This window comes from Halictus rubicundus, chromosome 14, assembly GCF_050948215.1.
Source record: "Halictus rubicundus isolate RS-2024b chromosome 14, iyHalRubi1_principal, whole genome shotgun sequence".
NCBI lineage: Eukaryota > Metazoa > Arthropoda > Insecta > Hymenoptera > Halictidae > Halictus > Halictus rubicundus.
Genome location: NC_135162.1, coordinates 5172067 through 6147241, shown reverse-complemented (window position 1 = coordinate 6147241; position 975175 = coordinate 5172067). Strand labels below are relative to the sequence as shown.

Below are 975175 nucleotides of genomic sequence, written 5' to 3'. Positions count from 1 at the left end.
GCTGCACAGCCAGGGCAGCTCATGGTATCCGCTTATGGCAGCACGTTATTAAGACGCCTAACCGAATCGCGGGAGGTCCCGGGAATGAGCATACGTGAACACGGGGCCGTACTTTCTTCAGGATTCGAGGCAGAAACTGCTGCAAGCCGAATTCCAAGGTCTACAGCAGGATGTTATCACGATCTACCATCCGCAACCTGAACCGTCCCGAGGAATGTTTGGATTAGTTAGGGACTACGGGAAATCCCGGCTGCACCCTCTTTCGAACTACCGCCCTCTAGCCTCTATAACCTACCCTAAATGCCAGAAACCAGGCTGACATCCGGTGTGTACTGTGCTGGAGATTGATACGTCGGACGCAGTGCCGTGTCCCGTCAAATTAACGTTTCTGCTCGAGTTTGCCGCGCGTTTGCGAGCCAAAGATTGCCCCGCGTAAAATACGTTGCCAGCGGAATGTTCATGCTACTCCCAGCGACATGTATACGTACCGAAACCTTCGTCTATTCAGCCCGGAGAGGTCCTTCAACGATCCTCCTTACTGAAGGAACAGGATTTTGTGGAAACGTCGAGTGTCTTTCGACAGTTTCCACCCTCTTTTCTGCGTTTTGCTAACCTCCAATTGGCAACACAGCTTCGGAGAAGCCTCTCGACAATTTCATTGGCACGTCAGTTGTATGATAGAGTCTTTTTGCGAATGGTACTAACCGACTCCGACTCATTTATCCTAGTCTAATTTGTTTTACTTGATTTCAATAACGTGGAAAAATATCAAAGAAGAATGTTTGGGAAAAATTTTTCTCAAGGTCACATTCTTCGCGATTCCAAGGCCGTCGATGTTTTTCTAAATGGGTGTAGATGTTTGTCATCATTGTAACGTGATGGCCGAGGTCGAGACCTATCGAATGACGTATAGTATACCGTGACCTTGGCGTGACCTTCGCGTGACCTTGAGAGGAAAAACGTAGAATCTGCCGTGTAAAATATTTTCGGAGATTTTCGAAGTTGCAAGAAAAGGAGTGGCCTGTGATTTCTTAACAGGTTATGACAAATTCGGTCCATTATCATTTGGAAGGGCGGCTCCGTGTACTTCTGAGGACTTTCTTTTTCGCCAAGCGTAATATAGTACGGTCCTCTTTCTCTTTTTCCGTGTGATAAGTTTCTATTATCGTGATGTCCTTACATCACCGTGCAGCCGGAAAGAATCCACTGAAAACAGGATCCGCAAGGGATTGCGAGAAAAAGGCAAGACATAAAATCTGAAGCATCGCAGCCAGGGCAAGTCCACCGTTCGTACACGCCATCGGACGCGATCATTATTTTCCGGAGTCAGGGGAATCCCCGTGTGCTGGCTACGGGGAAGTACATGTTCCATCGAGCGACAGAGAAATATCGCAGTTTTATGTGTCGAAAAATATGGTTATTTTATGTGACGGATTCCGCGAACCCGGAGGTAACCGATGTGCGTACGCGGAGGCAAGTGTTTCTTGATAGTTGAAAGGTACGAGTTATGCCCGATAGTTCAGAGACGAGTGAAACATGTTTGAGCGAACGATTAATCCACGGATTGAAAAGGTAAGAGAATCATTGTAATCGGCGTTCAGGATCATGCTTTACTGGTACGCTTCCTTTATTTCTCAATTTTTGGACACTATCTGGAATTTCGTTTTGAACTTAGGTACCCTGGTCACAAAGCGCGATCCTCCAGCTTCAATTTGAGCCCTCGAACATCGAAAAAATCCTCCTGGAACACTTTCTAAAATTGTATCAAAGGTCCCCTCAAGATCGAGTCAATCTCGTCTATCCTGAGGTCCGGGATTTTTCAATTTTTCGACAGGATCTGGAATTTAGTTTTGAACCTATGTGCCCCGGTCACAAAACACGGTCCTCCAGCTTCAATTTGAGCCCTCGAACATCGAAAAAATCCTCCTGGAACACTTTCTAAAATTGTATCAAAGGACCCTCAAGATCGAGTCAATCTCGTCTATCCTGAGGTCCGGGATTTTTCAATTTTTCGGCAGGATCTGGAATTTAGTTTTGAACTTAGGTACCCTGGTCGCAAAGCGCGATCCTCCAGCTTCAATTTGAGCCCTCGAACATCGAAAAATTCCTCCTGGAACACTTTCTAAAATTGTATCAAAGGACCCTCAAGATCGAGTCAATCTCGTCTATCCTGAGGTCCGGGATTTTTCAATTTTTCGACAGGATCTGGAATTTCGTTTTGAACTTAGGTACCCTGGTCGCAAAGCGCGATCCTCCAGCTTCAATTTGAGCCCTCGAACATCGAAAAATTCCTCCTAGAACACATTCTAAAATCGTTCCGAAAAACCTTTTTAAAGTCCGTTCGGATAATCGAGGTTCTAGTTAATCGCGGATTAAACGAGCAGGCGCGATCGAAAGTATATCGTGTTGGGTATCGTTTTATCGGGAAAATTGTCACGAATATGCTGGTAATAATGTCATGAAAATAATTGAAACCATAACCATTTTATCACCGAATTCGCATTGTCAACGCAACACGGGCCTGACTGAATAGTGTTCGTGGCCGGCTACGAAATCGTGAAAAGGCAGTTTTTCGTGGCAAAAAGGGTTTGTTGGTGATAGGACGCTTCTGTTGTTTCTGACGATACACTAATTTTTCAGAATCGACAGGGGGAGTGTACAAGGACACAAGGACACGGTGGCTCAGTGCTGAAGGTGAACACAGAGAGAGAGAGAGAGAGAAGGATCTACACGGACTTTCCGACGGGACGTATATACTTTGTGGCAGAAAAGGTGAGATATGCCTTGACACACTTTAGCGTAACCATTTCTGCGGCGAGAATACCGCGGGCGGAAGACCCCTCGGAGGAACTCGCAGGCAAGATGTAGGGAGTCCAAGTTTGCCAACGTTACTTGCTACTTCCGGTAAGGAAGAACGCGCCTAGATTATGGAGCGAAGCAGGGAAAGAGAGAGAGAGAGAGAGAGAGAGAGAGAGAGAGAGAGAGAGAGAGAGAGAGAGAGAGAGAGAGAGTCCCGGCAAACCGTCGCGTCGTCGGGGCAGGGGTACATTGAGAAACGTATTTGTAAACATACATCCTACCCATGAGGCTCGAGCAACCCGTGTCGCAGTAAATCCCGGTACATTAATATTAATGCGTCTTCGGCATGTACCGCACCCGCACCCGCACACCCTATCCTGCGACGAGCAGCCTCGCAGAAAGCATGAGAGTTCAGCAGAGTTTACACCGAGGTACCAAGTGCGCGCACACACATACACACACACATAGTCCGACTTCCAACAGGCTCTTCACAATATCTGCGTTCTCGCATCCCAGTCGGAGAGTGCTCTCTCTACGCGAACCCCATCTCCTGCTTCTAACCGGAAAATTGGGTCATTATTTGCCAATAACTTTGTCAACTTCCTGCATTCGGTTCTTACCGGCCACAGGTATTGAAGAATATTTTACACCGAGAGAAAGTGCCTGTCCAGGACCTGTAGACCCGCTCGAGTTTATGCTAAGATGGGCCGGAGCGTGTGCATAATCAAGCGAATTCTTTAAAGGCGTTCAAAGGCTGTGCTGGCGTGTTGACGCGTTCCCGTTGCTTGGGAAATTGTTTTCTTCAGGGGTGGCAGATTTAATGGAAGAAAATATTTAACGCATTCGTTCCGTGCGATACCGAAGATTCCCCGATGTTAAAATGTGTGTCCACGCGTAAACAACATCGAGCAACTTTTGGTCTTCTGTTTTTACCGAATTGAAGAAAACATCGACTTCGTTTTCTTTTTGTTTGAAATTAAATTGCAGTATGTCAGCAACAGCCATACACGATCTATATCAGCAACGGCCCTACACGATCTATGTCAGCAACGGTCCTACACGATCTATGTCAGGCCTAAACAACTTCGTCCCCGCCATCGCTTCACGACCCCCACTGCCAGTGCCCATGTTCCCCCACCACTGGCCACTTCGTAGTACCTGCTTTTATCTCTCCTGGAGTTTACTCGATATATGACCAAAACACGGGCCTAGCCAGGGACATATATAGCCCAGGAGATACTATTCTTTGATGCACGTCGAACGTAGAAAAGGACAGCTAGTGAATCTAGGACTTCTGTCTCTACTCGAGACAACCTAATGTATATTCAATGTTTACTCGATATATGTCCAAAACACGGGTCTGGCCAGGGACATATATCGCCCAGGAGATACTATTCTTTGATCCACGTCGAACGTAGAAAAGGACAGCTAGTGAAGCTAGGACTTTTGTCTCTCCTGGAGACAAGCTAATGTATATTCAATGTTTACTCGATATATGTCCAAAACACGGGTCTGGCCAGGGACATATATCGCCCAGGAGATACTATTCTTTGATCCACGTCGAACGTAGAAAAGGACAGCTAGTGAAGCTAGGACTTTTGTCTCTCCTGGAGACAAGCTAATGTATATTCAATGTTTACTCGATATATGTCCAAAACACGGGTCTGGCCAGGGACATATATCGCCCAGGAGATACTATTCTTTGATCCACGTCGAACGTAGAAAAGGACAGCTAGTGAAGCTAGGACTTTTGTCTCTCCTGGAGACAACCTAATGTATATTCAATGTTTACTCGATATATGTCCAAAACACGGGTCTGGCCAGGGACATATATCGCCCAGGAGATACTATTCTTTGATCCACGTCGAACGTAGAAAAGGACAGCTAGTGAAGCTAGGACTTTTGTCTCTACTCGAGACAACCTAATGTATATTCAATGTTTACTCGATTAATGTCCAAAACACGGGTCTGGCCAGGGACATATATCGCCCAGGAGATACTATTCTTTGATCCACGTCGAACTTAGAAAAGGACAGCTAGTGAAGCTAGGACTTTTGTCTCTCCTGGAGACAACCTAATGTATATTCAATGTTTACTCGATATATGTCCAAAATACGGGCCTGGCCAGGGACATATATCGCCCAGGAGTGAGGCTGGGACTTTTATCGGCTAGGCATGTGGGACATATAGAGAGTAAACAATGTGTATTCAAATTTTTTAAAACAGAATCACGCTATTACAATTGTTTTCGTGAACCAGCAACTTTGCACAAGGATCCATAGTCTACTCGTTAGCAACAATCATTAAATCTGGACGGTTAATAATATCCCGATGTGAACATTTATGTTTTCTAAGACACTGCTGTTCGACTTCGGCAAAAATTTTACGGAGATTGACTTTTATCGGCTAGGCATTTGGGACATATACAGGGTGTCTCGCCTGACTCGACCATCTAAAATATCTCGCTTGTTTTTTATGATAGAAGAAAATTTCAGGGGAAAACATTAGTGGGTTCAGAGGGGCAAATATTATGATAGGCAAAAAAATTTGTTCAAGGTTATATTTTTTGAGATTTCAAGGTCATCGAAGTTTTTTTTAATGGAATGATATATTTTTATTATCGCTATATGATAGCCGAGGTCAAGACGAATCCAACGACCTGTGATATTATGACCTTCACATGACCTTGAGTAGTGAAAAATTCATATGTATACCTCGCGGCAGCTGGGATAGTGCTGAGACTATTATAGGCTAGGCAACTGGGATATATATAGAGTAAACACTGTATTGACTGGGCTGAGATGGGGAGGGACTATTTTAATGCGTAAAAAATGATTAAAGCAATTATTTCAGTAGTTGGAAAAATTGTTTCCACGTGAAATCGCACAGGAACTGTGCCAGTAAGTTTCCCTCTATTATTGTGCATGCATAGTGTACATATGCTGATACAACTGGCCCGAATTTTTCGGGATTCATTAAATACAGAGGGACATTCAGTAATGTGAAAATTGTTTCGAGTTGTATAATAACTTCGAGTGGTGCTTCACAGTTTTCATACGCGAGCAAAGGGCTAAAGTTTGTCATCCACAATTAATTTTCCGCGGAATTTCCACGTTTAATGCGCTCTGCAATGCGTGTACTTTTATCCACCCCTTCCCTGTGGACTGTATTTAAAGCTCAAAGGAGGTAGCTCAACTAGCTTAAATTTATAATCCAAATGCACTGTCTAATCTTCTATTACTTTAATCCTGTATTATCTGAACGCTGTGTTAGCCGACCTCTCCATTATCTGAACTCTAAAATAACTTTGAAATATTTTTTAAATGGAGAAGAACGCTACTTGACGAGAATGTCTGTAATAGTAATTCGGGAAGGATTATTGTGGAGGGAATTGCGCCAGAAAATGTTAATTATTCTCAGTGAAGATGGTGGACCTCGAAAAAGTTAGCGAAGTTAGTGTCATAACATTTATTTATGCCGATCTTACTGAATGGAAAACTGCTAGTAAAGTTAAACTGCTGCTAAACAGATTATACTTAAAATAGTTCACATTTATATTTACCAGTACTGCAGTTTAAAAAATTATTAACTATTCTATTTTAAGAATAGAATTAGAACTATTAAAATTGTTTAAAGAAGAACAAATAATTATGTTCTTACCTGACCCATGAAAATATATCAAAACGGTGACACCAATGAAGTGTTCTATCCGGAAATTCCCTTATCCGAACCACTACATCTCGGTATTAATTCGCATAATCATGGTTTTACAGTGCAAATGAAAAGTCTGAACGACATGGTAAAAATTCACGATCTCATTCGCTATTAGGCGAACAATTTTCATTTTTACGGGCCCGGTGGTACCTTTTCAAGGATGGCGAGGGAGGAGAGGGGAGAGGGGTGGTAGTGTTCGTTTGACGATCGCAGGGTTCAGTATAACGCCGATTGCACGTAAAAGCAGTAGTTCAATTTAAAAATTAAACGTCATGCAGCGATGATGAAACTGTTCTTCGAACAGGCCTTTTGAGCCGGGCGGGTCAAAAGCACTATAAAGTAATACGGTCCGGTGAAGCTTTTGATTAAAACACGCGACGATTGGCGCTGCAACAGAAAGTTTTAATCGTAATTTTTTCATAGAATCAAGAGGGGTTGGTGCTCGATCATTCGAACGCAGATGGCCACCGTTATCGGGCTCTGTTTTCACGGGACGCGTCAGAAAATTTCGATCGAATTGACATCGATCACCGTGTGCTCTTCGACATCGCCGGATCGGATGCCGATGTATTAACGTAAATTAACCATACGCGCGGAGGCTTTACGGGCAATATACAGCTAATCGCGATAGGAAAGACTGCAAAGGATCGGCGTGATGTTCAATCGAGCGTGCATTATCGGCATGATCGATGGTTTCGTTCCGTACCGACCATGAATTGTCCAGTTTTGTTTGAGAACGACTGCGATAACGCCGCCATTATTAGAAACCGTTCGGACGGAATTTTGTGAACAACAATGCGCATCTACGCAATGTGCTTGCTCGAAATTGAATTTGAAAAATCAAGACACATTAGAAACAATTTTATACAGGGCGTTCGGGGTCGAAAAGTACCCAGAATCGTGTGGTACAGTGACTTCTCGATTTATGTCAACAACACGGGTCTTGTCAGCGTCATGTATCGTCCAGGAGGCGTGTTATGTTTACAATCCTCAGTGTCCGACACCTCTAGAGCTTCGTGGCCCCTCATAATTCCACGACATTTATGATCCAAGTCTTGCCGACATATATAGAGAAATCACTGTAAATCTCAATTCGCCATACTGTATACGTACAGTCCCATCAGAAATACAAAATCAACTCGAAAACATCATGTTGTTCTCCATTTTTCATTCAGGAAGTCCCCCCACCCCAAAAAAATGTATATATCGCAGTTTACAGTGAACGCTTAATGTATTCTGAGAAGTTGGCAATCATTGAAAAAATACAGGAACAATTTTAGCGTACTACAAACGTCATACAGTAAAGTCTTGATCTAAGGCAAGAGAAGCTGCACGATCTTAGTCGCTTCACCTATCCCCTCCACTGGAGAGCATACCCCGAGATTGGCCTAGAAGCTCGAGCTGCCTCGGTCCGTCTTTCCACGTGCTGCCCTTTTTCTACGTTCGGCGCGGTCGCAAGATAGTAGTAGCCCTACACGATCTATGTCAGGCCTAAGCAACCCCCACTGCCAATGTACAGATTTCCCCACCACTGACCACTTCATGTTACCCTACTGTGCTTTTGTCTCTCCTGGAGACAACCTCCTATATAGGTTTCCAACGCCACTCCCCCTTCTTCCTCACTTCATAGGAGCATGGTGGGGGGTCTCAGGAGTGGGGAGAGGACTCGCTTGCGGCTCGCGGGCCACCAATTGCCCAGGCCTGATCACGTCACGGCACGGACCCCAGGATTGGGGAGCATACCCCTCAAGAGGCAAAGCAGCTCGTGGTGTCTGGGTCCGTCTTTCCACGCGGTGCCCTTATCCTACGTTGGGCGCGGTTGCAAGAAAGTAATAGCCCTACACGATCTATGTCAGCCCTAAGCAACCCCCACTACCGTGCTTTTATCTTTCCTGGAGACAACCTCTTATATAGGTTCCTAGCCTCCCTCCCCTTCCCCTACATTTCATAGGAGCATGGTGGGGAGTCTCAGGAGTGGGGAGAGGACTCGCTTGCGGCTCGCGAGCCACCAATTGCCCAGGCCTGATCACGTCACGGCACGGACCTGAGGATTGGGGAGCATATTCCGCAAGAAGCAAAGCAGCTCGTGGTGTCTGGGTCCGTCTTTCCACGTGCTGCCCTTTTTCCCTAAGTAGCCCTACACGATCTATGTCAGCCCTAAGCAACCCCCACTACCGTGCTTTTATCTTTCCTGGAGACAACCTCTTATATAGGTTCTTAGCCTCCTTCCCCTTCTCCTACATTCCATAGGAGCATTGTGGGGGGTCTCAGGAGTGGGGAGAGGACTCGCTTGCGGCTCGCGAGCCACCAATTGCCCAGGCCTGATCACGTCACGGCACGGACCTGAGGATTGGGGAGCATATTCCGCAAGAAGCAAAGCAGCTCGTGGTGTCTGGGTCCGTCTTTCCACGTGCTGCCCTTTTTCCCTAAGTAGCCCTACACGATCTATGTCAGCCCTAAGCAACCCCCACTACCGTGCTTTTATCTTTCCTGGAGACAACCTCTTATATAGGTTCTTAGCCTCCTTCCCCTTCTCCTACATTCCATAGGAGCATGGTGGGGGGTCTCATGAGTGGGGAGAGGACTCGCTTGTGGCTCGCGAGCCACCAGTTGCCCAGGCCTGATCACGTGTTTACACGCGATGTCCTTTTCCAAGTTCGGCGCTGTCGACGCGATCGCAAGAAAATTGTAGACCTACACGATCTATGTCACCGCACGGACCCGATTATTGGGCTTGGACCAAGACTTAACTGTACATAAATTACGGACTCATTGAAAGCCAATTCGACTAAATTGACGCGAACACTGTAAAGCACTTGTAGGGATCGTTGCGGACTGCAAAGGGTAAATGGATCCTGCATGAAAGATGGATATGAAGGACAAGGTCTTCGAAGCAAGTCGTCGCCCGGGCAAGTTATGTGCTCGCTTAAGTAACAACAAATTGGATCGTTCGTGGGGTCAAACAGGCGTATCTGGACTACTAATTACCCGGGGGATTCGGGCAAACTTAGCGCGACTACTCTCCCGGTAGTGTAGAACTGAAGCGGGGCCAACAATAGGGAACTTCCGTAACCCCTGCGCGTTTACATTCGCGATCAGGATCTTTCCTTAATCCTCATTGCCCCGGGAGGTTTCGAGAATCGGGGTCTAAGTCCACTACCGCCACGGGAAATTTCGCCGAATGAACTCGACGATCGAGTTTACAATTATATCGATTCGAGCTAACACCGCAAACATGACGCGTCTGTCCACTCGAAGTGTGCGTCTCTCTCTCTCTCTCTCTCTCTCTCTCTCTCTCTCTTATCTTAATTCGCGATTATTCGAGAACTTTTACGAGCCTGGCTTTCCGCGAAGAGCTGTTTCGAGAGAGCCCTACGAGGTTTCCTCTTGTACGCTGGATTATTAATGACGGAAGTCGCGACTATGAATGCACGTGTTAAGGGCGCGCTAAGACGGAAGAAGGTCGGAGGCTCTGGAGCAGGAATTAATTAATGGCAATCACCGAGAGTACTTAACCCTCGCATTTACGACCGCCAGACACTCGCCCGATCTTCTTCGATCATTCGCGATCTCTCTTTGAGTCGCACACGTCCGCCGTTTCAACGCTGCTATCTGCTCAGAGCCGGTATTCCGTGAATGCCATTTTTCAACCATTTTTGAGAATTTTTTTCCGGGGAACGGCTGAACCGCTCTTATCAGGATTTTGCACATACGTTCGTGGGTGCTTGGAGTGCATTCACGATTTTTTTCAAGTGGAAATAATCAAAATTGCAGGAGTTATACATTTTTGTATAGAGCATGCTTTAAGGGGGATGTTTTGGCTTCCAGTGGAAAGTTCGCCAATTTTTGGGAATTTTTCACAGGGGAACTGTTGAGTCTCTTGCATTAGGTTTTTGCACAGTCTTGCAAGCATGTTTGAAGTGCATCCATGATTTTTTTCACGTAGAAATAATCAAAATTGCAAGAGTAATAAATCTTTGTACAGAGCATGCTTTAAGGGGGATGTTTTGGCTTCCAGTGGAAAGTTCGCCAATTTTTGGGAATTTTTCTCAGGGGAACTGTTATGTCTCCTGCATTAGGTTTTTGCACAGTCTTGCAAGCATGTTTGAAGTGCATCCGTGATTTTTTTCAAGTAGAAATAATCAAAATTGCAAGAGTAATAAATCTTTGTACAGAGCATGCTTTAAGGGGGATGTTTTGGCTTCCAGTGGAAAGTTCGCCAATTTTTGGGAATTTTTCACAGGGGAACTGTTGAGTCTCTTGCATTAGGTTTTTGCACAGTCTTGCAAGCATGTTTGAAGTGCATCCATGATTTCTTTCACGTAGAAATAATCAAAATTGCAGCAGTAATCAATCTTTGTACAGAGCATGCTTTAAGGGGGATGTTTTGGCTTCCAGTGGAAAGTTCGCCAATTTTTGGGAATTTTTCTCAGGGGAACTGTTATGTCTCCTGCATTAGGTTTTTGCACAGTCTTGCAAGGATGTTTGCAGTACATCCATGATTTTTTTCAATTAAATACAATGAGAATTGCACGAGACATGAGTACTTTTCTGGAGCATGTTTCCAGTGTTCTAGGCAAATCACAAAACAGACTCGTGTCAAACTCTCGTCTTCAAACTCGTGTTCAGATTCATGAGGAAGTATGTACATACCTTCAGGGACACGTTTCGCCAACTTTTCAACGGGGAATGGAATTATAGGGAGAGAAGTGCTCGAAATGAGGGTGGCGAGAGGAGCCATCGGAATGGGGTCCATTAATTTTGCAACACCTGATTGCCGATACGTTGAAACCGATTTTTATTCGGGCAGGACGTACGAGGTATAAGTTAATAAATCAAAGGAGGAACGTAGCAGGCTGGAACAATCTCGTTACCAGATTTTTTTGTCCTTCCTTTTCTCTCTCTCTCTCTCTCTCTCTCTCTCATTCTCATTCTCTCTGCTCTATGCTCGAAACTTTACGCTCTTGGTTTAACGGCTCCCTCTCCCTCTCTCTCTCTCTCTCTCCCTCTCTTCCCTCCACGTGGCGAACGGGGATTCACGAAGAAAAGCAAAGCAAAGGCGGCACACGGCTTTAGAAGGGGCCACTCGTAGAACGAGAAAAGTCTGTAGACGTGATGTCACTCTCTGTCTACGACGTAGTTAGGGATTTCGTGGTGGTTGGTCAAGGAGAGGGCGGATGAGGGTCGAATGACGTCACGTGCTTGCCTGCCTCTGCCTCGAAACGGCGATGCGTCCGGATTTTAGACGTTCTAAACCATTTGCCTCGCTGTTTTACAATGGTAGAATACCGGCGGCGTTTTATCCTCGTTGTCCAATATTTTTGAACGTTCGTTCAAACTTTTTATTCAGCAGTTCTAAACGATTTGCCATGCTGTTTGACTAGTGGAACAACAGTGGTATCGTCAGTTGTTTTATCCAGTTATCTGGTTCAATTGTTTTGCCATAGAGCACTACAGTGACTTCTCGATATATGTCGCCAAGACCTTGATGATAAATGTCGCGGAATTATGAGGGGCCACGAAGCTCGAGAGGCCTCGGACGCCGAGGAGTTTAAACATAACACGGCTCGAGTATGTCTCGTGGACGATAAATGACGCTGGCAAGACCCATGTTGTTGACATATATCGAGAATTCACTGTATTCAGGATGTCTGAATAGTACAGGTCGTTGGATTCGTCTTGACCTCGGCTATCATATAGCGATAATAAAAATATATATTAGTTCATTTGAAGAAACTTCGATGACCTTGAAATCTCACAAAATATAACTTGAACAAATTTTTTTGCCTATCATAATGTTTGCCCCTCTGAACCAATTAATGTTTTCCTGTGAAATTTTCTTCTACCATAAAAGACAAGCGAGATATTTTAAATGATCGAGTTAGGTGAGACTAAACGCAAATCAATATTAAGCGGACATTACAGATTCTCGGGTCAGAAATTTTAATAATTTTGGTGGGACTGATAAAGTAATAAAAAAGTATTTTTTGAGTCCGTAATTTTTTTGACATATATCTTAAGTCTTCAAATACAAGAAATAATCATTTTTTATAGGGGTTCTTTTGCAACCTTATGGAAGTCATTTTCAAAATTTTGATCTGCTGGTGTGCACGATTGCGGCTCACTGGAACGTCTGAAAAAAAAAGAATTTTCCTTAGAAAAAGTATGACTATGGCTCCAGCATAGACTAAGATTATTTTGTTCGAACAAAAATTCACAAAATGGTGGACCTCCACAGTTGGTAGTCTCAAAAATAGCATTTGCTTCTTAAAAAAAAAGGTTAAAAATTGCTGAAAAAGTTAACCAATCTTACTTATTCCAGTGAAAATGACTTCCACGAGGCTGCAAAAAAAGCCCAATAAAAAATCATTTACAAAATTATATGAAAATTTTTCCTTGTATTTGAAGACAAGATATTTATCACAACACGGACTTAAAAGACGTTTCTTCATTACTTTATCAGTCCCATAAAAATGATTAAAATTTCCGACCCGAGAAAATGTAATGTCCCCTTTTAAAGACCCACTTCCTCTTCTGCTGAAAGCTTTGCAAAAACAATGGTTTCTCGTGTGCATTGTGAATAAGACTCATTATGAAATGTATATTGATGTCCGCGCATGCAATGTTTATTCTCTCGTTATAATACGGCAAAGTGCGTGAAAACTCTCGACTGAAGGATCCAGTGCATTCTTCCTGAATTTTCCATCTGATTCGCTGCTTAATTCAGGACGAGCATATTTTTAATCCGTAAAATGACTATTACTCAATAAAATCGTTTCACTCGTCCTTCCGCCCCCCACCCCCTCGTCCTCATCCAACAATTCGTTTCAATCAATGCATCCCTCTCTCGATGCTACAACGTCATTTATCAAGCATCGAGCTCGTATTATTTTCAATATTTACACCCAAAATACATATAACTCCAAATAAATTTCGTTGTACAGATACGGTACAATTGGTCGAGGAAGGAATTCGAACGAACCATCATTGACTCGCGAAGTCAATTTCCATGCGAAGCGTGCGAAATTTTATTGAGGGATGCTATTCACCCCCATAAGAAAGTATGCATGCATCCGATCTACCAGCTGGTTTCGCTTAATTTGTCCTATACACTGAATTCTCGATATATGTCAACAACACGGGTCTTGCCAGCGTCCTGTATCGTCCAGGAGACATAATCGAGCCATGGTATGTTTACACTTCATGGCGTCCGAGGCCTCTCGAGCTTCATGGCCCCACGGAGTGGGGATAATTCCGCGACGTTTATCATCCAGGCCTTGGCGACATATATAGAGAAATCACTGTATCTCGTTTCATTTGTTATTCATATCCATTGCTCAAATGCTCTCATATTTTTACTTCAGTCCTGGCAAAATAATTTCCACTTCAACGAAATCCAAATTGCAAAACATTCTCAATATGTTTCACTTAATCCGAGTCGCGAAAATCCAGAGACTGCATTCTAGCGATCTAGCTTGACTTTATTGAAATATACACTGTTCCTGAAGATGAAAATTTATATGGCGTAATACAATTTACAGGTTCCATCTCTGATATCTTATATTTTTTTTTGTTGCGATTTTCTCTTACGATTACTTGTAAAATGGGGTTTAATTTCGTATTGTGGTTTTCTGGTATTTTTCAATTTTCGTTTTTCATCTGTCTTTTGGAAACTATGAGAGTTACTACTAAATTTTTGCAAAAAAGTTTTTTCTAGGTATTAATGTTATATGACGTAATAACTGTCTTTTAAGGTTAAGAAAATTTTAGAAAAGTTTTCATGGACTACCTTCAATCAAATTCGTGTCGCATGTCAATTAATGACTATGCAAGATTACGTTGTAAAAAAATTAACTGCGCATGTTTGCGCGTTATCGAGGAAAACATGGTTATATATAACAAGTTGTTGTTTACAACTTTTTTATGTTAGCCTATATTGAAAATTTTAACTATACGTTTTGTAGATCTGTGTCAATGATACATATCATGAAAATAACAAAAATTAATTTGAATTTACACGGTGTTTATTAATTACACAGGTTTTAAACAAATTATAGAATAAGTGGAATTAATATACTTGTTCTTCTGCATTAACATTCCTGAAGTAAATCTGTAATTTCTGGTAGATTTGTTGCAAGTTGTCGCAAATGAATAGTTTTGCATTGTTTGGTCAACTAATCATAGTTTATCACAGTATAGTCGGTGCAAGGTTCTATTAGGTTCCGGCTGAGAAAAATTTGTGCTCACTTGAAAAAACTATAATTTTCAAAATGTAATAACAATTACTTGTTCTAAAATCGTTTGAATCCAAACAAAATTGTCTAAACCCAACTCGGCTATTCAGTGGTGATCACGCATACGTACGTGCAATTTGTTGCAAATAAATTCTTTTGCATCGTTTAGTCAACAAATCATAGTTTATCAGAGTGTAGTCGTTGCTAAGTTCTATTAGATTCCGGCTAACATATGCATGCTTAAAATTCAAATTTATGTGAAAACCTTGTGCTCACTTGAAAAGCTATAATTTTTAAAATGTAATAACAATTACTTGTTTTATCATCGTTTTAAATCTTAATCAACTCAGCTGTTTTTAATAGTTTTCTTTTAAATTGCACTTGAATATTGGAAAAATCATGTGAAAGGAGACAATTTCGCCCACTCTGCTCCGTTCGCTACCCCTGCTGGCAATAATTTCTCACCGAAAACAATAACAACCGAATACGTATTAGGGATACCCATAAGTAATCAATTATTTGCAAAGAATTTGTTTTACCTTTGATTCTGTACCGATCGTTGAAGAGGAAACACGTATTCTTTTACAGTTTTCGGTAAAGCAGTCTGTGTTCAAAATATTCTAAAAAGTATAATTTTTTTTACAACCCTGTAATAAAATGGCGGCGTCCGTACCTTCCGAGGATCATATTCGTCATTGCATACTTTTTCATTTTCATGCGGGATTTAATGCAACGGTAACAACAAAGAAAATTTGCGATGTTTATGGAGATGTATTGAAGGTCAACAAGTGTCAACGTTGGTTCAGAAGGTTTGCTGCCGGCGATTATGATCTCTCTGACAGGCCTCGAAGTGGACGACCAGTTGAATTTGATAATGACACCCTAAAATCTCTAGTGGAAGCTGATCCAAAATTAAGTATACAAGAATTATCGAGAAGCCTTGGGTCCACATGGTCAACTATACAAAGGCACCTACACGAAATGGGAAAGGCATATAGGCATAGGAATATGGGTACCGGATTAATTATCTGAGACCAACAAGAATATTCGTCGATCAATTTGCACTTCATTGCTATCCAGATTTCGTAGAGATCCATTTCTTAGCAGAATCGTTACCGGAGATGAAAAATGGATTGTTTATGATAACATAAAGCGTTCCAAGCAATGGCTTTCTGCGAATCAAACCGCAATATCAACCCCTAAACCTAGCTTATCGCTTAGAAAGGTGTTACTGTGCATTTGGTGGGACTGTCGTGGCATAATTCACTTTGAGTTGTTGAAACCTGGAGAAACGGTTACTGCTCAGTTGTATTGTCAGCAATTACAACGGGTGTATTCAGAACTATTGAAGAAGAGGGCATCTTTAGACCACAGAAAAGGTGTAATACTGCAAATTGACAATGCCCGGCCCCGTAAAACGAAACTCACTCCGAAAAATCCGAAAAAATCAAAGAATTGCAATGGGAAGTTTTACCGCACCCTCCGTACTCACCGGATATTGCTCCCTCCGATCTTTTCAGATCTCTGGAGCATTATTTAACCCTTAGCACTCGAATGGCGACTGTAAGGCGCCACTAAAAATTCCTGTATCATTATTCAAGATATTTTTTACATGATTAAATTTGTTTGTATTTAATGAATTAGTAAACATTTCAGTACTGTACGAGTAAATTGCATCATTTTCATATGTATAGCATGAAAAAATATATATAGAAAGAAAATATTCTAGGTCGGAAGAAATGTTTCGTTTTACAGTTAAAACGACTTCGAGTGCAAAGGGTTAAGAAATAAAACATTCTGCAGAAGATGTACGGAGACAGTCATATTTTGCTTCGCGAACCCTGGATTTCTATATGGATTGAAAATTTCCAGGAAAGATGGCAGTCTGTCCTTGACAATGATGGAGGTTATACAATAAATTCAGAAATAAAAACCTGAATCGACTACAAAGTTTGTTTCAGATTTCAAAATAATTGATTACTTGTGGGTCCCCCTAATAATGATCTGAATGCAGGATCTTTCAGTCATAGGGGATCGAATGACCCACCGATGCTCGCTCGTCCCGTTCCATCGCGGGTCTGCGAAATGTGTGTCGCGCTAGGGGAGTCATGATCGCGCAGTGGAGGGGGAAAGTCGACCGCTGCGAGGGGGAGGGGAGACGACGACGTATACTCCGAAGACTCGTTGCGGCGGCGTGGTGGGGGGGATGGAGGTCCAGGCATGGAGAGGGCGCAGTTCCGCGCCATCCTCCGTATCGTTGACACGTCCTACGAAAAGAGTGCGGAGTCAGTCTAATCGCTGCGTTTCGCTCGACGATAAAAAGTCCGTCAACTTTCGGGCGAAAGACCATCGAAAGCCTGACTCGCGAATACGTCGCTTTTCTTTCCCCCTCGAAGCAATTGGTCGTCCAATATTATAGTATTCGAAAGCGGCGTTCTGTACGCGTTCCGAGGCAGTGCGCGCGCCGTGCGACCATCTGGTCGCTGCATTTAAAAACGATCAACGCGCCCTGCCGAGAACCGATCGACGACGCTGTGATCCGATCGATAGATCGTTGTGCTTGGTATACTTTTTTCAAACAGTGAGTTGGTGTGGTTTGTGACACTCGAGAGTATTCAACGTTCTGACCATGCTGTCGATGAAGATCGCTGTCCTCGCGGCGATCGTCGCTGGGATCCACGCCGTGAGCATGGACTCGAAGATCCGCGACGACCCGGATCTATCTCAGGTAAGATCGTTTGGTAATCCTCTTTGCTTTGTCCATTTCTTTGCGAACATCGCGACGGATTCGTTGCGTCGACCCTTTGCGGCTATCTTCATTCTAAAATCGATCTTTGACCTAGAATTCTACTTTGCACGATTTTATGGATATGAAACTCGTCCGATTTCTATGTAGAATGCATAAATGGCGATTTATTGAATAGAAATTTAATAATGCGGAAAGTATTTCTAATTATGATGTAACAATTTTTAGCGGCGCTCCCACTCGAGCGCAAAGGGTTAATTACTGTTTCATTGAACTGTCATTCCCCGCAGAATTGAAGTATTGAATAGTGTAGTATAGAAGTGGAATTGTCGAGTTATGAAATCAATTTTTTAATTGAGGATTATGGAGTTGTAAGTTACGTTTGAACTGGTTAGGGACTTTCTGGGGTCGTACATCTTCTTGTACGGGCAACAATTGTTAATGGAAAAATTATTTGTAGGATGGAATGGTGAATGATAGTTGAGTTTGGGTATTTCTAAGGATTTTCGAAGGTGAAATAAATGAACAGGTGATTGAATGATTGAAGATTAGTAGGCAGGAAGATGGGAGATAAAGTAGAAAGAGTAATTTTCATTATTCTTGTCTATGTTATTTCCAAGGTTGTTTAGTGTGAATGAAGTTAGAATAAATTATACGTTATAGTAATTATTATTTTATATTTCTAGGATAGAATTTAAAAAAATTGATTTATATGTATAGTTAGCTAATAGGTTATGTCATCTACGTACGCGGTGGTCGATTATGTTAGAGGTTTCGTTAAATATGTGAAAGTTGATCTTTTCGGAGCGTATTTGCATAAATGTTTATTTATGCGCAACCTTGAGCAACAAGATGGTAAAAATTGTTTTATCTAGAGATTTTAAATTGGGTTAATCGATTGGATTTTTTGGGAGTGGTTTGTAGGTCAAGGTGTGACCTATTTCAGTTTTTTATTATCTAATAGAGGCAAAGGATTGCCAATTATATTTTCACTAATATACCCGGTTTTTATTGATTCTCATCACTGGATGAACTTGTTTAATCCAACTGAAATAGTCGAAATGATCATTTTTAAAATTTACCATTTTCACGAATTGTGTTTTGCAGATCGGACGGCGGCTGTTCATAAATAATTATTTAAATTCAAATTCGTGCTATTGGAAGATGTGCGCAGAAAATTCCGCTGTGTGCATCTTCCTCTGTAAATTAGCACATTATTTCAATAATCAACTGTCGAATGACAATACAGTATTTACAACATAATCCGCGACTTCCGCGATTTCGTAATTTTCCACGAGTCGAATTAATTTTGCACAGGTTATCGCGCAACCTTCTAATTACATGTTTTATGCATTCACAGTACGCACGTGAGTAGGCGTACACAATACGCGTTAAAAGAAAAACAGGCAGGGCAGAGTTAACAATTTTTTCTATTCATTTCCAACCAACTGATTTTTTTTTTATATTAATGGTATGAATTTCAAATTCCTTCCGGTTGCTAAGGAACAGAAAGTTCTCGATTTGCATAAAGGTCCGCAGTGCCTAGTCGTGACGCGCAGTTCTCTTTTGTTAAAATTTGTTCGTGCTTCGCGAAAATGATAGTTGCGTTTAATAAAAAATATTGCAACCATGATGCAGCTTGTTAACGAGATAGATTGTGGCAACAGATGTTTTTTTTTAATTATTTTTTCCTTTTTATCACAGTGCAGCCGATGTCGTGATGTATCATGTTCGAGAGGCCACGAAGGTTACTTTTAATTTATCCGATTAGGCGAGTTGTTATAGTGCCGGATTAAATCTGCATTCCCAGCTTCATTGTTGTTTACTTTTGCGTTGTAGCATTGGGCAGCGAAAGTGTAACACAATTTTTGCAATGACAAATTTAGCTACTTTTATTTCAATTTAATGAAATATGAGACTGATCATTTAATTATCAGAAATTATTATCTGAATTATTTTATCTTATTATTTTATCATCTGAAATTATTTGTGCCAGAACGATCTCGTTGCAATTGTTGCAATTATGTCGTTTCCAGATTTTGCTAATGTGTTTCACTGTATTATTTTTACTATTATTTAATGTACATCGCGATGGCTGTTCAAATAATACGTACAACAACTATATGTACATGTTACCAGTATAAATGAAGGATTACATAATATTAGAATATTATTGTATTGTACTATGAATGGGCACTGGTAACATAACAAGATGTCATTTTTTATCAGCCAATTGATTCTATACTCGGTTGTTAACTAACAATTCAATGCAAAAGTATTTCCTTTCATATGTCAATTATTATGCTGTGTAAAACATTACATGACATATCAATAAAATATCTAATACTTCAAAACAGCTTTAGGGATCCAAGGATCCAAGTTGTAAAATAATGTCCTATAAAATATTTTCAACTAAATTACATTTTCACAAATCAGATACCCCAAAAATTTCTTTGAACACTGAATTGGATCGAGGTCAAGGAATTTAATTATGGTTGTGCAAAGATTTCTATACGGCACAACACATATTTACTTAGACGTAATATATAGGGTGTGAGCGTTTACGATGATTTTTTTGATTCGTGATCACCGTCGAGCCTCCGAGTGTTTGGAATTAATTTCGTTTTATGTCCTCATCGAATTGCCAATAGAAACGATAATAGGCTTTCTCTGGCGCGCGGCTAGTGAATCACTTAATTTTAGGGTCCTTCTGTACTAACCTTTATAGCGAGGTTTACGCACCGCCTCGGATCATTCCGTTAATTAATGACGCAATAAAGGAGGGCCGGCTGACATAAAATCGAGAGCTGCTCGACTCCTTTTGTTACATTATTAAATAGACCCGTCGTTCGTACGGCTGGTGTCTTCTTCTGTCAGAGTGAACGATTCAACCGGAGACTCGGATATTAAATAATATCCATCGGAAACTATTTCTCAGACCATTAGGCGAACGATTGATCTTCGTTGACAGTCACGAGCAAACTTTTGGGAACACGATTGAAGAGTGAACGGAACTTCGATCTTCGAACCCGTCACAATTTTTGAACCATTATTCCTCATTGTTAACGGCAGGGAAATACAGTGTTCGCTCTATATATGTCATAAATGCCTAGCCGATAAAAGTCCCAGGTTTACTATACCCACTGTATAAAAATATTATACTCTATTTTATACCCACTACCGCGGGGTGTACCCGGTGAGGGTCCAAGAAGCTACAGGAGCGTAAGGTCGCGTGGATCAAAGAATAGTATCTCCTGGCCGATATATGTCCCTGGTTGGACCCGTGTTTCTGACATATATCGAGTAAACACTGCAATGAAAATAGCACGGGCTATAGTAGGTTTAAATGTTGGATTCTAAGAAAATTGTGATACAGTGTTTATATATGTCCCAAATGCCTAGCCGATAAAAGTCCCAGAACTATACCCACTGCCGCTGGTTATACTCCGTGAGGGACCAAGAAGCTCGGTCTCCGAGGAGCGTATGGTCGCGTGGATCAAACAATAGTATCTCCTGGCCGATATATGTCCCTGGCTGGACCCGTGTTTCGGACATATATCGAGTAAACACTGCAATGAAAATAGCACGAGCTATAGTAGGTTTAAATGTTGGATTCTAAGAAAATTGTGATACAGTGTTTATATATGTCCCAAATGCCTAACCGATAAAAGTCCCACAGCCACTATTGGTAGCCCTACGTATTGTACAATGTTCCACAGCACTTCTTTTCCAACAGTTAAATTTCTCAAAAAATTGAGGTTGATGAAACAAACACAATTTTCGGATTTTTAATGTTAAATCCAGAAAATTTTATTCATGCTTCCTAAATAAGCAAATAACAATTTTCGACAGATTTCAGTGCACAACTGTTCCAGTATTTTTCTAATTTATTCCACGCCGAATTCCATGCCAATTCCTATTGGAATAGTATTTCTAGTATTGGCATAAAGTCCGCACTACAGTGTCTATTCTATATATGTCCCAAATGCTTAGCCGATAAGAGTCCCGGAACTATCCACAATGTCGCGAGGTATACTCCGCGAGGGGCCTAAAAGCCCGACGCCGAGGAGCGTATGGTCGCGTGGATCAAAGGATGGTATCTCCTGACCGATATATGTCCCTGGCCAGACCCGTGTTTTGGACATATATCGAGTAGACACTGTAATCGTCGAGTCTCTCGGAGACGCTGGAATCTACAAAATCGAATGAAAAGAGCAGCCTGGTCTCGTCCAAAATGTTTTAAAATAACAATTGACGATCGTAGACGAAATTTTGCGGTCTCGTTGCGAATAGCTCGATCTGGGGATCCATGGTAATTTGTCTGGCAGGGGTTGTTTTTTTTTTGCGAAAAAGTGATTTCGCGCGAATCGCGTCGCCGGTTTCAATAAAACCGTTTAGTTAATGTATCCGCATTAAATCCCGGGAGATAGCAACCGGCGGCTTTGGGATTCATCTGGCTGAATATTACAATAATGCGCGTGTGTCCAGGTTCGAAGTCAGGGGTGATATTCCACCCGGCAACTTGTTGCTGCGACAAAAATCGTCAGGACGTTTTCGCTGAAGGCTAGTTTCGGTGCTGCGATCGATTCGGCAAACTACTTCGTCGGCGCGGCCGTGGAGCGACGCGGCCCGACCCGGCCCGGCCCGGCCCGCACACAACTCGATTTTCGCGGGTTTTATTTCGTTTCTCGCTTCCGCCGAACTTCCGCGATTCTTTTTACCAGAAACGCGATTTACAACATTTAATCTCTTTCTCTCTTTCTCTCCCTCTCTCTCTCTCTCTCTCTCTCTCTCTCTCTCTCTCTCTCTCTCTCTCTCTCTCTCTATATATATATATATATATATATATATATATATATATATATACCGCGAGGCATTCGAGTTTTTAATTCCGTTATCAGATTTTGTTATTAACGCGTCACCCTCCGTACGCCGTGCCAGCGAACTGCACACCGGAAATACTGGATAACTAGGATGATAATCCTTCCTGTGAACTAATATTTTCTGACGGAACTGGTCCTGTTCCGTTTGATTCGGTGGAATTTTTTTTTTTTTTTTTTTGACCGCGGAGAGTATTCGATTTTCGAAAAATTGTAGCGCGTCAAGTGGACGGAGAAAATCGTAGTTAGAAGTATGGGTGGGGGAAACATTTTGTTTGAATTGAAATAGGTAATAATGGATCGGATTCGGTCTTGCAATTTTTATGCGAGATAAAAGTTGTTTATCTCAATTGCAAGCTACTTAAATAATTTTATACAGGTGGAAACAGTAGAATTTTCAAGTTCATTTTCGATACAGAGTCTACTCGATAATTGTACAGGGTGTATAAAAATTATATGTCGCGATCATCATAGCGTGATTCCACACCTCCGGATCGGTGGATATCTGTGAAAAAAATGCACCGCAAAATTCATTTTTACCTCGAAAATTAAGGTCAAAGTAACGAAAAATTTGAGTGATGAGTACTATACGATGCAATAAAAGAAAATTTTTCGACACTTTGACCTTGATTTCCAAGGTCAAGGTGAATTTTGCGGTGCATTTTTTAAACAGATTTCCACCGATCCAGAGGTCTAGAATCACGCTATGCTGGTCGTGACATATAATTTTTATATACCCTGTACAAAACACGGGTCTGGCCAGGGACAATTATCGGCTAGAAGATGCTATTCTTTGATCCACTGTCGAATGTAGAAGGGAACAACGAAGGCCTTGGTCGCTGAGAAATGTAAACATAATAAGGATTTGGTATGTCCGTGTGGGACCACTTCTAATCCAATAACCAAACTTCTTCATTTTTCATTATTTTTTTATGAGACTTTCACCAATATACAGGATGTCCCAAAAAACTGTATACACAGTTTGACTGATTATAACTTCATTATTTCCAATTAATTACACCCTGAAAAGAAATAAAAATCAGAAAGTTATGACCCGTTAAACAGTGTATACATTTTTCTAAGACACCCTGTATTTGTGGAATTTTTCTGATTAAAACGATACCAAATACGATATAGTTCTTAATAATTAATTGGTACCAGTTTTGTTAGAAAAATGTCAGGAATATGTTGGTGAAAGTCCCATCAAAAAATAATGAAAAATAACATACACAATATGTAGATGAGCAGTAAATTGTTATGTAATTTATGTAGTCAGAAAATGTCCTGAATTGCATAAATTGTGTTTTTGAAGTGTTGTGGAGATATATAAAGTAAATTGAGTACTGTTTTTTCAATTTGAAGCATTTTAAATTATGTCGAATGGACATGGGCGCTTTCAAATTTTATAATGAATGTGGTTGTTAACTTTGAAAGTAGCTTAACTCCATTTTGTGTAAGAATTTTATTTTAATAGGAACCGTAAATTTAACTCTTTTAGACACACTTAAGCAGTATGACACATTGGTATCCTACACGTATATTTTTAATTTTATTGAAACGCAAACCCTTAAATAGATTTACGGGACCCCCGTCAAAATGACGGATTCTAATATTTTTCAATTGCGAATATTGAGATTGTAAAAATGCATCCATGAGCAATTATTTAACAAATTGATTTCTTTGGGTATATATTATTGAAAAATGGCTACAAACTTTGATCGATACGTTATTTTTATAAAGTAATGTAAAATAGTCATTTTTAGTGCTCCGTAAACCTAGTGTTAAAAGTGGACTTAGGCCAGTTTCAAAATGAACGGCTCAAATTACGAGTAAAATCCATGGAATCGCGAACAATGAAACGATGAATGAAAATGAAATGATGATTCGGTGAAATATCGCAAAGGAGCTCACCAATTTTATGGATATCTCGCACTGTTCGCACCGCTTCCGTTCAGTATTGCGCGACCTTGGGAAATCGTATCCGCGCGAATTTCCACTTGACCAGCTTCTTGGCGGAAAGTTGCATCGTTTCGCGTCCTCCACTCCCCCCCCCCACCCAACTGCAACGGTCACTGCCAATGTGCCAATGTCAATGTCACGGCACGGCACGGCACTCTCATTCGCGACTTCTGCCAACAGTAAACAGCAACTCGCCTTTCACTTCTCTATTTTTTTTTCTCCCTTTCTTTTCGTCGCGCGGTTTCGCACAGCGCCTACGTTAAGTCCCGCTAAGCTCCATTCACGGCTGAAGCAGGGCAGGTGTGGACAGGTGTTGCGCAGACGACCTGGGGCTTTGCGGTGCAGGCGTGTATGCACACGATAATGACCTTGTTGACCTTCGGAGCTTCTGTTCGATATTACCCCCTCGAACTTCGTAATTTCCCCCGAACAGCTCTCCAAATTAAATTTCCGCAGAATTTACGAGGCACGAGCGCGCGGACGAAGATTTGCCGCACTGTTTGTGTGTCGATTATCGGCGGACTATACTGGGTGTCTCAGTTAATCCATTTGCATCGTAAGGAAATATGAAAAGGAGGCCTTTATCGGCAAACTTTTTTCTTTATTATATTTAAGTACAAAAATGACTACAAGTAAAAGAACTTCATATTTCAGGATTATAAGGTTAAAATAAATTGAGCGTATATATACGCTACGGCGATGGTGGCCAGGAAATTTGAGCGTATATATACGCTAATGATGCAGATGGGTTAAAGGAGGCCACCTAAATATATCCTTTATTAGTAATGGCACGAAAAATATTTATGGCATAATTTGAATGGTGTCGAAGGAGGTGTACCATAGAAAGAAAATTTCTTTTGTCCAGTTATTTGTTATTCAAAAGTCGTGACCTTCGGGTGACCTTGAGAACCAAAAATTGGAGAAAATTGTAGGTTGAAGTAAAGGAAATAGCAGATTTAGGTGGCCTTCTTTAGCTGGGACACCCTGTGTATGCAGTTATGCCAAATTTATAAAATACATGCATTTATACTTATAAGCCGTGGATCTTTGTGTATGTGGAAATTTGTAAAATGTACAGGACCGGTTAAAGTAACAGAGACTAATTTTTATGTTAACTTTATTTTCTCGAATTCTGATTTTTACGTGACAATCGTACAAAAAGAAAGAGAAGATTTTTCTTGGAATTTTTTGAAAATTGATTTTGCAAAGGGGAGGTTGCATAGAAGTCGTGATATAGCGATATGATCAGAATTTGAGATGCTGCGTCTGGGTCGAATCAAATTGAAATGAGCGAGTCTGGCGACTTTCCAGAAGAATCAAAAATTGAAATCGTGTTGAGATAGTCACGCATAACTGGCTGTTTTCACCGAGTTAAATTCCGTGACCCAAATAATTCGCCAGTGGAGCGTAACTGGAATCGATAGAAAGAGGGATTGGTTGAGATAGAGAGAGAGAGAGAGAGAAAGAGAGAAAGAGAGAAAGGGGGGGGGGAGGGGGAGGAATCGTGGTACCGGATGTCATTTTTAAGTCGAGCGACAGATGGTCTTCAGAGTTCTGAAACGCAAGGAACTCCTGCGTACCCAGAAGTCGTTTCGTCCCGGAGGCGGACCGTATGTTGACCGTGGAATTTCTTTTCTACTAACCTTCCCTCTTTCTTCTCCGCTAACCAGATACTTTACATGTTATACTATTCTTTTCACGGTATTTCCGCGGAATATTCTGCGGGATTTCTGAATCTCTGGACCCTCCGCTGCCGAAACTCTTGCCATTCCCAACGGTTGTAAATTTACGTTACGACGCGTTTACCGCAAAGTGTCACTGTAACAGAATATTTGTTGAGTGAGCGAACAAATTTTATTCTTCGTGGAACGAGATTTATTCGATTGGAAATCACCGTGTGGTAATAATTTGGCAATTATTAATTCTTTAGTTTTACAAGTAACTTTTGTGAAAGAAAAATTACCAGGAAAATTGACTTAAGAATTGATTAAGAATTGACCTTTTAATTGATTAAAAATTTACTAAGAACTTTAAGGTCTAATCCTGTTTGTTGCATCGTGTTGTACCTGGTGGGAACAATACTAATTTAATGATAGAACTGTCCTACTATTAATTACTTCCTTACGAAGTTCTTATCAACACACTCGTGACAATTTTCCGATTAAAATGATACCCCACACGACGCAATTCGGTTCGTATTTACCTGTGTAATCCACGATTTAATAGAACCTCGATTATCCGAACTCCAATCAGTGGAGCATCAGTGTTCGGATAACAAAACATGGTTGTAAAAACAGTTACCTAGATCGAATCTTCACTGATTTATACAGTGAATCGTGTTGCATATAGTTCGACCATCTTCATGAGCTGTTAAATACGCGTATACGATAATTTTATCACTAACAAAATTTGCATTATTCTCAAGTTTGACAGTAAATAATTCACTTAAATCATTCCTAAAATCATCACAAACTATTCAATCTGAATAGAATAATTTTAGGTTGAACTATTTGCGTGCAATAGGGAATTGATCGGTTCGGATAATAGAGGTTCCGCTAAACCGCGTATTAATCGAACAATAACGAACCGAACGGCACCGTCCTTGGTATCGTTTTAATCGGAAAAATGTCTGGAATATATTGCTGAAAGTTTTACAAGGATATAATTAAAAGCAACAAAGTTATAAAAGAAAAAGACCAATACGATGCGATTGAAATCGATTTGGCGTTGAATTTCCCGGTCAGGAGCAATTTCTAGGCAACTTTTTCCCAGAATCTCCACTGATTGAAACGTGTGGAATCACCTGAAGTGGACCACGACAGATTTTGTCACACCCTGTACATGTGACATGTTCGATTCGAGAGAATCGAGAGGCCGAACGATTGCTTGAGGTGAACGAACACTGCAGACAAGCCGATCGCCTCTCTCTCTCTCTCTCTCTCTCTCTCTCTCTCTCTCTCTCTCTCTCTTTCGTTCTCTCTCCTTCTCTCGATGACGCTGACTCTCTCCTGCCTCGGCTCCGCCACCGGATATTTATAACAAGCGATTCATGTTGAAACGAAACAATGCGAGTCCCGCTGTGCGTTCGGCTCCCTGCTTTCCTACACACACACACACACTACACGCACACAGACGCACGATGTAGCCATGTCCCTTCGAGATCTGGCAGAGATGTGGGCGTTTTCCCATGGAAAAACGATACGGGAAAATTTGCTTTCTTCTTTCCCTGTCCGCTAATTAATTATGCTCCCAAGGACACGGTTCCGCCACTAAGGAGGGGACGAGGGTCAAAGAAAATGCGAAGAAGAAAATCTCGGACCTTCGGCACAATAAAAATTGTCTGCGTCAATTGACAGGAGGTGGATGTCTCTTTCCTCCCTTAATGTCAGCGTCATTTTATAATTCTTTAAGTGGTTCTCACTGTGTTTCGTACTTGATGTGTCAATATTTGTCACAAATCGAATAGTCTCTGCTAATCGATTTCCAGGCAATCGTGGATCCCGCGTTCGGCCCTCGAGCTCCCTTTCTTTCGCGAATTTCCCGTTTCGCGAACAGCAAAGCAGTTTCTCTCGCCATCCCCCGCCCCCCCCTCCAAAGCGGAAAGGGAAATCCCCCCGGGCTGTGGAAACACGCGACGGCAATGAGGGAAAGGACGCGGCAAAAGTTCGCGCCGGGGAAAAATGCTCGACCGAGCGAAATAAAGAAACGAATTCGACGAGTTTATGTTTGGTTATGTGTGCGCGGGACGCGGCGCGGCGGCCGTCTGTGTGTACGCTCGCGAGAAAGAAAAATCCAAGGGTGACGAAAAAAAGAGAAGGAATGGGTGGGTGGGGGGGGGGGGAGGGAGAGAAGTTGAAGGAGAAAAGGTGGCCGGGAGAAGAAGAGAGAGAAAAAGGGAAGAGACACTCCGGGAGAATTTTCCCGGTCGCCTTTTCGCTAACGCTCTACGCCCGAGCCCGACCGAGCCCGATCCTGAGCCCGAGCCCGAGTCTGCCCGCTCGCGCGACGCTGATCTTTATGGGTTTCCATATTTCACGAGTAACACGGGCGCAGCTTCTTCAGCTCTGCCTCCGGCGAATACGCGACGTATTGTTCTCCTGCTCGCGAACTGTCGTTTCACTATCGTCTGGCTACTGCACTGGAAATGAATCGCGAACGCTTGCTTTCCGATGGTAATGTCAAACGTGTCTTCCGAGTGATTTCCAAAATCAGTGTAGGCCGACTGTACCAATAGTACTTGACCATCTCGTTGAATTTGTCAAAGGAAGAATGACAATTTTATTTGTCCCATGCTTCCTACGATTGATGCCTTCAAAAGCCCCGCCTTTAGAACAAGCTCTGAGTACACCAAAATTGTAGGATTCAAATGTTCGTTATTCTAATTTTTTCAGATGATAATTCACGTAAATGACGTCTAAAATCGTTGCGAACTTGTGTAGAATAATTTTAGGTTGAACCGTTCACTCGCAATGCGGAATTGGTCGGTTCGGATAGCAGAGGTTCCGCTAAACCGTGTATTACTCCAACAATAACGAACCGAGCTGCACCGTCCTTGGTATCGTTTTAATCGGAAAAATGTCAGGAATATATTGCTGAAAGTTTTAAAAGGATATCATTAAAAATAACAAAGTTATATAAGAGAAAAGAGCGATACGATGCGGTGGAAATCGATTTGGCGTTGAATTTCCCGGTCAGGAGCAATTTCTAGGCAACTTTTTTCCAAAATCTCCACTGATTGAAACGTGTGGAATCACCTGAAGAGGCCCAAGACTGATTTTGTCACACCCTGTACATGTGACATGTTCGATGGGAGAGAATCGAGAGGCCTGCTTGAGGTGAACGAACACTGCAGACGATTATTCTAAAGCTTGAAAGTAAAGAATTCGCTTAAATCGGTCCTGAAGTCATCACAAACTATTCAATCTGAATAGAATAATTTTAGGTTGAACCGTTCACTCGCAATAGGGAATTGGTCGGTTCGGATAGCAGAGGTTCCGCTAAACCGTGTATTACTCCAACAATAACGAACCGAACGGTACCGTCCTTGATATCGTTTTAATCAGAAAAATGTAAGGAATACGGTGCTGAAAGTTTCACAAGGATATCATTAAAAACAACAAAGTTATAAAAGAAAAAGACCAATACGATGCGATTGAAATCGATTTGGCGTTGAATTTCTCGGTTAAGAGGAATTTCTAGACAACTTTTTTCCAAAGTCTCCACTGATTGAAACGTGTCCACGTGGACTACGACAGATGTCACACACTGTACATGTGACATGCTTGACTGCTCGAGGTGAACGAATCGAGTTTCGTGTTCGATTGGTTTGTTGTTTTTCGCCATAAATGCACAAGGCTAATGACAAGGTTTCGACTGCGTTCGTTGGCTTGAGGGAAATCTAAATTCGATGTCCCGTGAACATTCTTCCCCCGCATGCAATCATGACTGATGGGATAGATGTATGTACATCGATAGGTGTATGCGGGCGATAGTCGGAGTGACATATATCGATCTGAGACGTATCGAAGGTCGTCGGTAATAGACTGGTCGGCTTGTGTTTGCCAAGATCAACAGGATTGAACGCCTCGGCAGCTAGCAAGTCCAATTACGCACTGTACAAATCTGTATCCGATGTGGCATTTATGTTTAATTGACCTCGAACAGTGTGCGTGTTTTGAATGCGTATGTCGATCGGGCCGGGGTGACGTCATTTTATTCAATCTGAACGACGATAATTGGCGTACAACATTTTCTTGCCAGAATTTGAACAAACTCGGAACGGTGACGATTCTGAGTAAATTGCGTCTGAACGGACAACAGTGAGAACGTTAACAAAAATCAATGTTTACCAACCGATGCGCGCACAAGGACGCGCGGAGTTCGACGGAATCTCGTTATTCGACCTGTTTAAGGAACAGACGAGCACAGTGTTGCTTGGAAACTTCGAAAACTTGATAACGCGTGTTTGATATGCTCCTTTGTTACATAATCCGACTAAAGTCGTCGGTGCACTTGTTTGATCCGCGAGAGAAAGAAAGGGGACGAGGAAAGACGAGCGTCTCGGAGCCGTGCTTACATTCCGAAATAAAATGACGCTATTGAAGCGGTTAATTATACAAGCAGAGCGCAAGAAGCTTACTCTAAGGCGGGCTGAAATTGAAATGTGACTGTGGGTACAAAGGACGACGGGAAAGAGAGAAAGAGAAGAGAGAGAGAGAGAGAGAGAGAGAGAGAGAGAGAGAGAGAGAGAGAGAGAGAGAGCTTTCGTTAGAAAACTCGATTCGGTACGAGACGCTCCCTCTCTCTCTCTGTCTCCCTCTCTCGATCTCCGAATTCCTCGAATTTACGAATTCTGTTTCTGCGTCCCTAAACTTTACGAGCGTACGAACATTTAAGGAGCAACTCGCTCCGCCGCGCCGTGGCTCTGGTTTTAATCTGACGGCAGCGCGTGAACTATAGGTATTTTCAATTCGAAATTACTGAGCTGTAATTGCTTCCACAGCATAGATCACGTTCCATTATATCCTATTCGATGCAAATTATACTCCATTACGCTCGATCGTATTGTTTACGCCGGGAATTGGTCGGTTCGGATAACAGAGGTTCCACTAAACCGTGTTTTACTCGCACAAACGCGGTCCGAACTGTATCGTCTTTGGTATCATTCTACGCGGAAAAGTGCCCGGAATACGTTGGTGAAAGTGTCATAAAGTGATAATTACGAATAACATAGTTATATATGAAAAAACAAATCCTTCGAGCCAGAACGTTTCTATGCCTACGACTGAACTGATCCATTTTCAACAAAATCGTCCCAAAACGAAATTGTCTCTTTCCGACAGGTTCAGTTTGCTCATTTCGACTAATTCTCGGCCATTGGACCCCATCCTCAATACCGTAAGTGCGCCCGAAGCTCTCTCGGGTCACTGTGATGTCCCATTGAAAAGACGGTTTGGAACGTGTATGCCGCTCGATCGTCGTGATCCGTGCGGTGTAGACTGGTTAGCTATCGATAGGATTGGCTGTAAAATCGGGCCAATGAGGAATTATGCACGAGAAACGAAGAAATCGAGCCGGTGCTGGCGAGAGAGAGTCAGGAATTCCATTGAGAGGGTGGCACACGGCTTGCGGGGACCGTTCATCCGGTATGCGCTCGGTACACTTCGTTACGTGCCCGGCCACCAACCAGGTTATAATACGCGTCGATGTAAATTATATAAGTGATACGCGCTGTAACGTCGTACCCGGCGTGCCCGCCGACTCTCGGAATACCGGGACAATGCGTACCCCGTGATATAATGCTCATACCGGCTCGACTTCCCCGAACACTGGCCCCGAACTTTGCCCCGGTTTTTGGCCCTAACCGTATTTATGGCCCCGCCGCTAACGACCGTCTCAGTATTTTCACGGTTATCGAGCACTCGAAGCCGTTAGCTTGATACTTTGACGCTGCTCGGTATCGTTAGCAGTTTTTCGATTTTTGCGAAGAAAGTGCGCATGATATCTGAATAAAATTTGTCCCCATTCGTGCAGGACATGTCCCTCGAACGGCCCTGACGGATTAGAACCCTTAAAATGCCCTGAAACCTCGGACAGAATTCTTAGAATGCCTAGAAGAATTCGATACACCGGTGAGACAATGCGAATTTTGTGGCACAACTTTTTCGGGTCGAATTATTTCTTCGCGACACTTTTGGCAGCGCATGCGTCACGTTTTTCCGAGTAAAATGATACCAGACACGATACCCTTCGGATCTGAATTGTTTGTTTAATGCGCGATTACGTAGAGCCTCTACTATCCGAACCGACGGAGCCTTCAGACTCTTCGTTATCCGAATATGCGTTTCACGTGTTAACAATGAATTCTAAAGCGATATTCATGTACAGAATAAAGGTAAATTCTTCTCTAAAAATTATAATGGACCTTAGCAAGCAACATTATCTCTAACTAGTGTCTTATCAAATCGACATGATATGAAATTTATTCCGGTTCTTATTATAACGTGTGCTCTGCTAAAGATATTTACTCTCTTGTGAAAATATTTTTATAATTTCGATGATAGTGGATTAAAACATCTGGAACCAATAATTTGATCGGTGGGTGGTATGTTTGGTAATAAATGAACAAAATAATTTTTATTCCATTCTGTTGGCACCGCCAATCAACTAATACATTCGTTTCAATTACCGCGGAGCCGATAACAGAAAGATAAAAGATAAATAACTGTTCCAAGCTGCAGGGGCTGGGGGGAGGGGGGAGTCCCCGAAATATGGTTATATTATTTACATACGTAAAAAGAATGATTGTTCGAAGCATTGAAAATCGTTACCACGTCCATAACCGAGCTTCCTGTATGACCATCAACGTTCGAATATGTGCGCACGCGGCGCATACACAATCGAAACGATGAAGCACACCTCGCGGCTTTGCACACTGTTAAAAATGTATGTATATATATATACGATATATATACTGTTATAAAAAGCAAATCTTCGTGGGCGGGCATCCGGCGAAAAAAAAAAAAAAATAAAATTGAATGCAACGACACTCTGTTTATTTAAACTCTCTCACGCGCGCGCGCGACGGTGAATGTTAAATCCTCAGCCATAAAAAACGAATGGATGCACCGTCATCCAGGCTTGCGTTATTTGCGAAAAACTAGTTTGAGGATTCGGTACGCGTTTTCCGGAGATATTGTTATTAAAATTCTCGTCACGCGCTGATGCCGAATTAACGCCGACCTCTTGTATGTCTGTATAGTTCTCGCTGGTATAATCCAGGCGAAATGGACTTGCGAAAAACCATGGCGGAATTTACCACGGAACACTATTGTTCCCACATTTTTATTGTTGGCTCAAGTCCTCGATTCTTTTTTAAATCTTTTTCAGTATTCTCATTTGGACGTTATCTTCTCTAAAGAATACAGAGCTATACCTCGCGGTAGTGGGGATAATTCCGCGACGTTTATCACCCAGGCCTTGGCGACATATATAGAGAAATCTCTGTGTTGAGTTTAATAACTCTACGACAACATTTCCCCATTTTTATTGTTTGCTCAGGCCCCTATTTTTCAATTTTTTTAATTTGACTTATATCAAGCTTCAAGCTTGAGGATTAACTGTTTAAATTAACATTGAGATGAACAATTGGAACTCGGCGAAAGTCGCCAATTTTTTGGGCACAGCAATTCCGTATCGATCGAACCCAGAAGCCGAAAATCATTTTCCGCAGCCTGCTATTACCAGTTTTTGCATGTCCCCGTCGAACTCGGCGTAATAACATAATAATGCGTTTCAGACTTATCTTCGTACAGGGTAATAATGCGGCGCGCCTAATCTGGCAAATTAAATCTTAATTCATGCGCGCAAAAACGACGTTTCGTCGTGACAGAAATATTTTCCGTAACATAAGTCTCGCTTTCGAAACGGCGCTCGGACACATGTAACGAAATTAACATAACTCGTTAGCATTCCTAGCTCAGCCCTGTCTGCATAAACTCTCGTCTCGAATCAATATTCATGGCGACGAAATCTGCGAGAAGAATTCTTGCACAATTAATCTTCAGAAACATATATTGAGCCGCCATGAATGTGCCTGATATTACAAGAAATATTAATTTTAATGTCTACCCATTCGTCTTGTTCGTTTATAGATTTTATGAATCTAATAATAATAATTATGAATCTAATAATAATCTATTCCTTGATCTTTTATCGCTCAGATGTTCGTCGAACGAGGAGGCTTGTCTGTGAAACGATACTAATTTCATGACAGTACTCTTCTGCATTTAATTATTTGTTTACAAAATTTCTACCAACATATGCGTGACATTTTTCTGATTAAAACGAGCCCAGACACGCTACAATTCGGTTCGTGTTTGCCCGTGTAATCCACGATTTAGTGGAACCTCGATTATCCGAACCGATATAGACGCCTCGATCGAGGATCCACTCTTTCGTGGATTCAACGAGCAAACGTGGACCGAACTGTATCATGTTGGTACTCATTTTACTCGGAAAAGTGTTGCCAATATAATGGTAAACGTTCCGTAAAAATATGGTTAGAAATAATTGTTCTATCTAAACAATTGCAGTCGCAAAGTTAGTTTCGCGATTCTCTGGGAAGAACAGCGAAGAAAATTCGCTATAACTCGTGCTGGTTTCTCTCGTTGGTCGGAAGGCGTCGGCAGGATCAGATTCAAGGGCCGCGGCAAGCCGTCGACAGTGTATTGGCAGTTTAAGATAGTTAGAGTAGTATGCGGAAAGTAGCGATAGTTTGGAATAGTTGGTGACCACGATGAATTTCCGCGTCATGCCAACGGGCCGTGGGTGTGGATGGCAATGGTAGGGGATAGCCCAGAGAGAAGGAAAGTTAGCCACGTCGGCGACAGTCTGCGGTTTATTAAACATTCGCTCACAGAGATGTATATACTATCATAGCTTCCCCTAAGCCCATCCACTTCAGGCGCCGCCATTTTACTCTTGAATTCTGTCACATCGGGAGAGAAACTTGCCCGCTCCCTCTCTCCCACGAAGAATCGCTATAGTTTCTAATTTCCTGTTCAAATATTTCTTTCTGGTCTCGAGGAAGAGAGTAGTTGCGTGCCTCGAGATTCTCGTTAACGATCTGCTATCTTGTTGACGGTGCACGATGTTGCAAATCTTTACACTTTGCACGCGTCTTCAACTTCTCCAAACAAAAAAGAAAAGAAAAATTTGAGGATATGTGTGGAGGAATTTTTTAATCATTAATTATAATTGTAGGAATTGTAGGTATTGTTTTCGAGCAATATTTATTTTGTATGAAGTGATTATTACGTATTTTCTTGATATTGTAATCGAATTAATCTAATTTGAGGTTATGTATGAAGGAATTTTTTAATCATCAACTATAATTGTAGGAACTGTAGATGTTGTTTCCGAGCAATATATATTTTGCATGAAGTGATTATTACGCATCTCCTTGATATGTTAATCGAATTAATATAATTTGAGGTTATGTGTGGAGGAACTTTTTAATCATCAATTACAATTGTAGGAATTGTAGATATTGTTTCCGAGCAATATATAGTTTGCATGAAGTGATTATTATGCATCTCCTTGATATGTTAATCGATTGTATCTATTTTGAGGTTATGTGTGGAGGAACTTTTTAATCATCAATTATAATTGTAGGGATTATAAATACTGTTGTCGAGTAATATTTATTTTGTATGAAGTGATTGTTACGCATTTCCTTGATATTGTAATCGATTGAAACTAATTTGAGGTTATGTGTGGAGGAATTTTTTAATCATTAACTATAATTGTGGGAATTGTAGATATCGTTTTCGAGCAATATTTATTTTGCGTAAAGTGATTATTTCTCATCTCCTTGATATGTTAATCGAATTAATCCAATTAATCGAATAATCGAGGATACAAATTTTCTCGTGTAATTCAACTCGTTTCATGTTAACTGTGTGTCATTTTTCCGCACTCGTTTCCATTTTTTCCTGGCAAACGAATCAAGGTCCAGTGTGTGAGTGTGCAGTTTAGATTTGCACAGGTCATTCGTTTCGCGATTCCAGTCTCGCGTCAGCTCGTTCATTCGCAGACTAACTTCACGCGTTTGTGGGATGAGTCAATCGCGTGGTATTTCACCACTGCAGGATGCTTTAAGTGCTATAATTACTCGAAACGGAGAACGCGGCTCGCCGGAGGAAAGAGAGAAATGATCCAACATGTGCCAGGCCCCTGCTTTTTGACGGTCGAACACTATGACCTTGGGGAACAGACTCCCACACACGTTCGGATGGGTGTAGCTAAATATAAACTTCTTTGGAAATGGCCAACTTGAATGACAGCGACTCTTATCGATATTCGAATATTTTCTGAAGAAAAATAACATTTTTTTCGTATCTCCTTTTCCAAAGCAGATATATGCAAATTGCTATAATTTCCTTAGCTATTCTCTTTCGAATGCTGTTCGGTACATGTGCGAACAAATTTTGTAGAAGTTTCATTCGCGATCATTATTGAAATTATTATTCTTGAAATTATTATTATTATTTACTAGAATTATTATAGTATTATTGAAACAATGTCAGGGGTCCCTTTGAAATTGAACTTACTCCTTTAACTGCATAAAAAATAATAAGAGAAAATTTCACATATTCTGTTCTATACTCTACAATTATAACAGCAGGTTTGTGAATCTATAACAAAGATAGTCACGACTTTCCGCTTGAGTTTATTAATTTATACCGTTCAATGAAACTTCATTAGTTGGCGCCGGACCAACTTGCAGTTGATGCACAGATACACTATGAATTTATGAATACAGTGGAATAATCAGGGACTATTTAGGCTTGCAAATAACTTAACACAAAGCACGCATCTGCATATTTCACGTATGCATATTTCGAAGCTCGTTTATCGGAGATCGGTTCATTTATTTCGTCTAAAATTGTGTAAGCACATCGATTTCATCACAACTGATTCGTAAATTGTTTTTTAAATTAAACGAATAGTTATTTGCCATCTGTGACACTTGTATTCAACTCCGAAGAAAATTTCTTTTCAATCAACGTCTGACATCCGAATCGAGCAAGCAGCTGCCATAATAGAAACAACAGAGAAACTAGAGTACAGTAAATTCTCGATATATGTCCACGGGTCTTTCCAAATCGTCGAGGACACATACACGAGCCGTGTTATGTTTGCACTCGGCGCCCTAGGCCTCCTCGTATACCCCCCAGTAGTGGGGGTAACTCCGCGACGTTTATCATCCAGGCCCTGGCGACATATATAGAGAAATCACTGTACCTGCCAGAAAAAAATGTTAAAAATTGAAAAAATTGATAAACGAGCATTCCAATGATCCTAATCGTCAACTGCACAATTAGAGGTTAAAAAAAAATTGTAAAAATCGTGGAGTTGATCCACTTTCTTTCGGAAACGACTCTACTCGTCGCGAAACAATTTCGGCGATTAAGCGAACAGCGTCGGGCGTTTACGCGTCGTTCCGGGTCCCGCAAGGTTGGCAATTCTCGCGGAATCGGCCGGTTAGGATCGATTCAAAGTGCCAATTAACCGTACGGCACACCTATCTACGGGAACGCTTCGCGAATGTAGGTGCATCGCGCGACCGGCCACGCATACCGCGGCGGCAGAATTTTCATTAAATTTCGTTTTCGCGGGAACGGGTCGCCTCGCGTCGCGTCGCGTCGCGTCGCCTCGCGTCGCCTCGCGTCGGATCGCGAATTTCGTTCGGGTCCCCACGGGGAAATTTCGGACCGGGAACTTCCGCGGAAAATGTGTGGACGTCGGTCATGCAGCTGTTTTCCTGAGCTCGGCTGCCTTCGCCTCGGTCAAAATCTCTTCCGCGAGTGTTAATTGGCAGGAACGAAGTGTGAACTATGCATAGGGGTATCGTTGGACGGTGCAGTACGCCGGCCGAGGTGTGGGTGAGGATGAGACATGATTACCTCCTCAATTACCGCTCAATGCTATCCTCTTCGCATAATTCATAACGTCATACATATACCCCGAACCGAGATTCATTCGACCCTTTGTGCCCCGCAAAAGTGAAATTTCGTGGGCGTTTCGCTCGCCGTTCCCGAGCCCCACGATTTTCCTTAATTGTTGCTCAATCAAGTTCCAAATGCACGGCTTTTTTTCTGCAATTACGTTTGAATCCGCCTCTCTTTTTTTCCCTTTGAATTGCACTTGTGCTTCGATCTCTTTCTCCTTTTTTTTTTGTAATTAACGCTGGGTTTACGGAGCCCTACAAATAACTATTTTACGTTAATTTAAGAAAATAAGGTGAATGCATCTAGCAAAATTTGTAGCAATTTTTTAAATAATATATACCTGAAGATATCAATTTGTTAAATAATATATGGATGCATCTTTACCATCTCAATATTCGTAAATTAAAAATATCAGAATCTGTCATTTTGCTGGGGCTTCTATTGGTTTTCTAATTTTACTACGTCATCGAATTTTGTTTCCATTTTTATTTTCTGATCGCACCGAGGCTTCGATATTTGTTTATTTTCGTTTCCTAATCGAACCGGTGCTTCAATTTTTCTTTTTATTGCTCTAGTGCTTCAAAATTGATTTATTATTATTTTTTTAAATGCCAGTGCTTCGACCTTTTTTTTCTAATTGCAACCAATCTTTCTTTCTTTTTCTAATTCTACTGAAATTGGTCTCGTTGAAAAATTTCTTTCCCCCTCAACCACGTTTTTAAATTAATAAGAAATAAAAAAAAGAAAGAAAATTTAAAGAATAAGAGAATAGAAAATTTGAATAATTTATTATCGTTGTTTAACAAGCGTGTGCATTCAGCTAAACTTGCTTGTCTCGTCTCGAACTGTGGGTTCGAATGTTCGCGAGAACATTGGTAACTGTATTGGTAACAATCGCGTTTTAATATTCATATCTTAGCATCTCTTTTGAACGGTGCTTTTCCATTCTGACAAAAGAGCTTTAATGCATTCACACATCTTCCTCCTGTTAAGTGTAAATTTCGTGATATAGTCTTTCTCGTGTACATCTGCCTTTCGGACGTTGTAATATACCGGAGAAAACATTGAATTATGCATGAATTATGAATTCTTTTGCATTCATTTCTCCCGTTAGAGAAATTCCTCTATTTCTTTTCGCCCTCATTGTTTTCCCTCCTCCCTTCTGCCAGCGAACCCTTGAATACGAAGTTTACTCCTGAGAATTGATTATAAATGATAATTAAGCGAAGCCATTTTATGGGACCTTTTACGAAAGATTCCCTTTTTCGCAAACAAACACTCCGAGGAAAAACATGCAAACGTTTGATATTTTTACCATTTCTAGATCGAACAGAATTCTTGAAATTAGTATAAATTCGTTTGCAGGGCAAACATTGTCTGAATTAATTGCAAGCTGCAGGAGCCAAATAAACATTTCATTTTTTAATGAATAATTTATTCTATTCTTCAGGTATTCCAACTGTATTTAAATGGTACCTACTCATTTTTGTCATAAACGCGTCAAATCCTGCAGTCTAGTGATTCATTTGTTAATCAAACATTCGAATCAGCATTTGTTTCTACTCCACTTTGTTGTAAAAAATGTCTCATTAAACATTGAGATTGTGGACGTCATATAGCAGTGGACGTGTTGAAGCAATATTCTTAACAATTTTGTGCAATGGCGGCTCAAGTCGAGCGGAGGGGGCCCAAGTGGTAAAAATTTTGCAATATTGTAATAATAATAATATCGTAATAAATGTAATCTTCAACATAGTAGCCTTCAACGTTCGTGGTATTAAAAATATGCATAATTCACAAGCGGTAAAAATTTTGCAATATTGTAATAATAATAATATCGTAACAAATGTAATCTTCAACATAGTAGCCTTCAACGTTCGTGGTATTAAAAATAATCATAATTCACAAGCGATACAAATTTTTCAATATTGTAATAATAATGATGTCGTAATAAATGTAATCTTTAACATAGTAGTCCATAACGTTCGTGGTACTAAAAATAAGCATAATTCAACAAGCGATACAAATTTTTCAATATTGTAATAATAATGATGTCGTAATAAATGTAATCTTTAACATAGTAGCCCACAACGTTCGTGGTATTAAAAATAAGCATAATTCACAATTCAAAATTGTAAAAGTTATTTTAATTTTTTAAGAAGAAATTGAATTTAAATAAAAAATGAATGCTGCGAAATTCGGGGACCTATGGTACCCTAGGGCCCCACGCGGCCGCTTGGTGCACTGACCGTTAAACTCGCCACTGGGTTCACGTGGAAAAAATCGAGTCACCCGTTAGGTGGTTATCGCGAAAGCAAAGCGAATAGCCTAGGGTGGGATGTTCGCGCAATAGGAAGTGGGTGGTGATTTCTAAATTATTAAGTCTAGACTAAAGTGTGTCATGATACGAGTGCGATTTACCGCGCAGAGATCTTCAATTTGCGTATTAAACAGTTCGCAGATCTCTTCTGCAAACTGCACATTCGCAGAAAATCTTTTCGAACGACCAAATGTTGTTTCCTTATTAAAAATAATTTAACACTAACACTACCGAGCATTAAAGACGGCTAGCATACATCGTCTTACAAAAATAACAAAACTAAATATTTTTGGTATTTGGTGCGATTTTTGTTATAACATATACTTGAATAAACAAATCTACCGAACCAATTCTCAGGAAGGGGTACTTATAATTTCCGTAATTGTAAAATAAAAAAATCTGAAACCGGTCAATTGAGGGGCGGTGGTAGTTTCAGTGTTAAAAATGCGAGTAATTCGATTAAACTATATTAAATAATAACTCATATATTATATATATTCCGTGTAGATCGAGATTCCACTTCCGTTGAAATATTGGCCCAATCGCTGCGCAGAGCCGACGTGTTAATACACGCAATGACACACCACTGCAGAATAAATTCATGCCAATGAACTCACGAGAACGGCCCAGTTACGCTGATGGATACAGACAATCCATTCCGAGTAAGAAATCCCCGGAAAAGGAATCCCTTACAGCCACAAGAGGCCTTTTCTCTTCTCGTAAAAATTCTTTATAGCATTCAATCGATCTTCTAATTTTCCTCTGGTGCAGAGTCTTCATTTGGGTCGAGTAATCTATTAGGTTATCCCAAAAGCATACCCTTTCAACGCGGCCATCTATTCGCTGTTTCATTATTCCCTAATAGAAAAATAAACCATTGATAATAAATTATACGATGAAACGCAAGACGATCAAGTGTCATGTACGATCCGCCGCAACTCTCCAAAATAATTTCATAATGCGAGCAGTGTCGTTAAAAATTGCACAATACAGTCAATTCTCGATATATGTCAACAACGCGGGTCTTGTCAGCGACATGTATCGTCCAGGAGACACTATTCTTTGATCCACGCCGAACGTAGAAAAGGACAGCGTAAAAACATACTGTCCTACACGATACATGTCAAAAACACGGGCTTGGCAGCGCCAAATTCGGCAGCGACCGTCTCGAAGATTGTACTATTCTTAGAACGTAGAAATGACACGAGTATGTTGGTGAAAGCCCTATAAAAAAATATGAAAAATAAAGGTGTTTTGTTATTGGATTGGTCTCCTGGTCTCACACCGATCTGCATTATGTTTATACTCCTCGTCATCGAAGGCCTCTTCTAGGCTCCTCACGAGGTATATGCCGCGGTAGTGGGGACAGATCTGGGACAATTATAGCCCAGATGTTTGGGACATTTATGGAGTAGAGACTGCATTTTTACTTCCACTAATAGTTCCGAGACGCTTATCAGCCAGGCATTTGTGACATATATAGAGAAATCACTGTACTGTCTAGTTGAAGTAGAGATACAGTGAATTCTCGATATATGTCAGCAACATGGGTTGTGTCAGCAACGTGTATCGTCCAGGAGGCACACTCGAGCCGTGTTATGTTTACACTCCTCGGTGTTCGAGGCCTCTCGAGGCCCCTCACAGGGTATACCCCATGGTAGTGGGAATAATTCCGCGACGTTTATCATCCAGGCTTTGGCGACATATATAGAGAAATCACTGTATCCCCGATAAAATTCGTACAGAAATAGTGACCGTGAATAATAAATCATACGGGTAAAACGCGAGACGATCGAGCGTCAAGTACGATCTGCCGCAACTCTTCAAAATAATTTTTTAATACGAGGAGTGTCTTTGCTAAAAATTATACAGTACTGTCTAGTTGAAGTATAGATTTCTCCGGTGGAATTCGTACAGAAATAGGGGCCATGGATAATAAATCATACGGTAAAAAGCGAGATGATCGAGCGTCAAGTACGATCTGCTGCAACTCTCCAAAATAATTTTGTAATGCGAGCAGTGTCGTTGCTTAAAATTAGATAGTACTGTCTAGTTTAAGTACAGATTTACCCGGTGGAAATCATACAGAAATAGTGACAGTGGATAATAAATCATACGGTAAAACGCGAGACGATCGAGCGTCGAGTACGATCTGCTGCAACTCTCCAAAATAATTTTGTAATGCGAGCAGTGTCGTTGCTGAAAATTAGATAGTACTGTCTAGTTTAAGTACAGATTTCCCTGGTGGAATTCGTACAGAAATAGGGGCCGTGGATAATAAATCATACGGTAAAACGCGAGACGATCAAGCGTCGAGTACTGCGTTGGCGCGACTTTCGAAAACAATTTTATAATGCGATCGATGGTTCGAACGCGAGCAGGGTCGTTGGCAGCACGCACGTTGTTCCTCCTCGACGAGGGGACAATTGACCCGAACAAAGTAAAGTTAATTAAAGAGCAGAAGAAGACAGGCGGCCGTGCGGTGAAAAAGCGAGAGAGGACAGAGAGAGGACAGACCAGAACGAAGCACGGGCACGGCGTATTTCTCGCCTGTCTCTCTCGGATAACAGACCCCGTGGAAATAACTACGATCAAACGAAACGTTTCGGCGCCGTTCTGGGCCGAGTTCTCTTGCCCGTTGGACACGTATTATCGTTTTTTCCTTTCGAGTTAACCCTTGATTATTGTCACGCAACACGTCATGCGAGACAACCGGGGACCACCGAGGGGTGTACCGGAGATCGATACGCAACGTGGAAAAACTAACATGAAATCGCGTGCGTACACGTAGGTATATCAACCCTGTCGACGACCGAACCAGAGAGAAAGACAGAGAGAGAGTGAGAGAGAGAGAGAGAGAGAGAGAGAGAGAGAGCGAAAAAAAACACGCGCGATTTATATGCTAATCATAAAAGTTCGTCGGCAATCGCGTTACCATGATAGCGATTCGTTACGATTCACGTAACAAACAAAATCCGCGGACAAGCGCGTTTCCGGCAAACTTAATTTGCACTATCGATCCTTTCGGCTTTTTTTTTCGACCGACTTCGGAAAGGTAGAGCTCGCTCAAATTCTGCGTAGCGCTGCAAATTTCCAACGCACCGGGATACTACACGTACCTAGCTTGCAACGCGCTGAAATTTTGTAGCGCCGCGTTTGCGACGCGCCAAGTTTGAAACACGTAGAAATTACTACGCGCCGGAATTGTAACGCGCCGGAACTGCAACGCGCCGGAATTGTAACGCGCCGGAACTGCAACGCGCTGAAATTGCAACGCATCGGAATTGTAACCCGCCGAAATTGCAACGCGTCCAAATTGCAAAGCGCCGGAATTGCAATGCGCCAAATTTACGACACTCCCAGATTACAACTTACTAAATTTGCAGTGTTCCGAGATTACAACTCACCTTTGCAACGCGCCGGAATTGTAACACACCGGAACTGTAACGCGCCGGAATTGCAACTCATTACACTTTCAACGCTCTGAGATTACAACATGGCAAATTTAAAACGCTTCAGAATTGCAACGCGCCGGAATTGCAACGTGTCGGAATTGCAACGCGCCGGAATTGCAACTCACTACACTTGCAACGCTCCGAGATTACAATATGGCAAATTTACAACGCATCGAAATTGCAACGCGTAGGAATTGCAACGCTTCGGAATTGCAACTCACTACACTTGCAACGCTCCGAGATTACAATATGGCAAATTTACAACGCATCGAAATTGCAACGCGTCGGAATTGCAACGCGTCGGAATTGCAACGCTTCGGAATTGCAACGCGCCGGAATTGCAACGCGCCGGAATTACAACTCGTCAAATTTGAGATGCTCCGAAATTACAACGTAGCAAATTTGAAATGCGCCGGGCCTGCAACACGCCGTAATTGCAACGCGCCGTAATTGAAACGCGCCGAAATTGTACCGCGCCGCAATTTCAAGACGCCGGAATTGCAACACGCAGGAATTGAAGCGCGCCGAATTTGCAACGCGCCGTAATTGTAACGCGCCGAAATTGTACCGCGCCGCAATTTCAAGACGCCGGAATTGCAACATGCTGGAATTGAAGCGCGCCGAAATTTCAACGCGCCGCAATTTCAAGACGCCGGAATTGCATCACGCCGCAATTTCAAGACGCCGGAATTGCATCACGCCGCAATTTCAAGACGCCGGAATTGCATCACGCCGCAATTTCAAGACGCCGGAATTGCATCACGCTGGAATTGAAGCGCGCCGAAATTGCATCGCGCCGTAATTGCAACGCGCCGAAATTGTACCGCGCCGCAATTTCAAGACGCCGGAATTGCATCACGCCGCAATTTCAAGACGCCGGAATTGAAGTGCGCCGCAATTTCAAGACGCCGGAATTGAAGTGCGCCGCAATTTCAAGACGCCGGAATTGCAACACGCTGGAATTGAAGCGCGCCGAAATTGCAACGCGTCGAAATTTGCAACGCGCCGAAATTTGTAACGTGCCAAATTTGCGACGCTCCGAGATTACAACTTAGCAAATTTGTAACGCATTGGAACCGCAATGCGCCGGAATTGCAACGCGCCGAAATTGCAACGCGCCGGAATTGCAACTCAGTACACTTTCAACGCTCCGAGATTACAACTTGGCAAATTGACAGCGCATCGAAATTGCAACGCGTCGGAATTGCAACACGTTGGAATTGAAGCGCGCCGAAATTGCAACGCGTCGGAATTTGCAACGCTCCGAAATTTGTAACATGCCAAATTTGCGACGCTCCGAGATTACAACTTAACAAATTTGTAACGCACTGGAACCGCAACGCGCCGGAATTGCAACGCGCTGAAAATGCAACTTGCCAAATTTTCAACGTGCTGAAATTGCGAATTGCCAAATTTGCCTCGTACAGAAATTGCAACTCGCCAAATTTGCATCTGGTCGATTACAAACGCCCAGGAAATAGAACTCGCCGAAATAGAAATGGCGTGCGGAAAGAATTGGCAGAGGTGTCGCTGTCCGTCCGTTCCTACACGCATAACAGTTAATAATGAACAGGAGAGTCGGAATTGCAAAAATGCGTGCGAAATCCAACCAGAGTCGTCCGTCATTAAAATATCAAAGTTCTTCGCACACTGTAACTCGTTATAATAACTTTCCAGATGATTCGTAGGTGCGCGTATAAAGCTCGCGGGGCATACAGCAGACAGTAACGAATTTTTGCAAACAGGATTAGCGAGCAGGGATCCCGCAGAAGTTCGATAACGTGAAAAACAGCTGTCGGGGTAAAACCGTGTTCGGTTGGTATATTTTACCAGAAATGTCAAACAACATACATAAAATTCAATCTCGTGCAACAGGGTCACATATATCGATGAGATAGATCGACGCTCCTGTACACATAGACATACATACATATATATATGCATTGCTTTTTTATTTTTCATTTCATGCCATCGAGCTAACGAGTTTAATCGCGATAACAATGACACGTGAACGAGTATAGTATATCACAGTTCGATACAAGTGATGTGTCCATGTAACGCGGCAGCATTAATTTAGTTGGGACAGGATAAAATCTTGTAATTGACGTAATTGCTACCAGCTGTCCGATGGGGTATCTGTCTCGCATCGCGGGACTTTGTTTAACGATTTGCCGAACGAATAAATGGAATCTCTATTTTCTGCTAAACAGACTTTTCAAATACGGTTTGTTACCATTATGCAATATGACACGGTTGAATGGAGATTGTAAAAGCGGCGTAAAAATTTGTACACTGTTTTATTCATTGATTCATTCACAGTTTTTTATTCGCTTCACTCACACCGTGATAAGTGCAATCGCACTTTGCATTCGCATTTTGTATTCGCGCTGCAAGCTTTTATTAAACTCCTGAAACGTTCGAAATCAATCAATATTCATGCTTCGCCAATAAATGTTTAAGCTGCCTTCGTTTCGAGTGTACTTGTTGCAGAGACTTTCTGTTGTTTTAGAAGGTGTCAAGCTTTTTTTTTTTTGATTACACTGTTGGACTTCATTTCGTATTGGGTTGAAATTAAAATAATTCTTAAACTAATGCATTCATACTTTTTTTTTTTTTTTGTAGAAAATACTATGGTGCGTTGAACCGATGAAAAATTGCATTGACGAAAGCGAGTAGCCGAAATTCGAAACAGTGAAAATATTCCAAGAATTTAAAAATATTCCTGCATCATTTCCGACCTGATTGGCCCTCCGTATGCTGTGCCGGGGTCATTCGTGACCCGTCGCGGCGGGGATAAGCGACCATCAATATGTGCAATTTTATTCCGAAAGAAGATGACGCTTTTTATTTCGAAATAAGAAAATCCCCTCTTCTTCTTCTTCATCCGAAATACGACGATAACCGGTCCCGAGCCATCGCCTTATATCGGAATAAAACTGTACAAGTAAAATACCGGAGTCCGAGGGTTAAGAAAATAAATGCGCGCGTGTGTGTAGCCCTCTGTATCCTACGATGACAATGCATTTTTATTCTGCATAAAAATCCTAGGTCTGGCGATAAATTTGCTCGGTTATTTCTCTCGGAATTTCCCAGAATATTTTTCCTCTTACTTGCACACAACTCGACAAGTGGCAGCGCCGTTTTGTTCGAAGCATCGAGACGAAATTCTCCCGGTGTACATTTCCCGCAATTAATTAACTCACCTGTAAAAGAAGCCCACGGCACCTGCAGCACTTCTCGGGAGAGTACAATTCATCACGGGACTGACACCGGATTTACAATCGCGCGAACGTTCTGTGTGTGTCCGTCTTACATTGTTCCGAAAACAAGCGCGCAATCGTCTCGCGGGCAATTCATTAGCATTAACCGCGAAGTTCACGCGATATTGTGCATAAATTAAACAGGTTGGGGATATCGCGAAAGAGCTCTCTCTCTCTCTCTCTCTCTCTCTCTGCGTAGAACAACTGGTTCATATTTCATCCCGGATCGGAAGGGACTGCACAAAGGATAAGCAAGAACAGCAACCGAGACGTAATGTCTGTTGTCGCGAACGCGCCGTGAGATGAAAGAGTGTTTTATGCACTTGCCCTGATCCTCGCACGTTTACGCATAGTGTTCATGCACCGATTATGCGAACACATGCTCGTTACGCTGCAAAGTATTTACCGTACACTTCCTGGATTCACACCTGGATGAAAACGGTGCTTGATGTCACCGAAAGCTTCGATATCTCCAATTCTAATTGACTGATTCGCTTGAAATTTGTAGAGAACATTTTTAAAATCCCTACATTTTTTTCCTGTCTTTTTGATCGCGCTAAAGGCCGACAAATATAAAAAAATTGGTAATTTCACTTGAAAATGTTACTAGTTTGTAAGTAATTAAGATACTTAATTTATTTTGTTAATTTATTAATTTTTTCTGTTTCTGATCTGTAGAAAGACCGGAATCGTGGTTACCGTTGATCCATCTTTTTCTAAACATGCTAAACAAAAATATATAAGTCTTGCAATTTTCATTATTTTTGCTTGAAAAAAATCACATGTGCACTTCACACTCCAATGTGTATGTATACGAAATCACAATTCAAAAGGTTCCATAGATTTTCTGGAAAAAATTCCTAAAAATTGGCAAATTTGGAACTCAAGACCGTAACACTCCCTTAGAACAGGTTCCATAAAAATATATGTAACTCCTGCAATTTTCATTATTTTCACATGAAAAAAATCACACATTTACTTCAAATACCAATAAATATGTCTGCAAAATCCCAATGCATCAGGGAGAGTAATTTTTCTTTAAAAAATTCCCAAAAATTGGCGATTTTGGCACTCGAAACCAGAATACCCCCTTAAAATATGCTCGACAAAAAAATGTATAACTCATGCAATTTTGATTATTTTTACTTAAAAAAATCACACGTGTACTTAAGATATCTGTAGATAAGTGTACAAAATCCCAATACAAAAGGTTTCACAGTTTTCTTTAAAGAGATTCCCAAAAATTGGCAAATTTGGCATTCAAGACTATAATACTGCCTTAAAACAGGTTCCATAGAAATAGATATAACTCCTGCAATTTCCATTATTTTCACTTTAAAAAAATCACACGTGTACTTCAGATATCTATAAATATGCGTGCAAAATCCCAATGCAAAAAGTTCCACAGTTTTCCTGAAAAAATTCCGAAAATTTCGTGCAAAGCGACCTCGAATGCCCCCTTAATGCTGCAAGTTGTTTCAACTTTACTGCTACCTAATTCCTTTATTTTGCAGTTCTCTTTTTGCTGTTCGAGCAGAGAGAGGGACGTGGAAGATTTATTTGATCAGCAGTTTTCGTTGCGAACGTGTTTGCGGAATCGATATTGATTAGGTTTTAATACGCGTTCAGCAAACAGGGAGCTTGTTTCGTGACTGATGGTGCTAGTCCGGCTACCGTGGTAGCTAATCTAGCGAACTATAGTGGCTGACCGGTTCACCTCAATACTTCTCGTGTCGGTGTAAATGTTCATTCCTGCAAACCGAATTTGTACATTTTACAAAACGGTTGCACTGTACCATTTTCTAGGTCGCATATCGAAACACTATCAAATTTTCCATCAACAGGTACATAGAACAAAAGCAATTTAGGTATTGTTTTAACGGGTCACGCTGGCACATTGCTATCCGAATCGCATGACGAGAGTCGTTACAACACACTGTGCATCATAATCGAGTGATTTCCCACTAAATTATCATATTTAATCATGATTCGCTGCAACGCCTCCAAATTCTAGAGTTTCAGCTACGCGTTGAATGCTAAGAGGATTGCGACAACTAGAAACGTTCGTTAACTTCAGCATAGAAAATATATCGTGAACCGATTTTTTTTTTTGTTTTGTTTCCCTTCGCGAAAATTAAGCTCGCGCGACGGAAAGCGCTCATGTTAAATTTGATTAGCGGTGGACAAAGCAGTCCGTAAATTTCAGTTTCTCGCAGACGTCCTGCTAAGAAACGGAAGAGAGGAGCTTTCTCATTTCTTACCGGAGGATTTACGATTTTGCTGGAGGAATTTCGCTGCGGGTTGACGAGGTATTAATCAACAGTCAAGTGTTCGTTTGGGCTCTATTCTGCAACGAAGATACTGAACATTTGTGTATTTTTCTTTTCGTCAAACGAGGTGTTCCGGTTTTCGTGGCCGTTTCTCAGCGAATTTTTAGGAATTATTTTCAGAAAACTTATTGTACCCCTCGCATTAAGACTTTGCGCACACATTCGTGGGTACTTGAGGCGCATTCATGATTTTTTTCAAGTAGCTACAATCGAAATTGCGTGAGTTATTTTATGAGGTATTTTTATGGAGTATGTTTCAGGAGGGTTTCGAGTGCCAACAGTTTTGGGGAATTTTTTTCCGAAAAATTCTTGAACCCTTTGCGTTGGGATTTTACACACATATTTATTGGTAGTTGAAGTTCATGTGTCATTTTTTTCAAGTGAAAATATTTAAAATTGCATGAGTTACATATTTTTTAATAGAGTATGTTTCAAGGGGCTACCCTACTTTGGAATGCCATTTTGAAAGAAAACCGATTTTAGGAATTTTTTCCAGAATAACTGTTAAACCGTTTGCATTGAGATTTTACACATATATCCATTGGTATTTGGAGTATATGTGCGATTTTTTCAAAGTTAAAATAATTAAAATTGCATGAGTTACAAATTTTTTTCTGAAACATGTAAAGTAATGTGGAACCAGAATCCTTAATTTTATTTCGGGTGATTGATGTATAAATTGGCCGCTCAAAGGCCGTACACTAAGCAGATGCGAAAATGGTGATTTCAGTTCGGAAAATTTGCTCGATTTTGGCTAAATTAAATCGAGAAATGCAATAGTCTCGTTTAATGAAAGGCTGCGCTGTGTTTGGCAGGGGTTTAATGGATGTTTTAATCGCGTTCCTTTCCGATATGATTGCTACGTGTGATAACGGCTGTAAATTTCGTTGTATAAATTTTGCGATAACCTGTTGCTAATTTCACGGGGTATTGCGAAGTTGCAATTTTTATTATTGGACATTGCCGGGTTATGCATATGTATACCCGTGTGTTCCACTCAGTGTTCTCGTGCTCGGGTTTGTGATAAAATAACGATATCATTTATTAAAGCTTCCAATTGAATTAAACCCGTCTTTGTCCGAATCTGCTTTCGCGTATTTTCCCGATTTCGTTACGTTCCATTCTTTTCGCTTCACACCGAAACTGCACAGATATCGCGAGAACCGCGCGGACATAGTCAATTCGACGTTGTGAAAGGTGATTGAATTAAATTTTAGTTAAATTACAAATTTCATTTAGCAATAGAGATGCCGATCAAAATTTCAATTCCGTTTGATCACGTGAATTATGCAGACATTCAGCTTTTCATCTTTTGTTCCAATGTGCATTAATGAATCAAATTATTGGATAAATTGTCACAGACGTCATTTCCGGCCGCGTGTCTTTTATAATCGGAGAAACAGAAATTTGCAAAGGTCGATCCTCTTCACCATTCCGACATTTAAAAAGTCGTATCGATATTATAAAAGTGCAATCGACTGGTTTTAATATGCCAGAACAATAAACATTGCCAGCACCGTAGCCCGAAAATTATTACGCGAGAACATGGCGAATCATTATCACCATAACAACGTTAATAAGGTACTGTTTCCGCAAGCTTGAATGAGAATTCACGAGGAAATGAATTTTCCCAAATTTAACAATAATTTCAACGAGTTCTCCTCCGTCCATGGGATTTCATAAAAGCAGGATTTCATTTCCACTGTAAAGAAATTACGAAAATATTTGTAACTCGCGAATTTATGTATATTGCGTTCCACTGTGTGTGTTATACGTTCATTATTCCTCGTGCTCTTAGTCAATGAACTCGGATCACATTCTTCAGTAACAAACTTTTTTCACTTTTTTCAATTTGATTTTTAGTCACACCATTCGATAGTGCTCCCAATAAAACCCCTCTGTGACAAGTTTCAAGTCGGTACCCCTACCACAAGGGTAGTTATAGGGTTAGGACTGTTTATTGAATTATGCTATATTTCTTCCGTTCGGCTCAACGAAAAATTACGAAAAAATTCATGAACATTCTACCTAATAGCACACACGACAGTGAATTATTTCAGAATTTTTGGTTGCAAAATCGATTTATAAAAAATCCGGAAGCATCAAGTCGATCGAGCTTGCAAATCTACAGTGATTTCTCTATATATGTCGCTAAGGCCTGGATGATAAACGTCGCGGATCCCTACTACCGGAGGCTTCGGACGCCGAGGAGTGTAAACATAACACGGGTATGTCTCCTGGACGATACACGACAAGACCCGTGTTGTTGACATATATCGAGAATTCACCGTATTTCTCTAGTTCATTTGTCTCGCATTAATTACATTATTGTGTTCTATATTTTACAAAATATAAAATTGTAGAGAGCAAAGGAGTTAATTTTCGAGGCAAGTGCCTTCAATTGTTGGGAAAATCGATTCAGTTTCGATGCATCTTTGCTGTTTTCCCGGGAGTTTTCGCGCAGCATTGTCCCCGGGGACATAAACCTTTGCCAATGGCTGATTTCGCGACGTTATCAGCGAAATTACCGGAACGTAATCGCTTCTCGGAAACCAGAACCGCCGCGGCTTTCATCTTCTTAAACTGGTCCAGGGCGAATAGTGAGCACACCTTGTTTATCCCTGGTTCACGGTCCTTCTCTCGTGGCAAGCAGGTCGACTTTAATCACTTGAAAGTAATGAGATTGTCGGAATGGACTTGGCTCGTTGTCGTCCGTGGACCACATCGAGGTTCGTTTGCTCCCCGTTGAAGAATTTGCGCATCTGCTCTGCCCTCCATACCGTATTTACAATAGCGAAATCTCGGTTACCATGGTTTGGATTTCCTTGACATGGAAAACCGCCAAAAAAATTGTTTACCACCCCCTGGAAAAATGAATACACCGAACGGGGATGCTTGCTGTTTGCTTTTGCGGTCCGTTACGAGGTGTCCTTCAGAATGAGGTCCTCTTTCGGCCGCTGAAAATTTTCGTGCAAAAAGAATGCTCGAGGAGGGACGCGCACGCTTTTATTAGAGCTTTATAATCAGCTTAATCTGGGTGCAATTTTATTTTGCACGTCCGGGCGCACATAAACAAATGAGATACGCTGCACACAACGTGCTGAATGGGATTAGGTTAATGGGATCATCTAATTATCTGTATTACTTACTGTTTGTACGAAAGGAATGCTCAGGATTAAATTATACTAGCTTGAAGTAATTATTTAACGAGATTTCATGGCAATTAGCATTTGTTTGTAATGATACCATATGGTTTTTCTTGGATGTTGTTGCAGAGCTTAAAAAGGCGATTCCAACGAGTACCATGATCATATCATTATGATCATTGGTTCTCGAGATATTCGTGTCTGAATGGTAACATAATCAATGCTTTCTTTCTGCATATCTTGAGATTGAATGATCGTAATGGTACGATCATGGTACTCGTTGGATTCGGCTTCTCATGTTCTACAAGAATATTGAAGAGAAAACATAACCCTCCGGTTAAAAAAAATCTTAACTATCTTGGAGTTTTGTTAATAAATTGTTTCAAGTACAAATTCTTCGTGCTGGTATACGTATTGCTTGAAATAGTATAACTGACCCATGAAAAGTGTCTTCCTACGATAATAAATAAACCGGGTGTGCGGCTGCTCTTATGGAATCAACTAATCTGCCAGGAATTGAATTGTCCCGTTCAATTTTCCACGAGTCGAGCTTATCGGGGATGCAGCGCACAAATTACTGAGATTACGATGTCGAGCACGCTCTCGAGCTTGCAACCGAGTCATCCAAATGCTTCCAGTAAGTATTCCATCTTTGTGGAAAATCAATTATTCTCCTAGACACGCCGCGGATTGAAAAGCTGGCGCCTTCGAGTGCCTCGTCGCAGCTCCTCGATACCCATAATCGATATATTCGAAGCCCGTCATCTGCTTTCTACGTCAAAAGAACGGTGCTGAGTCGAATACACAACGACCACTAACAATAGAATCCTCTTAAATCCGTGGAAATGGTTACTCAAAGCATACACACGGATTATTCAGTGCTTATCATAAATCTACCAACAGTATTTCCATATTTTGATAGTTCCAGATTACGATGATGGCTAATTTGGTGATTCAAATGGAACACCAATGCTGGAGCTACCATTTACAAATACAATCTGTAGTAACGTTCCAGCAAACGTGAGAAATCCACAGAGTGTTGATTTAGTTTTAATTGACCAATTAACCAAAGACCTGTCAAGAAATTTACAGACTGTCAACCTAGTTTCAAATTGACCAATTAACGAAAGACCTGTGAAAATATTTACCTGATTGTCGACCCGTTTTAATTGACCAATTAACGGAACACCTGTCGAATTCTCCAAATTTTCCGGCCGAATTTTTATAAGCAAATTTGCAACGTTCTCCGAAGAACCATCGAACGAGGTGAAAGAGGTATGTTTTTGCAATACGTCGAAGCGCGCGACGCCTTTCGAGGAACCGGGGCCGGAAAGTTCGTCTCGATGCTTTTGTTTAGTGTGGTTTCGCTGCCACAAAGATCAGCTCTCGTCGAGGTCCGAGTTAGGCAACGGTGGGATGAGTATAAAAGGGAATCCGAGAAGGATCGTGACCGCAAAAATCAGGTTGAGGTCAGTTCGAAGGCTCCTCCGGTCTTCGAGGTTACAAGAATATATACATATATCCTCGAGCATCATCTCGAAGGATCTGTTTGCTAGCTCTCCCATTTATCTCTGTTTTCGTAGCCGAGCATTGCCGAGAAATTCCTCGGAGAAACTAGGCCAACCTATTAGGCAATCCATCGGCCGCTAATTAATCGAATGCCTTTTCAGTCTGTCGATTAGAAACCCATTTGAAATCTCAATATTTTTCTGCAATCTTGCAATTTAAAAAAAATATTAAAGCTCTACAGGGTGTCTCATCTAACAGAAAACATTAGTTAGTTCAGAGGGGCAAATACGCAACAAAATTAGTTCAAGGTTATATTTTTCAGATTTCAAGGTCATCGATGTCTTTTTTTAAATGGAATGATATATTTTATTAGCGCTACACGATAGCCGAGGTCAAGACGAATCCAACGACCTGTAATATTATGACCTTCGCTTGACCTTGAGTATGAAAAATTTATAAAAGTAGGACACTTCACGTAAATAGTGAAATAACGATGACATGATCTCCCGAGGGTTTCAAGAAATGTTCTTGAACCTCGACTAATCACTGTAAACACGCTTACAATAAATTGTATACACTGATACAAATTCTTCTCGTTTCGGTGACTCTAATCAGTACGTTTAAAAAATTCATCCGGATTTATTCGATTGTGAAAGAGAACGTTACTTCTCTGAAACGATGGTGTACAATGATGCAGAGAAGATAGAAATTTTAGTTTATGTTGAGGCTAAAAATAACTCAGTACAGACATCTCAACTGTACGCAAAAAGATACCCTGAGAGATATCATCCTTCTCGAAAAGTTTTGACCGTATAGTTCAATTGTTTTGCAAAACGGTCAGTATTAAATTACCGAAAAGAAAACGATCATAACCTGCTACTGGAGAAGATGCCGAAACTTTTGTATTGGCTACAGTCAATATTGATCCTGCTACAAGTTGTCGAAAAATTGGACGTTCTTTGGGCATTTCCAAAGCAAGTGTGTGCCGAATATTGCGACGTCATATATTTCTGCGACAAGTTGTACACCAGCGTCCATGGAGTGTAAATGTATGGTGTGAAATCGTCGGTGATATATGTGAATTTTTCGTACTCAAGGTCACGCGAAGGTCATAATATTGCAGGTCGTTGGATTCGTCCTGACCTCGGCTATCATATAGCGATAATAAAAATATATTATTCCATTTAAAAAAACATTGATGACCTTGAAATCTCAAAGAATATAACCTTGAACAAATTTTTTTGCCTATCATAATATTTGCCCCACTGAACTAATGTTTTCCTTTGAAATTTTCTTCTATCATAAAAAACAAGCGAGATATTTTAGATGGTCGAGTTAGGTAAGACACCCTGTATATACTTTTCCAATGATTAGAATCTCCCAGGTCTACCAATCGTCCAACAGGTTGAAACACACTCGATCATGCTCCGTTTTATTCCATTGCAGTTGTCGTAGCAGTGTCTTTCACCGCGCCACTTCAGCCCTTGTCTCCCAGCCACAGCTCCAGAAACATATTATTCGTCTCCTAACCGTTGCACCCTTATCCAGCAGCCCTCACCCTCAATTACCCTAAGCAACGTAAGTTACGCAGCAGTACTTAAGGAGTTCACTTCAGTCCTAATCTTACAATTAAGTCAGACACACCAACACTTCACGTACGTTTCCGCATGATGTTATGTCATAACTCCGGCGACATGGCAGCGCAACTTCTGCATAGTTTTCACGAATGTCGGAAGACAGCAGTCGTGAACCTTCTGGCGATGTCGTAACAAGGTGATCTCTCATTTTCACAAAGACGATGACTTTTCTCCTGATTTTTAACATCGTGACAAAGATAATCCTGAAAAACTGATAACTATGAAAATTCGGAATTCTGAATTCTGAAAGTTCCAAATTCTGAATTCTGAAAGTTCCAAATACTGAAAATTCCAAATTCTGAATTCTGAAAGTTCCAAATTCTGAAAATTCTGAATTTTGAAAATTCGGAATTCTGAATTCTGAAAGTTCCAAATTCTGAAAATTCTGAATTCTGAAAGTTCCAAATTCTGAAAATTCCAGATTCTGAAAATTACAGATTCTGGAAATTCTGAATTCTGAAAGTTCCAAATTCTGAAAATTCTGAATTCTGAAAGTTCCAAATTCTGAAAATTCCAAATTCTGAAAATTCCAGATTCTGAAAATTACAGATTCTGGAAATTCTGAATTCTGAAAGTTCCAAATTCTGAAAATTCGGAATTCTGAATTCCGAAAGTTCCAAATTCTGAAAATTCCAAATTCTAAATTCTGAAAGTTCCAAATTCTGAAAATTCTGAATTCTGAAAGTTCCAAATTCTGAAAATTCTGAATTCTGAAAGTTCCAAATTCTGAAAATTCCAGATTCTGAAAATTCCGGATTCGGAATTCTGAAAATTCGGAATTCTGAATTCTGAAAGTTCCAAATTCTGAAAATTCTGAAAATTCCAGATTCTGGAAATTCCGGATTCGGAATTCTGAAAGTTCCAAGTTCTGAAAATTCTGAATTCTGAATTCTGAAAGTTCCAAATTCTGAAAATTCCAGATTCTGAAAGTTCCGGATTCTGAATTCTGAAAGTTCCAAATTCCGAATCCTGAAATTCTGAAAATGCTGAATTCTGAATTCTGAATTCTGAAATTCCGAAAAATCTGAATTCTTGAAATTCTTTCGTTATTAATATTTCTCTAGCAATATAGGTCGCTCTCCAGACGAATCCTCGGTTTCTAATAATTTTTCCTTCTAAGGGTTTAAACATTTGATTCGGGTAACTCTTATAGATTGAACTGGAGGCTCTATTAAGTATACCAGAATTTTTGGAGATTCTTCAGAGTCCTAAAACAATAAGAAACCACGCTTCCGAATGGAAGGTTCTTTACGCAGACCGTGGAACTTTTAAACAAAAAACGATACCGTCATCGGAGGGTTGATTATTTCCTAATGAAACGTTCACCGACACATTCCTCACACTTTTCTGCTCAAAACGATACCAAACACGATACAATTCGGATCGCATTCGCCCGTGTAATCCACGGTAAAGTGGAACCTCTACTATCCGAACCAATTTCACTCTAAGCACATTCTCGACATCTGCCGCGAAATTGCTCGAAGATTGGGCAGGAATTGGACGTGTTGAGGATCGAAGAACACATCGGGGAGGTTTGTGGAATAGTTCTCGGTCCATTGTCAGTGCCGGGGACAGTTTGTTATTGCAAACTCGAAGACCGTTGGCGGCGCAGTTCGCGAAAATAAACCGTTCGCTTCTGCTTACGGTTTCTTCCTCATCAAGCCTCTCTCTGGCGATCGTCGCAATAATATTTACCGCAGATCCGACGTGAATGGAAATCAATGTAAACACTATAAAGCGAGCGTAGCCGGCTGCGTTCCGCAAACACGTGCTTCTTACGCCGAACGCGACAGTCGATCGCGTGCTTCAGCCGTTGAGAGGAATTAAGCCAGACAGGATCGATGCATCCTCAAAGAGATGATCGAACGCCGAAGATCAAACGCACACCTCTGCCGGTACGCGTGCACACGTAGACCATGCTGAAACGAAAATTTCGATATCGGAGCTTTTCGATGCATCCAATCACTCTGGCCGTAGGTTAATATTCAAATGAAGATGCAGCAAATATTTTCCATAGCTTACGGATTTTCCGAAGTTCCCAGGCTTGTCATTTTGTCGAGGACCGTGCTGAAAAATTGTGACCTATTTTCTGCTAAAAAATTGTGATTTCTATGATGGATCACGATGCGGCAGAAAAATCGTGTTTGTCTGGCGGGAATGAATTCCGGGAAACGTTTCGCGTAAAATATTCCGCCTGTCCGGCGGAACATCGTCTTGCAGACGGAGCGGAGTTAGGCGGAGCATAGTTGTGCGTTATTAAACCGACGGATAACAGGCCGGTGGCAAAACACATCGCGGAAAATTACAAGTACACGTTCTAGACGGTTCTTCTTCGCTCGACGCGTGGTTCGTTCGCGAACGAAACCTACTACACGCCGAAAGTGCGAGATGAGGTATAGCACGTTCGTTGGGAATTATTGCAGCAGTTCTCCTTTCCCGGAGAAACACGCGGCAGCACGAATATAATTTTTCTAATTCCTTCTTCCTTAATCCTCGCAGGGATCGTGTAGATGCGCATCGGACCCGGGCACGTTTTGTTCGAAATGAAAATAAGAGACAATAATTCAGAATAATTTATTTCGCGTCGTTATTTGACGAAAATAATAATAAGTTACTAAAAAAAAAAAAAAATAATAATAATTGAAAAATAAATAAATAAAAATTAATAATTACTTATAGTTAAATGATTGTTTAATTAATAATTAAATAACTCGGATCGATTCACTCGGGACAATGTCAAATTACGTGTTGTTTCGTCGTGTCCTCTCTTTGAGCCAAAAGAAATAATTTTTAAATTAATATTCAACGAATGATCTATAAGCTGGTCCCTGAGACAATCGGGTCACTGAATATGATAATAAATTTCACAATTATTTCAAATATAAAATAACATGTATGAAATATTGCTTGAAAAGTGATCACAGGCTTGGAAATAATTATAAAAAGAAATGATATCGCCAGACTGCGGATGTTTATGCAAAATAAAAATTTTCTGTGTGAATTGCAACAAACTGGAGTGAAATAATTTTCTTTCTTAATATGTTTAATAGAGTGTATATAACAGTATTTTGAAAATCTCCTAATGTTTTCACTGTTTGAAATTACACCTACTCATTTCTGTCATAAATGCATAAAATCCGCAGTCCAGACGTCACAGTCGGAGACGAAAAATGGATGGACCCATCGTGGCGCATTAAACTCGATTGTTAAATTGAACGCGGCCCTGTAATCTCGAACCCACAACTAATTTCTTAATTTCCTGTGTGGAAATTGACCAATTGGGAGTGGCCGAGCGATTAAAAATCGCATGCGGACGAAACAACAAAGCGGAGGAGCAAGCTTAAATACGGAATGATCCCGGAACGGGTCAGGTTTCATGGCAAAGCTTATGGCTTAAGCAATCTGCTTCCCGTACTGGTATCGCCGCTGACGTTTCGAAACGAACCGGAAATGGAACGGATGTGTGGCAAAGGAATGGAGAGCCGGGGAAAAGACGAGGTTTGCAGAGGGATGGGAGGGGGGGGGTTTCCCAGGGTGGGATAGAGGGATAAGCAAACGCGTCAGGGGTTCAACGTCGCCGGGAATGGAGGATCATCGTTACCGAAACCCTTCGACCGGAAATCTTGCCGGCTACATGGCCGAGCGGTTCTCCAACCCCACCCCCTCCCTCACCCCCCTCTCGCTCCGGCTTTCCGCTCTTTCGCTATTCAATTTGCACTTTTCTGCGTTTACGCGTTTCTCGCCGGGCCCGTTCTCCTGTTAACGCGGGGGGCGTCGCTTTGTGCAACTTTCATCGCGTTTATGCGCTCACCGGATTTTTAAGGGCCGGACGCTCGCGAAATTGCATCGCTCTGCGGCTCGCGGAATTCTGTTTGTCCGCGGCATCGAGTTGGATCGTTAACTGTGCTTCCTAAAGAGTTAACGATCCAGGCATTTGCATCCTCGTCTGTTTTCAACACCTTGCACTTTAATATTCTGGTGCATGTTCGCGGTCGTTGGTATATTTTCTTTTTTTCAACGATAACTTATGGTTTTTTGGTAGATATTCTTGTAGAGCTTCGAAAGACGAGTCCAACGAGTACCATGACCATACCATTAGGATCATTCGATCTCGAAATATGCGGGACGAAAGCATCGATTATGTTCACCTTCGAACACGAATATCTGGAGATCGAATGATCGTAATGGTATGGTCATGGTACTCGTTGGACTCGTCTTTTCACGCTCTACAACACTATCGAAGAAGAGCACAACATAACACTGCCCCCTAACTCATTCTTACCGGGAAAGCATAAAATTCCCAGTCCAACATGCACGAGTTTTGTCTCGCATAAAGATCCGGAGTCCAGGGATCAAAATAGTGCATTCAGTTTCTATGATAGTTGAATTATTATTCGGTTGATCGGGGGTGGGGGGTGGGGGTTATTGTGCAGTAAAGGGAATAAGGAGGATGAACACGCAGGGTTTTCTATAAATCTCTCGAGAAGGCACAGCTAGTGAGTATCCTTTCATAAATCTCTGGTGGCTCGGCGAGTCCTGAATCCATGCTCCCCATGCTTAAGGAACTCCCATCCCGGCTTCTGTCTAAATAATGCAGCATAATTGAGATTTATGGCCGGCGTTGCGCGCATCCACATACCGTTTCCTCCCCTGAATAAACGTGTTGCCTCGAATTAAGTTGAGTTCGGTACAGGTGTGGGACGTCGAACGCGAAGTAACACGGGAATAACACCGCCCACCGTGGTGCTTTATCGCTTGAGAGTTTTACAATTTTCTAACCTGCAAGCCAGGTTTTACAATGTTACAAGAGCATCCGTAAGAGTCCTCCAAGACTTCCCGGTGAGCAACGGGGAGGAACCGGAAGAAATTTCATTACGGTAGATCACGCACTTAACCTCTTCCACCCCCGCGCTTTTACCTCTGTCGGGCCGTGTAACGCTGTCCGTCGTTGCGCAATCTTAATTACGTTTATTCGCCCCCGGCCACGTGTTTCTCGCGTTAAGACTGCTAAGAAACTTTGTGCGGATGTCTGAGGGCCGCCGCTTCTCGTCACGGAAACGGATTTTTTCCTCGCGAGCGAGCGAGGAAACTTTCACGGGAATTGGATGTCTCAAACGTTTGTAATAGTAACTGGACCTCCGTCGACCCCTCCCCCTACCCGCATTCTTGCCGGCTTCAGCGGGAAGACAGTCCAACAAGGGAACTGTTTTAATGAGTCTCGACAACGATTTAATGCACTGCTTTGCCCGAAGGATGGGGCTTCCTAAACATTTCTCGACGGTCGTAGAATTTTCAGATTTCCAGAAAATTTCAGATTCCTCAGAATTTCAACCTCTTGTGATTTCGTAAGAAAAAAAAAAAAGAAAAAATTGTACGACCCTAAGCCCGGACTCATTTTGAAGCTCGGAGCCTCCACTTTCGCATTATTCATTTTTCTTCGAGATATTTTTACAAGATGCAGCATCAATTTTCAAGGTGTCGCACTGTGGTCCAGACAGAGGAGTTAGCTGTTCACAAAGATTTTAACATTGTTTCAAGACTTAAAGCCAAGGTCATTGGAGGTCATTGGATTCGTCTTGACGTCAACTGTAACATTATTAAGTATAAAATATGTAGCGGCAACTAAAGAATCAAGGTGACATTAATTTTTTATTTAAAAAAAGATTTTTAAACTTTTTTTGTATTGAACTTTATAGAAGAGTAATTGCTGATTAATTTTTGTTCGAAACATTTTCTTGTCAGAGTACCGGAAATGCCCGAAAAACTGCGATAATATGTGAATAATGAATAATATTTAGTATATTATTGAAACAAATGGTGACATTTGAAATTTGTCTTCGCAGGTGTATTTCTTATAAAAAGACACACAATTTTTCCATATATACTATTTTCCTATCTGCAGTAGTTTCCAAGATATTCGTGGAAAATATTTTTTACCCTCGACTTTCAGGGTTTGACCAAAATAATTTTAATTTTGGAGATAATGTGTTTTTTTATCTTAAATTGCGATTATTTGGTCATCTTATTTTAATAGAATCATATGACAACCTTAAGAACCTATTAACATTCCGCGCAGTTCCGGTCACCGAAGCGATTTAAACAATAATAACTTTTGTACAGTGTACTTTGAAAAAAGTGTACTGAAAATAACGCACTTTGATACAATGCAGAACTATATGGAACTCAAAAGATATCTTTTACCAATTATTGAAAACTTTGAAGATTCTCTTTAGTTTACTAAGCATTGTTATTTCAATAAATTATAAATATTAAATCTTAGTACCCAAGATATACTCTCAATATAGGCAAATACTAATGACTTGAAGCAAAAATGGACACATAATATTAAATAGATTCCCCAGGATATAAATAAGAAATAAGGTAATTTTTTCGGTGAAAAATAGGATTCATAAAGTGTTGATTTTTAAACGCTTGTTCTGATCACAATTTTTAATAAATCTCGTTAATTTCACCGTTTTCGAATGTCATGGACATTTAAGAAGCCACATACATTCGATAAACATCGATATGAGCAAGTTGCTTTTATCAAATGAACATCAAAAAATGTTGTATCAAATTAACAGAGGAGAGTTGCAAAGAGGAAGCTTTCGATCTTTAAGTCCATGATGGTCATCATCACAAAAAAAATTTTTCAAAGCTCCCACAGACGTTTGAATTTGCAGCATTGTTTCAAGGAAGATGGGTCTTCAGTTTCACAACTGATACATAGTGAACAAAAAATCTTGGAATAAAACGAACGATGAATTATGAGAGTAGAGTCTTCGTAATTTTTGACGAAATGATCACAGTTTAAATGCAGGCAATTTTTCGAGTGTTCGAAAAGTGTTCGAGAATTAGTCATTCGCGTGAAGATTCCCTTCTAACAAATGTACAGCACTACGACGGTTTAATTGATTTAATAACGAATGTTAATTTCATTGGACCCCGGAGGCGCAAGTTCCGCGCGTCTTCGTTCAGAATAGGATCGGTCGAACGCGCCTGATCCCATTAGGCTGGAAGCTCGTCAAGGGAATCAACGGCAGACACCGTCGCTTTATAACGAAGACGAGGTGTTGTCGGCGCCGATATTACCCATCGGGGTCGAACCTCTTCTAAAGCCGACGGCGTGACACGAGCGACCTATTTGCCGTGCAAAAGAGCGGAAACGATAAGTGACATCGGGGCGAAGCGGAGGCGCAGTCGACTATGATCAGGAACATCATGCTCTTTGGCCCCGGGAGCTTGCTTTGAGACATGAAAAACGTCCGACGATTTTCTGCCGGCTCTACACACATTCACAATTCCTCGAGGAACGTGCGTGTACGTGTGTGTATGGGTGTGTAGATCCGAGACACAATTTCCTTTCTGCTTTGTCGAGGAAGTGGAAACTGATCTACAAATTGCTTGCTCCTCTTACTTTAGAGTCACCAGACAGTATGTGCTTATGCAAATCTACATCTTCGTAGACAAGATTAGAGCAATGCTCCGTGAATCATTCTGTAAAAGTGATTATTTTACATTGCGTTGTAAAAATAACGAAATTGTAGTTATTTAGATTTTCGTCCTTGCACTCTTAATAATTATAAATTAAAAAATTTCGAGTCCCTCATTTCGACGGGTCTCGTAAATCTAGTGTTAAATCAGTCCCGTTCAGCCATCGCCCGTGGGGGCAGAGAATTTGGTTCTCCGGGCATAAGCGACTTGCCGAGTAACGAGCCACGCCCCCATTCGATGGTTCAGCCTATGACAATATTTTTCCCGCTGACGTCACATCGCCCTAAGCCGTGCTCGTGGACATTGGCGGGCGTCCTTGCCCTCTGCAAGGTTTGCTGAACTGGACTGGTTTACAGTAAAGTCTTGATTTGAAGCGAACGAAGCTACACGATCTTAGTCGATTCGCCTATCCCCTCCACTAGGGGGCGTACCCCTCGAGAGGCCATGAATCCCGAGCTCGGTCCGTGTTTCCACGCGCTGTCCTTTTTTCTACATAAGTTGGGCGCGGTTGCAAGAAAATAGTAGCCCTACACGATCTATGTCAGGCCTAAGCAACACTTCCCCGCCGTCGCAGTGTAAAGCGTAAACATGCCGCGCTGTCCTTTTCTACGTTCGGCGCGGTTGCAAAAAAATAGTAGCCCTACACGATCTATGTCAGGCCTAAAGAACATCTTCCCTGCCGTCACAGTGTATAGTGAAAACATGTTGCTCTGTCCTTTTCTACGCTCGGCGCGGTCTACACGGTTACAAGAAAATAGTAGCCCTACACGATCTATGTCACGACACGGACCCGAGGATTGGGCTTAGACCAAGACTTTACCGTACTTACATGGACCTTTCTTTCAGGACGAAACAAAATCTTTTGTAACTAATATTGTGAAATTCTAATTATCGTAGACACGAAGAAAATGGTAAGAGGTTAATGGTAACATAAGAAGGTAAACCTTATCCGACTAAAGTTTATACATCAGATTTCTTCTGTGTCAGCACGACATAATTAAATCCTATAAAGGATGTCTCGTATATCTTAGTTAATAACGTCTTCGTCGTCTCTGACGATGTGAGATGTACAAGAATACAGTGAAATCTCGATATAAGTCACTTGCGCAGTTCTGGCGAGTGACATTTAGACGAAATCTGTGATTGTCGCCGAACGTTGCATTTGAAATACACAGTGCACGCTGGAAATGTAAAAGTCACTGTCCGTGGTGGTATGGGTAGTCCCAGTGACCTTTCAACGCGAGGCTCGCAGTGACTTATATCGGGAATTCACTGTATCTGTCCTCAACGCTTGCAGAAAACTCTGCATCCTCCATCATTCTATTTTAGCGATCATAATTTTACAAAGTTCGATCGATGCTCCATCGAATCAGATGAATAGAAACTATAATCTTAGCGGCTATCTTCTAAATACAGTGAATTCCCGATATTAGTCACTTGCGCAGTTCTGGCGAGTGACATTTAGACGAAATCTGTGATTGTCGCCGAACGTTGCATTTGAAATACACAGTGCACGCTGGAAATGTAAAAGTCACTGTCCGTGGTGGTATGGGTAGTCCCAGTGACCTTTAAACGCGAGGCTCGCAGTGACTTATATCGGGAATTCACTGTACCCTTGTTTTCTTCAGAAAAATGAGCATTAAACATTGACGATGCTTCTAACGATTTCATGGCACCTGTAGTTTTGGTTTCTCTCTAAATTCACAATAGCAGTCTGCGGTGCACAGTGGTGTGAAATGTTTTTTTTTCCTTTTTTTTTCGGAGCAAAGTTGTTTGATAAACGCAGGAAAAATAGAAAAGTTGTCGACCGGTTTTCGCCACGGAATGTTCATCCGACGAGTATAAAAGGGACGTCGCCTCATCGGGACTTTTCCAACTGAAATCGAGTTCGGAAAGTTCCCCACTGTTGCACGTATACGTCAAACTGCATGACTGAGTGACGTCTTGGAACGCAGTGGACGCTGAACCCGCGTCGTCTGCATCGCTGAATGATGCATGTGCATGTGCAATGTGCAGACGACGACGCCTGGCCCTTGGACCGTGCGACAGGTTCCAAGAGGACGATAACCGACTTCTGGAAATAGTTCCACCTTTATTTCGACTTTTCCTCCTGGATCGATGGAATAGGCCAGTCCCCTAAACGAATCCTCGTCGACGTTTCACTCGCAGGTAGCGAACGCTAATGATGGTCTAATTGCAGATAGCTAAATGTATCCGAATCCTTCTCAACTGTACTTTGTGAATCTTGAAACCCCACTTCTTCGAGATCAATGCTTAGCAATCTTATTTCACGTATTTTGAGACCCACTTCTTTGGGATCAATCTTAATTTCTTCTAATTGGACCTGTCAAATCCTTATAAATTTTATTTCATCTATTCTCATACCCACTTTCTCGAGATCGATATCAATTTCTTCTCATTGGACGTGTCGAATCCTCATCAATTCTATTCCACGTATTTCGAGACCCACTCCTTTTAATGTCAATTTCTTTATTGGACTAAACAGCCAATAATTCAGATTGACCGCTGAAAGACTGGAATTGGATTGTGCACAAGTCTGGGTCAAAATTGACCCGACGTTCGTATATTTGCTGTTTCGAATGTCAAGGAAACGAACGTGGTTCGATTGAAAATACGAACGATTTTGAAATGTGACTTGCGGTTGTAAAAAAATTTTGCTGCTATCTCCATTGGCTGCCTCGTCCCCGGTGTCCGAACGTTGACATACGCGTACACTATTTCACACACATAACTTGCGGCACGCAATAGACGTGCACGCAGGGGTAACGCAGGCAGCCATAGTCTGCCGATGATACAATCTAAAAATAGCGGACTACGCCCGCCATTAGCCGAGCTGATCAATTGCTGCAGGGGAAGAACAATTAGAGGGACTTGATCAAGGGCTTGGGAATTATTCAGAAACTCCGGGAGGGCGTGCACTGTTACATTTTTTATGAATTGATTAATCAATCGCCGAAGCAAAGGGACGTTCTTATCGTTAACGTCCACCGGTCGCTGTCCGGCAGTTCCCAGATGACAGACTGTATCGAAAATGCTGAAATTATCGATTGTATTTTCTATCAATAATATAGTCTCGTCATTTATTATCTACACTGAAGGAACACTGTAGATGACATAATCTTATCGTTCCATTCTTATCTTTACCAAGTAAATCTTCTCAAGTAAAAGGAATCCTAAATGATACACGCAACAAACGATACGACCACCCTTGGGCTCTTAACTTCACCTTGGTGACCCAGAAATTTTTAATTTTTTATTGTATAATTCCGTACATCTTGACAAGAAAATGCAGAAAATTGAAGTTTTAAGGCGAGGAATTCACTGGTTCAGAAATTATGCGTGTTTAAAGTTAAGCGATTATACTATGTTCTGGGACAAGCTGTAATCGAACAGCAATTAAAATACAGAGATTCATGTACGGGATCTTTAAAAAAATGTATAATTCAAGTTGATTGGGGATTAGGTAGAAAGTGAAAAATTTTGCGAATACACGCGCAATTACAGTCCTTCTTGATATTGTGAATATCTATTGTAAATAATCTGATTAGATGTGAATCATGTTAAGTGCCTGATCTTCGAATCAAATTTTTTCGAGAACGATTCCACAAACATACTGCAAACATTCTTATGCCACATTGTCGATCCATTGTTTCCACGGAGAATCCACTCAGCCGTATAGCCCGCGCCGAAACACCCGGTACATACCAAAAAAGAACCTGCACAAAGGTACTCGAAGCGCGGTAGGTCAAAGGGAAAGAAGAAGCTCTTCTGGAACAAGATAATGAGCTCTTCGAGGTTCCGGTGGCTCGCGGAGCCGGTCCCGGTTCTCCAGAAACAAGCTCCAGGTGAAATTGAAAAAAGTTTCTCACGATTATCTCGATAGAAAAGTCCGGAGAGGTACCTTAACCTCTTAAGTACGGCGCGCTCGTCCGCGACTCTCTCTCCTAGTACGGCGCACTCGTGCGCGACTCCCTCTCCCAGTATGGCGCGATCGTCCGCAATTCTGTTTCCCAGGGACGGCGCGCCTGGCCGCGGAATGCACAAAAGCCACTATAGTGGTTCGTACCGTTCAAACTGGTGGTTTTCACGGAAAGCCACTATAGTGGCGCACCGTTCAAACTGACGCTTTCCACGGAAGCCACTATAGTGGCGTACCGTTCAAACTGACGCTTTCCACGGAAGCCATTATAGTGGTTCGTACAGTACAAACTGACGCTTTCCACGGAAGCCACTATAGTGGTTCGTACCGTTCAAACTGACGCTTTCCACGGAAACCACTATAGTGGCGTACCGTTAAAACCGACGCTTTCCACGGAAAGCCACTATAGTGGTTCGTACAGTACAAACTGACGCTTTCCACGGAAGCCACTATAGTGGTTCGTACCGTTCAAACTGACGCTTTCCACGGAAACCACTATAGTGGCGTACCGTTAAAACTGACGCTTTCCACGGAAAGCCACTATAGTGGTTCGTACCGTTCAAACTGACGCTTTCCACGGAAGCCACTATAGTGGTTCGTACCGTTCAAACTGACGCTTTCCACGGAAACCACTATAGTGGCGTACCGTTAAAACTAACGCTTTCCACGGAAAGCCACTATAGTGGTTCGTACAGTTCAAACTGACGCTTTCCACGGAAGCCACTATAGTGGTTCGTACCGTTCAAACTGACGCTTTCCACGGAAACCACTATAGTGGCGTACCGTTAAAACTAACGCTTTCCACGGAAAGCCACTATAGTGGTTCGTACAGTTCAAACTGACGCTTTCCACGGAAGCCACTATAGTGGCGTACCGTTCAAACTGACGCTTTCCACGGAAGCCACTATAGTGCCGTACCGTTAAAACTGACGCTTTCCACGGAAAGCCACTATAGTGGTTCGTACCGTTCAAACTGACGCTTTCCACGGAAGCCACTATAGTGGTTCGTACAGTTGAAACTGACGCTTTCCACGGAAAGCCACTATAGTGGTTCGTACAGTTCAAACTGATGCTTTCCACGGAAGCCACTATAGTGGTTCGTACCGTTCAAACTGACGCTTTCCACGGAAGCCACTATAGTGGTTCGTACCGTTCAAACTGACGCTTTCCACGGAAACCACTATAGTGCCGTACAGTACTTAAGAGGTTAATCTCCCGAGGAACTTTTCCGTCGTCGCCAAAAACGGGTTTGCGGAATGATTAAGAGGATGATCCCAGGTGTCGTGTGACGGGTCGTGATAATTGTATGCTCTCGCTGGCCGCTATAACTCCAATTATCGTCGACTCCTTTGTCCTGGGGACAGTCAACTTTGATCGTGAACTATAGCAGGGTGGCGACGACGACGGCGTCGGCGGCGTCGGCTGATGCATTTTCTTGCGCTCTCGAGCCGTTTAATTAAATTTTTCAGCAAGAGCCGTTCGTTAAGGATAAAAATTCTCCCTCCAGGAGGTCTCCGACGACGCCTCTCCCCCCCCCCCCGGACACTTCAGGGACCGGCTAATATGATAATTAAAATTACTCTGTCGAGGAGAGAGCGCCCCGGAGACACACCGAGACTCGAAAGGGATCGTTCGAGCGTTTCCCATTAAAATGCCCGACCCCGGCGAGGCTTTTCGAGAGAGATGCAGGTGTAAACATGGCCGCCCGGCAAATTCGAACTTCGCCCCATCCGACCAGCCGACCAATTAACACAGGCGTCCCCTCGGGATCCGGTAATTATGTCTTCTTCTGGGATAATGGTCAGCCGGACAATGGACAAGGCTTGTCGTTGTACACAACTGTTCTTTTCGCGCCCACGGGCTCGTTCTCAAAAGCGGGGAGATCCTGGGACACTGGATTATGTTCTTTTTAGGGATCTGTCATTTCGAAACGATTTTTTTGTTTTACGGTAATTAATTTACGATAAGTAATTCTTTTTCTCGCGATTTGGGTTACATTCTCATCTACTGAACAACACCGAGGTGAACTTTGGCTAGGACAATTATTTTATGACGATCTGGGAACCCCAAGAAGTATTTCAGAATTTTCTGCGATTCTCGAAAGCTGAAAATTAAGTTTGGAAACGCGAGAATTACCGAACCCGTCATATTTTACACACAACCCTGCTACTTTTAAGGAAACGCAGGAAAAGAAAGCTCGATTTTTCGACGATGGAAAACCAGAGTAGCCGGTTGAACGGTAAGTTACATTAACCATTTTCCTGGGGGCCGGCGCGCGGAGACAATGGACACACTCTTAAAAACAATTTCTCCGGTGAATAATGTTTTTACGGGTTAAACCGCGAGGTTATGTTTCACGGGGGTGGGGGGTGGCGGTGGTGGTGGTAAAACAGTGCGTTTCGTCCGCGAACGTGTTTTCTCCGGAGGAAATTTTATGGAAAATTGAACAAACAGGCACACACACCGGGCAAAAAAAAGAGCACGGAAGAGCCGCGAAACAATGAAACCTTGCGCACTACGTGACGCGTTAGCCCTCTCCCCCCCCCCCTCCCCCGACGACGACGATGCAAAAGGTGTCGCGTGTGCGGGAACGGGTGCTACAATAATGTGCTCCACAACAAATCCAGCGAGAAGAGGAAACGGCGCCCGGGAACACCGCGGGACAAAGAGAACAACGGGGGTAGAAACGGGCGACGAGCAGACGTTCACAATAAAATTACAAACGGCAGAGAGAGAGAGAGAGAGAGAGAGAGAGAGAGAGAGAGAGAGAGAGAGAGAGAGAGAGAGAGAGAGAGCGAGAGAGAGCAGCACACCGGGCGATACCTGCCGCGAGAATTACCGAATATTTTTCTTCCTTTCCTTCCTTGGCTTCCTGCGTTTTCACATTGCCGCGGATTTTTTTTCCCTTTTTGTTTCTTTCTTTTCCTTTTTTGTTTTTTCCGTTGTAAAGGTGATCGTCGACCGAGACGAATCGATGGATCGAAACGAGACGCGGTCCCGTCGACGGAAACACGACAAAGCTTCCGGCGTTCGGGGCGACTCTTGATGCATTGTCCCCGTCGTAAATCAATACCGTTCCGCGGGACGAGCCTCTCCTGAAATTTACGGTGCGCCGGAAACGGTAAAAATCGCGTCAGCACAGTGATTTCTTTATATATGTCGCGGAGGCTTGGATGATAAACGTCGCGGAATTATCCCCACTACGAGAGGCCTCGTTTGCCGAGGAGTTTAAACATAACACGGGTCGGACATATCGGTGTGAGACCAGGAGACCACTACTAATCCAATGATACGGTAAGGGACCCAATTACCGTGGGGGGTACCAATCATCGTGCCTACTATAATTATACTTATTTTGAAAGCATAATGAATATTAAAAAAAGAGATATTAAATTTCTTTCATTGTATGTATGTTATATATCTTTTTGTTAAATACTCATTATACTTATTATACTTTTTTTTGTACCCCCACAGTAATTGAGTACCTCACCCTAAAACTGCTTTATTTTTCATTATTATTTTATGGGACTTTGGCCAACATATTCGTGGCATTTCTACGTTCGACGTGAAGAGATTGTACAATCTTCTAGACGGTATTTGTCACTACCAGACCCGTGTTTTTTGACATGCAGCGTGTAGGACAGGTATGTTTACACTTTTCGGCGGCGAGCTTCGCTGTCCATTTCTATGTTCGATGCGGATCAAAGAATAGTGTCTCCTGGACGATGTTCTTGTAATACAGGTATTTGTCTGTTATTTTTTAAAAATTCGGAATTTCCAATTTCACATTTGACAATTACACTGTTAGGTAAAGATAGTAGATCCTATTTCTTATGTAGGCTTGTGGTAAAACTGTTATAACATTTTTGGAATGAGTAAAATCCATGAGTGGATATTAAAATTTTTACAGTACCGTATTGGGTAAACATTATAGTTATGATACGGTGAAAATTTATCTGCAGCGGCTTGCAGCTGTAAACGTGGCACAATTTTTTGTTTTAGAAAATCATTTGGTAATTAGCAGAAGGTACCTATTTCATGAATTACAATTCTAAGTTATTTATTCATATTAAGTTATTATTTAGTAATATTTCATTATTATATTTAGGATTAAACAATTATTAATATGTAAGTACATTTATTAATATACATAAGTACATTACACATTTATTAATATACATTTATTAATATACATAAGTACATTACACATTTATTAATATAAATTTATTAATACATAAGTACATTGTACATCTATTAATCTATAAGTTGTTCAAATTTATATTCTTAAGTTATTATTAGCAAAATGCATGAACATAAATAACAACATTAATTAAAACGAGGCTTCGAGCTATGAAACGAGTTTACGCTTGTGACTTGACCACTGGAAAATATACTAATTCATTTGAGGGGGAATTTATTGACTTTCGTCGAGGGTTTATCGACAGTCTTAGGTCTTGGCAGCCTAATTAGTATCTCGGGTCCAAGAATAACCGGGCAGCCGCGTTCCCCAGTATCCACGGGGCTGCAATTTGCGGAATTATTGTGTTAATTGCATTGTCTTACATCAGGTGTCTATCGTAGAGGATTTCGATGAATGTCTGCGGTAGCCGCGATGGAGCAGCACGTTGCGGTATGGAAAATTGACTCGCCTGACGAATTCCAGGCTTAATCACCCAGCCCTCGTTATGCTTAAGGAATCTATTTGAAAATTCTCGAGATGCGGCTCATGCGAATAGGATGCTTTCCGAGCCTCGCGAGCTCCACTGAAATGCTATTTCCGACTTATTAATACTATTAACACTAGGTTTGCGGAGCACTAAAAGTCACTATTTTGCATCTCTATATAAAAATAACAAGAACGTGCCAACCACATTTTTAGCAATATTTTAAAAATAATATACAGTAAATATTCGGTATATGTCAATAACACGGGTCTTGCCAAGGACATATATCGGCCAGGAGACATACCCGAGCCGTGTTATGTTTACACTCCTAGGCGTGCGAGCAGTGGGGATAATTCCGCGACGTTTATCATCCAGGCCTTGGCGACATATACAGAGAAATAAATTTGCTAAGTAATTTCTCATGTACGCATCCTTAGAATCTTGATAATTTTAAATTGAAAATATCAGAACCCGTCATTTTGACGGGTAAACCTAGTGTTAACCCTTTGCACTCGAAGCTATTTTAACCCCGAAACTCGCATTCCTTCCGACCTAGAATATTTCCCTTTTATATATTTTTCGTTAATGGTATACATAAAAGAAGATGTGCCATTTTCTCGTACAGTACTGCAGTGTTTAGTAATTTATTAAATACAAACAAATTTAATAATACAAAAAATATTTGGAATAACGGTACAGCAATTTTTAGTGGCGCCTCGCAGTCGCCATTCGAGTGCTAAGGGTTAAAAGCAAAATTACATTTTTAGCAGAAAATTGACTGGAAAAGTTTTTCTGTCGCACGAAAATCCTATCTCAGCCGTGGGTCCGCACAGTGGTCCAAATCGAGAAATTCGGTGACTTTTGGCCCGAAAATGAACTTTCATGTATCGATACCTGATCAATGAACATTGCTTCCCAAATGTCCATAGACCTCGGAAATGAAGAAATTAGTAGAATTTATTAAATATTATAGTTGTAATAAATATTGAAAGTTGGACATTTTAAGAAGAGTATTTTTCACGAGAAAAATTGCTTCACTTTGATGCGGTGCCCTGACGTTCCTATTTAATATTTTCTCGCGCTTTTTTTTTTTAAATTAAAGAGCAGATTTTTGCGATAAGAAATCGTGTCTTACATTATTAATTAGTCTGCACAATGTATTAAAAGTTAATGCTGGACTAAATGGAGAAAATTAAAAAAATTTTTTATATTCGGTAAGAGATATCTTTAAAGTCCCAGGAAGTCCCAGTTTCTAACAAATTGGACTATTTTCAGTACACCTTCCTCTATATGATGGTATAAAAATGATTTCCGCACTCTTCCGCCTTTGCAAATTATAGCAGTTTAAAACTGACAATGTTACGATTATGATTGGTATCCCATGCCTGCTTCAGTCCATAAGTTATTAATGCATGGTGCAGATGTTATAAAACACGCATTATTACCAATCGGACAATTATCGGAGGAGGCTCAAGAAACACGTCACAAAGACTTTAAACAATTTAGATACAAACATACAAGAAAATCAGACAGAATATTAACAAATGAAGATGTATTTTATAGACTTTTATTGACATCGGACCCGCACATGTCAGTGAAATCATGTAAGAAAAGAATACAAAATTTAGAACCAGAAGCAGAATTATTAATAATTAAATAATAGAAAAGGCAGGCTTTGAAATGGATGGACTATAAAAAATAATGCTAGACAAAACCATTTGAGAATGAAGACTGACAAAGTATAAACAAATATTATTTTTTCATATTTCATGTTATTATTATTATATTATAAAACCATCATTGTTATCACATTTTTATCACATTTTTATCACAAAAGATTTACAAAAATGTTACTAAATTATTTTATATTATACACAATATTACAAATATTATCAATTATTATAAAAAATATCTTTTGACACAGTTATGTGACGTTTTTACCTTACCCGACTCCTCAAATTTACATTTTTCCCAATTCATTAAACATTGCATGTGTGAAACAAATATAAAATACACACTTAGAAAGAAAAAATGGTTTGGAAGATTGTATTTAAACCATGTTTTTTTTTAGTGAAAAATATCAATGAAAATTAATAAGAAATTATTGTTTAACAAATTTGAAAATATTAATTTTTCTTTCGTTCAAATTGACTATTTTTTTAAATGAATTTTAGTGCAAATTTCGTCCCGAGAACTCTTATGGTACAAAAGTTATAACAAAAACTCACTGAATTTCTCGATTTGGACCACTGTGGTCCGTGGCATCAAAAAATGATAATCGTTGACGGAGACTTGACAGAGAATTTGGCCCAGGTTTTTGGCGATTCCGGGCCATTCGCGTCGTCGCAAATCCTTCCGGAACGTTCCCGAACTGGATGTAACTCGGAGAACGCGTCTTTCTCGGACGAGTGCTCGGAATTTACGTTCTCGGTGCTCGGTTTTGCGAGAAGTAAATCGCGCGCGTGGTTCCTTCGGTTTCTGTTCAGTTCGGTGGCCGCGCGCGAAGTTCAGCAAAGGAACTTCCGGAAGTAATGGCGGTGCTCGGTATTCGGACAGGAGGTCGGTTCGTCTTCGAATAATCCGGCTCTGAAAATGTCTCGGCGGGTTCGGCCATTTGTTTTCGGTCTCTTTCGCGATCATACGCGATATGTCCTCTCGCAGGCTGCGCCAGTATGTCGCGCGATTCATGGCTCGAGGGGTGGAGTCGACTCGACGGGGATTCAGAAAGGGGTAAGCCACGGATGAAGAACCGCTTCGTTCCCATAACCGATGGACTGTCCCCCCGAGCCAATGAATCATGGAGTTTCCAGCGGGATCGAACGCCATATTGCGATACGTCGAGACCCGCCGCCGATACACTCGAGAAGATTGCTGGGTTCGAACCCTTTGCCAACGAGGATTTTTAACAAACACTCGGATCAGCTTCCACGAAGGCCTGCATCGCTCGTCAAAGTGTAATTCTGCGCCGACGGGAATTTTTAACAAATACTCGGGACATCTCGCGTCAAAGGGTAATCCTTCGAGCTCGAGGACTTTAACAAATACTCGTGTCAACGCTAAACCCACCGACACTTCTTGTACAGGGTGTAACAAAATTTAGTGTCATTGTTCTTGGCAGATGGTTGTACTCCTTCGGATCGGTGGAGATTTGTTAAAAGAAATTGCCGCAAAATTGACTTTGACCTTGAAATTCAAGGTCAAATTTTTTTTATGCTTGTATCGCATTCTACTCGCCATGGGGACCAAACTTGTCAAAGGAACCGTAGGTCGCAACTCAACCGTTCTCTCATAAAACAATGTTAAATATTTCAACTTAAATATTAAATATTTAATATTAAATGTTAAATATTTTTGTCTTCCGTTCCTCGGGTTTCTCGTTCTTTGCCATAGAATAGAACCATCAAGGTTTGTCGTTCTTAATAGTCGTGCTTGATCACCGGCTTCGATATGGCCACCATTATTACGCAAACAGATCCTTAGTCTTTCTTCCAAATTTTTGCGAACTTTTTCGTAAATGTTCGGTATAAACCGCACACGGTGAAAAGCGTCTTCGATTCGTGATTTCAATTGCTGCATAGTTTGCGAGCTAAGGTATAATTTCCAAATGCTTCGTCAATAGAATGAAGCATCTGACGCACGTTATAACGATGCACGTTATAATTTCTTCCTCTCCTTTGCATACCTGACGTCTAACACTCACTACACAAGAGAGCAGAAAAGATTGTGATTGTTGGCAGTGGTTATCTGAAAGTTATGATGTTTACTGTCCTCTGTTTGTTTAAATCCGTTCTGTTTACGAAATAATGGTGGCCATATCTAAATTGGCCTAAAGTGGCCATGACACTAAATTTTGTTACACCCTGTACACCTATTCCTACCGTGCGCGGTCAAAATGTCCGGTCCTTAAAGAAAGTTATTGTTAATATGTGTAAACGTAGATAACAGTCAATTTGTTGCTGAATGAATTAGTAGATGAACAACTTCACCTAACTCGACCATCTATATTTTGTTTATTTTTTATGATAGAAGAAAATGTCAGAGGAAAGCATTAGTTGGTTCAGAGGGGCAAATATTATGATGAAAATTTGTTCAAGGTTATATTTTTTGAGATTTCAAGGTCACCGAATTTTTTTTTAAATGGAATGATATATTTTTATTATCGCTATATGAATACCGAGGTCCAAACGAATCCAACGACCTATAATATTATGACCTTCATCATATCATTCCGTTTAAAAAAACTTCGGTGACCTTGAAATCTCAAAAAATATAACCTTGAACAAATTTTCATCATAATATTTGCCCCTCTGAACCAACTAATGTTTTCCTCTGAAATTTTCTTCTCCTATAAAAAACGAGAAGATATTTTAGATGGCCGAGTTAGGTGAGACACCCAGTATTAAAAATTATTGCAATGCTCTCTCCTCGATTTGCAAAATTGTACTGTGTCGTCCACCTTTGCGGTTTGGATGAATTTGCCATGAATCAGTATTATCAACCAGGCATGTGCGTAAGTTGATGGCGTCTCATTCAATATGGCGGCTCATTTACATTGAGTTGGCCATGCCACATTGAGAATAGCCTTTCTTTTATACTGATTGTTTAGCTTTAGAAAAGTAAAAACTGTATTATCTCGTGCGGTTAAATTGACCGGCCGCGATAGTTACGTCAGGCTACATATATTTCTTGCAAAAGAAAAATAAATACTGAAAAATACATTGTATACATACTTTAAGAAAAGTCGTAAAGATAAATAACGATGTGATAATGTTCTATGTACGAAATTGTCCGAAGAAGTTTGAAAAAGACAAAAGTCGACCGTAGATTGGTAGATTTAGTGTTAAACTTCACCTTGGCAACCCAGAAATTTTTAACTTTTCGATATGGAATCCTGTACATCTTGACGGAAAGATACGAAAAATCGAAGTTTTAAGGCGAGGAATTCATCGAAATTCACAAAATCCAGTCACAGTATCAAATAAATGGGAAAGTGGGCTTTTCTTACGTACCTTAAATTATACGTTTGTCTATGAGAATTTGCTGAGTTCGTTTCCGAACACTAGTCGAACGCTAATCTAATATTGATACCACGCTAATTCAATAGTGATTCAATATTAATGGAATATTTCGTGGAATATTATTTCACGATTATCGCTTCGGATCGTACTGAAAGCTTCCGTTGCACTGTCTAAATGGGATCCGCGCTTTCAGTATCGACGAGATAGAGATAACTTTCTGGTTCATTTGCAGAGAACGGTAGTTAATTTATGATTTAAAAATTACGTAAGGATAATTCGACTCGAGCAAATCAAAATGGCTGGTTCCACATTTGCCAGTCTACAATAATACGATTTGTTCAGATGATTCTATGCGAAATTATTGAATTTGGAAAGGGAGCAGTGCAATCTTGTTATTTTCGCGAGGCAATGGAAACTGGTTCCAGTCGTTCCACAGTTCTCGGATTAATCTTCTGGCTTTGGGATCTAGAAGATAGCAGATGTAAAAGTTCGGAAAAGTCGTGGGAGGAGCTACCTTGAACTAGTTCTTCTCTGCTCGGGTTACACTGCCGAAATCGATAACCTGGTGGACTCGAAAGGCTCGCAGTAGGCCAGCACTGCAGCAAAAAAAAAGTAATTTGTTTCCTCCTTATGACGTTTAAACAATACTTTCAAAATTCCAGTGACAAATGTTCTGCGGCTCCTCGATTTTCTCGATTTTTCCCTAATATTACCACAGAGAGTAAACACTTTAAGCAAAATTACGGACGGAATATTCCATGCTTCAGGTAACGCAAATTTTACAGTGTTTACAGACACTCCAGTATGTTTCAATTAACATCGATATTACGGAGCATCAGAAACTTCAGTTGCCATCACGAATATGTTTTACGTGCGAACGAAACCATTGCGATTACAAGCTTCGCTTGTAAATCCCTTTATCGTTATTATTACCGTTGTGCTGCGAAACAATATATTATAAAATCGCGCATTATTTTATCCTTAATTCTTTACAAATTACACTTGCAAATGAAACGGTGGCGCGAAGGGGGGGGTGGCAGATTTCGAGGTAAACAATTTCATTAAGCGTATTTGTTTGTCCGTGGAACGGTGACGGGACGGACGGACTATTCATAATTAATAGAATGCACCGAGAGCGACGGAGGAACAGGGGACACTTCATTAATACATTTCGCACCCTTTAGCGTTTCTGTTTAAATCAATTAAACGGCAGGCTGGAAAAATCCTCCGGATTTTTCCCGCTATTTGCAGAACTAACGGGACGAGCGAATCGTACTAAATTGTTTGCCAAACTTGACGTTTCCCGACGATTTTATTGACCGCGTTACGTCACTCTGTTACGCAAACGCGTCCTAGAAAAGTGATAGAAGCCTACACCCGGAGACCGGGAACAGTTTTCAGGTGAGCTCGAAATAAATGAAACGTTTCTGCCTCGGCGAGTTCGCGCGCGTCCTGTCGCGAATTTAATTAACGAAAAAAAAAAAAAAAGAATAGGGAAAATAGGCAACGTCGTTTTTAACCGGTTCGAGCGCTTATCGCGCGGAATATCAACGTTGTTGTCAAACCATTGTTGTCAATGCGGATTCGATGCATACTCATGACGAAAATGAATGATTAAAAAGCTATGGAGAAGTACAGGGATTTAAAAACGCTAATACAACGCCTACTCGATAATTGTCCAAAACGCGGTCTAGTCAGCGACAACTATCGGATAGAAGATGCTATTCTGTGATCCACTGCCGAACTTAGAAAAGGACAGCGAAGAGTGAAACCACTTTTAATCCAATAACAGAACTTTTTTATTTTTCATTTTATTTTGTATGGAGTTTTCACCAACATATTCGAGGCATTTTTCTAATGAGAATTGTACCAAGTATGATATAATTCTGTTGATATTTACTTGTGTTCCATAAAGAAATAATGAAAAATAAAGTAGTTTTTTTATTGGATTAGTAGTGGTCTGCTGGTCTCACACCGATATAGCCGACCTGTGGTATAGTGAGGACCCCTCAAGGGGTGTACCCCGCGGTAGTGGGGATAGTTCTGGGACAATTATAGGCTAGATATTTGGGACAATTATCGAGTAGAGACTGTATCTTGGATTTATTAAAATGATTAAAAGGAAAAAGTGATTTCACTAGTGTTCCTGACAATTGGACAATTTTTATTATTTTTATTTTTAAAGATCCGCAGTCTATTTTATAATTGTCTTCTGAAAATGACTGGTGCCAGACTTTTTATATTATAAATAATTGAAATCGTACGAATGTATTTGCGGAAAATTATTGAGTACTCTGCTGTAAAATGGGAATTTAGATAATTGTTGATAAAAATGGAATAATTAGTTCGACATTTTCGACTTTTATTGTACACATTTAGGAGAAAATTTTTGGAAAAATTGCACAGTGAACATGTGCAAAAATATCGATTCTGTGATCGAGTTTTCTCTTTAACTCGGCGATGATTATGACACCGATTTCACGGAGTACAGGCAAATGGCGACGACCGAGCATCGCCTAATGGCGGAATCGATGTTTTCGCCATTCGCGGGACAGCTTGACTGGTATAAATTAGCAGATTCGCGAATATACAACGCGTTTTAAAGCCGGCGTGCTTATTCAGTCGCGAATGGACTATTCCGATGATATCGCAATGTCATATCCATTCGGTGTATCGGTCCCAATGGCCCCGGAAAATTGACGTTGCGCATTATGCCAATGATCGCGTTTACTCGGACCTAGTGCGAAAACCAGATTCCCAATGCTCTCTGGGAGTTTTCACGGACGTGTGCACCGGTGGCCTAGATTCGTTCTTGCTTTGCCAGCGGACGCATAATTAACGTAATTCCCTTCTCGCGTAACGCCTTCGCGCTTTGAACCCTTACCCCGAGATTTTATTCGCAACCATGACCGCTGGAGCTCAATGTTAATAATTTTAGGTCCCACCATCGGCGATTTTGTTCTGATTGAAATATGTTGTAGTGCATGTGAAATTAGGGAGGGTTTAAGTCATAATTTTTCCGATTTAGAATTTTTTTAAAAATTACAGGTTTTCGAAGTTTGCAATTATTCGCATTTTGGCGGAAATGGTCTTCAGTTACGAATTTTTATCTCAGAAACTATTTATCTGATCTGGCTAAATTTTTTTTTGTTTTATTCAGAAAGGACTGGTCTATTGTAATATAATTTTTCAATCTCGACAATTAACATTATAATGTCGAGAAACGTAAACGAATTCTTTTTTTTTTGCGTTTTTTTCGATGAGGGGCCAAGGTTTTCCAAATAAAGTTAATTGTCGAGCTTGAAAGAATTATTTTACAATAGTCCAATCCATTCTGAATAAAACAAAAAAAGGTTTACCTCGATCAGACAAATTGTTCCTGAGATAAAAATTTGTAAGCGAAGCCCATTTTCTCCATAATGGGCAAAAATTGCAAACTTTGAAGGCCTGTAAATTTTAAACAAATTGCAGACCGGCAAAATGATGACTTAAACTCCCCGTAATTTCACCTGGACTACGAGTGACCCAAAAGAGTTCCGATCAAAAAATATTTTTACTTGAAATACTTCCACAATTTTCATTCCGCATAAAAATTGTCTGCATCGATTGCCCGAGACAAGACACGCATTTCCATCGTTCCGTAATAATTTGAGCAAATTGAAAATATCGATGTTCATAAATTATTTCAATCGTTCTACATTTATAAATTTCAGCTACCCGGTTTCGCCATTAATGCATCAAATCCGCAGTTTAATTGTTGACGTCCGAAGTGAGAGGAATACCGTTCGTCGTCAATTGATTCGCAGCGAAGTGCTATAGCGTTTTCGAGCTGCAGCGATGACGTAGCAGGAATTCGTCGAGACGCAATGCAGTTTTCGATACTGACGCCCTGGTCCCGCGGCGTCAACCGGAGGAATCGATACACACAACCTGTCTCTATCTGTGTTTTCCTGGGGTTGGTTCAGATATTACGCGATACTCGTAATTGCGGCTATCGATTCGATTAGGTCGCCGCGACGCTGATAAATTCGTTGAATCGTCGCCGCCGTGAATGCTTGAGCGTGGCCTGTTCGCGTGATTAATGAGCCTTCGGGATTACCGAGTTACTTAACTCGGAGGGAACATTAGCAACTCTGTAGATCATCAGCTCCCGGAAAACCGTGAACGCTATCGGCTGTAGAAAATTGCAATGTAACTGTTGCAGTGTGTCCCCTATTAAGGGAGTATTCCGGTTTGTCATTTTTTAAAAATCGATTTGTTGTCGTGTTCTACTGTTACAGAATCGTGAATGCACTTCAAATACCTGTGAATGTGTGTGCAAAATCCCAATGCAAGAGGTTCCATAGTTTTTCTGGAAAAAATTCTCAAAAATTGGCAAATTTGGCACTCAAGACTATAATACTCCCTTAAAACTGGTTCCATAAAAATATATGTAACTTTTACAATTTTGATTATTTTCACATGAAAAAAATCACACATTTACTTCAAATACCAGTAGATATGTCTGCAAAATCCCAATGCAGAAGGTTCCACAGTTTTTCTTTAAAAAATTCCCAAAAATTGGCAATTTTGGTACTCGAAACCAGAATACCCCCTTAAAATATGCTCGACAAAAAAAAATATATAACTCATGCAGTTTTGATTATTTTTACTAGAAAAAAATCGTTCGTGTACTTCAGATATCTATGAATACATGTACAAAATCCCAATGCAAAAGGTTACCCAGTTTTTCTGAAAAAAATTCCCAAAAATTGGCAAATTTGGCACTCAAGACTATAATACTCCCATAAAACAGGTTCCATAAAAATACATGTAACTCTTACAATTTTGATAATTTCTACTTGAAAAAAATCATACGTGTACTTCAAATATCTATGAATATGTGTGTAAAATCCCAATGCAAAAGTTTTCACAGTTTTTCCAAAAAAAAATTCCTAGACTCATAGAAAAATGAACTCGAAAACCAGAATACCCTATTAAACAAATTGCAGTACAGTAGTACCTCGCTCGATGCACGAACCGTGACCAATCACGCGTCCTGCTTGTCCTACATTCCTACTCCCTCCCGTTACAGTCCCCACCGCGAGTTCCAGGTTGCAACGAACGAGGCTCTACTGTAATGCGATTGAATGTTTGAGGTTTCTGATGCAGGGACGTTGATGACGATCCTACGTTTTGACGATTATTAGACAGCGCGAGTTTGGCTCCGAAAAAGGGGTGGAATGTTAATCACCAACAAATGCAAAGTGGGTACCAAGAGGAGGTAGTTCGGTGGAAAGTTCGCGGCGAAGTTAAAACAAGTGGCATCCCGCCGTACGTACTTCCAAACTTGGTAATTCAATTTTGCGATCCCGCGGCTGAAAAATTCAGGCAATTCGCCTTTTAGATCGCGTCTGAAGGCTTCGCTGTCAACTTCTTCGTCCGAGGGCTTGCGAAGACAGCTTTGAAAATAGCTTGTCCTCGAGAAGACCGCGCACGACATCGAACTGAGTTCGCTGAGTGGGTCAAATGCGTTCTATACAGGGGTAGTTTAATTCTCTCATTGCAGATATTTTTATGAGGAGTATTTCTTAAGGGGATGTTTCTGGTCAAATTTGCCAATTTTTCAGAATTTTTTTCCAGAAAAACTATGGACCCTCTCGCATTGAAACTTTGCACACACATTAACGCATACTCGAGGCGCATTCACGATTTTTTAAAAGTAGAAACAATCAAAATTGCATGAGATATACAGGGTGGCCCACATAACTCTGAACAGCTCAATATCTCGAAAACTATGCCATCGATTTTAAAGTTCTTAGCCTTAAATTGCATGGAACTGAAGGACCATTCTGACTACATAAACGTGAAGTGGCCTCCCTTCCCTTTTAACGGGGGAGGGGAGGTACCTTTATAATTTTAAATGGAACCCCCTATAAAATGTTACATATTTAGATTCTACAGGAAAAAACAAGTCAATTTTGTCTAAAACATTTTTTTGTCAGATACTTTCATGATGAGATATAACAGTTTGAAGTTTCGAGTTGTAGGTACTTGAAGCGCTCGAAAATAACGTTATGGAATTATACGCGCTTGAGTCCTTTGCTTATTCGTGAAGAAATAAAATGTACTTTAAATTAAATGTTCAAAATGTCCACCACGGGCTTGTAAACATTTATTTACTCGAAACATCAAAGTTGTTCTAACATTTTTTAACATTTCGGGAGTCACTGTAGCGCAAGCGTCACGTATTCTTTGTTTCATATCCTCTTTTGTCGTCGGTGGTTCAAACATAACTTTGTCCTTTACATATCCCCATAAGAAAAAATCTAATGGTGTTAGATCGGGGGTTCGAGGAGGCTATTGACGAGGTCCCCCACGACCTATCCATTTGTTCCCAAATTTTTCGTTCAAAAATTGCCTGGTGATGATTGCAAAATGTGGAGGAGCGCCGTCTTGTTGGAACCACATTTCTCTTCTAACGTGCAGTGGCACATCTTCCAAAAGCGCAGGCAAATGATTTTTTAAGAAATCACAATAACTTGCAGACGTTACAGTTTCTTGAAAAAATAAGGTCCAATCACAAAATCTCCTATTAGGCCACACCAAACATTTAAAGACCATCGATGTTGAAAGGGAACACATCGCATCCAATTTGGGTTTTCCACGGCCCAATAATGCAGATTATGTCTATTTACATGCCCTGAATTCATAAAAGTGGCCTCATCGGAAAAAAGTATTTTGCACAAAAAGTCGTTTTCCACAACACCCTGCAGCCACTCACAAAATCTTACGCGGTGATCGTAATCTGCTATCGAAAGCTCTTGTGATAAAACCATGTGATATGGATGATACTTTTGCCGTTTCAAATTTCGTTGAATTGATGAACGACTAATATGTGATGTTTGTGCAAGTGTACGTTGACTAATATGAGGACTTAATGTAATTGCAGCAAGAATACTGGCACTATTATTTTCATTAGTGACAGCTTTACTAAGCCGCTTTTCTAAATTATGAAATGTTGCATGACATTTTTTGATCCCATAACGTTCAAAAAACATCACTGCTGCACGCCGACAATTTTTTTGGCATTCACCTAACGTTAATAACATATTCAATTCTGTGTCAAAAGTAGCCATAATCACAATGTTACTGCTTGAATAACAGCTGTAAACTGAAAACGTTTTCATAGATAAGTGAGTCAAACTCAAGAATTGTAAATATTATTGTTTGTGTTTCTTCATGAATAAGCAAAGGACTCAAGCGCGTATAATTCCATAACGCTTTTTCCGAGCGCTTCAATTACCTACAACTCGAAACTTCAAACTGTTATATCTCATCATGGAAGTATCTGACAAAAAAATGTTTTAGACAAAATTGACTTGTTTTTTCCGGTAGAATCTAAATATGTAACATTTTATAGGGGGTTCCATTTAAAATTACAAAGGTACCTCCCCTCCCCCGTTAAAGGGGAAGGGAGGCCACTTCACGTTTATGTAGTCAGAAAGGCCCTTCAGTTCCATGTAATTTAAGACTAAGAACTTTAAAATCGATTGCACAGTTTTCGAGATATTGAGCTGTTCAGAGTTATGTGGGCCACCCTGTATATTTATTAATCAGAATCGAAATCAATCACCAATGTTTCAATTTGTCGGATTGAAACACCCTCCGTAAGGGTAGTTATGTGAAGACCCCAGTCTACCAAACAGGTAATGCCAGTATTAGCTTCTACGACCCCGAAACCGTTCTGTCGGCAATTAATAATATACAATTAACGGAGGCACGAATTTCGAGGAGCATTTCGCGACTCTAGCCGAGCGGGGATCGGTCTGAATCGATATATCCTAGTCGGCGATGCGGACCTGAGTTCGCTCCCTTCGATCGTTCCGGTAGTCACGGAATCCTGTGACCCGGTTCCTCTGATCTATAATCATCGTGGCCGGGAGAACGTGTCCCGAATTACAGTGGCCGGGGCTTTTAAATTGCAACACGGTTCCCGGCGGAGCCAGTTACGTGCCTGCCGGAGCCTTGACAAGGTCGACCCAGTCGAAAACTCGATCGACCCGGTCCCGTTCGACTGGTGAATCCAGCAATTTGCCATCTAACCAGCTAGCCTAGCCTAACCGGCCCGCGTTCGACCGTCTCGGCGATATCTTATTTAAAACTGGGTCCCGTCCCAGTTGCACCTGGCCAAGGACTCCAGCCTCGTGTGCAGGATATCAAATTATCCCCCCCCCCCAACCATCCACCCACGTCCACCTCCAACCTCCTTGCCGCATCCTGTTCCTCGGTTAGGATCCTCTAAGAGGAGACCCGTTTCCGTGTCGAGGCTGAACAACGCTACAGGACCATGGGTGACGTAAGCTTGCACCGACCTGGTGAACTTCGGCACCTCGAATCGATATCGGTCGACCTTGAACTATTTTAAGCCCACCCGTTATATAGACAAACCACTGCGGAGAAAACCGAGAGACCCACTGCAGAGGGAGACCCCCTCCGCGAGACGATGCGGCCGAAACTTTCGGCACGAATTTCCAGCGAGCTGGTTTTCACGGTTTTGCGTCGGACGACGCCGCCATACCTCGGTTCTTGATTATGCAATCTTACCCTGCTGTAATAGTTCTTTGACTATTGCAGATCCCTGCTCCCGGCTTGGATTTATTACCGTCACTTTCCGTCAAAGGCTAGTATCCCCTTCAGACCTGACGGGGAACCCGAGACACGTCCAGAAGGAATCGATCATGTCATTTCCAAGGGATCAAAGATGCGTATCAAGTGGATGTACAAGCTCTGACACATACATTCTAAACACACTCTGAATTTCGCACCTGTAGCTTGCACCAATTCAGAGTTAATATCCGCGCAATGTCATCGGTTCGGATAATCGAGGTTCCACTTTATCGCGGATTAAACGAGCAATTATGCTCCGAATCCTGCCGTGTCTGTACTCGTTTTAATCGGAAGAATGTCACGCGTATATTGGTAGAAGTTTCATGAAAAAATAGTTAACCGTTCGCCGGCAGTATGGTTTTTTTTATTGAAAATATCCATGGTCCTCGTAAAGGCTCTTTCGTTTCCCGTTTCTTATTGGTTTAGCCATTCAAAAAATTGGAAAAAATTCTGAGGTACTCGTTGTAACCTACTGTAATAATTCTAGCCAAATGTTTAGGCAGGTCTAAATATTTTTGGTAGAAATGGGATTTAGAAGGGTTTCGAAAACTCGAGCACGGTATCCTCTTTAATCCCCCCGGTCCTGACGGGAACACGATACTCCTGGGCGCCGGAGCATATGACACTGCGAGGACGAAGTATTGCGGTTGACTTGGCCTTCGTCGGCCATCAAACACTTAGGTATATCGCATTAATGCAATATCGAGTTACCTGGCAGGAAAGTTGAGGTGCTTCGGTACGGGGCCACACGCACGCATAGGGCCGTTTACCATGGCGCGTATGATTCAGTCTCTTGCCCTCTTTCATTCTTCCTAGTCTCGGAGGCCATACTCACGGCGAGACACGCGTGTACAGCTCCTGCGTAAACTGCGACACGAGGTGCCAACCGCAGTCGCAATTCCCTCGGAAATAATGTTAAGCTTAATTTGCCGAGGGTTCTGCGGATAACGGGTCTCCATATAACCGGCCCCCGGCCTTTTATCTCGCACTTAATAATACCGCTAGTCGGCCGAGAATATATCTGCCGGGTTTTTGTTAAATTTAAACGCGCCTATTCCCAGGGCAAAAGGCGCCATTCGTTTCTGGTTAAGGGGGTATTCTTATTTTTGAGGCCGTTTTTACGAATTTTTTTCAGGACAATTATGAAACCTCCTGCACTAGGATTTTGCACACACGGACATATATACTTGAAGTGTATTCAAGATTTTTTTAAAGTGCAAACAAGCAAAATTGCTCGAGTTATATATTTTTTTATGGAGCTTGCTTTAAGGGAGCATTCTGGTCTCGAGTGTCAAATTTGCCAATATTCGGGAATTTTTTCCAGAAAAACTGTGGAACCTCATGCACTGGGATTTTGCACACACGTACATATATACTTGAAGCGTATTCAAGATTTTTTTAAAGTGCAAACAAGCAAAATTGCTTGAGTTATATATATTTTTATGGAGCTTGCTTTAAGGGACCATTCTGGTCTCGAGTGTCAAATTTTCCAATATTCGGGAATTTTTTCCAGAAAAACTGTGGAATCTCATGCACTAGGATTTTGCACACACGTTCACACGTATTTGAAGTGTATTCAAGATTTTTTTTAAGCACAAACGATCAAAATTGCATGAGTTATATATTTTTTTATGGAGCTTGTCTTAAGCATTCTGGTCTCGAGTGTCAAATTTGCCAATATTCGGGAATTTTTTTCAGAAAAACTATGCAACCTTTTGCACTGGGATTTTTCACACGCATTCATGGCTCTTTGAAGGGCATCCATGATTTTTTTCAACTAAACATAATCAAGATTGTGTTAGTTATATATATATATATTTTGATAGAATATGTTTTGAAAAACATGTGTCGGATTCATCAAATTTTCGAGACGATTTCGTATTCCTTGTTTAGCCAAAGCGACTCTGTCACAAAGCGCGATCCTGTAGCTTTAATTTGAGCCCTCGAACGTCGAAAAATTCCTACGGGAACACATTCTAAAATTGTCTCAAAGAACCCTTTTTGAATTCAGACGATTCTGTCCGATCTAGTTCGCATAAGCGAGGTTCCGCTATATCGCGGATTAAACGATCAAACATGACGCAAATAGTGTCGTGTTTGGACTCGTTTCAATCAGAAAAACGTCGCGAACCTAACCACAATTTAATTAACGCAATTCTTGTTTCGCATAAAAATTTGCAATTAATCGATAAACGCTGCTACTTCATACTGCACCTAACTACAGTGCTAAATGAGACTTTCACTGACCCGTACAATTCCCTGCAACAGTCCCAGCGTTGAATGGCACTACCGTCAGACATGGAAAACACTTAGAAATCGGGGATCTGCAAAATGCAAAGTATAAACAATTAATCGACGTCTTCAACGGATTGCACCGCTTGGACGTTTAAACTGACGGGCAAATGGGTACAAGAAGAGGAACATGATCGACCCGTTCTCACGAATTGTTGGTCGGTCGAACGGGCAAACGACAGAGAATGATTTCTGCGCAGGAAAGGTCAACGGATATTCGTTTCAATTTCGACGGTTCCCATAAAAAATTCATGCGAGCGAGGCAGACTGAATCTCTGTCGTATCGAGCGTGCCGGTAAAAAACCGAGGGGTCGGGGGTGGGCCGGTGGGGGGTAAAAAAAAATTGCCGCTTTGGTAATTTACATTTTATACTGCGCGCCGCCTATAACAGCATACATATAAATTGACCAACAGAAGCGCGCGGCGCGGTTCGTTTTTGTTCGTCGGTTTTTCTTTTCGGCCGAAGCGGAGGCCGGACAGAATAGATCCCCGCGCATAAAATATTCGTTACGTCATTAATGCGAGCAAGCCTGTGCGTTATGCGGTCGAAATAATTAAATATGAATCTCGTGTATTTCAATTCTGCCGGCGGGCCCGCGATTTTTAAGCGAACGAATCGGAAGCTTCCCCGCCGCGGATGTCAACACTTTTTGCGCACGGAGATTTTTCATTCTGGCGATTTCATAGTAACGAAATGAAGCATTAACCGGAGATTAAAATTTCGTTGCCGGACGGATAATTCGCGTTTCGTTTGAAGAGGAGGAGAGGGGCGGAGTTTTAAACGTTGTTTAGAACGCCGAAAAAGAATCGAGAATACTTTTGCTTGATGGACAAAATTAATTAAAGGATCACGGCTCCCTCTGTGCCATTAAAAATAATGAATATGCACCGATGCACCGTGAACTTTTTCACGCAAACGAAGCGCACCCGGTCAAAAGGAAATTACATGAAATTTCCGGATGAAAATTACATTTACATGTTGCAACTGTTCGGTCAAAGTGTACTCTTCGCCGAGGCAGCTGAGTCTGTCTGTGCTCCGGAAATTATTGTACACGTTTCTGTTGATTTTTTCTATCCAATTATGCTAATACGTTTTCGTCAGTGTTCGTTGTTTGATGAGAAATAAAACGTTCTCGCATTCTTCGTACCGAAGAGTATGAAATCTGAAAATCTCTGGAAAATCTTGAACGTTTTATCGACACGTTCGCGTAGCTGCGAAGATACAAGGCTAATTCCCGTTCGGCAAATAAATATCGAAATAAATAATCCCGGAGGAAACCGATGCAGCCGATAAACACGCACGGTGGAAATCTTTATCGCCGGCGTAGGTAATTTTGATTCAAAATCGCTGCCATGGGAAACGGAGAATGATCGTTCATGCCCCTGATTTCACCTAGGTCGAGCCCGTGGCTTCGTGCTAACTTCCCTCCTCTAATATCCTGGATATTAAATACTCCTGCCCGGGCAGATAACGTATCGGCCCGAAATTCTCAAGGGGTGCAGAATTCCGTGCCTGCCGACCTGGCAACGAAGCTATGAAACGGGGGTGGGGGGTGGGGGGGGAAGCACGATGAACGAGCCACAGACATTTTACCTCGGAACCGAAAGAATTATACCTTGCTACCTACACCTCGTCACGCCCATTTTCCCGCCGGAGAAAAGTTCGTGGAGAAAACCCCGAAAGGAGCCCCTAATTAGAGGAATTTTCATTACGACTGTTCCGAAGCCGGAAAATAAATTTTATTTCAATGATATCAATCATGTTTAATAATGTTTGATAATGTTATTAATCGTACATAGACTACACTGCTGTCTTCCCTTTGATAATCGTCTTAATCATCGTTGTGCGACGATTACTAGAAGAGCCGTGGCTTCGTAGATTCCCGATAAGGTAGAGTGACCACGTTACCGACAAAAATGGACGAAAATTGGTTTCAAGTGCCTCAACTTTTCGTCCTTATACGAGAATATTTTTCGCTGGGTAAGGGCTCGTTCGAAAGGGGAAGGTTCAATGCAGCGCACGCTGGTCATGAGTTGACGAGATTATGCAGATATTTGGTGATATAAGCGTTAGAAGTAGGCCAAAAATTGACGATCTGCGTGCCGTGGAGTCCAAGCATTTTTATGCCATTGGATGAGTTTTCTGGATGGAATCGAGAGCAGCGCGCGCTAGGAAATATCTCCAGCTGCAAATTGAGCTACATTTTGTCTTGATTCTCTGCGAAATAAAGCCAAAAACTTGAAACACGTTTCATAATAATAATAATCTTCGGTTGAATAATAATCTTCTAAACATGCACTACAATAATTATTAGAATCTACTAGGCAGTCGTTTTTGTCGAAAATGAAGCATTTCTCGCGGTGTATACCTCGCGGTAGTAGGGATAATTCCGCGACGTTTATCATCCAGGACTTGGCGACATATATAGAGAAATCACTGTACTTTTGTTACACGTGAATAATATAACGTGTTCATCGAGATGAGATTATTTACAAATGTAAACCTGCCATGGTCAAAATGACCGGTTTTATATTTTACTTAAATAGTGGAATAAATAAATAAATCTCAATAAATTTAGGGTTGCCTTTTTATAAGGTAATATTTACTAGATACTGTTAAAGCTTGGTAGGTTTAAGGTTAAAATAGGTTTGGTGTTAAAAAACAGTTTAGAATCATCCACTATTGCCACAATAAATTATTATTTCTGTCGTAGAAAAATCGTACAAGCTAAATCATTATTAGATCTAATAAAAATCAAAATAAAAATCTATTGAATCTCGTCATTTTCGTGAAGCAACGCTTTTCATGCTCGGCAGGTCCGGTGCTAAAAAGACGTATGCTCGCAGGAGCCAGCAGCTCGGCCGAGGGCATTTATTATAAAAGCGAGGCTCGCAAAATACCATCCATCCCCTATATTTCTTCTCTTTGGTCGGGAACGTTCACGTCCGATAGCATGTTCGATACACTAATGCCACCGGCAACAGCGGCCCAGACGATATACAGTGACGCGCACAATGGACAAGGAATACGGGTAGCATCTGAGTTTCGGATTACCCTTTCAGCACAGTTCTTCTTCTGGTTCGTCCCCTATGTCGCCGAACAAACGTCGAGAAAATAATCTCGCTGATAGGCTCGTTAACTCGCATTAAATCGGGATTCGGCTACTCAAATCGCCCTGATTTTTCTGCTATACAGCGAATTCTCTATATATGTCGCCAAGACCTGGGTGATAAATGTCGCGGAATTATCCCCAGTACCGCGGGGACCCCATGAGGGATCAAGAAACTCGAAAGGCCTTGGAAGCCAAAGAGTGTAAACACGGAGTGTTATTGACATATATCGAGAATTCACTGTAATCGTATTTTAACACTAAACCTATCATAGTCAAAATCGCCGGTTTTCAATTTCACAATTATTGAAATTATAAAAACGTTTTCATAGGAAATTGCTGAATTGACTTCTTCATTTAAGCACGTATTATAATGAAAATTGTACAAAGTTTAAGTAAATTCAATCTTCTACCTTCTATAAGACGTTTCACTTTCATATGTTTTGTTTTTTGGTAGGTTATGTTTATGGTCGTCGGTTCGGTATGCTTTCTGCTAGAACTACGCGAAAATTTGTTTCTTAACCCCTTGCCCCGCAATATCGAGTCAGAATCGCGATGAAGATTCTGATCAGAGTATAATAAATATGTATGTTATTAATTTCCTTTAAACCGAAATAAAATTCTATTTTGTTGTAGTTGATATACAGGGTGCACCACGTAACGCTTTCCACGATTTTTCAAGTACTTGCGATAATATGACAAGAAATATTATAAACAAAAGTTGATCAGTTTTCGATTGGCTGTACATTGCAATGAAACAAGTTCGAAAAATGGTTTGTTTATTGTTGTCAAGGCCGCCTTCACTTTTTCTAAATGGCACTTTGTATTTTTGACTTAACAGTATTATAGACCGTATCAAGACGAATTCAATGACCTAGTATACCATGACCTTCGGATGACCTTGAAGGCAAAGAAACGAAAATTTCAACAAAAATGACAATTTGCTTGAATGTGGTGATAATAACTTGTGTTTATTATTAAGACTCGAGACTACATTCAACTCGGGAACTACGATTTGCCCTCGTGACAAGTCGAGACTAAACAGAAGAACTGTCTTACATGTTGACATTTTGTTCGTAGATAAGTTTGTAGGTTAGTTTCTCGTAATACAACGTTTACTCAAGGTTCCCGAATTGAATGCAATCTCGAGTCCTAATAATAAACACAAGTTATTATCACCCATTCAAGTAGATTGTCATTTTTCTTGAAATTTTCATTTCTCTGCCTTCAAGGTCATCCGAAGGTCACGGTATACTAGGTCGTCGAATTCGCCATGATAAGGGCGATATTCTCTCGATATTGTTAAGTCAAATATAGAAAGTGCCGTTTTAAAAAACGAAGGCGACCTTGACAATAATAAAAAAATATTTCTCCAACTTGTTTTATTGCAACGTACGGTCAAGCGAAAACAGATCAACTATTGTTTAAATTTCAAAACTTTTGATATTGTTACCTGGGACACCCTGCACATCCTTCAGAGGAAACATAGGCATACAATAAATATAAACTACCTTTTCTTTCCATGAAATTCTGAAGGACGAAGAGTAAAAGTAAATACTAGTGCGAGGGGTTAACAAATCTTTATACTAAGCAATAAGATCGTAGCAATATCGTGCGGACGTTCGCGCACGTTCGCGACGCAATAATTCCAGGTATAAAAGTTCCACGGTCCATCGCGAATATTTACAGAAGCGCGTTCGAGGAAGCTTATGCGAGTTTATCGGGAATAGTTTCTTCGGGAACGCTGTCTGCTTCATTTCCCAGACACATTAGACACCGGGGGAGGGGGTAGGAGGAAGAGGAGGGGTAGGAGTTCCCCTCAGGCAAAAACCATCGACTTTACACAGATATTTCTGGTAGCAGAGAGCCGGACGACCGAGGGAACAGGCTCGAAACTTCTCGTCTTTGCTCGGCGATGCGGTAGCAATAAGCTTCGGCTCCGTCTGCTTCCAGAAGAATCAGGAAAAGAAAGACGATCGACGTTCGGTTATGCCCGGGGAGGATCCTACTTCTCGGGATCCTCGAAAGGAAAGGGTATCTCTCTCTCTCTCTCTCTCTCTCTCTCTTTCTCGGTAGCAGACTTTGCCCCGAATGTAGGTTACACATGTTGTACGTGCCTAATGCACACGAAGATTCTCGTTCTTGGACGGGAAACGTGACTCCGAGGGGTTCTTACCGCAGCCAAGCGGGAAGGATAGACGACAGAATCCAATAAGAAGTTCCGGATCTCTTTGTACTTATACCTCGTTTCCCTCCTTTTTCCCTTAAATTCGTCTCACGGCCTCCCCGCCCTTGCGGAAACGCGCCCGCAACTTTTCCTGAATTAATGCGACCGTTGTAATGGGAAATCAATGCGCGAGACTTCACTTAACGCGCGTCACCAGCTGCGAACAATTTCGCTGGTTGTTCGCGTAGGACCGCCACACAGTGGGCAATTTCGACAAAATCGGATTCAAAGTGAAAGAACTTTCGATAGGAATGAGGTGGAGCGATGAAATTTTTTTTAAATGAAAGCTGAAACGTTTGTAGAATATGGGAAAAATAGGGAGATTATTACCATCCAATCATTTCAACGAAAAAATGACTTCATTAGTTTTTGTCACAAAAATCGATTTTTTGCAAAATCCTCAGGTCGTAGACAAATTTTGAGACCCGGTTTGAAATCAGCGTGAAGAAATCTATGGGAAATGATGTGTAGCATGTTGTAAAAAAATTTTTTCCGCGCGTGGTATTGGAAAAACTAAAATTTTCTTGAATTTGTGCGCGTTTAACGAATTTTCTCGAGGTTAAAAAGCGTTCGTACCACAATCTCTCTATTTTTCCCATATTCTACAAAGTTGCAGCTTTAATTGAAAAAAAATTTCATCGCTCTACCTCATTTCTATCGAAAGTTCTTTGATTTTGAATCCGATTTCGTCCAAATTGCCCACTGTGCGCCATAGCAATTGAACGCGATCTTCAGAATTAGGGTTTACTAGGTTTACGGAGCACTAAAAGTGACTATTTTACATTATTTTGTAAAAATAATAGGAATATGCTGCCCAAATTTCTAGCCATTTTTCCCTATAAAGATTTCTCTATATATGTCGCGAAGACCTCGATGATAAATGTCGCGGAATTATCCCTACTACCTTAGGGTATACCCTGTGAGGGGCTACGAAGCTCGAGAGGCCCCGGACGCTGAGAAATGTAAACATAACACGGCTCGGGTATGTCTCCTGGACGATACATGACGCAAGACCTGTGTTGTTGACATATATCGAGAATTCACTGTACCTAACTCATGGATGTATCAGGTCGTCCCATAAGTTCGTGCCGTTTACTCTTGTACCATTTAAATTCTAAAAATAAAATATGTAATCATCCTTTCATTCCACAACCTCTTCCGACATTTTTGGCAAGGACATCATACCGTCACTATCAAATTTCTGCGGTTTTACATTAAAGTACTTTTCAATGGTGAATAATATAAACATATCCACGGCACGAACCTATGGGACGAGCCAATATCTTTAGAATCTTAATAATTGTAAATTAAACACATCAGAACCCGCCGTTTTGACGGGTCCCGTAAACCTAGTGTTAACAATTACTGACAATTATGAAGTTTGCAGCTTACAATCCAGTTCATTTCGACCTCGATTTTTCCGAGTAGGTTCTACCGTGAATATCGTCGGGAGAGAATGCGGGTACAGTGTTTACTCGATATATGTCCAAGAACACGGGTCCAGCCAGGGACATATATCGTGTAGGAGATACTATTCTTCGATCCACGCCGAACGTAGACAAAGATAGCTACAGGCCTCGATTAATGGCCCCTCGCGAGGTATACCCCACGGCAATGGGAGTAGTTTTCGGACTTTTATCGGCTAGGCATTTGGGACATATATAAAATAAAACTGTCTGACGCGTACTTTCCGGTCCGCGGCGTCGGCCTCACTGAAATCGTGATGAATGATAAGAGAGGGTAGAAAACGCGAAGAGGTGGCCTCGGGGTAAGTTCGTGAACGGGATTCGACGATCATCCCCCATTTTTACGAGCATGAAAACCGGACACAGGCACTGGCATGCACCGGCTGTAATTTTAACGCCACGGTGTTGGTCACACTCGTTGCTGAACGTGAATCACCGTGCAAACTTATATTAACGATACTTTACGATGCGGGCCTTCGGGCTCACCCCATTTGCGGGCGGGAAAACCGAGGCTGAGGCTGCCCGAGAGAACCACCCTAAAACACCCTAAACTATACGCGGTTGGCCATGGTGGAAGGTACGGGGTTGGAGATTGCCGGCACGGTATCACCTTACCTCGCTTTCGTTGGAAAGTATCGAACCGCTTCACCCGGGGAATATATTTTTCTTTGTGTCTTTTTCGGTGGTTCCTCCGTCGGTTTTCATAGAAACTCCGCGGGAAACGGGAAGTTCGTTCAATGGAGATATGCGTCGCCCTCTGCAAATTCGCACGAGGATCGAATTCTATCAAGAGTTCGCCAGACCCAATTGACGGTTATACCGTGCACGAACACTGTGTTTCTTTAAGAGGAAACATAGAGCGTAACGGCCGGACGATGCTAATTCAGTGATAATACTTGTGGGGGTTTAAATATTCTTTTATCGGGAACGTTACTCGCATATTCGTGACATTTTCCTGGTTAAAATGATACCAAACACGATAGCATTCGGATCTTATTTGCCTGTTTAATCCACGATTAAGTAGAACCTCTAATATCCGAACTAGATCAGAAAGAATTGTCTCGACTTGAACAGGGTTCTTTGAGACGATTTTAGAATGTGTTCCCGTAGGAATTTTTGGACGTTCGAGGGCTCGAATAGAAGGTGGAAGGTCACTCGTTGTGATAGGGTCACTTAGGTTCAGAAGGAAATACGAGATCGTGTCAAAAAAATTGAGGAAACCCGACCATTATCTGGGACGAAATCGATGCAACTTTAAGGGTGCCTTTAAGTCAATTTTAGAATGTGTTCCCGTAGGAATTTTTGGACGTTCGAGGGCTCGAATGGAAGGTGGAAGATCACTCGTTGTGATAGGGTCACTTAGGCTCAGAAGGAAATACGAGATCATGTCAAAAACATTGAGGAAACCCGACCGTCGGCTGGGACGAAATCAACGCAATTTTAAGGGTCTCTTTAAGTCAATTTTAGAATGTGTTCCCGTAGGAATTTTTGGACGTTCGAGGGCTCGAATGGAAGGTGGAAGATCACTCGTTGTGATAGGGTCACTTAGGTTCAGAAGGAAATACGAGATCATGTCAAAAACATTGAGGAAACCCGACCGTCGGCTGGGACGAAATCAACGCAATTTTAAGGGTCTCTTTAATTCAATTTTAGAATGTGTTCCCGTAGGAATTTTTGGACGTTCGAGGGCTCGAATGGAAGGTGGAAGATCACTCGTTGTGATAGGGTCACTTAGGTTCAGAAAGAAGTACGAGATCGGGTCAAAAAAATTGAGGAAACCCGACCATTATCTGGGACGAAATCGTAGCAACTTTAAGGGTGCCTTTAATTCAATTTTAGAATGTGTTCCCGTAGGAATTTTTGGACGTTCGAGGGCTCGAATAGAAGGTGGAAGATCACTCGTTGTGATAGGGTCACTTAGGTTCAGAAGGAAATACGAGATCGTGTCAAAAAAATTGAGGAAACCCGACCATTATCTTGGACGAAATCGATGCAACTTTAAGGGTGCCTTTAAGTCAATTTTAGAATCTGTTCCCGTAGGAATTTTTGGACGTTCGACGGCTCGAATAGAAGATGGAGGATCACTCGTTGAACATGTCCAAAAATTGAGCACACTTTTACGGGTGGCTTTAATTCAATTTTCGAATCTATTGTTGTAGGAATTTATGTCACGTCTTTCTCTATGGACAAATGTTTAAGAACGGTTCTGGGTAGGACAATCTGAAGATCAAGAGGATAGTTACCGCAGATGGTTTCGCCGAAGGAGGCAAGCGGCAATTTATAAAAATGTCCGTGAAATTCCGTCGGCGGTGCAGAGAGTCTGAGCGTGTAAAACGGTGGGCCGGCTCTCTCGGGCATTAAAACAAAATTAATCCAAGGAACGACGGAAAAAAGCGGAGCTCGCGACGGAACTAATTCAGCCTAGCACAGGGGCAGGTTGCCGGGGAAGGGTTTGAGGGGTGAGGAGGGTGGAAGGGTTGAACACTGTAAAGATCCACTCGGTTTCTCGGTGGAGACTCGCGGCCCCTTAGGCACCGTCGACCACGAAACGGGATATGCCGAGTAATATTTTCAGTGGTCGCGACGTGCCTAGGGTAAAACGTCGTGCGAGGGTGGCCGGCTAGGGGGTTGGAAAAGAGTAAAGGAGTAACGTAATCCCTGGTAATTTGTCATCCGCCGTGTAACCTCGCTTCTTATTTTTCCGCGGCGCGACGGCCACCGGTTCGTGCCGTCGCCGACGTCCTTCGTCTGGCTTCGTTCACTATGCTACCCGGATTTCCCGCGATTCCCCGAGTAATAGCAATTTTTCGAACGCAGGACCGACGACGAATCCGCCAAGACCCGCAGAAAGACCGTGGGCTTTTGGACCGTTGAAAACGTTTAAACCTGCTCGGACCACGGTAAAACCTCGACGTTATTGCACGAGAATCCCCGTTCGTTGCATGCTAGCGACCCCCACCACAAAGTATTCAAGGTTACCGGACCCGTGGTGGGGATTGTGACGGTTAAGCGAGGATTTACGGAGTGGGGGAACAGTTCGCGTGATTGGTTACCTCTTTCGTTGCACGGGCATTTCTTTAGAAAGGCATTTCGGTTTTCAAGAATTTTTTTCCGAAAAACTGGGCGACGTTTTGCATTGGGATTTTGTGGACAAATTCGTGGGTATTTGAGGTGTATTCGTGATTTTTTAAAAGCAGGGACAATCGAAATTGTAGGAATTGTATATATTTTTCTGAAGTATCATTTAGAGGGGGTCGGGTTTTGTCAAATTTGTCAATTTTTCGGAATTTTTTACCAGAAAAACTGTCGAACCTTTGGATAGGGTTTTTTCACACACGCTTATTGGCATTCGAACAACACGCGTGAAATTTTTTCAAGTAAAATTAATCAAAATTATACGAGTTATATATGAGCCGTTCAGTGCACACATCGATTAACTCCATAAAACAAAAAGTTGAGAAATGCGATGAAGTAATGTATATTGTTTTTTAAAATTCCTGTTATAATATAAATTCAAATATATAATGTAGAATGCATAAATACAGATATAGCTTTCATCTAACGGTATATAAAATTAATAAGAAAGAATAGCCAAAAAATAATCGTCGGTAATGTTACAGTTTTTATGCGACTGGTGGAGTTAATCGATTTGGCAACTGAAAAAAGTAATAAAGTTAAATTCAGTCTTTAAATTTTTAAGTTTTTTATTACAGAAAAAGTTAGTTATTATATATTTTTATTACAGCTTTTCCATAAAAATGAATGTTGACAGTTCTGTTATAATATATTTTTTGTGATTAATTCATAGCAGCTTTATTTTAGCAGCATTATTCTTTGGGATAATTCAGCAATATTATAAATAATGTCTTCTTCATCAGCTGTATGTGAGGATTCGTCATTTCGATTTGTTGTCAAGTTTTTATAGTAATCATGTTTAACAGGAGGAATGAATTTTAGCAGGTCCATCATGTCTCTCCATTTTTCCCTTGTCACAGTTCTACCTTTAGGATATAATAAAGGCTGATCTATATTTTTCAAACATTGCAGTCTACCTACTACAGATTTTCTTATATTAATGGCTTTAAATTCTGTATCTTCATTATAGTCACATTTGAATTGTATGAGATGGGGTTTGGACCTTTCTAACTTTATCCAGCGTATTTTAAGCCAATTTACTGGAAGCCCTGTGACGGTTACTTTTCTGTTAATGATTGATTGTTCTAAATGTTTTGTTGACAAAAATGCACGGTCGGAACAGATACAGCGTTACTGAAACGATTTACATTAGAGTATGGAGTTAATCAAAATGGCTTCTGAAATAAATTACTTATTATTCAATGGCCAAAAAAATTTTGCCGTTTAATGGTGCTAATCTTTATTATTCAGGAAAGTTATTATAAATATAAAAAGTTATGACTATACCAAGTGCTTTGACACTTAAATTTAAGATTTTTCAAAAAGTGGAGTTAATCGATGTGTGCACTGAGCGGATCATATATAGGTATATATTTTTGTGATGTTTCGAAAAGAAGGGTCGCCATGATTCCAGTCTTTCCACCAGTCGGAAACGAAAAGAATGAAGTTGTTTGCATGGGACATTTCGTGCAGCTTGAAAAATCGTCGAGACCAGTCTCGCCATAAGCGTTTCGAATGAAATTTTGCGGAAACGCGATAACAACGACCATCCAGTTCCTTTCCGATGGGCCATTGCTTGCTCAACGCGTCGGAATTCCCAGTGCCCCTTCATGGAACTTCCCTTTTCGCGTTCGCATACTCGTGTTTCCGCATAGATTCGCACCAGAAGTACACACACACACACACACGCACCGCTTTACCTGTGAAGCTGCGAATTCATTGGCATCGTAAATTGATCGAAACACCTTTCCCGGGCTCGTGACAGTCGTGACATATTTTTCGATCGTCGATTCTCGTGCAACTGGTGACTATGCAGACTATTGTAGACTCTACATTGTTGAGTTATCCTTTAAATGGCCCAAACTCTCTGCTGGAAGATAGTACATACAGTGTTTACTCGATATATGTCAAAAACTCGGGTCTAGCCAGGGACATATATCGGCCAGGAGATACTATTCTTTGATCCACGCGACCTTACATTCCTCTGGCGATCGAGGTCAATCGAGCTTCTTGACCCCTCACTAGGTATGCAGTGAATTCTCGATATATGTCAACAACACGTCATACATCGTCGAGGAAACTTGCCGTGTTACGTTTACACTCCTCGGCGTCCGAGGCTTCTCGAGCTTCTTGGCCCTCCTCACGTGCTATACTCCGCGGTAGTGGGGATAATTCCGCGACGTTTATCACCCAGGTCTTGGCGTCATATATAGAGAAATCACTGTACTATTCTTTGATCCACGCAACCTTACACTCCTCGAGGAGTGTAGGACCGAGGTCTGTCGAGCTTCTTGGCCCCCCTCACGGAGTATACTCCGCGGCAGTGGGGATAATTCCGCGACGTTTATCATCTAGGCCTTGGCGACATATATAGAGAAATCACTGTACCCCGGTGTACTTCGGTGACTTTAATCGGCTAGGCATTCGGGACATATATAGAGTAAATACTGTACACCTGCCATTTATGGTCCTTTGAAATGCCATAACCTCAGAAAATTTGAACACTGCCTTTCTCTGAATGCAGTTTTTGTGCCTGTACATTTGTGAAAGTTTCATTAATACTTTTACCAGAGATATCTTTATTTACATTTAACCGATTAATGTATTACTTAACTAATAATATATTTCTTTTACACAAAGCACATTTTAGGAGGAAGAATTTTGTATCATATGTAAATTGTTCTTCTAATTAATCTTGTTTTTAATTAATTTTTAAACGGAGGATTAAATGGGCGTTGTTAAGTTGTAAACAGGAGGCTACTTTCGACTGACTCGAACCGATAATTGTTTCTATCTAAATATTCTTTTGGGAATTTGCTTGTGCTTTGTGATTCTCATATTTGAAATTGATTGGCGAATTGTTTTGGAAGTTGGGGGCTTTGCGGATTTCGACGGCGCTCCGCTGTTAATTAAAATTCTTTTGCTCGAATTTAATGTAGTAAGGAGATTACTCGGTGTTATCGTTAACTTGAAATAAATGTTTTTGTTAAAGAAATAGTTCGGTAAACTTGGGAGCGGAGTAATAATTCCATTGAAGTAGCTTCACGGACACAGAAACTTTCTATAATCCCTTCCCCAGTTCGTGAATGAGGGAAGAGGAGCAGTTTCCGAAGAGATATTCTATCTTTGCTTTAGCAGGCGATGAAGGGAAGCTCTCTAGTTATTTACATAAATATGGCTCCGTGGAATAATTTTACGTTGCTGCTAACGCCTTGAATTTTTAAGATTGAAAATTAACGAGAATAGTCGACTTTAATACAACATTTCTCAATCTGTAATACTTCGATCGATTGCTCGAAGAATGTCACTAAAGTCACGTTAAAATAATATGTGAATATTTACAAATTGCTTGTTTTTCTGTTACAGGTAAGCTTAAATTACAATTCAGACAATTGTCGATTTGGATGGTACGCTCGTTACGTAAGTAAAAAATAATAATGAAGCTGAACTTGAGTCCTTATACTTTTCCATATTTTTATAAACAAACGGAACTCCATAATCTGATAACATTCTAATATCCGCGTCAATTTGTTAATTCCTCCGTAATCCATCAGTGCATCAATTAGTGCGTCAGCGCGTAAGCTGTTAGTAAATATCTGCGCGCAATCTATTATTGTTTATTCTACGTACCGTATTAATTATTTAGACCGCACTGGGGTTGAAACCAGTCGCATACATTACGAGATACCGCATCAATTACGCTTGAAATAATATTTGTCCTGTGACGTACCACGCGATAATGTGTAATGCACACCCGAGCAGAGAATGATCGAAAAATTACTATATAAACGGTACACCGAGATCCGCAGTCTAAAGTTCGCTACAGTTGAATTTTTTCCCGCGTGGCTTCGATTTCACGGTGAACTTTGCCAGAGATTTTAATAAACGACCGGTAATTACGAATTCACTTTCAAGTGCAATCGAGCCGTAATTACAGCAATTATTCTCACTGTTTAGCCTTCCATGTTAATGCACGCCGGCGCGGCCATTGTTCGAGCAGCTCAAACAAACAAATAATAACAAGCAATTAGACACCGAGGACATCGTTCTCTCGGTTCTTCGTATCGGAAGGGCGTTTTCCTAGGCGCAGCCGGTCGCTAATTGCTCAGCCACCTGCCTGTTATTCAAATTTGCACAGGGATCCCGTTTCGCTTGGCTCAACGGCGATGTAATTTAAGAATTTCTGCTCTGCACATGTTTGCGAATGGGAAGTATCGCTTGTGCTCTTCCGGTAACAATGTCTCCAATTTATGCTGTCTTCTTTCGCTTGCTTCTTTCCACCTTTCGCTCGAACGTCCAGCAAAAATATTCAGCAAAAATGACCGGCAAAAATGTCCAGCAATAATCAAACAGATTTTTCAGCAACACCTGTAATCCTCAGCAGTACCAATCACACACATGTATCAAATTTATTATTGAAGAATGAAATAGTTAAACATACACACAGTTTTGTAAATACAGTGAATTCTCGATATATGTCAACAACACGGGTCTTGCCAGCGACATGTATCGTCGAGGAGCCGTGTTATGTTTACACTCCTCGGTGTCTGAGGCCTCTCGAGCTTCGTGACCCCTCACAGGGTTATCCGCACGGTAGTGGGGATAATTCGGCGACGTTTATCATCCATGCCTTGGCGACATATACAGGGTGAGTCGCGTAACGTTTTCACCTCAAATATTTTTGTTGTTTTCAAAGATACATTAAATGTCTCGAGGGCAAAGTTGAATGGTAAAATGGGGCTCACACGATACCAAAAAAATGTTTGTTTTTATACAATTTTATTTAGAGATATTAAGGTTACCTTTATTCTTTAAAATGGAACCACTCTTTTTTGAAGATGTACAATGATAGTCCCTCCTTTCATTACGATTTCAATGACTATAATTGTTCAATGTTATTCAAGGTCATGGACGAAGAAAACGTATGAGATTTAAAACATGAGAACAAAATACTTAACCCGGACGTAACCTAGACCACTCTTTTTAAACACCCACGATGATAGTCGTCCCTTTCATTAGGAATTCAGTAACTATAATTATTCAAGGTCATTCAGGGTCATACGCAGAGGAAACGTGTAAGATGTAAAACATAAGAGGAAAATACCTGTATTTCATAAATGTGCGAAATTATGGCTGTTTACATCGATACATTTGTATAAACAGACTCTGAAGGAATGTTGAACTCTTTTTAAATTTTATACGTTTCATCTGTCTGTGACTTTGAATGACCTTGTGTAATTATAGTCATTGAATTCCTAATGAAAGGGTCTATCATTGTAGGCGTTTAAAGAGAGGTGGTCCCGTTTAAAAAAGTGAAGGTGACCTTCATATCTCTAAAGAAATGACACAAAAACAAAAATTTTTTTGGTATCGTGTGAGTCCCATTTTACCATTCAACTTTGTCCTCGTGACATTTAATGTGTCCTTGAAAACAACAAAGATATTTGAGGTGAAAACGTTAGGCCCCTGTATAGAGAAATTACTGTATACAGATACAGTGCTTACTCGATATAAGTCCTAAAAGCCTAAAAGATAAAAGTTCCAAAACTATCCCCACTGATGCTGGGTATACCCCGTGAGGGACCAGGACGAGACCTCGGTCGCCGAATCACGTTCGACGTGTATCAAAGAATAGTGTCTCCTATCCGATATATGTCCCTGGGTAGACCCGTGTTCTGGACATATATCGTGTAACCACTGTACGTATATTCGAAGAAATTGAATATTCTTGGAATCTTGTTGAAATTAACGTTCCTATCTTAATTGCTATTAATAAATATCGAGGCTGATGTTCGTTCTTCGGCTGTCCAGGAGTGTAGCTACCTTAATTTTCTCCGAGGCACCGAGTGCGAAATGACGTTTTCGAAGCGTCGCGTCGTGTCGCGTCCGTTGACCCGGAATATTAAGCATATTAAGTCATTTGGCATCGGTTCATTCGCTGAAAAGCGAATGAATAGAATCGGAATCCATCAAAGGACCTTTGAACAGGTGGCGACGTTCTCGATCGGTCGATTTCCTGTATTCGAATTTTGCACGGTGGTGTGAGGCGGGGTGTCTGGTTTCGCATCGAAGCCTTCCCGGTTCATTTATTCCAGCCAATCGAGCGTAAACAGTTTCCTGACTGCATTTTGCTCAAGAAAGAGAGGTCCCGCTGCTGATCGCGAGTACAGCGAGAGCACAAAGGAACAACGGCCGTGTAATTAAAGGTAACCAGGGTGCCGGTAATGAGTGTGCTGGTTAATGGGAAAAGTTATCGTCTCGCGCGCGCGCGCGCGAACGACACAGTAGGAAAGCTGCGCGATCATTCTCGATCGTGGAAAAATTGCGGAAATAGTTCGCATTGAATTATCCAAGTATCTGTTACGATCGCTGGGATTTTACTTGCTAGCTGCAGAATTAGTACTGTGCGAGACTTGCAAGGTGACCTGAAGAGGAGCGCGCAGCTGATTGGTGCAAGTGGAGGTGGCCACGCCCCGTTCCACTCGCTCTGGAAAAATTGCGGAAATATTTCGTGCTGGATGATTCAAGTATCTGTTACGATCGCTGGGATTTTACCTGCTAGCTGCAGAATTAGTACTGTGCGTGACTCGCAAGGTGTCCCGCGAGAGAAGCGCGCAGCTGATTGGTGCGAGTGGAGGGGGCCACGCCCCGTTTCACTCGCTCTGGAAAAATTGCGGAAATATTTCGTGCTGGATGATTCAAGTATCTGCTACGATCGCTGGGATTTTACCTGCTGGCTGTAGAATTTCTACTGTGCGTCACTCGCAAGGTGACCTGGAGAGGAGCGCGGAGCTGATTGGTGCGAGTGGAAAGGGCCACGCCCCGTTTCACGTGCGCTGCAAAAATTGCGGAAATAGTTCGCGCTGGATGATCCAAGTATCTGTTACGATCGCTGGGATTTTAGCTGCTAGCTGTAGAATTTCTACTGTGCGTCACTCGCAAGGTGTCCCGTGAGAGGAGCGCGGAGCTGATTGGTGCGAGTGGAGGTGGCCACGCCCCGTTCCACTCGCTCTGGAAAAATTGCGGAAATATTTCGTGCTGGATGATTCAAGTATCTGCTACGATCGCTGGGATTTTACCTGCTGGCTGTAGAATTTCTACTGTGCGTCACTCGCAAGGTGACCTGGAGAGGAGCGCGGAGCTGATTGGTGCGAGTGGAGAGGGCCACGCCCCGTTTCACGTGCGCTGCAAAAATTGCGGAAATAGTTCGCGCTGGATGATCCAAGTATCTGTTACGATCGCTGGGATTTTAGCTGCTAGCTGTAGAATTTCTACTGTGCGTCACTCGCAAGGTGTCCCGTGAGAGGAGCGCGGAGCTGATTGGTGCGAGTGGAGGTGGCCACGCCCCGTTCCACTCGCTCTGGAAAAATTGCGGAAATATTTCGTGCTGGATGATTCAAGTATCTGTTACGATCGCTGGGATTTTAGTAGCTGTAGAATTTCTACTGTGCGTGACTCGCAAGGTGTCCCGCGAGAGGAGCGCGCAGCTGATTGGTGCGAGTGGAGGTGGCCACGCCCCGTTCCACTCGCTCTGGAAAAATTGCGGAAATATTTCGTGCTGGATGATCCAAGTATCTGTTACTATCGCTGGGATTTTAGTAGCTGTAGAATTTCTACTGTGCGTGAGTCGCAAGGTGTCCAGCGAGAGGAGCGCGGAGCTGATTGGTGCGAGTGGAGGGGGCCACGCCCCATTCCACGCGCGCTGGATTATCCAAGGAGGGGAAGGTAGCCTAATTTGAACCACCGCCTAATTTGGACCACTATGGTATCCAAAGATTGCTGAAGTCTGTGCGATTTTGGATAGGCATCTTGTTATACCTAGATATAGACGAGGTTAATGCAATCGTGTTTGTTAACAAACGCCTCGTGGTTACATTGAGAGAAGAGTTATTTGTTTGACTAAATAGAAAATTAGTTATTTGGACGTAAGAGTGTAAGCCGTTAATTCATCTAAACGTAAGTAATTACAAGTCTTATTATATCATCACAAAGCTTACTTATTTATCTATAATTTGCAGTTACAATTTTGTGAGGTTATGTTAGATTTAGGTTTCTGTACAATATCAAACATTGAACATTAAACATTTGTTCCAATTGTCGTTAAGAAAGCTAATGGTCCAATTTAGGAAACTAGCCGTTCAATTTAGGAAACCGGTTTCCTTATTTGGACCGATGACACGATTTTTTTTAATTCATTTTTCACGGTTATAAATGTTTTTTAAATTTTAATAGATGGTATTATTTGGAAGGTACACTTAGTGAGTTTCTTTTCTAATACCTAATTTTTATTGACACTTCTTATGCATCTCTATATACTGAAACCTATAAAATTGGTCCAAATTAGGCTATCTTCCCCTATCTGTTACAATCGCTGGGATTTTACCTGCTAGCTGTAGAATTAGTACTGTGCCTCACTCGCAAGGTGTCCCGCGAGAGGAGCGCGGAGCTGATTGGTGCGAGTGGACGTGGCCACGCCCCATTCCACGTGCGCTCCCCGCTCTAGCGAAATGCTTATTGGCTGAAGTGGTCAAGCGTATCACGATGACGTCAACGAAGAAATATTGGTACCGTGGAAACGTCAAGGAACACTGTATCCAGAAAGTTGACAATAAACATATCGAATGCAGACACATTCCAGTAGACCCAATAGATTCGATGTAACAAATTAGTGATCAATTGTAATAAAAAGCCGGAGAATCAAACAAGTGATCTTGGAAATAAAAATTGTTTACATTCATTTGGGGACACAGGGACCATACAGAAGTTCGTTTCGTTCTCCCCCAGTTTTATTAAACCGTAAAAAATGTGTTAGCCTTCTCAAATTACATCCATCCATTTCCATCCACGCATAAAATCTAGGAACACGGCGGTATACTACAAATAATATTAAAAAATCGAGGAAGTGGCACAGTACATAGGCAATTCTCGGAAAAATGTGCGTTTGTAATTCGCTCCCACCCGTTTCTGTCATGAATGCATAAAGTCCGCGGTCTAGTTATGTCACTATAGTGAAACTGGATTTAAATTCATGAACGTGACACGGTACGCACGGAATTTTATAAACTTGCGTGCAATTTCATGGAGATCCTCAATTTCCAAAGGAATCTGTTTCGAAATAGTTCATTTTTAATTCGGTATTACAGAGTCGCTCAGAAGCGCGAATTTTGCAGAATGCTTCCAGCCGTCCTCGCATAAGCCAATCGTTCGTTGACTAGCTCCGTCGACCGAAAGACAAAGCGAAAAACCGCATTGTGTAAAAGTTCTACCGTTCACATTTCGACTGTAACCACGGCAATCAGCTTTCGCGGCGACGACCATAGCGTTTCTCGCCGAACAATGATAGTTTTCCGAAACATTTCCCTTTTGACGGGTGACGCGCTGGTTTGGATCGCATAATTCCTCACAAAATTCCTGGGCCTTTTTCAAGGCTGCACGGCTCGTTACTCGCCGGGCAGAAGTTATCGGCGTAACTTTTGGCTCCGGCACGACAAAGTCGAGTTACTATGCCGGTCGCGGTTGGTAGCCAGCGACATCGCCCCGAGCTGAATATATGCTAATGCCATAGCACGCTGCCCTGATGAACTCGAACCGCCAGAGAACACTTCCGACGATGCATATTTCTCATGTTAAGCTGAAGTTGCCGCGTATCTGTCTCTGATAAAAGTTCGCCGACCGACGCAGGAACGTTTCCGAGCCATTTGAATATTTCTGAGTGGCCAGAAACCACGGGTTCGCTCGCCTAATCGCTGACACTTCGCCGCGTGAACGTATACTTATCGTCTATACTGAATTTCATCGTGGAATTACAGGTTGGCGTTGCCTGGGTTCGTCTGGTCTGGCTAAGTGTCACGATTGCGCAGAATCACCATGTTAATTTTGACAATTTTTTGAACTTCTTTCCAACAAAATGTCATTCGTATAGTGTAAAAACATCGTATCATTCGATGTCTTACTGCTAGAACCGAATGAAAGAACGAATAGCGAAGAAACGAGAGCGTTGACACCGGAGCCTCGATGAAGCAATACTAATTTTGTATCATAACTTTCTTGCTTGTAATTATTTCTGTGCGAAACTTTCACCGACATATCCGTGACGCTTTTCCGAATAAAATGATACCAAGGACGATACCATTCGGATCTCATTTGCCTGTGTAATCCACGATGGAATAGAACCTCTATTATCCGAACGCCTGAGGGAACTTCGCGTATTCGGTTGATAGGACGGATACGAGGCTAGAACAGTGATCGAAATCTTTACAGTAGGCTTGAGTAAGTACGATTTGTTCAATTTGCAGGCCCACTTGCATATTTTCGAGTACCAAAAGTTAAAAACAAAGCTCGGAGTTCGAATCTCCTTGCGCTGTCATCGCATCTTCTCAATGTTACGGCCGTGTAGAATTGTTCCCGAAATAATCTGCAGAACGTAGTTTTAAATCTGGCGTGTCTTCAGATAGACCATTTCTATGGTTGAAATCGCGAGGGTAAAACAATGTACGATATGAAATATTGAAAAAGGAACGAGATCGCGCAGAGTCGAGAATTAACGAATACTAATATCGCTCGGACGTTTGACGTGAAAAAGCAGATATCCCCGATCCCTTAACAGGAGAATGGTTATCGCTAACCCCTTTTGTCCGGTATCGGCGAAATTTTTTTCCATCGAGAGCTAGTCAAAGCGAGAGGCGAAGGGGGGGGGGGGCGGACAAGAACGAAGCAAAAATAAATTCCGGGTATGCCGTCGTCTGTCGATGTCCATTCTTGAACGATATCGAGAATATCGACAGGAGTCTTCTTCCCATCTGTTCTGGATAGCAATAATTTTCACAGAATGCCGGCCAGAGGAGGAGACGCGCCGGAGAAGAGGGCTTAATTAAAAAATACTTGAGCGCCGATAATTACCGAGGCGTCGGATCGCGTTCGCGTCCACGAAAGAGACTCGCGTCAAGTTACCGCCGTCTTACCCCGGGCCCGCGCAACGCTCTCGATCGTTTATCGATCGTTCTGACTAATGAACGTCGTGCAGCCAGAATGAAAAAAAAAACAACAGACAAATAACGGCGACGAAGAATAACGCACAATGCGAATAAATTAATTGTTACGTTGTCGGTTCGGACGCGGCTAATTAGCGTCGCGAATTTCATAAATTAATTGACACGATCGCCGCGCGAAAACACGTTATACACCTCATTATAACGAATGTGTCAAGCGATCCGAAGGAAAACGGCCGCCGAAAACGCGTTCGTTAACGCCGAAGGTGTGATCCGTTTTCATTCCTCGCTGGTATATTAAATAATTGCAAACAAATTGTAAGCTGAAAATCCATGCGAAACCTTCAAGTCGATCGTTGCAATCAACCCTGCAACGCGGATATTATTTATTCGATATTGACCGTCCCGAAATTCTGAGTTTAGTAGAGGAGTTCGGATAAGAGAGGTCCCACTTTATTGTGGATTACTCAGGCAAATACGGTCCGAATGGTATCGTCCTTGGTATCGTTTTATTCGGAAAACTGTCACGGATACGCTGGTGAAGGTTTCATCCAAAACTAATAAAGAGCAAAAAGGTTATGACACCAAATTAGTATTGTTTCACGGAGACACTGTTGACCGCGGTCTCGTTTCGTCACTCTTGTTCGTTTGTTTAACTCTAGCAGCAAGAGATTAAATCGTACTATAGTTGTGTACTACATGAGTGACAATTTGGTTCAAAATTGTTGAAAAAATTTTCAACAATTTACGTGGTGATTCTTCATGTTCGTTACATTCAGCTAGAGTCGTCAGAATCATCTTGCATTCCGAATGATGCGGGACAAACGAAGACTGTACACCAGTCAATTCTATGAAGAACGACCACTATAATTCCATCATTCTATAAGATTCTGTGGTCGAAACGAAGTGATTGCGGGGTCGCGAAACAGAGGTCCACGGGGTAGAGATTTTGCTGGGGTTCGTCAGAGGCGTTCGGTGGCCCCATAGAAATTTCCCATGCCTCTCGATTCCTCGTATATCATCCCCGGCAACACATGGCGCCATACCCAGAAGAGGGAGTATCTCAGAGGGTGTGTCTCCGGTTCGAAAGCAAAGGAGCAGTCGCCTGTGGCTGCGCCTTAATTTATCACCATTCGCGAGGTGACCGTCTTCTCGAGAGAAACGTCGGCGTCGTCCCGAGAAGACGCACGCACGCACGCACACACACACACACGCACGCACACACTCCCCCATGAGAATGCCTCTTAATCAGGTCTGATATAGCTGTCTGTGCCCCGTAAACACCCAGTTCTCCATTGTCGACTGCCATACACTTCCGGAGGAATTTCGGAGAACCCACAGACAATGAAGTGGATCGGCAAGTGACGGTGGATGTATCGTGATCAATGGTAATTAAGTGCCGCAACTGTCCGATCAATTAGGCTACTGCGACCTTGCACTCGGACTCTTCAATAATAAATTCGCTTTCTGCTGGTACGAAGCGTGTTCGACGTGGAAGCCCTCGCTGGCCTGCGTAGAACGTTAAAACGGTCAGATTTGTCACGTTGAACATCGTTTTCAAGCTCCTATCGTAATGATTTCATCAAGTATTCCACAGCCTAGCTGAGTGTTTAGAAAGTACAATATTTCACCTTTAATTTAAGCCGTCAAACATCAAAAAATTCCTCCTGGAACACTTTCTAACATCGTCTCGAAGAATCTCCTTCAAACCGTTCGGATAAGAGAGGCTCCACTATATCGTGGATTACACAGGCATATGAGATCCGAATGGTATCGTCCTTGGTATCATTTTATTCGGAAAAGTGTCACGAATATGTCAGTGGAAGTTTCATAAAAAAATAGTTAAAAATAGGAAAGTTATAACATTAAATTAGTATTGTTTTCCCGGAACCCTGGTGTCAACGATCTTGTTTCCTCTCAATCTTTCTTTTCGTACAACTTTAAAGGGGAGAGATCAAGTCGTACAGGGTTTGTGCACAGTATAAGTGACATTCTGGCTCCATAGTTTCCATACACATGTATCGGGGTATTACTGTACATCGTTAAGTCGCTGTCGCATGAAATAACATTCGATAATATCGCGTACGAGAAGTGGAGTGTCAGTTTTGTTTTACAGAACGCATCACCGGACGATCTCGATCTAATTTCGAATGTTTTCCGGTCCGCTGCACAAATCCGTTCCGTAGCATGGTATCCGAAGGCGAAGCATAGTAAATTGTCGGTAACAAGTGAATGATCCGGATTACCGTTGCATTGGCAGCGTTTCAATGGTCCTTGCAGGACCGTGTACGGGTTCGCAAGGTTTCCAGCGTTCCTGATTACACCATAAAATACAGAGTACGGCAGAGGCCCAGGCTCGTTTTGCAGTTCGCATATGTCGCGAAACGTTGATTTCCCAAGCGCCATCACGGCGTGCACGGTTCCCTCTCTTCGGCCTACGCTCGCGCTCGGCGTCCAATTATGACCGTTCCTCGCTGCTCCTTTTTTGCGTTTACTCGTCGCCCGTTGTCCCTCTCTTCCCTTAACCGGTCCCTAGGGGGTTGCGTTGCCAGCCATTTATGTGGAAAAGTCTTCCGGTTCCGTTTTATCTTTTTCTGAACGGACGGGTATTGATATCCCAAAAACGATCCTGTAATTCGCTGGAAAATCTATCAACTGCTAGCTTAAAGGACTTAAAAGTTTGACGCAAACAATTTTTATTTTGACAATCCACAGTCTATTTATGATTGGAGACACTCTGTCTTCCAGTATACCATACAAATTTACGATAAATTCATTTTCCTCACTTTTCCGTGCGATCGCGTGTGCTCCCAATACGGAACAGTGTAAGTGTGCGCAACGTTTTTTCTCGTTCAGGGTCGTTTGAAGGTCATGGTGTGACCAATCGTTGAACTCGTCTCAGAGCGTACTAGAACACGAAACAATAAAAACCGACTGTTACTAAGCCAAAAACTGTTGGAAAATCGAAAAAACGCACCCGGTGGACGGAAAATCCATTGTTCTGAATTAAACGGGACAGTTTATTCAAAGCAAGCACACCCCTGTATAAGATAGAGTCTCTCCAGGATACTGTGGGGACGTCCACAGAGATTTCCCTCGGTTTAAAATTCGCGAGTGAGAATCGCGGGACGATGGGGAAACTTCTTGTCGTAAATGCTCCGCCGCCGGTTCGTTTTACGATATTCGGATACTGTTCGGAGACGCGGTCCGTCACGGGGTACCACGTTTATTTAATACATCCGACCGTAAAGCTGCTGGTCGAAAATAATAATTAAACGCAGTTAACGTAGTTCGCCGGGTTTACGGGCCACTAATTCAACGGACCGGTTCGATCGGCAAATAAATCGCTCGGCCCGTTAGGATCACCTGATACCCGGGCGTTTAATACCGCACTTTATAGCCAGGAGAGTCCTCGCTAACGAATATCTCTGGCGCAGTCTATCGTTCTCGGGGTCTTTCTGCATACACGCCGAATCACATACAGCCGTGTACTCCAAAATACTAGATAGACAGAGAGAGACAGAGAGAGAGAGAGAGAGAGAGAGAGGGGTGGATAGAAAGGGAGCAGTGGGTGGTACACGCGCGCAACAGAAAATCCGCTTACGGAAATGAGGGGTTAGTTTCGAACGTTTCGGTCCCCCTGCCTGTCCTAATTTGGTACACTCGCCGGTATTACGAGACGACGAAACGGTACGTAAACCCTGTTATACCTGGGCGCACCAGCTGCCGCCCATGGAAAAGTAAATAGATAGACAGGCCCGGCGTAAAATTCACCGAAATTGGAAAGTTTTCGCCAACGGCCAGCTGCCGCGCGCGCGCGCGCCTGTTCCGAACCTCTCGAATTGCGATCCCTTCGCGACGCACCAGTCATTCCGGACTAGCCGCAGAGCCCGACTATTAATTATACGTTTACCCTGCGCTAACCCGGGAAATTGGAATTTCGGGATCTGGGTCGCCGCTTCCGACGAATTACCCCACACACCCGCGCGCCCTGCTTAGTTTTTATTAATCCGACGGCACGCCGGAAGCGCGAATCATTTCGGACATAATCGCAGAAATTTCTCTCGATAGCTGGAGATAGAGGACTGGAGAGATCCAGAGCTCGAGATCGCGAGATCGAGAGATAGAGAGCTTGAGGTAGAGAGACCGAGAGTTAGGGAGATAGAGAGATAGAGAGCACGAGAGATGGAGAGCTTGGGATAGAGAGCTCGAGAGTTAGGGAGCTCGGGAGTTATGCAGCTCGAGATAGAGAACTCGAAAGATAGAGACCTCTAGAGTTAGGGAGTTCGAGAGATAGAGAGCTCGAGAGATAGAGAACTCGAAAGATAGAGAACTCGAAAGATAGAGAGCTCGAGAGTTAGGGAGCTCGAGATAGAGAACTCGAAAGATAGAGACCTCTAGAGTTAGGGAGCTCGAGAGATAGAGAGCTCGAGAGTTAGGGAGCTCGAGATAGAGAACTCTAAAGATAGGGAGCTCGAGAGTTAGGGAGCTTGCGAGATAGAGAGCTCGAGAGTTAGGGACCTCGAGAGTTAGGGAGCTCGAGAGTTAGGGAGCTCGAGATAGAGAACTCTAAAGATAGGGAGCTCGAGAGTTAGAGAGCTCGCGAGATAGGGAGCTCGAGAGTTAGGGACCTCGAGAGTTAGGGAGCTCGAGATAGAGAACTCGAAAGATAGAGACTCGAGAGTTAGGGAGTTCGAGAGATAGAGAACTCGAAAGATAGAGAGCTCGAGAGTTAGGGGGCTCGAGATAGAGAACTCGAAAGATAGAGAGCTCTAGAGTTAGGGAGCTCGAGAGATAGAGAGCTCGAGAGTTAGGGACCTCGAGAGTTAGGGACCTCGAGATAGAGAACTCGAAAGATAGAGACTCGAGAGTTAGGGAGTTCGAGAGATAGAGAACTCGAAAGATAGAGAGCTCGAGAGTTAGGGAGCTCGAGATACAGAACTCTAAAGATAGGGAGCTCGAGAGTTAGGGAGATTCAGAGATAGAGAGCTCAAGAGTTAGGGAGCTCGTGATAGAGAACTCTAAAGATAGGGAGCTCAAGAGTTAGGGAGCTCGAGATAGAGAACTCTAAAGATAGGGAGCTCGAGAGTTAGAGAGCTCGCGAGATAGGGAGCTCGAGAGTTAGGGACCTCGAGAGTTAGGGAGCTCGAGATAGAGAACTCGAAAGATAGAGACTCGAGAGTTAGGGACCTCGAGAGTTAGGGACCTCGAGATAGAGAACTCGAAAGATAGAGACTCGAGAGTTAGGGAGTTCGAGAGATAGAGAACTCGAAAGATAGAGAGCTCGAGAGTTAGGGAGCTCGAGATACAGAACTCTAAAGATAGGGAGCTCGAGAGTTAGGGAGATTCAGAGATAGAGAGCTCAAGAGTTAGGGAGCTCGTGATAGAGAACTCTAAAGATAGGGAGCTCGAGAGTTAGGGAGCTCGAGATAGAGAACTCTAAAGATAGGGAGCTCGAGAGTTAGAGAGCTCGCGAGATAGGGAGCTCGAGAGTTAGGGACCTCGAGAGTTAGGGAGCTCGAGATAGAGAACTCGAAAGATAGAGAGTCGAGAGTTAGGGACCTCGAGAGTTAGGGACCTCGAGATAGAGAACTCGAAAGATAGAGACTCGAGAGTTAGGGAGTTCGAGAGATAGAGAACTCGAAAGATAGAGAGCTCGAGAGTTAGGGAGCTCGAGATACAGAACTCTAAAGATAGGGAGCTCGAGAGTTAGGGAGATTCAGAGATAGAGAGCTCAAGAGTTAGGGAGCTCGTGATAGAGAACTCTAAAGATAGGGAGCTCGAGAGTTAGGGAGCTCGAGATAGAGAACTCTAAAGATAGGGAGCTCGAGAGTTAGAGAGCTCGCGAGATAGGGAGCTCGAGAGTTAGGGACCTCGAGAGTTAGGGAGCTCGAGATAGAGAACTCGAAAGATAGAGACTCGAGAGTTAGGGAGTTCGAGAGATAGAGAACTCGAAAGATAGAGAGCTCGAGAGTTAGGGGGCTCGAGATAGAGAACTCGAAAGATAGAGAGCTCTAGAGTTAGGGAGCTCGAGAGATAGAGAGCTCGAGAGTTAGGGACCTCGAGAGTTAGGGACCTCGAGATAGAGAACTCGAAAGATAGAGACTCGAGAGTTAGGGAGTTCGAGAGATAGAGAACTCGAAAGATAGAGAGCTCGAGAGTTAGGGAGCTCGAGATACAGAACTCTAAAGATAGGGAGCCCGAGAGTTAGGGAGATTCAGAGATAGAGAGCTCAAGAGTTAGGGAGCTCGTGATAGAGAACTCTAAAGATAGGGAGCTCGAGAGTTAGGGAGCTCGAGATAGAGAACTCTAAAGATAGGGAGCTCGAGAGTTAGAGAGCTCGCGAGATAGGGAGCTCGAGAGTTAGGGACCTCGAGAGTTAGGGAGCTCGAGATAGAGAACTCGAAAGATAGAGACTCGAGAGTTAGGGACCTCGAGAGTTAGGGACCTCGAGATAGAGAACTCGAAAGATAGAGACTCGAGAGTTAGGGAGTTCGAGAGATAGAGAACTCGAAAGATAGAGAGCTCGAGAGTTAGGGAGCTCGAGATACAGAACTCTAAAGATAGGGAGCTCGAGAGTTAGGGAGATTGAGAGATAGAGAGCTCGAGAGTTAGGGAGCTCGAGATAGAGAACTCTAAAGATAGGGAGCTCGAGAGTTAGGGTTAGGGTTAGAGAATTCGAAAGATAGAGAACTCGAAAGATAGAGAACTCTAAAGATAGGGAGCTCGAGATAGAGAACTCTAAAGACAGGGAGCTCGAGAGTTAGGGTTAGGGTTAGAGAATTCGAAAGATAGAGAACTCGAAAGATAGAGAACTCTAAAGATAGGGAGATCGAGAGTTAGGGAGCTCGAGAGTTAGGGAGCCCGAGAGTTAGGAAGCTCGAGATAGAGAACTCTAAAGATGGGGAACTCGGGAGTTAGGGAGCTCAAGAGATAGAGAGCTTGGGATAGAGAACTCAAAAGATAGAGAGTTCGAGGGGTAGGGACCTCGAGAGTTAGGGAGCTCGAGAGATAGAGAGTTCTAGAGATAGAGAGCTTGAGATAAAGAACTTGAGAGGTAGAGAGCTCGAGAGACCGTATTACAGTGTTTACTCTACATGTGTCCAAAAGACAGGTCTACCGAGGGACATATATCGGCCAGGGGATACTATTCTTTGATACACTGCTGAACGTAGAAAAGGACAGGGAAGCTTCTTGGCCCCTCGCGAGATATACTCCGCGGCAGTGGGTATAGTTCTGAGTCTTTTATCGGCTAGGCATTTGTGACATATATAGAGTAATCACTGTATTTGCAATTAATATTGTTCGTTATATTACTTGAACGCGCAGAATGTGCAGCAACACGTGCCTGTATCGATATTCTTTGTTCCACCAGAGGTACGTCCATGAAAACGCAGAGGCTGCAGCATTCGCGTAACCATGCATGTTTGCTGGAGCCAGTTTCGGCGAATTGGGGGTGCCAAGAGGAACGCATTAAGCAACTTGCACTTTCCCAAGAGTCGTTGTCTTACGGTGGAGAGTAATTTGTGAGGGAGACACTGTCACGAATGCAACTGGACACCCCGTGCAAACTTCCCCACTGTTTTATGGCTTTCGGCTCTCTTCATGCTACTCGCGACCCTCGGAAGCAGCTCTCGCTTGCGGAGGCCATATTTGGACATGACTGGCATGACCAATGGAGCGTACTCCGCTCGATGAATCATGGTCTCTCTGTCAGGATCAAACGCGGTGCTGTATCATTTCGAGATTCGCTTTGGTGACCGCTGGGGCAATACACTTTGCTGATGTTCTTTCTTGGACGTTTTCGGAGATGTTTGTAAAATGGCGGACCGGGGATCAAATTGGTCAAAGGAAATTTTTGAACCATGTGGTCTCTGAACTCCGTTCTTCTCTACACAGTTTTTCCAAAAGTACATCAAATCCGCAGTCCAATCATGAAATTTGAATTATTTTAGGTACAGTTTGAATGGCATCAATGGATAAATGGGTTGTAAAAAATTGATATTTTTTTACCCAGATAATTTGTTTAGGAGTGTTTCAAGGTTACTGATGGTTTTCGAATGTGCAGTGGATGATCAATTATTAGAGACAGAAAGTGTAGTTCCTAATGTTTAACTACTGCTTGTCCCATTATCAAACATAGGTAATTGAAGAGGCTGGTTTACATAATCATGCAAATATTAATTAGCGATAAGCTATTTATAGTCTAAACGCTGTGACGGATCAGTGTAATCAATGTTTCGTTGCAAACATTCATGTCAATTAACGCTGGAATTGGTTAAATTGCTGGAGCCGCCAAATCGATTACGTAACCATGCTGGTAAACCAATAAAACCAATTAATCGCCATGCTATGTTCAGCTGCACTCTTGATAATTACTAATTAACGAAAAAAAAGCCGACCGAATTTCCCATTATGGGAACTATCAATAATATACGCTTAAGTAAACCATTCCCGTTCGTTACGAATCAAACTTAACAAAAATGGACTTTTCCTTATCTTTAACAATTCTTTCACGTTAGCACTTTTTAAACACTCGTGAAGCGTTTCAACTGTTAACATTTAATTCGCAAAGTATACATTCCAATTCGCAGAATATCAATTTGCAAAGTGCAGGGTTTTCCAAAAGTTACTCGACCAGTTCAAGTTGGAATAACCCTTTTATTTTTTAAAAACTCAAATGGTCTGGTAATTTTTTAAACATTCAAATGGTCTAATCATTTTTTAAAAATTCAAATGGTCTGGTAATTTTTAAAAAATTCAAATGGTCCAGTTATTTTTTAAAAATTTAAATGGTCCAGTCATTTTTTAAACATTCAAATGGTCCAATCGTTTTTTAAAAATTCAAATGGTCCAGTAATTTTTTAAAAATTCAAATGGTCCAGTAATTTTTTAAAAATTCAAATGGTCCAGTAATTTTTTAAAAATTCAAATGGTCCAGTCATTTTTTAAAAATTCAAATGGTCTGGTAATTTTTTAAAAATTCAAATGGTCTAGTCATTTTTTAAAAATTCAAATGGTCTGGTAATTTTTTAAGAATTCAAATGGTCCAATAATTTTTTAAAAATTCAAATGGTCCAGTAATTTTTTAAAAATTCAAATGGTCCAATAATTTTTTAAAAATTCAAATGGTCCAGTAATTTTTTAAAAATTCAAATGGTCCAGTAATTTTTTAAAAATTCAAATGGTCCAGTAATTTTTTAAACATTCAAATGGTCCAATAATTTTTTAAAAATTCAAATGGTCCAGTAATTTTTTAAAAATTCAAATGGTCCAGTAATTTTTTAAACATTCAAATGGTCCAATAATTTTTTAAAAATTCAAATGGTCCAGTAATTTTTAAAAAATTCAGATGGTCCAGTAATTTTTTAATCAATTTCGATTCATAAAATTGAATTCGTTTATTTTAGATTCCCCTGCTCACCGTAAAATCTCTGAGCAACCATTCGCTGCCAAGGTCGTATTTTCGGTTTTTGACAACCGGTCAGCTTTTCCACGCGAACAAGCTCGAGCTTAATTGCCAGGAAAAGTGATTAGGTTCGTTCGAAATTGCCGGGTTCGTTTTTACGAGTCGGGAAGGGGGAGGGGGTCGTCTCTAGCTCGGCGGCCATGTCTCAGAGACGATAAAAGTCTTTGTCATGAGAAACGGCCATAACAATACGTCGCTTAAATCCCGGCTAGAGAAGACGCGAAGCTTAACACACGCTGCCTTTTATTCCGTCCGTGAGGAATCGACGTGTCTCGACAATTGTTTTCTATCGTTTCTGTTCGCACGGCCATTCCTGACAAATGCACGATCGAGAGTTTCCGGGCAGTGGCGCGCATACACACACACACACACAAACGGTGGAGACGAACATGGCCCCCTGCACCTGCCACAGTAAAGTTGATTTCCATGGAGGAAATTTCGCGTCACCTTGGTCCCCGGCTCCGCGCAGCTTGTACAAAGTGTCGAAGATATTTCATCGGTAGACCCGTCGATGTCTCGGATCGATGGAAAATTTTCCTTTCGTGCTGCTCCGTTAGTCCTCACACGCGCACCGCTGCCATTTTGGAAAATCATCACGAATAGACTCGCTCCAAATTCAATCCCTAACACCGCGAGTATTCCATCTTACACTACGACCATAAATACCTCGCTATATTTCCTTCATCGTGCTCCGTTTCGGTAAAATTGGAGAAAAAATGTATCGGTTCGGATAAGAGAGGTTCCGCTATATCGTGTCTCACGGAGCGAAATAAGGTCCAAAGGGGGTCGTGTTTGGTATCGTTTTCTTCGGAAAAGTGTCAGGAATACGTCAGCGAAGGTCCCATCGACGAACAACGAACAGGAGAAAAGTTATGGCAATAAATTTGCATCGTCTCGCCGAGAATCTGCCTTCGGCGCGGTCGTTTTCTCGCAATCTTTCACATTGTTCGATGCCACCGCTGGAAGATCAAGTCGGTTATTGTTTGTACACGGTGTAAACAACGTTTTGGCCCCGGTGGTTTCCGCGTAAACCCGCGAACTGCTTCGTGGACCATCGAGACAGGTGAAAACATCGCGGAATCTGTTGAGCCCGTCACTTTCCAATGGCGTCGGCTTTTCCTCTCGGCAATCAGTCGCCGATAAATGATCGCCGGCGTACAGTGTACGACTCCGTTGCGCATTGAGACTTCCGTATAAACACACGAGCCGCGAGATTCAATGGCTGTCGAGAGCAGCCGAGGTTTCCCCCGTTCATAAATATCGCGTTTCTCTCTCGTTCCTCGTTTTCTCGATTCCCACCCCGTTTCTCTTTTCCTCGCGATCTCCGCGGGCCGCGCTGTTACTCCGTTCAGCTTCTCTGCGCGGATCGAGAGTGCACTTATCGGCGCGATAGTCGTCGTCGTTGCAATAAGCCAGCGGACGGCCAGATAGAAGAGAGCCTAACGCGCCGGGATAATTCGTGCTTTCGTCGTCGTTCGGTTTGCATAAACGCCTTGACATCGAGCTCTCTCTCTCTCTCTCTCTCTCTCCTATGGCAACCGATTGCGGCAGATATTCACGACGACTGCTTTCCCTCGGGATACCGGGAGCCCGAGGAGATTCTAAAGGACTCGTTATGAAAGCGACGAGAATGCTCGATTACCAATACCCGTAGCCCCCGTGCTCGTAGCACGATTCTTCTCGGCTGTTTTTAATATGCGACTGTTTTCGTTGCTGTATTCGTAGTTTGAGATCTGAAGAAAGTGTTAGTTATTATTGTGGATTTTATGCATTCACTGGAAAAATTATTTGCGCTCTTCAATCGACGTTCACTTTATATGCGGAATTTTGTACGATTTTTATGATTACCCATGTTGTGCACAGCATGAGATCGGAGGTTTATGATTGTCAGGTCTGCTCTGTGACACATAATTTATTAATGGGACTTCACAAATAGACGGATGGCTTCTTCACTTATTCATACGGCTTTCCCATAGAGTGTCTTCGTACAAATAAAATAAAGAGCATGTACTTTCCTTTCGCTGTATCCGAAGTCGATAATTTGAAAATGTGTCTGTCTCTATGTCTGCAGGTGAGGCAGAAACAGGTTCGAATCGGTGTTAATTACGGCTAGATGAATATGAACTTATGTCTATCGGGAAGCATAGTCTTTCACCTGTAATTTGAGCCGTCGAACGTCGAAAAATTCCGTCTGGAACGCATACTAAGATCGTTTCGAAGAATCTTTTTAAGGTCCGTTCGGATAATCGAGGTTCTACTAAATCGTGAATTAAACGGGCAAATGCGAGCCGAATGGTATCGTGTTGGGGCTCATTTTAACCACAAGAATGTCACGCGTGTGCTGGTTTCGCCGCTGAATTAATTCCTCGACCGTGTCGTACAATAAATAACGTTATACACGGACGAGTCTGGAAATTTGAACAGAATTCGTTCAGAAACGAATGATAAGTGTTTTGCTTCGATCCCCAGTTGCAATGATCAACGACTGTTCCATAACCAATCCATCAGTCACCCCCATGGGGAAGAAACACCATATGAAAGCACTCGGCGGGGTCTCCAGCCGCGAACTCGTCGATTCGCCGAGCGGAAAAAGAGAGTGGTCAAGGGGTTGCAGCTCGAAAATACCGTCGCTGGCTGTCCTGAAGAGGCGACCGGATCTATCCGGCGATAGGGCACGAGCTGTAGGTCGGAAGGGGTCCTTGATTCATGGGGGTTGGCCGTGGTTGGCAAGGGTGGTGCCACGGAGGGTGCCGAATGCAAAGCAGAAGGCGGGCTGAAAAGAGTCCCGATTGCCATTCAAAAGCGTTCGTTGTCGCTCACTCTCCCAGCGTCATCCGTGTCTGCGCGCGTCTATCCATGTCCGTGCATACACAGTAGCCTAGGAAACCGAGTTCCTTCAAAACAAAAAAAAAAAAAAATTTCGACGTGTCGAAATTCGGCGCTTTGGAATATCTGCGCGTTTCAAATTCGGCGCTTTGAAATTTCTAAGCGTTTCGGGCCTGGCGCGTTCTAAATTCGTCGCAATGAGTTCGCGACCCGTCGAAACAGCGAAGCACCGAATTTACAACGCGCAGAAATTTCAAAGCGCCGAATTTGAAAATTATCAAATTTTCAACGCGCTCGAAACTTCGAAGCGCCTGATTTTTGCAACGCGCCGAAATGTCGGAAGCGTCGAATTTGCAATGAAATTGTTTTCGCCTCGTCTAATAAACTAATCCTTCTAAATTCTCAATAACATTCAAGTCGTTTGATCTAATTTTGAAAAAGTTATGTTCTTTCAAATAGCGTGGACTCAGTTTTGCTCTCCAGTGTAATAATTCTCTATTAATTATGATTTAACTATTCTCTCAGATTTTCTTTAGTTTAATAAGCAACGTTATTTCACTAAATTATAAATATTAAATCTTAGTACACAAGATATACTCTCAATATAGACAAATACTATTAATTTTAAATAAAAATGGACACATAATATTAAACAAATTCTCCACTTTTTTCGGTGAAAAATAGGATTCATAAAGTGCCGATTTTTAAGTGCTTGTTCTAGTCACAATTTTTCATAATTCTCGTTAATTTATAATCGAATGAGCAAGTTGCTTTTTTATCAAACGAACATCTAATATCCTCGATCTGGACCACAGTGCGGCGCTGCAAATTGTAATCTCGTAATTTTGATGATTCCCCAGAATCTGCGACGGTTAACCTTCCGAGCCGAGTGTATTCGGTTATGCTAGCGTACACGGTTCGTTGGTTTCCATCCCCTAACAGAAGGTTCGAGTGTCGCCGGAAAAAATGTCGAGGGTGGCACTTCTAATCGGCCGTGAGTTCTCGCTGTACGAACCTTCGTTCGTCAAGTGTCGCATAGAATACGTGTATATTCGCAAACGTTATTCCCGGCTCCCCTAAACCACCCCCACAAACCACCCTAACCGTGCGACGAGTGGCGTTTCGAACTTCGTTCGACTGGAGGACCCCGTATATTCGTTCACGAACGATACTACAGGAACCGGTTTGCACATACACACACCGAGAGTTTGTTTGATTTCATTTGACGGCTCGACTGTTGTCAGTAGCCGCCACTCGTCTTTATCGCTCGCTTTGATACCGAGCTTTTCACCGATCCTGATTTCCTCGAGAGCACTAGAGACTGAATCGCGCGTTTTACTTGCCCGAAGGCGCCATCGAGCAACGTTTTCAGACACACCGATGAACCGGAAGCCTTCACTTCCGTGTTTATAGTGTAGACACTTATGTATTAACCCTTTGCACTCGAGTGGTGACTCTGAAGCACCGCTAGAAATTGTTGTGGCATTATTTCGAAGAAATTACAAAAAATATTAGAAAATATTTGTTACATTACAAAGTTTGTATTTAATAGATTGCTAAACATTTAAATATTATATGTAGAAATCGGATCAGTTTCGTATGAATAAAATGAAAATATTGTAAGACGGAAGACAAATTTAGTTCCAGATTGAAAACAGCGCCGAGTGCAAAGGGTTAACCCTTTGCACTCGAAGCTATTTTAACTCGAAAACCAAACATTTTTTCTGACTTGGAATATTTTCATGCTATGTACACAAGAGCCGTCGGACCAATACACCCAGTGGAACTGAAATTTTTCTTTTTCAGTGGGACTTTGAAATTATGATTTGTTTTTTCATTTTATAATATACAAACAAATTTAATTTACTGTAAACGATATTTTTAATGGCGCCTCGGAGTCGCCGCTCGAGTGCTAAGGGTTAATAATTCGATGCTGTTCGAATTATTGGGTGCTAGATTTTATTGCTGGACATCTTCACGGGGTCAATTTTGAGTGGAATTTATTCAGTATTTATTTTTATATTTTTATTATATTATTACTTTTATATTTCGTAAAGAATTAGGGGGGCCTATAAGTAATCAATTATATTGGAATCTAAAACAAACTTTGTAGTAAATTCAAGTTTTCATTTCTTAATTCATTATATAATCTCCATCATTATCAAGGACGGTTTGCCATCTTTCCTGCAAATTTTCAATCCCCCTCTTATAGAAATCCAGGGTTCGTGAAGCAAAATATGAAAAAATATGATCCTCGGAAGGTACGGACGCCGCCATTTTATTACAGGGTTGTAAACAAAATTATCCTTTTTGGAATATTTTGAGCACAGGCTGCTTTACCGAAAACTGTAAAAGATCGGTACAGAAGTAAAGGCAGAACAAATTCTTTGCAAATAATTGATTACTTATGGCTACCCCTAATACTTACATATTTACAAACTTTACTGTCGCCAGAAATATAGACAAATACATTTATAATCGACCCCTCGGTGAAAGCAATTAACAAATCGCTTCAGGAATAATTCCGAAAAATATTCCTGATAGTCTTGCAGAAAAATGGAAATCGTTCCAAAATGTGATTAGAGCAGGCAATTTCCAGAATAAATCAATTTGCGTGGTGTTTGGTTTCCGCTGTTGAAAATCATGCGAAAGAATAAACTATCATTGTGGCGCAATACGCGAAACGTTTCGCGTGGTACATAGTACATACTACATACCTGTTTTCTCCCCCTGTTGTCTACGTTTCAATTGCTTCACGGTTGCGAGGACCACTCGAGCAGAATTCGGGGGCGTGCTGCTGGATGTCGAGCTCTGAGTCGCAATTGTAAATCCCGAATACCGCACCCATTGTAGCCGCCTTTGTATCAGGAGAAAGAATAATGCCGGCTGCTCCCCCCCCCCCCCCCCCACCGTAAGAGCACTTGTTTCCCAGCCAGGTATTATTTGCGTTACAGATGCGAATGTTTATTCGAGGGCCTTCGGGATAATTGTGTGGCGTTAAAAGCAACTTAAATGGAACGCTTTCGAACACTGTGCTGTACAAAATAAAAAGGCACTATTTATATATTTCGTTGGCAGGGTGTCCAAGCCAAGCGTGAGTGAATGTTTTTATCGTTCTAGGAAAAAGGACACAATACTTCAAGGGTCAACAGTAACAGTAGGAATTATTTCTACTCCTAGCTGTCTTTAAACGAGATTTCAAGGTCATGATATATTTTTTTTAACGATAACCTATATTCCTTCCTAGATATTCTTGTAGAGCTTGAAAAGACGAATCCAACGACTACCATAAGTGTATAGTTTCGATCATTTGATACTGAGATATTCGTGTCTGAAAGTTTAAAGCGCGCCAACCATCGGAACCGTCGTTTTACCTTTCAGACAGGAATATCTCGAGAATGCATGATCGTAATGGTACGATCATGGTAGTCGTTGAATTCGTCTTTTCACGCTCTACAAGAATATCGAGACTATGATCGCCCAGTAAGTATTTTTCACGCGAATATTTCTCGATTGATGTTTAATTACTTGTAAGTAATCGAAATCGAATTGGCTGTGTCGATTACAAACTGTATCGAGCTGCGTATTTCCTCTTCCGGTATATCTGGAATCCGTACAACTTCTTTGTTACGGTTCTTTGTATACTGATTCATGGGTAGAGTACTGGTCAGTGCTTCCTGTCATTGCTGTGAAACTCTTCGACTGCGAGGGGTTGACATAAGCGTGAGAACGAACGGCTTCTCCTTCGTTGAATTGTCTGTCCAAATTCGTTAACATACAGTTTTACCAAATTGATAAATTGATCGACAGCATCCGAATACCTTATCTGAGCAAAGCACATTGCACGCGGATGATTCTTTTAATTGTGTCGGATCAAAGGGCCATTACTGTCACACAAAATCGCCGGGGCGATGATTTACGTGCTCTAATGACATTCGTGCTGCTACATTCGCCGAGCATAATTGCAGTAATACCTCGTTAATTCGGATTAATTGAAAGGGAGGTTAGGTCAAATGAAGCGGAAGTAACGGATTAAATCGAATTAGCCGGCTTCTAATTAATACGGTTACAAATGAACGATGACACGCGGAATCTCGGGGAAACTGACGAACCTTCAATCTCATGAAATTCGGAACAGCAAAAGGTGCGAATCGTTGCAAAAAGCTGAGTGCATTAGTATGCGTCAGCGCGCGCTTCATCAGTCCGTAATAAAATAAGACTGAGGAAAATAAAAGCACATACGTGCTGATAAAATTGAGTTGAGAAAATTGGTAGAATTCTCGTTTTTTCTTTTTTGAGTCGGTTTCAAGAATCCAGAGGATGGTATTCACGAGGAAACTCGACTTTCCAGCATGTGTTCATTCATCTCACACTGTTTACGCATGCCACGGAAGGTGTCTTCTTGGCAGCCATCCTGAAGCTTTTCCGGGGCGCATCTCCGTCATTGACGCGACTGCAGTCTGCCCCTGCATTTCTGCAGCCCCGCGACTCGACCGACGTCGTCCTCGTTGTCGTCGATTCTCCTCTCGGTGTCCCTATGCACTTTTGTCCCCCGAGTGCACTCATACCTACTTAGAGGAACGAAGTTGTCCGTCATGACAAATCCCATGGCCCTTGGCTTACCGCGAACATAACACCGATCTCCCATACTTCGCACTCTGATTGATCGTCTTACCACAATTCTTCCTCTCATTTCATCCCCAATCACTGAACTCTGCACCGTGTGCATCGAAAATGCACTGAGTTACACTGCTGCATTTTACAATTATTATAAGGGTGAGTCACATAACGTTTTCGCCTCAAATACCTTTGTTGTTTTCAAATATACATTAAACGTCTTGGGGGCAAAGTTGAATGATAAAATGGGGGACACACGATACCAAAAAATTTTTGTTTTTGTGTCATTTTCTTTAGAGATGTCAAGGTCACCTTTATTTTTTAAAGTGGAACCACTCTTTTCTAAACACCTACAATGATGGTCCCATTCATTAGAAATTCAGTGACTATAGTTGCTCAATGTTATTCAAGGTCACGGAGAACAGAATACTTAACCCAGAACTAACCTAGACCATCCTGTTTAAACACCCATGATGATAGTCCCTTTCATTAGGAAATCAGTGACTATAATTACTCAAGGTCATTCAGGGTCACGCGCAGAGAAAACGTATGAAATTTAAAATATAAGAGCAGAATACCTGTATTTCATAAATGTTCGAAATTATGGCTGTTTACATCGATACATTTTTTGAAAACAGACTCTGACGGAATAATCTTTTTAAATTTTATACGTTTCCTCTGTCTGTGACCTTGAATGACCTTCAGTAATTATATTCATTGAATTCCTAATGAAAGGTCATACCATTGCAGGTGTTTAAAAAGAGGTAATCCCGTTTAAAAAATGAAGGTGACCTTGATATCTCTAAAAAAAATGACATGAAAACAAAAATTTTATTTGGTATCGTGTGAGCACCATTTTACCATATAACTATGTCCTCAAGACATTTAATGTATACTTGAAAACAACAAAAATATTTGAGGTGAAATCATTGGGCGACTCACCCTGTATACGTTTATTTATTCAGACTTATTTATTGATCCAACGAACGTTTGAAAATGCTCCATCATTATGGTCTACACTTTGCAACTACAGTGAATTCTCGATCAATGTGAACAGTGTCATCTACGTCAACATCACGGGTCTTGTCAGTGTCGTGTATCGTCCAGGAGACGCCCCTCACAGGGTATACCCCGCGGTAGTGGGGGTAATTCCGCGACGTTTGTCATCCAGGCCTTGGCGACATATACGGAGAAATCACTGTAAACTGTGTAAATCTTTCCTTCAGAAATTTTTGTATATTAACAACCGAGTTATAATTAGTGTATCACTGGATGACAATTTTATTTCAGCACAAAGATTCACAGTTGAAATATTGTTTTAATCTACAGGGTGTCCCGAAAATATTTCCTTGGAAGGGGTGATTCCTGACGCAATTTGAAGTAACTTTCTCTTTTGCGAAGATGTTCTCCGCGGACCAATCACAGCGCGGCTAGAGCGGACGAGTTCCGACTCGGCCAATAGCAACGTCCCGCTCTGCTATAGCCGCGCTCTGATTGGTCCGTGTTTTTCGTTAATAACTCGTTAACAAAGCCGCGGAGAACATTTTCGCAAAGGAAAAAGTTTCTTCAAATGATCTCAGGAATTAAATATTGACCTCAGGAAATATCCCTTTCGAGGAAGTACAAAAATTTTGGGACATCCTGTATATTGCGACAGTGTAGGCATAACAAAATTATTCTTGTGAAGGTAATGGTCTCTGCACGATTATAGTCTGTTGCTTTTGATCTCAGTCCAATCGTCAGTAAAATTGGCCTCGGCCGACCCTACCCGGAAAAATGCACTATACCCTGTACGGGGCTCGCATAGTAATTTTTGTGCTATTTTCGAGCCTCCGAGATCAAACTGAGATGAATGGTTCGGTTTTTTATGGGTTTATTAGGGAATGAACATTTCCCAGTGTAGAATCAGATACATTTATAATTCCTACGGTGCTCGAAGCGCACGGTGATAGTGCTCCAACTGCGAACGCGTTCATTAATCAACAACGATGCAAAGGGGAGAGAGCTCTACCCGCGTATATAGCCTAGGCCGTTAGTTTCGCGAACTTGATGGACTTATCGGAACGAGATAATACCAGTTCGTGACGCGAAGCTGTCTAGGAAGAAGGCAACTCGGTGGCTTTCCACAGTGCTTTCCTAAGAGCTGTTTTACCCTTTGCTTGGCCACACGGTTAGGGTGCCTAACACGAAAATTGCCTGACCTCTGGCCCTTACGAACGAGTTTTAAACGTTCATCGCAAACCGTCGTTGATTCGAGCCGATGAAAAATTTCTGCGATAACAAGAATCACCACAAAATTGCATGTTACTTGCAAAATGCTGCAATGCGGCTGCAACCGTTTGCAACAGGCGGACTCCTCGTGATATTCTCAACATAAAAGCGCAATAGTTTATAAAATATTTGTGCTCTTACCTCAGGATCTATTGTAGTAATTCAATGCCATCGAGTGTGCCATATTTGTCAACAACACGGATCTTGCCAGCGTCGTGTATCGTCAAGGAGACATGCCCCAGCCGTGTCATGTTTACAGGCCCCTCGAGCCCCGCGCTAGTGGGGATAATTCCGCGACGTTTATCCTTCAGGCCCTGGCGACATATATAGAGAAATCACTGTGAATCGAAGCAGTTCGGTGAAAAGTAGTATTACAGGTCGATACTGCTTGTTAAACCGCGCAAATCATTCCATGCACAACTTTTCTATATTTTCATTAACAACCGAGTTACAATTTCTGTTTAGCGACAGTGTATTACATAGAAAAACCGCTAAAAATGCATAAAATTCCGCCGTTTTGCGACAGATTAACAAAATATATTCGTAGCACGTTTCCTTCAAAAAAAGGAGCATACAAGGCGCAAAATAAATACGGTGCGGTGGCATAATCATGTCGGAAGCCAACATAAAATGTTCTTGTGGACATCAGTCATTCTTCGAGTGTTCCCTCTGGGCCCCGCGAGAGATATCATTCGGGTTTGCCATTCACGGCGAAAATACTCGTCGATTTACCCGAAACCGATACATGTAACTCGGGAAATAGTATTTTCCCCGGGTATCTTCTCTTTGAACGGGGGGAGGGGGAGGGGGGGGAGGAGTGGGGACAGCTCCTAAACCTTTTGCATTCGCCTGTAACCAGACGGTCGTTTGCGGAGCTTTATCGAGGGAGTCCGTCGAGAAACGGGAAGCTTTCTTCGGGGTCCAGGCTCCTCGGGGACATCCGGGCGAAAACATTCCTCCGAGGAGGAGTCTTTGGGAATAAAAAAAGGAAAATGTGGCGACGTCGGAGGAGGAGTGGCGATTGGCGATTCCTTGTGTGCGGCTTCGGGTCTCCGAGACATCCAGTCCCTTGGAAGCTGAATGGGCTTCGCGGAGGGATCCTCTTCTCCGTTTTTAGGATCATTACGACCGGCATTTTCGAACCGGATTTGTAGATACTAACGAGGAAACGTGTTCCAGTTGCACACAGGACTTCGATTTTGTGCATCTACGAGAACCAATGAGCAGGAAAAATTTGGAACAGTGAAGAGATTCAAATGGAAGAAAGATATTTCCAAGCGGCTCCTTAGTTTTGCAGTGTTAAAAAATATTGGGCGACCCATAAGTAATCAATTATTTTGAAATCTAAAACAAACTTTGTTGTAAATTCAAGTTTTTATTTCTTAATTCATTATACAGGGTGGCCCACATAACTCTGAACAGCTCAATATCTCGAAAACTATGCCATCGATTTTAAAGTTCTTAGTCTTAAATTGCATGGAACTGAAGGGCCTTTCTGACTACATAAACGTGAAGTGGCCTCCCTTCCCCTTTAACGCGGGAGGGGAGGTACCTTTGTAATTTTAAATGGAACCCCCTGTAAAATGTTACATATTTAGATTCTACCGGAAAAAACAAGTCAATTTTGTCTGAAACATTTTTTTGTCAGATACTTCCATGATGAGATATAACAGTTTGAAGTTTCGAGTTGTAGGTACTTGAAGCGCTCGGAAATAGCGTTATGGAATTAAACGCGCTTGAGTCCTTTGCTTATTCGTGAAGAAATAAAATGTACTTTAAATTAAATGTTCAAAATGTCCACCACGGGCTTGTAAACATTTATTTACTCGAAACATCAAAGTTGTTCTAACATTTTTTAACATTTCGGGAGTCACTGAAGCGCAAGCGTCACGTATTCTTTGTTTCATATCCTCTTTTGTCGTCGGTGGTTCAAACATAACTTTGTCCTTTACATATCCCCATAAGAAAAAATCTAATGATGTTAGATCGGGGGATCGAGGAGGCCATTGACGAGGTCCCCCACGACCTATCCATTTGTTCCCAAATTTTTCGTTCTAAAATTGCCTGGTGATGATTGCAAAATGTGGAGGAGCGCCGTCTTGTTGGAACCACATTTCTCTTCTAACGTGCAGTGGCACATCTTCCAAAAGCGCAGGCAAATGATTTTTTAAGAAATCACAATAACTTGCAGACGTTACAGTTTCTTGAAAAAAATAAGGTCCAATCACAAAATCTCCTATTAGGCCACACCAAACATTTAAAGACCATCGATGTTGAAAGGGAACACATCGCATCGAATTTGGGTTTTCCACGGCCCAATAATGCAGATTATGTCTATTTACATGCCCTGAATTCATAAAAGTGGCCTCATCGGAAAAAAGTATTTTGCACAAAAAGTCGTTTTCCACAACACCCTGCAGCCACTCACAAAATCTTACGCGGTGATCGTAATCTGCTATCGAAAGCTCTTGTGATAAAACCATGTGATATGGATGATACTTTTGCCGTTTCAAAATTCGTTGAATTGATGAACGACTAATATGTGATGTTTGTGCAAGTGTACGTTGACTAATATGAGGATTTAATGTAATTGCAGCAAGAATACTGGCACTATTATTTTCATTAGTGACAGCTTTACTAAGCCGCTTTTCTAAATTATGAAATGTTTCTAAATCATGAAGCGCGTATAATTCCATAACGCTATTTCCGAGCGGTTCAAGTACCTACAACTCGAAACTTCAAACTGTTATATCTCATCATGGAAGCATCTGACAAAAAAATGTTTCAGACAAAATTGACTTGTTTTTTCCGGTAGAATCTAAATATGTAACATTTTATAGGGGGTTCCATTTAAAATTACAAAGGTACCTCCCCTCCCCCGTTAAAGGGGAAGGGAGGCCACTTCACGTTTATGTAGTCAGAAAGGCCCTTCAGTTCCATGCAATTTAAGACTAAGAACTTTAAAATCGATGGCATAGTTTTCGAGATATTGAACTGTTCAGAGTTACGTGGGCCACCCTGTATAATCTCCATCATTATTAAGGACAGTTTGCCATCTTTCCTGCAAATTTTCAATCCCCCTCATATGAAGTGAATGTTTTATTTCTTAAATGATGATCCAGAGATCTGAAACGATCATAGTCAGAGGGAGCTATATCCGGTGAGTACGGGGGTGCGGTAAAACTTCCCATTGCAATTCTTTAATTTTTTCTTGAGTGAGTTTCGCTGTACGGGGCCGGGCATTGTCAATTTGCAGTATTACACCTTTTCTCTGGACTAAAGATGCCCTCTTTTTCAATAGTTCTGAATACAGCCGTTGCAATTACTGACAATACAACTCAGCAGTAACTGTTTCTCCAGGTTTCAACAACTCAAAGTGAATCATGCCACGACAGTCCCACCAAATGCACTGATACTGTGTATCAGTGTGTCTTCTGAACCCCTGATGAAGCTAGCTGCAATGCTTGCGAAACGTTGGGAAAATTCTTCCTTTAGGACACGGCTTACACCCGAAAGCCTCAACAGACAAAACTGTATGACGCCGGGCCGTGAAAGTCTCAAATCTCTTGTATACTTAATTTTGGATCAGCTTCCACTAGAGATTTTAGGGTGTCATTATCAAATTCAACTGGTCGTCCACTTCGAGGCCTGTCAGAGAGATCATAATCACCGGCAGCAAACCTTCCGAACCAACGTTGACACTTGTTGACCTTCGATACATCTCCATAAACATCGCAAATTGTCTTTGTTGTCATCGTTGCATTAAATCCCGCACGAAAATGAAAAAGTATGCAACGACGAATATGCTTCTCGGAAGGTACGGACGCCGCCATTATATTACAGGGTTGTAAAAAAAATTATACTTTTTAGAATATTTTGAACACAGGCTGCTTTACCGAAAACTGTAAAAGAATACGTGTTTTCTCTTCAACGATCGGTACAGAATTAAAGGCAAAACAAATTCTTTGCAAATAATTGATTACTTATGGGTACCCCTAATAATAAACCACAGAGAATTAGCAAGTGAGTTAAAAAAATAATTTTCAACTGTCAGTCGAAATGTCCACGTTGAATTACCGGTTTTCCCTTTTTTGACATGATATTCCTCACTCTTTGAATGCGCATGAACGGAAGCACTGCTCAATTTCCTGAACATCCCGTGACATCTTGTCGAGACGCCAGCCAACGATCGGAGGGCTTAATAAAGCTCGTCATTGACGATCTTTCATTGTCATTGGCGTCGCCAAGTCGGGTAAACGAACGAAACGTACGTCCCGAATTTATTTTCGCTCGTAATGCAGTCGTTTCCAGGGTCTTGATAACTTCGGGAATATGTCGAGATAGTAAACACCTTTCCGTCTTCTCGCGATAGAACTCTCCGGACGAGTTTGATGAAACGTACGACCGTGGAAACGAGATGGATCGTAACGTTTCTAATTGCTGTTGCCCCTGTCACGATGTCGCCTAGCCTCCCAGATAATTTGCCGTACGATAATGGAAACTTAATTGAAAATTTGCTCTTCCGCGAAACTGTGTGCTGTCCGTGTTAACTAAATTTATACATCTGCCATTTCGCGATGGGTAAACGCGCACATATAATTCAGAACGATGACATTAATATGTTTATTATAGAACTAGACCGGGGATCTTTATGCAAAGTTAAACTGATTTTAGTTACTTTCCAGTTAGAGGAATGTAGATAATATAATTAGATGCAATTAAAACAACGGAGAAGATGAAGACGTGCTGCAAATTTGGCATTTTGAAATTTTTATGCGTCCTGAAATCAATGCGTTGCAATTGTTTAAAATGTCTGCGCGATTCAAATTAGATGCGTTGCAAATTCGGCGCTTTGAAACTTCGACGCGTTGCAATTTCGGCGCTTCAAAACTTCGACGCGTTGTAAATTCGGGGCTCCGAAACTTTAACACTTTGCGAAACAAACACGTTGCAAATTCGGCGCGTTGAAATTTCGGTGCTTCAAAATTTGTGTGCGTTTCGAGTTCGACGCGATGAAATTTCTGCGCGTCAAATTCGGCGTTTCGAAACTTCGATGCATGGCGAAATTAATGCATTGTAAATTCGGCGCCTTGCAAATTCGGCGCTTTAAAATTTCTGGGCGTTTCGAATTCGAAGCGTTGCAAATTCGGCGCCTCGAAATTTCTGCGCGTTGAAAAATTAAGCGCTTCAAAATTTCTGGGCGTTTCGAATTCGAAGCGTTGTAAATTCGGCGCCTCGAAATTTCTGCCCGTTGAAAAATTAGGCGCTTCAAAATTTCTGGGCGTTTCGAATTCGAAGCGTTGCAAATTCGGCGCCTCGAAATTTCTGTGCGTTGAAAAATTAGGCGCTTCAAAATTTCTGGGCGTTTCGAATTCGACGCGTTGCAAATTCGGCGCCTCGAAATTTCTGTGCGTTGAAAAATTAGGCGCTTCAAAATTTCTGGGCGTTTCGAATTCGAAGCGTTGCAAATTCGGCGCCTCGAAATTTCTGTGCGTTGAAAAATTAGGCGCTTCAAAATTTCTGGGCGTTTCGAATTCGACGCGTTGCAAATTCGGCGCCTCGAAATTTCTGCGCGTTGAAAAATTGGGCGCTTCAAAATTTCTGGGCGTTTCGAATTCGAAGCGTTGCAAATTCGGCGCCTCGAAATTTCTGCTCGTTGAAAAATTAAGCGCTTCAAAATTTCTGGGCGTTTCGAATTCGAAGCGTTGCAAATTCGGCGCCTCGAAATTTCTGCGCGTTGAAAAATTGGGCGCTTTAAAATTTCTGGGCGTTTCAAATTCGACGCGTTGCAAATTCGGCGCCTCGAAATTTCTGCGCGTTGAAAAATTAGGCGCTTCAAAATTTCTGGGCATTTCGAATTCGACGCGTTGCAAATTCGGCGCCTCGAAATTTCTGGGCGTTGAAAAATTATGCGCTTCAAAATTTCTGGGCGTTTCGAATTCGACGCGTTGCAAATTCGGCGCCTCGAAATTTCTGCGCGTTGAAAAATTAGGCGCTTCCAAATTTCCGGGCGTTTCGAATTCGACGCGTTGCACATTCGGCGCCTTGAAATTTCTGCGCATTGCAAATTCCTGCGCGTTTCGAATTCGACGCGTTGCAAGTTCGGCGTTTCAAAACTTCGGCGCGTTTACGAAACTAATGCGTTGCAAATCGCGCGCGTTGTTAATTCCGCGCTCCCAAAATGTCTGCAACTCGAACAACCGCCAGCTCCGGGGAAGTTTATTCGAAGAAGATCGAAAAATTGTCTGTGTCGAACATGAAAAAGTAGACACTTTTATGGCCCGACCACATGATCCTCTATTGGAAGCTGCCGCAAACTCTGAACAAATCTCGTGGACGTATGTCTCCCTTGCGACGAAGGGCGCAGCCTTGTCGTTCGGGGAAGATGGTAACGAAAAAGAAGGCGGTGCCAATGTTTTGCCCAGAAGGTATTGACAACCCTAGGTTCGGGTTTTGCAGGGCGGTGCCCCCTGGAGCCCTGTGTGCGGTTGCTATAAGCTTCCAGAGCCCGGCCACATCAAAAGAAACCTATATTCTAACCGATCGACTCGCTCTGTCTCATTGACGGATCGCAAACCGGCAGCTGCGACTCTATTCAATGGGAAACCAACGCCCGTGTAATGTCGTGCCAACAACGGATTTAAGATTTGCATGATCCCCGGACGATCATTGTTACCAGTTGTTTGTGGCGGAAGGGTAAGCGGCCACGCAAATTTCATCGCGACGGATCCGTGCAACGAAACATGATTTCATCGTCATCAATGGGCTTCAAGGGTATGGCGAAAAACATCGATAAATAATGCAATTTCTTTTTCGGTGTCAAAAAATAATTTAACCCTTTGCACTCCAAGCTATTTTAACCTCAAAACGGAACATTTCTTTCGACCCAGAATATTTCCCTTCTAAATATTTTTTTCATGTTATACGTGAAGTGTTTAGTAATTTATTAAATACAAACAAATTTAATAATATTTTGAATAATTCTAGTGAGTGCTAAGGGTTAATATAAAATCGAATTGAAGCACAGCTTACAACACATCTTCGGACACTTGGAAAAATCTTGTCTGTATTTTTCCGATCCAAAATGGCGGCGCTCCTGCTTTCTAATAATTTTCTTTGATATATCCGGAGTGCATATTTTTTGACAGGAAAAAAGAATTTTCTCCGAGCCTGCATTAAAATGCCTGGAGAAGTGCGTAGGGGTGTTCGAAAATATTGATTTTTTAAAAAATGGCAGGCATTCGAAGTTGCAAAAAATTGCAGCTAATGCTCCGTAGAAATAACGAAGAGGGATATTTAAGGGAGTAGTTAAGGCAGACTTAATGAACAGTCTCGCGAAAGGGAAATAAGCGATTTCTGATTTTTCCAAATTAAAACACGCCAGATTGGATAATCGTCGGCGATCCGGTCCGGGAGATTCGAAGCGAATTCGCAGATTTGACGTTGCTTCGATCGAAACGATTTCGCGTAATTGAAAACGTGCGGGGCGGTTCTCTGCTTTCCTGGGAAAAAAAACAGCTCAGTGCCGCATCGGTGCGTTAATATTTGTTAAAAATGGATCAGACATTCTTCACGAAGCCTTACCAATCGTCCGCATTTCTAGTGCCTCGGTGTTCGATCCATAAATCGATACTTCGAAAACGATTGCGGCTTACTCTCGCTCGCTTCGTTGCAAACAATCACGATAAAATATTACGTTCTGTTACGAACGCAATAAAGAATCACAATAAAGTGTTATGCTTTGTTGGATGCTAACGGAAAATATATCGATGAAAATTATTGTGGTTTCTGTCGCTTCGGCCATTGACGTCTATTTCAAGATAAATTATCATTTAAATATCTTGTTGTATTTTCAGTTCTGTTCCAATATTTATTCGTTTATCTTCTTCTTAGGTTGTCGCAGCAAATTTCATGAAATTATGAAACAAAATGGGCAGGTGCAATTTTAAGCTGTAGACCGATTTAAAAAATTTCAGAGCATAAATATACTGCAGCTTATAAACAATCAACAATATCTTGTTGTATTTGCAGTTCTGTACCAATGTTTATTCGAGATACTTTTTCCTTGTTCTTAGGTTATTGCTGCAAATTTCGTGAAATTATGAAATAAAATGGGTAGGTGTAATTTAAAGCTGTAGACCGATTTTAAAAATTTGAGAGCATAAATATACTGCAGCTTATAAACAATCAACAATATCTTGTTGTATTTGCAGTTCTGTACCAATGTTTACGCGAGATATTTTTTCCTTGTTCTTAGGTTATTGCTGCAAATTTCGTGAAATTATGAAACAAAATGGGCAGGTGTAATTTAAAGCTGCGGACCGATTTAAAAAATTTAAGAGCATAAATATACTGCGGCTTCTAAGCAATAAAGAAATTTATATTTAGATCTGTTATATTGCTGTTGATGTAAACAGCTTTTATTTTGCATAAACATCCACCGGTGGTTATCACAGTGTACACGGACATTAATGGAGGCTTATTATTTAGAACGTTAATGTTAAAGCAAGAACTGAGTGGAAGTTTAGTCCTTTCATTACGGATTAAATTGAGTTCGAAAGAAACGTGAAGTTTCATTAAACTTCATTATCGTTTTCGTGGTAACGTGTTTTAATCGTACACCTAAGCAAGCTGTGCTATACTAGCAGAAAATTTCCAACCTGGTTACTGGGTTATTACGTAGTAAAATTTCAGAATATATGAGCAAGAGATTTGTGATAGTGGGTGGTGCGCAGCTTGACAGGCTGGATATTATATTCGAGTGATGGATGATGAATGGGAAAGTTATTACTGCTAATTACAGGACATCCTGTGTAATCGCGAACATCTGCGTTAGTTTTAATCACTCCGTTGCGTATAGTGTTCGACATAGTCATTTATAATGTATTCGAATTTTGTAGTAACCAGTTCCAATCCTCAACTATTTATACCAGATCCAATAAAAATAACAAAGGGGAAGATGCACCTCGAAACATTGACGCGTGTCGAATTTGGAAAATTGCAAATTTCTGCACTTTTCAAATTCGGCGCGTTGCAAATTCGGCGCCTTGAATTTTCTGCGCGTTGAAATTTCTGCACTTTTCAAATTTCGGCGCGTTGCAAATTCGGCGCCTTGAAATTTCTGCGCGTTGAAAAATTGGGCGCTTTGAAATTTCTGCACTTTTCAAATTCGGCGCGTTGCAAATTCGGCGCCTTGAAATTTCTGCGCGTTGAAAAATTGGGCGCTTTGAAATTTCTGCAGTTTTCAAATTCGGCGCGTTGCAAATTCGGCGCCTTGAAATTTCTGCGCGTTGAAAAATTGGGCGCTTTGAAATTTCTGCACTTTTCAAATTCGGCGCGTTGCAAATTCGGCGCCTTGAAATTTCTGCGCGTTGAAAAATTGGGCGCTTTGAAATTTCTGCACCTTTCAAATTCGGAGCATCGCAAATTTCTGCGCGTTTCAAATTTAACGCGTTGCAAATTTGGCGCTTTGAAATTTCTGGGCGTATCAAATTTGGCGCTTTGAAATTTCTGGGCGTATCCAATCTGGCGCTTTGAAATTTCTGGGCGTTTCAGATTCGGTAAATTGTAAATTCGGCGCTTTAAAAATTCTGTGCTTTTTTAATTTTGGCGCTTTCAAATTTCGGCGCGCTTCAAATTTCAGGGCGTTTCAAATTCGGCGCGTTGAAAATTTGGCGCTGTGAAATTTCTGCGCGTTGCAAATTCGGCGCTTCGAAATTTCTCAGCGTTACTTCCATTCTGACCGATACTGACAATCATTCCATCTAAATTCCAATTTTCCATTGCAACCTCGGTTCAAATCCTCACCTATATCAGATTCAATAAAAACAACGAAGAAAAGCAACAAAAAGCAGAACATGAACATTGATCTCGAACAAGATTATTCAATAATTAAAAAAATAAATGCGTCACAGTTCTAGTCAAGCACAGCTCCTCTGAAATCATCGTAAGAACCAAGGATTAATACATCATGTCCGATCCATCGGCCAGTTGTGTACAATGATCGTTTGCTTACAGGATAGCGAATAACGAGTATGGATCGTGCCCTGGTTGTGTACACTGCAGCATATTCTTCGTGGTCATCGCGTTCGGTTACAGGGTGGATGAAATGGCCTGGGTTAGGTGTGTTAGGGTTGGTGTTCGCCGTGTCGTGTGTCATCGAAGAAGGAAACCCTGTTTACAGGAGCTGAGCTGCGAGGCACGAGTTCAGAGGTGCTTCAACGGTTTCCAGATTATTCTATTACGAGGATCGATTCGCAGATACCTCGCCCCGTACATCTGCCTGCAGAAATTCTCCGAATAAATTTTGCAGTAGAAACGCTCCAACAAATAAAACATCCGTAGCCCCACTAATCCATTTTTATCAATTTTTCATTTATCGGTACACTCACAGTCCGAGTGTTCCATCTGGAAGACCGAAAAGGAGAGGCAATTGCTCTTTTAAAAGCAGTAATAACAAATATGCCCTCCAATAAATTAATTAGTATATATAAATAATTGAAGGAGGCATCAAAGTTTAAGAATTGCAAATTTTATTTGCAGAGTTTAAATATGAATTAAATGACGTAGTATTACAGTATATGTAAGTACATACTTATATAAGTATTAAAAATAATAGATTAAATGATATACTGAACAATTCTAAAATAATTTGATGATAACTGAAAATAATTTGATGATAATTCGATTCTAAGAATAATTCGAAGCACCTAGTATAATAGGAATTTTGCAAAGTTTAACAGAAAATGCAGTCTCGTCACTCTTTTTGATCTTTAAGTAGGATTAATATTGCTGGATCATCAAGGTATTCGGGATTAGGATCAACGAACCCGGGAATCAGATATAGCGAAATCTGGGAAACAGTCAGAGTTCCTTCGTCATGGTGCAAGCCAGTTAGGTGGTTTCAATCACGGTTGTCCCAAGATCGAATGCAAATAGCATGCAATGCCGAATATGCAGTTTACCGGCTGCAATTATAGCTATTGATTTATAAGGCCTGTATCGCCGGGGTTTCAGGATTAACCGGTGTTTTGTTAATTGCTGTTGTAATGCTCCAGAACTGTGAATTATTTCGACATTAACTCCGTGGGCCTCTAATCACAAGGAACGCATATCTACACCTAACAACACGGTAGTTGGACGCAGTTAAAAGTGAATTAAGCTAAACGGACTTTAATGAAAAGGTTCGAGAAATTGTCAATTAAATGACGGTTGGTAAATGAAATTTTCGTAAGAACGAATAGTTTGGAAACAGGGGAGAGAGACAGAAAGCATTTTCGAAATTACGTTTCGACGGTGCACGTCGATTCCTATTGGAAACGAATGGACGCCGAGCTGCTCGTTGGAAAGCGCGTGTAGAATTTAATTGAAAATATTTTCATTAAATATTATAAAATAGTTCACCAACAAGAATTTCATTCGAACTTCCTACCACGGTTAAACGGCGGTTTTGTGTACATTAACGAAACACCTTCGCCACTTAGGCGACGAGTTTCTTAATTCATATCCACTGTCGACTTTCCACAGACAGTGCAGTGATTTCTCTATAAATGTCGCCAAGGCCTGGATGATAAACGTCGCGGAATTATCCCCACCACCGCGGGGTATACTCTATTCGAAGCTCGAGAGGCCTCGGACGCCTAGGAGTGTAAACATAACACGGCACGTCTCCTCGACGATATATGACGCATTGTTGACATATATCGAGAATTCACCATAGTACAGTGAGCAGTTTACACTCCTCGAATTCCACGGCCTCTCGATTTTCGTGGCCCCTCGCGGGGCATAACATCCGAGCGGATAATTCCGCGACGTTTATTGTCCAGGTCTTGGTGACATATACAGAGAAATCGCTGTACTATTCTTTGATACACGCGACCTTACACTCCTCGAGGAGTATAGGACCGAGATCTCTCGAGTTTCTTGGCTCTCAGCACGGGGTATAGCCCGCGGTAGTGGGGATAACTTCGCGACGTTTATCGTCCAGGTCTTGGTGACATATATAGAGAAATCGCTGTACTATTCTTTGATCCACGCGTCCTTGCATTCCTCGAGGAGTATAGGACCGAGGTCTCTCGAGCTTCTTGGCCTCCATCACGTGGTATACCCCGCGGTAGTGGGGATAATTCCGCGACGTATATCATGCAGTCCTTAGCGACATATATAGAGAAATCAATGTACGTGACGAGTTGGATAAGCTGGGACCAAAGAAGATTCGAAACACAATCGCAGTAAAATGTCCAATTGTTAAAAATGGGACTAATGGTATTTTTGCATGAGGACCATTTCAATATCCAAAAAAAAATAAATAAATAAATAAATATACAAATCAGGGCAGGTTTTAACATACAGTTTCATCCAGAAGTCCCTATTTCATAAAAAATGTGTGCGTTGACAAGATTTTTGCAGTCACGTGTTCCGTATTAGGCACAATCAGGTGTAACACGTTCTATCCGTGCAACTTGGAGAACGGTAACACGGTATATCAATTAAATCAGCGTCCATAGTAACTGGCTGACACCAATCGGCTGTCCATTCGTTGCGATAGAGCCTCGACGTTCGCCTAAATAAATTACACGCGCTGCAACGAGAGATAGGTTAGCAGTGTTATCGAATTCCTTGGTGGACGCAGACTTATTAGGGGACCGGCATCATCCTTGTCAATCGGGGAATGTTCCAAGTTCAATACGCTCCCTGATCGAACCTTCAGACAACGAAGAAGCTGCCGCCATGGTGAAAATTAATCGATGCCACGGTGGTTTCACGCTGGTAACCGACCCGTGACTGAATTTCATTAATGCGCCGAACGATTTCTACCCCTTCTCTCTCTCTCTCTCTCTCTCTCTCTCTCTCTCTCTCTCTCTCTCTTGTTCTCTGTTACCGTCGCTCCTGATTCTACTTTATCTCGCTTTAAAATCATCCCCGGATCCCTGCGCCCCTTCTTTCTTCAGATCCCATCAGTTCTAAGCACCCCACCGTAGACGAACTTTGGTAAAATTAACTTCACTCAATTAAGCCTTTGCTTCTCGAATCGAACTTCCACGCTGTGCTCGTTCTCGCGAGACCGAGAACACGAGGAGGAAGAAGGCATCTCCACCTCTCCCCCCCCCTCTCCCTTTCTCACTCACACTCTCTCTCTGTCTTCATCCTGCATAGAACCTTATTCCCGCAAGGTTGATCATGTTTTTTAGCCGAAATGCGATCTAGCCGAACGTTTAATCCACTCAGCGAACAGGTAAACTTCCCCGGGTAATTGATCGCCCTCTGTTTTCCCGCGAACGATGAAAAATTTGGCTCATAGGTAATGGATCGGTGGTTGTTTGTGCTTTATTGTGTATAGTTCGCTTCTTTAAAGCCTGCAGATTGACGCGTGCCTGGTACAGCGAGTTGTTAGACTGTCGGGAATTGTTATGAGAAATTAGAATCGTCTGTGTTTAGTTGCACTGTGGACAGACGAATATCAGCCTATCCTTGTCGGAAAGTGCAATCTTTCAGCTTTAATTTGTGCCCTCGAACGTCGAAAAATTCCCTCCGGAACGCATTCTAAAATCGTTCCGAAGAATCTTCTTGAAATCGTTCGGATAATCGAGGTTCTACTTAATCGTGAATTAAACAAATAAACGCTGACCAAATTGTGTCGTGTTGGGGCTCATTTTCACCGGGAAAGTGTTACGAATACGTTGGTAAAATGTTTGTTAAGAAGTCTTTCGAAACAAAACAGTTATGTAACAATTATTGATCCTGTGGGAACGTAACGATTGATGATAGATCGGGTGTACCAGTTGTTTTAGGTCTTCTGACTTTTTCTTCGAAGTATAATCTATCCTAACATGAGTAAGGATTTTTTGACAACAAAAATTGTTTAACAAATTGCAGAATCTAGCATTTCTTTCAATATGTAATATAGTTAATTCTAATTTTTATAATATCACAAACTAGCTGTCGGATTAGTTTTCAAGTGATTCTTTTTGTCGAGTAGTACGTGTCATTATGAACATCCGGTTCACAATTAACGCGTGCGCAAATCGGCGATGGTCCCTGATTAATCGGAGCATTGTTCCATTAATCTCGAAACGGTATCAGCATATTATCAATACTTTTGCGACTAGAACAACGGCGGGACACGGGCCACAGCGGACTGATTAATTTTGACCACAAACACCAGCTATTGTCGTCAGAACCGCAGCTCTCTGTTATTCGGTTAATTGAATAATTATTCCGTTAATCGGCATTGTCATTGAACCATTTATTGCTTCACGCGATACGGATAAGCGGCCGTACCTGACATCAAAGGTTCTTCATCAATGGAGATTGTTTACGGCGCGTACAATGTACAAGTTTTGTTCGCTTGCCGAGAGGGGGGAGGAAGGCTTCGCGACGGATAATTAGATTGCAATCAACGCTACGGAACGCCGCGAAAGCAATTGATTATGCCAAAGTAATCGATTCCGTCGCCGATGGTTATCTACCGAATCGATCTATTAAGAGAACCGTCTAGTGTAGTGTGCTATTGTTAACACATTACCATAAAAAGAAGCTTCATTTTGATATATTCCACTGAAAAATGCAAAATAGAGAAAATTCTAGTCCAATCAAATAATAAATTGAAGCGTTTCGTTACCATAGACACAACAAACATCGTCACAGACCACTGGCTCGCAGACACACGTCCAAATCGGACTCGGGAGATTTTTAAGCAAAATTAGAATCGTCTGCCTTAATGGCACGGTGGCTTAGCGAATATGAGCGCACCTTTGTTGGAAAGTACAATCCTCCAGCTTTAATTTGAGCCCTCAAACGTTGAGAAAGTCCTACAGGAACACATTCTAAAACCGTTTCGAAAAATCCCTTTAAAGTCGTTCGTATAATCGAGGTTCTACTAAACCGTGTATTTAACGAGTAATCGCGGTCTTAATTGTATCGTGTTTGGACTCGTTTTAATGGGGAAAGTGTCAGCAATCTATTGTCGAATGTTACATTAAGAAGAATTAGAAACAAAAAGTTATATAACAATTATTGACACTATCGCAACGTTTTCCATGTTTTCACACTTTTGTGTGGCCGATCCTAACAAGACTGACCTTCTAAGCGCAGAAAAAGCAGAATAAAATCACGATCCCACAACGATCCGGGAAAGATTGAAACGTTTCATCACCAGAGACCCAGAGAAAGTCGCCACGGACCATCAACTCGTAGCTACACGTTCAAATCGGATTCGGGGGAATTTTATGCAATATTAGAATATGACACTGCGGGTAGGTGAATATGAAGATAACCTTGTTGGAAAGTACAATCTTTCAGCTTTAATTTGAGCTTTCAAACGTCGAAAAATTCCTACAGGAACACATTCTAAAACCGTTTCGAAAAATCCCCTTAAAGTCGTTCGCATAATCGAGGTTCTACTAAACCGTGTATTTAACGAGTCAATGCGGTTCTAATAGTATCGTGTTTGGACTCATTTTAATCGAGAAAGTGTCAGGAATCTATTGTCGAATGTTTCATTAAAAAAAATTATAAACAAAAAAGTTATATAACAATCGTTCACACTGTCGCAACGTTTTCCATGTTTTCACACTTTTTCGTGGCCGATCCCAACAAGACTGACCTTCTAAGCGCAGAAAAGGCAGAATAAAATCACCATCCCACAACGATCCGGGAAAGATTGAAACGTTTCATCACCAGATATCGAGAAAAAGTCGCCACGGACCACCAACTCGCAGGAACACGTTCAAATTGGATTCGGGGGAATTTTATGCAATATTAGAATATGACACTGCTGGTAGATGAATATGAAGATATCCATATTGGAAAGTGCAATCCTTCAGCTTTAATTTGAGCTTTCAAACGTCGAAAAATTCCTACAGGAACACATTCTAAAATCGTTTCGAAAAATCCCCTTAAAGTCGTTCGCATAATCGAGGTTCTACTAAACCCTGTATTCAACGAGTAAACGCGGTCCTAATTGTATCGTGTTTGGACTCATTTTAATCGAGAAAGTGTCAGGAATCTATTGTCGAATGTTTCATTAAAAAAAAAATTATAAACAAAAAAGTTATATAACAATCGTTCACACTGTCGCAACGTTTTCCATGTTTTCACATTTTTGTGTGGCCGATCCCAACAAGACTGACCTTCTAAGCGCAGAAAAAGCAGAATAAAATCACGATCCCACAACGATCCGGGAAAGATTGAAACGTTTCATCACCAGATATCGAGAAAAAGTCGCCACGGACCACCAACTCGCAGGAACACGTTCGGATTCGTTTCATTCGTTTCGCCAACAGGTGCGAAACGCAATAACGGCAACAGCGGCTCGGATGGACCCCCAGAAGTAGGATAAAAACCGTCGGGATAGGCGAACCTGTTACTAGTCGCATGGATCCCCGTGCCAGTAAATCACGGTGATTCGAATAAATCACGTATTATTTCGAGCATGGGGCTCGCTGGAGATTCGGAGGGGTGCCGTGTCGGCTCGAGAGATATACAGCCGTGCTGCTAACTCGCCGCAAAACCTAGGCTATGTGTTACACGGTCAACCACTGACGCGTGTTTCAATGACGAGAGAGATGATCGCGCAAAGCGCCCCCGTTCAGATATGGGCTCGCAGATGCGTGCACACGGCGGTTTACCATAGCGGTTTCGCCATAGAGGGAAAGAGAGGAGGAAGCCGCGATCGAGCGCTGCCCTCTTGGCCATGCCCCCTGGTTTTACGCTGGCCAAAATTCCACGAATTGGACCACGGTCTATAGGGATTTCGCTATTAGCCCATGGTTTGCTGGAAACGCATTCCTGGCCGCGGCGGTGTTGACCTTTGTACTCGAACTGCTAGTCCTGTGCTTGCTTCAGGGCTGCGGCGCTTTGGGGATTCTCGTGTAACCGGTCCGAGACGGAGATTTTTCCTTTTTTGTGTGTAGGTTAAAAGTACAAATATTCGTGGAATATGCTTGCAAAATCTTGGGCTCGAATTTGCAAAAATGAAGAAGTCGCGGACCATTCGGTGTGAACATGCCGCGCGACAATGAAAGTAAATTAAATTGAATTTAAAGAGAAAGCATGTGAAATATTTAAATAGCATCTCTAAAAAAAAAAAAATGTAAATTTTACCAAAAGATTTGCGTTACACGTTACGCAAATGCATTAACTTTGATACTCGTGCGGGTCGACACGGTCCATTACGGATTTTTTATTTTGCAATTACTGAAACTGGCAAGCTTTGTGGAAAATTGTTAAATAAATTCATTTATTCCCTTGCACGTTACAGTAAAAATCGCGTTGCACGAACTAAATGCGATAGCATGGCACTATACAAATTTGCAACTTCGAATAAATGTTTTAAATGAATAAATTTTTTGATAAATCTTTGTCATCGGATCTTTTCCTCGTCATTCAAACAATGAAGATAATTTGGTAGAAAATTCGGCAGTATAATTTTCACAAAATGATTGACTGCGAGACGCTGACCAGCGCGGTTCGGATAATCGAGGTTCTACTCTATGGTCGATTAAACAAGCATGCATGATGCAAAACCTATCGTGTTTGGACTCGTTTGAATCAGAAAAGTGTCGCGGATCTGGTCACAGTACAATTAACGCAGACGATTCTCGTTTTGCATAAAGATCCACAATTTTCAACAACTCACAACACTTCACTGATCATCATTTCACTGATGAAACCGCTGCGAACGAAAGCAAAAGCGATATTTCTCAAAATGAAAACGACGGGAACACTTGACTGATGGTCTCAACTATTGGTGGAGTAGATTCTGTAGACTGCGGGGGCGTTTCGGTCGCAGCAAGTGTCATGAGGAGCAACAAGGTTGCGTGCAGCAACCGGAAATCCAGGGAAACGCCGGGTCCAACGTCATAAGAGAAACCCTTAAAGCGGGCCTCTGGTGCAATTGCCCAAACAGACTGTCGAGGAATGAACACGTCAGTGTCGGGGAGAAGGATTTCCTTGGTGGCATACAAAGTAGCCGACGCCAGGGGATGTTACACGGAAGACCTCCTAACCAGGATGCTAACCTCCTCCTCCTTCACGTTTTCCGTTTTCTCCGAACCACCGTCTTCCGCGGGTTTCCTCTCTTTTCACTCTTGAGAACGTGGCCGTCATGGGCTGGGCGCCCGCCAGACCCGAGCTGCACGCCGAATACAAATGATCACGACAAATTAGGTCGCTGCTGAAGGGATTCCCTCGGTCCTGTCCGCCGCAGAACGTGGCCATAGGCTCGAACCCCAACTGTCCCGATTCTTGCCGTGATTCGAATCCGATGCAACGTTCCCTCGAGAAATCTCTATTTGAAACACGCTATCGATTGCCGTTCGACACGATAATTGACCCTTCGATAGTCTGCCAATACGGTTTTTCGTTTAAAAGTTACAAAATCGCAAGAAATCCAGTTCTTCGGTGGATTTTTATGCAAAATTAGAACGATCTGTGTTGAATGCACCCCCTTACTAGAAACTACAATCTTTCACCTTCAATTTAAGCCCTCGAACATCAAAAAACTCCTCCTGGAACACACTGTAAAACCGTCTCAAAGAATCTTCTTAAAGTCGTTCGGATAGTAGAGGTTGTCTTTAATCGTGGATTTCGCGAGAAAATACTAACCGAATCCTATCGTGTTAGGTATCATTTTAATCGGTAAAGTCTGGCGCATAAATTGGCAAAAGTTTTGTTTAAAAATAATCAGAAATGAAGAAGTTATAACAATAAATCTGCATTGTCTTACCGAGACTTTGGTGTCGACGCCAGCGAAAGAAGACGAGGGAACGATATTTGCACACAAAATATCGATACAATACTAGATTATTTATGTCACTGACTAATAACAATCAAGGATCAAGATTCTAAGCCAACAAAACGAACCTATGGAACGTTCCAGGCGTTCACGCGAAATCCACGAACACATGCAGCTTGTAATATTTCCCCTTCCGCATTCACTAAAGATTGACACGTGTTCCATAATGCAACATCGATCAATCTCGGCATCAAAATAATTAATAGAGACAGGGAGAGGTGCAGCTGAATCCCCTGATAATTTTATGGATACAAGAGCCCGGCAATTAATCTTCCGTGCCCGTTAACAAGACGAACAACAATTCATTTCAGTATCCCAATTTGTCAGCGTGGGCTAAAGCGTGCTCCGCGGGCTTTTCACCAGTGGATTCTAGGCGACTTTATTCCCTTGTTCCAAATGTAATTTAGCCGGGACGGGCGCGCATGGTTGCGATAACATTATCGAATTCTGGAGCTACTCGCGTGCCTCGCGTCGTGAGAAATGGCGAGGGACGAATATTTATAGTTCGCGTTCTCGCGAGAACGGTAGGTGTATCAGATGCGTGGATGTACCTTATGCCGGGTTCTCACGTTATCGCGTGGCTGACGATCGAATCATCTCTGTCGACTTAATGCAGTCATTGCTCGAGGGCTTAGGCGATTCACCAAGCTAGAATCGTCGGCGATCCAATTAAAAACGCATTTTTCTTGCGTCTTTATGTTCCACCGGGTATCCATATTCCATTCTAAAGATTTCGTTCAGCTTTGGCAGCTTCCTAGAGAAAAATATCCACGTTCCGACGCCATATTGAGAAAGTGGGTCATTACGTCTATAGGAAATGTCTTATGACGTCGTGTTTCGCCGATTGCGAGTCTCTCCGAGGGCCCAGACGAGCATGATCGTTTCAGATGTTGCGCGATATATACGAGGCGTCGTTAGACGCGGCATTGACTGATAAAAATGTCATAGTAGCTGGGCTGCTCGGTCGATCACTTTTCTGCGTCGTAAAACGTCAGCAGAACTGGAGGTCGAAGCTCAGATTCATCGGGGCTCCTGTCGCGGTAAATGAAATCGTAAAGGCGGAACGCGGAATCTCAGCTAGTCGCTGTGCAGACAGTTCCTACAGAATAGTTGGCCGATAAAGAAAAACAGTTCTCATTCGATCGTAAAAGGCGAAACGATACGGTGCAACGGAACAACGCCAGGTCCGAAACACTGAACCGTAAAGGACCCATACGCGATTCTGGCGACAGGCCGGCTTCCGCGGCGAAATCCTGATGTCTGCAAGACTTTCCAGTCAGCAAAATCGTCCGAAAGAAAGTTCTATCACGTTGCAGGAGTCCTGAGAATACAGCGAAATCGATTTTAAAATAATTAACACGCCGAAACATACGGATCCACCACCGGCACGCAGGAACACCCTCGAATCGGATTCGGGGGATTTTTATGCGAAATTAGAATCGTCCACGTTAATTGCACGGCGATTAGGCGAATATGAGCGCACCCTTGTTGGAAAGTACAATCTTTCAGCTTTAATTTGAGCCGTGAAACGTTCAAAAATTCCTACGGGAACTCATTCTAAAATTGTCACAAAGAATCTCCTTAAAGTCGTTCGGATAATCGAGGTTCCACTTAACCGTGGATTTAACGAGCAAACGCTATCTTAATTGCATCGTGTTTGGGCTCGTTTTAATGGGGAAAGTGTCAGCAATGTTTTGTCGAATGTTTCATTAAAAAAAGATTAGAAACAAGAAAGTTATATAACAGTTGTTGACAATGTCGCAAAGTTTTCCATCTTTTCACACTTTTTTGTGACCGATCCCAACAAGACTGACCTTCTAAGCACAGAAAAAGCAGAATAAAATCATCATCCCACAACGATCCGGGAAAGACTGAAAGGTTTCACACGTTCAAATCGGATTCGGGGGAATTTTATGCAATATTAGAATATGACACTGCGGGTGGGTGAATATGAAGATAACCTTATTGGAAAGTACAATCTTTCAGCTTTAATTTGAGCCGTGAAACGTTCAAAAATTCCTACGGAAACTCATTCTAAAATTGTCACAAAGAATCTCCTTAAAGTCGTTCGGATAATCGAGGTTCCACTTAACCGTGGATTTAACGAGCAAACGCTATCTTAATTGCATCGTGTTTGGGCTCGTTTTAATCGGGAAAGTGTCAGGAATGTGTTGGCGAAGGTTTTGTTAGAGAATAATTAAAAATGAGAACGTTGTGACGCTAAATTAGTATGGCTAAATGTGAAGTGTGCCTTTGGATGAATAAATTTAGTTTAGAGGAAGGGTTGAACGTGTTTTTAAATGAAAGAATGCATTGTTCCATGGTGAATCGAGCATGTAGATGTGCAAGGCAGTGGCGACGATAAGCAGATTCCCTGTTAACCAGTTTGCTAAAGAAAAAGTAGTGTAAATGGTGTTTGCATTGGCCAAGTTAAATGGAATACCCTATATGCGCAGGGCTTTGGCGGCGTGTACACAACGCCACACACACACACATACACAGTGACTGCCATTTTGCACAGGTTTGGCCCTGGAAAAGACACACCGTTTGCCACGGGATAGTCAACGTGTGCTATGGCAATCGACGAGAGACTTTCGGCACGGATAAATCGTGTTGATAAGCGTGCGCTGGCTTCGAAACGCGAGAACTTTACCAATATTTCGCGGAACGGAAAAAACTTCAAAGACTCGATGAAAGGCGGGAAAAAAGAACCATTTTTTAGAAACGAAAAAAACATTTTTTTTCTTTCGATTCTGTTTTAAAATCGCAAGTAAAATATAACGAACAGAGCGGTTGTACCGGTTGGTTGGGACTTGAACGAAGTATGAACCGGAGAGACCAGTGGTAATTATGTTCGTAATTTAATGAAAATTAATTATCTTCGTCCGGTTACTTCGGTTACTTCGAGCGACCGCGCGCCGAGGGAAAATTAAGCAATTCTTTTTTTTTCCATCGCGAATGGAAAAGATCGGAGTGAAATGTTCCAACACCGATGATACTTAGCGCGATATACTGTACACGCCGGGCTTACGCGCATAAAAGTCGAAAACAACTCTTGAAACCCGACTAGAACTCGGTTGAAGTTGGTCCAACTTCGTTGAATTACAGAACAGGCGTTAAGGACGCGTCGCGGATTCAACTTCCGACTGTCTGACAGAGAATAAAACCTCGAAACGAGACGAACTCGACTGCGTCGCGAAACACGCTCGTACACAACGGTGGGTTAATTAATGTTATCGTAAAATTCAATTAACAGTCTCCGAAAACTGCTATTATTCCGCATTGCAGTCCGCCTCGCGTGTAAATGCGCGCTCTTTTAGCGGAAATATTATTTAACGAGAGTAATAACGGGGCGACAGTGTCTGAAACGTTCATTAAGTGCAGGCACTTTCTTTACAATTTTGGAAAAACACGCGAATTCTCCTCCCCCCCCCCCCCCGTCGTCGTCGTTACGTCCACACGCGCTTTTTGTGCAATTTTCGAGAGGCTTTTAACGCTAAAAACTTTTCCGGGCACTGCAGACTGTGCTATTGAAGAACCTTGCTGCCGCATAATTGCATTCTGCTAATTCCGGAGACGCGCAAATTTCCTCGCGAAGTATGGCAACTTGACGAAAACAAGGGCTCGCTATTTATTGACACTGAATTTATTACACGTCCGTGTATTAACCCTTAGCACTCGAATGGCGACTGTAAGGCGGCTGTATCATTATTCAAAATATTTTTTACATTATTAACCCTTTGGACTCGATTGGTGACTCTGAAGCACCACTAAAAATTGTTGTGGCATTATCTCAAAGAAATTACAAAAAATATTACAAAATATTTGTTACATTACAAAATTTGTATTTAAAGATCACTAAACATTGAAATATTATATGTGGAAATCGGATCAGTTTCGTATGAATAAAATGAAAATATTCCAAGACGGAAGAAAAATTTTTTCGGAGCTCCGAGTGAAAAGGGTTAAATGTGTTTGTATTTAATAAATTACTAAACACTCCTGTATAAACGAGTAAATTGCACCATTTTCGTATGTATAACATGAAAAACAAATATGTTTCGTTTTGGAGTTAAAGTAGCTTCGAATAGAAATTGTTAAAATCATTCAGCCCAAAACATAGTGATTATTTTTTAATCCTTCAATACATCCACACTTTTAATTTATTTTCCTCGCGTTCGTGTATTTTCTAATTACTTTAACAAAAATAACCCGGGAAGGATTGACGGCATTTCCAAAAAAAAACCAAAGCAATAGTTATTGCGAGAAGCAAGGAGGCTAACATGAATCCTAAGGTGTTCCGAGATGAGATGAGAGCAGAGCCATCAGAGTGCCATAAAAAATAGGAGTGGCGTGTACGATTGTAGCAAGAAACTGGTCCAGCAAGTTTCCGTAGCGCGAGGGAAGAGCGAGAGGGGGTTGCTTATGGCAGCCGTAAAGCCTCGCGAGGAAGTTAACGACAGGTCTTAAGGGCGTCGGAGGAATCATAGTTCTCTCGCGAAGCGGCGCCTCGAGGAGGTCGGAAACGTCCGGACGTTTTTCGGATGTCCGGGTTCGACGGACGTGATGTCACGCCCGCGCAAACTCCTCCGTAAATTCTTTTGCCGGAGCTTTACGGCACAATCACGTAGCGATGGAGTCCTGGAGCTCCTGTAGGGACCGGGGACTAAGTGAAAAAAAAAAAAAAAAGAAAAAGCGAAACCGAAGGGACCAAGGGCCTCCTTAAAGGGACACGAGACACGCCGTGAATCCCCGGCGAAATTCAATTACCAAAAAGTTTTCCTGTTCGACGTGCCGAAACTCTGGCTGATTCCGCGATCAAGCGCGAATTTGACCAATATGGCGGCGCGTGACTCGGTCGACCAATTAGGCAAAAGTAGCCCCCATTAGCGAACTGGATCCAAGATGTTAGGACAATGTTTAGGGTGAAGTGTTTTTGACGCGCAACGCGATATCTCGACGTAGGTTTGATTAATCATTCAATTTTTATATTGATGTGGACGCGTGAAAGCACATTGTAGATTGAAAATAGAATGTTTTGTCGGAAAATTGTCCGGTTGCGATTTTATGTACAACAGTGAAAATAAATTGAGAGACATTTTTATTTTATTTTAATTTTAAATTGAATTTTAGGGAATTTTCAAGTTTGAGTTAAATTTTAGAAGAATTACTACAGTGAAAATAAATTAAGAGAAATTTTTATATTATTCTAATTTTTTAATTGAATTTTATGGAATTTTCAAGTTTGAGTTAAATTTTAGAAGAATTACTACAGTGAAAATAAATTAAGAGAAATTTTTATATTATTTTAATTTTTTAATTGAATTTTATGGAATTTTCAAGTTTGAGTTAAATTTTAGAAGAATTACTACAGTGACAATAAATTAAGAGAAATTTTTATATTATTTTAATTTTAAATTGAATTTTATGGAATTTTCAAGTTTGAGTTAAATTTTAGAAGAATTACTACAGTGAAAATAAATTAAGAGAAATTTTTACATTATTTTACTTTTAAATTGAATTTTAGGGAATTTTCAAGTTTGAATTAAATTTTAGAAGAATTACTACAGTGACAATAAAGTAAGAGAGGTTTTTATATTATCTTAATTTTAAATTGAATTTTTGGGGATACTCAAATTTGAATTAAATTTTAGAATTACTACAGTGAAAATAAATTAAGAGAAATTTTTACATTATTTTAATTTTAAATTGAATTTTAGGGGATATTCAAGTTTCAATTAAATTTTAGAATTACTACAGTGAAAATAAATTAAGAGAAATTTTTACATTATTTTAATTTTAAATTGAATTTTAGAGGATTTTCAAGTTTTAATTAGAAGAATAAAAACAGCCACACCAATCGAAATTAGTTTATATTGTTTCTATACATGTTCCGTCATTTTTATTTGTCTTTTACTGCAATCTCATTTGTTAACATCTATTCGTTATCTAAGATGTGGTGCAACCGGTCTCTATCGTATCTGAATAGTACAGTAAAGTCTTGATCTAAGCCGAACGGAGCTACACGATCTTAGTCAGTTCGCCTATCCCCTCCACTGGGGAGCATACGCCGCGAGGGGCCGAGAATATCGGGGGTCGGGTATATCGGTGTGAACCGCTACTAATCCAATTACAAAACTTCTTTATTTTTCATTACTTTTTTATAGGACTTTCGCCAACTTATTCGTGGAATTTTTCGGATTAAAATGACACTAAACACGACATAATTTGAACTGTATTTAGTGATTTAAGTGAGGGTACGTAGTGCGTCTTAGGCAAACGCGGTCGAAAGAAAGTAATAGCCCTACACGATCTATGTCAAAGCACGCAGTGTGCAAGTTTTATGCATTCATGAGTAGAATGAGTAAATGAAACGTGAAACAGAGAGATAAAAGGAGTTTAACAGTATCGGTATATTGTAACATTGGCTTGTTAAAATTGTTACACGATGGAATATATTTTTATCCGGTTCCGGTACGTTATAATTGACGCAGAACATTTTTATACATTCTCTACGTCGATAAAATAAAATAAATTCGAATTGGGCCGATGTTCCTTGTTAGTAATGGAAACTCGCCGCCCAGAAAGGAAAATCCTGATCAAAAAATGGTTTCCACCATAATATAGCGAAACAGCCGCGAGTGAAACAAGGTCGGAAAAACTGTTGGAACGAATGGCACATTGTTAGGAAAGCTTTTTCCTGCAAATTCGCTTATGCAAAACAAGGTGGAGGAGAAAGAGCCGAGCGGCGGGTTAAGCGATTTAGCCAACGAGTTAATAATATTTTATGAAATTTGTTTAACGTCTTCGGCAGTTTTGGGTTCCATAGTTTTTGTTACGAGTCCGTCGAATTCCGATAATTCTATTTTTCTGATATCGATAGTTAGGGGAAAATTTAGAAAATTTTAGAAAATTGAATTTGGATAAATTTAATTTATTTGTGTATGCGATACACGTATCTTCACTTTTCTGTTATCGATAGTTAGGGGAAGCTTCAGAAAATTTTAGAAAATTTTAGAAAATTGAATTTGGATAAATTTCATTTATTTGTGTATGCGATACAGGTATCTTCACTTCTCTGTTATCGATAGTTAGGGGAAGCTTCAGAAAATTTTAGAAAATTTTAGAAAATTGAATTTGGATAAATTTCATTTATTTGTGTATGCGATACACGTATCTTCACTTTTCTGTTATCGATAGTTAGGGGAAGCTTTAGAAAATTTAATTTGGATAAATTTAATTTACCTGTGTATGCGATACACGTATCTTCACTTTTCCGTTATCGATAGTTAGGGGAAGCTTCAGAAAATTTTAGAAAATTTTAGAAAATTGAATTTGGATAAATTTCATTTATTTGTGTATGCGATACACGTATCTTCACTTCTCTGTTATCGATAGTTAGGGGAAGCTTCAGAAAATTTTAGAAAATTTTAGAAAATTGAATTTGGATAAGTTTAATTTACTTGTGTATGCGATACACGTATCTTCACTTTTCTGTTATCGATAGTTAGGGGAAGCTTCAGAAAATTTTAGAAAATTTTAGAAAATTTAATTTGCGTGTGTATGCGATACACAGATCTTCCTTTTGTTGCAGAGAATTGTGTAGAATAAATGAGGCAAGCGATTAATTCGAAGAAAGAAAGAACATTTCTAATTGGCAGGGGCGTAACAAACGTGCCGTTTCTCGGCGAAGCATAATTCCAGCGTTCATAGGCGTTCGTGTTCGCACGCGTAATTGAGAATCGATGAGTAAACCGGACAAAGTATAGCGTGGGCGGATGGTGACAATGGAATAAGAGGAGCAGGGAATGGAGAGAGAGGTAGGGAATCGCTTAGATTTAAGCGACATCGGGCAGCGAACAATGGCGTTGATTGCCGAAATTAGCTGGCACAGTCTCTCTGGCAACCGGTAACCGGCTCACGAGCTCGTCGTCGAGTGAGTTAGGCGAACGCCGCGCCGTGTCACTTAATGAGAGAAAGAGCGGAGAGATTGCCACATCGAACCAGAGGCGGCAGACAGAGGAGGACGTTTCAAGAGAAACGAAGAGAGAGAGAGAAAGAGTAGAGGCGTCGAAGAGAAACAGAAAGAGAGAGAGAGAGAGAGAGAGAGAGAGAGAGAGAGAGAGAGATGGCTGAACTGCAGCCACGGAGTTACACGTGCGGATTGCCGGAGACAATTGCGACTTCCTTTGCAACATCGTACGCATCTGCAACGTGTTACAACTATCCACGGATTGTCTTGATCCTCCACTGTTTGCTCGCCGGTACACCGATGCTCTGGGAAACGTGCCATCAGAAGGAATCTCCATGCTAAAGAATAATTTTCTGCGTCGGTTACATGGCACCGAATAAACATTTCGTTCTCCCTTCGCACTCGAATGGCGATTTTAAGGCGAAATAAAAATGTTCTGCGTCAGTTACAGTGATCTCTCCATACATGTCGCCAAGGTCTGGATGATAAACGTCGCGAAATTATCCCCACTACTGCGGGGTATATCAACCATTCAACCCTTCGCACTCGAATGGCGACTCTGAGGCGAAATAAAAATGTTCTGCGTCAGTTACAGTGATCTCTCCATACATGTCGCCAAGGTCTGGATGATAAACGTCGCGAAATTATCCCCACTACTGCGGGGTATATCAACCATTCAACCCTTCGCACTCGAATGGCGACTCTAAGGCGAAATAAAAATGTTCTGCGTCAGTTACAGTGATCTCTCCATACATGTCGCCAAGGTCTGGATGATAAACGTCGCGAAATTATCCCCACTACTGCGGGGTATATCAACCATTCAACCATTCGCACTCGAATGGCGATTTTAAGACGAAATAAAAATGTTCTGCGTCAGTTACAGTAATTCCTCCATACATGTCGCCAAGGTTTGGATGATAAATGTCGCGAAATTATCCCCACTACTGCGGGGTATACCTCGTGAAGTGCCTCGGAGCTTGAGAGGCCGAGAAGCCGATGAGTGTGAATGTAACACGGCTCCTAGACGATACATGACGCTGGCAAGACTCATGTTGTTGACATATATCGAGAATTCACTGTACATGGCACTCGAACTGTATAAACATTTGTTTCTCCCTTTAATACTAAATCTACCACGGTCAAAATGGCCGGTTCTCTATTTTACAATTATTGAAATTATAGAAACGTTTCAGTAGGAAATTACTGAGTTGATTGCTTTATTTAAACACATACTGTAATGTAAATCGTACAAAGTTTAAGTAAATTCAATCTTCTCCCTCCTATAAGACGTATCACTTTTATATTGTTTTGTGCTTCGTAAGTGTAATGTTAGTCGCGTAACTCTCTCGAAAAAATCCTTTGTTATTATTTAAAACAATTTTTGCATTACTATTTAAGAAATCGCGAAAACTTCAAATGGTATAAGCACGAGTGACAGTGACAAACATACGTATGAAAGGAAGTGAACCACAGTACAGTGGAAAAGTTCTATAAAAATTTTATGGACAGTATTATAAGAGACAATAGGTGTCGAATATTATGGACGATATAGGCAGTACTGTATCGCTTCTCTATTTTTTAATTTTAAATAATAAAAAAATGTGAGGGTGAAGTCAATATATTTTACATGTACCTCCTTAAACTAATATATAATTCTTTTTTTAATACTTTTGATAAGTCCCGAAGAATGTAATATGTGAATATGTGTGTACGTGAATATGTCCCTAATTTCTTCTACTATTCCAGTCGTTTAAATCGCAAACGCATCAAATGGTGATTCCGTAAGCAAAACAAGAATTGTAGACGAATAACGAATAAATCGAACAATATACAGGGTGTCCCAAAAATGTTGTACTTCCTTGAAAGGGAAGGTTGGACATTTCAGCACAAAGATTCACAGTTCAATTATTATTTTAATCTACAGGGTGTTCCAAGAATATTTCCTTGGAACGGGTGATTCCTGACGCAATTTGAAGTGACTTTTCCCTTTGCGAAAATGTTCTCCGCAGCTTCGTTAAGGAGTTATTAACAAAAAACACAGACCAATCACAGCACGGCTATAGGGGACGGATTCCGGCTGGGCCAATGGCAGCGTCGCGCTCAATGGGATCCGCCGCCGAGGCGGGGCACCTCCGCTGTAGCCGCGCTCTGATTGGTCCACGTTTTTCGTTAATAACTCGTTAACAAAGCCGCGGAGAACATTTTCGCAAAGGAAAAAGTTTCTTCAAATGATCTCAGGAATGATCCCTTTCAATGAAGTACAACATTTTTGCGACCCATTCGCGACAGTATAGGCATAACAAAAATTGTTCTTGCGAAGGTAATGGTCTCTCTGCACGATTATAGTCTGTTGCTTTTGATCTCGGGTCCAATTGCCAGTAAAATCCCTACCTGCAGAAAAATGCATCGAAATGCATCCAGGAAAGCTTCGTGAAACTGCAACGAGCATCATCGGCAGAGATTAGCGAATCGTTGTGGATTTTGAGCGATAGTCGAAGTGAAATTGGCGGGAAGAACCGGGTCACCGGTAATAATTATTGGACCGATCGGCGGTCCGAATTGTTGGCGTTCGCGTAAAAGTCGCCTAACAGAAGCGTCGTCCGCGGAAATTAACTGGCCGGGCGAGCAAACGCAGCCCGTGTAATCGTTGCGGCAGGTTTAACCTTCCACGTCACGGTTCACGTGTGGAACTACACACGGTGGGCTCTCTGAATCGCGCAAAACCGCCGCGCCCGGTGCTTTATAATACGTTTAATCGGTCGCAATTTTAATCGTAACCCGCCACCGGTTAACCGCCACGCGTAGTTATCGGCCGGTGCAGACGCGGGCCCGACAAAATATGCAGAATAACCATCATGTCTATATCCTAAACATTTTATCCGGTTTAACGAGTACACGACCCACACCCGACGCCGGTCGCCGCCGTCCAGGCTGGAATTTAATGATAAGATAAACGTCCAAAATTATCGTTGCGAATAATAATTCGTTTGCAAATGCGACAGAGAGAGAGAGAGAGAGATCGTACATCTGGAACGCACCGTTGTCCACGACATACTGTTCCCCGGAACTTTCGAATCGCTGACACATTTTCGGTGAAATCTGTCACACCTTGTGCCCCGGAAAATTGATATTGTAATTACAGGGATTAGGATACCAGAGAACTATTACGCACTGCTGTGTTGCCGGTGTGGAAGTGACGGTGTGCGGGAATATTGCGTTCGCTCGCCGCTGTGACCATAATCACGTCGAACGGGGAGGGGGGAGAGGGGGTGTCTGTAACAGGTCGTTATTCACTTTTGGGGGATATGTAGTCGTGCTGCGTGAACTCTTGTGCCTCCTAAATATTTTATATTTCTCCGAATGACCTGTCATTCTGTCGCGTTTGACAGTGGTACAACTGTCGCATAAAAATGGCCCGGTGGTTCACGAGGTAATTAAAATATAATGTCATGAACAGTGCGAGCAAGTGTATTTGTTATCGCACATGTTTCCCGCGAGGTGCAACCAATTCGTTTTTCGGCTCCGGTTGCTTGTCTCGCTGTTGAAAAATTAGACAAGTGGGGAACACGCGCGCGCTGTACGGTTGTGACGAAAAACAGCGCGCGTGCGAGGAACGAGCGTGAAAAAATGGGACGATATGATGCACCTTGTGGCACTGCACTTCGCTCGTTTTTACCTGGACGGACTCGCACCTGAGCCGATGCGGGTATGCACGCCAATTTACTGTCTGTCGTGGCTGGTCGAAGAGCGGACACGTTTCCTGTCAGTCTGGACGACAGAAATAGGTTATACCGCCGCTAAGATACTCACTATACAGTCTCTACTCGATAAATGTCGCAAATGTCTAGCCTATAATTGTTCGAGAGCTATCCCCACTACCGCGGGGTATACCTCGAAGCTCGAGAGGAGTGTAAACATAATACGGGCCGGGTATATAGTCAATTCTCGATATACAGGGTGTTCATTTGAAAACTTTCCAGCCGAATATCTCGAAAAGTATAAAAGATGTAGTGTAAAACACGTGTCTACGGATTTCGAGGGGAAAAGAGGGGGTCAGTACCAGTTTTTTGTTTGGATAGCGTTTTCAAGGTCATTTGAAGGTCAACTTTGTTTTTTCGAATGGAAACCTATATTTTTTATTACGGGATCTTATTGTACGTGAAAAGAACAGCAATTTTCGTAGGATACTTTTTTTTATCTTTGCACTACATTCGGAGATATTTAACACGTTTTCTGCCATGTCACCCATATGTGGGTGACAGAATTATTTGTCGAAGTTTTAAAATTAATTTTTACGTTAATATATTCGTTGTACCAAATTTGTTTAGGATCTGTAAAATGCAAGAAAGTTGGAGGACTACTGAATATCATACATTTAATCATTTTCAATTTTGATTTCATTAAATAACTTACTTTGATTTTATGGAATTTTTCAGGTTTCTAGTTTGGCAGTCAAAGTGTTAAAAAGAAGTAGTCATACTTGTACTGCGAGAAAGTGTGTGATTTCTTTATAACTATAACAAATTTTCGAAATGTTCTCCGTTGTTTTCTAAACAATAATAGAGACGATTCTCAAATTCTGAACGAACATTTTTGAAGGCATCTGTTGGAATAGCTATACGTTCCTGTAGAATTTTGCGACGCAAATCGTTGACGCTTTCTGGTTGTGTTTTATAAACAACAGACTTTAAGTGTCCCCACAAAAAGAAGTCGACTGCAGTTAGATCTGGTGATCTTGGTGGCCACTGAATAACACCTCTTCTACCGATCCATCTTAGTGGGAATCGATTGTTTAACCACTGGCGAACTGGTAACGTGTAATGCGGGGGAGCACCGCCATGTTGAAAATACAAAAGTTCTTGATTTAACAAAAAATTACCGTTTTCATGTCTTTGGTTTTCAGGACTTTCTGTTATAAGTGGATCAATGATGTCGTCCAGTAAATTTAAATACAGATTGCCATTCTAATTCTCTTGGAAATTGCTAAAATGCCTGCCCAAACATTAATTTTTTTCCGGCCATTGAGTATTACTTTCTCTAATAAAATGTGGATCCTCGTCACTCCAATAACGACAGTGATGACGATTTACAGCATCGTTTAAGAAAAAAGTGCATTCGTCACTGAAACAAATGTTTTTAATTAGATTAGGAGTGACGTTGATCATATTTGTTAATTCCTCACAAAACTCAATCCGCCAGTCAAAGTCATCTTCCAATAACTTTTGATGCAACTGCATTTCATAAGGATGAAACTTGTTATGTTCAAGCAATTTGTGCACAGATTCCACTGACACACCAGTTACCATTGAAACTTGTCGAATTGAGCTAGTATGATTCACCGTAAACTGTCCTACAATTTCGATTTGATCAGCCTCTTTTATGAATTTTGGTTTCTTTTTAAATTTGTCAACGATCCTGTTTCCTCAAACTTTGCAACTAATTGTAACGTGCACGTATGAGAAACATGTGTATCAGGATGTCTCTCATTAAACGTAGCAGCAGTTCGACGAGCACACTCGTCAGCTCCATATATAAAAATTATCTCTACTAGTTCTTCCAAAGAATACACCATTTTATACAATTACTATCTTTAGCATCTTTTATGAATTCTTTCTACCCGATAATTGTCCCTGGTCTGATCCATGTTTTGGACAATTATCGAGTAGACACTGTATGTACTGGATCGAAATGTCAAACGCCGAGCGTGCCAGAGGATAACGTGAATGTATTTTCCTGAAAATTGCACACCATTGCAAGCTCGAGAATTTTTGGAATAGGTACATGCACAAAGTCGCTTCCCGAAACTTCTCTCGAGTTCTCAGCGGTATGAGAGAGCCTACTGCGACCTTATGTGCTTACGGAGCAGCCCGGAGACATTTGAAATTTATTCAATGGGATTCATTCGACTCAGTCGCGGCAGAAGTCTCTCCGACGAAGCATGCGACCTCCGGTCAAGACTCGAGAATATTTTTACCCATTTTGTATGTGTGTGTGTGTCTGTGTGTGTGTAGATTGTTTTTTGCACAGTCGACAGCGGCGAATTTGGCACACGTGCTAGTAACGACGAGAAACTGTTTCACTGCAGCCGGGAAGAAGATCTGTGGAGGACAGTTGTCGCTTTATGCGAATGACATGCCCCCACAAATTTTTGCCCGACTCCCCAAACCACGGAAAAAATGATCGAAATGCGAGGACAGTGACTGACACTGATTTTTCCCCAGAAAGAGAAACAGTTGCGAATTGCTGGAGAACAATGCCAGGAATTGTCGTAAGAGGAACACTATTTTCTTCTGTAAATATACAGGGTGGTTGGTAACTGGTGGTACAAGCGGAGAGGGGGTGATTCTACGCGAAAAAAGAACGCGAAAATATAGAATAAAAATTTTTCGTTTGAGGTTTTGTTTTCGAGAAAATCGAATTTAAAGATCCGTCGGGTTCGCGTGCTCTAGTATGCGCAGGAAGTAGAATTGGTAGGTCATGATCAGACGCAGCAGACAATTCCTATCGAATAGCATGCGTACTTGCTGCATTTTCAAACTCAATTTTCTCGAAAACGAAGCTTCGGATGAAAACATTTTATTCTATATTTTCGACTTCTTTTTTCGCGTAGAATCACCCCCTTTCCGCTTGTACCACCAGTTACCAACCACCCTGTATAAACAAATGTTGTTCGCGATAGGTTACTGGTCAGCACGTTTTGCATTGTGGGAATTTCAGCGGCGTTCCCAGTCATTACCACGTGATCCATTGAACCAGCAGGGACGGCCGCGATGAAAGTGATTGATTTTATGCTTGCTCGTTAAGCATTTAGAATAATTAAGGCACTACCGTATTGCTATGATGATCCCCACACGTATTACCGAGTGTCGACGACCGATGTTCTCATTTTCATTCGAATAGCCCAGCTGGAGGTATATTCCATTTGTGCTATCCGCAGCAGAATTTCATTAAACGTACACAGGCCCACGCGTGTACACACGGCCGGCAGTGTTACAGCGCAATTCATTAGTTCGACTTCATTTTACACTACTCGCGAGCGGGTTTTGTCTATACTTTCAAGGTGTACAGATAGTGTTCCTTCTCGAGAAATTTTATAATTGATTATATTTCTCATTTCTCGAGAAAAATTCCAGTATTTCTCGAGAAATTAAAATTTAGGAAAATTCTTACGAATCTCATTTATTTTATAACATATAAATTCTTAAGTTCTCTTAAATTCTTACTGAAAACTTTAGAAAAACTGAGTACTGAATTGAGTAATGAGTTTCTTGTTGTTATTAAAGAAGAAATATCTAAAAGAAGAGACAAGATTGTTGTATCCCTTATAAAATATCTGCATAATCCAGAATCTCTGCAAAAAGATTCAGAAGATACATTTTTTTACTTAACATCCACCGCAGATACATATGTATAAAATGGCAAAACAAATTCTAAGCAGACTTTTTGGAAAATATAAGAATGATTCTTATGAAAATAGTGAAACACTTTCAGATTTTCAGAATGAGGAACTATCACTAGAAAAACAGTTAGAATTAGAAATTCCAGATAGCCTTAAAGAATTTAGTGTCAAGAGTTTAGCGGCAGAAGAAAATAAATTCCGGACTCTAACAAAGGAATTCGCTTAAAGTGGGAAAAGGCTTAAAAGTGGGAAAATTGCCATTTTTCACGATTTTCGACTTAAAATCGCACTTTTAATCGTTTATAACTCGTAAACGAATTAACTAATATCGATGAAATTTTCAGCATGGATAGAATTTATTCGAGCGAATCAAATACATTCTTTAAATTTTCAATACAGGCTCAGATAAAAAAGCTGAAAAAACCAACTTTTACTGTTTCCTTTGCGATTCCGACCAATTCAAATTTTTTTCAAAAATTTTTGACACCTCGTCTAATAAACTAATCCTTCTAACTTCCCAATAACATTCAAGTCATTTGATCTAATTTGAAAAAAGTTGTGTTGCTTCAAATAGTGTGGACTCAGTTTTGCTCCTTACTGTATATCCAAAAACACGGGTCTAGCCAGAGTCATATATCGGCCAGGAGACTATTTTTTGATCCACGCCGAATATAGAAAAGGACCGTTAGAGACCTCGGTTCACGGCCCCTCACGGGGTATACCCCGCGGACGTTCTGCGGCTTTTATTGGCTAGGCATTTTGGACATATATCGGCCAGGAGATACTATTCTCTGATCCACGCCTAATATAGAAGAGGACAGCGTAGCTCTAGAGGCGACCAGGACCTCACGGGGTATACCTTGCAACAGTGGGAAATATTCTGAGACTTTTATCGGCTAGGCATTTGTGACATATATACAGGGAACACTGCATTAACTAATTCCAATGCGACTGCCCCTGTACGCTTCATGCAGTTCAATGGGTCGAATCGAACGAATATCCTTTATTTAACACTGGTTAACGTACCCGTGAATAAAAATATTGTTCATAATTATTTGATTAACTGCCCGAAGACCCCGTGTGGTTGCCAATTAATTTTTTCAACAATGTAACTGTGTATACAGCAAAATGACGAAACACGACGAGGAAGTACATATAACATTTTTGCGGTGCGAGTGCCAACGGGAACAGTATATTCGCGTTTATGTCAATTATCGCAAATTCAGAGTTACTGGTGAATATTTGCGAATCCAATATCCGCGTTCCAATACGGCGAAACACGTTGAGCACTTCACCGGACCTAATTCCGCCGGAAAAATGTCGCAGCGACAACGCTGGAGTCTCGCTTCATGGGGTTACCAGTTCAACCTGGAACAAGTAGGAACTAGTTAAACTTTCAAACAACCCCTATGGAAGCCTCGTAGGATCGCCATTAACGAGCTGGACCGTGAGAGGGCGAACTTCGACAGTTTGGCGTCTGAGAATCTCGCGCAACATCCAACGACATCCTCGCGAAATCTAAACATCCCGTTGCCATTTCACTGCGCACCTTTTTACGGAGCAAGCTACGCTCTGCGAAACAATTAGTAATCTAATTAACGGTTTGCGGATATTTTAAACATATTTTCTCCCGGGAGACTACATCGTATTTTCACGTTGAATTATTTTAACATTTAAATGGCTTGTTAGTAATTGCAATTTGCAATTTGATGCGCGAGTCGAGAATAAATTAAAAATCCACAGTACAATTTACTGTCTAAAATAATCACCGTTACTTTTTCTATGGATTTTTTTCTATTTTACTGTAATGAGATTCACAATTTAAATGACGGTTACTTGCGAGTGCCATGAATAAAAATCTGTACACCTAACATGTACTGTTCGTGCCTCACAAGAAGTCTCGTGAGCAGAGTTGTGCTAATTCAGTTACGTTGTAATTGAATCGCACAATTGAATTACATTGTATTTCGATTATATAGTAGTTCAACTACGTTGTAACTGAATTACATAATACAAACCTTCCAATTGATTCAATTACTAATTAATTTAATCAGATGTGCAATTGAAATATTTTAATTAGACGTGTAATTGACATAGAATATAATTGAAATATTTTAATTAGACGTGTAATTGACATAGAATATAATTGAAATATTTTTATTAGATGTGTAATTGAAATACAATATAATTGAAATGCAGCCAGAGTTGTACTAATTCAATTGCACAATTGAATTGCATTGTATTTGAATCATATAGTAATTCAACTACGTCGTGACTGAATTACATAATTGAATTGCTAATTGTTTTAATCAGATGTGTAATTGAAATACAATATAATTAAAATACAGCTCTCCAAATTCTGTATAGCCCAGAACTCTGAAGAATTTCCGTTGCAATTAAAGCCTCGGCAGAGTAAAACGAAGAAAAATCGTTCGCATACTCGGCCCCATCACGGAAAACTATGATATTTCCCAGCACCCTGTGCAAGCTCATGCTACGACAGGATAAAAAAGAACGGCCATCATTCCTGCACGAACCACTCTGTCGAGCGCAAGCTTTCGTACACCAGCCTCTCCAGTCGTTCGTATCTTTTTCCATCAACTGATCTCCTTGTCTGATGTCGGAAATATCGAGTGCCTTTTTCACTACGGATTGACCTAACCATCTTCCCTTTACCCTTGTTCCAGACGCGGCTGCATCCTCGCGAATGACCTCGCTGAATGCGCCCTTAACCGGCTATTATTTCATCATTTTTTTAAAAGTCAGCGTGGTCAAGGATTTTTTTAAACAAGTATATAATAATAATTTTTTGAGATTTTTATGCTTCCCTCTGATACGGGCACGGTTATTGAAAATTGGTAGGCTTCCGGTAGACAAGGTGTAAATAATAATTATTAAAATGATGTATTTGTATAATATGTTATGATTAGATTGCGGATCTTTATACATTTATAACAAAATTGGGTAGATAAAATTTGAAATTGTAGGAAAATTAAAAAGATTTTAAATGTCTATATACTATTTCTCATCTATTAAAATTAGCAAGTGAAGAAATAACATTCCACTTGGTTTCTATTTTTTGTAATCAACGCAGACAATTTTTATTTTGCATAAAGATCCGCAGTCTAGTTATAACAATTATTCGTTAAAACATGTAATAATAATTATTAAAATGATGTTTTTCTTATAAGAGCATAAAATTAGACTGCAAGAATGATTAAATGAAAATCTGGCTGTTCAGCTCGTTAAAATTATTGAGAAAGGAAACAAATTTGCGTCTCCCTACAGTTACTCTATATATGTCCAAAATGCCTAGCCGATAAATGTCCCAGAACTGCCATGGGGTATACCCCGGGAGGGGTCATGAACCGAGGCTTCCAGAGCTTCGCTGTCCTTTTATACATTCGGCGTGGATCAAAGAATAGTCTCCTGACCGATATATGTCCAAAATGCCTAGCCGATACAAGCCCCACAACTGGTATACTTCGCGAGGGGCCATAAACTGAGGCGTCTAACTGTCCTTTTCTAGGTTCGGCGTGAATCAAAGAATAATATCTCCTGGGCCGATATATGTCCCTGGCTAGACCCGTGTTTTGGATACAAATCGAGTGAACACTGTATTAATAATTTGAGATTAGACGATTTGAAGCTCTCTTTTCAGACTTATTGAAAATCCTATATTGATAGGCAGTCTATTGATGGATGCAAGGTTAATATACTTTCGGTTTTCGTAAATTTTCGCCCTTGTAAAATATAAAATACAGTTTTTACGGGCGATTGGAGGCAGTTGGGAGACATTGAAATTTATCGTGGGAAAGTGGGACGCTTGTCCACGGTAAAAAGAAAATCGATGAAACGGTGCTGCCTTTGCTGGAGGATCGAGCGTTCACCTTTTTCGAGGTTAAGAGACACTTACGGCACCGTTGGGTCGGTCAGTGTCGTGTGTAGGACACGGGTCGAAGTTTAGAAGCCGTTTTATCGACGATTACAAAAATTGAGTGGTCAGCTAGCCATCCTCCTTTCTCTCTCTCTCTCTCCCTCTCTCACACACGCACACACACACACACACCTGTGCCACCTTCGAGAATTTATGGTCACGAGAATCTCGGAGGATACAGGGGGCGGATTTACCATCCGTGTGTACGGGTGGACTTACGAACGACGACGTGACGGGATATGTTTATTATCAATTCTCCCGTATCGAACGTCGTAAACGACGGCCTGCAACGACGTTTCAATATCGAGAGCGTACGGCACGAATAGCCGATGGCGTTCACAATGGGAGTATCAAAAATTTAAGCGTAGTCAGGAACCAGTGTCTATAACAATCGAGTGAACTGGACCGGTAAATGTTTAAGCATTCCACGGGAAATCAATTCTAATTGAAAGTTATCCTGCATCCTGACTCGGTTGAAATAAAAATAACACTCCAAAGTTTTACGGTGTTCCGATGGAGTTCGTTAGACTGCGTCTTATGCGAAATGAAAAGTATTGTCCATCAAACTGTACGAGGTAGTAAATTCAATGAAATGTGTGTCTTGATATTTTCAATAAATTGAGAGCAACGTAACAATACAGTGTCCACTCGATATATGTACGAAACACGGGTCTAGCCTGGGACATATATCGGATAGGAGATACTATTCTTTGATCCACGCCGAACGTACAAAAGGACAGCTAGAGCCCTCGGTTCATGACCCCTCACGGGGTATACCCCACGGCAGTTCTGGGGCTTTTATCGGCTAGGCATTTTGGACATATATCGGCAAGGAGATACTATTCTCTCATCCACGCCCAATGTAGAAAAGGACAGCGAAGCTCTAGAGGCGAACGAGGTCTCTCGAGCTTCTTGGCCCCCCGTGGGTTAAACCCCCTGGGAGTGGGGATAGTTGTGGCCCTTTTATCGGCTAGGCATTTGGGACATATATAGAGTAAGGACTGTATTTCCAAATTCTTCTCACTGCAATTTCACGCAATCTTTCTTGTATTTACTGAAATGTGCAACGCAATATCGCGCAACATTCAGAAGCTAAATGCGAAAAGGGATCAATGTCGGTAAAAGGACGCCTAATTTGAAAGGGCACCGGTTTCAACAATTGACCACGGCCAAAGTAATTGATCCAAGCCGGGCGCAACGCATGCAATTTCCCCGGGTGGATTTTTCAGTTGGTCGCACCGTAAGTTCGGATCGCGCGCGGGCCCGATCATCCCTTTCCGAGGGAGGTTTACGAGTCAATGGGTCAATCGGTTGATCGTGTAACTTCATCCGCAACATAGTGCGCGTTTAGGCGAGCGAGCGAGCGCGTGGCGAGCGCGCTCTGCACGTCCAGCGCACACACGCTGCGCCCGGCTGCGGATGTGCATTCATCGCATGCATTATTGCCGCGTGGGTGGGGCCCCCGGCCTGTGACGTGACTATGAATAGAGAGCAAGTTTAAGACCGGGTCCCGCAGCACGTGTGTGCGTCTGATACAAGCCGTCGGGGATCCTTGACAGATTTACACGCGAACACTCCTCCGATACCGTCTGCCATCTCCGTCTCGAATCACGTTAAATTCGATACCGTCCTGTCGTTTTTTTCTCTTTCGTCATTCTATTGACAAACTACTGACAAAGCAACGCACCATAGTACGCTATTTACTTATACAGGGTGGCCCACATAACTCTGAACAGCTCAATATCTCGAAAACTATGCCATCGATTTTAAAGTTCTTAGCCTTAAATTGCATGGAACTGAAGGGCCTTTCTGACCACATAAACGTGAAGTGGCCTCAATTCCCCTTTAACGCGGGAGGGGAGGTACCTTTGTAATTTTAAATGGAACCCCCTATAAAATGTTACATATTTAGATTCTACCGGAAAAAACAAGTCAATTTTGTCTGAAACATTTTTTTGTCAGATACTTCCATGATGAGATATAACAGTTTGAAGTTTCGAGTTGGAGGTACTTGAACCGCTCGGAAATAGCGTTATGGAATTATACGCGCTTCATGATTTAGAAACATTTCATAATTTAGAAAAGCGGCTTAGTAAAGCTGTCACTAATGAAAATAATAGTGCCAGTATTCTTGCTGCAATTACATTAAATCCTCATATTAGTCAACGTACACTTGCACAAACATCACATATTAGTCGTTCATCAATTCAACGAATTTTGAAACGGCAAAAGTATCATCCATATCACATGGTTTTATCACAAGAGCTTTCGATAGCAGATTACGATCACCGCGTCAGATTTTGTGAGTGGCTGCACGGTGTTGTGGAAAACGACTTTTTGTGCAAAATGCTTTTTTCCGATGAGACCACTTTTATGAATTCAGGGCATGTAAATAGACATAATCTGCATTATTGGGCCGTGGAAAACCCAAATTGGATGCGATGTGTTCCCTTTCAACATCGATGGTCTTTAAATGTTTGGTGTGGCCTAATAGGAGATTTTGTGATTGGACCTTATTTTTTTCAAGAAACTGTAACATCTGCAAATTATTGTGAATTCTTAAAAAAGCATTTGCCTGCGCTTTTGGAAGATGTGCCACTGCACGTTAGAAGAGAAATGTGGTTCCAACAAGACGGCGCTCCTCCACATTTTGCAATCATCACCAGGCAATTTTTGAACGAAAAATTTGGGAACAAACGGATAGGTCGTGGGGGACCTCGGCAATGGCCTTCTCGATCCCCCGATCTAACACCATTAGATTTTTTCTTATGGGGATATGTAAAGGACAAAGTTATGTTTGAACCACCGACGACAAAAGAGGATATGAAACAAAGAATACGTGACGCTTGCGCTTCAGTGACTCCCGAAATGTTAAAAAATGTTAGAACAACTTTGATGTTTCGAGTAAATAAATGTTTACAAGCCCGTGGTGGACATTTTGAACATTTAATTTAAAGTACATTTTATTTCTTCACGAATAAGCAAAGGACTCAAGCGCGTATAATTCCATAACGCTATTTCCGAGCGGTTCAAGTACCTACAACTCGAAACTTCAAACTGTTATATCTCATCATGGAAGTATCTGACAAAAAAATGTTTCAGACAAAATTGACTTGTTTTTTCCGGTAGAATCTAAATATGTAACATTTTATAGGGGGTTCCATTTAAAATTACAAAGGTACCTCCCCTCCCCCGTTAAAGGGGAAGGGAGGCCACTTCACGTTTATGTAGTCAGGAAGGCCCTTCAGTTCCATGCAATTTAAGGCTAAGAACTTTAAAATCGATGGCATAGTTTTCGAGATATTGAGCTGTTCAGAGTTATGTGGGCCACCCTGTATATTGTCGCTGGATGTAAAAAATTTACAAATAAAGAAGCTGCACAAATTATAAGAAATGCAACATCATTTTTTAAGAGAACGGTTCAGATGCGACCCATGGTTTCTTTCACAAAGTTGATCCTTATGACCAGTAGAACATGATTAAACAAAAAAATTTTTGTTTTCTTAACCTTCATTTTCAAGGTCAAGGTCAATTTTGCGGGGAGTTTTTTATGTCAATTTCCACCAAATCGTAGGTGTAGAATCACGCTATCGTGGCCGTGACATACAATTTTGTGACACCCTGTACATGGTGTAAAGAAAGGTTTGGTCTTGGTTGCTATAGGGGTATTCTGCATCTACGGATCGATGAAGATCCGTGAAAAAGAATTGCAGCAAAATTTTCCTTGCCGTTGAATTTCAAGGTCAAATTTCTTTTTATTGCATTCTATTGTACGCGTCATGTGAATACAAAAATTTTGACCCTGAAATTCAAGGTCAATTTTGCGGCTACTTTTTTTTACCGATCTTCATCGAAGATGCAGAATACGCCTATTGCAGCCTAGACCAAACATTTCTTTACACTCTGTACAGTCGGAGGATAAAATTTCGTGACCACGAAAGCTAATACTCCGTCTGTCCCATAATAATAGTAGCAAGTGAATATTTAAACGGGAATTATTGGCGAATACAGCTGTAAGTTATGTTGCAGCGCAAAATTACGAATCCCTCAATGAAAATCAATGTTTCATGACATCTGTCATTTGTTTCGACACATGTTTCAATTTTTAGGCTGACCTAATTATTACGAATTATAACTATTTTTCGAATTTCATCCGCTGGTCGAAATCAATTGTTTTATTTCAGCTGACTATCAAGCCATTGTAGGAGTAAGATGAACAAGTTGCGATTGTCCAGTAATTTTAAGCTCACGCATACAGGGTGTCCTGTTTAAGTGAGTAGAGCAGGATATCTCGGAAGGACCTGTAGTTATTAAAAAAGTGTTCGTACAAAAGTTGTTTGGTAGGACGAGCTACATCATGCGGTAATAATTGTTTTCTTGTGGGTGGAGTAATGGAGGAAAACTGAGGGTCAATCTACTTTTCTTTAATGAAATGCTATATATTTTTTTTTTCAAAAAGTAACAGCAGACACCGAGACAAATCCAAAAACGTGCTATATGATATCATTCTGATTTTGATAAAGGTAAATAATAAGCTTATGTTTACATCCTGCATCGGTCGACGGTCAACAGCCAGCAGCCGGGGATAATTCCGCGACATTTATCATCCAAGTCTTAGTGACATATATAGAGGAATTATCGTAATATTTTTAATTTATTGTTTAATTTAATCTAGTTTTTTTATAAGAAATTTTGCGTTCCATATTTATTATCTTCTGCAACTATTATTATGGGACAAATTAAATTCATCAACTGCTACTATTATTATGGGACAGAGGGAGTAACTTTTTTCAAATTCAACCAAACGACCTCAGATTTCTTCAGATGTTAAACGGACTAGTTTACCGGGTACACACAAAATGCGTATTTTAAATTTTCGTCATAAGCACTGGATAAGAAGGTTAAAAATCGTGACCTTCACTTTTGACTTTGAAATTCTGAGCAATGGTAATTTCGAAAAAATTTTTCGCACAGTACCTGAGTAAACTAAGCGATGCAATATCTCATAAAATCTCAAATTTTAAAAAATCTCAAAAAGTTAGTTTTCCACAGGGTGTCCAATTAATTTTGTCCCCTGGCCGACAGAGCGCCCAAAAGTGATTAATTTCTCATTATTTCTAGCCGTAATTTTCCAGCGTTGTGAGCAACCGTCGAAGCTTTTAATTACAGTCATACTCCCGTATATTCTATTTCTTTAATTGTTAGTTTTTTTTTGCGAACGGAGCACAACGGACGATCGTCAACAGGGACGGTATAGTTCGCGGACAGTTCGACGTGGTCGGAGGGCAGCAACGTTTGTTAAAATAGCGTTCGCAGAACGGGACGCTCGCGTGCACGGCGGTCCCTGTCGGCCGAAAATAAAGCCCGTACCAAAGGCAAACTCGATTCCGGTTTCATTTTCCGAGACACTTTTGCCGAAAACTGGCGCGAAAAAAAAAGATATTAATTGTAAAACACTTTGCAGCCGGATGTGCATATTCATGCCGAGCGGGCATCCCGCCCTACGAACTCTCCTTCTACGATGTATTCAAATATTTCCGAGAATCGCCGCGACGGGTTTTCACTGGCGTTCGCATTCTTTCGTTTCGTTAAAGGGAACGGTATAATATTTTATTCTGCGCAGGGCCGAAATCGTAACAATTCATTCAAACGTAAATATTCGTCGAATTGTAACGAGTCGTTCAAGTAGATAAAGCTTCAGGAAAGACGACTGCAAACAGTATCGCCAGATGAGGGGAGGGAGCATGAATTGAGGGGAAAAGGCACGGGGGAATAGCACGGTAGAGGGGGAAGTTAGAGTGGGGACACAAGTCTTGATCCAGCGACTATATGACAGTGACTGTGACAGGAGTGTCGCCAGATGAGGGGAGGGAGCACGAATAGAGGAATAGCGCGGTAGAGGGGGAAATTGGAGTGGGGACACAAGTCTTGATCTAGCGATTGTATCACAGTGACTGTGACACCAGTGTCGCCAGATGAGGGGAGGGAGCATGAATAGAGGAATAGCGCGGTAGAGGGGGAAGTTAGAGTGGGGACACAAGTCTTGGTCTAGCGACTATATGACAGTGGCTGTGACACCAGTGTCGCCAGATGAGGGGAGGGAGCACGAATTGAGGGGAAAAAGTTTCCCTCCCTCTACCAGTACCGGGGTATGCACGACAGAGACGAAACGCGTCACGTGACCGGGCCATGGCGGAAGCGTGGGGAATAGCGCGGTAGGAGGGGAAGTTAGAGTGGGGACACAAGTCTTGATCTAGCGACTATATGACAGTGACTGTGACACCAGTGTCGCCAGATGAGGGGAGGGAGCACGAATTGAGGGGAAAAAGTTTCCCTCCCTCTACCAGTACCGGGGTATGCACGACAGAGACGAAACGCGTCACGTGACCGGGCCATGGCGGAAGCGTGGGGAATAGCGCGGTAGGAGGGGAAGTTAGAGTGGGGACACAAGTCTTGATCTAGCGACTATATGACAGTGACTGTGACACCAGTGTCGCCAGATGAGGGGAGGGAGCACGAATTGAGGGGAAAAAGTTTCCCTCCCTCTACCAGTACCGGGGTATGCACGACAGAGACAAAACGCGTCACGTGACCGGGCCATGATAGAAGCGTGGGGGAATAGCACGATAGAGGGGGAAGTTAGAGTGGGGATACAAGTCTTGATCTAGCGACTATATGACAGTGACTGTGACACCAGTGTCGCCAGATGAGGGGAGGGAGCATGAATAGAGGAATAGCGCGGTAGAGGGGGAAATTGGAGTGGGGACACAAGTCTTGATCTAGCGATTGTATCACAGTGACTGTGACACCAGTGTCGCCAGATGAGGGGAGGGAGCATGAATAGAGGAATAGCGCGGTAGAGGGGGAAATTGGAGTGGGGACACAAGTCTTGATCTAGCGATTGTATCACAGTGATTGTGACACCAGTGTCACCAGATGAAGGGGGGGGGGGCACGAATTCAGGGGAAAAAGTTACCGGTGGAAGGGGAAGATGGAGTGGGGACACAAGCATAGTTGACAGATCAAGACTCGTTCCCCCACTCTAATTTTCCCTTCTACCCCGCTATTCCGCCATGTTTCCGTCACGGGGCCGGTCACGTGACGCGTTCCGTCTCTGTCGTCTCTGTCTCCGAGTGTCACGTGACTAACCCCCGGTACTGGCAGAGAGAGGGTAACTTTTGCCCCTCGATTCGTGCTCCCTCCCCTCATCCGGCGACTATGGACACAAGTTTCGATCTGACGACACTGAACGCAAATACTAGTGCATCAGGCAAGTCAAGATAACTCGAAGGCAGAAATATTCAAGCGGCACGAGTCAGGAAAGGCTGAGTGAAGACACGGAACGTCGTGAAGAGCATATTCCCAAGGTCGTGGCGATGTGATTATTGCCGCGGCGTCGGCTCCGTCCAATTTCATTAAGGCGTCGCGCCGGTGCCTCGCGGGGTAATGAATAATCATTTGACTGGAAAAATCGTGTAGCCCTGCGCGGCCCGTCGGTTAGGTTCTCTCGTAGCCGTGGCCACGGACGTAATTAAATGACGTTCGCGGTGGGGCGTCGCCTCGGCGTCGGTATCATACTGCAAACGCGTTATACAGGGATACTTAGCGGCGCCGCGGCGCTACGCCGCCGCCGCCGTGTGTCCTGGGTTTACGTGGTTAGCATGTGCACACGTCGGCCTATTAATATGCTCGACATCATGCGAACCGGCTCTGTAAACTCCCTGCCAAAGAAGAAAATTGAATGCGGACACGGTCAGAGAAACGGACAGAGACAGAAATACCGACTATCTGCTCGAAGAGCGAATTAGCGAACCTTGAACTTCTGTCTCGATTTCATGGCAATCATAATTGCTGGATTTGATCATTTCCTGGATCTCAGAAGCTTGCCATAACCACCCGATAAATTGATCAGAACAATTTCAAGTGAAACAATTTGCAAATCGTTATTTTTCTCAGTGGTACAGTGATTTCTCTATATATGTCGCCAAGGCCTGGGTGATAAACGTCGCGGAATTATCCCCACTACCGCGGGGCATACCCCCTGAGAGGGGCCAAGAAGCTAGAGAGACCGCGGGCCTATACTTCTCGAGGAGTGCAAGGTCGTGTGGGTCAAAGAATAGTACAGTGATTTCTCTATATATGTCGCCAAGGCCTGGGGGATAAACGTCGCGGAATTATCCCCACTACCGTGGGGCATACCCCCTGAGAGGGGCCAAGAAGTTAGAGTGACCTCGGTTCTATACTCCTCGAGGAGTGCAAGGTCGTGTGGATCAAAGAATAGTATAGTGATTTCTCTATATATGTCGCCAAGGCCTGGGTGATAAGCGTCGCGGAATTATCCCCACTACCGCGGGGCATACCCCCTGAGAGGGTCCAAGAAGCTAGGGAGACCTCGGTCCTATACTTCTCGAGGAGTGCAAGGTCGTGTGGATCAAAGAATAGTACAGTGATTTCTCTATATATGTCGCCAAGGCCTGGGTGATAAACGTCGCGGAGTTATCCCCACTACCGTGGGGCATACCCAGTGAGGAGCCACGAAGCTTGAGAGGCCTCGGACACCGAGGAATGTAAACATAACATAAGTATGTCTCCTGGACGATACATGACGCTGGGAAGACCCGTGTTGTTGACATATATCGAGTATTCACTGTATTTCTATAAGAAGGGTCGTTAATATCTCACATCACAGAGCACAATTCTGACAATGTTTAATCGTCACAGTTCGTTTAAAAAATCGGAGACATTAAACGAAAAATGGGCCAAACGAATCACGAGTTCCCATTCGTCGATTTCCCAGCATTGAAAATTTGTGTTTATTTCTTCTTTCGTGATTCTAGAGTACTCTATGAGTCCCGGAGGCTTACTGCAATTGCACGGTAAATTGATTAGAGCAACGCATGCTAAGCGAGAGTCCCGCCGATACGTTCTGTGACAACTAGAGCGCAGTAACATGCGGAGAAAGGGTTGTTGCGGCTTTAAACCTCGAGTTATTATTATTGCCGAACCTGTAAGCCTTTCGCTGGAGTCGTAGAGTCGTGCTAATTGTGCAATGTTAATTTCTGTTTGGCCGGGGAACATCGGGGAACTGCTTTAATACGGCGTTTTATGGCGAGCGTGTCGAGGTGGCATTATTTCGATCGGTGACGCAGGCAAAACTTGTTTGCGGATGTTATTATAGTTGGGGTTGTGATTTTGTGAGTCACCTGACGTTTTCACATGCTAATTTGCCCGCGGTACCGTTATTTATTTGTCAGCTCCTTCATTCAAACTAATGTCAAATATAAATGAATGAAATTCATGCGATGGGGGGAGAATTCGGTCTGACTTTGTTATATAATACATATACATGAGAAAAAGTTGTATGATGCGATCAAAAATTGACTAAGAAGATACAGGGCGTTCCAAAAATGTTGATCTTTCTTGAAAGGGACCATTCCTGACCTTATTCGAACTAACTTTTCCCTTTGCGCAAATGTTCTCCTCGGCTTTGTTAACGAATTATTAACGAAAAACGCGGACCAATCACAGCACGGTTACAGCAGACGGATTCCTAATTGGTCCGTGTTTTTCGTTAATAACTCCTGAACGAAACCGCGGAGAAAATTTTCGTAAAGGAAAAAGTTATTTCCAATGACCTCAAGAATCACCCTCTTCAAGGAAGCATAACATTTTTTGGACACCCTGTATAAGCACTTCACGTAATTTATTTATTTTAAGCAATTGTTTTTTTATCGCGGTGTATCGAGGTCTGCCGTGTATTATAAATTATACAAATTTGAATATATAATATCGTATACATTGAAATCTTTGAATTTGGATAAAATTAACAATTTAAAATTTCACCTACTAAATTTTGCTATAAATGCATAAAATCCTATTATGTTTGTAGCAATATGATTATATACTAACTGAACGCGAATATAACAAACGAAAGCAACTTTATTATAATATTTGTCATTCTGAATAATTCTTTGTGGCACACTGAACCATTTCGACAGTAATTATGCACCTTCAGGAATTACAATTGTTCTATTTATATATTTAATCTTGCTCGCGATTAAATTAGACGCAATGCAACGTTCATCAGGCTGCATTGTACATACATAATTCGCAAAGCTTCACAATTTAGGATAACGAAACAGTCGATGTCCCCGTTCGCAAATTCATTTGATTAATAGTTGAAAGCGGGTATGTTTTCCGAATACGGTTCCAGAGAATACGAATCAGTGTGTTTATTCGAACATTCTCTATTCTCGAAAAATTGCTGATCAAATACACGCGAAGCGAAATTTCGTACAATTAAAAAATCCGGCAATCCTTTCATCAAGGAACATTCTCATCAGCCCGGCATACCGTGCAACACGTTTGCATTCTTTATTAAATATTCTCCGTACGAAAGCATCGTAATGCAAAAGCGTTCAACGCAAAAATTACGAGGCTTTAATATTCGTATAACAACCGATCAATTTATCGGGGATACATTACTGTGATCAATTTATTAAATATTTCTGAATACATTGAATAACAATCGTTACGAATAAATTTCGTGTTGGACATGCATCTCCTCGGAATACTTTCGCCTGGGTTCCCATTGAATTTTAAAATAACGTAACAATACAACTTGCTACAGCATAAATATAGACTTTTCAATCAATCCGCTTGTTTTGTTCTTTACAGCGTAATTGATATGATTTTCAAAATAAATACTTCAGCGATGCAATTTATATCATAAATTGCAGCAAAAATATTGTATATACTTCTCGGTAATGCTTTTAGTCTTCACAGTAAAATTAATATGTTACTTTAATATTCAATAAAACAATTTTATTTTATTATATTTTATTCATTCTGTTCTAAATAGTCGTTCTAATTCCTCGTGAAAGGAATGTTCTCTTTTTTCGTAGCTTATTTTTGAAGTTGCATTAAAGTCTTCTGAATTGTGATTTATTATAATTACGAAAGAAGATGACACACGATAACACTATTTTCTTTTCTGTTTCAGGTACTATACTGCTACCACTATACACATTTTGCTATAGAATGATGCTCGTTCGATTCTGGTGAGTTCATAAGCGTAATAGTGAGCTTCTACTTTAACCCTCGGACTCTTGCGAGTTCTAGGCCTATGCCGGAGTCATTTCCGACCCACACCGATACTTCACTGATACAGTTTTATTCCGATATAAGGCGATGGCTTGGGACCGGCTTTCGTCTTATTTCGGATAATAAAAAGCGTAACGTTATAGTTCGCTTGTTGAAAACCCTTTATTAAATTCATATTCTAATTGCCTGTTGAAAATTTGTAAAATTTGTAATTTGTATTTTTGTTATACAGGGTCATCCGTTTTTAAACGGCCAAACGTCAACCAGCTATAGAGGACCACAAATGAAACAACTTTCACCCCTAACACTTTTTCTGATTCGGTCTTGATTTTTAGATAATTGCAAAAACCCGTCATTTTTTGCGTTCACTTAAGATTAATATATATTAGGACTGCAATTATGTATCTTGATGATTTTTCCTTTGTTTGGTTTAAAATAAATAGGGGCATCTTTTTTATTAAGTCAACTCTTTTGTATGACCTTTGGATCTTGGTTTTTTTGACATGGGGCACGCCGCACAGTCGGCAATTTGGACAAAATCGGATTCAAAATCAAGGAACTTTCGATAGGAATGAGGTAGAGCGATGAAATTTTTTTTAAATGAAAGCTGCAACTTTGTAGAATATGGGAAAAATTACCCATAATAGAGATTATTGTCATCCATTCATTTCAACGAAAAAATTACTTCATTAGTTTTTGTCACAAAAATCTATTTTTGCAAAATCCTGAGGTCGTAGACAAATTTTGAGACCAGATTTGAAATCAGCGTGAAAAAATCTATGGGAAAAGATGTATAGTATGTTAAAAAAAATTTTTTCCGCGCGTGGTATTGGAAAAACTAAAAGTTTCTTGAATTTGTTCGCGTTTAACGAATTTTCTCGAGGTTAAAAAACGTTCGTACCACAATCTCTCTATTTTTCCCATATTCTACAAAGTTGCAGCTTTCATTTCCAAAAAATTTCATCGCTCTACCTCATTTCTATCGAAAGTTCTTTGATTTTGAATCCGATTTCGTCCAAATTGCCCACTGTGCGCCGTTGAGACTGAATGAAATAACTTCGAATCAAAAAAAGTGTTAGGGGTGAAAGTTGTTCCATTTGGGCTCCTCTATAGCTGGTTGACGTTTGGCCGTTTAAAAACGGATGACCCTGTATATGTACATATTCTGTGTAGTTACTCTGTCGCTTCTCGGGTGTTACGGTGAGAAATGTGCCAATTCCAGTTGCTCAAAATTCCGTCGAATACAGGATTCGCTGGAATTTGCATTCCTCTCGGGACGACTTTGCCAAAAGAATCCGAAATCAGCCGTATGTCCGTGCTCCGTGCAGATTTCGAGTCTTTCCCCTACAGAGCCGTAAATATTAACACTCGTTCACAGAGCCTTGCACCGGGAAAACGTGCCGACTACTCACCGTCTTCAAAAACAGTCTACAAAATCGATTTCAATTATTCCACATTTCAAACAGACTACGGATTTTCGTGCAGAATAAAAATTCCATTACAGTGAATTCTCGATATACGTCAACAACACGGGTCTTGCCAGCGTCGTGTGAAGTTCACAGTCCTTGGCGTCCGAGGCCTGAACGACCCTTCTTATAGAAATACAGCGAATACTCGATAAATGTCAACAGCGTCTTGTATCGTCCAGGAGACATGACCGAGCCGTGTTATGTTTATACTCCTTGGGGTCCCAGGCCTCTCGAGCTTCATGGCTCCTCACGAGGTACACCTCGCGGTAGTGGGGATAATTCCGCGACGTTTATCATCCAGGCCTTGGCGACATATATAGAGAAATTACTGTATTTTCAACCTGCAGAAGATACGTAGACATTTACAGCTTTTCCTCGATATATGTCCCAAATATCTGACCGATAAAAGTCCCGGAAGTATACCTTGGTCACCGAGGAGTGTAACATAATATAGGTCGGCAGTGTATCAAAGAATAACAATCTACTACTTGTCCCGGGCAGACCCATGTTTTGGACATGCATCGTGTAGGACATTTACGGTACCAGCAGTGTTCCTAGGCGACCGAGGCTTCTAGAGCTTCGCTATCCTTGTCTACGTTTGTCTTGGGTCAAAGCATCTCCTGGACGATATATGTCTCTGGGTGGACATATATCGAGAAAAGACTGTACTTCTTTTGTCGAAAAAAAAAATTGTTTGCACCGATCTCCCAACGCAGGAGTCAAACAATAAACCCCGTTAATGTGTTCAGTAAGCTGAAATTACGCTCTGTTATAAATGTGCATGAAATCCGCAGTCTAGCCGATAATCCGAAAATAATGCAACGAAATGTTGAAGTATTTTAAATGCTCTTACTGGCTTCCATTTAATCCGCTGACTTTTATTATGAATTCGTGAAAACTCGCGGTCCTAAAGGAAAAAAAAAAAATTTTTTTAATACAAGTTCCCATTGATTTGTCCAATTTTTCTACATTTTGCACAACATTTTTCCGCACCACAATTTCCGTTTACTTTCAGCGAGACATGCGAAACGTACCGACGCGATATGCATCGCAGTCTCGTTTCGTGCAATAATGGATTGTAGCAGCGTTCTCTAGTCTTTCCGTGAATTAGGCGAATGATACGAGGCGCGAAACAGCCTAAAGCCTCGCCGGGTGGAAACCGGCGGGGGCTTCGTTCGAAATACTCGACAAGAAGCTGCCACGTAGCGCGTGTAACGCAACGTTTGCCGGATATCTGCATGAGTATCGGAATACCTGGCCGCTACAAAAGCTACACGAGTGGGGGGGGGGCGGCTGTAAACGATCCGTGTAAACGTTGCCGGTAGACGGAACTGATTGCTTCTCTCGTCCCCTCGCAAATATGTGCGAAACGGGAACGATGCGTGACACGCGCGTGTGCCTCCGTCTCCCGGCCGAATAGATTTCGTACACGTGAATCGAGCCGTTCGATATCATCTACACTGGTGGACAAAATGATAAGGCACCTCAACATTTTTGGGAACGAACATCTATTTGTGCATATACGTGGAAAATGAATACACAGTAAAATAAGATACTAGTTTCGACATAATATGTGAAAAAGTTAAATAAATCGTTCAATCCATTTATTATTTATACAAAGAAAATGAAATTGAGTGTGTGGACAAAATGATAAGGCACTTTGACTATAAAACAACAGAAGTATTAAAATGAGTTAAGATTACATAGTTTTTTTAAGTTTTAGTAATGTGTCGACTGCCCTTGACGTTGTACCACTTCAATCATTCTTCTTGGTAAACTTCTGTACAGATCCTTTATATAATTTTGATCCAAGCTTTCCCAAGCTTCTGAAATTGCAGATTTTAATTCGGACACTGTATTATACTGCTTTCCACCTTCATATAATGTTCGGCTGAGTTTTCCCCAAACATTCTCGATAATACTTAGGTCAGGAGACCTTGCTGGCCAATTAAAAACCTTTACATTTTCCGTTTCAAAATAATTTTTTACTATGCGAGCGGTATGCATAGCTGCATTATCTCGCTGAAATATATAGTTTGTCCCAGCAATTCTGCGAGCGTAAGTCTCTATGTGTCTCTTAATTAAATTCAAGTAAACAGCACTATTCGTACGGCCTTGAATAATGGGATACCTGCCCATATCATTACTCCACCACCACCACATTGTCGGCGACTTAATACCCTTTGCTCCTTTCTTAAATCGTGGAAATAGTATTTATATCCATCTGGACCATCCAAATTCAGTTTTTTTTTTCATCCGTGAATATAATTCGTTTCCACTGGTTTTTCCATTGAATATGCTCTACTGCAAGACTTAATCGGACGGTCTTATGTTTGTCTGTTAACGGCGGCTTTATAGCGAATTTCTTCCGTTTTAAGTAGCTTGTTTTTTTAATTACTCGTTTTACTGTTTTAATAGATACGTTAATTCCACAATCCACTGGAATTTGTCGAGGCGTAAGTCCAGAATTCGAAGCTTTTCTCAAAATTAATCTTTTTTCCCTTGTAGAAAGGGCTGCAGGTCTTCCCTTCGACTTCTGTTTCCCATATTTTTCGGGGTTTTGTAAAAAATTCTGTATAACACACCGACTTCTTTTTAGTTTTTTTGCAATCAGTACTTGATTTTCTCCATTGGACTTTAACTGGAGTATTTTAATCTTCTCGTCTTCGCTTAACGCTTTTCCTCGTCCCATAATCTAATTTTGGGTTAAAAAGTATTTAAACACTTATAAACTAACTATTAATAAGTAATTTCTATAAGATAAACTTGCACAGAACTGCACACTTCAACGTTTTCCAACAGACTGCTTCAAGTGCCTTAACATTTTGTCCACTTGAAATTTCGAAACAATGAAGCTTAAGGCCACAGTGCTCCGTGCTTTGTTTGTTTACACTGGTACGTGGCCTTCGAAGGAAGTTTCTCACTTATAACGTAGTTTACTGCTAATAACTTTAAGATATTACTAAATACGTATGAAATTTCTTATGTGTACAACGGTGCCTTATCATTTTGTCCACCAGTGTAGAAAGCATTTCGCCGAAAAGAACGGCCCCTTCCGTTCCCCTCGAAAAGTTCCATTCTTGTCCGAACAGCCATTCTTTCGCACGATTGTCAGGTCTGCTGCGGCAACAAAGAATGTTGCGATTAAATTGCAATTTACATACGAGCCTCAAAGAATCTGGTAAAATAATCAACCCATCGCTCACAGCATTGTTTTTTTTTTTTTTTATTAAAATGTTCCGTAGCCTGCGTAACACAGAAAATATTTCGGGCAACGTCGCACAGTGTGACGAATGGCCATTTTAGCTGGACAAAATCAACTTTCGAATAAACAAAAACTAACTCTGTTAATATAATCTAAAATAACCACGTATTAAAACCCTTGAATATTAAAACTTAAAATTCTTTTGTTGTATGTTTACGGAGCGTGTAAACTTTACCTGAAAGACGAACACCTAACCTATAAATGAATGGGCACATTTCCATACGCGCTAGAAATATGTTAAAATGTACCAAGGAGTATTTAAATTTCCTATATATGATGGATATAACATCTCGAAACATGTATTTTCACTTTAGTAATTCCAAATTATCGATAACATTCCTCTATTTTTGTAAATTAAGTGTCAAAGACGGTACTTATTTTTCCACAGAAACGCCCATGTTAGTACTCTTCGTTAATGAATTAGTATATGCGCCACGTCGCTCCACGCGATGATTTTTACATATAATAAAGTAGAGATTCTCTACTTTACTTTAATACCAAAATTGGCTTGCAGAACGTTGCAGAACTATACTAATTTTTACAATGAAGTTACGTTGTTTTACGTACACGCTCGTGACAATCTTAGTGTAAATTAGCGGTTTGTTTAGTCTACTCGTTGAAACCTATGGATTGGTCTCATTAATTATATATTGAAGGAATAAACAATGATAAGATCCACGAGTTTTGTAAACCCAAATATGTGTCGTAACACAAATACGTTTAGATATATTCTATTTACATTTGTTTATAAGTTATTAGTGTTAGTTATTAGTTTATAAGTTATTTGTTTTTAGCAACCAAACGTTTCTATTTAAGACTTTGATTTTGATCTCTGTTATTTCTTTTGTTTTACTCATATTTTCATGTTATTACATTTTTATTAAAATAATAAACAATAAGTAGAGTTGTTATTTATAAATTGAAACCTTATACTAAACCAAAGAATAATTCTTTCCCGTCAGAATATGTCTGAATCTCCAAAAAGTAACATTTACAATAATTTTTCCAAAATTACATTCTTTTCTACTGCTCGTTATCTACTGCTTAATCTACTGCTTGTTAAATCATTTTATGTTACATAGATCCATTACTAACTTTGTTGTATTTTATATTTAATTATAAATCACTTAAAATATCTTGTTTAATTAACAAAAACCAACTAAATGTTGTAAAAAATTAATAATTATTCATATTTTATACACCTGTAAACATATTAATCGATAAATATAGAAAAATAGGCGATTTAGAATTTTGTCCAGCTAAAAAGGCCATTCGTCACACTGTGCGTCGGTTCGGATAGTAGAGGCTCCATTAAATCGTGGATTATACAAGCAAATGTGCATCGAATTATGTCGTGCGAGGACTCATTTTAATCGGGAAAGTGTCAGCGATATGCTGGGAAAAGTTTCATTGAAATATAATTAACTCACCGCCGGCAATATGGATTTTTATTGAAAAATTGTAGGGTTTCGGTATTGGGTACTTAATTCCTCGATTTATTGTTTTTCTGTGTTTCCGAAAAATCTGACAAAAGTTTGAAGTACACGTTATAGTCCCCAATTCGATGTACAAGTGTTGTTTTAGCGGACTGTTTAAATTTTTCTGTGATGAACGTAAAAATTCGACGGAACTGAATAAATTCGAATTTGCCTGGATATTTAGGTATGTTGTCGTTTATTTTAAATGAAGTTTTAGTGATCAGAGAGAACTGAATAGTTGCAGTACGGTACATAATATTGTAAGAATTCGTTTAAAGAATGAACAACACAAAGTTCAAGTCTTATGGAGAGTAGCAAATTTATATTGCATTTTAACATTCTATCGAGCGCTAAAAGCTTTCAAACGGGAAATAATGGCTCTCGACTGTCTCCTCATTGTGACTTCAAAACGTTATGTCACCAGCAACATTGTGTTTGTCTATAAACATAATAAAATTCTATTTCCATCTAGTATGTACTTATATATATATACATAACATCACTTGGAAACTCTATAGAATACTAACGAAGCACGAAACATGATAGAGAAACATTTTATTGTATGAATTCTGTTCAATAATTGATCAATAACGCAATTATTGTTTAATTTTACTGTTTTGGGGAATTCTTTGAGCAAAAGATTTAAACTGGACATGTATTTGATTAATTGGTGCATGTATAAGTTTAGTTTCTTTGTGCTTGCTGTTTTCCAATGTTAGTGCTATATACAATAAAATGGCGGAATCACACCCAGCAACGGAATAAAAACATGAAAATGTGAAATATGTAAAAATATCAAAAAATAAATCACGATCATAAATTCATTAAATACACAGAAGGGTGCCTCAAATGTGGTCTCCAAAAATTCATCCTGATTGAAACTGTAGACTATGGGCTTGTTAATGGACGAACGCACAATCAGCCCGCATTCACATAATCCTGCAACAACAACGTTTGTTAACTGAACTCACTGCTTGAACGCACCTCGTGTTTGGCTGGGTATTTCCTTTTTATCGACTCCGTGTGCACACACACGTACATACACACACAGATGCACGCAACGAAAAAATCGCGCCGCGGTGTGAACTGTCAGCTTTAAACTGTAATCCCTGTATCAGTGGTAGTGGTGCCATTTCGCTTTAAATGGTAATTCAGAATGAAACTTGTGTCCATCGTTCGATAGGCACCGGGAACGTTGATCGTGTGTACGTACCATTGTGAACTGTGAAAATCGAGGCATTTTTTATTCAGCGAAATACTGACCGATCCAGGAGTGTTTGTATAGCTGTTGTTGCACGGGAGAAAATCTACTGTTCCGCGCCGATTATATTTCATAACCTCTCGCAGCACCATGTGCGCTGCCTGTTGAATTTCAATTTCCACATACAACGATCATATTTGCCGCGTTTTTTTCTGAATTTTTAAAATGATTTTTCCGGATCGTTTAGTAACATTTTCCATGTATTATTCGGTTGTTAAGTGAGTGATGAAATTCCCGTCGGTGATACCTATGGTTACCGTTCTCATTGCTTGAAAATTCAAACATAGCTAGCACTCGATTTACCGAGCATTGAAAGACATTCAGCATTAAAAATAAATAAGATTCAGCGGATTTTTAGCGAATTTTATTATACCTAGATTCTGAACATAATTTTAAATAATGGGTACAGGAATGAAGCGAAAATAGGTGAACTATTAATACTATACTCTTTTGCATAACTATATTCGACATATTGTATTACAGGGAATACGTGTAATGGCGCGGAGAATTTTTACTCAGGCTAAATTATCGAAATTTCAAGGTTGATAATATTTTTTTAAATGGAAACCTATATTTTTCTTAGCCATACTTGTAGCGCGCGGAAAGACGAATCTAAGGACTACCATGACCATACCATTTCGATCATTCAATCTCGAGATACGCGTGTCTGAAAGGTAAGGTCTAGGTTAGGTACCTTACCTTCGTCGCGAATATCTCGAGATTGAATGATCGAAACTGTATACTCATTATACTCGTTGGATTCGTCTTTGCATGCTCTGCAATAATATCCAATAAAAAAACGTAAATTTCATTTTAAAAAACCAATACATATACCCCTTGAGCTAGTATAACTTCAGCCGCTGCTATTAAAAAGAGACACTTTGCATACTAATTTCGGGCGACGTCTTTCACGATCTAAATTTGCAAAATAACAGAGTAGGGTATACATATACAGGGTGTTTCACCTAACTCGAGCATCTAAAATATCTCGCTTGTTTTTTGTGATAGAATTTTATTATATTACGATATTATAGTACGAGTGAAAATAAATTTATTGACGAATTTCCCACAGATATGTCTTTTCACTCTCTATGATGTCAAATTAACAGATTGAGAAGTAGTTAATTTATAGTGTCATAGTCTCAAGAATAAAACACGAAAAGAAAATATATAAAAAAATATTAAATATCCTGAATGAGGAAAGGAACAATATCTAACGATTCGAACCAGAAAATTGAAATTGTTGTTTACCTTCAAAACGAGATAGACAGCAGCATTCGCTAATAAACTTTCGCAACAAATCGTTAGAGCAGCACAGCGCAAACAGGTTTTTAATTTGGTACAGCTGAGCCGAACAGAGCCGTAATTAAATGATAAATCTTGAAAGAACTTTTTAGGAAACGACTGCGAGTATGCACAGTACTGCACAGGGTGCAAGCTTGCGCTTCCGTGAAACTGCAACCGAAGTCACCGGGCGTTGTTTATCATTCTCTCGATTGCCGCTAATGTTCTTAGGCGCGGCGCATGCAACGAGTTTCGCGTAAATTGTTCCCTGATCATGCGGTAACATGCGAGAACAACATTTACCTGGTTGAGAAGCTCTGTTAATTCATCATCGTCCAAACGTCGTTCATAAAAATATACTCAACTTTTATACGGAACTGTTTCGGGTTGTTAGGTGGCGTCTATGTTAGGCGACTTTAAATATCATTTAATTGAAAAGGTTGAAATAATTTATTTCGGAATTTTCTGGAGATTTTTATAGACCAGTCAGTCTTTTCAGTTTTGCAGTCTGCTATGATAATGTTTCTTCGAGGCTCTCGTTGTTTCGAACTCGATTCGGAGTTTGTTTTTCGTTCGTTGAATTGATCGAAACAGAAGTTCCGATACCGCGAGCCAGTTAATACAGCAGAGAAAAAGCGATTGCATAAATGGCGCAGAAATTGTTCCTTCGCGAGGAAAACTGAGAGCGATATTTTGCACGGTTCATCTCTCGCGATAAACACGATGTTGTCTGCAGTCGTCTGATCATTCGTTACCAGGCATAAACTCGAGAGGAACTAATATAGAATATCCAGCTGGGATATACTCTTCAATCAATACAGTCTCCGTAGTGTTTCCATTAACGTTCCAATATTTCAGCGTATATTCAAATATTTACTGATTGTTAGAAGATCAAATATGGATGTATCCGAAATACTCGTTGGACCAATTATTCTCATTAATAATGCCTAAATTTTTATCATGCTACAATTACAATATCTATATTTTATGAATTCTGTCAGTTGGTTATATCATTCACATCGATGAATTTTAAATAAAATACAACAAAGTGTACCGAGCTAGATTCTGAATGTAATTTTAAATAATAGGTACAGGAATGAAGCAATAACAGGTGAATTATTAATACTGTACTCTCTTACATAACTGCATTCGATAAATTGTATTATAGGGAACGCGTGTAATGGCGCGGAGAATTTTTACTCAGGCTAAATTATCGAAATTTCAAGGTTGATAATATTTTTTTAATTGGAAACCTACATTTCTCTTCGCCATAGTTGTAGCGCGCGCGAAAAGACGAATCCAACGACTACCATGACCATACCATTTCGATCACTCAATCTCGAGGTATGCGTATCTGAAAGGTAAGGGTCTAGGTTAGGTCTAGGTTAGGTCTAGGTTAGGTACCTGACTTTCGTCGCGAATATCTCGAGATTGAATGATCGAAACTGTATACTCATTATACTCGTTGGATTCGTCTTTTCATGCTCTGCAACAATATCCAATAAAAAACGTAAATTTCATTACAAAAAAAAAACCAATACATATACCCCTTGAGCTAGTATAACTTCAGCCGCTGCTATTAAAAAGAGACACTTTGCATACTAATTTCGGGCGACGTCTTTCGCGATCTAAATTTGCAAAATAACAGAATAGGGTGTACATATACAGGGTGTTTCACCTAACTCGAGCATCTAAAATATCTCGCTTGTTTTTTCTGATAGAGAAAAATTGCAGTGGAAAACATTAGTTGGTTCAGGGGGGCAAATATTTCGATAGGCAAAAGAATTTGTTCAAGGTTATATTTTTTGAGATTCCAAGCTCATCGAAGTTTTTTTAAATGGATTGATATATTTTTATTCGTTAAGACGAATACAACGACCTGAAACAAGCGAGATATTTTAGATGCTGGAGTTAGGTGAAACACCCAGTATATATGTATCTTGGTGTGCGCGATGCCGTCATGAATCGAAAGATCGTTACTCGCTGGGAACAATTGCCGAAAGTTTGGCAGCGAGAGAGGCACTCAAAGAGAACTTAAAATGCATCTCGGGGATGCAGTAGGTTATTAAGTCTGCGCGGAGGATCGTGGCCAGAAGAAAGGACACTGGAGAATGCGGAAAGGCTGGAGGTTAGGAGGGAGGAAAGTCCCTCTCGCAGACTTTGATGAATTTGCCTCTCGCGAAACTCCGACGGTGCCTGGCGTGCCGGCGAAAATAACTGCCAGAGACGGGAGAGAGAGAGAGAGACTTTGTTTATCTTTCGGGTACGTCCAGGCCTACAATGGCAGCGAGGGTGTGGATGGGGGGTTGAAAGGACCCGTGCGGCACGGCGTGCAAAAGGAGGCTGCGTGCATGCGAAAACTGAAGCGGGAATAACCTGGAATCTCAAAGAAATTCGCGCTCGAGCGGACCGAAACAGACGTTCGACAGGAACTTGCTTCGAGTTTGAACGGCTGCCAGAGCCCGATTTTCTTCGGCCGAGATGTTGCCGGTTGCTTTTCGGCTCTTTGACGCGAAAAAAGTGTTGTTCAGGAAGGATGCCGCGAATGATTGAAAATTAGATCGGTAGGGAAGTCGATCGACTGAGAAGTTGCGAAAGAGAGGCCTCGGTACAGCCAGCGTTGCAGCATCGAGGGAACCGAGGGTAAAATAGTGGGGGAAATTGCTATAGTCAGAACCTGGGTGACGTCACCAAGCTATAGTGTAGCCCGAGCCAATGGCGTCGCGATTCTTGCCGATGCACAGTGGGCCAAAAGCGCCAAAACGTGGCCAAAATAGGAAGGAGTAATTCAATTTAGTTCAAAATTGATACTCATAGGTTTCTCGGGTTGCTGATTATAAATCTGATGTCAAAATTACAAAAAACAAAATGGCGGATTCAATATGGCGGATGCGTAACCAAAAAAATGATTGGACTTTCTTGAAAATTAGTATTCCCATATTTTTCGGGCCGACGAATATGAATCTGATGTCAAAATTGTAAAAAACAAAATGGCGGATGCGTAACCAAAAAAATGATTGGACTTTCTTGAAAATTAGTATTCCCATATTTTTCGGGCCGACGAATATGAATCTGATGTCAGAATTGTAAAAAACAAAATGGCGGATTCAATATGGCGGATGCGTAACTAAAAAAATCATTGGACTTTCTTGAAAATTAGTATTCCCATATTTTTCGGGCCGACGAATATGAATCTGATGTCAGAATTGTAAAAAACAAAATGGCGGATTCAATTTGGCGGATGCGTAACCACAAAAATGATTGGACTTTCTTGAAAATTAGTATTCCCATATTTTTCGGGCCGACGAATATGAATCTGATGTCAAAATTGTAAAAAACAAAATGGCGGATGCGTAACCAAAAAAATGATTGGACTTTCTTGAAAATTAGTATTCCCATATTTTTCGGGCCGACGAATATGAATCTGATGTCAGAATTGTAAAAAACAAAATGGCGGATTCAATATGGCGGATGCGTAACTAAAAAAATCATTGGACTTTCTTGAAAATTAGTATTCCCATATTTTTCGGGCCGACGAATATGAATCTGATGTCAGAATTGTAAAAAACAAAATGGCGGATTCAATTTGGCGGATGCGTAACCACAAAAATGATTGGACTTTCTTGAAAATTAGTATTCCCATATTTTTCGGGCCGACGAATATGAATCTGATGTGAAAATTATAAAAAAAACAAAATGGCGTGACGTCACTATGCCCTCTATTGGCACACTTCTCGGAACGTGACGTCATGTGTTGCCTCGGAGGTAATTTTTTCGGCATTCGGTGGAAAAGCCTCGTTCGTTATGTTCCCAGGAGATCAACACTTGCAGATTACGTCTCATTCTAGCATAATTCTCATAATTCCTCGGCAACAGTATCGATAAGCCGACTGAAAATACTGGCGACACTTCAGCGAGATATTACAGTCAGATAGTCGCCATTCGCGAAGGATTAACGTTTTTGCTACTGATCGTGCTCCTGTAAATTACATGGACGTCGCGCACGAGACCATTAAACGTCTTTATGGGGCTTGCACCACCGTTCCTCGTCAATTTATAAATTTTTCTTTTCGCTATTCCATCCACCGTGGCGCTGGTGAATGTTCTGCTATTGTGTGCTCACGATACAAGATAAAATGCGATGACCGTTTGTCATTCGACATTCCGCGTTCCCGATTACCGTGAGGGGAGAAATTGAAAATGTGAAACTGAAGAAACCTGACGAGAGTATGACGGTACTAATTTATTTGCTGCATTTTGTCCAGACACTTTCGATCCACCAGTCTCGTCGTTTGAAACCATGATTTCACTGCTTGTGGGCCAGATTTGAAGCTTATTTAATAACAAAAAAAAAAAAGGAAAACCACGATTTTGGTATTGAGCGCACTAAACTGGGGTTTCGATGTGGGCACAGCATAACGGTAACAAAATAGAATGTGGAACAAAGTCACCCTCGTAAATCGACTCGTGGCCGAAGGGTTGATCGATTCCGGCTACCGCAGGCGTCCCGCGCGACGATTAGGCGATCGAATAAAAGAGAAACGAAGCAGGCGCGCGTGCCCGAAAATGAAGTGGCAACAGAAAACTTTGGTCGCACGGCTCCCAATGCGTTTTTCACGCGTTAACGACATCGGTCACGGTGCGTGTCACTCCTCTGGAACGGTTCTCCGTGACATCTGGCGCTCGCATAATACAATGGAATATACAGAGAGCGTTTATGTGAGTGAGTGAGAGAGAGAGAGAGAGCCGATCGTGGAACTCAAGGGTAGGCCGACAGGAAATTGACGGTGTCGCGACGCCACGCCTGTGACACCAGGTCGGATTAAGTGAAACCGAGATGACCGTGTCATTTTTCGGCAGCACCAGGCCCATTGTAGTCGGCGGTTAGGCACCCTGTGAATAGGGGAGAAAGAGCCTGTAGGGCATTCATCAAACCGTAATTTCTTCCCGCTTTTGTCACCGAGATGTCTGACAGTCGATATCGGGATCCTGGTGGAAAGTCGAAAAGCGCTTTCAAACCGACCCCGAAAAAAACCTCGGAGACACGGTCCCGCTCCACGACTTTTCCGCTCTTCCACCGGAAGATCAACAGAGATGAGGATTTTTCCCGGGAACGGTGCGCTTTTGATCTTTCCATCGACCGAAATTTTCTCGCTGTTGGACGCAGAATATGGGAGTTAGTTTATCTGTTCGCACTTCGAGACCCACGCAGAATTCGGCACGGAATTTGTTCGTGCTGATTTAGAAAGGAATTTTTACGATGTTTATGTGAATCAATTTTAGTTTAGGGCCTGAGAAATGAGAGGAGATTGAAAGGACATCTGAGCCGTTCAGTGCACACATCGATTAACTCCATAAAACAAAAAGTTGAGAAATGCGATGAAGTAATGTATATTGTTTTTTAAAATTCCTGTTATAATATGAATTCAAATATACAGGGTGGCCCACATAACTCTGAACAGCTCAATATCTCGAAAAAACTATGCCATCGATTTTAAAGTTCTTAGTCTTAAATTGCATGGAACTGAAGGACCATTCTGACTACATAAACGTGAAGTGGCCTCCCTTCCCCCTTAACGGGGGAGGGGAGGTACCTTTGTAATTTTAAATGGAACCCCCTATAAAATGTTACATATTTAGATTCTACCGGAAAAAACAAGTCAATTTTGTCTGAAACATTTTTTTGTTATAGTTAAAGTTATTATAAATATAAAAGGTTATGACTATACCAAGTGCTTTGACACTTAAATTTAAGATTTTTCAAAAAGTGGAGTTAATCGATGTGTGCACTGAGCAGCTCAATCTTTATCGTTGCCATACATCATCGTTCTTCAATTTTTATTTCGTTGAATAGGCCACGATGACCCATAATAATCTGTGAAGCACAGAGGTTAGGATAATAAAACAGTTACCCAGCGGAAGTGCTTGGTTATATGTTGATGAAACCTGTGTCATCATGTTCCTGGCACTTTCCCGATTAAAATGATACCCAACACGACACACTTTGGATCGTATTTACGCGTTTAAATCGCGATCTAGCGGAACCTCGCTTATCCGAACTGGTCAGTGGAGCGCGAGTCTTCGGGCATTAGGACGGCTGCTTGGCTACAGCGCTCGGCTGTATTTTTGTGAAGCATTTTAGAACATGTTCGCGCGACGCTTTTTTGATTGTACCGATTTAGAACAGATTTGTAAATGAATGTTTTTGGCTACCGCGTTCGTTATTCCGATTTCACAAATTTCTCTGTGGTAATTTAATATTTTCGTAGAGTATGAAGATTTTTATTGGATCCACGTTCCCACCGTTGAATATTTTCGTTTCTATCTAAAAATTGTTCTTTCCACTATAAATTTATAAAGTTCCGGCAGTTTTACTCGCTGCGAATAAAAGAGGTGCGCAAGACACGCGCGGACGTGAAATGAAACGCCAACAGCAAGTTCGGTCGTAGTTTGCTTTCCCGTGCCCCATCTTCAAAATTAATTCGCTCCCTTGGAAAAAGAAAGGAAAAAGAAAAAAGAAACGTTTCGGAACTGATTCGAGAAATGTTTGAAACATTGCTGCAGAGAGATCGGAGAATATTTCCAGCCGGGAGTTTCGACTAGGTATCCTTTTGCCAAGTGTGCGCAACAATTTTCTGTAAAATTCATATCCACACAGCTCGTCTGTGGTCGGCCGTTCTCTTTTTTCGTGGCACTCGCAATAAAGCCTGTTAAAAAATAACGGAACACTTTCGCCTGATCCGAGGCGAAATTTCCGTCTGTTTGCCTCGCGAAATAAGACGTCAGTCTTCAGGAAGAAGTGGAAAAGGAAACGAAACACGCGTCGGCCGAGGTGCAAGACATCGAGTGTCCCTTAGCTCCTATTTTCTTCTTTGCGCCCCCGCCACCCTCCGCGAGCGTTGTATACATAAGTGAACGTCATCTGTCATTCTTCGGACACGTTGTTAGCTCACTCAGGGATTAGGGGCCGAGGCAATATTCCGTGAAGTAGAATCACTTTCAACCCTAATGGAAGTATTCCTCTGACACAAGAAAAAAAAAAAAAAAGAAAACTTAGGGGAACGGAACACTCGCCGAAGAGACCAAATATTTTTCGAGTTCGCGTGAACCCGCAGCTGCGACAGAACCGAATGATGAAAAAATATGCTGTCTTTTGTTATGCATTTTGTTGAAATATGCACTCCCCAGCGCACCGGCCAGAAATTCGTCTCTACGGGCACAAACGATTCAAAGCGCAGCGCAGTCCTCGTAAAGCATGCTACCGAACCTAGCGGAACATCAAAGAACGTCTGATAATCGCTGTTTGCGCAAACAAAACCCTTTTCACCTTAAACGGAGCTGATTTCCCGAAATTCTCTTCTCGCCGCGAAAAATGCTACGGGCAAAGGAAACGCGCTGATGTTAAGTCCACAAAGCGAACATAACGCGACTCGCACTGTGCATAATTCAAAGCGTCGTCGGGGGGTGAAACCTATAATAACCGCGGCAAGAAACGCGTGCAAGCGTTATTTACAACCCCCGTCATTCCTGGCTGCAGTCTGCCGATACCAAACGGATACCCATCTGTCGCCTCCGGTTTTCCATAGCGTTTTTCCGTCCCGGAAAAAAAGCCATCCGGAAACTGTTCTTCAACGGTGTTTCGTTACCGAACGCAACCCTGCACGTTTTTCAGAAAAAATCTTCTCGCCCAAAAAAACCCTATTGTAGTGGAATTAACTTTTGATTGGATAACATTTTCGCAGGAAAATATAAACTGGATGAAAATTATTTCTAGGAGAGAGATACAGTGATTTTTCTATATATGTCGCCAAGGCCTGCATGATAAACGTCGCGGAATTATCCCCACTACCAAGGAGAATATCCCGTGAGGGGCCAAGAAGTTAGAGTGACCTCGGTTCTATACTCCTTGAGGAGTGCAAGGTCGTGTGGATCAAAGATTGGTACAGTGATTTCTTTATATATGTCGCCAAGGCCAGGGTGATAAACGTCGCGGAATTATCCACACTACTAAGGAGCATATCCCGTGAAGGGGCCAAGAAGTTAGAGTGACCTCGGTTCTATACTCCTCGAGGAGTGCAAGATCGTATGGATCAAAGAATAGTACAGTGATTTCTCTATATATGTCGCCAAGGCCTGGGTGATAAACGTCGCGGAATTGTTCCCACTACCGCGGGGAATACCCCCTGAGAGAGGCCAAGAAGTTAGAGTGACTTCGGTTCTATACTCCTCGAGGAGTGCAAGATTGTGTGGATCAAAGAATAGTACAGTGATTTCTCTATATATGTCGCTAAGTCCTGCATGATAAACGTCGCGGAATTATCCCTACTACCAAGGCGTATACCCCCTGAGAGAGGCCAAGAAGTTAGAGTGACCTCGGTTCTACACTCCTCGAGGAGTGCAAGGTCGTGTGGATCAAAGAATAGTACAGTGATTTCTCTATATATGTCGCCAAGTCCTGCATGATAAACGTCGCGGAGTTATCCCCACTACAGCGGGGCATAACCCCTGAGAGAGGCCCAGAAGTTAGAGTGACCTCGGTTCTATACTCCTTGAGGAGTGCAAGGTCGTGTGGATCAAAGATTGGTACAGTGATTTCTTTATATATGTCGCCAAGGCCAGGGTGATAAACGTCGCGGAATCATCCCCACTACCGCGGGGCATACCCCCTGAGAGAGGCCAAGAAGTTAGAGTGACTTCGGTTCTATACTCCTCGAGGAGTGCAAGATTGTGTGGGTCAAAGAATAGTACAGTGATTTCTCTATATATGTCGCCAAGGCCTGGGTGATAAACGTCGCGGAGTTATCCCCACTTCCGCGGGGTATACCCCGTGATGGGCCACGAGGTTCGAGAGGCCTTGAACGCCAAGGAGTGTAAACATAACACACGACGCTGGCAAGACCCGTGTTGTTGACATATATCGAGAATTCATTGTACTTTTATGTAGACAGCGGTTTGCATTCGAGGTAAGGGAAAATATACTGTGCAAAGATAAATATATTGTGCGAAAGGACGTCGTAGGCTTCGCAAATCACTCGAGGAGTGTTAGAAAATCAGATTGAAAATTTGCAATACAGTGTTTCACTCGATAAATGTCCACAACACGCTTCTGGTGAGGGTCATATATCGGATAGGAGAAACTATTCTTTGATTCACGCCGAACGTAGAAAAGGACTGCTGGAATCGTAAATGATCCTACTCGATGACCCTACTCCAAAACACGGGTAACACGAGTCTGCCAGGGACAAGAAGTTTAGGAGAATGTCATTCTTTGTCACTATGCCGAACGTAGAAAAGGACAACGAAGCTCTAGAGTGCTCGGTCACCGAGGAGTGTGACATAATACGGGTCGGGTATGTCGGTGTGAACCACTACTAATCCAACATAATTCTGATGATATTTACTTCTGTAATGAACGATGAACGTTACTTCCCGTCAAAATTATATTAAAACTTGGTTTACGGAGCACTAAAAGTGACTATTTTACATTGCGTTGTAAAAAGAACAAAATTGTAGTTATTTAGATTTTCAGCTATTTTTATTGTAATATGTGCTCAAAGAAACGAATCTATTGAACAATTCTTCACGATAAATTAAAAAATTTCGAGTCCGTCGTTTTGACGGGTCTCGTAAATCTAGTGTTAACGGAAAATTAATGTAAATATGGTCCAAATTGTATCATGTTCGGTATCATTTTAATCAGAAAAATTCCACAAATATGTTGGTGAAAGTCTTGTAAACAAATAATCACGTATACCCCGAGGTAGTGGGGATAATTCCGCGACGTTTATCATACAGGCCTTGGTGACGTATATAGGTGTAGATTCACTCTTAGGACGGATGACTATTACTTTTTATACACCCTGTACATAGAATGTAAATCGTGCAGAATGTCTTGTAACGAAATTGTCATGATTTAACACTTTCACTGCCAAACTTGAAACCTCAAAAATTCCATAAAATCGAAGTAAATTATTTAATGATATATAAATTGAAAAAAAATTAACTGTATAATATTGAGTAGTCTTCCAACTTTCTTGCATTTTACAGATCCTAATCAAATTTGGAACAATTCATATATTAACGTAAAACTTCATTTTAAAGCTTGGACACATAATTCCGTCACCCACATATGTAGTCAACGCGTTGAAGGTCTTATAGTGAACGAAAATCCTGATCTCCGGCGATCATGTTAAATTCTACATCTTGCAATTGTACGCAGCATCTGTAACCCGAGCATGAAGCCCGTCTAATTGTTAGGTGGGACGCGCTGTGATCGATTGAGCCTCGAAGCACGTTTTACTTGGTCATCGGCCGCTGCAGGAAAAAGGATGTCGTTATCCTGAATCGGTAATCGGGCTATAGTTAACGAGTCAGTTGACGGTCCAGCGAAACTGCCGGTGGCTCGTTGTAATGTATTTTCAGTGAGACTCGTAAACGATGGCTCCGCGATGTTTTCGGACAGTTTTATTTCCACGCGAGATGACAGCGACGAAAGTGCTTCCACTCTCTTCAATTTTCGAGTGGCAATAGAACTCCACCGAGTATGTTTTATGTTATTCTCCGCATCCTTCTTCTACAATAGCTTATCTGATAGTTGAGAAGATGTTTCAACGAAAATACACTCAATAAACCTAAATATTATTTATTCCTATCTGGAATGTGTGGAGGACCTGTTTTCTTTATCAGTAGCAAGTTGTTAAATTATTTCTTCGTTTGTAGGATAATTAGTGGATTTTATTTTATTTGTGGTAAATATGGTTGAAAGTGCAAATTGATTTTCATTCGATTCCATATTTAATGAGCACAGTTGAGGATCGAATTGCGAGACAAGGATTTAAAAATTGAAGAAGCAATTATAATTTTGCAATTTTATTCTATTCTTGGGCTGGTTTAATTTTCTGAAGTATATTCACCAATGAAAATACACTTTGTAAATTGTAAAATATGAATTGCAAGGAATTAAAAATTGAAGAGGCAATCTTTTTTTTGTAGATCTTTAATTTTGGTTTTATTTCAGTTCAACGCTAGTTTAATTTTCGCGAGGGTGTATTTAATTGTGAAATACGAAGTATGAAGTGTGGACCGAAAGAAAAACAGCACAATTCATTGGAGCTTGTTTGCTGGTAACTTGAAATTGATTTTGACAAATCGGAAAAAAGTACAAACTCTCCCGAATGATAAACCAATACGTTCGTTCTCGACGTTTCCTTCAGAACTAGTTTTATCGTATTCGTTTATGAAACTTCCCGCTATTATTGATCTTCCACCGTTTCCTTAATTACATCTCGCTAAATTACGTGATAACTTCCTTCCACCGGCGCGTCGGAAAATCTATTTACTTTTCTTTGCAAAATTCCTTCTCCCGGTGGAATTGCGCGAAACTTCACGCTGAATTGCGAGCATAAATCAATTTCAGTGATTAAAACAATACGGATAAGTTAATGGTTGTACACTTTTATCTGCTCATTATTCAGACCTAAGCAGAAATTATAGCTCGGGCAGAAATTGTACAGTATAAGTCGAAGAAATGAATGGAGTCAATGTTTTACTCATAATCTTCCACTTAAACAAGCATAAATGACAATCTTTGAAATTTGTTTAAATATAGTTGAATCAATCTTCCAATAATTTGTAATAAATACAATTTTATACGTAAGTATATCCCTTTTTCAGTTACACTGTCATAATTCCGTAAAGAATGATCGTACAGCAACGAACTTCGACTCGTTTCAAAGCTTGAAGACTCTGCTTTCGTACACCATTATTCATGTTCCCCTGAAATATTTTTAAACGACGTAGCAGACGAGAAACCGAAGACCAGTTTCCCCTCAAAAATGCTATAAATCCAATCCACTGTAAAATGTTTAAAAATTTTGTCTCGCGAACAAATCTTCCACGGGATTTGAAAATCGAAGCCCCCCCCCCTTTACAACGAGATCTTAAAAATTGATCTACGATTTTTCTTGCCCAAGTTATCGATTTTTGAATGGCAGTTGGTGGAGTAGGTACTTCTCAAATTAAGAAAGTAAAATTATGGTATATAGAATTATCTGTAAAAACGTTAAAAAATTTTTCTCGCGAATAAGTCTCCCACGGGATTTGAAGAACGAAGCCTCCTCTTTACAACGAGACCTTGAAAACTGACCAACGATTTTTCTTGTCCAAGTTATCGATTTTTGAATGGCAGGTGGTGGAGTAGGTACTTCTCAAATTAAGAAAGTAAAATTATGGTATATTGAATTATCTGTAAAAACGTTAAAAAATTTTTCTCGCGAATAAGTCTCCCACCGGATTTGAAGATCGAAGCCTCCTCTTTACAACGAGACCTTGAAAACTGACCAACGATTTTTCTTGCCCAAGTTATCGATTTTTGAATAGCAGTTGGTGGAGTAGGTACTTCTCAAATTAAGAAAGTAAAATTATGGTATATTGAATTATCCGTAAAAACGTTAAAAAATTTTTCTCGCGAATAAGTCTCCCACGGGATTTGAAGATCGAAGCCTCCTCTTTCCAACGAGTCCTTGAAAACTGACCAACGATTTTTCTTGTCCAAGTTATCGATTTTTGAATGGCAGTTGGTGGAGTAGGTACTTCTCAAATTAAGAAAGTAAAATTATGGTATATTGAATCATCTGTAAAAACGTTAAAAAATTTTTCTCGCGAATAAGTCTCCCACGGGATTTGAAGACCGAAGCCTCCTCTTTACAACGAGACCTTGAAAACTGACCTACGATTTTTTTCACCGTTTTACGGAACCAAAACGAGGACCAAGTTCGACGATTCACGACGTACCTCACACGTCACTGTATAAAATTACACCTTTCGTTAAAACCTTGATAAAGCGGCTGGAAAAAATGGTGTGTTACGTATGGAGATGTTTCTCCACGTTTATTTCGATTAGAAGTTCTAATCTCTTTTTCTGAGAACGAAAAGCGTCCCAACAGGCCCCTTGTTTAATAATTGTACTCCGGCTGGACGCAGCTGGCACGAAGCATGATTCAGTAACAGCACCGTACGATTTCCTAATATGGAAATCTTCAAAACATCCCCTTCTGGAATGTATTGTCAAGATAGTCTTTGATAGGAAACATCCTGGCTAACCCTTCGTTTTACCCCTATAAACAAAAGATCCAGCTGCAAACCTTAAACTCACTAGAAACGACAAATACGAGTATGCGACCGTAAAATAAAACAGATACATTCCCCTCTCATTTTTAGGGTATATAAACCCATGCATTTTCATCCTCTTTGGTTCAGTCGAGAAGCGGTTCAGTAGAGATTCAGAAGTGATTCGGTCGCGGTATAGTAATCGTGCAGTCACGTCGCGCTACACGCGTAAGAGTCAGTTCTAGTGAGATCGGGTAAAAGTCCCTTTCGAATCAAACGTAACCTTATAGAATCCGTTAGTTCGTGTATATTCTATTTGGCTTTCAACAATCGCTCTCCGACCCCGCATTGCCAGTGCGTCAACACCGTGCATCACTAGGTAACAATTTCTCTAATTGTACACTTACCACATTCACTCGCGACACAGACAATTACACTTGTAACTATTCCAATTCAGAATAAATTGTCTTGTTTGTTAACTCGCGTAATCTACAACCCTTAATTATTGCCTAATATCCTAATCTAATAATTGAACGTTCCCACATGATACAATCTTACCGCTCGGATTGTATCAATTAAATTATATATAAGTTACGAGGCTTACTAATCCTAATTCAAATCAACAAAGATTTCAATATTAACTAATAATAGAAACCATATTCCTGGGGTAACAACCCCTCGCCGGCCTCTCGCGTTGCTCGCAGCCCTGGCTCGTAACAGGTGCATCAAGTTTCTTAATGTCGTTGTGAAGGGGAGACTCTTATCTTCAAATCTGCGGAAGATTCCGTCAGGAAAAAAATTGTCCAATGTTTCCAGAGTCGGTTGAATCGGTAGCATTCTCGCGAGAACACATACCTTAAAATAAATCATCTAAGCAAATCCTTCACTAACCGAGGAGCTTAGAAGAGTAGCCTGCGGTTGCTAACGCTGAAAAAGAAAATGATTCGCCCTGGAAAGGATCGGGATGATCGGTACCAGCGCAGACCAGGTATAGAACAACGGTGGAGGGCAGGGGGGGGGCTTCGTAATTGCGGTGGAGAGACGAGAATAAGTACCCGGTTCCAGGGTAAAAGCAGCGATTCCCGGTTACCGAGATTACTGGTCGATCTAATCAGCCAATGAGAGGAATCCGGCCTCTATTTAAAAGAACGGTGTACCCAGTTCCGGGAAGATAAAGACGAGTGGAGAAGATAAAGAGGGGATCAGACGATGTCGGAGTGTGGGTGATTGGAAGAGAGGACCGGGAGAGTAAAAGACATTCTCCGAGCCGTTCGAGGAAGCTAATGAACCGTGTATTCCCGTGATTCCTATTGTGGAATCGTCCGCGCCGGACAGGCAAAAGAAGGTCGAATCTGATGAAAGAGATTGCTCCTCTCTATCTTCTCGTCTTCCCCCATTCATTCTCCGCCGCGCGACGCGACGCGACGCGACGCTATGGGGGCACGCGACCTGGGATCCCGTTTTTGGCAGTGGTCTCTCTCTCTTCATGCTCGGATAATTGTGAGCTTGAAAGGACGACACAAAAGCTGCTGCTTGGCTCCGCTTTCTTTCTGCCCCGTGATTGGATCACGATCGCAGCGACGCGTCGCGTCGCGTCGCGTCGCGTCGTCGTGGTGCAGTTAGCGTGCTCGGACCTTTGTGATACGATCACAAGACTCTTCGAGGTTTTAATTACCCGGCAGGTTTCACCGAGGAATTTTCACTCGCGTGTTTAGCCGATCTCGGTGTTCGTAATTAGACCCGGGTCTCGCTGATGATTTACTTCAAGCGAACGTCCGGGAAATGAAAAGGCATTAACTGCTTGCCTTAAAATGACGTCTGAAGCCTTGAAGTGAAGTTGCGAGGCAGGGGATTCGTAATCATGTTTTTTTAATATTTATTCTCCCCTCTGCTTTAACACTAGGTTTACTGGACCCGTAAAAATTGCGAGTTCTAATATTTTCAATCTATAACAAATTTATTTCTTTAGGTATGTGTTATTCAAAAAATGGCTCAGAACTTGGGTAGACACATTCTTCATATTTGTATAAAGTAATGTAAAATACTTTTAGTGCCCCGTAAGTGTTAGTCATTCGACGTTCCAACGACTGTAATATTATAACAGGGACCTGAAAGTGTACTCCAGAATTTTTTTAGATTTTTCGACAGTTTAGAACAGTCGATGAAAGGAGAACTTTTGGAGCAAGCTAATATATTTAATTCTTCAGCGGTTGGATGCTCGGGGTCGCGGGTACGAGATTAAAGCTCGGTTTTTTCCGCATAGATAACCACGTCAGGAGATGATAGTCGAGGCCGCAGGTTCGAAATTCAACGCGCTATTATATTATGCATGTAGCCACGCAACGGCCTGATGTATATGTATCAGGGCTTCCGAGGGGAAGGTAGTATAGATCGAAACGATGAGAGGCGACCGGTGATCGATACGAACGGAAGGGTGGCCCCGAAACATTCGACTATGGTTATAAATCTGGTTAACGTTGATTTATCTTGCAGAAAAGTTACGGGGTCGCGAGCGCGCGGGCTTAAGCTTAAACAGAACGGTGAACAAGATCTATGCCGGCCTGTTCTACAAAGGACACACACCGTTGCTATTAATCCTTATCAATTGTGAGTCACACCGGCTCGGGAAATACATCACTCCCCGTATCGTGTACTGCGACTCTTAAATATGCTAACATTATCAGCGCGCCCGTGCTCCGCGCACACGTGAAACTAGGGAAGAAGCGAACTAGAACGATAGTCTATGACGTATATTACGCAGTTCGGCAAAATTAATGGCTTCTAATTCCATTCTGCTAAATTCTTCCTCCCGATGTTCTTACAAACACTCCAACATCTTGAAACTTGTTTTTCCAGCCGTTAACAGCTGCTTTAAAATTCTGGAAAAAATATCCGAAATAAACCTAGTTTGTAGTATTCATTTTCGAATTTATTTCATCCGAATATCTCAAGTAATAACTGAGAAATTAAAGGGTAACGTTTAGGCTTTCCAACCCGATATTCCGAAAATTAGAAAAATAAATTATTTTTTTCAACCGTTGACAGCCGCTTTAAAATTCTGGAAAAAATGTCCGAAATAAACCTAGTTTGTAGCTTCATTTTCGAATTTATTTCGTCCGAATATCTCAAGTAATAACTGAGAAATTAAAGGGTAACGTTTAGGCTTTGCAACCCGATATTCCAAAAACCAGCAAAATAAATTATTTTTTTCAACCGTTGACAGCCGCTTCAAAATTCTGGAAAAAATATCCGAAATAAACCCAGTTTGTAGCTTTATTTTCGTATTTATTTCGTCCGAATATCTCAAGTAATAACTGAGAAATTAAAGGGTAACGTTTAGGCTTTGCAACCCGATATTCCAAAAACCAGCAAAATAAATTATTTTTTTCAACCGTTAACAGCCGCTTCAAAATTCTGGAAAAAATATCCGAAATAAACCCAGTTTGTAGCTTTATTTTCGTATTTATTTCATCCAAATATCTCAAGTAATAACTGAGAAATTAAAGGGTAACGTTTAGGCTTTGGAACCCGATATTCCAAAAACCAGCAAAATAAATTATTTTTTTCAACCGTTGACAGCCGCTTCAAAATTCTGGAAAAAATATCTGAAATAAACCCAGTTTGTAGCTTTATTTTCGTATTTATTTCGTCCGAATATCTCAAGTAATAACTGAGAAATTAAAGGGTAACGTTTAGGCTTCCCAACCCGATATTCCGAAAACCAGCAAAATAAATTATTTTTTTCAACCGTTAACAGCCGCTTCAAAATTCTGGAAAAAATATCCGAAATAAACCTAGTTTGTAGCTTCATTTTCGAATTTATTTCGACCGAATATCGCAAGTAATAACTGAGAAATTAAAGGGTAACGTTTAGGCTTTCCAACCTGATATTCCGAAAACCAGCAAAATAAATTATTTTTTTCAACCCGTTAACAGGTACTTTAAAAATCTGGAAAAAATATCCGAAATAAACCTAGTTTGTAGCTTCATTTTCGAATTTATTTCGACCGAATATCGCAAGTAATAACTGAGAAATTAAAGGGTAACGTTTAGGCTTTCCAACCTGATATTCCGAAAACCAGCAAAATAAATTATTTTTTTCAACCCGTTAACAGGTACTTTAAAAATCTGGAAAAAATATCCGAAATAAACCCAGTTTGTAGCTTTATTTTCGAATTTATTTCATCCAAATATCTCAAGTAATAACCGAGAAAATAAACGGTAAAGTTTAGGCTTCTCGACCCCATAGTGCCCTTAAACGAAGGGGTAGAGATCTGAAATTTTACAGTATACCGTGTCAGGCAAAGAACATTGTTTAGCAGTCAAAAGAAATGAAAAATTAAGTTGCGGAGGCAATTCTCTTACTACAGGGTTAATCAGGCTAAGCCTCGTTTAATAAAAATGCCAACATCAATATTCCTCTATTGAACGGTTTCAAGAGGAGCAAAATGATTTTAGCTCGACAAAACTTCAGCTCTCTGTGTTACGATTCTTATCGGAGCAGAAGCGAGATCGACGTTTTACCAACAGGCCGGTGCTTTTTTCCAGATATTGGCGGTAGTCCCTCGATAATTTCCGCGGGGAAACGGAAACGACGGTCTCCCATTCCGGTCGCTGGTGCCATCGACATTGTTCCGAGAACGGGAGAAAGAATGTCGGCGCCGCGACTTCCGTGGCTAGTTTTATTCGGCCGTCGCTCGATTATGGTCGTATTGGTGGCGAAGACGAGCGTGGCACCGGGCATCCGGCCCGTCCATTCGTGTATCCGGCCTCGAAAAACGGGACAGAACTTACTCGATACCAGCCAAGACCGTTCGGCAAAGTAGTTCTTGCGTGTTGCTTCACTGGGTTACGACTTGCGACTTCCACAGAAAAGTCGGCTGACGTGGACCTCGAGTGCCCTGTCATGCGAACGCGAAACTATAGCTGGGATCGACTAAATGCGAACGGTTGACATCGATCGAGACCCGAGGCCAAATGTATTTAGGGTACCTTTACGTCTGCGAACGTTGCTTTGCCGAGTCTGATACATCACTGACTCACCTGGAACATAAATGGACAGTTACATGGTTAGTAGAATGCATACGTGACCGCACATTTAATGTTAAACAAGGACTCTAGTTGGTTTAAGCCTCGCTCGATAGGTTACTGAGATAGAACCCTTTCTGCCAAGTTTCAGCCCCATACCACCCCTGTGAGGGTAGTTAAAGGGAAAAAACAAAAAACCAGTTTTTGCCCAACTTTCCGCATTTAATCGTATCTGAAAATTCCAAGAAAAATTTGACACGTTTAACATGTCAAACCGCATATTCGAGAATTTTTTCCGATTTTTCAGTTGCGAACTCTGGTTGTGAAAAATGAGAAACCTGATAGAATTCTAAAACATCGGTTTTCTTGAATTCTTCGATCTTTAAAATGTTCTAATTTCCTAAAGAAGCATTGTAAGATTGTAGACTTAGGCTCGTTCGATGGCTTACTGAGGTAGAACCCTTTCTGCCAAGTTTCAGCCCCATACCACCCCAGTGAGGGTAGTTAAAGGGAAAAAACAAAAAACCAGTTTTTGCCCAACTTTCCGCATTTAATCGTATTTGAAAATTCCAAGAAAAATTTGACACGTTTAACATGTCAAACCGCATATTCGAGAATTTTTTCCGATTTTTCAGTTGCGAACTCTGGTTGTGAAAAATGAGAAACCTGATAGAATTCTAAAACATCGGTTTTCTTGAATTCTTCGATCTTTAAAATGTTCTAATTTCCTAAAGAAGCATTGTAAGATTGTAGACTTAGGCTCGTTCGATGGCTTACTGAGGTAGAACCCTTTCTGCCAAGTTTCAGCCCCATACCACCCCAGTGAGGGTAGTTAAAGGGAAAAAACAAAAAACCAGTTTTTGCCCAACTTTCCGCATTTAATCGTATTTGAAAATTCCAAGAAAAATTTGACACGTTTAACATGTCAAACCGCATATTCGAGAATTTTTTCCGATTTTTCAGTTGCGAACTCTGGTTGTGAAAAATGAGAAACCTGATAGAATTCTAAAACATCGGTTTTCTTGAATTCTTCGATCTTTAAAATGTTCTAATTTCCTAAAGAAGCATTGTAAGATTGTAGACTTAGGCTCGTTCGATGGCTTACTGAGGTAGAACCCTTTCTGCCAAGTTTCAGCCCCATACCACCCCTGTGAGGGTAGTTAAAGGGAAAAAACGAATAACTAGTTTTTCCCCAACTTTTCCCATTTAACCGTACCTAAAAATTCCAAGAAAAATCTGACATATTCAACATGTCGAACCGCATATTCGAGAATTTTTTCCGATTTTTCAGTTGCGAACTCTGGTTGTGAAAAATGAGAAACCTGATAGAATTCTAAAACATCGGTTTTCTTGAATTCTTCGATCTTTAAAATGTTCTAATTTCCTAAAGAAGCATTGTAAGATTGTAGACTTAGGCTCGTTCGATGGCTTACTGAGGTAGAACCCTTTCTGCCAAGTTTCAGCCCCATACCACCCCTGTGAGGGTAGTTAAAGGGAAAAAACGAATAACTAGTTTTTCCCCAACTTTTCCCATTTAACCGTACCTAAAAATTCCAAGAAAAATCTGACATATTCAACATGTCGAACCGCATATTCGAGAATTTTTTCCGATTTTTCAGTTACGAACTCTGGTTGTGAAAAATGAAAAACGCAAAGAAAAATCGAATCGTGTTTTTCCTTACTTCTTCCCATAATACCAGAAGACTGGCATCGTGTGCGACGCTTGTTCTTAAACAAGGACACTTATGTCCTCATCCGTGTACCTTTAAGACGAATCCAGGGATCTGATGTCGTCATCAAAGTGACCAAAACCTGATCTTCCGACGGCTACTTGCCGAACGAATGAAATGTCGCATGCAAGACTCCTTCGCCGTGAGAAGCAACTTAGAACCGTACAAGTTCATGATACTCCGAGCGTTCAGCAGCTGGCAATTCATTCATACGCATATTCAGACGTTCCTCCTTTTCACTCATTCAATCCATTGCAAAAACTGGAGCATAATGTGATTCATAGTTAAGAACACATTCAGGCTGGAAGAGAAATGAGAAGTTCGTTTTCATGCTCTGGGAGATTCGTCGTGGTCCGCGGATTTTTATGCAAAATTAAAAATTGTCTGCCCCGGTTGCCGGAAACAGGAACCACTCGGTAGTCTTTCTTTCGTTCCTTAATAATCTCCGATTCTTCTAAGCTTTCTGTTGTCTCGACAGCCACTCGTTTTCCTCGCAAATGCATAAAATTCGTAGTCTATTCGTTAATGTACGAGACGCGCGTTCGGGAATGTTTGGTTATTTCCGGTTGGTGTATAGCATGACAATGCCACGGGATCGTTATTGTCAGCGGTTGTCGTATAGCAGAGGGTTTTAAACGACCGTTTACGGTAACGAAAAAGCGACAAAATGGAACTCCATTCCGCCAAGTTGGCCCGTTACTTCCTCGAACGTTCCCGTTCCCGTTCTCCACGGGATATGAAAATGTAATAAGCCCCGGCCCCCGTGCACGGGGGAAAAAGTTTTCGCGGCCTGTACCGGGACGTTTCCGTGCTCGCGAGAAACGTCAATATGAAAGTCACCGGGAGAAAGAAGCTTTCTATCCCCCCCCCTCCCCCCTCCCCCACCCCCCATCGCGTGAAAATGTTGTTTCTCGCACGCACCGTGCTATTTCGTTCCGCGAACACCTGCCTGTATTCCCCTTAATAAAATGCGTAAAATAACCCCGACCTAAATGCATAAGAATTTGAATTTTAAGAATTTTAAGCTCCCGAGTCCCGAACAACCGTAACAAAGATAAAGAACTTCGTGTTGAAGATCGCCTAGCAGAAAGACGCGAGAAATGCCAGCACGTTCGGGTTAGGACAATGTATAGCACGCGAGAAGCCGGAGAATTGAGGGTATCGACAGCCCGGTGATGATTAATCGCGTGTGACGAAATATTTGGTGGGGAAAAAAAAAGAAGAGAGAGAGAGAGAAAGAGAGAATGGTTCGCGACGAAGCGTAGCTGCGATTCGTCGTCCGGCAGCCGCTGAGGCACGAATTGCTCGTGACGCAACCAATTCGTCTCCTATCTCTATTCGACACGTATATCATTCATCCGACGGAGAAAAATCGTGGAATCGTGTGTCCCGGTAAATTCATCCATTTCCGTCTCGGTCTGCCACGTTTAATCCAATATTCTCAATGACGGCACCGGAGAGAGGCGTTCGCGTGATCTGTCTCGTAAGCGACCGTTCGAAATTCTTTTTTTATCCTCTCGCTCTTTCATATCTGTCGTTTTGACCAACCCAGCGAGTTAGATTCCCGATTCCCCCCGAAGGCGGTCAACGTGATTCGAAATGTTAAGACGGACTTCGATAATCTTGCTTGACGTTGACGCAATGAAACCGCCACCAACCCGTGGTGTTAGATAATAATTTTATGGAACCTTCATCAACATATTCCTGACACTTTTCTGATTAAAATGATACCCCACACGACCCGGTTCGGACCGCGCTTGCGCGTGTAATCCGCGATGTAGTGGAGCCTCGATTATCCGAACGACCTCAAGGAAATTCTTCGGGACGAATTTAGTATGAGTTCCCGTAGGAATTTCTGAACTCACGAGGGCTCAAATTACAGCTGGAAGATGACACTTTGTCCTAAGGGCGCCTAAAAGATTCAGTTTTTTTTTTTTGAGTCGCATCGTTAACCAAAATTCGACCACACGATGATGGCAAGGTGATTCGTCGCGGCCCTATCGCAATAAAAATGAAATTTCAACTTCCGGTAATGATACTATAAAATCTGCCAATTAGGCGTTGTTATCGCTCCAGGCCGTTATCGGTTTTCTATTCGGACCGTCGAATTGAATCGCGAAACGTTCCCCGGTTGGCCCGTGACTATGAGAAGTGGCTGTAAAGATTCGACCATGATCGGTGACGCGGGGCGCAGCTACTTTTACGGTAATTTTCATTTCCCGGAGAGATAATAATGGAATTATACGCACGATACGTAATAAGACGGCGGGCTGCTGTGTTCTTCAGGCGTTGTAAAAGGGAACACAGCGAAAGCTGGACCCCGAAGAGAGGAGAATTAAGAGGGAACGACGCGACGTCAGCGCGGTGGCCGCCGTTATCATTACGATGCCGGGCGAAACGACGTCCTGGGACTAACGAGCCACTTTAAGTCTAACTGCACTCCAGAAACATAACTTTTTTCGTTCTATCGTCGGCCAAGATCGGAACTTGAATTACTCGTCAGGGTCGAGGGACACGTATCTACCCCGCCGGAATTATCATCTAAATGAAACTCGCCGGCGACTCTGGAGTTACGTCGCTTTCGGTGGAATTAGAGGCTTGTGTCTTAGATCGTTTGATAACGCTGACAACGTTTGATAACGTTCGAGAATTCCCAAGATTCATTTTTCATCGCTGCGCGAATCACCAGCTGTCCAAGTCTACAACTCCGTATAATCTCTAATACGATCCAACGAAGACATTCTTTCTAATTATTCTTTAATGTTCATTAATGTATACGCAGCATTTTTCCGAGTAGAATGAGTCCAAACACGACACACTTCGAACCACGTTTGCTTGTTCCATCGACGCTCGAAGTAGAACCTCGATTATCCGAACTGATATACACACGATATACAGTAAAATATATAACTCGTGTAATTTTCATTATTCTTACTTTTAAAAAATCACACGTGTACTTCAAATAGCAGTAAATGTAACCGAAAAATCCTAGTGCGAAAAGTTTGGTAGTTTTTCTGAAAAAAATTCCCAAAGATTGGAAAATTTGGCACTCGAAATTCGAATACCCCCTTGAAACGGGCTGTAGAAAATAATAGGTAACTCATGCAATTTTGATTATTTCTTGTTGACAAAAATCGTGTAGAAACTTCAAATAATAATCAATATGTTTGCAAAATTGCAATGCAAAATGTTCAATATTTTTTCCAGAAAAAATTCCTAAAATTACGCGAGAAAGCGGCCTCGAAAATCAGAATACCCCTTCAAACGGGTTCCACAAAATCATATATAACTCATGCAATTTTGATTCTTTCTAGTTGACAAAAATCGTGGAGGTACTTCAAGTACTAATCAATATGTTTGCAAAATCCCAATGCAAAATGTTCAATATTTTTTTCAGAAAAAAATTCCTAAAATTACGCGAGAAAACGGCCTCGAAAATCAGAATACCCCCTTAAAACGGGTTCCACAAAATCATACATAACTCATGAAATTTTGATTATTTCTTGTTGACAAAAATCGTGTAGACACTTCAAATACCAATCAATATTTCTGCAAAATCCCAATGCAAACCGTTCAATAGTTTTTCCAGAAAAAATTCCTAAAATGGCCACGAGAATCAGAATACCCCTGAGAATTTCCCTGTGATAAATTTCAACCGTTAAAAAAAGTCACTGGAGTCCAAAGTTTCCTCCATTTCATTTTCAGTTTATACGTCGAAGTTTCGCATAATTGCTCGCAATTCGCGATCCGCTAATGACGCCGTATTAGCGTTGATTAATCCGCGGAATTTCATGGAAACGGTCCAGAAGTATTCGGCAGCCGAAGAAAAAGTCGCGCGCGCGCGAAAAATAGACACTTCCGGTTTTTCGCCTAACGATGTAATCCCCCGGCACGTTTTTCCTGATCATGCTCGCGAACGTTAACACCCCGTTCCGGGAAATTTCCGGCGGGTTTGCCGGGTACCTTCCTGCGGGCACGAGAGGATAGGCTCAGAAGCGCAAGCACCGTTTCCATCAGTTCATCCATCAATCCATCGTGCCGGATCTCCAAGGTCGTCAGCCGTTTATGGTTATCGATCACACACCCCCGAACCTTGCTGTAATAGCTAATAAATTTTGCCAGTGCCTCGCTCGACCGTGTTCTCGCTGAGATACAGACAAACGACGCAGCTGGCCCTGCATCCGCAGGAAAATGATAATCATGCTGTAAATAATGGTTGTGCTCGTTCGCCTAACCACGCGTAACATCGCGAAAAGTGATCGATACTTTTTCTCGAAGATTCGCGTTCGATTTCCCGGCGAAATTCCCTGGGACAGACAGCAATGATTGATTCGGTTGACGAGGGACGCTTCGCAAATTGTTCGCCTAAAGCTTCTTATAGTCCTTCAGAAATCATAGTTAAACGTCACTGTGGGTGACGCAAACATTCAGAATTTCTGTAAAGAGAAAATTTGTTAAACCACTCTTGGACATGACAGAATGAGCACGTACACGAATAATTTGCTCGAATCAAAGCACCCGCAGTTTTCGCGAAAAAGTTTCACGTAACCAATGAATCACACGCTCCGCCAAAACTTAACCGTATTATCATATTAATCATTGTAGTTTCAGACGCAGCAGTTCCTCAACTTCCGTAACTCGCGCAAATTGCTACCGTACGAACCTCGTTACGAAAATGATCATTTTTCCATGGCGAACGTTCGGTATGCGGGGGGGGGGGGGGGGGGGTACCGGTTTGCTAAAAATTGAGCAACCCCCCGAGAAGCTTCAGCTAAATTAACAAATAAGTGGTTATAAATTCTGCGTCTAGTGGACTACGCATACTCAGTTTTCTCAACGAACTATGTTCACTGTCAACCAGCTACTCTTATTAACAGACTGCCGATCTTATGCATTCATGGCTTCTGAGAATTTTCAAAAAATAGTTGAATATAAAATTCGACAAAATTTAGTAGAATTTTTATTTACAGGGTGTTCACGCTATTAGCCAGCGTTTCCTTTGTAAATAGTAAATACTAGAAAAAAATGAAATTTTTTATACGCAACACAATGGCGTATGTAATTTTTCGTGTTTATACTTCTTTGTTAGATATGAAGGTGACCTTCAATTTTTTCAATGGAATGCTGTATATTTTTTATATTACATGAAAGCGTGTGTCTAGACGAATTCCTCCGTATACTGCGCAGTGACCTTCAAGGTCATGCAAAGTCAGAGATGGAAGAAACATTTTGAATATTTCATACCAATGTGAAGCTACTTTTCATACCGAAGTTGTCGGATTTTCTTCAAAATGCAAAAGGCACAAAAAATGTAAAAGACAGTACTAGTTTTTCCTCTTTCATTTTTTTCTAATATTTACTATTTACAAGAAAGACGCTGGCCAGCAATAGCTATTACCACTGGAAATAAGATTTTATTTGCTTCAACTTTCTTAAAAATTTGTCTACAAAAATTGCAAATTGCATAAAGCAGTCTATTTATTAACTTTTACACCAACGATTTCGATCAATTATACGCTGTTGCCTGAATGAAAATTGAATAACTACATTCTACGGTTTCAAACGAAACGAAAAAAGAGTTATTTTAAAACAATGCATTAACGATAGGAGTTTGTGCTTTTACATTATATTAATATTCTAAAATTATTAGTTACAACTACGACAAAACAATTAACAATTAACCTAGTTTCTCTGATTTATATGTGTTCGATTTACCTTTAAAACAGAAGAATTAAATTTTCTCTTTCGACTCGCACCACTACCATAATTACCGTGTACACACAAACATCGGAACTGCGCGATGAAAAACTTAGTTAGTGAAGGCGGAGACTGTCGGATGTGTCAACGAGAGGCGCAAGAACCGAAGCCAGTCGATAACAGGTCTCTGGCTTCGATACACCCGTCTCTCTGCCTACTTTACTCGATCTCCGTGTAATTAATGTCCTCGCTTGTCGGGGCTAATGACGTTTAACGCGTGTCTGACGATAGTGAATGTCGATCGATCCGCCCTCAGCGACTACGGTAATAAGCGCGACGAGCCCGGTGATCGTTGCGCCGAGAGTTCGTTTTCGATTTAAATTATACGCCCGTGAACGTGCCCGGTTAATTTTAATCTCATTACAACCCTTTACCCCTCCCCCTACACCCCTGCCCGTCGTGCTCGATAACGCGTTCAGTTATCGAAACGTTTTCAAACTCGTCCGGATAATTATGCCTACGTTCGTTCAGAGATGTCGATCGAACGGGAAGCGCGGTCTTGATACATCGATCGACAACGTTGATGAGACGATTCTTAATTGAACGACCTCTCCGCACACGCCGGTGTCCTCGATGAGAATTTTCCTGAATTTGTACTCGGTCGCAGAAAATAGAGAATTTATTTGCGTAGGTCCAATTCAGCTCGCCGGTACCATTCTCGACGATTTACCGACCATTTTTGGTGCTGAATCTCGACACTGCCGATGACGTCAGAACTGTGCAAATGAATTTAGTTTGCGGATATTATGCGTTTATGACGGAAACGGATCAGTATGAATTGAAAGACGTAGATATAGAAATTTTCAGAGCAATGTATTAGCGTGTGAACATTGATAATTTATTTGAGGAATTTGTATTGGGGGTAGTTCTGGGACTTTTATGGGCTAGATATTTGGGACATATATCGGGTAGAGGATACTACTTCGATACATTGCCAAACGTAGAAAAGGTCAGCGAAGCGTCTTGGTCCCTCACGGGGTACACCTCGCGGCAGTGCGGATAGTTCTGGGACTTTAATAGGCTAGATCTTTGTGACATATATCGGCTAGAGGATACTATTCTTTGATACACTGTCGAACGTAGAAAAGAACAACAAACATTCTTGGCCCATCACAGGGTATACTCCGTGGCAGTGGAGATAATTATGGGACTTTTATCGGCTAGATATTTGGGACATATATCGGGTAGAGGACACTATTTTTTTATACACTGCCAAACGAAGAAAAAGACAGCGAACCTTCTAGGTCCCTCACGGGGTATACCTCGCGGCAGTGAGGATAGTTCTAGGACTTTAATAGGCTAGATCTTTGTGACATATATCGGGTAGAGGACACTATTTTTTTATACACTGCCAAAAGAAGAAAAGGACAGCGAACCTTCTTGGTCCCTCACGGGGTATACCTCGCGGCAGTGAGGATAGTTCTGGGACTTTAATAGGGTAGATCTTTGTGACATATATCGGGTAGAGGATACTATTCTTTGACACACTGTCGAGCGTAGCAAAGGACAACGAACCTTCTTGGCCCCTCACGGGGTATACTCCGTGACAGTGGAGATAGTTCTGGGACTTTAATAGGCTAGATCTTTGTGACATATATCGGGTAGAGGATACTATTCTTTGATACACTGTCGAGCGTAGCAAAGGACAGCGAACCTTCTTGGTCCCTCACGGGGTACACCTCGCGGCAGTGCGGATAGTTCTGGGACTTTAATAGGCTAGATCTTTGTGACATATATCGGCTAGAAGATATTATTCTTAAATACACTGTTAAACGTAGAAAAGGACAGCGAAGCTTCTTGGTCCCTCACGGGGTACACCTCGCGGCAGTGGGGATAGTTCTGGGACTTTTATGTGCTAGATCTTTGTGACATATATCGAGTAAAGACTGTATAATGGATGCTTGGACAAGGAAATATATTACATTAATTTCGACAAATGAATTTTCATAGTTCCAATAATTGTGAAATAGAAAAACATCATAAAACGTCATTTTATTATTCCACGAATAATAAATAAATATACGAAGACCGTCGCCGATATAGATGATTTAGGAAAACTCTCCGGACACAACGAATGCAGAACGCTGAGCGCAAACAGATCCACCAACACGTCCCTCGGTGGTTCGAAACTGGCCGATGATTAGGCGATCGTTGGAAGAGCACTCGGCCCAAGACGATACAAACGAGATTAACCAGAATGAGTCGAGTCTGACGTCGGTTGGTCATCGACGGTGTGCAATTCCCAGCCGAACGATGACTCAATGCGTACGACAATGGAGTCGCTTATCGCGTGACTAACGTGATTGGACGAATTAAACGTGGCCACGACGAGCCTCGCCTCGGTGTAAGGTCGCCGATGCACAAATGACCGAACGTGCCCTCATTAGCTGCGATCTACGTAGCCCCGCTGCGACGCGAAAGGGCATTAGCCTAGAACGTGATGCGCCGGGACTCGCAGTCGGTGCACGCATAAAATAGAATGGACCTAGACGCCGGCTCTGTTTATCACTCGCATTGATTTTTAGTTGCGGTCGGGAAGGATGCTTTGCGGCGGTGCCGTAATTCCTGCCACGCTAGCTGTACGTCTTCCGCGAGTCAAGAATGGTACCATTTATCCTGGGCGCCGTTTATTCTGAAGACCGCGCTCTGTTCCTCGCCAAGTTCTAATACCTTAGGGCTCCCTATTTCATAGAAATTAGGACAAACGGTGTGGCCAGATAAGGAGGTAAAAAATTCCCCCAAATCAAATTGAATTTTCAATAGGCCGCTCGATAGCTTACCCAAAGGAAATACTTTGTGCCAATTTTCAACCCTGTACGTCGACACGGGGGGTAGTAATGGGGTGACGGAGGAAATCAGGGTTTTCCGTAATTTCTCTTATAGTCTTCATTTGACAATTCTGAAAAAAATCAGGCACATTTTAGCTACCAGAATGCACATCTGTGAATTTTTTCAGAATTTTTAGCTTCGAAACCGAGTTTTAAAAAATAGAGAAAGTTTTGACATCCCGATTTCTTGTAGAAGTTATGAGATACTAAGTTTATATTTTTACAGTTTTAGCATCTCGTTATGGTTGTTAACATATAATTTTTTTCAGATTTTTCACAGTGGGGCGCACGTAGTTGAAAAAATCAGAACCCCTATTTTTTTGCCTATTCCAAATTCAATTTGGTTTGTGGACATTTTTGATCTCCTCATTTAAAGTTAGAGCTAGATCCTCGAAAGATATTGTTTATTCAACTTCTTCAAGTTTCTTAATAATAATCAGCTGCTGGTCAGTTAGCTGAAGGTTTACCATGAGGGCTTTGCACCACCTTGCTGCTCGTTTTCGGTCCATGAAATAGTGAAAAAAAATCGTACATCAATTTTTCAGGTCTCGTTTCAAAGGGGAAGCTTCGATCTTCAAATCAGTGGAAGATTCATCGGCAAAAATAATTTTATAACATTTTTACAGACGATTGAATACACCACAGTATCTTCCATTCAAAGCCTGATAAGTCGGGCGAAAAAAACCCTAGATCATCTCCTAAGATCTGGTTGTAAAGGAGAAGCCTCGATCTTCAGATCTGTGGAAGATTCATTCGCGAAAAAAATTTCTTAACCTTTCTACAGAGGCATCAGTGTGTAGCGCTTTTGTAAGGCAAAATGAGACCTTTGCGAGGGCGTCGGCTTTGCTCATCGGCCGATACAAGCATAAGTGGCGATCTGTATGCGGGCTTGTGTAAGTGCGCCCATAAATTTCAAATTCTTTCGCCGGGCGATAGCGGCTTTCCTCGCGGAAAGGTCACATTATGTGAAATTGCTACACGCGGCTCGGAAGAGGCGAGGGTGGCCTGAACACCACGGAATAGACACACGTGTGCGTGTCGCCGAGTCCCGCGAACTTCCAATTACATTACAGGTTGCCTGCACGCTGGTCTGACGTGCGCGCTTAAACTGGAATTCATAGCCGCAGCAGCAGCGACCAACTATAGCGCGCACAGGATGCAAAATTCGAAAGACGCGATTTGCTGGACAACGCTCGAAACAATTTCTCGTGTACCAAAATCAGCGTTAGACCTCGCAAAATGATTAATCCTGGACAGTGTTTCCCAAAGTGTGGTACGCCCCCCCCCCCCCACGGGGTACAGGAAGAGGTTAGGGGGGGTACGGAGCTACATTTGCGGCAGAGACCTGTGTCCCTACCCTAACTTCTCCTTCCGCCGCTCCGGTACTGGCAGAGAGGGGGTAACTTGTTCCCCTCAATTCGTATCCCCTCCCCTCATCAGGAAACACTGGTCTGCGGTGTAAAGCGGCCAATCAGCGGGAGTCCACTGTCAACTACACTGAACTCCCGTTATAAGTCAGTGCGAGCCTCGCGTTTAAAAGTCCCTCGCCAGAAAGGCGCAACTGACTTACAAAGGGGAGTAGACGCCTGCTGCTTAACACTAAAACCAACAAAACACAAAACATAGAAAAGTGAAACGTCTTATAGAATGGAGACACATACGACAACATTGTACGATGTTTATTATAATATCTGCCTAAATGAAGAAATCAATTCAGTAATTTCCTATCAAAACGTTTTTATAATTTCAATAATTGTGAAATAGAAAACCGGTCATTTTGACCGTGGTAGGTTTAGCGTTAAAGTGTCACGACAATTATAGAAGTGGCACACAGGTGACATGTAGCATCCAACTAGACAATTTCTGTTCGATCGAATAGAAGCTGTTCGGGGTCAACGATTTTCTGATCGATTCGAACGGATTTATTTAATAATCCAGCACGGTGCGTTTAACAACTTGCTGCAACTGCCGGGATTAATTTCGCTAATCACGATCGGCCAGGTACACGAAACCAGGGTAACCCTCGTTGTTACAGAGAGATTTACGTCCTCGTTCATGCGCGTCATCATCGTAACGAGCCGCGCGTTCAACGAATAACTTTATCACGACGACGACGACGACGACGAGGACGACGATGCCAAGTTGTAAGATGTTTATATACATACCAACGCGAGAGGAAAGCGCGACGTTATTAAGTCAGCCATCCTACACTTTCAACAACACTTCCCGACGGTTGTTCGTCCGAGTTACAGCCGTTTAGTGCGTTTACGCGGCCCACGGTGCGAAAATTAACGAGCGAGGTGTCGTTCAGCAGAATATTCCCGTTGCTGGCAGTTTTAACTGTTTATGGCTGACCCCTCGGGTTTGCGAATTTTTATTGGCGCACGAATTACACCGACAAAGAGACGCCGCTAGATGTTCGCGCAGAGAGCAAGCAATTTGAACATTTACACGATTTGGACGAAGTTGCGCTTGTAAGATGCTGTAACGTGGACGTTTGAATATTTGTAGAAGCGTGGGAAATTAAAGGAGTACTATGCTCTTGTCGAAAAATTGTTTTAAAGCGTATTACTATTGGTAATTGTTCTATTTATTTGATCAATGCTGCCACAGATTTTTCTGAGTCGTTTTCTGTTTACAACGAAGAGGCTTGGCTCTTTTCAATAAAAAATTTATTAACGGAGTAAATCCACCATGAGTTTAGAGATTGAAGTCTCCTCTTTACAACGAGCTCTTGAAACTTGTTGCAAGATTTTTCGTTCACGTTTTATCGAGCTTGGAATGAAAAGTGTACCGCCCGGTACATTAAAGTAACTCGAGGTACAGCATTCGAGAATTTTCGAAACGTACGAAAATATATAATTCCTGCAATTCGGATTATTTTCATTTGGAAAAAATCTCGCGTGTTCCTCAAATACCAGTCAATATGTCTGCAAAATTTCAATTCGAAAGGGTTAGTAATTTTTCTGGAAAAAATTCCCAAAGATTCACAAATTTCGCACTCGAAACCAGAATACTCCCTAAAAACATGTTTCATACAAAAATATATAACTCTTGCGATTTTTATCGTTTCCACTTTCAAAAAATCATCGATACACCTCAAGTACACGTGAAAATGTGGGCAAAATCCTAATGCGAGAGGTTCAATATTTTTCCTGAAAAAAATTCTTGAAAATTCGATCGAGCACTAAACTATTATTCAGATTGAATTCGTTCAGACTTTTTGTCATTTAGAATATCTCAATGCAGATACAGTAAATTCTCGATATATGTCAACAACACGGTTATTGTCAGCGTCGCGTATCGTCCAGCCGTGTTATGTTTACACTCCTCGGCGTCCGAAGCCTCTTGAGCGGTAGTGGGGATAATTTCGCGACGTTTATCACCCAGGCCTTGGCGACATATATAGAGAAAACACTGTATATCCATGCGTAAGTGTGCTTAGGTATGCAATAGATTAATGAAAGTTATGTGCAGTGTTATGATACAAATCTCTACCAGAAATAACAATGTCTTAGGAAAGAAAAAATCTGCAAACAATTTTCAACGATAATTTTGACAACGTGTGCTTGCGTAGAGATGTTCAGAAATTTCTCACGGTAAAAATATTTTACTTTCGACGATTTCTAACGATAGAATGAATGACCGCCCGATTTGCCGCGTGGTGTTAAATTGTTTGTCGAACGTTTGCCACAATTGGCTGGGCGGTGGAACAGAAAATGGCAAAAAGGTGGTGCGGCGAGATATCATCTGGAATTCCAGGGTAAGTAGCGGGCTTATTTCAATCCCGTTCCGCCTTGATACGTCGAACAGTATTTTACCGAGATTATCAGCCGGCCCGTGGACACACCGAAGCGTTGCTCGGCATTCATGTTAACTAGGGACGGAAATGCTCGGCTGTAAGGTCGATTACACTCGACCCTGCGCTTTCAGAGCAGAAGACAATGTTGATGCGGCAACGATAGCAATGTGGAAACCTAATTGAAGTGGGCGTAGACGATAATAGCTCGGCTATACGAGGGACAGCCACGCGAGATTCTCGTTCGAGACGCATCGTCTGGCTCCGCTAATATTCCTAAGGAGATTCGAACCGAGGTCCAATCCCGCGACAATGCTCTACCCCCCCGACCATTCAACCAACGCGTTTTTCCAATTTTATCCTACGGAGATCTATGGCCGCGATTATTTCGATTTCTTTAACGGCGAACGAATCGCGTGGCCACGCTATTGTTAGAGATTACCTCCGTGGTTTCGTATCGTATTTCTGGATTAACCTCTTCCTGTGATAGTCACGAGTCCGTCTCGCGATGACCGTAATCTTCTAAACGTCAATTTTCTTTCTTTGAGACGGGAATGGAAGTCTATTCTCCTGCAAGCAATATTTAAGCGCCAGGCAGAAGTTAGACACAGAAGAAAGATTTATTACCCTTTTCGTTTAGAGAATTATTAGAGGCAGTACAATTTTAGTGACTGTGAAGAAAATCGCAGACTCCCGGAAAACGTGATCAAAACATTGTTTCAGGAGACTGTAGTTATTGGACGACCACGTTTATATTATTATGGTAGTCCCGTCTTATTATGATTGTTAATGTGCATTTTGCTCAGATTTTCCTGATTAAGTAAACGCATTTTAAAGACATGGTCGAACGCGGCAATTTTTTAAAAATCGATTCTGCACTCGAAAATTCGGAAAAAATTCACAGTTGTGTGTGCTGTTAGGTAGAACATTCACCAATTTTTTCGTAATTTTTCGTCAAGCAGAACAGGAGAAAGGGGACATAATTCATTAAAGCGTCCTAACCCTATAACTACCCTTGTGGTAGGGGTACCGACTTGAAACTTGCCACACTATGTCCTTTCAAACAAATTCTACGTGGTCCAGTTGTCTCTGCAAACTCAGCTTCGGGGAAGCCAAGAGACAGGTCAGAACGAAATTTTGAAGCCGTTTTGGAGGCCATCATCTGCCAGGTGGTCCAGTATAGAGACAAGCAACGAGGCCGAGGAGTAAATCGTAGAATCGCTGGAGCCTAGCAACATACATCAACAAGATACATGGAGTTCCAGTGTTCCAGAATTCGGGTCTGTTTCAAATTGTGTTAGAGCCCGAAATCCTCGTTCGCATCAAGGAAATGATCAAAGTCCAAAAAAAGACGAAGAAGGAGCCTAATTAACCTAACCGAAAGAGATTACTCGTCTTCGGAGGTGTTCCGACAGGCTAAAAGTATCGACGATGAAACGCATTACGGGTTTTCTTACCCCAACTCCAGAGCAATTTGTATTTACAGCTCGATGAAGGAGCCTGCTAGGTTTTGCTCGATATGGAACTCGATACCTGAGATCGAAGGATGGTCGAGCTACTGTGAAACTCGAGTATAGAGGAGTTATGGCCTGTTACTAGGTGCAACGTTAACTAATCATTGTATCGGGGATTTTCTTTCCTGAAGGGAAAGGGCTCTGAACTGACGTTAACTTCCAATTAGGCTTCTGTGTTAGCAAACGAGCTGCCTGTTAACGAAATACCTTTTCTGATCGTTAGACTGAGAATATTTGGAGATTTATAGTGCATGCAAATTTATAGAACACAAGAAAGCATATAGACTGCGGATTTTATGCGGTTATTATTGTCAATGGTATTTTTTTTTTAATGGAAGCCTATGTGTTTTGTTTAATACCCTTGTAGAGCATCAAGAGACGAATCCAACGAGTACCATAACCGTACCATTCCGGTCATTCGATCTCGAGATATTCGTGTCTGAAAAATAAGACACCTACCACAGACCCCATCTTTCAGACACGAATATCTCGAGATTGAACGATCGAAACGGTGTGGTCATTATACTCGTTGGATTCGTTTTTTCGCGCTCTACAAGAATATCCAAGAAAAAAGTTGTCGTCGATACATTAACACAAAAGTTCATATATAAATGTAAACAAAGTTTGTATTGTACGGCAGATTAGAGATTATAAGATGTATAGATTATGGATTACTGAGTTTCCACGTAAATATTCGAAAGAGTCGTCGATGCATGTTGGACAAATTTGGAACCTCGTCAAATTTCCGGCTCATCCTATATAGACAGCAGATTTACCGTGTCCGCGCAAAATCATCCAACGGTTACGGTTCGAAGGCTCCGCGTTGTTCCCTGCTAATTGTCACACGCAGGTCTCCGTAAGACTGTAACAAAGTTCAACAGACGATGAGGTAAAGGTGAGCGCCGGCCTGCTGCGCGTGGCTTCTCGTTATTCAACGTAGCCCTTGTTAATGCGCAATTGCGCGTAACTATGCGGCCCACGTACTGTAAAACATCTGGGTTCGTTGAATTTTGTAATTGGACTCCGGTAATCTGCTGTTGGATGTTCGTCAGCTTGCTCGTTTAACCTGTCACCGTTTAAATAATCACGGGAGAGCCGGTCGGGTGAACAAGAAATTCAATTAAATGCTTATCACGTACTTTCCTTTGTTCAGAACCTTTATATTAAAAATAACGCGATCCGTCAACAAAATTTCATCATTTTTATGAGATAAGTGACAAAAAGAAATTTTAAATTTCAGTTTAAAAACATCGATGCTACTGTCCTCAACTCGTTAAAGCTAGATAGATGCAAGTTCTCGTGCACAGAGGACTGTCAGCAATTTTAATACCAAATCCAAGCAACTGGCAAGAGGAAGTCGCATAGGTATAAGCCAAAATTCCAAACAGCAACCTTCCAACGGAAAAATTCCGAAGACATTGTTCAAGAGGCAGAAAGGAGAATATCCGAAGATATTCGAATAATGACATAAAATACGTGGAAGGAAGTGACGGTTCGAAGCTCGGGGGATCCGAGGGCGATATTTCTGGCAAATAAATCGGTTCCCTCATATCCAGAGGTGGCGATGACTATGGCGAACGGCGAAGACTCGCGGTGGTTTCGTTGCACGGTCCCCTAAATTTCCTTAACGCGACGCGCGTATATTACTCGATCCCGACGAGTCGGTGGGAACTTTTGTGCTTCTCGTCGCCGAACGAAATACCTCGGTTCTCGCGAGGAAGGTATCCCCACGAAGGTAACTAGAGCGACGCGTCTGAGCATAGACAGCACATACCGAATATCCTTTGCGGAATCGTGTCTCTGGCTTTGTAACGGCGTTTCCAGCGGGCTGGCTGGCTTGCCAGGCCACTACGAAAGAGAGATATTGAATCGATAAAACCCTCCTCTGCCGTCGAGTTTTACGGCACGATCCTTTTCCGGGACAATTTACGACTTCCGCTTTTTCCGCCGCTATCCGTCGTTTGTGCCGATTTCGTCTGCAGCCACGTCTCCTTTATTAAATCCGGTTGTCCTACTCTGCAACATGCCGATTCGAACGAAACCGAACTACGCGTGCACACCCATCGAACCTGTTATGGCGAATATTCCATGGAATTTCGAAAACCCCCTGTCACAAGTTTCAAGTCGGTACCCCTACCACAAGGGTAGTTATAGGGTTAGGACGATTTAATGAACTATACTCCGTTTCTTCCGTTCTGCTCGACAAAATGTTACGAAAAAATTTGTGAATGTTCTACCTAACACCACACACAACTGTGAATTTTTTCCGAATTTTCGGGTGCAGAATCAATTTTTAAAAAAATCCAGAAACTTATTGTATTGTGAAATTTAGTATTGTATTTTGTTTGTGAAATTTTGTGTTGTGTTTTGTTTGTGAAATTTTGTATTGTTTTGTATTCCATGGAATTTCGGAAACTCTCTGTGACAAGTTTCCAGTCTGTACCTCTACCACGAGGGTAGTTATAGGGTTAGGACGATTTAATGAACTATACTCCGTTTCTTCCGTTCTGCTCGACAAAATGTTACGAAAAAATTCATGTATATTCTACCTAATACCACACACAACTGTGAATTTTTTCCGAATTTTCGGGTGCAGAATCAATTTTTAAAAAAATCCAGAAACTTATTGTATTGTGAAATTTAGTATTGTATTTTGTTTGTGAAATTTTGTGTTGTGTTTTGTTTGTGAAATTTTGTATTGTTTTGTATTCCATGGAATTTCGGAAACTCTCTGTGACAAGTTTCAAGTCTGTACCCCTATCAGAAGGGTAGTTATAGGGTTAGGACGATTTAATGAACTATACTCCGTTTCTTCCGTTCTGCTCGACAAAATGTTACGAAAAAATTCATGTATATTCTACCTAATACCACACACAACTGTGAATTTTTTCCGAATTTTCGAGTGGATATTCGATTTTTAAAAAAATCCAGAAACTTAGAATTTTGTATTGTGAAATTTAGTATTGTATTTTGTTTGTGAAATTTTGTGTTGTGTTTTGTTTGTGAAATTTTGTATTGTTTTGTATTCCATGGAATTTCGGAAACTCTCTGTGACAAGTTTCCAGTCTGTACCTCTACCACGAGGGTAGTTATAGGGTTAGGACGGTTTAACGAATAATGCCCCCTTTCTCCCGTTCTGCTCCACATAAAATTACGAAAAAATTCATGAACGTTGTACCTAACAGCACACATAGCCGTGAATTTTTTCCGAATTTTCGAGTGGAGATTCGATTTTTAAAAAATTCCAGAAATTTGAAGTTGCTGATTTTATATCGAACTTATCAGATGACGTTTATATTATATTAGTATTTATTATACAGGCTTGGTGTATAGAAATACCAATGGCCTGGACAGTGGGAGGTGTTGGTTCGCTGGACACGTCACCTTATACACGCGCGTTCTTGTAGCCCAGGTTTAGTTTCCCATTCTTCTGTATGATTTTTCTTTGGTTAGTAAGATCTTGTTACAACATCATCGGTATTAGACACTATTTTGTCCAGCGTTGTAACGGCAGCGGTATGAATGTATAGGGGGGCCTGGAAGTGACTATAAAGGAGGAAGCTAGACGCATTGCGAGCGCAAGGGAACGGAAGACAGGGGTAGGCGTTCACCGGGGGATTAAATTTGATCCCCGCATACTTACCGCAAGCCTTTGTGCAATGCGCCTATGTGTGCTCGTGCAAAACGCGTGTATGCGGCGAACCGCGATGAAGAATCTAAACGTTGCGTGCACATCCGGCCCCCGGGTTGCGGTTTTTCGGAGACCAGCGAACCCGAGAATTTCAAAAGGGGAGAGTCTCCCGTGTCTCCTCTTTCTCCTGCGTGTGTGTGTGTGTGTGTCACTTTTTTCCTCTCCCGTGCATTTATGTCACATCACGAGAGACCCAGGTATCGTTCGCATCGCTACTCGCAGCAGATCGGCCAGATTAACAACGGTGGACAATGGGAAACATCGATTCACGCGTTTCTGGGTTGAGAGCTAATAGAATGCCGTAGTGATTCCACGGTGCTGGAACTGGTTCAAGAGCATCGCCGGGTCAAATTAGGCGAGGCATGCATGCCCGGAACAATACGCCGCCTGATTCTTCGGCAGAGGGGCATGCCATTTCGTATCTCTGGACCGAATCTTGGCTGGTAATCCTTCTCCAGCATGCTGTCATCCGGACAGGCGACAACCACGGGGTGTATTATCTCAAACGAGGCATCTCCTTTTTCGTTGAATCTATTGCAGGTCGAAATCGCAACTTTAAACGGCATTTTGTCTCGAATTTCGATCGGCCGAACTTGGGGAAACGCCCCCCTTCCTTTCGACACGTGACCTACGATATTCTATTCGTTTCGACATGCTGAACACAAAATGCAATTGTCTTTTTTGGCGCGAATGAATACTTTTCGAGATATTCGCGAAAAACTACCGCTACCATAGACCCCCCCCCCCTCTTTTCCTCTCCTCAGCGTGACGGCCAGCAAGCAATATATATAACGGGCGAGCTTGTTAAAATGGTATTTTCTGTATAGAATATAGAAAGGTCGGGATTTCTGAGATCTTTAATATTGACATATGCAGTAGTTTTTGCAGAAAACTATTGATTTGCGCCAAAAATGACAATTACATTTTGTGTTCAGCATGCCAAAACGAATAGAATCGCGTAGGTCACGTGTCGAAAGGAAGGGGGGCGTTTTCCGAAATCTTACCTATCGATCTTCCCGCAAGTTCAAGAATCGCGTGAGAAGATTGAGGAGGTGGATGATCGTTCGCTAATATACAGGGTGCGCCATTTGAGTTGGTGTCCTAGACTAATTTATCTTCTGTAACTGCAACTCGATGAATTTCCAGTGAACAGAACTCTGTACAATCGACAGTAACGAAGACAAACACGGAGTGATATTTTTCTTTGACATCGAGACCCGGGGGCATTATGTTTCTTCAAACAGACTCGCAGTTACACTTCAAACATCCAGACTGGTCCGTGCGCGCTGAACTTTGATTCAACAAAGCGATAGTCGCTGAGAGAGAGAGAGGGAGAGAGAGGATAGTAGAACAATGTGCTCAACACTGTACAAAAGAATGCTCTAAATATTCAAAGGTTCCGGGGGCGTGTAAAACCTTTGCTCGGGGAACAGAAAAGTGACTACGGTTCCGCTAATCTCTTTAAACGAGGACAGATGTACCTGACACCAGCAGTCACGGAAACACGAAGACACCGGGTTCGGTATCCAACTTTCGAGAAGCAAAGGACCCAGAGGGGTTTCGGCCAATTTTCCGGCGGTCCACGGGTATAGCCTCCTTGCCCCCGAAATGCAAATTTACCGGTGTTAATTAACTATTCGGACAGGGAGGCCTCAAGTGAAACGACGACCAAGGGCGAAGTTAACTGAATAGTGGGCAGGAAAAGGGGGTTAGCTGGCTAAAGCAGCGTCCACGAGCAGCGCGGAGAGCGCGAGCGCGAGCGCGCGCGCGCGCGCCAAAAGAGGGAATTCATAATTGCTTCACCCCAACGTTTGTTCAACCCGGACGTTCCCAACTGGCTGCTTAATTCGATGCGACCGAAACGCAACCCTTGCTGCTTGTTAAATATATTCCTCGGTTCAACGAAATCGCGGATCAAATAAACCCCCCATTCTCCTGGCCCCTCTCGGAAGAATTCTCGACGATACACCACGTTCTCCGCGCATCGTGCATTCCCTTTATCCGTCAAACTAGTATCGTTGCATCGTCTTTTATCTATCACACACGACAGACGTGATATTTCACGTTTGCATCAAAGATCGCAAACAGAATTTTCTAATATTAGTGCAACTCGTGTAATCTTGATTGCTTTTACTTGAAAAAATCAGGTATGTACTCCGGTTACCCGTAAACGTGTGCATGAAATCTTAATGCGATAGGTTTAATAGTTCTCCAGAAAAAAATCGCTATAACTGGGAAATAATGGCACACGAAACTGGAGCTCCTTAACACGTACTCCCATAAAGAAATATATAAATCACGCAATTTTGATTATTTCCGCTTGAAAAAAATAGTGTATACACTTCAAGTATCGGTCACTGTGTGTGAAAAATCCTGATGCGAGAAGTTCATCATCTCTACTGAAAAAAATTCCTAAAGATGGCACTCAAGACCAGAATACTCCCTTAAAACGTACTCTATAGAAAAATATATAACTCCTGCAATTTTTATTGGATTCACTTGGAAAACATAATTTATGTGCTTTAAATACCTGTAAATGTGTGTGCGAAATCCTACTGCAAACGGTTTAATTGTTCGTCTAAAAAGAATTCGTAAATATTGGTAAAAATGGCACTCAGTACCAGAATACCTTTTTAAGCTAGCATTCTGATATTTTATTCCTCAGTTAAGTGGATAATTTCTTATTATTATATACACTGTGTGCAGTCTATTCAGTAGAATGTACCACGGTAATTTTGCAATTTACTTTAATGTTACATACAGGGGGGGGGGGAGGGTCCAACTAACTTCATCAAGGGTTTGACTATCCAAACAGACGAAGGGCTCGAAAGGATGAAGGATTAGGTCACGCCGTAGCTGATTACATCGGTAAAAATTGCTCCGTTTGATTCAGTATCTACGGGAGGAGTAAATGGTGGTCGTCCAGAAGGGTGTTCATGAAAAATTCCACGCTACGGATGCCCGGCAACGTGGACGAAGCAAATCCCCGAATGGGAGGGGGGAGGGGGAAACAGATATTTCAGTTTGACAAGCTTCTGATTTTCATTGTGGACACGTTGCAGGTTCTATTTGTTCGGTACGCGTACAAACAGAGGAGGGTGACAAAGGTACACACACGTACGACGAAGGAAAATTACGAATTGGGGGAGAGAACGTTCTCAGATTCGCGTCGCGTTGATTCGTCGTTCGAATTTAGCGATGCTCGTTTCCAGGAGCTGCTGGTACATATAGAAAACGATAAAAAGCTGCCTAACTTCCGATGCGCTCGTCAATTCTCCGATGTATGCTCGGGAGCACTCAGGCAAATGAGCTTCTCGCTATGTACTCGGCTAAGTCAAAAGTCTCTTAAAAAACTGTACCGAGGTGCTTGCCAATATCGATATTTCCCATCTTTATTTGTACACGGTATGCGATAGAGTGGTAGCGTAAAATTGTGTAGCTGTCCAACGAAGACGCCATTTTATTTTTCATTGTTTCCCCATGAAATGTTTGGCAGTATATTCGTGGCATTTTTCCGAGTAAAATGAGTCCAAACATGGCACGGTTCGCAGCACAATTGTTTAAGCAAATGATCGTTGAAATAGACTCTCGATTATCCGAACCTGTACACAGATTATACTTACTTTAAATAGTTTGATCTAAATCGGTATATTCACAACACAATTCAGTCAAAATTTCGTCTAAAGTCGTAGCTAGATAATTGTTCTATTATCTGAACAATTACGACAGATCAGATCAGTTCGGATAAGCGAGGTTCCACTAAATCGTGGATTAAACGGAGAAATATGATCCGAATTGTATCGCGTTTGGGCTCATTTTAATCGGAAAAGTGTGACGAATGTGTCGGTACAGGTTTCACGAAGAGATAATTAAAAATAAAAGAGCTATGTCAATAATATCGTCTTACCATCACGGTGGTGCCAATGTTTTCTTCACTCGCTCTCCTTTTCCACGTTCGAGGCAAGCAGAAGTGGATCGGGGAACGATGTCTACACATTTTAGGAAGTGATTGCTGCATACCCAGGCAATTTGGTGGTTGAAATACGATGTTTGTGCGTTCGGTGGACGAATAAAGTTGTTTTTCTGTAACAGGAGCCGCAAGGAGCAATGCGGTCCAGCGTCGCGACGAATTCGAATTTGTTGGTCGGACGTGCGCGAAACAATGGGATTTCGCCGGTTTTAACAAGTCCCCGGGACCAAAACGACTATGAGGTCGCGCGAGCAAAACAACTCGGAAACAAAACTCGCGGGCCAACCCGCAGCCGGCGCGGCGCGGCGCGGCGCGGCGGCTTGCCATAATTAATATTCAGGCGTTAACCGGGTCTTTCTCCGGTTTTCTCGGAGCCTACGCTCCTGGTTCCCCTATTTCGACGTTCACCCTCACCGGACCCGCTCAGGGGCGTATTTTTTTTTATTTTTCCTGAGGGGCGATAAATTTGCATTTCATCCCGTGGCCCACCGCTCGGAACCGTTTTGTTAAACATTACCGGTGGCGCAGTGCGGCATATGGACACGCGCTGCGCTTTAAGAAGAAGATTATGGTCGCTCGGGCCCGGCTGTTGCATTTTCGCGGTGACGAAGTTATCTGCGGGATTCATCGTTTGACGGATCATGAATTTTGAATCGTTCGAAATTCGTCCGGGGACTATTTTGATTTCGGTCAGATGTTCGCTGACATCTGTGCGCCGCTTATGGCAGCGCTACACGTCGGAGGATGCTCCGTTCTATACAAAGTGCCCGACGTAAATGTTGACATAGATTTATTTAGTTTATTAGCGAAAATCTTACCCGGAAGATTACGCGAGCTACACACTTATGTCAATACTCGATATATGTCATCAACACGGGTCTTGTCAGCGTAGTGTATCGTACAGGAGACATACCCTGAACAGTGTTATGTTTACACTCGTCGACGTCCGAGGCTTCTCGATAATTTCGCGACATTTATCATCGAGGCGTTGGCGACATATATAGAGAAATCACTGTATCGCAGTCGCTTATTAACGGAAAGTATCAGCTGCGCGGCACCGGGACGGCATTACCACGGGCATTTTTCTCGGCATGTCAAACACGACGCCACCGTGTAAACATCCCCCGTATCAGTCGAAAAACACCATAATCCCCGGGTACAAGCCTGGGGGACAGTTCCTGACGCGCTGCTCTGTGTGTGCGTGTGTGTGTGTCACCTCTCCAGTATTCGTAATGTGCCGCGACCATGAAAGCGGTCGTGTATGGCAATGGGAAGGCCTTGTGGCTCGCAGCCGCTCGTTCATCCGTGAAGGGAAAAGTGTGATTGTTGTACTTATTTGCATGACAGAAGGGTAAACAGGGGTAACAAGATTTGCGGGCTGTCCGGGCAGTCTTGACGCGCACGACAATTTCGGTTGTTCTGGTTTGCTGGGGTGTTGGCCAAACATCGTCCTCTAATGCAACCCTGTATACACTGGCACCGAGGGGTGGGAAGGGGAGGGGAGGGGGGCTGGGTTAGGTGAAAAGGACCATTCGTGAGAACAAGGACAGAGGGTCCACCCCTTTTTTTAAAGCGACACGAGTGAAAAACTTGTCGCCGATGTTTCCCGGCTCGTTGACAGACCCCTGCTCACGCGATGCTCCGTTTTCGGCGCACCGCAAGCCTCTGTCTATTATGCTTGCACTCCTGAATTGCTGTTGCGGTTTCGGGAAGGTTGGGACATGGTGATCGCACCCCCCAGTCGAAAACATGACACTCGCACTGCACTCCAGAGAAGCGTGACCGAGCAGACCAGTGAGTTTGAATTTTTAATATTTCCAAGGTTGTCGGTATTTTTTTTTATACGCAACCCTATATATTCGCTTCGATAGTCTTGTAGAGCGCGAGAAGACGATTCCAACGAGTATAAACAACATACCGTTACGATCATTCGATCTTGAGATATTCGCGTTTCAAAAGTGAGATTTTGAGGTAGGTTTGTTTCTTTAGATATGAATATCCCGAGATCGAATGATCGCAACGGTATGGTGTTGGTACTCGTTGGATTCGTCTTTTCATGCTCTAAAAGAATATCAAAGAAAAAATACAGGGGATCGTTAAAAAACATACCGACGACCTTGAAATGTCGTTAATAAATTATCTCGAGGAACGATTCTTCATACAGAATCGGATACTTAGGTGACCCCACTTAACGTAAACATTGATTTCCGAGGAAAGCCTCGCGGTTGTCGAGGAAAGAATACCCGAAAATCGATTTTCCGAATTGAGCGAGATTTCGCAACTTTGCTGCTCGTATATTTTCCCATTACCGAACGGAAAGGCAACAGCAATCGTTCGTTATTAGCGGCAGGATCACCGTGGAACGGCAGGATCTAAGTTCCCAGCAATTAGTCTGCGATTGGTCTCGGCAAACAATGATCCGAGCCGAAGAAGTTCGGGTCCATAGCGCGGTGCCGGCGGTGCTCGTGACTGGATCGTTGATCAGCGGTGATTTATGAGCACGGAGCGGCGCAATAAGTTGGTACGTCGATAAATCGGCACCGTCGGAGAGAGAGAAAGGAAAGCCGATAACTTGTTTTGATGCTCCTCGGAGTTTCGCAATTCTTAGGAGGTGCAATTTCGCCGGGGAAAACGTCGATCGGAGGAAAAACGAAATAGGTTTCTTATCGTGGCCGAGGAACTCGGCGAGAGAGCACGATCGGTTCCGGGACTCCACGCGAATTTGTTGATTCTGAAAGCTTGTTAGGGGCGCGAGAGGGAAACGGATATTCTTCCAGGAATACTGAAACTGGCGCGCGCCCGTAGAAAACAGAACTCGCCCGAGTTCTGCATGGGATCGTTGGTCAATATCCGACGTTCTCCGATACAATCTAATAAAACAATCGAGGCCAAACTGATGCTCCTGATCGATTCACCGTTCTCTTTTAATGCATCCTCCCATCTCTGGAAAACTTTATACTGCGCAACGTTCTCAACGTTACATTCCTGTCTGGTCTATTTTCAATGAAGCCAATTCCTTCATATTGTTCCCTAATATTTACTAACATTGAAGCTTTTAATACGATTTAAGCACACATCAATATTTTTATGGGCGCGCATAAAAGTTCAATACAGGCGATAAAATTGTAAAATAAAAATGCGAATAAATATTACCTCCAGCTTCCTGTTTACAAAATTAGCGATCTGAATGCAAACTAACAGTATAAAAGTATTAAAAAAAAATAAAAATAAATAATGGGTATAAATAAAAATAAAAGTTTAATGCTTCATTGAAAGTATAAATAAAAATAAAAGTATAATATTTTTAATAAAAGTATGATATTTGTAATAAAAGTATAATAAAATATAAAAGCATAATACTTTTAATAAAAGTATAAACAAAAATAAAAGTATAATGCTTTTCATAAATGTATAAACAAAAATAAAAGTATAATATTTGTAATAAAAGTATAATCAAAAATAAAAGCATAATACTTTTAATAAAAGTATAAATAAAAATAAAAGTACAATACTTTCCACAAAAGTATAAACAAAAATAAGAGTATAAATAAAAATAACAGTATAATACTTTTCATAAATGTATAAACAAAAATAAAAGTATAACATTTGTAATAAAAGTATAATAAAATATAAAAGCATAATACTTTTAATAAAAGTATAAACAAAACTAAAAGTATAATACTTTCCATAAATGTATAAACAAAAATAAAAGTATAATATTTGTAATAAAAGTATAATAAAAAATAAAAGCATAATACTTTTAATAAAAGTATAAATAAAAATAAAAGTACAATACTTTCCACAAAAGTATAAACAAAAATAAGAGTATAAATAAAAATAACAGTATAATACTTTTCATAAATGTATAAACAAAAATAAAAGTATAACATTTGTAATAAAAGTATAATAAAATATAAAAGCATAATACTTTTAATAAAAGTATAAACAAAACTAAAAGTATAATACTTTTCATAAATGTATAAACAAAAATAAAAGTATAATATTTGTAATAAAAGTATAATAAAAAATAAAAGCATAATACTTTAAATAAAAGTATAAATAAAAATAAAAGTACAATACTTTCCATAAAAGTATAAATAAAAATAAGAGTATAAATAAAAATAAAAGTATAATACTTTTCATAAATGTATAAACAAAAATAAAAGTATAATATTTGTAATAAAAGTATAATCAAAAATAAAAGCATAATACTTTTAATAAAAGTATAAACAAAAATAAAAGTATAATACTTTTCATAAATGTATAAACAAAAATAAAAGTATAATATTTGTAATAAAAGTATAATCAAAAATAAAAGCATAATACTTTTAATAAAAGTATAAACAAAAATAAAAGTATAATACTTTTCATAAATGTATAAACAAAAATAAAAGTATAATATTTGTAATAAAAGTATAATCAAAAATAAAAGCATAATACTTTTAATAAAAGTATAAACAAAAATAAAAGTATGATACTTTTAATGAAGATGAAAAATGAAAAATTTGAAAAATTTTTCCGTAAAACTTGCAAATTTTTTTACTCGCCCTGCATTGACCTCTCATTGTAGCGATAATTGAAACACTTAGCAACTTTAAGAATCAAATGGACTCGATGTCGCGAATGTAACCGACCTCAAAAATTTAATGCAAGAAAATATTTCTTTTATGAAAATTCTTCTTCGAATCCGCTCGCGCATTTCCCGGAAAGTAAAAGGACAATCCGAATTACGCGCGCTGCAGAGGAGGAGCAGACAGGGATGTTGTTCGCCGCATTCAATTAACCGGTCCTCAACCGGCGGCTGTCAAGCGTGATCATCAGGAAGAAGACAGCCGACAGTCGTTGCGCCCGACCTTAGAGAGCGGGGCTGGGGAAAACGAGGCCCATGGGTATTATCGAGGGTAAGCAGCTATCTAGATGCAGACAACCCGCTGGAAGCAATTCTCATTTGTTTCCTGCTTTTTAATCCAGTGCCTTGGAAACATCGGGTTCCTTTGTGAGCACTTACGCCGAGCTAGCTTTCCTCTCTCGCGCTCCGCGAACATCAGAGCGTCGGCGTATTAAAATCTCGACATTGTCCTAGTTCCACGTTGCACACCTATTCCGGCCGTTGTTTAGCTGAAAAACAGGAGAAGACTCCTTTCTCGCCCCGAGGCTCATAATATTAATTTCTGCTCGCCGAGGCCGGGTCTAAATGGCTACATTGTGGTGTGAGCAACTTTTGTACGCAACGCGATCGTTTGTAATACCGGAGTTCTACTCGCATTAGCTGGTTCCGGGCTCCTTCGGTTATGGGGGGGCTCTAAATTATCAGTTACTTTGCGGGACTTGAGGATTACCGGGAAATTAATGGAACAGTTTCATTAACACTGTGTAATCCCGAAATTGAGGATATTCTTCGATTCTCGTGATGTGGACGTTGCCGAGACATGGGATTTGATTTTATTACATCTTCTTGGTGTCTGTCGAAGAGATCCGCATGGTATTTGCCAAGAATTTATCCCCAGAGTCGCGGGGTGTACACTTTTAGAGGCCCCGAAACTCGGACGACGAGTGCAACTTGGTACAATTCGTGGCAGAACTCTTTTGTGCTTAGTTATTTCTTTGTGACACTTTTATCGGCGTATCCGTGACATTTCCGCGATTAAAACGAGCCCAAGGACGACACAATTCGGATTAGATTTGTTTGCGTGACACACGATTTAGTGGAACCTCGATTATCCGAACCCTACTATTACATGCGAATAGGTTCCACTGCATCGAGTAAATACGATCCAAACAGTATCGTGTGGGGACTCATTTTAATCAGAAAAGTGTCACGAATGTGTTGACAAAAGTTTCACGTAAAAATAATTAACCCCCCGCCGGCAATAGGGTTGTTTATCAAAAAATTGTATGGTTTGCCCCATAGGGTCTTTCATTGCCTATTTTCTTGTTGTTCCAGGCTTCCGAAAAATCGGAAAAAATTCTGAGACACTTAACGAAGCCTAACATCGTGCGCGAGTGGTATTTCCGGCCAACGGTTCAACCCTTTCGGCAATAATCGTTCGACGAAAAATTCTGAAGGAAGCTTGCTCTACTTTCGGAGCGAACGGTCCAGCATCTCTCTTATTTATCTCTCGTGGCTACGGTCTGACAAACCTCGCCAAAATATTTGCAATTTCGCGAGCTACCCTCCTATCTTGGTGCCGGCTATCTTCCCCTATTTAGAGAGGGTCTGATCCTTTTGTCCAGTCGTCACCGAATCGACAGCGTCGCGACGTGGCTCGTCGAACGGTCCGATTCCGGCATAAGATCCTCCGCTTCTCGAGTATCCGACAGCAGGAGGGTAGGTTCTAGGGGAGGGTTGGTCGGGTATCTCTTCTCGGGTCTTCGCCAAAAAGTAACGTCGTAAAGATCGAGATAATCCGGGTCACCACGTTCCTTGGTAACCCGGTATCTGACCCGCGCAATCCTCAACGTCCGCACGCGGTAAATATCTTTCCAACGGCGGATAGGCGGCGGGTAGCTGGCCCGAGTTAAGTCGCTCTTACGATTCTCCACCCTCTCTTTTCTCGGCTCTGCATCCCTTTCAGGCTCGCTGGCTATCGCAGCGTGGCCGACGGTCCTCCAGTTTCATTCTGGGTCGCGTCGGATCCTGGCTACGCTGCTGAAAATTCTCGCAGGATACTCTCCACGCCTGCCACCCCTTTACGACCCGCTGGGAAACGCCTTCCCCGACTTTACGACGCACACCGCAGCCCTGTCATGCCAAAGGGTTGCTCGCTATGACGTGACGCTTGACCGGATTCCCGTCGAGGTTTGCTATGCGTGTTTCTGCGATCAAGGGTATAGCCTGGTAAGATGGTCAAGTGTGACAAGAAACCAATTCGATAGGACCTCAAGAAAAATCCCTCTGTGACAAGGTTTCAAGTCGGTACCCCTACCACAAGGGTAGTTATAGGGTTAGGACGATTTAATGAACTATAGTCCGTTTCTTCCGTTCTGCTCGAGAAAATGTTACGAAAAAATTCATGAATGTTCTACCTAACGGCAGACACAACTGTGAATTTTTTCCGAATTTTCGAGTGCAGAATCGATTTTTAGAAAAATCCAGAAACTTAGAATTTTGTATTGTGAAATTTTGTGTTGTATTTTGTTTGTGAAATTTTGTGTTGTGTTTTGTTTGTGAAATTTTGTATTCTTTTGTATTCCATGGAATTTCGGAAACTCTCTGCGACAAGTTTCAAGTCTGTACCTCTACCACCAGGGTAGTTATAGGGTTAAAACGGTTTAACGAATTATGCCCCCTTTCTCCTGTCCTGGTCGACATAAAATTACGAAAAAATTCATGAATGTTCTACCTAACGGCAGACACAACTGTGAATTTTTTCCGAATTTTCGAGTGCAGAATCGATTTTTAGAAAAATCCAGAAACTTAGAATTTTGTATTGTGAAATTTTGTGTTGTATTTTGTTTGTGAAATTGTGTGTTGTGTTTTGTTTGTGAAATTTTGTATTCTTTTGTATTCCATGGAATTTCGGAAACTCTCTGCGACAAGTTTCAAGTCTGTACCTCTACCACCAGGGTAGTTATAGGGTTAGGACGGGTTAACGAATTATGCCCCCTTTCTCCTGTACTGGTCGACATAAAATTACGAAAAAATTCATGAATGTTCTACCTATTAGCACACACTTTTGTGAATTTTTTCCGAATTTTTGACCGCATAGTCGATTTTTAAAAAAATCGACAAATTTCAGATTGCCGATTTTATACCGAAGTTTTCAGATGATCACGCTTATATTATTATGACTGTTACGTATCGTCGTGATTATTAATGTGTATTTTTCGGATTAGGCAAACCTGTATAAAAAAACTTTTGACCAACCCATTTTTTGGATATGCATAAAATCCGGAGTCGATGGATTAGATATTAATTGCAGGCGAATAACCCGCCAGCCTGTATCAAAAGAGTTATTGTTTCCCTCGCAAATTGCCCTCACTCTCATTCGATTTCCTTCCTCTTAGCAGCTTCTTCCGTTTCTTTCCATCACGCTGTTCTCCGGTCCTCGTCTACTCTGGCGAACCATAAATCTTCGGTGAGAGCGGAGGCAATCTTCGATCCGAGAAAAATCGCAGACTGTATCTCTGCACAGGTTATGATATTAATGATAGCCTGTGTATCGAACGGTGACAGTCAGTAACGGGAAGAGAGGCCAGTGTCCTTTGGAACGGCCGAAGTGTTCTATTAAGAAGGAAGATCCCTTGAACTGTCAGCGTAGAGACCTTTCAACGGAGTTAATTATTTCATTCTTGCGGAATGAGTCAGGCTACCGTGAATTCTTCTACAACGAGGCGAGACGAAACAGAGAGAAAGAAACGCGACTTCCTCCATTCAGTCGACTAATGGATTCACAGCCTAATCTCATCTTCTGCGATTTAACCTTTGACGATAACTTAGTTTCCTTCCATCAAAAATACCACCTACTGAATCGCCGGTAAAATCGTTAATAAATTTTTCTCGCGGATGAATCTTCCACGGATTTTAAGCCTAAAGCTTGCTCTTTACAACGAGACCTCGAAACTTGGTCTCCGATTTTTTTTCGGTCCAGTTATCGATTTTTTAATAGAAGGCCAACTTTATGATAACATAAGGTACCGGACGACCAAACTTGGTCTCCATTTTTGTTGCATAAAACAGTAAAAAAAAATCGTAGATCAACTTTCAAGGTCTCGTTGTAAAGAGGAAGCTTTAGTCTCGAAATCCGTGGAAGATTCATTCGCGAGAAAAATTTGTTAACCTTTTTGCAGGCGTTTCAATATGCAGCATTTTCGACGTTCACGCAAACTTCGACGTTCAGGGACGATTTTACCAAAATCAACTACAACATTTGCAATTTAAATGTTATCCATTTACTGTGTTTAAAACACTGTGACTACAGGCTTGGACAGTCCGAATAAGTCTTCTGGTCAACCAGGATGTGTCTTCTTTCCGAACCACGCTTGCGAGGGATGGGTGCATTAAATAAGACAAGGTTTCGCGAACGCTGGTGAAAAGGGAAAGAGAAAGGGGACGGGCGAAAAGAAGTTGAAACAATGGGAAATCGGGCGAACGGGCGCGGACGCCTCCGAGGAAAATATAGCCATACGGATGCCTCATTTCAGGGGACAAGTTCGCCAACTAGTTACAACTTTTTTCCATTGAGTAACGTAGATAGCTTTCGCTACAGAATGGCTCTTTTATTCCTCGGCGTATTCACCAACGACTTTATGAACTGCTGACTCGATCCTCCGAACGAATATTGTTCCTATTATTTCTTGGCAAATACTGCTTACCTCTAAAATTCACATATATCTCCGTTAACATTTTCCTTTTACATTCGAACTGCTCCGAGAACAATTTGTTCCAGTATTCGTGAAGACAAAGTTTCCTGTGCATCAATGTTCGAAAATATCTGATCGACTGAAATACGCACGTTTTAAGTAACATTAACTTCCACATACTCACCAACTCTGTATTTATAAATAATGTCACGGTTTCGTGGCACGCAAGAACGATCTTAGTATGCAGAAATTAATCATTGTAATTAATCAGAATTAATCATTGTAATTTAAAATTGTTTAAATAAAAAAAAAACAGTAATTGAATTAATCGATGTAACAAGTCCTGAAAGAGGCGGGTAGCACTTTGGACCACAGAGGATTAAAAAATCACCAAATGTTTCACTCAATACGCTAATGTTTGTGAATTACAGTGTCTACTCGATAATTGTCCAAAATGGGGGTCTGGCCAGGGACAATAATCGGCTAGGAGATACAATTCTTTGATCTACTGCCGAACGTGGGAAAAGAGAGCATTATACAAGTAAATATCATCAGATTTAAGAAAGTCCCATAAAAAAATAATGGAAAGTAGGTTTTTTATTGGATTAGTCTCACACCGATATACCCTCTCCTCTGTATATACCCGATGCCTCTAGAGCTGTGGGGTATATCCCGCGGTAGTGGGGATGGCTCTGGGACAATTATAGGCTAGATGTTTGGGACATTTATCGAGTAGAGACTGTAGTTTGAAGAAATCTGAATGCGAAAGGGCAATGGTGGCTCGCAGGGCAGATAATTAAACAAGATTTCGTTCGTTTAGTAATCGTCGGCGGATAGAAGAGGCCGCGCGTGGATTTACACGCGGCTTTTGTCCGTGGAAAAACCGGCGGTCGACGCGGTGAAAACTTTTTCGTTCTCGTCTAACGTACGGTTCACCCGGTAAAATGCTTTCCCCTCTGTCCCCCGCCGCGCCTTTAATTTCACGTGCCTGTGGCCGCCGAAAAACTTCTCCCTTCTCCGCGTGTCAGTTTAAATTCCGTCGCCCGTTGCCCGCGGACGCTCAAAGTATTCCGAGGGAACTGGCCGGGAAACGGTTTTCATCGACATACCGTGACGGTATAACGTTTCTCCCGCTTGAAGCTGGCACGAACAGACCTCTCTGCGCCGGCGCAAACTCTGCCGGACCATTGCGAGCCTGACGATTTTCTGACGTTCGCGGTAAAATCCCAGATAAAGGGTAGAAACGCAGATCGCTAAGGCTACAAAATCGAAGCGAATCCAACAAATACAGTGTCTACTCGATATATGTCCAAGTCACGGGTCTATCCAGGACATACATCGGCCAGGAGATAATTTGATTCACGTCGAACGTAGAAAGGACAGCGAAGCTGTAGAGGTCTCGGTTCATGCACCCTCACGGGGTACATATTGTTCTGGGACTTTTATCGGGTAGGTATTTGGGACATATATAGAGTAGACACTGTATAGCTAATTCGAGCCTGTAATTCTCTGGTGGCGACCGAGGTCTCTCGAACTTCTTGGCTTCTTTATCACCCCGCGGCAGTGGGGATAGTACTCGGACTTTTATCGGCTAGGTGTTTGGGACATCTATAGAGTAGACACGGTATAGCTAACTCGGGCGTGTAATTCTCTCGAGGCGACCGAGGTCTCTGGAGCTTCTTGCCTCCTTTATCACCCCGCGGCAGTGGGGATAGTTCTGGAACTTTTATCGGCTAGGTGTTTGGGACATCTATAGAGTAGATACGGTATAGCTAACTCGGGCTTGTAATTCTCTCGAGGCGACCGAGGTCTCTGGAGCTTCTTGGTTCCTTTATCACCTGGCGGCAGTGGGGATAGTTCTGGGACTTTTATCGGCTAGGTATTTGGGACATATATAGAGTAAACACTGTATAGCTAACGCGGGCTTGTAATTCTCGCGAGGCGACCGAGGTCTCTGGAGCTTCTTGGTTCCTTTATCACCCGGCGGCAGTGGGGATAGTTCTGGGACTTTTATCGGCTAGGTATTTGGGACATATATAGAGAAGACACTGTATAGCTAATTCGGGCCTGTAATTCTATAGTGGCGACCGAGCTTCTTGTAAAAGAGTACCACCCGGTACATTAAAGTAATTCGAGGTACACCATTCGCATGGTGGGACTTGTAGTTTTCTGTTTAGGTTTTCCGAAACATAAAAAAATATATAACTCCTGTAATTCGAATTATTTTTATTTGAAAAAAATCACGTGTGTTCCTCAAATACGAATGAATATGTCTACAAAATTCCAATTCGAAAGGGTTATTAATTTTTCGGGGAAAAATTCCCAAAGATTGGCAAATTTCGCGCTGAAAACCAGAGTACCCCCAAAAACATGCTCCATACAAAAATATATAACTCTTGCGATTTTGATCGTTTGTACTTTTTAAAAATCATGTATACGCCCCTTATACACGCGAACGCGTGAAGAAAATCCTAATGTGAAGAGGTTCAATATCTTTCCTGAAAAAAATTCCTAAAAATTCTATCGAGCACTAAACTATTGTATTAGATTTAATTCATTCAGACTTTTTGTTATTTAGAATATCTCAATGCAGATACAGTGAATTCTCGATATATGTCAACATCACGGGTCTTGCCAGCGACGTGTATCGTCCAGGAGACATACGTCCAATCCGTGTTATGTTTACACTCCTCGGCATCCGAGGCCTCTCGAGCTTCGTGCCCCTCACGGGGTATACCCCGCGGTAGTAGGGATAATTCCGCGTCATTTATCATCGAGGCCTTGGCGACATATATAGAGAAATCACTGTACTATTCTTTGATCCACGCTACCTTGCACTCCTCGAGGAGTGCAGGACCGGGGCCTCTGGAGCTTCGTAGGTTCTCTCGGAGTATACCCCGTGATAGTGGGGATAATTGGGTGTCATTTATCATCGAGGCCTTGGCGACATATATAGAGAAGTCACTGTACTATTCTTTGATCCACGCGACCTTGCACTCCTCGAGGAGTGTAGGACCGAGGCCTCTCGAGCTTCGTGGGTTCTCACGGGGTATACTCCGTGATAGTAGGGATAATTCCGCGACGTTTATCATCCAGGTATTGACGACATAAATAGAGAAATCACTGTACTATTCTTTGATCCACGCGACCTTGCACTCCTCGAGGAGTGTAGGACCGAGGCCTCTGGAGCTTCGTAGGTTCTCTCGGAGTATGCCCCGTGATAGTGGGGATAATTCTGCGACGTTTATCATCGAGGCCTTGGCGACATGAATAGAGAAGTCACTGTACTATTCTTTGATCCACGCGACCTTGCACTCCTCGAGGAGTGTAGGACCGAGGCCTCTAGAGCTTCGTGGTCCCTCACGGAGTATACTCCGTGATAGTGGGGATAATTCCGCGACGTTTATCATCGAGGCCTTGGCGACATATATAGAGAAATCACTGTACTATTCTTTGATCCACGCGACCTTGCACTCATCGAGGAGTGTACTACCGAGGCCTCTCGAGCTTCGTGGGTTCTCACGGAGTATACCCCGCGGTAGTGGGGATAATTCTGCGACGTTTATCATCGAGGCCTTGGCGACATATATAGAGAAATAACTGTACTATTCTATTGTTTACAATACACAATTTGAGAGATATCTTTGGCTCCTCGTTGAAGGGGTGCTTGACAAGAGCGATCAGCAAGGCCGCAAATTAGAAATTCGCGACTGTGTTCGCGAAAGTTCCGCGGACAGGCCGCTCAGCTCTTTTTAATCGGACTCGTTACTTAACTCGGTCTCCCGGCCCGGCGCGACGGCAACTTCGCGAACATTTGCTCGCTATTAGACGCGAAAATAGATTACGTAGCCTCCGATGCTTCAACGTCCATTCATAATTCCGGCAAGCAACCAGGGGACAACTCGCCTCGAAACTTTTCGCCGCTGTGTGACAGGGAGTTTATAAACGCGGGGCGGGCTGCCCGTTTATTGTTCCGTCACCCCTGGGACGTCACCGTAAAAAATAGAGGCTCTCCTCGAGTCCTCGGGGATGGGGGTTTTGGGCGTGGCTAATCGCTGGCAGAAGGCAGGCGAGCAAAGAGGACGACAATCTCTCGGCTATGAATAAATTTCATCGGAGGTCTTCCACAAGGACTGCTCTTTCACTTTACTTGTTCACTTCAACTTTCTCCGCCTCTCTTCTTCTTCTTCTTCTTCTTCTTCTTCTTCTTACCAACCCCCTTTCGCTCACCCCTCCCTTCACCCTTCCAAAGCGATTCTTACTCCTCGAAGATTATCGCGTGTAACGAAGCCCCCTCGAATGATCTGCCTCCGGCCCTGGCATTGTTTACTTCGTTTTTTCAAGAGATTTTGTGTACCCCCATTGTGAACCGAACTATGTTGAACATTGCTTCCAAAGTTTCGACGCTCGGGGCCAAACCTCAGATTCTCCACAATATTCTCGATTGACCTGTGATCATTTCTTTAAGGAAAATAGCACGACAATGGGACTGGGCTCATTTCACAGTCTGAAGCCTCTACTTTCGCTGTCCATTGTTCGTTTTTGTCCGACGACATAGTAGGATTATTGTAAAATATTTTTTAACGATAGTGGGGGTGGAAACGTTGCCTCGAAAATACTGCATATTGAAACGCCTGCAAAAAGGGTAACAAATTTTTCTCGCGAATGAATCTTCCGCGGATTTGAAGACTGAAGCTTCCTCTTTAAAACGGGACCTTGAAAGTCGACCTACGATCTTTCTTTACTGTTTTATGGATCAAATATGAGGACCAAGTTTGGTCATCGATGCACCTTATGTTGCCATAAAGTTGGCCGGACACCTTCCATTAAAAAATCGATAACTGGATCGAAAAAAATCGTAGATCAACTTTTAAGGTCTCGTTGTAAAGAGCAAGCTTCAGTCTTCAAATCCATGGAAGATTCATTGGCGAGAAAAATTTTTTCACGTTTTTACGGACGTTTAAATGTGTATCATTTTCGAGAAGAAACGTGTCTTCTGTTCTTAGAACCATTTCTTTACACTTTCAGGGTGAGGGTTTTGTTTAAAATATTCGGAATATTTTTTTAGCGAACTGCGTCGTATAAATGTCGCATAAACAAATGATAGAGTAACATCCTCGCGCAGATACGGGAAGCAGAATTGAATGAAACGTCAGTTCTGCAGACGGGGAATTAGCGATTCCTTGTTAACGCCGAGTCTCTTAAGTCTCCAGCAATTGGGAATACACGTAAACTACATTCCGATGTTCATTGCTCGTGCGTTGAACTTCGCCCTCGTCCCGCTCATCTAATTACTACGGATTTATCAGTATTAGAGCTCCGGCAACTAATTTCCGGCACGTGCGCAGCTTGATGCACTTCTGATGTTTTAACGCACACCTGCCGACCGGCTCTCTTGGTCCATATTCTAGGCAAGTTCATGTAATCACGGATACATACTGATCTTTCAATTACACGTGTTTTTCTTACTAATTGAGTTTCGAGATCCCCCTCGACAGTTTCGCTTCGGAAAACTTCTATCTGCTTGATTCGCAAATCGATTTAATATAAATTGCTTACGGCCTCCTGTAGACGCTTCTCCTGCAAATTTTACACGAAATAAATTTAGTTAACGAATTTTTTAATCGTGACAATTTTTATATTAATTTTATCAATTTGTATTTTTAACTTCTTTAGAGTTCGTCAGCATTGCTGGTGGAACTAAAAGTTTAAATTAATTACTGGAGACTGTGCAGTTAAATTTCGATTTTGGTAGTCCGGGTCGAAATAGACCCAGGTCAATGGACTATCCAGAAAAGTCGTGAGATTTTGTAATGGTTGAAAGCTTTAAGGATGAAGTTTTGGTAATTAATTTGATGAGGGTAGCAGAATATGGTCACTTTTCGCACTGTTATTCGCACAGTGGCTCCACTGTTATCTCAGCATTGTATCACGCTACTGTCAAAGCCACAGACAGTCACATAAGAGCGTGCCCACCCTTTCAATGTTATTTCTGAACACACTCTCGACCCGAGGCAATGCAATAAATAGACCGCGAGCACTTTGTGAGAAATAAAAATTGTCCGCATTCATTTCAAGATACAGAAACTACCTCGACATTTATTTCTCTTCTTGATCATCATAATATCTTAAAAAAAAAAAGAATACCACTGCCAATTTTCAATTCTGTGAATACTGTACATTCAATCTACTAATTACACAATTTTATTTCTCACTCGTAATCATTGCGGACGAGTCTCTCGACAAGCCACAAACATTTTCACCGAGGTAAACGTCCCAGTATCCCAGTAATTACTTTGGAAGCTAATGCAATGTAATTACTGAAAGTTAGGCCAGTCAAAAGTCTTATAATTTTATAGTAAAGAAATTGATTTTCTTGCACGTTCGAATATTTGGTTTACATATTAAAGTATATTGATTTCGTTAATTCTTTCTCGTAACATAAAATATCAGATACAAATATTCCCTTAATAAATTGGCGAGATTTCGTAGTAAAAGCTTAAGAAATTCTTCAAGATTTGTTATAAATATGACACGTGTTTCAAAATAATAATTTTTACCTAATAAGTTCCAATTTCATATAATGACTATTTTCATTTGTTAATGAGTGTTTCTACTTTATGCTACTAATTTTTCTTTTTAATTACATTAACAAGTAAGGTAAGATTTGTTATAAATATGACACATGTTTCAAAATAATAATTTTTAGCTAATAAGTTTCAATTTCATATAATGCCTATTTTCATTTGTTAATGAGTGTTTCTACTTTATGCTACTAACTTTTGTTTTTAATGACATTAACACGTAAGGTAAGATTCGTTATAAATATGACACATGTTTCAAAATAATAATTTTTAGCTAATAAGTTTCAATTTCATATAATGACTATCTTCATTTATGTTAGTGAGTGTTCCTACTTTCTGCTACTAATTTTTGTTTTTAATTACATTAACAAGTAAGGTAAGATTCGTTATAAATATGACACATGTTTCAAAATAATAGTTTTTACCTAATAAGTTCCAATTTCATATAATGATTATTTTCATTTGTTAATGAGTGTTTCTACTTTATGCTACTAACTTTTGTTTTTAATGACATTAACACGTAAGGTAAGATTCGTTATAAATATGACACATGTTTCAAAATAATAATTTTTACCTAATAAGTTTCAATTTCATATAATGCCTATTTTCATTTGTTAATGAGTGTTTCTACTTTATGCTACTAACTTTTATTTTTAATTACATTAACAAGTAAGGTAAAAAATAAATGAAATTTTTATTACTGACTGAGACACGGTCAGCCACTGGAACGTTTACCTTATGACGAATTTTATTTTGTTGGCGCTCGAAGCATCTCGTGCATATTTTTCATTCCTGAAAGATAGTAATCTCGACATAAACCGAAGGAACTACTGTGAAATCCACTTCTCGTAATCCCAGCGAGTGAGAGAGTCTCCCTTTAATAAAGCCACGGGATTAGGTTCGACAGGAATCGTAATATTTCGTCCCGCAGTTTAACAACCCCCCGAGGTATTCTTCCTCGTTGGTCCGTAAAGAGCAGGCTCTAGGACAGTTTTCTTTTACCATGTACCGAAAACGGCCCCTCTGATGTACCGCGAACGACTGCGACTGCCGTTTTCAACGTCTTTTTCAACCTTTCTCTCTCCCTCTCGGTTTTCTTTCTCGTCAGCTCGCTTTACCTGTCCGCGGTCGCTTCAATTTTCTCGAGAGACTATCTATATAGTCGGGGGGACGAAGATATTCTTTAAGCACGTCGTCTACTTCTCGCCTCTAGTGCCTTTTTCCCCTGCATCAGCGCGAGAAAATAAGCTCGCGACATTCTAAGCTCAGGCCAACTTTCGAACTTCGGAACCGAAATTCTTTTCTTCTCGCCACAGTTCTTGTAAAGTGGCAAGTGACGCTAATCCTTGTGTACAATTTTCCTTTGAATCAAAAAGACTGTAGGGTAATTCCGTAAATAGATCTCTTTTTGACCTCACCAATGGCGATTTTGTTATAGTCCATGCAAAATTAGGGTAGGTTTAAGTCATCATTTTCCCGGTTCAGAATTTGTTTAAAAATTACAGGCCTTCGAAGTTTGCTATTTATAGAATACCTTACAAATTTTTAATTCTTCTATGTAGAAAGAGTAAAGAAGGGTCATTTCATGTCAAATCGATCATTTCTTGACCTAACCATCGGAGATTTTATTCTAATTCAAATATGTTGTAGTCCGTGTGAAATTAGGGGGAGTTTAAGTCATCATTTTGCCGGTTCAGAATTTGTTTAAAAATTACAGGCCTTCGAAGTTTGCTATTTTTAGAATACCTTACAAATTTTTAATTCTTCTATGTAGAAAGAGTAAAGAAGGGTCATTTCATGCCAAATCGATCATTTCTTGACCTAACCATCGGAGATTTTATTCTATTTGAAATATGTTGTAGTCCGTGTGAAATTAGGGGGGGGTTTAAGTCATCATTTTGCCGGTTCAGAATTTGTTTAAAAATTACAGGCCTTCGAAGTTTGCCATTTTTAGAATACCTTACAAATTTTTAATTCTTCTATGGAGAAAGAGTAAAGAAGTGTCGTTTCATGCCAAATCGATCATTTCTTGACCTAACCACCAGCGATAGTGTTCTAATTGAAATATGTTGTAGTCCGAGTAAAATAAGGGGGGGTTTAAGTCATCATTTTGTCTGTTCAGAATTTGTTTAAAAATTACAGGCCTTGAAAGTGTGCCATTTGTAGAATTTCTTACAAATTTTTAATTCTTCTATGGAGAAAGATTAAAGAGGGTCATTCCATGACAAATTGATTACTTCTTGACCTAACCACCGCCGATTGTGTTCTATTTGAAATATGTTATAGTCCGTGTGAAATTAGGGGGGGGGGGTTTAAGTCATCATTTTGCCGGTTCAGAATTTGTTTAAAAATTACAGGCCTTCGAAGTTTGCAATTTTTGCCCATTTTGACAAAAATGGGCTCCGCTCACGAATTTTTATCTCAGTAACCATTTGTCCGATTGCGCTAAATTTTTTTTTGTTTTATTCAAAAAAGATTGGGCTATTGTAAAATAATTTTTTCAACCTCGTTAATTAACTTTATAATGTCGAAAAACGTAAACGAATTCTTTTTTCTTGCGTTCTTTCCAACGAGGGATCACAGTTTTTCAAATTTTAAAAAATTGAAGTTTTCCCGTGAAAATGAGCTCTCCAAAAATATGGAGACTTGAAAATTGACGTCACGATGAGCTGGGAAAAGACGAGGTGCACAGGTGCATAAATCTCTGCAATCTGGAAAGGTTATGAAACGTATTTTTGCCATTCGAACTGGTTACAACACGTTCGTGGTTGAACAGCGTTACAACTCCGATATTTCGGGAGGAACGACAAAATTAGTTTAACAAGACAATTCGCTGATAAATTGTCATACAAAATAGCATCATCGCAGCGTTGAATTTCGTTATAATTCAGCTCGCATCGTTATTTATAATTCGCAACATGGGAATTAGTATCGGTCGGTAGCCCAAGCGTTGTAAATGAAAATTCAGGTATGGTTGGTTCTTCGGACACGTGCAAAATTCGAGAATTAATTAGACCGGAGAGTTAATTAAATTGTAAAGATGACCGGCGCGTGTACCCTCTGCTGTGTTCGAAATGGAGGACGGGGAGGAGGGGGGAGGAAGGGAGGTCTAGAATGATAAGTTTAAGTAATTATACGACTGACCAGATACAGGGGGGGGGGGATGAAAAGTCCGAGTGATTATCGCGTGACTGATGCGTACGCGCGAATGCATGCAAAATAGTCTGCGAACAGTGGCGTGGATGCATGTAATTGAGGGTTCGGCAATAGATTGCGACAGGAGTAAACTATGGACGCGGCAGCAACCGTGTCTACCCGGGTTAATAGCTCCGCGTTGCCTGCTCTGTATACTTGCCACCTAAATAATTGCGTCGTTCGCGACTCTGCAATGCATTTATACCGATATCTTCTTAGTTGACGGCGCAGTGAATAATTAAGACGCTCGAGACAATCGTATCGCTCGCAAACGTTTGCTTATCGAGGGCCTTACGGCAGGAGCCACCTTTCACACATTGTGCAAACGTTCAGTTTTCGATCAGCTGTAAATATTTTCAAATTTAATCAAATCTGGAAAATATCTACAGATGTCTCACACTTAATTTAAATAGATTTATAGATATTTAGATAATTAAATTTAAAGAAACTGAGATTAAAATTTCTATAGAAATTTGAAGGAAATTCGTTCGATTTATGATGATCCTGAAATTGAAAAAATTATGAAACTTTGGGGACACGTTCTGCACATGGTGTGGGTTAAACTTTACCTGAGGAAACCAGACATTTTTCACTTTTTAAAATGCAATCCTGTAGATTTTGGCGAGGGAATGTCAAAAATCCAAGTTTCAATCGTAGGAGATCGGTAGTTCAAAAGTTATGCGTATTTAAAGTTGAGCGACAATGAAGATTTGTAGTCATACGAACCTAACCCCGACCAACCTTCTCGCGGCTCCGCTTATTAGACAGCATCTAAGGACACACCAATATGGCGGCGCCCTTGCCTGTCAAAAGCGCTTAAAATCGCCCAACTTTACACACGCATAACTATTGAACTACGGATCTCCTAGCATTAAAACTTGGATTTTCGGCATTTTCTCGCCAAAATCTACAGGATTTCATTAAAAAACGTAAAAAATTTCTGGTTTCCTGAGGGAAAGTTTAACCTACATTTGAATTTATTGGGATATTTAAAGGAATCGAACTTGAGATGTGTTTGGACATTTAAATTTATTTCGATATTTGAAGGAATTTAAATTGAAACGGCTATTTCAATACATCGCGAAACAGTCAGAAATGTCGACGCCATGTTTCGAAGACCACTTCCACGCGTTTATTATTGGACATTTAGACGAATCGGTGCTTGGCAAAACCGTCTCTAGATCCCAGAAGCGGCGAAAGAATTAGTAGCGTAATATTGTTTAATTATTCGCGTGCGATCAATCAACGAAACAAGATTTCCGCAGAAGTAGCACGAAATAGAATCATGGATGATCCGCGCGAGAATCTATTATAAGCCAATGGACGTGGACAATACGGCAGGCCGGAAATGATGCCAGTGACGTAGGCAGAATTGAGACTAGGATAGAACTGTTCGCCATGAAATTGGACTACGGAGATTGTGTCCAATGTACTTCCTGTAGCATCGTAGTTGATAACCGTGCTAGTAGTATGTGGTATAGCGTGCGCACGCGCGCGCGCGCGTACTGTTTGCGATATTCTTTGGCGAACGACACGTACTTGCTTGATTAAATGACGTCGCTTGATATCGAGCTGCTTGTCGCAGTAACGAGATGGCCGACGGCTATGTGCTTGCTCTGTGCCAAAATGATCGACATCGTAATTACTAAAATGCGAACTTTATGGCGATGCTTCGGAACTACGTGCTCCCGTCTATTATGGTTTGATATGTAATTCACTTGCAATTTTTATTAGGTATAACAATATTCAGAAATATTTTATAATCATTTGATTTCGATCGGTCCTGCTGGAGCTGCCATTTTAAAGTACTACTCTGAAGTACCATTTTTCATTATTTTTTAATGTTTCTACTTCCACTGTTTCTAGGCATAAAAACTGTATAATATATTTTTACTGCGTTCAAGATGTAGAACTAAAGGATGTCCCAAAATGACCTGACATTTCAATTTATTAATAAAACGTATTTTTTATTTTTTAATTTATGTGTAAGAGGTTATGTGTGGAACACAATATCTGACAAATGACGGCCTCGTCCCTGTTTGCAAACGTTTACTCTTTTGACGAAATTTTCGATAACAGTTTGGAATAATGGCACTTTTCCTTTCAGAAAACCACAAAGAAAAAAGTCCAATGGCGTCAAATCGCACGATCTTGGTGGCCAGTTCACATCGCCGCAGCGGATTTCTTTTTAAAAACGGACTTTTCGGACCGTCTCTGCAAAGTCTTCACCATTTTCGTAGCGAATTTTCACCATTTCTATGCGTTGCTCGATCATGTAATTCTCCAGGACTAAACCTCAATACTTCCCGATGCCAGTTGTCAATATTAGTACTCCATGTTCGCCACAAAGAAATGGCGCGCAATTTAAAATGTCAGGTCATTTTGGGACACCCTTTACTTTCCTACCGAGGATAAAATTTTTTAATTTTAATAGTTGCACTGCTGGAGGATACTTTCGAACGCTGTTTACTAGACTTTTATGCGAAACAAAAATTGTCTGCGTTACAAGATGCAGTCTCCAGTTTCTACATTGTATATGTCCCAAATGCCTCGCCGATAAATGTCCCAGAACTATCCCCACTGCCGCAGGGTAAAAAATGGGTCAAGAAGCTCGAGAGACCTCGGTCGCGTCTAGAGAATTGCAGGCCCGAGTTAGCTGTAGAGTGTTTACTCTATATATGTCCCAAATGCCTGGCCGATAAAAGTCCCAGAATTATATACCCCGTGAGAGGCCAAGAACCGAGGCCCCTAGAGCTTCGCTGTCCTTTTGCACGTTCGGTGTGGATCAAAGAATAATATTTCCTGGCCGATATATGTCCCTGACTGTGTCCCTGACCCTTGTCCGTGTTATGGACATATATCGAGTAAAAACTGTACGTAGCTGTATAACTTCTTTTCTACTTCAATAAATTGAGAAGAACAAAACAGGGGTATACCCCGCGTTAGCGGGGATAATTCCGCGACGTTTATCATTCAAATCTTGGCGACATATATAGAGAAATCGCTGTATTAGTAAAATTGGTCACTCTTTCAAATTTGATGTATCCATTCCTGTCGTGAATGCGTAAAATCCGCCTAATTATTACTGCTATGAGCACCCGTTTTCCAAAAAAAAAAAAAAAGAAAAATGTCCCCTACTTTTCCGTCGACCCTGATCGAAGGTCGCGCAGTAATCCGTCGTTTCTGTAACATAAACGCGCTCCGCATGGTGGACCTCGTTCGAAGGAGGCGCGCGAAATACCGGAAATAACATCGGCGAGGGCCTAATTGAGGCTTGGGCAATAGATCGCGACAGAATTGGACAATGGAGGGTAGGCTGGTGTGCCGTTAGTGCTGTCTCTTCGAGTGGCCAGCCCGAGGTTAATAGCGTCGCAGAGAGTAGTATGGCCACGGGACGCTCGCAACCGGTGCATTGCTTTATCGTGCATAGTCCTGGCACAATTTCGCGGAGGATATCTCGCATTAAGGCCGGTTCGGCCGACTATATTACAGCATAATGGCTGGGCCATGCGCGTCGCCACGTGCTCGCCTCACCACGCATCGCGTTGTTACGCGAGCCGCTGCAAATTGACAGTAGCCAGTTTGTTGCCCGGTCGTCGTCTTCTAGAGATCATTCTGCAACTTATCACCCGTTTAGCTGACCTAAATCCCCCCGCGACCGACCTCTTAACGCCAACAATTCGCGATCATGGTGTTCGCCTAACTGAGCGACACTTTCGAGCGGAGTTTCCTGGGTCAGAAATTTCACTGCAGTTTCTCTTTCGATATAAGGCGATGGCTCCGGGCTGGCTTTCGTCGTATTTCGGATGAGGAAGACGATTCTCTTATTTCGAAATAAAAAGCGTCGTCTTGTATCGGAATCAAATTGTACATATTGGGGTTATTGAGGGTTAATTAATTGCATTCTCTTTTTCACACTGCCAGCACTTATACTCGGCCCTCTGTAGCGTCCTTTGATAGCACAACTATTTAACACTAGGTTTACGGGACCCGTCAAAATGACGGGTTCTGATATTTTTAATTTACAATTGTTAAGACTCTAAAGATACATCCATGAGAAATTATTCAACAAATTTATTTCTTTGGGTATGTTATTAAAAAACAAGTGGCTAAAAATTTGGGCCGCACATTCTTGTTTATTTTATAGCGAAATGTAAAATAGTCACTTTTAATGCTCCGTAAACCTAGTGTTAAACAATTTTATCCTTGGAAAGAATAGGCACGGTGAATTGAAAATAATTGCTTGAACGAAGCAAATAACGCGGTGAAATAAGAGGAAGTGTTATCTAGCGATGTTAATCTTTTGGCACAACCTAATACAGTCGTATGTCATATACAGTGTTTACACCTTATATGTCCCAAGTGCCTAGCCGATAAAAGTCCGAGAACTATCCCCACTGCCGGGGGGTGTACCCCGTGAGGGGCCATGAACCGAGGCCTCTAGTATCTCCTGGCCGGTATATGTCACTGGTTAGACCCGTGCTTTGGACATAAATCGAGTAGACACTATAATTGCTGACTTCATGAAATAAACTAAGCAAAATTGATTTAGGTACTATGGACCAGCCTGTAGATATGAAATTTGTTGTAATTTATTGTCAAAGTACGGTCACACGATCATTGTTACAACAATGGATTTGCTCGAATCTGCCGGGCAGTCGAAGAATCTCATTTTCCAATGTAAGCGAGAAACTGGGCGCCGGCTGAACCATGACCCGCTTTCCAATTAAGTTTTCAAGCAATTACATTTTCTGTTCCGTTCGCCACCGGCGCGGCGCGTCGCGACGCGCGGACTCTGCTTAATCACGGATTTCATTGGCCGCGACGAGTTACCTTTGCAAAGCGGCTTGTTCCAGCTCGTTTAAGGTAAGCTCGAACTCCTTATCGTGAATTAGCCTAACTCACCCCGCCAGGAAATTATGTTGATATATAACGGCGGTCGGAGAGCGCCGACCAGGATGTTTCGCCGACAGTCCTTGCTTAGGATTTAATTAGGCTAACTTGTGTTCCGGCTGGTGCCCACGAAACGCCACGCACGCTTCTCGATTCGAAGATTTTTCTTTGATTTTCACAGAACGAACAATATTTTTTTGGTTACTTTCCTCGCTTTTCCAGGTCTGTTTTTTCAGTCCGTTGTGTTATTGGCAAAAATAACTGCCGGGGGAAAATGCAAGAGGGTGGAATCGTTTCGAATAGAAGACGCAACGTTTTATTTATTGCAATCTCAAAAAATAGAAGGTCGCCTGCGAACGTTGAACGAATAAAGAGATTAAGTACAGTGAATTCTCGATATTTGTCAGCTACACGGGTCTTGATGTCGTTTATCGAGTATCGGACGTTGAAAAGGACAGCGATGCTCGCCGCCGAGGAGTGTAAACGTATTCGTCCTACATATTATATGTCAAAGTCACAGCGGCAAATACTGTCCACAAGATCCTACTATTGTTTGATGCAAAGAAGTTTTGTTATTGGATTAGTAGTGGTCTCTTAGTCTCACACCGATATACTCGACCCGTATTATGTTATACCTCTCATGGGGTATACCCCGCGGTAGTGGGGATAAGTCCGCGACATTTATCATCCAGGTCTCGGCGACATATATCGAGAATTCACTGTAGAGAATAAGTAGATTTTATGCGTTTCTGACAAAAATGAGTAGGTGAAGCACAAAATAGTGAAAATATCCGAAAATGATATTAATCCCATTATACTATTTGTGACTTATTAAGATTCTTGCGACACACATTTTTATCCTGCATAAAAATTCAGAAGTTAGTGACCACATTTTCGGTAGCGTTCTGCAAGGTTGCTATTACTATTTTTTGGAACTCTTCCATGACCTGACAAATTCAAGAATGAACCGTCATCAGTGGAAGCTATATCTTCTTATGCAACGAAGATAGTTACTCATTTATCATCCAGGTCTCGGCGACATATATCGAGAATTCACTGTAGAGAATAAGTAGATTTTATGCATTTCTGACAAAAATGAGTAGGTGAAACACAAAATAGTGAAAATATCCGAAAATGATATTAATCCCATTACACTATTTGTGACTTATTAAGATTCTTGCGACACACATTTTTATCCTGCGTAAAAATTCAGAAGCTAGTGACCACATTTTCGGTAGCGTTCATCAAGATTGCTGTTACTATTTTTTGGAACTCTTCCATGACCTGACAAATTCAAGAATGAAGTATCATCATTGCAAGCTATATCTTCTTATACAACGAAGATAGTTACTCATTTATCATCCAGGTCTCGGCGACATATATCGAGAATTCACTGCAGAGAATAAGTAGATTTTATGCGTTTCTGACAAAAATGAGTAGGTGAAGCACAAAATAGTGAAAATATCCGAAAATGATATTAATCCCATTATACTATTTGTGACTTATTAAGATTCTTGCGACACACATTTTTATACTGCATAAAAATTCAGAAGCTAGTGACCACATTTTCGGTAGCGTTCATCAAGATTGCTGTTACTATTTTTTGGAACTCTTCCATGACCTGACAAATTCAAGAATGAAGTATCATCATTGCAAGCTATATCTTCTTATACAACGAAGATAGTTACTCATTTATCATCCAGGTCTCGGCGACATATATCGAGAATTCACTGCAGAGAATAAGTAGATTTTATGCGTTTCTGACAAAAATGAGTAGGTGAAGCACAAAATAGTGAAAATATCGGAAAATTATATTAATCCCATTACACTATTTGTGACTTATTAAGATTCTTGGGATACACATTTTTATCCTGCGTAAAAATTCAGAAGCTAGTGACCACATTTTCGGTAGCGTTCTGCAAGATTGCTGTTACTATTTTTTGGAACTCTTCCATGACCTGACAAATTCAAGAATGAAGTATCATCAGTGGAAGCTATATCTTCTTATGCAACGAAGATAGTTACTCGTTCAAAGGCGGGGGAATCACGTTACTGTCAAGAAGCTCGAAAAACTTATCTAACTTAACTTCGTTTTATGTTCCAGGTAAGCCTGTGAAGCAGAATCGGTAACGACATCGGCTTACGGGGGTCGGGTAAGAAACCCATAAGACATTCCGTTCAGCTCTTGCCCTTTGTCCTGATCGATAACGTGTCCTGACCAGGGTCGCATTTATGTTCGTCCGATCGGATGTTTCGCATTTCGATGCTGCGAATCCTTCAAAGTAGAATAGAACCTTGCCATAGCACGCCAAAAGACAGTTGGAGACATGAGCGAGTCAGAACTGTCAGAACCTGTATCTGAATTGTACGAAATACTGAACTTCGACGAACACAAAATTCTTTAGTTTGCACAAATCCTTCACTAACAAAATACTGATAAAAATTATCAACAAATATCTGAGTCCTCGAATCCCATATTCAAACTTTTACTGGTGGCTTTAATACTAAAGAATTAATATTAACAGTAAAAAAATGATTAGCAAATCCTTCACTAACAAAATACTGATAAAAATTATCAACAAATATCTGAGTCCTCGAATCCCATATTCAAACTTGTACTGATGGCTTTAATACTAAAGAATTAATATTAGCAGTAAAAAAATGATTAGCAAATCCTTCACTAACAAAATACTAGTAAAAATTATCCACAAATATCTCAGTCCTCGAATCCCATATTCAAACTTTTACTGGTGGCTTTAATACTAAAGAATTAATATTAGCAGTAAAAAAATGATTAGCAAATCCTTCACTAACAAAATACTAGTAAAAATTATCCACAAATATCTGAGTCCTCGAATCCCATATTCAAACTTGTACTGGTGGCTTTAATACTAAAGAATTAATATTAGCAGTAAAAAAATGATTAGCAAATCCTTCACTAACAAAATACTAGTAAAAATTATCCACAAATATCAGATTCCCGAATTCCATATTCAAACTTTTACTGGTGGATTTAATACTAAAGAATTAATATTAGCAGTAAAAAAATGATTAGCAAATCCTTCACTAACAAAATACTAGTAAAAATTATCCACAAATATCAGATTCCCGAATTCCATATTCAAACTTTTACTGGTGGATTTAATACTAAAGAATTAATATTAGCAGTAAAAAAATGATTAGCAAATCCTTCACTAACAAAATACTGATAAAAATTATCAACAAATATCTGAGTCCTCGAATCCCATATTCAAACTTCTACTGGTGGCTTTAATACTAAAGAATTAATATTAACAGTAAGAAAATGATTAGCAAATCCTTCACTAACAAAATACTGATAAAAATTATCAACAAATATCAGATTCCCGAATCCCATATTCAAACTTTTACTGATGACTTTAATACTAAAGAATTAATATTAACAGTAAAAAAATGATTAGCACATCTATTATTCTGAAGAAGTGTGATTAAATTGTCAATCTATAATTTTTCATATAGCAATATAACGTCTCTGGACCAACGGCACCATGTTGTAAAATCTTCGAACAACACATTCCTATCGTTCCACAATCAATAACGAACAGTTTATACTATTTTTTCACCGGAATTGTGTACAGAACGCCAGTAGTCCTCGAGAGATTCTCAAGTGAAAACTACGGTCACGCGCGAAAGCCAACAGCGAAAGTCGACAATAATTATTCCCAGCAGTGTAACAGTGCGATTTAACGTTCTTTTAACGAGTGCACCGTGGTGTACAAGCTTCGAACAATGTAACGTCATTATTTCACGATAAACAATGCGGGCAACATAAACGAAAGTCGAGTTTCCGAAGAATGTAGGACAATTAAAGAGTTTCAGGGTTTATCGTCGAGTTCTCGCAAATATTTGCAACCAGCGCGCTTTTAACCAACTATTAACCGATGCCCTAAATGAATGGCTCCATGATTTCGGGACTTGGTCGCGAATTGGGCACGCAAAATCGATAGAACTCGGATTCCATCGCGCCTCGAACTGGATCCCGTTGGATCCTCGGCTTAATCGCAGACAACTATGGCTTTGGAATCTTAGCCTCGGCACCGTAAAGCTGAGATTGAGCGTTAGGGAACCGGCGAAATGGTAAGGCGGCCGGTATGGGGGTGGAATTGGCTGCGCTTTATCTGTAGTTTGCCGACGACGACGACGTTCGAAACCGGTCCACGCTGAGAAACGGTGAAAGGGTGAAAGCCCATGCTATTGCGAGGAGTATTGCTCCGGGGTTGTACGAGGGAACGCAGGAAGCGGCGCGGTTGGCGAAAGTAAACCGGCGACTTAATAACGGTATTTAGCGTCGGCGCGAACTTTATAAACTTTGCTTAATCCCCGGCGACAAATCCGCCATTTTTACCTCCGTAAATTCTCCCTCTCTCTTTCTTCGCGAACGATTTTCCGTATTCGAGTTGTCGCACGGAAACGTATCCCCGTTTCCGTGAATGAATCAGCCGATTTCGCTCACGGGAACAGTTACAGGACCCTCCAGGATGCTAAACGTGTATGAACATTTTTGTTGGACAATTTGTAGGCGCTGTGAACGAATAGAATTGTCTCAGTGTCGTGTATGGTGGAGGAGAAGGCCCGACGTTTGTTAAAAATTTATTACACATTCGGAACACATTTTTGGTTGTTTGTGGAACCTTTATCGGTATGTCCGTGGCATTTTTCTGGTGAAAATGAGCCCAAACACGATACAGTTCGAGTCTCGTATGCTCGTTTAATCCACGTTTTTGTCGGACCTCGATTATCCGAACTTACAATGTACAAGTCCCATGGCTCATTAAAGCGAGTGAACAAACAATTCTATTTGGCTTCTGATAATTGTAAATCGATGCAAACAGTTTTTATTTTGCAGAAAAATCTTGCAAAAATGATTCAAAAATTTTGTGACAAATGTGCACACTCAGATTACCGATTTAGATAAAAGTCAGAGAAGTCTAAAATGTCTAGCGAATAAAGAGCTCGGCGAGTTAATTATCGGTCTGCGGAGCGTCTTATCGGTACTAATCGGTAATCAAGAATTAACGAGTACAGTGTTGGCTGCGTTCAGGCTCGTTTATGGTAATTGGCCTATTTCGTTCTCGGCTTCAAATGAACGAACAGCTCGGGAGCGGCTTCCTCCCTTAGAAATCGTACGCGTGCGACACTTGGTGCCCGCGGAAATACAATTATTCGATAATGTGTCGCGGAACGAGACGTCACCGGGTTCGGGAAGACGTATTGTTCGGAGCTTAGGCGAACGGAATGTGGGTCAGCGAGTATCGCGTGCGCGGCGGCTGCTCCCGCGACCAATCAACTCTAATCCAGTTCGCGTGGACTTGATTCCTTAACTCTGGCGACGATCTTCCGGGAGCGAGCGCTTAACCGGGGCACGCTTAACCGGGGAACTGTTCCCGTCGCACGGCTTTAATCCCGTGACGGCGATCTACGGGTTCAGAAAGCAGGGAAATTCGCGATACAGCTGGCACGCGATCAAACGATCCCTTCCCGCCCCGCTGCAGAAACCGGCTTAAGTTATTTTCCGTGTTACGTATTGTCAACGCGGAACGAGTTTCTTCGGTTACCCCGGAAATGGCCCCGGTTTAGCGAGAAGAACGCGATCCGGCTTTAATGTCGAGCCATTTAATTTTAACGTTCCGATCGATTGAACGCACTGCGAACGGTCTTGTCCGAGACTCTACTTTCCTTGTGTAAAAACACTTGTGCCGGTTTATTTTTACCGCTTAAGTGGCGTAATGGGGTCTCTCGTGACCCCGACAATGTTTCTGTACACAACTTCCGGATACTGTACGATAATTGCAAATACAGGGTGTCCCACATAAATGGGAACACCTAAATATCTTTCGTATTTGCAGTCCTATCAGAAAACTTCAGAGGACAAAGTGACACTATTGCATGGGGCAATATAATGGCGAAGAAAAAAATTTTTTATGTCGTGTTTTTTAATGAAATTTCGATGTTTTTTTTTTTAATGGAATAGTACATTTTTTTACGATAGCATGATAGACAATAAAAAACTGAATGTAGTGGATACCACCTTTTTGACCTTGAGATGACCTTGAGCAAGAATAATCATGTTGAAGCGGATTTTTTTACATATCATAATAAATGTTCGAAATGTTGACCATCCTCATTTATGCAATGTTGCAGTCTTTTAATAAATGATCTGTAGGCATTGTCGATTTCCTGAGACGTAATTGAAGCACATGCTGCAGTAATCCTTTGCCGCATATCCTCTGGCGTTGTGGGTTTATCTTTCTACACAATACATTTTATCTTGCCCCATAGATAAAAGTCCAATGATGTCAGATCCGGAGAACGGGCTGGCCATGGAATTGGTCCTCGTCGCCCAATCCAGCGTCCAGGATATTTCGTATTTAGCACCGTTCTAGCAACTTTGGAATAATGCGCTGGAGAACCATCATGTTGAAACCACATGCGCTCCCGATCGACTAACGTAATTTCTTCTGAAAGGCCCGACAAATCCTGGTGTAAAAATGCAGCATACTTTATACCAGTAAGAGTTCCTTGTATAAAGTACGGGCCTATTATTGGCCTCCTTTTTTTTACATAAACATACGCTGTTTACTGTGAAAACTATTTCGAACATTTATTATGATATGTAAAGGTCAACCCGACGTGAACAACGCGCAATCTCTACTGAAACACGTAAGTTTTAAACTTCCACATTTCATCCGTTTCAACACGATTATTCTTGCTCAAGGTCATTTCAAGGTCAAAAAGGTGGTATCCACTAAATTCAGTTTTTTATTGTCTATCATGCTATCGTAAAAAAAAATATACTATTCCATTTAGAAAAAACATCGGTGACCTTGAAATTTCATTAAAAAACACGACATAAAAAATTTTTTTCTTCACCATTATATTGCCCCCCTGCAATAGTGTCTCTTTGTCCTCTGAAGTTTTCTGATAGGACTGTAAATACGAAAGATATTTAGGTGTTCCCATTTATGTGGGACACCCAGTATATGTCGCCAAGGCCTGGATGATAATCCTCGCGTAATTATTTCCACTACCGCGGGGTATACCCTGTGAGGGGCCACTTGAGCGGACGCCGAGGAGTGTCTCCTGGACGATACATGACGTTGACAAGTACCGTGTTGTTGACATATATCGAGAATTCACTGTATCGTCCAGAAGACATAACCGAGCCGTGTTATGTTTACACTCCTCAGCGTCCGAGGCCTCTCGAGCTTCGCGGCACCTTACTGGGTATGCCCCGCAGTAGTGGGGATAATTCTGCGGCGTTTATCATGCAGGCTTTGGCGACATGTACTGGGTGTTCATTTGAAAACTTTCCAGCCGAATATCTCGAAAAGTATGAGAGATATTAAAAAAGTATAAGACACGTGTGCAAGGATGCCGAGGGGGAAAGACGGGGGCGCTATCAGTTTTTTATTTGGTTGCCGTTTTCAAGGTCATTTGAAGGTCAACTTTGTTTTTTCAAATGGAAACCTATATTTTTTATTACGGGATCTTATTGTACGTAAAAACACCAGCAATTTTCGTAGGATACATTCTTTCATCCGCGAACTAGTTTCGGAGATGGACACATGTTCTACACTTTTTTAATATCTTCCATACTTTTCGAGATATTCGGCTGGATGGTTTCCAAACGAACACCCTGTATAGGGAAGTCACTGTACCAAGTTTCTTGAACTTCTTTGGGACAGTTTGATTTTGTTTAAAATTAATCAAATTACATTTTATATTTGGGTGATCACCGTCGACCCTTTTATGATTATAGAGGGCATTATTATGGATATTATTATGTTTGTCGATAATCGATGATAAGCAGAATATTCGCCTGTGTGTGCCCGGTATCGGTTATGTGATACCATTCTTAGTGGCTTGTTTGTGAGGCGACCATTAGGACAGAAATCGGTTTACATTAGCTAGCTTGATATTGGGACAGGGATCGGTATATGTATAGTTGGAATTGGTCGTGGAACATGGTCGTGGTATCCAACTGTGCGGCTGCAGACGCCGATCACGTTTGATCGAGATTACTGTGCTGATTCAATTCGCGTAATGTGCATCGAGGCGCATCGTTGCTACGGTGGATCCTCAAAAGCGACAGATTACTAAGTCAATCAACCGGCGATCGATCGCTAATTGTTCCCATTTAATACTCTTGCTGCATTCTTTCCAGCTCCTCTCGTGCTCTCAACGGTGCATTTAAAACTCGGTGCATACAAAACTGTTTTTCCAGGGCGTTCCGACGAATTGTTTGTGACTTGTGAAGAGAACGTTAATCATTCTCCGGAAATCTAATTTACTAGGTCGTTCCAGTTATTTCTGGGAACAATCAGTTTATCAGAAAATACATCCGCTGCAACCACTATAGCAATATCAGATTAATTTCCCGGCAAAATTCGTTACAAAATTCAGGAAGACGCGACTGCAGTTTGACTACTCTCCTAAAATCTAATTTATTAGGTCATTAAACTTATTCCTGGGAACGTCGGTTCACCAGAAAATGCATCGACTGCACCACGACAACAAAATCACATCAATTTCGTAATTTCGCGGGTTAATCTCATTATTCGTTACGAACACAGGAAAATGAAGTTCGCATCGACGTTCCACGTTAACCAGCGAACGCGCGAATAAAAATCATCATTGCACCCTTTACCACGGCCAACAATAGCCGCCATGAAGTCAATCACTCACCCCCGGCTACCCTAAGCAGTTAACTATTCTGAAAAGAGGACAGGTTCTCTTTCGAACTGCATTACCATGCAACGCCCGCAGTCCATCGGTGTTTCAAGTGACCCGGTCGTAAATTATCGTCGACCCTACGCTACCCCCGCATGACCCCAGAACTATAGCAATCTGTACGAACTCGTACAATCATAAACCGGAGCTAGGAATACTCCTATAGATCTCGATAAAGATCGCGTGCACTAAGACAACGAATGATCCCGAATCCGGGAGGTCAAAAAATGGTGAAACTCTGGGGACATGCAGTGCACCTGCAGGTACAGTATTAGGCTATTTTTTTCGCTGTCCAAATTCACTGTAGTGGGGTAGAAATGGAGAAAATTCACTTTCCATTTTTTTCAGATTATTAGAAAAATTAAATTTAGGGAGCAAAAAAAATCGCGTAATGCACACCTACGGCTAAACTTTACTTAAGGAAACCAGAAATTTTTTACGTTTTTTAATGAAATCCTGCAGATTTTGGCGAGAAAATGCCGAAAATCCAAGTTTTAATGCTAGGAGATCGGTAGTTCAATAGTTATGCGTGTGTAAAGTTGAGCGATTTTAAGCGCTTTTGACAGGTAAGGGCGCCGCCATATTGGTATGTACTCAGATATTGTCTAATAAGCGGAGCCGCGAGAAGGTTGGTCGGGGTTAGGCTCGTATGACTACAAATCTACATTATCGCTCAACTTTAAATATGCATAACTTTTGAACTACCGATCTCCTACGATTGAAACTTGGATTTTTGACATTCCCTCGCCAAAATCTACAGGATTGCATTAAAAAAAGTGGAAAATGTCTGGTTTCCTCAGGTAAAGTTTAACCCACACCATGTGCGGAACGTGTCCCCAAAGTTTCATAATTTTGCCACTTTCAGGATCATCGTAAATCGGACAAAATCGAGCGCTCGCCTAGCAATTACGCGTGAATTCAGATCTAGAGTTGCAATTAGGCTAGATGGGCGGAAGCTGTGTAAAATTGCAAAGCTCTGATCCTCTTAATGCAGTCAGGGGTCCGTCGAATTTCGCGAAGCTATCAGAATCCTGGCAATCCTGCGATTCGAATGGCTCCAGGTCGGGAATTTAGGTCACTCGAGAAAATCCATACGTGTCGGTGAAAAATCGGACGGGTCTAATGAATTTGCACAATTTCTGGCGCGGCCTTTAATTTCGCGTGTTCAAGAGACAAGACGTGTCCTGCACTCACTCTCTCTCTCTCTCTCTTCTCTCGTAATTTTCAGGCAATATTTGCGGAATACGCCAGCAACCGTGGCTGCGACCCCGGCGCAAAAGTAGGTTAGGTTAGGGCAATTGTGACGTCACTCTGCGGCAACCTAGTTACGTCCTCCACCCCCACGATACTTATAGACAACACTGCAGTAAAGTGGCGAGCTGTCCTGTCGGGCGATCATCCTTTTTCGTCGGGTCGGGACCCCGAGGACGTTAACGGGACACGAGCTTTTCTTACGGACTTAGGCGATTAGTATGGGTATTTCGAGGCATGGGTGATGGCCCCAATTTGCGAATATTCTGGGTGCTTAATGCAATTAGTTGGGGAACCCTCGTCGTGTTAACTCCTCTAAGTAGGGGGCACCACCAACTCTTCTAGGTTTGCAAATAGAATTGGTTATTTGCGGTTGTCGAAATGGTCTTTGCAATTATTTATGACCAGACTGCGGATCTTTGTGCAAAACAAGAATTTTCTGCATTGATTACAGAAGCTATACACAGACATTTATTCATTTCCTTAACTCTGCGAATACGTTCTGAAATCCTCCAAATGTTTATCACTGTTTCCCATTGAAGCGTGCTCACTTTTATCATGAACGTGAGAAATCTAATTGTGACCGACTTTAATTAATGTTAGCACCAGATTGTTCTCATTTCGCGTCTCGTAGACCACACGCTGCGCGCCCTATTGACACCAACCTCGTTCATCCCCTGGTATAAAAATATTTGTTTGAAAAATAAAACCAGAAGCTGCGCAATATTTCCGGGTGTGTTTTTATTGAAAGCTTATAGTGTATGCATGTACACACACCCGCGGAGCTCAATAACGCCTCCTGCCAGCGTGCGATTGTTTGTTTTCTCATGGTACTTTAACTTTTTCATATTCAGTATTAAGCGATCCTTTTGACATACTGCAGCGCATGACGGTGAAACGATGGACGTTAATTCTGCCCGGCAAAATGTTAACAAAGATTGACGTACAATCAGCCCCGCGGAATAAAGTATTATCGGATCTTTATGCAAAATTCAAATGGCCTGCTTCATTTTAATAGGGAATATCCTCGGAAACCTCTATTCACTTTTGTCATAAATAAAATAGGAAAAACTGTCGAAGAATTTGAAGATACTTTAATTCACTGAAATCTTGTTGGACCTACTTATTTTTGTCATCAATTTCTCAGTCAAAAATTTACTTGGGAAAATGGCTATGTGTAATAAATAGACTCTGTTGAGCGAATGGTTCGCGAAAAAATGGTGTCTCCCATGCCATCGACGTGGGAATGATAGCGTTAAGGGAGGCGACAAGTAAAACCTAATCTGGCCGACGGACGTCATTGTGACGCACGTTATCAGACTCCTTTCAATTTCAGGCCGGCAGCCACCGTTTCACATTAATAGCGCCTCGGAAAACAGGTGATAGGTGGCAGTTAACCTGCTTACCTGACCTGGCCCGCTACCATCTCGTGTCTGCGGCCGGTTCAGTGATTTACGGAATAACCTAAATATCCAGGGCCTGGAGTGCCAGCAATTATGAAGCATCGCCATAACACCAGGGGAAATAGCATCGTTCCCGTTCCCCTAATCAGCACGTTAGCGGAGCGCACCAAGAACACGGAAAGGGATTGCGGAGGCAGCCGCGATCAGGCCACTTCCGCGCAATCCCCTAATGCCCTGCTGTTTGTATCGATCGACGGCCACTTCGCCAGGAAATATACTTCAGTTTAAAAGACGCGGAACGTACCATTCCTTTCGACAATCGAATAAGGAACGCCCGGTGTCGAAAGCTTGTCAAAAGTATCGGACAGCTTCGTTCCCAAAACTCGGTCATCGGTATTTTGAAAAATGGAACCTCCAAATGGTAAAACATCCTCGGGATGTAGTTGTGGATGTAACAGTAAAGAGAATCTTCTCTCAAGATGATTTATTAACGAGATTTCAAGACCGGCAGTACTTTTTTATACGACACCCTATATATTTTCTTCGATATTATTGTAGAGCGCGAAAAGACGAATCCAACGAGTACCATGAACATACTATTACAATCATTCAATCTCGAGATATTCCTGTCTGAAAGGTAAGGTCTCGGTTAGGTCTCGTGTAGGTACCTCAGCTTTCAGACAGGAATATCTCCAGATTGAATGATCGTAATGGTACACTTATTATACTCGTTGGATTCGTCTTTTCATGCTCTACAAGAATATCCTAGAGAACAAATTCAAAGAGCATCTTGAAAAAAATTGTTTTCTATTGCACATGTGCCCCTTGAGATGGTATAACTTTATCTTGAGAAGTTGTTTCCTACAATGGTAAATGAGATGATTGATCGTGTGTAACCGAGCCACAGTATGTTTTTTGCGTGGCAGTAAATGTTCAGAAAATTGTTTACATATACTGTACAGCCAGAAGATACATATAGTCAGTCTTTTCGAACCTGACGAAGGCAAATGTCCGACGTTCAGGTCAGTGGCTAGAAAAATAGTAATCTGAGCATATTACAATTATCTGCACGATCGCGAGACCTGTTCCGACCCTATTCTTAATAATCACTGACACAGTCCATCCGAGGATCCAATTTTCCGCGAAAGTGAAATTGGATCGACAACAGCTGCCACGAGCCGTGACCCGGTTTCCGATTATGTTCAAGCCATTACATTTCGAGCTCTCGGACGTATACTGTCTAATAGCCAGTCTGATTGGCCGCGTCGATTAACCCGGACCAAGCCGGGCGTTTCATCTGCTTTAAGCTCGTTTCCGGTCTTCCCCGCTGCCGGTATCAAATTTAGATTTGCAATAGAACTAGTCAACTTCCCGCCACCGGCCACGGTGTTTAAAATCGAATTAGTTTAACGCGCTTTAGATCCGCGTCGCAGGCTGCGCGCTAAACGATTACCCCCAGCTTCCGCAATTTTTCTGACATATTGGCAAAAGTTTCCGTAACGAAACAATTAAAAACAGAACAAACTTACGTCACCAAATGTTCCATCTTATTTCAACACTGGACCCGCCGAGCACTCGAAACGACTAAAATATTTTCTAAAAATAACAAGGCTGTATTTCGATTTTGTGCCATAAATGGCATATATGGCTTGTGCCATATCTGTGGTATGCCTAAGAAATGAACTACCATATGAACTAAGAAATTTGTTCGAATCGTTCAGTCGGACACGATACAGTGAATTCTCGATATATGTCAACAACACGGGTTGTAACTCGAGGTACACCATTCGTATGGTGGGACATGTGCTTTTCTGTTTAGGCTTTTCGAAACATAAAAAATATATAACTCCTGCAATTGGGATTATTTTTCTTTGAAAAAAAAATCACGCGTGTTCCTCAAATACCAATGAATATGTCTACAACATTCCAATTCGAAAAGGTTAGTAGTTTTTCTGGAAAAAATTCACAAAGATTGACAAATTTCGCATTCAAATCCGGAGTACCCCCTAAAAACATGCTGCATACAAAAATATAGAACTCTTGCGATTTTGATCGTTTCTACTTTCAAAAAATCCTGCATACACCCCATATACACGTGAAAGTGTGTGCAAAATCCTAATGCGAGAGGTTCAATATTTTTCCTGAAAAAAATTCCTAAAAATTCTATCGAGCACTAAACTCGATATATGTCAACATCACAGGTCTTGCCAGCGTCATATATCGTCCAGGAGACATGTCCGAGCCGTGTTATGTTTACACTCCTTCTTGGTCCTTCACGGGGTATACCCCGCGGTAGTGGGGATAATTCCGCGACATTTATCATGTAGACTTTGGCGACATATATAGGGAAATCACTGTAATTGTAAAATAAAAAATATGACACCGGTGGTAGGTTCAGCGTCAATGAAATGAAGGGTGAGATGATGCTCTCGTGTGCGAATAAGCTCGGTATAAGTGTCTCGATTCATTGAAGACGAAAGTGCAGACACAGAGGGACAATGTTGATAGTGAACACATAATCATCCCTGCAAATTTGGTTTCGCAAATCCTGTCCCCGTCAAAACGGTGCTCGTGGATCCTTGTGTCGACGATTTTAATATAATCCCCGGCGCTATGGAGAAGATATTACACTTTCAATGGTCCCGAAGAGCACTAGTGCCTCCGCTTAGCAAATTCGAATTAACGTGAAATTGCAAACTGCGACTGGCCGCTGCACCGGGAAACGCGATTTAATCCTGCGAAATTCGATGTACGATGACTGCAAGACAACCGGTCGTGCGCGACAAGTACGCTGCGGATCTTTGCGCAAAATGATTGCATTTGTTTGCGAGACACAGAAAGCCAGACGAAGTCAGTTTTTTCTTTTAATTATCTTATTAGAGATGTTCTTCTGATGCCAACGCACTGGTGTCCTGAAGTAGTTTCAATATATCCGACACTGTCGATTGCGCCCAGTTTCGTCGTAAAACGTATAAAATCTACAGTCATCATTTCGCCGCCAGAAAATGTCTCCTTTGAATTCTATCGGAGAAACCGTAAAAGTAACAATTTCAGTTCGTACATCTTGAACTGGTCGGAGTAGCCGGAAGATTTCAAGTTTCCCTTGATCTCCAATTTCCCTCTGTTTGCCAGACGAAGAGAACAAAAAAAAAAGAGAGAGAGCGACACTAATGGATTAGTAATTTCGCGAATATTGCTGCGGTCGTTTTAGAGCGCTCTATAAATATCGATTACGCGGCTTTCACGAGGATGAAGAGATCCGGCGAGCGAACGTATTACCGATCGGCAGTGGATCAGCAAAAATACTCCAGAAGATCAGCAGAGAGATCATTGACGTTCGGAACAGACGGACAGACAGACACACAGAGAAAGAGAGAGAGAGAGAGAGAGAGAGAGAGAGAGAGAGAGAGAGAGAGAGATGGACAGGGGGGGAGAGCAGTGAGAGAGGCATAAGGAGGGAGGGGTGAAGGAGAGAGAGGAGAAAGAGAGAGGGAGAGAGCAAGAGGGTGAGAGGCAGAGGGGGATGGAGAGGAACAGGGGGAGAGAGAGGGGTGAGAGGAGCATAAGGAGAGAGGGTAGAAGGAGAGGGGGGAGAATGAGAGAGGGGGTAGAAGGAGAGAGGGAGCGAAAGGGAGCGAGGGGGAGAAGGGAAACGAGGGGGAGAAAGAGAGAGGGGAGAAGGAGAGAGGAAGAGAGCAAGACGGTGTGGGAGAGTTAGAGAGCGCGAGAGAGAGGGAGAGAGAGCGAGAGAGGTAGAGAGAGGGAGGGGGAGGCAGAGGGAGAGGGTGTGAGAGAGTGAGAGAGGGTGAGATGCAGAGGGGGCGACAAAGAGAGAGGGGTGAGAGAGGAGGGGGAGAGAGGAGAGAGAGAGAAAACTTCGAAACGGAGAAAATATTCCGAGCAACATGAAGATTATTATCATCCGCCGGGCCGCGCCGTCGTGTATTATTACGATGACGCCAATAACCGGAAACATTACTGTAACAGTACTCGAAGCAGCAGGTGTATACGACATTCGAAGTAATCTTACTTCGATCGGAATTGTAAGTTTTTATTGGATCCGCGCGAAACTGTGGAAAGTAGATTCAATATAAAAGCCCCGGCGAACGCAGGCTGTCGCTAGTTACCGCAACTTATTGTTGGATCTCCGTTTAAAGTGTACCCGAGAGCCGGTGCGCATGTGTTCGTGTATCGAACACGTACGAGGAACACTATATAAACCGGCTACCGAATCGATGTAGTCGCGAAAATAAATTTATTCTTCCGCGAGAGATACCGTAACAAGATGCGGGCGATTGGCAATTTCGAGTAAGCCTGAGTGCAAATGATTTCGTGAAAAAAAAAAATATTCTCCGGACGAAATGTTCATGAATTTTCTTATTTGAGTTTCTCTGTTTTCACTTCACTTCGAACAGGTTTCGGTGAATTTTCATTTCGACCTTGAAAAGAATTGTGATTCTGAGAAAATGCAAATTATGTACTATTCACCTAATCTTGGGAGTTCCCGTCGTGACAGACTGCAGTTCGATATCTGGAAGCTTTAATCTCGGTGCACGCATCGTCGACGATTTTTCGGCGACCATATAATGTCCCGCGGCGCATGAATCGTAGTATGAATTCGACACGAATTTCCGAGCGTTGCCCGGTCGCGAGGAAGAACAATGCCAGTATTTTGGCGGATCTCCAACGACTATAGCCCGGGGGGAGGGGGGAGGTCCGAGCACTTTCGCCGTGGGTAAGAAACTTTTTACGACCAGCGATTCGAACGGCGCTTACCTCATACGGCTCATAATGCACGATAGATATCCATAACGCCGCTACCACGGCAAGTATGAACACCCGAGACTCTGGTTGTTTCTTCCGCTCGATGGCGTAGAAGCGACCCGGAAATTGCGACGCCCCCGCCTGCAAACTCTGCGAAAACTCCTTGTCTGCGTTTCGGCAATACGGCCGAGTTGCTATTACTATCAGAATATCCCCGGATGCTCGAAAATATCGCGGTCGGCTTAATCGATTGCTCGGGACTTGCCCAGAGACACTTGGCCCATCTAGGTGAAGCCAACTTCTCAGCTTTTGCCAGCGATCTCACTGGAATTCTTCGCGCTCGAATCCTTTCAGACTTTTTACACGACGCAACAGACCGAGAAACCGAAGACCCATTTTTCCTGAGAAATTCTATAAACTGAAACCCCTGTAAAAACGTTAAAAAATTTTTCTCGCAAATAAATCTTCCATACGTTTCAAGATCGAAGCTTCCCCTTTACAACGAGACTTCGAAAGTTGATCTACGATTTTTCTTGCCCAAGTTATCGGCTTTTGAATGAAAGGTCGAGGACTAGGTGCGGAAGGTACGGGGGTGGAGAATTTTCAGTGATACCAGTTTAATAAAAACGGTGTGGCCGGATAATGAGGCCAATGGTACCCCCCAATTCGAAGAAAGTACTTTGCGACAATTTTCAACCCCATATGTCGACATGGGGGGTAGTAATGGGGTGACAGAGAAAATCAAGTTTTTCCGTAATTTCCCTTATCCTCTTCGATCAAAAATTCTGAAAAAAATCTGGCGTATTTTAGCTATCAGAATGCACGTCTGTGAATTTTTTCAGAATTTTTAGGTTCGAAACCAAGTTTTAAAAAATAAAAGAAAATTTGGTACACCGATTTCTTGTAGAAGTTATGAGATACTAAGCTTATATTTTTACAATTTTAGTTGTTAACATTTCAAAGTGGGGGCACGTAGTTAAAAAAACTCAATAACCACTACTTTTTAACTTTTCCATGTCCGTAGAAGTACCACGTTCGTACGACTCATTCTTTACTTCTATTCTGGAAGAACCGCAGTCTCGTCTTAGGGGTTGATAAATGCAACAAGCATCGACACCTATGTCGACACCTATAGGCCACGTTGTTGCAGGGGCAAATCATTGACAATGTCCGAAGCAGTGGCAATCAAGAATTCGCAAACAGCCCCGGGAACAGAGGAAACCATGATTCGTTGTCGTTCGTTGGAAGTAACGCGTGGCGAAGCGCATAAAGCTAGGGGTAAAGTACACCTAGGTGCCGCTATCGTAATGGAATCTATGGAAACGTCGGTGCGGTACAAACAACCAGACATCACGGTGCTAGGCTGGGTGGAAAGTTCTCTCACCTTTGCTGGCGAAAAGGGCCTCGTTATGGTCGCCGAGCACGGTGACAAGCATGGAAGCTCTTGTTGCCTTAAAGTCGACGGTATTTATCGATGGTCACTTTGAATCGTTTGCGCTACGTGTGCTAACTGGAATTACTCAAGTATGTAGTTCGTGAGTGGTTTAGCCCGAGGGTTCGCGCTGGCAGATTGTAAACAATTATTTTGTGGCTGTTCGGGGCTAATGTGATTTATCGAGCGACCCTGAAGCGAAACTTGGGCCAGCTGCTGGGGAACTTAAACCGGACCTTTGTTGTTCACCTCGTTAGGGTGTTTCGTGCGCTTGTAAGAACAATCAGCAGGTCCAAATTAAAACGGTACGATCATCAGAGTTTGAGATCATTATTTTCCGTGTGTCACAACAGTCAAGGGTGGAAATACTTTTCATATTTACGTTATAACTTATGATATTTTATTTTGCATGAAGATCCGCAGTGTAGTTGTTACACTGTTGTTTGTGTTGTTTGTCGGACTTGGTGACCGACTCTCCAATGTGCACCCTTGTCTTCATCCCCATCAAGTTCTGGCTTCAGGATCATTTTTCTAAGAAAATCTTAGAATTCAATAATCTGTAATTGCAACTTTTAATTTCATAATTTATTTTTTGGGGGGGGGGGGGTTGTTTTGGGGAACAATCCTTCGAGTTCGACAGCCGCGAAAAAACCGGGAACAAGATGCTTCGTTAGTCGACGATTAATAAATTAATGAATTTGTATGCTGGGCTCATTCCGACAATGAGAAACAGTGTAATATAAATTGCGATATCGTCGTAAATATGCGAGGCTCATCCCGCAGGACATCGATAGCAGCAGAATCGATTTTCGCGAAAACGGAAGGCTCCGCGGGAATGCCAACCGGGTAATTCTGATTTATCCGCGAGCGATGAAAGTAAATCATTATACGCCGGCACATAATGCCACGAGTTCGCGTTCGCCACGCTACCAGCCCAGCTAGGAACGCGTACAGAGCAAATTGCACGAAAACTGCAACGGCACATTTCATAATAAGATTTCCTGCGGCGACACTTTCATCTCAAGTTTTGATTTCGAAATCCGATTTTCGCGGATTTCAATTTCCTGTCGATTTCCTGTAAATACGAGATTTTTGCGTGCACGCTCCCCCCCCCCCCCCCCCCTCTCCCCCACATCAACTTTCCCTTCGGTCCTTCGCATTATACAAATGGGGAAAAGCAGGATCATTCGGGATCACCGATAGTAAATCCGAATTTCAGATGATCGATAATAGACGTAATTCTGTTGCTCGAATCGAATTGGAATAGTGATTCACGATCGATTTAATCGGTGGTTTATGTGCGTGTATTATTCAGATTCCGTTGGTTGCATAAAACTGTTATAACCTTGAGTTTTTAGCCGTGAAGGTTATCTGAAGGTCAACTTATTTTACATGGATGGACTCGTCTCTTCAGTGACTGTAGCACTATGCGAATCTAATTCGATGTTTCATTGGCTATAATTTTGTACCAATTAAAATACGCCATCCCATTTTTAAAATAATTCCATTTTTAAAAGTTATGCTTTTTGACGGATAATTCGTTTGAAGGTTGTGTGAAGGTCAACTTATTGTACATGGATGGACTCGTCTCTTCAGTGACCGTAGCACTATGCGAATCTAATTCGATGTTTCATTGGCTATAATTTTGTACCAATTAAAATACGCCATCCCATGTTTAAAAACAATGATTGGAATTTTTGCTTCCTCACAAGTCACGCTTTCTGACGAATAATTCCTTCGAAGGGCGTCTGAAGGTAAGTAGTATAATATACTGTCTCTTCATTGGCTGCAACACTGTACCAGTCAAATTCATCGTCCCATTTTATAAACGACGATTTTTTCCTTTTTTGCACACTTTGTATCGAAAAGAACGTTCTAGACATTCTTGGTGGCACACCCCGTATATTGCAATGGCCGGTTTGCATGGCACGGTCGAAATTCGTTAGTTTGGAGCCCGGTCCGTCGGTCTACTTTCGGAGGAGCCGCGAAAAATCGATCTCCTTGGAACAATGCAGGTCTTGGCAGCGGTTTCGTCTCGCGGAACACGCGAGCGATCTTTCTGCCCGGATAAGCCAGTGTCGCGGTTAATCTCGGCCGTGATTTTGAAACGGGATCCGGGTGATAGCTCGGGTGTTCCTCCTCTCGTCTTCCTCGAAATTGCAGGAATTGCCTGGCCGGTTTAAGCCCCGGCGAGATTGGTTTCTGTTTCCCGCGCGACACGTACTTATTTCGCAGAAAGAACGGCCCCGCGATAACTGCCGCGCCGATGCCACGAGTGCTTCATGCCGGGGTAAAGGTATACCGTAACTGAAATAGTTCGCGGTCCATTGAACAAACACCTTGCGCCGACTAAATACCAGTGAACGAGCACGATTTGTACCGAACGGAAACATTTACGGTGTTCAGGTGTCAGGAACAGACATCTCTGAAGAAGATTTATACGACACCCTGTATATTTTCTTCGGTATTCTTGTAGACCGTGGAAAGACGAATCCAACGAGTACCATAAACATACCATTATGATCGTTCAATCTCGAGATATTCCTGTCTAAAAGGTAAGGTACTCAGCTTTCAGACAGGAATATCTTGAGATCGAGCGGTCGTAGCAGTATGATCATTATACTCGTTGGAATCGTCTTTCCGCGCTCTACAAGAACGTCGTATAAAATATGTATGGTTCCTCACCAAAAAATACTAACCAGCTTGCGAAATAACGATTCGAGAATGCTTATTTCAAGAGACGTGCCGTTTGAGTGACCGTTGATAGGACAGGTCGTATTAGACGCAGTTCCAGGCGAAGCAGGAAGAAAAGTGGAGGGGTTATGGTTGAGAACCAGCGTCTAGGTGGCAGGAATAGACGTCTCTGCGGAAGAGAAGAGCCTTCTGCAAATGGCACGGATTAGATAGCTTCCCCGCCGACGGATCCTGGTTTCCGGGTAGCTGGCGACGAATTCCTTTTCAGTATTAGCTCCGCAGCGGGGGTGGTGTGGGACACGTTGAAGACGTCTTGCCATCAACGCGTGTCTCACTTTAGAAACCTTGAAATCGTGTTGTCTTTTATGCGACGCCGAGCGTCCCTTCCATCATGCGCACCTGCACCGCACAGTTTACCAAGAGGAACGTCTATAATGTGTATCCTTCCGCCGTCGCCGCTGTTCCATCTAGTAATGGAGGCTCGCGACTATTATCTGGCTGTCGACTGCATGCACAGTTATAGTACACACAGTCTCGTGTAATTCTATCGCCGGATTCACCGCGGCTCGTGTATCGTCTGCTTTCTTGATCTTATTCTTCGGGGGAATTCGTCGCCGAGAGGTATTGTCGGCGCCACGGTGCCCAGATGAATGGAAGTTTTCTGTTTCACGGAATATTTGATGAGGATGGCGGCAGTGAAGAGGAGAAAGCACGGTTTAATTCGGTTCGGGGGATAAGCGCGAGCCTAAACACGCGCTTAGGTAAACATTTTGTAATCATTTCGGCCTACGTCTGCTCTGATTAACCTCTCTTTCCGATCAATTCTTGATCTCATTGAAAAATAAATCTGGTCTAGATTTGTCCTAACTGCATAACTTATCTACCTTTGGGTAGTCAAAGCTTGCAAAAAAAAATTTTTTTAAATTGTAGGATCCTCGTTGTTTGCAGATATTTATGAAAAATAAAAATTTTCGAGAGTCAATTGGGAGACAATAGGGGTTAAATAAAAATAAACTTGCTCTTTGAATAATTTTATGTTAAATTTATTTCAATGTCTTGGGAATTTAAATCTTTTTATCTAAAATTTAACATTGATGATTATTATGGCAATTGTTCTTCTCTTCTTAATAAATAGTAGTGAAATTTTGGAGAGACTAAAAATGTCAATTTTTCAGAATACTGTAGCGATTTGGTGAATTCGGTTGCGATCTGAGGCTCGGGGAATCATCCTGATCATTTTTATCACTGTTCCTCTATGGAACTGGATGCCACAATGCTTATCAGAAATTGGTGTTGTTGCTAGGACAGTGTTCCCAGGAGCTTCAAATCCCTGTTGCATAAGCTGCTAGGCATCTAACCCTAATAACAATAGAAATTATTGAGTGGTATTATGCTGACCCTGGTTCAATGCTCTGCAATCTCTGGAATCTTGTTACACTACTCCCAACTTCACAATATTACAGTTCCAGCATTAAAACAAGCATTGGACAATTTTACGTCAAATTCATTCCGCAAGCATTACAGGCAACAAAAGGACAGGAACAATTGACAAACTGAGTTCTCGCGATACTATATCTCAGTTGCCAAACAGAGCTGTTAAGAACGGAAATATAAAATAACGGGGCAGTATAATTTACAATTCGCACTCTGCGCGCATATATAAAAGCATAAAAAGACTTTATGTTTCCAAGATTTTATAAAAAGATTTCCTGCACTCTACATGTCACAATATAAAACTGCGTCATAAAAGAGAACTGTCAGATGCGTTCGGGGTAAATGGAAACTTGCCCGGGTATTTTCTGACTCCCTCGCATAATTTCATTGTGCTGACTGCTGCACAAAAATTAATTATAACTATTAATCCCATAAACTGGAGCATTAAAAACCTATAAAGAGTCATCGAGACATAAAATCGGATGGACAGCGCAATTTCTCGATTACGCCAAGTATTATAATTCTCTTTCGCCTTTCAGGGCCTCATTAACTAATGCCTGCTATCGCATCGCGGTTTTCGTTTATATCGAAATGGTAAAGAGCCGTTAAGAGAAATGGTACATTAAACGATCTCATTGAGGCCCGTGTTCCGCCTGGGGACTCTTAAACAATGCAGCATTGTACGGTGCTGGCAAAAGGGAAATGAAAAGCCACGGTTAAAATGCTCGCTGCGAAATACTCTAATCTCTCCCTCTCCCTCTCTCTCTCTCTCTCCCTCTTTCTGGCGTATGAAAATATTCGAGGAATCCCGCGTGATCCGCCGTGTTGTAGGGCTCGAGTGTTTGCAAAAGCTCCGAACGAAAAGCCGAACGATAAATCCCCCGTTAATTGACTAAGTTTTTCATCGGTCACCATCGGCGACGGTAGAACGTCGACAGTGGAAGCGGCAGGAGGAAGCATAATCGCAGGAAGTTGTCTCTGTCGTGAACGCGAAAGACGGTCGGACAGCTTTTAGCAAATGACACGGATTAGCGTTGCGTCAGAGATTCCGAAGAATTACCGTGTCCCCGTTCGGTGACGAGGTATTTTTGTACCTTTGCTTCTTCCGTTAATCACTGGTAATTCCGAAAGTTTACCAGCTCATCTATTCGGAGCTGTATCGGTTCCGAGGGGGATCCCCGGCAAAGCTGATTACACAACGAATATCGATGGCAGCCAGAGGAAAATCGGGCCGACTCAATAATTTATGCTCAGCCGCCCCGCCGTCGCGGCATCCAGTCCGGTGACAATTTTCGCGAGCTGGAACTGTGTCCGACCGCTCAAGAAATTTTCCTAATTTTCCTAATTTTCCCAGTGCAATTTATACGGTATTTATACGTGCATTTGTACAGCTTTCCATGCCTCCATGTGTACATGTTTAATTTGATTAATAATTGCCTGATTGCTCGGGAGAAGTGACTAAATTGAATTTGAGTATGTCTGTAACACCTCCAGCATTATGTCCGAAATACTCTGTATGACGTCTGCAACACTCCTTAACAATTATCTGATTACTTGAGAGTAATTATCGATGTCGATTGTATTTTTTTATACGACACCCTGTATAGCCTCTTCGATATTTTTATAGATCGCGAAGAGACGAATCCAACGAGTACCATAAACATATTATTACGATCGTTCAATCTCGAGATATTCCTGTCTGAAAGCTTAGTACCTAACGGGGACCTAACCGAGATCTTTCAGACAGGAATATCTCGAGATTGAACGATCGTAATAATATGTTTATGGTACTCGTTGGATTCGTCTTTTCAAGCTCTACAAGAATATCGGAGAAAATATATAGGGTGTCGTGTAGAAAAGTACTAACGATCTTGAAATCTCGTTAATAAATTACCTTGCGAAATGACTGTTCGCCCTGTCACATCTGTATCTGTACCCTGGCCATTTCTCCGACTGAATCACTGAACTTTCTCAACCAAATTGATTGGCAAACTGTCTGTCGTATAATTCTATGTACCGCGTAAGCTGTATTCCGTTCGGGTGGCAAGAATTTCGATCGAATTTCGCTCGACGATGTACAAATACGTGGCACGGGCTCCTCTCTTAAATCTGCGGGAGCGTCGATCGCCGGAATCGACTTTCCATTCCGATTATCGGCATCGGTCCTCGTTTCTTTTCGCTGGTTCGAGGGGAGGGGTTCTTGTCTCGAGAATTGCCAGCTTGAAATGTGCTCGCGGGGGCCAGGCAATTTCGGAATGTCCGCCGTTTCGTGCCGGACTGGGGAAACGCGGAATACTGGGAGGTACGGTTATTCCGTTCGGCAGAGCAGTTACCTAGCGGCTCTCGATTTCCATTCGAGCGAAATCGGCCGGAAGGTCGCGAGGGTTAAATTAGCCGCGCGGAATGAACCACGACGGAAATCCGGGAATTCGCCTAGCATCCTCCATCGCGTCGCAATGGGAACGGCATCGATGAATCGCTACACAGAGACAGAAGATCGCTGATCATTCTTGCTGGCGTCCCCTTGCTGTCGGCCACCGTCATCTTCATTGTCTGCCAGACGACCCCGTGCACCGTGCACGCAAAAATTCAATAGAGCGTGTTGGACAGAGACTCGAAGAGCGGTCACCCTGGTTAAAAATGTTACAGCTACTTCTAATTGATATCGAAAGAATAGACGATGGTTTTATCTGGATGTTAACCCTTCCCACTCGAAACCATTTTATACATTTGAAATTCGCCCAATTCAATTGGGAAAATATTCATTTTTTAAAGGAGACTCTACCACCTTTGGCACCCAAATGAGCGTGGCCCTGAAATTATTAACCCCTTGTCCTACAGCAACTAGTGAGACTCGTAGGTAAGGAAGGGTCAAAAACAATAAGCACGAGCCTGACATCTTGTGCGGACCAAACGTAAACAAACACGGGCCTCACCCATGGTACCTCGTCCGGACCAAACGTAAACAATGCTACCCTGACCCTTGGTACCTCGTTCGTACCAAACGTAAACAATTCAAGCCTGACCCGTGGCACCTCGTCTGGACCAAACGTAAACAATGCGAGCATGACCCGTGGTACCTCGTCCGCACCAAACGTAAACAAACACGGGCCTGACCCATGGTACCTCGTTCGGACCAAACGTAAACAATGCTAGCCTGACCCTTGGTACCTCGTTCGTACCAAACGTAAACAATTCAAGCCTGACCCTTGGTACCTCGTTCGGACCAAACGTAAACACGAGCCTGACCCTTGGTATCTCGTCCGCACCAAACGTAAACAACACGAGCCTGACCCTTGGTACCTCGTTCGGACCAAACGTAAACAATGCTAGCCTGACCCTTGGTACCTCGTTCGTACCAAACGTAAACAATTCAAGCCTGACCCGTGGCACCTCGTCCGGACCAAACGTAAACAATGCTAGCCTAACCCTTGGTACCTCGTTCGTACCAAACGTAAACAATTCAAGCCTGACCCGTGGCACCTCGTCCGGACCAAACGTAAACAATGCGAGCCTGACCCTTGGTACCTCGTTCGGACCAAACGTAAACAATGCTAGCCTGACCCGTGGCACCTCGTCCGGACCAAACGTAAACAATGCGAGCCTGACCCTTGGTACCTCGTTCGGACCAAACGTAAACACGAGCCTGACCCTTGGTACCTCGTTCGGACCAAACGTAAACAATGCTAGCCTGACCCGTGGCACCTCGTCCGGACCAAACGTAAACAATTCAAGCCTGACCCGTGGCACCTCGTCCGGACCAAACGTAAACAATGCGAGCCGGACCCTTGGTACCTCGTCCGCACCAAACGTAAACAACACGAGCCTGACCCCTGGTACCTCGTCCGCACCAAACGTAAACAACACGAGTCAAACCCGTGGTTCAGTTGTTCTCGATATTTTCTTGCTTTCCTTGCGCCGAAATAGACATGCCACAAGTCGCATACATTTTGCGCAAGTTCGAGCACACGGGTAAACAGCTCAATGGCTGGACGCGTGACCGACCTTCGTGTTTATTGTGACCCGGGTAAGTGGGAGTTAGTGGGTAGGACAAGTGGTTAATAGGGCTAAGAGTGGTCCTAAACGTGGTCAATAGTACAATTATAAAAGAGGTCCACTGTCCAAGGATTAGCAGGCTTGCAAAGACTAACTTCAGTCTTCAGGAATGTCTAGGTAGACCCTACCTAATCTTGACGAGTTCCGCCAGCGAAAGATAGTTGAAAAATTCAGATGATTCAATAAGAGGACTCTGCAAGGCTTCTGGCCCCCAAATGTCCTGGCCTGTTGTCCTCGTAGGCTGGTAAGACGACGCACAGTGGCAGTTCCAGGTCTCGATGGTGCTCGATCTGTGGACCAAGGAGAGAAGGGGGGTGGAAGGACAAGCAGAGATATGGTAAAGGGGACAAAAGCTAAGAGGGCAGGCTGTCTAGGAAGCGCGTGTACAGAGGGAAACAGATGTGAACGTGGGAGAGGATAGATCGAGGATAGGTTGCTTAGGTAGTGCCCGGGTTTCTCGTAATTTCCCGAGGGTAAAGGCGGAGAAACGTGTGCCGGGTTTTGTCGTCCCTTTCGTCCTCTCTGGTCCTGTACGAAGCCGCTAATCTCTCCGGTTGCAACGGCAGGAATCCCAGATAGAGAAACGGGAAATGGAAAGTTCTTGCGATGGAAACCAGACTGTGGCCATGCACGAGAAGCTTCGACTTCAGCTTCGAAGACGGTTGTCGTTTCCGTCGTCGTCGTCGTCGTCGTCGTCGTCGTCGTCGTCGTCGTCGTCGTCGTCGTCGAGAGGAAGGAAGGAAAGAAGGAAAAAGTCTCCCGTTTCGTTCTCGGTAATCTTGTCTACACAGGGACCATACACGACCCTCTTTTTCGCGTCCCGTTCGCACCTGCGAGAAAGGTTAGGTCTACCCGAGACGGTGTACTTTGGCCGATCGGCTGCTGTAAAATCGAGAACGACGCTGGTAATGGCGGCGACGCTAGATGGAATCCTTTTGTGAACCCGGGATCATCGTATTGGATGATCCTGCTGGGGTCAGTTCGATCGGATTGTTAACAAGTCTGTTGCTCTTCCTCGTTTATGGGTTTCTTCGTCGGAGCTAGGATGCAGCGGCAACACATGTCCCGAGTTGTTGAGTCAGCCTTTTTTTGGGGGGAAAAGAAGGCAATACAATTTTTCCTGTAAAGTCGTTCTTTTTTCAGAGAGATGTCATTTTGCAAGTTTTAAAACTTTATGTACACGTTTTTACAAATACAGTGATTTCTCTATATATGTCGCCAAGGCCTCGATGATAAACGTCCCGGAATTATCCCCACCATCAAGGGGTATACCCTGTGAGAGGCCTCGGACGTCGAGGAGTGTAAACAAGCCACTTCACCAAGGCTCCACAGGTATCTCTCAAATTGTGAATTGTGTTTACCAGAACAGTGATTTCTCTATATATGTCGCCAAGGCCTCGATGATAAACGTTCCCGAATTATCCCCACCATCAGGGGGTATACCCTGAGAGAGGCCTCGGACGTCGAGGAGTGTAAACAAGCCCCTTCACCGAGGCTTCAAAGATATCTCTCAAATTGTGTATTGTGTTTACCAGAACAGTGATTTCTATATGTCGCCAAGGCCTCGATGATAAACGTCGCGGAATTATCCCCACTACCGCGGGGTATTCCCTGTTAGGGGCCACGATACTCGAGAGGCCTTGGACGCCGAGGAGTGTAAACATAACACAGCTCGGGTATGTCTCCTAGACGATAATGGACGCTGGCAAGACATATATCGAATATTCACTGTACTCCTCACAATTAAAATGCCACAGTCTCGTCGATGGGGTGGGTTCCAAAAAGTGCCATTTTCTGAAGCTTCAAGGGCCCTTTCTATTTTCCCATTTCACTATCCTAATCCTGTGTCGCGTAACAGCGATTATGCGATTTCACTTGCTTGCATCAAGAGAAATTTGAGCGTCGTGCCTTAGTTTTCCTGGATTTCCCTGAACGGGAGCACGCCCGGTAATAGAAGCGACCCTCGGCAGATCGAAAGGCCATAAATTCGAGTTCTGCGGGGCCGGTAGAGGGATCGTCGGTCGATCGGGGTGCCATACTGATGGGATGCTCTGGTATGCTACGGGGGTGGAGGGACGAAGAGTTTTTCCAATTTTGTAAATCTGTCATAAATAAGGGCGAGAGCCGTGCATCGTATACGACCAAGTGCTTTCATCTGGACCTCGATGGGGACGCGTTCACGTGCCGGTGACGTTTTCGAGCAGTATCGTGATCTCGAGGAGGATCGCTCGTTATTTATCGGGGGTGCCGTTATTTGATACCCGGGAAATGTCAGAGGGACGATTACAGCGGGTCGGGACCCGGCTGTAGAGAAATCCCGAGGCAAATGTGACTCGTATCTTTATCTATGGGCCACCCTGAATCCGGGGGAATAGAAATCTCATCGATCCCCATAATAACTGCAACGAAATAAAATGCTGATGTGTGTGTGCCGCGGGGTGATCGAAACGGGACTCAAAAGATTAAAGAGAATCAGTGTTTGAAATAGTTCTATAATGGTCACCTTTTTTTCGTTGACCTTTCAGGTCCAAATAATCTGTGGTGTATGTCTGTATATTATTCAGGTTACGTTGTTTCTATAAAAATGTTGCAACACTCAGTTTTCAGCCGCGAAGGTCATCTGAAGGTCAACTTATTGCACATGGATGGACTCGTCTCTTCATTGGCTGTAGCACTACGCCAATCTAATTCGATGTTTCATTGGCTATAATTTTACACCAATTAAAATACACCATCCCATTTTTACAAACAATGATTGGAATTTTTGCTTCCTCACAAGTTATGCTTTCTGACGAGTAATTCCTTTGAAGGTCTTCCGAAGGTCAACATATTATACATGGATGGACTCGTCTCTTCATCTGCTATAATTCTATACCAATTAAAATACGCCATCCCATTTTTACAAACAATGATTGGAATTTTTGCTTCCTCACAAGTTACGCTTTCTGACGAATAATTCCTTTGAAGGTCGTCTGGAGGTCAACATATTATACATGGATGGACTCGTGTCTTCATTGTCTATAATTCTATACCAATTAAAATACGCCATCCCATTTTTACAAACAATGATTGGAATTTTTGCTTCCTCACAAGTTACGCTTTCTGACGAATAATTCCTTTGAAGGTCGTCTGAAGGTCAATACATTATACATGGACGGACTCGTGTCTCCTCATTGGCTGTAGCGAATAATAATTTCTCTAGTGTGTTTACAGTGTTGCATTTGACCATTCCGATTAATGTTAACGAGTCTTCTTAATGTTATTAATGTTAACCTGTCGGGTTCTTTTAATCTCTGTGCCATTCGAAATTGCACCAGCTCGTTTTTATCGCGAATGCATAAAATCCGCGGTCTAATAACGTATAATAATCCCGCGATAAACCCTCCGCTTAACCTTCCCCGCCTAATTCCCTCAAAACTGGTTCACCGTAGCAAAACCTAGCACGCCTATTCGAAGAACTCGACACCAATAATCGAGTTACGATCCCAAACAGCTTTCCACGGTCTCGGCCCACCGAATCGCGTAACCCGGCGAGCTCTCCCGACGCCATTTAAGATTCGATCCCATGGAAAACCGCTGGAAATTGTTCTCTCGCCGTCGCGTCGTCCATAAACGTTTCGCCACCATAATAAATTTCCGCGGGGCAACCGGACGGAATAAAACAAGAAGGAAAGTGAGAGAACCTCTTCTCGGCTTCGCGAAGGTGAAATTAATCGATCCGGCAGATCGAACGAAAGTTCCAGGTAAAACGGAGAATCGAGAGCAAACTATAGTCCTCTATAGTTATTCGTCTCTACACGCGACTATCTCTTGTGCCAGTCTGGCCGGACTCAAAGAGGAATCGTGGAGACGTTGCAGACATCTATGCAACGTCTTCAGGCACTTGATTAGGGGACCGAGTTCAAATATAATATGCTCTCTGGAGAAACGCGGACCATGATCTCAAACTGTGTATTTATACAGACAAATATCTCGCGTTCCATTGGTGGGCCAAGACGTCTTGCTGTCCGAATGAGTAGGTACATATCGTTCTCTTCCGGTTCAATTGGAAATATCTTCGAGATAACTGAAGGAGGTATTTTCTGCTTTTCAAAATAAATTGATGTGCGCTTGGCAATTTTTTGAACCTCAGAATCCTCAGCGTTGACTGGACAATACTCAGTTTCAACAACCTCGCTCAGGACAACTCGATGCAACATGTATTCTGAGTTTTAACCCTTTATTTACTGACGGGACTTATAAGTCCTATGAACTACTATGAAGTTCGTTCTTCAACTATTGTATGGCAGCACAAGCTTATTTCTCTTTGGAAGCTTGCCAGAGACAAGTATGATGATGTAAGGCAAAGATGGATGCTAGGATGGATTCTAAAAGATTGAAAAAATTATTCGTTTTGTGTTTTGGTAAGTTATAATATTTAGTTATTAATGAAATGAAATAAAATTTGATATGTTATCAACTTGATGAGCCCATAGACTGTTGAAATTTTCATTTCTTTGCCTTCAAGGTCATCCGAAGGTCATCGTACACTAGGTCGTTGAATTCGTCTTGATACGGGCTATAATACTGTTAAGTCAAAAATACAAACTGCCATTAAAACAGATGAAGGTGACCCTGACAATACTAAAAAAGAATTTTTTCGAACTTGTTTTTTATTGCAAATGTTTAGCGAATTGAAAACTGATCAACTTTTGTTGAAAATATTTGTTCGTCAGATTATCGCAAGTATGTGTCCTGGTCGATACATGACGCTGGCAAGACCCGTGTTGTTGACATATATCGAGAGAATTCAACGTACTATTTCATGGTTGGGACTTCGAAGTCTCAAATTATTTTCCATGTAATTAATGACCTTGGCGATGACTTATAATGAAAATTGTCCTACAGGGTGTTTACTCGCACTTAAATCGAGTATTTGAAAAAGTTAGCACAAATTTTAAAAACTAATAAATTCGGCAAATAAAGGGATAAAATAAATAGAATCGATATTACATTCTGGCAATTTTTCGAACCTGAATCATCGTCAATATTGACTGTACCAATACTCAACTTTAACAATCTCGCTCAGAACAATTTGATGCAACATTTATCCAGCTCGATACCCCATATTGTGTACGATATTTAATTAAAATTTGTCAATGTGTTGGAAAGCATAGATACATGCAGACGTGGAATGTAAAGAATCAAACATTTTACCATTAGCACATCGTCATCGAATTCACCATAGGCACGAGGCTCCTGTGTAATATTTCAATCAGATTTCAATCATCTATCCCGACACGAAGCTCGGTAATCAAGCAGGCGTTATGCGATTGAAGCAGATCAATGATGTCCGACAGCCGTGAACGTAGCTCGCATCGAGAGAGAGAGAGAGAGAGAGAGAGAGAGAGAGAGAGAGAGAGAGAGAAAGTTCCTCGGCTTTCCTCCTACAGGGGTGATCCGAGACGGCCTTTAATCTCCAGCCGCAGACAACGGGGCCGTTACGGTGTTTCGCCATGGGCAGGAGCCCCTCCCCCCCTCCCCCCTCCCCTGTACTCTATTCTCCGCAGTGGCTTATCCTTTCTGATAATTAACGCGCCGCGCCCCTCCCCGCCCGATACTATTTATATGTGATAGCAAACTCGATGCTCGCGGCCCAGTTCGGCTTAGCCTGTAACCCGGCTGGTACAGCGGCGCGCAACCGTGCCGTAATTTCGTCGGTGCTTCCAATTACCGCGAAGTCGTATTAATCCCTACGAAAATCCCGTGTCGAGGTGATAAACGCGGCACCGACGCGGTTCCGAAGGGATTACGAGGCCGTGCCACTTGCAACGGAGACGGCCGCGTTTCCACACACGGAAGGAACACCCGATCCCGAGCCCGGACCCGATCTGTGCCCGATCTCTCCGTCGATCGACACTTTTCTTCGCGAAATCGGCGGATCTTGCGAATCGGTGCCCCGGAAACTCGGCGACGCCTCGACGATTTTGAACGTCACCTCCTGGGAGCGAAAAATGTTGTAACTTCTTTTTGTATAAGTAATCCTTGGCGAGAAAAAGCCTGAAACCGATGTTTTACGGACGACGCCCTTGTCTGTCAAAAACGCTTAAAATCGTCTTTAACACTGGATTTACGGGACCCGTCAAAATGACGGACTCGAGATTTCTAAATTTACAATTATTAAGAGAGAGCAAGCACGCGCTTGCGAAGAATTGTTCAATAGATTCGTTTCTTTGAGCACACATTACAATAAAAATGGCTGAAAATCTAAGTAATTACAATTTTCTGAAATAGTTACTTTTGGCGCTCCGTAAACCTAGTGTTAAGCACGCGCAACTTTTCAACCAGCGAATTCCTCGCACTGAAACTTCGATTTTTGGTATTTTCTTGCCCAGATCTGGGGGATTATTTAAAAGAACAGGTGAAAATTTTTGGTCCCAGGAGGTGAAGTTCAGCCTCGATTCGAATTGGTTAAGATTAACGAGAGAACGAATAAATGTGGCTGTGGAATTTTTATTTTCCACCTGAATCCGCCGATCAATTCTAACCCATGAATGGAAATTGTTCGCACGACACTTGCTGAATAAAATATTGCGAATCGCAACAGACGATATCCAATGGAATAAATTGTCCAGCACTTTCGCGCGAGCGAGAGAGGAGGGAGGGAGTAAAAAACGGTAAAGGAGCTCCTGGTATCGTTTCAGCACCAAAAAATCGACAAGACTCATCAGTCTTCGGGTTCGCGGCCGGTTGAAGCCCCGCCGAGGATGAGCCACTCGTGATTGTCGCGGCGTCGAGATTAAAGAGGGGGGCAATAACGTCATTAGCATGAAAAAAGCGGCTATCTTCCCGCAGGAGAAAGATTTTCCACGTAATACCTCGGGCATATATATACGCGGTGATAGCTATTTTCGTGGACGTCACGCTCGCCCGAGAAAAGGAAAGCGACGAGAGAGAGAGAGAGAGAGAGAGAGAGAGAGAGAGAGAGAGAGTGCACGCCGACGATAAAACGAGAACTAACATGCAAAAGAGGAGCTGCTGGTCTGGAAAACCGGTGACGGAAGAACGGGACGACAGGTGTTAGCGCTGTTGGCAAATTATTCGACGCTGACGTCGCGACGACCAGTTGTTCGTAGTATAATGCGAGTAGCGTCGGATTTTTGGTGCCTTTTTAGTGACAATTATCGTATCACAATCTTATCATTTTTTAAAAATTCATACGGTGAAATGTCAATCAAATTGCAAGACGTATCACCAATTTTGTTATTTATTTGATTGAAGACGAAGTTAACACTAAACCTACCAAGAATTAACAGTGTCTTATAAATATTGCCTTATAAAAATGGCAACCCTAAATTTCTTCAGACTGTCCGTAATTTTCAATATAATAAATGCTTGGACAAGGAAATGTATTCTACTATTTTCCATAAATGAATTTTTATAGTTTCAATAATTGAGAAATATAAAACCGGTCATTTTGACCGTGGTAGGTTTAGTGTTAAGCAACAGTTTGCTATAAATTTAGATACAGTGAATTCTCGATATATGTCATGTATCGTCCAGGACACATACCCGAGTCGTATTATGTTTACACTCCTCGGCGTCCGAGGCCTCTCGAGTTTCCCGGCCCCTTACGGGATATACCCCGCGGTAGTGGGGATAATTCCGCGACGTTTATCATCCAGGCCTTGGCGACATATATAGAGAAATCACTTGATATACTTCTCAATAATTCATGGTAAAATTGTGAATTCATTTTTTATACAAATCCTACACATAAAGTGAATTCTCGATATATGTCAACAACACGAGTCTTACCAGCGTCATGTATCGTCCAGGAGATTTACCCGAGCCGTGTTATGTTTTACACTCCTGGGTGTCCAAAGCCTCTCGAGATTCGTGGTCCCCCACGGGGTATACACCGCGGTAGTGGGGATAATTCCGCGACGTTTATCATGTAGGCCTTGGAGACATATATAGAGAAATCACTGTGTATACTTCTCAATAATTCATGGTAAAATTGTGAATTCATTTTTTATAGGAATCCTACATATAAAGTGAATTCTCGATATATGTCAACAACACGGTTCTTGCCAGCGTCATGTATCGTCCAGGACACATGCCCTAGCCGTGTTATGTTTACACTCCTCGACGTCCGAGGCCTCTCGAGTTTCCAGGCCCCTTACGGGATATACCCCGCGGTAGTGGGGATAATTCCGCGACGTTTATCATTCAGGCCTTGGCGACATATATAGAGAAATCACTGTACTATTCTTTGATCCACACGACCTTGCACTCCTCGAGGAGTATAGAACCGAGGTCACTCTAACTTCTTGGCCTCTCTCAGGGGGTATGCCCCGCGGTAGTGGGGATAATTCCGCGACGTTTATCATCCAGGCCTTGGCGACATATATAGAGAAATCACTGTACTATTGTTTGATCCACACGACCTTGCACTCCTCGAGGAGTATAGAAACGAGGTCTCTCGAGCTTTTTGGCCCCCCTCAAGGGATATACCCCTTAGTAGTGGGGATAATTCTGCGACGTTTATCATGCAGGCCTTGGCGACATATATTATAGAAAAATCACTGTCTCCTAAAAATAATTTTCATCGAGTTTATATTTTCCTGCAAAAATGTTATCCAATCAAAAGTTAATCCCAATACCACAGGGTTTTTTTGGACGAGAAGATTTTTTTCTGAAAAACATGCAGGGTTCCCTCGGTGAATAGTAAAGGCCAACATCGAAAAATTTATAATAAATTAATAAACAAGAGAATACTACGTCCTTTAATCTGTTTATAGAGATAGGATACTCTAGGTGAATATCCTGGCAGAATAACCGGACATAGAGTCCACGGTCTGAATCCTCCTTTGGGATCATCTTCAACCCTAACCGAGCATTAATCACTGAGTCAACTCAGACGTTTGTGTAAGCGTCCCGACCAGTCCTCGAATATTTATAGAGACTCGTATCCTAGAGCAAAATTTCAATATTTATTTTACTGTCACTCGGCCCGCCGAGAATTGAATAGAAAAATTTCAACTTTCGAACTCTGATAAAAGTTTTTCCGGCGTTGGTTCCGTGCAGACATTTTCGGTTAGCGTTCGGTCGTAACGATGTTTGTCCACCGCCGAAACAAAATAACTTCTCCCATATATTTTTAACATTCATGAAGAGTACAATTTCAGTTGGCCCAGTGCGCGTGTACTGTTTAGAAAGTCAAATGATTAAGACCCGCGAAAAAGAACTCCTGAAATATTCATGGCCTTAAACGATTGCGAAATGTTTGAATTAATGGGAAAGTTTTATAATTAAATACCCGAGGAATTTGAACAGAATTTTTTCTATATTAGCCACGATGCTTCTCTTGCGAAACATTACGAAGAAAATGTTCGTTGCAATGTTCACCGAATATTATAAAACACTATAGTCTAATTACATTCGTTGCTCGGTGATTATTAAACTGCGAATTATTATGCATTCGTGGCTGGTACTTCCTAAAGCATATGGAAACAAAATACTAACTAAAATCAATAACAATTTTATTTTATTTTGGCTCCAATCAATTTTTAGCTGATTACTTCTTAAAAAAAAAAAAAATAAAACAAATAACGAATAGCAAATAACACCGTCAGATATAAAAGATTACTTCCCCAACAGTTTGCAAAACCGTTCGTACAAACATCGTGTTATGAAATCGTTTATGAACACTCGGGAAACAGTTCGGTACGATCGATTATTGCTCGGCCGTTCTGGAAATATTGAAAAAAAAAAATTCACGGCCAGTAAAACTGCACGACGTATATGAACGTATTTCAATTTTGCGATATCGATGACGTCGCTGGTCGTGTTTCGGAGCTGACATAACACGCATACCGCGCCGGAATTTTATTTCCCGGTTGTTGTTGACGCTTCCATTTTTGTTGCAAGACTGGCTCAACTTCCCTGTCTCTTGTTGATCGTCGGAAAATTCCGGGAAACTGTTGAACCGGTTCGTCACGTGGATACAAACAAATATGGGAAACAATCTCACGGGAGATGAGAATATCCCAAAAAACCGCTGATTAAACCATACTCAACAGTCCGTCATTTATTTTATAACAATCACTCAACAGCACCTGATACAGACAGTACAGTAAAGTCTCGATCTAAGCCGAACGGAGCTACACGATCTTAGTCAGTTCGCCTATCCCCTCCACTGGGGGGCATACTCCGCGAGGGGCCCAAGAAGGGGCCCGCGAGGGGTCCGTGTTTGAATGACCATTTTAGGTAGAAAAAAATCATAGATCGTTTCACGCTTCTTCAAACGGATTGAAATTTTGTGTTATGTCATGAAATGAGATTCAACATATGTAGAACCTTCAAAAATAATATTTATATTGAAAAATATTATATAAATTATAGAAACAAATATAAAAATAAATAGAAAATATAATATTAAACAAGTATAACAATAATATCTAAATATAACAATATCAAAATAATTCTTCGCTAATATCGCTGTCGCTATCAACTAAGTTACTTACGGGATTAGACGGAAGTTCTTGTTAAAAGTAGATCTAACACACCTTTCGGTAGCGAATTTCTACTTTTTTGCGGTATCACCCTATAATAATTTATGATGGGATCAGAAGTAGTTAACAGCATTGCTATTAAGACGTAGTTTGTAGATGCAGGTGAATTCTTCCTTGTGTGGCCAATCCTGAACCTTCTTATGTGTTTGTTGCGAGCTTCTTGAGCCTCTTCAGACATCATGCCAACTGGCAATAGGCATGATTTACTTATTTCTACACTATGAAATAATAATTTGTGCACTGTAACGGGCATATAAAACCAAGGATATAAATTTAAATATAAATCTTTTGTTTCGCGAACAAACTCGAAAAGAAAATTAATGTTGTGACCTGAAGAAAGAGCTAATAAGATATAAAAAATCGTTCAAGAAGTTCCTTATTAATGCCTGTTATTTTCGAAGTTTTTGTAAAGCTTTTGAAGAAATGTCTAGCCATCATTTGTGAAGCCTCCTGCTTTTCTAGAATGGCCATTCGGCCCACCGTACGGTGTTACAAAGATTTAAAAAAATTGTGACAGGCAGGTTAGCAAATATTTGCAGCAGATTTTTGTCAGAATCCCTTCTATATAGTTTGACCTTAATGCAATAAAAATGTCAAGATGGGATCTTTTGAGACTTTCTAGTTCTGCTCTATTAAAGTCAACTAACCGGCATAGAAAACTGGTACTTAAAAAATCTCTACAAATTAGTGTAAAGGACTTTATTAACCAACTTTGTGAAAATTAATGTAAATATTTATGTTAATATGGAATATCTTGCATAGAAGCTTAAAGATTCATATTTATTGCTCTGACATAATTTCCTTTAGAACAAATATAAACGCACGACTTCGCCGTATTACGGTTCGGAGTTTTCACGTATTGATTTCGATACTTGTATCGCTATTAACACTAGAACGACCGGAGCAGTCAAAATGACTGCTTCCTAATTTTTTCTTTTACAATTACTGAAATTGTAAAAATGTTTTCATCGGAAATTTTTTAATGAACCTCTTCATTGACTGTGAACCTCTTCACAGCCTTGTCACTGTTACAAAGCAATACACGTCAGTCGCATTTATTGCTCGGTCGTTCTAGTGTTAAATGAATTATTATGGGTATCATTAGGCTCAGTAAACATTCGCAAAGAAGAATATATGACTGTTACATCTATTTTCTGACTTTTCTTTAAAATGGCCATTCGCGACACTGTGGGTCGCAGGAAAATAGTAGCCCTACACGATCTATGTCACAGCGCGGACCCGCGGATTGGGCTTGGATCAAGACTCCACTGTATTAAGAATACAAAAGAAAACCCAGCAGGAATATTGAACGCGTTAAAGCAAAAATCATTTAAATAAAAAACACTCTGAAAAGCATCGAGTAAAATATTTGACAGTCACGAACAGCAACCATAAAACTATATTCGTAGCATCGCGCTTTGTATCGAGGCGACTCGATCGAACGATCATTATAAAATGATTCCGGCGCTCGCGACCAGCGGTGCTCCGTTTTAAATAAACGCACGTCGGCGCCGGGTTGCAGCGGATTAATGTTTCACGCGGACAGGATGAATTCCGAATTGCAGGTTTGAATGTTTTATTCGACCGTTTAGCCCGCGCCCGTCGGTTCGGAGGTATTAATCGAATGACCGATACGTAATCAAAGTGTGGTCGGAGCCGTCTGTAAACGTTAACAATTTACTCGATTAACAGTCCATTTAGGAGCCGCGAACCAATCGCGCAGACGACGGCGCACCGGCCCGCCGTTGACCCTTTAATATTTGTCGGCAAATATGCGAGTGCGAATCGCGAAAACCGAGGCGAAAAGTATCCGGTTGCCGGGTATTCACGGGCCGGGAAACACGCGCCGGTTTTCATCCGCTTGAGTGTAGATCAAGCGCGGATAACGAGATGGAATTTTTGCGAAGCGGTCGTATTAATCCCCGCGTTTATGTGTTTCATCGGGATTAGCTTCCCGGGAGAGCTTGACTTCTCCGCCGGCCACGGTGCTTTCTGCAGTTTGATCCCGAAGAGTGGATGAAACTCTTGTCGGCAAATGATAAATCTGCCTCTCACCAGTCTTCCCCGCCCCGTTAACCTCTTCAACGGAACGGAACTTATGCGATTAACAACCTACGCGACCCTAGGCAACGTGAATCTGTACGCAAATGTTTCGATGTTGGGCGAAACGCTGCTCCAATGGAATAAATACTGCATGGGGATGTTAATCTCGCAGGTTGAAGTCCGCTGCACCAGGAAATTCATTTCGCCTCGAATTAATTTTTTTCGGAATTTTCAACTCAACAGGATAAGAGAAATCACGGAAAAACCTGATTTTTTTTGTCACCCCATTGCTTCCCCCCCATGTTGGCATATAGGGTTGAAAATTGGCACAAATTGCAGTGTTTACTCGATATATGTCCGCAACACGGGTCTACCCAAGGATATATGTCGTCTAGAAGATACTATTCTTTGATGCACTGTCGAACGTAGAAAATGACAGCGAAGCTTCCTGGCCCCTTTCGGGATATACCCCGCGGTAGTGGGAAGACAGTGTTTACTCGATATATGTCCACAACACGGGTCTACCCAAGGATATATGTCGTCTATAAGATACTATTCTTTGATGCACTGTCGAACGTAGAAAATGACAGCGAAGCTTCCTGGCCCCTTTCGGGATATACCCCGCGGTAGTGGGAAGACAGTGTTTACTCGATATATGTCCACAACACGGGTCTACCCAAGGATATATGTCGTCTAGAAGATACTATTCTTTCATGCACTGCCGAACGTAGAAAATGACAGCGAAGCTTCTTGGCCCCTTTCGGGATATACCCCGCGGTAGTGGGAAGACAGTGTTTACTCGATATATGTCCGCAACACAGGTCTACCCAGGGATATATGTCGGCTAAAAGATACTATTCTTCGATGCACTGCCGAACGTAGAAAATGACAGCAAAGCTTCTTGGCCCCTTTCGGGATATACCCCGCGGTAGTGGGGAGACAGTGTTTACTCGATATATGTCCACATCACGGGTTTACCCAGGGATATATGTCGTCTAGAAGAGACTATTCTTTGATGCACTGCCGAACGTAGAAAATGACAGCAAAGCTTCTTGACCCCTCTAGGGGTATATCCTGCGGTAGTGGGGATAATTCTGCGACTTTTATCGCCTAGATATTTGGGACATATATCGAGTAGTAACTGTATTTTCTTTGGGTAAGCTATCGAACGGCATGTTGCAAATTCAATTTGGTTTGTGGTGGGGGAGGGGCACTTTTGACCTCCTTATCTGGCTGCACCGTTTTTGTTAAACTGTTATCTTTAAAACTTTTACCCCTCTGTACCTTCCGCACCTAGTCGTCCATCTTTCATTAAAAAATCGATAACTTGGGCAAGAAAAATTGTAGATGCACTTTTAACGTCACGTTGTAAAGGGGAAGCTTCGATCTTGAAACGCATGGAAGATTTATTTGCGAGAAAAATTTTGTAACGTTTTTGCAGTGGTTTCAATTCATAACATTTTTAGGAAAAATGGATCTTCAGTTTCTCCACCTGTTGCGTCATTGTAAAAATAACCTTAGAGGGAAATGAATAAGAGTGCGTGAGAAAGTAGAGTCTCCGAGATTTAACACGAGTCCGAGCTGTACGATTGTTTTCTACGAAATTACAAAATATTGGGAAATCTTTAACCGTTGGACTATTAAAATAGTTATCGGTAAACGAAGTGTTGATGTTCAACAAGCTATGAAAATGGGAATTCGATCTTCGTTGTTTAACCAGTTAACTGCGGAATTTACTTTTACAAATTCTTCACGGGATACGGAATTAAAATCAAACAGTGACGAGTATACACGTCGAACGCAGGGAAAATGTTCCTATTACAAATTTTGTTACAAAATTAAAGGAAAAAGAGGAAAGATTACATTCTTATTCGATAAAAAATTAACAATTCACTGTTGAAAAGTTTATTCTTATTAAAAACTTAAGAATTGTCAAAAAATAATAAAATTCCTCAAGAAGAAAAATGAAAGAAAATAATACTTTTAAAAAATTCTTTTAGGCTTTAGTTTGGCTTTAGATTGACGTGTATACACGTCGAACGCGGTTAACTGGTTAAAACGCTATAACAATCCAATTCGAAAATTTCAAACTCTTTACCTCCATTGAGAAAGCGGGGTCAAATATGACCCGACACCAAATTGACCTTTATTCGTTCGATTCGACCCCCAAAACGGTCAAAACCCTCCAGTGACAAGTTTGAAGTTGGTACTCCAACGTCAACACAAAATCGACAATTTTTTAAAAATTGATTTTGCGGTCGAAAATTCGGAAAAAATTCATAGTCATGTATGCTAGTAGGTAGAATTTTCATGATTTTTTTCGAGATCTTTTGTTAAGCAGAACAGGAGAACCGAACGGAATGATATAATGAAGTCGACAATTTTAAAAAAATTGATTTTGCAGTGAAAAGTTCGGAAAAAATTCATATTCATATATGCTAGTAGGTAGAATGTTCATGAATTTTTTCGTGATTTTTTGTTAAGCAGAACAGAAGAAACGACCGCAATTATGTAATGAAGTCGACAATTTTTAAAAAATTGATTTTGCAGTGAAAAATTCGGAAAAAATTCATAGTCGTGTATGCTAGTAGGTAGAATGTTCATGACTTTTTTCGTGACGTTTTGTTAAGCAGAACAGAAGAAACGACCGCAATTATGTAATGAAGTCGACAATTTTTAAAAAATTGATTTTGCAGTGAAAAATTCGGAAAAAATTCATAGTCGTGTATGCTAGTAGGTAGAATGTTCATGACTTTTTTCGTGACGTTTTGTTAAGCAGAACAGAATAAACGACCGCAATTGTGTAATGAAGTCGACAATTTTTAAAAAATTGATTTTGCAGTGAAAAATTCTGAAAAAATTCATAGTCGTGTATGCTAGTAGGTAGAACGTTCATGAATTTTTTCGTGATATTTTGTTGAAGAGAACAGAAGAAACGAACGGAATTAATTCGATTTTACCAGGACAACGTGTACACGACAATGTACAATTTCGTTAAAAAAATATTAGCACATGATTTTTCCTTAAACAATGAAAAGACAGTTGACCTGTGGGGTTTAGTAAACATATTCGAGGGGGATCTTCGGGTGAATAATCCTCGCACTTGGACACAACTCTGCCATCTCTGCGAATATCTATATCAAAAATTTAAAAGCAATGTGGACAGAGTATTAACTGAACCGGAAGGTTGCCGATTGTTGCCCGAACGCGAGCAAGGCTGGGAACGAGGCGAGGCAAGAAAAGCCCGGTGAGTTTAATTTCTTTTCGTCGATTAGCCCGGCAGCGTTAGGCGGGGGTTGCTATCAGAAACAGAGCCGAGTCGCGTCAAAAAAGCTGTCGTTTCTGAAAAAGATTGATCGCCGGTGTTCCCCCGGGGGGAAAAACGCGAAGAGATCGCGGTTGCTCGTCCGCGGCAAACCATCGCATCGCCCGTTGCAAAAACCGTGCGGCGTGCTGCACGGCAATATTGCACCCGGTGCACTTACCGAAGGGGTTAGGGAGCCGGCGCGAGCGCGAGCCCCGGGACCCGGTTAGGAATTCGCGATAACGTTCCAGCGGAATTGAGGGCCCGAGCAATGGCGGGGAACGATGGCGTACGAACAAATGGATCTTACTTGCCACTGCGGAGCCCGCGCACGATGGACTCTCCGAGCCCGGCTATCGTCGGAGTGAGTTGCAACACCGGTGAAACTGCATCGCGATCGTCCGGCGCACGAACATGCACCTGCTAAACGGGCTCCTCTTCTTTTCCCTGTTTCCTGTACACGCTCGCCCCGATCAGCCCTTCGGCCCGCGGAAACGTGTTACCCCCCGGGGACCGGGATGCAGCTCGGTGAAGTCGCGGAGCCGTTGCGATACCACTTTCAGCGCGCGAAATATTTGCCAGGCTGACGTGAACGTGGCGTCATCGGCTCCCGCGGATCTTGGGAATTCGGGGGAAATTTCCAAAAAATTCCGGGGAACCTCGAAGAACTCTGAACGTTGCCATATTCTCGACAAAAATCCTTTCGACGATGTATCGCGACGTACGTCTCAGGATACCCGTCGATGAGAGAATGTAGATTGTTATAACTTTGTAACGAAAGACCGTGGAACAATCTTTCCGCGACCATTTTGTAGCGTGTAGCCTCCACTTTCGGAGTCCCCGAGGAGGCTTTTCCAAAGCCATAACCGTGTATCCTGGTGAAAGATCACTATGCAGATAATTCGACTCGAACATTTGTCAACTTCGAACGACCGTAGCGACGTTAAAAAATTTTTCCCGCGACTCAGACCACCGTGGATTCGAAGATCGGAATCTCCCCTTTCCAACGAGCTTCGAAATCTTGGCGTGCGATTTTTTCTCGCTGTTTCATTAAATTTTGAGCGTGACGATCGCACCTCAACAACGTTCGAAAGGTACTTTCGAGTTTTTCACGATGCCAAACGATACAGGATCGAGAAAAGTAATCGGGGGTTCCGAAAGTGGCGATTTCAAGCTTGAAAATGAGCTTAGCAGGATGCCGGTGAGATTATTTATCGCGAAGTTATAACGGTTTAAATGATGCAAGGTTCGGAAAGCTTTCTGTTCCCGTTTTATAGATCTCCCGGCGCTCTCGTCATGTTTTCTTCACGATATCAGCGAAGCCCATTATCTAGGGGTTACCCGATCTCGATCGCAATGTTTCACGCGAGCCAGCGTCGATGTACGAACCGGTCGTTACCTCGGGAATGAAGGAAATCGGCCGATGTTCCCGGGAGATATCAGCGAGATACGTAATGGCGGCATCCCGCGTCAGTCTTCGACTACCGCGATCACGTTAGCGATCGCTGCGCGCTGGGAGAATATCGAAAACGCGTTACCGTGGCTCTATGCAACGTTACACACACACACACACACATACTCTTTTCTGTCTTTCTTCGCGCCAGATCGTTCTCTGGCGCAGATGCTGTTCGTTCTCCGTCGTAATCTTACGACCACCCAAATAATTAGAGTAGAAAGCTATAGATTAGCAGGGCACAGTGGTCCGAGAACGCGATTTTACCGGCCGAAAATCAATTTTTGTAGTTCAAGATTTTGAAAAATTTTTTTGCCACACAGTAACAATACACTTCAAACCTTCGAACTCCAATATATTATTCATTTCAGATAATTGTGGAATCGAGAATAACGTTTTGAATACTAAATTCTGAAATTGAAAGTGAAACTAATTATTCTAAGAACTCATTACAGAATATGATGTCACAGGTTTGATTGAATGTTCTATATACAGGGTGTGGCCGGACGGGTGGTACAACCGGGCAGGGGATGATTCTACGTGTAAAAATAAGTCGGGAAAAACGAATAACAATTTTTCGTTCGATGGCTCGTTTTCGAGAAAATCGGTTTTGAAAATGCAGCAAATACCTATCCTCTAGAATTGATACGAAATCAATTGATGATGATGTAGAGGATTCAGATGAAGAGGAATTCGAATTACCAATGCTTGTGTATTTGGATAATTTAGAATTGATGTCAGAAATATAATTATATAATAATATATTTATATGAGTACAGTTAAATAATTATAATTATAAAGTAAATAGCATATTTATCTATAATTAAATAATTATAATTATACAATAAATAATTATATTATACAGATTACTTGTATTAGTTACACGGAATAACTAAAATCTATTGCGTTAAAAAATGTCGATGTGTGCGTCTCTTTAATTTTGACCGCAAAAAGCGAATTTCCAGATTATATGTGCACAGTATTCAATCCGCTATTTTGAATTTTGAATTTTTCGTGTCAGATTCGTTATCAGTGACCTCAAAAACACTTGATTATCAACTTTCAGAAAGTTCCAATGACATTTTGACTTTTGGCCAGTACTAATTCTTGTCATAAATGCATGAAATCCGCAGACTAATAATAATTACACAATGAAGCCGAAATCGACATTTTTTTATACTTTATTATTATTTTATATTGTCAAGGAGAACCAACCCTTAAATTTTCTCTCAACAGTAATCGAACACCCTGTATATCTACATTCGATTTTATAAATATACACCTAAATGCAATGTAAAATGCGCATAAGTATCAGACACTTAAATATTACAAAACTTTGTTTAAAAAACAATTTTGTTTAGAAGAAATGAGTGAGGGAAGGGTATGGGTTCGAGGAGCCTCCCCCCCCCCCTCCCCCCAGTAATCCGTGTGACAGCTCGAGGCTTGAGAGTGCCAGGGTTAATTAGAATAATTTTAGTAAGTCGAAAGCAAATTTCCCTATGCAGCAAAATTGCGATCACTGATTTCTCGTCGTGAATGCATAAAACAGTGATTAAATAACAGTTCTTTCAGAGACCGTTTCAAGCTTTGCTGATTGGTGCGACCAATGAGACCAGAAGAACGTATTCAAGAAAATCGTCAGGGACGCCGATTTACTGGGAAGCGTCATTCGCAAACTCGCGTAAATGGAAATCGCTCGACGATGATACGACGGGTAATGGTCGTTGAAATGATTTCCGCGATTAATTTCGACAAAGGGAGTAAACCGGGAAGTTTTTCGTTCGAATGGTCTTTGATCATCCCGGAACCATACCTCGCCCGAGGAATAATGGGGACCGGTGGTCACGTTCACTCCGGTTTGCCTTAATTAGCGTCCTAATTAATTGGAAGTTCAAGAACCGTTGGAGAATTCAGTCCGGGGGGGTGGAGGAGGGGGGAGGGGGGAACACTGACGAGGAAATCTGCAGTCTCTGGCCAGCTCGTTTTCCCGCCGCTCGTCGTTTTCTATCGTTTTCTATTCACGTTTTCCTCGAGCAAACGAATCGATCGTCCGTGAAGCCGACATGACATGATAAGCATCTTTCACGGGGCTCGTAGATTTCATTATGATTGCTTCATCTATCATCGATAGTATTGTGCGCCGAGGCAGTTTAGATACGTTAGATATACCCTAATCGATCATCGATAAGTTCGCGGAGTGTTTGACGGTGCCTTTCGTTGGCCAAAGCTCGACGCTACACGCGCGAGAACCTGAAGCGGGGAGCCGAGGGGTTGTGAAATAAGGTCTTAGGTAGATCTAGCTGGATCTACTTAGAGGAACGGGGTATTCCTGTGTTTTACCCGGCCGAATGGACACGGCTATTTCAGCGGTCTGACCAGACACGATCCCCGACTACTTGTTAGACCACACTGATTCTCGTTCCACTTTGTCCGGCCACACGCGAGGCTCATTCTACTTGCTCGGACGATATGATATGACAACGCTCCCGCTGACCCGGACGGTTTCACTTGTCCGACCGCTGTGTCTGCGAATTGTACAGTTATTAATCGTTCTCATAATGGACAATACATTTTTAAATATTTCTAGTGACAGGTAATCAATTTGCTAAATGCGATCCGACAACGCTCGTCTGACTCGACACAGAATAGTTCCACTTGTCCGACCATGCACCTAATAAATTCACCATTAATATTTAGTGTAACGTATGATATATGAAAAACCTTATTATTTAACGATTATACCGGTAATAAATAAATAACATATACGACTGAACAGCACTCGTCTGATCCAACGTAATGTTATTCCATTTACACGACCGCTGTACCCAAGAATTGTAAAATTACTGGTGTTTATTATAACAAGTAATGCCTTAAAAAATATTCTTATTACTAGTATTTAACGATTGTACCGTTAATAAATAAATGAAACGCTATTATATGATCCTACACCACTCGTCTGACCCAATATACGCTCACTCCACTTGGCCTGATCGTGCACCGAGGAATTGTACGTGAACTGGTTTTTATTATAACAATAGATACATTATAATATAATTATAATATAGATACATTATTATAACAATAGATATATAGAAGAACAGTCACGTCATCATTGTTTATCGCACCGGTGATAAATAAATAAAATGATCCAATACCGCCTGTCTGGCCCAATACAGTGTTCTTCTACTTGTCTGACCGTGCACCTAGCAAATGTAGAAATACGATTATATACAAATTATGTAGCATACAATTACATAAATTAAATTATACACAATTTCGATACACTGACTGGACTAGTCCCTTTATACGAATTCCAGCAAATTGTTTTCGAGAACTTGCACGGATCTCGAAAATCTGAATACACGCGCGAAGAAAGTTTCCGTCGACTTCTCCGACGGAGACGTCTTTCGCAGTCCACTGGCTACACAATGGTCGAAAAATTCTCGGGTCAGCGTTCAACGATCCAGACGTTCTTTGATCAATATTCAATGGTCCGAGTCCTCTTGTGACCGACTATACCGCCACACCGAGGAAAATCATGTTCCTTTTCTGTTTTCCGGGCTCGATATCCCCGAGTGGAAATTGAGGGGGCAAAATAGCCAGACGGCCTAATTCCACGGTAATGCCTAGGTGTCGCGTTGCTATCGTAGCTTAATCGAGCGTCGCGCGTTTGACACGGTCAGGCCCATGGAGAAACTTAATTGGGGGAGACACACGAGGGTTCGCACGGCGAACCCCCCCCCCCCACCCCCATCTAGCCCTGCCGTATCACCCCCGTCGATTTTACGAAGCACGTTAATCCTCGAATAATTTCCAACCGGTAGGAAACAAGCAAGCCGTTCCAGGAGGACTATTATTCGTCTGGCCGGAGAGCATGGGCACGGCGCAGATTTAATTATGCACCCGCCGCGAGACACACACACACAGAGGCAGAGAGGCCCGACGGTTGCGCCGTGCAGAACCCAAATCCCGCTGCTCCGAAGCTACCCGACTTCCATTGTCATTATCCTTCCGTTTGATCGTCGGACGATTAAACATTTCGTTCGTCTAATCCGCTTACAACAGCAACCTGACAATGTGTAATTGCATCGGCTCGTAAACGAGATCGCCCACGCCTCTCCCCCCCCCCCCCGGTTGCATACGCGCTGCGCTATTGCGCTACTACGATGCACTATGACGCGCAATCAAAACGATCCTGTTATCCCCACTACAATCTATCAGTTGTAGAACACTCCTTTGACCGAAGGGAACACCTATCTGCGAGGATATGCTGGTTGTTTCAGCCACAGAATCTTTTCGCAAGGTTTATTAAAATTTCAAGGTCTTCAGGTCATTTGTTTTTATACGGGAACTTGCACATTTTATCCGATGATCTTGTAGAGCGCGGAGAGACGAGTCCAACGACTACCATAACCATACCGTTACGACCATTCAATCTCGAGATATTCGTGTCTGAAAGTGTCTCGGTTAGGTCACGGTTAGGTACCTTCCCTTTCAGACACGAATATCTCGAGATTGGAAAATTGTAACGGTATGGTTCCTATACTCGTTGGAATCGTCTTTTAATGCTCTACAAGAATATCTGGTCAAAACCATAAAATTCGATTTTTAAAAAATGCCAATGAACACACTAAAACGCACATGTACTACTTATGTATCCATTTCAATTTCCCACGTATTCTCGTCACAAACGCATAAAACCCACGAATCACAAACACGTAACCCACATCGGAAGCTGTCGCCGTCTGCCGCGTCTGACTAAAGCACGCGTGTACCACTTGCCGGCAAACAAAGTTTCCTCCACGAGCGATAAAGAGATCGTTCGTTCGTCCGGTTTCTACGATTTTCGCAGCAACTCTATCACTTTCCCGCGGCGCGGCGTTCAGCTATTCCAGCGCGGCGTCTTTATGCGAAATTAAATGCTCGGCTGTTCGCAACACGGGGATAACTTCGCCGGAATACTTCCGGCAACCGGGCCGCGTCTTAATCCTTGAATTCAATCTTCAGATTCACCGCAGGGTTACGAGGAGGCGGAGCGCGGCCTTAACAAACTCGCCATCAAAGGAAATCTCTTCGCGCGTGCAAATTCCTGCAACGGGAAAGTGCTCGCATACGTCTGCGCCCTCATAACGTGCCCTAATTCGATATACGATCAGAGATGAGCCGAGCCCAGTCGAGTACCTCGCAGTCTTGTCAGCGATTAAGAGGGCACCTTCCGTAAATTTCAAAGGGTAGAATATCCAACCCTTCCCGGGCCTCCCGGCAGACACTTCGGGGAACTTCAAGACCCTACCCCTCCCTCCCTCCCGCCCCCCCCCCACTCCCTTCCCGCGATCTAACTTTTCCCACCCAACCCCGCTCCGACTCCGTAGCCATCTTTATCTACCCATCCATCTTCCTCTCTATCATTCTCTACGTTTTCTCCGGGCCGACTATGCCCACCTACATTTGTCTCACTTCCCTGTCAACCGACACCTTCGAGATAATTGCGGGGAAATATTATTCTTTTGAAGTGCAAACGGAGACGCTGACGTTATTAATGTCGCCGATAACGGAATCGCCGGGAATTTGCCGAGGAAAGTGCCCGCAAGATATCGACCCCGAAGAACCAACCATGAAATCCCACCATTTAAATCGAGATCTCGCCCCGGGGAGACAGCCCGCATTTTTATCTATCTTTTTTACTATGACTGCCGCGGATCATTGCGAAAGTTCACCGCAAAAATTTCGGAGACCTGGAAACCTTAAAACCACGGGGTTTTTACAAAGATTGTCGCAAAAGAGAGACCATTTTTAGAAGGTGGTGGCAATTGAGAATACACGGATTTTCGACTACAGGTGGACGGAAATTTAGGGAGTGAGTCTCCAAGACGATATAAGTCGAAAATGAAGAATAAAAAAATTGCGATTTAGGCTTCATTTTGTAGTTATTATCAATTAAAACTCCGCCTGAAATGCGGCAACCCGATCAACAGAGGTAGCGCGCGATTATGACGTAAGCAACGTCCACGTCTGTTGGTCGGGTTGCCGCATTTCAGGCTGATTTTTAATTGACAATAACTGAGAAATGAAGGCGAAATCGAAACTTTTCTATTCTTCATTTTCATCTTGTTTTGTCTTGGAGAACCACCCCTTAAATTTTCTCCCACCTGTGTAACGAATCGATAAAATTGTTACTACTGGTAAATAGAATTGTCCAATATATTTACACTCTTTTTATTAACAGTAGGATTACAGGACCGCTAACAGTTTCTATTTTTCATTTTCCGAATATTTCTAGCGATTTCAACTTTAACGAATGTCCAAAGAAATGTATTTGTTAATTGAAAAATCAATCTTACCCGAGTTGTAGCATTAAAAAATTTTATCCACTTCCCGGAAACGGTAATGAATTTTTATGCATCTGAAAGCGTTTCTTAGTTTTTTCTGAAATGTTCTCGAACATCGTTATCGGCTAATAAATTTTAATTTTCTGCACTGCCATCGTCGTTGTATTATATATATATATGTATATAGGATCCCGAGGAAATCCCACGGAAAGCTGGTCGAATATTGATTAAAACGAGGGAACTTTTAAGTGAGAAATCTTAAATTAATGAAATCTTCGAAGCGGGAGCGCGAGACTTTCAGCGTTTCAAGTGTTTTAATCACTTCCTCATTTGACTGAGCGCTGAAAACTTTTACCCCGTACCAACTTCGGGCTATGTATTTTTTGTTACTTAAACGCGGATTCGAATTAAGTAACTGCCGAAAAGTTCGCGCGGATCAGCCAGTGCAGTAACCAGAGCATAATCATCCGAGCGAAATTGTGTATTGGAAAAGTTTTTCTGTTTGCCCTGGTCTTCCCGTACTGTTTAAACTAATATCGTGCGTTCATTTTTCAAATATAATTCGTTTCCGAAGAACAGAATTAAAGCTCTGTACGAATATAAAAGTGTTCTCAATCTGGTAAGAATTATTTTCATCATTCACAAAGTACAGTGTCTACACGATAATTGTCCAAATCGTGGGTCTGCCCAGGGACAATTATCGGCTAGAAGATACTATTCTATGATTCGCTAGAGAAGGACAGCCAAGCTCGAGGGCCTTGATCGCCGAGAAGTGTAAACAACAACAAAACTTCTTTATGTTTCATTATTTATTTATGAGACTTTGACCAATATGTTTTGGGTATATTTCTGATTAAAATGGTACCTAATACCATATAATTCGGATCATATCTGTATGTATAATTGTAAATATCATCGGAATTATATAATATTTGGTATCATTTTTATCAGAAAAATGCCACGAATTTGTTAGTGAAAGTCGCATTTAAAAATAATGAAAAATAGAGGAGTTTTTTTATTGGATTAATACTCACGGGATATACCCCGCGATAGTAGGGATAGTTCTGCGACAATTATAGTCTAGATATGTATTTGGGACGTTTATCGAGTAGAGACTGTAATTTTTTAATTTGTACAACGCGCATTTTCTTTCAAGTTATCTTCTGCATAATTTATGTGGGAAACATTGCGTTTTGTTTAAAAATTCTCTAGAGACAGGTGGAATAAATTAAAATTACAGCCGTGGGTTTCGCGTCGAAATTTGTATTTCGAATATTTTTCCACGAATTTCAGTGGCAATTATCATAAAATTCATTTGTTTCGTTCAACACAAATTCTACATACTTTTTCATTCACGTTTTCGTTTCTCTCTCTCTCTCCCTCTCATACGAGGAAATAAAATTTTATTTCGAACTCAAATTTATGATAATTATAATGTACGCATGTAATGGCAACATCGAGTAGAAATTTAAAGCAGTAGGAAAATTTTAAAAATTCGTGGACGGCAGTATATTGTATCTAATCTATTAAAATTATTACAGAAAAAGAAAACAGGATTTTATGTCTTGCAACAGATGGGTGCATTTTGCATAAAGATCCACAATCTAACAAATGTGTGTGTTTTTATGGATCCTTTCGAACCAGTTTGATCCGTTTAATAAAATTGTGTGTGTTTTCAGTAATTCGTGTTAGGACAACTCGCGTTACAATCGGATTACGTGAGCGTGAAATGCGGTTCAAACTGAAGCACTCGCGAAGAAAGGAAAATTCACGTCCCGAGCAAATTTGCTTTTCTTTCATACGTCGGACTAGCTTAATCTGACATTTAACATTCAACGCGAAAGTGTTCCACTCTTCAGTAATGTATCACGCTGTACTTAAACGTAATGGTGCTTGCCCAGATATTCCCGTGAAAAATTCCTATAATACATCCCCGAGCCGAATTTTTATCGCGTTCCACCACCGGGCTGTTCAAAACATTCCATCGTATATTTACTCACTTTTATAATCTCTCTGGATATGTAATTTCCTTTGAATGCCGCGAAATATTTGCTGTTTCATAAAATGCGTGCGCCCAATTTTTTGCCGAGCTCGTATAACGCGTGACTTCAAAGGACTACATTTTTTCTAATATGTTTTCGCCGGAAATTCTGCTTCCTACACGGAAAATAAATTTAAAGCCGAAAATATCATCTGCTAGGTTCTTTAAAAAGAAAATTCGTATACATCAACTTTCCAACACAAAATTTTTGAGAAAAATAATTCCTCGACTTTTCAACTCCTTTAACTTCGTGTAAAAAAAAATCTTACAACTATCTACCTCTGCTCATTTTCAACCGCGAACTCACTTTTTTCCAAAGACCCCGTGTCGTTATAAAACGAATCAAAATTGTACAACTTCAGTCCGTGTTCGTTTGAAGTGCTCTAAGTCAATGGGAAAAAATGCCGGATGAAATTTCGTGACGTCATCGTAAAGAGGAGACCCCGTTTCATAAGGTCACGTTGAAAAGATTCTGGAAAAAAGATTTGTTCACAACGTAGAATTTTTTGAACTGGCAAAACCATTGAACGTAACGGCGTGGACCTGTCGAAAACTGTTTAAACAAGCCGCGACCGCCACATTAAATTAATTCGGCCGCGGACCCACAAAAATCCCCGATGGAACACGGTTCAGAGACCACGAGGATTTTCGTTGAAAACGCGGAGTTCATCAGCGAAGACACCGACGCAACACAGCGTCCGGAACCGTTTTAAATCGTGTCGACAGAAGCCGTAAAAAAAAAACTCCCCATAAAGTGACTCGACGGGGTCGAAAATAGCGGGTTTGAAAACGACGAGGGGGTTGCTGGGGAAGGGGTTGGTTTTGTAGGTGGAGTGCGCGTTAGAGGAGACATCAAGCCGCTGTCAGGTATATCGCGCCGCTCGTATTTTCAGCTCTCCGCCAGACGATTGATAATCTCGTTGAACGTTTCGTCATCCGCGTAAACAAATGTCCCGTGAACCAGTGTCTAAATTTAATTTCGTTCCGGCGACCGGTAAAATCAATTAAATGCCTGCGTGGATTCCAAATGCACCGGCGTGTGCCCCCTATGTAAATTAATCGAGCGACCGGGTCCGAGCGGGCAAATTGCGCACAGTTGCCGCTCGTTTGCCTACCCCGCATCCTCTAAACCGCCACTATTTTTGTCCTTGGTCCTCCGGATAATTCTCGAAGTGATTATCGCTGAAAATTGATCGCGCGGGAACCGAACCTTCCTGTTTACACCATTTATTTCGCTCGCCGAATTTCATTCCCTCGGGATGTTCGAAAGCGTGCGCCCATTACGATAATTTCGCCACCGTCTTATTAGGGCTACTCATAAGTAATCAATTATTTGCAAAGAATTTGTTTTGCCTTCAGTTCTGTACCGATCGTTGAAACACGTAATCTTTTACAGTCTTCGGTAAAGCAGCCTGTGTTCAAAATATTCTAAAAAGTATAATTTTTTTACAACCCCGTAATAAAATGGCGGCGTCCGTACCTTCCGAGGATCATATTCGTCATTGCATACTTTTTCATTTTCGTGCGGGATTTAATGCAACGGTAACAACAAAGAAAATTTCCGATGTTTATGGAGATGCATTGAAGGTCAACAAGTGTCAACGTTGGTTCAGAAGGTTTGCTCCTGGTGATCATGATCTCTCTGACAGGCCTCGAGGTGGACGACCAGTTGAATTTGATAATGACACCCTAAAATCTCTAGTGGAAGCTGATCCAAAATTAAGTATACAAGAATTATCGAGAAGCCTTGGGTCCACATGGTCAACTATACAAAGGCACCTACACGAAATGGGAAAGGCATATAGGCATAGGAATATGGGTACCGCATCAATTATCCGAGACCAACGAGAATATTCGTCGATCAATTTGCACTTCATTGCTATCCAGATTTCGTGGAGATCCATTTCTCAGCAGAATCGTTACCGGAGATGAAAAATGGATTCTTTATGATAACATAAAGCGTTCCAAGCAATGGCTTTCTGCGAATCAAACCCCAATATCAACCCCTAAACCTAGCTTATCGCTTAGAAAGGTGTTACCGTGCATTTGGTGGGACTGTCCTGGCATAATTCACTTTGAGTTGTTGAAACCTGGAGAAACAGTTACTGTTGAGTTCTATTGTCAGCAATTACAACGGCTGTATTGAGAAGTATTGAAAAAGAGGGCATCTTTAGTCCACAGAAAAGGTGTAATACTGCAAATTGACAATGCCCAACCCCATACAGCGAAACTCACTCAGGAAAAAATCAAATAATTGCAATGGGAAGTTTTTCCTCACCCCCCGTACTCACCGGATATTGCTCCCTCTGATCTTTTCAGATCTCTGGAGCATTATTTAAGAAATAAAACATTCTGTAGAAGATGTAAGGAGACATCTTGAGTCATATTTTGCTTCACGAACCCTGGATGTCTGTAAGAGAGGGATTGAAAATTTGCAGGAAAGATGGGAAACCGTCCTTGATAATGATGGAGATTATATAATAAATTAACACTAGGTTTACGGGACCTGTCAAAATGACGGGTTCTAATATTTTTAATTTACGGTTATTGAGATTGTGGAGATCCATCTACGTGGAATTACTCAACAAATTTATTTCTTTGGGTATATATTATTTTAAAATGGATAAAAACTTGAATAGACAGATTCTTTTTATTTTTATAAAGTAATGTAAAATACTCAGTTTCAGTGCTCCGTAAACCTAGTGTTAAGAAATAGAAACTTGAATTTACTACAAAGTTTATTTTACATTTCAAAATAATTGTTTACTTATGGGTCCCTCTAATATTAATTATTAGACAGGTGAGCTACATTTATTCAGTTGACAACAATGCAACAGTGTCATTAAATTATTTTAAATGTTTTAAGAGCGATCTCATTTTCGTCAAAAATGCATAAAATCTAGTTTATAGTGTTTACTCGATATATGTCGAAAACACGGGTCTAGCCACGGACATATATCGGCCAGGAGATACTATTCTTTGATACACGCCACCCTACACTCCTCAGCAACTGAGGTCTCTCGAGTTTGTTGGTCCCTCACAGGGTATACCCCGCGACAGTGAGGGTAGTTCTGGGACTTTTATCGGGTAGGCATTTGTGACATATATAGAGTAAACACTGTATTCGTAACTGATTTTCCAGGCCTATCGTTTCAAAGATCAAATTCTGCAAACAGCAGAGTTACTTGTCGGTGAACCGGTGATCGATGAACGTTTCTTGTTATTATTAGTATTTACCAATCAGTCGTCGCGGAATCATAATTGGCAATTTCATGCAAAACTTGAATTTGCTACAAAGTTTATTTTAGATTACAAAATAATTGTTTACTCACAGGCCCGCCTAATATTTTCGCAACGCGAAACACCGAATTGGCTCGCCACTAACGCGAGCTCCAATTTGCCAGTTCGCTCTCGCCGTTCCTGTCATCCCAGCCTCCCTCCTCCAGTTTCTTTTCATCTTTCTTCGATCCCGTCCTTCCGGTTACTTTCGAATGCCGGCCCGCCGCGAACATCACCTTGGGCCGTGCCCAACCGGTATCAGGTTTATCACGTTTCCACACACGCGGCATTTTCCTCCGGTCTCCCCCGTGGCATTGGCACGCCGACCGACACTTTTCCTTTGTCCCTGTATAAAATCAAATCCACCGGGAAGAACAAGCCGTTTCGCCGGGAAAACAAACGAGGTTCCCCGGTGTCTTACCCCGGCACACGTGCCCGCCCACCGACATGAAATTGAATATTCATGGCACCGGTTTACCGAAGGGATTTCGATACTAATGCGCGGTCGGACTGAATTATTCACCGGTTTCAGCGGCCGGAGATGTTTTCTGTCCCGGTGACTTTTACGACATTCAATGGGACCCCGTAAAACATCGAGGACGACGCACACATTGTCGAACGTCTTCGAGAGTATCAATCAGCAACGCGATGGCGTGCCTTGGAAGAACGCTTTCTCGATAGCCGGGATTCTGCATCAGATTCCTGAAGTCGAATTTAATTATGCATATTATAAAAGTACTGATTCCTCAGTTGATTACAGCGGATTTAACAAAACGCACTCGAACGCAGCTCAAAACAGAACAAACGTCTTCAAACATTTTTATTTGGATTAGGGGCAATTTACCGGTTGGTACCTGCGGGAGGATTAGAAGGGTTTAACTGGTCACAAACGTCTTCAAACCTTTGAAAGTCCAATTAGACACCGAGTCCGGATTAAGTTTAGATTAAGCTGGTCATTTGTTGGTAGCTTGCAGGGGGGTCATAAGCGATCATATTAGTACGCAAACGCTAACCAAGACAAACGTGTTCAAACCTTTGAAAGCTGAATTAGAAACCGTGTTCAAATTAAGTTTAGATGAAGCTGGCCAGTTGGATCCTATTGGTACGCAATCGCACTTCAACCAGAACAAACGTCTTCAAACCTTTGAATGCCCAATTAGAAACCGTGTTCGGATTAAGTTTAGTTGAAGCTGGCCAGTTGTTGATAGCTGCAGGATGGTTATAAGCGATCCTGTTACTACGCAAACTCACCTCAACCAGGACAAACGTCTTCAAACCTTCGAAAATCGAATTAGAAACATTCTTATTCGGATTAAACTGAGGTGCAATCTGTCGAATGGTATCCGCAGGACGATTTAGGAGGGTTGAACTGAACACAAACGTCTTCAAACCTTCGAAAGACCAATTAGAAACCGTATTCGGATTAATATAGGCGAAGCTGGCCAGTTGTTGGTAGTTGCAAGCGCGTCACAAGCGATCCTATTGGTGCGCAAACGCACCTCAACCAGGACAAACGTCTTCAAACCTTTGGAAGCCCAATTAGAAACCGTATGCGGATTAATATAGGTGAAGCTGGCCAGTTGTTGGTAGTTGCAAGCGCGTCACAAGCGATCCTATTGGTACGCAAACGCACCTCAACCAGGACAAACGTCCTCAAACCTTTGGAAGCCCAATTAGAAACCGTGTTCGGATTAATATAGGTGAAGCTGGCCAGTTGTTGGTAGTTGCAAGCGCGTCACAAGGGATCCTATTGGTACGCAAACGCACCTTAACCAGGACAAACGTCTTCAAACCTTTGGAAGTCCAATTAGAAACCGTGTTCGGATTAATATAGCTGAAGCTGGCCAGTTGTTGGTAGTTGCAAGCGCGTCACAAGCGATCCAATTGGTACGCAAACGCACCTCAACCAGGACAAACGTCTTCAAACCTTTCGAAGCGCAATTAGAAACCGTGTTCGGATTAAGTTTAGACGAAACTGGCCAGTTGTTGGTAGCCGCAGGGGGGGTTATATGCGATCCTGTTGGTACGCAAACGCACCTCAACCGGGACAAACGTCTTCAAACCTTTCGAAGCGCAATTAGAAACCGTGTTCGGATTAAGTTTAGACGAAACTGGCCAGTTGTTGGTAGCCGCAGGGGGGTTATAGGCGATCCTATTGGTACGCAAACCACAACCAGGACAAACGCCTGGAAAACGAAACGATCTTATCTTTGGAATCCGATTGCGAGTTCCCGGCGAATCCTCTTTTCGCGGATGGAAGTAGCCGGTCCAGCGGCTAGGAAAGAAGGAAGATTGCGTTTCCGCGGATGGAAAAAAGAGCGAGCGTGTCGCGTCGCTTCGCGTCGGTTGAATATGTGGCCTCTGGAAGCGGATGAGAGACCGTACCCTGTTTATCTCGCGTTTCAAAGGGGCCGGCCGGACGGGATCGCGACGTCTTTCGTTTGCGAATCAGGCAACAGTGGAAAAATGTGTAATAGCCGGGGCTGCAACCCCTCCCCCCCTCCCACCCCCCGGTGCCTTTGAAATCCGCCACTGGCGCAGTCGTCGAGTCTCTCGTTTTAGAAAGGGAGAGCCCACCAGCAGCGTTAGCGCTGGGTTAGGCGACTACCAAGCCCTCCTTCTCTCGAAAGAACAATCGCGGGGCTGAAGCGCATCGCCAACGGGCACTCTATTACGCGACAGAGCCCCACAATGCCAAGAGCAAATTCCGACTCCGACGAGGAATGAAGGCTTTACGAGCTGTCTGCCGCGCGAACCGGGCATTGAGTCACTATAAATTAGCACTTTCGTTGGCCGGGTCGCTGTAAGCCACATGTCCCCGCCGCCGACTTAATCTCGCGTGGCTGCTGGAGATTAGTCGGCGAAACCCAATTAGTTGACAACCCGGAAATATTGAAATTCCGAATTCACCGGGAACCGAAACCGAAACCTTCGTTGGAGAGTTATTTCCTCGCCAGCTTTCCGACTGACGCGACACTCCTACAAGTCGTTCATATTTATGTTGTCCCGAAGAATTTACTTGCTTTAGATAGAATTTTGATTGAACAGGGAAGGATCATCAGCGGATTTGTATGCGAAATAAAAATTAGCTAACTCGATTGCTACCAACAGAAGCCTGCCTTCTTGAAATATTTTTAATAAGTTTAAAATTATATTATACGGGGCGATCGACTACAGGTGGGAGACAATTTAAGGGGCGGTTCTCCAAGACAATATCAGACGAAAATGAAGAATACAAAATTTGCGATTTCTGCTTCATTGCTTAGTTATTATCAATTAAATGTCCGCCTGAAATGCGGCAACCCGACCAACAGGCGTGGACGTTGCTTACGTCATAATCGCGCGCTACCTCTATTGGCCGGGTTGCCGCGTTTTAGGGGGACTTTTAATTGATAATAACTACAAAATGAAGCCTAAATCGCAATTTTTTTATTCTTCATTTTCGACTTATATCGTCTTGGAGACTCACTCCCTAAATTTCCGTCCACCTCTAGTCGAAAATCCGTGTATTGTCAATCGCCACCACCTTCTAAAAATGGTCTCTCTTTTGCGACAATCTTTGTAAAAACTCCGTGGTTTTAAGGTTTTCAGGTCTCCGAAATTTTTGCGGTGAACTTTCGCAATGATCCGCAGCAGTCATAGTAAAAAAGATAGATAAAAGGTGTACGTTGCTTTCGTCATAAAGGCGCGCGACAGTCGCGTATCAAAGGGGGTCCTCGCTCGCACCCAGTGGTTAGGCTTTGACGTCACACACTTTAGCCAATGATTCAGCTGAAACCGAAAATGCGTGTGGAATGACCCAATCGAACGATTTACACCCGCATTCCTGCCAGGTGACTTCTTGTGAGGCACACAGAGTATCTGTCACTTGGTACGTGACTGTCGCGCGCCACTATGACGCACGCAACGTAGACCTCTGATGGTCGGGTTGCCGCATTTTAGGCGGATTTCGTACCACCTGTAGTCGGACACCCTTTATATACATTTTTGTCGTAAAAAATTAAAACTGATGCCTAACACGACGTTAGGATCTCATTTGCTCCTTTGATCCACGATTTGGTAGAACCTCGCTTATCCGAACCGGTGATGTAAAATTGAATAATTAACACGTTGAGCGCCACGTCAGCCATATGTGGCTGACGGAATTATTTGTGCAGGTTTCAAAATGAATTTTTACGTTGATATATTCATTGTACTAAACTTAATTAGGATGTGTAACATGCAAGAAAGTTGGAGGATTACTCAGTATCGTACATTTAATTTTTTGCAATTTTTATTTCATTAAACAACTTGCTTTGATTTTATGGAATTTTTGGGGTTTCTAGTTTGGCGTTCAAAGTGTTAAGGGTTATATTGTGATTGACCCAGAAATATACTGTCATTTGACGATACATTTCCAGGTAATTGCTACTAATCGTTCCGCAAACTAATTGCTCGAGTAATTGATTCTCGTCACCGTGGAACTCTTCCGTACGAATGGTAAACATAAATCAATGAACTATGTCAGATTTGGTTCGGAACAGGGACTGGTAGTTCCAATTAAGGTTCGAGCGGATGAACGCGTCAGGTCTCTCGTCGAAACTCGCGCATCTGTTAGCGCCCAAGTGTCCGTGTGTACGATCATTCAGCCGGAATGCGACTAACATCGTGCATTGTTTACCCGCCTTCGGGCGTAATTCATTGTTTACAGTATTAGCCTGGTGGCAGAAGGTCATTCGCCCGAAGGCGACACACTCGGTAGCAGCTGTCAAGGGAAACGGATCTTCGATCGTAAAGCGTCCCGGGGCGGGGCGGAACAGCCCTTTTCCGAACACCGTTTCTACGATTTTCGTTTAACCGGGATACCCCCTCCCCTTTCCCGTGCTGGAAATCTTATCACCTAATTACTCTGACCAACGATTTGGAAGGACGTCCCCGGATATTCGATATTTTTTCCAATCTATCCGCTTACGTTCTGGGGCGACTGTACCTGCGATCGTTGCGTCACTGCCCCCCCCCCCCTGCCAACCCCCTGTGGAGTGGTAGATGTACACGCATTGTATACAGGGTGAATTCGATAAAGCAGGACACCTAAATATCTCCGTTACCTTTCGTTGTACAAAAAAACTTCGTAGGACAAAGTTACACTGTTTGAAGGGCCACATATAACGGTGTAAGGGAAAAAAAATTCAAGGTCATTTTTAGGAGATTTCAAGGTTATCGATGTTTTTTTAAATGGAATGATATATTTTCGTTAACGTAATGTTGTAGCTGACAAAATAACGAATTCATGCATGTAACACAATATGACCTTCAAATGACCCTCAACCCAGAAAAATGGTATAAACAAAATTCAACGTGTAAGATTCATTTGATGTATTTCTGTTACGCCAAATGTTCAAAAATATTCCCTTTGAGCTGCTATACATTCATTCAGCCGTGAAGTTAGAGAACGTACTGCTGTGTAATTCATTTCTGAGGAAATCGACGCACAAGCCTGGACGATTCTTTCTTTCGTGTCGTCTATAGTCGTTGGTGGTTCACTATAAACATCGTCTTTCAGTTTTCCCCATAGATAAAAATCAAGGGGTGTAAGGTCTGGTGAGCGAGCCGGCCATAATACGGGTCCGTTACGTCCAATCCAACGATTTGGAAACTTGTTATTTAAGTATTGTGTTACGACACGGGAAGAATGGGCCGGACATCCGTCATGTTGATACCACATATTTTCACGAATGTTCAAGGGTGTATTTTCCAGGAGAATTGGTAACGATTCTCGTAAAAATGCATTGTATTTTTCTGCATTCAATGTTCCGGTAATAAAGTGAGGCCCAATTATTTGGTTATCTAAAATTCCGCACCAAACATTGACGGACCATGGTCTTTGTTTGTCGACTGTCCGTAACCACCGCGGATTTTCAGATGACCAATAATGCAGGTTTTTAAAATTTATTTGCCCGTGATTTGTAAACGAAGCTTCATCGGTAACTAATGCTTGATTAAAAAATGCTCTATCGTTTATCAATTGTCTCAATCCCCACTGGCAAAAGTTTACACGATTTACAAAGTCTCTACCATGAAGTTCTTGATGAATTGATAGGTGAAAGGGGTGAAATTTGTGTTCCTGGAGTATTTGCACTACACATTTTTTACTAATGCCACTTCCTCGTGCGATTTGCCTCGTACTAGCATGAGGGTTTGTATTCACTGCTGCCAGAACATTAATTGCGTTTGCTTCATTCCTTACAGTCCTCACCTTTGTATGTTTTTTATTTTCGACACTACCAGTTTCACGGAATTTATTTATCAAATTGGAGTAAACGGAAACTGATGGACAATTACGAGTAGGAAATCAAACACGTAACAGCTTACAGTGATGCTTGTTCAGGCCGAAATCGTAAGATTAAAGTAGCATTGACATGGATGAAAATTGCTCAGTCATCAAATAATAATATTGAAACGGTAGACCACAAATTTTTGGTATCGGGTCATTCCTTTCTACCGAATGACCGTGATTTTGGGTTGATAGAAATAAAAATAAAGAAAGCAAATTACTTATACAACCCTGAGCATTATTATGAATTGATAGAAAAGTGTAGAAGAAGAAATACATTTCCGATAAAACGAACGTCGCGGGCGGATTTTATTTCAACGAAATCACTAGAAGAGTCAATAACAAGAAGAGTAAAAAATACCGCGGGCGAATCTGTCTCTTGGCTGCAAATTCAATGGATGAGATTCTTGAAAAATGAACCTTATAAAATGTTCTATAAAACTTCTTTAGATGATTCTAAATTCCACGTTTTGGATCTTTCGCCTAAAAGAGGAAGACCAAAAATATACGGAAATATTAAATTACTTCCATTATACACCACCACTAGACCAGTAACGGAAGGAAAACATAAAGATATTATGTGTTTACTACCATACATCCCTCCAGTTTTTCAGGAACATTTTAAGAATCTTAAAAACTCGAAATGATAAAAATGGATTACTTTTTAAAAATAATTCATAAATGTTCATGAATTATTTCATTGAAGTTATCGTTTCAAATAAAACTCATAGTTCTTTATAGCTTTAAGTCATTTATAGGACATTCAGTTAATTTTAAAAATGGTCTATGTTAGTTCAAACTTTAAAAACATTTTCGTATGCAATTCACACATCATATTCATAATAAATTTCCGTTAATCAAGACTAATAAAATAATAACTTAAAACGTCGCATAATGTAAAAATATTTTTCAATTTATTCAAATGCAATTCATTAAATATCTCGAAACAAGAATTATATGACTTAGACCACTCTCATAATTATGGGCACATACATTCATACGATTCCCTACTTGGAAGTGTGGTAGACCAAATTTAGCGGGGCCATTGTACGCGCACTCAGTCGTCCCAATTAGAAAAATGATAAACAACACGGATACTCTTGCAACAACTTGAAGATGATAGGGACAGGAGAAAAACGTCCCTCTGGACCCGGTTGGAAAAGCAATTACAGGTCGCGAGGTGTTCTCTGCATCCGATATACAATTATGACGGTTTCGCGGGACAGAATGCAAAGCGGATCGTATTTTCCCGGCCACAGGGATTCCTCCTTCGGGAGCAAACGCCTCAGCCACTCGAGTGCGTCAACACCGGGGAACCTGGTCGGTTCGGAGGACCATTGTCGTTAAAAGCTTCGAATCTGAATACTTTATGTCTCGCGCGGGCAGAATGGGGTGGGGTGGAGGGCATGATTCGTGGCATTGGTTATTCAACACGGTCGTAAAAGGAGAATAAATGTTTGGGGTGGGGGGAGGGGTCGAGGTGATTAAAACGAACGGTGAAACAAAGCTCGCGAACGAGCCCCGGACAATCGGAGAAGAATTTACGCGGGGGCTTGGAAAAACACGATTCTTCTCGCGATGCGGTAGCCGGTAGTCGATAAAATTCGAACAAATTCGGTGGACATAACGGGGGGAGAATGTAGGACGAGGTCAATGGAGAATCGAGGGAACGTTGAATCCGCGTTTTTTCGCGTTTCGCCCGATGATTACCGTGACGTTTGCGGCGAGCTGAATGGAAATGCTCGAACGCGTTCGTTTCGGACTTTTTGTCGCCGCGTTATTCGGGAACGGTGGCTATCATTTTCTATAATCTATACTGCACCTGTGTAAATGCTGTAAAAGAACGAGCCGTTCAAAAAGGCTGTATACGTGGATTTTATGCGGCGGTATTTAAAATGCGTAACAATCTTTTCGGACGATTTTCTCCACGTAGACTCTACTGTATTTTATTGTAATTTTGTGCGATGCCAATCATTTTGTTTTCTCCGTGGCATTTTTACAAAATCATCACGAAGAAAAGTTTCTTCTGGCTTTTCAGTCGTTGTGTATTCGTCAATTTAAAAGTTATATTTTTATGTGTGCGTAATTTGAAACGTCAAACTAAAATTACAGAAATTTAAATGGCACCAAATATGGCGTACAGATATCTACAGTGTTATTCCTTATATTAACTAAGGTGTAAAAAATCACATTTAAGGAAATAAATACAGAAATAGCTGTGTCCAATAAATTAAGATAACTATGTCAATAATTATATGTATATGTATGTATCAGATACAGTTCCAACAAAAGATGGCAAAAGAAGCGACGCGCGACGGTCACTACATACCAACATGGCGGCGTCCTTACCTGTCAAAGACGCTGAAAATCGCACATCTTTACGCACGCATAACTTTGGAACTAGTGATCTCCTAAGATTGAAACTTGGTTTTTCGGAATTTTCTCGCTAAAATCTACAAGATCACATAAAAAAACGTTAAAAATTTCTGGTTTCCTGAGGTAAAGTTTAGCCCAAAAGATTTCTAGCGAAAGCTAATTGCTGAAATAATGGCAGAACTATAGTCTAGTGATACTTCTTCATCGAGTTCTTAGCAATTCTTTCCATCTTTTTCGAAGCTCAATACAAATTTCCCAAAAAGAACGAACAGGAATTCAGACAATAGACCATCTTTTAAACAAAATGGAGGATTACGAATCGGACTAGCTAACAAAGCACTTGTGCCTATCAATAGTTCCTGTGCTTATCGATACCCTGTGGAACCTCGCGGTATCGTTCGATTATCTGAGAGTCGACAGTCCGATATTATTTAAAAGTAAAGAATGACAGAAGCAGGGCGCGAGTCAATGAAACCGTCGCATAATCGCGAATTCTCTCTAACCATATCTGCAGTCCCTGTGCAACCATATAGAAAGATTACCATATTATACCGTTGACAATATGCATGCTAGGATGACTTTCAGTTTATTCAACGTTCGCCAGCTGGAGATTACACAGTCCCTGGAAATATCCATGTTCTCTATTTCAGTCTGCTCCTTTTTCGAAATTATTTCTGTTCGCACAGTATTAATAAGTGAACTGCCACGTCATACTGACACAATTTTTTTATTGTATTTCAACGTTGACGGGGTAGACCACCTCGACTGTGTAAAAATGTTCTCGGCAATTTTATTTTAAGCATAACCAATAATCGAAAAATTAACTTCATTCTCTGTTGCTGAAGAACTCGTCGGTCAACTGCTGGTGAGAGTAGACCTATTAAAATTATTGAGAGAACAATTTTTATGTAACTGATCTTCATGTACAACCTATCAAAATTATTCGTAGAATTATTAAGAAAAATTATTATTAACAATTTGAAATTAAAATTATTAAGGGAACAATTTTTATGTAACTGCCCTTCGTGTACAACCTATCAAAATTATTCGTAGAATTATTAAGAAAAATTATTATTAACAATTTGAAATTAAAATTATTAAGGGAACAATTTTTATGTAACTGCCCTTCGTGTACAACCTATCAAAATTATTCGTAGAATTATTAAGAAAAATTATTATTAACAATTTGAAATTAAAATTATTAAGAGAACAATTTTTATGTAGCTGCACTTTATGTGCAACCTATCAAAATTATTCGTAGAATTATTAAGAAAAATTATTATTAACAATTTGAAATTAAAATTATTAAGAGAACAATTTTTCATGTAACTGCCCTTCATGTACAATCTACCAAAATTATTTAGAAAAATTGAAATTATTCGTAGAATTATTAAGAAAAATTATTCTTAACAATTTGAAATTAAAATTATTAAGAGAACAATTTTTATGTAGCTGCACTTTATGTGCAACCTATCAAAATTATTATTAGAAATATTAAGAAAAATTATTATTAACAATTTGAAATTAAAATTATTAAGAGAAAAATTCTTATTTAACTTCTCTTTACGTACAACCTATCAAAATTATTAAGAGAAATTAAAATTATTACTAGAATTACGAAGAAAAATTATTATGAACAATTTGAAATTAAAATTGTTAAGAGGACAATTTTTATGTAACTTTCCTTTATGTACAACCTATCAAAATTATTAAGAGAAATTAAAATTATTACTAGAATTACGAAGAAAAATTATTATGAACAATTTGAAATTAAAATTGTTAAGAGGACAATTTTTATGTAACTTTCCTTTATGTACAACCTATCAAAATTATTAAGAGAAATTAAAATTATTACTAGAATTATTAAGAAAAATTATTATTAACAATTTGAACGCCTTTTTCTTGTTATTGAGAGCAGGCAATTTTAATTTCGCCCGGAGATCCGTCTACTCGTCAGTGACGAGCTCGATGAAAAAAATCGATTGAATTTCTCGGGACTGTGTGCGCGGTTGGACGTGTTGATCGAGCCTCACGGAAGGCCGAATTTTCGAAGCACCGTGCTCGACTTCGTCCACGCATGAATCAGAAACTGATCCCCGCGACAGAAAGCTCGCAAACGCGAATTTAACGAGAGTTTCTATCGACTCGTTAGAAAGTTAATCGGGGGCGGTGCGGTGCGGCTGGGCGACGGAAAAACGAAAGCTTTAGGAAACGCCGAAAGTCGTTGCGGCCGTGGAACTTTGATCGAGAGAGTTGCCAGTTACCGTGAAGTTACTGTAACCGATCCACTTGCCGAACCGGAAGCGCGAAAAGAGTCTCTCCACGATGGAAAGTGCTTGGAGAACGGCGACAACGAGAAGAGTCGCCGCCGCGCCGACCGTCGTCCCTCGAACCGTTCGCGAAAGCGGGTCGCGATCAATTAAAACTTCCCGCCGCCGCTGGTTTGATTTATCGAGCGATTCCAACTGATTGCGGTCCTCGTTGAAAGGACCGCCGCCGCCGGTTTTTCCACCGGGCCTAGCCCGAGCTTCCCATTTCTTTGCCGGCACTCGCGGCCCTTCATACCCGTGAAAACTTAGAAACGAATCTTTCACGCTCCGGTTGCTCGCAGTCAGCTCACCTCAACTCCATTCGCCCTCGGCGAGTCCACGCATACTCTATTTGCCCTGCTCTTCATCGAGAGAAAAAGTTTGCCGTTCGAACCGGATGCTTTCTGACCGCGAAATTCCCACGTTTTTAACGCATTTCCTACCAACGATTGTTCCGCAATTTTTGGCAAAGTCCGGATTTTTTAATTGGTCTTTCATCAGCAATGAGAATTTTCAACCAACAACTCTAATCCAATAATTTCGTTTGGGATTTTTACATTGTTCATTGTTAGATAACTCAAAATCGCATTACTGTAAAGTCTTGATATAAGCCCAATCCTCGGGCCCGTGCTGTGACATAGATCGTGTAGGGCTATTATTTTCTTGTGCATGCCCCCCATTCGAGGGAACAGGACATACTCACTAAGATCGTGCAGCTCCGTTCGGCTTAAATCGAGGCTTTACTGTAGTAGGCTCCCAGTAGGTAAAGTTTTTAAAGAGTTAATAAAATGACAGGGTTTCAAATATTTTTGTACAATTATCTTCAAAGTCACAAGTTTTGTACAATTATCTTCAGACTCAAAATAAATTCTCATTTTTATAAGGCAACGTATGCCCCCCATTGGAGGGAACAGGACATACTGACTAAGATCGTGCAGCTCCGTTCGGCTTAAATCGAGGCTTTACTGTAGTAGGCTCCCAGTAGGTAAAGTTTTTAAAGAGTTAATAAAATGACAGGGTTTCAAATATTTTTGTACAATTATCTTCAAAGTCACAAGTTTTGTACCATTATCTTCAGAGTCAAAATAAATTCTCATTTTTATAAGGCAACGCATGCCCCCCATTGGAGGGAACAGGACATACTGACTAAGATCGTGCAGCTCCGTTCGGCTTAAATCAAGGCTTTACTGTAGTAGGCTCCCAGTAGGTAAAGTTTTTTAAGAGTTAATAAAATGACAGGGTTTCAAACATTTTTGTACAATTATCTTCAAAGTCACAAGTTTTGTACAATTATCTTCAGAGTCAAAATAAATTCTCATTTTTATAAGGCAACGTATGCACCCCATTGGAGGGAACAGGACATACTGACTAAGATCGTGTAGCTCCGTTCGGCTTAAATCGAGGCTTTACTGTAGTAGGCTCCCAGTAGGTAAAGTTTTTTAAGAGTTAATAAAATGACAGGGTTTCAAATATTTTTGTACAATTATCTTCAAAGTCACAAGTTTTGTACAATTATCTTCAGACTCAAAATAAATTCTCATTTTTATAAGGCAACGTATGCCCCCCATTGGAGGGAACAGGACATACTGACTAAGATCGTGCAGCTCCGTTCGGCTTAAATCGAGGCTTTACTGTAGTAGGCTCCCAGTAGGTAAAGTTTTTAAAGAGTTAATAAAATGACAGGGTTTCAAATATTTTTGTACAAGTATCTTCAAAGTCACAAGTTTTGTAGAATTATCTTCAGACTCAATATAAATTCTCATTTTTATAAGGCAACGTATGCCCCCCATTGGAGGGAACAGGACATACTGACTAAGATCGTGTAGCTCCGTTCGGCTTAAATCAAGGCTTTACTGTAGTAGGCTCCCAGTAGGTAAAGTTTTTTAAGAGTCAATAAAATGACAGGGTTTCAAATATTTTTGTACAATTATCTTCAAAGTCACAAGTTTTGTACAATTATCTTCAGAGTCAAAATAAATTCTCATTTTTATAAGGCAACGCATGCCCCCCATTGGAGGGAACAGGACATACTGACTAAGATCGTGCAGCTCCGTTCGGCTTAAATCAAGGCTTTACTGTAGTAGGCTCCCAGTAGGTAAAGTTTTTTAAGAGTTAATAAAATGACAGGGTTTCAAACATTTTTGTACAATTATCTTCAAAGTCACAAGTTTTGTACAATTATCTTCAGAGTCAAAATTAATTCTCATTTTTATAAGGCAACGTATGCCCCCCATTGGAGGGAACAGGACATACTGACTAAGATCGTGCAGCTCCGTTCGGCTTAAATCGAGGCTTTACTGTAGTAGGCTCCCAGTAGGTAAAGTTTTTAAAGAGTTAATAAAATGACAGGGTTTCAAATATTTTTGTACAATTATCTTCAAAGTCACAAGTTTTGTACCATTATCTTCAGAGTCAAAATAAATTCTCATTTTTATAAGGCAACGCATGCCCCCCATTGGAGGGAACAGGACATACTGACTAAGATCGTGCAGCTCCGTTCGGCTTAAATCGAGGCTTTACTGTAGTAGGCTCCCAGTAGGTAAAGTTTTTTAAGAGTCAATAAAATGACAGGGTTTCAAATATTTTTGTACAATTATCTTCAAAGTCACAAGTTTTGTACAATTATCTTCAGAGTCAAAATAAATTCTCATTTTTATAAGGCAACGTATGCCCCCCATTGGAGGGAACAGGACATACTGACTAAGATCGTGCAGCTCCGTTCGGCTTAAATCAAGGCTTTACTGTAGTAGGCTCCCAGTAGGTAAAGTTTTTAAAGAGTTAATAAAATGACAGGGTTCCAAATATTTTTGTACAATTATCTTCAAAGTCACAAGTTTTGTAGAATTATCTTCAGACTCAAAATAAATTCTCATTTTTATAAGGCAACGCATGCCCAATCACTTTTAATGCACTTTCAGTGGTTTTATTCGGCTATACTATTTTGTTTGAGATTGCCATTAATTCCCATGTATTTTTTTCATAAACGCTAAAATCCACTTTGAAATAAAAATTGCAACGAGAGGGTGTCCCACAGAAATTCATATGTCCTCTTAGCAATAGGAACAGGTTTTAAACAGTAACATCATCAACCATGAATTCTTCAGATCTCCCTAGCGTTTCAAATTTCCCGTACTAATTTTCGTTATAAATTCATGGAAACCGCTCCGCTGATTAATAATGCTCGCTCCTGCTGCCCCGAGGACGTACTTTGTTTGTTATTTAATCGAGCACCTGGGAACAGTCTCCGAGGGGGGAAAAAAGCCTTGAAACCGACTGGTTATGGTCGCAGCAGCATCGGAACACCGGGCCGCTTAACCTGGACACTCGTTAACTGTTTGGATCGCGCTGTTTATGCCGCTAATTGATAATCAATATTCAGCATGACCATTAAAGCCGCGGCGATATCGATGCACGGCGGTAATGCTCCTCCGGTTTCCGGGAGCTTGCTAACGCAACCGTTAAGCGGAGAAGGAAGCCTACCGAAATAATCGTAATGGCGTTTCCGTATTCGGATTCGCAACACGCGTTCGACACGGCTGACGTTTAATGTAGTGGCGTGGCACGCGTGTCGAATATATCCCTGAAACGGCACCGAAACGGTCCCGAGGGACTTAGCGTATCACAAATCGACCCCGTTACCTTCGGAATTTATCTGCCACCCAGAGAATTCTGGGTAACGAGCCTCCTCGATCCCATCGGTTCACCGGTCGACGATACTCTTCCCTCGATCTCTCATTTTTCCCTGCATTGCGAATGCGTCGGGCGCGCAAAGTAAATTCTGGCAATTTCAGTATAACGTCACCAAGATCATTCTCCTGATTGGAGAATTTTTATGATAGAAAAAAATTTCAAAGGACATTAGTTGGTTCAGAGGGTCAAATATTATGATAGGGGAAAAAAATTTGTTCAAGGTTATATTTTATCAGATTTCAAGGTAATCGAAGTTTTGTTTTTACATCAAGTGCCCTACTTCTATGAATTTTTCGTGCTCAAGGTCACGCGAAGGTCATAATATTACAGGTCCTTGGATTCGTCTTCACCTTTGCTATCAGATAGCGATAATAAAAATATATCATTCCATTTAAAAAAAACTTCGATGACCTTGAAATCTCAAAAAATATAACTTTGAAGAAATTTTATCATAATATTTTCGCCTCTATATATACAGCGAGCGTTTTGCTTGTAAATATTAAAAACGAATGAGAGAGGAAAAGGTAGTACTGTTTTTTATACGCAACACAAAGGCGTATGTAATATTTTTGTGTTTATACTATTTTGCTGGATATGACGGTGACCTTTAATTTTTTAAATGGAATGCTGTATATTCTTTTATGTCACATGAAAGCATGTGTCTAGACGAATTCATCCGTATACTGCGCAGTGACCTTCAAGGTCATGCAAGGTCAGAAATGGAAGAAACATTTTGATTATAGAGACACCCTGTACATATATACTCGACAGTGTCTCTCTCAGCCAGTACCGGAGTATGCACGACAGTGACGAAACGCGTCACGTGACCGGGCCGGTGCGTGGGGAACAGCGGCGGTAGTAGGGGAAATTAGAGTGGGGGAACAAGTCCTGATCTGACGACTCTGGCGATACATTCGAAAAATGATTAAGGAAACCTACGAAGACAATTTTTATTTCGCATGTAGATCCGGTGTTGTTGTCAGTTTCTGCTTCATGAAATAAATTGAATGAAATAAATTATGCAGGCTTCCGATAAATATTTGCAGCGTGTGTACCAGGGAGGGGGAAGGTGGGGTAGGGGGGGTGGGGGTGAGTGTTTTGTTTATGGATATTCGAGATCGCGTGATCAAGAAGCGAGGCTCAGTTCAAACACTGTAGTCTGGCGAAATAATGGTAGTTGACTTTGCGGCTCGTTGAGAGCAACGGACGGTTCATTAGGTTATCCTGACTGAAATTCGGACACGTTTTACGACGTCGATCCGACAGCGAGTTTCGCGGTTCTTCGTTGTTCGCACGGCGAATAGCGACGTAAACCCGGTTATGACATTACTTGGCTGTTTACCGGTATCGATCGATTCGCCCCGTTCCGTTAAGCATCCACTAAAGTCTCCGGGATAGCTCATTACGCGACCACTATACCAACTGTCTCCGTTAACCCGATATTAATGTTTAAAGGCCGGACGAACCGTAATTGCGGACGCGGGGGTCCCAAGAATAGTAATCCCGATTTTCTTGTCGAGATATTTTATATAACGCCGGTGTATAATTTCAGTTGCTAATTAGACGCGGCAAAGTAATTTTATCCGGCCCCCGGACTTCCATTTCAACCACTCATCATAAATTCCGACAGTTCTCCAGCTTCGAACGGTTTTTATTCCTAGACGTCTTCGCAAGGAGTCTATGTGGTCGCCGCCATAATTAGAACCGTAATTATTTAAACGAAAATGAGCGTTATTCGCGGTTCTAGACGAAATCCAATTGTAGCAGTTATACGCGTTAATTAAATATAAAATAGCACGCTTGTTGAAATTAGTATTCGCGAATCGCTATTTTATAGATCAGTATATTTATACAAGCAACCGTATATGTTTTCTCCCATAGTCTTGGAGAGCGTGAAAAGACGATTCCAACGAGTACCATGAACGTACCATTACGACCACTCAATCTCGAGATATTCGTGCCTGAAATGTAAGATTCTAAAATTTTGAAAATAAAAATTTTATCTTTCCAACGCGAATATCTCGAGATTGAAAGATCATAATGGGATGGTCATGGTAGTCGTTGGATTCGTCTTTTCATGCTCTGCCAGAACCTCGCAGAAAATGTACAGGGTGTCGTAGAAAAAAATACAATTAGCATTAAATTAAGACATTCTTCTTCTAAGAAATTATAAATAACAAACGGGTTCATCGAATCAGTCGAAACTAGGTAAGTAAATGTCTGGATAATGCCTAATTCAATGAAATAATCTCCTTCATTCTTTACCAAATTGACATCATAAATGGTCCAGCGACTTTCGAGCCACATCGGCCAGCAGATACAATAAAAATCGCTGGCAGTCAGACAGCAGCGATCAATTCGTAGTAGTTAATACATCATCCCCGAAATAAAGTCTTACCACGGGACAAAAGACGGATATCCCGTTCATCGGAGCGCACCCCAGCGATCACTCATTGAAAGGACCATTTCACGTGTTGTAATCGTGCCGGGCGATGATTTATCAGGCGGCAAACGACAGTCGTTTAAAAGTTGTCGAGAAGAATTCAAAGGAATCTCTCTCCTGCGCGCGCGCGCGCGCGTTCATCCCTTGTTTACCAGGTCCAAGTATCTCTGCCCCTCCTCGTCCATGGGCCAGGGTCTATCGGGAGGGATCCGAAGTAAATCGAGTTTCATCCCCGTAAGAGGTTTCACCCTACCGCGTCTCGCCCTCGACAAGGGGTCGGGATTCGTGGCGACGTTATTGGCACGAGGGATGCGTTTATTTACTCGGCTTTTAAGCGGCTCGCACCGGGCCCAAGCTCTCGCGCATTGGTTCGCCTACTGCCGAGGGTTCTAAATCAATTCGATCGTCGCGCCGTAAATATACCGGAAGGACGAATCACGAGCTTTCGACGTCGGCCCGCCGGATGCCCGCCTCGGAAGCCACCGTTTCGGAAAATCATGGCTGACGCCGTGCCGTTTCCCCACCGAGTTCCATCTCCGACGGTTGCAGGGAAAATTATTTAACAATCATTTCAGGCTAAAATAACAGTTGCATGTTAAGCTGGAGACTATACTGAGCGTCTCAGAATTTTTTCAGATTTTTCGGAAGCCTAAAACAGCAATAAGTCTGGGAAGAAGAAGGGACACGTGGAGTTTTTTAAATAAACAACCATATTGCCGGCGCAGGGTTAACTATTTTTTCGCGAATCTTTTATTAGCATACGCGCGACATTTTCCCGTATAAAACGATACCAAACACGGCACAGTTCGAACCATGCTTGGTCGTGTAAAACGGGGTAGAGTGGAACCTCTATTATCCGAACCTTGAACTTTCCTTCGAATTTTCATTTTTTTTCGCGAACAGGTTGAAGTTGAATGTTCAATCGTGGGAACAATGTCGGACGAAAGTGTCGAGGATCCTAAACTCGGCGTGAATCGTCCCGAACAATGTCGCCGATTGCAGTTCTCCTTGGAGAGGTTAGTTTTTCACTGTTGAAACGGATCGAAGCGGAGAGTTTCGTGGGGCAGGCGGTGGCACGCGCGCACGGGAAAAATCAATGGCAAAAGCCAAAGAAGGGAAGAGAAACGCGTCACTTTGTACGCGCGCCAGGCCTTTTCCGCGGAAAAGGGGTGAAAGCCATCGCTCTTACGCTCAAAAATAGAGAAAGGGATTCGTGCGGCTCGAGAAGCGAGAGGGCATTGTTATACCGCAAACCTCTCTCTCTCTCTCTCTCTCTTCCTCTCTCGGTGTGTGTATGCCTGGCGAACGTCCCTTCTGCCGGGTTTGAAAAGGGTAGAGCAACCTTTCAGCGGAAAGATCCGTTGCCCTTTTGCCGCTAAAGTCTCGCGGAGGGCTGCTAGACGGGCCGAGATTTCCATTGGATGCAAGCTGGACTATAAATCAAGCCGTTGGGCCGCTCTGTGCTCTTACAACGACTTACCCAAGAATTAATCAACGGACGGCGGTTATGCGGCCTGATAACGATTTATGCGGGATTAGCGACCGCCATTCTTTCGGCCGCTGGGCCGAGCCTCTTGGTGACGGTGCACGGCGAAGACTAATGGTTGGACACGACGGCCTGTTTGCAAATTTCCTTTTTAACCGCCCAGCTTCCCGAGACTAACAAAACCACGTGGAAAATCAGTGTTCGGCCGCTTTCCCCTGTACGCTTGCGATTCAAAAACATTCGAAGAAAAACGCCGAGATATACTCGTTACAGTCTCCGATTGAACGTCCAACTGTTACTTCAAACAGCTCCTCAAACCGGGTCGCGACAGGGATCAAAATTCGAAGGAAAGCTGAAGGTTCGGATAATAGAGGTTCCACTTGATCCAGTTTTACACGGCTAAATATGATCCAAATTGTACCGTGTTTGGTATCGTTTTACACAGAAAAAGTCCACGCACATGCTAACAAAAGATTCGCTAGAAAATAATTAACCCACCGCCGACAATATGGTTTTTTATTAAAAAAAACTCTTCATTCTTCCATTCCCAAACCCATCGCTGTTTTAGGCTTCCGAAAAATCTGAAAAAATTCTGAGATGCTCAATATAGTCTCCAGCCTAACATACGATTGTTGTTTTAGCCAGATCTTCAGACCTGTTTGCGATAAAGGTAAAAACTTGACTAGGCGACCTATTGTACCTAGGGTACCTATTGTACTGCCAAAGAATTAATCAATTATCGAGAGACGAACTCTACTGTTTCCGAGTTATTAATTTTAAAGGAGAGTTTCTGTTTTTCGGAATTAATACAGAATTTTTATTTTGCATAAAGATCCGCAGTCGCGCCAATCGTTCGAGTCGTAGCTCAGGAAGGCAGTCAGCCGTTAGTTTGCCATTACGTGAGCAACAATAACAACGTCAGCGACAGATTTATTCTGTTGCCTGGTCGTCTAATCTAATTCCTAGGATCCGATATCAGCCGTATAACGTAACATCCGGCCGCGGCCAAGCAAAATTCCAGCACCGCTCCAGCCCCGGCTGTATGGAATTCTCCCAGACTCTAATATACCGTGGAGCACGTTTCTTTGAGCGAGTTAATTTGTTTTCCTTTTTGTGCCAGCCGTGCTCCCCGCGATATTCCGTGCACGTTCCAGCATAATCCCGCTTTCTTCTTTTCTTTACCTCTCTGCCGACCTACGCCCCGCAATCCCTTCGCCGACCGCCACGTTTCCTCCTATTTCCACTTCATCCTTCTTTCTTCGCCGTTCCACCCGTTGTTTTCGAAACCGAGGGCTAACCAACTCCGCGGGCGTCGCTGATACCGCAACAACAAAAACCTCCGGGGCGAGGTTTCCTCAAGTTTATGCCGCGATATCGTCCACCGAAGCCGCCAAAAACCCTGTCCCGCGAATCAGGATTTGGCCTAACTTTTCGAACAGTTTATCCCCACCACGAATCACCGATGCTTCTCTTTGCGGACACAATTATTTTTGCGTGATTTCAGCGATTAACGCGATCAAGCTTTGTTGGAGACGTCTCTTCGCCAGACAAATGGCTAAACAGACCCAGACCTGCTTGAATGACAATTATTCTTGCTTTCAAAATTGTTGAAATTGCAATGATGCTTCCATGAGAAACAGTTCAATAAAGTGCTCTATTCCAGCGAATATTGCGATAAAGGTAGCAGAATGTTTAAGCGAACTCACTCGGAGGAAAGTTCGCGGTTCGGATAATAGAGGGTCCACTTTATCGTAGATTACACGGGTAAATGCGATTCAAACTGTTCCGTGCTTGGTATCGTTTTACTCGGAAAACTGTCAGGAATACGTTGGTAAAAGTTTTATAAAAAAATAATTAACGCTCCGCCTGCGGTGTCGCTGTTTTACTAAAACATTCCACGCGTGTAAGGTCTCTCATTCCTAGACCTGACCTGGACTGTCCTAGGCTTTCGAAAAATCTGGAAAAACTCCGAGATACTCGACACAGTCTCCCATTCAACGTCTGAACTGTTAAACCAGATCTTGGAACCTGTTTATTGCAGACGTAAAGGGAAAAATCGCTAATGAGTGAAGATATCTTAAACGATGAAAACTAATTTTAAATTTCAGACTCTATTGTCTGGGGTAATTAGAGTTTACGCACAGCATCGTTAAGAGAATCCACTTTCCGAATTTTCTGAACGCCGAGAAACTATAGTAATGACCAAATTTTTTTCGAACAAATGCGAAACAAGAAGTTCCTCGGTTGAAGAAGACAAATGACTGCGTTAGCCTCCGGGCAAAACTATACTGAAACGTTGCCCGCCGCGCGGACCGAAAAAGAAAGGATCGCCGAATATTTCCGGGGGCTCCGTTTCCAGGTTCGGGATCGCGCATAAAACTAATTCGCAAAGTGCTGACGTTTACGGGCTCAAAAATAATAGGAGCGGAAGGATTTAAACGAGGTCAGCAAATCCACGCTCATAGAAAATCCCGTCCTGATTCCGGGTTATCCGATCATAATCCGTCCTCTCAGCTCGTCCTTTTTCTCGTTGTCGAAGGTTCGAGGGATCGGCGGAAAGTATAGCCGAAAAAGGAGACAACGGGAAAAAGGAGATTGGATTAGAAGAACTCCAAAGAAGATGACACGGTGCACCTGGGACCGTAAAAACGCGATAAACGCTGTTGCAATTGATCGGGATACCCTTCCCTTCGCGATTTTGATTCGCGCAGAAACAATCGCTCGAAATCAACTTGCTGTCCCACTCGAAAAATTGTAACCAGGGACCAAAAGTAACAGTTATTCTAAAATTTTCTACGATAACAACAATTAATAAAAAGTCGGTTCTTATTCAAATTTAAGGCAATCTTCACAAGATATAAAGAAAAAGATTCAAAGAACACAATTATTAAAAAATATCGGATTTTATACTTTTTGGATACAAATAACAGTAATTAGTGTCCAAAAAATGGGATCCTCCTTGATAACTGTTATCGATGGAGAGAAACTGTTTCGATTGCTCATAACATTTATCAATGAGGGAAGTTCATTTCGATCGCTCATGACAGTTATCAATGAGAGAAGTTCATTTCCATCACTCATAACAGTTATCGATGAGAGAAATTTATTTCGATCGCTTATTACAGTTATCGATGATCGAATTCCTTTTCACTTGTTCATAGTAATTATCGTTTGAGAAAATTCATTTCCGTTGCTCAAAGCAGTCATCGATGAGAGAAGTTCATTTCGATAACCCATAACAGTTATCAATGAGAGAAATTTACTTCGATCGCTTATAACAGTTATCGATGATCGAATTCCTTTACACTTGTTCATAGCAATTATCGTTTGAGAAAATTCATTTCCGTTGCTCAAAGCAATTATCGATGAGAGACGTTCATTTCGATCACTCATAACAGTTATCGATGAGAGAAATTTTTTTCGATATCTCATAACAGTTATCGATGATCGAATTTCTTTTCACTTGTTCATAGCAATTATCGTTTGAGAAAATTCATTTCCGTTGCTCAAAGCAATTATCGATGAGAGACGTTCATTTCGATCACTCATAACAGTTATCAATGAGAGAAATTTTTTTCGATATCTCATAACAGTTATCGATGATCGAATTTCTTTTCACTTGTTCATAGTAATTATCGTTTGAGAAAATTCATTTCCGTTGCTCAAAGCAATTATCGATGAGAGACGTTCATTTCGATCACTCATAACAGTTATCAATGAGAGAAATTTTTTTCGATATCTCATAACAGTTATCGATGATCGAATTTCTTTTCACTTGTTCATAGCAATTATCGTTTGAGAAAATTCATTTCCGTTGCTCAAAGCAATTATCGATGAGAGACGTTCATTTCGATCACTCATAACAGTTATCGATGAGAGAAATTTTTTTCGATATCTCATAACAGTTATCGATGATCGAATTTCTTTTCACTTGTTCATACTAATTATCGTTTGAGGAAATTCATTTCCGTTGCTCAAAGCAGTCATCGATGAGAGAAGTTCATTTCGATAACCCATAACAGTTATCAATGAGAGAAATTTACTTCGATCGCTTATAACAGTTATCGATGATCGAATTCCTTTTCACTTGTTCATAGTAATTATCGTTTGAGAAAATTCATTTCCGTTGCTCAAAGCAATTATCGATGAGAGACGTTCATTTCGATCACTCATAACAGTTATCGATGAGAGAAATTTTTTTCGATATCTCATAACAGTTATCGATGATCGAATTTCTTTTCACTTGTTCATAGTAATTATCGTTTGAGAAAATTCATTTCCGTTGCTCAAAGCAGTCATCGATGAGAGAAGTTCATTTCGATAACCCATAACAGTTATCAATGAGAGAAATTTATTTCGATATCTCATAACAGTTATCGATGATCGAATTTCTTGTCACTTGTTCATACTAATTATCGTTTGAGGAAATTCATTTCAGAAAAATGTTCGGTTACTAATAATCCTTGTTTGCAACCAATACGACTTTAGTCGCTGAAATACTTTTTATTCCATGACTTTTTTCTTTTTGGTTATAACACTTATGTTCCCTGCTTAAAACTGTTTTCGTGAAACTTTTCTGGATCCCGTATTTGTCAAGCAGTCTATACTACTTTCAGCGAATTCTGCAGTTTTCGCGCGCACTGTTTGCAGGCTCGAATATTTTTAGAAAGTGCCTCACAGTATTTCTATCAGTACGAGAATCGATAGTCTTCTTATAATCAGATTTTTATGCAAAATAAAAATTGTCTGATCCATCTGTTAGATACAACATCTTTATACGTTTAAAATTTTTTTCTCTACTTTTTGACACAATGATTACGATGCGATTGTTTATGCGAAAATTGAGTGGAAAAAATTATAACACGCGAGTATAGTTTGACGCTGACACGTTGCTGGAACGAGGTAATATATTATTCGCGATAATGTAATGATAAATAGTTTGCGAAACGTGCAAAAGGTATTGTGATCCGGTATCTTTCCGCAGGCCACGCAGTACGGTAGTGGAGATAAATAGAGCATTAATATTACAGTGGTAGCATGAGCTTCGGAGTACCATTCTCGCCGACACGTGTATCCAAACTTTTGAGTGATAGTTCTATGTAACCGACACCGTTCTATGTTTCCCGGGAGAGAGGGACGCGTTGTACACGACGTGTGCTTAACGATTTAACTCGGCGTTTACTGCCTTTTATGCTGTTATGCGAGCTGGAGCTTCAAAGAGAGCGACAAAATCGCGTCTACTATGAGAAATAGAATATTCGTATGCTTTATTTATCGTGATATAGTAATTCCGAGTAATCGATGGTACAATGAAGAATGTTTTAGTCGAGAAAGGAAATTTTTTCCCAATTCTGATCCTGATCGAACACCACATGAAAATGAAAATTTGTACGAAGATCAGTACAGTAATGTTTCATAAGATGGCATACGTTTGAATAGGTTTTGGAGTGTGGATAGAGTAAAGAAGAATTTAATTTAAAATTCAAGCCGTTTGGTCCAATTTTAAAAAAGTTATTTGTTTTTAGAAGGTGTACGAATACTTTGTACACCGACTGTATATAATTCCGAAGGTAGAGCGAGCTATGAAATCCCTAAACATTACAATTTCTGTATCGCAAGTCCAATCCTAATCTCACTTGAACGCAAGTTCAATATTTACTGTTTCTGTTTAGAATTGGTCGAACAAACGGAAGAAGACAGTCCACTCGTCACCCGAAAGAATAAAAATACAGCGTCTCCTCTCCGTTAAAGCGTCGAAAAACATCGACGCGGATCTGTCTCCGCGTATTTATTTCTTTTCGCCGAGCCCGCAAACGCAACGATTCGCTCGATCCCGCGAAAAAAAAAACAGAAAAGAAAAAAAAAAAGAGTTTTCCTTCTGTGCAGCAATTTTATGGTTGGGAATTTGTTCAACGCAGCTCTCGAACGCGGTAACAATATTTTGTTGGCACTCGAATCGAACCTGGACCGGTTTTGTCTCTGCCTCGAGCTAGTTTTGTGGCCAGACTGGACAAAAAAAAAATCGAACACTATAGAACCGCGATCATGGACACGCGTTTCAACCGCAGAGAATGCTGCCTCTCCTTTTGTTAACGGTCTGTCAAAGGAAGACAATACACACGGTAATCATTAGACTGCGGTTGTTTATGGAAATGTTTTAAGTCAGTGGCAGGAGATGAAAAAAAATTCAACAAGATTCAAGATTCTGATAAATTCGAAAATCGTGTGATAATATTCTTGATTTCTTTTCATAATGTTCTAGTATTTTCTGTCTCGCCTATTCGCTTTGTAAATCGGATCTTTATGCAAATTTATACGTAGGAGCCAATTGTCAGAGAATAGGAAAATATGTAGGCGAGTAAGAATTGTACTAATATTTCTATTTCATTTCAAAGAATCTTGCAGTTAAAACTGGAATATTTTTCGCTCGTTCTAATTTTCATAAAATTGAATACCGAAACGAAATATTGCATAAAACCTGTAGCCTAGCAATCATACACACTTTTCGTAGACCGTAGAACGTTGCTGTGATACTGCGAACAATTATTACAATCAGGGACCATAACTAATATAACTAAAAGGAAAAAAAGGCATGGAATAACAAGTATTTTGCCGACTAAAATCGTATCCGAACAATTTTTTCTCTTGTCGGTAAATGTTATCGTTGAGAGAAATTCAATTCGATCACTTATAACAGTTATCAATGAGAGAAATTTAATTTTTTAGAGACATGAACTTCCCTCACTGATAACTGTTATGAGCGATCGAAATGAACTATCCTCATTGATAACTGTTATGAGTGACCCAAAATGAACTTCTCTCATTGGTAACTGCTATGAGTGACCCAAAATAAGCTTCTCTCACTGATAACTGTTATGAGTGATCGAAATGAACTTCTTTCATTGATGATTGTTATGAACGATCGAAATGAACTTCTTTCATTGATGATTGTTATGAACGATCGAAATGAACTTCTATCATTGATAACTGTTATGAACGATCTAAATAAACTTCTTTCATTGATAACTGTTATGAGTAATCGAAATGAACTTCCCTCATTGATAACTGTTATGAGCGATCGAAATGAACTTCTCTCATTGATAACTGTTATGAGCGATCGAAATGAACTATTCTCATTGATAACTGTTATGAGTGACCCAAAATGAACTTCTCTCATTGGTAACTGCTATGAGTGACCCAAAATGAACTTCTCTCACTGATAACTGTTATGAGCAATCGAAATGAACTTCCCTAATTGATAACTGTTATGAGTGATCGAAATGAACTTCTTTCATTGATGATTGTTATTAACGATCGAAATGAACTTCTCGCATTGATAACTGTTATGAGTGATCGAAATGAACTTCTTTCATTGATGATTGTTATGAACGATCGAAATGAACTTCTATCATTGATAACTGTTATGAACGATCTAAATGAACTTCTCTCATTGATAACTGTTATGTGTGATCGAAATAAACTTCTTTCATTGATAACTGTTATGAGTAATCGAAATGAACTTCCCTCATTGATAACTGTTCTGAGCGATCGATATGAACTTCTCTCATTGATAACTGTTATGAGCGATCGAAATGAACTATTCTCATTGATAACTGTTATGCGTTATCGAAATGAACTTCTCTCATCGATAACTGCTTTGAGCAACTGAAATGAATTTTCTCAAACAATAATTATTATGATCAAGTGAAAAGAAATACGATCATCGATAACTGTTATGAGTGATCGAAATTAACTTCTCTCATCGATAACTGTTATGAGTGATCGAAATGACCTTCCCCCATTGGTAACTGTTATGAGTGATCGAAATGAACTTCTCTCATTGATAACTATTATGAGCCATCGAAATGACCTTCTCTCATTGATAACTGTTATGAGCGATCGAAATGAACTATTCTCATTGACAACTGTTATGAGTGATCAAAATTAACTTCTTTCATCGATAACTGTTATGAGTGATCGAAATGAACTTCTATCATCGATAACTGTTATGAGTGATCGAAATGAACTTCTCTCATTGATAACTGTTATGAGCGACCGAAATGAACTTCTCTCATTGATAACTGTTATGATTGATCGAAATGAATTGCTCTCGTCAATAACTACTTTGAGCAATCGAAACAGTTTTTCTCCTTCGTTAACAGTTATCGAGGAGGATCCAAGATTTGGACACTAGTACCTGCTACTTGTAACCAAAAAGTATAAAAATCGATATTTTTTAATCATTTTGTTCTTCGAATTTTTTTCTTTATATTTTGTGTAGATTATCTTAAATTTCAATAATATTCAACTGCTTAACACTAGGTTTACGGGACCCGTCAAAATGACGGGTTTCAATATTTTTCATTTAAAAATATTAAGATTGTAAGGATGCATAGATGAGAAATTGTTTAGCACATTCATTTCTTTGGCTATATAGTTTAAAAACATTGCTAAAATTTTGGGTAGCACGTTCTTGTTATTTTTATGAAGTGATGCAAAATATTCACTTTTACTGCTCCGTAAACCTAGTGTTAATAATGATTTTGATCGTATAAATTTTTAGAACAGCTGTTATTTTTGGTTCCTGTTTTAAGAAAATCGTGGGGCTCTTTCGAGAATGTTTCAAGTTCATAAAATACCAAAAGGACCTGGAGGAAGGCACGGAAGCTCGAAGAGGGGGGGGGGCGAAAACCGTGTGCACGAGAAGCTGGCGAAAACTCGGTGAAAAGGTCGCAGTACCTAGGGCTTGAAAAAACACACGGTTAACTCTAAAACGGCTCGACGAAAACCGTTTCAACGGTTTCTGTGTCACGTTCGTGGAGGAGAATCGACGGGACTGCATCAGAATCGAATGCAAACGATCGCGTATAGGGCCTACGCGATGCATCCTCGCATAAAGGGCAAACTGCGGTGCAAAGCGATGCCCAGAAGGAGCACTGTTGGCCAAACAGAAACAGGAGCGACGGCGTGCGTGGATGTAAACAGCGAATGTAAATGGAAAAGCTTTGTTCGAGAAAAAAAGCGGAAGTAGGGAGCCCGTGGGCTCTCTCTCTCTCTCTCTCTCTCTCTCTCTCTTTCTCTCTCTTCCCCCCTCCCCTCTCTCGCGATTCCACGAATCGAGATGGGACGATCGGTAGCGATCGAAAAACAAGAACCGCGCGTGCGGTTCATAAATATTCAAATGTTTATACGTGTCCGTCGAACGCGTGTTTAGCGCGTGTGCGGCGGCACACCGCCTCCCAACGGGCCAGGACAAATACGCCGATAATGAAGATAAACGAGGAGCGAACTTCCTCGTGGGAACAACAGATCGTCCTTGATAGAGAGCGGACTGCATCGAGTGCGCCAGACGGCTGCACGTCGAGTTGCATCCGGCTGCCGACGGAATGCCTTCGAACTGGCAATTGATTACACGAGCTCGCCCGAGTCGCTGTAAGCAGACCTTACACCTCGGCCAGCTTGGAGACGTGCTTTCCAAAAATTCTGAACACCGGATTGCCAAATAAATCGAATCCTGAGAAAATAGCAGACGTAATTTCAAATAAATACACTGCGGATTTTATGCGTTCACGATAGAAATTAGTGGGCGAGATATTAACCATTATTTCCAACCTATTTGTATAAATCAGGTGCATTGTTTCATTTTCCTTTTTTTATTTAACCCTTGTGATTTTATTTCGTACAGAAATCGGCGAGAAAAATTTATTTAGAGTGCCGTAAGGCGATCAAGAAATTTTTGACTCGTTTGACAGAATATGTTCGTTGGAATGGTGAACACGATTTATTCAATGTCATTGTTAAAAATCAGACACTTAATACAAGTGGAATCCCCCACGATCACGATTAATTTTGCACGGGTGGTATCAAGCGAGGCGATAATAATTTTCGAATTATCCACGCGTCGCAAGCCCCGGCCAGAAAATCGGCGATCGATCATCCCCCTTTTAAGGGTGTTCCGTCAGAAGGGCGAGGGTAGAGAAGGATTCATGAGATGTCACGCGAGACCCGAAGGATCCGAGAGAGTAAAACTGTGATCCTCGTTTCCGAGGGGTCAAATTTTAGGGGTGCTTTCGTTGGCGCCAGTCGGCGAGCTTCCCGCAGAAATTCATTTCTTCGAGTTGTTTAGAAGGGGATGGCCTCACAGCCGATGAGTCACCGGCGTGTTACGGCGAATTTCCTGACTATATCTCGTGTTTTATAGAAATTACATGCAGGGATTACCGGAATGTAGGAATCAATTGCGTGTCCCCTGCTGTACGCTGATAGGTGGGAACCCCCCCCCCCCCCCCCCCCCCCGGGAATCGATCGTGCGGAATCTTTTATGGAAATGTTCCAGCCATGTGACGTGCTTCCGTCACCATTCATATTCTATGAATCGAAACCTTAAATTACATATATTATATCTCCTGTTGCGTGATGGAGCACAACTTTTCTATTGCCGGAATAAAATATATATCACGGTATGGTATATATAATAAAATATCGTGCGCTTATAAAAATTGCCAAACGTCTGCGAACACGTGTAAAGTACTGGTGAAGTAAAATTGTCTTGAAACTCCCTGCATAGAATTTCCAAATGACTCGATTCAAATTGAAAAATAGCCGAAATTTTAAAAATCAATTGCAACCCCCTGAAGTGAATTTTTCCAGTGAAAAAATTGTGTGACGCATATCTACTTTTATTGACAGGATAACATGTACATAACGGTATGGTATATTTATAAAATATCGTACACTTATAAAAATTGTGCAAACACCTGCAAACACGTGTAAAATACTGGTGAAGTAAAATTGTCTTGAAACTTCCTGCATAAAATTTCCAAATGATTCGATTAAAATTGAAAAATAGCCGAAATTTTAAAAATCAATTGCAACCCCCTGAAGTGAATTTTCCCAGCGAAAAAATTGTGTGACGCATATCTACTTTTATTGGCAAGATAACATGTACATAACGGTATGGTATATTTATAAAATATCGTACACTTATAAAAATTGTGCAAACACCTGCAAACACGTGTAAAATACTGGTGAAGTAAAATTGTCTTGAAACTTCCTGCATAGAATTTCCAAATGATTCGATTAAAATTGAAAAATAGCCGAATTTTTAAAAGTCAATTGCAACCCCCTGGAATGAATTTTCCCAGTGAAAAAATTGTGCGACACATATGTACGTGTGCTTTACATATCCCCAAAGTTTTATAATTTTCCGAGTTTCCGAGATTGCGCATCTCGCTGTACAAGGCATGCAGCTGTCTCGGGCGAATGCGGCGTTTTAATTTAATCGAACTTTCAAACTAATCTTCCTCCTCTCATTTGTCCTGTCGATCTCGGGGAAAAAGAATAATGTATAACACTAATAGTTCATTCAGAAAGTTGTTCGCGATTCCCGTTCGTTCGTTTCCACCGGCCATTGAGACCATGATAAAGAGCTCAACTTTCTGTCTAAACTTTTAATCCTAGAGAAACAATACACAAAACTTTTTCCATTTGGTTCATTCAAAGGAGCAGGGGAAGAAAGAGCCGAGTCGAAGTGGACGGAAGTATAAATTTTACGCGACAGTTTTATCAATTTAGCGGATCATTCGAACCGTGTCATTATTCCACTTTTTGCAATGTTATCTACAGAATTATTTTAGACACAATCGAGCTTCATTTAGCTGACAAAAAGTCGCTAGTTACTTATTATTTGCCGTACAATAGTGTCCCGGTTCGTATACAGCGAGATTCCTCAATTTCACCGGCGAGTTCGGATAAGAGAGGTGCCAGTTTATCGCGTATTACACAGGTATGCGCCATTCGAACTGCGCCGTGTTTGGTATCGTTTTGTGCAGAAAAGTGTGGCGCGTACGATGGCGAAAGTTTCACGAAGAAATAATTATAAATGAAATAGTTATAGCAATTTTTATCACTCTGTGCCAGCGGCAGAGGATCAAAAAATAAGTTTATTTTCGGTCCTGAAGTTTTCACAGATGTCAAGATAGTACTTTGTTATACAGACACGCAGAAACACTAACATTCCTTAATATTATTTTAAGGTTTGTTACCAAAACGCTTCGGTTTACGAGTGAGAATTACACCCAATCGCAAATCACGGTGAAGTAAAGTATGTTTCGCCGATCAATGAAGCTAAATGGGCCAAATAGAGTGAAGAGGAGTTTCTGTGGACATTAGAGAGTCGATAGAGCGTGCTCTCCAGAGGACACTGTAACTTTAGGGGACACTATGGCCCTTGAAAGTTGAAGCAGATTCGTCGATGAGCATCGTTTCTGATCTCACGACTCGTTTCTTCGGTGCAGATTAGATTCCCGGGGCAATTTCGTTTGAACACGATGGAATCATTCACGCGGCCATTGTAATAATATGTGTAAATAATATGCAAATTAATGGTGTGCATGTTCTGGCTCCTTGAATCTCCGCCCGCCGGCTGATATTCCCGACAGAAGCACACTTGGCCGATTTAGAATGGGATGTAGACCCAACGGACCATGCAATATACGTGGCAAATAATGCATCCACGATATGTTTTCGATATGCACACCGCATTCTCCTGTAAACGAGGGCGAAAACCAACAAAGACGCTGCTGAGCAGGATGAATATCTTGCGAATACTGTTTTGTATATTACATTCGCGGTCAAATCGATCCGCGAGACCATTCGCGGACAGGGTGTTGCGGAATACAAACCATTGCGCAGTTTTACCTAGGAATAAGTCACTCGCAATGAATATACGTTGGTACAAATGTTGCTATTTCCACGTGTCTGCATAACAAATCATTGTCCTCGCACACCGTGAAAAATTCCGGGACCGAAATGCCACTTGTATCGCGTGCAGACGTTATTTTTCGGTCTCCTGCCGCTGGCACCGAACGATAAAAATTGCTATAACTATTTCATTCATAATTATTTCTTCGTGAAACTTTCGCCATCGTACGCGCCACGCTTTTCTGCGCAAAACGATACCAAACACGGCGCAATTCGAATCGCGCGTGCCTGTGTAAAACGCGATAAACTAGAACCTCTCTTATCCGAACTCACCGGCGAAACCGAGGAATCTCGCTGTATACGAACCGGGGCGCTATCGTACGGTAAGTAATAAGTAACGAGCGGCTTATTCTCAGGTGAGTCGAGCTAAGACGAGTCGGAAATAATTCAGCGTCGAGTCTGAATGGTTCCTGCGCAGTCTTCGATAATGGGAAGAAGCAACCAGTTTGAACACGTTGGAGCTGCGAAGATTTCCGCGGACCAAATAAGTCGGCAAGACGGCGAACAACGGGGCCAAAGTTTTCGCGGCATCCGCGAGACCCGGCGAGGATCACGTCCACGTTTCGAACACGAAATTCGGCGGTATTGCGCGCGGACGATAGCATTCTCTAGGAATTTGTTGAGGGCCGGGAACCGTTTGCGGTCCGAGCGTCGCACTCTCTCTCTCTCTCTCTCTCTCTTTCTCTCCCTCTGTCGTTGCAACTGCGATGCACGGTGCACATCCCGAGCGTGGCGTGGATGCATTATTCGCCGCGTTATTGCACGCGCCGTTGAACCGGCTCCATTGTAAATTGGTCGGGTGCCGCGTTTGTTGGAAATGTTGCCCGAGGGAGAGAGGGGGGGGGGCAGAGAGAGACAGGGAGAGCGAGAGAGAGAGGGAGAGTTGCGTGCAAGAGAGGAACGGGGTACAGAAAACCGGGTTCTCTCTTCCTGGGAGGGGGGGGGGACCGCCCTTATATTGAATACGTGGCTTACATCTCAATATCTCGATGCACTTACTCGATGCGCCATCGATACGTCTTCCCACCGTCTCCTCGCGGAAAGCTATGATGGACGGCTCCTCGTCCTTCGAGCATAAATTATTATTGTCATTAGCATTATTGCCGCGGGAACGCCCTCTGCGAGCACTGAACGCATTAAGCAGAGTGCTGGGTTGGGTGCCTCGGTGCTTCCGAATTTCCAAATTTCGAATCGGGGCTGCATCGACACTTGCTTCGATTACACCGGAACTCCCAGCACGGACTGGAACAAATAAACGAAGGCCACCGTTAAATAGAGTTTTTATTGTTACCGGAGCAAACGTACAGTATTTACTCGATATATGTCCGAAATGCCTAGCCGATAAAAGTCCCAGAAATATACCCCGTGAGGGGCCACGAAGCTCGAGAGACCTCGGTCGCCTGGGTGTGTAATGTCGCGTACGTCAAAGAATAGTATCTCCTGGCCGATATATGCCCGTTGTTAGAACCGTGTTTTGGACATGCATCGAGTAGACGCTGTGGGCTGTAGATTTTATGCATTTTTGACAAAAATGAGATCGATCTTAGAACATTTGAAAAAAATTTAACTCCTGGCCGATTCATGTCCCTGGCTAGACCCAAGTTTTGGACATGTATCGAGTAAACACCGTAGACTGTAGATTTTATGCTTTTTTGACAAAAATGAGCTCGATCTTAGAACATTTAACAAAAATTTAACTCCTGGCCGATTCATGTCCCTGGCTAGAACCGTGTTTTGGACATGTATCGAGTACACACTGTAATTTTACATCACTTAGAGAAATGACGAATATTTTAATTTTGGTGCTGATGACAGCTACTAATATTATGTGAGATAAACACAAAAAATAGTGAAAGTTTATGAAAATTGTAGAATGTATATTACTACATTGTCGTTTTAATTGGAGTTTCGAGGTAAAGTTTGTTATACAGTTTACTTTGTTTCTAGTTATTCTGCTGTGTTCATTTACCATTTTCCAGCGAACATGTCATGAGCGAATATCGCGTTAAACGGGAATTCTGTCTGCTCGATCACGTTCGGTACCGGTTGATTGTACAGATATACATATAAACATGTACAGGCATCGCAATATTATTGCGCAATTCGAAGGCGGACCGATCATTATAGAATATACGGCTACCTAGATCGACCGCATCCTAGTTCAGCTTCCACTAATTAATCTGAAATTTCCAACCAGCTTCGTCGAACAGGTTGCGCAGCTAATAGACCTCGATCTAAATTCACATTGCCAATTATCTCATCGTGGACTAATTAACGTGCGCCAAGTCGTATATACAATACCGTGGATATTAACAATAAATCGAGCGCTCTTCCACGTGTCTATATTTCACAATATAATATCACAATATAACATCCAAAAGTAATTATCAATTCCCCACAAATTTATGTTGTTTTCCGCGGCAATAATTGCATTTCGTTTAAAAATAACCGACGTTGATTATCCCAGTCTGCTGGCGAAACGTCTAAGAAGTTCAACGTTTCTTCGCTTCTTCAAACTTCTTGTGATTCTTCGGAGAAATTTTATCTCCATCTACGATCTTCTCGATCTTTTTGCACGATTAGCCTGAGGAACTTTGCGCAAAAATTTCATCTCAGCCCACGGCTATTTAATCAATTTTTTCATATAATTTATACAATAGCTGACAGATCTTTATGCAAAAGAGAATTTTCCTTCGTGAAAATTGAAAACGTGAAATTTTACAAAAAGATGAAAGATTAAAGAATACCAATCTACTATTTTCGATCTATCAAAATTATCAAAGAAAAGGAGAATTTTTCCTGCAATGACGTGGACCGAATTTTTTTGTTAATAATAATCCTTGTTTTGTCCAACCGCGATTAACAATTGAATGAAGACTGGCAAGTGGAATCGACGAAATAACAATTATGTGCAAATGGAATGTGCAGATGCTGGAACGACGGATACGTTGCTAATTGTTCACCGTGGTCCGGAGTTATTGTATAACGAGTTAACGAGATTCGTTTACCTTTTTTTTTTTGCACAGGGGACACGAAGGACCACCGAGACGAGTAATTATTTTTCACGTCTAACAAGCACCGTGTAATCGAATTTGTAGCTAAATCGATTGATGACCGGCCAAGGCTGGACCTGGCTATTAGCTACTTTAATTAGCATGCCCCAAGGGGTCCGGAAATAGGGTAGCCGTAACGACGTTTGCCAGTGTCATCGCCATGGTCGAACGTACGTGGTCAGGTGCATCAGTCAGCGGACCTGGAACAGTTCTCCTGAATGCTGAAGACTCGTTGTCTATCCGGAAACGATGAGCAAGATTGCTATGACAGGTGTCAAGCGTTAAAAGATCATTAAACAGGAACAAAATTGAAAACAGGAGCAAAATAAAAATTGTCCAAGGCAGTTATAAGTAGACTGCGGATGTTTATGCAAATTATAGTTTTTTTACTGGATTTTCTGTGGTAGAAATATTAGGGGTACCCATAAGTAATCAATTATTTGCAAAGAATTTGTTTTGCCTTTAGTTCTGTACCGATCGTTGAAATACGTATTCTTTTACAGTTTTCGGTAAAGCAGCCAGTGTTAAAAATATTCTAAAAAGTATAATTTTTTTTACAACCCTATAATAAAATGGCGGCGACTGTACCTTCCGAGGATCATATTCGTCATTGCATACTTTTTCATTTTCATGCGGGATTTAATGCAACGGTAACAACAAAGAAAATTTGCGATGTTTGTGGAGTGGTATTGAAGGTCAACAAGTGTCAACGTCGGTTCAGAAGGTTTGCTGCCGGTGATTATGATCTCTCTGACAGGCCTCGAGGTGGACGACCAGTTGAATTTGATAATGACACCCTAAAATCTCTAGTGGAAGCTGATCCAAAATTAAGTATACAAGAATTATCGAGAAGCCTTGGGTTCACATGGTCAACTATACAAAGGCACCTACATGAAATGGGAAAGGCATATAGGAATATGGGTACCGGATTAATTATCTGAGACCAACAAGAATATTCGTCGATCAATTTGCGCTTCATTGCTATCCAGATTTCGTAGAGATCCATTTCTTAGCAGAATCGTTACCGGAGATGAAAAATGGATTCTTTATGATAACATAAAGCGTTCCAAGCAATGGCTTTCTGCAAATCAAACCCCAATATCAACCCCTAAACCTAGCTCATCGCTTAGATAGGTGTTACTGTGCATTTGGTGGGACTGTCGTGGCATAATTCACTTTGAGTTGTTGAAACCTGGAGAAACAATTACTGTTGAGTTCTATTGTCAGCAATTATAATGGCTGTATTCAGAAGTATTGAAAAAGAGGGCATCTTTAGTCCACAGGAAAGGTGTAATACTGCAAATTGATAATGCCCAACCCCATACAGCGAAACTCACTCAGGAAAAAATCAAAGAATTGCAATGGGAAGTTTTACCGCACCCCTCGTACTCACCGGATATTGCTCCCTCTGACTATCATCTTTTCAGATCTCTGGAGCAATATTTAACACTTTGACTGCCAAACTAGAAACCTCAAAAATTCCGTAAAATCAAAGTAAGTTATTTGATGAAATAAAAATTGAAAAAAATTAAATGTATGATATCGAGTTGTCCCCCAACTTTCTTGCATTTTACAGATCCTAATCAAATTTGGTAAAAATAATAATTCCGTCACCCACATATGGGTGACACGGCATTCAACGTGTTAATAAATAAAACATTCACTTCTGTAGAAGATGTAAAGAGTCCTGGATTCTATAACGAATCCTGGATTTCTATAAGAGGGGGATTGAAAATTTGCAGGAGAGATGGCAAACAGTCCTTGATAATGATGGAGAATTATATAATAAATTAAGAAATACAAACCTGAATTTACCCCCTTATAAAATCTGCTGTTTGACGATTGCGCCTGTTCGCGATTCGGCGTCAGAGAGATGATCAGAGAGAGATGGGGGGGGGGGAATTAGGTTACCAGACGGCCAAAGCTGGGATACTGCGTGCCGAGTGATAGTAACGCGGATAGACCTTGAGGAAACTCGGTAAACAGCTCAACAGGTTCAGAATGGAATCCTGTTTTATGCTGATACATGTTTCCCCGGGAAAATAGAGCGAGTAGACGCGCAAATTCCTTCGAAAACGTAAGTAGATTTCATCGCTCGAACTTTGTAATACCCTGGGATGGCGAACGAGACTATGGAGAGGAGAAAATCGGAGCACAAATGGAATCACGGTGATTCCTCTTGCGCAGATAGAATGGGGATCGTCGAAACGATTCTCGCGAGCCAATATGCAGCGAGTCTTATCGACACGGGGAAGTTGTTCTCGAAATTAGGATTTCCCACACACTGATTCACACACTGAGACTAACTAAATAACCTTCATATTACCACCGGTAACAATCTTTACTAGTCAACAAATTTTTAATCCTGCACCACTGCCAACTATCAGTTTTAATATCCACGTTTCGCCGATGCGTTCGGATAAGCGAGGTTCTACTTTATCGTGGATTACACAGGCAAACACGATCGAAACCGTGTCGTGTCGGGTATCGTTTTACTCGGAAAAGTGTCAGTAATATGTCGCCGAAAGATTGATAAAGAAATGTTTAGCAACAAAAAAGTTATCATCACTTTTCACCAACCCTGAACGTCCGACGCAAGCGGAAATAGTTCAAGAAAATTGTCTGCGCGCCGTATTAGCGACGTTTCGGTCCTGAGATTTTTCTGTACATGTATCGAGGCATTACTGCAGCGATAAATCCATTCCGTATTGAACTGACTGTATCATTGATTCGATTCTGTCCGTGAGAATCGGGTTGAATCTGACCTTGCAGCGGAATATACCGGTGAAAATCGTTCGGAGAAAAGGAAGTCGGTAGACAGCTAAACGGAAAGCATAGAATAACGTCGGATAAAGAGGTCGGAATCCCCTTTTGAAGCAGTACTGGAAGGCGCTAGACTCAAAGCAAACTAAGTTGTATGAATCAAAGGCTATTCCGCCGGCAACAATTTGATATAGAATCGTGAAAGCTGGAGAGAGTATCCTCGACCGGAAGGCCGGACGAGTGGTTCCTTGAAAAGAATGAAACGTCGGGCACGAGTGCCGGAAGAGAAATGTATTCAATTCGGCGAAGTGTACGGCGTCGTTGCTAAAAATTCTCCCACGTCGCGGAAATCTTATCAGCGCCGCTTTCAAACGAGATCTACGATCGATTAAACACCTCGGCCGGCAATCGACGCTGTTCAGAGCCAATCGAAGATGAAAATTACAGCAAAATTGCTATACAGGGTGGTCCTTTTAAGTAAGGCCACCTACATATCGCTTCAGGTTATCGTCAAGGTCATCGGTGTTTTTTGATACATAACTACAATTTTGTTTTATTGCATCGTGTAACTGATCGAAAAATACATTCAGGTATGTATAATAGCATGACCTTGAAATGACCTTGATCAAGTAACAATCGACTCTATTGAGAGCAAGTAGAATAAAAAAAATTCCAGAAAAATTGCAATATAATATAAGGAGGTTCTAAAAAATTTGAGTGAACACCTCAAGTAACAATGAACGCTGTCGAGTGAAAGACCAAAAGAAATTATGCAGTTTTGCACAAAAAATTACACCAAACTCGCGCGAGAATGCAAAAAGAAGCTGCCGCAAAGTTCCCGAAAATGGAGTACGCCAGACAGAGGGCACTGACTCTCTGTTATCGTATCAAACCTAAGCGAGAGTCTCCCTCCATGAAAGCACCGCAAGTATTTTCGACCACCGTTATTTTCACCCTCTCCAGACAAACGCGTCCCCGGCTGAAATTTCTCAGAAGCCATAAGACTCTCAGTTTATATCCGGCAAGAAGTCGACGAACGTTTCGCCACTACCACCGCCAACGGAACAGCAGTGAGCAGGAGCCTAATGAAAGGTCCTCCGTAATTCCTTCTTCTCGCAAAAACGTATTCGTTCCTCCTGGTCCTCTTCAGGGTTTTCTTTCCTCGTTGCTGCGTGCGCGGAAGAAAACGCGACTAATATTCCGCATCGACTGTTTTCGTCCCACTGGGGGGGGGGGGAGGGTTAATTACGCATTGATAACTAACGAGCTTCCTTTGTGCGCATTTTCGGGGCAGCGGGGGGGGGGGGCTTTTTGCAGGATAGACGAAAGACCCCGGGAAATTTGATTCGACGCGGTGGATTAAACGCCGTTGCCCTCGTGAATCACTAATTCGGCACGTACAGTCCTGCACTTAATCCGCCGTGACTTGAGTCGCTTGATCCCCCCGTATTAGTATCCCTCGCGAAAATATTTGCCAGCCGCCCCCGCCCCCTCCACCCCCCACCCCATTTCGCACATTTCTTTGACGGAAAATCGATCCTTGCCTTCTGTTTTTATAAAAACGTGCATGGCACAGCGCGGGAGAACAGGAACGTTTGAATTGTCGGCGAGGTACTGTCGGGTTTGTGTAACAACGTTTGCCTCCGCCTTTTGTTGCAGTTCTATCATCTATTGGAGGCTAATCACGTGGCCAACTTCACTCTGATGTACCGGCATGTGACCGTGTTCGCGCCGACGAACAGGGCTTTCCAGAAGTACAATGGAACTGCGAAGGTGCTCTACCACATGGGTAAGTAACTTTAGATCGTTTAATAACAGCTGAGAGAAAACTGATTTTTTTTTTTTAACGAAATCTGGGATTTTTTCGTAGATATTCTTGTAGGGCTTGGAAAGACGAGTCCAACGACTACCATCATCATACCATTACGATCATTCACTCTCGAGATATCTGTGTCTGAAAGGTTAGATGACGTTTTCGATGACGCTTTCAGACACAGATATCTCGAGATCTAATGATCGAAACGGTACAGTCATTGTACTCGTTGGAATCGTCGTTTCACGCCCTACAAGAATATCAAAGAAAATATATAGGGTGTTCTACAAAAAAATACGACTTTGAAAATTGATAAATGGATTCGATTTTTTTTTTGCATTGTTTTACGAGTTAAGAGAATCTGTCTGACATAAAGTGCATGGTATACAGAGATATTGAAGTTAGTATCCAAGAGTTCGGGGATGAACATTTGTTTCTTTTACGGGACGTAAATTTTTCTCAGTTTTCCCTCTGAGCAGGATAGGTAAAGTCAACCGTTGTTAGCTTTGACTTTAGATTCTTTAATGCTCGTCCAATATTGATACTCTCCGGGTTCAGATTATTGAGGCTCTCGCTCCGGCCGGCGCTCGCTTCAAATAGCTCTCGGTTCAATGTGGTCGCTGTTTATGTTGCAGTTTACCTCCGCCTTTGTAAATGCGTTAGCTTTTATTAGGGTAGAAGTTGTCGGGCGATATTAGTCTTTATGAACTTCCGTTAACACGGCTTTTAGCGCGCACGCCGCCCGCTCGAGCACCGGATTCGCGTGTGCGGAATATTCACGCGGCTAAATATGCGCAACGTGGGGATTAAAAACGGTTTCGAGCGGTGTTAATGGGCAATATATTGTTTTTCTTTGCCATCGGGTTCTATTGTTCCTCTGCTGATTCGAAAGATATGCAACAGTGATAATCAGACTGCGGACTTTATGCATTCGTGACGAAAACGACTTGGTGCAATTTAAAACAATATAAAAATTATAATAATTTTAAAATGCTAGTATATAGTGTCTTCAGCTTATTAAGTTTCTGAGAATAATTCTTGTAGACAATAAAAATTGTACGCGTCAAGAGATTGCAGTCAAATAAACATTCTATTCTTAGTTTAATAATTTTAACAAGCTGAAAATGATAGATTGGCATTCCTGAATTATTTTAACTTTTCTACTGTGTTAATTTGGCTCCTACTCATTTGATGCATTTATGGCGAAAATGAATTGGTGAAGATATTGGAAGAATTTCTCAATACAGTGATTTCTCTATATATGTCGCCAAGACCTGGATGATAAATGTCGCAGAATTATCCCCACTGCCGACTCGGTACTAAAGCCGGACACCGAGAAATGTAAACATAACTCGGGTATGTCTCCTGGACGCTGGCAAGACCCGTGTTGTTGACATATATCGAGAATTCACTGTATTGCGTCATTATTTTGGACGCGTTAAAATGATTCAAAGAGAGAATAGATTTTTCTGGAAATTCTGCTTCTGACAATTGACTTAGGAAATTTTGCAGAAAGAGCACGATCGTTCGGAATCGTTCAGCGCGTTTGAAATAAAATCGGTCGCATAATCGTCTCCGGTGGACGAATTCGAACAATAGCGTGCCCGTAAATGGCCGCGTCATTTTCACGGTGAAACCTTGAATCACGAACGTTCGCGTTGCATCCCATCTGCATACTCGATTCGTCTTCAATCGAATCTCCCTTTGCGGGCAAATGCAGCGTCGCTTTAGGTGCAAATCCAACAATCCTGCTCTCGGATCTATGTACACGTATAGGTTCGTTCACGAAGATCAAAGGACACCGTTCCGAAATTCGACATTCGCGAGATTAATGCATCGGACAGGGCTCTAGTTTTGACCAAAAGTGCTACCAGATGCGAGAGTTTTGCCCCCTCCACCGATCCTCCCCCCCCCCCCCCACTATGACTGATGGTATGGCAAACGAACGGCTAGCTGATACCTCGTTATGCGCGTGGTTGCCAAATACGACACCTGCAGGGATAAAACCGCACGAGAGAGCTTTGCTGCGACCTGGTTAGAGAAATTCGTGCTCAGAATGACGAACGTTTGACGAATGATAATTCAGGAACGTTATGGCATCGATTCGTTCCTCGTTCACACCTCCACTTCCTCCAGATTATAGTCCCGTCTACATCACGTATAAACTCCTCGATCTCTCATCAAGAAATGATCTCTGAAACAGCGAGTTGACAAAACGTAGCGATGAAGGTATACTAATTCAGAGCCATAACTTTGTTATTTCGTATTATTTCTTCGTGAAACTTTTACGAAGAATTAATCTCGGAATTTTTCCACACTTTTCGGAAGCCTAGGACAGCCCAAATCAGGTCTGGGAATGGAAGACCTTTCGCGCGTGGAATTTGTTAATAAAAAAAACGACACCGCGGGCAGAGCGTTAATTATTTTTTTATGAAACTTGCAACAACGTATTCCTGGCACTTTTCCGGATAAAATGATACGTCGCATGATGCAATTCGGATCGTGTTTACCTGAGCAATACGCGATACAGTGGAACCTCTGTTATCCGAACCGTCGAAGTTCGTAAGACCATGTTGGGAAATTTTAATTTTAGGTTTCGTTAATTGTTAAGATGGTGCTTCGAGACTGTAAATAGCTTGCAGCAGTGCATGCTAGTGAACTGTAAGTGTCTATCGTGGTTGTTCGAAAATAAGTTGTTTCTTTAGGGAAGAGGCGTTCGTTTCTACAGCAAAATGCATTATGCAGCGACGGATGGGAAGCAGATAGGTCTTCTTTATGGGCCGAAACGATACGACGCCGCGTTTGTGTAACGTTACCGCCTAATACACGGCACATCGGCGAATTAATCCTAATTGATCCGGAGTGAATCAAGGCGTGCTGCAGGTTGATCAGCGCGCACGTCGACGTAAATCCCCCACAGAAAGCTCCGTCTCCCACTCAAGTCAGCTCTTCCTTAGCAAACGTGACGTCACCTCGACAGCATCGCTGCGCCTTTGGTGCATTACTGCGATTGACTGTGATCGATTAATCCTTCACAGTAGTCCTCCCCCACCCCTCCGTCATATCCCCCTCATTCTCGCGTCCTCTTTGATGCATCAGAATTTGTGACGCTGATGCCCGGCGGCTTCGTCAATTATTACGAAATCTCATCGGTGAACCGCGTTGACAGTTCAAACGGCACGGACAATGGCGTCGAACACTTTAAATCCGCACAATTACGCGCTTGTTTAATTATTAGACGACCGCTCCGCTGCCCGGGTGATCGAGAATTCCGAAATGCTCGAGAATGATCGGAATACTAGTCGGATATATCGATTGCTGGGGCTGATTGGTCGACAGCATTCGCTCTGCGCGCCACGCTATTTTCGATTTTAATTCGACCAATCACGATGATTAACGGGTGGCTCGAGTATATCGGTGTTCGAATATTCGTGGAATTTTCTATCGATAGCTAAAGTGGAAGATTCCTCGAGCTGATGTTGAATGTGAAACGACTGGGCACATTAAAAAAGTTACGGGATTAAAGGACCTAGCCGATTAAGATGGTCAAAACTGCCCTTCGAGGTTTTTCAATGACTAATGAACCATTCGAAAGATGACCAAGAAAAACCGCTCTGAGTAAAATTTCAACCCCCTATCTTACCTGTGAGGGTAGTTACAGGGTAAATTGGATTTTGTGCTTTTCCGCGCATTTTCCGCACGCCGATGCTTCCTAAAATTCTGAAAAAATGTGGAATATTTTGGATCCTAAGGCGGATTTTTGAGAATTTTTCCAGATTTTTTTGTTGCAAACTGTGGTCGTACAAAATGAAAAACCCCGAAAAAATCGGAAAAATGCAGATTTCTCAAAAATATGAAAATATGCTATTCTACTGTTTAGTTCATTGATAAAGTACTATAACTGGCAGTGTCGTCAATTGTTTTTAGATTTTTTGTTGTGGGACGTCATTGTGAAAAACAATAAAAACCGAATTTTTTCGACGTTTCTGCCATTAGGAGGAAAGTTACACTTGTTGGTTTTATCGCGGGTATATATTAAGTAATTTTTAACATTATTAATCATAACATTGCCGGTTGGCACGCTTGAATAGAAAAGCAAATGCTTGTACGATTTGAAAAATTCTAACAAAAATTTTCCACTTGTGGCACAGGATTCCGAAACGATTATCAAGTGGTTCTGGCACGATAATGAGAGCATATAGAACATGATGGTCTGCGTGTTGTGCCAACGGTGGTAGGCAACTTGTAGGTGGAGCAAATCCATGATTTTATAGTCATATCCTGCTTTACGATGCGATTTCCTATATCCGGGCCGACCCTTCTTGGCCCCGCGGCGTTTTCGCGATTACTACGCTTGAAAATGCATCCACGAAGGAAACAAGGAATTAAGAAGGGCGTCGACGCTTTATGAAGAAACTTCCTTTGCGTGCTTGAACATCGCCCGGAGCGAAAAGGGAAGGAGACGCGCGGCCAGCCGAAGTCTCTGAAATTACTCCGTGAACGAGAAAAATTTCATTCTGACTTCAATTCGGCCTCGAATATTTGTCGCGACCGTTTGCAACAGTCCTTATTATTAAAATTACCCTTTGTACGATACAATAACAGCTTCATAATATTAACTAACCGTGACTTTTATATTCTCTTGGGAAAGGACAAGTTCGTAGGAAACGAACAGGTCAATTTGCAACAGTAGGATCTCTCCCATACTTTGTAAAACGTCGACTCATTTCTTGAAATATTAAATTCAGAGATACAGTGATCTCACTATATATGTCGCCAAGACCTGGATGATAAACGTCGCGGAATTATCCCCACTATCACGGGGTATACGCCATGAGTTGCCAAGAACTACTTCTCTTGAAATATCTCCGAAACTAGTGTGCGGATAAAAAAAGTATCCTACGAAAATTGCTGGTGTTTTTACGTACAATAAGATCTCATAATAAAAAATATAGGTTTCCATTTGAGAAAACAAAGTTGACCTTCAAATGACCTTGAAAACGCTACCCAAATAAAAAACTGATACTGCCCCCCTCTTTCCCCCTCGAAATCCATGGACACCTGCTTTATACTTTATTAATATTTTTCATACTCTTCGAGATATTCGGCTGGAAAGTTTCCAGATGAACACCCTGTATATGTCGCCAAGGCCTGGATGATAAACGTCGCGGAATTATCGCCACTACCGCGAGGTATACCCTATGAGGGATCATAAACCGAGTCCTTTTCTACGAGGATCAAAGAATAGTATCTCCTGGCCGATATATGTCCCTGGCTGGAGCGGTGTACTCGACATATATCGAGTAAATACTGTATTGGGAAATTGTGAATTATGACGACAAGTAAATTTCTATTCGAATTGTGTGTATAAAATTCAATTTACATAAAAACTTTTCTGCAGAATTAAATTTCTATTGAAATTACAGTTTTATGAGAATTTTTCCGACAAAATTAAACTTCAATCCATCAATTACAGTGAAAATTAAATTTCGACATTCAGCGCGATTGCAATTTGTGTTGCCTGACGGTCCGGTAAAGTAGAAGTAATTTTTCCGTGAAGGAACATACGAGGATGAAGCACGTTGTTCTCCATCCTGTCACCATGTTATACTAGTCAGAACTCGCTAACTCCGAGGTCTACGATAGGAACGAAGCACGTGTGTCCTGTTAGCAGCTGATTAACAGGTTCCGTGCAAGATTTTCCAGTAGAACGGGCCGTGATATTGGCGGTTGAACGAGTTCGGAATTCACCAGTCGGTAACAAGATAAACAGTGGAGGAGGTCGCAGCTTGGCCTGTGGCTACGAGCCGCAAGATATGTCGCAGACCTAACCGGCTTGTTCTTCGCTACGTCGAGCACCGTGTAACCAGCTTCTTGGTACGAGCTCTCCTTCAAAGTCCTCCGTCTCGCCTTTAACTATATACTGTCCTTAAGTTCCGTGCGAACAGTCGCTTTGCTACCTCCAGTCAAAGTCCCCTCCCTCCCCTCCCGTCTCTCTCTCTCTCTCTCTTCATCGTATAACCCTCCGTGTCTCTCTTTTCCGTTTCTCTTATTTTAACCGTGATCTGATTGTCTCTGTCGCGCTCGGCCGTTCCCCAAGGCGTCTGACTTCGCCCGTCACTCGAAACACTAGATATCAGAAGCAGCCGGTCTCCGAGACTTGGCCCTTGTTCAACCCCGGCGACATCGCGTGTCTGTTTAGCGTCTTTGAAGCTGAAATACGTGGCCCAATTCGGTTATGCTTGCGCGGCTCGCGAAAAAGCGCGAACGGAACCCCTTCCGCCTTCCTCTAGAACTCGGTTTTCTTGTTGTAACTTTGTTGTTCCTGATCGTTCACTTATACAACTTTCACCGCGACATTCCCGGCTCTTTTCTGATTAAAACGAGTCCAAACACGACACGATTCGAAGCTTATTTGCCAGTTTAATCCACGATATAGTAGAACCTCTGTTATCCGAACTCGTCGGTGAAACATCAGCATGCGGATAGTAAAATAGGTGTCTAGCTGATGATTTCTTTCGGATTTTTTGACCGACGTGTTTCTGACTCTTTTCTGATCGAAATGATACACCTCGCGACACGATTCATAGTCCACTGACCAGTTCGGATAGCAGAGGTTCTACTATATCGTGGATTAAACTGGCAAATAAGCTTCGAACCGTGTCGTGTTTGGACTCGTTTTAATCAGAAAACCGCCACGGACACTCGACTTAACATGACGAATGCAAAAGTAAGTGTCAGGTGGTTTATAAATTAAATAATAGAGGATCAGAACACTGCATTTATCATTAGGAAGTAATGGTTATATACAGGGTGGGTCGCCACATTTTGCCATGTAGATTTACGTCATTATTATTACGCATAGCAAAGAATGTTTCAGATGAGGTTGAATGGTTTTGAGAGTGGCACATTCTGATGGTACATTTTTCTTTGTAGGTGGACGTGTAAAGGACATATGAAGGTCATTAATGTTTTTTTACATGGAATCATATATTTTTTATTGCATCAGCTGATGCTCCTTCGTATTTTTTACAAAAAAGTATTAATCTATTTGTGTAAAAAAATCATTAAAAAAAAGTTCGATGATAAAGGCCTTCTTTTCATATTTCCTTATGATGCGAATGGGTTAAAGGACAGAAATGGTTCGCGCGACATGATCAAACTGCGTTTCTCGTCACCCCTGTAGGCAAGACCCTTCGAGTATTCCGAGTATTCGGAGCGTTGAAGGGTTGCCGTGTCGCCAGAAGGGAGTCTAAAAAGAGATCCGCCTTGTGAATGACGATTATCCGTTAGTCACAAGGCTTGGCTACCGGCGACGAAGGTTACAAATACCCTGGGGGTGCGAGCTTTTTTCCGTGGGTATCACCGTTTTTGTTTCGCCCCCGTAGACACGGCCATTCATCGTGAATTAAACGTGAAGACGACCTAATGAAAGTCGCCGCCTATTCCCTTCGCTCCCTGCGTTAAGTCGCGGGTGTTAAGCCGTTGCCTCCCCTTTGCTCGCTTCTCGGCAATTTTTCTGCGAGTTACTCGGACCTGATCTGAACGGATCCAGCTGTGTTTTGTTGCTATAGCTGACATGAACGCTTACAGTGTTGGTATTAAAAGTGCGAACTTTTCGTATTTAGCAGCGCTGGTTGAATCAGCGAATTCTAGGACTATATATATATTCGTAACGAGTACGTTACTGCTTGACCAAACGTGGACACTATAAACCTTAAGGGGGCCGGCAGGCATTTGGCCTTGACTGTCACGCTATGTTATCCTGTGCCTTTTTTCTAGACATTTTACGTCTTAAATAAGTAAGTAACCAATTAAAAATGCATACCACCGTGTTTGTACATGTCTTCGCTATGTCTGTATAGAGCCCTTTTTTCGATACGAACACTAAATCTCGCGAAATTAAGAGAATCTCTCAGCGGCAGCCATCTTGTGACGTCATACTTGCTTCAGAATTCGAATTTTCTGCCGAATATTGTTAATTACTCCCCGATGAGGTAGAAATTCGAAATTTGGGCTCTATACAGACATAAATTGGACTTTTAGGAAACACAAGTGACCACTTTTAAACTGCTCATTGCAATATTGAAGCGATAGTTTGAAAAGGTTTTGACCCATGCATAAGCATATGGATTTCAAACCCTGCCGGCCCCCTTAACTTATATATCGCGTATATCGACAACTTTAACTGCAGAAAAACTTTACGTCGAGCACGTTCCGTATAACCGAAGAAGAAGAACATCGCACGAGAACCTTCTAGAAGAACCGTAACAAAGCAGAGTCTCCGTAGATCGGTACGCGACACGCAAAACCGGATCACACGCTCGCAGCGCCACCTATCCGCATATTTCCAACAGCTGGAAAAAATTAATTGCACACATTACATATTTTGCAGGGTTCGTGAACGCCCAAAAGACCCACCATTTTAAAATGGGATAACCCTTAAGCTATGTCCACACCGAAGCAACGTCGGGCAACTTTTTGTCGCCTATTGTGGCCAGCTTCTTCTTTTACTATAAAGAAATATGTAAATAAACTATAAATAAGTAAATTTTATTTTACTATAATAAATTTAATTCTAATCAATTTTATTTTACTATAAAATATGTAATTTTAATAAAATATGGAATATAAAATTGTAACAAAATGCAAACTTTTAAGAAAATAGGATATATAAAATTTTTAAAAAATATGAAATATAAAATATAAAATTTTATTGAAAGAAGAAGAGTACAAAAAGTTGGTCGGTGTTGCTTCGATCCTATTTAATAACACTGCAGTAAACTAACTAACAATAAATATGAATCACACTGTGTGTAATTTTTTAAAAAATGTAAAAGTGGAGGCTAGTTCGATGGATTTGAAAAATCGTACGGAACAATTTTCGTCGCATTTTCGTCGGAAAAAGGTGTTTGATAATTCAATATTGATGTCCGAGTTCCATTTAATAGAACCCGAAGAAACGCTAGGAAATATTAAAGAATTCAAATCATTTAGAAAGCCGTAAAAAGTTTTTAGAAACCACAGGAAAGTTTGTGGATTAATAATAGTCCCCAATGAATTTTTCATATATAGAACAATGAATTATTATTGTTACGCGTTCGCTACTAAATTCTTTTGAGAATATGCACGAGAATATTCCAGTACTAGACTAATTCAGTTATTTAAATTCTTGAAACCCCTTAAATAATTAAAAGTTAAGAATGCTCTACGTTGCTTAATATTCTAAGTCCTGCGGCCAATTTCTGAAGAGTTTTTCTTTGATGAATTCATTAATATCAAGTACGGGGACACGATTAATTATTGATAAAGTATATTCGCTAATACAGTGATCAGTCGAATGCATAATTAATTGTTACAGGTTATTATGCACTGAATCAAGAATTTCATAACCAATCTCAGGTAATTGGGAAGTGAAAAACACGGACCAATCAGAGCGCGGCATGGCTGGCGAATTCCGGGCTCGGCGACAGGTCCCGCTGAGCGTGGCGCTGCCATTGGCCGAGGCGGAATCCGTCTGCTAGCCGCGCTCCGATTGGTCCGTGTTTTTCGTTAATAAATCCTTAACGAAGCCGCGGGGAACATTTTCGCAAAGGAAAAAGTTATTTCAAATCACCTTGGGATTTACCCTTTTCAAGGAAATGCAACATTTTTAGGACACCCTATTGAAAGAAAAAATCCAATCAAATAAATTAGGAAAGAGTAGATCGAGAATGACCTGTCGATTGTTATGGAAAATAAAAATTGCCTCCCCAAGGAACGGAAGCCACATAGAAATTTCAATCTTCCTCTTAAATGTCTCATTTGATCGAAATGTTTTTGATATGTTAAAGCGTTAACGTTCTCTTTGACGTCCATCAACTCCGATTATTGTCTATCGATTTGTTTTCGCGAATTTCTCCAGAGAGCCTGTTTTCTGTAAACAATTGAGACCGAGGCAACCGAGTGTTCAACGGAACAAAACAATCGGACCAATATTATTCGACCAGGGGCAATTTGTCAAAGGAACTCACCGCAAGAACAATTCGATGAGAGCGCACGGGGCAGTCCCGTACCATTTATCGTCAAGAAATTCTGCAAACTTCTTACCAGGCAAATAAACAAAGAAACTCGCCCGGAAGTTACCACGCGAGAGAAACGCGGAGATGAAGTTCGCCGACTGTGTTTTTGATTAAACAACAAACCGGAGAACCGATTCCTTTTTTGCGATATTTTATTCCTGAGATTAACTGAAATTATTCGTTGAGTTGAATGATGCAGCAAAATGTTATTTTTCACATTTTTTCCATCTCCAGCCATTTCCAAAATATTTCACACAATACCATCGAGAGCTGTTAAACGTGCAAACTGGCAGCCATAAAAATGCGTAGAATATTTTCCCAATTTTCCTACGCGCATGGCAAATTTCCGTGAAATTTAATGTGTCAAAATGTTATTATTCCCGCCTCTACAACGCAATTATTTTTCTACGCTGTACTGTAATCGTATAACGCGTGCCGGAGGGTTTCATTATTCCTAGCACGTTCTCGAAATTGTTTATTTTAAATTGAAAAATTTCGAACGCAATATTCTCGGCGCCCGTGTTCCCTCTGTTTGTTGTTATACGTTAAATCGCTGGACTATGAAACACTGGCTGTTTTTAAAAGTGATTGTCCATTCCAAAAAAGAAAAAAGAAAAAGTAGAACATAGAACGAAACAATGCCCGGGAATTTTACGCGCCGCGAAAAGTTTGCCAATTAGTCTTGGAACTTCCATAATTTTGCAAGCGGGGCCGTCTTGTTTTGCGGGCGGAACATTATTGTGCTCGGTTTAATTTATCATTTCACCTCCGGGGGCCGAAACACGGCTTTGTCTTGTCCATTTAACTCGTTCTCTTTTTTCGGTTTTTCCTAGGCAATTTCCTTCTTCGTTCTCTCGCTTTCTCTCTTTCTCTAATTCTCCCTTTTTCCATGTACCACACTTTTGCCATCGCGGACCACAAAAACAAATTAAATCTCAATTCTGACGAAATTACTTCGAAAAGATAACGCTAATTAAAAATGTTGTTCGTTAGATAAGCAATGCAATTGCTGCCCAGTGTAATTCTCCACGCTAAAAAACCGGTCCACTGGAAAATGTATGATTCGGCTCAATTTACTTTAAAAGTCGCTGACGTCCTCCACTACAGAGATGTTCAGCGTCTGCCCGTACGGGCAGCGATTTTCTTGCCCTGGGCATACACGGAACGGCGGGCACGTTACTTTTCCGTAGCTGTGCCCGTACCTGTGCCCGTAGCTGTGCTCATACTTTTGTGCCCGTTGCTGTGCCCGTAGCTGTGCCCGTAACTGTGCTCATAGCTGTGCCCATACTTTTGCGCCCGTAGCTGTGCCCATACTTTTGCGCCCGTAGCTGTGCCCATACTTTTGTGCCCGTAGCTGTGCTCATACCAGTGCTCATAACTGTGCCCATACTTTTGCGCCCGTAGCTGTGCTCATACCAGTGCTCATAACTGTGCTCATACTTTTGCGCCCGTGGCTGTGCCCGTGGCTGTGCTCATACCAGTGCCCGTAGCTGGGCCCATACTTTTGTGCCCGTAGCTGTGCCCATACTTTTCTGCCCGTTGCTGGGCCCATACTTTTGTGCCCGTTGCTGTGCTCATACCAGTGGCCGTAGCTATGCCTATATTTCTGTGCCCATACCTCTGTGCCGGTAGCTGTGCCCGTTGCTGTGCCCGTTGCTGTCCTCATACCAGTGCCCGTAGCTGGGCCCATACCAGTGCCCGTAGCTGGGCCCATACTTTTGTGCCCGTTGCTGTGCTCATACCAGTGCCCGTAGCTGTGCCCGTTGCTGTGCTCATACCAGTGCCTGTAGCTGTGCCCATACTTTTGTGTCCGTTGCTGTGCTCATACCAGTGGCCGTAGCTGTGGCTATATTTCTGTGCCCATACCTCTGTGCCGGTAGCTGTGCCCGTTGCTGTGCTCATACCAGTGCCCGTAGCTGTGCCTATACTTTTGTGCCCGTTGCTGTGCTCATACTTTGCCCGCTAATAGATATTTTGAGCAGCTCTACTCCACTCTAACAGTTGAGGTTTTCTGAATATTGATGCACCTCAAATCTCCTTTCTCCGAGAAGTTTCGTATTGATTATTGATTACTAGATTGCAGATTGTATGCATTTATTGCAAAAATGAATAGGAAAAATGAATAGAAGAATTATTAAGAAAAGAAGTATGCAACTGCACAGCTTCTGTGCCTACGAATGCAGGCAATTGTAATTTTGCATACAAATGAGACCACTGATTATAAGATAATATTTCAGAGACTGCATTCGCTCAAATTTAACGAACTGGCTCTTACCACATTTTTAACATTTTCACAATTGCTCGGATCTTCTTTGTTGGTTCGAAGTCACCTCTGCAAATTTGGCGAATCTTCCGGAACCATCTGGGACACAATCGGAAGCTTTTCCATCGGGCTGACCGGCGCTACCGGTCGATATGCCAATCGTTTTGCGAGCGCGAACGTTCCGAAGCTCCTGTCCCTCGGTTTTCGATATTTTCTCCGGTTCCGTGCGATTCCGTGGACGATCTTATTCGGGAAAAGGATGAAAATCCGAACGTGAAGAACGACGGTCTCGCAAGGAATGCGGTCGAGTGTGCTTCAGGTGTGATGCGAGATTGATACCGGAAGCTGTTGAGATTGATTTTCGCGTCGCAGAACGGATGATGGCTGGATCGCAATCCCTGCGGACCCTTCGTACTCAGGATCGCCTGCCGAGAGGACCGGCTCTCTCCTTCCATCCCCGGATGGAAATAAGTCTGAAAATGAAAGGAGAATGCCGCCTCCCGTGGGAAATGTAACCTTCTTGTTCCAGGTTCCCATGAATCTCCTGTGCAGGCCTCTGCCTGACACACAATGACTGCTTTTGCCGAGAAACGCGAAATTGCGAGGAACGATTCACTTTGGACACTGCTGATTGCCAGTCCTCTGTAGTCTTGCTTCTTCCGTTTACCTCTGCGCCCTTAAGGGGATATTCTGGTTTTAGAGGGCGTTTCTCCATGAATTTTTTCCCGCCAAACTGTTGAATCCCTTGCATTGGGATTTGGCACACATATTTATTGTTATTCGAATTACACGTGTGATTTTTTTCATGTAAATATAATAAAAATTGCGGGAATTATGTATATTTTTATAGAGTACGTTTTAAAGGGACATTCTGGTTTCCAGTGTCAAATTTGCCAATTTCCAAGATTTTTTTCAAGAGAACTATTCTACCCCTTGCATTGGAATTTGGAACACATATATATTGTTATTTGAATTACACGTGTGATTTTTTTCATGTAAAAATAATCAAAATTGCGGGAATTATGTATGTTTTTATAGAGTACGTTTTAAAGGGACATTCTGGTTTCCAGTGTCAAATTTGCCAATTTTCAAGAATTTTTTTCAAGAGAACTATTGAAACCCTTGCATTAGGATTTTGCATACGCATTCGTAGGTATTTGAAGTGCATTATCGATTTTTTAAAACTAGAAACAATCAAAATTGCATGAGTTATATATATTTTGATAGAGCCACAATTTTGGCACTTGTACGTCATTCAAATTACAAAATGCACACTTCTTGACAGAATTCGCTGCGCTATTAAGGTTTCTGTTTAGCAATTTTGATCGTGCATGATCAAAGAATGTTTTTTTGCGAAGAACTTCTGAAACGAACGGAAGAAATGTGGGAAAAGAGAAGCAACGGTCGCAGATCCTATTTCGTTTTGATAATTTGAAAAACACGATGCTTCTACGTCGCGTTCGAATCGAAATATGTAATTTCGATTGCTGTCGCGCAGCCCGACCAAATTCCGCGGTCCCCTTTAATACATCGTAAGAGGATTTGACTTTCATTTCTGCGAAATGCCAGCGGTTTATTGAGATAATCGTGGATTAGAATTTATTACGTAACGCATGTGCCAGAAAATGAAACGGACCCGATAGCGATTTCGCGTGTACTCTATCCACGAATAACTTGATCGGATTTCGAATTTCTCTTCCCGCGGTTCTGAAAGCCGCCGCAAATAAATTCTAATCTACTTGGAAATCTCGCGAGCGAGCTATCCGAACGAACGAAGAACGTTAAAGGCCTCGAGAATATAAAAATTAGTGGCAAAGATAGTCAATTAGAATGTAACGAGGCTGCTTCTGAGAACGAGCAATTTTATAACACTTTTAAAATGGATCGCTCCGTTTTACCGTTCAGAGAATGGTTCAATCTTCGAGAAACTCAATTTCTTACGTTATTCATGAGAAACCGAGGACGTTCCTCATTCCAGTTCGAAACTATTCATTTCGAAGTTAGGGCGTACAGATTATAAGTTAACTCCTTGCCCAAAGTAGTTATTTTCTTTCGTAAGCTTCGGTGTTTTCCGAGTTCGAGATGTGTCACAATTTTAAGAGAAATTATTCCTCATAACTAAAAATATACGACTGTTGAATCGAGCACAAACATCTGACAGAACCGCCGGGAATTTTTTAATTAATTTTTAGATTGATCGCGAAGAATGGCTGAACGACCACAGGCATTGTTCGATTATTTTTTAGATTAATCAGGAAGAGTGACTGAACGACCACAGGAATTTTTAATTATTTGTTGGATCGATCCGCAAGACTGTCACTCGAAAAACAAAATGGTCTCCAAAATGGTTGGTTAGTCTATAATATCTTCCCTGTTGGTAGATGCATATTAAAAATATAAGACCGTTAAATTCAGTGCAAATATGTGACTGAACGACCACAGGAATTTTTAATTATTTGTTAGATCGATCCGCAAGACTGTCACTCGAAAAACAAAATGGTCTCCAAAATGGTTGGTTAGTCTATAATATCTTCCCTGTTGGTAGATGCATATTAAAAATATAAGACCAATTCAGTGCAAATATCTGACTGAACGACCACAGGAATTTTTAATTATTTGTTAGATCGATCCGCAAGACTGTCACTCGAGAAACAAAATGGTCCCCAAAATGGTTGAATAGTCTATAATATCTTCCCTGTTGGTAGATACATATTAAAAATATAAGACCGTTAAATTCAGTGCAAATATCTGACTGAGCTACCACAGGAATTTTTAAATTGGTTTTTAGATTGATCCGCGAGAGTGACACTCGAGCAAAAATGTCTCGAAATTTGGTTAGTCCGTAATATATTTTTTGGAGTGGTGATAGAGAGGGGAACCATCGAAATTAATATTAATCTCGCGTGTTTCGCTTCTCACTCGAAATCGACGTGTCTGAGCGTCTGTCGAGATCGATAATGACAGTGTACCTAACCTTAAGCACCGCTTGAAACACGGGGGGGGGGGGGGGCGCGCGAGGTATTGCAAGAACACAAACATTACAAGCCGAAATTACGTGTCCGCCACAGAGCAAACATGTACTCTCGAAGGACATCCGAAGGAGGAAACGTCTGATAAGCATGTCACGTCGAATTCAATGTGCGGCTTGATATTGTGACGAAAGGATGTTGAACTACAGTGATGGCTTCGAAAAGTCCCTTACACCGTGTACGGGCGATATTCCTTAACGTCAGTCCAATGGCGTAATTTCGATTTTAATTATTTCTCGGCGAGATTTTACGCAAAATATTCCTGACATTTTTCTGATTAAACTGATACCCAACACGACTCGAATCGAAGCATATTTTCCCGAACGGTTACGTCTCTCTGATCAGTTCGGATAAACGAGGTTTCGCTTAATCGTGGATTAAACGATTAAACACGAACCATATTGCATCGTGTGGGGTATCATTTTAATCAGAGAAGGGTCAGGAATACGCTGATGAAAGTCTCGTCACAGAATAATTACACGCAAAAGTTGTGAATTTCTCTCACCGACACACCGATGCCAATGCTTTCTCTACTCGGTATTCTTTTCTGCATCGAAAAATCAAAGAATATTGTCGTAGATAATATTTCAGTCCTCAATTTTGCAAGCTTATGAAGACATTGTCGTACTTAGAAAAAAAGGTGGTACACCAAAAGTGCTCAGATCGTTTATTTTCCGATTCAATCTCGAACCACTTTCGTATGGGCATCGATCTCTTCACGCTCAAGCAGGACTCCATCGAGGAGAGAAATCTATGAAGAGTTCGGGTGTCCAAACGGGATCAATGGAAAGGGGATATTCCAGTTAGGGGGTCGCCTAACCTCTTGAAGCCTCTCCGCTGAATCGTTGCGACCCCTGTGTGTCCCTTCGGCGTCTTCTTTAACCTATCCATATCGTTCGGATCTATCCCCCCAAGGACGGACACTGTCGATCCTTTATTCAAGCATCGACCCCCGGCGTATATATCATTCCTCGCGAGGCAAATATCTTTGTACCGGATGCACCGAATATCCAACGGGATCGTAAATTATCAATGATACGTGATCGGGATGAGCTGAATGGTGTCTAGACGTTCGCAGACTTCTCGTTCGCGTCATTTCGCTCTCGGTCCTTCTTCTTTTTTTTTTTGTTACGGCGTATGGGAGAAAACGATGGTTGGATATTCGCAGTTTTTATTTACTACGTTACACGTCTGGTGGAAAATTTGCGTCCATCGAATTTGTAATTAATTCTTTGCTATGTTATTATTTGATTTTACTTATAATTATTTGTAAATAAACTAGACCGCGGAGTTTTGTGGAAAATTGTATTAGGGGTGCCCATAAGTAATCAATTATTTGCAAAGAATTTGTTTTGCCTTTAGTTCTGTACCGATCGTTGAAATACGTATTCTTTTACAGTTTTCGGTAAAGCAGCCTGAGTTCAAAATATTCTAAAAAGTATAATTTTTATTACAACACTGTAATAAAATGGCGGCGTCCGTACCTTCCGAGGATCAATTCGTCATTGCATACTTTTTCATTTTCATGCGGGATTTAATGCAACGGCAACAACAAAGAAAATTTGCGATGTTTATGGAGATGTATCGAAGGTCAACAAGTGTCAGCGTTGGTTCAGAAGGTTTGCTGCTGGTGATTATGATCTCTCTGACATGCCTCGAAGTGGACGATCAGTTGAATTTGAAAATGACACCCTAAAATCTCTAGTGGAAGCTGATCCAAAATTAAGTATACAAGAATTATCGAGAAGCCTTGGGTCCACATGGTCAACTGTACAAAGGCGCCTACACGAAATGGGAAAGGCATATAGGCAAGGAATATGTGTACCGCATCAATTATCTGGGACCAACGAGAATATTCGTCGATCAATTTGCGCTTCATTGCTATCCAGATTTCGTAGAGATCCATTTCTTAGCAGAATCGTTACCGGAGATGAAAAATGGATTCTTTATGATAACATAAAGCGTTCCAAGCAATGGCTTTCTGCAAATCAAACCACAATATCAACCCCTAAACCTAGCTCATCACTTAGATAGGTGTTACTGTGCATTTGGTGGGACTGTCGTGGCATAATTCACTTTGAGTTGTTGAAACCTGGAGAAACAGTTACTGTTGAGTTCTATTGTCAGCAATTGCAATGGCTGTATTCAGAAGTATTGAAAAAGAGGGCATGTTTAGTCCACAGAAAAGGTGTAATACTGCAAATTGATAATGCCGAACCCCATACAGCGAAACTCACTCAGGAAAAAAATCAAAGAATTGCAATGGGAAGTTTTACCACACCCCCATACTAACCGGATATTGCTCCCTCTGACTATCATCTTTTCAGACCTCTGGGGCATTATTTAAGAAATAAAACATTCTGTAGAAGATGTAAGGAGGCACCTTGAGTCATATTTTGCTTCACGAACCCTGGATTTCTATGGATTTCTATTGAAAATTTGCAGGAAAGATGGCAAACTGTCCTTGATAATGATGGAGATTATATAATGAATTAAGAAATAAAAACTGGAATTTACTACAAAGTTTGTTTTAGATTTCAAAATAATTGATTGCTTGTGGGTCCCCCTAATATTAATTATGAGACAGGTGAGCAACATTTATTCAGTTGACAACAATGCAACAGTGCAATTAAATTATTTTAAATGTTTTAAGAGCGATCTCATTTTTGTCAAAAATGCATAAAATCCAGTTTATAGTGTTTACTCGATATATGTCGAAAACACGGGTCTAGCCACGGACATATATCGGCCAGGAGATACTATTCTTTAATACACGCGACCTTACACTCCTCAGCGACTGAGGTTTTTCGAATTTCTTGGCCCCTCACAGGGTATACCCCGCGACAGTGAGGATAGTTCTGGGACTTTTATCGGGTAGGCGTTTGTGACATATATAGAGTAAACACTGTATTCGTAACAGCTTTCCCAGGCCTATATTAAAATATATAAATTCTGCAAACAGGAGAGTTACCTGTCGGTGAACCGGTGATCGATGAATGTTTCTTGTTATTATTAGTATTTACCAATTAGTCGTCGCGGAATCATAATTGGTAATTTCATGCTGTTCCGAATGCTGGTGGCCACCGATGGCATTCATTTAACAGCGAGAGCAATCTGCCGGTGTATAGCCCGTTAATTTTAAATTGCTATCGCCAAAAACACTGCGGAAACTGAATTTTGCTGAATAATGGACGCGCCATGCTAATTTTTAATCGTTACTTTTGCAGCGAAATTGACCAGTGAAACTAGTTACAAGATGTTACAAAGACATTGCACTAATGAAACAGTTCTTTATCACCAAATTTTTACTACGTTATTAAACATAATTATTCTGAGAAGTTACTAGATTTTATTCTGTTCTTTTATACTTTAACGTTAAAATTTGTATACGCTTGTGAAGCAAGCTTCCGAGCACATTACAGAAAATATTATCACTTTTATGCAAAATAAAAATTGTCTTAAATTGTGTTGATAACAAATATACTCGAATAAACTCAATACCTTTAAATTCAAGTTCGAAAGAGGAAACTGATGACAGACTAATAATTCTCTATCGTCTGACTAACAATTTTATTTACAGTTTCATATTCTCCAGGGAGTAATCTAGTATTTCCGAGGCAATTAGCGACGTGTGTGCATTTGCATGCATCAAACGTACGAACATCCAGCTCTCCTCCCTCGACGATTCTCGTTTTAATACTTCTCCCAGCGAATCCGTTCTTTCTCTGCTTATTTGAAAATCCTGAATATCAATCGTTCTTATGCAGCCGGGAAAACGACAGAATCGAGTAAAAAAACCCGCAGTCGTCCGTGCATTTTAACGTGCCCGATGCTTGGACTAGGAGAACGAATATTGAGGAGGATTAATTGAATCCGCATGGCGGAATTTTTCCGTTTGATGTCACACGGACGGATTCAACAAACCTAAGCTCCCGTGAAACGAAATACAAAGTATTTTTAATCCTCTTCGTTATTGCTTCCTCGTTTTACTGCCGGTACGCCCGACCTGATTTCGTCAATCATTACTAGACTGCGGATCTTTATGCAAAATAAAACTGTTCTGCATCGATTGTAAGAAACAGTAGCCGAGCGAAAAGTTCTTTCTTGATTTAATCATTTTTGGTACGTCGATGCTCCTAACTTCTCTTAGTACTGTCACTATTTTAAAACGCACAAATAATTATTCATTCGCAATTATTACATCTTAGCGCAAATTTCAAATTTTTGTAGCTTCCCAAAAAGTTCGACCGAAGCTACAATTTGTTTATTTTTTGGTCTGGAAATTTATCTCTGTACATTCGAACCGCTTCCGTTAAACAATGATCAGCTTTACCGTAAATGAAAACCATATCAACTTTCTGTTGTGTTGAGTCATTTATTTCAAACAGTACGTTGATGCACTGATGGATAAATTGAAACTGTATCGGGATTGCAAACTGCTCGGTATCCTCAGTATTGCGACAGTAAACATGTTTATTTACATTATCTCTCTTGATTGTATAGTCTTGGTCAAAGCCTACATCAGTTCTAGGTGAAGCTTTAATTTTCGAAGATCAAGATCATTTCAAGGTCATGTCATTATACATATCTGGATGTATTTTTCGATCAGTTACACGATGCAATAAACAAAAACGTAGTTATGTATAAAAAAGCACCGATGACCTTGACAACTCCGAAAAAAATATTCTTGCTAGATGTTTAGTCCATTGACACCATGCACATTACGTAATAAATATTTTTTGCATCACAATAACCAGAAGAGATATTTAGGTGGTCCTACTTAAAAGGACCACCCTGTATAATAATGACATTAATAATATTTGGTTTACCAGAATATCGTACACCACGGCGTCGTCCAGCTTTAACGACGTTCTAATTTAAAGCCGAATAGGATGTCTACTCCTTGTAGTTATTATGCCGTCGTTTATGTCAACGTCTGGGTAACTACGATCAATTTAAACGAACGGCTTTCGTACCTGGGACACGTTACAGACTGCTTGAGTGACGTTGATAACATCGTTGAGAGGAGAAAGTATCTTATCCTCTCAGATTATAAAACATCAGTGTCTGCGACAGGGCCATTTATTGGCTGTTAGTAGACTGTGGATTTTTATGCGAAATAAAATTTGTCTGCATCATTTGCGAGAAACACTAGCCATAGGGAATGTTGCTTCTTCGTTAACAATCTTAATACGTTGTTGGAAATGATATATTGGCGTTCTTAAATACACTTTGTAAAATTTGCAGTAAAGTCTTGATCCAAGCTGAACGGTGCTACACGATCTTAGTCGGTTCGCCTAACCCTTCCACTGGGGGGCATACCCCGCGAGGGGCCCAAGAAATCGAGAAGTATTTACACGCACTGTCCTTTTCTACATTCGGCATGGTCACAAGAAAATACAGTGATTTCTCTATATATGTCGCCAAGACCTACATGATAAATGTCGCGGAATTATCCCCACTACCGCGGAGTATACCACGTGAGGGGATAGGAAACTCGAGAGGCCTCGGACGCCGAGGAGTGTAAACACAGCACGGCATACACTATAGTAGCCCTACACGATCTATGTCACAGCACGGACCCGAGGATTCGGCTTAGACCAAGACTTCACTGTATCCTAGAATCACTTAAAAATCTGTGTAACGATATTAAGCTATTACAATAATTATGCCCCTCTGAATGCAAACAAATTAATAAAACCTAATCAAGGGGAAGTTTCAATCTTTAATTTGATGTACTTTTGCGATTCACAATTCGCAGAATTTTAACAAATCGTCTACAAAGCCTAGACTCGAGTTAAAATTTCTGAGAGATCGACGGCCTTTTAGAATTTTTTCTAAATCTAATCTAAAGACCCGAAATCAGTGGCTAACTTGAAATCTGATTTTCAACCAGTCTGCTAGTCGAGGTTCGCGAAATTCTCGGATCGAAATTCCACACGAAGGGCAAGTGTTCAGCGCAGATAAACCGCGGATAGGTAAATTTGCGAAACAAGCCGAATTTAATTCGCGAGGGGGCCACGTAACGTGTAACCTATCCATGCGGATTTCACGTGGATAGAAACCGCTAAACCGTGCCGAGCTTTTGACACATTCCTTACTGATCCGCGGTGCCTTTGTGGAACGCATACGGGCTCCCCGAGCCTGTTCCCGTGATACCGGTATGATCGATATCGAAGATTTCTGTAACGCCGGGGTTGTACATCCTCTGTTATGCGAGCACGCATTGTTTCAATTCCAGCGCGATGCTGGTCGGATTAATTTCCAAATGTCTGACTCCGTTTTAATCTCGGGATTAAATTGTTCTCGATGCTTGCATCTGATATCAGCTCCTTCTGCGGTTCTTTGTTCTTTCACCCTTCTGCGATCTTTCTGCCTTCGATTCGCTGGACTCTGTAGCTAGTTTAACTTCGAGCCTGGTAAGCCGCTCCATTTTGTTTAATATTACCTCTGTCTCGTAATAATAGTAGCAGTTGATGAACTTCATTCGTCCCATAATAACACTGTGCAACACCAAAATTGTTTTGCAATACCTGTTGGGTGATTCTTATACACTTTGTCATTCTAAAACCATATTCGAAAGCAGAATTGCTCTATCACGCAACGTTTTCGAAAAATATTGGTTTTTGTAAAAATGCATGATTTTGATAAAAAAAAATGACGTGTTACGCAAAAACTGAACACTCGAGAAAGTTCAAGTTTGAGTCAAGAGATAGCGGGGACTCTCCTCTACATATCCGTATAGCCAATTATATTTTTATGTACTTCCTAACAGTTGTAAGTGGTTGTTAAAGTTTGAAAATGTGCCGACGCGGGTACTTTGTACGCTCCATTTTTGTATTTATGTGATAGAGCAATTCTGCTTTCGGATTTGATTTTAGAATGACAAAGTGTATAAGAATCACTCAACAGATATTGCAAAATTCGAAAAAAGTTTTATTTTGTTGGACAGTGTAATAGCAGCAAAAGAAAGAAGACATTTATTATCAAAAAACTAGATTGAATTGAACAATAAATTCAAAATATTACTCCTGATTTTTATTTCGAGTGTTCAGATGGTGTCTGGATTTTTCAATAATTTCGTTACTGCATTTTAAACTTGTAGGTAGCATCCCTTGGCTGTGAAACTTTGCTTCCCCTGTACAGTGGTTCCTCTGTATATGTCGCCAAGGCATGGATGATAAACGTCGCGGAATTATCCCCACTACGCCTCTCCCCGAGAGGCCTTGGACGCCGAGGAGAGTGGATGCTGGCAAGACACATGCTGTTGACATATATCGAGAATTTACCGTATACGTCAGCTTAAAATTATTGGAAAAATCGTTCTCCAAACTCTCTTTTTTCATCTTACTTTTACAATGGGTTGGTATTCAACTGAAATAATACAAATGATTTCGACCAGCGGATGAAATTATAAAAATACTTGTAATTTGTAATAATTAGGTTAACCTAAAAAATTAAAAGATGTGTCAAAACAGATGTTATGAAACATTGATTTTAATTGAAGGCTTCACAATTTGGCGCTACAACATAACTTTCAGCTGCATTCGCCGATACAGTACATTCTCGATATATGTCAACAACACGGGCCTTGCCAGCGTCATGTATCGTCAAGGAGACATACCCGAGCCGTGGCCCTTCACGGAGTGTACCCCACGGTAGCGGGGATAATTCCGCGACGTTTATCGTCCAAGCCTTGGCGACATATACAGAGAAATCACTGTAATTCTCGTTTAAATATTCACTTGCTACTATTATTATGGGACTCCTTTCAGAACTCCTCATCCTATTTTCCAAAATAAATATCAATTTCATGAAACTGTATAGTGATATCCACGGCTACTAGTCGCCTAATTAATTCTGTCCAGAATTAGCAGGATCAGCATCGATTGTCTGTTGGCCACTACCAATTTTGACGCATTGCCAATTCCGAGGCGAATATACCATAACCATGCAAATACCACTATACTTATGGGATAGTGCAACGCTATATTTAAGGGATCAATCATCGAATTTCATCTAGGATTTCTCCATTCTCCTGCCGTAAAACGCGGTTTCGTGTTTCCTCGAGCCAGCACGCGAACGAACCCGATATCGATTAATGTCCATTAATTCAGGAGGATACTTAATCGTTTAAATAATACAGCCTCCCGCGGCAAGTTAGCCGGAATAATTGCGTCTGTGTATCACGCAGATTCCGGCGCGGTAAGTTTCCGTATCGTCCTGTGTCAGATAACGATATCGCAAACTCTATTAGCAAAGTTCCGATCGGCCAGAAACCGTGGTGCAGAATATTGCACGCGCGAAAGCGACAACGACAGGGACTAAACGAAGGTGTTCGATGTTACACGGTAGTACATTTGTTATCGCGAAACAATCGGCCTTTGACGACGTAATAAAATTATCAGCTCGAATCCACCGCAAAGCGCAGGTGCATTATGCGCGGCTGTTAGTCGCGCGTGACAACAGCGGCTCAGAATATTGTTGAACTGTTGCACGAAACAATTTGTTGCACGCCGCTAACGGCTTCGAGCACTCCTCGTGCAATGCCATAATGGAATCCGAATGCTGCGGAGCGTCTCTTGCTTCCGGTTCACGCGAATTTAATTACAGTCGTCAGTTTTTGATAACTTTAGCCAGGTGCGCAGACAGAAACTGTTCACGTCAGGTAAACGTCCCAGTGGCATTGTTCCATCCGGACAATAAAGCAAATTTATGCAATAATATTATTTTTTTACCTTACTTGTTGATATAATTAAAAATAAAAATTAGTAGCATAAAGTAGAAACACACGTTAATATTAATCAAAATAATCATTATATAAAATTCAAACTTACCAGTTAGAAATTATTATTTTGAAACATGTGTCATATCTGTAACAAATCTTGAAGAATTTCTCAAGCTTTTGCTAAGAAATCTAGCTAATTTACTAAGGTAATATTTCACTATATCTGATATTTTAAGTTGTGAGAATAAATTAATGAGATAAATATATGTACAACGTGCAAGAAAATTAATTTTTTTACTATAAAATTATAAGATTTACATATTGGAGCAACAGTTCCCGCAATGTACCAGTAGGGGACCGTTTTAAATGGTAAAATTATAACAACATTAATATACTTACAGTAAAACTATAGTATACTTATATTATACTTGGTATACTGACTTACTATACATATAGTATATTGTACATAACCTTAAAATTGTAGATTCATATAAAATTAAACTTTGTCTTTTTTCTTTTATAATTTAAGCGAGCCAGAAACGAAAAAACAAAAATATACACAAGATCAATTGAAACAAACTTTGAATTGATCGAAGGAAATTTGCCATAAATGAATTTTTATAGTTTCAATAACTGTGAAATATAGACCCGGTCATTGTGACCGTGGTACGTTTAGTGTTAAAGATTGAAGGTTCCCCTTCAACACTAGATTTACGGAGTACTAAAATGCAGTATTTTACATTACTTTATAAAAATAAGAAGAATGTGTCTATGCAAGTTTTTAGCCATTTTTTCAATAACACATACCTAAAGAAATAAATTTGTTGACTAACTACACGTAGATGGATCTTCACAATCTCGATAATCGTAAATTAAAAATATTAGAACCCGTCATTTTGACGGGTCCCGTAAACCTAGTGTTAAAAATGGTACCTTGGAAACAGATGTACGATTTTTTACAATCGTTTTATTGAGCTTTGAACGAAAAGTGTCACTTGTTGATTCAGAAAGATGTACTGTCGGTTGTCCTAAAATGGGAAATAAAAAGCCGGGTATTTTACGGTAAAGGTTTTATTAAAAAAGAAAATAAAAAATAAAAAAAAGCTATAAAGAATAGTAGAGAAATGGACGAAAAGGTTGAGGTTTTCCGTGGCGTGGGTGCGAGTCGAAAATGGGCAATAATATTTTCACATGAGCCGCTTTACGTGATCCGTTTTCTTTCTGGAGCTCTTGATGAAACCGAGAAACTCGAGCTCGGCGACCGCTTGAGTAAAACGAGCTCTAAATCTCCGTTAAGGATACCTTGGCTGGCGATAAAATTCACACGGGAACACGTGTGAATTATTCAAACAAGAGGTATGTATGTGCCGCGGCTGCTGCGAGGAAGTTATCTCTGCCGTGGACGCTACGATTTCACCATTACAAGCGAAGATATGAATTCAGAACGACCGGTGGTGGTTAGACAAATCTTTATGCGCCCCATTACCGAACCGGACATTACCCGGCTCGCCTAAATGAAAAAGGATACTGTAGCGACGGGTCCACGTCCCGTTGCTCCCCTGCGCCGCTCTTCGGGTCCACGATGATCAAGAACGCCTGCAATTGATCGCGTCGATCATCCAACACCTGCTAGCTACCTTCCTCCTTCTTTCCCCAAAATTATTTTACAATTCCAAAAACCATACATCCAATTTTTCCATTCAGCACCTACTAGTTACATTTGTCCCAAAATTATTTTACAATTTCCCCCGTACTATTCACTACTGAATTTATTATTGTCACTCGAATGAATTTCAGATTGATTGGTCCACAATTATTGAAATTGTGAAGAGCAGATTAGAGAAACGTATAAAAAGGCTACGAGTTCATTAGTACGCTTACCAACCACACATACAGTGTTTACTCGATACATGTCCGCAACGCGAACCCAGTCACGAACATATATCGAGAAGGAGATACTATTCTTTGATACACTCACGAGGTATACTCCGCGGTAGTGGGGATAGTTCTGGGACTTTTATCAGCTAGACATATATAGAGTAAACCCTGTACATCCACAGAAACATGAAAATACATCCCCCAAAAATATACAAAATGGTTACAAATTGCACTTAAATTGTACAGAAGCTCTCTGGGGCAATAAATTGCGAAAATCACCAAGGACTCGTGCCGAATAATTTTCTATCGCCACACTGTACCAAGCCACCATACTGTACCACTGTAACAGCTCTGAAACCGTACAAATCGCCATTCCTACGGTGACCATAAGCGAAACGAGCATAACAGAACCCGAACCCGCAACCCGAACCATCGCATCCTGAATTCTCCTTGTTCAACGAATTAATTGCATTGGTCCCCATGAATTTTCCGACTTCTAACAACCGCGAACGATTAAACAATCCGCAGCCCCCATGACCGCGAGGTCCAATTTACAATGCGGCGCTCGCGTGAATCACTCAGCGCGATTAAAATCAGGAAAACGTGTAGTAACGAGCCGCTGCGTGACCGTAAAGTGTAACCCAGAATGAACGTGTAAACATCGAGAACACGAGATAGAAAGAGAGGGGGAGGGGGAGAAGAGCGGGATTGTTACCTGCAGCCAGTCGTACATATTGATCAGCTTCCTGGATTCCAAGTGAAGTTTGTAAATTATACTGAGGTCGGGCAGGCTGGACGGGATGGCGTCGTCGTTCTCCAATTTGCAGCACTCGCACTGAAATATGTATTTCCAATTAACTTGGGACGCCCCCCCCCCCATCGTTTTCCATTTGCGGCCGGCCGTAATCGATTGCCGTTCTGATCGATGATTGGGGGGATCGATGACGAAAGTAAAGGCGAAACTGGATACACTCGAAATTAGGTATTCCGGGTTACGACAGCGGCCGATTCGACGGGAGTCCTCGATACTGATTGTCAAGGATAATTTCGAGATTTGTAATAAATGCATAAAATCCGCGGTCTAGTTACAATTAATTGATCGTGGGGGCCATTAATTTTGTACTCCTAATGAAACCACTTATAAAGACCTCGTGCACCGTCTCCGTCATCGACAGTCATCACTTACGTTCAAGTAAGCCCGAGGATCATTCAGCCCAGTGTGAATCGCAGCTCTCAGAGACCCTCTAATATGCTGTTTAGCCAAAGCACCATCGCTGAAGCAAAATATCTCATTCGCTGGCACGTGATTAGGATTGATCAAAAACTTATCGAATACTTTCTGATCGAGATAATCAATCACATCCATCTGAGCCTGCTTGTAGGGCGAGCGAGAATGGGTCTGAGACATTTTCAGCAGTTTCTACAAAGACAAAAGATCGAATACTTTCGTCGTCTGTTCCCATTGTCCGAGATTTTCGTCAGTTTCATTGCTACAGACCTCTTTCAATTGATGTCGCTTCAGCTTCACGCCGGTCGGAAGAATTTCTTTGGATGCTGTGTCCGCTTCCAAGCTGGCTGCCTCGATTGTTGCGACATGAGCTTCGAGATCTGTTCTTATCGTTTTTAAAATCGGGTCCTTAGAACGTTTTATGATCGTAATTAAGGAAGTCAATTTAGAGACCAGCTCTGACTTCGACAAGAAGCCTAACAGTTGCATGCACTCTTTGTACTCTGGCGATTCCCTCAGGTGGTTCGTGTATACTGCTTTCGTGTAAAATTCGCGCAGCTGAAATTCAGATTTTGGAAAATGTTCAATTCGTAAAATTGGTATTTTCGGGGATCGTTTCTGTTCTGATCGTTTGCAGTACCTGTTTGCCCATTGGGGAATTTGGCAACGGTGCCATGAAATCGTGTAGACACCTCAGAACAATTAAAAACCGATGCATGTATTGGTGAAATTGGCTCAATAGTTGTGTTAATATTTCCTAGAACGAAGTTTGCTTCTGTACAAGTTGATGACTCAATTAGTGATGGCTTTATTAGTGGTATTTTCTAATGGTACCTTGAATTTGTTATTGTCGATCTGTTTTTCATCACTCTCTTTTTGCAATCGTTTAATATAGTTTTGTATCGAAGGTAGCTTTTTTATCTCTGCTAAATAGTCATTGGTCAAGGAGGAAATTCTATTCTTTATCTCGTTTGGTTTGCAACAAAGAGAGTTCACATTATTTGCATAAAAATGTTGGATCATACATATCTAAAATTTGCCAATAAATTGGGAAACAGTTAGCTTAGACATATTTTAATTATCTCCAGAGATCATCGTGGATCATACCTTGTAACCGTATAAAAAGTTCTCCACTGAAAAATCATAAAACAGAAATATATCTGTTAACAACTGAATCGCTCGACCTGTTAATTTAAATGGTATATCTGTACAGAAAACAATATTTTCCACCACATCGGATAAAATGTTTATTTGTGTTGGTGAGTGGAACACCTGCAGGAAAAATTATCGATCACTAACAAGACCTAACAACACTGTGCAACAAATTTTGACTTAATCATTGATTTTATCGTATCATCACTACCTGCACATTCAACTTTGAGGTAACATCGTAAGACAAGGATCTGTGAATAGCATGCAACGTAGTAGCAATGCCAAATATGAGAATGAACTTCATTGAACTCGAGTAAGAACTAAAAAATAGATAAATATATCAGAGTGTATTTTAGTTGAGTAAAGAAGAGGAGATAATTACAGTACCTAAGTACTGAAATGAAGTCGTGTAATACTCTAGGAGAAGAGCTTTCAAAATCAGTTATAATTATCACTAGTGGAACATCTGGTTCGCAGTGTTCGTGATACCAATTTTTCAAGGCACGCATTGTACAATGACTTTTCTTAATTTGTGAGTCTTCTTCGCTCTACAAGAAATCGCACAGTATTATTTATCCTTATAGTAATTTAAGAACATTTGTGTCTCTTTAAAAAGACTGACTGTTTCATCGCTGTTTAGCAGTTGATAAATTGTTTCTTCCATAATGTTCTTTGTATTGTTCGAATCTCTACTCCATATAACTGCTGTGTGTTTTGTTATCGGTTCCAGTGTGGAAACTATTCTTGTAAACATTATCGCATGATCAGGTACATTCACTCCTGTAATTCAGCTATTTTAGAGTCGTGCAGTCGTGGTGAACAGTATTCTTTTGTAAGGTATAATCACCTGTTAACACAATAGCTGTCTGAATTTCATTTTCCAGACTCTGTAATGGTCTCTCTTTAACTTTGGAAACGAAAGACGATAAATCCTTAAGTATTTGTTGGAACATAGTGGATCTTATGTGCTAAAATTTCAACGAGACTTGTTGGCATACGATCATTCAGGTATTATTGATAACATTTATATTGATACCTCTGTGGCTTTCTGAATGCTTGTCCAACATTCTTCATAAGCAAGATGCCAAGGTTCATCGTAATAATCTGGAGGATGGAACTTTGTCCTTCTATCGCCAATTTTGTATTTACCTTTGTGTGCGAACACACCCTATAATGGATCATTGAACTACACTTCTACACTAGTATATTTAAAAATAGAAAATCCTTATATAAACATGAGATGAAGCTCTTAAAACATAATAAAAAATAAAATAAAATGTAATAAAATGAGTGATCTTCATACGCAAGATACTACGCTTTAAAAAAGTTTTGTACGGAGATGTGAAATAACAGAGTATTGCCTTTTCTTTTGATCATCGTGTTGTGTGAAATTCAAAGAAAAGTCTTTACGGAATTAAAAATTACTGTGCAAGCACTGATATCGAAGAATTTATAACGCATTCAATGAACTCGAAAGAAATTGACAGCACTTTGAAAATGGGTACATCAAATTAAAAACCAGTGCCTGTATCATTCATCCGATTTTTCGCCCCACTTCTCAAGTATTTACATAAACATTTGCGCTTGTACACACTAGCAGTCTGCTGGGAGAAGCCCAGGACAGTGCATAGCAAATGTTCATTTAGTTCGGTGAAATCGATAAAAACAAAGAAATTTAGTTAAGTAACGACATAAAGAATTAAATATCTTAATTCTTATATTAATCCTTCGCAACGTGTTAATACATCATTAGAAGATTATTGTGTATATACGTCATGCCGGCGAAAGGAGCGCATTTCGAGGTTATGTAAGTAAATGCAACAAGTTGTACGATACCTTCGACACGGAAACGTTGTCCATTTCGAAGAAATAAATTATACAAGCCAACTCTGTTTAATGAAACATTGGTGCATTACACAAACACAAGAAAATCACTTAAAAACCAATTAAAAATCATAAATTAAATGAGAAAGAAAACGAACGATACACCCCTGCTCAAGTCTCAAGCGCAACTGTCGCGCGCGCTTCTGAGGCGCGCCTAGTAACTTCTAGTGTGAAACTTATGGTGCATTTTATTACTATCAAGTTGGTAGCATAACTAGTTTCAATCTTTAAATCCGTGGAGGATACAGGTGTAAACAAAGTTTGTTGGTGCTTTAAAAAATGTTTGAATTTGTGATATTTTTAAGAAGAGGAGTGTCTCCGAGTCATCTAACAGATAGATCATGCTGAAATACATTAGAAAAATCATAAATAATAGACTGCGGAGATGAGAGTTTTAAGTTTTATTTTAAAATTAATCGAGAATCATTGTTGTATTGTTCCTTTGTTAGAAACTATAATTAGACGCTGAATTTTAATGCAAAATAAAGAGTAAGCATTGACAATCAGAAACAGGCATTTAATTAAAACTTTAAAAATTTTAAATTGAAAATAATGGGGGAATATTATTCAACTCTTCTTGTGTCTTCATTTCACTGTGTTTTAGTTATATACTTTGTCATAAGTACACAAAGTGCATCCGCAGTGTAATTCACACCAATGTAAATATTGGATATGAACTTTGTATTTAAATATTTTCTTCAGCCATGGTGTATGTTCAGCTTTGCTTTTGTTTTACTGTATATTATTAATAAAATACCAGGGATCATAATTGTTCCAGCGAAAACGAGAAATAGTTATAGGATAACAATTACCAATACATGAAATTTACCAAAGGATAATAGGATAAAAGTTACTAAAAGAAAATTTTGAAAATTCATGCGGTGAGTAAAATGCAAATGCGGTGAGTGCATATGCAATAATGCATATGGCTACAAAATAATGCATTCAGCAACAAAATAACGCGTATATCAGTCAAATAATGCATATACAGGGTGTCCAACGTAACATTTTTCACGATTTTTCAAGTATTTGCGACAATCTGACAAACAAATATTTTAAACAAAAGTTGATCAGTCTTCAATTGGTTATACATTGCAATAAAAAAAAGTTCGAAAAAAATTCTTTTTTATTATTGTTAAGGTCACCTTCATTTTTTAAATGATACTTTGTATTTTTGGCTTAACAGTATTATAGCTCGTCTAAAGACGTATTTAACGACCTAGCATACCATGACCTTCCGATGACCTTGAAGGCAAAGAAATGAAAATTTCAACAAGAAATGACAGTCTGCTTGAGTGGGAGATCAAGGTGACCTTGACAATACTAAACAAAAATTTTTTTCGAACTTTTTTTTTATTGCAATGTATAGCCAATCGATAATTGGTCAACTTTTGTTGAAAATATCTGTTTGTCAGATTATCGCAGTACTTGAAAAATCGTGAGAAGTGTCATGTGGGACACCCTGTATAGCAGTACATACAGTAACTAAATAATGCATATAGCAGCGAAATAGCGCATACAGCAGTGCGTGTAGCAAACCGAATAGTGCACACAGCACCGAAATAATACACACAGCAACAAAATGGCGCATAAAGGCCGTCAATCTCGCTATCGATATGCAATGCAAAGGACGATACGACTGGTCAAATTTTCAAAAATCAGCCGGCAAACAGCCGGTCGTCGTTGTCGCGCGAATATCGCGAGCGAGCGTAAGTTGCCTCGCGGTCATTTGAATCGCAAATGCGCCGATTGAATTCGTCGAGGCCGAGCAAACAATCCGGAAACCGAGAGGTTGACGCCGCGGAGGATGAAACGCGATGGTTGCCCGTCGAACTTTCGTCGAACTGGTCGTTCAGAGGAAGCATGGCCGGGGGGAGGGAGAGGGGAGGGATTGGAGAAGGATGGACGATATCGGGAGGAGGGGTGAAGGTTGAAAACCAGTATATACGTATATACTATAGTACTTGCCCGCAGAACTTGCCTGCCCGGGGAACTCGTAATTGATTTAAAGAAGTGTCCAAACAAGATGCCGGCGCGTTCCCCGCCTCGCAATGTACCGGAACACACCATCGACAGTGTGCGACCGTGTAAACGACCGTACAACGAGCTCCGAGAACTCAGATTATTCCGAAACTCGCAGGTCACGCTCCCGCATTTCTATCAGGTCCTGCCGAAACTCCGTTTTCTTTTTACTTCGAGGAAAAAAAAGAAAAGAACTTCTTTTTAAGACCACGACGGCGAAGGAAATCCGAGACGCCCGCGAACTTTCGTCGTCAGATTTTCAAATCAATTCCGTGCGCGGATTACAGTGTTTGCTATACTATATGTCCAAAACACGGGTCTAGCCAGGGACATATATCGGCCAGGAGATATTCTATACTATTCTTTAACACTAGGTTTACGGAGCGTTAAAAGTGAGTATTTTACATTACTTTATCAAAATAAGAAGAATGTGTCTATCCAAGTTTTCGGCCAGTTTTTAAATAATATATACCTAAGGAAATCTCAATAATCGCAAATTAAAAATATTAGAACCCGTTATTTTGACGGGTCCCATAAACCTAGTGTTAATCCACACCTCGGTTCATGGCCCCTCACTGGGTACACCCCGCGGCAGGGGGGATAGTTCTGGGACTTTTATCGGCTAGGCATTTGGGACATATATAGAGTAAAGACTGTCACAAAGTGGCCAAGACAGTTTAAAAAGAAGGACTATGCCTTTGTTATGCTTCTCTGAACTGCTTCGATCGTGACGCTAATATTTTTTGGTTGAGCCTAAGTTTTATTTGTGGTTCAAAAATCTTTTTGGTGCTCGTGGAATGATTTAAATTCGAGGAAGGGTTGAAAGTCTCAAAGGGTTAAAATCAATAGAAACTGTTCGAAGCTCTGTTTAATTTTTGTCCACGACTTACATCGTGGCTGGAGTCGAACGGTTTTAACGTTCCCATGGAGATAATTTTTCAGTTGTCTTTTTTGTCGGTGGTCTACTTTCGGGGGCCATGGAAGTTTTCGGCCAGGAAATATAAATCGATTGCGCGAGCAGCTTCGCACGAATGTTCTCGTTTTGTGGTCGGCCATCACACCTGTGCCCCCAAGGGGCTCCGCAGCGAAAATAAATGGGTTTCGATCGAGGACTTAATCATCCGCCTTCGTTGAAAGCGACGTCTGGGACAAAACGATGCAGAGATCAACGGGGCTATTGATCGTTGAATAGAACGGATTCGTTCGTGTTCTCCTTTTTTTTTTCCTGAACCACGGCCATTCAGCCCCCGCGATCAATTATACAGGGGGATGTTTATTAATAACCGAATTTTAGCGGGGAATCAATCTACGTTACGTCCGATTCGACGCTCGATAAAATGGCAACGGAAAATCGTGCAATAAATTTGGGAATGGCAAAAGTCTTTTCAAACAATTTTTTTAAACGCAGCGAATTTTTCATTTATACCGCACATATCGGAGATTGATATTAATTCCGTATTACGCTGCAACACATGACACGGTTTTATAAAGAAACTATGCAAACCGAACAGGAAATGCGTCACCGCAATTTCCCAACGAGTATGCAATTCTCAATTCAAATGTAAAGCCATAAAGGTTTCTCGAATTTCTACTCTAAAATCACCATAAAAATGACAAACAGAATCGAGCGTGGAGAATCGAACAAAAACAGAACAATATGTAATCACTAAAAAAAAAAAGAGGCTCCCGGCCGAAAAAACCCGCAAAAGTGCCACTACACGTCGATTCTTGGTGCAGATTGGAAAAATATCAAAACTTGAAAAATGGTACCCGCGTGAACTGTGCCCAATATGCAACCGTTTGTGCTTTATCCCAAGATAGGCAAAGCAGTGACCCATTTCCCGATCGAATTGTTATCTGTAATGAAAAATGCGTTGTACAACAACCAAACCGATAACATTCGACGGTGGCAAATTCGAATGGGAAACTTATGCCGTGTCCGAAATAAAAAATTCGATCGCTGACCGTTCTGTCGCAGATGCTATCAAACTATAAATCGTCGAATCAATCGTTTCGATAAATTAATAATTACATTCGATAAATTATTGTTACACTTCGAGTGCTCGGTCGGCAGCTTCGAACATTCCATAAAGAATATTGAAAATATTAAAAAATATTCAAAATATTAAAAATTCAAATACTAAGGGTTACGACTCCGTAGATTCGCGATAAGGTAGAGTAACCAGGTTACCGACAAAAATAGGCGAAAAATGGTTTCACGGGAGGAAAGTTTTCGAATTTACGTGAGAATATTTTTCGCTGGGAAGGGCTCATTCGACAGAGGAAAGTTCAATGCAGTGCGCGCTGGTCACGAGTTGACGAGATTATGCAGATATTTGGTAATATATGCGTTAGAAATAGGCCAAAAATTGGAATCCAAGCATTTTTATGCGATTCGATGAGTTCTCTGAATAAAATCGAGGGTAGCGCGCACTAGAAAATATCTCTAGCTACAAACTGAGCCATATTTTGCCTTGATTCTCTGAGAAATAAAGCCAAAAACTTTTATAGACCAAAAAATGTGACAAGTTTAGTAAAAAATTGTTTATATTAGGCCTTCTATACATCGCCTTGACACCTTCTATACATCGAGAAAAGAAAAAGTTTGAAAAGAACCATATGTCGCAAACAAATAGTTATCGACATGAAGCTGTAGTAGTACTTTTCACTATACGTATAACTCCACACAATCAAATTTTGCAAAAACTTTCACAGCTTATATCTCAATAACTATTTGTTTGCGACGTATGGGGTTCCTTTCAAACTTTATCTTTTCTCGATATATAGAAGGTGTAGATGTAAAGAGAAACTTTAACAATAATTTTCTTTGTTATAAACAATTTTGCGGCAAGTTTCTTTGACAAATGTCCACCGATCCAGAAGTGTAGGTTCACCTCTAGGACGGAGGACCATTACTTTTCATACACCCTGTACATCAGTTACCGAGCTGCTGACTATACAAAAGTCACGTGACTACCCTTGGCCCTTAAATGAAATGAAAATCGATAAGAACAATAGCATTTCTTCTGTCCTAACATTTTGCAGAACCAAATTTGCTACATCTTAACTCGACCTTAAATTCTTAACATTATCTATGTAATAGTATTTTTCGTAGATTATCATAAGAAATAAATGTGTATGCATTTTCTTTTCATCTCGCGCCAAAGATTCTATTATTCAAATTTCTTCCGGGAATTATATTCGCTGAAATCCTCGGGTATTTTACTTTATTTCGCGTTCGCTGAGCAACGAAGAGACGCAGAAAAACGGTCCGAAAGATAAGGCGTCCCTCTCTCTCTCTCTCGAGAGAGAGAGAGAGGGAGAGAAAGAGAAAAAGCGAATGTCAAAGGGCGTGCGACAAAGGTACAAAGGTGGTCACTTTATTATCTCGTTACCAGCTGAAACGTTCCCCCGATTCTCCCAGCTTTCTGGGAGATATCGTTCTGCATCTTGGTTGAATCCCGTGCGTTCGTAGAGACCGACAACAATAGCGCTCATTACGAACGCCAGGAATTGGGTTCCGTTTCATAAACTGGTCGAAGAGACAGTCTCGAGAGTCTCTCCGCCGGAGGGGCCATCTTTCTGGCTTTTGCTTGCCGTCTAGTAATATGTGCGCTACTAAAGATATTGACAGAAAATCGGGATAAGGAAAGCAACGTATTATTATCACACTTTAATTAACTATACTAACACTAAACCTACCACGGTCAAAATTTTAGATTTTACAATTATTGAAACTATGAAAATTCATTTATGGAAAATAGTGGAATAGATTTCCTTGTTCAACCATTTATTGTATTGAAAATTACGGACAATCTTAATAAATCTGGAGTTGCCGTTTTTATAAGGCAATATTTACCAGATACCGTTAATGCTTGGTAGGTTTAGTGTTACTATAAATATAATAATATATATGCGTTTCACACGGAGGCGTGAAGGAGATTACGTTCATCTAAAACAAAAGAAAAAAAAAATACTATAACTTCACCATACGCCTACAGCTACGAACTACTGATAGGTACATGTCGATAAAGTAGAGCACGTGTATAACACTTAGTGTCTTACATTTTCTTGCAGATATTTATTCAGTGTCTAGAACTTTCTCGTAATTCGTAATTTCCTAAAAAAAGAAGAAAATTTATTATGTACGCCTATATGTTCTTCGATAGCTGTACATTAACAACGCCAAAATAGAATTTTATTTAGGTTTAAAAGAAATTAATAACATGCATATTTATTAGACTCTGTTCAGACTCTTCATCACGAGTATGACTCGATACTGTAGGGCAAGCGATTAAAACACTAGGTTTGCGAAGCACTGAAGGTCACTAATTCACATTATTTTACAAAAATAACAAGAATGTGTGTATCCAAATTTTTTGCTATTTCTTTTTTAATACATACCCAAACAAATCTTGAGTAATTCATGAATGCGACTTTACAATCTTAATAACTGTAAATGGAAAATATTAGAACGTGTGAAATTCAGATTGTCCAGAGTCACTCGATGACAACGTTTCTGCGTGTTTGTTGCAGCGAACCTGCCGAAAATGATCGAGAACCTGGGCGACTCGGTCTCGTCGGAACTGGAGGGTAATCCGCCATTATGGGTGACCAAGAAGCAGACCACGCACGGCGAGGAGGTTTACATAAATAACGCGAAGATCCTGATGGCTCAGAGTAATTTCGAGTCGAAGGTGAAAGTCAGCGACGAGACGAAAACGCAGGTAAGCTTTAATCCCCGCGAACTTGATAAATCCGGTCGGTCGTGATTAAGCGCAACGGAGAAAGAATAAAACCGTCTTTCCAGCCGGCGGAATCTTTCACGGGCGGGTCTCTTCTCTCTAACCCGCGGCCGCCGGTTAATTTAATCGCAAATTACTTTTTTACGAGCGTAATCTCGCGAGTAATTAGGTTAGTTTACCTGCTGCTTTTGCGTGAACATGGCTTCCGGCCGTTCAGCATGATTTTCTCGAAACTGTGTCCAAGAACTTGGAACCCCGTTGCACTTTCCAAGCTTGCGGCCGCCTTCTAACGAGCTTTTAATGAGCTCCACGGCCTTACCTGGTCTCGGACTCGCTGCGTTGATCGCTATCGGGTTCGATCAGCTCTTCGAATATTCTTTAAACATTCCTGCCGCGTTTCTTATCGATAGACAGTTCACTGAGCGATACAATACAAGAAAATACAACAATTCTTCGAAATACCATGAAAATTTCTTGATCGTGAAATGTAGTACAACTTTTTTTGTTTAGAATTACTTCTGCATGAAATTGTTATCAACATGTTCCTGACATTTTTCTGGTTAAAATGAGTCCAAACACGATACAATTCGAATCATATTTGCCTGTGTAATCCACCATTTAATAGAACCTCGACTATCCGAACCGACCATCGAGAAACTTATTATCTTCGATTAAACAAGTAAGTGTGATCCAAACTATATCGTGTTTGGACTCATTTTAATCAGAAAAATGTCACGAATATTATGCTGGCAGTTTCATAAAAACACAATTAAATCTGAAGTCTTGTGTTCTGAGAAATATTGTAGTGCTTGGTCGTTTAGACTTATTGTACTCATTCTCCTCTAACATATTGCGGTCTTATCATCGATAAGTAGAATATTTCCGGTGTTCAAACTTTGTGCAACACCTGTACGTTTTTAACGAAGCTCTGCGTCACCGTTGTCGATCTAACGGGGCCAGTAAAAGCTTTGTCGGTGGGATGATGATTGTCGATGATCTCGAGGTAATCTCGCGGTACAGTCCTCGTGCCAGCAGCGTTCCAAACGAACGCTTTGATCCGTGTGGCCCAGCCAAGTATCATCATCCGATGAAAATCGCCCGAGTGCAACTAATCTCTTCCACGAGCCTGGCCATAGATCAATTTTGCTCCCTCCTCATGTTTCCCTCTACCCCTCCCCTCCACCCCCCTTATTCACCTTTCGACGGTGTTAGGGAAACTTTTCTCATCCACTTAACGCGGAAGTTCTATCACGACCGATACTTGTTACTTGTTAGCGGAGCAGCCGCAGTATCGGATCATAATTAATGTAGACAAAAGTCGGCTAATCGAATAACTTTTTACAATCCGATTCCCTGATTGAGCTTCCCTTTGCGTCCTCGATCACAGCCACAAAAGTTTCCTGGCTCGTCAGCAATGCAATAGCCTGTTTCAACAAGTTAGAAAGATTCGAAACTCGTTTCACCATCAGCCTAAATAAGGGAACCTTATATTTTCCTTAGACATTATTGTAGAGCACGAAAAGACGAATCCAACGAGTACAAGAAGCATACCCTTTCGATCGTTCGATCTCGAGATATCCGTGTCTGAAGGATTAGATGACGCTTTCGATATTTGACGCGCTTGACACATTCAGACACAGATATCTCGAGATCTGATGATCGGAACGGTATAGTCATTGTACTCGTCGGACTCGTCTTTTCACGCTCTACAAGAATACCAAAGAAAATATACAGGATGTCTTATAAAAAAAATACGGATGAGTTTGATACTTTCAGACACGGATACCTCGAGATCGAATGATCGGAACGGTATAGTCATTGTACTCGTCGGACTCGTCTTTTCACGCTCTACAAGAATACCAAAGAAAATATACAGGATGTCCTACAAAAAAATACCGACGACCTTGAAACAGATATTTCTATCGACATTTCCTAGCGTTATCGAACAGTTCCATTTCAAAGGGGCGTGTCCATAGTTAGGTGGATGTACTTTAAAGGTACATCAAGGGTATGGAGTCTAAATAATGATACTCTCGGAAGATGCGAAAAACCTGGCACAAAAGGGTTGCGGGGGTCGCCTAAACGGCGTCGATCGAATTTTCTCACGCTGCGGCCGTTCCCGCGAAACTATTCGCCAAGTATTCGGCCAGGTCGGTGGCTGATTTTCAATTTGCTCCCCCCCCCCCCTCTCGCTGGCCTCTTTCAAACTCCCACGGTCTTTCAATCCGTTCTTCTTTTCGCTTCTTCTCTCCAGTCCCTATATCCCCCCCCCCCGGCCCGCTATTTTTCCCCTCCATTAACCGTAACTCTTTAGGCGATCTCTCGCCGGCTGGCAGGGTGCAGTTATTCGGACTGGAATTTCTTTAAATTGTTAAGAAACAGGGACGGGGGTGGGGAAGGAGGGGAGGGGGATGGACGGGAGCCTCGGGGCAACGCGTGAAGAAGGAAACGCGTTCCAACGGCGTCTAATGAGATCAAAACCCCGCGAGCTCTCCAGATTAAAAACTGCGCTGCTGCTTCATCTTCCTCGACCTCGCCGGTCTCGCCATTCTCTATCGCTCAATATTCGCGCGTGGTTCCGGTATATATTTAATGATGAAAATGCATGGTAGCCCAGAAAATGTAGAGAACATGAATTGGAGTCTCGTTACGCGTTAACGCTGTACACTGCCGTTTCACGTCCTGTACAAGATTACGAATTTTCCCGCCTCTTTTTGCCTCCCCTAGATCCTTCCTCACCTTCCCTAGATCTCACTTCGTCTCCCTAGATCCCCTAGATTATCCTAGAGATTACTCATTCAGTAAAGAGAATTTTTAACACGAGTACTACCGAGCTTATGTTGTTATATTTTATAGTACTATATTATTATTGAATTATTATTTTTATTGAAATTTTTTAACAAAAAATTATTTATCATACCATAATATTTGCAAATAAATAAAACTTCATGTCGTAGCGTAACGTGTCTTTATTATTATATTTGTTAAGAAATTAAAAGGTGGGGAGGCGCGGAAAAAAATTTTTTCAGGGAGGTATAGTAGCATGAAGGTTGGAAACCGCTGATCTAGGGGATCTAGGGAGAGGAAGTGAGATCTAGGGAAGGTGGGAAGTAGGATTGAATTTATTCAGATTTCATAGGATTTTTGTGGTAACGTCTCAATTATGTAATATCTCAAGAGAATATTTCTACAACTTCACGAATCGTTAAAGAAACAATCGGAAGTCCGCCATTTTGACGTGCTCGGTAGTTCCAGTGTTAAGTTAGCACAGATTTCAAATATTCAGATATTCATGATATATGGTAATGACGAACGGATCCGCATCACTTGCTCCCGTTTCAGAAATGTGTTTCTCTCTTTCGTTTCTCTTTTCGATCAGCTTTGTACAATTTTTAATTAAATGTGTTTCGTATTTTTCTAGTTTTTGGTTATCAATATTTCCCCACGAGAATCAACACATAGCTGTACAACAAATATACTTTCCCGCGTGTGGTACATAGTACGAATACACATAATACACTGGCCGCAGTTTAATCAGTGTGTGCGTGCAACAAACTTTCTGTTGAATGTTTGCGAATGAATAATAAATATCTCTGCTGACCGGCAACTGTTCGCGTTGCTTGTACAATTTACCACAAAGCTGTTTTCGTAAATCTCATTTTCGAGCCACTCATCTTTATTCCGAAATACAGACTTACTCGTTAATAACTCGCACTTTTCCATATATAACTCACCTAATTCCCAACTCGTCCATAGAAAAACACAATTGAATCTCATCGGTCCTGCGCACAGGGTTGTAATTTTCCACCACGGTACGCCGCGTAGATAGCTCCCAGTGGACGACGTTAATTAAACAATTTCGTTATGCACGTTATAATGTATGCCAAACGTAATACAAACACGCATTACTAATCAGTATTATTATTACGGGACTAATAGTCTCTGCCTCGCCGTCGTAAATCTCTGTACCATCAATATTAACACAATGTCCCACTAAATTAAAGGATCCAAGGAAACGATCCAGAGCATTAAACGGAAGATCGTATACTATAACCGAAAATATTCATCAAATCATACCACATTCTGCCCGCGTTTTAGGGGCTGCTTCCAGGCCTTTAAATAATATATTGATAAAGAAAAATTGGGCAAACACTTTTTCTAAAAATAGATTGCGGATCTTTGTGCAAAATAAAAACATTTTGCACCAATTATGGAAAACGAGAAAAATGTATTTCTTCTTTTAATAGCTTTGGTAAATTGAAAATAATCTGACTATGCTTAAATCTTTTGATACTCTGTATTTTACTTGTGACAATTTGAATGAATGTGACACCCCTTTGAATAAATTGCTAGAAAACAATATGGATCAAATACTAATTAAAGAATTAAATTTTACAGCATCGTGCTTGTAGTTTCAGGGTTGCTTCCATCCCTTCATATAATATATTAATAAAGAACAATGGTGTAAACACTTTTTCTAAATATTTTCTAAATATTTTGCATCAACTACGAGAAACGGTAAAAATGTATTTCTTCTTTTAATAGCTTTGATAAATTAAATTAAAAATAATCTGACGGCACTATTAAATCTTTTGATAGTCTGATTTTACTTGTGACACTTCGCCTGCGATTCGAGGGCTGCTTAGAAAACAATATGGATTAAATACTAATTAAAGAATGAAATCTTACAGCATCGTGCTTGTAATTTCAGGGTTGCTCCCACCCCTTCGTATAATACTTTTTCCAAAAATTATGCCTTAGACTGCGGATCTTTATTCAAAATAAAAACTTTCTGCATCAACCACGAGAAACGATAAAAATATATTTCCTCTTTTAATAGTTTTAATTTTTAATAAATTGAAAATAATCTGACTATACTTAAATCTTCTGATACTCTGTATTTCATTTGTGAGACTTCGCCTGCGATTCGAGGGCTGCGTCGACCCCTTAAATAATTCCCAAAAATGTCCTCAAAATCTGCATATTGTTAAGCAACTGCTCAATGTAACAAAATCGTTCGTCTCTAATTCTGTCCAATTAATTAATCCTTGGGGATGAGTCCGACAGCGTGAAGGGTGGCGCAGACAGTTGGCAAAAGTGGCAGAGTAGTCATGAAATCGTCGAAAAATATTTTCCGGTTTATTTAAACGCGGCCCGATGTTTCCGGCTTTCATGTTCGCGCGCGGAAGTATATCCTCGGAGGAACGCGAGATCAACTCGGAAGCTCGCTGTAATAACTGACAAAGTCCCGGCACCCGTTAACGTTTACGATCTCGCCTGTGAAACTACATCACACGGCCCGCGATCCAGCGAAAAAATACTCCGAGGAAATTCCTTCTTCGCCAGGCTCCGTTACGTAGCAGGGAGAGAGAGAGAGAAAGAGAGAGACAGAGAGAGAGAGAGAGAGAGAGAGAGAGAGGTGGAAAACTCTGTTGCTGCTGCGTGCACAGTCCCAGGATGAGTCGCGGGTAGGGGAAAACACCATAACGCTGGCAAACGAGATTATTCATGAACCTAGGAATCCATGAGGAACTAAAAATTAATTTTCCCGTCGCTTCTTTCGCGTCTTAATATCGCCCCGCGATAAAACTGGAATATTGAACCCGTGGAAATGCCGGGGAATTATGAACGCACGGGTTTTATTTTCCTCACCTGTGCCGCTCGCCCAGGTGAAGAATTCTCATTGACTGTATCAGGCGGCCGCCCACAGTGGTCCCAATCGATGAATTCGGAGGAAAAAAGTTCAAAATTAAAGGTAAAGAAAAACACGTATCAGTGAATTTTTTATGCACTATATATCCCACAGAGACACAAAGTGACCTCTCGCATTAGTCTAATTCACAATGAAACAAATGACTCGATCGCTTGTCGCGAAATAGTGTATGTGAAAACGTGTGTTCTGATTACCTGGCATTATAAATACTTTTATGTTCGTAATAATATGAATTCCACAGTTGAAGGTAAATATAAAACTACAAATTTATTTCAATCTAGTGACTCACATTATTATTTCTACTTCGGGACATCTTGATACACATGGTCCTCGTTTCTTTTGTAAGCTATTCCACGTTTTGCGGAGTGCAGAACCCAAGTTACTAAATGTTACTAATTCAAACTATTTTTAAGCAAGAGTAACACTCCTGTACTCGATATAAATTCAATAGCTTTTCGCCTTTAGTTGCCATTTTGTGAGAAATAATTTTTTTCTGTAGACAGAGTGCGTGCTATCACTCGGCGGGACATGGTTATTCACCTGAAGGAATTAGGCCTTATGCAATCGACTACGACCAAGAATCGTCATATGCTCGTAAATTACTTAGAGAATGAGCTAGAAAGTACAGGAGATCAAAATTTTTCGAATGGAACGGGTGCCCGCGGGCACGGCTCCGGGCAACGGCGCACAGTGGTCCAAATCGAGAAATTCAGTGACTTTTTGTTATAACATTTGTACCATAAGAGTTATCGGGATGAAATTTGCACTAAAATTCATTAAACAAATAGTCAATTTGAACTAAAGAAAAATTAATATTTTTTAAATTTGTTAAACAATAATTTCTTATTAATTTTCATTGATATTTTTCACTAAAAAAAAAAATTGTTTAAATACAATCTTCCAAACCATTTTTTCTTTCTAAGTGTGTATTTTATATTTGTTTCACACATGCAATGTTTAATGAATTGGGAAAAATGTAAATTTGAGGAGTCGGGTAAGGTAAAAACGTCACATAACTGTGTCAAAAGATATTTTTTATAATAATTGATAATATTTGTAATATTGTATATAATATAAAATAATTTAGTAACATTTTTGTAAATCTTTTGCGATAAAAATGTGATAACAATGATGGTTTTATAATATAATAATAATAACATGAAATATGAAAAAATAATATTTGTTTATACTTTGTCAGTCTTCATTCTCAAATGGTTTTGTCTAGCATTATTTTTTATAGTCCATCCATTTCAAAGCCTGCCTTTTCTATTATTTAATTATTAATAATTCAGCTTCTGGTTCTAAATTTTGTATTCTTTTCTTACATGATTTCACTCGCATTGCTGACATGTGCGGGTCCGATGTCAATAAAAGTCTATAAATACATCTTCATTTGTTAATATTCTGTCTGATTTTCTTGTATGTTTGTATCTAAATTGTTTAAAGTCTTTGTGACGTGTTTCTTGAGCCTCCTCCGATAATTGTCCGATTGGTAATAATGCGTGTTTTATTACATCTGCACCATGCATTAATAACTTATGGACTGAAGCAGGCATGGGATACCAATCATAATCGTAACATTGTCAGTTTTAAACTGCTATAATTTGCAAAGGCGGAAGAGTGCGGAAATAATTTTTATACCATCATATAGAGGAAGGTGTACTGAAAATAGTCCAATTTGTTAGAAACTGGGGCTTTAAAGATATCTCTTACCGAATATAAAACATTTTTTAAATTTTCTCCATTTAGTCCAGCATTAACTTTTAATACATTGTGCAGACTAATTAATAATGTAAGACACGATTTCTTATCGCAAAAATCTGCTCTTTAATTAAAAAAAAAAAGCGCGAGAAAATATTAAATAGGAACGTCAGGGCATCGCATCAAAGTGAAGCAATTTTTCTCGTGAAAAATACTCTTCTTAAAATGTCCAACTTTCAATATTTATTACAACTATAATATTTAATAAATTGTACTAATTTCTCCATTTCCGAGGTCTATGGACATTTGGAAAGCAATGTTCATTGATCAGGTATCGATACATGAAAGTTCATTTTCGGGCCAAAAGTCACTGAATTTCTCGATTTGGACCACTGTGCGGCGCCCTCCGATGCTCGCGGGCACAGCCACGGGCAAGTAGAATACCGAATTATCATCAGAGGAATGCTAAATTGAAAAATAATCATCTGTCCCAGTAAGTTATAAATTTTTTAATCATAAATTGCATCACCATATCTCGAAAACTATTAGTCGCATTGACTTCGTTATGGTTTCATTCAATTTAGATTGAACAAATATATAAATAATGGTATTGTGCTCAACAGAAAAAATGATTTTAGTATTTTTTCCTCCTAATTCGTCGATTGGGACCACTGTGGACCGGTTTAATCCGTCTTGAAAGTTAACAAACCGAATAAACCGAAACTTGGAGGCAAAGAAAAATCTCGGCGCCGATCGAGCAGTGATATACGCATAAACCAGAGATTCAATCGAAAATTGTGGAAGTGAATCTGAGCTGGTACGCGACCGCGTATCCAAACTGGTTCGATTTAAATTTATGTTCAATTTGTATTCATTAGATCATTTGAATAGAACAATCGCCATAAAGGCGGTGCACGAAAGGAGGAACGTCGAAAGATACACGACGTTTGCTTTTAAAAAGGTATTCCCGTTCGAAATCGAACTCGACATTCATCTGGATGCGACATAACCGAATATAGGGATTTTGCGTGGGAGCGTGTGCGCGTATATGTGTGCGTGGGTCGACTTGATATACGTGTACGAGAATAATGCGAGCATATCCGCTTCGAATTCGATAGATATGTAAAATACTAATGCCGTGTTCGCGCAAACTGGATGCGGGACGAAATGTTTCATTGCTGAACCAATGGGGTATTATTGCGGTGACACTGTATCTCGCTTCTTCACTTCTTGGTCGAGCCACTCGAGCGATTAAGGATTGCAAATTGTATTTACAACTTTTTATTTTTTTAGTCATGTGTGCGGAGAAGATTTTTTACTCAGAAAGATCGATGCTCTACGTTATCGGCATTACCGCCAAATGGCGCCGCGCCCTTACCTGTCAAAAACGCTGAAAATCGCCCATCTTTACACACGCCTAACGTTCGAACTGGTGGTCCCCTAGGCTTGAAACTTGGATTTTCGGAATTTCCTCGCCAAAATCTACAGGATTGCATAAAGAATAATTGAAAATTTCTGGCTTCCCGAGGCGAAGTTTAACCATATTCTTATTTCTTTGACGTAGAGTCTTCGGAACGACAAAAATTGCACGATTCCAATCCGGAAGAGAATGAAGCAATGGGGAACGTTGTTTTCGACTGTTAGGCGATAAGTATGGCGTGAAGAGCGCGCGCTATAGCCGAAGAATGGTCCGTGTACGGGCGGTACTACGACATCCCGCGTACCGTACGCGTATCCAACAAGAAGCATCGCAGGAAATCAACCAACCACGAATTAACATTACGATAATCTCTTGTCCCGCAGTAAATCCGGCCGTTTCCGCGGTCTCGGCCGGCGCGTTTTCTTCATGGCACAATTTCCTTTTACGAGACACTCTGGCAGGCCATAGAGAAACTCGTCCCGGGAGTCCTAGGAAATGCGACGGGGACAAAAAGGGAAAAGCGAGAGACGCCGCCGCCGCCGACGACGACGACGATGGCGGCGAAGTTGGTTCCAGCAGTAACTCGATTTGGGACGAAATAAAGCCGAGATTTCCGAGCCGGGGCGTAAATGCCGAATTCGTCCCGAACACCCCCCGAAGATGAAACGCACAGTGCACCGGGCTTGTTTAAATATGCAGGGGCCTGGGGAACCAAGAGCCAGCCCTGACGACGGCGGACGAAGAAACACTACGATTAGGGGTGACTATGAAGGGTGCGCATACAGAAAGAAAGTGGGCGTGATAGCGCGCCAGATCGAGTAAAAATCGCGGTACTTGAGGGACACACCGCTCCCTCAATGCCACACCGCAGTTCGATGCCATAAATCTCACCCGGTGACTTCGGGCGAACTGATTTCCGCTTGGGAAACGGTTGCTTCAAAGCAACACTCTCTATTTTGTCAGCGCTGTTTTGTTAAATTTTTCCTCTGAATAGCATTTATACAGGGAGTTCATTGGAAAACTTTCCAGCCGAATATCTCGCAAAAGCATGAAAGATATTTAAAAAAAGTGTAGAACACGTGTCCAAGGATTTCGAGGGGGAAAGGTTTTCAAGGTCATTTGAAGGTCAACTTTGTTTTTCAAATGGAAACCCATATTTTTTATTATGGGATCTTGTTGTACGGAAAAAGACCAGCAATTTTCGTAGGATACTTTTTTTTATCTGCGCACTAGTTTCGGAGATATTTAAAGAGAAGTAGAGCGAGTCACGCTTGCCATTCAAATTCTCTTGGACAAACAGAGGACCTGTAATAGAATTTTCTAAAATGCCTGCCCAAACATTTATTTTTTCCCTAATAAGATGTGGATTTTCGTCACTTCAATAACGACAGTTATGACGATTTACAGCGTTGTTTAAGAGAAAAGTGCATTCGTCACTAAAACAAATGTTTTTAATTGGATTAGGAGTGACGTTGATCATATTTATTAATTTCTCACAAAACTCAATCCGCCTGTCAAAGTCATCCTCCAATAACTATTGGTGCAACTGCATTTTATAAGGATGAAACTTGTTATGTTTAAACAATTTCAATTTGTGCACAGATCCCACTGATACATCAGTTACCATTGAAACTACATAATTGAAAATTATTTCTACTCGTTCTTCTAAAGAATACCATTTACTATTTATTTAATATCATTTTATACAATTAGTTATACTACGATATTAGATCCGAAATGGGGATCGCTTTTTAATTTATTTTTTAATTTATATTTAATCGTTCAAGTATTCACCATAATTTTCAATGACATTCTTCGTCCACCTGACTTTTTGTATTCTTGAAAAATTGTTGTGGTATCCAATTAAAGAATAAGAGACGACATTGCTTATGGGACGACCTAATATGTTAATCCTAATTGATGTTTATCGAATGTATGTTGCTTTTTAAATGTCCATAACATTCGAAAACGGTGAAATTAACGAGGCTTATCAAGCATTTAAAAATCAACACTTTATGAATTCTATTTTTCACCGAAAAAATTGCCTCATTTCTTATTGATATCCTGGAGAATCTATGTAATATTATGTGTCCATTTTTGTTTCAAATAAATAGTATTTTTCTACATTGAGAGTATATCTTGTGTACTAAGATTTAATGTTTATAATTTATTGAAACAACAATGCTTAGTAAACTAAAGAGGATCTTCACAGTTTTCTATCATTGGTAAAGGATATCTTTTGAGTTCCATATAGTTTCGCATTGTATCAAAGTGCATTATTTTCAGTACACTTTTCTCCATAAAATCATGCAAGATTCACATCAGATTCGGTCCCGGTACACAAGTTATTATTGTTCAAAGCGCCTCTATGCAACGCAATGCCCCCCCCCCCTTCTATGACTGCGCAATTTAAGGTAAAAAAGCACATTATTCCCAAAATTAAAGATTATATTGTTATTTCAAAATCTGGTAACAGCTAAGGTCAAAACCCGAAAGTCGAGGGTAAAAAACATTTTCCACGAATATCTTGGAAACTGCTGCAGATAGGAAAATGGTGAACATGGCAAAATTGAGTGTCTTTTTATAAAATGACAGATACCTGTAAAGACAAATTTCAAACATCACCATTTGTTTCAATAATATGCTAAACATCATTCATTATTCCCAAGTTTATCGCAATTTTTCGGTCATTTCCGGTACTCTAACAAGAAAATGTTTCCAACAAAAATTAATCAGTAATTACTCTTCTATAAAGTTCAATATAAATACTTGAAAAAAAAATTGTTTGTTAAATAAAAAATGAATGTCACCTTGATTTCTTAATCGTCACTATATATTTTTTACTTGATAATGTTATAGTTAACGTCAAGACGAATCCAATGACCTACTTTATTATTGCTCGAAGTCTTGAAACATTGCTAAAATCTTTGTGAACAGCTAATTCCTCGATCTGGACCACAGTGCGACGTTCGCAAAACGGAAGGTTAACATTTAGCAACGGAACGTACGTTTATTTTGTTGGCCATTTCCTTTATTCCGTTCTCGCGAGAGCCCGGTGTTCCCACGCATAAACGCGAGTAGGATCCTTGCACGCGTGGTAGATCGCGAGCACGGTAGGCGATGCGATAAGCTGTCGATTCCAGTTTATAAAGCTCTCCTCGCGGAAATATTCTTTCCCTTCCCGCAGCATACTGAGGGCAGCAGTCCGCGTTCGATAAAGACAAACCGTGGCTGCGAGGAGAGAGAGCGCGAGAGAGAGAGAGAGAGAGAGAGAGAGAGAGAAAAGAGAAAGAGACAAGGAGAAAACAGAGATTGTGCGATAACAAAGAAAATAGGAAGAAGAACGACGGAGGAAGAGACCGTGTTCCATTTATCCGGGGAGGGTCTTCCGCGAGGAAACGAAGGGAGAAAGAAAAAACAACGAGCTACCAGGTTTGTATGCCAGAGTGGCTGCCTAGAAATGAATCGTTTCGCTTCGGTCTCGCGAGAAAGAGACCAAACTCTCTCTCTCTCTCCCTCTCTCTCTCTCTCTCTCTCTCTCTCTCTCTCGATCTCGATCTCTTTCTTTCTCTCCCCCGTGTTCCTTTGACGGCCATTTATCTTTCTTGCCGGACACGAGTCATTGGGCGAACAGAGGACCGAAGCTCCGGAACGAATCCTTAATTTCTTATACGATTTGATATATATTCCCCCGGACAGGCGAGTTCAGCAACTTCGAAATTCGATTGTTTGTCACGGACTATTCTTCACCGTTCCCCGCTCTCGCGGAACATGCACGGGATAGTGCGTCGGAACTGTTTAATCCCATTGTTTTCGATTGCCACCGAGAGACTCTACTATTTGTCAATACACTCGGTGCTCGACAAGCTATCGTCGAGAGTTCTTCTTGGTAACGGTTAGGTTTGGAACGCTTCGTTCGACAATAGAATTGCCTGGGAGCCAGTGTGTCGGTGAGATTAGTCCTACCGTAGCAATTTTGTTCCCAATGATATGTTTTCGGCACTGTTGTCAACGTATTCCTGACGCTTTTACGGTTAAAATGATACCCAACACGACCCAATTTGGATCATGTTTGCTCGCTTGATCCACGGTATAGTAGAACCTCGCTTATCCGAACTCTGCTCGGTGAGACGAGTGTTCCAATTCGTAGACTTCTCTTGCGATTTTTTCTCGTGACAGGACGCGATTAGGGGAGAATTTGGAATACCGTCGTTATTGTGCAAATCTTGAGGAACAGTGCTCTATTTTTAATTGTGTATTTTATTTTTGCCAAATAATTGTGCTAGTATTATTTTATTATATCATCAACTTGAACGTCCCCCTTTGCGAATATTATGTAGATTGGCAATCCCACAATTTGAAATATTTTTGGATTTTGTATAATATTTGCTAGGAAATCGCATAGGATTTTGCAAAACGCGTTGATTTTTTTAAATATAGATGTATGTATGAATGTGGCAGTCATTGTTCAATCAATTGTTCCACTGAACTTGTCACGTTATGGAAGATCTGTGAACCGTTTCGAAAATGTTATCCGTGTCTGAATCGAATTCGCATATTAATTTGGCTACGCTATTCCGTCCGTATTAACAAGCGATAATTATGAAACCGATGAATTACTCGTGACATATCTAATTGGAGTTTTAATCGATTGGCGAAATAAAATAAACCTCGCAATGGTGATACAACAAAAGTCCGGTAACTATTATCTGTGTTGGGGATAGATATATTCCATTAACGTTGATATTGACAATTATTTGCTAACAAAAGGACTTGTAATTATAATTTTAGTCCGTCGAATATAATCGAGCATTTCCATATCGTGCTGTACAGGGTGTCTCATATGTTCCGGAATAAACTTTCCAAGAATATACTACAGATAAAAATAAAATTAAACTATCGTTTATCACGCGTAATTTTAGATCATCGCACTGTACAATTTTATGGGCTTGAAATTCTCTCAAATAAATGAATTGCAGTATGCGCAAGTGTTTCTATTTATTTCCTACAATTTTTTCGTTAGAGTGTTCTTCCAAGAGGTCGTTAATTCGAAGTTTGCGCCATCGTAGTCGCCATCTTGGGGCCAAAGTCACGTTTGCACTCTCGAGCGTGGCCATTAATAAAAACAGGCGAATGGTTCGTTATGGCTATTCGTAATTAATTGTGTCTTCGCGGCGTCCCCGAGGTCGCGTAAATTAACGAATGCTAAGTTAATGGGTTGGAATTTTACACCGACTCCGTTTGTCCGCACCTTGCGGCCATAAACTTTCGCGAACGGCACGCTGGCTGCTTAATTATTTACCTCGGATAATGTGCGAAGAAAAATTTTATTCACAACACTGTGGTGTATCGCCCACAAACTACATAATTCGAAACCATTATATTTGCACGTTCGATATTAACACTAAACCTGCCAACCATTAACAGTATCAAGTAAATATCGCCTTATAAAAATGGCAACTTTAAATTTATTGAGATTGTCCGTATTTTTTAATATAATAAATGCTTGGACAAGGAAATTTATTCCTCTATTTTCTAGGAATGAATTTTTATAGATTCAATAATTGTAAAATATAAAACCGGTCATTTTGACCGTGGTAGGTTTAGTGTTAACGTCGACTATACAAATGGCAATAAATGGCCACTCCATTCAGAAAATATTCACCAATTTTTTTCAAATATTTTTCCAAACATGCCAATAATAAATTTAAGAAGAGAATTCGCGAAAATTGTTAAAGGCAACGTTCACAGGAAAATGGCACCTCCGTTTAGGCAACTTATCACCAATTTTTTAAATATTGTTTTAACAATGCTACGAGAAAATTAACTAAGCAGGAAAGCTCGAACAGTGATGTACAATTGCTTGAAGAAAGAATTCAGGAGAATTGGTAAATTTGACACCGTTCACAGGAAAATGGCACCTCCGTTTAGACAACTTGTCGCCAATATTTTAAATATTCTTTTAAGGATGCTACTAAAAAATTAACTAAGCTCGAATATTGAAGGACAGTCGTTTTAAGGAAAAATTCAGAAGAATTGTGAAATTTGGCAACGTTCACAGGAAAATGGCACCTCCGTTTAGGCAACTTATCACCAATTTTTTGAATATTCTTTTAACAATGCTACGAGAAAATTAACTAAGCAGGAAAGCTCGAACAGTGATGTACAATCGCTTGAAGAAAGAATTCAGGAGAATTGTTAAATTTGGCACCGTTCACAGGAAAATGGCACCTCCGTTTAGACAACTTGTCGCCAATATTTTAAATATTCTTTTAAGGATGCTACTAAAAAATTAACTAATCCCGAATATTGAAGGACAGTCGTTTTAAGGAAAAGTTCAGAAGAATTGTGAAATTTGGCACCGTTCACAGGAAAATGGCACCTGCGTGGGCGACGACGCGACGTTCGGCCGGAAAAGCCTCGAACGACGGGAACCAATTCCCATTCAATTTCTCTTTTGATAAAGTAATGTATAAAAATGCAAATCCGGGCGATTGCTCGAAATTTCATCAAAAACTCCGGGATGGCCAACAACGGGAAAATTCCTTAACAAGATTCCGTAATCAAATTACGAAACCGAGTGAATTTTGTTAAAAATCAGGTCTTACCGAAATCGCCCTGTCTCGCCCGTAACTTCGCGGTACGTTGAAATATTCATGAAACGAAATCAACAAGGTTCACCAAGTTTGGCCCTGTTCCTTCTGGAGGAGGACGAACGAGGAGGAGCTCGTTTCGGGTCACGGAAAACAATTCATTCGATTCGCCCCAGTTCCGGAAGCTATTACTTTCCGGTAAGGACGGTAAGTGATACACAGAGACAGTAGTAAAAACACGTCGAAGTTCGCGCGACTCGTTGCCAATCGGTCGCAAAACTGGCGATAAGACGTGCACCATGCGCGAATTGCGAGCATAAACTGTCGGTCCAATTCCGTTCGCTCGACAACGCTTTTACACGGCTGCGGAGAACCGGCTTTTGTCATCCGTTCGACCCCCCCCCCCCCAAAATAGGAAATTGCGTATCTGCCCAAAATTGCAGGCCACATTACAATTCGTTCACCGATAATCCGACGCCTATTTCTACGAATCCGTTCGTGCGTAAATTTATTAGAAGAAATAAATAATTGGGTATTTTACAACGAACGCAGACAATTTTTTATCTCGCATAAAAATACGCAGTCGAATAATAATGGAAGGGAAAATATATTTTACTCCTCTCGGTTCGGTGCAAGAAAATTAATTGCGATGCTTCGAACCGTTCGCTGTTTTTAGCGGATGGTTCCCATGAAAATTCAATTCTTTATCCGGGAATTCGCGACGTGTTTTGCAACATAACATTGCACCAGCGTAGACGAACTCCGAAGCTTTTCTTCGTCCCGGTACAGCAGGTCTGTAAACGATTCTGGGGTCGATAGGGTGTGGCGTCCAGACACCATGGCGCCAATTCACTTCCTCCCACGGTTTCTTCCCTCCTCCGCGAGATTAAAACTAGATCCGCTGACCCCGGTCCTGTCCTCACGACGGATCAGATTTTTTTTATGCCATCGACCTTCTCGCAAAAAGATCCAACATCACCTCGGAGGGAGGTATCGAAATGTACGAGGGACGGTAAGCCTAACTTTTAGTTCGGGGAAGAAAGTATACAGTAATGCCTCGATATATGTGAAAACTTCGCCACCTAAGTGTCACTTACATTGTGCACTGACACTGGGTGTCTTACTGCTGACGTGGAACCAGACCATCCACACCGGAGTATCGCTGAGACAATACTAATCCAGTGACACAACTTTTGTGTTCCTTATGATTTTTTGTTGATACCTTTATCATCATATTCGTGACATTTTTCTGATTAAAATGAGCCCAAACACGACATAATTCGAAGCATATTTGCCCGTTTAATCCACGATTTAATAGAACCTCGATTATGCGAATTTATCAATTTTCAACTAATAGAACTGTTACAGTCTCAGATAAAGTCTGTATAGATTTGCATACTGCATCGTATTGTATATGAGTCGATTTACAATTGAACTGTTCACATGTACAAACTGTGCACATCGGTTCGCATAATCGAGGTTCTACAAAACCGGGAATTGCACAGGCAAATGTGGTCGGAACTGTGTCGTGTTCGGGCTCGTTTTAATCAGAAAAATGCCAGAATTATACCTGTACGAACATTTTTACAACAATCGAGATATGCAAACGAAATTAAAGATTTTTTATCGCGCCAGGAAACGACTGCAAAAGAGCACCAAGACCGCCGAGGTCTAACCAGCCTGCACCGTGCTGTACAGCGGACCGTTGTAATTGGCTGAAAGTACTTTAAGTGAATCAAAACACGCCGCGGAACTTTAAATCTTCGGCAACTTCAAAGAACTTTCAATCGCGATGATAAAACATTTCGTTTAGAGGAAAAAGTAAAACGGTTTCGAGGTTAAAGCGCGTGTCCGGGCCGTCGCTGTTGTTCCGCCGGCTTGCGGGAGCAGCTCGGATGAAGTTATCCCCTTTAAGTCACTCCGAGATTCATTGCATCGACCGCGAAACAACAGGGAGGTCGCTGGAAATTTGTTTGATAAAAATACGAACACCCATTTAATTCACCTGATACCATTGAGCTATGGATCCGAAAATTCGAAAAACCTCTGTACACTTATCGGCGGACTCCAACAAGCATAACACAATTTCAACCCTCCGTCTGCAGCATGGCTCCAATAATTATTTCTTCCCATTAATGCTTTAAAGATCCGACGTTCCAACGATTATACAGGGTCTCCAACATAAATGGGAACACCTAAATATCTTTCGTATTTACAGTCCTATCAGAAAACTTCAGAGGACAAAGTGACACTATTGCAGGGGGGCAATATAATGGTGAAGAAAAAAATTTTTTAATTCGTGTTTTTTAATGAAATTTCAAGGTCACCGGTGTTTTTTTAGATGGAATAGTATATTTTTTTACAATAACATGATAGACAGAACTGAAGTTAGTGAATACCACCTTTTTGACCTTGAAATGACCTTGAGCAAGAATAATCATGTTGAAGCGGATGAAATGTGGAAGTTTAAAACTTACGTGTTTCAGCAGAGATTGCCCCCCTGCAATAGTGTCACTTTGTCCTCTGAAGTTTTCTGAAAGATATTTAGGTGTTCCCATTTATGTGAGACACCCTGTATATTAAAATAGAGACGTCAACGCGTGAACACTGGTACAGCAAACTAAATCAGTTGACAAAAATAAGGTTACATAATACTTTTAAAACCATAACTTTTGAAACAGTGAATTCCTCGCCTCAAAACTTCGATTTTTGACATTTTCTCGCCAAGATGTACAAGATTATATATTAAAAAGTTTAAAAATTCTGGGTTGCCAAGGTGAAGTTTAACCAAACGGTAAACCGGCTACATAGTCAAACCATTAGTGTCCCGATCTACAATATAAAAGCAATGCTAACCAGCAGCACTAAGCAACGCTCAAATAAAACGACAAGAAAAGAACCGCAATCCAGCACCCGTGTCACAGCAATAAACAATCCTCCCGTCCGGGTAACACAACAATTATTCCGGAAGGAAGCAGTCGTAGAACGTGACACCGTCTAATTATTTTGCCGCGTAAAACGAGGAAATAAAAAAGGGGAACGAGACGCGAGAGAGGGAAAGAGAGAAAGAGAGAAAACGAGACGCAATGGAGGGACAAGTACACAAAGGGGGTTTGCCCCCGTTTCAGATCGACAAGCCACACGGAGGAGAGTAAATTGCCAGCAGAGATCCTGCTCGCTTGTAAACGCGAAAGTATACAGTTAATCTCGTGAAGCCGCGAGAGCCTGTTCGACGTAACGGGAGGGGGGAGGGGGAGGGGGGAGGGAGGGGGAGGGGTTGGAAGCTGCGCGGGTAAACGCGATGCAACGGGGGTGGAGAGAAAGGAGCGAAGATATAGTAAGACAAATGACATCGCGGGGCCCGCGCAGCTCGAAGGAAACGGGGACACGATGCAGGAAGAAGATAAAGCGAGGAACGAGCCGGAAAAAGGGACACCGCCGAAGGAAGCCCGCCCCGGGTATTTATTCTGCAGCCCAAGGGGGAACGCAACTATTTCATGGGTGTCGAGTCGGATACCATTGGAAACGGCGGGATGCGACCCACCGCCATCAGTTCCCGAGGCTCATTGGAAAAGGTGCACCGGCCATTTACTATCCCACCGAGTTTCGCGACTTGCAACGCGTCCTGCCCCCCTTTCCCCTCTCCACCCCCCACCCCACCGCCAACCTATTTATCCGCTTTTCTTCGCGATCGCCTGTGATTCTTTTATCTCGGCGGGGATTCTTCTTCGACTCGATAACTAACTTTGCCCGTCCGCACCGCGCCGTTGACGGACGACCGACGACACCACCGTGTTCCACGATGTCGGATTCTCGCCTAAACGCTTCGAGCACGATCGAATCTATACAACGGAGATTCCGGTTTTTGGTTCTTCAAGCATCGAGGAGAAACATCTGAAGAATTGAAAAATGCTGTATCGTATTATTTACATCTGCTTAGAATTACAGTGTCTACTCGATATATGTCCACAACACGGGTCTCACCCAGGGACATATATGGGCTAGACGATACTGTTCCCTGATATACTGCCGAACGTAGAAAAGGACGTAGAAAAGTGTAAACGTACATATCTGTTCGATATATGTCCAAAACACAGGGGTTCAGGGACAATTATCTGCTGGAAGATTTTACTGTTCTTTGATACAATGCTGAATGTAGAGAAGAACAGCATAAGCTCGAGTAGGCCTCGGTCGCCGAGGAGTCTAAACATACATATCTATTCGATATATGTCCAAAACACAGGGTCTCAGGGACAATTACCTGCTGGAAAATTTTACTGTTTTTTGATGCAATGCCAAATGTAGAAAAGGATAAAGAAGGTCCAGTTGCCTTGGTCGCCGGGGAGTATAAACATGTATGTCTACTCGATATATGTCCAAAACACAGGGGTTCAGGGACAATTATCTGCTAGAAGATTTTACTGTTTTTTGATACAATGCCGAATGTAGAGAAGAATAGCGGAAGCTCGAGTAGGCCTCGGTCGCCGAGGTGTGTAAACATATACGTCTACTCGATACATGTCCAAAACAAAGGGGTTCGGGGACAATTATCGATTGGGAAATTTTACTGTTTTTTGATACAATGCCGAATGTAGAGAAGAATAGCATAAGCTCGAGTAGGCCTCGGTCGCCGAGGAGTGTAAACATACATGTCTACTCGATATATGTCCAAAACGCAGGGGTTCAGGGACAATTATCTGCTGGAAGATTTTACTGTTTTTTGATACAATGCCGAATGTAGAAAAGGACAGCGGAAGCTCGAGTAGGCCTCGGTCGCCGAGGTGTGTAAACATATACGTCTACTCGATACATGTCCAAAACAAAGGGGTTCGGGGACAATTATCGATTGGGAAATTTTACTGTTTTTTGATACAATGCCGAATGTAGAGAAGAATAGCATAAGCTCGAGTAGGCCTCGGTCGCCGAGGAGTGTAAACATACATGTCTACTCGATATATGTCCAAAACGCAGGGGTTCAGGGACAATTATCTGCTGGAAGATTTTACTGTTTTTTGATACAATGCCGAATGTAGAAAAGGACAGCGGAAGCTCGAGTAGGCCTCGGTCGGCGAGGAGTGTAAACATATATGTCTACTCGATACATGTCCAAAACACAGGGGTTCAGGGACAATTATCTGCTAGAAGATTTTACTGTTTTTTGATACAATGCCGAATGTAGAGAAGAATAGCGGAAGCTCGAGTAGGCCTCGGTCGCCGAGGTGTGTAAACATATATGTCTACTCGATACATGTCCAAAACAAAGGGGTTCGGGGACAATTATCGATTGGGAAATTTTACTGTTTTTTGATACAATGCCGAATGTAGAGAAGAACAGCATAAGCTCGAGTAGACCTCGGTCGCCGAGGTGTGTAAACATATATGTCTACTCGATATATGTCCAAAACAAAGGGGTTCGGGGACAATTATCGACTGGAAAATTTTACTGTTTTTTGATACAATGCCGAATGTAAAGAAGGACAGCAGAAGCTCGAGTAGGCCTCGGTCGCCGAGGAGTGTAAACATATATGTCTACTCGATATATGTCCAAAACACGAGCAGTGTAAGTATAATACTGGTCGGGTGTATCGGTGTGGGACCACTACTAATCCAATAACAATTATGGGACTTTCACCAACATATTCGCGATATTTTTCTAATGAAAATGATACCAAATGTGATATTATTCCGATGATATTAACTTGTGTAATGAACGATGAATATTACTTCGTATTACAATTGTATTAACGGAAAATTAGTGTAAATATGATCCGAATTATATCGTGTTTGGTATCATTTTCATTAGAAAAATGCCACGAAAATGTTGGTGAAAGTCCCGTAAAAAAAAAATAGTGAAAAATAAAGAAGTTATCTTATTGTATGTCGTGTTATTGTTATTTTGTTTTGTTTTGTTAGTAGTGGTCTCCTGATCTCACATCGATATATCTAGATCTGTCGACCTTCTTGACCCCTCATAATTCTGGGACTAGTATCGGCTAGATATTTCTGACATATATCGAGTAAAGACTGTACTAACAGAAGAAATAAATGTCTTGAAATGAATGCAGACAATTCTTATTTTGCATCCGCGGATGCGCGCAGACAATTTTTCATCCGCAATTTAAAGAAACCATTTTTCTTATGTATTGTATTATCTAAACGTATTGTATTTTTTATTTTTGGATTTTCTAGGGAATAGACAGCAAAAAATTAGTATCCGGAAATAAATCCAGTGGTTTTCACGCACAGTTGAGATCGTAGTATAATTTCTCGATTTTTTCGAAACTGGCGGGTTCAAATTTTCACGGTTTTGACCCTTGTTGGTTTTCTGACCAAGCTTTGGAACAGTACCCGCCAGTTTACTCGGATTACTGCGTGCCAACGAAAGCATCCTCGCGAATTTATCGTGCCGAGTTAATTTCGAGGTTTTTGAATTGCAAACGGATATAACATATATATGTACACGTCTGTTTTCATTTATAAATAAACTAACGCGTGGCGTAACTATCGTTTTAATTAAAACTAGCTTCATCGCAGAAGCTTGATGAAGACATGCTTGCATTAAAATAATGTAATATACTGGCTGGACCGTGTAACTTGTACATTCATGCTATTTCCATTATTCATGGATAATTTCTGGCGCTGTGATAGTTTTACTTGTCTGTCTGTGTGTGTGTGTTTGTTTGAATTATTGTATAAACAAATGGAGGAGGAATTTCATAGCAAAGCTTTCGAAGGATATTTATTGTCTTATATTTCTATTATAATTTTTCCGGTAATTCTGTAAAGTGAATCAAGGAATTTTGATTCAATGTGGACAATTAAATGTGTTCAAGTGATATTAACATACCCGTAAATCATTGAAATAAGCGAACCGATTACTTTTAAATTGCAATTTCTGATGCGATTTATTATTATTAAGCTCAATTGTAAAACAGTATTTTCACCTAGTACGTTATATTGAACATTGAGAATAAATCGGAACACGAGGGGGTTAAAATGAAAAATGAAATTGGACAAAATGTGTTTGAATTGTTATTCACAAATTTTTCCTACATTCTGTTATAGGTGCTGCACGTCATAAACGAAGTATTGGAACCAGTACGATCGAACTCTGGGAAAATGATTTCCAATCCGAACGCCTACGAGTTCCTGAATCAAAGCGAGGAGCTCGATCTGGGTGTCCATCGAGTACGGTGAGCAATGTTTAATTAATTTCCCAATCGAATTGTCCGGCCGAAAAGTATTGATATTTCTCTGCAAAACTATTTCTACTTCAAAATCGAAATTTCAATAGCGAAAACAAATATTCTAATGGGGGAACAATATCGATTGTTGATTGTTTGGAACAATTAGACGGTACTCTTCCGGTGGTAGTTCTTCGCCATTTCTTTTTGACGAGCACACTCTTCGAAACAAGCAATTGTGCGACTGCATTGTTCACGAAGCAATGCACCTATTCAAACGAAGCCTCCCATTGGTGAACAATCACGCTTTGATTGCACATCATGTCTGAAAAGTTCAGTGAAACACAGTTTTAATGGAGAACTGTTGCCAAATATCGTGTCGCGCGCAGTTCCCTTTTGTACACTGCGAATTTTGATTTCGTCCGAACAGAAATCGAAATGTAAGTTTTATTGTTTAGAAATCAGTAAATTCACGTAGAAAAATTATCCAGGCATACATTATCAATTAGAAAATTTTTTTAAATTCAATGGAACCATTATCAAAGATGTATACGTACATCAGACCTTCTATTATCCTTTATAAATCAGTAAATTCTCACAAAATAATTATGCAGTCATATATTATCCATTAGAAATTTTTTAAAAATTCAATACAGCCATTATAAGAACTGTATACGTATGTTAGACCTTTTATTATACTTTATAAATCAGTAAGTTGTTCTAAAATAATTATGCAGACATATATTATGAATTAGAAAATTTTTTTAAATTCAGCGGAACCATTATAAAAAACGTATACATATATCAGACCTTTTATTATCCTTTATAAATCAGTAAATTCTCATAAAATAATTATGCAGACGCATATTATCAATTAGAAAATTTTTTTAAATTCGATAGAACCATTATCAAAGACGTATACGGAAAAATTACTTCTTAATAATAAATTTTCCAGACAGAGGGCTGCAATATTCCATTTATGAATTTACGGAATAATTTCACAGTGTTCGTAGAAGAAGTAAAATTGAATTCAGGATTTTGAATTACTCCTCCCACGGAGTAATATTATAGGATAACGTGAGCAGCTACTTGTTATTATTAAAAATACTTTCTTTCCTCGTTGTAACTGCTAAGTAAAATATACTCGCCGAGTTTGGTCACGTTCACCGGAAGATGAAGATAGAACCAACTTCCGTAGTTGTTCTCAACTAACTTCGATGCTCACTTTGTCAAGTCTTTATCGATATTTAAAGGCGCGCCGAGGCAGCCGCTCTGCCATCGGAGTAAGTAAACCTTGAGTGAATTAGCTTCGTCCGTCCCGAAACTTCTTTAAGCTTTGCTGCATTTCATTTACTATTCTCGGTGAAACATCATTCTCGGTTGTTTCTGGCGACGGGAAGCATGGGGATTTGGCAAGTTCTTTAATATACAACGTCGTGAGCCATTTTTTAATACACCGTCGCTGAGTATGGGGCACGCTGTCAACTTTGCACACAAGGATATTTCACAGTTTCTCTCTAAAATTCATACCACCTTATACAGCTGGGTGTCGAGCAGCTTAAGTACCTCATGTATTATTGATAATTATATTGCAAATTTTATGCATTGATCACTGAAATTAACAGATAGAACGCTTATAACGTATTCAGAGAAAATTTGACATATTCGAGAAAATTACTCAAAGCAAAGCTATACACATAACAGTGCGAAGACTACTTTTTCAAAATAATTTATTAATAAAATTTCAATTTTTTTATATAGAACTCTGTATATTTTATTCAATATTCTCGTAGAGCATGAAAAGACGAGTCCAACGAGTATAATAACCATACCATTACGATCATTCAATCTCGAGATATTTCTGTCTGAAAGGTAAGATTTTGGATTAGGTTCGTTCCTTTCAGACACGAATATCTCGAGAATGAATGATCGAAACAGTATGGTTATTGTACTCGTTGGATTCGTCTTGTCATGCTCTACAAGAATATACAAAAATATACAGGGTGGTCCTATGAAAAATCATCGACGATGTCAATGCGTTGTGTGCCTTTTTTATTTCTTTACGGTGAGTTCAGCATTGCGAGGGTTGAGTATTAAAAATTGTCCACAAATTAGAATTAGAAAATTACTGTTGAGTCGGGCATAAACGTGTAACTGAATGTCCATAAAAATGTCGATTCGTTACATTTGATTTTGCAAGAATGCCACACGAAAGGAAACGGTACCTTTGTTGGCTCGTTCCACCAAGTCCGAGGAAAATTGTCCCGCGTGTAACAGATGTGAAGCACGAGATCCACGAGTCTCTCCATTCAAATCGAAATCTTCTTACAAGGATTTCCCGGCGGTGAAAAGGCACAAAGAAGCTTCCCCCGAAATAATTTTTCTAATAGTTCAATTTCCCTGGCTGTCCAATAAAACCAAAGATTACTTCTCCTCAAAGAATCGGCGGCCCACCTACAACAATGGCCCAAGAAATATATCGATCGACAGAGTATCGGTAACAATCGATGAAAAATTGCAAACGATTTCCCGTCGAACTTTTCGAGAATCGGTCGGTGGAGGGAAGACGCGATATTCGCCCCCCGATAAAATTGACGGACTGCGCGCGCTGTTTCGCGCGAACGTAATCAACATTCCGGTGGGTTTCGCGCCGTTTCCGACGTCACCGTTCAATTCAATTAACGGGCGCAATTTTTCCGCAGCATCTTCCGGCAACGGGTCGTCAAGGAGAACAAGCAGGAGGACTTCAAGGCGGACGGCCGTTACACCTTTCTCATCTCCGTCGATGAGGGTTTCAAGGTAAGCTGCTTAGCAACCTCCCCATATCGATCATCCCGAAAGTACTCTAATATCGTCTGTGTTGCGAAGCCTTCAAAAGATTCAGGCAACGGCAAGCTCGTCTTACTCATCACTCGACGGCGAGAAATTTTGATCGATCGCGGACGTGCCCGAACCGAAATCCATTAACTTCGCGGCGTGACTGATTCATTCCCTCGAACATCTCTTTCTTCTGACAAGCACAACCGCGAACAGATCGCGCGGTACATACGAATTTTCTTTTGGCTCCTTTGCAAGAAAAAAAAAATATAAATATTCATTCACTTATTTACTTAATAGTTTTACACTTCTCCCGTCTGTTCAAAACTGTGTGATCGTTAGTTACGTAAATTGAGCGTGCGATATGAATAATATAAAAAATAAAACGAACAAAAAAAAATTAAAAAACTGCGGAATAAAAAATACAGAGTTATTAGGCTGTAATTGTGAAGGCTGTATTCCAAATTTGCCCCTGATCGCGTTCCGTCGCAAGAGGAACTTGCAAAAGGACGCTATGAAGTCGAACGGTCGTTTTTTCGAGGGGTTCGGATAATCGAGGTTCCACTTTATCGTGGATTACTCGGTCAAATGTGGTCCAAGCTGGGTCGTGTTTGGTATCATTTTAATCGGGAAAATGTCCGGAATACGTCGGGAGAAGTGTAATTAAAAAATCATTAGAAGCAAAGAGGTTCTGTATAATTTTGTACGTTGGTCGAGCGACGCTGTCTGCGAAAGACCGCTTTATTTCTGACGCAGAACAAAAGGCGTACGCAATTTCGTGAAAGGGTGAAAACAAGGACGTAATATTTGCATTCTCTTTGCATTGATTAGTGTCCTTTCCAATCCCGGGCTCGGGATCGGCGTCCCCGGGTCCCTCGACAACAACGTTTCTATTTCTCAGCAGGAATTTCCTCGCAGGATTCTATCACGTTATCTCACCGGCCGTGCGGTTTTCCAGCGCAGCCATCGCGAACATTTCCAATACGATCCTTATACGACATCAGAAACAAACTAAGGTAGCCGCCGGAGCAACTCGATTTCTATGAGTTCAGAGGTTCGGATACCCTGGGCTAAAAGGATCAGGTTGCCACGGGGAGTCACGGTACAAAGAATCAAGCTGCGGGAGAGACTTTATATACCCGGCAACGATGGCCTCGTTTCAAGGAACTTTTCAAAATTGGGAACTCTCTCTCTCTCCACCGCCATTTTATTTCTTCTCCCCACCCCCTCCCCCCCCTCTCACTTTTCCACGATACACGCCATCACGCTCCGGCAGGTCTTGTCGCCATCGCAAAACTTTTCCCCGGGGTGGGGGGACGAAAATGCTGATTTCACACCCAAACTTTGATTACACCCCCGTGGAAACGGAACGGACGCACGCGACTTTAATCGCGGAATCACGAATCGGCGATACCTACCGGCAAATTGCGCGATTGTATCGCGGACCCGGCCCCCGCGGACCGTTATTAACCTAGCGGGTATATTGCAATTTAATGGCGTCGTTCGCGACGTTCGACTTCCACTAATCTTCATGGTCTTGTTCGGTAATTCGTAGTTCTTGCCTGTCTTCGCGAAAATGGCACGCGTTTTATGACGAATTCTGGTGAATTCTCGATATATGTCAACGTCGTGTATCGTCCAGGAGACATACCCGAGCCGTGTTATGTTTTCACTCCTCGGCATCCGGTGGGGATAATTCCGCGACGTTTATCATCTAGGCCTTGGCGACATATATAGAGAAATCACTATCGGCGCACAGTGTGACAAAATTCTAAAAATCGCTTATTTTTCTATATTTATCGATTAGTATGTTTACAGTGGTATAAAATATGAATATTTATTAATTTTTTACAACATTTAGTTGGTTTTTGTTAATTAAACAATATATTTTAAGCGATTTATAATTAAGTATAAAATACAACAAAGTTAGTAATGGACCTATGTAACACAGAATGATTTAACAAGTACTAGATATTATCAAAGAAGACGTCGTTTTTAATTATGGACAAAAAGAATGTAATTTTGGAAAAATTATAGTAAATGTTACTTTTTGGAGATTCAGACATATTCTAACGGGAAAGAATTATTCTTTGGTTTAGTATAAGCTTACGTTGTTTATACCAATTTGTTTAGACTAATCTAAAAATTTGTGTTTCCTATTTGAACTTTTCATAATTTTTATAAGGAATGAAATGTTTTGATTCAACGTACCTGATTGTATCTAAGGAAGATTTTGTTATAACGTTTTCACGTATAAAGTGATCACGTAACAAATAAAACACTAACAACGATCACAGTAATTATAACAATAACAATACAACAACAACAACAATAAAAATAACGAAACTGAAAGATATAAGAAAAACGCAAGGGAGATGTACACTGCACGCTGATCGCTCTGAGACTGAAGAAACGAATTTTCATACGACGAAAGTTCAGAGGAAAACCCGGGGCTTTTATCATTGTTTATTCCTTCAATATACAATGAATGAGACCAATCCATAGGTTTCAACGAGTAGACTAAACAAACCGCTAATTTACACTATGATTGTCACGAGCGTGTACGTAAAACGACGTAACTTCATTGTAAAAATTAGTATAGTTCTGCAACGTTCTGCAAGCCAATTTTGGTATTAAAATAAAGTAGAGAATCTCTACTTTATTATATGTAAAAATCATCGCGTGGACCGACGTGGACCATATACTAATTCATTAACGAAGAGTAGTAACATGGGCGTTTCTGTGGAAAAATAAGTAACGTCTTTGACACTTAATTTACAAAAATGGAGGAATGTTATCGATAATTTGGAATTACTAAAGTGAAAATACATGTTTTGAGATGTTATATCCATCATATAAAGGAAATTTAAACGCTCCTTAGTACATTTTAACATATTTCTAGCGCGTATGGAAATATGCCCATTCATTTATAGGTTAGGTGTTCGTCTTTTAGTTGAAGTTTACACGCTCTGTAAACATACAACAAAAGAATTTTAAGTTTTAATATTCAAGGGTTTTAATACATGGTTATTTTAGATTATATTAGCACAGTTAGTTTTTGTTTATTTGAAAGTTAATTTTGTCCAGCTGAAAAGGCCATTCGTCACACTGTGCGACGGTGCGATTCGACACGAATTTTATTCGTCCTGCGGCGAGTGGGAGTACAGATCTCGTTCGTGCATCAATTGGCGATATTGTTATTAATATTCAATTTTATTTTTAATATTCCATACATCCATGGAATTCCACATGTATGTATATACACGTATGTCCATCCGTATGGGCGTATCATTCGCTTGGACCCTATATGATCGACAAAATTGTCCAAGTCTTGATGAGGTTCGGATAAGCGAGGTTCCACTAAATCGTGGATTACGGAGGCAAACGTGCTTCGAACGAGGTCGTGCGTGGGCTCATTTTAATCGGGAAAACATCAGGAATGGATCGGTCCGAGTTTCATTAGAATACGACTAAGAATAACAATGTTGTTGTTAAACAAAGAACGTCGGCTCCCAAAATAAGTACATTCCGCGTTGGACGCGCACTTTTCTGAAAGGTGCGTGGTTTCTTCGCAAAAAGCAGAAAAATCGAGACACCCGGCGTATCCCTGAAGAGGTGTACGAGTGTCAGAATGAAAATTAAAGACGAAGGGACGGACCTCGCTCGGAGGAATCGGCGTCGGAGCAGCCTCCGCGTCAGGATTTCATAGTGCACGTTCGAGATATCGGATACGCATTCGTACCGCGATCGTGCGGCGTGTCTGTGTATGGGACTGGTATAAAGGAGCAGGCCAGAATCGAGTTTCGGGCCTGAAAGGACTCGTTTCGTTCACGGAGGGTAGAGAGAGCGATCGAACCGTATCGAAAAGCACTCGGCGCAGCTCGTCGCCGAGGCTTTTCCAACCGAACGACATCGATGCCTCAATGCTGGAACGTAAGGAACCCGAAAGGGGTTGGGGGGGGGGGTGTGTGTGCGCGGCGAAGACGGCTCTTTCTTCGAGCTCGAATGTGAGCTCGTCAATGGCCGGCCATTACCCCACTACCATTGCTGCCCGGAGAGAAGAAAGAAGGCTCGAATTAATAACGGAGAGTGGGAACCGCGTTTGCCGGAATGGCTTTTGTGTTTCCCGAAAACGAAGATCCCGCGGAAAACGGGAAAACACTTGAACGGAGTGCGGCTTCTGGAAATGCGCGCGAACTCGTCGTATTTTACCTGGCCGGTTTCGCACCTGTCAGGTATTTGACGGTTAGATTGCCACTACGAGCTTATCCTATTAAAAAATGACATACGTCATAGAGGCGCTCGATAGTCCCTGTTCTCTATATATGTCGCCAAGGCCTGGATGATAAAAGTCGCGGAATTATCCCCACTACCGCGGGGTATACCCTGTCAGGAGCCACGAAGCTCGAGGGGTCTCGGGCACGGATCGGGTATGTCTCCTTTACGATATAAGACTCTGGCGAGACCCATATTGTTGACATATATCGAGAATTCACTGTACTTGCACTTGCGAAGATTACATTCAATATTTATGGACACAATGGATTTATGCAAACCATTTTAAAGTAGTCACGAATAAATTACTTATGTGAGCCTGATTGTAAAGTGAAAAGGCATTGATCCCTTCTACTCGATACAGTGACTTCTCGATATATGTCAACAACACGGGTCTTACCAGCGTCGTTTATCGTCCAGAAGACATTACTCGAACCGTGTTATGTTTACACTCCTCGGCGTCCGAGGCTTCTCGAGCTTCGGAGCCCCTCACGGGGTAGTGGGGATAATTCTACGACGTTTATCATCCAAGCCTTCGCGACATATATCGAGAAATCACTGTATAACGTTTAGACCAGTGTTTCCCAACGTGAGGCCCCTAAGGGGGAAATTCTTGAATTTCAGTTCTCCATTATATGGACCGTTTGTTTCGAAAGTGGTGTAAGTCAATTAAAAAAAAAAGAATGAGATATCACATAATTTTTATATTTGTATTTTTTTTTATGACCAAGAATGGACTTGCACCACTTTGAGAATAAACGATCCATATGTTTTGAAAATTTACTTACTGTGCTTTCTCAACAATTTCCTGGTGATTTCTTCCTAAATCATTTGAATTTCTTCAGTGAACAATTGAATTTTTGAATATTAAAAATTATGTATATGTTACATAGAGGGCATAAGAATTTTAGAAAGGCGTAGGTTGGGCATGGCACAAAAAAGGTTGGGAAACACTGTTTTAGACTGTGGACGTTCAGACAAAATCAAAATTGCTCAATAGAAATTACTTCATTCTTTCTTTAACACTAGATTTACGGAGCACTAAATGTGGCCAGTTTTGATTAGTTTATAAAAATATCAAAAATATATTCAGCCAGATTTTTAGCAGCTTTTACCATAATATATTTTACAAGGACTAAATGTGTTAAATAAATTTCCTATAAATGCATTTTTACAATTACAATAGTTATTAATTAACGCGTCAAGTGCCAAATGTCAACCCCAGAGATTCTTACAAGATCAGAGTAATTTAATTAACGAAACCACAACTAGAAATTTAAAATGTATTATAGGGGATGCTGTTTTAACCCTTTTGAATTCGAAAGACTCTGTGAATTTGCGTCAGTGTTTACAATTTAATGTAAGCGTGTTTTTAGTCATTAGTCAAGGTTCAAGAACATGTCTTGACATCGTTATTTCACTATTTACGTCAAGTGCCCTACTATAATGAATTTTTCGTACTCAAGGTCACGTGAAGGTCATAATATTACAGGTCGTTGGATTCGTCTTTATTTCGGCTATCACATAGCGACAATGAAAATATATCATTCCATTTAACACTAGATTTACGGGACCCGTCAAAATGACGGATTCTAATATTTTTAAATTGCGAATATTGAGATTGTAAAAATGCATCCATGAGCAATTATTTAACAAATTGATTTCTTTGGGTATATATTATTAAAAAAATGGCTACAAATTTTGATCGATACATTCATGTCATTTTTATAAAGTAATGTAAAATAGTCATGTTTAGTGCTCCGTAAACCTAGTGTTAAGAAAACTTCGATGACCTTGAAATCTCAAAAAATATAACCTTAAACAAATTTTTTGCCTATCATAATATTTACCCCTCTGAACCAACTAATGTTTTCCTCTGACATTTTTTTCAACCATAAAAAACGAGTCAGGTGAGACACCCTTATTGTACAATTTTACGAAACAATTTTTCACCGTTTACATATCAATTCTGGTACACGAGTTTTCAATTTCCAGAACTCCGCGCAAAGGAACCAGTATGTAAATTGCTGTCTTTCTCAGAAACAATTCTACCTGCAGTCTGCAATTTCATTACACCGTCGTAGAATCTGCGAGAGATACGTTTCCAAGGGAAGCTAGTCGAAATTCGAGATCTCCAACAACGGTGGACGAGCTCGATCTTTGTCACGCGAGACGCTTGTATCTTTGCCGGGCATTAATATGAATCGCGTGTAACACCACAGGGCTTCTTCTCTGTTGGTGTCTTATCACGAATCGGAAATCAATCGCTCACGCCTCGCTCATCCCTTGTACCGTGGAGCGACCTTTACCCGAACAGCCGGGTAACAAGAAGCATGTAATCATCGCATCGGTCCGGTGGGCCAGTGAACGCCGAAGTGGATGCTTATTTCATGCCCTTAGCCAGCTCGTTGGTTCGCCGTTAGCCGGCAGGATACCAGGAAAGGAGGATATATCCCGCCCTTATAGGTACTAGAGGGAGAGATCCGTCTTTGACGGTGTTGTGCCGTTCGCCTCCACGGTTTTATGCGATTACACCGCATTACAGGCCCCCGTTTACACGAGCCCTGTGTGTATGTAACAGAGTCAACCGAAACGCCGGCGAAACAATTGGTAGTCGGCGGTAGTCAAGCACAAAGGCTAATGGACCGAGAGACGCCTCGGGTTTGGCTGACGGTGAACATTTCCGGGAAATTTCACGTTTTATCAATATACCGGTTAAATATTTTCGGTGTATTATACCTTGCGAAATTGTTAACAAGTTCAGTGCCAAATATCATTCCCAGAGATTCTTACAAAATCGGAGTAATTTAATTAATGAAAGCGAAACTGGAAGTTTTAAATGTATTATAGGGGACGCTGTTTTAACCCTTCTGAATTCTAGAGATCTTAATAAAATTCGGTTTATCTGGATATGTCACAATGAAAATGAACCTAGTCAAAAATCATTGTCAGTCATATGTGACTGACATGGCAGTTAACGTGTTAACGACCTCTGCATTCCGGAAATTGTGGTTTTTGAACGTATTCGTGTTGTGGGGTGGATACGACGTAGTCTGAAATGATTTTTCTACATATTTTGTGCGAAATAGAAAATATGTCTCTAATTTCACCCGTGCACTTTGAGAACAAATTGAGAATATTTGAAGTCGAATTTTCACCTGTGCACTTTGAGAACAAATTAAAAATATCTGTGTTGAATTTTCACCTGTTCATTTTGAGAACAAATTGAGAATATTTGTGTCGAATATTCACCTGTGTACTTTGAAAACAAATTAAAAATATTTGTGTTGAATTTTCACCTGTGCAATTTGAGAACAGATTAAAAATATTTGTGTCCAATTTTCACCTGTGCACTTTGAGAACAAATTGAGAATATTGGTGTCTAATTTTCACGTGTGCACTTTGAGAACAAATTAAAAATATCTGTGTTGAATTTTCACCTGTTCATTTTGAGAACAAATTGAGAATATTTGTGTCGAATTTCCACCTGTGTACTTTGAAAACAAATTAAAAATATTTGTGTTGAATTTTCACCTGTGCAATTTGAGAACAGATTAAAAATATGTGTGTCCAATTTTCACCTGTGCACTTTGAGAACAAATTGAGAATATTTGTGTCGAATTTTCACCTGTGCACTTTGAAAACAAATGAAGAATATTTGTTTGTAACTTTCACCTGTGCAATTTACCGTGAAATGAAACATTTTATGCAGTGTGTTCAATTGTTTAATGGTTTCTGCGAGCTAAGTAAGAGGATCCGTTGAAGTAGAAAATCTTGGATTCAGATAAAACGAGAGGTTGGAAATGCGAAAGAACCCCTTCAGGTGGAACCCATACAATTACTAGAAACTTCGAAGAGGAACCCATAGAGTTGTTGCACAGCTCACTGAGAACTAGAGTATCGAGTAATCCATACTCGTTGAAACACAGAGAGAAAGGCAAAATACGCTTCTTTTTACAATCACATTAATGTCGAATGGCTGTGTAGCGCCACTGAAACCCAATTCCATTGACTTCACCTGCTGGTTTATGGTTCGCCGGCGTTGAAGGTGATGCACACCTTTCGGAGAAATTGAAAAAACGAGAAATCAACGTATATTTTAATATGAACTTGTTCTTTAAAAAAAGATTATTTCCATAACGAATTTGCCTATAAGCTGGTTTTAATCAATGAAAATGCTATGGAAACATTTAAGTATCTTAAAACAAAGAAAACAAAACTGTGAAAATAAATACAGTGTTGCCGCAGGGTATAACTCGTGGGGGGGGGGGGTAGCTCGAGGTCGTCGAGGAGTGTGAAGTTGCGTAGATCAAAGAATAGTATCTCCTAGACGATATATGTCCGAGGCTAGACCCGTGTTTTGGACGAATATCGAGTAAACACTGTAATTCATTTGAAGCTAAATATAAAACTGAGCGGTGGGAATGTGCTCGAGCGACCGTCAATATGTACAATTTTACTTTGATATAAGACGACGCTTTTTATTTTGAAATAAGAAAATTGTTGTCCCCTCTTTTTCTTCTCCTTCATCCGAAATACGACTAAAGCCGGTCCCGAGCAGTCGCTTTATATCGAAAGGGAAACTGTAATGAAATATCAGCGTGGGTCAGAAATGACCCCGGCATAGTCCTGGAACTCGCAGGAGTCCGACGGTTAATTATGGTAATTGTCTGGGTTACTATACAGGATCTTATGGTAGCCTTATCGAAGACCAGTTATTTTCCCCCAGAACAATAATATTTCCTTTGTTTGCTGCCTTTTAATCATTTCTTGTCTATTGTTGTTCCAGCCAACACCGAGACCAGAAAAGGTAGACCGTGTGGTGATCGATGGCCACGTGATACCTAACCACGTCCTGTTCACGTCACCAACACCGAACAATGTACCCTACAAGACCTTGGCGTTCACTGATAACGTTAAGGTCACCGTTAGCTTCCACAAGGAAAACGACAAAGGTACATCAAAATATTTTAAACATTTTGAAATATCTGTAACTACAATATTTTAATATTACAAACATTTTGATTATACTAACATTTCGATTATATTGACTGCGGATCTTTATGCAAAATAAAATTTTTCTACCTGAACTGCAACAAACTGGAGTGAAACAGAAATTTATTTTCTTTCTTAACACTAGGTTTACGGAGCACTAAAAGTGACTATTTTACATTACTTTATAAAAATAACAAGAGCATGTGCTGCCCAAATTTTTAGCCATTTTTTTAAATAACATATACCCAAAGAAATAAATTTGTTGAATAATTCCTCATGGATGTATCTTTAGAATATTAATAATTGTAAATTAAAAATATTAGAACCCGTCATTTTGACCCGTCAAGTTGAAAATAATGTAACAGTATTTTAAAATTTTTCCAATGTTTTTACTGTTTTAAAATAAGCTTACCGCTTAAAATCCGCAGTCTAATTATAACATTGTAGACATTTATCTCTTTTGCCACTAATTTTAATAACCTGAGAGCGACACAGCAAGATTTTTCGATTCTTTAAATATTTTCACGGTTCTGCATTTCATATGGTCGTTTTCTGTAATTAATTCATAAAGAACCGCAGTCTATTTATTAGCATTTTTATTTGTCCGTTCATAAAATTAATTCGAACGAACAATGTATGACAATACACAGATAAAGTTCGTTGCTCCTTACTATCGATCGCGCCGAGCGATACCGTCGGACACGGTTTAAACAATGGTCCGCTAAATCGAACGTTAAATCAACGTGCGAATTATTTAACGAAGATTTAATCGGAAAACCGTTTCATTTCGTAATCGATTCTCATAGCGTTCCTCGGTACTCATGGCGGGCATAATATATGTATACGCACAGAATATCGGTCCAGCAGATAATTGGAAACATTATTTTCAGTTTATGTCAAATCCAATACCATGATGGGCGACGCGAATCACCCGATGACCGGCGTTGTACTCGCTGAAATCGTTAAAGCGAACATACCGGTGAGGAACGGCGTGGTGCACCTGATCCAACGGCCGCTTATGGTCGTCGACACCACCGTGAAGGACTTCCTCGAGGTCAGTGCCTGCCGCCATTTTCTCTCTCTCTCTCTCTCTCTCTCTCTCTCTCTCTCTCTCTCTCTCTCTCTCTCTCTCTTAGAACCGTCGCGTCACTAATCCCATCTAGACAACTGAATGGCTGTGACAATGACGCGCGCAATCACTATCGTCACGCTGTTCGTTGCATCTTATCATCCGCAGCCACGTGATAGCATTTGCTTGATCAAAATGATCGACTACGCGATGTTTTCGAGCATCTATTCCTTAATTGGAGGAAATTTGACGAACGGAATCGAGCTCGAAAGACTTTAATTGAAGACATGGTATCTTAATTGAACTGGTCTTTATCGAACAGAAAATCAAGACGTAACATGATTAGGGTACTAGAATTACATGGTGCTATGCGATATTTTAATTGTTAATAAAGCGTAGCCATTCTGTTTGAGAAAATCGACTAAAAATATACAATTATAAATCGTATACAGGGAACCAAACATTTCCTTCCTGAAACATTTTTTCGTATGGCTAAAAACAACGGAAATATTTTCGGTGAAAGTCTTAGGTGTCTCACCCGGTATACAGAGTGTCCCAAAAATGTTGTACTTCCTTCAACGAGGTGATTCCCGGGGTCATTTGAAGTAACTTTTTCCTTTGCGAAAATGTTCTCCGAGGCTTCGTTAAGGAGTTATTAACGAAAAACACGGACCAATCAGGGCGCGGCCAATGCCAACGCCACGCCCAGCGGGACTTGCCGCCATGTCGGAGTCCGTCTGCTTTTGTCGCGCACTGATTGGTCCGCGTTTTTCGTTAATAACTCATTAACGAAGCCGCAGAGAATATTTTCGCAAAGGAAAAAATTACTTCGAATGACCTCAGGTATTCCCCATTCCAAGGGAGTGCAACATTTTTGGGACACCCTGTATACAGAGTGAGGGGGCACCTAAGACAAGCCACTTGAACAACTTCTACATTTTTTGATAGAGGAAGAAATCTTTCAGACAAAAGTTGTTCGGTTTCGAGGTGCCCATTGTGCGGTGCGCATAACTTTCTTTCAGGTGGAGATGCTTAGGAGATTTGAAGGTCAACTTATTTTTTTTAAATAGAGCTACATACTTTTGAACCCTTACGATTGCAGCCCTTCTTGAGACAATTTCAACGATATAGTCGTTCAAGGTCATTCAAGGTCATTTAAGGTCATAAACGGAAAAATTATGAAAAATATGGATTCACTGTGAGCGCTTACGTCGAGATATTTTCAGGTATATGAATGAAATCAGAGTCAATTCAAAATGTGAAAAAACTGCTTAGATCCAAAATAATCTGCTAGAATAGATACAAGAAGACATGCGGGGAACGCATAAAAAGAGCCTGCGCTACTATCGATCACCACACACACTTACGTAACGCAATCGGTGGGCGAACGCTTCAGACGCTGTCTTTCTGTGGCCATCATTATGATCATCTGTAGAAGATTATTTTGGATTTGAAGCACTTTGCTTACATTTTGGATTGACTCTGTTCGATTTCATTAACAAAGCTGAAAATATCTCATTATGAAAGCATTCACATTATTCATCCTTTTCTCCCGTTTATGACCTTGTATGACCTTGAATGGCCTAGAATGACCTTGAATAACCTCGAATGACCTTGAATGACTTCGAATTACCATATCGTTGAAATTGTTTTGTCTAGTTTGCAGTATAATAAGGAGTATAGATGTTCCCCAAGATTGATTAGAACCAATACATCTCTAAATTAAATGTTGTCTGAGAGGAACACTCGAGAACGGGATACAGTCTGTTTGCAATCGTTAGAGCTGGTGAAACTTTTTTCACGAAGTTTGTGGAACTAGTTTGCAGTATAATAAGGAGTATAGAGGTTAAGGTGGCAGTTCACAGTGCCACAATCCGCACTTCTCTCATTGTGCGAGCAACGCGCCTTGCAAAGAAACGCCGGGGCGAGTTTCTCAATTGTCGTAGACGTTATTTCTTTTTGATATCTCTCTACGAAACGGTTTTAAACCGCCCCTGGTCTGAAAACCGTCGGGGCATTCACCGACTTCGATTCGCACAATGGATCCTCCACCTCCCTCTCTCTCTCCCTCTCTCCATCTCTCTCTCTCTCTCTCTTTCTCCTTCTCCAGCACGATGTAGCCGACGGCCTACCGTCCAAACATTAAAAGTTTAATCATCTATCAATAATTTCGTTTTCCAGACGATACGGATTCGCTTCATTGAACCCACCGCCACGGCGTTCCTTCGTTGAATATTCAATGCGCTTCGGAATGCAATTAAATACCGCTCTTGCGGAACGACGCGCGGTGCAACGCGTGTGCACCCAGTTATTGTCCCAAGTGATTTTATCAATCAATACTTCACGCGATAATTGCGACTCGATTAAAAATAGTCCGGCCCGTGCGCGCGCGATCAATTCCTCGTCGATTGCTCCCCACCGAAATGCATATCAACGTATAATAAAATCATTATGCCGAGGATTTTATGCGTTTATCGGAAAAATTAGTAGGTTAGACGGAAAACAACAAAACCGTTCAAACAACTTAGCTTAACGTTGATCAACTTTTATCGGGTGTAAATCTTCCGTAAATTCGAAGATCGAAGCTTTACAACGACGTCTTAAAAATTGATCCACGATTTTTTCTGAGTTATCGAACTTTGAACGAAAGACGGATGAGCCGAACTATGGTGTATTAAATTGTCTGTGAAGTTGTTGAATAATTTTTTCCGGGAATGAATCTACCACGGATTTAAAGATTAGGGTCTCCTGTTTACAGCGAATTTTTTAAATTCGTTGTACGATTTTTTTACCGCGGTTTTATTCAAGTCTGAATGAGAAATATCGAGCGATCCGTCGTCAATTTTGATCAGCACGGGTCAAAACAGACCCAAGCTCACCACCGAATCTTTTAAGGGGGGAACCTTGTGCAAGTGGCCTGTTTGTCAAGAATTTTTTTTGAAAAATGTAACGCGTAGATTCATTTAAAATTTGAGGTATCATTTATTAATTTTATAATGTAAAAGATAATATTTTTTTTTAAATTTTAATTGTTAATACCAATGGCGCAACGGCGGCTTGAAAATTGCATCCAGTATATGCGCCGTGCAGCGTACAATGCACAGAAATGATCTGAAACAAAAAAATCAAAATGGAATCGTTAATTTGTACAAAAACGCACAACATGATATTCTTCTTTTATTAAAATTTGCAAAATTGCAAAAATGGCGAAGTTTTGAAAAAGAAATCGGATTTTGTGTTATAAAAAATTGTTAATAACAATGTTCCAAATAAAAAATTAAAAAATCTGAGCTCGTCACGTTGTGGTCAATTATTTATAGAATATATATATATATACCAAGTTTCATAAAGATCGAGTACCAGTGATTTCACTATATATGTCGGCAAGGCCTGGATGATAAACGTCGCGGAATTATCCCCACTACGGCAGGGTCTCCTACGATAATTTTTTTTATCGTATTGCTGAGGAAATTTCCTATCGATTTAAAAAAAAAAGTGCTCAAAAATTTCATTTTACACAAGGTTCCCCCCCCCCCCATTGATTAACGACAGGCACACCTGGTTCTGGCGTGCGAAGTCCCCGAAAGACTTCATGGCAGTGAAACGCGAAGATGATGGCGGGGAACGGATTCCGTCGCGTACCGAGGGAATCGGGGGCAAGAATGTTAGCTCGTCGTTGCTATTAACTCCTTTTTGCAGCGGGCACGAGGCGCAACGCGAGCCTGTAATCCGATTTAGCAAGGAAGCACAAAGGTACACACGATCTCGGCGCGCCGAGCAGAGCCGAGCGCGCGCACGTTCATCGTCTGCGCGACGGTAAAACGGGGGTAGCACGGGGGAAACGGATTACCCAACGAATAAACCATTACTGTTAATGAAATTGGCTAACCGCCGGGCCAATGTAGAACCACCGGGTCGCATTATCGCAGCCCGGAGGCCCGCGAAAACCAGACCGAGATTAGAATCATTACGATCGGACCGGGCGTCGCCGTGTCGTGTCGCGTTCGATAGAATCTTTACGAGGCTCGCGCACTTTTCCAACGTTTTCGCTCGATTCGCGGCTCTTCCGGAATGCGTACGCCCTCGTCTTATCTTGTAAACCCGCCCTAATGCGCTGTCGTCGCGAACTGATGGCGTTGGAACGACGTGCCCGAACGTTTTTAGTCTGTGAGCAGCCCCTGAAATCGTTAAAGAGACCGGCAAGTACGTACATTAGCTGTACCACTCCTTGAATGATCGTAGAACATGCCTAACGACAGTAACATCACTCGTCGAACGCAGAAAACGATTTTAGATTTTTTGTCTCTAACGATCGGTTTATGAAACGTTTACACACGTATTCCTGACGTTTTTCCGATTAAAATGAGTCCAAACACGACACAGTTTGGATTCCGTATGCTCGTTTAATTCAGGATTGAATGGAACCTCTGTTATGCGAACTCTGAGCAGTGGAACATGAGTGTTCCAAAAATCGAGGATTAAACGGGGATGTACGGTTCGAATGACGTCGTGTTTGGACTCATTTTAACCGGAAAAATGTCAGGGATATGCTGGTAAACGTTTCACGAAAAAATAAGTAAATTTGAAAATACCGGATTTTCAAACTCGATTTTCTCGAAAACGAAGCTCCGGAGGGAAATACTTTATTCTATGTTTTCTTCTTGTCTTTTCATAGGGAATCACCTTATTCACCTTGTTTTGGGCAAGTTAGGCAATTCCGAAAAAACTCGTGGTTTCGATGAATAAAGCTAGTGCGGGGAGTACGCAGCGTCTTTTAAACGGTGCTCAAGGCATTTTCGCAGGCAATTATGAATTCCGTGTGCGCGACGCGTTACGGTCGAGCATTAGTATGCCGGCGTTTCGATGTGTTCGCATACACTGAACGTGACAGGCCACGCGGAACGACACGCGGCAACCGTCAAAGGATCTCTCTGGGTCCTGGTTTGGTTGTACAGATACGATGTAATGCAACGCGGACGTGTAATCACCGGCAGTTGTTGCGACGGTTGTGTACATATATTGCGACACATGTTACACGGCCACGGAGGCCGCATCAGTCAAACTGAATGGGGTAATCGTTAGTGTGCGAAATTTGATGGACTGTTACCCGAAAATCGCGGCACGTACCGCGTGTCGCGCCATTGTTATCGGCGAAATGTTCCGCGAAATGTTGTTAATCTATCATTCTTCCCGGCCACGGGACAATACGTCGGGATAATCGTTATCTGGCCGATTTTTCACTTTTTATTCGATCGGTGCTTTCGTCGAACGGTTCATTATATTCTAAACGTCGGTGTCCTTATGGTTGTTTCAGTGGATTTTTTTTTATTTTGTTTCTCCAGTTGTTCTCGTTTCGACTTTCAGAGCCACGTATTTTTGAACTCTGACGATTGCAGCCCTTCTCGCGACAATTTCAACGATATAGTCGTTCAAGGTCATTCAAGGTCAAACCGGAAAAAATGATGAAAAATATAGATTCACTGTGAACGCTTACGTAACGTGATATTTTTAGCTGTATGAATGAAATTCGAGTAGTCGAGCTGTCGTTTCTGTCGAAGGGGTTGTCGAATTTCTGTCAGGATACTCACATATGTGGAATATTATATCAGCATAAATGCGGAAGCGATGACGAAATTTCGTTTGCGGGGCCGAGTAGGGGTTCGCTGCTTCCGGAATAGCAAACGTGGATTTCTGAATTTTTAGGTCAATCAATTTCTGGGACGAGTTTGTCACCTGAATATATTGTATCTGCACAAAAAATTTTTTCATCTCGAGTATGATCGTCATTCCTAATCGTTATCTGCGTTCTTTACTAATAATTGCTATCGTACGCAACAGACAATACAAGTTAGGCTAAAATAAATTGATATGGTTTCGTTTCGGGTTACCGGACTGTCGAAAATCATTTCTATAAATATAAATTACGTGGTCGAAGTATTTCGTATAATTCCCAATCCCACATTGAATTACACAGCGTGTAATATGAAACGTTCAAAAGCATGCTCACTGGCATGGGACAATAACTGGTACAATTCGTTTCATACAATCTCCCATTAATTAAATCTCCTTTCAACGAACGTACGTGTTAAGTCTCCTTTCAACAAACGTTCCAACAAACGTACAAGAATTTGTTGGAAGCTGAATAAATAAGCACATGTCTTTCAAGCTCGACTCCATTGAAATTGCTCAACAGGATCTACGGAGTTTCTGCGACATCACTAAAAAAGCTGATGATTTTCATAAATGTAATTAGCTTTAAGGCATACGCTCATCCATCCCCGCGATATTGGAGATAGATCCTTGGGAGGAACAAACGTGTTTTTCCTAAAAAAACAAAATTTTAAAAAAAGTATATTTAAAAATGAAACAGTTAACAGTGGTAACGTTTCACGTAGAACACGAAATGTTCCCTTCAAGATTGACGATCCAATTTCACCGTTTGACTGTCGTCGTTTCGTCATCGATTGCTCATACACATTCGTTTCCTGATAGAAATCACATATATAGAGATCGTCATCTCGCGGCGAACTGTCACGCGTGATCGTAACGCGTGTCATGCGCGACATATATGGATGTATTTATGACCGTGTATGTATAAACATATATCTATATACATATATATATACATACAAACACCGTATTTCCTTTGTATGTATAAACATATATGCGTATACATACGCAAAACGTTTTACACGGGACAGCAAACGGAATGTTCACGAGACAGCTGTCGTCACATGCGATATATATCGATTGTTCTTCAGCAATGATCCTCGGCACGTCTCGCCTACTGTCTGCACCAAATCCTCTCGGGCTGGACGTTGGATCGAAGGAGTCACCGAGGACATCCTGTTTTCCGGATGTCTCGCGATGCTCTTTTGATCCGATCACCCTCCTGTTCTGTGTTGTATATTTGTGCCCTCGAGCCTTCTGAAACGATCCAAACAATCATCGAAACGTCTTTGCAAACCATTTGATCCAATTGGTACCGAGCAAATTTAAATTCATCGGTAGTGTACTCAGGAAACTTCAATATTACGGTGTAATTATAGTTGGTATTGTAGTACAGTGTTTACTCTATATATGTCCCAGCCGATATAAGTCCCATAACTATCCCTACTGCCACGGGGTATGCCTCGTGAGGGGCCATTTTCTACGAAAAGAATAGTATCTCCTGGCCGTTATATGTTCCTGGCTAGTGTTTAGGACATATATCGAGTAAACACTGTATTTAAATCGTTGTGACCTCGAAACTATTGGCGCTATTTTAATGAACCTTGGCTTGTCAGAAAATTTAGGAAAATTATTGTTTTATTGATCAGTAAAGACACCTCCGGAAGTTGCACCTCCAGCTCAGGAGTCTTGAATGGTAAGATGAAATTATGCTCACCATCACAGTCTCTGTACCACGACTCCTTCCAGGAATTCTTGAAACGTTTGGGATCGATTAGGATCGTTTCAGTAGGCGGCTAACTAACCAGTTACTTTCAGGTATCACTCAAAATCGACACATCCGAACGAGACAAGCAGAAAAGACTCAAAAAAATCTCTCAATACGAAAGACAGCTAAGACACAATATACCGACTTGGTGTGTAGGGGAGCACAGAAAATTAAAAAAAAAAAAAAATCCGTGTGTTCTGCCGTCACTGCACCGCCTCGTCTGTCTCACCGCAGATATCTCTCGCCTCTGCTCGCAATATTCACCCTGTCTCTGTTAGATTTTTTCACCCTCGAACCACACCCCACTTTTCCAACACCGACTGTGCTCTCTTGCCTTCTCGTTCATGCATCTTTGAACGAGGGACACGTTCCGCACGTGCGCCCACACGATCATACATTGACTTCCGGCGGTTGCCAGCACCGGTGGAAACACGACAAGAAACATCGTCGGTCGCTTTAACCCCGAGAATTTCCAAGGAGTCACCTTCGAATCGATCATTTCGCTTTACGGGGCTGCAATCGACGCAACGACGTTTACGTTTCACCATTTTTGCACGAACTTCGAGCTTGCCTGAAGAATTCAGTGCGCCGAAAAAAGATGTGCACCGGCACGTGGAACGGTGAGACGGTATTAATGACATAACTTCCTTGCTTCTAGTTATTTCTTTATAAAACTTTCACGACGATATTGCCCGCGTTTTGCCGCGTAAAACTAGTACCAACAACGTACGATTCGGAGCTTATTTGTTAGCGCAAATCGCGATTTTGTAGAACCTCGATTATTCGAAATCGTTCTAGAAATTCAGAATTGTTTGCCTATGTTCAAAGTTCTAAATGGAGTATAAGCTATAGAATAGAAAGAACATTTTCAGACACATTGTCTAAAGGGAAATACACATGAATTACTGCGAAAAAATGTAGTTGCAGTTCTGACAGAGATATGTTTCCTGGATATTTGCAGGAGTAACTCATTTCCGAGCGGTATACTATCCGACGAGGTTCTCTCGTGTTTCCACGTGCAGCAACAACGATGTATGAAATAATAACACGTACAGTACACTTGTATATAGATACATACGAGATTTCCCAGTACACGTGATCATCGAGACTTCCCCCCACCCCTTTTTTTCAAAGAGACGTTTAAACAAAATATGTCAGTATTGAAGATTGAAACGAAACGATAAATACTTTGCTTCCCGTTTTGCTTACAATCTACATTTTTGGACGGAACCACTTGTATCATAGCGGCCTGTTTTCTTGAGCAGCTTCTAGACGTTTCTGGAGTCACGCTTGTATAACGAGTTCGAAATCAACCCCCCTCATTATTATTACCCTTATTTATGCATTTTAGCCGCGAGGCTGTTGAGGCATTGTGTGCCCCTGTCGTATGTATTTGTATATACATCGATTTTAATTAACGGAAGCCGAGTGCAACCAGTCGCAAAAGTGTTCGACGAGGCTAAAAACTAGATATGAGCCGTTTGCAAAATTGGTAAAATCTCGTAGAAATGGAGCAAGTCAAAATAGTTAAATAATGAGGAATTACAGGAGTTCCATGAAATGCAAATAATATCGAAGAATTTCATTTTATGCAAGCTAAAATAGAATTATTTCACTTCATTAAATGGTTGAGACGTCTGAACAGATATTGACTTGTACTACTTCTGCATTAAACAGTGCAAGCTACGGGGAAATGTGTAATTAAAAATTGTTGCGTTATTAACAGAATATCATTCTGTGTAATAATTTTATTCTGTTAATTAACCGTACGTTCCTCAGCGAGAAAATTTATAATATTTTTACATACAATGTTTCTGTCTTTAAAATCGCCATTTTATTGCTTAGTTTCTTGAAAAATACATTTTAAAAAGCGTTCGATGAGGTAAACCCTACGTATGAGCTGTTTTCAAAATTGGCAAAAACTCACAGAAATGGTGCAAATCAAAATATGTAGTTGAATAATGAGGAATTAAAGGAGTTCTATGAAATGCAAATAATATCGAAGAATTTCATTTTATGCAAGCTAAAATAAAATTAGTTCGCTTCATTAAATTGTTGAGACGTCTGACCAGACGAATATTGACTTGTACTACTTCTGCATTAAACGGCTCATACAGTGCCAGCTACGGGGAAATGTGTAATTAAAAATTGTTGCGTTATTAACAGAATATCATTCTGTGTAATATTTTTATTCTGTTAATTAACCGTACGTTCCTCAGAGAGAGAAAATTTATAATATTTTTACACACAATATTTCTGTCTTTAAAATCGCCATTTTATTGCTTAGTTTCTTGAAAAATACATTTTAAAAAATTGTTAAACAATACTGGAGGCACTCTTGAGTGACCATATCTTAAGGAGCGTACGAGGGTCAACGTTAATAGAAGCAATCAATTGAGCTGCAATTGAATTCAGCTTCAATTTGTTAATTTCACACGTTCCACGCGAGTACAGGTTTTTCGCCTAAGTAACGAAGAGTTAACACAAAAGATTCGTCCGTGGGGGATGAAAAGCCGTAGATTCAAAGAAATATGATTTCATCCGCAGCTCGTCGGCCATAAAACCGGCGCATTAATAATTCGCGTGATGGCCGAAATTTACAGGCGACGATAAACCATTGATCGATCGAGAACGGTGCATTGTGATCCGCACAAAGCCGAATTTCCTGCTGATTTACGACGGAGAAGCTCAAAAGAGTGGCTCCCTGTTATATTTTAGAAAATCGTTCGAACCCCCGTGCAACAGACTGTGCTAGAATCATTTTTAAATATCAGTTCGATCCTTTTCGTCGAAATAATTATTTGTCTATTTAGGTTAAATTCTGGTCGCGAACGAGTTAGAAAACTATGCTTCAAAATCAGTTGGCAAAAAGCTGCATCCACTCAGGGCTGAATAACGGCGCGATCCTTTTCGTGGAAATAATTATTGGAATAAGCTCTTTATCGGCTGAATTTTGCAAGTAAATTGTATTGATGCTGCCGGTCCTCGTGATATTTATAAATTGAAATATTCAACGGAATTTTGTCATAATCCACTGGATCGACGAAATTGATTTTCGCTGGAGAACTTTATGGAAATGTTCCGTTTAACACAGATACAAAAAGCGTGTATATTTATTTGAAGATCACGGATTAATTAATGTTTCTACGAATTTTGCTGTCGAGTATCTTTTTCGCACAGGTAATTTTTCATTCATTAAATTCTTCCGAACGAATGGACTTGTCGATGAGAGCTTTCGCAAATGGATTGGACACATTTTGTTCAAACTGGCCTGCATAAGAAGTGGCACACTGTGAATAAATATTAGCTTGAATGCAGAACGTACTGAAATTTTTATATTTTACATTTTACAATTTTATATTCTCTGTTTACACTCTCGTTCGCTATCGCTTTTTCCTGCTCTGTTGACGATGCAAAGCAAATAAAGCAAATTTTCATGTTGATGCGAAATTCGAAAAACATAAAAATCGCTTCATACTTTTAAACTTAACACTGTACGCAGCCATCTCGCATTATTGAATTTTTCCGGGGGTTCCTCTTTCTACTGGGCTTTCAACGTTTATTAAAACAATTTTTAATATCATATCTGTCGTCATATTATGCTTTTCAATATGAATCTGTCACTGGTTCGAACGATTTTGAATAATGCAAGCGAACGACACGTCGACGCTCGCGTTTCCGACATTAAAATTTAAGACGCCAGTTTGTTTCATTTTCCCGTCACGTTTAGGCTATTTCCATGCTCAACTCGACCTTTACAAAATTCATTCACCACTGATGCACATAATTAATAATAAACGTGCAATAATGATCAATATTATATTTAAATAGTAAAATTCGTAAATATTCTATTTAAATAGTAAAATAGCAAACAACGAGACAACCTCGCACGGAATAAACAATAAAAATTCTCGCCGTCGCGTTTACTATAATAATTAGAATAACGATCGAGATTGTATTGAACAAGTAAGCGAAAAGTGTCGCAAGCTGTTAAATAATGCACACCAGTGAGTCGGCAAAATGCAAAAGCATTTCACTTCGTTGAGCAATTTTTGATGTAGAATTATTTACAAAGGAGCGAGTGAGTATAATATGCGTTTACAGGATTACGTTATTCGTATTTCGAACACGTCCCGATACGTCGCAAGTTCTCGTCTTCAAGCAGAGCCAGGCGCATGTACACCGTAAAACAAGCCGTTGCACCGAGAATAAGAAATTCCCGTTCTCTTCGTATTTTCGTTCGGTCATGTTCAGGACAGTTCGGACAGACGGTGACAGGTCCTCGTCGAAATAAAATCTTTAAGCTATCCTCTTAGGCGAACCTGGGGACGGGGGAAAAAAACCGTGGGATGAACGAAGTTTCACGAGGTCATGAAAAGTTTCTTATTTCGGGACGTGCGAAGACTGCCCTGCGTTCGTTCTAGTTCCTTTCTTGCACAACTTGCAAGCTTTAGAGTTTTTTTTTCTTTTTAAAGAAACACCGCAATCTAAAACTGTAAACTATTCCAACCAAGATGTAACAACTTTTTCTGGAACCATTATTTCATAGAAAATTATTGAGCTTGTACCATTTGGTCTGTTAAGTAGAATAGGTCAACATATAATCAGACGTTAGTGACAATCATTTAACTAGGCAATGTTTTATTATTAAATTTTCATCGACCAATTGCAACAGAGACGATTTACTGTATTAATGCTTGCTTTGCTAAGTAGAATAGATCAGTATATAATCAGACGCGAGTGTATCTGTTCTTGTAGGATTCCATTGGGCGTATATTAGAAAATTTGTTTAATAAATTCACGTGAAAGCATTTTCATAATAACAGTTACAGTATAATCAATAATCTGAGTAACGATCATTAAACTAGACAATGTTTTATTATTAAATTTTCATCGACCAATTGCAGCAGAGTCGATTTACTGTACTACTGCTTGCTCTGTTAAGTAGAATAGGTCAGTATATAATCAGAAGTTAGTGTATCTGTTCTGTAGGCTCTCGTTGGATGCATATTAGAAAATTTGTTTAATAAATTCACTTAAACGCATCTTCATAATATCAGTTATAGTATAATAAATAATCTGAGTAACGATCACTAAACTAGGCAATGTTTTATTATTAATTTTCATCAACCAATTGCAGCAGCGTCGATTTACTGTATTATTGCTTGCTCTGTTAGGTAGAATAGGTCAGTATGTAATCAGACGTTAATGTATCTGTTCTTGCAAGTTCTCATTGAGTGCATATTAGAAAATTTGTTTAATAAATTTACGTAAACGCATCTTCATAATATCAGTTCGAGTATAATAAATAATCTGAGTAACGATTATTAAACTAGGCAATTTTTTATTATTAAATTTTCATCAACCAATTGCAGCAGAGTCGATTTACTGTATTATTGCTTGCTCTGTTAGGTAGAATAGGTCAGTATGTAATCAGACGTTAGTGTATCTGTACTTGCAGGTTCTCATTGAGTGCATATTAGAAAATTTGTTTAATAAATTCACTTAAACGCATCTTCATAATATCAGTTATAGTATAATAAATAATCTGAGTAACGATCACTAAACTAGGCAATGTTTTATTATTAAATTTTCATCAACCAGTTGCAACAGAGCAGATTTACTGTATTACTGCTTGCTCTGTTAAGTAGAACAGGTCAGTACACAATCGGCCAACACATTCTCGTTAGCGCTAGCTATCGTAAATTATTCACTAAAAAAAGTGTCAAAAATTGAATAAAACTTCTATCGACAATTAAAAAATTACCTTTCCAAAGCTGATTCTATTATTATCCGCTCATACCCAACGAACAAAAATGGTGCAACTACAGATAGCTGACGAATGCAGTATCGAACGTAAAAACGTATTAGTTGCTCCAGACGGCTATGAATTAATTTCTACACCTAGCAAGTATCTACAAGCATTGTCCTCATTTCGTACATTTTGTCCAGAAACGAGCAGAATAGTTCGTAGAAATAAAATAGCTTGCTCATCGACACCGTTATCACGGATTCGAAGATTGGTTGTGCGGTTTGATCATAGGGGTTTTCTTTGAGAAATTTACGGTGCAATGGTTTTTGCAAGAGCTCGATAACGAGTTTGCGCGGTATTGTGGTAGCCGGAGAAGAAGAAATCGAAGGGTTCGCGTGTTTCTGGAGGAAAGAAAAGATGGATGGTTCCGAGGATATAAATAGGGGCTGTTGGAGAAGCAATAACGCGTTTCGACCTTTCAATTAGAAGACGGAGGTAACGCAAATTGCCGACCTTGCCGGCCTTTTAAATTTTCCCGGATGCCATTTAAAGCCCTGCTTAAACCTTTCCCCTTATCCCCGCGGAACCATCTGGCAAAATAATTAAAGGAGGATCGCATAAACCGCGCATTATGCCGCGACTTCGTTGCCTCTCTTTCTCTCCCACTCTCTCTCTCTCTCTCTCTCTCTCTCTCTCTCTCTCTCTCTCTCGCTCTCTCCCACCCCCCTCCCTCTTCTCTGTGCAGCTTTCTTTGGCCCCGTTCATTCGTTCCTGTCGGTTGCAACGCGCGCGCGTATTCGGCCATCTAATAAAAACAATTCCGTGGAAACGGCCGCGATTCCGTTATTACGAGTTACAATGTTAATGTGCTAGTTCGCGTGCCATTGTTTTTACCGGCGGCCGCATTTTTAACACGCGCTTTTATTTTTAGTAGCCGGGCGAAACGTTCGGGTTAATTGGTTTTTCGAATATTCGATTCTGCCGCCTGGAATTGCTGTCGAAAATGGAAGTTGTGGCCGCCAGTTATGGGCGTTCCACGACTATTTTTTTTCGCAATTTAACCCTACATTTATACGTAGTCATTAGACTGCAGATTTCATGCACTCGTGACAGGTATCCATAGTGTAAATAAACCGGCAGAATATGAGAACTGCGATGACACTTAAAGAATTTAAAAATGCTATTGCACTGTGCTCATTAGAATTGTTATAAATGTCTAGCCTCTGCACTTTCGCAGCTAATGAGAACCATTTGTATTCTGCGTGAAAATCCGCAACATATTAATTCCAGAAAAATTTTTCTATTTATTTTTGAGATCCGGTAGACTGAATTTAAGTACGCCTCCATTAAGTCCAATATACATTTCAATCTCCCATTTACTCCTTTATTATTTCATCTTTCATACGAGTAAATTGTTTCGAAATTTCAAAAACAATTTCAAATTTAATTTACATACTAATTTAAAAACCAAAATTTACATAGCGAATTGCACCTTTTATGCATAAAGATCACGTAATTTACATTGTAATGTACACATTAGAATTTTCAAGAATATAAAATATTTGGAAATTATTTCGCTTTTCGCATTGAAGCCCAACTATAAAAAAAAAAATGAATGATTCTTCATTCTGGCAAGCAGATGTTCAATGCATTCGTGCGCCTCGTGCCAGATTGAAAAATTTATCAATTGTTTAAGCACAAAAACATTCGGTAAAGTGGCAACTGTTTTCAATTATAGTGTAGTCGTTTTCGATGATTCCTCGCAGCCGAATGCAAAGGGTTAACCCTTAAGCTAATTCAAAACGAAACATTTCTTCCAACCTAAAATATTTCCCTTTTATATATATTTTCTTTTCGTGTTATTCATGTTCAGTGATTTATTAAATACAAACAAATTGAATAATGTAGAAAATATTTTGCATAATGATACAGCAATGTTTAGTGACGCCTTACAGTCACCATTCGAGTGCTAAGGGTTAACATACGCCCGGTCACGTTCGGCCAATCGCTTTATTAGCGTATTATTTATCACACACATATCTCCTTGAAGTTCCCTCACATTTCAGCTTCTTCTCCGCGCGTTAAAGGTGAAATTACATTTCGAGCACGTTCGCGGTCTGCAGTCGAATCGTTATTATTCACGAAGTAAAAGTCGTTCCTCGAGTAATCGCCGGGGAATAGCGTCAGGTGTGCGTTCCAGTTTCTTCGTAATCAAGGACGGTTCAACGAATCGCACGTTATCAGTGCACGCGCGATTGCAAATTCATGCACGCGAGCTGCCAAAGACAGGGGACCCAGGATCCGTTCTCCGTACGAATCAAATTTACTTTCGCGCCATTAAGGAATCCGAGAAGTTCCCGACCAAGTCCCCTGGCTCGATGGAAAGTTTTCGACAGGTCCGATACTCCGGAATTTTCGTCATTTCGACCGAGTCATTTATATATACATTCACCGAAGTTCTCACTCGGGGATCGTCTTGCATATTTTCCGTTCCATCAGAAACATCGCGAATTTAATTCTTGGGCAGCTGTTTGTAGGAATTTTGGAGAAAAGGAAACTTTTCGTTTCGGTAAATCAACCCTCTGTGAACTGGAAAATTGTAGAATTAGGCTGAACTGTTCAGAAATTAACATTTACCTGCTGGTTAAGTAGAATAGGTCAGTATATAGTCAGGCGGTAACGTAGCTGTTCGTGTTGGCTCGTACTGGATACATATTATGTAAGTTCATTAATAAATCCCCCAATAATGCATCTCTACAACATTCGGTGTAATAAACAATGTGGAATCAATCATTTAACTAAATACTGTCTTAGTATTCAATTTTGAACGAACGGTTGAAACAGAGTCGATATACTGTATTACTGCTTCATATGTGCAGTAGACTAGGTCAGTACATAGTCAGACCTTAATGTGCCTATTCTCGTTGACTTATACCCAGCACGTATTAAAAAATTTGTTGAATTAATTCTCATGAAAATATCTTTATAATGTCAATTATGGCATATTAAATAATCTGAAACTAGTTATATCACTAAATAGTGTTTTATTAGCCAATTTTGAACGAACAATTGAAACAGAGTCGATGTACTGTATTACTGCTTCATATGTGCAGTAGACTAGGTCAGTATATAGTCAGACGTTACTGCGTCTATTCTGGTTGACTGATACCCAGCACGTATTAAAAAATTTGTTGAATGAATTCTCATGAAAATATCTTTATAATGCCAATTATGGCATATTAAATAATCTGGAACTAGTTATTTCACTAAATAGTGTTTTATTAGCCAATTTTGAACGAACAATTGAAACAGAGTCGATGTACTGTATTACTGCTTCATATGTGCAGTAGACTAGGTCAGTATATAGTCAGACGTTACTGCGTCTATTCTGGTTGACTTATACCCAGCACGTATTAAAAAATTTGTTGAATGGATTCTCATGAAAATATCTTTATAATGTCAATTATGGCATATTAAATAATCTGGAGCTAGGTATTTCACTAAGTAGTGTTTCATTAGTCAATTTTCATCGACCAATTGCAACAGAGTCGCTCTACTGTATCATCGCTTCATATATTAAGTAGAATAGGTCGGTATAAAGTCGGACGTTGGCGTATTTATTCTTGTTGGCTTATACACAGCACGTATTAAAAAATTTGTTTAATAAATTCTCATGAACATATCTTTATAATGTCAATTATGGCATATTAAATAATCTGGAGCTAGGTATTTCACTAAATAATGCTTTATTAGTCAGTTTTGAACGAACAATTGCAACAGTGTCGCTCTACTGTATTACTGCTTCATATTTTAAGTAGAATAGGCCAGCATAAAGTCAGACGTTGGCGTATCTATTCTTGTTGGCTTATACCCAGCACGTATTAAAAAGTTTGTTTAATAAATTCCCATGAAAATATCTTCACAATAATCTGGAACATATTATGTCACTAGTGATTTATTAACTTATCAACGAACGATTGTACCAGAGTCTATCTACTCTGTCACTACTTGAAGTTTTAAGTAGAATAGGTCAGTGCATAGTCAGACAACAATGTATACATTCCGGTTAGCCCTGTCTATAAGCTATTGACTGAAGAATCAGGTTAAAAATTGAATATAAATCGTGTATCTATAGTGAAAAAACTACCTTCCAGAAGATCATTGTATTATGCCATTCAAATAAAACGAAGAAAATACCGTGGTTTCTAACAAAATTCGCAAGGGACACAAAAGTTATCCGCGAGATATAATCAAACTTCATTCGATGAAATCACGTGCAAAATTACATCAGCGCAGAACGAAACGTGCATCCCGTTAGCAATTGTGTTACAAATTGCATTCTGACACCTGTGCTTTTCCAACGACGTAACCGTACGCGTTGCTAAACAAACCGTGACGTAACCGAGGAAACACAATGTTGCAAAGTATGTTTGAAAATCTATTTTAATTTTAACTCGATAGACACGAACGGCATATATTTGCCGACGTTGTTAGTTGGACTCTCGACTCACTGGTGTGCACCGACACAGCAACGCTCGCATTTGTTTATGGCATGTACCACCGTCCGTGCGATTGACATATCGGACGCATCTGCGGGACACGTCCACTGGCAACGATCATCGAAGTACAACGTAGGCGTTGACACTTGCAAAATCATAACTGGTAATTAATTACCGAACCAGCGAAACGAAAACCAAACGAACGCGTCGGCGCTTGCTCGTTTAACTGCGAACTAAAAAAAAAAAAAAAGAAAAAAAATACGACGAACAAAAATCAAAACGATTTTTTCCTGGCGAACTCGCAGAAGCGAAACACGTCGAAACGAATTGCGACTGACACTCGGCATCCGTTATTTAGCTTATAATAATTCTTCCGACACCTGTACTGTTCCCTATACAATTGTCGAACGTGTTCAATCCACAAATATTACGCACCACCAAACTGTAAAAAACAATTAAACGAAACCGACACGTTACGATATTTGTGGAATCGACGGCTACGTTATGTCTCATCTCAACATATTGCATTAGGTGTACAAATTGTTTTTTCCGAATTGCTATCGATTGTTTGCAAAAATTCTTTTCAAAATAATTTCCACCGATTCCTACGCGTTTACTCTATATTACCAGCAATCGATGACTCTCTACTATAGCTGATACAATAATTGAATGTGAAATCTGAAAATAAAATTAAATAAAATTATTCCGAAGAGCAAGAATTAATTTGTTCACCTAATGTAAAATAGATACATACTGATCGAATATTGTATAACCTCTTTCCTTGTGAGGTTTATAATAAATTGAAAAACGGTATCGATGAGAATTTCGTAGCAAAGTGGAATCATTTGCCAGTTGTAGGAGAATAAAGACAAAACTATGCTAATCTTTTCTCTGACGATTACAGTGATTTCTCTATATATGTCGCCAAGGCCTGTCGGATAAACGTCGCGGAATTATCCCCACTACCGTGGGGTATAGCCCGCGAGGAGTGTAAACACTCCTGAGCATAACACTCGAGTATATCTCCTGGACGATACATGACGCTGGCAATACCCGTGTTGTTGACATATATCGAGAAGTCACTGTAACGCAACGATAAAAATATTTTCGTAAGAAATTTGAGACTGAGCTTATTCAGTGAGGCACGCGTTGAAATATAATATATAAAATTGTACGAGGACAGGATGCAGTTTCATAGCAATCATAGTTGCGATTCCTGCTCGGTGTTTCCAGTGTTGAAATGATTGTATAGTGGGTTCGGCAAATGATTCCCTGGGATCAGCGACTTTTCCACAACAAGCCCAACCGTCACAGCCTTTTATCTAGCAAGAATTTTTACAGCACCCCGTAGTACACATTGGACCCGTCGTTCGCCAGAAAAAGCACGAGGAGACCTTGCAAACCCTCCCTTGTTTGCTCTCGAACCAAAAATACTGTGACAAGTGCTCGAGTCTCTATCTGACAGCTGATGTTCAGCCGATCTCGCCTGTTCTCCCGATTAATTTCTCAACATCCTGATCGAACGAAAACTCGAGGACACGCGAGTGTCGCAGGAACAAGATGAACCAAAACAAAAAAAAAAAAGAAACAAAAGAAAAATATATAGCAAAACGATGATTGGAATTAAAGCTGCGAGACCCAGCCCGAACGATTCTCGACGAATCAAACTGTTGTCATAAACGGTGTCTCTTACAGCGAACGACCTAATTACAAGATTACCTTTTTTCTGTTTTCTGTTCGCTTCTTATGTTACGGACCAACCCTGGTTTCTGGTTTCTCTGTGCAGTCCTTCAAGGTAATTCGCCGCCAGCTTTTTCTCTAGTTTTCTCTCTTTCATTTTCTCTCTATCTCGCACACTCTCTCTCTCTCTCTCTCTCTCTCTCGCTCACTATCTCGATATATACATATACATGTACATTGGTCTTTATATAAATATCGTCATTCATATTCATATTATATACCGATGTCCACCGTCATTCACGAACTCTCACTTCTATTCGCTCTCTTTCTCTCTCTCTCTCTCTCTCTCTCTCTCTCTCTCCACTCTCGCTCTCTGTCTTTCTGTCTCTCATGACTATTTCATTCTGTCTGTCTTCTCTGCCTCTCTTCATGCCCTGTTTCTCTATCATGCGCTTACCAATACATACGACATTCTATCGCTCATTCTCGAATCTTATAGCCCATTTTTTAGTGCATCCGCTTTCGTACACACTCGACGTGTTCACGCGTCCTTTTGCGCTTGTTCACGCGAACCCCGGATATCGCACGCGGTTCCAACCTGTTGGTGACGAAGGAATTATTCTGTGCTGATCCTCGAGGTTTATTCTCTTCACTATGCTGTGTAGTATGCCCCCTTTGGAAATTGTCCACAGAACGTCAATTCGCAGCTCTACGGTGGACCAAGAGGAGAAACGCTGCGACAATCTGGAAAGTGCACTGTAATTTTGGACATTTTTTTCAGGCAAGCATCGTAAGCAAATTCATCAGTTTTTAATTAGGAAATACTGTGTATCGATCGCAGTATGTGCAGAAAAATTTTCGTGCAAGTTCGGCCATCTGTTTCCCGTACACTCCTCGTCAAAGTGAGCCTAAGTTGATCTGGTGTTCATATTAAATCAGATTGTAAGTCTGCGCAAAATAGACATTTTCTATTTCGATATTGAGGAATTTCTGTGTGATATTTAATTTATCAATGAAAGAAATTCAATTTATTAAAGTATTCAATTTATTCAATTCTACAGATTCCATTTATTCAATTCGATTTATTCAAATTCTAGCTGACACATAATGATGAAGATGTAGATCTTGATCTACTAATACTCAGAAAGGTTTTCAATTAAGAATTCTCAGCGAGCTGCGATAGACGTACGTTTTTAAATATTTTTAGATTTTCCTCCCGTCCGACTAAACGTAGGGCATAACCACTGTCACTAAGCCAGATCAATGCAGCAGAATTTGAAGTGAAGTACACAGCAAACGGATGGATGGATTTGGCTGAAAATTGTTGTCTACATTCTACGATACGTATATATTGACCACGAGAAAAAATTAATTGACCTACCTTCGATGCTCGCCTAATAAAAATTCCCAAATACACCGGGGCCTGTAAAATTGAAGGATCGCTAGATGTTCAAAAATTGCACACATTCGAATTGTTATAACTTCATGAAAGAACGTCGTAGAATATTTTTTCTGGTCTCATTTTATAGCTTGAACCCCCTACTTGCGAACACCGTTGCTCATTTTTCTCAACAAAAATTTTTACGCTATGTAACAGGTGATAAAGTGAACATACTCTTTTTGTTTCGAAAATTTTTCAGGTTCCTGGCACACTTTTTATTCGATGTTCAGTAACTTGGCCAAAAAAAAAATCATACAACGACCATTGTGGACTCATTTTAAAGACGAGATTTCGATCTTCGAATCTACATTGGTTTCATTCATGAAAGAAATTTTTACCGTCCGCACGGACGTTTGAAGTTGCAATATTTTGTTGACGAAAACGAACGAAGGAGTTCAAGCGTTGAAATGAGACCATAACGAGTATTCTATTACGCTTTTTTAGGAAGTCACGACACTTTGAACGTGGGCAATTTTTTTAACAAAAATTTAATGATCTCCCAATTTTGCTCGTCGGCGTATATGCCTTTCTTTTAGATTGTTACAGTATTTTCTTACCTTAAAATTCACTAGCACAGTGTGCTGGACTGTTAGAGTTGTACTGTTTAACAGCACAATGATAAAACAATGATGTATTAATGTGACAGTATAATATACAGTCAAAAAGTGGATGATTTTATATGGTAAATTACAGCAATTATTAAAACAATTTCTAGAGCAATTCCTCAGTCCCCAACGAACGCAGAACAATCTATATCGGCACCAAAAACCAACAAAGCACTCCACACGTACAAACTCACACCCCAGAAACGACAGATAACACAACTAAAAAAAAAAGAAAAAACCCAAAAAAAGAAACGAGCTACCAGCGAACAGTTTAGGCCAAGCTGCCGGTGAACGCTTTTGAATGTGTGTGCCTGCAATTTCTTTCTTTTCCGTGATCGGCTGTCTGTCCTCCAGCTGAGAACAGGGTCCCGGGTTCCGAAAACGACGAGGAAAAAAAATAACGCACGCACACACACACACACATACACAGACACTGTATCGATTTCGAGTGCACAACCGAGGAAACGCGGCCACGTCGATGCGCTGATTTTGCATTTCATAGCTGGCGTTTTTATGCGACCCATTGCCTCCCTTTTACACCTTTCCGCTTCGAGTCCCCCACCCCCACCCCCACCCCCTCTCTCACCCTCCTCTCCAGCCACGTTTTAAACCCCTTTCTCTTCAGACACCTAACCCAGGACCATGCAGGCACAATACACGCAGTGTAGCAGTTCTTTTTGCTCGTCCGGATTCGCGTTCTTTTTTTTTCGCGAACGTTTTTTCCGCGTCGCCAATGCTGATGCGATTTTTCCGGCCGTTTTTACCCGGCGCCCGTTTCTCGTACCATGCAAATCGACACGCACGTGTTTTGCAGTTCGGTTTTTAGAGATTTCTTTTTTTTTTTTTTCGAGTTTGGTTCTTAACACCCCTGCACCCTCGCGATAGGCAGAGTTGTACGGACAATGATTGGCTCGATCGCCTCGGGTTCTTCGATTTTTGAACCGTGTTCCGAGCTGCGCCAAGTTAATCCTTTGCCGGTCCAAGTGTTCTGCCCGCCTTCCGTGAAGCTTCTGCAGCGTGCGAGCATTCAGTTATGTTGCACGTATGCTACCGCTGCTCCAACACAATTTTTCACGACAATTTTGTATTTTACTTGGAAAGACAATCAATTTAGTTCACGATGTCAGTTAAAATTGAACTTTTCAATTTTTGTGCGACATTCTTTCGGATATTTGATTAACCGCTTCAGCACGACGCGCTCGTCCGCAACTCTATCTCCCAGGTACGGCGTGCTTGTCCGCAGCTCTGTCTCTCAGGGACGGCGCGCCTGGCCGCGGAAGGCACAAAAGCCACTATAGTGGTTCGTACCGTTGAAACTGATGCTTTCCACGGAAAGCCACTATAGTGGCGTACCGTTCAAAATTTCCACGGAAGCCGCTATAGTGGCGTACAGTGCTGAAGAGGTTAAACTTCACCTTGGCAACCCAGAAATTTCCAACACTTTTTAAATATAATCATGTAGATCTTGACGAGAAAATAGCAAAAATCTGAGTTTTAACGCGAGGAATTCACTGGTTCAAAAGTTACGCGGTTTAAACTTGAGCGATTCCGTTTTCGACAGGTCGCTGCCATGTTGGCTAAATTTCTGGGTTGCCAGGGTGAAGTTAAGGCATTTAACACTTTGAACGCCAAACTAGAAACCTCGCAAATTCCATAAAATCAAAGTGAGTTATTTAATGAAATAAAAATTGCACAAAATTAAATGTACGATACTGAGCAATCCTCCAACTTTCTTGCAGGTTACAGATCCTAATTAAGTTTAGTACAATGAACATATCAACGTAAAAATTCATTTTAAAACCTGCACAAATAATTCCGTCAGCCACGTATGGCAGACGTGGCGTTCAACGTGTTAAAGAAACGGCTGTTTATTTCAATCGATACAGAGAATTTTTGTGTCGCATAACAAATGATTCGTTTAGAACAATTGATACAAATAGAAAAATTGCTACGTTGTTGGTGAATTGAACAATGAAAGCAGGTTTTCGACAGAAGACAACATATTTTCGTGTTGCCATACGTGACTTGATTGACACTACTGACGAAGCTCGGAGCGCGCAGTCGGGAGATTCGTTTACGAGATAAATGGCCCGCGAAGTTTCGGTGCCCGATGAATTTGAATAAACCTCGGTTTATGAGCGATTCACCGCGGCGCACGGAAGCTCGCGTGCGCAGGCCGGCGCGAAATTTCGCAAACACCGAAAGCAATCCGAGCCGGGGCACGCGTTTTCACCGCAAAACTGCAACTTCTCGCCAATCCTACCCCGGAATGGTTTTAACCGCGGCGGCCCTCCGTCGGAACTTGAAGAACTCGTCGCCGGGCGAAAATCGCTCGCGGCTTACCCGTCGCCGTTTATTATTCCGCAGAAAGTTCGCGGACATCGTCGCACGGCAGGTGTCCGACGTGCGGATCCGAGGAACCGTTATTCGCGAACACACACACACGCCTGGCACCACTTGAAACTATACACCACCTCTATCCCTGCCGCCTATAGTTATCGCTCATTTTCGTTCGTTCGTTCGTTCGTTTCTTTCCGCTAGCCCTGGAATTAGACACGCATGCATGCTCTCAGTGTACTTGGATCCGTTGTATGTATATGCCTTTCGCGTGCTGATTACAAAGAAAAAACAAACCAGATTGCGTCGATGCATCCTACACGCTCTGGACTGGTGTGCCTAAACGCCGGGGCGGTTTTCCACGGAAAAATATCGCGATCCCTGTTGCGGATAGATCATGCGAACGCTGACAATCGAACACCGTGGATCCAAGATAATCTACGGATCATCTGTGAATATCTGTGATTGTCTGCGAATTTCAATCTGCGGTAACTTCGTTAACAAAGATAGTACGAGAACGAGCCTAGGCTCTTCTTAAAGCTTGAAGCCTCTACTTTGGAGCCCCATAATTTATTTTGTCTAACAATAAACTGAGGTGATTGTAAAATATTTTTGCACCGGAAGTGAAGAACTGGAGACTACCTGAAAAATGCTGCATATTCGAACGTCTGTAAAATCGTTACAAAATTTTTCTCGTGACTGGATCCAACGTGGATTTGAAGATTGCAGCTTCCGCTTTACAACGAGGTCTTGAAAAGTGATCTACGATTTTTTTTAGCCGAGTCGTCGAACATTGAATGGGATCTGTACTGCCAACTTTGTAATGATAGTAGGTACCATGCATCCAACTTGGTGCTCATTTTTGTTGCATAAAAAAGTAACAAAAAATCGTAGATCGAGTTACGGGGTATCGTTGTAAAGGGAAAGCTTCAATCTTCAAATCCCTGGTAGGTTCGTTCACGAGAAAAAATTGTTGACGTTTTTACAGACGTTTGAAATTCTGGCATTTTTTCGAGAAAACGTGTCTTCTGCTTTCCACCCACAATATCATGTAAAAATATTTTACAATTGTTCTACCTTGTTGTCAGGCAAACATAAACGACGGAGTGCGAAGATAGAGGCTTCAAGCTTTAAAATGAGCTCAAGTTTATTGCTGTACTATTTTTTTAAACAAAATTATCATAGTTTGAATGCTGACGACTTCTCGAAGATCGAAAATTTATTCTTCAAATACTTTTTGGATCTGTTACATGTTCCCTTCGAAATTGCTATTAATTTTTTGAAGATTAGATTCTATAATAATTAAGATTACATTCTGATAATTAAATCCTGTTAACCCCAGCAGACGTGTTCCGTTATTGAAAATATAAACAGTCTCTGCAATATACGATTGAATTTAGTTTCTTGCTCTCTTTGGTAAAGAGAATGTTGCTTAACAAAAATACTACTCGTGCAACAATGTTAAGTTAATGTTAACAATGTCGTGTTAATGTTACTCGACATTTTTCCCATGGAAAACCGCCCGGCTGACTGGAATTGTTGAACAAATTATTAACACCGAGAAAACATAGTAGGAGACTTAGAAAAATTGTTGTTCAAATATCCGAGTTTTTCTCTGTGGTATTTAATAGAATAGCAACAACGAATCGGTAACAACATGAAGGATTTACATTGTAAAAAATATCGTTTTGTTTACGTGTTGTTCGTCCTCGTTTTAGTGCATGTCTCGCTCCGAAATTGTGCGTGCGTACGTACGTACATACAATACATGCACACGATTGATGTCTTTGGCGTCCTAGACATACTAATTTTCAATCAATATACATGAAGGGAGAGGTTTACACTTATCCTCCGACATAGTTTAGCAACATAACAGTCGAAATAGAATGTCACCAATTAAAATAATATATAGGCAACTCGTTTATCAAATATGTTCTACATTTTCTAAATAAAGGTAAATTTGATGTTTCAAGTAACTGCAAATTGACAGAAACTTGTCAATCGTATGAAAAAGAGAGAGAGATTATACTTTTCCGAATCAATCAAGTAAAACAGATTTTATTTTAGAGTAATAAAGCTGTAACCAATTGATCGAAGTAAGTAGCTGTGGCAATAGTACTTTTAATTCAATACTTTATTATACTCGGACTTCCAATTTCTATTTTAATAAATGTTTCCGGATAGACTTTCATGAACTGGGCCCACACGAATCTGTAAATTCTCGTTAATTCTCGCACAGCAACTTTCCAAAAAATAAAAATTTGGATAACACACACACAAATTTCCAACCTTCAAGGTGTCCTATGACAATAATTATTGTACCGTTCGATTTTGCATAAACATCGAACTGCATAATTCTAACAGGATAACGGCAGAAATCTAAGACATCTGAAAGTTTGCAAATTTGAAATTTTTCTGAATTTTCTTTTCGGAAACGAGGATTTAAAAGAATTTACAAATTCAGCTAAGAAAAATGCTCGAAGCTACCAGAGAAATTGTATTAATGTGATATACAGGGTGTCTCACCTAACTCAGTTTTTTATAATAGAAAAAAATATCAGAGAAAAGCATGGTTGGCTTAAAGGGGCAGATATATAATAAAACATTGTTCAAGGTTATATTTCTCGAATTTCCATTTCTTTCACTATTTACATCAAATGCCCTACCTTCGTGAATGTCTCATACTCAAGGTCACGTGAAGGTCATAATATTCCAGGTTGTTGGATTCGTCTTGACCTAGGCAATCTTATATCGATAATAAAAATATATCATTCCATTTACAAAAAAAAACTTCGATGACCATGAAATCTGAAAAAATATAACCTTGAACAAATTCCTTTGCCTATTATAGTACTTGCCCGTCTGAACCAGCTAATGTTTTCCTCTGACAATTTTTTCCGTCATAAAAAACAAGCTAGATATTTTAGATGCTCGAGTTAGGAGGAGACACCTTGTATATTGTGCAATAGAGTTCTCGTTAAAATCGTGTGCCGACGGATTCAGTCAAATTTCGAGATTTCCTGTTTCCGAGGCACAGAGAATGGCCCGTTGAACGGGGACACGAGGATCGTAAAGATGAAGCATAACGCGTCCCGATTCGAGTCTCGGAAAGAAATCGCGCGCCGCGAGAAATCTTTTACGAATGTTCTCGGCGAACAGAGACAACACTCTACAAACAAGACTCGTAAATTTCTCGAGCCACAGCTCCTTCGAGAAGAACCGTGCTTCATCAGGTGTAAATGCAGCTATACGTCTTACCTTAAAAATCTTACGCGGACCGGGACTCTCCTGGCTGCAGAACGAGAAACATTCGCCCCACAACACGGCGAGATGTTCGCAAACTTGTTTTCAATGTCCCTGCAGGTCTGCCAGTTTTCTTTAAAAAATACGCCCTAGCAACAATATCAAACTTGAGAATACTGATCAGCAGCAATTAATTCGGAAAAATTTTATAGATTACAGTAAAGAATGTTCTTTTACTGTTTTGGTGCATAGAATGTTCGTTTGAATCATTTGTGCGCAATAGTGCAATAGCGATGATTCTCGCTCGATAAAAATGGTTAACATACGTATTTAAGATAATTAGGCAGGAGTCTCTGAAGTTAGAATATTTTATAACAAACTGATATACGGGGTGTTTGACTACAGGTATGAGAGAATTTGGGGGTGGTTCTCCATCACGATATAAGACGAAACTGAAGGATAAAAAATTTGCGATTTCGGCTTTGTCTTTTAGTTATAAACAATTAAAAATCCGCCTAAAATGATAATATAAATGATACTTACCTTTGTCCTCATGTTTTAAGGATTCTACTAATATCCGCTCTATGGAATTATAGTGATTTCTCTATATATGTCGCCAAGGCCTGGATGATAAACGTCGTAGAATTATCCCCACTACCCCGTGAGGGGCTCCGAAGCTCGAGAAGCCTCGGACGCCGAGGAGTGTAAACATAACACGGCTCGAGTAATGTCTTCTCGACGATACACGACGCTGGTAAGACCCGTGTTGTTGACATATATCGAGAAGTCACTGTATCGAGTAGAAGGGATCAATACCTTTTCACTTTACAATCAGGCTCACATAAGTAATTTATTCGTGACTACTTTAAAATGGTTTGCATAAATCCATTGTGTACATAAATATTGAATGTAATCCTCGCAAGTGCAATTACAGTGAATTTTCGATATATGTCAACAATATGGGTCTCGCCAGAGTCTTATATCGTGAAGGAGACATACCCGAGCCGTGTCCGAGACCCATCGAGCTTCGTGGCTCCTGACAGGGTATACCCCACGGTAGTGGGGATAATTCCGCGACGTTTATCATCCAGGCCTTGGCGACATATATAGAGAACAGGGACTATCGAGCGCCTCTATGACGTATGCAATGTACAGCTCTGTTGGTAGGGTTGCCGCATTTCAGGCGGATGTTTAATTGTTAATAACTGAAAAATGAAGCCGAAATCGAAATTGTTTTACTGTTCATTTTCGTTTCATATTGTCATGGAGAACCAGCCCTTAAATTTTCGCCCACCTGTAGCTGACACTCTGTATAGTTATGATTTGATAGTATTAATAATGAGAAAGAAACGTTTTGATTTTTACTGGGGATTCGAAGCGCGGCAATTTAGTCGCATTTGTTAACGGTTAACAAATTTGTCCTCTGTGGAATGGAAAAGAGACACGAAAACTACAATTTATTTTCCGCATTTGCTCTGTTCTAGTCTCATCGAAAAATATTTGTACGTCCTTCATTCGTAACGAACACATTGTTTCATTGAGGGTCTCTCTAGTGGGTGGCTGGTTGAGAAAATACAAATGTTTTTTAACTTCCATTTTAGCATGCGAAAAATATCCGAAGTTTTGTTAATTTTAAATGGAAATTGTTTTTCTCGGTCCTGCCAGAAAACCTTTAATGCTTCAATAAATGGCTAGCTCCCTGGTTTCCAAAATTGATTCATTATTCGTTAGACTTTCGAAATACAAGACAGAAATATTTTTCATTTTCCTATCGCTTTTTTTTTTTAATCATTTCGGTAAGCTAGAAACAATAGAATGGTATTTTCAAGTTCTCTGAATATTTCCACCGTTTCACATTGATTTTTAAAATTGATTAATTATCGGCAACGGCGGTACACGCAATTTTCGTTTCAATTTAAAACAATCATTATTCCACATGGCCTCCTTCCATCATTATCTCTGTGATCGATTTATTTGCAAACGAAGGAGACGCGCGCCACGTATTTCTGCAACGGTCGTCCGGTTTCAACGTTGCATATTTTTCTTCGATTTAACCGGAGTGCTCGCAAAATGCAGGAAACAATACAGTTTTTTCTCTCTCCCTCTCTCTCTCTCTCTCTCTCTCTCTCTCTCTCTCTCTTGCTGGGCTGTCTCCACCTTCTCGTTGAACTTGTCACTTTCGTTTCACCGGCACCCGTTAGCAATCGTTCCGGCTCTTTCCGTTCACCGGTGAGAGCGTATTTCGCAACGTGATAATGTTACCTTCCCGCAAACTGTATATTGACCAACGAATCAATACGAGCGAGCGGAGAGCCCGGCAGTTTACAAAACGACGAAGGCTTCATTTAAAAGTTGTCCCGCGGCAATGGAAATTAATTCTGCAACGAACAGCCCCCCCCCCTCCCCGGATCGAACAACCGACCATGTTCTCGCATGCGGTCGCATTCGTTATTTGCGCGAATATTTTGCCGGTTTCGACCTCGGGTTTTCTACTTCACCGTTAACAATCGCCGGCTCCCCCAGGTTTCTTCAAAAATGAAATTCATTCCACTAATAATAAAAAACCACATTCAACGCCCAACTTCTCTTCTATTCTCTAGAATTCCTAAAAAAGAATGTTTCAAAATTTGTACTTACGAAAAACTATTTTGAAAGCCTTGTTACTCACTTTATTGAATACCAATTTAAAAAACTTGTTGCAGTGATCTCTTTATATATGTCGCCAAGGCCTTGATGATAAATGTCGCGGAATTATCCCCACTATCGCGGGGTACAGTCCATGAGGGGCCAAGAAAATTTGCTGTCTTTTTCTACTTTCGGCAGTGTATCAAAGAATAGTACCTTCTAGTCGATACACAGTGATTTCTCGATGTATGTCGCCAAGGCCTGGACGATAAACGTCGCGGAATTATCCCCAGTATCGCGGGGTACAGTCCATGAGGGGCCAAGAAGTTTCGCTGTCTTTTTCTACTTTCGGCAGTGTATCAGAGAATAGTACCTTCTAGTCGATACACAGTGATTTCTCGATGTATGTCGCCAAGGCCTGGACGATAAACGTCGCGGAATTATCCCCACTATCGCGGGGTACAGTCCATGAGGGGCCAAGAAGTTTCGCTGTCTTTTTCTACTTTCGGCAGTGTATCAAAGATTAGTACCTTCTAGTCGATATACAGTGATTTCTCGATATATGTCGCCAAGGCCTGGACGATAAACTTCGCGGAGTTATCCCCACTATCGCGGGGCACAATCCATGGGGGGCGAAGAAAATTTGCTGTCTTTTTCTACTTTCGGCAGTGTATCAAGGAATAGTACCTTCTAGTCGATACACAGTGATTTCTCGATATATGTCGCCAAGGCCTGGACGATAAACGTCGCGGAATTATCCCCACTGTCGCGGGGTACAGTCCATGAGGGGCCAAGAAGTTTCGCTGTCTTTTTCTACTTTCGGCAGTGTATCAAAGATTAGTACCTTCTAGTCGATACACAGTGATTTCTCGATATATGTCGCCAAGGCCTGGGCGATAAACGTCGCGGAATTATCCCCAGTATCGCGGGGTACAGTCCATGAGGGGCCAAGAAGTTTCGCTGTCTTTTTCTACTTTCGGCAGTGTATCAAAGAATAGTACCTTCTAGTCGATACACAGTGATTTCTCGATATATGTCGCCAAGGCCTTGATGATAAACGTCGCGGAATTATTCTTGAGAGGCCTCGAACGCCGAGGGGTGTAAACATAACACGGCTCGGATAATATCTTCTGTACGATATACGTCGCTGGCAAGATCCATGTTGTTGACATATATCGAGTATTCACTGTAATCACTTTATTAAAAACTATCTTGAATATTCCACCGTGATTTGATCTGCGCTGAATCGATTTAACAGAATACAAAATTTCGTTGAAGAACAGTCGACTTGTTGATTACATTCACGTACGTTTTTTACTATTTTCTTTTTTGCAATGAAATATTCATGAGTAATTTTAATTAATTTTTGTCTATCAGAAATCGTTCCACCGGGCATACACTGTTGTTGGCACAGTCTTATGAATATTAAATCAGTTTTGTTAATACAGTGTTGCAGTGTGAATATTAAAATAATTTATTACGGATAGGCTGCATATTTTCTGCATTTATTACAGACCAAATGCAAAACAGTGTAAACATTTACAGCATCTACAAACGCTATTCTACTATTTCTAGCATACAGCTCCTGTATTTTGCAACTAATGTCGACAATTTTCGCCACAAAAATCCGCCAATTATAAATGCAGCGTTAACCGTGAACATTTTTTTCGAATGAACCACGATCAATGTACTAAAACTGTTCTCGGGCCATCAATTAATCACTGTGACCCCACCTGCCACGCAAAAACTATTTTCGCGCGGACAGGGAGGCGCGTTAAAAATTTCCAAACATCCGAATATAAAATTCGCATCAAATATGACGGATTAAGCCTCGGTGAAAAGTCGTCGGATAAAAATAGTTGGAGGAGGGGCGTATATCGAATGAAGCCAAAGATAAACAAAAGCTCCGCGCACGTACACACGCACACATGGTTCTGGTAAAACAAACGCGGATGGGAAAATAGTGCGTGAGGGAAAATAGCGAGGGGGGGAAGCATTTTCGACATGACGAAGCGGTGAGCCTTATTGCTCTTTCTCTCTCTCTCTCTCTCTCACTCCCCCGTGGCGTTGAGAAAGGATGGCTTAAAAGCCTCGGGGAAAAAATCTCATTTCGATGCGGCCGTTCGTTCTGCACCCGTTAGCCGCTTTCTCGATACACCGAAAAAAGTTCCTTTGGTAATCGTGCCGGCCCTGCTTTCCCCTGCTTTCTTTTTCCCCCACGACAAAGAGAGTCCCTCCGATATGCGCGTCAGATCGGAACCGGTTTATCGAGGGTATTTTTAGTGAAACGTTTCCGACGGCAATATTTTTAAGTGGGATATTTGTTTAATAAGAGCCGGGATTATAGAGAGAATTTCGCCCCTCCCATATAACAATATCTCCATACGCTAATGTATGTAAAATATTGTTTAAATTCTTAGGATCCTTGGTCTCAGGTCTGGGTTGGAACTATATACGCCAAATTCGGCTGAACTTCACTTTCTGGGACCAAAAATTTGGCACTTATTTTAAACATAATCCTATAGATCTTGACGAGAAAATGCTGAATATCGAAGTTTTAATGCGAGGAATTCACCGGTTCAAAAGTTATGCGCGACGCCGAGCACGCATCAGCATGGTGGCGTCTATACCCGTCAAAAACGCTTAAAATCGCTCAAATTTAAATACGCATGAATTTTTGACCAGAGAATTCCTCGCCTTAAATCTTCGATTTTTGGCATTTTCTCGTCGAGATCTACAGGGTTATATAAAAAAAAGTTAGAAAATTTTGCTCCCAGAAGGTGAAGTTTAACCCCGAATTGTCTCAGTACATTTTTATAGGATTTTAGAAAGGTCTCTGCCGTGACGTTTCCTTGTCTGAGCAAACGTGGTACATACTACTGCGGGATTATTCTAGTATGTGGGAAGTATAGGTTCAGCTGAATCCCCTAAATGCGAGACAGGAAAATAGTAAAAAGATATTAATAGGTCCTAGAGTTTTATTTTGGAAATAGATTTTATTGATTTAAGGACATTGATGTGTTATATTCAATTTATTGAATATGTTAAAGGGAGAATAACATTTCCATTCACTTTCTATTCGTCCGATGTTTTAGTCTGTATAAAAATCTGCATTGAATTAGTTTCTAGAATGTCAAAACCACACAAATGACTCAAGAGAACGTTATGCTTTGACAAACCATTTTTCTATGCACCAAAATATTAAAATGACAAGTGACAATGTAAACGTTTCAGAAGAACATTACAAAGAAAGAAACGAAGAGGATGATCCTGCCAAGAGTTAGTATACTAGATTAGATCATCGAAAGCTGGAAAAAATAATCGTGAGCTGATCTCTGCAAAAGGAGTTAGAGCCAGTAGGTCTTTAAGATGCTTTCGATTGATATCTAGACTTAGATCGACTGTGTTAGATAGCCAACAACGAGAACCATCGGTTTAATGTTAAACAAACATTTTTGGTGGTTTCGAAACAGCGCTCGAATGAACTCTTAGCTATTGCCTGAGGAATGCACCGTCGTTTCTTGCAAGGAAGATTTGCGGTGAAGGTGTATAATCTCTATCGATCCCCCCAAAAACACTCTCGATCTGAACGATGATCCTGCTTCGCTGAAAGAGACTATTCTCACATAATATATCACATACTCTCCCTGCCCTGTGTATTCTTGTGCTTTGTACATTGCCCACCGTTGGTTAACCTAATCTGGACTCTGAACTATCTCCCTTAGAGATACGTCCCTCAGAAACGATTGAAACAATCGTCGTAATTACAATTACCATATTCTAATTCTAAATACCGTACTCTGATTATAACTGTCATATTTTCTTTTTGTAAGAGGCCACGGTAAGTCGTCTGAATAGTACTTGCGTAGAGATTGTTGCCGCTTCCAATTTCTGTATGTTACTAAATATTAATTATCAATAATATCCATACACTTTGATCCTTTTTTTGTAAAATTTTACAACTGGTTTTAACGGGACTGTTAAGATGGAAGTACAGTTTTCTTCTGCTTTCGAATAACAAAGATCTTTTCTACACGCTTCTACACGTACCTGAGTGCAACCAACATGCCACTACATACAATTTTATAGCTTTTAACAATATTTTGCCAAAATTAGATGACTTCAAAAATGAAAAAATTTGTTCCTTTTTCATTGTGCACTCGAGTGAATCAATTTATTCTCCAATATTCTACAAAGTCAAATTTCATGGCTTTTAACAATGAAGCTATTGAGCGTTAGAACAGAGGTTCTCAAAATGTTTTGCAGAAATGAAAAAATTTGTTCCTCTTTTATTGTATACTCGAGTGAATCAATTTATGCTACAATTTTCTACGAAGTCGTTCTTGAATTGAAGCTCCTGAAAGAATAATTTTATTCTGAGAGAATTGAAAATATTTCTGAATTAATAAATTAATTAATTTTTTCATTGTATTTGGATTCTTCTATTGCTCTATTCCAATATTAATAAAACTAGTAATAGTCCTATTGCTATGTTTCACAAAAATTGAGTGACTTCAAAAATTAAAAAATTGTTCCTTTTTTATTGAATATTCGATTGAATCGATTTATGCTACAATTTTCTACGAAGTCGTTCTTGAATTGAAGCTCCTGAAAGAATAACTTTATTCTGAGAGAATTGAAAATATTTCTGAATTAATAAATTAATTAATTTTTTCATTGTATTTGGATTCTTCTATTGCTCTATTCCAATATTAATAAAACTAGTAATAGTCCTATTGCTATGTTTCACAAAAATTGAGTGACTTCAAAAATTAAAAAATTGTTCCTTTTTTATTGAATATTCGATTGAATCGATTTATGCTACAATTTTCTACGAAGTCGTTCTTGAATTGAAGCTCCTGAAAGAATAATTTTATTCTGAGAGAATTGAAAATATTTCTGAATTAATAAATTAATTAATTTTTTCATTGTATTTGGATTCTTCTATTGCTCTATTCCAATATTAATAAAACTAGTAATAGTCCTATTACTATGTTTCACAAAAGTTAAGTGACTTCAAAAATTAAAAAAATTGTTCCTTTTTTATTGTGCACTCGAGTGAATCAATTTATGCTACAATTTTCTACAAAGTCATTGAATAGCTCTTGAGAAACAACAATGTTATTCTGAGAGAATTTAAAATAGTTCTGTATTAATAAATTAATTGATTTTTTCATTGTCTTTGGGTTCTTCTATTGCTCTATTCCAATATTAATAAAAATAGTAACGTCGTTATTACTGTTAGGTAATTATTAGGAGTGAAAATGATATGGAAATACTGATTTGAAACAGTACAATGAAATTATTATCTCACACTCGAACAATTTGATTCCCAGCTGAATCTCAGCTTTCAATAGCCGGTGACCCACTTCCTCCCAGAATCCACGTTCCCCGACTCATAAAATTTAAAACAGTCTTTACAATACCCCCCCCCCCCCTGATCATTCCCAACGCTATGCAAGTATCCCTGGAAAGCATAGAACTCGTAACAGTGCCGATAAACTTTCGCAAAGAAAATTTTACTTCCACGAACGAACCATAAGAACGAGGTTACCGTCTACCGTCCGTTAAAATATTCCCGACTGTTACAGTGACAACAATAAAAAAAAAAAGAAAAAAGAAAAAAGACAAAAATCAGTAGCGAGTAAGTAGCTACTCGATGATCTCAGAATGAAATCTTCCTTGTAAATCGCCAGTGTCTAGATCGAAGTACGCACTGCACGTTTATGCACTGCTAGCCTCTCCGACTGTTAGCCTCCCTTGAATGTCGCATGTTGTCAAGGACGGGAGCACCGGTACACGATGTTATATCGTCGACGAAAATCGAAACGATCCTCCGTCGACACAGTCATGAATAGAGAAAGCATAGTCGCCCTCGTGACATTCATTTCAGAAAAAAAAACGTCAAAAAATAAAACGATCAAAAAAAAAAAGAATATACGGCATTAACCCATTGTGATATCTCATGTGACATGAATCAGTGCATTCGATCATGAACGCTGTTGCCACTCATCCCCTTTTTGAATCATCTCATCACGCCTGATCTATCGCTAATAGACTACGTAAGATACTATCATCAACGTTCAACTTGGTAGCTTAACTCTATCCTCAGCGATGACGAGACCTCTGGCGGATCATCATCGAAACGCTGCGAGATCATCGGGACGATTTTACGGACATTATTGTGCACCGCTGATCCTCGCGATCGATGATCTCTTTTTCCAATCGAAGAAAATTGTCTAAAGAATGTTTTCCTTTTTCTCTCGTTGAGTACGGGCGATCTATCGAAGATCGAGAGGAATTTCTTTCGGCGACTGTGTAAATTGCCAGTCCCGAGATTGCAGATTCGGGCGATCTATCTGGCCCCCGTCGTGCATTGAAGTCGCTACAGTGAAAATTGTTCGTAGCGATACGATCGGGGAGAAAGATTGATCGCCGGGCCGTTCGATTGATCTCGTTCGCGACGTTGTGATCCACAGAGGTGTTCATATTTTATATATGATGTAAGACTGTTTACAGGGCTTTTCGTCGGGGTGAGAAACCTCCGACAGCAAGAGTAAGCGTGTAAAATAATAGAACAGAGAGAGAGGACGTCATGATGCTGTTTAGAGAAACTTACCGAACATGTAGCAACCCGATATAAGCATCGAGTTTATGTTCGCGATATTCTCTGGATATTCTACGTGAATCCCCGCGTGATTTTTCTCCTTTAGGTTGTCGATGTTCCGTTACAATATTGCCGTTTCATTTTGCAATTCCGTAACGATAGATGGCCCGTGCGAAGTTATGCTCAGTTTGGTCGTAATTGGAACTGGCTTCGATTTTCCTGTACATAATCGATTAGGGTCGTCGATGCTGCAGTTGGAAGATAATTGTTTCGACCGAAGTGTCATCCCTCTTTAGCTCGTACCGTCTAACAAAACTCTGTCTTCCGAAACCTTGAAAAATATTTCATTGAGCATACTGTTAACTCTGGATCGTCCAAGAAATAGATATTTTTTGCATAACCAGTTTGAACCAGTGAATTCCTCGCGTTGAAACCTCGATTTTTGGAATTCTCTCGTCAAGATCTACAAGATTGTATAACGAAAAGTTAAAAATTTCTGGGTTGCCAAGGTGAAGTTTAGCCCCGTTCCTTTATAAAGCACTGTTGAAGCAGAAAATTTTGTATCAGCGAACTTGCAAGCTGGTCCTGGATCGTGGATCCTAAATCACAGGAGGAAGCATTGGATCGGGTTGAGTATGTAAGAGGGATGAACGACCTTGAACAGAGCCAATAGATTTAATTCCGACTGCACCGGGTGTCGCGATCTATTTAATCGCGCCGGTTGTTATCGCGCTAACGATTTCCATCCGGCAATCGAACGTTTAATTGCCAGCCGATATTAAATTACTATCGGCCACGTGTCCGACTCCATTACACCTAGCAAAAGAACGGAGCCAATTACACGCTGTAACCAGCAGCTATCTTTCCAGTGTTCCCGTTGCGAGCCTAAACTCTTTTTGTTCGACGTCGAGGCCAACCGATTCGATTAAAATTTCCATTATCGCCACCGGCTATAATTCCACGTTTCCCGTTTGATTTGCACGATGTACCGCTCAGGAAATACGAGATCAACTTTCTGCCGATTACTATAAACGAAGTTCTTCCGCGGATCGTCCTCGTGACGTGGACTCGGTTCGATTATGGTTCCCACGCGGTTCTCAATATTTCCGTGGCAATTTGAGCGAATAATTTTTAGAGTCTGATTAAATTCAATCTTGGCATCTTGACGAGACAACGCGCGTTGCTTTTAGCGGTCTGTTAGTTAATAATTATTAAAAGCATCGATGAAGAGGGAATCTCATTGTCAATGAATTTGCATAAATATTCGTAGCCTAGTCAGATTTAGACAGGAAAAATGGAAGCCAGTGTGTATCGAAGATCGCAGATTCACATTCAACACTCGCTGTAATTATGTTTCCGGGCTCCATCGAATTGTTTCTAAGGAGAGAATATGTTTTTACATTGAATACTGTGAATATTGAGTCCTACTCGTTTATTATGTACTGAATTGTTTCGTTCGGACGCGTATTCTGGCACAGAGTATCGGGTTGGTATGCGGCCAAGAAACAATACTAATTCCTCCGGTATAGCGTTCCTCTGAGAATGAATTGCGGACTGGCAAGGTAGATAGAATTCGCGAAAGAGCAGAAAAGCGGAATCCACCGTGGAATCCCTTTTCCTCTCGAGCCGAACGAATTAGCCGAACAAAAGATAAAAAAAGAAACAAAGAAAAAAAGAAACGAAAAAGTATAAAATAAACAAAATTTTCTATCAATTGTGTACATGTGTTTATTACTCTTATATTGACTCAATGATGTTATTCTGTGGTGCTTTGCATGTCTCTATTGGACTCTGCATGTCATATAGGGCATCGTAAGTACTTATTAAAAATGAACTCATCAGAGAAAAATACACACGACACTTCCGCAGAAACCTTCGGATTTATATTTATCTATTATATATATATTTATATATAAAAATATATAAATATATAAATATATATATATATATAAATATAAATGAGAAAAAGAGTAACGCGTTCTCACTGCGTTGCGACAGTCGAATGGGCGATTCTAGATCGACCGTTTTTAATTAGTCGTGTAACGAGCTTCTGTTGGTTTCTATAGAGAACGTGCAGAAGGTAGCAAGACCCTGGTAAGAACAGTCAGGACCCTCGGCAATTGTTGTTCGTATTTATTTTTTATTAGTTTACAACGGAGAGACGGATATCTCTCTTCAGAGTTACAGATCTCTGGAGAAGATTAATTAATTGTTTCATGTGGTTCGGAGGATCACTGTGTACCTGACTGTGCTTACCGTATCTGACTTTCTAGATTAATTTATTAGACGTTAATTAAAAGACGAGGGAAGCGTGATCGTTCAGGAAGCAAACGAATTAGGAAGGGCCTCTCGTTCTGATGGTCCGAGTGACTCGACTTTCATTTTCTGCTCGAAGGGTAAGGGAAGAGACACTGTATCAAGCCAATAAGAATTTAACAGGCCCACAATGATCGAAAATTAATGCCAGTGTGGCACTAAATATTGCTACAACTCTAAATATTGTTATAGCTTGCTATAGCTCCAAATATTGCTGTAGCTTTCTATAGCTCTATATATTGATATACATCTAAATATTGCTTCAGCTTCAAATATTGCTATAACTTGCTATGACTCGAAATATTGTTATAACTTCAAATATTGCTATAGCTTTCTATAGCTCTACAAATTTATATAACTCGAAATATTACTATAGCTTTAAATATTGCTATAGCTCCAAATATTGCTATAACTTTCTATAGCTCTAAATATTGCTATAGCTCCAAATATTGCTATAACTTTCTATAGCTCTAAATATTGCTACAACTTATAATATTGCTATAATTTGCTATAACTCTAAATATTGTTATAGCTTCAAATATTGCTATAGGTCTAAATATTACTATAACTTTAAATATTTCTATAGCTCCAAATATTGCTATAGCTCTAAATATTGCTATATCTCTAAATAATGTTATAGCTTCAGATATTGCTATAGCGTTCTATAGCTCTAAATATTGATATAGCTCTAAATATTGTTATAACTTAAAATATTGCTATAACTTGCTATAACTCTAAATATTGTCATAGCTTCAGATATTGCTACAGTTTTCTATAGCTCTAAATATTGCTATAGCTTCAAATATTTTTATAGGTTACCATAGCTCTAAATATTGATAGTAGAAGCAAACAGAATCCGCATTTTCTAAAGTAGAATTATAACAGTCCTAACAAGCTTGCCCTCGATTCTTCCTCAACTTAAGAAACAAACTAACAATTCGTCAATAAATTTATCGAGATACAGAAAATTCAGTGGAATAAACTAAAACTAGAAAGAAGAATGCTTGCTAATAATCCCAGTCTTTCCCGAACAGAATCGGTTCTGAAATTATCATTGTGTGGGAGCGTGAGCGTTCATAAATGTTTCATCGACGCCGGGCGTTTCTAATTAAATTCTTCTTGGCTTCATTAACGGAACAGCCTGTGGCAACAGAACGAGGGTCCTTCCAGTGATTGGAAACGTATTCAATTTCGAGCAGTCGGTTCTTTTTTTTCTTTTTTCAATTTCCTTTCCCCTCCCCAAGTCTCTCTCACTCTCTTTCTCTCTCTCACTCACTCTGTCTCTGTCACTCTCTTTCTCTCTCCATCTTTTTTTTTTTTTTTTTACTTTCCAATCAAGGCTCGACGTTGTTTGCAATAGGGTCCAGTCGTTCATTTATTTTCCTACCGAAAGTTTAGCGAAGTAGGCCAGTATATAATAATTCATTAGATATTCCCCTACTAGCTTGCCTACCACGTCGAATGATATTTTTACCCGATCTTGTCTCTTCCCCTAAAGCGCAAGCCGGCACACTATCCTTTTGTTATTATCCTTTATCCAATGACAATATTGTTCCACCGTAACCGCCGCAAATGTCCGGTTAATCTTCCCTTTCAACACGCTTCCGGTCTGTCGAAGACTCGAGGAGTTCGCGGAAGATTAACACGAGGATGGCCGAAACTGGGACACAGCTTCAGAAAACGAAATGTTCCATAATAGAATTCTAAGAACGTGTGGTCGATCGAATACCTTGATTGCGAACCGCGAACAGGAAGTTCAACGTTTCCTAGAATTAGTTAAAAATTTTATTGCTCTAGCTCGATGTACTCTGAGTATACTTTAAATGACAATAAACCAGGATGAGATGTTACGCGAAGAATATCTGCAAAGTTGAAATTGAAAATTCCCCTCAAGATCGGAAAATTCTTTTTTGTGATGGTTTAAAGAGCACCAGGTTCAAGCAAAGTGTAACCGTTGCATTCTATGCTCATGGTAAAACCAGGGACCAAAAATAATAGTCATTCTAAAATTTTCTACGTTAAAAATCATTGATAAAAAGTTGATTATTATTGACATTTAAGATAATCTACTCAAAATATAAAGAAAAAAATTAGGAGAACAAAATGATAAAAAAATATCGATGTTTATGCTTTTTGGTTACAAATAACAGTTATTAGTGTCCAAAAAATTGGATCCTTCTCGATAACTGTTATCGATTAAGAAAAACCGTTACGATAACTCATAACAGTTATCGATGGGGGAAGTTTATTTGGATCGCTCATAACAGTTATCGATGATCGAATTTCTTTTCACTTGTTCATAATAATTATTGATGAGAAAATTCATTTCAGTTGCTTATTTAATTATTGAGTTGTCTACTCTTTTTCGGATGGAGCAAGCCTGTGAACAGACCATAATAACAACACAAATTCTGAAAAAAAATTTTCCAAAATTTTGCAACAAGGAAAATCAGAAATTGGCCAGGTTGGCGTTGGACGAACCTTTTCTGCTCTAAAATTAACGTTAGATGATTTGCGGTGTAATTTGTCGGGAGAAAATTTGGAAGAACTCATGCTTGTCACATTAAATTTAGATTGTAGCAATTAATTTTACGAACTAAATTTTACGCAATTAAATTTATTAAATAATTGATTATCGACCATTTGAAAGTTGTCCTATTTAATAATAACTCTTACGAATTTCCTTCATCAATAACTATTGTGAGCGATCGAAATGAACTTCTCTCATTGATAACTGTTATGAAATGTTTTGAAATAAATTTCTCGTGTCGATAACTGTTATGAAATAAAATTTCTCGGGCCGATAACTGTTATGAAATAAACTTCTCCCATCGATAACTGTTATTAGCGATCAAGATAAATTTATCTCATTGATAACTGTTATGAGCGATAGAAATAAATTTCTTCGATCGATAACTGTTATAAACGATCAAAATTTTCTGTCATCGACAACTGTTATGAGCGATCGCAATAAATTTCTCGTGTCGATAACTGTTATGAAATAAAATTTCTCGGGTCGATGACTGCAATGAAATAAACTTCTCCCATCGATAACTGTTATTAGCGATCGAAATAAATTTCTCGTGTCGATAACTGTTATGAAATAAAATTTCTCGGGCCGATGACTGTTATGAAATAAACTTCTCCCATCGATAACTGTTATTAGCGATCGCAATAAATTTCTCGTGTCGATAACTGTTATGAAATAAAATTTCTCGGGCCAATAACTGTTATGAAATAAAATTTCTCGGGTCGATGACTGCTATGAAATAAACTTCTCCCATCGATAACTGTTATTAGCGATCAAAATATATTTATCTCATTGATAACTGTTATGAGCGATAGAAATAAATTTCTTTGATCGATAACTGTTATGAACGATCAAAAAGTTCTGTCATAGACAACTGTTATGAGCGATCGCAATAAATTTCTCGTGTCGATAACTGTTATGAAATAAAATTCCTCGGGCCGATGACTGTTATGAAATAAACTTCTCCCATCGATAACTGTTATTAGCGATCAAAATAAATTTATCTCATTGATAACTGTTATGGGCGATAGAAATAAATTTCTTTGATCGATAACTGTTATAAACGATCAAAATTTTCTGTCATCGACAACTGTTATGAGCGATCGCAATAAATTTCTCGTGTCGATAACTGTTATGAAATATAATTTCTCGGGTCGATGACTGTTATGAAATAAACTTCTCCCATCGATAACTGTTATTAGCGATCGAAATAAATTTCTCGTGTCGATAACTGTTATGAAATAAAATTTCTCGGGCCGATGACTGTTATGAAATAAACTTCTCCCATCGATAACTGTTATTAGCGATCGCAATAAATTTCTCGTGTCGATAACTGTTATGAAATAAAATTTCTCGGGCCAATAACTGTTATGAAATAAAATTTCTCGGGTCGATAACTGTTACGAAATAAACTTTTCCCATCGATAACTGTTATTAGCGATCGAAATCTCTCATTGATAACTGTTATAAGTGATCGAAATGGATTTCTCTCAACGATAACGTTTACCAACAAGAGAAAAAATGTTCGGTTACTTATAATCCTTATTTGTAACCAATACGATTGTAGTCGTTGAAATACTTGTTATTCCATGACTTTTTTTCCTTTTGGTTACAACAGTTATGGTCCCTGGTAAAAACATTTTTCTGGAAGTTAGTGTATGCAGAACAAATTGTGAAATGACGTTGCATTCTACGTTTATGCTGTAAAATCATGTTCAGAAAATTATCGCATTGCGTCTATTGTCTCCTCTTCCTAGAGCCATTTTACGTTATTTCATGTTAAAATAAAATTACACTTCACATGCAAGTTTCTAGAAGATGAATTTTGTCTTATATTGAGCTGCAGAATAATTTCTAATATTAAGTACAATGATTAGGCACTTGAGAAGAATCAATCTCTAGCTTCATCGGTGCTTCCTAGAGCTTGATTAAAATTTTACCAAAATATTATATCATTGATCATGCACGTTTCTTCGAAGACTCGACCCAGATTAAGGCTCTCGAATGCCGAATATTTTCCGGGGAACGGAGGACCGAAACAGAGGAATGGTGTGGAACCATTCGTTCGACAAACGGCGTAAACATTCACCCCTTTTCCCCACCCACAATTCCACACTGGGCCTGTGTTTCTTACTTTTTCTGTTCTCAGTCGTTAATCCGGTCGATGAGCGCCGAGGGACGAGGGGCGAGCGAGAAATCGAGCGTCGCTAGCAGCTAATCACCGGCTCGTTAATTATCCTCCGCCCTTTAATCTGATCGAACGGTTCAATGCCCGCTTGATATACGCTTTTTCCTACGACGCCGGAGCCTTTTTTCGACTCGCAAAAATTTCCAACGGCGACAATAAAAATCGCGTGGACAAAACAAAGACCGGAAACGTGGAGACCGATGTCCGACGTCGTTCGTTTCCTGCAGTTTCAGGATTCACTGTTAATTCATTGGTTAATTACCGGGACTTTGATCTATGAGAACCTCTCGACGGTTAATCCCAATTCCGAAGTGCAGGATCGCGTGCAGAGACCGTGCATTTCGTTTGATCGCGTCGCGAACGTAAACGGTGCTTTCCTTACCCGATTGTACAGGGTGATTCACGCGAATCGGACCGGCTTCTGGATGTGCTGGAAAATTAGTAGACGGGAATTGCAGCGATCAGTGTGGCAAATGCTTGTACAAAAGCAGTCACCTGTAATTTTACTGATTTTTTAACCCTCTGTCGACAATATGGGTCGATATGGTCTAGAGGGTGTAGCCGAATAAAGAGGTCAAATGAATTTGCAATAGGCCATTGGATAGCTTATCCAAAGAAAATGCTTTGTGCCAATTTTCAACCCTATATGTCGACATGCGGGGTAGTAATGGGGTGACAACGAAAATCAGGTTTTTCCGTAATTTCCCTTATCCCCTTCGATCGAAAATTCTGAAAAAAATCAAGCATATTTCAGCTATCCGAGTGCACATCTATGAATTTTTTCAGAATTTTTAAATTCGAAACCGAATTTTAAAAAGTAAAAAAATTTTTGAAATGCCAATTTCTTGTAGAAGTTACCAGATACCAAGTTTATATTTTTAAAGTTGTAGCATCTCGTTATGGTTGTTAACATATAATTTTTTCAGATTTTTCAAAATCGGAGCACATAGTTAGAAAAATAAAAATCGCTATTTTTTACCTAGCAGACCAGGAAGATTCCTTTTCTTCTGTGACTCTAAGTCGAATTAGCAATTTTATTGTGAAAAAATTTAAGCATTCGCCACAAATACCACTTGCACATTAAAGTAGAGACTGCGAGAAGTACTGTAGAATTTTTTCAGATTTTTCTGAAACCCGGGACGCTAAGAAATCAGGTCCACAAGCGAAAGGGTTGTGCAGACCATGCAATTTCTAAAATTACTGTACCAAATTAAAAAAAAGAAAAGAAATCAAAATTGCAATTAGTCAGAATAGCAGAGGAATTACTAAAGAAATTACTAAAATTACTAAAGGGTTTTACAACTTTTCTATCTGGACTATAAAAAATTTTTAAAAATACATTTTGCAAATTTGTGCCAGCTATACACATTCTGTAAATTTCACGCGAATATGTATACTAATTTTCCTTTGGCCCACGCAAGATGCTTCGGTACAAAAATGTTCCGACAGCAAATAAATTCAATGAATCGAAAACGAATGGCTCCGAACTGTTTCGTAACCATAAACTGTGATTAAAGAGAAGTATGATTCACAGTACTGGTCAGTTTATGGTCGAAAGAAGTCAAAGCGCGTTATTTATTCCCACCGAAAAATCGGCAAAAAGCAGAAGATCATTCGTTTTGTTTATGTTGTCGGAAAAGCGACCTCGGTCGATTGATAAACTTTTTCAATCTCGCCATTGCTTATACTTAAAAAATTGTGAGAATCACTCTGTACAATATTGTCGAACTTATGAACTAGTCGACTAGTTTACTGATTATAATAAAAAAAAAAAATAATTATAATTCTAATAATTATTTTTCTGTGTTAGAAGAAGTGCCTCGTGCCTCGGGACATCATCGACAGCGATTGAAATGATTGAAATGATCCGCACCCCCTCTATGTTTTTTCTTTTTAGCTTTTAAAGCGGGGACTTCCGGTTAAATGTTTAACAACGGCTTGAAGCTTTTGTGTTTCCACAACCCGCTCCTTACAAGAGAGATCCTTTATGTATTATTTGTCATCTTTGCGCAACGGCGAAATTTGTGAAAATGAAACAAGAGAGACCACAGGCTATTCAGTCTCTGAAGACTGCAAAAATATTTCTGTAGACAATGCTAGTGTTGTATTAATATTAGCTTGGCCAGGAAGTCTTTGTGCATGTTTTACCGTTCACAGGTAAGTTCTACTACAACGAATTAAAATAAATCTTGCGTCCAACGTTAAATTCACCGATTATTAAAACCAGCTTGTGTTGCCTTACAAAAATGATAGTGCAGAATACAAAAAGCACAAAATTGTCTGCAGTAACTGCAAATACAGGAATTTCGTTCTTAATCATTTGCAGCTCAAAATCAGAATCTTTAAATGCTTCGGTTGAACTTCACTTTGGCAACCCAGAAATTTGTAACTTTTTATTATATAATCCTGCACATCTTGAAGAGATAATGCCAAAAATTGAAATTTTAAAGGGAGGAATTGACTGGTTCAAAACTCATTTAGGTTTAAATTTGAGCGATTTTAACACGTTAAGTAATTTTTAGGCGTCGCCTAAACGAAAAGCCTAGTTTAATCCTGGATTATACCATCTCTTCGAGATCCCGTACACAATTCTCTATATTTTAATCACTGTTCAACACGCATAACTGTTAAACCAGTGAATTCCTCGCCTTAAAATTTCAATTTTTGGCATTTTCTCATCAAGACCTACAGGATCATAGAAAAAAACGTTAAAAATTTCTGGGTTGCCATGGTGAATGTTAAGCCAATGCCACTGCCTTGCTTTGCTCATAACTCCCATGAACGTATAAAATAAACGCAGTCTAATTGCGACGTGTGCCTGGATAAAACAACGTGTATAATCATATCCAAATATAACAATTTCGATAACAATAAAATAAAATGCATAAATAATCTTTCAACTGCTCGTTTAATCTCGCAAATAGTACCACGGCTGAACTAAACAGACACACAGACTTCATGGCGAGGCTATAAAGAACCCCGTACGGAAATTGTTTTCGACACGTTTTTGCAAATTTCGTTAAACAAACTGAACATTATCCGCCCTGTTTCGTTGCTCTTTCGTTCTACTCATTTGCATCTCTTTCTTTCGTTTTCTCGTTTAAACGGTCCCTCGTAGAATCGATCGATCAGCATCTTGGACAAGATAAATAGAAATCTCTTCTGTACATTCAGGAAAAGGAGGACGGTCCTGTCTACAAGTTTTACGAGACGATCCGCGATTTCGGCGACGAGATCATGAGCACCATAAGCCAACTGAGAGAGGTCACGCTGTTTGCGCCGAGCAACGCGGCCCTCGAAGAACCCGGTGTACAGAAGATCCTTCAGGACAAGGAACGGGTCAAGGAGATCCTGAATCTGCACTGTGTCAAGGAACGTCTGCCGCTTGACAAGATAAAGAACAAGAGCGTCAGCCAGGTGAGACGATTATTTTTAATGTTGGTCGAGTTAACTGTCCGAGGATTATCGAGATTTCGTGGGACGAATCGCTTCCAATGTTTCTTCGCGAAGGATAGCATCGAAATTGGACGATTAGGGTAGGGCACCCAATTACTGTTGGGGTGCCATTTACTGCACTTATATTAATTATACTTATTTTTAAAGCATGATGGATATTTAAAGAGAGAGACTACATATTTTTCATTAAAATCTATATCTCTGTTTTAATATTCGTTACGCTTTAAAAATAAGTATAATTAATATGGGAACAGTAAATGGGACCATTACCCTAGTCGATGAAAAAACTGCTTTCTTTCAAAACTGCAACTTCGAATAAACTTTTCCGGTAATCTGTGTTTTAGAAGCCCAATATTTTTATGTTAATATTTTTTGTTACTCTTTTGGAATCTTACATTTCTCAAGTTTGACGACTTTTTGAAGTGATCAGAAAGGGAACTAAATGTGGGCCGTTTATTTTGAAAATGGTGCAAGTCCATTTTTCGTTGATAAAAAGAGAATACAAATATGCAAATTATGTGATATCTAACTTTTGTTTTAAAAAATGGGCTTACACCACTTCCAAAATGAACGACGAAAGTGTTCAGGTGTCTTGTAAATAATGCAGAAAATTGGTATTTCGCATAAAAATTCGCAATTACAAGTGAACCGAACGTTCGAAGCGTTTCGAGCCACGCGACCCTAAACTAGCACAGAAAACCATCATCTTCTTTGCGTTTCCGGTTGAAACGTGTGCCAATCTTCCATATTATTTTCCGCAATGCAGAATCGGGTAATGTTTTTTGTTTACTTTATCGTTCCGTCGCGATTAAATAACAACAAACCAGAGGATTCTCTTGCATGGTCGATTAACTCAATGTTACTCTGTTTTTATTTTGTTGTTCGATGAAATCGTTGCTCGGAAAGTCACACGATGGGGTAATTACAATCTTCTACATCTTTCAATGTTTTCGTTGGACTGTTCGTGAATTTTCTCTGCATCGTATCCTTTATTTATTTAAACTTGATCGCATTTGCCTGATTTATCTCTCTCAATGTTTAACACCGAACGGACTATTAAGGAATTTGTCTGTTTATTGACACGTTGAAATGCGCTGTGCATTGATGGCAGACTGATAAGAAAGTTTATTGTTTGTATGCTGATTATGCGACATGATAATACGCTTTTTTTGGTTCTCGTGCTTGCTTTTATGCTGACACTACACACTTGCACTTCCCAAGCCATTGTTTAACAATTTTTCGAATTTGTTATTCGTTCAGAGTGACGCAAAAGTCACTAAACAATTTTAGAAAGCAATAATCCTTTCATTTTTTAAAAATTCGCATTTATTTTTCTATAAATACTTTCGATTTTTAAACGATCTAGTCTTGATTTTTGGGTCACCCTGTATGAAAGTCTAGACGTGATATTTTTCTGCAATTTGAAATAATCATAAAAGTATCATCGAAGACAAGTATGATGCGTATTAATAAGCCATCAACTCGTTGTGTGTGACGTCAACCACATATGAATGATTCAATTGTTCGACCAGACGTTAAAAAATGATTAGTCACTACATGCTGCATCCATTCTCGAAATTTGTGGTACAGCGTACATACGTAACTATAGTTTAATTATTTAAAAGCAAACTTTAGGTTAATTATAAAGAATGCTATGTTTCGATCCTGCGATAACGTCGTTAAAAAAAAAATAGTACGGACAATAAACCTAGACTCATTTTGATGGTTGAAGCCTCTACTTTCGCACCCCCTAATTTATTTAGCCTAACAATAAACTAAGACGATTGTAAAATATTTTTGCACCGGAAGTGAAGAACAGTAGACTACCCGAAAAATGCTGCATATTCGAACGTCTGTAAAATCGTTACAAAATTTTTCTCGTGACTGATTCCAACGTGGATTTGAAGATTGAACTTTCCTCTTTACAACGAGCTCTTGAAAAGTGATCTCCGATTTTTTCTAGCCGAGTTGTCGAACTTCGAATGGGACCTGTGCTGCGAACTTTGTAATGATAGAAGGCACCTTGCATCCAACTTGGTGCTCATTTTTGTTGCATAAAAAAGTAACAAAAAATCGTAGATCGAGTTACGGGGTATCGTTGTAAAGGGAAAGCTTCGATCTTCAAATCCCTGGTAGGTTCGTTCACGAGAAAAAATTTTTGACGTTTTTACAGACGTTTGAAGTTGTGGCATATTTTCGAGAAAACGTGTCTTCGGCTTTCCACCGACTGTATCGTGTAAAAATATTTTACAATTGTCCTACCTTGTTGTCAGGCAAACATAAACGACGGAGTGCGAAGATAGAGGCTTCAAGCTTTAAAATGAGCTCAAGTTTATTGCTGTACTATTTTTTTAAACAAAATTATCATAGTTTGAATGCTGACGACTTCTCGAAGATCGAAAATTTATTCTTGAAATACTTTTTGGATCTGTTACATGTTCCCTTCGAAATTCCTATTAATTTCTTGAAGATTAGATTCTATAATAATTAAGATTACATTCTGATAATTAAATCCTGTTAACCCCAGCAGATGTGTTCAGTTATTGAAAATATAAACAGTCTCTGCAATATACGATTGAATTTAGTTTCTTGCTCTCTTTGGCAAAGAGAATGTTGTTGGTCCTCATTTTTGTTGCATAAAAAACTAACAGAAAATCGTGGATCGAGTTGCGAGGTCTCGCTGTAGAGGGAAAGCTTCGATCTTCAAATCCCTGGTAGATTCGCTCGCGCAGAAAATTTTATAAATATTTTCCAGCCGTTTAAAGTTGCGGCGTTTCTTAGACGAAACGTGTCTTCCTCGGTCGAACGTGACTTTTTCAGCTGGCGAACCATGCGAAGATATCCGAGGAGAAAATGAACGATGGTTGACGATAGTAGTGGCACCAAGCTTTAAAATGGGCGTAGGTTCGTTGCAGTAACATTGTTTTCAACGAAACCATCGCTTCTTGGATCCTATTCTTTTCGAATAGGCGCGCGAATATTTTCGCAACGTCTCTGTAAAATAGTGGAGGGCTTTTCGTTATTCTTCCGAGAAGTTTCGCGATGCTGATTGGATCGAGAGTCAACCAGGGACGTCGTCTCTCCCCCCCCCCCTCTCTCTCTCTCTCTCTCTGAGGGAAAGTTTAAGGAGAGTCGAACTAGCCCACGTTGTTATGACGTTAGGCGTCTTTCGGCAAACTTTTACCTTCCAATCCACTTAATCTGAAGAACCCGCTCTCCTTATCGGGTTTCGGCAGGGAACTTCGTTTTCATTTAACGCTACCAGCACCCCCCCCCCCCCCCCCCACGCGAACTTGCGACTGGTTCGCATAATATGACGCACAATTGATATAACGCCCATCGAAACTCCGCAATTCGCGAAAAATTCGCATTTTGCAAACGAGGATTTATTTCATCCTCGCACGAATATCCTGGATCTGTTTGTATTCATTTTTCCATCGTCATTCAGGTATTTTATAATGCCGATATTTGTTTTTCATTTATGTCGAGCGAGAGTGAAGCAGTTTTTCAAGAAACTGTTTCTCTGGCGAGTTTAAATTGTAAGAAGAAATAGAAAATCAAGCATATGGTTTAAACATAATCATGCATATCTTTGACATTTTTGTTTGTTGTTAATGATAGGAGGGATGTTCGGGACGATCCAATTAGGTGAATCACCCTGTAAATATATATATATATATATATATATATATATAGTTAAATTTTAATAAGAATTTAATTATATCCTGGTCTGCAAATTCTATTAATGTAAATTTAATGGAAACGAAGGATTGCATCAAATATAATGAGTAGATTGCAGATTATTATGCAAAATAAACATTGTATCATTTGTAACGAGCAGGAGCAACAAATACAAATTTTTTTTATTTCTTTAATCACTCTAACGAGCTGAAAATAAAATAGCCAAAGCAACGTTACAAGAATTATCGCGTAAGTCTGAAAGCACAACAGTATGTTTCACAATAAAATTTTAATAACAATTTAATTGTATCCTGGTCTGTAAATTCTATTAATGTAAATTCAATGGGACCGAAGAATTGCGTCAAATATAATGAGTAGATTGCAAATTATTCAGCAAACTAAAAATTGTATCATTTGTAACGAGCAGGAGCAACAAATACAAATTTTTTCTATTTTTTTTTAACACTCTAACAAGCTGAAAATAAAACAGCCGAAGCAACATTATAAGAATTATCACGTAAGTTTAGAAGCACAATACTATGTTTCACAAATAAAAATTTGATCACTCACTCAATTTGATCAGGAGACAACCAAATGCAATTGTTTAACGACAAAGAAAAAAAAATGCTTTATTCCACCGGGAAAAATATATTTCCCGCCAAAAAGGAAGCGAACACCGCTTAATTGAAACGATGCATTCTCGATTCAGTCGCATAAAAGAATAATGCCCCCATATAAATTTATAAATTCCGTTGATACTTTGGATAAATTTCGCGAGCGAGTTTATTCCTTTCGCGCCCGCGCTATTGTTGCCGGATTTGAAACGCGCTTGTTTACACGCGCGTTTTACACGACAAATTTATAGGGCGATATAGAGAAGCGTTTTGCAAATCTCGGGTGAAAAATCGCGACCGTTCCAACCGATATAATAAACGGCGGGGAGCATGGCGAAAAATACAATTCGAAATGTAATTCCCCTTTTGTTTCCGCGCGCGAAATGCCTGGGGACTATTTAATCACAGAGACACAAAGTGAAAAAATAATGCTGCAGAAGAATCGAACATTATTTCTTTTTTTTTACAGTCGAGATATTTGGTTAGCGAAAAAAATTGTACGACTTTATTTCGATACCTGCGATTGTGCTTATTGTGTTATTCGCATTGTACTGCTGCGACCGTATTTTATTTAAAAAAAAAATTGAACGTTGCCTTTCGCAAATATCATCGCGGATCTGCTCCAGTTCGCGAAAATATTTTTAAACGTTCCCATTTTCTAATACCATCGCGAATGTTTATCTGCAAATCTTTTTTCAAATCCAGAACAAAATATGATCGCGAATCTTTTGGATTCAACCGACCATATTTTCGAACAGTCATTGCATGCAAAAATCAGAATTTTTTCAGTCGGAATTTTAGCAATACCATTCTGTTTTGCACAAAAGCAAAAGGCATTGCGTGCAGCTCAAACGAATCGCATAAATTGCTCGAAATTTCGCGGAACCGAAAAACCGCATAAAGAATGTGGATCTTCGATTTCCGCAATCTGTGCAAAAATCAATTTCGCCGATTTTTTTCCCCCCGTCCCAGTGCTCCGTAACTCCGCGGTTGTACAATGGTGTCGTTAAGAGTACAATGCGTCGAGTTACACATTCGGCAAACACACAGCTATCTCGAACTCGGCCAATTACTATCGATTTTGACCTGTGAATGCAATTACGCGAAATCACCAATACAGCTAATTACTTCAATGCCCATGCTTCAATCACTAGGCACGCTGATACGGAACGGTGCCTTTAATTATGCCCGGTGCATTAATAAATGGACATTCCGCCGATTCGACGTGAATAAAATATAGTAAACTCTCGCGTGATAAAGGCGCGCGCTCTCATTATACGTTCGAACGGACAACCGATTAACGATCCGCAAAATATCGTTGCGATTTCACCGAATGACTAACCGGACAGACGTAATCGACGTTTATGCTAACGAAGGATTGATTGAAACAAACGTTCACCGGATTGAAACACGATCGATCTTAAGATATTCGCACGAAATTAATTTTCCGGTGGCTGCGACATATAGGGTGAGGGCGAATTATTACAAGCGGGGGTGATTCTACACGTGAATATAAATCGGAAAGAAGGAATAAAATTTTTTCGATTGACGTCTCGTTTTCGAGAAAATCGTGTTTAAAGATCCGTCTGGTTCGTGTGCTATAGTATATGCAGGAAGTAGAATTGGTTGGTCATGATCAGACGCGTCAGACGACTCCTACTTGTCCCCCCACTCTACCCTTCCCCTTCCACGCTTCCACCACGGCCCGGAGAGGGGGTAACTTTCTCCCCTCAATGCGTGCTCCCTCCCCTCATCTGGCGACTCTAGATTACAGTGAATCCTCGTTATATGTCAGCAGCCCGGGTCTTGTCGTCGTCGGGACACTATTCTTTGATACAGTGCCGAACGTAGAAAAGGATAGCGATAGTTTACCGCCATTTACAGTTCGCCACGGTCGGTAAACACGTCGTAATTCGCGTGTCCTATGACTTATCTGTCAAGGTCACAGCGGGGAAATGTTGCCGACGTGACCCTATTATTCTTTGATGAATTATACCCTATTTGGTATCATTTTAATCCGAAAAATTCCACAAATATATTGGTGAAAGTCTCACAAAAAATAATGATAAATAAAGAAGTTCTCTTATTGGATTAGTAGTGATCTCACACCGATACGTGTTATGTTCTCAGTCTCGAGCTACGGGGTATACCCCGCGGAGGTGGGGATACTACCGCGACGTTTATCATCGAGGCCTTGGCGACATATATAGAGAAATCACTGTATTATGAAATGATATTAAAATTGTCTTAGGTCGAGCTTCATTTCAACCTGTTGCAAATATTACTGAACCGCGAATACCGAAATTGTATTAAAAAAAAAACAAAATTAAAAAATTAAAATTAAAATTGTAGACTGATGTTTAATATCGATTTCTTTTTTTCTCGATGGAGAAAGGAAGTTCGACGTTAACTATGTACGGACGATGTTCATCATTTTTGCAGATCTGGCACATTTAATCGAGTTTCGCATGGCGGAGGGAATATCCGCAGTTTATACGTTAGGGACTACAGTTTAACTAGTTTCATCCGGAAATTTTGCTTCGCAATGCGACAGAGACAGACTTCTGGGAACAGGATTAGAAAAGTTTCGATGACTCGTGCGGGAATTAATATGTCGACGGTATAATATCAAAGTTCGGAACACCGTCCATATCACGTTCATTAAATTACACTAAACACCAAGAGGTTCGAATTGAATTCTCCCGTTGTTTAAACATTGGGGGCGTACAAGAGGCGTCGATTTCGGCCCGCGTCGAGGTTCACGTATGTGTTTAATGAAATTGGAATAACGACGTGTATAAACGACGTCGAAGAAGAGCTCCGTGGAATGGAAGCCTCTCTCTAGATACACAGGTACGAACGATGAATTAATTTACGAGGGGATTATGATAAAATCGAAACCGGCCTGCACTAACATCGGCATGCTAATTGTCGGTTATTAAACAGCGTCCGCCCCTGGTAATGCGCGGAATATTTATTAACAGCCGAGTGCCCACGGCCGACCAAATATTGACTCGCGCGCGCGCGCCTTCGTTTACCATCCCCGATGCATGTATTAATTGCTGTAAACAATGAGCAAATTGTTCTAATCAGGAGTAATGCAGTTACCGTATTGCGGTGGAATTTTGCGAGCCGGCCAACAGCGATTATTTAACAAGTACTGTTCCGTAAGATCGATCTTATAATCATCAACAAGTTGTCTGGAAACGTTTGTTTTGTCGACTACCTGGTCTTCTGTGTTTTTTTATACGGTACCCTATATGTTGACTTCGATGTTCCTGTAGAGCGTAAAAAAACGAATCCAACGACTACCATGATCATACCATTTCGATCATTCAGTGTTGAGATATTCGTGTCTGAAAGGTGAGGATTTTAAAAATTGATTTATCTTTCAGACACGAATATCTCGAGATGCAATGATTTGAATGGTGTGGTTATGATAGTCGTTGGATTCGTCTTCTTATGCTGTACGAGAATATTGAAGAAAATAGTTTCCCCATTAAAAAGTATTAATAATCTCGAAATATCGTTGATACATTGCCTTGAGGAAAGCTCAGGCGATCACATTTAATTGAGACACACTGTATATATGTTAAATTAATTTTGGGACGTATAAAGAACATTTCGGAATTATAGTGTATCTAAATAAAAAATTCATGTCAATTTTCTTTTGCACACTTCTCAAATACACTTCTGTGGAACGTTTTACACACTGTAGAAGTAATTGTAGTACAATAATTATTCTATAATTTCGACGTTAATAGCATCTCCAGTTAATGATCGCAAATTTCGTTCCATTCAGTTATGGTCGGCGCAAATGTTCTGCAAACGACCACAAATGATTGAACAGTAGAATCCAGCAGATTATACCTTTCCTATTTCAGTAAATGATATTTGTTGAAATACCGTAAAATGTTCAAATAGTAAAGAAATAAATGGATATGTTATGTATCAAAATATAACAATGCTTATAATATGCAGAATTAGTTCCGAGGAACAGGGAACGTTTTTGGCATTTAATTATCATCGTTTGACGACCGCTAGACATTTAATCTGAACCTACTCGTATTTGTCTAGTTTTATAAATAAATTTTGTTGATGTTCATAAACTTTTTCTTGAATATTATTGTAGAGCATGAAAAGACAAATCCAACGAGTACTATAACCATACTATTCCAATTATGCCATCTCGAGATATTCCTGTCTGAAAGATAAGGGTCTGGGTTAGGCCTTAGTCATGTGCCTTATCTTTCAGACACAAATATCTCGAGATCGAATAACCGTAATGGTACGTTTAGGGTAGTCGTTGGATTCGTCTCTTCGCGCTCTACAAGAATATCAAAGAAAACATATAGGGTGTCCTGTAAAGAAATATCGACGATCGTGAAATCTTGTTAATAAATTTTATCTTTATAAAAGATTCTTGTCACTGTTACAGCTTTTTACTGTTAGCTTTGTTCCGAATAGTTTTCGTGTACAACAGTAAATGAGGCAGTCGCGAGACTACAATATCCACGGCAGCTTTATGCGACTATTTAATCTTCTTCCACCGTATGTGCTCCCGTAAGGGCCGAAATATACGGGCCGGTTTTTATTCGAAGTGTCGACCGATTTGCATTAAGCAGCCTTACCCGCGATTTCCCCGCGAATTTATCGCGAGGATATGTTTTATGTCCGTTGGGCTGTAGGTACTTTATGACAGGCTGTGGGTCCCACCTTCCCAATGAGACGATAAAACAACCGCGGGACAACACCGAAGTTTCGTAACGAGACATTCAGTTTCATACGAGAGATAGCAACGAACCGAGACTTCAAGTTTCTTTTTTTTTCTTGCCGCAAGACAAACGAGCTTTCGTAATTAATTCATCCGGCGTCACTGGAACCGTAATTCCACCGTGCAACGTCCCGCCATTTGTCGACGACGAATGGCACTTGATTCTACCTAAACAGGACCAACCAATTGTTCCTGCCAGGAATTATGCTTCCGTGAAAACTGCTCGTCAACGTGTCCCGCATCGAACCGTGTAATTGACATTCCCCGCAAACAAACTGGAAAATTGTTTATCGTCCACGTTGCTGAAGAAAAAAAAACAGCTCCTCTCTTCGTCAAATCATTCATTTAATTTTTATGAACTAAAATTATTTGAATCTTCAGTCACCTTATATTTTATTCCTTCTGTTCTTTAAATTAACTAACGAGTTCGTACACAATCCATTTCGAACCAGCACAATTCAATTGCAATTTAATTCAATCACGAGGTAGAAGAATGGTCATGCAGCGAACAAAAATGAAATGTTCTTTTTTCGAGAGATAACATCCTTTCGGTACAAAATTAATTTCGAACGGTGCATAAAACGATGTCGAAAATAAGTTGCGCAATTTATGCGATACATTTCGAAAGGGACAAAGGGAAAAACAGGGAACATAACTGTCGAAATGAACTTCTCTCTCATAAGCGATCGAAATGAACTTCTCTCATTGATAACTGTTATGAGTGACCGAAATGAACTTGCCTCATTGATAACTGTTATGAGTGATTGAAATGAACTTCTGTCATTGATAACTGTTATGAGCGATCGAAATGAATTTCTCTCATTGATAACTGTTATGACTGATTGAAATAAACTTCTGTCATTGATAACTGTTATGACTGATCGAAATGAATTTCTCTCATTGATAACTGTTATGACTGATTGAAATGAACTTCTGTCATTGATAACTGTTATGAGCGATCGAAATGAATTTCTCTCATTGATAACTGTTATGACTGATTGAAATGAACTTCTGTCATTGATAACTGTTATGAGCAATCGAAATGAATTTCTCTCATTGATAACTGTTATGACTGATCGAAACGAACTTCTCTCATTGATAACTGTTATGACTGATCGAAATAAATTTCCGACATTGATAACTGTTATGAGCGACCGAAATGAACTTCTTTCATTGATAACTGTTATGAGTGACCAAAATGAACTTCTTTCATTGATAACTATTATGACTGATCGAAATGAACTTCTCTCATCGATAATTGTTATGAGTGATCGAAATGAACTTCTGTCATCGATAACTGTTATGAGTGATTGAAATGAACTTCTTTCGTTGATAACTGTTATGAGTGATCTAAATGAGCTTCTCCCATTGATAACTGTTATGAGCGATCGAAATGAACTACTCTCATTGATAACTGTTATTAGTGATCAAAATGAACTTCTCTTACTGATAACTGAACTGTTATGAGCGATCGAAATAAATTTCTCTTATTGATAACTGTTATGACTGATCGAAATGAACTTCTCTCATTGATAACTCTTATGAGTGATCGAAATGAACTTCTGTCATCGATAACTGTTTTGAGCTATCGAAACTGTTTTTCTTCATCGATAACAGTTATCGAGGAGGATTCAATTTTTTGGACAGTAATAACTGTTATTGGTAATCAAAAAGTATAAAAATCGATATTTTTTAATCATTGTGTTCTTCAAATTTTTTGCCGTATATTTTGTGCAGATTGTCGTCAACTTCAATAATACTCAACTTTTTAGTAATGATTTTTATCGTAGAAAATTGTAGAATGACTGTTATTTTTGGTCCCTGGTGAGAAAAGTATGAAACGTTTCGATGTGCTCGTTACCCGACTAAAATTGCTAAGATCGGCGATGACAAAATTCAGAACGTAATTGGACTGAAACGTAGGGGGTTGTAATGCAAATAAAAATGCAGGAATAAGAGAAAGTAGAGAGAGAGAGAGAGAGAGAGAGAGAGAGAGAGAGAGAGAGAGAGAGAACAGATCCAATGAAACGTAAAATGAGGAATGTAAAATGCGCAAGATCCCACAGAATGAAAAGCAAAGGTAGTGATTTCCACGAAGAAAGAGGCTTATAGGAAAATTCTTTGCAAGGGGCGTGGATTTTCATGGAATTTATTCGATCTGGTCTTTGAAACCAGTCGGTCGTCCTCGGGAAGATGCATCTATCTGTGAATGCAGTAGCAACTCAAGATCAGAAAAGTAGCCGGAAGTGGTTCGGAGAGTGCAAGTCGGAAAATTCATGAGAGGGGGATCAACCGGAAAGGAATCACTACCTCTAAGCTTTCTCTCTTCCCTGTCTCCTTTTTCCCCATCTCTTCTCGCCTTCTTCCCTCTATACTTTTTTGTCGCATCCGCTCTCATTAAACTTTATTCGACGGTCACAATGCCGGAAACAAATTTCCTGCGTCGAACCGTGTGCTGGGGAAATCGAAAACGCAAATGCATTGATGTTCCTGTTGCTATCCCTTTATTTCTGCTCATTTTTATTCATCGTCGGGGCTCTCGTAAAGTCATGCCAAAATACTGGTACATGTTACAGTTTATTGTTAATAACTTTTTTTTCTTCATAACTATTTCTCGATGAAACTTTCGTCGATATACTCCTTACTCTTTTCGAAACAAAATGATACCTCACACGATACAGTTTGATTATTGTTTAATCCACGATACTGTGGAACCTCTACTATCCGAACTAGTGTTAATCCAGCTACTATCGTTAGGTTGTAAATAAACTGGTATGTATGATTTCATTGCATACGGATTGCTTTAGATCGAATGATTTACACGCGAAATAATATTCATTCAGCTTCAGATATCAACGGTTCGGATAATCGAGGCTTTACTTAATCGTGGATTAAACAAACAAATACGCTTCAAACAGTGTCGTATTTAGACTCGTTTTAATCAGAAAAATGTCGGGAAGGTGTCAATAAAAGTTTCATAAAGATATAAACCAAACCCAAGAAGTTACAACAATAAATTACTATTTATCTCACCTGTATCTTACAAGTCCTGCTCGTTTAAGTGGATTCAGTTTTACAGGGAATGGAAGTAAACCTTGTCGATTCCCATACGCAGTGACTTAATCATTCCTCGAGTGTCGGCAGAGTGAAAATGAATTGAACAATTATTCGAGATGTTACTAGAATCGATAAACAAATCGCATATTCGTGTCATCTTGCTTTGGACTGTAGCATTTATTGTACACGTCCTGTACAATTAGAACGAGGTCTAGCATTGTTCGACGAAACGATTCGAAGAGCATCACTTGTTCTCTTTTCTCTGTATGTTGCTGTTTTCGGTGTGAAGAAGTGGCACGTCTTTCGAAGATGTTTGTCGCAGAGTCTGTGCTGAATTTGTTTCGAGGTTTATCGGTTTCTTCTAGGTGCCAACGGCGGCAGACCGAAAGAAGCTGTACTTCAACGTGGTCCAGGGTCCCAGGGGAAACCAGACTGTCACCGTCGAGGGTGGCGGCGTGAATGCGACAGTGATCACAGCGAACATCGCTGCCACTAACGGAATCATTCACATCATCGACAGAGTGCTCGGTGTTCCCTACACCACTGTGCTGGAGAAACTCAAAACCGATCCCATGCTCAAGTAAGTTAAACTGTCTAATATTACATCTTTCGAACGTTAATATTTTATATCGCCGTTGCATTTATTTTATTAAACCATACAGTTGGATTCAGATGCTGTTCTAGCTAAACTTAGGATTTTAAGAGAAAAAAATTCAAAAATCCATTTGAAAATTTGAGACCATTAATATGTTGTTAACGGAAGATATACATTTCTATTTAGCCTGTACTTCTTGCAATTATTGCAATTTTGCATAAAGATCAGTCACAGTCTTTTAAATTTGTTTGCTATTTTCGAATATTTTAGCACATTGATACTGCATTTACACAATTGTTTGAAAGTTTACAGTAAAGTTTATTCGACATTTGTCCAGAATATGGGTATAGCCAGTGACATATATCGGCCAGGAGTATACTACGCGGCAGTCGGGATGGTTCTGGGACTTTTATCGGCTAGGCATTTGTGACATGTATAGAGTAAAGACTGTAGGGCGTTTGAAAATTGTTCTTCGTAATCAGCTAGTTTTGTGGATTTCTTAGCGGAACAGGTTCCGGTCATTAATTTAATTACCGTACGGAGGATTTATTCTATTAATTGCGCGGAGCCGGGATGGGAGAGCGTGAATAATTTACTGTTCGGAAAATAATAGGAAAAGAACAGGAAAATTTGTTTCGATTACGCGGCCGAACCCGTTCGTTCGTTTCGAATTTAATTAAAATAATGCTACAAATCTCCATTCCAATTACCGTGAACGTGCTCCGCCCGGCAGAAATACTATAAACAGGGAATCTTACTCCGAGAATTGGATGGTCCCGACTACACGTCGATCCATTAAATTCGTACCGAACCCCCTGTTCTCCTCGATTCCTTATTGATATTGTCCTTTAGTTGAACTTAAAGGGACTGCAGTCCTGGAGGACTTAAAAAGAGGAATCATACCACAACATAGAGCGGACAAGCAGGGCATGTCTCACTATACGTGTATATTACTACGTACGATAAATTCCTTTGACGAAACTGCATATTACGAGGAAATTGATATTATTAATCATTTAACAATCATTTTTATGCATCAATATTGTTAATTTGGTTTTCATTTATTAATTTTATTGATAAATTTCATTTCTCGTGAATAATTACCGTTGCATGTACATTAGTAACCAAATTTGGATTTTTGTAAAAAATTTTGCCATGACCGCACTCTTTGGAGCGCCAAAAATCGAAAAATATTACATTAATTGTAGATGAGTGTTTCAATAATAATTCTGTATAATGGAAAGTGCTGACCAAAGTATATGCATTCTTTTTACATTTAATAAAGCAGATTTATTTTTTGTATCAATTTTCAGCGGTGGTTTTATTTAATAATTGCATATAAATGTTTAAATTAACATATAATAGAAACGGCAAAATATATCCTGAGATTCTTACATACACGGATATATTACTTGTTATAGTTTCAGAATTTTATAGTTTTGATTGCAACTAACTGCTATTTTTAATTTTGTAAACTTTTTAACGAGTGCCCATATGTTTCCTTTAGCATCTATTGTGGAAAATTTGTTAATTTCTTGTTAAATTTATTAATTATGTTGGTAAATTTCATTTTTTGTGAAGTCTTACCTATATACAGGGTGTTCGCGATAATTTGTACCGGCGTTTTTTTTTTGTTTTTGTTAACATTAGGAAAAAAAGGAAGAGGAGGTAGTTGTAGTATATTTTACTAGCAATATGATAGCGTATCTCAATGTTTTGTATTTTTATTATTTTTCTAGAAACAAAGGTGACCTTCATTTTTTTTTAATGGAATGCTACATACTTGTTTACGTCAAATGAAAACGAATATTCGGACGAGTTCAACCATGTAGTGTACTATGGTCTCCAGGGTCATACAAAGGCAGAAATAAAAGAAGTAGATTTAACATTTCGTAGTATTATTATATTATATGCTACCGAATTACTAATAAAATATACTACAACTACCTCCTCTTCGGTTCTTTTTCTAATGTTTACCTTTTAGGGAAAAAACGCTGGTACAAATTGTCGCGAACACCTTGTATATACATTAATAACCAAATTTAGAGAAGTGCCCAAAAGTAGGCCATTTGTTCGCACTGTGCACAGCTTCAAACAATCATTTCACTATCAGCCCCCCAACGACGGCTAATTGCTTCAAGAATGCTCTTCAACATTCCTATTTCTATTATTTCCCGGATCATAATCTATTCCATATTTATTCTCTATACAATTTTCTTCGATTCAATTTCAAATTCGACTTCTCAGAGAAAATCGATTTCATGGCACAGAATGGTTGAGAAGCGTGTCAATTTTCAGGGTGCTTTCAGTTTGCTATGCAATAGCAAAAGAATGCCCTGTTCAGTTCCGAGACACGTATCTGTTTTTATGGAAAATCTTCTCTGTCGAGATGTTTGCAAATTTTATGGAATTTTATGCACTTGAAACGCAGAACTCGTCACCGGTTTTTGGATTACTTGCCACCTGTTTTTTTTTTTTTGACAGTTCCCTGGAGGCTTCCCGAGTCTGCGCGTTTTGTTCCAACCCCCGGTGTATCGTTTCTGCTGAATTTTTGATCGGCTCGGAAACTGTTTGCGCAAGCTCCGCACGCTGACACGCCGGAATATCTCGCGCGAATGTTTAGTTACGGTGACGTTATTTAACGGGGCTTCATCATCACAGCGCGGAGTTTATTTACAGTTTATTGGGATATCGTTTAATTGGATTTTCCATTATCGATGCTTCTGTAATTGAAATAACGCGGAGGGGAATTAACTCGTGATGGATCCGCTGTCCGCTGTGTACATCGTGTATCGACTTGAATCTGCACCGTTACGATTTTTCGGAAACAACAATAACGTGCGTTCAGCGCAAACAAGTCCGATATTTTCTGGATATTTTCCCAGACAACAAAAACTGAAGAAACACAGATTATCGCTCAGGAGCAAATTTTTTAAAGGGATAAGCATCTTCGATTACTTGCCCTCGCAAATGATGGAGAAAAGTCCCCCGAAAAAATCATTATACCAGTCTGAAAGTAGAAAGTTCAAGCTTTAAAATGAGCCTAACCTGATCTTTCTACGATTTTTTGTTGCAAAGTTTTGACAGTTCAAAGATCAACAATTTTCCACATTTCATTCGCACCATTTTTCTAGTAATATTAGCGAATTGGGTGCTACTATCATGAAAATCAGAACTATTTTAAAATCACTATCGTTCTGGTGATCTACTTTCTCTCCTAGAATATTTGAGATTGTTAATGCACAGGGAAAAATCTGAAACCCAAGTGCAATTTGATGATACGCAAAGCCACCTGTGTCTGACATAGTGAGAGCTAATTCTACTTTCGAGGAAAGCAGAGTCCTTTCACAGTCCTTTTTCCAGTAATTTTAGCAAATTTGGTGCTACTATCATGAAAATCACTATCATAACTATTTTAAAATTACTATCGTTCTGGTGATCTACTTTCTTTCGTAGAATATTTGAGATCGTTAATGTGCAGGGAAAAATCTGAAACCCAAGTGCAATTTGATGATACGTAAAGCCACCTGTGTCTGACATCGTGAGAGCTAATTCTACTTTCGAGGGAAACAGAGTCCTTTCAGAGTCCCTTTTCCAGTAATTTTAGCAAATTGGGTGCTACTATCATGAAAATCACTATCACAACTATTTTAAAATCACTATCGTTCTGGTGATCTACTTTCTTTCCTAGAATATTTGAGATCGTTAATGCACATGGAAAAATCTGAAACCCAAGTGCAATTTGATGATACGCAAAGCCACCTGTGTCTGACATAGCGAGAGCTAATTCTACTTTCGAGGGAAACAGAGTCCTTTCAGAGTCCTTTTTCCAGTAATTTTAGCAAATTGGGTACTACTATCATGAAAATCACTATCATAACTATTTTAAAATCACTATCGTTCTGGTGATCTACTTTCTTTCGTAGAATATTTGAGATCGTTAATGTACAGGGAAAAATCTGAAACCCAAGTGCAATTTGATGATACGTAAAGCCACCTGTGTCTGACATCGTGAGAGCTAATTCTACTTTCGAGAGAAACAGAGTCCTTTGGCAGGCAGAGATTCGTTTAGCACAAAAGCGGTCAGGAAACACCGAAGACCGGTGGCACACCGCGTGTACACGTGATGCGTTCCACATTTATCGGTTTAGAGTGTGTTATCCTAAGCGGTGCGACGTTGAGTATTGGTGGCCGACAAGTTTCCCATCTTGTTACCGCGGATTGGGGAGATCATTGAACGAGCAGCGGCTAGGAAACGGTTATGTGTCGGCTTTAATGCCATTAGCCCCTTTATACGATACCTATCGTTACTCGATGCACTGGATGGATGGTGATGTCAGCGTTCCATCACCCCATACCATGACATCCGGACCAGAGATCCCATCCATTGCAGTATCTCTGCCTCATGATGCCTATACTCTATACTATACCATACTGTACTGTACTATACGTCGCACACACACGTTTGCACATACCGTATTCGTTATCATTAGACCGCGGATTTTATGCACTCATGCCAAGAATGAATAGGTGGAATACAAGAAATTAAGAATATTGTTATATTATTTTCTTATTCAAATTATTGAGCAGATAAGTATTATCTAATAAGTATTATCTAATAAAATTGAGTTGAACAATTTTTATTTTGCATAAACATCGGCAACTGAGAAGACATCACAAAAATTTAAGAATATTGCTATATTATTTTCTTATTACAATTATTGAGCGAAGAACTAAATTATGCCTTCTGTTCTTTAAAATTGAGTTGGAAAATTTTTATTTTGCATAAATATGGGCAACTGAGGAGACATAACAAGAATTTAAGAATGTTGCTATATTATTTTCTTATTACAATTATTGAGCAAAGAACTAAATTATGCCTTCTGTTCTTTGAAATTGAGTTGGAAAATTTTTATTTTGCATAAATATGGCAACTAAGGAGACATAACAAGATTTTAAGTATATTGCTATATTATTTTCTTATTAAAATTATTGACCAAAAAAGTAAATTATGCCTCCTGTTCTTTAAAACTGAGTTGGACAATTTTTATTTTGCATAAACATCGGTAACTGAGGGGACATCACAAGAATTTAGGAATATTGTACTATTATTTTCTTATTAAAATTATTCAGCAAAGAAGTAAATTATGCCTCCTGTTCTTTAAAACTGAGTTGGACAATTTTTATTTTGCATAAATATGGCAACTGAGACATAACAAAAAGTTAAGAATATTGTTATATTATTTTCTTGTTCAAATTATTGATCAAAGAAGTACGTTATGCCTCCTGTTCTTTAAAACTGAGTTGGAAAATTTTTAATTTGCATAAAGATCCCCAGTCTAGTTATCGACTCGTTTGCGTACGAACTCATTTAGGGATTTTCATCGAGCAGAATGAAACAAGCTATGAAATTGCTATGCTTTCTCGCGCACCCGTTTTGTCGTAAACGCTTGTGCTGATCCGAAACGAGCACACGGTATGGCTATAGAACTCTAAAAGAAGAACTCTTTTGAAGACTCTTCGAACAGATACAAACGAGAACAGAGCTTCATTGTCGGCTTCTTGGTGCATTTCAATCTCGATGCATACACAGTGCAACTAACGTTTCAAATGTGTGCTGAATGCGCGCCGAAACGAAGAATGCAATGACTCGTGTGGACCATTTTAACGTACTCTGAAAAGCCAGTTCCACACAGAGCAGAGAAATGTGCAATTCATAAAAAAGAGGAACTGCAGTCAGACATTTTTTATAAAATATTATATAGGTGTCCTGGATCGATGCTTTACTGATGCTTCAGTGAGCAACAGTCTGAAAGAACAATTGCTAGATTTTTATCTGTATAAGAGGACGACTGTTCGATCACTTAAGATTGACATTGATCGTGTAACTTGTTTGCAGTGTAACTTACATCCTGGGCCAACGACGCGACTTCAACGATCAGCTGAATGACACAACGAAGCGTTTCACTTACTTTGCTCCCCGCGATTATGCTTGGAACGTGGCGGAAGTCAGCTATCCGTCGACCATGAAGAAGCTTTTCATGCCTGACTTCACTTATCACGTGAGTGTCTCACATTATTATTATTATTTACTACCGTTCTACTTGACAAAAAATTATAAAAAAATTCACGAACATTCTACCCAATAGCATACACAACTGTGAATTTTTTCCGAATTTTTCACCGCGAGATCGATTTTTCAAAAATTCCGGAAACTTAGAGTTCCTGATTTTGTGTCGAGGTTATCAGACATTCATGTTTGCCTAATCCAAAAAATCTGAGGGCTGAACTTCGGGAAACGCCCCCCTTCCTTTCGACACATTACCTACGCCATTCTATTCGTTTTGACATGCTGAAGACAAAATGTACTGGTCATTTTTGGCGGAAATGAATAGTTTTCGAGATATTCGTAAAAAACTACCGCTACTACTACATGAATCCTGCGTATACCTACACGTCCGTGGTGACGCACCGCGACGTGTATGCAGCATTCGCCCCCCCCCCCCCCCCTCTTTTCTACTGGTTAAAACGGTATTTTTTGTATAGAATATAGAAAGATCGGGATTTCTGAGATATTTAATATTGTCGAACGTGGTTTTCGCGAATACATCAAAAACTATTCATTTGCGTCAAAACCAACAAGTGCATTGTGTTTGAGCATGTCAAAGCGAATAGAATGGCGTCGGTCACGTGTCGAAAGAAAGGGGGGAGTTTTCCAAAGTCTTACCAATCTGAGAAAAATAAACCTTAAAAATCATAATTAGACGCAACTACTATAATAATATAAACGGGTTCTGCAGTCGTAAGGAAAATAATATTGCAAGGGATTAACGATCTCCCGTTTGCAAAACCGAGTTCAACGATTAATAAATCGCACAGTGAGCTGTCTAAAAATAGTCAGCTAATTTTGATGGAAGTATCCGCTTGTGATTGCAGACGAAACAAATCCTGGAACGGCATCTGGTGATAGCAAACGAGGCGTACACCATGGCGAAGCTGAAGGAGATGAAGCACAATGATTCCATCATCCTTCCAACGGTTAGGGACAACTTGAAAATCCGTGTCCGAGAGGTCAACGACAGTGAGTGTGCAATTATCTATCAGAATCCACAAACGAGCACTCTCTTGCAATGTCCGAATATTGATACACTAGACGTTTGTTTCAATACTAACAACGTAATTGCAACAAACTAACTCAATACTAACAAACAATTGTATCGCTTCGAGCTCTATGTGAGCACTCTTTCCCCTCTATCTCTCCTCTCACCCCTTTCTCTCACTCTCTATCTTTGTCCCTCACTCTCTTAGTCTTTATCTGTCTCTTTCTCTCCCTCTCTCCCTCTCTCTGTCTGTCTGTTAATTTTTCAAACCTGGTGCTATTTACATTTAGATGACAACAAGCACGACGAAAACGCGATCCGTCCAGAATCATTCGGTGAGTGAGTTCAGTGTTTAGACGTCGCCGATGAGCGACGACACGTGCTTTCACATGTACGAGCACGCATCACGTCAATTTCTTGCGAAAGGGTTGTCCCTTGCACTCTATCACTAGGGTGGCCCTTATCTGTCGACTTTCGATTTTTTTATCGGCACCTTTCCCCCGAAATTCTGCCCCTCGGCGAGAAAATGACGCGTGACAAATTTTGAAGCAATCGTAAAAGCAACTCAATCATTCATTTAGCAACTATTATTGAAGCTGTGAAAGAAACAATGAAATTTCTACTCGGCCCCTGCTTCTTGCAACCGTGGTAGAAATATTTCCAAAATGAAACGAAATCATTAAAATTTTAGAACTTTAAATTTTGGACTTTATTTTTATAATCCAGTACATTTTGACGAGAAATGCCGAAGATCCAAGTTTTGTCGCTAGGAATTCACTGGTTCAAAAGTTATGCGTGTTTAAAGTTGAGCGATTCCAAGCCTTTCTGACAGGTAAGAGCGCCGCCATATTGGTATGTGCTCTGAAATCGTCCAATCAGCGGAGCCGCAGGAAGGATGGTCAGGGGTTAGGTGCGTGTGGGTCCGGCCCGATTACGCTTGCAAATCTACGTTATCGACATCACTGCGTGCTTGTGGTGCCACCTAGCGGCTCCGCTCAGTAGACGACGCACGACATAGAGCATAACCAACATGGCGGCGCCCATATGTGTCAAAAACGCTTGAAATCGTTCAACTTTACAGACGTACAACTTTTGAACCTGTGAAGTCCTCGCATTATAACTCGGATCTTAGGCATTTTCTCGTCAGAATCTACAGGGCTATATTTAAAAAAGACCAAAATTTGTGGTGCCCTAATTTAAAGCTTAACCGCGGCACTGGTTCCCGTTGGCAGATTGCTTCCAAATTTTTCATCCTTTTCTCACAGAGGGGTACAATTTAGGGAAGGGGCGAGACTAAAAGAATCTCCGAAAAAATTTTGCTCCTCCATAGTTAAGGACCACCCTAACTATCACGCAGCGCGGACACTAATTTTGTGTCTCGATCGCTAAATCACGGTGAATCAGCCGAACTTTTTTAACAAATTCCGGCCGAGGAACTTAACTAACGCCTTGGCAAATGAATGAACCACTGAAATTCTCTGCATCTTGCAACTGAAGAACCAGCTCGCGATATAAGACGGGGATTGCACTTATAAAAATGCCAAATGCAGTTCACAGCTGTTTTTGCTGATCTACTGGATCTATCGGTCGTAGTGTGAGAATTTCTTGATCACGTGTCCTCGTTCGCGTCGTTTGTCTTCACGTAGCAGTCGCGTTTCAATTGAACCAAGCGTAATACGCGGTTTTTCATGCAAGCTTGAAGGAATGCTTTTCATTCTCGTCCTCCGAGAACGTAGATCGCGCTCCGCTTCACGATTGTTCACTATGTAGCTTGTTAATTAATTCAATCGATCCTACATACATACGTCATGTACGTCCGCACGTATGCAGTTTTCTCTTTCATCGACCTGCATTCGACTGAGATGAAGCCAATCGTCGGAATAGGTAGCATCATTGTTTTTTTAAAAAGATTTATTTGCTGTTGGCGATTTTGGTGAAACGAGGCGACAATCATTGGTTGTGTAACAATCAAGAATTTTCGTTCTCTGTAAAATAAGTCCACATAATACATACAGTGTGCTCGACTACAGGTAGCAGAAAATTTAGGGGTTGGTTCTTCAAGACCATATAAGACGAAAATGGGGAATAAAAGAATTGCGATTTCGGCTTCATTTTTTATTTATTATAAACTAAAGATCCGCCTAAAATGCGGCAACCGGAGCAACAGAGATGTACGTTGCTTACGTCACAAAGGGGCTCCTCGCTCGCACCCAATGGTTAGGCTTTGACGTCACACAGTTTAGCCAATAATTCGGCTAGAATCGAAAATGCGCGTGGAATGACCAAATCGGACGGTTTACACGCCGAATTTTTGTCAGGTGAGTTGTTGGGAGGTACGCGGAGTATCTGTCACTTGACACGTGACTGTCGCGCGCCATTGTGACGTAAGCAACGTACGTTGGCCGGGTTGCCGCATTTCAGGCGGATTTTTAACTGTCAATAACTAAAAAACGAAGCCGAAATTACAATTTTCCTACTCTTCATTTTCATCTGATATTATCGTGGAGAACCAGCCCTTAAATTTTCTCCCACCAGTAGTCGAACACCCTGTATTTTGCAAACGAGACGAATAATGATTTCAAGACAAATAATGGCTGGTTCGCATGAATTAATTAAATTTTTGTGCACACTTAGATTTCCGAATAAATTGAAATATATTGAAATTTGCCGACCTTTTCTTGATGTCGTATAAACTCGTTGCGTCCAGATCATCATCAGCGGCAATTAACCGAGTTTTACAGATTTCGACGTGCATTATACACTAAATAATGCAACGGTGAGTACAAGATTTTGCAAGAGAACGATCAATAGCTCTGTTCTTTCTTCACACCGCTTAACGCTGCTTAACAATTTAGCAATTAACATAGAACGTGCGCAGGATTAGTCTATTGCGATGGCGGGAAATAAACATGGCCGCGCGTAGTCGTGCTCATCGTCGCCGTCTGACTGTCTTGACTGTCACGAAATCATCGATCACGATCGACAGAATGCGTTCCGCGTGTACCATTCACGAGAATTGTAAATACTAAAATTTCCGAGTGTATGCGCTGCTGCAACGAAGCAGTACGATTTGTATATAATTTTGTAAATAATTTGTCTGCCGTTCATTACAGAATTAATCGCACATCGATTAATACAAACACTGATGCGACGAAGGTTAAACTTCTCTCGCTGCATATCGACAAAATATTGTTTAATCGGGCTAATTAAATATAATCGAGCTAATTAACAATGTTTGATCATCGTTTAAATGGGGAAATGATTAAATATTTTGTATAACGTTTAACCAAAATTGAAATGGGGGAAGACGCCGGGTGGGGGGGAATGTTTAAGAATTTTCTAGGAAAATTGAATCGTTAGGGGAAAGGGGAGGGGGGAGAACAATTTCGCAGACACTCTGGTGTCTAGACCCGCGAAGAACGTACACAATTATGGCCTGGAGCCGCAAGACGATTTATTATGCGCCTTTCGGCCACCATTTAAATGCAAATTCGTTGATTACCCCCTGGTGGTAATTGCTACGTGCTCATGCGGTCATTCGCTTGGCCGCAAATTGCAAATCGCCAAAGCGTTTTCCGTTTACAACCGACCGCAATAAAGAAAAGCAAGCGGAAACGGAAGCTATTGACGATGATCAAAAAATTTGGATAGGCACTGCCAACATCGAGACAATTGAATAGGACAGAAATATAAAGTAGAATATATTTGCTGGTTCAGTATAAAAAGTTCTAGCTTTGTTATTTAGGGTTAAAATTTTGAATATCGAGTAGTTCAAACTAGAATTATTGCACTAATATGGAGAATATGTCGGCAAGAACGTATACGAATAAGAAAAGTATCTGGAACGCAGTGAGGGAAGTTTATCTGAAACAATGAAAATTATTTGCACTTTGTTTCGTCACTAATTTCTCTTTTGACAAACATATTTTCTTCCTTCTCGTTCACCTTCTCTTCTCAAGCTTCGTCACGTGCGAGTAAAACGAATTAATAGCCATTCCCAGACTGCTGATTTTATGCATTTCTAAGAAAATTAATAAGACGCGATATAAAATACTATCAAAATTGGATGAATTTAATTCTCCAGAGTACGGAGTGGTCTTTTCATCGACATTTATTTTAAGAACTCAGGGATCTTATTAGACAATTCTATTGTTGGTATATTGCACAAAAGTACTCTTAGTAAAGCAAGAATTGATTGACGAATTCCTAGACAATTTAGAGACAAATTAAAACAGTACAGAATAATTTGGAGACCAATTAAGAATAATTTAGAGATAAATTAAAACTGTACAAACTCAATACAGTTTGGATTCCAAAATAATTGACAGGCAAATTAAAACAGTAGATATTTAATTCCTGGATTTCATAAAAATCTTTTGCACTAAAAATTCCAAAAAAATTAGAGAGAGAATTCCAGAGACAAATTAAAACAGTACAAATTCCACAATAATTGAAAGACAAATTGAAACAGTAGAAATTTAATTCCAGGATTTTATAAAAATCCAATGCAGTACAAATCCCAAAAAAATTTAAAGATAAATTAAAACTGTACAAACCCAATACAGTACGAATTCCACAATAATTTAGAGATGAATTAAAACAGTACAAATCCAATCCGGTATGAATTCCACAATAATTGAGATACGAATTAAAACTATGAATTCCGGAATAATTTGGAGACAAATTAAAACAGTTGAAATTCAATCAATTTCCCAGACCCAATTGATGCACTGGAGGGTGAAAGCACCAACAGACTATACCCAACCCAGTAAAACTGCTAAACGATCAGGGCATTTGGTTTGTCTATCTGTTGCAATCCGCAAAAAAAAAAAAAATTGTTTCGCATAAAAATCAGCAGTCTGAGCATCTCTTATATAGTCTCCACACTTTCCAGGCTTGTCCGAAGGAAGCTGTACAGCGATGAACAAAAGCATTTCTACAATGTAGCCACACATAGAGCGTCATGTCCAGAACCATTGTTCCGATATCGATAGCAAATCGTAATTTCATCTCGCTATTGTGCAAATGCTCTCGTTCTCAGCCCACCGTCAATCGCTGGCAAACTCGCAGCTCACCCCATCTGTCTGATTAACTAAGACATCCTCAACGACCCTTACCATCTATATATACAGGGTGTTCTCGCTATCACTAGCCAGCGTTTTTCTTGTACATAGTAAACATTAGAAAAAAAAAATGAAAGAGATAAAAGTAGTACTGTTTCTTATACGCAACACAATGGCGTATGTAATTTTTGAGTGTTTGTAAATTTTGTTGGGTACGAAGGTGACCTTCAATTTTTTCAATGGAATGCTGTATATTTTTTGTATCACATGAAAGCGCGTGTCTAGACGACTTCATCCGCATACTGCACAGTGACCTTCAAGGTCATGCAAGGTCAGAAACGGAAGAAACATTTTGAATATTTCCTAGCAATGTGTTTACAAGTATTTCTTATTCATACGAAACGGATGATGTTTTCATTCACATTCAGAGTGTTTACTTCTAGTTTCTACTATGACGAGACAATTTCAGTATTACTTCCGAAACCGACTAGTACTATCGCATAGTAATGTATTGTTGAAATTGAAATACCTAGAAGAATATCCGGACAGAGTGCAACCAAATGAAAGTCAGTTTTTTTCGTGTGCCAAACGTTTGAAGGAGACAGGGTCTTTCGAAAATGAGTGTCACAATCGGAAATGTCTTCTCTCCGAAGACAAAAAATTAGAAGTCCTCTTACATTTTGAAGAAAATCCGACAACTACGGTACGAAAAGTAGCTTCACATTGGTACGAAATATTCAAAATGTCTCTTCCATTTCTGACCTTGCATGACCTTGAAGGTCAATTCGTCCAGACACGCGCTTTCGTGTGATGTAAAAAAACAAGATACAGCAAAAATTGAAGGTCACCTTCATATCTAACAAAATAGTATAAACACGAAAAACTTACATACGCCATTGTGTAAATAAAATAAAAGACAAAATAAATAAAAAACATCACTACTTTTTCCTCCTTCATTTTCCTCTAATATTTACTATTTACAAGGAACAGGCTGGCTAGTAATACCGTGAACACACTGTATATATAGATATATCTGGATCCTCTAGACTGATCTGCCTTTCGTCTTCCAGTATACCAGATCCAGTGGAACAACCTGCAGATCCGAGTGTTCCGTCCGGACGTCGAGTGCACCAACGGCATCATCCACGTGATCGACGGTGTGTTCCTGAAGGACAGCGACGTGAGAGTGAAAGGCTCCGCCTCGGTGATCAGCCTGGCACCTCACCTGATCATGATCCTCGTGGCCAAGTGGCTGCTTTAAGGACGCATCCCTCAGGATCAACCATAGGTGCACCTAGGAATTTCAATTCGGGACCGTCTCCGATCGTGCTCGTCGAAAGGGAAAAACCGCTCCGAGAAACCTGCACCTGAGTCTCGTTATTCGAATGATCCTACGCGCGATCGCAGCATGATCGACTGAAACACCCTGACCCGCGACCCCTGGTTGGTCCAGGGGGTCACCGAACTCGAGGCGCACGGGTCCTGATTCTCCGCGGCGGACTGCGTTCGAGGGTTCGAGAGCTCCTCTCCTTCTTTCTAAAAGATGAGACACCGCGTTTCAAACGCGCTCCAACGAGACGAAACGAGACGAGACGAGACGAGACGATCGATCGGGGACGATCCTGAAGATTCGGCTCTCCCAAAGATCTTCGAAATCTGGATCTTCGAGGGTTTGTCAGAGTACAGCTTAAACCGGTCGACAGCTTAACGAGGCGTATTAAGCGAGTTTGCAGAGGTTTGAATTGACCGTGGTTTAAATTCGCGAGCTATTGTAACTGGTTAGAGTATACTCTCCTTGATCCGTGTGTGACTGTGACTGCGTATGCGCGTGTGCCTGTATGCCCGCCTGCGTGTGCCTCTGTGCGTGCGTGCGTGCGAGTGTGTTTCAGATCGCGTTCTCGCTGATCCACGCCCGATCATTCTTGTCCTGTCTCTTGGTGAACTTAGGGATCCACGAGAGAAAGGAGAAGCGGAACAGAGAGAGAGACTATTAATTATGATGGTGGATGGCGGGGACAGTTTCGCGCGGGGTTCTTCGGGGCGCCATCGATCGTACCAAATGAATTGAATCAACCGTACCAAGTAATTTAGTAGGAACTTAAGCGAACGACGCGCGTTAACTTAAGCCGATCTTGAGTGGACGACAGAGATTTCGGGGAGAAGAACCTTCTTCGAGTGCAACGGCCATGACCAGAGGGACGCGGCGCTTTCTTTACGTTTATGGTTGCCCGGATACGTAGTCGGTTTACTCGCCTGACGATCGTTCGGCGAGCGGCGTTCTACTTGTCTCGTCCGGCTGGAAGCAACTGTGCTGACCCTTTGTGGACGGGGATTATTTTTCCAGATATAGTGATTTCTCGATATATGTCAACGGTGTTATGTTTACACTCCTCGCCGCGTCCGAGGTCTCTCGGAGTTCGGGGCCCCTCGCGTGGTATACCCCGCGGTAGTGGGGATAATCCTGCGACGTTTATCATCCAGGCCTTGGCGACATATATAGAGAAGTCACTGTACATCAATTTTTTCCAAACGCATCTCCCCTTGATTAGTATAGAGGGGTCTCTCTCCGTGACCCCGATAGAATCTCTGTACAGTATTAATTACCGCGGATTTTCATGCAAAATTTATTTTAAAAATATTGACGTTCTGAAATTGTTTGAATCGCACCCGTTCTGTTGTGCCATAAATGCAGAAAATCCGCGGGATTATTAATTGCTGTAGGCCACCGTGTTCTGCGATAATTGGAAATGTGAAGTCTCCTGAAATTCTTTGGAACTTTTGTATTGTTTAATTTTCAATTGTTTAGTTAAAGGTATCGGAGAAAATTTATACAGAAATTTAGGAAGATACCCGGTACCATTTTAAGGGTACCAGTATTCGTCGGACACGCGTCTGCAAAGGGTTACACTGAAGGGTTGTTAACCCTCCGACGGTGGAGTCTGGGTCTATTTTGACCCGTTAAGATCGTCGTTCGACTATGTACTCAGTTTCTGGCGAATTAATTAAATCTGCTGCTGCGTTAGGGATAATAGAAAGATTAACGTGTCTACAAGAACTACCTTGAAAATTGTGTTTTGAAAAGTTGATAAACAAAGCAATGATCCTAATCATCAATCATATAAGAATGGTCTGCCGTCCGAGGGTTGACACTAAACCTACCAGGAACTCCATAATTGTCTCTTCAAGGAATTGTTTAGAGGCCACAGCAACTTTATTCACGATTCGAAACATTTTCAGGATTAATTTAAATAATAAATTATACCCCTTTAAAATCAGCAGTTAAAAATTTCCCAATGAATTGTTTAAAGGCGACAGCAATTTAATTCACAATTCAGCAAATATGTAGAATATTCAGAACTTCTTCTAGAGCTATCATTTAAATTATTCCCACGAGATAATTTCAATAACAACGAAATGAAGTGTACAAAATCGGTGCCGGTACGTTTAGTGTTAATCTAGCCGAGACACAGGTGAACGTCCGCGTCCGGTGTCAGTCAGGCCACTATAGTAATTGATCATACAAACTACACGTCTCGCCTAATCGTGGTACTTCGACTTCACTGACAATGATGCGCTATAGTTCTGTGTGGATGTGTGTGCCGACCGTGTGCACGCGTGCGAGCGTCGCCTCTGTGCCCACGATGAATCGTCGAACCTGTTCTTCAAATTAAAATCGACCGCGAATCAGTTCATTCAGAACGAAAATTCGTCTCTGTGTGTACAATCCTTGACGAATTGTTGCATCGCAATTGCATACTGTTAGCAACCTCGACGTTTTATTCGCGAGCGTGTAGGCGACTTCCGGTTACACTTGCTCTTCTTGTATCATATCGTACTACACTGTCTACTTACTAATTAATACTGCCACATCGCATTGCAGGCCGAACGAGCTTGTGAACGAGTTTTTGTACAATTAGGGGAAGCGGAAGCTTTATCCAGTAGCGACTTGATCACATTCCGACGTTCCGTTGTACGGGAGAATGATCGTTTCCCAAAGTGAGATCGCGAGCTTCTCGAGAATTTACGCTTGTTCCGCAGAGTCGAGCGAGATCGATAGTGTTCTGATATATTTATGCGTTGCGAGGTGAAGAATATATATATAATTTAGGAGGACGTTAATCTAGCTGCCAACATATCGCGGTTGTTTGCCACCATTGCTGAAATTTAATCGAAGACCTTTATTAGGAAAGGGCTTGTCTCTTTCGGAAACATGATTCTCCGGTACATCACGTGCGTAACATCATTAAATACTCTTTCAGAAATTCCTTTTTCTCGTTAACTGTACAGTAACTATATGCATAAAGTATCTATATATACGTATATAGAGAATCATCTACGCCAATGCATCGCGTCACAGTTGGGTCGCTATCGAGTTACTGCCCGTTCTTCGTTAGCGCTCTGTTTCGACGCCATTGAGTTCGGCCTTTCGTCATTCAATGAATTTCCTAATTAAAATTGATACATAGACGGCGGATGTTATGTACACTGACGACAGGAATCAGTGGATCGAATTGAAGACAGCAGAAACATTTAAAGAATTTCAAAACACACTGTTGCATTATTTCCGAGCCATTAAAATTGTTAAGAAGTACATACATATCTGTGCAGATTCTGTGTCTTGCAATTAATACAGACCGCTTTTATTTCGTATCAAAGCTCACAGGCTATTAATTGACAACTCTACGTTACGTAGTAGCAACTGCATAAAGAGTTTACAAATTTAGAACTGAAAAGAAAACTGTCTTATTTTGGTCTTTCGAGGACGAACGTCGCCATTTTGGTGACATCAGGTCCACGTGTTTAATTTTTAAGGAGCAAAGAAATAATCTGATGATTCTAGTAAATTGTTGTACACTATATATTTTTATTTTGACGGATCTAGCCTCCCGAGGAAAATATTTTCAATGTTTAAACAAATCCCCGTCCTCGAGGGTTCAACTCACTACTGATTTCCATAATATATCCAGACCTGAGTGTTCAGACAGTGAATGTATTATTTACTGCTAATCCCGCGTCTCATTTTAACAAGAATGTCCGAAGGATTCGGCTGAATGGCGACCAAACAGCTGACAAGAGGCAAAAGTCGCGAAGTTTCATTCCCTGCGAGGTTAGAGCTTAGCCGTGTGTGTACAAGTGACTAACGAATTAAGAAAAGAGTTAATGAGTGTCTGTTGAACGAACAAGCAACGAGAATCAAACGGATGTCGGATCGGGAAGAACTGGGAACAGAGAGAAGAAGGTGAGGGATATACAGGGTGAATCTTCTAACGTTTGTGCCTAAAATGTCTCTGTTGTTTTTAAAAATACCCCAACTGTCTTCGTTATTTTTTATTTTTTTCAAATCTCAAGGTCACCTTCATTTTTATAAACAGGACCGCCCCTTTTTAAACACCAGATGACGGTCCTTTTCATAAGGAATTCGGTGGCTGTACTTACTTGGGGTCATTCAAGGTCACAGACAGAGGAAACGTAAGAGAATTGAAAAAGATTATTTTTGCTAAAAGATAGCGTACAGATGAGTGCTCCAACAACAGTCGAGGATATACGTCAGCGCAAGTTTATAAAAATGTATCGATGGCCGGGGTGTGACCCTAAATAACCTTGAGTAATTATAGTAACTGAATTCCTAATGAGAATAATTATGATCCTGGGTGTTTAAAAAGGGTGGTCTGGGTTAAATATTCTGCTCTCATATTTTAAATCTTACACGTGTCCTCTGCCCGTGACCTTGAATGACCTTGAGTAATTGTAGTCACTGAATTCCTAACGAAAGGAGCTATGATCCTGGGTGTTTAAAAAGGGTGGTCTGGGTTAAATATTCTGCTCTCATATTTTAAATCTTACACGTGTCCTCTGTCCGTGACCTTGAATGACCTTGAGTAATTAAAGTCACTGAATTCCTAATGAAAGGAACTGTCATCGCGGATATTTAAGAGGGGGTGGTCCCGTTTAGAAAAATGGAGGTGACCTCGAAATCTCTAAATAAAAAAACATAAGAATAAATATTCAACCGTTCAACTTTGTCCTCTAGACATTTGACGTATCTTTAAAACAACAACAAAGATATTTGAGGTGCAGACGTTAGGCGACTCACCCTGTATATATACATATATGGCATACCTCGAAATTTCGATTCCTCCGATAGAGAAGAGTTCTTATAGAAAAAAGAAAAGTAAGGAAAAATACGCCGAAACATTGCGGAGAGAAAAGAAAAATGATCTGAGGAGCGATCGGATCGTTTGGCTAAATAGATCGCGCTTCCGGTCGCCATTACGCGAGACGAGTAATTAAGGACGCATTTAATTAAGCTACCGCGATCTTCTCCGAACGGGAAAATGAAAACGAAAATAAAGGATTAATAGGGAATTCGATGTTATACGTGTTGATATCAGTCTATACATATATTATGAAAGAAGTAAATAAAGTATATAAAATGAATATATAATTAAAGAAGACAAAGAGAGATTTATTAAGATGACGAGGAAAGTACGAGAAGTTTTGGGGGACGGAGAGACGGAACTCAATAATAATAATACTAATAATATTAATAATAATAATAATAATAATAATAATAAAAGACAGACGAAAAATAACTAAATAGACCTTTAAAAATGAAGAATAATGAGAGAAACGAGAGAAACTTGTTGTTGGGATGAATTGATATTATGGATTATAATTATTACGATTATTAATAATGATTACATATATGAATATACATAAACCTCTAAACTAAACACTGTTTGTTCGTTAGATAAGGGATTGACTTTACAAAACCCGAGAGAGAAAAGAAGCGAGAAAAAAAAAAGGTAAAATAGCGAGACTCTATTTCTTCGTGTAGACGCGTCTTAATGTTCAAGCTTGATCAAACATTATGCCGAGAGAAAAAAAATACGAAACCGCATTATTCGCAGAGCTGTTGTGTATGCGTGTGGGTGCGTGCGTGTGTGTGTGAGAGAGAGAGTGAGAGAGATAGAGAGAGAGAGAGAGATGTGCGAGTGCAGAAAAAGAAAAATAAAGGAGAATTTCGGACCGGAATTTCGATCGAAAGAAATTTTGCTGTCCCACCGGAACTCCACGAAAGTATCTCCTTTTTTTTTTGGAAAACGAACGAAACAAACCAGAGATCCTTGTGTTCCTTCGCAGACGTCCCCTTTGAACGAGAGCAAACAGCACCGCAGCAACGTAGTAATGATAAGGGAATAAAGAACTAACCGCCAACTTTAGTCCATTCTGTTACGTGTTCGAGAGCAAGTGCCATTTTCTTGTTAGAAACCGCCCGAAATTTCTCGCGTCGATAAGAAACGTGATAGAAGAATATACTCAAAAGTCGAGGTTAAGAAATGAGACAAATTTAATCCGATTCTTTTCGAACGCGTACACCAGCGATGGGCACACGGTAGGGGCCCCTCAAACGCCCGCTTCTCCCACCAATCCCTCTCCTTCTTCGTTGCCCCCCCCCCCCGTAACGGCGCTTACTGGAAGGGGACAGTGGGCGCTATGGTGGGGACGGTCTCGTCTCAATGCGGACAAAAATGCCCATCCCTGGCGTACACTATTTCGAATCACGCCGAAACGTGTGTTTCTTCGATTAGACGTTGCTATTTCTTTCGTGACTAGTCGAGTCATTACACTGCGGAAACTGGGTATCACGTTTATTGAAAATGTTAGGTCAGTGCAATCGCAAATCTGCTCTAAGGGATTCCCATCAACTAGCCTGAAATGATCTAGAAAGTTAAATTGTCACTGGAGTGCTTGCCTTTAGGCAAATCACCATTTTCATATTTAATTTTGCCAGAATCAATATGGGGGAAGTATTTACTTCGTGAACCAGAAAATTCCATGTGGGGGAAAAATATTCATTCTATTCAATTTGCTCCCCTGTATGTTACAAGTTATCACTGCTGATTTAATACATTTATTGAAAAAATGAATACCTTTTTATTTTTAAGGTCCACAGTATGTCACCGACAATTACTACAATCATTTTTACTTCAACCCTCTCGCTACCCTCACAAATATTCAATTTTTAATGAACTACATTTTCTGATTCTTTTAATTGATTTTTATGGACTGTAATGGACCTTGATGGATTGTTATGCGTACGAATATTAAAAAAAAAAAAGAACGATTCCGGAGTCCCAGAATTTTGCACTGACGTAATATTTCGCGAAAGATTGAATAGTTGGTAAAAATGACTTACACTACACGTTATAGTTACAATGAAAATCGATCCGGCGAGGTTCTGAAAACCGGCCTGATCGATCTCTCTCACGCTAGTCGCACTTGCGCGCAATTATTTGTACATTTTGTACATAATACACGTGGATACGTACGACAGGGAGAAAAAAAACCATCGCGCGCGTTTAGCTTTTCAACGTAATCAATGGTCCAAAATCGCAGTCATCGATTTCCAATGGGCGCATCTCATGACTATTTTTTTCTTTCGAGCCATCCATTTTTTCCCCTTTGTCATTCATTTCCGGATTTACAAACTGATTTCTTTCACGAAAAAAAAAAAAACGTCAGATCAGCGTCCATTCGATTTTAATTGTGCGCACGCGTTCGTAATGAAGAACGAGTAATTAAGTAACGCGTGTCGCCCTTTATCTCCGTCGTTTTCCCTAATTTTCCCCTAATTATCCCCCCTCCCCCATCCACTATCCCGAGGCTAATTTATTCGTCAGCAACTGAGAATGTATTTTTAATATCGATACGTAATGTCGTGTAATTTTCTCATCGTATTTAAGCATCGTTAAATTATAAAAAGACGATTATGTTTTTTGGACGTGCGTGTCCCGTTCCGAGCGATTTATAATCGAGATCTATGAATCCGAGGAAAAGTCAAGCGGCTAAGATGCTTTGTAATTTCATTTATTTTCTAATCTTTATGTACTATTTACGTAGAAAGAATAAATATCGCAAGGGAATATTAAATTGACTTAATCTAAGGTTTATTAAGCAACAACCCCCTCCCCTCCCCTCAGTAGATTAATAACAGAGAGAAAATGAGAGTTCTCACTACCGGGATTTTAGTGTCCCCGGTATAGTGCTACCCCCTAGTCTAATTTTTAGCCTGGACCACAACCTGCATCATCTTACCATAGACGAGGTATAGGAGTAGACCAATCACCATTTGGGGTTTCGTGTCTCGCGATCTGAAATACCGACATCGTTAACGATAAATGTTGCAACTAGATCCACGAGAAGCTTAGACCATATATGTACCTATAATAAATGAAGAACAATCAATTTTAAGAACAGGAAGGCACAAAATATCAATTTTAAGAACAGGAACTTCGGAAAGTTCAGAAGAAAATTTGAATTAGAAATCCAGAAGAAGAATGACCGATGTTCATTGAATGAAAAGGTACTCCGCAACAAAAACTGTGTGTTTCTGTTAATGATTGACAGGAGCTTACCAAGAAGGTGAAGGTGGGCCCAGGGTCCCTCCGCCCGAGGCCCGGAAAAATAAGCGACATGATAACTATTAATATTGCTTCTAGCCCCATAAGATTTTTAACCCCTCCCAAGTGGTCCTCAAGTCCATTAGGATTTCGTTGAGAGAGATTGCTTAAAAGATGAGGATTAAATACACAGATATTAATAAAATTATATGGAATTATGTATTTTTCATTTACATATATATATATGTCAGTATCAATAATTCCTGCCATGGAATTGATGGCATTAGATAGACTTATAAAATGGTGTTCCGACGCGAAACACAGGACATCCATCAAGCCGTGCTTTCTCATTTCACAACGAACCAAAATCTGAATTAGTCGCCTGCAGTTAGGCACTTCGGAAAACCGCAACCCTCGCACACTTTCTCAAACATTGTCGAACCTCTATCCCAGCTTACGTTGGACAGCTGGTCTCCCAGAAACAATATACAGAATTTCGTTTCTGATAGTTTTGAACACGCATCGGACATAAACTGGTATTCATACTTCGTCAAACATAATCAAACGAATGCAACCGGAACGTCCGATACGTCTCGATTTTTACATAACTGCAGCCAGTTGTTCGATCAGTTGTTTGTTGTCGTCGAATACATGTTTATCAAACCAAGACCACTCTCAAACTGATTCAAACATGCTAGCCCTACCACTGTAACAATTCGTAGAAAACATAACGGTGAAGTTTGATTGGGAACCACCCAGTGGTCCTTCTTAATTAGTAGACAGCGGATCTTTATTCATAATAAAATTTTTCTAACCGAATCGCAGCAAAGTGTAATAGAAATTTATTTTCTTACTTAACGCTCGGACGGTGGACCATTTTTACAATTTTATAATTGACCATGTTTAGGACTATACCCTGCTTTATTTATGAAGTTTTTGAAACATATTTTTGACGGTACTTCTTGTCGACACATTAGTCCTCCTGTTGATCCTAATGTAACAGTTGTTCATTTAATTTAATCGCTAAAAATTGAGTAATTAAATCACGACTTTGATACTCCGGGTCAAAACGAACCCAGACTCCGCCCTCGAAGCGTTACTACGCTTAATAGGTCGAAAACAATGTAACAGCATTTTGAAATTCTTCTAACGTTTTTACTGTTTCAAATTACACACCTACTAATTTCTGCTACAAACGCATAAAATCCACTGTCTATTAATTAGATCGTCGACAACGGCCAATCGAGGCATTGGTCTGCGCCAAGTGCCTTTTGTTAACTGGAGCGTGCCGATTGTTATTATTTTCTAGTTACAATTTTCGAATTCCGGCAGAGAAAAGTACACAGCAATCATGGTTCCGATTTGAAACTACTTGTCCGTTGAACCACGTCTATTAAAAACTATCAAAGGAACACGTTCGCGTGTACAATGTTCATGTTCATTTTGTACAATGTCCATGTGCATTTTGTACATTTATAAACGCGAGAAATAGATTCTGTGTCATTTATGTCATGGTAGAACTTATATTGTTACCACTCTTTGCTTCCTACAGACTATTAAGTACTCGTATGCAACCTAAAGTACTCGAAGAAATAATGAGTAGCCTGTAGATGAAGGATATCCACCTTGGGATTGTACTACTCTCATATTAATCACGGAAGAGGCCACCTCCAGTGAAAGATAATAACTCATGGATGCTCGTGACGAATTATTGCGCTACATCCAGTGCTAAAACAGAGACCCTAATCGACTCCTCGCAGCCGATGAGATTTTAACATTAAGATTGAGAGTAGCCTGCTACTTGCAAAAATCTGAATGAATTGAACTTTGTGGATTCCAGTAAAAACGAGAAAGGGAAAATGTTGTTAATGTTCGTAGTTATAAACATCTTATATTTAACAAATTTACAAATGCCATAATCCACGTAGATCCGCGGTCTAACAATGAGCAAAGAGAACTCTGTGTGTCCTGTCCAAATAGAGGTAGTACAAAAATAATGGAAATCACGATCGTTCAAACGGATCGTGATTTCGCTTGTGTATGGTGTGTGTGTGTGTGTGTGTGTGTGTGTGTTTGATTGGAATTAATTACAGAAATTCGAAACAGACGATCAAATATTTTTGCGTCCTTATTTAACTGCCAGTGATACAGCGGCTAATACTATGATGACATAATGAGAACATAAGTACTAAAAACTAAGCGCATTCATCTCCTCGTTCCTAGGAGACGTAGAAAGATCATCGAGAGAGCCTGATAGAAGGCACCAATCAGTTTAACCCTCCGCGCTCTGATTTCAACAGGTGCATAATTCAAAATAGACTGTGAAGTTACTTAACTTAACTTAACTAAGTCAACCCTAGATAACCAAGCTTTCGCAAAAATGAAATATTTCCATTAATAAATTCGATAGCAAATATAAATTTTAAAGCATTTTCGTTATCGAAGAAAAAGTGTTCCATTAAATTGGTGTTTCCAATTGGCGCCGTTATTTCCACACAGTTCAGTTGTCTAGGGTTAACGATTTGGTGCGCAGTATTGTAAAAAAAGAAGAACAGCTAATATCAGCTAAAGTTTGATTTACTTGTCCCGATTTCCACGTCATGTAGAACGCAAAGGGTTGATCATGTCATGTGTGTGTGTGTGGATTAAGGGTTTATCATGTCTTATTCGTTTGTACGTTATACTTTCCTCGCTCTGTTGTTCGATAATTGCGTAAGTACATACACTTTGCGTGTCCTAAAGGGTTCTTAGAGCACAGCAAAGAATCCTAGGCAGATAGTCTTTTGATACATAAGATCTTCTCAACTTAACAGTGTCCCTGTTAAAAGAAGCCAAGCTAAATCCTCCTTATCGATTCATCTGCATCGTCTTCACGAACTCTGTCAAGCAATAGACTTAGCAGACTTCTACCTAGACTTATAGACAGGCTATACGCCTATTCTCGGCGATAGTAAGCTTCGGTGACAGGATTGTTTCAATCTTAAGAACCTGAAGTTTCCGGAGACAATCCTCAGGTTCGACGCATCAAAGACAACGAAACACGGTTGAACGTTATAAATAACAGGTGTCCGACAGTGTCAACGAAAACCCATTATAGTCTGCGTGAACGACAGTGGTCTGCTCGATTCTCACCGCTCGTTCGACAATCGGGGCAACATATAGGCATAGATCACAGAGAACGTGTAAATCAAATTACTTAAATTACGCACGCGAGCATTTGTGCGTCCCCGGAGTAAACGCAAGAAGTGTCGGACTTGTTCGAATGTACTAATTCTCGCCTCGGCGAGGCCCACGGGGACTTTATTTACACGGACCTTACGAAAAAATAGTTTCCTCTTTCTACCGAGGCTTAGAGATTTCCTGATTAGAGTTCCGACACTTGGTCAGAACTCGTGCGCGTTTCTCGCTGGTCGTCAAAGACGATTTTGCTTTGCTTCCCTTTTCTCTTACGATTTTTGTTACGCTTCCTCGGTTAAGTTCGATTTCACGATCTTCCCGTTCTTCCGGGGAGAATCGTTTAGGGGTTGAAAATCTTCCTTGTCAGATTGTGGATACTTGTGGTCGGGGTAGTTCCATGCCTGGATGTCCGCCGTGCCGAATATTTGGTACACCACGTACGTGCCGCAGGCTACACACGCGCTCACACCGAAAACTTTCCTCCAGTCATCTAAGTCTTGCTGTAGGAACAATTAAGTCATTTCGTTAAGTTAAGTTCCGCCTTGCTGTTCAAGGTCAAGCTGGATGAGAAGCAGAAACGAAGCTGAAAACGGACTGAACCCAACGATTACGATGACGAGGAGCTAGCTCTGGCTTTCTGTCGTTGCTCCATGATCCGACTAATTATTAGACTGCGAATTTTGAAGATTTTCGCAATTTTTTTCAGAGAAACTATCCAATCTTCTATATTGGGATTTTTCACACATGTTTATTGATATTTGAAGTACATGTCTGATTTTTGTCGCGGAAAAATTTTCAAAATTACGTAAGTTATATATTGTTTTGTAGAGTACGTTTCGAAAAACCAGAACATTGCCTGTATGTTACGAATGCTCATAAAGTTAATGAACGCTAATAAATGAGATATAGTGACTTACGCTATTCCGAATAAGAAGTCCAGCAACAATCGGAGACAGGAAACTAGCTGACATGTGAATTGTCTGTGCGAACGCCAATATTGGACCTGTGAAGGAGCAATAAAGCGTGAAACATGAATTTTTCAGAATGCTTTTGAGATAAATGAGATATGTTTATTTACCAGCAAAATTTGGCGCGATATCGACGATGCTCGCCATTGCTCCCGCATAAGCAGCAGTGATAAGGGTGACGGCTATGAACCATATCACTAAAACGAGAATGATGTCACAGCCCAGATAACCGATCAATACCAACAATATTCCAGGAACCACTTGAGCTGAAACACGAAGAGCATCATCTCACTTAACGAAATGTTGGGAACAGATAAAAATGATTTATTGTATTTGGAATTTCATTAACCCTTCGACTATGAAAGTTATATTTAGAATTTTTCCCAAACTACTGCGAAATCGATTTCGAAACAATTCCGGACACTTGAAATTGTTGATTTTACATTGAAGTTAGCTTTTACTTTCTGCTGAAAGAAAGATACATACCCGCAGCGGTGAATATCTTGCGGACGTTCGTCAGCGATAGAATCTTTCGTGTGACTAGGACATCAGCAATGTAGCAGAACGCAACAGAGCTGAAGTAACTGCAGATAAAGGGTAAACCAGACAACACCCCGTTCTAAAAAAAAAAAGACAACGATATACGTGAGACCGTGAAAAAATAAAGCAAATTAGTACACGCTCTGTTTCATATACTTACTGCTTGGATACTGAATCCTAGAATTGTCTTCATGTACATTGGCCCAGAAATAATAAAGACATAATGCACCCATATTCTACCAAAAGTTGTGATGCCAATTGACCAGGCTGGCCACGAAGTTAGGATGTGCCTCCATGGAACTGGCATACTCTGCACGACAAAATAAACATATCATTAATAAACAAGTCCCAGAAATGAAGAATCTACAGGTGGCGTAGCGACCGCAACTGCGAGTTCGGTAAGGGTTTTGTGGGTCCATAATTTCGACAATTTTGAACATTCTGACAAGCAGTTTTTTTTTTTAAATATTCACAAAGGTGTCCACAATTAATCGTAGAAGGTATTAGAACGTTCGTCGACTCGTGTCAGAGTAAATCGACTCAGAAGACGCCATAGGTCACAGGAAATGCTACCTCCTCAAGTTGCAAAACGATAGTGAACCTTCTAGCAGCTATTCCCATACTTTTGGAGTGCTTTGGGTAGCTATGAAGATCAGGATTATTACGATAGTACCTCTTGGGTCATGTGAACCTGGTCCCCAACGCTTTCTTGGATGTACCGTAGCTCCTGTTGCGATATTCTCGGATGATCGGCGGGAGTGTCGAATGCGAAGAAGTACCAGAAGAGGCACCAGACGCAGCCGACGGTGCCAGTCGTGTAGAAGACCAATCTCCAGCCAAAGTGAGCGATGATGAATCCGCTCAGTGGATAGGTAATCCCAATGCCAAAGCTGAACCCTGAATATAGATAATCTAGACGTTAGGAGTGGCTCACCCCACGACCCGGAAGGGAGCTGAAACATGATGCTTGTCGAATGGCTTCGCCTTGGCTCGTGTACGATTCGTTCTTGGCGACGATTCGCTCTTCAGCGGTGGCGCTATATTTCACCCTGTAAAGCGATTCAAGTAGAGACTTAGTACGGGAGGATGATGATGAGTGCACGAGGCGAGGTTGCTACAATATGACAATGAAACCACTGTACCTGAAAATATATCAAGGAAAACAGCGATCACAGTTCACTTCAACTGTCACAATTCTAGTTAAATTTTGACACACTGGATTTTTTTGATTAGCGATTATTTTGCGAGAGAAGGGACTTAAAGTACAGTAGACTCCGTGGCACAGTATTTTTCATGAAGCTCGGCAAAACTTGGATCTGGAGGCGATCACTTCAGCTGATTAATTATGTAACTTTCTTGTTTATAATCATTTTGTTATGAAACTGTTACCGGTGAGTTCGTGACCTTTTTCTGATTAAAACGAGTCCAAACACGATATACTTTCGATTATAATTACTTGGTTTAATCTACGTTGATTAGCTCCACGATGGTTGGTTCGCATAATCGAGGTTCTATTAAATCGTGGATTAAACGAGCAAATGTGATTCGAATCGCATCGTGTTTGGGCTCGTTTTACTCAGAAAAATAGCACGAATATTATGATCAGAGTTTCATAAACCAATCGTTACGAACAAAAAAGTTACGTTATTGAATCAGCATAGTTCCACTGATATAATTTGATTTTTGCCTTGATTTTTATGTTTGTACCTTATTTTGCAAGACAGTCGACAATACAGCTCTCGTTGCCTTTCAGTGAACAGTATTTTCAAACTCAGCCTTGATTATTAACATGGTACAGCGTTTCATGGTGAATTGTATGAACATTCATTCTTTCGTTGGTGCAATGAAACAGTCCAAATACTCAAACATGATCAAAGAAATGCTCAAATGAGTTTTATGAGTCCAATTGTATCGATCTTGCCTGTTAAATTGAAGACAGTTACGTTCGAGTTTACACGTACCAAGGCTAGCCCGCATACTTCTACAATATGATACATCGTAACAGACAAAAGGGACAAAACGGAAACAGTATAGTCGTGATGTGTACCCCGGAATTCCATTTATGCGAACGAAAATTTTACACGAGATAGAGAAAGAACAGAAAATTAACGAATTCGTTGAATTACTATGCAAACTATAACCAAGCCCTTCTGCAACTAATAAACATTTGGCATTTTTCCCAACATTTTCATTACAATTTGTCTTGTTTTGAAATACGTATTTTACAATAACCCTCACAGGATCCTCATGTAAAATGTTTTAAGCAAAAATGTTCGGAGATTATTTACAATAACATTGCATGCCTACTCTCTTTTTACTCTTCATAATTTTATTTCTAATAACAACCAGAAATTATTTTTAGCGCTCTCCAGAAAAGAAAATGACTGAGAAATAAAATACTAATAATACGTAAATAAATGAACACTACATTTTTTCGCATGAATCCTAGCATAAATGGAATTCCACAGTGAGACTCGTTGATCGCGTGGCACGTGCGCCCGAGAAAGTCATATATAGTGAGAATGACGATCTTATGCGTAACTCCTTGGACAAACGAAAAGAGGCGTCGACGGATTTCCCGTGCCGGGGCACATAGAAAAAGAATAATGGAAAAAATAACAAGCATTACAAAACGTGTTTTTCCCTCGATCCCGGCTGATTCTACCAGCTGGAAGTATACTCGGCCTTTCTCATGCTGTTGAGCGGTCGCTGTTGAGTATACCCCTCGGTCCGGCGAATGCAACCACGTGGAGAGCTTGAATGAATCAGAAACAAAGTGAAACGTCCATCGAAATGAGAGCGAGAGAGAGAGAGACACCGTATGTGTGTGTGTGTTCGTTATTACAATCTCGTAATCGACCGACAAACGTGCGAGATCTCGTGCGGTACCTCGAACCGTGTGTGAATTTTGACTGAAAAACAAAGCATTTGTTTTTTCTGATTTTCATTTAGTTTCTTTTTTTATTTGCGAACTTCCGTTTCCCGCTTATTCTGAAAGAAGCGTGCCATTAGTAGTTTCTCCGCAGACAAAACATAAACCAGCGTTTTCTCTGTTCTCGTGTTTTATTCGATTCGTTATTGCGAGACACGGACACTACAAAGAAAACGGACGTATCGAAGTTTCACTGTAACAGGAAAGAAAAGAAAAGTAATCGGTGTGCCTGATTACGGGATGATTTACCTTGGAAGGAAGACATGAAACGCGAACGTTCCACTGGCGGGATCCAGTGTCCAACCACTGCGTACATTGCTGGCCACGTGAGTCCCTAAACATAGCAATCACCATTCTTTCAAATACGCTTAACTTCACCTTGGCAAACCAGACATTTTTAACTTTTTAGAATGTAATACTGTACACCTTGACGAGGAAATGCCGAAAATCCAAGTTTTGAGGCGAGGAATTCACTGGTTCAAAAGTTATGCGTGTTTAAAGTTGGGTTATTACACTTTGTCCTGGGACAATCTGTCATCGAATAGAAAATCATATACGGGATCTCAAAGAGAAGGTATAATCCAAGATGGTTAGGCCGTCAGGCTCATCAAACGCCAACATGGCGGCGCCCCTACCTTTCAAAAACGCTTAGTACTTTAACTTTTCGTTTAGGCGACGCGTCGGTTGTCTCGTAAAGGTGACTAGACTTAAACTTGCAGTTACTTGCAGTGTGAAAGTCCATAGATACAAGCTCTTTAACGTGTTAAAATCGCTCATCTTTAAACACGCACAACTTTTGAATCAGTGAATTCCTCGCCTTGAAACTTCGATTTTTGGCATATTCTCGTCAATGTGTGCAGGATTCTATAGTAGAAAGTTAAAAATTTCTGGGTTGCCAAGGTGAAGTTTAACCTTCAAGTATAATACGTTGCATGTTCTGCTGCCTATTACAGGTTCGTGTTTCTTTTGAATGTTAGGATACTTACACTTGCAATGCCCTGTATACTCCTGAGAGCAATGATAAACCCGTAATGTAACTCCGCCGCAGTTGGCATAAGCAGACTGCAGATCGCCGTAATGAGCTGCGACCCTCCAAAAACCGTCTTAGTACCAAAGTACTGTGTGAGCACACCGCCAACAACTTGTGACAGTATGTAGCACCAGTAGAACGACCCGTTTATGGCAGATTGTATCGTCGAACTCCATTCGAATTCCCCTTGCTCCTGATAAATAAACAATCACACGAAATATAAAATATTCCAACGAACACCTTGACTACCGTACAGTAGCTCAAATCATGGAAGCGAGAGCAAGAAACTCTAAAATCGAAGGTAGGACAATGCTAATTCAGTGAGAAAATTATTATTTTAATCGAAATTTCCAACCAAGATCATTTATGTTTCTACAATAGTTATTATTTTCTCGCGAAAGTCTTACCAACGTGTCCGTGACATTTTTCTGATTAAAACGAGCCCAAACATGATATACTTCGAAGCATATTTGCCTGTTCAATCCACGATTTAACAGAGCCTCGATTATCCGAACTGATCGTCGTGGAACTAATTATCATCGATTGAACAGGCAAATGTAATCGGAAGTGTATCGTGTTTGGACTCATTTTAATCGGGAAAACGCCAGCAATACGTCGGCGAAGGTGTCACGAAGAAAAAGTTTCATCACTGATTTAGATCTGAATCATCCAAAGGACATTTTCCTTGCGAAACACGCCGATCATCGAGTGGTTCGTCAGGGATCAACGTCTGACCGTGAAGACGATCGATAGATTGTTATGATACAGGTTCCGCATTCTAATCGTTTTTTAGAACGTATGTTTTACGTAAGGGCATGGACAAAATGATTAGCGTCCTCGTCCGGGCGGTCGTAACGTAATCGGTGGCTCTAATCGCTCTATCAAATTCAACAGTGCCAATTATCGAGTCGCGGAGGCAACAATTATTGAGTTTCCGCCGTCGCTAAGAATCTACGGTAGAAGATCGCGGCGATAATTATACACGTTAGTCGCGTTACGTGAACAGATTTTTCAATATCCTTTTGTTGCGCAGCCTTTGAAACAAGATCGGCCGCCGGGTAACATTATCCTCGGCAGTTGATAATGAAGAGCATGACGTTTCCTTAAGAAGGTGTTTTTTATTTTCCGCCATTGCTCTGGGCCGTTTAAATTTTTAAAAAATTAGAGGCGAACAAAACGTCTATAGGGAGTGCAGTTTATTCCGTATCCTAGATTCGGAAACGCACCTGGTTCGAGGAAAACGTGTCGTTGTTAGTTAAAGATGCGCTCGACGTTGTGTAACAGTACTGAGAATCGATCGTGGTGTCGTTGTTCATGGCCGACGGTTGCTTGACCATCGCCACCATGGCGATGTTTATGTCGGTTCTCATCATAAAGGAAACCGTGAATCCCGAGAATGATAGCATGTACAGCACCACCCTTGCTGGGATCATGTCTGAAAACGCGAACGTGGACGATGTAGCTTCGAGCTTGGCTCGTATCAAGAAATGTACTTGTACGCTATGTGTACAGCATGTGTCCAAATGTGCACTCTATACGGTGCACAGTTGGAAAAATCCTTTACCTCTTAGTTTTCGCAGGCTGCATGCTGAACGTGTCTTACACGCGTTATGCTCTTCGTATCTACATAAGAGATGCAATTGACATTTTTACATAAACCAAAGAATCAGTTTAAAGTAATGAAAATGTGGCACACTAACGTAGCGCCACTGTCAGTACAGTAAAGTCTTGATCCAAGCCGAACGGAGCTACACGATCTTAGTCGGTTCGCCTATCCCCACCACTGCCCCCCACCCCTATACCCGTAAGGGGCCAAGAAGCTTGCAGTTAAAGTGTAAACATGCCGTTCGGCGCAGTCGCAGGAAAAGTCGCCCTACACCATCTATGTCACAGCACGGACCCGAGGATTGGGCTTAGATCAAGACTTCACTGTAGCATCATACGATGAGGTTCATAGTTTATTTCCTTTCTTGCTAAATGTTTCAAGCACACGTGGACATAATTAAATGTCGGTGGAGTGATGGTTATTAGTGAATATTTGTGGACTGATAATATAACAAATTATATGAAACGGAACAGTTCAAGTGGCTTTAAATTGTTTTATGATTTTTGGCACTTGTTATCTAAGAAGAATCTGTTGCGAGATTTAAGTGCACTTTTATTTTGAGAAATTGTTACTTTCTTAATGAGATTCGACGATGTTCTGAATTAGGTTCGGCTCCATGTTACCTGCATTTTGAACGCTTGAAAAATGGTGCATAAAACTGAGCCTTATACACTAATTGCACAGTGTCCCTTACCTTCCGGTGTCCGCCATTTTGCAGATCAGCCGCTGCTGGAACGAATTTCCTTTCGCGATCAAACAGTCGGGGATCACCTGGGATTCTGCAACACAGTTAGCAAAATTGCGAAAATCAACAAACTTCCACCGCTTGTCAAGGAAAAAACAGGAGGAAAGATCAAATAAAAATTTTCTCCGGATAAACATGCAGGAAACGTTTTGCGATTTATTAGGAACTGTTGATTTGCAGAAATGGCCTAACGAGATGCGGAAAAATTAAGCGACCGTAAATCTTTCGAAATGATAATGGAAATTAACGGACTACGCTAAGCGACGAGTTAAATTGACTGGACGATTCAGCCATTAGCCTATCGTTGTCATTAGAATCATCAGACGAGATTGTCATTGGAATGGCGGTTGAGGGAAAAAAATGAGAATTGCAAGATCCGATGCAACGCAAGGCCTGTTCCCCAGCTAGTTCTAAATTGATCGCTGTGTCGCAATTTGGCGCAACAAATTTCAACAATAGAACAAAACCGCGACCATTTTTATGTAACTCTTGATGCTTGATCTCGAGATCTTTCTGGTAGCCATGGATTATTTTAAACGCCGAGCTACATATACCAGCGGACGTTGGCGACCCTAATTAGGCGATTCTTGTTTCTCACTCTGACACGCTTGTAAACAACAATTAAATAATCCCGGTGTAAGTCATATCGCCGTGTGTTCATCGACTTCAATGCTCGTTCATTAAAACGTACCGCGTAACGAGCAATAATTGCGTACGGGAGGAATCGTACGATAATTATGTGGTCGTGAACAAGTGTGGTTGGTACAGTTTGATGGCGAATTTGTACAATATGATACAAGGCGACGGGTTAACGTTTTTCGACTAAAAGGAAATTGTAAGAGACCGGGCAAAATAGTATTTGAAAAAGAAAATAGTAAACAGTTTATTTTATTTTAAAGCATACCTATAGTCATGCAAATAAATTATTTTATTTTTAATAGAAAGTTTTTGAAATATTATTTAAAAATATAATCATTTTATATGGAAAATATTGAAAATAGTGAGACTTATTTTGTAGGATTGTGTAAAATAGTATTTCAAATAGTTGATCACGACATTGTCGTCCGTTTATCAACATGTTACATGCAAATATTCGTAATTAAGCTACAAATAGTACATTGTTAACTATTATAGTTATTTATCTGGTTATCAAAATAAAAATATTTTATTTGCCGAAATTTTTCGTTCTATTTAAAGTAGCATTTTATTCGAACCACATTAAATTATACTATCTAAAATAATATTTTAAATATTTTTTCTCGAAATTTTGCCCAGGTCTGCTCACGAAAGTATTTGAACGTCCTTTAAAACAGTATAACTTTCTTTAAATTGGACCAAACGACCTGACTATTTTTGAGCAATTAGAAGAATTGGTTTGCTGAATGACGTGCAAAAAAGATTTTGAAAAAATTGCAATTGGTACAAAGTACATGAGAAAATAAAAATGGCACTGTTTACAACTTTTTTATTTGTGCTGGTAGTGAAAATTTAAAATATGCGGTTTGTAGATCTATGTTAGTTATACACATACTGAAAATTTCATTGAAATCGGTTGACGCAGATAAAAATGGCACTCACAAGAAGATGCTAGAATTTAAACACTTTTAACTATTTGTAGCTCGTGTGTATATTAATCGATTTCGATGAAACTTTCAGTAGGTAACTAACATACACCAACAAAACGCACATTTTAAATTTTCATTACAGGCTCAAATAAAAAAATTGTAAAAAGTGCCATTTTTATTTTCTCATGTACGTCTTACCAACTGCAATTTTTTCAAAATCTTTTTTGCACATCATTTGGGAAACCAATTCTACTAATTGCTCCAGAAAGTCGTGGTTTGATAAAATTTTAAAAAAGTTATACTCTTTTAAAGGGCGTTCGAATACTTTGGTGAGCATGAGTATGTCCAAAACACGGGTCTTTCCCGATTCCCGACTCTTTTCTTATCAAAATGAGTCCAAACACGATACGATTCGAAGCTTATTTGCCAGTTTAATCCACGATATAGTAAAACCTCTACTATCCGAACTCGTCAATGAAACATCAGCGTGCGGATAGTAAAATAGTTATCTAGCTAATGATTTCTTTCGGAATTTTTGACCAACGCGTTTCTGACTATTTTCTGATAGAAATAATGCACCTCGCGACGCGATTCATATTCCACTGACCAGTTCAGATAATCGAGGTTCTACTATATCGTGGATTAAATTGGCAAATAAGCTTCGAGTCGTGTCGTGTTTGGACTCGTTTTAATCAGAAAACCGCCACGGACACTTCACTTAACATGATGAATGCGAAAGTAAGTGACAGGTGGTTTATAAATTAAATAAAAATTTAGAACTACTGGCCTTAGAGTGAAAAGAAAAATTCAAAGACTTCGTAGCCAACTTAATATTTAGAAAAATCGTTTACAAAATTATTCTACGTACGAATCATTCGCATAATACCAAAACACGAGTCCAGCCAGGGGCATATATGCGCCAGGAGATACTATTCTTTCATCTACGCCAAACGTAGAAAATAAGCGAAGCTCTAGAGGCCTCGTTTCATGACAGTGGGGATAGTTCTGGGACTTTTATCCGCTAGGCATTTGGGACATATATCGAGTAAACACTGTATAAGTGTACAGACATTTTAAACCATTTTTTTCGCGTATCTTTAGTTTGCAGAAAAGTCAGTGCTGCGTCTTATAGGAATTGGAGATGGAATTAATTTTCCAGATTTGTAAAAGAATTTTTGTATCAAGCAAATTTAATAAGAGTCTGCAAAGTGCATATCCGCATGTCTTGAGTTACCAATTTTTCTGTGATTCAATAAATCGGGCTTTGTGCAATTTTTGAAGCTGATAATGTTAATGTTAATGTTAATGGTTATTTTATAATGTTTTTATATATTGTTCCTTGAGCTCGACTGTACTTAAACAACGCCGTGTCGTTTCTGGAATGCAGGTAGGGGTAAACTTCGTGGAATTTTTCTATGAGTACCGGAATGATTTTTGCCGGAAGGTCAAGCACGCCTTTATTAGAGCTTTCGGATCGATAACGCCACGAGAATGAACTATCCAGTATTTAATGGCGTGCGGACAACTCGTGGAAGTGAAATTCCAACGCGGATCTCATATACACGGTATTCGATAAATTCGCGGTTGAAAATTCATCAGTTTGCAAAGGTCGTAACATCAATCACGCGGGAAGCAACGTTGAATAAGCCTTCGTCATTCTTTCTCGGGACCGTGACGTTTTTTTCATTTGCATTTCACTAATTAATCAATTACCTTCAAGTATTTGTAAATTATTTCAATATTAATTTTTCTCACGTAAACATGGCAGAATAAGGTATAACCAAAATGGCGTTTCAGCGACAGACGAGACAGCACATTTTTCTGACAACGACGCATAATTAATTATGACTAGTCAAGTAATGTCTAGTAATTAAAGCAATTAAAATTATTCGCTTTCACCTGACGATTGTAATAATAGCTTCATCAATATTAGTAGTAGTAGCTTCATTAAATAAGTTAAGTACTATTCCAATTTCATATTATTTGCAATGAAACAATCATTCAGAACATTGCTACGTACAGTCATACAATAATGTAAAACCAGTTAGTTAACGCTACATCCACAGTGCAATAAAACTGACAATTTTTCATTACGTTGTACAAATAGCGAGAGCGCATTTATTCACTCAGCTAATTTCATTATATGTCCATAGACACAAATTGATTGAATAAATCTTCACGAGTGCAGTGTTGAAATGCAAAAATAATAAGAGACAAATTCACTGAATAAATCCTCATGAGTGCAGTGTCGAAATGCAAAAACAATAAGAGACAAATTCATTGAATAAATCTTCACGAGTGCAGTGTTGAAATGCAAAAATAATAAGAGACAAATTCATTGAATAAATCCTCACGAGTGCAGTGTTGAAATGCAAAAATAATAAGAGACAAATTGATTGAATAAATCTTCACGAGTGCAGTGTTGAAATGCAAAAATAATAAGAGACAAATTCACTGAATAAATCCTCACGAGTGCAGTGTCGAAATGCAAAAATAATAAGAGACAAATTCATTGAATTAAACTCTCACGAACGCAGCTTAGCAACCTTTACAATCAAAAAATCAAAAATTAGGAATCCGCCATTTTGACGAGTGTGTTCCAGTGACAAAATTGCTGGAACTTGAAATGAAAAATGAAGTGCCTGGCAATCCGTCTTCTTGACAGAGATAAAACACGCTTGTTCGCAGACATGCGTTAAAATCGTCGCAATTTTTCATGGCGCCTTTTTCCTGTCTGAATCGATAATGAACGGCCACGTGCTCGGATGACACAGCTCTATTGTCCACTCTGTCCTTTCCTGCGATTCGTGTCTATCTATATTGTGTAATCGGACCTCGTCGATCCGTAATTCCACGTTATAGATTTGACACGCGCGTAGACAGAAATTCGTAATTGGATTGGCTACGGTTATTACCATCGATGAATGAATCGATCATCTCGCAGAATTAATTAAAGAACAAACCAACAAAATTCCACTTCACTCGACAAATCGTTCTCGAAGATCTGAATGATGTGCGGAGTTTCATGTGGAATAAAAATTGTAACGATTGCAAGACACGGGAGCTGCCTAGACGTTTATTATTATTATTATACTTATAATTATTATTCTTCTTGATAATTTTATCGAGTTGGAAACACGGTGCAATAGCATTTTAGACATTTGTTTAATGCTTTTACCGTTTTCTTATTACTAGACTGAACAAATGTTATTACTAGACCTTAAAAAATTAATTTCTTCTCTAAGTAATTTTAACAGTTGCTCTTAATAATTCTAATAAGACTGCTGTTACTATTGCTGGTGTTATGGATTAGAAAAGTTGAAGTTATGATAATATGATAATATTCAGTAAAATAAGCACTGTTTTAAAACATTAAGACGTAAATTTCGATCAAAATTGTTCAATATTTGTTAAGAAATTTTTCGAGAAATCTCGACCAGTTGTAAGGTCGCATCAGACGAGTGAAAGTTTGGGGGTGTTTTCATCACCCAGTTTCCGAGTAACTCACCGATCAATATATACTATTTTACTATAGCAACTGCCAATCCTGATCTATCTACCATCGTTTCAGAGAATTAACGTTATATTTCACAATCGAATAAATCCCGACGAAATTCTTAAACGTACTGATTAGTGTCACCGAAACGAGAAGAATTAGTATCAGTGTTTATAATTTTTTGTAAGCGTCTTTACAGTCATTAGTCAAGGTTCAAGAATACTTAATGAAACCCTAGGGGGATCATGTGATCGTTATTTCACTATTTACATCAAGTGCCCTACTTTTATGAATATTTCGTGCTCAAGGTCACACGAAGGTCATAACATTACATGTCGTTGGATTCGTCTTGACCTCTGCTATCATATAACGATAATAAAAATATATGATTACATTTAAAAAAAAACCTCGATGACCTTGAAATCTCAAAAAATAAAACCTGGAACAAACTTTTTAGCCTATCATAATATTTACCCCTCTAAACCAACTAATGTTTTCCTCTGACATTTTCTCCTATCATAAAAAACAAGCGAGATATTTTAGATGCTCGAGTTAGGTGAGACACCCTGTATAAAAGATTCGGGAACGCACTTGCGTAAGCAAAACCAGAGCGACGCGATGAAAAACTTAACAAGTGCCGACAGTGACATTGTGAAAAAAGAAGTGTAGCAAGCAAAAACTCTGCAGCGTTTATAAACAATTATCACATAAAAATATTACCCCCCAGCAATAAATTACAAAATGATCAATACGTCGTAACAAAATTAGAATATTCTGACCGAATTGTTTGACAATTTGTATCATTCGAATCTTCTTTAACACTAGATTTACGGGACCCGTCAAAATGACGGATTCTAATATTTTTAAGTTGCGAATATTGAGATTGTAAAAATGTATCCATGAGCAATTATTCAACAAATTGATTTCTTTGGGTATATATTATTAAAAAAAATGGCTACAAACTTTGATAAATACATTCACGTTTTTTTCATAAAATAATGTAAAATAGTAATTTTTAGTGCTCCGTAAACCTAGTCTTAAATTCTCTTGAAATTCGTACTGTATCGAATGTATGCGAGACACATTAAACTTGCACCGTTTTAATTTGTCTTGAAATTATTTTTTAACACTGTATCGTCCACTTTTAATTTTCTCCAAGTTGTCTCGCAGCTCCCGAAGGAAATCTTGTTTCACTAGTGGTAATTTTAAGCGGTATACCAACAATAGAATTATGCAATAACAGCTGCGAGTGTTTAAGAGGAATGTCAGCGAAAGAACGGACAATGTTGAAAGCCGAAAGGCTACTTACACCGCGCGGCAAGTGTTCCGACAGTAATCTAGCAGCCACCGGGCAGTTTTCAGTTGCACCAACAACGTTTACATCACCACGTGTACAAGAAGCTTTATCACTCGCGCGGATGAACTTCCACAAGAGCATGGAACCGACTGAGTCCGAGACATCCGTGCGTGCCCTTTTATATCCAGCGAGCAGACGGTGACATCAACATCCGTGTCAACAAACGGCTCAAGCGTGTTGAGTCAACACGAAATTGTCAAGAACTTCCACAGGGGACAGAATGACAGTAACCAGAGTGGTAGCACCGTGGTAGCTAGAAAGACCTCGAAGAAACGTTGAAAAAGACCTCGAGGAAGTTTCCCCGTTCGGCTCGAGGTTCGAACGTTGAATGGGACGGGAGAGGGAGGGGGTAAAGCGTGATAGCAATCGTCGAGAACAACTGAAAAGGCGATCACGAGGCATCGACTTCTCGCGAACCCCACCATCGTCGCTTTTTTTTCTCTTCCTTTTCGATTCGTTCACGTGCAAAGTCCATGGGGATCGCACGCGAACGCCGTGGATCGAAGGAAGCGTGACCGAGAAAGTGGTCTCGTGCGGATGATTCATAGGATCGATCGAACGAAAGCGATCGACGATTTCCGAGGGCGATCTTCGTTGTGGCCAAGTGATCGGTGCAATCACATGATCTGGTAAACAGCCACGGGGAGCAGACGCCGGACAATGGGCGTTCATTGGAAAACGATAACGAGTTGTTCGACGCTACGATTCGTTTGCTAGTTACCGAGAATTGGCGACAATGTTTGCTTAATTTGCGAACGAGGGGCACTCTTAATGACCACGATACTCTATTGATATGTACGAAAAAGATGCCCACGATATTTCTGCAAAATCTTGATCTATTACTGCGAGATGCGCGATTTTCGGAGCCCAGAACCTTGAGAAATAATGCTAATTTGTGTCATAACTTTTTTGTTATTAACTATTCCTAAACAAAACTTTCACTGGCGTATTCCTGACATTTTGCCGAAGAAAACGAGTCCAAACACGATACGGTTATGATCGTATCCGCTCGTGTAATCCACGATTTAGTGGAACCTCGCTTATCCGAACTGGTGAATTCACCATTGAATTAATTTAGATTGAATTCACCAATTTAATCTAAAGTAGTTCAACGAAGCGTCCATATAAAACACGGTACATTCTACAAGTCTGCAACTATTTGATCTAACATTGTAGCTAGATAACTGTTCTATTAACCAAACACACATTTTCCAACGATCAATACAGACAATCGAGTTCTCTGACGTCGTACTGTGTTTCTAATCGAAATTTCCAACCAATATCATTTATATTTCTACAGTAGCGAAAACCTGTTGTGACCATTGCTCCATAATACTTTCAGATTTTCCAGCAATGTAATCTGCAGTTAAAAAACAATAAAAACCCATTAGATTGGTCGCCTTGAAAATTCATTTTGCGAAACGTTCCTTTCCTCCATTGCATAACCGTATTAAATCGTGATGAACACACGGAGGAAATTAAAATGGAGTTAGTATCGGTATCAATTACATTGTAAACTATGACCCTCGTACATGACACAGCACTCTTTGATCGTTTTATAAATTCTAGAGTGTTTGATTGTGGATACTCCAGCTCGAAAATGGAAAGAATTGTTAGCGGAACGGTTAAATGGAACGTCCAGCTGCATTTGAAATTGAAATTTTGCCCCTGTTATGGCGACACGTGGGGAACCGAGTCGGCAACTGGAGTGCACGTTCGATTTCGATCGAGTACATTTCTCGCGCATGACTATTTCCGATGAAATGCAGCATGCTAAACCATGCACACTTAATTGCTAACGATGAATTTAATTATTTTATTTTCGTCGGAGCGAAGCAACCGCTTGTAATGGTAATTGTTATTGATTTTGTCATTTGCTATTGATCGCGTTTCATGTTGCACGCGGTCAACTTGAATTCGCGCCTATGAATTCGCAAGGTCGCTGCGGTTCCAGCTGACGGGTCAATTTTCACGAATCAACAATTTGCGATTCGCGATGATTCCTCGCTGAATCGACGATTCGCGAGGTTAATAACCAGCTTCCTTTTTTTTTGCAAGCAGGCTGCGGATCTTTATGCAAAATGAAAATTGTAAACGACAGAAATTGAATAAAAATGAATTTTTTCGGAGCCATTTTAATTCCAAAATCATTCTTACGAACTAAAACATTTATATTCTATGCAATCCTTTCTACGTGATTTAGCTACTTATACAACACGAACGAATTTAATGATATAACAATTATTTCGTGTAATGGTATGGCAATTTTGCCCGGCGCCTTAGTAACAATTTAAAATCTTCCGTCTCCACAGTTTTGCATTTTATCTATTCATTCTTGTTGGGTATGCGTAAAATGCACAGTTCATTTTTAAACATTCCATTATCGAGGAACTAGTAACATTTTCATGCTTGCCCTATCTCTAATTGTTCGTGAATAATTGCGGGAAATAATTTGCCTAGGCAGCGTTGCATTATTAAACATTGCATTATTTATTTATAGATAGGAAGAAAACTTTTGCGCATGCAAAAATACCAAGGTGAGATTAGTTACAGCCGAGTTAGCACGCATTCGTGTCACTTACTATAGTACTGCAGAAGCAAATTAATTGGATCGAATCTATACTTATTGAATAAATACGTTGCTCCGAAATTAAAAAAACTCAATCGAGTCGACGATAAACGCAAAAAATGCGGTATTTATATCGAACAAATTGTCTAATAGTGGCAATGCTAATTAAGAAAAATTAGGATGAATTAAGATACTGGACGAGTTTGCCCCCCAAAACTTCTGTTGTACACTTAGGATGACGTTGAGAGAAATGAAAACCCCAAATGACTTGAAACATAATGTGGAGCAATGACTAACTACTGTTGCGACCGATGACGTCAATAGCATAACGAACAATGTGTCCATCGAATTTTTAAGTTTAAGTAATTTGTAAATGACGTTATTGTTTTTTACCGGTCGGCATGACTTATTATTATTTTCAAATTGACATCTTCATTTATTTGTTTTTATTGTTGTGACTTGTGCCTTTGGTATTTTTCCAAAAAGTTTGCTGTCCAAGGCTATATCCCTCCCCCTAAATCTACCACTGCCAATGGTAAATTATGTTCTAAACGTCAAGGAAACCTTTCCATTGAATCCCACCGACCATATTGGTTTCCACTCCCACACAATTCACTCGGGGGTGTAAGGCTTTGCAAAGTCAACTTCAAATAACTATTTTCCCAAACCTCCTTCAAACTAAGAGTCGCACGCTTGTGACAAAATTTACCAGCAACTGCAGTAAACGCACTGCCTACTTTTTACAAACCTCACACGTTGACTGACCATTTGATTGCCACAAAAATTGGGTAAAGTGAAAGAACTTTGTTTCGTAAAATAGAAATCGAGAATTGTGATTTTAATTGCCACGTTAATCCACTTATATTTTGCAGATCATGAGCAAATTTAGCACAGTCTATCGCCAGGAATAATTTGGAAAATTTCCTTGTAGAAAACCAAGATTTAAATTTGCCATATGTCTATGTTCAAATCTTCGGTATTAAGCCACTAGTACACGGGTCAATTTAGACTGAATTTAGTATAGACAATAACCCGCAATAAGTTCATGCTGGAATCTACACTCAAGGATAACTTAAAAGATAAGAAAATACAAGATCTACTTAAATTTACTAAGGAAACCAAATTGATAAATCAAATAATTTTATCTATCCTTGCTTACATTATGTCACTAACAACCAAGCAGTTGCTGCAACATACAACTATAAAAAAAAAATGATTGAAATCTCTGTCACGAATCTGTCTCATTACATAATTTTAATAATCTGAACATTGATGTTCCCAAATTCTACAAATTTGTCTACTGCTTTCAACTACTGCAATGACTCATTTTTAAATTCACAAAGAACCGCAGTCTAGTCATAATTTTTAACCAATGGAACGCCACAGATTTACAAATTTATAATATGATATAATATTTATAGTATAATTTTAAATTGATAAATATACAAATATTCTGAGTACTTTAAAAGGGGGAAGCAAAAGTGCAATCAGAAGCTGCATCATCAATAAAACATGACACAACGAAGCGGGAGCTGCTTTCGCAATTAAAATTCCCCGAAACTATCATCATACTCATTATATCACCCCACCAAACAAACTAGTATCATCGTTCACCGATAACCGTGCGCACCGGGGCTCGCGATAATGGTCGCCTGCGATATAAACACACCGCAAACTTCCTGTTCGTCGTCCTTATTCATCAAAAATCATTCGAACAAACACGCAAGTCCATTCGAACGATCTCACGTCAGCGGGGAACGAAGACAACCGAGGCGACTGTTCTAAGCGCACCTAACCTCAAAAGGTAGACGCCAGAGAGCCGTGCGATTGAGGTTATGTGTAATCGAAACGTCTTTCCCGAGTTTCACGCGACACGTGGCCGTGGCCTTCGACTCGCGGAGGGTGGAAGAAAGGAAAAGGAAATAATCGATAGCAACGGCAACTCACCTTCGCCCCGTCTTTGCGACCGACGATCTTCAGTATTTCCGCTGCTCGCCCGCGAGCTCGCATTTTCATCGCTTGAACCGTTCACCGGTCCATTGTTTTATGATAGAATTGGTCGCTCGATTAGGGGATTCCGACTGTCGCACCAGCGAAAACACACACCGGACACGGGGTCACTTCGGTTACACGCGAACGCACTCTGCTCCAGAGCACTCTTGTGCTCGCTGCGACCAGATCTGGGTCACGTGACTGCGCAGTGCCGCGCCGCGCAGATCGATCTGCGCCCTGACCACTGCGCAACATCGAGCTGCCTGTGCGTTCGCGCGCGCACCGCGTGCTCTTCTCGCCCACGTGTCCTGACCTCCGTCTGTCATGAAAATTGAATTTCTCGGTACTTCCCGTCGTCCTTCCCCCTCCAATGGATCGAACTTCCTTAGGCAACGTCCATCCTTCGTACTAACAAGGTATTTCTTAATTTATCCCTTATTAACCCTTCCGTGGATGTTCACCTTTAACCAAGATTTTAACCGGCCATTATAACCCTCCGGGGACGAGGATTTTTTAAATGAATAATTTCCTCAGTGGATTATATCATGTGACAATGTTTTAAATCATAGAAAAATAAACATTTTGGACTAATATATACTGATCTATGTATTGATTATTAGACGGATAATTAACACGTTGGCAGTCACACGGGGGCGACACTGTTCTTTGATTAGAGATTCATTTCTGCCATGAAATGTTTGTGCAAATTGGATTTTATTATACAAAAGGGATAAAGAAGTTATCTCAGTGATAAATTCTAATTTTCTAGTTTCGGTTTCGTTAATTAAATGACTTTGAGGTTGATCTGTTTGGACTCCACAACGTGTTCAATTATGTTTTATATTTGTATATGTCGACAGTCGTTCTCGGAGGACTGATGTTGACTGAAAAATGATAAATAATCGTCTAGCCGCGTCGACTGTTTTTTTTTTTTTTATTTCTAGCATTCAATGAAACTTCGATTTTAATGAACGGTAATGAATACGTGTGAACTTCGATCTTTGCACTCTGAATAAAAAACGAGGCTTAGAATTGCAGAGGACTGTTTTACTAACTATGAATCTCTTGGAATAAATATGTAACCCACGTGCAGCTTGCAATAATATTTAGAGAGCGATTAAAGAAATTTTTATACAAATTTGTCGTTCGAAGGCATTCCAAAATTTTAATCGAAGGTCTTAACTATTATACAACTCACTTTAATGTCGCATTTTGCAATTTCACGAAACTTCGAAAATAGTATGTTCAAAGGTTTTTTTCTATATTTGAAAATATTTTCTATATATTTGCACTTTAGTTTGTACGACAACCTTTGAATCGTTGGCTCACCCTGTATATGCATGATTGACGTGCTAATGAGAACTGTCTTGACATGGGCATTATTTATCCGCGCGTGCGTCATAACTAGGTTAAATAATGCGTGTCCTTACGAAGGCCCCGACTTTCACCGATGTGAACTGTTTTATTTATCATTAATTAACAAGCCATGATACCAAGAATTATTAACTTTTAACACTCGAATACGTCCAATACGTAAGATTCCTCGGATCTCGTGGAAGGAAACACAGATTGCTTTCTCCGTCAATTAAAATTCTTTGGCCAAGGCCAGCCGGTATTGTAAAAATCGGCAAACAGACAATTTCGCAATGCGTACAATCGACACCGACTTCGCGTCGATTGGAAATCACGGTGATCGGCCGATCTAGTCAGCTAGCGTGATTGAAATGCGACGTCGGTAGCCAGAATACGTTTCGGGAAATTTCGCGAAAATTTTCAATGTAGCTGCCGCGAAGACACGTGTGTAACGACCACGTGGCCACAATGAACCAACCGAGCAATACAAGAAAGAAGCTCGCAAAGTGTCCTTCTGGAATTCATCCGAGTCAGACTAGCAAACACAAGTATCCCCTGTTATTCAAACAAATAAAATAGACCGGCAAATTCTGCCGAATAACATAGTCGTACACGAAAATCTGTTACGAACGATTAAAGAGCAACATTACTCGAAACGTGCCGGAGTAACTTCGAATAGCTTTCGGGACGAGGAAGATCAGGTTATGTAGTATCGCGTGTGTCTTTTACTGTAGACTAAGACGAATTTCCTCGACGTCGACGTACGTGATAGACGACGAGGATGAACTGGAACGCATGAAAAACATAACGTTAGAAAGCCCCTCGAGCCTCGACCTCAGGAAAGACGCAGGTCGAACTGTCAAGAGAATTGATAAGACGGTAACAAGCGGTTTTCCTTCGGCCAGGAAATTGTTATTACTTCGAAACAGGACTTTCCACATATTTTTCTTTAGACCTCGAGCACGACGTTCTGCAGTGGCAGGAAGGCTTGGAATCATTGCAATACGAAGCCCTCTAGTACATTCGTTCCGGACAATTCGATCATTGAGGAAGGTATGATATTGAAGGTCTATCTACGGTGATCATCCTCGCAGGATGGTCCAGAACCGAATAAAATAAAACACAGAGAAATCACCTAATACGAGCATCTAAAATATCTCGCTTGTTTTTTATGACAGAAGAGAATTTCACAGGAAAACATTACTTGGTTCAGAGGGGCAAACATTATGATAGGCAAACAATTTGTTCAAGGTTATATCTCTCGAGATTTCAAGGTCATCGAAGCTTTTTTATATGGAATGATATATTTTTATTATCGCTTTGTGATAGCCGAGGTCAAGACGAAACGTATTATCACCTTCACGTGACCTTGAGTACGAAAAATTCATATATTATCACCGACGATTGCACACCATACATTTACACTCTACGGACGCTCGTGTACAACTTGCCGAAGCCATTTTGGGTTTTCAGTGCACCAATAATGCATATTATTAGGGGGACCCATAAGTAATCAATTATTTTCAAATCTAAAACAAACTTCCTAGTAAATTCAAGTTTTTATTTCTTAATTTATTATATAATCTCCATAATTATCAAGGACAGTTTATATAATAAATTTGCCATCTTTCCTGCAAATTTTCAATCTCCCTCTTATAGAAATCCAGGGTTCGTGAAGCAAAATATGACTCTAGGTGCCCCCTTAAATCTTCTACAGAAATGAATGTTTTATTTCTTAAATAATGCTCCAGAGATCCGAAAAGATGATAATTAGAGGGAGCAATATCCGGTGAGTACGGGGGGTGCGGTAAAATTTCCCATTGCAATTTTTTGATTTTTTCCTGAGTGAGTTTCGCTGTATGGGGCCGGGCATTGTTAATTTGCAGTATTACACCTTTTTTATGGACTAAAGATGCCCTCTTTTTCAATAGTTCTGAATACAGCCGTTGTAATTGCTGACAATACAACTCAGCTGTAACTGTTTCTCCAGGTTTCAACAACTCAAAGTGAATTATGCCACGACAGTCCCACCAAATGCACAGTAACACCTTTCTAAGCGATAAGCTAGGTTTAGGGGTTGATATTGCGGTTTAATTCGCAGAAAGCCATTGCTTGGAACGCTTTATGTTATCATAAACAATCCATTTTTCATCTCCAGTAACGATTCTGCTAAGAAATGGATCTCTACGAAATCTGGATAGCAATGAAGTGCAAATTGATCGACGAATATTCTTGTTGGTCTCAGATAATTGATGCGGTACCCATATTCCTTGCCTATTTCCCATTTCGTGTAGGCGCCTTTGTATAGTTGACCACCCAAGGCTTCTCGATAATTCTTGTATACTTGATTTTGGATCAGCTTCCACTAGAGATTTTAGGGTGTCATTATCAAATTCAACTGGTTGTCCACTTCGAGGCCTGTCAGAGAGATCATAATCACCGGCAGCAAACCTTCCGATCCAACGTTGACACTTGTTGACCTTCAATACATCTCCATAAACATCGCAAATTTTCTTTGTTGTTACCGTTGCATTAAATCCCGCATGAAAATGAAAAAGTACGCAATGACGAATATGATCCTCGGAAGGTACGGACGCCGCCATTTTATTACAGGGTTGTAAAAAAATTATACTTTTTAGAATATTTTGAACACAGGCTGCTTCACCGAGAACTGTAAAAGCATACGTGTTTCCTCTTCGACGATCGATACAGAACTAAAGGCAAAACAAATTCTTTGCAAATAATTGATTACTTATGGGTACCCCTAATATGTGTATTCAGTTGTCCATGGTTAGAAAAAGTAGCTTTGTCGGTAAAGAGAACGTCATAAAAGAAATGTTCATTTCTTTGTATTTGTTGCAATGCACAAAAAGCAACAGGATTCTCAAAGTCGTTGCCATGAAGTTCCTGATGTAAGGAAATATGGTATGGATGAAAATGACGTTGCAATATTCGGCACACACTTGCTTTGTAAATGTCTAAAGAACGTCCCATTTTTCGACAATTTGTAGTAGGATCAATATTGACTGTAGCCAATACAAAAGTTTCGGCATCTTCTCCAGTAGCAGGCTTTGATCGTTGTCTTTTCAGTGATTTAATACTCCCTGTTTTACAAAACAATTGAACTATGCGGTCAAAACTTTTCTGCGTACAGTTGAGATGCTTGTACTGAGTTATTTTTAGCCTCACCATAAACTAAAATCATTTCTATCTTTTCTGCATCACTGTGTACCATCGTTTCAGAAAAGTAACGTTATCATTCACAATCGAATAAATTCCGATGAATTTCTTAAAAGTACTGATTTGAGCCACCGAAAGAAGAAGAATTTGTATCAGTGTTTACAATTTATTGTAAGCGTGTTTACAGTCATTAGTCAAGGCTCAAGAACATTTCTTAAAACCCTAAGGGGACCATGTCATCGTTATTTCACTGTTTACATCAAGTGCCCTACTTTTATGAATTTTTCATACTCAAGATCACGTGAAGGTCATAATATTAAAGATCGTTGGATTCGTCTTCACCTCGGCTATCATATAGCGATAATAAAAATATGTCATTCCATTTAAAAAAACTTCTATGACCTTGAAATCTCAAAAAATATAGCCTTGAACAAATTTTTTTGCCTATTATAATATTTGCCTCTCTGAACCAACTAAAAATTTTTCTATCGTAAAAAGCAAGCGAGATATTTGAGATGCTCGAGTTAGGTGAGACACCCTGTATACCCAATACAATTTATGTGTTAACTTTTTAAAAAACCTCATCGATTTTAATAACCATGATGTAGATTGTCAAGGTTAACATTCTGCCCGGTTAAAAATCGTCAAATGTTCGTTGAATTTGTTGGTAAACACTCTAGCGATACCTTGATGAAGTATGTTTATCAGCTCGCTGTCAGCGTGTCAAAAGAATTGATATAAATTGTGCCCACATAATCTCGATCATCACAGACTCGAATCACAGCGACTCCGTCTCGCCATTGTCTCCGCCTAACTATCCTCGCTTAATCTCTTACGTCTCGCCTGTCGTTCATCGCGGAAACACAATCCTAATCGGTGGACAGGTACGCGACATTGATCCGACATTGCCAATGTCGCAAATCTGAGAGGCTAGTTGCGTCAAGGCGGATTCTTATCTTCCTTCGGCTAACCACGAAAACCGCTTGTCCTAGAGAGTGAGCTAATCGGTGCGTTGACGAAACAGCTATACCTGGTCGAGTCTCAGATGCACGTGGTCCAAAGCAATCTCAAAAAGGCGGAGGAACAGCTAAAGTCGAAGGACCAAGAAGTGGCCAAGCTGAAACGGAAGGTTCGTCATCGTCGTTTCATAAATCCCAAATTTTTCCTTCGTCCAGACTCATAGTCAGCCTCGACGACTTCAGTTTTTCTGCCAGTTATTGCGGTAATCCAAACTAAAGGCTTCACTCATATGCATTTAGGACAAAAACGACTTGGTACTATTTGAAACAGTACAAACACTAACCCTCCTTATGCTATGCCTGAGTTAGGCCTAGTTCAGACTCGACGGAAACCGCAGTAACGTCTTCATATTCGTTCAAACCTGTCCGTCGTTCAAACCGCTCGCTTTCCGCCATGTCTGAACTAGGCTTTATTCGTGACCCGTGGCGGTGGGGATAAACTCGAGCGACAGTCGGTATGTACAATTTTATTCCGACATAAGACGACCCTTTTTATCTCGAAATAAGAAAATCGCTATCCCCCTTCTTCTTCTTCATCCGGAATACGACGGAAGCCGGTCCCCGAGCCATCTCCTTATATCGAAAGAAAACTGTAGTAGTGAAATATCGGCTTGTGTCATAAATTACCTAGAATAGACATAGGCCTAGAACTTCGCAGGAGTCCGAGGGTTAAAAGAATGTTGTCTTCAGCTGATTAAGATTGTCAAGGAATAAACCGCAGTGTTTACTCGATATATGTCCAAAACACGAGTCTACTAGTCCAGTGACATATATCGACCAGGAGACATTCTTCGATCAACGCCGAACGTAGAATAGAACAGCGAAACTTAGAGGCCTCGGTTCATGTCCCCATTACGCGGCAACCCCGCAGCAGTGGGGATAGTTCTGGGACTTTTATCAGCTAGGCATTTGGGACATATATGGAGTAAACACTGTATATGGTTATTGTTCTAAACTAGCTCATCCAGCTTGGCAGAAAGACTGGCGTCGTTTGGTCCATTTGTAAAGGAGTTGTTTCGATTGAAATTGTGTGCCATCGATTATAAGACTGACTGTATCTCTTGCGGACGAGTATAGATCAAGGAATGGGAGTCGAAGAACAAGGAGCAGGATGTTCTAAAGAAAAAGGAGCAACAGATACGTCGTAATCAAAAGGAGAACTCGGAGCAGCTTTATCGTCGATGTCTGACGCTCGAGCGCAGAATCCACGATATGGAGGTTGAACGATTCCCACCTTGAAGCATTTGTAGCGTACACACACACACACACACACACACGCGCGCGCGCGCGCACACGCACGCACGCACGTACGCACGCACACGCACACGTGGAAATATTTAGTCGTGGATTACACGAGTCTCTCGCGGTCATTCCTATCTTTTTGTCATCGCCGCGACACATATTACCCTGTCCCCATTTTGCAGAAGTTCTTGGCCGATTATGGTCTGATCTGGGTCGGCGATTCAAACCAGAGGAACCCTGGAACACCGGCCAAGTAAATTGCGTATTACGTTACTGGCTCGACAGGCCGGAAAACCAATCGAATTAATTATCAGTTGCTGATGTCTTTTAGTAATTACATCGAGACTTGTTACGAGCAGATTATCGCGAACATCGATCAGCTGAACTTGGCCGCGGGAAAGGGCGAAGTTCACGTGCAGCATAATGAGAAGGGAAGAGGCGCCACCTTCAAAGTAATTAGCAAGTGTATATGTAACGAAGTATAGTGGTGTGTTGACGAACGCGATAAGTTTCGGCCCAAAGGGTCGCTTACGTCGTGTACAATGACTGTCCTTTGGTCACTTATCGCTGGGGCTGAACGTTGAAAAGAAGTGCGTGTCGAGAACACTATACTAATCCACTGATACGACCCTTCCGTTTCGAATGACTGCTTCATGAAACAGTTACAGACACATTCGTGACATTTTTCGGAGTAAATTGATACCAAACACGATATAGTTTGCATTGCATTTGAGTGTTTAATACGCGATGAAGCACAACCTCTATTATCCGAACCAAATTCTCTTTTATGTAGGCAGTTCAATTCCAAGCCAGGCGATTTATTATACAAATCTGTATAGTTTTAGTACTGTAGCTAGATAACTGTTCCATTATGCAAACACTGATATTCTGATACACTGATCGGTTCGGATAATCGAGGTTCTACTTTATAGTGGATTTAAACAACTAAATGCAATCCTAATTGTACCGTGTTTGGACTCGTTTTAACCAGAAAAATGTCAGGAATATGCCAGTAAACGTTTCACAAAAAAATAATAAAAATTCGGCAATGTTTTGTTACTAGATTGGTTAAAAGTATGGTCAACCCAGCGTAAGCATTCTATTTCCTCATTTTATGTAAACAGTTCGCGTTCTGTGACTGGAAACGTCACTATACGATCGATTGTAGTACAAATACCATTCCGCAGCATGTTCGCGCGCATTCGTTCCGCTGAATACTATGTGACATCGATTATGACGCGGTGTCGATTTTCGACGGCGATCCTTCGACCTGGATGCATTCTAATGAAACGCAAAAAGGCTGATGTTAATCGCTCCCACTATTTTCGCGAGCAATGACGAATACGCTGCAGTATGGTCAATGGAAAATTTCCGACACTCTAGATCCGGATCACTGGATCCAGATTTTTTATCGTTCGTTTTTACTCGCGGTGATCTTGTCACGCGAAGAACCACTTGCAGCCAGACATTCTTCCGCTAATCAATCGTATTAATCGAGCGTTTTTCATTGTCTCAAGACGCCTTCCTGCATGTCTTTGAAGTTCTACAAAAATGGAATGATAGTGCAAGATGGTTTACTGCGTCTTTACGACGATCCTGCTACAGTGTCTTTCTTGCGGGATATATTGGAAGGTTATTTCCCCTCTGAACTGCAGCAGGAGTACCCAAACGGCGTCCCTTTTAAGGTAAAGTTTCGCAGTAGATTCGTACACGCAAGGTACGTTCATAGACCCAATACATTTTTCTATCTCCATTTTCCTATTTTTACCCACGTCGTGTCGCGCTCTACGTTACCGACGATTCTGAATATTTACCAGAATCGAGTATCTTGTATACTCCAATTCTGCTACGGATGTTTAATCAGATCTAGAGAAATAATACGTGCATAAGGCACGTACATGTTTTGTCATAGAGGCACTTCAACATTAGTTGAAAAGTCGAAAAAATCGAGGTCGCCAATTTTGAGAAAAAATTTTACGAGTCGATCTTACCGACTCCCATAGAAATGTTTAAACATTCGAGAACTCAAATTAAAGGTTCAGATCACCTGGACAAAATCTATGAAATATCTTTGGCAAACTTTTGCGATCAGGTGTTTAGCATTAGAAAACTTTGCAATATATTTGGTGATGTGGTTAGATTTATTAATGTACTAATTATTAGATAGAAGACAGGAGAAAACAGATGTACCTGGGTGACTCTATCGAGTTCCCTGGCCAAGGTTATCGGCTGGGAAAGCAACCCCAGGCTGATAACATACCGGTGGTGCAGAGCAAACCTCGTCGACCATGCACAACATCCCTGAAAACCGGTCGGCGAAATGCACCTCAAAAGGAAATTCAGTCTGGTTTCGATTATTCTGCATCCCCTTCAACGTCTAGGTACAAACACTCATTACACTCATTATTACACAATTGAAAATCATGTAAATTTACATCGTTAAATTCGAAGAAACTTCATATTTAAATTTTGTATTCCGAACATAAACTTCCATAAACACACGCACACAATGATCGAGCTTCCACACTAGGAAACAAAATTAAATTTCCAAACCGATTCGATAGAAAGGCGTACCCTGCTTGTTGAGTCTACTGTGTTTATGAGTTTAATGGTTATTAACAGATCAGGAAAACCGAAAAGCCCGTCAGTAGAAAATCCTCCCCTAGAAATGTACGTTCTTCGTTCCCAAATATTGGCGTCGCATAATAACGTTTGTTCCGATACGCATTTGCAGTCGCACATCAATGCTGAACTCGGTCTGAGTAGTCGAAAAGACAAGGTATACTTTCCTAATCCCACAGACACGATCAAATAAAGTATTTAATTGACTTTAACGTAGCCTTGTTGGCAGCGAAAAATTCGAAAGAACTCCTTAAACTTTTCGTCAACGAGGTCCAAAATCTTTTAACCTCTTAAGTACTGTACGCCACTATAGCGGCTTCCGTGGAAAACATCAGTTTGAACGGTACGCCACTATAGTGGTTTCCGTGGAAAGCACCAGTTTGAACGGTACGCCATTATAGTGGTTTCCGTGGAAAGCACCAGTTTGAACGGTACGCCACTATAGTGGTTTCCGTGGAAAGCATCAGTTTGAATGGTACGAACCAATATAGTGGTTTCCGTGGAAAGCACCAGTTTGAACGGTACGCCACTATAGTGGTTTCCGTGGAAAGCACCAGTTTGAACGATACGCCACTATAGTGGTTTCCGTGGAAAGCATCAGTTTGAATGGTACGAACCAATATAGTGGTTTCCGTGGAAAGCACCAGTTTGAACGGTACGCCACTATAGTGGTTTCTATGGAAAGCACCAGTTTGAACGGTACGAACCACTATAGTTGGTTCCGTGGAAAGCACCAGTTTGAACGGTACGAACCACTATAGTTGGTTCCGTGGAAAGCACCAGTTTGAACGGTACGCCATTATAGTGGTTTCCGTGGAAAGCATCAGTCTGAACGGTACGCCACTATAGTGGCTTTCCGTGAAAACAACCAGTTTGAACAGTGGGAACCACTATAGTGGCTTTTGTGCCGTCCGCGGCCAGGCGCGCCGTCCCTGGGAGACACAGTTGCGGACGAGCGCGCCGTACTGGGAGAGAGGGTCGCGGACGAGCGCGCCATACTTAAGAGGTTAAGTTCTCCCTCTCTCCTTCGATCGAAATCTAAGAAGAAACGTGTGTTTTAATGATGGCGATGATTCCAGCGAGACCTAGCTACCAAATTCGTAGACTGCGACACTAACGTACGCGAACGGTTCCAAAAAACGAAAGCTGTTGTGAGATTCCCAAGTTCGGGTCGATGCTACCATCCATCAAGCGAAAGATCATCGTCTAAACCATCGCCTAGGTATTTTTCCGACGTGTCCAGGTGCCTAATTATCCCAAGGCACCTTGCTATTCCTCACTGATCACTAGACTGCGAATTTTATGCGTTTATCGAATTATTGTTCGCCCGGTAGATTGGAGAACAGCGAAGACTCTGCTAAACAGAGAACAAGATCCTCGAGCCTGCCAAACTCCCGCATATCCATCAACTCAAATCCAAGAAATAGAACATTCTCCGGCTTCAACAATGTCGACGAAACAAATATACCTATTTCACAAAGGTCACAAAGTACGAGCAGAAGAAACCCTCGCGGGGGAAAAACGGCAACACCAGCTAAAAACAGTGCAGTGAGGATCGTTGCAGCGAAGTCTTGATCTAAGCCCAATCCTCGGGTCCGTGCTGTGACATAGATCGTGTATGACTACTACTTTCTTCTGACCACTTTAATACTTTAAACCACTAAATACAGTTCAAATTATATCGTGTTTAGTGTCATTTTAATCAGAAAAATGCCACGAATAACTTGGCGAAAGTCCCATGAAAAAATAATGAAAAATAAAGAAGTTTCGTAATTGGATTTGTAGTGGTTCACACCGATATACCCGACCCTTTAACTTTAATTAAATCCTTACACTTTATACTGCTCGGTGACCGAAGTAGCTCGAGCTTCTTGGTCCCTCGTGGCCCCCCCCCCCCAGTGGAGGGGGCAGGTGAACTGACTAAGATCGTGTAGCTCCGTTCGGCTTAGATCAGGACTTTACTGAATAAATTCTTTGATAAATGAACAATCAAACTTCAATTTATTTAACTCTTTCCAGCCGCCAATCTTGCACCAGGTGAACGAGCCATCAGGAAAACCAGGGGAACTCAGACTAAAAGTCAGGTCCCTAAATGGTGGCACGATATACCTGGTGCATGTCTCAGCGGATGAGCATATAGCTCGTCTTTACCAATTATTGGACAAAGCGATGTCAAGAACGGTTCCTCGAGGCTACAAGATTGTTCTCAGCGGGTAAAATACCGTCATCGATTCCGACTTTTTCATGCATCGTTAACACTATCAATAATTATAGGTATTCGCCAAGAAGGCTGGACCAATTAGGCGCGACGCTGCGAGAAATCGGGATCGCGAGGGATAGTGTCTTACATTTGGTGAATGATTGATGTTGAATTTATGAAATGAAATGTTCAGTTCGTAGAAATTGCAACAGTCTTTTGTGTGTATGTATCTGTACAGGTGTTACAGTACAGGAATCGATTTTCGAGAAATATACTTATTTTATACATAATTGAATGAACGATTGAATTGTTGTGCTCATTTATTTTTATATCGATCTCGGGTAAATGGATCCCAGCGAGATCTCGCTTGTCTCTGGTAGGTAAGCGAGACTTTCGAGATTGATTTTATCGTTGCCAGATAACACAGTGTCAGCACACAATGTTAGCACACAGATATTACTAACAAGTAATGCTTGTACTGTTAATAGCACCTCCTGCGACTTAGCAAATGTACTGCAGCGTTACAGGCTTGTAATTAACTCCGGGACGCCATCCGTTGCATACCTTGAAAGCGCATTGATTTATGCTAGCTGGCATGCTCGTGCACTTAAGTACACGCGTTTGTTCTCACGGCACGCAATTTATAGCTGAGGAACAGTATCGCCCTCGATTGTCTGTTACGCGATCTTGAATTTTTGCGGACGAGTGTTTATGCAATTAGGGCCATTCATTCAATCGTTTAATTTGCCTATGGTGTATTTTATGCTGTAGACACTCTGTTACGTCGACGCCACTTATGCGAACGCCAGTTACGCGGACGCTCGGCTATGTGAACTCTCGTTAATTGGACGTTCTGTTATCTGAATACTCGTTCTTTGAATGCCCGTTATCTGGACGTTCAGTTATGCGAACCCCTGGTATTTAATGCTCATTATGTAGATGTTCTTCTATGTGAACCCCCTTAATTTGAATACTCTTCTATGTGAACCCTTCTAATTTTAACATTCTGCTCTGTGAACCCCCTAATTTGAACAGTCCATTACGTGAAGCCCCTAATTTGAACACTTCTATGCACCCCCCCCCCGTTTTTTGCTATGCGAACCACCGAATTTGAACATTCTGCGATGCGAACCCCCCAATTTTAACATTCTGCGATGTGAAGTCCCCTAATTTTAATATTATGCTTCGTGAACCCCCCTGATTTTAACATTCTACTATGGGAACCACCTTTATTTTAACATTCTGTGATGTGAAGCCCCCTACTTTTAATATTCTGCTTCGTGAACCACCCTGATTTTAACATTTTGCTATGTGAACCTCCCGGATTTTAACATTCTGCTTTCCGAACCTCCTTAATTTTAACAATCTGCTACGTGAACCCCCCTGATTTTAACATATTGCTATGCAAGCCCCCTTAATTTTAACATTCTGTGGCGTGAAGCCCCCTAATTTTAATATTCTGTTATACAACACCCCTTATTTTTAACTTTCTGCTGCGTGAAGCCTCCTAATTTTAGCATTCTGCTACGCGAGCCCCCTTAATTTTAACATTCTGCGATGTGAAGCCCCCTAATTGTAACATTCTGCTACGTGAACCCCCCAATTTTAAACATAATACTATGCGAACCCCCTTAATTTTAACATTCTGTGATGTGAAGCCACCTAATTTTAATATTCTGCTATGTGAACCCCCTGATTTTGACATTTTACTATGTGAACCTCCCTGATTTTATCATTCTACTTTGTGAACCCCCTTAATTTCAACGATCTGCGATGTGAAGCCTCCTCATTTTAGCATTCTGCTACGCGAGCCCCTTTAATTTTAACATTCTGCGATGTGAAGCCCCCTAATTTTGACATTCTGCTACGTGAACCCCCCGATTTTAAACATAATACTATGCGAACCCCCTTAATTTTAACATTCTGTGATGTGAAGCCACCTAATTTTAATATTCTGCTATGTGAACCCCCTGATTTTGACATTTTACTATGTGAACCTCCCTGATTTTATCATTCTACTTTGTGAACCCCCTTAATTTCAACGATCTGCGATGTGAAGCCTCCTCATTTTAGCATTCTGCTACGCGAGCCCCTTTAATTTTAACATTCTGCGATGTGAAGCCCCCTAATTTTGACATTCTGCTACGTGAACCCCCTGATTTTAAACATAATACTATGCGAACCCCCTTAATTTTAACATTCTGTGATGTGAAGCCACCTAATTTTAATATTCTGCTATGTGAACCCCCTTAATTTCAACGATCTGCGATGTGAAGCCTCCTAATTTTATCATTCTACTTTGTGAACCCCCTTAATTTCAACGATCTGCGATGTGAAGCCTCCTAATTTTAACAGTCTGGTACGCGAACCCCCTGATTTTAACATCCTACTATGCGAACCCCCTTAATTTGAACATTCTGCGATGGGAGCCATTATATTTGACCGTTCCATTATATAAACAGGATATTTTGTTTGTTACGCTGTGTGCAAATATGCCAAGTGAATGTATGCAAACGAAGCTCCGGGATGTTCGCTGCAGAAAAGTTTAAAGCATAGCCGTAACTGTTTGTGACGTTGATGTCTCATTACCGGGTTCCCGGCTTGCAACATCTTGATGCACGAGGAATATCGATAATCCGACCGTTACGGCTTTACAACGTTGAATACAACCGTGGATCGTGATATTTCAAACGGTACGTGCCGATAATGGAATATTCCGGCGACGCTTAGGAAAACTTTTCTATGCGTTTGCCGTTCAAGAGGATTTCTCTCCGACGAATCGAGTAGTCGTCGTGGTCGTCGTTCGAATCGTCACGATGAAAAGTGGCAACGTACTCGTTCAGACGCGACAATGGAACCTCGAACGATCGAAAGAAATTTTCCACAAACAAATATTTGCAAGCCTGAAGCATGTATTAATATAGCTGTTCCAGATTTGTTTTCTGCGCCAGAGAAACTTACTGCACGGACCAAGAAATCAAAAGATTCTCTTTGTTTGAGGCCTTCGTTTATTCTCTTTTTGTTTTCACTTTAACAGAAAATAATAATCGACGAGAACAGTCCTTGGATAACTGTGGAAATGGTTGACCTAGTTGACGGTCGATTTTTATTGTTTTTTCAATATGGATTCGTGATTTCTTTTGAATTTCCGCGGGCTTACCATGAAGAGCAATCTTTCCCCTTTAATTTAAGACCTCGATCTTCCAAAAATTCCTATGGGCACACATTCTAAAATTGTTTCAAAAATTCCTCTTAAGATCGAGTCAATTTTGTTCAACTTGGCGATCCCGTTGTTACATTTTTCAATTCTCTTGGACCTCCCCCACCCTATCTTAAAGTGTACTCTTCCCCCTTTAATTGAAGAGCTCGAACGTCCAAAAATTCCTACACGAACGCATTCTAAACCTGATGCGAATATGAACCCCTAAGTAGACTCTGCCAAATGTTTGTGATTCATTGCTAATATATTTCTGACGGTTCTAAAACTAATTTTTTTAGTCTGCCTCGTTCACGCTTGCTAACGGTGACTACCATTGGACTGACAGTTCCAGCAGTCACTAATTCCAGCTATTTTGTGATCGATAAGTGTCCTCTTGTTCAGAAGGTAGCACAGCTACGTCGAACTTGCTCAGTTGAAACTTTCAAGAAACAACGCCCGGTTCTAGTTCTAGGCATCCGGGAGTCCTAGAAGGACACCCAATGAACCCCGGAATGGAGAATAATCGTTTTGGAAACAGGACCTCGATCATCATTCTTCCAGAAGTGTAGGCACTTAGCCCCCCCCACCCCCTCAAAGCTATCTCCCCTAGTGGTTACTCGGTCGAAATGTAAAAAACATTTATGTTTCTTTGAAACCGACTATCGTAGGTCAAGTAAATCGAGCGTAACGTATTACGCGTTTTACGTGGCCCGTTATCTGGCTTGGCATTTACTCCGTCCCTCGCGTTTCCAAGCTATCTCTTCTTTTTTTTTGGTGGGGAAGAGCACTCGTAAAGCAACCCCAATCGCACGAAATGAGGGGAACGTTTAGGATGAGGAGGGGCCAAAGAGACATCTCCATCAGCGCCACCTAGGCGGAGGACTCTCGTTGCACTTCGGGAAGCCAGTTCTCGGGGGCTTTAATCTTCCGGGACGACGTGTGATAGCCGATGGAACTTCTCACTATGGCGTCTTCGGTGGGAGAGAAGTAATCACGGTTTCCAGAAGGCTGAGTTGTCATCGTGTGATTTAGTGCGTTGATAATGGCCGGCCCTCCTTGTGGGCTATCTTGGGGCAATTGTACTCAACACGGTGCTAACATTACGGTGCTGTACAAGTTGTACAGGGTGTCAAAAAATTATATGTCACGGCCACCATAGCGTGATTCTACACCTACGATTTGGTGGAAATTGACATAGAAAACTCCCCGCAAAATTGACCTTGACCTTGAAAAGCAAGGTCAAAGAAACAAAAATATTTTTTTTTTATTAATCGTGTTCTACTGGTCATAAGGATCAACTTTGTGAGAGAAACCATGGGTCGCATCTCAACAGTTCTCTTTAAAAATGATGTTGCATTTCTTATAATTTTTGCAGCTTCTTTATTTGTAAATTTTTTACATCCAGCGCCAATATATAAGTAAAAAGCGTACTATCATACAGCGGGTACCATAAGCAAGCTATCTCGTTGGGTATGAAATTATCATAATCATGATACTCCTATTTCCCTAACTACGGAATGAAAGAAAGAAGCTGCAAAAATTATAAGAAATGCAACATCGTTTTTTAAGAGAACGGTTGAGATGCGACCGATGGGTTCTTTTACAAAGTTGATCGTTATGACCAGTAGAACACGATTAAACAAAAAAATTGTTGTTTTTTGACCTTGATTCTCAAGGTCAAGGTCAATTTTGCGGGGAGTTTTTTATGTCAATTTCCACCAAATCGTAGGTGTAGAATCACGCTATGGTGGCCGTGACATATAATTTTTTGACACCCTGTACAACGTTCTCCGTCACAAAAGCACAAGTCCTTTCATCTCCAGCGATTTTAGGGTATAAAAGACAAAAATCGAAACCTCCGTTTGCTGCCTGTCATTTTTATCGACGGATCTATCTATCAACAAGGACAGGCACAATTTCGACGACTACGTTCGATGTCCTTTGCAAAAACAGCCTCGGGAGTCAGTCAGCACGTAAATTCGAAGTGCCCGTCGCCCCAGGGAATATTTTTCGGGAAACTTCGTAAGTTTGGACTACAGTGAATTCGCGATATACAGGGTGTGTCACCTAACGTTTGCACCTCAAATATCTTTGTTGTTTTTCTAAAGATGCGTAAAATATGGTAAGGACAAAGTTGAATGGTACAATGGAGCTGACACGATGCCATAAAAAATTTTGTTTTTATGTCATTTTTTTAGAGATATCAAGGTCACCTTGACTTTTTTAAATGGAACCACCCATTTTAAACACCTACAATGATAGTCCCTTTCATTAGGAATGCAGTGACTATATTATTCCAAGGTCACTCAAGGTCAAGGACAGAAAAAACGTATGAAACTAAAATGTGGAAGCAGAATACCTGTATTTTATAAATGTATACTTGGGCCATGATTAGTGAATGTTGCTTCGTCCGTAAACAAGACATTAGAAAAAAATTGATGATTTTGAAGCAATCCCCATTGACAAAAGTTAATTCTATTTTGAAAATCATTCCCGTGCAATTCTTGATGGAGCGATATGTGGAACGGATGAAATTTATGTCGGGCCAGAATTCGTATTACGCTACTTTGACCTATGCCTGCTTTCCGGGAAATTTTTCTCGTACTCACGTGAGGATCGACAGCTATAGCTGCTAAAATATTAATTTCATTGTCTTCATTAGTCGTGGGATTCTTCCGTTTGTGCTGTCTTGCACGTACACTTCCAGTACTTCGAAAGAACCTGTACGTATTAATGAAAGTCTGTCTAGAAGGAGTGTTTCGCTCGGGGTACCTTTCTTCATAAAGTAATCGGGCCTGCACTGCATTTTGTCTACATTCACAGTAAATCGTGATCATATCACACTTTTCAATCATTGAATAAGACGGAATCGCATTTGGAAACATACTGATAGTAAATAAGAATGCTGAATAACAATAACATTGAAGGACCTTAGTATGTTTACTTTAACTACGACCATACGATGTTTACTATTTACTACAAGTCTCAACCGTGATAAACGTATTCTGCTTTCATATTCTGAATCTTATACGTTTTCTCTGTCTGTGACCTTGAACGACCTTGGAATAATTATTGTCACTGAATTCCTAATGAAAGGGACTATCATTGTAGGTGTTTAAAAAAGGGTGGTTCCATTTAAAAAAGTGAAGGTCACCTTGATATCTCTAAAAAAAATGACATAAAAACAAAATTGTTTTTAGCATCGTGTCAGCCCCATTGTACCATTCAACTTTGTCCTTACCATATTTTACGTATCTTTAGAAACAACGAAGATATTTGAGGTGCAAACGTTAGGTGACTCACCCTTGTATACAGGGTGTTCATTTGCAAACTTTCCAGCCGAATATCTCGAAAAGTATGAAAGATATTAAAAAAGTGTAAAACACGTGTCCAGGGATTTCGAGGGGGAAAGGGGGGGTGCAGTATCAGTTTTTTATTTGGGTGGCGTTCTCAAGGTCATTTGAAGGTCAACTTCACGGAGTTGACGCTCCTCGGCGTCCGAGGCCTCTCGAGCTCCGTGGCCCCTCACGGGGTATACCCCGCGGTAGTGGGGATAATACCGCGACGTTTATCGTCCAGGCCTTCGCGACATATATAGTGAAATCACTGTGTTGACTATTTCAAGACTGAAGTTAAAAATTACGATCGTTTGTGTCTAGCGTTAGTTCCGTCTCTCAGCGATTACTGGGACCTCTCCCGTGGAACGGTTAAGGCGCTTAGGGTTGAATTTCGTTGAACTGATTAAACGTTTTAAACGAAGATCCCGGAGACGAGGTCGGGGATCGCGTTTCTTCTTGTTCTGTATCTGGCAAACGAGAAAAGAGGGCGGGGAGCCCGCTATGACGCGATTCTTGTCTTTCTTTGCGAAAATTGGACTGGCATCCAGAATATCATGCAGGAGATTGTAGCTTCGCCGGCACTATACTCTGATTCCTCAGCCTCAGAATGATAGCACTCTGTTAAATTGGACTTCGTTAAAAATTACTTCATTTATTACTTTCTTTTTTCTTTAGAATTACCAAACATGAGAAGCCGCTTTTATTCCGACTATACAGAATTTATATTATACTCTGTATCTGAATTAATAAATTTATTCGATCGTTGAATAAAATAACCTCAAAACAATCATTATAATTGATCCGATGAATATTCCGATCTTCTATAATTTTTTAAATTGTCACCTGTTCTACTGTTCAATTTTCACTGTTAGTCTATATTCATTGTTCTTCCATCTCGAAAAACGATGAGGAAATAATTGTCGAACTACACGAAATTATGATTTCGATTTTTTTTATTGATATTTTCTACGTTTCGCGGAACAGAATTCGTTCGAAGTGGTAAATTTTCTTAATTCCAGCCCGAAATGCCTCTCCTTTTGTTAGTCCCTTTGTAATTCACTAACGAGCCGTTTAAAAGCCGGAACAAGGGACACCAGTGACGTCTGCTTTGAAGTTTCGTGCAGTTAGGGGAGCTTTCAATTTGTCTGAGCAGCTCGACACGTGCTCCGGCCGAGTCAAAGGTAAATGACCATCAAAAAAAAAAAAAAAGAAAAAACAGAAAGAAAAAAAGAGTGGCACGCAACTGAATTTTCTTCTGAAATCTTAGGTCGAGTTTTCAGGGCACACTAATGATATAAAAGACCAATTTTACCGCCGAGCGTCGAGTCACGCTTCTCTATTTATTAAAGGGTGCTCTGGAAATACGTTCTGCGACAATTTTTCACATACTTCAATTAAAAAAGCTGGAAATACTTCCGTGAGACTGTAACATTATAATTAGTCTGCGGATTTTCTGCGTTCATGACAAAATTGAGTGGACAAAATTTCGAACGGTAAGAAAATTAAAAGAATCTCAGAATGCTAATAAATTATCATTGATCAATTAAAACTACTAACTAAAAATAATTCCATTTTGTATTCTAATCCTTACAGTTGTTGCAGAACATTTTCATTTCGCGTGAACTTCAAAAAATCCAGAGGTGACCTATCACACGATCATGCGACGTGAAAAATAGTAATAATCAAATTATTCTTGTGCCAGTTCCCGCGAGATAAATCAATTCCAGGAGTTTCTATCGAAGTAGCACATTTGTTGTGCTGCTCGAACCTCCACTAACGAAGCGATGGAAAAAGAAAACGAAACATTTATCGAACAGCAACGGTATTGCGGAAAAATTAACGAGTACGGGGTGGGAGAGAGGGAGGGAGGGGGAAGAGGGGGGTCGTTCAGACGATAGTAATGCTTCGATAACCGTAGGCGAGATTCTTATTCCCCTTGCTACTCTCATTTCCGACTTCCCTTTCATCTCTTTTGCCTTCGATAGCAATGATGACGACGAATGGCCCAGATTTTAACGGGCACCCTTTGACGCGACGCAGTCAAATGAATGCAATTTTCAATATGGCAGCCCAAACCACTTCCCTGACAATTTAGCCCCCGAAGGAAGCGAAGGGACGCGGACGCGTGCTGGCTCCTGGAGTGGCAGAGCGATTCCAGTCCCTGTCGCATTATCCTGCAAAAACTACGTTCATTTACTTACCGGGTGAAGTGCTCCTCGTTGAAATGTGCAACTAGAGTCCAGACGAGTTCCTTTCACCGTTTCAGTTCGTGTAGTGCAGTCGCTGACCATCAAAACCATTTTTTAACTTCGTCATTTTATTTTCTGAGCAGCGAATTTTATTCAGGACATCCCCCAGAAATTATTTATTTAGGCCATCTAGGATTTAATTGTTTAGGGCGCCCCTTGAATTTTATTTACTGAGGGACACCCCCTAGAAATTATTTATTTAGACCATCTAGGATTTAATTGTTTAGGGCGCCCCTTGAATTTTATTAACTGAGGGACATCCCCTGGAAATTATTTATTTGAGACACACTCTAGAATTTATTTAGCAGACCCCCCAGAATTTATTTGGGGCACACTCTGGAATTTATTGATGGCAGCCCTAGAAATTATTTAGGACTCCTCCTGGAATTTATTTGTTTAGGAGACCTGCCAGAATTTAATTAGTAGACCCCCTAGAATTTATTTAGGACTACTCTTAGAATTTACTTATTTAGCAGACTTCCTGGAATTTATTCAGGAAACCTCCCAGAATTTATTTAGTAGACCCCTTAGAATTTATTTGGGGAACCCCCTGGAATTTATTGATGGCCACATTAGAATTTATTTAGGAGACCCCTAGAATTTATTTAGCAGTCCCCCTAGAATTTATTTAGCAGACCCCATAGGATTTATTTAGGTCTACTCTCAGAATTTATTTATTTAGGAGACCCCTTAGAATGTGTTTAGGACACCCCTAGAATTTATTCATTTAGGAGACCCCTTAGAATTTATTTAGGAAACCCCCTAGAATTTACTTAGGACTCCACCTAGAATTTATTTATTTAGGAGACCCCTTAGAGTTTATTTAGGAGACCTCCTAGAATTTATTTAGGACTACTCCTAGAATTTACTTATTTAGGAGACCCCTAGAATTTATTTAGTTCTACTCTTAGAATTTATTTATTTAGGAGACCCCTTAGAATTTGTTTAGCATACCCCCTAGAATTTATTTAGCAGACCCCTTAGAATTTATTTAGCAGAACCCCTAGAATTTATTTAGGTCGATTCTTAGAATTTATTTAGGAGACCCCTTAGAATTTGTTTAGGAAACCCCCTAGAATTTATTCATTTAGGAGACCCCTTAGAATTTATTTAGGAAACCCCCTAGAATTTACTTAGGACTCCACCTAGAATTTATTTATTTAGGAGACCCCTTAGAATTTATTTAGAAGATCTTCTAGAATTTATTTATTTAGGAAAATAAAATTGATTTGTTTAGGAAACCCCCTGAAATTTATTTAGGGACTCGCTAGGAATTCAATGATAGGTTCAGTATTATATTGAAATTGGATGTTGTCTCGACGAAAAAAATCAATATTGACGTAAGTTGGTCCCGGTGCGAACGAGTTTTCCATAAACGATATAATGACCATGGCGAACGTAATGGCGTCGACGAAGGTGAAGGAAAGCATGGGCTATGGAGCCTCGGATATACATGGGGGAATAGCAGACGTGATTGATGAGGCGTTGCGTGGACTTGTCATCCTGTCCGCAATGGCGTCCGTATCTTGTGGCGTCCAAACGCCGTCGTATCTCCGTCGATTAATAACGGCGATGAAATCATCATTCGTCACTCGGTATAGCATTCGTTGTCCCCTACAGAAACAGATACGCACACGAAAGGGAACGGCGTGTGGGGGAGAAATGGGTTCCGGATGTCGTTTGATGGCCGTGTATTGAAATCATTTCTTGGGGTGGGGGGAGTCGTTGATATCGTTTTTTGGAATAAGAAAAAAATATCTGATAGGTATTCATTAACAAAACATGCGTATAACAACATTTAATTGTCTGTTATTTTTTTTCGGAGAGATATGTTCGAGTTGACGATTCACTGCGTATCACAATCACTCAATCGGAGAGCCGAGGACCGGAAGCGGAAGTTTGCAGTTTCATGAATCATATTTTCTATATATCGTTTTCCTCTTCTTTCTTTTTTTTTTCGTTTCGTTTCGTTGTTGTATAACGTTCCGGCTTCGAATCCCTAGGCTCTCCAATCGCAAAAGGAAGTCAACGTGTTTGTTTCTTTTTTTTCCCGACTGCTACGCCAAGTGTAGAAATGTCTAGGTCGGTTAAATAAATAAAATTTATTTATTGAATAGTGGCACACCAGTAGGCGACTGACAAGTAGTCGTGAACTTTTGAACCGCGTCTGACCTTCTCGGGAGCGATCCTCCCTTACGCGGAAGAACGTCTTCCTCAATTGTTTATGTAAAGCCGTGTTCTGGTCTAGACATTTTATAAAATTCATCTTTTATACATTCGTCATTTAACATCTTTATCTGTCAGGTTTTGCCGAATTTCTTTTGTACAATTGGAAAATGGCTCAAACTGGCACAAACTTTCAGACACGAATGGTACAAGTTCCGTGAACATACAGGGTGTGTAAACAGTAATCATCGTTTCTCTATAACCTTGTTGCCCTATATTGACTGTCAAGTGATCCAGAGCTTCCACCAAACAATCTCCCATAATATCCTCGAATCCGAAAACAACGTTAATCTAAACCAGAACACCCCCTCAAAGACATTCATTAGGAGAAACAATTAAACCAACTCCGAGCAATTCACACAAACCCATTCTCCGTTTATTGGCACCGTAAACTTCAATTCTCTTCCACGCGAAGTCCCTCAAATCGTCTCAGCCATCACAAAAGAAATAAAAAAACAAAAAAAAAAAACAAACGAACCGTTCCCCCAAGAAATCCCGTCACTCAATCTCAAACAAGTTCAAACAACTCATTTGTCACGGAGATTACCTGCCCCGCAGGAGTTAGCTGAAACATTAATTCTCCTTGGTCTCGATCCTGATTACCTCCGCCTGACGGGTTCCTAGTCAAGAGATCCTCTCAGACAATTCGAAACGAATCGTTTTCCGAAATCGGATTAACCAACGGATCGAGCTCGATCGCAGCCCGAAGACGTCAAATGAAACTCGAAGGGCTGGCGAACTAAATTTTTCATCTCCTTCTGATTACGGTGACGGGAGCCTGGTCGAGGGATCCTCGCAGACAATTCGAAACAGATCGTTCTGTGATCAACGAATCCAAACGAATCGGCAGCCCGAAGACGTCAAAATAAGCTCGAGCAGCTCGCAAACAAAATTCTCGTCGTCGTCGTCGTCGTTCCCTCGGCTATCGATATCGCTGGCTCGCGACGCACAAAGCGATCCTCCATTGACAAGAAGTCAATCGATTGCTCCCGGTCGCGCACGGTTATCGAACGTTCCTGTCACACATCAAAAGCTGACTGCTTGTCAGGTCTGACGGCAGCACGGATTACTCGTTTTCAGCACGGTCCTCCCCTCTCCCTCTCCCTTTCTCTCATCGCACATACACACTCTCTCTCTCTCTCTCTCTCTCTCTTTCACACACATACACGGAATCTCGCATAAATCTCGCATACCGGAAAATTCGCTAATAACGCCTTAGTAAATCCGTCGGAACGACGCTCAGTAACAAACCTGCGCTCTTACGTGTGTACAATGGTACATATGTGTGTGTATTTACGAGCGCTCGCGCGCGAGTGTGTGTTTATATATATAATACATACATACGCGGTCTCGTTGAACCGCGAACACCACAATTCGAAATTCGTGAAAAACACTCGCTGTACATCGTTAATGATCAATAATAAACCGTCGATCGTGTGAAAATGCGTCTCTCGCGCGGCTACTTAACTATATATCCTGACAATTAACAGTATTCGACTAGCTTGCGCACGTGGGCGAGCACACGTGCACCGTGAACCCTCTACAACGATTCACGTGGATCGGTCACGATCCTTCACTGTTTTACAAGAACCGGCGTGTGTCGGGATCGAGAAACCGTGATCGCCTTCGTCGTCATTTTCTTCGCTCGTGTCCGTTGCTCCGGACTCGCCTAAACGCCCTGCTGCTTTCTCTACCGTGTAAAATGCTTGAAAAATGCTTGTGGTCCGTCTCCTCGTTCTCTTCCGGTGAAATCGACTCGGAGGCTCTGAGGGGCGCCGAGGATCGTCGAACGATCAGGCGAAGTCCCCCGAATGATCAAGGTAACGTTCCCGTAATTTTGTACTTTGTCCAGTCGAGAGCGACGGCCGCTCAAGGACGCTGAAAGCTCTTGAAATTGTCCGAACATGACTCCCGTGAACATGTCGCCGTAGCACCTCTTCGTCTTCTAGCCGAGTTAATTCGTTTCTTCGCCGTCACGTGCTTCGTCGTCAGCCTTCGGAACGAGGTTAGGGGCACATCGGCTGCACGTGACCTAATCGGCTCACGAACACCTCGCACCTCGTTCCGTTTGCGTTGATCTAACACCGACTCCTTCGTTTTTCTACAAAGTAGTCGATTGCTACGGGGTAGCAATCTCAGGCAACATTGCGGTTTCTATTTGGAGATTCGCTGGTCTTCGAGAATCGACCATTTCGAGGATGAACGCTGGGATCATCTTAGGCCATCGATCGTCTTAGTTCCTGAACGTTAAGCTCCTCGGTGGAGACCGAATTAGACCGTTCTACTATATTAGGCTAGCTCCTGGCAGTGATCGCTATGAGTTTTGGTCCGAATTCAATCACTCTTCTAATGTCCAATGTTTGTCCTCACGCTCGCTTCATCGAACTTCTTCTATATTATTCCTCCATTAGGATTAGGGAACCGTCGGTTGCTCGAACTAGAAGGACCGAGGACGTGGGAACAGCTTCCGAGGTACCTCCGTCCTTCCAGGTAGCTTTCAAGGTACCCTCGTTCTCTGAAGGTAGCTTTCGAGGTACCCTTTCGCGATGCCAAGGTACCTTCCTGCTTCCAAGTTGGCTTTCAAGGTACCCGAGTCCTTCCAAAGCATCTTTTCAGGTACCGTTGTCTGTCTAAACTAGCTTTCCAGGTACCTTTGTGCTTTCCAGGTACCTCCGTGCTTCCGAGTTAGCTTTCGAGGTACCTAAGTCCTCCAAAGTATCTTTCCAGGTACCTTCGTCTTTCTAAACCAGCTTTCAAGGTGCCTTCGTGCTTACAATGTAGCTTTTAAGATACCTTCGATCTTTCTAGGTAGCTTTCAGGGTACTTCTGTCCTCCCAAAATAGCTTTCAAGGTACCTCCGTGCTTCTAATACAGCTTTCAAGGCACCTTTGATCTTCCAAGGTAGCTTTCAGGGTGCCTATGTTCGGGCTTGCAAGTTAGATTTCCAGGTACCTAAGTCCTTCCAAAGTTGCTTTTGAGGTACCTCCGTGCCCCTAAAGCAACTTCCAAGATACCTTTGTGCTTCCAAGTTAGCTTTCAAGGTACCTAAGTCCTTCCAAAGCAGCTTTCAAGGTACCTTCGTCTTCCTAAACTGGATTTCAACGTACCCCTGTCCTTCCAAATTAGCTTTCAAAGTACCTCCGTGCCCCTAAAGCAGCTTCCAAGGTACCTTCGGGTTTCCAGGTTCGCTTTTAAGGTACCTAAGTCCTTCCAAAGTAGCTTTCAAGGTACCTCCGTGCCCCTCAACTAGATTTCAACGCACCTCTGTCCTCCCAAATTAGCTTTGAAGGTACCTCCGTGCCCCTAAAGCTGCTTCTAAGGTACCTCAGTGTCCCTAAAGCTGCTTCTAAGGTACCTTCGTTCTTCGAAGCTAGTCTTTAAGGTACCTTCGAGCTTCCAAGTTAGCTTTCCAGGTACCTAAGTCCTTCCAAAGTAGCTTTTAAGATACCTCCGTGCCTCTGAAGCATCTTACAAGGTACCTTTGTGCTTCGAAGCTAACTTTTAAGGTACCTTCGAGGTTCCAAGTTAGCTTTCAAGTTACCTAAGCCCTTCCAAATTAGCTTTCAAGGTACCTTCGTCTTTGTAAACTCGATTTCAAGGTACCTATGTCCTCCCAAATTAGCTTTCAAGTTACCTCCGTACCCCTAAAGCAGCTTGCAAGGTACCTTTGTGCTTCGAAGCCAGCTTTTAAGGTACCTTCGTGCTTCCAAGGTAGCTTCCACAGTACCGCAATTTTTTCCGAAGTAGCTATGAAGCTCCCGCCTTCAGGATGCACGGGGTCATTGTCTTCGTGGTTCCCCAACGCACTCTACTTAAATCCGTGTCGATATGTTTATACTCGAAATCCCCTCGAACTCCTCGGGAGCTGTACCATGTACCAATCGCGTTGCTCCGATCGTTCTCTTTGCGACACCATGTGGCAGCAATCGATCCTGCTCCTACCCAGCTGCAGCACGTTCCACGATCGATCCTAATCAGCTTTCATTGGCTATCTCGTTTGCGATGTCTCCTTCGTCGACGATCGTCGAATCTTGGTGAGCACAGATCCTAAGTTTGTGAACGTCTAAGTGGAACTTGAAGACTTCCAGACTTGAAGAGAACCAGTTGGCTCCAGTTTGTCTACCAACTTGTCCACCTTGTTCCGTGATCAAGCTGATCGAGGCTCACGGAAGCTTACAGATCGACGTCGTCATGTGGACAGCACGGATGATGATGACGATGATCGTTGGTCGCCGATGGCGTCGGTTTGGCCGCGTTGTTGCGGTCTACTCTCACGCCCCGGCGACTACATATGCTATAAGCAGGTCTCCTTCTGGTCGACCGTGTTCACGACCACCGAGGCTTGCGTAGGTAGCTCCTTCTGGACGGGCACACCTGTCGGCACCTCCTCCAGTATTGGTCAAAGGGTCGTGGTCCTCGATACGACCGCTGAAGGTGGGGGTGGTGGTGGAGGTGGCGATATCACCACGTCTGGCTCACCCGCCAGGTCGCAGTCGAATCTCCAGAGGATGCTCTCAGGGTGGTCACCTCCTGGACAATCAGAAAACAGGACCCTAAGAGCTCTACAGTCTATACTGTCCTACCAATTCCTACTTTGACTCTGCTTCGATAACCAAGTTCTTATTTCATTTACTTCAATTCTAAGAATTCGATAAATGTTAACGAAGATCCACCTCTGACCTTGCCGATGTTTTAATGTGCCGACAAGCTCATCACCCCGAGCAGATAAAAAGAAAAAAAAAAGCAATGAAACAGAAGAGTTCTTAGGACTATGAATGTCCTGTGAACGAATGAATTTTCCATTGATCTCAAGAAAGCAGCTTTGAAAATAAATTTTGCGAATGTATGTTGTTTTAACAGTTAACACACACTCACACACACATACACACACATCTGCTGATCGATATTTTTAGTGTGATAACAAATATTTTCTTCGCATTCACAGGTTCAGGAGTCGTGGCCGAAGATATTCGACATCAGTTCTAGGTAAAATTTTCATTTTCGAAGATCAAGGTCATTTCAAGGTCATGTTATTCTACATATCTGAATGTATTTTTCGATCAGTTACACGATGCAATACAAAAAAATGTAGTTATGTATCCAAAAACACCGATGACCTTGATAACTCCGAACAAAATGACCTTCGGAAAAAATACTCTTGCCAGATATTTGGTCCATCGACACCACAATAACGTGAAGGGATATTTGGGTGGCCTTACTTAAAAGGACCGCGCTGTATAGCCATAAGAAAGGATCCATTTTGCTTAATTAAATGATTAGCATACCTTGACCCAAGACGATGCTTGAAGAGTCCCGCCTCTGTCTCGGTGGGGGTGGTTGGTGCTTGTGCGTATGACTGTAGCTGTGGCTGTGTGAATGTGAGTGGCAGTGTGTGTGGCGTGTGTGCGTGGGCGTGGCTTTGCACGGTGGCTGTAATTGTTGTTGTTGTTGCTGGGACGACTGCTGCTGTGACTGCGACTGCTGCTGAGGATGAAGATGACGATGAGGCCTGTGCTAGGTGTTCCCTCCACGGGCCGCTCCCACTTGATCGAAGCTCAATGATTTCTTCATCTCCGTCATCGACAACGCACCACCCTCCTGCTGAGGGAAGTAAAACGCCAGGTGTTAGCTATATCGGGGCAGTTATTACCGAACATCATCATCAAACAAACTTCTCTTCTTCTTCCTCGCCCCTCCTCCACCAGCACAACTTTTCTCTCGGCAACATTGCGAGGACGCAGAAGCCGCGGGGCGGAGAATACCGACTTATTAGAAACTTTTCCTTCGGCTCGTTAAAACTTATCGGGAACTTTTTAAAAGCTCGTGAAAGAGTTATCAACGGTCACGCGCCTCCCACGTATCGGACCCGGTGTTTTAGCGTTCCGCTCGAATGCTGCTCCTCGATCATGCTCTGGTGACGTATTTGTCTTTCCCTTTCGGCACAAAAACCAAGACATGTCGTGGAAATCGATGAGAAAATTTTCTTTTAACCCCTTCTACTATAATATCGAGTCAGACTCCCGGTGAAGATTTGGAAAAGAATTTTCTAATTATGTAGATAGTGAATTCTCGATATATGTCACAACACGGGTCTTGCCAGCGTCGTGTATCGTGCAGGAGACACACCCGAACCGTGTTGTGTTTACACTCCTTGGCATCAGAGGCCTCTCGAGCTTCGTTACGGGGTTTACCCCGTGGTAGTGGGGATAATTCCGCGACGTTTATCATACAGGCCTTGACGACATATATAGAGAAATCACTGTATTATTAATTCTTCGTTTAAATTGAAATGAAATTCTGTTTTATCGTAGTCAATATTTAGCCATTACAGAACACGTGGTTATACAATAAATGTAAATTTTTTATTTTTCCTAGTAGATTATAGGCATCAAAGAAGTTGTAATCATTGTAATCATAAAATAAATTACTGTGTCAGGAGTTAAGAGGGGAACCTTGTGCAAAATGAAATTTCTGAGCACTTTTTTTTTGTTTAAATTGATAGGAAATTTCCACAGGAATATGATTAAAAAAGTTAGAAAGTGATCAGTAGACTGCGGATCTTTGTGCAAAATAAAAACTTTCTATCTGAATTGCAACAAATTGGGTTGAAATAAAAATTTAATTTTTTTTATTATGTTTAATAGATTGAAAATAATATAACAGTACCTTTAAGTTCTTCTAATGTTGTTACTGTCCTAAATTACACCTACACATTTTTGTCATAAATGCATAAAATCCGCAGTCTAGTGATCAGCGATGTTCTTGTACGTTCTTTTCAAAATAAAGTGAACGGTTGCATTGTGTTGTAATTATTTCCAAAATATAGTGCAAAAAACTGCTGAAGTACAACTTTTTCAGGAAGGGGAAGATCTGTTCTATGGCCTTGGAATCGCAGATTAGCAAAAAACCGCGGTAGGGTAAAATGAATTAAGATTTTTTCACGATATTTCTGTTACTCAAACTTTAAACGCATTTTCCTCGAAACGCAAAATTTCGCACGCCGTGCGACGTAGCTCAAAAAGTGGTTACTCGATCTTTATGAAACTTGGTAAATATATTCTATAAATAATTGGCCACAACATGACGAGCTCCGATTTTTTAATTTTTTATTTGAAACATTGTTATTAACGGAAAATCATAACAGCAGATCCGTTTATTCTTCAAAACCTCGCCATTTTTGCAATTTTACAAATTTTAATAAACGAGGTATGTCATGTTGTGCGTGTTTTGGAGCGTGTCATGTTTTGGAATTTGCATAAACTAACGATTCCATTTTAATTTTCTTGTTTCTGTTCATTTTTGTGCATTGTTCACTGCACGGCGCATTTACACTATACCATTTTCAAGCCGCCATTGCACCACTGATACTAACAATTAAAATTTATAAAAAATATTTTTCTTTACAATATAACATTAATAAATGATACCTCAAATTTTAAATCAATCTACGCATTACATTTAGAAAAAAAAATTCTTGACAAACAGGTCATTTACGCAAGGTTCCCCCTTAAACGCAAAGAATGATGGGCGAAGCTTTCGTTTCGAATGTCTCCCATTAATTTTCGTAATAAATTTACAATAAATGTGCTTGTGGTTTAAAGAACGGAACGGAGAGGATGGAAACCGCGACAATCGTCTGGCAGGCGGCATTTCGACACGCTGATTAAGGTATCGAAAGGAAACCGACAAGGAATTTGCAAGAGTTCCTCGCGCTTCTCGCCTCGAAGTCGTCACGAAGATCGGAAATCCGATTCGGTCGTAGTTTTGGGGCGAATTCGCCGATGAAATTCGATTGTGTCGCTAATCCCGGCTCAGCTGAACTGTAATTAAACTTTCACCGGCGGTGCTGGGCTCGGGCTGAGCCCGGAACGCCCCATACGCTTCGTTTCATGCAGAGAGACAGAGGGCCCGAAAACGAAAGCATCTAACCATACTAGTCTATCAGAAATTCCGCACCGAGTCGCTTTGTAAACCGTTTTCGACCGGATTCGTCGCATTCTTGGCCACACTGCCGGCGAAACAGGACGGTCACTTCGATATCACTCGCTGGACAATCACGATGATTACACTGTCCAACACCAAAAAAATTTTGCAATACCTGTTGGGTGATTCTTATACACTTTGTCATCCTAAAACCGAATCTGAAAGTAGAATTGCTCTATCACGCAACGTTATCGAAAAATTTTGGTTTTTGTAAAAATGCCCGATTTTGATAAAAAATGACGTGTTACGCAAAAACTAAACACGCGAGAAAATTCAAATTTGAGTCAAGAAATAGAGGGGACTCTCCTCTACATATTCATATAGTCAATTATATTTTTATGTACTTCCTAATAGTTGTAAATGGTTGTTAAAGTTTGAAAATGTGCCGACGCGGGTACTTTGTACGCTCTATTTTTGTATTTATGTGCAAAATCCTTTATCTAGCAGGAATTTACTATACAGGAATGCATTCTACAGACATTTCTGGTAAAGAAACCATTCACGAAAAGTATTTGGTTCCCTTAATGTACGAGAAGGATCAGAAAATGTTAATTGACAGCGTGTGCGCGACTCGTTCGCGCCAGACGGCCATTGCAGCCTTTTCGCGACTCGCCAGGGCCGTCGCTATGCGTAGTCGACGTTGGTACCACTCAAGTATGTCTTTGCTTACTATTTACATACATTTTTTTTGTCTTTTTGGGTGCCAATCATTACAAAAGATTATAAAAATACGGGTTATATTCACATTTCATTGTGGAAATGCTTAATAAAGAAAATTGAATACAAAAACTTACCTATTTCTGATGTAAACAAATTAAAAATGTTTCCGCCTTGCTTGACGTTTGTTCCTGGTATCCCGATTTTCAATAATAAGTGTCCAGCAGTAATCAGCAAGCATCCGCACATAAGCCTTTTCCTTTGTAACGTTTTTCCTTTGTTGAAATATCTTGATGAAAAATTAATGCTGGAATTGTATTATACACTTCCGCGAGATTTTATCGATTTAATATAGAGCGATCTATGTCTTAATTATGTACTTCGATCAATAAAATCGATAAAAATAGTCCCATTTACATAGTGTTTGGACTTATTTTAATCGGAAGAATCTTGAATGTCCATTGGTATTACAATTATAAAGATAAGACAACAATTACTGAAAATAAAATTTTCCAGTCTCCGCATTGCTGCGGTCAATTTTCTTTATTAAGCATTTCCACAATGAAACGTGAATATAACTCGTATTTTTATAATCTTTTGTAATGATTGGCACCCAAAAAGACAAAAAAAATGTATGTAAATAGTAAGCAAACACACACTTGAGTGGTACCAACGTCGACTACGCATAGCGACGGCCCTGGCGAGTCGCGAAAAGGCTGCAATGGCCGTCTGGCGCGAACGCGTCGCGCACACGCTGTCAATTAACATTTTCTGATCCTTCTCGTACATTAAGGGAACCAAATACTTTTCGTGAATGGTTTCTTTACCAGAAATGTCTGTAGAATGCATTCCTGTATAGTAAATTCCTGCTAGATAAAGGATTTTTCACATAAATACAAAAATAGAGCGTACAAAGTACCCGCGTCGGCACATTTTCAAACTTTAACAACCATTTACAACTATTAGGAAGTACATAAAAATATAATTGACTATATGAATATGTAGAGGAGAGTCCCCTCTATTTCTTGACTCAAATTTGAATTTTCTCGCGTGTTTAGTTTTTGCGTAACACGTCATTTTTTATCAAAATCGTGCATTTTTACAAAAACCAACATTTTTCGAAAACGTTGCGGGATGGAGCAATTCTACTTTCAGATTCGGTTTTAGGATGACAAAGTGTATAAGAATCACCCAACAGGTATTGCAAAACTCGAAAAAAGTCTAATTTTGTTGGACAGTGTTATCAGACTGTGAATCTCTACGCGAAATAGGAATTGTTTGTACTAATTGCAAGACACAGAAGCTACATTTCTTTATTTTCTAAAAGTATTATTTTATCCGGTTGCAAATAATACGACAGCGTCTTTAAATTTTTTCAAAGGTTTTCAGTATTTTCCATTTGACAGAGCCGCAATGCTGTGATTTCTCTATACAGGGTGTTCGACTACAGGTGGGAGAAAATTTAAGGGTTGATTCTCCAAGGCAATATAAGATGAAAATGAAGAATAAAAAAATTGCGATTTCGGCTTCATTCTTTATTTATTACCAATTTAAAATTCGCCTAAAATGCGGCAACCCGACCAACAGAGGTGTACGTTGCTTACGTCATAAAGGTGCGCGACAGTCACCTATCAAAGGGGGTCCTCGCTCGCACAAAAATGTGTAGGTGTAATTTAGGACAGTAACAACATTACAAGAATTTAAGGTACTGTTATATTATTTTCAATCTATTAAACATAATAAAAAAAAATTAAATTTTTATTTCAACCCAATTTGTTGCAATTCAGACAGAAAGTTTTTATTTTGCATAAAGATCCGCAGTCTACTGATCACTTTCTAACTTTTTTAATCATATTCCTGTGGAAATTTCCTATCAATTTTAAAAAAGTGCTCAAAAATTTCATTTTGCACAAAGTTCCCCTCTTATCCCCTGACACTATAATTTATTTTATGGTTACAATGATTACAACTTCTTTGATGCCTATAATCTACTAGGAAAAATAAAAAATTTATATTTATTGTATCACCACGTGTTCTGTAATGGCTAAATATTGACTACGATACAACAGAATTTCATTTCAATTTAAAGGGAATTAATAATACAGTGATTTCTCCATATATGTCGTCAAGACTGCACGATAAACGTCGCGGAATTATCCCCACTACCGCGGGGTGTCCTGTGCGGGGCCCCGAAGCTCGAGAGGCCTCGGACGCCGAGGAGTGTAACATAACACGGGTCGAGTATGTCTTCTGGACGATATATGACGCTGTCAAGACCCGTGTTGTTGACATATATCGAGAATTCACTGTAATCAATTGATCTCTGCGCCTTCTAAAATTCTTATCGGTTCCATAAGTAGGTTGACTGTTCGTTGGAATTGCAATTTGAATGCAAATCGCCGGTCATAATGAAATTATGCCACCGCGGAGGAATTCAGAGCGGGACGAACGCAAACACCGGGTCGTTTTTTTTGATTTTCCAAATGAATATCAAAATTCCCTGGTCCGAGATCTCGTCGTCGGACGACGCGACGCGACGCGACGCGCCGGTTATCTTTCGCTCTGGGAATTTGCATTGGGGAAAGTACCGAAGCGGATCGATCCATTTCTTTTGGAGTTTCAGAGTCGGGAATCGGGAATCCCCGAGATTCAGTGACTCGGCACACGGGAAACGGGACTCGAAAATGTGACGTGGTCTGGAAAAATCACTTCCGCCGCGATCACGAGCACCATTCACGCGGGTTTTCGACGACGGGCGAACTGTTCCGGGTCGACAGCGCGCCTCTCCCTTTCCCCATTCCTGTTTAACGAACACTCTATTCTCGCGCGATGTAACCGCTCGTGCCAATATTTGCGCAGATGTAACGACGAGTGCCGCCACCCTCCCCCTTCCTTTTTGCCCAAATCAAATTTTACGAGTTACTTAACGCCTTCTCATAGTGCTGACAACGAAATCGTATAAGGAACTCCGTGCAAGTGCTTTTCAACTGTCTTTTTCCAAGACAGCTTTTGTTTAGATTTAACCCTTTGCAATTGAAGCTACAGTGACCCCAGTAGTCATATGTTTCAATTCATTTCGAATATTTTCTTTCGAGTATGGGGAAAAATTAATTTCTCGAGTTCATTGGTATTTTTTTCAACGGTACCTTATATTTTTTCTTACGTATTCTTGTAGAGCCTGGAAAGACGAGTCCAACGAGTACCATGACCATACCCTTTCGATCATTCGGTCTCGAGATATTTGAGACTAAAAGCATCAATTATGTTACCTTTCAGACACGAATATCTTGAGACTGAATGATCGGAATGGTATGGTCATGGTACTCGTTGGAATCGTCTTTTCAAGCTCTACAAGTATATGTAGGAGATTGTATACCGTTATTATGAACTTATTGTGATAATGCAATTGTTTCGATTTTCGTGTTTCACTGAAGAACGTACAGAGAGTATTAATACGAGCACTCTGCTTCACTATAAATTTAATCCGATTCTCAATGGAATGATACGAAAGTTTTATATTCATCCGGTATTATTCACGTTTCGTTTTCTCCCGGGAAAGTTATATAACATTGTGAAATCGCCGATATCGAGACCGTATAGAGAATTTTTCTGCGTGCATAAAACTCGAAATGAACAACTTCAATTAACTTAATATGCAGAGCGTATATGGGAGATCGAGGCGGACGTATGTTCGTATATTAATCAGAAGTTTGATACGGATTGTTCATCGAGAACAAAAACGTCGATAATAAATTTGTTCGTTATTATCTCGTGCTACGTTGTCTATATAAAAAAATTACTTTATCCGAGTTCTCCAATGTTTTACATTCGGTCTTACCTTCTCCACGTTGATAATAATAATTATTTTAATCAATGGCACACTGTGGATATATGGAAAATGCAGTTTAAAAAATATGTAGACATCTGCATACAGAAGAGAAACATCAAGAGATAGACAAATAAACGAAACGCACAATAAAATAGAGACAATAAAAGATACAGTAGAATAATTTAAAGATAACATCGAACAATTTCAGATGCACAGACATAGAATGTCTGACGAGATGCTTGTTTAAATGAGTCATAAGATAATCGGATTAGTTGTACCAGTGTAAAACATTAACACCAATCGCCATGCCATAAATTATGTATTCACTCAAGTGTACGTTGTCTAGCGATATGTGTACAGAGTGTTCATCGTAATGATTAACGTAATTTTCGAAACAGTTTCAGGAGTGGAGCAAACGATGCGAAAAACAACATAACTTTGTTATTCCTAATGATTTATTCATGAAACTTTTACCAGCATGTTCCTGACGCTTTTCTGCGTAAAATGATACCCAACACGATACAGTTTGGACTGTAATTAGTTGCTTAATCCACGATATAGTGGAACCTCGATTATCCGAACTGATGGGTGGAAGATGAATATTCGGTTTGTTGAACTGGTGTTAACGCTTACTATTGAAATAATAAAAATTGTTATGAATAGAAGAATTATAGACCTAGCTTGGACCTAAAAATGGCGTTAAATTAAATCGTGAAATTAGTTAAATTAAATTGCATATGGGTCAGTTTAGTTTGAACTGTGTTAAGAAATGAAAATTCCAAAAAATTAGGAGATGAAAATATAAGACAGCTTTCGAATGTCATGCTTAAAAATCTCAAAATATTGGTTGTAAAAATGCAAGAAATTATAACTGAAATAATATTGAAGCGTCTCGAAAAATGGTGGGCCGTACGTTGAACACTCTATGTGGTTTTTCGAAATTGTTCGAAACCATTCCGGCAGACATTGCGAATATTTCGTCGGGCTAACTATTAAATTCTTTCGTTGCCAGGGATCGATGACAGCTCGGCTGTCAACGAGGTAGCCTCGGCCCGAGGCGACGACGGGTTTCGACAAGAACGAAATTTCAAAAGCGTTCGGCGAACCGCGTTGTTCAACAGCAATTCAACACATGCAGTTTAAGTCGTAGTAGAAATTCTCGCGTGTGGAGCGAAACGTGTGTGTTCTCTCTGCGTGTATGTATACTGTGCGTGTAAGCATGTGTGTGAGCCGACACGACAGCACAGGCGCAAACACACGCGTACACGGAAACACGCACGCATTAACAGACCGACCGGCTACGGCAGGAAAATTGTGGTCACCAAAGTGCGTAACATACACACGTGTACCCGTTTCTTTGTATCTGTCGGAATCAAAAAATAGTTTTCCACCGACGCACGACTGCGTCCAATTTGGTTTAGTATCGGAGAGACGGGGTTGAGTCGCGAATTAAAAAAGGAAGACAATCAAGAGGGAAATGTATCGTTGTCCAGTCCAACTATAGTTTACGGTGTCCATTTATTCTTTTTCGAATATGGCCGTTTTGTTATTTATTTTTTTTAATGGAAATCAAATTGAATATCGGCGCACGGCACGCGATGAGAGAAATTCAGGCAGCATTTCACTGGTACAGTTTTATTCCGATATAAGACGATGGCTCGGGACCGCCTTTCGTCGTATTTCGGATGAAGATTTTGTATATTAACCCTCGGATTCCTGCGAGTTGTAAGCCTATGCTGGAGTCATTTCTGACTTGTACTGATGTCTCAATAGTATAGTTTTATTCCGATATAAGACGATGGCTCGGGACCGCCTTTCGTCGTATTTCGGATGAAGATTTTGTATATTAACCCTCGGATTCCTGCGAGTTGTAAGCCTATGCTGGAGTCATTTCTGACTTGTACTGATACCTCATTAGTATAGTTTTATTCCGATATAAGACGATGGCTCGGGACCGCCTTTCGTCGTATTTCGGATGAAGATTTTGTATAGTAACCCTCGGATTCCTGCGAGTTGTAAGCCTATGCTGGAGTCATTTCTGATTTGTACTGATATCTCAATAGTATAGTTTTATTCCGATATAAGACGATGGTTCGGGACCGCCTTTCGTCGTATTTCGAATGAAGATTTTGTATAGTAACCCTCGGATTCCTGCGAGTTGTAAGCCTATGCTGGAGTCATTTCTGATTTGTACTGATATCTCAATAGTATAGTTTTATTCCGATATAAGACGATGGTTCGGGACCGCCTTTCGTCGTATTTCGAATGAAGAAGAAAAAGAGGGGACGAGTGACTCCGGCACCTTATACGGAGGGTTAAAAGTTATGTCACAAAATCGAAATTATGAATCCGGCCAACATGCATGAAATTTTTAAATACTTCTTAAGTATCAAAATTTTGTTTAAACATGAAACAGTTCCTGATCTGCCTTTCATATTCGCCGGGGGAAAATGGCCACCGTAACTATAGTGCAATACTACCTTTTCTTGTTATTTGTGGTTTGTATTCTCTCTTCGATTTCGGTTTCGATTCGCAGGAAACGCTTAGTGTGGTTTTGGGCTTCGTGGAGACTGTGTCTTGGTCACGGTAATCGATTTCTAATTGATAATACAATTAACCAATTGCAGGATGAGGCCCGTGTACAGGTACCTCAATGAATTTTTAGTTTAGTCGCTGTTGTCAGCGTTAAATTACCGTGAAGTCGGCACTGCTCCGCGATCAACAGTGGCTTCTCTTCGGGGACCTCTTTGAGATTACTATAATATCACCGCGTAAGGATTTATTAGATATTTTGTTTTCGAGAAAATCTTTTTTACTCGATCCGAAACGATTCTGATGCACAGGTTATGATACCGACGAGGAAATGTTCATTATTATCTCTAAATAAATATTATTCATAAAAAATTGTTGAAAATACTCTACACATAAAAAAAAAATACTCCACACAAGCAGAACGCGGCAGACTGAAAAAGTTGTTTTGCACATTTTGGTCGTAATGTGCGATGGTCTATTGTGTATATTTGCAATCGGCAATCGGTTTGTGCAGGATAAAATATGTTTTCTCTTTTATTTCAAACCGTAAATTTCGGTGCAGTTTTCAAACAGTATACTGCACACACGAAGTGCATATTCGACGCTGCAACTACTGCGCAGTGTACCGTCGGCTATTCTAATGCAGACGGCACACTTTCCATTGAAGGTGTGGAAAAAATAGCAACAAAAAATCGTACATCAACTATTCAAGAGACGTTGTAAAGGGCATGCTTCCCTCTGCGAAGTCGTTTTAAAGCGAATCGTGGAAAAATGTTAGTGCAGTCTATAGAGTCTCTTGAATTTGTAAATCGGTCTACAGAACGGAAATTCAAAACTTCGGACTTCCAGTCTGCTTTTTAACGCAAAGAACAAATTCAAATTAAGCCGGAAACTTCACTTTTCAATCTCTGCGTACGGATGTTCAGAAACTCATTTGCTACGTCTCATTTTACATGAATAAACGCTATCATACCAGCTGTTAGTCAGGAAATTAACAATAAACCTACCGAGCATTAAAAGTACCCGGCATGTATGGCTTTATAAAAATGACACGATTAAATTGCCATTTTCATAATACTATATGTTCGACTTAACAAATGTATTCAATCATTCCCCAAAATATTTTTTATTATTTCAGGAATATTATTTCCATGTATTCCTTAGGATAAGGATAAAGAGTCTCTACAGGGTGTTCATTTGAAAACTTTCCAGCCGAATATCTCGAAAAGTATGAAAGATATTAAAAAAGTGTAAAACACGTGTCCAAGGATTTCGAGGGGCAAAGAGGGCGGCAGTATCAGTTTTTTATTTGGGTGGTGTTTTCAAGGTCGTTTGAAGATCAACTTTGTTTTTTCAAATGGAAACCTATATTTTTTATTATGGGATCTTATTTTACGCAAAAAGACTAGCAATTTTCGTAGGATACTTTTTCTATCTGTGCACTAGTTTCGGAGATATTTCAAGAGAAGTAGAGCGAGTCATACTTACACTGCGAGAAAGTTTGTAATTTCCTTATAACTATAACAAATTTTCAAAATGTTCTCCGTTGTTTTCTAAACAATAATACAGACGATTCTCAAACTCTGAACGAACATTTTTGAAGGTGTCTGTTGCAATAGCTCTACATTCCTGTACAATTCTGCGACCCAAATTGTTGACGCTTTCTGGTTGTTTTTTTTATAAACAACAGTCTTTAAGTGTCCCCATAAAAAGAAGTCGACTGGAGTTAGATCTAGGTGGATCAATGATGTCGTCCAGTAAATTTAAATACAAATTGACATTCAGATTCTCTTGGAAAAACAGAGGACCTATAATAGCATTTCCTAAAATGCCAAACATTTATTTTTTCCGGCCATTGAGTATTACTTTCTCTAATAAGATGTGGATTCTCGTCACTCCAATGACGATAGTTATGACGATTTACAGCACCGTTTAAGAAAAAAGTGCATTCGTCACTAAAACAAATGTTTTTAATTAGATTAGGAGCGACGTTGATCATATTTGTTAATTTCTCACAAAACTCAATCCGCCTGTCAAAGTCCTCTTTCAATAACTTTCGATGCAACTGCATTTTATAGGGATGAAACTTGTTATGTTTAAGCAATATGTGCACAGATCCCACTGATACACCAGTTACCACTGAAACTTGTCGAATTGAGCTAGTAGGATTCACAGTAAACTGTCCTATAATTTCGATTTGATCAGCTTCTTTTATGAATTTTAGCTGGTTTCTTTTTAAAGTCACCGATCCTGTTTCCTTAAACTTTGTAACTAATTGTATCACGTACGTATGAGAAACATGTGTATCATGATGTCTCTCATTAAACGTAGCAGCAGTTCGACGAGCACACTCATCAGCTCCATAATTAAAAATTATTTCTACTCGTTCTTCTAAAAAATACACCATTTTATACAATTAATTGTACTACGATCTGTTGTTACGATGATTCACACTTGACTAAATGGTACAATCTTATATTGAGAGATAGACAACATAAACAAGAGATCAATAGAGGACAATTTTGTTTTCAAACGGTACGTGGTAGTACAACTGTAATATAAATAATATACAGGGTCATCCGTTTTTAAACGGCCAAACGTGAACCAGCTATAGAGGACCCCAAATGTAACAACTTTCACCCCTAACACTTTTTTTGATTCGAAGTTATTTCATTCAGTCTCCACGGCGTGCCCCATGTCAAAAAAACCAAGATCCAAAGGTCATACAAAAAAGTTGACTTAATAAAAAAGATGCCCCTATTTGTTTTAAACCAAACAAAGGAAAAATCATCAAGATACATAATTGCAGTCCTAATATGTTTAATCTTAAGTGAACGCAAAAAATTACGGGTTTTTGCAATTATCTAAAAATCAAGACCGAATCAAAAAAAGTGTTAGGGGTGAAAGTTGTTTCATTTGGGGTCCTCTATAGCTGGTTGACGTTTGGCCGTTTAGAAACGGATGACCCTGTATATAAATATAATATGCCTCGCTCTACTTTTCTTTAAATATCTCTGAAACTAGTGTGCAGATAAAAAAAAAGTATCCTACGAAAATGGCTAGTCTTTTTACGTACAATAAGATCCCATAATAAAAAAATATAAGTATTCATTTGAAAAAACAAAGTTGACCTTCGAATGACCTTCGAAGTCCTTGGACACGTGTTTTACACTTTTTTAATATCTTTTATACTCTCCGAGATATTCGGCTGGAAAGCTTTCAAATGAAAACCCTGTATAATTTCAACAATTCTAAAATCATCTGCGATCGGAAATTATTGTCTTTTACATTATAATCTTTTACATTACAATCTGAAACGAGAAACTGTTGAAGACCTCATGAAAGAAGTCCTCAGCCATGGGCTTTGAAACATCATGAAATAATCGCGGGTAGGTTCAGTGTTAAAAACAGCTGGTTAGGGTGAATTTTATGGACTTTAAAATTGCAGGACTCTAAAAGATCCGGATCCCGGAAGAGGCCACGTAGATCGCGAGCCCGTCGTGAGGGACAGGACTTACACCATTTAACCGCGGTATCTCGATGCTCGGTATGTAGGTGGTCTCCTCGTGTCCCGTCGAGCAATATCTAGTTCTCCTTCTGCTGGCCCGCGGGCTGCACCTTCCGCACGGAACCGCCGCGTCGGAATTCCGCGTTTTCGCGGCCGGCCGTTGCCGGGAACCGCACCGCACGGCGAACCGCAATTCCGAGACCATCTCGGCGCACAAGGACTGGCGAGGGCCCCCGCAAAGTAGATAGAGCCGATCGGTAGACAGACAACGTCGTCCACGCAGCACAGCAGCCACGGCAATACGAACAAATGATACACAAGACAATCGGGGAACCTCGATAACCATGCGATTTCTTCCACCTTCTCCCGCTCTCCCCCCAACCGTCGGAGCAAGGCCGTTTAGTTTTTCTCTTTTTCTTTTCTTTCTTTTTTTCCTTTTGCTTTTGTGTTGCACATTTTCAGTTCTGTTCGGTTTACTCGAGTGCCTACGACCGTTGATGCGTGATGCTTGGTGGCTCGATGGGTGCTTGTTGCGGTTGCTGTGAAGGCAGTACACTCCGACACGAAATCGTTCCGTGTATCGAAAATATGTATCAGGAGCAGTAGGGCACTTGACCCGATTACTGTGCCGTGACACAACGAATCATTTGATTTCAATTTGATCTGTTCAACATTTATATCGATTCGACTCTTTCTTTTTATTAGAATGTATATTTTGGCTTAACTTCACTTCAGGAAACCAGAAAATTTTAACTTTTCTTTGTGTAATCCTGTAGATTTTGCCGAGGAAAGACCGAAAATCCAAGTTTCAATCCTAGGAGATCACTAGTTCAGCAGTTACGCGTTTTCAAAGATGTGCGATTTCAAGCGTTTCTGATTGGTAGGGCCGTCGCCATGTTGGTATGTAGCGTTCAACAAGCAGAGCCGCCCTTATCTGTCAAAATCGCTGAAAATCGCACATCTTTGAACACACACAACTTTTGAACCAGTGAATTCCTCACATTAAAACCTGAATTTTCGCCATTTCCTTGCCAAAATGTACAGGACTACATCAAAAGAAGTTAAAAATTTCTGGTTTCCGGAGGTAAAGTTTATCCATTATTTTTAAATCTTATTAATATCTCACAACAATTGAAGATTTTTTTGCTTAAATTTCTCGTCCACATTCGCGTGCCTCCAATTAATGTGTAATAATTTTGAGTCTAAAATAATATTTGTATATTATACAGCATCAAGCAACATACAACTCAGTAAAGTCGGTAGAAGTATGATCGAAGACTATCCTTTTGCCATGTATTTCGTTTTATATTTGCAGTACGCGAAAAAATCAGTATTCGATGATTTTGTGACGGAGTGTACACGAGAACGAACGTAGTGCAGCCGCGTTACCGAGGGATTCGTCGAAGAATGAATTTCTAGCTTATTCGTGAGTGCATCTGTGCGCGGATGCGGTTTGGCGCACGGTGATTCGTATCGAGGCGGTTTAGGATGATTAACGTGTTTAAAACGGGTAAACGATGGATGTTCTTCATTTTTTTTTGCATGTGATTCTTTCGATTGCAGATCTCTTTCGTTGAGTGCCTCACCTGCATGCTAGTGTCGGCGATGGATTTTTGCGTGGAACCTAGTTGGCGGATCAGAGGCTCGGGGTTGCGTTAGAATCCTCGATGCAGATTTTATAAACATTTTTTTTTTGACCCGTAAAAATGTATCAAATCCTTTTCGGAGGATATTATTTTTACGGTTGAAAGATCACTTATGCAATTTAAATTGAACATTTGAAGTTTATTTTTCAATAGTGTATCGAATAATTTTTTTACTTAAAAAGGATATTATCAAGTAAATATATCAAGTGGATTTCGTGAACTTTATTTCGAGAAGGACATCTTATGATGGTCATAAATCCTGCTGGATGAATGCACCTGAGATTTTAAGATAATCCTTGATTTTTAAATTTCCAGCTGTATAATTTGACTTTTAAAGCATGCAGTTGCTATATTACGTCACAGAAATGAACAGATGATATATCTGTCAAACACAGTGTATATGTAGAGCTACTGTAAAATTTTTGTGTTGATTCATAACGAAATGACACATAGTGTTTTCTGAATAATCAATATTGCTCAAATACATGAATAAAAATTTTCCATTGAAAGAAATCCATCGAAATTCTGACGCCAATCAGAAAGGAAAAATTCAGTTTCAAAATTGCACAGTATATCGATGTTAATATTGTTTTAATCAAACATAGTTTCGACGAATTTGAATCGGTCAAAACAATATATAACCTGCATCGTTGATCCTGAGAAGTGCGCAATGAATGCGATGAGTAAAGGCAGTAGAACAGTACGTTTGTAGTCAGACACAGAGAATAAGCGATACGAATCAGGCAAATGAAACGAGAATAGATCATGACAATACTGTGGTGCATAGGAGAGATAGAAGTTGTGCAAACAGGATTACATTCCGATTAGTTTCAATTTTAATATGAACAATTTCTAACACCCAACATGTATGTGTATATCTGAACGAATATCAATAAAGCTACTGGAAAAAATCAAATTTCTCAATTCTAGTCAGGGAATACAGTGTTGCACAAAAATTGAACGAACTCTCGAATAATGCACATTCTGCAATTACCCTTTGAATGGTAAGAGGATTAATCAGATTATAAAATATTAAAATACAACAAGGACACGAGCTTTCTCACTGATTATCACACTGGGGCTCTTTTGAAATTCTGTAAAAATTAATTAGGACACAATTTAGGTGCGTAGTTTAAAATTATGGGAACAAATCTGAGCGTGTGGGTTTTTGATCCACTGCACCTCTTTCAAAGCAAAAATTGAAGGTAACTTGTAATAATCGATTGACTATGTGCAATCCTATTGAAAATTCAGATGGACTGATAAGGTTGCATGAACCGAAGAATGTGCATCATTCGACACTGAACCTATCACTGTTACATAACCGGTGTTCCATTTCACAATTATTGAAGTTATAAAAATTTCTTCCATAGGAAACGATTGAACAGACTTTATAATTTAAGCACATACAGTGAATTCTCGATATATGTCAACAACAACGGTCTTGCAGCGTCATGTATCGTCCAGGAGACATACTACTCGGCGTCCGTGGCCTCTCGACTTTCGTGGCCCCTCACGTGGTATACCTCGCGGTAGTGGGGATAATTCCGTGACATTTATCATCCAGGTCTTGGCGACATATATAGAGAAATCACTGTAGTATGATGTACACCAGTCACTTTTTTGTAACTGACAGGCCCAGTGTTAATTTCGTATAGAGCTTGCCATAGTCGCGTGGGACACATATAGGGTGTTGGAAAGTAGCCGTCCCGGCATGCAACTGACACATCGAGCAGAACATCTTCCACTTAGGTTCGAAAGGAGCAGAATAGATAGTAATACAATAGAAAACGCGGACAGAGTGCGGAGACAAACGGCCTTGCACCGCTACGGAGAGAAGGCGCACACCCATGCAGCACATAGTGCAACCTGTCCATCGAATGAACATGTCCAAGTGAACAAACATAATTCTTACCATAAGGAAAAAGTGACAGTTACGACGTCCTCTTCATGATCAAATTTATTCAGCAATTCTTTTCTCATTCCAGCAATCTTTCACTCGGCGCTTTATTTTGTAGTCCAAATGGTTATTTATTTAGTAGTCCAAACGACATTCCAAGCATGCAAAGTAATTACTGTTACTGCGAGATTGTTTCCATCAATTGTATTTTTATTATCGCGCTTGGAATCGATGCCTTCTTATAAAATAAATATTTTAATTGCTGTAAGTTCGATAACAAAAATTTCGAATCGTGACTGTTTAACCCTCCGCACTCGAAACTGTTTTCACCCCAAAAGACGTTTCTTCTGACCTAGAATTTTTATAGATTTCTAAATTGAAACTCACCTAGAATTTTTGTAGATTTCAGACGTGAAACTGACCTGGAATTTTTATAGATTTCTGACGTGAAACTGACCTAGAGTTTTTATAGATTACTGACTTGAAACTGACCTAGAATTTTTATAGATTTCTGACTTTGAAATTGACCTAGAATTTGTATAGATTTTAGATTTTACATTTTGTAGATTTCTGACTTGAAACTGACCTACAATTTTTATAGACTTTATAGATTTCTGACTTGAAACTGTCTTAGAATTTGTATAGATTTATGACTTGAAAATGGCCTAGAATTTTTATAGATTTCTGACTTGAAACTGACCTAGAATTTTTATAGATTTCTGACTTTGAAACTAGCCTAGAATTTGTATAGATTTTAGATTTTACATTTTATAGATTTCTGATTTGAATCTGACCTAGACTTTTTGTAGATTACTGACTTGAAACTGACGTAAAATTTCTATAGATTTCTGAATTTGAAACTGACCTAGAATTTTTATACATTTATGACTTGAAACTGGCCCAGTGTTTTTATAGATTTCTGACTTGAAACTGACCTGGAATTTGCATAGATTTTAGATTTTACATTTTATAGACTTCTGACTTGAAACTGACCTGGAATTTTATAGATTTCTGACTTTAAAACTGAGTTACAAATTTTATAGATTTCTGACTTGAAGCTGACCTAGAACTTTTATAGACTTCTGACTTTGAAACTGGCCTAGAATTTGTATAGATTTTAGATTTTACATTTTATAAATTTCTGACTTGAATCTGACCTAGACTTTTTGTAGATTTCTGACTTGAAACTGACCTAGAATTTTTATATATTTATGACTTGAAACTGACCTAGAGTTTTTATAGATTTCTGACTTTGAAACTGACCTAGAATTTGTATAGATCTCTAACTTGAATCTGACCTAGAATTTGTATACATTTCCGGATTTTACAGATTTCTGAATTTTGTCACTTTCTAAGATACAAACATAGTGAGATAAAAATTGCATTAATTAATAGTGCGGTAATTTTTGTGACCCCTCGGTGCAGTGATTCGAGTGCTAAGGGTTAATATCACGGTAGCTTTGATGAACATTTGATGATTCTTCTTTGATTATCGCTTGATTGAATGAGCTTCGAGCTCCCCATACGAACGGGTAAACTCAACAACGATTTAGCAATACTAATTTCAACGGACTTAGGCGTTCGTTCGGCGGACAGGTAGCAGCGGGAAGCACGAAATCGCACGCAATTATCTCCCTGTGAGCGCTCTGCTCGCTTACCCTCTCCGATTGGACGTTCTTTTTCGAGTTCCAGCAGAACTCGAGGATCGCCACGAGGATCGCGAGCGCCAGCCCGCAAAGCAGCACAACAAAGACACCACCTGGAATGAGAAAACCGGAAGCTCGTTATTTTACCGCCGCCGGGTGTCTCCGTTTCTTTTCTGACGTCGCCTCTCGGCCTCTCGCACGCCGAGGAGTTAATGTACCTGCCACCGAGGACTGTTCCCCTGAATCTGTTCATCCAACGCCCTTCTTCCTTTTCCTTTTCTCCCTCCACCCCTTTTTCACCCTTCCATCTATTTGTCTATTTATCTTTCCATCTGTTTAGCTCCCCTCCCCACCCACCCCCCACCCCCACCATACGTCTCCGTCGTTATTTACGCCTACGCTTACCGGTCCTCGTCGATCGACGGACCATTGTTTCTCGCTTCGATTCTTCGAGTTTCTTACCTACACCCTCGTAAGAATTCCTCTTCCTACCGTCGCCCCCCCCCCAGAAGTTCCAGAGGAAGAAAAAAGTCGACGGATGCGGAGGAGGTATAGAAACTTTTATCGGGAGTTAAGAGATCGCGCAATAGAAGGGAAAAGGGCCCCGGGGCTCTGCTAGAAAGTTACCGAGGAGATTCGGAGCCGGAGAATGTACACGTAACAGGATAAGGGGGTGCCTGAGAAATTTATCGATTATTGTCACTGCGATTACCGGAACATTTTTCATCGAAACATCCCGAGGCGGAAAGATGGAGGTAATGTGGGACGCTTTACGACAATGCAACATACGATTTCCTGCTGGGTTCTTAACCCTTTTAACCCTTACCAGCCTGATTCAAAAATTACTGAAAGGCCAAGAAAGGTCTGTTGAAAAAAAGAGCCTGGTGGTACACGTGTGTACCACCGTTTCACCCCCAACCCCTACTGCGATAGGAAAAATTTGAGGGTGAAAATCTATTACTTTTAGTCCAACTTACATATCCATTACACTGTGATTGTTAAAATTTCAATTGCTATATTCAGGGACGAAAGGGATAAACCTCCCTGTGTTCGCCTCAGAGCGCAACCTTTGCCCTTTAACACCAGAACTACCACTCCAGTCGAAATGACTGGTTTGACAACTTTATTTTAAAATTCCTACTTGATGTTATATTTTTTCTCCGCAATGATGTAATGACTTTTGCAGGGATAGCTAAAGGAATAATATAATAAACTTTAATTTTGTTTTATTCGTTTAAAATAAAAGTAATTTTTTATCATGGCTACTTATACCAGTGCCAGTCAATTTGACTGGTGTGAACTTATTGAACCGTATAGTATGAAGGGAAGGACCATAACAACCGACAATTTTTTTACAAGCTTGTCGCTGGCATATAAATTATTAGCCAAAAGAACCGCACCGGTTGGCACAATACGCGGAAACAAAAGAGAACTCACAAAAATTTGTAAAACGACGAAGGATACCATGGCTCGCTTTCCGTCGCTGCTGTATCGATCAAATGAGATTGCACTCACAATTTATAAAAGTAAGCCGAAGAAGAAAGTTTTTATCCTGAGCTCAAAACATAAAACCGTCGAAATTGGAAAAAGCGAAAAGGGCCTACCTGAAACGGTCGAATTTTATAATGAAACAAAATTTGGGGTAGATATAGCAGACCAAATGGCAAAAAAATATAGCGTGAAGTCGGGATCAAGAAGATGGCCACTTCAAGTATTTTTTAATATTTTAGATTTAGCTGGCATGAATGCCTGGATTTTATATAAGGAAAGCACAGGTGAGCAGATATCCAGAAAAGATTTTATGTTTCAATTAGCAAATGAACTTGCCGCTGACTATGAAAAATCACGGATAGAACAAAGAGCAACTGAGATCCAAAGTACGTCAAAGAACTCACATTATTCACGCAAATGGTGTCGGATAGGGTACTGTAATAATAATGAGACTACCACCATTTGCAAGTTTTGTAAAAAATATGTATACGGAAAATGCACGCAGAAGAAACTGTACGTTTGTAAGAACTGTGACTAATGATAACTTTTGTACCTAATAATTTAAGTTACATTTGTATTTTATTTATTCTATTACGTTTATTATTATTATTATATTGTTATATTATACTTCTTATATTTACCAATGGAAATTTATTTTAATATCCTTGTTACCAAAGATTTTGGTACTAAATATTCTTCATTATTGTACTCACTGTTATTATATAGTTTTTATGATCTCAGAACACGCAGTTCCTTTTCTAAGATAATAACAAATCAATAAATATAAAAATATTCTACTATTACGTATTTTTTAAAGACCAGTCATTTTTACTGGTTTTGGTAGAGATAGTCTCAACTGTCGGTAGTTCTAATGTTAACTCGAGACCTGGAACGTTCGAAAATTCCTGCGGGAACGCATTCTAAAATTGACTCGAGTTCCTGTCGCGTGATTCCTGTTGTCGTATTAAACTCGGGTCTCCGCGAACGCAACCGACAGAATTATGCATCTCCACACAGGATCGAGGAGTCGGATTTTCCATTTGAAAAGCGTCTGGCGTCGTAAACGAAGCGAAGAAGTAACTCGCGTGCGCCGGCCGCAAATTTTTAATATAAAACTCCTGCGCTGAAATCGACCAAAAAACGTTTCCCCGGCGTGCTCCGCTACGAAAATAAGTGCCGCGGAGTTAAATTGAGAAGCAACATTGCGAGATGGTAGAGCCGGGGCACATACGGACGAAAAAATCGAGTACTCGGGGCACCAAGTAAACACGAAGTTAGCTCGAATCCAGGCAGAGAGAGAGAGAGAGAGAGAGAGAGAGAGAGAGAGAAAGTGAGATGCACGGGATGCATGGTGCAACGTGTGCACGCAGAAGTTGAAAAAGTTTACGGAACACCGAGCCTATACACGGGATACGAACTTTGTCGATATCGCTCCGCGAACAGAGAAAACAGAAAACTCGCGTTCGCTCGCATAAAATCGAGAAGCGAACGGCTGCGTGTGTGCACCGCGAACTTTTGATCAGGCGGCTGACTTTCGTGCGCGGCGACGATGCTCTGCCATACCTAAGCGATTTAATGACGTCGGCGTCCACGAAATGAGAGCTGGAATAGACGTGACCATTAGTCAATGATTATTCTTGCACGCCGTATAGTATGATCGGTCACGTGAACCTGAATACAGGGTGGAAATTGTAAAGCGCCATAGACGAATATCTCCAAAAATATTGAATCTATTGAAAAATGTTTCGCATGAAAGATGTTCAGTATCGAGTGGGATATCACGTGGACTTTCATTTTTCCCGGTGGATACTCCAAGGTGAGGTGAATGAGGTGATGTTTTTTGTTATCCATAGTGCTTTTTATCAAATATTTAATTAGTGTTAAATTTAATGTTAAATTTAGTGTTAGTTTAGGTTTAATTTAATTTAGTGTTTTTTTTTATCAAATAGTGCGTTTTAAGGCGAGTTCAATGACCTACCCATGGTCATTCAAGGTCAAACTTGCAGGGAAATAATAACTTCCAAATAATGAATAATAAACTGTCAAGTCTAAGTAACTTCGTTCGTTTGTAATTTTGTTAGTTTAATGAAACTGTAGAATCGAATCGGTAATAATTAGACTGCGGATCTTTATACAAAATACAATTTTTATACGTCAATCGCAATCTATAGGAGCTGAGTAAAAATTGATTTTGCTCATTAATAATTTTTATATGTCAAAAATGGTATATCGACACTGTTAAACTTTTTTAATCGTTTTACTGTTTTGTATTACACCTACTCATTTTTGTCATAAATTTATAAAATCCGCAGTCTAGTAATAATATACCCCGAAGTGATATACATGTACCAATTATGGTACATTATCTTAACGTAACTATTATTCCTTTGCATTGCATGATATGTATACTGAAACATAAGGAATTCTTGTTTTAAAAAATTATATAATTTTTGTTCATTTATCAGATCTCTTACAAGAATTATTTTCTGCAATTGGCATTTCATCTTTTCTGTTCACTTTTAAAGAAAAATTCGCTCGTATTTTGTATCTAAACATATTTACAGAATCTAAATTTATTATACCATTGCTTTGTTTTTATTGTTGAGACAGATACGTCTCGTTTGGAAGAAATTAAGCAATGCATATACAGGGTGGATGTTATAAAGCGTTACACACGAGTATCCCCAAAAATATTGATTACATGCAAAAATGTGGGACTTTTATTTTTCCCGATGGACACTTCAAGGTGAGATGAAGGTCAACTTTCTTTTCCTAAAATAGAATAATGTGTTGTTTCATCCACCATCAAATACTGCGTTTTAAGACGAGTTCAACGACCTATGACTCAAGGTCATTCAAGGTCAAACTTACAGGGAAATGCAGAAAAGGTGTGACGGTTTTATTTGTAGTTTTAGATTTGATCTGCATTAGAGTTCGTTTTAAGAGGAACCTTTGAGGCGATTTTAGAACGTGCTCATTCTGAAAGCATGCGTACCCACAAGTGTCTAGGAAAATTGTAGATTAAAGAACGATTAACATTATTTGAGAAAAATCGCGGGACTTTATCGGAGCTCTGTCGGGAGCAGCTGGACCACGGCAATCGTTAAATGATTACCACGGTGCAGCTTAGCAAATGGCAGAGGACCATGGTGACCATGATAAGGGGACCAAGGAGCATCCGTCATCAGGAAGTCGGGGCAGTTTAAAATAATTCCACCGATGTCGATGGTGTGTAACTTCATCTGTATGCTAAGTGGAGCTCGGTCCCTTCGTCAGGTGAGTCCGGAACCGGGCTCATTTCACCGTCGAGATTTGCATAACTGCGCCGACGTTGTGATTTAAAGGACATCCGACGCGTTTCGCCGGAAGGTCTAAAGTTTCCCGTATGAACGTCCGTCTATTTCCTTGAACCGCGGTCTAACTAATTTCGCGGCACGACGACAAAAGGCAATGTGTTTTAGCCGACGACCGTCGGTGCCAGTCTTTGTAATTAGAAAGTCAAACAGGATGTACCACTGGTTGTGTTCCGCATCTGAATTATTCCCACCGAAAGTAAGATTAGATTCCTTATCATTTTTTCAAACTCAAATTGACACGCGGATACTAGGGTAAGGGACCCAATTACTGTAGGGGTACCGATTACTGTGACCCTATATTAATCATACTTATTTTTAAATCGTAATAAATATTAAAAAAGAGATATTAAATGTTTCCATTAATATCAGTACAGGGTGTCCCACATAAATGGGAACACCTAAATATCTTTCGTATTTACAGTCCCATCAGAAAACTTCAGAGGACAAAGTGACACTATTGCAGGGGGCCATTTTAATGGTGAAGAAAAAATTTTTTATGTCGTGTTTTTTAATGAAATTTCAAGGTCACCGATGTTTTTTTAAATGGAATAGTATATTTTCTTACGATAGCATGATAGACAATAAAAAACTGAATTTAGTGGATACTACCTTTTTCACCTTGAAATGACCTTGAGCAAGAATAATCATGTTGTAGCGGGTGCATATCCAGGATGTACATCCTGTATATGTTGTACATGTCTTTTTTAATATTCATTACACTTTCTAAAAAATTATAATTAATATAGGGGCACAGTAATTGGTACTCCCACAGTAATTGGGTCCCTTATTGAAATCGAGTCAATTTTGGAAAAGTTGCCGGTCGCGATTCTCGATTTTCCAACTCGTCCTCCGTAATTCTCGTTCAACTTCCGTTTGCCTATCGTAAAGTGCAATCTTGACCCTTTAATTCCAGCCCCTTGAACGTCCAAAAATTCCTTCGGGAACACTTTTCGAAATAGTCTCCTGGAATTGATGAAATCTTCAACTCAGACAAAATCGACTCGATTTTAGGAGGAATTTTTTAATGAGTTTTAGAATTTGTTCCCGTGGGAATTTTTGAACGTTTGAGATTTCAAATTAAAAAGCAAAGATTACATATTCAGATGGATGCACGGAAAATAAAAAATAAATACGAAATTACCTATCTCCGACCCTCAGTACCGACAGAGTCGATTCGATTTTAGGAGGAATTTTTTAATGAGTTTTAGAATTTGTTCCCGTGGGAATTTTTGAACGTTTGAGATTTCAAATTAAAAAGCAAAGATTACATATTCAGATGGATGCACGGAAAATAAAAAATAAATACGAAATTACCTATCTCCGACCCTCAGTACCGACAGAGTCGATTCGATTTTAGGAGGAATTTTTTAATGAGTTTTAGTATTTGTTCCCGTGGGAATTTTTGAACGTTTGAGATTTCAAATTAAAAAGCAAAGATTACATATTCAGATGGATGCACGGAAAATAAAAAATAAATACGAAATGACCTATCTCCGACCCTCAGTATCGACAGAGTCGATTCGATTTCAAGAGGAATTTTTTAATGAATTTTAGAATTTGTTCCCGTGGGAATTTTTAAGCGTTTCAGGTCTCAAATTAATTGGGAAAGATTGCACTTTAAGATAAGCACGCGGAGATTTAAAAATACATACGCAATTACATTGCAGAATTGAAAATCTCCGACTCTCAGCACAGACAAAGTCGATTCGCTTTTAGAAGGAATTTTTAAATAAATTTTAGAATTTGTTCCCGTGGGAATTTTTTAGCGTTTCAGGTCTCAAAATAAAAGACAAAGATTGCAATTTCAGATGGATGTAAAGAAAATAAAAAATAAATACGAAGTTACATTGCAGAATTGAAATACTCCGGTCCTCAGCACAGACAAAGTCGACTCTATTTTAGGAGGAATTTTTTACGGAATTTTGGAATGTGTTCCCGTAGGAATTTTTGGGCGGTCGAGATCTCGAAATAAAGGACAAAGATTGGAATTTCAGATCGATGCACAGAAAATAAAAAATAAATACGAGTTTTTATTGCAGAATTGATAAACTCCGACTGTCAGCACAAAGTCGACTCGATTTTAGGAGGAATTTTTAAATGAATTTTAGAATTTGCTCCCGTGGGAATTTTTTAGCGTTCCAGGTCTCAAATTAAAGGGGAAAGATTGCACTTTCAGATTAATTGCAAGGAAAATAAAAAATAAATACGAAACTACATTGCAGAATTGATAAACTCCGACTCTCAGCACAGATAAAGTAGACTCGATTTTAGGAGGAATTTTTTAATGAATTTTAGAATTTGTTCCCGTAGGAATTTTTGGGCGGTCGAGATCTCGAAATAAAGGACAAAGATTGGAATTTCAGATCGATGCACAGAAAATAAAAAATAAATACGAGTTTTTATTGCAGAATTGATAAACTCCGACTGTCAGCACAAAGTCGACTCGATTTTAGGAGGAATTTTTAAATGAATTTTAGAATTTGCTCCCGTGGGAATTTTTTAGCGTTCCAGGTCTCAAATTAAAGGGGAAAGATTGCACTTTCAGATTAATTGCAAGGAAAATAAAAAATAAATACGAAACTACATTGCAGAATTGATAAACTCCGACTCTCAGCACAGATAAAGTAGACTCGATTTTAGGAGGAATTTTTTAATGAATTTTAGAATTTGTTCCCGTAGGAATTTTTGGGCGGTCGAGATCTCGAAATAAAGGACAAAGATTGGAATCTCAGATCGATGCACAGAAAATAAAAAATAAATACGAGTTTTTATTGCAGAATTGATAAACTCCGACTGTCAGCACAAAGTCGACTCGATTTTAGGAGGAATTTTTAAATGAATTTTAGAATTTGCTCCCGTGGGAATTTTTTAGCGTTCCAGGTCTCAAATTAAAGGGGAAAGATTGCACTTTCAGATTAATTGCAAGGAAAATAAAAAATAAATACGAAACTACATTGCAGAATTGATAAACTCCGACTCTCAGCACAGATAAAGTAGACTCGATTTAAGGAGGAATTTTTAAATGAATTTTAGAATTTGTCCCATGGGAATATTTTAGCGTTCAAGGTCTAAAATTGAAGGGGAAAGATTGCACTTTAAGACAGGCACACGGAGATTGCGATATAAATACGAGATTGCACCTTCCCCTTTAAATCAATTCAATTCTGATTGTTCTGAAAAACTCGCGTTGAAATTCCTCAAAAAAAAAAAAAAAAAACAAAGGTTTCGAATTCTTATTCTACGTCTCCCATTTCAAGGTAAGAACCTCTCTGGCCTATTCCCGTCACGCGATACCTTATCAAGACGTTACAAAGAGGCAATGTGCACTGCTACTCATACAAGCTCCGCGGAGGCTCTAGGGAAAGCTGGCTCGCGCGCGCTTCCAAAAGAGAGTATCAAGAGACAAGGCGTCGGGAAATCGAATGAAACGCAAGAAAATTCCCGGGCGAAATTCATGAGCTGCCTCGGGGGGTGTTGAGGGGGAGGGAGGGAGGGTGAGGGGGACAAGAAACCGGTGGCGAGTTCAATTTATTCGTCGACTTTCGTGCTCGGAGGGGTTTCGGTTCGCAGCCCCCCTGGCAAATAGGGGACGGGGTCCCCTAGAAAAGCGATTAGCGAGAGCCGAGACTGAAATTTCGCGTTCGTCCTTCTTCTTGTCTCAACGAGTACGTTCCTGGCAAAGTGGGCACTTACCCAAGTTACAGACCGGCCGAGTGAGGGCGAGAAAAAAAAAGGGGTGGAAGAATCGCGCCGGCGCACAGTGGTCCAAATCGAGAAATTCAGTGACTTTTGGCCCAAAAATGAACTTTCATGTATCGATACCTGATCAATGAACATTGCTTCCCAAATGTCCATAGACCTCGGAAATGGAGAAATTAGTACAATTTATTAAATATTATAGTTGCAATAAATATTGAAAGTTGGACATTTTAAGAAGAGTATTTTTCACAAGAAAAATTGCTTCACTTTGATGCGATGCCCTGACGTTCCTATTTAATATTTTCTCGCGCTTTTTTTTTTAAATTAAAGAGCAGATTTTTGCGATAAGAAATCGTGTCTTACATTATTAATTAGTCTGCACAATGTATTAAAAGTTAATGCTGGACTAAATGGAGAAAATTAAAAAAATTTTTTATATTCGGTAAGAGATATCTTTAAAGTCCCAGGAAGTCCCAGTTTCTAACAAATTGGACTATTTTCAGTACACCTTCCTCTATATGATGGTATAAAAATTATTTCCGCACTCTTCCGCCTTTGCAAATTATAGCAGTTTAAAACTGACAATGTTACGATTATGATTGGTATCCCATGCCTGCTTCAGTCCATAAGTTATTAATGCATGGTGCAGATGTAATAAAACACGCATTATTACCAATCGGACAATTATCGGAGGAGGCTCAAGAAACACGTCACAAAGACTTTAAACAATTTAGATACAAACATACAAGAAAATCAGACAGAATATTAACAAATGAAGATGTATTTATAGACTTTTATTGACATCGGACCCGCACATGTCAGCAATGCGAGTGAAATCATGTAAGAAAACAATACAAAATTTAGAACCAGAAGCTGAATTATTAATAATTAAATAATAGAAAAGGCAGGCTTTGAAATGGATGGACTATAAAAAATAATGCTAGACAAAACCATTTGAGAATGAAGACTGACAAAGTATAAACAAATATTATTTTTTCATATTTCATGTTATTATTATTATATTATAAAACCATCATTGTTATCACATTTTTATCACAAAAGATTTACAAAAATGTTACTAAATTATTTTATATTATATACAATATTACAAATATTATCAATTATTATAAAAAATATCTTTTGACACAGTTATGTGACGTTTTTACCTTACCCGACTCCTCAAATTTACATTTTTCCCAATTCATTAAACATTGCATGTGTGAAACAAATATAAAATACACACTTAGACAGAAAAAATGGTTTGGAAGATTGTATTTAAACAATTTTTTTTTAGTGAAAAATATCAATGAAAATTAATAAGAAATTATTGTTTAAGAAATTTAAAAAATATTAATTTTTCTTTAGTTCAAATTGACTATTTTTTTAATGAATTTTAGTGCAAATTTCATCCCGATAACTCTTATGGTACAAAAGTTATAACAAAAAGTCACTGAATTTCTCGATTTGGACCACTGTGCGGCGGAGGAGGGATTCTGTCTGGGAAAATCGTAGAAGTGATACTGGGAGGGGTTGGAAAAAAGGACTTGTTGTGTCTCCCATAAAATCCGGGGGAGGGCTCCCGGAGGCTCCCAAGAAAAATATTCTCGCGGAGAAAACTTTTACGCGAGATTTCCCCGCGGCTGAGGGCAGCCCGTTTTCTCTTTCGCCGCCTCTGAATACTCTTTCAGGCGACGCTTATTGTGTCAAACGTCGCCGTAATGAACTGGATTCTCCGTAACGAACCCGGAATACATTAGTTCTCCTCTTTTTCTCTCCCCCAGGATCCGAAGTCTCGCCCGCCGAAGTTTCGCGTCGGGGCGTTCAAACGAACAACGTACGACGCTCCGCTGCGTCGCGATTGTTGCTGTCAAGTTGCTTGTAAATGCTTCTTCTCGCGGGTCTCATTAGCGAGATTCTTACCGCGAGCACGATTTTTTTTTTCGATCGACGCACTGTCGGGTATTTGGCCCGAAAAGCCGGAAAAAAGTCAATTTCAAGAATTTAACGTGAACTGTAATTTTTTTATTGCTCGAAGTTGTTGAATGTGTGGAGAACAATGTACTACATTTTTTTATTCATTTGTAACTTTATGAATCTCTGAACTTAATCGAAAGTCAAGAGATTCTATGACTTGAATTGCCTTTCCAATCATGCTATAACATATCGTACATTTATGAGTGATTTTTACATGCTTTAAAAAAGCTGTGTAATTTTTTGCATTATGGATATCTTTTAGGTAAGGATGGACTACACTTTCAGACAGTTTTCATTTTTTTTTATTATACTTATTTATGAAGTTATTAATATTTGTATATGATCAATAATTCAGAAATTATTTTTACAATTATAAGACTTCATTAACGATTTTATTATGGTTCCGAGTGAGTCCCGAGGATCTTTTTGGTCTCATTATATTCGGTAGAGATTTGTGATTCCAAGCTAATAAAGTTTGGTTCCGGATTTGTCCGGATTGACGATTTATAGCTAATTTAGTATTAGCGTTTAGAAGTGTTTTACGTACGCCTATACGCCGTAATTAATGGTAATAATTTAAAAATATTCTTAAAATACATATCTACTTATTAAAACATTTCATGATCTACATATTTTGTATTAAAATAATAATGTACATCATTTTAACATAATTTACGTGTAAAAATACTTTTTCCAGCTTTTTCAAGAGTTCCGATAATCTGAGGAAAAAAAGGTTCGAACAAAAGATTAACAGTATTCAGATGTCTACAAATTTCAATACATAAAATTTCGGAAAAGATTTCTTTTTTATAAAAAGTGAGGATCAATTTAATTTTTTAACTGTTAAGATACATTTTTATTTCATAATGTTATAACTGATGTTAAGACGAATTCAACGACCTACTACATTATGGCATTGAGCCTTTATATAACGCTTAAATAATTTTTTCCGGCTTTTCCGGCCAAGTATCCCACTGTGCGACGGATCGTTACTGCGAGGTCTTCGCTTTCGCAATGTTTTATTTTTTTTTCAAGCTTCATCGTGTCGGCTTGTTTGTTTAAAACGCTCATCTTGTGGGGGAAGGTGCGAGGAATCGAATGGTATTTTTTAAAATTCGGATTGGAAGATGGGAACACTGTTGATATTTATTTAAACGCGTCGAATGCTGGACGAATTTTATGCCTTTGCAACTGTTTCAATCGCAGGAACGATAGGAAGTCTTCACGGTACTAAATAAGGTTAAACTTCACTTCGGGAAACCAGGAATTTGTAACTTTTTCTTATGCGATCCTGTAGATTTTGGCGGGAGAATGTCGAAAATCCAAATTTCAATTCTAGGAGATGGCTAGTTCAAAAGTGATGTTTGTGTAAAGATGTGCGATTTCCAGCGTTTTTAAGGGCGCCGTCATTTTGGTATGTAGTGACTCGGGAGGAATGAAATTTTCTGGTTTCCTGAGGTAAAGCCCTTTATAACCTAGTTAAGTTTAGTATTAATAGGTTGATATTTAGTGGCACTGATTTTTCGAAAATCGAGAGCAGACGATAAAAAGTAGTACGCGAATGGAAAGGGCGTTCTGTAAGCTTTGAAGTGTGTGTGAGAAAAAGTTACTTGGTCGAAGTATAACAGAGATATTGAACGCACAATGCACCGATGTCCAGAAGATCAATTTTTGCTCATCTGGATGTATGAAATTACATATGCCCGTAATTACGCGTGTAATAACGATTTGATCTACATGTACCGCATTAATGTACCCCGTTTCCATATTATACGAAATGTACTTTATACTACATAATCGTGATGTCTTGACTATTGAAGCATTACGAGATAATTATTATTTTGCTGTTAACAATTTCCTCTACGTGGTAGAGCCAAAGTGAATTTCCCTCGGCCCTATTAAGGGCATCCGCCCTTTACGAACTAACTGTCATCGTAACTCTAAAGTGTTTAGACACAGAATTATCGTTTCGTACGTCGGAATGCAAATGAACTAATTAGGAGACTGTGAATATTCGTGGAGAATTCAATTTTGTACACACCCCCTTATGAAACACAGAAAATATTAGACACACAAATTGTCTAACAATTTTTTCCCTGGGAATGCAATACTTCAAACGATTGTTTCGCTAGACGAAGAAAGAAATGATTCAATATTCAATTTTACTTGTCAGTTGCACCTGTAAAAACGCAAACTGGATTCGCTAAGGGCTGCAACTGCATCCGAGCAGTCTCGGTCTATTTAATTACCAGCACACTTAACAGCATGCTCCACGGCTTCCAATAATTTTTCTCCCAGGCGCCCGCGATCTAATTACAATTAACGCACGAACCGTGCGTACTTCATTAGCGAAAAGTAAAGGTTGCGAAACCTTGCACCGCTGAACGCGTTTGTCCCGCAATTACACCGTCCATAATTAAATCAAATCTTCCGCGCTGCTATTACACGATAATTGACTCCACTCGGACATTTAATAATTATTTCGTAGTAATATCATGTTCTCGCGCAAACCCTCGCCGAGATGGCTAATTAAAACTTCCAGCGTCTTCTAAAATATCATTTCACACTGCTCGTTTTCTTTCTTCTTTTTTTTTCGCCAGCCACCAACCGCGAGCTGGCAAAAATAAACGAAAAAGAAGATAAATTCGCAACGAACCTAGTGGTACTTTCTATCAAGCAAAACCGCTGATAAGTGGAAATAAAAAATTCACCGTTCCGCACGACGTCAGATAAAACACTCCGGGGATCCTCGTTTTTTCTCTGGGTCAGTGAATTTTCACTGTAACAATTTTCTTTCTTTTTTTTTTTTGTTCATTCCTCTCACGCTGCAATTTCTTGGTTCGGGGGAAAAATTTAATTTCGTTTGCTCACCGATATTTTCGACTCCCAGCGCGTTCGCTTTGCTCTCTTTGCTCTTCTCGTCTCTGTTGCACACGTCCCCGGTGTTCTTCCACCACTTATCGTACAGGATCTGTATCACACCCTTCTCCTGCAGCTCCAGGATCGCCAGCGATATTTTATCCCGCCACGGGGAACCTGCAAGGAACATTAGCGTGATCAGGCTTCGCCGGATTAGGCGTTAACTTTCGCTTCTGCTTGAAAATTCAACAGCAAACACCGTTAGACTACAGACGATCTTGCCTGACCCAAAGGGGTTCGATTGTTAGCGATTTTTCAATGTGTTACTACATTTATCGTTGAACGATAGTGACTCTATCTTAAAGCGCGATTCTCCAGCTTTAATTCAAGCCCTCGAAAGCTAAAAAATTCCTATGGGAACACATTTTAAAATTGATTCGAAAAACCTCCTTAATAGATTAATATCTTTTCCTGAATTCAAAAATAATCTATACAGTATGTATCTATACTATGTATAATCTGTAAAGTATGAAAGATATTAAAACAGTGTAAAACACGTGTCCAAGGATTTCGAGGGGAAAAGAGGGGGGCAGTATCAGTTTTTTATTCGGGCGGCGTTCTCAAGGTCAATTGAAGGTCAACTTCGTTTTTCCAAATGGAGACCGGTATTTTTTATTATTGAATCTTATTGTACGTGAAAAGCACACTATGATACTGCCCCCCTCTTTCCCTCTCGAAATCCTTGGACATGTGTTTTACACTTTTTTGAATGTCTCTCATACTTTTCGAGATATTCGGCTGGAAAGTTTTCAAATGAACACCCTGTATATATTCGATCATCGAAGAACACATTAAATTCTGGTCGGCGAATGGTTTAATACTTGTACTTTTGTTATTCACTTTCAACAAGCGTATTATTCGGGACTTTCCGATCTGATTATGGAGAGTTGCGAGCACATTTTCCAATCAGTTTATTGGCCGTCGGCTCCATAAACAAGTTCTGATATTTCCCGTGATAGTAAACACCGCGCCTCTTCATGACACGGAGAACTGATAGAGTTTGCGCTGAAATGACAAACTGAAAATCACGATATTGCAGCGAGAGTAGTGTCCACGTTCAAGTGACTGCAACGAACCAGTCATAGTTACTGCTAGGAAAATCAATTTTGCATAATCATGGGAAATCATTTTCTCTTCAATCTCCCACTGCATTTTGCAGAAACATAGAAAAACGTAATCAAGCATTCAAACTAAAATTCAGATTCATTATCCTATCCCCCACTCTACAAAATTCTAACAGCGTTCAACACTTAATGTATCAATTGGCTTAACTTTACTTCAGGAAACCAGAAATTTTTAACTTTGTTTTACGCAATCCTGTAGATTTTGACGAGCAAATGCCGAAAATTCAAGTTTCAATCCTAGGAGATCACTAGCTCAAAAGTTACGTGTGCGCAAAGATGTGCGTTTTTCATCGTTTTTGGCAGTTAAGGGCGCCGCCATGTTGGTATTAGTGACCGTTACGAGTCACTTAACGACGATGTGTGAGTACATACCAATACAACGGCGCCCTTATCTGTCAAAAACGCTTAAAGTCGCTCAACTTTAAACACGCATAACTTTTGAGCTACTGAATTCCTTACATTAATACTTGAATTTTTGGCATTTTCTCGTCAGAATCTACAGGATTGCATACAAAACAAGTTAAAAATTTCTGGTTTCCTGATGTGAAGTTTAACCTCCAAATTGCTCCACGATCGAAAATTTTGCAATATCGACTTGTATAAATTTCTTAACACCTTCGATCAGTGTCTGAGCAGGACAGAGCGTTTTCAAAATGTCTACAAAAATCATGCAGCATCCTGAATCTTTGAAGCACAAACAAGCATGATGGCTTGCAGGTAGAACAGGACTATCTCTTCGAATATCATGGTAGTTCGATCGCAGAGGCGGTACGTGCTCGCGCGGTTCGATTGTTTTCCGATATTACCTTTCGGGGTGGCAATCCCGTAGCCTTTGCTGTCCAACAGGCCGCCGATTTGCGTGAGATTGCAATCCCGTTGTACCGCATAATCGAGCATGGTGGATTCCATCAGGAAGGCGTAGTCTCCTTCCAGGACCCTCTTCACCCCGTCTTCGTAGCTCTTCACGAACACCGAGGGCGACTTCGATTCCATGAACCTCCACATCTTCTGATAAATCCCGATCTTCGAATCCTATTAAACATAAAGGAAGACGAGGTCGTCACCGACAGGCTCAAACATGATCGCCAGTGGATTCGAGCTATTAAAAAATAAAATCGTTCCTCCCCCTCTCCCTCGTTTACACGACGTTTATTCGACAGGAGAAAAAATAACCGCGGACGTGCGAACTCTCGTTCATCGCGGAGAGTGCTTTCGAAACATTGCAGCTCTCGAAAAAATTCCGCAAGCGTGAATTTCGTTCTTTTTCTTTTTTTTACACCGACGCGTTTTCATTCTCGCCCGCGATTATTCCGCAATTGGGTTCCATTGCGAGCCGCGATTTTTTTGTTTGGCTCGAGGGGACGTTTTGTACTTATCGGCCGCAATTTCTCCCGAGTGTATTGGAAGTGTATCGCTTTCTCGTATCGCTTTTGTTTCGCGTTGAAAGTCTGCCGGTGACGTTCGAGATGCTTGCGATATTGCTAGGTGTTGGCACAGCGAGAGCGGACGATAGCAGGCTGCGTGATGCACTGGATTTAAGTATTCTGATTCGAATGCCATTTACTGGAATTTTATTCTGGAGAACTGGAAGACTTCACGCATCAGGATTTCACACACATATTCGGTGGTACTTCAAGCACGTAGAGTAATTTTTTCAAGCAAAAATAATGAAAATTGCACGAGTTATACGTGTTTTTGTCGAGTATGTTTTAGGGGGGCACCCTGGTTTCGCCTGTCAATCTTTTACCAACAATCCGAATTTTTACGGGAGAACTGTTACATCTTTCGAATTACGATTTTACACACATATTCGGTGGTACTTCAAGTACATAGAGTAATTTTTTCAAGTAAAAATAATTAAATTTGCACGAGTTATATTTGTTTTTGTTGAGTATGTTTTAGGGGGCACCCTGGTTTCGCCTGTCAATCTTTTACCAACAATCCGAATTTTTACGGGAGAACTGTTACATCTTTCGAATTACGATTTTACACACATATTCGGTGGTACTTCAAGTACATAGAGTAATTTTTTCAAGTAAAAATAATGAAATTTGCACGAGTTGTATTGGTTTTTGTCAAGTATGTTTTAGGGGGGCACCCTGGTTTCGCCTGTCAATCTTTTACCAACAATCAGAATTTTTACGGGAGAACTGTTACATCTTTCGAATTACGATTTTACACACATATTTGGTGGTACTTCAAGTACATAGAGTAATTTTTTCAAGTAAAAATAATTAAATTTGCATGAGTTATATTTGTTTTTGTCGAGTATGTTTTAGGGGGGCACCCTGGTTTTACCTGCCAATTTTCTACCAACAATCAGAATTTTTGCAGGAGAACTATTAAATCTTTCGAATTAGGATTTTGCACACATGTTTACCGGTACTTCAAGTATATGTGTGATTTTTTTCAAGTATGAATAATCAAAATTACGGGAGTTATGTATTTATTTATGCTCTGATTTCGATAGCTCTGGTTTATCAATTTTTAAGAATTTTTGTCAGAAGAACTACTGAAGCTTTTGCATCAGGATTTTACACGTTCGTTTACAGGTACTTGAAGTACCTACACGATTTTTCTCAACTAAAATCAATCGAAATTGCATGACTTACGTACATTTGTTTATAGAATATGCTGATCATGCACGTTGCAACTGCGAGTTATTTCGCTTAAACTCCCATAACTAAATTAATTTTACGAATTTGAACGAATCCTTTTGCACTCACGCTCAAGGACCCTTACATTGAAAGGAAACGTAACAAATTAATTTTTGGAAAGTTCAAAACCAGGATACTCCCCTTAAGAGTCCTCACGTAAAGCCTCTCGGAAATTTAACGACCGTACGAAATTCAACGAAAACGTGCCGCGGATTTCACGGCGGATCCACGAACATTGCAATGTGCTCGTCCAACGGGATAATTAGTCAAATTAGTCGCGAGGACGATTACGATCGGCAAGTATACCTCGGTGTTAATACCTCGCGTATTCGCACGTCTGTTAAATTCGTCGAGTACAAGCGAAACGGAAAAACCGTTCGGCGAAAAACTATCGACAAGTGGTTGAAAACTGTTGTCGACGCTTCGAACGTTCCAATCGATATTTTCCACGGTGAAATGTAAAAGTTTGAAATGTTTATTGTGCTTTCGGAGTTTCAGTAAGTTACGAGAATTAGCTCTTCGACATTCTCGATCGTTCATTTCCTGGTTGTTCCGCTCGAAATTAAACTGCAGTGGATTGCGAAAGCATTGCAGCACTATCGAAGTATTAAACAATGCAAAAATGATACATGCTGTAAATACCGTGAGATACAGGTATGAAAATCGCGAGTGTAGAAATCCTAGGTCAAAAGCAATCAATTACAATTATTCCCAATCTTTCCGAGTTCAAAAATAATTAAATATAATTACTATAAGTAGCCATTAAAAATTAAATTAAAAGAAGTAGCTTGACAAGTATGCAAGAGAAAATTGCTATGAAAGAATTTTAACAAATCTAATTTCATAAGAGTAATTTTGATGACTCGAATAAAAATTCGATTTTGTGTGAACATTGTTATTGCTGTGCTCCTCCGCTATCGGATGAAATGTTTAAACAACTTATTATGCATAATCTGGTACTCACCCGGAAGAACGTCATAGTGCTCCCTCCCTCCAAAGTGCCGTAAGAGATCTCGGTCTGCTCCGCTAGATCCGCGGCGTTCTCGATCGGCGTGATCATTCTCTCGACAGTGAGGAACGCAGCTAAGTTCGCGGTGTACGAGGAGATGATGATCAACGTGAAGAACCACCAGATCCCGCCCACTATTCTTGTGCTAGTCGCCTGACAATGACGATCGATACATTTCTTTAGTTACTCCGAGATATCGTGGCGAAGGCAATTCCTTTTTCGAGCGTGCACCATAAATTCTGCCTCGAGTTTCTGGGAAATCGTAACTCTTTTCTTTTATTGCGCCTTCGGGCCGAGTAAAGGATCGAAACAGCCCAAACAACAGGTGGATACTTGGCAACGCTCTGGCCCCTGGCGCTGGGACAATGAATGATTTAACAGCGTTCCCTCTTTGCTCTTCGTTACTCTTTCTTAACTATTCGGTTCCAGTAGAACTCGCAAGTATGTAGTCAGACACAAAAGTGTGCTATACGCGTCCTTCTTCTATTTTTTTTTTTCGAAAGTGATTTGCGTTTAGAAAATGATTCTGAGTGAGGAGTCGTTGGAAATAGCTCTGTACAGTTGGCTACGTTAAACGTTGACTGAATACAGTGATTTCTCTATACAGAGTGGTCCACGCAATTGTTTCAAGTCATAACTCCGTTATTATTGCATTTACGAAAAAATGATAAAGAAGAAAGATAAATGGTTCGAAGAGCACTACATCTGTAGGCATTTAAATTTTTTTTTAGATGCAGCAGCGCATGTGCAATTAACAATTGCATCATTTCTTTAAATAGAAATGCATATTTTTTTTTACACAGATCGATTCTTCCGTTCATTCTACGTAAAAAATGATTAGGGTACCATGGCAAAAAAATTATTTGATCTCGAGATATTTTTAAAAAATGTCTTTATTGAAGAAGATGCTCAAACGCTTCTCCATTACATTCTAAACATTTCTGATAACGGTTTTTTATTGTTTGCATAACTGCGTCTAATAATTTTTTTGCCATGGTACCCTAATCATTTTTACGTAGAATGAACAGAAGAATCGATCTGTGCAAGAAAAAATATACATTTCTATTTGAAAAATGATGCAATTGTTAATTGCACATGCACTGCTGCATTTAAAAAAAATTTAAAGGCCTACAGATGTAGTGCTCTTTGAACCATTCATCTTTCTCCTTTGGCATTTTTTCGTAAATGCAACAATAACGGAGTTACGACTTGAAACAATTGCGTGGACCACCCTGTATACAGTCAGTCCCATAAGTATTCGTACGCTCTTAAAAATCGCATAACTTTGTCAATATTGGACTATAGTACTTGAATTTTTTTGAGAGGTTAGAACAATTGGATCACTACATAAAGTGAAAAAATTTTTTACAATTGCAATTGGTCGAAAGTGCAGAGAAAATACTAAAAGTTGTATTTTGCAACTTTTTTATGTGGACTTGCATTGAAAATTTAGAAAGTACGAGTTGTAGATCTGTATGAATTATACATGTTCTGAGAATTTTATCAAAATCGGTCAACGTCGCTGTGAGCTGCAGCTGTTCGAAAATGATCACATAAGGGCGAAATTCCCTAAGAAGGCCAAAATTCTGCGACTTTCGAGAATATGTATAATTGATACAGATGTACAAAACGTACTTTTTAAATTTTTAATACAAGCTCGCATAAAAAAGTTGCAAAATACAACTTTTAGTACTTCCTCTGTAATTTCGACCAATTGCAATTTTAATCAAACATTTTTCTCAAGTTATGTAGTGATCCAATTGTTCTAACTTCTCAAAAAAATTCAAGTAGTATAGTCCAATACTGACAAAGTCATGCGATTTTGAAGAGCGTACGAATACTTATGGGGCTGACTGTATGTCGCCAAGACCTGCATGATAAATGTCGCGGAATTATCCCCACTACCGCGGAGAATACCACGTGAGGAGCCACGAAGCTCGTGTTGTTGACATATATCGAGAATTCATTGTACAGTGTTCACTCGATATATGTCCAAAACACGGGTCTAGCCAGGGACATATATCGTCCAGGAGATTCTTTGATCTACGCCAAACGTAGAAAAGTACTGCGAAGCTCGAGTGGCCCCGTTAGAAAAATGCCACGAATATATTGGTGAAAATAATGAAAAACAAAGAAGTTTTGTTATTGGATTAGTAGTGGTCTCACACAGATACACCCGATTCGTATTATGTTTACACTCACGGCGTACACCTCGCGGCGGTGGGAATAGTTCTGGGACTTTTATCGGCTAGGCATTTGAGACATATATAAAGTAAACACTGTACAGGGTGTAAAGAAATGTTCTACATCTACGGATCGATGAAGATCTGTAAAAAAAAGTTGTCGCAAAATTATCCTTGACCTTGAACTTCATTGTCAAATTTTTGTTCATTGTCATGACGCGTAGAATATAATGGAATAAAAAGAAATTTGACCTTGAAATTGAAGGTCAAGGACATTTTTGCGGCAACTCGTTTTTACGGATCTTCATCGATCCGTAGATGTATAATACGCTTATGGCAGCCAAGGCCAAACATTTCTTTAGACCCTGTACTAATGTACTGTGTGAATAATCGTTTGTACGACGTGCTAACTGGTTGTTTTACTAATAAATCATTCTCCGTGGAATATGAGGTGTGAATTTTCGTGTTTGACGGTAATGGAGGGCCAGGTAGCAGTTTATACGACATTCTTAAGCCACTGAACCGTCATCGCGGTGTTCATAAAGCACTCATCTTCCACGCAAATGTCTTTTCAGCCTCGCATCTCCGAGCCGGAAGCCCATAAAGAGCTCTGCGACGATCAATCGAAACCACGTAGGTGGAGAGCGTCGAGGCCGAAGACGATTTAAGAGCTTGAGGCAACATTCCACGATCGAAGAATGCAATATGCGGTCTCATTTATGCACCGCGGGACCGCTAATGGCATATTTCGTGCCATTAGCGGCGGATCGATCCGAGAAACGGCTGCCCTCAGCGTCACGTAGCGGAATAACTCCTCCTTTGTGTCTGTCTACTCATATCTGACACTCTCTCAATAATTTTTCAACACTCTTCGGAAATTTCCGTACGAGACTTATCTCTTTTAATTTTCATTAACACATACTTACAGAGATAATCGATTCTTCAAAAGAAAACGCCACATTTCAACTTTCTAGACTTCCTGTACTTTTATAAAAATAGAAAGACATTTCTTATTTACATGGTGATATTTTTTGGACTCTTTATAATGAGATAGTGTTTTTTTAAATTATGTTATTCATCCGGAAACGTGTTTAAATATTGTTCGAAGCGAGAAAGGCCATTTTTGCCATTTTCTGGGGCTTTACAGTGTTTTCTCGATATACAGCGACATTCACCATATAATTATTATTGTCTAAGCTTTATCATTCAATTGCAAAATAGGTTGTATGATCACGTTTTATGAAAAACTAGCAAAGTGTGTCCACAATTTTTCTAATAAAAATGAAAAATTCCACAAATATATTGATGAAAGTCTCATAAAGAAATAATGAAAAATAAAAAAGTTTTGTGATTGGATTAGTAGAGGTCTCCTGGTCTCGCGCCTATATGCCTGACCAGTATTATGTTTATACTCCTCGGCGACCGAGGCCACTCGAGCTTTGGGGCTCCTGCGGTAGTGGATATAGTTTTGTGACTTTTATCAGCTAGATATTTGCGACATATATCGAGAAAAGACTGCATTATCTTTCTAAACATACACAATAAATTTAATAGACTGATCAATAATCACTAAAAAAATTATTAAAAAATATCTGCGTCAATCCTGTTGGTCCCTTAGTTCGGATAGAAGGTATCATGTGCAAAGAGTATTATTTAAATATTTTGCAAAATAATTTACCTTCTGTTGTTAATTCTATAGACTTTTCTGAAGACGAAGTAGTATTTCCTTATTTTATTTATGCCTTGAATTAATTTCAGACATTCCGACTGAGAATTCAAATAAATTTGTCCCGAGAAATTGTTGAACAGCAGGAACGTATGAACACAGTCGTAAAAGGAATTGCACGTTCTCTGGCAACTTATGTTTATCGTTGTCGACGGAATACCTTTCAAGCACAAGAATTTTTGTTAGCTTTTCCCGAGATGAACGATAATTCGCCACTTGCGGTTTTGCGGCTGCGGACTTTCAAGGGAAATTTTCGTTATTACGCGGCCCTTAGAGCTGAAAGGATCGTAATTGCTCGCATATCCGTTCGTCTGAGCTTTCAACGCGTAGCCCTGGGATTCTCACGAACGCGATGCTCGCAGAGAGGCAATGACAACCCCACATGGACACACATGCCACCAGAGCCGGCTAGCACCGTATGCAGTACAGGTGTTCCCTTATCGCGAAAATCGTGTTCATCTATCGATCATTCTCTGCTAATTACGCTATCCAACTATCTACTAGCTGTTAAACGGGAAATTTGCAAGCCCCATTACCTTCTGCTGCAACGAACCCCTTCGTTCGAACGAATGCAATTTCCCTTAAAAAATGCCCCATTCGATAGACAACACTGCCAAGAGAGAAATCAAAGGTTAAAATTTTAATTAATTACGAAATCCTCAAGCTTCCCCAGGTTTTTCATTTCTCATAACCGGGAGTTTGCAATTAAAAAATACCACAGAATCCCCGGATAAGTCGGATTTAATATCGGAACACTGTGCCGGATATTTTCGAAAAATTAAAGCTTACGGTCACAATTAATTATGAAATCTGTGCTTGCTCGAATTCATCCGGAGTTTCTCGCAGGCAGAGTTTGCAATTAAAAAATGGTATAGAATTCCCTAATTAGTCAGATTTTAAAATCGGAACACTGTCGGCTGTTTTCGAAAAATTAAAGCTTACACTCACAAATAATTATGAAATCTGTTAATTATGAAAACTCTGTCTCAGAGACAGAGTTTGCAATTTACAAATGGTACAAAATTCCCTAATAGGTCAGATTTTAAAATCGGAACACTGTCGGCTGTTTTCGAAAAATTAAAGCTTACACTCACAAATAATTATGAAATCTGTTAATTATGAAAACTCTGTCTCAGAGACAGAGTTTGCAATTTACAAATGGTACAAAATTCCCTAATAGGTCAGATTTAAAAATTGAAACACTGTCGGCTATTTTCGAAAAATTAAGGCTTACACTCACAATTAATTATGAAATCTGTGCTTGCTCGAATTCATCCGGGTTTTCTCACAGGCAGAGTTAGCAATTAAAAAATGGTACAAAATTCCCTGATTGGTCGGATTTACAAATGTGTCAGAGACAGAGTTTGCAATTAAAAAATGGTACAAAATTCCCTAGTAGGTCAGATGTAACATCAGAACACTGGCAGATGTTGTTCGGAATTTTTTAATTGCAATTAGACGTGGTAGAATTTATTTTGTTAGCGAGGGTATAGTGCTGGATCTCGGCAGAGTTTTCGAGGATATCAGTTTCTCAGAAATTGATCGAGTTACGTCGCTATTAGGTAGACCAAATGATCGTGCATGCTGTGGACATTAGGCGCAGAAGATTTTCTTCCTCTGGGAATGAAACTAGCAATGGTTCACATGAATTGTGCTATTTTCGTGACGCGGCCGGGCCACGTGAATGATCACAGGAAACTGTAGCTACCGTGCTCGATGAGTTACGATAGAAACTGTTCGGGGTAAATGGCTCAGGGAGAAGTAATCAGCGAGCTAATCGACTGATTCTTTTCTCCGTTCCCGCGAAGGCGCTTGAAATTGAATGTTCCCTGCTCACGTGAAAACCCGACCGGGGTTTCTCCGCTCTTTCTGGCCGCGGCTGTCGAATGCTAACGATCGTTCAATCAACGAGGATTTCTGTGCAATTCCTACTTATCAGTTAATTTCACTCGGGATAAATAGAACGTCTCGTTTTAATCGATCGAACCCACATAATTCCAAGTTATTACAGAATAAATTGGCCTACGTAGACCCTGGGCAGATTACGTTCAAATTTTTCATCGTCATTCGTTGATTTTACAATAAAAATTTTTCCGTTTCAAAAATTCACTCAATTTTTACGGCGGTGTTTGTGTTCTCAATATTGAAATTATTTTTCTTTAGCTGGGCAATTTATTTTACAGTGAATTCTACTTATTTCAACGAAAGTTAACATTTTCATTGGAAGAAAAGTTTCTTTACTTGAGTCTTCATTAATCGGACCACAAATTGGTCCGATTCTAATTCTATTCTTTTTCTAGGTTAAGTCTCACTGTGAAAAAAAATTTTAAAATGCTGTAAAAATCGCAAACTATTTTTCCGAATGGCGGATTACACCCACAAAATATTCTGCAATCTGGAAACCTAGTGGCTACGACCTACGGGGGTCCGTAAATCTGTTCTCTGGCAGAAAACTTCGTTTTTAATCGTAACAGCACGAACGACAAATCCGATCGATAGTTCAGATTCCGTTCTGGCGATCCCGGCCAGGAAGAGAGAGGAAATGAACCCTGTGAACAGCGGTTTTTATGCGCCATTGTCGCCTCTCGTCCATTCTTATCAGTCAAGGGAACAGCAACGCGTGAAATCGGCGCATCTCCTGCTCGTCTATGGCGAAGGGCTACAAAGCATGACGCAAAACGATGTGTTTCGTTTTATCGACCGTCTGGCCGACCCTATATATATATATATATATATTTATCACAGTGTTCGAACGGCGACCGTGAGATTTTACGGGACGTGCTTAAAGAACAGATTTCCCATGCATTGAACTTCAAGGAAACCTTTATGGGAGAAAACCGTTCAGCGGGATGTTAAAGTCCTCCTGCGTCCCTGATGCGACGGGCAAGCTAAAACGAAAATTTCGCAGAACAGAATCGACTTGTTTGTTCACGAGGTTGAAAGAAAACGAAGCGACGCGACCGAAATCAACAAAACATAAGGTGCTTGGCTGCTATGTGCATGCAGGGGTGACATGCGGTCTCTCGAAGCGATCGTTATGCAATTCACTAATGAAAAGAATTTGTTCGTCGGCGCAACCGAAGCAAAATAATCGGATACAGAACGATTGATAACACGGAAAGCAGTACTCTAATTTTCTAATCCACTAAAACACGGTTCTGGAAAGAACAGGATCGCTTTTCCCGATTCGACCGATGAACATCCGACTTTCACTCGTGTTATCATTGCCGGACATCACCGTGGGAACGCCACGATGTACTCATATGGTGCTTGAAATCGTTTCCTTTGATTATGCGCATTCTCCTGTTTGGTAACGGCGAAGCTTGTTGGATGTCGTATCAGAATCAGAGTACCTAACTTTTCCAAGAAATTCCTACATTCCCATCTTCGAACATTAATTCCGCAGAATTGAAGTTATCCTTCGCTTCATGATGTTCACTCGGGCAAGTAGAACGTCCAACGAACAGCCAGCGGTACATTCGACGTTGCACGTCGAGGACGTCCTTCGCGCTGATGATTAGAAACAGAGAAGGCAAAAAGTTCGGTTAGGAAACGCGGCGGGGAAAGATCCGAACAGGGCCGGAAACGAGAAAACGCCCGGCCTCGGATGCAAGAAGAAGGGAAAAACGTGCTCCTCGTTGGCGAAAAGGGCAAAGTGGCACTGTTGTCCTCGTAATTGTGCGGCGAATAAAGCGAAACCTCGTTTTTCGTGGCTCGTCCGAGAGAGCCCGTTGGTCTGAGCACGCAGTTTCACGGCTGCATCCAAGGACTTCCACACGTACCGGCTTTACAACGGCTGCGAAATTGCGCAAGCTCGTTTTAAGCGGACACCTTTACGGCGAATAATGTTGTTACGGGAAACGGGTTACTTTGAAGCTCGAGGATCCTGTTGTTCGCCCGGGTTTTTGTCGTTTCTACCCACCACGATTCGTTTTGTTCCAGAAATCGTGGGGAATTACGGTGGAACTTGCTTCGCATGCTTAGGAGCATCGATCAGTAACATTTTGGTACTTCAGGGCTTCGCAAACTATTTGGAATTGACAATTTATTGGTAGACAGTTATTAGGGTACGAATGTTTCCGTGAAACTTGCGAGCAACAAGATTGCAACAACATTGATCAGATTAGAATGAGATTCGTCAAGATTTAAGGGGTTCAAGAAAATTCAACAAGGTCACAACAAGGTTCGACAAGATCCAACAGAATGCAACTAGAGCCCAAAAGGCTGATCAGACTCCAACAAGATTCAACAATATTGATAAGATTCCAACAAGATTCAGCTCGATTGAAAAAGATTGCACAAAATTAATAGGCTCCAACAGGACTGAACAAGGTTGAACAAGATTAATAACATTCCAAGAAGATTGAACAAGACTGATCATATTCCAACAAAACTGAACAAAGTTGAACAAGATTGATTACATTCCAACAAGATTGAACAAGGTTGAACAAGACTAATAACATTCCAACAAGATTGAACAAGACTGATCATATTCCAACAAAATTGAACAAAGTTGAACAAGATGAACCACATTCCAAGAAGATTGAACAAAATGATAACATTCCAACAAGATTGAACAAGGTTAGAGGAGATTGATCACATTCCAACAAGATTCAACAAGGTTGAACAAGGTTGATCACGTTCCAACAGGATTGAACAAGACTGATCGCATTCCAACAAGATTGAACAAGGTTAGAGAATATTGATCACATTCCAACAAGATTGAATAAGGCTCAACAAGATTTATCACATTCCAACAGGATTGAACAAGACTGCTCACATTCCAATAAGATTGAACAAGGTTGAACAAGACTGATCACATTCCAACAAGATTAAACAAGGTTGAACAAGGTTGATCACATTCCAACACGATTGAACAAGACTGCTCACATTCCAATAAGATTGAACAAGGTTGAACAAGACTGATCACATTCCAACAAGATTAAACAAGGTTGGAAAAGGTTGATCACATTCCAACAGGATTGAACACGGCTGATCATATTACAACAAGATTCAACAAGTTTGAAAAAGGTTGATTACGTTCCAACAGGATTGAACAAGACTGATCACATTCCAACAAGATTGAATAATGTTGAACAAGAATGATCACATTCCAACAGGATTGAACAAGACTGCTCACATTCCAATAAGAGTGAACAAGGTTGAACAAAACTGATCACATTCCAAGAAGGTTGAACAAAACTGATCACATTCCAACAAGATTGAACAAGGTTACAGAAGATTGATCAAATTCCAACAAGATTGAACAAGGTTGAACAAGATTGATCACATTCCAACAAGATTGAACAAGGTTAGAGAAGATTGATCACATTCCAACAAGATTAAACAAGGTTGAACAAGGTTGATCACATTCGAACAAGATTGAATAAGGCTGAACAAGACTGATCACATTCCAACAAGAGTAAACAAGGTTGAACAAGCCTTGTCAGATTCCAGCAAGACCGAACAAGGTTGAACCAGAAAGATCTCATTCCATCATGATTGAACAAGGTTGAATCAGACTGATTATATTCCAACAAAATTTAACAAGGTTGAACCAGTCTGATCACATTCCAACAAGATTGATCAAGGTTAGAGAAGATTGATCACATTCCAACAAGATTGATCAAGGTTAGAGAAGATTGATCACATTCCAACAAGATTAAACAAGGTTGAACAAGGTTGATCACATTCCAATAAGATTGAACAAGGTTGAACAAGACTGATCACATTCCAACAAGAGTCAACAAGGTTGAACAATCCTTGTCAGATTCCAGCAAGATCGAACAAGGTTGAACCAGAAAGATCTCATTCCATCATGATTGAACAAGGTTGGATCAGACTGATTATATTCCAACAAAATTGAACAAGGTTGAACCAGTCGGATCACATTGCCACAAGATTGAACAAGGTTGAACAAGCCTTGCCAGATTCCAGCAAGTTTGAACAAGGTTGAAGAACATTGATATGATTCCAATATGATTGAACAAGGTTGAACTCGACTAATCAAATTCGAACACGATTGAACAACGTCGATCAGATTCCAACACGATTGATCAAGATTGAACAATGTTGTTTGATCAATGTTGATCAGATTCCAACAAGATCCAACAAGCTTTTCCGTCCACGCGTTTTGCAGCAGGTGTTTCATGTTTTCCCGTACGCCGGACTCTGTGGTGACATGTTTACCTTGGGGTTTAGGTCGCTTCCCTGTTGCATGAGCGTGCCGACCATAAACCAGAAGCTGTTGGCCAGGGTGAACTCGTTCACGGTTCTCAGCAGGGGTATGTCGTCGCTGTCGGGATCCAAGGCGCTCACGTGACCACCCTGATCGCATCGTGACCCCCGCCAAGTGGTGCGAAATTTCAAGGACAATTACACACACAGTCTATTCTCGGACCTCTTGTACATTCTACGCCACTTCCGCGGGAGCCGTGAGGATAATTACCCGACGTTCCTCAAATCGGGGACATCATATGTCAATGCTGGTACAACGAATCCGTGTACAAGATTCTACAATGTGTTTCACGGATTGCAACGATGCTCCAGCACTGCATGATAACCTTAGCTGACTCCGGAAGTTGCTTCTGAATTTGACCCGGGGGAAACGTTCGTGTTTACCGAAGTAATTTCGTGATAAACGCGAGAGAGCTGTGCAAGATGTTTAACAAAATCCTTTTGTCTTTAATTATTTCTTTGGTGGTGCTATTCTTGGCATATTCGTGACGTTTTTCCGATTAAAATGATACCCAACACGATACCATTTGGGTTATTATTTACTTGTGTAATACAGGATACAGTAGGGCCTCGATTATCCGAACTGATCAGTAAAATCTTTCACTAATTCAGATCATCTTAAATCTTTACTAATTTGTGCAATAAATCGTCCGAATCAGGATAGAACTGTGTACAGAAAGGGGAATTCGGATAATGGAGAATTTCGACATGAGTAATTCGGATAATAGAGGTTCCATTAAATCGGCCACTAAACGAGTAAATATGAACCAATGGGTATCGTGCTTGGACTCATTTTCCTCGGAAAAATGTCAGGAATGTACTCGTAAAACTGTCGTAAAAAATAATTAAAAGCAACAAAGTTACGCCATTAAATTAGTACTGTTCCACCGACATACTGCTACATTTCTCAGTAACATACGTTCCTCGGGGGTTATGCAGCCCTGGGAAATTATCAGCGTATTAAGACTTGCACAGCATCAAGCTGCATCCACGGCAAAAATGCGTGCAACTGCAGAACAGAGCCTGATCAGAAGGGACGAACGTTTCGGGGGCGGGTTTCGCTCAGGTCCGCCGCAAATTCATGTTTCACACGGCTCCCTAGGTGGCATAGTTTTCACGCAGATCGAATTACACGGTCAGCTAGGAGCACCACACGACGGGAGCCTACCTGTAGGGGGCATTTGCAGCTGGGACAAGCCCTGGGCTCTCCCCACTCGTAAGGGGAGAACCTCGCCACTATCCAAATCGTCAAGGAGACCATCACGTAAGCGCCCAGCATGGACATCCAAATCTCCACAGCGAGGGGATTCATGAATGAGAACAGCCTCGATGGCGTTCGCCCGGAAACCTGAAGCAGTTACACGTATTCCCGCGTTACAGACCGCTCCGTCTACAGTGGGGCAGGAAAATTGAACCCAATCAAACCGTTTTTCCAGCACTTCACTATTTATGCGTTCATTAAAACGAGATCCCGGAAAACTGATGGGGCACATGATTCATTTGAATTTACGGAACGATTAATGTTACGGGGGCCCATAAGTAATCAATTATTTTGAAATCTGAAACAAACTTTGTAGTAAATTCAAGTTTTGATTTCTTAATTTATTATACAATCTCCATCATTATCAAGGACAGTTTGCCATCTTCCCTGCAAATTTTTAATCCCCTTCTATTAGAAATCCAGGGTTCGTGAAGCAAAATATGACTCAAGGTGCCTCCTTACATCTTCTACAGAATGTTTTATTTCTCAAATAATGCTCCAGAGATCTGAAAAGATGATAGTCAGGGGGAGCAATATCCGGTGAGTACGGGGGTCAGGTAAAACTTCCCATTGCAATTCTTTGATTTTTTTCCTGAGTGAGTTTCGCTGTATGGGCCCGGGCATTGTCAATTTGTAGTATTACACCTTTCCTGTGGACTAAAGATGCCCTCTTTTTCAATAGTTCTGAATACAGCCGTTGTAATTGCTGACAATACAACTCAGCAGTAACTGTTTCTCCAGGTTCCAACAACTCAAAGGGAACTATGCCACGACAGTCCCACCAAATGCACAGTAACACCTTTCTAAGTGATAAGCTAGGTTTAGGGGTTGATATTGCGGTTCGATTTGCAGAAAGCCATTGCTTGGAACGTTTTTATGTTATCATAAAGAATCCATTTTTCATCTCCGGTAACGATTCTGCTAAGAAATGGATCTCTACGAAATCTGGACAGCAATGAAGCGCAAATTGATCGACGAATATTCTTGTTGGTCTCAGATAATTGATGCGGTACCCATATTCCTTGTCTATATGCTTTTCCCATTTCGTGTAGGTGCCTTTGCATAGTTGACCATGTGGACCCAAGGCTTCCCGATAATTCTTGTATACTTAATTTCGGATCAGCTTCCACTAGAGATTTTAGGGTGTCATTATCAAATTCAACTGGTCGTCCACTTCGGGGCCTGTCAGAGAGATCATAATCACCAGCAGCAAACCTTCTGAACCAACGTTGACACTTGTTGACCTTCAACGCATCTCCATAAACATCGCAAGTTTTCTTTGCTGTCACCGTTGCATTAAATCCCGCATGAAAATGAAAAAGTATGCAATGACGAATACGATCCTCGGAAGGTACGGACGCCGCCATTTTATTACAGGGTTGTAAAAAAAATTATTAGAATATTTTGAACACAGGCTGCTTTACCGAAAATTGTAAAAGGCAAAACAAATTCTTTGCAAATAATTGATTACTTATGGGTACCCCTAATATTTTCATTCTATTGCACTTCGTTTGCAGTATTTTAGTCCTGACTGAATTTTGCAGTCAGAGATAGATTTAATATTAAAGGACCTTGGACCTTCCTGATAAATGCAAATTGTTTTGTCATATTTCTCACTAGATTTTGATCTCTGTGGGTCCAATAGCCGCTTCAGTGAAAGTGGTGGACAGTGATATCTTTTATTTAATCTGATTTAAGGCTGGGCTTTGTGTTGGGTCAGTTTAAAATTTTAAATAGCTGAGAATGTATTCTTAGACTATTTTTTGTGCGTCTCGGAATCATCTAAAATCGCTGATATCTTCGGGACTCTGTCTCAATAAACACACAGACAATGATTTTTCCCAAAAGAATCGTTTCACCGGTACAATTTTGCACCCCACTGTATATCCTTTTCCAGGAAGCCAACGATTGGACGGGCCGACGATACTCTCGCGTCGTTAGGCGGTTCCTAAAGCTTCCTGCGCGCGGTAGCTCTTTCTCCGTTTTTCCGCGTCGTTCAACCAGTATTTTCTCGCGTCAAATAATTCAGAAAACCGGAGCTGCAAGCGTTGCTTCGCTGCCAGCTCTGAATACGTACTGAAGACGATCCTCTCCTATCTCTAGCCTCGCTCTGCTATTCTTCGGCCCGTCAGACACGACACAATAGAAAGTTAAAACACGCCGCAAAGTTCAGCCATTATGCCTCGACTGCCTTTATACTCTCTTTCGGTATCCCCCGCTTTCTTTCTTTCTATTTTCATTTTTCTTTTTTTAGACCCCTGAAATTGGAACGAACACACTGGACTATGGGGAATATCTGGGACGCGAGGCCGGTCAACGACGACGACGACGACGACGACGACGACGACACTCGACGCATTCGGATGTCGCAGCTTCTGATTTCACAGCATCCGGTTCCCAGGATCGGTGGCTCGTGAAACGCTCCGAGGAACGGAGCTAGCTAAGCCTTAGACAAGACTGGCTTCGGGATTTGCTTGAAAGGATTGCCTGAGAGGATTTTGGAAGTGGACACTGGTACGGAAGGGTGAGTCTGTTTTTGGTTGACCGTTTCCGGGTTGTTTCTGATTTTCGAGTGTAGTACTCTAGACAGAGGATTTGCATGTCTTCGTACATGCTTCAAATCTCGTGATGGTCTCCGATTATTTTTGTTCTCGATTGCTGAAGGACTGATTTTGACGAAGAAACTTAATTGAATGCCTGAAGTATTAGCTTTGAAAATGATACTGTTTGACAAAGACGTTTGTGCTTGTATTAAGTGGAGAAGCTACGCAATGGTCAGACATGGTTCAAGAATTCTATTCAAAGACACATCGGCAGCTTGAGATCGTTTTACAATACCTTGAAATCATTTTCGTGTGTCTTTATATAGAGTTTGCGCTCGTATCAAGTAGAAAAGCCACGAAATGGTCAGACATGTTTGAAAAATCCTCTTCAGAGGCATACGAATAGCTCGAAAGTCTTTCAGCATGCCTTCAAGCTATCTAGACCCATTTTTGCATTGAACTAATATAAATGCCCCCACTTTAAAAAATCTGAAAAAATTATATGCTAAGAAATCGGCATTTCAAAATCTCGTTTTATTTCTTTAAATTCTGTTTCGACGCTAAAAATTCTGAAAAAATTCATAGACGTGCATTCTAATAGCTGATATATTCCTGAATTTTTTCAGAATTTTCAATTGAAGAGGATTGGAGAAATGACGGAAAAACCTGATTTTCCTTGTCACCCCATTACTACCCCTGGTGTGGACATATGGGGTTGAAAATTGGCACAAAGCATATTCTTTGGACAATCTATCGAATGGCCTATTGCAAATTCAATTTGGTTCGGGGGAGGGGGGGGGGGACATTTTTGACCTGCTTATCCGGCTTCACCCTTTCCAGTTTGGAGGGGGGAAGGTGAGTAAAGTGGTTTGAAAGGTAAACCGACTAGGTCCGAGGTTTGTTCGTGGTTGTCGACAAAGGTGGCAGGACATCGGCGGAGAGAGTGTACCTTGGGGTTGAGCCCGCTGCCCTGACGGAGGAATGTGCCGGTGATAAACCAGAAACTGTTGCTGACGCTAAACTGGTTTTCGACGACGTCGCTCTCCGCCAGACACGGGTGTGGATTGTTCCACTCGTACGGGCTGAATCGGGCCATAACGAACAGGGTGAAGCTTACCAGCATGTACGCGGCCAGCACGTACAGCCAGATCTCGACGGCCAGTGGGTTCATGAAGGAGAACAGCCGCGTTGGCTGGCTGGATGGCACCTAAATTACGTTACGCTACGATTTTAATTAAAACGGATCCCGTACCTCTCGCCCGCCGTATGACGGGTCCTCAGCGAGGATGTTTTACCGCTGGTAAATCGGTTTCATCGAGAACCTCGTGTGTGTGCCCTATCCCTTGATCACTAGCCCCCACCCTCTCTCTCTCTTTCTCTCTCTCTCTTCTCCCCTCCCCTCCCCTTCTCACACTCTGCTCCATTGTTCATAGTAATGACCTGCTATTACCACTTCTAATCCACTCGCTCTGCGTAACCGTGTTACATTGTTGCGGAATTATGTGGGCAATATTGTGGAAATTTTCCGATTGCTTCGGAAAGTGGTGTGCACTGTTTGCAATTAATCCCTCGAGGACGAATGTCGAATTTGTCGTACTCAAGTCCCTGTATCTATTAGATTGACTGCTAAAATTCGAATTTTGAATGAAACGGAAGTTTCGAATAACAGTTTTATCAATACATCGTGCAGTCACCATCATTTTCTATAATACTGAGTCATTCTTTTCTTTTCTTTTTGACATCACCATCGGTGATTTTGTTGTAATTGGATTATGTTGTAGTCCATGTGAAATTATGGGGGGTTTAAGTCATCATTTTGCCGGTTTAGAATTTGTTTAAAAATTACAGGCCTTCGAAGTTTACAATTTTTTACCGTTTTGGTGGAAATGGGGTTCACTTACGAATTTTTATCTCAGGAATTGTTTATCTGATTGAGCTAAATTTTTGTTTGTTTTATTCAAAAAGCATTGAGCTATTGTAAAATAATTTTTTCAACCTTGATAATTAACTTTATAATGTCGGAAAACGTAAACGAATTCTTTTTTTGCGTTTTTTTTCGTTGAGGGGCCAAGGTTTTTCAAATTTTGAAAAAAATATGATTAGATTCCTTGAAGTCAATTTTCAAGTCTTCATCTTTTTGAAAAACTCATTTTGATGGGAAACTTCAAGGAATCTGATCATATTTTTTTCAAATTTTTAAAAACCTTAGCTCCTCATTGAAAAGAACGCAAAAAAAAAAGAATTCGTTTACGTTTTTCGACATTATAAAGTTAATTATCGAGGTTGAAAAAATTATTTTACAATAGCCCAATCTTTTCTGAATAAACTAAAAAAAAATTTAGCTCGATCAGACAAATAGTTCCTGAGATCAAAATTTACAAGTGAAGCCCATTTCCACCAAACTGGGAACAATTTCAAACTTCGGAGGCTTGTAATTTTTAAACAAATTCTAAACCAGCAAAATGATGACTTAAACCCCCCCCCCCCTAATTTCACATGGACTACAACATGTTTCAATTAGATAAAAATCGCCGATAGTAAAGTCAATGAGATCATGAGGTATTTAAAATAGATCTTGTGGTCTCGAGAAGTCTTTGGGGTGCCAGAAAATTTTGGACGAATTTTTGCAATCAATCATTGATTTGTCAAAATTGAGGGTGAAGAATTTGATTACTCACACGATTGAAGATGAAAGCATATTTTTCTTTCTTCCTAGAATTGCAGACTTTAATATGTTACAGTAAAATTGTGATGTATTACAATAGTTAATGCAAAACGAGGTTCTCGACGTGAGGTTTCAGTTTTCATCGATGCATTTGTTTTAAGTTCTTTGTATATCAATCTGATTTGTTGTCAATGTCTTATCACGAGTAGGCACAGGGATGTTTTGAATTAAATCATTGTACTTAGATACAGACTTAATCTATTGACTCCGTAATTCCAAGCCGATGTTTGCTAAGTTATGCTTAAAACAGACACTAATATCTAATTTACAATATAGAAAAATTTGTTATTTGCTAATAGTAGAAAAAGTAGTATTGTAGGATTTGAAATAATTGCCTTTTGAAGAGTGCACGAAAGCGTAAAAATCCGCTTGGAATTGCGAGTCAGTTTATTATAATTATAAATTGTAAATTAGATACAATTATGAACTATCCAAGATGAGCACAAGTGCAGAATAACAGCGACTCACCTTAAACAGAATTCCAATACCAAGATTCATGAACGGCTTGGTGAAATCTATCACGCTCTCGCGAGCGTAATTGATCGTCATCGATGCGACTGCCAGATCCGCTCTCTGCGGACAAACAATATCGGAAAATAGTTTAAAAAAACAGTAATCCCATTTGAACATACAAATTTCCGATTATCGAGAAATCGACGATATTCAACCGGTCGTAATTTCGCAAGAAACAATCGCACAGCAATAAACTCGGACTCATTTTAAAGCTTGCAAACTCTACTTTCGCACACGTTGTTACTCGTTTTTCTCTAAGATATTTTTGCACGATGCAGCAAAAAAGAAACCGACGACCCACTTTTCCCAAAAATACTGAATTCAAACCTCTGTAGAAATGTTAAAAAATTTTTCTCATCAATGAATCTACCATGGATTCAAAGACTGAAGCCTCCTCTGTACAACGAGACCAGAAAAATGGATGTACGATTTTTTCGTCACTTTTTCACGAAACAAAAAGGGGGACCAAGTTTAGCGATGTAAGTTGTAAGACCGTCGTTAAGTACGCCAGTCGTTTAAACCATAATAAAACGGCTGAAAAAAATCGTACGCTAAGCTTCTTTATGGCGTTGTAAAGCGGAGACTTCGATCTTCGAATCTGCGGAAGTTTCGTCGAAGAAAAAAATTTCTGGAAGTTTCTAGAGACGCTCGAATTGGCAGCATTTTCGAGAGGAAACACGTCTTCGGTTTTCCACCTCTCGCGTCGTGCGACAATTAAACCGAGCATGTCTGCTCTCCTTTGTTTGCATTGTCCCGCGAGCAGTGCAATGGTTTAATCTGCCAAAGGGTTTGTTCATGAGGCGAAAGGGCCTCGGTACGCTAATACTTGAGATGCGATATTTGTCGGCTCATGCAAAATCACGGGGACACGGTTTCGGTCCGGTAGTTCGAGGAATGTTTGCCTTGCAAAGTAGCGAATGCATTTTTTAGATGCGGACGTACGCGGAACGGTAGGTCACCCGGCAATGACGTCTTTCCTTCGGGAAGATCCGCTTACGGTTTCGCTTGGTTTCTAGGTTAAGGCGGGAACACCCTTTCACGGGGGACAGATTGCTTTGCATCTTTTATAAACCGCTGATCTTCGGAATTCACCACGGCATTGCGTCTATGCTCGGTCGTTACGGTTAGCAGCCGCGAAATACGACCTCGCTGAGGGCTATCGGCGTCCTTCGCGCCTCAAGGGCTCCTCCACGGCTCCTTTTTCCTGAAGGAAATCCGGTTCTAATCTTTTCTGTCGCAGATTCTCACTTTTATGCCACCTGGAGACCACCTCTCCTCTCCCTGGACTCTCTTTGAACCATGCGATACTTCGCCCGGAATCAGGTTCCAGAAATCACACTCCGCAGCGCTCGGATCACGTGCCAAAATCAGTTTATCATTAATAGACTGCGGGTCTTCGTTCAAGAGAGAAATTGTCATCGGTAGAACATTCAAAACGTGAAAGTTACAAGGAGCATATTCGGCAGTCTTTTACTGTTTTGTATTTTTATTCTATTATTATTCTACTTTTATTTTATATTGTATTACGTGTTATAAGTGTCATTTTCAAAAAAGTGAACAAACCAACAATACTTCGTAGTAAGTTTCACATTTTATCTTTTGTTCATTTTTTTTTATCCATCTTGATTTACATTTTTATATTTTAATTTTTATTTTATCCCTTGAATATTCGTTCCCAAAATGTCAAGACGTTCGAAATGTTTGATATTGAAAATGACAATACGGAAAATTATGATCTATTTGAGAACGACTCGAACACCGATGAGGACGAAGAGAATGTTTCGAACGCACGTAGAGGACGAAAGAGAAGGAGATGTTTAGTTAGTTCTTCTGTTTGGCAAGAAGTAAAAGAAGGGCCTAATCCTGGAAGAGCACCTATTCATAATATTTTTAGGGGAACATCAGGCCCAACAGGGTATAGTAAACGAAATATTATGCGGTGAAAACGAATAAAATATACATTATATACTCCTAAATAAAAGAAACTATATTTTTATACTGTCAAATTGGCTATTATCTTCATTCTATATTAAAAAATATAAGTTGTGCTGAAGACCGGTCATCTGACCGGTCGCGGTAGGAATAGGTATACATGAAGTGTCGGTAGGAATAGTGTTAATAATGTTGGCAACTTGGAAATAATATCAGTGTTCTTCTAATATTTATTAACCCTTACGACTCGAATGGCGACTGTAAGGCGCCACTAAAAACTGTAGTATCATTATTCAAAATATTTTTTACACTATCAAGTTTGTTTGTCTTTCATAAATTGCTAAACACTTCGGTACTGTACGAGTAAATTGCACCATTTTCGTATGTACAGCATGAAAACAAATATATAGAATTTTTTTGTTAAATCAAAATAAAAATATATTATATTTTGGAGTTAAAATAGCTTCGAGTGCAAAGGGTTAAATATTAGTGTACTATTATATTTACTGGATTCTTTTAATAGTTCTGCTATTCTAAATTGCAGTGAATAGAACATTCTTCTGAATAAAATACAGTGACTTCTCTGTACACGGTGTTCGACTGCAGGTGGCAGAAAATTTAGGGGCTGATTCTGAAAGACAATATAAAACGAAAATAAAGAGTAAAAAAATTGCGATTTCGGCTTCGCTTTTTAGTTATCATCAATTAAATATCCGCCTGAAATGCGGCAACCCGACCCACACAGGTGTACGCTGCTTACGTCACAATGACGCGCGACAGTAACGTGACAAGTGACAGATACTCCGCGCACCTCCCAAGAAGTCACCTGGCAAGAATTCGGCGTGTAAACTTTATGACGTAAGCAACGTACACCTCTGTTGGTCGGGTTGCCGCATTTTAGGCGGATTTTTAATTGATAATAACTGATAGACTGCGGATTTTATGCATTTCTAGCGAAAATGGGGAGGTGTAATTTAAAACAGCGAAAACATTAGAAGAATTTAAAAATACTATTACATTATTTTCGACCCATGAAATACCTTAAGAAGGAAAATAAATTTCTATTGCACTCCAGTTTGTTGAAATTGAAGTAGAATATTTTTATTTTGCATAAAAATCCGCAGTCTACTGCTAAATGAAGCCGAAACCGCAATTTTTTTACTCTTCATTTTTGTCTTCCATTGTCTTGGAAAACCGCCCCTTAAATTTTCTCCCATCTGTAGTCGAACACCCTGTATATGTCGCCAAGGCCTCGATGATAAACGTCGCGAAATTTTCTCATCTACCGCGGGGTATACCCCGTGAGGGGTCACGAAGCCTGGACGATACACGACGCGGACAAGACCCGTGTTGTTGACAGATATCGAGAATTCACTGTATTAGGCAGAAGCACTCAGAGTCTTCACTTTCCAAGGACACATGCTCTTAAATCGTAAAGGTCCGAGATAAATAACTGGACCAAGACAACAAGAGTGATTCAATAATTACAGTTATAATGGCCACAAGAGACGATTTTTATATATTTTAATTGACCGAACGAGAATCACACCATAGAGATTAGTTTACTAAGCACGAGGTGACAAGTATATTCAAGGTGAAATAGAATATTGTTGATTTGTCTCTGTGTTCGTTAATTTTCCGAACTCGTTGGCCAGAATTCTCCGCGCTACAAAAGAAAAAGAGGTTCATCAATTTTTCCATATATATTTTTCCGACACATTTTTTGTTATTGTCATCGTTGGCGTCGCTTCGTCACAGTGGAAGCACATAAATCGATTTGTCCACTCAGTTTCTCCATTGCAATTACTCTTGGTTTCTGTATGTGTCTCCGAGCTGGTTCATTTGTATTTTTCGCGCTGATCGTTCTTTTTTTTTCAACTAATTTATTGCGAATAGCCTGTAACGAACGTACCATGTGTGATTATTTAGCAAAATCACTGGAGCACAATCGCATATATAAATGCGGTATTAATTAACTATTGTTCAGTTGCGTTTGTAGTTTTTTAACCCGGTCGAATTTATCACTCTTTCACAAAACGATAACTTTTTTAATATTGGACCGTGCGATATAAACTTTTTTGAGAAATTGGACCAATTAGTTTGCTACATGACGTGAGAAAAAAATTTTTTTAAAAATTGCGATTGGTCGGAATTGTAGAGAAAATACTAAATGTTGCATTTTAGAACTTTTATTTCTAGACCAATATTGAAAATTTAAAAAATGCGTGAAGTAGATCTGTGTCAATTATATGCATTCTGAAAGTTTCATCGAAATCAGTTGATGCGGAAAAAAAATCGACAGGCATTGAAAGATTTAAGATGTACAGTGTCTACTCGATATATGTCCACAACACGGGCCTACCCAGGGACAAATATCGGCTAGAAGATACTATTCTTTGATACACTGCCGAACGTAGAAAAGGACAGCTAAGCTTCTTGGCCTCTCACGGGGTATAGTTCTGGGACTTTTATCGGCTAGATATTTGTGACATATATCGAGTAAAGACTGTTAGAGGACGGAAATCGCGAAAAACTGCAATTTTTACCATCTTTACATGACACCGATGAAATTTTCAGAATATGTATAATTGATACAGATTTACAAAGCACGTTTTCTAAATTTTCAATATGGGCCCACATCAAAAAGTTGTAAAATGCAACTTTTGGTACTTTCTCTACAATCCCATCTAGTTTCAACTTGTGATAACATTTTTTCACGTAGTAAACTAATTGCTCTGACTTTTCAAAAAAGTTAAGTCGTATGGTCCATTATTAAATAAAAAAGTTACCGCTTTTTTAAGAGCGGTCAAACCAAGTGGTGACCGAGGGTCACCTCTCGACTGCAAAGGATTAATAAAATACGGTCTCTATTCTGACAATTTCTGTCAGATAAAAAATGTTCTGAACGTTCGATTATTTATTTAACACTAGATTTACGGGACCCGTCAAAATGACGGTTTCTAATATTTTTAATTTAATATTATTCAGATTCTAACGATGCATACGTGAGAAATTATTTAGCAAATTTATTTCTTCGGGTATATATTATTTTTAAAATATTGCTAAAAATGTGGGCAGCACGTTCCTGTTATTTTTATGAAGTAATGCAAAATAGTCGCTTGTAGTGCTCCGTAAACCTAGTGTTGAAACAGCGTACAAGTTGTTTACAATCGTGGAAGAATTAAGGATGTTGGTAAAACAGTTGACGAAACACGTTAAACATCGTTCCAGAGAAATAGCAATTTAATAACGGCATCGTATTAGAATTCAGAAGCGGGTGAGGCAACATCTGCGCGACGGTCTATGAATCAGAATATCGAATACGTTGTTGCCCGCTAGAAAACTCGAAATTAGATGCCCGCCGCGGCCTTGTAGTATGCATAATGAAATACTATCCGAGATGAATTTATTGTGACAACGCCGGAAGACTGGTTTGCATATAAAATTGTCCATCCTCCTCTCATTTGTAAACCGCATTCTTCCGCGGACGAGTTTCCCGCGATAAAAATACGCAATTTCTATGGCCCGCCGCGTAATTCACCCGCTGCCTGAATTTAATACAATTTTTGCCCGATGATCCGACACGATCTTTTTCTCGTTGGTATTCTATTACCGCTCGGAATCCTTCCGGCACACGTACAGAACGCGCAGTTTATCATCAATTCCCGGAAGTATTTTTACAAAATTTTCCTTCAGAAATTGCCTCTATTTAAACCGTGACGATTTCGTTAACATGAATAATACAATAATAAACCCAGTCTCGCTTTAGTCAGTCCCAGTTTCTCACCTGCCATATCATGCAAAAATATCCTAGGAAAAAATGAACGATGAAAAGTGGGGGCTTGCGAGTATGCAAAGTTAGTCGAAATTTATTATCGTAGGCAATTCTGGGAGAGACGCACCATAGGGTGAGATGCACCAGTTTTTGTTGTGGCAATACTGGACATTTTAATTGATAGTAAATATTGCCTTATAAAAATGACAACCCTATATTTATTGAGATTGTCCGTGATCTTCAAAATGATAAATGCTTGGACAAGGAAATTTATTCCACTATTTTCCATAAATGAATTTTTGCAGTTTCAATAATTATATAATATGAAACCGGTCATTTTCACCGTGGTAGGTTTAGTGTTAACATTTGTAAATAATCTCACCCCGATGAACACGTGTATTACATTATTTATTTGTAATAGAATCTTAAAAATTTCTCAGTGCTCTAAACTCCTGATGAAATATTTTTGTAAGTGGTTAGTACAAATGTTATTACTAAACTGCGGATGTTTATGCGAAATAAAAATTTTCTTCCTGTATTGCAACAAACTGGATTGAAGTAGAAATTTATTTTCTTTCTTAATATGTTTAATAGGTTGGAAATAGTATAATAGTATTTTTAAATTCTTCTAATGTTTTTACTGTTTTCAATTACACTTACTCATTTTTGTCATAAATGCATAAAATCCGCAGTCCAGTTATTACCTTTTTATGGTATCGTTTTAACTATGAGTATCGACTTAAATAGTGAGAATGGTTTCTCTTTTACGATTTTAAACAGCATATGAATATATTAAAGTAACAGTTTTACTCATTTAACGTCATATATTATTAAAGAGATTTAAATAAATAATTAAACTGTGCCTTTTAATTATTCTCAATAAAATTTTTACAAACAGAAAACAAAATGTGGTGCATCTCTCCCCACAAGTGTCGCCAGAAGAGTCCAAAACTGGACTCTTTTTCTTCTCCTCCTTTTCCCCTTCCACTGGTAGACTGGTCACGTGACTAGTGTTCCTGATTTCTCAACATTTTTCATTTCTCGAGAAATGAGAAATAAGACTATATTTCTCGATAATTCTCGAGAATTTTTAATAAAATAGAAAAATATTGGGAAACTTTTACCAAACTTTTATAAAGTGAAACATTACGCTTTTCTTCTGAAATGACTTCTTAAGAAGCATAATGCGTCTAATGTAGAATCAGACAATCTACTTCTTTTTTTTTTTGTAACAAAATCTGTAGCCGTAGAAAAATTTCTTTCATTTTGTGTGGATGTTGGCTTTATCGTATACAGAACATCCAAAAGTTGCTGAAGATTGGGTGTCCTTTTTCCAGTGGACTAAAAAATTTGGAATTCCTTTGTTAGAGTCCGGAATTTATTTTCTTCTGCCGCTAAACTCTTGACACTAAATTCTTGAAGGCTGTCTGCAATTTCTAATTCTAACTGTTTTTTCCTCATTGATAGTTCCTCATTCTGAGAATCTGAAAGTTTTTCACTATTTTCATAAGAATCATTGTTATATTTTCCAAAAAGTCTGCTTAGAATTTGTTTTGCCATTTTATACGTATCTGCCTTGGATGTTAAATAAAAAAATGTGTCTTCTGAATCTTTTTGCAGAGACTCTGGATTATGCAGATATTTTATAAGGGATGCAACAATCTTGTCTCCTCTTTTAGATATTTCCTCTTTAATAACAACGAGAAACTCATTACTCAATTCAGTATTCAGTTCTTCGAAAGTTTTAAATAAGAATTTAAGAGAATTTAAGAATTTATATGTTATAAAATAAATGTGATTCATTAGAATTTTCCTAGATCTAAATTTCTCGAGAAATACTGGAATTTCTCGAGAAATCGGAAATAATCAATTATAAAATTTCTCGAGAAGGAACACTACACGGTGGCGTTTAGAATTGTACTATGGTCTAGGTACGATACGCGGCAATAACCTAAAACTTGCGACACGTCATGTCATTTATTATGTAAACTTAATCGGACTGAATCTAAGCTATCAATTTATTAATGGTAAATTTGCTAGAAGAAAAGTATTGAAGTAAAGAAGTCAAGTAAGAAGTAAAGTATAGAAGTAAAGTATTTGATTAATGGTCAAATTGTCTGCAAATTTTTCATGTCATTTATTATGTAAACTTAATCGGACTGAATCTAAGCTGTCAATTTATTAATGGTAAATTTGCTACAAGAAAAGTATTGAAGTAAAGAAGTCAAGTAAGAAGTAAAGTATTTGATCAATGGTCAAATTGTCTGCAAATTTTTCATGTCATTTATTATGTAAACTTAATCGGACTGAATTTACGCTATCAATTTATTAATGTTAAATTTGCTAGAAGAAAGGTATTGAAGTAAAGAAGTCAAGTAAGAAGTAAAGTATAGAAGTGAAGTATTTGATTAATGGTCAAATTGTCTGCAAATTTTTCATGTCATTTATTATGTAAACTTAATCGGACTGCATTTACGCTATCAATTTATCAATGGTAAATTTGTTAGAAGAAAGGTATTGAAGTAAAGAAGTCAAGTAAGAAGTATAGTATTTGATCAATGGTCAAATTGTCTGCAAATTTTTCATGTCATTTATTATGTAAACTTAATCGGACTGAATTTACGCTATCAATTTATTAATGTTAAATTTGCTAGAAGAAAGGTATTGAAGTAAAGAAGTCAACTAAGAAGTAAAGTATAGAAGTAAAGTATTTGATTAATGGTCAAATTGTCTGCAAATTTTTCATGTCATTTATTATGTAAACTTAATCGGACTGAATTTACGCTATCAATTTATTAATGGTAAATTTGCTAGAAGAAAGGTATTGAAGTAAAGAAGTCAAGTAAGAAGTAAAGTATTTGATTAATGGTCAAATTGTCTGCAAATTTTGATCCGAAGGGAGTGCAGTAATCGTTCGTGTGGGTGCTCTTACCTTTTCCATAAGTTCTCGGACGATGCCATTCCACTCCTTGGTTTCAGGGTCGTAGACTCCATACATGTGATCGGGCACCAATCTTATGGCGTATTGGAAGCCGACCTGGCCGGCGATCCACTTGAGCAAATCGATGCAGAAGCCCTCGAACCTCGCGTTCCCCGTCAGATTCTTGTCTTCCTTCACCATGACGTACGGTTTTTCCTGCGGCAGATAAAATCCTTCTGATGGATCACTCGGACACTGAAAGCGATCGAGATAGCCAACGTGTGCCTCCTTTTGCTAGCGAAACAAATCTTCGATAAGTACACCCTCCTCGGTAACTACACAGAACGAACGTCTCGAAGCGAACGAACATAATTGAACGAAAAAGAAATGTCCATTGATTGCAATTGAAGAGCTCAGAGCAACAAACGGTCAGCTCGATTTAGACATGGCTGTCCATTTAGATTTTCTAATCGTCCGGAGCAACAAACGGTCAGAGCGACTGTAAACATTCGGGGCAACAAACGGTCACCTTATTAGGTGATGAAGACTGGTGATTAGGGTGTGATAAGGTTGGTAACAGAGCCAAAGTAAGAAAGAATCCATAGAATTGGTTACGAAATAAAAGAGAGAAAGCAAACTTAGAAGGACAAAGCTATACAGGGTGAGACACTAACTATTGCCACCTACAATAAGTCCGGAAGTATGATAGTAGCAGGAAAGTTTTCGAAACAAAAGATGCATGGGACAACAGGGCCTGTGATATGGCGTTAATCTTTTTTTCTTGGGTGGAGTCGCTTCAGAGACGTGAAGGTCACCTTTGTTTTTTTTTTTAATAGAATGCTATGTTTTGGTACCTGTTTTCTGATAGCGGCTATTGAGACTAATCCAACGAGGTGCAACATTAAGGTCTTTGAAGGTCAGCCAAGGTCGCACAAGATACGTACATTGCAGGTCTTATAAAAGCGGAAAATGTCGAGTAAGTATAGTGACAACTATATTTTCACAAGAATCATTTTTTAATATTTTAAAATGCAAGTTACGTTTCATTGATTAATTTTATTAATTTTATTTCAATAGTCGAGATAATAAAAATGATAAAACTGAGCGACCAGAAGAAACCGATACAATTTGCAATGAAATTTCGTCCGAACGAAGAAATTATTTTTTTCTATACAAGGTAAAATTTATTGACAAATGTTTTTTATTTAAAAACGTAATAAAATGTACTCAATAATATCACTACTAAACTAACTAAACAGACTAAAATTGAATCGTGGCTGTGAAGATAGTAATAAATATAACTTCTTGTAAAGAAATGTCTAGTTGATGAAATTATGTTAAATAAAATATAAAATTCCGTTCAATAAAATCAATATATAATGTTTTTAGTCAATAAATCAAAAGTTCAAATAGTTAACCATTTGTTCCTCTGAACGTACCTATAGGAATAACAATAAATTTTTTAGACAAAATTATAGGGAACGTACCTATAGGAATAACAATAATTTTTTGGTTTATCACAATAAACTTTGTGATCCGCGTTCGATCACAAAGATTGTGAATTATTTGACAAATATTGGAGCTCCTATTTCACTATTACTATTTGGTTCAGTGATACGGGAACTCAAATATTGATATTAACCCTCGGACTCCTGCGTGTTCTATGCCGGAGTCATTTCTGACCCACACCGATATTTCACTACAGTTCTGCTTTCCATATAAGGCGATGACTCGGGACCGTCTTTCGTCTTATTTCGGATGAAGAAGAACAGCGATGTTCTTATTTCGAAATGAAAAGCGTCGTCTCATATCCGAATAAAATTGAGCTTATCCCCACCACGAATTATTCAAAATATTTTTTACATCATGAAATTTGTTTGTATTTAATAACTTACCAAACATTTCAGTATTGCATGAGTAAATTGCACTATTTTCTTATGTGTAACATGAAATAAAAAATATATCGAAGGGTAATATTCTAGGTCGGAAGAAATGTTTTGTTTTGGAGTTAAAATAGCTTCGAGTGCAAAGGGTTAATTCAGTATTACCTCTCTTGTCATAACGACCAGGGTGATGTTGGTGGCCGTGGTCTCGTAGAAAGCACCAACATCAGTCACATTAACTCCAGATCCAGGCTTCCACTCGCCTACTTTCACCAGCTCTTCTTTCTTCAGCTTCAGCAGGTCCAGTTTGAAATTATTTCGTTTCCCTTCGTTGAATTCGATATGTCCGGTTAGGCCGTGTAAGCCTGCCTGCGAACAGAAGTGTTCGTAACCCTAAATTCGAGGTCAATTTAATGCACAATCAATTGCAGAAAAATCTTACATCACCAACTTTCATAATTAGCTAAAAGAGATCCAGAGATTTTAAATGTTCAAAATCACGTAAGTTCTCCCACCCCATTTTCTCAATTGTTCTCTCAGAAGCGAGAATTCAATACTAATTCTTCACAAGTTGTAAGCGATCTTGTGAATGCAAAATGAAAATTGTCAACCGTAAGACGTAGAAGTCAAATAGAAATAATTTCAGTTGAAAATTACATACTAGGGTAAGGGACCCAATTACTGCGGGCTACCAATTACTGTGCGTATATTAATTATACTTCTTTTTAAAGCATAATGAATATTAAAAAAGAGATATTAAATTTTTTAATTAAAATTAGTTAATATAGATGTTGTATATCTCTTTTCCAACATTCGTTATACTTTAAAAATAAGTGTAATTAATATAGGCACAGTAATTGGTACCCCCATAGCAATGGAGTCCCTTACCCTATCTTGATTCTTCTATGCTTTCGATTGTTTAAAATTCCTCCTACTCATTTTTTTCTCCTAAACGTATAAAAATCCCAGTGGTCATTAGATTTGACGCATTATAGTAAAATAAAATTATTTTTAAAAAAATGTCTACGTGATTTCTGTTTCTGCACAGAAATTCGCAGTGGCCATTGTTTGAAGTGTTCCGAACGAAAGAAGCAACATGTTCTAGAGGTTATGGTTGTACAGCACAATAAGTACGATTCCTCTTCACACTGACAGTGATCTCCATTCGGCTGTCATCCGGTACGGCCATCATCGGTTTCGTGATCGGACTTAATTGTCATGCCAGTCAAGATCCTCGAAACAATAGATGATTAAATCTGTTCTGTTACCTGATTAACAGTCGAGGAAACCTATTAATTATCGGATCATGACGTGATCGGTAACGATTTGCTAATGCATAATTACCCGATAACAAGAGACCGGGTTCATTATTCTGGCAAATCATCTGTCAGATTCCATTCGATTCACACTACTGCGTCTACGTTTCTGGCCGATACTGTCTACCTTCCTGAACAACGCGATAAGACGAGGAAGTGCTTTAATTAATTAACAACCGTCCTCTGCCACAAAGTGGACAAATTAAAACAGACATTTAAAACGGAATCCTGAAGAGTGGAAGAACTTCTCATTTCGACAAACAATACAGTACTCGTCTGCAGTGAGGCAATTTATATTATTTATTATATAAAAAGATAAAACATGACAAACATGAATAAATATAAACTTTGTCATTGAGAAGTAATATAGTTATAGAAGCAAAGAATAATAGGTTAAATTAGCTGTACGATGATAAAATACACATAGATGTAACTGGAAGATACCCTAAGCCTAAAGGCAAGGATTATAATAAGTAAATTGGTTAAACTTCACCTAGGCAACCCAGAAATTTTTAACTTTTTAATATATAATCCTGTATGCATTGACCAGAAAATGCCAAAAATCGAGGTTTCATGGCCAGGAATTGACTGGTTCAAAAGTTATGCGTGTTTAAAGTTGAGCTATTTAAAGCGTCCTGACAGGTAGGGGCGCCGATATATCGGTGTGTGCTCAGCATTGCGCGCCGTATCTTGTAATTAGTAGAATCTTTATTTTGGCAAGGATAATAAGTAAATTGGTTAAACTTCACCTAGGCAACCCAACAATTTTTAACTTTTTAAAATATAATCCTGTACATCTGGACTAGAAAATGCCAAAAATCAAGGTTTCATGGCGAGGAATTCTCAGGTTCAAAAGTTATGCGTGTTTAAAGTTGAGCAATTTTAAGCGTTCTGACAAGTAGTTACGCCGACATATTGGTGTGTGCTCGGCATTGCGCGCCGTGCCTTGTAATTAATAGAATCTTTATTCTGGCAAGGATAGTAAGTAAATTGGTTAAACTTCACTTAGGTAACCCAAAAATTTTTAACTTTTTAAAATATAATCCTGTACATCTGGACTAGAAAATGCCAAAAATCAAGGTTTCATGGCGAGGAATTCTCAGGTTCACAAGTTATGCGTGTTTAAAGTTGAGCAATTTTAAGCGTTCTGACAAGTAGTTACGCCGACATATTGGTGTGTGCTCGGCATTGCGCGCCGTGCCTTGTAATTAATAGAATCTTTATTCTGGCAAGGATAGTAAGTAAATTGGTTAAACTTCACTTAGGTAACCCAAAAATTTTTAACTTTTTAAAATATAATCCTGTACATCTTGGCTAGAAAATGCCAAAAATCGATGTTCCGAAGCGAGGAATTCACTGATTCAAAACTCATGCGTGTTAAAAGTTGAGCGATTTTAAGCGTTCTGACAGGTAGGGGCATCGATATATTGGTTTGTGCTCGGCGTTGCTCGCCGTACCTTGTAATTAATAGAATTTTTCTTTTGCATGAAAACGCGCAATCTATTGATTACTTATGGGTGACGCTAACAATTGGTTCGGCCGCAGTTTCCACGAGCGTTTTCGGAATTCCACGGGCTGACTTTTATGGCGGACAATGGAGATTAAAACGTTCGATATTTACGCTTTCATCGTTTCGCACCGTGTTCGGCCGGTCTAAATTGCGCGGCGCAATCCGCGGAGGACCAGATTTTTCTTGGCAACCGGCGAACTGTCATCGCGGCCGTGCGTCGACAATTCGCCGCGATACACGTCACGGTCGCACCGGGACAAATGGCAGAGGCGACCGGAAATGACTTGTACAACGAGCATCGTATTTCTCGGTGCCCGTCCAGGTTTGTTCGTTAATTGTCGCGGCATCTACAAGCTCTCAGCGTTACGCGTTCCACGGAGCTTATTCGTTGATCAAACTGACGGAGGTCGCTTCAGCGTTCGCTGTAGAATTCTTTCGTCGAGTCTGTTCCGCTTTAACACGGCAACGTTTTGGTACAATGGGGACGTACAATTAGGAGAAAAAATATAGAGCAAGTTTTACGCGGGAATATATTAGCTAGGCCGGAAAAGGAAGGCACCGGCGAGAGAAAATTAGTTCACCACCTTTTCGGCCAATTATCTACGTCATTTGGTTTTATAACAATTCTAGAGCCATTCAGAGTACTTAGAAAACCCCTGTAATTAATTATTGCAGAATGTTCATGTGCTTGTCTTTTTCTGGTTGCAGATGCATTTAATGACGTATGACGCGTTTTCCCAGCGCAGGCGGTTCGGATAATCGAGGTTCCACTAAATCGTGGATTACTCAATTAATTATGGTCCGAATGGCACCGTGTCGGGTATCGTTTTAACCGTAGAAATGTCGGGAATATGCCGGTGAAAGTTTTATAAACAAATAATTATAAACAACGAAGTTATGTCATTAAATAGTCTCGCTACGACATTACTGTACCTCTCTCAAACAAGGATCCTGGTACTTTGGGGTACATTATAGGTCCCAATAAATTTGGTTTGCACTTTCTAGTCGAACATGTCTCAGAAAAATGAATTGTCGCCGTTTTCAAGCACCCGAAGTTTCAACCCTTCTACTATAACTTGCGTACGAGGACGTAGATGTATCACTCTCGTGTTCCTGTTGCTGTGTACAAGAGCACACGTGGGCCGAGTGAATTATGTTCGGAACGTAGCCCACATAAATCCATTTAGAAACGTTCGGCGTGCGTGGTGCATTCCGCGTGGTCGTTCCGCTACCCTAATGACGGTCTCGCGTGCAAACTGAGCAAGAATTCACACACTTACATACTTATATTATCATTTTTCCTAATTCTGCGATGATCGTAGAGACCGACGTTAACGTAAAAAAAAAATTGTTTTGACGATTCCACGAATGGCAATCTTTGATTCCAATTAGGCAGTCAATACATTTTTAAAAATATATTTTTAATAGTATTTTGCATTCTTTTGAAGTCCATTCGATTGCACTACTGTGATTACAACTATTGGGTTTAAATGGACCCGGGTCCCGCCAAACGAGTAACAGAAAACAGAAAATAAATGAAAGTTGATTGTTCCTTTAATAATTTTAATAGATTGAAAATAAATCGATGTGATTGTATCGATTCAATTATTTTGGTTTCATAAGTTCTATCCTATTTTTAATGATGACAGAAACGCGTCCGCAGTCTGCATATTGCGTTCGTTCCATATTACCCGCGTTTATGCTATTTCGTTTGAGAGACTGGCGCATTGTTTACTGGAACGAAGTGACTGGCAGAAATTGCGTAGCTACGCAATAATTGATGGCATTATGTTCAGCGTCTTAGGTCCCTTGACAATGGAATTAGGTGGGTAGAGACCAATTAACCGGGCGAGCAAATACAGTGCGACATTGTTTGGGATTACGGAATCGGTCATGCTATTAACAGAATAATCCAGAACTCATAACTCAATCCTACCACCGCGAGTACAAACACAATCTGTCCGTCTGCCAAAAAAATTACACACTAATTAATTATTGAACTACAAGCTTGCTAACGACAAGTTAACACTGACTGGCAAACCAACTTTTCAAATTCGATGAAATTAAAATGCACAATACAGCGAAGGTTCGATCTAAGACACATCCTCCGGTCCGTGCTGTGACTTAGATCGTACAGTTCTACCATTGTTTCGTGACCTTGTAAACACGAACGAAAAGGCGTACTACATACCGTCAATTAAACCACTAAATACTGTTCAAATTATATCGTGTTTAGTGTAATTTTAATTGGAAAAACGCCACGATTAAATTGCTGAAAGTCCCATAAAAAAATAATGAAAAATGAAGAAGTTTTGTAATTGTATTAGTTTAAACTTTACATTGTTCGGCGACCGAGGCAGCTCGAGCTTCTGGCCCCCCTGCGGGGTATGCCCCCCCCCCCCAAGTAAAGGGGACATTCATTGTACTTATATCGTGCAGTTCCCGTGTTCTTAGATCGAATATTTCCTGTACTTAGCAGTCCTCCCAATGTTCTCCAGGTCTCAGCCTTTGGTACAGTGAATACACTCATGCAAAATTCATTTTTAAATATGTACAAACAATTATGTTTGCTACGTGGCAGCGAACGTGCTGAAAACTCGAATATTTGTGTTCCGGGATGTAACGCAATATCGCCAAATTTCTGCGCATAATCGTGCATTCATCGTCGTTTAGCGATCATCGATATCTCGAGTGGTACGATAATATTGCGGGTTTGTCAGTTAATGAACTACAGCAGGCATATTCGGTGCAAATTAAACGATCTACCGGTCGAATGCACGGTTCATGCATTCGCATAGAACGCGCGGGAGGGGCGGGGGGAGGGGGAGGAGACATAGTGCTCTGAATGCAAGTGGATAACTGCAACATCGCTCAGAATGTATGCATTACCGAAATGCCGTCGAGAGAAAGGTCGATTGTTACGATCGATAAATAATGCGTTTAACAACGCGCACACGGTCGACCCGTGTGACGAGTGAATGGAGAATTGGCCGGACTCCGCCGGCGAACGTTACAATGCGTTGATTAAAAAGTTTGAATGTACCAGGAACGGGAACGGCGGACGCATTTTCCATCGATCAAACAAGATTCAATCAAGCAATCCCATGGTACGCGAAACGGTTCGGTGCTTGCGTTATTGTTTCGTGATTTATCCGATTTCAACCCTTTTCTTATCATCGTTAGACTATACGTATTATTCGATTATTTAAACTTCACCTTGGCAACCCAGAAATTTTTAACCTTTTTTTATACAATCCTCTAGATTTTGACGAGAACATGCCAAAAATCTGAGTTTTAACGTTAGGAACTCACTGGTTCAAACGTTGCCACTGCCATGTTGGCATTAACAAATTGTATTTTGCATGAAGTCCCCCAGTCCAATTTCTTTAATCTTGCCACTGTTCTAAGTTGCCCATATATTTGCCATAAAATAGTTTGGATTCTGTTTCGACGAATATTTCAACGAACCACGCTGTACAAGGACAAATCCAATTTAAGCTTTGGACTCCAAAGGGAGGATTATGTCGATTCTCGCGGGCGTGACAAAAATATTGTCGTGCCCGTGGAAAATAGGGATCATAGAGACGGACACCTGTAACCAGTGACAGCGTCACAGTACGAGATAACAGTGCGTAATCCATCGTATTTCATCCCGTGTACGAGCTGGACGCACCGTTTCGAGTTCATGTAAATCGGGAACGGGGAAGCTGACGCGCTCCCTGTGCCGATCCGACGTAGCCTGCCAGTCGACACGAAGTCAGCGAACTTCTTTGCACTGGCCAGCACAGCTGAAGAACTGCAGTAAATCACTGTGTACAGACGTGAAGAAGATCGATTCGTTTTCGAACGGATTCAGAGAGCATTTATGCAGATTGCACATCCCCTTGAATTTCTTTTCTAGAAGCGCGCACTACTCTCGATTGAAGAATAACACTAACTGCGGCTAAACTTCAACTCAGGAAACCAGAAATTTTTGACTTTCTTTTACGCAATCGTGTAAATTTCGGCGAGAAAATACCGAAAATCCAAGTTTCAATCCTAGGAGATCACTAGTTCGAAAGTTATGCGTGTGCAAAGATTTGCGATTTTTAGTATTTTTGACAGGTAAGGGCGTCGCCATGTTGATATCTACATCGACTTTACGCGACGCGCGACGGTCATTACATACCAACATGGTGGGGCCCATACCTGTCAAAAACGCCGAAAATAGCACATCTTTGTACACACATAACTTTTGATCTAGTGATTTCCTAGGATTGAAACTTGAATTTTCGGCATTTTCTTGCCAAAATCTACGGGATTGCATAAAGAAAAGTTAAAACTTTCTGGTTTTCTGAGGTGAAGTTAAGTCCTAACAGCGATTAGTAGATTAAGGATCATCATGAAAAATAAAAGTTTTCTACATTTTTCATACTTATATTTCTTTCCTTCGGAATTTTACTAGGTCGAATATGTATTAGGGGGACCCATAAGTAATCAATTATTTTTAAATCTAAAACAATCTTTGTAGTAAATTCAAGTTTTTATTTCTTAATTTATTATATAATCTCCATCATTATCAAAGACAGTTTGCCATCTTTCCTTCAGTATTATTGGTTTATCGGCCCAGATACGGGAGTAGGGGAATAATAATTTCAGGAGTATAGTGGCTCCATATTATCGGGACTTTTAAACGATCGTAAAATTATATAGAAATTGAATTCCTCGGATATCCCGGGACTTCCTGGAACTAGGACTGTGCCGGAATCATGTTTATTATCGTTCCTCGAGCAGGGAAAAATGAGTAGCTGTAATTCGAAACAGTGAAAACATTAGAAAAGTTTAAAAATACTGTTATATTATATTCGACCTATAAAACATATTCAGAAAGAATAATAAATTTCTACTTCACTTCAGTTTGTTGCAAATCGGGTAGAAAATTACTTACTAGAATGCACGCGTCAAAGTGCGAGACAGTAAGGGTGAGGGAAATATTTAAATATTAGGGGGACCCGTAAGTAATCAATTATTTTGAAATCTAAAACAAACTTTGTAGTAAATTCAGGTTTCTATTTCTTAATTTATTGTATAATCTCCATCATTAACAAGGACAGTTTGCCATTTGCAAATTTTCAATCCACCTCTTATATAAATCCGGGGTTCGTGAAGCAAAATATGACACAAGGTGCCTTCTTGCATCTTCTACAGAATGTTTAATTTCTTAAATAACACTCCAGAGATCTGAAAAGATGATAGTCAGGGGGGGGGGGGGGCAATATCCGGTGAGTACGGGGGTGAGGTAAAACTTCCCATTGCAATTCTTTGATTTTTTCCTGAGTGAGTTTCGCTGTATGGGGCCGGGCATTGTCAATTTGCAGTATTACACCTTTTCTGTGGACTAAAGATGCCCTCTTTTCCAATACTTCTGAATGCAGCCATTGTAATTGCTGACAATGCAACTCAGCAGTAACTGTTTCTCCAGGTTTCAACAACACAAAGTGAATTATGCCACGACAGTCCCACCAAATGCACAGTAACACCTTTCTAAGTGATAAGCTAGGTTTAGGGGTTGATATTGCGGTTTGATTTGCAGAAAGCCATTGCTTGGAACGCTTTTATGTTATCACAAAGACTCCATTTTTCATCTCCGGTAACGATTCTGCTAAGAAATGGATCTCCACGAAATCTGGATAGCAATGAAGCGCAAATTGATCGACGAATATTCTTGTTGGTCTCAGATAATTGATGCGGTACCCATATTCCTTGCCTATATGCCTTTCCCATTTCGTGTAGGTGTCTTTGCATAGTTGACCATGTGGACCCAAGGCTTCTCGATAATTCTTGTATACTTAATTTTGGATCAGCTTCCACTAGAGATTTTAGGGTGTCATTATCAAATTCAACTGGTCGTCCACTTCGAGGCCTGTCAGTGAGATCATAATCGCCAGCAGCAAACCTTCTGAACCAACGTTGACACTTGTTGACCTTCAATACATCTCCATAAAGATCGCAAATTTTCTTTGTCGTCACCGTTGCATTAAATCCCGCATGAAAATGAAAAAGTACGCAATGACGAATATGATCCTCGGAAGGTACGGACGCCGCCATTTTATTACAGGCTTGTAAAAAAAATTATTAGAATATTTTGAACACAGGCTGCTTTACTGAAAACTGTAAAAGAAGACGTGTTTCAACGATCGGTACAGAACTAAGGGCAAACCAAATTCGTTGCAAATAATGGATTACTTATGGGTACCGCTAATAGATGCAAATATTGAACAATATGAAGCAAACATGTTGACAAGCCGAAGGATTCCAAGGCTAGCAAATTAGTAATTTCGACCTTTGCGTATTCCAGGCACTGGCATCAGGCGACAACGCAACTCGGACCGAAAGTTCCAATGCGAAGTTGGGAGTGTTGGAACTGACCGGAAAGTTTCGAGCCTGTCAGTAATATTCAGTTAATAGACTCCGTACGTGTTCGCGACCGGTACGTGAGCCCGCGGTGTATTGCCGAGCCCCGTCCTACGTGTTGGTTCGAAAGAGATAGGAATTTCAGTGGGCGGGGGTTGCGCGTGAAGGTGGGTGGATGGCAAGAAACAGGCCAAGAAGCGACACGTCGAAAGCGAGCATAGAAACCGGAAATAGAAAAGGAACGGATCCGGGAGAGAACAGGGGCAGATTTGGTCGAAAATATGGTGGAGTGCGGCCGTGTGGCTCGCTCTTGCAAAACAAAAACAGCGAAAGAAGTTGGCTCCGGCGTAGGAAAGGAAGTAGTAAAAGATACAATTCGAAGACAGTGGGGGAAAAAGTTTTGCGGGCGGACCAGACCGCCTCGGCGAACGAATCGGACAGTTTCGAAACTGCATAAACATCTGCGCTGTAATAATAACACGTGTGTGCGTATGCGTATATGTGTGTGTGTGTTCTTTTCCATAAAACTTTTTCGCGCGTACGCGAACGTTTTCAGCAAAGGGGAAGAGAGAACAGATATACACGGCTGGTTGATTGCTGTCTCTTTTGTAAATATCGTCGATTGAAATCGAGAGAGATAGAGCCGCCACGCGACTCGAAAAACGCGTTGGTGTCTGATGGAATGAAAGTGCGAAGCGTATCGGCGCGGATGATTGTCCAATCTCGGTAATGTTTCAACTATTGCGTGCCGTTTGCTTTTGTTTTTTACCAAACGTCGCGTTTTATCCGCTGCGCCCTGACGAATAATTTCCCTCAAACGTTACAAGGATAGCTTTAAGACAATAATTCATTCAGTGACACAGCTCTCCTAATTTTAATCATTTTCTTGTGAAACCTTGATCAGTATATCCCTGACGTTTTCCCGATTAAAATGATACCAAACACGGTACCGTTTCGATCATGTTTGTTCGTTCAATCCACGATACAATGGAACGTCTGTTATCCGAACCAACGATGTCTGAATTCCATTCTCCATCATTTAAATACGCATATAAATAATTCAATTCTAATGCAGAAGGTTGATTGTAAAAATCAGTAACGATTTAGTCTACCACTGTAACTATATAACAGCTCCATGTTCCCCTGACAAGTTCGGATAACGGAGGTTCTATGTCAAATCGTGGATTGAACAATCATGATCCAAACTGTATCGTGTGTGGTGTCATTTTAATCGGAAAAACGTCACGGATACGATGCCAATCGTTTCGCCGCGAAATTATTAAAAACAATAATGGCAAAGTAGATAAATGCAATTCCGTGTTCAAAGACACGTTATGTAAACTTGTCACGGCTCGCATTCTACGTTACGTAGAATATAACGCTCATCAATAGGACTGTTCATGTTCCGCTGACGACTAGTTCGGATAACAGAGGTTCCACTAAATCGTGGATTAAACGAGCGCGAGCAACTCGAACTGTATCGTGTTGGGTATCATTTTAATCGGGAAAGGGTCACGGATACGATGTCAAAGGTTCGACACAGAAACAATTCCACGCAAAAGCGTACAGTGAACAAAAAGGAATCAATGTTACGGAACATTTGACATATATCCAATTCGTCGCTTTAGCTCGGGGTTTTGGATCATCCCGCGTTACACGGCCATCTTGTAAATCGTCTAGGGGGGGGGGGCTACGATAAAAAATCCGCGCGAGGAATACGGCGAGGTAGAAAGATTGGAGGCAGAATAAGTTGCTCGTAGATAAGGAGGAAAATCTATGTATACGGGGCGGTCGATGACGGAGGGGGGAGGTCGGAAACGGGAGATGAGACGGACAGAAGACGCGGAAGACAGGAACGGTCCATTCCCCGTGGCTATTTGCTAAATATGCTGTTCAATTATTCATGTGTCAACGTTGGGTCCGTTCCTCTCCCGTTCTCCGCGCACGTTTGCGGCTTATCGCTGGACGCCTACCAATCTGGCGGCTTCCAGGTGGAATACTCGAGGCCAGCCATTTTGCGATATTCAGGATTTTCTTTCGTCCTGCCTCTTCCTCTTTTATCTCCCCCCGTCCCCTTCCTCTTACCCTAACCCGAACCAAGCTAGACCGTTCAGCTCGTCTACAATTATTATGATTGTATTGATTTCGACTGGAAACTGCGAAGAAAATATTGTCTTATTATTTATAAATTTAATTTCCCATTTCATTCGTGAATTTTATATCTACTGAAAGATGTTCCCAGTTCTTCGGGTCTCTAGTGTTTTATTTAGAAGATGTCAGGCCTGATGTTGTTACAAAACAAATTTTGGACCCCACGTTGAGATGTTTCGTTTCAGGGACCTCCCCGAAATCACATAATAAATTTTGAGTGGGTGTACCTAACCCGGACCAAGGACTGGCCGCATTTCGTTGCTGCAGGAATTGCACAATAGTTGCATTAATCTCGCGTTTCCTCTTGCTCCGTGCATGTATCGCGTATGCGCACCCATTATGTGCTGAGTTGTAGCGTAAGAGCATCCATTCTTTGACTTCCAATATCTCGCCCTGATATCGGAAATCCTGATAATTCAAACCCTAGGCTACGGTGTATAGGTACGACCGACGGGCAGCTTCAGTATTATTGGTTTATCGGCCCAGATACGGGAGTAGGGGAATAATAATTTTCGGGGTATAGCGGCTCCATATTATCGGGACTTTTAAATGATCGTAAAATTATATATAAATTGAATTCCTCGAATATCCCGGGACTTCCCGGAACTGGGACTGTGCCGGAATCATGTTTATTATCGTTCCTCGAGCAGGGAATAGCTCCGGCAATAAGTTCGCGATGCTTATTTTGAGGCTCTTCCAATATTTGATTTGCTAGCAGGTAGCTTTATGCGAATACCAATTTTTATGCGGGGGAGATTGTAGCAGAGCAGCCCCATACCAAACGGAAGTATAACTTTTATTATTTTCTTCTTGTTTTTTAAATCGGTAATTTGGAAAAATTGAAGTCGTGGCAACCGCCGACCCATGTTTTTCAAAACATACTCTGTAAACAATTTTGTGCCTCCTGTGATTTTGATTAATTTCACTTGAAAAAATTCAAACATTTACTTCGAACCTGCACAAATGTATGTGTAAAAGATCTTAATGTAAAAAGTTTCATATTTATTGTAACAAAAATTCCTAAAGTCGGTAAAAAATTGGCAAAACCAGGGTACCGTCTAAAACATGCTCTATAAAAATATATAGAACTCATGTAATTGAGATTATTTTTACTTTAAAAAAATCACACATGTACTTCGAATATTTATAGATATGTGTGTTAAATTCCAATTCAAAAAGTTTAACAGTTTTTCTGAAAAAAATCCCAAAAAGAGGCAAATTTGGCACACAAAGTCAGTGATTTCTAAGTTAAAAAAATCATGAATGCACCTCAAATACCCACGAATGTGTGTGTGCAATATTCCTTTGTAGAATATTAAATAGTTTTCCAGAAAAAAATTCGTCCATAAATGCCCTCGAACTACCCCCTTTATAAAATGCAGTATTGTAGCACAGCGATTCGACGTGCTACAGAAACAGAACGAAAATGTGTGAACAATAGAAAGCGTTCTATTACACGAAGAGAACTTTTGGAAAAGTTTTAACAATTACAGTAATTATTCCGCGAATTGTTCCGTTGCTCCCAAGTTTGCCTCATTAACACTGGGTTTGCGTCAGAATGACTGGTTCTAATATTCTTAATTTAAAATTATTAAAATTCTAAGGATGCATACATGAGAAATTATTTTGCAAATTTATTTCTTCGGGTATATATTATTTTCAAAAATATTGCTAAAAATGTGGTCATCAGGTTCTTGTTATTTTTTATAAAGTAATGCAAAATAGTCACTTCTGGTGCTCTGCAGGCCTAGCGATAAAAAATCATTCGAGCACGATCATTTACAATATCCTCGACTTTTATCTATCTCTGTAAATCAAACATTTATCACACCTCCATTTCATTCGGTTTGCTTGCCTAGGGTCATGAAGTGTATAATCAACGAGTGTCGCGTTTTATCCTGACGCGGCGCGGTGTTCGGAAAATCATTTCTCTTTTGATGATGCACAAATAACGATTCCGTTAAACCAACAAAGCGGTACGTATTGCGGTCGAAAAGCATTTATTATCGACGGACAGCCGAATGTATGATACGAATAATATACGCGAAGGCGTCCCGGAATAATGAACGTTACACCAGCGTTATATCTCACATTTGGAAAATATATCCTCCTCATAAAGACCAATTAGTATGCATTATTGTAGGGGCACTGACGACGAGTATTTCAATATTACATGACCCAACATTTTACCATATTGATTGTGTCACGGTTTCCAATAATTCAACGACTCTCCGATAATGTTTTCGCAAATTCATTACCAATGGAAAAAGGCAAAAAGAAATATTGGCATACTCAGTTTTGATAATTCCAGTAAAAATAATAATGTGCTGGTACAATCTACATTTTCTTCAGTATATAATAAATTAAACTACGTGCTGACTCAGAGCAGAGAAACTTTTTAATTATAGAAATACAAAAGGATATTTACTGCTGATTTGTATACGAATTGTTGATATTGTACCGCACCTAATTATTAGACTGCGGATCTTTATGCAAAATCTTGTTGATTGCAAGACCCAAGAGCGAGATAAAAATTGATTTTTACTGTTAATTATTTTATTAAGTTGAAACCAATACGCTGATGTCCTTGAATCATTTTAATATGTACACTACTTTAAATTGTGGTTATCCATTTTTGTTATTAATGCATACAATCCGCAGTCTACTAATTATATTTATTATAACTTGTTTAGCTCTTCTAGAGTTATTATAATTGTATTGATCTCGAGTGGAAACTGTGGCTGCGAGGAAAATACTTTCATTCTTTTATTACTCTCAAATTTAGTTTCCCATTTCATTTATGGACTTTACATGCATCGAAAAATTTGCATGGACCTTCCGGAAGGTTTTTAGTGGTTTACTTAGAAAATTGCAGGTCCGATGTTATTACACATCGAACAAATACATTTTTAGTCCCGCGTTGGCATGTCTCGTTGCAGGTTCCTCCTCGTAAGCACATCATAAATTTTGAGTGGCTGTAACCACGTTATTCTCGTGTTAGATCGTCGTAAAACATGCACTATCGTAAATGTACTTCTTGCACACTCGCTTTCGCCGCCACGAGCCAAATCACACTGGGCTTCCAAAATTGTCATTTCACACTGCCCACGCTTTCTGGACTTCATTCAGAATGTCAAGAAAAGAAAAAAAGAAAAGAAAATAACAATAAAAATTACGAATGACTGTTCCGATTTTACGCGATTTCTGGGGATAATTCTGACATTGTCACGTTAATGACTAGACTGCGGACTTTTGTGCAAAATAAAAATGTTTCGCATCGATTACAGCGAACCGCATAAAAATCGCGTTGTTGCATTAACCCTTAGCACTCGAATGGCGACTCTGAAGCACCACCAGAAATTGTCGTGGCATTATTTCAACGAAATTACAAAAAATATTACAAAATATTTGTTACATGACAATATTTGTATTTAATAGATTACTAGACATTCAAATACTCTATGTAGAAATCGGATCGGTTTCGTTTGAATAAATTGAAAATATTGTAAGACGGAAGAACAATTTAATTTCACATTGAAAATAGTGCCGAGTCCAAAGGGTGAATAATTTTAAAAAGCCGGAACTTTAAACTCTTTTGATCTGCCTTTAAATTGCGTCTGCTAATTTGCAGCACGACTGCATAAAAACCGTCGTCTATTAATGATGTTTTAATTTGGCGAACTTTCGCCTAACAGCGGCCACCGACGTCCGCAAAATTCTCCCGGAGCTGCGGAACTTTCGACGCCGTTATCGATCCGATTCAGACGGTTGCTGGCCGGTTGGAAAACAGTAAACATCGTATCAACTCGCGGCCTGGTAAACAAGAGACTGATACGCGGTTTCGAGTTCGCCGTTTGCAATTTCGCTTCTTCGTTTCGCGCGCGCACAGAGCGCCGTGTGCAACTAACGACCCGCATCATCTTCGCCGATCGTTCCACGCGGTTTTTACGAAGCTGCCCGGCGAGCTCATTCTCCGGAGCTCACTTCGAATATGACTCGCCATTTAGAACTTCTTCGTACCCTCTCTCTGTCTCTCTCTCTCTCTCTCTCTCTCTCTCTCTTCCAAGACAAGAAAGTATATCACTGTACGCGTGTTTCTTATTTATGCGGCACAGAAAGCAATTAAGCAGATGGAAATCGGTAAAGACACTTTCAAGCTGACTGCGCTCAAAAGGCGCAAAAAGATAAATCGTCCGCGCGAAGAAACTGCGAGGTACCTCCTCGGAAAATGTCTGCCTTGAATAATGGCGTTTGCCGCGTGAAAATCTTCTTCTTCTCCGTCCACTTCACGAGGGAAATATCGGAGTTTTTAACTCGGAGACTGTCTTGATGTCGTTAATCTTTTAACTGGACGAGGAGATTCGTCTGACATCATTGCTATTCAGACACTTAACTTTTTTCGGTTAAAATAATTCTGTCGCCTCGTCATAATATCCGCATTTATGCGAACTGCAGTGAATTCTCGATATATGTCGGCAACACGGGTCTTGATGACGTTCATCCTCCAGGAGTCACCCTTGATCCGCACCGAACGTAGAAAAGGACAGCGATGATCGCCACCGAGTCCTCGATAGCCGAGGAGCGTAAACATATTCGTCCTACATTTTATATGTCATAGTCACAGCGACAAATGCTGACCACGAGATCCTACTATTCTTTGATGCAGTGCCGAATTTGGAAAAGGACAGCGAAACTCGAGTGGCCTCGGTCCCCGAGGAGTGTAAACATATTCGTCCTACACTTTATATGTCAAAGTCACGGTGACAAATGCTGTCCACGAGATTCTACTATTCTTTGACGCAGTGCCGAACGTGGAAAAAGACAGCGATGTTCACCGCCGAGGGCTCGGTCGTCGAGGAGTGTAAACATGTTCGTCCTACATTTTATATGTCAAAGTCACGGTGACAAATGCTGTCCACGAGATTCTACTATTCTTTGATGCAGTGCCGAACGTGGAAAAGGACAGCGAAACTCGAGTGACTTCGGTCCCCGAGGAGTGTAAACATATTCGTCTTACACTTTATATGTCATAGTCACAGCGACAAATTCTGACCACGAGATCCTACTATTCTTTGATGCAGTGCCGAACGTGGAAAAGGACAGCGAAACTCGAGTGGCTTCGGTCCCCGAGGAGTGTAAACATATTCGTCCTACACTTTATATGTCATAGTCACAGCGACAAATGCTGACCACGAGATCCTACTATTCTTTGATGAATTATCGAACGTAGAAAAGGACAGCGAAACTCGAGTGGCCTCGGTCCCCGAGGAGTGTAAACATATTCGTCCTACACTTTATATGTCAAAGTCACGGTGACAAATGCTGTCCACGAGATTCTACTATTCTTTGACGCAGTGCCGAACGTGGAAAAACACAGCGACGTTCACCGCCGAGGGCTCGGTCGTCGAAGAGTGTAAACATGTTCGTCCTACATTTTATATGTCAAAGTCACGGTGACAAATGCTGTCCACGAGATTCTACTATTCTTTGACGCAGTGCCGAACGTGGAAAAAGACAGCGACGTTCACCGCCGAGGGCTCGGTCGTCGAGGAGTGTAAACATGTTCGTCCTACATTTTATATGTCAAAGTCACGGTGACAAATGCTGTCCACGAGATTCTACTATTCTTTGATGCAGTGCCGAACGTGGAAAAAGCCAGCGAAACTCGAGTGGCCTCGGTCCCCGAGGAGTGTAAACATATTCGTCCTACACTTTATATGTCAAAGTCACGGTGACAAATGCTGTCCACGAGATCCTACTATTCTTTGATGCAGTGCCGAACGTGAAAAAAGACAGCGAAACTCGAGTGGCCTCGCTCCCCGAGGAGTGTAAATATATTCGTCCTACACTTTATATGTCAAAGTCACAGCGACAAATGCTGACCACGAGATACTACTATTCTTTGAAGCAGTACCGATCGTAGAAAAGGACAGCGATGCTCGCCGCCGAGTCCTCGATAACCGAGGAACGTAAACAGATTCGTCCTACATTTTATATGTCAAAGTCACGGTGACAAATGCTGTCCACGAGATCCTACTATTCTTTGATGCAGTGCCGAACGTGGAAAAGGACAGCGAAACTCGAGTGGCCTCGGTCTCCGAGGAGTGTAAACATATTCGTCCTACACTTTATATGTCAAAGTCACTGTGACAAATGCTGTCCACGAAATCCTAATATTCTTTGATGCAGTGCCTATCGTAGAAATGTTATATAAACATTACACGAGTATACCCGACCGGTATTATGATACACTCCTCGGCAGTAGTGGGGATAATTCTGCGACATTTATCATGCAGGTCTCTGCGACATATATCGAGAATTCACTATCGTGCTGACGTTGACCGAGACAGAGTTATTGTTTTGCGAAAGTCTCCTCTTAACCCGACCAATAATTCATGCACTTTAAGGTGTCACAATTTAATTTGTTTCTGTACATATTCACGACTGAACAGTCGCTAAATTGAAAGGTTAACATTAACACGCTAAGAATAAAGTTAGAAAGAAAGAAGTGTTGAGTTAAATTCGCAGGTTCTCTAATTAAAAGGAAACATCGGGACCTACGCGTTCGCGAATTATTTGCCCCTCGCGAAGCTCTGATTCGTATCTAAATTATTGACGATCGTTCGCCCTTGTTCCTATCAAGAAATTCAATTAGCAGATTGGAAACTTAATTCGAGCGTCGAATTTCGCGGTGCAGCGGCGGTGTGTTTTGATTCCCGGGCCGTTTCCTTCCCAATCAAAGTCCCGCGTAGGAATTAAAAGCAACGACGAGAGAAACGTAATAGGAACGGTCAGCCCGAGAGCATTCCGATCGACCCGAGATTCCATTCACCCCGGTTCCGCACGCTAAAACTCACACCGTAGACTCGTTAATCAACCGACTCGAAACGGGCCGCGTGGCTTTTCGAAACGCGCGAAACGGAAGTTACGAGGGCCGGAATACGAGCGAACCACGAGCCTGCGAAGAAATTTTCGGCGTGCTTGCACTCCTCTTCCTACACGCAATACCGAGGAAAACTATTTATTATTGGATTATGAACGCTATACATATGTCACCATCTAATGTTTTAGTTAATTGATTTTTCAATTATGAATACTTAGGAACACGCGATGTAAGACGAACGCAATTGGGGTAACCAAGGTGCTTCCGACACAACGAGGTGCAAGAATTATTATTAAGGATTATTTTTTCAGAGAAACTATAAAACCTTCAACAGTAGGATTTGGCACATATATTTACGGGGATTTGAAGTACACGTGTGATTTTTTTTAAGTAAAAATAATCAATATCACATGAGTTATATATTTTTTTATGGAGCATGTTTTGATAGGGTATTCTGGTCTTAAGTGGCAAGTGTGCTAATTTTTGGGGAATTTTTTTCAGAGAAACTACTGAACCTGTTGCATTAGAATTTTGCAGAAATATTTATTCGTATCTAAAGTACGGGTGCGATTTTTTTCAAGTGCAAATATTCAAAATTGCATGAGCTATATATTTTATTGTGCGAGTATGTTTCGAAAAACGTGGGATCGACTGTCGTCATGATTCTAGTCTTTCTGTTGATCGGAAACAAAATAAATGAAATCGTTTATTAATCAGTACGAATGCAGTTATGGCCCAAATCAAAAGAAATTAAAAATCTGAATTATTTACAAAGTAGCGAAATTTTGAAGTCAAATGGTCATTTTTTAAATATTTTTCGACTTCTAGCCCGATAACAAAATAAAACAAAATTGACAGATTTTAACATTTTAGTTCGTGCAAACAGAGTACGTGCTGAAGATTTTTTGGAAATTTCTAGTCAATCAGCTAGAACTTGACATATCGTGGCAACCGTTTCGGAAAAAGTGGCTCCGAGAAGAACACGTTTAGAGATTCAACTATCGATATAGATTATAGAACGTACGTACGGAATTAATATAGTTGTACAGCGACAGGCCATCGTCCCAGGGTTCCTCCTTCTCGCAGGACAAATTAGCAGGTCGCAAATCATGGCTGCGATCCAACGCTGCCAAACCGTGCACGAAAACCTGCACACTGTCGTACACCAAAGCTGGTTCTGCCTGGAACATACGTTTCCCTTCCTGTGAAAAGCTTTTTGACTACTCGAGTCCGTTTTCTTCTGGTACAAACGTTTCCCAATACCATGCATCGAACAGACCAAGAAGTCGAACGAATTCAATCGAAAGCATGTTGCATAGTAATTTGTGACATCGTAAAGAATTCTGTGAATAGAATAATGAACGCAAGGTTAAACTTCGCCTTGGCAACCCAGAAATTTGCAACTTTTTACTATATAATCCTGTAGATCTTTACGAGAGGATGCCAAAAATCGACGTTTCATGGCCAGGAATTCACTGGTTCAAAGTTATGCGTGTCCAAAGTTGAGCAATTTTAAGCGTTCTGACAGATAGGGACGCCGACATATTGGTGTGTACTCGGCATTGCGCGCCGTGCCTTGTAATTAATAGAATCTTTATTCTGGCAAGGATAGTGAGTAAATTGGTTAAACTTCACTTAGGTAACCCAAAAATTTTTAACTTTTAAAAATATAATCCTATACATCTAGACTAGAAAATGCCAAAAATCGATGTTCTGAAGCGAGGAATTCACTGGTTCAAGAGTTATGTGTGTTTAAAGTTGAGCGATTTTAAGAGTTCTGACAGGTAGGGGCGCTGACATATTGGTGTGTGCTCGGCATTGCGCGCCGTACCTTGTAATTAGTAGAATCTTTATTTTGGCAAGGATAATAAGTAAATTGGTTAAACTTCACCTAGGCAACCCAACAATTTTTAACTTTTTAAAATATAATCCTGTAGATCTTGACGAGAGGATGCCAAAAATCGAAGTCCTAATGCGAGGAATTCACTGGTTCAAAAGTTAGGCGTGTTTAAAGCTGCGTGCGACTTTGATGTCTCCGATCAGGCTTACTTACAATTGGCAAAACTGTTGATAAAGCACTGCATAATTTCTTGTTATAGTAATTATACGGATAATTACAGATAAATTGTATTGGTCGATTTTCGACTTTTCGATTTTTCTTTCATGCAATAAATTACTTCGATTTTGAGGGGAGTCTGGTGATTATCCAATTTTATTGCGATACCTTTGAGGTTGCAGTTTCAGAGGCTCGCAGAGCTAAAGTTTGCGTAAACGCAGAAAATGATTTTCCATTTGGCCGAACGAGACTGGGAACTGGTTCCAGGACGTTCCCATGTTTCCCGATAACCGCGTTTTCCGGGGGCAGGCATGCCTAAGAGTTACTTGAACTTTCCACGAACCTGGATAACTCCGGTTTTGTTGAGGATCGCGGGGCCAACCGGCTGGAAGCGTTCCATCTGCCGTAGAACTTCGGCCACCTTTGGCTCTTCGAGGTCCACCAGACGGAACGCAGTCATGTTCACGCTGTTGTACTTGAAATCCTCGAGATCGAACGTTTCGATGTCCTGAAAGCAGAGAATATTTTCCACGGTATGAAAAGAGCACAATGTGCCGCACGCTTCCTCCGCTCGGTACTCTCGGAATTCAAAACCCCGTTTCCGACGTTGATCATTGCGAGAGAGCAAAATGCCTGTGCGCGCTCTTCCGTGGAAAACCGGCGGAAAATTTTCCGCGAAAACAGACCGTTTCACGTATTAACGCCCGTCCGGACGCGTGAATCAGGTTATTCCGGGAATAAAACGTTCCGCGATTGATGGCCGCCACGCCTCTCATAATTAAAATGCTGTCCCGGAAATCGCGTTATAAAACCCCGGACACCGGACGCTGCGATAAATATTGGAGCGATTGATATAATGATCCCATTTGCGGAAGAAAAAACAAGTATTTTATGAGGTTCTCTAAAATTTTTTCGAATCGTTTTAACGAGTTGCAGGTGACAATTGAAATGAGGATTTCATCATTCAAATATTTCAATTTCAAACAGTGGAGAGATTAAAAGAATGTGAGAGTGTTAATACGTTTTTTATGTAATAAAACTACTGAGAAGAGAAGTGTTTTTCTATTTGGATCCCAGAGATCCACAGTCTACTGATCACAATCTATAAAAATGCATAGAACTTGAACAAGTACAATTTTCGGTTGAACTTCACTTTCTGGGACTAAAAATTTTGCACTGTTTTTTATAAAATCTTGTACATTTTTACGAGAAAACTCCAAAAAATACAAGTTTGAATGTGAGGAATTCACTGGTTCAAAAGTTATGCGAGAGTAAAGTTGAGCGACTTTTAGGACAAATTAATTTTTCATTGGACATCGTCCAATGAGCTGAGCCGCGAGGAGATTCGTCAGGATTAGGTCGCCCGGACCACGATTGCAAATCTACGTTCTCGACATCACCGTGTGTTTGTGCTGCCATCTAGCGGCTCCGCACGTTGGACAACGCGTGACGCACATACCAACATGGCGGCGCCCTTACTCATCGAAAACGCTTGAAATCGCTCAACTTTGCACGCGTATAACTTTTGAACGAGTCAACTCCGCGCTTCAAAACTCGCATTTTTGGAGTTTTCTCGTCAAAATCCACGGGACTGTATAAAAAGAAGTGCAAAATTTTTGGTCCTAAAAGGTGACGTTTAACATAGTTTTCTACTAAAAACTGCACTTAGTATTTGCACCAGTGTCTCCAATTATTAGGTTGGCAAGAAAGTAATTTCGGTATTTTTAGGTGAAATAAAATCCAATTTTTTTATCAAAGCAATGAACTTTAATCAATAAAATATTTTCCATCTTGTTCTACGATCTTTTGCCATGTTTCTGGTAGCTTCATAATTCCGCGCTCATAAAACTTCTGATCCTTTTCGGTGAAAAACTGATCCAAGCGCGATTTCAGACCATCATCATTAGTGAAAGTTTTACCGTTCAAAGAGTTTTGTAAACTTCGGAATAAATGATAATCTGATGGTGCAATGTCAGGGCTACATGGTGGATGTGACATCACTTCCCAACCAAGCTCCAATAACTTTTCACGTGTTGCCAAAGATGTGTGTGGCCTAGCGTTATCATGGTGGAACACGATTCCTTTGCGATTTGCCAATTCTGGCCGTTTTTCTTTGATTGCTATGTCCAGTTTTGTTAGTTGTCGACAATAAACATCTGAATTAATGGTTTGGTTCCTTGGGAGAAGCTCAAAATACACAATACCTTTGTAATCCCACCAAACTGACAATATGATCTTCTTTTGATGCAATTCAGCTTTCGGCGTGGTTTGAGCTGATTCATCACGCTTGGACCATGATCGTTTTCGAGTTGTGTTATTGCAAACAACCCATTTCTCATCACCGGTGATGATTCGCTTCAGAAAAGGGTCGATTTCATTTCGTTTGAGATGCATATCGCATACGTTGATGCGTTGCGTGAAGTGAATTTCTTTCAATTCGTGTGGAACCCAAATATCGAGCTTCTCAACGATTCCGAAACTTTTTAAACGATATTCTATAGTTGCATGCGAGACATTTAACCTGTCTGCAATCTCTCGGACAGTTATATGACGATCCGATTCAATAATGGCTTTCATTTGGTCATCATCGACTTCAGATGGTCGACCAGAACGTTGGTCGTCTTCAAGTGAGAAATTTCCAGAACGGAATTTTTTAAACCAATTCTGGCACGTGCGTTCTGTTAAGCAATCCACACCATAAACTTCACATATATCTTTGTGAGCCTCGGCAGCTTTTTTACCTCTACGGAAATAAAAAAGCAATATGTGCCTACAATGTTCGTTTTTGCACTCAATGTTCAAATTGACACAGAACTAACAATTTTAATCAAAATTACGTGTAATTTGCTTCAAAAGTAACCTAAAAGATGCAGTTATGAAATGTCAGAAAGAAAACAAATGCCATGTATTAGTGAAAACCGAAATTACTTTCTTGCCAACCTAATAATTCGTGGACCAAACACGACGGACTAATACAACGCAGATCGTTGTTTTTCCGTGAACAACACCGCAACCGAAGCGATCGCCGAAAAACGCGAGAATCGGCGATTCGAAGAAAAACAATTTTCTGCCCGGGGAAAAATAGAACGCTGAGACTTTATCGCAGCGGAGAATATACGCCACGCGGTTCTCGCGCAGCACGGGTCGCGTTCTCGTCGGTCGATTTCGGCACGCGCTGCATAAACATAACTGCCCCGGCCCGAATAAATCACTTGCCGGGGACTTCCTGCGACGATATCACAATTCGAGAGGGAAATAACGCGGTCGGGACAGGAAAGGAAAAGCCAAAAAGAGCGGAGCAAAGGCCCTGGCCGCGGCTAGCTGCTACGGACCGGAAGCGAGCTTTATCTGTCGACCTGACTCCCCGCGACGCAGCTTGCGCGACTCGCTGACCCTGTTGAAATCCACATTATTTACTTTAACGATCCCAGCTAGAGCTCTGCATCATCCCACGGTAATTATAAATCATTTCTGAACGGCTGCCTCTAGACTAACCACCCTCTAGATCGAAGGCTATGACGTCGGCGAGATTAAGGAACTGGTTCGCCATAATTGTGCCCATAATTATGAAAGTGGTCTAAGTCAAAATTTAAAAAAAAATGAGTTTACCAGATATTTCACGGCACATTATTTTAAACTAAATTTATTCAATGTAATTTTTACGATATCGTCAGAAATGAACCATTAGATAGTGGTTGTAATTTCAACATTATATGGAATTCATTTAGTGTTAATTATGAAAGTGGTCTAAGTCAAAATTTAAAAAAAAAATGAGTTTATCAGTTATTTCACGGCACACTATTTTAAACTAAATTTATTCAATGTAATTTTTACGATATCGTCAAAAATGAACCATTAGATAGTGGTTGTAATTTCAACATTATATGGAATTCATTAAGTGTTAATTATGAAAGTGGTGTAAGTCAAAAATCAAACACGTAATAGCTAACAGTGATGCTTGTTCAGGCCAAAATCGTAAGATTAAAGTAGCATTGACATGGATGAAAATTGCTCAGTCATCAAATAATAATATTGAAACGGTAGACCACAAATTTTTGGTATCGGGTCATTCCTTTCTACCGAATGACCGTGATTTTGGGTTGATAGAAATGAAAATAAAGAAAGCAAATTACTTATACAACCCTGAGCATTATTATGAATTGATAGAAAAGTGTAGAAGAAGAAATACATTTTCGATAAAACGAATGTCGCAGCCGGATTTTATGTCAACGAAATCACTAGAAGAGTCAATAACGAGAAGAGTAAAAAATACCGCGGGCGAATCTGTCTCTTGGATGCAAATTCAATGGATCAGATTCTTGAAAAATGAATCTTATCAAATGTTCTATAAAACTTCTATAGATGATTCTAAATTCCACTTTTTGGATCTTTCACCTAAAAGAGGAAGATCAAAAATATACGGAAATATTAAATTACTTCCATTATACACCACCACTAGACCAGTAACGGAAGAAAAATATAAAGATATTATCTGTTTACTACCATACATCCCTCCAGTTTTTCAGGAACATTTTAAGAATCTTAAAAACTCGAAATGATAAAAATGGATTACTTTTTAAAAATAATTAATAAATGTTCATGAATTATTTCATGAAAGTTATTGTTTCAAATAAAACTCATAGTTCTTTATTGCTTTAAATCATTTATAGGACATTCAGTCAATTTTGAAAATGGTCTAAGTCAGTTCAAACTTTAAAAACAACATTTTCGTATGAAATTCACACAAAATTTCATATTCATAATAAATTTCCATTAATCAAGACTAATAAAATTATAAATTAAAATGTCGCATAATGTAAAAATATTTTTTAATTTATTCAAATGCAATTCATTAAATATCTCGAAACAAAAATATATCACTTAGACCACTTTCATAATTATGGGCACAATTGTTCAATTGGAAGAACGTTTTTCTTAAATTCTATCATTCGCGGTCCGTGCTAGTGAAAATCATATTATCCATTCAGATTAGAAAAGCCGAGCACTTTCGAGGAAAAGTATAATTTAGCGATTTTATAAACTTTTCTCGTCCATTAATATTTTTAAATTGATAGTGATTCGTAAGGGATAAGCTAACGAAATAACTGTCGGCAGCTTCGTGATGATGTGATGATAGATAGCTGCCAACCCCAGGTCAACGTCCTAATAGACCGTGGATGTTTGCGCAAACACGCATTTCCATAAGACTGATTCACCGAACCATGAATTACAAACAGAAATTTAATTCCTTAATATCGCTCAGCCAGAAGTTGACACAACGGAATCTGAAATTTTCTGTGTATTAGATATTTTGCATAAATGCATAGACCGGGGATATAATACTGAGCAACGGTTCCGCATTTTAATATTGGGATTATGTTACTTTTCATTCCTGAGTGTGGCACCGCCAGAACGTGATTGTACAGACTGATTTTAATCAGGGACCATAATTGTTATAATCGAAAAGAAAAAAATTCATGGAATAACAAATATTTCATCGACTAAAATCGTACTGGTTACAAATAAGGATTATAAGTATTCGAAAATTTTTTCTCTTGTGGGTAAATGTTATCGTTGGGAGAAATTCATTTCGATCTCTTATAACAGTTATCGACAAGAGAAATTTATTTCGATCGATCATAAAAGTTATCAATAAGATAAATTTATTTCGATAACTGCTTTGAGCAATCGAAACAGTTTTTCTTGATCAATAACAGTTATCGAGGAGGATCCAATTTTTTGGACACTAATAACTGTTATTTGTAACGAAAAAGTATAAAAGTCGGTATTTTTTAATCATTTTGGTCTTCGAATTTTTTTCTTTATATTTTGTTTAGGTTATCTTAAATTTCATTAATAATCAACATTTTATTTATGATTTTTATCGCAGAAAATTTGAGAATAACTGTCATTTTTGGTCCCTGATTTGAATTTTTAAATGCTGATATTTATTGCAGTCATTTTCTAATTCGACGCAGCACGATCGTATTGCAAACCATTTCAAATTTTTGTGTTGAATATTAGAGGGTAACAAAAGCCTAATCAACCTCAAGGGTGCGTGTCCATTTGAGAGTAAAACTGTCGCGAGTTATTTCCGAGAGTCAAGCTCGTCAGTGTTCTATTTTGCACGAAAGGAATAACACTCTCCGATAGCATTTAATACTAGACATGTGTTTAAAAACGGAATTTAATTCTCGTATTTGAAATTTGATAAGGGTTACTTTTTCCATCGAAATAGGATTTTGGTGGCTGGCCCAACGGAAATCTGAAGCCTAATTTGCCGTAGGTACAGTTAGAGTCCCGCAGCCATTCCAATTCGCATCCAGATTAAAAGGCAACGGACGCACAAGCGTCGAACTTTCACGGGCCGCATTAAAACGAGCTTCATTAGCCTCCTACCACGCTTCCCACTCTTAATTTTCATCGCTCTGAACTCGGGCGTATAAAGGAAACGAATGATACTTACGAACGTGGTGAACATGTAGTGGTATCTGTAATCGTTCATCTGTAGCTGCAGTATCTGTAACAAAGAGAGAGAGGAAACCATCTGGGTTAGTTGGTCCTGGCACATCGTCGTCGTCGTTTGCTGTCGATTCGATGGAAATGTCGTGTTTTTCTTTAATTTGCCCTCGGCCTGGTCGAGTTAGGCGAATCAGACGAGAGGACGGATAAGAGGGAAAATTAAAGCGTTCCGTTCTGCGAGAAATTGTTATATCTCATGACTCCGGCATTGGATCCGTAGATTATGGCTGGACTGTTGGGATGTTTATACGGGTTTGTAATTTTATTGGATAATTTCGAGAGTGGAACGAAGCGCGAGCGTGTCCACGAGTCGTAATGTGAATTTTTCCAAGAGGATTTTACGGGTAAAAATGTCGATTAGGTTTTATTTTTACACTTTCTGGCTTGATTGAAAAATCGAGAAATGCCTTGAACACATGTATCGAGAGATTTTATTTTCATTTACATTGTTCGAAATTAATAATCCTATTTTTTTCTTAGGTCTCTGCATTGCGCGTAAACAATTATCGTCGAAATCATTTTATCGACAGTGACAGTATTTATTTATTCACTAAATCGCTACTAATTACCATGTATCGTTTATTTAATACGTATGTGTAATAGACTGTTTTAACGAAATTCGTTGTTCGCGAGGGAAAGGCTCAATGGCAGAATAAAATGAATGTAATTATTTTTTCGAGAAGAATGCATGAAAGCATTGACTAATTTAAAAGTTTCCCTTCGTATTCTACGTATGAAAACACGGCCTCCCCCACAAAGGGTCACTTTGCATTAATTAATTCAAGTTGAGAGTGGGATGTATGTATACGAACGAGGTTTTTTATGTGTAGGTGGTACTGTGCTGCCGGCAATACACAGCGCGTGAACGCGTCCCTGGCGTCTAAAGGATTAATTGTCACGACGGTGCTTTTAGAATTTGAGACTACTCTGATGCTTTCATCTTTGAAGTTTTTTAGCAACAAAACTACAATCACATTTGCCAAATGTAGCGAGGTGAGTTATACGCAGGTTATTGACATAAGGATTGAAAAAAATGTAATAAAGTTAATAGTCACAGAGTCTTCAGACAGTGGATGAAATAGTTATAAACAACATTTTCATTGAAAAATATATCAACTAGTATTAAATCAAGCATATTCATTCAATGGAACCCGTTTAGGTACACGAAACGCACAAGGGAAATCGTATTGAAATTAGTCGATATTTAAATTGTTGTAACTTTGAAACTGATTGTGCTATGTTAACGAACCTTGAACTGTTAGAGGGCGCGAAGATTGCGCTTTAAACTCGTTTTTGTCGCATTACGATACGACGCTTGGTTCCCGAGATATCGTCGTGTAAAGACAAATGTAATTTTTGATATTTGACTATCTCTTTCTCTTTCGCACAGTATGCCTTCTCTCTCTCTCTCTCTCTCTCTCTCTCTCTCTCTCTCTCTCTCTCTCTCTCTCTCGCTCGTCACTGACCTACCCCTACGCACCGTGAGTTGAGGCAGGTCAGTTTCTACTACGTACTATTTCGATTTATGAATGAACCCCCCCCCCCACTCCATTCAACTTACGCGACAAAATTTGATCGCTTATATCTCGAGAACGGATCGAGATATCGAGATCGGACAAAATGCGTTGGAAAGAGCATCGACTCTACCATCTTCTGCGCGTATTCACGACTATAATTTCTTCATCCTTGCAGTTGTGATATAGCATGGGTGGAACAGTATTAACGCAGGACAAACTTGATTTCGGGGGGCATAAACTGTATCACTCACCATAATTCTTTTCAAATCTACAAACATTACTTGATTTTTCGTTCCTGTAAAGCGAATTAAAGGCATGACCACTTTCTTGGATTCATTCTTGCGTTTGATTTGGTAAAACATATTTTACTGTAGTAATATATAACGAGTTAAACTTCACCTTCTGGGACCAAAGATTTGTAACTTTTTTTTATATAGTCCTGTAGATCTTGACGAGAAGATGTAAAAAATCGAAGTTTCAATGCGAGGAATTCACTGGTTCAAAAATGATGCGTGTCTAAAGTTAAGCAATTTTAACATGTTAAGCGGTGAGCTCGTATCTACGGACTTTCCGTTCATGCTGCAAGTCGTTCGAACTGCAGTCGCTCGTGTAATCGCTCAACTTTAAACACGCATAACTTTTGAACCAGCGAATTCCTCGCCTTAAAGCTTCGATTTTTCGAAATTTATCGTCAAGATCTACAAGATTAAATAAAAAAAAAGTTACAAATCCTTGGTCCCAGAAAGTGAAGTTCAGCCATAATATGAAATATATGATTTACCACTTCCCTAAATAATCATTAGTAAAATCGATCGATGTAATACACGAGCAAAAAGCTGTATTCGTTTGGAATTTTGACTTCACTTTCGTGATCACCCACAGAATTATCAAGAGAAGAAACGAGTACACTTCGTGCATAAAGATCCGCGGTCTAACAATTACGCAGATGGTGTCGACGATTTGAGTGCTACGTCTCCCAGAAATGGGAGATCGAATTTCTCGTCCGAATTTATAAATTAATTTCAGCACTGGTTAATGTAACAGACGTCAGAAAAATACAAGACCGGACAAGAACGGATTCCGCCCGGAAACTCAACGGCCATCTTCTTTAATCCCATCCGGGGCCCGTCTCGCTTCATCATCCTCAATCTTTAGAGACTCCGGCGAGTTGTTTCACGCGCGTCGATCTATCATTGTGCGTTTCGAGAGATGTACTCGGATGGAAGGTAGCCGGCATGGATTTCCTCGAGGAGAGCGCGGAATCAAAGGACGAGGAACCGGGGGGGTGGGGAGGGGGGAGGGGGACGGGGAAAAAAAAAGAAAAAGTCCACAAAGGAGAAAAGAAGGCGACGTCTTGATGGGGGGGGGAGAGGGGGGACGGTCGGATTGCACGAGAGTCAAGACGTTTTTTGATTACTCAAGCAACGATGGGGTATCCGTTGGAATCCCCCCAGAGACGCGGCATGCAAATAACGGGTTTCCTTCGGCCACGTCTGATCCCAGATTGCCTGCTCTCCACCCTGAAACGATTCGCCGGCTGAAATCTCATCTGGCCATCGACTCCCGGTAATAAAAAAGATTGTACGAGATTCAATTAAAACTCGAAGAAAATTCATGATAACCCCCCCCCCCCCCCCCCGTTGGAGGAACGGACGGCGGAGACGCGTGCGCGCCCGCGCGATCCGAAGCGGATATGAAAACGTTTTCGCATGCTTTATTGGACCGTTCTCCGCGCCGAATTTGATCCGTTTCGTTTTGATTTATACAGGGTGGTCCACGCAACTTGCACACCTATACAGGGTGAGTCACCTAACGTTTGCACCTCAAACATCTTTGTTCTTTCTAAAGATACGTAAAATATGGTAAGGAGAAAGTTGAATGGTACAATGGGGCTGACACGATGCGATAAAAAATTTTTTTTTTATGTCATTTTTTTAGAGATATCAAGGTCACCTTGACTTTCTTAAATGGAACCACCCTTTTTTAAACACCTACAATGATAGTCCCTTTCATTAGGAATGCAGTGACTATATTATTCCAAGGTCATTCAAGGTCAAGGACAGAAGAAACGTATGAAACTAAAATATGGAAGCAGAATACCTGTATTTTATAAATGTATAATTGGGCCATGATTAGTGAATGTTGCTTCGTCCGTAAACAAGACATTAGAAAAAAATGTGTGGCGACCATGGTGCGTGGGAACGTGGAATTTTCGGACGCGGAAATTCCATCCTTCTCAAGTGCGTACCATGGGAGGTCGGGTTGAGGGCTTGGTCATTTAAGTGACGATTGCCAGAACCTCGGCTCGACCGTTACAGTACCCTTAAGAGTGAAGTCCCCGGATGCAATGTGTGGGGGAGGAAACTTTCTCCATGCCCTTGTGGGGGTGGAGAACCTCTCCCAATTTTAACGGTTTTTCGGGGACATTATTTAACGCGCCTCAGAAACGAGAAGGGCAGAAAGCTTTGGACTCTCGCGGAGAACGATAGCTCCAGAGAGTTTTTAGTCTGAGTCACCCGCGACGGTTTTGTTATACGCGACATAGAGTTTCCGTATATTTTGGTCTTCGCATTTTTCTCATGGACTCAAGTTTTCTCGTTGTGTTTTATAGTCTTTATTATTTGTTAATTGTTAAACAGTTCTCGTGAATAAACTATATTTTTTGTTACCCGTAAAACCATCGCGTCACATATCATTTCATTTACCCCACGTCACCTAAAACTGGTGACCCCGACGTGATCGTTGGTAAAATAGGCGACGGGGTATAAGTGTTTGTGTACGTTCTCACAATGGCTGAAAAAAGCAACCATACGGACGCTAGTGGAGCCAACATCGCCACGACCACCTTGAAGGTACCACCATTTTGGCCACAGAAACCAGCGTTATGGTTCAGACATGTGGAATCTCAATTCGCCGTCGGTAAAATCATAAGTGACCAGGAGAAATACGATCTGGTTGTCGCTCGACTCGACACCCACAGCATCGAGGAGGTGGAAGAAATTATCCTCAACCCGCCCCCGGTGGATCGGTACGAAACTTTAAAGGCGGAATTGGTGAGGCGTCTCACGGATTCGGACACCACGCGGATCCGCAAACTCCTAGAAACGGAGGAAATTGGCGACCGTACGCCAACGCAATTTTTGCGTCACTTGCGACGGCTCGCCGGACCCGTGGTGAACGAAGAATTCCTGAACGAGATTTGGCGGAACCGTCTCCCGGTCAAGACGCAGCAGATCCTGGCCGCCACGTCCATCAAGGAAGGGATCAAGCTGGCAGAGATCGCCGATCGGATCCACGACATCCCCGGGAACAGAACGGGGATAGCGGAAATAGGCCGCAGTCAGGCAAGCGGTTCGTCGGAGACCGATTCTCTTCGCGAGGAGATCCGGCAAATAAGGCTGCAACTAAACGCAGTTTTACGCGAGTCCCGCGGACACCGGCGTAAATCACGGCCTAGTTCGCGAGCGTCATCCCGCAGTTCAAATCGCGAGAGCGATGATGGTTTGTGCTGGTACCATCGTGTGTGGGGCGAAAAGGCCACGAAATGTAAAGGCCAGTGCATGTGGAAGACGGGAAACGAGGCAAACCGTCGATCGTAAACGCGGCAGTTCTCGACGGTCCCTATCCTGGCCGCATTTTCGTGACGGACAATAGATCGAAAGTGAAGTTTCTGGTGGACACGGGTGCGGATGTGTGCGTGTTCCCGCGATCGCGTATCGACGGCCGGTTGCCGAAGGACGATACCGAACTTTTCGCGGCAAACGGTACGCGAATCGCCACGTATGGCACAACGACCGTGCATTTAGATCTATCGTTACGACGCAGTTTTGTGTGGCGTTTTATCGTGGCCGATGTGGACGGACCAATAATCGGGATGGACCTGCTAGCGCATTACAACTTACTCGTGGATGCGCGCAACAAGCGTTTAGTCGACGCGACGACGAAGTTGTACGCGAGTGGTTGTGCGGCGAGTAAAGGCCTCCCGACGGTAAAAACAATAATTAGCGACACGGTGTACCATCGACTCTTAGCGGAGTTCCCGGACTTGACTCGACCGACGGTATTTCGTCGGGAGGCGGTCAAGCACAGTGTGGTACATCACATCGAGACGACACCTGGACCACCTGTATTCTGCAAGCCACGGCGGCTCGCTCCGGATCGGCTGAAGGTGGCCAAGGCGGAGATCGACCTGATGCTACAGCAGGGAATAATTCGTCCCTCCAAGAGCGCATGGGCCTCACCGCTACACCTTGTGCCTAAGAAGGACGGCAAAACCCGACCATGCGGGGACTACCGTTCGCTCAACGCTCGCACTGTTCCAGACAGGTACACGCCACCTCATATCGAGGATTTCGCACAATCCTTGTACGGGAAACGGGTATTTTCAAAAATGGATCTGGTTCGCGCGTATAACCAGATTCCCGTCGCGCCCGCGGACATTGAAAAGACGGCGATAGCGACACCGTTTGGTTTATACGAATTTTTGTTTACGCCGTTTGGTTTGAGAAACGCTGCGCAGACGTGCCAGCGTTTTGTCGATCAAGTTACCCGGGGGTTAGATTTCGTGTACGCGTATATAGACGATTTCTTTATCGCGTCCGAAAACGAATCGGAACACCGGGAACACTTACGTATTTTATTCGAACGTTTAAACCAACACGGGGTCGTTATCAATCCGGCGAAATGCGTTTTCGGCGTAAGCGAAATCGAGTTCCTTGGGTACAGCGTGACCAGGGATGGGGTAAAACCTTTACCTGAGCGGGTCGAAGTAATCGGGGAATTTCCCAGACCCGACACTATTAAAGTTCTACGCAGGTTTCTCGGGATGGTAAATTTTTACCGCCGCTTTATTTCTGGCGCGGCTAGTCTTATGAAACCACTGCACGAATTATTAAAAGGGTCGAAGAAGGGAAATTCACCCGTGCCATGGACAAAAGAGGCAGAAACGGCTTTTGTGAAAGTCAAGGCCAGTTTAGCGAACGCTACGATGCTTGCACATCCAGCACCCAACGCACCGATAAGCGTTGTGGTTGATGCGTCCGATTATGCTATCGGAGCAGCTTTGCAACAGCTCATAGGCGAGAACTGGCAACCGTTGGCATTTTTCACAAAAGCCCTTTCTGCCGCGCAGTGCAAATACAGTGCGTACGATCGCGAGCTACTGGCAATTTATATGGCCATAAAACGTTTTCGGCACCAGGTAGAAGGTCGGCATTTTATAGTTTTTACCGACCATAAACCCTTAACTTTTGCTTTCAAGCAAAAGCTGGATAAATGTTCGCCTCGTCAGTTTCGTCACTTGGACTATATTAGCCAATTTACGACTGACATTAGGCATGTTAAGGGGTCGGATAACATTGTGGCCGATGCCTTATCGCGTGTCGAAGTAATAGCCGTAGCTCCCGATCATACCACACTGGCACAAGCACAAGAAAACGACCCAGAACTGAGGGGGATCTTGGAATCGAACTCTTCTGCTCTTTGTTTAAAGAAGACGTTTTTCCCCGGTTTCAATGTTAGTTTGTACTGTGACTCGACTGACGAAACTGTGAGACCTTTTGTTCCGACGCCATTACGACGAGCAGTTTTTAATTCGTTGCACGGACTCTCTCATCCTGGGGTTCGGGCAACACAGAAATTAATAACAGAACGTTTTGTATGGCCTTCAATAAATAAAGATTGCCGAGACTGGGCACGGCATTGCATTTCATGCCAGCGATCAAAAGTCACTCGACATGTCGCAGCCCCCGTCGGCAACTTTGACAATCCTTCCGGCAGATTCGAACATATCCATATTGATATTGTAGGACCAATACCGATGTCTCAGGGATTTAGATATTGTCTTACGTGTATCGATCGGTTCTCGCGCTGGCCGGAAGCCATACCTATCGCGGAGATCGACGCGGAAACAGTCGCGAGAGCACTCATAAACACGTGGATTAGTCGTTTTGGCGTTCCTTTGAGAATAACCACTGATCAAGGACGCCAGTTCGAATCACGGTTATTTTATGAGCTATCGCGTATGATCGGTGCATCTCATCTCCGTACGACCTCCTATCATCCTCAAGCTAATGGGATGGTCGAGAGATTGCACCGACAAATGAAATCAGCGATTAAATGCCACGAGACGGATAATTGGGTTGATATATTACCAATTGTCCTACTCGGTATTCGCACAGCCCATAAAGAGGACTTAAAAACGTCTTCCGCGGAAATGGTTTACGGTTCGGGCATCCGTCTTCCGGGAGAATTCTTTGTCACGGGTCGGGAAGATTCACAATCGGATTTTGTGAGTCGGCTTCGGCAACGTTTCCGGAAGTTAAAGCCATCGCCAGCCACGCGCCACGGTACACGTAAGACGTTTGTTTTTAAAGAACTGTCTACGTCCCCTTATATATTTTTGCGGCACGACGCGGTTAAAAGTCCGTTACAGCCGCCGTACGATGGGCCATTTCGTGTCGTTAAACGCGGAGACAAAACGTTCGTCATCGACATCAAGGGCAAGGAAGTCAGGGTCTCAATAGACAGGTTGAAACCGGCTTTCATTTTGAACGATGACATTGACGAAAACCCTCCGCAAACTATCGTTTGCACATGGACAGACGATACAACAGTAACGCACAGTACGACCGACACGACCGCAACACACCGTACTGAGGACAGACCTGTTTTACGACGGTCAGGTAGAAGAGTTCGATTCCCTGATCGTTTTCAGGCTGGCCTACGTTAGACGGTGTTTGAGCAACACGTGTATATATTTGTACGAGTGCGTATATGTATTACTTTTCTTTATTTTTTCGGCAATAAATGGATATGTATAGTCGTTAAGACTGTGTATATAGTAGTACTAGGTAGTATTAATTTTTTCAAGATCTTGTATATAGTAATTTTAGGTCCTAGATGTATTTTTGTTTTTTTTATCCTTACCGGGGTAAATTGTACAGTTAGCATTAGTGTTTTATACGTATCCAATTTTTTTCTTTTTACGCGTATAGTCGTATTAATTTTTCTTTCTTGCCGTATATATATATATATTTTTTTTTTTTTCTTTCGTAGATTTAAGGCGCGTACCTTAAGTAAATGAGCCGGATTTGCACTTGCGACTACGCGCAAGCTAGTGTATAGCAAAACGCTCTTACTTTGTAAATATTACCAGTCAGCTAGTTAGTTTTTTTTTCTCTTTCGTTCTAACTGGCGTTTTCACTGGTAAGGGGGTACTGTGGCGACCATGGTGCGTGGGAACGTGGAATTTTCGGACGCGGAAATTCCATCCTTCTCAAGTGCGTACCATGGGAGGTCGGGTTGAGGGCTTGGTCATTTAAGTGACGATTGCCAGAACCTCGGCTCGACCGTTACAGTACCCTTAAGAGTGAAGTCCCCGGATGCAATGTGTGGGGGAGGAAACTTTCTCCATGCCCTTGTGGGGGTGGAGAACCTCTCCCAATTTTAACGGTTTTTCGGGGACATTATTTAACGCGCCTCAGAAACGAGAAGGGCAGAAAGCTTTGGACTCTCGCGGAGAACGATAGCTCCAGAGAGTTTTTAGTCTGAGTCACCCGCGACGGTTTTGTTATACGCGACATAGAGTTTCCGTATATTTTGGTCTTCGCATTTTTCTCATGGACTCAAGTTTTCTCGTTGTGTTTTATAGTCTTTATTATTTGTTAATTGTTAAACAGTTCTCGTGAATAAACTATATTTTTTGTTACCCGTAAAACCATCGCGTCACATATCATTTCATTTACCCCACGTCACCTAAAAATGAATGATTTTGAAGCAATCCCCATTGACAACAGTTAATTCTATTTTGAAAATTTTCTTCGCGTTACATCAGGTTAGAAAAATAAAAATAAAATTAAATGATTTCTTTTTTCTTTGTAAGAAAATTAAACTACTAAACTACTTTATTTCCTAAAAATTTTCTTCGCGTAATATCAGGTCAGAAAAATAAAAAGAAAATTAAATGATTTTTTTTTCTGTGTAAGAAAATTAAACTACTAAACTACTTTATTTCCTGAAAATTTTCTTCGCGTGATATCAGGTCAGAAAAATAAAAATAAAATTAGATGATTTCTTTTTTCTTCGTAAGAAAATTAAACTACTAAACTACTTTATTTCCTGAAAATTTTCTTCGCGTGATATCAGGTCAGAAAAATAAAAATAAAATTAGATGATTTCTTTTTTCTTTGTAAGAAAATTTTCAGGAAATAAAGTGAAATTACTCGTTAATTACTAGGTCTAGTGCTAACGAAGGTCAATACTTTTTTACTCAGAATTCGACATTCTTCCATATTTTGGTACAAAAAATATAGTATTCTATTTAAAAAAACAAAGTCGACCTTCAAATCTCCGAAACACTTCCACCTGTAAAAAAATTGTGTACCCCTTCAGACCATGCAACTTCTGTGTACAAAACTTTTTCGTGCAACGCATCCTTTGGAAGTTATATAGGTGTGCAAGTTGCGTGGACCACCCTGTATATAGAAGCGCGACTTCCCGTCGCCGCTGCTCTCCGCGGACCTCCCTCGAACGTATAATCCCCGGATTTAATATTCCGTTGATGTAACTTGCTCGTCGATATCATTTTCACTCGGAAAAACTGAAGCAAATTTTTTCCCATTTCGCGTGACCGTCGCGTCGGCGTCGCGTCGCTTGCTTCGCAAGGGAAAATCGAATTCGCAGGCCAGTTCAATTAAATCCTTTTCAGTACCTTTTCCAATTACAATGCTCGCAGTTTTTGTCTTTGTAAATTTTCCGCTCCGAAATTACACCGGTTCTTTCCGCGTCCCCTGCTTCCAGTTTTGGCAATGAATCGGCATTTGCTGTTCGTAATTGAAAAACTTTTTTCCTATTAGAACCCGTACGGGCACGCGTGCACTGGAATTCCGGGTTCAGGACGTTCAACGTAATGCACGTTATGGAAACGTGGGGGAAATTTCTTTTGCATCGCTTTCGGATCGAGCAATTCGAACAATTTTGTGGACGGTTCGTTTTTTGGGGGGGGGGGAGGATAGTGCAGCTTCGACAATTCAAGGCCACCTATGAGAAGCCACCTGAATAATTTCTACATTTTTTGCAATAGTAAGAATCGTTTCAGGCAAAACTTATTTGGTTTTGATGGGCCCATTGCGTGTTTTACATAATGTTTTCTTCAGGTGGAGATGCTTAGGAGATTCGAAGGTCAACTTAGTTTTTCGAAATGGGACCACACATTTATGAACTCCTACGATTGCGGCCCCTGTCGAGACAATTTCAACGATATAGTCGTTCAAGGTCATTCAAGGTCATTTAACCCTTTGCACTCCGAATTTTATTTCAATTTCGTTACCAGCAGCTCCCAACGCTTTTAAGTATTAAATTTGATATTTACTTTAACTACAAAATAAGGCAATTTAAATAAATAAAGAATGAAACAAATTCACTTAAACACCAGTTTTATTTACACTATTATCGTATTTTGAAATTTTCAAGAGTATGATATCTTTTGAAACAATCTCCAGGATGCAATCCTGGTTTTCTTTCTCAAGTTTCACAAGAACAGGTGGTGTCTCTTCTTCCTCCAGGTATTTTTCTATTTGAGCAAATGTTTTTCTATTTTTCTATTTCTCTGTTTGTCCTTATTTATTTCGCGCCTTTCACTCGTCGTAAATATTTAGAGGGCGACAGTTATACAGTTTTCAAACTCTGAGCAGGTTGATGTGAGTTACGTAAGTTTTCTCTCGCTTAATAATAATAATAACAATAAACCGGGTCGGTAAGAGCGTCGGTGACGTGTGCGCGACATCTATCTATTTGGACATGAAATAATGTCGATTGGGACTCGACAATGGAGCTCCTCAGATAAAAACTAATGTCGAGTCACACTCGACATAGGAGTGCAAAGGGTTAAGCTCATAAGAAGAGAAAAGGATGAAAAATATAAATTCACACTGTGAATGCTTTCGTAATGGGTAAATGTTTTTCTTGGGTGAAAAATTCTGAAAAAATTACTCATTGTCGTTTGCACATTTCAGTTTCAAATTCCGAAGTCTCGTTGCTATAGGAAAATTATTACAGTGCATAGAAAAGAAAAACCAAACAAAGCGAAGCGGCCCCCAACGCTCCTGTTATCTCCAAAGAATAACAAAAACAATCCCAGAACTAAAAATCGAATCGCAGAGCTGATTGGCAGGGAACGACGATTTTCAGTTACAGTGAAGCATTCGATGCAGTCAGAAGTGAATATTCATTCCGAGAGAAGAGAATTGTATCTATTTCGTATCAGTAAAGACAATGTCTACTCGATAATTGTCCAAAACATGGATCTGGCCAGGGACAATTATTAATACAGTGATATCTCAATACATGTCGCCGAGGCCTGTATGATAAACGTCGCGGAATTATCCCCACTACCGCGGGGTATACCCTGTGAAGGGTCCGGAAGCTCGAGAGCAAAATAAGTGCAACGTGAAATGTTCATAAAGTATCACACGCTTAAATGTTACAGAACATTTTTTAAAAAACAATTTCTTTTGGGAGAAATGAGTGAAAAAGAGTATGGGCTCGAGGAGCCCCTCCTCGTGAATGCGTGTGACGGCTCGAGGCTTGGTAGTGTTAGGGTTAATAGAAAATTCTTCTTCGTCTTTATTGGTTCTTGGAGCGAGAATATTTTATATCAAAGAAAATGGAAAATGGATGAAAAACTTTATGACATGGGGAAACGATGTGTCAAACATATTTCGTTCTAGTTCTCATGTGTTACAGTTTTCCTTTCTTATTCTATTTTCTAGATTGGAAGCCTGAAACCCTAACTCTATTAAGTGCAACATTGGCTCTTCGCATAATTATTTTACGAAGCTAGTATAGCTCGAATACTTCGTCCAATAAATGGCTTGTTAACACTAGGCTTACGGGACCCGTCAAAATGACGGGTTCTAATATTTTTAATTTACAATTGTTAAGACTCTAAAGATACATCCATGAGAAATTATTCAACAAATTTATTTCTTTGGGTATGTTTTCAAAAATAAAAATGCCTATAAATTTGAGCAGCACATTCTTGTTTATTTTACAACGTAATGTAAAATAGTCACTTTTAGTGCTCCGTAAACCTAGTGTTAATACAGATTGTTCGAATACTATAGTTATCGAACTGTTACAGGGGTAATTCGAATCCCACATTCGATGGCCCTTTAACAACATTCCCTCGAATATCTGTTACAGTTCCCATCGTCTTCACGAAGTCAGCGTTTCTCTCGCAAATCATTTTCACGTGCTCAGCGCTCCTCTTGAAACTTCGTCTCCCTCTTTCACAGATTCCGTCTGCGTTGCTCGAATCTGTGTAACTCTCGATGCCTATATGTTTCAGAAGGTGCCCCGGGGCAAACACTCTTAATGCTGACTGGGGAAATTCGAATTCTCTGTAATATAATACCTATAAAATACAGGGAAAACGGCCATTCAAAAATCCAATTTCTAAAACGTTCAGTGAGATCCGAACAAAACTGTCATTTAACCGTGTCAAAATTATGTTATTTTGGGCTTGAAAAAGATGTTAAAAAATACTGAGACACGTGTGTAGTGTAGTCTCTAGTTTGTCATATACACAGGCTCACGAAAGTATGTATTCGAACGCCCTTTAAAACAGTATAACATTTTTCAAATTGGATCACACAACCTGACTTTTTTCGAACATTTAGAAGAATTGCTTTTCCAAATGATGTGCAAGAAAGATTTTGAAAAAATTGCAATTGGTAAATATTACATGAGAAAATAAAAATGACATTTTTTACAACTTTTTTATTTGAGCCTGTAACGAAAATTTAAAATATACATTTTGTAGATCTATGGTAGTTACACACATGCTGAAAATTTCAGAGAAATTGATTAATATACATACGAGCTACAAGTAGTTAAAAGTGGTGAAAATCAATTTCTGCTTAAAACCCACAGATTCTAAGATCTTTCAATGCGTGCCGATTTCATCTGCGTCAACCGATTTCGATGAAATTTTCAGTATGTGTATAACTAACATCGATCTACAAAGCGGGTATTTTAAATTTTCATTGCAGGCTCGAATAAAAAAATTTTGGAAAATTATTTTTCATTTGCTCTTATAATTCCTAGCAATTGAAAGTTTTTCAAAATGTCTTTTGCACGTCATTCGGTAACCCAATTCTTCTAATTGCTCAAACAAAGTCAGGTGTTTTAGTCCAATTTTGAAAAAGTGATACTGTTTTGAAGAGCGTTCGAACACTATGGTGAGCCAGTGTACACGTTCGGTAAGAGGTGGAGTTCAGTAGCTTATTATGCTAACCTGATTTCCTATTATTCAGGGCCTGAAAATAATGTTAAAAAAATTCCGAGGTACGTATTACAGACCTTAATATATCATACAAGTGATAGTTGAACCGAATGTTCAGCCCTTTTTGCAATAAAAATAAAAATTCAACGAGAAGTTAGGTAAGAGGTGGAGTTCAGTAATCTATCATGCTAACCCGATTTCCTATTATTTAGGGCCTGAAAATAATGTTAAAAAAATTCCGAGGTACGTATTACAGACCTTAATATATCATACAAGTGATAGTTGAACCGAATGTTCAGCCCTTTTTGCAATAAAAATAAAAATTCAACGAGAAGTTAGGTAAGAGGTGGAGTTCAGTAATCTATCATGCTAACCTGATTTCCTATTATTTCGGGCTGGAAAATAATGTTAAAAAAATTCCGAAACACGTGATATAGTCCCTAATATATCATACAAGTGCTAGTTGAACCGAATGTTCAGCCCTTTTTGCAATAAAAATAAAAATTCAACGAGAAGTTAGGTAAGAGGTGGAGTTCAGTAATCTATCATGCTAACCCGATTTCCTATTATTTAGGGCCTGAAAATAATGTTAAAAAAATTCCGAGGTACGTATTGCAGACCTTAATATATCATACAAGTGATAGTTGAACCGAATGTTCAGCCCTTTTTGCAACAAAAATAAAAATTCAACGAGAAGTTAGGTAAGAGGTGGAGTTCAGTAATCTATCATGCTAACCCGATTTCCTATTATTTCGGGCTGGAAAATAATGTTAAAAAAATTCCGAAACACGTGATATAGTCCCTAATATATCAGACAAATGCTAGTTGAACCGAATGTTCAGCCCTTTTTGCAATAAAAATAAAAATTCGACGAGAAGTTAGGTAAGAGGTGGAGTTCAGTAATCTATCATGCTAACCCGATTTCCTATTATTTCGGGCTGGAAAATAATGCTGAAAAAATTCCGAAACACGTGATATAGTCCCTAATATATCATACAAATGCTAGTTGAACCGAATGTTCAGCCCTTTTTGCAATAAAAATAAAAATTCGACGATAAGATCCAAAGAAACGAGAATTTGAAACGTTCTCTCTTCCCCATTCATATTGTTTACCTATCGGAACCGCATGCTACCGCGGCCAGGATATTAACCATTAATCCCCATCATTAACGGCTATATTCCAAGGGGTCGCCATAAATTCTCCTGCGGCACAGGCTCGCCTGTTTTCCGCATCTGCTTCCCTGTACGACTGTTTTTTATTCGCGTGGGCTGAAACCAAAAAAAAAAAAAGAAAAAAAAACGAAGAAAATACCCGAAAAAGCGAACCAGTAACGCAGGCCGCGGATTTTTGCGAATGATCGAGGAACATTTTTCGTGCTGGAAATAAACGAAGACCCGGGTTGCAGAGCAGCTGGCAATTTCCATCATGCCGATACCTCGTCGGATTATGCAAATCTTTATGCGAGCCGAACACGCGGCGATCCACGGATAAAGTGCTTGAAAATTGTGGAAAACACCGTCTCCGGACCCCGGTGCAGATGAACTCTCGCCGCGCCGGGGGTTTTCCAACGGTGGAAAACCCGGTTTGCCATTATACACGACAATTTTTCCCGGCGACGGCTCCGATTTCCCGTTTCCTGCGCGCATCGAAATCCCATTAAAACGGCGGCGTCCGTCATCGCGACGAACGATCGTACCAGGTGACTGGAACACGCGGTTAATCGTGTTTCACTGCCGGCTTGTAACCCTGGCAATTTCGGTTTACAGGATTTTGATTGTGAATCCATAAAAACAGACACCCACCTCGATGGAGTTACACCGCCGATACTCGATCGCAGAGCACGGCGTCACAGCACGCCGATCGATCTGCTAGGTATCGATCAGCCCCTCGGGGTGTGTTCCGCATAGTTCCCTTTCGATATGCACTTCTAATTTCGAATCCAGGAAACCCATAACCGTACAGGCTCTCGGTTAATGCTCGCTGGCCGAAACTCAAAATTAAAGTTCGAAAAGGACCGCGGCCAAACCAGTCGACAAGTTCTTGGTGAATTTTTATTTTTATTGTAAAAAAGTCTGAACATTTGGATCGACTTTCACTTGCATGATATATTAGGGTTCGTAACACGTACCTTGGAATTTTTTAACATTATTTTCAAGCCCTAAATAATTGGAAATCAGGTTAGCATGATAGGTTACTGAACTCCACCTCTTACCTAGCATCTCGTCGAATTTTTAATTTTGTTGCAAAAAGGTCTAAACATTCGGTTCAACTATCACTTGTATGATATATTAGGGTCTGTAACACGTGCCTCGGAATTTTTTTAACATTATTTTCAAGCCATAAATGATTGGAAGTCGGGTTAGCATACTGGGTTATTGAACTCCACCTTTTATCTGATTTCTCGTCGAATTTTTATTGCAAAAAGGTGTGAACATTCGGTTCAACTATCACTTGCATAATAAATTAGGTACTGCAATGGGTAAACTTTACCTCAGGAAACCAGAAGTTTTTAATTTTTTATATGCAATCCTGTAGATTTTGCCGAAAAATGTCGAAAATCCCAATTTTAATGTTGGGAATGATTGAAAAGTTACGCGTGCTCAAAGTCGAGCGATTTCAAGCGTTTTGACAGGTAAAAGTGCCGCCATGATGGTATGGCTTTTGAACTGTTGATCTCCTAGGATTAAAACTTGAATTTTCGGCATTTTCTCGCCAAAATCGAGTGGATCACATAAAAAAAAGTAAAAGGTTTTTGGTTTCCCGAAGTAAAGTTTAGCCGACTGTAATGCGTGTCTCAGAATTTTTGTCAGCGTCGTCTGAAAGTCTAAAATAGTTGGAAACCACGTCAAATGAAAGCAAATTCAAGGAACCTGTTAATTGCGTAACCACGCGATAACAAATGGTTCTACATGGACGTGTTAATATAAATAATGAGAAGTTCAAGCAGTCTGCATCACAGGTTAATGAAACTGCAACGTGCGCAGTCGCTTCGGAGCACCTTCGGCTTTATCGGTACGTCCTTGAACGCATAAGAAAACATCGTAAAAAGGTCGTAAATCTCGAACTGCGGAGATTTCCCACGGCAGGATCATGGTGGGAGGTAAAATATTTGCTTATCCAGCCAAAGCCGATAAGGCCAAGAGAAATCCTGGATAAAATCGCGGCAGATGCGCCCGGATTATTGAAAATGTATAAAACCGCACGGTCGAACAACCAATTTCGGCTCCGAATTAAAGAAACACTATGGCATCCTATCGATCAATGGACTTGAAGCAAAACTAAAAATTGTCTCCATTGATTGCAAGCCGTAGGATGTACAGTGTATACTCGATATATGTCCAAAACACGGGTCTAGTCGGGGACTATATCGGTCAGGAGATACAGTGACTTCTCTATACCATATGTGTCGCCTAGGCCTGGATGATAAACGTCGCGGTATTATCCCCACTACCGCGGAGTATACTCCGTAGGGGGCCTAGAAATTAAAGGGGACCAAGAGTTATGTCTCCTGGATGATACACGAAGTTGGCAAGATCCGTGTTGACATATATCGAGAATTCACTGTACTATTCTTTGATCCACGGGACCTTACACTCCACGGCGAGCGAGGTCTTTCGAGCTTCTTGACCCCTCGCAGGGTATACCTCGCGGTAGTGGTGATAATTCCGCGACATTTATGATCCAGGCCCCGGCGACATATATCGGGAATTCACTGTCGTGCTGACGTTGACTGAGACAGAATTTTTCTTTTGCGAAAGTCTCCTCTTAACACGACAAATAATTCTTGCACTTCATGACAAATTGACAATATTCAAAATGTTTCTTCCATTTCTGACCTTGCATGACCTTGAAAGTGACTATGTGAGGCATACGGATGAATTCACGTAGACACACGCTCTCATGCGATGTAAAAAAATATACAGCAATCCATTTAAAAAAATTGAAGGTCACCCTCGTATCTAACAGAATAGTATAAACACAAAACAACTATAGACGCCATTGTGTTGCGTATAAAATACAGTACTACTTTTTCCTCTTTTAATCTTTTCTAATACTTACTATTTACAAGAAAAACGCTGGCTAGTAATAGCGTGAACACCCTGTATACAGTAAACACTGTAAATAATAATTTCTTTCTCTCTTTGATAACACTGTCCAACACCAAAAAAATTTTGCGATACCTGTTGCGTGATTCTTATACACTTTGTCATCCTAAAACCGAATCTGAAAGTAGAATTGCTCCATCACGCAACGTTTTCGAAAAATTTTGGTTTTTGTAAAAATGCCCGATTTTGATACGAAACGACGTGTTACGCAAAAACTAAACACGCGAGAAAGTTCAAATGTGAGTCAAGAGATAGACGGGACTCTCCTCTACATATTCCTATAGTCAATTATATTTTTATGTACTTCCTAATAGTTGTAAATGGTTGTTAAAGTTTGAAAATGTACCGACGCGGGTACTTTGTACGCTCTATTTTTGTATTTATGTGAAAAATCCTTTATCTAGCAGGAATTTACTATACAGGAATGCATTCTACAGACATTTCTGGTAAAGAAACCATTCACGAAAAGTATTTGGTTCCCTTAATGTACGAGAAGGATCAGAAAATGTTAATTGACAGCGTGTGCGCGACGCGTTCGCGCCAGACGGCCATTGCAGCCTTTTCGCGACTCGCCAGGGCCGTCGCTATGCGTAGTCGACGTTGGTATCACTCAAGTATGTCTTTGCTTACTATGCTTAATTAAATACATTTTTGGGTGCCAATCATTACAAAAGATTATAAAAATACGAGTTATATTCACATTTCATTGTGGAAATGCTTAAGAAAGAAAATTGACCGCAGCAATGCGGTGACTGGTAAATTTTATTTTCAGTAATTGTTGTCTTATCTTTATAATTGTAATACCAATGGACATTCAAGATTCTTCCGATTAAAATAAGTCCAAACACTATGTAAATGGGACTATTTTAACGATTTCATTGATCGAAGTACATATTTAAGACATAGATCGCTCTATATTAAATCGATAAAATCTCGCGGAAGTGTATATATCAGCCGGACTGTTTTTGTTCTATTCATGACGAAATTATTTTAAAATCAAAACAAGGAATACAATTCCAGCATATATCTTTCATCAAGATATTTCAACAATGAAAAAACGTTACAAAGGAAAAGACTTATGTGCGGATGCTTGCTGATTACTGCTGGACACTTATTATTGAAAATCGGGATACCAGGAACAAACGTCAAGCAAGGCGGAAACATTTTAAATTTGTTTACATCAGAAATAGGTAAGTTTTTGTATTCAATTTTCTTTCTTAAGCATTTCCACAATGAAATGTGAATATAACTCGTATTTTTATAATCTTTTGTAATGATTGGCACCCAAAAATGTATTTAATTAAGCATGGTAAGCAAAGACATACTTGAGTGATACCAACGTCGACTACGCATAGCGACGGCCCTGGCGAGTCGCGAAAAGGCTGCAATGGCCGTCTGGCGCGAACGCGTCGCGCACACGCTGTCAATTAACATTTTCTGATCCTTCTCGTACATTAAGGGAACCAAATACTTTTCGTGAATGGTTTCTTTACCAGAAATGTCTGTAGAATGCATTCCTGTATAGTAAATTCCTGCTAGATAAAGGATTTTTCACATAAATACAAAAATAGAGCGTACAAAGTACCCGCGTCGGCACATTTTCAAACTTTAACAACCATTTACAACTATTAGGAAGTCCATAAAAATATAATTGACTATATGAATATGTAGAGGAGAGTCCCTTCTATCTCTTGACTCAAATTTGAACTTTCTCGCGTGTTTAGTTTTTGCGTAACACGTCGTTTCGTATCAAAATCGGGCATTTTTACAAAAACCAAAATTTTTCGAAAACGTTGCGTGATGGAGCAATTCTACTTTCAGATTCGGTTTTAGGATGACAAAGTGTATAAGAATCACCCAACAGGTATTGCAAAACTCGAAAAAAGTTTAATTTTGTTGGACAGTGTAATCAGATGCAATTGAAATTTACTCCAATTCTTCGAAACTCTACCGTTGCAAATTTCTGCCATTCAGTTTTCACAAAAATGCATAAAATCCTGAGTCCCCTGATCGAGGCACATCTACAAATGATAGAGATCCAGATCAATTACGTCGTGCCTCTCGAAGCAGTTGGAAAAACGGATTTTCTTCTAAAAAGCAACAAAGCATGCGCCACGTGTTTCGGTTTAATGCGGTTCAATAGAACGTGATACAGTTGAGAGCGGTATACCGAATTAAAAAAGCAAATAGACGAAAAATCCAGTGCACCGGCGACAGAGCGAGCAAATAGAAAACGCATTTTCCGAGCGTTGCAACCCTGATTCAACAGACCACGGCATTATATCTGCCCGCAAAAGCGGGGACGGCTAAGCGGCGAAAACGAAGCGGATGGTAAATGCAAAAGCTAGCAAACGTTTGGTTAGCACGCACAGTGTAGCAAGCAGCAATTTATCGCGCCGTTGTGTCCGTACACGTTCAACGGTGGACGTGTCATTCTCCCGGTTCACTGGTTTCCACTTTGCGAACGTGTTGCGCGCATTGTTTGTTTCTTTCCCCTTCGTTTCCTGTATTTTAGTATTTCCCCCTTTCAGGGAGTAACCGTCTAGGCTGTTCCTGAGTCCCCATCAATTTTTCAACGAATACATCAGAGCAACTTAGCGCGCCGGGAAATACCATCATTGTGGGGAGCGTTTCTGTTTGCCGATTCGGAAAGCCATTATTCGCGAGGGAGGCGAGGGCGCAGGCTTATATCGGTTCTTACGGGAACAATGTTTGAAACTTGAGCGGGTTCTTTGCGTCGACAATAGGCTCGCGCAGTTTTAATTCACAGCGTTCCGTGGCCGCACCGGGCCGAGGCACAATGGACCACGATGGCGATCCGATTTCGCGGATGAAACCGAGTGGGACGTTGCCGAACAATAAATATTATTTTACCGAGTTGTTAGTGGACCGCGGACAAAAACAAAAACCGTGGAAAATTGTCGTTGTTTGCGAGATTCGATTGCTCGTTTAATCCATTTGTATATACAATGGATCCGAAAAGTGTTTCAACACGAAATTCTGGAAAAATCGTCGACATTTGAACCGTGACAGTTTCGTAAAAAAAAAATAGAACAATAGTAAACCTAGTCTCATTTGAAAGCTTCAGACTTCGATTTTCACCCACCGTTATTCATTTTCGCCTAAGAGAATTTCTAACACGACTCCACAGGTGGAAAACCGAAGGCATGATTTCTCTCGAAAATGCTACTAATTTGGGCGTCTCTGAATACATTGAAGAATTTTTTTCCACGAATGAATCTTGCATAGATTTGAAGATCGAAGTCTCCCCTTTGCAACCACATAAAAAAATCTGATGTACGATTTTTTGCCACCGTTTTACGGGACAAAACAGTGAACCCAGTTTGGTGATGTTAGTCGTAAGATCATTGTAAAGTTGCCCGTACACTTTTCGTTTAAACCGCAATAAAAAGGCTAAAAGAAAATCGTCACATCAAGTTTCTTTATGGCGTTGTAAAGGGGAGACTTCAATCTTCGAGTCTGCGGAAGATTCATTCGTGAAAAAAATTTTGCGATGCTTTTAGAGACGCTTGAATCGGTAGCCTTTTCGCGAGAAAGCACGTGCTCGGTTTTCCACCTCTCGCGTCGTGCGAAATTCTGTTAGGCAGACACGAATGACGGCGGATGAAAGTGGAAGTCTGCAACTTTCAAATCAGACTAGGTTTGTTATTGTACTATTAATTTTCACGAAATTATCACAGTTTAAATAGAGGGAATGTTTGGAGACTGAGAAATTTGGTGTTCGAATACTTTTTGGACCCACAATCCTCGAATATTTTGTTAATTTTGAGCATGTACGACGTCGAAATGAGAATGTGTAACAGTTTAGTGTCGTTATTTTCGTAGAATCCTATATCCAGAGAGAAAAATGTTCGATTTCGTCCGGGGGAGGAATTTTCGGCTAATTTTTCCTGGATTTATGAACCGAGTTATAAATCGTGCGCCCCCCTAACGGTATCGCAATCGACTTTCGAGATTAAATACCATAGCGAGCAAGCATTATAGGTCTTTCCGAGTACCGCATCTATTCGAGGGCAATACATATTGCAACTTGCTCGGGATGTATCGATCGATAGTGCCGCCCTCCGGGCAGCTCGTCGTTCTTTTTACGGTTCTCTGAATAAGGATGTAAGCTTCTATGGGTTTTCCGCGATGCGTGCACGGGAGAAATCTGCAATGGGTTCCTTGTTCCGGGATGTAACGGTGTAATATTTCAAGGAGCCCGTTGCAGACACAAACCATCTCTATGCCGCGCCGACGATAAAGGAACTATCCGACCCAGAAATTCGATACTTTAAATTCCCGATGCTTGTTTCGGCGAGTTTCAACGGTGAAACGCGATAGCGGCTTTCGAATGGAATAAGGTCGACCACTCGAACGACTTGATAAAACTTATGCATCTATTATTCCGACGTGGAGAAATTCCTCTGAACGAGGTCTGATCGGACGTTTATTCAGATCACTCTCTGATTCACTGGGTTTGGTATTCTGTGAAATTATTATGTCGTTGCGTATCAAACCTCCGATACCTGACAGTAACTTTAAACAAACATAATTTTTTTGGAAATAAAACTTATTGACTGAAGTGAGCATTATTGTGATCGTCATATTCTGTCAAAAAATGACGAGTTCTTTTTATTATACTATGGTAAATATTGAGTTTTTTTGGTTGTTCATCTTTCTTGTTTAGTAGATTATCATCTATATTTTTTTAGAGCTTTTAGATTAGGCTACTAGGGCGTTTATTTGTCGCCAATATGTTTATTTTTTCGCTCACACAAGCAGACTACGCGTCGGTCACATAGACCGATGTGGCAATTTTCATTTAAAAGCAGAAACCATAACTGTTATAACCAAAAAGAAAAAAAGTCATGGAATAAGAAGTATTTCATTGACTAAAATCGTATTGGTTACAAATAAGGATTATAAGTGACAGAACATTTTTTCTCTTGCTGGTAAATGTCATCGTTGAGAGAAATTCATTTCGATCACTTATAACAGTTATCAATGAGAGTAATTTAATTCGATCGCTAATAACAGTTATCGATGGGAGAAGTTCATTTCGATCGCTCATAACAGTTATTGATGCAGAAAATGTGTGATAGTTATTATTAAATAGTACAACTTTCAAATGGTATACAATCAATTATTTAGTAAATTTTTTATTCATAAAATTAATTGCAACAATCACAATTTAATGTGTCGAGCATGAGCTTTTCCAAATTTTCTCCTGACAAATTACACCGAAAATCATCTAACGTTAATTTTAGAGCAGAAAAGGTTCGTTAAACACTAACCTGAGTTGTTTTGATAAATACGGGAGACTATTTTTATGACTTTCGCAGTAGAAAATTTTGAAACATTTTTTTCAGATTTCGTGTTGTACTTTTGGTCTGTTGATTCGTCTTGCTATACGAAAGAGTAGACAACTCAGTAATTAAATAAGCAACTGAAATGCATTTTCTTAACAATAATTATTATGAACAAGTGAAAAGAAATTCGATCATCGATAACTGTTATGATCGAAATAAATTTCTCTCATCGATAACTGCTTTGAACAATCGAAACAGTTTTTCTTCATCGATCACAGTTATCGAGGAGGATCCAATTTTTTGGACACTAATAACTGCTAGTTGTAACCAAAAAATATAAAAATCGATAGTCTTTAATCATTTCGTTCTTCGAATTTTTTTCTTCTTATTTTGTGTAGATTATCGTAAATTTCAACAATAAACAACTTTTTATTCATGATTTTCATCGTACGAATTGAAAGACTAGGTTTGTATGTTGAAATGGTATACATAATAAACCTGTAGATTCTTAATTGAGAAACTTTATAAAGTTTGCATTCTGAAATCGGTCATTCCATATGCAACGACCTAATATTAACAACTGGAACAGGACCCTACTGGGGTCTCTCGTGACCCTCGACAAAACTTCTGCACACTCTCTCCATTGCCAGTAATTGGAAATATCGAGTTTCTGTAACTTCTTTGGAACATTTGAATCGTTTCTTAAATTATAGATGCTCTGTTAAAATTTGTTACAAATAAACTTAACTAAAAACCGTCATACCATTAGTAAAAAAATTTTTGAATTTATTGATTACAAATTTAATAGTGTAACAAACGTTTAAGTGTTGAATGAGTAAATTGGATTAGTTTCATATGGAAAAGGAGTATAAGGAACAAAATTTAGTTTTAGAATCAAAGTACAGTAAACTCTTGCTCTAAGCCGAACGGAGCTACACGATCTTAGTCAGTTCGCCTATCCCCTCCCGTTTCCGACGCGTTTCGTCTCTGTCGTGCACACTCCGCTACTGGCAGAAAGAGGATAACTTTTTCCCCTGAATTCGTGCTCCCTCCCCTCATCTGTCGACACTGGCCCTACACGATCTATGTCAGAGCACGGACCCAAGGATCGGGCTTAGATCAAGTCTTTACTGTAGTTCCCAGTGCAAAGGGTTACTTTTCTTGCAGGTGGATGCAGGTGGAGAGCAGGAAATCCGTAATGCGATTGCCACCACGTAAAGAAAAAATGTGGAAGCCACGATGATTTTTTGAAATGGTTGCTTACCGCCCGAAAAAATTGTTGCATGTGCGCTGGGTCCGTGTCGACGATCAACTTGTAGATCTCCTTGTGTCTGACTTCTCGAAGGACCTGCCTGTAGGATCCAGGTCCTGCCTGGCGAATGTACATCTCCGTTCTTGTGGAAGGAGGCGATTTGACGAGATCCTGCAGCTTGAATAATCCTGAAAACGAAATACAAAGAGATCAGTATGAGAGACCGCAGACAGTTACCGTTTCATCGAGGAAAGTAATGTCCACGGTGCTGTCATTTTTCGAAAAGACTAATTGCAACTTGGTTTTTGCGCAATGTTTTCGGAAGATTGAACGGTGGTGGTCCGCGGGGAATATTATTGGAGCCAGCAAAATGTTTCTCGCCGCAGTCCAGAAAGGATCGCGAGCTATAAACTCGAGTTTCCCGTCGTTGGAACGCGTAAAATTTTCTAACACCTGTTTGAAGACGCTCGTCACGCCCAGCGAAGTGCGCAAAAATTTCACGACACCGCGGGAACTCATCAGAATTTCAATCTCATCCAATTTCTCAACGGTGGAAGATCGTCAGACTGTTTTTGGCTCAATAAAAATTTTCCCATCCTGAAATTACCCCGTTACCGCAACAAATATACAGCGTTCGGGACCTGCATATTCCATAAATAACAAAATTCGGTTCCTAAGAGTCTCTACTACAAGCAGTAAATTTCTTCGAAGTGCCATACATTCTTCTACGTGCTGTTCAGGTCCAATACTGGGATACTTAACAGAAATTTATATTATCGTTTGGTCTATATTGGTTCACAGTAACGACGAAACTGAATTTATTCGAATTTCCTACGATTTGTATAGTGGTGTACACTTGAGCGAAGATGCACATTCAAATATTTCTCGAGGAAAATTTTTATGGTTTAAACTTCACCTCAGGAAACCAGAAAGTTTTTACTTTTCTTTATGCAATCTCGTAGATTTTCGCAAGGATATGGCGAAAATCCAAGTTTCCATCCTAGGAAATCGCTAGTTCAAAAGTTATGCGTTTGTAAAGATGTACGATTTTTAGAGTTTTTTACAGGAAAGGGCGCTGCCATGTTGTTATGTAGCGATCGTCGTGCGTCGCATAACGAGCGGAGCCGCTAGATCGCACAGGTCGTAAATTTAAACCTTTTTTGTTCGACAACTGCAAAAGAAACAATCAGAAGCAAGGCAATATAATTTTGCAACATCCACAAAGACTGAAGCACCTTCTGTGAAAAATTCTTCGGTATATTAATTCTAATACAATATTTTCGACTTTTCCAGTTATCAGAGACCTCAAAGACAATAAGTACGTTAAAAAATCTCTAATGGAAAAATTAGTCCAGCTTCGACAAATACGAAAAGAACGAGTCTGAGGCAATTGGTGAACAAATGTCCGACGTATGGAAATTCAAATGTAATATTTTTACTACAAGCAGTAAATTTCTTCTACGTGCTGTTGAGGTCCAATACTGGGATACTTAACAGAAATTTATATTATCGTTTGCTCTATATTGGTTCACAGTAACGACGAAACTGAATTTATTCGAATTTCCTACGATTTGTATAGTGGTGTACACTTGAGCGAAGATGCACATTCAAATATTTCTCGAGGAAAATTTTTATGGTTTAAACTTCACCTCAGGAAACCAGAAAGTTTTTACTTTTCTTTATGCAATCTCGTAGATTTTCGCAAGGATATGGCGAAAATCCAAGTTTCCATCCTAGGAAATCGCTAGTTCAAAAGTTATGCGCGTGTAAAGATGTACGATTTTTAGAGTTTTTTACAGGAAAGGGCGCTGCCATGTTGTTATGTAGCGATCGTCGTGCGTCGCATAACGAGCGGAGCCGCTAGATCGCACAGGTCGTAAATTTAAACCTTTTTTGTTCGACAACTGCAAAAGAAACAATCAGAAGCAAGGCAATATAATTTTGCAACATCCACAAAGACTGAAGCACCTTCTGTGAAAAATTCTTCGGTATATTAATTCTAATACAATATTTTCGACTTTTCCAGTTATCAGAGACCTCAAAGACAATAAGTACGTTAAAAAATCTCTAATGGAAAAATTAGTCCAGCTTCGACAAATACGAAAAGAACGAGTCTGAGGCAATTGGCGAAAAAATGTCCGACGTATGGAAATTGAAATGTAATATTTTTAAGTTTTTTAGTTATTAGAGACCTCAAAAACCGAAATATCTGCAACGTCCAATGAGATCTTGAATTTCGCCGGCAAAATGTCGCTTTCCAGGCGAGCGCATCGTTCGAAAAGAATTTCTCGAGTATTCAGCGACGAGAGAGAGAGATCCCGCGGAAGCATGAAACGAATGTGGCCCCCTTTCAACAATTTAATACATACGTGATGTCGGATTATTGCGTAAAAGCACGGGGCACAATGCGTTCTTTTCGAGTTTCCGGAACGAAATTCGGGTGCCATTTATGCGAGCTTAACGGAGGCTAAGAGCTTCAATCGCACACAGCGTTAGCTAAAAATCTATGTCAGACGGTACCACCGAGTGCTAAACCGGCTTGACCGTCATCCAGTGTTACAAATTCTCCTTTTATTTCGCGAATTTCCATGCGAGGAACCCTCCGGTGGCAATTAAAAACCAGGCCCGCGAACTTAATGCCCTGGACGATCGCTATAATCCGATGTTTTTGCAAAATCTTGCACACTCGGCCGTGGAAATAAAGGAATTTCGCTAAATTTTCGCCTCGAATTCCTGGAGCATTTCGCGAAAAAGGAGTGCAAATCCCACCTTTGCAAATTACAGGAAAATCTTTCCATAGGTGCACAGCGGTTTCAATATAAATGCAGAGAATTCTCGATATTATACAGTGTGTCCCACGAGCTCTGTCCACTTGAATATCTTGGTTGTTTCAAAGAATACGAGAAAATGTTACTCACGGAAGTTGTAGGGTTTAAGAAACTACAAAATATGGTATAAATGATATTCTTGCAAGTGGAGGCGTAGATACGATATAGAGGTTACTTTTGTTTTTTTAAATGGAATGTCCAATTTTTTATGCTCGATTTCGATAGATTGGTGTATTCCGAGTATAAAACTACTGGAGTGTATTTGACCCAAAACTTACCGTTGCTGAGATATTTTACTGTTTTCACGAAGAATGTTCAAAATGTCGGCCATTTGCAGCGATGCAATGTTGTTGTCTTTGAACTGTTGCGTCTCTTACACGTCTTAATTGTTGGAGCGTCTATTGTAGCACACGATGCATGACAAATACACTTTAGCACTTTTATAGTCAGAATACGCCAATCTATTGAAATCGAGCATACAAAATTGGACAGTCTATTTAAAAGAACAAAGGTGACCTCTATATCTGCGCCTGCACTTGCAAGAATGTCAATTATACCATATTATGTAGTTTCTTAAACCCTACAACTTCTGTAAGTAACATTTTCTCGTACTGTTTGAAATAACCAAGATATTCAAGTAGACAGAGCTCGTGGGACACACTGTACAATGAAGTACAGTGGCTTCTCTATATATGTCGCCAAGGTCTGGATGATAAACGTCGCGGAATTATCCCCAGTATCGCGGGGTATGTATACCCCGTGAGAGGCCTCCGACGCAGAAGACTGTAACCACAACACGGCTCGGTTATGTCTCCTGGATGATACACGACGCGTGTTGTCGACATATATCGAGAATTCACTGTATTTCTCTTGTGGAAGAATACCAATGCTAAGAATTATCAGGCAGGTCAAAATGACTTGCTTTTCGTCCAGTTCAAACAAGATTCAATCTCAATAAAGTGTTGTCTCGATATATGTCAACAACACGGGTCTTGCCAGCGACATATATCGTCCAGGAGATACTATTCTTTGATCCAAGCTTTCAAGTGGACAGAGCTCGTGGGACACACTATACATACGTCAACACGGGTCTTGCCAGCGTCAGGAGACACACATGAGTCCTGTTATGTTTACACTCCTTGGCGTTCAAGGCCTCTCGAGCTTCGTGGCCCCTCATGGGGTCAGTAGTGGGGATAATACCGCGACGTTTATCATCCATGCCTTGGCGACATATATAGAGAAATGATTGTAATTGGTGTAAAAACGAATCTGTGGCTTTTCCTTTACAGTAGATTTTTGTAGAAAATAAAAATCGTCTGGATTATTTGTAAAATACAGGAGCCACGTAGACATTTATTTTCTCAATATTCTTAATGAAAATAATGTAACAGTACTTTTAAGTGCTTCAAGTGTTTTCAGTTTTGTGTTTGGTCTACACATTTTTGTCACGAGCGCAGAAAAAGTCTGTTTACGAGTTGGTTTGCAATAGTAAATTTTTGAGAATAATTTTCCGTAGGGTAATAAAAATATTGTATACAAATGTAATAGTCCACGTAAAATTTAGAGGTTGGTTTAAATGGATTATTAGTAAAAAGCCTGGAGTCGATTTTGACGGTACTAAAAATGTTCTATACAAATTTTTCATACTACAAATGTAAGAGATTAGAATAAAATAAAATTCGATGGGGACAGTTCAGGGACGGTTTAAGTAACTGACGTCAGACAATTACACAAGATTTTCCTAGAAAAATTCCAGTCACAAATGTAGCAATTTTGCGAGTAACAGTTCGAAGTGACGTTGCAACTTTTTCCTCATCCGATGGCTGTTCATCCGCTAAGAGCGTAATTGACGGGAACAGCTCATGGCAGCGTGCACGCGAGCCAACAACTTACTCGATTTCCATATACGAGCGAGCTTGTAAGCTTTGTAACGTCTCCCCGTGACAAACGGCGAAATACCACGACGTCGCCACGAGCGCATTAATGCGAATCTGTTATCCAGTTAGGTGGGTTAGCATCTAGCGAGGAGTTAGCAACGTCTCGGTTCGCAGTTCCGTTGGGAGTCGCTTCCGGCGATAAGAAAAATGAATTTCGGCAAACTGGCCCGTCGCGAAACCTTCGCAAACGTCACTTTGATTTTCGATACCACTGAACTGTCCTCAAAGGAGCCTGAATTCTTCCCAACAAATTGATCCCTGATGTCTCAATCCTTTACCAAACATAGTCAATTTATAAACGCAATATTGATACTATAATTATTAGGGTATTTGCTGCGTAATTTATTGCTCCTGTGTTCGGATAATGTTGTGTAGCAGTAAAATATAATTCTCAACACAGTCAAGCCACACAGGTACCCTCATCCGAAATAGGACGAAAGCCGGTCCCGAGGCATCGTCTTATATCGGAATGAAACTGTGTTAGTGACATATCGGTGTGAGTCGGAAATGACACCAACACAGGCCTAGAACTCGCAGGGTCCGAGGGTTAAATTGTTCAACATTTTGTACAAAAGTGTAATCAATATTCGTTCCAGGTTCCGCTGAACGTCGGATAATTTTAACGTGAACAATTTATGGAAGTGACGTGAAAGTAATTTGATTTTCTTTGCCAACAAAGTAGTTGTTGCAGCATGTGCGGCATGTGTAAATTGGCAAGCATGTTAAATCGATGGATAAACACGTGTCCAAGAATAAAATGAAAATACGAATGAAATAAAAATATGAATAAAATAAAGAAGAATTAGACAGGATTTTTGTGGAGAGGTAAAACGAAGAGTTGAGAGGATTTTTTAGTGCTTCGAGTTCTTATTCAAATTTGATTCTCCCATTAAATTTGTTTCGCAAATTCGGGGCCTGTTTTCATGCTCGATGACGCAATTCGACCAGGAAGAATTTCAAAATGTCCCCTCTCGTTTACGTGGCGGTGGGGAATTTATGTCGGTCGTAAAGATCAAAGGGACGGAAAGAGAGAGCATTCTTCGAGGTCTTCATCCCTTCATCCCTACGGGGAAACCTTTCCGTTTCCGCTCGTATATCCGGCATGATTATGTCGTCTAATCAGGAAAAGTAATTTCGAAGAACAACGGTCTCTTTCTGTCTCTCTGGACGGTCGCGTCATTTATAAAGCAAGACAATATTCTTGGTCGGGAGGCGGCTAATTAATTCTATCGGGCCCGTATGGAAATCAGCGGTTTTAATTAAAAAAATTTCATAGCGCTTCATGCATGGCTGATAAAGTCCTTGAATTTATTCCGAACACTCTCATAAGAATTCTTGGCATTCTTTTCGAAATTTATTGCATTGCCTGGCATAAATTCATTTTCTTCAACATTGGATGAAATTCGACGTAGTTTTTTAACGAGATCTCAAGATCATTATTTTATTTTAACGACAACTTGTATTTTTTGTTCGACATTCTCGTAGAGCATGAAAAGACGAGTCCAACGAATACCATAACCATACCGCTACGATCATTCAATCTTGAGATATTCGTGTCTGAAAGGTAAGGTTTTCGACTAGGTTTGTTCCCTTCAGACACGAATATCTCGAGATAGAATGGTCGAAACATTATGTTCATTATACTCGTTGGATTCGTCTTTTTAAGCTCTATAAGAAGATCAAATAAAAATATAGGTTTCTATATAAACAAAATATTTACGGCCTAGAAATCTCATTAAAAAATGCCTAACATGGCAGTCAACCTGTAAAAGCAGTACGAAATTGGTAATTCTCCTTTGAATTAATACTGAGATCAATAAGATCAAGCATTTTACTACGTAAAATAGTACAATTCCTAATTAATCTAGTTAATCCGGATTCTACGGATATCGAAGTACCGAATGGTGTATTGCAATATTTGGCTAAGGATTCTCGGCATCAAGTTCGCAGGCTAAACTTCTGAGATGCTTCCTCGAATCTCAATTAGGTATTTCTATTGTGAAGTTCCAGGGGGAGAGGAGGGGGGTGGTGGCGAATTCTCTGTTTGACCGACGGAGCAGGGTCCCTCGTTGGTACACGGTCTGAATTATTATGACGCGGGGTTGCATGTCCGCGAGTTTCTTTGCCACGAAAATCGTACTCAGTGTAGTCGCACGGCTCCCAACTAAGAATGGGGGCCAGGAACCGTAATGGAATTGCTGGGGCACCGAGCACAAGAGATGCGACGGAATTTCGATGAATGGGTTGCTTGCTATAGCCGTAGCGAAGTCAGGCCCGCGGTTATCGATTCGATCGAGACATGGATATTTGATTACGTCTTATTGAAACATATTTCCGAAAGTCCGCGAAACGTTTCGGAGCCAATTGAATTCCCGGCGGCGACCTATAGCGAGCCGAGCAATTCGATTTCTGCGCGGAACGTTGCTGGAGTATACAAAAATCGCGAAAGCTCCGAGGTGTTCATTGCTAATCAGTTGCGTTGATAATAGTCCTTTCTATGAGCCTTGGAAAATGAATTCATGTTAATGCGCCCTTGATTCGACTGTGGACCTTCGTGTGAAATAAAAATTCTCCAGCTCAACTGTAACAAATAGGAAAAATAGTTGAAATCTTACGCGAAATAAATTGTAATAATGCCGGGGAACATTTATGAAATCGTGCAGGACTATATTCAGCACATTGAAATTGATAAAAATCCCCCACTGGCCACCGGAACGGAAAAACAACGAATGATCGATTTCGAACCAACGCAATCAAAAAGGTTCCGAGCTCGTCGCGAAATAAAATCGAGATTTATATGCAAATGAAATTTTATTGTGTAGGAGAACATGAAAAACTTCTGAAAATCTTGTTTACAATCACTGTCACGTTGCTCTGGATTGAGTTAGTTCACTATAGGACCGAAAGACTTTTCATGGTTGAGCTTCACTTTGAATATGCCAGATCCGATAACGAAATTGCGGATTTATCACATTCGAAATAAAATTGAATTGCGGTTCCGTGGATATACTTAAGAAATCCTAATAATCGTAAGGAAGTTACTAAATTGAAATGATGCACGCGAACGACTTCCGGGGAACTCAATATAATTTGGAAGGCGGCCGAAAGTTTTAATCCAACTGGCGGAATGATCGTGGGTGATCGTGTGGAACAGTATACGTATAGCGAGCCATTAGTATGCATCTGCTCCCTATGTGTAATAGTACTTCCAATTGATTTTTCACTGAACTTAAACATAAATGTCTATTTCTAGACAATTTGTATGATTGTTAATTTTTTAAGGAACAATGGTGGCTGGAATCTCTTGGAGATCGTTCAGTGGAGTGTCCTTGGCCATTTCCACCAGATTCAGATCACCACAGTTGCCAAATTCGTGATAGAGTCACTATTTCATAGTTTTTAGTTAAAACACACTGGCAGCCTTTGCAAACTCTTCTGATTGGTCACTATTCATCTTTCTCTGTGCAATGCAACTAGGTGGATCACAACTGCAAGTGCTACCCGGCATCAGAAACTGGAATCGGGAATCGGTGAGGCATGGTCTTACTGAGAAACAATGTTAATATAAGGAGTACCCATAAGTAATCAATTATTTGCAAAGACTTTGTTTTGAATTTAGTTTTGTACTTATCGTTGAAGAGGAAACACGAATTCTTTTACAGTTTTCGGTAAAGCAGCCTGTGTTCAAAATATTCTAAAAAGTATCATTTTTTACAACCCTGTAATAAAATGGCGGCGTCCGTACCTTCCGAGGATCATATTCGTCATTGCATACTTTTTCATTTTCATGCAGGATTTAATGCAACGGTAACAACAAAGAAAATTTGTGATGTTTATGGAGATGTATTGAAGGTCAACAAGTGTCAACGTTGGTTCAGAAGGTTTGCTGCTGGTGATTACGATCTCTCTGACAGGCCTCGAAGTGGACGACCAGTTGAATTTGATAATGACACCCTAAAATCTCTAGTGGAAGCTGATCCAAAATTAAGTATACAAGAATTATCGGGAAGCCTTGGGTCAACATGGTCAACTATACAAAGGCACATACACGAAATGGGAAAGGCATATAGGCAAGGAATATGGGTACCGCATCAATTATCTGAGACCAACAAGAATATTCGTCGATCAATTTGCACTTCGTTGCTATCCAGATTTCGTAGAGATCCATTTCTTAGCAGAATCGTTACCGGAGATGAAAAATGGAGTCTTTATGATAACATAAAAGCGTTCCAAGCAATGGCTTTCTGCAAATCAAACCGCAATAGCAACCCCTAAACCTAGCTTATCACTTAGAAAGGTGTTACTGTGCATTTGGTGGGACTGTCCTGGCATAATTCACTTTGAGTTATTGAAACCTGGAGAAACAGTTACTGCTGAGTTGTATTGTCAGCAATTACAACGGCTGTATTCAGAACTATTGAAAAAGAGGACATCTTTAGTCCATAGAAAAGGAGTAATTCTGCATATTGACAATGCCCGGCCCCATACAGCGAAACTCACTCAGGAAAAAATCAAAGAATTGCAATGGGAAGTATGCACCGGATATTGTTCCCCCTGACTATCATCTTTTCAGATCTCTGGAGCATTATTTATGAAATAAAACATTCACTTCTGTAGAAGATGTAAGGAGGCACCTTGAGTCATATTTTGCTCCACGAACCCTGGTTTTCTATAAGAGGGGGGTTAAAAATTTGCAGGAAAGATGGCAAACTGTCCTTGATAATGATGGAGATTATATAATAAATCAACAAATAAAAACTTGAATTTACTACAAAGTTTGTTTTAGATTTCAAAATAATTGATTATTATGGGTCGCCCTAATATTAATACACACTTGGTTTAGTATGAATAACCTTACAATCTCCACGCGTTACAAGCATAGTGGTGCGTCTCTCTAGCGCGGAAACTCTCATGTTCCGATCGCCGCGCTATACCTCTGGGTATGTATGCAGTAGTCAGTAGACCGATAGCATCGGTAAGGTAGGTTTCCTACAGAAACGCGTCATCAAAGGTTTACATTCGTGTTTCACATTTCTCATCACAGCCATAATATGTTCCATCCCGTTGACATGAGCGCCTCGTAATCGCGTCGCAGCGGAGCCACGCGAAGCGTATCAAACGTACTTTGCTGACGTGAAACGCGTCGTTTTGATGCACGCCCAATACCTCTGCGTGATATTTACGATTGATACTTGTGGAAATTAATGACTCCAGTATTGAAACTGCGCTGTCTCAATCGCTAGCATCGGTTTGCAGCCCTCAATGACAGCTTTGTGGAGACTGCGAATCGCAACGGTGCACAGTGGAACGGAAACCTGTTTTTCGGTGGCCAAATTTGAATTTTGGAAGTTTCATGTTTTGAAGAAATTTTTGTCGATTTTTTTCATAGAGAATGACGAGCTGCATCTAATAATTTATAGAAAAATACACGTTTCTATTTACAAAACAAAAGATGAAGGTGACCTTGAAATCTTCAAAACTACAAACCTATAAAAACCTATAAAAAATATTGTTAGTCATATTGTAGTCGTGCTTATACTGAAAAAACGTTGGTTAATAGTCTTTTCATACTTTCCAAAATAACAGAGATCTGCTACTTTTTACACGACCGGCCTATGTAATAACGTTGAAGTAATTTTCGCCGAAGAAAAGACGGAATTGCAGCACACTGTGCGGAGTCCCCGAAAATTCGCGAGCGCTAAAATCGCGGGATCTGGCGGGAAGAGCGTGTCGTCCATGGGTAATATCGAGGCCTCGGCAGATTTCCAGGGAGCGGCGTGCGTATGACAGGCCCGACATTTCGCGTCGTGTCGGCATCCACTTCCGCCGGCTGATTCCGACGTTCTATTTGCATAGGGGTGACCCGACGTGCGAAAAACAACAACAAACAAAAACGAAAAAAGAAATCAAAGAGCCGTAATCACTAGCCCGTGTGACACGCTACACCATCCGTGTGCGGTGTACCGTGATTCCTTGGAGAGCGGCACTCATATACTTGCAAATCCGTCCGCCGGCACCGCGGCCCCGCAAGGCTGCTTTATTGTTTCGACGGTGTCGTGTTTATCATTGTCGCCCCCGCGGGTTTTGTCCCCCGGACGACGCGACGCGACGCGCGGAATGCAATTTCGGCGGCTACCGTGCGTTGCCGCGCTTTTGATTATGCTTGATGCGAAACAGAGCAGTCGCGAACCCTCACCTGGCTTTTTTATTCCCCGACCCCACACACACATACACACACACCGGGACGGATGGCTTCAAAATAGTAATTTTCTGTGTTTATGTTCCGTTAATGAAGTGGGAGACGGCCACGAGTAAATTCTTTTTGTCTTTTTTTACCATGTCATGTTTACAGCATTTTTAGCATTTTATATTCCCTCTGTGCTGCTAATATTTTGCCCTGTTTGCGCATCGTGGACGGTGTTGTCGCCAATATTTTCAAATGAAATGCAACATTGAATTGAGTAAATGGTAATTTCATACCTCGATAATTTTGATAAATCGAAAACAACATACCAATATTTGTTGCGGCTTAACTTCACCTGGGCAACTCAAAAATTTTTAACTTTTTACTATATAATCCAGTACATCTTGACGAAAAAAATGCCAAAAATTGAAGTTTTAAGGCGAGGAATTCACTGTTTCAAAAGTTACGCGTGTTTGAAGAAACGCCTAAAATCACTTTGAACACGTATGACTTTTGGACCAGTGAATTCCTCGCCTTAAAACTTCGATTTTTGGCATTGTCTCGTTAAGATGTACAGGATTATATAGTAAAAAGTTAAAAATTTCTGGGTTGCCAAGGTGAAGTTTAACCTTCGTTTCATATTTCACTCAGCCAATTTCTTCGTAAATGCATAAAATTACAGTCTGGTAATTACACTGCGAATTTTATGCACATATGGCAAATATGAGTAGGAGAAATGCAAAATTCATGAATAGAATTTTTAGAAGAGATACACTTCTGTTTAACTTCTCTTCTGTATAATTGACTGAACATTTTTTTCTCCAGGAAGAAGGTACTTTTTAAAATTTTTCTAACTGAATATCTAGTATGTCTTTAATTTGCACGAAGGGTTGAGTGAAGTGTATAGTGGGGAGTGATAGAAGATATTTTTTTCAGGTGCTTACCATAATCTTCCTCATAGATGATTGCGACTCTGGTCCAGTTCAGAAAGGACATGAGATCTTTGAAGGCCTTGTTCAAGTGGTCCTGTGAGGGGTAGAGGTTTATACTAAACTCCTTGAATGTCGGTTCGAAGTCGACCCTGGCTTCCAGATGTGGTACATCCAGTGCTTCGCATATACTCTGTATGTGGGCACCCAGGAGAGGATCAGACGGTCCGAAAATCCCTTGGACCGACCTAGATAGCTGCTTGCACGCTGTAACAAAGGGACATAACCGTTGATCAGTTCAAAAAGCCGACCTTCGAGAACCTTCGCAGACATCTTCGCAAAATACCGAATACTGAAATACTGAATCGCGAACTAAGAGCTCATTGTATAGCTTCTACTTTCAAATCTGTGATGCGTTCACGAGAAAAATTTTTTAATATTTTTACAAAGGTTTCAATACGCCTTGGTTTGTCACTTGCAATTTTCTACAGAAACAGAGAATGGAACGTTACTTTCTGGGGAAAAAAGGAAAATCTGTACCTTGTTAAATAAATAATCGAATTATTGCAATTTCAGGAACTAGATGCATTGATACTAGACTAGATAGAGTAAAGTCCCGAAAATCGGTCAAATCCGATTCTTCCGAAGTTTGGTAAACAGGTTCCTTTGTTTCCCAAAAATTGTTGTGGCGACTCGAAGAAATTTGGTTATCATACTAATAATATCATTTCCTACGTTACTGGGCACTCACTGCAGCGGATTTTTCCTTTTCCCAAAGGACCCAACCCAGACCTAACCAAAGTTCGTCGGTAAGGTAGAAAATGATACAAATATGATAAAAAAATTTTTTTCGAGTCGGCAAAAATCCTTTTGGGAAGCATGTTTTTAATGCAAAATGAGGCTATGTGCAAAATTTTAGCCGAATCCAATTGGACCGATTTTCGGAACTTCAGCCAGATTTGCAATTTACATAGTGTGGATGTTGAAGAGAGTTCGAAGGAAAAAGTGGCGAAATAAACTCGCCGCAAAAAGAATGTGTGGGCGACAAGATAGTATGACAGGCACCGACAAGCCGGTTTCACATTTTCAGAGCAGGCGCAGTTGGCAGGCCTGCATCAGCGAAAGTTGCATCAGAAATTTTCACGGAGGATTTCACGCATCAACCCCGTTCGCACTCTGCGTACTCTACTCTCGTGTAATCTACTCGTAAACCTTTAGCAGACCCGGTGAATCCGAGAGAGGGAGAAAAAGAGTGATAGAGAGAGTGTCTGCGTGAGAGAGAAAGAGAGAGAGAGAGAGAGAGAGAGAGAGAGAGAGAGGGAGAAAGGAGAGAGAAGAGATTGACGTAAAACTTTCTGACGCCCCTTTTTTGTCGCTAATAAACAAGTCGCACGGTAGTTTCGGGCTATACGTTTCCTCGTTTAGAGTTGGTTTTATGAAAAATGCACTTGCTATGACGTTTTCCACGAACATTTTTTTCCCGCGAACGTCTGCGCACGCCGGGCGGTTATGATTCATGCGACGCTTTTGATCACCTGAGCCTAGATAATGTTCGCGTATTTACGATTGCCAGAATTGCTTTATGCCCGTATAATCCTGTTTCTACATCAAAACGTCCACCTCTGCGACTGAAAATATTTAATGCAACTTTCGTAACTGTTGTGCAAATATTTAAACGCTGCTTTTACTACCGCAAACATTTAAACGTCTGTTTTGCAGCTGTAAATATTTAATTTTGCATTTATGGTAGATTTCCTAATATTGTTATATTGTTTCCGACACATTATAATCATTGAAGGTAGAAATATATTTTTATGCTCCTCTGAATCAACTGAGAAGTTTTGTTGTTACAGTGAGCGATGTCGCAACGAACGCTTAATTAAATTACCTTCGTCTGTCGCAATTACTGTTCAACAATCAGTCCTTTCCTTCTCCAAATATGTGATATTTTAAAATTCCCTCAGTCAGACTTTTCAAATTGACCTAACGAATGAAAATTGAACGTATTAAACTTAAATTCTACGCTTTGAGTATACATTAAGCTTCCCCCCGTGTTATTCTGTTAATTACATCGTGTCCTCATAAATTTCAGTACTCGTTCGTTAATTACAGTATTTCGGAAAGCATCCCTCGTAAAACAAGTTCGCTCATGACACTTCATTTATGTTGGTATTCTCGTCTTTGCCAGCGCAAAAAACACACTGCATCGTTAAATGCAGTCCATCATTTCAAAGCAGCAAAAACCTAATTACCTCTCTGGCTGTTTTATGAGAAAGTGTTTGCTGAATGTAGGTGCCATAACGTCCAACAAAAGATTCATTAGCAATAATTCGCTTTCTTCGTGGAAAATCTCGATGTTGTTAGCAGACTGCGGATTTCTATGCAAAATGCTTAAGCATTATTTAGAAGAAAATATATTTTTCGAATGTTTTCACTTCTTTAAAATTCCATCTACTCATTTTTCAAAATTGTTAAAAACAGGAACCAAATAAAGGGCCTAGCCGATTAAGATTGTCAAAACTGCCCTTAGAGGTTTTTCAATGATTAATGAACCGATTGAAAGCTGACCCAGAAAAACCCCTCTGAGCAAAATTTCAACCCCCTATCTTGCCCGTGAGGGTAGTTCCAGGTTAAATTAGATTTCGCGCTTTTCCGCGCATTTTCCACACTCTGATGCTTCCTAAAATTCTGAAAAAAATGTGGCATATTTTGGATCCTAAGACAGATTTTTGAGAATTTTTTCAGATTTTTTTCTTGCAAACTGTGGTCGCAAAAAATGAAAAACCTCCAAAAAATCGAAAAAATGTACATTTCTCAAAAATATGAAAACATGCTATTTTGCTGTTTAGTGCTCCGATAAAGTACCATAACAGGCAGTGTCGTCAATTTTTTTTAGATTTTTTGTTGTGAGCACTTTTTGTAAAAACAAGAAAAACCGAATTTTTTCGCCGTTTCTGCAATTAGCAGGAAAGTTACACTTGTTGGTTTTACCGCAGGTATATATTAAGTCATTTTAAACATTATTACATTGAAACAAGGAGCCAAATAAAATAGTTATACCTCCTTCGATAATTTCGGTTAAACTTCATCTTGGCAACCCAGAAATTTTTAACTCATTTTTAACGCATAGCTTTTGAACCGACGAATTCCTCGCCTCAAAACTGGGATTTTTTACTCTTTCTCGTGAAGGTGTGCAGGATTATATAGCAAAAAGTTAAAAATTTCTGGGTTGCCAAGGTGAAGTTAAGCCATAATTTCTGTCTATGTCATCCTAACTTAGACCGAAGATCTTTTCACATTTATTCCCATTAAAGATCCAGCCGGAGGACCTTTTCCTTATAGATCAACCGATCGTCACTCCTAGATCCAATTTTCGATCGACTCATTTCCGTCGCGCCACTATATTTTCTTCGAAATCTAACGGGCGTCCCTCGAGGTTTCGATTTCTCGATTTTCCGGCTGACGCCCGGCGCCGGTTCTCTCGGCGTCGAAACATAGTCGCGCCTCATGCATAAATGATATTTTCGAGGCTGATCGACCGACCGGAAGTGCTCGCGATGTTCAGAAAACTGGTTTCTGGCATTTCGCTGTCGCGATCAGGCGTCGGCGTTTAACGCCGAATAAATCCGAACAAACGCGGCATAAATTTGCCCGCGTGTATTGTCCCCGCACCGGCGGGAACATCAATACCCGTTGATTCCATGGAAATGATATTTTCGGCAATTTTGGACCGTGCCTGATTTCACTGCGACATCAACCGTCCCCTCGCCGTTGCGGATTTAAATATCCGCGCGCAACGGCCGCGAAACGCGGAATGACGTGTCCGTTGATTGATTAAAAATTGTACGTTTAATCGAATGCTCACCGAACGATGCAACCGTCCATTCCGATACACACGAAATTATTAACCCGCGAGCCGTCTCACGCATGAATAATACAATATACTGCTCGCTGAATACAGACATCGCGTCTCGACACCTTCGCTTTCATCGATTCGCAAATTCGCCGCGGATTTTTCGCCCGGAAGAAAAATCTACGAGCAAAAGTGAAATTTCGATCAGAATGTTTGCACCGTTCATGTTTCGAATAAGTTCATGTTCTGTGAAGAATTGAACAGCAAATAGCGAAATCTCTCGGTTCAGTGAGAGACTGTGTTAAAAAAAATGATAGTAACTTTCTTGTCTCGAATGATTTTTAAAGACCACTTTCACTGGCATATTCCTGGCGCTTTCACGATTAAAATGATACCCAACACGATACAGTTTCAATTACAGATACTCGTTTAATCCACGATTTAGTGGAACCTCTCTTATCCGAACGCACTCTTTCGCTTGAGGATATCTTGTACAATGCGCTTTTTGAACGATCAACGAGACTGATCGATTCGAGAACTTGTTAACGATGTTAAGAACTGTTTAGTGGCTTGTTTGCACTATTTCTCAAAAAACAATTTAACTCGTTCTGTATGATTTTCCTTCCTTCGGGAGCGGTTTTATTCCCTTCTCTTGGTAGCGTACTAGCTCAACGAGCTTCCACACTGACCTACGTAAACAAATTCTTTAATATTTGAAATGTTTACAAGGACGATTTTCATTAATTGTTTACAAACAAATTCCTCGTTTCGAACACTGTGATGTTATAACTTTTGAAGATTAACGAGCAGGAGGTTGAAATCACTTGGGCAGTTCGGAGAGTGACCTCGGCACACCAAGGTCAAGCTCAAGGTCACCGGATGCTTCCCCAAAGCAAACATTTGGCCAAGAAATCTTTTATGGCGCGTCTTAAACCGAAATCTCTGGGTCCGGAACCGATATTCGCGAACCGATCCGACGTATAATCCGGTTGAATTGCCGAAGATCGTTCGGAAATGATCGTCGAATGATCTAAACGAATCTAAGATATGCCATAAAGTGAAACCGGTGGCGTAAACGAGAAACCGATGAGTCGGGCGATCGTCGTGTCTCCCGGAAGGCAAAGGAAGTCTCGTGAATAATTCATAGCGCCGCGGACAAAGTAGAGAATGCTTAGACACCCTGAAATGATCGAGCTCGCTCGTCCATTCCTCGTGCTGGCCTTTACACGCGTGCCGGGAATCATTTTTCCAAAAGGAAACAGAATCGTGGATTAGCGAATCGATGCGTATCAATCTCTTAGGCAGTCACCCTAATTTCTTCAGGACCCAACTCCGGTTTGCAATTGACAAACGAATTTCTGAATTTCTGCACGATTTTTCCGGCTTTCATTAACGAATACGTCGAATGCTGTGCGAATTTTCTGCGAGTTTCAAATCAGCGTTGCTGGTAATAATTACCGTGGATCTTTATGTCGAATAAAAATTGCATACGGGAGCCACACAGACATTTTAATAATTTTAATCAGTTGGGAAAATAATCTGACGGTACAGTGAATTCTCGATAGGATAATTACTGTGGGGGTACCAATTACTGTGCATATACTATTTATACTTGTTTCTAAAGCATAATGAATATTAAAAAAGAGATATTAAATTTTTTCATTAAAATCAGTTAATATATATGTAGTATCGCAGTTATTCATGCTAACCTTGCCAGGCGTAGGTTTATAGTTTAGGGTAGTTTTAGGGTAGTTTTAGTGCTTTACCTGAGCACGTATTTTTAGGGACCGAGCGTGGGGCCTGAAAGGGTCATAAAAGTGAGAGCGTTTGGGACATTTGGCGAAAGTCGGGGGTGTTCGGGAAAGGTCGGTAGGGGCGGGAGGACTCATCAAAAAATGACCAGAGTTGTAGAGTTGACGTCGAAGCGAGCGGAGCGTGTCGTAGCGAGCGGAAGTTGTAACCGTTTTAGTTTATTATTTTAACGCGTGTAACATTAGTTCGAATAAATTATTTTAGTTCCCAACCGATTCCGAATTTAATCCTACATATATGTTATATATCTCTTTTTTAATACTCACTATGCTTTAAAAATAAGTATAATTATTGTAGGTACACTAATTGGCACCCCCACAGTGATTGGGTCTCTTACCCTATATGTCAGGAACATGGGTCCTGATGTCGCTTATCGTCTAAGAGTCACTCTTCCTAAGAGTCATTCGAGGCCTCGGTCGTCGAGGAGTGTAAACATAGCATGGGCAATCCCATAAATAAAATAAACACTACTAATCCAATAACAAAACTTCTTTATTTTTCATTATTTTTGATGGGACTTTCACCTATATATTCGTGGTATTTTTCTAATGAAAATGATAACAAATACGATATAATTCAGATGATATTTACTTACGTAACGAACTGCCCCATGAAAAAGTAATGAAAAATAAAGAAGTTTTGTTATTGGATTAGCAGTGATCTCCTGGTCTCACACCGATATACCCGTCCCGTATTATGTTACACTCTTCGGCGACCGAGGGCTCTCGAGTTTCTTGACACGGGATATGCGGTGGTGGGGATAATTTGGCGACATTTATCGTCCAGGCCTCGGCGACATATATCGAGAAGTCACTATCGGGCTGACGTTGACTGAGGCAGAATTTTTGTTTTGGGAAAGTCTCCCCTTAACTCGGCAAATAATTCTTGCACTTTATGATACCAAATATAATATAATTCGGATTATATTTACACTAATTTTCCGTTAATATAATTGTAATGGGAAGTAATTTTCATCGTTCATTACACGAGTAAACATCATCGGAATTATATCATATTTGGTATCATCTTCATCACAAAAATGCCACGAATATGTTGGTGAAAGTTCTATAAAAAAAAAAAATGTTGAAAAATACAGAAGTTTTGTTATTGGATTAGTAGTAGTCTCCTGGTCTCACACCGATATATCCGACCCGTATTATGTTATACTACTCGGCGTCCGAGGTCTCTGGAGTTTCTTGGCACAGGATATGTTTCTTGGTACAGGATATGTTTTATATGTTATTATAAAAAAAGATGAAAAATAAAGAAGTTTTGTTGTTGGATTAGTAGTAGTCTCCTGGTCTCACACCGATATATCCGACCCGTCATATGTTACACTTCTCGGCGACCGAAGCTTCTTGACCCCTCATGGGGTATAGCCCACGGTAGTGGGGATAATTCCGCGACATTTATTATCCAGGCCTCGGCGACATATATCGAGAATTCACTATCGTGCTGACGTTGACTGAGCCAGAATTATTGTTTTACGAAATTCTCCTCCTAACTCGACAAATAAATCTTGCACTTTGATACGAGACACGATATAATTCGGATTATATTTACACTAATTTTCCGTTAATATAATTGTAATGGGAAGTAACTTTCATCGTTCATTACACGAGTAATTATCATCGGAATTATATCATATTTGGTATCATTTTCATTGGAAAAATTCCACGAACATGTTGGTGAAAGTGCTATAAAAAAAATGAAAAATAATTGTTATTGGATTAGTATTAGTCTTCTGGTCTCAATTGATATAAATTAATAGTTGTAGAGAATAGAATCTTATTTTCAATGGTAGTAGTCTTTGCAGCTGTGAAATAAATAAAAACCGTACAAATTCTGACAAATTGTAAATTCTAGCATTTTTTGAAAATTGTCAGAACCCATAAATGCATAAAGTGTCGTAGTCTAGTACAGTGAATCCTCGATATATGTCAACAACACGGGTCTTGCCAGTGTCACGTATCGTCCAGGTATACCCCTTGGTAGTGGGGATAATCCGCGACATTTATCATCCACGCCTCGGCGACATATATCGAGAATTCACTGTTATTGACAAATTCTTGAAATGTTCTCACCGTTTTGCATATCTTTCGTAAGCGCATACAAATTGGAATTATCGGGGGATCTTTGTGCGAAATGAAATTGTTCGGTCGCGCAAGATTTTCAATAAAATGGAGGACGACCTCGGTTGCTGGTACGGAGGACAATACCACGAGAAGATATTCGATTTGAAAGGACTTCTATCAATGTATTTTATATCTGGTTGCTTTGAGAGATGTTTCCCCCATCTATGTATCGCCAACGGCTCGGTTTGCTTTCATCGAAATTCTATGGGCCTGGCCTTTTTTTTTGTCTCAATAATAAGAAGCTCCTCGATACTTTTATTAATATTTACAGAATCTTGCCGATAGCAATTTAAGAGGCTCGGAGTACGCTCTCGAGTCTTTGAAAGAAGCCCGAGGGAAACAAATCGACGAAATTCATTGAGCAAGTTTGATAGCCGCTTTGATCCGCCGACGGAAGAACGTGGCAATGGAAAGTTTCGTTTATTACTCGAGAAGTTCGCTCGCATTTAACAGTTCGAGCACTCTTTTAATGCTTCTATAAATATTTCTCCTTAATCGTGTTCGAGAAACTCTCCCACGCTTTATCCTCATCCTTCATTTTCCACTGTGCGCGCACTTGGTGCAACGAATTAACCCGTTATCGATCACCAGCAACGCTGCGCACCTAGGCCATTATTTTCGCGAAGAAGCTCGCGTTAATGTTGCAAACAGTTAAATCAATTAAGCCGGGAATTTTCACGAAGGAGCACACGTTTCGACTGAACAACGCACAGTGTGTCGAGTATATGGGAATTCGGGAAAAAAGTCATAACTCTTAAATTATGAAATTTTCGAGGAAAGTATCTTAATACTTTTTGAAATAAAATGCAAAGGCGAATCGATTGGTATATAAAAAAAAATTTTTTTTTTAATTGCGATAACTCTTATGTTTTAATAAATTCTTATGTTTTTTTACTGCATAAAACGTAGTTTACAATTTTAACGAAAATTTAAAAAAAAAGTACAATACATTACTTATTCAAATCTTCACAAGGAGGAATTAAAACTTAGGAATCCTTAAGAGAATTCCTTTATTTTACCTAGAAATAAATAAAATGAATAAATTAATTAATTAATAAATTAACATAGATAATATGTTATTAAATAATATGTGTACGTACTATACTACTTCAGCTTCACTATCATCAGAACAAGTGTTTGAGTTGGAATCTGATAAGTAGGATGTTTCATTTAATAATAAATAGTCTCTTATATCTGCAAAATCCTTTTTTTCTTTTTTCGTATGTTTTCTTTTATAATGGGCAATAATTGGATCCGACTCCAGTAGAAGACGATTTAATAGGTCTTTATTTGAATTTTCTCTTGATGTCTTGCGGGTGTTATGTTCCCGAAAATATTTTATATTTTTATGTTGAGCCTCTAGAGCTTCTTCGGATAATTTGCCAATAGGAACAATTGTATTTTTAATAATTTCAACTGCATGGAAAAGTAATTTATGCGTAGTCATCGGCATCACATACCAATTATAATGTTTTAAATATAATTCTCTAGCTTCTTGAATTATTTCTTATAAATATATAATTTATAAGAATAAAATTGAACACATATGTAAGTACTTATCAAATGGCATGCGTCTAAAAATAATTGCAGCAAATTTCTTCGAAAGACTACGCAGAAAGCCGCCGTGCGCGAGCGTCTTAATAGGGTTTTTTATTATTTTCTCCGCTTGAGCAAATGTGAGCAGATTTAAACCAATGCGAAATTAAAGTTTAATGTGCCAGCAATTACTGTAAAAAAATTCACGGGTGTACTTTGATGTACTTTTTTTAACACTCTAATCAAAGTTGATAAATGTTAAACATAAAAAATTAGGACAAACTGCGATAATTTAAAAAAACTTTTTGGGAGATTGAAGGTCTAATAATGCTAAACACACCCTGTAAAAATCAAATTAAAAAACCAAATAGCTTGCGAGGGACGCATGTTTTCAAAAATGCGCGGAATTTGACAGTGAAGTTTCAGCCTCAATTTTAATAACAAATTGATTTATTCAGTTAAAATTTAAGGCAGTTTTAGAAACTACGTTTTGTTACGAACATTTTAGGATACGTAAATTTGCAGATCTTACACTTTGATTTTCGGACTTTTTTCCATTGGACGACACACTGTGCAACGTTCCGAAACTCGGCTCGCCCGGCTTCGTGTCTGAATATTTCACAAAGAGCAGGGGTAACGAATGACAGTGGCTCGCATATTGCAAAATGTTCCCGTTAAACTTCGCCGCGGCGGAAATTCATCCACTTTTAATTTTAATCCCTAACCAATCGTTCAATTAATTGGCCTTTAACTACCGGGAACGTTGTTATGAAATAAAAAGGAAGAAGAAAAAAAGCTCAGACAAAGAGAGAAGCGCTCATCGCGCCGTTAAACCGAAGCGCTAGGGAAATTGCGTTCATATATCCATTAAAAATTTCTAAAGCCCGTAACGCGGCCGGATTAACTACTTCGAAACGCAACTTCCGCGGAGGAAGAAAATATTGAACGTCCGGTTCGGCGGAACGGGTAGGGTCGTAAAGAAGAAAGGAACATCGTGATTAGTCGCCGGCCGCGTTAATTTCGACGTGAAGAAGCGAGAACGAAGACAAGGCCGGCTAAAGCCTGTGTAATTTAGGTAAATGGTGGTCCGGATAAAGTGCTGATGGAGAATTTCTTTTTTCCTACGCCACTGGAATCTGAAAACCGACGCCGCGCAGTGGCGCCAAGGCGGCGAAAAATCCATTTTATAAATTTTCGATTTTTATTAAAAAAAATTATTTTTGTATAGCCCAATAGTGCGTGCATGATGTGCCAAAGTCAGATTTTTAAAAAAAAAATTTTTACGGAGATATACGCATGGTGAATAACCATTTCCTCGCTCCTGGGAATTCATCAGTTTTCAGTGCGATAGTTATGTAATTACTCCGTCTATAATTGAATACTTAGGGGTCTACGAATCGTATGGGTTATTGCAAATGGCTTCAACTATTAGCTGGCAAAACAATTTTCCAAAAAAAGTTGTTTAACATTAAGTAATATGGACTAACCTGAAGCCCCTTTGCGTTACGCTCATTGTTTATTTATGGAGGAATACAAAAAATCCTTTGAATAGCTTCGATCTGGAAGTAATCGTTTTAGCAAGTTATAATATTGATCTAGCTTTGTGCAAAATTTCATGAGATACTTCGAGATGCTTTCGCCGCAATTTAAGTTTAAATATCAACTTTCGGAATTTCCAAGAATGAATCGCGCGGATGTCACGACTATTTGATGTTTCAGGTGAAATTTTTTAGGGATACATATCACATAATAAAAAGATAATATGACATTCATACATATAAAAAAATATTTAATAACAATTTTTTATGTTAAATAAACAAAGTTTTCGTTCACTGGACCACTGTCGCAAAAATGCAACAGGTACTTTTTTGGTAGTGCTCCAATGAACGCTATAAAAATAATTTATGTAAGATGAAAAAAATTGTTATTAAATATTTTTTTATACATAAAAAATTAATAAATCAAATGCACTTCACATTTTTCTTTATTATTTAGAAATATTCCTAAAAAATTTCACCTGGAACATCAAATAATCGTAACTTCCGCACGATTCACTCTTGGAAATTCTGAAAGCTGATATTTAAACTTAAATTGTGGTGAAACGGTCTCGAAGGGTCTCATGATTTTTTGCACAAAGTTAGATCAATATTACACCTTGCCAAAACTATGAGTTCCAGACCAAAATCTATTAAAGGATTTGTTGTATGCTTCCATAAATAAAAAATGGGCAGAAAACAGAGATTTTCGATTAGCCCATATTACTTAATGTTAACAATTTTTTACAAAAAAATTTTTTTTTGCCAAATAAGCGTTGTACCTGTGGCAATCTCTCCACAAATTTTCAAACAAATTCGTTGGATAGTTTCGTTTTTACAGATGTTTTGCCGCTTTTTGGCCATTTGGCACCACTGTGCGCCGCGCAGTGGACGAAAGTGCCATTTTGACGCTCTAAAATAATAACTTCTAAACCGTTAGAGACGATTGAATGAAATTTAATAGGTAAAAAGGTCACATTCGTACCTTCAAATTGCAATAAAAATCAATTTGAATTTACACGGGGTTTATTAATTACATAGGCTTTAAAACAATTATAGAACAAGTGGAATTAATATACCTGTTCCACTGCATTAATATTCCTGAAGTAAATTTGTGATTTCTGGTGGATTTGTTGCAAGTTCTTGCAAATTAATATTTTCTAGCATTGTTTAGACAACAAAACATAGTTTATCACAGTTCTAAAGTAGCTTCTAAACTGCGTCTAATATTAAGGGTACCCATAAGTAATCAATTATTTGCAAAGAATTTATATTGCCTTTAGCTCTGTACCGATCGTTGAAGAGGAAACACGTATTCTTTTACAGTTTTCGGTAAAGCAGCCTGTGTTCAAAATATTCTAAAATGTATAATTTCTTTTACAACGCTGTAATAAAATGGCGGCCCAATAGAATAGAATCCCCTATAAAACGTTACATAATTAGATTCTGCAGGAAAGAATAAGTAAATTTTGTCTGAAACATTTTTTGTCTTGGGTTCTATTTGAAATTATAAAGGTACCCCGGCCCCCTGTAAAGGGAAAGGGGGGTGCCACTTCAGGTTTATGTAATTAAAAAGGCTCTTCAGATCCATGCAATTTAAGACCAAGAACTTTAAAATCGATGGCATAGTTTTTTTTCGAGATATTGAGCTGTTAAGAGTTATGTGGGCCACCTCGTACAATAAATTAAGAAATAAAAACTTGAATTTACTACAAAGTCTGTTTCAGATTTCAAAATAATTGATTACATATGGGTCCCCCTAATATATTTTTTAACGACACGATCGCGGTTCAAACTTTGTCAATTTCTCGAAGTTCGGTGTGAACGTTGTCACAAGTTTGTTTTAACGATCGCATTTTTGTTCGTAGTGTTCTGGTGTCTCAAGACTGGTTAATATTAACGGACACAGGTGAAATCATGCGAACACCTGCTTTCAGAAAGAAACGAGAAGCCGATACGGTTTCCGCGGCCGTTAACGCCGCATTGTTACGCAACCGGCGCGGCTCTCAGTTCCGCGTAGAAATGGCGCTTGGAATGTCGTTGCACGGAAATTAGAGACGAAGCCATTTGTGGATGTCATCGTACGCTAGCGACGAGCCAAGGACTCGATTAAGAATGGCTCGACTGTTTAACGAGGTCTCGATGCGAATTTATAGCTCGCATTTTAGCGAACGATCGTCGCCCAGCGGCTGTTAACTCGCTCGTCAAAGCACAGCTCGCGTTATCTTTGAACCGCTCGTGAACGTGTCGCTTTCCTTTCTCTGGACTCCAAATACAATAGCACCAATTTCCTGGTGTTCAGATGGTTCTCTATTGTACTAGTAATTCCGGGAGAGGTGCACCACATTTTGTCTCCTGTTTAGAAAAATTTTATTGAGAATAATTGAAAGTGTAGGCATAGTTTAATTATTTATCTAAATGTCTTTAACACTAGGTTTACGGTGCACTAAAAACGACTATTTTACATTACTTTATAGAAACAACGTGAATGTATCGATCAAAGTTTGTAGCCATTTTTTAAATAATCTATACCCAAAGAAATCAATTTGTTAAATAATTGCTCATGGATGCATTTTTACAATCTCAATATTCGCAATTTGAAAATATTAGAATCCGTCATTTTGACGAGTCCCGTAAATCTAGTGTTAATAATACATAAAGTTATATGGGTAAAACTTTTATTTTAATATATTAATATGCTGTTTAGAAAAGTTCGAAAAAGTGCATCTCTCTAGTATTTCCTCGGTGAAACTTACAACCATTTTTTAAGCTAGTAGGTACCGCGGTCGAATAAGCAAAATTTGCTAAATATTTAAGACAAATCAATAACTAGACTGCGAATGTGTATGCAAAAGAAAAATTTTCTAGATTGCAACGAACCGGGGCAAAAATAAAAATTCTATTACTTCTTCGATTCAATATACGACCATTTTTTAAGCTAGCAGGTACCACGGTCGAATAAGCAAAATTTGCTAAATATTTAGAACAAATCAATAACTAAACTGCGGATCTGTATGCAAAATAAAAATTTTCTCGATTGCAACAAACCGGGGCAAAAATAACAATTCCATTGCTTCCTCGATGCAATATACAACCATTTTTTAACCTAGTAAATATCACGGACGAACGAGCAAAAATTCCCTAATATTTAGGACAGCTCAATAACTAAACTACGGATCCGTATGCAAAATAAAAATTTTCTAGATTGCAACGAACCGGGGCAAAAATAAAAATTCCATTGCTTTCTCGATGCAATATACAACCATTTTTTAAGCTAGCAGGTACCACGGCCGAAGAAGCAAAATTTGCTACATATTTAGGACAACTCAATAATCAAATTGTGGATTTGTTGCAAAATGAAAATTTTCTCGATTGCAACGAACTGGGGCGAAATAAAAATTGATGATGGAGAACTGAAATGATTTAAATTACTTTACAATCAGTAGAAAACGTTTAGGTAGCTGTTACATATATTAGTTTATGGTGCAAAGTTAAAAACACTTAAGGTAATTTCGCGAGGGATGCACCACATTTTATTTTCTGTTTATAAAATTTTTATCGAGAGTAAATGAATATTTGAAAGTAAAGGGAGGCACAGTTTAATTATTTATTTAAATCTCTTTAATAATATATAACGTTAAATGAGTGAAACTTTCATTTCAATATATTAATATGCTGTTTAAAAGAGTTCGGTTAGTTACACGTAAATAATATAATACACGCGTTCATCGAGATGACATTATTTACAAATGTTAACACTAAACCTACCACGGTCACAATGACCCCGATTTTATATTTTACAATTATTCCAACTACAAAAATTCATTTATGGAAAATAGTGGAATAAATTTCCTTGTCCAAGCATTTATTATTTTGAAAATTACGGACAATCTCAATATTTACTATCATTTAAAATGATGTAAATGATAACAGAAAAACAGTTGAGAATCATCCAGTATTGCCACAATAAGAAATTGGTCCATGTCACCCTATGGTGCGTTAATAGATAGATTAGAATAAAATATTGTAATAGTTCTAAATTCTTTCAGCGTTCTTACTGTGTTCCGTGTTCTCTCCATTCATTTTTCCCGTGAAAGACGTTCTCGCCAGGTATCCTCAACTAGCTCTTTATCATCTGTAGTGGCACCGGGTCAACGAAGACACTTTCCAGTAGCATAAAGATCCCACGCAACGTCAAGGGAAATAGAAATTAGCGTCGTTCCGTCGCGTGAACAGAATTTTCCAGTTTCCAGGCTCGAGAGTCGACCCACATCGTGCGCAGGGGAAAACTGTGCCAAAAACCCACGCGACAAAAAAATCGCAACGTGGTGGAGCACTTTCACTGCACGAGTTCTCCGTGTATTGCATCTTCTTCCGCCAGAAAAAAAGAGTCTTTCTCCCCCTCTCTCTCTCTCTCTCTCTCTCTCTCTCTCTCTCTCTCTCTCTCTCTCTCTCTCTCTCTCTCTTTCTCTCTCTAGAGATAACCCGTACACAGGCTTCCCCGGAAACGTATTTAACGCCTCGAAGACATCTAGAGCGAGCATCTCGACACGGAAACGTCACCGACAGGGGCACCGATAAGGCACGAATTCTTTATCCGATATGAACGAATGAGCTCCGAACCGCGTCTTCTATTTATCAATTTTTATTCTGCATCAAAATCCGCAGTCGCACAATAGAACAGTGGGAAAGATATGTACCTAAAATAATTAGATTGCGGATTTTATGCCCTCGTGATAAATGTAAGTAGATTGGACGCAAGGCACAATAAAATTTTAAAATTGTTATATTATCTCCAACTCGTTACAATTATTAAGAAAAGAAATTAACGTCCATACACTTTCCATGACTTGAAATTGACGCAGACAATTTTTATTTTGCATACAAATCCGCAGTCTAGTTATTGAGCTGTCCTAAATATTTAGCAAATTTTGCTTATTCGACCGTGGTACCTGCTAGCTTAAAAAATGGTCGTATATTGCATCGAGAAAGCAATGGAATTGTTATTTTTGCCCCGGTTCGTTGCAATCAAGAAAATTTTTATTTTGCATACAGATCCGCAGTTTAGTTATTGATTTGTTCTAAATATTTAGCTAATTTTGCTTATTCGACCGTGGTACCTGCTAGCTTAAAAAATGGTTGTATATTGCATCGAGAAAGCAATGGAATTGTTATTTTTGCCCCGGTTTGTTGCAATCGAGAAAATTTTTATTTTGCATACAGATCCGCAGTTTAGTTATTGATTTGTTCTAAATATTTAGCAAATTTTGCTTATTCGACCGTGGTACCTGCTAGCTTAAAAAATGGTCGTATATTGCATCGAGAAAGCAATGGAATTGTTATTTTTGCCCCGGTTCGTTGCAATCAAGAAAATTTTTATTTTGCATACAGATCCGCAGTTTAGTTATTGATTTGTTCTAAATATTTAGCAAATTTTGTTTATTCGACCGTGGTACCTGCTAGCTTAAAAAATGGTCGTATATTGCATCGAGAAAGCAATGGAATTGTTATTTTTGCCCCGGTTCGTTGCAATCGAGAAAATTTTTATTTTGCATACAGATCCGCAGTTTAGTTATTGATTTGTCTTAAATATTTAGCAAATTTTGCTTATTCGACCGTGGTACCTGCTAGCTTAAAAAATGGTCGTATATTGCATCGAGGAAGCAATGGAATTGTTATTTTTGCCCCGGTTCGTTGCAATCGAGAAAATTTTTATTTTGCATACAGATCCGCAGTTTAGTTATTGAGCTGTCCTAAATATTTAGGAATTTTTGCTCGTTCGACCGTGATGTTTGCTAGGTTAAAAAATGGTTATAAGCACTGTGGGATTCATATGTCTGGGAAGCGTCGGCGAAACGCACGCGAAGCAGATCGAAGTGCCATGAGTCATAAGCCGAAATTTATGCAAAACAATTCTGCAGGCGGCCGGAGTCGAATCAGCCGTTGCGAAACCATAACAATGTTTCTTGCGGGTCGATCGTAGACGGGCGGCGAGCTTAAATTGCGAACCGTAAATCCGACCGGACGTCGTCGATAAATTCGCAACAAACTTCCATCTTCGATGAATATCCATTTCATCGTGAACATGCTCCGGATTATTCCTTTCAAAGGCACTTCGTTCCTGACTTTTAAATTTATTTCGACAACTACTCGTATAGTTATACATTTTTATTCTCAATCCGTCATAACAAGTCTGCACTTCTTCACTCATTTCTCCTAAAAGACATTGTTTTTTAAAAAATGGTTTGTAATATTTAAGTGTCTGATACTTTTATGAGCATTTTACAAGTAAGTAGATATATGACTCTTTTCTCTCAGAATGAATATTCACTTGTGACTGCATTCAATGCTTGATTTCGGAATATTAAACTTAAATGTACAAACGAAAATAAATAATTTTTTTAGAATTTTTCACCTAAGAAAAATAGTCCTAATTTAAAGTTTTCCAACCTTTGGGTTCGAGGAGCTCCCCCCCCCCCTGGGAGTGTTAGGGTTAAGTGCAAGAGATAGAAGCAGGACAAATATTTACAATATGTACTCGATATATGTCCCGAATATCTAGGCGATAAAAGTCCCAGAACTATCCCCACTGCTGCGTGGTATATTCCATGAGGGACCAAGAAGCTTCGCTGTCGTTTATAGAGAATAGTATGTTCTAACTGATATATGTCGCTGGGTGGACATATATCGAGTAAGCACTGTACTTCTTTCTTGAATAATTACAACACAATTATTATATCCTTATTCTTCGATTGTTTTAATTTCTCCACTGTTCGAAATTGCGCAACCCCATTTTTGCTATAACTGCATCACAATTAATCAAAGTTACTATGTAACTTCATTCGATCTTGAATTTATTTCCAAACCTAATATATTTTTTAATTTAACTTGTCGAGTGGTCATAATTAGCGGATTTTATGCATTTGTGGTAAAAAATGGAATTCGAAAGAGTAGAAAGATCGAAAAAATTTATCCACGTATTGTTTCGAAGTTATTAAAGAACGAAATAAATTTCTGCTGGGTACCAGTTCGTTGCAATCGATGTAGACAATTTTTATTTTACATAATGATCAGCAGCAGTCTAGTAGTAATCGCTGGCATATGTAATTGCTTGTTAGAGCTATTACTCCGTTAGAGGCCTCTCAGGATGTTAGGGGTGGTGGATGAAGGGTTCCTAATGCTTCCAGAGGTCATTGTCATTTAAGGAGCCCTTAAGGGAGCACTTAAATCTCTTAAGTGACAACACAGGCACTAACGGGCCTATCAAGGAGGTCCTGGATCCATCCAGGATCCTGGAAGATCTGAAGGACAACCGAAATCCTGAAACCATCAGGAGCTGTGGGAAATCTGTGGGAGCTTGCAAGGTATATAACAGGATCTTGAAATGCTATGTTGAAAGCATGAATATGGATTTCGGAGAGTCATCGAGATTAACACTAGGTTTACGAAGCAATAAAAGTGAGTATTTTACATTACTTTATAAAAATAAGAAGAATATGTCTATCCAAGTTTTCAGCCATTTTTTAAATAATATATACCTAAGGAAATACGTTTGTTGAGTAATTCCACGTAGATGGATCTTCGCAATCTCAGTAATCGTAAATTAAAAATATTAGAACCCGTCATTTTGACGGGTCCCGTTAACCTAGTGTTAAATATGAACATCCCCCAAAAATTAGCAGAGATCTTGACGAGATCATCAAGAAAATTTCTAGACCACGGAGTGGCCATTTTGAGATGCGTTTAAAGTAAGGAACGGTTGACATCGAACGTTTGAGGAGTACTTTCTCGGGCAGCATTCGTAACCGAAGCTTTGCGCAAAGTATTTCGCAACCCGGGAGACTGATTTTCATCCCCGATACGCTTCGCGGATAAAAGTTACGCAGCGAAGAGCGTTTCGCCAGCGAGCGCGCCGTAACTTTTTACTATTCCTCCAGGAGCCGGTTTTCCTTGAGGCGAAACGATCCCGGCTCGTCCCGGCTTGAACCCCGCCAGTCGGAAATTCGAACCGTAAAAAGGATCGCTGGTTCTTCCTCGGGCCAATAATATCCACGGGAAAAACGCACTAAGCTCGTTCGGGACTCGTTCGGGACCTCGCGCGTATTTACTTAGATCCCACGATGGCGACGCGCGTGAACCGTCTCCTTTAACGAGATATTCTAGTCGTTCATTTCCAAAAATCGATGTATCTTTTGCATTCTCTGTTCTCTTTAACTTTGTTCCTCGAGTCCTATAGGAATGACAAAAATTACGAAAAGTTCTCAAAAATTCACTTTGCCCTCAAAACCAGAACAGCCCTCAAAACTTGCTCTATAAAAAAACATGTAGCTCAGGCAATTTTGATTATTTTTGCTTGAAAAAATTAATACGTGTACTCCAAATACCAATAAATATGTACGAGAAATCCCACGGTAGAAGGTTCGACAGTTTTTCGGCGAAAAATTTCGAAAGACTGGCAAATTTTGCACTGAAAACCAGAGTACCCCGACAAAACTTGCTCTATAAAAAAATATATAGCTCACACAATTTTGATTATTTTTGCTTGAAGAAAATCATACGTGTACTTCAGATACCATTGAACATGTGTGCAAAATCCCAATGCAAAAGGTTGGATAGTTTCTGTGGAAAAAATTCTGAAAAGTTCTCAAAAATTGGTTTTGGCACTCGAAACCAGAATTACCCCTCAAAACTTGCTCTATAAAAAAATATATAGCTCAGGCAATTTTGATAATTTTTGCTTGAAGAAAATCACACGTGTACTTCAGATACCTTTGAATACGTGTGCAAAATCCAATTGCGAAAGGTTGTATAGTTTCTCTGGGAAAAATTCCGAAAAGTTCTCAAAAATTAGTTTTGGCACTCGAAACCAGAATTACCCCTCAAAACTTCCTCTATGAAAAAATATATAGCTCACACAATTTTGATTATTTTTACTTGAAGAAAATCACACGTGTACTTCAGATACCATTGAACATGTGTGTAAAATTCTAATGCAAAAGGTAGGATAGTTTTTCTGGAAAAAATTTCGAAAAGTTCTCAAAAATTGGTTTTGGCACTCGAAACTACAATTACCCCTCAAAACTTGCTCAATGAAAAAATATATAGCTCACATCAATTTTGATTATTTTTACTTGAAGAAAATCATACGTGTACTTTAGATGCCATTGAACATGTGTGCAAAATTCCAATGCAAAAGGTAGGATAGTTTTTCTGGAAAAAATTCCTAAAAATTCATGCGAGAATGGTCTCGAAAGCTAGAGTACCCCTTTAAGGTTGATCCCTTCGCGAGTCTTCTCGCCGTTGCATGAGAATTGGATTTTACGAATAAAAATGATCCTGTTGCAATTAAATGTTAGAGAAAGGACAACTTCTATTTTGAAAATGATTGAGTTTCTTTTAATTTCCACAGAAAATTTGGATCCTTAGTGTATACACGACGATACGATCACGGTATTAATATCAGAATTGAATAAACAATGATTCGATGACAGTGAGACCTTACCTTTCTTCGAAGTTCTGAAGGAGTCATCTTTAGGCACATACTGGATATCATACACTAACGTGGTGTTCGCCAAAAGGGTCTTGTCCTTGTTAATTTTGTAAATGGCGTACTTGAATGCCAGCTCCGATGGACTGTCCTTTTGATCTTCCGTGAAGATCGCCCCTGCAACATAATTAAAAACAAAACACACCGCTTAATAACCGCTATCGAACATCTATCAAACCAAGCTTATAATCTTAATCATTCTAACCCAGACGTTGGTTATATTAGGACCAGATTACGGAAGCTCCTGCAATATTCTCTGATTAAGTCGCGTCTCTGGAAGAACCAAGTTTCGCGAACCTAATTGCGGCTGCGATCCGCAGAGACACAGCAAACTCTGTTTACTCTAACAATCTCCGAGCTTCAAAGCATTGTTGAAAGAAAATTATCGATCGAACGAGACGCGACGCGAGGCTCCCTTAATTTACAGTTCCCTCGATCATTATTGTTTTAGTTGCGACCAAACATGATTAGACTATCGCTTTATGGAGCACCTTGGAAAATACGTTTCCAAATGTCAATGAACAAAACTGTAAATTATTTAGCACGTTAAATATCGAATCCAGGGATTCTTACAAAATCAGAGTAATTTAATTATTGAAACCGAAACTAGAAATTTAAAATTTATCATACGGGATGCTGTCTTTGAATTCTAAAGATTTTAATAAATGTCGGTTTATCTGGACATGTCACGATAAAAATGAATTTCTAAAACTAGTCAAAAATCACTGTCAGTCATTTGCGACTGACGTGGCAGTTGACGTGCTGACGTCATTGTACTGTTGTGAAAAGGGTCCGGCATTAAGTGGAATGGGTTTACCAATCGATGAAAAGTTGTACCTACCAAGGCCAGAAAATTAGGGTCTTTTCAAAATTGCCACGTTATTAACACGTTGACTGCCATGTCATACGTGGGTGACGGAATTATTTGTCCATGTTTTAAAATGAATTTTTACATTAATATATTCATTGTAAAATGCAAGAAAGTTTGAGGACTACTCAATATCACACATTTAATTTTGTTCAATTTTTATTTCATTGAATAACTTACTTTGATTCTACGGAATTTTTGAGGTTTCCAGTTTGGCAGTCAACGTGTTAAATAGAAATTGTAGTTTCGCGTCTTAGTGCGTAAAAATTCAAGAGCTCCTTGTTAATGTTAAAAAAGTTGGTATATTTCCCTTGGCAACACGTCTCGGTTACGACTATATTTATCAGCTCCCAGAAATCGCGAAATAACCGATGCGAGCGCGCTCTAATGCGACTTTGAACGACAATTGCCTGGGCATAGACGGGAATCATGGAGCCATAGACAATGGAAAAGGTCTCTGGAGAACTATAGTCTTCGTTAGCGGCAGTTATCGCGTCATCGGACCAGACGATCCCAATGTTTGTCGAGGGAAACGAGTCTTTTCTTTCCGGAACGTTGTCCGCGCTATTTTCGATCATTTTCAGAACAGAATAAATATTCGAAATCGATCAACGTATTTCCTTCAGCGTTTAGTATGAGAATTTAAGTCGGTTCCTTTGAGAACTGCATCTGTACGTGGCACAATGGGAAAAGTTAACAGTAAAAGTCTCATTAAATTCCAATAGGTTTGTCTTACTTCGCTAACGAACGCTTTCAGGCTCGTTTCCTCGGCGACGAAAAAGACACCCTTGGGAGTGTATTAATCATTTCTACATCGGTAATCAGACCAGAAAGACTGGTGTAGGAGCCTGGGCCCGTCCCGCGGATCGTTTAGAAACAATTAATTCAGGTTAGCCAATTATCGTCGACGTCGTTTTTCTCGAGTGATGGAGATTGATTCGTCGCCGAAAGAACTTCCGTTCGAAGTCCCCGGTCATGACGTGGATAGATTCACTTTCACGCCGTGTCACGTAACTGGCGGACACCGTTTCAAAAATTAATATCCTGCTTCGACCAAATCGCAAAATCAAAATGCCTGCGGGCCGCCTGGAACCCCCGCAGAATCCGCTTAGCAAAAATCAAATTCTTCTAAGCACATCATTCAAGTGTCAAATTCAAAAATATGGTACAGTGATTTCTGCCAGAGGATATGCGGCAAAGGATTACTGCAGCATGTGCTTCAATTACGTCTCAGGAAATGGATAATGCCTACAGATCATTTATTAAAAGATTGCAACATTGCATAAATAAGAATGATCAACATTTCGAACATGTATTATGATATGTAAAGGTCAACCAAATGCAAACAACGCGCAATCTTTGCTGAAACACGTAAGTTTTAAACTTCCACATTTCATCCGCTTCAACATGATTATTCTTGCTCAAGGTCATTTCAAGGTCAAAAAGGTGGTATCCACTAAATTCAGTTTTTTATTGTCTATCATGCCATCGTAAAAAAAATACTATTCCATTTAAAAGAACATCGGTGACCTTGAAATTTCATTAAAAAACACGACGTAAGAAATTTTTTTCTTCACCATTAAAATGGCCCCCTGCAATAGTGTCACTTTGTCCTCTGAAGTTTTCTGATAGGACTGTAAATACGAAAGATATTTAGGTGTTCCCATTTATGTGGGACACCCTGTATATGTCGCCAAGACCTGGGCGATAAACGTCGCGGAATTATCCCCACTACCGCGGGGTATACTCCGTGAAGAGTCACGAAACACGAGAGGTCTCGGTAAACATAACACGGCTAGGATATGCCTCCTGGACGATACATGACGCATGACCCGTGTTGTTGACATATATCGAGAATTCGCTGTATTCCACTTCGAACACAACAGTGTCCGACACAAATTAATGTACCCGCACCGTGACAGTGCACTCGTGAAATACAGTGGCTCACGAAAGTATTCGAACGCTTACGTTTACAAATTTTAATGAATAGAATAAGATGTGCTAATTTAATCTGTATAGAACAATTTGGTATCTATAGTAAGGGGGAAGTCTCAAGATCATGTCAGTAAAATTTGAAAAGGATTCAACAACGTAGGCAGAAGTTATGATATATTTATTAGAAACACGCATAATAAGTGACTCACAAAAGTATTCGAACGCTACATATATTATTACATTATTTAATGTTAATATTTTGTTCGACCACCTTTAGCAGTAACGATGTGTCTCAATCGACATTCCATACTATAAACCAATGATTTTGTAAAAGTACCCTCAATGGAATTCCATACTTCTATGATTTATTGTTTCATACCTCCTTTGAATTTATTTGATATTTATTTAGTCTTTTTCCGATTTCAGCCCATAAATTTTCAATTGGATTTATGTCTGGACTTTGCGGTGGAGTAGTTAACATATGTGGTGTGTTATATATGATCCATTCTTTCACAATTCCTGCAGTATACTTGGGATCGTTATCTTGTTGGAAGTGGATGTCTTCCAATAATCCTAATTTCCGGGCACTTTCTTTAAGGTTGTTCCTTAAAATATTTAAATACTTATATTTATCGAGTATTCCATCAACGAATACCAAATTTCCGGTGCCACTTGCTGTCATGCACCCCCACACCATAACCGATCCACCTCCGTGTTTCACTGTTTGGTGTAAATTTTTAATTTCCAATTCCGTATTTGGTTTTCTCCAAACATAATTTTGACCATCTGCGGCAAAGATGTTAAATTTAGACTCATCCGAAAAGATGACTTTATCCCAGAAAAACAGATCTTTATTGAGATATGCTTTTGCAAAAGCCAGTCTTTTTTTCGATTTACCGCATTAATATATGGCTTCTTTCGTGGTACACAGCCATGAAAATCATTATTTCGTAAGATTCGTCGACATAATTCGGGATGAACTTCTTTATGAAACATAACAGCTACCATATTTGTGAGTTTAGGAGCGGATATAGTAGGATCTTTTTTTATTTCGCGAATGATAATTTTCTGTTCTCTTTCAGTTAATTTCTTCCGTCGACCTGATCGAGCGTTGTTCGCAATTGTTCCTTCATTTTTTGATTTTTTAATAATATAATGTATCGTAGACTTACTTCTGTTTATAATTTCTGCAATCTCGTTACATGATTTTCCATCCTTATGCAATCGAAGTATCATTTCTCTTTCACACTTTTGAGTTTCTGACTTTTTTAGTCTTCATTTTAACTACTACTGTGCACAGTTCTACGTTGCTGTTACGGAAACGATGCCTTAACATCAACGGAACGTACCAATGTTTTCATTTAACAGTAATGTGTGCATTCCTTTCTAAGAAAGATGAAAACATATCAACAGCGTTACAGCGTTCGAATACTTTTGTGAGTCACTTGTTACACGTGTTTCTAATAAATATATCATAACTTCTGCCTACGCTGTTGAATCCTTTTCAAATTTTACTGACATAATCTTGCGACTTCCCCCTTACTACATATACCAAATTGTTCTATACAGATTAGTTTAGTACATCTTATTTTATTCATTAAAATTTGTAAACGTAAGCGTTCGAATACTTTCGTGAGCCACTGTAGCTCGCGAAACTGCGCATGGAAATATCAATTTATACAGGGTGTCCCAAGAATGTTGTGCTTCCTCCAAAGGGATGATTCCCGAGGTCATTCGAAGGAACTTTTTCCTTTGCGATATTGTTCTCCGCGGCTTTGTTCCGGAGTTATTAACGAGAAACGCGGACCAATCAGGCCGCGGCAATACCTCTCGCCGAACCAATACATCCGGTGTAATAAGTTCTCAACAAAGCCACGGGGAACATTTTCGCAAAGGAAAAAGTTGCTTCGAATGACGTCAGGAATCACCCCTTTGGAGGTAGCACAATATTTTTGAGAAACGCAATTATTTTTGCCAAATCCTTTCACCCTCTGCCATGCTCCTCTTCTGATCTTCTTGGAAAAGTGGACGTCTTTGGGCCCCGCGGCAAATCCAAAGGATCGCAGCGTGAATCAGCACGAGATAAGCGGAAGGAAGACGAATTGGTAGTTGACGTTGAAGTCCTTGTTTTGTCTGGTGGGACGTGTACGAAATAGGTACACGATGAAACTTCGCGGATACGCGGCCGTCCGAAGCGGAAAAAGATTAAAGCGTCCCGGAATCGAGATTGACTGTTCGAAGATGGATTACCCTTAATAAACTGCGCCGTGCTCGACGTACGCAGTAAATTAAAAACCGGGAGAAACCTGGGAGGTTTCGATTTCCAGAAACGGATATCCGTCCGGGACAACAGGGAAACAAAATTGATCGCGTCGGGAAGCAACTTTCCGAAAAATCTCCCTCTGTCCCGCGGAAAATCTGAAAGAAATCTTTCTGCAGTTTCGCCACCCCGAGGTTCAAGATTAATGGATGTCACACGAACAGTCAGGGAAAAGTTGGTAATTACCGGTGAAGCTTCGAAAGTTGCATGTCCGATGAAAATGGCTTTCCTTCGACTCATTAATCCTACTACTAGCCTGCCATCTTCGCGATTTTTAATTGAATATCCACGGTCTCGCCTGGCGTTTGTTTAGAGCAAGGTTTTGCGAAATAAACAATTGCGTGTACAGTCTTTACTCGATGTATGTCCAAAACATGGGTGTAGACATATATCTGCTAGGAGATATTATTCTTTGATCCACGCTGAACGTAGAAAAGAACTGCAAAGTTTTTTGGCTCCTCGCCCCTTGCTATAGAAATACAGCTTTCTGTAAGGTAAAGTGAAATACAGTCACTTCTCCATATATGTCGCCAAGGTCTGGATGATAAACGTCGCGGAATTATATGGACCCCGAGGAGTGTAACCACAACGCAGCTCGGGTATGTCTCCTGGCAAGACCCGTGTTGTTGACATATATCGAGAATTCACTGTACTTCTCTTCTGGAAGAATACCAATGCTAAGAATGATCAATCTTTTCCTTCAGTTCAAACAAGATTAAATCTCAATAAAGTTTTTTCTCGATATATGTCAACAACACGAGTCTTGCCAGCGACATATATCGTCTAGGAGATACTATTCCTTGATCCGGGATAGTTCCGGGACTTTTATCGGCTAGACATTTTGGACGTATATAGAGTAGACACTGTATTAATCGGAAGATGCAGTTCACAGCTACAATATTTTCTGAGGTATTTTTATTATTTTTTTTTTGCTGCGTATTTATTTTCGGTATTTCAGTTTAGAATAGGTATTTGCCTAAGATGTGGGATGACGAGCAAAGTATAGACGAAACGTTTTTCGTTGCGTTGGATTCGTAATTACAGGTAACCTTGTTATCCGAGAGCGGGATTACGATTGACACGTGTTCGTGGCATATTAAATTTCCTTTAATTATTGAATCGTTTGTCAGACTATCAATACCGATCCGGTAGTCAAAATTTGGCCGAGTGACGCGGCGCATTCAGGCGATTATCATTCATAAACGCGAGCCGTCGACGAACGTGGACAACAACATGAAATTCCGCGTCCCCAATTTTCGAAAGGAATAATCAATCGAGCGATAATATATTCTGCATCGTTGAAAATTAACAACGATTTACCCGCATGCGGGGTCCATTGGCAGTTTAATCTTTCCTTTCATGTTTTCCCTTTTTTTTTATGCATATGAACGAGAGAATGACGCGAAATGTTACGTGCAAACATCAAGCTCTGGTGCATAGGTGCACCTCTATTCAAATCGGGCGTGCTTACAGAAATAAACGCGGAAATTTCCCATAGATATATTGTCCCCGTGGTGCATCGCTGCACCGGATGCAGTGGCCTGCCCGTTCAACGAGAACAATGGCGGAAGGAAACACTTTGCTATTCTCGTCTGCGAATTCCGCTACACCTTTTAGGTAGTAAATTATTCTGTGATATCGTTGATTAGCATCGAACTGCCTGCAAAGAGATCGAGCCTCGTGAGAGAGCACAGTGATTTCTCTATAAATGTCGCCAAGGCCTGGATGATAAACGTCGCGGAATTATCCCCACTACCGTGACGTATACCCCGTGAGTGACACCGAGGAGTGTAAACATAACACGACTTGGGCATGTCTCCTGGACGATATACGACGCTGGCAAGACCCATGTTAATGACATATATCGAAAATTCACTGTAATTCTTACAAGCGGACAGCGGATTTTATGCATTCATGACAAAAATGAGTAGCTGTCATTCGAAACAGTGAAAACATTAGAATAGTTTAAAAATACTGTTATATTATTTTCGACCTACAAACCATATTCAGAAAGAATAATAAATTTCTACTTTAGTTCAGTTTGTTGCATATCGGGTAGAAAATTACTTACTAGAATGTACGCGTCAAAGTGCGAGACAGTAAGAGTGTAGGAAATATTTAAATATTAGGGGGACCCATAAGTAATCAATTATTTTGAAATTTAAAACAAACTTTGTAGTAAATTCATGTTTTTTTTCTTAATTTATTATACAAGGTGGAAAACTATGCCATCGATTTTAAAGTTCTCGGTCTTAAATTGCATGGATCTGAAGGGCCTTTCTAATTACATAAACCTGAAGTGGCGCCCCCTTTCCCTTTAAAGAGTGCCGGGGTACCTTTATAATTTTAAATAGAACCCAAGACAAAAAAATGTTTCAGACAAAATTGACTTGTTTTTTCCTGCAGAATCTAAATATGTAACGTTTTATAGGGGATTCTATTTAAAATTATAAAGGTACCCCGGCCCCCTTTAAAGGGAAAGGTGGGCGCCACTTCAGGTTTATGTAATTAGAAAGGCCCTTCAGATCCATGCAATTTAAGACCGAGAACTTTAAAATCGATGCCATAGTTTTCGAGATATTGAGCTGTTAAGAGTTATGTGGGCCACCCTGTATAATCTCCATCATTATCAAGGACAGTTTGCCATCTGCAAATTTTCAATCCCCCCTTATATAAATTCATGGTTCGTGAAGCAAATTATGACACAAGGTGCCTCCTTACATCTTCTACAGAAGTGAATGTTTTATTTCTTAAATAATGCTCCAGAGATCTGAAAAGATCATAGTCAGAGGGAGAAATATCCGGTGAATACGGGGGGTGCGATAAAACTTCCCATTGCAATTCTTTGATTTTTTCCTGACTGAGTTTCGCTGTATGGGGCCGGGCATTGTCAATTTGCAGTATTATACCTTTTCTGTAGACTAAAGATACCCTCTTTTTCAATAGTTCTGAATACTTCCGTTGTAATTGCTGACAATACAACTCAGCAGTAACTGTTTCTCCAGGTTTCAACAACTCAAAGTGAATTATGCCACGACAGTCCCACCAAATGCACAATAACACCTTTCTAAGTGATAAGCTAGGTTTAGGGGTTGATATTGCGGTTTGATTTGCAGAAAGCCATTGCTTGGAACGCTTTATGTTATCATAAAGAATCCATTTTTCATCTCCAGTAACGATTCTGCTAAGAAATGGATCTCTACGAAATCTGGATAGCAACGAAGTGCAAATTGATCGACGAATATTCTTGTTGGTCTCAGATCATTGATGCGGTACCCATATTCCTTGCCTATATGCCTTTCCCATTTCGGGTAGGTGCCTTTGTATAGTTGACCATGTGGACCCAAGGCTTCCCGATAATTCTTGTATACTTAATTTTGGATCAGCTTCCACTAGAGATTTTAGGGTGTCATTATCAAATTGAACTGGTCGTCCACTTCGAGGCCCGTCAGAGAGATCATAATCACCAGCAGCAAACCTTCCGAACCAACGTTGACACTTGTTGACCTTCGATACATCTCCATAAACATCGCAAATTTTCTTTGTTGTCACCGTTCCATTAAATCCCGCATGAAAATGAAAAAGTATGCAATGACGAATAGGATCCTCGGAAGGTACGGACGCCGCCATTTTATCACAGGGTTGTAAAAAATTGTACATTGTAGAATATTTTGAACAGAGGCTGCTTTACCGAAAACTGTAAAAAATTACGTGTTTCCCCTTCAACAATCGGTACAGAACTGTAGGCAAAACAAATTCTTTGCAAATAATTGATGGGTACCCCTAATAGTATAACATGTAATAGTACAGCTTTGATATAAGATTGAAGGATTTGGGGAGAAAATGTGTTTCAGTTGAAAAAGAGTGTGATTCACGGTTTGCGAAAGCTCGCCACTCGGTTTCAATGAAACTGGTTTCTTGTTCGCCTCGGAGGCAATGCTAAGCCGCACGTATCTCCCGAGACGATTTCGCAAGCACGCAAGTGGGAGCCTTTAAGGAACCCGAGCCATGTTCGATGGCTCCCTCGAGGGAATCATCTGAGGCTCGCCTAGTCTCGCACCTGCCAAGGAGAATGGGATCGTATTAGTCAGACATCGAGTGACTGCCCGAGGTGACTCGTGTCGACGCTGTATTCTCTTAGCCTTTGTCTCTCGCCGAGACAACGGGGCTGTGTCGAAATATGCCAAGTTGTACCCACAACTTTGCCGAACTCGATCGAAAAGTAGTCGTTGTCTGACGACAAAACAATTTATAAACTCGGGAACAAATCACACGTCTACTTCAAATGCCAATAAATATCTACAAACAATCCCAGTGCAAAAGGTTCAACAGTTTTTCGGCGAAAAAGTTCCCAAATATTGTCAAATTTAACACTCGAAACCAGAGTATCCCCTCAAAATATGCTGTATAAAAAAATATATAATTCACGAAATTTTGACTATTTTTACTTGAAAAAAATCACATGTCTACTTTAAATGCCAATAAATGTCTACAAACAATCCCAGTGCAAAAGGTTCAACAGTTTTTCGGCGAAAAATTCCCAAATATTGCCAAATTTAGCACTTGAAACCAGAGTACCGCGTCAAAACATGCTGTATAAAAAAATATATAACTCACGAAATTTTGACTATTTGTACTTGAAAAAAATTACACGCGCATTTCAAGTACCAATAAACGTGTATGAAAAATTCCAATGCGAGAGGTCCAACAGTTTTTCGGGAAAGAAATCCTAAAAATTAACACTAAACCCAGCACGGTCGAATGAAGTCAATTTCCATGAGAAATAATTGAATCAATTTCATTATTCAAGCACATATAAAATAAATTCAATCTTTTCATTCGCATAACTCGTCACAGGAAATAACATAACACAACATGTACGTTTTAGAATTGGGACATCGTAATATTGTTTAATGAAATTCTTCAATCAGAAAAGCAACGAGGTTGAATCAACGTGGAGTAGAAAGTTTAATCAAGTTACCAATGTTAGGAGAATGCGTAGGCATGTGCCCGCGATGCATTTAATTTTCACTGGGCGGAGCATAACGTGCAATTTTACGTCCGGAACAATATTGTCGTGAGAAATGTAATTAATTTCCTAAACTTGCTTCAATCTCATAATTGAAAGCCGAGGCATGCTAAAACATATATTAAAACAGTATAAATATAGTTAACGTGTTGGTCAAATATAGACTGTAGATTGTAAACATTTATAACAAAAATAAGGTGGAACACGAAACAGTAAACACATGCGAGGAATTTCGAAATGCTGATCTCCAATATTCAACATATTGAAATTGTCCCAGAAAGAAATATATTTCTACACTAAATTTCGCAATTACTACAGAAAATTTTTATTTTGTTTATTAGACACTGTTTTCTTATCAGTAGACTGCGGATTGCTTGCATTTGTGACAAAACTGCAGTACAAATAAATGTCTATGACATTTTAAACCACTCGACCATCTCTGGAATCGCGTAACGATTATATCGTATTGTTTAAAAAAAAATGCAAAATCGTATGCAGAGGAAAAAATGCTGAAGAATACAATGCATCATAACTCTGCAATTTTTCAGAAACAATTTCAGAACCGCGCGCTCGAAGCGTTCAATTTCTGTTTACAATCGAGCTTCCTATGAAACGAACAAAATGTTCTTAACCGGAACACCGAAAGAAAAGCGATTGCACTCATTTCCCTCACACAACAAAGTTTCACCCGAGTTTCCAATTACCGATTCTCTTTTACGAGCTCCCATCTTATCAGGCCGGCCTTCGGGATCTAGGTTAAAAATCGCCGAGTCGTTTAAAGGTTGCAGGCGAACGGGAGAAAAAAGGCGAAATCAATTACAAATTCATCGGGCTTCGCAAAGAAGTCGGAAGTCTCGAAAAGAATTCAGTTCTTTCAACCGCGGAGAATATCTCCGATCGAATACCGTTTCGCCGCATGATTTCTAGACCGCTGCTCGGCATACAAAATGTATAAGTATTTCCATTGAATTTTCCATTAAACACGCTCCCGGAATATCCTCCTTGCTAGCGAGCGAATACTCGCCGCGAAAGAAGGATCGAGAGAAGAAAAAGCAGAAGCTGAAGAAGAAGCTGAAGAAGAAGAAGAAGAAGGGGACAGAAGTCTCCGGCGATAATAAAGCTCCTTATTCCTCGTATTATTCAAATTTTCAGCCCACCGCGTGAACCTCCGTACAGTCGGGGACAAAATTCAGTGGACATTGGGAATTAATTACTTTTTAAAATTCGTCTCGAATTTTTTGTTCAGATATTACAAGGATTCACTATGGATAATGCGTGACGAAAATTGTTCGAAAGTGCTATCGGAATTTTTAACTTCCTTCTTTATTTAAAATTCTTTCAATTTTTATTTTAGCTCATAATACAAATTTAAAACATGCCTTTCGAAGAGTAGGTTAGCATAAATTTTCCTCGAAATCGGAAAAGCTTGAGGAATCGCGGTTCCTCTCAATTTTTATTTATTTATGGCTCGAGGGAACCTTAATCGAATTCGATGAAGCTTTGCGCATGCGTAGAACTTGCTTAGAGCTACAAAGGGCGTAAATTAAATTTAAAAAATTCCAGTACAGGCACAGAAAAGTTAAAAACCGTTTTTGAACATTACAGTGGATTCTCGATATAAGTTAACAACACGTCAGCGTCATGTATCGTCCAGGAGACATACTCACGAGGTATACCTCACGGTAGAGGGGATACTTCCGCGACGTTTATCGTCCAGGCCTTGGCGACATGTATAGAGAATTCACTATACCTAGTGAAACATCTCGAGATTAGATCGAAGTCTTTGAAAAAAGTTATTAGTGTCTAAAGGGTGTTCACTTAATTTTGTCGGTGACTGTATGTTCGCGTTGGTATCGCCGCAAGAGAAGAATCGGGGAATCCTCAATGAGGTTCGAAAGAAATTCATTCTTCTAGACGAGAGAATGGAGGGTCGTCGTGGCGACTTCTAAATGATCCCAGACGGCCCATTGAATTTAAATCCCCGCACACCGTAATTGAGAATATGGCAGTAAACGAGCTGTCTTAATCGGTGTCTGGCACTGTTTTTGCCTTGTGATCCTGACCACGTCATTAGCGGAAGATTTGTGAGAGAGCAACAAACTCGGGTGCTTTGTTGGTACGTGTACAATGCGGGGATTATGCGAGTTCATGCGACCTGGTAAATAAAGAGGATAAAATGGTTGCTGGACACAAAAGAAAACGTGACCCGCGTCGACGCTGTTAAGATGCACCTTCAAGCAGAATGTCGTTTCGTTTGTTGGGAAATTTTGCTGACTGCTGACATATTGAAACAACTAGATTTGCTGTCGTAAAGTATAGTTCAGTTTGAGAAGTATAGTATATGTGGAAACTATAGCTGGAGTGAATTACGTTTTATTTTTCCAAATTCTTCACACTTTTGCCTCACAATAAGTGGATAAAAAATTGTAAATGGTCACTGAACTGCAAAATAAAAATTATTTACATCAATTTCAAAGCGCAGGAGCCGTGTAGAAATTTTTTCCTTTTTGTAACAGCTTGAATAAACTGAAAATAATTTAAATTAAAAAGAAAAAACTGAAAATAATTTACCGATATTTTTAAATTGTTTCAATACACCTTCAAATTCAACCTAAAAATATTTATTATAAAATGTTTATAATATCAAAATCGCTATTTCAATTTCAGTCGCTTTAGTTATCATACCTATCAATATTTGAATATTATCAGTGTAATATTAACTGTAATAAAGTCGATTACAATGCATTTCGTGCATCGTATAAATGCATTTGCTATCGTCAAAGTGTACTTCTTGGTCGACGCCCCTGTTCATTTTCCGCGACTTTTGATATTTTTCCAAGCCCATGATGCGTGAATGCTTCCTGCAGTTTTGGAAATTTTTTTCTCGCTGCTCGTCCAATGTTACATTCAACTACGTTTTGTTTCGTGATTTTTATTTTCGTTTTACGAATTTTTCAAACTTTGAAACAATCGCAAGTTGAAACCAAGCGTACAGCTATTCAGAATTAAAAGTTTAATTAATTTTCACAGAGTGTGCAGTCGAGCTGCATACGCACAAAAACTTACTGATTGCATGCCTCTCATGCTTTTAAATTCAGTTGCAAGTCTCGTTCGGTTCGAAGCGCGTAATTTATTTTATTAATTGTTTTCTTTCACGTGCGATTAAAGAGAACGCACAGCGGTCGTCTGTTTATGACAAAAATTAGCAGGCGAGTGATATACGACGGAAAGATTGAGCAATTGTAAAATTTTCAATTCGTTAAAATTACTGAAGAAAAAATGTATTCACTCGACTCCTGTCTTTTGCTCAATTTTGAATAATGTCAAGACTAACATTCCTGCACAAAGTGGCTCGGAAAATATAAAATATAAAAATTAATAAATATAGCAGTGGTCTTAAACATTGAACTTACCAAGCACTAAAATTGATGGCAATATTTATTTAGATTTTGTAGAATTTTTATTGTAACGTGATACAGTAATCTCTTTATATATGTCGTCAAGGTCTGGATGATAAACGTCGCGGAATTATCCCCACTACCGCGGGGTATACCCTGCGAAGAGCCATGAAGGTCAAGAGGCCTCGGACACCGAGGAATGTAAACATAATACGGCTCGGGTATGTCTCCTGCACGATACACGACGCTAGCAAGACCCATGTTGTTGACATATATCGAGAATTCACTGTATTCGGTCAGTTAGTGCTCATCCCACCCCTGAGACCGCCCACTATACTCCTATGGAGTGTGGGAAAAGTGGGAGGAGAGATAAAAGCACGGTAGGGTAATATGAAGTGGCCAGTGGAGGGGGAACCTGGACACTGGTAGTGGGGGTTGTGAAGCGACAGAGGGGAATAAGTTGTCCAGGCCTGTCTTAGATCATGACTTCACTGTATAATTATATTCTGGAGGAAGTAAACAAGTTTGTGGGTAGCACACAATGAACTAAAATGTAATGTTGCTTTCGATCATTTTAGTTAGTCCAAAATATTGTAAATAAACATATAACAATTGAAAATAAACATATTCCACAACATGCATGTAAAAGTACATAGGACCATAGTTTAGATCAGGCCTGGGCAACTGGTGGCTCGCGAGCCACGTGTGAATCCTCTTCCCACTCCTGTGGCCCCCCACCAAGCTCCTATGGAGTGCGGGAGAAGGGTTGGAGGGGGTAGCAACCTATGTAGGAGGTTGTCTCCAGGAGAGATAAAGCACGGTAGGGGAATATGAAGTGGCCAGTGGTGGGGGAACCTGAAGACTGGTAGTGGGGGTCGTGAAGCGACAGAGGGGAATAAGTTGTCCTGTCTTAGATCATGACTTTACTGTATAATTATATTCTCGACGAAGCAAACAAGTTTGTGGGTAGCAGACAATGAACTAAAATTCAATGCTGCTTTCGATCATTTTAGTTAGTCGAAAATATTGTAAATAAACATATAACAATTGAAAATAAACATATTCCACAACCTGCACATAAAATTACATAGGATCATAGTTTAGATCAGGCCTGGGCAACTGGTGGCTCGCGAGCCACATGTGAGTCCTCTCCCCATTCCTGTGGCCCCCCACCAAGCTCCTATGGAGTGCGGGAGAAGGGTTGGAGGGGGTAGCAACCTATGTAGGAGGTTGTCTCCAGGAGAGATAAAGCACGGTAGGGGAATATGAAGTGGCCAGTGGTGGGGGAACCTGCAGACTGGTAGTGGGGGTCGCGAAGCAACGGAGAGGAAGAAGTTGCCCAGAGTTAGGCGATCATTTCCCGCGAGTTTTATAATGTCAACAATGACCAAAATTTGAAACCGTTCGTTTTGACTGGCAGTGCTATAGTTTAGTGTTAAAAATTGAGAAGACAGAGGATCCATTTCCACGTTGCCGGGCTTAGTTTCGAACAATAGCTGCCCACTCCTCGGCTGCCATAATCTGTCTGGTGAACTCTTTAAGCATCGAACACCCGCGGTTCGGACGAGTCGAATGGAACTAATTCAGTTGCGAGTTTGAGTTATCGGCGATCACGAGCCGTTGCCCAAGGGAAATACGGAGCAGGCGGGCCAGGCCCGATAATGCGGCTCAATATAAATGCAGCTGGACCGACAATTATACGGATTCATCAGCCACGGGTTATTGTCCGATGGATTAATAAGTAATTACGTTATGACATCGGCCATGCGGCATCGGCGAACGTATAGGCTCTTCGCTGCTGATTCGATTGACGCGAAATGATCGCGTGAGCCGTGTAATTCAATTTTCTCTTACTTAATTACCGAACTATATTCGTCTTCGGGTCCTTCGAAATGCATTGTGAAAGTTGGTGGACATTTCCTTGTATTGCAACGCCCCAGAAACTACATAGAAAACGAGCTGATGCAATTTAAAATTGTACAAAGTTGAAGAACTTAATTACAGTAAAGTCTTGAACTAAGCCGAACGGAGCTACACGATCTTAGTCACTTCGCCTATCCCTTCCGCTGGGGGCATACTAAGTCGAGCTGTATCGGAAATGTGTTTACAAGCGCTGTCGCAAGAAAATAGTAGCCCTACACGATCTATGTCACAACACGGACCCGAGGATTGGGCTTAGATCAAGACTTTAATTGCTGTTACTGACGCGAATGAGAATCTTGATTATTTTATGATTTACGATTATTTGAAATTTCAGCACATTTCTAATATACTTTTACATCGATTTTGAAACGCAAATTTTATTCGCGCGTGCTTGCTTCACGAGTCCAGGTTCGGAAAAACTCCAGACGTAACTGCAGGAAGATTTATACGGGATTCTAAAGGTGATTCTGTAAGAAGAGATCGGACTGCTCTAAGTGGTTGAAAAAGTTGAAAATGGGGGACGAGGGAGTTGAGGACGAGCCGCGAAAAGAACGTCCCGGGACAGCGGAAGACCACATACAGTTGAAAACCGTGCCAGAAAAAATTTCGGAACTTGCTTGGGAAACTTTAACTCATTCTTTATAGTCCCCGGACATTTTACTGTCACCCCGCCATTCACTTTGCTGCCGCAAAATTATTTAACCGAACGAAATTCCCCGCGAATATTGCGATACTGCGGATCTTATGCATTTGTAACAAAAACGACTGAGTGAAATCTAAAACAGTAAATAAATTAATAGAAGGGAGCTAAACATTATTCGGGAAGAGAAAATATTTGCGGCTTCTGTTTTTCATGTAATGCAGACAATTTTCATCTTTGTAGCAGCTTCATTTTATATGGGACTATTCAAATGTACTCCCATAATAATAGTAGCAGTTGATGGATTTAATTTATCCCATAATAATAGTAGCAAAAGAAAATAAATATAGAACGCAACATTTATTATCAAAAAACTAGATTAAATTGAATGATAAATTAAAAATATTACTCCCAACTTTTATTTTGAGTGTTCAGATAGTTTCTGGATCGTTTAATAATTTTTAATAATTTCCGAGAGTTTAAAATTACTGCAATCATCGTTCTTCAAACTCAATTTTTTCATCTTAATTTTACAATAGGTTCATGTTCGACTGAAATAAAACAATCGATTTCGATCAGCGGATGAAATTAAAAAAATAGTTATAATTCGTATTAATTAGGTTAGCCTAAGAATTGAAAGATGTATCAAAACAAATAACAGATGTGATGAAACATTGATTTTGATTGGTGGCTTCGCCATTTTGCGCTACAAATTAATTAAAAATTAAGTTAATTCCCGTTTAAATATTCACTTGCTACTATTATTGTGGGGCAGAGGAAGTATTAAATTTGTGGTCATTGCACGCATGTCGGGGGATTCTAATGGACATGTACAGTGGAAAACTGTAAGAACTGAAGTGGTGTTATTGCAGAGAAACGCCAATAAAGCTCCGCGATAGGGTATAATTAGCTTAAAATCCGATTACGCCACGGCGATAACCGTAACGAGCCAGAACCGCAATTATATGGCTCAATGTGAGACCATGGTAACAAGTTTCGAGACTTCTTATCTGTGGACTCACCCTCTGCTCGGTGATAGTTCATCCTCGCGGGCGATGCTAGCTTTTACAAAGTTACAAATTTTCATGTATAGTTGCTCCGTAAATTGAACATTTCGTACTCGAAACGAGACACCACTGAAGCAATATCTACAAGAATTTAAAAGGCCACTGTAACCGCACAGAAATTTTAATTCCAAAAGTTTCAATTTTTAAAACAGTGATTTCAAACTTTCGATTTTCACAGCTCAAAAAATTTTGATTATTTGCATATTGAGTTCCGCGGGTCAGCAAAATTGCATAAATATCCGATGATGAAAATCTGATTTACACTACAATACAGTGATTTCTCGATATATGTCGCCAAGGCCTGGATGATAAACGTCGCGGAATTATCCCCACTACCGCGGGGGTATACCCCGTGAGAGGCCTCGGACGCCGAGGAATGCAAACATAACACTGCTCGGATATTTCTCCTGGACAATACAAGTCGCTGGCAAGACCCGTGTTGTTGACATATATCGTGAATCCACTGTATATGTTTGTCTGGTAAAAATCAGAATTGAAAAGTTTCCATGTCGAATTAAATGTATAACTCCACTTTTGGTTTAATCCGTTACTACTATATTTTCAAATAATTTCAATTTGGATTGTTGCCAGCTGTCCAACAATTAATTGATTAAATTCGTAATTGTCGAGAAGGCTAAAATTCCTTAGCTTTCGCCGGAGTTGGTAAATGTCTGCTGACGATGAGATCTGAACTATCACACCTTTTCCAGAAGTAACTGAAGAAGATCCACCCCCCCCCCCGTTTCTTCTAAGCTGCTACGCAACTTCTTCAACTCTGCTAATTACGAGTTCGACTTATCCTCGCTCTTAATTCTACACTTCTTCCCGTTCCTTTCTCACCTTCTCGAATCGCCAAGCAACTTTCTCACTTTTATTTATGTCTGTGACGTATATGCCCCGGAACTTCTACCTTGAAAGATCATCCCTGTCGTTGCTAGTTTCTCGTCGCATCTCTGTGCAGAACTTTCTTGTCAACTAGTCAACTTTCTGGACTTTGCCACCTCTCTGATGCAAATCTTTTTCTGTTCGAAGTGCTTAGCTTCTCGAGAATATCATTTTCTTTAAGAAAAAATCAGTATAGTGCCGAGGGACTCAGGTCAATTACAATTAGCGATATATGTATTTGTTACATTACAATAATGTTCCAGAAATTAATATTTCACATACATCACACGTTTTAAGTAATTCTTTAATTGTAATCGAGTGGATTCTTGAAGGACGACAATTATTCTTGTATCTTCAACAATTATACCATCAGATACGACATATTAAAACTGACATAATCATTAATAGATTTATAATAGAATTATAATAGAATTATAAATAGAATTATAAATTAACAAAAATGTGTAGCAGGAACCCGAAACAGTAAAACCGTTAGAAGAATTTAACATTTTAGTTTACTCCATTTCGTTGCAATCGTGATAAACAATTTTCCATAAAAATCCGGAAATCATTAATAATTATATGATCAATCTGACTGCAATAACTCGGATATTGAATTAAATTTTATTTTATGTACAGTGACTCTCACTAATATTCGGACGCTTTTAAAAGTCGTATAATTTTGTTAATATTGGAGCATACAACTTGGATTTTCTCAAGAAGTTAGCAAAATTCGTTTGCTACATGAAGTGAAAAAAATGTTTACAAAAATTGCAATTGGTCGACATTACAGAGAAAATACTAAAAGTTGTATTTTGCAACTTTTTGATGTGGACTTACATTAAAAATTTTGGAAGTACGATTTGTAGATCTGTATGAATTATACATATTCTGAGAATTTCATCAAAATCAAAGTAGCTCATCGCAACGTTGACCGATTTAGATGAAATATTCAGAATATGTATAATTGATACAGATGTACAAAACATACTTTTTAAATTTTTAATATAAGCCCGCATAAAAAAGTTGCAAAATACAACTTTTAGTACTTTCTCTACAATTACGACCAATTGCAATTTTAATCAAACATTTTTTTTCACATAATGTAGCGAATCAATTATTCTAACTTCTCAAAAAAATTCAAGTAGTATAGTCCAATATTGACAGAGTTATGCGATTTTTAAGAGCGTCCGAATATTAGTTGGAGTCACTGTACCTCCTCATCAATTTTTGAACTATTTTATACTCCCCCTGTTCCATAATAACAGTAGCAATTGATGAATTTAATTAGTCCCATAATAATAGTACGAAAAGAAATGAATAAATAAAACAATGTAAAATTATTTTCTTTTACCCATCTCCCAGTTAACAAATACAAAAACGTCATCTGATTTTCCTCCAAGAAGTAAATAGTGTTCATAAATAGTCGAAAATCAATCTGTCTCGATCATTCTAAATTTGTTGCAGGCAATCTTAGTGGAAGTCTTTGATCTAGGAAACTGGACCGGTTTTGACCGGATCGAGGTACACTAAGACGTCCCCGGCATTATTGGCGAAGCGTGTAAATGGGACTGATTAGGGTTGCAGTAACGATTTCCGGTTCGGATTAAACGAAGAAAGGGCCCCGATAGAACACCATGATGAATTGCAGCGGACAAACTAAACAGACAGCGTGTTGTTTAGCGAGCTCGAAAGCGGTGTAACTCCGGCTTTGACAAATTAAACTTGATTCACCTTCGACGAACTTAACCATTGCGGCGAAGCTGCCTGGATAGGGCGCGAACTTGTCAATTTCAGTCCGTCAACTACGTCGACTTGCCAATTTCGATGAAACGCAATCAATGCTACCCATACACACACACCCCCCTCCATCCGCCACCCCTATGAACGTTTCAAACTGCTCGATGCACTGATAGCTCATTCGACATCATCGTCAATCTAATTAGCTGCGTCGACCTCGCTCTCGGCATCAATTACTTATCCCCAACAATTCACAGACGAGGAAAAGTCCTCGGGGAAAAATGAAAATGTATAGTGATCTTCTCGTTTGCAATGTTAAGAATTATGCAGGGGTGTTCATTTTCACTCGAGCACCTAAATTATTTTCGCTGCTATTGAAAGTCAGGAAAAATTACTAATCATCCGTCATAGGGGTGAATCTACATCTCTGGATTGGTGGACATTTGTCAAAGAAACTTGCCGTAAAAATTCTTCATAACAAAGAAAATTGTTGGTAAATTTTTATTACATCAGCACCTTCTATACGTCGAGAAAAGAAAAAGTTTGAAAGGAACCATATGTCGCAAACAAATAGTTGAGCCGTTTATTTTGAAAGTGGCCTAAGTACGCTTATACTTAAATTGAGATATTTGAGGGTTTGTGTTTCAATAAAATTGAAAATTTACGTATAGGATACCAATGTGTCATGAGTTAAATTTACAGTTCCTACTAAAATAATAGCAATTATTAAGTGAATAATGTGTTTCCTTACCAAAAATGGAGTTAAGTCACTTTGAAAGTTAACAACCAGATTCGTTATAAAATTTGAAAGAGCTCAAGTCCATTTGACATAATTTAAAATTCTTCAAATTGAAGAAACAATACTCAATATACTTTATACATCTTTACAACATTTCAAAACACACAATTTATGCCATTCAGGACATTTTCTAACTACATAAATACATAACAATTTACTGCTCACCTACATTTTGTGTATGTGGGAGGGATTTGAAGAAGAACAATCCTGTGAAGGTCATTTTTAAGTCATCGAATTTTTATGCGTATTAACATGTACTTGTTATAACGCGATGAGGTAGTCAGCTCCAAGATGAGTTCAACGACCTGCATACCATGACCTTGAAGTGACCTTGAAGGCGAAAAAATCAGTTTCAGCATTCATTTGACCATCACCATTCGTTTTCAAAAAGTTATAGTTTGTCAGACGTATAATTTGTCTTGGAAAAATTGTAGTTTGTATTATTGTGTCTAGAGAATAGTTCTTTATGCAGTACGCAAATGTACCATGTCATAATTTCAAGTATTATTAGAATATCTTGAACGTCTTTAATTTTCCAAGAGCTTATGCAAGAGTTTCGGTAATGTTTTTTTCGATGATTATGTTATTTGTTTAGTACACATTGTAGATACTGATTCTGTACACAGAATGACCCCGGGTTAAGCTAGGAAAGCGTACACACAGAGGATCGACCTCAAGTTTCCAGGAAACCTGAAGCAACTATGGCGAATCTGATCCTTTGGACGAACCCCGAGATTGCGAATGATCCGAGAAATACGAGTCTTTCTGCAAATATTGTGTTTCGCAAAACTGTCGCCATTATGTTAAAACCAGAAAATTGAAAAAAAAATCCCTTTTCTTTATTCTCGATTTTGTAAAAATTTCGTCGCTCGAGCACGAAAAAATACTTTCATCGTCGACAACTGTTAGGAACAATCGAAACGCAGTTTCTCTCGTCGATAATTGTTACGAGCAATCGCAAAAAACTGCCATCGACGATCGTTACTGGCAAACGAAAAATATTTTTCGGTCTGTTGTCATTGTTATTTGTGGTAAAAAAAAAAATTCCAGCCGAAACACTGGTTGCACTATTTTCTATTTCCGTTAGAACTGGACTTTGGACTTTGTGCATTTGTAACAAAGGGTTTGTATAATTTAATACAGTAGAAAAATTAAAGTCATCGAAGAATAGTTGTGTTGAAATGATTAGAGAAAGAATGCAGACAATTTTTATTTTACAGACAGATCCGTAGTTACAGTAGAACCTCGATTATGCGAGTTTCAGATATCCGACATCTTTATTGCCCGAATATGTTCGACATATAAATAATTCACTTTGATATGATCCACGTGCAACACGATTCATTTTACAACTCAATAATGATTTAATCTAACACTGTAGCTACGTGGCTGTAGTATTATCCGTTCATTCATGTTCCTTTGATTAGTATGAATAATCGAGGTTCTACTGTATTACATTATTTTCGACTTACTGAAATGATCGAAAGCAGCAATACATTCTAGTTCATTGTCTGTTCCCCATTGCTTGCTTCCTCAAGAATATAATTACAGTGAATTCTCGATATATGTCACAAAATGGGTCTTGTCAGCATTGTGTATCGTCCAGGAGACATACTCGAGCCGTGTTGTGTTTACACTTTCGACGTCCGAGGCCTCTCGAGCTTCATGACCCCTCACAAAGTATATCCCGTGGTAGTGAGAATAATTCCGCGACGTTTATCATCTAGGCCTTGGTGACATATATAGAGAAATCACTGTATTAACACTTTGACTGCCAAACTAGAAACCTCAAAAATTCCATGAAATCAAAGTAAGTTATTTAATGAAATAAAAATTGGAAAAAATTAAATGTAAGATATTGAATAGTCATCCAACCTTCTTGTACAGATCCTGATAAGATTTAGTACAATGAATATATTAACGTAAAAATTCATTTTAAAACCTGGACAAATAATTCCGTCACCCACATACGGCTGACATGGCAGTCAACGTGTTCAAGTCTTGATCTAAGACAGGCCTGGACAACTTCTTCCCCACTACCAGTGTGCAGGTTCCCCCACCACTGGCCACTTCATATTACGCTATAATACTCTTCATGTTAGTCCTATATAGGTTCTTACCCCCGCCCCACTCCATAGGAGCATGGTGGGGGGTCTCAGGAGTGGGAAGAGGCCTCGCACGTGGCTCGCGAGCCACCAGTTGCTCGGGTCTCATCTAAGCCCAATACTCTGGTCCGTGCTGCGACATAGATCGTGTAGGGCTACTATTTTCTTGCGACCGCGTAGAAAAGGAGACAGCGCATGTACTACAAACGCATGTATGCCTCCCCGGTGGAGGGGACAGAGCGAACTGACTAAGATCGTGTAGCTCCGTCCGGCTTAGATCGAGACTTTACTGTACTTGCCTCATTAAAATTGTTGAAAGAGAAAGATCCTGTTTATGAAAATTGATTTACTACTGAAGCAGAACATTTCTATGTTGCATAAAGATCCCCATATAACAGTTCCTTTTTAGAGGAGGAGGATGCACGAAACGATCAATTAAATTAATGCTGTTCGTCCGAGTCGTCGCAATTGAATTGAATGGCGGAATACAAAGTAGCTGCAGTTAATACGTAGTTTACGATCGCCGACTTTTTACCGAATCAGGTCCGCCGGCGGAAAAAGTTCGAGCTCGCTGCTCGTGAGAAGGAATTAGTCAGAAGTTCGGGGTGCGGGTGTGGATTAATGCATGGCGGAATAATTCAATGGCATAAATCACGAGAAGTTTCTCGCGGAAACGTGAGACCGTTGTAGCCCGGTAATTCGGGCTATTCGTTAGTATTGGGAATCCGTTCTCTCTCTCTCTCTCTCTCTCTCTCTCCCTCTCTCTCTCCCTCTCTCTCTCTCTCTCCCTCATTCGGATAACCGCGCCTCGTCCCGTCGATTAATAAAAACTAAGAGGAAACTGAAAGAGGCGGAAATTTGCTCGCGTTGTCCATTAAGCTGGACGAGCAGTCTGTAGATCATTGCGTCCGTAACTCGTTACAATAACGTGCTAACCGACGCACAGTGGGGTATTTTGCCCGAAAAGCCGGAAAAAAGTCAATTTCAAAAATTTAACGTAAACTGTAATTTTTTTATTGCTCGAAGTTGTTGAATGCGTGTAGAACAATGTACTAAATTTTTTTCATTCATTCGTAAGTTTATGAATCTCTAAACTTAATCGAAAGTCAAGAGATTCTATGACTTGTATTGCCTTTCCAATCATGCTATAACATATCGTACATTTATGAGTGATTTTTACGTGGTTTACAAAAGCTGTGTAATTTTTTGCATTATGGATATCATTTAAGTAAGTATGCACTACACTTTCAGACTGTTTTCATTTTTTTTTATTATACTTATTTATAAAGTTATTAATATTTGTGTATGATCAATAATTCAGAAATTATTTTTACAATTATAAGACTTCATTAACGATTTTATTGTGGTTCTAAGTGAGTCCCGATGGTCTTTTTGGTCTCATTATATTCGGTAGAGATTTGTGATTCCAAGCTAATAAAGTTTGGTTCCGGATTTGTCCGGATTGACGTTTTATAGCTAATTTAGTATTAGCGTTTAGAACTATTTTACGTACGCAAATTAATGGTAATAATTAAAAAATATTCTTAAAATACATATCTACTTATTAAAACATTTCATGATCTACAGATTTTGTATTAAAATAATAATTTACATCATTTTAACATAATTTACGTGTAAAAATACTTTTTCCAGCTTTTTCAAGAGTTTCCGATAATCTGAGGAAAAAAAGGTTCGAACAAAAGATTAACAGTATTCAGATGTCTACAAATTTCAATACATAAAATTTCGGAAAAGATTTTCTTTTTATAAAAAGTGAGGATCAATTTAATTTTTTAACTGTTAAGATATATTTTCGATTTCATAATGTTATAGCCGAATTCAACGACCAACTACATTGTGGCATTGAGCCTATATATAACGCTTAAATAATTTTTTCCGGTTTTTCGGGCCAAATACCCCACTGTGCGACGCTTCGCTCACACAAATGTTTGTTAGTCTCAGAAATTCGACGGGGAACCCGTCCACCGCGGCAATCGAAAAATTCGGAAACGTATACAACGTAGAACACCAACGTGTCAACAACAACAGTGCTTATTGTTTGCGCTGTTTCCCCAAAATTTGGTAAATAAACGCAGTAGATTCTGTACATTCACATGAATTCCGTGTGCAGGCTGCTGTACGGGAATTATCAAATATTATACAATTGCTCGACGTGCAGTGTGTAGATCATTGTGTGTTAACTCGTCCAGCCCGTTACAATGACGTGCTAATGCATCCAGCGGACCAATACTGCACACTATAAATTCGCTACTCTCAGAAATTCTACGGGGACTCCGTACGTTGCGAGTAACGCTAAATTGTACAATGCAAAATGCAACGTATCGACGCTGTGCTTATACATATTGTACCTCTTAACATTCGGTAAATTATGCATTGGCACTGCATGGAAATTATCAAGCATTGTCACAATTCTTATAATAGAAATTTTTCAAAATACTGTTCACAAGTGCATCACTGTAGGTGCTGAATTAGAACTGAAAATTAACATATTCCACAACTTCGCATATAAAAATACATAGGACCACAGTTTAGATCGGGCCTGGGCAACTGGTGGCTCGCGAGCCACATGCGAGTCTTCTTCCCACTCCTGAGACCCACAGCCATAGTCCTATGGAGTGGGGGAAAAGGGGGCCGGGGTGGGGGGTCTCACCTAACTCGATCATCTAAAATATCTCGCTTGTTTTTTATTACAGAAGAAAATTTCAGAGGAAAACATTAGTTGGTTAGGAGGGGCAAATATTATGATAGACAAACAAATTTGTTCACGGTTACATTTTGTGAGATTTCAAGGTGACCGAAGTTTTTATAAATGGAATGATATATTTTTGTTGTCGCTATATGATAGTCGAGGTCAAGACCAATCCCACGACCTGTAACATTATGACCTTCACGTGACCTTGAGTACGAAAAATTCATGAAAGTAGGGCACTTGATGTAGATAGTGAAATAACTATAGGAGGCTGTCACCAGGAGAGATAAAAGCACCATAGGGTAATATGAAGTGGCCAGTGGTGGGGGAACCTGCGCACTGGTAGTGGGGGTCGTGAAGCGTCAGCGGGGAAGAAGTTGCCCAGGCCTGGATAATGACGGCTCGATAATGTTTATACATAATGACGACTCGGCACACGATTTACTATGCCCGAAAATGCACGCTCACTTTTGTTCAATCTTTTATCGTGCCTTCACGAACCTCTACGGGGTTGTTTGCACAATTCTTAGCGGGGGTCAACGAGAGTTCAGCAAGCACGAGTGCGATGGCACTGATCGACGAAAATCACGCTATCCTGAACCTGCTCATCAATCTGGTTTCGGATGGTTCGGCGAAACAAATGTAGTATAGGGTTGCCCGGCCGGGCCGAAAAAAAACGAGTGTTTTATAGAGGAGAAATGGGCGGAGTTCGTTTGGAAATGCGGGGGGCGTCGATGAAATATGCACTCCTGACCGCGCGCGCGGACGAATTCGCATTCAACCGAATTCTCAATTTCGCGAATAAATCTCGATCTCGCTGACCGGCTTTTCGCGTAACTGCTGCGAATGCCGATATTGCGATGGTTGGCAGTTTCCGCTCGGATGGAATCGCGGACCCACCACCACCGCCACCGCCGCCATCGCCGCGCCGCCGTGAATACAGTGACCTTCTTCGAGTCGATACGTAAGGTTAACGGGTGTATTTATCATAGTGTGCTCTCTCACATCGGGACAGAGACGTACAGCTGTTCTGATTTCACGCGTGTGCTGGTTACCACAGATTTTCCCTTCGAACTCGAGTTTTCAAGACGCATGACTCACCCACACGTGTGCTCGAGGATTTCTGATTTAATTCTGACCGCTTCGAAACACACAAGGCAAATTTTATTTAATTGCATACAGTGACGAGCGAAAGTGTAAACACACTTCGCTAGTTTTACGTAAAACGTGGTAATGCAAACTATTTTTCGATTGAACGATAAAGGTTGGATACTAATAATTACAAAGTGAATAGGATGAACAAAACGCAACAGTTTATTTTAGTTGAATTTACAATGTACGGAATATTTGAGCCGTTCACTGCACAAATCGATTAACTCCGCTTTTTGAAAAATCTTAAATTTAAGTGTCGAAGCACTTGGTATAATCATAACTTTTTATATTTATAATAACTTTCCTGAATAATAAAGATTAACACCATTAAACGACAAAATTTTTTTGGCCATTGAGTAATAAATAATTTATTTCAGAGGCCATTTTGATTAACTCCGTAATCTAATGTAAATCGTTGCTATAATGCAACTCAAATGCACTAGCAAGCGCTGAATAGTTAGAAAGGTCCAAACCCCACCTCATACAATTCAAATATGACTATAATGAAGATTCAGAATTTAATGCCATTAATATAACGAAATCTATAGCAGCTAGACCACAAAGTTTGAAAAACGTTGATCAGTCTTTATTATATCTTAAAAGTAGAACTGTGACAAGGGAAAAAAGGAGAGACATGATGGACCTGCTAAAATTCATTCCTCCTGTTAAACATGATTACTATAAAAACTTGACAAGAAGTCGAAATGACGAGTCCTCACATACAGCTGATGAAGAAGACATTATGTATATTGCTGATGAATTAATCACAAATAATATATTATAACAGAACTGTTAATATTCATTTTTATGGAAAATCTGTAATAGAAATATATAATAATTAACTTTTTCTGTAATAAAAAACATAAAAATTTAAACACTGAATTTAACTTTATTACTTTTTACACTTGCCAAATCAAGTAACTCCACCAGTCACATAAAAATTGTAACATTACTGACGATTATTTTTTGGCTATTCTTTCTTATTAAGTTTATATACCATTAGAGGAAAGCTACATCTGTATTTATGCATTATACAATATTTATTTGAATTTATATTATAAAGGGAATTTTAAAAAACAATGTACATTATTTCGTCGCATTTCTCAACTTTTTGTTTTATGGAGTTAATCGATTTGTGCAATGAACGGCTCATTTATCTAAAATAGGGATTGAAGACAATTTTTACAGTTTTGCACTTTAATTGTGCTCGTCGAAATAAAGCGTTACATTAATGTTTTGTCCATTTTCCTTTACTTTTTTCTACTGCTTCTAGCCTGCGTGGCATACCATCTATTAAATGTTGTACCATTCTTGTTCTGTCTTTTTCCACAATTCATGAACACCTGAAGGTGAATTGTCATATTTTGATAGTTTTCTTTTCACAATTGACCACGAATTTTCGATTGGGTTCATATCTGGACTTTGTGCTCGCCACTTCATCACAGAAGACTTTTGATTTCCTAGACAGGTTTTTACTATCTTTACAGTATGCTTAGGGTCCCCGCCTTGTTGAAATACTACTTCATCTTCAGCAAATTCAATAGAATTAACAACAGAAGGTAAATTATTTTGCAAAATATTTAAATAATGCACTTTGCACATGATACCTTCTATCCGAACTAAGGGACCAACACCCCTATGAGTAAAACAACCCTAACACATAATTGAGCCACCCCCGAACTCCATAGTTTGTTTTATGCTACTTGCTTGATTACTATTTTCTTTATATATTATATATTTTCTTTATATATATATGTATTTATATATATTGTTAATATTATGTAACACAAACTGTTATGTGTTGTTTATCACATTCACCATATAATTATTATTACCTAAGCTTTATCATTCAATTGAAAAATTGGTTGTATTATCACGTTTTATGTAAATCTAGCGAAGTGTGTTTACACTTTTGCTCGTCACTGTACCTCGACTCTTTGTCGACCGCGGAATATGCAAAATAAAAATTGATTACATTAATTGCAAGACGTGGGAACCAAACAGGAATTTATTTCTCCCTTGTGGTTTTATTCGGTTGTAAGAATTTTATCGATACCGTTAAATTTTTATTTCTTTTATTGTAGAAATTACACCGATCAAAATAATTTTTAAATAAAGAGAAGGGGGACCCGAATCGAAATTTATTTCCTCTTTTAATAAATAAATGTTGTCTCCTTGAGCTGATATTTTATTCCCCAGGCGAGGAACGGGAGATTTTATTTCCGACACTTCTGCTATCGAAACTGCGATAGATCAGTTACGACTGCATTCGCCATACAACTATGGCGGCCGATATCTAAGAAGCTCAGAAACATCTTCCTTAACGATTTCCCCGGTCGGTGCTCCGAAAACCAATTATGTCGGTGGGTTTATGCATGACAATGTACTTGCCGGATATCTGCGTTTCGGAGCGGTCGTTGTCATGCCGGCCATTCGGTTCGATGCTATTTCGTCCATAACGTCGCGCTTAGAACGCCAAGTTTATCGTTCATTTCGTTCCGTGTACTTCTGTTTCCTATCGGCCCGTTTGTCTGCTGCTATCGTTCGTTTCCGGTTTATGGAAATTTGAATTTCAAGCTGCAATTTTGTCTGGTTAGTCCCTAATTACACCCCGGAAATTTGCAATGTTTTTTTGAACACGTTTGAGTAATCCAAAAAATGCCCTGAAAACTTCGATACAAAATCAGCAATTTCAAGATTCTGGAATTTTTAGGAAGTCGAATCCGCAGTCGAAAATTTGGAAAAAATTCACAGTCGTGTGTGCTGTTAGGCAGAATGTTCGCGAATTTTTTCGTAATTTTTTGTCAAGCAGAACAGTTATTAAAAATAAAACATTCCTCCGTCGCAGTCTAGCAAGCGTCTACCACCGCCTAACTTGCACTTTGCCTTGCACTATGCACTCCGGTTGGCAGAAACACTCTCCCACGAAATGCATCGGTAGCGACACGATACTAATGCTCCGTTTTGCTTCGTCTTCCTCTTTGATTTTTTTTTAAACACGTTTGCGTAATCCGAAAAATGCCCTGTAAACGTCGATACAAAATCAGCAATTTCAAGTTTCTGCAATTTTTGGGAAGTCGATTCTGAAGCTAAAATTTGGAAAAAATTCACAGTCGTGTGTGCTGTTAGGCAGAATGTTCGCGAATTTTTTCGTAATTTTTTGTCAAGCAGAACAGTTATTAAAAATAAAACATTCCTCCGTCGCAGTCTAGCAAGCGTCTACCACCGCCTAACTTGCACTTTGCCTTGCACTATGCACTCCGGTTGGCAGAAACACTCTCCCACGAAATGCATCGGTAGCGACACGATACTAATGCTCCGTTTTGCTTCGTCTTCCTCTTTGCTTTTTTTTTAAACACGTTTGCGTAATCCGAAAAATGCCCTGAAAACTTCGGTACAAAATCAGCAATTTCAAGTTTCTGCAATTTTTGGGAAGTCGATTCTGAAGCTAAAATTTGGAAAAAATTCACAGTCGTGTGTGCTGTTAGGCAGAATGTTCGCGAATTTTTTCGTAATTTTTTGTCAAGCAGAATAGTTATTAAAAATAATACATTTCTCCGTCGCAGTCTAGGAAGTGTCTACCACCGCCTAACTTGCACTTTGCCTTGCACTATGCACTCCGGTTGGCAGAAACACTCTCCCACGAAATGCATCGGTAGCGACACGATACTAATGCTGCGTTTTGCTTCGTCTTCCTCTACGATTGTCAGCGGGAACAAAGGGTTCCCTGTGGACGCGCCTATAACCCTCTAAATGCCACAAGCAGAAATTCACGCGAAAACGCGTCCTCGGGTTTGCAAAATGGTGGATTCGCTCGCAGTCGCGGGGGAATAAGATCGAATCGAGGGAGAGCAAAGGCGCGTGTGGGCGTTTTATCAGACTTCGTCCGTAACTCTGCCGCTCTTTGAAATTCATACCTCTAACCTTCCCGACGCTTTTTACTGCCATCGAAGTGTCAGTGCCGCTGCCAAACTCGAATTTCCGTTCCTACGCTTCTCGCAGCCTGGAGGGGGTGACGCTTCCATGCCTGCATTCATTGACAGTGGAGGGAGGCGCATAATATTCGAGAAAATGGTACACGACACACCGAACTGCGGAAGATTATTGCAGGGCCGTTTCGAACACCTGCGATCAATTTTATTGCATTACCTTTTGCACCAAGAAATTCAAAAAATTACTTTTGATTTTTTCTTTTACTGTCCAAATTCACTTTAGGGGGGTCGATGCTCGAAAATTTTGCGTTACAATTTGCAAACGAGAAAAATTTTACGAATTCGTAAATGAAAAAGATTCGGGAACAGAATTCGTGACACCAAGAGTCGCTTTCCAGGCCCCGCCGAGCAAAAATTGGAATGTTAAACAAATTTGGAAGTTGGCAGAGCACAGCAGGAAACTTGAAAGTTCTAAAGTTTCCTGTGCCCGAGGGAGGGCTTGTGAAGGGAACGCGATGCAACAGTTTTAATTTCCATTGCGGCTCGGATAGTTTCTGATGGATGATCCGCGTGCCCATGGATCATCCTCTTTGACCGACTCGAGTGCTTTCACTGGCACTATTCCTGTCTGCTTTGCCCGACTTGTCTTATGAATTCCGCGGCTGAACAATGTTGTTCGAGTCTTCCCGGGCCGAAACTCTCCTCGCTCGACGTCAAAACTCCGACGGTAAGAATTTTCGCGAGACGACTGCCGGGGAATTTCAGTTGGGAACGAAGAAGGGGGGGGGGGGAAGAGGGGTTAGGTTGGAAAGTTATATCTTCGGCTGTGCGAGTCGCGAGGTGTTAAGAATAATGGCACACTTTCGCAACCGTGGTTTTTCTTGCTTTAATACCGCGCTGGCTCCGATACTCCTCTGTCGAAGCGAAAACTTGCCACCGTTACCGAAGACTATAAAGGAGAAGAGAAGGGAAACGGCGCGAGTCTGCCGCCTCCAAAGTGGGTTATTTTCGACTTCGACCTTTCCCCGGGGGAAACGGATTACACCGGTGTTCGCGGAAGTTGTTGCCCGTTCGAAGTATTTTAATACTTTCCGCCCGGAAGGAGTTTCTGCCGGATAGAAAACAGTCGCGACCAGAGAATTAATCATGCGAGGCCGTGGCTTCTCGCCAGCCGAAAAAGAGAAATATTACCTAATATGCGAAGCTTTTTCTTTTCAACTTCCATCATTCCCTTAATAATTCCATAATCTCATGCTATCTAACAAAAATTGCAATGTTTCCGCAAGTTCTGAAAAAGGAGAGAAACGTAGACAGACACAAAATTAATAATTTTGTCCAATCTGGATTGCATTTCCTTTCACATCACATTGTCTTTTATTAACACGTTGACTGCCATGTCACCCATACGTGGGTGACGGAATGATTTGTCCTGGTTTTAAAATGAATTTTTACGTTAATGTATTCATTGTACCAAATTCAACTAGGATCTGTAAAATGCAAGACAGCTGGAGGACTACTCAATATCATACATTTAATTTTTTTCAATTTTTATTTCATTAAATAACTTACTTTGATTTTATGGAATTTTTGAGGTTTCTAGTTTGGCAGTCAAAGTGTTAAAGGTAAAGTACTGAACTGGCAGGATAGGATGGCCTGTGATAAAATGTCCGGGCAAGTAGAAGAGGTCGGTCTATGGTCAGACAAGAGAGACGAGATCGATTGGAGCGAATTCAAACCCAAATGGTATGTTCTACGCACAAGTAAATCCAGTAAGGACGCGATCTATGATAAAGCAAGCCGGGACGAGTAGAATCGGTACGACCTGTGGCCAGACAAGTAAAATAGGCGACGGCTCGAAGTATGGGCAGACAAGTAGAATGGAGTTAGTGCCTTGTCGGACAAGTTGAATAGGGACGACCCATGATCAGAATGTGGAATCGGGACGATTTAAGATCGGACGAGTGAAATAGAGTGTGTGGAGGAGACTGGCGGAATCAAGTTCCCCTGTGACCATTCGAGATCAATGGAGACGATCATGTCCCGAAAAGACCTTTGTCGCGTCGAGGTCCTCCGTTGAGGATGTTTTATTGCACTATGGTCGACCTGGTGAAATGATTGAAGAAAGAAAGGACTAAGTGGCTAACAAAGGTCTAAGAAACTATTGTTTCTTGCAAATTTCAGATTTTGACCGTTACTTGGGAGTATCGGTGCAAGGATCAGCGATCAGGATCCTGTACGATATAGCGTTAGATGTAGTAGAAAATAGTGTTAGTATTCCTCTTTCGTCGCGTGTGCCAACCGGCGAAGGACTAGCGACCTGTACGTGTCGCTGGTCACATCCGCAGACTTAGTGTGTCTCTTGGTGACCCGAGGCTATGTGATTTCATAACCAGGCTCCATGTAAAGGACGACCGCAGCCGCAAGTATCCTGGCCTTATTCGCTATAGCCGCTGGCGATTCGAGGCGCACTTTGACTGGATTGGCCCCTGGGCTAGATCTGAGACTGTTACCTTACGGTAAACGCTGTCACCGGGGGACTCGAGGATAGAATTGAAGATTGTCCACTTGGTGGCTCTGTGAGGCCTTGACCCATCTTTCCATTCTAATGTTTGACAAATAAAAGTCTTATTCTAACGCAGACCCCACCCCGGTAAACGCTGCCTGACACCAAGGACTCTCAGGTTGCCTTTATGGACGATTCACTTGATGGAGCTATGTTTGGTCCTTGCCCCATCTCTCCTATTCATTCTAATGGTTGAACAATGAAGGTCCTAGAAACAGACGGCTGGGAATCCTGAAGAAGGAGACACTGAAGGAAAGACATCAGAGGGACTAATAAAGGAACCGACCCCCTGGCGTTTGATGGAGTCTACCATGAGGATTCAAATGAGACCCATACTACTTCTACCCTCGAATCCCAAAGATTGCTCCACAATAAGAAGAAAAAAGCGAGCACAAATAGTCTACCAGTGATAAGGGTCCTAAAATAGAGGGTACCCAAGTTCCTAGTGCCCCTTCCTTGTTACAGATAGTACCACCAATGTGACTCTCAATGATTACACCTCTCAAGGACCTACATAGTCCCCAGAAATCCAAAGCTCACTACACATTAAGAAGAAAAACAGAGGAGACTCCCAGCACATGTAGTCCAATGAAAAAGGTCCCAAGATGGCAGACTACCCAAGTTCCTGGTGTCCTTTCTTAGCGACTAATAGTGTCACACATGTCACTTTTAATTAGTACAAGTCCCCTGCTATTACCACAGCCCCCAGAAGCTGGTACTTGACGCCATATTAAGAATGACAAAGAAGAAGCTCCCAGCAGAAATAGTCCACCAATGAAGAAGGACCCAAGATAGCAGACTACCCAATTTCCTGGTGTCCTTTCTTAGCGACTAATAGTGTCACACATGTAACTTTTAATTAGTACAAGTCCCCTGCAATTACCACAGCCCCCCAGAAGCTGGTACTTGACTCCATATTAAGAATAACAAAGAAGAGGCTCCCAGCCCAAATAGTCCATCAATGAAAAAGGACCCAATATGACAGACTACCCAAGTTCCTGGTGCCCTTTCTTAGCGACTGATAGTGTCTTCAATGTAACTTTTGATGAATGCAAGCCCCCTGCTATTCCCAGAACCCCTCAGAAGCTGGTACTTGACTCCGCATTAAGAATGACAAAGAGGCTCCCAGCAGAAATAGTCCATCAATGAAGAAGGACCCAAGATGGCAGACTACCCAAGTTCCTGGTGTCCTTTCTTAGCGACTAATAGTGTCACACATGTAACTTTTAATTAGTACAAGTCCCCTGCAATTACCACAGCCCCCCAGAAGCTGGTACTTGACTCCATATTAAGAATGACAAAGAAGAAGCTCCCAGCACAAATAGTCCATCAATGAAAAAGGACCCAAGATGGCAGACTACCCAAGTTCCTGGTGTCCTTTCTTAGCGACTAATAGTGTCACACATGTAACTTTTAATTAGTACAAGTCCCCTGCAATTACCACAGCCCCCCAGAAGCTGGTACTTGACTCCATATTAAGAATAACAAAGAAGAGGCTCCCAGCCCAAATAGTCCATCAATGAAAAAGGACCCAATATGACAGACTACCCAAGTTCCTGGTGCCCTTTCTTAGCGACTGATAGTGTCTTCAGTGTAACTTTTGATGAATGCAAGTCCCCTGCTACTCCCAGAGCCCCCCAGAAGGTGGTACTTGACTCCGCATTAAGAATGACAAAGAGGCTCCCAGCAGAAATAGTCCATCAATGAAGAAGGACCCAAGATGGCAGACTACCCAAGTTCCTGGTGTCCTTTCTTAGCGACTAATAGTGTCACACATGTAACTTTTAATTAGTACAAGTCCCCTGCAATTACCACAGCCCCCCAGAAGCTGGTACTTGACTCCATATTAAGAATGACAAAGAAGAAGCTCCCAGCACAAATAGTCCATCAATGAAAAAGGACCCAAGATGGCAGACTACCCAAGTTCCTGGTGCCCTTTCTTAGCGACTGATAGTGTCTTCAGTGTAACTTTTGATGAATGCAATCCCCCTGCTATCTCCACAGCCCCAGAAGCAGGCGCATGACTCCGTATTAAGAATAACAAAGAAGAGGCTCTCAGCACAAATAGTCTGTCAATTTCAGCCTGTAGCTGACCGCCCAGAAATCGGGGATCGCCGGGTCGTGATCCGCAAGCAGAGCCGCGATAAAAATGCCACGTCGTCGGTATCAGTCATGATCTCGGGATGAATAATGCATGCAACGAGGAGAGACCGTCAGACTGGTGCGCACCAGAGGAGCAGGAAGAAGAAGTAGAGACGGTGTGTAGCCGTGGGTTCGAAGCCGAAAGTTGTCGGTCGATTTCGCGAACGCTCCTCCCCAAGGGGCGTTAGGGGTTGGTCTGGACCAAGTCTGGGCTAGGCGATGCATAAAATGCAGAACGCGAGACAACTGACGCGTCTTCGAGCCGCATCAGTTATTTAAGAACCGTTTGCTATCCGTCGACGAACTTTCTAAGACCGCTGCAGACGCCTAGAACGGAGACAAACCTTCTCTCAACCGCGCTCGCGGATTCCGGAGACGCGGCGCGTGTCTGTGGACATTGAATACACAGAGCCGCCTTTGGAACATTTTCCGGCGGCTTAACCTCCCTTCTTTCTCTTCCGGGTCGCATCTTTATGGATAATTTAGCCGGCGCGGCGGCTCCGGGATTGTAACCGTGTTTGGCGACGGTGAAGCTAAAGGAATTTTTGCACCTGAATCGCGAATTTACGGCTGTTTGCACTCCTTGCGTTGTGCGAGGATTATCGCGTTTCACAGGTTTATCGGTGTCTTTCGATCACTGTTGTATTCAGAAAATGGTTCGCGACAAATCTGTACACGTATGAGCGGAAAGAATTTTCAGGATTGTTTATTAACAACATTTCAAAGTCGTCGATATTTGTTTCAGTGGAAATCTTGTATATTTTCTTCGATATTCTTGTAGAGCATGAAGAGACGATTCCAACGAGTACCATGACCATATCATTACGGTCATTTAATCTCAAGATATTCGTGTCAGAAGGTTAGGGTACCTAACCAAGACCTAACTCTCAGGTTATCTTTCAAACATGCATATCTCGGGATTGAATGATCGAAATGGTATGGTCATGGTACTCGTTGGATTCGTCCTTTCATGCTCGACAGGAATATAGATGACAATATATAGAATTCCCTACAGAAAAAAATATACATGGCCTTGAAATATGGTTTAGACCTTGAGGAATGATGCTTTCCAGTTCCTACATGTTTATTCCTACAGCTTGCTAGCGAAATTTTAATGAAAATCTTCTGACCTTCTAAACATGTCTCGTCTTTTTAATATTAGTGAGTTTGAATTGCCATTGTCTTACTTTGTCTTTGATTCCCACCAAAATGTTTGTAGTCGTCTTGTCGTATATTGCCAATGGACCCACAGCAATCTTGCTTTGAAGTTGCTGCCAAAGGTATCGATCACCGGTGGTAAATACTGCGTATCGACTTCAGAGTATCGATTCCTGAGATTACTCTATACATAAATGTTAGCCTCATCAACGATGTGACATGAAGTCCCCGATACAGAAAGCTTTCACAATACGTCGAAACTGTATCGCTCGTATTTCCTAATAATTACCAACTTGCTCTTTACGGGTTTTACGGACTGAAAATTCTCATCTGCAAATGTATATATTGTCGCAATTAATTTTCCCGAAGATTCGTTCCCAAGCCAGTGTACTCATCCACCGAACGCAAGAAGTTTCCATCTCAATCTACAGAAGTATACCTCATGAATTCTGCATGGGCCGGCCCATGTTCCTCGGAATTCAAATAATCATTCGAAACTCCGAAGTTGCGGCGAAGTTCCAGCCACGAATGAACTCGTCATCCTGAATTTTTATGATCGGAGAAAGTTCTATTGAAATCTCCTCCTACCCTGTTTCCCGAGATGTAGAAATGATTTATTGGGACGTAATCACGCGTGCTATGTACTGAAGAACTTGCAAAAGTTACATTAAACTTTCGCGATCTTTATTATAACATATAAACAGCGTTTACTCTACATATGTCACAAATTCCTTGCCGATAAAAGTCCCAGAACTATCCCCACTGCCGAGAGTCCCCAAAGCTCGAGTGGCCTCGGTCGCCGAGAAATGTAAGGTCGCGTGGATCAAAGAATAGTATCTCCTGGACGATATATGTCCCAGGCTAGACCCGTGTTTTGGACATACATCGAGTAAACACTGTGCAACGTTCCACAATCTTCTCGAGCGCTGAACAACAATATTCTCGTGTATAACAATATTGTTGATTTCTTCTTCTTTTACCGAACAAAAAAAAAAAAAAGAAAATGTTTCTGGACTGAACAATTGAAAAAGTACGAAGACAATGACAAATGACGAGTACGTCCTCGCCAATCGATCAGTCTTCCACAAGCATAGCTCGCGTCGTAAATCCCCGCGAATACGACGGCGGGCGTAAGATTCATAACGCGTTCATAAATGTACACTGTCGTCCGGAGAAAAGCGACTGGGTGCCGCTCAAGCTATTTTTCATTCCACCCACGTATCCGGTCCGTTTACAGATGAGCCTGGCCTTGGGGATACGAAATGAGCCGCGATGAACATGTACGGCGTAACCGGCGCAGATGGAATTACGTGTTCACGGAGCGACGTATTCATTCCGCGCACAAGCTCCCAAAGCAACCACCGGAGAGTCTGGCTTAAGGACCATCGGACGTGAAATTTCCCGAGCATTCGAAACGTTTAACGTGCCGGAGCCTCTCCGATAAACTCGCGAATCTCTCGAACAATCCCTCCTTCACGGGAACACGCGAAGAAAATCGGTTCGATAAAAATCGCACGGAACCTTTCAGAAATCTGCGGAATAATTGAATAGCTAAAAATCTTATTGTATTATTTTCAGCTGATTGAAATGATTTAACACGTTGACTGCCATGTCACCTATATATGGGTGACGGAATTATTTGTCCCAGTCTTAAAATGAATTTTTACGTTAATATATTCATCATACCAAATTTGATTAGGATCTGTAAAATGCAATAAAGCTGAAAGACTACTGGATGTCATACATTGCATTTTTTTCAATTTTTATTTCATTGAGTAACTTACTTTGATTTTATGGAATTTTTGAGGTTTCTAGTTTGGCAGTCAAAGTGTTACAAGATCAAATAAATGTGTGCGTAACCCCCGTGTCTTGTGATTAAGAGCCAAGGGTAGTCACGTGACTTTTGCAGAGCCAGAAAATTCATCGGATGACATAAAAATGATTCCACGGCATGCACATCGTCAATTTTTGGCCTACTTCTAACGCTTATATTAGGGGTGCCCATAAGTAATCAATTATTTGCCTTTAGCTCTGTACCGATTGTTGAAGAGGAAACACGTAATTTTTTACAGTTTTCGGTAAAGCAGCCTCTGTTCAAAATATTCTAAACAGTATAGTGTTTTTTACAACCCTGTAATAAAATGGCGGCGTCCGTACCTTCCGAGGATCCTATTCGTCATTGCATACTATTTCATTTTCATGCGGGATTTAATGCAACGGTGACAACAAAGAAAATTTGCGATGTTTATGGAGATGTATTGAAGGTCAACAAGTGTCAACGTTGGTTCGGAAGGTTTGCTGCTGGTGATTATGATCTCTCTGACGGGCCTCGAAGTGGACGACCAGTTGAATTTGATAATGACACCCTAAAATCTCTAGTGGAAGCTGATCCAAAATTAAGTATACAAGAATTATCGAGAAGCCTTGGGTCCACATGGTCAACTATACAAAGGCACCTACACGAAATGGGAAAGGCATATAGACAAGGAATATGGGTACCGCATCAATTATCCGAGACCAACAAGAATATTCGTCGATCAATTTGCACTTCCTTGCTATCCAGATTTCGTAGAGATCCATTTCTTAGCAGAATCGTTACCGGAGATGAAAAATGGAGCCTTTATGATAACATAAAGCGTTCGAAGCAATGGCTTTCTGAAAATCAAACCGCAATATCAACCCCTAAACCTAGCTTATCGCTTAGAAAGGTGTTACTGTGCATTTGGTGGGACTGTCGTGGCATAATTCACTTTGAGTTGTTGAAAGCTGGAGAAACAGTTACTGCTGAGTTGTATTGTCAGCAATTACAACGACTGTATTCAGAACTATTGAAAAAGAGGGCATCTTTAGTTCACAGAAAAGGTGTAATACTGTAAATTGACAATGCCCGGCCCTGTACAGCGAAACTCACTCAGGAAAAAATCAAAGAATTGCAATGGGAAGTTTTACCGCACCCCCAGTACTCACCGGATATTGCTCCCTCTGACTATCATCTTTTCAGATCTCTGGAGCATTATTTAAGAAATAAAACATTCGATTCTGTAGAAGTGTAAGGAGGCACCTTAGTCATATAGGAGAAAGGTCATATGGTCATATGGTCCTTAGTCATATGGTTCGCCTTCACGAACCCTGGATTTCTATAAGAAGGGGATTGAAAATTTGCAGGAACGATGTCAAACTATCCTTGATAATGATGGAGATTATGTAATAAATTAAGAAATAAAAACTTGAATTTACTACAAAGTTTGTTTTAGATTTAAAAATAATTGATTACTTACGGGCCCCCCTAATATTTAAATATTTCCTACGCCCATACTGTCTCGCACTTTGACGCGTGCATTCTAGTAAATAATTTTCTACCCGATTTGCAACAAACTGAAGTAAAGTAGAAATTTATTATTCTTTCTGAATATGTTTTATAGGTCGAAAATAATATAACAGTATTTTTAAACTTTTCTAATGTTTTCACTGTTTCGAATTACAGCTACTCATTTTTGTCATGAATGCATAAAATCCGCTCTCCGCTTGTAAGAATTACAGTGAATTTTTGATATATGTCATTAACATGGGTCTTGCCAGCCTCTGACTATCATCTTTTCAGATCTCTGGAGCATTATTTAAGAAATAAAACATTCACTTCTGTAGAAGATGTAAGGAGGCACCTTGAGTCATATTTTGCTTCACGAACCCTGGATTTCTATAAGAGCGGGATTGAAAATTTGCAGGAAATATGGCAAACTGTCCTCGATAATGGTGGAGATTATATAATAAATTAAGGAATAAAAGCTTGAATTTACTACAATGATGAATGAGCCCTTTCCCAGCGGAAAATATTCTCACATAAGGACGAAAAGTTGAGTCACGTAAAATCATTTTTCGACTATTTTTGTCGGTAACGTGATCACTCTACGTTATCGCGAGTCTACGAAGTCTCGGCTCTTAATGCAGATGTTGCCTAACGATCAGCGTGGGCCGGTTATGTTTCCAGGGAAGTTCCTACAGGAAAGTTATGGAGTACATGTAACTCTCTATTGGACCTGATCCCAGCGTGTTGTCCCACGCTAGATCCACTAGTGAACATCGCAGTGAACATCGTTGGCAGCCAGGGTACACATCCGCCAGCTTACGGTTCCCATTTATCAATGCTCGTCTCGACTTTCATCCTTCTTCCCCGTTAACACGATTCCTCCCAGGCGAACCATCCTCGGTATCATAGCCCCGGTTCATGGACGTAAGAGCTTTTTACGTCACGGTGAATTATACCACGAGGCCGGCGAAGTCCGGCACAGAGACGGAAGATAAAATGGAGCCGGGGCTCCATCGCAAGTTAACGAAGAAGGAGAGAACCCGGGGAGGCTTCGTTTCTTTACGGGCAGCACGCCAACCGAGCTTAAATCGCGGCACGAGACATCTTCAGGGCAACGGAGCTCGTCGCGTCGTCGTAAACATCGCGAAATGGAAAAGGTCTTCGCGAAACCATGCTCGAATTCCAGAGAAACAGTCGGATTCCCCCGAGCAGTGCAGCTACCTCGCCTAACTTTCACGTTACAGACACAGTTAATTTTTGTAATTTTATCTCACAATTGTTGAAATTACAAAAATCTTCTTGACTTACCGCCATCGATCAAATTAACTGCTCCTGATACACTTTATTAGACAATTGCTGAAGTCACAGAGGTCTTCTTAACCTCTTCAGTACTGTACGCCACTATAGTGGTTTCCGTGGAAAGCATCAGTTTGAACGGTACGAACCACTACAGTGGCTTTTTTGCCGTCCGCGGCCAACCGTGCCGTCCCTGGAAGACACAGTTGCGGACAGCTACAGCAAAATTGACTGCTCTGGTACATAGCGTTTTACAATTTTGTAGAAATTACTATATCATGCAACTAATACAATTTTTATGTTCCATTAAAATCGTAGGTCGCCAGTTTCCAAAGTGCACATCCACCAGCTCGACTTCCACTATCTTACTAACTTCATCTACAAAATTTTAACCCACCCATTTCATTTCCAAGCCTACCATGCCCACCCTATACCCTCTCGTCATAATGATTCCCGAGCCACCACAAGATCTGAAACCAATATCATACCACCACGTGGTCCAGCCATAGTCACGCACGAGGTGAGAACTATAGCACTCGGGAAATCCTCGTGATTCGGGCGTTTAGTGGCTGCCATTTTGGCCGGGATATATCTGTTGATGTTGCCACGATCACCACCGTGATAATTTCGAGGTGGTTTCTATCTCCTTCGACACTCCGGCAACTGCTAAGGAGCTCGTCCACGTCAACTCAATTATGGACTTCGCGTTCCACCGTGTACATGTGTGATCAGAGCCTCGGTTCATTAACCGAACACGTGTACCCTATCCCTCCCGCTGTGAACATCAGTTCTGCTTCCTTTGAGAAATAGGACACAGTCGAATTCGTGGGTGCAGACTGGAACTTGGCCACTGATTGTTCACGAACCTTGCCAAGAATTCTTGCTAGAACTTCGGTAGTGTCGTTTATTTATGAAACCTTCACCAACGTGTTCGTTACATTCTTCTGATTGAAACGAGTCCGAACACGACACGGTTCGAATTATGATTACCTGTTTAATCCACGGTAGAGTGTCACCTCGATTATCCGAACTTCGTAGAAAATCAGTGCTTCGGGATGATGGAACAGCTACCTCAGCTACAGTACTGGATTAAATCATTGCTAATTTGTGCAACGTTCATATCCGGAAAATAGAGAATTTAGACATCGGTTCGGATACCAGAGGTTCTACTTTAGAATGGATTACACGAGCAAATGGGATCCAAATGGTATCGTGTTGGGTATCGTTTTAATCAGAAAAACGTCGCCAATGTGCCGGTAGAAGTTTCATGAATAAATATTGAACCATAAAAGAGTAGTATCGTTAAATCAGTATTGCCTCGTTGACATCCGACGTTTTAACTGCTCGCTATCGTTTTCTACGTACTACGTTGCTCCCAAGAAATCAAGGAACACTATTGTGCAGTCCGTACACGACACAAATGACACTCGTTTATGAATTTCTCCGCAGATCGGAAAACGCGCAGGCGAGTTCGGTAAAAATGCATCGTTGTAACGCGCGAATGGAATTCGCGGGACGCCCGCCGGAGTGCTATTCGGTTTCCGGCCGCCTGCGCGATAACGTAACTCGGTTTACGTTATCAGAGGGTACACAGAAGCTGGCAGTCTCCAATCGAGAGCGAGAATCGACGTCGTGAAACCGAACGCTGCCGGGAACTTGATCCAACATCTCTATTTTCAGGAAGCAGACTCGCAACGGCGGCAGTTCTATCAGCAAACAAACCTTACCAAAACAACCTGGTGGGGGGGGGGGGGGAGAAAAAAATAAAATTCTCAGAATTGAATTTCCACGGTGGATTATGTCCTCGAGAGGGGGTCTCGAGCCGATCGATAACCAGATGTATCGCGCGAGAAAATCCCATTAAACTGTTCGAACTCTCTTCGCGAAAATAAAGTTCGTTTCGGACAATGTAATTTCTGGCCGGAGGGGCTGTCCATCTCGAGTCGAATAATTCGTCGTTCGCTCGTTACAGAAATACTGGATAAACCCGCGGTCCGTCGTCTCTTCATCCTTTATTCGGAGACTATCTTCTCCCCTGTCCATCTTCCCGTTTCCCATCGTGTCTGTTTCCTTTTATCTGCTAGGGGCTCCGGACTTCCAAGCTCTCTTATTTCATTGCGCCCTACGCGAACCTACGATTACTATCGCCACCCTTTCCCGCGAAACTCTTCCATCCCTTTGTGATCATCATCCTCGGGATTCCACGGGATTGATAGAATGGCCCATTGAATTAGGGATGTTGTGGAGAAGTTTATAATGCCGGAGGACTTCCTGTATTTTTCATTGTGTTCATGGAGCACGGTTTCCGCGACACAACTGACTGAAGTACGGTAAGGTATTGATCTAAGCCGAACGGAGCTACACGATCTTAGTAGGTTCGCCTATCCCCTCCACTTGGGGGCGTACCGACCAGTGTACGGTGTAAACATGCCACGTAATCCGATACTGGGTCGGGTATATCAGTGTGAACCACTACTAATCCAATCACAGAATTTCTTTATTTTTCATTATTTTTTTATGGGACCTTCGCCAACTTATTTGTAGCATTTTTCTGATTAAAATGAGACTAAACACGATATAATTTGAACTGTATTTAGTGATTTAATTAATGGTGGACGCGGTAAACAGTAGATCTACGCGATCTATGTCACAGCACGGACCCGAGGATTGGTCTTAGATCAAGACTTTACTGTAGTCGTGTATTAGCGCAATATACGGATTTTTCAAAATGTAATTTTCGATTCACTGAAGGAACATTTTTCCGCCATTCAGCATCTTCTGAAAATTCTGTTGGATTTCTTCAACAAAAGCTTGGAAGTGCGCAGAATTTTGTATGCTTCGTGCACTTTCGTTGCACCGAAAAAAAAACGGACGGAAGTCGATTTAAAAATTTCTGTATGGAAGCAAGAATGTTTGCTATCCGAGCCAGTTGAATAGTTGAGGAACAATGCAGCAATCTATTTTTTAATTTGCATACGCGAGGCTGGGTTGGTTCTAGAACGTTGTGTTAATTTTTTTAGTAGGTATACATACTGCAGAAGTTTGAAAAACTCAGCGATACTACCTTTCCATGTATTTATATCTCCGTTCTGCTTTGAATGACTTTTGCTTACAACCATTTCAAAGCTGAAGAGATGGTCATTTAATTCGTATCTCAAAAATTTGGTCTAGCATTGGTATTTTATTTTTAGGTACAACGGTAAATGATTCTATGTGAAAAACTGCTTCGAAAATGTAGAATACTTTTTTTCATACGAGGTTTCGTTTTCGAGAAAATCCGCCAATCAGAGTGTTTAGCATTTTTAAGTAGAATTGGTCGGTCACGATCAGACGCATCAGGATTTTTAAGCTCGATTTTCTCGAAAACGAAGCCCCATATAAAAAAATTGTATTCTACATTTTCGAAGCAGTTTTTCATATAGAATCACCTCCCTTTTGGTTTATACCGCCAATTTACCGATTGCCCTATATATGACATTGTTTCTATCTTCTAATCCGACTGAACAATAGTTTTCGCAATTCCAATTGAAACAAATATCCCCGAATTCCTTGGATCCTCCCTCAATGGGATTTCAAGAAGACAATAAATGACGCAGTCAACATAATTCTGCAGACAATTGTCAGTGAAACACAAGAATCTCTCGAGGACGTTCATCAGAATGAAGAGGTTAATCAAACTCGATAGCGACAAGATCGTAACCGGAGATTTTCGAGTCACTAATTTGTCCCAGCCTTGAAACGATACAGCACGTCATTTCAATTAACACTTCAGTGAGAAATCACTGGATTCAGACCCTCCGTATGGCCCATTATCGCTCGAGGGGCGTGCATTTCGCTGGCTAATTGGGTTAATCGTTTTGTCGAGTATTCTGACGTCGTTCGTGTCTTCGTCGTCGCGATACATCGTCAGTAGATCCTCGTGCAAAATAAAAATCGGCTGCATCGATTCCAAGAACCAGGAATCAAATGAAAACTTATTTCTTCTTCGAAGAAATTAATTAATTGTAGATTTAGTCAGTTCAAAATCAAATCTTTTATCCACCATATTGGAGTTTCATTAATTTATAGAAAGTGGTGGAGATTATTTTTAAGAGTAGAATGTACTGTGGTCTGTAAATGATCAATAAATTGATACACATACGAACGATTTTAAGTTAACTCAATTGCATCATAAGGAAATATGAAAAGAAGGCCTTTATCACCAAACTTTTTTTTTAAATTATATTTAAGTACAAAAATTACTACAAGTAAAAGAACTTTATATTTCAGCATTATGAGAAAAAATAAATTGAGCGTACATATACGCTCCGGTGATAGTGACCAGGAAAATTAAGCGTATATATATATGCTAATGATGCAAATGGGTTAAATACTAGAATTCAGCTAGAATGAAATTGCAATTTAGAAAGTCTTCGGTGTCGATCAGATTGTGAACAATTTGTCAGTCAGTTTGTTCGTGAAAATTGTTTCGATAGGCAGGGGAACTCGAGCTGTCAGCGTCACGTATCCCCGCACACCGAAAGGTCCTCTTCTCCGGCAATTAAATGAAAGGCGCGGCATCGAATTATTGACTCGTTCAGCCGTGCACGGTCGTGCCAGATAAGCAAACAAGACTTACGTCGGATATATATTGAACAAGTTGTAATTGCTTCTGTTAACTGAGAACCGGGGAGGCGAGCAAAGTTTTGGATTCGAGACGGATCAAGTTCTAATTAAGATTTTCCTCATCGGAGCGCTGCGATGTATCGGCTGCACGCAGTCGCGGCATTTCAGGCTCAAAAATATTCGGTTGCACTGAAATCAACCACGGAACTTCCGAAAAATAATGGACTCCGAAAACTGTACTGGGAATTAAGGTATTTGACAGTATCAATTAATTAACAGTAACAAATAAAGAGATAAAATAACACTACAAAAATGAAGCACTAGTTCAATAATTATTCCACCCATTCTCCAGTTTAATAATAGTTCCTATAAATCGGTCTATATTTTATTTAGAACACACAAATTGTACAGTGTTTTGTTTTTAGTGTTTTGAGGGGGTTGAAATGCATTTACTTCTAGGGACCATCGCAACCCCGGGAAAGTGAGGGACTCCCCAGTGATCGGCCCTGCGAGAGGTGTGATGTGAAAGCCGGAACTACCCTCTAAATATTCCCCCTCCACTGATCTTCTACTCTGCTGGATCCGGACGCCATTACCCTAGGGGCTGAACTTCGTCCGACACAAACTGTACAGTGTTGCATCAAAAATTGTGTATTTCAAGCAACTCGGTATAATCGTTGAACATTGCCACGGCTTCTGATCCACTGTAACGAGTACAGACTTTTCTCGATATATGTCGCAAACACTTGCCCGATAAATGTCGCAGAACTATCCCCACTACCGGTAGGTAGTGTATATCAAAGGATAATAGTATCTCGTGGACGATATATGTCGCTGACAAGACCCGTGTTGTTGACATATATCGAGGAAACAGTTTATTGTGTTGTAGTGGCAACAGTGCATACATCGGCAGAATTTTTGTCAGCGAGGTTAATAAAAAGCCAAACGTGGATTAAGCAGTTTGAGAGCAGTACAAGCACGGTAGGTACGTGTCGCTTCGATTTCTGACGGAAAGAACTGTTTCGCACTCGTTTGTCTCTGTCGCGAGCTTTGTCAGCCACCTAACCAAGACGTTAAATTAATGATGGCGGGTGGATGTTGTAGAATCGCTGACAAATCTCTCCTGGGACCCGCCACGTGGCATCGAGCGGCGCCAGCGACGTCAAAGTGCCGCGTCTGACTACTGGCACGCACTTTCCACTGTCGGAATTCCTGCGAGATCGTACAGCACGCCCAAAATCTCCCGGGCCACTCAAACATCGTTCAACATTCATCCCGTAAACGTTATATTTACAATTCGTTCAATTATACATACCTTATTCAAGTGGTCGAGACTCATTTAATTAGTGGACTTTATAAAAATTGTTTTAAAGACATTTTGCTACAGACACCAGAAACTGATTCAATAAAAACGTACAGAACATTAAAACAATTTAAAAATATTGTTACCGGACTTAATGAAATTGTCGAACGAAGAAATTCGGTAGAATTTAATTCCTGTCTGCTGCAATTGGCTCGGTACTATTTCTATTTTGCATAAAGATCCGCAGTCTTGTAATAAAAAATTAATTCCAAGGTTCAATCAATTTAATTGTCCCACTGGCTCGCAGCCTCGGAGGAAGACGAACGAATTCACAATTTTTCCATGAAAGGAGTCCATGTTTGGTCCAACGTTTCCAGACATCCTATGCAGATACAGCCGTAAGCACAACAAGCTCCTCATGAATAATTCCATCTGTATGTGACGTTTGCTTCATAAACCGCGGCGCCAGGTCAGAAGACGCGATCTCGATCTGGTCGAATGCATCCGAGACCTCTGATCGTCGAGTTTCCATCGTTCATGAAATTTATCCTCTCGCATCACTCTCGTTGCCGATAAGGCAAGATTGCGGAAGCAAGGACTCTCCGAGATCCGACTCCGCTTAGGGGACCTGAATATCGAGTGGATAGACTCGAATCTCGCGTTCCACACGGGTTCATGATTTTTCCTTTGCCGATAGAATCACCTGTGATCATTGGCACTTCGATTGCCAGTAGATTCAATCCGAGATTGCTTCTAGCCCATCGATAGCCTGCTCGTGCTTCGGAACTGGACTATTCCACTTTTATGTAAGTTTGTAGTTTAAATGTAAACAAATATAGTGCCCTCAAACCAAATTGATTTTTTATCACACCACTTGATAGGGCTCCCAAAGAAACCCCTCTGTGACAAGTTTCAAGTCGATACCCCTACCACAAGGGTAGTTGTAGGGTGAGCACGGTTTAATCAATTATGTTCTATTTCTTGTGTTAAGCTTAATGAAAAATTACGAAAAAATTTAGGAATATTCTACCCAATAGCACACACGACAGAGAATTATTTCAGAATTTTTGGTTGCAAAATCAATTTTTTTAAAAATCCGGAAGCATAAACTTGCCGATTTTAAATTTTGTGTCGATTTTGCAACCAAAAATTCTGAAATAATTCTCTGTTATGTGTGTTACTAGGGAGAATGTTCATGAATTTTTTCGTAATTTTTCGTTGAGCCGAACGGAAGAAATACAGCATAATTCATTAAACCGCGCCCTCCCTGTAACTACCCTTGTGGTAGGGGTACCGACTTGAAACTTGTCACGGAGGGGTTTCTTTGGGAGCCCTATCGAATGGTGTGACCAAAAATCAGTTTGATTTGGAGGTACCATCGGCAGCATCAGTAATTGATGATCGAAGAAGCTGATAGAGAAATCACAGACCTTGTCCACTCCAGCAGCTCGCCTATCAATTCGATCGGCAAGCGGTTTCGGCGATTCATCTGTAGTTCCCCTAATGTCCACAAGGGATTATACTTGCCACCGAAACTTCCCTAAGCACATACCGGAGCCCATAAACCGTCCATTGTTAGTCGTTGAAGCCCCGTGCTCGAAATTTTCAAGGGCCCGGCCGAGTTCCTAACTGAACTCACTTTGCGTACAGTTTTGACAGATCTCGAGCTTGCAGGATGCGAAGTCTCGAGTAGTTTAATCGAATAAAACGATATTTTGAGAGTTGTCGACCAGGCCGATCGCGTGGCTTTTCGGAGCTGTTCTCGAGGGTCGTAGCCCTCGAAATTCCCGATATTCATCGATATCAACCACTTCTGTAAAATGTTTATACTCTTGCACGGACGAAGAAAATCCTTTCAAATCGTCCACAACTCGTAAACAAATTGGCCAATTCCGATGTAATTTTCGCCATTTTCCTCACGAGCGCAAATAAGAATGTTGTGAACAGCAACTTGAGCAATATTTTTTCCGGAATTCTGAAGTAAACTGATCCACCGGGCTTGGCAAAAACACTGAAGCGGTATGGTCGATTTCGAAAATTGTTATTCCGATTTGAAGCGTGCGCCATCAATTACAAGACCGGTTGTACCTCTTCGTGGAAGTCGATTCGGTCTCGCACTATAAAATCGAACAGCTTCGAGCACACAGGATCGTCGATGTAGTTTCGATTGGCGACCGAAAAGGCGCGCGAAAAAATACGCGCGGCCCGTTGAAAACTCGACGGTGTTCGGTCCCGTTTGAAATATCTGTCTAGCTTTCTCTTCTCTTTCTCTCTCTATCGTTTTTTCCTTTCTATCGTCGCTGTTAAACAGTTTCCGCACTCGTTCACCGACTCTTAAATCCTCGACGGACCGTATAACTCGAGGAACTCGATTCGAGAGGGTGCTTGCGTCATCAGCAACGCGGTTTCAACGGGGACACATCGACTTTACGCGAGTGTTGGACTGCTTCCACCGATAATACACTTCTTCCGAAAACCTGTGCGAAACTGCTGCCCGTTACACGTGGTTCTTCCGTCGGCGAAGCTTCTATGAAACGTACAGAACATAACGAGGCCGAGTCTTGATTGTTTAACACTATTCCTACCGCGACCGGTCAAATGACCGGTCTTTAGCACAACTTATATTTTTTAATATAGAATAAAGATAATAGCCAATTTGTCAGTATAAAAATATAGTTTCTTCTATTTAGGAGTATATAATGTACATTTTATTCGTTTTCACCGCATAAGATTTCGTTTACTATACCCTGTTGGGCCTGATGTTCCCCTAAAAATATTATGAATAGGTGCTCTTCCAGGATTAGACACTTCTTTTACTTCTTGCGAAACAGTTCCGTCTACAGCAGTTTCGATTACCTCTTCCTCATTCTCACTAACGGAACTAACTAAAAATCTCCTTCTCTTTCGTCCTCTACGTACGTTCGAAACATTCTCTTTGTCCTCATCGGTGTTCGAGTCGGTCTCAAATAGATTATAATTCTCAACATTGTCATTTTCGATATCAAAAATTTCCTGATCATCTTCGGAACACTCTTCATCAATATTATTTATTTTCTCTAATAATAAATTTACACTCTTCGAACGTCTTGACATTTTGGGAATGTATATTCAAGGGATAAAATAAAAACTAAAATATAAAAATGTGAATCAAGATGGATAAAAAAATGAACAAAAGATAAAATGTGAAACTTACTACGAAGTATTGTTGGTTTGTTCACTTCTTTGAAAATGACACTTATAACACGTAATACAATATAAAATAAGAGTAGAATAATAATAGAATAAAAATACAAAATAGTAAAAGACTGTCGAACATGCTCCTCGTAACTTTCACGTTTTGATGCTCTCTGTTCAGGTCGCAAGACTTTACTGATTTGAATTCGTGAGAAGACGTCTAGGCATCCCCTTCGGCTATGATTTTATTTATTTTACAGTCATAGTAGATAAGACGGTGTAAGAGAATCCGAGGTTCTGGACCGCTTCGGATACCAATCAGGCAAATTAACACCGCGAGGTCGATAGGCGAGCGAGAACTGTAAACACTTTGAAGTACCGTAAAGCAGTCCCTGGAAGGCACTTTACGGCTAAAATCATGCCACAACTGCATCACCTTTCGTTTGTAACGACTTTATAGTTTCGGAATTGAGTCTTTGAAAGAATACTATTACAAAAAGATATAAATCGTTCTACCGGTCAAATGATCGGTCGTGGTAGGTAAGACAGACTACAAATTTTTCTCAGAAAATAAACAATAAAAAAAGAAGTGAATATTGAAAAATGTATTATACGCATATTTTAGGAAAAGTTGTGAAGTTTAAAGGCGATTCAATTACGTTGTATGTAGGAAATTATAATCGAAATTTTAAAAACGGTCATTTGACCGGACGCGGTAGGAATAGTGTTAAGAAGACATTCGCATACGTGCTCGCGCTAGACGCTTCCACGATCCTCGTAAAATGGCGGGGGTTCCGGCTATACAGCTTGTTCCGTCGTTATCGGGCCTCGATAATAATGGAGAATGAGTGTGCGCTCGTTAACAGAAGTTCAGGACAAGTTCTCTGACAAAAATTCTTTGTCTACATCTTGATTGCACTCCTGCGTCCGGCGACTGCTTCAGAAAGTTTTTATTATGCATAAAGATCTGCTGACCACTGATGACCTATGCAACGAGAGAAGAAGGGGAGTAAGAAATACAACATAATTATATTAGGGGTACCCATAAGTAATCAATTATTTGCAAAGAATATGTTTTGCCTTTAGTTCTGTACCGATCGTTGAAGAGAATTTTTTTTTACAGTTTTCGGTAAAGCAGCCTCTGTTCAAAATATTCTAAAAAGTATAATTTTTGTACAAGCCTGTAATAAAATGGCGGCGTCCGTACCTTCCGAGGATCATATTCGTCACTGCATACTTTTTCATTTCATGCGGGATTTAATGGAACGGCAACAACAGAGATATAAATAATTGATTGCTTATGGGCCCCCCCTAATATAACGCAAAATTCCTGAACTTAGCTGAATCTACAAACAAAACCTGAAAAATCCAAAGACACGTGGGAAGGAGCGAAATGAAAAATATTGTGCCTGAATCCCAACGAACTTGAGTGTTTGTTTTCTTTGTTAATAATTAGCAGGATGATGTAGCAGTATTTTAAAATTCTATTAATCGTTTTACTGCTTGAAATGCTGCACGCACTCAATTCCGTTGGGAATGCGTAAACGTTGTCGCCCGTTGGCCGAGTTGTTTATGCGAACTGAAGAGGGTCTAATTCAGAGCGAGCCACCCAGTATACCGCTTTATATAGGTGGACGTCGACTTAACTAATCGCGACAGCGCGGGGCTTCCCCGGCTTCGCTCTCGTCTGAACCGTGCAGGTTCGTTCTACTGTTGGAAGATGCACGCCATTCCACGTGACCGCGACGTATTTATTAACACACGGCGACAGGCTTGCATCTATTTCGCGGGAAGATCGCAGAGCCAAGCTGACGTTCTTACTGCGACGAACAGCAGGGAGACTGCAATTTCCTGCCGCGGAGAAACAACCGGTGCACAGCGCGAATCGTCGCACGAATTTTCGCGCGCTCGCCGATGGGTCCCCGAGAATCGAGGTCACGGGATCTTTCGGCCCGAGTTTCCCGCGTGGAAATTACGAATAACTCTTGCAAACGAGTTCCATTCTCCTCCCTTTGACAGTGGAAAATGTCTCCGGCTGCCAGACTCGGTCTAATTGGGGCACGAATCGTTGGTCAGACGATTATTGTTTTCTGCGCTGTTGTGTAAGCTGTAGCTTTTTTAAACTGATAATGGGACGGAAAGTATTCTGGCAGGGTTCCTGCTGTTTGCTCATTTCGTCTAATGTGGGATCTCTACTTTGACTCGAGTATTAGCAACCCCTGTACGCTCCTCAAAAATGGTTAGGATAATTATTCAATCAGTTTTGTTTTACTCTTCTCGTTGTGTTTCATTTATAACGCTCTGAGCGAAAGAAATACGCCCCATAGACAGAGCGGAGATCAATTGTTTTAGAATATGTGAAATTGGTGAACGAATGCAGTGCTAGGCAGAATAGTATTTGAAATAGAAAATAGTAAATAGTTTATTTTATTTTTAAAGCATACCTATAATCATGCAAATAAATTATTTTATTTAGAAGAAACAGTTTTTGAAATACTACTTAAAAATAGTATTTTATTTGGAAAATATTGAAAATAGTTAGACTTACTTTGTAGGATTGTGTAAAATAGTATTTCAAATAGTTGATAGTAACTTATACTTTTCTGATATTTTGTTGCGTGTAATGTTATTACGACATTGTCGTCTGTTTATCAACATGTTACATATCAAATATTCGTAATTAAGCTACAAATAATACTTTGTTAACTAGTATAGTTACTTATGTTAAAAATTATAATTTGTAATATTAACTATTTGCTGAACTTATTTTCATTGTAAGGGAATATTTGAAATACATATTTGAAATTCAACATTAAAATATTTTATGTTATGTATCTGGTTATCAAAATAAAAATATTTTATTTGCCGAAACTTTTTGTTCTATTTAAAGTAGTATTTTATTTGAACCACATTAAATCGTACTACTTAAAATAGTATTTTAAATATTTTTTCTCGAAATTTTGCCCAGGTCTGAATAAATGGAAATTGACTCATTGTATGTAGCATATATAATTATATTTAATTCATATGATATTTAATCCTATTTAGCATATATATAGCATATATCATTATATGAATTTATGTAATTATTAAATACATCATTACATCTATTCACCTAATTATTACATCTAGTTTATTAATATTATTATTAATATTATTATTTGGAAATCAATGGAAATATTATTTACTTGACATATCATACGTTTACCCCATACTTCAACTGAGTACTCCCACTACTTCTTTACGATAATATATTCATAAAACAAATAGCATTTGAAATGGTATAAATAGCATTTTAATGCTAACATATTTTTATACACATATTAGCAAAATATAGATAATATAAACATCTATATTATCCATACTATAATTGGTATCATTAATATCAGTATTAACATTAGAGCTAATACATTTTAATCAGTATATACAATTTAATACCAATCTCTTTCATACGTTTTACGTACAACATACATTTCCCTGCTTCTGTCTAATATTTTCTAAGTGGAAAATATACCACACATTCCTTATACTTTCGCTATGAATACAGAACAGAAATACTGGTGTATATTCAGCGTTCAAATTAGCGCGCCACTGTCAGGCGTGCCAACCCACTTTCATTCTCTTCTATTGGCTGCACTGTTTAAACGCCGGCACTCCCGCCAAGCACGTACAGTGCAGTTTAAATCAAGTGTCACTTAGTGCGTTAAAATAGTATATTTCTCAACTATTGTCAACTTTTCAAACCCCTTTTTTCATCAAATAAGTAAGTAACTATTATTTCAAAACCTTATGGACCATAATCATAACCTAATCTTAAAGTATGATTACGTATTACCAAGCATACATCAGAGCATACATCAGAAGCATATATCATCGTACTTTACTCGGTACTATACTCGCCCACACGTAACCTTAAAAAAGTACTTAATATGTACGAACAATACATTTATACGTTCTGAAAACAAATAAACAAAGGAACCGATAAAGAAAATAGTATAAATACCTTAAATCAGTTCGAGAATAATGAATTTCAGTATCAGCGATGATGGTTATGATATACACTGATTAATTACTTTGCCAATTGTTTCTATCGCCGGTAAAATGAACACTAATTCACAAAAAACTATTCGATAAATTAGTACACCGACAATTTTACAATTTTAACCATTTTAACCGGTACAAATGAATAGCCGACACGTTCCGCGACTTCGCCGCGGATATTCCCGCGACCGATAGTCGTCGCTCGCGTCGCCTAAATTACTCGCATAATCGAATGACAAATCGGCGCGCGCTCGTGCCTTCAAATTTCCTACCAGACATACGTTTCGCTAAATAATTGTGTTACTTCGCAGCCGCGCAATACATTCTGTCCCCTGAACCCGTATTTCTGCTAAAATTAGTATTTCCATGAACGTGCGAATTATTTTCGCCCGCGTTTAATTCGAATAAATGTCGCCGGCGCGTGCGAATATATTCCGCCATATAAAAATATTGTTTAAATCGTTCGCTCTTACCGGTCGGACAATACAATGTATCCAATCGTTCCTTTGTCCTCCTGACAAATACAAGCATCGACTAGAATAATTAAAACATTTCTCCTTGATTATTTTGAGCAGTATTCTTGCAAGAGAAATTTAAATGTTCTTTGATTAGTGATTGGGACTTTCATTTTTTTATTTCTGTACTGTTTATTTGCAGTCAATTGGTTAAACGGGTTAAAAACTTTTCAAATTGTCTCTTGGGAAATTGTTGTTGGACGTTGGTGCCATTATTGCAAAAGCGATTTATTATGAAATAAATTATACAATTCCATCGTGATTTTGTTCACGGTTAGGCTCCGAAGAGTTAGTTTAGTGTTAATGAAATTATTAAGACTGTTAATGAAATCATGTATTTTACGTGAATAGGCACTGAACCAAAAAATGGTAACAGTACTTAATTATAAATCACGCGTTGCCTTTATACGGTTAGTATCCATGAAATTGGGTGCTGTATTAGTCGAACATTTTAAAAACTATAAAATCTCACTGCATAGAATCCTTAAACATTTTAAGAAATGTTCCAAAACATTTTTCCAAAAACTTTCACGATGGAAGTATGCATTTATATCTTCTGGCATGTGTGGTTATTTAATAATACAGTCTATTTCGATAATCCAATTTGTTCTAAACTGCGGACTGAAAATTTCAAGATTTTCAAAATGGCACTGTACCATTTTCAACAGACCAAAATTATTCCGAAAAGAAATACATGTCCATAAATAGGTCGCTGGTCCCACTACCATTAAAACAAACTGCACAATTTGTAATTTACAGAAAAGTCCGCATTACACCAATTAAGCTCGCGCATTTACTAATATATTTTCCGCGCGGGCTCGTTTGCGAAAAATTAAGGGAGCACAGGCTACGTTTTCGCTCGGAACGAGCAGCGCATCGTCCCGGATCTCGTAAACGTCCGCCGAACAAATAGAATAACAATTCGCGTCTTAATAGGTTAATATCCGCGATTAAACTATTCGGCACAAGTGTCCTCAAATATTTAGCCGGGAAAGTATCCGGGTCAAGTATAGATTAAATCGTGCGATGCGTCGAGAGCCGGCAATTCGCAGGGCCATCCTCGCTTAAAATTAGCAATTCCGTGCCCCGGTGCAATTCTCCAAGATAAATATCTGTTGGCAATAGGAGCCGTGAGAATCTCCGGGAGTCGATTACACTCCGTCCTCGGTGCAAAAATTCGAGCTTGTGTAATCTCGCGAAAGCTGCGACGCATCGATTTCGCTTCGCTATTTTGCCCGGGAAAGCCGCTACCAGCGAGATCCACCAGGATGCAGTCTGCACTTGGAAAAATCGCGAACAGATTAGGAACGTTCAGAAACCCATCGAGGAGTGACCCTAACCCTTAAGGGGGCCGGCATGGTATGCGAGGGTCAAAATCTAGACAAACTGCCGCTTCAATATTGCAACGAGCAGTTTAGAAGTGGTCAATTGTGTTTCCTAAAAGTCCAATCTACGTCTGTATGGAGCCCAAATTGCGAATTTCTACCTGATCGTGGAGTAACTTGTAATATTCGGCAGAATATTCGAATTCTGAAGCAAGCATGACGTCACAAGATGGCTGCCGCTGAGAGATTCTCTTAATTTCGAGAGATTTAGTGTTCGTATCGAAAAAAAGGCTCTATACAGACGTAGCAAAGACATGTGAAAACACGGTGGTATGCATTTTTAATTGATTACTTACTTATAACATAGCGTGACAGTCAAGGCCACATGCCTGCCGGCCCCCTTAAACCGCGCTACTTTCGCGACGTTTCTTGGCAAAGCACTGTTGCCAAGCGTCCTTCGGAGTTAACCACGTGTCACGGTTTTCGTTTCCGCCCACGCAACACACGCTTTCAACGAAAATGGCACGGGCCGACACAAACGATGTGTTGTGCGTGAGAAAGTTCAAAATTATGCGCAATACTGCTGGAAAATTTATTTTAACTGTCCTGAAAAGAATACAGTGAGAACTCGTTTACTAAAGTGTTCAATGTTCAATCTCTGTGCTCAATCTATCAGCAGTTCAACTAAATAAGTTCAAAAAATAGTTCCCGAATTGAATTGAGGTTCTATTGTATTGCGACTTAATCAGGTAAATATGATGCAAATTGTGTCGCGTTTAGGCTCATTTCAATCAGGAAAATCTGACGAATATACTAGTAAAAGTTTCATTAGGAAAATCCTGATGCTGAGAAAAATTCTTAACGCGGCCCGACCAGGCCCGACCAGGCCCGACTTGACAATTTTCGATTTCCAGCATACTTTTATGAACAAATTCGATCGATCTCTATCGTAACAACATATTATTTGCAATTTATGCATTAAATATGATACGGTGGAGTGGGGTAAAACCGACTCAGAAATTGTAAAGTTTACTTTAAACTGATGTATTTTTTATCTATTCCACTAAAACCTAATAATCTTAGTATTTTTATTTAGCGCATGGTTTATTCTTTAAGTTGCATTAATTTGGATTAAAAATATGTTCTGAAACTTATGATTTTCTTAATAAATTAAAAACAGTGCTGCTAGGGCGGACTTCCTCGGAACTACCCCGGTTTAAAAATGATTGAATCTTATTTCCCTATATTATGGGGCAAAGGCGGAATTATTATTAGTAATAAAATAACATAAATATGAAAATTCAAATTTTTATTATTATATTATCCAAGGTTAACAGTCCATCGGAAAGACGTTTTTCATTTTCACGTGAGAGTACGGTGTTTCTTCCTCGGGATTCACTTTTTTGTCCACTTTTTCCTCGGATTCGGTCACTAATTGTATTTTTTGGTACTTTATAATCCTTAACTAGCTCTATAAACAGTCATTCGGCCAGCTTTAATTTCTGCCAATGCTTCAGCCAACATTTCCTTTGTATAGTGCGGTGTTGTTTTCTTTACATAATTTCGGACCATCGTGGAGTGGCAAAAGTATTATCAGTCTAAAAAATTCAGAATTAAATGCCTACCGAGAAGGGAATTCAATGAAACAGTTGAGTAAGTAAGAATTAAAATGTAACATTGGGTAAATTCGTCCTAAAGTGCGGTTTTGCCCCGATGGATAGTCCGAATTTGCCCCGTGCTCAAATATTTCCTGAGTGAGGTTAGACTATTATTTTATCAAAAAATGTAAAAGAACTAATATATTTTATCACTATAAAGGAAACTTACCTTACTATACGTTGTGCCTATCGAAGATAAACGCATAGATTTGTAAACTATTGCTTAAATGATCGTTTTATAATGCTTAACTCAAACTTTGCCCTGCACCTGGAAACACCATGCACTTTTTCGAACGAGTTAAACGCGGGAATCGCAGAATACATGGCAGCTGTCTATGTTGATCATTGAATACTAACCGAAGGAAGATTTCTACCTTACAGTTGGTACAATGCAACGTATATTCGAATAAATGAGGGCCCAGTGCGGATTTGCCCCGTGTACTGATTTTGAACTGATTGCCATAATGTCGGATACAATCGGGATATTTTGTAACGAAAAAATACCTAGTACTGTCTAAGAATTGTTGAACGGACCCACTGGATTTGGAAGTGGTATCTTGATAGGTTTCGCCTGAAGAAATTCTGAAACCTGTTCCTCGGCTATCAAGGCCAGCCGAAATGCATTATCAACTGTCAAGAACTTTCGCCAGAGAAGAAACAGCTACGCAATTATTGAATCATGCATATTTACGAGACGGCCGGTCACACGGAAATTCACTTGGAAGCAATTCCGGTGGATTCGTCGGATTTAGTAAAATTTCAGCAGGCAGCCCATTCGTTCGCATACGTTTCGATCCTGAGGCTGTCGTTAGGATGCAGTTTCGGGGTTCTCGTGAAACTGGTGACAGGTCGAGCGGAAAGAGAGGGGGAGAGGGAGAGAGAGAGAGAGATGGTAAGTTAGGATGTCGCATTTCGTGAGCATCTCGCGACAGTAAGGCAGTCGACGAGGAAAGGGAATGCTCTTCGCCCGTTTTCCCGTGCGTTACACTGCTCGTTCCCCGTGTTCCTCTGGCTTTCCGCGAGGAGAATTACGAGCTGCTGAGAGATCCGAGGCTCAGCATAATCGTGGAAACGTCGTCACACCTTTTTTCCCCCCTGCTCTCGGAAGCCCGCCCTCTGTCGTCCGCGTTTTCTCGTTCGCGGAATTACGTCTCCAAGATATGGCCGCTTGAGAGTTGAAGTTTCCGCGTTCTGCCGGACCTTGGTAACGTTGGGGACGTGACCGGCGTGTCTGACCAGACCGGAAGTCCTCCCTTGAGAATTGCGGCTTCTGTCAGCCACCACAGAAGGTTCATAAGTCCCGCAGGTTCTTTCATTGAAATGTTCCCGGCAATTGTTTGGAAAACGTTCATTCCTCTCAGCGCCGCACAGTGGTCCAAATCGAGAAATTCAGTGACTTTTGGCCCGAAAATGAACTTTCATGCATCGATACCTGATCAATGAACATTGCTTCCCAAATGTCCATAGACCTCGGAAATGGAGAAATTAGTACAATTTATTAAATATTATAGTTGTAATAAATATTGAAAGTTGGACATTTTAAGAAGAGTATTTTTCACGAGAAAAATTGCTTCACTTTGATGCGATGCCCTGACGTTCCTATTTAATATTTTCTCGCGCTTTTTTTTTTAAATTAAAGAGCAGATTTTTGCGATAAGAAATCGTGTCTTACATTATTAATTAGTCTGCACAATGTATTAAAAGTTAATGCTGGACTAAATGGAGAAAATTAAAAAAATTTTTTATATTCGGTAAGAGATATCATTAAAGTCCCAGGAAGTCCCAGTTTCTAACAAATTGGACTATTTTCAGTACACATTCCTCTATATGATGGTATAAAAATTATTTCCGCACTCTTCCGCCTTTGCAAATTATAGCAGTTTAAAACTGACAATGTTACGATTATGATTGGTATCCCATGCCTGCTTCAGTCCATAAGTTGTTAATGCATGGTGCAGATGTAATAAAACACGCATTATTACCAATCGGACAATTATCGGAGGAGGCTCAAGAAACACGTCACAAAGACTTTAAACAATTTAGATACAAACATACAAGAAAATCAGACAGAATATTAACAAATGAAGATGTATTTTATAAACTTTTATTGACATCGGACCCGCACATGTCAGCAATGCGAGTAAAATCATGTAAGAAAAGAATACAAAATTTAGAACCAGAAGCTGAATTATTAATAATTAAATAATAGAAAAGGCAGGCTTTGAAATGGATGGACTATAAAAAATAATGCTAGACAAAACCATTTGAGAATGAAGACTGACAAAGTATAAACAAATATTATTTTTTCATATTTCATGTTATTATTATTATATTATAAAACCATCATTGTTATCACATTTTTATCAAAAAAGATTTACAAAAATGTTACTAAATTATTTTATATTATATACAATATTACAAATATTATCAATTATTATAAAAAATATCTTTTGACACAGTTATGTGACGTTTTTACCTTACCCGACTCCTCAAATTTACATTTTTCCCAATTCATTCAACATTGCATGTGTGAAACAAATATAAAATACACACTTAGAAAGAAAAAATGGTTTGGAAGATTGTATTTAAGCAATTTTTTTTTTAGTGAAAAATATCAATGAAAATTAATAAGAAATTATTGTTTAACAAATTTAAAAAATATTAATTTTTTCTTTAGTTCAAATTGACTATTTTTTTAATGAATTTTAGTGCTATCCCGATAACTCTTATGGTACAAAAGTTATAACAAAAAGTCACTGAATTTCTCGATTTGGACCACTGTGCGCCGCTTCTTTCAGGAGTAGAGAAATAATTTCGTACTAATTTATTCAGTAAGGTAAACGTCCCGGTGGCTGAACGTCTTCCGGTATCCGGACAATAATATAAAATTCATTTATTCTTTACCTTACTTGTCAATATAATTAAAAATGAAAATTAGTAGCATGAAGTAGAAACACTCGTTAATATAAATTAAAATAATCGTTATATAAAATTAAAACTTATTGGTTGAAAATTATTATTTTGAAATATGTGTCGTATTTATAACAAATACTGAAGAATTTCTTAAGCTTTTACTAAGAAATCTCGCTAATCTATTAACACTGATCCTATCAACACATAAAAGTGAAACATATGAAGTTTGTACGATTTTCATTATAACGTGTGATGCTTTTGAAATGAAAATGCTATGAAAATGCTTTTATAATTTCAGTAATTGTGAAATGGAAAACCGGTCATTTTGACCGTGGTAGGTTCAGTGTTAAGGGAATATTTCACTATATCTGATATTTTAAGTTACAAAAATGAATCAATGAAATAAATATACTTTAACCATTAGCACTCGAGTGGTGACTCTGAAGCACCACTAGAAATTGTTGTGGCACTATTTCAAGGAAATTACAAAAAATATTACAAAATATTTGTTACATTACAAAATTTGTATTCAATAGATTACTAAACATTTAAATATTATATGTGGAAATCGAATTAGTTTCGTACGAATAAAATGAGAATATTCTAACACGGAAGAAAAATTTAGTTTTACAATGAAAATAGCGCCGAGTGCAAAGGGTTAATATGTAAACCAAATATTCGAACGTGCAAGAAAATGAATTTTTTTACTATAGAATTATAAGATTTACATATTGGGACAACAGCCTCCTCAGTGTACCAGTAGGATAGTGTTTATTTCTGACATCTGTGAATCCTTGAAGTAAGCATACGTACAGTGTTTTGTACATAACCTTAAAATTTTAGGTTCATATGAAATTAAAGTTTATCTTTTTTCGTTTATAAATTAAGCATGGCAGAAACGAAAAAACGAATATATAAGCAAGATCAATTAAAACAAACTTTCGAAGCGGTATCGGAAGAGGTAACAGGTAATGTCGTACATATTATGTGTTCGGTTAATGGGACAATGTAATTCAGGTACTGGGACATGCACTCTTAGGTTGTCCGCTAATTGGGACATTCTACCTTAGAATGATTTAGATCACTAACATGATTTAGAGGTTCGACTGTCCTAACGTTCAGTAATTACATTGTATTAGCTCCCAAATTAAACAAAACTTGTTTAATTTCATGGCAGTTTTACCTAACATTAAATACACAATTCTGCATGCAATATTGTGTGAAAATAAACTGATAACATTTTTTCATTTGACGCTTCGATTTTTGGAAAAACGAGTTCGAAAATTCCCTTGCGTTCGCGGTAAGTAGAAATGGTCGGCCATGGCCAGACGCTTCCTATTCGACAGCACTTGTCACAGAATTTTCAAGATTTAATCAGAAACGAATCCGTGAAATTATTATTTATTGCCTTTCTACTTATCTGTTCGAATGAATGAAACTCGCTTATGCCCTCGTAAATTAACTTTGATTTATCGAGGCAGTAAAAGTACAATTGCGAGAATGTGAAATTGGAATCTGTTACTTCGACGAAACTGGTTGACGGTAATGGCATGCAGGAGAATTAACATGTGTCACAATTAACCTGTGGTTAATGGTACTAGCCATTAGCAGAGTCTGTTTAATTGAAGTAACTGCGGTTGTTCGCTGATGGAAACACCCCTTTGAGGAACATTACTGAAGATCAGCCGAATGTGATGGGAACTCAGATTACCGAGACCTAAAAATCAGGGTTACAAAACAGGTGTTACCTTCAGCATCGTATCAAGAATATACAATAAAAAAATATTAACCATGATAAACTTCATTTACATTACATATTGACTAAAAATTATATTGAACAACAACGACCGGTTACAATATAGTGAAGTTACACGAAAATTGATTTCGTCTCTTAATAATTTTAATAAGCAGTGCTTAATAATGTGATATTAAATTAATCCGACGTTTTATTTATTCCCATCGTTCGCTGATAATGATATCGCATCGAGAGACTCCAGGATATTTAACGTCAATACAATTCCAGAGAAGCGTGACGACTAAATAAACTTTTAAGCTCGCGACAGCCGAGAAACGATTAACTCCGAGAAAATTGATTTCATAGATAAACCACGGCCGAGAAAATGAGGGAGGAACCGCGCGGCGACGAGGCGAGGGCGAAGATTACGCGAAAAGAAATTTCCTCGGTGGATAAATTGACGGAGAGGGAAAAGTTGCAAGGCTCGAATTATCGTGCACAATGATGCGGACACTTATCTCCCTTCCGGAAGTGCAGACAACGAAACAAGCGTCGCGAGAACCGAGGCTCCCCAGTCACCGGGAAAACGCGTTGAAAAATCTGAACGCGTAAAAGTTATAAACTACGTTCGACGGGGAAGGGAGCGTAATTTGTTTCGTCCATGATGTCGCCTTACCTCGGACCTCCGCGATGGAAAGATAAATAACGAAAACGAGACTCCGACAAAGTTCTTGGAATTTTTCCTAACGTGATCTCTCCAGTTTTCTGTTTTCGATTTTTCGAAATGCTTTTATGTCTGACGCTTTTCGGAGAGCTGTGCAAAGCTACCGGGATTGAACCAAAGCTTTTATCTTAAGCGAGCTCGTACGCATTTGTCTGTTGGTTTCTGCGAATATGATATGCCGAGGACTGTGGTATTGTTTTAGGCGGAGGGTCACTGATTTTTGAAAAGGTTCAAAGCGTTAAAGCCGTTAAGCGTTGATAAATTGATTAGACTGTGGATTTTTATGCAAAACGGTAAAAATATTTAGTGAATTCAGAAATACAGTCTTTTCTCGATATATGTCGCAAATACCTGGCTGATAAATGTCGTAGAACTATCCCCACCACCGCGGAGTATAGCCGTGGGCTTTGAAGCCATAGAAACATAATACAGGTCTATAATCGATAATAGTATCTCCTGGACGATATATGTCGTTGGCAAGACCCCTGCTGTTGACATATATCGAGAAAACACTGTACTGTTGTTTTATTTCCAGCTTATTACGATTATTGGTCAAATAAATTGGTCAAATTGTAAGGTGGAAATTAATACAGACAACTTTTATTTTCCATAAAAATCCAAGGCTTATTATTGTTCCTCGTTCTGGTTATAATAATTACAAAATTTAATCACACATTCATTGATTCAGAGTTTATAGGATTTTTAGTACAATATGTGCTCCATACAGAGGTTCATTTGGAAATACGAGAAACTCCCCCCGCCCCATGTATAATTTAATGAATCATATAAATAATGTAAAAGTCATTTTGACTCATCCATCGGTTCTAGAGTTAACCCTTAGCACTCGAATGGCGACTATAAGGCGTCACTGAAAATTGCTATACCATTATTCAAAATACTTTTTACATTATTAAATTTGTTTGTATTTCATAAATTACTAAACATTTCAATATTGTACGAGTAAATTCCACCATTGTCGTAGGTACAACACGAGAAAAAAATATATAGAAGGAAAATATTTTGGGTCGGAAGAAATGTTTTAGAGTTAAAATAACTTCGAGTGCAAAGGGTTAAAAATGTGATTGAGTGCATCAGTTGCAAATGTGAAATGTTTCATTTATTATTAAAGGGGCTTGCTATAAGCGAGATCCCTGTCTCGAAATAATTCCGACTACCAGGACGCTAATGCTAGGGCAAGTTTGAGATGCCCCATACATATGTACATACATATTACATACAAGAACACACACGACATTGTTGCCAGGTCGCGGAGTAGGTGATCACGGCCAAATTTGGGTAACCAGGTCGCTTGCAGCCAAATTGAGACAAACACAAACATTTACACGAATGATCGCGCAAACATATGTGACACGCATACAGTACAAATTAGGGCTTCATTGTTTAGGGTCCGTCCCTCTCGTACTCCGTCCCTTCCTTTTTTTTTGTGCTGCTGTGATGAACAACACGGTGAATATATTAGAAGATTCTAAGAATTACATTATAATATTTGTGACTTGTTAAAATTATTAACCGAAGAGATGCAATTTGCGGCTCCCGTTTCGTGCAATTTTGATGCACAGTGATTTTTGATCACACGAATACATTTTTAATCACAACGTCCATAACCAGCACAACATTTCCGCGCACAAAAAATCGCTAAAAGCTCCGATTGTCTGAACAGTTAATTTTAGTACCTCACATAGTCGTGAACAGTGTACGTCTACCAATACTCCAGTGCACAGTGGTATTAAAACGCAACTTCACTGAAATTGTCTCGTCATAGATGAAACTAGAAGTAAACACTCTGAATGTGAATGACAACATCATCTGATTCGTATGAATACGGAATACTTGTAAACACATTGGTAGGAAATATTCAAACTGTTTTTCCCATTTCTGACCTTGAATGACCTTGAATCGCATTGTTTACATTTTTAATTGACGCGATTCGATTGCTTTAATAATAAAGAAAATATCCCATTACGTAGCATTCACAGTGAATTTATATTCGTCCTCCTTATTAACGTTTATGACCTTGAATGACCTTGAATGACTATATCGTTGAAATTGTCACGAGAAGGGAGAATCGTAGGAGTTCAAAAATATGTGGTTCCATTTTAAAAAACAGAGATGACCTTCATATCTCCTTGATGCCTCCACCTACCAAAAAAACTAGTAACATCGGATAATTAGCCCCTCGATACCAAATAATTTTGGCCTGATGCGTTTTTCCCTATCACCAATAGCAACCAAGTTATAACTGTATGAAACATTCATTCAAGCTTGTCATACCATGTCGTACAACGAGTTCTTAGAACAATTAGTGTCACTTTTAATTTCAGAATTTTGTATTCAAAACGTTACCCTCGATTCCACAACTATCTGAAATGAATGATATTTTGGATTTTGAAGGTTCGAAGTGTATTGTCACTGTACAGCAAAAAAGTTTCTCGAAATCTCGAAAAATGATTGTACAGGGTGTATAAAAATTATACCATATGTCACGACCATGCACCGCAAAATTCACCTTGACCTTGGAAATGAAGGTCAAAGTGTCGAAAAATATTCTTTCATTGCATCGTATAGTACTCCACTCCTTAAGTTTCGAGGTCAAAATGAATTTTGCGGTGCATTTTTTCCACAGATCTCCACCGATCCGGAGGTGTAGAATCACGCTATGGTGGTCGTGACATATAATTTCTATACACCCTGTACAAAATTGATTCTACGAAAATTGATTTTTGGCCAATAAAATCGCGTTCTCGGGAAACTGTGCAGCGACGCAGTATGTGACGATTGCACGAGTATGGCGATTAATTAGTTTCATGCACTGTCCAGAAATCAATTTGGCCGCAGCATTCTCGAATTAGTTAAGGGACGAGGTCCGAGGGACAAGTATCGGGGTCGATCTCGGTAACAAAAGGATCACGGCGACCAAGCTGATCATGTTCTCGGTTCCGGCAGAGCGGATATCTTGAAAACTCTGTTGGCTCCGATATTGTGCTCGCCAGTACGGTCGACCGGACATGCAATTTAATTAAGGGGAACGATGCAATTTTCGGGCGAAGGACAAATTCGCGTGACCCAAAGTGTAGGGAGTATAGACCCAGAGAGAGAGAGGGAGAGAGAGAGAGAGAGAGAGAGAGAGAGAGAGAGAGAGAGAGACTCGCATCACCGACAGTTTCACCACTTCGAACGTCCGAGCAATTAGCCACGCGATCTGCATCCTCGTCGTGATGCTGGATGCTTGCAGACGTTTCTCCTCCCCGTGGCGTTGTTGTCGTGGAGAGAGACAACTCGCGTCGTTGTCCCGCGTGTGCAATAATGAACTAACTACGGTCACTAAACAACAGGAACACGGACATCCCGACGGCTCGTGCCCACCTGTAATTACGCAGTTTAGCGCGTGGCCCATCGGTGACGCTGATTAACGCAGTCACGCTCCCGGCAATCGTAATCGCCAGCCTACTCGCGATGAATTACTCCCGCTACGACACGCATACTTCCTGCGTTAGGCTCGACTAAAACGTCGAATTCTCCACGATTCGATAGCCAGCGACCCTTGCTCGTCGAATTCAATTTCGATTTTCTAGACTCGATATACCCGGAAGAATTTCAATAAACTTCTATTGGAATTTTTAGGAAGGTCCCGGCCACCGTTTCAGGGTTGCGAATCGTTTTGTTATTTCCAAAATTCTCTGCACGAAGATTTTCCAATTTCAAGACAGTGAAGACATTTGACAAATTTGAAAACACCCACTGCATTATTCCTACAGCTTGCAATTAATCCAAACAATTTTTGCTATGCTTAAACCCTTCACTTGCACGCTCGTGTTAATTCGAGCGCGCTAAACAGGCCACACTGTGCACGCTCGAGATAATTCGAGCGGCGTTGCATTTTATACTGCTATAATTTTTCACACTCGAGAATTGAAAATAACAATGTGAAAGCAAAGAAAATATTTATCATTAATTGGGACTGTAAGCTATAACACTTATTTATTCAAGAATAGAATATAGCCTTTTTCCATGGAACAAAAGCGCAGTATATCAAAAATTGATTCTTTTGGCCGGTTTTAAAAAAAAAAAACCGTGCGTTAAGGGGTTAAAAGATTACTGATCACAATAATATGTCAGTCCCTTTGCATCTTTAAAAACCAAAATTTGTCTAATTCATTCCAAAAAAAAACACGGTGTGGTAAGTACTTCGAGTATGTTGTGTCCCACCGTAATTTTTCCGGCGTAACAAGGGTGACTCAGTCGACCATAAAGAAACTAATTAGATGCTACTCTAACGAACACGAACTGTATCGTGCGAATAATCTTCTTTCCCCGGTGGGAGGAAGATTTATCCCGGGGAATTAATGGCGACGTATCCCTCAAGAAAATTTTCCTCGCCGCCAATTAATCACGTTTACCGCAGAGCATCGTTAGGAATATTAATCAGCTTGTATCGCGTTCGTTCGCGACAGTCTCGATCGAAAGCTTAACTTCACCCTGGCAACCCAGAAATTTTTAACTTTTTAATACATCAATCCTGTACACATTGACGAGAAAATGCCGAGAATCGAAGTTTTTTCGAAAGTTCATAGATACATCGGCGCTTAACGCGTTCAAATCGCTCAACTTTAAACAAGCATAACTTTTGAGCCAGTGAATTCCTCGCCTTAAAACTTCGATTTTTGGCATTTTCTCGTCAAGGTGTACAGAATTATATAGTAAAAATGAAAAAATTTCTGGGTTGCCAAGGTGAAGTTTAACCGGATCGAATTTTCATTAAATAACAAGGACAAGAGTATGACGCTTCGAGTTGTATTGAATCATGAACGTCTATTCAAGGTGTCCGAAATTCCAACGATCAAAAGTCGTTAGGGTATAGGCCAGTGGTTAGGGTATCCAGTCGAGGAGCTATGTAGATGCCTAGGCAAGCACTTCGCCAACAGAAACGCTGTTAACTAGCAACGCGTAGTTGAATTGTGTCCCGTTCGGATCTTGGATCTTCGCCACGACCCGGTTCCGAGCTTTTCGAGAAATTGAAAGGTGTCTTCCATGAAAGTGCCGGGTTACCCGTCTCTTCCATTAGACCGGCTAGCGCGGGCTTCGAAGCTTTTATACCGTATTAACGCTGGACTCGATGCACGGCATCGAAATCTCATGCAAATACTTGTCATAGTCGCCATGGCTTGACTGGGCTGTCTTTCGATCGAAACTTAATCCACTTTGCCGATTGATTTTTTAACACTCTCTGGTATAGACTGATAAAAAATAAAGGCCCTATCAAGTTCAATATCGTTGACGAAATGTACACGATATTTCGAAAGAACTTGTTCTCGCTACTCGAGTCTATTCCGTGACGAAATTTTTCTGTTTTCTCATTATTTCTTTTCGAAAATTTCACTAAAATATCCGCGAGATTTTCCTCGTTAAAATGATACCCAACACGACGTGATTCGGAGCACGATTGCCTGTTTAATCCACGATAAACTAGAACCTCGATTATGCGAACCGTCTATTCGAACTACGTACCTTTCACGTGGAAATGATTCAACGTAAAGCGATTCATATACAATACACGATTCATTGTACAGATTAGTACACATGGAACCAATACTGCAGCTAGATCGTTGTCCTTTTATTCGAACGTCTTTCTGATCAGTTCGCATAAGCGAGGTTCTACAAAATCGTGGATTACACATCCGAATACGATCTAAACTGTGTCATGTTGGGTATCGTTTTAACCAGAAGAATGCCAGGAATACGTCTATGAAGGTTTCACGTAGAAATGAAAAAAAAATTGTACAAAAATTTTTTATTCATAAATTAGTATCCCCTCAGCGATTCTGAAGATTTAGAAAATTTGAATACGTCGATGTCAAAGTTCCCATTCACCCGAACAGTGTTCATATTCCACGAGACACACACACACACACACTCTTTCACGGCCCATCGGAAAAATATGTCGGTCCGCGTGTTGCGTGAAGTTGATCGTGAAACGAACCCGTCGCTGCGTCTACCGTTTTCGATCAGATTTTTTCGCGTTTCTCGCGGAGGGTGTTCACGGTGGCAAACACACAGCGGTGTTCCACTTTTGATTCTGGCAACCCGGGTTGCCAAAGGGCGCACCGATATGTCTCGAATCGGCGGGAGTTATCGCGGTTCCGTGATCTTTCGATCGCGTTCCGAGACCATGCGTCTGGTTCCATGCCGGGGCCGTAAGTCATTCAGAGGCGATAACCGTCGTGTTCCACGGGGCGTGGTTACATACAGAGGGGCAGAGAGGGAGGGAGAGTGCGCGCGTGTGTGAATGTGTGCGTGTGTGTGCGGTAGCAGTTGGTACAGAGCCAGTTTCACACAGGAAAGGGGAAAATAAAGAGACGACGAAGACGAGCCGGACCACTAGGGAGACCGGGTTACAAAGAGAACAAAGCCTAGGATTCGTGAAATAGATGGCCGGAATTGTTTCCGTCCACTGGAAAGAACCCCGGGCCGCTGTGTTCCTTCGACGAACTTTCCTCTAATGGCTCCATTGATACCTTCGACGCTTTCTTCCGGACGATTGCGCCCTCGAATTGATAACAACAAACGGGTGTACCTTAATTGACACCTGGAGCCAAGAGAAAGATAATAATCCGCCGCAATTTGTTGCTTCGCCGGTCAAAGTTGCGTTGACGAAGCCACTGGTTTCGACTCGCCATTCAGAATTCTACAGGGTGTCCCAGCTAACTTGACCACCTTGAATATCTCGAAAAAACTATTTTCAAGGTCGTTTTTTTTCTAGATATCAACGTCATCATTTTTTTTTTTAATTAGGACTATATATTTTTTGTATCGGGATGTAATAGTAGGGGTGAAAACCTCTTCAATGACATATTATACGATGACCTTCGTGTGACCTTGGGTATGAAAAATCCAAAAAGCGTTACAGGTATTATCAGTGATTAATTTACTGCCCTAATTGGTTTGGTGTTAATGGTACACTAAATGGTAACAAATATTCCAATTTTTTAACTGAAGATTTGCCTCACGTATTATTAGCTCGAAGATTCGAGATGTGGTATTAGCATGACGGATGTCCGGCACATAACTCAAGAATAGCCGGTTAAATATTAAAAAGTTTCCTCAACGTTTGATTGGACGAGGCGCAAACGTTTCATGGCCTCCGTGGTCACCTGATCTAACTCCGTTAGATTTCTTTTTATGGGGAACACTTAAGAGTATGGTTTATGAACATGTTCCAACAACAGCCGAATATATGAGGATGCGTATTAGAACTGCATGTTCCAATGTTAGCAATGAAACTATTAGAAGATCCAGAGAATTATTTATTTTCCCTATACAACAATGTATTGCAAACAATGGTCATCATTTTGAACATTTATTAAAGTATAGTAGTTCAGTCAAACCAATTAGTGTAGTAAATTAATCACTGATAATGCCTGTAATGCTTTTTGGATTTTCCATACGCAAGGTCACACGAAGGTCATTGTATAATATGTCATTGAAAAGGTCTTCACCCCTACTATTACATCGCGATAAAAAAATATATAGTACCATTAAAAAAAATTCATGACCTTGATATCTAGAAAAAAATGACCTTGAAAAAAGTTTTTTCAGAATCATATTGCCCCTTCGGTTAGGTTAATATTGTCCTAAACGTTTTTCTCTATTATCAACACTAAGCGAGATATTCAAGGTGGTCAAGTTAGCCGGGACACCCTGTATACCTCGACACAGACACTCGACAATTATCAATAAAATGGCCGGTGGAACCTCGCCCGACCATCTCAATTTTTATTATATTAATAAATTCCAGGTGCAAATAATTTCAACTAAAACGATCCGCATACACCATGACATACCGTACAAAAGTTCAATCCAGCACTGTAGCTGAGTAATTTTTCGATTTTGAATAGTTCGGATAATCGAGGTTCGACTTTGTCGTGATTTACACAGCTAAACATGATCTGAACCGTGTCATGTTGGGTATCGTTTAACTCGGGGAAGTATAAGGAGTATGTTGGTAAAGGTTTCACAATAAAAATCATTATGCAGTAATAATTATCACAGAAAAATAGTCCAATTGTTTTGAGAATAATCCTTCCTCTCTCGTTTCTTTCTTCTTGTTCTCTTTTTTTTTGTACGGTGTTCCGTGGCGGATACACGGTAATGTCGGACGCAAGGATCGCTAATTACAGCGTCCCGTTCGAGGGATAATAACAGGCCGCCTTGTTGTATTAAAATTAACAGCTTCTTTGTGGACCAGAATTTTTTCCGCCCCCCCCCCCACGGATTATGTAAATCACTCGCGAGTCACAGGACGCGGCAGCGAACCAGAAATACACTTTCGTCGTTGTAACTCACCCCATAATTAAAACGCATAACCTTATCTAACTGCGTGTAACGCGGCAAGGCCGGTAGAAAATTACGGGTGGCAGTATGAAAATTTTGTTCCTGTAATGCTCAGCGAAAATCACGAGTGGCCTTTGCGAGAAAAAATGCGTGGGCGGCTAACGTTCCTTAGGTCTTCTAAGCCCGGTCGTTGAACCTTCATTGCTGGGATAAAGCTCCTCTAGAGTCAACCACTGTAAAACTTAATTAAACACGATAAAATCCGAACGATTAAGAATAAAGTTCAAACAGAATTGGCACGGGTCTGTAATTTTTATTTTTGCAGTCAGATCTAGGTTAATAATTTTAATATATTGAGAATAATGATGCGATGTACAGTTTCTGCCCGATATACGTCCAAAACATGGGTCTGGCCAGGGACATGTATCGGCTAGAAGATATTATTCTTGGTAATATCATCGGAATTATATCATATTTGGTATTATTTTCATTAGAATAATGCCACGAATGAGTTGGTGAAAGCCCCATAAAAAAATAATGAAAAATAAAGAAGTTTTGTTGTTGGATTAGTGGTGGTCCCCAGGTCTCACCCCGATATACCCGACCTGTGTTATGTTTATACTCCACGGCGACCAAGGTCACTCGAGCTTTGCGGCCCCTCGCGGGGTATACCCCGCGGCAGTGGGGATAGTTATGGGACTTTTATCGTTTAGATATTTGGGACATATATCGAGTAAAGACTCTACTTCTTCCAATGTTTCTGCTGTTTTATATTGCTCTCGTTAATTTTAATAAATTGAGAATAATGTTTTGATATGCTCCTAATGTTTCTGCTGTTTTGTATCACTCTTGCCAATTTTTGCAGTCGGGTCTAGGTTAATAATATTCATAAATTGAGAATAATGCTGTCATATAGTTCCTCTAATGTTTCTGCTGTTTTATATTGCTCTTGTTAATTTTAATAAATTGAAAATAATGTTTTGATATGCTTCTAATGTTTCTGCTGTTTTATATCACCCTTGCCAATTTTTGCAGTCAGGTCTAGGTTAATAATTTTCATAAATTGAGAATAATGCTGTCACATAGTTCTTCTAATGTTTCTGCTGTTTTATATCACCCTTGCCAAATTTTGCAGTCAGGTCTAGGTTAAAAATATTCATAAATTGACAATAATGCTGTCATATAGTTCTTCCAATGTTTCTGCTGTTTTATATTGCTCTTGTTAATTTTAATAAATTGGGAATAATGTTTTGATATGCTCCTAATGTTTCTGCTGTTTTATATCACCCTTGCCAATTTTTGCAGTCAGGTCTAGGTTAATAATTTTCATAAATTGAGAATAATGCTGTCACATAGTTCTTCTAATGTTTCTGCTGTTTTATATCACCCTTGCCAAACTTTGCAGTCAGGTCTAGGTTAATAATATTCATAAATTGAGAATAATGCTGTCATATAGTTCCTCTAATGTTTCTGCTGTTTTATATTGCTCTTGTTAATTTTAATAAATTGAAAATAATGTTTTGATATGCTTCTAATGTTTCTGCTGTTTTATATCACCCTTGCCAATTTTTGCAGTCAGGTCTAGGTTAATAATTTTCATAAATTGAGAATAATGCTGTCACATAGTTCTTCTAATGTTTCTGCTGTTTTATATCACCCTTGCCAAATTTTGCAGTCAGGTCTAGGTTAAAAATATTCATAAATTGACAATAATGCTGTCATATAGTTCTTCCAATGTTTCTGCTGTTTTATATTGCTCTTGTTAATTTTAATAAATTGGGAATAATGTTTTGATATGCTCCTAATGTTTCTGCTGTTTTATATCACCCTTGCCAATTTTTGCAGTCAGGTCTAGGTTAATAATTTTCATAAATTGAGAATAATGCTGTCACATAGTTCTTCTAATGTTTCTGCTGTTTTATATCACCCTTGCCAAACTTTGCAGTCAGGTCTAGGTTAATAATATTCATAAATTGAGAATAATGCTGTCATATAGTTCCTCTAATGTTTCTGCTGTTTTATATTGCTCTTGTTAATTTTAATAAATTGAAAATAATGTTTTGATATGCTTCTAATGTTTCTGCTGTTTTATATCACCCTTGCCAATTTTTGCAGTCAGGTCTAGTTTAATAATTTTCATGAATTGGGAATAACGTTGCCATATACGTCTCCTAACATTTCTGCTGTATTATATTTCTCTCGTCAATTGTAATAAATTGAGAATAATGTTCTGATATATCACCCTTGCCAATTTTTGCAGTCAGATCTGGGTTATTAATTTGAATGAATTGTGTCTCTGCTGTTTTATATTGCTCCCACTAATTTTTGCCAGTTAGGTACCACCTCTGAAATCGCGTATTGATTGCGAAACGCGAATTCAGGTTCGAACGCACCAACATAGAGCACACAGGAACACAGTTATCAGCTCTCGGTGGTGAGTTTCGCGCGAACGAACAACGAGATAATGCGGCGCGATATGAGACACGAGCGCGGTGCAAGCTCGCTCGAGGAAGCGAAAACTGCAACTGCGCGTAAATCACGATCCTCGTTAGCCCGATTTGAGCCGATTATCGTTCGTCGCGAGAAATTTAACATTCGCGGTATTATCCGCGCCGCTTATGAAGAGGATTCCGCGCGGCCGATCCGCTATCGCTTAGGCGAACGCTTAACTCTGATGATCGCGAGGTCGTCTTCGAACTGAACCTTAAATAGACATTAGGGGAACGTTGTTACTTATCCGAAATAGAGACGCGGCGAACTTACTTGCAGTTGAAAGCGTACCTATTTGCGATTAACCTTTTCGATCTTGATAAAGGGATCGACTAAATGATCGATGCTCAACCATCCAGTGCCTTTCGTTGACATTTTTCGTTGACAGAGTTTTTCTTACACAATGCAATTTCATTAAAAAAGAAATCAGCAAAACCTAGCCTCATTTGAATGCGTGAATTTTCAAGCGTCCCTAAAAATATTGCAAAATTGTTTTCCTCAATGAATCTTCCGCAGATTCGAAGATCGAAGTCTCCCCGTTACAACGACACGGAAAAATTCGACGTGTGATTTTTTTGAGTCCATTAATTAAGGTTTCAGAGAAATGTCACACGATTGAAGTTGGTGCTCGTTTTTGTTCCATAAAATAGTGAGAATAAATCGTACATTAATTTTTAAGGTCTCGTTGTAAAGCATAGGCTGCAATCGTTAAACCCATGGTGGATTCATTGACGAGAAAAATGTTGGAATGTTTTTGGAGACGTTTGAAGTTGCAGCATTTTTTCGAAAAAAGGGGTCTTCGTTTGCGTGTTGATCGAGGGGGGAGGGGTCAGTCGTCGGTGATTTAAATTAACAAACGGCTCGTTGTTTATCCGGCGGGAATGAAATCACCCCCCCCCCCGCCCGCCCCTGCCCCGGTGGGCGTGGCTCCGATGCCCGGACGACAAATATACTTTTCGATGAGTCCGCGATCCAACAAGCGACGGCCAAATCGAATTGAACGCGTTAAAGAGTTGTGCCAACGGCCGGAAATCTCCCCGCGGCGTTTCCCCAGTCACCTTAACACCTGGAATCCGTGTCCCGTTGATCAATTCCCGGCCCAGGTGCGCAATTCCCGCGCTGCTACTAATTAAATTGCTGCCACGCTTCTGCTCAAGAGCGTTCCTCCCGTGTTTTTCACTGGGTGCTACGAAAATCTTTCTTATTTTGATCAGACCCGCGTTATTGGCAGTCATGTTTAGAACAGGATGGGGTAATCGTGGACACTGAACCGCGTCAACTGCGTACGACGAGCGAATTCGTCGTTCCAATTCGCTGTCACTTGACTGCGAGTTTTATGCATCTATTACACGAACGAGTGTTATGAACGGAACGGAATTTAAAGGAGCGGACAGGTTAAAAATATTTTTTAAATTATTGAAGTCACTGGAGGAAGATGGGAAGTTCTACTTGGCTCCTCTCAGTTGTAATTGATAGAAACAATTTCAGGGACCACAACTGTTATAACCAAAAAGAAAAAAAGTCGTGAAATAACAAGTATTTCATCAACTAAAATCGTATTGGTTACAATTAAGGATTAAAAGTAACCGAACATTTTTTCTGTTGTTGGTATTTGTTATCGTTGAGAGAAATTCATTTCGATCACTCATAACAGTTATCAATGAGAGAAGTTCATTTCGAGCATTCATAACTGTTATCAATGACAGAAGTTCAATAATTCTTATGAACAAGTCAAAAGAAATTCGATCATCGATAACTGTTATGAACGATCGAAATAAATTTCTCCCATTGATAACTGTTATGAATGATTGAAATGAACTTCTCTCATTCATAACTGTTATGAGTGATCGAAGTGAACTTCTGCCATTGATAACTATTATGAGTGATTGAAATGAACTTCTCTCATTGGAAACTGTTATGAGTGACCGAAATGAACTTCTTTCATTGATAAGTGTTATAACAGATCCAAATAAACTTCTCCCATTGATAACTATTATGAGTGATCGAAATGAACTTCTGTCATTGATAACTGTTATGAGTGACCGAAATGAACTTCTTTCATTGATAAGTGTTATGACAGATCGAAATAAACTTCTCTCATTGTTAAGTGTTATGGTTGATCAAAATGAACTTCTGTCATTGATAACTGTTATGAGTGATCGAAATGAACTTCTTTCATTGATAACAGTTTTGAGTGATCGAAATGAACTTCTGTCATCGATAACTGTTACGAGTGATCGAAAGAAACTTCTCGCATTGTTAAGTGTTATGGTTGATCGGAATGAACTTCTGTTATTGATAACTGTTATGAGTGATCAAAATTAACTTCTCTCATTGGTATCTGTTATGAGTGACCGAAATAAACTTCTCTCATTGATAACTATTATGAGTGATCGAAGTGAACTTCTCTCATTGTTAAGTGTTATGGTTGATCGGAATGAACTTCTGTCATTGATAACTGTTATGAGTGATCAAAATTAACTTCTCTCATTGGTAACTGTTATGACTGATCGAAATAAAGTTCTGTCATTGATAACTATTATGAGTGATCGAAGTGAACTTATCTCATTGTTAAGTGTTATGGTTGATCGGAATGAACTTCTGTCATTGATAACTGTTATGAGTGATCAAAATTAACTTCTCTCATTGGTAACTGTTATGAGTGACCGAAATAAACTTCTCTCATTGATAACTATTATGAGTGATCGAAGTGAACTTCTCTCATTGTTAAGTGTTATGGTTGATCGGAATGAACTTCTGTTGTACGGATATGGGGGTTTGGATTAAATAAATCTCCCCAGCGTGTTCGACCCAGGAACTTGGTTTATTCTAGTCGATTACAGAGTTCTAACTTATACGCGGCGCGAGGTGCGTTCGGATCTCTGGTCGAAACGTTTCTGCTCTGTCTTCTTCTCGCAGGCTTTTTGCCTATTCCTGAATCGTCCTGATTGGCCGGGGCTGAATTAGCCTTTTTAGCCAATCAGGTACCTTTTTCGGGGACTCTTCTCGACCTTGGCGCGGTCTCTCTAAACGCGGGGGTGTCCCCGTAATTCCGGTAATGCAGCGGGATTTCCGACGGGCCCGCGGTGCATGGCGCGGCCGGCTATCGCCTACCTGCCTAGTTTCCGGGTCCCTTTGGAAAACTCGAGGTTTATGATACCCGTACGCGCTGTTGAGGCCGATGGTAAAAATCTAATGGCCAATACGTGCCATAACAAAAACTGCTAAGACGCCTAACGGCTTTCTCAAAAACAGCTGTGGGACAACGGGTTCCATAAACTCGCTCGACCATTTGCACGCCAAATGTTACTAAATGTACGTGCCGATGGCCGCTACATCACCCCCCTGCCAGTGCAAACGTCCTATTATACTTACTTATTCTAAATAACGGCTAAACTTACTAAACAACTTATCTATATACACTACTATATACATTGTTTATCTATGTACAATAAAACTGACCTACCGACCAACCTGTAAACGCTCTGGAAATTTGACTTGTCTACCTGAACGCGTCCGTATCGGTTCTCGTACGGAAGGTGGGTTATTGTCTTCTGTCACGGTATTGTCGGTAGGTAAGGACGTCTGCGCATGGGTTTGTACCTGGTCGTTATTATCAAAGGTGTACGCCGGCTTGAGTCGATCTATGGAGATTGTCGCATCCCTACCTCTAAGTCGAATGACGTACGTTTTCTGCGAACGGGAAATAACAGGGAACGGTCCCTCATACGGGTTATCTAAGGGGCTTCTTGTCGCATCTACTCGCACGAACACGTGTGATGCCGTGGACAAGTCTTTGAAAACGAAAATTTTCTTTTGTCCATGTCGCGACCCCGCGACCGGTCTTACATCACGAAAATGTTCGCGGAGCTTCTTCACTAACTCTACCGGTTCCGTGTTATTTCCCTTTCTGTTGGAAAAAAATTCCGTCGGTAACTTCACTTTTTCGCCGTATACTAATTCGGCGACCGATGCCTCTAAATCTGCGCGATATGCTGCTCGGATGCCCAGCAGAACTACGGGGAGTACATCCGACCAACGCTCATCGCCGTGGCATTTTATCGCTGCTTTTAGCTGTCTATGGAAACGTTCCACTAAGCCGTTCGCTGCTGGATGATATGCAGTCGTGCGTAAATGCGTCGTGCCTAGGAGGACGCTGAGCTGCTTAAATAGTTGAGACTCGAATTGTCTCCCCTGGTCGGTAGTGACCCTTAAAGGCGTACCGAAACGTGCAACCCATCCAGCAACGAACGCTCTCGCGACGGTTTCGGCCTCTATGTTTTCGATCGGGAAAACTTCTGGCCATCGCGTGAAACGATCTACACACGTTAAACAATATCTATTCCCGCGCGAAATCGGTAATGGCCCCACTAGGTCGATGTGCACGTGCTCGAACCTAGCGGATGGCAACGCGAAGGTACCGATAGGGCTCGTTGTATGTCTACTTACTTTAGCGCGTTGGCACTCGATGCAACGTCGGGACCATTCGCGACAATCCTTTTCCATCGACGGCCATACGAAACGTTCTTTTACTAATCGTACCGTGGCTTTAATTCCGGGGTGCGAAAGCGCGTGTGCGGATAAAAACGCCTGACGTCGAAAAGGCTTTGTTACAAATGGTCTGACATTTCCGGTCGAAATGTCGCAATAGATCTGAGTGGCGCTATTTACTAATTTTATGCGTTTTAGTTCCAATGAGGTGTCAGACGCGGTCAGAAGATCTTTCAATTCTTCATCCGTTACTTGTGATCTCGCTAAATCATCGTAATCTAACGATGCGGTTACGGACTCTATTCGAGACAAAGCGTCTGCCGCCTCATTGTCTTTACCGCTGATATGTCTCAGGTCGGTCGTAAATTGTCCTATGTAATTTAGGTACCTAAACTGCCGGGGTGTGCATTTGTCCGACTTTTGACTAAATGCAAACACCAGCGGTTTATGGTCGGTGTATACCGTGAACTTGCGGCCTTCGACAGCATGTCGGAATTGCTTTACCGCGGCATAGACGGCTAATAATTCGCGATCGTACGCGCTGTAATTACGTTGCGCGGGAGACAAGGCTTTCGTGTGGAAAGCTAAAGGTTTCCACGAACCTTCTTCCCGCTGCTGCAACGTTGCGCCTAACGCGAAATCCGACGCGTCAACCATTATTGCGAGATGCGCGTGACCCGACGGATGCGCTAATAATGCCGCGTTTGCCAAAGCTTCCTTCGACGCTTGGAAAGCTTTTTCCGCGTCTGTCGACCACTCAATCGGAGCGTTTCCTTTAACTTTGCGACCGCAAAGCAACCGATTAAGCGGTGACTGTACCGATGCCGCGTTAGGTATGAACCTCCGATAAAAGTTGATCATTCCGAGGAACCTACGGAGTTGCTTAACAACCTCGGGTCTCGGGAAATCTACAATCGCTTTGACTTTATCAGCTAACGGTCTAGTGCCTTCCTTGTTCACGATATACCCTAGGAATTTCACCTCGGCCGCGGCGAAAACACACTTGCTCGGATTGATTACAATACCGTATTGGTTCAGACGTGAGAAAAGCTGCTTTATATGGTCCTTATGTTCTGTTTCGTTTCTTGATGCCACTAAAATGTCATCGAGATAAACGTAACAGAAGTCAAGGCCTCTTACAACATTGTCTATAAAACGTTGGAACGTTTGTGCAGCATTTCTCAGTCCGAATGGCATTACGGTGTACTCAAACAATCCGAACGGAGTGGTTATCGCGGTTTTGGGGATATCGTCCGCGTTTACCGGGATCTGGTGGTACGCTCTCACCAGATCTAAAGTAGAAAAAATCGTTTTCCCGGCTAGTAGACGCGAAAAATCCTCTATATGAGGAATCGGATAACGGTCCGGGATCGTGCGCGCGTTGAGAGTTCTATAGTCGCCGCAGGGTCGCCATCCGTTATCCTTTTTAGGCACCATATGTAGGGCCGAAGCCCACTGGCTCTTGGACGGACGGATGTGGCCCTGGCTTAACAGCTCTTCGAACTCTGTTCGCGCGACCTGGTACATATCAGCGGAAAGTCTACGCGTTTTACAAAAACTAGGGGGTCCGGAAGTCGTGGTAATATAATGGACTACGTCGTGTTTTACCTTGCGCGGGGTCGATGTCGGTCGTGTGATGTCGGGAAACTGCGCCAAGATCTGATGATACGGCGAATTTCCCACGATGGTCTTGATTGATCCGACCTCACTTCCAGCGATCCTGCCGGTTGAAAACAGCGACGTAGTCTGGTCCAGGAGGCGACGGTTCCGCAGGTCCACAAGAAGTCCATAGTGGCTCAGGAAATCCGCTCCGATTATGGCCTTGTCGACGTCCGCGATGATAAACCTCCACTGGAACGCTCGTCGAAGCCGCAGGTTGACGTTTATTGTACGTACTCCGTACGTACAGATCGTTGAACCATTCGCCGCATACATCTCGTACGACGTCTTCTCCAGTCTGCCTTTAACGCGTGTACGTGGGTATACGCAAAGGTCTGCACCGGTGTCGATCAAGTACTCCTCTTTCGTTACGTCATCGGTAACGAAAAGGCGGCTGGTTCTGTGGCCGTCACTGCTTGCCGCGTTCAGTGCCGGTTTGGTCCATTTCCCGACGACTCATAGCTGCATGGTGAACGGCATTTCGTCGACCGCTCCTTGAAGACCTGGTGGTACCAGCATACTTTTCCTTGTGATGAGTGCTGCTGCTCCCTGCTTTTGCTGCGCGATCGCGATCTGCGTCGGAACCGAGATCCACTACGCTCTGTACGGCGCGAAACAGACAACTCCGCGATGCGCGCTTCCAATTGTTCTAATCGTTGGAGCAGCATCTCAGTTCCACGGTCCGTCGTGACGCTTGCTATCTGCGGCTGGCCAGCTCCTTCTGCATGGATTTGGTCCGCAATTTCTGCCAACTTGTCAAGCGGTAGGTCCGCCTGTGCTGTCACGATCGCCCGAGTCATGTTCGGCAATCTACCTGCCCATAATGTGCGCAGGAATTCGTCCGACACAGTGGTTCCTGCTAGACGCCTCATGTGCCGTAAGAATTGCGAGGGGGATCGGTCTCCGATTTCTTCCTGTTCTAGCAGCTGCCGGATCCTATTGCCTTGGGAGGCCGTCAATCGGTGGATTAGCTGCTTTTTCAGCGTCTCATATTTGTCCTTATCCGGCGGGTTCGTGAAAATGTCTTGGACTTCTATCGCGTATTTCGCATCTAGCTGCGACATAACATAATAAAATTTCGTCGCGTCGGCTGTGATGCCATTCAGGATAAATTGTGCCTCGATCTGACTAAACCAGATTAACGGCTGTTCCGGCCAGAAAGGTGGCACGCGAATTGCCACTCGATGCACCTCGGTGGCCGCTGTGCGTACGTCTCCTGGTACGAGACCGTCTGGTTGGGACATGATTGCTTTCACGACACTTGTGCACTTTCAACACCTTTGCACTACGCGAACTCGCACTAGAAAAACTCGTTCCTCGAACGTCGGTGTCACCAATGTACGGATATGGGGGTTTGGATTAAATAAATCTCCCCAGCGTGTTCGACCCAGGAACTTGGTTTATTCTAGTCGATTACAGAGTTCTAACTTATACGCGGCGCGAGGTGCGTTCGGATCTCTGGTCGAAACGTTTCTGCTCTGTCTTCTTCTCGCAGGCTTTTTGCCTATTCCTGAATCGTCCTGATTGGCCGGGGCTGAATTAGCCTTTTTAGCCAATCAGGTACCTTTTTCGGGGACTCTTCTCGACCTTGGCGCGGTCTCTCTAAACGCGGGGGTGTCCCCGTAATTCCGGTAATGCAGCGGGATTTCCGACGGGCCCGCGGTGCATGGCGCGGCCGGCTATCGCCTACCTGCCTAGTTTCCGGGTCCCTTTGGAAAACTCGAGGTTTATGATACCCGTACGCGCTGTTGAGGCCGATGGTAAAAATCTAATGGCCAATACGTGCCATAACAAAAACTGCTAAGACGCCTAACGGCTTTCTCAAAAACAGCTGTGGGACAACGGGTTCCATAAACTCGCTCGACCATTTGCACGCCAAATGTTACTAAATGTACGTGCCGATGGCCGCTACACTGTCATTGATAACTGTTATGAGTGATCAAAATTAACTTCTCTCATTGGTAACTGTTATGACTGATCGAAATAAAGTTCTGTCATTGATAACTATTATGAGTGATCGAAGTGAACTTCTCTCATTGTTAAGTGTTATGGTTGATCGGAATGAACTTCTGTCATTGATAACTGTTATGAGTGATCAAAATTAACTTCTCTCATTGGTAACTGTTATGAGTGATGGAAATAAACTTCTCTCATTGATAACTATTACGAGTGATCGAAGTGAACTTCTCTCATTGTTAAGTGTTATGGATGATCGGAATGAACTTCTGTCATTGATAACTGTTTTGAGTGATCGAAATGAACTTCTGTCATTGATAACTATTATGAGTGATCGAAGTGAACTTCTCTCATTGTTAAGTGTTATGGTTGATCGGAATGAACTTCTGTCATTGATAACTGTTATGAGTGATCAAAATTAACTTCTCTCATTGGTAACTGTTATGAGTGATGGAAATAAACTTCTCTCATTGATAACTATTACGAGTGATCGAAGTGAACTTCTCTTATTGTTAAGTGTTATGGTTGATCGGAATGAACTTCTGTCATTGATAACTGTTATGAGTGATCAAAATTAACTTCTCTCATTGGTAACTGTTATGAGTGATGGAAATAAACTTCTCTCATTGATAACTATTACGAGTGATCGAAGTGAACTTCTCTCATTGTTAAGTGTTATGGATGATCGGAATGAACTTCTGTCATTGATAACTGTTTTGAGTGATCGAAATGAACTTCTGTCATTGATAACTATTATGAGTGATCGAAGTGAACTTCTCTCATTGTTAAGTGTTATGGTTGATCGGAATGAACTTCTGTCATTGATAACTGTTATGAGTGATCAAAATTAACTTCTCTCATTGGTAACTGTTATGAGTGATGGAAATAAACTTCTCTCATTGATAACTATTACGAGTGATCGAAGTGAACTTCTCTTATTGTTAAGTGTTATGGTTGATCGGAATGAACTTCTGTCATTGATAACTGTTTTGAGTGATCGAAATGAACTTCTGTCATTGATAACTGTTTTGAGTGATCGAAATGAACTTCTGTCATTGATAACTGTTATGAGTGATCAAAATTAACTTCTCTCATTGGTAACTGTTATGACTGATCGAAATAAAGTTCTGTCATTGATAACTGTTATGAGTGTTCGAAATGAACTTCTGTCATTGATAACTGCTATGAGTGATCGAAAGAAACTTCTCGCATTGTTAAGTGTTATGGTTGATCGGAATGAACTTCTGTTATTGATAACTGTTATGAGTGATCAAAATTAACTTCTCTCATTGGTATCTGTTATGAGTGACCGAAATAAACTTCTCTCATTGATAACTATTATGAGTGATCGAAGTGAACTTCTCTCATTGTTAAGTGTTATGGTTGATCGGAATGAACTTCTGTCATTGATAACTGTTATGAGTGATCAAAATTAACTTCTCTCATTGGTAACTGTTATGACTGATCGAAATAAAGTTCTGTCATTGATAACTATTATGAGTGATCGAAGTGAACTTATCTCATTGTTAAGTGTTATGGTTGATCGGAATGAACTTCTGTCATTGATAACTGTTATGAGTGATCAAAATTAACTTCTCTCATTGGTAACTGTTATGAGTGACCGAAATAAACTTCTCTCATTGATAACTATTATGAGTGATCGAAGTGAACTTCTCTCATTGTTAAGTGTTATGGTTGATCGGAATGAACTTCTGTCATTGATAACTGTTATGAGTGATCAAAATTAACTTCTCTCATTGGTAACTGTTATGACTGATCGAAATAAAGTTCTGTCATTGATAACTATTATGAGTGATCGAAGTGAACTTCTCTCATTGTTAAGTGTTATGGTTGATCGGAATGAACTTCTGTCATTGATAACTGTTATGAGTGATCAAAATTAACTTCTCTCATTGGTAACTGTTATGAGTGATGGAAATAAACTTCTCTCATTGATAACTATTACGAGTGATCGAAGTGAACTTCTCTCATTGTTAAGTGTTATGGATGATCGGAATGAACTTCTGTCATTGATAACTGTTTTGAGTGTTCGAAATGAACTTCTGTCATTGATAACTGCTATGAGTGATCGAAATGAACTTCTCTCATTGATAACTGTTATGAGTGATCGAAACAGTTTTTCTTCGTCGATAACAGTTATCGAGAAGCATCAAATTTTTGGGACACCAATAACTGTTATTTGTAACTGAAAAGTATACAAATCGATATTTGTTAATCATTTTGTTGTTCGAATTGTTTTCTTTCTATTTTGTGTATAGTGTCTTAAATTTCAATAATAATCAACTTTTTATTGACGATTTTTATCGTAGAAAGTTTTAGAATAATTATTATTTTTGGTCCCTGAACAATTTTTTATTTTACATTTTAGAAATTCGTGTTCTAGTTTCTCTCTGGTGGAAACGTTGGAAAATTTGAGATTGCGTTTGATGGAGCACGAAATTCTTTTGTCTGCGCTGTCTATCAGCCGCTGATCTCACGGATCGCGCTCCCAACGGTAACTTTGTAAATGAGACAGACGAAAATGGGATTAGTAAGAGGCACTGTCTTCACCGGAGGATATTATACCGTGGAAATAGGCAGCTTCAGCGAAGGATTCTTCTTCGCTGGAGCTATCTTCTGCTGACCCCTCTGCGATAGAGCTTATTGGGTCGAGTTCTCTAGACGCAGGGACCATAAACCGCTTGTAAATGAAAGATCTTCCCCTTAGGCGAGCTGTACACTGAATCGAGTGTTTCAGCAGGGGCGAGGTCGAACGTTCATTCTCTCAAGGTCGTTTCCGTGACCTTGTAGCTTTTCTTACCTTGCGACCATGACCAGACAGCGAAACAGTCCTGTGATGCTTAGACGAAAATTAAGAAATGAGAAACTGGGTTGAAAAATAACAATTTGTGGACCTCAATTTCCCAAATTATTAGCGTTGAAATGTGTTAGTTATGATCACAGTTTATCACAAAAATGAGTAGATTAAATGCGTAAAGGAATTTAGGAATATTGTCGTCCTGCTTGCAACTCCGTAAAATTATTGACAAAATAAATAAATGTGCAATTTCTGTATCCTGTAATCGACTCAGACAATTTTATTTTGCATGAAAATCCGACAATCTATTCGTAGCCACTGCGACAAATTGCGACCCAAAAAGCCCTGCGGATTGAAACACAAAGTTCCATGTTCTTCTTAACAATCCTTTGTATGTATGAAAAGATCAAAAAGCCTGTCCTTCTGAATTTTCAAAAATTACGATGCATGTGTAATTAGAACATTTCCTATTGTTCCCTTCACAATACTGTATAGTTAGGAACTGAATGAATCCGCTCATGAAACTGTAAACCGGAAGCTTCAATTAGGAAGTTCGGGTTTCGCAACCGACATCTAAATCATTAAAAAAGGCTTTCACTTTCACCGTTGTGTAACTCATATGCATATGGGTTACGACAGTTCAGTTCAGTTCAGTTCAGTTCAGTTCAGTTCAGTTCAGTTCAGAATTTCTCGTTTTATCCAGCCAATGCGTGTAATTACTCTTAATGGATCGTTAACCGGATATCGCATGCGGAAACTTGTAGAGTCGATCACTATTTTTACTACTCGGAAAGAGAAGTAAAAAGAAATACCACATATATTCTCCACGTGACGCGACCATCCTTTCTAAATCAAATTACATTTAAAAAGAGAACACTTCATAAATCACTTTAAACTTTTAGAATTCCAAAATTATTCCAAAACTCTTGATTAAATGTGTCCCACTATCACTCTGACGTTAATATTAATTGTAGATTTTACTTTCTGGCAAAATGAAGCAATTTTTCGGGAATGAAATTGAATTGAACTGAAAATAGAAAAGATTATCCTAGTATGTGTGCGACCGGATTACAGTTATGCACAGTGCTCGCTATAACCACCCACGCTGACATTAAGAAAGCCGAGAACAGTTGTTCCCAGGTCCGCGGTCTCGTCGCTGCTCGTAATACTTCTTGTATTACGTATTAATAGCAGGCCCGAGCGCTTTCCTAGTTTCCACACTTATTTCTTGACCGCTGACATAACCGGTGAAAGTATATAATAAGCGAACGAGCATAATCGATTAACCGGGCCTCGTTGTTTCCTACAGGTTTTCTTGCTCGGCTGACCGCGCTTTCCCATTCTATTCGTTCTAGAATCCGACGAGTACCGGAACATGGTTTGCCGAGTTGTTTTACGTTCGCAAAAATCCGTCGAATCCGTTGTATAACGAAACTGGTTCCCGAGCAAAGTTCAAGGGCCTGATAGCGTTAGGTGATTGCAAATGCTCCTCGTTTGAAAACGAAACCCAAATCGTGACGTTCTAAAGTAACAATTTTACTGGAAATTAAATTGTCCCCACCTACTGGCATTATTCAGTCGGCATATCATTGTCAACACTGTACAATTTCTCCTCTACTATTATACTTATCCTAATACTTACAACTATACGACACGTATATTTGTTTCGATTCCAATTACTTATAAGCTATATAAGGCTCAATCTTCTGGTTTAGAATACATTGTTAGTGGAAACTACCACATGTTGACGCAGATGTAGAATCGAAATTGCATTTAAAATATACTTATCCTAATACTTACAACTATCCTACTATTATACAATTGTTATAAATTAACTTCTAGCATTATACAATTGTCATAAAACGTCTTCCTGACATTATACAATTGTCATACAATTTCTCCTAAAATTATGCAATTGTCGCACAATTTCTCCTAAAATTATACAATTGTCCATATAATTGTCCCCTAACGTTTCACACACTGGTGGATTTCTCTGCCGTGCAAAATTGCGTTTTTTTTCATAAAGAAGGTCTTGAGATCCCTAAAAAAAGGTTACGAATTTTTATCTGATAGATACTTGACCCTTTGAGAATTTGAACTTGACCGCTTGTCAGAATCTTTTTTATAACAAATTACATGCCTTTAATTCTGTAATGTGTGTGTGTCTTAAGAGCATGGGTGGAGCACGAGAACTTTGTTAACGAGAATTGAATGCGTGAGCGTCGTGTTTCCCCGGACAATAGTCGTCGGAAAACAAGGTGTCCGACATCGGGTCGGTGGAGGCGGAAACGCGAGTGATTTTTCCAGCCTAACAAGCGGCTGCGTGAAAAACATGGGCGCCGGCGGATACGCGAGCGACAAGAAATATCGGGCCACAGCATCAGAAAACACGGCTGACCGCCGACGCCGCGCCGCAATACATCAACCTCTGAGACAACAATAATTACGGGTTGGTAAGAACAGGACTGGTTCACCTACTCGAACTGCTGAACTTTCGGAAACGCTGCGAATCGCCTCCACGCACGAATAGACATACAGCTTGAACAAACAGTTACTGAATCGTGCGGCGTATAGGTAATTTGCTCCTTGATATGCAACACAATGATTCGTACGGAAAAGTAGAATATGAATATTGGTACCATCATTTTTCAGTGGAACATCCCGTCGTGAATGTGTTAAGTTAGTTTTAATTAATGTAAAGACGCAACATGTCTCAGTTAGTTGGGATCCGCCACGTTTTGTTAACAAAATTCCAAGGTCATCGGTATGAATTGTGTTTCTTCTTGGATATTCTTGTAGGGCATGAAAAGACGAATCCAACGAGTACAATGACGATATAGTTTCAATAATTTGATCACGAGATATTCGTGTTTGAAAAAACAAACCTGAACCAAAATCTTACCTTTCGATTACGGATATCTCGAGGATGAATGATCATAATGATATGGTCATGGTACTCGTTGGATTCGTCTTTTCATGCTCTACATTAATATCGACTATTTTTGAGATAATTAAGTACAAAAATTTTTTTTACATATTTATATGTTACAACCTAATTAGTCTGTGACAAGAAGTAACTTTTGACTGAGGATCTATGGAGATCTAATGGAGTCTTTGAGAAAACAGAAGTTCAAAGTGCAAAGGACCCTAGTGGAAAAGTATTAATTCGCTTGTGACGCACGTTTCAGAAGTGCTCGAACTTCGAGCGACCGGACAGGCTCGTTTGAAGTAGAATCGTTGTACTGAGCTACAAAGGGGTGGGATTCACCTAGTCCAGGTGACGAGAGACTCAGTGTCTGGAATCCATTCATTAAGCCTCGGGTCTTCAGAGGACACCCAGAACGGGGAAGCTTTGTGCCCGAGGCGCGAATCGTGGCTCAAGATATTACGCTCCGCGTAATCAGGCCAATCGAATCTACGGCGGAGCTGGCCACCCGTTTCTGCAATTAGTCCTGCCGACCATGAACAACGCCGTTCGTATCCCCGTGGACCGATGAACGTCTGATTTGCTACTTGACAAACATGTTGTTCCGATCGGTGCACCCTGACAATCACGAAGACTGAAAGGACCCATGCTTGCAATTAACATCATTATCGCGGACACACGTTGCACTTATTTAGTCCGTTTTAAGAGAAACACCCTGTATATTACAATTCTTCTCACATTCCACATTATAGTATCAATCGTTACTGTTAAATGTGTCTGCCATTTACAAAAGAGAAAAAAAAAACGACAATTTGACAATTTTACAACATATTTGTAGGAAGATTAATATTTCTATTTTACCAGTTATAACAGCTTAAAGAAGGAAACGTTCAGCTTTTTAACATTAATTATTTATTGTACAGACACAGGATTTTGGCCGGTTATCCAGACTATTCGTTTTACGAGATTCCAATGTTATCGATTGTGTTGTGCATGGTTCGTTTTTTCTTTGATATTTTTGTAGAGAACGAAAAGACGAATCCAACGAGTACCATAACAATACCATTACAATCATTTAATCGCGAGATATTCGTGTCTGAAAGCTAAGGTTTTAGGTTAGGTTTGTTCCTTTCAGACACGGATATCGCGAGATTGAATGATGGAAACACTATGGTGATTATACTCGTTGGATTCGTCTTTTTATGCTCCAGAAGAATATCCAAGAAAATATACAGGGTTCCTAATAAAAAAAAGTACTAACGGCCTTGGAATCTCGTTGAGAGAGGACCAGGAGACGATTCTTTCGTCTGTGTCATGTACGATTACGTGCTACACTATTACATACTAATACATATTAGTTCAGACAGCACTAAATAAGTCAGATAATTTTTAATTGATACCTCCTGTAAATCATTACAAGAGGCACATATTGTACACTTTTGTCAGACTTGCAGCTCATGGTACTCGAATCGTAAAGCGCAAGGCGTGTTCTCTGTGTCACGCGGATGGTTCATAGTGATCTCAGAGGCTAAGAAAAAACACTCTGTTCAGAACTTTCGCTATTAAGCATGGTACACATAGCTTGGGGATGCAGCCACCGACGAAAAATCGCGAACGAACGTGGAGAACGCCGGATATTGAGTACGGTGTCGCGAAAGTTTCATCCGAGGACTGTCTCTTGACTCCATTTCCGATGGGGGCGTGTGAAAAGGACCCGTTTCGACCGAGCTCACATGAATCCCTTTTGATCATCGTAATGTGTACCGCTTTTTTTTCCTCTCCTCTCTCTCTCTCTCTCTTTCTCTTCTTTTCGTTCCCGTTTTGTCGCGAACGCTCCTTTGTGCTTAACGTCGACCCGTGCACAGGCACAAAGGACAGCTCGATTTCTTCGTCTTGTGTACGTACACACAAATGAATATCGCGAATGAAATTATAAAGATACACGGCGGGCACAATTATTAAGACTCTTGTACACCTCCCACCATTTTTCCCCGGTCGTATAATTAATACGAGATCGATGCCAGGGTCAACGAACACATTTTCTGTGAGACTAGGTTGAGGAATATTAAAATCCTGGTTAAAATACGCAAGAATTAATCGATTTCGAAAATCCGGTATTTTGTAGGATCCATTGTTTGTGAACGTTCTGAAAATTGTTTTCGTGAAACTTGAATTGTAAAAGTTACACGGGGAAGTGCATTTCTCGATTATTTTCGAGGACGTTTTCGCGCGAATTTTTAGGAATTTTTTTTAGAAAAACTATCGTACCTTTTGCACTGGGATTTTACAGACGATTTTATGGGTATTTGAGCCATGTGTACCATTTTTACCAACGTAGAATAATAAAGATTGCATCAGTTCTATGTTTTTTGGTGCAGCATGTTTTAATGAGATATTCAAGTTGAATAGTTAGTTGTAACTAACGTTTAGGAATTTTTCTTAGGAGCAGTATTAAACTTTTTGGATTAAGATTTTGCATACAAATTTATTGGTATTTCAAGTGCTCGTGTGATTTTCTTCAATTACAAATAATCAAAATTACACGAGTCATATATTATTTTGTGCGGTACGTTTTAATGAGGTATTCAAGTTGAATAGTTAGTTGTCACTAACGTTTAGGAATTTTTCTTAGGAGCAGTATTAAACTTTTTCGATTAAGATTTTGCATACACATTTATTGGTATTTCAAGTACTCGTGTGATTTTCTTCAATTACAAATAATCAAAATTACACGAGTCATATATTATTTTGTGCGGTACGTTTTAATGAGGTATTCAAGTTTTGAACGTTATTTGTTACTAACGTTTAGGAATTTTTCTTAGGAGCAGTATTAAACTTTTTGGATTAAGATTTTGCATACAAATTTATTGGTATTTCAAGTACTCGTGTGATTTTCTTCAATTACAAATAATCAAAATTACACGAGTCATATATTATTTTGTGCGGTACGTTTTAATGAGGTATTCAAGTTTTGAACGTTATTTGTTACTAACGTTTAGGAATTTTTCTTAGGAGCAGTATTAAACTTTTTCGATTAAGATTTTGCATACACATTTATTGGTATTTCAAGTACTCGTGTGATTTTCTTCAATTACAAATAATCAAAATTACACGAGTCATATATTATTTTGTGCGGTATGTTTTAATGAGGTATTCAAGTTGAATAGTTAGTTGTCACTAACGTTTAGGAATTTTTCTTAGGAGCAGTATTAAACTTTTTGGATTAAGATTTTGCATACACATTTATTGGTATTTCAAGTACTCGTGTGATTTTCTTCAATTACAAATAATCAAAATTACACGAGTCATATATTATTTTGTGCGGTACGTTTTAATGAGGTATTCAAGTTTTGAACGTTATTTGTTACTAACGTTTAGGAATTTTTCTTAGGAGCAGTATTAAACTTTTTGGATTAAGATTTTGCATACAAATTTATTGGTATTTCAAGTACTCGTGTGATTTTCTTCAATTACAAATAATCAAAATTACACGAGACATATATTATTTTGTGCGGTATGTTTTAATGAGGTATTCAAGTTTTGAACGTTATTTGTCACTAACGTTTAGGAATTTTTCTTAGGAGCAGTATTAAACTTTTTGGATTAAGATTTTGCATACACATTTATTGGTATTTCAAGTACACGTGTGATTTTCTTCAATTACAAATAATCAAAATTACACGAGTCATATATTATTTTGTGCGGTACGTTTTAATGAGGTATTCAAGTTTTGAACGTTATTTGTTACTAACGTTTAGGAATTTTTCTTAGGAGCAGTATTAAACTTTTTGGATTAAGATTTTGCATACACATTTATTGGTATTTCAAGTACACGTGTGATTTTCTTCAATTACAAATAATCAAAATTACACGAGTCATATATTATTTTGTGCGGTACGTTTTAATGAGGTATTCAAGTTTTGAACGTTATTTGTTACTAACGTTTAGGAATTTTTCTTAGGAGCAGTATTAAACTTTTTGGATTAAGATTTTGCATACACATTTATTGGTATTTCAAGTACACGCGTGATTTTTTTCAACTGCAAATATTCAAAATTACATGAATTCTATATTATTTTTATAGGGTATGCTTTAACGCAATTTCACCAATTGAACCAAGAGAGTATAACAAAATTAAAAAACGGTGTCTAAGGAGTGTTGGATAAAAAGGGCAGTCTTTCATTAAGTCGGACGTTCAGTCAGTGAATTTCGTCAGAGCAGCTGCGAGGCCCCGCCTGCAAGAATCTCATTGATCGACTGCGCAGTTAAGCGCAAACTAATTTCCAGCTTCTTGTACGTATTGTCTGCAAGAAGAACGCCGACATCTCGAGATTCCGGGGCTCTGATTAAATTCGGAGGGATGGGGGTCAAGCGATTGTCGCTGGATCAATGAATCCCGGATAGGATAAGGGAGATCGAACACGGCCCGGGCAACTTGGTGCAGGGATCGATCAAAAATCTCTTTAAATGATTCGAATTGACGGATTTGCTCTCTGAGATGGGTTTTAGAGTCACCCTGCAGATATCTGTTCCAGAAAATGCCTCTGGGATCGAGGTATTTCTTCAGATCTAGGATTAGGCTACTCGCGGTCTGGAACCTAGAAGGGTTCAAAGTTGACTCGTCGAATCACATTGATACTCTAGTGTTTTTGACAGTGAGTCTATTCTTCATTTTGCCAAAAAATACATTTTACTAATTAAATGAATTTTTTATATTTAATTTTACAGTGCAGGAATTTTGTGAGCTGCTTCTGGTACGTCCTGTGGCCGTCCAGGAATGAAGACGTCATCGCGATCAAACAGTTATCACTGTCAGACAAGCAGTTTGCGTTGCCGGAGCCGTCAGTTTGGCGACTGATCAGACACGCCCTCAATCTACTCCTTAGCAGCACATTCGCGTCAGGCTCAGAAAGCATTGATCTATGTCGCTGGCAGAAACAGGCTCCGAGCAAGTTGATCGAGCACTCTGCCACCGTCAACACTCCCATTACCAACTCCCACGGACCACTGTCAACGTCTAAACACCTTCTTATCAGTCTAGACCTGTGATCGGTACCCCCTTGGATCTAAAAATAAGTTCTCACGCCTCCTTGAAAAAATGTGTTTCTATTTCTTTCTTTAGAAAATTGCATACATTGCAAGGTAATTTATTTATTGAAAAATAAATATTCCATCGAAAATTTAGAATCTCCTCTCGCACCCTTTGGGGTGCACACACCCCAGTTTAAAAACCACCGGTCTAGAACCTTACAATCGCAGGGAACTACAATAAGTTTGAGGCAAGGGACGCGTGAGAAAAATTGATATAGTCAATTATCGATATATGTCAACAACATGGGTCTTGCCAGCGTCGTGTATCGTCCAGGAGACATACCCGAGGTATAGGCGTCCCCATGGGGTACACCTCGCGGTGGTGGGAATAATTCCGCGACGTGCATTCTAGTAAATAATTTTCTACCCGATTTGCAACAAATTGAAGTAAAGTAGAAATTTATTATTCTTTCTGAATATGTTTTATAGGTCGAAAATAATATAACAGTATTTTTAAACTTTTCTAATGTTTTCACTGTTTCGAATTACAGCTACTCATTTTTGTCATGAATGCATAAAATCCGCTGTCGACTTGTAAGAATTACAGTGAATTTTCGATATATGTCATTAACATGGGTCTTGCCAGCCTCTGACTATCATCTTTTCAGATCTCTGGAGCATTATTTAAGAAATAAAACATTCACTTCTGTAGAAGATGTAAGGAGACGCCTTGAGTCATATTATTTTGCTTCACGAACCCTGGATTTCTATAAGAGGGGGATTGAAAATTTGCAGATGGCAAACTGTCCTTGATAATGATGGAGATTATATTATAAATTAAGAAAGTAAAACTTGAATTTACTACAAAGTTTGCTTTAGATTCCAAAATAATTGATTACTTATGGGTTCCCCTAATATATAGAGAAATCACTAATTTTTCCGCGTTCATTCAGGGAGACAGTTACTCGAGGGAATTATTTTTACAATAGTCGAAGACGCGCAGACTTAACAAAACAAGAGAACGTCCTTCGATGAGCAAACTTGAGACCTCAAATGATGTTATTTGAAACATTAATAAAAATATTAATACTTCCAAGTTCGGCTATAATTCTAAGAAATGATATTTTTCAAATGCAGGGTTAAATAATTTGGACGCACCCCTGAAATTCTAACGCGAGTTTCCTCATGGCGGCGTTTCGTCGAAACTTTTTCCCGGTGCTTAACGAAAGCGTCTAGCCGCGTCCCGCGTCTGACTAGCATCGTCCTCGACTACTCGCAGCCGGAAAGTTTCGCCCACGGTCCATGTAACGAGCTAATACCGTCGCGCAAGCCGTATGCAAATGAAATATAAGTCGGTCTTCCATTAACGTTCGCCCAGGGACGAATGAAAATTGCGCGGCAAATGGAAATCCCTTTCACACGGGGTCTACACTTAAACGTTGTTCCCTCGCGTTTCGGAATGCTTTAATGACTCGGCCGGAATTGCCGCGTGGATTAATCGAGATTGATTTAACGGGCTCTGGCTCGGCTAATGCTGTAGATTTAGGTGCTACCCGAAGATAACGCGTGCGTTTCCTAAGGACACGGAACATCGCTCCGGAAAACAGGACCCCCGGGGGCCACGATCCTGCCCGATGAACCTTGTTAGCTGACTTCGCCTCGGCGAGTCAGAGGGTCGTCGAGAGTCACAGATTCGATTTGCAATCGCAAATATTAACCCTACAATTATTCGCCGTGGGCAAACGGAAATTATCGTGCCTCTTGGCTCTTCGCGATTCGAAACTCTCATCCTTTCGCGATATTTCGAATTCCAATATTTTGGGAACCATGAACAGAGCCAGATTACAACCCTTTGGATAGAAAATCCAAAACCTCCCGGAACTCCTCCCCCCTCCCCGCGGAGCTTAACCAACATCGAAACTCCGGGGAGAATAGTAGTGATTATTAGACCATTTTGCGCTATCTCAAAAGAATATTCGAATATTTTAGGAATTAATAATATTGAACACTCTTATTTCCAGATTACAACCCTCAGAAAATCCAAAATCCGTCAAAATCACTGCAGTTTATCAAATTATTCCTTTTTTCTTTCATAAATCATAGTTTCTACAGAATTTGTTGCACTTCTTTACATCGTGGGAGTGCCCAATTAATTTTTATTGATCTTTATCTACCCTGTCATTCATTTTTGTCTGCTTTCGATGTAGGTCATCTGTATTAATCACTTTCCGTCGTTGATGTCAAGGACTTTGTTCAAAATGAAATATGACGTAGTAAACAATTAGAGGGACTGGGTGAGCGATAGGTTGCTAAATTGGATCGTTGCAGAAATTATTTCGCTGTGTTTGACATTTTTATTTTATAAAACGCGAACCATTGAGGAATATTTATTCTGTGAATTTTTCACCCGTTAGTTCGGTATCGCAATTCTATAATATTTTAAAACGAACATCGAAAAACATTCTGCCCCAATTTTAGCGTTCTTAATACCATTCGTTGCCTTTCGAGAGACTAAAATCGGTTTAGTTCGGAAATATTTTTTCCAATCCGCAAAGTCGCTTACGAATTTGGAAATCCGGATTTACTGAAGTTCACGCATCAAAATCCATGATTTAATTAAAAGTAGTGCTGAATTGTTTGCTTGCAGACATAAGATCCGTGTCTGTGACGTTCCTACAATTTTTGTTAGAAATTTTTGAAGTTTGTTGAAACTCCTACAGCTAAGTACAAGGTTAGTTGTCTTCGTCAGAAAATCAATTGTTTAAACGTGTAAAAATCTGACATAAGTGTCGCATGGAAGTCTGCATTAGGGAATGATAGAATGATCTGACAAACTTTTCTTGGATGAGGGGTATTGTCTACGAGAGCAACGTTTGTGGCTATCGATTTGCAATAATTTCCGGCGGAATCGTAGCGCTAACTCGAGACCACTGTCTGCAGCGCAAGGATTTCCGTGATCCGATTTGTGTTATCTATTCTCGAAGACTCCTCCACGGAGTGCAACTCCACGGTCAATCATTGATCGACCCCGATTCTCGTTAATTACCGACTTTCAGTGACGATGCATCATCGACTGTAACTTTTCACAAATTCTGATCGAGTTACTTCAATTTATTGCACGCCAGAGTCTTCGCAAAGTATTGCGGACTTTATCTTAATGCGATTGTACCCTTCTACCTTCGTGAAGCGTCCTATTTCAAAGGAACAAAGTTAATAAAATTCTATAATGAACCGCCCGATTCCTACCTAAACTGGAAGCCTCGAGCCTCATTAAGAACAACTTCAATGAATCAGAACAATGAGACAGGACAATGGGAAACAAACACGTACATGCGAGGTCCATGTAATTTAAGATCCATTTCATAAACAAAAGACTGATACTATTACAGCTGCATTAAAAAGTACAGCAAGAGAATCGAGCGAAATTTATACCACCGGGTATAGTAGTAATTCGTCTCCACTGAACGTTCTAAGGGATTTAGTGGGATTGGGAATTTTTTCTCAGAATCTACTGCAGCCATTGATTTCAAATTTTGTGAGAATCTAGTGCCATACTAGATAACTCTGCTATAATTCTTTCTTGTAAATAGAATAGCAAGGGAATTTTTTATTTAATTTTTATCGCGACCTAAAGTCAGAATTGTTCCGTTTAAGATTGAGTCTTTTAGCTGTAAGCTCGACTTCGTGATTTTTTTTCTCAGAATCTACTGGAGCCATTGATTTCAAATTTTGTGAGAATCTAGTGCCATACTAGACGACTTTATTGCAATTCTTTTCTGCAAATAGAATAGCAAGGGAATTTTTTATTTAATTTTTATCGCGACCCAAAGTCAGAATTATTCCGTTTGAGATTGAATCTTTTGCCTGCAAGCTCGACTTTGTGATTTTTTCTTTCAGGATGTACTCCAGCCATCGATTTCAAATTTTTGTGAGAATCTAGTGCCATACTAGACGACTCTATTGCAATTCTTTCTTGCAAATAGAATAGCAAGGGAATTTCTTATTTAATTTTTATCGCGACCCAAAGTCAGAATTGTCCCATTTAAGATTGAATCTTTTAGCTGAAAGCTCGACTTTGTGATTCTTTTTCTCAGGATCTACTGCAGCCATCGATTTCAAATTTTGTGAGAATCTAGTGCCATATTAGATAACTCTGCTACAATTCTTTCTTGCAAATAGAATAGCAAGGGAATTTTTTATTTAATTTTTATCGCGACCCAAAGTCAGAATTGTCCCGTTTAAGATTGAGTCTTTTACCTGCAAGCTCGACCTCGTGATTCTTTTTCTCAGGATCTACTGCAGCCATCGATTTCAAATTTTGTGAGAATCTACTGCCATACTAGACGACTCTATTGCAATTCTTTCTTGCAAATAGAATAGCAAGGGAATTTTTTATTTAATTTTTATCGCGACCTAAAGTCAGAATTGTTCCGTTTAAGATTGAGTCTTTTAGCTGTAAGCTCGACTTCGTGATTTTTTTTCTCAGAATCTACTGGAGCCATTGATTTCAAATTTTGTGAGAATCTAGTGCCATACTAGACGACTTTATTGCAATTCTTTTCTGCAAATAGAATAGCAAGGGAATTTTTTATTTAATTTTTATCGCGACCCAAAGTCAGAATTATTCCGTTTGAGATTGAATCTTTTGCCTGCAAGCTCGACTTTGTGATTTTTTCTTTCAGGATGTACTCCAGCCATCGATTTCAAATTTTTGTGAGAATCTAGTGCCATACTAGACGACTCTATTGCAATTCTTTCTTGCAAATAGAATAGCAAGGGAATTTCTTATTTAATTTTTATCGCGACCCAAAGTCAGAATTGTCCCATTTAAGATTGAATCTTTTAGCTGAAAGCTCGACTTTGTGATTCTTTTTCTCAGGATCTACTGCAGCCATCGATTTCAAATTTTGTGAGAATCTAGTGCCATATTAGATAACTCTGCTACAATTCTTTCTTGCAAATAGAATAGCAAGGGAATTTTTTATTTAATTTTTATCGCGACCCAAAGTCAGAATTGTCCCGTTTAAGATTGAGTCTTTTACCTGCAAGCTCGACCTCGTGATTCTTTTTCTCAGGATCTACTGCAGCCATCGATTTCAAATTTTGTGAGAATCTACTGCCATACTAGACGACTCTATTGCAATTCTTTCTTGCAAATAGAATAGCAAGGGAATTTTTTATTTAATTTTTATCGCGACCCAAAGTCAGAATTATTCCGTTTAAGATTGAGTCTTTTACCTGCAAGCTCGACCTCGTGATTCTTTTTCTCAGGATCTACTGCAGCCATCGATTTCAAATTTTGTGAGAATCTACTGCCATACTAGACGACTCTATTGCAATTCTTTCTTGCAAATAGAATAGCAAGGGAATTTTTTATTTAATTTTTATCGCGACCTAAAGTCAGAATTGTTCCGTTTAAGATTGAGTCTTTTGGCTGCAAGCTCGACTTCGTGATTCGTTTTCTCAGAATCTACTACAGCCATCGATTTCAAATTTTGTGAGAATCTAGTGCCATATTAGATAACTCTGCTACAATTCTTTTTTTCAAATAGAATAGCAAGGGCATTTTTTATTTAATTTTTATCGCGATCCAAAGTCAGAATTATTCCGTTTAAGATTGAGTCTTTTAGCTGCAAGCTCGACTTCGTGATTTTTTTTCTCAGAATCTACTGCAGCCATTGATTTCAAATTTTGTGAGAATCTAGTGCCATACTAGACGACTCTGCTACAATTCTATCTTGCAAATAGAATAGCAATGGAATTTTTTATTTGAATTTTATCGCGACCCAAAATCAGAATTGTCCCGTTTAAGATTGAATCTTTTAGCTGCAAGCTCAACTTTGTGATTCTTTTTCTCAGAATCTACTGCAGCCATCGATTTCAAATTTTGTGAGAATCTAGTGCCATATTAGATAACTCTGCTACAATTCTTTTTTTCAAATAGAATAGCAAGGGCATTTTTTATTTAATTTTTATCGCGATCCAAAGTCAGAATTATTCCGTTTAAGATTGAGTCTTTTAGCTGCAAGCTCGACTTCGTGATTTTTTTTCTCAGAATCTACTGCAGCCATTGATTTCAAATTTTGTGAGAATCTAGTGCCATACTAGACGACTCTGCTACAATTCTATCTTGCAAATAGAATAGCAATGGAATTTTTTATTTGAATTTTATCGCGACCCAAAATCAGAATTGTCCCGTTTAAGATTGAATCTTTTAGCTGCAAGCTCAACTTTGTGATTCTTTTTCTCAGAATCTACTGCAGCCATCGATTTCAAATTTTGTGAGAATCTAGTGCCATATTAGATAACTCTGCTACAATTCTTTTTTTCAAATAGAATAGCAAGGGCATTTTTTATTTAATTTTTATCGCGATCCAAAGTCAGAACTATTCCGTTTAAGATTGAATCTTTTGGCTGCAAGCTCGACTTTGTGATTTTTTCTTTCAGGATCTACTGCAGCCATCGATTTCAAATTTTGTGAGAATCTACTGCCATACTAGACGACTCTATTGCAATTCTTTCTTGCAAATAGAATAGCAAGGGAATTTTTTATTTAATTTTTATCGCGACCTAAAGTCAGAATTGTTCCGTTTAAGATTGAGTCTTTTGCCTGCAAGCTCGACCTCGTGATTTTTTTTCTCAGAATCTACTACAGCTACTAATAATCACGGAATGCCAGGTTATTTTCTTAGCTTTACAATTGACTGGCAAAAATTCGTGCCGGTTAACGATTCCCCGTGCTTTGAATGGGAATAGCCGAAAGTTTCGCGAGGCCGGGTACACAACTTTCTCCCGTAGAGGTTTCTCGGTAAACTTTTCGCCGTATCCCGCGAATTTCCATCCGGGATAGCGAGAAGTTTTCACCGTTTCCAGCCCGGTGAGCTGTCATTTCATTACGTACCGGGATTTTTCTAGTCGTGCGTCGCCTCGGCACGGCAAATGGACCGAACAATCACTAAATCCGTGGGACAAAGTGACGATTAAACCGGCGCTGATAATTAATTGTAACCGGTTTTCAGCCTCGATAGACCTCGACGAACATCCTCGTGTTTTCGGCTTCCTTTTCATACTTCGCGGGCCTCTCCCCCGACGACGACCTTTCGCCCCGTTCTTTCATCTAGTCGACACTCAGAAATGGAACTCCGCCAAATTGTAAGAACCCGAGCTTTCTTTGACCGCCCCCTTTGTAACGTTTGAAATATTCAGACCTTCTGGACTCGCCCTTTTACCAGGCTCTGCACGCATGACGGGAGTTTCTTCTGACGAGCTAAAGGGTGAACGTACTCCGCCGTAATTTGCATTATTAGCACTGCTTTTCCGGCCCGCGAGGGTACATTTGTGTAGTCATAGACTGTTCTGTACGACCAGTGTTTGCCGAGTGTCCTCTTAAAACTTATAGTAAGAGAATAAGCTGCATGAGCTGCCGTCGTTGTTGGGCCCAATTTTATTTTATCGTTCAGGAGATACTATACTTCGGGAGATACTCGAGGGACCTTGGTCGCCGAGGAATGTGAACATAATACGCGTCAGCTATATCGGTGTGACACCAGGAGACCACTACTAATCCAATAACAAAACCTCTTTATTTGTCATTGTTTTGGACATGCATGTTTACACTCCTCGGCGACCGAGGTCGTCTCCAAGGATTTCGAGGGGGAAAGAGGGGGCGTATTAGTTGTTTATTCGGGTGGCATTTTCAAGGTCATTTGAAGGTCAACTTTGTTTTTTCAAATAGAAACCTATATTTTTTATTGTGGGATCTTATTGCATGTAAAATGACCAGCAATTTTCGTAGGATACTTTTTTCTATCTGCGCACTAGTTTCGGAGATATTTAACACTTTCACTAACAAACTTGAAACCTCAAAAATTCCATAAAATCAAAGTAAATTATTTAATGATATTTAAATTGGAAAAAATTAACTGTATGATATTGAGCAGTCCTCCAACTCTCTTGCATTTTACAGATCCTAATCAAATTTGGAACGATTAATATATTAACGTAAAAATTCATTTTAAAACTAGGAGAAATAATTCCGTCATCCACATATGGATTACATGATAGTCAACGTGTTAAAGAGAAGTAGAGTGAGTCATAGTTATGCTGCGAAAAAGTCTAAACTATAACAAATTTTCAAAATGTTCTCTGTTGTTTTCTAAACAATAATACATTTAATGTATTTAATATTTAACGTAAAAATTCATTTTAAAACTTGGACAAATAATTCCGTCACCCACATATGGATGACATGATAGTCAACGTGTTAAAGAGAAGTAGAGTGAGTCATAGTTATGCTGCGAGAAAGTTTGTAATTTATTTATAACTATAACAAATTTTCAGAATGTTCTCTGTTGGTTTCTAAACAATAATTTAATGTAATTAATATTTAAAGACTTTCTGTTATAAGTGGATCAATGATATCGTCCAGTAAATTTACATTCAAATTCTCTTGGAAAAACAGAGGACCTATAATAGCATTTCCTAAAATGCCAAACATTTATTTTTTCCGGCCATTGAGTATTACTTTCTATAATAAGATGTGGATTCTAGTCACTCCAATAACGTCAGTTATGACGATTTACAGCATCGTTTAAGAAAAAAGTGCATTCGTCACTAAAAACAAATGTTTTTAATTAGTTTAGGAGCGACGTTGATCATATTTGTTAATTCCTCACAAAACTCAATCCGCCTGTCGAAGTCATCTTCCAATAACTATTGATGCAACTGCATTTTGTAAGCATGAAACTTGTTATGTTTAAGTAATTTGTGCACAGATCCCACTGATACACCAGTTACCATTGAAACTTGTTGAATTGAACTAGAAGGATTCATAGTAAACTGTCCCATAATTTCGATTTGATCAGCTTCTTTTATGAATTTTGGCTGATTTCTTTTCAAACTTGTCACCGATCCTGTTTCCTTAAACTTTGGTATTAATTGTATCACGTACGTATGAGAAACATGTGTATCAGGATGTCTCTCATTAAACGTAGCAGCAGTTCGACGAGCACACTCATCAGCTCCATAAATAAATATTATTTCTACTCGTTCTTCTAAAGAATTCACCATTTTGTACAATTAATTGTACTACGATATAGTATCTCTTATTACGATGATCCACACTTGACTAAATAGTACAATCTTATATTGAAAGACAGACAACATAAAGAGGAGATCAATAGAGGACAATTTTTTTGCTTTCAAACGGTACGTGATAGTACAATTGCAAATTTTACACTTTAACCCTTAAATGCATGAGTGGGGTCCGCAAAGGACCCCAGTGTTGGATTTTGTGTTAACATTTTCAGCCGCGCCATTTTTAGTTTACAGAAATTTTACAGTTTTACAGAAAGTTTACAGAAATAAATTGTTGCTGTAATCGAAGTTAGCAAGGAATTAGGTAAGTGGGGTCCTCGATGGACCCCATGTATGCATTCATGTTCCTAACATTTAGTTTACCTATGCACTTAAGGGTTAACACGTTGAATGCCACGTCACCCATATGTGGGTGACAAAATTATATGTGCAGGTTTTGAAATGAATTTTTACGTTGATATATTCATTGTACCGATTAGGATCTGTAACATGCAAAAAAGTTGGAGGACTACTCATACATTTAATTTTTTCAATTTTTATTTCATTCGAAAAGTTACTTTGATTTTATGGAATTTTTGGGGTCTCTAGTTTGGCGATCAAAGTGTTAAATATCTCCGAAACTAGTGCGCAGATAGAAAAAGGTATCCAACGAAAATTGCTGGTCTTTTTACGTACAATAAGATCCCATAATAAAAAATATAGGTTTCCCTTCGAAAAAACAAAGTTGACCTCCAAATGACCTTGAAAACGCCACCCAAATAAAAAACTGTTACTGCCCCCTCTTTCCCCCTCGCAATCCTTGGACACGTGTTTTACACTTTCTTAATATCTTTCATACTCTTCGAGATATTCCCCACGTTAGTGGGGATAATTCCGCGACGTTTATCATCGAGGCCTTGGCGACATGTACAGAGAAATCACTGTAATTAAATAAAGGCTTATTCGGTTCATCTATCTAGAGTTCGAGAACGGAAGATCAGTCCAGATATCATCGCTTTTCCTGTAATTTCGAGGTGTTGCGGTTTTTGGCGCGGTAATTAAATCAATTCCGCAAAACACAATAACAAAGCAGAATGTTTCAAAGAGCGTGTATTGGGGGGGGGGGGAGGTGTGGTTGGGGCTTGTAAATTTTGCACTCGACAAGAAATTAAATGCAAATCGTAGGGGATGAGCACGGGGCGGAAAGTAATTCGAGGCTCGTAGAGGGAGGGGGCTCCGGAACGATAAAACTCGAGCAGGTCGATTTAATTAACAATTTAGCGGCGCGCGGCCGCCGCCTGTGTGGACCGCGCTGGCGTATCTGGCCAGCAACGGAGGAAAGGCACATGAAAATGAATTTTCATAGGGTCGATTTCAACGGCACCGGTTCATAGCTCGGCAGGATTTACAATCGGTTTGATTAAACTTCACGATAATCCGTAGGGTGGGGAGGGTCTATACAACCGAGCGAGAGGAATTATTTGCCAACAATTCCCGTCGAGATCCTTCCAGCTTTCGATTTAATCTCTCGCCGAGAGATGCGCCGTAGGATATCCGCAAACTGGTCGAATTAAATTATGTGCCTCACAATGGGGCTTCGCCGTAACGATGTTTCCGCCCCTAATATTGGCGGACAAACGTTCGACGATGGTAAAATGATCCCCGGACGAGTCTATCACCCGTTCAACGCTCCTTTTATCTTGTTCCCGTCGTTTCCTGTGGCTGGAATTCATTGACACGTTCTTGACGCTTCTCCTTTTTCTCACCTGCGCGACGAAATTGTTGTTACCGCATCGCACGAATTAATTGATCCATTTTTATTCCGTCTGCGATATTTAGTCTGTCTCTTTCTCGTAATTGGCTTTTTGGTTTGGAAATCGTGATGGAAAAATCTGGATTAACTCTTTGCACTCGGCGCTAGTTTCAATCTAAAACTAAATTTTTCTTCCGTCTTACAATATTTTCATATTATTCATACGAAACTGATCTGATTTCAACGGTATAATATTTAAATGTTTAGTAATCTATTAAATTCAAATTTTGTGATGTAAAAAATATTTTGTAATATTTTTTCTAATTTCTTTGAAATAATGCCACAACAATTTCTAGTGGTGCTTCAGAGTCGCCATTCGAGTGCAAAGGGTTAACCCCTTAACTTGTACGCTCGAGTTAATTCGAGCGCGCTAAACAGGCCAAACTGTGCACACTCGAGATAATTCGAGCGGCGTTGTATTTTATGCTGCTATAATTTTTCACACTCGAATATAATCGAGAATTGAAAATAACAGTGTGAAAGCAAAGAAGAAAAATCGTTTTATTAATATTTATCATTTGCATGGGATTGTAAGCTGTAACACTTATTTATTCAAGAATAAAATATAGCCTTTTTCCATGGAACAAAAGCGCAGTATATCAAAAATTGATTTTTTTTGCCGGTTTTTTTTTTTTAACTGTGCGTTAAGGGGTTAAATGTTCGATGGTTTAAGATGATAACAATGTGATTCGTCTGTGTTACACAAATTATTTCGTCGAACAGACGGGTTTTTTCAGTTTTAACGAAAAAGTTATGGTCATTTCAATAAATCAAATACAGAATAGGAAAAACATTTAATAAAAGATGTTTTTATTAAATGTTTAGAATTATTTATAATCTTATTGGTATAATTATCTAGAATAAGTATCCAGGTAGCTTATGCGCCTTGCAACCAATGGGACAATGTTTGCATAAAAGTCCACAGTGAGAAATTTATCCATTGTTTATTCCACAGTGTATATTGCCAGATACTGAAAGGCGTTTCTTCAAAGCATCCTTTTAAAGTTCCATTATTTCGCAAGTGTTTTAATGGGTCACATTGTGTGTTTGGAGGTGCAGTTCCCGAAATTCCGGGACGATTTATGGCTACGAGGGATCGAAAATTATAACGAAATATTCATCTCCGTCTGGCGCCGGTCTGGAACAAACCGGTGAGTCCTCGTATAAATAATTATCCGGAATTTTCCAGCCCCGCGTTCGCAGTCCTGATGAGTGTGCCGCGAACAAAACACATTAATAACCTGCAAATGAGCCGGTGCACGCTATAGAGGCTCATCGTGTCCGCGCGCTTGTCGATTTCATCATTGAAGAAAATCACGGCCAAATTCACACATTTGCTGTCCGATAAATAATTGTAACGTGCACATTCCACCTTTAAAAGAGTAACAATAATTATTATGGAAGCCATCTCGCGGCACCGACCTTTCCAATTAACGATGTGGGATAATTAGTAATTCATTTAAAACCGGGGGAAAATTACGGAAAAATATCGTTGTTTCCGGGAACAGCACATAAATGGCTTTACCGACCACTTCCGTGTACTGTATCGCTTGCTATATGTCGACGAAGTTCAAATTTGCAAGCAATTTTGTAGAAGTGCAATTGCGGGGCTCTGAAACTTTAATTTAATATTTACAATATCTCTAATTTATTATATCAGTCTAATCACCAATTTCAGATTTATTGATGTTACAGAGATGCTCTCATACGAATCAGATTCTTCAATTAAATTTCACCTCGACAGAAAAATTAATTTTTCTTCTTTCTTAGGTTAAACTTCACTTGATGGGATCAATAGTTTTTAACTCTTTTTAATGCAATCCTGTAAATATTGACGAGAAAATGCGAAAAATCAAAGTTTTAAGGCGAGGAATTCTCTGGTTCAAAATTTATGCGTGTTTAAAGTTGAACGACTTTAAGCATTCCTGACAGGCAAGGTAAAGTGAAGTTCAGCCCTTTCTTATACTAATTGTTCCCGTCTTGGAATTCTGTTGGAATTCTAGCCTTAGAATGTTTTTTAATTTTCCTGCCATAATGAAGAACAGAGCGTGATCGAAGCCAGTATCGCATTTCGTTGGCTTATAACTGTTTTTCTGGCACGCTCGAGGCACAGATTTTTCAACGGGGCGATCTTCGATTTCTTGTCTGCTCATAAAACTGTCCGAGCATTTCCCAAGAGCCGGTGATTGGCTCGGGAAAGTTACACATGCCACTCGCGAGGGAAAAATCGGAACGGATCTCCTGGAGCTGTTGTATCGTCGAGCACCTGTGCATTGTAAACACGAGACGCTACCTAACGGATCCCGTGATCTGTTTGTTCGGGCCCGATGTATTCCGGAAACTTGAAAAATCGAAGCGTCCGTAATCCCCTGTTGCCGCCAGATAAATTCCAGACGAACCAAAAAAAAAGGTCACGGCGATGCACGGCAAAAGTACACACCGTCCTTGGGAAAAAAGATGCCATCGATATATTTGTTCTGAGAATATGACCCGTAAAAATGTATAAAAATGCTCAACGCACTCGTAATATTAGGGGGACCCGTAAGTAATCAATTATTTTGAAATCTAAAACAAACTTTGTAGTAGATACAAGTTTTTATTTCTTAATTTATTATATAATCTCCATCATTATCAAGGACAGTTTGCCATCTGCAAATTTTCAATCCCCCTCTTATAGAAATCCAGGGTTAGTATGAAAAAGGGCAAAATATGATTCAAGGTGCCTCCTTACATCTTCTGTAGAAGTGAATGTTTTATTTCTTAACCCTTTGCACTCGAGTGGTGACTCTAAAGCACCACTAGAAATTGTTGTGGCATTATTTCAAAGAAATTACGAAAAATATTACAAAATATTTGTTACATTACAAAATTTGTATTTAATAGATTACTAAACGTTTAAATATTATATGTGGAAATCGGATCAGTTTCGTACGAATAAAATGAAAATATTCCAAGACGGAAGAAAAATTTAGTTTTAGAATGAAAATAGCGCCGAGTGCAAAGGGTTAAATAAGGCTCCAGAGATCTGAAAAGATGATAGTCAGAGGGAGCAATATCCGGAGAGTACGGGGGGTGCGGTTAAACTTCCCATTGCAATTCTTTGATTTTTTCCTGAGTGAGTTTCGCTGTATGGGGCCGGGCATTGTCAATTTGCAGTATTACTCCTTTCCTGTCGACTAAAGATGCCCTCTTTTTCAATAGTTCTGAATACAGTCGTTGTAATTGCTGACGATACAACTCAGCAGTAACTGTTTCTCCAGGTTTCAACAACTCAAAGTGAATTATGCCACGACAGTCCCACCAAATGCACAGTAACACCTTTCTAAGTGATGAGCTAGGTTTAGGGGTTGATATTGCGGTTTGATGTGCAGAAAGCCATTGCTTGGAACGCTTTATGTTATCATAAAGAATCCATTTTTCATCCCCGGTAACGATCCTGCTAAGAAATGGATCTCTACGAAATCTGGATAGCAATGAAGCGCAAATTGATCGACGAATATTCTTGTTGGTCTCAGATAATTGATGCGGTACCCATATTCCTTGCCTATATGCCTTTCCCATTTCGTGTAGGTGCCTTTGTATAGTTGATCACGTGGACCCAAGGCTTCTCGATAATTCTTGTATACTTAATTTTGGATCAGCTTCCACTAGAGATTTTAGGGTGTCATTATCAAATTCAACTGGTCGTCCACTTCGGGGCCTGTCAGAGAGATCATAATCACCAGCAGCAAACCTTCTGAACCGACGTTGACACTTGTTGACCTTCAATACATCTCCATAAACATCGCAAATTTTCTTTGTTGTCACCGTTGCATTAAATCCCGCATGAAAATGAAAAAGTATGCAATGACGAATATGATCCTCGGAAGGTACGGACGCCGCCATTTTATTACAGGGTTGCAAAAAAATTATACTTTTCAGAATATTTTGAACACAGGCGGCTTTACCGAAAACTGTAAAAAAATACGTGTTTCCTCTTCGACGATCGGTACAGAGCTAAAGGCAATATAAATTCTTTGCAAATAATTGATTACTTATGGGTACCCCTAATATGTGTTCTGAGAATGTGACCCCTAGAAATGTATAAAAGTGTTCAACGCACTCGCAACATTAGCTAAAACGTTTGCACCGAACTGTGGTAACATGCCTCTTGTATATCAGCTTCAGATGATTGGCAGCGTTGCTGTCAATGTGTCAATTATCGGTGTGAAATGGGGACAATGAAGGACGATCGGTAATTACATCCATTTGTAGAATGGCCTCCATCTAATGGCTTTCGAACCTGTTCAAATGTGTTCAATCATTCCGAAGCCTGTCCAAATATGTTCAATTATTTCTGCCTGATTTCGCCCGCATTTGTTTTAACATACTCATTGTTAGACATTTTTGCAACTTCCGAATGAACAATGGAAAGTGCCAAGCTGAAATTTCAAAATGTTATACGTACGAAAATGGTGAAATTTACTCGTACAATACTGAAGTGTTTAGTAATTTATTAAATGACAAATAACTATAATAATGTAAAAAATATTTTAAATAATGATAAAGAAATTTTTTAGTGGCGCCTTACAGTCGCCACTCGAGTGCTAAGGGTTAAATATATTTTTTCAATGGAATTTTCTTATTACACTCAATTGCTTTTAATTGAAAATGAATGACCAGACGACGCCTTTAAAATACTGGGCCCAAACGGACCCGGGCCCCGCCATCCGAGTATTCAGAGAAGACTATATTCAATAAGCAAAATTTGCACCAAGCAGGGGCCCACCATTCCAATCAAGTAGCAGCAGAAAATATTGTTTTGCGATGCGACTTCGACTACTGCCGCGCGGATCTCGACCGTACATCCACCCGAGGGCGTAAAGCTCGGATTCACCGATGTGAACGCGTCGCGTACCCGTGTCGCCGAAAAGTTACCCGCCAATTTAATATTGGGTAACGGGATCCGATTGATTGTTCTGTGTTGTGTGCGACTTGTAAGTGTGTGAGATAACGCGATGACTAATACGTTTTCTCTGAGAGCGTTTGTTGCGTATGGAAGACTTAGACAGACTGCCCCGGGGTCCGTTTGCTGGCCACCTCGTTGGTGTCCAACTTTTCCAAGGGATGGGCCCGAAAATCCCGAAAGACTCATCCCCATTCGTTGATTGACCCGAGGGAGGCGGATCTTCCGGACAGTCCTCCACGGTAGAGGTGGAAGTCCTTACCCTCTGGTCAATCACCGAAACTTCGGAAAATTCTCGAACGACGGGACCCCGGTGCAGCGTGACGAAGAGACCCGAGTGGCCTGCACATGGTGGTATAAATTTATGGCCCCTTGTCCCGAGTGGATGGACGACCATCGGGTTCAGACCTTGAACACGAGACTCCTGAGTGCTGTACGTCCGGTACCTCTTCGAAATTTCGTATTTCTAAAACAGTGGGACCCGTGTCTGGTCTGAACCAGATGGCCCAAGGGGCTGCGACGCGTGTCTCAGACCCTCACGGACCTTGAAGATGACAGGGCGTGAGGGCCGGGCGTAACGAATGCTGTTACAAAGCTACGGTCACGTCTCGAAACCGAACAAATATATTTTTGGAAAAAGTTGCACACTGAAAAATATGGGGTCTGATGACAGCCGAAATAAGGTTGATTTTTCCAGGAGATGAAAATTCGCGAATTATTCTTCGGGAATGATTTGCATTCGAAAAAGAAAAGGGGACAGTGGACTAATCCGGAGGGGTGGCGAAAACATTACGTATGAATGAAATTGCGAATTTGCATAAGTTTCGTCGTCGTTCGCATTCCGTTTTTTCACTAGCGCCGCGGCGTTGCTCGTAAAGGGAAAAAAATGGCCGAGAGACTTTCGCTTGTCTCCTCGGATAAATTTTATTCCGACGAAGATGGCGGCGTGCTAATGGACTTTTGTAGTCTGCAATTCGGTGCTGTAACCTTCGCTCGACGCCCCCTCCCCCTCCCGGAACGTCCTGTTTGCCAATAACACGCAAATTTCATTTAGCCGCGAGGAGCTCGTCTTTACTTCTCTGTCGTGAGAATTTCGTCAGGCTTCTTTGCTTTGACGAAGCAACCTGGGATGATGTATTCGACTATCTTGTACATCGGTCAACTAGAATAATTTTCACGATCTTCCTTCTGAGAGGATTTCCGTCAAAAACACTGAAAATCGCGCATCTTCTCACACGCATAACTTTTGAACCAGTGATTTCCTAGGATTGAATCATGGATTTTCGGCATTTTCTCACCAAAATTGACAGGATTGCATAAAAGAGAGTTAAAAATTTCTGGTTTCCTGAGGTGAAGTTCATACAATATTTTATTTAGCCCAAAATTTATCGACAAGAAACAATTCCTGCGGACAGGATTGCGCGGTTATTTTTTGTCGGACGTCGCCATTTTTTCGCTGGGAATAGCCAGCGGAAATAGCAGTTGGCATCGTCAAAAATCTGCTCCTCCGATTAATCGGGTCTCGCGGAACGTATTAGCAGAGCCCGGGGCAGCTACTTTGCAGAAATGTGGTATGTTTACAGCCGTAATAAATACGTGGTCGTTTGCCATTCACAGGAAACGCGTCGACGTCATAACGTAAATATCCTTTAATGCGTTCAATTGCGCAATTCCGACGGCTACTGCGACTGTTCCCCGCGTTTTAAAATGCCACTGCGATAAACCCGGCACTCTCGTAAAACACACTCGATCCTCGACATTTTTGTAATATCATCTCCGTTTGACGCGCGTTTAACTTGAAACGCTCTCGGGTGGCCCGATTTTTACGGGCTCGCTTGCCAACTTCCGGCAATGATCGTTGCGCATTAATTACTGCATTTATTGACTCGATAAATTACTACAAATTGACTGTTTTCACCGCGTCGGAAATGCACAATTTCTCAATTTTTCTGCAGAGTGATTCTACCGGGTAATTTGTTTAAACAGTCAGATTACAGATAAAGTATCTGTAAATTGAAACTGACTCCGTGGATTGGCGATAAGGTAGAGTGACCATGTTACCGACAGAAATAGGCGAAAAATAGTTTCACGGGAGGATAGTTCTCGTTTTTATATGAGAATATTTCTCGCCGGAGAAGGGCTCAGTTACCGACCTGCTGACTCTGCAAAAGTCACGTGACTACTGTTGGCCCTTAAGTTTGAAGGTACAGTGAGTTCTCGATGTATGTCAACAACACGGATCTTGTCAGCGACATATATCGTCCAGGAGACATACCCCGAGACATACTCTGCGGCCTCTCGAGCTTCGCGGTAGTGGGGATAATTCCGCGACATTTATCTTCCAGGCCTTGGCGACATACAGGGTGAGTCACCTAACGTTTGCACCTCAAATATCTTTCTTGTTTCTAAAGATATGTAAAATATGGTAAGGACAAAGTTGAATGGTACAATGGGGCTGACACGATGCCAAAAAAAATTTTGTTTTTATGTCATTTTTTTAGAGATATCAAGGTGACCTTCACTTTTTTAAATGGAATCACCCGTTTTTAAACACCTACAGTGATAGTCCCTTTCATTAGGAATTCAGTGACAATAATTATTCCAAGGTCATTCAAGGTCACAGACAGAGAAAACGTATAAGATTTAGAATATGAAAGCAGAATACGTTTATCACGGTTGAGACTTGTAGTAAATAGCAAACATAGTATGGTCGTAGTAAAAGTAAACATACTAAGGTCCTTCAATGTTATTGTTATTCAGCATTCTTATTTACTATCAGTATGTTTCCAAATGCGATTCCGTCTTATTCAATGACTGAAAAGTGTGATGTGATCACGATTTACTGTGAATGTAGACAAAATGCAGTGCAGGCCCGATTACTTTATGAAGAAAGGTACCCCGAGCGAAACACTCCTTCTAGACAGACTTTCATTAATACGTACAGGTTGTTTCGAAGTACTGGAAGTGTACATGCAACACAGCACAAACGGAAGAATCCCACGACTAATGAAGACAATGTAATTAATATTTTAGCAGCTATAGCTGTCGATCCTCACGTGAGTACGAGAAAAATTTCCCGGAAAGCAGGCATAGGTCAAAATAGCGTAATACGAATTCTGGCCCGACATAAATTTCATCCGTTCCACATGTCGCTCCATCAAGAATTGCACGGGAATGATTTTCAAAATAGAATCAACTTTTGTCAATGGGGATTGCTTCAGAATCATTTATTTTTTTCTAATGTCTTGTTTACGGACGAAGCAACATTCACTAATCATGGCCCAATTATACATTTATAAAATACAGGTATTCTGCTTCCATATTTTAGTTTCATACGTTTTTTCTGTCCTTGACCTTGAATGACCTTGGAATAATATAGTCACTGCATTCCTAATGAAAGGGACTATCATTGTAGGTGTTTAAAAAAGGGTGGTTCCATTTAAAACAGTCAAGGTGACCTTGATATCTCTAAAAACGTGACATAAAATCAAAATTTTTCAACTTTGTCCTTACCATATTTTACGTATCTTTAGAAACAACAAAGATATTTGCGGTGCAAACGTTAGGTGACTCACCCTGTATATAGAGAAATCACTGTACATAAATATTTATAAGGAATGTTAACGCCCTGTCAATACCGGTGCATAATTGAGTTTCAGAATAATGTAAGAAAAGCGCATAACAATAATTTTGCAAACTAATATACAGGACTGACAGAAGAAGGAATAAATTGAACACGAACACGGAAGCGTCGACGGCGAGCAATAAAGATTTGCAAAAGACATCATTAATTTCTCGCCTTTCAAGCACGACAAAGGACAGATAATCCAGTATTGTGCGAGCCGAACAATACTCTAACAATTATTTAAATATCGTCGCTTGCATTCGATCTAGGTTGAAACACCTGCCGCCGTATCTCTTGAATCGAACACGGCTCGTTATCGTCGGGCTCGGGGAAAAAGTCGAAGTTCATCGATAATTTCCGAGGATTCGCGTTTGCTCCATATAGCTGACCGGTGTAAATTTAATAAAGCCCTCCCGGCTCTTATCTAAATGACTCGAATCGACGCGGGGCGATATCAGCCGGGTAAACCGGCGAAGTTTGCTCACAGTTATCTCCGGCGTTGAATCGGGAGAGAGGGGGATAGAGAGGTTAGGATTCTTTCGGGCGTAATCCGTCGAAAGAGGAATGCCTTTGCGCGAAAGGGGGAACGGCTAGCACCTCCTCGCTACCATTCGTCGTTTCGGCCAGAATCCGTAGAGTAAGTTTCCCGGTTAACTTTGTCGCCGATGGAGACGCGGCTGATTGGGTCGAAGGTGTGCGAAATGGTCGACTGACAAAAGGAGTTTCGATGGAGGAGGAGGGGATGAAAAATTGAGACTTAGTTTGGTTTAATTGCGAATTTGCATAGCCCTCGAGGCACGTGAACTCGGTTAATCTTGTTCCGCGAGTCCTGGGGCAGAGATTTATTCGGTTCCGTGCGCGCGAGCGCGGCCGCGTTAAGTTCGACTAATTAGAATGAAGCAAACGAAGGCTCCTGGTCCGAAGCTGCGCCAGCTAGCTGCATAGCCGAGGAATTAAGAATCGTCGACGAACGGTGAGAACGTGTTTGGCAACGGCACAAAGCCCGGTCCTCCCAGCATCTTAACGGCGCGAGACGTTCCGCTAGCAACGCCCAACCACCCCGAGGACCTCTTATCGAGTCCAAAGTCGCCTCAGCCTGTTTCTAGACCACTCGCTCGACCTTCGAGGGCTCGTTTCTGCATCGGCGAGCCCTTAAACACGAAGCTGGATTACAGCCATACCGCCCCGAACCCGATTTTTGCGAGACTTTTCAGCTGATACCGTGACCCCGCTCGATAACTGACCGTTCCGGGAACCGTGCCGCCATTTTTCTGTTGCGTTCGTAGACGCTCTTTCAGTCTTCGTCCACCGAAAGGGGATAATTGGTTTCGAAATCCATCGATCAGATTTTTTGGGATTTTATTTTTCGAATTTGAACCCCCTCTCGATAACTGCCCGCAGAGTTCATTATAAATTGTTTACAAATCCTTTCAATTTATAGAAACGTAAAGGAAGTTTGTTAAGTTTGAAAACCAACTATGTCATCTTTAACCCAACCTCAGATTTTTTAGTTTTTCGGTTTTTGCACGCGGACCCCGATCGATAAGTGAACGTTCCGGGGACCGTGCCGCCATTTTTCTGTCAGGTTTGTAGATAATCTTTCGGTGTTTGTCTACCGAAAGGGGATTATTTGTTTCAAAATCGGTCAGTCAGATTTTTGAGGACTTTATTTCTCTAACTTGAACCCCCCTCTCGATAACTGCCCGCACAATTCATTATCAATTATTTAAAAATCTTCTCAATTTTGAGGAAAGGTGAAGGATGTTTGTTAAGTTCCAACACCAACTATCTCATCTGTAACCTAAGTTGAGATTTTTTAGTATTTCGGTTTTTGCACTTGGACCCCGCTCGATAAGTGACCGTTCCGGGGACCGTGCCGCCATTTTTCTGTCGGGATTGTAGATAATCTTTCGGTGTTTGTGTACCGAAAGGGGAATATTGGTTTCAGAATTTATTGATCAGATTTTTGAGGATTTTATTTTTCGAATTTAAACCCCCTCTCGATAACTGCCCGTACAGTTCATTATCAATTATTTACAAATCCTCCCAATTTATAGAAAGATATAGGCAGTTTGATAAGTTTATAAACCAACTATGTCATTTTCAACCCAGATTTTTTAGGATTTCGATTTTTGCACTTGGAACCCGCTCGATAAGTGACCGTTCCAGGGGCCGTGTCGCCATTTTTCTGTCGGGTTTGTAGATAATTTTTGGGTGTTTGTCTACCGAAAGAGGAATATTGGTTTCAAAATTTATTGATCAGATTTTTGAGGATTTTATTTTTCGAATTTAAACTCCCTCTCGATAACTGCCCGCACAGTTCATTATCAATTGTTTACAAATCTTCTCAATTTTGAAGAAAAGTAAAGGATGCTTGTTAAGTTTAAACACCAAATATCTCATCTATAACCTAAGTTGAGATTTTTTAGTATTTCGGTTTTTGCACTTGGACCCCGCTCGATAAGTGACCGTTCGGGGGAACCATGCCGCCATTTTATTGTGCAGTTCTATAGAGGTAAAAACAATTCTAATTGTATCTCGACATTTTCATGAATTACAGCGTTTTAAAAATATTTTCCGGAGTAGCATTCTCGGGCTTAAAAATTTTCAATTTTCGTGAAGTACGTCTTAAAAATATTTTTCCTGGAAGTTTCGAGTTAGTTTGAGCAATCCTAACGACGTGCTGGGCGCTTAAAGTGGAAGCACACTCTTCATAGTGGTTTTTAAGTGTGCTCCTCGAAACTGCATTTTGAGAAGCCACGTTTTAATATACGTTCAAAAACTATTACACCGATTTACTCCGAACTTTGTGATTTATTTTCCAAACACAAGTTCAGACGCCATTAGAAGCTTCTTTCGTTTCATTTTACATCCCCCGGAAAAAAACGACATTTTAGGCAAAAATACTTTAGCATCCGAGTGACCTCGATTTCCACGGGAATAAATTTTTCGGAATTTTTCGAACCGCTGGATTCTTCCAATTAGACAATGTAATGTGTCTGTGACTCGTTGCGCAATGTAATATCAATTACTGTGTCTTGTAAGTTATGATATGCGGCACGTTTCACGACCCTTGTCTCCCGTGATTTTCATTAACGGCACATCCGCTCCGTATTTGAGGCTACTTCCAGGCTACCTCTTCTCTGTAAAACTTTTCTCCGTACCGCCACGACAATTTTCTTTCCCACGAGCTCCATCCAGCCCATTCTCAAAGGATGCACGTTTTCCCTTTCTCCCGCCGCGTCCAAAGTAATTACGCAGAACAAGAGTTCGTTCCTTGAAAGGTAGACGGATTGTCTTTCGAATTGCGAACGAACATCCAACAGGACGCTTCCAATACTATATCTAGTCGGTGTCGGGTATCCTTTAGTTCTTTTAATTAAATCCGGCAGCAATTCAAACGCTGCGTTATGCGGTTGCCGGATCGATTGTAACAAAAGATCACGTTTCAATTCAATTTTCATTTCCGACCGCGAGAACCCCTAAACAATTCAATCTAAACTGTCCTACACACAGCATGATTCATTGTACAGATTGGTAAAGGCTTAATCTAGAACCGTAACTTCCCGACAGTTGTATTATCTGAAATAATTGGGGAGGAGACGGCCGTTCGGATAAGAGAGGTTCTATACTATCCGCGATTAAACGAGTATGCACGATCCGAACTGTATCGTGTTGGGTATCATTTTATTCGGGAAAGTGTCAGGAGTGTGCCGGTGAAAGTTGCATCAAGAAATATTTACAAAGAAAAAAGTTATGGCATAAAAATTGATAGTGTCTCACCGACATGTTGGAGTCGATGCGTTGTTTCTTGGCTATTCTTTAAGTTAACGACGGGAGGTCGAAGGGCAGTGTTAGTGGGCTGTATAAATGACACTTTGGCCTAGAATTTGACACAAATATCGAGGCGTTACTGTACTCACCGTCCCCAAAAAACACACTTTCATTTCGTTCTCGGCGATCCGACAACACGCGTGTCAAAATTTTCTTTTAAGATCTCACTTCGGGCGTGCACAGAGAGAGAGAGAGAGAGAGAGAGAGAGAGAGAGAGAGAGAGGAGGTTAACGAAGGTAGCGAAGATCCTCATCGTCTTGAGAACGCCGCGTTCACGTACGCGTCCGAGGGCTTTCTAATTAGCCAGCTGGCGATCCTCTAAGCGGTCGTTTAAGACAGTTTTTCGACCTGGCAACTCGTCGTCGCGAGTCGTCTGCGCGCAGCTCGGAACAATTTCGCGGAGCTTCTGAATCCGCAGAAGTTAAATTACCGGGGACACGTTATCGCGAGCGTTCGCGAACTTTTGAAGATTCGCCGCGTATCTGACACTTGGACACGGTTCTTTCGAGCTGTTGACACACGATAGCCTGGAAAATTACCTGTACACCTTGCAGGTGTCTAATCTAAAGTGCTCGAATGCGTCTAAAAGAAGACGAAGAATGAAGACGATGACGTCCGAACGAAGACGAAGAAATGCTTCGAGCTGCGAGCTGCGTTCCTCAAACACCGAAATTCATTTTACGAACAAATCCTTTCGTGCCAGATGTTCAAGAACACCCACACCTAAAGAAAATCCAAAGAAAATTGAATTTTGTCGAATGTCCAATCCCGGAACACTCGCTTAAATTTATTGGAGGACCGTTCGGATAGTAGAGGGTCTACTTGATCGTGAATTACACGGTTAAATAGGGTCGAAACTGTATCGTGTTGGGTATCGTTTTGTTCGGAAAAGTGTCAGGAATATGCTGGTGGAAGTCTCATCGCAGAATAATTATAAACAAACAAGTTATGGCTTAAAAATTGATAGCATCTCACCGGTATGTTGGAGTCGACGGTTTGTTTCTTCGCTGTTCTTGAAGTCAGCGACGGGAGATCAAGGGGCAGTGTCGGTACACTATATAAGTGACATTTTGGGCTCGAAGTTGACACATGTATCGAAGCATTACTGCAGTAATCGTCCCGAAGTCGGACAAAATTCATTGGAATTTAAGTTATTCTCGGACTCTGGTGTGTTGGCACTGAACGTGTTAATAAAAATGGCTTGCACTAAAATATTTAGTGTTTGATTTAGGAACAGTTGCAATCATCTGATCCAATTTGGACGCGCTTGTCCGATCGTGGGAGGCATCGAATGAATTGCTCGACGTTCCGAAAATGTCGCCGTCGCTCTAATTTTCCCGGAAGAATTTCATTAGCCCGCGATTTTCCGGGAGTTCGCTTCTCAGACCATATAAAATACTATTACCCCCGCGATGTAGCGCTTTATTATTCTCTGAACCGTGAATCCCGCGGGGACCCGGAATCAAATATTCAACGCCACGCCTCAGCTTTTCCGTTTTCCCTCGACGGTAGACGGGAAGAACTATACCCGCCTCGGGAAGAACTATACTGTCGCCGTTTCTGTTGGCGTCGTCGTCGTCGGGCGTGGAACTGATGTCAGGTTTTGCGGTCATTTCTCAACAACTTACCAACGAGAGGAACAAGAATGGGGGAAATATTATGAAACGATCCCCGATGCGTTTTCACGGGGACGGCGCGAGTGTTTCGCGCGGAGCGTTTTGCGAAAAGAAAATTTTCATCGAAGGATCCGCCATCGGTCACACCTGCCAACGACGTTTCCCAGCGAAGTCGAAGGTTTTTCTTTTCCGGAAGAAAGGGAGAGAGAGAGAGAGAGAGAGAGAGAGAGAGAGAGAGAGAGAGAGAGAGAGAGAGAGAGAGAGAGAAAGGGGAAAATCCATCGACTTTGTAAAACGACGAAATTTCCCTGGGAAACAGGTTAATCGTCGCGGAGGATGAGTCGAAGTTCCTGCGCGAATTACTTTGTTGGATTAGTCGGCGTTACCGAAGTTTCATTTCGTAATGAGCGCGTTCAATTATCCGCCTATTACATCGGAAGCAGAATTGGTTTCCTTGCGTAATATCCCCGATTCGAGGATTATCTTTATGTTAAAAGAAAACATCAATTTTCCACGAAATGGAAAACGATTTTATGCATTAATGACAAAAATGAATAGGTACGATTTTAGCGGTATTGAAAATATTTCTGAATATTAATGTACCGGTTCCAGCTCGTTAACATTCATAAAAGAAGATTAATATTTGTTATTATACCGGAAAAAATCTGAATCGGCTGCAAGATACAACGACATTTATTTTTCTTTTTCAGAATTTAGATGGTTTGGGAATGACAATATTTTTAAATGCTTTAAATTAGTTATTATTGTGGGGAAGCCTCACATTTGTGCAATTCCCAACGATTTTAAGAATGAAATAATTTTCCTAATTTGTTTGAATATAATGAACCACTTTCCTAACACCATCGAATTATCAAAGTCATCGTTCGGGAAGTCAATAAATATTGCCGTTAATATTCGCGCACACTAATCAACGTTTACTAATTACCGAAAATCAAATGCGTCAGTTACCAGTTTCCCCAGTGTGAGTCCGTGTCAACACACACACACACACACACACACACACACACACAGCGTTGTAATATCATTTTAATCAGTTTAAACAAGGTTGTTGATGTAACTTTTGGATTATGAAACGAAGGGACGACAGTAATTTATGGGAGTCCATCAGTAGGCGCCCGTAAATCCGTTATCGTTATGATCACTCATAATAATTTACCAGCGTGCGCGAGGTGGAAAGTGGATAACTGGAGCTAGCACGCGTTATTGACACAGGGCGGGCGATAAATATTTCTGCAGGTTGCATATTTGCACTGCCAAAAAACCATTTTTATTGTCGACAGCGTTCCATGCCGGATATTTTGCCAAAAATATTGCCATTATATCGCATCAGATCAAGCGCATACAGAACAGCATACAGGTATGTCATTTTATGTTTCTATCAATATTTTGTTGCTCGACTGTCACTCTTACAAAATCAATCCTGAGAAAGAATTTATCCCCCCCCCTCATCCCCGAAATAATTGAAATTAATACAAAAATGATCTGTGAAAAATTTAAGCTTCTTCAGCTGACCAGAAAACGTGTTGCTGGAACTTTAAACATTAAAATAGAAAACAAATGAATATTATTTTCCACGCGTGGTCAGTACAGTGACCTTTATTTTTAACTTATGAATTTTTTTCACCCTCAATCGTTGCAATTATTTGGAAAAATAAATTGTGTAAAATGTCAGCTCCTTAACTCTCCGGCATGCTACGCCGGGGTCATTCGTGACCCCTAGCGTTGGTGATAAACTCGAGCGGCCGTCACTATGTACAATTTTATTCCGATACAAGGCAACACTTTTTATTTCGAAATAAGAAAATCGCCTCTATCCCCTTTTCTTCTTCTTCATCCGAAATACGACGAAAGCCGGTCCCGAGACATCGCCTTGTATCGAATGAAAACTACAGTGAGTTCTCGATATATGTCAACAACACTCGAGACATACTCTAGCTATGTTATGTTCACACTCCTCAGCGCCCAAGGCCCCTCGAGCTTCGTGGCAGAGAGGATAGTTGTGGGACAATTATAGGCTAGACATTCGGGACATTTATCGAGGAGAGACTGTATACCGTATCGAATTCATTAAGATCAACGTTGTTTTCAAACCAGAGTATTCAAAATGAAATCAAAATCGAGTTAAGTAGTGGGGATAATTCCGCGACGTTTATCATCGAGGCCTTGGCGACATATATAGAGAAATCACTGTAGTGAAATATCCGGCATAGGCGTTGAACTCGCAGGAGTCCGAGGGTTAAACGGTCCCAAAGAGTTTTTCGGTTTTGTTCAGATGACGAATGGTTTTTGGGAGAAATGTTTTCAATATAGAATTGTTTAATGTCCCCATCGATCTTCTTTTCTCCGAGTTTCCAACTATTGCAGCATCCACGAGCTGCTCCATCGGACTGCTTCAAAGACGGGCAATTAAACGTCAATTAATCTCATGGTAATTCGTCGTAAGGAGATCCATCCGCCTCCTCCTTTCATTACACCCACCCTTCAGTCGGCAATGCTTGCCGGTCGCCGATTTAAATCGTGACGGAGTTCCCAATTAAAAAGTATCGGCTGAAACTTCGATGAGGTATCGACCTCCATGCCCGACTAATTTGCAGTTCGGAAAGTAAATCGTAGAATTGCGATTGAAAAAACGACGAAAACAGACGGGGAATAAAAGATATGGGGCACAATATTTTCGAGCCGATTGGACTCTCTATTTTTGCAAAAAGTTTGCCTTAACGAAGAGCCAGCTCTGCGAATTCGACACGTTATCGATCGGTTATTTTATGCAGATTCCAACTATCGATCGTAAAAACCAAATGTGCATTTTGATGGAAAACTTTCGGTCTGCGCGTTCGTTTCCGTATTTGCTAATTTCTACACTGCATGGTCGTTACAGTGATTAGTAGACCGCGGATCCTTATACAAAATAAAACTTGTTTCTCTCATTTACAAGTAACAGGGGCCAAGTAAAAAATCCTTTCTTCTTTTAATAATGTTAACAAGCTGACACCAACGCATTAATATTCTTAAATATTTTTAACCTCTTCATCGCTTCAAATTGCAACTACTCATTCTTGTCGTGTATGCATAAAATCCGCAGTCGAGCGATTAGTATTTCTACAATTTGTTGTGTTTCGATATCTCTGTCGAGGGGTTTCACGAGAGCCTAACCGCAACAAAAATATCGCGTTGCGTTAATTTTGGTTATTACGCCGGCCCTATCTGCCATAAATGCATAAAATCTGCAATCTAAATGGGAATCTGTGCTGAAATTCACGGTTTTATGGTCAGAATGATTAAAACAGAAACTACTTTACTGTACGCTGACTATGGGAATATATTAAATAATCTGCATTCAAAGTGACCGTTTCTATTTCATAAATATATCCCACACGATCACAGGACAACGCCAACATCAGAATTTGTCGAGCAACATAATTAAAAACGAGATGGACTGAAACAATGCACCGTCCCAGCATGATTCACATTGAAAAACAAACAATAAGTACCTTAATTAATTAATTCATTTCATTTTTTACATAATGAAAAATTGAAAACAAACGAGACCAACGCGCCGTTCCTACACGATTCATAATCAAAATAATAAATACCCTACACAACACAGTCCAACACCAAAACGAAGTAAAACTTTTCCGACAAACATACCCAATGGATAATGAAATGAATGAAGACAATGAGCCATGCATGGATCGCAACTCGTGATCAGAAGCGAACAATGAATATCCTACAGGAAGACAACACGGTCCGACACCAGAAATAAATGAAAATTTCTCGAACGATGTAATTAAAAGTTCAGTGAAAAAGTGAAACAATGCGGCGTGAGTCGAAACACTCGCTTCCAAGTAGATCAAGTCAGCCGTAGGCTTCAATTTATCTCGAAGAACATGGCACTGAAGTTAGTCGGAAGACGTCGCGACAATGCGCTAGTCAAAACGTCAGCAGCAAGCATAAATTAATGGCTCGCTAACGAAGTTCTATTTCAGGTTGATCGACCTAATTCAGCGCAACGATAACGAGGAGCTATACCGACAGCTGAAACGACATAACAGCGTCTCTCTGAATTGAGCTATACGTACCCGCGCTTCCGTCGTCGGTGCATCGTGTTTTGCGTTTCCGGCGAACGTTTCCCCGAAACCTGACGAGCTGGAACCGACTGAATGCATTCGTTGCTGCGTCAAGAAACTTCGCTTTCGCGCGAACTGCTCTCGAGCCAGTCAAGAACAAGATGACTGTTCCGACGTCCCCGCGTCGCGACGCTCAACCAATTGCGCCGTGACGCTTCTGAACGGTGCACAGTGGGCCAAAAGCGCCAAAACGTGGCCAAAATGCGAAAAATGAATTTCACGTTAGGGGTATGGCTCTTGCCGTATTGGATTCTCAGGTAATCACTGTATAAGAAGCCGAAGGTAAAAAGGCCTTACTACCTATACCTGCTAAATGGTGGGAGCACAAATATTCCATACAGTCGTCTCGCAGTTTTCGTGCAGTGAACTACGTTGTGAAAAAAAAAGGTGTCAAGCTTACAATTTTACGGAAATTGAATTTTTTTGTGCGTGTACGATGGATGCTGTTCCTGGAAGTAAATACTATACATAATAATAACATTGGATTTATATTAATTAATGTTTGGAATGTATGAAGTGAACGATAATACTTAGTGCACAGATTTTACAAATGTATACTAAAAGTTGTATATTCCAGAATATTCCACGGAGATTCTTGTCGAGTCTTGTAGTAGACACTATTATTTAACATTATTTTGGAAAAGGAGCTGCCCAAAACTGCCCCTTTCGTAATGCGATCCATTTTTGTGACGCAGAGGTAGTCATGGTACTAGTTACAAGCATGCTTTCTCGAGAAATTTAGAAGTTATAATAAAATTTGTTAAATAAGCATTGTATGGTTCCACTTATAGAGTTTTCTGATACAACAATTTCTTTTTTAACAATAATTTTTTTTATTGTTTAAAAAAAATGTTATTTTTTGTAATTTTGACATCAGATTCATATTCGCCGGCCCGAAAAATATGGGAATACTAATTTTCAAGAAAGTCCAATCATTTTTTTTACGCATCCGCGATATTGAATCCGCCATTTTGTTTTTTGTAATTTTGACATCAGATTCATATTTGTCGGTCCGAAAAATAAGGGAACACTAATTTTCAAGAAAGTCCAATCATTTTTTTGGTTACGCATCTGCCTTATTGAATCCGCCATTTTGTTTTTTGCAATTTTGACATCAGATTCATATTTGCCGGCCCGAAAAATATGGGAATACTAATTTTCAAGAAAGTCCAATCATTTTTTTACGCATCCGCGATATTGAATCCGCCATTTTGTTTTTTGTAATTTTGACATCAGATTCATATTCGCCGACCCGAAAAATATGGGAATACCAATTTTTAAGAAAGTCCAATAATTTTTTTGGTTACGCATCCGCCATTTTGTTTTTTGTAATTTTGACATCAGATTTATAATCACCGACCAGAGAAACCTATAAGTATCAATTTTGAACTAAATTGAAGTACTCCTTCCTATTTTGGCCACGTTTTGGCCCTTTGGCCCACTGTGCGGTGGACCGAATCGTTTCTTCAAAATTCTGTGTCAATTCTTTGACATTTCACCTGCAATTGAAGACCTGTTTCAGGTCGCTGTCAAAACGAGGAAGAAACAATTACTGGAGCTGGTAGAGGCAGATTTTGGTCAAACTTCACCTGAGGAAACCATAAATATTTTACTTTTTTTAATATAATATTGTAGATTTTGGCGAGAAAATTCCGAAAATCCAAGTTTCAGTGTTAGGAATTCACTGGTGCGAAAGTTATGCTTGTTCAAGTTGAGCGATTTTGACAGTAAAGCTACCACGGCCGGTCAAATTGACCTTTCCAAATTTTGCGTACAATTTCGTACATGCATCATTATCACATAGCTATTTATCTTTACGACTTTTCTTATACAATGTATTTTTCAGTATTTATTTCTCGTTTTATTTTTTCTTTTTATATTATAAATATTCGTAACCTGTCCTACCTACCGCGGCCTGTCAATTTGACCGCACGAGATAATATGGTACAGTCAAACCTGTTTTTCTGCGATCCTTTTCTATGCGAATTTTTTTGTGCGATCCTTTTCTATGCGATTTTTTTTTTGCAATCCTTTTCTATGCGATTTGTTTTGTGCGATTTTTATCTTCTGCGGTATATGAATGCCAACGGTGTTGGCATTATAACAACCTTGTAATGGGGATCCCCTGCAGGGATCCAGTTTTGCAACAAATTGGAAAAGCATTTTCTTAAAATAGACAATTCCGAAAGGAGTTTGAGATTCCAAAAAGAGCTTCGATCGTGTATATCTGGCTATCGTGACACTTACAAGCAGCTGATCGAACGACCGTCGTCGCAAAAATTTATCACTGACTTCATGGTAACAAAAAAGAAGTCAACTCTAATATCTTCAAGTGACGAAAGCGATTTTGAACCAGTTCAACACAAGAAGATGCGCGTTTTGGACTACGACGAGTTGTATTGAATTATGTGCATTTTGAAAATTTCTCCATGTTTAAAATGAGAAATTAAATTTTTTTTAAATGTTTCCATGTGTAATTTGATTATTTATTTTGTTTGAAAAACACTCCCTAGCTGATTCGTAAATCTTTGATATATTTTCTAAGTGAGACTTTTTTTATGCGATCCCTCTCCACCGCATAAAAAAATTTTCTTTTCTTTTTCTGCGAGGAGAGAGCCTCGCAGTATTCTTTATATAATTGAAATTATATAAAAATAAATTTCTATCGTCATTTTATGGAAGTTGTTTGTCTACTAATTCATTCAGCAACAAATTGGCTATTATCTACGTTTAATTATATTAACAATAGCTGTTTTTAAGGACCGGTCATGTTGACCGCGCACGATAGCAGTAGGTATACAAGAAACGTCGGTAGGTTTAGCGTTAATCGTTTTTGACAGGCACCAATATGGCGGCGACTTTACCTGTCAAAATCTCTGACAATCGCACATCTTTACACACGCATAACTTTTGACCTACCGATCTCCTAGGATTAAAACTTGTGTTTTCGGCATTTTGTCGCCAAAATCTACAGTACTACATTTAAAAAAGTAGAAAATTTCTGGTTTCCTGAACTGAACTTCAGCCGAGATCTTCAATTTTAAAAAAATTTCGCGATGGTTTGTAGGGGGGAATCAAATAGCACCTATCAAAAAGTTCCAGCGTTCGTTCGAATTTTCGAGCAACATTTATGCGTTCCGTAGCGCTTGAGAAAATCGTGCATGCTGTGCGGAAAATCCCTGATTCAATCGATCGATCGTCGAACTGATTTTAGAACGGCCTTTGAACCGCGAAAAGCGATTCCTCGCGATTATTTGGCCGCGTTCTCTTCGCCGAAGGAAATTCCGAGCATCTCCAGATGCGCCGAAAGTATCGAATCATCTATCAGAATGGTTTCGCGAGAGCCGCGCGATAAATCAATTCCCGCATACGTCGGGACATCACCGGAAAATCCCTTTGAAAGTTCGCGCAATGCGCCGATGGCGGGTCTTACGGCCTCCACTTAACAGTACAAAGGAGGGACGTCTATTCTCCTCCGCGAGTCGGATCTTCCACTCATAAGCGCCGGGGGTTTCCCGGCGCGATTAACCTAATTTCGCGAATTAACGGGATGTTCGCGGCGAATTTCTTCCCGGAACGCAAAACTGAACTGTCATCTCTCCGCGCGATCCGAGGTTTATCTCGCCGGTACGTAGCATCGGGACGATTCCCGCGACAGTGGTTGTTGTTGTTGTTGTTGTTGTTGTTGCAAGAAGTTTGTCGAACGAGCATCATCCTCTCGCTCGCGTTATACGAGATTAGAGAAGTCGAATCTGTAGCTGGCGAAACGTTGCCGAGCGATAAGCGTTTCGCTCGAACTGCGATATCGAAGGATGCGTCGTTGGTCCAGAAAACCGGAAACCTCTCTTCCTCTGGTTGCAGGGTCGCTGCTGGCCCAGATGCTGCATCGACTTCGAGTGGAAATCTCTGTTTTCGTCGGACCATGCGACACGAGCTTGATGGAACCATGCTCAAAGTGATATTCTTTGCGCAACTTGCTCGTTCTGCTCAAACAGGCAGAACGTGTCTTTTGTGGATACCGGGTTAAATGCTGCGTTCGTTCGGGACACTCTATGGAACTTTTCCGAGGAACCGGGGACTACCGCAGAATCATGGTGGAGGAATTATGCGAATTATTTCCGGGTCTTTAACACTAGTCCTACCGCGACCGGTCAAATGACCGTTTTTAAAATTTCGATTAGAATTTCCTATATACAACGTAATTGAATCGCTTTTAAACTTCACGACTTTTCCTAAAATATGCGTGTAATACACTTTTCAATATTCACTTCTTTTTTTATTGTTTATTTTCTGAGAAAAATTTGTAGTCTGTCTTACCTACCGCGACCGGTCATTTGACCGGTAGAACGATTTATATCTTTTTGTAATAGTATTCTTTCAAAGACTCAATTCCGAAACTATAAAGTCGTTACAAACGAAAGGTAATGCAGTTGTGGCACGATTTTAGCCGAAAAGTGCTTTCCAGGGACTGCTTTACGGCACACAGTGGTCCAAATCGAGAAATTCAGTGACTTTTTGTTATAACTTTTGTACCATAAGAGTTATCGGGATGAAATTTGCACTAAAATTCATTAAAAAAATAGTCAATTTGAACTAAAGAAAAATTAATATTTTTTAAATTTGTTAAACAATAATTTCTTATTAATTTTCATTGATATTTTTCACTAAAAAAAAAATTGTTTAAATACAATCTTCCAAACCATTTTTTCTTTCTAAGTGTGTATTTTATATTTGTTTCACACATGCAATGTTTAATGAATTGGGAAAAATGTAAATTTGAGGAGTCGGGTAAGGTAAAAACGTCACATAACTGTGTCAAAAGATATTTTTTATAATAATTGATAATATTTGTAATATTGTATATAATATAAAATAATTTAGTAACATTTTTGTAAATCTTTTGTGATAAAAATGTGATAACAATGATGGTTTTATAATATAATAATAATAACATGAAATATGAAAAAATAATATTTGTTTATACTTTGTCAGTCTTCATTCTCAAATGGTTTTGTCTAGCATTATTTTTTATAGTCCATCCATTTCAAAGCCTGCCTTTTCTATTATTTAATTATTAATAATTCAGCTTCTGGTTCTAAATTTTGTATTCTTTTCTTACATGATTTCACTCGCATTGCTGACATGTGCGGGTCCGATGTCAATAAAAGTCTATAAAATACATCTTCATTTGTTAATATTCTGTCTGATTTTCTTGTACGTTTGTATCTAAATTGTTTAAAGTCTTTGTGACGTGTTTCTTGAGCCTCCTCCGATAATTGTCCGATTGGTAATAATGCGTGTTTTATTACATCTGCACCATGCATTAATAACTTATGGACTGAAGCAGGCATGGGATACCAATCATATAGCGCTACAAATTGTTCCGCAGTACTTCGTGTATATATTCGAAATTTTTCCACGTCTACTCGATGAATGGAAGAGATCACCTGTAACTCTAATCCAAACAGTTCGTTGAAAAGAACTCCGTATCGCTTTGGAAGTTTGGTCGGAGAATACAAGTGTAGTCCGTAAAACGTAAGGGGACGCGACGCGACGTAACATTGTCAGTTTTAAACTGCTATAATTTGCAAAGGCGGAAGAGTGCGGAAATAATTTTTATACCATCATATAGAGGAAGGTGTACTGAAAATAGTCCAATTTGTTAGAAACTGGGACTTCCTGGGACTTTAAAGATATCTCTTACCGAATATAAAAAATTTTTTTAATTTTCTCCATTTAGTCCAGCATTAACTTTTAATACATTGTGCAGACTAATTAATAATGTAAGACACGATTTCTTATCGAAAAAATCTGCTCTTTAATTTAAAAAAAAAAAGCGCGAGAAAATATTAAATAGGAACGTCAGGGCATCGCATCAAAGTGAAGCAATTTTTCTCGTGAAAAATACTCTTCTTAAAATGTCCAACTTTCAATATTTATTACAACTATAATATTTAATAAATTGTACTAATTTCTCCATTTCCGAGGTCTATGGACATTTGGGAAGCAATGTTCATTGATCAGGTATCGATACATGAAAGTTCATTTTCGGGCCAAAAGTCACTGAATTTCTCGATTTGGACCACTGTGCGGCACTTCAAAGTGTTTGCAGTTCTCGCTCGCCTATCGGCAGTTCTCGCGGTGTTAATTTACCTGATTGGTATCCGAAGCGGTCCAGAACCTCGGATTTTCTTACACCGTCTTATCTACTATGACTGTAAAATAAATAAAATCATAGCCGAAAGGGATGCCTAGACGTCTTCTCACGAATTCAAATCGGTAAAGTCTTGTGAGCTGAACAGAGAGCATCAAAACGTGAAAGTTACGAGGAGCATGTTCGACAGTCTTTTACTATTTTGTATTTTTATTCTATTATTATTCTACTTTTATTTTATATTGTATTACGTGTTATAAGTGTGATTTTCAAAAAAGTGAACAAACCAACAATACTTCGTAGTAAGTTTCACATTTTATCTTTCGTTCATTTTTTTATCCATCTTGATTCACATTTGTATATTTTAGTTTTTATTTTATCCCTTGAATATACATTCCCAAAATGTCAAGAGGTTCGAAGAGTGTAAATTTATTATTAGAGAAAATAAATAATATTGATGAAGAGTGTTCCGAAGACGATCAGGAAATTTTTTATATCGAAAATGACAATGTTGAGAATTATAATCTATTTGAGACCGACTCGAACACCGATGAGGACAAAGAGAATGTTTCGAACGTACGTAGAGGACGAAAGAGAAGGAGATTTTTAATTACTTCCGATAGTGAGAATGAGGAAGAGGTAATCGAAACTGCTGTAGACGGAACTGTTTGGCAAGAAGTAAAAGAAGATCTTCTAATCCTGGAAGAGCACCTATTCATAATATTTTTAGGGGAACATCAGTCCCAACATGGTATAGTAAACGAAATATTATGCGGTGAAAACGAATAAAATGTACATTATATCCTCCTAAATAAAAGAAACTATATTTTTATACTGTCAAATTGGCTATTATCTTCATTCTATATTAAAAAATATAAGTTGTGCTAAAGACTGGTCATCTGACCGGTCGCGGTAAGAATAGGTATACGTGAAGTGTCGGTAGGAATAGTGTTAAAATGATTAATTAGTAAATGGATTGAAATTGATTTGTATTACCACAGGTGTTGATAGATGCTACAAGTACAGTGTCTACTCGATAATTGTCCAACACAGGGGTCTCGCCAGTGACAATTATCGGCTAGAAGATACTATTCTTTGATCCGCTGCCGAGCGTAGAAAAGGTATCATCGGAATTACACCATGTTCGGTATAATTTTCATTAGAAAAATGCCACGAATATGTTGGTGAACGTCTCATAAACAAATAATGAAAAATAAAGAAATTTTTACCTGGCCCGTATTATATTTACACTTTTCGGCGACTGAGGACTCTCCCTCGCGGGGTATACCACGTTGCAGTGGGGATAATTGTGGGACAATTATAGATATTTGGGACAAGAATCGAATAGAGACTCCATACCGTATCGAATTCAATAAGACCAACGTTGTTTTCGAGGAAGAAAGATAAAACCGTTTTTTGAACCGTTGGGTTCGAAATGAAATCAAAATCGGGTTAAGTTATTCATTTATGTCTCCCTCTGTAAAATTACGTTAACGAAATGAATCTGTAGTAAATAAATAGTGTGTTCAATGGAGGCGTTAGCAAAGGGACACAGGTGTTTCGGTGCAACCACCCCCCACCCCACCTCCCCCCAGAATTTAGTATGCAGGATTTCAGGACATGATCGATCGCGGGGAACAGAAAAAAAGATTCCCTCGCAGGATCCACTCGACCGATCGAACAAATAAAACACGGCGCAGGGTTCGACAGGCTGATCTCATCGCCGAAATGACTACTTGTTCCACACCCCGCCCGACAATATCAGCCTGCTAACCCTGCCCCTTCGATGCAATCCCAGCTTCCGTTCTTTTCGAGCCCATTGTTGGCATTATTCGCTTCCAATGAAACACGATATTTCGTCGCAGAACGATATCAGGGGGGCGGATTATCGATTTCTGTTCCTATACCTCTCGACCTTTCCGATACGGTATTACTAGACTGTGTCGCTCGACGCTTCCGAAGTGTTTATGCGAGCGAAGTGGTAAATATCAATGTTCCTTCAACCTTTTTGCCCCGACTGCAACGCGTATTTGTTCCAGTATTTTTTCTGACGCTCCACGAGACGATATTTTACGATTGTACAATTATTTTATAGTCTTTCGCGTCGTCTGGCGATGAGTGACATAGACTACTTCCCCGGATTAGTAACTCGGCCGATAAATAGATTTTTCTGGAATGAATCTACCGGCTAAGTGAAGAATTCTAATGACCACAAATTGATACGTTGTGTCAAATATGGGTTAAACTTCACCTTGAAAACCCAGAAATTTTTAACTTATAACTATACAATCCTGCAGCGTATTGACGAGAAAATGCCGAAAATCGAAGTTTTAAGGCGAGGAATTCACTGGTACAAAAGTTACGCGTGTTTAAAGCTGAGTTTAAGCGTTTTTGACAGGTACGGGCGCCATGTTGGTGTGTGCTCGGCATTACGCGTCGTTTGATGAGCGGAACCGCAAGATGGTAGCACAAGCAATGCCAACCAACGACCTAATCCCAACCAACTTGGATTATATCTTCTCCTTCAGATTCCGTGTATGATTCTCCATGTTTTAATTACTAATCAAAGACAGCTTATCCTAGAACAAAGTATAATCGCTCAAATTTAAAGACGCATAACTTTTGAGCCAGTCAATTCCCCGCCTTAAAACTTCGATCTTTGGCATCTTCTCGTCAAGATGTATAGAATTATATACTAAAAAGTTAAAAATTTCTGGGTTGCCAAGGGAAAGTTACGCCCAAATATATATTAATTTTTCGAGTTAGTGATTCACTCTGTTCAGAATTTCACCTCCTCGTATTCGAATGAATATTCACATTTTCTTGGTGCTTTAATGGTAATTATTTAATTAATTATCGGCACTGTAGTCTATAAAAACGACTGCAGGATTAAGCCAACCAACCCTCTTTGAATAATATTTTATGTGTCATGAAGGATGACACAGCTGGTGGATTTATTTTTAATTATCCCGTGCTTCGTAAAATAACTGGCAAAAATTCAAATAAAATTTCCGAGTCTGTTGACAATGTTTAATTTCCCCCAAAGGAAATTTTACTCAATACGTCACTGTTGCAATTAATTTTTTATCTTTATCGAAAAATTTCGCCATCAATATCGATGAAGATTGACAGTGAATGACATTTGTATGTCGCGTTAATGAAGTCTCTGTTCGAATCTATCATTTACAACTTCAAATTCCGCGTTGCGGACACATTGCGAGTACGGAATTACCATACATACGTCACGAAACTGTAGGAAATTAGTTCCACATCAAATCCAATCCAGAATTTAGATTAGAAATTTAGATACACGCTCGCACAAAGGGGCAGAGCGTACAGCGGTGGTGCTGATGTGCGAATAAAATTCGCGCGCAACTCCACGCATTAAGAGCAATCGCGAATAATCACGAAAAATATTCTCTTATAAGGACGAAAAGTTGGGGCACGTAAAACCATTTTTGTCGGTAACGTGGTCGCTCTACCTTATCGCGAATCTACGGAGTCTTGGCTAAATTTTTCTCTACAGAATGTGTGGATTAATTCTGATGAAACGAACATCTGAGTGATTAAAAATTGAATCGGAATAATATCAGGGCTGTCAACTGACACATTGACAGCAACGCTGCCAATCATCTGAAGCTGATATACAAGAGGCATGTTACCACAGTTCGGTGCAAACATTTTAGCTAATGTTGCGAGTGCGTTGAACACTTTTATACATTTTTAGGGGTCACATTCTCAGAACAAATATTAGGGGTACCCATAAGTAATCAATTATTTGCAAAGAATTTATATTGCCTTTAGCTCTGTACCGATCGTCGAAGAGGAAACACGTATTCTTTTACAGTTTTCGGTAAAGCCGCCTGTGTTCAAAATATTCTGAAAAGTATAATTTTTTGCAACCCTGTAATAAAATGGCGGCGTCCGTACCTTGCGAGGATCATATTCGTCATTGCATACTTTTTCATTTTCATGCGGGATTTAATGCAACGGTGACAACAAAGAAAATTTGCGATGTTTATGGAGATGTATTGAAGGTCAACAAGTGTCAACGTCGGTTCAGAAGGTTTGCTGCTGGTGATTGTGATCTCTCTGACAGGCCCCGAAGTGGACGACCAGTTGAATTTGATAATGACACCCTAAAATCTCTAGTGGAAGCTGATCCAAAATTAAGTATACAAGAATTATCGAGAAGCCTTGGGTCCACGTGATCAACTATACAAAGGCACCTACACGAAATGGGAAAGGCATATAGGCAAGGAATATTGGTACCGCATTAATTATCTGAGATTAACAAGAATATTCGTCGATCAATTTGCACTTCATTTCACCGCACCCCCATACTCACCGGATATTGCCCCTTCTGACTATCATAATTTCAGATCTGTCGAGCATTATTTAAGAAATAAAACATTCTGTAGAAGACGTAAGGAGGCACCTTGAGTCATATTTTGCTTCACGAACCCTGGATTTCTATAAGAGGGGGATTGATGGCAAACTGTCCTCGATAATGATGGAGATTATATAATAAATTAAGAAATAAAAACTTGAATTTTCTACAAAGTTTGTTTTAGATTTAAAAATAATTGATTACCTATGGGCCCCCCTAATACTATCTGGTACAATGACGGCCGTTTTCAGATCTGTCGGGATTCCGTCGAACGCTTTCCATCGCTAACGAGTTTCTTGACTAATATAGACTTATCTTCCGAGGCAGTCGAACCGTGTGCGAGTTTCCTGTCCTCGGGGTTGCTCGAGCCTCCCGATTGAAAGTTCAACACCGAATCGTTTTTCTGACGGGCAAAGTTTTTCAATTTCCGTGGTCCGGTGGCGAATCAAGTCAGTTGGAATTGCAAATTCCACGGAAAATCGACGGTGACGTCTCTTTCATGAAGCTTTCATGGGCCAGGCCTTTCCCATCAAGACTTTCTTTGCGGAGAGACAGATTTACTCTTGACACGCAACGAGAGTTACAGTAATTGTGCCTCGAGTACGTCAATTACGAGGACAATGAACTTACCTCGAGACAATGAGCTTCTCAGACAGTGCCTGAGAAGATTTTAGGTTGCTGATGGAATTGCTCAAGTATTGCGAGTCCCACTTTCGTCTTCCAAACGTGAATAAAGCTTTCAATTCAGCTTCAGTTTATTTTGACTCAGTTGCAGTAATTAATGTTACTTTAACATTAATACTAGCTTTCTGAACTGTCCGCAGTAATTATTTTACAGTGGATCCGAAAGTGTATTTAACACTAAACGTACCGAGCCTTAAGAGTAATTGATACATGTTATAAAAATAACGAAATTGAATTTATTTAGATTTTATATTATTTCGATTTATATTCTATACTAAATAAATTTATTTCATTTCCTACGAAAGCATCTTTATAATTTCAGTAATTTTAAAATAAGAAATCTGGAACTGGTCGGTGGTAGGTGTAGTGTTAAACTCCACAATTTCAATTTTTGAAAATTTCCGATATTTAATCCGTGATAATTTTGTTAAAAAAAAAATTGTACCAAACCTAGGCTCCTTTCAAACGAGACTCTACTTTCATAGTGCGTAAGTAATTAATTTTCAGCTGAGATTTTTCTGTATTTTTTAGCAAATGGAAAAAAGATTAGTAAAAGTTTTGTTGAAAAAAGATTTGTTGAAAAATGTTTCATTATTACAGTGTAACTGCAGGTAATTTTTCAAGAATATAGTAATACTTGAATTCTTGGAACTTTTGGAATTTAATTTCCAGATCAGTAGTCAATTAAAACTGAACGTATAAGTTTGTCCAGGGTTGTGTCGAGCACAGTCGAGTAATAGATTAAAAAATGATGAACTGTTAAGTGAATTAATTCTCCGTTCGTGGCCGGTTGGTCCCAATCAACGGGCGACTGTTAATTAGCAAAAATAGGATAATCGATGCGCTCGGTCTCTATTCTCGGAATTTATTTGCTCGGTTTATCCCCGTTTACGTTTCCGGCGTTGACCTTCGTATCGCACGGTATAAATCAGACCTAGTGAATCAATTTGCGGAACGATGCCTGTGCGTGGGTGGCGTCGGGATCACGCCCAGAATTTGCATTTCACTGGGCGAACGAGGAAAACGTTTGCACGTTGTCTAGGTATTTGTTCAGGATGCTTTCCGGTCGCCAAAGGCTGATCAAAGGGATTCAAATTGAAGTTTCTGTAGCTCGTAATGGAATTACGATCGGGGGATGAAAAATGCTTCGATCGAATTAACTGACGCGGTGGCAATGAAGCCAACCGAGTCTCGTTTCAGAACAATTAATAATAGACGCGGCAGGGAAGCAAAGCATTTCGTTACCAGGAAATAAATTTTACAACATTTACAGCGGTTCAACATCACCTTGGCAACCCAGAAATTTTTAACTTTTTATTACATAATCCTGTCCACCTCGACGAGAAAATTCCAAAAATCGCAATTTTGAGGAATTCGCTGATGCAAAAGTTATGCGTGACGGGATTATACAAAGTTGACCTTCAAATGACCTTGAGAACGCCACCCAAATAAAACACTGATACCGTCCCCTCTTTGCCCTTCGAAATCCTAAGGCACTTGTTCTACACTTTTTCAATATCTTTCATACTTTTCGAGATATTCGGCTGGAAAGTTTTCAAATGAACACCCTGTATAGTAAAAAGTTAAGAAATTCTTTTCAGCTTGTTGGGGGAGACAGGTACCTTCTGTTTTCCATTCGCTGTACCGTGCAAAAATATTGTCAGAGAAAATGAAGAACGCTATGCAGAAGTGGAGGCTTTAAGCTGCAAAATGAGCCTGTATTGATAGTCGCGCGACTTTTCTTTTCGGAAGTTGTAGCGTTTTAAATATTCGGAATTTCGCGAATGTTGCAAATATCTTTTGGGGCCATTGGGCTGGTTACTCTTAGCGAAGCTTGGCGATGAAAATCGCAGGGTAAAGGGTAAAGTACGTTTCAGCAGTTTCGTGTTTTTGGCATGATCGGGAACGATTAGCACGTTTCGATCCATGCATCTTCGTTGACAGGACAAGCCTGTTCGCCGGAGTGCCACGTTTGCGAAAATCTCCCCAGGGGTTCGCAAGATCCCGTCCTTCTCCCGGTTGGGATTATGTTCGCCCGCATCTGGATAAGCACGTTAGCCACGATTCCGTCCTTCCGGTTTTCTAGATGATATTTTTATCTCGACGGCTAATGGTCTTCGCCGTTCGATCAACTACCACAAGACAGCCGGAAATGTACACGAGTCGATGAACCGGTGGGCGACGATCGATCACTCGAAGATCTCGGTTCTGCCATCAGGGGAAAATATAACTCGATCACGGGGGCAAATATTTTATCTGTTTTTCATGCGTCTTCGAGGCTGTTTGCTGAGAGGCGCCGCGCCGCCCTGCGTCGAGCACTTTGTCCTCGTTTCCGCGACGGCCATAATGGTTATCCATTTTATTTTCTTAGCCTCTTTGTTCTGCTTCCAATATTTTTATTTTCCTCGAGACGCAAATGCAAGATTCGCGAAATTTTCTCGAAAAAGCTTAAATCGTCGGTAAAAACTTTGAACAATTTTTCTCGCCAATTCATCCACCTCGGATATACTGACTGAAGATTTAAACCATTTTTTTTTTAGTCGATTTATTGAGGTTTAAACGAAAGGCTACACCGCCGAACTTGGTTCTCGTATTTGTTCCATAAAACAGTGACGAAAAATCGTACGTCGATTTTTGAGGGCTCGTTGTAAAGGAGAAGATTGATTCTTCAAATCCGTGGTGGATTCATTCGCGAGAAAATTTTGTTAACTTTTCTACGGACGTTTTAGTGTACCATGTCTACCAAAACCAGTCAAAATGACTGGTCCTTAAAAAATACGTAATAGTAGAATATTTTTATATTGATTGATTTATTATTATCTTACAAAAGGAACTGCATGTTCTGAGATCATAAAAACTATATAATAACAACTATAATAATAACAATAAGTACAATAATGAAGAATATTTAGTACCAAAATCTTTGGTAACAAGAATATTAAAATAAATTTCCATTGGTAAATATAAGAAGTATAATATAATAATATAATAATAATAATAATAAACGTAATAGAATGAATAAAATACAAATGTAACTTAAATTATTAGGTACAAAAGTTATCATTCGTCACAGTTCTTACAAACGTACAGTTTCTTCTGCGTGCATTTTCCGCATACATATTGTTTACAAAGATTGCAAATGGTGGTAGTCTTATTATTATTACAGTACCCTATCCGACACCATTAGCGTGAATAAGGTGAGTTCTTTGACGTACTTTGGATCTCAGATGCTCTTTGTTCTATCCGTGATTTTTCATAGTCAGCGGCAAGTTCATCTGCTAATTGAAACATAAAATCTTTTCTGGATATCTGCTCACCTGTGGTTTCCTTATATAAAATCCAGGCATTTATGCCAGCTAAATCTAAAATATTAAAAAATACTTGAAGTGGCCATCTTCTCGATCCCGACTTCACGCTATATTTTTTTGCCATTTTGTCTGCTATATCTACCCCAAATTTTGTTTCATTATAAAATTCGACCGTTTCAGGTAGGCGCTTTTCGGTTTTTCCAATTTTGACGGTTTTATGTTTTGAGCTCAGGATAGAAACTTTCTTCTTCGGCTCACTTTTATAAATTGTGAGTGTAATCTCATTTGATCGATACAGCAGCGACGAAAAGCGAGCCATGGTATCCTTCTTCGTTTTACAAATTCTTGTGAGTTCTCTTTTGTTTCCGCGTATTGTGCCAACCGGTGTGGTTCTTCTGGCTAATAATTTATATGGCAGCGACAAGCTTGTAAAAAAATTCTCGGTTGTTATGGTCCTTCCCTTCACACTATACGGTTCAATAAGTTCACACCAGTCAAATTGACTGGTACTGGTATAAGTAGCCATGACAAAAAATTACTTTTATTTTAAACGAATAAAACAAAATTAAAGTTTACTATATTATTCCTTTAGCTATCCCTGCAAAAGTCATTACATCGTTGCGGAGAAAAAATATAACATGAAGTAGGAATTTTAAAATAAAGTTGTCAAACCAGTCATTATGACTGGTGTGGTAGTTCTAGTGTTAATCGAAATTGTTGCAATTACAGTGTCGATTCGAAGCTGGAACTCCAGTGAAAACTTCGCGAGAAAAAGTCATCGAGCTTTCGAAGCAACGCGCATCGTCTCAAATAAACTGCTTCCGTGTTTACCGTGGTCGCTATATGAAAACAGCTATCCCCGTTTGCGGAGTCATGCAGCGCACATTACACACGCATGGAGGCCCGTGGAATATAAATTATCGCCATTTATATATACAGACGAGATATATAGCAGTTCTGGCCCCTGTTTTACACATTTCCCGGCAAACATTTGTCCGTCCTTTACGTTCCTCTATAATCCCCGTCCCGGATTAGCTCGCGCAATTTAAATTTGACCAAATGAAAGGGAAGAGAGCGAGAGAGAGAGAGAGAGAGAAAGAGAGGAGAAAGGGAGGGGAAAGTCGTCGCCCCCGACCGGTTTAAATAAATTTAATTAACGCTGCCTCTTTGAACAACGCGGACACATATATCTACGCGCGTAACGCAAACAACGTAATCGCGGTTAAATTTCCATTTTTAGCCGTGTTTCCAAAGAGCAGGGTACCGCCTCGAATTGTCACGATTATTATCCTCTTCGTCTGGCCTTTGGCGAGCGTTATCTCGTCTAATAAACCAACTGGAATTTACCGCGCGAAAACGTGATCAATTCGAAAAATTTTCTACCACCCCAGAAAATTTCGTTCATATGAGAATTCTTCGCAGAGTTCCTCGACTGCCTTCCACGAGAAACTTCGAGTAATTCGCAAGTTGAAGGATTCTGCAGAAAATGACGTCTCTTCGACAATGACAGTTCGTTGATTAATGTTTTCCCTTTACTGTATTCATCGACACATTCTTCACAATTTATTGAATTTATTCAACCTCGTAAGACGATGTCAATTGAAATTGTTTCACAAAAGTACGTTCGAGCTGTCTTACTCTGTTTAAACATTTTTTATTCTTGTTTAAATATTAATAATCTTATTTGAAAAAATATAGTTATATTCGGGAGAGTCTACAGAATATTTCTACGTAAGAATCATTCGCCTAGCTGTTATGATCAGGTCAGAAAAAATTGTCAAATTGAAATTAGCGTTGGACAGTGCTGTTAATAGAACCCTTCAAAATCGTAACTGTTTAAACATTTTTTAAACTTGTTTAAATATTAATAGTCTTATTTGAAAAATATAGTTATATTCGGGAGAGTCTACAGAATATTTCTGCGCAAGAATCATTCGCCTAGCTGCTATGATCAGCTCAGAAAAAATTGTCAAATTGAAATCAGCGTTGGACAGTGCTGTTAATAGAACCCTTCAAAATCGTAACTGTTTAAACATTTTTTAAACTTGTTTTAATATTAGTAATCACATATAAAAAATATAATTAATCTCGGGAGAATCTACAGAATATTTCTGCGCAAGAATCATTCGCCTAGCTGTTATGATCAGCTCAAAAAAATTTTCAAACTGAAATTAGCGTTGGACAGTGCTGTTAATATAACCCTTCAAAATCGTAACTGTTTAAACATTTTTTAAACTTGTTTAAATATTAATAGTCTTATTTGAAAAATATAATTAATCTCGGGAGAGTCTACAGAATATTTCTGCGCAAGAATCATTCGCCTAGCTGCTATGATCAGCTCAGAAAAAATTGTCAAACTGAAATTGGCGTTGGTCAGTGTTATTAATGTAACCCTTCAAAATCGTAAAGAAACAGAAAAATATTTCAATTTGAACAACTTTATGAAACCATAGAATATCTATACCTAACACTTACGATTAAATGTTACTAACATTATTGTTCTCATCGGCGATTAGTGAAATCACAAACTGGCGCATGACGCAGCATGAGGTTCGAGAACTCCAGTCCTCGTAGCTTCAATTTTGTCAAACATTATTGAGAACGGTTCTTGCCGAATCTTCCGTCGCAAATCAGCCGAGAAATGTTTATTTGCAGTTATTTAGCATTCGCCGCAGTAATCGTTATCGAACTCGCACATGCTCCGAGCGTATCTGCAACTGTGTGTGCAAATATGAGGATCGACTGGCCCGATAAATCACAGTATTGTCTGCACGTTATACGACACAGCGTGCGTTATTTGCACGGGCAAATACGCCGGAAACGTATCCGTATATTTTTTACGCAACAAAAATTCTCCCCGCTACTTTCGTAGACGCGATACCTTTCCTGGGACGTTTGATATACGAACCTATCGTTCAAAACACGCGTTTCCTACCATTCGAATATCACCTCGACATACGTGGTTTTCTACAACGAATCCCGAAATCTTCGTGAGAATTTCTAAACAGTTTACTTCATGAACAAAAATATAAACTTATTCCTAACGATGTCTTGACGAGACATTTATATTCCTGATATTTTTCTGATTAAAATGAGCCCAAACATGACATACTTCGAAGCATCGTTGCCTGTTTAATCCGCGATTCAATAGAATCACACTATAGCGCGAGTAGCGTTCGCATAACCGAGGTTCCACTCTTTCCTGGATTAAACGTGTAAATACGAATCGAATGGTGTCGTGTGGGGTATCATTTTAATCGGAAAAATGTCAGGAATACGTTGGTTAAAGTGTTATAAATAAATCACTTGATATAAGAAGGTTCTATCAATTTTTAGCAAATCCTCGCTGCAGATAAGTTCTTATTTTCCGTATTTTCGATATTTATTCGAGATAAAAACCGTTCGGGCTTGCGTTTATCGTGGAAACGTTCTCTGGAAAAGTTCTACGGTCAACTTTTCAACAACAGTTTTCACAACGTACCATTCAACGTACAGGATTTCTGTCGAATGAAAAGCGGTTCGATGCAGGAAATTGTCTAGCCCGGCAAAAAGCCCGAAATCTCCCGCGATTCGAACTAACATTTCCAAAATCAACCGGCTCTAATCGTCAGGGGAGTTTCGAACGAGCGTTTCCCCGCGGCGCGGCGTCCAATGGGAAAACGCGTTTATCGACGGAACAAGCGAGTGTAGGCGTCGGAAAGCGGATTCGGTGGATCGTCCGCAGAAGAACGCGAACATCCAGAGCGTGCTTAAAGAAGCTCCGGAATGAGAAAGCTCTCGAAAAATATGGACGTTTAAAAGCGGGCTTTCTAGCGGTATACACAAAGAGAGCGAGAGAAAGAAAGAAAGAGAGAGAGAGAGAGAGAGAGAGAGAGAGAGAGAGAGAGAGAGAGAGAGAGAGAGAGAGAGAGACGTGTGTGTGTTGGCCGTGCAACTGTGCCTGTGCGCGCAATCTGGATCAAGGCCCGTGTCGATACTTACCTACTAGGAATTCCGATATTGCAACTCAGCGTTTTGCGCCTCTGGCCAAGAGTGTGTGCAGTGTGCAGGCTGCACGTGCACCTTGGCCCTCCGGTGCATGTGTCCCCGATATGCATGTGCACCGAAACACAGGCCCCGACAACGTCAAGTTTGACAAGCAAGAGACAGAGAAAGAGAGAGAGAGAGGGGGGGGTGTATGTGTGTGGCGCATTTGCATGAAAAGCATCGTGGTTCGATTATCGGATCCTGGGGGAAAAAGTGAATTATTCATGCGAACGGTTTTCAACTTCCGCCACCAGTCTTCGGGACACTTACAAGCTACAGCCCCGTTTTTTTTTTGGGGACGGGGGGATTTTGAAAAACTTTTTACAGGGTGGACACCTCGAAAATAACCTGTCAAAGAATGACAATAGTCTATCGGGACAATTACTATTCGTTCTTAACATTTTAATCAGGGATGACGAATTAACTCATTGTCATTAGACTGTGGGCTTCATGGGGAACCAAATTGAGAATGAGTTTCTTCTTTAATCATTTTAATCAATTGATGACATACACACCGTCAACACATTACCTACCACCAGCAGTTTCGTTGCTCACCGTTAGGGTTAAAATGTTTTATTAAATGCGAGGTTCATGAAATATCGAAACAAATTAGTAGAAGAAATTCATGCACTGCCATAAATGCATCAAATCCGCAGTCTAGCTTATTCAGGAGCTTTCGTGTTTCACAGAATACAGTAGACCCTTGCTTCTTGCACCGAAAGAGGCAACCAATCATGGTAATTCGTGGAGTCTATCTTGTACTAAGAATCCCTACCACGAATCCCATAACCTTGACCACCTTGCGGTGAGAGTTTGTTTCTTATCTTGGAGCAGAATCCCCATCACGACTCCCATAACCTAGAACAAATTGTGCTGCGGATGCTTGTTTCGTTTCTTGGACAAGAATTCTTACCACATAACCTTGGTCCCATAACCTTGAACGAATTGTGTTGGAGTTGCTTATTTCGTTTCTTGGACCAGAAGCCCCACCACGGGTCCCATAACCTTGAACGAATTGTGCTGCGGATGCTTGTTTCGTTTCTTGGACCAGAATTCTTACCACATAACCTTGGTCCCATAACCTTGAACGAATTGTGTTGGAGTTGCTCATTTCGTTTCTTGGACCAGAAGCCCCACCACGGGTCCCATAACCTTGAACGAATTGTGCTGCGGAGTGCTTGTTTCGTTTCTTGGACCAGAATTCTTACCACATAACCTTGGTCCCATAACCTTGAACGAATTGTGTTGGAGTTGCTCATTTCGTTTCTTGGACCAGAAGCCCCACCACGGGTCCCATAACCTTGAACGAATTGTGCTGCGGATGCTTGTTTCGTTTCTTGGACCAGAATTCTTACCACATAACCTTGGTCCCATAACCTTGAACGAATTGTGGTGGGGATGCTTGTTTCGTTTCTTGGAGCGCAATTCCCAACACGAGGCCCATAACCTTGAACAAATTGTGTTGGAGTTGCTTATTTCGTTTCTTGGGCCAGAATCCCCACCACGAGTCCCATAACCTTGACTAACTTGTGGTGGGGATGCTTATTTCGTATCTTTGACCGAAATCCCCACCACGAGTCCCATAACCCTGAACAAATTGTGGTAGTGATGCTTGTTTCGTTTCGTGGACCAGAATCCCCACCACGAGTCCCATAACCTTGACCACCTTGTGGTGGGGATGCTTCTTTCGTGTCTTAGACGGGAATCCCCACCACGAGACACATAACCTTGAGTAAATTGTGGCGGAGATGCTTGTTTCGTATCTTGGACTAGAATCCCCACCACGAGTCCCATAACCTTGAAAATTTTGTGGTGGGGATGCTTGTTTCGTATGTTAGACCGGAATCCCCACCACGAGTCCCATAACCTTGACCACCTTGTGGTGGGGGTGCTTGTTTCGTATGTCAGACCGGAATCCCCACCACGAGTCCCATAACCTTGAACAAATTGTGTTGGAGTTGCTTATTTCGTTTCTTGGGCCAGAATCCCCACGACGTGTGCCATAAAATTGACCACCTTGTGACGTTGATGGTTGTTTCTTCTGTCGGACCGGAATCCCCACCACGAATCCCATAACCTTGAACACCTGGGGGTGGGGGTCGCTAGTATGGCGACGAACGGTTCGGCGCAATAAAAGAGGTTCTCAACGCAATTATGCAGGAACGATTTGCATATGGGCAGCCGTCGGAGTCGCGGATCGGAGTTTAAGTGGAACGCTATCGAGCAAGGTAATTCGGGATCTGTTTTTAATTCGCGAGATAGTGGAGATGATTATGCGAGGACCCGATAAAGCTATCTCTATCCGCGGCCGGTCGCGTCGTTTGCCATTATATTCTGCGCGAGAATTGCTCGGGGCGCGGGCGTCTGGTCGGATTTGATCCGCGCTCGTTCGTCTTTCCCCTCGATTTCTCCGGCCTTTGCAGTCGCGTAATACCCCGCGATGATATCGATCGATTATTCACGAGTGTTTGCCCCGCGCTACAGTCGGATCGCGGGAAAAGAGAAAATAATTGAGCACCTCGCGAATCTACTTACCGGGGAAATGCTCTTTGCCCGCCACTTTCCGCGAGCTCCACGCATTACTTTCTTCTCAAATATTGATACGCTCGGAAGACAAACACCGTTCCCGCGAACGGGCAGGTAAGCGGGCTAATTAAACGTGCGAGAGTTTCCTTTTGCGTAATGCAGAAAACGGAACAGTTATCAACCGGGTTTCGATGCGTTAGTTACGCGTCAATTACGAGCGCGAACTTTAATGGCATTCTGGGGCCGAGATAAAATCAATTTGTTCGGTGTACGGGTCCGACTGGGAAACGCGTTGCGTGGCGAGAGCCTTGCCGATGGAAATTATTTGTAATAACACCTTTCACTGGCACTTCCACCGAGGCACCGTCGAAGTGATACCACGTCTGAAACGATATCTTATTTTCCCAGACGTGTTATTACGCCGGGGAAATAATAACAAATGTCACGGGAAAAGTCCCGGGCCTGGGAAACGATCGCCCTATTATACATCGAGCCAGATGTTTAACTTAGGCGTGCATGCCGCAACGAATGGGATGCAAAACTTGGCTTAAGCAAACCGGTATAGCGACTAGTACATCTGACGTACTGACTGATGATGATAAACAACGCAGTGTTGGTTTATCCTCTCCACCGTATGTGTTACAGTTACTGTTTGTGTTACAAGTACAGCTATGGTTTTTGTTACTTGTCGCTTATAATGTTCGAGAAGAACGGCTGCATACCGACAACAACGAAATATAATGTTAGTATATTTTATTCGAAATCTTCTGAACGAGTATTACTCCATTTTATAGTGCAAGGAGTGAATCTACGTTTAGTGTCATCTCTGTGTCAAGAAATTTTTTAAGATGTCAGTTACTGTCGTATAAGACATATACACGATCGTTTCAAACAATTTTTTATCGTCCTCTTATAATATTCGTACGTATTACTTGTTGTTTATAATGTTGAAGAAGAACGACTACATACCATCAACAACAAAATGTAATGTTAGTATATTTTATTCGAAATCTTCTGAACAAGTGTGACTCCATTTTATAGTGCAAGGAGTTCATCTGCGTTTACTGTCATCTCTGTCTCAAGAAATATTTTAAGATGTCAGTTACTGTCGTATAAGACACATGTACACGATCGTTTCAAACAATTTTTTATCGTCCTGTCATAATGTTCGTAATATGTTACTTGTCGCTTATAATGTTCAAGAGGAACGGCTGCATACCGACAACAACGAAATATAATGTTAGCATATTTTATTCGAAATCTTCTGAACGAGTGTGACTCCATTTTATAGTGCAAGGAGTGAATCTACGTTTAGTGTCATCTCTGTGTCAAGAAATTTTTTAAGATGTCAGTTACTGTCGTATAAGACATATACACGATCGTTTCAAACAATTTTTTATCGTCCTCTTATAATATTCGTACGTATTACTTGTTGTTTATAATGTTGAAGAAGAACGACTACATACCATCAACAACAAAATGTAATGTTAGTATATTTTATTCGAAATCTTCTGAACAAGTGTGACTCCATTTTATAGTGCAAGGAGTTCATCTGCGTTTACTGTCATCTCTGTCTCAAGAAATATTTTAAGATGTCAGTTACTGTCGTATAAGACACATGTACACGATCGTTTCAAACAATTTTTTATCGTCCTGTCATAATGTTCGTAATATGTTATTTGTCGTTCATAATGTTCAAGAAGAACGGCTGCATACCAACAACAACAAAATATAATGTTAGCATATTTTATTCGAAATCTTCTGAACAAGTGTGACTCCATTTTATAGTGCAAGGAGTGAATCTACGTTTACTGTCATCTCTGTGTCAAGAAATTTTTTAAGATGTCAGTTACTGTCGTATAAGACATATACACGATCGTTTCAAACAATTTTTTATCGTCCTCTTATAATATTCGTACGTATTACTTGTTGTTTATAATGTTCAAGAAGAACGACTACATACCATCAACAACAAAATGTAATGTTAGTATATTTTATTCGAAATCTTCTGAACAAGTGTGACTCCATTTTATAGTGCAAGGAGTTCATCTGCGTTTACTGTCATCTCTGTCTCAAGAAATATTTTAAGATGTCAGTTACTGTCGTATAAGACACATATACACGATCGTTTCAAACAATTTTTTATCGTCCTGTCATAATGTTCGTAATATGTTATTTGTCGTTCATAATGTTCAAGAAGAACGGCTACATACCAACAACAACAAAATATCATGTTAGTATATTTTATTCGAAATCTTCTGAACAAGTGTGACTCCATTTTATAGTGCAAAGAGTGAATCTACGTTTAGTGTCAACTTCGCGTCAAGAAATTTTTTAAGATGTCGGTTACTGTCGTATAAGGCACACATACACGATCGTCTCAAACAATTTTTTATCGTCCTGTCATAATGTTCGTAATATGTTATTTGTCGTTCATAATGTTCAAGAAGAACGGCTACATACCAACAACAACAAAATATAATGTTAGCATATTTTATTCGAAATCTTCTGAACAAGTGTGACTCCATTTTATAGTGCAAGGAGTTCATCTGCGTTTACTGTCATCTCTGTCTCAAGAAATATTTTAAGATGTCAGTTACTGTCGTATAAGGCTCACATACACGACCGTTTCAAACAATTTTTTATCGTCCTCTTATAATGTTCCTAATATGTTATTTGTCGTTCATAATGTTCAAGAAGAACAGCTGCATACCAACAACAACAAAATATAATGTTAGCATATTTTATTCGAAATCTTCTGAACAAGTGTGACTCCATTTTATAGTGCAAGGAGTTCATCTGCGTTTACTGTCATCTCTGTCTCAAGAAATATTTTAAGATGTCAGTTACTGTCATATAAGACACATATACACGATCGTTTCAAACTATTTTTTATCGTCCTCTTATAATGTTCCTAATATGTTATTTGTCGTTCATAATGTTCAAGAAGAACAGCTGCATACCAACAACAACAAAATATAATGTTAGCATATTTTATTAGAAATCTTCTGAACAAGTGTGACTCCATTTTATAGTGCAAGGAGTTCATCTGCGTTTACTGTCATCTCTGTCTCAAGAAATATTTTAAGATGTCAGTTACTGTCATATAAGACACATATACACGATCGTTTCAAACAATTTTTTATCGTCCTGTCATAATGTTCGTAATATGTTATTTGTCGTTCATAATGTTCAAGAAGAACGGCTACATACCAACAACAACAAAGATAATGTTAGTATATTTTATTCGAAATCTTCTGAACAAGTGTGACTCCATTTTAGAGTGCAAGGAGTTCCTCTGCTTTTACTGTCATCTCTGTGTCAAGAAATTTTTTAAGATGTCAGTTACTGTCGTATAAGGCACACACACACGATCGTTCCAAAGAATTGTTTATCTTTCCAATTTTCGTATACAATTTTTGAAAAACAATTTTTGTAAGACGTCTTGCATAATTACATGAACTCCTTGCAATTTAATTCGTGGGCTCGAAATCAAACTATGCATATCATTTGGAACCGGAAATAATTTGTGCTGCTTCAAAGTCGATGCGCAAAATATAAAAATGGAGGAGCTTGTTTACTCCATAATAAACATTTTCCGCAACTGTTTCAGGCATCAATTTCGAGTTCGGCTAGGAACAAAATTCTAACAAGGCTTGACGAAATTCGCGGTGTGTCTGACGAATTCTCAACTAACGCGAGGTATACATACTTTAATCATGCACTGCCGACAGCGCGCTATAGCAAGTTAACAATAGCATAAACGCGTCTCGTCGTATCAGTCAGCGACACGAGGGCCTTTCACCGTGAACCTTTCAAGCGCTGCGAACCTTGAGCGTGTTTCTCGGACAAAGCTGCGCGAATTCCTGTCTGCGATTTTTAATTACCCGTGAACATTTGTACGGGGCGATCGCGAGCATGGCAAAAGAAGACGCGAAGGCCCCCTGGGAAGTATGAAAGGGACTTCTCGAGGCGATCGGAAAATTACCACCTAGCCTGTCCTATTGAAGAGATCTCGTGGAAACGAGCTTCAATGAACACTAGGCGGAAGCGAATCGCTATGGTGCTAACAGTATTAAAGATTTGCAGCTCGACGACCACCCAACGAGAATTATAATATGCTTAGAAGCTCTATGAAGGTGTGTTGCTCAGAAGCCGGCGTTCCGGCGATCTTCCCCATCATTCTTTTCAAAAGGGAGACCTCTCCGAACCATAGGAAAAGACTGGCTAATTAAACTCGCCTTTCATAAAGCCAACCTTTGCCATGGCAGCCAATTCATGCATCACTCTACTTCAATGTTCGGTTTGTTCAATTTTGAAAACGCGATTTTTAAATTTATTTTCTGGACCGTTTGCATTTAACCACTGACAGCAGTACGTCCAACTTTCTTTTTTAATAACGGTCCAAAAACTAAAGGTACGTATTTCACGTTATTTTTTTTTTTACAGATTTTCTTACAATTTTTACAGAATTCGTGAAATTATCATGACAAACGTCGATCTATGTTTTTAAAAAAATATATAGCTCATATAATTTTGACTTTTTTTTAGCTTGAAAAGATCGCACACGTACACCAAATACCAATAACTATCTGTGCAAAATCCCACTGCAAGAATTTCAATAGTACTCCTGGAAAAAATTCTTATAAATTGGTAAAAATGGCATTCGAATCCGGAATACCTGCCCAAAGCACGCTCTACAAAAAATAAATAACTCCCGAAATTTTTACTGTTTTTACCTGGAAAAAGTACCAGACGTACTCCAAATACCTGTGAATGTATGTGCAAAATCCTAACCCAAAAAATTTAATAGTTCTCCTAAGAAAAATTCCTAAATATTAGTACCAGATAGCATTCAAAACCAGAATTCCCCCTTAAAATATACTCAATAAAATAATATATACCTCCCGCCATTTTTATTGATTTTACTTGGAAAAAATGGCTGGTGTGCTTCAACTGACCGTGAATGTATGTGCAAAATCCTAACCCAAAAAATTTAATAGTTCTCTTTAGAAAAATTCCTAAATATTAGTACCAGATAGCATTCAAAACCAGAATTCCCCCTTAAAATATACTCTATAAAATAATATATAACTCCCGCCATTTTGATTGATTTTACTTGGAAAAAATGGCTGGTGTGCTTCAACTGCCCGTAAATGTATGTGCAAAATTCTAACCCAAAAAATGTAATAGTTCTCTTTAGAAAAATTCCTAAATATTAGTACCAGATAGCATTCAAAACCAGAATTCCCCCTTAAAATATACTCAATAAAATAATATATACCTCCCGCCATTTTGATTGATTTTACTTGGAAAAAATGACTGTTGTGCTTCAACTGCCCGTGAATGTATGTGCAAAATCCTAACCCAAAAATTTAATAGTTCTCTTTAGAAAAATTCCTAAAGATTAGTACCAGATGGCATTCAAAATCAGAATTCCCCCTTAAAGCGTGCTCTATAAAAAAATATATAACTCCGGACATTTTTATTATTTTTACTTGAAAAAAATCAGACATGTACTACGGATACCAATAAATATGTGTGCCAAATCCCAATGCAAGAAGTTTAATATTTCCCCAGAAAAAAATTCGAATGTCCTTGCTATATTCCTCATAATTTTCTGGCATGGAGGAAAGTCCAATTGGATGATTTCCACATTTCCACTTAAAATATGCTCTATAAAATAATATATAACTCCCGCCATTTTGATTGTTCTTTCTTGAAAAAAATGGCTAGTGTACTTCAACTACCAGTGAATGTATGTGCAAAATTCCAATTCAAAAAGTCTACGAGTTCTCCTGAGAAAAATTCCAAAAAATTGAGGTACTCCGAGAGCACCCCCTTGAGCGTGTCTCGACTCTGACAAAACCGAGATCCTCTCATTTCGCAATTTTGCCGATCCAGAAAAATGTCCAATGGGTTACTTGCGAGGAAGATCACATCATTAAGGTGCACTTGACAATTACTCGTCCTCCAATTTTTTGGATTTTGAGCGATTTTCAGCGATTTTGATTATTTTCACTTGAAAAAAATAGTGTACGTAGTTAAAATATCCTTAAATATATCTGCGAAATCTCAATGCGAAAGGTTGAACAGTTTTCCTGAGAAAAATTCCTGGACATTCGCGTGAAGACGGTCCCGAAAATAAGAATACCCGCTTAAACGAGCATCGACAGCTTGAGTGCCCGAACAAATCTGCAATCTGGCTCGATAATTGCGTCCCCGAGGAAGCGATTCGCACCAAGAATGGCACCAATCGTCCCAGCGTTTGTTGGCCAAATAGAACTCGTTTGGTTTGTCTCGAATATCAGAAAACAGGACACCGAGACCTCGGTGCTCGAGGCGACGAGGACGATCGTCCGATCTCTCCCGGTTTCTATCGTCTTGGCATCCCTTCAGGGTCCGGGGAACGGCGTTATAACGACGAAATAAAAGGCGAGAGACGTGGTCACGTCAGACTCTCGACCGTTCTCTCTAAACGGGTCGCATAAATTCCCGGGGCCGGAAACCGTAAGAACCCATAAGCGCAGTCGCAATTACTGAACACTTCTGGAGCTGCCGGCGGCGGAGATTGCGATCCCGCCAGGGATGAATTATCTCGTCCGAGGGTAGTTCTTTCGGAGGCTGCGAATGCCAGACAAGTGACGTCGCATTGTCTCGCGAATCAAGTGGTTTGCCGAGGAACCGACACTGGCTGTTTGTCGTGAATCAACCGCGCTGCCGAGAATCCAGGATTCTACGGAGGACGGCTTTCGCGCCTTTTGCCAGTTGGCAAGCAATTTTCCGCGGGGATGAAGCCTCCTACGAAATGGAACGCGATACACATTACACCGGAACAGCCAACAACGATGAATCAGGCTTTAATCCTGCGGAAAATGACAATAACCAGGACGAGCAACTCACGTGTCGGACCATTTAGACCAGAGGTTTTTAAACCTATTCAGTGATCGGCACCCCCTGCAATCTAAAACTAAGTTCTCGCACCCCCTTGAACAAATGTGTTGATTTAGAAAATTATGTCTGTCCCAAGATAATTTATTTATTGAAAAATTGAAATTTTGAAATTTCTCCCGCACCCCCAGGGGTTGGAAGCAGGTTAGGAACACTAATCAGATTCTGAAATTTCCTAGACGAATAAATGAAGATAATGAAATAATTGCTTGCTTGAAGACTTTGTGGATTTTTTAAACACTTGGAAGTATCTTCGAAAAATTAGAAATGTTGATCTATTGTTGCTACGAGAATGATTTGTCTGCAATTTCGAGAATCAAATGCACGGACCTAATACGTCTCGCATAGGTCAATGCGATCATTCTCCGTGAAAGCTTTAATGTGTCGGGATGCTTTTACTGCGCCATAGATTGTTTTCACACTGGGCGCATCAATAGTCGTCGATCAACGGAACGTCACTTCGCGAAATCACAAAAATAACTTCGGAGGTCCGACATTTTCGAGTGTAACAAATCGATAGGTCGAGGACCTTCCACCTTCGATTCCCAAGAACGAGAGCTTCGAATCCAACCGCAGTTTCCGCGGACTGAATCCCGATGAAGTTTTCACGTGGATTCTGATGACAGACAGCCATTTCGAGCATCTATACTATTATGGAACGAGCCACGTTCGCAGGATGGAGAAACGTGATTTCCTTAACTGCCTGAGGAACGACAGTGCATCGAAAGATTGATGTTGCCGTCTGGAAGAGATTGTCTCCCAGAAAGCGTGCGTCAAAGCAGTCGCAGAGTGACCAAGTTCGTCGCATTGACGTCATTTCCAGAAAAATGTTTGGGAAAGTCTTTAATATTGCATCTTTGTTGGCCTCTCGAAAAATTATGCAGAGAAGTGGAAGTTGCTAGTCCTACGAATTAATTTGTACACCTGATCAATTTAACCAGTTAACTGCGGAATTTAATTTTAAACATTCCTCAAGGCGCGGAATTAAAATCAAGCAATGACGAATATATACGTCGAATGCAGGCCAAATGCCGCTATTATAAATATTACGGAAAAGGGAAAGCAAAATGAGAAAGAATTACATTTTGATTCGATAAGAAATTAACAATTCATTAACGTTAACCGCACCGCAATAGAATTTTGGATGACGTGTATACACGTCAAACGCGCTTCACTGGTTAATGAGTATAGACCTAAATATTTCACCTTTATTTGCACTTGAAAAAATATACAGAAAATTGGAAGTTTCTAAGACTACTAGTTTTACAAATTAATTTGTTCGCCCCAGGGACCATAACTGTTATAACCAAAAAGAAAAAAAGTTATAGAATAACAAGTATTTCATCGACTATAATCGTATTGGTTATAAATAGGGATTATAAGTAACCGAACACTTTTTCTCTTGTTGGTAAATGTTATCGTTGAGAGAAATTCATTTCGATCACTTATAACAGTTATCAATGTGAGAAATTTACTTCGATCGCTAATAACAATTATCGAAGGGAGAAGTTTATTTCGGTCGCTCATAACAGTTATTGACGAAGGAAATTTGTAATAGTTATTATTAAATAGATCAACTTTCAACTGGTAGACGATCACTTGTTTAATAAATTTTTTATTCATAAAATTAATTGCTACAATCAAAATCTAATGTGACAAACATGAGTTTTTCCAAATTTTCTCCTGACAAATTACACCGCAAATCATCTAACGTTAATTTTAGAGCAGAAAAGCTTCATTCAACGCTAATCTGAGTTGCGGGCACAGCGTGAATTATGCACACTAGTTTTGATAAATACGAGAGTCTATATTTCCGATTTTCGTAGTTGAACAAATTTTGAATAATTCCTTTTTCAGATTTTTTTGTTGTTCTTATGGTCTGTTGACTCGTCTTGTTGTACGAAACCTTCTCAATGAATTTCACAGGGTTGCTCTATCCGAAAAAGAATACACAACTCAGCAATTAAACAAGCATCTTAAATGAATTTTCTCATGAATAATTATTATGAACAAGTGAAAAGAAATTCTATCAATGATAACTGTTATGAGTGATCAAAATGAACTTCTCTCGTTGATAACTGTTATGAGCGATCGAAATGAACTTATCTCATTGGTAAATGTTACGAGTAATTGAAATAAACTTCTCTCATTCATAACTATTATGAGCGATCGAAATGAACTTCTCTCGTTAATAACTGCTTCCAGCAATCGAAACGTTTTTTCTCCATCGATAACAGTTATTGAGGAGGATCCAATATTTTGGACTCTAATAATTGTTATTCGTAACCAAAAAGTATGAAAATCGATATTTTTTAACCATTTTGTTCTTTAATTTTTTTTCTTTATATTTTGTGTAGATTGTCTTAAACTTCTTATTAAGGATTTTTATCGTAGAAAATTTTAGAATAACTGTTATTTTTGGTCCCTGGACCACCCAATAGTGATTGTGGACCTAAATAAGTGATCCTGGTGTGCCCCCTAAAAATGTGCAGAAACGTAGAATTTCGAATTGGTACAAATTCGTACACCCAACACAAATTACACGAGTACAAACCTAGATAATTCACCACCGTTAAGAAGCCCACAGAAAAAGCAGAAGTTTCTAAAAGCAGAAAGTAAATGGAAAATTCGAAGACGTTTTAAGCACGGAGACGCGAAGTGGAAAATCCAGGCAGGGGCTCTAATGGCAAACGATTCGTCCCAAAAACCGAGCAGCTCTTACCGCTTAAGTCGGTTGCACGATCTCGAAATGGCCTTCGCTCGAGGACGTAATTCCCTCGAAACAGGACACTGAAAAATTGAGGTGCTTCGGTGGCCGCTACGTGACCACACTTAGAAACTGAAAGAAGACAGCCCAGGAGGCGAGACATCGCCGAGAGTCTGGTGAAATGGTTACCCAGGGTAGCCCTGGGATCGAATCCTCACCTGTTACCGAAGCGACTTCATCAGCCTCTTTGATATTCCATTCGCGTTTTCGCGGGCACTGGCAGACGTGCGTCCGAAACTTGTCCATCGACTTCACGGTCGCGAATATACAGGGTGCGTCACTAAATTGTACCACCTAAACTTATCTACTTGTTGCATAAACAATATCTTTCAAACAAAGGTAGCCACACATGAACCGGTACCTACAATGTAACAATTGATATGTTTATATTTCACTTTTTTGTCGAAACACCGAGACGACCTTCAGTTTTCGTTTAATAATGTGTAATGTTTGAATATGCAATTTGAAAGAGTAGTGCATGCCGAGTAAAAAACTGGTAGGGTATGTGGGGTGGAAAAGTAATAATTGCCGAGTTATTCTTTAGATAATCTTTGGTGGAAGTATGATGACAAAACTTTTTTATTTGAAATTATTTCGCATGCATGTCTTGTTCGATGTAGAAGAACTTTTGTTCCAAACTTTTTGTTATGCGATGAGTAGGTTAAATTCAGGCGGTACAGTTGACTGACTCGCCCTGTATATGTGTAATGAGCACACACGCGAAAATACGTAGGGTTGCGAATACATGGGAACGGTGGTTCGCCTCTGGCCACCTTACCACCCAGCAGCAGAAACTTTCCGTCGACCTAATTGGTCGAATTTCAACATGGTGAACCACCGCTGGCGAAACTTGGCCGCAATTGGAATCTTCCTGTTGACGGAGAGGGGGAGGGGGGAGAGTGTTTAACAAGAGGACTGGAAGGAGGGGTTACCTGTTGGCTGTCCCGTTAAAAAGGGTTGGAAAGCAATGCCTACCTACATTGATACGAGGATCAGTGAAATGTTAATCGGATTTTGTATTGTGCAACAGTATTGTTGTTCTTCTCAAAAAGACTTCTCAGCACGACGTTAAACATGCAATTTTTCCCCAATGTGATTTATTAAAGAGATCGAAATGCCATCGATATATTTTTTTTGCACGACACCCTATATATTTGTTTGGATATTCTTGTAGAGCATAAAGAGACGAATCTAACGAGTACCATAACCGTACCATTGCGATTGTTCAATATCGAGATATTCCTGTCTGAAGTAAGACACCTAACGCAAGCCCAAGCGAGACCTCACTTTTCAGACAGGAATATCTCGAGATTGACTGATCGAAATAGTATCGTTATTATACTCGTTGGACTCGTCCTTTCAAGCTCTACAATAATATCTAAGAGAAAACAGAAAGTGTATGAAAATTAATAAGGAAAACAAAAATTTATTTACAAATCTAGATAATTGCGAGGATTTCCATGAAAACTAGAAGTCTGCTTGTGGCAAACGGAACTTTCATCATAGCGGACTTATTACAGGGCACACTACAGATGGCTTCGTGTTGAAAGCTAATAGGATTGCGACGGAAGGAAGGTACTGTTCAGTTTCAGTCGGAAAAAGCTTTAACTTATTTCAACAGTGGAGGTATATTAACTCCTTTCTGCAGCTTTTAGATTTCTTAGTTCACCATCGTGATACGTAAACATTGTTTTATAGAGTGCTATTGCAGAATTTAATTTTGTACGAGCTTCCTATCGAAATAAAAGTTTAAGAAAAACATTGAAAATATTATATAAGCTTAAAATTTATATAAATTTTTACAGAGAGGGAATTTTGCAAACTAGAAGAAAATCGTTCAGATTATTATACAAGCTTAAAATTTGGTTTAGAGAACTATAAATATTTAAAAAGTAATACAAATACATTTGAGAATTTTGCAAGCTGGATGCAATCGATGCAAATAAAATTTTATCTCGTTAATTAAAAAATTGTAGGTTAATTTGTCGAAAAGTTCTCGGAGGCAAGCTGGTTGCCACGGGAAGCGCGGACGTAAGAACCGTGAAGTGGCAAATTAACTTATAGAACGCTTAATTAGCCAGACTGTTAAATTGAATTTATCATCGGGATGAGAGAGCGAGAGTGTCGTGCGTTAACTACTTTCCCGGGAATTTGTATCGGGCACGTTACTAAAAAAAAAAAGGAAAAGAATATTCGCAGGCGTTAATTAGTCGCAGAAGTAATTAAAACTCGGTTAATTTCGGTCGCCCCGTGTCAAAGATTAACTCCGCGTCACTCGATAAAAGTCCTCAGGGGTGGGAAAAGGGACACACTTTTTTGCAGGTCGCGTGTTCCCATCTTGAAAGCCGAAGCCAACGTAAAAAAGGTGTGCAGCTACCGCGAGATAAATTTAATTACACGTTTAAATATCCTTAGATGAATGCACCGATGAACCGTGCAGAGCTCGTCCTAATTTCGCAATTAATTGCGACACGCGCGGTATGAAAAAATTGTGCAGCTTTGTGTACTTCTGCAATTTGTAAATTTGAAAAGTATACTAAAATTACCTTAAAAAATATTACATTGAATTACACGAATCTATAAAATTAGAGAATCATTGGTTTTCTTGCAGCAATTTGTTTAAGACAACCTCTAAAAGATGGAGAATTTGCATAAAGTTTCTCAGTGTGTTTGTAAATACCTGTCGTCCATGATAATTTGATAAACTGTGAATTTCAGTCACGAAATTGTAGAAAAAATACTGTTTTTGGCATCTCTATTTGGGTTTCGAAAAATGAATTTGAGTTTTAATAACGACGATCAAACAAAAGAAAATTCCAGGAACGTTTTTCGATGGACCGCGGTGAAAGAGTTTCGATTTAGCATGACCGCAAATGTGTACACTGTCGATTAACTTTTAACATTGATTTATCTACAAAGAAAACTACGAAAATGAAAACTTTTTGCATATTCGTTTCATATATCGATCTCTGCGGTTGCAATACAAATTTGAATCGTAAACAATTTACAGCATGGTGCACTATTTGTACAATCATAGTTGTCTATTTGAGAAAGAACATTTTTTTACAAAGTAAGTGATCTATTTCCTAGACTCTACTGTGGATCATTGTAGTCTGAAAAAGTTTCTTTACACTGTCGAATACCTTGAAAATATCTGCCTATAAAATAACTGTAAATAAAATTTCAAGGATGAATTGTAAATGTTATGTGAATATACCGGATGTTATGGACGTAGAAATGTTTATATTTTGATTTTTAAAATAGAATTTGATGGGAAATTTCGATAGGAAAAATTGTACGTTTGGAGAATAGAACTGTGTCGCAGACGTGATCGGTAGGTTTGCCATTGTACTCACCAATTCTGATAACCGGTGGCAGCGACATGGCAGTGGTAACCAAGACGACAATGATGGCGAACAACAGTGCCATTGTGCCCGACGTGATTTCAGCTCGCACCTGACTATGACATCGTTCTTGCGTGCTCCGTCGCAAGACAAAATACAACAACGATACTGAACATCGGATACATGGAGACACAACTAGATCGTTTTCACGTACACTTCCACACATGAACCGCACATTTTCGGGCCGGGACACGCGTCGATGAAAATCCTTGCTAGACCGTCGTCCCTTGCATCTGAAAACAGAATAATCAAAGTGTCAAAAACATGGAATCAAACCTGGTAGTCGATAGAAAGCTATTTTTATTTTATTGAGCAAAGTGCGCCGAATTTGACCCTGGATTAGACCTCATTTATAACTCGTACACAATTGACAATATTTTTATTTTATAAGACTAAACCTGACGAATTGAACACCGCATTGGGCCTCATTAACAACTCGTGGACAATTGACAATATAGTTTTATTTTATAAGACAAAACCTGGTTTAATTCTATATTGAACCTAATTTACAAATTCTGAGCAACTGACAATATTTTAATTTTGTAAGACGAAGCCTGAAGAATTTGAATCTATATTAGACCTAATTTAAAAATTCTGGGCAACTCACAATATTTTTATTTTATAAAACGAAACCTGACGAATTTGAATCTATATTAGATCTAATTTACAAATTCTGGGCAACTGACAATATTTTTATTTTATAAAACGAAACCTGACGAATTTGAATCTATGTTAGACCTAATTTACAAATTCTAGGCAACTGACATTTTTATTTTATAAGACAGAACCCAACGAATTCGAACCTGCACTAGACCTAATCTAAAAATCCTGACCAATTGACAATACTGATCAGCCTGGAGATATTTCTTTTGTGCGATTTTTCGATGCACAATCCCCTCTCAAGCTCTGTTCGACTCCAACGATAACACTTCACTAATCCGAGTAACACACTACACAGTGGATTTTCATGCAAAATAAAAATCGTTTGCATAAATGACAAGTTATCTACAGAGACACTTGTCACTTGACTTAATAATTTTAAAGAGTTCAAGACATTGCGACACTATTTTCAAGTTCCCTGACTAATTTTACTGTGTGCATCGGATCTACTCATTTCCATGAATGCATAAAATCCGTAGAAATCACGATTGACGATTCCATTAAACGTACATATCACTAGACCAGTGCTGTTCAACGTCTGCCCGTACGGGCAGCGATTTTCTTGCCCTGGGCATACACAAAACGGCGGGCACGAACCCACGCCCTCACGGGCAAGGCTGCATGTACTTGTCACACGCATTGTCACAGCTACGTGGCCAGCTATGTCTCTGTGCTACGGCCTTTCCCTACTCCGCTGAGTCACTTGCCCGTGCCTGTGCCAGAAGCTGTGCCCGTATTTGGGCCCGTACCTGTGCCCATTCCTGTGCCCGTACCTGTGCCCGTATCTGTACCCTTTCCTGTGCCCGAACCTGTGCCCCTAGCTGTGCCCATACCTGTGCCCGTACCTGTACCCGTTCCTGTGCCCCTAGCTGTACCCGTACCAGTGTCCGTACCTGTTCCCGTACCTGTGCCCGTATCTGTACCCTTTCCTGTGCCCAAACCTGTGCCCCTAGCTGTACCCATACCTGTGCCCGTTTCTGTGCCCGTACCTGTGGCCGTTCCTGTGCTCATACTTGAGCCCGTACCTGTGCCCCTAGCTGTGCCCCTAGCTGTGCCCGTTTCTGTGCCCGTACCTGTGCCCGTTCCTGTGCTCATACTTGGGCCCGTACCTGTGCCCCTAGCTGTGCCCCTAGCAGTGCCCGTAGCTGTGCCCGTACCTATGCCCGTGCCCGTACCTGTGCCCGTTCCTGTGCTCATACTTGGGCCCGTACCTGTGCCCCTAGCTGTGCCCGTAGCTGTGCCCGTACCTATGCCCGTGCCCGTACCTGTGCCCGTTCCTGTGCTCATACTTGGGCCCGTACCTGTGCCCCAAGCTGTGCCCCTAGCTGTGCCCCTAGCTGTGCCCGTAGCTGTGCCCCTAGCTGTGCCCGTAGCTGTGCCCGTAGCTGTGCCCGTGCCTATGCCCGTGCCCACGGGCATCGGCGGGCGTCCTTGCCCGCTAATGGGCACGTTGCACAGCTCTGTACTAGGCACAGGAAAAATAACACAGTAGGAAGATAAAAATAATGTAGGAGCACCGATATGTTGTTATCAATGTATCAAAACGACTAAAGGAAGAAACAATTCCAGTAGAGTGTAATCGACTCAGCAAATTGTTACACCATTATTCCTGCGCAAGGGTGCACAGGAGCTTAGCTCTCCGGGCCCTAATAGCCATTATAACGGCATAATCCCGAAACAAGCTACTTTTCCCCGTTTTCGTGTTATTGAAAGGCACGAGTACGAGTTTCATGAAAGGCGAAAGCCAGACCCAGACGGGGCCGACATTCTCATTAAACGTCGATCGTTGAAAAATGTCGGGGAGTCTCTCTCGGATCGCCGGCTGATACGGTCGATGGCAGAGTCAATGGCAGAGTCAATGGCAGAGTCAATGGCAGAGTCAATGGCAGACGAGCCTCTCTCGCGCCATTTCGTTGACTAAACACACACACACAGGCGCGCACAGACTGGCCTCGTACTCTCTGGATCAAATGGATGGATATCACCGCGTATCGGCCATAATTTCGCGGACGTCGCCCCGGCGCGGAATTTACGTTCGTCTTCGGTGTGTGTACAAGTTCCGGGTGATACCTAATGGACGCCATCAGTTTAATGGAAACCCTTCAAGTGTGCTAGCATGCGCGCGATTCTTGCCAACCGTGTTCCTAATCATTTTCCGCGAGAATGTAAAGAGGAATTTTGAGACGGTTATTCCGGGAGCAGCTCGTGTTTCTTCTGAAATTCTTGAACGGATAGTAAATGATTTATTGATGCCGGAGTATCAGATGTTTGGGGAAGTTCGAGGTTGACGAGAGTGGTTCGTTGACGATGTGGATTCGACGGAGTTTGCCCTTCGAGTTAGGATCTTCGAAAAGTGCCGACGGGTCTAGGAAACACAGTTAACCCTGCAAGTTTTAATATAGGCTAACCGGGACGCGTTCGAAGGTTCAGTTGACATAAGCGGGGGACTGTGTGTTAAGTGTGCGGTTGGGAGATGTGTTTGACGGCGGAGGTAATTTAGAATGCGAGGAGTTCTATTTGAGTGTGATGTTTGTCTGAGATGATTTACCTAATTGATTCCACCGAAGCAAACACACTGATTTCTCTATATATGTCGCCGAGGCCTGGATGATAAATGTCATCCATGTCGAATATACACCGTGAGGGGCCACGAAGTTCGAGAGGGCTCAGACGCCAAGGAGTGCAAACATAACACGGCTCGGTTATGTCTCCTGGACGATACTTGTCGCTATCAAGACCCGTGTTGTTGACATATATCGAGAATTCACTTTAATATGAAAAAATTGATAGTGTTCGGTCAGAATATATAAAACAAGCTTCTCGAATCTGCAATCTTCGAGCTTCTCGAATTTGCAATGTACATTAATTGTTGCCTATCGTTTTCATTTTTGAATAGTCTCAGTGAAATAATTCAGAGATTAATCAAATATAATTGAGATAGTTCTCTGAAGTTAAACATTGCCTGCAATTTCTATTCATCTTGAAAATGTGGAAAAATTCGAAGATCCAATATCTGGGAGTGTTTATTTATCGCATTAGATGAAAATCTCTCGTGTACAATCCATCCAATGATTTCACTCGAAATGTGTATGACATTTTTATGCTATCTCTTGAAGGAGATAATTAGATTTTCCCGTGAGATAATTTTCAAGATTTATAATAGAGATTGCAAACAAACGTTCCACTTTTGGAAACAGAGTAACCAAAATGAAGCAGCAACAGTCATCGATCGAAATTGGTTTAGTCTACATCGATTCCAATTATGGTTCTAATATTTATTCCGAAATCGATAATCGATTTCACAATCGGATATGCCTCGAAACAAATACCACAGCCAACGCAGAACAAAATGGGGCAAAAGGACGTCCACTGATCGAAGATTGAAGTCATTCAGAAGCTAGAAATGAGTATGGTTAAAAGGAATTGACTCTACCTTACGGCTTTAAAATCCTTTTCCCTTTAAGGGCGAGTTTTACGAGCTTCCCGCTGACATAGTCTCAAGGTTAGGGGAAAACAGAATCGTTTGAGATGAAACCCAGCAGATTTGTTCCTCTGAGATCACAGGATCGGAGTTTCTAATAATTCGAAAGAATTGAAGAACAGTTTATATCTTTATTTATTTAGGACGTTGTGTTCTGACCGTTTCGAACAAGTTTTGAGTACATGACACTGGAGGATTGTCGTCCGAGTCCCTACGGCACAGTTTGTAGTCAATAGTAAACAGTTACCAACTGATCGATTGTGTTGACTGGTTTGCACTGCTATTTGTGTGTATTGTTGCGAAATAACATCATTGTCCTTGAAAAATATTTGCTTAGACGTAATTAGGGATTTGGGATGTTTGTTCTGATGTATGTGTATTCTCAAAAGAAAATATACAAGTATTCTCAAGTAGAATCTCGATTTCCGTAGATCGCAGAATTTATTGCAGTTGAAACAAGATACTTTTTATTAGAATTTTTGGTTTCCAACATTTTTGTGATTTTTGTGCGCTCGTGAATATCTCAAGAGGAAGACGAAGGCATATGCAGTCTTATTATTTATGGTAATATCGAAAATTATTTAGGAATTGTATTACGGTGTGTACTCTCACGATAGAAATTAAATTTCAAGAAAAAAGTGTATGTCTCAAAATTTTGTAAATGATTGCTAAACCGATATTATTATTAGTGATGATAGCCCATTTTTATTATCTCCTTCTGTATGTAAATTCGAAATTATTCTAATTACAACGTTTTTTTTTTTAAATCCCACACTAAAATTTTAATAAATTCAACTTTGGGGGGAAGTGTGTGTTCAAATTGATTCTGGAGATTTTTGCAGTAGCATGCTCATGCCATAGCAAATTTTAAGGTTTTTATATTTTAAATAGATATTGAAAAATTGTGCGAAAAGGAACAAAAAATTGTCAAACGGAACGGTGAATAATTCGATAAAATCCATTTTTATTTTAAAAAAGAAGAAATTTATTTGATTTTCATGCAAAAATTCCCACGAATGTATGTGGGTCAACCCAATATATTGCTGGACGCTGCGTGAATATTTAGTAAAATAGCTCGCGAACTATAGGGGGGTGGGGGGGCGAGCATAGGAAAATTATAATAGTTCGCAAGTGGTGGTGGACTGTCACTGATCGGACATACTGTCTTTTAGAGAACTGCACCTATCCAAATTAATTATGCACCGGGTGCACAAATTACTGTACCACGAATTGTATTGAAAAATACAGAAGAGAAGTATGAATAATAGAAAAATATATTAAATGCGGGATTTTTAATCAATGTTTACGGATTCAATATGAAGTTTTCATAGAGTGTTCGAATTTTACCGTGACGTGAAAGAGGTGGATCAGTTTTTTGCAGTGCCACTGCGAATCCAATGGCAGCAATCATACCGTCCCTTCGAACAGGGGCGTACACAATTCCCGTGGCACCTGGCACAACAAAATCTGTCAGTCGTAAGGGGTGGCACGATCAGAAAGTTGATCGATACTCGCCCGTATAAAAGGAGTTCCGAAGCGACGTACGAGTTCGGTGTCGATGCCACATGCAGCTCACGCTTCCGCTATTAGAGTTAACGTAAACGGATTTAAACTAACCCAATTTACCGTGGGGTAACTTTGCTGCCCCGTTCCCCTCTCCCTTTCAACCGTGTTTGTTTGCCGTTTCTCCTACGAACCGGCCTTAAGCGGCCGGCTTGATTACGTAGGCGTGTCCGGGCAGTCCGAAACCTCCTTCTTTCTCCACCTCAAACAATTCCCTTCCGTCACCCTAACTTTTCCCCGGATCCCGAGGGTTTAGGGTTGCCATGGGGTTTACGACCCTTCGGAATGCGTAGAAATCATCCCATTGGACGTCTTTCCTCCATGCCACCAAATTATGAGGGATATTGCAAGGACATTCGAATTTTTTTTCTGGGGAAATATTAAACTTCTTGCATTGGGATTTGGCACACATATTTATTGGTATTCGAAGTACATGTCTAATTTTTTTCGAGTAAAAATAATAAAAATTGCAGGAGTTATATATTTTTTTATACAGCACGATTTAAGGGGGCATTCTGGTGTCGAATGTCGTTGGTTACTAATATTTAGAAATTTTTCTTAGGAGAACCATTAAACTTTTTGAATTAGGATTTTGCATATACTTTCATGGGTATTTGGAGAACATCAGGTATTTTTTTCAAGCACTAACAATAAAAATTGCAGGAGTTATATATTTTTTTATACAGCACGATTTAAGGGGTCATTCTGGTGTCGAATGTCGTTGGTTACTAACATTTAGAAATTTTTCTTAGGAGAACCATTAAACTTTTTGAATTAGGATTTTGCATATACTTTCATGGGTATTTGGAGAACATCAGGTATTTTCTTCAAGCACTAACAATAAAAATTGCAGGAGTTATATATTTTTTTATACAGCATGACAAAAGGGGCCAGTCTGGTGTCGAATGCCACTGGTCACTAATATTTAGAAATTTTTCATAGGAGAACCATTAAACTTTTTGGATTAGGATTTTGCATATACTTTCACGGGTATTTGGAGAACATCAGGTATTTTTTTCAAACACTAACAATAAAAAGTGCAGGAGTTATATATTTTTTTATACAGCACGATTTAAGGGGTCATTCTGGTGTCGAATGTCGTTGGTTACTAATATTTAGAAATTTTTCTTAGGAGAACCATTAATCTATTTGGATTAGGATTTTGCATATACTTTAGTGGGTATTTGGAGAACATCAGGTATTATTTTCAAGCACTAAGAATAAAAATTGCGGGAGTTATAGATTTTTTTATACAGCATGATTTAAAGGCCATTCTGGCGTGGAATGCCACTGGTTGCTAATGTTTAGGAATTTTTCTTAGGAGAACGACTAAACTTTTTGGATTAGGATTTTGCGCATACTTTCGTGGTTATTTGGAGCACATCGGGTATTTTTGTTAAGTAATAACAATCAAAATTGTGGGAGTTGTATATATTTTTGCAGAGTGCGTTTTAAAGGGGCATTCTGGGTTTGAGTGCAATTTTTACAAATTTTTAAGAATTTTTACAGGAAAACTGTTAAACTTCCTACATACTGGTATTTGGAGTATATTTGCGATTCTTTTTTAAATAAAAATAATCAAAACTGTGAATACCCCCTTAATGGAATCCCCACGCTTACGAGACGCACTCACGCAAATGATCTTGCTCAAATTACAAGATCGTCAAAAATTTCCTAGTAATGTAATCTTCTCAATTAACCCCCTGGACATCTTCCCGAAGCAAATTGCAAAATAAACGACCAGACCTCGTTTCTGTTACGTATTTCTGCGACAACGGAGTCGCTTTCCGCGAGGAAAATCTGAAAGTTTTCCAGTGGAAACGATGGGCGGTCTTCTCGCTCGCTTAAAGTGAAATAATGGCCGCTCGTTAACGTCCGCTGATCGGGACACGATCATTATACTTGATGAAGTTTCGCGCGATTCATGGAAACGGGGACGAAGAGATGTGGCGCGCTGTGTAATGAAACGGAAACGCTCTTTATAAGATCATCGTGTCGCGTTTTAGTCACGCTTCGTTTCCTGCTCAAGTAGGCTTTGTTAAATATCATATTTGTCATTCACGATATGCGTCATCCTTTAAAGTGTTACACTGAATCTTTCTACCATTGCTTAAAAAAAAAAATAAAATAAACAATAGCATGGACACTCACTTTCGAAATTGGTTCAAAAATGTCAAAAATGTGTCCTTGATCTGTATATATCCTCTCAAGGTCACCTTGTCCGGCGACCTTTTTAGACGGTTTTAGCCATTGCTCGATGGTCGTTAATAATTAACGAACGCCTCGTGTGGAAGGCGACCCGTTTCGCCCCTTTTAATTCAATTTACTCGAAATCAACGCTTCGGGACGAACGAATAATTTAGTTTGGAAACAACAAATTGCTAACAATTTGTGGCCGCTTCGTTCAACTAAATCGTCTAAATTTTTGAAACCGAAACTTTCGAACGAACCTGTGTTATAATAAATATAATTCTATCAGAAGATCAAACAGCAGCGGAGAGAATGCAGGATATTTTAAAGAGCGAGATAAATTATTTCACAAACTGCAGCAGCCGTAAATAATTTTTCCGCCTTCGTTCGATGAACACGTGTTACTGCAGTAATTCGATTACGCGCATTCTTTAATCGGCTCGGGAGCACCGAAAGCTCGCGCCGCGGGCCGTCGTTGATCAAACATTTGCCGAGACGAGATTAATTAAGAGATTCATTAAAAGCCCGTTTCGCCGGAGCCCGGGAAACCTTTAACAACAATTTGTTTCGCGTCGTGTCGCGGCCGTTGTGTTTTCTTCTCTGCGGCAGGCGTCTCCGTCGCCACTGTTTTCAATTTTACGCGGCGCGCGAGACAGAAAGAGGATTAACTATTACGACGTACACTGTTTCGAGTTTGTTGTCCGAGTTTCGTTTACGACTTACGAGCCCAGCTTAATTCTATTCGGCCGTAAAACCTCCGGAGGGACCTCCCCTTCGGCGTCCGAGGACTCAACTACCCCGAATGTTTTTATTCGTCCCGCCACGAATTCTACGCATTGTTCTTTATTCCCAGGCATGTTCCAGGGGGGTTAGTCTCTCTTGCTATGCCTTGTCATATGGGTCGATTAGAATCACCCTCTAGATGGAGTTTCATCCCGTAACATGGAAGAATTACGAGCGCTAAATCAGGAAATAGAGCTCGTGTTTATCGATGTTGTGCGCACGACGCAGAAGCTACACAACAGTGTTCTGTGGTCGTAACACACGTGTGTACGGAAAATATTGTGAAAAATTACCTTTACCGTTTTATTCGCCATTTTGACCGAATACTAGATCACTTCTGTAGAATTAATCCAGATGTTTCATTTCCTTCGATTCACACCACAATACTAATAACTATACTATACAATACGACTATACAATACTATACTAATTAATATACAAAATCATTTTTCTGTTTCCGATCAGTAGAACCACCGGATGGCGACCGTCGACCCATGCTTTTCAAAACCTACTCTATAAACAAATATATAACTCGTGTAGTTTTAATTATTTTTAATTGACAAAAATCGCACGTGTACCTCACACACCAGTAAATATGTGTGCAAAATCCCAATGTGAGAAGTTTCATGGTTCTGCTGAAAAAAATTCTTAAAAATTTGTAAAAATAACACTCACATCCAGAGTACCCCTTTAAAACGCACTCCACAAAAATATACATAACTCCCACAATTTTTATTGTTTTTACTTGGAAAAAATACCAGAAGTACTCCAAATACCCGTGAAAGTATGTGCAAAATCGTAACCCGAAAAATTTAATAGTTCTCCTAAGAAAAATTCCTAAAGATTAGTACCAGATAGCATTCAATATCAGAATTCCCCCCTAAAATATACTCTATAAAATAATATATAACACCCGCCATTTTGATTGTTTATACTTGGAAAAAATGGCTGTAGTACATCGACTGCCCGTGCATGTATGTGTAAAATCCTAATCCAAAAAGTCTACTAGTTCTCCTGAATGCCCCCTTAAATCATACTGTATAAAAATATATATAACTCCGGACATTTTTATTATTTTTACATGAAAAAAATCAGACATGTACTTCGAATACGAATGAATATGTGTGCCAAATCCCAATGCAAGAAGTTTAATATTTTTCAAGAAAAAACTTCGAACGTACGTGCAATATTCCTCATAATTTGCTGGCATGGAGGAAAGACGTCCAATGGGATGATTTCTACATTTCCACTTAAAATATGATCTATAAAATAATATATAACTCCCGCCATTTTTATTGTTTTTACTTGGAAAAACTGGCTGTTGTACATCGACTGCCCGTGCATGTATGTGTAAAATCCTAATCCAAAGAGTCTACTAGTTCTTCTGAGAAAAATTCCTAAACATTAGTAACCAATGGCATTCGACACCAGAATGGCTACTTAAATCATACTGTATAAAAAAATATATAACTCCGGACATTTTTATTATTTTTACATGAAAAAAATCAGACATGTACTTCGAATACGAATGCATATGTGTGCCAAATCCTAATGCAAGAAGTTTAATATTTTTCAAGAAAAAAATTCGAATGTCCTTGCAATATTCCTCATAATTTGCTGGCATGGAAGAAAGACGTCCAACGGGATGATTTCCACATTTCCACTTAAAATATACTCTATAAAATAATATATAACTCCGGACATTTTTATTATTTTTACTTGAAAAAAATCAGACATGTACTACGGATACCAATAAATATGTGTGCCAAATCCCAATGCAAGAAATTTAATATTTCCCCAGAAAAAAATTCGAATGTCCTTGCAATATTCCTCATAATTTTCTGGCATGGAGGAAAGACGTCCAATTGGATGATTTCCACATTTCCACTTAAAATATGCTCTATAAAATAATATATAACTCCCGCCATTTTGATTGTTCTTACTTGAAAAAAATGGCTAGTGTACTTCAACTACCAGTGAATGTGTGTGCAAAATTCCAATTCAAAAAGTCTACGAGTTCTCCTGAGAAAAATTCCGAAAAATTGAGGTACTCCGAGAGCACCCCCTTGAGCGTGTCTCGAGTCTGACAAAACCGAGATCCTCTCATTTCGCAATTTTGCCGATCCAGAAAAATGTCCAATGGGTTACTTGCGAGGAAGATCACATCATTAAGGTGCACTTGACAATTGCCCGCCCTCCAAAAAATAATTCGGCCGTGCAGCACACGCGGGACCTTAAAAACACTGCGAATTCCATTAGGATTTTCCATATTCTTGACGCGACCGTCGTTTCTTGACTATCTTGACAGCCGGTCCGCCTCGGACCGGCTCGGAATTTCAATTATTGTCAACCACGGTGAATACGTTGAACCGGAAACGAGAGGGGAGAAACGGGAAGCGTATAATTCGTGTCCATAAAGTTGAAAATGGAAGGCGTAGCCGGGCGCAGGCTTCTCGTTCAATATTTCCAACGATGATGATCAACTCTCTTTGAGAGCGGCGAATTTACTAAAGAGGACGAGTTGCTAAAGTGGATACCTCGGAATAATAATTTTTCAGTACCTCTTGAACCCATTATCCCTTGTGGGCGCCCTTTCCTTGGTTCAGTTACTTCGAAGGTTTTTTACTTTGCAAGGAACTCGGTTTTCTCCGGGAACAAAGGACGAGCGAAGCGATGTGTTCATTATCGAAGGGCTATTCCCCTTTTAGTAGAACGAGGAAAGTCGTTACCATATAATTGCGTGTCTTTATCGTCGGTTTTTGCGGATGTGTGAAACTGAATTTTCGAATTGCTCCCCATAAGCTTTCCACCCTTTCATGTGTCATTTTACTCGTTTCGATGCACCGAATACGAGCATGACTTTCGTTTTTGCCGGAAATTACAAAATTACAAAGATCTTTCATACTGCCCACAAGTGTGCGTCTTGCAATTTCCGGCGAAAATGAAACTCGTGTTCGTTTCAGCGCGTCGAAACGAATAGAATGATATACATTGAAAAGTATAAAAATCTTGGAGGGACAATTGCAAAGTTCAGCTGTAAAATGCTGTTCACCACGAACGAAAGAATCGACTCGTATCACTATGCTTGAAACGCATAGAAATTTGGCTGTGCATAGAAAGAACGAATCAGAGATATTGCTTCCCGCGTTTAAGTAATTGCTGCACCGGATAAACGTTTACGCTTTAATGCAATTGGATAACTAGAATAATGAGTGTGTTAGTTCAAGTACACTCTCCAAATATTTGAAACACTGTTCCCGCAAACAGGCACTCATTATTATTCACGTACCTTTCAACGTGGTGCCCCTCGTTTATTGGTTTTGCAAATGAACAGTTTCAGTCGAGAAATAGAAAAATTCTATTTACCCTTACTGCCAAATGAAACATCACTTTTATTCAATCATTTATTCCCAATGGCCAACAGTTGGAGAGATCGATTTCTTTTTTATTTCACCGACGGTTTTATTTTACTATCGTTTCGTTCATTTCCTGCTTCGGATTAATTGCTTTCAACGGGAACTTTGCAAAACAAAGTTCTTTCATTTCTCCACCAAATTATGAATAGCTTTCATCTTTTTAGTTAATTCAATTTTATTAAGAAGCCTTCAGAATAACTTTTCTGCAAGTAAACGACCTAAAGTTTCTCGACGATCTGAAAGGATCAGTTCGGATAACAGAGGTTGGTACTATATCGTGAATCAAACGAGCAAACCTAATCCAAATTATATCGTGTTTGGAATCGTTTCAATCGGAAAAACGTCACGAATACGCCTGTAAAGAAATAATTGAAAATAAAAAATTATTACAAACAAATAAATCTCTCTCCCTTTGCGAACATTTCCGAAGGCAAGGACAAACAACGAAAATTTGTAAGAAATTGTTCGGCATTCTATTTCAAGGCCATCCAGCTACATTTTCCAGAATCGCGTGGCTCGCGTTGAATTGCTAAAAGGATCAGTCGTTATCAATTCGAGGGGAATCCCTCTGTTGTATCGAAACGGCTTTCGGAAAATCGAGTTTCGACCTTTTGAATTGGCGCATCTCGAAACGAAGCTCGGCAAGTTATGTAACACGAGGGTGGAACGTGATACGTTCCTTTTTCTGGCGGAATTGTGTATTTGCAATTGCGCGGAAACGCGTCTCGGCTAAATCGAGGAAGACCGGCGGAACAGCCAGCCAACGAGGATTCGAAAGAATTCAATCTCCTTCTTCCACGTATGCTCGCGAGTATGCGAGACTCGTAACATCGCTATCAGCGATTTAGAGCCGGCAATCCTTGCAAATTTTAATCATTCCTTTAACCCTCGGACGAGTTCTAGGCCTGTGCCGGAGTCATTCCTGACCCACACCGATATTTCACTGATACCGTTTTATTCCGATATTAGGCGATCAGTCGGGACCGGCTTTCGTCCTATTTCGAATGAAGGTACCTATGCAGCTGGGCTTTGTTCTCCACTAGTCTGAGAGTGAATACAGAGAATGTGCGAGTGGCTTACGTGTACCAAACTCGAGTTTTTACAGGAATTTTGAATTAATTTGCTACACGATGTGTAGACTGTTTTATGCGAAGTAAAAATTGCATTGCACTAATTGCAAGATACAGAAACCAAATAGTATTCCATTTCTTTCCTTAATAATTTTAATAAACGAGAAATAGTATATTGACATCTTTAAATTTTTTTAAATTCCATCTACTCAATAGATGCACAAAATCCACAGTTTAATTATTGTTATATCTCTGAGTGTATGTTCGTAACACATAAAAACAGGGACCAAAAATAAGTTATTCTAAAATTTTCTACGATAAAAATCGTTAAGAAAAAGTTGATTATTATTGAAGTTTAAGATACTCTACATAAAATATAAAGAATAAAATTAGAGGAACAAAATTATTAAAAAATGTCTATTTATATAGTTTTTGGTTACAAATCACAGTTATTAGTGTCCAAAAATTTGGATCTCCCTCGATAACTGTTATCGATGAGGAAAAACTACTAGGATTGCTTAAAGCAGTTATCGTGAAAGAAATTCATTTTGATCACTCATAACAGTTATCAATGAGAGAAGTTCATTTCGATCACTCATAAGTTATCAGCGTCATCCCGTCGTTCATTTTGTCCTACGAGCTCATGAAATATTATTTAGCAGGGACCATAACTGTTATAAACAAGAAGGAAAAAAGGCATGGAGTAACAAGTATTTCGTCGACTAAAATCGTATTGGTTACAAATATGGATTATAAGTAACCGAAAATTTTTCTCTTGTTGGTAAATGTAATCGTTGAAAAAAATTCATTTCGATCGCTCATAACAGTTATCAACGAGTGTTTATTTCGATCGCTCATAACAGTTATCGATGATTGAATTTCTTTTGACTTGTTGATAATAATTATTGATGAGAAAATTCATTTCAGTTGATTATTTAATTACTGAGTTTTCTACTCTTTTTCGGATGTAGCAGGCCGGTGAAATTCATTGAGAAGGTTTCTTACAACAAGACGAATCAACAGACCATAAGAGTAACATAAAATCTGAAATAAGAACTTTTCAAAAATTTTTCAACTGGGCAAATCAGAAATATAGACTCCCGTATTTATCAAAACAAACGTGCATAATTCACGCTGTGCCTGCAACTCAGGTTAGCGTTGAACGAACCTTTTCTGCTCTAAAATTAACGTTAGATGATTTGCGGTGTAATTTGTCAGGAGAAAATTTGGAAAAACTCATGTTTGTCACATTAAATTTTGATTGTAGCATTTAATTTTGTGAATAAAAAATTTATTAAATAATTGATTGTCTACCATTTGAAAGTTGTACTATTTAATAATAACTATTACAAATTTCCTTCATCAATAACTGTTATGAGCGATCGAAATGAACTTCTCCCATTGATAACTGTTATGAGCGATTGAAATCAAATTATCTCTTCGATAACTGTTATTAGCGATCAAAATAAATTTCTCTCATTGATAACTGTTATGAGTGATCGAAATGAACTTCTCTCATTAATAACTGTTATGAGTAGTCGAAATGAACTTCTCCCATCGATAACTGTTCTTAGCAATCGGATTAAATTTCTCTCGTTAATAACTGCTATAAGTGATCGAAATGAATTTCTCTCAACGATAACATTTACCATCAAGAGAAAATACGTTTGGTTACTTATAATCCTTAATTGTAACCAATACGATTTCAGTCGATGAAATACTTGTTATTCCTTGACTATTTTTCTTTTTCGCCATAACAGTTATGGCCCCTGTTTATAACACATAAAAATCGTGAATAAGAATCGCAACGCTCCTGATGGACAGGGCTTCATTCAGTGCAGTAAATTTGCAAAAAGTTTGCAATAATCACAACAGCATTGTCACTCTTCGTGGCAGCTACGTTTCCCCAACGAAACCCGTCTGGCTTGCGTGGAAGCCCGAGAAATCGTGGCCAAGCCGAACTACAGAGACAGCCTCGTGGAAGACACAATGCACAGGTGTGTGTACAGGTGTGGGCACATTTGCATAGGTGTCGTCGCGTGGCTCTCGAACACGTAGGAATCGAGCTCTCGGATATCTCTCGGTGGTCTGTTCGTGTGCGTGTGTCTAATTGAATCGATTGACGACGCGCGTCTCGCAGAGATCGAGGAAAATTCTGACGAGTCTGCCTAATTAAGTGGATGCGTATGAAATCGATCGACGCGAGGGGGAGAGGGGGGAGGGGTTGCAACAATTTCTGTGTCAAAGTTCCAGGGGATGCCCGACGAGTCGCCTAGTAATTACTTGCGCTCGAATCGGCGGTTTCTGTGGAATTAAACTGAACGTTAGTCGATCCTGCGGACTCGGACAAGTAATTACACCGTCCCGGCGTGCCTTTGAAGCGGTATCATTCCAAAAGTAATTTTCTGCCGGAAGCACAGTGCGCGATTTACAAGCGACGGAATCGCGACGCAACTTACCGGCGAATTCTTGATTACGCGTGCCGTGCACCGACACAGGTACTCGATCATAATTTTTGCGACGAATTTGGCACAATCCTCTGTCGAAATCTGCTCTGCTGGGAATTGTTAAATATTACGTGTACAGATTCATTTTCAGCCGAATAATTTTCTTTGAAATAATCCTTTCCAGAATAAATTTTTTCACAGAAAAATTTTTACAGAAATTAACGTTCTTTCCTAATATGTATAGTAGGTTGAAAATAATATAACAGTATTTTTTGTATAATTCTTCTAATGTTCTCATCGTTTCAAATTACTTATTTTTGTCACGAATGCATAAAATCCGCTGTCATGAAAAACATAATTTTACAAGTCAAAGTTACCGATATTCCACCACTTGCGCCAATACTACCACATGTACCACAAGCATGTAGTAGTAACGAAATAATTAAAGGATGTGTAGTTATCGTTGAAGCATTTTGAAACTGGCTTTTCATAAACGATTTGTTCGATTAAACAATTTTTTACAAATCGAACTCTCTGAAATTCCACCATCCGTACCAACGATATCCGCTACCGCTGAACCAACGTTCTATAATCGTCGAACCATTAATTATTGCTGAATCAATATCACAAACTCCGCGGACAATTATAAAATATCAATTCATTGAAAATTCCTTCAGGAATCGAAGTATCCAATACTCTCACCAAACAGTAGTAGCCGGGAACGTTTTTATTAAACTTTTCCCACAGCGAAACCGACAATGAATCGTGGAACTTCGATGGAAAGAAGAAAGCTAGGAAAGAGGGACAATAAGAGAAAGAGACAGAGAGGGACAAGAGAGAGAGAGAGAGAGAGAGAGAGAGAGAGAGAGAGAGAGAGAGAGAGATGGCAGAACGAGAGGTTCAATGACCGTTAATCGTCAGCCGATTGGAAATGGGATTTACGCATATCTCGATGTTTCAGGCTGCGGCGCACGCAAGCCGCGAACAGAGCTAATGCCTGACAATCGTCGCATCGGTGATCGATCGATCGCGATTGACAAGAGTCACGTTGGTCCTGGATCACAATCGCTCGACACCTGGATTAGCAATTAGAGGAGCACAAAGAACGGCGACGAGACGTCTAGCCTGCCTGAACGATCCCCCATTGTTCGAACCGGCGACGCTTTTCTAACTTTTTCGCCTACTCGCGCGTACGTCAAATTCTCGGTTATGCTAGCTGTACCAATCGTCACTCACCACGCTCGAAAACGGCACGCGTTTCTCTAAATTCTTTAACATCTACTCGCTTATTTCCCTGTCAAATTCTCTGTCAAAATCTCTGTCAAATTCTCTGTTAAATTCTCTGTCAAATTTTCTGTCAAGTTAGCTTTGTCAATTGTCATTTACTTCGTTCGGAAAGAGCACGCTTTTCGCTAAATTCTTGAACATCTACGTACGTATTTCCCTGCCAAATTCTCTGTTAAAATCTCTGTCAAATTCTCTGTCAAATTCACTGTCAAATTTTCTGTCAAGTTAGCTCTGTCAATTGTCAGTTACTTCGTTCGGAAAGAGCACGCTTTCGCTAAATTCTTGAACATCTACGTACGTATTTCCCTGTCAAATTCTCCGTCAAAATCTCTGTCAAATTCTTAGCCAAATTCTCTGTCAAATTTTCTGTCAAGTTAGCTCTGTCAATTGTCAGTTACTTCGTTCGGAAAGAGCACGCTTTTCGCTAAATTCTTGAACATCTACTTACGTATTTCCCTGCCAAATTCTCTGTTAAAATCTCTGTCAAATTCTCTGTCAAATTCACTGTCAAATTTTCTGTCAAGTTAGCTCTGTCAATTGTCAGTTACTTCGTTCGGAAAGAGCACGCTTTCGCTAAATTCTTGAACATCTACGTACGTATTTCCCTGTCAAATTCTCCGTCAAAATCTCTGTCAAATTCTTAGCCAAATTCTCTGTCAAATTTTCTGTCAAGTTAGCTCTGTCAATTGTCAGTTACTTCGTTCGGAAAGAGCACGCTTTTCGCTAAATTCTTGAACATCTACTTACGTATTTCCCTGCCAAATTCTCTGTTAAAATCTCTGTCAAATTCTCTGTCAAATTCACTGTCAAATTTTCTGTCAAGTTAGCTCTGTCAATTGTAAGTTACTTCATTCGGAAAGAGCACGCTTTCGCTAAATTCTTGAACATCTACGTACGTATTTCCCTGTCAAATTCTCCGTCAAAATCTCTGTCAAATTCTTAGCCAAATTCTCTGTCAAATTTTCTGTCAAGTTAGCTCTGTCAATTGTCAGTTACTTCGTTCGGAAAGAGCACGCTTTTCGCTAAATTCTTGAACATCTACTTACGTATTTCCCTGCCAAATTCTCTGTTAAAATCTCTGTCAAATTCTCTGTCAAATTCACTGTCAAATTTTCTGTCAAGTTAGCTCTGTCAATTGTCAGTTACTTCGTTCGGAAAGAGCACGCTTTCGCTAAATTCTTGAACATCTACGTACGTATTTCCCTGTCAAATTCTCCGTCAAAATCTCTGTCAAATTCTTAGCCAAATTCTCTGTCAAATTTTCTGTCAAGTTAGCTCTGTCAATTGTCAGTTACTTCGTTCGGAAAGAGCACGCTTTTCGCTAAATTCTTGAACATCTACTTACGTATTTCCCTGCCAAATTCTCTGTTAAAATCTCTGTCAAATTCTCTGTCAAATTCACTGTCAAATTTTCTGTCAAGTTAGCTCTGTCAATTGTCAGTTACTTCGTTCGGAAAGAGCACGCTTTCGCTAAATTCTTGAACATCTACGTACGTATTTCCCTGTCAAATTTTCCGTCAAAATCTCTGTCAAATTCTTAGCCAAATTCTCTGTCAAATTTTCTGTCAAGTTAGCTCCGTCAATTGTCATTTACTTCGTTCGGAAAGAGCACGCTTTTCGCTAAATTCTTGAACATCTACTTACGTATTTCCCTGCCAAATTCTCTGTTAAAATCTCTGTCAAATTCTTAGCCAAATTCACTGTCAAATTTTCTGTCAAGTTAGCTCTGTCAATTGTCAGTTACTTCGTTCGGAAAGAGCACGCTTTCGCTAAATTCTTGAACATCTACTCACGTATTTCCCTGTCAAATTCTCCGTCAAAATCTCTGTCAAATTCTTAGCCAAATTCTCTGTCAAATTTTCTGTCAAGTTAGCTCCGTCAATTGTCATTTACTTCGTTCGGAAAGAGCACGCTTTTCGCTAAATTCTTGAACATCTACGTACGTATTTCCCTGTCAAATTCTCCGTCAAAATCTCTGTCAAATTCTTAGCCAAATTCTCTGTCAAATTTTCTGTCAAGTTAGCTCTGTCAATTGTCAGTTACTTCGTTCGGAAAGAGCACGCTTTTCGCTAAATTCTTGAACATCTACTTACGTATTTCCCTGCCAAATTCTCTGTTAAAATCTCTGTCAAATTCTCTGTCAAATTCACTGTCAAATTTTCTGTCAAGTTAGCTCTGTCAATTGTCAGTTACTTCGTTCGGAAAGAGCACGCTTTCGCTAAATTCTTGAACATCTACGTACGTATTTCCCTGTCAAATTTTCCGTCAAAATCTCTGTCAAATTCTTAGCCAAATTCTCTGTCAAATTTTCTGTCAAGTTAGCTCCGTCAATTGTCATTTACTTCGTTCGGAAAGAGCACGCTTTTCGCTAAATTCTTGAACATCTACTTACGTATTTCCCTGCCAAATTCTCTGTTAAAATCTCTGTCAAATTCTTAGCCAAATTCACTGTCAAATTTTCTGTCAAGTTAGCTCTGTCAATTGTCAGTTACTTCGTTCGGAAAGAGCACGCTTTCGCTAAATTCTTGAACATCTACTCACGTATTTCCCTGTCAAATTCTCCGTCAAAATCTCTGTCAAATTCTTAGCCAAATTCTCTGTCAAATTTTCTGTCAAGTTAGCTTTGTCAATTGTCATTTACTTCGTTCGGAAAGAGCACGCTTTTCGCTAAATTCTTGAACATCTACTCACGTATTTCCCTGTCAAATTCTCCGTCAAAATCTCTGTCAAATTCTTAGCCAAATTCTCTGTCAAATTTTCTGTCAAGTTAGCTCCGTCAATTGTCATTTACTTCGTTCGGAAAGAGCACGCTTTTCGCTAAATTCTTGAACATCTACGTACGTATTTCCCTGTCAAATTCTCCGTCAAAATCTCTGTCAAATTCTTAGCCAAATTCTCTGTCAAATTTTCTGTCAAGTTAGCTTTGTCAATTGTCATTTACTTCGTTCGGAAAGAGCACGCTTTTCGCTAAATTCTTGAACATCTACTCACGTATTTCCCTGTCAAATTCTCTGTCAAAATCTCTGTCAAAATCTCTGTCAAATTCTCTGTCAAATTCTCTGTCAAATTTTCTGTCAAGTTAGCTCTGTCAATTGTCAGTTACTTCGTTCGGAAAGAGCACGCTTTTCGCTAAATTCTTGAACATCTACTTACGTATTTCCCTGCCAAATTCTCTGTTAAAATCTCTGTCAAATTCTCTGTCAAATTCACTGTCAAATTTTCTGTCAAGTTAGCTCTGTCAATTGTCAGTTACTTCGTTCGGAAAGAGCACGCTTTCGCTAAATTCTTGAACATCTACGTACGTATTTCCCTGTCAAATTCTCCGTCAAAATCTCTGTCAAATTCTTAGCCAAATTCTCTGTCAAATTTTCTGTCAAGTTAGCTCTGTCAATTGTCAGTTACTTCGTTCGGAAAGAGCACGCTTTTCGCTAAATTCTTGAACATCTACTTACGTATTTCCCTGCCAAATTCTCTGTTAAAATCTCTGTCAAATTCTCTGTCAAATTCACTGTCAAATTTTCTGTCAAGTTAGCTCTGTCAATTGTCAGTTACTTCGTTCGGAAAGAGCACGCTTTCGCTAAATTCTTGAACATCTACGTACGTATTTCCCTGTCAAATTCTCCGTCAAAATCTCTGTCAAATTCTTAGCCAAATTCTCTGTCAAATTTTCTGTCAAGTTAGCTCTGTCAATTGTCAGTTACTTCGTTCGGAAAGAGCACGCTTTTCGCTAAATTCTTGAACATCTACTTACGTATTTCCCTGCCAAATTCTCTGTTAAAATCTCTGTCAAATTCTCTGTCAAATTCACTGTCAAATTTTCTGTCAAGTTAGCTCTGTCAATTGTCAGTTACTTCGTTCGGAAAGAGCACGCTTTTCGCTAAATTCTTGAACATCTACTTACGTATTTCCCTGCCAAATTCTCTGTTAAAATCTCTGTCAAATTCTCTGTCAAATTCACTGTCAAATTTTCTGTCAAGTTAGCTCTGTCAATTGTCAGTTACTTCGTTCGGAAAGAGCACGCTTTCGCTAAATTCTTGAACATCTACGTACGTATTTCCCTGTCAAATTTTCCGTCAAAATCTCTGTCAAATTCTTAGCCAAATTCTCTGTCAAATTTTCTGTCAAGTTAGCTCCGTCAATTGTCATTTACTTCGTTCGGAAAGAGCACGCTTTTCGCTAAATTCTTGAACATCTACTTACGTATTTCCCTGCCAAATTCTCTGTTAAAATCTCTGTCAAATTCTTAGCCAAATTCACTGTCAAATTTTCTGTCAAGTTAGCTCTGTCAATTGTCAGTTACTTCGTTCGGAAAGAGCACGCTTTCGCTAAATTCTTGAACATCTACTCACGTATTTCCCTGTCAAAATCTCTGTCAAAATCTCTGTCAAATTCTTAGCCAAATTCTCTGTCAAATTTTCTGTCAAGTTAGCTCTGTCAATACTCATTTACTTCGTTCGGAAAGAGCACGCTTTTCGCTAAATTCTTGAACATCTACTCACGTATTTCCCTGTCAAAATCTCTGTCAAAATCTCTGTCAAATTCTTAGCCAAATTCTCTGTCAAATTTTCTGTCAAGTTAGCTCTGTCAATACTCATTTACTTCGTTCGGAAAGAGCACGCTTTTCGATAAATTCTTGAACATCTACTCACGTATTTCCCTGTCAAAATCTCTGTCAAAATCTCTGTCAAATTCTTAGCCAAATTCTCTGTCAAATTTTCTGTCAAGTTAGCTCTGTCAATACTCATTTACTTCGTTCGGAAAGAGCACGCTTTTCGATAAATTCTTGAACACCTACTCGCGTATTTCCCTGTCAAATTCTCAGTCAAGTTGGCTCTGTGAATCGTCAACGAGTGTCACGCACTCCGTTAAAAAGGCCAAGCTTTCGCCCAAGTTCTTCATCATCTACTCACACAATTCTCCACCACTCTTACTACTCACGTTCTCAGTCCTCATCCAATCGTGGCCGACCGTCGTTCACTTCTTCACGGCGGCGTTCACACCTCACTGTACTGTCAGTCTCATCGCCCCGTCGATCACTCTCGTCCCAATCGACCCATAATCATTATCCCACACGATCTAAAGTATCGCAAGGTTCACATTCACATGAACGTTCTCCTAACACCGTAGATAATCGACGTTGAATTTCCAACCAGCCGCTATATCCAGAGCCTCGCACCTCTATCGAAGGCAATCACCACGGATATCCATCCCGACGACCATAACCGGCATTAGCTCGGCCAAGTTCTCATTACCTGGGCCGTCATGCTGCCCCGGGTATCCTCGATCACCGTACTTTCATCAAAGTCCCACCACTTTCACATGATTCTGCGAGAAACTACCCCGCAACCACTCGCGTTCGACCCCGAGAACTATACTGTTGCTATACTTGTCCGCTCCTTGGCAAAAATAGTTAGCACCCGGGCTCCGCGATAATCAACTCCGCAACTCACTGCCACCGAGCTACGGGACGCTATAGAGTCGTTCTGGGGTCTCACATCAACTTTGTCAGCTTCAATTATGGTTCTTCAAGGTGCCTCACTCGGACTCCACGAGGAACAACCAGCTTGCAAAGCTACGGGGCGCTACACTGATTGCTACTCCATAGCTACTCCCTGCTCGTCGAATCTGTCAATCTTCGACAGAGATTCTTCAGGATCCAGGAAAAATTCTTCAGGTCCCTGGAAAAATGTCTAGCACTCGGATTCCACGCGGAACAACTCACTCACATCCCCAAAGCTGATGCTAACTTCCCAAGTCTACGGGACGCTGCACCGTTTCTACTCTATGGGTACCCTCTCATCAAGGTTGTCACCTTCAACTGATCTCCTCGGGGACTCCCTGGAAAAATGTTTCGGGTAATCCACTCGGCAACACTATGGTTCCACCGACCCCCTGTCACACGATAATCCCTGGAACCGGTGACCCCCTAACTTTGGGGCTAGAGGTCCTCACGTTGCAAGATTGCGGGCAGTGTGTAGATTGACGAGGGCTGATTCTCAAATTCTGTGACCGTCCAGGTTTGCGGCGAGGGACCCTCGTGTCGAAGGGTTGCCGGCAATTTTTCGATCGGCCAGGATCATTCTTAAATCCTGTGACCCTCTAACTTTGGGGCAAGAGGTCCTCGCGTTGAAGGGTTGCGGGCAGTTTCTGGATGTTTGGCGAAATTGGTTCGGCGACGAGCGGCGAGGGGTCTGTTGGTGGCAGGTTCGCCAGGGTGTTTCGACACGCGACGAGGAACACCTTGCCGTTTTTCGCACGCGTGGTCCGACGATCGCGGAAGACGCGCGGGCACTGGCTGCGCCAGGACGATCTACCACCCCCGGACGAGTGCGCGAACCGGTGCCGGGAGGATGGCGAATGGCTTTCGAGGGGTGGCAGCGCAAGAAAGAGAGACAACCGGGAGGCGATCAACCCCCGGAACGGGTGGGAGAGAGACGGGACCGAGCCCCCATGCGCGTTACGCGTGGAATCTCTCCGTAGCGTCGCGCTCTTTTTCGGGAAGACAACCCCTGCGACGCGATCAGACACCGAAGTCGCTACTATCTGGGTTAGTGGACCCCCACGACCCTGACCACGGTGGGAATTATGCGCGCGGCGAGTGGGGAGGGAATTTTACGCACCATGGGCCTCGAGAATTCTGTTTATAGTGTTAACCCTTAGCACCCCGATGGCGACTATAAGGCGCAGCTAAACATTGCTGTATCGTTATTCAAGATATTTTTTACATTGTTAAATTTTTTTTTTTGTATTTAACCCTTTGCACTCGAAGTTATTTTAACTCCAAAACGAAACATTTCATCCGACCTAGAATATTTCCCTTCTATATATTTTATTTTCATGTTATACATACAAAAATGGTGCAATTTACAGGTAAAATACTGAAGTGTTTAATGACTTATTAAATACACACAAATTTAATAATGTACAAAATATTTTCACTAATGATACAGCAATTTTTAGTGGCGCCTTACAGTCGCCATTCGAGTGCTAAGGGTTAACACTAATCCTACCGACACTTCACGTATTCCTACCGCGACCGGTCAGATGACCGGTCTTTAGCACAACTTATATTTTTTAATATAGAATGAAGATAATAGCCAATTTGACAGTATAAAAATATAGTTTCTTTTATTTAGGAGTATATAATGTACATTTTATTCGTGTTCACCGCATAATATTTCGTTTACTATACCCTGTTGGGCCTGATGTTCCCCTAAAAATATTATGAATAGGTGCTCTTCCAGGATTAGATCCTTCTTTTACTTCTTGCCAAACAGTTCCGTCTACAGCAGTTTCGATTACCTCTTCCTCATTCTCATTATCGGAACTAACTAAAAATCTCCTTCTCTTTCGTCCTCTACGTACGTTCGAAACATTCTCTTCGTCCTCATCGGTGTTCGAGTCGGTCTCAAATAGATCATACTTTTCCGCATTGTCATTTTCAACATCAAAAATTTCCTGATCATCTTCGGAACACACTTCATCAATATTATTTATTTTCTCTAACAATAAATTTACACTCTTCGAACGTCTTGACGTTTTGGGAATGAATATTCAAGGGATAAAATAAAAACTAAAATATAAAAATGTGAATCAAGATGGATAAAAAAATGAACAAAAGATAAAATGTGAAACTTACTACGAAGTATTGTTGGTTTGTTCACTTCTTTGAAAATGACACTTATAACACGTAATACAATATAAAATAAGAGTAGAATAATAATAGAATAAAAATACAAAATAGTAAAAGACTGTCGAACATGCTCCTCGTAACTTTCACGTTTTGATGCTCTCTGTTCAGGTCACAAGACTTTACTGATTTGAATTCGTGAGAAGACGTCTAGGCATCCCCTTCGGCTATGATTTTATTTATTTTACAGTCATAGTAGATAAGACGGTGTAAGAAAATCCGAGGTTCTGGACCGCTTCGGATACCAATCAGGCAAATAAACACCGCGAGGCCGATAGGCGAGCGAGAACTGTAAACACTTTGAAGTGCCGTAAAGCAGTCCCTGGAAAGCACTTTTCGGCTAAAATCGTGCCACAACTGCATTACCTTTCGTTTGTAACGACTTTATAGTTTCGGAATTGAGTCTTTGAAAGAATACTATTACAAAAAGATATAAATCGTTCTACCGGTCAAATGACCGGTCGCGGTAGGTAAGACAGACTACAAATTTTTCTCAGAAAATAAACAATAAAAAAAGAAGGGAATATTGAAAAATGTATTATACGCATATTTTAGGAAAAGTCGTGAAGTTTAAAGGCGATTCAATTACGTTGTATATAGGAAATTCTAATCGAAATTTTAAAAACGGTCATTTGACCGGTCGCGGTAGGAATAGTGTTGACCCCTTGCCCTACAATATCGAGTCACACTCGTGATGAAGATTCCGAACAGAGTCTAATACAGATGTATGTTATTAATTTTCTTTAAACCGAAATAAAATTCTATTTCGTTGTAGTTGATGTATATCCTTTGGAGAAAACATAGAATAAATATAAACTATCCTTCCTAATCATTATAATCGCAAAATAAATAGTAGTGCAGGGGGTTAATAAATTGGTAAACATTTCAATATTGTACGAGTAAATTCCACCAATTTTGTATGTATAACGTGATAATATATATATAGAAGGTAAATATTCTAAATGTTTCTTTTTGGAGTTAAAGTAGTTTCGAGTGCAAAGGGTTACACCATTCTAGAGCACGAAACGAATTTTGAGAATTTTTTATTCAAATTTAATGAGATGAAAATGGGAAATCTATTTACAGGTCTATGTTATACAGACTTCGAAGTGTGAGGAAACATTTTTTTCTAATAATTTCGTTGCAAAACGACGGTGAAAAATCCAAATTTTTTGAAATCTTCATTGCAAAATCCAGGGAAGCAAGCACGGAAATTTGAATATTCTGTTTTTTTTTTGCAAAAATGGTAAATGGTTATTCCATTTTAAAATTATCTAGCACTCTCCATGCAATGTCTAAAAAAGTCTTTTGAAATGTCTTTTACGCAACTCTCACCGTCCACACAACAAACACAGGCAATTACAATAACAGTTTTTACTTCTCCGAATGCATCACTTATTAACAGAGAATCATGGTGAGGATAATAAAACGGGGGTAGATTGTTATTCCACGAATACTGTGCATGCCCCCAGCAAACGAAGAAGTTATACGTATTATAAAATACGTCCGACCACTCCCAGGAAATAATCAACAATGCATAAAGCGCGTAAACATGTTTACCACAGTTCCAAGGGTAGCTGCAGTGCAAGCTGTGGCGTATATCAAGTTGAGGAGTATCCGCAGAGCTTATCACTAGACTGCGGATTTTACAACATTTACAGAAGAACGATTAACATTGTTCTTTGATCCAGCTGAAAAATTTATTTCTATCGTGAAATATTTACGAAGAGTATGAAACGTGAAACAGTAAAAGATTATTAAAAATCCAAGAATGTTATGTCGTTTGATGTAAAAAAATTTAACTCCTGCTCCCCAAAATCGAAGAAAATTTTTATTTTGCATAAAGATGAATTTTAACTTTTTAGTTTCAGTTACGTTAATTAAATTACTATGATGTCATTAGGATTTGTTTGGTGCTGTAACTCGGCAGCCAACGTGTTAACAGAATTTCGGGATATGAATATCAAATTTTAATATTAGGGATTAGGAATAATCTCTAATATTCGGAATATTAAATTTCCAACTCGTCAGAGTGATTATTGATTTTTCTGTTTGGCTCCTGCCTTTTGCAATTGGCACAGAAAATTTTAATTTTGCATTAAGATCCTCCGTCCATTCGTCACTGACGCGTGACGCAATATATGTTCTATGAGCTTTTCGAAAAGCCTCATCTTTAGCCGAACCTCCGCTATCCAAACACTAGATCATTTAATATTCTCACGGGCCAGTCGCAGTATAATGTGACGATTTCCTTGAAGCCTAACTGGTCGACTTCAAGCGCTGGAAACTCTTGAATAAATCCTAGCCGTGCCGGTTATAGCATCTTTTGATCCTACACGGTTTCAAGGACACGATGCTGTGGTACCGTGAAAGCGTTTTGTACGTGTGCGTGCGTGTTCGAAGAACAAGAAAGAGGCTCTTTTAGCGCTCGAAAGGCATTCAATAAGTTCTTGCATTCAAAGCACGTTAGGCATCTTATTGAGCCGACGAAGTCGCGTTTCATCCGGATTACTAGGCTTACTCGACCATGTCGTGACTTTGCTCCGCGCACACAAAAGTACTATGCGAGTCTCGGACGAGAGACTTACTCTCTTTCTCTCTCGGACTCTCCTCGGTGCTATTTATCCGAGTGCGAGCGTAATCGAAGATTAATTCAAGCTGGGGACAGACTTCTTTAAAAGGTTCGTTCGGAAGAGTTGATTTACGTTTTTTAAAGTCGTTTCTCATTTTCGGCAAGTTCTGTATAATAATTTGTAATCCTATTGTGTAAATAAGGTAATGGTTAAGTCAGTGTTCGGATATACAAGTCACACTTCTGTCAGTCTTAAAAGAAATAACTAATTTAGTAGATTTTAATTTTCCATCACGAGTATTAAGTATTAAGTATCAAGTATATGAAGTATGAAGAATATTAAGTATCAAGTATATTAAGTATCATGTCCTATAATAAGAATTAAGTGTCAAGTCTATTAAATATCAAGTATATTAAGTATTAAGTACCTATATTGAGTATGAAATATCAAGTCTCTATGGCATCAGGTATATTAAGTATTAAGTATATTAAGTATCAAGTGTATCAAGTACCTACATTAAGTATTAAGTATCAAGTCTATTAAGTATCAGGAATATTGAGTATCAAGTATACTTATCAAGTACATTCAGTATGAACTGTATTATGTATCAAGTATATTAAGCATTAAGTATATTAATTATCAAGTATATTTATCAAAAACACATTAAGTATGAACTGTATTAAATATCAAGTATATTAATTATCAAGTATATTTATCAAGCACATTAAGTATGAACTGTATTAAATATCAAGTATATTAATTATCAAGTATATTTATCAAGCACATTAAGTATGAACTGTATTAAATATCAAGTATATTAAGCATTAAGTATTAAGTATATTAAGTATTAACTGTATTAAGTATTAAGTATATTAAGGATTAAGCATTAAGTATGAGTCATATTAAGAGTCAAATATATTAAGCATCAAGCATATTAAGTTTCAGTCATATTAAGCATCAAGCATCTTAAGTATCGAGTATATTAAGTATTAAGTATATTAAGTATCAAGTATATTAAGTATCAAGTATATTAAGTATCAAGTATATTAAGTATCAAGTATATTAAGTATCATATATATTAAGCATCAAGCATATTAAGTTTCAGTCACATTAAGCATCAAATATATTAAGCATCAAGCATCTTAAGTATCGAGTATATTATGTATTAAGTATATTAAGTATCAAGTATATTAAGTATCAAGTATATTAATTATCATATATATTAAGCATCAAGCATATTAAGTTTCAGTCACATTAAGCATCAAATATATTAAGCATCAAGCATCTTAAGTATCGAGTATATTAAGTATTAAGTATATTAAGTATCAAGTATATTAAGTATCAAGTATATTAAGTATCATATATATTAAGCATCAAGCATATTAAGTATGAACTATATTAAGTATTAAATATCAAGTCTGTTAAGTATCAAGTATATTAAGTATTAAATATATTAAGTATCAAGCGCATTAAGTATGAAGTATATTAAGTATGAGGTACCTACATAAATTTTTAAGTATCAAGTCTATTAACAGGCATACTAAGTGTCAAGTATATTAAGTATCAAGTATTACTATAATATGGAAGGAGTGAAAACATGTTATTATAATATTTTATTCGATCAGCATTAATTCGCACATCCAGCTAATCGCCGAAGCAAATTACAAGTGCTCCCGCGAGCACGAGCCATACTGTTGTAACTTTATCGATCGTGTAATAATAAATGTATTACAATGTTGCATGGTACAGTATGGACACACGTTATCTACGCTCTACGTTCCACGTAATAAAGTATTAACAAAGTCCTTGATATCAACTCGCACAATATGAAATGTATCTCATTTTCGATGCCTACTCTATAAATTGTATATTGGTGTTATTTGTTTGAATATTTATGTTTAATTTGTTGCACAAATGATTCCTTGAACAGTCTCCGGACATTGAACGATGTAAACATTTTGAAACAGCTATTGTGTTAGCGAAATTAATTTGCACGCGAGAATCAGTCGCCGAAATTAACGGGCTATACGGAAACGTGCAACAGGACAACCTGAAACAATATCAATTATTACTAAGTCAATACATTAACCTCATTCGTATCAGTTTTAGTATGCATTATCGATATTCTATCGAACAATAATATAAAAATTTCCGTACATATTTAAACGCATAGGCAATCCGCGTCGCGAGCACAAATTGCAATTTCGAGGATCGAGAACATTTTGCGATCCATTTCGGTGTCCATTAGCTGTGATCAAACATTCCGCTTCGAATACAAGAGCTTTTAATAATCCTCATATATTCATTCCTCAAAAATGCTACAAGTACATTTTCTTTTATTCCCTAAAGGCACAAATTAAAACGGCAGAAAAGTTGACAAAAATGCAAAAAGTATATCTTTCAATTCATTAAAATTATTGAAGGAAGAAAACAATTTTCATTTGACACCTGTTCCGATTTCGCATAAAAATTCACAGTTCAATGATGAAAAGTGAAAATGAAAAAATATCACATCAATTAAATTATTACTAGATACAATAAATTCTTGTACATTCTCAAGACCGCTAAGATACAATAAAAAATACAGAAATCACAAGAATCCTTCACCACAATAATTCTAAATAAACCATTACATCAACATCTAACCCGAAAATTAAAAAAAGTTTCGGATATTTGAAGGTCGACTTTGTTTTTTTTTAATGAAATACTATATTTTTTATACCAAAATATGGAAGAATGTCGAATTCTGAGTAAAAAAGTATTGACCTTCATTAGCCCTAAACCTAATAATTAACGATTAATTTCACTTTATTTCCTGAAAATTTCCTTACAAAGGAAAAAAAAATCATTTAATTTTCTTTTTATTTTTCTAACCTGATATTACGCGAAGAAAATTTTCAGGAAACAAAGTGGTTTAGTAGTTTAATTTTCTTACAAAGAAAAAGAAAATCATTTAATTTTCTTTTTATTTATCTAACCTGATATTACCCGACGAAAATTTTCAGGAAATAAAGTGAAATTACTCGTTAATTATTGGGTTTAGGGCTAACGAAGGCCAATACTTTTTCACTCAGAATTCGACATTCTTCCATATTTTGGTATAAAAGATATAGCATTTCATTTAAAAAAACAAAGTCGACCTTCAAATCTCCGAAACAGTTCCACCTGTAAAAAAGATAAATACACTAAATTGTGTACCGCTTCAGACCATGCAACTTCTGTATACAAAACTTTTTCGTGCAACGCATCCTTTGGAAGTTATACAGGTGTGCAAGTTGCGTGGACCACCCTGTATATATTCTCGATATATTGTCTCAACAAATTCCCGGAAATGTTTAAAGAGAAACCTACAGGCTCGCGCGTGTACAACGAATCTAGGGGATGCGAGAATATTTTGCAGTCGGAGAAACTGGTTGGAATTAATGAAAGGGCAACGAATAATGCGGGGGAGGGGGGAGGGAGGGGGGGTTGAGTTCGATCGGGCAGCCGAGCCATGAAGCCAGGCAAAAGAGACGAGTAGGGCGTCCAGCCAGCAGAGCAAGAAAACGAGAGGGTTGCGGTGAGCGAGACTGAGAGGGGAAACAATGGGAAGCGTGTGGGTGGGACAGAGAGAAAGAACGCGTGACAAAGTCGTCGCCTCCTTCCGACACCCCCTGGAGTACCGAAGATACCATACAGAGAACCAAAGTCGCTTTATCTGGGTTAGTGGACGTCGACCCTGACCACTTCCTACGCAAAGAGGATTGAAATAGACTCGCGTTTATCAAGCGTATCGCCGTTGCGTAACCGTGCTGCTGGTCCGATCACTGCGCGGGTCCTGGGGAATGATTTCCGGTGGACAACTCCATTTTTATGCTTTAACGATTTTACCTGGATCAGCAATTTTTATATATTTCTCTCTGGTGATTGCTGAGACTGGTGGATGCGTTCGAGGAATGAATCATTTTGGAGTGTCACAGTCTAGGTGCAGGCCTGACATTGGTCCTTGGGGCTTCCCGTTGCTTGCCAAAGTCAAACATCCTCTGGGAGGAAGCAGATTAGCCCCCCAGAGCTTATGGTTGCTCACCGGAGTCAGAAATTCTCTGAAAGTAAGAATATTTGCTCCCCAAAGTCCTCTTGAAGATGAAAGGCTTGCTTCCCAATGTAAAAAATTCTTGGACATGTAGATTTTCTTCTTGCGTCGTCTGGTTCCTTCCCCAGGGCTGAAATCCCCCGAAACTGAGAAGATTAGCTCCCCAGGTCTTCTGGTTGCTTACCAAAGTCAAAAATCCTCTGCGAGGAAGAAGATTAGCACCCCAGGTCTTCTGGTTGCTCACCAAAGTCAAACATCCTCTGCGAGGAAGCAGATTAGCTCCCTAGAGCTTATGGATGCTCACCAGAATCAGAAATTCTCTGAAAATATGAATAGTTGCACCCCAAAGTCAAAGATCCCCTTGAAGAACAATGGCTTGGTCCCCAAAGTCAAAAATCCTTGGACATGTAGATTTTCTTCTTGCGTCGTCTGGTTGCTTCCCCAGGGCTGAAATCCCCCGAAAGTGAGAAGATTAGCTCCCGAGGTCTTCTGGTTGCTCACCAAAATTAAAAATCCTCTGAGAGGAAGAAGATTAGCTCTCCAAAGTCAAAGATCCCCTTGAAGAACAATGGCTTGGCCCCAAAAGTAAAAAATCCTTGACTCTTGGGCGATCTGGTTGATCCCCCAAGGTAGAAATCCTCTGATAGCGAGAAGATTAGCTCTCCAGGTCTTCGGGTTGCTCACCAAAGTCAAGAACCTCTGAAACTAGTAATATTTGCTCCCCAAAGCCAAAAATCCTGTGGAAGGAAGAATATTTGCTCCCTAGAGCTTCTGGTTCCTCAGGAGAGTCAGAAATAATCTGAAGGTAAGAATATTTGCTCCCCAAAGTCAAAGATCCCCTTAAAGAACAATGGCTTGGTCCGCAAAGTAAAAAATCCTTGGGAATGTAGATTTGCCTCTTGGGCGATCTGGTTGCTCCCCCAATGCAGAAATCTTCTGATAGTAAGAAGATTAGCTCTCCAGGTCTTCTGGTTGCTAACCAAAGTCAAAAATCCTTTGAAAGTAGGAATATTTGCTCCCCAAAGCCAAAAATCCTGTGAAAGGAAGAATATTTGCTCCCCCAGAGCTTCTGGTTGCTCACCAAAGTCAAAAATCCTCTGAGAGGAAGAAGATTAGCTCCCCAGAGCTTCTGGTTGCTCACCGGAGTCAGAAATCCTCTGAAGGTAAGAATATTTGCTCCCCAAAGTCGAAGATCCCCTTAAAGAACAATGGCTTGGTCCGCAAAGTAAAAAATCCTTGGGAATGTAGATTTGCCTTTTGGGAGATCTGGTTGCTCCCCCAATGCAGAAATCTTCTGACAGTAAGAAGATTAGCTCTCCAGGTCTTCTGGTTGCTAACCAAAGTCAAAAATCCTTTGAAAGTAGGAATATTTGCTCCCCAAAGCCAAAAATCCTGTGAAAGGAAGAATATTTGCTCCCCCAGAGCTTCTGGTTGCTCACCAAAGTCAAAAATTCTCTGAGAGGACGAAGATTAGCTCCCCAGATCTTCTGGTTGCTCACCGGAGTCAGAAATCCTCTGAAGGTAAGAATATTTGCTCCCCAAAGTCGAAGATCCCCTTAAAGAACAATAACTTGGTCCGCAAAGTAAAAAATCCTTGGGAATGTAGATTTGCCTCTTGGGCGATCTGGTTGCTCCCCCAAGGCAGAAATCTTCTGACAGTAAGAAGATTAGCTCTCCAGGTCTTCGGGTTGCTCACCAAAGTCAGAAATCCTTTGAAACTAAGTACATTTGCTCCCCCTAGCTTCTGGTTGCTCACCAGAGTTAGAAATCCTCAGAAAGTGAAAATACTTGCTCCCCGAAGTCAAAAGTTCTCTTGAAGAACAAGGGCTTGCACTCCAAAGTAAAAAATCCTTGGGAATGTAGATTTGCTTCTTGGGCCACCTGATTGCTCCCCCAAGTCAGAAATCTTCTGCCAGTGAGAAGATTATCTCCCCAGGACTTCTGGTTGCTGACCAAAGTCAAAATCCTCTGAAACTAGTCATATTTGCTCCCCAAAGCTAAAAATCCTCTGAAACTAAGAATATTATCTCCCCAGGACTTCTGGTTGCTCACCAAAGTCAGAATCCTCTGAAAATAGGAATATTAGCTCCCCGAAGCCAAAAATCCTCTAAAAGTAATAATATTTGCTCCCCAGAGGCAAAGATCCTATGGAAAAGCAGATGGATGAAGGTAATGACTTCGCGCAGTTAAGAAGACTACGATCCGAGTCCGAGTTGTGAATCTTTCCTGTAAACAAAATAATTGCAGCATTAGCAGGACAGTTGGACCAGTTCCGCAGCAACACAGTAAACCTAGCATATCCCCTAAATTGACGACGTTCGAGGATAATTCAGATAGACTTTGTTGAAGGGTGTACGCGGGTTGCGCTTTGGGTTCTTGTGGTTCTGTCGATCGAGTGGCGTGAATGGTGGACGGTATTAATTAGATTGAGCGTGGTCCCTTTTACGCGGAGGTCCCGATGAAAACAAGATGGAAATTGTACTTGAACTGAAGAGGGGTTCTCTGTCGTCGGAGCGTTTCTGCGGCGTGCCGGAACGCTTCAGCCGGCTTCAGCCCGCTTCAGCCCTCCGAGCTCGTCTTACAGCCTTTCATCCTCTTCCCCAACTCCAGCTTTTCTTTAACTGTGAAAACCTTCTTTCTCTCCGTGGCTCTTTCTTCTGGCCCCGACTTTGACAATCTCTCTTGTTGCCGACGGATTACCTGGTGACTAATTCTGCGCGCACAATGCCCGACCGGGGAATGCTTGTGGAAGTTGCCCTCGGTGTTTGTCGATGGCAGACAATTGATCATGAGAGAGGTTAGGGATGCTGATGATCTAGGGAAAGGATGGGATCTTCGAAAGAGAAAGGAAGGTCCAGAGGTGGAGAGGGGAGAAAGGGTTTACGCAAGAGGGTGGATCCAAGCAGAGGGATTTAGGCGAGAAAGGATTTAGGCGAGGGGAGGATCTAGGAGAGGACGAGAGATCCAAGGTAAGCGGAACATAAAAGTGGTGCGAAGATGATGAAACTTAGAGGAGGGGATGTGGAAGTGAGCAAGGAAGGGGACGAAAGATCTAGGGAAAAGAAAAGGAGTGAGGAAGATCTAGGGGAGGGAAATAAGAGTCTAGAGGTGTAAAGCGGACCCCACATTGCAATTGTTATAGTATCGATTCCTCCAGAATTAATCTTTCCGAAGCATGATCATAACTTACCAAGTGCCAGGACTGTTATTCTTCCCAGCTTTTACTAGGTACTTATTCCACGCTGTTCCCATTAAACATAGTCAACGCTATAATATAACTCTATCGCATGCGAATATTATCTCCTGTCGTCAATGTTATCCAAGTTTACAGTGCTCGTAAAGAATTCTTCATTTGTATCAGACTCGCAAAAAATTCGCAGTTGTATGCTTTTAAATCGTCCCATTTGCTCAGCGGATGTTCGTCGCAATTTTTCCATCAAACTTTTTCACTCTCTTCCTCTCTCTCTCTCTCTCTCTCTCTCTCTCTCTCTCTCTATCTGTTCGTCGTTTAATTGTTACACTCTTCCGCTGAAATCTCTGATCCGTTGATAAATTGAAATCCCGTCGTTGTCCTCTGGGAACACGATATGGCGAAGACGAATCTCCGCTGCAACAGGAAATTCGTGACATTACGTAGAAGTAAAGACTCGACTGCCTTTTACGAGAGATCACGGATAGCCGTTTGCGAAATCCGATCGAGAATAAATGTCTGACTCAACCGGAAGCTGACCGCTGTTTTATTTCGCCCGTTCCGCCCTCGATCCGGTACACAACTATCATTGTACACGGTTTCATTGTGAGAGAACTACAACCGAGTTTGCTGTCACGACTTTAACAATTTTTCCCACCGATCTGACGCGGTCGTGTCACATTTGGCACCCCGAGTGCCAATTCGTTAACCTCGAAAATTCCATCGAATCGAAAATAATATTGATTCATTTGGTGCACCAAATATAGTGCAGTGTTTACTCTGTACATGTCCCAAATGCCTAGCCGATAAAAGTCCGAGAACTATCCCCACTGCCGCGGGGTATACAGCGAATTCTCGATATATGTCAACAACACGGGTCTTGCCAGCGTCATATATCGTGCAGGAGACATACCCTAGCAGTGTTATGTTTACACTTCTCGACGTCCGAGGCCTCTCGAGCTTCGTGACCTCTCACGGGGTATACCCCGCGGTAGTGGGGATAATTCCGCGACGTTTATCATTCAGGTCTTGGCGACATATACAGGGAGTTCATTTGAAAACTTTCCAGATGAATATCTCGAAAAGCATGAAAGATATTAAAAAAGTGTAGAACGCGTGTCGAAGGATTTCGGGGGGAAAGAGGGGGGCAGTATGAGTTTTTTATTTGGGTGAGGTTTTCAAGGTCATTTGAAGGTCAACTTTGTTTTTTCAAATGAAAATCTATATTTTTTATTATGGGACCTTATTGCACGTAAAAAGACCAGTAGTTTTCGTAGGATACTTGTTTTATTCGCGCTCTAATTTCGGAGATATTTAAAGAAAAGTATTTTTTTAAATTCTTTGACGCAAATCGTTCATGTTTTCCAGTTGTACTAACACGTACCGTTTGAAAACAAAATTGTACTCTATTGATCTCTTATTTATGTTGTCCGTCTTTCAATATAAGCTTATACTATTTTATCTTATAGTAATAAGAGATACTATATCGTAGTACAATTAACACTTTGACTGCCAAACTAGAAAGCCCAAAAATTCCATAAAATCAAAGCAAGTTATTTAATGAAATAAAAATTGAAAAAAATTAAATGTATGATATTGAGTAGTCCTCCAGCCTTCTTGCATTTTACAGATCCTAATTGAATTTGGTACAATGAATATATTAACTGTATATGGGTGACATGGCAGTCAACGTGTAAATTGTATAAAATGGTGTATTCTTTAGAAGAACGAGTAGAAATCATTTTTATTTATGGAGCTGATGAGTGTGCTCGTCGAACTGCTGTGTGTGACGAATTTAAAAAGAAACGAGCCAAAATTCATAAAAGAAGCTGATCAAATCGAAGTCATAGGACAGTTTACTGTGAATCCTCCTAGTTCAATTCGACCAATTTTAATGGTAACTGGTGTATCAGTGGGATCTGTGCACAAATTACTTAAACATCTCCGAAAATAAATATCTCCGAAATAAGTACGCAGATAAAAAAAAAAGTATTCTACAAAAATTGCTGGTCTTTTAACGTAAAGTAAGATCCCACAATAAAAAATATAGGTTTCCAATTGAAAAGACAAAGTTGACCTTCAAATGACCTTGAAAACGCCACCGAAATAAAAAACTGATGCTGCCCCCCTCTTTCCCCATCGAAATCCTTGGACACGTATTGTACACTATTGCTAGGCTCGGGTTTTGGACGTATATCGAGTAAACACTGGAGTTTGGTCATTTATTTTCAAATCGGAAAAACAATTGTGTCTCCCATTTTTAGGAGGCACTCGGTACAACAGCAGCATTCAGTAGACAGATCCGAAATCGTACCTTAAAACGTAGTATATTGTGGCTGGTATGCTATATTTTAAGGTCCATGTGGTTAAAGGTTAACAAACGTCCCGTGAAAGGCTGTCTCGTGCCATTAAGCAATCCCGGCGAGCCATGATTCTTCCCGGTTTTTTCTCCTACCAATGCCAACGAGCCGTGACGAGGTTTTACACGACTGTCACGAATCCTCGACAGTCCTGTCCCAGCACGAAGACAAACACGTTGTCAGGGGACCAAGAAAGCTGCTGACACATTTCCAAGGATAATGCAGCTCCGCTCGAATCACGCAAATTCGTGTGGAAAACGACAACGAAATAAACCACCGATACTTTAACCTGGTACATACCATTGTTATCGATTTTGGTACGCCAGACCCTTTGTTGTCTATCAGTTGTTCCACGAAAGACCACGAGTATTTGTTGCGAGATTAATCGAATGTGACTGGTAACTCCGATTCGCGAATTTGTCATCTCGAAAATATGCGAATGAACTTGGAAAGCATTGGAACCGCAAATTTCTCAATATATAGGCTATACATGTGGATAATATGTGTTGCTATAATTCAGCTGGAATTTTTTTTTTTTAAGAGATTTTCAAATTGCTTCGGGGTCGTGAATAAGGGACAAAAGTGAGTTGTTGAAAAGCCTCGTTTTATGTAGGGTGATTTGTAGATCGAGATGCAGGCCTACCACAGGGTGATTCTGCATGGAAAAATCTATCGAAAAGAAAGAATACAATTTTTTCAGACGACGCTCCGTTTTCGAGAAAATCGAATTTGAAAAGTCCTCTTACACTAAGTACAGCAAGTCTGCGTACAGTAAGTAGAATTGGCCAGCCATGAACAGACAAGCCATCTAATCAATATACTGCAAGCAGTTCACGAACTTTAAAACCGATCACTATAAATAAAGGACGTACTTTATCTATCAATGTACCACACATTTGCAATTGTTACAGTCTCGCAAAATTAAATTATTAAAAGTCCTTAGTGAAATGGAAAATAATAAATACAAGAAGGAGTTAAACATACTGTTATATGATTCCCAGCACGTTCAAACTACTCAAAAAAAGAAATAAAATTCTACTTAGCCACCGCATATTGCAAACCAGGTGGAAAATTTTTATTTCGCATCCGCAGTCTAATCATCGCAATTTCAACTTTTTCAATTACTTTCAATTATGTCCACGTGTAGCATATGGCAGTCCGCTTTACGAGAATAATTTCCGCTGAACAATACCCGTCCAAATATTTGCATTTTCTTCGGTAGAGTCGCAGGACGAAGCAACTTGTTTATTTGCGAGTTCGAATTTTTTTGGCCCCGCAGTGAACAACGTGATTGTTTTCTCCGCCTTGTGGATTAGCGAAAGCCCTCGGGTCCGCGCAAATACGCATTCCAGAAAAATATATTTGCTCGTTCGCCCGTTACTCAATCATCGTCGCGCGGTATACTCTTTTCCGGCGAGTGGATAACACCCACTGGAAAGCAGACGGAAATTGTAAACAATAAAAACAGCAAGCTCTCACGTACGGTAAACACGGGAAATGGAATTACACGGTTGTTATGGTGGTCCCGATGTGTTTGAAAGACTAGAATGTAGACTAGTGTATAGTTTTTGACTAGAGTATATATATAGTATATAGTATATAGTGTAGTATATAGTATATATATATATATATATATATATATAAAAGGAAGAATTTTAAAAGGAATACGATAAATTTACATAACTTCTATCGTATTTCTTTATATATATATAAATATATATAAAGCTTTTAATGTCGTTTCTTGTGTTTACAGGTAAGAGTGTAACCAATGTAAATAATGTAAATAATTATTGTAAATAGCGAACAAAACTTTAATCTTTTAAAAATAGGTCCATTCAAAATTTTAGATAAAATATCAAACGTCATTTTTAAAATAGATACAGGCCATAAAAAAACAGAATCGAAATTTTTCCATAAGACAATTAATCCCGTATGCCAATTAAAATATTTTAATTTTGTGATTGTCTACTCCGATGGGGGGGGGGGGGATGTAAAAGAAATACGATAGAGGTTATGTAAATTTATCGTATTCCTTTTAAAACTCATTTTGAATTAGATACGTATTGAGCATGTAAGTAGAACAAGATGGCGGACTGACAGCTGATAAGAGTAGAGACAAAAGAGAGAAAAGCGACGCGCATTACAAAATCTAATTGATTAGGATTGTCTGAATAAAGTGTCACTCTCTTACATAAATTTTTGTGGGATAATAGCTTTTAATGTCGTTTCTTGTGTTTACAGATAAGAGCGTAACCAATGTAAATAATGTAAATAATTATTGAAAATAGCGAATAAAACTTTAATCTTGTGTTTACGGTGAAACTCAGTTTGGTTATTATTTCCTCAAGATAAATTAAAGAACGAAAGGATAAACTTATTATATATATATATATCTTCGTTCGAAAATATCTTCGGTTCGACGTATTGGTAATAATGAAGGAAACGTTCGGCAATCATGTTCGGCAAACAGCAATTATATCCGGATATTAATCCTCTGCATTAACGAACGGAGCACAGCTGTTTTCATAATTGATTATCATTGCCCCTAACGAAATAGCCGCTTTGGCTGCTGAAGTCTGATTATGCCAAATGCTACATTGTGATAGATAGCGAATCTTATGCATTTTCGGAATAACACGGAGAAATTTGAAGCAGAAGGAAATGATGTCTTCCCATGAATAATTCTGATAAGCTCGTTCTGATACATCGTGCGGTTGAACTTCACTTTCTCGGACCAAAAATGTTGCACTTTTTCTTGTACAATCCTGTAGGGTTCGACGAGAGAATACCGAGAACTCAAGTTTCAAAGTGCGGAGTTCGCTGGTTCAAAAGTTGTACGCGTGTAAAGTTGAACGATTTGACACTCGTTTCCAGCATGGATGCAGAAAATCCGCGGTCCATTCACAACCAGTCTGCGGATCTTTATGCGAAACAAAACAAGAATTCGTGGAGAGGAATTTCAAGATAATTCGAGATGAATTGTAACAGAAACAATTCGTGGATCTCCTGGCATCCGAATGGTTAGAAACGACCAAGCAGATTTCGGTTTGGAAAACGCGCGCAATTATTTCGACGAGCGTCGAGCGGATCCAGTTAATATTAGGTTGGCAAGAAAGTAATTTCGGTATTTTTAGGTGAAACAAAATCCAATTGTTTTATCAAAGCAATGAACTTTAATCAATAAAATATTTTCCATTTTGTTCTATGATCTTTTGCCATCTTTCTGGTAGCTTCATAATTCCGTGCTCATAAAACTTCTGATCCTTTTCGGTGAAAAACTGATCCAAGTGCGATTTCAGACCATCATCATTAGTGAAAGTTTCACCATTCAAAGAGTTTTGTAAACTTCGGAATAAATGATAATCTGGTGGTGGAATGTCGGGGCTATATGGTGGATTTGACATCACTTCTCAACCAAGCTCCAATAACTTTTCACATGTTACCAAAGATGTGTGTGGCCTAGCGTTATCACGGTGGAACACGATTCCTTTGCGATTTGCCAATTCTGGCCGTTTTTCTTTGATTGCTATGTCCAGTTTTGATAGTTGTCGATAATAAACACCTGAATTGATGGTTTAGTTCCTTGGGAGCAGCTCAAAATACACAATACCTTTGTAATCCCACCAAACTGACAACATGATCTTCTTTTGGTGCAATTCAGCTTTCGGCGTGGTTTGGGCTGATTCATCACGCTTCGACCATGATCGTTTTCGAGTTGTGTTATTGCAAACAACCCATTTCTCATCACCGGTGATGATTCGCTTCAGAAAAGGGTCGATTTCATTTCGTTTGAGATGCATATCGCATATGTTGATGCGTTGCGTTAAGTGAATTTCTTTCAATTCGTGTGGAATCCAAATCTCGAGCTTCTCAACGATTCCGAGACCTTTTAAACGATATTCTATAGTTGTATGCGAGACATTTAACCTGTCTGCAATCTCTCGGACAGTTATATGACGATCCGATTCAATAATGGCTTTCATTTTGTCATCATCGACTTCAGATGGCCGACCAGAACGTTGGTCGTCTTCAAGTGAGAAATTTCCAGAACGGAATTTTTTAAACCAATTCTGGCACGTGCGTTCTGTTAAGCAATCCACACCATGAACTTCACATATATCTTTGTAAGCCTCGGCAGCTTTTTTACCTCTACGGAAATAAAAAAGCAATATGTGCCTATAATGTTCGTTTCTGCACTCCGTGTTCAAATTGACACAGAACTAACAATTTTAATCAAAATTACGTGTAATTTCCTTCAAAAGTAACCTAAAAGATGCAGTTATGAAATGTCAGAAGAAAAACAGACGCAACGTTAACAGAAATCAATCAAACAAAGCATAAAGCAAAAATAATTAGTGAAAACCGAAATTACTTTCTTGCCAACCTAATAAAACCAGAGACGAGACATCGAGGCGCGTGTAACAGAAACTATGCGAGCATTCTCTGGCAAAGCAACGGGGATCAGTGACAGATACCGTTCTAGGCTCTGTCTGTGGTGTTGTTTGCATTTTCACGCGTCGCGACGCGACGCGACGCCTACGGGGGACGTCAATATTTCCATATCGGATCGGAGTCCGAAACGCGTCGACTGTGGACATGGCATCGGTGTGTCGAAGATTGCTCCTTTCTCGGAGAAATGCATCGCGAATCCGGCATCGATGTATCACTCGCGCGCGCGCGCGAGAAAGAGATAGGCTGAGCTTTTTTTCCCTCTGGATCGCTCGACGGGCCAGCGGCGACAAAAGTAAAAAGGCGAGCACAAGAGAGAAGGAGAGAGAGAGAGAGAGAGAGAGAGAGAGAGAGAGAGAGAAAGAGAAAAGAGCAGCAAAAAGAGCAGAAAAGGAAAAACGTTGCGTATCGTCGCGAATTGCTTCGTGTTTCTCGGGTTTTTTTCCCTCTCCTCCTCCCCTCCCCCCTCTTCCCGCAATCAAGCCGCTCCAGTTTTCGACGGGCAGAGCTTCTGCCTTTCTTCCGTGACACTCGACCGACAATCTATATCGAGGGAAGCTGTTCACCGGCTGTTTTTTTCGCAGACGTAGGCTGTCTATCGTTGTTCACGCTGAATGCTTCCGCGATTACTCACACCCGTGGTTTCTTTTTTTTTTTTTCTTTTTTTTCGGAGACGTCGATACCCGCCGCCATGCGATTGGATTGCCGGAAACAATGCTGGTCAATCATTTCGCACGAACGGGAGCATCTCTCAAAGGCGCCCACGGCATAATCATTCGGCAATGAATGACGGCCGTGAACGAAGGTAACGCGTCCGCATGGTCGAGGAGTTGTGCATTGTTAGCCAGTCGATGTCTGGCACTGTCAAACTGAACGCGTCGAGTGCCAAGCGAACATTATCCGTTTCACCTGCAACGACTTCGATAAACACGGTACAGTGATTACTCTGTATATGTCGCCAACGCCTGGATGATAAACGTCGCGGAATTATGCCCACGACCTCGAGAGGACTCTGAGATGATTTACCTAATTGATTCCACCGAAGCAAATACACTGATTTCTCTATATACAGGGTGAGTCACCAAACGTTAGCACCTCAAATATCTTTGTTGTTTCTAAAGATACGTAAAATATGGTAAGGACAAAGTTAAATGGTACAATGGGGCTGACACGATGCAAAAAAAAATTTTGTTTTTATGTCATTTTTTTGGAGATATCAAGGTCACCTTGACTTTTTAAAATGGAACCACCCTTTTTTAAACACCTACAATGATAGTCCCTTTCATTAGGAATTCAATGACTATAATTAGTCCAAGGTCATTCAAGGTCAAGGACAGAAAAAACTTATAAAATATAATATGGAAGCAGAATACGTTTATCACGGTTGAGACTTGTAGGAAATAGTAAACATACTATGGTCGTAGTTAAAGTAAACATACTAAGGTCCTTCAATATTATTCAGCATTCTTATTTACTATCAGTATGTTTCCAAACGCGATTCCGCTATGTTATATTCGATGACTGAAAAGTGTGATATGATCACGATTTACTGTGAATGTAGAAAAAATGCTACTTTATGAAGAAAGGTACCCCGATCGAAACACTCCTTCTAGACATACTTTCACTAATACGTACAGGTTGTTTCGAAGTACTGGAAGTGTACATGCTAGACAGTACAAACGGAAGAATCCCACGACTAATTAAGACAATGAAATTAATATTTTAGCAGCTATAGCTGTCAATCCTCACGTGAGTACGAGAAAAATTGCCCGGGAAGCAGGCATAAGTTAAAGTAGCGTAATCGTAATACGAATTCTGGCCCGACATCATCCGTTCCACATATCGCTCCATCAAGAATTGCACGGGAATGATTTTCAAAATAGAATTAACTTTTGTCAATGGGGATTGCTTCAAAATCATTCATTTTTTTCTAATGTCTTGTTTACGGACGAAGCAACATTTACTAATCATGGCTCAATTAATCTACGGAACGCCCATTATTGGTCTGTGGATAATCCGCACTGGCTGCGAGAAATTGATCATCAAAGACAATGGAGCGTAAACGTGTGGTGTGGTATTTTGAACGACAAAGTAATTGGACCATATTTCGTTAACGGAATGATGACGGGACAGAAATACGCTCAATTTTTGCAAGAAGATCTGCCAATTTTGTTAGAAGATGTCCCTTTACAAAATCGCTACGATATGTGGTACCAACATGACGGTTGTCCTGCTCATTATGCACGAGTAGCAAGAGAAACGTTGGATTCTCGATATCCTAACCGATGGATTGGACGAGGCGGAACAGTTTCATGGCCAGCACGTTCGCCTGATTTAAATCCACTGGATTTCTTTTTATGGGGTCTCCTAAAAGAGACCGTGTACACGGATGCTCCAACAACAGTTGAAGATATGCGTCAGCGTATCATCACAGCATGTACGAATATCACGTCGGATACACTTATCAGAGTTCAACATTCCTTCAGAGCTCGTTTACAACAATGTATCGACGCAGACGGCCATCATTTCGAACATTTATAAAATACAGGTATTCTGCTTCCATATTTTAGTTTTATACGTTTTTTCTGTCCTTGACCTTGAATGACCTTGGACTAATTATAGTCACTGAATTCCTAATGAAAGGGACTATCATTGTAGGTGTTTAAAAAAGGGTGGTTCCATTTAAAAAAGTCAAGGTGACCTTGATATCTCCAAAAAAATGACATAAAAACAAAATTTTTTTTTGCATCGTGTCAGCCCCATTGTACCATTTAACTTTGTCCTTACCATATTTTACGTATCTTTAGAAACAACAAAGATATTTGAGGTGCTAACGTTTGGTGACTCACCCTGTACGTCGCCGAGGCCTGGATGATAAATGTCATCCATGTCGAATATACCCCGTGAGGGGCCGCGAAGTTCGAGAGGACTCAGACGCCAAGGAGTGCAAACATGACACGGCTCGGTTATGTCTCCTGGACGATACGCTGGCAAGACCCGAGTTGATGACATATATCGAGAATTCACTGTACTTGGCGTATACTTATACAGGGTGTCCCAGCTAACCCATGCAATTACTGATAATACCTATAATGCCTTTTGGATTTTTCATACCCTAGGTCACACGAAGGTCATTGTATAATATGTCATTGAAGAGGTCTTCACCCCTACTATTACATCGCGATAAAAAAAAAATATATAGTACCATTACAAAAATTGATCACCTTGATATCTAGAAAAAAATGACCTTGAAAAAAGTTTTTTCCGAATCATTATATTGCCCCTTCGGTTAGGTTAATATTGTCCTATAACGTTTTTTTCTATTATTAACACTAAGCGAAATATTCAAGGTGATCAAGTTAGCTAGGACACCCTGTATACAGTGATTTCTCTGTACAGGGTGTTCGCGACAATTTGTACCAGCATTTTTTTTTTCGTAAAAGGTAAACATCAGAAAAAAAAACAAACAGGAGGTAGTTGTAGTATATTTTACTAGCAATATGATAGCGTATCTCAATTTTTGGCATTTTTAATATTTTTCTAGAGACAAAGGAGACCTTCATTTTTTTAAATGGAATGCTACATATTTGTTTACGTCAAATGAAAATGAACATTGAGACGAGTTCAACCATGTCGTATACTATGTTGTAGTATACTATGTTCGGTCTTCAGGGTCATACAAGGGCAGAAATAAAAGAAATGGATTTAACATTTCGTAATATTGTATTAACTAGTATGTTGTAGGGATAAGACTACATCTCGTGTTCAATGTGACTTCCATTAGCAAGAATGCATTTCTGAGTTCTGCTAACTACATTCCTGCTAGTTTCTGCCAATGTTGAACTACATATGGATGCACAGGCTTCTCTTATCTTAGTTTGCAAGTCGTCTAAATTTCTCGGTGGTGTAGTGTAAACAATATCTTTAATATGTCCCCACAAGAAAAATCTAGTGGTGATAAATCGGGGGATCTTGCAGGCCATTTTATAGGTCCGTATGTTCCGATCCATTTATCGTTAAACATATTACGTAAAAAATGGTTTACCGATCTACAATTATGAGCAGGAGCCCCGTCTTGTTGGAACTACATGTCTCGTACAAGAAACAATGGCAGTGATTACCATTAATTTTGAAATTCACAATTTAGAAATTGTGAATACTTATTTCCATTTAGAATTCCAGTGTAAAAATATGGACCTGGTAAAATGTTATCAATAATTCCACGCCAAGCATTTGTTCTGAATTGTACTTGGGAAGTCTGTTTTTTTCAATTTCGGATTCTCGGTCGTCCAAAAGTGAGCATTATGTCGATTACATATGATGTTATTATCAAAACTGGATTCATCTGTCCATAATATTTTTCTATAAAAATTGGAATCGTTCATGTTATTTGTTAGGAATCAATTACAAAATTCAGTACGTCGTGGATAATCAGATTCCTGGAGACTTTGTACTTTGTGATATTTGAAAGGTTTGTACAATTGTAGAATTGTTATCACTTCAGCATACCAGTAAATACAATACTACGAAATGTTAAATCTATTTCTTTTATTTCTGCCCTTGTACGACCCCGAAGACCATAGTTAACTACATGGTTGAACTCGTCTCAATGTCCGTTTTCATATAACGTAAACAAATAGGTAGCATTCCATTAAAAAAAAATGAAGGTCACCTTTTTTTCTAGAAAAATATTAAAAATACAAAAAAATGAGATACGCTATCATATTGCTAGTAACATATACTACAACTACCTCCTCTTCGGTTTGTTTCTAATTTTTACCTTTTACGAAAAAATAACGCTGGTACAAATTATCGCGAACACACTGTATATGTCGCCAAGGCCTGGATGATAAACGTCGCGGAATTATCCCCACTACCTCGAGTGACCTCGGACGCCGAGGAGTGTAAACATAACACGGCTCGGGTATGTCTCCTGGACGATACACGACGCTGCCAAGACCCGTGTTGTTGACATATATCGAGGATTCACTGAACCACTTAAATATAAAATAATTTTAAGACTACAACTTGTTCGATGATTTTATCGTTATATATTCGATGGTTTAAATCCCGCAAACCTCAACCATGGCACGTTCACCATTTCCCCCTAGTCGTAAATCTAACGATTTTATCTATAAAGTTATATAGTCCTTGCAGAATAAACTCAGCAACGCTTGAAAATATTGACAAAATCTTCGGGTAAAAACTAATCGACCTGTAATTTACGGATTTCCGGGCGGCGTTTACACGGTAAAAACCCGCACGTCTGCGCGGGAAATATTGTGCCTTCGACGAATATCACGATTTCATAAATATCAGCATTATCTACCGTACTGCTGACCATTATTTTTCCACCCCAATTTCCAATCAAGTGGAACGGTTCATTTCATGAAATCGTTTTTATACGCGTGATAAAGGTGTCCCCTGTGACGCACTACTACTGCAGCATTCCTGTGGTCTCGGTTCGTATCGTGTCAACCGGTTGCACAGCGTTTTGTGTCATATAAATGATCTTTATTAATTGGTCGCGGTGATGTGCGATCATGTTAAACGAGTGACACGGAGGTGGCGAGTAGGTGTATACAAATATTATGATCCCTGTTCGTGGGTCTCCGATATCAATTTCATTTCAAAACTCTGATTTGCGTTACTCGGAAATCTGTAGAAATTTTCCTGCATTTTTCTAGGAGACCTAAAATCAGTCTCATAATCGATGGCGTACGCTTTAAATCAGACCAGCTCTATTCCAAATATCAATAACAGTTATAATCGTTTGTAGCTCGTAAACCAATTGCGCGTTTTTGCGCGAATATTCAGGAATTTTTTTCAGAAAAACTATTGAACCTTCTGCATTGGGATTTTGCACATACATTTACTGGTGCTTGAAGTACAAGAGTGATTTTTTTCAAGTGAATACATTCAAAGTTGCACGAGTTATATATTTTTGTATGAAGCATGTTTTAGAGGTTAGTCTGATTTTGAGTGCCAAACTTGCCGATCTTTAGAAATTTTTTTCAAAAAAACTATCGAACCATTGTCATTGGAATTTTGCACACATGTTTACTGGTATTTGAAGTACATGTGTAATTTTTTTCAAGGAAAAACAATGAAAATTGCACGAGTTGTATATATTTTTATAGAGTATGTTTCGACAAATATACAAAAGTTTCCAACATGTTTGGGACTGTGTATTAACGAATAGTAATGTTTTATGATGTACAGAAAATAGTCAGAACAATAACTTTATTAACCCACAGGGAACGAGCGTTCCCTCTCTCCTCGCGTTTCGCATAAATTAACCCAACGGTCACCTGATCAGCAGGAATCGAGGCCCCGCTTATTCGCGCCGATATTCAAGCCCATTGTTCATAAAAGCCCGAGTGCTTATATCGATTGCCAGTGTCTTGGATCGGCGCCAAATCGTTCGCTCCTCCCGGGCAGCTACTAGAACAACCTCCACCCCACGATCCTTTCACCCTCTCTTGCACTACGCAGTTACCGATCCTCCCTTATCGCGTCTACCTTATCCCATGGACCCGGTCGCAAAATAACTATCGCGTATTTTATCCTCGTGGCGTCTTCGTTCTCCCTGCTCCGCTGTATTTCCTTTTGCAAGCCGAACTCGAACTAGAAAACTACGGAAAAAGTAGCTACGAAGGTAGAGACTAATTTTTATGAACCAGTGGTATTTTGCTAACCTGTTGCGCAACAAAAATTTACACACTCACAGGCGTCATTCTGAAAATCTATTAAAAATTAAAAATACCCTTCAGTCAGATAGCTTGTCAGGAAAGAAACCCTTCTGCAAAGTTTTAGTCCTATACCTGACCCTTTAGGGTAGCTACGGGGAATAAACGAAAAACCCGTTTGACCCCATTTTCCTTACTTAACAGCATCCAAAAATTCTAAAATAATTCTGACGTATTTAGCATATCAAACTACATATTCGAGAATTTTTGCTGATTTTTCAGTTGCAAATTCTGGTTGGGAAAAATGAAAGACGCGAAAGAATGCGAAAAAATCGAGTTTCGTGAAACCTTCAATGTTTAAAATGTAATTTGGTAAAGGAGCATTGTACCATAGTAAACTAAGGCTTGTTTGATAGCTTACTAACAAAGAACCCTTTCTACAAAGTGTCAGCCCTATACCTGACCCTTTAGGGTAGCTACGGGGAATAAACGAAAAACCCGTTCGACCCCATTTTCCTTACTTAACAGCATCCAAAAATTCTAAAAAAATTCTGACGTATTTAGCATATCGAACTACATATTCGAGAATTTTTGCTGATTTTTCAGTTGCAAATTCTGGTTGGGAAAAATGAAAGACGCGAAAGAATGCGAAAAAATCGAGTTTCGTGAAACCTTCAATGCTTAAAATGTAATTCGGTAAAGGAGCATTGTACCATAGTAAACTAAGGCTTGTTTGATAGCTTACTAACAAAGAACCCTTTCTACAAAGTGTCAGCCCTATACCTGTCCCTTTAGGGTAGCTACGGGGAATAAACGAAAAACCCGTTTGACCCTATTTTCCTTACTTAGTCGCATCCAAAAATTCTAAAAAAATTCTGACGTATTTAGCATATCAAACTACATATTCGAGAATTTTTGCTGATTTTTCAGTTGCAAACTCTGGTTGGGAAAAATGAAAGACGCGAAAGAATGCGAAAAAATCGAGTTTCGTGAAACCTTCAATGTTTAAAATGTAATTCGGTAAAGGAGCATTGTACCATAGTAAACTAAGGCTTGTTTGATAGCTTACTAACAAAGAACCCTTTCTACAAAGTGTCAGCCCTATACCTGACCCTTTAGGGTAGCTACGGGGAATAAACGAAAAACCCGTTTGACCCCATTTTCCTTACTTAGTCGCATCCAAAAATTCTAAAAAAATTCTGACGTATTTAACATATCGAACAACATATTCGAGAATTTTTGCTGATTTTTCAGTTGCAAACTCTGGTTGGGAAAAATGAAAGACACGAAAGAATGCGAAAAAATCGAGTTTCGTGAAACCTTCAATGTTTAAAATGTAATTCGGTAAAGGAGCATTGTACCATAGTAAACTAAGGCTTGTTTGATAGCTTACTAACAAAGAACCCTTTCTACAAAGTGTCAGCCCTATACCTGACCCTTTAGGGTAGCTACGGGGAATAAACGAAAAACCCGTTTGACCCCATTTTCCTTACTCAACAGCATCCAAAAATTCTAAAAAAATTCTGACATATTTAGCATATCGAACCACATATTCGAGAATTTTTGCTGATTTTTCAGTTGCAAACTCTGGTTGGGAAAAATGAAAGACGCGAAAGAATGCGAAAAAATCGAGTTTCGTGAAACCTTCAATGTTTAAAATGTAATTCGGTAAAGGAGCATTGTACCATAGTAAACTAAGGCTTGTTTGATAGCTTACTAACAAAGAACCCTTTCTACAAAGTGTCAGCCCTATACCTGACCCTTTAGGGTAGCTACGGGGAATAAACGAAAAACCCGTTTGACCCCAGTTTCCTTACTTAGTCGCATCCAAAAATTCTAAAAAAATTCTGACGTATTTAGCATATCAAACTACATATTCGAGAATTTTTTCCGATTTTTCAGTTGCGAACTCTGGTTGGGACAAATGAAAAACTCTTAAGCTTGTTGACATAATATTACGAATTGAAAGACTCTAGAGAGGAAGAGCGGACAGTTCCTACCACATTCAAATTTTATTTTGCATAAAATCTAGCTATAGCGATGAAAGAAGAACCAGAAGAAGCTACTAAATCTTGACTATGAAATTTTCCTGAACGACCAATAGAAATCTATAGACTGCCATATCGAATAGAAACGTTCCGGCTAACACGCGACCGCGCGCGCAGTGCGAAGTAAATAAAAACTAGTACTTTCCCCGCGTCCATTTCGAGCCGATCCAGGAATTTCGATCGCGCTGGATCGGAGTTTGATTTACATCGAACGGGGCAACAGGGCTTTATATTTTCTATCGCTGGTCGTAATGCGGCCCGTAAAACCGTTCGACATATTGAAACTTTACGCCCGACAGTTTACGATGTAACGTGAGAACTGTCGGAGGGCTTCGCAATAAAACCGCGCGAATCGGTGAAAATAGATTGCCAGCCGGCCAGCACCGGTGAAAATTCGAAACCTTGTAACCATGATGTCGGACGTAGTCCTTGTTTCTGTCGCGGACGTCGACGCGCTTGGGGATACCTTCTTCTCTATCTACTTCCTCTGGGGGTTGATTGTCGGGAAAACGGTTTTTCAAAGAACTTCCGTAACGTCGTTCCGTTGCGTTCCAAACCGTTCTTCGACTTCTCGCAGCTGTAGGGTGTATATTAGATCTCGAAATTCGATATCCTCTTAAAAAACCTCCTAGGGAACGACTTTTGCTTAGAAATTTTCGCGAAACAACTTTTACCTTGAAATTGCAGACGCGGACTGGCTAGACGAGATTCGCGAGGGTCGATTTATACGCGAGAAGTCCTCCTTATTCTGTCATTAGCAGGGCCGTTAATTAGACTGACAAAAACGAAGCCCCCGGGCTCACCAGGGTCGTCTGAAGATGGTGAAAAAACTGACATCGGGGGTGTAAAGCTATTCCAATGGGGTAGTTCGTAAGGTAACAGTTCCCCCTCCCGATTGGAATCGACTTTTTGCTTTTCTTCCCTCGAAGTCTCTTTGATTTAATTCGTTCAAGGGGTTATTCGCATTTTCGAGGTCGTTCTTGCGCGAATTTTTCGGAATTTTTTTCAGTGAAGCTATCGAACATTTTGCATTGAGATTTTGCACGCGTATTTACTGGTATTCGAAGTACACGTGCGATTTTTTTCAAGTAGAAACACTCAAAATTGCGTGAGTTATACTCAAGGTCACGTGAAGGTCATAGTATTAGAGGTCGTTGAACAAATTTTTTTGCCTATCATTATATTTGCCCCTCTGAACCAACTAATGTTTTCCTTTGAAATTTTCTTCTATCATAAAATACAAGCGAGATATCTTAGATGGTACAATTATTATCGAGCATGTTTCAGAGAGTATGGTTTCGAGTGCCAAAGCCAATTCCTAGGAATTTTTTTGAGAAGGACATTTAAACCTACACCAGGATTTAGCAGACACGTGTAATTGAGGAACATCGCTTATTTTTTTCAAGTGAAAATAATCGAAATTACACGAGTTACGAAGGAGTCATTTTTGACATATGTCATTAAACGAAGTTTGTACATCATTGATACCAATTAGAAATATAGGTTCATCAGCCTCTACTATTTAGTAGAACCATGAAGAGAACTTGGCATAGTCGAAACCCGTAAATGACGGTTGGATCGATCGCATTTTTAATTAGTAGGTCCAACAAGCTACCCAGCAAAGATAATTTTCTTCCCGGCATCAGCTCCGAGTGACTAACGATGCCTGCCTTTCGGCTGGCTCTATTTCAAGGACGAGACGTGTCCTCTTTCCCAGCGGATTCGTCGTTAAGGCACATCCAGATTAATTAACCGCAGCTTATGCCGACAAGTTCATTCTTCTTTCGAAGCTCTGCCGGCTTACAGCGACGCGACGCGTCGAGGACTCCGTTTTGCAACCATCTTGGGGACTATCGATCTTTCAAAAGTGAAAGAGTCGAACGTTCGCGAATTCGTCGGACAGTTCTCCTCCTGGTGATCGGGTTCTCTATCGAAAGTGAAACAAATGGGACTTGGACAAGTTCTTGTGGAGAAGTTTTTGAAGTCGTTTCGGTCGATGGAAGTTTCCTCGTCGAGGATTCCGAGAGATTGATGGCGAGATGGCTCCGATGAAATCCATAATGGATCAAATGCGATCTAGGCATTTACCGGTTACTTCACGGCGAAGATTTTCAAGTAGCATTTTGCAATACATCTTTTATTTATGGCCTCGGAGATAAATGGAAGAAACTTGGGAACATTAACGGGGTATCGTGTAAATACAGTTTGAAGCGTCTTTGTCCTAGTTTTTTAATTATTCAGCTGAACAATGCAGTCAGCTCTTCTTTTAATCTTTCCTTACAGAATACAGTGTTTACTCTATGTATGTCACAAATGCCTAGCCGATAAACGTCCCAGAACTATCCCCACTGCCGCGGAGTATACCCTGTGAGGAGCCAAGAAGCTCGAGAGACGCGTAAGGTCGCGTGGATCAAAGAATAGTATCTCCTGGCCGATATATGTCCGTGGCTGGACCCGTGTTTTGGACATATATCGAGCAAACACTATAATGAGCCAGCTCTACGTTATTGATGGAGCAACAACTGTCCTTATTGATGTAGCAACCTGTGTCTTCTGACTCTTGATGAAGCTGCAATGAAGCTTAATGAACAACGCGATACAGTGAATCCACCATTTATGTCAGCAGCACAGGTCATGTCGTCTTTTAAGTTAGAAAGCCACTATTCCTTGATGCAGAACCGAACGTAGACAAGGACACCGATACTCACCGCCAGTTACCGCTCGCCGAGTACTGTAAACACGTCCTCATTCGTTCGTCTTACACGATATATGTCAAAGTTACAGCGTGGAAATGCTGCCGACGAGATCCTACTATTCTTTGATGCAGTGCCGAACGTAGAAAAGGACAGTGAAGCTCGAGAATTTCTTTATTTTTCATAATTTTTTTATGGGACCTTCACAAATGATACCAAATATGACGTAATTCCGATGATATTCGTGATATGTTGGTGAAAGTCCCATAAAAAAATAAAGAAGTTTTGTTATTGGATTGATAGTGGTCTTCTGGTCTCACACCAATATATCCTCCTCTTCGTGGCCCCTCAAGGGGTATACCCCGCGGCAGTGGGGATAATTCTGCGACGTTTATCATCCAGGCCTTGGCGACATATGTATATAGAGAAATCACTGTACTTGGCACAACAATTCCAAAAGTATACTCGGAAGCCACGACAGTGGGATATATAAGTGGAGGGAAATTGTTATAAACAAATCCTCGATTGCTGTAACATGGTTCATCACAGGGTGTCGCAAAAATGTACTTCCTTGAAAGGGATGATTCATCAGGTCATTTGAAATAACTTTTTCCTGTGTGAAAATATTCTCCGCAGCTTTGTTAAGGAGGTATTATATAAAAACGTGGACCAATCAGAGCACAGCTACAGCAGAGCGTGACGATGCCATTGGCTGAGCCGGAATCCGCCCGCTCTAGCCGCGCTTCGATTGGTCCGTGTTTTTCGTTAATAACTGCTTAACGAAGCCGCGGAGAACATTTTCGCAAAGGAAAAAGTTACTTCAAATGGCGTCGGGAATCACCCCTTCCAAGGAAGTACATTTTTGGAACACCCTGTATAATATCAAAGTAGTGTAATACATCTGAAAATTCATATCTGGACTGCTGATTAAATATATGTGAAGACCATATGAATTCCTATAATGTATAATTGCGACTTAGAATTTTTTTATAAACTTTCAAAACAGATCTTTGACCTTGCAAGGTGTTCGCGTTATTACTAGCCAGCGTTTTTCTTGTAAATAGTAAATATTAGGAAAAAATTAAAGAGGAAAAAGTAGTACCGTTTTTTATACGCAATGCAATGACGTATGTAATTTTTTTGTGTTTATGGTATTTTGTTAGCTATGAAGGTGACCTTAAATTTTTTAAATGGAATGCTGTACATATTTTTATATCGTGTGTGTCTAGACAAATTCATCCGTATACAGCACAGTGACCTTCAAGGTCATGCAAGGTCAGAAGTGGAAGAAACATTTTGAATATTTCATACCAATGTGAAGCTACTCATCGTACCGAAGTTGTCGGATTTTCTTAAAAATGTAAAAGGACTTCTAACTTTTTATCTTCAGAAAGAAGACATTTCCGATTATGACACTTATTTTGGAAAGACCCTGTTTCCTTCAAAAGCTTGGCGCACAAAACAAACTGATTTTCATTTGGTTGCACCCTGTCCGGATATTCTTCTAGGTATTTCAATTTACTTCGTCTTTCATTTCATTTTTATTGTATTTTCATTTAAATTGTCTCGCCATAGTAGAAACTAGAAGTAAACACTCTGAATGTGAATAACAACATCATCTGATTCGTATGAATAAGGAATGCTTGTGTACTCATTGGTATGAAATATTCAAAACGTTTCTTCCATTTCTGACCTTGCATGACCTTGAAGGTCACTGTGCAGTATACGGATGAATTCGTCTAGCTTCCATGTGATATAAAATAAATATACAGCATTCCGTTTAAACAAATTGAAGGTCACCTTCACATCTAACAAAATAGTGTAAACACAAAAAAGTTAACCTCCTTCATTTTTTTCTAATATTTACTATTTACAAGAAAAACGCTGGCTAGTAATAGCGTGAACACCCTGTATAGGTCGCGCGAGTTTTAGGCAAGGACTCAACGGGTAAGCGAATTTCCCTGTTTTGCAGGAATTCGCAGGCTCCTTCAGAGCGCCTGCGCCGTTTCAAGCGAAACTACTACTCCCGCGTTAACCCAGTTAAGTTGCAAGGTATGATGTACGGCCTCGATTTGCGCCCAGCCGAATTTAACGAGTCCGACAGACGGCAGTACCACTTCCTCTCTCTCTCTCTCTCTCTCTCTCTCTCTCTCTCTCTCTCTCTCTCTCTCTCTCTCTCTCTCTCTCTCTCTCTCTCTCTCTCTCTGTCTGTCTGTCTCTCTCGGCCGATGGCACTCGGATAACACCAGAGATTCATCTTGATATCATGCAATTCTGCTCTACGATCGTTTACTCTATGAATCACGGTTTTCGTTCGGACAAACGCTACAACGCGTGCCCCACTGTTGACAACTCCTGTCGGCCGACCATCCGGCCGATTTATCTCCTGAAGATGCTTTCTGTTCATCGATGCGCGAATATTCGTACAATGTCCCGGAAAGAATTAGAACCCAAAACACGCCTTCGTTCTTTCTTCCGAGAAGACAGAAAATTGGCCAGTTGGAGAGAGAAATTTAGAAAGAATGAAAATTGCAGCTGTATGCTATTGTTTCGATCTTACGCTCTTTGCGTTTTATTACCACGTTCTTATTAACTCGCTTTCTTGTCTGTCTGTTCGGTACAAATTTTGCAATCGATTTCAGACTAACTTCCCGATGGGCTAGAGACTTCAAGCTTTAAACATAGCTCGGAACTAGATGACAACACACGGAAGAGTAAAAAGCAGAAAATAATTATTTAAATTTAAAAAAAATGTTCAATATGCCACTTTTTAAGACGGAGTAAAAAGGATAAAATAATTTTTCCTAGCCCCATACAAATTCCTAACCCCATACGGATAGTCCTGGAAATTTGTGATTGTGAATTTTTAACCCTTTGCACTCGAGTGGTGACTCTGAATCACCACTAGAAATTGTTGTGGTATTATTTCAAAGAAATTACAAAAAATATTACAAAATATTTTTTACATTACAAAATTTGAATTTAACAGATTACTAAACATTTAAATATTGTACGTAGAAATCAGATCAGTTTCGTATGAATAAAATGAAAATATTGTAAGACGGAAGAAAAATTTAGTTTTAGATTGAAACTAGCGCCGAGTGCAAAGGGTTAATAGTTATGAGAATACAGTGTTTTCTCGATATATGTCACAAATACCTGGTTGACAAAAGTCGCAGAACTATCCCCTCTAGCGCGGTGTATGCCGCGTAGGGGGCCTCGAAGCTCGAGAGGGTACGACTTTCAGCGTGGATCAAGGAATAATATCTTCTGGACGATATATGGCGCTGGCAAGTCCCGCGTTGCTGACATATATCGAGAAAACACTGTACTTGTAAGATTTAAAACGAAAAACGTGGGGCGCAAGACAATAGTGTATAGAGTAGCTGCCGTTGAGAAAACTCACACAACAGTTCATATCATTTGCAGTGCAATAAAATTGTTAATGACTAAGACGAACTATTCATCCATCAATTATTTATTTATTTATTTTCGTTTTAAATCTTACAAGTATTTTCGTAGCTATTAAAAATTCACAATCACAAATTTCAAGACTATCTGTATGGGGCTAGGAAAAATTATTTTATACTTTTTACTGCGGCTAAAAAACGTGGTATATTAAACATTTTTTATGGAAATAATTTTATTTATCGTTGCGGGATGGAAAGCCACGACCACGGTCGATCGATTATTGAATAAAACGAATACCCTCGGACGCGGTCGATTACGCAAACACAACCTTACCGCTTTTAAATACGGCCACGACTGGTTCGCGTTGCGGTGAGAACCATAATGGCGGTGATGGTTGTGGGAATCGTTCGGGCGTGTCGACCGCTGCACCTTCGCTGCAAGGTTACGTAGAAACGACAACGGACCGGATTCGTTGTCGAGAAACCTTCTATCGTGGGTGGAAATCGATATTCTCGGGCCCGGTCTCGAGTTTCGCGGAAGTTATGTCGAATTTCGCGAGATCATGCTGTAGCGACTCGACCGCTACCATGTCCCGGGATAAAACCCTGTCTTTTATAGGACGGGAATTACCTGGAGGATTTTTACCTAGGCCCGAAAATAGCGTGAAACATGCACGAGCGTGAAAAAAAATTGTTCAGGTTATATTTTTTGAGATTTCAAGGTCATAGCTTTTTTTTTAATGACTGAATGAGGTCGTTGGATTCGTCTTGACCTCGGCTATCATATAGCGATAATAAAAATATATCATTGCTTTTAAAAAAGCTACGATGACCTTGAAATCTCCAAAAATATAATCTTGAACCATTTTTTTGTTTATTATCTATGGTAATATTTGCCCCTCTGAACCAACTAATGTTTTCCTCTGAAATTTTCTTTTCTATCATAAAATACAAGCGAGATACTTTAGAGTTAGGTGAGACACCCTGTATATACTATCCTCGATCTTCATCGATCCACTATATCCGTACCCTTAGATCGAATATTTACTGTACGTACATATGATTTTAGGGTAGTGCAATTTAAAATTCTACAAGGATTAACCCTTTGCACTACTACATATTGTGGTTATAGTGATTAGAAATTCATTCATCGTTCAGATTTTCAGAGTAAAAAATAAAAGAAAATTTATACTTATTTTATGCCTATGTTTTCTCCGATTGCAACAAAATAGAATTTTATTTCGGTGTAAAGGAAATTAATAACACTAATAACATACATATTTAGTGGACTCTGTTCAGAATCTTCATCGCGAGTCTGACTCGATGTTATAGTGCAAGTGGTTAAATGAATCTAAAACCATTTTGAATTTCTTGAGATTCCTAAACAAATATTTCTCTATATAGAGGAATATATATCAAAAATGAAACAAATCACCCATTATACCAGACTAAACGATCTTAAAAACCACCTAAATGAAATTTTTAGGAAACAGGTATTTGACAAAATTAAAAGGAATTATATACAAAAATATCATAACGAAGGAGCGGATTTTGAGTGGCACAAATTTCCAAGTCTAGTAGATCGTCAAATTCAAACTTCAATTTCTAGAATCAGAATTGGGCACTCAGAAATAACCCATTCATTTTTGTTAAATAAGAAAGAAAATACGATCTGCGATATATGTATAGTACCAATTAACATAAACCACCTAACAATAGAATGCAAAAAATATGAGAATGAAAGGAAAAATGCTAAGTTGCCTAGATCCTTACCCATTCTGTTAAATTCTAAGGAGTATATCGCCGGTCTTGCCAAGTATATCAAGAATACAAATTTGTATAATATATTGTAAGAAAATGTACCGTGTTGCTAATGACCTTTGATGTTGAAGCAACATTAAATAATTAAATTATATACAGGGTGGCCCACATAACTCTGAACAGCTCAATATCTCGAAAACTATGCCATCGATTTTAAAGTTCTTAGTCTTAAATTGCATGGAACTGAAGGGCCTTTCTGACTGCATAAACGTGAAGTGGCCTCCCTTCCCCTTTAACGGGGGAGGGGAGGTACCTTTGTAATTTTAAATGGAACCCCCTATAAAATGTTACATATTTAGATTCTACAGGAAAAAACAAGTCAATTTTGTCTGAAAAATTTTTTTGTCAGATACTTCCATGATGAGATATAACAGTTTGAAGTTTCGAGTTGTAGGTACTTGAAGCGCTCGGAAATAGCGTTATGGAATTATACGCGCTTGAGTCCTTTGCTTATTCGTGAAGAAATCAATTGTAGTTTAAATTAAATGTTCAAAATGTCCACCACGGGCTTGTAAACATTTATTTACTCGAAACATCAAAGTTGTTCTAACATTTTTTAACATTTCGGGAGTCACTGCAGCGCAAGCGTCACGTATTCTTTGTTTCATATCCTCTTTTGTCGTCGGCGGTTCAAACGTAACTTTGTCCTTTACATATCCCCATAAGAAAAAATCTAATGGTGTTAGATCGGGGGATCGAGGAGGCCATTAACGAGGTCCCCCACGACCTATCCATTTGTTCCCAAATTTTTCGTTCAAAAATTGCCTGGTGATGATTGCAAAATGTGGAGGAGCGCCGTCTTGTTGGAACCACATTTCTCTTCTAACGTGCAGTGGCACATCTTCCAAAAGCGCAGGCAAATGATTTTTTAAGAAATCACAATAACTTGCAGATGTTACAGTTTCTTGAAAAAAATAAGGTCCAGTCACAAAATCTCCTATTAGGCCACATCAAACATTTAAAGACCATCGATGTTGAAAGGGAACACATCGCATCCAATTTGGGTTTTCCACGGCCCAATAATGCAGATTATGTCTATTTACATGCCCTGAATTCATAAAAGTGGCCTCATCGGAAAAAAGTATTTTGCACAAAAAGTCATTTTCCACAACACCCTGCAGCCACTCACAAAATCTTACGCGGTGATCGTAATCTGCTATCGAAAGCTCTTGTGATAAAACCATGTGATATGGATGATACTTTTGCCGTTTCAAAATTCGTTGAATTGATGAACGACTAATATGTGATGTTTGTGCAAGTGTACGTTGACTAATATGAGGATTTAATGTAATTGCAGCAAGAATACTGGCACTATTATTTTCATTAGTGACAGCTTTACTAAGCCGCTTTTCTAAATTATGAAATGTTGCATGACATTTTTTGATCCCATAACGTTCAAAAAACATCACTGCTGCGCGCCGATAATTTTTTTGGCATTCACCTAACGTTAATAACATATTCACTTCTGTGTCAAAAGTAGCCATAATCACAATGTTACTGCTTGAATAACAGCTCTAAACTGAAAAAGTATTCATAGATAAGCGAGTCAAACTCAAGAATTGTAAATATTATTGTTTGTGTTTCTTCATGAATAAGCAAAGGACTCAAGCGCGTATAATTCCATAACGCTATTTCCGAGCGCTTCAAGTACCTACAACTCGAAACTTCAAACTGTTATATCTCATCATGGAAGTATCTGACAAAAAAATGTTTCAGACAAAATTGACTTGTTTTTTCCGGTAGAATCTAAATATGTAACATTTTATAGGGGGTTCCATTTAAAATTACAAAGGTACCTCCGCTCCCCCATTAAAGGGAAAGGGAGGCCACTTCACGTTTATGTAGTCAGAAAGGCCCTTCAGTTCCATGCAATTTAAGACTAAGAACTTTAAAATCGATGGCATAGTTTTCGAGATATTGAGCTGTTCAGAGTTATGTGGGCCACCCTGTATATATATTTATATATATTTTTTAAATTGTATATTTACCGTCTATTGCAACCCACGTAGACAATTTTTATTTCGCGTAGAGACCTGCACAGTTTACAATCTCGAATTCAGATTTCAACGTTTTCGCCATAAACGATCAAAACGTCCGATCACTGGCTGCCAAGAAGAAAGTGAAAGCGGCTCGTCAAACGGCGATCATTAGGACTAATTTGTATGACGTATGAGATCGATGCACGGCGCGCGATAGCACGAGACCAAGATCAAGTTCCGCAGGAAGCGGCCGGGGCAACAGCAATTTAGACCAACCATGAAATCGTGCGAATAGTTGCCCCGATCTCCTCTATGATTATGCACCGATTTTAAATAAACGGAATTCTCTCTTTCTCTAGCGACGGGGCTAATGCTAGCCTAACGTTTCTACGTCTTTATCGCGGAATCTGGGCGATCCGCACGCAACACATAGTTAGAAACCCACGTATGTTTGTGTCTACATGTTTTGCATTATATAACTATTAATTGGATTGTTTCCGCGGTTGCAAGTCGAGTTTCTCCGGAGGCAGATTTTGGATCGGATAAAACGATCGTGCTCGATGGATCCGAGCCTCGGAGAACGGACCACGAGTCGATTTTCCACGGGCCGATATCAGTTTGGAAAATTACCGGGAAACTCTAGTCGCTTTTCGCTGAATCGCCCCGTTCCGGCGAGACAATGGCTCGTCAAACCGAAAACGGTCAAGAAACATTTTTCGACAGTCGACCACCGGGCTTTGTCAACTTTTCGGCGACAGAATCGCTTTTTCTACCCAAACCTCTGTTTCAAAAATACACTGGAGATGTGTACGGTAACGAGCAGAAATGAACAATTTTGCGTCACGTCACAGAAGAAAATTTCTTAATGTCGTGAAAAATAATTTTTGAATCCACTGGTGTCTTTTATATTTCATGTATTCTGTTTCTGTTTCAGGTAATTTTTTGTCACGGAATAGGTCAGTTATCTGGGTTTATTTCTGTCACAATTTTGTACAATCCGCCGAGCCGATTAATTGCATACCGTTTTCTTCTTTTTGGTCGAAGGATATTGCAAAATGGTAGACTGTGATCCAATAGAACAGTGCACGTTCTGAGGATCGTTTTTCAGACGGAAATAATGCGGCGAACAGGCAGGGAAGCTTGTTTCAGGATAAGTCGGTCTGAGCCTCGAAAGATGATTTCGGGATACGCCGTCGAGAGGAATAAAAGAAATGGGGGGAGAAAGCTCTCCGAAAGCGTAAGAAAGGGTTGGCACGGAAACTCGGACAAAGAAAGTGGCGAATCCGGAGACACGGCGGTCACAAAGGGGCCGAACGGTTGAAATTGTTCAAATCCGGTGGGCAATCCAGCAAGTTAATCCTTTACGTTGGCCCAACAAGTCGTCTTCCTCGTCTTCTTCTACTCTCGCAAAGCAATTACTTATCGTGCTCTTCTACTAATTGATCTCTGTCCCTTGTAAATAGAGTGAGTTAAGCTCCAACCAAGTCGTTTCATTGATGCATCTATTTTACTCGATAAACTGTGTCTCTAAACAATAGCTTACGGGCTCGTAGAAAATCGGAGAATAACAAACAAGGACTCGAATTGAAGCTTGAATTCTCCACCTTCACATCCCGTCGTTCATTTCGTACTACGAGCTAATGAAATATTATTTAGCAGGGCTACCATAACTGTTATAAGCAAGAAGAAAAAAAGGCATGGAGTAACAAGTATTTCGTCGACTAAAATCGTATTGGTTATAAATAGGGATTATAAGTAACCGAAAATTTTTCTCTTGTTGGTAAACGTTATCGTTGAGAGAAATTCATTTCGAACACTTATAACAGTTATCAATGAGAGAAATTTTTTTCGACCGCTAATAACAGTTATCAAAGGGAGAAGTTTATTTCGATTACTCATAACAGTTAAGGAAAGAAGAAGGGACGATGAAGGAAATTTGTAATAGTTATTATTAAACAGTACAACTTTCAAATGGTAGACGATCAACTATTTAATAAATGTTTTATTCATAAAATCAATTGCTACGATCAAAATTTAATGTGACAAACATGAGTTTTTCTAAATTCTCTCCTGACAAATTACACAGAAAATCATCTAACGTTAATTTTAGAGCACAAAAGATTCGTTCCACGTTAACCTGAATTGCAGGCACAGCGTTAATTATGCACGCTAGTTTTGATAAATACGGGAGTCTATATTTCTGATTTTCCCAGTAGAAAAATTTTGAAAAATTCTTTACTCAGATTTTGTGTTGTTTTCATGGTCTATTGATTCGTCTTGTTGTACGAAATCTTCTCAATGAATTTCACAGGAATGCTCCATCCTAAAAAGTGTAGACGACTCAGTAATTAAATATCCAACTGGAATGAATTTTCTCATCAATAATTATTATCAACAAGTGAAAAGAAATTTGATCATCGATAACTGTTATGAGTGATCCAGATGAACTTTTCTCATTGGTAAGTGTTATGAGTAATCGAAATGAATTTCTTTCATTGATAACTGTTTTGAGCTAACGAAATTAATTTCTCTCATTGGTAAGTGGTATGAGTAATCGAAATGAACTTCTCTCATTGTTAAATGTTATGAGGGATCGCAATGAACTCCTCTAATTGATGATTGTTATGAGCGATCGAAATGAACTTCTCTCATTGATAACTGTTATGAGTGATCGAAATGAACTGCTCTCATTAGTAAGTGGTATGAGTGATCGAAATGAACTCTTCTCATTGATAACTGTTATAAGTGACCAAAATGAACTTCTCTCATTGGTAAATGTTATGAGGGATCGCAATGAACTCCTCTCATTGATAACTGATATGAGTGATGGAAATGAGCTTCTCTAATTGATAACTGTTATGAGTGATCAAAATGAACTTCTCTCATTGGTAAATGTTATGAGCGATCGAAATGAACTTCTCTCATTGATAACTGTTATGAGTGATCGAAATGAACTGCTCTCATTAGTAAGTGGTATGAGTGATCGAAATGAACTCTTCTCATTGATAACTGTTATAAGTGACCAAAATGAACTTCTCTCATTGGTAAATGTTATGAGGGATCGCAATGAACTCCTCTCATTGATGACTGATATGAGTGATGGAAATGAGCTTCTCTAATTGATAACTGTTATGAGTGATCAAAATGAACTTCTCTCATTGGTAAATGTTATGAGCGATCGAAATGAACTTCTCTCATTGATAACTGTTATGAGTGATCGAAATGAACTGCTCTCATTAGTAAGTGGTATGAGTGATCGAAATGAACTCTTCTCATTGATAACTGTTATAAGTGACCAAAATGAACTTCTCTCATTGGTAAATGTTATGAGGGATCGCAATGAACTCCTCTCATTGATAACTGATATGAGTGATGGAAATGAGCTTCTCTAATTGATAACTGTTATGAGTGATCAAAATGAACTTCTCTCATTGGTAAATGTTATGAGGGATCGCAATGAACTCCTCTCATTGATGATTGTTATGAGCCATCGAAATGAACTTCTCTCATTGATAACTGATATGAGTGATGGAAATGAGCTTCTCTAATTGATAACTGTTATGAGTGATCAAAATGAACTTCTCTCATTGGTAAATGTTATGAGGGATCGCAATGAACTCCTCTCATTGATGATTGTTATGAGCCATCGAAATGAACTTCTCTCACTGATAACTGATATGTGTGATGGAAACGAGCTTCTCTAATTGATAACTGTTATGAGCGATCAAAATGAACTTCTCTCATTGGTAAATGTTATGAGGGATCGCAATGAACTCCTCTCATTGATGATTGTTAAGAGCGATCGAAATGAACTTCTCTCATTGATAACTGATATGAGTGATGGAAACGAGCTTCTCTAATTGATAACTGTTATGAGTGATCAAAATGAACTTCTCTCATTGGTAAATGTTATGAGGAATCGCAATGAACTCCTCTCATTGATGATTCTTATGAGCGATCGAAATGAACTTCTCTCACTGATAACTGATATGTGTGATGGAAACGAGCTTCTCTAATTGATTACTGTTATGAGCGATCAAAATGAACTTCTCTCATTGGTAAATGTTATGAGGAATCGCAATGAACTCCTCTCATTGATGATTGTTAAGAGCGATCGAAATGAACTTCTCTCATTGATAACTGATATGAGTGATGGAAACGAGCTTCTCTAATTGATAACTGTTATGAGTGATCAAAATGAACTTCTCTCATTGGTAAATGTTATGAGGGATCGCAATGAACTCCTCTCATTGATGATTGTTATGAGTGATCGAAATGAACTTCTCTCATTGATAACTATTATGTGTGATCAAAATGAACTTTTTTCATCGATAACTGCTTTGAGCAATCGAAACAGTTCTTCTTTATCGACAATAGTTATCGAGGAGGATCCAATTTTTTAGACACTAATAACTATTATTTGTAACCAAAAAGTATAAAAATCAATATTTTTTAATAATTTTGTCCTTGAATTTTTTTCTTTATATTTTGTGTAGATTGTCTTAAATTTCAATAATAATCAAGTTTTTGTTAATGATTTTTACCATAGAAAATTTTAGAATAACTGTTATTTTTGGTGCCTGTTATTTAGTGTCACAGTGTTTGGAGGAAGATGGATTTATTGCAAAAGATGCGCCCACGGTTTCCCATTTCCTATACCTTGCAAAAATATCATAGTTAAAAATAAACGATTCGATGTAAAACTAGAAATCTTCCAATATGTGTCGAGGTTTGATGCTCCACCGTTTTTTGAAACATTTTTAAAGTTACTTTATAGGACGTTTCAGTGCACATTGCAAAAATACAGCTACGGAGTGAAATTTCCAAAATTCTCGCTGTATTTCAGGAACACGGGGATACGAGCAAAGCGGTATTCTTCTTCGGCTTGTCCATTAAACTGTAGCCTCCCCTCGAGGTTGAACGAGTTATTTAACAAAGACGTGCTCTCGAGGAAAATGAACAACCACGAAAGAAGAACCCGGCGCAGACTTAACCGTGCGAAGGGGAATCTGCAGCTGCAACAGTGCGAATTATTCGGATGGCAGATACAGCATGTAACAGCTGTAGCTTATTGCTATCATGTGGGGGTGGTAGAAAGCACATGGCGCCCCTCGTTACGACGCACTTGTGGGACGAAGCTTACCTGGGAAGCACACACGACGAAATGAGAACAAGCGTGCGCTAACGAGCGATGGAAACGCATCACGCGGGAAAAAGTGCATAAGTAGCGATTGAGGCGACTCGGGAAATTGCATTCGCCACCCCCCCCCTCCCCTCCGGAAAAATCTCTGGCATGAATTATGGCTCCGAAAGAACTCGCCCCGACGAACATGGCGAACCGACGAATTCTCAGCTCCGTAATTTTGATCATCTATGGAAAGGAGCCCACAATCACTGAAATCGTGAAATGAGACACAGAGAATCGAATCGATTATTCGATGAACATTGGTTAAGTTTAGGAGCGAAAGGAAATGGTAAAACGTCGTCCCGTTTCATAAACGGGGGCGCGAACGATTTGTCGAGCAATTTCGACAACGATACGCTTTCAATTTCCTGAAATCCCCTAGCCCCATTCACGGGACTAGTCGGCAAGGGGGCAGAATGGGGCAATTCGCGGAATAATCAAGACTCCGGGACTTCTGTATCGAATGATAATCACGTGGCGCGTGCATGCGGTCGCTATACGTTTATATAGCGTGCCTCTCGGTTGTTGCGTTCCACTACGTTCGTCCCTGCGAACACGCTAGCGCAAGCAAACCGCCTGTGTAGATGTGCATCCATGTATGCGTGTGTGTGTGCGCGCGCGCACGTGTGTGTACGTATGTAGGTTGACGTTTTGCGCCAAGTTCCCGTAATAAAACCGGACCCCGCGTCTACGCCTTTTCCCGTATTGCGAACGCGCCGGCTCGTTTCGATCCTTGTAAGCAACGCTGCCTGCAAAATTATTGCATTGAGAAATAAGTGTGCTCTAAATTTTCTGAAAACCGCCGAACACCGCCTATTATACCTACTTTGATCGTACGGTCCGCGCGTCGAATCCGCGGGACCCAGAGAAAAATTCAGAACTTTGACATTTATCGAATTGATCTAACACTGCCTGACAAATATTGACAAATTTTCGGAAAAATTTGGAACGAGTGCTCATCGCTTGGACCTTGCGATCTTTGAGCTGGATCTGCTAGATCTACGAGGAAAATTTAAAAGTTGGACTAAATAGGATTGATTTGAGGCTGCCCGGAAAAATGTTGCATTGAGAAATAAATGTCCCCCGAATTTTCTGAACAATTAGGCATGAGTGCTCATCGCTTGGACCTTGCGATCTTTGAGTTGGATCAGCTAGATCTACGAGGAAAATTTAAAAGTTGGACTAAATAGGATGGATTTAAGGCTGCCTGGAAAATTGTTGCATTGAGAAATAAATGTCCCCCGAATTTTCTGAACAATTAGGCATGAGTGCTCATCGCTTGGACCTTGCGATCTTTCAGCTGGATCAGCTAGATCTACGAGGAAAATTTAAAAGTTGGACTAAATAGGATGGATTTAAGGCTGCCTGGAAAATTGTTGCATTGAGAAATAAATGTCCCCCGAATTTTCTGAACAATTAGGCATGAGTGCTCATCGCTTGGACCTTGCGATCTTTCAGCTGGATCAGCTAGATCTACGAGGAAAATTTAAAAGTTGAACTAAATAGGATTGATTTAAGGTTGCCTGAAAAAATTGTTGCATTGAGAAATAAATGTCCCCTGAATTTTCTGAACAATTAGGCATGAGTGCTCATCGCTTGGACCTTGCGATCTTTCAGCTGGATCAGCTAGATCTACGAGGAAAATTTAAAAGTTGGACTAAATAGGACTGATTTGAGGATGCCTGGAAAATTGTTGCATTGATAAATAAATGTCCTCCGAATTTTCTGAACAATTAGGCATGAGTGCTCATCGCTTGGACCTTGCGATCTTTCAGCTGGATCAGCTAGATCTACGCGGAAAATTTAAAAGTTGGACTAAATAGATTTAAAATGGTTGCATTCACGATTGTCGACGTCTGTAGCGCCGCCTAATCATTTGGAAGATGCTCCACGGTCATCTAAGGAGATCCAGCAACTATCCAACTGATTTTCATCGCCGATAACGATTCGATGACAGCGTGGTACTTGCATTCAGACTCGCTGCACTTGGCTCGCTCGCCGAGCCGGTGCAGGCGAATATCGACGCGCGCTGTTGCGCCTGTGTGTGTGTCATTACTCCCGTCATGCTTCACAGGAACACTTTCACTGCCTTTTAGTTTAAAGTCTGTCTAACGCCATCGAAATCCCTCTCTCGCCGAGCAGAAAGATAGTCTCGTGTACATATATATATATCGGATCGTGTTCGTATCCATTTCCCCTTTTGCGAATCATTGAAACCATGGAGCCTGAGGCGTTGCTATAGGCTACGCGATCTACGTGTCGAATCCGCGGGATCCAAGAGAAAAATTCTTCGACTTCAATCTTGATCGGAATTCTTCGACGACAGCTTCGTTCGTTTGGGACTCCTTGCAGACGATTTGTTTTACAGTTACTGTGATTGGAACTTCTTTATGGCTGCCTGGAGGGTAAAGGAAATTTATTTCTTTATGTGTATTCTTTTATGGCTAAATATACCAATAGAATTTTATTTCGGTCTAAAACAGTGTTTCCCAACAGCGGGGCAATTTGATTTGCACCGCGATTTATTTTACGTTTTCAGCGACTGGAACTTTTCTTTAATTCGTAATTTCCTTAAAAAATGGAGAAAATTTATATCTATGGTGTGCCTATACGTTCTTCGATATCTGTACATTCAATAGCTGTACAAAGCCAAAATAGAAATTTATTTCGGTTTAAAGGAATTTATTACTTAAACCGAATTTTTTATTATTTAAAGCATATTTATTAGACTCTGTTTAGAATCTTCATTACAAGTATGACTCGATATTGTAGGGCAAGGGGTCAAGGGGGGAAATTAAAAAATGGACTCGTCCAGATTTTAAATTAATCGTATGGTAACTCTCAGTTGCTACTCGAGTTTAAAGCATTTGTGAGTTATCTAACCGATATCTTCGAAAAACTATATATATTAAGTAACCAACTTCAAAGAACAAATAAAAGTCTTATCGATGTAAAAACGAAGATATTTGGTTTCATTACCTTTATTGAATTATATCAGAAATATATTTACAATAAAAATTTTGAAAAGTCTCATTGACTCATTGACAAAAATGTGAAGCGACTGATACCGCTATACAGTGATTTTTCTATATATGTCGCCAAGGCCTGGATGATAAATGTCCTGGATTTAGTGCCATAAATGATTTGCTGCTAAAAAAAAGAATTCGGCTGGGTATAACACAACGGGAAGCGTTGTGTATCAAGCGCAAGGATCTCACTAAATATAAGTAATAAATAATTATTAATAATTAAAATAATATAAAAAAATCTTTCATTACAATTATTTCGTACTTTCCATTATTTGTTTTGAAATTTACTTACTGTGTTTCCTCAACAATATCCTAGTGATTTCTTCCGAAAACCTATTATTTAAGTTTCTTCAGTGAAAAATTCAATTTTTGAATATTATAAATTATGTATATGTTACATAGAGGGCTTAAGAGTTTTAGAAAAAGTTAGGTGGGGCATGGTACAAAAAAGGTTGGGAAACACTAGTCTAAAAGAAATTAGCACCGGTCGATGTTATAATCAATGGGGTTAACCCAAATTAGGTTAATACCAAATTAACTAAATTTATGAAATTTGGCAAGTACCAAATTTTTTAACTTTTGCTCTAAATGGTTAGTGTTTGTATATTTAAGACGATTCATGACACAGAAGTTGAATTAAATAAATGAATAAAATTACATAAATTTAACAAATTTAGAAAAGTAAATAAAAAATAAATTACTGTCATGATCGAGAGGAATATATCTCCATTTGAGGATGGCGGCGCTTGCATATGAAACGTCCGTCTCGTAACAGTAACTTTAAACAAACACAACTTTCTCTAAATAAAACTTATTGATTAAAGTAAGCATCATTGTAATCGTCATATTCTGTCAAAAAATGACGAGTTTTATTTATTATTCTATGGTAAATATTGAATTTTTTGATTGTTCACCTTCCTCGTTTATTAGATTATCATCTATTCTTTTGAGCTTTTTCTGTCATTGACTACTATAATGCGTTTATTTACTACCACATTTTCACCAATCATCACATAATGTTGTCGTCAATATGTTTAATTTTTCGCTCACATAAACAGAATACACGTCGGTCACATTGTCCGATGTCGAAATAAATTTTATTTAAAATTAAAGTTGGATAAACAGTGAATTCTCGATATATGTCAACAACACGGATCTTGTCAGCGTCGTTTATCGTCCAGGAGACATACCCGAGCCGTGTTAGGTTTACACTCCTCGGTGTCACTCACGGGGTATACACCGCGGTAGTGGGGATAATTCTGCGACGTTTATCATCCAAACCTTGGCGACATATATAGAGAAATCACTGTACAGATAGAAACTGAAGGTAGGACTTGAAAGATTAGGTTTGTACCCTCAAATGGTATACATAGTAAACCTGTAAATTATTTATAAAAAAAAAAGATACACTTTATAAAATTTGCATTCTGAAATCGGTCATTTCATATGCAACGACCTAATATTTAGTTCTTTTGAATTATATCTATTATTCATCTGTAAAATCTCATCTAACTCCACCCATAATTATTTTGTCAATAGTTACACGAGTGAAAAGATCATCGCAAATCCATTTCGATGAAAATATGGAAGTGTTGCAGAAAAGAAGGCGAGGAGCGACAAGAAGGCATTGCAGGATCGTTGATGTTTAATGAAACGCTTAATGATCACGTAACTAGCACACGCACGCATATTAGTGAAGAACTCGCACGGGTTAATTAACTTCGTGGACACCGTGGTGTGTTATCAACGGACCACTGCACCGTCCGCGGACAAAAAGAGAAACTCGGCTGAGAATGCGATGGGACTCTCAGAGGGTCCGAGTACATTAACCGAAGTTCATTTTCTGCGCTGCAATTCTTCAGGCACCCTCGCGATGAAAGTTTAATTTCCGAGATGGTCTGTCGAGTTCAGAATTTCTTTGAATTTGATTATAGGAACACAGCAAGATTATATTTTAACTCGGAAAAATTTTGTTAGTTACTTCAAGGGTCTAATTAAATATCCCTAAGATGTCGGAAAGAATGTGTCATTAGATTGTTTAAAATAAATTGTTAATGGTTCATTGATTAGACAGTCTCTGATACCGTGCCTATTGTTATTATATTTATAACCAGACAGCGGATTTTATGCATTAATAACAAAAACGAGTGGAATATAAAACAAGGAAAACATTTAACATTTTAAGACAAGTGTTAAAGTCGTCATTGAATTACTCATCTTCTAGCTCCCAAATTCAACGAATGATAAAAAATACTGAAAACAACAGGAAAAACTGATTTACAAAAATTGTCTGTAGAAATATGCTGGAACGAAATCGATAAATAAAGAAATACTGTTGTACCAGTCCGAACTGGTTAGAGATATTAAAAAGTGGAACAAATGTTTAATCCAGCTCCTGGAACTAGGACAGAGATTTTTTTATTCTGCATAAAAATCGGCAATTTATAATTGTATTAAGAAGTACGTATCGGTAAGTGTTTCGAACCGCGATTTCCCAACGTTTCCGCCAATTCCCTTCCTGCTGGATTGCGAAATCACCCAATATTGCAACGTACGCGAGCAAAAAAACCGTCAGCCCGCTAAACCAACGTGGAAATCAATTTAGACCGGTGATAATTCGATTATGAGCTCAATCCTTGCAGTTCCTTGCAGTTCCTTGCAGTTCTGTGCAGTTTGCTTTCGCCACATCGAGAAATAGTTTTCTTTTTGTCGCGATCGACCGATCGACGAGGGAAATCGTGTTCTTGTTCGACGGAGACGAGACTCAAGGACGTTGCATTCCACCCCTCCCCCCACCCCCCACAATTGTTTGTCTCAATCTAAAAATAAAAAAGAAATACTGCAATAATCGCTTATGATTAGGTAACCTTGCCTGAGATTTTACGGAATTCCTTAATTACCTGTGGGACGAAACGAATCTACAAACCAAAGAAATGAGAATTATTTTCAAGGATTTACCTTGCTCGACGAAAGGGTTAGCAGCAATTAATCCATTCACCTAATACGTATAGTCGCCGTATGAGGGGAGGGAATCGAGGAGAAACAGTTACCCCCTCTCTGTCAATACCCAGATTAGTCACGTGACCTTGTGACAGATGCAGGAAGGAGACTGAACGCGTCACGTGAGCGGGCCGTAGGCGCAAGAGTGGGGGAATAGCGCGATAGAAGGGGAAGGTAGAGTGGGGGAAGAAGCCTTAACCCTTTGCACTCGGATGTCCCCTCTAAGGGGACATTATGGGTCTAGAATCGATGGCTCCGGGTGCATAGGGTTAATCTGGAAACTCTGTCTCGAACTATAGTTACCAGATTGGGGGGGGGGGGTGAGCACGAATCGAGGAAAAACAGTCACCCCCTCTCTGTCAATACCCAGATTAGTCACGTGAGCTTGTGACAGATGCAGGACAGAGACTGAACGCGTCACGTGACCGGACCGTAGGCGCAAGAGTGGGGGAATAGCGCGGTAGAAGGGGAAGGTAGAGTGGGGGAAGAAGCCTTAACCCTTTGCACTCGGATGTCCCCTCTAAGGGGACATTATGGGTCTAGAATCGATGGCTCCGTGTGCATAGTGTTAATCTGGAAATTCTGTCTCGAACTATAGTTACCAGATGGGGGGGGGGGTGAGCACGAATCGAGGAAAAACAGTTACCCCCTCTCTGTCAATACCCAGATTAGTCACGTGAGCTTGTGACAGATGCAGGACAGAGACTGAACGCGTCACGTGACCGGACCGTGATTGGTAGCGTGGGGGAATAGCGCGGTAGAAGGGGAAGGTAGAGTGGGGGAAGAAGTCTTGATCTGGCAACTCTGTCTCGAGCCATAGTCGCCAGATGGGGGGAGTGAGCACGAATCGAGGAGAAACAGTTACCCCCTCTCTGTCAATACCCAGATTAGTCACGTGACCTTGTGACAGATGTAGGACACAGACGGAACGCGTCACGTGATCGCACCGTGGGCGGAAGCGTGGGGGAATAGCGCGGTAGAGTGGGGAGACAAATCTTATGAGGGGAACCTTGTGCAAAACGAAATTTTTTAGCACTTTTTTTTTAAATCGATAGGAAATTTCCTCAGAAATACGATAAATAAGTTAGAAAGTGATTGGAGATGTTTTTGTACATTATTTTCGGACAGGCTCGTGCTTCTCGAAAAGAAGAAAAAAAAAAGACTGAAGTACAACTTTTTGAGGAAGAGGAAGATCTGTTCTATGGCCCTGGAATCGCAGATTAGCAAAAAGCCGCGGTAAGTTAACATGAATTAAGATTTTTCAGTTGCTCAAACTTTAAACGTATTTTTCTCGAAACGCAAAAGTTCGCACGCAGTGCAACGCAGCACGAAAACTGATTACACGATCTTTATGAAACTTGGTATATATATTCTATAAATGATTGGCCACAACATGACGAGCTTCGATTTTTTATTTAAAATATTGATATTAACAATTTTTCATAACAGAAAATCCGTTTCTTTTTTAACATCCCCATTTTTGCAATTTTGCGAATTTTAAGAAAAGAAGAATGTCATGATGTGCATGTTTGCATAAACTAACGATTCCATTTTGATTTTTTTGTTTCAGATCTTTTTTGTGCATTGTACGCTGCACGTCACATTTCCAGAGTGCCATTTTCAAGCCGTCATTACACCATTGATATTAACGATTAAAATTTATAAAAAACATGTTTGTTTACATTATAATGTTAATGGATATCCCAAATTTTAAATCAATCTACGGATTACATTTTTAAAAAAAAATTCTTAACCCCTTAACGCACAGTTTTTTTTTAAACCGGCCAAAAAAATCAATTTTTCATATACTGCGCTTTTGTTCCATGGAAAAAGGCTATATTTTATTCTTGAATAAATAAGTGTTATAGCTTACAATCCCATGTAAATGATAAATATGAATAAAACGATTTTTTTTCTTTGCTTTCACATTGGTATTTTCAATTCTCGATTATATCCGAGTGTGAAAAATGATAGCAGCATAAAATACAACGCCGCTCGAATTATCTCGAGTGTGCACAGTTTGGCCTGTTTAGCAAGCTCGAATTAACTCAAGCGTATAAGTTACGGGGTTAAAGAACAAGCCATTTACACAAGGTCCCCCCCTTAATCTGGGAACCCTGTCTCGAGCCATATTCGCCAGAAGGGGGCAAGCATGAATCGAGGGGAAAAAATTACCCTCTTTTTGCCAGTACGTGGATTAGTCACGTGACCTTGTGACAGATGTAGGACAGAGACTGAACACGTCACGTGACCGGGCCGTGGGCAGTAGCGTGGAGGAATAGCACGTTAGAAGGGGAAGGTAGAGTGGGGGAAGAAGTCTTGATCTGGCAACTCTGTCTCGAGCCATAGTCGCCAGATGGGGGGAGTGAGCACGAATCGAGGATAAACGGTTACCCCCTCTCTCTCAATACCCAGATTAGTCACGTGACCTTGTGACAGATGTAGGACACAGACGGAACGCGTCACGTGACCGGTCCGTGGGCGCAAGCGTGGAGGAATGACGCGGTAGAAGGGGAAGGTAGAGTGGGGGAAGAAGTCTTGATCTGGCAACTCTGTCTCGAGCCATAGTCGCCAGATGGGGGGAGTGAGCACGAATCGAGGAGAAACAGTTACTCCCCCTCTCTCTCAATACCCAGATTAGTCACGTGATCTTGTGACAGATGTAGGACACAGACGGAACGCGTCACGTGACCGGTCCGTGGGCGCAAGCGTGGGGGAATGACGCGGCAGAAGGGGAAGGTAGAGTGGGGGAAGAAGTCTTGATCTGGCAACTCTGTCTCGAGCCATAGTCGCCAGATGGGGGGAGTGAGCACGAATCGAGGCGAAACAGTTACTCCCCCTCTCTCTCAATACCCAGATTAGTCACGTGATCTTGTGACAGATGTAGGACACAGACGGAACGCGTCACGTGACCGGTCCGTGGGCGCAAGCGTGGGGGAATGACGCGGTAGAAGGGGAAGGTAGAGTGGGGGAAGAAGTCTTGATCTGGCGACTATGCAAATACGTAGCTTGCTTATTTCGTACCTTAAATAGAATTCGCGAGCGAAGCGACTCAACTCCTCCGGGACGTTGAAAGCCGAAGCAGCTTCGAATTAATCTGGAGGCGTTCGTACCGAAGGGACTTCCATTTAAGAAAAAATGTTGCTTCCATCGAATCGGAGAACAGCGTCTCCCGCGCGCACACGTTTTCTCCGGGAAGCCGAGCGGAATCCATTAGCCGCGAATTCTGGGCATCGAGAAACGGTCCGCGAATATTCGCGGATGAATGCCGGCCGGCGTGCATAATGTCGTTGAATATTGAAACGCGGTAAAACTCCCCGCGTCGCATCCTTCCCTTTCCATCCTGCAGGCGGGGAGCCCTTATTACCGTGATACGAGATTCGCGAATCAAACAGCCCTTTCATTCGCAAGTCTCGCGATTTCTTTGGTGCGTCGATGCACCGGGTGTCCATGAATCAACGGGAGAAATTATCCCTTTGTCGAGGGACAGAAATGATTGTGAACTTCAGGACATTCGTGATCGCGAAATTGGGGCGTGATCAATAGATATCAAGTCGCTAATGGACACTGCATTTATTAATAGGCGGGAGAAGGTGATTTAGGATGCCGGTTGGTTAAAAATAAAATTTATACATTTGGAATTGTAGAGCCCCGGAATTAGTGAATTATGCGACGCTCCCTTTTGCTCGGCTGACTGCTGAAATTGTCGGATGGACGAGGAGAATATGCGGGAATTATTTATTTAAATGCAATAAGGGAATGTGAGCGAATTTGTGAAACAGAACGTTCCCCCATTTATAGATCTCCCATTTTATGAAATGAATAAAATGTACTGCTTTCTGCTCAATAAGTCTCCGTAGAAATTATTTTGAGAGAGGGTACGAGGAAATTATTTATATAAATTTAGAAAGAGAATGCGCAGTGATTGTTATATGTTGGACGTTCGTAGATTCCTCATTTTGCGAAATGAATAAAATGTGCAACACTCCTTTCTGCTCGCTGGACGACTGTAGAAATCATTTATTTGTCCGTAGGAAGAGAATGTGACGGAATTATTAATTTCAAGGCAGAAAGGGGTCGTCAATGAATTATTTATTTAAATGTAGAAAGAGAACACGAAGAAATTCGCATGCAGTCGATCCCTCATTTTGCGAAATGAATAAAATGTGGAATATATATTTCTGCTCGCTGTAGAAATGATTTATTGGAGCAGAGAAAAAGAATATGAAGAAATTATTAATATAGATATAGACAGAGGATGTGGAGGAATCGTTTACAGTAATTGTAGCTCGGTTAAACATTAAAATTACGTATTTATGGAAAACTTTATAAACTTCTGGGCAAGTTTCACCAAGGAATCGAACATCGATGATTAATGGTCATTTTACTAGCCGTACAAATGATTGTACATCGAAGTGCGGCCATAGTTTACTGGAAAATCGTTATGTAGACTCGCCCGGAGACTTTACGATATTACGATCCTATTGTTTTATGATCAGAGACGTGTCTGCATTCGCGACCTTCTCGCCAGAAGACAATAAAACGTCGTGTGTGTGTGTGTGTGTGTGTGTGCATGTGTGGGAGAAATATAAAAGCGAGCAGGAACGGAGATAAAACGAGCTAATGAAACCCGAGGAAAATGGAAAATATCGGTGCTATCAAAAACAACATAAAAGTATCCGCTCGGATATTGCGCGGGAATTACTTATTCGTTTTTAAATATGCTTCTGTTCTTTTTATCTCCGGCGAACACGAACATTTAATGCGAAACACTTTCGTACACTGTTCCTCGCCAGCTTTGCGGGTTGTATTTGTTTTACATGTTTGGCATTGCTAACAACTGGCGGATGCGCAACTTATTGCACAGCGTGTGCGAAAATTTCTGCAACAAACCGTCTCATTATCTCAGGCCGAGTCGGACTCCGAGCGTACACGTGTCGATTTACACGATTTTCCTGAGATTATGCAGTTGTTCCAGGTCATGCTCATTGCCTGCAATTATACGCAATCTGTTGGTCAAATAGTAGTTGGTGCGTCTGCTTTATTGAGGGATGCGTCGACAGCGAATTACAGTAAAGTCTTGATTTCCGGGGGAGGAATTAGTATACATTTCATAATTCTATTAAAAACCAACATATGTTTTAAAAAAAAATATTTTTCTATATACAGGGTGTGTCACCTAACGTTTGCACCTCAAATATCTTTGTTGTTTCTAAAGATACGTAAAATATGGTAAGGACAAAGTTGAATGGTACAATCGGGCTGACACGATGCCAAAAAAAATTTTGTTTTTATGTCATTTTTTTAGAGGTATCAAGGTCACCTTGACTTTTTTAAATGGAACCACCCTTTTTTAAACACCTACAACGATAGTCCCTTTCATTAGGAATGCAGTGACTATATTATTCCAAGGTCATTCAAGGTCAAGGACAGAAAAAACGTATGAAACTAAAATATGGAAGCAGAATACCTGTATTTTATAAATGTATAATTGGGCCATGATTGGTGAATGTTGCTTCGTCCGTAAACAAGACATTAGGAAAAAATGAATGATTTTGAAGCAATCCCCATTGACAAAAGTTAATTCTATTTTGAAAATCATTCCCGTGCAATTCTGGATGGAACGATATGTGGAACGGATGAAATTTATGTCGGGCCAGAATTCGTATTACGTTACTTTGACTTATGCCTGCTTTCCGGGAAATTTTTCTCGTACTCACGTGAGGATCGACAGCTATAGCTGCTAAAATATTAATTTCATTGTCTTCATTAGTCGTGGGATTCTTCCGTTTGTGATGTCTTGCATGTACACTTCCAGTACTTCGAAAGAACCTGTACGTATTAATGAAGGTCTGTCTAGAGGGAGTGTTTCGCTCGGGGTACCTTTCTTCAGAAAGTAATCGGGCCTGCACTGCATTTTGTCTACATTCACAGTAAATCGTGATCATATCACACTTTTCAGTCATTGAATAAGACGGAATCGCATTTGAAAACATACTGATAGTAAATAAGAATGCTGAATAACAATAACATTGAAGGACCTTAGTATGTTTACTTTTACTACGACCATACTATGTTTGCTATTTACTACAAGTCTCAACCGTGATAAACGTATTCTGCTTTCATATTCTAAATCTTATACGTTTTCTCTGTCTGTGACCTTGAATGACCTTGGAATAATTATTGTCACTGAATTCCTAATGAAAGGGACTATCATTGTAGGTGTTTAAAAAAGGGTGGTTCCATTTTAAAAAGTGAAGGTCACCTTGATATCTCTAAAAAGAATGACAAAAAAACAAAATTTTTTTGGCATCGTGTCAGCCCCGTTTCTTTAGAAACAACAAAGATATTTGAGGTGCAAACGTTAGGTGACTCACCCTGTATATACAGGGTGAGGTACTAACTACTGCCACCTACAATAACTCCGAAAGTATGATAGTAGCAGAAAAGTTTTCGAAACAAAAGATGCATGGGACAACAGTGGCTGTAATATGACGTTAATCTTTTTTTCCTAGGTGGAGTCGCTCCGGAGATGTGAAGGTCACCTTTGTTTTTTTTAATAGAATGTTATGTTCTGGTACCTGTTTTCTGATATAAGCTATTGAGACGAATCCAACGAGGTGCAACATTAAGGTCTGCAAAGGTCTGCAAAGGTCATTTGACAAAAAAATATATCAGATTTAAATTTGTAAATTTAAAATCGTAAATGAGTCAAATTGACTCGCTCCGGCAATCTAGTGTTAAGGTCCTGCAGAAAATTTGCCTTTATTTTAAAAATAATATTGTATCGAAACGTTTTATGTATCTGCTATTAAATGTCAATTATGCAAAATTAAAGTTGTTTGATTCTTCACGAAGAGAGATTGAAATCTCAAAAATTTCAAGTTTATCCATTTCAATATACTTGTTATACAAAAATTAAATCTGGATAAATATTTGCGTCAATCACGTTGGCATTTCATTAACTTTTTTAACGATGCCACTCTGTGGTCGTCATGCGGCAATGATTATTAAAATAATGTTCACGTATTAAGTACAATCATTCACTTGTACGGATGCATAAAACATAAGCGCATAAAATAGTGAATTATGTTTTTGGATCGTCTAAAAAGAGTGTATAATGTTAGTCAGGCATCACAGGATCGTCAAAAGTTATTTAACCTGCCTCGTGTTCAAACGGTTAAGCGGTGATCGCTGAAGCACCGTGAAAAACGATACGGCTAGCCGGTTGATAAAGTTTTAATCGGTCTCCTGGCAGAAGAAGAAGCCTGTAATGCATCCTGTTAAGCCGGCGCATAGCAATGCAGCCCCTGCGGAAGCGTTTCCATATTTAACGCGGTTTTTACACGACCCGTAGGTACAGTAACCGGCCAGTTTCAAGTAACAATCGCTAAATAACAAAAGCCTTCATCTACATTTCCTCAATCGATTGTCCACAATCTACGTCTAATAAATTATTTAAACAAAAGGAAAACGTTTTAATGAAAAAAAGAAAATTCTTTGACTATCGAGGCATGAAACACTATGCGCAAACAATTGGTACACTGAATTTCGCAACCTTGCAAATTGTTTAAGAATTAAACTTCCTTATTGAAAATGATTAACACTATGGTTTATTCGATTGTATCAGAGACCAAAAATAAGAGGTCTACAATTTTCTACGATAAAAATCATTAACACGTTAACTGTCACATATCATTCCCAGAGATTCTTACGAAATCAGAGTATTTTAATTAATGAAAGCGAAACTAGAAATTTGGAATGTATTATAGGGGATGCTGTTTTAACCCTTTTGAATTCTAAAGATCTTAATAAAATTCGGTTTATCTGGACAAAAATCACTGTCAGCCATATGTGACTGACATGGCAGTTAACGTGTTAATTAAAAGTTGAATATTATTAAAATTTCAGATAATCTACACAAATATAAAGAAAAAAATTAGAGGAACGAAATGATTGAGAAATATCGGTTTTTATACTTTTTGGTTACAAATAACAGTTATTAGTGTCCAAAAATTTGGATCCTCCTCGATAACTGTTATCGATGAAGAAAAACGGTTTCGATTGCTCAAAGCAACTCATAACAGTTATCGAATTTCTTTGGAGAAACAGGAGAAAAAAAATTTTCTTTTCTCTTCTCTTCTCTAATTTGTCAGGAGAAAATTTGGAAAAACTCATGTTTGTCACATTAAATTTTGACTGTAGCAATTGATTTTATGAATAAAAAATGTATTAAGTATTTGATTGTCTACCATTTATATATATAATAATAACTATTACACATTTCCTTCATCAATAACTATTATGAGCGATCGAAATTAATTTCCCTCATTTAGCAACAAGAGAAAAAATTTTCAGTTACTTATAATCCTTATTTGTAACCAATACGATTTTAGTCGATGAAATACTTGTCATTCCATGACTTTTTTCTTTTCGGTTATAACAGTTATGGTCCCTGGATTGTATACATGAATGCTTGTCTTGGAACATGGTTTTTTTTCAAGAAAATCATTTTTGCAAGTTTCGAGATTTAGGCGGATGAATTTTTGCACTGTCCTCAATTGACACTTTGGTCGTTTAACAATTTTAAATTAAATAGTTCGGTTGTCATTTATTGCATGATTAATTTATTATTTTAAGCTGATCTATCTACTGCGACTGAATTTCAGTTCAACGAATACTTTGATCATTAAACAATTTCAACAGGTACTCGTTGAACTTGGCAACATTTTACTGGCATGTAACGAAAGCTCACCAAAGTATCGTGTGTCAATAATAATTCACCGGCCGATCAATATACCGCTAATATTATCAACAGCTTCTCGACGCAACGTGAAATTGTTTGTCGTTCATTTTCCCAGTGGAAGCCGATTATTGCCCGGCAACTTCGAGTAACCGAATATCGTTGCGGTGTCGTTTTTAATTAACCGAATGTGATTGCCGAAGTAGCTTTTACGCTTGACATCACGGGACGAGGTTCTTTTCTACGGGCGACTCTAATTGCACGTGGAATTTACCTGGAAGCATTCCCAAATGCTCGCAACATTTCCATCGAGAGAGATGCTTGATCTAAGCGTTATTAATTTAGGATCGCCGCGGAAATTCAATTTGGAAAGCTTCCACGAGAGAGAATATCTTTCGGTCGCAGCCGAAGCGATTCCCTGCGATATTTGATGGGAATCGAAATGAAATGCTTGGAAACATAAATTCGATGAAAGCGTCCGGAGGACAGGGCGAAATTTATAACCGATTTAAGAGCCTCCGCGGCGTCCAATCGTTTCACGGTAATTGATCTAATTGTAATCGCTACGAGGCGTTTAATATCTTCGAGAAACACTTCGGACGCGCGAAATCATTTATTCCGTCTCGAACGACTTTTTAATCCTTTATCTCACGCAGCTGCAGTTCAAAGTGGCAGAAGGAACAATCTTTATGCGAGCTGGAATCATTTTAATAAGCTGAAACTAATACATAAATATCCTCCAGCCCTTTTCATCTACCTGTTGCCTTAAAATGAACCGCATATTTTTTTGAGAAAAATGAGAATGTTCTGCATCAACTGCAACGGACAGGAGCCAAATCGATTCCTGTTTCTCCTTCAATTAAGTTTTTAAACTGAAAGGATTTTTAAGCTCCCCTAGCTTTTTGTAAAAAAATCGTGAAATATTCTAGCTGTGCTCATTTCGAAGGGTGAACTCTCTACTTCCAGCCTGTTCAACTCAATTTTTCTCAAAAACTTCTATCCTGTTATAAAACAGAGGGAGAAGTTGCCCTCTGCTTAAAATTGAAGGGCTCAGGGCAACAAACGGTCAGCTCTATTTCGACGCGACTGTAAAAGAACAAATTTTTTCGATAGTTCGCTGCAACAATCCTTAACAAGTCTTACGTTATTATTAGCAAAATACATAAGCATAAATAAGAACATTGATTAAAACAATTTTGATTTCAGAAATATTCGGAACTTAAATCAATAGGAAAAAATCGCAGATTAATTTTTAAGACGCCATTGTAAAGCGGACACTGTTCTTTACAAGACCGCGTTGGAACCATTCTGAAAAAAAACTTTTTCCTTCGGGCTGTTCGAATGTCAACCGGGCATTTTTCATTTGAGTTGCAATAAATCCATAGAAAGAAATCGCAAATCAATTTTTAAGGTTTCATAGTAAAGGTTTCTTTCGATGTGTAAAAAAATTTTGTCAACCAGGTACAATTTTCTAAAATTGATATACACATGTTCACGAAAGTATTCGAACGCCCTTCAAAACAGTATAACATTTTTAAAATTGGACCAAATGACTTCAATTCTTTTTTAGCAATTATAAGAATTGCTGTACCGAATGACGAGCAAAAAAGATTTTAAAGAAATTACAATTGGTAAGAATTACATGAGAAAATAAAAATGGCACCATTTAAAAATTTTTTATTTGAGCCTGTAATGAAAATTTCAAATATGCGTTTTGTAGATCTAGGTTAGTTATACACATACTGAAAATGTCATCGAAATCGGTTGACGCAGATAAAAACGGCATGCATCGAAAGATGTTAGAATCTGTGGATTTTAAGCAGAAACTAATTTTCGCTACTTTTAACTATTTGTAGCTCGTGTGTATATTAATCGATTTCGATGAAATTTTCCGCATGTGTTCAACTAACATATATCTACAAAATGCATATTTTAAATTTTCATTACAGGCTCAATTAAAAAACTTGTAAAAAGTGCCATTTCTTTTCCTCGTGTAATTCCTACCAATTGCAATTTTGTCAAAATCTTTTTTGCACATCATTTGTAAAACCAATTCTTCTAATTGCTCGAAAGAGTCATGTCGTTTGATCCAATTTTAAAAAAGAGTTATACTGTTTTAAATTGCGTTCGAATACTTTCGTAAGCCTGTGTAAATCTAATCATTGATTACACCGTTATATTCCGATCGTGTTATTGTAACGGAGGAAAGCGGCGCTCCGTGGGCCGTTTCTATAAAATCGGTGGAATTGGTGGAAACTAACCCTCTGTACCCTATGCCGGAGTCGTTCGTGACCCGTGACCGTACAATTTTATTCCGATGTAATTTCGAAATAAGAAAATCGCACATCTTCACGCACGCATTGAACCAGTGAATTCCTAACATTAAAACTTGGATTTTTGGAATTTTCTCGCCAAAATCTACAGGATTATATTTAAAAAAGTTCAAAATTTCTGGTTTCCTGAGGTAAAGTTCAACCTAAATCTCCAGGATTTCATATGAATCCTTCCCGTGGGTACAAATGACCCGTAGTTAGGTCAAATTCCATATGTTTCTTGGTAAAATAATAAACAAGGGAGGAGTAAATATTGAAAAATACATTCGATGTATTTTTGAATAAACGTAGCGAAAACAAATGCTGATGCGATAATGTTATTTTCAAGAACTTCTGACAAAAAGTATAAAATGCATCATTTGTCCTGTCGTATTAGTGTTAAATACAGTGTCGTTTTAAACAAAACATGTATGGCCAGCAAAAATGTTCAGTGAAAATTTGTGTCGGACCGGAAATATTGCAATTATTTCAAATCTTTTTCGCACATCATTTGGAAAACCAATTCTTCTAATTGCTCAAAAAAGTCACGTCGTTTAAAACAAAACATGTATGGCCAGCAAAAATGTTCAGTGAAAAGTGTCGCACCGGAAATATTGCAATTTTGTCAAAATCTTTTTTGCACATCATTTGGAAAACCAATTAATCTAATTGCTCAAAAAAGTCACGTCGTTTTAACCAAAACATGTATGGCTAGCAAAAATGTTCAGTGAAAATTTGTGTCGCACCGGAAATATTGCAATTATTTCAAATCTTTTTTGCACATCATTTGGAAAACCAATTCTTCTAATTGCTCAAAAAAGTCAGGTCGTTTTAACCAAAACATGTATGGCTAGTAAAAATGTTCAGTGAAAATTTGTGTCGCACCGGAAATATTGCAATTATTTCAAATCTTTTTTGCACATCATTTGGAAAACCAATTCTTCTAATTGCTCAAAAAAGTCAGGTCGTTTTAACCAAAACATGTATGGCTAGCAAAAATGTTCAGTGAAAATTTGTGTCGCACCGGAAATATTGCAATTATTTCAAATCTTTTTTGCACATCATTTGGAAAACCAATTCTTCTAATTGCTCAAAAAACTCAGGTCGTTTTAACCAAAACATGTATGGCTAGCAAAAATGTTCAGTGAAAATTTGTGTCGCACCGGAAATATTGCAATTTTGTCAAAATCTTTTTTGCACATCATTTGGAAAACCAATTCTTCTAATTGCTCAAAAAAGGTCAGGTCGTCCGAACCAATTTAAAAAAAGAGTTATACTGTTTTAAATCGCGTTCGAATACTTTCGCAAGCCTGTGTAAATCTGAACGAAACCGCGATTGTCTTAATTCATCCAGTTTTCAGGAGCCCGACGTAATCTTCCGTGGAGGTATAAATAAATGATTTCGAGTTTCTTGGCGAGCACGGTCGCCGGGTCTTCGATCTCTCCGGAGGGGAATCCGTTCGGGAACTCGAAATGAAATTTTCCTCGTTGCCGCTTATTGCACAGAGGGAAACAAGCTTGCGCAACGGCCGGCTTTTATGCGGCTCGGCGTTTACTCCAATTTGTAATTATATTCCGCACGTCCTTATCGACCTTTCAAATCGTTTGCCGGAGCGAGCGCCTGGGCACTCGATAATTGCAAAACACTCGGCGCTCTTGCATACCGTATGCGTGGGTACATTTACAAAATTAATCGCGAAATTGTTGCAATCGTGTGCTACCCCCCCCCCACCGCCCCCCGGGGCTCCTCCCTCTTCCGCTCTCGCTCGATTCCGCTGCTACTCTCGTTCTGCATCGCGTTCTTCCGCTTTCGATTATTAATCCGACGAGCGCGCGTGTTCAAGTGCAGCGCAACTATGTGCATTAGGAATCCGGGTCGCGCGTAACGCTTTCTAAAAAGAACCTGCGCGAACAATCGGCACGAAAGTCCGATCGTTGTTGCGCAATACTCGACTTTGAGATGGAATCGACGGGACAATTAATTTCGAACGATCTCGCACGTATTCGCAACTGAACGCGAGCTTGCGGTCTTGTTCCTCTTAATTGAGACATACTGTACAGTAAGGACGCAATATTTTCTGGGTAGCGTTGCTTGCAAATAGAAAATGTTAATGTAAATACTAAACTGTAGTTAGACTTTCTTTTCGGCCATACAAAATGCAATGGTCAAAATACACGACACTCTGAACACTCTTTTCGAACCGACAGAAGCCCAATTTTTCCGCAGACATTTTTCTCTACAGTCAATTCTCGATATATGTCAACAACACGTCATATATGGTCGAGGAATCATGCCGTGTTATGTTTACACTTCTCGGCGTCCAAGGCCTCTCGAGCTTCGTTGCCCCTCGCGGGATGCACCCCGCGGTAGTGGGGATAATTCCACGACGTTTATCACCCTGGCCTTCGCGACATATATGGAGAGAAACCACTGTACAAACTTATTAACCGCAGGCGAACCAGAAGAAAATATCTGCTACGATTTTCCCGGGTTGTAGGGAATTGTAGGTTTCCATCTGAAAAAAATGTAGATTTCCATCTGAAAAGACAAAGTTGACCTTGAAATGACCTTTAAAACGCCACCCAAATAAAAGACTGATACAGTCCCCCGCTTTTCCCCTCGAAAACCTTGGACATACTTTTCGAGATATTCGGCTGAAAAGTTTTCAAATGAACACCCTGTATATGTATATACAGCGTGAGACACATAACGTTTCTACCTCAAATATTTTTCTTGTTTTCAAGAATACACTAAATGTCTTGAGGAGAAAGTTGAATGGTGAAATGGGGCTCACACGATACCAAAAAAATTTTTTTGTCATTCTTTTTAGAGATATCAAGGTCACCTTTATTTTTTCAAATGGAACCACTCTGTTTTATGCGCCCACCATGATAGTCCCTTTCATTACGATTTCAGTGACTATAATTACTCAATGTTATTCAAGGTCACGGACAGAGGAAACGTATAAGATTTGAAATATGATAACAGAATGCTTAACCCAGACCTAACCGTTTTAAATATCCACGATGATGGTCCCTTTCATTCGGAATTCAGTGACTATAGTTACTCAAGGTCATTCAGAGTCACACTCTGGGGAAACGTGTAAGATTTGAAGTATGAGAGCAGAATACCTGTATTTTATAAATGTTCGAAATTATGGCTGTTTACATCAATACATTTTTATAAACAGACTTTGAAGGAATATCGAACTCTGACAAGTACATCCGAGGTCATATTCGTACATGCTGTGTTATACGCTAATGCATATTTTCAACTGTTGTTGGAGCACTCATCTGTACGTTATCTTTTAGCAAAAATAATCTTTTTAAATTTTATACGTTTCCTCTGTCTGTGACCTTGAATGACCTTGAGTAATTACAGTCATTGAATTCCTATTGAAAGGGACCATCATTGCAGGTGTTTAAAAACAGGTAGTCCCATTTAAAAAAGTGAAGGTGACCTTGATAACTCTAAAAAAAAAGACGTAAAAACAAAAATTATTTTGGTACCGTATGAGCCCCATTTTACCATTCAACTTTTTCCTCAATACATTTAATGTATTCTCGAAAACAACAAAGATATTCGAGGTGAAAACGTTAGGCGACTCACGCTGTATACAATATATTTTATATACATATACATATCTATAGATCACGCACGCACACACACACATATCGGGAAGATCGATGACACCGAAATGATCGCAGCGGCCTCTCGCAGCGCTCGACCCTTTTTTACCAATTTCTCGGCGAGCCGTATTTTCGCAACGTCGTCGGCGGCCGTGGCTCATTAAGGAGAACTATCGCCAATTAATACAGCCGGTTGCTCAGCCATTCTTCAAACGCGTTTCCTTCTCCGCGAAATGTCGCGCAGAATTCCGGGAATTTTCTAGCGGCATTACTATTCCGCGGCCGTCTCGAAATGCAAGAATGTAGCTCGTGACACGTGGAGCCAATCCACACTGTCGCGGCCCGTAAACGCGTTTCCCGGTATAAACGCGGATTCATTTGCCTCGCCGCGCCTCGCCTCGCTTTCCTTCGTTTCGCCGGGTTTCCTCGAGCCGGCGAGTCGCTCGACCGAAAGAGAAATTCCGCGTGCTGGTTCCGACGAAACGTCCAATAAAACACACGCGATCCCATCGCCGACGACAAGCTCCGATCACTCCGGCGATTACGGCGCCGCGTCCCGTAAAGATGCCCGAGCATTGATTACACCGTTATATTCCGATCGCGTTATTGTAACGGCGGAAAGCGGCGCTCGGTGGGCCGTCTCTATCAAATCGGTGGAATTGCTGCAAATTAACCCTCCGTACGCTATGCCGGAGTCGTTCGTGACCCGTCGCGGCAGCGGTGGGGATAAGCTCGAGCGACCGTCAACACGTACAATTTTCTTCCGATGTATTAGGTTGGCAAGACAGTAATTCCGGTATTTTTAGGTGAAATAAAATCCAATTTTTTTATCAAAGCAACGAATTTTAATCAATAAAATATTTTCCATTTTGTTCTATCATCTTTTGCCATGTTTCTGGTAGCTTCATAATTCCGCGCTCATAAAACTTCTGAACCTTTTCGGTGAAAAACTGACCCAAGTGCGATTTCAGACCATCATCATTAGTGAAAGTTTTACCATTCAAAGAGTTTTGTAAACTTCGGAATAAATGATAAACTGGTGGTGGAATGTCGGGGCTATATGGTGGATTTGACATCACTTCTCAACCAAGCTCCAATAACTTTTCACATGTTACCAAAGATGTGTGTGGCCTAGCGTTATCACGGTGGGACACGATTCCTTTGCGATTTGCCAATTCTGGCCGTTTTTCTTTGATTGCTATGTCCAGTTTTGATAGTTGTCGATAATAAACACCTGAATTGATGGTTTGGTTCCTTGGGAGCAGCTCAAAATACACAATACCTTTGTAATCCCACCAAACTGACAACATGATCTTCTTTTGGTGCAATTCAGCTTTCGGCGTGGTTTGGGCTGATTCATCACGCTTCGACCATGATCGTTTTCGAGTTGTGTTATTGCAAACAACCCATTTCTCATCACCGGTGATGATTCGCTTCAGAAAAGGGTCGATTTCATTTCGTTTGAGATGCATATCGCATATGTTGATGCGTTGCGTTAAGTGAATTTCTTTCAATTCGTGTGGAACCCAAATATCGAGCTTCTCAACGATTCCGAGACTTTTTAAACGATATTCTATAGTTGTATGCGAGACATTTAACCTGTCTGCAATCTCTCGGACAGTTATATGACGATCCGATTCAATAATGGCTTTCATTTGGTCATCATCGACTTCAGATGGTCGACCAGAACGTTGGTCGTCTTCAAGTGAGAAATTTCCAGAACGGTATTTTTTAAACCAATTCTGGTACGTGCGTTCTGTTAAACAATCCACACCATAAACTTTACATATATCTTTGTAAGCCTCGGCAGCTTTTTTACCTCTACGGAAATAAAAAAGCAATATGTGCCTATAATGTTCGTTTTTGCACTCCATGTTCAAATTGACACAGAACTAACAATTTTAATCAAAATTACGTGCAATTTGCTGCAAAAGTAACCTAAAAGATGCAGTTATGAAATGTCAGAAGGAAAACAAACGCAACGTTTACAGAAATCAATCAAACAAAACATAAAGCTATCTATTAGTGAAAACCGAAATTACTTTCTTGCCAACCTAATAATTTCGAAATAAGAAAATCGCACATCTCCACGCACGCATTGAACCAGTGAATTCCTAACATTAAAACTTGGATTTTTTGAATTTTCTCGCTAACGTCTACAGGATTATATTTAAAAAGGTTAAAAATGTCTGGTTTCCTGAGGTAAAGTTCAACCTAAATCTCCAGGATTTCATATGAATCCTTCCGTGGGTACAAATGACCCGTAGTTAGGCGAAATTACATATGTTTCTCGGTAAAATAATAAACAAGGAAGGAGTAAATATTGAAAAACACATTCGACGTATATTTGAATAAACGTAGCGAAAACAAATGCTGATGCGATAATGTTATTTTCAAGAACTTCTGACAAAAAGTTTAAAATGCATCATTTGTCCTGTCGTATTTGTGTTAAATACAGTGTCGTTTTAAACAAAACATGTATGGCTAGCAAAAATGTTCAATGAAAATTTGTGTCGCACCGGAAATATTGTCTTTATCGTACGTCCTATGCGTCGGAACGAAGAGGAACAAGATGGAGAACACGACTCTCATTGAAAGTTCATATTAATCCGCAATTCTGATTATAGGTGGCAATTTAGCGAAAGACGGAAGCTATTCGCCGTGTACCCTCAATCCTTCAATATCCCATCGTTTGTACGATGCACGATTCAATGCGCGAATTTATTGGGGAGTGAAAAATCGGCTTGACCCGCGGGAATCGCTCGCTTCATATCGTCGCCGCTTAATCCCCTTCTTTTCCCAGGGCGATGAGCGAGCACGGCCTTAATTATCGAGCCCCCTTTATATTAGCAAAAATGGCAGGCTTCGCGGTTCGGTTTCCACTGGGGGAATTCATCTTGAAAAACTGCCGAGAATATTCGATCGAACACTTTCTAAAGTGCTTTCACGTTTGTCAATTCCCAATTATTCGTCTTGCCCAGCCTCCGTATTTGTGCAATCTTCTTTTCCAGATCCTTTATTGCTGCTTGAAAAATTATACTTGCAATTTTTATAGAAATAATTTTAGGAAAGTTGTGAATATTATTTTGTTGAATTTTAAAAATGCGTGAATATTGTTGAATGTGAAGGAAGTGTAAATATTGTTCTGATGAATTTGAAGAAAGTGTGGATATCGTTTTGTCGAATTTGAAGAAAGTGTGAATATTATTTTCCCTGGTGGTAGTATTCGTGAAGTAAATCGAAATCGTAATAAACTCTGTCGAATGTAATATTCTGCCATTTTTTGAAAATTTTTAGAAGCCGCAAATGCGTAGAGATCCGCAGTTAAAAATACAAAAGGACAGCGAGTAAATTAAAGCGTATCATCGGTGGGAGCAATTTTTATTAATTTTTCAATGACACTATTACAGGCATATTCCTGACACTTTCCCGATTAAAACGAACCCCAACACGACGCAATTCGAACCCTATTTGCCCGCGTAGTGCACGATTTAGTGGAGCCTCGATTATCCGAACTCGCGGTGGACCGCGTTCAAATGAAACAGTTCCGTATCTGTAGCGATCAATTAACACTAGAACAACCAAGGGGAGTCAAAATGACTTGTTTGGCATTTCTTATAATCATTACTCATTTTCAGTACATTTTGTTTTCTAAAATTTTGTATGACTTTTTCTGAAATATGTAAGCAATTAATTTTGTAAAGCAGTTTTCTTTTGTGTCTTTTTGTTGTAAAATTTGATGTAGTATATCTACATATACCGAGCTAAACTTGTGATTGTTTCATTCTTTTTTACTTTCTTCATATTGTTACATGGCCGTAACAATATCTTCGCTTGTATATAAAAACATGTAACGCTTGTATCTATTGATACGCTTCTGTTTTCGATGCTCCTGCATCGCAGAAAGTATTTCGCATATAGTGAGAAAGAAACGCTGACAGAGGAAACGTTATTTTGCGCCATAATACTTTCAGAAAATCGGAATTCTATTTTCTATCGTGATCTGCAGAAATATTTTAAACAATAAAATTATTTTAAAACTGTGGGAAAATTTTTACAAGGCAGTAAATCACTGGAAGAAATAAATAAAAACAAGTCATTTTTACCCCTCCGAGTGTTTAATTTGCACACCGTTTCTCCGTTAAAAAGAGTGTGATAATAATTGCCGAAACCGCAGAATCCAGTCTCGTATATTATGCTTCTTCGGAAAATTGATTTTTTGACTGCAAAGTTGCAATTTTCTTGCCGGCGTGGGTCGTTAACTTTTTTCGCGAATAGGTGAAAGTTAATACGTGAGGGAAAATCGCGAGTTGCGCAATCTGGTTGGAGGGAGATAAAATTTCTACGATACAGTGTTTACTCGATATAAGTCCAAAACACGAGTCTAGTCACGGACATATATCGGCCAGGAGATATTTTGATCCACGCGATCTTACACTCCTCGGCGAGCGAGGTCTCACGAGCTTCTTGGACCCTCACGGGGTATAGCCCGCAGTAGTGGGGATAATTCCGCGACGTTTATCATCCAGGCCTTGGCGACATATATAGAGAAATCACTGTATTGTTTTTCCGCGACGATTGATCCGCGGATTCTGACCGAGCGCAGACTTCGGTTAGGTTAATCGGTGATTAAACATTGTTTTATTTGGAGGTACCACTCAGTCCAAAGTTCTAGGAAAGTGTGCATTTTATTTTGTTGAATAATAATAATAATAATTTTCACATTTTCCTCCAGTTCTACATTCGCATTGTTGCAGCAACGCAGGAAAGTCGCGTGACATTTTTATGAATTTTCTGTGAGAGAGATAAATTCCGCGCCATTTGGGGACACGTTTGAAAACTGCACTGGAATTTAGTGTTCAAGAGAATACATTTTTATGTGATTTACGGGAGAACTGACGCGTGTCAACTTTTCCTGTCTGTTGAACAGACAGCCGCGATAATCTACGTCAGTGATGAGCACGGTAGGGGCCCCTCACACTCCTGCTTCCCCCACCAACCCCACTCTTTCATGCAGCGCGCACCTTCGTCGCGTTCGCTGGTGTCTCGCGTCTTCGTTGCCCCCACGGTAACGACGCACAGTAGGCGAAAACGCAAAATCGGCGCTCAAAAATGTAAAATTTTTTTTGGTTTTTAAATAAATGAGTGATGGGAATGTTTTAAGAACATTCCAGAGGGAGCAAATCCAGAAACAAAATTTTTTATCCCCCTCCACGACCCACAGGAGGCCGGCAAGGTTCCAGAAAAAAATGAAGAACGTGGAATTGTCTTCTTGCACATGATTTTCCCAATACTATGAATTCTCGATATATGTCAACAACACGGGAATGCCAGCGTCGTGTATCGTCCAGGAGACATACCCGAGCCGTGTTATGTTTACACTGTTCGACGGTATACCCCGCGGTAGTGGGGATAATTCCACGACATTTATCATCCAGGCCTTGGCGACATATATAGAGAAATCATTGTATTCAAGTGCAATTTAAAAGAAAACTATTAGGAATAGCTGAGTTGGGTTTAGACAATACGAAAGCTAACATCTTCTAGGGTTTAAAACGATTTTAAAACAAGTAATTGTTATTAAATTATAAAAATTATAGTTTCTTCAAGTGAGGATAAGTTTTTTGCCTTTTGAACTTTACATATGCATATCTCAGTCGGAACCTAATAGAACCTAGCACTGACAAATTCTTGGAAAACTCGAAGCTTTCACACGATATATGCTCATTAATTCATTCGTTGGAAGCACAATTTGATAAAAATCGTCTGCATTATTTCAAGATGCAGCAGTCGCACGGACACTTATTTATTTTTAAAATAATTTCAATGGAACGAAAATAACGCAATGGTATTTTTAAATGGTTCGAATATTTCCGCTGTCATTATAAATACAAAACCGACCCACTTATCTTCAAATTATTATTGCAATTTGTTCAAAATTTGAATTGCCAATTCCACAAGGTGCTGGACATGCAGTTATATTTTTATCAACAGTTACATGAACGGGGAACATTTATAGTTTAATAGTCGTACGTTTCTATAATAAATCTATATATTTTCCACGAGTCCGCGAGCAGTTGCTATGCTTCTCTAAATAATTATATCCCGTGTAATCTACTACAAACGTTTCGCACGCTTCACACGCTTATCGCGCCGCGCGAAAACGTAAGCCAACACTTTGAACATTTCACGCGCGGTATATATTCGCACACACATCCTCCGCAAGTGTTTAGTATTTGAAACGCCTCGCCTTCTGTGCACTTAAATTACATACACGGTGTACCAATTAGTTTCCCACTTAGGTCTTCGGTGTCCCCTATAATTACCCGAAGCGCGATTCCCGAGCAATTTATTTCGCCAGCGTTCATTCCCGTCATTCTTCTCGGCGCCGCGATAAACGATAATAACGCGCAGAAAACACGCTGATGAATCATGCGGCGACGCGACATTTCCGCTAGGAGACACGCCTTTTTATACCCCGTAGTATCGTCGTGGAAAATTAACCCTTTGCTCGGCAGTTTAACGCGTTGGACACCAGGTGATCATCAACTACAGAATTACCTGAAGATTGTCAAAATTGATGCCACTTTATGCTAATTTTTTCATACTGAAATTAACTAGATTATACTATAACAGTTTCGTTATCAATAGACATAAAAATAGAATAAAATGCATTATTTCATTCAGATGGGACAATAATTAGCCTGTGTTTAATTATGAAATATAAAAATTGTCGAATAGTGCGAAAATGAAGATAATGTTTTTCTGTGAATCATCATGAAACGTCCAAAATAATACAACAATGTCCCAGAATTTTTCTAACGACTTTTCCTCGTTTTGTGTTTGACATTTTTATCATAAATGCAACAAATTCTATCAGAGACCAAAAATAACACTTATTCTACAATTTTCTAGGATTAAAATCATTAATAAAAAGTTGATTGTCACAAAATATAATATTTTTATACTTTTTGGTTACAAATAACAGTTATTAGTGTCCAAAAAATTGGATTCTTCTCGATAACTGTTATCGAGATCATTCATAACAGTTACCAATGAGAGAAGTTCATTTCGGTCGCTCATAACAGTTATCAATGATCGAATTTCTTTTCACCTGTTCATAATAATTATTGTTGGAGAAAATTCATTTCAGTTGCTCATTTAATTTCTGAGTAGTCTACTCTTTTTCGGATGGACCATAAGAAAAATACAAAATCTGAAAAAAGAATTTCTCAAAATTTTTTCAACTGGGAAAATCGGAAATATGTATCAAAACTAAAAGAAGCTCCTCAGCTCTCAATTTTTTAGATGATTTGCGGTGTAATTTGGCAGGAGAAAATTTGGAAAAACTCATGTTTGTCACATTAAATTTTGCTCTTAGCAATTGATTTTATGAATAAAAAATTTGTACTATTTAATAAAAACTATTACAAATTTCCTTCGTCAATAACTGTTATGAGCTATCGTAACTAATTTCTCTCATTGATAACTGTTATGAGCGATCGAAATAAATTTCTCTCATTGATAACTATTATATGTTATGAGCGACTGAAATAAACTTTTCCCATCGATAACTGTTATTAGCGATCGAAATAAACTTCTCCATTCGATAACTGTTATGAGCGATCGAAATAAATTTCTCTCATTGATAACTATTATGTGTTATGAGCGACTGAAATAAACTTTTCCCATCGATAACTGTTATTAGCGATCGAAATAAACTTTTCCCATCGATAACTGTTATTAGCGATCGAAATAAACTTTTCCCATCGATAACTGTTATGAGCGATCGAAATAAATTTCTCTCATTGATAACTATTATGTGTTATGAGCCACTGAAATAAACTTTTCCCATCGATAACTGTTATTAGCGATCGAAATAAACTTCTCCCATCGATAACTGTTATGAGCGATCGAAATAAATTTCTCTCATTGATAACTATTATGTGTTATGAGCAACTGAAATAAACTTTTCCCATCGATAACTGTTATTAGCGATCGAAATAAATTTCTCTCATTGATAACTATTATGTGTTATGAGCGACTGAAATAAACTTTTCCCATCGATAACTGTTATTAGCGATCCAAATAAACTTCTCCATTCGATAACTGTTATGAGCGATCGAAATAAATTTCTCTCATTGATAACTATTATGTGTTATGAGCCACTGAAATAAACTTTTCCCATCGATAACTGTTATTAGCGATTGAAATAAACTTCTCCCATCGATAACTGTTATGAGCGATCGAAATAAATTTCGCTCATTGATAACTATTACGTGTTATGAGCGACTGAAATAAACTTTTCCCATCGATAACTGTTATTAGCGATCGAAATAAACTTTTCCCATCGATAACTGTTATTAGCGATCGAAATAAACTTCTCCCATCGATAACTGTTATGAGCGATCGAAATAAATTTCTCTCATTGATAACTATTATGTGTTATGAGCCACTGAAATAAACTTTTCCCATCGATAACTGTTATTAGCGATCGAAATAAACTTCTCCCATCGATAACTGTTATGAGCGATCGAAAGAAATTTCTCTCATTGTTAACTATTATGTGTTATGAGCGACTGAAATAAACTTTTCCCATCGATAACTGTTATTAGCGATCGAAATAAACTTTTCCCATCGATAACTGTTATTAGCGATCGAAATAAATTTCGCTCATTGATAACTATTACGTGTTATGAGCGACTGAAATAAACTTTTCCCATCGATAACTGTTATTAGCGATCGAAATAAACTTTTCCCATCGATAACTGTTATTAGCGATCGAAATAAACTTCTCCCATCGATAACTGTTATGAGCGATCGAAATAAATTTCTCTCATTGATAACTATTATGTGTTATGAGCCACTGAAATAAACTTTTCCCATCGATAACTGTTATTAGCGATCGAAATAAACTTCTCCCATCGATAACTGTTATGAGCGATCGAAAGAAATTTCTCTCATTGTTAACTATTATGTGTTATGAGCGACTGAAATAAACTTTTCCCATCGATAACTGTTATTAGCGATCGAAATAAACTTTTCCCATCGATAACTGTTATTAGCGATCGAAATAAACTTCTCCCATCGATAACTGTTATGAGCGATCGAAATAAATTTCTCTCATTGATAACTATTATGTGTTATGAGCCACTGAAATAAACTTTTCCCATCGATAACTGTTATTAGCGATCGAAATAAACTTCTCCCATCGATAACTGTTATGAGCGATCGAAATAAATTTCTCTCATTGATAACTATTATGTGTTATGAGCGACTGAAATAAACATTTCCCATCGATAACTGTTATTAGCGATCGAAATAAACTTTTCCCATCGATAACTGTTATTAGCGATCGAAATAAACTTCTCCCATCGATAACTGTTATGAGCGATCGAAATAAATTTCTCTCATTGATAACTATTATGTGTTATGAGCCACTGAAATAAACTTTTCCCATCGATAACTGTTATTAGCGATCGAAATAAACTCCTCCCATCGATAACTGTTATGAGCGATCGAAATAAATTTCTCTCATTGATAACTATTATGTGTTATGAGCGACTGAAATAAACATTTCCCATCGATAACTGTTATTAGCGATCGAAATAAATTTCTCTGATTGATAACTTTTACCAACAAGAGATGAAATTTTCTGTTACTTATAACCCTTATTTGTAACCAATACGATTTCAGTCGATGAAAAACTTGTTATTCCATGAATTTCTTTCTTTTTTGTTATAACAGTTATGGTCCCTGAATTATATTTATTAAGCTCAGACATTTAATAATATTGAAATTGCTGTCAAGGATATTATAGCAATTTCTGGTGGTGCCTCGACGCCGAGAATAATCGAGTTTTGTCTGCGAGGCGGTGTGTTCAGGTGAAAGGTTAACGCGAATGACAGGGCTAGATGGAACGTTGATTAGGCTAGTTTTTGCATCAAGGGGGAACGGTAAAATTCAGGATAAAGTTACGAGTGGGCGACAGAGTCGCAGTAATTACCCTCGTCTGGCTCCAGAAGAAAAGCAATTCCGACTCGTCGACGGACCGGAATTAATTTCGTATATACTTTCGCTGATTTTACGGTTTCCTCGTAATCGGCGAATAAACGGTGAAACGAACGGCCGAAGAACTCGCGGAAGTCGCACCGTTCAATTCGCGAAAAACCACTGCCGGGTGTTGGAGATCGCCGGAAATTTTTCGCGTTGTGCAACAATTTCGACCGGCCCCCGCTCCGAGAAAATTGGAAAGACCATCTCCCCACCCCCGTACGATTCGATTACCGCCCCCGGATACTTTTGTTCGACGGAGTTCGACAGTTTCGATTAATATTTAGTTACTCCCAAAACCCTTCGACGTTATTGGAAAATCTGGTTTCCATTCGCTTAATTAATTTCCCGTCGACGAACTTACCGGGATTCCCTTTGACCCGGTGTTTCCATTCAATTAAAACATTTACTGCCTACTACGGTGACACTTCGAAAATCGGATCCTTTGTGGACAGAGATTAGCTTGTTAAAGAGTGGAGCTTTGCGAAATGATTTCATGTGAAGATCCGTATTCAGAATAAATATTTAATATCTTGATTAATTGAATTTTTCGAGAGATTCGGTTAAACTCGACTTTGGCAACCCAGAAATTTTTTACTTTTTTCTGTAGAATCTAGTACACCTTGACAAGAAAATGCCAAAAATCGATGTTTCAAGGCCAGGAATTCACTGATTCAAAAGTTATGTGTGTTATCCCAACCAACTTGGATTATACCTTCTCTTTGAGATCCCGTATATGATTCCCTATATTTTAATTACTGTTCGATGACAGCTTGTCCCAGAATAAAGTGTAATAACTCAACTTTAAACACGCATAACTTTTGAACCAGTGAATTCCTCCCCTTGAAACTTCCATTTTTGACACTTTCTAGTCGAGATGTACAGGATTATGTAATAAAATGTTAAAAATTTCTGGGTTTCCAATGTGAAGTTTAACCAATTTCTTAAACAGATAGCATTCCTTTTACTTTTTTGACATATTAAAATGGTTGGAGCCATCATCCCACACGATGCGTGAAACTTTTTTTGAAAAATCAAGTTGAAGGCCCCGATTGCAATTTATACTTTGAAATGAGTTCAGAATGATTGCTGTATGTATATGCTAAAACTGAAGAAGTTAAATCGACGTTGAAAAGCCTAAGGAAAGAAATTATGCAAATTATGATGGAATGAGTATGATTGTTGCATGCGTTACGGAACCGATTTGTTTAAGAACGAAGGATATAAATCGCCTTTAAAACGCCGAAGAAAGGAAAAAAAAAGTAGCCCAAGGAATCGCAAGACAGAGGAAACAACAGGCTAGGTACCAAGCATGTAATTATAAGCGATTGCGCAATTTGGTTTCTTAATTGCAACCTTTCACGGTTCGGGGATCATTCCAGCGTGAGCGGGGGGGGGGCCCGCTCGATGAAATTAGATCGCGTTGTTTAGCGTTGCTAAGTAGATGTTAATTAATCGCGGCGTCGATCCAAGGCGTCGGTGCACGTCCCTCTGTAATCGCGATAATCGCAGAGAGCAGTCCCGTTGGTCACGCAACCGCCTTAGAAATCCGAGAACACGTTATTTCCCTTTATTATATGTGTGTTATGTATCTATATAGCGCCGCATACGTACAGAGAGAGCGGGTGAACAGCGTTGCACAATCGATTTCGCGATAAATTCGCGAGACCGAGGTATCGCAACGCGGATCATTGTCGATTCTTCTTTTGCGCGGGGAAGTCGATCGCATTCAAATAGAAATACCATTTCCGATCGAATTTCAGCATTCTGTCCACGATGTAGAGGTTCGTTTGCTGCGATTCAAAAGAAATTCAGTTCGGACGCATTTTATTTTCACCGTTCTCACAACCTTGCGCAGTCATTTTTATACTAATACATTATCCGCTCTTTAGGAATTTTCTCAAGTCCATGCTCCGTGGATAAGCATTGTTTTCATTGATCCCCCAGCGACTTTATTCTCGACCAAAAACGCAATCTTTTAATTTTCTCGGCGATTGATGTTGGAGTTATGATTTTTAAGCTTCCGTTTAACGCAACACAATTATTGAACATTCTGTTAATATTTTTGCGGTGGATTAAGTGTCAATTAGAATATTTGTACAATTTTTATACCATATGGATTTTGTGTTACTTTTGTATTTATCTCTCTTTTTTATATATCGTTTATTTTAAAGTGGTCGCATTAACAGCTAGGTCATTAGCGACCAAATGGTTTACAATCGAATATAGAAGAGAAGGTTACGGTTAATATTTACATTATGGTGGGGTACAGCAAAAAACAAATTTATAACAGTTTATATATATATATGAGCCGTTCACTGCACAAATCGATTAACTCCACTTTTTGAAAAATCTTAAATTTAATGGTCAAAGCACTTGGTATAGTCATAACTTTTTATATTTATAATAACTTTCCTGAATAATAAAGATTAACACCATTAAACGACAAAATTTTTTGGCCATTGAATAATAAATAATTTATTTGAGAGGCCATTTTGATTAACTCCGTACTCTAATGTAAATCGTTGCAATAATGCAACTCAAATGCACTAGCAAGCGCTGAATGATAACGGTAAATTTTTTAGCGCCGTCTTATCAGAATTAAGGTAAAATAAATTAGTCAGTCACAGTCTAATTGGCGCAGGATCAAGTACTTGCGAAGTCAAATTAATTAATATTAAGAATAAAGTTTAATTGGGTATGTTTTAACTTCTACTGTATACTTTACCAATATTATTATTATAGACAATTACTTCAATTTGTCAGTGGTTTTAAAGAAATAAATATTATACCGTTATAATCAATATGAGTGAGACTAATAACAATGTGAATGTGGTAAACGGTGAATCCTCTGGTTCTTCAATACATCATTTATATTGCTGATGAATTAATTACAATTAATATATTATAACAGAACTGTTAATGTTCATTTTTATGGAAAATCTGTAATAAAAATATGTAATAATTAACTTTTTCTGTAATAAAAAAACTTAAAAATTTAAACACTGAATTTAACTTTATTACGTTTTTCACTTGCCAAATCGATTAACTCCACCAGTCATATAAAAATTGTAACATGACTGACGATTATTTTTTGGCTATTCTTTCTTATTAATTTTATATTCCGTTAGATGAAAGCTACATCTGTATTTAGTCACTCTACAATATTTGTTTGAATTTATATTATAAAGGGAATTTTAAAAAACAATGTACATTATTTCATTGCATTTCTCAACTTTTTGTTTTATGGAGTTAATCGATTTGTGCAATGCACGGCTCATATATCGATTTTAAAAACAGGAGGACGTCTCCAATGTCTTTTCTCTTGTTAAAGGTACAATGAAGTATGTAATTAGAAAAGTTATTCCTGGATCGCCCACAAAAAATTCTGAGAAATTCCCCTGTTATTCATCTTGGGTAATAGTGCACGTAAGCCACATTGGGTTACATTGACTCGGTATAGGTAATAACATGATTATAATAAAGATTAGAATGTACCGCGTTAAAGCATCGACAATCATATTGTAAAGGTAGACTGAAAAGAATTCTCGCCTTTTGTTCGGTTATCGTGAGAAACACTGAAAGGAAAAGTACATATCTTCGCGAGAGCTGATTCAATTGTATCTCGAATCGTCGTTTACTAGCTCAAAGCGCTCGGATTAATTAACCACTCCTTTATACCCCGATCACACGATGTAATTGAATTACGTAGCACGCGTTGCATTAACGATGAGAACCGCTCTCCGACCATAATATTTCTATCGCGCCGCTAAACAATAATAATTAGTCCCCGGCCGCGAGAAAAAGCTTGTAGAATGCTAAACAGTTTCCCGCGTGAAAACTGCGATCTTGGATGCTGGAAAATTTTATTTTCCATAAAGATCCACCGTCGATTCACTACTTTCAAAACTTTCAAAATCGCTCCCATCACGCGACGTAACTTCGGAACGAATTTCCCGAAAAAACGAAGCGCCGCGTGCGGAAAAATGTTATTCTTGTTTTTCGCTTCGTTCCTCCTCGTAGATGGACGCCGATTTTTATAAAACTTTGCACAAGAGTTCATTAGACCTACCCAACAATTTAACCGTCTTTCATCTGTGCCCGTTGTTCACTTCAAGGGAGAAATCAACCCTTCCATCATTTTACGTAAGTGTCTATAAATCGCAAACGACAAAAGGTGTCACAAAACGGTTCAGGTAAAAGTTGTATCGTATCTTGAGACCGATGGATCTATCTGATAAATTTTCCGAAAAAATCATCTGTTCGAAATTAAAAATTTTGAAAATGCTTTTTTCAAAAAAATTTTCACATACATGTTTAGGTCTAAAGGTTTGACAAAACTTTTGTTTGAATCATTTTTCGATACCTTCTGTTGTTAAGGATTTACAAGCCCTTACGTAGAAAATGTAGTAAAATTTCACTTTTGTGAATAATTACCATTACATGTACACCGTTACATACCATTTATTACCATTACATAACCAAATTTAGATTTTTGTGAAAAATTTTCCCATGGCCGCACTCTCTAGAGTGCCAAAAATCGAAAAATATTTCATTAATTATAGATGAGTGTTGCAATAATAATTCTGTATAATGCAAAGTGTTCGCCAAGGTATACGTATTCTTTTTACATTTAATAAAGCAGATTTATTTTTTGGAATACATTTTCAACGGAGGATTTATTTATTAATTGCATATAAAACTTCAAATTAACATATACAAATTACTTGTTATAGTTTAAGAATTTTATAGTTTCGTTTGCAACTATAAAACTTTTAAGAAGTGCCCAAGATTGTTTAAGCTTTCATCGCTAAACGTTTGTAGCTCATAGCAAAGTTCACCGATTTAGATGCAAAATATTCCGAATATGTATAATTGAAACAGATGTACAAATCGTACTATTTAAATTTTTAATATAAGCCCGCATAAAAAAGTTACAAAATACAACTGTTAGTACTTTCCCTGCAATTTCGACCAATTGTCATTTTAATCAAACATTTTTTTCACGTTATGTAGCGAACCAATTGTTCTAACTTCTCAAAAAAAAAAATTCAAGTCTTATAGTCCAACATTGATAAAGTTATGTGATTTTTAAGAGCGTCCGAATATTAGCGGGAGTCATTGTATATACCTTAACCCTTAGCACTCGAATGGCGACCGTAAGGCGCCACTAAAAATTCCTGTATCATTATTCAAAATATTTTTTACATTATTGTATGTATTTAATAAATTACTAAACATTTCAGTACTGTACGAGTAAATTGCACCATTTTCGTATGTATAGCATGAAAAATATATACACTAACGAGCAAAACTGAGTCTACACTATTTGAAGCAACATAACTTCTTAAAAATTAGATCAAATGACTTGACTTTCATTGAGAAGTTAGAAAGATTAGTTTATTAGACGAGGTGTACAAAATTTTTGAAAAAAGTTTGAATTGGTCGGAATCGCAAAAGAAATAGTAAAAGTTGGTTTTTTTAGCTTTTTCATCTGAGCCTGTATTGAAAATTTAAAAAATGTGTTTGATTCGCTTGAATAAATTATATCCATGCTGAAAATTTCACCGATATTGGTTAATTAGAAAAATTGCCATTTTTCACGATTTTCGACATAAAATCGCACTTTTAATCGTTTATAACTCGTAAACCAATTAACCAATATCGGTGAAATTTTCTTTAAATTTTCAATACAGGCTCAGATAAAAAAGCTGAAGAAACCAACTTTTACTATTTCTTTTGCGATTTCGACCAATTCAAAATTTTTTTCACCTCGTCTAATAAACTAATCCTTCCAACTTCTCAATAAAATTCAAGTCATTTGATCTAATTTTTAAAAAGTTATGTTGCTTCAAATAGTCTAGACTCAGTTTTGCTCGTTAGTGTATATAGAAGGGAAATGTTCTAGGTCGGAAGGAATGTTTCGTTTTCGAGTTAAAATGGCTTCGAGTGCAAAGGGTTAATAATTTCGAGAAGTGCCCAATAATTGGCCATTTGTCCGCACTGTGCGCCGGTGGCTTACGTCACGCACTTTCCTCCAGGAGCCGATCTAATGAAATCGAAAAACAGCCGAAAGCCCGTTTGAAAAGTCACGGTTCCTTTCATTTCCCGGATTCCTTTCTTTGTCCGCGCGACCTCGCGGGATCAATCGACCGCGGCGATCATTTTTTTCGCGTTCACGCCCGCCGCTGCTGAGAATAGCCGCTGCGCGGTTACGTGAAACCGCACAGAACTATGTCAAAAGCCCCGTTTCACAGTTAAATGAAGTGTGACATTTCGCGAACGAATTACTCCTATCACGTAGCCGCGGAGAGTTCGCACTACATTCGCAGAAACACGCGTGTCGATAACACGCTCAAGAAGCGAATGATTCGATGACACTGTCATCGACCTCTCGGGCCGGTAATATATCTCGGGGGAATTCAGCACTCTTTTCTTGCGATTTCTTTAACACTAGTTGTATGGGACCTGTCAAAATGACAGACTCTTATATTTTTAATTTACGAATAGTGAGATTGTAAAGATGCATCTATGAGGAGCTACAGTGATTTCTCTATACAGGGTGTTCATTGGAAAACTTTCCCAAGCGAATATCTCGAAAAGTATGAAAGATATTAAAAAAGCGTAAAATTCGTGTTCGAGGGTGGCGTTTTCAAGGTCATTTGAAGGTCAACCGTGTTTTTTTAAATGGAATGTCCCATTTTTTATACGATAGATCGATAGAGTATCAAAATCTGAGTATAAAAGCGTGGACCTTCATATGTCCTAAACATAATAGTTAACGAGATATTAGCCAAAGAAGAAAGAAAATTATTTCGATAATATCTCGTTAACTATTAGATTTAGGACATATGGAGGTCAACACTTTTATACTCAGATTTTGACACTCTATCGATCTACGGTATAAAAACGGAACATTCTATTTAAAAAAACAAAGTTGACCTTCAAATGACCTTGAAAACGCCACCCAAATAAAAACATAACACGGCTCGGATATGTCTCCTGGATGATACATGACGCTGGCAAGATCCGTGTTGTTGGCATATATCGAGAACTCACTATATTTAACACATTCATTTCTTTGGGTATAGGGTAGGGACCCAATTACTGTTGTGGTACCAATTACTGTGCCTATATTTATTATGCATATGTTTAAAGCATAATGAATATTAAAGAAGAGCTGTATAACATATGTATTAACTGATTTTATTGAAAACAATTTAATATCTCCTATTTAATATTCAATATGCTTTAAAAATAAGTGTAATTAATACAGGCACAGTAATTGGGTCTCTTGCCCTGTATTATCAAAAAAATTGGCTACAAATTTTGATAGATACATTCATGTTAATTTTATAATGTAATGTAGTCATTTTTGGTGCTCGGTAAAGCTAGCGTTACAATTACGCGATTCGATACGCCTCTGTTGCTTCAGCGAATCGCGGTTCAGGATCTCGCGTCTGCGGACAGGGAATGGTCGCAAAAAATCGGATCTCGCCAGAAAATTCGGGGGAGGAGTTAATCGAGCGTGGACGTAGCCGAAGGAAAAAATGATCGGTCGCCGTCGGTGAAAAACCGCTGGACGTTGGCCGCGGTTTCATTTTTCCCGCTCGCTTCTTTGTCTCTTTCTTGCTCGGCCAGCTTCGAAGCCAGTTGAAATTAACGACTCGGAAATTCTAATTCAATGGCAAGGCTGCCGGGAGCGAGGAGACCGGCAGGCTTTCTTCGGGCTCCGCGGGCTTCCTGCGAGTCTCGTCCTCTCGGGCTTGTTTCCTACTTTTTGTCACGCGCTTCCTCCGTCGCCAGGTCCGCGAGAAAGACACTCCCTCCCTCTCTCTCTCTCTCTCTCACTCGCTCGCTCGCTCTTTCTCTGGCCGTGCGAATTCTCTCCATCACCGGCGCGGTGCGAATTCTACAGATTCGCGGAACCCAGACCAACTCTCTCGCCCATGGAAACCAGCCGCTCATTATGCCGAGGAATTTTTACCTCGAGGGCTGCTCTCGAGATAAGTCCTTCGTTCCTTCGAACCCCTAACTCTCTCCCCTTTCTGACTTATTAATGGCGCGAAGGATTATCACCGGGTCTCCGGACTCCCGGATGATTGTTATTGAGATGGAGATGAAATTTATGGCGACCGGAGAACCGTTCTTGGAAATTCTATCGCGGCGAAATTTAACGCGTTCGGCGACGAACCGCGATTGTTCGATGGAAGCTATTTATTTAGGAAAATAAACATTAGGGAGCCTACCCTCTCCAGTAGAATGGCGACGAGAACTTCTTGGAAATCGTTGCGAAGGAAACTCTTTCGTTCAGAATGCAATAAGTCGGTGAAAAAAAATCGCAGGACAATTTTTAAGACGTCATTGTGAAGCGGAAACTTTGCTTTCCAAGATCACAGTTGAAACATTTTGGAAAGAAATTTTTTACGAACGCTGGAACGCCACTGTCACCGTACTGTGGGCTATTCGAATGTCAACCGGGCATTTTTCATTTGAATTCCAATAAAAAAATTGAGAAAAAATCGCAGGTCAATTTTTAAGACGTCATTGTAAAGCTGAAATTCTTCTTTGCAAGATCACAGTCGAACCATCCTGGAAAAAAATTTTTTAGGAACACTGTAACGCCACTTTCACCGTACTGTGGCCTGTTCGAATGTCAACCGGGCATTTTTCATTTGAATTGCAATAAAAAAATTGAAAAAATTCGCAGATCAATGTTTGACACGTCATTGTAAAGCGGAAGCTTTGTTTTACAAGATCATAGTCGAAACATTCTGGAAAGAAATTTTTTACGAACACTGGAACGCCACTATCATCGTAGTTTCGGCTGTCCGAATGTCAACCGGGCATTTTTCATTTGAACTGCAATAAAAAAATTGAAAAAAAAATCGCAGGTCAATTTTTAAGACGTCATTGTAAATCTGAAACTCTTCTTTGCAAGATCACAGTCGAACCATCCTGGAAAAAAAATTTTTAGGAACACTGGAACGCCACTTTCACCGTACTGTGGCCTGTTCGAATGTCAACCGGGCATTTTTCATTTGAATTGCAATAAAAAAATTGAAAAAATTCGCAGATCAATGTTTGACACGTCATTGTAAAGCGGAAGCTTTGTTTTACAAGATCATAGTCGAAACATTCTGGAAAGAAATTTTTTACGAACACTGGAACGCCACTATCATCGTAGTTTCGGCTGTCCGAATGTCAACCGGGCATTTTTCATTTGAACTGCAATAAAAAAATTGAAAAAAAAATCGCAGGTCAATTTTTAAGACGTCATTGTAAATCTGAAACTCTTCTTTGCAAGATCACAGTCGAACCATCCTGGAAAAAAAATTTTTAGGAACACTGGAACGCCACTTTCACCGTACTGTGGCCTGTTCGAATGTCAACCGGGCATTTTTCATTTGAATTGCAATAAAAAAATTGAAAAAATTCGCAGATCAATGTTTGACACGTCATTGTAAAGCGGAAGCTTTGTTTTACCAGATCGCGTTCGTTTCAATGTAGAAAAAAGTTTTTCAAACACTACAGAGTGGTTCGAGTTTGCAAAATTTCGAGCGAAGTCTTCAATCTTCTGGGTACAGTGTTCAGTTTTGCGGTCTGAATTTTAAGAAAAAATTATTTTGGAAAAATTTAAATCAGAGACGTGTCAGTGTAGTGGTCACCCTTTAGAATGAGCGCAGACAGAATGCTCTACGATTTTTTTGCACAAAGATACTGGAGTTCAAAGATGAGTCATAATTTAGTGACTGTTTAATTCTGAGGATGTTCCATTGACCTAATCCATTCGAGGATTTTCGCAGTTCTTTTTACCTCCACCATTTTGCAGATATCGAGCCGATAAATGAGCAATTGCATTGGTAACTAACTAATTATCTTTAATTATCTTGTACAATGCTATCGTAAGTAATTAAGCACACGTGTAATTGTTTCGGAATAAATTATATATGCGATGTATCAGCAGTTTATACTTCGCATATCGCAATCTGCTAATTTATCAATTGCATTAAATTATATATCAGCTTACACAAAACGCGCAAATACACTCCAATTACAATAACCTGATTGTCATCCCCTATTATTGAAACTAATGATAATCGGTAGAGAGGGGGGGGGGGATTTCTATTGTTCGAATCATTCAATCATCGATACTCTTCTGTCACTCAACAGATTCCGATGAATGCAATTTTCCTAACAGCATATTTAATTCGTCAAGCTGGAATGAATATTGCCAATTATTGCAGTGGCTAGAATTGAGTGCAACCTTTTCCCCATTTTAATAAATAAATTAATAAATTGTGCGCGTTCGTATAATTACGTTGTTGCTTTTCATCAGGTTTGAGCCACGCTATTTGAAAACGATGAATTTTTTAAATTCAGTGAAATTGTTTGTTGGAGAAATTAATTTTCATATGTTGGCCGCATTATGCAATATGGGTAATTGGTAACGCTCTCTCTCTCTCTCCGATTACTTTTTTTATGGTTATTCAGCACAGCCATTACGTTTTTATGGTCTATTCAAATAGTAAAATAAATATATTATTATTGGAAGGTCAAAGGTCGCATTTTTAAATATAAAAAGGTAAGTTTTTTATTAAGTATAAAAAATTTGAAAAATCTTCATAACGCTCTCTCTCTGTCTCTCTGATTACTTTTTGTTTATGATAATTCAGCATATTGATTACGTTATTGTGGTTTATTCAAATAGTAAAATATATTATTATCGGAAGCTCACAAGCCCACATTTTTAAATATAAAAATTTGAAAAATCGTCTAATTGCAGTTTGTCAAAGACTATATTATTTATTCAATCGAGGCACACTGTTCCACTAAAAATTCGCAGGAAAACACGCTACATGTCCAGAGGAAAGAAAAGAGGCACGACGATCGATCTCGCGTCAATAATTCCGCCATTGTTTCGCATAACTGTCCGGCTTTGACGTGATCGTTCGGAATGACGAAGAACAAAAGCCCGTGAAACGAAAATTTCCACGGTTGGAACAAACTGTAGCGTTATTAACGCAATTGCATGTGGCGCAAGAAATTCCTCGGAATGGCCGGCAAACCGTTGAAAATGTCGAAACACGCTGTTCGCGGGAAAAAGAAAAAAAAAAAAGGAAAAAGCAAACGGATGTATTCCGATACATCGACCATCTTAAAATCTGATCGGACGTTTCCTGACCAGACAACGTAGCTGAGTATCGCCGCTCGCAAAGTTGCAACGTTTTCGTTCTCCCGTGAATTTCTGCAACGTTGAAGATCGTTACGGTTATACGCTTGCAGTTTCGCAATCGCCGCGAACTTCTAATCGACTTTAGATTCAAGAAGTATACTTTCTTTGTCCGTTCAGAAACTCAAATCGAATTTTTATTCAAAAGCCGAACAAAAAGCAGAAAGCAAGAAGCAATAGGAAGCTTCTCACAAAACTGCTGCACACTCAAACGTCTGTAAAACCGTTAAGAAATTTTTCTCGTGGACGAACCTTCCACTGATTTAAAGACCGAGGCTTCCTCTTTACAACGAGTCCATAAAAGTTGATCTACGATTTTTTTGGCCGATTTATCGAGCTTTGAGCGAAGGGCTGGAAAAGTGTACTGTTTGCAGATTCGTGGAAGCAAACTACGGTGTATTAAAACGTCTGTGAAATCATTGTGAAATTTTTCTCGTGAATGAGTTTACCACAGATTTGAAGAATAGAGCTTCCTCTGTACAACGAGTCCTTGAAAATTGATCTACGATTTTTTCCACTCGCTTTATTTAATTTTTAGTGAAGCATTGGAAGCGTTGAATTTTTGTAGGCTGCGCTAGCTCGAGTTTAATGATTTATATTTGCAATAATCGGGGTCGTAGGAGAATGGACAAATTTTTGAATTATGCCCCTTTCGATACTATGTGTAATCAGGTATAATTTAGTGGCGCTGTGTTATAGGGTGCAATTATCGACGAAACCGAATTTGGGGGCTCACCTTTTTGACGCAAACTGGAGCCTTCTTCTGCCAATTAATACCGCTAATTAATCGTGCGTTCACAATATGCTCGATTAAGCTAACAATGCGACGGTCGAGGGGTCGGAATAAATGTTTGCTGCGTAACCCAATTAACTTTTCCGCCGGGTGCGGATTTGTCGGGCAGAACTATAGCTCACTGCGGGTGACGCGTTTCACGGAAATGTCAACCGGTGTAAGTGTTTCACGTTCAATGGTCATCGACAGCATCTCCAGAAACGCGACAGCGAACTATGAAAAGATATCCGAGGGGATCACAATTAATTATTTCTACTGTTTTATGAAGCCGTCGAGGCTTGCGAAATAAAAATGAAACATGAGAATTCGTACCTATGCGTGCATGTAACCAGTATTTCACGTAGAAATGTTTTATGCAATTTACTCCATTTTTGTAGCGTCCTTATCTTTCTCTCTACAACTTTTTACAGCCTTGACGTAATAACTCATCCTGACTATTTAATTCCACTGTTGCTTAAATCCTCCGCCCAGACGCAACCTTTTTATTATTCCCCCTTTATCCTCTCCTTTCATTTCCTATTTTTTGTTCCACTGTTCTCCTAAATGTTTGGTATTGCCGTTCGTGTAGGTACGTTTTATACGTGATTCTACATGCGAAAATAAATCGAAAATATATGTAAAAGAAATACGATAGAGGTTATGTGAATTTATCGTATTCCTTTTAAAACTCATTTTGAATGAGATATGTATTGCGCATGTCTGTAGAACAAGATGGCGGATTGACAGTTGATAAGAGTAGAGAGAAAAGCGACGCGCATTACAAAATTTAATTGATTAGGATTGTCCGAGTAAAGTGTCACTTTCTTACATAAATCTTTGTGGAATAATAGCTTTTAATGTCGTTTCTTGTGTTGACAGGTAAGAGTGTAACCAATGTAAATAATGTAAATAATTGTAAATAGCGAATAAAACTTTAATCTTGTGTTTACAGTGAAACTCAGTTTGGTTATTATTTCCTCAAGATAAATTAAAGAACGAAAGGATAAACTTATTATATATATTATAAAATTTTTTACACCCGAAGCTTCGTTTTCGAGAAGATCGAGTTTGAAAATCTTCCGACTCGTCTGACGCGTCTGATCATTACAAACCAATTCTACTTCCTGTATATACAGGGTGTCTCACCAAACTCGATCATCTAAAATATCTCTCTTGATTTTTATGATAGATGAAAATTTCAGAGGAAAAGATTAGTTGGTTCAGAGGGGCAAATATTATGAGAGACAAAAAAATTTGTTCAAGGTTACGAAGTTTTTTTAAATGGAATGACATATTTTTGTTATCGCTATATGATAGCCGAGGTCAAGACGAATCCAACGACCTGTAATATTATGACCTTCACGTGACCTTGACCTCACGTGTCCACGTCGTTGGATTCGTCTCGACCTCGGCTATCATATAGCGATAATAAAAATATGTCATTCCATTTTAAAAAACTTCGATGACCTTAAAATCTCAAAAAATATAACCTCGAAGAAATTTTTTTGCCTATCATAATATTTGCCCCTCTGAACCAACCAACGTTTTCGTATCGTATGTATCACATGTACAAATCATTTATTTTATGATTACAAATCATTTCTCGAAAACGAAGCCTCAGAATAAGAAAATTTATTCCGTATTTTTGACTAATTTTCTCACGTAGAATCACCCCCTCCTCAGTTGTGCCGTGAATACCGGGACACCCTGTATATTTGCCAGTGCAAGTTCGCTTGAAAAGCCGTATGTAATACTTTATCGAGCAGAATGTTTCGAATATCGATTTCAGAGATACAATTTCATTCCGCGAGAATAGGAATTCAAAATTTTTAGTCGGGTCGTCGTGTTTACAAACAAAAAGTAAAATAGTGAAAAAAATGGATTTTCCTATACAACCATTCTGGTTTTTCCTGATAACTATGTTTTTCTGTCGCGAAACAAACGCGAGATATAAACCGGCCCAATCGCGTTGTTCACTGACTATAGAAGTTGCCTTTGTGTCCCCCCCCCCCTCTCTCTCTGTATTCTCTTCTGCTGACAATTCATAAATGTCGCGAACCGATTGGAATCCAAAAATTGTTTCGGGAACCTGCAGACATCAATTCTCACTTACGTGACGAAACGAACAATATTGCAAATTTCGGGAAAGAAACGAGCGTCACCCTAAACTTTTTCACTCCGATCGAAACGGTTACGATGCTCCAATCCAACAAAAATTGTATCACCAATCTCCATAGACGTCGATATACAGGGTCACCCACGAATCGTGACCAGTGAGGATTACTCTGTTATTAGGAGTCCTGCAATGCCGGAAGATATGCGACAGAGAATTGTAGGCGCATGCTCAGCTATCAGTGCAGAGGTCATAGAAAGTGCTAAGCACTCTTTTATTCGACGTCTACGCGAGTGCATTGCAGCTGACGGACACCATTTTGAACATCGGTTCAATTAAGGTAAAAGTTATGTTATGACACTTACCGAATTCGCCTTGAAATCCTCTAAAAAATAGGCGTAAAAAAATTATAGGTGTATTTGCAAAAAATTGAAGGCGACCTTAAAGAATCATGAACAAAAGGGGTTGACAAAAAAATCGCTATAATCACGTGGGAGCTCTCTTAACACTAGATTTACGGGGCCCGTCAAAATGACGGATTCTAATATCTTTAAATTGCGAATATTGAGATTGTAAAAATGCATCCATGAGCAATTATTTAACAAATTGATTTCTTTGAGTATATATTATTAAAAGAATGGCTACAAACTTTGATCGATACATTCATGTTATTTTTATAAAGCAATGTAAAACAGTCATTTTTAGTGCTCCGTAAACCTAGTGTTAAAACCATGCTCTACTAGTTCGAGGTTCTGTATACTCCGCGGTAGTGGGGATAGTTCCTCGACGTTTATCGTCCAGGCCTCGGCGACATATATAGAGAAATCACTGTATTGACTGCGGATTTTATTTCGATTGCGATATCTGAAAAATTCGGAATTGGATTCAATTATTCAAAGGAAGAATATATCTTTATTTCACATAAAAATCCCTAGCCAGGTCGTCGATTCTTCCTGGTCACATGTTGCCGGAAGAACAATTTTGAAAATGTCGAGAAAACAGCGATGGCCTCCGAAATTTCTCCGCAAGTATCGGCTGAAAGTGAAAATTCTTTGCAAGCGAAATCGATGGGATAAAAGCTGGATTTTTGGAATGGAGGTCGATTATTCGACGCGTGTGATACGCGGAGCGCATGATTAGCCGGACAGTTTGGCCAGCCGGCGAATAACGGAGTTATTGAACCTTGATTTCCACTTTAACATTTTAGTCCGATTTCACTCGTGATCGCCACGCGAGCTCGTTGGTTTACGTAACGCGTCGCGTACACATGCAAATCGTCGTTTCGCGCGCTCGCGAATCGTCGCTGCGGGAAATTTCGCGCAAAGGTCAAGCCCGTTCACACGCGTCTTTATCAATTCACTGTGCGATCTCGTACGCGAGTACAATCCATTCTAATCTCTTCAGAAAGACAACGAGAGTAGGTACCTTGCACCATAGTTCGTCCGTAGACTGTAGTCAGTGTGGATTCTTACAATGCAAGAAAATGAAAGAACCAACATAAATGATGTATACTCTATTATCACCGTAAGCAATTTTCTAGATAATTGAACCTGTTCCTGAATTTGATTTTTTCGAAAATGATCCAGAAATTATGCACATATAATATTTGTACATTTTTAAAATATAAATGAACACGTCTAGTAACTAATGGTACATCTACTCTATTTTTACTATAAGGAAATTAATAGATAATAAATTGAACTTGTTCCTGAATCTGATTTTTCGAAAATGATCCAGAAATGATGCACTTATAATATTTGCACATTTTAAAAATATAAATGACACGTTTAGTAACTAATGATGCATCTACTCTATTTTTACTATAAGGAGTTTACTAAATAATAAATTGAACTTGTTCCTGAATCTGATTTTTCGAAAATGATCCAGAAATGATGCACATATAATATTTGTACATTTTTAAAATATAAATGAACACGTTTAGTAACTAATGATACATCTACTCTATTTTTACTATAAGGAGTTTACTAAATAATAAATTGAACTTGTTCCTGAATCTGATTTTTCGGTAAATGATCCAAAAATGATGCACTTATAATATTTGCACATTTTTAAAATATAAATGAACACGTTTAGTAACTAATGATACATCTACTCTATTTTTACTATAAGGAGTTTACTAAATAATAAATTGAACTTGTTCCTGAATCTGATTTTTCGAAAATGATCTAAAAATGATGCACTTATAATATTTGCACATTTTTAAAATATGAAAGAACACGTTTAGTAACTAATGATACATCTACTCTATTTTTACTATAAGGAAATTAATAGATAATAAATTGAACTTGTTCCTGAATCTGATTTTTCGAAAATGATCCAGAAATGATGCACTTATAATATTTGCACATTTTAAAAATATAAATGAACACGTTTAGTAACTAATGATGCATCTACTCTATTTTTACTATAAGGAGTTTACTAAATAATAAATTGAACTTGTTCCTGAATCTGATTTTTCGAAAATGATCCAAAAATGATGCACTTATAATATTTGCACATTTTTAAAATATAAATGAACACGTTTAGTAACTAATGATACATCTACTCTATTTTTACTATAAGGAGTTTACTAAATAATAAATTGAACTTGTTCCTGAATCTGATTTTTCGAAAATGATCTAAAAATGATGCATATATAATATTTGCACATTTTTAAAATATGAAAGAACACGTTTAGTAACTAATGATACATCTACTATATTTTTACTATAAGGAAATTAATAGATAATAAATTGAACTTGTTCCTGAATCTGATTTTTCGAAAATGATCCAGAAATGATGCACATATAATATTTGTACATTTTTAAAATATAAATGAACACGTTTAGTAACTAATGATACATCTACTCTACTTTTACTATAAGGAATTTACTAGATGATAAAATAATTCAGGAATTATTAATACTTAATTCACGAACTATTAATACTCGCACATTTTTAAAATATAAATCTATTAAGTAAACCAATTATAATTTACGTGGTGTAGGAATGTCATAAAAATCATTGTGATGATAAATTTTGTCTCTTCTATTCTTACGTTACTAAATAAATTGTTTCGATTTTGTGTGTTTTCCATGAGCATTGCTGTGGCATATAAAAGAAAAATAATTTATTTAAACGAAATAAAGATCAAGATGTGTGTCTATGCTCCACAGCATCAAATTTAATTTAAAAATCTGGAAAAATAATTTGGTCTACTATTTTTATGAGACGTTCAAGTGTTTAAATCGATACACTACGGGACGCGTCGGTTCGGTACTTGTTATGCGAGTTCGAGAAGCTCGTCTCGCGGACTATAGCGAGCGTGTAAGTAAAGATTTCGCGGGGAAAGCCAGGAAGTCGCCTGGCCGCGAGTGAAATCTACCGTCTTTTATTTTCGTATACATCCAGCGACCCCGATCGCGTTTCAGCCGCGCGCTCGTCACTTCCGTTCGAATAAATGGCGCGGTCTGTCGTAACTCGAAATTCATTCGATCCGGACTCGCATACTTTACGAAATTGGCTGCTGGACAGCGACATGGACCGACCACTGGCTACAACCGGCAATCGTCGCCATTTCTCAGATCCGGTAGCTAGATCAAAGTGTTGTACATTTGCTGGACCAATTTTGCGATCTAATTCCGGTTAAACTTCACTTTGGCAACCCAGAGATTTTTAACTTTTTAACATACAATCCTGTACATCTTCAAGAGAAAATTCCAAAAAACAAAGTATTAAGGCGAGGAATTCACTGGTTCAAAAGTTATGCGTGTTTAATGTTGAGAGATTTTAACACGATGTTGACAAGCGCGGAGTATATGATTGAGCATATGATTGACCATATTTTCATTACTGTTCGATGACAGCTTGTCCCAGAACAAAGTGTAATCGCTCAACTTTAAACACGCATAACTTTTGAACCAGTGAATTCCGCGCCATGAAACTTCCATTGTTGACACTTTCTAGTCGAGATGTACAGGATTATGTAGCAAAAACTTAAAAATTTTTGGATTGCCAAAGTGAAGTTCAGCCCTAATTCCGATTAATCTGCCAAGGGCACCAACTGGAAACCTCAAACAGTTCTTCAAGAATTATTTCGTTTCTGAGTGTGTAATTTTTAGGGTGTAACAGATAATTTATATTAAATAAAATTAAAGAATTAAAGAATTAATATTTATATGGTACACCTGATTTTCCAAGATAATGTTCTAATTACAGTGGGATAGAGCTATGAAGACTGTATGTGTAAAATTTGAAGTGGATTGGACTGTGTTTGTGGAAGTTGGAGAATATTCATTAGAACAAAATTGTAATCATTTGTATGGATCGTTAACACGACCACCATATTATCTCTGAATGATTTACTACCACGTTTCCGCTTAATATTGCAAGGATTCGGGGATCGAATCACTATCCCATTGCCGATCGGTGGTTTCGAAGTAACTTCAGCTCATAAACGAATCCGCGATTTATGCAGTTTGGTTAACAAGCCTTTAACAGCATAACGTATTTAGCTAGTGAACATCATTTTGTAATTAGTAGAGCCGATGCCTGTAGTAACGCATGGAACATAGAGCCCGAATTATCGTTCATGATAAATCTGACGCGATTAGTGTACTGTAATTCGCATGGATATGTACCTGCATACTTTTCAAAACCCTGATGTGGAACATAATCTGACTCAGACAACATAACTTGCTTCGATAATAACTTGCTACTACTAAATGATAATATAATAACTACTGCATGAGAATATAATAACTTTTTACTACTTTCAGAATAATTCATAAAATTTGTAGCATAACATAATTTATTGCTAGGAAGTCGTTGGAAAGAAGAACAGTTGAAAACAGTGCATTAAAATTGCGAATTTCTGCTCTTTTCTCGCAATAATTGAAATTCTAAAGCCAGTTCGGATAGTAGAGGTTCTATTCAATCGTGTATTAAACATGCAAATAAGATCGAAACTGTATCGTGCTTGGGCTCATTTTAATCGCAAAAACGCCCCGAATATGCCAGTAAAAGTCCCATAAGCAATTAATTAGAAACAGAAAAGTTATGGCACATAATGTAAGCAACATTCCGCTCCCGACAACTGCTTTACACATCATCATACGGAATGAAGCGGTATATTTTGGTTTGACACATCGATATTAAATTATAGAACAGAGGATGAGATAAGTGATCGATCATGCTAGGATCGTGAGAGGTTCTATGGAATTCTGGAAAAAGCGCATGGATCGCAACGAAGGTTAATCGCCGAACCGTCTCAGCGAGACGAGACGAAAACGATCAAGCAGGATCGCTCTGGATCACGGCTGCAGTCCGGCGACTGGAACACGGTGCACCTAACCCAGACCAGCTCCGACTTAGGCGTGGTTCGTTGCGTAATGCAAAAGCGAGCACCGTTGCCAGCCCGGCGTTTTATACGTGTATGCATTTTCTACAACCGGCGACCTATGCGCTGTGTCCCGCGGTTCTCGTAACGCGGCGATAAGCGCAGAAAATTCATATTCGCACGCGAGATCGCCGCCCCCGCGCACTCGAGGATTGTTACGGCGGCTTCGTAGAAAGTAGAAAGCACCTACAGGGTGTTAAAAGGCGATACGAGATCCCACGGACACGATACTAGCCGACTTATGCGCCTCCGGCGCTCGTAATAATTCTTGACACTCGGTGAGCGGCTGTTATGGTTTTTCATCTTCAAAAAATTATTTTTCATATTTTGCATTTTCTTCAAGTGTAATGTGTGCAAGAAGGATTTGCTTGAATTCCTAAAATTATCGTGACAACCATGACAAACGAGGATCCATCTTTTTCAAAAAATATGTAGCTCGTGTAATTCTGATTGTTTTCACTGTAAAAAAATCACACATCTACTTCAAAAACCAATAAGTGCACGTGCAAAATCCTAATGTAATATGTTTACTAGTTCTCCAGAAAAAAAATGACAACGATGGAATGCAAATCCAGGACACCCTCTGGAGAACACTCTATACAAAAAAATTTAATTCACGCAATTTTGATTATTTTAACTTGAAAAAAATATCTGATGTGTTTCAAATACCAATAAACATATGTGCTAAATCATAATGCAACAAGTTTAGTAGTTCTCCAGAAAAAAATTGGTAAGCATGGCATTCAAAACCAGGACACCCCCAGGAAAACACACTCTATAAAAAAATATATAACTCATCTAATTTTTATTACTTTTACTTTTAAAAAATTACACATGTAGTTCAAATACCAGTAAATGCGTGTGCAAAATCCTAATGTAAGTTGTTTAATAGTTCTCCAGAAAAAGAATTACAAGGATGGAATTCAAATCCAGGACACCCTCTGGAGAACACACTCTATACAAAAAAATTTAACTCACGCAATTTTGATTATTTTAACTTGAAAAAAGTATCTGATGTGTTTCAAATACCAATAAACATATGTGCAAAATCATAATGCAACAAGTTTAGTAGTTCTCTAGAAAAAAATGGATAAGGATGGCATTCAAAACCAGGACACCCCCAGGAAAACACACTCTATAAAAAAATATATAACTCATCTAAGTTTTATTACTTTTACTTTTAAAAAATTACACATGTAGTTCAAATACCAGTAAATGCGTGTGCAAAATCCTAATCTAACAAGTTTTATGTTTCTGCAGAGAAAAATTAACAAGGATGGAATTCAAAACCAGGACACCCCATGAAAAACACACTCTATAAAAAAACATATAACTCATCTAATTTTGATTACTTTTACTTTTAAAAAATTACACATGTACTTCAAATACCAATAAACGTATGTGAGAAATCCTAATCTAACAAGTTTACTAGTTCTCCAGAAAAAAATTGACAAGGATGGAATTCAAATCCAGGACACCCTCTGGAGAACACACTCTACACAAAAAAATATAACTCACGCAATTTTGATTATTTTAACTTGGAAAAAATGGCGTGCGTAGTTAAAGTATCCATAAATATGTGCGCAAAATCCCAATGGAAAAGGTTGAACAGTTTTTCTGAAAAAAATTCCTAGAGGCTAATTTCCCACAGATCAATCGTAACGAGGCACATAAGGGAACTCCCAGTGCACAACAGTTCCTCAGCTATTTACCATAGTCATTCCGCCAGGGTATTGCAAAGCAGTAACTTGAAGTATCAGCATCTCGACTATGTATGCACTATGCAACAACCGAAGTGCATAATAACAATATACCACCGTGTGATACACCGTGTAATCGATTTCAATTGAACGTTATTACGGCCCGCCTTATATAAAACCTCATTACCACCGCGTTTCCTGACAACTATCCGCCGTTATCTTCCACATAACTCCCAATGCTATATTCTGCGTATGTATAAGTTGGTGCGTACAGCAAATTGTTTATGCTGTTAAAAAGTTTCTCAGCCCGTGGATCAACGCGACGTCGTATCGCGGCATTATGAAGCGCGCATTGACAGCTTTATGAGAACGTTATAAAGCTTTGATCATGCTAAGAGTTAGGATTGGCGTAGGGAACTTTCGGATCAAATGACAAACTGTGTCAAAAGGTCTCGGAAATGGCCATGGTGACGAGGCTAAGTGGTCCATAACCAGATCTAGCGGCACTATAGTCGAACCGTATTCCTGGCTGGTCAATGTCAGTGGCTTTGGGAAATTGACAGATGCAGTGGACAAAATTGACAGCGAACGTGGTTCGAGCCTTGAAAATTTGAATTTTAGTGGGACGAAGTTTAATGAGGATTAAATTTTTGTTGCGGGAGTGCCAGACTGTGAACAAAATTGTGTAGCCACAATCGAAGACGACCAATGTTTGATTAAATGAGTCGGTGGTGTGTACTTAATATTATTATTGGAAGACCGTAAAGTCTGAAATAAATTGGTTATGAAATTAACGAATTCCGAGCAGTTCCACGCTCCATTTCCCCCAGTGAACCAAGTGCAAGCCGTAGGTGTACACCCAGCATGATCGGCGACCTATATTCCTTTCTTGATCTTCAGTTTCTCGTTATCTACAATTGCAATTTTAATTACTTCAACTATTTCTTACCGGTTTTAGCAACTTTCACGGGGCCAATGCACTTATGTAATCCAAAGTGTATTACTCCATCGACGTGTGACCAGCTCGCCGGAAATTTACAATGTTATCGAGCTTTTGATAAAGCGAAGGTCACCAGTCCTGACACGCGGTGTGTAAAATCCGTGTTGTCGTCCATTATGCTGCCATTCGAAAACAGAAATATCGAAACGAACCGATATTAGAAGAGACAGGGTAATTGATATATAGTGACAGAATTATCGATGCACTCGTTGAATGTGAAAGCGTCCAATCATTAGAAAATACTAAAAAGTTCGAAACTGATCTTATCATCGACACTGGAAACGTTTCAATTTCTAAGACGTTATGGTACGTTCAAATATCTTAAATGAATAGTATAGTATGAGCAGTATTAGTATAATAATGTCTCTGTATAAATAGAAAAAGCGTCTATACCTATAAAATATCAGAACTCCTCCCAGAAATATTGCTGCATTTCTCTTTTCACTCTGATTTCACCGAGAGTAACATTAATTTCTTTGTATTAACGAATCGAAGTTATATAAACGTTTCTTTTCAACGCCGGTACCAATAGATCCGTAAATCACAGTAGACACAAACAATTAGACAAAACACGATATTAATCACAGTAAAAGCAGCATCATTATTATCTTTGCTTCGATAGTTCCACGTTTCTAACGGAATTACCGACGTGCCATTTATGGAAGTATTCCCGTTTTGAATGCTGTTTGTTACTAATTTTTAGGAATTTTTCTTAGGAGAACTATTCAACTTTTTTTATTAGAATTTTGCAGGTATATTCGCGGGTATTTGCAGCACATCGGATATTTTTTCAAGTTAAAATAATCAAAATTGCGAGAATTATACTTTTTTTATATAGTGTGTGCTTCAGGGGGTGTCCTGGTTTTGAATGTCATCCTTACCCATTTTTTTCTCGAGAACTGTTGAACCCGTTGCATTATGATTTGGCAGGTATATTCATGGGTATTTGGAGCACATCAGATATTTTTTTCAAGTTAAAATAATAAAAATTGCGTGCGTTATATTTTATTTTTTTTTAATTGTGTTCTCCAAGGGTTGTCCTGGTGTTAAATGCCATTGTTAACAATTTTTTTCTAGAGAACTGTTACACTTGTTACATTAGGATTTTGCACATTCATTTATTGGTATTTGAAGCACATCGGATATTTTTTCAAGTTAAAATAATCAAAATTGCGTGAGTTATACTTTTTTATATAGTGTGTGCTTCAGGGGGTGTCCTGGTTTTGAATGTCATCCTTACCCATTTTTTTCTCGAGAACTGTTGAACCTGTTGCATTATGACTGGGCAGGTATATTCGTGGGTATTTGGAGCACATCAGATATTTTTTTCAAGTTAAAATAATAAAAATTGCGTCAGTTATATTTCATTTTTTTATAAAGTGTGTTCTCCAAGGGTTGTCCTGGTGTTAAATGCCATTGTTAACAATTTTTTTCTAGAGAACTGTTACACTTGTTACATTATGATTTTACGCATACGTTTATTGGTATTTGAAGTACATCGGATATTTTTTTCAAGTTAAAATAATCAAAATTGCGTGAGTTATATTTTATTTTTCTATAAAGTGTGTTCTCCAGGGGTGTCCTAGTTTTGAATGCTGTTTTCATTAATTTTTTTCTGGAGAACTATTAAACCTCTAACATTAGGTTTTTGCACGCACCTTTGTTGGTATTTAAGGTACGAGTGTGATTTTTTTCCAGTGAAAACAATCAACATCACATAAGTTATATATTTTTTGGTAGAGTATATTTGAAAAAAATGGGTCGGCAATTGCCACGATTTCGGTCTTTCCATCGATCTGAAATAAGAAAGGTGCTTATTAATCAGAATGAATGTTACGCCTGCATTAATTTTACACGTACGCTTAAAGAAATTGCAAAAAAAATTTTTTGGACGTGAAAAACCGGAGTAGGCCGTTAAAGGATCGGAAGAACGGAACACACCTACCTGTCGGAGGCTTGCGTAAGGTAAATAGTAAGAGCACGAGAGCTCGTTACAGGCGACGAGGTCCTGTTCTTTAACGAGAAGAGGTTGCTAGATCGGACCGGATCGGACCGGTAACCGTCCACGCTGATTGGACGCTAATACCTGTCCGAGGTTTTGGTCACAAACCGGAGCAGCAGCGACAGCCGAGGCTTAAACAGAGAGTTTCCTTCTGAAATTCTAGGCTCGCGGTCTGCCCGCTCGTTTATGTAACGAGACGCCTAATCGCAAATCCGCAGCCGGAAAAGATCGAATGATGCTGTTTGCGGTCTATCGATTGCGTCCTGGCCACCCCGGGATCGTTCGAATTCGTCGATCCCGATAAACCTCGATCATCTATTATTCAAGTACGGTAACGCCTCGCCAATTGTCCCTGTGTCAATATACCGTGGACAAAATGTTCAGACATGATTTACAAGGAAACGAAGCTAAATAAAACTTCATTCGCGTAAATAATCGAGATCATTGTGTCGCAATGATACAACAATCTGCCTAAATAATTAATTTCTATTTGTCCCGCAGTTCGATGGGAACAAAGCGACGAACGTGCGGAGCAGGATTATATTATTCAATTTTCCAGCGGAACGCAAAGTACAAAGTACAAAGAAAGGGCCGGCATAGCCGGTGGACTGGGCCGGTGTTATGAAATAATAATAGACGACAAACAAACGCCGCCTCGTCTCGCTTTCATATTCGCGCGAGAGGTCCGTTGGAAACGCGTCCGGCGATTTCAGCGATCGCCAACCTGTTTTCATTAATGCCGAAAATATATCATTTGCGATAGAACGTTACGTTATCGGGGCAATTCATTAACGGTTTTACCAGGTCCAGGCTGTTGTCAATTTGGTCGGGGACGCGTACAGGAAAGCCCCCCCCCCCCCGCGACTAGTCTCTCTGCCGTGGAGAGAATTGCAGCCGTAAATCCAACGGAATCAGTGAATTACGAGTGGAGCGGTTTGCGCGTAAGGTGCAACGTGTATCTCGCGTTGGAAATTCTCGATCCTGGAAATTAACGTCGCCGGCTTTCTACGGGATTGTACCGAGACGGATCCGTCTGTCGTTGGTCTCCTAAGAACCACTTCCGCCGTCTCGGGACACCCTGTTGCTTGTTGATGATAATTAAACTCATCGCTCGCCGCCGCCGGGACACGCTCGAATTTCTCCTGGCCCGATTACTCTGCTTCCGGCGATGCTTGTTCACCTAAACGATCGTCGTTCTTCCTGAACGCTTTGCGATTGATACGACGAGCACCGATCTCGCCGTAATCCTCAGGCGACTGCACCGGACTAGCGACGTTGAGACGTCACAGAATCCTCCGGAACAAGCCCCGAAAAGTTGAAATGGGACGCTAAATGCGAATAAAAGGTTAAACTTCACCTCGGGTAACCAGAAATTTTTAACTTTTCCAAATTTCATCCTGTACATTTTGGCGAGAAGATGCCGAAAATCCAAGTTTCAAGCCTAGGAGATCACTAGTTCGAAAGTTATGGGTGCGTAAAGATGTGCGATTTTACTCGACAGGTTCGTTTAGATGGCTGACGAGTTACTTGATCGATGGGCAATCGTTCCATCGTTTGCTCGCGACTAGGAAGTAAACGACATGTAAGATCACGTTGTAATATACTCTGGATCGCTGGTCGGACGCGGAGGAAATCGATCTTGCCGCTCGCGACCGCGAACAGTATCGATTTAATAATACTCTGCGGTTGCGTTTCGTCGGTAACGTTACGCGCCGTGTAATGTTGAGCAAAAGGGAGCTAAGTTCTTGAGTACGTCTCCCTCTCTCTCTCTCTCTCTCTCTCTCTCTCTCTCTCTCTCTCTCTCGCTCCGGTGTTCATAACGTGTTCACGCATGAACACGGCCTTTTACGAAAACTATGCGCGTCCGACTTCTCTCGGAGCCGGGGCGGGTTTAGGTGAACTACTTTAGAGGCCGGCCGGCCGTGTCGACAAGTTTCGATCGGTTTCGGTCTCAAAGGACCTAACTTTGGTATCGTTCAATTACCCATCGAGTTGCGCTAATTAATGCCCTCCGATCGGCTTTCTCCGTTAATCGCTCGTAAAACTTTCCCCCCACCACTCGGTACAGCGACATTCCGGGCTCGTCAAAGTCAGACGTCGCGCACCGGTTTCGTGTGTTCCGAGACGGGAACACACGCGAGTCGTGCCGCACAGGCGAGAAATACCGTGTTCCACATTGTTACGTATTTCCCGTTGCCGCACCGGCTAATTAAGATTCGACCCGGGGACTCGCAATCGTCCAGAAAATCGCACAAATACGTACCAACGACGCTCGCTTGGATCCGATACAGAGGAGAAAAATTGTATCGATATATGTCTCCTGCACGATACATGACGCTGGCAAGACCCGTGTTGTTGACATATATCGAGAATTCACTGTGATATTCAATTTGACCTCATACGAAATAAATAAAGGGAAGAATCGTGCATTACGGTGCATTATCACCGGTAGTGGGGATAATTCCGCGACATTTATCATCCAGGTCTTGGCGACTTATATAGAGAAATCACTGTAGTAGTGTATATCACTCATTTAAAATCTTACTGATATTTAGCCGTGTCGAAACGTAACTATCAAAGTGATATTTTGATTGGATAATTGAACCCTTTCTGGTTGATGGGTTACTATCTGCCCTGAAGGTGTCATAAAAAAATTCAATCAAGGCGTCGCATAGAACCGAGACTCTACTTGGAATGGGGAACTCACTGGGGAATGATTAAGCAAATGGGTGCACACTGTCGAGT

General features: G+C 40.1%; 5 protein-coding genes and 1 long non-coding RNA gene across 10 annotated transcripts; 2 read left to right on the top strand and 4 right to left on the bottom strand.

Annotated features, from left to right (window-relative positions):
• The first annotated feature begins 16981 nt into the window (after positions 1-16981).
• On the top strand, positions 16982-497058 carry Fas1 (fasciclin 1 Fas1 domain-containing). 2 transcript variants are annotated; one of them, XM_076800370.1, is made up of 13 exons: positions 16982-17475; positions 344695-344824; positions 381630-381820; positions 404331-404458; positions 407152-407248; positions 416331-416496; positions 417427-417590; positions 464041-464283; positions 476814-477028; positions 482943-483105; positions 483980-484124; positions 484434-484478; positions 490277-497058. In XM_076800370.1, exons 1-13 carry the CDS (start codon positions 17377-17379, stop codon positions 490465-490467), a joined length of 1977 nt encoding a protein of 658 aa, XP_076656485.1. In that variant the 5' UTR covers positions 16982-17376; the 3' UTR covers positions 490468-497058. The 2 variants fall into 2 exon arrangements, with proteins under 2 accessions (XP_076656485.1, XP_076656486.1); XM_076800371.1 differs by lacking the exon at positions 484434-484478.
• LOC143361130 (uncharacterized) lies at positions 257154-257684 on the bottom strand. The gene is made up of 2 exons (XR_013083415.1): positions 257368-257684; positions 257154-257287 (listed from the first exon to the last, which is right to left on the bottom strand). It is a non-coding gene; the product is annotated as an uncharacterized LOC143361130 (long non-coding RNA).
• Positions 369900-375188, bottom strand: Orc3 (origin recognition complex subunit 3). 2 transcript variants are annotated; one of them, XM_076800367.1, is made up of 14 exons: positions 375024-375188; positions 374224-374355; positions 374035-374155; positions 373810-373967; positions 373575-373735; positions 373399-373507; positions 373143-373307; positions 372870-373064; positions 372676-372792; positions 372306-372593; positions 371994-372227; positions 371523-371642; positions 370458-370525; positions 369901-370210 (listed from the first exon to the last, which is right to left on the bottom strand). In XM_076800367.1, exons 1-14 carry the CDS (start codon positions 375045-375047, stop codon positions 370117-370119), a joined length of 1986 nt encoding a protein of 661 aa, XP_076656482.1. In that variant the 5' UTR covers positions 375048-375188; the 3' UTR covers positions 369901-370116. The 2 variants fall into 2 exon arrangements, with proteins under 2 accessions (XP_076656484.1, XP_076656482.1); XM_076800369.1 differs by lacking the exons at positions 374224-374355; positions 375024-375188 and having other exon boundaries at positions 369900-370210; positions 373810-373978; positions 374035-374152.
• Positions 497059-500485: 3427 nt separating the features above from the next.
• LOC143361113 (sialin) lies at positions 500486-520828 on the bottom strand. Of its 3 annotated transcripts, none has more exons than XM_076800381.1 (12): positions 520543-520828; positions 509558-509642; positions 508822-508880; positions 508484-508692; positions 507214-507450; positions 506477-506561; positions 503969-504192; positions 503456-503605; positions 503242-503374; positions 502866-503021; positions 502705-502790; positions 500486-502287 (listed from the first exon to the last, which is right to left on the bottom strand). In XM_076800381.1, the coding sequence occupies exons 2-12, from the start codon at positions 509572-509574 to the stop codon at positions 502069-502071; spliced, it is 1575 nt and encodes a 524-aa protein (XP_076656496.1). In that variant the 5' UTR covers positions 509575-509642; positions 520543-520828; the 3' UTR covers positions 500486-502068. The 3 variants fall into 3 exon arrangements, with proteins under 3 accessions (XP_076656496.1, XP_076656497.1, XP_076656495.1); XM_076800382.1 differs by lacking the exon at positions 520543-520828 and adding an exon at positions 519002-519055; XM_076800380.1 differs by lacking the exon at positions 520543-520828 and adding an exon at positions 515979-516134.
• Positions 520829-522662: 1834 nt separating this feature from the next.
• Positions 522663-532464, top strand: LOC143360900 (uncharacterized). Its single transcript, XM_076800080.1, has 13 exons — positions 522663-522819; positions 522894-522993; positions 526113-526249; positions 527217-527357; positions 527564-527634; positions 527713-527833; positions 528899-529066; positions 529545-529762; positions 530004-530160; positions 531083-531225; positions 531338-531551; positions 532023-532216; positions 532278-532464. Exons 1-13 carry the CDS (start codon positions 522736-522738, stop codon positions 532366-532368), a joined length of 1839 nt encoding a protein of 612 aa, XP_076656195.1. The 5' UTR covers positions 522663-522735; the 3' UTR covers positions 532369-532464.
• Positions 532465-547608: 15144 nt separating this feature from the next.
• LOC143360896 (glutamate receptor ionotropic, kainate 2) lies at positions 547609-874753 on the bottom strand. Its single transcript, XM_076800073.1, has 21 exons — positions 874225-874753; positions 852342-852622; positions 696397-696558; positions 676039-676290; positions 664158-664333; positions 639619-639672; positions 633496-633660; positions 632125-632277; positions 613009-613212; positions 610973-611176; positions 602289-602393; positions 600045-600302; positions 596460-596639; positions 595244-595381; positions 585101-585298; positions 582286-582511; positions 580308-580472; positions 566929-567029; positions 561737-561944; positions 548501-548816; positions 547609-547745 (listed from the first exon to the last, which is right to left on the bottom strand). Exons 2-21 carry the CDS (start codon positions 852553-852555, stop codon positions 547739-547741), a joined length of 3486 nt encoding a protein of 1161 aa, XP_076656188.1. The 5' UTR covers positions 852556-852622; positions 874225-874753; the 3' UTR covers positions 547609-547738.
• Positions 874754-975175: the final 100422 nt, after the last annotated feature.

Coding starts and splice junctions, on each gene's coding strand:
- Fas1 (XM_076800370.1), top strand. CDS start 17,377: ATGCTGTCGATGAAGATCGCTGTCCTCGCGGCGATCGTCGCTGGGATC. Junction 17,476..344,694: donor ACGACCCGGATCTATCTCAG/GTAAGATCGTTT, acceptor CTTTTGTTGCAG/TTCTATCATCTATTGGAGGC. Junction 417,591..464,040: donor CCGTGAAGGACTTCCTCGAG/GTCAGTGCCTGC, acceptor CTGTACATTCAG/GAAAAGGAGGACGGTCCTGT.
- Orc3 (XM_076800367.1), bottom strand. CDS start 375,047: ATGGACAACGTTTCCGTGTCGAAG. Junction 373,308..373,398: donor CCTCAAAGTTGAATGTGCAG/GTAGTGATGATA, acceptor TTTTTCCTGCAG/GTGTTCCACTCACCAACACA. Junction 372,594..372,675: donor ATTCCCCAATGGGCAAACAG/GTACTGCAAACG, acceptor TCTGAATTTCAG/CTGCGCGAATTTTACACGAA.
- LOC143361113 (XM_076800381.1), bottom strand. Junction 504,193..506,476: donor TTTCATGTCTTCCTTCCAAG/GTAAATCATCCC, acceptor ATCTATATTCAG/GGTTCAGCTTTGGCATTGGG. Junction 503,375..503,455: donor TAGGATTCAGTATCCAAGCA/GTAAGTATATGA, acceptor TTTTTTTTTTAG/AACGGGGTGTTGTCTGGTTT.
- LOC143360900 (XM_076800080.1), top strand. CDS start 522,736: ATGAAAAACATAACGTTAGAAAGCCCCTCGAGCCTCGACCTCAGGAAA. Junction 530,161..531,082: donor TGAGTAGTCGAAAAGACAAG/GTATACTTTCCT, acceptor CGATGATTCCAG/CGAGACCTAGCTACCAAATT. Junction 532,217..532,277: donor TACAAGATTGTTCTCAGCGG/GTAAAATACCGT, acceptor CAATAATTATAG/GTATTCGCCAAGAAGGCTGG.
- LOC143360896 (XM_076800073.1), bottom strand. CDS start 852,555: ATGTGTGGAAGTGTACGTGAAAACGATCTAGTTGTGTCTCCATGTATC. Junction 633,661..639,618: donor ACTACATGTTCACCACGTTC/GTAAGTATCATT, acceptor CTCTGCTTTCAG/GACATCGAAACGTTCGATCT. Junction 613,213..632,124: donor TGTACAACTATATTAATTCC/GTACGTACGTTC, acceptor TTCTGTTCGCAG/GCAGGCTTACACGGCCTAAC.